The 1152753-nt window shown below is 41.3% G+C and overlaps 8 protein-coding genes, 2 long non-coding RNA genes, 1 other non-coding gene and 1 pseudogene across 40 annotated transcripts; 10 read left to right on the forward strand and 2 right to left on the reverse strand.

The window, feature by feature from the left end:
• Nucleotides 1-51618: 51618 nt before the first annotated feature.
• On the forward strand, nucleotides 51619-137278 carry LOC125631379 (macrophage mannose receptor 1). The gene is made up of 30 exons (XM_048838008.2): nucleotides 51619-51817; nucleotides 57265-57666; nucleotides 59169-59342; nucleotides 66124-66288; nucleotides 68593-68706; nucleotides 70724-70870; nucleotides 74168-74350; nucleotides 80004-80161; nucleotides 82180-82293; nucleotides 83398-83513; nucleotides 88716-88864; nucleotides 90243-90442; nucleotides 91038-91159; nucleotides 93312-93399; nucleotides 94772-94916; nucleotides 96924-96965; nucleotides 97059-97222; nucleotides 98408-98475; nucleotides 100416-100516; nucleotides 105023-105165; nucleotides 108172-108286; nucleotides 112445-112614; nucleotides 115368-115470; nucleotides 116309-116538; nucleotides 117495-117660; nucleotides 123057-123206; nucleotides 126844-126960; nucleotides 132870-133037; nucleotides 135316-135357; nucleotides 135751-137278. The coding sequence occupies exons 1-30, from the start codon at nucleotides 51757-51759 to the stop codon at nucleotides 135999-136001; spliced, it is 4368 nt and encodes a 1455-aa protein (XP_048693965.2). The 5' UTR covers nucleotides 51619-51756; the 3' UTR covers nucleotides 136002-137278.
• Nucleotides 137279-150288: 13010 nt separating this feature from the next.
• Nucleotides 150289-208178, forward strand: LOC125630821 (macrophage mannose receptor 1). Of its 2 annotated transcripts, XM_075125895.1 has the most exons (30): nucleotides 150289-150451; nucleotides 151446-151847; nucleotides 153654-153836; nucleotides 155110-155274; nucleotides 155597-155710; nucleotides 159605-159748; nucleotides 160569-160751; nucleotides 160962-161119; nucleotides 165788-165901; nucleotides 168064-168179; nucleotides 169261-169409; nucleotides 171151-171350; nucleotides 171773-171894; nucleotides 174234-174321; nucleotides 176500-176644; nucleotides 177453-177488; nucleotides 177589-177758; nucleotides 179006-179073; nucleotides 183255-183355; nucleotides 186440-186582; nucleotides 188754-188868; nucleotides 189455-189603; nucleotides 190786-190888; nucleotides 192186-192418; nucleotides 197167-197332; nucleotides 199213-199365; nucleotides 202887-203003; nucleotides 205189-205356; nucleotides 206330-206371; nucleotides 207088-208178. In XM_075125895.1, the coding sequence occupies exons 1-30, from the start codon at nucleotides 150391-150393 to the stop codon at nucleotides 207330-207332; spliced, it is 4353 nt and encodes a 1450-aa protein (XP_074981996.1). In that variant the 5' UTR covers nucleotides 150289-150390; the 3' UTR covers nucleotides 207333-208178. The 2 variants fall into 2 exon arrangements, with proteins under 2 accessions (XP_074981996.1, XP_074981997.1); XM_075125896.1 differs by lacking the exons at nucleotides 202887-203003; nucleotides 205189-205356; nucleotides 206330-206371; nucleotides 207088-208178 and having other exon boundaries at nucleotides 199197-199356.
• A 7163-nt stretch (nucleotides 208179-215341) lies between these two features.
• Nucleotides 215342-302675, forward strand: LOC125630820 (macrophage mannose receptor 1-like). The gene is given in 33 exon segments (XM_048836946.2): nucleotides 215342-215360; nucleotides 216933-216998; nucleotides 218366-218767; nucleotides 224972-225145; nucleotides 236579-236587; nucleotides 240937-241098; nucleotides 242311-242424; nucleotides 249429-249575; nucleotides 250850-251032; nucleotides 252328-252482; nucleotides 256475-256588; nucleotides 257816-257931; nucleotides 260151-260299; nucleotides 261247-261446; nucleotides 262883-263010; nucleotides 264850-264937; nucleotides 271365-271509; nucleotides 275644-275679; nucleotides 275785-275948; nucleotides 276709-276776; nucleotides 277863-277963; nucleotides 278161-278300; nucleotides 280840-280954; nucleotides 281800-281981; nucleotides 282622-282724; nucleotides 284566-284648; nucleotides 284650-284796; nucleotides 285877-286042; nucleotides 288126-288275; nucleotides 290209-290325; nucleotides 296570-296737; nucleotides 300471-300512; nucleotides 301515-302675. Coding segments are annotated over 33 exon segments (4380 nt in total). The 3' UTR covers nucleotides 301742-302675.
• Nucleotides 302676-306730: 4055 nt separating this feature from the next.
• On the forward strand, nucleotides 306731-363426 carry LOC125630818 (macrophage mannose receptor 1-like). Its single transcript, XM_075124751.1, is given in 32 exon segments — nucleotides 306731-306791; nucleotides 313896-314297; nucleotides 315241-315414; nucleotides 317660-317824; nucleotides 318746-318859; nucleotides 320413-320559; nucleotides 322935-323117; nucleotides 323866-324023; nucleotides 324440-324529; nucleotides 324531-324554; nucleotides 329154-329202; nucleotides 329205-329268; nucleotides 331101-331249; nucleotides 336401-336603; nucleotides 336938-337065; nucleotides 339487-339574; nucleotides 340057-340201; nucleotides 341903-342175; nucleotides 342178-342206; nucleotides 343149-343216; nucleotides 344228-344326; nucleotides 345174-345318; nucleotides 345472-345586; nucleotides 348211-348407; nucleotides 351020-351122; nucleotides 351706-351938; nucleotides 352868-353033; nucleotides 358434-358586; nucleotides 359503-359619; nucleotides 360721-360888; nucleotides 362060-362101; nucleotides 362452-363426. Coding segments are annotated over 32 exon segments (4467 nt in total). The 3' UTR covers nucleotides 362667-363426.
• A 1193-nt stretch (nucleotides 363427-364619) lies between these two features.
• Nucleotides 364620-391943, forward strand: LOC142071208 (uncharacterized). The gene is made up of 5 exons (XR_012667253.1): nucleotides 364620-364741; nucleotides 368404-368572; nucleotides 371808-371946; nucleotides 382329-382371; nucleotides 391803-391943. It is a non-coding gene; the product is annotated as an uncharacterized LOC142071208 (long non-coding RNA).
• On the reverse strand, nucleotides 383953-400419 carry LOC125631378 (uncharacterized). Its single transcript, XR_007354934.2, has 3 exons — nucleotides 400043-400419; nucleotides 386624-386798; nucleotides 383953-385472 (listed from the first exon to the last, which is right to left on the reverse strand). It is a non-coding gene; the product is annotated as an uncharacterized LOC125631378 (long non-coding RNA).
• On the forward strand, nucleotides 392393-430043 carry SLC39A12 (solute carrier family 39 member 12). Of its 12 annotated transcripts, XM_048838000.2 has the most exons (15): nucleotides 392395-392572; nucleotides 393728-394077; nucleotides 399142-399423; nucleotides 402341-402548; nucleotides 407519-407721; nucleotides 411037-411208; nucleotides 413632-413804; nucleotides 415535-415687; nucleotides 416929-417039; nucleotides 419283-419343; nucleotides 422977-423135; nucleotides 425188-425375; nucleotides 426638-426713; nucleotides 428706-428775; nucleotides 429601-430043. In XM_048838000.2, the coding sequence occupies exons 2-15, from the start codon at nucleotides 393805-393807 to the stop codon at nucleotides 429602-429604; spliced, it is 2133 nt and encodes a 710-aa protein (XP_048693957.2). In that variant the 5' UTR covers nucleotides 392395-392572; nucleotides 393728-393804; the 3' UTR covers nucleotides 429605-430043. The 12 variants fall into 12 exon arrangements, with proteins under 12 accessions (XP_048693954.2, XP_048693960.2, XP_048693962.2 ...); XM_048837997.2 differs by lacking the exons at nucleotides 428706-428775; nucleotides 429601-430043 and adding an exon at nucleotides 428801-429012 and having other exon boundaries at nucleotides 392393-392572; nucleotides 425296-425375; XM_048837995.2 differs by lacking the exons at nucleotides 428706-428775; nucleotides 429601-430043 and adding an exon at nucleotides 428801-429012 and having other exon boundaries at nucleotides 392394-392572.
• A 37696-nt stretch (nucleotides 430044-467739) lies between these two features.
• CACNB2 (calcium voltage-gated channel auxiliary subunit beta 2) lies at nucleotides 467740-911967 on the forward strand. Of its 9 annotated transcripts, none has more exons than XM_075125898.1 (14): nucleotides 467745-468217; nucleotides 483130-483222; nucleotides 725472-725591; nucleotides 810517-810639; nucleotides 815240-815376; nucleotides 822527-822603; nucleotides 827896-828029; nucleotides 831582-831662; nucleotides 832023-832081; nucleotides 835209-835318; nucleotides 850042-850193; nucleotides 851234-851329; nucleotides 866174-866359; nucleotides 911681-911967. In XM_075125898.1, the coding sequence occupies exons 1-14, from the start codon at nucleotides 468113-468115 to the stop codon at nucleotides 911702-911704; spliced, it is 1497 nt and encodes a 498-aa protein (XP_074981999.1). In that variant the 5' UTR covers nucleotides 467745-468112; the 3' UTR covers nucleotides 911705-911967. The 9 variants fall into 9 exon arrangements, with proteins under 9 accessions (XP_048693951.1, XP_074981999.1, XP_048693945.1 ...); XM_048837988.2 differs by lacking the exons at nucleotides 827896-828029; nucleotides 911681-911967 and adding exons at nucleotides 828176-828195; nucleotides 871313-873112 and having other exon boundaries at nucleotides 467848-468217; XM_048837987.2 differs by lacking the exon at nucleotides 911681-911967 and adding an exon at nucleotides 871313-873112 and having other exon boundaries at nucleotides 467851-468217.
• Nucleotides 878818-937953, reverse strand: NSUN6 (NOP2/Sun RNA methyltransferase 6). Of its 8 annotated transcripts, none has more exons than XM_048837974.2 (12): nucleotides 937789-937953; nucleotides 933757-933856; nucleotides 932594-932749; nucleotides 931102-931181; nucleotides 929660-929814; nucleotides 925482-925635; nucleotides 918102-918183; nucleotides 906971-907090; nucleotides 888774-888918; nucleotides 886841-886989; nucleotides 884536-884661; nucleotides 878818-881700 (listed from the first exon to the last, which is right to left on the reverse strand). In XM_048837974.2, the coding sequence occupies exons 2-12, from the start codon at nucleotides 933829-933831 to the stop codon at nucleotides 881488-881490; spliced, it is 1455 nt and encodes a 484-aa protein (XP_048693931.1). In that variant the 5' UTR covers nucleotides 933832-933856; nucleotides 937789-937953; the 3' UTR covers nucleotides 878818-881487. The 8 variants fall into 8 exon arrangements, with proteins under 8 accessions (XP_048693931.1, XP_048693929.1, XP_048693932.1 ...); XM_048837972.2 differs by lacking the exon at nucleotides 937789-937953 and adding an exon at nucleotides 937130-937246; XM_048837975.2 differs by lacking the exon at nucleotides 937789-937953 and adding an exon at nucleotides 936734-937123.
• Nucleotides 937466-961535, forward strand: ARL5B (ARF like GTPase 5B). 3 transcript variants are annotated; one of them, XM_048837986.2, is made up of 6 exons: nucleotides 937466-937587; nucleotides 948837-948897; nucleotides 950223-950370; nucleotides 956266-956349; nucleotides 958364-958515; nucleotides 960867-961535. In XM_048837986.2, the coding sequence occupies exons 3-6, from the start codon at nucleotides 950227-950229 to the stop codon at nucleotides 960913-960915; spliced, it is 429 nt and encodes a 142-aa protein (XP_048693943.1). In that variant the 5' UTR covers nucleotides 937466-937587; nucleotides 948837-948897; nucleotides 950223-950226; the 3' UTR covers nucleotides 960916-961535. The 3 variants fall into 3 exon arrangements, with proteins under 3 accessions (XP_048693943.1, XP_048693942.1, XP_048693941.1); XM_048837984.2 differs by lacking the exon at nucleotides 937466-937587 and adding an exon at nucleotides 938102-938304; XM_048837985.2 differs by lacking the exons at nucleotides 937466-937587; nucleotides 956266-956349 and adding an exon at nucleotides 938097-938304.
• A 15209-nt stretch (nucleotides 961536-976744) lies between these two features.
• Nucleotides 976745-976883, forward strand: LOC125633161 (U2 spliceosomal RNA; annotated as a pseudogene).
• Nucleotides 976884-980516: 3633 nt separating this feature from the next.
• LOC125633156 (U2 spliceosomal RNA) lies at nucleotides 980517-980707 on the forward strand. Its single transcript, XR_007355533.1, has one exon. It is a non-coding gene; the product is annotated as a U2 spliceosomal RNA (small nuclear RNA).
• Nucleotides 980708-1152753: the final 172046 nt, after the last annotated feature.

Here is a 1152753-nt window from a genome sequence, read left to right on the forward strand (position 1 = left end):
ATCCCTTGTAAAGTCAGTTATCTTGACATCATCTGACAGGGGACACAGCTCCAGGGCCCATCCGGGTACCTCCAGTACCAAGACAAAGAAACGGTCTTAAGACCGTAACCAGTAGACCCACAGCCGTCGGCACCATCTCTCAGCTCTGGAGATCAAAACAGGCTGACTTCAGGAGCTACAGCACCAGCAAAACTGCCAGCACCATTGTCCTTTTTGACACCGAGGAAGCCCTTGGCACCATTGAAAGCATTGGCACTGGCCAAGTCATCAGCACCAGCCAACTCTCTGGCTCCATCTACTGACTCTGCAGAGAAAACGTATCCCTCCTTCGGCACCGAGTTGTACACTGGCACCGATGATGTGTTTTCCCCCTCTTCAAGATTTCAGATACCCTAAAGACCTGCTGTTATCTGATGCTGCTGAGTCACCTCTACTTCAACGTGACCTCTCTCCCCAACCCCCCCGATTCCACCCTCCTCTCCAAACTCACGACACTCCTCCCTTTGTCTCTTGAGGACGGCACCTCCCTTCCCCAGCGATGAGGAGGAGGGCTTCATCTCACCCTCGTGTCCTAGACAAGTTCCCGCTACTGATCCTCACTATGCACAATTTATATCTGGTCTAGAGTCTTGATACAGACCACCACAGATTCAACCACATGTTCCACTCCCTTCATACTGGCCATATTGGGACCCTTGGGTCATGTACAGGGCACAATTTGGGAAACCTGCCATGGAGCAAAGCCGGAGACCTACACTTCTCCCTTCTCCATCAGTCTCCCACCCTCTGGGCTGAACCTCCCTTGGAACCACTGTTACCAACTGAGGAGGAGGAAGCTGCGCTAGCATTACATTTTTCCTCCTCTTCCCATGACGAGGCTATCATACTTCCACCCCCTACAACTGTCAACGACTTCAGACATTTTCAATATTTATTCTGCAGGATAGCAGACTACCTGCAGATTCCTTTGGAAGAAATCAAGGACCAGAAGCATAAAATGCTTGATATCCTCCATACATCCACTTCTTCCAAGATCGCACTACTGATCAATGAAGCTCTTAATTCTGCGCAAATGCTCTGGCAGACCCCCAGCGTCCATTCCTTGGACTTGAAAATGCGCCGACAAAAAATATTATGGTCTGGCGAAGGATGCAGAATTTCTATTCTTGCACCCCAAATTCTCTCGTGATCAGTGCAGTGCAAGAGAGGGCTGTCAATACAATCCCATTCTAGTCATCCAGAGACAGATTGGAAACACCTGAATTTATCTGAACACGCATATTCATCAGCTATGCTCCAATTTCAGATTTCTAACTGTGAGGCTCTACAGCCCTACAAGCCTTGTTAGACTTGGCAGATACCACCACCTGATCCATTGCAACTGCTGTAGTCATGAGACAGGCATCATGGCTCCACCTCTTGGGTTTTCCTAAGGAGGTTCGAACCATGGTGGAAGACTTACCTTTTGAGGGCTAAAAATATTCTCGGAGCACACAGATGATACCCAGAATTCCTTTAAAGACTCCAGAGCCACCCTCTGATCTCTCTGCATCTACATGCCAGCGCCAAAAAGATGTCCTGGCCAGTATCATCTCCCCCCTGCAATCCTGACCACTGCAGTATACTCCTCAATGGCACTATGACATCCAGCATTGAAAACAAAGGCGTCCCTCCAAACATAGACAACCCACTTCTAAGGGGCTACCTCTGAGGCACCCCGACCAAAACAATTTTGAGCATGTGGTCGAGGCCCCAAGAAGCCTCCCCACTCTTTCATTTCCACCATCTTTGACGACCCTCCAATTTGGCAACCAACCAGCTCCGTTTTTCACAGCATGTAGACTAATCACCTTGTACAAGTGGGTTCTAGAGATAATCAAAGAAGGATGCTCCATCCCCTTCCTATCCATCTTGCCCCACCAGCCTCTGTCCCTGTCCCTCTTTAAAGATCCCTCTCACGAACCTACTGGGAGAAAAAAACAACTTCTGCAACTAGGAGCCATAGAACCAGTCCCTTTCCAATACATGGTTTTTACTCCCATTATTTCCCGAACCAGAAGAAATCCAGTGGCTGGCAACCTATCTTGGATCTTCACAATCTAAACAAGTTTGTCAAACTATAGCACTTCAAGATGGTTACCCTCTCCACTATTATCCCAGTACTGGTACAGGGGGACTGGTTCTCAGCCCTGTACCTCCAAGATGCATACTTTCATATCACAGTACAACCTGCCCACAGGTGATTTCTCTGACTCATCATGGGTAACGACCACTACCAGGTACTGCCTTTTGGACTGTCAATGGCCCGTTGGGTGTTCTCCAGGGTCTTGTGGTAGTCACCGCCTACCTAATGAAATAAGGTGTTGTCATCTTTCCATACTTGGATACCTGTCTTCTCAAGGTCCCATCTGAGGCTGACGCTCTCTGAGCCATCCACATAACAATGAACCTGTTTATGAAGGTAGACCTCCTTGTGAACCTAGAAAAGTCCCCTTTAATACTAGTACAACACCTGGAATTCATCAGTTTGCATTTGGATGCCGTACAAGCCAGAACCTTCCTACCACCTCACAGATTCTTGGCTATCCTAGATCTGGTGTCTAGCATAGGGATCTGCCCCCAGATCTCTGCCAGAACATGTCTCCAACTTCTAGTCCACAAGGCAGAGGCCACTTTCCTGGTCAGACATGCAGGGCTACATATGCAGTGTCTTCAGACATGGCTCCATACTGTATGTCTCCCCCACAAACAGCCTCCACAAACTCTTATCCATGCCAACGAGAGTCAGAGGACTCACTGCTTTGAAAGACGCAGCCCAACAATGTCAGTGTTGGAGTTACTTTCCTCCAACCACCACGAACCATGATTAAAGCTAAGATTTTGTCATGGTTATTTTTAGTAAAAGTCATGGACAGGTCACGGGCAATAAACAAAAATGGAAGCCATGACCTGTCTGTGACATTTGCTGCTGTGGCTCCATGGTTTCCCCCACCACCGTGGTGGCGGGAGCTGTGGGATACCCCCTCTCCCCATGAAAGGTGGGAGCTGCAGGGTGACCATATTTGCCAAAGAGAAAACGGGACACCCCAGCTGCTTGCCCGAGGCGTCCCCCTCTTCCCATGCGAGGCTGTCACCGGAACCCTAAGGAGGGCCCCTCTGGAGTCTGTCACCTGTTGCTTGTTGCTGGAACCCTGCCAGGGCCCCACTGGCTGTCAGCTCCAGAGTCTTGCAGCCCCTTGGGCTGAAGCAGAGAATGTTACGGGGGTCTCTGGAAGTCACAGATTCCATGACTTCCATGACATAAACATAGCCTTAACCTTGATCCTAACAACTGATGCCTCCCTAATTGGTTGGGGAGTGCATCTCTACAATCACACGGTGTAGGGTAGATTATCATTAACCAAATCCACCCGACACATCAACCTCCTAAAGCTATGGGCAGTCCGCAGCGCCTGCCAACATTTCTTCCCCCTACTTGAATATCGTACTGTCAGTCATGACGGACAATCTTTCCTGCATGTTTTACATCAATAGGCAAAGCGGAGCGAGGTACCACTCTTTATGCTCGGAGGCACTCAAATTGTGGAACTGTTGTATCTAACACATTAGCATTTCAGCCGCATACCTCCCTGGACACTAGAACACCACTGCGGATGCATTGAGCAGGAGATTCTCCCATGATCATGAGTGGAAACTGGATATGCAAGCCCTTTAGCTCATCTTCAACTGATGGGGATGCCCCCCCATATATTTTTTTGCCACACCACAAAATGTCTTTTGCCCTCAGTTCTGCTCCAGAGTGGGACTGGGACACAGATCTCTGGGAGATGCATTCCTCATCACATGGGATGCACCACTTCATCTGTGCCTTTCCTCCCTTTCCCCTCCTATTCTGAGTACTTCACAAGACACAGGAGGACTGATCTCATGTCATACTTATATACTTATAGCTCCAACATGGCCACAACAGGTCTGGTATACTTACCTCCTTCACAGAATGGTATGCCAACCAATCTCTCTCTGTCCAACACTGCGGCTCCTTTCACAGGACACATCTTCCATCCCAATCCATAGATGCTCCATCTCAAAGCCTGGCTCCTCGTGTTTCCGGGATTTGGAAATAACCTGTTCGGTCTCAGTCCAACAGATACTTTTGAATAGCAGGTGTGACACAACTAGATGCCCTTATGTTCACAAATGGACTAGATTTCAATCCTGGTGCACCTGCCAGCAGGTCAATGCAACACGTGCTCCACTACTACTTATCCTGGACTACTTGTTACACCTTAAACAATCAGGATTATCCACCAGCTCTATTTGGGTACATTTGGTGGCAATCGCTATATTTCATTGCCACATAGACGGCAGTTTTGTTTTCACGCACCCACTCATGAAATGTTTTCTAAAGGGTCTCCAAAATCTTTATCCCCACATACGAGACCTGACCCAGGGTTGGGACCTTGGCCTCATCCTGTGTTCTCTGACTAGAACCCCTTTTGAACCAATGGCATTTCTTGTTGCTAAAACTTCTGCTGAATGAGTCAGCAAAATTGTGGCCCTTATGGCATATCCCCTGTACACGCTTTTTCCCAAGGACAGAGTTACACTACTCCCACATCCAAGGTTCCATCATCTTTCCATCTCAATCAACTGATTGACCTTGTTTGCTTCTTCCCAAAGCATCACAGTAACCAATAGGAGGTAGCTTTACACACCCTAGACATGAGACAAGTATTACCTTTTTACTTGAACAGACTAAAGCTTTCTGAAAATCACCACAATTATTTCTCTCAACCACCAAAAGATCCATAGGCATAACTACCTCTAAACAATGCCTTTCAAAGTGGATCCTGCAGTGTATACATTTGTCTTATGAACTCCACAATAGACAGTCTCCTACTACAATTAAAGCACATCCCACACATTCATTATCCACCTCCATAGCTTTTCTCAGTAATGTCCCCATTGCTGACATTTGCAAAGTTCTCATCACATCAACAGACATCACTACACTGGGTTCCTTCCCCACTCTGAACTCTGGGGTACAGATGTGGGGACCCGCATGAAAGACCCCCTATGCTTATTCTTACCAGCTTAGGTTAAAACTTCCCCAAGGCACAGATTTCTTTCTTGCCTTGGGATCGCTGCCACCACCAAGTGATTTAACAAACAATCAGGGAAAGGACCACTTGGAGTCCTATTCCCCCCAAAATATTGCCCCAAGCCTACACCCCATTTCCTGGGGAAGGCTTGAGCAATCCTCACCAACTGGTTACAAAGGGACTACAGACCCAAACCCCTGGGTTTTAAAACAATGGAAAAATCAGTCAGGTTCTTAAAAAGAAGGATTTTATTTAAAGAGAAAAAGGTAGAAGAATCACCTCTGTAAACTTAGGCTGGTAGTAAGCCTTACAGAGTATCAGAAAATTCAAAGAGCACAGAGGAACCCTCTCTAGCCTTAGTTTCAAAGTTACAACAAAACAGGGATAAACCTCCCTCTAGCAAAGGGAAAATTCACAAGTTGAGAAAACAAAGATAAACTAATACGCTTTGCCTGGCTGTTACTTACAAGTTTGAAATATGAGAGACTTGTTCAGAAGATTTGGAGAACATGGATTGATGTCCGGTCCCTCTTAGTCCCAAGAGCAAACGGCCACAGAAACAAAGAACCCAGAACAAAGCCTTCCCCCCTCCCCCCAGATTTAAAAGTATCTTTTGTCCCCATTGGTTCCTTTGGTCAGGTGCCAACCAGGTTACTTGAGCTTCTTAACCACTACAGGTAAGGAGGAATTTAGGCTACCCCTATCGTTATGACACACCCCACAACTCACAGATGGTGTCAGACAGCCTGTATCACACTGGCTGTGATTTCTTCCTGGAGCTTGAGGAGAAAACAGAGTTAATAAGACACATGCACCTCTAGACATACTACTGATTATATAAAAACTAACAATATGTCCCACATTTCAAGAACAATTTAACCAGTTGATTCTGGGAAACTTTCACAGGATAGTGCATCAGCCACTTTGTTAGAAGTTCCTGGAATGTGTTGTATTTCAAAATCAAAATCTTGGAGAGCTAAACTCCACCGAATAAGTTTTTTGTTATTGTCCTTGACGGTATGAAGCCACTTCAGCGCAGCATGGTTGGTTTGCAGGTGTAAACACCATCCCCAAACGTATGGGCATAGCTTTTCCAGAGCGTATTCAATGGCGTAACATTCTTTTTCACTGATTGACCAGTGGCTTTCCCTCTCAGACAGTTTTTTGCTGAGAAACACTAAAGGATGGAATTCTTGATCTGGGTCTTCCTGCATTAAAACTGCTCCCACACCACGCTCGGATGCATCTGTGGTTACTAGGAAAGGTTTGTCAAAGTCTGGGGCCCTGAGCACAGATCAGACATGAGTGTTGCTTTAAGCTGGTTAAAGGCCTTCTGACACTCCTCATTCCACTGAACTGCATTTGGCTGGTTCTTTCTGGTTAGGTCTGTCAGTGGGGCGGCGATTTGGCCATAGTGTGGTACAAATCGCCTGTAATATCCAGCCAAGCCTGAGAAGGATTGGACCTGTTTCTTTGACTTTGGGACAGGCCACTTTTGGATAGCAGCCACTTTGGCCCATAGGAGGTTGATAGTTCCTTGACCCACCTGGTGTCCAAGGTAAGTCACTCTGTTTAGGCCTATTTGACACTTTTTAGCCTTAACAGTTAGTCCTGTCTCCCTTATGCGCTCAAAGACTTTTTGTAAATGCTCCAGGTGTTCTGCCCATGAATCAGAAAAGATGGCCACATCGTCAAGATAGGCAACTGTAGATTCTCCCAATCCCGCTAGGAGACCATCTACAAGTTTCTGGAAGGTGGCGGGTGCATTTCGCAGCCCGAAAGGGAGCACATTAAATTCATACAGCCCTACATGAGTGATGAAGGCTGATCTTTCCTTGGTGGATTCATCTAGCGGTACCTGCCAGTACCCCTTGGTTAAGTCTAAGGTAGAGATGAACTGGGCTCGTCCCAGTTTCTCCAATAGCTCATCTGTGCGAGGCATTGGATAGTTGTCTGGGCAAGTCAGAGCATTTAGCTTCCAGCAGTCCATGCAAAAGCATATTTCCCCATCTGGTTTGGGGATTAGAACCACTGGAGATGCCCATGCACTGTTAGAGGGGCGGATTACACCCATCTGTAGCATATCCTGCATCTCCCGTTCTATAGCAGTTTTAGCTTGAGGAGTCACCCAGTAAGGTTGGGCTCTAATTGGGCGAGCATCCACCCGTGTCAATGGAGTGGTAGGACCATTCCGTCCATCCTGGAGTGGCTGAGAACATCGGCACAAAACTAGTGCACAGCTCCTTGATTTGCTGGCACTGCATGCGTCTGAGTGTCAGTGAGAGGTTTACCTCTTCCACGCCCCCGTCACTTTTCCCTTCATAGTAGACACCTTCAGGCCACGCAGCGTCATCTCCTCCCTGGGCTGCAAACTGACAAACCTTTAATTCTCTGGAATAGAAGGGTTTTAGAGCATTAACATGGTACGATTTAGGCTTGAGGGTTGAAGTGGGGGATGCTATGAGATAGTTAACAGCTCCCAGGCGCTCTTGGACCGTAAATGGCCCTTCCCATGACGCTTCCATCTTATGGGTCTGAAGCACCTTCAAGACCATGACCTGGTCCCCTACTTTAAAGGAACGTTCTCTGGCATGTTTATCATACCAGGCCTTTTGCTCTTCCTGAGCATCTTTTAGGTTTTCTCTAGCAAGAGCTAAAGAGGTGTGGAGGGTGTTTTGTAGGTTGTTCACAAAGTCCAGAATGTTGGTTCCTGGAGAAGGCATAAACCCCTCCCATTGCTGCTTCACCAACTGTAATGGCCCCTTAACCTCACGGCCATACACAAGTTCAAATGGTGAAAACCCTAAACTAGGATGTGGTACAGCCCTGTGTGCAAAGAGCAACTGCTGTAACACTAGGTCCCAATCGTTGGAGTGCTCGTTTATGAATTTACGTATCATGGCCCCCAAAGTTCCATTAAACTTCTCCACCAGGCCATTTGTTTGATGGTGGTAAGGGGTGGCAACCAAATGATTCACCCCATGAGCTTCCCACAGGCTTTTCATGGTCCCTGCCAGGAAATTAGTTCCCGAATCCGTTAGGATGTCGGAGGGCCAACCTACCCTGGCAAAAATATCTATTAATGCCTGGCACACACATACCCCTATGGTTACGACAATGCTATTACACATGATGACACAGCAGATGCCCTTATCGGGCCACATCGGGGAATAGAAATTGTATGGCAGACCATGAATGCTCACAAAATTGGGATTGGAGTGCAGGCTGGGGATGAATTTGGGGTGTAGGAGGATGCTGGGACTGAGGGGGTTAGAGGGCGGGAGGGGGATCAGGGCTGGGGCAGGGGGTTGGAGCGTGGGGAGAGGCTCAAGGGGTGTAGGCTCCAAGCAGCGCTTACCTCAAGTGGCTCCTGGAAGCAGTGGCATGTCCCTTCTCTGCCTCCTATGTGGAGGTGCAGCCAGGCAGCTTTGCTCGCTGCCCCATCCGCAGGCACCGCCCCTGCAGCTCCCATTGGAGTGCGTAGGAGTTGGAGCAGGGCCATGCCACAACTTCTGGGAGCCGTGTGGTGCAGCCCCGAATCTGTGCCCTGGCCGGAGCGGGGCCAAGCCACGTGGTGCGACCCCGACCCATAACCCCAGCCAGAATCCCAGGAGCGGGGCCAAGCCAGATGCAGCCCGCAGGCCATAGTTTGCCCACCTCTGCTTTAAAACATGAGAGAACCTCCACACCACAACTAGTGTAGTGCTTTATGCCTTGACTTTTTAAAAAGACAATAAGCAGGAGTTACTGTGGACAAGTATTTCCAGAAAACCATAGATTACCTTTCAAATAAAATATATGCTTATTATGCTATTCAGTAATGCATTAAAATGAGCACACAAGTTAAAAAAGCTAAAACAGAATTATTGGTAGTAAAGTACATTACATTATTGATTAGTCACATTTTTACTGTGCAATTAAACTAAAGCCCAGATTTTTAAAGATATTTAGGCATTGTTTTGCTAAGTCTCATCAAAAGTCAATAGGACATAAGCTAAGTCACTTTTGAAAATGAGACTTAGGCATTGCAATGCTAAAAAAAGCAATGCTTAAAACCTGTAAAAATCCGGATTTACATTTCTTACTACACTTTTCCAAAAGTGAGGCCTTATTTATTATCACTGCTGTTTGGACTAACCTCTTTTACGCTTACTAGAAACCAAACTACTAGAGAAATGTTCTGTTGTTATGAAAGCTGTACATATATAAATCACAATTTCCGTTCTCTCAGCAGGTTTGTTACGACATATTTATGCTGCACTCAATATAAGACTATTTCAGTTATTTTGATTATTTCTGTATCACAGCTATCCTGTACAATACATAAATTACATTGTTACATTTACAGGAATTAAGCACTTGAAAAGTGAATCTTTTTACAGTATTTGGAAGAAGGTGTGCTAGGGTAGTGGTTCTCAAACTTATTTGATCATACCCCCTTCTTTTTGTCTGCAGTAGTTTACACGCACACACACACACACCCCGCCTTTCACACAAGTATATATACCGATTATGTGCGTCGGCAGTGCTTCACTTGAATCGGGTGTGGCTTCTTTGTTTTTCACTTGAGTTGGGTTTTTTTTCTGTTGCACGAATGAGCCAATGGTCCATTGTAATAAGAGCAAAAGCAAAACTGCGATTGTGGCCTATGCATACATGTGCACACCATGTCGTAGCAAATGGATTAACGTACAGATATCAGTGACTTTGTATAATGCTGTGCAAGCTTAACAGAAATCTGTCAAAATGCACAATGCCATCTGAGGACCTGATATGTCTGGAGGAATCAGCTTTGTTAGTTATTCATTGCTGTGGGTAAAATGTGTGCTCTAAGTTTTAGGGTTTTTTTCCCCTAAAGCTTCTCATGTTGCCACAGAATACATTCTCTCTCTGCCACTGGGCCTGTCCCCCAGTTTGAGAACCTCAGTGTTAAGGTGTGGTGTGATGGTAAAGGCATTCTCAATATCAACTTCAATCTTTCTAATATGTTAGCCCAGGCTTGCTGATAGCCAAACTCTGTGGTAGGTCCCGTAAAGAAGCAGCTTCCATTGAAGTATAATCTGATGAATGTGTTTTTAATTGTTCTACTTCAATCTCTGCATTTTTGTAAAATAAGCTCTGTTTCTAGTCTCTGATTTTGTTTCTGTACTTACCTGTGGTTTAGTGCTGGGAGTGTCTGTAATGAGAGAGAGGAAATTTCATAACTTCATGAAATCAAATACTTTTAGTTAGAGGTCAGCAATGGAAGCAAAATGTAGTTAATTGAGGAAGTGCACACCCTGAGTTTTCATCAATCATAAGATAAACAATCACTTATTTCACTTACCCTCTTCTTGAGCTTCCTGGGAGGAAACTGTACTCTCCCCGCTTTAGTTTAGTTTATTTCAGATTCAAAATTTAACCTTTAATTACACCCACACTATGTGGGCCTCCTAGACAAGGACGTCGTCAAATTTCTCCCAACCTTGGTGGAGGGAGCTGCCATTTTGTCCCACCCAGTCTCCAGCCCATTCTGCATCCTGACTCCCATATTTTCCCTTGATTTTTTTCCCTAACAATCTCCTGCCCCTCATATTCTCTCTGCTCCCTCTTGCCCTGCTCCCTCTTTCTGCAGTCCAGCATCTCCCACAGTTCTGAGACATTTGAGCTGTCCTCTCCTGTGTAGTTACCAGAGGTGGTTCAATGTTACAGTGTGGCCATGCCTCATCTCATAGCCTGCTAGAACTCCCGCATCCCTGGTAGCAGTCCATGGTGGTTTGCTTTGCCTCCTGCCCATTTTCTTTTCCATCTTTGATTTTTAAAATGGCTTTAAGCAGTAGAAAACCATTTAAGATCTCTCTCCCCCTCTCCAGGATTAGGTAATTGGCAATGTCAAGGTTCCTTCCCCACTCTGAACTCTAGGGTACAGATGTGGGGACCTGCATGAAAGATTCCCTAAGCTTATTCTTACCAGCTTAGGTTAAAAGCTGCCACCACCAAAGTGTTACACAAAGAACGGGGAAGTGCCCACTTGGAAACCTCTTCCCCCCAAAATATCCCTCCAAGCACTACACCCCCTTTCCTGGGGTAGGCTTGATAAAAATCCTCACCAATTTGCATGGGTGAACACAGAGCCAAACCCTTGGATCTTAAGAATAATGAAAAACCAATCAGGTTCTTAAAAGAGAATTTTAATTAAAGAAAAAGTAAAAGAATCACCTCTGTAAAATTAGGATGGTAAATAGCTTACAGGGTAATCAGATTCAAAACATAGAGAATCCCTTTAGGCAAAACCTTAAGTTACAAAAAGACACAAAAACAGGAATATACATTCCATTCAGCACAACTTATTTTATCAGCCATTTAAACAAAACAGAATCTAACACATATCTAAGTAGATTTCTTACTAACTTTTTAGTTCTTTTAGTTCTGAGTTCTGACCTGCATTCCTGCTCTGGTCCCGGCAAAAGCATCACACAGACAGAGAGAACCCTTTGTTTCCCCCCACTCCAGCTTTGAAAGTATCTTGTCTCCTCATTGGTCATCTTGGTCAGGTGCCAGCAAGGTTATCTTAGCTTCTTAACCCTTTACAGGTGAAAGGGTTTTCACTCTGGCCAGGAGGGATTTAAAGGTGTTTACCCTTCCCTTTATATTTACGACAGGCAGCATGATCTTTTCAACCACTTCCATCTGCCCCTGCAGCATCTCTCTTTGGGCATGCCTCTGCCTCTCCACTCAACATGGTAGATCAGTCGCACAAACACCAGGCTAAATGATGCAGGTAGCTCCTTAGAGGGCTAGTTACGCTATTCCTGTTCACACACAGCTGACCCTCACACTGCCATGGCACAGGACTCGAAGTTGGATCAGCATGTCATGGCATCCCCTCCCTCGGGAACCACATCTCCAACTCAGAAAAGCCTGTTCAGCAGCTTCTGAGTATGGCATGGAGAATGCCATTCAGGCACAACGGCAAACTCTCTTGATGCGAAGGAAAGATAGGAAAAATAGTATGATACCAATATGGCTCCATCAGAAGCTTTTTAATGACCTGAAAATAAAAAAGGCATCCTACAAAAAGTGGAAATATCAACAAATTGCCAAGGAGGTGTACCAAAGAATAGCACAAGTGTGTAGGGACAATATCAGAAAGGCTAAGAGGCAAAATGAGTTATACCTAGCAAGGGACATGAAAAAAGCAATAAGGAGCAGTTCTTTAAATACATTGAGCAAGAGAAAGACAAAGGGAAATGTAAGTCCTCTGTTTAGTGGGGAGGGAGAGCTAACAGTTGATGTCATCAAGAAGGCTGAGGTGTTTAGTGCCTATTTTGTTTCAGGCTTCAGTCCCAGAGGACTGGAAAAGGGCACACACAGTACCTATCAGTAAAAAGAGGAACAAAGAGGACCGGCAGCTTAACTCTGATACCTGAAAAGACACTGGAACAAATTATTAAACATTTAAATTGTAAGCACCTTGAGGATAATAGGGTTAAAAGGAATAGAGTGAATTTGTCAAGAATAAGTCATGCAAAACCAACCCAATTTCCTTCTTTGACACGGTTACTGATAAACAAGGACTCCTGCAAAGTGGGTGAAAAGAGCCAAAAAAAATCAGGAAATACAAAAAGATTGGTCCTAAGACTTAGACTCTAGTGAGGAGAGAGATCTTTCTCATTTGGGCTCAGAGCAGGATAAACAGCAGGAAAAACAGGAAATGTCCTCTTCTTCCTCCCTCAACCCTAAATTTGTCCTTATGTGCAGGAAAATGGCATCTTCTATCCAGATTCATCCTGACAATGCGGCTTTAAATGAGAAGCCTCTGGGCAAATCTCAGCCTGAGAAAGCAATCCCCCCTTCACCCTTCTTTTGAAAGGTAATCAGGGGAAAATGGTAATGCCCTGACAAGGGGAAGTGTATAAGTGGGCACAGATTTTATAAGCTGCAAGAACCAACACTTTTAGAGCAGAGGACCTCACCGATATTAAAGATAGATGCTGCTGTGGCATTACAAGCAAAAGATATGTTAATTACCCAAGGATATGACAGACAAGAAGATGGAAGCCACCCTCAGTAGGGATTTTGAGGCTTCGACAGCCGTTCTCAGAGTGTCCCTGGTCACTGTCTGCTTTTGATAGAGTAACCATATCCTGGCTTGACCTAAGGGCCCTCGACCAGAGGTTCTCAAACTGTGGTCCGAGAACTCCATTCAGGTGGTCCATGGATAATTCCCTCTAAGATGTGCGCATGAAAAAATGAAGGGCCACCCACCTAATTAGTGGAGCTGCGCAGGAGTGGTTTCACTAATTAGGTGCCTGGACCATGGAAAAGAAGCACATGTAAGGTGAGGTGGTGGCCTTGGGAGGGAATGGGGGTAGGTGGAAGGTGGAAGTGGGGTGAGAAGAGGGGGTGGGGGGAATTTTGGATGTGCAGGGCTGCGGCGGCCAGAGAATGAGGCAACTTTCCCCACATCTAGAGCTGCAGCTGCTGGGGAGAGATTGCCCTCTTTCCCAACCTCAGCTCTGTGGCAGGGGAGAGACACCCCCCCGCTTCTTTCCAGCCCCAGCTCGGGGGCTGCTGCAGCAGGGGAGAGAGGGAGAGACCCCCCCCTCCTTCCCAGCCCCAGCTCGGAGGCTGCTGCGGCGGGGGAGAGAGGGAGAGACCCCGCTTCTTTCCCAGCCCCAGCTCAGAGGCTGCTGTGGCGGGGGAGAGAGGGCACATCCATCACATTAGAAAGGTAAGACTACTGATATTAAAATATGAGTTGTGTGCTTTTATTTGTAGAACAAAGTTTGTTATTAATTTTTTTTAAATAGCACTTTTATCCAAAGTGCTTTACAATAGTTAGTTAACGGTACAAACAACATTTGGAAAGATCATTGAGTGGTCTGCCAAGACTCTCAGCAATTTGCAAGTGGTCCATGAAAAAAAGTTTGAGAAGTGCTGCCCGAGACAACAAGGACCAGCTAGACTTACAGGTATATTCTTAAAAAAACAATCCTGGCAACAGCTTTTGTTGCAGATGCTTCAATGGGTGTGATGCGGTTTTCAGCCAAGACAATGTTATCCAGCTCAGTAGTCGAATACCATGTCTGTTTACATCCCTGAATGGAGGATGGCCACTCCACACAATTTTATGCACCATCAAAAATACATTGGATGAGATAGTGGCAGACCTCCAAAGTGAAGCAGTCCCCTCCCATCTTCATCCAGTGCTTCAAGAAAGGATTAGAAGGTCAACAGCAGAGAAATAATCCTGGTCATCCATTCTCTTCACAGAAGTACCAAAGGAAGTATAGTAGATATGCCAGAGGAAAACCCTGAAAACTCTGCATCTGGCAGCAAAACCAGAGGTGGTAGAAATACCTCTCAGAGCTAAGTATGACAACAAAAGACTGTCACTGGTCCAGTCTGAGTCTGGGAAGCAGAATGGTTTCTCTTGACCACAGACACGTGGCTGCAAGAGGTAATGAGCCTTGGCTACTCTTTTGAATGAAGGTTTCCACCCTATGCCTTCTTCATCCAATCACCCTTCTCTAGAAATCCTACCAAACACAAGTTTATATTGAAAGAGATCTCACACCTTCTGGCAATAGATTATAGATTCTGAGGCCAGAAGGGCCATTGTGCTCTGACTATTGTCTGTCCTCCAGTATTATACAGGTCATAGAGCTTCCCCAAAATAGTTCCTGGAGTGTATCCTTTAAAGAAAAAAATCTAATCTTGCTTGAAAAATTGTGGAGAATCCACCTCAAACCTTGGTAAATTGTTCCAATGGTTAATTACTGTCATTGTTAAAAATGTGTGAATGGAAACAGTTCCCTAAAAAGAAACATTCTTAGTAGAGCTTGTCAACAATCAGAATTTCCATTCGCTGGGAAATTCCAAGTTATTGAAATTTCCTTTTGTCCCAAATGAAAATGAAAAGTCAAGATTTCAAAATCTCCCATGAAACCAAATTTCCCCCCAAAATTGGTTTAGAAATATCAAAATGACCATATTGAAGCACTATGGTTAACTTTATCATTTTGACTTTTATATTATAATATTAGTAAAAATGCTAAAATTCAAATGAAGTTCTTCAACTTTATTGAAACAAAGCACTTCAGTGCTATTTTGCTGAAACTTTCAATAAAGTTAATACATGCTTGCAAAACATTTTGTTTTATTCAAATCAGCATTTTCCAATTGAAAACTCTTCTGTTGGAATTTTTTTTGACCAGCTCTACTTCTTTGGTCTATTCTCCCTATTTTTCATCTTGCAGGAGTGCTACTGAGGGGATGGTTTGGAGGTGAGTGGCTGGAGCGAGGGGATCAGAGTCATCCTGGACCTCAAATGGCTCGACAAATAAAAGAAGAAAATGAGATTTCAGGTGGAAACCCTAGCCTGAACAAGTAGCATTTCTTTAGCAGGCGCATATGTACACATTCCCATTTGACCACATCACCATCATCTCTTAAGATTTGTATGTCTATAGAAAACACTATTATTGAGCCTCTCATTGACGCCCCCCGCTCCCCCAAGTCTTCACCACGATGATGCTGGTGATTGCAATAGCCAGTCTCAGAGCTCTGACTAAAGTGTCACCCAGAGAACCGTACAAGGTGAGTGCCCTGAGCACAGTGTTCCTTCGCAGTTCTGTTCTCCCTGATATGTCTTCAGTAATAGCCAAGGAGAACTTATTTTTATCTTTGAGCTTTTGGGCTAATCATATATTGTGAGTTTCCACACCGTTTTGGAATTAATCTTCTGGTGGGCAGCAAGAAGGGGCCTGGATTGGCACCATGGCCATGCTGCAAAGCTGAAATGCCTCTGGAAATTGCAGAGAGGAAGGGAGAGCCCTGTGTTATGCTTATAAGAAGCATACAGAATCTTTTTAACTGGGATAAGGCAATACGCCGCATTTATTAAGAGTACAATTTAAGCATTAAAATCAGCATATGCTTCCATTCTCTCTCACTCGCGCACACACACTCGCGCACACACACTCGCGCGCACACACACACACACACACACACACACACACACACCAAAAGGTTCCACAGCTGAACCTTTAGTTACCAGTCCTTAGTGTTGCTTGGTCAATTCCAGTGGCCAGCTGAAACTGCACAGGAGGGAGGGGAGCTGGGCCTCTGTCCAACACATTCAAAGCTCCGATGCTGATGCAGAACGAACCTAAAGTCCCATAGCAATACACCCTGCTTTTATAGTAATACGTTCCCATACAAGTCTATGGCACAGCGGAGCTGTTAGTTAAGGTTGCTTCCAAACAGGTAGTTACTGGGAGTATCCTCAGCTGTTTCTTTTGTCGTTCCTCTGGCTCCGCTCTTTATCTTGTCTTTGGGGTGCATGCCTTTTCTTTAGGGTCATCAATCTGCCATCCGGGTGATTCCTCTTGATTTCTCCACTCCCCTCCCCGCCATCCAGCCCATCAGTACTGGTCTCTGTTAGCATGTCATACATCTTCACTCACATACAAAACAGTAAATAATTTCAAAAGAAAGAATTGCAGCCATAACGCTTCTTTCTTTCTAAAAACAATCAATAACACATAAAGCAAAGAATAAAAGCAAAACAATTTCTTCTTACGAATTCAAGGTTAACAAAATAAGCAAAATGGAGTACAATTTACTCAAAACAATTTCTCACCATTAGGCTTTTTGCCTACATTGTCCCCCTTTTGACTCTTTAATATCAATATATTGTTTAATTGTTTTAAGGCAATGTAACGCAAAGCAATTTGGGCTTTGTGGTTTTAATTTGAGGTACATTCTCTTCCATCCAACAGCACATAAAACACATTATGACAAACATTATTCCAATTAGTACAAAGAAAACAATTATGGGATGAATTATAAAATTTAAAACTGATATCCTTGAGGAGGATCAGCCTCTAAAAATGTCATACCAATGGTGCACACATCATTTGTTGAGCTTGTGTGGATACATCCAGCATTTCAGTTCCTTGGTGCAAAATAGCCAGATTTCATGTTAGTATTTTTGTCTGGGTTGCTGCAGTTAATTGACTAATTTGCTTATTCCCTGCTAGCCATTGGTATAAGGTGGTCCAATTAACCCCCAAAGGGAAATTAAAACTCAAGGCATTATTGGTATCTAATAGATTGATATCCTTATCTTCCTGAACTGGAAAATATTAAGTCATGGTGGGGGTTCGTAATATTGTCACATTGCACATACACTGTTGTACAGGTGGCCTTTGAGTGTATTTTTTCCTGCCACATAATTTTTTCCAATCCAATAATACAAACACAATTTTTCCCATCATAGTATACTTTGGTGGTGCTATTATCCAATTCCTCCCAGAAGCATGTTGCTAAATTTTTGTTTTACACAGAGTAAGGCTCCTATAAAATCAGCAAGGTGGGGCATACCCACTGTTGGGTAGTCCATTTTTCACACCCATGGTGATCACTGATGTCACCTTTCTCATTTAAATACATTCCTACCAACCATGGGGCCCAAATATGCCTTCCCTGTAGAGTTGGGAGTGCTAGGAAAGACGGTAGGGTGTTCAGATACCTGGTAGGGTGAACCCATATAACCTGGATAGTGATGTATCCTGTTAGGGTGTTTGTGTATACATATGATTCCATAGGCTTATACCATTCTGGAACATAAGGGAGGAAAATATTATTTCTATGTCTGCTGAGAAGAGGGGGTTAAGGCAGACATATCCTTGGCTCGAATCCAATCCATCTCTCTTTCTGTTAAAACAATGGCTAACAGGTGTTGCTCAGAACACCATAAGGCTATAGGTGTTTTGTCAGCTATGTCTTGCATAGTGGCATAGTAAGCTCAAAATGTATGATTGATGTGGTTCCAAGTGTACCACTGTAGATTTAACATATCCACCCCTGTCTGTACCAACTCAGTGATCTGCGTGTTCTTGCCCTTGTACTATTGTGTGGGGCAAAGCTTCTATCGCACTGGTCTTAGTTTTTAATGCTTCCCGATCCACTGAATTTAATATTCCTGTTCTGGCTCCTATGCCTCCCAATATAGAATTGTCTAGATCTCTCTTCCCATGAAGGGGAGAATGTTTTTGTTTCAAGGAGCCATACCAAGCGTTGAATAAGGGGGTGCTGTATGGTGCACGTTCAGGCCGCGTGGTGGTTAAATTATTCTTTGTCCAATTAACTGTGATGTGTAGCGTTGTTATCATGGGTGCCATGTATGCCTTAACGGGCGGTTGTTTTTTAAGTAAATGTGGGTAGGGTCTTTCCATTATTGGAGGACCATTTAACAGTAGCACTGTTATATTTGCCCACAAAAATAATTTTGTCCTCCCACACTGTAATCATGCGCACCTCTAATGGTCCTGGAGTGAAAGGTGTATGAACCAGGTTCACTGGATTCACAAAAAGGATTAAAATCCATGATTGGCTCCATAGGGGTTGTCAACTCAATCACGCAGTCACGATCCTCACTGGTTATATTGTCCCAGGCTTGCAACGTAATTTGTGTGAAGGGCCCATGCACAGTATTGTTATGCATGGGTATTTCCTGAGCCCTGTTCCACTCTGTCCAGTTAAACCATTGTGGCCCCCAATGTGTGTATGTTATCCCTGACCCCCAAAAGCTTATGAAAATAAAATAACATCTTGCCCTTAGCAGGTTTCTGGCTTCTGGACTCCCTTAGGATCCAGTAGTGTGTGAGGGAATTTCTATCAGGAGGAATTCACGTGATCATTGGCAGGTATATAGTTCTAGTCCATATTCAATACCTGTAATAATTAAACACAAATAAATTAGGAAAACAATGTTATCTGTGACACATGAACCCATTTAAGTTTGACATCTTTTTCAATATAGTACACTAGTGGGCTAAGACAGTCAACTGTGGAATAGGGACCTGTCCACTTAGAATCCAGCATGTGATCCTTTTTCCCTAGCTTTCAGTACATTACCTGGTCATCAGCTTCCCATAGATCAGAATTGGTGGCTTTTCGCTTGTACAATTTTGTATTCATTTGTTCAATGGCTTGATTCACCCTATACTGTGAGGTAGTTTTGTCTTCTTGCAATTGTTTAAGCCACTGAAAGTAGTCATGCTGGGTTGCTATAGGGTGTTCTTCAGTGAGGCTGTCATAAATATAAAGGGAAGGGTAAACCTCTTTGAAATCCCCCCTGGCCAGAGGAAAATTCCTCTCACCTGTAAAGGGTTAAGAAGCTAAAGGTAACCTCGCTGGCACCTGACCAAAATGACCAATGAGACAAGATACTTTCAAAAGCTGGGAGGAGGGAGAGAAACAAAGGGTCTGTGTGTCTGTCTATATGCTGTTTCTGCCGGGGATAGACCAGGAATGGAGTCTTAGAACTTTTAGTAAGTAATCTAGCTAGGTATGCGTTAGATTATGATTTCTTTAAATGGCTGAGAAAAGAATTGTGCTGAATAGAATAACTATTTCTGTCTGTGTATCTTTTTTGTAACTTAAGGTTTTGCCTAGAGGGGCTCTCTATGTTTTGAATCTAATTACCCTGTAAGGTATCTACCATCCTGATTTTACAGAGGTGATTTCTTTACTTCTATTTACTTCTATTTCTATTAAAAGTCTTCTTGTAAGAAAACTGAATGCTTTTTCATTGTTCTCAGATCCAAGGTTTTGGGTCTGTAGTCACCTATGCAAATTGGTGAGGCTTTTTATCCAACATTTCCCAGGAAAGAGGGGGTGCAAGTGTTGGGAGGATTGTTCATTGTTCTTAAGATCCAAGGGTCTGGGTCGGTAGTCACTGAGGCAAATTGGTGAGGCTTTTTACCAAACCTTGTCCAGGAATTGGGGGGCAAGTTTTTGGGAAGTATTTTGGGGGGAAAGATGTTTCCAAACAGCTCTTCCCCAGTAACCAGTATTTGTTTGGTGGTGGTAGCGGCCAGTCCAAGGACAACGGGTGGAATATTTTGTACCTTGGGGAAGTTTTGACCTAAGCTGGTAAAGATAAGCTTAGGAGGTTTTTCATGCAGGTCCCCACATCTGTACCCTAGAGTTCAGAGTGGGGGAGGAACCTTGACAGAGGCATTCAGGATTAATCATTAACCGCATTGGCTGCCCAAACAGGTACGGCTGGATTTTTGTCCTCAGCCTGTTACTGCTGCGCATGGCAGCTCGGACTAAGGGCACCTTTTCAGGCCAGTTCTTACCGGTGCGATCCACCACCTTTCACAGTGCCTCTTTAATAGTGCGAAAAGAAAAGGAGTACTTGTGGCACCTTAGAGACTAACCAATTTATTTGAGCATGAGCTTTCGTGAGCTACAGCTCACTTCATCGGATGCATATCGTGGAAACTGCAGCAGACTTTATATACACACAGAGAATATGAAACAATACCTCCTCCCACCCCACTGTCCTGCTGGTAATAGCTTATCTAAAGTGATCATCAAGTTGGGCCATTTCCAGCACAAATCCAGGTTTTCTCACCCTCCCCCCCCCCCCCACACAAATTCACTCTCCTGCTGGTAATAGCCCATCCAAAGTGACAACTCTCTACACAATGTGCATGATAATCAAGTTGGGCCATTTCCTGCACAAATCCAGGTTCTCTCACCCCCTCACCCCCCTCCAAAAAACACACACACAAACTCACTATCCTGCTGGTAATAGCTCATCCAAAGTGACTACTCTCCCTACAATGTGCATGATAATCAAGGTGGGCCATTTCCAGCACAAATTCAGGTTTTCTCACCCCCCCACCCCCATACACACACAAACTCACTCTCCTGCTGGTAATAGCTCATCCAAAGTGACCACTCTCCCTACAATGTGCATGGTAATCAAGGTGGGCCATGTCCAGCACAAATCCAGGCTTTCTCACCCCCCCCTTTTTTTTTCCCCCCCAGGGACACAAACACACACACACACACAAACTCACTCTCCTGCTGGCAATAGCTCATCCAAACTGACCACTCTCCAAGTTTAAATCCAAGTTAAACCAGAACGCCTGGGGGGGGGGGGGTAGGAAAAAACAAGGGGAAATAGGCTACCTTGCATAATGACTTAGCCACTCCCAGTCTCTATTTAAGCCTAAATTAATAGTATCCAATTTGCAAATGAATTCCAATTCAGCAGTTTCTCGCTGGAGTCTGGATTTGAAGTTTTTTTTGTTTTAAGATAGCGACCTTCATGTCTGTGATTGCGTGACCAGAGAGATTGAAGTGTTCTCCGACTGGTTTATGAATGTTATAATTCTTGACATCTGATTTGTGTCCATTTATTCTTTTACGTAGAGACTGTCCAGTTTGACCAATGTACATGGCAGAGGGGCATTGCTGGCACATGATGGCATATATCACATTGGTGGCTGTGCAGGTGAACGAGCCTCTGATAGTGTGGCTGATGTTATTAGGCCCTGTGATGGTGTCCCCTGAATAGATATGTGGGCACAGTTGGCAACGGGCTTTGTTGCAAGGATAAGTTCCTGGGTTAGTGGTTCTGTTGTGTGGTATGTGGTTGTTGGTGAGTATTTGCTTCAGGTTGCGGGGCTGTCTGTAGGCAAGGACTGGCCTGTCTCCCAAGATTTCTGAGAGTGTTGGGTCATCCTTTAGGATAGGTTGTAGATCCTTAATAATGCGTTGGAGGGGTTTTAGTTGGGGGCTGAAGGTGACGGCTAGTGGCGTTCTGTTATTTTCTTTGTTAGGCCTGTCCTGTAGTAGGTAACTTCTGGGAACTCTTCTGGCTCTATCAATCGGTTTCTTTACTTCCGCAGGTGGGTATTGTAGTTGTAAGAATGCTTGAGAGAGATCTTGTAGGTGTTTGTCTCTGTCTTAGGGGTTGGAGCAAATGCGGTTGAATCGCAGAGCTTGGCTGTAGACGATGGATCGTGTGGTGTGGTCAGGGTGAAAGCTGGAGGCATGTAGGTAGGAATAGCGGTCAGTAGGTTTCCGGTATAGGGTGGTGTTTATGTGACCATTGTTTATTAGCACTGTAGTGTCCAGGAAGTGGATCTCTTGTGTGGACTGGACCAGGCTGAGGTTGATGGTGGGATGGAAGTTGTTGAAATCATGGTGGAATTCCTCAAGGGCTTCTTTTCCATGGGTCCAGATGATGAAGATGTCATCAATATAGAGAGTTGTCACTTTGGATGGGCTATTACCAGCAGGAGAGTGAATTTGTGTGTGGGGGGGTGGAGGGTGAGAAAACCTGGATTTGTGCTGGAAATGGCCCAACTTGATGATCACTTTAGATAAGCTATTACCAGCAGGACAGTGGGGTGGGAGGAGGTATTGTTTCATATTCTCTGTGTGTATATAAAGTCTGCTGCAGTTTCCACGGTATGCATCCGATGAAGTGAGCTGTAGCTCACGAAAGCTCATGCTCCAATAAATTGGTTAGTCTCTAAGGTGCCACAAGTACTCCTTTTCTTTTTGCGAATACAGACTAACACGGCTGTTACTCTGAAACCTTTAATAGTGCGATTCATTCTTTCCATCTGTCCTGAGGATTGGGGTCAGTATGTGATATGAATCTTTTGTTTAATTCCCAGAGCATGCATCATCATTGTAAAGATTTCCCCACAAATGCACCCCCATTAGTCTGTATCTATAACCTCAGGGGTCCCATACCTACATACCACGTCTGTATCCTTTCCATCAGCTGCTTTCCACCCATACATCCAATATGGTATCCCCTTCACACAAAAATCACTATCAGCATATACACAGGGGAGCCTTCATACTTTTTTAAAACTTGGTATGTCAGCATGCTGTGCAGACATGTGGTCCTAATGTCCCTGAATAACCTCCTTCTCTAGGTTGATAGCATATTTAACCCATCTTTCCCCTTTAATCACCATTGAACTCCCATCAGTAAACCAAACATATCCTTCCTGGCCTACAGTATCCAGTTCCTCAAGAGGGGGTGCTTGCACTAAAGCAATCCTCTGTTCCACAGTGATCTCTGGGCACTTGTGTTTATTTCCTTTTTCAATTAAAGCATGCATAAGCATGTCTGGTTTGGACACTGTTTCAGTAGTGACTCCTCTGTTAACTAGAATGAGTGTCCACTGGGCCATGCGGGTATTAGAAACCTTACTTCCATCAGTTTGCCTGACAAAATATATTTAAGGGAGGTGTGGGTACCTTGAATAGTAATGGGAGCTGTGCCTGTGAGTGATTCAAAGGACTGTACTGCGCGGCAGCTGCTAGGCATTCACGTTCACAAGGATCAAAATTTAATTCTGTGCCTTGTAAATCCTTGATTCGTAGGGTACTGGCACTAGCTTTCCTTCTTTATTATTTTGCAGTAGAGTAGCTGCTAGTGCTACTTCTTTAGCAGCCAGACAGATAACAAATGGCCTTCACTTGTCTGGAAAGTGTAAAGCTGGAGCTCCGGCTGCTTTTTGTTTTAAAGTACTTAGGGTGAAATCCTGTTCCGGCCTCCTATTCCCATTGAGTCTTTTTCTTTAACAGTTTCCATAAAGGAAGTGTAATCTCAGCATACTTGTAAATGTGTGGCTGCAGGAAATTGAATCCACCCGACAAGACTCGTAAGGAGAGTACATCTGTGGGGCCTGGCATTTCTAGCAGTGCCTTTTCACTGGTCTACTTGCCTGCCCTCTCTCCTGATTACTATACCCAGGTACACTTAACTGGACTTAGAGGCTGGAAGTTGATTAAGATTTGCCAATTATTACTGTGTCCGTCCCCTCCCAGTAACCAATGTTTTCACGTACCCTTCTTTTCCTTGGTAATTTTATTTTGTGCTTAAAATTTATGTTCATCATTTTTTTTCCCAAATGCAGTATTCTCTCTCTCTCTCTTAAAAAAAACACAATACATAACAATGCTAGCAAAAAGACAAACATAAAACATAATTTTTGTTGCCACAGTAAATCCATGGTATTCTGACAGGTTTCAGAGGAACAGCCGTGTTAGTCTGTATTCGCAAAAAGAAAAGGAGTACTTGTGGCACCTTAGAGACTAACGAATTTATTTGAGCATGAGCTTTCGTGAGCTACAGCTCACTTCATCAGATGTTTACCGTGGAAACTGCAGTAGACTTTATATACACACAGAGAATATGAAACAATACCTCCTCCCACCCCACTGTCCTGCTGGTAATAGCTTATCTAAAGTGATCAACAGGTGGGCCATTTCCAGCACAAATCCAGGTTTTCTCACCCTCCACCCCCCACACAAATTCACTCTCCTGCTGGTGCTAGCCCATCCAAAGTGACAACTCTTTGCATAATCAAGTCGGGCTATTTCCTGCATAGATCAAGGTTTTCTCACATCCCCCCCACCCCCATACACACACAAACTCACTCTCCTGCTGGTAATAGCTCATCTAAACTGACCACTCTCCAAGTTTAAATCCAAGTTAAACCAGAACATCTGGGGGGGGGGGTAGGAAAAAACAAGAAGAAACAGGCTACCTTGCATAATGACTTAGCCACTCCCAGTCTCTATTTAAGCCTAAATTAATAGTATCCAATTTGCAAATGAATTCCAATTCAGCAGTTTCTCGCTGGAGTCTGGATTTGAAGTTTTTTTGTTTTAAGATAGCGACCTTCATGTCTGTGATTGCGTGACCAGAGAGATTGAAGTGTTCTCCGACTGGTTTATGAATGTTATAATTCTTGACATCTGATTTGTGTCCATTTATTCTTTTACGTAGAGACTGTCCAGTTTGACCGATGTACATGGCAGAGGGGCATTGCTGGCACATGATGGCATATATCACATTGGTGGATGTGCAGGTGAACGAGCCTCTGATAGTGTGGCTGATGTTATTAGGCCCTGTGATGGTGTCCCCTGAATAGATATGTGGGCACAATTGGCAACGGGCTTTGTTGCAAGGATAAGTTCCTGGGTTAGTGGTTCTGTTGTGTGGTATGTGGTTGTTGGTGAGTATTTGCTTCAGATTGCGGGGCTGTCTGTAGGCAAGGACTGGCCTGTCTCCCAAGACTTGTGAGAGTGTTGGGTCATCCTTTAGGATAGGTTGTAGATCCTTAATAATGCGTTGGAGGGGTTTTAGTTGGGGGCTGAAGGTGACCGCTAGTGGCGTTCTGTTATTTTCTTTGTTAGGCCTGTCCTGTAGTAGGTAACTTCTGGGAACTCTTCTGGCTCTATCAATCTGTTTCTTTACTTCTGCAGGTGGGTATTGTAGTTGTAAGAAAGCTTGACAGAGATCTTGTAGGTGTTTGTCTCTGTCTGAGGGGTTGGAGCAAATGCGGTTGTATCGCAGAGCTTGGCTGTAGACGATGGATCGTGTGGTGTGGTCAGGGTGAAAGCTGGAGGCATGCAGGTAGGAATAGCGGTCAGTAGGTTTCCGGTATAGGGTGGTGTTTATGTGGCCATTGTTTATTAGCACTGTAGTGTCCAGGAAGTGGATCTCTTGTGTGGACTGGACCAGGCTGAGGTTGGTGGTGGGATGGAAATTGTTGAAATCGTGGTGGAATTCCTCAAGAGCTTCTTTTCCATGGGTCCAGATGATGAAGATGTCATCAATATAGCGCAAGTAGAGTAGGGGCTTTAGGGGACGAGAGCTGAGGAAGCGTTGTTCTAAATCAGCCATAAAAATGTTGGCATACTGTGGGGCCATGCGGGTACCCATAGCAGTGCCGCTGATCTGAAGGTATACATTGTCCCCAAATGTGAAATAGTTATGGGTAAGGACAAAGTCACAAAGTTCAGCCACCAGGTTAGCCGTGACATTATCGGGGATAGTGTTCTTGACGGCTTGTAGTCCATCTTTGTGTGGAATGTTGGTGTAGAGGGCTTCTACATCCATAGTAGCCAGGATGGTGTTTTCAGGAAGATCACCGATGGATTGAAGTTTCCTCAGGAAGTCAGTGGTGTCTCGAAGGTAGCTGGGAGTGCTGGTAGCGTAGGGCCTGAGGAGGGAGTCTACATAGCCAGACAATCCTGCTGTCAGGGTGCCAATGCCTGAGATGATGGGGCGCCCAGGATTTCCAGGTTTATGGATCTTGGGTAGTAGATAGAATATCCCAGGTCGGGGTTCCAGGGGTGTGTCTGTGCGGATTTGATCTTGTGCTTTTTCAGGAAGTTTCTTGAGCAAATGCTGTAGTTGCTTTTGGTAACTCTCAGTGGGATCATAGGGTAATGGCTTGTAGAAACTCGTGTTGGAGAGCTGCCGAGCAGCCTCTTGTTCATATTCCGACCTATTCATGATGACAACAGCACCTCCTTTGTCAGCCTTTTTGATTATGATGTCAGAGTTGTTTCTGAGGCTGTGGATGGCATTGCGTTCCGCATGGCTGAGGTTATGGGGCAAGTGATGCTGCTTTTCCACAATTTCAGCTCGTGCACGTCGGCGGAAGCACTCTATGTAGAAGTCCAGTCTGCTGTTTCGACCTTCAGGAGGAGTCCATCTAGAATCCCTCTTTCTGTAGTGTTGGCAGGGAGACCTCTGTGGATTAGTATGTTGTTCAGAGGTATTTTGGAAATATTCCTTGAGACGGAGACGTCGAAAATAGGATTCTAGGTCACCACAGAACTGTATCATGTTCGTGGGGGTGGAGGGGCAGAAGGAGAGGCCCCGAGATAGAACAGCTGCTTCTGCTGGGCTGAGAGCATAGTTGGATAGGTTAACAATATTGCTAGGTGGGGTGAGGGAACCATTGCTGTGGCCCCTTGTAGCATGTAGTAGTTTAGAAAGTTTAGTGTCTTTTTTCTTTTGTAGAGAAGCAAAGTGTGCGTTGTAAATGGCTTGTCTAGTTTTAGTAAAATCCAGCCACGAGGAAGTTTGTGTGGAAGGTTGGTTCTTTATGAGAGTATCCATTTTTGAGAGCTCATTCTTAATCTTTCCCTGTTTGCTGTAGAGGATCTTGATCAGGTGATTCCGCAGTTTCTTTGAGAGCGTGAGGCACAAGCTGTCAGCATAGTCTGTGTGGTATGTAGATTGTAATGGATTTTTGACCTTCAGTCCTTTTGGTACGATGTCCATCTGTTTGCATTTGGAAAGGAAGATGATGTCTGTCTGTATCTGTACAAGTTTCTTCATGCAGTTGATAGATTTCCACTCCATACGGCTAAATGCAGTGCCTTGCATAATGACAGGTTTCAGAGGAACAGCCGTGTTAGTCTGTATTCGCAAAAAGAAAAGGAGTACTTGTGGCACCTTAGAGACTAACGAATTTATTTGAGCATGAGCTTTCGTGAGCTACAGATTGATAGAGCCAGAAGAGTTCCCAGAAGTTACCTACTACAGGACAGGCCTAACAAAGAAAATAACAGAACGCCACTAGCGGTCACCTTCAGCCCCCAACTAAAACCCCTCCAACGCATTATTAAGGATCTACAACCTATCCTAAAGGATGACCCAACACTCTCACAAGTCTTGGGAGACAGGCCAGTCCTTGCCTACAGACAGCCCCGCAATCTGAAGCAAATACTCACCAACAACCACATACCACACAACAGAACCACTAACCCAGGAACTTATCCTTGCAACAAAGCCCGTTGCCAATTGTGCCCACATATCTATTCAGGGGACACCATCACAGGGCCTAATAACATCAGCCACACTATCAGAGGCTCGTTCACCTGCACATCCACCAATGTGATATATGCCATCATGTGCCAGCAATGCCCCTCTGCCATGTACATCGGTCAAACTGGACAGTCTCTACGTAAAAGAATAAATGGACACAAATCAGATGTCAAGAATTATAACATTCATAAACCAGTCGGAGAACACTTCAATCTCTCTGGTCACGCAATCACAGACATGAAGGTCGCTATCTTAAAACAAAAAAACTTCAAATCCAGACTCCAGCGAGAAACTGCTGAATTGGAATTCATTTGCAAATTGGATACTATTAATTTAGGCTTAAATAGAGACTGGGAGTGGCTAAGTCATTATGCAAGGTAGCCTGTTTCTTCTTGTTTTTTCCTACCCCCCCCCCCAGATGTTCTGGTTTAACTTGGATTTAAACTTGGAGAGTGGTCAGTTTAGATGAGCTATTACCAGCAGGAGAGTGAGTTTGTGTGTGTATGGGGGTGGGGGGGATGTGAGAAAACCTTGATCTATGCAGGAAATAGCCCGACTTGATTATGCAAAGAGTTGTCACTTTGGATGGGCTAGCACCAGCAGGAGAGTGAATTTGTGTGGGGGGTGGAGGGTGAGAAAACCTGGATTTGTGCTGGAAATGGCCCACCTGTTGATCACTTTAGATAAGCTATTACCAGCAGGACAGTGGGGTGGGAGGAGGTATTGTTTCATATTCTCTGTGTGTATATAAAGTCTACTGCAGTTTCCACGGTAAACATCTGATGAAGTGAGCTGTAGCTCACGAAAGCTCATGCTCAAATAAATTCGTTAGTCTCTAAGGTGCCACAAGTACTCCTTTTCTTTATGGTATTCTGAGTTGTTCCTCAGCTGGTACCATTTTTTTCCTGAAGTTCTGAAAGACAAGAAAAACATTTTTTCTACCCCCTTGGGGGGTGGGAGGGTGTCGCAGTTTATTGCTTAAAAACACTTCTTCTTCTTCTTCTTCTTTCTTTTTTTTTTTTTAACACATTTCCTTGCTGATTTGTGCGAAAAACACAGGAATTACCCCCATACTTTCCTGTGTTTTTCTTCTATGGGTAGGCCATGTTTCAATGACTTCCACCTTTTAAGGGTTTAGGGTGAATTATCCCACTGTGCAGTTATTAAATTTATGAGGTGATGTACCTCAGCTTTCCTTTTTATACAGCAGACCAGATTTGTAATAGTCTTTCTGCTAGGCTAAGCTTTAAGTTTACAGGTAATAGCTGAGAAGCATTATTACTCTAATGCCTTTTTGTGTGTGTGTGCTCACAGAGTTTTCATATACTTTTATTAAAGTGACAGTGACAATCTGATTACTAAGAGCCACCTTAAGGCTCAGTGTTTCTAACCTTGATTCTTTGTGCACCTTACACCTGCTGTTGCTTCAGAAGGCACTGTCTTTTTACTATATTTTTTTTTAATTTTTACTGCAGCCCTTGGCTGCCCCTTATTATATCCATGACTTTGGTCTTTATTTAAAAACATATTAAACTTTATAAAGCACTTTGGTACCTTAAGGGTTAAACGCTGAATACCAAAGCCAAACAACACTAATTACCTGTGTGTTGCAAAAAGTGTCTGTCAGTTTTGCAACTTTGAATGAAAGATTCAAATGGATTTTTAGTGGCACTATTTAAAAACAAAACAAAACCAATTCATCTTAAACCTGCAAAACAGGGTTTTACAAACCAGGAGTGTTGGTTTAGGTTCTTAAAAATTTACATTTTTTTTAACATCCCTTGCACTGTTTTAATTATTTTACACAGCTGTACATAAATTACATTCCCTCTTATATGTTTGGGGGCAGTTAAATTCCAATACCACCCCCCCTTATGTTCTTTAGTAAATTTGATTAAATTGTTCATAGTCAAATGATTTAAATCAGATTATTTCTCTGCCTCTAACATTTTTACAACATTCAGCTGCTTAATTCCTTTCGGCCTCTGCATAGTTAACTTCTCACTCTCTTACTTAAATCACTTGCTTATCTCCCAAAATGACAGCCCAGATATCACCATTTCAAGTATTGTCCCAGGGATTTGAATTCCCCCTGCCTGTACTTACTACTTCCCTTACTCCTTGCCACTAGGCCCCTCAGGGCTCCCAGCAAGTTTTCCAATCTCTTTATCGGTTGCCTGCCAGCTTGTCTGGGCCTGATCCTGCTTTCCTTGCTGAACCGTCCCTTTTCATGGACACAGGCTTTGTTCCACTACCAATTTAGCAAGGAGCCCCCACACTTCCTAGTCCCTTTTCTTAAACATTTCTCCCCTCAAAATTGTGAAATCACAACAATATCGCTCAAAAAAAAATACTACATTGCCCAAACTCCTATATCCTTCAGAGTTTGGTTTAACACAGAAAATACTGCCTAAAACTCTTGTAGCCTTCAGAGTTTATTCTGGTTCAACAGAGAGCAAGAAACTCCAAGTTCTTCTCTTACACAAAATAGTATTTGCCCAAAACTCCTATATCCTTCAGAGTTGGGTCTCACATAGAAAATACTGCCTGAAGTTCCTCTATCCTTCAGAGTTTACTCCGGTGCTCGGGTTAGAGCGAGAATCTCTAAGTTCTTCTCTTCTTTTACTCGGCTCGCTACGACCAAGAGTATGCACACCAAATTCTATAATGATTGATCAGTTTATTTTATGCAAACACTTATACTTCTACCACAAGCACGGCATCTTTCCTTGTTCCCCCCACTACAATTCTCCACCAAAAATGTTATGCTTATAAGAAGCACGTGGAATCTTTTTCAAGGGGATAAGGCAATACACCGGGTTTATTAAGAGTACAATTTAAGCATTCAAATCAGCATATGCTTCCATTCTTACCCACACCCACACACCCCAAAAGGTTCTGCAGCTGGATCTTATAGTTACCAGTCCTTAGTGTTGCTCGGTCAGTTCCAGTGGCCAGCTGAAACTGCCCAGGAGGGAGGGGAGCTGGGTCTCTGTCGAACACATTCAAAGCTCCAATGTTGATGCAGAATGAACCCAAAGTCCCATGGCAATACACCCTGCTTTTATAGTAATAAGTTCCCATACAAGTCTATGGCACACCGGAGCTGTTAGTCAAGGTTGCTCCCAATCAGGGGGTTTCTGGGAGTATTCACAGCTGTTTCTTATGTCATTCCTCTGGCTCCGCTCTTTATCTTGTCCTTGGGGCGTATGCCTTTGCTTTAGGGTCATCAATCTGCCATCCGGGTGATTCCTCTCGATTTCCCCACTCCCCTCCTGACCATCCGGCCGATCAGTACTGGTCTCTGTTAGCACGTCATACATGTTCACTCACACACAAACAGTAAATAATTTCAAAAGCAAGAATTGTAGCCATAACACTTCTATCCTTCTAAAAACAATCAATAACATGTAAAGCAAAGAATAAAACCAAAATAATTTCTTCTTATTAATTCAAGGCTAACAAAATAAGCAAAATGGAGTACAATTTACTAGAGACAATTTCTCACCATTAGGCTTTTGGCCTACACCTGTGCATCACAGAACTGTGCAAAACACTGCCAGCAGAAAATAAATTGTTGGGTAAAAAATTTTCCATTCTCTTACCACATACATTGTCACTGCGAGCTCAACATGAGACTAGCAATGGGGTTTCTCAAAATGATCTCTAATAATAATAAATAATGATAACACTTTGCCCTTACTAGCTCCTAATGAAGTCGGGGGAAGACTTGCATTGACTTCAGTGGGAGTTGAAAAACAGAAGGAAGGATGGGGCCTGAAGGCCTTCCATAATGAAGAAGACGAAGGGACTATGCAAGTTAAGTGGTTGAAGAGGAAGGGAAGGGAGATGATGGGCTTCTTCAAAAGGATGGCCCTTCTGTTAAAAATCATTGCTCCTAGATATGCACAGATGCTTGATATACAAGGGGATGATCCAGATAAACCAGCAGTTCTCAGGAAATCAAAGTCCATTTTACAGTTAATGAAATAGGTTGCAAATTCTTTTGCAGAAATTATTACACATGATACACAAATAAATCTGGTCCTGAATGAGTTCAGAATTATGAAATATTCTGTAGCATTAAGAGATTGTCCTTGTATCTAATAATTGTCCCCTCTTAAGCAATGTTTTCAATGAGAATCTTTTAAAAGGTACATGCCAACAATTCAAACAGAATTCTAAACTATATTGCAAGTAATATAATTCTGAACACGTAGAGGTTCCATTCTGCAGTTTACAATATCACTGCATTTATACCTGGCTAACTGATAGTCAATAAAAAATCAGTATTTTTATTGAATCTGTTGACATTATTTGAGATGAAATGCAGGAAGTAAGTCTGGATTATGGGAAATTTCTTTAAAGAAAACACAAATATCAAACCTCCCGTGAATTGTTGGAGTTGGCAAACTATTCTACAGGAAAATGGTATTTATACCAACAACAACTATAAGTTTGTGAAAGAAAAATATCATTGTTACTATTTTACTCTAGTAGGCTAAAATAATTCTCTTTTTTTAAATCTGAACTCTCCCGATTAATTTGTGTGGAAAGCTTGGTTTCCTAATGACCTCATGAGGTCTATAAATGTAGGACTTCAAATTTCTGATAAAACTACTCAGTAAGTGTGGGTGGGCCACCAGACATTCCTCTGCAGCCAAAACAAAACAAAGAACCTTTCCTACACTGAGAGTCCTTGTTGGTAGCTTTAAGTATTGCCAAAACAAAGGATATTGGACTTATAAGAACATAAGAACTGCCATACTGGCTCAGACCAAGGGTCCATCTAGCCCAGTACCCTGTCTTCTGACAGTGGTCAATGCTGGGTGCTTCAGAGGGAATGAACAAAGCAGGTGATCATCGAATGATCCATCCCCTGTTGTCCACTCCCAGTGTCTGGCACGAAGAGGCTAGGAACACTCAGAGCATGGGGTTGCATCCCTGACCATCTTGGCTAACAGCCATTGCTGGATCTATCCTGCATGAACTTATCTAGTTCTTTTTTGAACCCAGTTATAGTTTTGGCCTTCACAACATCCTCTGGTAATGAATTCCACAGGTTGACTGTACGTTGTGTGAAGAAATACTTCCTTTTGTTTGTCTTAAACCTGCTGCCTATTAATTTCATTGGGTGACCCCCTGGTTCTTGTGTTATGTGAAGGAGTATATAACACTTCCTTATGTACTTTCTCCAGATCAGTCATGATTTTATAGACCTCTATCATACCCCCTCTTAGCTGTCTCTTTTCCAAGTTGAAAAGTCCCAGTCTTTTAAATCTCTCCTTGTATGGAAGCTATTCTGTACCTTTATGGTTTTTGTTATTTCTCTCTGCACCTTTTCCAATTCTAGACTCAGATGATCTGCCTACTGCCTCTGAGATGGATACTTGGATACAAACTCAGTAAACACCAATAACGCCATATACAATGTAGGACCTGATTCCCAGGTCTCCCTAAGTAGATTTTTCAAGATAGGTTCTTTTTGGCAGCCCTCTTTGACCTCAGTCAAACTGCCATGGAAAGATTATAATTCACTTAAGTGGGAATTGGATCACACGTTGAGCCCTTCCATTAGGAACTTGGGATGGGGTGCATAAGGATAATGAGTAAAGCCCCAAGAAAATGGCAGATATCTTTTAGAAAATTCACAGCAGTGCCACAGATAAAGTAACAACTTTCACAGGATATGCATGGAGCAAAAGCTCACTGCGGACTCAGCAGATGTATTTTATAGAGGCAACACCACAGCCATGTGGAATGTGAGCAGTCATGGCCTCACCGGGGAGGTGGAATGGCACAGCTGCTGAGTCCTTCACAAACTGCTTCAAATTTTCCAGCAGCAAGGAGGAGGAAGCAGGCAGCCATGTGCATCTGATCTTGTGCTCAGTGAGCCTCTTAACGTGTGGCAGTATCACGTCAAAGCAGCAGTTTCGGGGACTCAGCAACCAGTTTTATGTGATGCTTGGAACTGCTGCTCTGACGTGATGTTGCTGCGCCCTACAAACTGCATCGAGCAGGGGCCCAGCATGCGTGGATGCCAACGTCCATCTCCCTTCTGTTGGAAGAATCACAATATTGGGCTGATTTCTGTGAAATTGTGCTTTTCTCAGGGCCTCAATCACGAGGGCCCTTTGAGGCACCCAGTGTTACAGCAAATCTTTAAAAACAGTGCAACTCAGTATTTCATTTAAAGAGTAGTTATCTCCATTGCTTAAAAAGCAAATAAAACTATAGAATTCAATAATAATGGTCCAAAAAACGGGTAGAGTGTATTACTACGATGTTTGGGACTATGACTGTTAAGAAAATTTAAAAAAAAGGTCGCTTACATATTAGTTTTACACTTTAGTGAGTCCAGAGGTGATTGTATGACAGCAGAGGTTGGGACCACAGAGAAGTCTTGTAATTGGGGTACTGCTGTCATGGCTTGCATTCCCTCCATGTGCTCATTTGTAGCACCATGTAAGATCCAGTTCAGGGGCTGTTGAGTTTCTGAGCTGATTGCATTAATCTCTGCATTTCGCAGCATTATTCAGGTCCCTCCCTCACTTCTGCTTGCTGTCCACACTTTTGTGTTTCAAACAAGTTGGCCTTTCGGGGGATGCACTTGGTGTTATGGGTAGTATTATGGTGGTAATTATGTAATACTTGGGATTATGGTAGTTTATTCAACATATCAGGTAAAGAGAAAGGTTGTAAGGGGGTGATGGTTCAGATTTTATCGCACAGATTAATGATTGTACAGTAATTTAAGCAGGGTAGTATAGCTAAGGCACCAGTCTGGGAATCAGGCAGTCTGGGTTCAGTTTCAGGCTCTGTCATACGTTTCCTTTGAGCTAGTCATATACCTACCTCCTTTTTGTCATAATATTTGCTTACATGTCTGACATGAGTGGTTTAAGTTCTTTGTTATCCTCTGAGGAAAGACAAGCTAAATAAGTGCAAAGCAGAAATATTTTATTTTTATTCTCTAGGAACCTTACCATGCCGATAGATACAGTACTGAAACCATTGCAAGCTTTGGAACTTTAAAAGCAGCACTTGAGGTAGGAAATGCATGTTGTTTTTTATTAATCAGTGTTTCGGTCATTTACAAAAGGGAGGCAGGAGATAAAGGCCAAGGTAAAAAGGTCCTGAGAGGTGCCCCAGGAAATATTAATGTGAATATATTATAAATTGGAAACTATAATGTGTTGGAATTATTCTTTTATAGCCTAGAGTGGAATTTGCTCCTTAATCATCACCTAAGTTAAACTTTGATTATATATTTTAAAAAGGATAGCCTCATATTGTCCTTTTTCACAAAAAATGGCTTTCCTGCCTGTGGAAAAAATACTTACAAAATTCCAAATGCAGGGTTACCCCAGAAAGCTGCACCCTTATGAAAACAGGGTCTGGAGGCTCCCTTCATAGTGGAACCATTGCTACTGAGCCATGTCAGTGGGGTGGGGAAGAGCTTAGGGGGCATGCAAAGCTACTCACCTCCACGGGCTATGTCTGTGTCCAGGTTTGCAACGGGCTGGCCCCAGGAGGTGGTGCCAGAGGATACCCTGCTATGTGGATACTACTGCAGCACTCTGTGTTCTGGAAGGAATAACTCCTCCCTCTCCTGCTGTGGAACAGGACGGCGCTCAGGTTGTGTTCTGCTGCCCAGTATTTGGGCCTTCATGAGGTTTCCAGCATTTCTAATTTGGATATGCCCCCTCTGCCCCCTTCAGGGTTTGATAAGTCTTGATCTGGTTTTCAGCAAGAACTACACATGAAGGTCTCATCACAGTACTTTGCATGTGAGTTTCTATAATTAGGAGTATTTCATAAGTGCTATAAATGAATCACCATGGTCCGTACAAATATCAGTTACCCCAAATAATACCCTTCTGCGTGTTTGTTACATTGGTAAACTGAGGCACGAAGCGATTGTGATTTGTCCCAGGACATTCAATAAATTATGACAGAGGCAAGAGTAAATCCTAAGAGTCCTGAATTCCAGCCCTATGTGCACACATTGGACCACGCTTCTTCCCAGCAAGTGATTGTTGCATAAATGCTTTTGAAATCTCTTGGCTTAGATCCTAGGCATCTAAACTATTTTCTTTTCAGATTTTATGCATATTCTGAATGTTACCTTTATAAATATTCCCAAGAAAATTCCTGTTGTGTCTGTTACATAGTGGTACTAGTTCTGTTTTGACATCTTGCTTTTAAAAAATGTTTTAAGTATTACAGTTTAGTTCTAGTGATGGAAAAATAGCTGAACAAATAGCAATGATGAGAGCTATGTTCTTCTTATGCACAGATCAGATACAGCCTGGACTGGGACTGTATCCATTTCACTACCCCCAGGAAAGTGCCAGTACCCTAAAGTGGTTCAGTCTTTGTTTATTCAAGCCATGGCATTTCAGTTGAAACTGTAAACCAGACAGACATGCCAAACCCGCAAAAAACCCACAGAAGTTGGGCTTGTTTTTGTCTTAATTGGCTTGTGAGTTGCTTGTTGTCTAGTTTTTGCCTTGTAGCTTGTTGCTTATTTGGCTTGTAGCTTGTTGCTTGTTGTAGCTTATTGCTTCTTTTTTTTTGATCGGCTCCCAGCAAGCAGGGGCTGGGGGGGGGGGGGGGGGGGGGGGAGAGTCAGAGGTACACAGCGGGCCTACCACAGTCCCAGACTGCCTGCCGGGGGGTATCTAGTCACATAGCGTGTTGGGGTTCTTAGGAATTGGCTTGTTATCGCCTTGTTTTGAAATGGGATTCGCTTGATTTTTGACCTATTGTGAAAGTCGGGGTGCTTATTTACCATGTGAAAGTTGGCAACTGTGAATCCAGAGAGTCATTTGTGGTGATGGCTTCTGTGAGGTGGGCATCTGGTGGCCTGAGGTCACAATCCATTTCTCGCAGGGCACTGACAAGCTGTGAGACGGCAGGTTACTTGGGCAACATAGAGGTGGTTTTGTATTTAATGTGTTCCCACATTTCTTACTAATTTTTGCTCTTTCTGCCAATTTTTGTAAATTTCTGGAAAAGGATGGTGAATTTCCCAGAGCCGTTGATTAATGGACTCTGGCCCAATCCAAAAAGTCTGTGCAGGAGCCAGGGCAGGTGAGTGAAGGAGCAACTCACTGCTGCATCTGCCATCCGCCCTCCTGCCTACCCCCTCATCCTCATTTCTCTCTGGCTCAGAGTGTTGGGGGCAGAGGCAGGGGAGCAAGTTCAAGGGACTGTGTAGATGGGTTTGCAGCCTCTTGGAGCTGTGCTGTCCTGAAGCTGAGTTGTGGGCAGGTGGAGAAGGAAAGAATAAGCCCACCACTCTTACCTCACCTTACCAGAAGCCTCCCTCACTCCCGGTCCACCACGTCCTCATCCAGCCCAGGGCCACACACAAAAGCACCCCTCTCTCCAGCAGCCTCCTTCATCCTACCAGGTCCAGCCTCCCAACCCAAGTCAACCCTTCTCACACCAGCAACCAATATCACCCAAGTCTTTGCTCTACCCCAACCCCAGGAGCACCAACCCCCCAGCCCACAAACCACCCGAATTCATGTACATTTTTTCAGTTTATAAGCCATAAAATTGGCTTCTGATCCTCATTCCACAATTATCTTTACTTGCAAAAGAGGGTTGGTTGCGGTGGGTCGTTGAATGGGTTTTCAGCCATGTTGTGGGTCACAGACCTAAAAGGATTGAGAAAAACTTTATCAGCAGGAAAATGTGATGTATTTTTTTGTCCAAACTGACATTTTCTGGGGCAAACTGTTGACTTACTTTTTTTGTTTTGGTTTGTTTAAATATTTCAGTTTGGAGATTGGAAAATTCAAAACAAAGATTTTGTTTAGAGTTGACATTTCAAAATGAAAACGGATTGTATTTCAATTTAAAATATCACTTTGTTTTAGGGTTTTGGAAGTAAAATTGTATTTTTTTCATTTTTGGTTTTAGGATTTGGGGGTTTCCCCTTTCTCTCACCCTTTTTACTTTCTGCCCCCGGCCACCTTTTTTCCTCTGGAAGAAGAGAAGGGGGGAGGTAAAGTGTGAAGTTGGGTCTGTGTAAGGGGGAAGAACACTTTTCATCTTTACTTACTGCTTTTCACCTGGAAAGAGCTGGAAAACAGTAAGAAAGTGGGGAAACCAGAATTTTGAGTCTATAAAATAATGTATTCTTTCTTAAAGTTTTTTAAACTATTTTTTCAATGTTTCTATTTTTTTCATGTAACAGGCCCCAGTGATTAATAGCTAAATAATACCTTCACTAATCTTTCAGTCTTTTTAATTTAATAGTTGATATCACTGAAAAACTTGGTAAATTTTCTCTGAAAGAAAGGCTCAAGACTCAAGTAAGATTCTAATTTCTACAAAACTGTAAACCAATATGTACACTTACATTAGAAATCATGCTTATTATGAAATGTTGAGACTTTTTATTGGTCTTAAAAAGAAACACATACAGGAAAATATTATTTCCAAATATTTACACATGCTAGTGAAATTACAAGGATAATTAATATATACATAGAAACTAATAAGTATGATAAATGGCAATATATAGCCTTAATATATAATTACACACAAAAATATTAGAAGAACATTATTAAGGTTTCAAAGTCAAGCCCTCAAAAGTTAGGAAGTGCCAGAATTAAGGTTGCCTATGCAACCGTAGTTCCCTCCCATTGTGCATATGTGTTAGGACATGGTCTTTAATTACATGATCACATATAATTTTTGCCATAGGACCCCTGTGCACAATATGGACAGTGCTCATTTGATGAGTAGGTATTCAATATTTTGCATTCTCCTCATTGTTCAATGTGTGGCCCCAGGCCTTATTTACTGCACACTATTCAGACGCTACTCAGGAGATAGAATTATTAATTTCCTCACAGGCTTTTGTATGGTGCCCTTTGCTGTAGTATCTGAGTGCTTCACAAACATTAATAAAATAATTTTCATAACATCCCCATGAGATAATGGGGGATGGTGGTTCCTATTTTACAGATGGAAACTGAGGCACAGAGAGATTAAGGTCCAAAGTATCCACTAATTTTGGGTACCCAATTTGAGACAACTTGAACTTGTCCCCACTGGCTCTCAGTCCCCCTCTGCAGGCTCTTCATCCAATCTTAGTATGTTGTGTCCCCTACCTTGTCGCTATCTCTTCTTCTGGTCAGTCCCAGTTCTCCCCCAGCTCCTCATCAGATCTCAATATCCTTCACACACACTGGCTCCTAGCCACCCTCCCCCGTTCCTGTTTACCTCCTCATCTCCCAGTTGCATTCCCCCCCTGCCAGTCTTTATTCCCAGTCTCCACCAGCAGTCTCTTTGTCTCAGGGCTTGTCTACACTACGGCTTAAATCAATGTAAGTTACGTTGCTCCTGGGTGTGAAAAAGCCACCCTTCTGAGTGACATACGTTACATCAACTTAGTGCGGGGTTTGGACACCGCTCTGTGTCAGCAGGAGATGCTCTCCAGCTGACATAGCTTCCACCTCTCATCAAGGTGGAGTAATGTGGCTGACGGGAGAGTGCTCTCCCATTGGCATAGTGCGTCTTCACCAGACATGCTATAGCGGCTCAGCTGCACCAGTATAGCGTGATAGTGTAGACTAGCCCTCAATCTACTTCTCCTGCTCTATAAACAAATACCCCCAGGTCAGGCTCTTGTCCCCTCTGCATTTGTATCAGGAAACTTTCTCCTCCATGCTGCCTGGGCCCAAAGAGGTCAGTCCTTGAGAGCACAGGAGAGACAGGCTCCCTGCTCTAATTTCTGGTGCCCATTTTGGTCTGATTCTACAGCAGCCCAGAACTGCAATTGCAGGGAAAGTCTTCCTTGGCTCTGGGCTGGAGTATGCCCAGTTTGGACAGAATTCTTCAGGGAATTTAGCTGCGAATCTCTAGCAAGTCTCTACTGAGCATGTGCAAACTGCAGGTTTTCAAGATATTACAACTTGGCCAAATTTGGGTGAATTTTTCACAGGGTCAGTGCAAGGCACATCCTTTACACAAAGGTCATTCTCTTACCAAATTTAAAGTCCCTTCTCCAAAGCATTGGTGTACTAGAGCATTTCAAATAAAAGGTTACCTGAATTTTTTTTTAACATGGTCAAAACAATGTATATTTCACCTTGTTCTCAGAAAAAGCTGAAACATTTGGCTGAAATTTTCCAAAAATATTCAGCCTGAGGCAGACATCTGGCAAGAATTTTTTTGTGTCCAAACGGTTAAAAGTTTGGCCAAGTTATAAACCTCTGAAAACAGAGTCTTATAATGGGAACTATTGAGCAACCTTAATAATAAGTGGTGCTCCCAGTCCTGCCTATAATTTTAGCTCTACACAGTGAAACACTGATGTCTATGTAGATATAAAATCTTATGTTCTTTGTAGCCAGCAGCTACAGAAGAGTGATTAGACACACTGAAGTCTAACATCTAATGTATCCAGGGGCTTGTCTACACTTAAAATGCTGCAGCGGTACAGTTGCACTGCTGTAGCGCTTCAGTGAAGATACTACCTATGTTGACAGGAGGGCTTCTCCCATTGGTGAAGGTAATACATCTCCCTGAGAGGTGGTAGCTAGGTTAATGAGAGAATTCTCCTGTCGATGTAGCACTGTGTACCCTGGGGGCTAGGTTGGTTTAACTGCATCATTCGAGGTGTGGATTTTTCACACACCTGAGTAATGTAGTTATACTGACCTAATTTCCTAGTGTAGACTAGGCCTAAGATGGGTGTACCATGTAACCACTAGTTGGAAACAGTGCACATACAAATTTTGTGTCTGATCCTCAGAGGTACTGATTGTCTCCTGGGAAGTTCTGGTCACCCTGAATTCCCCATGACTCTGGAGGAGTGACACATCCAATGCATTTATATAATAGGTAAAACATAAGTAAAGTAATTATTAGAGCTGTGCAAATGGTCTTCTGGCAATTCTGAAAAATGAAGAAATGCGTTGGGGTTGAAGAGAAAATTAAATTTTTCAAAATTCTCGGAGAATCAAAAAGTAAAAAAAAAAATAAATTATTTCAGGTCCAATGAAACATCTTTTTCAACCTGAAACACAGTTTTCTGCTTTGATTTTGAGCCTTTTAAACATTAAAAAAAAAGAGGAAATTTCCAAACAAAAAATCAACAAAAATAATTGAAATGTTTAATTTTGAAAATTTCAAAATGAAATGATTTGAGGGTTTTAGAATTTGTTTAGGTTTTATTTCAATTGAAATAATTCAGAAAAATCTACATGAATTCGCAAAAAGTTCTGGTGTTTGTAAATCTGCATTTTTCTCCAAAAAATCATTTCGGAAAAAAATGTCACTTACTGTAATAATGATATCCAGTGTTGGATATGCTGGAGACTGCCATATTGTGGATCTTTCATGCATTTAAAAGGATATAGATTAGAGAGAAGCAGAGGCAGAGATAGAGTTGATTGAAACTCAGAATTTCTGTTCTGCAGGAAATTCCAACATTTTGAATTTTTGTTCTTGTTCCAAATTGGAATGAAAATTTGAAAATTCAAAAATTCCTGTGAAATTAAATTTCACAAACATTTTGTTTTGGAAATACTGAAATGACCTTATTGAAATGAAACATTCCAATACTATTTAGTTGACAAAAATTTGTCAGTCAATTCATTCCTGTGTTTAATCAAATCCATGTTTTTCAAGTGAAAAATGTCAGAAAATTTCCAGCCAGCTCTGAGCAGAGGGAGTTCAAGAGTTCTCTGAGTAAAACACTTAATCTGGCATTGTCCATTAAATTGATGTAACTACAATTGTAAATACATTCTACTGAAACCCGAGACAGCATTTTCCTCAAAAATGTTACACATTGTCTATACTTCAAATACTGAAATATGTTAGCATTGCTTGTATTTAGTTTAAATTCCTATAATAAGGGCAAGTTCTTTCTCTTCTTAATTTTTTTCCTTATTGTTTAATATAATAATCCCTTTGAGATGAAACTGAGATCTGTTTCCTTACCCAAATAAATGCCATCTGTCAGATGTGCACAATGGATTGTTAAACAGTTGCTGGTCATGAGAGTGAAGTCGCTGGCATAGATTTTTATTTCACATATGAAAAGGACATTGCAATGTTCTTGCTGTTCATGCATAGCCAATAGGATATGACTTTTTGACTCGTACATTTCTCAGGCATTTTCTTGTCACACAGGAGCATACAAATTGCTATACAGGAGCAGATCTGTTGTCTAGTTAGTCTGGTATCCTATCTGTGATGTTAGCTAGTACCAGATGCTTCCGAGGAATGTGGGAGAAAAAAAACCTGTAACTGACCATTATGGGAAAACCTGCTCATGGGGAAACTTCTTCTTTAATCGACTCAGTTAGAGGTTGGCTTTATATCCTGAAGGATGAGGGGAGTCCACCCTTTACACATTTTCTTATCCTATTTGGTGTAATTGTGGATGGTCTCATTCATATAGCTGTTTGTTCTTTGCTCGAGTTCTAAACACCCTTGGCCTCTGATACCTTGTGGCAATGGGATCCATGGATTATGCTCCAAGTTAAAACTGATGAAAGAAATATATTTTAATTTTGCTGCCTTTAAATTTCTTTGGTAGTCATCTTGTTCCTGTATTATGAGAGGGTAAATAGGAGTGCCTGACTAACCTACTCTATACCATTCACTACTTTTTGTCCATCTATCATGTCCCCTCTTTCCCATCTCCTCTTTAAACTGCCTTTTCATTCTCTTCTGATATGGAAATATCTTCATGCATTTATTCATTTGTCTCATCTTTGAACTGCTTGTATTGCCGCTTTATCTTTTTTTCATATGGGTGACCAGAAGTGAGCAAAATATTCAAGATGAGGGAGCGTTGTTGATGTATATAATGATGTTACATTAATTTCAGTGTTGTTGTCTTTCTATTTCTATTGCATCCTCATATTCACTGACTTTTGATATTTGAAACTCCTGTTGATGTTATGTGTAAGGTAATCTTACAGACACCATTGCTACACTGATAAAACTGTACTGCAGTTTATTACTGATGACTAAACATATAAACACAGTTCATATAAAGTTGTAACTTCGAAAATTATGGACTATTTACTAGGCCACTGACACATTTAGTGTGTGAAGTAAATCTAGTAACTCTGGGCTCTACTGGAAGGGTACACAAATCCCAGGAAGGGTACAAAAACTGAGCGCAGCAGTGAAGAAACCAGAAGTGCAAGAGGGCTATGGAGAGGGAACCCTTGTTTGTTCGTTCTTACTTTCATAGGCCATCTACAACCTGAATCTGAGAAGTTAGAAACTAGAACTAGATTGTAGAAGCATTTCACAGTCTTTGATGTATTTATGTAGTGTTTAAAACAAACAAAAATGCAAAAGTCTCACTCTCCTCTTTGCAGCAAGGGGATGATGTTGGAAACTACTTTTTTTTTTTTTTAAGATCAGGCATAGTGGATAAAATGGGTTGAATTAGTTCAGTCCAGAACGGCTATCTCTGCCCAATGGGATGTTAATGGAGCTCATGATAGCTCAGATATCGCTGGTAGTGGAAACCAGTGCTTTGATTGTCTTTTTCACTCACAGAAATATTTCCCTCGAATTTCTTCTTAGAATGAATGATGTCCCCCATTCAGTAAAAAATGATTTGCTAAAATAAGCCCCAAAATAACATTCAGATAAACTAATAATCCTCCTATCTGGCTTGTACAGGACAGTTAACTTTGGCAGTTCCTGACTCTTCAATTTTAATTTACTTTTAACATAGGGTTATTTTTTATTTGAATTACGTATATAATATACAGACTTGACTAATGCATTTTTCTGTTGACTGTATATTCCACTACAATGTGAAAGCAAAGTGATTAAGAGCAAATCATCAATGTAGTCCTCTTAGAGGTATAAGCTTAGGCCTGGCATCAAAACATGTATCTAGATATACACCTGGGAGACTTGGGAAATAATTATGTTCACACTGAAGCAGAATGGACATTAGGCTTTAGGTCTGGGTATGATTTTAATTATACAGATCTTTCCATTTTCCTGTTGACTGTCAAAAGTCAAGAGCCACTTTGACTTCAGTCACACCTTTCAGCATACTTTGCCAGGGACACTGTCATTCATTGTAAATACAGGCTGTTCCAGAATTAGAGATGGGCTGACCTGCTTCAGAAAAACGTAGGCCCTTCCAGTCCAAACATGATCTGGAAGAGGTGGCTTCCTACGCCCAAGAGAGAGCTGAAAAGTTTATATCTATCTAGAGTATGTGACAAATGCTGTCCCGTCATTACCTGTTTGTTATACCAGACTTGAGGTGTGTTGGTGCCTCCATTTTACTAAAACCTGAGACTCAGTTGGACCCCTTTGTCCTTAGGTAGCTCTCCCAGGACAGCTAAAAAGCCACTTTTGAGCTACATGAATTCAGAATAAACAAGCATGCAGTAGAAGTTGCTCTTTCTTTATCTTGTATTGTCCATCTGTAGGCTTCACACATATGCCAGTCTACTACAGCTTCTTCATATCCCCTCAGAGTATGAGTTATTCTTCTCCACAAACCCACTGAATGCCATATAGGTGTAAGTTACTTACATCACTTACTTTCGTTTCCTCCCCATGTATGTGTTGCGTACATGTGGCTAAGTCATGTGTAGCTAGCCTCACTAATTAAATCACCCAGATCTGATCAAGACACTTCCATGGGAATTATACATATTTACACCAAGGTTGAATATAGTACAAAGTGCCCACCCCTCCAATGATCTATAGCCAAACAAATAGCAAGAGTCTCCAGGCTTGAAGGTCGGGTCTCACAAATGTGTATGGCTAGGACAGCTGCATTAGACACTCCTCCCCATTAGGAATGCTCGGAATAACTCGTTCTAGCAAAAGCTGAATTTTCTTGGACTGCTAGCAGTTGGAAAAAATGGCAGGATAGTTTAGGAAAATAATTTCCCTCCTCTTTCAAAGAGCCTGTGAATACTTTTCAGATGAAATCTGAATGCATGGGCTTTTCCAGTGTGGTGGATTATGTGGGAAATGCTCATGTCTGTACTGTACGGTCTGTATTTGAGTTAGAGGATAGACTCTTAAGGGCATGGCTACACTTGCAGATGTAAAGTGCTTTGAGTTAAACCCGCCTTCAGAGAACGCAGTAGGAAAAACTCTCCAGTCTCTCCACACTGACAGGAACAAGCGCACTGGCGTGGCCACATTTGCGGCACTTGCAGTGGCATTGGGAGCAGTGCATTATGGGCAGCTATCCCACAGAGCACCTATTTTCATTCTGGTGCTGTGGCTTGTGGAAAGGGGGCGGGAGGTGTGGGGCATTCTGGGTCCAGTCCCAATGCCCCATGATGCATCAGTTCGCATCCCAGCAATCCCTGTGCTTCCTTCCACATTTGGCGCCATCTTTCAAAGTTTTTTGTACTGCGTGCTCTGTCTTCCCTTTTGGTCTGTGGGAATGGAGCCTGAACTGCTGAGGAGTATGCCGATGAGTCTCGCCAGCACGTCACGTTTGGCAGTCAAGTTATTCCTTAAGATCAAAAGTGACAGTGAGGGCTCCGGTGATTATATCGACTCGAGTAACGCATATGACATGACATAAGTTTGCTTATGGTATTCACAACGCCGCTTTTGGGCTCGGGAAACGAGCACTGAGTGGTGGGATCACATCGTCATGCAAGTCTGGGATGACAAGCAGTGGCTGCAGCACTTTTGGATGAGAAAAGCCACTTCCATGGGACTGTGTGATGAGCTTGTCCCCACCCTGTGGTGCAAGGATACGAGATTGAGAGCTGCCCTGATCATGGAGAAGTGGGTGGCTATTGCAATCTGGATGCTGGCAATGCCAGACAGCTACCGATTGGTCCCTAACCAGTTTGGAGTGGGGAAGTCAACCGTTGGAATCGTGTTGACGCAAGTTTGCAGGGCCATTAATCACATCCTGCTCAGAAGAACCGTGACTCTGGGTAGCATGCATGACATTATGGCTGGCTTTGCACAAATGGGTTTCCCTAACTGTGGAGGGGCGATGGATGGCATGCATATTCCAATTCTGGCACCAGCCCACCTAGCCTCTGAGTATGTTAATCTCTATGGTTCTCCAGGCTCTTGTGGATCACTGTGGGCCTTTCATTGACATTAACGCAGGCTGGCCCCAAAAGGTGCATGACACACACATCTTTTGGAACACTGGCCTGTTCAGGGAGCTGCAAGCCTGGACTTTTTTCCCAGACCAGAAGATCACTGTAGGGGAAGTTGAAATGCCCATTGTGATCCTTGGAGACTCCGCTTATCCTTTAATGCTGTGGCGCATGAAACCCTACACAGGGAGCCTTAACAGCAGCAAGGAGTGGTTCAACAACAGGCTGAGCCAGTGCAGAATGACTGTGGAGTGTGCTTTTAGCCATTTAAAGGGCCGCTGGCGCTCTCTGTATGGGAAGCTGGACCTGGCTGATGACAGCATCCCCACGGTTATATCCGCGTGCTGTACCCTCCATAACACTTGTGAAGGGAAGGGTGAACGATTCACTTAGGCATGGAACTCGGCGGTTCAACACCTGGAGGCTGAATTTGAACAGCCAGAGAGCAGGGCTATTAGAGGGGCCTAGTGCGGGGCTTCAAGGATTAGGGATGCCTTGAGGGAGCAATTTGAGGCTGAAAGCCACCAGTAATGTCTGGTGCCCTGCACGGGAGTGAAGTGCAGTGGTTCCAATATTAGTAGGAATCTGTGTTTGCTACGCTGACTTGCAATGCCTGTTTCTTTCCTGGGCTAAGGTATCTTTTATTTTATGCAGTAATAAAGAATGTTTTCAAAGCCAAAAAATCCATTTATTGGAAAGAAAATTAATTGATTGAAAAGAAACACAACTTCTTGGGAAACAGAAAGGGCAAGGGAGTGGGATGGAGAACAGTACAATCACAGATTTGCATATGTCCTGTTATCATACTGAGCCTTCTTGTCTGGAGTGCTGTGCAATGCGTGCTGCACTTCAGGATGGCTATCCTGCATGGTGATGGGGGTTGAGTGCAATGGGTAAGGGTTGTAGTTTTCAGGGCTGGGTGGTGAAGCTACAGGTGTTGGAGGTAGCTGATGGTGGTAAGAACCTGGATGTTGGGGAAAGTGGGTTGGAGGTGACAGGGGGGCACAAGGGAAAGAGTGTTGGGACAAGAACTGCAGGGGGGGGATCGGGCACGATAGTGCTCCACTGCATGGCTACAAGCACTTGAATCGAGTCCGCTTGGCGCTCCATTATGCTTACCAGCCGATCCATGCTTTGCTGCCAGAGCACCGTGATTTGTGCTGGCAGTCCTCATTCTGCTGGTGGATCCTACTTTCACTGTCCCGCCACTCCTGCACTTTTTGATTTTCATTACTTGAATGCTGCATTACTTCATGCAACATGTTTTCCTTGCTTCTACGTGGCCTCTTTCTGATTCTTTGGAGTCTTTCGGTCGGCGATAACACGGACGGCTGAGATCTCAAGGTTGCATCTGTAAAGGCAAAATGCAACACTTAACAGAGGCAGCATTGTTCAGACCAGACAGAGCAATGATTCTGCCATACTTAAGGGCAAGCACAGTCTACACAATAGCATAATTTGCCCATCCCAAAGTGAGCGCACATAACTCATGGGAGCCCCAAAATGGTGAATAAGCACAGGGTCAAGCGTGACTGATTGTTTCACGGGTGTACTATCCTCTGGGTTTCTGTGCCTTGGGGAGAGCCAACAGTGGCGGGGGCCCCTATACCGAACACTGTCCCCACATTTTCCACAGGAGTTTGTCCTGGAAGATATCTCACTGCTGAGGGTGACCTGGGAAGCAAGGGAGGGTCTTCTACTGCAATGCATCTTCTGCCCTGGCCCATATGCAGCTTGTCTGTGTGCAGCAATGGTCCCCCGCCCCTCGTAGCACAGTGGCGTGGGCAAGTTAGCCTAACTGGGACAAGGACCGCAGTGGCTCTCCCGAGAAACCTGCGCAAGCTCATTGCCCAAGTTCTGGATGAGGCCTTTGAAGAGATCACTGAGGCCGATTACCACGATGTGAGAGAGCACATCAATGCCCTACTCTGCATCTAGGCATGCATGCAGCCCTTACCCTCCTCACCCCAAGAGCCCGCACCGAATAACTTCCTTCCCAAAATAAAAGCCGCTTACCAGGAACCTCCTCTGGTGTTTGTCCTTCCCCAAGCTGGCTACCTTCCTCCTGGCTTGAGAACAGCTCCTGGCTGCATGCATGCAGGGATTCCGGGGTATCTTCCTCCAGCTCAGCACCCTCGCTCTCGCCTTGCTGCTCCTCCTCCCACCTTGTTGAACTGGGCTCTGAAGTGTCCATAGTGGTACATGGAGTGGAGGTGGGGTCACCCCCAAGTATTGCATCCAGCTCTTTGTAAAAATGGCAGGTCTCAGGGGCAGCACTGGAGCGGGTGTTTGCCTCGCGGGCTTTGCAGTAGGCATTCCGCAGCTCCTTCACTTTAACCCTGCACTGCAGTGCGTCCTGGTCATGGCCCCTTTCCATCATGTCCCTTGATATCTGCCCGAAGGTATCGTAATTCTTATGGCTGGAGCGCAGCTGGGACTGGACAGCTTCCTCCTCGCAAACACTCATGAGGTCCAGCACCTCGCCATTGCTTCATACTGGGGATCGCCTGGCACGTGGAGGCATGGTCACCTGGAAAGATTCACTGAGAGCACTCCACACCTGGCTGAGCAAACAGGAAGGGGATTTTCAAAATTCCCAGAGAATTTAAAGGGCGGGTCTGACAGTTGGTCACCTGAGGGCAGAGCAGTAGAGTTCAAAGTGATGACCAGAGTGGCTAGCACAGGCATAGTGGGACACTTCTGGAGGCCGATCAGAGCACACTAACAGACCAGAACATCCACACTGGCACCATGGCGCTCCAGCGAGGGTGCATCAAACCTTATTCCACTCGCATCTTCCTGTATCTCTGTACAGTGTTGAGCCCACGATGGGCATTCAGCGCACAATAATAACTAATGCCTAGTGCATAGCCAGAAAGGGAAACTGTACAAATCCAAATAGTTCTTCAAGATGCAGTTTCCCAACTGACAATTAATATACACTATAATCTGGATTTTCAACTATGTGTATTTGACTATTGTCAGTAAAATAGTCTCTTGACTTCAGACTCTTGCCAGATGGCCAGAAATACCTGCTTTTCAGGAAGGGAGTATTGTCAGATTTCTTTATGGTGAGAGTTAGTACCCCTGCTTAAGATGCCTAGAATGACCTCCTGCCTATCTCTTTCACACTCGTTTCTCTCCCTCTCTGGGCCAAAGTGTGCCTGATCATTTTGTGGGTGCATAAATGTGAGCGAGATCACAAAGAGGCCTCGCCTCACCCTCCTTGCATGGCCTGTATAAGGGCCAAGCATAATTAAAGTCCCTGAGTGAAATCCTGGACCCACTGAAGTCAGAATCTATGTCTACACAGCAGCCAGACACCCACAGTTGCCCCATGCCAGCCGACTGGGGCTCCTGGGGCTGGGGCTTCAGGGCTGTTTCACTGCTGTGTAGACATCTGGGCTCAGGCTAAAGCCCGGTTCTAGGACCCTGCGACATGGGAGGGTGCCCAGGCTTGGGCTGCATCCCATGCCAAGAAATCTAGCTTCAATGAAACAGCCCCAAGTCCTGCAAGGCTGAGTCAGCTGGCATGGACAAGCCCTGGGTTTTTCTTTGCTGTGTAAAAATACCCTGAGAATGTTGTCATTGACGTTGATGGAGCCAGGAGTTCACTCTCTGTGTTCTAGGAAGCACAGGGGTGGCCCCTCTATTGTCCCCCTGTAGTGCCCTCAAGGGAACAGGGAGGAGATCATCTTTTTGCTTCCCTCCTCCATTCCAGTGCATACAGCGAGACCAGCTTGCAGGGGGCAGTGTGCTGCTCTCCAGGATGTTCACCCTGTGTGCGCTGGGGAAGTCTGCTTCCCAGTGCTCCCGCACAGAGCTGGGGCTCTCCCCTCTCCCCAATGCAGGCTGTGTTCTACAGGCACAACTAAGCTCTCTTCCAGTGATGTTGCCTGAATTCCTTGCAGATCACTGAACCTGGCTGAGTTTACAAAAACCCATCCACCCACCCACCCAGCAAGCAAGCTTGTGGGTGTTTTTTAAACTGTGATGCATTAGTCAGATTAAAATTTCTGTTAACTCTAGAAATAGTCACAGATATAAAAAGAGAAAAATATGTCTTCCTTTGATTTATCAAGGAGAGGTCAGGAGGCTTTGCTGAAGTGTTCAAAAGAATAGGTGCTCTCCTTGAACACAGAAAATTCCTGTTAACTTCATAAGGGGACACAAGGAAAAGAGGATCAGGCCCTCAGTAGTTAGCATTCTGACAAGTGCTTTACAAAAACAACAATAATCAGCAACTATTTTAATACAGTCTGTAAGATCATGCTATGGTGGCCAGTATTTAAACATGTAATGCCACTGTATAAATCAGTCAATTGACATACCAAAAGCTTGCACATTCATATACTGAATATCATTTCATTCAAGCACAATGTAATCTATGTTGTATCTTGAAAATTAATATTGCTGACTTGTAGATGGTTAGGGCTAGATTCATCAAGGGACGTAGGTGGTGTGACACTCAGCGTCACATAACCCCTAACTTTTAGGTGCCTGGGAAATCACTGGAATTCACAGAGCCTGAGTTTGGTGCTCCAGCTTCTTATACAATGAATGAAGGGAGACCGGAGATAGGTGCCTAAGATTGGGATACTCAAAAGCCAGCTTCCTGCCTAAGACAGCCAATGGGTGATGCCGAGGACAGAGATGTGTCCCAAGCACTGGCCCTCTGAGGGAATTTGATGCCTAAATTCAGTCTGGAGGAGGCAATTATTTGTACTTGGGATTCTTAGCTGGGAACCCTCTGTTGGGGCCAGGCACCAAAAGTGTTTCTTGTAAGAAGCAGGCAGTAGAGGACTTTCTTTTTAACTTCCAGCCCAGCGGTTAGAGTACTCACTGGTTCAAGTCCCTCCTCCCCCTGAGCAGGAAGAAGATATTTGAACAGGAATCTCCCAAGTCTCAGATGAGTGCCCCAGCCACTGAACTATGGGGTATTCTGATACCCCCAATCTCTCCTGTTGAAGCTGTTCCACTTTGGATAAATAATTAGTCATTGGGTCAGAGAGAGAACAAGCGGAGAATGACTCTCTGGTCTGGTGGTTAGATCACTAATCCAGCCCGTAGGAAACCCAGGATCCTGTTCCCCTGCTCCAACGCCTATTTATTCTCTCCCAAAATGGCATTCCATTTTGAATTACCTCTTTTCTTTTCAAAATGTGTTTTGGTTTTTTCCTTTTGTCCCTCACTTCCCTCTTAAATCCCTTCATTAGCTAGATGCTACTGGCTATTGCGCCCAACAAAGCAAAGAAATGTCAACTTTTATCAGGGTTGCTAAGAGAATTGCTGGGACAAGGGGAGTGTAGACACCCCAGAGCCTTTTGTACCATCTCTACTTTCCCCTCCCTGCTGCTTCCCAATGTCCTGCCTGTTTATGCTTCAGTATCACCCCATAAATGCTGTGGCACATACTCTTCACTTTTGCTGAGTGAACCTCTCAATTTTTTTTTTTTTAAATTTCACTTTTCAGCTGTGTTGTAATCTTCCTGTGCTACAAGGAAACATGCAATTTAGAAGAAAATCTTTTCACGCTCCAAGTATATTTATATACTATTAAAGGAAAGGAAGAGATATTTGATACTCTAATGTCTAAAAATCCCATATTACAACCATTTCTATATTCAAGAATAACGAGATTACAAGTCAGCATAGTGAGTATGTATTTGAAGTTTAAGGTTTAGCTGTGAAGGCAGGGGGGAAAATCTGCTCTTTCACTACTGGTTGAACACTTCATGCTCACCAGTGTCCTCTTTTGAGGGCTGATTTCCTTGGAAAATCACTAACAAAGTCCCTGAAAAACTGCCCTCATCTGTCATCACTTTATCACCTGCCTTTCTGTTGGAGACTCTTCCCTCAGCAGAGAAATTAGCTTAGGAAAGCAAAGTTTGAACTGTGAATTCCTGTTATTTCAAAACACCCCATGTGACAGGATATTTCCTTATCATTTAGAGCACAGAGATTTCCCCTGATCCATCAGCCCTTCACAAGTGCTGAGGACCTGCTACCTGGCTCGCTTCAGAAATATCCTCATGATAGAAACCGATTACAGTTCTTCACCTTTTATTTTTGTGGTGGGGAAGAAAATAATCAAACATTTGTGATGACTCTCTCCCTGCTCCTGGTTTTTCTCTCTCTCATTCAGAGTGCCTTTCAGCTGCTTGGTAAGTCTGCTCTGTCTGTGCTGTGAATGTGGATGTTGGTGTGAAAGTGCATCTGTTCTCATGCTTTAAGACACACTTTGTGTTGCAGAGTCTGATCATTCTCTATTTGTTATCAGCCTTGATGTACACATTTTAAACTAATGTGGTAGAAATGTTTGCCCCTCTCGCTGTGATCTGTGGAATCCTCTGTCAGGTGAAGGGGAGGATTTACACGCACAGCAGTGATGAGTGGGAGCAGAGCTGTGGGGAGGGGCAGAGACAGAGACTCTTGAAAAGGCTCCTTCTGGGGGAACAGTTAGAAGCAGTTGTGACCCTGTCAGAGTGTGGACTGTATAATATGCCCCTTCCTATTCAGAGGAGCCATGAGTTGCAAGTCATGTACACAGCTCTGCTGCCACTGCTTTGCTACTTCTAAAGCAATAAAACAAGATCTTATTTTGGAGTTCTGGAGACCACTCTTCTATGCCCTTCTCCATTATCTCTGCCGCGCCCCCCCCCCCAAGTTCTGCTGTCTCTACAAGCTCCTCCCTCAGCTGCTTCTCCTGTTCTCCCTCTTGATCATCTGCCCCCCTTCTCCTTTCTCTCTTGGAGCTCTAGCTGCACTCCCTTACCTTTCCCCACAGCACTGAGGGACCAAGGAGGAAATGCCTCTGGATTTCTGAGAGGTTTGAGCCTAGCATCGTGTAACTTTTAGCCCAGCAGATAGAGTCACAACTTCAAGGCACCTATTTCCTCTGTTCTCTGACCTGTTCTTCACTGAAGAAGCTCCTCTCTCACACCCTATGCATTGGCTGAAATGTTTCCTTTATCTTCCTACCGCTAGAGTTGTTCTTTCTATCCCATTCTCTCATTGGTACAGAAGCAGAGTCCCTTCTTTTCCAGTCTGTGCCAAGCTAAGAATTTGAATGGCTTCAGATAGATAAAGCAGCTACGTGTCTGTCGGAGCCTCTCACCAGCAAAGCACAATTCTGATTTCCACTAACAAGCCACCACTTTGACTAGATCTGTGACCTCTGTGGGATGTGACACTAAACACTATGGGCCTAATTCTGATATCCGTTACACCAGTATAAAACCAATGTAACTTTACTGAAGTCTGTGGTGTTACTGCTGATTTATACTGGATCAAAAAGGTCAGAATCGGGCTCTAAGTGCCCGAAGTTGCTTATCCGACTTTGTCCAGTGGTAGAATCTAGACTAATCCCTGAATCACACCACAGAGGGGATTCGTGCCTAAATAATGTGCTGTAGGGATATGTGGTGATCTCTTACTTAGCTGGCTGGATATTTTTCAGCAGCTGGATTGGGGGGTGGGGGGAAGTTTGGTGCTGTTTTTGTTTTTTTAAACCTATTTCTATAAATATCTGCAGGTTTATTAGCAGCACAACTCAAAACACACGCACAAAGGGGATTCAGAGGTAACAACAGAGGACCAGAGGTCCTCCAACTTTCAAAAGCTGAGGAACCCTATTTTGTGTAAGCCTCCCACTACTCTGTGAATGATCACAGTTTTGTGTAAATTTGTGGTTAGATGCTGATAGACATTTGGCTGCATATGGCTGTTCCCCCTGTGTGCTGGCCCAGCCCTGCGCAGACAGCTGGCATGGCAGACCTTGAGCGAACCGCCCAATGACCACACAATTTGTTAAGGGATGAAGGCACCCAGCCAGGTTTATTGTCAACAAAGCACAGTACTAGTATCCTGCAGACTCTACCTGACCACTAATACATGTAAGCTAGTAACAATGGACCAGCTCAGTGAATGGTGTGACTTTCCGTTCCTCTCTAGGCCAGACAAAGATACTCCCTCTGAGATGCATCTTTATACCCTGATAAAAACAAGTTAGTTACTGCTCCCTGACATGGCTAGTTATCACCCATCACCTCGTACATGTTGGTTCGATCAAAACATCTCTATTGTTTACTGTCATTCTGACCTTATCTTTTAGGAGGGGTCCTTGTGTTCCTGTTATCCTTGGGGAATGTTTTTATACCATCCTTGATACTGGGATGTTTTGGTACCACTTGATATCGGGATGTGTTTGCATGAGTACTCTGTCACTAGCACTCCTCAGGAATGTGTATTTCTGCAATATCTGTTCTTGCCAGATTCTGTGAGCAGGTCCTGCCTCATACCAGGCCTCTGATACAAAGGCTTATGTCTTAGGCTCTCTTCCTACTACAATCTTTAACACTGAAAATCTAGGCAAGTTGCATCCACTCCCTTAACTCTCCTACAAAGTCTTCACTGACCCATTGGCTGCTTGGGCCTGTCCAGTCTGAGAACTACTATAGTACAGCCTTATTTAAATAGTAGATTAAAAAAATTAATCGCGATTAATCACACTGTTAAACAATAATAGAATATCGTTTATTTAAATATTTTTGGATGTTTTCTACATTTTCAAATATATTGATTTCAATTACAACACAGAATACAAAGTGTACGGTGCTCACTTTAAATTTATTTTGATTACAAGTATTTGCACTGTAAAAAAACAAAAGGAATAGTATTTTTCAGTTCACCTAATACAAGTACTAAAGTGCAATCTCTTTATCATGAGAGTTGAACTTACAAATGTGGAATTATATACCAAAAAACCTGCATTCAAAAATTAAACAATGTAAAATTTTAGAGCCTGCATGTTCACTCAATCCTACTTTAGCCAGTCGCTCAGACGTACAAGTTTGGTTACAATTTGCGGGAGATAATGCTGCCCACTTCTTGTTTACAATGTCCCCTGAAAGTGAGAACAGGCATTCACATGGCACTGTTGTAGCCGGCATTGCAAGATATTTACGTGCCTGATGCGCTAAAGATTCATATGTCCCTTCATGTTTCAAACACCATTCCAGAGGAATGACTAGTGACTTCAAATAAGGATTCAGGAAAAGAAAAGGGGTGTTTCAATTGTAAACATTGCATATACCAGTTTACAGTAACTTTGGGTTAACTGCTAGTACAAAAGCATAATAAAAAAATGTATCACTAGTGATGATACTTATACATTTCCTTGTATTGTCTGCAAGTATAACGAATTGGCAAAAGGCAGGAGTTTGTCTCCAGTGCTCATCAGTTTTATGCGGCTTCCTAATGAGTTGGAAGCCAGAGGACAAGAGAAGGAAACCAAAGAATGCATGAGATAAGTCCAGGTCAGCTTTTTATTGAAACAGCAGGTTATTCATCTCCGGGTTATCCTTCCTCCGAAGAGTATAATTACTTACACCTTGGAGTCTCAACAAAAAATACAATACAATATATTTTGGAGCTAACCTGGCACCCCCCAAAGTATTCGCAACTTATGTAATTAATTTTATTTACAATTATTTTATTCAATAATTACCAATTATTCTGAATGCCTTAAGTCATAAAAAATAATGAGTCTTTCTTACTGCATATCTGAAAGGGCATTTTAAGGACTGTACCAGCTTTGAATTATGTCATTAACCATCAGACTGAACTGTTAAACAGGGCAATACCAATTTTAAAATTCATGTTAAATGGATCACGGGTGACAAACTCTTGAGCTGTGTGCCCAGCTGGATATAGTCTACGGGTCTCCATGATAGATTTAGATATAACGTAAAGCACGGGGTGGGAGAGGAAAGGAGAAGGAAATCTCTAACTGTTATGGTTGTGGAGGAAACCTTGAAAATGCGAACTGAGTGTGAACCTATGCATAAGGCCCTTTGTTTTCTGTTTTTACTGCTTTCTACTGAAAATTTCCCAGGTTTTACAAAAGCCGTTATTTGTTATTTTAACCAATCTTCACCCAAATTTTGGAAGTGCTGGAACTCGCTGGACCCAGCTCCCTATCTGGTAATTGCCATCTCTCCTTCTGGAGCAGGGAGCCAACTCAGAAGAGGAAGAGGGGCAGGAGGCGAGGGTGCCATCTCCTCACACTGTTTCCTCCTCTTTTTCCACCTCCAGGCCCACTCTGGAAGAGTGGTAGCAGCTCAGTTACCTGCATGGCCCAGGTTACCAAGCGGCCATCTCTCCTTCAGGAGCAGGTCAGAAGTACAGAACAAGTCGAGTGCTGCTGCTGTCAATCTCATGCCCACCACGTACACATGACTGGCTTTCTAGCTAGCGTGGATAGTTATCAGCATTCAATGCAAATAGAAGTCCTTTAACTACTTTTAACGCAAATAGAAGTCCTTTAACTACTTTTTGAGCTACAATGGGTTGAAAATGAAAAATTGTATCTATGTTTCAGAATATAAGGGATTTTTTTGAACGTTGAAGAAAAGCAGAAGAGTGATATTACCCAGAAAACTGTGAAGTTAACATTTTTTCACCAATTTCCAGCCATTTTTTTTTTAAATTGTAAGAAATTCTGGAACAATAGTTCAGGCAGGTGTTAATGACAGTACTCTGTGGTGATAGTTAAAACGTCAACACTGTTAGCTATTTCATTCCGTGTGAAAGCATGTGGGAAAGGAGGATGTGGGGATCACAGATCTGCACAATTTACTTGAGTGATATATCATTTGGGCACCATGAGTGGCTGATATTTGGCAGGTACAACCACTCCCATTAAAGAAGGAAGCCCAGGGACCTTAGCATAGATTGTCAGGGCATCAGACTTCCCCCCACCCCCTGAGGGGGGATTTGATAGCTGTTTTCAACTACCTGAAAGGGGGTTCCAAAGAGGATGGATCTAGACTGTTCTCAGTGGTAGCTGATGACAGAACAAGGAGTAATGGTCTCAAGTTGCAGTGGGGGAGGTTTAGGTTGGATATTAGGAAAAACTTTTTCACTAGGAGGATGGTGAAACACTGGAATGCGTTACCTAGGGAGGTGGTGGAATCTCCTTCCTTAGATATTTTTAAGGTCAGGCTTGAGAAAGCCCTGGCTGGGATGATTTAGTTGGGGATTGGTCCTGCTTTGAGCAGGGGGTTGGACTAGATGACCTCCTGAGGTCCCTTCCAACCCTGATATTCTATGATTCTAAGGGGAAGCCAGGGCCAAGGAGTCCATGAGTACTTTCAAACCTCACTGAATGGGAGCAATCTCAGGGAGCCCAGAGATTGCGCACAATCATATTTTGAAGAGCTGCACAATCTATGGTGCATGGTGAATGGCTTTTAATGACTCCTGTGGTCACAGCTTTTTTTCTTTTTTTTTTTCCCGCCCTTCCAGTTTGACTGCTGATTTAGGTCTCAGGGTCTGACTCTCCACTGCCTTCCACCTTTTGTATTGTCATTTACACATAGGCAAAATGTGTAAAATCAGAATTAGTAGCATTTTGCGCACACGTTGAATAGGGGAAATGATTACTTAAGGTGCAGGGCACTAGAGAATCATTCCTAGTTTAACTGAACAGTAGATAGGTCTTAACCCAAAGTCAAGCATCAAAAGGCCCTTGCTTGAGTCAAAAAACCTTTACGTCTACCTAAAATCATCCCCATGCAATATTATTGTTGTGGTTTTTTTTGTTTTACAGATACCAAACTATTTTTAATATATAATGAAGACCACAAGCGCTGTGTACAAGTTCTGAGTTCTAGTTCAGTTACAACTGCGAATTGCAACCAGGACAATGAGTCTCAAAAATTCAGGTGGGTCTCTGATCACCAGCTGATGAGCGTAGCACTGAAGTTATGCTTAGGAGTGCCGTCAAAGAAAGACTGGGTTCCAATCACTTTGTATCCGTGTGATAAGGCAAGTGAACTCCAAAAATGGGAATGCAGAAATGAGACCCTTTTTGCAATCCAAGGTGAAGATTTATTTTTCAACTTTGGCAACAAACAGGAAAAGAATATTATGCTCTACAAGGGATCAGGAGTATGGAGTAAGTGGAAGATCTATGGAACCAGAGATGATTTGTGCTCCCGATTCTATGAAGGTAATGTTCTGAAATTAATCTCTTCATTCTGAACTAATTTCTTAGTGTACATATTAGAGCATTTTGATGCCTATTAATTTTCTTAGTCTTGTAACTGTTCAGTGAGCAGAACTCCCAATGAAATCAACTGGAGTTTTGAGAAGGGTCATTTATTACAGAATTGGGCTCTATTGGTGAACTCACGTTCTAAAAAGCAATTCTGCCAAATAGTAGCACTAATTACACAAGACAAGAATATAACTTTACAAATATAGTATTTAATGCTGCTGTTGTTTGTACGTGTGTAGGAGCGTGTACAGAAACTCTGAGAATGCAAACTCAATCATTGTTATGAAGGCATTCCCTCTTTGGGAATAAATATAGACATATACTCTGTTTATCTTGGAGTTTGTGTAACTATTCATCTGTTTAGCTCCCGGACACTGAAAATTACTGGCTCATTACTTGAGGCAGTTCCCAGAGCGGACATTTGTGGAATATGTAAATAAACTGGATATTTTAATGAATTTAATTGTACAATGTTTTTGTTGATATAAATATATAAAATAATTGTGGCTGCTTCTTTAGGATTTTTTTTTAACACATGAATGATTGTGGGTCAGACTCTGATCAATTTCAGACGAACACACAGGAAGGAGGCATGTAAGATTAGCTGCCCTTTCACTGTTTGTCCCAGGGCTGGCTAATCACAGTAGCACTCCCTAGCCCAGGGGCAGAATTAAAGCCCAAGGGAGCACGTTGCTTGAAAGCAGGCAGGAAGGAGCTGGGGTCATGGCCCCACCATCCCTGTGCACTTGACCATTGGTATCTCAAGTGTATACCAGGATGCTCTGGGACAGATTATACTTCCTGAGAAACAGTCTGTCCCAGTACTCCCCCATGGATAATGCTGCTCTGTACCTCCCGCAACACAGGGCTGCATGCAAATCACACACCCACCAGCCCTATGCTATTCATTTAGTTTAGTAAGCCAAATCCTGCAGTCCTTACCAGACAAAACTCCTTTAGAAATGAATGGGAATTTTAACTAAGAATAACAGAATTTGGGCCATTGTTATGTATAGACCCTTCCAATTCATCATTACATGTGTTCTCCCCAACTACTGTAGTCAATAACTGAATTGGTTCATAGAACAAATGTACTTTGTGTTACAGAAGTACAGTAATGATATTCTTAACTGGTAGTAACACCTCAGCCCTACTGACTTTTTGTATACTTATTAATACTGTACTCTGAAATTTTAAAATAGGAATGCTTGGTTAATTCTGTTCAATGAAAATTTTTAGTTTTTTACTGACACTAAGAACTCAAACTGGATTTCATCATAGAAAAGGAGACAGGAAGTTTGAGAATAAGGAAATAGAATGTGGTATTATTGGCAACGCATTGCTTGCACAGATTACATCCTGTGGCACGATGTTCTGTCTACCATATTATAACCACAAACTTGGGCAGACATAGGTTCCATATTTCATATTTTTTTATTATTCGATCTCCTTAGGTATGTTTACCTTGCTAGGAAATGCCAATGGAGCACCCTGCGTATTCCCATTCAAGTTTGATAGAAAATGGTATGCTGAGTGTACAGATGATGGCAGGTCAGATGGCTGGCTCTGGTGTGGGACAACTGACGACTTTGATGCAGACAAAAAATATGGATTTTGTCCGCTGAAATGTAAGTTTTGTATGTTTTTTAAGACTTTCTGACATCGCATATTATTTAGCAAACTAATAATGCGGATGTGTCCCTCATTTTCATATCTTTACTGTACAATAAAAAATTTGAATTTTGTATGTTTTTCACGGCCTTGATGTTCTTTCTAGGGAAGCTTATTAAATACTACATATATGTAGCTAGGACCCAGCTGTAAAAAGTACAGCCTCCAACTGCACCCATGCAAAATTATGAAAGCGTGTATTTGAGCCTGTAGTTATCAGATTTGCTCATGTAATAGGGCAATTAAACACAGATACTGTACTGTGTTTAAGCATGCAAAAAAGTATCTGCATAATTTTGAGCAGTAGAACTAGAAGCTAGGGTGTTGTCTTGAAAATGTGACCCTATGTTGTAGAAAAAGATGCAATTTAAACATAAAATGGTGCACACAGTTTTGCAGAAAACTTCTATTCAGTGTATTATACTCAAGTCTATTACTACTCAAATACAATAGTATGTCAGATTGCCTGGTGTTTTGTGATCCTGTAAGGAAAAAGCCAACTGCAATGTATAGTCACAGTTAAAATAAGGAAGCTTCACTCTAAATTTCCTGACTTTAGTGCAAGTTAAAAACCTTAGTTTTTTATTTAAAATAAAAAGTACAAGATAAAATGTATTTATTTAATCATCCTAATGCACTTACATTGAATGACTGTCTTTTTTTAAAAAAAGGCTGAAGCTTCTTCAAACATTTAAAAAGCTCACTTCTGTGCTGAGAAAATTTCTCATTTTTATTACCTCAAATGTTAATTGGTAATTGTTTCAAAAGAGTCTCTGAAAAGAGGAGTTGAAAAGGAAATGCCCTTTCATTTTTAACTATGATAAAAACAAGTAATGAATAACTGAGTACATTTTAAAAAAATAATTCCAAATTGCCAAGCTAGATTTCAGAAGTGGATCATTTGGAGAGATAACCAAGTGAGGAACATTATATCTTCTATAGATTTCTATAGGATGATTCAAAAACCCTTTAGAGAGAAGATGTGCTTTACAGGATTCTGGAGGAATTTCCATAGATCCCTATTTAGTTGTTATTGAACCCTACGGATTTCAAACTTGGTAATTTCTACAGGACTTGTCCAAAAGGTCCCAAGTCTTTAGAAGGCCTTTATAAACTTGAGAGACACTGAAAGATCACTAGGTACAAGCTACTCCCACTCGTGAAATCAGCTAGATTTACTGAGCCCTTGCTCCTCTGGCCTGCCTTCTTTCCACCGTGAGGGTGCCCTTCCTTTTTTTGGCCCAGTGCTGAGGGCCCTTTTTCCTTGTTGTGTTCTATCAGTAGAGCGTCAGCTGACTGTAGCCAGAGCCAAGAGAAACACCACTGTGTGGTGCTGGGAAAACTGTGGGCTGTGTTTATTCTGCCTTGATGACAGAATACAACTAGAATCATTTCAGACAGGTTAGGATGTAGGGGTTTAGAACGAAAGCCTCATCTCAGCCTCATTTGTAGCATCATGACAGTGTTACCATAATAAAGCTAAGACTCTTTGAGAAAACCACAACAGTTACAGGTAACCATGCCTTCATTCTTTAAGGCACACTGTGCCTCCTCTTGTCTGCCTTGCATAATTTCCTCACATTGCCTTTCAGAAGAAATAATATTTGAAATTCTTTTTTTCCTCCACGTCAGTAGCAGCTCTCTTAAATTCAGTACCAATAACATTGCAAACCTTAATCCCATAAAGACATCACACTAAACAGGACTCACTTTATGTGTTAATTGCCTAGGACAGGGGTGGGCAAACTTTTTGGCCCGAGGGCCACATCGGGTTAGTGAAACAGTATGGAGGGCTGGGTAGGGAAGGCTGTGCCTCTGCAAACAGCTTGGCCCCCGCCCCCTATCTGCCCCCTCCCACTTCCCATCCCCCTCAGAACCCCCAACCCATCCAACCCCCCCCCAGCTCCTTGTCCCCTGACCGCCTCCTCCCAGGACCCCTGCCCCTAACTGCCCACCCGGGACCCCACCCCCTATCCAACCCTCCCTGCTCCCAGTCCCCTGACTGCTCTGACCCCTATCCACACCCCCGCTCCCTGACAGGCCTCCGACCCATCTAACCCCTTACCCCACTCCTTGTCCCCTGACCGCCCCCTCCCGGGACCCCCATCCCTAACTGCCCCCCAGGGCCCCACCCCAATCCACCCCCCCTGCTCCCTGTCCCCCCCAAGGGACCCCCAGACTCCTTGGGACCCCACCCCCCATCCAACACCCCCCCGCTCCCTGTCTCCTGACTGCCCCCGCCCCGAACTTCTGCCCCATCCAACCGTCCCCTGACTCCCCCCAGGACCTCCTGCCCCTTATCCAACCCCCCACCCCTGCCCCCTTACCATGCCGCTCAGAGCAGCTGGACAGGCTTATTGGAAAGCCTGAGAGGTGGGCGGGCAGAAGCCATGTGGCTGCAGGGGAGGAGGGACAGTGTGGGAGGGGCCGGGGGCTAGTCTCCCTGGCTGGGAGCTCAGGGTCCAGGCAGGACGGTCCCGCGGGCCGTAGTTTGCCCACCTCTGGTCTAGGATGCTCCAAATAAAACAGATGAGGCAGCATCTTGAAATTGTTAAAATGGTATTTGGTTCTTTGACATAATTCGCGAAAATTCATTCAGATGATTGTTTTTGCAAAGAACTACATTATGTTGATTGCCTTCATGTTTGCTTCCTGGTTCTTCAGTACTAGAATTAAATATGATGTTTATTTGTGTGGTACATTTTAATTAAAGACAGGTCCGAGCTGCAGAATTCGTATTCAGATCCAGTTTTGAACTCACCATGTTATTGCATACTGTTTGGATCTAGGGTTTACATCTGAGCCTGTTTCAATCCTATGGGTGGGAATGCTCTGGCCTAACAACTTCTTTGAGCTGTATTAACTCCTTTGTAACAAAACAATTGATTTGATTTTTTTTCATCCAAAATAGGCTTTCTTGCAAGTCTTGACAGATTTTTTCTAAAATGCCCCAAAGCCATAGTGGACTGTAAATTGATGTTCTTGGGTATCAAAAAAGGTGGTATTCATGGCAGGCTTAGTTATATCTAAAAGCTAAAGAATAATAGCATCACAACAGAGCTTTTTAATCATGGGACAATGTACTCAAATAAGAAAGGGCTATTACTCTGTATTAAACTGCCCTGAGCAGCTATATAAATTGAATGTATTCAGTGCAAGCAACTAAACTATTACGTTTTTTCCATGTAAATTTAGTGCTCATAAAAAAGATGCTGGCTTGACAGCAACGGAGACGACAACTCCGTTCACAGAACAGTCGGGAGTGGGGAAGCTTGTTGCTATTTGTGTGTGTGTGTGAGAGAGACAGACAGACATTTTACAGATAAATAAGACACAGTCCCTGCCCCAAGGAACTTACAATTGAGGTTAGATGAGACATTATGTGGGAGAGCCAGAGAGCACCTCAGGCAATGGGGCTTGGGAAGGAGTCTTGTTATATAGTGTAAGGTCATGAGTGGAGCTGGCTGAACAATTAACCATAAGCAATTAATTTTGTGAAATTGGATATCTCTGGATCCACTCACAAATTGTCTGTGAAATACCTACCACTATTACAGAATTTTTCACTGTTGGCAATTGTTCAGCTGTTTACTGCAAACAGATGTTTAGCCTATGGATTGCTCATGAAGAGTTCATTGCAAGTGTATTTGTGATTTGAAACTTGTGCTGTATAACTGGTCACTCAAGTCATATCCTATTGTTTCTTTTCATTCATGTGGATGACCTAACATTTATAAACAGTCAGAGGGACCTGATAAATTTATCTGGGTCTTGGATTCTCTCAGCGAGAGGAAGGGGAAGAGCACTTCAACGGAAGAGAGCTAGGAGATAAGCAGAAGGCAGATTTTGGGACACTTCAGACATTTTTTTGTTTTCTTTTCTACCTGAGACAGCACTGTGTTTAGCCACATATGTGGAGTCCATATATAAAAATAGCTGGGTTCCTTCCTGACTGTGGGAGAGATATAGATATAAGCCAAATGTATTGGCTGTGTAGCAGAATTGTCTCTCGATTTCCTCTTGTAATGATGCTGCCCCTGGTGTGACTCTATTAAGCATGCTAACAAAAGTGTCAGTTGTCGTGCTTGTTTTGAGAGTGGTAGCATCTGTATACTGGGAAGTGGACTGAGACCACTGGCTTCCTCTCCGTAGACCACTGAGCCGCTGGTAGATGGTAAAAATGTTACTACTATTACTGATACGGGCTGGAGTTGAACTTGCAATCTTGTGGTGACAGTTTGTGCTATTGATAAGTCCTCCAGGAAAAGTAGAGAGGACACGCTTCCTGTACTCTCTAAATGCAGTCTTTGGTTTCCCATGACACTGTTCCTACTTGGAGCAGAAACAAAGAAAGTAGCTACACAGAGCAGCAGAAAGTTTGTGACCTGATTTCTGTACATATTTTCTGTTCCTAATAAAGGGTTTATCTTGACTCTGGTCTGCTCATTGCTAAGATGCAACGAAATGTTAACATCCCTTGATGTTATATCTACTATATAATTGTGGGGTGCTTGTTCTGATCTGTAAAAGTTCACGTTGCATTAGCTTCCATCAGAGCACTAACTATAACAATAAATATTTGTGCTCACTAATAACTTTCGGAAACAGGGTCTTTAGGGCTGAAATTTTCCATGCTTGGTCTCTGCCCAAAGGTGTTTTTTTGTTTTTTTTAAAGATTGAGTATTTTTGAGAATAAGGAAAATGTGACCTTATGACTTTTTTGGTAAAATATCTCTGAGGCCCTCAAAGACAAATACTGCATGGACTTGCTCTGGAGGAAATGGCCAGGTTTCAGTGAATTAGAGGTGTTTGAAAATTGCCCACTGAATGTATGCAGCAGAGTTGTGTTTGTTGTTTAAGTGTGCACCTTAAGAACAATGTGTTGTACACGCATGTGTAATTAAATTAGGTTAAACATTAAATCTGCATCATTCCCAGAAATCGTAATCTTCCCCTTCTTCCTGAAGTTCTGGTACTCTGGGTAGCTCCAATTCTAAAAGATTGCTGAGAAGGCTTCTGAGATTCAGGCCTGTGGAGGCTGGAAACCTTGTAATTGAGTTGTTCTAAGGGTATATCTACAATTGGGAGATGTCATTGTAGCCTGTTCAGATCTAACTAGATAAAATCTAGCTTGAGTAACAATGGCATTGAAGCCTGGGCAGCTTCCCTCAGTCCCAGGGTTCAGAACTGAAGCTTTGTTCTGTGACGCTCCTAAGCTCTGCAAGACAAGAGCTTTTGGAAGATTTTAACCATAAAAAAAAATTCCTTTGATTTTCAAATGCATTTTCTTTCCTATCCCCCTGTATCAGAGGAACAGCCGTGTTAGTCTGTATTCGCAAAAAGAAAAGGAGTACTTGTGGCACCTTAGAGACTAACCAATTTATTTGAGCATGAGCTTTCGCAGTGGGGTGGGAGGAGGTATTGTTTCATATTCTCTGTGTGTATATAAAGTCTGCTGCAGTTTCCACGGTATACATCTGATGAAGTGAGCTGTAGCTCACGAAAGCTCATGCTCAAATAAATTGGTTAGTCTCTAAGGTGCCACAAGTACTCCTTTTCTTTATCCCCCTGTAGTAATTGTCTTGTAGAAAAGTAGCTGCCAACAGGCCAGAGCATATTAATGCACCTAATTTTTTTTAAAAACACTTCTTAACGTGTCAAACATATTTTTTGGAAAAAAATAAGTAGTAACATCCGGTATGATTTAATTTTCTCCCTGTTACCTCAAGTCAATACTCGCTGTGCCCCAGTTCAGGGTGCTTTTTTAAACAGAACATATGATACTAAAAAGATTATTCTTTCCTGTATTCATAAAACATCTTGGACACGGTCTTGTTTTAGATACTGATATTAAAATTTGTCAATTTCCAGGAAAATGTATATTGCAACATATATTTTTGTTTCTAGTGTGTCAGGCTAATTTGAAACAAAGCATTTTATATTATCTGCAGGCTACCAGCTCCAATTCAGGAAAAAGTGGAACTGGCTACTGACCTACTGACACTTAACATATACTCTCCTTTGTCTTCAGTGTTGTTTATTGTAATGCTTTTCTCTGATTCGCACACTAAAGTTTTCTGAGCTCTTCTGAGATAGGAAAAGGAAAAGACCCCTTTCTCTCAACTGTTTCACAGCTTACAAATGGAGAGCCTCTGATTTATGCTGCAGGAATTTCAGCTCTTTTCCCATGATCAGCAAACATACAAGTTTCAACTCTTTGAGGCAAGAATTTTAGCACAGTCTAAGGCTCGTATTTTATTACTGAAAAGAAGATTCAGAGTGAGAAAATTAGAAGAAGTTAGGTGATGTAGGCCATTAGGCTCTGTTCTGTCCCATCATCCAGAGGCATTGTCTTGACTTGGAAAAGTGGTCGAGTTGATTCTCGCTTTGCTAACCCGTTCTGGTTAAGCCCTACCTAAGCCCAACCTTTTCCCTCATGTAGATGCAAGCTAACTCATCAGCATGTTTTTAGCTGGTCATGTTCAAGCCTAGACAGGGGCTTTACACTGCCTGAGTAATTGGCTAAGAGTCTGGCCTATTATATGTAATGAGTAGTTCAGTCAATTCTACTGTCCTGGCTTAGCTATGGACTATATATATTAATACACCTGTGATCCTCAGATCATTTTATATCTGCCCACTAGTGGTGTTTGTACACTTAGTCTCCATAATTTATTCTATGTTTCATTTGGGTCACTCATAGAAACCAACAATAACATACCTATCTTATCTCTACAGTTAAAGGCATTGACACACTGTGGTATACAGATCCATTGACAGGAGTCCACTACCAGATAAACTCCCAATCAGCCCTAATGTGGCACCAGGCAAGGAAAAGCTGTCAGCAACAGAATGCAGAATTATTAAGTATCACAGAGTTGCATGAGCAAACATACCTGGCAGGTAGAGTAATAAAATGATTACTACTGCAAATGCAGTTTTTTTTATTCTGTACATTTTAACTATTACACTTATATCACACATTATATCTTTAAAGTACTTTATGCATGTTAATTCATCCTCATCATACTGTGAGGTAAGTAAGAAAATATTCTGAGCATGTTACAATCGCCAGATGACAAACTTGCCTGGGCTGTAAGTGTCTTCCATTTTTTAAGCTTACAAAAAGGATTATTTTTTCTAATAACTGTATCTAATAATATTTATAGCGTATTTTCCATTAAGTTTTTATTTTTGAGTTAAAAATCCTGTCGAACACAGAAATCATGGCATAGGTAGGACCTCCATGGTTTCCTGACACATTAAGTTCTTGATTTATTGAACCTCGTCAGATTTCTTTTAGATTACCAGAATATGAACAAAAACAACAGGGAGTCCGGTGGCACTTTAAAGACTAACAGATTTATTTGGGCATAAGCTTATGTTGATAAAAAACCCACTTCTTCAGATGCATGGAGTGAAAATTACAGAAGCAGGCATTATTATACTGACACATGAAGAGAAGGGAGTTACCTCACAAGTGGAGAACCAGTGTTGACAGGGCCAATTTGATCAGGGTGGATGTAGTCCACTTCCAATAATTGATGAGGTGTCAATTCCAGGAGAGGCAAAGCTGCTTTTGTAGTGAGCCAGCCACTACCAGTCCCTGTTCAAGCCCAAATGATTTTTATCCACAAAAGCTTATGTCCAAATAAATCTTTTAGTCTTTAAGATGCCACCGGACTCCCTGTTGTGTTCGTGGATGCAGACTAACATGGCTACCCCCTCTTAGTTGCGAATAGGAATAGTCTTGCATCGTATCATCTAGCACAGGGGTTCTCAAACTTAATTGCTCTGCAACCCTCTTCTGACAACAAAAATGACTACCCAACCCCAGGGGGAGGGAACAAAGCCTGAGCCCACCCAAACCCTGCTGCCCTGGGTCAGGGGGGCCAAAGCTGAAGTCCAAGGGCTTCAGCCCAGGGTTGGGGGCTTGTAACCTGAGCTTCAGCCCTAGGCTGTGGGGCTCGGGCATTGGCTTCAGCCTCAGCCCCCGGCAAGTTTAATGCCAACCCTGGCAACCCCATTAGAACAGGGTTGCTACCCATTTTGGGGTCCCGACCCACAGTTTGAAAAGTGCTGATCTAGCACATATTTAAATTGCATGATTGAGAGCATCAAAGGCATTTTGTTCTAGATATTCTATCACCATGATGCTATACTGTTAGTAAAGCAGAAGTAAGTGACCCATATCAGTGCAATGTTTTTTCTGAGACCAATGAAGCCCTATGCTAAAATTTGACATTCAGTAGTCAGTCAAGTAACCTTCCAAAGCCTCAAAGTAAGAGGTAAACTATAGAATAATAGGCTCTAAACTTGCTAATGCTTACACGTGTGAGTAGTCCCATTGACTTCAATGGGACTACTTTTACTGGAAGTTACTTATGTGTATAAGTGTTTCCAGGATTGTGACCATAATCTGGAAATTGATTATGGTGATACTGACTTGATTAGTAGCAGGAAAATGTTTGTAGACCTGAAAGCAGGTGAAACAGAAGAAGGTGCAAGTCTAACTAAAAGAAAAAGACACAGGGATTATTTTTAATGTCTCTTGATAAAATACGAATAGTATTTTTGCATGCTACAATATCTTGTACATTTTAAGCTCTTTAAATATTTATAGTAATGTATTCCTGTTTTTCAATGATGCAGGTTGTGCAAGTGGATGAGTTAATATTTGGTGGTGGAATATTCACTTTTGCATTTCTGACCTATTGTGATTTAAACCATGCAACCCTAATGGAATATTAACATAAATTTTGCATTTTATAGTGTCAAGAGTAAAGTGGTTAGTCTTATCTTCGTGTGCATGTGTTTCTAGCAGGCACACTTAAAAAGGTCATTCAGTTTTAGATGCATTACTCATTCTAGCAAAATTCCCGGTACTTAAAATTGGGCATACTGCTGGAACCAGTAATACCTTTACTACTAAAATGAACTGTAAGTGTCTCCACTGCTTAAACTTCCCATACTGCCAAATAATTTGAAATAAAACTCACTTAATCCGTACAAATTCTGAGTACTCATGCTTTGTGCAGGGTGCTAAGCGATGAATGAGAGTGGATGGTGTTCAAGTCCTCAAGAGACAGGCTGGCTTGAAGCTGCAACAGAGCCCTTCTGCAGCCACTACCCAGTAGACTGGAATAGCATCTGCCATTGTTTTGCACCCCCATGGTGATCTTTTCTGTCTTTCTCTTGGTTATCTAGGATTAACTAGGACTTTGAGTTCTTCTCTCTGGTTTGGTCTTAACAGTTTGAATTTCAACAGTGGATGGCAATGGAGTGGTGGTAGCCCTTTCAGATACTTAAACTGGGTTCCAGGTAAGTATAAATAGGTTTGGTAATCAATTTTAGAGGCAAAATTTTGCTCTTAGATCAATGTAGTGGATTTCAGCTCCAGTATTCTACTCTTCCTATGTACCTGGAACTTGTTTAACTTGTGTTAAAAGAAGATGAATGAGGACGTACAACAGAACTCATCTCGTGTTTCTCAAGAACAGAATTCTGCACTTAATAATTCAAAAATAAAAAATAGAAATCATAGCTTCTAAACCCAGAAAAATGTTTGAAAGCTCTATGGTATTTATATTTTGTTCACATGGTATCTAAATTTCCCATATGTCATATCCTATTTCTTGCCTTAGATATAATTAGCAAACTGCTGGTTCTTCATAGAAAACTTTGAACTGTGTTCTTGTTAGAGATATGTTACTTGTACATTTGTCCTTCTTTTTAAAATATTTGGGACATTTCCATGACCACAGGACTTTCTTTTTTAAGCATAAATATGTTCCAGTGCAGTTAAATACACGAATCAATAGGATATGAATCACTTTATTTTAAGCAGCACGAAAATATTAAGTTCACTGGGTGAAATTCTATAGCATGTGTTATGCAGGAGGTCAGATATGTACAATAGTGGAGAAAGGAATAAATACTACCAGCCGGTGCAAGTACCTCCCTGCTAGTTATATCTAGTACAGGGGCTACACAGGGTGCAATATACTGAATGCACCACAGAAAGAATCTACATGCCAGCCCCACATAGGTTGGTGGAAGGCTTTCATTGCTTGAGATGGAGGTGTACCAGCGAAGGGGACTGCTCATGGTCGTAAGACTTACATCCACTATATGTGTTTGTAGGATCAGTAGCAGCCTGGCCAAAATAAAATAAAATTAGATAATGAAAAAAACTCAGACTTATGTGGTAAGATGCCAACACATGGAGCTAGCCTGTGCCATTCACAGGAATATGCAGGGTAAGAACCAGTTTTCAGTTGAATTTTCTCATTTATTAAATCAACTTGCTGATTTTTATTTTATTTTTTATTTTTGATAATGACACCCACATCCTAGGGGAATGTGCATCATATAAATGAAAATACTACTAATAAAGTAATTACTGTGATAATAAAATAGCAGCAATAACATAAAACAATTTCAGTTGAGCATTCTCGCACATTAAAAAGTATTGCTTTGCTGTGATATATGAATTATATTCGTATCTACTTGTGTAGATCCTACACCTTTGGTGTTCAAAGGCTGAAGAGAAAAACAGGATTAGTGTAATAATATTAAAGCGGATTCAGGAAAACTTCTAATTTACTGTAGTGATTTAATCATTATACAGGAGTTTACTACTTTTCTCCTATAGGGTCCCCCCCGCCCCCCCCCCCCCTTCCTGGAAGTTCCTTGTTAGCTTCTAGCACAAATATCCTGTTATTGTCATTTGTTTGGACAAGCTGGCAAGCAACTTTTCAGATTGTCATCCGTTTTTGCAGTCAGCTAATTAATTACCTACCAAGTCTTTAATGTGAAAGTCAAACCATGGACTTGGCCAGTCCACTGCATCTCATTGAACTGGTCCTTTTCCTGGGCCTGGTAGACTGCCTCTTGTGCTCCAGAGTCTATGCATTCTTCTTTTGAAAAGGAAAAAAACAAGTGCCTAACCCTTGCAGTTGTAAAGAAAATCTTCAGAATCTAAACTGGTTAATAATCGGAGTGTGTAGACACCCTGGAAGAATAGCTCTGAGAGGTGTGAACAACCCCATTCATCTCAATCAACTGTTTACTCTGAATTCTAATTATTATCTAAATGTCTGCATTGCTAATTATTTCATTGCTGATCAAAGCAGACAAGAGAAAAAGTTGTTGGCATGATGGGGAAATGATTCTACATGTGTGTATTTTAGTCTGATCCCTGCGGATTCATGTTGGTAAAACAGTATGGGAATGAAATGACAAAAAATTACAGAGTAAGGGCTACAAAAATGTTTTCTTTAGATAGTGATGTGCTTATATGAAAGTTCTCTGGTTTTGTATCTATTTCTCATCAAAGGAAGTCCCGCTCCAGAGCCTGGGAAAATCTGTGCAGCTTTGAATCCTGGAAAAGGTGCTAAATGGGAAAACCGGGAATGTGATCAGAAACTTGGCTACATTTGTAAAAGAGGAAATGCCACTTTAGAGTCTTTCATTATTCCTTCAGGTAGGCTGGTTGATAAAATAAATCAATAATGGCAATTATTTTAAATGTGATGTAATTAGAGTCTGAAAAGATGAGGAAAGAGTAAGAGTGGCCTCAGGACTCTGCAGCTGATCGTGTAAAGGAAGATCTCACCTTTGAGTGAGTGGGATTCCACCCCTCCTCCTACGGCAGTCCTGTCCCACCCACTCCCCACACAATTTGCCTTCTCCTTTGGCCTAAATCTCTGGACTAGCAGAAAGTGGCTGAGTTCCCTTTTCCATGTGCAAACAGAAGGGCCCCTCTGTGCACAGTTCCTGGGGGAATGATGTGGCCCAGAGATGTCGTTGTCAGTACCTGAAACAGGTTAAAGTATTTATTTTGAAAAAGGACAATGGAATTGTCTAAAACCTCACATTTTCATTTGCTGAAGAGAATCTGTTGCTACTTGTAATCACATTTGATACCTTGTAAAATAAAACTAAATACACTTAAAATGCTACAGCAACACAACTGCCGTGCTGCAGCTGCACCTCTGTAGTGCTTCAGCAAAAATACTATCTATGCCTATGAGAGGGGATTCTACATTCACTGTAATTAATCCACCTCCCCAAGAGGCGGTAGGTAGGTTGACGCTGTACACTGCGGCTAGGTCAGCCTAGCTATGTGTCTCAGGGGTATGGATTTTTCAAACCCCTTTGAGACGTGGCTATGTCAATGTAGGTTCCCAGTGTAGACCAGCCCTAACTTGCCAAGGCATTTTGGTATCGGGTGGCAATGGAATTTTTTAGAGAGAGTATTTTAAGAAGTATTTGTTTCTTAGAAAGAAGCATGCATATAGATCTAGAACCAGTTGAATGTATGTAGTGAAAACACAAGGCAGCACTGGGCAGGAAAATACCACCTAGCTTTAAAGCTATTCCTTTAAAATCTCTCTTTGTGCCATCTCCATATTTTGTCACTGTTTCTGTTCCCCCCATTATCCCCCCTCTCTTTCCAGAAAAATGCCTAGATGTCTCCTTAAATCCATATGGTTTTGTTTTCAGTGGCCTTTACTGCTAACCTTTTGACCAAAATGGTCTGCCTGAATTTCCAAACCTTTAATAGGTTCCAGTCCTGCAATCTACATATACAAAACAATATGCCTGCATACGCAGGGGTGGTAGGTTTGTAGAATTTTTGGTGGTGCCCAGAACAGGTCCGGGTCCAGGTCCTGCCCACCCCCCACACCTACCTAAGGCTCTGGGAGGGAGTTTGGGTGTGAGAGGGGGTTTGGGGTGCAGGCTCTGGGAGGAAGTTGGAGTGCAGGCTCTGGGACGGTGCTTGCTTGGGTGCTGGGTGCAGGCTCTGGGTGCAGGCTGTTGGGGTGCAGGCTCTGGGAGGGAGTTTGGGTGCTGGATGTGGGCTCTGGTCTGGGACGGGGTTGGGTGCAGGAGTGGGTGCGGGGCATGGGGCATGTGCCTCCTCCCCGCCTCCCTCTGCAGGTGCAGCAGCTGCCTCAGCCTGCCCCCAGCTCCGCTCCCTTGTAGCCAGCAGCGGCTGGCAAGGGAGTGCAGTGCGGAGCTGCAGGGGCAGGCAGGGACGTTCGGGGCAGGTCTGTGGGGGCAGCAGGCAAGGCCGGGGGTCGCTACGGGGGAGGTGCGTGGGGGCGGCAGGCAGGGCCGGGGGAGGTGCGCAGGGGAGAGACCGGGCCCCTGGGCCCTGAATTTGCTGGAGCCCGTGCACCACCGGCCCATATAACTCGCTGCCCCTCTGCATATGAACAACAGACATCAGGCTCTCAGCTTCCAAATCTTTTGATGATCTAACCTTTTTTTTTTAGTCCCTCTCCCACTTTGCCAATGTGTGGTCAGTGTATATTCGTATAGAACACTGAACAATTCTTTAATGCTGGCTTTAATTAAATTATGCCTTCTAAAATGCTCCATCCCTAAGGTTGTATCTACACTACAAGCATGGTGGCAGCACAACTGCAGCTAGGCCACTGTAGTGTAGACGCTACAGCAACAGAAGGTAGGTTATACCCCTCATTATAGTTTGTCCACCCCCTCGGAGGAGGTAGCTTGGTTGACAGAAGAATTCTTCTGTTGACTGAATGGTGTCTTCACTGGGGTTTAGGTCGGCGTAACGACATCTCTCAGGAATGTCTCTTGAGCCTTGAGAAATGTAGCGAGTTTGATAAAGTATTTGGTGCAGACAAGGCCTAAAGCACTTAAGAATGTACTTAAATTACGTGGAAATTAGTGGGACTTAAACACATGTTTAAAGTTGCTTTCCTGCAACTACTGCTTTCCTGAATTGGGACTTAGTGTTACTATCACTCTACTGCCTAGTTTAACTTGTATTTCTTTTTTAATAATGGTGACATATCTCCTAGTGATCAGTCTTGAGAAAACAAAGAACTTCTGAAAGTATAATACTAATTGATCATCAGAAATAAACTGTCCATGAAATACTGACTCGCACTGCATCTATTTTCCTGGTGAAGGAGCTGCCACTTCATTTCTTATGCTTCAGATTTAGCATCACCATCTCAGCGTAGCAGTAATGTGGAGGAGTAAAAGAAGGGAGACAAAAGTTCCTGACCACAAAGGAATCCCTGAGTAAATGCGATGACAGCAGCAATATGGTGCTGGCAGAGATGCACACAGTAAAGCAATTTACTAAATGTCCATTGGGAGTAAGAATCATGGAAGGAAGCAGGGTGTGATCTTCCAAAGCGCTGTGTATCCTCACTTTGATGTAAAGGGTAGTTGGTGGCACTCGGTGCCTTCCAGGACCCGGTCCCCAGAGAAGGAAGGAAAAAAGTGGCCTAGGTCCCAATCCAACGGTGCACTTAAGCACATATTTGACATTAAGCGTGTTGGTTAAAGTCAATGCTGGAGATTATGGGTTCCATCTAGCCAAGCTGTGTATATGGGTTATGGGAGAGCAGAGTGCTCATTACATGACAGTCTATAACTAAGTGCAATCCAAATGATAGTACTGCAAACTGCCCAAACAATTTGAAGTACCCGTGTAGCCCTTTACTTTTGTAGAGGAAGAGGATTTTCATGAACTCAAGGAATATGCTGGTCTAATGCTGCATTTTCCACTAGAGGACCACAGCAATCTAGAACAATAAATAAATAAATAAATAAATAAATAATTAAAAATGGGTGTGGCAAAGTCTGAGGGCTTCAAAGCATTTGGGATGACAGACTTTGCATCCTGACACTGATACGTGGATCAGCAGGAGACTATTAGTTCCATGTTTATGTAATTTTCCTCTCCCTTTTTTTTGTACTGGTCTGAAATCTTTCATTGTCATTTTTCCTTCAGAGACTAATGTGCCTATTAAATGCCCTGCTCAGTGGATGTCATATGCAGGTCATTGTTACATAATTCGAAGAGACACCAAAATATGGAAAGATGCCTTAACTTCGTGTAGAAAGGAGGATGGCGATCTGGCTAGTATCCACAATGTTGAAGAGTACAGCTTTATTGTCTCGCAGCTTGGGTACAGTGAGTATTTCTACAGAGCCCTGCCAATATGTATATTGAAAAATGAACAATCTTCTAGTAATGCCCCAAGTACACTAGGTGTACTTCAGAAGTTCCAAAAGCTTGAAAGAATCAACTTGTACCAGAGAGATTCCTTATCTTTAAAAGGGGGAAATCCAACAAAACCAGTAGAATCTTTCAGAACGGTAGAACTTTCCATGTGTGTCTGATGCTGTGTTGCCGAAGAATGACAGCATTGCACCTTATGCGGGGTGGGGAGGACATTGTCCGGCTTGCTGGGGGAGAGGGAATAGTGCTTTAGGGGTGGGAAAGAGGCTCAGAGGCTGCTGCAAAAGGGGAGGGGTCAGTGTGGTGATGCTGACTCATCCCCCAGCAACCCGAAGGCCTGGGGAGTTGAAAAGGGACTAGCCCAGTGGGAGAAGCCTTTTTCCATGCACCAAGTAGAGCAGCACCCTCCCTTCCTCCCCTTGTAGGTGGCAAAATACCAGGTTTGGTCTGGACTTACTGTGGGTGTCTGTGTGCAATATCCTTTCATGGGGGGCTCGGAAGAAATTTTTCTCTCACCACCAGTTTGGCCTAGGTGGAGTGGGGTTTTGTTCGCCTTCCCCAAAGCAGGTTCAGGGAGGGCTTTGTTATGGTGAGCAAGGACGAGAGTTGCAACTGATTATGTAAGTGTGTGTTGGGGTGTCCAGTGCAGGTAATCCATAGGGAAGGGATACAGTGACCCATAGGTGATGGGCATAAGAAGCCATGGGAGGCTAAGCCTCCCCAGACAGCTGGCCTGTCGCCTCTGGAGTGCGCCGTCACTGAAAGGGTGCCCTGGCTGGAGCCCCACTGGCGCTCCGCCCCGAGGCCCTGCCTTCCCTCTGCCTCTTCCCATCCCTGCTCTGCCCACAGGGAGGCCTCTGGGAGGGGGCGAAGAAGCATGAACGGTGGGTTGGGAGGGCTTGGTGTTAGGGGGCTGAGCGGGGCCACAGGTGGAATGTGGGCACGACTTTGGGGGAAGGAGGCTGAGCAGCAGTGGGCCTTGAGGCAGGGCCACAGTCCGGGCGCACCCAGCCCCCTCAAATGGAGGAGTCATGCACTACCCATGCAATGACCCGATAAATGGTTTGTAAAGGACTTAGGTGTTGGTTATAGGAGCAAAAGGCGGGGTGGTGTTCGGGGCTCCTTTGACTGGCACAGCAGGGAGCCAACCCCCTTTCCATATAGCCCACCTTAACCCTCCTTTGAGGCAGGGGTGATGGTAAGGTCCCAGCTGGGGGACTTGGATGAAAAAAGTTCAGATTCTGTTCTCATTTATTTGCAAGGTGTAATTCAGGGAAACTGTGAAGTCAGTAGGGGTATTCCAGATTTAGGCTGGTGTTAGTGAGAGCAGAATTTTTGTCCCAGAATTTTGCTTTTACCTGTTGTTTAAAGGAAGAGAATGTGTTTCAGAAATTTATCCTGTGCAAAAATGGGTGAAAAGTTGTTTAAGTTAAATCTCAGAATGTTGGAAGCAAAATATAAAAGTATAATTATTATAGATAACAAAATTTTAGTTCAGAAGCTGTGATAAAGTGTTTGCAGTGTGTAGTCTACATCAGACTCAACATCTTATTCCCCAGTCCCTTCCTGCCCTCTTCCCTCCACCCAGAGTTGATGCAAATAACTTCCATCTTTTTAGAGACTGAGATCTTTACTATCAATGTATAGGAGTAGGTCAGAGGAAGCAATGTCTGTTGATTAATGTGGACAGGACTAGAAGTCAGAAGATCTGGGGTCTGCTACCAGATCTGCCGTGTGTTCACTGTGCATCTTGGGGAAAGTTATTTAATTTCTGTCTGCCTCCATTTTCTCATTTGTAATATAGGGATGTTATATTGATCTGTCTATGCATGGCACTTCAAATGCACCTGTCACAATAGTATTTCGGCAACTACCATGGGATTCTAAGCAGAATCGTTTGTTTTTGGTTCATGAATAGATGTTTGATTTTTCTCCTCTCACTCCTGGGCGATGTTCTTCTGAAATGTGACAGGTGTTCAATCTTCCTTTTAAGAGTGTGTGTGTGTGTCTTCCCTCCTGCTGGGGAATTAGATCTTCTCAAGGAAGTATGACTTGCATTTAGATCTAAAGGAAGATAGAAAAGAGGCTCATTTTCATCTTTGATGGGGACAAAACTGATATATTCCTGACAAACATTTAGATTTAGTTAAATAAGCATTTTCCAACAGAAAACTGTTCCACTGGAAAATTTTAGCCTGGGATCAGAAATCTATGCTGCCCTCTGTTACTACCTTAATAGTTTTTTCTTTTGGCAGTAATGTCACTAGGGGTATGTCTACACTAGCAAGTTTCTGCGGAACAAGTTATACCACTTCTATTAAAGTGCTGGAATTAAACCGCTGTTGCGTGTCCACACTGTGCTCCTTGTGACAGTGGAGTGCATCTACATTAGCAGCTCTTGCAAAGGCAAAGAGAGAAGTGCACTGTGGTATCTATCCCACTGTGCAAGTGGCTGCAGGATGTTTTGGGAAAGTGTTTTGCAGTGCCTCATGGGGCAGGCACAAAGTCACATGATGCAGGTTTCCCAATCCTATTGTTCCATGGGCATCCTACTACATTGCCACTTTTCAATTGAGGGGGGGGAGCAGACTGTGTGACTGGGAGTGTGTGTGTGTATGGAGTTGGGGAGAGACGGTGTGTTTTGGGGGACAGAGAGTGTGTCAGCATGATGTCTTGTAAGTTCAGACAGTGGCAGGAAGCACCCAGTCCAAAGGCAGTGGGAGGGGGAAACTCGGACATCAGCCCCTGCCTCCGTCCCCAGCTCTTTGCACAGCAATCTCTCTTTCTCTCTCTCTCTCTCACACACCTGACTCTGTGTTCAACAGCACAAACATTCCACATGAATGGTTTGTTTTGTGTCCCAGAGCAGATTAGCACAGCATGCAAGGGCTATCAGAAATGGAGCTTTGAAAGGGGAGGAGCACATGTCTCCAGGGCAGCCGAGTTCAAAACAGTGAGCAGAGCAACCACTTGAGGGATTATGGGACACTTCTGGAGACCAATTAATTGCTTTCTGTGCTGTAATGTGTTTACACCGCCAGTACAGCGCTGGAGCCTGTGCGCTTTAAGGCTTATGACTCTCATCGAGGTGGTCTTTTTGTCTCTACGAGAGTCATGAGCCTTAAAGCACAGTCTATGTATATGACAGGTCACAACAAGTGGATACAACAGACGGGGAGCACAAGGTAACAGTGAGAAATTTATGATTCGCATACTAAGCAGTGGTCACACAGCACATCAGACATCTAACCATGGTCATGTATTTTGTAGGCATCATAGTTGAGTTGAGTTATAGGAGAGATCTGAAGGAGAATAATGTGGTGGCTTTGTGGATTTTTATAGCTACTCCCCACACATAAACGGGAGCATGGGGAAAAGTATTAAGGTGTTTGTGGGAAAAATGGACTGATAGGTGATAGACTGGCATGATTGTCGGAGTGAAGACGGGTCAATGGCTCTATATCACACAAGAGACGACAGACAGGGTCTGGATAAGATGTGAAGGACTTAAGAAATGAAGACAAATAGTTTTCCTTGGTGTGGAGGCATGTGAAGAGGGGGAAATCTAAACAGCTCCTACTGCACACTGTAGTTGGGAGAGGAATAAAGTATTCTCAAGAATAGGAACGACCTGCGGTATGTTGGGAAACGTGACAAGTATTTAGATTGTCAACATTACAAGATAATGTATAATTTTTTTTTAAACAATGAGAATGAGGACAATTCTGCTTTGCTCATTGTTTGTACTGAAGAGTAGCAACATAAGGAAAGTACGTACCTTGTTTTAAAAAGGCCATTTTTAGAAATTCATGAAAGGCTATTTAGGTTGCAGCAATTTACAAGAAATCTGAACCTGGAAAGCTGAGCTAAAAATAATTAGGAGTCCGGTAGCACCTTAAAGACTAACAGATTTATTTGAGCATAAGCTTTTATGGATTAAATACATCTGTTAGTCTTTAAGGTGCCATCAGACTCCTTGTTGTTTTTGTGGCTACAGACTAACACGGCTACCCCCGACACTAAAAATAATTGTTTTAATAATAATACAGTTTAGATAAATTAGCATTTTGGAGGAAATCTGAGACCCAGCTGTTGTAGTCAGGTTATCTCCCCACTTTGGGGGATGACCCTTCCTGATAACAAAAGTAGACATATGAGGAACAGCCAGCATGGTTTCTAAAGCAGAGACTTACTTCCAGAAGCTGTTTCTTAACCTTTCTGTAAGCGGGGGAATAGTCCCGCTATTGTGGGGAACTTTCCTGGCTTCTGCACTACCTCGGTGAAGTGGGCTAGCGAAAGGATCTGAGTCCTCGCTCCCACTTCCTTTACCCAGTGGCCTCCCTGCCTTTGAGGACTCCCCTTCCACTCTCCTGTCTGGCAGAGTCCTCGTAACCCCAACAAGGCTGGGTCCAGAATTCCTGGGGGCCTTGATCCCCAACCCTGCTGTGGTCACCTAAGACAGGGGATAGGGTGTCCCCACTCCGGGGTACTCTCTCTGCACTGGGCACTTCTCTGACCCACTGACCATTACATACAAGTTAAAGCAAATGCAAATTATTTAATCAACAATTAATTTTAAAAAAGAATAAGGAAACATGGGAAAGGTTAAAGGAAACACATCACCCCGCTCTGTGGCAGGGAACATCACAAACAGTGTCTCTGGAATGTCAGGGCAGTTCACAGTCTGTTCCTTGTAAGTCTCAGGCCTCCTTCTCAGGCCCTGGCTGTGTTGCAGGGATGCTGTGGGTTGGACACTTGCTCTGGCGGTGGCCACACGCTCTCAGGCTCTAAGTGGCAGGACCCTTCTTCCCAGTGTCACCCCCGCCCCGTCGTGGTTACGATCCAAGCCTGGCCTGCAGAGCCTCTTGGCTGAGGCGTCTCCCTGTGCTGGGCCCGCTGCCCAGGCTCCCCCTCCCTCTCCCCACTGCTCACCGCACCCAGGCCCTGACTGCTCCAGCCCCAGCTCCACCACTCTGTCTCTGCACTGCTGCTGCTGCTCTGCCTCCAGCTCCCTGGGCTGCTTCTTTGGCCCCTCTGGCTCTGGTTGCTGCAGCTCTGCTCCCAGGACAGGTCTGCTCTGCAGGCTGCTTCTGTGACTCTGCTCCCAGCACTGACCTGCTTCGTGGGCTGCTTTTCTGGCCCCTCTGGCTCTGATCGCTGCAGCTCTGCTCCCAGGACAGGGTCTGCTCTCTCTGGGCTGCTTTTCTGGTCCCTCAGGATCTGGCACAGCTCTGCCCCCCAGCTTAGCTTGGACCCCTGCTTTCTCCTTAGCTCGGCCCCACTCTGTCTGACCCAGGCAAATCCAGCTCACACGGAGGACGGGATCTCCCTGTCCTCCTGACTCCCTGATTAGTCCACTGGCCCTGTCATTCAGGCTGACCTGGAGCATTGGCCTCTCCCCATTGTTCCTGGGGGCTGTCAGTCTCAGGGTCCTGATTCCCCATCGACCGTTCCCCCTTTTTAGTACTGGGAGCTAGCAACTAAAACATCCCAACTGAATGTTAGTAAGGGGGTAACATGGGCATAAATTCCTCACTCCAAAATGGAACTGAAAGTTCATACTGTATAGAATGATTATTAGCAAATCTCCTAATTTGATTTTTAGAGCCAGTGGATGAGCTGTGGATTGGACTGAATGATCGTAAAGTTCAGATGTATTTTGAATGGAGTGATGGAACTCCTGTGACATACACCAAGTGGCTACGTGGCGAACCAACCCATGCGAACAACAGGCAAGAAGATTGTGTTGTCATGAAAGGACAGGTAAAGTAATCCAGTTATCTGTTCCTTGTCAGCCTGTTTTTCTTTTGATCCATTTTTCTGTCCAAGAGCATGGGAATTGGGGGTAATATTATATGAACTAACTTTTGTTGTTCCAAAGGTTTTTAGAATTACTTTTAGAGGAATCTAGTCAGTGTTTAAATGTGCTATGAAGTTGTTTTCATTAGTTTCATAATAAATGGGCAAGAGAGGCCATACAATGACTTTTCGCAAAGCTTAACTCCTTGCGTTGCTATGGCACTCTGAATCCACTACTCTGAAGGTCTCCTGTGAATTTGGGCTTCAGAAGAATACACCTACCTATTCCATGAGACACATGAACATGTGTGACTGTGGCTTCCAGGAGAATGGGGGGTGGGGGGTGGGGAATTAGTTTGAGACTTGGGAATTTTTCTGCTTTGACTGGGCAGAGGCTGTATAACTTAACAAATTGCACAGATTTATGAACTTCACTAAGAAAATATATTAAGGAGAAATCCTGTTAATAAAAGAGCCCAGATTTTCTGGAAAAAACATTTGGATCCCAGACCTTGGGTTTATGTGGGCTAGATATTTTGCATGAATTTATTATAAATTCTCTGTTGGGTGTGTCCTGTTCATTATATATGCAAGAAAAGGGATTATTCAGTGTATTAAGACAAACTGTTGCAGAGAAATCATGTAACTACTATTGTCAGGCTGCTTTGATTAGGGCTACTTGTTAGCACTACTCCCAGAAAAATGAGGTACAGTGACAAATATGATAGGCAAATAGAAGGAGCTTAGATAAAAGAGAGAGTCATGCAGGGCACAGCTATATGACACCAGCAAAAAAAAAATTTTTTTTGCCAGATCTGTGATGGTGTGAAATACTTGTACTTACCACCCACTGAAGGTTCACCTATTTATCAAGGCAAAAATAGTTTTCAATAGCAAAACCTGCTTTTCATTTAGCAAAATATCTCACCATTGGTGAGGGAGCTAAAGGTGAAAGAGGAGAAATAAATATACAATACAAATCATCTTTTCAGCTGTCCTGAAAGCCACACAAGGCTTATATATGGCAGACCACTTAGGCCTAGAGCTAAAGAAATATGAAGGAAACCTCAGCGCTTGCTTCTAGTTTTGACAGGTTTTGAGCTAGAGGATCTTAGTACTGGAATACATTTATACATCTAAAAAACTCTTAGGTCATTTTTTGTAGGTTTTTAAGTCTCTCTGGGGAAACAAACAAGTGAAATTTTGTATGTATTTTCATATATGCCTTTGACAGCATTGTCAAAGGAATACTATACTTTTTTTTTTAACCTCTCACGTCAGTCTACATCCTGAAAACAGATGCAGTTTAGTGAGACAAACACATTTCATGGCAGAGATCCAACATTTCAATAGGAGCATACCTAAGCAATGTCATCCTGGCAGCAGTATGATCACCTCTGTTGCTTAGGGAATTAATATTTCGATGTTTGCTTATGAAGCCCCTACATTTAAAAAGGCTATGATGGTAAAACCAAACTCTAAAGTTCATAAATTAGCAAAAAGGATTTTGTTTATTCAATTTATATTTGGTCAACACTATCACTGACAGATGTTTCTAAATGAGACAGTGGTGTGTAGTGGGTGTGTGTGTAAATATGTATGCAGTGGGTACATCTCATCCAAAGTATTTAACACAAATGAAATAAATATATATATAATATCATTTGAATGACTACTTTTATTTCTTACTTGTCATATTATATGTATATACACTCACCAAAAAAGGACCATGTTAAAAAGAGTTGGTCATGTAATTACTTACATTAAATTCAGTAGTCAAAACTGGCTACCCAAGATTCATTTACTCATACTGTAGATGGAATAACTAAAAATAAATCACAGATCTAAGTTTTCCCCTTTCATAGCACTACAAAAATAAATATCCATGAACGTTGTTAATATTAAAGAACTAATGAAATTTTTTTTTGAAAGAGTATAAGGCCCACTTGATGGATAAGTTTCTCTCCTTATGCCATTTTCAGGATGGATACTGGGCAGATCATGCTTGTGAAAAGAAACTTGCATACATCTGTAAAAGGAAACCTTTGGCAGAAGCTAGTGGGGAAGAGGAGATCATTGATCCAGGCTGTCAAAGAGTAAGTGCAAAATAAGTTGTGTGAATTGAATAAGCATGGAACAATCGAGACATTAAATACAAACCAGATTACTGTGAGGATAAGGGTGGACAGCCAAAAGTTGGTCTGTGTTGGCTTTACTGGTGCATGTGGCCTCCACAGTCTTCATAATGTGTAGGACGTATGGCATACGTGGAAGAGTAAATAGATCTAGCTTCCAGCTGCCCTTTGGCCCATGCTTCACACTTCTGTTTTAAGTACCTTAAACCTATAGTTCCTGAAGAAGATTATCACTTTCCTGCCCTGGAATCAAGTTCTCCTTGCAGGATTATTGAGGTGAAGTAATGCTACCCTGAGGCTGGGGAGAAGGCGTGAGCACAGGCATATCAGAAGCATTTTTAAAAACTCATTTTATGTGACATTTTGTTTCATGAAACACTATGTTATAAAGGGATGTTGACCCTAGTTAAAAATAGATATAAATAGATTTATCAACAATTTTGTGGAGCCTACACGTGACTCAGAGATTAAAGTATCTAGCTTTGTTATAGTCAAAGTAGCTTTATGAGTCTACCATTTTTCATTAATGTGTATCTTATAGTTGATACAATACACTTTTATATATGTGTATTATACATTTAACATCCAAGTCCTTCTGGGTCTTGTGTGCTACTGAAGACCCACAATGCTTTTGCGTTGAACTAGATCCAAATTTCTGATAGAATATTCCACTTTGCTTCTCCAGTCTGTACATATAACTGAGGCAGTTTTACTGTTGGATAAGCAGACAAAGAAAAGATAACCCGAAGCTCTGCACTGGCTCAGTTTTTATTTATTTATTTTTTTTAATGTCCTTTAGGAAAGAGATATCGCTGCAGGAAAACTGAGTCAGCACCTCGCTGCTGAATAAACACTCCCATGTTCTACTTATTTCAAGGAAATATTTTGCTAACTTATTTTCTATCTCCGCTTGTTGTTCACATTGTGACCCCTTCATTCTTATTGTTTGTTAGTTGTCCCATGGTCTAACAGTAACTTTGTGTTCTAAAAACAGAGACTAGAAATGAGTATTACATCACACTTTGCCAACAAGCTTGTGTGATTGCCTCATATTTATTTTGACAGGGATGGAAAAGACATGGCTTTCATTGTTACATGATTGCAAGTACGTTTGCATCATTTTATGAAGCAAATCAAACGTGTGGAAGGAACCAGGCTTACCTAGCTACTGTTGAAAACAGGTATGGAAAAGGCCGCTGTTCTGATGGCTTACAGAACCTTAGAAGGCTCAAAATCCTAAAATAGTCTAGATCATCAGAATAAAATTCCCAATGTTGAGCAAAGTCAGAGACGGGCTTGAGGCAGAAAATTAGAATGGGATATCGAACCTCTCAAAACCTGTGTGTGGGTGCCCAAATCCAAGGGTGTGGATCAGCCCACTGTAGAGATGGGTGACTGCCATGAAATTTGAATTCACCATTATATTGGCCCTGGAGAGCAAATTAATCGCTCATTTACATCTGTGCAAACCTATTCCTGTCAGTGAGGTTGCCACAGGTGTGAGTGACTGGAAATTAGTAAACAATTCTGTTGCTGATGTGCACACACAAAAATAGAACTACATTTGCTCTGTCTGAGTCGTGTTGGCTCTGCAGAGCTTACAAGACTAAAAAGCTGAAAAAAACCTATTTTTGTTGCCAAATGAATAGCTAGGGCTCTGAATCCCACACAGGAAGCAGATCTGAGTGAGAAGGGGCTATTTTTATCTAGTTACCTTTTCTGGAGTAGAGCTGCTCTTTTAAAAAAAGTCATATGAGCATTTTCCGGCTATGGCCGAAAGGACAGGAGACATTTGATATGGTTTTAATTAGGCCACAACTTTATTGTTAGATGTTTGGGGCTACCTGGCAGATAAGTGTATAGGGCAGGTAACCCCATGTTCATTCAGGAATTATCCAGGGGGCTCCCCCTCTTTTTCCATGCAGGTCGCCCAGCCAATTCATTGCCAGGACCTTACCATCCACCCCCCGCCTTGTAGAAGGATTAAGGTGGGCTATAAGAAATGGGGGTTGGCTCCCTGCCATACCAGACATACCAGAGCCCCAACAACCCTTTCCCCTCTCCCATTTCATTCCTTTAATGAACACCTCATTTTTAAGCCCTTTTCCAAACCATTTATCTGGTCACTCTATACTTTCTGCCACAAGGCGGTGCCAGCAATTAGCTTGGCTGCTTTCCCCCGAAACCCAGTTGGGTTCCCAGACATCTCCTAATACCCCCTTTTATATCGGCCAGAACAAATCTGCAGCAAAGGCTGGTAGGGGAACCCCACCATCCCTGAATAATTCTGGTGCCCCAGGTTGTGAAATTGCCAAGCTTCTTATGACCCCAAGGAATATGGCCATCACCCTGTTCACGTCCTCCTTGCCTTGTCCACCTAGATGGTGTTCTGACTCTCTGCCAGACCCTGCGTTAATGCATGTCCAACCATACATTTTTTATTTTCTCCTGGAGAAACTGAAGGATCAGCCTCAAGTCCCTTTTTGGGCATCAATTCAAACCATTTCCACATCCCAAATAGTGGCATCCAAGGCGTGCCATTGTTATATCGGTGACCGCTGATGGGTCCCCACAGCGATCAGCAGTGGCATCAGCTGGTCCAATAACATGCTCCTCCTCCTATGCCAACTCAGGCTCGCCCCGTCACTGGGATCCAGTTGCGAACTCTCAGAGCTACTAGGATATCTGTTTATGCATATAGAAAACAATCCTGTGTCCATTTGGAATGAAATTACAACACATTAATATTGATTCACGACCTGAGGTCGCACACATGTTTTGTACGCTTCCGAATGCCAATGCTCTATTGTCCAAATTGCCTCTTCCCCCATACTGTATTGCTGCTATTTTGGCCCTGATTCTGGATGAGTGGGAACCAAATTCCATGGGGCAGAACCAGGCTTACTGCCTTCCCAGACAATAACAGATTCTCCCCAGCCTCCTTGATCAGTAGTTGACTGTTGCAAGTTTAATACACTGGCAGGGACAAGCAGGGATATGTCACACAGTTCCAAGTTCCCTCCTGCAGAGCCCCTACAGAACCCAGGAACTAGCTCGCTGATCCCGAAAGCACCAAAAGTTGCTATCAAGAATGCTTCTTTGAACAAGACTGCCTAGATCCGTGAGAACGTTAACTGTGGCAGAACGATGGGACTCCTCCCTGGGGCCACTGGAATGTGACCACCGCACCAGAAACCTTTGAGTTAAAACCGCTACGTGGATATGGATAACCATTTAGTCCACTGACGAACGTAACAGCTGGGAGGCTATTCAGGATTGTTGAGGACACTGGTTGACAGGTAGCCAGCGACACCATGTACCGCAGCACTTGCTCCTCTGTAATGGGCCATTTGTTGACTGGCTTCCCCACCCCTGTAATTGCATGAATTCATTAAAACTTGTCTCATAGCTCTGCCATATGAGTGCAGCCAGCTGATCTCCACACTACTCTGATAACCATCCTACCCCAAGGTTCCATAGCGTTAGCAGCATCCACTCAGGTTCCTGGCTGGCTCCTGGTGCCAGCTCCCGCAACCGGAGCATCTGAAAATAAGGCAAGGTGTCTGCTATGCGAGTATCAACCCCAGAAATGGTGGTAATGTAATCAATATTCTCCTGGAGCATATTTGAGGACCATCAATTCAACCCATTCCCTCCGGGGGAAAAACCTGCAAGGGCTATACAGGCCGTTGCGTGAATGGCCCTGCCACGCTGCCCTCAATTCATTCCTGTGGAATCATTTTCTTTACAACATAGCCCATCCACACCCATTACTTCAAAAAACATTTTTTCGTTTGTTTGATATCAAATTGCTCCTAGTCTCCATAAAGAGGATCCTAAAACATGAGCAAACTAACCCCATGTAGAGTTGATTTCTATCTGAAAGTCATAGAATCATAGAATATCAGGGTTCGAAGGGACCTCAGGAGGTCATCTAGTCCAACCCCCTGCTCAAAGGAGGACCCAATCCCCAACTAAATCATCCCAGCCAGGGCTTTGTCAAGCCTGACCTTAAAAACAGCAAAGGAAGGAGATTTCACCACCTCCCTAGGTAATGCATTCCAGTTCTTCACCACCCTCCTAGTGAAAAAGTTTTTCTTAATATCCAACCTAAAACTCCCACAGCAACTTGAGACCATTACTCCTTGTCCTGTCCTCTTCTACCACTGAGAACAGTCTAGATCCATCCTTATTGGAACCCCCTTTCAGGTAGTTGAAAGCAGCTATCAAATCCCCCCTCATTCTTCTCTTCTGCAGACTAAAGAATCCCAGTTCCCTCAGCCTCTCCTCATAAGTCATGTGTCCCTGTCCCCTAATCATTTTCGTTGCCCTCCGCATTTTTTCACATCCTTCTTGTAGTGTGGGGCCCAAAACTGGACACGGTACTCCAGATGAGGCTTCACCAATGTCGAATAGAGGGGAATGATCACGTCCCTCGATCTGCTGGCAATGCCCCTACTTATACAGCCCAAAATGCCATTAGTCTTCTTGGCAACAAGGGCACACTGTTGACTCATATCCGGCTTCTTGTCCGCTATAACCCCTAGGTCATTTTCTGCGGAACTGCTGCCTAGCCATTCGGTCCTTAGTCTGTGGCAGTGCATGGGATTCTTCCGTCCTAAGTGCAGGACTCTGCACTTGTCTTTGTTGAACCTCATCAGATTTCTTTTGGCCAAATCCTCTAATTTGTCTAGGTCCCTCTGTATCCTATCCCTATCCTTCAGCATATCTACCACTCCTCCCAGTTTAGTGTCATCTGCAAACTTGCTGAGGGTGCAGTCCACGCTATCCTCCAGATCATTAATGAAGATATTGAACAAAACCGGTCATGACCCCATCCTGGGGTCTTGGGGCACTCCTCTTGACACCGGCTGCCAACTAGACATGGAGCCATGGATCACTACCTGTTGATCCCGACGATCTAGCCAGCTTTCTATCCAGCTTATAGTCCATTCATCCAGCCCATACTTCTTTAACTTGCTGGCAAGAATACTGTGAGACACCGTATCAAAAGCTTTGCTAAAGTCAAGGAATAACATGTCCACTATTTTCCCCTCATCCACAGAGCCAGTTATCTCGTCATAGAAGGCATTAGATTAGTCAGGCATGACTTGCCCTTGGTGAATCCATGCTGACTGTTCTTGATCACTTTCCTGTCCTCTAAGTGCTTCAGAATTGATTCCTTGAGGACCTGCTCCATGATTTTTCCAGGGATTGAGGTGAGGCTGACTGGCCTGTAGTTCCTCATTCTTCCCTTTTTTAAAGATGGACACTACATTAGCCTTTTTCCAGTCTTCCAGGACCTCCCCCAATTGCCATGAGTTTTCAAAGATAATGGCCAATGTCTCTGCAATCACATCTGCCAACTCCTTTAGCACTCTCGGATGCAGCGCCCCATGGACTTGTGCTTGTCCAGCTTTTCTGTCCTTCACGTTCAACCAAATACAGTGTATTTTACATGAGGAGATGATGCACAATATCCAATATTACATTTTGGAGGAACACAGAGGGGCAGTCAGAACTTACTTATATTTGGTCTGTGGGTCCTTTAGAATTTCTCATATTTGTTTCTGTAGCGTCTTAGTAGATCTGTATGCAAATTCTACGTGGCATAGATTGTATTTTCCTAGATATGTGTACAAGTGCATAGCACATTTCTGGTACAACTGTAATACAAATAATTAACAGCAAATTCATCTGGTCTTGGAACTAATAACAATAACAAATATGCAAACTTTTTTTAGATGTTTTGATTTTGCAAGACTCTCATCTCTATTGTATTTCCAATGAGCCTTCTATGTATTGCTGACTTTTATTTCTACATCTTCCCAGCCCCATAAGCACACATTGTTTATGTGAGGTTACTAGTTAGCAGATTTGATTTTCATGATTCTTAGTTGAAGTAGTGAATTTTTATTTCGGTCAATACCACCCTAGACTGCATACTTTTGTTTACTTCTTCTGTAGTATGGCAAACCCTTAATTTGGAGTAGATACTTGTGGTTATTTTAACACCAAGCAGCTGTCTTTCATATAGCACCAAATATTTAAAATATAGAACTACTGTAAATGCTTTAGAATTAAGATTATATTCCACCAAGATCACACTAGGTGCCTTTCTTCCCCTTCACTTATTCACACTACTTCAGTCCTCCTGCATATAATTTTGTTCACTCTACAGAAGGAAAGGGGTGAGAGACATTACAAATTCAAAATATGCCAAATATGGCCTTTGTGAATGATTCCACTTTATTCAGCTCTGCTGTACAAATAAATATGCCTAAACCACTCATTTAATATCTCTTATACTATAAACGATAATGACATGCAATGTACAAATATTGGTTTAACACCAATTTGACTATTGTCTTCTTTTCATACAGATATGAACAAGCTTTTCTAACTAGTCTGACAGGGCTGAGGCCTGAAAAATATTTTTGGATCGGTCTTTCAAATATACAAGAAAAGGGGACTTTCAAGTGGACCAATGATGAAGCAGTCTTATTCACACACTGGAATTCAGAAATGCCAGGTATATATAGCATTACAACGTTGGTTGGGGGGAGTACAGGGCCCACACTGCAATACTCAGTGTTTAGACTATATATATATATATATATATATATATATATATATGTAATTCCCTTAACAATTCATTCTATATCCTCTGCTGGATTGTACATTGGTTGGCAGTTTTCAGATGCTTCTTTGGTGAAGGGTATCATCGTCAGAAATTTTGGTTTGCTACTTTGGTGTGAATGGTGTAAGTGATCTGCACGCCTGCATTATGTTTGCCTGCTGATTAGTGTTGACATGTGATTGTAGACAAACTTGGAAAAGGCTCAAATTGAAATCAGGGTTCTGATTTGCCATTGTAATGGGAAAGACTGAGTTAGTGTTGGGGCTGAGGTGACATGGAATACGTAGTGTGTGGTGGCTTAGAGAGAATGAAGATAGGAAATAGGAGGTGGGGTGTCTTGTGATGTACTTGACCCCATCATAATAAGTATGTTACCAGAGGCAATATAGCTAAACAGTTATATAGTTAGTTTGGGGTAACCTAGCACTGAATGAGTGGGGTCAAAAAATAGAATTGAAAATTAGCCTTGTGAATATTAGCTAAGATATCCTAAGTGTTCATCCTAAAAACCTGTTTTTTAATTTGAAAATATCATGCCATTCTGCTAACAAGCTGTCCCTAGGACATCTTGTTCTGTTAAATCCCAGATTTGTTTAGATCACTTTGTTATCTGAGGATATTTCAATGGATTCAATTCCATCTGAGTGGTTGTAATTCACCCCTTTGCAGAAGGCCAGCCCAATGGCTTGTGCAGCCCTTAAGTTCTGAAAGTAGGGTTTAAGTAGGACTTAGGGTGCTGCTAGACACAATGCTGACTGTTTGCTATGCCCAGAGTGAACAAAATTCTGCATTACTTAACATAAGACCCCGTGGTTAGCCTTTATGTTCAAATGCTTTTGATGCATATTGAAAAATGCCCATTGGCTTTGGTAAATCATACAAGGTATGTGTAAAAGAACTATGGGCCAAATATATACAGACACTGCAGTCATCAAAAGGGACCAAAACCGGGATCAGTTAAAACTGAGAACAAAGCACCAAAAACATAAGCCTCTACCACTTGAGTTCAGAGGAAAACTGTAGTTGTTAGAGAATAGAAGGTTGTGAAGCTGCTAGGGCCAGCCACTAAAAGGTAACAGGATGATATGTATTGACGAAGTATACTAGACATGTATGTACCTCAAATTCACTGAATGACCTTTGTGAGTTGAAAATTATCCATTTGAACATGTGCAGAAATATAACTCGTTTATATTAGGCCAATACTCAAAGTTCATGACGTTCGAGGTGATACACCGTTTGGCTTTCACTTCTTTTTATATGTATAAAGGACGAAAGTCAGGCTGTGTTGCCATGAGGACTGGACTTGCCGGGGGATTATGGGATGTTGTGAAATGTGAGGAAAAGGCAAAATTTCTCTGCAAACAGTGGGCTGAGGGAGTTACACGTCCACCTATTCCAACAACAACTCCTGCCCCCACATGCCCGGAAGGATGGGATTCAAACAATCGTATTACTTTCTGCTTCAAAGTAAGTACAGCAAAAATTCTGCATTAATATAGACTCTGTACATGTTTGAAACATAGAAATGCAAAGAACTTAAACAATAATGACTTCCACGCAGACTAGACATGTCTACATTTTCTCTCCCTCCTGATAGGATCTCTGAGAGTTTTGTAAACAGGATTTACAAGATATAGGTAGGGGTCACCTCACCCATCACTGAAATGCAGACACCGTGACGCCAGTAGCTATTTAATAATACACAACAATAGGCAAGAGAGGCTCGCAACTGCTCCCTTCACTTCTCACCTCTGGTGTTCAAACCCAACTTTTCTTCTCCCACATCTCTAAGTCCTATTAAATTTTAGACTGTTTTTTCCCTCATTGTTTGTATTATAGTAGAGGTTGGTCTCACCAGTGCCCTCTGCTAGCTGTGGCTCAAATGTCTGCATGTCAGATTCTGTGTACAAGGCATTCTGTAATCTGTATAACACATTTTAAATTTTATACCGTCTGCTTTTTGATTTGTTAGATTGACATCATACCATAGGGGAAATAGCTCATGTTTTTGATTCTGTGATGCATACAGTATATCTCTGATTTTAAAATATACTCTCATTAGCCTTTTTCAAGAGAACAAAAGAAAACATGGTTGGAATCTCAAGATTTTTGTAGAGCTGTAGGAGGAGATCTGGCCACCATTAATGGTAAAGAAGAACAATATGTTATTTGGCGTTCTGTAGTGTGAGTATCTATCTACATTATGGTTATTTTTTCACTTTCTCCATTAAATGAGAAAAAAATGCCTTTTGATCCTTCCTGCAATAGTTGGTTTCAGCTAAATATTCATACTTTGGTACAATATTTGTCATCCAATTTAAAATATTTTAGAATTGTAATATTTACAATTAGTTAGGGATTCCAAAAGTGTAATGAATTAATGAATTGGTGTACTTTTGTCTGCGTATTATTTGGGAATTTATAAAATTGCCACAGAGGTAATTTGGTACAACATATGAAAATTTATGAAGAAGGAGAAAAATGTTCACATAAAACTGGTCAAGATTTTTATTGTTCCCTAGCTCTAACTAACCAGGTAGCTGAAACAATTTCAAAGAGTTTTGCTCCTATGCAGTGAATGTGAATGCAATTACTTGGTCTGTATTAAGGGAACTCGTAACATAGGGTAATACATTATCAATGTGATCAAATGTATTTTTTAAGTAAAGCAGCGTGCACATCCCAAAACAGGGTTTTCTACTAATTGCTTCTGGAAACAATCCCCTTGTATTCCAAAACACCTAAATCAAGTATTATTGGCCAAATTTTCAAAGAGGCCTTAAATTATGCTTGTAAATTTTGTATGTGCAGGTTAGAGCTCTGGACCTGATTCAAAGGCCATTGAAGTCAAAGTCTTATCATTGATGTCCCCAGGCTTTAGAATACGTTGTGAATGCAGATAGGATAGTTACTCAGTTTTCTACTTTACTGCATGTGGAAATGCAAGCTGTGTGTGTAACTTCCAGAGGCAATTTTAGAGACCATCTTAACTTTCCATTATTAAGACACTGTTTTACCACCATTATTTTCATTAATGATCACTATATATAATATACTGAGCAATAAACAACTTTGAGTTTTCAATAATTTTACATGCATAAAAATACTGCATTTTTACCTGATTAAAATAAAAAGTTCCCCTTTTCTGCTCCTGCTCTGTTGTTGGCCTTATTGGGCAGGACAGTTTGTATGCAATTTGATTCCTTTGAAATAAATAAATAGCAATAAAATCCCAACCATATATTTACATTATAAATGCTGACATACAAACTGCATATCTTCTGGTATATGGGAATACAAGTATATTCGATGTATGTACTCCTGTGCTTAAGGAGAGAGATGTTGTTTTGGGTGCCTCACCCCATCCCCATCTTCATTAAAGGAAAAACCAACAGAGTGTGGGCAGCTGTGAGCTAGTGGGCTGAGTCCATGCCTGGGATATGTGGATTTTATTGTAGTCTTGATCTGATTCATTATGTGACTGTCAAAGATCCTGAATGGATGGGTTGGCTCCATCCATTCAGGACCTTTGACCGTCACACTAGTGCTCCAGTCAATAAGGTTAAAGTACTTTATTGATTCGGCCCCTCCCCAACTTGGGGGAAAAAAGGCCAGAACAACATTAAAACAAACAGTCAAAACTCCCCAGTGGGGAAGTTGTCAACATTTACAGTTTGACTAGGTAAATTTCAGGCCATTTTTTTTAATGGTATTTAGCTGCCTAAAGATGCAGGTAGGGACCTAATACGATTTTCAAAAGTGCATAACTTTTATTGCAAGTCTAACTCATTTAGACACTTCTGAAAATCCCACTAGACACCTATGTGCATCATTAAACGCCTAAAAACCTTTGTTAATCTGCCCAAATACCTACTGGCTAGCCCTAGCCCCACTTTGTTCTTGACTCTTTGTTCTCCTCTTTATACCATTTGTACAATTTCTTGCTGCAGCGCAATCACAGTAAAATCACACCTGAAGTTAAACCAGTGAGACTTTATCATGTAGATAAGTCTTCACACTCATTGTTTCAATCAGAAAGTTTCATTGGGCCAGTATATGGTAACTCAGCATTTGGGACCTCTCCTATTCAGAAATGTGACTCGGTATTTCAGTGCTATCTACCAGTCCACAGATGATCCTAGCAGTTGTAAATAGTTAATTTTAAATGATCAGGTTACAGATTCTCAATATTCAGATACTTTTCCAACAGATTTTAGGAGTATTTTCACAGAAAGTTTATGAAACTTCTTGATGTGATTTACATTTTTGAATCTTATTTCATATAAAAATGTTTCTCTTGTTTCTCTTTAATCTGTCTATATATCTTGTGTTTTAGGAAAAATGGATACTATCATCAGAAATTCTGGATAGGTTTATACTATTTGAATCCTGATGATGGATTTGCTTGGAGTGATGGGTCTCCAGTGAGTGATTTAGTTATTCCCCAGTTGTTTCCCCCCCCTCCCGACTCTGTAATTCTCATGCTTTTTAAAATAATTTTATTCCTGGTCATATTCCTGAACCCCTATTAAGCTGTCATGTGCAAGGCTGAGAAATAGCTATCCTATAGCCAGATTTTGTGTACAAGACACTATTTTTTTGGCAAAATGTGTTTAAAATAAAAAATGAAAAATAAAAGTGACTAATATGACTATAAAGATAGTCTGTGTACACAGAGGTATAGTCACAAAAGAGAAATTGCTCTGACTTCCCTATAGGAAGGAGATTTTTTTAATGTCTGTTTTTTGCCTGTCCATTTTTGGTGATGAAGGCTTGGTGAAATTGGTGTAGTTGTAAAATATAACAATGGTAGTTTAAAATATTGTCTGTAACACCTAGAGCCATGGATTGCTGCCCCTTTACCCTTCTGTTCTGTAAAAATTAAAAGGAATAAAACATAAGAGGAAATAGCTTACATCTTGTAAATTTACCCTTTTCCAGAGCTAATTTAGTACCTGATCCTGCAGAGTGCTGCACTTGATAGGTCATATTACTTGTATTCCAGTGTAACTCTGTTGAAGCCAAGGTGTAAAACTGAAGTAAATGTAGTGAATTTGGTTTTGTGTGTGTATTTTCCAGTAGAACTGGTTAAAAAAAGTAAAAAGGAAATTCAACAGAACATTTTTCATTTGGAAAATATGATTTTGTTGAAATTTAAATATTTTGTGGGAATATTTTGATTTCAATGCAATTTTAGCTGGAAAATTTTTTGAAAAGAATCTGAAGAAGAGCTCTGGGTAAGCTCTAAAGCTTATCTCTCTCACCAACAGAAGTTGGGCCAATAAAAGATATCACCTCACCCACCTTGTCTCTCTAAAAAGAATAATTTAGACTCTTTGTTTTGTTTCAATAAGGTAAAATGTTTTGTTTCAATTTTGTTTCAGTTCATTTTGTTTTGACTTTTATATTGCATTAAATATTAATGCTGTTATATTTTATTTAATATGTTATCATAATATTTCAACATCATAAAAACAAAACATTTTGCCTTCTCAAAACAAAGTATTTTGATGTTCTCAAAATGTTTTGATGTTTCTGAATAATTGTGGGGGTTTTTTCGGAATTTCCATTCTGCAAGAAATTTAGAAATTTTGACTTTTCATCCCAATTCAGAATGTGAACAAATTTTGAAATGTCAGAATTTCCCACAGAATAGAAATTCCATTTTTCTGACCAGCTTTATCTTCCATCTTGACACTGGAAATCCAACTTGGGTCTCTCTGGTTTTCCTGCTGCAATGAAGTTGCTATCTCTTTCTATGAAGAAAATAGTAATACAATTATATTTCCACTATAGATGATATATACAAACTGGGCCTATGGAGAACCCAATAATTATCAAGGAATGGAACTTTGTGCAGAACTCAGTGGAGATTCCAGCATGTTATGGAATGACAGGCACTGTGACTATGTATATGACTGGATCTGTGAAATAAAGAAAGGTATAATTACTTCCACTTTTAAATAAGAACAATAAACAAAACACAAGAAATGCATTTTTTGTCTAATTTAAAAAAAATAGTTTTGACTTCAGAATGTCACACGCAAGAAGTGAAATAAGAACAGTGTGAGGGTATTAATTCATCAGTCTTCATTAAATTTAGAGATATAGAATATCTAAGGGGTGTCCTGGTATTAAGTCCATGAGTCTGCCTTACTTTTTTTCATGCCCTAAGGAAGGGAGTGGGATTCTTGATTTTCATTCATTTTATTCTAACAGGCACAGCTTTAATATTGAATTTCAAATTGAATTCAAATTTTCCCTTTTCATTTGTTCATGCTTTTCTCCAACAAATTCCTTTTGGATTAATATTTTCTGAGGTTTGATTTAAGTTTACTGGAAAGTTTCTTTTTCCTCGGGTCATTTCAATCATTTTTCTGGGCTTGTAAAATGTGAAAAATTGGTTCTCCTCTGCATCTTCAAATTAGGCCTTTTTTGGCCAGATAACTGAAGCTAAATATTGTAAATTGTGGTTATTTTGCGCATCTCTATTTTGAGATCCAAGATTCTTGAAGCCAAACTGAAGAAAATCAATTCCATAGTTTTAAAGCCACTGTGCATAAGCAGTAGGATTTTTCTGGCATATGCAGTAGAATTTTTCTATTTCAGCTGCTGAACCAAATTCCTTCAAACATGGTTTGATTTTTAGGTCTCAGAAATCTGCAAAACAAATGACATTTGAAGAAAAAAAGGTCAGTAGCTTTAAAGTTATGGCAACAGGTAAACATACCCAGAATTAGGATGACCTTATCAAATGCGTCCTGAATGTGTTGAACTCAAATTTTGGATGGCTGGCAACTTTATTAAGGAATTCTTTTTTCTTATGGCATCAAGCCAAAAGCTCCAAATCAAGGAAACTTCAAGTTCTAGAAGCAGCATACATAGCTAACTTTAAGTATTTCAGTGACTGCTTCAGCAATTGCCTCATCACAGCCTTTTGTTTAGGGAGAGCGTAGAGTGAAGGTCACATTTCAGATGAATGAGAGCAAAAAGTTAGACCAGAAAGATCCGCTTCTGATGGGTAAAGAAATTTCTGGGAAATTCAATAGGAAATGTCACTAAAAGGTTAACACTTTTGAGATTCTATTTACTCAGCAAGGAAAATGACTAAAAACAGATGACATAGAGAGACATCAAGTGTAGTGGAAAGTCATTTTCTGTAGTGCCAGCTATCAGGAAAATCCATGATATGAATAACAAAGCTCAGAGAGTACCTGTGGCCTAACATTTATGCTACTGAGAAATCATCAGGAAAGTGTTAAACTCCACTGCAGTATATTGTGAGAGTTCTTTTTTCAGCTGGTACTATGCATGAACTGAAAAATTTCACAAAAAATTTGAAAAATTGTTTTCATTTTACAGGATTTGAAATGGACCCGTTGTAAAGCATATTTTTGCAACATTTTTCAAGTGGAAGTTTTATCAAAAACCTTACCTAAATGGTTAACATCTTTCATTTTCTGAAAACCCAGTTTCAGTAAATGAAAAATGTCATCATGGTTTTTGATAATATTTTCTATTTAAAAAAAAAATCAATTTTTTAAACAAAAACTGAGAGAAAAGGCCATTTTTCAATGAAAAAACTTCATCTGAAAAACGTTAAACCTAATAATACCTGTTGAGGGTTGTGCCTAGTTTGCCTCTTGTCTTTCACTGCACATACTAGTTTGCATACAAAATCAAAACTAAAAGGAGGCGTAGAAGCTTTCGCAGAGCAGGACAAGCATCTGCTGTGCCCCATGCCTCTCAAAACAGTTATAATTCAATTCTGACACACATTAAATTGGTAACTTACAGTGTATTTTGTATATATAAAGAATAACTGGAATCTAGTGCTTTGTTTTCTTTAAACTTTACCATATAAACTTGAGTATGGGCTGGAGTCGGGGGAGAGGTTGTGCTACGTGGCTATGTGATGTATTACATGTGGTTTTATTTTATTTTACAGGAGCAAAAGTAAAACCTGAACCAACGGAGCCTCCTAGTCCCAGTGAGTTTTTTTTAGTAATGTATTTTAATAATTATAATGAGAATAATATGTATGATAGGGACAATAAATATGGCCTCATTATTTACCTTACAGAATATAAAGTCACAGATGATGGATGGATTATACAAGAAGACAAGCAGTATTATTTCAGCACAGAAAGTGTTCCCATGGAAAAAGGCAGGGAGTTTTGCAAGAAGAATTTTGGAGATCTTGTTGTCATCGAGGGTGACAGTGAAAGAAAGATGCTGTGGAGATATGTGAGCAAACCAGGCCTTGCTTCAGCAATTAGTAATCTAGTACAGTGAACATGGTCACAGAATATTTCTCCTAAGAGCCTGATTCACTACTATGTCATTCCAGTTTTATGCCTGTGAAATGAATGAAGTTACATTGTCATAAAACTGCAATAATGCAGTGGTGAATTAGGCCTTTAATTGGCAAACTGGTCAAGAGAGGGACTGTCACTGAACTGTGTTAGCAATTGCTAGTGGATCTTAAACTTTAATTTGAATCAATTTATGGCTATAAATCAGCTTTTTAACAAGAACCAAATTGCTCCGCAAAATAACAATTGCCAGAGTTAGCCACTGCTTCACTTGTCAGTCTCAAAAGAACTGAATAAAGTGGAAGTTTTCACTGAAAAGATGGGCAGGATCTGGCCTGAAATTACTGAGCTGCTAAGTTGCTTGACAACTTCAAAATATTCTGAGGCATGGATCCTGCAGAGCTGGAGATCTTCAGTGCAGTACTCCAGATAAAATCAAAGCCTCATGGTCTTGTTGGTTTCAGCTTGTGTGTGTGTGACAGAGAGAGAAATAAAAGTGGAATTGCCAACCAACAGGTCTGTCCCCTATCTCTCAGCATTGTATGACTGGCGAAATCTTGAGAGGGAAGTGAGAATTTGGGGCATAGATTGAGACCCAGGGAAGAGCTTGTTTACCCTGAGTGATTAGGAAATTTGGGGTAAATTCTCCTGTAGCCTATGAGTTGGTCTCCATTTTATAAAATCAGCAATGTGCTTATAAGGCAGACTTTCATTAAATAACAATTTTGCTCAACTGACTAAAGAGCAATACTGAAAAAAGATGAAGGATCTATCTCGAATTTAATCCAAATCATAGGAGAGAGAATGTCCGTCACTAGAAATTTCTCTAGATATTAAATCCAACAACCTTGAAGGGAAACTGAAATAATTACTCCATGTGATGGCTACCCTCTTGGTCAATATATTGGGGATTGAACTGGGTACCTCCAGAGCTAAAAGCATGAGCTGCTATGACTTAAGCTAAAGAGCCGAAACTCTATTGCTGTGGGATGAAACAATTTATATCCTCTGTGGATCAGCACAGACGGGGACCTGTAACTCACTCTCCAGGCAGTTACACTAAAATATTTTTGATTTATAAAGAGGAAAGTGTTTAAGTTTTATCTTTTTGTTTTAGATCTTGAAAAATGGCAAAGAAGATGCATATTTCATTGGTTTAGAACTGAGTTTGGATAAACAGGTTAGGTAAGTAAACAAGCAACATCAAAGCTAGTAACATACTGTAGTGAAACAAGTCTTATACTGGACAAAGCTGTGATTATAGAGAACTTTAGGGTGAAATTGTGGCCCCATCAAAGTCATTGAGACTGTTTTGCCATTGACTTCAGTGAGACCATGATGTCACCCTTAGTGTTTCCATTACTGAGGGTTGTAAAAATTTACTCTGAACTAAATATTGGCATAAAGATCTCAGTTCACAAGCATATTTCATTCAAAATTTTTAGAAAATCCCACATTAATTATTTATTATAGCATTTCTATATGATTGGTCACAATAATGGCTACTTTACATTTTCTGTAGCTGGAGGGGTGGGAGCGGGGGAATGGAGTTGAATTTTGCTCTTAGTTACGCCATTGCTCTGAATCTTACAAAGTAAAACCACACTGAGGAATTTAAAAGAATATTTATCTATTGATACCGGGCCAAATTCTGCCCTCATAGAAGACCAACTTCCAATGAAATCAGTGATGTTTTTCCATTGACTCCAGAGGGAGTTGGGTCAGGCTCTTAAACCCTTGCAAATCCATTAATTCCGTAAGAATATTAGAACATTAACCTTTTTAAAAAAAATAACCTTTTTAAAACAAAAAAAGAAGAAAAGTTCAGTAGTTCTGATGGATTTTGAAAAGTTGTACTTTGCCATTTGTTTTAAGATTAGTAGTGCATCCCAAAAGATATTTTAATTGAAGAGACAGCCCTGAGTTTTGAAGTTCTACAAGATATACATCTTTTTTTTAATTTGACTGGATTAGATCAATACAATTTCAGTTTACACCCATCTCTAGTTAACTCAAAAGAAAAAATGATTTTTTTTTTAAAAATAGCTGTTACTTAGAAGTAAAAGAAAAAGTGATGCTGGAGATAAAGCCTGGATTGGGGGGAAATGGGAGTGTCTGGATTCTGCTGTGCCATGCTGATCCCTAGCTTCCATAGTGGTCCTTTGGCTACATTCAGAATTGTCCTGGGTCCCAGGATTGGGAGGTACAGAGGTGTATTACTACTGCACAAATTAGGGGCAAAACTCAGCTGTAACGCAAGGTCTGTGCCTTTGTAGAAACAGTAGGTTTGTTTCTCACTCGTTACTTTTCAACAAAGTTCATAGTTATATATAAGTACTTACTACCATATCTTCCTTCCTTGCAGGGGGGCACCATGTATAATGATCCTTTTTGGCCAGCAGTTACCACACCGTTGTCTGAAATATTGCAGTCTTTTCCTGTATTAAAATAGGAAATACTTAACATATTCGATGAAGTGAGCTGTAGCTCACGAAAGCTTATGCTCAAATAAATTGGTTAGTCTCTAAGGTGCCACAAGTACTCCTTTTCTTTTAACATATCTTAGGTTTCTTATGATGGTAACTGTTGACTTTTTCATAGAAATCACTGTATGCACCTTATCATGTCTTTGTAGTTGTGTTTTTTCTGTATTAGTCATTATATAATTTGAAATCAGTCAGTTGTTTACAGAAAAATAAAACACAAAAGAAAATAGGCAAGGAGCTAGAATATGAACCATAGTCGCCAACACACTTGGACTGCCTTGTGCTGCTCTAGCAAGGCAGCTAAGCCATGTTTATAGCTGCTTTGCATCACCAGACCTGTGCCAAAGCAGCTGGAATGTGTTAGGAAATATATCCAGATATTTAAAAAGAAAGTTAGTAGATCTATAGATACAGAATAAACACAGGGATAATCAAAGTAAAAATATATAAAACGTATTTTCTCTTCTCAGTTAAGTCTTTAGCCTTCTCATAGCATTTAATGTTAATGGAAGTTGGACAAGTAAAGCGCTCTACACTAAGTGGTCGATAGACTTCTTCAACATTTTGCAAAATGATTTTTTGTAACATGGAAGCAAATAAATGTATTCATAAATAGGTTCTGTTTTGTCTGATTTTAAGCTGGATGGATGGAACCCCTGTGAATTTCTTAGCATGGGCAGCACATGAACCCAACTTTGCAAACAATGATGAAAACTGTGTAGTCATGTATAAAAACTTAGGTGAGTAATATGACATTTCTAGATTTAATTTTTTTTGTGTGTGTAGGTCATTAATTTTTCCTTCTGTGGTTTATTTCTTGCTGCTTCTTTTTTCTTTTTTTTTTTAGAGGTATTACAAAAAATTAACTTTCTTCATATGTGTTTGTATTGTATCCAGCACAATGGGACCTAACAGCGGCCACTGGGCATGGCTGCTATATAAATATATAATAATTATTATTATTGTTGTTATTAACTGAGCTAATGTGGTACTAAGAAATCATGTTGATGACATAAATAACAAAATCTTCAAACCTTTCCATTGCCTTTCATCTTAAGGACATAAGAATGTCCGTGCTGGGTCAGACCAGTGGTCTGTCTTCTGATAGTGACCTGTGCAGGTGCTTCAGAGGGAATGAACAGAAAAGGGCAATTATCAAAGGATCCAGCCCATGTCATGCAGTCTCAGCTTCTGGCAGTTGATGGTTTAGAGACACCTGGAGCATGAGATTGCATCTCTCACCATCTTGACTAAAAGCCATTGATAGATCTATTCTCCATGAATTTACACATTCTTTTTGAACCCAGTTATATAGTTTTGGCTTTCATAACATCCCCTGGCTGACTGTGCATTGTGTTTTTTTTAAACCTGCTGCCTGTTAGTCCCTTCCATATTCACTTTCTCCACCCCATTCATGATTTTATCATATCCCCCCATCATCATCTCTTTTCTAAAATGAACGGTCCCACTCTTTTTCATCTGTCCTTGTATAGAAACTGTTCCATACCCCTAATCATTTTTGTTGCCCTTCTCTGTACCTTTTCCAATTCTAATATATCTTTTTTGAGATGGGACTACCAGAACTGCACACAGCATTCAAGGTGTAGGAATATTCCTAGATTATGATATTTTCTGTTTTATCATCTCTTTAGCTATCCATCCCTTTCCTAATGCTTCCTAACATTGTTGGCTTTTTTGACTGCCACTGCACATTGAGTAGACGTTTTCAGAGAACTGTCCATAATAACTCCAAGATCTCTTTCTTGAGTAGTAACAGCTAATTTAGACCCCACCATCTTGTATTATTGGGATTATTTTTTCCAATGTGCATTATTTTTCACTTATCAACATTGAATTTCATTTGTCATTTTGTTACCCACTCACCCAATTTTGTGAGATTCCTTCGTAACTCTTTGCAGTCTGCTTTGGACTTAACTATCTTGAGTAATTTTGTGTTACCTGCAGACTTTGCTACCTCACTGCTCACTCCTTTTCCCAGATCATTTATGAATAAATTGAACAGCACAAGTCCCAGTACAGATCACTGGGGGAGTCCACTATTTACCTGTTCCCATTGTGAAAACTGACCATTTATTCCTACCTTTTGTTTCCTATCTTTTCGCCAGTTACTGATCCATGAGAGAACCTTCCCTCTTATCCCTTGACCGCTTACTTTGCTTAGAAGCCTTAGGTGTGGTATTTGCCAAAGGCTTTCTGAAAGTCCAAGTACGCTAAATGAAGTGGATCACCCTTGTCCACATGCTTATTGACACCTTAAGAGAATTCTAATATATTGGTGAGGCATGATTTCCCTTTACAAAAGCCATGTTTGCTCTTTTCCAACATATCTTGTTCATCTGTGTGTCTGATAATTCTTTAGTACAGTTTCAACCAATTTGCCTGATATTCATTCAAGAGTCCTGACAGGTATATAACCTTTTGGTCCTGGTGACTTATTATTTATCAATGCATTCCAATACTTCCTCAATTGACACCTCAATCTGGGACAGTTCCTCTGATTTGCCACCTAAAATGAATGTTTGGGAATCTGCCTCATGTCCCAAAGACCAATGTAAAGAATTCTCTGTAACAGCCTTGATTTCCTTAAGAGCTCTTTTAGCACCTCAGTCATTTATTGGCCCCACTGATTGTTTGGCAGGCTTCCGGCTTCTGAGCAACTTAAAAAAAAATTGCTGTTTGTTATTGGGTCTTTTGGTAGTTGCTTTTCAGATTTTTTTTTTACTTGCCTAATTACACATTTGCAGAGTGCTTATGGACAGAGTTTATGCTCCTTTCTATTTTCCTCAGTAGGATTTGACTTCCTATTTTTAAAGGGTGCACTTTTGCCTCTAACTGCCTCTCCGACTCTGCTGTTTAGCCACGATGGCATTTTGTTGTTGTTCTCTTTCTGTTTTATTTTTTTTGTTTTATATGGGATGTACATTTAGTTAGTCCCTCTATTATAGTGGTTTTTAAATAGCTTCCATGCAACTTGCAGGCATTTCATCCTTGACTGTTTCTATTAATTACCATTTAGTAAGTGTCCTCATTTTTGTGTAGTTTCCCTTTTTCAAGTTAAATGCTTCTATTGTGGGTTTCTTTGGTATTTTCTCCACTACAAGGATGTTAAATTTAATTACATTATGGTCGCTATTACCAAGTGGTCCAATTATATTCACCTCTTAGACAAGATCCTGTGCTCCAACTTAGGACTAAATCAACAATTTTCTCTCCTCTTGTGGGTTCCAGGGCTATTTGCTCCAAGAAGCAATCATTAAAGGTGTGTAGAAATTTTACCTCTGGGGCCCTTCCTGAGGTAACATAGACCCAGTCGATATGGGGATAGTTGAAATCCCCCATTGTTACTGGGTTTTCTGTTTTTTTTAGCCTCTCTAATCTCCCTGAACCTTTCACAATCACCATTACCATATTGGTCAGCAGTACATTCCTACTGCTATACACTTACCATTTAAGCATGGAATTTCTATCAATTGAGATTCTATAGTACAGTTTGATTCATTTAAGATTTTCACTATATTTGACCTTATGCTTTCTTTCATGTATACTGCCACTTTCCCACCACAGTGAGCCTTCTCTGTCATTGCTATATATTTTGTACCCTGCTATTACCATGTTCTGTTAATTATCCTCATTCCACCAAGTTTCTGTGATGCATATTATATCAATGTCCTCATTTAATATCAGGTTTCAGAGTAACAGCCGTGTTAGTCTGTATTCGCAAAAAGAAATGGAGTACTTGTGGCACCTTAGAGACTAACCAATTTATTTGAGCATAAGCTTTCGTGAGCTACAGCTCACTTCATCGGATGCATACTGTGGAAAGTGTAGAAGATCTTTTTATACACACAAAACATGAAAAAATACCTCCTCCCACCCCACTCTCCTGCTGGTAATAGCTTATCTAAAGTGATCACTCTCCTTACAATGTGTATGATAATCAAGGTGGGCCATTTCCAGCGCAAGGTAACCTATTTCCCCTTGTTTTTTCCTCCTCCCCCCCCCGCCCCCGACATTCTTGTTAAACCCTGGATTTGTGCTGGAAATGGCCCACCTTGATTATCATACACTTTGTAAGGAGAGTGGTCACTTTAGATAAGCTATTACCAGCAGGAGAGTGGGATGGGGGAGGTATTTTTTCATGGTCTGTGTGTATAAAAATATCTTCTACACTTTCCACAGTATGCATCCGATGAAGTGATCTGTAGCTCACGAAAGCTTATGCTCAAATAAATTGGTTAGTATCTAAGGTGCCACAAGTACTCCTTTTCTTTTTATTTAATATCAGGCACTCAAGTTTGCCCATCTTAATGTTTAGACTTCTAACATTTGCATACAAGCACTTATAATATTTGTCAGTATTTAGGTGTCTGTCTTCATATGATGTAATTGAATGGGACTCTTTTTCATCTGACTTTTTCTTTTCATTTCCTAAGTATTTTATCAACTTCTGTCCTAGCCTCTATATTTCGATATAGTGTGTCCCCTTTAATAAATACTCCCAAGATCTGTGTCTATCCAAACTATGTGCTCCTCTGCACCTGTTGGCTTCCCCCCAGCCTATGCTATAAAAAAAGACAAAGTTTTCAATTTTACATGCCAACTATCTGGTTCCGTTTTGGCTTAGGTGGAGCTCATCCTTCCTGTATAGGCGCCTCCTTTCCCAAAAGCTTCCTCAGTTTTGTATAATCACTTACACATATGCAAAATGGGTTTTAAATGCCACCAGACACAATGGTGGCAATGTACACTACTTTGGCAGAGATGTAAAATACTACACAAATTGTGAGGCACTGACTCTTACTGTTAATATCCTTCAAATAATAGCACTGTAACTAATGTAACTATATTGAAATAATTTTTCATGCAACAGACATGGGGTGGGATATATTCAGTGTAGCTGTAGCCATGTCGGTCCCAGGATATTAGAGAGACAAAGTGGATGAGGTAATATCTTTTATCGGACCAACTTCCGTACTTTGAATCGTCCCTTAGAATATGTGCTAACCACTTACGTTAAATAATCAGATCCATCTTGCAGTTAGCTGTAACACTCAGAGTACCTTTCCAGACCTGAAGAAGAGTTCTGTTTGGCTCAAAAGCTGGTCTCTCTCACTAACAGAAGTTGGTCCAATAAAAGATATTACCTTACCCACTTTGTCTCTCATGGGATGGGTATTCATGACAAATGTGAGTCTCACCCAGTTATGTATTTATCTCATATTCAGGATTATGGAATGATATAAACTGTGGTTATCCAAATCCTTATATATGTGAAAGGCACAACAGTTCCATTAATGCAACACTTTCTCCTACAACATCTTCACCGCCAGGAGGATGTCCAGAAACTTGGCTTTTGTTTCAAAATAAGGTACAGTAACATATCCACAATGTGTTTGTATTTTAGACAGAGGAATTATGCATTTTTATATTTATTATTATGATACAGTACTGGAGAAAGAGGGCTGGATTTTCACGAAGAGAGGCCTTAGGTCTGCATACGTTATTCATTAATTCATTATTCATTGCATGCAAAGGGGATTATGGCACGCATGACATGTTCATTTGTGATGAAATTGTATGCAAGCAACTTTCTTTACAAAAATATGCACCATTTAATGAAAAACAGGGTCTGATTTTTTCAGTTATTGGTTGGTTGAGCTATTCTGGTAATTAATAAAACCATATTTAAATCCTTTAGGAAATAAATCAGGGGATATAAGCAGTGTAAGTTGCTGTAAGTCTTACGTACCTTTCACACGGGAATGATCCTGGTAGAATTTAATGTGTATATTTAACTGAATTTCCACTTTTTTCGGATTGTTGCTTTTTTTGGAGATTTATTAGATAACTGCAAGGGAGTGTCAGCATCAGCCCTGAGCAGAGCATATGAAGAAGCCCATCAGAGCGTATTAGAGAAACTGTTCTGAACAGTAGATCATTTTGTTCAACAAATAACTTCTCTTCAGAATCCCTGCTCCCATTCCTCCAGGGGCTTAATTCATTCTGCAAGAGACTATGAATGTAGATGTTGTGTATGACTTTTAATACATTGGATTTTTTGTGTGTTTTTGTTTGTTCTTTTGCTAAGGTGGTGCTATATTACCTCTCCACGCTGATCCAGTGCGGCTTTACACATGTTATGCTAATCCAGTTTTCTGTGTCAGTGTTAGGACATTCAGCAGAGATAGAACTGGAATTTCAGGACCCGATTCTGATCTCAATTGCAGAGGTGTAAATCCAGTCTCAGTGGTGTTTCTTTGGATTTACACCGGTGTAACTGAAATCAGAATCTGGCCCTTAGTGTTCAGAATCGTGAATGAACGCCACGAGCATCAGGAACTTGTGAAAGCAAAGTCATTAGTGGTGTTGCCACAGCTGTATCCTAACAACTGCAAAGTCAAATCTCTCTAATAAAGATTTCATAAGCCTGATAGGAAGAATCTCCTATTCTAGTCCTAAAAGCACTACTGCATTCAAATTCATGTGGCAAGTGTCAATATACTTCCTATCCATTAAGTAAACTACCTGATAATTGCTATCTCTAATTAGATGAATATATGAACTTGGGAGCTTTCTCCGATGAGACCCAGAATCATACTTTTAATTCACACAAGTAGTCTTCACAACTTCTATAACAGTAATTTCCAAAGTGAATTCAAGACAGATTTCTTCCTTCTATCAAGTATCAAAATAGAATCTGTAGGAATACTGACAATGGAAAGCAGAGAAGTCACATGTCCAGTATTGAAATCTGTTAGGCAGCCTTGTGGCCATCAGTATCTAAATTCACCAAATTCTACGTTGGTCATCTAATCTTTAGCCAGTACCACTTTTTGGCACAAGTCGTCTCCATATCTCAGTGCTCAGGGGAAGATAGAAGATACATATACTACCTTATTTTGGATGTCCATGTTTCAAGGATGATCCTGCTTCCCTTGCTGGAAGCATACTGGTGTAAAATCCCATTGTAACAGATCTGTGGAACTTGGTATGGTGAAGAATAGGAAAACTTATGTATGTTTACTTGAAAATGTCCATCCTGAAAATAATAAGATTCACAGATCCAGTCCACCCCGGAGACAGAGTTGGAAATTCACAAACAAAGTTTCAGGTTTGCTTCTTTAGGGAAAATTACCTCCATGTTCCACAATAGGAGAAACTATGCTTTTTCTTCCAAGTATAGTTAACACAATCAGTAACGTATGAACGCAAAATGGAATTACCCTGACCCTGGAAGTTGTATCAGTTGGACGGAACTTCAAGAAACAGACTTCGGGGGGGGAGAAGAAAACCTGGATTTGTGCTGGAAATGGCCCACCTTGATTATCATACACATTGTAAGGAGAGTGATCACTTTAGATAAGCTATTACCAACAGGAGAGTGGTTTTGGGGGGGAGAGAAAACCTGGATTTTTGCTGGAAATGGCCCACCTTGATTATCATACACATTGTAAGGAGAGTGATCACTTTAGATAAGCTATTACCAGCAGGAGAGTGGGGCGGGGGGGAGAGAAAACCTTTTGTAATGATAAACACCCATTTTTTCATGGTCTGTGTGTATAAAAACATCTTCTGTATTTTCCACAGTATGCATCCGATGACATGAGCTATAGCTCACGAAAGCTTATGCTCAAATAAATTGGTTAGTCTCTAAGGTGTCACAAGTACTCCTTTTCTTTTTGCGAATACAGATTAACACAGCTGTTACTCTAAAAGAAACAGACTGTTTCTCTGCTGCCAGTGACTGACAGGTCTAGCTCTGTCCCCAAGTTCCAAGCAGGCTGAAGTACACATTGTAGCAGATCTGTTGACATTATTACTTGAAAAAAGAATGTTTCAGGTCAACACAGATACTTTTTCTGTTCCACAATGTACTACCAGGACTTCTTGTGCAAATTTCTACCGGACATTTCTTTTAAAAAATGTATTTATTTGCATTTTATCACAAAAATCACTGCTTTGTTCTGTGATTCAACCTATGCTTTGTATCGTTAAAGACACACACACAAGCTGCTTTCAATCATTGTGTAGCTCACCAAATATAGGCAGCTGGCCTATAAAAGCAGCCAGCTTCTGCTTTTTGTTTAAGCTGATTTCAGATCAAATCTGGTTAATACATTTTCTTTAACAACATACTTTTTTGGCATCCATATTTTTACTTTTCACTTTATAATCAACTGCATCACCTCAAAAACCTCATTCTAAATGGTTTTTTTTTCATAAACTTTTTGTAGAACACAGTTTAGCATTCCTATGCAAAGCTTTCACCTTCCTACTTGAACATGGCAGTCATGTTAATTCAAAAAGAATGGCTTCCTATCTGCAGGGAGTATTGCAGCAAGTAAAATATTTACATGATTTATTCTTATTTCAGTGTTACAAAATGTTTGGCTCAAATGAAGATGAGCGCCTGTCATGGCATGCTGCACGAACAGCTTGTATGAATTTAGGCGGAAATCTAGTTACCATCCCAAATGAACAAGTGCAAGGTACTGTACCAGATATCATTCAATTAATGTAAAGAATTATAAATGCAAATTTAAAGTGTAAATCTTCAGCAGCAGTAATATATTGTACTATTTTTTGTTGGTCACTGATTACATATAGAATTAAGAAAAATTTTAGTTACGTGAGAGAAATGTATATTTGAAAGCATATACTGTAGATATGAGTGCCGCTATATATTTTTTAGTAGTAACAAAAAGCTGCTAGGACCAAGTTACCATTCTGTCTGGTTGGGGGACTGATTTGATTACTGTGTTTGAGATTTGTTATACGCAATTATTGTTATTTATCTGACAACTTTTAAAGATTGTCACCTGTAAATTTAATCAGTTGAGAATTTTCCTCCAAGTCACCCCCTCCCCTTCTGACTTTTTTGCTTCGTAATGACTGTACTGTTGCTAGCTTCCCAATCCATTGTGCCAGAAAAGTAACACCGGGACTGTGTGAAGCTTCTAACAGCAAAGCATTTTTACAGCTGAAGTGACCCAAAACTGATACGAACTCTCCTGCTGCTGAGGACAAGTCCATCTCAAACTGCTTCAACTCCTAGTGTTGCTCCACTGGAAATAAGTTACTTTGCACTTCTTTTGGGGAGCTACAGGGTGGGACAGCACATGCAGAAAACAAAAAGAAAGTGAAGCAGGAAAATGTGACACAGTCAGAGAAAGGGAAAGAGTTGTAAATGGATTAAAACACATAAGAAAATGTGAGAAATGCCCACACCAGAGGCACTAGAATCCAGGCGGTGCCTCCCTCCCTCCCCTGCCATGTGGCTCTGGGGCAAAATTGCAGAGAGCAGCCAGCCAGAAATGGGAAGCAGCTAAAGCAGGGACCTCTGGACATTCCAGTCAGAACTGCTGAATGTTCTGTGACTTTCTCTGCCCTGTGCTGATTGGCTAATTGCTCCAACCATCCCTCTCCCTCCTCACACTTCACTCCATACCTGCCGTGTCCCCCTCCCCCTCTTCCCTTCCCTTTCATTTTCATTTAGCTGCCCCCCCAACAACAACTTCCCCCCATCTTCCTGTACCATCGGATGCCTCTTGTTTTATACTTAGATTGTTTAAACTTTTTGGGAGATGGATTGTTTTTTTGTTCTGTGTTTGTACAGAGCCTAGCACGGAGGAGTCCTGGTCCATGATGGCGGCTCCGAGGCACTACAATAATACAAATAATAAAGAACAACAACAAAGATAGGAAAAATGACTTTGAAAAACAGCTACTGCACCAAAGCAATAGATATGAAATTATGAAATTAAAAGAGCACAAATGGACAGACAGAGCCATAGTGAGAGAAGTAAATGAGGTTATATTCTGATATGTTCACAGTTACGTTACTGTAAAATCAGAGTAATTCCATTACCTTCATACTAATGTATGATTTTCCATGGTGGAGAAAATCAGACTCCCAGTGCGGAAAAAATTAGGGATCAAATATGACTGATCAAAATGTGGTTGAATTCCCTCCAAGGGAAACATTCCTATTGTGACCACATTGTACAGATTCCTGAAAGGTTGCTTATGCACAAGGGTTGAATTCTAGGTAAGAAACATACGAACAGTAGAACTGGTGGGACAAACCAATATTATTACTGGCAACAGAAGTGTGCAAGGAAGGGTTGATTTCCCATTGCACTTCCCAGCAGGACAACAGTACTAAGGTTTGGCACGCAAACCTACAGGTTTTATTCCTGGCAGGATAAGGCACAGGTGATGTTCATATTAAGAAAATTTTGGAGGACACCCAGCTGGGAGAACAGAGAAACAAAAATGGCTATTAATTCAATGAGAAGAGTAAGCTCCTGGCTGAAACTCTAAAAGCTGGTTAAGGTTAGCTTTGTGATAATCACCTGTTCCTGACCAGACAAAAGAACAGAGCTGAGGCTTGTGTACGCTACAACTTTAAGTCTGTGACAAGTTAGTGAGATGGTTGGCTCTAAATTTGGTTTATGTCTGCACAAAATATGATTGATGCTGTGTTTGTAACTTTGGCAGTCAACCATGTTTCAGTCTTGCTAGGGGAGGATTTTGGGCCATGGTTGTCTTCCAATAACCAGAACACTATTATTTTGCTGAGTGGATGACAGCCATTTATCTGTGTAACCAGTTTGGTTGGTCCTCTTCCTTTCCAGCTCTCTGTGCAGTAGGACAACCCAAAATACTTTGCTGATCATGCTACTCATGCCGCTGTTTGTGCATATCCTTTCTGCATTCTATCACTGGCTGAGGCAGTTTGGGGTACCTACCTAGATTTTTCCAGAATGCAGAAATACAAATGTGGGTAGGCAACGTGGCAGGCGCAGATGCACGAGTGTGGTTGGCACATAGTTGTGTTTTCCACAAAAGAGCATTTACATTTAACTCAACCATATTGTAATCAGCTTAGGTGGAAGTATCAGCAACTGGTATAAAAACATGAAGGAACTTGTAATGTGAATGGGTCCCAGTGGTCCCCCAAGCAAACAAGGGGCAGGGGAGTGAGGGCAGTCAGGGCAGCATATGTTTCAAACACAAGATACTTGTTGACCCTAAAGCAAATATTTTTGATCATTTCCAGAGATGTGATTTCTAGCTTCAGTGCCAGCCGCAGCATCTCTTAAGTAAACCTTAGCAACAAAGATTGATGCGCATATATCACACCTGTTCTTCATAAACTCTGCTGGCTTCCCGTTTGCTTCAGAGCAGATTTCAAAATCCTGGTCATAGGCTATAGGGCACTTGATGGAATAAGACCTAGGAACCTCAGAGGGGCAGCTTTACTTATCTGCTGTTGAGACTATTACTGTACTTGGAGAGTCAGACATACATCCAGTGGTGAGCTGGAGCCAGTTTGCTGGAACCAGTTGTTAAATTTAGAAGCCCTTTTAGAACCGGTTGTCCCACGCTAAAAGGGCTTCTAAATTTAACAACCAGCCAAAAGTGGTGCCTTAGGCACCAACTCCGTGGCTGGAGCACCCATGGGGAAAGTTTGGTGGGTGCCTTCTCCCCTGAACGCGCTGCCCCGTTCTCCTTCTCCGCCCCCCCAGCTTCGCGCTCAGGCCCAGGGAGGCGGAGGCGGAGCGGAGGTGAGCTGGGGGGGGCGGGGGGGCACGAGGAGGGCTGCCCACGCTGCAGCAGGGGGGGCGCAGGGGAACTGCTCACCGCCCCAGCTCTCCTCTGCTTCCCTGGGCCTGCTCGTGAAGCCACCGCTTGCTTCTCAGCCCTCCCAAGCTTCCTGCGCAAACAGCTGATTCGCGGGAAGCCAGGTGGGTGGGGTGGAGAAGCCAAGCGGGGCGGCACGTTCAGGGGAGGAGGCAGAGGTGGAGCGGAGGTGAGCTGGGGCTGGGCGCGGGGTGGGGCAGGGAGCTGCCTGTGGGTGCTCAGCCCCGGAGCACCTACCGAATCGGTGCCTAAGGCACCACTTTTGATGTGATCAGTGCGGGGAGCGGCTGCTACCCCGCCCTTAGGAGCCACAGGGACCTGCCAGATGCTTCCTGGGAGCTGCCCTAGGTAAGCACCACCGGGACTCCCCACCTCGCCCTCCGGCAGGTCCCTCTGACTCTTAGGGGCGGGGTTGGCACCCACTATGGTGGCCCACGAGACACTCCTGCCCGGTTCTGGGGGCAGTCAGGGGACAGGGGAGGGGGATGGATGGGGCAGAGGTCCCGGCGGGGGTGTCAAGGAACGTGGGGGGTTGGATGGGGCAGGAGTCCCGGGGGGAGGGGGGGCCACGACCCCCTCGTGGTGTGAGGAGGTAACTGGTTATTAAGATTTTGGCAGCTCATCACTGCATACATCTGTGATAACTTGTACAAATAAAAAAATTGTACATCTGATTCCTTGCTCACCAAACTAACAACTTACCCTCCCCAAAGTGCCTTTCCAATTTTGTCCAAAATAAAAATCTTCCCATCTTGTTCTTTTTAGTTGTTTTTCTGTTTCTTTTAACTTAACGTTGAAATAATATCCATTTCTTTCACTTTCTCCACAAGACATTCATCTAAATTTGCAAACTGTCAGATTAGAAGATCTATAAGATTCAATACTACAAGAATTTTTTGGACCATGGCTGACCCAGTTCTGGCCACATCAGCAACTTCTCCGATGAGAAAAAGCTGTGTTCTACTACCCTTCATGTAAAATGTTTTTCTTCTTACTTTCAGCCTTTCTCACCTTCCATTTAAAGGATTCTGTGGTTGATGCTTGGATTGGATTAAATGATATAAACCATGAACTCAAGTACCTTTGGACAGATGGAAGTGGAGTCTACTTTACAAATTGGGGCAAAGGTTTCCCATCTGGACAAATGGCATTATATTCATATGATAGCCAGGTGAACATCAATTACAAATTGTTAAATAACTGTACCATAGTTACTGCTCAGTTTATTTCTGACATAGCGAAGACATTTACTGAGGCTAGAGCTGTGATACCGCAGAATTCAGGTCTTTCACAAGTGCAAAATGCATTTAAATCTTTGACCAAATATATTTAGCAGAAGCCTTGCTCTATTGTTTATGGCGCTTGTCATAAGTTTTTACACTGATGATTGGCTCAGCTTAAAAAAACCACATTATTACAGCTGTACAGTAGGAATCCAAATAAAGGAGCAGCAAGTGAAGTAAGAGCAATCTATTACAGGACATCCAGTAAGAGCTGCACAAATAGGGTGTGTTGTGAAGGATTTCCAGCAGGATTAAGCTGCTGAGCTAGTTTAATAAAGGGCCTGGACTGCTATGTTGCAAGGAGGGGTCAGCCCTGGTTGAACCAAGTTTCAGGAAAGAAGAGCAGCTTTAACTTGTGCACGTCTCCATGGCACCCCTGCCTTGTGGTGTTTGCTTTGGGGATAAAAACTGAATTAGTGCATCGCTTTTATCATTCTGACAGTGGTCCTCCCTAGCTGGCATTCTCCCTTTTGGGGCTTTGGGCTCCTAAGGGAGTACAGGTTGCAGGGCCACTTGCACAACAACATCTTCTCTCTCTCCTCCAGACGGGCAGAGATGCTGCTGCTGTGGGGGAGAGGCATGTGTTACCCCAGCTTCTGTAAATAACCATTTGACTTGTCAGAAAAAATCGCTTCCTATATTTTCTCAGCATTCTAGAAAAAGACACATTCCATCCATCAAGTTCATCTCTCTGCTAATGCAAGATTATTTCATACTGTGTGGTGGAGTTACAGTAAGTCACTCCTTGGATAAGGAGTTGATCCGCCAAGGATTGCAGTAGGGGCAGGATCAGGCTTTAAAGTTGTAATGCAATTTCAATATAACCTTGATTTTGGCACCTTATGCACCTCTCCAACTTCCTGAAAACAGCACCTTGCTATCAGAAATTCTCATGTGTTATCCTGAACAGATGGAGAAGTGTTGGAGAAATTCTGAAGTTTATCAGACAAGGCATTTTTAAAATATGTCACTATGGAGGAAAAATATTTTTTCTTTTCTGAAAAGTGTACAGCTTTTATAAAGTCCTGTCCTAAGAGTGGCAAGGTCTGTAAGGTTTCATTAGTTCTAAATGAGAAATAGTTCATATGCAAAACCACGTGGTGGGGGAGTCTCAGAAGATTGTTTGCTTGGGGTAAGCATCAGAATGTGAACGTTTCTCTGACACAGCTACAGAGTGCAAAAACTGCCATGCGCAACTTTTCAAAAATGTTTGCAGACGTAAAACATTTTTATGAAACACTGTGTGTTTGTTATAGGCTTACAGAAGCTCTGTGGATTTGGAAGTCAGGGGAATGGAAATGCCATCTCAAGTCAGGCATCTCACTCTCATCAGTGGACGTTCTTGAAAATTTGGGCCTAAGTTAGGGTTACCAACTTTCGAATTGCACAAAACTGAACACCCTTGCCCTACCCGTCCCCGAGGCCCCGCCCCCCTGTCACTCCATTCCCCCCCTCGTCGCTTGCTCTCCCCCACCCTCACTCACTTTCACTGGGCTGGGGCAGGGGGTTGGGATACAGGAGGGGGATGAGGGCTCCGACTAGGGGTGCGGGCTCTGGGGTAGGGCCAGTAAATGAGGGGTTCAGGGTGCAGGACAGGGCTCTGGGCTGGGGCAGGGGATTGGGGTGTGGGAGGGGGTGCAGGATGCAGGGTCTGGAAGTGACTTAGGGTGTGGGAAGGGGCTTTCAGGGCTGGAGCAGGGGGTTTGGGATGCAGGCTCTGGGTGGTGCTTACCTCAGGTGGCTCCCAGGAAGCAGCGGCATAACCCTCCAGCTCCTAGGCAGAGGGCCCAGGGGGCTCTGCGCACTGTCCATGCCCACAGGCACTGCCCCCGCAGCTCCCATAAGCCATAGTTCCTGGTCAATGGGAGCTGCGGAGCTGGCGCTCAAGGTGGGGGCAGTGTATGGAGCCCCCATGGCCGCCCCTGCGCCTAGGAACCGGACATGCCAGCTGCTTCTGGGAGCTGCATGGAGCCAGGGCAGGCAGGCAGCCTGCCTTACCCCTGCTGCGCCGCCGACCGGACAGTTAGCGGCTGGTCAGCAATGCCAACCGGAGCCACCAGCATCCCTTTTCGACTGGGCATTCTGGTCGAAAACAGGAGCCTGGCAACCCTAACCTAAGTGTTTCTAGTTTGGCAGTCAATATTTTGCACAGCTGCAACTATGAATTTGAAAGAGGGAGAAAAAAATTCAGAAAAGTGCACTGCTCCTTGCCTGTCCAGAATTTCTTTGGAACAGACTGCGATACCCATGTAGAGGGATCAAGCCACTTTTTCCTTCCATGACCAACTTCACCCAAGACCTCCCTCTGAACTTTCCTGTGGCTTTGATGCCCTCCATATTATACAAAATGGGGATCGGAAGAGAATAGAATTTCTGCTCTTCCCCCTTCTCGTAGCCCCCCACAATTGTTTCACCAGATTGACCAGGGAAAAACCACAGGAAAGTTAAGAAGTAAGGGCAATACGAGGGGAACAAAAGCACATAGAAGTCACCAGCATAATGCCAGCATTACTGAATCTTAAAATGACGCAGGAATGAAATTTAAATATATTCATGTCTACAGATGTGAAAGGGGGAGGAGGTTTTCTCACTTGCTTCTGATTTATTTATTAACTGATTTGTGTATCCTTTTTCCCCTTAGGCTGACTGCGTCTTTATGAAAAATAGTCCTGTTAAGGAGGCAGGGAAATGGGTTGATGAAAGCTGTGGCAACAACAAAGGCTATGTTTGCCAAATTAACAAAGGTGCATTTTTCAGAAATCTCGTGCAACATTTTTTGATTTGCTTGAGCACTAAATGCTGGATTTCCACTTGCATTATGTCACCACTATCCTTCACTTCGGTGGCTACGGTTAGAAAAAAGTACTGTTTAAAAATATGAGCATCAAAATCTTGGTCTACACACTAAACCAGCTTTTAAAGGCTTTTCTGCATAGAGAAGTTCAACTCTGATCTGTTCAAAAAGCCAATTTAATTAAACCAGTGCAGACCCCTGTATATGATCACTGCCTATATCCACCCATAAATTTACCAACACCAGGTAAACCAATATAAGCCAGATGTAAATTGATTTAAAAGTGTTCACATACAAGGTTGCACCAGGTTAGCTAAATCAGTTTAAAATCACATCTTTTATTAAACCAAAAACTTGCGTAACTTTATGTGTATACCAAACCTAGACCAATGTAAATTAAACTGATGCAACTCCTGTGTGGACAAGCTCTTACTCCCTGGATATAGTCAGGGTCATAGTTTCCTTAGCCTTTTGTTACTTCACTTCAGCTCTGCTGAACTAGCACAGTAGCGAGAGCATAATTTGGATTCTATGCTAGCCGTTGTGCCATCATCAACATTGTTAGATGCTGTCAAGGACAGTGTAATCTCTGCCCTCATTTTACACCTGTGAATCCTCACTTTCTTTGGTGGGTTTGCAGAGCTTTAACCAAGACCAGAAGTCAGGAGATAGAGGGGTCTCTTTTATCCATGCCTTGCAATCACATGCAGATCCAGCCACAACGTGACCCTAACTAATTTTTAAAAACCCCAACGACTTTACGTTCCCTTTTTTTCTTCTCCCTATAGACTCCAAGTTGTACCATTCATCAACAGCAGTCCCCACAAACTTTATCCGTTATGGTAACAGTAGTTATTTGTTCGTCCATTCCAAAATGAAATGGGAAGATGCAAGGAGAAAATGCATACATGAGTCCTCTGACCTTGCCAGCATCTTAGATCCCTACAGCCACTCATTCCTATGGCTACGAATGTTAAAGTATGGGGAGCCTGTATGGATTGGTCTGAACAGCAATCTGGTAAGAACATCTTGCTACTTTTTGTGATAATACAACTCTCACATTCCTTATCTTAATTCATTTTTGATCTCATTAGATTACATACTGCCCTACTTGTATATAGTATCGTTGTTTAAAGGCAGGGAATGTGCTTAACCTTTAATCATTTAATAATTAATCAATATTAATCAGGTTAAATCACACATTCTCTGGTCTTATTCTTTTTGGCATTATGCTCTATGTTTTTACAGGCAAGTTTTTTCTTCAGGTCATCTCACTATGGCTTTCTTCATATGAACACACTGTCATGATTCCCTTGGAAAAATATCCTAACTTCTTTAGGTGTGCGGTGAAAATGATTTATTTTTATCCAAATAAAATAACCCCTGAATTTCTCTAAATAACCCCTGAATTTATTTTAAACTAACGCTATTATTAATATCAGAACTTCTGTGTGGCTGAGATGCTGAACAGCTGGTGGGCTATCCAATTTAATTTATATATATTGTGTTCCTCATTCTGGTATCTGGGGCCTTTACCAAGATTAAAATGAATGACTTTTGCAAACGGTTGGCACAGTCCCTAATTCTGCTTTCTGCACCCATTGACTGCACAAATTAAAGAAACACCAGAGTGAACAATGTCATGTACAACTTCTTCAAAACAAAACTTGGTCACGAGCTAACTGGAGGATGGAGTGATGGTGGATTAATTTGCGAACTTCATATGCCACAGCATAATAAAAAATTTGAGCCATCTATTTTTGTTCTATACTTTTGAATGACAACCTCTGACAAAGGACGATGGACAGACTGTAAATATCTATCCACTGGCAAGGGACTGAGTCTTGGTATTTTTCTGTTTCATATCATGCCAGAGATGACAAAGGTTAGGACAGTGAAAGAATTATTCTCACAAAACTGACTGCAAAGCAATTATGGATATCTGATTCATTGTTTCTATTATTTTGCTTTTAGACTCATGGACATTATGAATGGATTGATAACTGGAGGTTGAAGTATACTAAGTGGGCCAAAGGAGAGCCGAAACAGAAAATAGGCTGTGTTTATTTGGACCTTGAAGGAACCTGGAAGACAGCATCCTGTGATGAAAACTACTACTCTATCTGTAAATGGTCAGATGGTAAGCAATTGAATGTAAAATGGTAATAATGATGATTACTTATTTATATTGCATTGTGCTAGAGACTGTACAGATATATAGTAAATGACTGTTCCCTTTGATATTCAGTAACTAACAAATAACTGGAGAAAGTCAAGTCAAAGGGACTGAGTTTTGGAACTGAGTTGGGGGAAAATGGTGAGTGGGCACCAGACCAGCGGGAATGGAAGCCAGTGGTGATTCCTATTTGCTTAGCTACTAAAAAAAGTTCACTGAGAACAATCATAGCTCATAAATGCAAAATAGTGTAAAACCAAAGTAGTTAGTAAAGCAGTACATTATTCTGCGTGTCCAGCTGTGTGCATAGGGATTGCCTTGTAAAACAGGGAAAACTAATAGGAAGTAATTCCTTTCAAATAGTGAATGTCAAGTTGCTGACGACCACAGTAAATTGTATGCTGCTTGAGTTAGAGACCATGTCGTCTTGGTCTTACAGCACACTGAGGGTATTGTGAATGTTTAACAGACAGTAGCATAGAACGGTAGAAGAACGCATTGCAGAGGCAGCACAGAGACAGCCTGAAATATTAGCAGTGGCAGAAGCAATACAGAAAAGGAGTACTTGTGGCACCTTAGAGACTAACCAATTTATTTGAGCATTTTGTGAGCTACAGCTCACTTCATCGGATGCATACTGTGGAAAATACAGAAGATGTTCTTATACATACCAACCATGAAAAAATGGGTGTTTACCACTACAAAAAGGTTTTCTCTCCCCCCACCCCATTCTCCTGCTGGTAATAGCTTATCTAAAGTGATCACTGTCCTTACAATGTGTATGATAATCAAGGAGGGCCATTTCCAGCACAAATCCAGGGTTTAAAAAGACTGAGGAAGGGGGGGGGGGGTTTTGTAGGAAAAAACAAGGGGAAATAGGTTACCTTGCATAATGACTTAGCCACTCCCAGTCTCTATTCAAGCCTAAGTTAATTGTATCCAATTATAACATTCATAAACCAGTCGGAGAACACTTCAATCTCTCTGGTCACGCGATTACAGACATGAAAGTTGCGATATTACATCAGAAAAACTTCAAAACCAGACTCCAGCGAGAGACTGTTGAATTGGAATTCGTTTGCAAATTGGATACAATTAACTTAGGCTTGAATAGAGACTGGGAGTGGCTAAGTCATTATGCAAGGTAATCTATTTCCCCGATGAGCTGTAGCTCATGAAAGCTTATGCTCAAATAAATTGGTTAGTCTCTAAGGTGCCACAAGTACTCCTTTTCTATTTCCCCTTGTTTTTTCCTACAAACCCCCCCTCCCCCCAGACGTTCTTGTTAAACCCTGGATTTGTGCTGGAAATGGCCCACCTTGATTATCATACACATTGTAAGGAGAGTGATTACTTTAGATAAGCTATTACCAGCAGGAGAGTGGGGTGGGGGGAGAGAACCTTTTGTAGTGATAATCACCCATTTTTTCATGGTTTGTGTGTATAAAAACGTCTTCTGTACTTTCCACAGTATGCATCCGATGAAGTGAGCTGTAGCTCACGAAAGCTTATGCTCAAATAAATTGGTTAGTCTCTAAGGTGCCACAAGTACTCCTTTTCTTTTTGCGAATACAGACTAACATGGCTGTTACTCAGAAGCAATACAGAAACTGAAAGAAGTTTGAACACAAAAGCACAGGCTTTCTACCTCTTGAGTTATACAAGTATCTTCATTAGCTGTCAACTGTATTAGCATGTGTTAGACTAGCCACTGACTAGAAAATGAGAGAAACGTTTGAATAAGTCAGATATATCCAACAGAGGGCAGTGGTGTACACAAACTACATGTAAAAATTAGGGCTCTTGATTAATCGAAGTTAACTCACGCAATTACCTCAAAAAATGAATTGTGATTAAAAAAATTAATCGCAGATTTAATCACACTGTTAAACAATAGAATACCAATTGAAATGTATTAAATATTTTGGATGTTTTTCTACTTTTTTATATATATTGTATTCTGTGTTGTAATTGAAATCAAAGTGTATATTATTTTTATTACAAATATTTGCACTGTAAAATGATAAAATAAATGGTATTTTTCAGTTCACCTCATACAGGTACTGTAGTACAATTTCTTTGTCGTGAAAGTGCAGCTTACAAATATAGATTTTTTTTGTACATAACTGCACTCAAAACAAAACAGTGTAAAACTTCAGAGCCTACAAGTCCAGTCAGTCCTACTTCTTGTTCAGCCAATCATTAAGACAAACAAGTTTGTTTACATTTAGAGGAGATAATGCTGCCCTCTTCTTATTTACAATATCACCAGAAAGTGAGAACAGGCATTTGTATGGCAATTTTGTAGCTGGCATTGCAAGGTACTTATGTGCCAGATATGCTAAACATATGTATACCCCTTCATGCTTCGGCTACCATTCCAGAGGACATGGTTTCATCCTGATGATGCTTGTTAAAAAAATAATGCACTAATTAAATTTGTGACTGAACTCCTTGGAGGAGAATTGTATGTCCCCTGCTCTGTTTTACCCACACTGGGATATATTTCATGTTATACAGTCTCGGATAATGACCCTGCACATGTGGTTCATTTTAAAAACACTTTCTCTTCAGATTTCACAAAACGCAAGGAAGGTACCGATGTGAGATTTCTAAGGATAACTACAGCAGAGGTTCTCAACCTTTTTCTTTCTGAGCCCCCCACAACATGTTATAAAAACTCCATGGCCCACCTGTGCCACAATAACTGATTTTCTGTATAAAAAAGCCAGGGCCGGCATTAGGGGGTAGCAAGCAGAGCAATTGCCTGGGGCCCCATGCGTCAGGGCCCCCCACAAAGCTACATTGCTCAGGCTTCAGCTTCAGCTCCAGGTGGCAGGACTCAGGGACCTGGGCTTCAGCCCCATGTGGTGGGGCTTCGGCTTTCTGCCCTGGGCCCCAGAGAGTCTAATGCTGGCCCTGCTCGAGGCCACCCAAGGGGCCCTGGACCCCTTGATTGAGAACCAATGAGCTACAGCATTCGACCCAAGGTTTAAGAATCTGAAGTGCTTTCCAAAATGGGAGAGGGACGAGGTGTGGAGCATGCTTTCAGAAGTCTTAAAGAGCAACACTCTAATGTGGAAACTACAGAACCCGAACCACCAAAAAAGAAAATCAACCTTCTGCTGGTGGCATCTGACTCATATAATGAAAATGAATGTGAGTTGGTCCGTCCTGCTTTGGACTGTTATCGAGCAGAACCCATCATCAGCATGGCCGCATGTCCCCTGGAATGGTGGTTGAAGCATGAATGGACAAATGAATCTTTCGTGCATCTGGCATGTAAATATCTTGCAATGCCGGCTACAACAGTGCCATGAGAATGCCTGTTCTCATTTATCTCCTGCAAATGTAAAAAAACTTGTTTGTTTGAGCGATTGGCTGAACAAGATGTAGGACTGAGTGGATTTTCAGGCTCTAAAATTTTACTTTGTTTTATTTTTGAATGCAGCTTTTTTGTCCATATTTTGACATTTGTAAGTTCAACTTTCATGATAAAGAGATTGCACTGCAGTACTTGTATTAGGTGAATTGAAAAATACTATTTCTTTTGGGTTTTTTACAGTGGAAATACTTGTAATCAAAACTAAATATAAAGTGAGCATTGTACACTATGTTGTAATTGGAATCAATGTATTCGAAAATGTAGAAAACATCCAAAAATATTTAAATACATGGTATTCTATTATTGTTTAACAGTGCGATTAATCGCGATTAATTTTTTAATCGCTTGACGGCCCTAGTAAAAATAGAACTCTAGTTAAGAGAATTATTCACAAGATGTACAGAACACTAGATAAAAGCAAGAAAAAAGAGCTTGATAGTTTAGCAAGACACAAGACAGAAGCTGAATGTTAAGTCTCTTCCAGTGTTTACTTGAGGGAAGGAGCTTTGGTTCATTACTGAAAGTCTGGTTAGTATAAAACACACAGTAACATCATCTGCTGGAGTCTGGGACTTATTAATTTTTGAGTTATCTGAAGAAAAATAACTGTTTTTCCTGTAAAATAATCTTCTGTTTCCTCAGATCTTGTGGGCAAAAGAGTGTAGGCATTTAATATTGAAGTCATTTGACTTATTTTCAGTGTTATAGAGTAGTGCATTTTAAATATGGAATAATTGAATGCTCATTAAACAAGTTGAAGATCATCTTCCTTTGGCTAGATTAAGAACAACTAGTGTATTTTTAAATAGTTACGTTTTAATTGTGCAGTGTTGTTGTAGCCATGTCAGTCCCAGGATATTAGCGAGACAAGGTGGGTGAGGTTGTATTTTATTGGACCAACTTCTGTTGGTCTCAAAAGCTTATTTCTCTCACCAACAGAAGTTGGTCCAATAAAAGCTATTGCCTCACCCACCTGGTCTCTCTAATGTTTTAATTAGTTATTTTTTAATGGAAGTGACAAGCTAAACCCATCTGCAATACATCCCCCATTAAAGGTGAACAAAAACATTTTATTTAAAAAGATTCTAAAAATCTATTCACAACCCTGTTCATCATCACAATGCAAAAGCATTATACTTTTAAACAAAATATTTGAAAATCCCCTTCCATTTTATTTACCTGCCAAACCTGGAAGGATTTTGTGTTTTCATCTTCGTAAATTAATAGCATTACAACTGCCTGAAAAGATCGTTTTCTCTCATGGCTCGATGATGATTGAAATGATAATAGCTATTGCCAGGGAAAACAGGAAAATCCTGAATTCAGGTCTTAGTAGATGAGTAAAATAAGAACAGATTTTCTTGACCCAGAATACTTGGTTTTAAAATATAAATGCATTCCTGATATTTAGGCTACATAATATATATTCTCCTATTTGTGTGAGATTTTAAACATTTTCTATTTACTGCAGTTTTTAAGTTAATCATTTTGGCCCTGTACTGTGCTGTCTTCATCTGCTCCTGAAACTCAGCCACTGATGTCAAATGAGCTGCTCTCTTGGTTCAAGAGTAGTATTGGTTTATGGCCTGATCTTACCAAATTTAGGCTCTAATTCAGCAAAGCACTTAACATGGGACTTAAACATGTTCTTAAGCCTGTTTAAGTGTTTGCTCAATAGGGATGGACTTATGAATGTGCCTAAAGATAAGCATGTGCTTAAGGGCTTCGCTGAATTAGGTGCTTAGATCATAAAATGCAACTGTAACACTCGTCATTCACCAGTCTGAGATTTTTCCACTATGGTATAATAACAAGGAATACAGGTTTTCAAAGATTATATTATGATTAAACAGCTGTTATGAGAGTTTCCTGGTGTCAAATTAGTATGTGCTAGTCATGGTAAAAGTGTGTGTGAGAGAAACCTGTTCATTAAAATGTTTTATTAATAACAAACTATGTCCCTTTTTTTAAACAGTTAAAGCCCCCACGGATCCTCCCCAGCTCCCCGGAAAGTGCCCGGAGACAGAACACAGATCATGGATCCCTTTCCGTGGTCACTGCTACTTCATTGAGTCTTCATCTACGAGAAACTGGGCCCAGGCCTCCTTAGAATGTCTTCGATTAGGTGAGTGTCCTTTCAAATTAGAGGTAAAATGCACACAAATCACACATCTATTTTTTTTAATACAGCACTATGAATGAATGTATCAGTGGCTATGAAAGTGCTAAGTATTAGCATAATTTAAAGACAAATTCCTTGTCTGCATTAATAATAAAATCTTTGTTTTTTTCAAATCTCATTTTACATCATTTATACTGTGGGCCTGATTTGCCACTAAAATACGTCAGTTATATGCCAATTGAATGAATAGAATTACAGAATCCTGACTGGGATAATGCACTGGGAAATTGAGACTCTTGTTTACCTTTTGTAATTTAGTTGTCTGGGGAAGTGAATCTTTATGTACAGTCAGTTTCAATGTCTGATTCTCATGTACTAGTTAAAACAGCTGTTGTATTTAAATTTCTAAAATTAAATTAATTCTTTGTTTTTGTTTTGTGGGTTTTTTAATCCTAGCATCCTGCTTATATCATGATTTGTACAATTTTTTTTATTAAAACAAGTTTTTGCCAAAAACTACTTCCTAGTGTCCCTTTGAAAACAGAAATACCCCCCAAATGCACAACTCTGGTTGTAGCATATTTTTATGGTTATGACAGGTGTCACCAGGCGGCCTACTTACACACAGTCTTCCAAGTTCTTTTTCTTAACATGAGAGCAAATGTTAAATCTTGGGACAACATACTGTATGTTGTTCGTTTGGTTATGCACTGTGACAAAGTTCCTCCTCTGCCTTGGTGGGTGCTGCACTTTCTGGCGGATTTGCTCGCCTCAGAGGTTCATGGCAGTCCTCAGTTTGGCTCCTTTTGTTAGTAGCACAAACCTGCTGTTTGCTCTGCTAACCTCATCACTGGCCAGCATGGGGAAAAGGAGGAGAACAATCCCCGCAGTCTCTGCTGACCCACCTAATGGGTCGGGGACAGGCCAGAGACCTTCCCCTCTGGTGGACCCACAGTCCAGGTCAACTCCTCTTATATCAGATAGGGAGTTGGAGGGTGGGGCGAATCCGGGCCTGCCCTCTACTCCAGGTTCCATCCCAGGGCCCAGTGGACTGCAGCTGTCTACAAGTGTCTCCAGTAACAGCTGCGTGACAGCTACAACTCCCTGTGCTACTTCCCCATGGCCTCATCCCAACATCTTCTTTATCCTCACCACAGGTCCTTCCTCCTGATGTCTGATAATGCTTGTACTTCTCATTCCTCCAGCAGTGCGCCTACTCGCTCTCTCTCAGCTTCTTGCGTGTCTCTTGCTCCCAGCTCCTCGCATGCACCTCACTAAATGAAGTGAGCTCCTTTTTAAAACCAGGTGCCCTGTTTAGCCTGCCTGTCCTAATTGATTCTGGTAGCTTCTTAATTGGTTCCAAGTGTCCTAATTAGCCTGCCTTAATTGGTTCCAGCAACTTCCTGATTGTTTTGGAACAGCCCATTCTCTTACTCAGGGGAAAGGGCCGTGCTTAATCTGGGGCTAATATATCTATCTTCTGTCACTCTCCTGTAGCCATCTGGTCTGACCCTGTCACAGCACGTTTCTGTCTAGAAGGAGCTGTGCAGACAGCAGGAAAATTTGTTCTCTGCCTTGGTCTCTGACTGGAGTCAGTTCTTGATGCAGAGTTGCTACTTGGGAACTAGGCATTGGTATTGGGCTGAAATTCCTGAAAGAAGGGATTTCCTGCCTGTTGTTTGTCCATCTATGTTCAAGAACTGGTCTATGTATAAATTAAACAATTACAATTACAAAGTTCCTCCTCTGCCTTGGTGGGTGCTGCACTTTCTGGCGGATTTGCTCGCCTCAGAGGTTCATGGCAGTCCTCAGTTTGGCTCCTTTCGTTAGTAGCACAAACCTGCTGTTTGCTCTGCTAACCTCATCACTGGCCAGCATGGGGAAAAGGAGGAGAACAATCCCCGCAGTCTCTGCTGACCCACCTAATGGGTCAGGGGACAGACTCCACATCACTGATTTCCCCCCTCCCCTCTTCTGGGAAGCCAACCTGCAAGGCTACAGACACTTGCTGCTGCTTGGTAGAGTGCTGTCAAAAGTACAAAAATGTATAGCCCCAAAATGATATAGATTTAATCATTTGTGTGATACACCTAAACTTTTCAAAGTCCGTTTCCTTTTCTGCATTTGTGAAAGTGTTTCCTGAGACTGCCTATAATAATGACTGCAGTATAGAAGACTAAAGATTCATGTGTTTTTATATTTGGGATAAAAAATTCACACTGTCATGCCTCACCCACTGGGCTTCCTATATTTATAATCACTCACCGCCCAATTGGTATCCTGTTAATTCCCCACAAATAGTGGGATTTCTCCTCAATTATAATTGCACCTCTGTGAGGGCAGAATTGGGCCCTAAATAAGTAGTAGTACTAAGTGCCTTTATTTTCTGTGATTATATATTACTTCACCTTATTTCTACAATTATATTTTACCTGAGATAAACTTCTCCAAGAATGAGAGCGAAATCAAAAATAGTTAATTGGGGCACCGTCACATCATGTCACATACTATCCACAGCCATTACTACACAGGTGATTCCTTGGTCCCAGCCACAAACTAAAAGAGAAAATGCACTTTATCAGCCTTTAAAACATGCCAATCCTTACATCATTATGCTGCTGATTATCTTCCCTGGAATACTGTTGAACACAATGCCAGAATTCCTTGGCCCTGTCAGTACAACATGGAGAGTTAAAAGCTGTAGTATAATGACTAGAGTTACAGGTAGATAATTAACAGGATACTAATTGGGTAGCGAGTGGCCAAAGATGTGGAGCACAGAGGAGTGGGGAGGAACAATGCTGTATTCCCAAATATAAAGATATATGAATTTAACAAAGGCTGTGACACAGATGAGTTATATAGAGGTTCAGAAAACAATAAAATTATAAATGTGCTAGTTGTATCATATACGGGATGAAGTGTGTATTGTTTTGAGGCTACAGAATTGATATGCATATTCTAATATTTGACTGCAAAAATGATAAACTTCGTAAATCTCATGGGCAAAATTAATCCAAACAATGTCACAAAATTTATCCAAGCAATGTCAGTCTCACGACCTAGTGCAAACTTTACTGGGAATTTCTAGTCAAATCGTTTTTGTGAACTCACAGCACAAGTTTTTCCAGATACTAGAAAATGGTGCAGGTTTTTAATCTATTTTAAAACCATGTATCTAACACCAGAAAAGAAACACTAAGAATTACTGAGCAGCCCTTCTATTGCCAGTTGCTATGAGTTTGAGACATATGTACATAGCAATGCATGTATTCCAAAATCTTCAGATTTTGGCAATCTTAATCCTTCTATTATTGGCTTTCTACTCTTTTGTGTCTGTGCTGCAGTGCTTTTCTTTTACTGTCCCTAATTTCCAGTGCAAGGCCAAAGGAATATTCATTCTAAATCCACGCCACAGATGATTCATGTGCACTTATAAATTTCATATAATCTGTAGAAACAACCAGGATCTTTTAAAAAATAAATATTTTATACTCTCACAGGTGTAATGAGACTGAGAGGATAGTTGATTTAAAACTGTCACAACACTTGAAAAGACCAGAAAAGGCACTCTCAACAGGGGGAAATGTATTTCATTGTAAACTCATCTCCATAATGATTGTTTCCTGGTGTTTTGTAGGTGCCTCTTTGGTTTCAGTAGAAGATTTGGCTGAAGCCAACTTTCTGGCACACAACATAGAGCCACTTGAAGAAAAATCATCAACTTTTTGGACAGGAATGTACAGAAATGTGGATGGTAATTTTTTTTCCTGTAATACGTATTTCCAAATGAATATTTGTCATAAAGATACACTAAGTGTCAAATATTTCACATTACACTTTGGTGTAAGACATAAACAGATAAAGCAGGAAATAAGATATTTTATATATTTTACCTACTGTTGTAGGAATGAAGATCATAGGTATGACCAGTCGCTTGATTGTAATAAAGTGGGTTGGAGGGCAAAGTCACTGTAACTGGTAAGCTATAAATGAAGAAATAAGTATCAAGAGTCCTTTCTCGAACAAGGGGTCAGGGTGGGAGAGGCTCTGGACAGAACCAGGAACTGACAGAGTGAACGTAGGGCTCTTTGGACTGTGTGAGAGTTGAGCACTGGTGCAAGTAGGTTGCCTTAGTTGTTCAACTAATATAAAAATAATCCATGAATGTACGGCTAAATGTTGGCCTCTTACTTTATCTTTAAATTATCAATCTAATCCCCACACAGAGTCAAAACTCCAGTTTAACTGTGGCAGTCGAAGACCAGAAGCAGATCCATCAGGACGGCTCCTACCTTTTTTACTCCAGAAATTCTAAAACATGATTCTTGTGGCCAACTGGGGTGACGATGCATCTGGTTCAAGCAGCTCGTGACCCTCGGAGCACAAATGCAGCATCTTGGGGCCAGAGTTACTGAATCGGAGGAGCATTAAGAGATTAAATTATTTATAGACATAACAGGCTTACCTACAACTGGCTGTCTTGATCTTCCAGTTGAGGGAGTTGGTCTCATGATAGGTGGAAACCAACCTCACTGGAGCAACAAACTCTTTTTCTTGTGACCTATTTTCCAAAGAAGCTATAGGAGGTCTATCATAGAATCATAGAATATCAGGGTTGGAAGGGACCTCAGGAGGTCATCTAGTCCAACGCCCTGCTCAAAGCAGGACCAATCCCCAATTAAATCATCCCAGCCAGGGCTTTCTCAAGCCTGACCTTAAAAACTTCTAAGGAAGGAGATTCTACCACCTCCCTAGGTAACGCATTCCAGTGTTTCACCACCCTCCTAGTGAAAAAGTTTTTCCTAATATCCAACCTAAACCTCCCCCACTGCAACTTGAGACCATTACTCCTTGTCCTGTCCTCTTCTACCACTGAGAATAGTCTAGAACCATCCTCTCTGGAACCACCTCTCAGGTAGTTGAAAGCAGCTATCAAATCCCCCCTCGTTCTTCTCTTCTGCAGACTAAACAATCCCAGTTCCCTCAGCCTCTCCTCATAACTCATGTGTTCCAGACCCCTAATCATTTTTGTTGCCCTTTGCTGGACTCTCTCCAATTTATCCACATCCTTCTTGTAGTGTGGGGCCCAAAACTGGACACAATACTCCAGATGAGGCCTCACCAATGTCGAATAGAGGGGAACGATCACATCCCTCAGTCTGCTGGCTATGCCCCTACTTATACATCCCAAAATGCCATTGGCCTTCTTGGCAACAAGGGCACACTGCTGACTCATATCCAGCTTCTCGTCCACTGTCACCCCTACGTCCTTTTCCGCAGAACTGCTGCCTAGCCATTCGGTCCCTAGTCTGTAGCTGTGCATTGGGTTCTTCCGTCCTAAGTGCAGGACCCTGCACTTATCCTTATTGAACCTCATCAGATTTCTTTTGGCCCAATCCTCCAATTTGTCTAGGTCCCTCTGTATCCTATCTCTGTCCTCCAGCGTATCTACCACTCCTCCCAGTTTAGTATCATCCGCAAATTTGCTGAGAGTGCAATCCACACCATCCTCCAGATCACTTATGAAGATATTGAACAAAACTGGCCCCAGGACCGACCCCTGGGGCACTCCACTTGACACCGGCTGCCAACTAGACATGGAGCCATTGATCACTACCCGTTGAGCCCGACAATCTAGCCAACTTTCTACCCACCGTATAGTGCATTCATCTAGCCCACACTTCTTTAACTTGCTGACAAGAATACTGTGGGAGACCATGTCAAAAGCTTTGCTAAAGTCAAGAAACAATACATCCACTGCTTTCCCTTCATCCACAGAACCAGTAATCTCATCATAGAAGGCGATTAGATGAGTCAGGCATGACCTTCCCTTGGTGAATCCATGCTGACTGTTCCTGATCACTTTCCTCTCATGTAAGTGCTTCAGGATTGATTCTTTGAGGACCTGCTCCATGATTTTTCTGGGGACTGAGGTGAGGCTGACTGGCCTGTAGTTCCCAGGATCATCCTCCTTCCCTTTTTTAAAGATTGGCACTACATTAGCCTTTTTCCAGTCATCTGGGACTTCCCCCATTCGCCACGAGTTTTCAAAGATAATGGCCAATGGCTCTGCAATCACAGCCGCCAATTCCTTTAGCACTCTCGGATGCAACTCGTCCGGCCCCATGGACTTGTGCACATCCAGCTTTTCTAAATAGTCCCTAACCACCTCTTTCTCCACAGAGGGCTGGCCATCTATTCCCCATGTTGTGATGCCCAGCGCAGCAGTCTGGGAGCTGACCTTGTTCGTGAAGACAGAGGCAAAAAAAGCATTGAGTACATTAGCTTTTTCCACATCCTCCCTCACTAGGTTGCCTCCCTCATTCATTAAGGGGACCACACTTTCCTTGGCTTTCTTCTTGTTGCCAACATACCTGAAGAAATCCTTCTTGTTACTCTTGACATCACTCGCTAGCTGCAGCTCCAGGTGCGATTTGGCCCTCCTGATTTCATTCCTACATGCCCGAGCAATATTTTTATACTCTTCCCTGGTCATATGTCCAACCTTCCACTTCTTGTAAGCTTCTTTTTTATGTTTAAGATCCGCTAGGATTTCACCGTTAAGCCAAGCTGGTCGCCTGCCATATTTACTATTCTTTCGACACATCAGGATGTTTTGTCCCTGTAACCTCAACAGGGATTCCTTGAAATACAGCCAGCTTTCCTGGACTCCTTTCCCCTTCATGTTAGTCCCCCAGGGGATCCTACCCATCTGTTCTCTGAGGGAGTCGAAGTCTGCTTTCCTGAAGTCCAGGGTCCGTATCCTGGTGCTTACCTTTCTTCCCTGTGTCAGGATCCTGAACTCAACCAACTCATGGTCACTGCCTCCCATATTCCCATCCACTTTTGCTTCCCCCACTAATTCTTCCCGGTTTGTGAGCAGCAGGTCAAGAAAAGCTCCCCCCCCTAGTTGGCTCCTCTACCACTTGCACCAGGAAATTGTCCCCTACGCTTTCCAAAAACTTCCTGGATTGTCTATGCACCGCTGTATTGCTCTCCCAGCAGATATCAGGAAAATTAAAGTCACCCATGAGAACCAGGGCGTGCGATCCAGTAGCTTCTGCGAGCTGCCGGAAGAAAGCCTCATCCACCTCATCCCCCTGGTCCGGTGGTCTATAGCAGACTCCCACCACTACATCACTCTTGTTGCTCACACTTCTAAACTTAATCCAGAGACACTCAGGTTTTTCTGCAGTTTCGTACCGGAGCTCTGAGCAGTCATACTGCTCCCTTACATACAGTGCTACTCCCCCACCTTTTCTGCCCTGCCTGTCCTTCCTGAACAGTTTATAACCATCCATGACAGTACTCCAGTCATGTGAGTTATCCCACCAAGTCTCTGTTATTCCAATCACGTCATAATTCCTTGACATCACCAGGACCTCCAGTTCTCCCTGCTTGTTTCCAAGGCTTTGTGCATTCGTATATAAGCACTTGAGATAACCTGCTGATCGCCCCTCATTCTCAGTATGAGGCAGGAGCCCTCCCCTCACAGACATTCCTGTCTGTGCTTCCTCCCGGTATCCCGCTTTCCCACTTACCTCAGGGCTTTGGTCTCCTTCCCCCAGTGAACCTACTTTAACCTATCAGTCCTTAGATGCTAAAGAGATTACCCCTGGAAGGCAGAAGGGGTTACAATCATTAGACATGGCTGCAGTGGCTGAATCTTCTCTCATTAGAAACATTGATACTCTAGCTGAGTGTGTGAGGATTGTCTGGGTATTTGCCTAACAGACTCAAAGATGGCGAATTTCAGGAGGCATCTAGACAGACCCTCTTCTGAGTGCTACATTGGACCCCATAGTCATAGTAGACGTTGGTACCAGTGATCAAGAGCAGTGGATACTACAAATCCTGGAAGCTAAATTTAGAGGACTAGGAAAAGGCCTAAGTTGAGGACCTTTGAGGGACTTTCTCTGAAATACTTGCAGTTCCGTGTGCAGGGCCAGCTTGATAGTAGAAATGTTAGAGTCTCACTGTCTCCCTGTGCAGGTGAGGAGATGTTTAAATGTATTAGACACTGGAGAACACTCTGAGGAAGGGAAAGCCTATATAGAATGGATAGGATCCACCTGCCGCAAAGGAGAATACTGGACTGCTGGCGCAGAAAACGGATGAGGTTTTGGGGGGATTATTTTAAGAGGGAAGTAGGGGGCATCTGAAATCTGAGGAGCACTCAACTCAGACAAAGATATCTTCTAGGGATGTCTGTAACTGAAAAGCATTTCTTTATCCAGCAAAGGATAGGGCAAGAAATACAGCCTAATTGGCAGAGGGAAAGAATGAGCTCATAGAGATAAGTTCCAGAAAAGTAACAGGCATCAGACTAAGGAGCTAAGGAAAAAAACGGATACCCTGAGAAAAATAAAAAACTGATGTAAGAGGCATAAATGCAAAAATAGAAGATCAACATAGAGTTCTTGGCAATGGAAGACATATAACTAGACCTGGGTAAGAGCCAGATTTTCCGTTGTGTGGGAAATTTGGCAATTTTGAATTTTTTTTTCTTTTCCTAAACTGAATGAAAACAAAAAAAAGTAGACATTTCCTGTGAAACAAAATGCCCCCTCTCCAATGTTTGAGGTTGATCAGTATGTTTTGTTCTGTTTTTGACTGTTCTTAGCTTTCATATATAAAAATGAATTTCGTTTTGAAAAGTCACTATGAGGAGGAAGATCAGAGTGTAATAAAAAGGAATAATAGGTTGTAAACTGGCCAGTCATGAAAAAAAGGTTTAGAGAAGTAATTGCTTGACATCTTAAGTGACTGATTGCGTCTTAAAGCACTTCATTCTAGAGCACAAAGAAGGAGGCTATTCTTGCTTTACGCTTAAGAAACACACAGGAGCTGATTCAAGAACTAACTATACTAAATAGAGACTATAATTAAGTTTATCATATTCAGGGAAATAAATGTACCAAAATCTAGCACAGTGACGCCAAGCAGGGGATTTCAAAGAAATGAGGAAGCTGGTTATAAAACCTTCAATTCAAAAGTAAGGAAATCTGTAGACTCAGCATGAAAGTTGTTTAAACACTATTTAAGGGCAATGAAAGAGGCATATCTGTAATGAAAAGGAAACAGCAAGGCAAACAAACGAGAAGTCCCAGTATGGCTAAATAACAAAGTTTGAGAGGTTTATTCAAGTAAACAGATAATCTGTCAGAAAATGGAAATTCAGCCCTGCTGAAGCCAATAGAAGGGAACATAAACTATGGCAAATAAAATGAAAAATGGAAATTAGAAAGGTTATGTGGGATTTTGATGAGTAAATAGTCATAAAAATAAATAACTTGTAAATCACAGAAGATAAGGACATTTCAGAGAAGCTAAATGATTTCTTTCCGTCAGTCATCACCACAATAAGAATAACTAAACAAAATAATAAAACAGAGGATATTACGAGGGATACCTTCCCTGAGTCTGCTTTTCTCAAGTAATCTACGAAAGTCGTGACAGGTTGAGGCTTTGAGACCTTCACACCTCTCTAATGAACATACCTCTTTTGGGGGGCATTTTTCAAAACCTATAGAAATGTGAAATTCTCTGAAGTGCCCTTGAATTTTTTATTCTGGTTTTTATTCTGGTTGTCAAAAAGTGAATGACTATTAAACAACACTATTAATGACTATTAATGTTCAGTGTATTTCTAATTAACACTAGGACAGTGGTTGTGGCTAGACAACACTGCAGTGGATTTTGTCAACTGGAATGTTGGAGAACCCTCAAGTCAACAAAATGAGCACTGTGTCGAAATGTATGCAAACTCTGGGTACTGGAATAATATTTATTGTTCTTCCTACAAAGGATATGTTTGTAAAAAACCAAAAAGTAAGTGATGAGTTTAATGTATTGTGTTTATGGATTTGTTTAGCTAGTAATGTTTATAGTATGCATGCTCTTAATAGATATGTGCTGCGTGGTGTACATTTGTGATAGATATCCTTTGTGGTTTTATACACAATACAGAATTCACACATATACAGTATGAAAGGAAAGGGTCACGCTGTCGAAAAGTAGGTGCATTCAAAAAATGGACAGCCAAGCTCTGTTTCCGAAAATGCATGCCTGCAAATCAGGAAATTTGTACTTACACTTGCAGAATTGCCCGTAGAATTACAATAATTGTGTGTGTGCAATTGCATGGGCGCTGTTAGGGTTGCATTTTTTGTGCACAGAATTTGATCCATTCCTGAAAATTTTGTTCTCATGAAAAAATGCTTATATCTTAACCTAAAGCTATTCTGTATGTGTTTCTCTCTCATACACACACACGTGCGCGCAATCGACACTCTTTGCTGCTGCTTATATCAAATGAATATTCATTAGTTTCACTTCTTAGTATTGCAATATTCTTTCCTGAAGCATGTTAGGGGAAGATGAGTGAACTGGAAAAGGAAAAATTGATCACGGAAAAGCAAATAGCATTGGGCTCAGTGTACAAAATTTAGAAAGTCCTTGAAATAATGGAATGTGCAAACTCAGGAACAAATCAGAAGCAAGCCTGTCCTGTGAGCTCGAGTACATATACTCCAGTACCCTGGTGTCACTGGTAGTGTTTAGAAAGCTCTGTGCTTTACCATTTCCACCTCTTGGGTGTCAATATTTATTTTCTTCATCCTACTTTGTGAAGATGGTGCCCGTTGCCCTATTAAGAATGGCTGCACAAATTAAAGTAACATGAGTACTACCTGGAAAATTCACCCATTATTTAAATGGAATCTTTTTTTGAGAAGCCAGACTCTTGAATTAACTTATTTTGTATCATTTCTGTACATCTCCAAGTGACCTGATTTTGTTATGAAGCAGAAATACGATGAACAATGTTATCTTTGCTGTCCTTCTGATGCAGGTCAACCAGGAAGCAATGGGCATTTCATAAGAGTGCCTATTTTTGCAACATTTCCTGCTCAATTCAATTTTTCAACCAGACAAATTCAGCTGAATCATTTGAGATTTGCCGCAACCAATCCTACCTCCCAAAGGTGCAAAAGGAGCCGAGTATGTGGCGAGAGCATTTCTCCCACATTGCATTGTAACGGCAAGTTTCTTGTGAACATGCACCAACTGTTGCAAAATGCATTCCGTGTTTGAAATGTGCCTAGTTCCTCTATATGAAATGAGTGAAATCCCATTATTCTTTTCTAGAAAGCTGCTCCTGAGTACACAACCATCTGATTTTCTCCTGACTGCTGATGAAAGATGTTTTTTATATGATACAAACAGCCTTGCAAAATTGTCACAAAAATGTAACAGACCATCCACAAAATCTACTCACCTGTACTTCAATGTGATGATTAACAATAGAAAAACAAATGATATTTTATTTACCTATCAAAAATAAATAATAACCCTAGGTGGGTGAATAAGTGGAATTTTGCAAGGCTGTGATAATTCTCCATTTCACAGTACAAAGAATTAATATAAACTGTCAGCATGTTAAATTTAAGCCTGCTTTTTCTTGAAGAGACTGTACAACATAGATCTATAACTGCAGTCTTCCTTTAACTGAATATTTTCCATTGCACATGTTTACATAATTTCTACCCAGATTATTGAAAACCCTGGAAATATTTCCATTCTGTGTATGCAGTTGAACTTTATTTGATAAATAAGCAAAAAATATTGGGGTGTTAAAACCAATACAAAGATGTCACATAGGACCCAATCCTGCAAACATTTACTGCCAGGCCTAGTCCTTACTGTGACTTCTTTAGAATAGTAATCGCTGTGCCCAGTTGTAATCATATGCAGGATTAGGCTTATAGGCCACATTCCTACAAGCTGCTCTGTGAAGTGAAGTGCTGCGTATGCAGCACTCCATGGACTTCACTGTGGCTCTGCACTGGTGCAGGGGTCTGTCAGTGTGGAGCTCACAGCAGAATCGTTTCAGCTTCATTGCATGGTTTGTAACTACATTAGATTCATTTATCACATGTTGCTACTGATAAAAATATTGTATTTATTCAATACCAGAAAGTCCATGGCCCTGTTTAGGCAAAAAATGGTCATTTTTACAGTATATACTAGTATGTGTTAACGTACAATTTTCAGTATGTAATAAAGACTTTTAAAGATTCTGAGTAACTGTTTTTCTTCTGTTTTAAAGCTGTTGATGTGCAATCAACTGAGAAGCCCCCAGACAAGAAAGGTAGGGTTACTTTCTTTCAAATAAATGAAGAAAAAGCCCAAATAAAAGCATTAGTATATATTATACCAGATTGTCATATTTTATATTATAATGTCACATATATTTTTAGATGTTAAATGGCTATCAAATGCATTTCCTCGATAATAAAACATCCATAATACTCCATTTATGTCCAAATGCAGAACTCTTCCCTAAAATTGGATTGAAATGTTGTGTTAAGCTTTATTCATATGCTTTCTGATTTTGCCTTCTGCATTGTCAGTCACTAATTATCTGGAGATGGTAAAGCATTCATGCATAAGAATAAACTACTATTTCTAAGTACAGGATTGTGTTCTATAATCAGATGCCAAGTACATGATTTCTAGTTAACTGCTTTGCATTCGTTTACAGCAGTGAAAAAGGAGGAGAAGATTCCTGAACCTAGTCACAGCAAAACGGGGATTGTAATTATTGTGGTGATCCTTATCCTAGCAGGAGTTGGCCTTGCAGGCTATTTCTTCTACAGGAAAAGAAAGAACCACATGTCAACAAATGACAGCTTTGAGAACAACCTGTATTTTAATACTGACGCAGTTCCTGGAACTAGTGACACAAAGGATCTTGTGGCCAACATTGAGCGAAATGAACATGCTACTCTCTAGTCTGATAAATTAAAGATGGGCCTTGTTTTAATAAAATTATGCAACTGGGTTACCTGAAGGTTTAGGACAAAGCTATTTTCTCCTGTGCAAACCCTGTAGCAGTCACTTTTTCAGTGTCTGCATATTTTTTTTACGTACTAGCAGCAGCAATTACTTCATTTCATAATCATTCTATAGTTGTATAAGATTCCAGAACTACTTTAACAAGAGCATTTCTCATGAAAAATATAGCGCTGACTAATTATGAAATGGAACAAATGGATACACTTAAAAGAATGAAAATGAAACACAAGCCACTGTGAATAAGTCTTCAAAGCATTTGTTTCTTCACCATACCTGCATCACCCTCATGAGTGTCGGGCTTCACATCAATGCAGTCTCTCCAAACTGCTCAGCAAGCACTTGTCTCATTCTGTTAATAATGCACATATTCCTGGAAACCTCACTACAAGGGTTTGGCACTGGGTAGCTGATGGCACTGTATTTGAATACATCCCATTAAAAAAAAATGCTCTATATGGCATAATTTCAGTTCCTGTAATCTCAGACAATATACAGAGCCAAATATGCAGTTCCCCTCCATCTCACACCCCCTCAGGGGCTTCCCATAATCGGGGTGCAGGCCTCTGGAGTCCAAGCAATGTGACTGGCAGACACTACCAGCACCTCTTACTGGCCACAGAAGGGGTTTGTCTGGGTAGCATGATGATGAGACCTTGGCAACACCTTTCTGCTTACCAGCATAGATGTCATTGGTTGGAGGATACTGGCTATGCATATTCTAAAGATGCAGTAGCAATGGACAACTCTCATGATGCTCCTCTTGAAACACTGCCACTTAGATACTTTTTCTCCATAATACAGCTTAGCCTTGTAAGAGAGATCTTGGCCTATACAATGCAATAACTTTGCTAATGCACCTGTCATCCCTATTGCTCTAGCAAATCAGCTGTTTCTTTCTATAATGTTTTAAGAGTGAAATATTTCAGAAACTTTAGCTTCCCAAACGATCATTTTATAATCTGATTTTTGTATATCTTGTAAAATGTAAATCATGTGTGCATTACATTTTTTTCCTCACACAGATATGAATGTGTGAAAGGAAAATTTAAATGTTTCCTTCATTTATGCATTCAACTTTAGTTCTGTGAAATAAACAATAACAGACTGTGACTTTTTAATAGTTTTGCATTTTTAGAGTACGTAACTCACTATTCACATTGAAACCAGTAGGAAAAATAAAGAGTTATTCATTAACTAATACTGACCTGGAGCAATACCAGCTTGTGTTGTGATCAAGTAATATTAGTGCACAAGGCAACAGTAAATAAGAGGCAACATCCAGCCACCAAAGCAGAAAAAGAAAATGGATATGCCAACAATTTTTGTTTATCTTGCGCGCATATTTCATTGTGGCCTACTGGGTGGCTCCCTGAAACCTTTGGTGTTGTGTCCAGTCCTCAAATTGTCATATTTCTAACAATCTTATCGCTTATTTCACCTTTCCATAGTTCTTCCCTCTTTCAGAACAAGAGAGCTCTTAGAAGTTGCAGAAAGGCCCTTTTCCAAGCAGTGTCAGGAGTCCTACAGGGAAGGAGACCTGAAGAGAGAAACCTGTACTCTAAGAAGTTAATTTGGAGTGAGCGTTTTACTAGAGAAACATAGGCCTCTCCTGCTAGAGCCTGATTCAAAGCCACCTGATGTCAATGAGGGTCTTTTTCACTGACTTCAATGAACTTTGGATCAGACTCATGGAGAGCAAGTCTACCATGGAAAAGGTGGTACCAGCCAGAAGAGATTTGAAAGGGATAATAGGAGCAGGAAAAGAAACAAGGCCATCTTTATTTTTATTGTAGTAACATCCAGAGGCCCCCATCAAAATCTGGGACTCATTCTACTACCTGCTGTGCTGCAACAAAGGTAGACAAGATCTCTGTCTGATTTGAACCAAGCCACAAAAAATGAAAGTGTCAATAAGAGAGAAGGAAGGAGAAGAGGATAAGGAGGGAATTAGCTTCTGTTTCTGAGTGCTCTGAACGTCATCCCCACATAGAGTGAATTAGAATATACATGGAGTTGACAAAAGGAGGGATATGTTTAGCAAGATTTGTATCCAGAAAAAATGGTTACATGCTCCTAACCACCAGTGAAATTCACCCCATGCAGAGGGCCTGCAGAAGGTCTATGAGCATTTGTGTCCCATCTGAGCCCTCAAGATAGTGCTTTTATCTGAAGTGCAGATGAAAAAGGCATGTTTGGCTATAGTTACTACCGTAGTATCAGGTTTGGGTCTAACAATACTGAATGTATCATGCCACTATATAAATCAGTGGTACATGTTGATGTAGAATGTTATGTTCTGTTCTGGTCACCTCATCTCTAAAATGATATAGCAAAAATATCTGATGAAGTGAGCTGTAGCTCACGAAAGCTCATGCTCAAATAAATTGGTTAGTCTCTAAGGTGCCACAAGTACTCCTTTTCTTTTTGCGAATACAGACTAACACGGCTGTTCCTCTGAAACCAGCAAAAATATAGATATAGAGGTTCAGTGAAAAATAATGTAAATCATTCCATTTGAAGACAGATTAAAAACTCTGGATTGTTCACCCTAGAGAGAGGATGAATGAGAGAGGTCATGGTAAAGATACACAAGATAACAAACTTTGAAGAGAAGGCATATCAGGATCTTCTGTTCACACAATCACTATACCAGGACAAGGGGGCATTCAATGAAACAGCAAATTTAAACAGGAATACTTTTTCACACAACACCAGTGTCATAAGATATGATCAAGGCTGAGATTAGCAGGATTCCAAAAGGATTGGATATTTATAAAGACAAAAATATCCATATTCCATCATTATAATAGTATGTAAAAAGACGAGCTTTGGGAAGGCTATAAACCAGTGGTGGGCAACCTGCGGCCACTTGTATGAGCTAGCCAGCAAGAAAGGGGGAGTAGGCAAATAAGGCCAGAACAAAGACTTGCTGCAGTGAGGGGAGAGCAGCTTGTCTTTGCAAGTTAGAAAGACAACCTTTAGCCTGCCCTGAAGGACTACAGCCAAAGGATTGATTTGGGATGTAAGCACACAGCCAGCAAAGGGAGATCAAGCACAGACAGTGCACGGTAAAGAAAAAAATAAAAAGTTTCCCTGTGGAAGAGAAGACCACGGAGAGGGTGTGAAGTTCTAAAGGAGAGAAATGAAATGGCAACCTTTGTGGGCAATATTAGCGAATTTGATGAAAACCAAAAATCATGGGTGGTACCTCAAACGTTTTGAGCAATGTGTAGCTTGAAATTCTGTTCTCGACAGACGACTTTCAACCGTGCTAACAGTGATGGGTCCAAAGGCATGTGTACTGCTCCATGACGTCTGGACTCCAACTGTGCCTGGAGCTCCCACATATGCATCAGTTACTGCAGCAATGCAGGGACATTTTTCTCGTACCCCATTGATGACAGCAGACCAATATCACTGCCCTAAGAGACATCAGGGAAGTGGAGAGTCAGTAGCACAGTTCATTGCTGCTCTAAGGAAGTTAGCAGAACATTGAGCAATGCCCTGCGTGACTAATGAGTCTCTGAATTACACAATGACCAGATCTGGAAAAAGTTACTGCTGTATCAATTCTTTCATTCAAGAAGACTGTTGAGGTAGCTATTGCCATGGAAACTGCAGAGAATAAATGGACACAAATCTGACATCAAGAATTATAACATTCAAAAACCAGTAGAACACTTCAGCCTGCCTGGACACTCAATAACAGACTTAAAAGTGGCAATTCTTCAACAAAAACACCTTCAGAAACAGACTCCAATGTGAAACTGCAGAACTGGAATTAATTTGCAAACTGGACACCATCAAATTAGGTCTGAATAAAGACTGGGAGTGAATGGGTCACTACAAAAACTAATTTCCCCCTGCTGATATTCACACCTTCTTGTTAACTGTTTGAAATGGGCCACCTTGATTACACTGGCCTTATTAGCTCTACAAAAGTGATTTCCACTCCTTCTTGTTAGCTGTTGAGAATAGCCCACTTCCACCTTAATTGAATGGGCTCATTAGCACTGACCCCCCCCACTTGGTAAGGCAACCCCCATGTTTTCATATGCTGTGTATTTATACCTCTCTACTGTATTTTCCACTCCATGCAAGTGGGTTTTAGCCCACGTAAGCTTATGCCCAAATAAATTTGTTAGCCTCTAAGGTGCCTCAAGGACTCCTCGTTTTTGCTAATACAGGCTAACACGGCTACACTTCTGAAACCTGGAATTCAGTGTGACATAAGAAGCTCACCTCCTGAATCAGTGAGACAGAGGACCATGGGAATGTAAGGAATTTCTATGTGGCTGTTGTGCACAAACTATGCATGCTGAGAAGGATTACTTGACAGGCCAAGTCATTTGCAGGAAGTGCCAGAAAAAAGGACACATCACTGTGACCTGTCATACAGCGTGTCATAAAAATAAAGGGAAAGGTAACCACTTTTCTGTATACAGTGCTATAAAATCCCTCCTGGCCAGAGGCAAAATCCTTTCACCTGTAAAGGGTTAAGAAGCTAAGGTAACCCCACTAGCACCTGACCCAAAATGGCCAATGAGGGGACAAGATTCTTTGAAATCTGGGGGGGGGGACGGGACACAAAGGGTTTGGTCTGTCTGTGTGATGCATTTGCCGGGAACAGATCAGGAATGCAAGCCTTACAACTCCTGTAAAGTTAGTAAGTAATCTAGCTAGAAAATGCATTAGAGTTTCTTTTGTTTAATGGTTTGTAAAATAAGCTGTGCTGGAGGGAATGTATATTCCTGTTTTTGTGTCTTTTTGTAACTTAAGGTTTTGCCTAGAGGGATTCTCTGTTTTGAATCTGATTACCCTGTAAGGTATTTACCATCCTGATTTTACAGAGGTGATTCTTTTACCTTTTCTTTAATTAAAATTCTTCTTTTAAGAACCCGATTGATTTTTTCCTTGTTCTTAAGATCCAAGGGTTTGGGTCTGTGTTCACCTGTACCAATTGGTGAGGATTATTATCAAGCCTTCCCCAGGAAAGGGGTGTAAGGCTTGTGGGGGGGGGATATTTTGGGGAAAGACGTCTCCAAGTGGTCTCTTTCCCCGTTCTTCGTTTAAAACGCTTGGTGGTGGCAGCATGCTGTTCAAGGACAAGGCAAAGTTTGTACCTTGGAGAAGTTTTTAACCTAAGCTGGTAAGAATAAGATGGGGGTCTTTCATGCAGGTCCCCACATCTGTACCCTAGAGTTCAAAGTGGGGAAGGAACCTTGACACAGCTCAGCAACCAGTAACACAGGGTAACCATAAATCCAAGAAGATGCCTATGAAGACTGAACCTAAGAAAGGATGGAAGTTGGGAATCTATAATGCAGAGGGAGATGAGTTCTAGTGACACTGATAAAGACCTAGAACTGCATATGTTAGAAGCTGGAATCATACATGGCATCTGGCTCACAGCCTTGATCGAGGGAGTTCCTACAAGAATGGAGACTGATGTTGGAGCAGCTGTCCCACTGATTTCTGCATCTCCTATCACCAGACTTTGTCATAAGTTCCCCTGGAAGAAAATTCCACAGTTATGAAGACCTATACTGCAGGAAAGTTCCTCTTAATGGACAATCAGTCATTTTACCCCTACATGTGATTGAAGGAAAGTATCCACCATTATTTGGCAGAACTTGGCTTGCGAAGCATTTGGACTGAGGTGATCACTAAAACACTTCAAAACCTTTAAGAAATACTGGACATACTCTCCAAAGTTTTTGAAAAAGAGCTTGGACAGATAAGCAACATGTCAGTGAAGATCACTGTTAAGTCTGATAGCCAGCCAAAAGTTTGCAAGTTGTGCCTTATCCTCTGAAGCCTCAGGTGGAAGCTGATTTGGACAATTTGTGAAAATTGGAGTCTTGTCACTGATTTCACACAGTGAATGGGCTACACCCATCGTGCTAGTGATCAAGAAGGATAGCTCTGTCCAAATTTGTGGAGATTTCTAAGTGATGCTGACTCCAGTTTTATGTGCAGACCAGTATCCACCATCTCATGTTGAAGATTTGTTTGCTAGTCTTAATGGAGAGTCAAGGTGAGTAAGATAATGTATTTTATTGCATCAACAGACAGGCCAATAAAAGATATTACCTCACTCACCTTTTCTCTTTAATATCCTGGGACCAACGTGGCTACAACAACACTACGAACAACTCTTAGTGGAAGATAGTGTTTCTTCAATTGGATGTGCTCAGTGCATGCCTACAAATGAAGATTGACCTGGCCTCTTGTACGTATCTCACAATTAACACACAAAAAAGGCTTATTTTGCTACAACATGTTGCCTTTTGGTATCACTCTGAGCACCTATCCTGTGGCAGAGAGCCATGGATGAGATCCTGAATGGAATGAACACCATTCATTTGGATGACATCCTTGTTACAGGAAAGCATCAAGAGGATCATCTTCAAAATTTGAATGCTGTCTTGCAAAGTTTTGAAGACCATGGGCTGGGAGTATGTCAAGACAAATGTGAATTCTTCTTTGAGTGCTTGCTCATATCATTCCCATGTAAGCATGTGTGCCACAAACATAGTCACATGGGTTATCTGTGAATTAAGGTTGTATCATATGGGAAATGTGGATGATCATTCCAAAATCATTTCAGTCTCTTGCTCTGGAAACTCTTCATGAAGATCATTGTACAGATGAAGGCCCTAGCCCGGAGACACATCTGGTGGCCAGAGATCCATGAAGACATTGAGAGGAAGGCAAAGTGCTGTACCACGTCAGCAAATTCAGCATGACCCTTGTCTGGCTTCTGACTCTTGGTTATGGCCTCAGGCTCTTTGCACACACATTCATTAGAAGGTTATATAGGATGTATATAGTGGGGCTACTCAAGGAGAACACGGGTTTAAAAAGCCTGCTTCTAAGCGACCAGAGGAGCTAGCAAACAGGAACAGCTAACAGGGGAGTTTTGCGAGGGATTTCTCCAGGTGAAGGACAAGTGGCTACGTGACTCTTGGGGTGAGTTTGTTGTCTGTAGTGTGCGTGTTTGTGTTGGTTGTATGCTTGGTGCTTGACTGAAGTACATAGTGTGATCTCTTTGTTTGGAGGACTATGTGCTGAGCCTAGCGGCCTGCTAGGCAAGGGTGAGAGCTTCTTAATGAGGCTTTGATCCCCAAGCCCTTTAGAATCCATCAACCAAGGGGTGGGGCTACCCAGGGAGAACAGGAGTTTAAAAAGCCCATTCCTAAGTGAGCAGAGGAGCTAGCAAACAGGAGCAGCTAACAGCGAGTTTAGAAGGGGAGTGAGGAGGGGGCCTAAATACACTTCATTAATATTCTTTAAATTTAAGGCAATAAACACCCCCTAATAAAAACAAACAACAATAAAGAAAGAGCTGCAGGAGTAAAAAGATAAAGCAGATGTAGGCAGAAGTCTAGCAACAGAGTGGGGGCTATCCAGTTTATTGCACTGAATGCAGCATGTATGATTACCTGCCTTATGGATTTGTGTGCATTTGGTGCAAGGAGCTCCTGGCCCTCAGAGACTGTGTATGGGCTTTGGAGATGACTGGCTGAACTGGAGGAGCTAAGGGAGACAGAGAGGTCCCTAGATAAGATGTTCAAGGACACTGTAGAATGGTCCCACCCCTGGTCTGACAGCCTCTGTGCTGTTGAGGTGTATGAAAGTCTCAGGGAAGGAGAACATCCAAGTGGAGCAGAGGGAAACAATCACATAGTTGGGACCCTCCTTCCAGACGATGCCATGGTATCCTCTCTCACTGAGGATACCTCCCTGTGGGAGGGAACTCCAGTTATTAGGAAGAGACAGATAATAGTAATGGGGGATTTTATCATTAGAAACATAGCTGGGTTTGCGATGACTGGGAGAAGCGCATGGTGACTTGCCTGCCTGATGCGAAGGTTGCAGATCTCTGAAAACATCTGGACAGACTTATGTGTAATGCTGGGGAAGAGCCAGTAGTCGTGGTACATGTAGCCACTGATGGCAAAGGGAAGGATAGGAGAGAGGTCCTGGAGGCCAAATTTAGGCTGCTATATAAGAGATTAAAGTCCAGGACATCATGGTAGCATTCTCTGAAATACTTCCAGTTTTACACGCAGGGCCAGTCGACAGGCAGAACTGCAGGTGCTCAGTGCATGGATGAGATGATGGTGTATGGAGGAGGGGTTTAGACTTACTGTATTAGGAACTGGGTAAACTTTTGGGAAAGGGGGAGCCTATACAGGAAGGATGGGCTCCACCTAAACCAAAATGGAACCAGATTGCTGACACTTAAAATGTAAAAGGTCATAGAGCAGTTTTTAACCTAGGGACAGGGGAAAGCCAACAGGTGCAGAGGAGCACATAGTTTGGACAGAGATATCCCTTAAGGGAAAATCTATTAATGGAGATTCTCTATGTCCTACTAAGGAGGAGAGGATGGAAACCTGAAAATATGTGTAGGATCTGATGAGAAACAGTTAAATGAAAAAGAGTCCTATTCAATTACATCATGTAATGGGAGATAAAATATTGTCACTTTTTAGCTAAGTGCTTATATATATTAAAAGATACAGTGTAAAAAGTGAAATCCCTTGAAGTTGCATGGAAGCTTTTTAAAGATAACAAAATAGAGGCTCAATTTAAATGTATACCCAAAATTAAAAAACATTGTAAAAGGAACAAAAAAAAAATGTCGCCATGGCTAAACTGCAAAGTAAAAGAAGCAGTGAGAGGCAAGAAGGCATTCTTTTAAAAGTGGAAGTCAAACCCTTTTGAGGAAAATAGACAGGAACATAAACTCTGGCAAAGTTTAAAAATGTAATTAGGCCAAAAAAGAATTTGAAGAACAGCTAATCAAAGACTCAAAAACGAATAGCAAAAAATTGTTTTAAGTAAATCAGAAGCAGGAAGCTTGCTAAACATCCAGTGGGGTCACTGGATGATTGAGATGCTAAAGGTGTACTCAAGGATGATAAGGCCATTGCAGAGAAACTAAATGAATTCTTTGCATGGGTCTTCACCAGTGAAGATGTGAGGAAGATTCCCCGATTTAAGCCATTCTTTTTAGGTGACAAATCTGAGGAACTGTCTCAGATGGAGTAAAGACAACCCAGGAAATTATAGACCAGTCAGCTTAATTTTGGTACCTGAAAAGATAATGGAGCAAATAATTAAACAATCAATTTGTAAGCACCTAGAAGAAAATAAGGTGATAAGTAACAGTCAACATGGATTTGTCAAAATGAAATCATGTCAAACCAACCTAATATTCTTCTTTGATAAGGTAACATGCCTTGTAGTTAGGGGGAAGCAGTAGATGGGGTATATCTCGGCTTTAAATCTTTTGATACTGTCTTACATGACCACTTCTTAAACAAACTAGAGAAATCTATCCTAGGCCAGTGATGGGCAGCCTGTGGGCCACACACAGCCCATCAGGGTAATCTGCTGGTGGGCCGTTAGACAGTTTGTTTACATTTGCATGGTTGCCCACACCTCCCAGTGGCCGCGGTTCACCGTTCCCGGCCAATGTGAGCTGTGGGAAGTGGTGCAGGTACAGCAGATTGGGGTTAATTGAGCCCAGAGGAGTTCTTTAATCCACTTTTAACTAGGGCAAGGAGCAGTTGTGCCACAAGGACTTTATGTGGAAAACTGTCTACTAGAACCTGGTCTGAGATCACTGACTGAGATCATTTCCTCTAGGCCACAAAACATCAGTCAAGTGATGATACACAGCTGTATCTATGTTTAATGTGTTGCCACATTTCTTGCTAATATGTATTTAATCTTCATTTCCTCATTTTCTACAAATGTGTCCAGATTTTAAGGGAAGGTGGTGCATCTGAGTACTGTGAAAGTAAAGATTTCCTGTCCCCTAGGCAGATGCTGCTGATAGGACATGCTGAATCATTGCTATGCCTTTAACCTTCTTCCCAGGTCCGGGCTTTAGGGCCCCACTTCACTCAATGGAAGGTAGATTTAGGCTCTGCCACTGCTACCTCCCTGAAGTGCTGCTGCTGGAGACTTGTGCTGCTGGGGTTTGTGCTTAGGGTTGCCAACTTTCTATTTGCAGAAAACCAAACTCCCTTGCCCCCCCCACCCCACCGCTTTTCCGAGGCCACGCCTTCTGCTCACTCCATCCCCCTCCCTCTGTCGCTTGCTCTCCCCCACCCTCGCTCACTCACTCATTTTCAGCGGGCTGGGGCAGGAGGTTGGGATGTCTGGGGGGTGGGGGAGGGCTCCAGGTATGGGCTCTGGGATGGGGCTGGAGATGAGGGGCTTGGGGTGCAGGAGAAGGCTCTGGGCTGAGGCAGGGGGTTGGAGTGTGTGTGTGTGGGGGGGTGAGGGCTCCAGCTGGGGCTGTGGGTTCTGGGGTGAGGCTTGGGTTTGGGGTGCAGGAGGGGAATCTGGGCTGGGGCAGGGGGTTGGGGTGCAGAAGGAGGTGGGGGGTGCGGGCTCCTGGCAGCGCTTACCTCAGGTGGCTCCCAGGAAGCTGCCGGCATCTCCCTCCGCCTCCTAAGCAGAGGCGTGACCATGTGGCTCTCCTTGCTGCCCGCACCTGCAGTCACCACCCCCTCAGCTCCCATTGGCTGTGGTTCCTGGCCTATGGGAGCAGCTGAGCTGGCACTGGGGGTGGGGACAGTGCGCAGAGCTCCTGTGGCTGTCCCTCCAACTAGGAGCCAGAGGGAGATGCTGGCAGCTTCCCGGAAGTCACTCATAGCTGGGTAGGGAGCCTGCCTGTGCTGCCGACTAACATAACTATCAGCATAACTTAATGACCCAGTCAGCAGTGCTGACTGGAACCGCCAGGGTTCCTTTTCGACCAGGCATTCCAGTCAAAAACTAGACACCTGGCAACCCTGTGGTGGCAAAATCAAGTATAGGCCCTGAGGTGAAAGACCCCCTAATATTTCTATTTATTTGTTATTAGCATCTCTCTACAGATCCTTGGTGCCTTTTAATATTAGCAACTACTTCTCCAAAAACTAATCAATCTTCAGAACAGGTTCACTTTCTCATCCCCCACTGTATTAATGTGCATTCTGTTACTATAAACCCTCTCTCTTGGCTTCTGTTCTGTTGGGGCTGTCTGGGACACTTGACGTCCTGTGCACCAGGCATGAGAATGGGAGTGATGACAGAGGTTCTACTTTCCTACAACTCTCCAATTTCCTCCCACTGTCATCATCCAGTTGCCTCTGGTGCAACTTCTGCTGGCTCTGACCCTTGTAGAAGAAACAGAAAAACGCCTGACTAAGGAGATAGTGATTGTACTAGAAAAAGAGGGCCTTAATCAGGGGCCTCCAAAATAACCCAAATTACAATATATATATTACACACAAAAGTCATGCTAAAGGAACATTACAATTGCAAAGCTGAGCATTTCAAAGTTACGCAAGGCCAGAACAAAGGTTGCTTGTTCGTCCTTATTTTGAGTGCCTTGGGCATATACATTATGATACAATCTTTAATTACATGTATACATACTACTTTTTCCAGCCACTCATAGTCTCTTCCATCCACTGACTCCCAGTCTCCTGTTCCCTTCCCACCCCCATTTCCCCACCCAGCCAGTCCCAGGCTCCCCTCCTCTCAGTCCCAGTCACCTTGTCCAGCCCATCCATATTCCCATTCACCTCCAGCTTCCAGTCCAAGCTTCTCTTCCCCCACACCTGCCAGCCTCCTGCCCCATCTATCAACCCCCCCGCCTCAGCTCCTTGTCCCATTCTATTCCCTGGTCCCTCCTCAGGGCGTGAGTCATGCCAGAATGTTCCAGAACACCATTCCAGCACTGCTGGAAGGGGCATTTCTTTACGACCAGCACTATTGCTTATGAATGAGAGTTCTTGAAGTACCAGAAATGCACTGCCCCTCCCTGATCTGGCTCTTCTCTCCTCTGCATTTGTCAGGTGGCTTGCTCCTCCCGGCTTCCTGGGACAGGAGAGAGAACACTGACAGCACAGGACTGAAAGGCTCCCTGTTCTCAGTTCTGGTGCCCAGTACCACCACTGCAACCATAGGTGCCAACTCTGTGGGTGCTCTGGGGCTGGAGCATCCGCTGGGAAAAATTAGTGGGTGCTCTGCACCCACCGGCAGCCAAGCTCCCCTCTCTGCCCCTTCTCACCTCCACTCCACCTCCGCCTCCTCCCCTGAGTGTGCCACGTCCCCGCTCCTCTGCCTACCTCCCAGCTCTTGCCACCACCAAACAGCTGTTTGGCAGCGTAGCAAGCTCCGGGAGGGAGGGGGGAGGAGCAGGAACATGGCACGCTCGGGGGGGAGTGGGGAAGAGACAGGGCCAGGGTGGGGATTTGGGGAAGGAGTTGGAATGGGGTAGGGAGGGGATGGAGTTGGGGTGGGGACTTTCGGGAAAGGGTTGGAATGAGAGGGGGGCCAGGGACAGAGTGGGGTCAAGCACCCACCAGTGCGAGCAGACATCGGCGCCTATGCGTGCAGCAACCAGGAACAGCAATTTCAGGGAAAGTCCTGCTTGGTACCTGTAGTCTCAGGATAGAGCATGTTTACTGTAGGAAGAATCTTCTTGAACCTTTGCAGTTAAATTCTTCCAAGTCTCTACTGAGCATGTGTGAACTGAGATTTTTCAAAGACTTATCACTTTCAAGTTCCTTCTCCAAAGCCTGGAAGCACTTGAGCTTTTCAAAGAATTTTTTTAATATGACTAAACAATATATTTACCTAACCTTGTTCTAAGAAATGGCTGAACCCTTTTGTTGGAAACTTTCAAATAAAGAAGCAAATAACAGACACCCAGCACAGAACTTTTCAAACCAAATGGTTAGAGTATGGCAAAGTTATAAGCAAGTGAAAATAGGGTCTTATAATAGAAAGTGTCAGGCATCCTCAGTAATAGCTTGTAGCTTGTACTTATTATATATATTATATATTATTATATATTTTAAAGGGAGCAAGTGTTTAGAAAAGTGAGCCACTCTTCTAAAAACTGAGGTTGGTGCATATGGCATTGCTTTAACTCTCCTAATGGAAATTTTTGTTTGGGAATTGCCTCTAATTTTCAAAAATAGGAAAATAAACTTTCTTTCTTTCTTCATAACTTTACCTTAGAGTGAAAATTCCTAATCAAAATGTATTTAGCTGAAAAACTCAGCTAGACAAGGACAGGTCATGTCCCTCGGTCACTGTTCAAAGATAAAGCTCAAAGGAAGGGCATGTACAGCTTTTAGAACTCTGTAGTCTCTCACCTGAAGAGTCTGAATTGCAAGCACCTGCTTCCAGCAGCCCAATAATGTAAAACTACCTTTACCCTGACCTATATAGGGCCTACCATCTTTTCATAACATTAAATCCCCCCAACTCCTGAAGATTTTTCAGGCAATGCCACTTTGTTGGAGCTCTACGGTTTTTCTATGAGGCAGTGATCTAGCTGCCCTCTACAGCATAAGAACAGCCATACTGGGTCAGACCAAAGGTCCTTCTAGCCCAGTATCCTGTCTTCCGACAGTGGCCAATGCCAGGTGCCCCAGAGGGAATGAACAGAACTGGTAATCATCAAGTGATCCATCCCCTGTCACCTATACCTATTTCCAGGCTCTGGGAAACAGGCTAGGGACATCATTCCTGTCCATCCTGACTAATAGCCAGGAGGGCTATTAGCACTATCACTTGAAACCCCACCAAATTTCTAGCTGGAGATCTGGTATTGTCTCTGTGGGTTCCCTCCATGGCTGCTACTAAGGTAGTCATCAGCCTCCTGGCTCCTGTGAGAGCATGGGCAATGGAGCCACGGAAGGGCCAGTTGTCAATGAAGACAGCTCTTGCTTCTGTAGATTTCCTCTTTTCTATGAATCTGCAGGGTTGGGAATCCTCAGTCCCTGCTCACTCCAAGGTCACATCAACTTTGAATTTCATATTCTCTAAAAAGTGTAATGTTGGACTAATGCTTTTTCTCTTAAGTTAATGATGCACATTTACAGACTCATCTCTGCTTCCTCTTTCTCCCTCTCCTGGTCTTTTTTACTGTATTCTCACTAGAATGCTGATTGGCTTAGTAACCCAGAAAACTAGCCTTGTGTGACAACCATGTTCCCAGAAATCCACAATGAACTGGAAACATGAAGTGTGTGATTGACATTTCTGTAGAAGAACACACTCTTTCAACCCTAGAGAAATTAGCTTACGGATGCAAAGTTCTTACAATAAATGTATTTCAGAAATGTCACATGGGACAGGATAGTTCCCTATTTAAAGCTGAGAACTTCCCTTTTTTCACCAACTCTTCCAAACTAAGGAGTACCTGCTAATCTGTCTCATTAGGGAAGGATTTTCTTATGAGGCACTGATTAGAGCTCATTGTTGTTTTTGGTGAAGGGAAGAAGGGAATGAAACATTTGCCATGTCTGTCTACCTGCTCCTGATTTTTCTTTCCCTAGTCACAACATCAATTCAATTGCCAGGTAAGTTCCTGTCCTGCCTTTTTTTGAAGTGAGGATAAAAAAGTGCTTCTCTTTTCATCCTTTCCTTAGTTATTTTCTCTTTGGGGCAGAGTGAGATTATTTATTTAGTTATGCTCTATTTATTAGCCCTAATTTAAAACAGCTTCACTCAGTTTTGGTGGCATCTGGAGTCCTCAGATTTCCTTTATGGCATATAATCGGGTTTTAGACCAAGATATGGGTCAGAAACTGTGCGGATAAATTTGGTCAAAGGCTGGGGGGTAATGCGTCAATGCTAATTCTTTAAGATAAATCAGGTGCCTTTGATACCATTGACCATGAGGAGCTGTTGCTATGCCTACAACCGCTAGTGGGGTGGACTAAGTCGTTTCTGAATGACATCAGTCCTTTCTTTGAGAGAGGTTCCCAGAAGGTGATGTTTTGCTATTGCTTGTCGGCCCGAAGACTCCCTTTAGTCTCTCAGGTGGGATACTTCATGATTTTGTGGTGATAATTGTGGTGACATGCATCCAATGAAGTGAGCTGTAGCTCACGAAAACTTATGCTCAAATAAATTTGTTAGTCTCTAAGGTGCCACAAGTACTCCTTTTCTTTTTACACGAATTAATGTCTCTCTCTCCTGTCTGGTGGCTGACACAACTATAGAGGCTTGCAATGCAAATGCACAAGTATGACCTCACAATATGGGATACTGATATACTAAGTGAGATCAATGCATGCAGCAACTTACAAGCACTGAATAAAATCTAAACACTCAGCATATTTTTATACTACTACATTTATTTTAATAATACACACAAGGGAACCAGCCTAATTCCAGCTACGTATCTGTCAGTATCCAAGTGAGGCATGGGGACCTTGGCATTACCTGGCACCAGGTTTGCCACCATCACAACAGCATCTTTCACTGCAGGAGGCTCAAATGTCCAATAAGTGACCAGCTTACCTCCTATTACAGCCTTCACCATATATTTTTTCTCATTTTGTTTTACAGGTAGTGGAATATTTTTAATACACAATGAAGACCATAAGCTCTGTGTAAAAGCTCAAAACTCTAACTCAATCATAATTGCCACTTGCAACCAGGACGATGAGTCACAAAAATTCAAGTGGGTCTCTGGCCACCAGATTCTGAGTATGGCATTCAAGTTATGCTTGGGAGTGCCTTCAATGAAAGACCAGGCTGCAATCACTCTGTATCCTTGTAACAAGACAAGCGAACTCCAGCAGTGGGAATGCAGAAATGAAACCCTTCTCGCAATCCAAGGGGAAGATGTATTTTTCAGCTCTGCCCATGGAGAGGAAAGGAAAGCCATGCTGTCCAAAGGATCAGGCTCATGGAATAGATGGAAGATCTATGGAACTACAGAAAGTTTGTGTTCTCAGGGCTATGAAGGTAAAGTTTTGAAAATGAATCTCTTTATTCTGAATGAATTTACCTGTGTAGCTATCAGAGTATTTTGCTTTCAATGCACCTCACCTTACCATCATTCCATGCACAGAACTACGATTGGCTCAATAGCAGAGCTGACTCCAGGTAGAGAACAAAATTGGACCTTTCAAGAACTGACCTTGGCAAGGGCAATTCCAAGTGCCAATTGAACTACATTAATGTTAGACTGCTACATTGTGTCAATCCGTATATAGGGAATGATTATTCTATTTGTACAACGATGAAAATAAAAGATCTGTGTATATATTGGTATCAGCTTGGCCCTTTGTGGACGAAATGTGGAATTACATTGTATTTAATGTCCTAGGGTTGATATAACTTAATCTATTCAGTCGTTGCCCATGGAACACTACATTAGAGTAACTGGATGTGAGACCCAGCTCTTCCTGAGTTCAATTGCATACATGGTGGGCCAGCAGCATACGAAAAGGAGTTTCACTTTATGATCCCTATTCACTCACTATGTTTGCGTTTATAATGGGAAAATACATTTAAAGGTGAAGTGAAATAATGTTTGTCAAAATAATAATTAAAAGAAAACCACTTAAATCCTAAGGACCTGAAGTTTAGTGTACAAAGAAACATATTTTAAAATGGATTCGGTAAAAAATAAGTGTTTTTTTTTCTGCTTATCCCAGAAGTCTTAGCTTTGGAGGGGCAATTTTCACCTACTACTGTTGGTGTGACAGTCTGCTATAAACAGTGAGAGCATGCCTGAGCCTGTTCTTGGCTGCTCCAGCTGTTCTTTCGGCTCCCATGCTTTCAGAAGCCTGGAGTTAAAGTTCAGAGTTCATGTCATTAATTTAACAGTAAAGATCATTTCAATAACGTTTAACTACCAACAAGCAAACATTAGAAGTCAGGTGATTTGGAATTGAGGTTGCATTTAAACTAACCTCGGAACTTTGGAAACTCTTCCCCTTTAGCAACAGCATAAGAAGTGGAAATAATTACAAGAATTTTCTGTATTGAACAGTTAGATTGTAACTAGAGGAGTAAGGGGGAATAAAAACCATCCCCATCAGGTCTCTCTTTGGGCGACCCAACTCTTGGCTCCAGTCACAAAGAAATGAAAGGGGACTGCCTGCCTGTTTATTCCCCTCCCACAGCAAGAGGGCAAGGAGAAGGGTGCGTAAGTAGGAATGGACAGGGCTTTGGCTCCGCCCCACAACTGACCACAGCCATTGCTGCTGAGCTGTGAGAGGGGTTGTCATAATTTGCTGCTGGTAGAAGCCAGCCACAAATTATGATGCTTAGAGCAAAAGGGAAGCAGTCAGTGAAGTAACTATTCCAAATGTAAGATTTAGCTACAGATTTCTAGGGTTCTATCAAATATTCCTTGACTGAAAGAAAAAAAAATCCTCACTTAATTCAAAGCAGGTATTAAATATATAACGGGTCTGAACATTTTTGAAAATCTGGCCCAGACAGAGTTACAAAGAAATATGGTAGGTTGAAATGAGTATGAAGGCCAGGCTAAAGTTGTTTGGATGAGCTTAACTTTGCACATCTCTACTTGCTAAACAACTCTTTAAAATGTAACCTTAACTGAGAATTTCCTGGCTCCCTCAGCTTTGATTATGACAATGGTTTTAATGTAAGGATTTTTACTATGAAAATTAATTATATGTACTCTCAGCATCAACTCCTGCTTAACTAAGTTATTTGCATGGCATGTGGTTTATGATCAAACATTTTGGTGGACACTGGTTCACAATTATTGCTATCTCTATCCATTTGTTTCCTTAGATATGTTTACACTACTAGGAAATGCCTTTGGGGCACCCTGTGTATTCCCTTTCAAGTTCAATAGTACTTGGTACACTGAATGTACAAACGATAGAAAGGCTGATAACGAACAGGGCTTCCCCTGGTGTGCAACATCTACAGACTTTGATGAAGACTCTCTGTTTGGATATTGTCCATTGAAAGGTAAATTCTTCACATTTAAAAGAAGGGTCCTGATTTAGGAAAACAGTTTAAGCACATACTTAACCCCCTATCACTTGCAGTCCCTGCCCAGGAGGCTTACTGGGTGGTACTGGGGAGGCAGTGGCCCCTTTTGATGGACTCCCAAAGATTGGTGATGGAGGAGGGAAGAGCATCCAGGCATTCCCAGAAGCCAGTGGGAGGAACTAGAAGACACATGTGTTATGGGGGAAACCAGGGCCTGGGGTTAGCTGTGGGGGTGAGGTGGAGATCAGCATACTAGGCAAGGAGGAAACATGGGGAATCGGGATAGCACATTGGGGGATGGGGCAGCAAACAGGGTCAGGGATAGATGAGATAATGGGTGGGGCAACGAATGTAGGAGCAAGGGCACATAGTGACAGCAGCCGTCTACCTTCAGAAGGTTGGTAATTCCAGGGGCCTTACCCCCAACTTGGACGTTTCTAGCCAGGAATAGAATTTTCCAGTGGGACATGAGGCAGCATTAGCATCTTTATCCCCTTTGCTGGCCTAAGGGGTGGGGAGCAGGTTCTCAACTGGTTGCGAGCAGCTATTCACATCTGTGAGGCAGGGGTGGGAGTTCTTACTGCTGCACAAGCTGAGAAATGAAAATTTCCCTCTGACTGTGTAACATCTCTGATTAAAACAGCGAGGAGTCCAGTGGCACCTTAAAGACTAACTGATTTATTTGGGCATAAGTTTTGTGGGTAAAAAACTCCACTTCTTCAGATGCATGGAATAAATCTGTTAGTCTTTAAGGTGCCACTGGACTCCTCGTTGTTTTTGTGGATACAGGCTAACACGGCTACCCATCTGATCTCTGATTAGCTACCTTTCCCCAGTATGCAGAGGAAAAGCAGCCAATCAGATGGAGATTTCCTCACAGATCAGTTAAAGGGGTCTGAAAACCTAGTCTACAGGGAAATCCCAATTCATAATGTTGGAAACTTGGCAGGTCTTAAGAGAGGTTCGATGGGGTGAGGCAGTGGAAGTGCAGAACGACAGATTATATATATATTTGGTTTCAGAGTATATATATATATATAATATATATTTGGGTAGGTGTCAAAAAGTAAGTATTGAATGAATGGAGGGTGTGTAAGTGGGGCAATCATTGTGTGCAAAGCAATCTAAATATATGCAATTTTTTTCTTTATGTTAATTAGAATATACTGGGGGTATGGTTTCAAATCTTGGCAGCTATGATTGATTATATTTTCAATTAACGAATACTGTGCCATTCATCTCTTTACAGACAACATTGACAAAGACTTTTGGACTACAAACCCTTTAACAGGCACCCACTACCAGATAAACTCCAACTCGGCCCTAACATGGCACCAAGCACGGAAAAGCTGCCAGCAACAGAAGGCGGAATTATTAAGTATTACAGAGCTACATGAGCAAACTTATCTGACAGGTAAAGCTAAATAACAAGTCAATCTCTGGCACTTTCTCTACATCTATACACACAGACATACACCTGATTCGGGCATTTTTAGGAAGATGGGAGGGAACAAAGTTTATCCAACAAAATGTACATTAATATGCTCCAAAAATTTATTTCCTCCTTACCAATAACAAGGTGTTGCAGCATCTTTGTATGATAGATGACTCTACATACCTGATTTTGTCCAAGACATGTAGTTTTCAAACTATTAGTTTTAATTAAAGCTTTGTACAGTCACTACAAAACCAACTCCGTTTAACAAATTGTCATTTTGTTTCTTTTGGTTACTTAGGGCTAACTGGCAGAGTGAATTCTGAACTCTGGATTGGACTTAACAGGTTGAATTCCAATGGTGGATGGCAATGGATTGGTGGCAGTCCATTCAGATATTTAAACTGGGCTCCAGGTAGGTGCACATCTGTTTAATGATGGTCAGTTTATGGGCAAAATTTTGCTCTTATATATGCATGGTGGGTCTGAGCTCCTATTTTCTGCTGTCTCCACATTCACAGAATTCCCACTGATGTCAATGGGACTATAAAAAAGGTAGAACACAAGAGTGCTGTGAGAGTAATTTGTCCTTACTTTGTAATCCAAAATGAAAGAGAAGATTCCCAAACCCGGAAAGCATTTAAAGACTAAAGACCTTTGCATCTTCTTCACACACCTGATTTTCCAGTAGCGATTTTCTTACATACTATTCAATTCAGATGGAAAACTCATTAAAAACATTGAAATACCTTCTGTTTATAAACATTACATACCATACATTGTAGATTTTCATTTTTTTCCTCATTTTTAAAAACTATTTATAACATTTGAACAAAGGTCTTCACAGGTCTGCTATATTTTTCCCCAGTTAGATTTATAATCCTGTATCTGACAGGTTTCAGAGTAGCAGCCGTGTTAGTCTGTATTCGCAAAAAGAAAAGGAGTACTTTGTGCCACAAGTACTCCTTTTCTTTTTGCGAATCCTGTATCTGTGACATCATAATCATTTTTCATAAAGCATGTAAACTACTAACGAATCAAACATTTATTTCTTGTAAAGTCCATAATTAAATGACAAGGTAAAACACAACCACCAAATATCATACCCTCGATGCTGTTGCCACATCTGTTTTGAAACATCACTGATCTTTTTCTCTCATTTTCCCCCCACCTCAAAAAATAGTTGTTATAGGAAATTTTGTATGAAATGGTTGAAAACACCTCTATTTTTATTATGTGATTGTCCATATGACAATTAAAATACATTCGTCTGGCAACACATGAATGTATAACTCATAGTATGATTAGGAGTATGTATAAGAACTCATAGGATATACTGTATGACAGCACAAAAATGTTAAATTTACATTTAAGTAGTCCTATCAGTATGCACGTCAGCTGATTTTGAAACAATATCAGATGTATAGTCCAACATGAATTAATGTAGCATTCCTTGGCTATCAGAGGGGTATGATGCCCATGCAATGCAGAGGGACATTTGAGAGCTTTTGAATCAGGGGTGTGACCCAAAGCCCATGTCATAACCATACAGCTAAGGGTAGCCTAGAATTCCTCCTTATCTGTAAGGGGTTAAGAAGCTCAAATAACCTGGTTGGCACCTGACCAAAAGGACCAATGGGGAAAGAAGATACTTTCAAATCAGGGTGGGGGGGGGGGAGAAGGCTTTGTTTTGGTGTGTTCTCTTGGAAAGCAGAGAAGCATCAGGTCAGAAAACTCCTTCTCCTATAAACCAATCCTGAACCAGTCTCTAATATTACAAAAATAGTAAGTAAAGCCAGGCAAGGCGTGTTAGATTATCTTTTGTTTTAGCTTGTGAATTTTCCCTTGGTTAGACGGAGGTTTATTCCTGGGGTTTTGGGTTTTTTTTGTAACTTTGAACTAAGCCTAGATGGAGTTCCTTTGTATTTGTGAATCTTTTGTTATCCTGTAAAGTTATCTTCCATCCTGATTTTACAGAGGTGATTCTTTTACCTTTTCTTTAAATAAAATTCTTCTTTTAAGAATCTGATTGGGGTTTTCAGTGTCCTAAAAACCCAAGGGTCTGGTTTACCTATTTGGTTGATATATTATTCTCAAGCCTCCCTAGGAAAGGGGGTGAATAGACTTGAGGGGAGGGGTGCATATTTTAGGGAACAGGAACTCCAAGTGGTCCTTTCCCTGATTCTTTGTCTAAATCACTTGGTGGTGGCAGCATACTGTTCAAGGACAAGGTGGAATTTGTGCCTTGGGAAGTTTTTAACCTAAGCTGGTAAAAATAAACTTAGGGGGTCTTTCATGCCAGTCCCCACATCTGTACCCCAGAGTTCAGAGTGGGGAAGGAACCCTGACAGATGCCCACGCAATGCAGAGAGATATTTGAGAGCTTTTGAATCAGGGGTGTGACCCAAAGCCCATCGAAGTTAACGTGAGTCTTTCCAGTGACTTCAGTAGGCCTTGGTTCTGGCTGCAGGTGCATGGTGAAAGGTGAAGTAGAAATACCTATGAACAGTCGGTATTCTTTACAAGTGTCCACATGGTGCAGGCACCACCTCCACCTTCCATGGAGCCCTAGTCTGTGGTAGGAAAGGAGGGGAAACGTGGGCATGGTGAGGGTAACTGGGGCCCAGAACACCAATGGGCAGTAGATACTTTGTGCAAAAATTGCAGGAGTAACTAGAGCAACATCCTTGTAGCAGCCTGTAATCAGGAAGGAGTTGAAGTTTCTGTCACAGCTCTGGTCAAGCTCCCTCTTTCGAAACTCACCAGGATGCTGTATTTGGGTCCCATACACTGGGCCCATGTGCTTTAAAGCTTTTCTGTGTCTGAGTAGAGTACAGGCACTGCCTCTGGCTCACGGTTTCTCAGCATACTCTCAGGGTGCAGATGATCTTTTAACATCCCCTTCTGAAAGCTGAAATCTCATTGTCCAAATGCCCTCGGCTCTAAAACTCATTAGCTGTTGTGCCCCTGACTTGCTAGCTGCTTAAGCCCACCCTTCCCAGAGCCCCAGCCTTGTGGGCCCTCTGGCTTACCATTTATTTCTTCAGAGATGATATTTGATGCAAACTGACCCAGGCTTTCCAAAATAATTAGCTGTTACTTTAGGCAGCTCAAAAGAAGTACAGAATCATGCAAAATAAGATACAGCTAAATTCCATTTCCTCCCTCAGTTTCCTCATCACTCTTGAGCATTCTTTGGGATATGGGTCACTGTTTTCTAAGGAGTCCCTAGCTGTTTTTAAAGGGCTGTCCCAAGACTTCAGTCTCTTTGTTCCCTTCTGGGGAAATACCTCTACTCTAAACCCTACTCCCTGTTGACCTCTTGGAATAACTGGATTATTCCAGGTCAGGTACCTCTGTTAGTATACCCATTGGCCTGCCAGAACACAGTCACTAAAATGTTAGTGTCTTCTTTCTTAGTTAGTTAATTCTGTATTCTGTTATTCTGTAGCTTCTTCCAGACAGGGTGTGTGATAAATGGCATGGTCCTTGTCAGCCCCTGGCTGGTTTGCTACACATTGCAGGTTAGCATTATACATACATAGGGCTCATAAAATCAATGAGAATTCATAATTTCTACATCAATAGATCCCCCAAATCAGGGTAGCCATTTCTCAGATATTAATCTTTTGCCTTAGGCTCTAGTATATTTCCTCAGCATGTCTCCTCCCATTTATGGCCAAAGTGGGATAAGGTTCATAAACTGTAGATGCTCAAAATTTTCAAATCAGCATATTGCCTCTGACTTGTGAAAATATATATATTTGGTCTATCTTTTATATTATAAAAATTAATCCAACTTTCTTCATAAATACAATATACTGAGTTTCCTCCTGGACACTGTTTCCCTGGGATTTCTAAAGGTCAGAGAGAGCAAGTGTGATGAACATCATGATTGACACATTGGAATTGAATCAGGGACCCCCAGAGCTAAAAGTATGGGTTGCTGCAGCTTGAACTAAAGCTTGCTACGTAGGGTTGTAACAGACTCATATTCCCTGCAGATGGGGCTCAAAGTGGTACTGTGACACACACTCACCAGTGGCTTAAATGTGGAACTATATAAGAATATCCAGTTATAGTCGGACTGTTTGGACTAATGGACAATAACTTTATAGCATCAGTGTTGTTGGTCAGCCAAATAATTGTCATCTAGTCTTCTGTCCTTAAAGTGAGGATTATTAGCAAATAATATGGCAATGAATTTGTAAGTGCACGAAGACCCCCAACAGATTACTCCTTTAGTTGGTGAGATGAAGATGTACAGTGTTAATATAGAGATTCTCTGCTTTTTGTCTGTTTCTCAAAGGAAGTCCCTCTCTTGAGTCTGAAAAAATCTGTGGAATGCTACAGTCTCGGAATGGTAAATGGGAAAACCAGCAGTGTGATCAGAAACTTGGATACATCTGTAAAAAAGGAAATTCCTCTTTGGATTCCTTTATTATTCCCTCAGGTAGGCTGGTCAATACAAATAAAAGCTATTTATTCAAACTCTATAGAATGTCCTGCAATGAGCGAAAGATAACAAGTAATGCATCTTTCTACAATGCACATAACCTTCTGTCTCAATTGTCAAAACCAAATTGTTAGGCCTGTTGGTCAGTTGTAAACAGGTGTGGAAGAATTCCATGATGTCAGTTCTCTGAAGGTGTCTCAGTGTTGCTCCACTAAGACCACTTTGAAAAAGTTCCAGGAACACAAGCTCCTCAGAGAGCAAAGGCTCCTGCCCTGGGGGGACTAATCAGGACCTGAGTCCCTTGCATGTATGCTGAAAGCTGCAGAATATATTAGAGGGACAATGTACTGCATCAGGGGTGATCTGGAATGGATCCTGCACCTGGCCTCTGAGACCCATTGGATACATCTACACAGCTATAAAAAACCTGCTGCACCAAGTCTTCAAACCCAGGTCAATTCACCTGGGCTCGTGGGGCTTGGGCTGCGGGACTAAAAATAGCGTAGATGGTTGGGGTCAGGTTGGAGCCCACGTTCTGAGACATCCCACCCCCCTCACAGGGTTTCAGAGCTTGGGCTCCACCCAAACACAACTTCTACACTGCAGTTTTTAGCCCTGCAGCCCAAACCCAGTGAGGCAGAGTCAGCTGGCTCAGGCCTGTCGTGGCTGTACTGTGGGTCTTTCATTGCAGTGTAGATGTAGTCTGTCCTACTCTGGCAGGATGGGTCATGGCCTGCCTATGTAGCTGGAACCCTTCATTCCCACCTCTTTCGATTGCTCTTCTGAATAATTGTTTGAAACTTTTTTTTTCCTTTAGGTGACTTTAAGCCTATTAAATGCCCCAGTGGATGGATCCCCTATTCAGGCCACTGTTATATGATTTACAGAGCACCCAAAATATGGAAAGATGCTTTATCTTCCTGTAGAAAAGAAGGTGGAGATCTGGCGAGTATCCACAATATTGAAGAATACAGCTTTACAGTGTCTCAGCTTGGGTACAGTGAGTATTGCTACAGGGCAGTATTTTACCTGCATACATATTTATAATGTAGCCATTATCAATTCTGCAGTTCTGACAATGATGTTAACGTAAGGTCTTAAAGTCCAAGAAGGCAGATCCACCTTCATTACTCAGTCAGGAATGGACATGAAATTTAATAACACTATTCAAAGATGGGGGCAAATATATAACTGCTTCTTATGTTTTCAGAGCCTACAGATGAATTGTGGATTGGTTTGAATGACCTCAAGATTCAGATGTATTTTGAATGGAGTGATGGGACTCCTGTGACATACACCAAGTGGCTACATGAAGAACCATCCCATGCGAACAACAGGAAAGAAGATTGTGTCATTATGAAGGGAGAGGTAAAATAATGCAATTATATCTACTGTTGGCATGTTTTCTTTCAAAGGGTACGTCTACACTGCAGCAGGTAGCGTGCGTCCCGGCTTGGGTACACAGACACATGCAAGCTCTTCTCCAGCTAGGGGACTAAAACATAGCAGTGTAGCTGGTGGTAGCCTGGACAGCAGCTCAGACTAGCTGCCTGAGTACAAACCTGCCTGGATCCCCTGGATACGTGCTTGTGTAGCTAGCCCGAGCTGCTGCCTATGCTACCCCCATCTACACTGACATTTTTAGTAAGCTACTGTGTGTCTATCTGCCCCAGCTGGGAAACGTGCTGCCTGCTGCAGTGATAGTGACGATGAAATGCTAAGGGAGATTAGAGAGGCTATCAAAATAAAGAACTCAATAATAGTGGGGGATTTCAATTATCCCCATATTGACTGGGTACATGTCACCTCAGGACGAAATGCAGAGACAAAATTTCTTGATGCTTTAAATGACTGCTTCTTGGAGCAGCTGGTACAGGAACCCACAAGGGGAGAGGCAACTCTCGATCTAGTCCTGAGTGGAGCGCAGGATCTGGTCCAAGAGGTGACTATTAACAGGACCGCTTGGAAATAGTGACCATAATATAATAACATTTAACATTCCTGTGGTGGGAAGAACACCTCAGCAGCCCAACACTGTGGCATTTAATTTCAGAAAGGGGAACTATGCACAAATGAGGAGGTTAGTTAAACAGAAATTAAAAAGTACAGTGACTAGAGTGAAATCCCTGCAAGCTGCATGGACACTTTTCAAAGACACCATAATAGAGGCTAAACTTGCATGTATACCCCAAATTAAAAAAACACAGTAAAAGAGCTAAAAAAGAGCCACCGTGGCTTAACAACCATGTAAAAGAAGCAGTGAGAGATAAAAAGGCATCTTTTAAAAAGTGGACATCAAATCCTAGTGAGGTAAATAGAAAGGAGCTTAAACACTGCCAAATTAAATGTAAAAATGTAATACGAAAAGCCAAAAAGGAGTTTGAAGAACAGCTAGCCAAAAACTCAAAAGGTAATAACAAAATGTTTTTTAAGTACATCAGAAGCAGGAAGCCTCCTAAACAACCAGTGGGGCCCCTGGATGATCGAGATACAAAAGGAGCACTTAAAGACGATAAAGTCATCGTGGAGAAACTAAATGAATTGTTTGCTTCAGTCTTCACGGCTGAGGATGTTAGCGAGATTCCCAAACCTGAGCTGTCTTTTGTAGGTGACAAATCTGAGGAATTGTCACAGATTGAAGTGTGACTAGAGGAGGTTTTGGAATTAATTGATAAACTTAACAGTAACAAGTCACTGGGACCAGATGTCATTCACCCAAGAGTTCTGAAAGAACTCAAATGTGAAATTGCGGAACTATTAACAATGGTTTGTAACCTGTCCTTTAAATCATCTTCTGTACCCAATGACTAGAAGATAGCTAATGTAACACTAATATTTTAAAAGGGCGCTAGAGGTGATCCCGGCAATTACAGACCGGTAAGTCTAACGTCAGTACCGAGCAAATTAGTTGAAACAATAGTAAAGAATAAAATTGTCAGACACATGGAAGAACATAAATTGTTGTGCAAAAGTCAACATGGTTTCTGTAAAGGGAAATCATGTCTTACGAATCTATTAGAGTTCTCTGAAGGGGTCAACAAACATGTGGACAAGGGGGATCCCGTGGACATAGTGTACTTAGATTTCCAGAAAGCCTTTGACAAGGTCCCTCACCAAAGGCTCTTACATAAATTAAGTCGTCATGGGATAAGAGGGAAGATCCTTTCATGGACTGAGAACTGGTTAAAAGACAGGGAACAAAGGGTAGGAATAAATGGTAAATTTTCAGAATGGAGAGGGGTAACTAGTGGTGTTCCCCAAGGGTCAGTCCGAGGACCAATCCTGTTCAACTTATTCATAAATGATCTGGAGATGGGGTAAACAGTGAGGTGGCAAAGTTTGCAGGCGATACTAAACTGCTCAAGATAGTTAAGACAAAAGCAGACTGTGAAGAACTTCAAAAAGATCTTACAAAACTAAGTGATTGGGCAACAAAATGGCAAATGAAATTTAATGTGTATAAATGTAAAGTGTAATGCACTTTGGAAAAATAACCCCAACTATACATACAATATGATGGGGGCTAATTTAGCTACAGCTAATCAGGAGAAAGATCTTGGAGTCATCATGGCTAGTTCTCTGAAGACATCCACGCAGTGTGCAGCAGCAGTCAAAAAAGCAAACAGGATGTTAGGAATCATTAAAAAAGCGATAAGAGAATAAGATGGAGAATATCTTATTACCCTTATATAAATCCATTGTATGCCCACATCTTGAATACTGCGTACAGATGCAGTTCCCTCATCTCAAAAAAGATATATTGGCATTAGTAAAGGTTCAGAGAAGGGCCACTAAAATGATTAGGGGGTTGGAACGGGTCCCATATGAGGAGAGATAAAGAGACTAGGACATTTCAGCTAAGAAAAGAGGAGACTAAGGGGGAATATGATAGAGGTCTATAAAATCATGAGTGGTGTGGAGAAAGTGAATAAGGCAAAGTTATTTGCTTGTTCCTATAATAGAAGAACTAGGAGCCACCAAATGAAATTAATGGTCAGCAGGTTTAAAACAAATAAAAGGAAGTTATTCTTCATACAGCGCACAGTCAACCTGTGGAACTCCTTGCCTGAGGAGGTTGTGAAGGCTAGGACTATAACAGGGTTTAAAAGAGAACTGGATAAATTCATGGAGGTTAAGTCCCTTAATGGCTATTAGCCAGGATGGGTAAGGAATGGTGTCCCTAGCCTCTGTTTGTCAGAGGGTGGAGATGGATGGCAGGAGAGAGATAACTAGATCATGACCTGTTAGGTTCACTCCCTCTGGGGCACCTGGCATTGGCCACTGTCGGTAGACAGGATACTGGGGTGGATGGACCTTTGGTCTGACCCAGTATGGCCATTTTTATGTTCTTACACATAGCCAGCCTAAGTGATTATTGTGGTTTGACTCATTGTCCAAGAGCAAGGGTACTAGTCTGAAGCCAACGATGTCTGAAGTAATCATGTCTGGAGATTTAGGTTTTGTGAAAATCCAGCTCTTAGGCCCTGATCCGAAAGTCTGCATTGTGAGCGTGGAGGCAATACACGGGTACAAGTAAGGTTTAACATGATGGGTCATGCTAAACCTTAGGCTAAGGCTTTGTCTGCTCTAGGGAAGTCGATTAAAGAGCACTGAGCATCCACTCACAAAATGTGGGATCTTCTTGATGGTAAGACTCTTGGTTCAGGGACTTTCTTACTTGTCTATAAAATATCTTGCACATCTATTGTGCTTTTCTGAAAAATAAATTACAACTTTGGAAGCCCATGTAGCTGGAGCCTCCTAACCAGGAAAAAGAAAAGGAGTACTTGTGGCACCTTAGAGACTAACCAATTTATGGTGCCACTAGTACTCCTTTTCTTTTTGCGAATACAGACTAACACGGCTGCTACTCTGAAACCTAACCAGGAAAGGCACCACATGGTTTGTGCTCAGTTTACAGCCCCTCATCATGGGTACGGTGGAGAGAGGACGACTACATTCCTATTAAATCTCTTATATTTTCACTTTACTTTGTTTTCCCCATCTTTGCTTTGCAGTTTTTAAAGAAAAAACTAAGATTTTTTTCTCAAAAACTCAGTTTGACCATTGTGAGGTTTTCGAACTGCCACACACCCCTTTTCTTGGTTGGTGCAGCCCATAAGCCTAGTTTACCTTTATTATATTTGCTAAGAAAAAATCTACAAGACCCAGGCCAGTAGGTCCCATAAATCCAGAAAAACATAATGTGTGTGTACATTGGGGACATTCTTCTCCATACTCTTCTACTAGATCCTAACTTGTCCTTGCAAAAGCTCCCATCTCTCTCTTGGATGAGTGTTCTTATTGTCAGGAATGTGTCATGCTGTGGGCTAGCATGGTGTATTATAGTGTCCTTTCAGTCATAGGCCACCCCAGAAAAAACTCCCTCAGGAACTAAGAACTGCTTCAGATTTTACCACATTCTGTTCTGCGTGCAAGGCACACTTCTTTGACTTACCTTTGATAATAAAGACGCAGAGCAGAGCAGAAATTAAAGAAATATTTTCTGAAAATATTTCATAGTTTTTCTTCAAGGAGATAAAAGGAGAGAAAGACTCATACATGTCATGGCAGAGACTAGTCATGTCATGTAATGCACTTCTGCAACGTGCTCAAATACTGCATTATGAGAATAGAATAAAATGTTGACTTGCTCAGCAGTCACTGAAGCCTTCATAAATGCCATTTAAACTCTGTGCACGCTGAGGATATGCACCCAGCACTAATAAGCTAATGAACTTTTGGACAGAGCAGCAGAGTCTCCAATGGAATTTCAAAGTTAAAGGGAGGACCTTTATTGATGGGTCATGGTAAGGAAAAAGAGAACTGTAGTCATGTGGAATGGGAGTTGAAATGACCCAAACCAAAGCTTAAAGGTGGTCTGGGTTCTGCCTGGAGACAGGTGAATGTTCAGTCTGGTTCTTATTTCCTCTGAATCTTTTTAAGGAAAACCCTAGAAAAAAGGAATAAGGAATGTTCTAAAGACCTAATCCTTCTTCTTCACTGACATTCCTTTCTTTTCTTTGCCATGTTCAGGATGGCTATTGGGCAGATGATGTTTGTGAAAAGAAACTTGGTTACATCTGTAAAATGAAACCTTTGGCAGAAGAATCTGAGGAAGTTGAGATCATTGTCCCAGGCTGCCAGAAAGTAAGTACAATATATATATATATATATATATGGCAAGACATGAAGATCATTTGACTTATTGGCTTCACTCCTTTTAAAATTATGTTGCCTTTTAGGGGGCAATCTACGATAACTGCTTTTGACAAAGCTTGTTGTTCTTACCCTAGCAAATTGTTAATTTATGCACATTGATGATTTTCAGACCACTGGGAAAAAATTGCTCCCTCATTTAAGCAAAACCTGCTCGGAATATCTTTTTCAGTTACTTGTGCCTCCTTTTGTCTTTATTCTCTCTTCTCTGAATTGAGCAGACCTATGCAGTTTTGGTTATTCATGAGTCATCTGCTATATATCACTTAATTATTGTTCCACTGAAAGATTTTGCATCATCCAAATGCACAGCAACAATAATTTTCCTAGAAGTCAGCCTGCAGCCAACATCAATGTCTTTCTGGGACTTGCACAGCTCTGAAGGCCATGAGGTGTCATTAAAGGAGGTGGTGATGGTCTTCCCCTCCCCGGGCTGCCACCTGGCACTGGGTTACCACTGAGCCCTCTGACCCACTGGCCTGGGCTCCCTCTACACTGTACTGCTGTGACAAGTTGCAAAGCCCTCCCAGCTTGCACTGTCACCAGCATTCATATGGGTAGGGATACACCCAGCTGCATTTACATGCAGGCTCTCTAATCACCAACTTCCCAGCCTGGGACGCCAGAGCAGAACCATCCTGCCCTGGTCAAATCTGACCAGTATATGGGTTTAATACCCGGTCCTCCTCTCCCTCAATGTGAAGAGAACAATGCACACTTGTGGTAACCAAGCAGAGATTTTCTCCAGACACCTTAGTCAAATGCACACTGGTTTGGATTAAAACATAAAATAATTTTATTAACTACAAAACATGGATTTTAAGTGATTATAAGTGATAACAAAGAGATCAAAGCAGATTACTTAGTAAATAAACAAAACTGCAATCTGAATTTAACACACTAGATAGGTAGGATATGAATTAGCAGATTCTCACCCTGAGTGATAAACAGGCTGGCAGATTCCAAAGGCACAATCTACCTTGGCTTTGCAGCTTGGCTTTCCCAGGTTTTCATACAGAGGTTAGCAGTCCCTTAGCCTGGGACCATCACTTCCCCCCTGTTCAGTCTTTATTCGTCAGGTGTTTCCAGGTGTGTTGTTGTAGGGAGAGTGAGGTACCCCCAGGATGTCATTTTCCCCCTTTCTGATCTTCTTCCCACTTGCTGAAAAGCTTTTTTTCTGTGATCTGGGTCAAACAGTTCCCATTATGTAGTGCTATCTATGAGAGGTTTCTATTGTACACAGTTCCTGGGGTAATCCTGGTGCTTGTGTGCATTTCCTCAATGAGCCATTAACATTGTTTGGCCTTTTTACTGTTGCCCCTGAAAGGCTGCTTGTGGGTGTTTTCAACCTCACAACATGTTTCTGTAACACAGACATAGCCAAATTTCATAATTGCACATACGACAATAGCACACACAATCCAACAAGATACGAATGTCTTGCAGATCAAGACTCTTAGAATGATACCTCACAAGGCATACTTTGTGCAAAACATATCCTAATTACATGACAGTGGTGAATATTGGGGTGCTAGGGTGTCTCAGATGTTTTGAAACAAATTGATAAATTAAACAGTAATAAGTGACCAGGAACAGATGGCATTCACCCGAGAGTTTTGAGGGAACTTGCAGAACTACTAACTGTGGTATGTAACCTATAATTTAAATCGGCTTCTGTACCAAATGACTGGAGGAAAGCTAATGTGACACCAATTTTTAAGAAGGGCTCCAGAGGTGATCCCAAACAAAAAGTCATATTTAACAGGCTTTGTATGAGAACTGTGCAGAGGTTGTGGGCATGTATTCCCGCCAACCCCTAGGCAAAATGTGCGACAGTCACACAAACACCACCATGGATTCTACTCCAGCTACTGGAGTTGCAGTCCCTACATACATCCAGTCAAGGCATTTGTGGCCCCTACCACTGTTTGATTATCACATTATTTTTTTCTTTCATTGTTCCTTAGTTTAACTTCACGGTTGGGTACAACTTTAATATAATTTTTTAGAAGTGTAGTGGACAGTTATTGTGTGCTATGTCATTTCACAATCTGACAATAGCTCGTGTGCATGTCTGCTGTTTATGTTGACAGGGCTGGATAAGACATGGTTTTTACTGTTACTCAGTTGGACAGACATCTGCGACATTCTCAGAAGCAAAGAAAATCTGTGAAGGAAACAAAGGTTACCTAGTCACTGTGAAAGACAGGTATGAAAAAGACTGCCTTTGCTTTCAAATGTGTGAGCAGGATGGAAGACAGGAAGGAGGTTCCAAACTTGTAGTCAGTAATGACTGATGCATGTCAGGTGTCATTCATTGACTGGCAATCGCATTGTGGAGTTGAACAAGATTGCACCAAGCAGTATCACAAGGAACATCAGAAGGCAATTGTACTATCAGTCCTTGTTTTAACAAAAAAGTAAAAGACGGTCAAGCTCCTGTTACTACCTATCTGCAGTACTGCCAACCCCCAAAAGTAAAAGGTCAGCAGTCAGGCCCACCAAAATCATAAGATTGGCTTAAAAAGTAAAATCTGAAAAATAATACATTTTGGGTACTATTTATTTGTCTTCCAGTTTTTGAGTCTTTGAGGTTTAAATTTTCAATCTTTTATCTGGAGGGCTAGAACCTTTTTTATTATTCTATTTAATAAAAGCTGAAATTCTCTCATAACATAATGACTCCAGAAGCTGGGGCTTATCTCACGACTCATGATAAAATTGCAGGAGTTGGGGACACTGTATCTGTCCATATAAGGGATGCATACAACACCCATCACCTTGGTATCACAGCATTTTATGTACTAGAGTGGTACTGTGACATGCTTGATGCCACATTAACTTAGAAAAGAGTCTCAGTCCTGTGACATAAAATGGAGATCATGGTTCTTGAATACCACTTGGGGCAGCTATTCTATGACATAAAATGTTACCTTTGAAAAGTATTAGGCTTTAGCTGAGGAACTGCTTGTAACATGCAAGAAACAAAGACAAACCACAACACACTACAGTTAAAACTACCCTGTTGTGCATTGTTTGTTTGTTTATATGCTGAATAAATAAAATCTGCAAATCAACCCAAGTATTGCAGCTTAATTCTCTTTATTATATCGTACAAAAGAAGAAAGGAATTATTGTAGATTATGAAAGTATCAGCATTTGTTTAGGATATAAATTAATATGCCATTATAATATTCCCAACATTTGCATTATGACTGATTTCATGAAAAAAAAAGTATGATAAAATCTTGGTTTAAAATTGATTTGACACTTATTATTCTCCTTCCCAGATATGAACAAGCCTTTCTGACTGTCCTGATTGGGTTCAATCCCATGAAATATTTCTGGATCGCTCTTTCAGATGTTGGGGAACAAGGGACTTTCAAGTGGACTGATGGTGAAGCAGTTCTGTTTACTCACTGGAATTCAGGAATGCCTGGTATGCACTGCCATGCTGTGTGGTGGGTAGCACGGGCTGCATGTTTTGTCGGTTCTCTGGCAGTTCCAAAAAAAGATCAGTTTGGGTAGAACTGAATCTGAATTTTTGGAAAATCGACAAAGTACATGTTTCATTTAACCCAAAACATTTTGTTTCTGGGCATTTTTAAAGGGCTAGGTTCACAAAAGAGCTAGAGGAGGAGCTGGTGTGACCTCTCCCCACCCAAAAGCCACTGGTTAGGGCAGTCACCTGGGATGTGGGAAATCAAGTTCAAATCCCCACTCTGGAGCAGGGATTTAAATCCAGGTCTTCTCCATTCTAGGTGAGTGCTCTAACCACCAAGCTGTAGGCTGTTCTTGGAAGGGGCTTTCACAGTCTCTCCGGTTGAATCTGTTCTTGGGTCAGAGGTAAAGAGTGAGAATGACTTTACAGCGTGGTTGTTAGAGCACTCCCCTGGGAGGGTAGAGACTCAAGTTTAAGTCCCTACTTCAATTACTATTGAATCTTCTACTTTCATATGGCAACTTGAAAAGTAACATTAAAGGTCAATGTCCACGTTTGTTACTCAAGTTTGTCATTCCGGTGCCATGGAATGAATCAAGGCTATCCCTCCATAGATGGATCATGGAGAAGCAATTCATTAGATGTTCCATGGTTTGGATGTCCTCCTTGTTAAGTGCTTTGGCATGACCAGTGCCATCAACATGGCAACTGAACACTGATCCATGGTCTAAGAAGCAACTCAGCTGACTATTTAATTATTTATACAAATTATAACTACTTCAGTGGGAGAGACGGAGAGAAACCCATCCCAGAATAGTGCATGAACTGATGGTTAGGGCACTCAGTGGGGACTGGGATTCAAATCCCTGCTCCAGAAAAGGGATTTGAATCTGGGGCTCCCACATCCCAGATAAGTGCACTCACCATGGGGCTAAAAGTTATAAGTGGAGCACCACCACCACCTTCTCTACTGGCTATTTTGTGAATATGCCTAAATCTCTGTGTGAATTTAGCTTAAAAAAAAAGGGGGGTTTTGGCTAGAACTATTCAGTGAATTCATGTTACATTTGTGAATTGTTTCAGGTCGACCGAAAATACTTTTTTCAGCAAATAAACTATTTCTTCTGAAAAACTTTGCCCAGCTGTCAGTGTGGGGACAGCACCTCTGGAAATCGGGCACAAGGTGTCACATGGTGTCTTTCTAGATATCTAAAAAGTGAGGGTCTCAAAATTAGAGAACATTTCTGAAGGTCTGCCAGCATAAAACTAAAAAATTTGCAGACTACATTATTGAAATGATTTCATTTGTACTAAAAATAAATACATCAGACTGGATATGCTAGAAATACCTTCCTAATACACTATATGGAAATGCTGCTTTTGATGGACATTAGTTTTCCTTAACTCATTTGTTACTTGGGGATTTGAAGTTGGCTCAATCCAGCTTCTATATTTGTTAATGAAATTCTATATAACTTCTTCATTAAGTCTCATGATCAAAGTCACGACTATTTATTAATTTTCATATTTATTTAAATCACACCATAGTTGCTGGTGGGCGTATGCATATGGAACACGTAACATTGAGTGATTTTGACTCTGCAGCAAAATTTATAGCCGCCATTTGATACATTTAAAAAAAAATAGAATAATAAGTACATACTTTGGGAAGAGATCATTAAGTTAATTCAAATAAGACTCTTTTAATTAGTTTTGTTTTCTTTTGTTTGTCATGAAGGAAGGGAGCCAGGCTGTGTTGCCATGAGAACTGGAACTACAGCTGGATTATGGGATGTTGTGAACTGTGAAGAGAAATCAATGTTTCTCTGCAAACAATTGGTTGAGGGAGTGACGCCTCCTCCTGTTCCAACAACAACTCCTGCCCCCTCATGCCCAGATGGATGGCATGCAAGTGCCCACAGTAGCTCATGCTTCAAAGTAGGTGTTAAACTCCTGAACACAAAGTACTCATGCTTTCTTATAACTGCATAAAGCAGATAAATTTGAAGAAACACTTGGCTTCAATTGACCCAACAGCAACTTGCATTTACATAGCTCCTTTTATCCTCAAGGATACCAAGCATTTCCCAGTGGTTTAGGACAGAAAGTGAGGAAGAGCACCATAGTCAATTGAAACTACAGTAGGGATTCTCAGAGACTCAGAGAAGAAAGACTGGATGAGGTTGCAGTAACCAATTTCAAGAGATGACCAGGCATAGACCAACGCTTTGGCAGCAGTCACAAGGCAATGGATGAATGTAGGCAGTGTTAGACAGGGAGACTAAGATGGACCACAACAGATGTTTTTTCTTAATTTCTATGATGCCCAGCACAGTATTTAATTGTACAATTCTCTGTAGCATTTTCAGAATGGACGAAAACATATGAAAACATGGATTGAGGCTCGAGATTTTTGTAGAGCTATAGGAGGAGATCTGGCCACTATCCATAGTGAAGAAGAGCAAAATATAATAAATGGCTTGTGAGTATCTGCATTGCCCTTATTCCTTCACTTGAAATTTATTCCATGAAAATAACACAAAATATCCTTTCCGAAAGAGGTCATTTCAGCTGAAAATCTATATGTCTCTATCATGGTTCTTATTCAAATATAAACATTTGTGTTGCATTAAAAAGAGTGGGGGTGGGCTTTGGCAGCATTTGAACTTCATATTAAACAAAATTGGGCATCAGCTTTCTGATCTGTGCGGATTTCTGAGTGTCATTTGGGAGTTTCTAAAAGTTGGTCCAGAGTTAACTGAAGATAGTACAGCAATATATCCGAACAACAGACATACATTTTTATTATTATTGTTTATTATTTATTAACCATACTCAAGAATATGGTAGGGAGGTGACAGCAAAAGACAGGGCCCCTGCCTTTGGAGATTTTACAGTCTAGACTTTAGATATGATACTGTGAGTGAGGGTGATAAGTAAAGGGTGAAAGCGTTTTAGTAAAATCATGCAGTTACTCAGTTTAGCCATCTGTACATCTTTGTGGTTCTGACTTTTTTCTCATTTTTATTCTCAGATTTTCATACTAATTTTCTATGTATGTGAGATTGCAGACATAAGGTTTTTGAAGGGATTTGAAAGAGGAGAGGGGGTGGCTATGCAAACAGGCATTGAGAGGTGTTTCCATGTGTCAGGGCAGAAGGTATAGGGAAGTGCCAAAAAGGCAGACTCAGATGTACTCTCTGGGGCTAAGTGATGTAGGCTCTTGAAAGTGAGGAAAATTGGTTAGACTTGCTGTACAGATCTGTGGGGAGCTAGGAGTTGATGGCCTCAAAGAGGTAGCAGTGGAAGAGATGATTTTGGCAGAGCATTGTGAGTGGAGAGGAACAAAGTGGGTATCAAAACAACTGGCAAGGAAAAGGTTGCAATAGTGAGCTGTAATTAGGACCTGGATCTAGAGTTCACCATTATGATAGATAGGAAGGGATTTTTAAATGAAATTCTGCGGGAAGCAATAGGCTTTGTTGTGGCTTGGATGTTGGGGGAGGAAAAAAGGAAGGTGTCAAAGATGACATTCAGATTGTGGCCCTGCTTACATGGAGGAGGATGGCATAATCAACTAGAGTGGCATTCTTGGGTACTGCTGAAAATTTGGAACTCTCCATTTTTACCCATGTTGAGCTTATGCAGATGATGAGTCATCCAGGATGAAATGTCTGAAAGACATGGAGGAATGTGACAGTGATCTGGAGGAAATAGATGCAGTGTAGAGATGATCCAAAATGAACAACAACAAGAAAAAGAATGAGAGTAAACATTTCAAATCCCTTTACATTCCACAGGTTTGGAACAATTTTTCATTTATTCAATTTTTTTCATGAAAATTATAAAAAAAATGGTTTCAAAATGTTCATTTTGGAAAAAAATTCATTTTCTCAGTTTTTTTGGCTTTGGTTTTCCTGCCCTCTCCTCCCCGCTTCTCTTTTTTCTTTCCATTAATTTTTTCTCCTCTTCCCAACTTTTTAATTTTTTTGCCACTGGAAAAAGGGAAGGGGGAAGGAAATACAGAGATCTGAAGGAAGGTAGAATGAATTGGATATTTTTCTTGGTTTGTTTTTTCTGATTTTGTTGAATAAATGAAAAGTTTTGGAAAAAAAATTTTTTTTACACATTTTTATTTTGAAACAGGGCCATTTATCCACACAAAATATTTTTCATTAGAAAAATTTCAATCAGATCTAGTTCAATGAGTTAAAGTTTATATTTTGGGCCTGTCTATAATTAAATAAGTGGAGGAACCATTTTTAAATAAAAGAGTAGTTCATATTCCACAAGGATCTTTTCTTAGTTAATAAAGGCAAAAAACCAATAGAGAGACTAAGAAAAATATTTAGGCATAGACCATGCCAAGCCTTGTATGAGTGCATGTAATTTAAGGCTCTGATCTGGCATAGCATTAAAGCACATGCTTAACTTTAAGCACGTGAACGTGAGTAGTCCCATACTCACATGCTTACGTTCTTTGCAGGACTATGGCATTAATTTGCATTTACCACTGCATCATTGTAGGTGGTAACTCAGCAGTTGGGGCCTTTCCTGCAAAGCATTGTATGACTCGACCTACTGCCATGTGCAGTCCCAGTATATTTTGCTCGGGATGCTGGAAATTAAGTAAGTAATTTAAATTATCGTGTTAGGGAAGCAAAATATTTCTTATGTCTTTAGTGCATATTAGAGATATTGAATAGGAAACATTCAAACTTATAGACATGCTGCAAGTCCTAAAATGTTTTGTGTATAATGATATGCATGCTTTGATTTATATACCATCCTCTCTATCTATATTTATATATAATATTTTAGGAAAAGAGCTCATGTCCATAAATCATATTGGATGGGTCTGAGTGCCTTTGATCCTGACGGAGGGTTTACTTGGAGTGATGGCTCTCCAGTGAGTAATTCATTGTTTTGTACCAGAGTTGGCTTTCTGAATTTATCCTATTGTTTTTCTGCAGTCTTTACTCAACCTATTTCTGCTTCTGCCCTCCTTCCACCTTAAGCTACCCTGTTTGATCCCATAACAGCATTTACATGAGGCAATATATCTGTTACTCACTATTGCAGGATTTTTTACAGTGGCAGTTGATCAGTGATCATCACAATTGTAGCTGCATAATTTAGTAGCTTTAAACAGCTTACTTCAAGCATTATTTTCTTTGCATAAGCACTGAAAGATTTCTTACTGCTTTGGAAAATCTAAAACTTTGCCAGGGCCATGAAGAGATTTCCAACCCTACCAGCTGGAGCAGATGCAGAACTTGGATTCTTTGCAATAGTTGATGTCTAATATTTGGGGCCTTATAGAGAATATTCAGTGTCTTAGTTTGCAGATGTGGCCAAGGAGTGTCTAGTACAAAGTACAAGATTTTGCCTCACTGAAGAGGTCACATTTGGGAAGGGGCAGGAGCCCTATTGCTTGGGATGCTTTCAGCCAGATGACAAAGCACTTGAAAATACTCAATAGGGAACAATCCTGCACTAGGCCCAGGGGAGGATGTGATAGAATGCCGGAATAACAAGGTTTTCTCACCTCTAGCTTCTCTCATTCTCCCTGCTTTGCTGAAAGGTCCTCCTGGGGTGTGGCACTGCTCCCCCAGGGTGCAGGCCTCAGCTTCCTCCCCACTCCATTCTATGCATTAACTTTCCTGTCACTCTTCCAACCCTTACTATTAATATTGTTGAATGTTTATACTGAGGAAGTGCTAGAGGCTGTACAAACAGATGGAATGTGGCCATGATGTTTGCACCCTGGCTCTTGTGGTGACAATGGAACAGAAATGGCACAGCTCCAGCAAAGAGAGACTGTTACAGGCAAAAGGCCGAAAATCACTGCACCAAAGTCCCCAGTGTATGCTGGGAACTGTGGCTGAACTGTTTTCAGAGCTGGGCTTGGCTGGATACTTTCTGAGACATCCCAGGATTGCCTCAGTTTTTAAGTTGTTTGTCTGGATTGCTAATGGCTCCTGGAAGGACTTCTGTGAACAGCCTAGTTTTCCATGTACTGAGTAGTATCAAACCCAGAAAGGGGATGCTGAGCTCAAAGTGCTTTGGAGGATAGGTTCGTTAATGGCTATTAGCCAAGATGGTCAGGGATGCAAACCCATGATCTGGTATCCCTAAACCTCCTCCAACTGCTAGAAATTGAGACTGAACAACAGGGGATGAATCACTCAATAACTGCCTTGCTCTGTTCATTCCCTCTGAAGTGTCTGATACTGGCCATTGTCAGAAGACAGGACACTGGGCTCTATGGACCATTGATCTGACCCAGTATGGCCAATCTTATGTTCTGAGTACCTTTCATGGTAGCCCTAAAGAGAGTACATTTGAGTAGTCTAGTCTGGAGATGACTGTCTAGCTATGGTGATCCCTGCATATAAGAGGAAAGGTGCCAACAAAGATGGTAAAAAGGCAATGCCCAAAAGTCATGGCAACCTCATTCCATCAAAATTAACCAATCAAAACACATTGGCTCCACTCATGGATGCTTTATTTCATCCTAGCAACATCTGAATTTGTTACTAAAACAATTTTTGTAACATTGTCGAAAGACTGGAGACTCCCTAATTGGTTCTGTTTGTTTAAACAAAACAGTTTGTACAAGTCTCTTTGTCTTAATCTTTTACTTACTGTTATAAATCATTGTATATCACAGGTCCAACTAAGCTTTTGTTACCTTTCGCCTATTTAATAGACTGGAATCAGCAAAACCTAAACTGGAACTATACCACCCAATGTTAATCTTGGGTTGAATCATCCACAACCCTCTCTCCCATCCCAACAGTAGCAAAACTAGGCCATTGCCCCACGTTGCTCCATCTTTATAGCCCATGTCATGGCTGGTATCTTTGTTGATAGGGACTAGGCAGAGCTGGAAGAGTCACAGGGTGTTCCTCCTTCACCTGGCAAGGACAGAGTATGCTGTTTCCCTAATAGTCCCAGCCTTGACTGTCCCCATGGGTGTGAGATTTAAGGGCTGAAATGAAACTGGGTCCCTCTGCCCTTGCAGAGCACAACCATTGTTCTTCTTTGAAAGGAAAATAGTCACAGAGTTGTGTTTCTACCAAAGGTAAACTATGAAAACTGGGCAGACGGAGAACCCAATAATTATGACGGAAATGAAAAATGTGGAATGTTCAGTGGATACACTGCCATGCAGTGGAACGATATGTTCTGTGAAACTTTGGGTGACTGGATTTGCCAAATAAAAAAAGGTAGGATGACTTCCTTCTTTAATTTAGAATATTAAACACAAACAGTTGAGTCAGTTTCATGGACTGTTCATAAGGCTACATGCAAACAGAGCAATGTAACACAGTGGGTACAAAGTGGGAGGTGGTAATTCAAACCTCTGAATTAAATTTAGACATACAGATGATCAAAAGGCTCCCTTCCATTATGACTATGACCATGACTTCACTCGCTCTTCTTGGCCTGATGAAGAGACCACAACATAGCAGGGTCACCCAGCTGATAGTGCCAATTTAATGAAAAACTCTTGGCTCTCTGAAGGGGCTGGGAGGATTCTGAATGCTAACATCTGTTAGCTGTTGCAACTTCCAGATTTGATGGAAAGTATTTCAGTGAAAAGATATTGAAACCTAGTGTGTGCTTGAGGACATCAAAACACTTTATTCATTTCATTCTAAATGGAAGACACCGCTTCACTCTAAATAGGAGTCATGGATTTCATCACCTGAAACATGTTTTAGGAGACACATTTTAAAGTAGCTTATGGTCTATACTTTGTATTATCAATATCTGAAATCCTACTTTGAGGACATGAATATGTTCTTTAAGCTTAACCATTGATTGGGCCTAAAATGATATTTTGTTGAACATTAAACATTGTCATATGTTCTTATGAATTGTATGTCAATACATGGAAAATGTATTAAATAATGCTGGGGTTTATTTTCTTATTCCACATTAAAATGATAATTACTGTAATAATAAATGTCATGGACAGAACATGCATGAGATATAAAACACATTCAGATTTTATTTTATTTTATTTTACAGGAGCAACATTAAAACCTGAACCAAGTACCACATTTGGTAGGTTTTGTATTTCCTGTTACCAGAAAAATGTTACCATGTAATGATTCTAACCTGTTGTAGAGATACTGTACGTGTGTCTTCATTATTTATCTTGCAGAATATACATATAAAGTCAGTGAAGATGGATGGATTATATATGAGGACAAGGCATACTATTTCAGCCATGAAACTTTGCCTATGGAAAAAGCCCAAGAGTACTGCAAGAAGAATTCTGGAGATCTTGTTGTCATCGAGGGTGAAAGTGAAAGAAAGTTTCTGTGGAGATATGTAAGAAACATATTTACTATTTCAGAAATGGGTAATGCAGTGCAGCACACCCAGACACTTCTCACAATCTGCTTCTGAAACATTGTAAAGTGTGCACTGTCATGCCATATATCTGCACCACCTTGTCAGGCTCTGAAGGTAACATCCAGCAAGGGTCAGGGCTTGTTTGCACCTGGAAATGTACTGAAATAAGTACTCTGGAACATTTATCTTGGTATATTTCCAAGTGTGGATAAGTCCTCAGCTTCTTTACAAGAAGTTTCAGAGTAGCAGCCGCGTTAGTCTGTATCCACAAAAAGCAAAGGAGGACTTGTGGCACCTTAGAGACTAACAAATTTACTTGAGCATAAGCTTTCGTGAGCTCCTGGTACCTTAGAGACTAACAAATTTATTTGAGCATGAGCTTTCGTGAGCTACAGCTCACTTCATCGGATGCAGTCCACTCACGAAAGCTTATGCTCAAATAAATTTGTTTGTCTCTAAGGTGCCACAAGTCCTCCTTTTCTTTTTACAAGAAGTGAAATACAATGCAAACTAACTGTTGTTAGCTTCTAGAGCTGTTCCCTTTGTTAAACTCAATAACATTTTGACGGAATTAGGGATGCAAAATCTGACCTTGAGTTACTGAGCTATCAGCACATGTAAAAATTTTGAAGTGGTACAACAATGGGATGCAAGGGATCTGCTGAAACCTCATTCCATATAAAATCATGGAGTCACGGTCTTGTTCTGAAAGAGGCTTTTTCTCTGCTATTTTGCAACATAAATTGTGGTGAGGTAGAGGAGGAGAAGGTGAGCCATGGATTTACCATTTTAAAGGATTTTAACCCAGACAACTGAGACTTAGAGTTGGTTGGGAAATTATTTTTTGCAGCAAAACAAAGTATTTGGTATGTTTGTCAACAATGTTCTTTGCAATTTTGTTGAAAATCTTCAGAGAACTCTCCTAAACTCTTTCAAAATGTACTTTTGCTTCATTTTAAAATTTGCCAGCCTGGCAGGTTTTCTTATATCCTACCAGCTTTTCCTCTGCTTCATTTTCATCCTGCTCTACTTTTCTTTTTTACTTTAATATTGGCAATCAGGTGAAGGACTTGTATTCTTCAGATATAATCCATACTATGGCAAAATGCCTCCACCATCAGCAAGTTAACAAATCATTGCTGACTATGCATGCTGTACAATAGGCACGAAACCAGAATTACATTATGTCATTACATTTAATTAAAATTTTATTTTTGTTTTAGAGCTTCTATTATGACTTTGGGGATTGCCTTTATATTGGTTTAACTGTGAGCCTTGATAAAAAGTTTAGGTAAGTAAACAATGAACATCAGGCTTGTAGAACATGGTACAAGTATTGTATTTAGCAAAGCTGTCCTTAAAGGGGTTATTACAGTTTCAATTTCAAAGGGGGGTGGGGGTAAAACTTGTTTGAGGCTCAATCTTGACACAACATTTCCAGAATATAATTTTTTTATTTAGAAAATAAATAAAAACATGTATTTTATAGAAGTTAGTTAGGGGATAGACAAGAATATTTAAAAGTTCAGCAAATCTGAAAAGATCTGCAAAATTGTTTCTGCAAAGATACCCATCTCAGCTAATCCCCACTCTTGGATCTGTACCCCTGTGCAGAACTCAGCTCCAAATTCTAATCAGTTGATTCTCAGCAGTGAGCCTCTTGCATCACTCCCTCTTACTTCTCAAAGGGTCAGATCTTTTCTGGCTGTGGTTGATTATGGGTCTCTGTTGTGATTCCAACTGGCACTCCTAACCTCACCTCCGCGACGCTTCATTATGTGGCTTCTCTGACCCTTCATGCTCTTTAGGCTTTGATGTTGTCTCCTTACTGTGTTGAAAATCTTTTTTCTAGTTTCAGATTTTCACCTGGACACTAATTCTCATGTCTTGTGCTTCTGGCATAGTCAACAGTGCTGAGGCTTCATCTCCTTTTATTCAAAACCTGTGCAGCATAGATGGCAGGTATAATAGGCCAGGGGAGGCTAAGCCTCCCTTGCAGTGCAGCCACCAACTCATCAGCTTTGAAAGTGTGGATGCCTGGGCCATAGTGGCCCCGCCTGCACTCTGCCCCAAGGCCTCCTCCTACTTCTTTCCTGTGGCCCTGCCTGCCCTCCACCTCTTCCTATCCCTGCTGCGCCTCTCCCACGAGGCACCCGCCACTTGCCGAGTCCCTCCTCTCTTCCATCCCCCTTCCTTGAGGTGCTGGCCACTCACTGAATCTCTCCCCTCCTGCATGGAGTGGAGGGATGCAGCGAGCAGTGGGCAGTGGAGGTCTTGGGGGAGGGCAATAGAGCGATTCAGTGAGTGGTGGGCGGGGGGTCTTTGGGGGAAGGGCAAGGACTCAGTGAGCGGCAGGCGGGGGCACCTTTGTGAGAGGGGAGATGGAGGAGGAGAGGGACTTGGCAGGTGGGGTGGGTCTTGAGTGGGTGGAATGACTCAGCGAGCTGCAGGTGAGGGGGCCGAGTATGAGCAGAGCTGGGGGTGGAGTGTGGGTGAGGCCTCGGGGGAGGAGGTGAAGCCATGATGCAGGTACCAGGGGAGCTTCCGGCACCTGGGCCAGCCTCCCCAAATGCCAGAGCCATGCGACGCCCATGTTGTGCAGAATGTCTTTTCTCCATGCTGACATTGTTTCCCTGTATATTAGCATCCCAGCTTTGGCTCCAGAGTTCACTATGAGCCATCAGAGACAAAACTTAATATCTGTGAGCTCACATTCCTTACCTAGAAGGTTATTTTCTGGTGGCAATGGTTTCAACATCTAGAGCAGAGGTCAGCAACCTTTCAGAAGTGGTGTGCCGAGTCTTCATTTATTCACTCTAATTTAAGGTTTCGCATGCCAGTAATACATTTTAACATTTTTAGAAGGTCTCTTTCTATAAGTCTATAATATATAACTAAGCTATTGTTGTATGTAAAGTAATAAGGTTTTTAAAATGTTTAAGAAGCTTCATTTAAAATTAAATTAAAATGCAGAGCCCCCCGGACTGGTGGCCAGGACCTGGGCAGTGTGAGTGCTACTGAAAATCAGCTCCCGTGTTGCCTTTGGCACGCATGCAATAGGTTGCCTACCCCTGACCTAGAGTGAATAAGCTACAGGCTTTGTTGACTTATTTTTTTTCCTACAAAATTCTTCAGTGATTGTATGGACAGCCCCTGAATTTCTTCCAAAAGTGTTGGTTAATTATATTTTCCCATGTCAATGGGGATCCAGGAAGTCCTTCTCTACTCCCAAGGTCTGTGTTTTTATACATCTTTCTTTTTCCATCTATGGCCATGGACCGAGAGACAAAGTGTTATGGTGCCATCTACTGGGACATTTGGTTATGAGTCACAGTCACTCAGAGCCTCATCTTTAGCCACTCGCTCCACTACTCAGGGTGGCTTATTTGTGCAGATGGCTTTATTTGTATGACTTTCTTTAGCATTAATGGAAGTCCACTCATGGACATTAGCTCCAGCTGCAGTCCTGCCTTTTGGAGCTACTGCTTCGTACACCCACTGTCTGCGCAAATTACTTACTGGAAATTCTGTTTGCTGCAGTCTATTCTTCTGCCATCCTGTGTTTCACCCTCCTCCTTGACTGGTTATGTACTGCTACTTGTCACTTGTAACATTTCTCTCAGTTTCTTGCATACTGTTTCTTCCTCTATGGCTCTGGAAGTGTCTCTGACAAGAAACAATATGTTTACAGTTAAGCATTGTGTGTTGCATTTCCTGTTAGAATTTTACTTGTAGAGACATTCATGGAGTTGTGTTGGCTCCAAAACTGGGAATGTTCTGAGCTGGGTATCTTTGAAGAAAAGATACAAATTGCTCACCTGTAGCTGCTGCTTTCTGCTGATATGCAGCCTTGGCAGATTACTTGCCCATCTCCTCCCCAGAGAGCTGAGATTTTTTTTTCATTTTTAATTGCCTTTTATTTTGAGAGTATTTCACCAACCACTAAGATAAGAAGTGATTGTTGCATTGCTGAGAGCAGCATGCATACAGTGAGGGTGTCTGAGATGCCCCCTGCTGGAGACTATCATTCCAGACCTGCTTGGGGCCAGTGGATTAGGCCTTTGAGTTGAGGAAACTTCCACTAAATCCACATGTAGGGACTCTGACCCAACAACCTACAGAGATGCCTGTAATTGTTGTTCTCTGGACACATACAAGTAATTATCTCAGCTAGCTGTTTTAGTGATGTGTTGTGATCCATGAACTCCTAGAAAATATGCAGGTGGGGAAATAGAATGCATCGACATGAAATGTATTAGTATATCTATCTAAATAAGGTACATATGACATTCGTTTAACACAGAGCTGTTATAATTTAAATGAATTTAGTTATTATGAACACAGGGCTAATATAAGTTAAAAAAACAAAAGAATATTCTCTACTTGAGCTCCAGGACTTTGGCCATATGATTTCCATTAATACGAATGAAAGTCACACATAAAGCTGTTCTTAGGTGTGTGTGTGTGTGTGTGTTCTCTGTGTGCTTCCCAGCTCTCCGCAGATAGTTGGCACAGCAAACCTCGATCGAACGGCCCGATAACCACAGACTCAGTTTGTAGTGAAGGCACTTGGTCGGTTTATTGTCAACGAAGCACAGTCCTAATGCCCTGGTTCAATGGTTACAGGTACAGTAACACATATGTGCCCGTTGCAATGGACTAGTTCAGTTAATGGTGGGACTTTCCATTATTCCCAGGCCAGTCAAAGACACTCCCTCTGAGACTTCATTTTATACCCCACTACAAACAAGTTACATATTGCCCCTCTGATATAGTTAGTTACTGCCGCCTGACGTGGGTTGTTACCACCCATTACCTTGTACATGTTGGTTGAATCAAAACATCTCTATTCATCACAGTTCAGAGTAGCAGCCGTGTTAGTCTGTATTCGCAAAAAGAAAAGGAGTACTTGTGGCACCTTAGAGACTAACCAATTTATTTGAGCATAAGCTTTCGTGAGCTACAGCTCACTTCATCGGATGCATTCAGTGGAAAATACCAATTCATCACACTGTCATCCTAACCTTATCTTTAGGAGGGGACAGTATGTTCTTGTTATCTTTGGGGGGGAGTGTTGGTACCATACTTGGTATGGGGTGTACCACCCTTCTGGAATGTGTTTGTGTGAGTGTTCTGTGCCTAGCACTTCTTAGGAATGTGTGTGTTTCTGCAATATCTGCCCTGTTCTTGCTAGATTCTGTGAGCAGACCTGTCTCTTGCTCACAACCTGACTTTGCTTTATATCAGCAAAGCTTTGACCACTACTTTAGCCCAGGCTTCTGGCCTCCTACCAGGCATCTGGCACAAGGGCTTATGTCTCAGGCTCTCTTCCTACTAAAAAAACCCATGTTCACCAAGCTGCTTTTTTGTTGTTTAGCTAGAATTTCTGTAATGTAAAATCAAATGATTAATGTGGCCTTAAAAAATAAAAATGGATCTATCCAGTAACTACTGCTACGTTGTTTCTTTTAGCTGGACGGATGGAACCCCAATAAACTATGTAGCGTGGGCTCCAAATGAACCAAACTTTGCAAATAATGATGAAAACTGTGTGGTCATGTATACCCGTACAGGTGAGTATAGTAATATTTCAGTGTCATAACAGCTCTGCACTGGGTAACATAGGAGTGGGTGTGATACACATGTTTCATGTAAAGTCATCTATTATATTAAGTGGGTTGATACTGAGTGAGATTTTCAGCAGTATCTAAATGACTGTGGAGCACAGATCACGCTAAGACAGTTGAGGCACTTTTTTAAAAATGTCACCTTTTGTGGGCATGGCACTGGACTGGGACTCAAGAGATGTGGTTCAATTCCTGGCTTTACCAGAAACTTTCTGTGTGACCATGGGCAAATCAGTTAAACTCTCTGCCCCAGTTTCTATCAGAAAACAGAGACAATCACATTTTATTTCTCCTAAACTTTGTCTTATCTATTAAGAGCATAAGTTTTCAAGGACAGGAACAGTCTCTTACCATGTGTTTGTGTGGTCCCTCACAAAATAGGGCCCCGATCTTGGTTGGGACCTGTACACACTACTATAACATAAATAATTTAATAACAATTTATAAATATTTTATAATACAGAAGATGGGGGAGGAGAACTGATACCTAATATATCCAAGTCACTTCGTCTCTCTGCACCTCAGTGCCTCATGTGTAAAATAGAGAGAGAATAATACTACTACTTCCCTGTATTGCTAGGATAAAGACATTAAAAGTTGTGAGGTGCTCAGATATTATGGCGGGGGGGGGGGATCATATCAGAATCTTAGGTTGATAGTGATAGAGATAACATAGTAAAACAAATTGCAAAAGTAGTTAACCTATTGTAGTTCTATAGTAGAAAATGATTTATGTGCCTTTGCAGCTAGTGATGGTTTCATATATTAAATCACCTCAAGAGGCATCTTTAACCCGCATATCAAACTTTATAAGCTTTTCTGACATTGATTAGCATTGTTTTCTCCCTTACCCCACTTCCCTCCTTTTTTTTTCTCCATTCCTTTTTGATCTGCACTGTTCTTGAGTACTGGCTAGCTGTACAAAGCAACTCCCTGATAAATAGGTGTTCCCCTACAGCAGTACCGGAGTACAGCCACTGCATATGTTTGGCTATAGAATGAAAGCGGGCTTGTGGGGTAAGCACTAATTGATACTGCTTCAAAAAGGTTCTGAGATCACTATCCCAAGCATAGGACAATAGTGGTGTGGCTCTGTGGAGGCAAACACTTCAGGAGAAAAGCAGTTACAAGAGGTAACTTCTCTTTATTCTGGGAAACAGGAGGATTGTGTATGAAGTAACTCCTGTTTATGAAGATTGCCTTTAATCCAGTTGTATGTCATACATGGAGACCCTTTAACATCTTTCTGTTAGGGCTAGTCAAAAATTTTCCTTGAAAATTGTTTTTCAGTGGAAAATTGGGGTTTCAATTACACAACATTTTTTGCAAAAAGGGTCTCTTTTCATAGAAAATTTGGATTTTTCATCAAAAAGTGAACACTCAAAAAAAAAAAAGAGGTGGGCAGGGGGTTGTCTGAAAATCAAAATAAACATTCATTTATTCTGAATGTTACTGAGATGCCACCTGAGAGTTGTAGTTTGGGAGCTTCATGTCCTTATTCTCCTCTATGGGCGGTGCCCCCAACCAGACTTCATCTCTACTGATCCACCTGGGCCATGCAATTGTCATGATGCACTTTCCCTTCTCATCAAGAGATGTAGTCTGACCAGGAAGCCTGGCCTATAAAGGAGAATGGGTAGGTGTTCAGATGAAATATTATGCATTTAGGGTTTTTTGACAAACACTTGAAATTTTCCATGGAAATTATGAAAACAATCATTCTTTTTCAACAAAATTTTTCTGGGAGCTGTGACATTGGGGACTACCCAGATCAGTAAGTGGCTCTCTCACCACCCTGCCTTGTAAATTAGGGGCCTTAATACCATGCAACTATGGCTCAGGGCCCTGAAACCAGTAGCCAGCCCTCAAGTGTAAAGGTCTCACCCTGGCTTCCACTGGCCTTGTCACTCCTTGCAGGGTGTCACCAACAGCCCTACTGGTCCTGAGTCTTCCCAAATCTGTCCTTCCTGAGTTTTTAACTACCAGACACTTGGACTTTTCCCTTTTGGTTCATCACCCCTGAAGGTGTGAAAAACAGCCCTCCCCCCGTTATCAGTTCACTTTCATACACGCACTCCAGACATTTTGTACAACAGAGACTTACTTGGGAGAAACCTAAACAAACATGTATTTAATAGAAAAATCACAGTTTCAAAGATGAATGAGTAAGAGGAAGCAAACACATACAGTTACACAGAAAATACACATAAAGATGCAACCGCAGGCACTACACTTTCTAATCAGATAAATTCCCTTTTCTAGTACAAGTTACCTTTTGCCTTTGAAAAGTTTCCCAGCATGCTCCCTGTCAAAAAGTGGATCCAGCATTTCACATACAGCTTCTCACTTAAAGGTTGCTCCTCAGTTTCTGGATGCCTTTCCCTTCAAATCCCTTCCCTTCTTATATAGTTAGCATTTTTTTTTAATTTTCTCTCAGATTATGGTGATTCAGAGTGGGAGAAATTCCTTCCTTTCTTAGTTTTCCAAGACTGGTGTTTTCTTTTCAGTTTCAAGCCATTTCAGTGTTTTCCCGTTAACTTTAATGGCCCACCATTTGCCTTTTCCTGGGTTGTACAGTATTAGGTACTTGGAATACTCTCATCTGCCCCTCCCTGTCTGATTGTTTCACTGCCCTGTGGTGAGGTGGAGGTGAATGGAGGTGAATGCACCAAAGTTACAATTACAATTTTCTCTCTCTCTCTCCCAATATGCATACATTCATAACCATAGCTTGTATACATATCTTATAGTGACAATCAAGTTCAGAATATTACAAGCTTTCATAAAAGACCTTCCTTGATGTATTTTTATAGCACAATAACATTGTATACAACCAGCTGATTCAACTGTTTATGCTTTGAGATTCATATCCCCTGTTCTCCCCCTAAGGTGTCTGGACCCTAAATGTCGCAGGGGGAAAAAGCCAACAAACTGTACTTTCTATACTGTAATTAGCATAAGAAGGGGTAGATTTGCATTCCAGTCTTCATCTCGTCCAGTAATTTACTTTCCATATTTAATATGTTCCAGGTATGTGGAATGATCTGAACTGTGGCGCTCCAAAACGCTTCATCTGTGAAAGGCTCAATAGTACTACTCATTCAACCGTTGCTCCCACATCACCTGCACCTCTAGGGGGATGCCCTCAAAACTGGCTTTTGTTTAATAACAAGGTACAGTAGCAAACATCTTCCATATATTTTATTTGCAAAAGGAACTGAACGAAAAATTAAATTTTTGTCTTTTATTATTGTAGTATGGGTTTAGATTATCCGAAGTTGTATTCTGATTGTCTGATCAGGCCATTCTGGTGACATTATAGCCATATTGAAATCATCTAAGAAATGAGTTTGTGAGGTACTATAGGTTTTAAATGAGTTAGGCCCCAATCCTGCAATCGCTTTGCAAATGCTTACTTTTAAAAAGATTGTATAGCTAACCAAATGTGCGCTGTTTTGTCTGTAATTTATACTTGCTTTGATACATGTTCAGTGAGCAAAAGTGCCAGCTGTCAGCATGAACAGAGAATGTAAAGCTGCTTCTTAGCTAGAGTGAATTAGAAGGAAAAAAATCCATAAATCTGTACAAAGCTCCCTCTCTTTCCCAAAAGGATGTATTCAATATTGCAGATATAATGGGTGTCAATTGATTTGGAATTGTTCACTGATGCACAAAAAGCAGATATTGATGCAAGTACTTTTTGTATCTCCACTGTGAGACAAATGCAGTGCAACTTTATATTCACTCCCCCTTGCCTTGTTCTCTAAGATGCTGGTACCAGTAGATCATGCAGGAGACAGTGGAAGTGTACAGAGTTCACTGTGGTGAACGATCACCTACAAGGTGTTAGCAGCAGCAGCATGTGAGAACATTGTCTTCTAGTGGTGGTGCAGCTGTATCATCCTAGCAAACTCAAAGTCGCATTTATACCAACTAACAGTTCTTTGAATACAAACGTTTCAGCACTGTAGGAAGAACTTACTCTTACTACTGTTACTGAGAGGACACACACACAACCGCTGTGAATTATACCTGGTAGGACACGCACACAAATGCTGCGAATTATACCTGATAGGTCATGCACAGTTCGAATCTAGGCTGAAGCACATAAACAAAGTCCACAACTGCAGAGTTCCCAAAAGACACTAAGTTTATTACGCTCGAGCGTGGTGCCCCCCTGCTAGCCAGGAGGGGACCCTGAATACAGATTATACAAAGGTTATATACTTTTTAGTAAAGCATGTTGCCCTCGTGCATCGGAAACCTTAGCCAATAAACAAACCCTTTTCTTATCTACCGCCTATCCCTGCTTGGTGCATTCCTCATGCTAAACTAGTACGTTAATTACACAGCATGGTCCTAAAGCCATGCATCAGTAACTTTTATTATCAGGGATGGGAGGCCTCACATCAAAGGCCAGGAGATAGGGAGTTAGAGACTGACAAAAAACAGATACTGGGAGTCAAGGCAGGCTGGAGACAAGGAGGAGGATTTTCACAGGGATGCAGTATCTAAGAATCAGTCCTCCTGGTGTATGATGTGCTTGCTTTTAGACAATGGTGGGCCACAAACCAAAATGGAGTCACATGTGCTAACTTTTCCTTAACACTACCCAGTATGTTATGGTCTGAAATGCTCAAACGAACAGAGACTGCGCAGAGGGATATTTGACAGGTTACCATTCAATGACTCATTCAAAATGTATCATCCACGTTCCCTGTCAGAAAAATGCACCGGGGGTACAAATAGTTACACTTTTACCATTGGTTGAAAAAGGATGATGGAAGAAATACAAAAAGTGAAAAGAAAAAACAAACTTTTACTTAAAATGTTCAGGTTAGATTCTTCCGTACTGCAGCTGCAAGAATGGGAAATTTTTTCTTTCATAGTGCTTTTACCTCTCTCCTCTCCCCACACTTTGCACTGGAATCTTCCCATTGGCTGAGGAAGGTTATTTATAGCCAGGAGCAAATTCTTTTGTTATTTCACTTCTAATATGTATATTTCCCTCACCATTTTTAACAGGCCAGAGAGTATTTCTTTATCTTTAGTCCTTTAATTGATAAGATAAAAGCTTTTCCTCCTCTTTTATTATATGCTTATGTTGTTATCTTACAGCCATATTCTGTTCTCCTAACCACTAAATTTCTCACTGGATGCTAAAGGAAAGGAGCTTTTATGTTAGTTATGTATATTTTCTTTCTGTAGATTCATAGATTTTTAAGACCAGAAGGGTCCATTAGACCATCTAGTCTGACCTCCTGTACAACACACAAAATTGATCTTGTTAATTTCAAATGTTTTTGATGCGAAATGGCATCAAATTAATACTTTTCTCTTTCAGTGTTTCAAAATATTCGGCTTCAGTGAAAAAGAGAGATTGACGTGGCATGCAGCACGAACGGCTTGTGTAAATTTGGAAGGAAACCTGGCTTCCATACTAAGCGAAGAAGTGCAAGGTGCAATGTATAGGCTTTTTGGTATTAGATGAGACATCAGCTTGTCCCCCTAATATACAAGTTAAAGATGCAAAGCTTCAATTTTTACAATAGAGCCTGCTACTTTTGCTTAAAACTAATAATTAATGGACACTTAAGAGAGATGAGAAAAATGTAATTTTGATGATAACATTTGTGTGCATGCATTAGTGGCTTTCCTAAGTCACCTTTTATAAAGTCCCAGCCTTGGAAGAATTAATAGCAGATAGACTAGTGTTGCAAGTGCTGTAGTGCTAAAATTTGACACTTGAAGTTTGTCCTATGATTGTTTTTTTAAAATCCAAACCCACCTGAAATCAGACTGTGCACATGCATAAGCACTATTCAAATTGATTAAATGTTGCAGAATCAGGCTTAGGGAAAATGATAGCTAGACACACCCAATTTCTGTTTTAACTGCCATGGAAACCATCTCAACTGTGAAGTTGCTGGTCTAAAGTGATAAATCCATTAAAACAATCTTGTTTATATTTTATAATTATGATTCTAGCTCTGGATATTCTGGTGTCTCCATGCTTCACTTGTAAAAATGTTTGTTTTCCTTCAGCCTTCCTCATCACCCACTTCAAGGATGCCTCAACTGATACCTGGATTGGACTGAATGATGTAAATTCTGAGTACACATTCCTGTGGACAGATGGAAGAGGTGTCTACTATACAAACTGGGCCAAAGGTTTCCCAGATTATCGCAGTCAGGTAAATGTGGATTGCAAATGATCATTAAACCATCATTCATTTGATAAGGTCAATCAAACCATATATAACTTGCACAGTTTATTTCTTATGTAGGCTTATTTCTGTTAACTTCTTGCTGTTGAGAGCAGAATGGTCATGCTGCAGAGTTTGAGCTCTTTTACTAGCAGAAAGGGATAGCTATGTCAGCTTACAGTAGAACCATGTTTTCGGAGCTTCATTTTCAAATATTTCTTTGCAAAAGCCCAGAAGTATATTTGGTTGGTACTTTACTAGAAATAAAGTATTTGTAGATAGTAAATGTCACTCTGGGGTTTTATTTAAACTTCAGTTTTAGCTTTTCTCTATGATACAATATGAATCCAAACAATTGGATGGAATTTGCATATTCTGCAAACCTTACTCAAGTGAATAGACCCATTGACTTCACTGCGACTAGTCAGGAAATTCACAAGGTTATAAGATGGTCTGACAATAACTGTGTAACTTTGGAGCCTTGTAAAGGATTTTTAGAATGAATAATAAAATTAAGAGGATGGTGTGTATATATAAATATCAGATGCAGATATGCACTCTTGCTTAAATTATCATGAAATACAATTGTATGAATAAAATTCTCAAACGAAGAGGAATCTGTGCCTCTTGTTTTCATCTTTCCCTCCCACACACTAACCACTAAACATTCCTTTGAAATTTTCCCCAGCATTATGTCAACTTATTTTAATAATAAAACATAACTGGGTGTGATTCAATAATAAATGAAATGGCTAATGTGGAATAATGGCTGTAGTTCCATTTGTTGTGCTCTTACTTTATTGTCTTGACTAAGTATGTCTCCTTTTAAGAATAAAAACATATAGCAGATAAGTGATCTGAGGAGAAGGGGGTGAGTGGTCACAACAGCACCCTGAACAATAGAGAAGTTGGTTTTAAAGGGCTGCCCCATGGGAGAAGACGTGATTTGGAAATGCCATCACAACAACGCAATATCAGTTCTACTGAAATGTGAAGCAATTCAACAGATGATTAGTTAATGTGGACCAGAGTGGATATAAATAGTGACAGACAGATACATAGGTGATTAAACTACGCAAGATATCTGGGTCTGCAGATCCAGAAGGAAGAGGATTGTTTCTTGTTTGCTGTTTATTTATTCTTACTCATTTATGTATCATTTTCCCCCAGGATGATTGTGTTGTTATGATAAAGGACCCCATTGAGGAAGCAGGGAAATGGAAAGATGCAGACTGCCAAACGAACAAAAGCTACATATGCCAGAGGAACACTGGTGAGCTCATTCTCACCAAGCTTCCAAGTTAATTGCATTAAAAACTTGACTGTGATTTTTAGATTGTCTTTATGGTTTAAATGCTGACTTTCCACATGCAGCACATCACCTTTGGCCTCTACATGAAATGACAGGTTTCAGAGTAGCAGCCGTGTTAGTCTGTATTCGCAAAAAGAAAAGGAGTACTTGTGGCACCTTAGAGACTAACAAATTTATTTGAGCATAAGCTTTCGTGTTGCATCCGATGAAGTGAGCTGTAGCTCACGAAAGCTTATGCTCAAATAAATTTGTTAGTCTCTAAGGTGCCACAAGTACTCCTTTTCTTTTTACATGAAATGAATTTCACAGCCTTATGTGTTAACATGTTAACAAAACAAACATGTACACTGATCTCTAATACATGTAGTAGCCTGGCCTATAGAAGAGCCAGCATATGCCATGCAGCACCCTGCTCTTACATAGATACAAGAATGGGAGAGCACCAAGGGCCAGAGCTGTTTCTCCTGCAGCCTGGTCTGACCTGGGACCCCTCCTCACAATGACGAGCGGCCCAAAGGGAAGCTTTGTAAGAGCCCCCCTGCTACAACCCACCAGAACCATGAGGAGAGCATGAATTGCTTTGGATGGAATGATTAGATAGGGTGATGTGGAACGAGATTGTTTTGAAAGGGTTGGATTAGGAGGAGAAGGAATTTTTTAAAGTGTTTAGTGCTCAGAGACAGTAGGGGTGGCTGCTTGGAGTCTGTTGACTGACGTTCTGTGTGAGAGAGGATGGTGGTTTGTGGACTAATTTGGAGGGCAGGGTGAAGGAGGTGTGGGGGAGGCTGAGGGATAGTGTTTGGGCCCCAGATTTTGAAGCCTTGCCTGGATTATATCCCCCCTTCCCATCCCCTCTCTGCCCATTTGTTGTTGGTGGGGTGTATTGGCTCTGCTGATCTCCCAAGGGGATGGTTAGTCGGTGGGAAGATTGTGTTTCCACTTAATAAATACAGCTGCATTAAAACTAATCACAATCCAGTGCACAGGGAGCCAAATCAGTATAAATCCATGGGAGAGTCTGGCTCAGTAGTGGCCAGCCAGAGCAACAAGGACCATGGCTTTTTATAAAAGAACTCCCAGTCATGTTTTTTGTCACTGAAGTCATGGCTGGGACGTGCATCCAGTCTTAATTTCTGTTAGTGCTATCACTCTTAAGTGTTTGAATACTGCAGACATTTGTTGTTCAGTGGAACAGTAAGTCCATGTACTACAAAATGACCTTTCCATGTGTGTGTGTGTTTGTTTTGTTTTACTACAGACCCTAAATTATATAATCCCCAAACAACAGTTCCAGTCTCAGGCTTTACCCTTTATGGTAACAGTGGCTATTCACTCATCAGTTCCAGAATGAACTGGGAAGAAGCACAAAAAAACTGCAAGGCTGAATACTCAGAACTTGCCAGTATTTTAGATCCGTACAGCCAGTCATTCCTGTGGCTACAAGTGTTAAAGATCGGGCAGCCTGTATGGATAGGTCTTAACAGCAATGTGGTAAGAACATCAAATAAGTGTGAATATGATGCTGATGCTCTGTCAAATCAGACCTCCCACATTCCTTACTCAAGTGTTGTCTGCAGTTATTACCAAGGGCTCTGTTTGATGTGCTTGCTTTTGTCTCATAGTTGAGCAGTGATTGTGAAAGAACTCCCACTGTTCCTGTTAGCATGCTTCAAAAGCAGTTTAAGCTATAGCTAGTGAATGGTGGGAGCCATGGAAATGGGCATGGGGGAGACAGAGACAAGGGTGTGTGAAGAGGAGACAAACTGTGGGTGGAATTATATACCTGTGGAAACACAGTAATGTGACAGGTTTCAGAGTAGCAGCTGTGTTAGTCTGTATTCACAAAAAGAAAAGGAGTATTTGTGGCACCTTAGAGACTAACAAATTTATTTGAGCATAAGCTTTTGTGAGCTACAGCTCACTTCATCGGATGCAGTGGAAAACCACTGAATGCATCTGATGAAGTGAGCTGTAGCTCACGAAAGCTTATGCTCAAATAAATTTGTTAGTCTCTAAGGTGCCACAAGTCCTCCTTTTCTTTTTACAGTAATGTGAGGAGACCAGTAGGAGAGTGGAAGCCATAAAAATGGTGGGAGAGGGAGAGAAGCCATGAAAGAACATGGGGATAGGTGCAGAGGGGGAATCCTGGGAATGGGAGAAGGGACATGTTAGGGGGCTTATTCCTTCACCCACTTACTTCCCTGGTCCTTCTCGCATGAACAGAGAGCAACAATACCCGAAGTCCAAAGGTGCAAACAATTCGATGTTTATTGGGGTGAACTTCCAGCAAGCATGATTCCAGTTTCCTTCCTTAGTATCCTCCTTCCCAGCTCTGACACCACAGAGCCTTCTACGCCTGTGTCCCTGTTCCCATTCCTACCCTTAGCCAAACATGATTCCAACTTCCTTACTCCCATTCCCTGTTCCCATTTCCCCCTTTAGCAAAACATGATTCCAATTTTCTTACCCCCATTCCCTGTTCCCATCTCCCCCTTTAGCAAAACATGATTCCAATTTTCTTACCCCCATTCCCTGTTCCCATCTCACACACCCACATGCCCACCCACACCCACCCCCGTCACTTCCTCATTGACTACAGATTATATAGTAAAACTTGAGTTCTGCTTAACTATACCTTAACCAATCATTTTCCTGAAATTTAACTAACCAATCCTAACATATTGTAACATGATTATGTAACCAATTATATCCCACCACCTCAATTAGTTTACACCCAGCAAAATTAATTATACAGCAGACAGGAACAATCACAGAACCAGACAGAGATTATACAGACAAACAACAGCAAAGTGGGAACTATAATGACAAAACAATACAGAAGTGAGGATTTCACATCCCAGCTATTGATAAGTGAGTTCTTGCCAGACAGGATGCTATCAAACTAAGTTTCCTTTTACATTTTCTAGGCACTTCCCTTCCTCTGGAGGTGATAGGAATACAATCCTGTCCTGATAGTGCCTAACAGCCCAATAGCACCTTATTTCAATGTGACTAGTTTGGAATGTGAGGATGTGACCGTTCGCTTCCCAGCTTATGGCTGCCTCTGCTGCTTAGCCAAAGGCCTGAGCCTAAGCACAGGGCCACAAACTGTCACAGTAAGAGAAGGCCCTTACACCGGCAGACAGTGATTTCTTTCTTTTATACCTCTAGAACTAGCCAAGCGATAAGAATACACCTAAATTCTTAAAGTACAGGCCTTTGCAGACAGGCCTGAATATCTATATCCTAACAGGACAAACAAACAGCAGGTGAAAGGGGGTGTTTTCCTTTTGAAAAAAATTATTTAGCAAAATGGTTGAAGATCCCAAAAGCCTCAAGGCCTGATTCACTGAAGCTGGTGCCTGATTGATACTGCGGAAGGGCAGGCAGTGTTACTGTTGCTTGCCTTCCTTTGGAATTTCCACTGAATTGAAGCAATTTTAAAATCCAGGGAGAATGACAAGGGGATGCGTTAAATCAGCTTATCCCCTAGCTGTCCGGGCATCACACCATTCCCAGTCCATGCCACCCACTTTGCAGGTCACTGGATCCCCCAACTATTGGCAGAATGTGGGTTACCAGGTGCCTGCAGAAGTGTGGGCCTCGCGCTTTGGAACTCTTTGGGCTGAATTTACTGCAGAGGCTCTGTCACTGCCATTGTCTGTTCCAGTGGCCAGGGCTATAGTGCTACCACATCTGTTTACTTACATTCTTAATTCGCGCTCACACCTGTTCTGTTGGGAAGCTTTAGTCCCTCTGTACTTGGAAGCAGGGGTTTAAATCTGACAGGGGCTGGGGCCAAGGCTCTGCTACTTGCCCTCCCCATGACAATCTGCCCAAATTTGGCTGAGTTATTAGCCTCTGAACATCTCAGATCACGCACGCTCAGCAGAGACTTGTTAGAGTTTGGCAGCTAAGTTATACAAAGATTCCATCTGCTGTGGGCATGATCCGTTCCCTCACTGCGACCATCCCTTCTCCACAGAGCAATTGCATGCGCTCCAGCCCTAGGCTGCAGGGCCGGAGCAAAGACTCTCCTTGCAATGCTTTGCCTGCCAATCAGGGGCCACCGAGGTACCAGGCACAGGAACCATGAGCAGGGAGTTGGCCTTTCTTGTGGTCTCCTTGCTTGGCAGTGAGCAGGAGGGGTAGGAGGAAGCATGGCTGAAATGCACAGGGCTGAGCAGTTGAGCCTGGGGGGAGGGGGACAAAGATACCAGGGTGGGGAGCAGGTGTCGGACTGGGACAAAGAGTTGGAAAGGGTGGGCAATGGAGCTGGGGAAACATGAGGGACTGGAACTGTGTCAAGAAGCTGTGGCAGGGGTAGCAAGGCTGGGTCAAGAAGCTGTGGCAGGGGACAAGGAGCCAAGGGAGGGTGGGGGAGATTGAGATAAGGGTGCTGGGGTTGAAGAAAAAAAAACTAGGATGAGGAGTTCAGGAAGGTGGAGAACTGGAACAAGAGGCCTGGGGAGGGGGGCCAAGAGCAGGCTGGAGAGGCCCAGGGCAGAAGGGGTCAGGCTTGGGGAGGTCAGAGGCAGAAAGTCTATGACCACTACCCAAGAGTCTTGAGCCTCAGCATTCCACTGTGGTCAGCAAATTGTGGCAAAATGGGCTGACAAATGTGTGCCTCTTCTCCCTGCAATTGCTGGGTTACACAGAGGATAACAACCTACTACTGCTGTAAGTCACTCGTTAGCTCAAGTAGTGGAGGTCTGTGCTGTGGAGCCAAAGGTTCTAGCCCTACTTATAAGACCAGTGGGAGTCAATATGGTTCCACATGGTGGAATTTGTGTTTTTTCAGTTTGCTTTAAACAAACAAAAAACTAGGAAAGTACAGTTTCCACGGTACACATCTGATGAAGTGAGCTGTGGCTCACGAAAGCTCATGCTCAAATAAATTGGTTAGTCTCTAAGGTGCCACAAGTACTCCTTTTCTTTTTAAAAAACTATGAATGTTAAGAATATTCTGTGTGCAACCTTAATTTGGACTCTTTGCACCTATGTGCTATCCTATAGTCTTTAATCATATGATCACATGCTATTTTTTTCCCACAGTATCCCTGCTTAATTCAGTGCACAGCCTGGAAAGTGCTCATTGAATGACTTGGGGCTGTGCAGTGATTGTGGCTGTTGTCTGTAGGACCACTGAGACATATGTTGCACACGTTGGAAGGTGTATGATTGCAAGGATGGTCTCATGGTTTAGGTAATAGAATACTCCCTTGAAGAAATGGATTCTGTCTCTGCCCCAGAGTTCCTGAGTAATGCTGGGTGAGTCACTAAATTAACATTTTCACAGGTGGTCAGTAAGGCCATATCTACACGGGGATACTCAGAGGTTAAGGCAAATCAACTAAAGGTGTGAAATCAATGTGCGCAAGTTAAAGTGCATTAAACCCCCCTGTAGATGCTCTCACTTAGGAGTAAAGTGACCTTAGCTCACTGTAACTTAATCCTCCTTTGAGCAGCCAAGTGGGAGTTTAATGTGCTTTAACTTATGCACATTAACTTCACACCTTTGGCTGATTTGCCTTAACTTTCCTGAGTATCCCAGTGTAGACATGGTTTTATTGTATGTGCCTGTTTTCTGGGTGCCCAACTTGGGATATTTGGAGCCTATTTTGCAGAAGTCCTGAGCACTCACAACTACAACTGAAGTCAATGGGATCTGTGATAGGAACATATAAAGCGCTTTATAATGCTAAGTTACCTGAAAAATCAGGTCATATGCATCTGTCATGGGCCACTCAAAATTAGGGCACACTTTTGACATTAACATCTCTGTGCACAGTTCCTGATCTGTCAAATGGGAATAATAATATCACTTCACCTCATTAATGTTTGTGAAGCACTCAGATACTATAGCGATGAGCACCATAAAAAAGCTCATTAGGAAATGAATAATTCTGTTTTCAAAGCAGAATTTGAGTACTGTGCCATAAATAAGGCCTGGGGACATATACTGAACAATGAGGATGAAATCTAATATTGAATAATTTCCCATTCAGTGAGCACCATCCATTCTGTGCTCTGAAAGAAGCAGGCATCCTGTGGAAAGAAATAGTGTGTGATCATGTAATTAAAGATCATGTCATAAGGCATAAACACAAGGGGGCTGAATTAAGGTTTTATAGACAAACTTATTTCTGACATTCCAGTGCATGAGTTTGTGACCTTAATAGTCTTTTTTTAAGGCAGTTTTTGGATGCAATATTATCTTAATTGTCTTTTGTTTTTAGACTAGTGGCCTTTACAAATGGACTGATAACTGGAGAATCAAGTACTCTAAGTGGGCCAGTGAGGAGCCAAAACGGAGCTTGGCCTGTGTTTACTTAGATGTTGATGGGACCTGGAAGACAGGGTCTTGTGATGAAAATTACTTCTCTGTCTGTAAAAGGTCTGATGGTAAGCAACTGAATTTAGCAATTTTAATTAGTGAGCTTCAAGTTTAAATGCATTCAAGTCTTGATTATGACTACAGTAGAACCTCAGAGTTATGAACACCAGAGTTACGAATTGACCAGTCAAGCACACACCTTATTTGGAACTGGACGTACACAATCAGGTAGCAGCGGAGACCCCCCACCCCCACCCCAAAAAAAGGCAAATACAGCAAAGTGCTGCGTTAAAGGTAACCTGCTAAAAAAAATTGAGGGAAAGTTTTTAAAAAAAGATTTGACAAGGTAAGGAAACTGTTTCTGTGCTTGTTTCATTTAAATTAAGATAAAGGCAACATTCTTCTTCTGTGTAGTAAAGTTTCGAAGCTGTATTAAGTCCATGTTCAGCTGTAAACTTTTGAAAGAACAACCGTAACGTTTTGTTCAGAGTTATGAACATTTCAGAGTTACGAACAACCTCCATTCCTGAGGCGTTCGTAACTCTGAGGTTCTATTGTATATATAAATGATGAACGTGACTGTTGACGTGTACTCTGCTCCAATATTGGTTTCTATAAAGGAAATAGTCATTGATACAGTTTCTTGGCGCTTGACAGACGCTAACTAGTGAATTCTAAAGATTTTTCAAAGTTTATTCTACAAACTAATTGGGGCATTATGCCACTTTGTTTTTAGCCTGTAAGCTGTGGACCCACTGTTGCATCCCTTACATATCCAAATACTCTGACATGAATGAGAGTTTTGGATGCTCAAGAATTTCAGAATTAGGCCTTTTCTACTCATCTACAAATCTGTCAATCCAACAGGAAGTATCAATGGAGATTTATTGGAAAGTCTAGTATCAGCTGCCCTGGCTTTTTCGGTCCCCCCCAGAATCAGGGTCTAGTCGCCTGTGGCTCCCAGCTGGGAGAGGGCTCCATTCTCATAGAATCATAGAATCATAGAATATAAGGGTTGGAAGGGACCCCAGAAGGTCATCTAGTCCAACCCCCTGCTCAAAGCAGGACCAATTCCCAGTTAAATCATCCCAGCCAGGGCTTTGTCAAGCCTGACCTTAAAAACCTCTAAGGAAGGAGATTCTACCACCTCCCTAGGTAACGCATTCCAGTGTTTCACCACCCTCTTAGTGAAAAAGTTTTTCCTAATATCCAATCTAAACCTCCCCCACTGCAGCTTGAGACCATTACTCCTCATTCTGTCATCTGATACCATTGAGAACAGTCTAGAGCCATCCTCTTTGGAACCCCCTTTCAGGTAGTTGAAAGCAGCTATCAAATCCCCCCTCATTCTTCTCTTCTGCAGGCTAAACAATCCCAGCTCCCTCAGCCTCTCCTCATAACTCATGTGTTCCAGCCCCCTAGTCATTCCAGCCAGGAGTGGGGTCCAGCCACCCAGCTCTCCAGAGGAGTGGGGTGCAGCTGGGCTCTAGCTGTCTGGCTTTCTTGTCAATTTCATGGCTTCAACAGCCGATGTAAGTAACACAGTGTCTACACAGATGCTGTGTCACCCTAACTACACTGACATAAGCCCTACACCTCTTGGGGAGTTGGAGTTATTATGTCGGTGTAGTAGGGCACTTACATCAGTGGGACAAGGCTGTAGTATTGTAGACACTGACATACTTAGGCCAACATGAGCTGCCTTGTGTAAACCTAACTGTGTTGTATAGACCAGGCCTCAGCTAAAGTCAATGCAGTTACCCCAATGTAAAACTTCCATAGCAGAGTAGAGAATCTTGCCCAGATCATGAACCATGAATATCTGAGGTTCTTTTTCATGCTATCACGGCCAAATTAGTAGTGGCTGCTTATGGTACAGTATATATGTGTTTTCAGTAACATATCTGAGAAGCCTTTATTGCTTTCATACAGCATGGTTTCTTATCAGTTGTAGCCCCTACTGAACCTCCACAACTCCCTGGAAAATGTCCTGCATCTGACATACGCAGATCTTGGATTCCCTTCCATGGTCACTGTTACTACATTGAGGCCTCGGAGATGGAAAGCTGGCCCCAGGCTTCCATGGAATGTGTTCGCTTAGGTGAGTGTCATCTTTAATTAGGACCTAACAGTTTCCTGTAGGCTCATTGCTTATTTTTAAGTGAAAAACTGGGGCACTGTAGGGAAGTGGGTGAGAAGGAAAGAGGTTGGTGGGGAAAGTGGAATTAAAGGAAGCCCTTTCCCCCCTTTCAGAATGAAAAACTGGAAAACTTTACAGTAAAGGTCAGGGTGAAACAAAACAATATTTATCCCTCTGACCCCAACCTTACTCCTCGTACTATCTACCTTTTAGCTTTCCTCAGTTGAAGAGCAGAGCCACCTTGTTAATTGGTTAATCATTCAGTCCTTAATAATTATCTCCCTAATTTGCTCCATGTGGGGATGCTTCCCAAATACTCAGAGTGGTGAGTCAGCCTAAGGCTACTCTCACTTGTCACAAGGCCACTGGTCTGAACCTGGCAAAGGTTGAGAGTGAATGAAATTAGTTGAAAGAAAAGGAGTACTTGTGGCACCTTAGAGACTAACAAATTTATTTGAGCATAAGCTTTCGTGAGCTACAGCTCACTTCATCGGGTACATGCAGTGGAAAATACAATGGGGAGATTTTATATACACAGAGAACATGAAACAATGGGCGTTACACACTTTACACACGTTACACACATACACACTTTAAGGAGAGTGATCAGGTAAGGTGAGCTATTACCAGCAGGAGAGAAAAAAAACCTTTTGTAGTGATAATCAAAGTGGGCCATTTCTAGCAGTTGACGAGAACGTGTGAGGAACAGTGGCGGGGGGGGGGGGGGGAGAATAAACATGGGGAAATAGTTTTACTTTGTGTAATGACACATCCACTTCCATCTCTCCTGCTGGTAATAGCTCACGTTACCTGATCACTCTCGTTACATTGTTTCATGTTCTCTGTGTATATAAAATCTCCCCACTGTATTTTCCACTGCATGCATCCGATGAAGTGAGCTGTAGCTCACAAAAGCTTATGCTCAAATAAATTTGTTAGTCTCTAAGGTGCCACAAGTACTCCTTTTCTTTTTGGGGATACAGACTAACACAACTGCTACTCTGAAACCTGAAATTAGTTGCTATGTGATTACTGTTTGGTGGTGAGACATGGTGCACTGGCCATTCGGGGTTTGAGGAGGGAACACATATGGGCTAACAGCATCCTGGTCCCTGGAAATAAAAGCCACTACCCTGAACCTGTATCAGGAGGAACCAGGATCAACAAGGATTAAGAGATTTTGTTTACTTATCAGGTGGCATTTGGTATCCTGTCAATTAATTTAGCAGTAGGAGTTTAATCCGCTGACTTTCCAAAGGAAGGAAGCTGGGAGTTCAAGATGCAGGTCTGCAAGGGCTCTTGCTCCAGTACCTGGGAAAAGGAAGTCGTGTTTTGGACCCTCTTGGTTTCCTTTTACTTGTTTCAATTTAATGACTGTAAAAGGAGTTCCTGGTCTGTGCCAAAATGAGAGAGTTTCTTGATATTTTATTCTGTTAAAGCCCTAATGAACAGAGCACTTCAAGAAGGGGAGACTTTGTTGTTAGCCACAACCCAGGATTTTATGTGGACTCTGTAAAATGAGTTGGTGGTCTCAGTTTAATACTTCTTAAACAGATGTTGGCACCCTAGTGTGGCAAATCCACCATAAAAGGAAAAGAACCTAGTGCTGATCTCCTGTAATAATTGGGCCTACAAATTTACCCTAATTGTGAGCTCAACTGTAAGAAGTGAGTAAAAGTTTATAAAATATCACAACAACCTATGACAATAAATGGGAAAGGGTACAAGAGGGAGACAGACTAAATTAGTCCAAACAAAAAGGCTTACTGGTACAATTCTAGGACTGTGTTGAGATGATGCCTAGTAAATAAGAGACATGTGGGACTGAAAATCAATTAACCAAAACTATCATGTTGGTTATTAGGCCTAATTGGTGGATAAAATAATAAGTGGATGGGCTATTCCACCCAGTGCTCCCTTTTGTGGTCCTCAAAAAGAAACTTTTCTGGGAAAAGCTGGCTACCACTATGTTGGCTGTCTGAAAGATTAGAGAAGGGGAAGGAGCAAACTTTACCATCATGTCTGCCACCCACATCATCTCCTGGGATCCTTGGAGTTACCAGGCCTCCACTGTAGTTTTGACATCCTGAGGGAGACCTTCATCAGACCAGGTCAGACAGAGGGACCCACATGACACTGGGTCACTTCTACCAGCTTTAGCGATATCCCAGCCACGACCTGAGATGTGACACTGTGTCTCCACCCCCCATGTGTCCTTTTCCTTCCCCACCTTATTTCTTTTTCTCTCTCTCTCTCCATTTTCCTTCTGCTTAATAAGGATCTGGCTTAGCCAGCAAAGACTGCATATTTTGCAACATGCAAATGCAAATGCAATGCTCTGGGCAGCCCAATAGTGGTACAAGTTTGCCAGGTCTCGGAGTGGCTGATAAGACCATGTGTTATGCCTGTGTTTTTCCAGTAGTGAAGTTGCAAGTGAGAGTCAACATCAGATACATAAACAGTATTTTCTGTTTTAGCTGTTCTTTCCTTCACCCTTTTGTTTTGTCTTCTAGGAAACAGAATTAGACTTTAACAAGAGCCCCGCCCATTTCAACTAACTTTTTCTCTTTTCCCCAAAAAGAAGTTATTACCATTTTTAATACCATCCAAGAGACTGTCAGATGATGGGGGAGGGCAGTTCTTTTTAAAAACTCTCTCCACCTAGAGGGAAGGGTAACATGCGATATGGTTAAAATGGAAGACTTACTTAATACTTTACATTTCGCATGCTTTAACCTTTCCCCTTCTTGTTTTCTGTATCTTTAATAAAAGGTTAAAATATTTTAATGATGTGTTTGCCAAGGTACTAAGGAGTCTGAGGACTCTATATACTAGACGTTGTTTAGCTCTGTTTAATGTTGGACAGTGGAAGATCACGTTAATACCTTTGATTCTTAGGCCCCGCTTATTCCATCTACATTAATACAACAGGATATCAGTATTGAGGAAACGGGGACTATGGTGGTAATAAGATCATCCCCTTAACTGGCGTATGATGACATTTCTTATTTCCCAAAACAGCTTCTCTCTTCTTTCTTGTTTTTTTTTTTTATCCCCAGTGCAAGAGGGAATATATATATATATATATTAAAAAAAAAAGCTGCATTTTTCTAATTGTGTTGTCTCCGGCACATTAAACAACAGGGAAGGATTGGGGTTAATTGCAAAAATGGAGCATACAAATACAGCATATTTGGCAAATGTGCTAAAACTAATATAAGATATGTATTGCCTGGAGATAACCAGCATAGCAGCTCAAAGAAAAGGATGTTTTCCTCTAAAGAGCAAACTGCAAGGGCTGTTACTGATCTGTTTCTGGAGCTCTGATGGACTTCAGTGACAAAAATTAATTACAGTCTATCGCTATTTTAAATGTATCAAAAGGGTTAAGAAAATGTCATCATGATTGTTTCAAGGGGCAGATCATTTTCTATGGTGAAACATGCTTAAATTATGCTTCTTTATTAATTTATGTTTTGCAGGAGCCTCTTTGGTTTCCATAGAAAATAGGGTTGAAATGAATTTTCTCTTGCACCACTTGGATGTATTTGCAAGTGACTCAAGACAGTTTTGGATAGGAATGTACAAGAATGTGGATGGTAATTATTTCACTTTCAATAGTTATTTACAAATAAGTACTCAAACAGAAGATGGAAATCTGATGTCAAATGTTTAATATTTTTCAGTTATAGTACACAAAAAGGAGAAATGATTCAGAAAGGTGACTGCACGTTTTACATCCCCGTCTCTCTCTTGGAAATAGAAAATATTACATGCCTACAGTATTTCATCCAATTTATTTCATTTCACACTTTTCTTTCATTCCCTTGACATTTAACCAAACTTCACAGCACCTCAGTTTTTGAAGAAATCTTATAGTGTTAAGTGCAAGTGCAAGAGGAAGATCTGAAAAGTCTGCTAAAGTCTTTTAAAGAAATATATTTCTGTATTTATTGGTTAGCATTGTAATGCTGTTTTGTGCCTATGAAGCCACAGCCTGTGATGGGGCGGGGATACGAGGAGGGTTTCTGTAGCAGCCACTGCTCTTGCTGGTATTTTGTTTGAGCTAGATGCAATACCCTCAGAAGCCTCGGAGAGCATATATAACAGCAGCCTTTGGTATACCATTAATTCCACTGCAGTGTGAAGTGAGCATTCTGCTCCTTGCTGGCTGGTTGATCCTGGGTGGTGCAGAAAATAGACAGGAACATGCCTCCTTACCGATGTACACCTTTTGGGCCCATTGGATGGTTTCAGCACAGTTGCTGGTACTAGACTTTCCGAGTCCGAGGCCCTGGAACTACAGCTCCCATGAGGCACTGCAACAGCCTTTCTGAATCAAACTGTTCAGTTTTCAGTCACAAGTTTTGGCAAAAAGATGAGTTTTCAGTGAAATTATTTTGGTTTTTAATTTGCTGAAAACTTGAAAATTTCCATTAATGAAAACAAATTGATTTTCATTTTCCATCTAGCTCCAAGTCTGGGCACTGGGATTCCCTTCATCCTTGAGACACAGGAAGTAGCACCTAGTCCTGCTGGCCGGGCCTGAGTAAGGGAAGAGCAGAGATCAATAGGTGTATTTTTTAAGTCGTCCTGATACAATCAGGCAGAATAAACGAACCGAGCCAGACCTTGTAAGGGAGCTGATTTCTAGTCTTGGCTCTAATGCAGGGGCTGCTTGAGATCCTTGCATCTGAATGACCACAGAGAATACATTGTGGTGCTCCACCCACTATGCTGGCTCCCAGTGCAAATTCTGGTGCGAGTTCAAAGTCCTGGTCTTCGGGCATGGTTACACTTTCAGATGCAGAGCGCTTTTGAGTTAAACCAGCCTTCATAGAGCGCAGTAGGGAAAGCGCTGCAGTCTGTCCACACTGACAGCTGCAAGCGCACTGGCTTGGCCACATTAGCAGTTCTTGCAATAGCCACAGTGCTTTTCAAATGGGGGTGGGGTGCGGTGGAGTGTGTGGTGTGTATGTGGGGGGAGAGAGAGAGTGGGTTTTGGGGGAGCTGAGAGCATGTCAGCATTCTGTCTTGTAAGGTCAGACACCAGCAGACTCCCCCCACCCACGCCCCTCTCACACACAGAACTCCACATGAGTGGCTTGCTTCGTCTCGGAGCAGATAAGCAGCCGGCTGTTAGAAATGGAGTTTTCAAAGGGCATATCCGCATTCCTGCAGCGAGTTCAAAACAATGAGAAGAGTGGCCACTTGACTTAAGGGGATTATGGGATGTTTCCAGAGGCTGATCAGAATGCAGTAATGCAACACCTTGTTCACACTGACGCCCCGGTGTTTCAGCCAAGGTGCAGCAAGCGTTAATATTCTCGCCAAGGTGGAGTACCAGGAGTGCTCTAGCCGTGGAGTCAGAGCGCTCTACATACCTTGCCAGTGTGGACGGGTAGTGAACTAGGGTGCCTGGGGCTGCTTTAATGTGCCCTAACTCGCAAGTGTAGACAAACCCTTAGTCTTCAAGGCTCAGTGGGCCTGGCCATTCCATTCCCAGTTCACTGAGGCAGCTGCACTCCTCTAGGACAATGCAGCTAGCAGTGTCCAGGTGAAACCTTACAGACATAAGGCATTCTCAGTTGTGTCTGCCTGGAAGGAGAGAGAAAACGGAGTCCTATAAAATGTTAATGTATTGATTTAATAAATTAATGAATTCACTGCTCAGATACAACAGTGACAGGTGCCATAGAAATCATATGATATTGTTTTAATCTCTAGAAATGAGTGATCCTTAACCTGCCATTTGTTGTTCTGTATTTTTCATTTTAACTTTAGGAGAATGGACATGGGGAGACAACAGTGCAGTAGAGTTTGTAAACTGGAAAGAAAGAGAACCTACGGATGGTTATCATGAACATTGTGTTGACATGGATGCCTCAGATGGGGGCTGGAGAAGCTATTTCTGCTCTGCTGACAAAAGATTTATTTGTAAAATACCAAAGAGTAAGTGATATACTCAGTACAATGGGTTATTAACAATGACTAATATTTATGCTATAAAATCCTTTGCATTGCATATTCTGTACTTGCCTATGTTTGTGGTAGATATTCTGATCCTACTCCCATCGAAATCCCATTGAAACTCCCATTTAAGGGCAATTGCTGAAAGAGATGGAGTGGAACTCAGGAGTCCCGGGCTCCTATCACCCTTATTCTTAGTGCCTTGGAAGAGCAGGCTCACTAATCAAACCAGGCTCTGTTGGTAGGGAGGTGGAGAGGGTACAACCAGAAGGGTTTAGGGAGGAGGAGAAGCCAAAACAGAGGAGTTGCAGGTGGGATGTGAGGGGAAGAACTTGAGCGGAAGTTAACCGGGGGTGAGAGGACCCAGAATGACAGAGCTACTGCTGAAAGGGAGGAAGGAGATACTGCTGAGAAGCAGCAGTGGAAGGATACTAAGATGTATGTAACTGTGAGGAAAGTAGATGGGAGAATGTGCCTAGGACTCAATGGAAGGAAGAGGGGAATTGTGACCCAGTCTGTTTTTCTGTTGCCCCCTTGATCTTGGCGTCCTAGACTTAAAAATGCAAATATGAATTTTCAGTTTTCCCCATACTTCAGTGTGAAAAATCTTCAGCTTCTCAAAATGTCATGAAGGCTTGACATTCTGAAGGTGTGAAATCATCCCAAATCAACTGGTAACATTTTTTTCATGCAAAAAAAAAACAAATATAATTTTTTTTTCCTGGATCTAATTTTTAACTGGAATGTTTTGCTTGATTTGGGTAGATGATTCATTTAGATTAAATTAAAGGTGTTGTCAGATATTTTTCATCTCCATTATTTTACTTTATTTTAAAATGCAGAGTGCCCAACATAGTAATTCTTCAAACAGGATTTATTTACTCTGTGTGACTGTACAATCTGGTGTAAAATGGAGACTTAAAGACTATGAATATCTTTTTTTTTAATTTGAAAGTTACTGAAGTTGAACCAACTGAGAAGCCATCAGACAATAAAGGTAGGACTGATTTCTTATAAGCAAATTAAAGAGAGACCCAAATCAGGTTATAAATTTAAGAACATAAGAACGGCCATACTGGGTCAGACCAAAGGTCAAGTATCCTAGCCCAGTATCCTATCTTCCGACAGTGGCCGGTGCCAGGTGCCCCAGAGGGAATGAACAGAACAGGTCATCCATTCCCTGTCGCTCATTCCCAGCTTCTGGCAAACAGAAGCTAGAGATACCATCCCTGCCCATCCTGGCTAATAGCCATTGATGGACCTGTCTTCCATGAATCTATCTAGTTCTTTTTTGAATATTTATTTTATTTTCTGAGAAAATTACTATTTGATACCCAGCTGTGTGGATGTTTATTTGAAATGTATTATTGTGATTATTATATCTCCAACCTGACTAAAAAGCAGCACTCTCCCTTCAAACTCAATTTCATTTTGAATTAAGGTATTTAATTGTGTTTTGACTGGACCTCTGTATGATATTTTTTGTGACTAGCGCGACAGAAGTTATCTGTAAACTGTAATGACGTGCAGCCATAAACCTCTGCCTTCAAAAATAAGGTCATTGGGCCTGATTTTCTGTTGATTCTCCACAGCTTACATTGACTTGGAGTTATAGGTGCTCAGAACTTTTGGAAATCAGACCCATTGTCAGACCCTAATATATATCATCATAATCCTTAGGATCCTGAGTAATTGCTTTGCATTCATTTACAGTACCGAAAACAGATGAAGCTGTTCCTGCACACCACTTAAGTGGGATGGTAGTTATTCTTGTCCTTCTCATTCTAGTCGGAGCTGGTCTTGCAACCTATTTTTTCTACAAAAAAAGACACAACCAGCTACCAACAGATGTCCACTTTGACAACACTCTTTATTGCAATAAAGATGCTGTTCCTGCAACTAGTGACACAAAGTATCTTGTGGCCAACATTGAGCAGAATGAACAAGCCATGCTTTGATTCACAAAATAAAAATGATTTTGATAAAAATTAATGCATCTGGACTACCTGAACCCTTAAGACAAAGCTGTTTTGTCCGGTTAAAATTGTAGTGCATTTTGCAGAGACCGCATTTGTGTGTTACATACATTCCTTCCATAGTCTTGCAAGATTCTGGATCTACTTGTAGAAGAATAGTTCTGTGAGAGGCTATTTAATAAATGCAGTCACGTAAAAGAACCAAATATGACTTCAAGCCATGTGAAAAACATTCAAAACTATTCCACTGTCTCTACATGTCGCCTGTATCCTTATCAAGCATGAAAAGAGCCAAGCTCATCATGCTGATTGTGAGAATAATCATTACAGACTCTTCAAAGCACTCAGAAAAGCAACTGTCTAGTTCTATTGGAATCCTGCACATCTCACTCCAGAGTTCCAGCACTCCGTGCTGGTGTCATTGTATTTCACTTCAGCATATAAAAAGAGACTTTTTTTGTTGTATAACTTCAGTTCAGATGACCTCACAACAGCTACTCAACATGTTCTCTTATAGGGCTTGATCCACTGAAGTCAATGGGATTCTTTCGACTGACTTTCCAGAACACTAGATCAGGCCCATGCTTGCTGTTCTTTCAGTTCTGCATTCTGCTTTTTGTAATATGTAAACAATAAAACACTTCATAGGTCTTGAGGTCTTAGCTTCAAGAAATGTCATATAATCTAATGTTTATTCCTTTTGTGAAATTTCAATCATGTTTGAATTAAAATGTATCCCTCTGGAGATGAATGGCTGAAAGCAAAGTGTACATTGCTTTACCTTTTGCTGTAGTTTTGTAAAATAAGCATTAAAAGATAGTTTGTAAAGGTTTTGCATTTTTATTATGCCTTGTAAATAGGAACATTTTTTATGTAGTTCACATTTTTAAAAAGGATATAGACATTTATCAGGTTGGCTGGCAGACATAGCACCTTATGTTGTGTTTTTTAAAACATGCGTTTAGTGCTGTAAGTTTCCACAACACTTTACAGAACATAAGTTGGACATGTTCAGCATATAGGCCTTGATCATGCCAACACTTGCTCACCTGTTTAACTTTACATACGTCCCAATATTGAAGATGCTTCTGACTGGAAGCTAGGCAAATTCAAACTGGAAGTAAGGTGCATATTTTAAACAATGAGTACATGAGTGTCAATGGGAAAAATTAAAATCTCATGAATGCAGTAACACTTACTAAGAACATGTATTCTGTGATGAAGATTTTCAGAATACAAGGTAAGTGTGGCAGAAAAAAAATATTCATATTATGGTATCAGATATACATGTGTAATTGGGAAAGGCAGAATAAGTTGAGGGGTAGAAAGGGCAGATGGGATGGTTCCATGCTGGGCAATCACTGTGGTGAAATTCTGGCTCAGTAGAAAAGGTGCAGGAATCCCTTTCTGTATGTGCTGAATGATAGGGGTTGTGTAGCCAGGAAAAAAAGGGTATGATTTATGTAAATGTGGGCTTGATCTAAAACCACTGTAAACACTCACTGATTTCATAAATATGGAACCTCAGCTGAGTTAACCACATTCTATATATGAAGTGTCATAAACTGCATCCATAGGATGTGTGTCTTTATCCTTGGTAGAGAAGAAAACACAATGGAGCTACCCTCAGAGATGCTGGTGGCATAGAACAGTGTTTCTCAACCTTTTTGATACTGGGGACTAGCTTGCTGCCTTCCTAAACTGTGTCCGGAAGATCTCAGGGCCCGGTGCCAGTCAACAGACTGGTCATTGAGAAACACTGGCATAGACCACGTGCCAAGGTGGCCATTACTAGAGGGCAGTGTGATGTGTTGGCTGCAAAGAAAGCAATATCAAATGTTCCTCATCCTTTCCAGTGTCTGGCCTGGAATTCCACGCTGAGGATTTGACTAGGCCCATCAGCTCGCTGCAGGTACTCTAGACTTGCTTGAGAAGTCCATGATAGTATTTGCACAGAATTAGCCCCTTCTATGTGCGGATCTCAATGCACTTTTACAAACATTAACTAAGCTTCCCAACACCCCTGTCATAAATACAAAGGGAAGGGTAAACACCTTTAAATCCTTCCTCGCCAGAGGAAAAACCCTTTCACCTGTAAAGGGTTAAGAAGCTAAGACAACCTCGCTGGCACCTGACCAAAATGACCAATGAGGAGACAAGATACTTTCAAAGCTGGAGGGGGGGAAACAAAGGGTTCGCTCTGTCTATATGTTGCTTTTGCCAGGACCAGAGCAGGAATGCAGGTTTGAACTCCTGTAAAAAGTCAGTAAGCAATCTAGTTAGATATGCATTGGATTCTGTTTTGGTTAAATGGCTGATAAAAATAAGTTGTGCTGAATGGAACGTATATTCCTGTTTTTATGTCTTTTTGTAACTTAAGGTTTAGCCTAGAGGGATTCTCTATGTTTTGAATCTGATTACCCTGTAAGGTATTTACCATCCTGATTTTACAGAGGTGATTCTTTTACTTTTTCTTCAATTAAAATTCTTCTTTTAAGAACCTGATTGCTTTTTCCTTGTTCTTAAGATCCAAGGGTTTGGGTCTGTGTTCACCTATGCAAATTGGTGAGGATTTTCATCAAGCCTTCCCCAGGAAAAGGGGTGTAGGGCTTGGGGGGATTTTGGGGGGAAAGACGTTTCCAAGCAGGCTCTTTCCCTGTTATATATTTGTTAGACGCTTGGTGGTGGCAGCAATAAAGTCCAGGGACAAAAGGTAAAATAGTTTGTACCTTGGGGGAGTTTTAACCTAAGCTAGTAAAAATAAGCTTAGGGGGGGTTTCATGCACGTCCCCACATCTGTACCCTAGAGTTCAGAGTGGGAAAGGAACCTTGACAACCCCTTTGAAGCAAGTATCATTACAAGTGGCTAAAATATAGCCTGTAGTTTGCAGAATGTCATATATAAGGGACAGAGCTAGGAACTGAGAGAATGAGCCCTAGCTTTGCTGTGTCCTAATATGCTGCTTTGTGCTGGTGGAGATGTACAAAGCTTTTCTACTTGCTGGGGATTCCAGTAAAATCTGGTCTGAGACCACACATTCATTTTGCAACTGTCCGTAAAACACATCTTTCTACATTCAGTTTGTTTTTACATTTTTTTTATAATTTTCTGACTTTCATCCTCCAGATCTTCACAGAGTCCAGAGAAAGGAACGGGAAGTTTAAATCCTGCCAATTTATAGCCTTCCTCTTTTTAAGTCTCAGCTTTTGCAGAAGCTGGCACTTATTTTTGTTAATCATACAAAGAACCACCTAATATTTTTATTAGGGCTGCCCAGCGATTTAAAAAATTCATCACGGATAATTGCACTGTTAAACAATAATAGAATACCATTTATTTAAATACTTTTGGAAGTTTTCTACATTTTCAAATATATTGATTTCAATTACAACACAGAATACAAAGTGTAAAGTGCTCGCTTTATATTTATTTTTGAATACAAGTATTTGCACTGTAAAAAACAAAAGAAATAGTATATTTCAATTCACTTAATACAAGTACTGTCGTGCAATATCTTTATCATGTAAGTTGAATTTACAAATGTTGAATTATGTACCAAAAACCCCAACTGCATTTAAAAATAAAACAATGTAAAACTTTAGAGCCTACAAGTCCACTCAGTCCTACTTCAGTCAATCGCTCAGACAAACAAGTTTGGTTACTTTTGCAGGAGATAATGCTGCCCGCTTCTTGTTTACAATGTCACTTTAAAGTGAGAACAGGCGTTCACATGGCACTTTTACAACCAACATCACAAGAAGTTATGTGCCAGATGCACTAAAGATTCATATGTTCCTTCATGCTTCAAACACCATTCCAGAAGATATGCATCGAGGCTGATGACGGGTTCTGCTCGATAACAATCCAAAGCAGAGCGGACTGATGCATGTTGATTTTCATCATCTGAGTCAGATGCCACCAGCAGAAGATTGATTTTTTTTATTTTTATTTTTTTGGTGGTCTGGGTTCTGTAGTTTCTGCATCAGAGTGTTGCTCTTTTAAGACTTCTGAAAGCATGCTCCACACCTTGTCTCTCTCAGATTTTGGAAGGCACTTCAGATTCTTAAACTTTGGGTCGAGGGCCGTACCTATCTTTAGAAATTTCACATTGGTATCTTCTTGCATTTTGTCAAATTTGAAGTGAAAGTGTTCGTAAATCAAACGATGTGTGCTGGGTCATCACCCGAGACTGTTATAACATGAAATATATGGCAGAATGCAGGTAAAACAGAGCAGGGGACATACAATTCTCCCCCAAGGAGTTCACTTACAAATTTAATTAATGCACTATTTTTTTAACGAACATCATCAGCATGGAAGCATGTCCTCCAGAATGGTGGCTGAAGCATGAAGGGACATACAAATGTTTAGCAGATCTGGCACATAAATACCTTGCAACGCCAGTTACAAAAGTGCCATGCAAATGCCTGTTCTCACTTTCAGGTGACATTGTAAATAAGAAGCAGGCAGCAGTATCTCCCGTAAATGTAAACAAACTTGTTAGTCTTAGCAAATGGCTGAACAAGAAGTAGGACTGAGTGGACTTGTAGGCCTTAAAGTTTTACATTGTTTTGGTTCTGAGTTCAGTTATGTAACAAAAAAAATCTACATTTGTAAGTTACACTTTCACGATAGAAATTGCACTACTACTTGTATGAGGTGAATTGAAAAATACTATTACTTTTTTATCATTTTTACAGTGCAAGTATTTATAATAAAAATAATATAAACTGAGCACTGTACACTTTGTATTCTGTGTTGTAATAGAAATGAATATATTTGAAAATAATCCAATAATATTTAATAAATTTCAACTGGTATTCTATTGTTTAACAGCATGATTAATCACGATTAATTTTTTAAATTGCAGTTAATTTTTTTGAGATAATCGTGTGAGTTAACTGCGATTAATCAACAGCCCTAATTTTTATCCATGTTATCTTACCTCCCCAGATCATCAGAATTAATATTCCCAGCTACTTTCTCAAAAAAAAGTATCTAATCTTTTCTGAATAGGTTAGTCTTCCATTCCCCTTTGTACAATTTTATCTGCCACTCCCCAGTTACCTTCTGTCATTACAAACAATTGCTCAGAACAGTGAGTCCACAGTTTTTCTTTCCCTAAAGGCATGTTACCATTTTTAATTCTGTGATAGGATGGAAAGGCATGAGCACCAGCAAACTGAGGATTTATTTCCTGCTTAGCAATACTGCAGGAGCAGTGGACTGGGGCTATGAAGCAGTGAAAAACAGAGGAAAGGCAGGAGAGTCCCTAATAAAATAACTCACTGGTAATTTGAGAGAGAGTACAAGCATGTGGGGAAGTGGAGCTCCACATTCTACCTGTCTATCCATCTACATATAAGCCTGTATATGTCATGTCCACTTGTACTGAGCGCCTAGTCCTTAAAGGCTGTAGTATAACCTAAGCAGGCTCTTTTCCCTAGAAAATGTAAAATTCTTTTGTTGTGTTTATTACAACCTGTGAACTCCCACACTTCAAAATAAAGATCTGGTGGAAAAGCTCTGGTGATGAAGGAGGTTTTGCGTGTGTTGCTGTTGTTTCAGAAGCTACATGTGGTGTTAGAATTTGGGGGTAGTGATGGAGTATTCATTGGGGTATCAGTTGAGCAGACCATAAATTCATTTAATCTGACGTATGAACCTATTCAAGACACCCATGATCTCCACAATTTCAAAAAGGTACAGCCATCTCAACCTCCAAAGCCTTTTTCCTCATCAAGAATTAAGGGCCCCAATCCAATGCCCATTGAAATCAGTGGAAATACTCCCACTGACTTCATTAGATATTGGATTGGTCCGTAAAAGCATTGCTGCTCCAGGGAGAATCTGTTTGATGTTACATTCAGAACCCTCCCACCATTACCTCTGCATGTCTCCCTGGAATAAAGTCTGTCTTGTCCCAGTATACAACATACAATAGGGGAAGTAGTGTAGCCAAGTGGATAGTGCACTAATCTGGAACTCAGAAGGCCAAGGTTCTATTCCTGGCTCTGATGCTGGCCTCTTAGGTGACCTTAAGCAAGTCTCTGTGCCTCAGTTTCCTCATCTGTAAAATAGTGATAGTGACCTCTTTTGTAAGGTGCTGTGAGATTCACCTATGAAAATCGTTATAAAAGAGTTAGGTATTATTATGGGTATATTTTATATTATAGGTATTATTAAGTCAAATGGGAGGACTTGTCTAAACAGTGAGTTAGTGTACAGCAAGCTGGGGTGCAAATCTACAACATACTAGTGTGTCATGCATTAACTCTCCGTATGGACCTTACTATCCTGCATGCATTAAAAGTTCCCCAATGCGCATTGACCTACTCCCAGAGTAGTTCGAAGCACACTATATCACTTTTAATGCATGATAGCAGGATCCACATCGACAGTTAGTGAGCGGCATACTAGTGTGCTGTAGATTTATGCCCCCGCTTGCTGCCCACTACCTCCCCATGTAGCCGAGCCCTCATTTCACCTGAATAAGGACTTATGTTAAAAATTAGTAATAACCCTCAAGATTTGGATATTTTTTAAAAGTCTTATAACTTAGGTCTAAGTGAAAGTGACTAATGCGGGGGTTCACCGAGTGAGATCTTTGTCTTGTTTTGTGAATTATTGATATACGTTACTGTCTCCTATGATTCTCGGAAGAAGCCTTCATATAAAATAAAACTGGAGGCACCAGTTAATGATGAGGAGAATAATTTCAAGACTGTCTAGAAAAAAATATCTGCCAGAACTCCAATTGGGCCTTACGGTGGTGTTGTTTGGTCAATTTTTAACAGTGTCCGATAAATTCTTGCGTAATGAGTTTTGCACTGTTGGGTCTAGGGGAAACCCTTAAATGTGAGAGCTTCTTGCTGAGGGTTCTATAAAACTCAGCAAAGGTTTGAGTTATCTGGGTGATACTGATCAGGATTCTTACTAGGGATAGGTGAAACGTTTCAACTGAAACTTTTTTTGGAGAAAAATGCAGATTCGGTGTCCAAGATATTTTTCAAATTCATGTTGGTTTCAACTAATGGTTTTTGCCAAGAAAACCCTTAAAATCAGAAAAAAATTAACATTTTCTTTTAACATTTCCAAAACAAATGTGTTTACATTTTTGAGCCAAAAGAGCTTTTCATTTAAAAATTTCCTTTAATTTCATTAAAAAGCAAAACAAAACATTTCATTTCCATTCAAACAAAAAGTTTTGTTCCAATCTAAAATTATTATTTTGATTGTCTGAGAATTTTGAAAAATGTTGTTTTCCATTGATGCAAAATGAATTTTTCTTTCAATTTTTGCAGAATTGCCAAAAAAAAAGAGAAAAAGAAAAAAAATCTGTTATTCACATAGCTCTGGTTCTTACTTATTTTTGTTTATGTTCTTATTCAATCAACATATTTTGTCCACAGTTGAAGAGTTCAAATTATATTCTTTCCCTTGTCTAATGTTTATAGTTGCTTGAGTTTCCATAGAGTTATATTATTCAGCAATTTATGCAGTTCCCCTTTTTAATTTTCTGGAGCTCCTTAAGGATCTTTCATTCCTTTTGAGATTTAAGTTGAGCTGTCAAAACAAATAGCTTATGTCTAATTTTTGCATTTAGGTCTCTGTTTCATAATCAAAGCAGAGACTTCTGAGTTTTTCTGCTGGCATAATTTCACATTAGAATCTAATCTCTCAGCATTTTCCAACAAATACCTGCTATCTGCAATGGGTGTTTTAGCTCATATGACTTTATTTCGTGTTACAGCACTTCTCACCCGAAACACTAAGTGACTTTCTTTCACAAGAGTTTTCTGGTGGTCATACCTACCAGTGTATCAACATTGGCATGTGGAGTCAAGGCAGCTCATAAATGCTATAAACATACGGTAAGTGGAGTGGCAGTGTAAAGGTGCTGTAAAATGAGTGCAGATAGCCTCCTGAGACTACAGGCTGGTGTAAAGGCTCTTCACCACCACTTTTCCCAGGCCTCTGCATCGTAAATATGTTGACTGTAGCAAGAGGTACGTACACTACTGCAGCTCACTTCTTCCCAGGGCCTACAAGTAGACTGAGGCTGCTCTGAGGAACTTGCAGAGCTCTGCACCTAGAATAGAGGGGGTGAGGTCCTTATTCCTGCTCCAGCCCCTGGATGCCAGGTAAAAGGGTTGACGTGATGTAAAGGGGCCCAAATGCCCCGGTTCTATAAGGGAAGGATTCACCTGGTGGAGACACTTCAGAAGACCTGTGAGGACCCCCTCCCCCTCAAGCTCTGGTGTAGGGGACATGTCAGGGGATAACCTGGGGGTGTGATTCATATGTGAGATGCGAGGCCACAGCATGCAGCACTGTGGAGATTCTGGGCAGGGCTGTGGGTCATAGTGTGGCCCTGCAACTCTGCTTAGATGCACTCCTCACAGCTTTTAAAGTTACACCAGCAGCCCTGGAGCAGCCCGGGACTGAATTGTACAAAGCTTAAAGCCACCTTAGGGGCCCCACTCTCCCTGGGCTGTGCGTTCTGTGCTGCCCCTCCTAGAGGCACAATGCAGAATCTCACCCAAGGAATGTTACCTTTGCTACACCCCTTTCTCTGCAGCCTCATGCAAAAGAACAAAGTAACTGCAAATTAGGACCAATATTCATGATGAGCCATTCACAAACAATCCCATGCCCATGTGTGTTTGGAAAAAGGATTCAGGGAACAATTCTGACCGATGAACAAATTGTAAAAAAAAAAAAACGATTGGTTTGTGCATAATTTATTACGAGAAAAAAATGGCTCAATTAATCTAATAAATGTTCGCAAATATCATTTCAATCAGTTGTATTGCTGCCTTACTATGGCTTCAGTCTCATCTTATTCACACTCCTATTAAAAAAACCCCTGTACTCATTTTTAAAATGTTTTCAACTTTCTCAATCTTTGGAAAGTTTGAATTTGGATCTGATTCTGGAGCTGAACTTTACAGCCAAATACAGTTTCTCTGAAACATGGGAACATGCAGACTACATCCCAACCTTACCATGCAGCTCTAAATAGGTCTTTATGGGGATGAACTATGGCACGAGAAAAGAGAGATCCTAACTTCTAATTCTTGAAAAAGGAACTCCACATGTATTTATCACAGAAATTCTGAAGGATTTCTGTGACTTGGGGTATCATAATTCTCAGTATTAGAAGGACTTTTAAAGCTTATCCTAGAAGGAAAGGGACAAATTGTGCTTTTACTGCTGGTGCAGCATTTGCTCTCTGGAGAGCGGAAGACTTGACAACCTAAATATCTGACCTCTTTTTCACACAAACATGTCCCCAGAAAATCTGCACGGAACTGACACCACTTTGCTTACCGCTTGCATTTCTGTGGAAGAAGACTTTAGCCTCCGTAGGAAGAGATTCACTTACATAATCAAAGTTTGCTCTGTGAATTCCTGGTGTTTCAAAATGCCACACGTGACAGGATATTTCCTTATTTAGAAACTTCCCCTGATCCATCTGCCTTCAGAACTAAGGAGGCCCTACTATGTAGCTCATTTCATATGGATCTTTTAGTTTGTGATAGGAACTACTGACACATCAGAAGAAAGCAATTAAATAGTTGCAATCACTCTCTCACTACTCCTGGTTTTGCTCTCTCTTATCCATGAAACTATTCAGCAGCTGGGTAAGTCCCTGTCCTAGATCTGTTGTAAATGAGGATATGAAAGTGCTTCTCTTCTCATGCTTTTCCTGGGTCACTTTAACGCCGTTTGATGCAGTCTGATTATTCTTTATATTTTATTTCTGAAATTATTAATTTGAATGGCTTATAGCAATAGAATAGGGATGCAGCTCTGTGTAACTGAGATGTGAAAAACAACATCTTGTCTGCTTAACCTTAAATGCCTCACAAATGTTCCCTATGGCAAGAGAGACAAGTTCTGATTGAAGTCACCTCTCCTTTACACAGGTGTAATTCCTTTAGTTTCAGTGGAGTTATTTCTGATTGACACTAGGATGCACGAGAGACGAATCAAAGACTCAAAATTGGATTTGCAATAAAGGAAATGTGTCTGGAACATTATATAGTGTTGCCATGCCTGGAGCAGAGACATTGTCCCCTCAGGTTATGAACAGACCTCTATGTCCACACAATGCCAGCTGGTTCTACTCTGTGGAGCAGGGTAGCATTGGAATTTGACACAATGAGTTTTGAATGTATAAGGAATGTAGGGTTCAGCGTGAAAGATTTGACTAGAAATTGATATTTCTGAAAAATGAAGGTGGAAAGGTTCAGTATGGAGAATTAGAAATACTCTGTAGGAACCTTTCAAAAAAAAATAACTGAAATAGGCAATTGGTTGATTTTCAGATTATTAAAAAAGTAAAATCAGACCAGGATAGCACAGTAAATGACAGAGAGGAGGTTAGATACTTTGTTGTTATAATAAATAAATGATTGCCAGTAATACAACAAATTGCACAGCATTATTATTATTATTATTATTTACAATAATGACACCAATGAATGGACAATCAGTGCAATGAAATTTGGTCTTAGGATTTGTCAAACTTTAAAATCTGAGTCTCTAAAATGGCGTTGTTGATTTTTATGATATATCATATTTAAAATATATAAATTACCAATGTTGTGTTTCAGGCTGTACAAATGTATAAGATATTACCACAGACGTTAGTCTAGTTAATAAACATACAAAGCAATTTTAACACACTATACTCAGTGATATCATCTACTTGAAGTTATTTTGATTTCTCACAGTTCATCTTAGAAAGGCTTCTTGGAAAAATGTCTTATGCATTTTATCTGTGCATGTATGTGAATGATTGCTTCTCTCTGCATGCATGAGTGACACCTGATTTCTTTCTCCTCAGTTATCCATACTGCAGAAGAAATTTCTTCTTTCTGCTTAGGTTTAACAGAACCTATAGTTAAGTGGTAAAAATCATGCTTCCTTCAGTAGGAAAAAATCTACTCTTCTGCTTACAAACCCCTCTGGCCAAAAAAATGTTTTTTCTCGTGTTGTTTTTCAGAAAGTGGAATATTTTTAATATATAATGAAGACCACAAACGTTGTGTACAAGCTCACAGTTCTAGCTCAGTCAGAACTGCCATTTGCAACCAGGACAATGAGTCACAAAAATTCAAGTGGGTCTCTGATCACCAGCTTTTGAGTGTGGCATTAAAATTATGTTTGGGAGTGCCTTCAAAGAAAGACCAGGTTGCAATCACTCTGAATCCTTGCAACAAGACAAGTGAACTTCAACAGTGGGGATGCAGAAATGAAACCCTGTTTTCACTTGAAGGAGAAGATTTATTTTTTCATTCTGGCAACCGAGAAGAAGAAAATATCATAGTATCCAAGGGAGCAAGTGTAAAGAGCAAATGGAAGATCTATGGAACCACAGATGATTTGTGCTCCTGGGGCTATGAAGGTAAAGGTCTGAAAATTAATCCTTTTATTATTTTGCTAATTTCTTTGTGTATTTATTAGAGCATATGGACTCTTAAGCATTTGACCCCACAATCTTTGACTCAGTTTTGAATATGGATATATTGCAGAACTGGGCCTTGAGTGAACTGACCTTCCAAGTTGGTGGCTAATTTGAGAAAGGTAATTCTATCAAGTAAGTGTTAATAATTACACAAGGACAACTATGTGATTACACTGTAGATGTCACGCTTAGGGAATGATGACTGCTACAACATGTAGATGAAATTAGATGCTGATCCAACAAAACACTTAAGCATGTGATTTGCTGCATTGATATCTTAGTGATTGTACCTGCCTTCTTTGACAAAGAAATGTGAAATTACACTGTGTGTAAGTACAAAGAGAACAGGAGTACTTGTGGCACCTTAGAGACTAATAAATCATCATCATCATCATCTTGTTAGTTTATTCAGCTACTCTGCATGAAAAATTACATTCTGCTCACTGGCTTATGTTTACTGCTCCCATCAAGTTTGGTGGCCCGAAAGGAAATTTTCTCCCATTCTTTCACTGTTTATGAATCTGGATGGAGAGAAGATATTGAAAGATGAATTTATATTTTAAACCAGTTCATATGTAGAACATAAATCCATCTCAAACATATTTTAAAAAATGAAATTAGTGAAAACAGCAAGTTCCCTCATTTACCTCACAAGTCAGTGCTCCTGGGAGTTTGGTTTTCAACGGCTGTAGCTAGTGATAGTTGTTACTATATACACTGAGCAGGAGAATAATTCAGATGTTTTTCTCTCTAAAGTCCTGATTCAGAAAAGCACTTGAGCAAATGTTTAAATACATCCCTATTCCAGAAAGATCTTGAGCAGGTGTTTAACTCCCATTTGTTCAGTGGGACTTTGACACTTGCTTAACAAGTCAGGCATGTGCTTAAGTGCTTTGTTGGCTAGGGATGCTTTTGTGAGTCAGCATCCCTACAGCTCCTGCACTTCCCAGTTTTCTTTTGATAATAATGGGCAGCAAGTGTTGAGAGACCTTGCCTCATATTGCTATAAAGTTATTTATTTGGGGTCCAATGTTGCAGTCTCTTCTCAGTCACAACACCTACTTGCTATAAGGGGGAGTTTTCTTTGTTAGTTTTAGTCTTGCACTCTTCGCCATAGTATCTAAACAGAGTTGGGAGCGTAGAAATTACCACACTGGATCACACCCAAAGTCCATCTAATCCAGTACTGTCTCTCTGACAGTGACTAGCAACAAATGCTCAAGAGGAAGGCATAAGAACCCTGTAGAAGGCAGATGCAAGGGGATCTGCCCCACACATTAGGTCTTATCCTGATCTCTAATGGTTAGAGACTGGCTAAAGCCATGAAGCATGATGTGTAATATCTCTTCCAAAATGCTTGTATTTAATTATAGTTTCTGGATATTCTTGTTACCTGTGTAAACATTCAATTCCTTTTTGAATCTCGCTAGGTTCTTGGTCTCAGTAGCTTCCTGTGGCAGTAAGTTCTACAGTCTTTCTACCCATTATGTAAAGAAGTATTTCCTTTTATCAGTGTTGAATTTCCTACCTTTTAATTTCATTGAATGTCTCCTTGTTCTTGTGTACGAGACAGGGAGAACAGAAGTTCCTGATCTACTTTCTTTACATCAGTCTTTATTTTATGTACTCTTTCTTATTCATCTCCTTTCTATAGTAAACAATCTGAATCATTTCAATCTCTCTTCATAAGATAATTTTCCAGGCACTTGATCATTCTTATTACCCTTCTCTGTACTCTGTCTAATTTTGCAATATCCTTTTTGACAGGGGATGACCAATACTGCAAAAAGTATTCCAGATGAGGCTGCACCATTCGTTTATATAAAGTTATTATAATATTTTTCATCTTATTCTCCATCCCATTCCCTATGCAGCCTAGCATCTTGTTTGCTTTTTTCATTGCAGCTGCACAGTGAGCCAAGGTTGTCACCAAGCTGTCTACAGAGATGCACAGGTCCCTTTCCTGATTTGATACAGTTAATTTAGACACCCGTGAGGTGTACAAGTCACATTGTTGCCTCCAATGTGGATAACTTTGTGCATTTATGTACATTGAATTTCATTTGCCATCAGGGTGCTGTCACAGGGTAACTGACTTTCTGAGAGGGGCAGGCACCTAGCCGACCTAAGACAAGCTCCACTAAAGAGCATGAGCCAACCCAGATCTACCTGTAAGTAGTTAATTGCCTGGATGGCTGGGCTGCAGTTAAATAGCTAAGGAATACCTGGTTGTAATAAAGGGTTAAGAGGGTCCAGTCAGGAAGGTCAGCAGAACAGAAGAAACTTTCCTGAGGGAAGGAGCTTCTCAGAGAGCTGGTTGGAGAGCCCACCAGAAAAGATGGACTTAGGAAAGGTGCTCCTGGAGGGAGCAGGTTCTGAGAGAGAAGGGCTATGAATGCCAAGTGCCTAGGGAGGCCCAGTTTCAGCAAAAGGACCTTCCCATACAGTGGCAGGAGGTCCTGATCACTGGGGAACTATGTGCTGCTCCAGTGGTTTGACCTCTGCAGGGGCCCTGTGACCCAAGAAGGAACTATTCCTCAGGTGGTGTCAGGAGGCCTGACTCCAGAAGAGGATCCCAAATCAAGATTTTGGATGGAGAAGAAGGATGGATTTGAATGATGCAGACAGACTAAGATTAATTCTCACTCCCCAGCTAGACTCTAGAGATGAAGACTTCCCTGCATGGCCTTTTGGCCTTTGATTAAATAAATGAGACCCCCCCACCCTGGAAGGGAAACTGTTCACTCCATAAAGCCTCACTGAACTTACTGAGAGCCCGTAAGAGGAAACTGTATCAGGCACACACCCCCGCAGCTGCACACTGGCCAGCCAGGGAGTATGCAGGGTGATGCCAGCTTTGACACAAGTTAGCTCCAGAGATGAGGGCATGCTACAACAGCTGCTCAGTCATCTAGCTTTCTTAGGTGTTTCTAAAGTTTCTCACAGTCCTCTCTGGTCCTGACTAACCTCAAAAACGTTGTGCCCTCTGCAAATTTTGCTACCTTGCTACACTGTTCACAAATCATTAACAAATATATTAGGCAGTACAGGACCTAGTATGCATCCTTGAGGCACTGGCCTGTTAACCTTTTGCCAGGATAAAAATTGTCTAATCTTACTTTTTTGCTTTCTACCTCCTAGCCAGTTTTTGGTCCATGACAATATTTTGCCTAATAACCGAGGATTAGTTCGTTTCTGTAGTAAACTCTTGTCGAAGGCGTTTTGGAAATCTATAAAAGTTATGTCAACTAGTTCTCTTTTATCCACTAATTTATTGACATGCTCGAAGAATTCTAAGAGATTAATGTACACAATGTACACAATGTTTCTTTGCAGAAGCCCTGCTAGTTAGACATTATCATATCATGATCTTCCAGGTGTTTCATTGTTCTGTTTTTCATTAGAATTTATACATCTGATGAAGTGAGCTGTAGCTCACGAAAGCTCATGCTCAAATAAATTGGTTAGTCTCTAAGGTGCCACAAGTCCTCCTTTTCTTTTTGCGAATACAGACTAACACGGCTGTTCCTCTGAAACCAATTTTCCAAGTACACATGTAAGACTTACTGTTCTATAATTGAGAAAGTTTAACATTTATAATCAAATTCTTTTTTGTTAGGGAAAAATACTTTTCAGTGCTTTAATTATATTTGTTTGGGACACTACAATCTTTTCTACCTCAGTAGAAGGTTATTTTCAATTTTAGTTTTACGTTTTCCATTGAGCTGTATACTTTTCCCTGTATTTGCTCAGTGTTCATGGTCACTCAGGAACTGATGATTAGCTGGAAAATTGAATATCAATCACTCAGGCTTAGAGGGTATGTAAAGAAATTAGTCATTTTCATTGACTTCACTTTTTTTTCCTTATGTGGTTTAAGTCTGAACATAAAGTCAATATTATTAACTATTTATATTTCATTCAAATTTCAATGTATTTCTCCCATTTTTTTATATATCCATATCTATATCTATCTATAAAGCTATCTATCTATCTCTAGATATATATGTATGCTGTCAAGCAATTAAAAATTAATTGCAATTAATTGCACTATTAAACAATAATAGAATACTATTTATATAAATATTTTTGTGTTTTCCACATTTTCAAATATATTGATTTCAGTTACAACACAGAATACAAAGTGTACAGTGCTCACTTTATATTTATCTTTATTACAAATATTTGCACTTTAAAAAAACAAAAGAAATAGTATTTTTTAATTCATCTAATACAAGTACTGTAGTGCAATCTCTTTATCATGAAAGTTGAACTTACAAATGTAAAATTATGTATGAAAAATAACTGCATTCAAAAATAAAATGATGGAAAACTTTAGAGCCTACAAGTCTACTCAGTCCTACTTCTTGTTCACTCAATCACTCAGACAAACAAGTTTGTTTACATTTGCAGTAGATAATACTGCCTGCTTCTTGTTTACAATGTTACCTGAAAGTGGGAACAGGCATTTGCATGGCACTGTTGTAGCTGGCGTAGCAAGATATTTACATGCCAGATGTGCTAAATATTTATATGTCCATTCATGCTTCAACCACCACTCCAGAGGACATGTGACTATGCTGATGATGGGTTATTCTCAATAACGATCCAAAGCAGTGCAGACCAACGCATGTTGATTTTCATCATCTGAGTCAGATGCCACCAACAGAAGGTTGATTTTCTTTTTTGGTGGTTTGGGTTCTGCAGTTTTTGCATCAGAGTGTTGCTCTTTTAAGACTTCTGAAAGCATGCTCCACACCTCGTCCTTCTCAGATTTTGGAAGGCACTTCAGATTCTTAAATCTTGGGTCGAGGGCTGTAGCTATCTTTAGAAATCTCACATTGGTACCTTCTTTGCATTTTGTCAAATCTGCAGTGAAAGTGTTCTTAAAATGAACCAACATGCTGGGTCATCACCTGAGACTGCTATAACATGAAATATATGTCAGAATGTGGGTAAAACACAGAGCAGGAGACATACAATTCTCCCTCAAGGAGTTCAGTCACAAATTTAATTAACGCATTACTTTTAAATGAGCGTCATCAGCATGGAATTCTGTCCTCTGGAATGGTGGCCTGGAAGGGAAAAGAAGGCTCAGATGTCCCCACAGACACCTGTGGGGGGGTACGTATTCGGCAGGGAACTGCAGCGGCAAAAGGAGCAGAATGTGGGGCCCCCAGGTGGCCCCATGGCAGCAGCTCCTCTGGCACAGCTGTACCGCCTCCAGCCCTTCCACACAGCTCTGTCTCCTGTCTGGGGTCTGCACAGCCCCCACAGACGACAGGGTTCGGGGTGGGGGTGGGGGTGGGAGTGGTACCGGTTCAGCCATGCCGGAGGAGCCACCAGCGTGTGGCCTCACGTTCTTTTCCTTTCACCACTGCGGTTCCTGGTGCAGCAGGAAGACAGAGCCACGCCCCCAGGTAATGTGGGATGGTGAGGGGATGGGGAGAGCATGGGGTCCCCGGGCTGGGGGTGGGGAGGGGTCAGGTGGGGAGATCACGTGCCTCCACTCCCCCTTTAATTGGTGCTTCCCTCTGTGTCCCTCCCATGAGTCACCCAGTAGTAAATAAGAAGCAGGTGGCAGTATCTCCCATAAATGTAAATAAACTTGTTTCCCTTAGCGATTGGCTGAAGAAGAAGTAGGACTGAGTGGACTTGTAGTCTCTAAAGTTTTACATTGTTTTGTTTTTGAGTGCAGTTATGTAACAAACAACCCTCCCCTACATTTGTAAGTTGCGCTTTCATGATAGAGATTGCACTATGGTACTTGTATGAGGTGAATTGAAAAACACAATTTGTTGTGTTTATAATTTTTACAGTGCAACTATTTGTAATAAAAAGAAATATAAAGTGAGCACTGTAATTTCTGTAGAAACACAGTTTGTAGTAGAAATGTGATTTGTAAATGTTAAGTTAGAAAAGTTTTCCTGTCAAGGCTAAGACTGTTTTATAAAATGAGTAGGCTAATTGAGTCTGAGAACTTGGGGAACTGAATTTTTCAAGAGAAGGAGGAACGAAAATTTGCAAGATGACCTGGAATGTGATGCTGTTCGGAAGGCATTCTCCAGAACGTGCTATATACAGTAGGCTCTGCTTACATTAATATATTATCACTTCTGTATCTTTATCATTTTGTCTCCTTAGATATCTTTACATTGCTAGGAAATGCAAATAGGGCACCCTGCGTATTCCCTTTCAAGTTTAATAGCAAATGGTATAGTGAGTGTACAGATGCTGGCAGGACAGATGGCTGGCTCTGGTGTGGTACAACCACAGACTTTGATGCTGACCAATTATATGGATTTTGCCCACTAAAATGTAAGTTCTGCATTAATATATTGTTTGCTACAGCACAGTATTTAACAAACCAACACTAGCAAAATGTCACTGTCTTGCTAATGTTGAACAGTCTAACAGATAAAACTTCAGTATATGACTCATTTCCACATCCAGTTCTTCTTTGCAAGGCAGTAATACAAAATGTTGCATATGTGAATAGAAAAGGGTGCAATTTAAAAACAAAATAGCATGCAGTTCCTCTTACTTAGAGTCTTGCTGAAAAGCAGTATATAAGAATGTACCTCATTTACACCTTCCTATATTGTACTAATAGTATGTACATTGCCAAGTATTGTGTAATCCTGCAATGAGACCGTGTAGTAATGTATATGCACATGAGAACAGAGTTACAGTTAATGTAGGATGCCTAGTTATGAACTTACTGACTCTAGAGATGTTAATATCTCATGTTGCAATAATCTAGTTTTATGCTTTCTAACTTGTGTGTTTTTTAATAAAACCCTCCATGAAAACCCGTTAGGCCCAACTTGTCTGAACTACTGCAACATTCTCCTTCCTCCACCATCTTCCCCACATGCAATCTCTTAAAATTGCTGCTGCTAAAATTCTTCCTCTGCTATGGTTCTGCCTACATCAGTCCTTCTCCAAACCCTTTCCCTGACTTACCCTTGACTTTAACATGAACAACCAGTTTCTTCTCCTCACTTTCTCATTCACCACCTTACATCTCAGCTCTCACTGTCTCTCCGTTCTTCCCAAACTTCTCTTCCATCGTTGTGCCTTCTTCCATGATGCCTCTTATCCTTGAACTTCACTCCCTCTCCTATGGATTCAAAATGCTTTTCTATCATGATTCAGATCCCTGATTAAGACACACTTCTTCAAGTCTCCAGAGAGGGTGTTACAAACATCCAGCATAAAGGAATTCCCTCCATCTGCATTGGAGCAAACTGTTTCCACAGATTCACAGCCAACTCCATCATCAAGCCCTTCTAACCCAGTGTCCCCCACTTCACAAGTGGCAATAATTGTCAGATTCACATAATTGCTGGTGTGCTGACATTATTATCTTGTCTCCTTGGCCTACCTGAAATGTTCCCAGATTTCCTGTGGCCCTGGCACAATGATGTTTTACAAAAATATCAGACTCAGTTTGACTCCATAACTAATTTTACCTGGTTAGTCATTGTTACTAGTAACCAGACTGTATCTTTTGTTTCTCTGCAGGTAAAGATACTATCAGATTTTGGAAGATAGATCCTTCAAACAGGTTTCCACTACCAGATCAACTCCCAATCAGCTCTAACATGGCACCACGCAAGAACAAGCTGCCAGCAACAGAATGCAGAATTATTAAGTATCACACAGATGCATGAGCAAATGTATCTAAGAGGTAAAGGAACAACCCCCTAGAAAGCCCTGACTTGCATTCTGGGAATACTAGGCATAGTATTATAGCTACCTCCTGTGATAGTCTTTTTGGAGTGGTGGGATGGAGGGAACTTGTTTCATTTTCAGTGGTTAATGCTACTTCCAAGAGTGTATATAAAGGTGGTTAGCATGGTATGAATGGATGTATGTGCTGATGGTTCCAATAATGTCAAGAAATTTGGTATTTTAGGCTACTTTAGGAATCGTTGTCAGTGAACAGAAGAGCAGTTCTTAACCTCCAGTTTGGAGCAGGGTAATAATGAAATTGACCCTTTGTTAATATCATATAGCTTCAAGGCTGAGTTTACTCTATGGAAGCTTGCTCATGTTCACTTTGCAATTGCTGCCATAAATAAAGGCTTTATTTGCAACTTCTTGTCAAAATCTCAGCATGAAATGTTAATTAGCTTCTTATTAGCCTGTCTGAAATCTCTGCAGCAAATACATGAATAATCTACAAAGTATAATCTTTACTAACTGGTCCTGTCCGAAAATGGAATAGTGCAGCATGTCATGTAATTTCTTGTTTAGGGTTTACTGAAAGTGTGGGTTCTGCTCTCTGGACTGGGCTTAACAGGCTGGATTTAAAGAGTGGATGGCAATGGATTGGAGGCAGTCCTTTCAGATACTTGAACTGGGCTCCAGGTAGGTATAAACCTGTTGAATATTTAAAACCAGAATTCTGTTTTCATATTACCACAATGTATCTCAGGTAGGGCTGCCAAGCAATTAAAAAACATTAATAAGGATTAATTGTGTGATTGAACAATAATGGAATACCATTTATTTAAATATTTTTGATGTTTTCCACATTTTCAAATATATTGATTTCAATTACAACACAGAATACAAAATGTACAGTGCCCACTTTATATTTATTTTTATTACAAATATTTGCACTGTAAAAAACAGAAGAAATAATATTTTTCAATTCACCTAAGTACTGTAGTGTAATTTCTTTATCATGAAAGTTGAACTTACAAATATAGAATTATGTAAAAAAACAAAACACCTACCTTCAAAAACAAAACAATATAAAACTTTAGCGTCTACAACTCCACTCAGTCCTACTTCTTGTTCAGCCAATCACTCAGACAAACAAGTTTGTTTATATTTGCAGAAGATAATGCTGCCTGTTTCTTGTTTACAATGTCACCTGAAAGTGAGAACAAGCATTTGCATGACACTGTTTTAGCTGGTGTCACAAGATATTTACATGCCAGATGCGCTAACGATTCATATGTCCCTTGTTGCTTCAACAACCATTCCGGAGGACATGTGTCCATGCTGATGACAGGTTCTGCTCAATAGCGATCCAAAGCAGTGTGGACCAATGCATGATCATTGTCTGCATATACCACAAGAAGGACCCAAGACTTGTCATGAGTTTTAATCAGGACCCAACTTTATTATATAGGTGTCTGGGACTACCCAGCAGATAAAGTGTACAGTGCAGGCAAATCCATGCTTATTCAAATCAATTCTCCAGGGCTTCCACGAGCTCCTCTTTGTTTAATCCATGCTTATTCAAATAAATTCTCCGGAGCTTCCACCAGCCCCCCTTTGTTTCCATCCAGGTCCCCCAGCCATGGCTTGGACCTTACCATCTGACTGTATAAGTAGGGGCATAGCGAGCAGATCGAGGGACGTGATCGTTCCCCTCTATTCGACATTGGTGAGGCCTCATCTGGAGTACTGTGTCCAGTTTTGGGCCTCACACTACAAGAAGGATGTGGATAAATTGGAGAGAGTCCAGCGAAGGGCAACAAAAATGATTAGGGGTCTAGAACACATGACTTATGAGGAGAGGCTGAGGGAGCTGGGATTATTTAGCCTGCAGAAGAGAAGAATGAGGGGGGATTTGATAGCTGCTTTCAACTACCTGAAAGGGGGTTCCAAAGAGGATGGCTCTAGACTGTTCTCAATGGTAGCAGATGACAGAACGAGGAGTAATGGTCTCAAGTTGCAGTGGGGGAGGTTTAGATTGGATATTAGGAAAAACTTTTTCACTAAGAGGGTGGTGAAACACTGGAATATGTTACCTAGGGAGGTGGTAGAATCTCCTTCCTTAGAGGTTTTTAAGGTCAGGCTTGACAAAGCCCTGGCTGGGATGATTTAACTGGGAATTGGTCCTGCTTCGAGCAGGGGGTTGGACTAGATGACCTTCAGGGGTCCCTTCCAACCCTGATATTCTATGATTCTATGATTCTATGATCCACTACACTCGTAAGAGGGTTAAGGAGGGCTATGAGAACGGGGCGAGGGGAGGGGGGTGAGGTTGGCTCCCTGCTGTACCAATCATAGAAGTCCCCAACCCCCTCCCCTGTTCTGTTCCATTATCCATTCCTGTTCTGTTCTATTATTACTCCTTTTAAGTCCTTTACCAGGCCATTTATCTGGTCACTGGCTGCCCTCCCTATGGAGTACCTGCACTGAACACCTGCCCAACCTTACAAAATAAGTTGTGACATATGGCCTACCACCTTTTCTTCTCACCAGAAAAGGTCTTCCCAAAGCAGTGTGGACCGACGCATGTTCATTTTCATCACCTGAGTCAGATGCCACCAGCAGAAAGTTGATTTTCTTTTTTGATGGTTTGGGTTCTGTAGTTTCTGCATCAGAGTGTTGCTCTTTTAAGACTTCTGAAAGCATGCTCCACACCTCGCCTCCTCAGATTTTGGAAGGCACTTCAGATTCTTAAACCTTGGGTCGAGGGCTGTAGCTATCTTTAGAAATTTCACATTGGTATCTTCTTTGCATTTTGTCAAATTTGAAGTGAAAGTGTTCTTAAAATGAATATCCTATTATTGATTCACGTTGTCCTGGAGACCCAGAACAGAAATATAAAAGGCCCTCAGATCCAGGGGGTCTTTTCTAATATGCACCCCCTCTCCCTCTGCAAAAAAGCATCATTCACTGGAGTTAAGTACATCTCTTCAGGAAGGCACAAGAGGTGCTTGATGCTCAAAGACTAACTTTGGCATTAGACTGCACCAAGTGAGAGATTGGGGGGGAGGGGAACTTTGAACTGACGATGATCATTAATAATAACCTATAAGATAATAGCCTGTGCATACAGAGTTAGATATAGATATTTGTTTTTATTTAGATGGTTACATGTGATTAAATACTCTTGGTAGAAAGTTATAGTGTGTATGTGTATTCAAATAATTATTTTTTATTACATATACTTTTAATATATTTAATGTTATTGTAGATAGGTGGAATCCAGTTCCATTCTGGTTAAGTAAAATCCCTGTTATGTTTTGTTTTTGTATTTTTTGACTACCAGGTGTATTACTTTGTCTACTAATAAATAACCTTTTATCACAGTATAACCCACCCACCATCACAGACACACACATACACGTCTCACCTGCTGAATACTTTATACCACCACTGTGACAGACAATTGCTAAATCTAGGTCAGTGGTTTTGGGACAGGGTAACCCTTTCATGTATTTCAAATTATAACACAATACCTTTACTCTGAGAGGTCAGTTTACACATGCATAATTTTTACTGTGAACAAAAGCTTGTTCAAGAATCTATAGAAGACTACAATATTCCAGTACTATAAATGTTGAGTTAACTTCTGTCCTGAGAGTACATGGATGTAAGTGAGGGCAGGATCTGGCTCATTAACTATACTGCTAAGCAGTCGTATCAGCATATATTTCGACTTCTCTTGTAAGATATATCCTTTATAATATACTCAGAAATGTATGTGGGCGCCAACCATAAAAATAGATTTGTCTTTCCCATAAATTCAGTTTTTCTTGTTTCAAATCCTATTATGATAGGATTTTTAAGGTCAAAAGGATGATGGAACTGAATGAACCTCGAGTTCAGATGTTTTTCCTGTTCCTTAAACCTGAATACTACATATAGATATTTCTAAGACTGCAAATCTGAGTTTGGATTGAAACTGGGGAAAAAATGAGAATGTCCTGGTTAACTTTCATCCAGGAACAAGCTCCCCAGACATATTTAAAACTCAGAACTGTTCTTGACATACAGGGAGATTCTCTTTTTTTGTGTCTTTTTTTCAAAGGAAGTCCCTCTCCAGAGTCTGGAAAAATCTGTGCAGCTTTAAATCCTGGAAGAAATGCTAAATGGGAAAACTGGGAATGTGATCAGAAACTTAGCTACATTTGTAAAAGGGGAACCACAAGTTTAGATTCTTTCACTGTGCCCTCAGGTAAGTCAGTCAATAAAAATAAAGTTTGTTGATCTGTACTGTATCATTACAGGCTGCCAAGGTGAGCAGATACAAAGATAAATTGCACTTTATCTATATGAAATTATGAACTGTTTTCAACAGGCAGGAATTCTTTTCCTAACATACACATACACTCTTCTGTTTTGTTGGCTTTCATTTTGCAACCACTCTGCCCTTTACCCTGTTTAAACATCATGGGCTGGATCTTCTGACCCACTGGCACAGCAGTGAGTAAAGATGGGGGAGGAGAAAAGGAACTTAAAATCCACCTTTTCCATAGCATTTCTGCCAAAGCGTCACTGAAATATTCACAAGAGTGAACATAAGAAGGGGAGAAGATGGCTGAAACAAAGTGAATAGTTTTTTCATAAAGGGGAAGAAAGTAAGAAGTGAAAAAGCAAAGGAAGAAAACAAGTGACACATCACAGAGGTGGTGCACAAGTTATTTTAAGGGAACAGGGCTTTTTCTTGTAATTTTTCCCTATATCCATATCTGGGAAGTTCAGCTAGTCCCATATATGGTCTGATGTTTCTTAGTGAAAGCATCTATTTTAAAAATACTCACTCCAAAGGCATTCAGCATTAGATTACAACAATTTCTGATGTTCAGTTAACTGACAATCAGTTATGAAATAATATAAAAAAAGATGTCAATACCTACAGATTACTTAGCTGTAATATAGGAAAATCTTACATCTGACATTAAAAATAGTAGCTATATTCAAATGTGTACATCTTACAAATTGTAAAGTGCCCTCTTTTTAAAGTGTTTTAAAATGTTCATATTTTTAATCTTTCATTTGACTATACTGATATTTTCTATAGCAGATTCTCCATGAAATATTAGACCTGACTTACAGACTTTTGATAATCATGCACATTGTAGGGAGAGTGGTCACTTTGCATGAGCTATTACCAGCAGGAGAGTGAGTTTGTGTGTGTATGGGGGTGCGGGGGGGGGGTGAGAAAACCTGGATTTGTGCTGGAAATGGCCCACCTTGATTATCATGCACATTGTAGGGAGAGTGGTCACTTTGGATAAGCTATTACCAGCAGGTGAGTGAGTTTGTGTGTGTGTGTAGTTTTTTTTGGGGGGGGGGGGTGAGAAAACCTGGATTTGTGCTGGAAATGGCCCACCTTGATTTTCATACACATTGTAAGGAGAGTGGTCACTTTGGATAAGCTATTACCAGCAGGAGAGTGAGTTTGTGTGTGTGGTTTTTGGAGGGGGGGTGGGGGGTGAGAAAACCTGGATTTGTGCTGGAAATGGCCCACCTTGATTATCATACACATTGTAAAGAGAGTGGTCACTTTGGATGGGCTATTACCAGCAGGAGAGTGAGTTTGTGTGTGTGGGGGGGGCGGAGGGTGAGAAAACCTGGATTTGTGCTGGAAATGGCCCAACTTGATTATCATACACATTGTAAGGAGAGTGATCACTTAGATAAGCTATTACCAGCAGGAGAGTGGGATGGGAGGAGGTATTGTTTCATGGTCTTTGTGTATACAATGTCTTCTGCAGTTTCCACAGTATGCATCCGATGAAGTGAGCTGTAGCTCACGAAAGCTCATGCTCAAATAAATTGGTTAGTTTCTAAGGTGCCACAAGTACTCCTATCCTTTAAACTATGACTGTTGCTAAGTATCCACTAGGATGTGTTGTGCTGAACTTAAACATGGTTATCTAAGTATTGTGGTTGTTGGTCCCACTTCATCTCACCCATCTCCTAGCATTGTAACCCTTCAGTTCTGCATTTTGCTTCTCCTATTCCTCTCCCCATTCTTCTTATTCCTGTTCTCTTTCTATTTTCCTCTCCTTCAGTTTACTTCTCTCTTTACTCATTCCCCTATTTCACATCAGCTATCTCTTCCAATCCTCTACTTGAACCCCGAGTATCCTCTCCCCAAAAGCTTCTATATTTCTGTAACTTTACCCAAGATCCATAAACCTGGAAATCCTGGGCGCCCCATCATCTCAGGCATTGGCACCCTGACAGCAGGATTGTCTGGCTATGTAGACTCCCTCCTCAGGCCCTACGCTACCAGCACTCCCAGCTACCTTCGAGACACCACTGACTTCCTGAGGAAACTTCAATCCATCGGTGATCTTCCTGATAACACCATCCTGGTCACTATGGATGTAGAAGCCCTCTACACCAACATTCCACACAAAGATGGACTACAAGCCGTCAAGAACACTATCCCCAATAATGTCACGGCTAACCTGGTGGATGAACTTTGTGACTTTGTCCTTACCCATAACTATTTCACATTTGGGGACAACGTATACCTTCAGATCAGCGGCACTGCTATGGGTACCCGCATGGCCCCACAGTATGCCAACATTTTTATGGCTGATTTAGAACAACGCTTCCTCAGCTCTCATCCCCTAAAGCCCCTACTCTACTTGCGCTATATTGATGACATCTTCATCATCTGGACCCATGGAAAAGAAGCCCTTGAGGAATTCCACCATGATTTCAACAATTTCCATCCCACCACCAACCTCAGCCTGGTCCAGTCCACACAAGAGATCCACTTCCTGGACACTACAGTGCTAATAAACAATGGTCACATAAACACCACCCTATACCGGAAACCTACTGACCACTATTCCTACCTACATGCCTCCAGCTTTCACCCTGACCACACCACACGATCCATCGTCTACAGCCAAGCTCTGCGATACAACCGCATTTGCTCCAACCCCTCAGACAGAGACAAACACCTACAAGATCTCTGTCAAGCTTTCTTACAACTACAATACCCACCTGCAGAAGTAAAGAAACAGATTGATAGAGCCAGAAGAGTTCCCAGAAGTTACCTACTACAGGACAGGCCTAACAAAGAAAATAACAGAACGCCACTAGCCGTCACCTTCAGCCCCCAACTAAAACCCCTCCAACGCATTATTAAGGATCTACAACCTATCCTAAAGGATGACCCAGCACTCTCACAAATCTTGGGAGACAGGCCAGTCCTTGCCTACAGATAGCCCCGCAACCTGAAGCAAATACTCACCAACAACCACATACCACACAACAGAACCACTAACCCAGGAACTTATCCTTGCAACAAAGCCCGTTGCCAACTGTGTCCACATATCTATTCAGGGGACACCATCACAGGGCCTAATAACATCAGCCACACTATCAGAGGCTCGTTCACCTGCACATCCACCAATGTGATATATGCCATCATGTGCCAGCAATGCCCCTCTGCCATGTACATTGGTCAAACTGGACAGTCTCTACGTAAAAGAATAAATGGACACAAATCAGATGTCAAGAATTATAACATTCATAAACCAGTCGGAGAACACTTCAATCTCTCTGGTCACGCAATCACAGACATGAAGGTCGCTATCTTAAAACAAAAAAACTTCAAATCCAGACTCCAGCGAGAAACTGCTGAATTGGAATTCATTTGCAAATTGGATACTATTAATTTAGGCTTAAATAGAGACTGGGAGTGGCTAAGTCATTATGCAAGGTAGCCTGTGTCCTCTTGTTTTTTCCTCCCCCCCCCCCCCCAGATGTTCTGGTTTAACTTGGATTTAAACTTGGAGAGTGGTCAGTTTGGATGAGCTATTACCAGCAGGAGAGTGAGTTTGTGTGTGTATGGGGGTGGGGGGGATGTGAGAACCTGGATTTGTGCAGGAAATAGCCCAACTTGATTGTCATGCACATTGTGTAAAGAGTTGTCACTTTGGATGGGCTATCACCAGCAGGAGAGTGAATTTGTGTGGGGGGGTGGACAGTGAGAAAACCTGGATTTGTGCTGGAAATGGCCCACCTGATGATCACTTTAGATAAGCTATTACCAGCAGGACAGTGGGGTGGGAGGAGGTATTGTTTCATATTCTCCGTGTATATATAAAGTCTGCTGCAGTTTCCACGATATGCATCCGATGAAGTGAGCTGTAGCTCACGAAAGCTCATGCTCAAATAAATTGGTTAGTCTCTAAGGTGCCACAAGTACTCCTTTTCTTTTTGCGAATACAGATTAACACGGCTGTTACTCTGAAACCTTAAAAAATATGTTGTACAATTCCACCCCCAACAAACACAGCAAGCTCTAACAACACAGCACATGTCTATCATGATCACTTTGGGTTCCTGGCTTATGCATGGTACGGTGTGAGTGGCAGGAGTATGTACACATACATGTCTTGCATAGCCCACATAAATATGGGAAGACTAGTCATGCCAGGAGAAGTACACACTCTAGAGGACTATAGGAAATTACTATCCATCTAGTACAATCAGGGAATGCCTCCAGTACTTTCTTGTTACTTGAGTTTGTCTAGTAAATATTTATCTATTTATGACTACAAAATAAAACCTCCATTGGTACTTTTTTCTCATCTGACTGCCAGAATAAAAGCACATTGATAATGGAACTTTTAGCATTTAGTATTCATACTGTTTTAGCTTCAGAGAAATTTAATTTAAATTTATAAAATACTACAATAGAACTATGATGCAAGAGAATAAGGCTCTTCAGAGCTGCAGAAACTGACTGGGGTTGGTTTCAGTTACACTAGAACTCACCAGATTTAGGCTTTGCATGTGGAAAAATAATCAATATTATGTCCATTTTATTTTATTGCATTGTTTTCATATAGTAGCTGGAAAGCAATCGTTTTCCTGCGAGAAGCACTTTTAAAAAAATCTGCATGTTCTCCCTGTCATTGAGGGATAAAATGAATGTTAACAAGAAACCTCTAAGTTGTTTGAATTCACAAAGGTTTTCAGCTCAGGTTTAGCAAAGTTTAAATTACAGATCATAAAGGTTTGCTAGCCTTCCTATCCTTGCTTTCTTTCTGTGGGAAGATGAATAGCACATGAGTAATTAATATTGTTCACATATGACAGCTTCCATTTGGTTTGCAGCATTGAATGAAATGTCCAGTTGATTTTTTTCTTTTTCAGTGTTTCAAAATATTTGGCTCAAGTGAAAGTGAGACATTGCTGTGGCATGCTGCACGAATGGCTTGTATAAATTTAGGAGGAAACCTGGCTTCCATACCAAATAAAGAAGTCCAAGGTATAATGTGTGAACCCTTTGGTATTAAATGAAGCAACGACCAGTTCCCATAACAATTATAAATGAAGGCAAAAAATATACAACTGCAGTTATACATTCTACTCTTTTGGCCTGTTGTATAAATGTAACAAAATTTTTAGTTTGATAAGAAATGGGCCTTCGGATCATAGTAACATAGAAACTGCCATACCAGATTAGACCAGCAGTCCATCTAATCCTGTGTCCTGTTTCTGAGACTGCCCCAGTGACAGAAGCTTCAGAGGAAAGTGTCACAAACCTCATAGTGTACAGTTATGTGAAGGGTTCATGTAGCGTTCATGCACCTGGAAACAGTCAGGGCACACCCTGACTGTTGTGTAGGAGCAATGCACACATTGCTCTGTTCTGTCCAAGGACATGGACCATGAAAACATGGACCATCTGGGAAGTCAAAATTAGGACATCAGCCGTGGGAAGCTTCCTCGGCCGAAGCTCAAGGCCTGAGAATAAAGATTGTAGTAGATAGAGGCTAGTAAATAGGAATATTAATCAAAGTCATATTATTTCCTTTGTTGATGCCTTTTGCGGTCGGTTGGGGTATGTGATGCGCAGGGGGGGAGAGAAATAAAAGAGGTGGAAAAGCTGACAGGGGCAATCCCATCAGCAGACCAGCCTGCTTGCTTGCCTAAAGCCGTGTCCTGTCTTGTATCGAACCGCCACAGTTATGGAATAATCCGCTCACTCAGGAAATCACTTCCTAATCCCATCAGTTATTGGCTGTAATAGAAAAAACTACATTAGGCCCTCAGAAGTTAGGAAATGTCAAAATTAAGGTTGCCTGAAGTTAGACTAGATGATTAGGTGGACGATAAGGTGGATAGAAAGTTGGCTAGATTGTCGGGCTCAGCGGGTAGTGATCAATGGCTCCGTGTCTAGTTGGCAGTCGGTATCAAGTGGAGTGCCTCAAGGGTCGGTCCTCGGGCCGGTTTTGTTCAATATCTTCATAAATGATCTGGAGGATGGTGTGGATTGCACCCTCAGCAAGTTTGCAGATGACACTAAACTGGAAGGAGAGGTAGGTACACTGGAGGGTAGGGATAGGATCCAGAAGGACCTAGACAAATTAGAAGACTGGGCCAAAAGAAATCTGATGAGGTTCAACAAGGACAAGTGCAGAGTCCTGCACTTAAGATGGAAGAATCCCATGCACCGCTACAGACTAGGGACCGAATGGCTCGGCAGCAGTTCTGCAGAAAAGGACCTAGGGGTTACAGTGGGCGAGAAGCTGGATATAAGTCAACAGTGTGCCCTTGTTGCCAAGAAGACCAATGGCATTTTGGGATGTATAAGTAGGGGCATTGCCAGCTGATCGAGGGACGTGATCGTTCCCCTCTATTCGACATTGGTGAGGCCTCATCTGGAATACTGTGTCCAGTTGTGGGCCCCCCACTACAAGAAGGATGTGGAAAAATTGGAAAACGTCCAGCGGCGGGCAACAAAAATGATTAGGGGACTGGAACACATGACTTATGAGGAGAGGCTGAGGGAACTGGGATTGTTTAGTCTGCGGAAGAGAAGAATGAGGGGGGATTTGATAGCTGCTTTCAACTACCTGAAAGGGGGTTCCAAAGAGGATGGATCTAGACTGTTCTCAGTGGTAGCAGATGATAGAATGAGGAGTAATGGTCTCAAGTTGCAGTGGGGGAGGTTTAGGTTGGATATTAGGAAAAACTGTTCGCTAGGAGAGTGGTGAAACACTGGAATGCATTACCTAGGAAGGTGGTGGAATCTCCTTCCTTAGAAGTTTTTAAGGTCAGGCTTGACAAAGCCTTGGCTGGGATGATTTAGTTGGGGATTGGTCCTGCTTTGAGCAGGGGGTTGGACTAGATGACTTCCTGAGGTTCCTTCCAACCCTGATATTCTATGATTCTATGATCACAATGGCTGCATCAATTTCTACTTGCAACTGGAACCTCCCAAGGGCCCCAAAATTTGACTAGCTACTCAGGTCAAAAAGGGGCAGCAGTCTGAAAACATTTGGTGAATAGTAACAAATTATGCAGAAATTGGGATAGGTTTGTGAAAGATTCTGTTAACTGTAAAAAAGGGCATACATTCGTTATGAAAATTATTCAGAATGAATTATTAGACCAGCTCTTCTAATAATGCTGCATTACTCATAAAAGGTCATCAGGTCTTTTTGCAGTGCTGTTGCACAACAACCTCAAACAAAAAAACCCAAAGGCATTGTGCATCTTATTCCTTCATTGGCAATATGAACCGTAAGGAATTTTTTTTTGGGGGGGGGTGGGGGGGCATATTTCAGCATACTCAAAACCTTCCTTTTCGCATTGGTTTTTAAAATTAAAATGTCTTGTTTCTTATAAGTTAATGTTTGAGTAGCGTATATTCCTTATGATTTCACCACCAAACACTATATTCAAGCCATAAAATGTGACATTTAGGGTAGGTGTACACCAGCTGTGCCACCGTAGAGTGTCCGGTGAAGATGCTCTATGCTGATGGGAAAGTTGCTCTCCTGTCGGCATAATTATTTCACCTCCATGAGAGGTGGAAGCTATGTCAGCGGGAGAGTGTCTCCCACCAACATAACACAGACATGGACAGCGCTTAGGTCGCTGTAACTTGCGTCCCTCAGAGGGGTGTCTTTTTCACACCTCTGAATGATGCAAGTTAGATTGACTTAGGTGATAGTGTAGACCTGCCCTTACTTTCAAGCAGGTGGGATTTTGCAGAGAAATGTTTTTACCATGACCTCAGTTGTGGACATGTGTTCATTTTTTCTGTCTGGAGAAAATCATGTCGAGGTTCCCTTATTTAAAATGTTTGCTTCCTTTCAGCCTTCCTCTTCTACCAATTAAGGGAAGTCATGACTGATACATGGATTGGATTGAATGATATAAATAGTGAGTTATCATTTCTTTGGACAGATGGAAGTGGTGTCTCCTATAAAAACTGGGCCAACGGTGCACCTACGTACAGACGCACATACTCTTATTTTTATTATGATGGTGGTAATGATGATGATGACTATCAGGAGGTAAACCAATCATCATTAAATAGCCATGAATGGCTGTGCAACTGTAATTGAGCCATCTTGTGAATGTGCATTATGCTTCAGTTTTTAATTACATGATCATGTACTATTTTTTCCACAGGGCTAGTTTTTTAAGAGGATAGCAAAAGGCACATCCTTAGTACAAAGGCTTTTCCCTAGCCAAGTTTCAAATCCCTGCTCCAAAGCACTGAGGCATTAGAACTCCTCAAAGTAAAGGCCACCAGATTTTATTTTAACATCTAGCATCAGTCTCAGAAACAACTGATCTGTTCATGGCTGAAACATTCCAGAAAAATTCAGCCTGAGGCAGACAACCAATGTGGAAAATTTCATCCTGAATGGTTAAATTCTGGCAAAGGCAAAAAGCAACTGAAAATAGGGTCTTGTAACGGGAAGCACCAATCAAACTTAACTATTGGCAAGGCTGCCAGCTATGTCTGAAATATGATAATAGCTACACAGCCTGGGTGTACAATAAGCGATTTTTTTAACACTTCAAGTGCAGTTGTACCCATCTAACACATGTACAGACAATGTTTTTAGTATGTAATTTTACTAAAATAAGTTTCAGTCTTTTCCTCTTTCCCGAAAATCCATTTTAATGATTTTCTGTACAATCAAAAGTTGGACCTAGATAGACATACAATAGATATTCTAGTCCATCACCCTTATCCGTACAGGAGTCTTTCCTATTACAGCTGATAAGAATTATGCTTTACAAATAACATTTGTTACAAATTTAGCCCCTTTTCTGGTGAGTAAATAATCTGTGAACTCATCATATTAATATTTTTATTTGTAAGTACTCGCTGTCTACAACTTCTGGCACTAGACAGCCCAGAAGTTGTGAAAAGGAAATGAGTCCATAGCCATTCTCTTTCCTCCACAATAGCTAAGAAAGGGGTGGGGCAGTCTTAGAAGGAAGTTTGATGATTGACACATGGGGTTGGCTGGGTGAGGCTAGGTCTGGGAGCCAGGGAAGGAAATGGGTGGAGAGGGAGACAGTGGATGATGGGTGAACTGAAATTGAATGAGAAGCCAGGGGAGAGTGGGACTGACAGGTCAAGAAAACTGGCAACTGGAACCAGTTGGAGGGGGGAGGAGGTGTAGGGAGGGAATACAGATCTAACAAGGAGCTGGGTTGCGTGGGAGATAACTGGGATTGGCTGGGCAAACAGACTGGGACAAGAAGCCAAGGGAGAGGAGGACAAGGAGTCTGGAGAAGGAGACTGGCACTGGGAGCCAGCGGGGACAGAGAGCATGGGCAGGGATAGGTGACTGGAGACTGGGGAGAGATGGGGGACACATCAGGGAGTGGTGGAGGGAACTGGGAATAGCTAGGCAGAGAGACTTGGAGCAGGATGGGGGAGACATGGACTGGGAGAAACTGGTAGAGGGAGTCTGGAGTGGGAGACTAGGACTTGTACAAAAAGGAAATTGGGACTGGGACCAGTAGCCTGAGGCATGGAGACTGGGACTAACTAGATGAGGAGAATGGGCTTGGGACTGGGAGTCAGCACTAGGACCAGGGCAGGTTGAGGGTTCAAGACTGGAGAGAAAGGAATCTGTGCCCTCTAAAGCACACTCACCTTCAGAGCCTGAAATGGAACTCAAGATCCCTGTACCTCACCAGTCGTCTGCTGTCAGAGGCAATTGCCTGTGGGCATGGGTGAGCAAGAGTGGCAGAATCTGCCTCAAAAACAACAGCTCATCTGAATGCCCACCCTTCCCCTTTCACTTATGTTTAAGGCTACCCTAGATTTTGTGAGCAAAAACACATTTAAAATACCCACCCACCCCTAGCTCTCCCCCCTCCCTGAAAAAAAATTTCAGAAGTTTAGAAGACTATACAAAAATATACGCTAAGAGAATTCAACTCCTGGTTTGATGTTAGTGTTGCTGTTGCTTTAAAATTGATGGTATTTTACAATTAATATCATACATTGGTGGACTCCGACAGATTTTGCATTCCATAGAAGCACAGACTGAATGACAGAGTCTATTTGGGTCAATCATAATTAATATTACATATGTTTCTTCCCTTTCCAGGTGACACTGAAAGATTTTGGACTGCAGATTCTTTGACAGGTTTCCACTACCAGATAAACTCCCAATCAGCTCTAACATGGCACCAAGCAAGGAAAAGCTGCCAGGAACAGAATGCAGAATTATTAAGCATCACAGAGATACAGGAGCAAACATACCTGAGAGGTAAAGTAACAAAGTAATCGAGACTGAAAACTCAAGGTGAAATCTTGGCTGCACTGAAGTTAATGGAAAAACTCACATTGATGTCAGTGGGACCAGGGTTTCGCCCACAGTGATTTTTCTGTTTTTGTGTCAATTCTAAATATATCTCAATGGTCTGAGAAACATTTTCAGTGAGGCAGCAGCATTTACGTCACCTTTTAAAAGGATAACACCCCCACCACCGCCACCACTAGCCTGCGGTACAGGAAGAGTGGCCATTCCCCTTTTGGGGAGCATAGTGATATTGGCCATGATAGTTGGTCTTATCTTGCATTCCACGAAAAACAAGAAGCAAGTCCTGGTGGAAAGGTTGTCTCCACATTCTCTGCTTCCTCCCACCACTGTTCAGGAGTAGCCATAACCTGAACCATAGATTAATTTCAAGTATTAGGGGGTAGCCATGTTAGTCTGTATCCACAAAAACAGCAAGGAGTCTGTGGCACCTTAAAGTCTAACAGATTTATTTGGGCATAAGCTTGTTTTACCCACAAAAGCTTATACCCAAATAAATCTGTTAGTCTTTAAGGTGCCACCAGACTCCTTGTTGTTTTTATAGATTAATTTGTTTCCTGTAATCTTTAGTGATTATTTATAACTCCAAGAGAATACATGAAGGCAGTCTCATCCTAATATGGGTGGATTTTACATGCTTCAACTTCCAATAATGCCAAATGGAGTTAATGATTTATGCTCCTTGCAGAATGTTTATAAAGGTCATGAAGGAGGCTTCATAAACACCAGATTGAAACAGGACCAGAAGAGAGCTGATGATTCTTTAATGTGCTGTGTTTGTAACTTTCTTCCTTAGTTTACTCCATGGACTCACTTAGAGGATAATTTTGGAATAGCTCTTACCCTAATAAAGAAGCTTTTGTCATCCTGATCTCATCAACCTTTACTAAAGTTTAGTATTGCCATGTAAGATCAGAGAAGTAACCTCTTTCCCAAGTGCTGAAATAAAAAGTTCATTTATTCCTTTTGTTAGCCAGAAATCTCTGTAACCTTATACATATATGCTCACATGTATATTGTGTTCCTATTTTCATCTATATATTTTAGTAGTTGGACAAGCGATATTTTTATTGACTAGTTCTGTCTGAGAAATGTAAATTTCCTACTTTTAGGTTTACTTCTTTTGGTTCAAAGTTTAATTTAATTTCTTTTGTAATTTAGAGATAACTAAAAATATGGATTCTGCTCTCTGGATTGGATTTAACAGTTTGAATTTCAACTGTGGATGGCAGTGGATTGGTAGCAGTCCTCTCAGATATTTAAACTGGGCTCCAGGTAGGTAAATCTGTTTATAATCATCAAAATAGATCTTCTGCTGGTGTAAAGTTGTATAGCTCCATTGAAGTCACTGATTTACACTAGCTGATGGTCTGCCACATCATTTTTAAGAGTAAAATTCTCAGATGCACATTATAGATTTCAACTCTAGTATTTTTTATCACTACAAGCATGGAACTTGTCTATAGAAATGAAGTATCATTTGGAGTTAATAATCACCATAAAGATCTGATCCAATTTTTTCCTTAAAATGTAATCCAAAAATGAAAAATATAAATTGAAGCTTCCAAAAGCAGCAAAATATTTAGGTTATAAAGGCATTGCGTCTTCTTCACATCTTCTAAATATTATACACCATTAGAGTAAAGCTGATGCTTCATCAAAAATCTTCAACACACTCTATTTAGAGACCAGGGGCCACTGCATCCTTCTAGTTTTATGCCAATGTAACTGGAATAATGCAGTAGAAATCAAGTCCATTGTTGCTTATATAGTCTATTACATATTTTCTATTTTTTATTTCTAGGGATAGTTGCATGATAACTCAATTGTAACTTGTATGTGTTCATCTGCTCTTGTAGCCTATTCGTTGCTGAAATCAATAATCCAATGCCTGTAACAGGGTATGATTCAGGGGGGAACATAGTGGTTTCCAAACTGCTTCCACAAAATATACTCTGCCCATGTGAGTTGACAAATGAACAGCTGCTCGTAGTAGATTGTGCAGATGTTCAAAATATGATCATGTGAACTGCTAGGCTTCTCCTCAGTGGGTCTTGAATATACCCCTGGGCTCCACTGGGCTCATTGGGCTTGGCTCTTTGATTCAAGAGAAAGAAAAATAAGCGGATCTGTCTCCCAGACTCCACCCACTTTTGGCACAAAAATAAGACGTCATTCACAATAACTTGTGTGGATCCATCCTTCCCTCTCCACCCTTTCTGATATGTACAATGAAGTAATCAACAGTGTTGACATTTAAATTATCATTACTGGGTATCTGCATTAACACCACACAGAAATGAACAAGGAAGTTCACACCACTCAGAGCTATTGCTCCAGGGTCTCTGCAGACACATCTCTGCAGCTTAGGCCAGGTCTGCACTACAGAGTTATGTCAACATAAGCCATCTTGCATCAACTTAGTTGTGCATGTGCTTGCCCTTAAATCTGTCTCCCGCTGATCTAAGTGCCCTGTTGTGGTGAAACAGTAACACCACCTCCCGAAGTGGCATTGAGCCATAGTCAATGTACTGAGGTCAATGCATCATGAGTGTAGACACTGCGTGTCTTTTGTCAACCCTAACAGTCCTCCAGCAGCTGTCCCACAATGCCCGACACTGATTGCTTTGGTCACAATTGTGAACTCCACTGCCCAGGGGTGATGGAGACCGGAAGGCCCCCTGCCCTTTTTTAAGTCCTGCCAATTTTTGAAAACCCTTTTTCCTGATTGTCCAGCTTGGTGAGCACACCTAGCAGCTCCCACTGGTGTGTGTTGCTGCCCAACTGACCATGCCAGCTAGACACTCCAGTCGTGCTCCAGCTTGGAGTAGACAGGAGATATTGGACTCTTCAGCCTGTGGGGAGAAGAGGCTGCACAAGGACAGCTACTATAGAAACGTGGACATCTCTGAGCGGATTGCACGGGGATGCAGGTGGAGAGGTAAGATAGGGACCAGCAGCAGTGCCAGGAGAGAGCAAAGGCTCTGCATCAGTCATATCAAAAGGCCAGGGAGGCCAACAGCTGATCCACTGCCAAGCCACGGACCTGCCACTTTTACAAAGTGCTGCACCCCATACTTGGCAGAGAACCCACCACCGCCAGTACCTCCAAGGAGCCCAAGCCATAAGCCTCTGGTGTGAACAGTGAGAAGAAGGAAGAGGAGGAGGATGTGGGACATACGACTAAGGGTTCCAGCCAGGACCTGTTTGAGATTCCAGTCCAGTCAGTCCCGGCAGCTGATCACAGGCAAGCCTGGTGCTGGGGAAGGAACCTAGGGTAAGTATGTAATTGTATTTCCCAATACAATGATGTCCTGATGGCAACCCCAACTTAACAGGACACAGCTATCGACTTTTCATTAATTTACTCACATTAGAAGAGGTAGTGATACAACAAAGAGAGGCAGCATTATTATCTGCTTTTCATTCCCCCGTAAAGTTAGGCGAGGGGGGCAATTCGCAGCAGTTTGTTTCTGTACACAGGCATGTTCCTTGAATCCTCCTGAGAGATCATGAAACTCCCATGGAGATATTCTGCAATCCTCTCCCAAAGGTTTCTAGGGATGGCAGCCTTATTTCTTACTCTGTGGTAGGACATTTTCCCACTCCAGTCAGCAATAACTTTGGCAAGCACCATCTCAGTACACAGGCTAACAGCATATGGGCCCAGATGCCTTTGGGACGCCAGTCACAGCTGTGCTCTCTGTGCTTTTGTTACTCCAGGGTCGAGATATCAGCTAAAATCATCACTGCCTGTGGAAAATGGTGCCAGTATTCCGTGCCATTGCCCTAGACTCATAATCAAGCAATTCCTGCCTCATTTCTCTTACTCCTGGTGAACCATATTCACCATGGTTGGAGTTGTGAGTGGTGCTGTGCACAAGTACTCCAAAGCAGAAGTGTCAGTAAGGAGGTCTTGTTTAAAACTTTAGAGGAGCAAGGGAAGGGAGTTCTGAATCTTACCTTTAACTTTCAGTTGTGACTATACTGACAATGGTACCTCTGTGTGTTTTATCTTCAGCTGTTGCTGTTGAGGGGTTCCTCTTCCAAACCCGCAGAATGCCTCAGCCAGATAAGGAAGAGAAAGACGAGGACTCAGGATGACATGTTCAATAACATGCTGCAAGCAAGGAACCTGGAGGGTGAATGCTGCAGACAGGCAGGAGAAAGGCCCAGGAACTGGAGAGGGAGATGCACTAGGACACACTGGGACTTCTCTGGCAGTAAACACAGATGCTGCACACTCTTGGGGACATACAAGGTTGAACACTTCCTGACTCGCCTCCTTTTGCTATCCATGGAGAACTCCATTACAGCACCTCCCTACAACCCCCACCCCCAGCATTCCCTATGGCATCAGGGGCCGCATCTCTAACCCTGCCACTCCACTCAGGGGGACATTAAGGACAACCACAGCTCCAATAACCTGACCTGTGAAAGCCACGCTTGCTGTACATGTAGGTAAAATGGACATGACTGTTCTTTCTCCTTGTTAAGTTCTGTTCAACTCATTTATTAAGTTTTTAATGTATTTGCTTTTAAAAATAGCACAGAATTTTCTTTTCACTGGTTTTGTTGCTGAATAAAACTCTATTTGGAAAATAATTCATTTGTATTCGTTCCTAACATATGCCGCAGAGTGCCTATTAGTTCTGAAAGCACCCACCTACTTGTTACTGTACAGTGTCACACAGCTCACAGGATCAGTGACAAACAATTATAAATGTATGGCAAGCACTGCAGCATCAATAGGTGCTTTGAAAGTGTTATCGTCGTAGATGTGCACCGAACAACACCCAATTCCTAACAGTGCCCAGAACAGCAGGGCCAGGTAGCGCACAGTACACCACATTGCATTACTGTGGCTTACTGTTAAAGTGCTCTTTCAAAGCCTCCCTGAGCTGTACAGCTCCATGTTGTGCTCTTCTAATAGCCCTTGTGTCTGGCTGTTTAAATTCAACAGACAGCTGCTCCACCTACAGCTGCTCCACCTCCGTCCTTCATCCCAGTGGCAACTTTTCCCAGTTTGCTTCACAGATATTATGCAGGACATACCAGGCAGCTATAATCATCGAGATCTTTTTTTCACTGAGATCCAATGTTTTGAGCAAACAATGGCATTGCCCCTTCAGTCTACCAAAAGTGCATTCAGCTGTCATTCTGCCCCTGCTGAGCCAGTAGTTAAATGTTTCCTTGGTGCTGTCAAGGTAGCTGGTGTACAGCTTCATGAGACGGGGGAACAAGGAGAAGTCAGGTTCCCCCAGGATCACTGCTAGCATTCCAGCATAGCCAAGGGTAATCTGTCAGTCTGGAAAAAAAGTTCCTGCTTGTAGTTTTCTGCACAGTCTGTACTTTTAAAGATGCAAGCATCATGCACCTTCTCTGACCAGTCAACACTGATGTCAATCAAGCATTCCCAGTGCTTGCATAACCCTAGAAAAATAGCCCTTTCTGTTTATGTACTCTGTTACAAGGTGGGCTGGTGGCAAAATAGGGATATGAGTGCTGTCTGTTGTTCCACCACAGTTCAGGAACCCCATTGCTGCAAATCCATCCACCATGTCCTGCACATTGCTGAGAGTCACAGTCCTGTGTAGCAGGAGACGATTAGTGGGCCTGGAAACTTGCATGACAACGGACCCCACAGTAGATTTCCCAACTCCAGAATGCTTTCCCTTTGACCCGTAGCAATCCAGCATTGCAAGTTTTCTCAGTGCAATCGCCATTCACTTCTTAACTGTCAGTGCAGCTCTCATTTTGGTGTCTCTGTGCTGGACGGCTGGGGTGAGCTCGGCACACATAGCGAGGAACGTGGCCTTGCACGTCCGACAATTTTGCAACTTCTGCTTATCATCCCAAGCCTGCATTCTGATTCAATCCCATCAGTCACTGCTCGTTTCTCAGACCGAGAAGCATCACTCCGACCATATACAGCTGCTCTGTGACTGCCACCAACAACCTTTGATTGCTGTGGGACATAGCGAGAACCAATTCATCCTCCAAGAAATCATCATGTTCCCCACTGATTAAATATTTCTTATGGCTTTGCAAAAACTGGAGGATCATGCATGCTGGGCTTGCAAAGCTTATGACAATACTGTAGAGTTGTGCAGGCTCCATGCTTCTATCAGAGATGGAGGACAGCAAGGTGCGCCACATGGGTTTGTGGGATTTTTAGAAAGGTGCAAAAATTATGGAGTATAGATGACATTATGGGATGGAGACAGTTGCAAGGTGGGAAGTTGACCCTTTGCTCCCAGTGAGCCCGCGTGACTAGTTTCTGCTTCACCAAGCATTGCCAAAACGTCCCCAAAAGCAGTGCACTGGATGGTGGTGATTTGCACCCTGGGATATCTACCCATGGTGCACTGCACCGTGCATCAACACCAGCACTTTTGATGAGCACACATGGCACCGACTCAAGGATCCAAGTATGTACGTGCACAAGCGATACTAATTCTGGTGGCTTTAAGCTGACATAACTTGCATCGATCAACATTTGTAGTGTCAACATGGCTTTACATTTGGTTCACATATTTGAGGTTTTCTTCACAATAGCTGGAGACTCACTTTTTTAAATTAAATCTGACAGTCTGGGGAACAAGATAGCAGCTTCAGAGAGGTGCTGGTTTAGCACATGAGTGTGTACTGGCTATTTCGGAGCCCTGGTGACATCATAATTAAAGTAGTTGCTATGGAAATTTATGATGCTGACACAGAGGTTATGACTTCTGGTGCATAATAAATAGCCAAAATACATGAACTGCTAAGGAACAAACATTGTGGACCCACTTCTCCACCACCTACTTTGTGTAGTCATTTACATCTGTGCAAAGTGGATTTAAAATGTTCCATTCACTGATCCCAATGGTACTGTTTTACATTCACATTGTACAGGAATACATGACTAGCCGCAAAGAAGAGGAGACTCAGGGCCAATATTATATTATAATTCTACTATTATTTTTTCCCCTGGAAATTTCTTGTCATTTCTACCACCAAATATGCTTGACCAAATATTCTGATATTGTCAATATTTTTAAACCAAAGAAATTGTACTGATAATAATTAGCTCTGTCATCTAGCTAAAAAATTATCTACCAATAGTCTGTTCTTAAAACGATAATTATTATGTAAGTATGTCATAATGAAATGACAAGAGATCATTGTTAATGACACTCCAGATGATTAAGAAATAAAAACATAATACACTGATAATTGGAGTAAGGCTATAAATCCAATATCCTAACTAACTTGGCCAGTGTCCCAGGAGGAGAAATATCTGCCCTGGTCCCAAATATTGTTTTCAGTTTTATCCTGAGCATATTATGTAGGATTATTCAAATGATAACATAAACTGGAGCCTGAAAACAACCTTCTGAAAAACATAATTTACAACTGTGTCCATCAACTTAAAAATCACTCTTCTGTCTTAATTTTCTTCCCCTACTATAACAAATAATACTGAGTTTGTTGTAACTAAATGAGATCAGTGTGACACTGTGGGCAAAAGAGCTAATGCAATCCTGGGATAAATAAACAAGAATCTTGACTTGGAACAGAGGATGATTTTACCTTTGTATTTTGTGCAGGTGTGACTGCTGCAGGAATACTGTATCCAGTTCTGGTATCCACAATTCAGGAAAGATGTTAATAAATTGGAAAGGGTTCAGAAAAGATCCATGAGAATGATTAAAGGATTAGAAAACATGCTTTATAGTGATAGATTCAAGGAGCTCACTCTATTTAGCTTACCTAAGAGAAGGCTACGGGGTGACAGTCTATATGTATCTACATGGGGAACAAATATTTAATAATGAGCTCTTCAGCTAGCAGAGAAAGGTATAACACAATGCCATGGCTGGAAGTTGAAGCCAGACAGATTCAGATTGGAAATAAGGAGTAAATGTTTAATGGTGAGAATAATTAACCATTAGAACAACTTACCAAGTGTGATGGTAGATTCTCCATCAAAGAAACTTTTAAAATCAGGATTGGCTGTTTTTCTACAAGCTCTGCTCTAGAAATTATTTTGGGGGAAAGTTCTGTGGCCTGTGTTATACAGGAGGTCAGGCTAAATGATCCAAATGTTCCCTTCTGGCCTTGGAATCTATTAACTTTTTTCAGTTTGATTAATCTGTGCAGCTGATAGCGCTCTACGTCTAGTCAGTTTAACAATCATAAAGGCAAGAGAGATCACCAAAAAATTGTGCCTTCTATTGGTGACATGATTTTTTGCAGTGATTACATGGAGATTCTGTTTTGTCTGTTTGTCAAAGGAAGCCCCTTTCCAGCCCCTGGTAAACTCTGTGCCATGCTGAATCCCAGAAAAGCTTCTAAATGGGAAAACCAGGCATGTAATCAGAAACGTGGCTATATTTGTAAAAGGGGAAACTCCACTTTAGAGTCTCTCAATATGCCTTCAGGTAAGTGTGTCAATTTAATAAAAGGTGATTTTTTTTTGTTGAAACTTCAGCCTGCAAAGATGTGCAATGGAGAAAAAGGAGATGCATTTTGATTGCCAAGAAATTACAGTAGAAGTTATTTTTTAGCCAAGAACAATACTTTAAAAACGCCCATGTATGTATGTGCGTGCCTTTGTGCACAAGCAGGTGGACACACACAATTTTCTATATTGCTTGGTACAAAAGGGCATTATTCCGTCTTTATCCGATATTAACCACTCTGGGAAGAAGTCCATTATTTCATTCATCTAAGGCAGGGTGGCTAAATTTTACACAACTAAAAGCCAATTTCTACAGGCAATTTGACAGGAGCCAAGGACCTAATTTGTATAAACCATCATTGTAATTTCATGTCCCTAATTGCACAAAAGGCAAACACTACAGCCACCCTAACCTTTAATGCAAAGAGTCAGTCTGTGATGACTACAGCATGCAATGCTTCATGTCCATCTGAGCAGGACAGCAGGAGCACTAGTTTTCTTTATCCACGTCTCTGTATTAAAGAGCAGCCATGGGCTACGTTTTACATTTCCTTGTACTACATTTAGACTGCAGGCTGCCTTTGACCTAAAGCATACAAATGACAAGTTAATAGCTGTCACATGCTATACCTAGAAGTGATCTTCAATAGGCTGTTTCCCAGGGATGCTTTGAAAGCTGCTTTTAATGCTCAGTAACAAACTTATTAAACTAGAGAGAGATTTTATTTAAGAATATTTTAACTGACAATAATAACAAAAAAAAGGGTCAAGATTTTTTTGAAAGGGGACCTAAGCTTAGGGTCTGAAACCTGTATTTAGTCACCTAAGTGGCCCAATTTAAAAAGGTGACAATTTAAAGAAGAGGCAATTAGTTGCAATATTTACAAAATGATTTCTGATGGTCAGTTACTGATAAGGAGTTATGAGAGATTTAGAACGTGAGTGTCATTACCTGAAATTTCTAGGGAGTTGCAATATATGACACAAATTGTTAGCTCTGTCCAAGTCTTGGTATTTTACGATATTTAGATGTTTAAATGATAAAGAACCATATTTTATTTATATTCATGTTTAACATATTTAATATTAGTCTTATTTCAGTTCTTACTAGAATGTTCTTGAATTTCTGACCTCAAATTCCACCTATATTCAGCTAGATGTCCTGTATTTTGTGCACAATAATGAAAATACTGCCAGTCTAATTTACTTTGTTCTCTTTTACATTGCTCTAAAACATTTTTATTTTCATTTTAGATCACTTTGGGTCTATTAAATGCCCAGATGGGTGGTTGCCATACTCAGGTCACTGTTACATGATTCACAGAGAGCCCAAAATATGGAAAGAAGCTTTGACTTCATGTAAGACACAAGATGGAAATTTGGCGAGTATGCATAATATTGCAGAAAACAGCTTTATTATTTCTCAGCTTGATTACAGTAAGTATTTCTACAGGCAATTGTTTTGTCTGCAATATTTATAATGAACAGTTAGCTGCTTTTTGTTTTGAACAGTACTGCTAACATTTATAGCCAAAGAATAGATCAGACTTGATGGGTGTTTCTTACATAAACACAGAAAAATATTTTTTGCTTACTTATGAAGTAAAAATCTAAGTATTAAAAAAAGTTGTACAGTAGGAAAGGAAACATTCCATAGCCCCTGAACCCCAGCTTGTGTGTGCCAACCTGCTTTCTTAGTACATAAGAGGTGTGAATCTTGTGTCTCCAACCCCAGTCCCATGCATTGGAGCCTGACAAGTTCTGCAGTGACCAAGGTCTTCTCAACTAGGGCTCAATCCAACATTTAAGCATGCATTTAACTTTAAGCACAGGAGGAGTCTCATTAAAACTGATGGAACTACTCATGCTTAAAGTTGAGCATGTGCTTAAAAGCATTGCTGCATTGGGGTCCTGGTGAAGAGCAGTTAGGAAAAAACAACCTCTGCCACTTTGTACAAACAAAATATGGGCTATTGTGGTTGGTGTCAGCATAAGTTATTTCAGCTTCCTCTCTCTCTAAGAAGCCACCAAGTTCCTCCTCCTGTTTGTTTCATGGATTTGCAGGAGAAAGTCATGCAGCGGTATCTCCAAAGAGTTTTTGGGCTGCCAACATTTTGTAAATATATTTTTTTTCTTGTGAACCATAATGAGGAAAATGTATTTTTTTGACGAAGAGACGTAGAAAAGGTGAACAGGGTACATACAACTTCATTAAATATGTGCCAGGCCAACCACCACAACCAGTGCTGAATTGTGGGACAGCACAGGGATAGCTGGTCTGGCTCTCCAGTTTTCCAGTCAATGGCAGCCCTCTGTTGTTAAGAGGGATGCTGTTGCTCAATCCCAGCATCTTTAAGGCCACTGTTGACAGAAGACAGCCAGGCACACACCAGCATATTCCTGTCTTTACTTCGTTGCTTTAAGTTATCAAGACAGTTTGTCAAAAATTGTTTGTATCCATCCTCTACCATTTGCAAAGAGCGTATGTCCCTTTGTTAAAGGCAAGATTTTTGGAATGAGTCTAAGACTTAGCCATGTTAAAATATAGGCCAGGTTACCTCTCACAGCAGAGAGGGATGTGAAGGAGCAACCTGAATTTTCGCTAAAGCCGAAAGATGTAACTCTCTAAGTGCTGTATCCCAACATTCATGACTGAAATCTCATTCCAGACCTGGAAATGTACACTGTTACTGGTAAAAACACCATTAACATGCCAACTGCTTTTATGTTAGAGCCAACAGAAGAGCTGTGGATTGGACTGAATGCCCGTAAGATTCAAATGTATTTTGAATGGAGTGATGGGACTCCTGTGACATATATTAAATGGCTATGTAGTCAACCTGACTATGCAAACAGACAAGAAGATTGTGTTGTTATGAAGGGACAGGTAAAATAATCCAATTATTTTTCATAGCTCTATAGATTTGAAGGCCAGAAGGGACAGCTGTGATCATCTAGTCTGACCTCCTGTATTACACAAGCCATAGAACTTCCCCTAAATAATTCTAGAGCAGCTCTTTTAAAAAAATATCAAATCTTGATTTAAAAATGTGAGTGATGGAGAATCCACCACGACCCTGGGTAAATTGTCCCAAGGGTTAATTTATTTTCACTGTTAAGAATTTATGTCTTATAGTGATGCCAATCATTACATAGTTCAGGCTCAAACTGCCATTCATTATAAGCCTGATTCTGAAACATTCACATGCCTCTCTTCTCCATAACCTTACCAAAGACACATGAAGCCACCTGAAATTTCATATGCCAGATCTTAGCCTAAAGTAAGTTTTCATATAAGTCTGGAGCCAATCAGACAGGGCATTTAGAAGATGTGTGAGATCAAAAGGGAAGGAGTAATATTTTCATAATGTGTTTTAGCATTTCATATCTCCTAAAGAACTCGGCCCAGAAATTCCAAATTTGTTTTGTTATGTTCATAGCAAGAAGTGGTGCCTTTGGTTTCAGAGGTTCATGGTGCTTTATTTGTTATTATTATAAGTGGCTACTGCATACTCAGTTTTCTAATCCACCAGACCGTACTACAGGGAAGTGACTCAACTTCCGAGTTTCCACTCTGTAAACCTGAGATATGTATATACCTCCTTACGGCTGTGGACTACTGACTGATTTTACAACCTTAAACATCTTTTAACATGGTTTTTTGTTTGTTTGTTTTGTTTTGTTTTGCTTTTTGCATATAATGTCCTAGGTTTTAAAAAGCCAAAAACTGAAAAGACATACATTTTATGATGTGGAATATTAGTGACCCTCCCTTTCCCCACAAATGGGTTACAAGCAGGATTGGAACCTCTAGTTCTAGAGCACGGTTCTCGATCAGTTGAGCTTACCAAGTAACTGGTAGTAGCAGCATGTTGTTGTCCTCTGTGTGAACAAGCCAGAGGAGGGGTATGTCTCTGACTGTGAACAGCCATTTGCTGACAGCAGAGGAATGTTGAAACTCTGGATTCCTGGAGGGTTCTGGAAAGGAGTGTTCTCTAGTAGTTACAAACCCTCATTTCCTATACCTCCTTCCCCAGCCTTTTGCCCCTGCCCCTAGCACAGTGTTTCTCAAATACAGCCACCATGGCCTTATGCAGCCACCAGGGGCTTTTCTTGCAGCCACAGTGATTGGGGGATGACGACAAGGCAGTGGCCCCTCCCAGTGGCCACCAGCAGTGGTTGCGCCCCACCCGCCTCTGGGGAGACACAAGCTGCAGGAGCAGTCAGTCAGTCAGTCCCTTCCTTCCTGGGGGCGGTAGGGTTGGGCTTCTGCCCTGGGATGGCAAGTGGCAGGCTCCAGCCATGGGGCTTCGGGCTCTGTCCCCAGAGTCTGTCCCCTGGGTGTGGGGCTTTGGGCTCCATTCCCTGGCTGTGCAGTGGTCTGGCTCAAGCTCGACCTCCTCTTCACCTCTGGTCCCTGCTAGCTCCCCCAATGCCCCATCGCCCATGCCCCCACTGCCTCTGTACCCATCCAGGGCTTAATTTGTCTCTGAGCTTGCCAGGGCTGAGTAAGTCTTCTGTGAAAAGTGATATTAACAAACATACAAATATCTCTTTTCACAGCAGACTTACTTATAGCTAACAAGTCTTAAAAAAAACCCCAAAAAGTAAAAGAAACAACAAGAAAAAAGACAAGAACGTTCAAAGCACCTTATTTCTGTTTCTATCCTGTTTAGGTCCAGTAAAGAGTAGAGACAACTGCATATTATTTTTATTACTGAGTCTGCAAAAAAGAAAAAAATCCTACATAGATAAATTACAATGATTTGGGCATGTATATGTGCATATTTATTTGTTTTTCCTAAAGTGAATTAAGTATTTTAGGAAAAATTATAAAGTGGCCTCACTCTGAGGCCACCAAAAATTTTGTTGAGAGAGTCCCTGCCCTAGCATGTACCCCCTCATAGCCTGTCTCTGCCTCTATCTACCACCACCTTGCAGCCTGTCTCTGCTCCTGTGTGCCCCACAACCTATCTATCCCTCCCACACAGCTTGTCTCTGCCCCACACCATTACTCACCCTCTCCATTCCGCTCCGTCCCTGCAGCCCCTGGCTGGAGCATGCCCAGTTCAAATGGGAACTTTGGAGAAAATAACTGCCAAATTCTAACAAGTCTGTACTCAGAATGTGTGTCCTAATAGTTTTCTGAGGCTTGTAACTTGGCCAAATTTGGTGGACTTTCATGGGATGGCAAAAGGCACATCCCTGACACCAGGGCACCCCCCTGCCAAATTACAAGTCCCTGCCCCCGTGTTGCCAACTCTTGTGATTTTATCACAAGTCTTGCTATATTTGGTGTTTTTCTTAAAGCCCCAGTTTCTGAGATTAAAAAGTTATACTAAAATCTCAGCTTTGGTTTAAACATCCCCCTCCCCCGGCAAACTATAATTCTAGCTCTCCTGGTTTCAGAGAAAAGCTTGATAACACAAAGACATTGAATCATAATGGAAACCAAGAGGCCAATAAAAAGAGCCCAATACTTATTATTTTTAAAAATTCTCATGATTTTTAATCCACTCTCATAATTTTAAGTGCCTCATTCAAGATCACTGAGCACCTCAGGCTGGCAATACTGCTGCTCCAAAGCATGAAGCTGTTGGAATAAATGATTATACGAATTTTTTTAACATGGGCAAAACAACATCATTTTCTCTAACCCTGTTCTGAGAAGTGGCTGAACTGCTTTTGTTGAAACTTTCAAAAGAAAAGTTCAGCGTGAGGCAAACATCCAGCAGGGAAAATTTAATCTCAGAAGGTTAAAGTTTGGCAAATTATAAGCAGATGAAAGCAGGGTCTCATAATGAGAAGTATTAGGCAACCTTAATTTAGGTGTCACTACCATCTCGGCCTAGGATATTTTTTGTTTCCATCGATGGTAAATATTAATCCCCTCCCACCATTAAATAGGAAAGAACAGACCTACTGAAGAACAGAGAAATTAAGTAGTTTACATAGTGGGCACCGTGGTCCAATGGATTAAGCGTGGACCAGGGCATCTCCATTTTAATCCTGGTTCTGACACTAACTCACTGCACGACATTGTGCATGCCATTTAGGGCTAAACTGAGCGTCTAGATTCAGCCTGTGTAAAAGGCACCATGTAGATGCACACTGGGAAGGAACTGTAACTCAGCCCCAAATCCTCTCCTCTTTCCCTCTTGCTCAGGGTGCTGGTCACTCTCCTTGCTTGATCCTGACTAGCTCTCCTGGGGGAGAGGGGAGTGGGAAGCTACGGCTTCATCTACTTCTTGGTCCTCACAGATTTCTCATTTATGCAGGGCAGTATGGAAATGTAGCTAGATTTGTTAAAAATAAATAAATGGAAGGTAACAAAACACCCAAAACCACCATAAATAAAAATAAAAATCATTTTAAGTTGATCGTTCCTCCTCAAAGATCTAATGGCAGATAGCTCTTAGGTCTCTTTTACAAAACATACCACAGGAAAGGTAATCTAGTTCATTACAAAATAATATAATAAATAATTAAAGAAAAACATCTAACATCAACATTAATTAACTAACATTTTGTGGGACATTATGATTTATTTTTAGTGTGTTTTTCACTTTCTCGCTCACAAAATTCACTAGCTGACAATGAGTCTCCTACTCATAAGTGTGACATAGTCATACTCATGGGGACACATTCAAGCCTGCATTACTCCAATTCTGCTCCTTTCACTGGAGTTACAGTAGTGTAGAACTGGAGTAACGCTGTGATGAATCTGGCACATCATTTTTTGATGCAATCTGTATTTATCAACCAATTCATGCAACAGATTAAAAATGAGCATGAGCAAGGAGAGAGGAAATTAGCAGTTTTCTAAAGATTATGCATCCCTCGTCCTGGACATTCTTTTCTCTCCCTCCTCATGTTCAGGATGGATATTGGGCAGCTAACCTGTGTGAAAGGAAACTTGGTTATATCTGCAAAAGAACACCTTTACCACAAGCTCCTAGGGAAGTGGAGATCATCGATCCAGGCTGCCAGAGAGTAAGTGTGAAATTGATTATATGGGGATCTATAAAGGTCATTTAGCCTATTGGATTTCATGCTCTTTAAAGTCCTTTGTCTTTCATGGTGACCTCTTCCCTCTATTTAGTAACTACTTTTGAAGGACCCCAGTGATTTTTTCCCTTAGCAAGTTGCTCATGTATGTACAGTTTTTATCGTCATTCATTTTCAGATGTAAATCTACTCTGAATTAATTTTTAATTTATATTGAATTCTTCCATTTCCTCCCTCTTCTTTGTAATAGAGTCTGATTTCCCACTCAGTAATAGATATACATAGACCGTTTTTATTAACAAAAAGTCTTCACAACATCCCATGTTTACTTTAGGCTCTTCACCCAATGAAATAACAAACATAGCACCCACCACAGGCCTCTCTGTCTCAAGTCTCAGATCTTCTGTCTCTTCATAGGCTTTAGCATCAGCAACTAAAAAGAAAAGGAAATCAATTCAAAGCAGAAAAGAATCTCCCGTCCCAGCTATCTGGTTCAGATTCCTTACTTGTGGGCTGCCTGTCTGGACTCTGAAATCCCACCCCCACCGCAGCGGGTGATATGGTTCCTAGTCAGCAAATTTAGCAAGTCTCACCTGCACAGAAATCCACTTGTTTAATCTATACTGGTTTTGAGTAAACCTCTGTAGTAGACTCAGGAGGAACAAGCCTAAGCTGGATCACAAGGGGTCCTTCTTTGAATTCTGAAGAGTCAGTGTAGTCAGATAGTGGTAGCTCTGGTTATATGTGAATAATTTAAATTGTTTTTGTATTTCAAGGTTTTAGAGCCCACTGTTGTTGAGCTACGTAGACATAATTTCCCTCTAAGCCGAGCAAAGTCAGCATCTTTGTTCTTCTGGTGCATGCGTAACCAAGCCTGCAAATCAGTGTAAGGCCACCCTGATCAGATAACCTTCCACTCCAGGAAAATCATACCAACATAAGAGGGGAGGAGGAAAAGATGGGTCAGGTGTGAGCTGCCCCTGGCAGACCTCCCAGCATCATCCCCTGGGTAACAACAATACTGATCTCAGGGAGCTTCCTTTTGTTAAATAACAGCCCTGCCTATGTCTGATGATCACAGTCTCTTCTTTTTTCTCAACTGAGCTTCATCAATCGATTTCATATTAATATGTATTTATATGTTAAAGGGCAGAACAGAATCAATATGTTAATCTGTCAAGAACTCATGTATTTGCCTGATGTTTGTCACAGGGCTGGAAAAGGCATGGTTTTCACTGCTATTTGGTTGGACACACATTTGTAACATTCTCGGAAGCAAATAAGACATGTGAAAGGAGCAATGGTTACCTAGCTACTGTGGAAGACAGGTATGAAAAATATTTTTTGTTCTACTGTTAAATTTCTGCTCATGATGGAAAAAGCTTTGAAGGTTCTAAATTTTAAAATACTCTAGAACTTTTCTAGTGTGGAGCCAAATACAAAGGATCTACACAGAAAAAACAAATGCCTATGTACCTTTGGGTTTTCTATAGGCTCTGTTGTGGTAGTATCCGAGTGCTTCCCAGATAAAATTAGATTTGCAGAGATGGCCCCTCATGGGCTAAATGGAGTCTTATGCTCTTCTCCGTTTCCTGGTTATAGGAAGGCTTTATTATTACTAATTTATTTATTGATTTGCTTCTTTTTTCCTTCCAGGTCTCATTCTGACTTTTGATGTTCTGTTTCTGATATTAACTATATCCTACAGATCCATTATGACCTCAGTTGCAAAGAAGAGACACTTCTGGGATTAGATTTTAACTTTCTAGTTTATATTTTGATTTGGTTTATTGAGATGAATACAGTGGTTTAAATTTGGTTCTACCATTTTACCTGATCATTCTTTCATATTGCTTTCATGCATGCATCTGCTTCTGTGCATCTCCATACTTTTCTGGGTGCTCTATCATTTCAGAAATCCTTCCTGTACTCTTATCCAAGATTTTCAAATAACATTTTCCTACTTGTTTCCAGGTTCTCTTTCCTTTATCACTTCTCATTGCTTAATCCAAGCATATGTAAACTATGCTTCTTGATCCAGATTTGGCTTGTGAGGGAACCGTAGTGCACACATCTTTCAGTCTTCAAAACTGCCAGTGTGAGACATGAGCCGTCAGAATGTGTGACAAATGACCAAAATGTGGAACACATTGCGTGTTGTACATTGTGTCATACTTGATAATTCTAATGTTTGACATTAATAATTGATGGATTCTAATGACTTTTAATGGTTTATCATTTTAATTCATAACTGACAGATTGTAATAGTTATAAATCTTTCTTTAAACTATTAGTTTAAATCTCCTTGAGGTGAAACATTTGAGCAAAAATTTCAGGGGAAAAATCTTTTTTAGTAATAGTTCCTTGTAATAGGGTCAGCACCTGCCTCTTGTGAGTGCCCCCTGGTGGTTGGGTGTGAGCCTGCTGTTTCTTAGTTCTTGGAATGGGGTGACACCTACCTCTCACAAGTAACCCCCCCGGCCAATGGTTTCTTTGGCGAGTCTTCAGTGACTCGGCCTCCTGGCCAAGTCACACACAGTCTATAGGTGGAAAAGCACAAACAAACCCCTTCCGGGGTATAGAGTATTTACTTTCCACCACAGCTTCCTCCCTGGAGACACTGCCCTCTGTACCAGTTTAACAGGGCTCAACATGGTACCTTCCATTGATATGTCCTTCTCAGCAGCACGCACGCACATGCACAGCTTAGTTTTTAACTAGACCAACAGGACCCATCATGGTACCCTTGCTTGGTCTTGCTATGTTTTGGGCTCAGTATCTGCTTGGTCCCCTCAGCCATCAGTAGCTCTCCGTGGGCTCAGCCCTGTCCTAACTGAGCTGTCCGTGGTCCTGCTACTCTTCCAGTTGGCCACAAACCTGGTTCTCTCTCTTCCAGCTTCAGGCAGCAACTGACTGCTCTGTCTCTGTTGCTTCTTTTTATATGGCTTTCCTGGCCCCTGATTGGCCACTCCATCAGCCCCTCTGATTGGCTGCTTCCCCTGTAGCCACTCTAGGCCACCTGGAGGACTTCTCCTCTTCTCTTTTCTGAGGCAAAGTGAGGCAGGGCTTCGAGGCCTCCAGGAGAGGACCTCTGGACATAGTCCACCCCTACATATTCCTTTATTGAAAATCAGAGGATACAGATTTATGGGGTCTCTCTTAGCATAAGGCAGTGGTAGCCCCAAAATTTAAACAACAAAACAAACTGCAACATATAAGGAGCTAATAGACAGCAGCTTGACGAAGACCATACTAGTATCTGCCTCTGCCTTCTCCCTTCTAACTCTCAGACAAATGCATAATGCCTTATATTGTGCAGGAGGAGAAGGAATCATTCCAAATTATTAATAGGCCATAATTATCATGCTTCCTTTCTGGTGTCAGCAGCTGAATTTGTTCAAAGTATAAATTCATAGATTTAAACTAACCATTTTATCAACTTTTAACTCTTTTATCCAGTTTTCCATTCTGAATTATTTCATTAAAAAGAAAAGCCATGATTAAATCTTAGTATAACATTATTTTGAAACATTATTTTCCTTAACAGAAATGAACAAGTCTATCTGATTAGTCTGACTGGGCTAAGGCCTGAAAAATATTTCTGGATAGGGCTTTCAGATGTAGAGGAACAAGGGACTTTCAAGTGGACCGATGGTGAAGCAGTTCTGTTCACTCATTGGAATTCAGCAATGCCTGGTATGCGCTGCTGTGTGATGTATACTGTCTGTGGTTTTAGGATGTGTTAGGACTGAATATTGAAATGCCCATGAATTTCCACTCTCTGTCCCCTGGTAGATTAGACAGGATTCAACCATGGGCCCTCTTTTGTATTCCTGCAGGGGAGTAAGGGAGGAGTAAGAAGCACACTAGCCACATAAAGATTAGTGGGCTGCTAATCCCCATCTTGTGTAGTTGTGCAAGCTGGGGCTTTGAAGGTCTAGAGACCATGCTAAGCAGGGGCTGAAGGGGCTTCAACGTTTTCAGAACTTTATCACAGCATTAGTGGTTGACATAGTTCATCACACTGGGGAAAATTAGTGCTGGACATAAGTGGCCAAACAATTAGACCTATAGGGTGCTTAGGTGAGACACGAAGTAATGGCAGATATACAGATTATTAGACTAAAAATGGTCACACTAGGGTGGGAAAAAAGGACTATCAGTGTTCACCTTTTGTGAGTTTTCTCATCATTTGGCAGAGATGGGCTCATGGGATTTGTTAACGTACCTGTGCTACTGTTCTGGGTATTCCTATGGCACATGGAACCAAGACCCTGATTCTTAAAAGTATGTAGGCATTGTTGCACTCAGTGTTGCAACACCTAACTGATTAGAAGCCTAAATCTTACTTTCAAAAGAGATTTAGGCACAGTTAATGGAATTTAGGCTCCTAAGTGCCTAAATCTGTTTTGACAATAAGACTTCACCTTCTAAGTGAGTTATGCATTTTAATGCTGAGCACAGCAATGCCTATATACCCTTAAAAATCTGGACCCAAGTGACTTTGCATCTGCGTTAGAATTTCCATCCTTTGGTTTATAAAATAGGAATGGAAAGAGAAGTTTAATTTCTTTGAGAGCAGAGCCCCAAGTTCAGAGAAATATGTAATTTTCAATTAGGTTTTTAACATTTCTTTCACGAAGGAGGAAAGTCAGGCTGTGTTGCCATGGAAACTGGAATTGCAGCTGGATTATGGGATGTTCTTAGTTGTGAGAAGACAGCAACATTTCTCTGGAAACAGTGGGCTGAGGGTGTGACACGTCCTCCGATTCCATTAACAACTCTTGCCCCCATGTGCCCTGAAGGCTGGGATTCAAGCAATTATATTAGCTCATGCTTCAAAGTAAGTATTAAACTTTCCTGCCTCATTCACTACACACTGTCCATCTCATGCACTAAGAGTTAAAATCTACTCTCAGTTGTTCCCTAACCTGCACTGTGCAGTGGAATGCATGCTTTTTAGAGATTCCATTTTGGAACACTATTGTCAACCCTAGTTATTGGAAAATTATGAGTCAGGGTTCCAAGTAATCATGATATTGGGTTAAAATCATGAGATTTAAAAAAAAATATATTGGGTTCTTTTTTATATTGTTTTCAAGCTTTTCCCCTCAAGCATGAGGGCTTGAAACACACTTTTCTCTTTTTAAATGAAAGCTGAGATTCTCAGCTAATCAAATTCTGTGAGACTCATGATAAAATCATGAGGGTTGGCAACAGTGTTAAGATAACATTTTCCATGAATAGACATAGGAACCTGGCACCGTTCCAAGATTTTTGCACAAAGCACATAATGTATTCAATGTGATGGCAAACAAACCCAGTTTCACATTTAGCATCTGGTGGCACCTAGGCAAATAGAACAACTACATTCAAAAAGTGCTTTCCCTATTTACTTAAAAGATAAATGAGAAAATTCCCCACAAAGACTATATTAAGATAATATATACAAGAAAGCAAAATAATTTACAGAAGGAAAAGTGAATCAGTGACTTCCTAGCCAGAGCTTCCCAGAGGCATTCTTCCATCTCTGTCTCCCAAGCAGTCATTTATACTCTTCTCCTGGTATACCTGGGCAAGCACAAAGAATAAACATAGCTGAGGTTAAGCTCTTACTCTTCAGGGACTATGTAATTATGTTACATTGTGTCACACTCAAATTATTATTTATTTATTTGGATGACCATTTATCAGATCGGATACTTTCCTGCTGCTGAGACCTCTTCCCCTAGACTTACACAACCTTAATTATGGACTCAGTCCTGCAAGGTGCTGAGCACTCTGGCCCTGATTCAGCAAACAAATTAAGCATGTGCTTGAGTCAGGGCCAGAGTGCTCAGCACCTTGCAGGACTGAACCCTACATCCACATCTCACTCTTGCTCCCATTCCTTTGGATTTTGCTCCATTCCTGATTTTCACCCCCCTTGGAGTTTTAGATATAACCATCTATTTTTCTTCACCTTTTTCAGTGGTCAGAGCTCCTATTAAGTTATACATACTAGCTTTTTCCCTCTCTGTGTATTGTGATAGCTATGGGTCTTCCCAGTCCTCCTCTGTGCTTTTACTCAAATAAAGTGAAACAATGGATGCTAAGAATTAGGCATTCTGTAATCCATATTCCAGGTGTTATTTTCTTCTGGATATCCTTTTGATTTGGTTAGCTGGATTGTATGAAATCCCACTACTGAGAAAGTAGCTGCCCAGGGTGTTGTTTGATTTTATTACTTAGGGAGGGTATTATTATATAGTAGCTTATTGTGAAATATGTTCTCATTAGATTTTTGTGAGAGAAGGAAACCAAAAGAAATCATGGTTTGAAGCAGAAGATTTTTGTAGAGAAATAGGAGGACACTTGATCACTATCAACAGAAAAGAAGTAAAGCATGTAATATGGCAGATGGTTCTGTGAGTATTTACAAAATATTTATTCTTTCACATTAATGGCATGTATAAGAAGAATAACAAAAAGCTCTCTTGAATTCATTCTCAAAAGGGTTAATTTTAAGTAAAAAACTGTTCATTATATCTTTATCGTCATACCCCACTTATTTTTAATTACTATATTTAAAATAAACCACAGGAATTTGGGTGTAACCAGAGTCTCAGAATTCAGGAACTTGATGTGCAAATGTTTGTGTATGGGTTGGAGACTTCTAAAAGTTGTACAGAGTTCATTCATGATGATATATCAATTGTACAAACAATTGGAAGAGATTTATGTCCTGACTATGAAAAGTTGTTGGTGGCGGTTGTTGGGATGTTTTTGGTTTTTGTTTTGTTTTATTTTAAGGATGTAAATGCTAAAATTGGGCATCTAACTGCATGATTGCTCTCACAAATCAGGTAGTTAGACCTCTAACTGCTAGCATGTGCAGGTGCCCAAATGTGTCCACAAAAGTTGAGGTTGCAGTGAAATTTCTTTCAAAACCAGGCCACATAAGTGTGGCTGTACTCTGAAAAGTAACTCTATACAAATTATACAAAGTCTCGATATCTGGTGTTTCCCCATGAATCCATATCAAAGGCTCTCATTGGCATATAAAAGATGGTGGTTTTGTTGGTTTTTTCTTGTTTAAATTGCCAGGCAATGGTGTACTATAAACTTATTTTTCCAATAGATTTAAGAGTGATTTACAAGTGGCAAAGAGACTTTTTCCCACTTTGTCCACTTTAGTTTTATATATAATATATATGTAGGATGTATTTGTTTTTTAATGTGCTTTTTTCATTTTTGTTTTGCTTGGTCATCTGTCTACCAATAGATAGATTAGCAATTCAGATCTTGTCTATCCTTTTTTCCTGGAAGAATCTATGGCTTAATGTGGCTATAAGCTCTTTAGGTCAGGAACTCTTTCCTGTGATGTGTTTATACAATACCGAGCACAAGGAGGCCTTGATCTGAGTCTGGGATTGTATGTGCTACTGCACTAGAAATAATGAGTATCATGAAAGTGAAGCCTAAGCATTGAGAAAAAGATTTTTAGTTAGTTAAATTGTTTTACAATTCTTTATTTTTGTTTTAATTTTTGTTGAAATCTCTTAACCCAAACTCCTGACATACAGTTGAGAGAAAAGATCTCTGAGAAAAGACAGCACCCCTCACCATTTTGATAGAGGGCTGAGATAGCTCCCTCCCACTTCTCTGGTCCTTCAAGTTGTTCTCTGTCAAACATAAGGATGGCAAATATTTATATTCCTAGTGGACTTGATGATCTGCTGCAGTCAAGATCTACTTGTTGTGGTGGACAGGAAGCACCATCAGGAGCTGATTATGGGGCCAGTTCTGGGTGGCTGCTAGTGGCTGTTCTAAACTCTACCAGCTGGTAATGGTTCACAAGGAATTGTCTATCAGCTCGGAATTGTCAGAGACCAGCATGCCTTGACCAAACCCCTCACATGGAAACTGTGACATGTTTAGGGTAAGAGCTGGTTTTATGGAGAGATGGGGCTGTTTTTCTCCTATTGGAGTAGCACAAACAGAGTAGAATCTGGGCCAATATGTCTATGATAGAAAACAAGGAGAAAACACTTTTCTGAGAGGAATACATCATCATACATCAAGAAGAAAGGCAAATTAATATAAACACATTTTCTTCCTTTGCAGGTTCCTTTTTATGAGATAATTTTACAGAGACTTCAAATTTTTTGAACTGCTATAAGTTCTAAAATGTCTTTTGTACAAAGGGCATATATAATTGTCCTATTATATACAATCACATATCTATATCATATAATATATTTTAGGGACAAAGGATTTATCTTTCAGCATTTCTGGATGGGTTTGATTTACTTGAATTCTGATGAAGGATATACCTGGATTGATGGCTCTCCAGTGAGTATATTGGTTGTTAAACAATCATTGCCTTTCTGGCTTTTATAATATCTTTTTTGCAATCTTTTCTGAGTCTTTTCTTACTCCCTTCCCATTCCCTCCTAAACTTTCATACCCAGGTCCAAAGAAGCACTTTCTCTGCCACTGCATTAAACAAGTGCAATGGCTTAGTCTTCACTGAGGCTATGATGGAGGAAAAGAATCACTTCATATCTTCCGCCCCAGCCACACAACCATAAAAGGCAATCCAGGAAGTTTTTGGAAAATGTAGGGGACAATTTCCTGGTGCAAGTACTGGAGGAACCAACTAGGGGCAGAGCTCTTCTTGACCTGCTGCTCACAAACTGGGAAGAATTAGTAGGGGAAGCAAAAGTGGATGGGAACCTGGGAGGCAGTGACCATGAAATGGTCGAGTTCAGGATCCTAACACAAGGAAGAAAGGAGAGCAGCAGAATACAGACCCTAGATTTCAGAAAAGCAGACTTTGACTCCCTCAGGGAACTGATGGGCAAGATCCCCTAGGAGAATAACATGAGGGGGAAAGGAGTCCAGGAGAGCTGGCTGTATTTTAAAGAATCCTTATTGAGGTTACAGGGACAAACCATCCCGATGTATAGAAAGAATAATAAATATGGCAGGCGACCAGGTTGGCTTAACAGTGAAATCCTTGCTGCTCTTAAATACAAAAAAGAAGCTTACAAGAAGTGGAAGATTGGACAAATGACCAGGGATGAGTATAAAAATATTGCTCGGGCTTGCAGGAGTGAAATCAGGAAGGCCAAATCACACCTCGAGTTGCAGCTAGCGAGAGATGTTAAGAGTAACAAGAAGGGTTTCTTCAGGTATGTTAGCAACAAGAAGAAAGTCAAGGAAAGTGTGGGCCCTTACTGAATGAGGGAGGCAACCTAGTGACAGAGGATGTGGAAAAAGCTAATGTACTCAATGCTTTTTTTGCCTCTGTCTTCACGAATAAGGTCAGCTCCCAGACTACTGCACTGGGCAGCACAGCATAGGGAGAAGGTGACCAGCCCTCTGTGGAGAAAGAAGTGGTTCGGGACTATTTAGAAAAGCTGGACAAGCATAAGTCCATCGGGCTGGATGCGTTGCATCCGAGAGTGCTAAAGGAATTGGCGGATGTGATTGCAGAGCCTTTGGCCATTATCTTTGAAAATCATGGCGATCGGGAGAGGTCCCAGATGACTGGAAAAAGGCTAATGTAGTGCCCATCTTTAAAAAAGGGAAGAAGGAGGATCCTGGGAACTACAGGCCAGTCAGCCTCACCTCAGTCCCTGGAAAAATCATGGAGCAGGTCCTCAAGGAATCAATTCTGAAGCACTTAGAGGAGAGGAAAGTGATCAGGAACAGTCAGCATGGATTCACCAAGGGCAAGTCATGCCTGACTAATCTAATTGCCTTCTATGACGAGATAACTGGCTCTGTGGATGAAGGGAAAGCAGTGGACGTGTTGTTCCTTGACTTTAGCAAAGCTTTTGACACGGTCTCCCACAGTATTCTTGCCAGCAAGTTAAAGAAGTTTGGGCTGGATGAATGGACTATAAGGTGAATAGAAAGCTGGCTAGATTGTCGGGCTCAACGGGTAGTGATCAATGGCTCCATGTCTAGTTGGCAACCGGTATCAAGTGGAGTGCCCCAGGGGTCGGTCCTGTGGCAGGTTTTATTCAATATCTTCATAAATAAGGATGGTGTGGATTGCACCCTCAGCAAGTTTGTGGGTGACACTAAACTGGGAGGAGAGGTAGATACGCTGGAGGGTAGGGATAGGATACAGAGGGACCTAGACAAATTAGAGGATTGGGCCAAAAGAAATCTGATGAGGTTCAACAAAGATAAGTGCAGAGTCCTGCACTTAGGACGGAAGAATCCAATGCACCGCTACAGACTAGGGACCGAATGGCTCGGCAGCAGTTCTGCAGAAAAGGACCTAGGGGTTACAGTGGACAAGAAGCTGGGTATGAGTCAACAGTGTGCCGTTGTTGCCAAGAAGGCCAATGGCATTTTGGGATGTATAAGTAGGGGCATAGCGAGCAGATCGAGGGACGTGATCGTTCCCCTCTATTCGACACTGGTGAGGCCTCATCTGGAGTACTGTGCCCAGTTTTGGGCCCCACACTACAAGAAGGATGTGGAAAAATTGGAAAGAGTCCAGCGGAGGGCAACAAAAATGATGAGGGGACTGGAACACATGACTTATGACGAGAGGCTGAGGGAACTGGGGATGTTTAGTCTTCAGAAGAGAAGAATGAGGGGGGATTTGATAGCTGCTTTCAACTACCTGAAAGGGGGTTCCAAAGAGGATGGCTCTAGACTGTTCTCAATGGTCGCAGATGACAGAACGAGGAGTAATGGTCTCAAGTTGCAGTGGGGGAGATTTAGGTTGGATATTAGGAAAAACTTTTTCAGTATGAGGGTGGTGAAACACTGGAATGCGTTACCTAGGGAGGTGGTGGAATCTCCTTCCCTAGAAGTTTTTAATGTCAGGCTTGACAAAGCCCTGGCTGGGATGATTTAGTTGGGGATTGGTCCTGCTTTGAGCAGGGGGTTGGACTAGATGACCTCCTGAGGTCCCTTCCAACCCTGATATTCTATGATTCTATGAAAACAGGAGCATATGCAATCTGAATCCCACGATACATTCAAACTGGAAAATGTCTTCCATCACGCATGCTACAGTGCAGGGACGGGCAAACTTTTTGGCCTGAGGGCCACATTGGGTTTCTGAAATTGTATGGAGGGCCGGTTAAGGGAGGCTGTGTCCCCGCCCCCTATCCAACCACCCCAATGGCCCCCCGGGAATCCTGCCCCATCCAACCCCCCTTGTTCCCTGACGGCCCCCCAGGACCCCTGCCCCCTCCCACTCTCTGTCCCCTGACCACCCCAGACCCCCGCCCCTGACTGCCCCCCACCACCCCATCCAACCCCTCTTCTCATTCCTGACTGCCCACCCGGGACCCCTGCCCCATGCAACCACCCCTTCTCCCTGTCCCCTGACCACCACCAGAACCTCCACCCCTGACTGCCCCCTGCTGCCCCATCTAACCACTCCTCTCATTCCTGACTGCCCCTCCCCTTGGGACCCCTACCCCATCCACCCCTCCTGCTCCCTGTCCCCTGACTGCCCCCAGAACCCCTGCCCCTGACTGCCCCCTGCTGTCCCATCCAACCCTTCCTCTCCTTCCTGACTGCCCCCCCGGAACCCCTGCCCCCATTCAACCCCCCTGTTCCCTGCCCTCCGACCACCCTGACCCCTATCCACACCCCTGCCCCCTGACCACCCCCCAAACTCCCCTGCCCTCTATCTAACCCCTCCTTGCTCCCTGCCCCCTTACTGCGCTGCCTGGAGCACTGGTGGCTGGCGGTGTCAGGCCAGGCTCTGCAGCTGTGCTGCTCCAGGAGCTCACAGCCCCGCTGCTCGGAGCATTGCACTGAGGGCACAGTGAGTGGAGGCTCTGGGGCAGGGGGACAGTGGGGGACGGGATGGGGCTAGCCTCCCGGGCCAGGAGCTCAGGGGCCGGGCAAGAGGGTCCCAGGGGCCGTAGTTTGCCCACCTCTGCTCTAGTGGCCTTCCCTGCTGCTTCATATTTTATGGGCATGGATATCAATCTGGAAGGAAGATGTGGAGGAAGGGAGCCTTGATGGTTAGTAGCCTGATACATGTGGGTCAAAGACAGTTATAATTTCTCACTAGGTCAGCATTACCCCTCAGAGCAATCTGCTTCCAAGAGGGCCTATTCATGTCTGAGGCTGGACTATCAAAACTAGTTTGCCACCTCATGGAACTGAGAATAGGCCCTGACCTCAGCCTGGAGATGATAAACTGACTTTGACATAGGTAAAGTAGAGTGCTTCTATAGGGATGTACTACACTTCCTCCGATTTTACACCATTTTACAACCCCATCTTTGCAGCCCAGAGTCATAGCTCATAGACTCATAGATAAGGTCAGAAGGAACCATTATGATCATCTAGTCTGACCTCCTGCACAGTGCAGGCCACAGAATCTCACCCACCCACTCCTGCAATAAACCTCTCACCTGTGTCTGAGCTATTGAAGTCCTCAAATCATGATTTAAAAACTTCAAGGAGCAGAGAATCCTCCAGCAAGTGACCCGTGCCCCATGCTACAGAGGAATGTGAAAAACCCCCAGGGCCTCTTGCAATCTGCCCTGGAGGAAAATTCCTTCCTGACCCCAAATATGGCGATCAGCTGAACCCTAAGCATGTGGGCAAGACTTACCAGCCAGACACCCAGGAAAGAATTCTCTGTAGTAACTCAGATCCCACCTCATCCAACATCCCATCACAGGCCATTGGGCCTATTTAATGTGAATAGTTAAAGATCAATTAATTGCCAAAATCATGTTATCCCATCATACCATCTCCTCCATAAACTTATCGAGTTTAATCTTGAAGCCAGATAGGTCTTTTGCCCCCATTGCTTCCCTTGGAAGGCTATTCCAGAACTTCACTCCTCTGATGGTTAGAAACCTTTGTCTAATTTAAAGTCTAAACTTTCTGATGCCCAGTTTATATCCATTTGTTCTTGTGTCCACATTGGTACTGAGCTTAAATAATTCCTCTCCCTCTCCGGTATTTATCCCTCTGATATATTTATCGAGAGCAATCATGTCTCCCCTCAGCCTTCTTTTGGTTAGGCTAAACAAGCCAAGCTCTTTGAGTCTCCTTTCATAAGACAGGTTTTCTATTCCTTGGATCATCCTAATCGCCCTTCTCTGTACCTGTTCCAGTTTGAATTCATCCTTCTTAAACATGGGAGACCAGAACTGCATACAGTATTCCAGATGAGGTCTCACCAGTGCCTTGTATAACTAACACCTCCTTATCTTTACTGGAAATGCTTCGCCTGATGCATCCCAAGACCGCATTAGCTTTTTTCACGGCCATATCACATTGGTGGCTCATAGTCATCCTGGGGTCAACAATACTCCAACGTCCTTCTCCTCCTCCATTACTTTTAATTGATGTGTCCCCAGCTTATAACTAAAATTCTTGTTATTAATCCCTAAATGCATGACCTTACACTTCTCACTATTAAATTCCATCCTATTACTATTACTCCAGTTTACAAGGTCATCCAGATCCTCCTGTATGATATCCCAGTCCTTCTCTAAATTGGCAATACCTCCCAGCTTTGTATCATCCTCAAACTTTATTAGCACACTCCCACTTTTTGTGCCGAGGTCAGTAATAAAAAGGTTAAATAAGATTGGTCCCAAAACCGATCCCTGAGTAACTCCACTGGTAACCTCCCTCCAGCCTGACAGTTCACCTTTCAGAGTGACCCGCTGTAGTCTCCCCTTTAACCAATTCTTTATCCACCTTTCAATTTTCATATTGATCCCCATCTTTTCCAATTTAACTAATAATTCACTAATGTGGCACCGTATCAAACGCCTTACTGAAATCTAGGTAAATTAGATCCACTGTGTTTCCTTTGTCTAAAAAATCTGTTACTTTCTCAAAGAAGGAGATCAGGTTGGTTTGGCACAATCTACTTTTTGTAAAACCATGTTGTATTTTGTTCCATTTACCATTGACCTCAATGTCCTTAACTACTTTCTCTTTCAAAAATTTTTCCAAGACCTTGCATACTACAGATGTCAAACTAACAGACCTGTAGTTACCCAGATCACGTTTTTTTCCTTTCTTAAAAATAGGAACTATGTTAGCAATTCTCCAGTCATACGGTACAACCCCTGAGTTTACAGATTCATTCAAAATTCTTGCTAAAGGGCTTGAAATTTCATGTGCCAATTCCTTTAATATTCTTGGATGAAGATTATCTGGGTCCCTCGATTTAGTTGCATTAAGATGCTTCTACCTCAGATATGGTAATATCTACCTCCATATCCTCATTCCGATTTGTCATGCTACTATTATCCCTAAGATCCTCTTTAGCCTTATTAAAGACTGAGGCAAAGTATTTGTTTAGATATTGGGCCATGCCTAGTTTATCCTTAACCTCCACTCCATCCTCAGTGTTTAGCGGTCCCACTTCTTTCTTTGTTTCCTTCTTATTTATATGGCTATAGAACCTTTTCCTATTGGTTTTAATTCCCTTTGCAAGGTCCAACTCTACTTGACTTTTAGCCTGTCTCACTTTATCTTCCCTATAGCTACCAACTACTTGATGAAGAAGAGTAGATATAATTTCTTCAGCCCATCAGGGTTCCCCTTTTCAGCTATATCAGTGTGCGTATAATATAAGGTGTTCATCTCCCTCTGTACAAGGGCTGAGCTTATTGGTTCCACAACACTTCTTGATCCTACTGGCCTCAGAAATTAAACACTTAGGAGGAACAACCCCTGAGGCTTTTTAACAGTGCAGTTCACAATTATTCTCCTACATATAGAAGTAACTCGTAATAGAACTGTGTTTCCATCATAGGTGATTTATGAAAACTGGAATGAAGAAGAACCCAGTAATGACAAAGGAATTGAACATTGTGGAATGTTTGAGGGAAGTCCAACAATGCAGTGGAATAACTTGTATTGTGAACGCTTACTTAATTGGATTTGTGAAATAAAAAAAGGTAGGACTACTGCTCTATTTAATTAGAGAAATATAAACAAAGTACAGTCAGTTGGTTGGACTAACTAAAATTAAAAATAGGTGTGACACTAAGAATCACTCTTTGTGTGAAAGCATAGGAAGGGAACACAGTAGATAAAGAGCAAGGACATGAATTCTGATCTCTTAACTAAATACAGGGGTACAGAAGGTCAAAAAAAGTCCCTTGTATTTTAACTGTGGCCTTACCTCCCTATCCCATATATTGAAAAGGTTTGCAGTGCAAGGATGCCTATCTCTTTAAGAGGAGCAAAGAGTTCTGTGGCACCTTATAGACTAACAGATGTATTGGAGCATAAGCTTTCGTGAGTGAATACCGACTTCATCGGATGCGTGTCTGACGAAGTGGGTATTCACTCACAAAAGCTTATGCTCCAATACGTCTGTTAGTCTATAAAGTGCCACCGGACTCTGCTGCTTTTACATATCCAGACTAACATGGCTACCCCTCTGATCTTTAAGAGAAGTATCTCTTTTTCTTATCTCCTCCCTTTATCTGGATCCATTTTGTCCAAAGGAGAGTTGGAAGGCAGGAGGTATAGAGCTTCGATTTCCTTAAGCAAAAGTAGCTCTCTGTTTTATATTGTCTAAGAATATAATAAAAGTGACCAGTTGGTGTAAAAATCACTTGCTCTGATAAGGAGGAAAAAATCGAGGTTGATTTAGCTTACACCAACATTGTCCAAGGGGCAGGGCTCTCAGCAGTAGAAAATCCGCAAAAGGTCATTGTGGCAACATGACTGACCCCAAAGCCCACTTTGTCACGTGGCTCACAAGTTGCCCCAGTGTCACCCACACTCTAGCAAAACCCAAAAGTGAGTGGTACCACGAGGTGCTGTTTCCCTAGAAATGCAGGTATTCAGAGAAATAAGGGTTATAGGAATAAATGACCGATATTGAAACAAATACTAAATGAAATAAATATTTAGCTTATTTTGACCCTCTGCCTAATTTCTCCTCCCCCCCGGTTGTGGGTAGAATTTCTGCCCCCTCCCCTCAGTTGAGTATTTGAGTACATAAGCAGAGGGCATGGGCACCAGAACCTGTCTGAAAGAGAAGAGAGGGGCTATGTCAGCCATGGTACAGGCTAGTTTGAAAGCACCTACTACTAATGTCCCTAAAATAAAAGGAAAGCTGGGAGCACACAAGAAACTGGCTGAGGGTGAGGTGAGGGACGGCAGCAGCTGCCCAACAGGCGATGAAACTTCTGAACCCTTGAGGTCCATCCTGACAAAAAGACTATTCTAGAACACCAGGAGATGTATTGGACTGTCACTTTAAAAACCATTTGTCATCTGGTTAATCAAAGTTATCTTTCTAGTAAATTGCTCATGACAACGATGTCATCAGAATATTGGCTTCTGTGCACCAACTGAGCAAGCATATCCTTTGCAGCCCCTTTTTAGCATTCTGAATGCTATGTTTTGGATGGTATGTGTTCATCAGTTCTCAACAAGGCTTGTCAGGAGGATTTGAGAAACTGTGGGCGGAAGCCCTGAGCAGTTCATCTTCATCTTGGATGACCTCTCAGAAATAAAATGAAAAGAAGTAAACGTTGTTATGAACAAGTACTATTATTCTATCACTTTTGGATCACTGCAGAGAGAGGATAGCAGTTCTGTTATCAATTCCTGGATTTTGTAATTTTAACTCTTTTGTTTGGCCTTGGTTTGACCAAGGGACTGTCTTTTGTAAGATACAATATTGCTCATGCAGTGTCTTAACATACTGTTCCCTAAGGAAGGGATTGTAAAAGTTTATAAAGAAGCGTATTGATATTATATTTTGTACAATCACCATTATTATTTATATTGCAGCACTGCCCGGAGAACTGCTGAAACATAAATATAGGGGGAGCCCATAAACAGCAGAGATGTTGGGACTCTGAGGCTCAGCACCCTCTTTTCACACAGTAACACAACGTTCTAAACCAATGTCGGTTGTAAATTGAGAGCCAGATCCACCAGTATGTTTTATAGATTCATAGATACTAAGGTCAGAAGGGACCATTATGATCATCTAGTCTGACCTCCTGCACAACGCAGGCCACAGAATCTCATCCACCCACTCCTGTGAAAAACCTCTCACCTATGTCTGAGCTATTGAAGTCCTCAAATCGTGGTTTAAAGACTTCAAGGAGCAGAGAATCCTCCAGCAAGTGACCCGTGCCCCATGCTACAGAGGAAGGCGAAAAACCTCCAGGGCCTCTTGCAATCTGCCCTGGAGGAAAATTCCTTCCCGACCCCAAATATGGCGATCAGCTAAACCCTGAGCATATGGGCAAGATTCACCAGCCAGATACTACAGAAAATTCTTTAGCTGTTTTGCATACTCTAGCAATGTGAAGCACGTGTAAACTCATCGCAATTAATCAGTGGCTCTGGCTGTTTTGCACTGGCAAATCACCCTTGAGAGTTAAAACAAAGAAAAAATCACTTTAGGTTGCTAGTGCATATCTTCAGCTCAATGGAAACACCCTCTTTGACTTCCTTGGTTACTGTTACTATGTGTGAGATTCTGAGTGATTTTTAAAAATAAGACAAAACCAACTAGGTTAAGATGGAGCTAAGGATAGGAGAACTTTAGAGTAATTTAGAGAAACTAGATTTCAGGGATATTGTAATTGTGTTCAAACCAAGCATTACAAATCTAGGAAATTCAGAGTTCAGGTGACACTTAAAAGAAATCCAAATATGATAAGGTTGGAAAATGCACAATTAAGGCACCGAAACAACCTTAACTCTGCCCAGTAATGTCACCATGTGGGGAAAAATATGAAAAAAACCTAAAATAATTATAAATCACTTTTATCTTTATCAGGGACCATAAACAATACATAATCCTGTTTTGATTGTATGCCATCACTACAGGGCAAACTTGAGGTTATTTGACTGTTAGAACCCAAATTGAAGCAATAACCTAAAGAACGTCTGTTCCTCATTCATACTATTTCATAAAATCTTCCCCTCAAACAAAATCAGAGAAGGAAGGAAGAAAGGTAACAGCGAAAATAATGGCCTTTGAGCAAAACCCCCACAAGGCATACTGAAGAAAGAAGTATTTTCAAGGGGCCAGACCTGGGGCAAGGGACAGGATGGTTTCTTCCTTGTTGTCCACTTTCTAACAAGGACATTAGAACTGTTCTAACTGTGAGAATTTCTGTTAGAGCCAGGCTTTGGGGCTTTATGTAAATCTAGCACTTATAACCAGTGCTAGCCTGCACTGAGCCCCGGCACCTCTAGGCTTGGCAGTTCATAGTCCCAGCACCTCTGGGCCTACTGCATAAGTTATGAATGTAAAAAAATTGCTTGAGCCCCAGTACCTCTTTCATTACAAATTAAGCACTGCTTACAACCTATCCTCCTGTGTCAGGGTTTGCATCACCTCCTTCCCACTCTGCCAATGTTCCCACCTTATCTGCCTCCTTGTTACTTTCTCAAACAATCATCTCCATGACATCTTCCACACTGTCCTCTCTGCTTGGTTTGACTTCCCTGAATTCATCTGCAAAGTGCCTACCCTCTTTATCTCTTAAAAACCCACTTTTCTAACATGAACCAAACCAAGATAGCATGAGTCAGTGAGGACACGGAGAATTGCTTGTAATATTTATGAAAAATTGGTGTCAAACTTTGAATCCTTGTGTCTGGTTTGCACTGGTGTACATGGCGGCATCACTGCTGACCCTGGCCTGTAATGGCTTGCTCTGACCGCTACCGTATCGTAGAATGTTAATAAAATAATTAATTTCTGTCTAGGTAGGAACACTGAGGCTCTGAACCATGGATTTCGCCTACGGCAATATATTTTAGAGCACATCTGAAAGTAGCATCCAGAGTGCATACTTATTGCAACCCAGTACTGTTTAGGGCCACATGTGTTTTCTTCAGATGTAACTATTCGATGATATTATTCTAAATGATAAATATATTTTATGTTAGTCTTGTGAAGTTCATGTCAAAAAACTGTACAGTGCATCAGATAATGCTTGATTCCCTTTTTTTTTCTGCAAGTCATTGTCATTAGCTACTGCACAAAATAGATTTACTTGAATGAGCGTTTGAGACATAGCTTATGCTGATATTTCGTTTTACAGGCATACCATTAAAACCTGAACCAAGTACCAAGTTTGGTAAGTATTTTCCCTGTTGCCAGAAAAAAAATATAACTGTATGATGAGAACATGTACAATACAGATACAAATACCGAATATGCCGCTTTTTTATGTATCTTTCAGATTATAAAGTCACTGATGATGGATGGGTTATCTATGAAGACAAGCAATATTACTTTAGCACAGAAAATGTCCATATGGCGAAAGCTTGGGATATTTGCAAGAAGAAGTTTGCAGATCTTGCTGTCATTGACAGTGAAAGTGAAAGGAAATTTCTGTGGAGATATATAAGAACCAGAGATATTGATTCAAAAATATGTTCAATATAGTGACCAGAGGCACCTCACGCTCTGCTTCTGAAACTTTGGAGAGAATGCAGTGAGTCTCTTCAGACCTGCACCACATCTCAGCAGGAGTTAATTGTACAATAGTCCAGCATGGTTAATGCATTACATTTACATTTGTATCTAAATTAGCTTCTTAACAGCCAAATTGCAGTGCAAACTAATAATTTCCGAACTCTGCTGCTGTTCCACTTGTTAGGTTCAAAAGTTCCAAATATAATGGGAGTTTGGACTGAGTCAGGCATGCAGGACAGGATCTTAATGGCCTAATGAATCACCATTTGATGTTGACATGAGTGCTTCAGGCATGAGATGCAGCAAAGCAGTTAAGAAAATAAAGGCAACGATCCAGAGAAAAGCACAGGCCCACAATCTTATTTTAGGATTTTATTTACTTTTGATGGGTAGCGAGAAAGTATGTAAATGCTGAGGAGGTAGAGAGGGAGATACTGCCCCAGGCTGTATTGTCTTGTCTGTCTGAGCTCTGCAGAGCTGAGGAGCAGAGAGATGATATGCATTCCTGTCCTGGTCTATACATTCCTCCCACTCTCACTCTTCCTGGCTTTGCTTCCTATCCAGAGCATGGATCCTGGATCCAAAGAAGGGGAAAACAGCACCGCAAAGATGGCAGAGCCCCTTTTAGTTTTCTGCTCAGTATAAAAGATAAATTGTTTTAAATTAGTGTAATCTCTTAAAGTTTTAGATTTACACTAAAAACAGAATGAATTCATATTTCATTGGCCTAACTGTCAGCTTTGATCAAAAATTTAGGTAAGTAAAGACGCAACTTTAAAGTGTGTAATGTGTAATGAATGACTGCTCTTTAGTACTGCTATATTTGAGTGTCTTAGGTATTCCATTTCCAGGATTGCTAACTCTGTTGCAAAAATTTACTCTAGACTTAGTTTCAGCAGCAAAGTCTGTGTGAAAATGGTTTTCCAGTGTTAGATAAACAAAATTTTTTCTTTTTCAATTCCTGAATTTTGGGGGGAAATGTGAGCAAGTCAAGTCCATGTGTTAAAGTTCATCAGTTTGTTTGTATTATGTTAAGTTGTTCCTCCAAAAGATGCCACACTCTGCAGATTCTCATTCTTGGGGTTTGTGCCCCTTGCTATGGACATATTTAGTGTGAGAAGTGTGGTTTCCTTTGTTCCAAAAAGGACAATCATATTGTCTACATGTAGTCTTCATTTCATCATCCTCTTCCATCAGTTCAGCAGGAAACAAGGACAGTCTGCAGCATGGGACCAGACAGCTCTCTGAGGATCACCAGTGGGCCACAGTTTGAGAACTACTGTTTTAGAAACATGCTTGGAAAGGGTTTTCTGGAGCAGATGGGAGGGGAGGAGAGGCATTGTCAATGCCAGCTCCCTCGCTCTCACTGGAGAATTAAGAGGAGGGGAGGTCAAATGAGCTGCTAGAAGTAAGTTCATTCTTCCACACCAGCATGCCAAGTAGAAAGAAAGCAAATGAAGACCAAATGTGCAGTGACATGCTCCCACGCCAGCACTAACATATTGAGGGAACAAAGGGGTGACTGGCACGCTGGTGAGAGCTTGAAGTTTCAGGCTTTCTCAGCTTTTAGGGAAGAGCCTGACTTTTACTATATATGTGGCTGTACTAGTAAAATGGAGCAAAAGGTTGTGACCTATAGGTGATACGATGATACAAACAATAAATAATAATTAATAATGAATAAAGACTATGTCCGCTACTTGATGCTTAGGGCTTTCACCATGTAACTCCCACTATTGCGAATGGTATTTCTCTCAAATTTTTTTGCCAAATGATTCCTGTAATGCTAAAACAATTATAAGGCTAGATATCCAGTAGCTACCGTCATACTGTTTCTTGTAGCTGGATGGATGGAACCCCAGTGAACTATGTAGCCTGGGCCCCAAACGAACCCAATTTTGCAAATAATGATGAAAACTGCGTGGTCATGAACAAAGATTTTGGTGAGTAATGTGACAATATTTTTCGATAAATGTTAAGGAATGAGTTGTGATGGGGGTGGGGTGGAGCTGTTGCTCGGTTCACCTCCAAAGAAATCTCAATTCTGTTTAACTGACAATGTTGGAGGCTCACCGTTCTGAGGGTGATACTACAAATGTCAATCTCCGAAAGTGATTTTCTCTATTTAATTTATTTCCAGGCTTTTGGAATGACATAAACTGTGGTATTAAAAATGCCTTTATCTGTGAAAGGCACAACCGTTCTACTCACTCAGAATTTGCTCCAACAGCACCTTCTCTGGGAGGATGTCCTGAAACCTGGCTTTTGTTTAATAATAAGGTACAGTAACAAACATCTACAGTATTTTTCAGGGAAATTAAATATGAAACAAATGAATTATTATTTTATCTTATATCGTTCTATACAGAAAGCTGCATTCTAACTGGATGGCTGGGCCGTTTTGGTGATATCATACTTATATTTAAATTTCTAACAAATTACGTTGGGCGCTTTAAGTGCCTTTAACAGAGGAGTGATTTTTGTATCTGTTAGTAGTCCTAAACCAAAGTTGTTCTTCTTTTTTCTGCTATCTGGGTTTGTTTTAGACAAGTTTCGTGAATGAAAATTCCAGCTGTTCTATTGAGTAGAAAGTCTAAACAGTTTTGTGAATGAGGGTGAACTGGAAAAAATGCATTAGGTCCACTTTAAATAAATAACAGGATACCTTAATATTGTCATCTTAAATATCAGCAAACTAATAGCTGACAAGGAAAACAAATATTAAACCTTTTTGTGAAAATACTACTTTGTTCCCTTGCTGTGGTAAATGGAAATACACATGACCACAAGAACATGAAAATAAGGAACTACTCCCCTTATACTAGGGCAGGAAAAAAGGGAAGTAGCAAGTTTCATTAAGAAAAATATACCTCTTCAGTCAATGAGCACTCAAACAAATCAGGGAAATAACTTTTTGTATCAGCATTACTGGAAGATAGTCAGATCTTCCTGCTAAATATATATGCACTGAATGAAAAACCTACTTCTCATTTTGTGTCTCACTGGGTCACTGCCCAAACTATCCCTTAAGCCAACTGAATGGGAAGATTTAGTTGTTCATTAAACTTTACAAAATATTGATTACCCAATGGGTCAGAGCTCAGCAGAAGTAAATTGATACTGCTCCTTTCACTTCAAAGCAGATAAGCTGGTTTACACTATCTGAAATTTTTGGCCTAAAGATTCTAATAAGCTAATGAGAGACCCAGACTTGAGAGAGATCTGGGAAAGCAGAAATGCCAAAGGTACTGTACACAAAGTTTGCTCCACAGCAGACCACTTTCTTATCCTAAAGCAAACCTACTTGAAATACTCAAATGTAAAATCCTCTGCTTATTTCTCTTACACCATTCTTCTATTCTTTTGCCACTCCAAACAGTCCTTAGACAATAATATTTTCAAGAGATAAATAGCATTCATAATTTTTCAGTCTAAGTGATTTTCTTTTTCTGAATTTTAGCCAAATTAATGAAGATGATAATGTGTTCCATAAGAAAGCATAGTGTGTGTCTCCTTTGTTACAGGCTCCATTTGAACTGAACTCAAAGACTTTGTCTACACTTTCAGCGGTGGCACGTAGGGTACATGTAGCTGCATACCCCAGTGAAAAGCAGGCTATGTCTATGCTGCGATGTGTAGCTCCATGTGGCAGCGAAAGGACCTGGCAGTGGGGAGGCAGCTGGGAAAGGTTCTGGCAAGAGGGAGGTGGGGGGAAAGGCTCTGGCAGCAGGGAGCTGCCGGAGCTTTTCCCCACTACCTCACTCCTGGTGGAGCCTTTCCCTGCTGTTGGAGTCTTTCTCTGTGGCTGGGAAAAGCTCTGTCACAGGAAGGCAGAGGGACACTACGCTGCTTAAATAAAGCAGGGTAGGCACGGGGAGGCACTGCTTGGGTAAGTAGAGAGCTGTTTAGGGTATGTACCATAAGGTTCTGATGCATCTTTACTCACCTAAGTAGTGCACCACCGTCTACACTGCTCTTTATACCCATGCTAGGGGCCATGCAGAGTCTGCTTTCTACACATCTCTATAAGTGTAGACATAACCAAAATAGCAGCTGCCTCCAGCAGACAGCACATTCCTAGATCTTTAAAGGCTAAGTACATATAAAAGAAAACAGTTTTTTACAACATCATCATAATAAAACCTAACTCTTATATAGCAGTTTTGTTCAGTAGCTCTCAAAGCACTTTGCAAGGGAAGTTAATACTATTATCCCCATTCTTACAGGTCGGGAAACTAAGGCCCAGAGAGGTGAAATTATTTGCCCAAGGTCAGCTAGCAGGCTAGTAGCAGAGCCAGGAACAGAACATAGGTTTCCTAAATCCCAGACCAGTGCTCTGTCCATTAGATTACAACTCTCTCCCAATTGATAAACAGCAACCACCAGGGTGCTGCCAAAACAGGCCTGGATTTAACCCAGTCTACATAGTATTGTTCAGTTCCTTCTCCCCTTTGGACATTGATTATTATATTTCACCTTATCCTACAATTATTGCCTAACCTCACTGATGAACTTGGACCAGACATAGTTCAGGCTTGAACGCTCATAAAGAATTCACTCCTCCTAGGTCACCCCTGAAATCAATGTCCTTTATCAATAGACCTTCTAAATCATAAGTTGTTCTCCAATGCCCATCTTGGATGGCCTGTTGGGGTGGAAGTACTGCACACCCTGCCAGCTCCACCCCTTTTTATCTGGCATTACAAACATTCCCCCACTCTTCGTGCTCAGTATGCATGTGCACTAGGACTGGGTCAAATCTCACGGTTTATGCTTTCTTTGGCACTTTACAGTAAAATGTCTCATTTCCCCCCGACAGTGTTATAAAATATTCGGCTCCAGCGAAGCAGAGAGACTGACTTGGCATGCTGCACGAAACACTTGCATAAAGTTAGGAGGAAACCTGGCTTCTTTACATAACGAACAAGTGCAAGGTATAATATCTGGTCCCTTTGGTACTAGATGAGACATCAACCCATTTCTAACAATCATAAATGTAGGTGAAAGCTGTAATTTTGAGGCTGCTCCAGTAAATTGTGCTGCCTTTGCCACTAATAGTTAATATAAGAATTAATGAAAACTACTTTGAGAACAATGTATCACACCTACCTAACTTAAAATTCTATACTAGCATGCATCACCATAGTACGTGCATGTCTTCTGTAACACACTATGCATAAAAAGAAAAGGAGGACTTGTGGCACCGTAGAGACTAACCAATTTATTTGAGCATAAGCTTTCGTGAACTACAGATGATCCGATGAAGTGAGCTGTAGCTCACGAAAGCTTATGCTCAAATAAATTGGTTAGTCTCTAAGGTACCACAAGACCTCCTTTTCTTTTTGCGAATACAGACTAACATGGCTGCTACTCTGAACACTATGCATATGGTACTGAACAGCAGTTCCTAGGTGGGGGAGGGGGGTACAAATTACCTGTGTTGTGGCTGTACTGTTATTACTGTATCTTCTTCCAGGGGGCTGTGGTTGGACTTTTTATACTGAAAACCTTTACTTGTACTTTTCTTAATTGAATCCTCCTATCTCTTTTAAGTTACTGTTTTTGTAACAGACATTCCTTTCAATCTCACCATCAGGCAATAATCTAAAGTTATAAAATGTAGCATTTGCAAGTTTTTTAATTCAATAGTTGAGCAGTAATTTTATTTTTATTATTTTTTTTTTTTACCATTGTTCAAGTTTTGGGCATGCTGGTGTCTTCAGAGATTGGAGAAAAGGAATCCCTTTTTGTAAAACATATACCTCTGGGTTTTCTGCAGCCTTCCTCACCTTCCATTTAAAGGATGTCATGGCTGAAACCTGGATTGGACTGAATGACATTAACGAGGAGGACTGTTATCTTTGGACAGATGGGAGTTTATTTGACTATGCAAAGTGGGCCATGAATTTCCCATTTAGAGATCGTTACATACGTGTTGACTGGACATTTATTACACAGGAGGTAAAAGAACAAATATGACTAAACCACCATAACCTGGGGAGCAGAGTCAAGCTTTATGCAACCAGTTCAACATGTCTCTTATTTAGCATCCTTTCATTCAAAGAAAACATCGACTGCCGCAGAAGGCAGTACTGCAAAAGGAGGGTTTAGGTTTTTTACACTGTCTCCATGTACTAGCAGTTCTGATTGCAAATCTTTTTTTTTGCAGAAATCCAGAACTATAGTAGCATGGTGCTTTAATAGAGTTATATTCATTGCAAATACTCAGTGTGGCCTAGTATGTTTTTTTTTTAACTTTGCATTATTGTCTCTTACACTACAGGTTGTATGATAATACTGTAGTAGTCTGGGTGCATTGTAAGGGATTGCCAGCACTTGACAAAAGCTCTTGTACCCATCAAATGCAAGCCCTGAAGTGCATTTTTGCTTTTTAAGAAAATACTTATATTTAACCCACCTCCTCCCAGAGTTTTAAATATTTGTTTCCTTTTCTTAAAAAACGTCATTTTATATACACTATGCCACAGAATCAAAATTAAAGCAGAAAAAAAATTATTAGGTCTGATTATAAATAAGTGACCTCTATTATTTTGCCAGCATTTTTTTCAGTTTTATTAATTCATGTATCCTTTGTCCCTAGACTGACTGTATTGCAATGATGAAGAGATCGGTAGGAGAGGAAGAGAACTGGGGAAACAATGATTGTCAGCAGAACAATAGCTATATTTGCCAGATGGACAGCAGTGAGTTTAATTTTATCAGCCATCTAATTTAAAGCACATTTAATAACCCCTCTGAGTTCTAGAGTTCCTCGTTTACACAGATACTGTAGCTGCCAATACCTCAAGCATCTGGTGCCAAGAAGCTGCATCTTCTGTCACAGCCCAGGAATTCTAGATGGAATAGTTGTCACGGATACCGTATGTTATTGCTCTGACGTGAGGTTGGATTTCACCTCCAACTCATTTGCACAGAGTCTGAATAGTCAGGTTTTACCCAAGAAGAGTAGATTTCACTCCGGATTTGAGTGAAAAGGGAAAAGGTTATTATTTCAATTTTCCCATCTGTAAGTTGTGGCCAAAATTTTCAGAAGTGACTAATAATTTTGGGTGCCTGAATTTTTGGGTGCCCATCTTGAGACCCCTCAAAAGGATGTGATTTTCAGAGGGCTGGTGGTCAGCACCATTGAAGAGGTCTCACGTTGAACACCCTAAAACTGAAGAACTTAAAATCACATTTGAACTTCTTGTCCTGGGAAAATAGGTAGGGTTTATGTCAACGCGCTGAACTATAATAAAAGCTAATAAGTAATTACTGTTTTCATAATATTGAAATACCATACCATTGTTCATGGCATTGTTGGGTTTCTTTGCTGCAATTACAAAAAGAAATTTGCTGTAATTTAACTGGCATTGCATGGGAAGGTATAATGTTTGGCCTTAAAATCTATGAGTCGATGGGCTTGTTGTCATTACTTGGGAGAGCAACTTTGCTGAAATCGATCCAGCGGGTGTCAATTTAGGGGGTCTAATGAAGACCTGCTAAATCGATGGCAGAGTGCTCTCTGGTCCACTCCGGTACTTCAGCTCCCCGAGAAGAGTAAGTAAGTCGATGGGAGAGTGTCTCCCGTCGATGTACCGCAGTGAAGACACCGGGATAAGTTGACCTAAGCTACATCGACTCCAGTTACGTTATTAACATAGCTGGAGTAGTATAACTTAGGTTGACTTACCCCAATAGTATAGACAAGGCCTCAGTAAACTTCTCTGCAAAACTCTACTTCTGTGCCTCATGCCTGCAGCTGGTTTTTCTAGTTTTGAGCCTCTCATGACCAGAGATGTCCATCTGTACATTATCACAACCTTGGCAGCTTTACATAAGGGAATCTCTGGCTGGCATAAAGCATTCCCCAGTTGCTACTAAAACTGGGTAAGCACAAAGGCAGCAGCATTAAGCCATTTTTGCCCTACCTTTTCAGGCCCTGCAATGAGCACAACCCAGCCAAGGTCTTTGTGCCTTATTTCTATATATATACCATCAGAGGGAGAACTCTGGTTTGGTTTTCTGTTTGTACCCCAAAGTTTTTCGATAGGATTAAACTCTGGAAAGGGAAGAATAAATATTTATTTGTTTAAAGAAAAGGAGTACTTGTGACTAACTAACACGGCTGCTAACACGGCTGCTACTCTGAAACCTGTATTTATTTGTTTGTTTTGCTTCTCCATTTAGGAAGCAATTTGCCCCACCCCTGTGTACTCATATTTTGAGGATTTAAGTGGTGTCTGTATAGGGTGAATTTCACAGCTGGTTGGAGGGAAATCCATCCTGTCACAAGCACCCAGCTCATATTCACTTGTGACCTAAAGTAGGTATGGATCCATAGCTCTAGATTTGAACCGCAAATACGATTAATCAAAACATATTTTTTATATTTCTTTGGGTTGTAAATGAGGAATGATTTTCACTTATTGCTTGTCCTGTCCCACTTAAGTTTTGTAATACTGCATTTATTTGTGGGGCAATGGTACAACTATCCGGGCCTGCAAAAATTTTCATTGTTTTTTTTTCCCCCCCAAAACAACAGACACTGATTTATTTCATTCCCCAGCAATTCCAACCTCAGACATTATTCATTATGGTAACAGTAGCTATTCAATTGTCCGCTCCAAAAATGAATTGGGAAGAGGCACGAAACAACTGCAAGGAAAAATCTTTAGAACTTGCCAGCATTTTGGATCACTATAGTGCTTTACTCCTGTGGTTATATGTGTTGCAGTTTGGAGAGCCTGCATGGATTGGTCTCAACAGCAATGTGGTAAGAACATGAAACAGGGGAGAGGTTTGAATAGTACGCTGCCACTCCAAATAAAGCTTGAACTTTCCTTTAAATTTTGACCTTATCCATTTTATAGGGCTTTAATAGGTACACTCTTGATGGTCTCAAACTGAGTATCAGGTTATGTAGGAATCCCTAACTCTTCTATGTCCCTGTCCTTCAAAGCTATCCTGAGAAGAAGCTAGAGTAGCGAGGAAGCCATAGTAGGAGAAAGAAGTAGTGAGTAGAAAAGGGGAGCAATAGAAATGGGGTGAGGAAAGCTGATCAGCAGTTGGAGGGGAAGTCTAGGAAATGTGGTTCAGATGGCAAAGACTGTAGAAAGTTCTTTTCTGTTTCTGAGGAAGCTGCAATTTAATAGATATAGCAAAAGCCTCACTCTTTGCTTGATGGTTGTTTATCCCAGCAGTTATGGCTGTGGTGGGTGCAAAGACAGACGCATTTAGTGTGGATGGGCAGAGGGGTATGTGGTGCTTGTGGAACTTTTTTCTTCTATTTGAGTTTCTGTCTGCTGCAGTTTTTTCAGTAAGACAGTTGGGAGTATTACAGGTGGAAGCTTATGGTCTCATACTTTTAAATAGTGATTGTGGTGTTTTCCCAAATTAATGCTGGGTCCCCTTTTCCTTTTTAATAAAAACTTTATTTTGTTCTACACAGACTCAGTGCTTGCGAGTGCGGAAGTATTTTCTCTGAGAGGTGCCGGGTGGTTTTTAGTTTTCCCAGCTTGCTGGGTGGGGCTCAATCCGGCTCTACTTTGTATTATTAAGAAAAACTCCTAGATACTGAATACAGCCCTTGTTGCTGCTGACTCCGCCTGGCAGAAGGGTTACAAATGCATAACGCACACTGTTCTACATCACCCTCAAACCTGCTCAGTACTCATTTGAATGGTGTCATACTAACAATGGCATATGTGTGTTTCCTGCAAAAATAGGGCTGCATATATCCTCAGGAGATGTGTATGAATCCTCTGATCTGAAACAGGAGCTAGAGTGTAAACAGAGAGTATCGTGTTTGTGTCTATGAGCTGCCATTTGTTAATTCCGTTTGTTTTGCCTTTAGACTGATGGCTATTACAAATGGACCGATAACAGGAGAATCAAGTATTCTAATTGGGCTAGAAGGGAACCAAACCAGAAAATAGCCTGTGTCTATCTAGACCTTGATGGAACCTGGAAGACAGCATCTTGTGGTGAAAATTATTTCTCTGTCTGTAAACAGTCTGATGGTAAGCAATTGAATGTAATAGTTTTAGTTTGGTGCCCTGGAATTTGAGAGCCTGCACTAGAGGTTGGATTTGGTTTTACAACGATATATACTATTTAACATATATTAACAGAGAGAGAACCTGTGTCTGTCAAGTACATAACCGTATTTTGCATTAATATTGCATTTTTTTCAAACAAGTACTCATTGACACAGATTGCTGTTGCTTTTTGGAACTCAGGAGACAGCTAATGAGTTATATAAAATTTCAAAGTCATCCCTTAAAGCCAAACTGAACTTGTGCATTATTGGGATAAGTGTCAGTATTTTTAAAGTCTATAAAATGGAGTCTCTTTATCCAGTTGAATGAATGAACAGGAGTTTATGGGAGCGGCTCTGATCAGTGAAGTCAAATTATTGGAGGAAACATTCTGTTCCTTCAAAATAGGCAACGTGTATACAGTAGCACAAACTTCTATTTTCTGCCCAATAATGCCATTACACTGCAACAGTTGGAGGGTAGCCTGGATAGTTCCATCTGGTTAATCCTATTAGCTATGGGAACAATGACTTCTAGTTGGCTAATGTGCTATAGGATGCAAAAAAATCCCTGGTGGGACAAGCAGAAATATCACACTGTAGTGACTCTATAGACTGCATATATAGGCATCATCTATAATAGAACCCAATCTCTTCTGCTTCAGAAAATCAGATCACTTGAGCTACAGGAGAATCACCATCAGCTATAGCAGCAGGAGGTTTAAAAGTGTGGACATCTCCACATTTTTGGCTCTAAAGTTGGCAGAACAAGCTTTTTGGTGTGTGTTTCAGCTCATGTGAGTTTGCATCCCCAAAGTTTCATTGGAATTTTAGATTTACCTGAAAATATGATTTATGTTTTCATTTTTGCAAGGTTTGCAAAGCTGTACTTATCATCCCTTTGTGAGCCAAATGATAGAATCATATATACCAATCACATAGATTTTAGCAGTTCTGAAATTACATCCTCTAGGCTGCTCTAACCTTTGTGAGCATAGCCAGAGTATGCTGTACTCCAGCCAGGCCTCCTCCCCATGCCTCTGCACCAGAGGCTGTGGGAAGGGCGTCCTAGAGGTCATAGGAGTAGTTTATTTGTTTACATACCTGACCATTAGATGGCAGCCCCGAGCACAAGAACACAGAGCCCATTGATCCTAAAATGGATCACTAGGCCCCTGAAGAGGGAGGAATAAGGGATTCTACCACTCTTGGGGATTAGGGGTACTTTAAGAATGGGCTACACATACAAGGATTTTAGACTGATATGTATTTTTGTAGACTGCATGATATGCTCTGTTACTTATGTGGGATCTTTAATAGTCTAAATTTCTTGAGTGTAGGGTTCTTTTCTTTTCTTTTTCAAGGTCATGCACTGAGCTTGATCTGCATATGCAACTCCCACTAATGTCAATGGGAGGGGCATGTACAGACTGACAGGATTACTGATTTGTGGCCTGACATGATTAATTGCAGAGTATACTGTGTGACAAGAGGCTGCAACACTAATATTTCACAAGTTTAAGATTGTTCCACACAATGTAATGGTTGGAACTGGTTGAAAATTTATGGCTGGCAGCTTTCCTGTTAGAAAAGCTGATTCAATGAAATCTATAGCGCCTACAGAAATGTGTCAATTTTGCTGAAATTTTGTTTTAAAAAAAATTAAAAAATATTTGTTTCAATAAGATTAACTGATTTATTTCAACCTTATCAAAGTCTTGTGTTTGGGCTTTTTTCTTATGAATTTGTTGATATTCAATTATTATTTATTTAAAAATCAGAAGAAAACAAAATTGCAAACCCCCTCAATTTCCCATGGGATTGAAATTCTGAGTTTTGCTCAGCTCTACTGATGATGCAGATTCTAATTTATATAGATTAGATTGTGCTGTTGAGCTGTGATTGGGAGCTTCTGCTGCTTGGTATCATTTTTGAGCTAGTAGTAGCTACTTACAACAACATGCTTAGCAGCTTTTTAAATAACTTTTAAAAATGCTATTTTTGAAGTCATTGTAGTCAATAGCAAAATTCCCTTTGACTTTAGTTTCTTAACTGTTTCTTAACAGTTATAGCTCCTACTGATCCTCCACAACTCCCTGGGAAATGTCCTAAATCAACAAACCACATATCTTGGATTCCTTTTTGTGGCCATTGCTACTTCTTTAATGCCCATAGTACCAGCCGGGCTGAATCCTTTACCGAATGCATTCGATTAGGTGAGTATATTCTTTTATTAAAAGGTCAGACTTTACTGTTCACATAAAATTCACATTTAAAAATTCTTAATTGTATTACTAATATGGTAAAACCTTTGTGTGTAAAGACAAAGAATTTTAACATTTAATTTACTTTCCACCATTATTGCTGTTTGCTTGCTTTTTGCATTTCACTCACCTTAGACAATGAAACTAAGTTGTTCAGTTTCCCTTGTCATTTATAGTCATCTCTGCTCTTTGGTTCTAATGCATGTATGTACTGCTACAATGCTCTTAGGTTTGGGTTTCTATCATCACATTTCATCATTTTATTTTAAAATCATAAATGCAAACCTCAGTTTTTGGCCAAAACCATTTTATAGATTCATAGATATTTAGGTCAGAAGGGACTATTATGATCATCTAGTCTGACCTCCTGCACAACGCAGGCCACAGAATCTCATCCACCCACTCCTGCGAAAAACCTCTCACCTATGTCTGAGCTATTGAAGTCCTCAAATCGTGGTTTAAAGACTTCAAGGAGCAGAGAATCCTCCAGCAAGTGACCCGTGCCCCATGCTACAGAGGAAGGCGAAAAACCTCCAGGGCCTCTTGCAATCTGCCCTGGAGGAAAATTCCTTCCCGACCCCAAATATGGCGATCAGCTAAACCCTGAGCATATGGGCAAGATTCACCAGCCAGATACTACAGAAAATTCTTTAGCTGTTTTGCATACTCTAGCAATGTGAAGCACATGTAAACTCATCGCAATTAATCAGTGGGCAAGATTCATCAGCCAGATACTACAGAAAATTCTTTCCTGGGTATCTCGGATCCCACCCCATCTAATATCCCATCATAGGCCATTGGGCCTATTTACCATGAATATTTAATTACCAAAACCATGTTATCCCATCATACCATCTCCTCCATAAACTTATCAAGTTTAATCTTAAAGCCAGATAGATCTTTTGCCCCCACTGCTTCCCTTGGAAGGCTGTTCCAAAACGTCACTCCTCTCATGGTTAGAAACCTTCGTCTAATTTCTAGTCTAAATTTCCTGGTGGCCAGTGTCCTTATAAATTTAGAAACAGGAGCACACGCAAAAAAATTCCCAAACTGTGGTTATATCAATCAAAAGTGGGTTGCACTCATTGCCTGAAAGCTGCAAAATCACACATCAGTAGGACCCACCAGTAATCTGGGGAGGGATAGGAAGAAGCAGCTTTCTCCTTCCTTCTTCCTAATGGTGTTGCCTGTGCCGTGCTCCTTCCTATCTCAACCACCAACCAATCCAAGAGCAGCTCTTCAACCTCCACACCACTCCATTCCAGGGTAGGGAAAGGAAAAGTGATGCTTCACGGGGTGGTGGGACCATCTGCAGAGCTTCCCAACATCCAGAGCTGCAGGCTGCACAGATCAGAGTAAGGAGGGAGACGTTATCCCAGCCCGGGGGAATGAGCCCCTTCATCCCTAGCCCCCTATCAAGGCCCTTTTCACCCCAACGCTTTTGGATCTCCAGCCCACAAAATTCCCCACAAACCAAATCCTGTAACCATTTGCTGCAAAATACTATGGACTATAGTGAGTTCCATAACACACTTTTGGCTCACTTGCCAAACAAGAATGACAACCATCGGTATATATTGTCTATAAAAATATGCTTCTCCAATAGCCTCAAAATAATACTCTGTTTGTGTGATGTAACCTAAAGTTTTCAAATTATGCTTGCAGTGAAATCCACGTATCTTTATTTTCGATTACATCACTTAGGATCCACACTGTTCCCTCCCCTACAGTCTTCCAACCCTCTGTATTCTTTAATCATACACTCGCCTACACCTTATTAATTGCAGGGGCGTTTATTACAGAACCTTGTACTGTATCAAAAGCCATAACCTGAGACTGGTTTCTATGGCAGGACACAACTTATTTGTTTCCTAATGTTTTGCAGGTGCTACTTTGGTTTCAATAGAAGATTTAGCTGAATCCAAATTTCTAGCAGACACTATAGAGCCACATAAAGGAGGGACAAGTGGGTTTTGGACAGGAATATATAGAAATGTTGATGGTAATTATTTTAGTTTTGATATTTAATCGTACATATTCTGCATTAAATAGACTGAAAGCTGATTAAAATATGTCATAACTTAGGCTGTAATGAATAGAAAATAAAAATTCATCTGGAAAGATTACTAAGCAGTTACAAAAAATGAATTAGACTTGTGGTATCTTAATCTGCAAATCTTACTTGGAGGTGTTGATTTCATCTAGCAAAAGTATGTCCCATGAAATATTGTAAAAGACAGAGATTTCTGATTCTTCGGTTTGGTTTCAGTTTTAGGGCCCAAGCATGTAATAAGATCCAAATGGGTGGACCCTTATGCCTGCATGGAGACCTAAGTAATTCAATGGCCTTATGCTTATTATCTACATTTTGTAATAAGTGTCTGAAGAGTTTAACAGGATAGATTGTCTGGGTATACCTCAAGAAGACCAGGAGACTTGTTATGGGTTTCAATCAGGCCGCAACTTTATTACATAGATGTCTAAGACTACCTGGCAGATAAAGTGTACAGTGCAGGCAAATCCATGCTTATTCAAATCAATTCTCCAGGGCTTCCACCACCCCCCTTTCTTTCCATCCAGGTCCCCCAGCCGACCCATGGCTTGGACCTTACCATTCACCACCTTCGTAATATGGTTAACGAGGGCTATGAGAATGGCAGGGGGAGGGGGTTGGCTCCCTGCCATACCAATCATAGGAGTCCCCAACCCCCTGCCCTGTTCTGTTCCTTTATCCAGTACCTCCTTTTAAGTCCTTTACCAGGCCATTTATCTGGTCACTGGCTGCCCTCCCTATGGAGTACCTGCACTGAACATCTGCCACAAGGAGGCACCAGCCATTTTCTTGGCTGCCTCCCCACCCTCTAAAGCACACAGTCTGCCCACCTGCATGCGTGGACGCTTCCCTTTGGTCATTTCCCTCCCTCAGTCCATGAGGCTGCCCTGGGTTATGCCTTGGGTTATTAAATACACCACCCTGGGAATTAGCAGCCCCTGTACTTGTGGGCCCCCTTGCCCCTGCTGCAATGCTGACTGCCTTGGGTCCCCTGCCAGCCCTCGGGCTCCATTGGGGCTGCCCTGCACTACAGCTGCTGCCTCTGCTTGTCCCCTCTCCAGCAAAGGCTCCATGCAGACCGAAGGAATTCAATGGCCTTATGCTTATTATCTACTTTTTGTAATAAGTGTCTGAACAGCTTAATGGGATAGATTCTCATACACCTCCTGAGATGCACAACACAGTAGGTGCAGTTCATAGGAAGAGGGGACAAAGGTGCCTTTGCGCTGCCCATATTCTTGGCTGTTATGGGGGCCAAAATTAGAGCTGTCCATAGAGGTCTCTCACAGATGCCTATGGACTGTACTGCAGTCCAGAATGCACATAGCCCCAAGTGCTCTGGCATGCCATCCCTTTGCATATCTCCTTATTCTCCCATCACTACCTCCACCATGCCCCCTACTGCTGTCCTGCAAGGGGGCAACATATCACATCTTGCATCGCCCTACACTGCTCCGGTGCCAGGGAAATTCTCCCCATCCTCTTGCAGCCCCTTTACACCTCACTTGACCGGTGTGCAAGGACCAGAGCCAGGGCCAAATTTGGAAAGAGGCCCAAAGAGTCGTTTTACTTGCTGTCCTGACCTGTGCCTAAGTTCAGAAAGCAATGCGATCCTGGCTAGAGGATGTCTTCTTTCCGCAGCTGCTGACTAATTAATCAGTGCTGGTCATAAGCTGTAAGGAAAGAATTAGACTTACGGTTACCAGGAAAACAGGATTTTTGGAGAACAAAGAAAGAGAACATTGGAATGGAAGGGAGCAAAATTAGCCTCAGTCTAATGTCATCAGAAAGTTTTCTCCCTCCCTCCCCCCAATACTTCCAGTATCCTTACGAACTTTTAGAAACTATGATGAAAATTTTCAAACCAGGGTACTCAAAGTGTAAGTCTCTATATTTAAGCACTTCAGCAAAATTGGCTTTCTTTTCAGTGGGAGTTGCCTACATATGACTTTAGGTACTTAAATAAAAGTTGCCTAACTTTGTGGATTTAGGTGCCTAATACCCAAGTTTGAAACTTTTGTCCCATACACTTGAGAAATATGGGCATATATCATGGAAAACTAGAAAAGGTCATTCTCTATATCTAAGAATCATAATTTGCAAAGATAAAGGCAGTATTTCCTTTGGAAAAGAATAAAGGGAAGTAAAAATCTATTTGTATGTCATGAAATAAGTACCAGGACGATTTTTGTTTTAATTTTCTTTTTAGAAACTAAGAAAATTAAATATAAATTCAGACTGACACATATTACCCAAGATTGTCTGTAGTGAAAAGAAAAGGAGTACTTGTGGCACCTTAGAGACTAACCAATTTATTTGAGCATGAGCTTTCGTGAGCTACAGCTCACTTCATCAGATGTATACCGTGGAAACTGCAGCAGACTTTATATACACACAGAGAATATGAAACAATACCTCCTCCCACCCCACTGTCCTGCTGGTAATAGCTTATCTAAAGTGATCAACAGGTGGGCCATTTCCAGCACAAATCCAGGTTTTCTCACCCTCCACCCCCCCACACAAATTCACTCTCCTGCTGGTGCTAGCCCATCCAAAGTGACAACTCTTTACATAATCAAGTCGGGCTATTTCCTGCATAGATCCAGGTTTTCTCACATCCCCCCTACCCCCATACACACACAAACTCACTCTCCTGCTGGTAATAGCTCATCTAAACTGACCACTCTCCAAGTTTAAATCCAAGTTAAACCAGAACATCTGGGGGGTGGGGGGGTAGGAAAAAACAAGAGGAAACAGGCTACCTTGCATAATGACTTAGCCACTCCCAGTCTCTATTTAAGCCTAAATTAATAGTATCCAATTTGCAAATGAATTCCAATTCAGCAGTTTCTCGCTGGAGTCTGGATTTGAAGTTTTTTTGTTTTAAGATAGCGACCTTCATGTCTGTGATTGCGTGACCAGAGAGATTGAAGTGTTCTCCGACTGGTTTATGAATGTTATAATTCTTGACATCTGATTTGTGTCCATTTATTCTTTTACGTAGAGACTGTCCAGTTTGACCAATGTACATGGCAGAGGGGCATTGCTGGCACATGATGGCATATATCACATTGGTGGATGTGCAGGTGAACGAGCCTCTGATAGTGTGGCTGATGTTATTAGGCCCTGTGATGGTGTCCCCTGAATAGATATGTGGGCACAATTGGCAACGGGCTTTGTTGCAAGGATAAGTTCCTGGGTTAGTGGTTCTGTTGTGTGGTATGTGGTTGTTGGTGAGTATTTGCTTCAGGTTGCGGGGCTGTCTGTAGGCAAGGACTGGCCTGTCTCCCAAGACTTGTGAGAGTGTTGGGTCATCCTTTAGGATAGGTTGTAGATCCTTAATAATGCGTTGGAGGGGTTTTAGTTGGGGGCTGAAGGTGACCGCTAGTGCTACAAGGGGCCACAGCAATGGTTCCCTCACCCCACCTAGCAATATTGTTAACCTATCCAACTATACTCTCATCCCAGCAGAAGCAGCTGTTCTATCTCGGGGCCTCTCCTTCTGCCCCTCCACCCCCACGAACATGATACAGTTCTGTGGTGACCTAGAATCCTATTTTCGACGTCTCCGTCTCAAGGAATATTTCCAAAATACCTCTGAACAACATACTAATCCACAGAGGTCTCCCTGCCAACACTACAGAAAGAGGGATTCTAGATGGACTCCTCCTGAAGGTCGAAACAGCAGACTGGACTTCTACATAGAGTGCTTCCGCCGACGTGCACGGGCTGAAATTGTGGAAAAGCAGCATCACTTGCCCCATAACCTCAGCCATGCGGAACGCAATGCCATCCACAGCCTCAGAAACAACTCTGACATCATAATCAAAAAGGCTGACAAAGGAGGTGCTGTTGTCATCATGAATAGGTCGGAATATGAACAAGAGGCTGCTCGGCAACTCTCCAACATGAGTTTCTACAAGCCATTACCCTATGATCCCACTGAGAGTTACCAAAAGCAACTACAGCATTTGCTCAAGAAACTTCCTGAAAAAGCACAAGATCAAATCCGCACAGACACACCCCTGGAACCCCGACCTGGGATATTCTATCTACTACCCAAGATCCATAAACCTGGAAATCCTGGGCGCCCCATCACCTCAGGCATTGGCACCCTGACAGCAGGATTGTCTGGCTATGTCGACTCCCTCCTCAGGCCCTACGCTACCAGCACTCCCAGCTACCTTCGAGACACCACTGACTTCCTGAGGAAACTTCAATCCATCGGTGATCTTCCTGATAACACCATCCTGGCTACTATGGATGTAGAAGCCCTCTACACCAACATTCCACACAAAGATGGACTACAAGCCGTCAAGAACACTATCCCCAATAATGTCACGGCTAACCTGGTGGCTGAACTTTGTGACTTTGTCCTTACCCATAACTATTTCACATTTGGGGACAATGTATACCTTCAGATCAGCGGCACTGCTATGGGTACCCGCATGGCCCCACAGTATGCCAACATTTTTATGGCTGATTTAGAACAACGCTTCCTCAGCTCTCGTCCCCTAAAGCCCCTACTCTACTTGCGCTATATTGATGACATCTTCATCATCTGGACCCATGGAAAAGAAGCCCTTGAGGAATTCCACCATGATTTCAACAATTTCCATCCCACCACCAACCTCAGCCTGGTCCAGTCCACACAAGAGATCCACTTCCTGGACACTACAGTGCTAATAAACAATGGTCACATAAACACCACCCTATACCGGAAACCGACTGACCGCTATTCCTACCTACATGCCTCCAGCTTTCACCCTGACCACACCACACGATCCATCGTCTACAGCCAAGCTCTGCGATACAACCGCATTTGCTCCAACCCCTCAGACAGAGACAAACACCTACAAGATCTCTGTCAAGCTTTCTTACAACTACAATACCCACCTGCAGAAGTAAAGAAACAGATTGATAGAGCCAGAAGAGTTCCCAGAAGTTACCTACTACAGGACAGGCCTAACAAAGAAAATAACAGAACGCCACTAGCGGTCACCTTCAGCCCCCAACTAAAACCCCTCCAACGCATTATTAAGGATCTACAACCTATCCTAAAGGATGACCCAACACTCTCACAAGTCTTGGGAGACAGGCCAGTCCTTGCCTACAGACAGCCCCGCAACCTGAAGCAAATACTCACCAACAACCACATACCACACAACAGAACCACTAACCCAGGAACTTATCCTTGCAACAAAGCCCGTTGCCAATTGTGCCCACATATCTATTCAGGGGACACCATCACAGGGCCTAATAACATCAGCCACACTATCAGAGGCTCGTTCACCTGCACATCCACCAATGTGATATATGCCATCATGTGCCAGCAATGCCCCTCTGCCATGTACATTGGTCAAACTGGACAGTCTCTACGTAAAAGAATAAATGGACACAAATCAGATGTCAAGAATTATAACATTCATAAACCAGTCGGAGAACACTTCAATCTCTCTGGTCACGCAATCACAGACATGAAGGTCGCTATCTTAAAACAAAAAAACTTCAAATCCAGACTCCAGCGAGAAACTGCTGAATTGGAATTCATTTGCAAATTGGATACTATTAATTTAGGCTTAAATAGAGACTGGGAGTGGCTAAGTCATTATGCAAGGTAGCCTGTTTCCTCTTGTTTTTTCCTACCCCCCCGCCCCCCAGATGTTCTGGTTTAACTTGGATTTAAACTTGGAGAGTGGTCAGTTTAGATGAGCTATTACCAGCAGGAGAGTGAGTTTGTGTGTGTATGGGGGTGGGGGGGATGTGAGAAAACCTGGATCTATGCAGGAAATAGCCCGACTTGATTATGTAAAGAGTTGTCACTTTGGATGGGCTAGCACCAGCAGGAGAGTGAATTTGTGTGGGGGGGTGGAGGGTGAGAAAACCTGGATTTGTGCTGGAAATGGCCCACCTGTTGATCACTTTAGATAAGCTATTACCAGCAGGACAGTGGGGTGGGAGGAGGTATTGTTTCATATTCTCTGTGTGTATATAAAGTCTGCTGCAGTTTCCACGGTATACATCTGATGAAGTGAGCTGTAGCTCACGAAAGCTCATGCTCAAATAAATTGGTTAGTCTCTAAGGTGCCACAAGTACTCCTTTTCTTTTTGCGAATACAGACTAACACGGCAGTTCCTCTGAAACCTGTCTGTAGTGAGTTATCTCTACTCTTTTAATGCATTTTGTCATTAGGGTTGTGGTTATGGCTAGACAAAACTGCGGTAGATTTTGTCAACTGGAATAAAGGACAGCCTTCAAGTAATCAGTTTGAGTACTGTGTGGAAATGTCTACGTCCTCTGGGTACTGGAATACCATTCCCTGCTCTTCCCAAAAGGGGTCCATTTGTAAGAAACCAAAGAGTAAGTGATATGTTAAATCATATGACTTGATGCTGATGGTTTTATTTTAGTAGTAATGCCACCGTACATATACTACAAAATACATTCTGTTTGTGCTGTGTGAAATACAGTGTGTCCACATTTCTCTTTGCTGTTTGTGTTTACAACACAAAGCCAAAAATGTCTGAATATTCACATAAGGTAAATACCATAGATTAAAGGCCCTATTCACAAATATCATGTGCAAATATAATCTAGAGCCAGTTTTTCTGCATTTCACATTCAAATATCAAAAACCTCAACTCATTCTATGTGACTCTGTCCATACTTGACACTAAACTGGGAGGAGAGATAAATACGCTGGAGGGTAGGGATAGGATACAGAGGGCCCTAGACAAATTAGAGGATTGGGCCAAAAGAAATCTCATGAGGTTCAACAAGGACAAACGCAGAGTTCTGCACTTAGGACAGAAGAATCCCATGCACCGCTACAGACTAGGGACCGAATGGCTCAGCAGCAGTTCTGCAGAAAAGGACCTAGGGGTTACAGTGGACAAGAAGCTGGATATGAGTCAACAGTGTGCCCTTGTTGCCAAGAAGACCAATGGCATTTTGGGATGTATTCGTAGGGGCATTGCCAGCAGATCGAGGGACGTGATCGTTCCCCTCTAGTCAACATTGGTGAGGCCTCATCTGGAGTACTGTGTCCAGTTGTGGGCCCCCCACTACAAGAAGGATGTGGAAAAATCGGAAAGTCCAGCAGAGGGCAACAAAAATGATTAAGGGACTGGAACACATGACTTATGAGGAGAGGCTGAGGGAACTGGGATTGTTTAGTCTGTGGAAGAGAAGAATGAGGGGGGATTTGATAGCTGCTTTCAACTACCTGAAAGGGGGTTCCAAAGAGGATGGCTCTAGACTGTTCTCAGTGGTAGCTGATGACAGAACAAGGAGTAATGGTCTCAAGTTGCAGTGGGGGAGGTTTAGGTTGGATATTAGGAAAAACTTTTTCACTAGGAGGGGTGGTGAAACACTGGAATGCGTTACCTAGGAAGGTGGTGGAATCTCCTTCCTTAGATATTTTTAAGGTCAGGCTTGACAAAGCCCTGGCTGGGATGATTTAGTTGGGGATTGGTCCTGCTTTGAGCAGGGGGTTGGACTAGATGACCTCCTGAGGTCCCTTCCAACCCTGATATTCTATGATTTTATGATACTTAAGAGTGCAAGAGTACTATTTGCTCTAACATGCTGAGGTGATAAATGGGAGGGAAAGCAAAACTTAAGAAAGAGCAAGTAACAAAATGTGTATGAGTCTTAAAAAAATATTCTAAGTTTTACAAAGTTTAATGGGCCAGTTGAGTATTCCTCCCCAATTCTTGTGCAAATTTAATGTATGCCTCATATGGCTTATCCAAAACTAACTGCATGTAACTTCACTGGCTTTTCTTACAGGCTTTCCTTCCACCTACTGCTGTAGATGTTCCGATATCTTATTTATTACCTAGTATCAGTGACTGCTGCATAGATACATAAGTAATATCAAGATTTGGGTACCCTCCATGAGGTACTTCATACAGTTTCAGACTTTCCCACATAGTTTCACTCTGTGAGCATAGACCAAAGAATGTTCAAGTAATAACTCAGGTTGTTACTTAATTTGAAAATTCTTTAAACATTTATGTGGTTTTTTTCTTTCCTTTTCCAACCTTCTTTAATATTTTTTACCTTCGGAGAACAAGAACTGCGTTTAAATGATTTTCTTTTCTTCCTCTTGCCACGTGAAGATACATGATGTACTGTGTTCCAGTGGCAGGGAGGAAGGCCAATTCCGGTTAAGCAATCGCTAAACTGGATCTTCATCCAGAACTCAAACAGAAACCTTTTAAAAACTAGAAAAAATGTTTTGGTTAGCATTTATCTTATTTCTGTGCAACTCAGCACCATCTGCCTTTGTCAGGAAGCAGATATATCAAAATATCATGAGCTATGCTACTCTTGTGGTATTTCTGACTCAACTCAAACAGCAAGTACTAGAAATATGATCCAAAAGCAAGATTTCCTGTCCAATTTTGCAACCCACACAGATTGGTATAAGTTCTAAATTTTGTGAGAACCTATTATTAGTCTCTTCTCCTAAGAGGGTGCAATTGCCCCAGAAATCAGCTTTTCATGCAAGCGGTAGCATTAGGGCCTTCCAGATGAGTGAGTGCCTGATTTGAGACAACTCTCCTACAATATAGAATCATAGAATCATAGAATATCTTTGGGTTGGAAAGGACCTTAGGAGGTCATCTAGTCCAACTCCCTGCTTATATCACGAGTTCATAACATTATAGACCAATAAAGGCTTATGTTTTGTTGCCAAATATATTGGAAAGTACTAAGTCAGTGCTGACACCTGGTTAGTACTTGTGGGACTGATTGTCACCAGCCCCTATGTGGAAGCACAATGTTGGGTGAACGTGCAAGGAGCCTTCCCACCCTTTTGTTCCCCGAAACAGGGCCCAGCCACAACTGAGACAGAAAGGGAGCATGGCTGTGATCACATCACATGGTGGTATAGTAGGCACATTCCCTCTGCTCTCCTATATGCACTGGAAGACATTATGCCTCTCTCCAGGATGATGTTTCAGGGTGCTCCTGTTGGAGATGTGCAGGTCTGTATTGCCTCCTGCTCAGGGCTGTGTCTGAAAGATGTAGTCTGCCCTTTAATAGCAGTGAAATCCCACTGCCCATATTTGAAATCTGCACTTGAGTTCATAATCATCCAGTTGCCATCTAAGTATTGGTAAGTGGTGTTAATTTAACAGCCTGGCAGACAGCACCCTCTGTGTACAGCACAGAGAAATAGCATAAAGCAACTGAGCTGGTATAAATCAAGTGTTTGAGAACTGAACCCTGTAGATGCAAAATTTATGAGCTGCAAATACTGGAGCATGTTAAACTAAAATCTACTATGTCTTGAATAGGCTTTGTACAGTACAGAAAATCAGGGCATTTTTCATGATTCGAACATGCTAGGCCAGATTCTCTCCTGTACTGAGATCTCTTCAGTGCAAGAGATTTGGGGCCATCAGGTAACCAGCTATGCCAGGGCTGAGTGGGCAGTTGGTATAGGAGCCTAATATATATCTCCAGCTCTGGAGTCTTTGCATCAGCAGACCCCTCCCACAGGGAGAATTCTCAGCTAGGAAGCTGTGGCCAGATCTGGTATCTTTGCACTGCCTGAGAGGTACAACAGGGAAAGTGGTTAGAACAGCAGGGGTGGGAGACTCTGGCCATTCTTTGTGGATTAGCGTTAAATCAGCTATAAAACATGACTGGTGCTTCACATGTTTTAAGTAATTCCCAAAACTTTTTGGCAGAATGACAATTGCAAATACCTGTGTTCATAGAAACAATGTTTAACTGTGAGCATGTGAGTAATGCCACTGAAATCAATGAGACTACTCACATGCTAGGGTCTCACTGTGCTTGGGTGTATTTGATTAGTAATCAAGAAGCAAGTACAGTAAAACACTTTTATCACTAAAGTGTTTGGGTTCTGCTACAATGAATGTCAAGTTAAAGTGGGTATCAGATTTTTCATCTTTTTCAGTTTCATTTAGCAAATGCATCTACAATAAATGTATAAAGCGGTATGATGAAAGCAATAATTGTACAGTGTGTGCTTTACTGCATATACAATTTTAAGGGTAAAATGCAGATGTTTGCAGAGTTTGACTAAATGTGGGGTTGTTTTTGTTTTTGCATGTGATTGAAGCTCAACCAAGTGAGAATCTAATAACTAACAAAGGTAGGACTCTTTTCTCACAAATAACTTCAAAGATAAATCCACATAAGTTCATAACTGTTATTTATTGTGTTTTCTGACATAATTACCATAAAATGCATTTCAGTGTCCTAAAATATTCATATATCTTGTTCATGCTTAAAGGCAGGACTCTCTCCCTCCTTAAGTGGAAGTGAGTTTTGAATAACGTTGGGGGGGGGGGGGCGGGGCAGCACGTGGGGTAAGGGTTATTCTTTTTCCATATTCTTCTTTCCATGGTGTCACTTCTTTACAGTCAAAAAAATACCTCTGCAAACTGAAAATATATTCAAACATAAAATACTGCCTTTCTGCTCCCCTGATCCTGGCCAGCCAGGGGCTAAATGACCCCCAGATTTCCCTTAGGTTATAGGCACCTATAAGGACTGTGGCACAGCCTGGGGATCCTGGAAAGTGCCATGTGCTCTGCCCCTCAGCCTGCCCTCTCTCCTCCCCAATATGCCCCTATGTGGAGGCCTCACAGGTGTAAATTGATTAGACCGAATGCTCCGCGCTCTCAGAGCTACACTCAACATAGGACTGTAGGTGGGCCCAAGGGGGTGGGAGAAGAAGGTGACTTTAAGTTCATCCCTAGCATGACTGAGAGCTACCTATGACCCCATGGGGCTGTTGTGGCGTCTCAGGATAGCTGAAGTGCATTGGCACACTGACTGTTTCCTCTTTGTCTCAGCCATTTTCTCCATGCTCAGAGCCAGGACGGGATTGACTTAGACAAAATATGGTAGGCTGAGGAAATTCTAGGCTGGGGAAATCATAGACTGGTTGAACTAGCTTTCTGGCCCTTTTTTGCTGCCCAAACAATGCACAGGGGGTATAGGATGGTTGAGGTACTTCAGAAAGAATTGATTCCTGATTTACATCAGTGTGAGTGAGAAGAGACTCAAGCCAATGTTTTTTCTCTAGTCTACTGCCTAATATCTATAATAACAATTGTCTCTCTAGTAATTATTTTGCATTTATTTTCAGAAGCACCTGCCCACAGCACAATTTGGATTCTAATTATTCTGGTCCTTATTCTAGTTGGAGTGGGCCTCACAACCTATTTCTTATTCAGGAAAAAAAGACAAAATAAACTACAAACAGATGCCGGCTTCAATAATGTGCTAATAGAACACAGAGATACTGTAACTGAAGTGAGTGACCCAAAGGATTCTGTGGACAAGAAAGAGCAAAATGAACACACTGTCATCTAGTGTGATAAAATAACTGAATCGCATGTCTGATTTTGAGGAAAAAATTATGTAACTGGAATGTTTTGAGCTCCACATATTTTGTATACCTACTAGCTGAGGAAATTATCCCTTTTGTAATTTTGAAAAAGTCCTCGAACAATTTCACAGGAGGAAGACTTTTGAACATATACAGTGTGACTAACTAACAAGTATGGCAAATAGACAACTGAAGAAAATTAAAATGAAACACATAGCTGTGTGAATTAACACGCAGGCATCTTTGGTTTTTAGAGTCTTGCATCACCATTACCCATAAAGAGTGTCAAGACCGCTGAATAGTGAGAATTCTCTCAGCAAAGCAGGTATCCTATAAATGTCACTCGAGAGATCCAGCTGTTTAGACTATACATCAGTTCAACCTTTAAAAGACTGTAGTGTTATTTCAGTCAAGATAACTTTGATATATATAATTTTATATTAATTTATATATATAAATTAGATATATAAAATAGATCACAATAATCTTACTTTCACACAAATTGTTTTACCCACTTTATTAGTTCAGTATTATAATCTTAGCTTGTGACTTTGTAATACGATTTCTGTAAGCTAATCAAATGTATGTCATGTGTGGATTAAAATATTTTTCTCACAATATATGAATAGGTGAAAGTCAAATGTAAATGGTTTTCCCTCATTCATACGTTCAGTTTCAGTTTTGTAAAATAAATAGGGCTGTTTATTTTGCTACAGGCTTACATTTTTATAAGATTCTATGACTATGAATGTTTTTGTATCAGCTTCAAATTAACAACATTAAATATGTAAACAAAATGATCTGTTACTTAGATAAGCAATGATGAGCTTAGCATGCAGAGATGCTGATCAAATGAAGCATTAACTTGTGAAATGGATTGGCTGAAACTGTGGGGGAACAATAAAGTATCTACAACATATGCCTGTCTAAAAAGAGAAATAAACAGTAGGGCAGATGCAAAATAAAGCTGTCTGTGCCCATTTTTATTTCAGTTTGACTTGGGTTGTGCATTTCATTATGCACATTCATAATGTTCATTTCATTCATTCATTCATTCATATTCATTTCATTCATTCCATGACTTTCTTTGGAAACTGTAACAATGCTTGAATTGAGATGCTCTGGACCAGTATGACATACCAACATTTCTTGGTAGCATTCCACCTGACAGCCATACTGGACTCTCTTACCTTTCTGTAAATCTTAGCACATCTGTGCCAGATTGCAGAAAGACCTGTGTCCAAGGAACAAGAGAGAGCGGGATATCAAGTGTTCTGAGGAGAAAAACCTGCGAAACCGAACCCTCCTCAAAGCAGAGCCCCTGCTCTAGAACTCCTTTTCTATGCAAACCCTCTGAGCCAATGTCTAGCTACTTTTAAAACATGGTACACGATACACCTTTATTTGGCTTTTTCCAAATAATGACATTTTAGTTAGGGTCCTTCATTGTTTGGTGGCTGGGGAGGGGGCTTAGGGCAGAGTCAGTTTCTGTCTCTTTAAGGACCGGGTGAAAGGGTGTGTTTTATTTTCTTTTGTGGTGGCACCTGGGTGACATGGTGGTAGGTACCTAAGGTAACCCTCATGCTAAATAGGTAAAGACAGGTTTCTGCATTTCAAAAATTGGTCGTTATGTTTTTGAGGTGAAAAAGAACATGATTTTTAATCTGGATTTTCTATGGCAGGCAAAGTCAAAGGCCAGATCCTCACGTCACCAGGGTTTGAATCCCCTTCCTCTTGTTTAAAGGAGGTTTGCCTAGAGAAGTTTTGATCCAGATACATGAACAAAACAAAGACAAAGGTGCTCACAAACACACAAGTAGTTTAATGTCCCACAATGAAGAAACAGTAACTTACACCAGAAATAGAGAAAAAGGAAGCAGCACTTTTAAGTTCTTATGTAAGTTTAGAATACAGAGACCTGTTAGCAAGACTAGTAGAAACAGGAACTAGAAATACTGTGCCATCTGTTTCCTATCAAAACCAATAAGAACGGCCCTACTGGGTCAGACCAAAGGTCCAGCTAGCCCAGTATCCTGTCTTCCGACAGTGGCCAGTGCCAGGTGCCCCAGAGGGAATGAACAGAACAGGTCATCATCAAGTGATCCATCCTCTGTCGCTCATTTTATCAATAATGATAAAATTGCTTCCAATAGACAATAGAAAACAAATATTGGAAGTTCACATCGTAAAGTTCATAACATGAGACATCTCTGTAAGACTTAGAGTAGGAGGGACCCTCATTACTCCTTGGTTTCTGGCCTCAAACCCATTCCTTTTGTCATAGTCATGTACTTGTAAGCTAGTTCTGAGGTGGACGTAGCTTCATTTCAGACCCAGAGGTCTACAAAATGCTTTTTGATCTCAAGTGAAATTATGCTTTCCCTTGCAGCGCATCTTGCAAGAACTGACTTCATAATGGAATTGGTTGAAAATTTCATGAACATTTTTAAAATTTTTAGAAAAATAAATTGTCTACCCCTCAAAATAATTTGAAATTCAAAATATTTTAACGAGGTTGTCTTCATGGTTAAAGCTCATTTGCCCTTAATGTGGGAATTCAACTTATTTGTTGAGTATGAACAACACAGTGTATCCCCCCCTCATACCCCCAGTGTATGTTACACCACTTATTCTTTGAGCAAAGAATGCATTTTCTGATAATTTAATTTGAAAGGGGACCCTTTAAGAAATCAGCTCTGTTTGTGGCTGAAATCAGTGAGTCTATTGCTGTTCTCTCTCTTCAGCCATATGATAGTCCTCTTAGTTTGTGACAGTGTGGAGGCAACTTCCTGCTTAGCTGCCCTGCTGTTGTAAAAAGGGGCGTAGTGAAGCAGTCTGAAGCTGGCCTGGAGTGAACTTGTTGGTAGTCAGACAAGCAACAGGCAAAATCTTAACCTCCGTAGCTATTTTGTTTATCAGCATTTCTTTAGAATTCAGCAGCTTACCCAATGCCTCCCATTTTGCCAGGCTCCTTAAGGATTTTCCTTCCCTCTTGAGTTTATGTTGAGCTGTTATATCAGACAGCTTGTCTAATAAAGCTGTGTGGAGGATGGAAGGCCCATTTTGCAAAGAATTTTGAGATTTCAAAAACTGGCTTTTTTCTAAACTGGAACCACCCCTTTCTCCCCCCAACACCACATTGTGAAATTCTCCACAAAGTAGTCAGGTCAATTGAAACATTTCATTTTGATTCATACTTTTGTTTATTATTTTGTATGATAAGATATATTAATAATGTATCATACAAAACAGAAAACATTTTGAATGACGTTAGTTTGAAATAATTGAAATGTTTCATTCTGAAAATGTTATAATGCAATATTCTTCTGAAACAGAATTCCAGCTAAGTTGACCTGATTTCTCAAAGCATTTAAATGTTGATGGAATATGGTTCAAAGTTTCTCTAACCAATTATTTGTCTAATTCTTGCACTTGGACCTCTCCATTTCATTATTGCTGCATTGGTAAATCTGATTTTGGATTTTAATTCATGAGCACACAAATACCTACAGATACCTATCCACCTTTAATTCAAGTTACCGCTTCTCAAGTTACCTTGTACATGAGGAATTATAACTATGTAGATTAATTGTTGAGTCACAACTCTTCTAGCATGTAGACAGATCCATTATGTCCTGATTAGGTGTGTCACCACTGATTGCCAGGATCCAGTACAACTTTCCCTTCACCAAAGTGTGTCCTCATTGGTAGATGTGATGCCTTCACTCTCTAGCTAGCTGAATGCCTTTTGTCTTTTACATATTTTTCAAACAGTGCAATCTCTAATTGTGAGAACTAATTCACAAAAAATATAAAATAATGCATGCTATTTCCCCTCTTCATCTCCCCCACCCCTGCCTTCCTCATTTCATGCTGGAAGAAATGTTAAACATACTGTGTAAGTTTACTCTTGGCTTGCACAATGTAAACCAGGTAGCAGGTCTGGTGGTGGAAGGTCAGCTTTGTGGAGTTTGTGGTGAATCAAGACAGCACGTGGGGTGAAACTTTCAGAAGTACCTAGGAGCCTTAGTCTCTTTTTCAAAAGGAGGCTTTCTCTGGCAAATGGAGAACAAACTAAGATGAAGGCCAGCTGTAATGTTAGTGTTAGAACTTTAGTTATTTCCAAACATTTTGACATTCAGGATTTTGGTCTACAAGATTCTAAATTCCTAATTATTCAATTGCAGCATGGTCTAGGGGATAGGGTACATGACGGCGCAGCCCTGATGACTTGCCTTCTCTGCTAAAAAAGGTGTATTTTTTACCTCAAGGAAACTAACGTACATGAGCTATCCTGAGATAAAAACACAGGGAAGAATAGGCATTTTTGTTTTGCCGTGAGATAAACTATGCAAGGTCAACCCCAGGCAGATGTATCGTGCTGACCTGGCTTAGCTTACTTCATGATACAACTAAAGTGCCTTGTCTTCATTTTAATATATCTGATGCATGTTAATTACCTTGAGGTAAAATATATATATTTTTAAAGTAATGACAAGGCCTAGGAGTCAGAAGACCTGTTTTCTATTCTCTGCTCCACCACTGGCTTTCTAAGTATGTTTTTGAGAATTAATGTTCATTTTTTAAGGAAAGGGAACAGCTTTGCTCTTTTATTCTGTTTGCTCCCCGATATCTTCACCAGAGAGTTGATTGACCTGACAGTCCAACAACTGATTCATCTGTAAAACTAAGATATGTCCAGAAAAACAGTATTGATCTGACATTACTTTATTGCCTGCATTTCTCTGGAAGGAAACTTTGTTCTTAGGAGCAAAGTTTACACTGTGAATTTGAGTTATTTTAAAAAGCCACATGTGACAGGATATTTCCTTATTTAGAGCCCAGAGCTTTCCCCTGATCTATCAGCCTTTTGAAACTGAGGAGGACCTGCCACCTAGCTTGTCTGAGAAGGATTTTATTGACAGCAACTAATTACAACGCATCTCTTGGTGGAAAGGAGTTAAACATTTGTGATGACTCTCTCCATGTTGCTGGTTTTTCTCACTATTATTCATAGTGCTTTGCAACTACTGGGTAAGTCCTTGTTTTGTCTCCGCGATAAGAGAGGATATGAAAGTGCTTCCCCTTCTTGTGCTTTTCCTTTGACACTCTGGTCCAGTCTGTTTATTTTGAATTTATTATTAATCCTAATTTGAGTGGTTTAAAGAAATGGGCTAGAGATGCTTATCCAGATGTGTTGGATCCGTCTCAGAAGAAGGTAAATATTTACGGAAGCAGCAGGGTCCAGGCCTAACAGGGGAGCAGAAGTAACAGCAGAGGCAGACACACTCAGGTATGATCTTGAAGTTTCCTGTAGGATCTGATTTAATCAGCAACACATATCTATATAAAAGAATAAAATGTATTGGATGTGTACCTTCTTCCACTTTAGATGAGCTTGTAAAAGAAAAGATATGACTTGCAAATAAATAATTGAACGTTAAAGTGGGGCTATGTGGCTGTTGTTAGAAATATATAAGCTTGCGTGTAAGAACGTATCAAAGATATAGGCAGAAACTGGTTGTGGGCATTGACACGGGGCAGAGTTAAGGTTGTATGTGCATATTTAACTCTGAATAAGAACTTTCGGGCCAGATCATGGTTGGCCCTGCATTGATGGACTGGGGATGAAGAAAGGGTGCAAGCAGCCTTCCCCTATCCTTCAGTGGACCCCTGCGCAGGGATTGGACACAATATAACTTCTAAGTAGAGCTACTGCTCCTTATTAGCACTGCCAGATGCCATAGCCACCCAAAAGCGTGGCTTAAATGAGGATAGAGCCTGGCTTTCACCATCACCCACCAGAGTCGATTTAAAAGGGTTGCAAAGCTGCAGCTGAAGTGTGAATTTCACTGGTATCCCAAGAGGAACTAATCATAGAATCATAGAATATCAGGGTTGGAAGGGACCTCAAGAGGTCATCTAGTCCAACCCCTGGCTCAAAAGCAGGACCAATCCCCAATTAAATCATCCCAGCCAGGGCTTTGTCAAGCCTGACCTTAAAAACTTCTAAGGAAGGTGTCATAAATATAAAGGGAAGGGTAAACCCCTTTGAAATCCCTCCTGGCCAGGGGAAAGCTCCTCTCACTGTAAAGGGTTAAGAAGCTAAAGGTAACCTCGCTGGCACCTGACCAAAATGACCAATGAGGAGACAAGATACTTTCAAAAGCTGGGAGGAGGGAGAGAAACAAAGGGCCTGTGTCTGTCGGTATGCTGGTCTTTGCAGGGACAGAACAGGAATGGAGTCTTAGAACTTTTAGTAAGTAATCTAGCTAGGTATGTGTTAGATTATGATTTCTTTAAATGGCTGAGGAAAGAATTGTGCTGAATAGAATAACTATTTCTGTCTGTGCATCTTTTTTGTAACTTAAGGTTTTGCCTAGAGGGGTTCTCTATGTTTTTGAATCTAATTACCCTGTAAGATATCTACCATCCTGATTTTACAGGGGGGATTTCTTTATTTCTATTTACTTCTATTTTTTATTAAAAGTCTTCTTGTAAAAACTGAATGCTTTTTCATTGTTCTCAGATCCAAGGGTTTGGGTCTGTGGTCACCTATGCAAATTGGTGAGGCTTTTTATCCAACATTTCCCAGGAAAGGGGGGGTGCAAGTGTTGGGAGGATTGTTCATTGCCCTTAAGATCCAAGGGTCTGGGTCTGGGTCTGTAGTCACCTAGGCAAATTGGTGAGGCTTTTTACCAAACCTTGTCCAGGAAGTGGGGTGCAAGGTTTTGGGAGGTATTTTGGGGGGAAGGACGCGTCCAAACAGCTCTTCCCCAGTAACCAGTATTAGTTTGGTGGTGGTAGCGGCCATTCCAAGGATAACGGGTGTAATATTTTGTACCTTGGGGAAGTTTTGACCTAAGCTGGTAAAGATAAGCTTAGGAGGTTTTTCATGCAGGTCCCCACATCTGCACCCTAGAGTTCAGAGTGGGGGAGGAACCTTGACAGAAGGAGATTCTACCACCTCCTTAGGTAACGCATTCCAGTGTTTCACCACCCTCTTAGTGAAAAATTTTTTCCTAATATCCAACCTAAAGCTCCCCCACTGCAACTTGAGACCATTACTCCTTGTCCTGTCCTCTTCTACCACTGAGAATAGTCTAGAACCATCCTCTCTGGAACCACCTCTCAGGTAGTTGAAAGCAGCTATCAAATCCCCCCTCATTCTTCTCTTCTGCAGACTAAACAATCCCAGTTCCCTCAGCCTCTCCTCATAAGTCATGTGTTCCAGACCCCTAATCATTTTTGTTGCCCTTCGCTGGACTCTCTCCAATTTATCCACATCCTTCTTGTAGTGTGGGGCCCAAAACTGGACACAGTACTCCAGATGAGGCCTCACCAATGTCGAATTGAGGGGAACGATCACATCCCTCGATCTGCTCGCTATGCCCCTACTTATACATCCCAAAATGCCATTGGCCTTCTTGGCAACAAGGGCACACTGCTGACTCATATCCAGCTTCTCATCCACTGTCACCCCTAGGTCCTTTTCCGCAGAACTGCTGCCTAGCCATTCGGTCCCTAGTCTGTAGCTATGCATTGGGTTCTTCCGTCCTAAGTGCAGGACCCTGCACTTATCCTTATTGAACCTCATCAGATTTCTTTTGGCCCAATCCTCCAATTTGTCTAGGTCCCTCTGTATCCTATCCCTGCCCTCCAGCGTATCTACCACTCCTCCCAGTTTAGTATCATCCGCAAATTTGCTGAGAGTGCAATCCACACCATCCTCCAGATCATTTATGAAGATATTGAACAAAACTGGCCCCAGGACCGACCCCTGGGGCACTCCACTTGACACCGGCTGCCAACTAGACATGGAGCCATTGATCACTACCCGTTGAGCCCGACAATCTAGCCAACTTTCTACCCACCTTATAGTGCATTCATCCAGCCCATACTTCTTTAACTTGCTGACAAGAATACTGTGGGAGACCATGTCAAAAGCTTTGCTAAAGTCAAGAAACAATACATCCACTGCTTTCCCTTCATCCACAGAACCAGTAATCTCATCATAGAAGGCGATTAGATTAGTCAGGCATGACCTTCCCTTGGTGAATCCATGCTGACTGTTCCTGATCACTTTCCTCTCATGTAAGTGCTTCAGGATTGATTCTTTGAGGACCTGCTCCATGATTTTTCCGGGGACTGAGGTGAGGCTGACTGGCCTGTAGTTCCCAGGATCCTCCTTCTTCCCTTTTTTAAAGATGGGCACGACATTAGCCTTTTTCCAGTCATCCGGGACTTCCCCCGTTCGCCACAAGTTTTCAAAGATAATGGCCAATGGCTCTGCAATCACAGCCGCCAATTCCTTTAGCACTCTCGGATGCAACTCGTCCGGCCCCATGGACTTGTGCACGTCCAGCTTTTCTAAATAGTCCCTAACCACCTCTTTCTCCACAGACTAGTGGAGAAAGACTATTCTTATTATACCTTATTATTAGTACTAAGTAGCACCTCAAGGCCCTAACTAGCATTGGGGCCACTATGCTAAGCACTTTATAAACACATAGTAAGAAATGGTTTCTGTCAATTTGAAGCTTACCATCTAAATACACAAAACTGACAGTGCCAAGGTTCCTCCCCCACTCTGAACTCTAGGGTACAGATGTGGGGACCTGCATGAAAAACCTCCTAAGCTTATCTTTACCAGCTTAGGTCAAAACTTCCCCAAGGTACAAAATATTCCACCCGTCGTCCTTGGATTGGCCGCTACCACCACCAAACTAATACTGGTTACTGGGGAAGAGCTGTTTGGACGCGTCTTTCCCCCCAAAATACTTTCCAAAACCTTGCACCCCACTTCCTGGACAAGGTTTGGTAAAAAGCCTCACCAATTTGCCTAGGTGACTACAGACCCAGACCCTTGGATCTTAAGAACAATGAACAATCCTCCCAACACTTGCACCCCCCCCCCTTTCCTGGGAAATGTTGGATAAAAAGCCTCACCAATTTGCATAGGTGACCACAGACCCAAACCCTTGATCTGAGAACAATGAAAAAGCATTCAGTTTCTTACAAGAAGACTTTTAATAAAAATAGAAGTAAATAGAAATAAAGAAATCCCCCCTGTAAAAACAGGATGGGAGATATCTTACAGGGTAATTAGATTCAAAAACATAGAGAACCCCTCTAGGCAAAACCTTAAGTTACAAAAAAGATACACAGACAGAAATAGTTATTCTATTCAGCACAATTCTTTTCTCAGCCATTTAAAGAAATCATAATCTAACACATACCTAGCTAGATTACTTACTAAAAGTTCTAAGACTCCATTCCTGGTCTATCCCCGGCAGAGAACAGCATATAGACAGACACACAGACCCTTTGTTTCTCTCCCTCCTCCCAGCTTTTGAAAGTATCTTGTCTCCTCATTGGTCATTTTGGTCAGGTGCCAGCGAGGTTACCTTTAGCTTCTTAACCCTTTACAGGTGAGAGGAGCTTTCCCCTGGCCAGGAGGGATTTCAAAGGGGTTTACCCTTCCCTTTATATTTATGACAGACAGAGTAGAAGAAAATGATTTATTATTATTCCCATTGTAAAGCTGGAAAACTGAGGCACAGAGAGATTAAATGACTTGTTCAATGTCACACAGGAAAATGGTGGGCAATTGACCCCATATCTCCTGATCCTAGTCCAGTACCTTAGTCAAAAGACCATCTTTCTTCACAGACCTTGATTACTCGGAGTTTTCCAGATCCTGCTCTGTGGTTTCTTCAACATTCTTCACCACAGAGCTGTGATGTTAAAACACAATCTAGCCCTCAGGAGTGGAAATCACTGGGAGCTGTGTGTGTTCTGGAGCTCTGAAAATGAGACTAATTCCATTTAGATGCCTAAATGTGGATTTAGAACCCTAATTTTGGACACACACATTTGAAATATTTAGTGATCATGTAGCATAATTCCTCTTCAGTTTTAACTATACTTAATAGAATGTTTGGTAACAATAGTTGTCTATAGAGTTCTGTTCTATAAGAAATTCTGTTGTCACACTACAACTGCAGCATGGACTTGTGGGCAATGGACTTGTTTAAAATCACTGATCAGAGGTAGGGCTGAAAGGGCCAGGGTCCATTATACATCTAAAAGAGGTTATTTTTATTTAAAAATTCCATAAAGGTGTATTCAGTATATTCATTTGATTTAGAAAAGTTAAGATAACAAGATACACCTCTCATCTATACGGGTGATTCAGGCAATTGACCCCCTTACTCCCGCCCCATCATTAGTTTTTTGTTTTGTTTTAGCTATTTAAAAACAATTTGCCGTCTTACTTCATTCTTCTCAGTGGAAGCTAAGAGGCCCCTGGTACTGACCACACAGGAATACACAATGAAAACAAATAAATGAGAAAAAGGCTTCCTCAGCTGATGCTCAGGCTCTTGGCAGCCTTGTCACTCATTCTGAGAGTTCGGATGGATCCTCCTCAGCTGGGTTGTGGTTTGGGGGTAATTGTTCTGCCTTGTCACAAAGGGGCTTCTGTGGCAGCCGCTCTGCCTCTTCTGTTGCTGAATTCCCCTTGTTGGAGCTGAGCAGGGAAGGAACAGCCAGCGGGAGCAGGTGGTGGCAGCATGTGAGGCAGCTCAGAACTGTCCGCAGGCTCCTCCAGCCAGACTCAACCATCTGGAAAGAACTCCCCTTACCCACCACCGAGCAACCATAGCCCTCAAGTAACAACTTAGCTACCCTCCCACTCCAAAACCCGAACACCCAGCCGTCACCCAACAGCACTCTGTTTACACCCAAAGAACACCCAGATACCCGAATCTCCTATCTACTCCAGATGACCTAACACTATGTCCTGCCCCGTGTCTTATCCTTGACATAGCTTGGAGCAGGGTGTGCTGACCATAAAATGAGATTTATGGTTATATGCAAATTATTTACAAATATAAAAATTAGCTCATTGAATAATTTGTATACAATGCCACACACAAGCTCCTTCAACACTTGTGTAAGCTCCAGAGCTAGAAGGCTTAGGGAGATGGAACACAGCTCTTTCTATAGAGGAAATGCCAGTTCTAGCCTTACCTATTTATGTGAATTGTAATGTTTCTTAACCATACTTCCACATTGTGTGTTTCGTTGCTGTAGTTGGAATTTGCCTATCATCTGATTGTATAAGTTATATTAGACTCTTGCTGTAACTGCACTAATGAAAGGACATAGGAAATTGGATAACAAGCTATTATTTTTGTATGCAGTGTAGTTGTAGCCATGTCAGCTCCAGGACATTAGAGAGACAAGCTTTAATTGGACCCACTGCTGCTGGTGAGAGAGAGACAAGCTTTCAAGCCACACAGAGCTCTTCTTCAGGTCTGGGAAAGGTGCTCCCAGTGTCACAGCAAAATGCAAGGTGGAACAGATTGTTTAGCTAGCCTAAGCAATTAGCACATATTGTAAGGGACCATTCAAGGCAGAGTGGCCTGTTAACACCTCTGCAGTCATGGGACAAAAAGAGAGGGTTAGTGGGTTACAGATTTTTGTAATAAGCAATAAATGCCGTGTGTCTGTTCAGCCCATGATTTTTACTGTCTAGCAGAGTTATGAATTTAAGCTCCCAGACACTTTTTTTGAAAATGTTGTGCAGGTTTCCTTTCAGGATGAGGCCTGCTAGGTAAGATATAGTGTGATCGTTTTGTGAGAAGTGTTCACCCACAGGTGATAGGGTATTTTTGTCTTTTATCATTTTCCTGTGTGAGTTCATTCGAGAGCGCAGTGATTGTCTGGTGTCACCCACATAGTTATTATTGAGGCATGATTTAGTGCATCCAGAAAAGCTTCTTGGAAGAAGTGTTTTTTTCGGGACAAAGTTAAAGGAAAAAAGAAAGTTCCATTATAATTATTGCTTTGTTAAAATGTGGTATAATATAAATTGTTACATTTCTTCTTTGCTTGATTGGCTCTTCGTGTTGTGTATGCACAAGTCACACCTGATATTTTTTTTCCCTTTCCTACTCAGGCTCCTGAAGATACTGCCTCTGTGACTATAAGTGGACTTGAACCCACAATCACTTGCCATGAGTAAAAGGCCCACTCTTGATTCAATAAAGCAACACCCCCACATATGCTTATGGTTTTCCCCTCAGCCTCTCTCCACCCAAACACATTAATTATTCTCATTTTGTTTTGCAGATAATGAAATATTTTTAATATATAATAAAGACCTCAAGCGCTGTGTACAGGCTCACAGTTCTAGCTCCATCACAACTGCCACTTGCAACCAGGATACTGAGTCACAAAAATTCAGGTGGGTCTCTGATCACCAGCTTATGAGTGTAGCATTGAGGCCATGCTTGGGAGTGCCTTCAAAGAAAGACCAGGTGATAATCACTCTGTATCCCTGTAACAAGACAAGTGAACTCCAACACTGGGAATGCAGAAATGAAACCCTTCTTGCAATCCAAGGAGAAGATTTGTTTTTTAACTCTGGCAGCAGAGAAAAAGGAAATCTTATGCTGCAGAAGGAATCAGATGTGAGGAGTAAGTGGAAGATCTATGGAACCACAGATGATTTGTGCTCTCAGGGCTATGAAGGTAAAGTCTGAAAATTAATCTTTTCATTGTTCTGAACTAATTTATTTATGTGTCAGAGTAATTTGATTTATATTCATCTGATCGTATAATCAGCCACACTCAGTTCTCCTATGAGACTATGGTAGAGCATGACTGGTGGTTTATACATCCCAATCCTGCAAATACACTCTTCACTTTACACACGAATCATAACCATGATATGATTTGTTCAGCACCATGAAGGAAAAATGTGTTGTCTGTAAAGCAAAAATGGAATTAGATTATTTTTAATTATTAAGTGTAACTCTGTTAGTCTATTCAGCTGCAGTATACGTGCTAGTAAATTGCTTTGTAGTTACTGGATGAGAGGCACAAATTTATCTCTGCTTACTTCACACTTCAACATTGATGGCCCATTAATATCAGAAAAGAAAATCAATTCTGTGTACAGTTCCTCCAAATGCTTTAAGTGACTTTAGAAGATGAAAAGTCCTTTTAAGGGTGAACTGAAAAGATATTTACTTTAAAATGTACGATTATTAAAAATGAAGGTATATGAGGAACACAATTTTTTCAGTTCAAAGAAACTAATCTTAATATGAATTTAGTGAAAATAAGTAGGTGCTTCCACCAGCTCATGAGCATGAGTTCTGAAGGTTCAGTTTCCAGCTGCCAGGATGCATACGTTGAAGTGAACCGTAGCTCATGAAAGCTCATGCTCAAATAAATGTGTTAGTCTCTAAGGTGCCACAAGTCCTCTTTTTCTTTTTACTGAACAAATGTATAAGTCACACAGTGTTTCCTGGACTGTCTTATGCTGCTCTGAGAGTAACAGTGGGCCATCAGTGACCATGCATGCAGTGGCCCTCCCACATGTGATACAGAGGATTAGAGAGTTGGGCAATCAAGCTTCCTTATTTTTATTACTATTTCTATACTGACTTCTATCATTTTGTATCCTCAGATTTGTTTACATGGCTAGGAAATGCCAATGGGGCACCCTGCGTATTCCCTTTCAAGCTGAGTGGTAAATGGTATGCTGAGTGTACAGATGCTGCCAGGTCAGATGGCTTGCTCTGGTGTGGAACAACTGCAGACTTTGACACAGACCAATTGTATGGATTTTGCCCATTAAAATGTAAGTTCTGAATGTTGATTTAGAATATATAATAGCACAATATTTAGGAAACAGAACAACACTGTTGAAATGTCACTGACAGTGTCATGTTCACAAGACAAAACTTGAACTGATTTATTTTGCATCATCCTCTACCTCCACCCTATAACATTTCTTACAGGGCACTAATGTAAAATCTAGTGCAATACAAGGTAGTCATATAAAATATTACCTGTGTGCATCTATAATTATAGAAAAAGAACTCTGGTTAATTGGGGACTGTTATCAACTGCAGAGTTTTGAGCAGCATCTCTAGGCAACTCTAAATTCTACTGTAGTCAGCATAAAACCACCAGTGTATCAGGCAGCCACTATCAGGGTATGTCTTCACTACCCACTGGCTCGGCAGGTAGTGATTGATCTATCGGGGATTGATTTATTGCGTCTTGTCTAGACGCGATAAATCGATTCCCGAATCGACACCTATACTCCACCTCGGCAGGAGGAGTAAGCAGAGTTGACGGGGGAGCCGCCGCGGTTCACTCGCCACCATGAGGACAGCAAGGTAACTCAAACTAAGATACTTCGACTTCAGATACGCGAATAGCATAGCGGAAGTTGAGTATCTTAGTTCGAACCCCTGCCCCAGTGTAGCCCAGGCCTCCGTTGCCTCAGGGGCTATTTCCCTCACTGCCAGCTATGGATAGCAGTAGTATATCACCTCTCCATCTTTGGCAGGCCTGCTGTGTTGGAGTTGCAGGTTGGGTGACCAGATGTCCTGATTTTATAGAGACTGTCCTGATATTTGGGGCTTTGTCTTATATTGGTGCCTATTTCTCCCCATCCTCTGTCCTGATTTTTCACACTTGCTATCTGGGCACCCTAGACATAGGAGCTGGCTATGCTAGATGTATATCCCCTTGGGAGATGTCAGCAGTCTCCTGCGTGGCACAAAGAGAATGGAATGGGACACAGAATCTGGGCCAACATGAGTAAGGGTTGTAGAATGAGGCCATTACAATCGTCCTGGAAAGCCACATACTCAGTTGAGAGCCATATGTAGGGTCAGGAAGGAATTTTCCCAAGGTCAGATTGGCAGTGACCTTGGATTTTTTCACCTTTCTTCACAGCATGTGGGTGCAGGTCACTTGCCAGGATTATCTGGTGTAGCTCACTTAATCATTTCCTGCCATTGCACAGGCCTCCAGCACTGGTGCATCTCGGTCCATCGTAGTCTCTGCCTGTAGCACATAGCAGTCTAGTCTCCTGTGGGTTGTAATACTTTGATTTTATTTCAGTTATTGTGCTTAGTGTGCTGGTACTGGGTGTTGGTGGTGGCGGCAGCCTGTGATTTACAGGAGGTTAGACTAGATGATCTCGTGGTCCCTTCTGGCCTTAAACTCTATGACTCTGTGACCCTATTAAAATGGATACATAAAATGGATACTGAGGTTAGAGAGAAGGTCACACTAGGAAGATGAACTATGAATTTGTAGAACATAATGCAAATACAATCTCAACCTTAATATTGCATCAATGTCATCATTTGCTGTTAATTTCCTTGCTTTTTCAGAATGAGAGAGAAAGTCAAAGACCAGATTCCCCAGTTTGCTCTGACTGTTTTGTGCCACTCCTGTGATGCAAAGCAGCTGTGAATTTGCCTTAACCAGCCAATGAACATCATAGTGCTGAATTTGGCCATAAAACTAAAAACCAGTAACTCCTTCCTGAGGGTGCAATGGCTGTTGGGTCAACTCTAATCCTTCCTTGGCCTGCCTGACCCCACCTCCCAAATATGGCAGCATGGGAATGCACAGGGAGCCACTCAAGAGTTGTGCTTTATCATGTATGAGAGTGTAGATACTGTGGGCATGAACCCCAAATTCTCATCTATTCTCTACTCCTTGTTGTGGAACCATGTTAAATCTATTATGACTAGGGCTGTATAGTGCCATGGAGGAAGGAGCAGGATTTGCACCATTGTATTTCTTTCTTTGGGAGATTGTCACATTTGAGCTATGAAACTGAATATATCAGGTGAAATCTTGGCCCTGTTGAAATCAGTGGCTCATCCCATTGACTTCAGTGGGGTCAGGATTTAATCCATGGAGCAAAATAACAGACTCCCACTTTTAAAGAGAGGATTCTGTTTTCTCTGTTGGAACAGCGCGACTTTACAAGTACACTCACAGTTAAATTTTATCATTCATTTTATATGCATTAGTCATAATAAATGGCAACATTGCATCCCACTTCTCTCATGCAGATAATGAAACTCACAGATTTTGGACTACAGACCCTTTTACAGGCATCCACTACCAGATAAACTTCCAATCAGCTCTTACATGGCGCCAAGTGTGGAAAAGCTGTCAGCAACAGAATGCAGAATTATTAAGTATCACAGAGATACATCAGCAAATGTATCTGAGAGGTGAATTACCAAAGCAATTCTGAGTGAAAACGAGTTATTTTTCTGTGTTGGATTGGATCACTAACTTTTTAGTGGTTTAATCACGTATTGTAATTAATAAGCGTATTGAATATTAGCAATATGTGCTAACGTGTAGGAAAAAAACCTAAACACAGAAAGTTATGTTTTTGAAACAAGATGTGGAATTACCATTCAAATGGCTTAGAAAGTATCTGATTCAATTCCCTTTACAGTAAATTCAAGGATTCCCATTGATTTAGTTGGGAGTTGGATCAACCTCAAAGAAAATTCAGGAAGTTCAGGAAATGTCCTTGATATGATAACACTGAAGGAAGAGCTATTTTGTTCATATTACACTAGATATTGCCATTTATAAGCTTACAGTACTGGAAATTCAGCTGTTCCTCATATAGCAATTCCAATACATACAACATTCCGGGAATTTCCTTTCATATAAAGCACCTGACTGGATTAACCCTGTCAGCAGCTCACATAAATATTGTGCACATAAATATCGGCTCTTTTTGAATGAAGCCTTTGAATGATTTTGCATCAAAACTTAGAGTGAATTTAGCAATAAAAATATAATTTGCAGCACTTAATGCCTTTCTTTGCCAAAGCTTATTGCAAACACTAAATGTTATGGTGAATGGCGTCAAATTCAGATCAAATAATAAGGTACTTGTATTTTTGTCATCCTCATCTCATAGATGACCAATAACTAAATTGCAATTAATGCTCAATTTTAAATAGTATATTTTAATAACAATTTAGCATATTTACTATGAGTCAACACAAAAAGCATGTTGACTTTTGGAAACCACTAAGCAGACAACTATTAGCTTCTTCAAAACATTGTGGCTGTAAAGTATTTTACAACAAATGTATGATGATGTATTTTCATTTCTTTTGGTTCTTTAGATTTGATTGATAGGATGAGATCGGCTCTCTGGATTGGGCTTAACAGTCTGAATTTCAACTATGGATGGCAATGGAGTGGTGGCAGTCCTTTCAGATATTTAAACTGGGCTCTAGGTAGGGGTAATTTTTAGAATGGTTTTAAGGATGAAAATCTGCAGCTAGAATGTTGAATGGATATCAGTTACAATTTTGTACTTTTCCCACATATAAATATAACATTTGTAATGAGAGCCATATGAATAGATCATAGTTGGAGCTGAGCTCCACTTTAAAGATCTGACAGTGGAGTTATGCTTTTAATGTGTAATCTGAAAATAAAAAAAAAACCAGAAATCATCATCTTAAGGAAACCAAGTTCATTAGAAAAGTAAGAGAAAATCCTATATCAAAAGTAAAATGCAATAAAATCCTATATAGCCTCTGTCTGGGTAACAGCTGGGCTGCATAAGGAATGTATTTAGAGGTAATGTTGAGCCAATTAAGACATCTAACATTCTCTTTGTGCCCCTTAAACTTCATCATTTCCATTTGACAACATCTCAATGTGTCAGCTCTCAGTGGCAGTGGGTTTTAGTCTCTCAGAGTTTTTCCTCCTTATTTTTGAGACTTTCTTCTCGTTTTTATCCTAAAGAGTCTTTGACCATGTGAGTTCCCGTGCATTTACATTCTAGCCCTGAAGTAATCTCTACTGTCGTCATAGTAACAATGATGTGGCTCAAATTCAAAACTCTTGTTATGATCTCAGCTGCCTCACAAACCCCAATTTTATTCAACATTATATTTGCTTCCTGAGCAAATATATTTGATTTTCTTTTCCCAAGCCTCACCAAGTCTTAAAGTTCCTTTAGAGTTGGAGTGTATGGCTACCTACCTTTCCTGACACCATGATTGGAGGAAGGCTCCAGAGTAGTCTGGCCTGCCTATATCTTCCCCAGGACTCCAGGGTTTGACTATTCCCTGCTGGTCCCATCAAACTTCATGCCCCACCTCGTTGATTCAAGGGGGCATTGTGCCTTGGCCTCATACAGCCTTCACCCAGGTTGTTTCTGCATTCCCTTGACAATGGGTCATATAGGTCAGTAATAAAATTCTCTTATTTCCAATAATTTTAGAAAATATGATTTTCCACTTATCTTCTTTTACTTTCTAAACAGTAAATAGAATTTATAAAAGGAATATGAATGTTTCCCCTAAATGCATACAATTTCTCTGTATTGTTAGTGTCTGATTATTCAAACACTGGGGTATATTCTTCTTTCAATACATACATATATAATTCCTAGCATGAGCCAGAATTATGCACAAGAATCAATAGGAGAATATGCAGTGCACAAAAATATTGGGCCAGATTGTGTCCTCAGATTTCATGAGAGAACATGAGGGCAGAATTTGTCTCATTAAGTTGACTGTTAAGCAGTAATATCAGTATGAACTGACCCCAGTTGAATATTACATCAGATGTTATGGAATTCATATTTTATCATACATGTTTAAGGGAACATTGACCAGTAAAGAGCTATTTTAACACATTTCTTTAGCTACAGTATAAAAATAATAATACCAGTGAAATGCTGAGTCCATAATCTATATGGGAAAAGGTACAAAAAAACATGAGGATTTGCACTGCCTACAAGGAAATTCACTGGTTTTGAATTCATTTCTTGAAGGAAACCCTTCTCTGGAACCTGAGAAAATGTGTTCAGTACTAAATCCTAGAGGAGGTGCTAAATGGGAAAACCGTGAATGTAATCAGAAAATTGGCTATATTTGTAAAAGGAAAAACTCCACTTTGGATTCTTTCTCTCTTCCTTCAGGTAGGTCAGTCAATAAAAATTATAGTAAAAGCTTTTTATTTAAATTGTATGGATTTGGTCTGCAGAGATCTGTCACAGAAATGCATTTTTATTTATATGAAATGACAAACTTGCTTCATCCAAGAGTAATTCTTTTTAAAAATCGCATATGTTCTATTTTGCTGGTTGCACAGAACAAACCATTCTACCCATTTCCCTGTTTTAGACACTCTAGGAAGTATACCATTATTTAATCAATCTAAAGTAGGTTGTCTAAACTTTGGCAACTTTTCTAGAACTCAGTGCACACCTAAATTTAAATGATTTATTTTTATTTTATTTTTATTTATAAAAACAGAGGTTACCATCTAAGCCAGGGGTGGCCAACCTGAGCAGAAGCCAGAATTTACCAACGTACATTGCCAAAGAGACACAGTAATACGTCAGCAGCCCCTCATCAGCTCCCCCCAACCTCCGCTCCCAGCACCTCCCTCCCACCGGCACCTTCCCCGCCCTCCCCGCAACTCCCGATCAGCTGATTTGTGGCATGCAGGTGGCTCCGGGGGAGGGAAAGGGGGGAGTAGCGAGGGCACTGCAGGCTCAGGGGAGGGGGCGGCAAGGGGTGGAGTGGGGGAAGGGCCTGTGGCAGAGCCAGGAGTTGAGCAGTGAGCACCCCCCGGCACATTGGAAAGTTGGCGCCTGTAGCTCCAGCCCTGGAGTTGGTGCCTATACAAGGAGCCGCATGTGACTCAGGAGCCACAGGTTGGTCACCCCTGATCTAAGCCATGGACATCCTGACATAATTTAACTTCACAAAGAAATAAAATGGATTGTGCTTCCCCGCATAAACCCAATAGGAGTTCAGGATGTTTAGCACCTGCTACAATGTGTTCTGGCCTTCCAAGAATGATTCCCCTTGACTTGAGTGGTCACTGGATCTGGGCCTTAGCAAGCAGCAGCATGATCACTGGAAGCCCTGTAAAGACTGCAGTATAGGCTCATATCACCTCCTGATAAAGTCAAATGGAATTTGTCCCTAGGTATTAGATCCTGTAACTGGCAAAGGGAAAGATTTACTGCAGCACCACTTTTCTGAGAAAAGAAAGACAGCTATCCTGTCTCCGACAAATTATTTATTGAGAACTGTCATAAATACAAAGGGAAGGGTAACAACCTTCCTGTATACAGTACTATAAAATCCTTCCTGGCCAGAGGCACAATATCCTTTTACCCGTAAAGCGTTAAGAAGCTCAGGTAACATGGCTGGCACCTGACCAAAAGGACCAATAAGGGGACAAGATACATTCAAATCTATGGGGGGGTGGGGGGAGGGAAGGCTTTTGTCTGTCCGTTCTGTGTGCTTGCCAGAGAGAAATCAAGAAAGCAGTCAATACAACTCCATTAGAATTAGTAAGCACTAACAAGGAAATGCATTAGTTTACTTTTGCTTTGGCTTGTGATTTTCTCTGTGCTGAGAGGAAGGTGTATTCCTGGTTTTATTTTTGTAACTTTAAAGTTTTGCCCAGAGGGAAATCCTCTATGTTTTAAATCTGATTGCCCTGTAAGATTAGCTTCCCTTCCAATTTTACAGAGGTGCTTCTTTTACCTTTTTTCTTTCTAATAAAGTTCTGTTTCTTTTAAAAGTGTGACTGATTTCTCTATTGTCCTAAGACCCAGGGGTTTGGGTCCATGATTACCTTGTAACCAATTGGTTAGGATATTATTCTCAAGCCTCCACAGGAAAGGGGGTGTAAGGGCTTGGGGGGATATTTTGGGGGGATAGGAACTCCAAGTGGTCCTTTTGCTGATTCTTTGTTAAATCACTTGTTGGTGGCAGCGTACCCTCCAAGGGCAAAGAGTTTGTGTCTTGCGGAAGTTTTACCCTAAGCTGGTAGAAATTAGCTTAGGAGGTCTTTCATGCAGGTCCCCACATCTGTACCCTAGAGTTCAGAGTGGGGAGGGAACCCTGACAAGAACCTATGATGTAGAAAGTAAACATATGCTGAGAGGTAATTGCTACTGTTGCAATAATATGCAAAACATAATTAGATGCAATGCATTATGTGAAAATATTACATCTGGAATTATAAAACATAATGTGTCCAAATTTGCACATTTTGCAATGTTGATGTTTTCAAACTCTGAAGTCCATTTGGCATTGATCCCATTTTTTTCTGTCTTGGTTGAATATGTTTATATTTTCTACACCAAATTCTGTGTATCATAGCAGATAGATCTAATAGCCTTAGATATTTAAATGTAGAATGAGAAAAAAATACTTCCAGTACCTTAACTCTTCTTTTATTTTTAATTAATTTCACAATTAATTTCAAATTTAACCACATTTACTCCAGGCTCTAACTTGAATTGTTCTGAAATATTTTTATTTATTTTAGAGTTCTCTGTATCTAGTAAATGCCCAGAGGGCTGGTTGCCATACACAGGTCACTGTTACATGATTCACAGTGAGCCCAAAATGTGGAAAGAAGCATTGACTTCCTGTACAAAGGAGGATGGTGATCTGGCCAGTATCCACAACATTGAAGAGCACAGCTTTATAGTGTCTCAACTTGGGTACAGTGAGTATTTCTACTGGGCAGTAATGTGCACATGTGGATCATTTTAAATATTAGAAATTTTGTAGCTTTTTAATGGTTTATATTTAATTTATATGGATATTTACAGGTAAGCACACACATAAATATACAGGTTTCAGAGTAACAGCCGTGTTAGTCTGTATTCGCAAAAAGAAAAGGAATACTTGTGGCACCTTAGAAACTAACCAATTTATCTGAGCATAAGCTTTCGTGAGCTACAGCTCACTTCTTCGGATGCATACTGTGGAAAGTGTAGAAGATCTTTTTATATACACACAAAGCAAGCTGAAGTGAGCTGTAGCTCACGAAAGCTTATGCTCAAATAAATTGGTTAGTCTCTAAGGTGCCACAAGTACTCCTTTTCTTTTTACATAAATATATATAAACTATGCCGGATGACTGATACTAACTTATCATCGCTGTTAATTTACAACAAATCTTTTGAAGGAAATCACAGCCCCAGTTACTGCAGCACTGGGTAACTGCAGGGGTCACAAAAGGAGCAGCTGATACTGCTGCTAAGTAGAATGATTTGCTTTCCTGGTGGTATTTCCTATCTCTTCTTGAATGAAGGGGGGAACATGAAATAGACATTAAAGTAGACAACATTACCAGTTTATCTGGAGTGGCTTTGTAATGCAATGTAACAATTTCAGCTCATCATCATAAAATCCTGCTCCTGAAGATTATTACAATGTAGATAAAAACATAGCCGAATTTATGTTCATAGAGCCAACTGATGAGCTGTGGATTGGTTTGAATGACCTCGGGATTCAAATATATTTTGAATGGAGTGATAAGATGCCTGTGACATACACAAAGTGGCTCCGTGGAGAACCAACCCATGCAAACAGCAGACAAGAAGATTGTGTTGTTATGAAAGGACAGGTGAAATAATGCAATTATATCTATGCATTAACATCATATTTTCTTTCTGTTTTTTATTTTTAATTAGATGTCCAAAAACTGGAGAACTTGTTTTAGAATAATACCATATGATGATATCTCTAGTTGCTCAATGAGTTTATGGTTTTAATTTTAGAGAAATTTAGATCTGTATTCAGATATGATAATGCATTTACTTCTCTAGCATATCCAGCAATCCTGGTAACTCTGCACCCCATGGTTCAAGACAACTCAATTCAACAGTTATAGCTTCTTTATAAATCAATTCATGAACTAGCTTCAGGGAAAAATAATAAGCATATTTCTTTTTACTTTTAAAGGAACATTAAAAAAAAAGCAGTCGTGTAAAGAACTTTAGTTCCTCTTAACTGATAATCTTTTTCCCAAACTGCCTTCAGGATGGATACTGGGCAGACAATGTTTGTGATAAGAAATTTGGATACATTTGCAAAAAGAATCCATTGCAAGACACTCCTGGAACAGTGGAGTACATTTGATACTGGCTGCCTGAAGGTAAGGACAAAATAAATTACATTTAGATCAGACAAAATCACCCTTGAAATAGCTTGGTATTTTTGTACTTTTGACTAGCAAGTTGCTCGTTTATATTTGCTGATGATTTTCAATCTGAAAAAAATGTGGTCCTTCATTTAAACTAAATTTGATTTGAATTCCTTCACACACACACACACACACACACACACACACACACACACACACACACACATGCTCTATTTTCTCTCAGTACCCTCTCTGAATGAGACAGAAACTGTTACTGTAGCTTTGGGCATACATGATTCATGTTGGTGTACATAGATTTCAACACTGTGTAATTAGCTATTGGGTCTCACAGTGTGGGGATTTCTGAATTGTGTGACATCACTTTCTCAGTGGGTGCAGAATGATGCTGTGTTCTACCAGTGGGAATCTGAATTTTAGAAAGGACTAAGCACTAGAACTGTATTAATGAAACCATTTACTGTGTTTCCTGTTGTTCTTTTTCTTCTCTCATTCATCTCCTTTTGTTTTCCTTAATATATCATAGAATCATAGAATTAGAAGGGACCACAAAGGTCATCTAGTCTAACCCCCTGCCAAAATGCAGGATTTGTTCTGTCTAAGCCATCCAAGACAGATGGCTCTCCAGCCTATTTTTGAAAACCTCCTGTGACAAAGCTTCCACAACCTCTGAGACGTCTGTTCTGTTGTCGTACTGTTCTTACAGTTAGGAAGTTTTTCCTGAGAGTTAATCTAAATCTGCTGTGCTATAGTTTGAATATAGTTTAAATAGCTGTGCTATTGCCTCTTGTCCTGACCTCTGTCATAAATGTAAAGGAAGGGTAACCACTTTTCTGTATACAGTGCTATAAAATCCCTCCTGGCCAGAGGCAAAACCCTTTCACCTGTAAAGAGTTAAGAAGCTAAGGTAACCTCGCTGGCACCTGACCCAAAATGACCAATGAGGGGACAGGATACTTTCAAATCTGGAGGGGGGGGGACAAAGGGTTTGGTCTGTCTGTGTGATGCTTTTGCTGGGAACAGATCAGGAATGCAAACCTTACCACTCCTGTAAAGTTAGTAAGTAATCTAGCTAGAAAATGCATTAGATTTTCTTTTGTTTAATGGCTTGTAAAATAAGCTGTGCTGGAGGGAATGTATATTCCTGTTTTTGTGTCTTTTTGTAACTTAAGGTTTTGCCTAGAGGGATTCTCTATGTTTTGAATCTGATTACCCTGTAAGGTATTTACCATCCTGATTTTACAGAGGTGATTCTTTTACCTTTTCTTTAATTAAAATTCTTCTTTTAAGAACCTGATTGCTTTTTCATTGTTCTTAAGATCCAAGGCTTTGGGTCTGTATTCACCTGTAGAAATTGGTGAGGATTTTTATCAAGCCTTCCCCAGGAAAGGGGGTGTAGGGCTTGGGAGGGGGATATTTGGGGGAAGACGTCTCCAAGTGGGCTCTTTCCCTGTTCTTTATTTAAAATGCTTGGTGGTGGCAGCATACTGTTCAAGGACAAGGCAAAGCTTGTACCTTGGGGAAGTTTTTAACCTAAGCTGGTAAGAATAAGCTTAGGGGGTCTTTCATGCAGGTCCTCACATCTGTACCCTGGACTTCAGAGTGGGGAAGGAAACTTGACAACCTCTGTGGCAAAAGAGAACAACTTTTCTCCATCTTTTTTATGGCAGCCTTTCAAGTATTTGAAGACCACTATCATGTCCCCCCCTCTTAATCTTATAAACATACCCAGTTAATTCAGCCTGTGCTCACAGGGCTTGCATTCCATCCATTTGAACGTCTTTGTCACTCATCTCTCGCTCCTTTACAGTTTCGTATGGTCATAGCAGTCTGCAGTGCTCTACATAACAATTGTGAAGCCAAGGGGGAAAAGTTTCCCCAGGGGTGGAGTGTTGAGGTGGATTAACTGGTGGCTGATTTTGAGCAGCCAGAAACCAGGGCTATTGGAGGGGCTTAATGGGGGCTATTTGAATCAGGGGACTTTGAAGCAGCATTTTGACACTGAGCCCCAATAATGTGTCTTCCTGTAATCAATTGAGCCAGGCATTGTTTACTTGCCACATTGGATGACGCTTGTAAGCATTCCTGCCTGAGCATTAATTGTAATCTGCAAGTGTGCCGATAGCCACTGTGTATGAATTTCTGCTGCAATAACCCTGTGTCAGTCACAAATAATCACTGTCTTTGTAAGACTTGATTTTTATTAAACAGCAATATACAGATTAACATTTCTTACAAGGGACATGACAGTGAGCAGCACTCTCTGAAGTGAGGATCTCATAGCTGTGAATAAGTCCAACTGTCATTATGGAAAATGTCCCTGGGGTAGAGTGCAAGAGGTACTGCAACGAACCAGGAATGTGAGAGGAATGTGTGTGTGTGTGGGGGGGGGGGGTTGGGGAGGGCAAGGAAGGCAGTTCTGTATGGACTGCAGGGGGAGTCGAGCACACATGTGTTCCACCTGCAGCACAATCAGGGCCCTCAGCATCTCTGTTTGGTCCTCCATGGATATCTGCTCCTGACCCTCTATTATGTACTCCTGGCCCTGTCTCCTCTCCTGGCTATCCAGTTCTAGTTTTTAATTTGTTTCTCTTCATGCTCACTAATGGCTTGATCTGATGATGCAGCACTTTGCAAAACATGTCTTCCTTACTCCTCCTCTTTCACCTCCCTGTCTGACAGAGGTGCTCCACTGGTATGTAGGAGCTTACCATCAAGGGCATATCTGCAGAAGCAAAAGAAACAATACACAAAGTCTGTCTTGAATCATTAAAGTTACATATGCCTCTTTCTCACTTTCCCTGGGAAGCATGCAGCACAGCCAGAGCACTAAACATGGTGAGTTCTGACTGGGGGGTGGTGGTGCAAGATGGGACAAAGTGGGTGGTTTCAAAGGGGAGCAGTCCAAGTGTCTACGGACGCTATTCTGAATACTGGGACCATTTTCCATAGGTGGGTGAGATCAAAGCTGAAATCACATGACTGAGGGTTACTGAAGGTGTAAGGGTGCATCTCCCGCATGTATGCAGCTTCAGACTGGGTCCATATGCTGCTTGGGTTCCTCCAGAAGTAATTGACAATTTGTGAGGCAAAGTTTCCTACAACAGTGGAAGAAACAAAGCAGCTCTGCCAAAGAAATTTTGACAGAGGATTGCAGAGTATCTGCAGGAAAGTTTCCTCGAGATTTCTATGGAGGATTCCCAGGAGATCTCAGTGTGCATTAACAAACTAAATAAAGGACACCTCTACTGCATGTAACCGTGCACTATCAAAGCAAAATGAGTACTTACCAGAGCTCCCCTCTCCTACTTCAGGCATGCCACAGCTGGATTGGTGGGACTGGCTAGACCCTTCCAGAGTAAAAAAGAGATTTTTGGCTTGCCATGCAACCAGATGACCCTGTCGCCCATCCCACATCACCCTCCAACTTGACCTCCTCGTCCACCACTTTGTCTTTGGGGTTGACTCCACTGGCCGCTGCCTCCAGTCTGCCCAAAGTATCCACAGGGCTCTTGTCAGTGGAGGTGGGGTCACCACTGAGGATGGTGTCTAGCTCCTTTTAGAAGTGACATGTTTTTGGCGCCGCACCAGAGCAACAGTTGGCCTCCCTTGACTTCTGCCTCAGCTCCTTGATCTTAGCACAGCACTGTTGCATGTCCCTTTTGTGTCCCTTCTCATCCATACCACAAGTAATCTGCTTGTAGATGTCAAAGTTCCTATGGCTGGATCAGAGCTGCAATTGCACAGCACCGTCTCTCCACAGACCCAACAGATCCAGCAACTCCTGAGCACTCCAAGCAGGAGCACATTTGCTAGAGAAAGCTAATATGGTCAGTTGGGAAGATGCAATGTGAGGAAGCGGAATTTCAAAAATTCCTGGGGCTTTAAAGGCAGAAGGGTGCGTGTCTGTGTACTTGGTTGCAAGGCAGCTGAGTAGAAACTGCTCACCAGAGCAGTCATGATGGGCATTATGGGACACCTTCTGGAGGCCACTTAGGGTAACACAAGCAACCGCAGCATCTACACTGAAACTGCCTTGCTCTAACTTTGTTGCAAAAAGCTCTGTGCAGCTTGTCAGGATGGTTTTATTATGTCGGCATAGCAGGAGCATTGTTGTGTGTACACTGCCCCACATTTGTCAACAAAACTGTGTAGTGTAGACAAGGCCTTAGTTAACTAGACAGAGGAAACCCTAACCAAATATTCCCATTTGTTTTGAGTTACTGTTCTTTCCACATCAACTATATCAGCACTTCACTACAAAACAAACATTCCCATCTTCTATTTTGATCAAGGACATTGATTAATTCATTAATTTATTTGTTTCTATTGTTGAATAAATTCTCTATTCTGTATGGTTATAACTTTTTTAACTGTAGTAACACCTATTTATCAGCTGTTAATTGTCAAAAGAGGATAATGCATCATCACTTTGATTTGTAGGTTTGTGGATGTTTACTTAGGCTTAGTTACTTTTGTAACTTTATTATTGGATTCCAAATTAATATATCATTTTGCAAGGATAGAGTATAGTCCATATATTATATCACAATCTGTTACTAATTTATGGTCATTCCTGATTGATGTTGACAGGGCTGGGAAAGACATGTTTTTTACTGTTACTTGATTGGACATACATTTGTAAATTTTCAGAGGCAAAGAAAGCTTGTGAAAGGAGTAAAGGTTATCTAACAACTGTTAGAGACAGGTATGAAAAATACTTTTAAATTTGTGCTTTTTGATGGAATAATCTTAGAACATGCTAAAATACTTAAGAACTTTTCAAAAAAAATTCTAGTGTTAAAACAGATAAATATAAATGGTTTCAATTAAAACCAAAAATGTTCTATTTCATGAGAAGTTACTCAGAAAATACATGGGTTTTTTTTTCAGACTAAATATTATATTTTGAGATGTTCACTTTTGACAGTTCTCCAAGCCGGTAAAAAGTAAAACCGTTTGCATCTGTAGCTCCACAAAATTACATTTGAGAAGAAAAAAAAAAACATTTTCGTTTTGGAAAATTGCATTTCTGCTTTACCAGATACCACCCCATACCATGGCTGTCTCTGCTTTATAAGAGCTAGTGTTCAGTACAGCACAGTTACTCATGCTACAAACTATGTAGCTTAGAGAGGCATTTTTACATAAAAACAAATGTTATTGAAGCTAAATTTTACGAGTGTATCACAATAGCTTGGGGTGCTAGGTCCTTATAAAAAGGGCAGCAATACAAGGATTATTCAGATCCAAAACAAAAATCCAAATGCAAGTTGGTAAATTAAATTGAAGCCTAGGAGGGTTTCCCCTTTTAGCGTGGTGTCAGCATGAGACGATGGCATGATAATGAAGAACAAAGTGGGGAAAATAAGAAGAAGGAGAAAAACACAAAAAAATCAGAATGAGAGCTGGGAGGAAACGAAGGACCTACAGGTGAGAGACAGTGATCCTGGATGAAAGAGAGGGCTCAAAGGGGATAGTTTGAAAGAGTCTGGGAGAATGGAGAAAGCGAAAGAGGGATTGTCATAAATGGCAGGGTAACCACCTTTCTGTATACAGTGCTATAAAATCCCTCCTGGCCAGAGGCAAAACCCTTTCTCACCTGTAAAGGGTTAAGAAGCTAAGATAACCTCTCTGGCACTTGACCAAAATGACCAATGAGGAGACAAGATACTTTCAAAGCTGGTGGGGGGGGGGGAGAAACAAAGGGTCTGTCTGTCTGTGTGATGCTTTTGCCGGGAACAGAACAGGAATGCAGCTCAGAACTCCTGTAAAAAGTTAGTAAGCAATCTAGCTAGAAACGTGTTAGATTTTCTTTTGTTAATGGCATGTAAAATAAGCTGTGCTGGAGGGAATGTATATTCCTGTTTTTGTGTCTTTTTGTAACTTAAGGTTTTGCCTAGAGGGATTCTCTATGTTTTAAATCTGATTACCCTGCAAGGTATTTACCATCCTGATTTTTACAGAGGTGATTCTTTTACTTTTTCTTTAATTAAAATTCTTCTTTTAAGAATCTGATTGCTTTTTCATTGTTCTTAAGATCCAAGGCTTTGGGTCTGTGTTCACCTGTACAAATTGGTGAGGATTTTTATCAAGCCTTCCCCAGGAAAGGGGGTGTAGGGCTTGGGGGAATATTTTGGGGGGAAGACGTCTCCAAGTGGGCTCTTTCCCTGTTTTTTGTTTAACACGCTTGGTGGTGGCAGCATAAGGTTCAAGGACAAGGCAAAGTTTGTACCTTGAGGAAGTTTTTAACCTAAGCTGGTAAGAATAAGCTTAGGGGGTCTTTCATGCAGGTCCCCACATCTGTACCCTAGAGTTCAGAGTGGGGAAGGAACCTTGACAGGGATATACAATAGCTAAAGGACATTGAAAACTGAAACACCATTAATGTAGCTATAGAGAGGGGATGGTGCCTCGCAGCAGAGAAGAAATATACCTGTTCCAGCACTTGATAAGCTTTTGAAATCGCAGTAATTTGTGGATATTACAAATTATGAGAAAGACAGGTTTAATCTCAGTTTGCACTTCCTCTTTTTACAGATATGAGCAAGCCTATCTAACTAGTCTGATTGGGCTGAGGCCTGAAAAATATTTTTGGATCGGTCTTTCAGATGTAGAGAAACATGGGACTTTCAAGTGGACCAACGGTGAAGCAGTTCTGTTCACTCACTGGAATTTAGCAATGCCTGGTATGTTTTGTCATAGGTATTTTCCATGGGCTTGTCTACTTTGTGCAGCAATACACCCCACAGGTGTGTGAATTCTCATGCACATTGCAACAGGGCTGTCACTTTCTGAGCAGTCCCTCTTGGTCAGAGTGCCCATTGCAGTGGCCTCCCCTTGTTCTCCCCCCTACAGGGCCACTTAGACTCCCCACAGCCTTTCTTATAAGTCCTACCACCCTCCACTTCGGGATGGTTTAATGCCCACAAACAGTCCTGCCCATTAAGTCCCATCCCTGCAATCCAATGGGCCACACTTATCTCTGGCTCTTCCACCATCCACACAGAGCTCTTTTTCTGCCACAGCCCGCTGTTCACAGGGTTGCTTCTCATAGCTGTCTCTCCCTGGAGTTCAGCTTTCTGGCTCTGGCTTCTTGTCTTTCCAGCATCTCCCCTGTTCCAAGGAAGAAGGCAATCAATTTATGGTCCTACACCAGAGAGCTCTTCCCAATTGGCTGAAAGAGAGGGGAGCCCTGCTCCACCCTATATTCCATGGCTCCTGATACCGGGCCCTTAACAGAACAGCATCCTGGGGTTTTCCCTGCATCCAACTCCTTATTCCCTGGGACTGCTTCCTCTCTTCAACTACCAGGTCATTTCCTGGGCCTTTGTTTATTCCAGGTCCCCGGAACAGAGTGTTCTGGATCCCCTCTAGTCTTAAAGAGCCAGTATACCCTGTTACATGCAGCAACATGAGGCACACTAAGTGGCTCGTGTAGACCCTGCTGGCATGCACTAAAAGTTCCCTAGTGCTAGTCAATGTAGTACTGTTTCAATGTTACTTCATTAATGTGTATTAGGGAACTTTTAGTGCATGCCAGCAGGGTCTACGTGTGCCTGTTAGTGTGTAACATGTTGGTGCACATTAGAATTAAGACCGGTGTGTATTGCTGTGCAATGTAAAGGAGCCCCACAGCTTGAATCCATGTTTAAAAGGCTGAATTTTGAAATTCCAGTGAAATTTCATTCTTTAGCAGGGGTGATGTATAGACTGGTTAGCAACTCTCAAACATCTTCAGTGAATGGTGCAATGGTTACAGGGGTAGCTGCATCTCTGTGCCCGTTACGGTTTCTCTGAGTGCTCCGGCTCAGGTATTAGGTCTCATGCCTTTACCTATTCCAGGGTAGAATTTTGCAATTCTCCCATTCTTTGACTGATCCTGTGCTACAGGACCCAGTGTATCAACTGCTATTACCTTGCAGGTCTGGCTGAGTTGGAGCACCTGCAGTTCTTCCATTGAGGAGATTGTGACCAGTGGTATACAAAGATCAGTTTACAGCTGGGGAAATAGTAAATTTGCCAAAAATGCATTTTGGGGGTTATCCAAACTATTTGGCCATTTCAAAACAAAGTATTTTGACTTTTCATTCAGAAGCAGAGTTTCATTTTGAAAATTAGGGTTGCTGTTTTTCTTTTTAAAGCGTGGATGAAAAGACACCCATAACAAAAGGTAAAACAGAAAAAAATCATTTCAGGTTGAAGGAAATGTTTCTTTCTACTCAAAATCATTTTTCCCCATCCTTTTCAGGGAGAAAAAAAATGAAAAAAAAGATCATTTAAGTTCAAATGCAAGTGATTTTTTTTCAGATTTTTCAATTAAGTATTCACTCTACTTTCGATCAGACAGCCTTCTTTTTAAAAAAGTGTTGATTTGAACATTGTAGGAGCAAAGCCTTTTTAGAGTAAAAAGGATTTTAAAACAACAAACAATCTTCATGTATGTTTATCATAAATGTCTTGTCTTAGACCCTGATGGTAACCCAAGCAGGCCTAACTTCTTCCAACTCACCCAACAGTTTCTTATGTTTCAGTCTGGTTCCCCTCAACCAACTATTGCCTTGAGAGTGTGCCCCTCTTTCAACTTAGCTATAGTTCTTTTGTTCGTCTGTGTTGCCAGGCTTTGACCCTTCGTGGTCCAGACCATTTTGCAGGTTGGCTGAAGAGGAGGCCAAACCATCCAAGCTAATAGTTCTGGCATTGTCTCTTAACAACTCGTGAATGTTTGCTGAGAAGTGGCTAGCTTGAGCCATTCTTTTCTTTCCTGCCTGTTTTCCAAGACAGTTCTCTACTGAGTTAACCCAATATATTAATACAGTAAACATCCCAAAAACAAGGTCAATATATATTATTCATAAAGTATTACAGAGCAGTTCCAAATCTGTCACAAATGGCTTTATTGCCAGTTTTGGTACCACTCTGAAAAATGGCATGAGTGATCTGCTGTCTACATCAGTTTAGTTGGCTTTTTAACCCACCAAGACAAAAAGCCAAAACGTAGGATCAGAATCCCGAAATTTGCTATTGTTTATGGACAAGTATCACAGACCACTAAGTACTAGGGGACTGATCCTCCTTTGGCCTGCACAATACATAGCCATTTATATTAGGGTCAAGTGGGTGTAAAATGCTGTCATTCTGATCTGGTAGCATTTTCCATTCACTTTTCACTTATTTTTGCACCACTGCAAAGAATCAGGCTCCAGGTCTATGTAGTCCGTATCCCATTCACCTACCATGAACATCTAATAGACTTCTCCTTTCTCGGCTACACTCTCCTTAGCTTCTCTTGGAATTAAAAGGAGTTTCCCTTCTGCGTTGTGATTCCAAACTATTTTCTGTTTGTCCAACTAGCCAGGACTGAAACATTTCTCCTTAATGATGCACTATGATATTGTGTTTTTGAGAGACTAACCAAGACTGAATTATAGACTCATAGAATCATAGAAGATTAGGGTTGGAAGAGACCTCAGGAGGTCATCTAGTCCAACCCCCTGCTCAAAGAAGGACCAACACCAACTAAATCATCCCAGCCAAGACTTTGTCAAGTCGGGCCTTAAAAACCTCTCAGGATAGAGATTCCACCACTTCCCTAGGTAACACATTCCAATACTTCACCACCCTCCCAGTGAAATAGTGTTTCCTAATATCCAACCTAGACCTCCCCCACTGCAACTTGAGACCATTGCTCCTCGTTCTGTCATCTGCCACCACTGACAACAGCCAAGTTCCATCCTCTTTGGAACCCCCCTTCAGGTAGTTGAAGGCTGCTATCAAATCCCCCCTCACCTTTCTCTTCTGAAGACTAAATAAGCCCAGTTACCTCAGCCTCTCCTCGTAAGTCATGTGCCCCAGCCCCCTGATCATTTTCATTGCCCTCCACTGAACTCTCTCCAATTTGTCCACATCCTTTCTGTAGTGGGCCCCCCAAAACTGGACACAATACTCCAGATGTGACCTCACCAGTGCCGAATAGAGGGGAATAATCACTTCCCTTGATCTGCTAGAAATGTTCCTACTAATGCAGCCCAATATGCCGTTAGCCTTCTTGGCAACGAGGGCACACTGTTGACTCATACCCAGCTTCTCATCCACTGTAATCCCCAGGTCCTTTTCTGCAGAACTGCCGCTTAGCCAGTCGGTCCACCGCCTGTAGCAGTGCATGGGGTTCTTCTGTCCTAAGTACAGGACTTTGCACTTGTCCTTGTTGAACCTCATCAGATTTCTTTTGGCCCAATCCTCCAATTTGTCTAGGTCACTCTGGACCCTATCCTTACCCTCCAGAGTATCTACCTCTCCCACCAGCTTAGTGTCATCCACAAACTTGCTGAGGATGCAATCCATGCCATCATCCAGATCATTAAATGAAGATGTTGAACAAAATCGGCCCCAGGACCAACCCCTGGGGCACTCCACCTGATAGTGGCTGCCAACTAGACATTGAGCCGTTGATCACTACCCATTGAGCCCAGCAATCTAGTCAGCTTTCTATCCACCTTATAGTCCATTCATCCAATCCATACTTATTTAATTTGCTGGCAAGAATACTCTGGGATTGTATCAAAAACTTTGCTAAAGTCAAGGAATAACACATCCACTGCTTTCCCCTCATCCACAGAGCCAGTTATCTCATCATAGAAGGCAATTAGGTTAGTCAGGCATGACTTACCCTTGGTGAATCCATGCTGACTGTTCCTGATCACTTTCTTCTCCCCTAAGTGCTTCAAAATGGATTCCTTGAGGACCTGCTCCATGCTTTTTCCAGGGACTGAGGTGAGGCTGACCAGTCTGTAGTTCCCCGGATTCTCCTTCTTCCCTTTTTTAAAGATGGGCACTATATTTGCCTTTTTCCAATTGTCCAGGACCTGCCCCTATCACCACACATTTTCAAAGATAATGGTCAATGGCTCTGCAATCACATCCATCAACTCCCTTAGCACCCTCAGATACATTAGATCCAGACCCATGGACTTGTGCATGTCCAGTTTTTATAAATAGTCCTCAATCTGTTCTTTCACCACTGAGGGCTGCTCACCTCCTCCCCATAATTCCTTAAATATATACTGCAGTCAAAGGTATTTGTAGCTCTTCTTTCACAATCGTTAAAAGGGAAAAAGCCACCTTGTGTAGAGAATGAAAGGAGGATGGAAAGGAGTACTACAGAAAACTGGCTGAAAGATGTTGGCTAGTTTGCAGGGATGTCTTTTGCTGTCCTCAGGTGGTTTCTGTATCTGCTTTCCATGCTTCTATCTATTCATCCATTTTGTTCCTCTTATCTCTTTCTCATTGGGTTAGACACCTTGCATTAAGATTTCTTTTAAATTGTACAGTAAATATGATAAACAGAACCACAGCAAAGTTTGACAAAAACTGGTTGCTTTATGGAGGTGATCCATGGAATATTGTTCCAAATGGCTTTCAGGCTCTGAGACCACATACTGCCAAATAAAGAATGTGAAAGTCAGGTGAGTATGTGGGTGTGTGAGAATTTCAGAAGTTATTTGCAGGATCTTGACCATTTCAAGATGACAGACTACCGGCTACTTGCATTGTCACAGAAAAGACCTAGACAGAGTGTCCTTTGGATACCAATGACTGCTCATGCATTTGAGATTTAAAATTTTTGGAAAAGGAGTTAAGTTGCTGGATAACTCCAATCTCGTCTTTTCAGTTTACATGATTCACTTTGCAAAACTCCTTATTTGAGCAGCCAGATAACCATTACCCAACTCCAATACAGGTTTCACTCTCATAAAACATAATAAAATGAGATATGAAAATTACAGGGGGAACAAAAAGAAAAAAAGTGTGCATTTTAATTTCATTTACATCTCATGAAGGAAGAAAGCCAGGGTGTGTAGCAATGAGAACTGGAAGTGCAGCTGGATTATGGCATGTTCAGGACTGTGAAGAAAAGGCAAAATTTCTCTGCAAACAACAAGCTGAAGCAATGACCTTTCATCCTCCTGTTCCAGAAAAAAATTCTTACTCCAAATGCCCCATGGGTTGGGGTTCAAACGATAACATCAGTTCATGCTTCAAAGTAAGTATTAAATTTCCAAACTAATAATGAACTGGATACATGCAGATAGATACAAAGAAAGTCTAAACTGCAGAGATTCCCAGGCTATGGTACAAACATAACAAGCTAGCGTATAGACTATTTATGGGACTTGTTTCAACTGTCAATTATCAGCAAAACAGCAGACTATCTGAAGATGGCATTCTGTAATCCAATTTAAATATGTTTACTTTTATATGATTAGCTCTTTGATTTCTCACATTGTCTTAAATCCCCATACAGGAAAATAGCTAAAATGTCTTTTTTAATGCATATAGCATAATATACAGTGTTTAATTGTAAAATATATCATTAGCCTTTTGTGAGAGAAGGAAACAAAAAGAAATCATGGCTTGAAGCTCGAGATTTTTGTAGAGAGATAGGAGGAGATCTGGCTGCCATCAATAGTAAAGAAGAACAACAAGTGATACAGCATTCAATAGTGTAAGTATAGGCTTCATAATTGGTCTTCCAATATAACAATATTGCAGTATAACATGTTGTATAACAAAACTAAAAATGCTCTTGGATCCTTCCTAAAATAGTCAGTTGAAAATCTATGAATATGTTTAGTTAGGTTCATCAGAAAAAGGGTTGAGTCAATACACAAACTTCACAGGTTAAACAGAATTGTTATGTACTAATTTCTAAGTGTGGTTGGGGAGCTTCTAAAATTGGTTCAGATGGTACAAAAAACTTAAGAGCAATGGAAAAAATGAATGGCCAATGCTTCCATTTAGGACTCATTTCTAACTACATTTCCTAGAAATCTAGGACAGGAAGGGACCTCGAGGTCATCCATTTCCCCACACTGCGGCCAGACCAAATATATCTAGAGGCCTAGATCAGTGGTTCTGAACCTTTCCAGACTACTATACTTCTCTCAGGAGCCTGATTTGTCTTGCATAACCCCAACTTTCACCTCACTTAAAAACTGCTTGGTTACAAAATCAGACATAAAAATACAAAAGTATCACAGCACACTAGTACTGAAAAAAATCTTACTTTCTTATTTTTACCATATAATTATAAAATAAATAAACTGGAATATAAATATTTTACTTACATTTCAGTATATAATATATAGAGCAGTATAAACAAGTCATTGTCTGTAAGAAATTTTAGTTTGAACTGACTTCCCCAGTGCTTTTTATGTAGGCTGTTGTAAAACTAGGCAAATATCTAGATGAGTCGATGTACCCCCTGGAATACTTCTGGGTACCCCCAGGCGCATGTGTACCCCTGATTGAGAACCACTGCCCAAGACTATCCTATCAGGTGTTTGTTTAACCTGTTCTTAAAAACCTTCAGTGACAGGGATTCCACAACTGCCTTGGTGACCTATCCCAGTATTTAACAATCCTTATACTTAGAATGTTTTTCCTAATATCTAACCTAAATGTCCATCGCTGCAGATTAAGCCAATTACTTCTTTTCCTAACTTTAGAGGACGTGGAGAATAATTGATTCCCATCCTCTTTATAACAGCCCTTGACATATTTGAAGACTGTTACTAGGTTCTCCCTCAGTCTCCTTTTCTCAAGGCTAAGCATACCCATTTTTAAACCTTTCCTCACACTCAGGTTTTCAAAACCTTTTATCATTTTTTGTTGGTCTCCTCTGGACTCTCTCCAATTTGTCCACTTTTCTTAAAGTGTAACACCCAAAACTGGACACAGTACTACAGCTGATGCCTCACTAGTGCAGACTACAAAGGGACAATTACCCGCCATGTCGTACAGACGATATTCATGTTAATGTACCCAATAACGATATTAGCCTTTTTAGCAACTGTATCACATTGTTGGCACATATTCAATGTGTGATCCACTATAGCCCCCAGATCTTCTGCAGTACTACTGCTTAGCCAGTTATTCCTCGCTTGTATTTGTACATTTGATTTTCCCTTCCTAAGTGTACTTATCTTTGCACTTGTCTTTATTGAATTTCATCTTGTTCGTTTTAGACCAGTTCTCCAATTTGTCAATGTCATTTTGAACTCTAACCCTGCCCTCCAAAGTTCTTGCAACCCTTCCCTACTTGCTGTCATATGCAAATTTTATAGCAGACTCTTCACTCCACTATCCAAGCCATTAATGAAAATATTGAATAGTAGTGGACCCCTCTACATACATCCTCCCAGTCTGACAGTAAATCATTGTTAACTACTCTGTGACTATGGTTTTTCAACAAGTCGTGCACTTTTAGCGGTTTCAGATAGATCTTATTTCCCTACTTTGCTTATAAGACTGTCCTGTGGGGCTGTGACAAAAGCCCTACTAAAATCAAGATATATCGCATCAACTGCTTCCCCTCTACCCATTAGGCCAGTAATCCAGTCAAAGAATATTTGCTAAACTATTTTCAAACAAAGTAGTAGTTCATAATCTATGTGGAATTTTTTTTCCCCTAAAAGAAGGCAACAATGAAACATTAAAAAATAAAAACAAGCTAAGAATTTTTTTTCATCAGCATTTGTCACACAAGGAAATATTTTGTGTTGCTTTGATTATTATGAAAATTAATGGGGGTTAGATGCCTAACTGCACTTTCTGCTTTGAAAATCGCCATCAAAGTTAGTTGATGGTAATTTAGTACTTGAGATGTCTCCTATACAGAGGTGTGTGTCAAGACTTCACTACCATGTACCAGAATATTTATCTGCAGATCCTGACACAATTAATTTAACTTATTAGGTTTAAAGTTCTGAGTATGCCTTTAAGCCTCCAACAGATATGAGAGCCTATAAATATCGAGAGCCTTAAAATTTGCTGAACTGCTGTAAGTACTAACATTGATTGTGTATAATGATGACCTATATCCTGTTATAGTTATGTGTTATTCTATTTCTATCACACATTTTAGGGACAAAGGACTGTCTTTTCGGCCTTTCTGGATTGGTTTATTTTGCCTGGATCCTGATGAGGGCTTTTTTTGGAGTAATGGCTCTCCAGTGAGTGATTTAGTTTTTAGCCGTATAGCTATCTTTCTAACTTCATCATCCTTGGAGCGACTGGGGGCAGTTCATTAAGGGATATGGATTGAAGATGACTATAATCTTCCAGTAGGCCATCATCTCACTGGTGAAATGATTGGACAGCAATCCCCTCAGAGTGTTCTGGAATCCAGTGGGGCCCATTAGTCTTTAAGATTATACCATCAAAACAAGTGGAAGTAGGGGCTATTGAAGGACCCTGACTACTTGGAGGCAATTATATTACTGTGACAAAGATATACTACAGTCTCTCCAAAATGTATTTAGTTACTGCATGCAGATATATAATGCAGTTCCCTTTCCCCACTTAATTTTTAGCCCCACCTTGATATCTCTTCTTACAAAAGCTGAATATGTTGCTTTCATAACACATCCATGTGCTGTTGGCACAAAAAGCAAGAGCCTGGCTTGAAATTAAACCAATTGTGTTTCTACTGTAGATGAGGTATAAAAACTGGTATAATTCTGAACCCAGTAATGAGCATGGAAATGAACATTGTGGAACAGTCAATGAAGAGTTTTCCATGGACTGGATTAACACACACTGTGAACATTTTAACGATTGGATTTGTCAAATAGAGAAAGGTAGGTTACTTTCTATTTTAAATTAGAATATTAGACAAAAAAAAACAATGACCAGTTAGCTGGACTAATTAGATTAAATTGCTGTGACCCTGAGAATCATTCTTTCCATAAGGGGACATGCAGCGAGACTGAGACACAATGGTATCTCACAGCTATAATGAGATGGAGTTAATTCAGACCTTAAAACAATGTCATTAAAGTAATTCATTGACCAAAAACACACACAAAAGGAGACAGAAAAGAACAGAAAACACAACTTCTGTCTCTGGTGCTGAGTCTTACCTGAAGTCTCACTGCTGTAGATGCACAGACACAGCACCAGCTGTTATCAGCCACTCTGTGACCTGGTAAACTTCTATCAGCATCAGGTTGTTTAGGGTGTTGCTTTCACTGCCTCATTAGTCACAGGCTCACAAGAGTGGTGCAAAGTGGTGGAGTGATGTCTTGGTTGCTTAAACTCATCTCTTATTAAACAAAAGGCAAAAAAGAGAGACAGAGAAAAGAGAAGAAATAAGGAAGGAAAAGGACACATGAGATAGGGTCTCGCATTCCAGGTTTAGCCAGAAGGGGTGGAGGTGGCAAAGTCATCTGGGTCCCTCTCTCTGGCCCTTTCTGTTCAGCACATCTCTCAGGATCAGGACAGGGAAGCTCCAATGGTGGCACAGTGGATCCTGGTGTCCCAAGAGATGGTAGGGGTGGCAGCCATGCTGGTAAAGCTCAGTCCTTTAACTCCACTCTTCTAATTATTTTGACCCTCCCCCTGAAGTCTCTTTTAAGGACCCCAAAAGGGAATGATGGGCAGAATAGCCTACCACCTCATCATTTTGTCCACCAGTGAAGCCTAATTTCTAACACACCAGTTTTGGTCCATTCATTTCCAGTTCCAGCCTCCTCTGTTTACCAGTCGCAATCTCAACACGGTCCTTGGGTTGTAGCAGTAGGCCTGTTTTTTGGACTAATTCAGTCTTCCTGGCTTTAACTTTTGATGACTTTCATAATCAACTTTATGTAACAGACTGAGTTGGGCTTTTGTTACTTTGGAGAGCTCTGAGTACAGGCCTCTGCACAACATCCCTCCCCTCCCCTTGGCTTTTAAGAAGGCAGCAAGCTGTCCTGTCCTGTCCTGTCCTTCCCCTGTTTACATCTTTGGAAGGACAATCAAAGTAGGTCTTTGTCTAACAAATCAACCAGTAAGAATGTTCAGTAGACAGGCTACCCCCCCTTTATCCAGCTGCAGGACTCAAAATCGCTGCAGGGCTGAGAGGTGCTAGGCCACCAGCAGTTGTACCTCAGTTCTGGAGCATCTTGAAGCCCTATAGTTAAAGGGCTAGCAGCAGTGGAAGAAACAGCAGAGTTCCATTTCTATTACTGCTAAAGTGGTAGGAGCTGGGGAGTCAATCTGAACATACCAGTGATTTGGAGCATACCACATTCTGCATTGTATTTTCCCTCTTACTCTTCCCAAAGGCATACTTTAGTTTCACCCCCATAAAACACATTTTATTACACAAATATCAAAGTAATATATAGTGTAAGTCATATGATGGATTGCTAAAATCCAGTACATTGGAGGGATTCATGTTTTCTTTACACTTAAAAACTTGGGGGCTCAAAATAATATTTTGCTGAATGAAAAAATTCCTTTAATATCACGAGCATATGTCAAAAATATAGAAAATTAATTTTTCCTTTCCTTTACAGGAACACCACTTAAACCAGAACAAACAAGCTCTTCTGCCACTAAGCTCCTGTCTATTTCATCTTACCTGGAGAATAATACAGTATAACAAGAAGAGCCTACCTTAATGCACACTAGGTACAGAACATGGAGTTTCATTATTTATCTTGCAGAGTATGAAGTCAATGAAGATGGATGGATTATATATGGGGACAAGCAGTATTTTTTCAGCACAGAAAGTGTCCCCTTGGAAAAAGCTAGGGAGTTCTGCAAGAAGCATTGTGCAGATCTTGTTGTCACAGTGAAAGAAAGTTTCTATGGAAATACGTAAGCAAACACTTTATTACTTAATTCAGCATAGTCAGCATACGTCACATATGTTTATGAAATACAGGAGAATGTGCATTTTTACATGATTTCTTCACTACAGTGTCTAATAGATTTGAAAATTAATTGAAAAAGGACATATATAAGGCAGCTTCTTAACAGAAAATTAAATGTTCAGAATAATAGCTGGCAGATCCTGCTGCTGCTCCACTTATTAGGCTCAAAAGTCAACTATATCTGGTCTTAGTCAATTATACTCCTCAGAATCCAGTGGATGTTTTGCTTGGGTCAGGTGTTGCACAATCAGGCCCTTGAAACTTTCAAAACATTGCAAGTGTGGGAACTAACAGAGTTGCTAATATCATAAAGTCACTATTGCAAAAAAATCACTGCATTAGGCTGGTGCTTTTGGTGTGTGAGAGAGAATATGAACAAACAGAGAAGGGAGATTTTGAAGCACAGTTAATTAACGGACTGATCTAAAAGAAAACATGTAGGTGCTTTTTTACCCTGAACAACCTAAATAATTTAAACTAGATTCTTCCTGAAATTAAGGAAGGAATATTTACCATTCCCGCAGCCTCACCAGGGCAGTAATCTTCCGGGGAGGCATTGTGCAGCACTGCACACAGTGCCCCACAAAGCATTCTCTTAAAATCAGGAATGTGCTTGCCAGGCTGGCCTGGATACATTTCTAACTGCTTTGATTATAGCAGTATGGCATCCAGAACTAGCTGGAAAGCATTCAAGCTAATGAGGCAAAAATTGTATTCTAGCAGATGTGATCCATATTTCCACTGAGTCGCAAGTCATTGTCAGCTGTACAGACAGTCCACAAGATTATTCCAATCCAAATAATTTGAAAAGAATCTGCTTTTCATATCAAATAGTTTTTGTTATATATATGGAAGAACTTAATTAAAATCACATCCTTGTGTTTAGATTTTAAGAAATGGCAAAAAGGAGTCATATCTCATTGGTTTAATTCTGAGTGTCGATCAACAGTTTATGTAAGTAAACAAGCAATATCTAGTTTTATTCCATGGAGTAGTTAACATCTTGTATGTAGTGCATTGATTTTAAAGGGACTTGTTAGGGTGCACAATCATCACCAGCATCCCCCCTTGTATCCTGGTGAGCTGTTGTAGTGGTTTTCACCTCCAGCAACCCTATAGGCCTCTGGGTGCAATTCAGCTTTCCAGCTGAGAAGCAGCTAAGTCAAATCCCTTTTGGGGTAACAAAAGCTCAAACCTAATGTCCCAAAGTCTCTCAACAATCAGCCCTTCCTCGGGGCTCTGTTTTCAGTCTCCTTTCTCAGCTACTTGAGAGTCTTCTTCCCCAGCTCCAGTACTGGACACTGGCCCCTCCAGCTGCCTTCCTGAGGTATCTGTTCTCCTGCAGACTCTGTCTCAAGCCCCTTCATGGGAGTCACTCTGCTCCATGTGTTTCCTCCCTTCAGACTGAACTCTCTCCCTTTGATGATGCCCCCATGTTCATTAACTTATCACCGAATACTGCTTGGCCATGCCCCTCTGGCTGAGAAGCCACTAATTAATTACAGCATAGGTGCAACAGAGGTAACTAATTGGCTATAAACTACTTTCCAGCTAAAATGGGGTTTCATCCCATCACCTGACTCTTAAAAAGCAGTTATAAAAATGGTTTTAGGTAGTTATATGATGTGTTGAAAAGCAAACTCAGTGAATTTAATTATGTATTAAATGACCTGCATCGTAATGAAGGGTTTTTTTATTGGGAATGTAAGTGCTATGAATACAGAGATAATCACCATGCAAAATAAAATATGTACTGTATTCTTGACCTTATGTGCAGGGCTTTAGTTACCTTTAATCCTAACGGAAGTTGAGCCTAACGTCACATATGCAAAGTAGTGAATATACTTGTACACTTGTGATATTTCTATCAAATGATTTCTGTAATAAAACAAATGGATTTGCATTGTTTCTTTTGTAAAAACAAAGTAATTTAACCAGTAATTACTAGCCTTTTTGGTTTTTTAGCTGGATGGATGGAAGCCCAGTGCACTACGTAGCTTGGGCGAAAAATGAGCCAGACTATGCAAATGCTGAAGAAAATTGTGTGGTCTTATATAAAAACTTTGCTGAGCTACACATTTTGACTTTTGTGTGTGTATATGTGTTTGTGTGGCTATATCTTTTCCCCATATGTTTGTTAACTGGCCTCCTCTCTTTTTATATGTAGAAAAGATAACTTTGGGAAAAACAATGTACCCATAATAAATGATTCTCACTCTTGGGGGTTATATACCACCCAGGTAAATGCAGTGCTGGGCAAAAGTGTAAGCTAAAAAGTTATGAGTAGAACCAGGTGTGCAGGGGAATCCAGCCCACTTTAAAAAGTTTACTGCTCTGCAGACAAATAGGGCAAAATCCAGGTCCCACTGAAGTTGATGGGAGTTTTGCCATTGACTTCACTGGAGCTAGGATTTCACCCCCAGCTGGTAACCAGAGTAAGGCTGGCCAAAGAATGGGGAACACAGTTAAGTGCCTAATACACATGTTGAGGTTTGTGTTTAATCCTGTATTTCCTCGAAGTGAGCCACACGCTGTCTCTTTTTTAGTTTGAGCTCTTGAGAATAAGGAAATGGGTGCCTAAACGCTTGAAACTTTGGCTCAGAGTACAGGATGACCGTACATTAATTGCTTAACTGTACGTCTCCCTCACATAATCTCTGTTCCCACTTACACTGGAGTCCAGATACCTAAACTGTGCACCACCCAAGGATTAGCAGGCTCAAAGCCTTTGTGCAAGCATTGCAAGTGGGATGTAGTTAATAAACTTTTCAAGTACAGGAACAAGTGACAGTTGACTTGACGCAAAGTCTGTGGCATTCCCAGGGGAAATAAAAACATGGGGAGGTGATAGATTTTCACCAGAAATGTCAAACTCATCCAATGGCTTATTTTCTATATTTAAATTGCTTTCAGGTTTGTGGAATGATATCAACTGTGGTATTCCAAATGCCTTTATCTGTGAAAGGCATGGTAGTACTGTAAACTCAACATTTGCTGTGACAGCACCTTCTCCTCCAGGAGGGTGTCCTGAAAGTTGGCTTTTGTTTAGAAATAAGGTATGGTAGCAAACATCTCCAATACATTGCATGTATCATAAGAATAAGGGAAATTCAGATCTGAATTTGAACAATATATATTATAGTTAATACAATTCAATTAGCTTCTATTTTCTTTTCCTGATAAAGTAAATATCTGACTTTTCCCCCCAGTGTTACAAAGTTTTTGGCTCCAGAGATGAAGATAGAGTTATGTGGGTTCCTGCACGTAGAACTTGTGTAAAGTTCGGAGGAAACCTGGCTAGCATACCTAATGAACAAGTGCAAGGTACAGTACATAGACCCTTTAGAGATTAGATGAGACAACAATCAAACCTTGCAAAGAAAAGTGTGCCAAAAAAGGGGAGTGTGTATTATACTATCGCTTCCTGTTATTGTTCAGGAGAAAGAATTAATGAACCTTCCTTCTAAGAAATATGTATTTTGATAACACATAAAAGTCCTTTATTATACCAGCCAGGCAGATGGAGGTGGCAAACATCAGGTATATTGGTTGGTGGTGGTAGTTGTGGTGCTAAAAGTTTGTTCTCTGGGCTTACCCCATATTCCCATGCCACACCACATGGGAAGTGGTTTAGTCTAGTGGTGTACTCGGAAAGAAGGAAAGAAATGGTGGGTAAACTAACCGAAACTAAACTTAAGCTATGTCTACACTACCACTTACGTTGGTATATCTTATGTCACTCAGAGGTGTGAATAAGCCACCCTCCCCGAGCGACATAAGTTACACCAACCTAAGCACTGATATGAACAGTGCTATGGCAGTGGGAGAGCTTCTTCCACCAACATACCTGCTGCTGCTTGTTGGGAGTAGATTAATTGAGTCAACAGGAGCTCTTTCCTGTCGGCTTCAAGGGGCTACGCTAGAGAGTTTACAGCAGCTCAGCTGCTTCATTGTAGCCTCTAGTGTAGCCATAGCCTGAGAGAGACAAGGTGGGTGAGGTAATATCTTTTATTTCTCCAACTTCTCTTGCTGAAAGAGATGAGCTTTTGAGCTTCACAGAGCTCTTCTTGTGATCCAGTAAAAGATATTAACTCTACATATTGTTATTCTGGAAGGTGTTAATGTCTGCCATCAAGTGGATGTTTGATTTATATAGACAAATACAGACTTTTTAAAGTGGATGGGTACACTAAGAATCCTTCTGTCAGGCTCAGTGAAAGGAACAAATAAGCCCCCTTAATATAGTGATAGCTGGAAACAATAAGAGTCTACTGGCCAAGGCACTGGGCAACATGGCAAATCCTGGGAGTGGTTGCAAACACAGTGGCTAGAGGATTGACTGAGCTGTGTGCATGGGCACCTGGTTATATGGGTCTATGGAAAAGAAAGATGGCAGCTTGATAACCTGAACAGCCCAGGTTATTGAAACACCATCTTTCCTTCTGGAGATGGCCTAGAAGCAGAAGTGGTGGAGGAGACGAGGATGCCATCTCCTCATGCTGCTTCCTCCACATTTTCTGCTTCTGGGCCTGCTCCAGAAGGGGAGAAGGTGGCTCAGTAATCAGGTTGCCTAGCCACTATCTTTCCTTCTGGAGCAAGGAGCCAGGTCTGGGGGCTCCCCTGGGATTCACCCAGATTACTGAGCCACCATCTTTCTTTCCAGAGTGAGGAGCCAGCTCCGCGGGTTCCCCAGGGTCCACCCAGGTTACCAACCTGCCGTGTCACATTCCGGAGAAGGGAGCCAGGCTCGTGGGGTCCCCCTGGGGCCCACCCAGTTTAATAAGATGCCATTGGTCTTTCTGGAGCTGCATCCTGAGAATATTTTCAACTTTTTCTCCTCCTTGGGGGGGCTCCACCCCCAAGCTCCAAAGTATAGAGGACTTTGCTCCTTATATCTCCACTCAGGAGATGCCAGGACCCCACCAAAAATTTCACAGACCTGGCACCTATGTATGTGTGTCTGTGTGGGGCGGGAAAGGGGGGATGTAAAAAGCTAGCAAACAGCAAGAGAAGCAGTCATGAGGGCAACCCTGGGAAGGAGCAGAGAGCCAGAAATACTTGGACACAGGACTCACTGGCAAGATAAGTGTGGAAGTACTGAGCATGGAAACTACCTGTTGCTGTTGGTTTCTACTGTGCTCGGGGAAACAGGACTTTGTATACCTTTTTCATAAATAGACAGGATTACACCAAAGAAACCCCTGACTTGTGTCCTCAATTTCTCCTCCTAATGGGAAAAAATCCTGAATTTTAGCTAACTGCTCAGGCCAATGGGCAACAATATTAATCGCAGCTGTTTCAATACAAGAGCAACTTCATGCACCATTCACCTGCCCCTACTGCCATTCATGCTCATCCTTAAATGTAGTGTGTTACGGTGCTATTCATTATGGGGCATCTCAGGGTGCCTTGCCATGCTAGAGAACTTTTAGTGCACCGTAGCAGCGTACATAGAGCGAGTTAGTGCACAGCAAGTTGCCGCACTGCAGAAACACATTTTGGCTTGCTGTGCACTAACTCACCACGTAGACACTGAATTCAGATATGGATGTTAAATTCGAACTCATGAGTGGACAACAATATGAGCAGGCAGGACCTGGTAGATTTTCAGTGACCTTAGGTATGGTGCCATGCTTTGCCCTTACCCATGTTTCTCCACAGATCCAGGTCTTTTGTCCTCTGAGCCTTTTCCCAGCCAAGAGCCTGGATTCATGGTTCTGGACCAATTCTGCTCTGCCAGATACTAATCTAAAGATGTAAAATATTGCATTTACAAGATAATTTAAAATTAAATAATTAAGCAGGTTTTGTATGTTTTTTGTAACCGTGCCCTAATTCTGGACATGCTGGCATCTTCCTTGATTAGAGGAAGGCATGTGCCAGGTTTCCTTCCCTTCCTTCCTCATGTATCTTCCTTTCCTATAAATATTTATTTGGCTTTATTCCAGCTTTCCTTACTTACCACTTAAAAGATGCCAAAACTGATGCCTGGATTGGATTGAATGATATAAATTCTGAGCTCCACTTTGTTTGGGCAGATGGAAGTGGTGTCTACTACACCAACTGGATTGCAGGTTCACCTGTAGTTGGAGAAATCATCCTATATGATTCTCTGCAGCCAGAGACTGGCAACAATCTGCATCAGGTAAACATTAATTAGAGATTTCCAATAAACACTCCATGCATCTGAAGAAGTTGTTTTTTTATCCACGAAAGCTTATGAGCAAATAAATAGGTTAGTTTTTAAGGTGCTACCGGACTCCTTGTTGTTTGAATAAACTCATTGGAGAAGAAAAGGAGTACTTGTGGCACCTTAGAGATTAACCAATTTATTTGAGCATAAGCTTTCATGAGCTTTAGCTCACTTCATCGGATGCATCTGATGAAGTGATCTGTAGCTCACGAAAGCTTATGCTCAAATAAATTGGTTAGTCTCTAAGGTGCCACAAGTACTCCTTTTCTTTTTGCGAATACAGACTAACACGGCTGTTACTCTGAAACCTGTCATTGGAGAAGGCAATCCGACTTTAAATAACTTGCTAAATTTATTTCTTATGTAGGCTTCTTTGTTTTCCTAGTGTTCTTGTCTGTTGCATTTGGGAATAGAGCGGCAATATTGCAAGGTTCAGGTCTTCTGTTGATGTGAGAGGAGAGTTTAAATGGTGGCATTCATCACTCCCCTATTTCTCAAGTAAGAACAAAGTGAATTTTGAAAGGATGTTCTAAAATGTTGTAGGAGAGATGGGCTGACTTCAGTCACAATGATACAAGAGGAAACTATTAGCGATTTGTTCTGGAGAATATTTTTGAATGTATTACTGACATAAAAAGAGATACCGTCTGTTTTGAAAGAGCTTGTGGGTAACAAAAGAGAAAATGTATCTATGGAGCTGGGAAGAGACCACATGTATTTGACTTTTATTTTACTTCCAATCTTTTTAAAGAATAGTTAGTTTGAAGATATTTCAAAGTCAATAGACATTTCTGAAGTAGCACTGGAAGAAATTAGAAACTGGCAACCAGGTTCATTGTTTTATGGTGAGTTAACAATGGGAAAATCCTCATGCATCCCTGCCAACATTTGAAATAAAAAATTAGTATATTTTAATTAACACAATTTTGCATACACTTGCACATATATATATTGATTTGCATTGACATATTGCCTATTTACCCCTCTTTCATCCGTTCCATGCATTCAAAACTTACATTTTCACACCACTCTATTCCCAGCCTTTCCACCTACCCACAGACACATTCTCCAGACCCAACTCACTCCACGCCTCTCCCAATTTCTTCTACATATACCCATCCATTTATTCTTCGCATGCACACACATCCGGTACCTGCCCCTGATTGTTAGCTGCTACAGAATCTTTCCCTTGCTTAGTAAAACAGTACAAATGATCAAAAACAAAAGGAGAGTGTAAAATGAAGGAATATGTCGCTCTTATTATTTTTGTTTGCTACCAATTTATTCACTTTCTGATCCTCCCTCTCACCCGCATCCCCTCACTACATACACACACTTTACACATTTTTGAAATTGGGTGTAAATTATCTATTATGCCATCTTTAACCTGTGGGGGTTTTATTTAAAATATTTGAGTTTTTACCAGTCTGATCCGTTGACTTGTCCTTCCCTCTTTGTGAACATTATTATCCAAAGACCTAACTAAATAGGAGATAGAATGGTCCTGATTGTGGTTAATTAAATGAGCAGCATGATCTCATGGATATGTAGAACTACCCCATTCAGAACATCATTTTGAAAGGACAGTGACATCACAACAACTGCGGCCTTGTCTACACATACAGAGCAGCACTAAAGTAGTGCTGTAGTGAAGATGCTACTACACTGAGGGGAGAGCTTTTCCTGTCAGCAATTAATCCACCTCAGCAAGAGGTGGTAGCTGTGTCAATGGGAGAAGCTCTCCTTTTGACACAGTGTTCTCTACACCAGAGGTTAGGTCGGTATAACTGTCGCGCTGGGGCAAAGGCAATGCATGGTGGAGGCATGAGCGGTTACATGATATGCTGCTTGGGTTGTACTGAGCATGCTCAGTGATACTGCTGAAGCCAGCTGCCCTCTCTCTGCTCCCCCACTATCAGCCGTCACGATCGTCTCTGCTCAGGGTGTGGACTTTTCACACCCCTGACCGACATAGTTACACCAATGTAAATTGTGGCCTAAGACTCAAATCCAAGAAGACAATGACTCTGACCGTCCTTTTTCCTTCTATCTCTCTACATCTTCCTTTCACACCCCACCAGTACTTTCCTTCACAGTAAGAACGACTAAAAGTTTATTTTAAACATTTCCTTGCCATCTTGTCAATCCCTAAATTTAACTCTGAAATGTAATTGGTAACAAGCAAAGCTGATGGTGTGACAGAATGTTTCTAGTCCTATTTTAGTACATTTGCTTTTTGTATTTAATTCTCTTCTCAAGAATAGTAGTATCTCTCCAGTATCTCCAGAATAATAAAAATGTGAAATTGATAAGCAGGCAGAGGCTAGAGCTGAGGAAGTAGCTGCACTGAAGCAGCCACTAGGAATAGCAGCTGTGTGTAAAAGAATGCCACATGGGAGAAGGTGTTGCTGGATGTAAATAACACACCAAATACCAGCAGAATTCAAATGGGCAAGAATACAGGGACTGAAACTGCCCAGGGCTATAGCTCCAGAAGGAGGAAAAGGCTTTCTTCTTTGTTGCTGACATTTTTTTAGTAATTCATATATGCTTTTTTCCCCTAGCTGGATTGTGTGGTTGTGAAAACAGGTCCTGTTGATAAGATAGGGCAATGGAAGGATGAACCGTGTTACGAAGCCAGAGGATTTATATGCCAGATGGGCAGTGGTGAGCTCTGTTTCACTAGTTTTGCAAACTAAAAACACATTAAAAACTCATTTTGCAATTGTTTGTGGATTAACCGGGGTTTGTATGCACAGTAGATCAATCCTTTTCTTAAGTGAAATGAATTTCTCTGCCTCAATGATGCTAGTGCACACCATAAAAATAAATATATAGGGTCACATGTTCCCCTCTTTCCCATGGCACAGAAGGGAGCATTCAGAGTAACATTTTGCAAAATCTGTCCAGGTGTCTCTTTGTGCGTAAGCCAATAAACTCACTCTCACTTTTGGCCTACCCAGGTATGAATTCAAAATTGGAGACGTAAACCACTACTGCATTACTCCACTTTGCTTACCAGGCTACCCTCCCCAACCTCAAAATGTAGAGTTTTCAGTCAGAAGTGTTCACTGATGTTTTGAAAATAACAATTTCTCATGAATGTTCAGCGAGGAAGTTTTTTCATTAATAATTAATGCCACACTACTTAAATTTTGAAGACTGCAGATGCTTGTTGTTCACTGGCACAAGACAAATCTTTGCACCCAAAGTTTATCTTTGCATGTTTTGTTTCGTTTTTTTGCTACAGACCCTAAACTGTCTCATTCCCCAACAACAATTCCAGCCTCTGACTTTACCCGTTGTGGTGATAGTGGCTATTTAGTCATCCGTTCCAAAATGAAATGGGAAGAGGCACGAAAAAACTGCCAGGAGAAATCCTCAGAACTTGCCAGTATTTTAGATCCCTACAGCCAGTCATTTCTGTGGCTCCAGGTGTTAGAATATGGGGAGCCTGTATGGATTGCTCTTAACAGCAATGTGGTAAGAACAACAAATATGTTGCTGCTTCTCCAGGTAATATTTGAACTCTTCTTCCCTTTTTAAATGGTAGGAGCATCTATTATCACAAGACTGTTTTAGCTGCACCCTTTACGGTCTCACACTGAGCATCTGAAACTTCTATGAAATCCTGTCAGAATGCAAGGATGAGACCAGCAAGACATGAAGATGAGGGAGGCTACAGAATACGTGAAGGAGACAAGCAACAGGCAGTTATGGGTACAAGGTGTGGTGGAAAGACGTAAAGCCATAGAAATGGGAAAAGGGAGAAACATAGAGGAGAGCAGCGAAGCAGTGGGTGAGGGCAGCCTTTGAAAGACTTGGTAGGTAAAGAAGCAGACTGTGTGGAAAAGGAAGAGCCACAGAAGTACAGGTAGGGGCTGAAGACCAGCAGCAGGTAAAAGAGGTCATTTTTCTTTATACCACTTCTTAAACTTAGTGAACAGTAGTTTAAACTCTTCCTTCTCTGTTGTGTGTTTGTTTATCCCAGTGGGTAGCTCTGCATGTCACACATCTAAGGTTCCCTAACGGCTACTTAAAAAAAATTCCCAATGTAGACTCTTTTGGATTCTTTCTTAAATATACAATTTACAACTTCTCAGCTTCCTAAAGAATTTCAGCTATAAGGGCTGCAACCTACTTTGTTTGTATTCTTTTATAACCTACTTTATTATTCTAGCTTATTTGTTCAGCACACTTCCCCCCTTGTACAGTTCCATAGTAATGTAGGTCCTATATAAATAATAAATTTATAATGTGACATTACTAATCTTATTATTTCTGTGCTGCTGACAAGAGGTGCTCACTAGTACACTTCAAATTTTAAATTATATATAGATTCTATACTACTTTAATACTATATAATGCTATAATTATGCTAAAAGCCACCCTTGAATTGATTTTGCTTCCAGACCAATGGCAATTACAAATGGATGGATAAATGGAGAATGTGTTATTCTAAGTGGGCCAGTGACGAGCCAAAGCAGACAATACCTTGTGTCTATCTAGACCTTGATGGAACCTGGAAAACAGCATCTTGTGATCAAAAATTCTTCTCTGTCTGTAAACAGTCTGATGGTAAGCAATAAAATTTAACAATTTGAATTGTGGAGCCTGGAGATTCATTTAAATTCACTGATGAGTTGTATTATAAGCATTCGGAAAAGAACCCAATCCTAAACCATAATACAAGATTTAGAGGCTATCAAGTTCTAAAAACTCAAAATTCTTCCCAGAAGCCAATCAGTTTACTCACTATTAAGGTCACTCTTCAGTTCCTTTGGACCTGAGCAATCATCATGCTCTACACGTAGGTTATTTCAGCATCTGTCCAGGGTAATGGAGCTCAGAAGTATACTCTACATGACCTCGAACTGCAAGCGAATGCAAACATTTCTTCAAAATAAACAAAATTGTTTAATTGATTAAATCGTTTATTATATGAGTTCCTGGACATAAATAAAATCATATTGCTCTACAGTGAGGGACAATATTAATAGTTATGTTTAGTTTAGAATTGGCTTAAATTTTTCTAAAAAATATTTTTCAGTGAGAAATGGGTTTTGTCAAATAGTTCCCCCCCCTCCTTTTTTTTACAACTAAATGTTTTTTCAAAAAAAAAAATAAACTAAAATTTTTGGGGGGGAAAAGGAATTTTTGGCATATTTGAAATTTTTCATTGTAAAATTGTGTGGAAATTCCCACCTTCTCTCAGCTTTTTACTGTTTCCCCCCACTGAATAGGTGAGAGGAAAAGGTGAGAGAGAAAGTAACACTTTTACTTTAAAGCCTTATTATGAAAAATTTTCATTTTTAACCGTAACACTTTCTTTGCAGTTTTTAATTTTCATTTTAAGTGAGAGAAGATCATTTGCTCCCAGTGGGAAAAAATATAAAATGAGTTTTCCCCCCTTTTTTTAAAAATCCCCATACCCTCTCCCTCCCCCCACCAAAAAAATAATGCCCCAAATCAAAAACCCTTGAAGATCAAAGAAAACAAAACTAAACAAAATTATACCTTTTCTAGTTATTTTTATCATTTATCTAAACAATCACTCCCAAATCTACTTGGCCCATTTAATCAATCTGCAAAATAAAATAATAATAAAATAAATAATATGGGCCCAATTACCCCTTGCCATAGAAAAACCCATTCATTTAGATAAGTAAGTTTTATTGTGATTTCAGGATTTTAAACTTCATCTAAAAAAATAATTACAATCTCCCTAACAAAGTTCGGGAAGCTGGGATAGATGGTTTAGTTTTGTGCCATTAGGATATAATGGAAAAGCCAGGTTGGTTGTGGTTTCACAAAACCTTGTCAGACCATTCATAAAAGTAATATAGTTTCTGTGGTCCAGCATCTTCCACAATTTTGTACACCTAGGCTGCTTTCCTCTCTCTGCAGTTCAGACAGAAGCACTCCTTTTGCTCCTCATTCTCACAGATGTACCTGGAGACAAAAGATTCCCCTAGAGAAAATACTGGAATTGAGGTCTGGGGGGGAAGTTCAGAGGGATCTCAGCCCCCCCAAATCCACTGAATGACAGAGATCGCGTAGGCCTCCACCCAGAGCTGAAGCTAGGGGACAGGATTTCGTATTTCAGAGAGGAATGATTTTCATTGACCACAGACAGGGAAATAGTGAGCCAGGGATACTCCCATGAGCTAATACTCCCACATGCCATCATACCAGAGATCCTTTAAAACAATCTGATCCAGAATGAAAATATCTCATCTTCTGGATATGGGAGTGATAAAAGCATGTTTTCTCAGAAGAAAGGTTCTCTGGGTTCTACTCCATCATCTTCTTCATTGTACAGAAACTCATGGGGGGTATCAGAACCATTCTCAACCTCCAAAGGCTGAAGAAGTGGATGAAGATGGTGGTGGTGATAACAGCCAGAGTCAGTCACAGGGAACTCACCTGTACCCCTTCCTGGACAACATTCTGATCACAGCTCCATTGCAATCAGCAGCACACAGGACCATGTCTAGGATGTTGAATCTCCTCCAGCCACAAGGGTTCATCACCAGTGCCAAGAAAAGTTCTCTGGCTCCATCCAGGAATTTATTTTCTTGCTCCAGAGCCATAGGAGGCCAACTATAGCACTATGCCTCCAACTGCTAGGACTTTAATGTCATGTACATGGATCATGCCATGAAGATAATCACACATCATAAATCTTTAAGCCTTTATACTAAAGGTGTGGGATCACTTCCTGGAACACATGAGAGATCAAGTACGGGTTCCAGCACAGGTGTTCAACACCTTACAGTGATAGTCAGCCCATTACCATGTCCACAAAGGCATGCCCATCTGCCTTCCAGATCTTTTAGTCTTCACAACCAATGCCAGCCTCAAGGACTGGCAAGCTCCCTTGGAAATCCAAACAACCTGGGACATATAGAACCAGGAAGAAAAGGCTCACAGGATGAACCTCCTAGAGCTGAGAGTGGTGAAGCTAGCTCAACAAAGATTCCAGTCCATCCTAAGTAGGAACCATGTCCTGACTACAGTTGCATATTTAAAAAATCAAGGGGGGAACAAAGAGTTTGGCACTACAAACGAAAGCTGTGGAAATAATAATGTAGGCAGAACAATTCCTCTTTTCCCTCAGTGATTCACCTCAAAGGGGACCTGAACTAAAAGGTGCAAGGTTCCAACTCTAAGTGTTGCCTGAATCAGGTTTTCAGTCTCATGTTCAGATGTTTGGCCTCCCTTCAAACAATCTGTTCTCATATAGTATGAATAAAAAGAGGCCAAAATACTTCACAAGAGAGGCAGACCTCAGATCCATGGAGACAGATGTTTTATTGCACAGTTGGCCCAGGGCCTACTTAGCGCATTTTCACCCTTGCCACTACTGGGGAAGGTGGTCCAGAAAATACAATGAGAATGGGCGATGGTAATACTGATAACTCCTCACTGACCAAGGAAACCTTGTTTCTCAAACCTGATAGAGCAGACACTGGACCCCAAATTCCAGCTTCAGTGGAGACCAGACATCCTCTTGCAAGGTCCTCTTCTTCATCTGGACCTGAAACGGCTTCAGCTAACAGCCTGGCTATTGAGAGGGAAGTACTAGAAGGTCCCATTCTGTTCTCCAGCATCATTAAGACATTGCTTTCATGTAGAAGAGTATCAACACAAAAACACCCTGTCTGGGCCAGATTCAACAACTGGTGCCAAGAGCACAAGGTGTATCCCAGAAATCTGGGAATTCCAACCATTCTTGACTTTCTAAGAATGCATAGACAGAGGCCTTCAGCCCAGCACTATTGCACATCAGCCCTTTGCACCATTGTACATTCATCCCAACACTATTGTCCGCTCTTAAGAGCATGCTATTCACAGGATTCTTGGGCTCCCTCGCAGACAGGCAGATTCCTCCAGTCTAATTAGCTAGACTGATAGTCAGTCCACTCTTCCCAAAATGAAACCTTCCACTAGTGTTGAGGGCTCTGACAAGCCATCTCTCTGAGCCTCTGACTTCAATGTCAGCCTTTTATTTATCAACTAAGACTTGTTTTTTAGTATCTGTCATCTCCCACTAAACTGGGAGGAGTGGTAGATACGCTGGAGGGGAGGGATAGGATACAGAAGGACCTAGACAAATTGGAGGATTGGGCCAAAAGAAATCTGATGAGGTTCAATAAGGATAAGTGCAGGGTCCTGCACTTAGGACGGAAGAACCCAATGCACAGCTACAGACTAGGGACCGAATGGCTAGGCAGCAGTTCTGCGGAAAAGGACCTAGGGGTGACAGTGGACGAGAAGCTGGATATGAGTCAGCAGTGTGCCCTTGTTGCCAAGAAGGCCAATGGCATTTTGGGATGTATAAGTAGGGGCATAGCGAGCAGATCGAGGGACGTGATCGTTCCCCTCTATTCGACATTGGTGAGGCCTCATCTGGAGTACTGTGTCCAGTTTTGGGCCCCACACTTCAAGAAGGATGTGGATAAATTGGAGAGAGTCCAGCAAAGGGCAACAAAAATGATTAGGGGTCTGGAACACATGAGTTATGAGGAGAGGCTGAGGGAGCTGGGATTGTTTAGCCTGCAGAAGAGAAGAATGAGGGGGGATTTGATAGCTGCTTTCAACTACCTGAAAGGGGGTTCCAAAGAGGATGGCTCTAGACTGTTCTCAATGGTAGCAGATGACAGAACGAGGAGTAATGGTCTCAAGTTGCAGTGGGGGAGGTTTAGATTGGATATTAGGAAAAACTTTTTCACTAAGAGGGTGGTGAAACATTGGAATGCGTTACCTAGGGAGGTGGTAGAATCTCCTTCCTTAGAGGTTTTTAAGGTCAGGCTTGACAAAGCCCTGGCTGGGATGATTTAACTGGGATTTGGTCCTGCTTCGAGCAGGGGGTTGGACTAGATGACCTTCTGGGGTCCCTTCCAACCCTTATATTCTATGATTCTATGATTCTATGTGTGCCAGATGAGGTTTGGGGCTGACAGCCTTATCTATACCAGAGCCGTACCGCATGTTCCACAAGGAAAAGCTGTTGGTCAGGACATCAGAATACTTTCTTCCCAGCTAAATTCGTCCTTCCATACTTCCCAAGAGGTTGTGCTTCGTTTGTTCTGTCCAAAATGACAATATCCAATGGAAAATGTGTCACACCATAGATGTCCGAAGAGTCTTGAAAATCTATCTCAAGCATACAGAATCCATGAGAAGATGGGGGTCCCTATTCGTGTCCTTCCACCCAATGTGCCAGAGACTCAGAGCTTCCAAGTCCTCCATAATTAGGTGGCTTGACCTGTGTATTGTGGAAGCCTACAAATCATTAGAGGTCCCTGTCCCAGAAGGGATCAAGGCACATTCCACAAGATCCATAGCATGGACAGAACAAGCAAGTGCATCCACTTCGGAAATTTGAAAAGCGGCCACTTGGTCTATCGTGAATACCTTCATTATGTACTACATAGTGGACCCTCCAACTTCTGTAAAGGCCTCCTTTGTCAGGAAGGTGCTGAAGGTGGTAGCCCTGAAATAATACAGATCTTTGAGCAAGCTCACAAAAAGGGGGGATTTCTTTCCTACCAAAATTTCATGGCCACTACTTTCCAGACATCCAGAATTGTGGGAGATGCTAGGCTGCATAATGGAAAAATTCTTACTGATAATTTTCTTTCTGCTAGCAGTGTTTCCCATGATTCTACCCACTCTGGGTAGCTCATGAGTCATGGTCATATATTAAGTGGTTAGACCATCTTCCTTGGTCTAACGTAGTTATTTTGTTACTTCTAGAATATTAATAATGCTGTTATGCAAGTTTTACAGCCCGGGAACAACTCATTGGGCAGCAAGCAGCAACAGAGGGGGCATGGTCAGACAATGGAGGTACCAAAACACTGATCTATCTCTGTGAGCTGCAGAGAGGAGAGCAGCCCAGATGTCCAGAATTATGGGAGACACTGCTAGAAGAAAGGAAATAATTGGTAAGAAATTTTCTATTCTTAACAGTTATAGCCCCTACTGATTCTCCACAACTCTTTGGAAGATGCCCTGAATCAGAGGAACACAGATCTTGGGTTCATTACCGCAGTCATTGCTACTACATAGAGTCCTCGTATACAAGAAACTGGGCCCAGGCTTCCCGAGAATGCACTCGATTAGGTGAGTGTCATTTTTTTAAAGAGTGAAGACTTAGATACATGTAGAAATAATATTTTTCAAAAAATAGTAATCAAACTTTAGATCATTAAAAAAACAAATTGATTTTTTCAGTGTTAATGCTTTTTATATATTTACACACCTTGGACAACAAAACTAGATTGATTAGTTTCACTGTCTAGTTTTCATGCATTAGAAATTTCAGAGTTGTTAAGTCACCCAGATCAGGTGGAAGACTTTCAGTTTTGGGCACCTCCTCCCAAGCTGGTGAGCATCTGCTCGTGGCAGAGAAGGGAAACTGGGGGAGGGAGGAAGGAAGAAAAGCACTCTAACCCTCATCTCTATGGGTAAGTCTGGGAGAACTGCTCAAGGATAACTCATAAAGACTCTGCCTAGATGGTAATCCCTAACCCACCCATGTTTGCTTAATTGTTCCAGTATATTTCTGTCTTCTAGCCAGATTTTATAATGGATTAAATATCAGACATTATATTTCTGAGTGTTTAATAACAATTTAATCTCAAGAGTGCATACAAAAATTTCCAGTAGCACTGCATATAGTCGCTGGGAAGCAATAACAGTGTTGAGCAAATAGCAAAAATGGAGTATAAACAGGCATTTTACTCTGCAAGTGTGTTAAAAATAAACCTCTAGAATGATTTACACAAATATATGTAATTTAGTCACGAGGAAAAGGGTAATTTTACACTAACAAGCAAAATGCAAGAAGAGCTGTATTGTGCCATTGTACCCCACGCAGAACTCCCATTCGCTACAGTGGATGTTTTGTGCAAAAATCAGTGATATGACACAGCCTCAAGAATTAATTGCTTTCAGTTGTTCATAAAACTTAGAAAAGAAGCTTTTCTCCCAAAAGGCAGATTTGTTTCAATTATGCCTTGTTAATGCTTTTTTTCAGATGCCACTTTGGCTTCTATAGAAGACCATGCTGAATCCATCTTTCTGTCACATAGCATAAAGCCACTTGAAAGTAAAACAAGCAGCTTTTGGACAGTAATGAGCAAAAATGTGAATGGTAATTTCTTAACTTTCAGTATTCAATAATATAAATAGACACATATGGTGTAATATTTCATACCTTAGGAAGTTATAACATATAAAACAGATATTAAGAGACAATATTACACATTTTGTAGTATGTATTTTAATTATTTATATGCATACAGCACTGTAACTAAAGTGTTTATTAGATGTCTATAACAAGTTATTTTCCTTACCATAGTTTTCTCCCTATCCTTAACATTAATCAGCCATTTTATCTTAATTTTAAAAGGAATCTTGGAGGATTAGCTTTTATCCCCCAATAAGACTCTCCTGAAATGTTTTAAAAAACACATATTTGAGTTTGGTATTACAGTTTTAACCCTGTACTGTGCTTTTTGTCAATAAAATTTCTGCTCACTTTAAGATTTTCCTATTGGCAACAATCCAGGTCCAGATTAAAGTGCCAGCCTTGCTTAGAAGATGGATATTTTTCAAATGACTCATTAATCTGTAATAACCAATAGGAATTTAGATCTGCTTGTGAGGAAAGCAGGATATGAGGGGGATGAAGTCAGAAAGATAAATAGCACACTGAAAATATGGAAGGGAGATAGACAAGAATAAATGCTATGTGAGTATATGAGCAACATAAAGACATTTTTTCCCAACAATTATTGCATACACATATCACAGTTTTTCTTCATACTTAAAATGGGAAATAATTATTGAAATGATGTGCTCTGTTTGGCAATTCCTAATCACTGTAGCTTTCTTAGACATAAGTTTGTAATTAATATATTATCCAATACAACATTCAACTATGATCTGATCTGTCCTATAAGACACATTTCCCTGAAACCAAAAACTCTAAGTAAAATGACTCAATCTGGATGCAGACCAGAGAAGGAGAGAGGCTACTTACTAGTACATTTGGTCAAGTAGTGATAGTCTTGGTTTGGTGATTAAATCAAAGCTTAAAATGTCTGGTGGCTGACAGAATGGAGGAGTCTTTTACAAATTCTGGGGCTCGATCTGTTGATATTTCTATTCTGGTATTTTAAATACTTCTAAGCCTTTCAACATGTTCTTTCAGTCTAAACAGTTGACCCCATATATTTCCTTTTAACATTAGGTCAGTGGTTATGGAGAGACAACACTGCAATGGATTTTGTCAACTGAATTGAGGGAGAGCCTTCAAGTTATGGTAATGAGAAGTGTGTCGAAAGGTATGCATCATCTGGGTACTGGAATGAGGCTCAATGTTCTTACAAAAGAGGATATATTTGTAAAAAATCAGAAAGTAAGTGATATTTGCAATATATTGTGGTTCTGGTTAATAATGTGTATAATGGGTGTATACCATAAAATGCATGCTGCACAGTATTATAACAGGGCACAGGCTCTGCTATAGTCAAGATATGTACGTATTACAGATATTGTGTGTGTGTTTATATATATATAAAATATATAAAACCATACATATTGAAGGTGAAGTCAAAGATCACTTCATTAAAGGCCAGATTTTATCCATGTTAAACACAAAACTTCCATTGACTTCAAAGAGATCAGGATTTCACCAAAAATACCACACACACCTGGGTTTAGAAGTAACAAGTTTAGTTTCACCTCATCTTAAATATATATAAAAATATTTTTGTGATGGACAGTCTCCCTTTAATTAAAAGTGTCCCTCTAATTTATGCTAGAATTGGATTTCCCTTCACCATCATCCTACCATGCTGAGGACAGAATTGTGATTCACACCCATGCCAATCTTGTAGCACTACACAACTCCTGTACTGTGAGGTCATTGATAAATAACGTTTATTAAAACATTTGCACTACTTTGGTATTAGAATAGTTTTGGGGGAAATACTAGGGATGACTGAACCAGTTCAAATTAAATAAGAGACAACCAACTGGAGCCTTCCTTCAGAACATGAAATAAACATGTTTTTCTGGGGATTAGAAAAGTGTGGTTAACTTCACATTTTTATATTTCTGTGCATCTTTGCACTACCTGGTGCTTTTAGGAAACAGAAATACCCTAGTATTGTGAGCAAAGATACTCCTGTGGTATTTCTAAGCCAATGGAGGCGTCCATTCAGGCAAGCCTCCAATTTTAGAAAGCACTTAAGCATGTGCTCAAGACCCATAGAGAGATGCTTAAAGATAAGACCATGCTAAGGTGCTTTCCTGTGCTGGAGTCTGATGCAGGAAGTATTGAAATCATGCAAGATCCTGATTTCCTGCCCATATCTCAACTGAAGAGAGTCTGATACTTACCAGAATTAGACAGCCAAGCGTTCTGAGCTTCACACATTCTTAGCTCCATCTCTTAAGGAAGTTCAGCAGCACCAAAAGCAGAGTATGTGGAAGCCTCAGCTTTTCATGCTTATGGGATGGCACCATCAGGACCATCCATGTGAGTGTATCTGGAATGAAAATCTTGCTTTATTTCTTTTTGAAAGGTATTAAAACAGTATTGACTGAGAAGCCACCAGAGAGGAAAGGTATGATTATTTTCTTTCTAATTAAAGTAAGGAGAAACCTAAATAGAGTAAAAGCATAATAATTATTTAAAGTAAGTTTCTGGACAGTATAATTATTACTGATAGCATTTAAAAATAATAAATCCATATGCATTATTTGTATCTAAATACAGAAAATTGGCTTTCATTTTTAATTGTGGTGTTTAATATAACTTATTATACTTCTCCTTCATCTCTGTTAGCAAAATATCTCCATATACATATGTTCATAACTTGATTTTTAAAACTGTGATTAGCAATATCAACTTCCACATTCCTGGAATCTCTCATATCATTCTGGTGTCTAGGAATTGCTTTGCGTTTATTTACAGGAGAGGAAAAGGATGAAGAGGTTTCTGGATCCTCCACCAAGGTCACTTGGCTTGTAATTATTCTGGTCATTTTGATTCTAGCAGGATCTGGAAGTGCAGCCTATTTCTATGTCAAGAAAAAAAACCAAGATCACTTCTTACCTATTGTAACTCGAATGAGTGATACAAAAGAATCTGTTGATAACCAGGAGCAAGATGAGCATGCTGTTGCCTAATGGGATAAAATGATTGAATAATATATCTAATATTAATAAAATTATGCAATTGGAATAAATAAAATCTTAGGCCAACATTGCTTTCTCTTACCAAAATAATAGTCTGTTTCACAATCCCTGCATATATGTATACTTAACATAAATAAAATATACTGGTAGACATGATTATTCCTTTTATAGTCTTGAAGATTTTCTAGATCTACAAATTTCAATGTCAAATAAAACATAGTATGAACTATTTACCATGATTTCAACAATTTCCATCAACCTCAGCCTGGTCCAGTCCACACAACAGATCCACTTCCTGGACACTACAGTGCTAATAAACAATGGTCACATAAACACCACCCTATACCAGAAACCTACTGACCGCTATTCCTATCTACATGCCTCCAGCTTTCACCCTGACCACACCACACGATCCATCGTCTACAGCCAAGCTCTGTGATACAACCGCATTTGCTCCAACCCCTCAGACAGAGACAAACACCTACAAGATCTCTATCAAGCATTCTTACAACTACAGTACCCACCTGCGGAAGTGAAGAAACAGATTGATAGAACCAGAAGAGTTCCCAGAAGTCACCTACTACAGGACAGACCTAACAAAGAAAATAAGAGAATGCCACTAGCCGTCACCTTCAGCCCCCAACTAAAACCCCTCCAACGCATTATCAAGGATCTACAACCTATCCTGAAGGATGACCCAACACTCTCACAAATCTTGGGAGACAGGCCAGTCCTTGCCTACAGACAGCCCCCCAACCTGAAGCGAATACTCACCAGCAACCACATACCACACAACAGAACCACTAACCCAGGAACCTATCCTTGCAACAAAGCCCATTGCCAACTGTGCCCACATATCTATTCACGGGACACCATCACATGGCCTAATAACATCAGCCACGCTATCAAAGGCTCGTTCACCTGCACATCCACCAATGTGATATATGCCATCATGTGCCAGCAATGCCCCTCTGCCATGTACATTGGTCAAACTGGACAGTCTCTACGTAAAAGAATAAATGGACACAAATCAGATGTCAAGAATTATAACATTCAAAAACCAGTCAGAGAACACTTTTGGTCACTCAAATCTCTCTGGTCACTCGATTTCTGATCTCAAAGTGACTATTCTTCAACAAAAAAACTTTGAAAACAGACTCCAACGAGAGTCTGCTGAATTGGAATTAATTTGCAAATTGGATACAATTAACTTAGGCTTGAATAGAGACTGGGAATGGTTGAGTTATTATAAAAAGTAACCTATTTCCCCTTGTTTATTCCTTCCCCCACTGTTCCTCAGACGTTCTTGTTAAACCCTGGATTTGTGCTGGAAATGGCCCACCTTGATTATCATACACATTGTAAAGAAAGTAATCACTTTAGATAAGCTATTACCCAAAAGGAGAGTGGGTTTGTGGAGGGCCGGGGGGGGAGAGAAAACCTGGATTTGTGCTGGAAATGGCCCACCTTGATTATCATACACATTGTAAGGAGAGTGATCACTTTAGATAAGCTATTACCAACAGGAGAGTAGGGTGGGGGGAGAGAAAACCTTTTGTAGTGATAAACACCCGTTTTTTCATAGTTTGTGTGTATAAAAACATCTTCTGTATTTTCCACAGTATGCGTCCGATGAAGTGAGCTGTAGCTCACGAAAGCTTATGCTCAAATAAATTGGTTAGTCTCTAAGGTGCCACAAGTACTCCTTTTCTTTTTTTGCAAATACAGACTAACACGGCTGTTACTCTGAAACCTTACACAGCCAGAGTTTGTCTAATCTAGCTTTATATATAAAGGGTCATATATTGTCTGGAACTCTGTACAGCCCACAGTGACATCTAGTGATTTAATAAAATACTGCAAGTATATATAATTACAGAGAGTACAACTACTGTCCTTTGACAAGAAACAATAATTAAAGTTGTGTTTATACCATAGGTGAACTATAAAAATTAGCAATATACCCCCCAAAATAAACTCTGTGGAGTGGTCAGAACAGTATTCCATAAAATGGGATGATATGGCACATGGATATTTTCTTAACTGGATTTCTCAAATAAAGAAAGGTAGGTTATTTTCTGTTTTAAATTAGAATACTAACAAAAAGAACTCAGTTAGCTGGACTAATTCGAACTGAAATAGGTGAGAGCCTCAGAATCACTTTTTTCCATAAAGCGAGATGCAAAGGGAATGAAACACAATGGGGCAGAACATGTAGTGAGAGTTGATTCAGACCTCATAATTAATTTCTAAGATTACAAACAAAGGGGCATCTTGCTATTATATTTATGGTTAACACATTCTCTTTCTATAGCCTGATGAGAGGTATGGTCTTTTTCCAAAGCTCACGTGCTTAATTTATGAATATTGTGAGTGTAACAAAACAGGGACCATCTTCATTTTGTGCTGTTTGTTAATTCTTTGTCCACCTGGCTAGCAGAATTATCACGTACACATCCCTCTTTTGGTTGACATTTGTCCATAATATATGCAGTTAATGTTGGTATGCAAAACACTACTTTTCTCCAGAAGTGTGTAATGGGGGCAGCAAGTGTAGTTCCCTGCACCCTGACAGTTGATTTGCTATGTGACAGTGGGCAAGTCGCAAACTCCAGGTGCTTCAGTTTCTCCTCTCTAATGAAGTGATGTACTGTGACGATTAAGTAACTGTTTGGAAATTGCTTTGAAATCCTTGAATTATAAGACCTATTGAAAAGCAAAGTATTACAATATTTTATTATTATTAATGATGTGGGACTGGCAGCAATTCTCCTAGCTAGATTTCTAAACTTTTTATACAAGCCATCTCCTTATCCCTTCTGAGGAGGTATAATAGCTTACAACTCTCATTTTCTTTCTTACTATTAAGGGCGAAGGAGCTCCCCTGTGTCCCTGATACTACTTTGTCACAGCAAAGTTAGGGCATCATTCACTAATTCTCCATTATTTAATCTTAGATTTTTACCCCTTTTCACTCATTTTACTTTTCCCATGCAGTATTTTCCAAAAGGTGAAATGAAACTATGCACTCGGAGGCAGGCTGGTCTTGGTGCATCACGGAGTTTTAGTTGCTGAAATTTCTTTCATCTCCCACGGTTTTTCCTAAATCTTAATGCTGGTATATATCATAGCCTTTATATTGTTTTCTTGGGTCTATTTTCCCCTCCCCTTGATTCTTCAGGATTTCAGCATGTAGAAAAAGTTAGCTAGTGGCTTTTTAAAAATTGTCATGAGTGTGGTCACAAGATGTTCATTACGAAAAACATGAGAGATACCTAAAATGTTTCTGAAAGGATTATGACTGTCTCAGCTGTAGCATCTGCACCCAGATTTTGTGGGCTGTGTTCCCTATGCCAGAAAGCACTGTTGACTTCCACAGTGTTTCCAATAAGAGCAAGGGAGTTTTGTCTGTGCTAATGGGGTGTTAGCTCCCCAACACAACCAGCCTGTCACTTAAGCACTTGCCTCTGGGCTGCGCCAGGCCTTTCTTTGCCATGTAGGTTGATAAAAGGTTTACCTCAGCCCCAGATAGTTCCAAGCTAGTAATTCAATTGTTTCTGTATCAGAGTTAACTTTCCTGATTTGTCCTAGCACTTCTAAATAGCACAGGTAGCAGGACAAGAAATCCTTCTGGGGCCACACTTTGTGCAGAAAAGAAGGATTTACTTACTAGTACTCTTCAAGAGTTGCCTCTGTGCATTCACATCTTCCAAGTGTCACGCTGTGGTATCCAGCCCTGATCACTGGATATCCACAGAAATCCCAGATCCTCTGTTCCCAAAGGAACACTGTACTACAGTTCACCAGTTTTACCTTAGACCAGTGGTTTTCAATCTTTTTGCATTTTCAGACCCCTAAAAAATTCCAAATGGAGGTGCAGACCCTTTTGGAAATCTTAGACATAGTCTGTGGACCGTAGGTGTCTGCAGACCACCTGTTGAAAACCACTGTTCTATGGTGGTAACAACCTTTTGCAGAACCTTTAGACACTGTCTGCAGACCCCCTGGGGTCTGAAGACCAAAGGTTGAGAACCACTGCCTTAAACCACTGCTCCTCTATTACACATAGCATTGGAGTTGAATTATAAAACAAAAGGAAACTTATTTAAGAAATTACAGAAACTCAAATAAGAACTAGTCTAATAGATCAGAATAAATGTTTACATATAAGACAACATCATAACACACATTCTAAAGCCCAAACTTAACTACAAGTTATCTTCCTGTCTAAAGAAGTTTATCTCACCCAAAGTTCTCGTCAGCATTTTCATCCAAGCCTGGTTGAGATCCCGTTTTTTATGAAGCAAACTTTCTGTCAGTTTACTTCCTATGTGAAAAATGCCAACGTGTCTGTTTGCACCCCCAAATATACCAGAATAGACCTTTGATGTACACCTCAGCAAAGGGTCCCCCCATCCACTGTTTACCTTTTCCTATCAGTTTCTTTCCGAAGTCTCCATGAACTCTTCATTAACATTTGACTTAGAATACTAAGTGACTGCTAAAAGAAAAGGAGTACTTGTGGCACCTTAGAGACTAACAAATTTATTTGAGCATAAGCTTCCATGTGCCACCGGTTGTCCACCACTGTTCTAGAGGTATACATTTTCATTTAACCATATTAAAATGTATATTTTTTGCTTGTGCCTATCTTACCAAGCAATCCAGATTACTCTTTATTAGTGATCTGTCCTCTTCATTATTTACCACTCCCCAATTTTTGTGTCATCTGAACACTTTTTCCATAATGATTTTCTTTTCTTCTAGGTCATTGATAAAAATGTTAAATAGTGTCGGTCCAAGAACCTGTAGAACACACTAGAAACACACCTGCTCAATGACAATTCCCCATTTATAGTTACATTTTGAGATCTTTCAGTTAACTAGTTTTTAATCCACTTAATGGCTGTCATGTTAATTTTATATTGTTCCAATTTTTAACCGAAATGTTGCATGGCATTAAGTCAAATGCCTTACAGAAATCTAAATACATTACACCAACACTATTACCTTTATCAACCAAATTTGTAATCTCATCGAAAAGGTATTAAGTTAGTTTCACAGGATCTGTTTTTCATAAACCCATGTTAATTGAATATATTACTGTCCTTTAATTATTTACTAATTGAGTCCCACATCAACTGCTCCATTATCTTGCCCAGAGAACTATGTAAGGTTTCAGGCCTATAATTACCCTGGCCGTACAGTTTACCCTATTAAAAACTGGCATAACATTAGCTTTCTTCTGGTCTTCTGGAACTTTTCCCACTGTTTCAAGATTTATTGAACATCAGCATTAATGATCCAGTGAGTTCCTTGTCCAGGGAGCTCCTCTATCAGCTCTTCTAAAACTCTTGGAAGCAGGAGTCTGGGCCTGCTGATTTAAACATTTCTAATTTTAGTAGCTGCTGTTTAGCATCCTCCCAAAATACTATGGAATAAAAAGAGTCCTGTCATCATCAGATGATATGACCACATCATCTGTATTTTCCCCAGATAAATTATGTGAGGGCAGGGACTCTGTTATTTGTTCAGCACACTTCACCCATTGTGCAGTGCTATATGTCATACATGTATTATATAAATAAGATTAATAAATTCAAAAAGCTCATGTGGCATTATTTGTCTATTAATGATAGGAGAAAACTGTAGGCTAGAAACTTAATATTATATACTGATGATTACTCAAAACTACCATGTAAGCTATTTTAATTTATTTTGCTTTTAGACAGATGATGAGAACAAATGCGTTGATAAGGGGAGAATGAGGTATATTGCTAAATGGGCCAGAGGGGAGCCAAAACAGACCATAGATTGTGTCTATATGGACCTTGATGGAACCAGGAAGGCACCATCTTGAGATGAATATTATTTCTCTGTCTGTGAATCATCTGATGGTAAGCAATTGGATTTAACAGTTTCAATTATGGGACATGGAGTTTCTATAACTGCACTAAACACTGGATTTAATTATTGCTATATTAACAAAGACCTATAATATAAGCCTTTGGGAAAAAAATACTTATATTATGATTTAGGACTGGGTTCTTTCAAGAGGGAGGTCATTAGTCCAGAATCCTGTTTTGAGATTTGAGGCTATCTAGCAAGTTCTAAAATATTTCATAATTCTTCCATGCAATCAATCAGTGCATGCTCATTCTACAGTCATTTTTCACTTCCTTTTCACAACCTATGAATCTGATCAATTACAATATTCCATAGAGAATATCAAGACTATTAAAGCATTTGTTTGGATGAAGCAATATTTACAAAGCTTCCTCAGCTGGCAGCAGCCCCAAGCAACTCCCACGATGATGTGGGAACTTTGGAAATGTAATACAGTCTCAAGCTGTATTCCTTCTTATCCAGTAAGCTTTCCTGTGTATAGGGAAGGGGGTGAGGTGCATCTCCTCCCTACCTGTCCAAAGACCACCCATTTCCCCTGTGTGGATTTTTAGATGCAAGCAGCACCATGTGCAAGGTCTCAGTGACATGGGGAACGCTATCACAGAGGCCACTGCCCTCTTGCCCATTCATGGCACTATCAGGCCCAAAATTAGGACAACCAAGAATGAAATGTAATGATTCAGTGGGCTACGTATATTAAGGATGCCAGCTAAACTATACACCTGCAACATCAGAAATAGAACACACTACCTCCTGCTTAAAAATACACAAGGAGAAGATAGGTATCTGCTAACTCTAAGTCACAGAAGAGCGTATCTAGAAATATACGAAATGCTGCAGTTTCCAGGTGTCTTTTATTGTTGTTGTCATTCACTTGTGAATTCACTGCACATGGCACCCCAGAGGTCACTTGGCACTTGATGTCTGAACCAGCCAAAAAATTAGCAAAAAGCACCAAGCTTCATTCCTTTTTCGGGTAAAATTAGGGAAAGCCACCAAGTTGTGCATGGTTTCAAACAAAACCATAAATTCTTTCTGGAAATGCATGGGAAGAGATGGGTTTTACTTAAAATTTGCAAACAATAAGTAAACTTTTGATAAACCTGAGCCAAATTTTGGATTTCAGATCCAGAAACCATGCAAGTTTTCATATAGTATAAGGTTTCATAACAGAAAGTCCATACAGTTGTTTATAGCCTTTTTATAGGCAGGACACCAGAGAATGCCAATCACAAGCACCTAAGTAGGTCTGATTCATACCCAGTAGAGGGCAGTGGTACACATGCAAACAGTAGAACATTACATTACATCACCACTATATCATCACACTTAACCTACAATGCAAGTTAAGTCTTTCCAGAAAATAGGTTTTGATTATTGTTGCTATTGTATATTATAGCATAAATATAACCCCTGCTCCCTGCATGTAAAATCTAAAGAATGGATATAACGGAGACATGATGCACTGGGAGATCCAGGGAACGATATTAATTCACAATAATGTTTTGTTTGGTTTTTCTTCTGATTTTACTCTCTCCTCATTTATAATATTGGGTTAGAGATGTAACATTGATTAGAGACTGTCGGCATTGCAACATGTTCAAGTGAGTTAAGATACCCACTGAATATTCACTTAACTAAAAAGTCATTCTACCTTATAAAATAAATACATGAGAGTATTTTATCTTTCTTCTTCTATTTATCAAAACAAATATTTCCCTTTGGCAACTATTTTAATAACTGGTAGCCAAAAATATAGACAGCTTGGTTGTTTATTAAACCCCATGTGTGAGTCATGGGAATGAAGGCATGACTTTTTGCTTCAGAAACATAGGTAACTACTCTAGACTAAATGATAAATCTTCTCTAGCTGTTGGATCGATTAGACTTTGTCTTTTTTAAAAAAATCAAACCAGCTGTAGCTAAAGAATGAGATTGTCACAAACATTTGAACAAGTCTGATTCTACACAGCAGAGGCCAGTGGTGCCGCATATTATAGTATATGAATTATATAAAAAATCTACTTTTTTTTAAGATCATAATATCAAAATAGAAAAATAAAACATAAAAAATTATTCCAAATTAGAACCTTTTCTCCCAGCTTTCATTCCAACAGTCACAGTGGTTCTCATTAAATTGGACTCCAGATGCAAACGACTTTGTTTTAGCTTTCGTTTCACAAAATCAAAATTTCATTGCTGAGGTTTTAGAGGAACCAGAACTACTCTCATTTTCACCATAGGCTGCTGGGATGAGATTCCATACTGGACCCCTTACGTATGAGTGCGTGTGAACATGTGTTTGCACACACACATACCCTATCTCGCTTCTCCCTTCTTAACTAACTCATTACTCAGTGAACACCTTGTCAAACTAATCCTCTCATACACCGTTTTATGGGGACTCCTGAAGAGCTTTTGAAAAATCCAAATCTGAAGTTTCTGTGCCAAGGTGATTGGGAGCTATAATGTGGCAAAAACAAAAAAGCATAAAGATTGCACCAAATGTGATTTACTTCTAGCTTTTTAGATGCCCATAATTTAGAAATAGCTTACCCAAATCATCACAGACTTTGCCAAAATGTCCTGTTCTAGTCACACTGTAAGCTTACAAATTTTGAAGTGGAAAGAACTGTACTGTTGTTCGATGTGGCGTGGGTGGGAAAATAGGCTTATAATGAAAGCCAATCTCATCTTTTAACTAATGAGAAGTTATTGCCTCTTCATAATCATTTAAAGTTGTCAGACGATGGTCCGGCCATTAACACGTGTTTCTAAGAAGCACATAAGCATGTACTTAACTTTTAAGAATGTGCTTTGGTCACATTGCTTTCATACATGTTTAAAGTTAAGCAAGGGTTTTTGCTAGATTGGGGCCAGAGTGCTCAGCACCTTGCAGGATTTGAGCCTTTAATGTTTGACCAATATGTTTCAGCTAAAGCAAAAGCGGAGAATGTCTTTTCTGGCTTACTGTGAAATGTGAAGCTTGTTTTAACTTTAATCGACCTTTTTTTTTTTTTTCCCTATTGAAAAAGAGCCACTACGCACGTTATCTCAAAGATTGAATTTAGATTAATAGAAACATGAAGAAGAAATTCCATATGCCACTCGCCATGAGAGTGTGTATCTCCCTGTTACATGCTGATTGCATTCTGCTTCTCAAAATGACAGAAAAATGTACACCCGCGACACTAAAACCATTTTATCTTTTAATTCTTTCTGCAGTAAAGTATCAAATGGGAATAACTCTGTAAGTGGTTTCTGGAGTTTTGATGCAGTTGGTCTGCAGTGAAATGAAGCTTGGCATGTATTACATTTGGATGTGGATCTGGAACTGGGCCTGGACTCAACTCTCTGCCCAAAGGTAATGTGCCTTGGCTGTAACACCATTTTTCAAAGATTAACATTCAGTTTTTAATAAAAAAAAATCTGAGTCAAAAGAAACGTAACCTCCTGATACAGATTTTTTTTTTTTAAGTTTAACCTCCAGGTGCTAAGGCAATTAAGCCACTTACTGTGCTTTTCCTTTTAAGCTAATGGGTGCCAATTGATTTATCCTGCTTTGTGTGGTTATTTTATGTTTTTCATTTGGGCTACGGGTTTATTCAAGTGCATCTATTTGCTTTTAAAATCAAAATTAATGGTCACTGAAATAGGCGGTGAAAGCTACTAACTTTGATGTTTATAGCACTCTAACACAGGCTTTGCAGACCTCTGGGACCAGTGCTGACTCCAATACAAGGGGGCCCAGGGATGGCTGGTAGTGAGAGGCTCATGGAGCTACGCCTCACAAATTTAATCTCCTCCCTTTTATTTCTTTAAAGCAAAAAAACCCTTTTGTTGCAGCTGCCTTTCTTTCCCTGTTCTCCCCAGCAGCACAATGGAGAGAGTAGCAGGGAGAGTGGAGGAGAGGCTGGCAGATTCTACCCCTTCTGTATAGCACAGAGAGTGTTGTCACTGGAGGGAGAGGCTCGAAGTTCTTGGCGCCATCCTTACATCAGAACCATCGAGAGCAATCTGGTAGCTGTACTGCAGATGGTGACTTCTAGGCCCAGATCCTAAGGCCAAGCCATACAAAAGAATGCGCTGACTCAACTAAGTCCGTTTCTAAATTGTTTTTGTTAAATTGGTACAGCTCCTTTGTGTGGATTGTCGGACGGTGGACTGGGCCCTTTAAGTGGGACTGGGTTCAGCTGCTCTGTGCCTCATTAGCAGCCTCTCAGTGAGGCCTCATAGAGCACAGCTGGTCCCTATAAGAGGTAACAGGAAACTGCAGAGAGAAGGTGATGCTCAGAGGGAGACAACCAGAGGAAGTTGAGGTAGAGGCTGCAGAAGAGCTGCAATGAGTAGGAGGATCTTGACTAGGGGAAAGAGTTTAGGCTGGAAGCCAGAGCCAGAAGGCTGACAAAGGCTGAGAGCCAGGGGGAGCAAATTTCATGGGATTAGGAAAAAAAGACACCAGCCAGGTGGGCCTGGGACTGGGAAGGAAAAGTTTCATTAGTGTGGACTTTTGCTGGATTTTAATTTGGGATTTGGAGTTTCATTTTGAGTTTGTTTATAAATTTAGGCCCCAAGGAAGGGGAATTTTGGCCATAAAAAGCCTGTGTGGAGTTCGAGGAGAAAAGTGAAGGGGAAACTGAGGCAGGCTGCCCACAAAGCCACCCATGGCCATGAGTGGTGGGTGGAAGGTGGTTGGTCCTGTTACATGGACACGTAAGTCAGTTTAAGAGTGGCTAATATCACTTTAGATTAAGCTAAAGTTCCAACTTCAAACCAGTGAACTAAAGGTAGAATAAGAGTAAAGAATCAAGGAATGTAAACAGAAAATTCTTCAGTTGCCTATGTACCTATGCTAGAAGTCTGACTAATAGACAAGGAATTTGAAATACTCAAGTATTGAGAAAAATATGATCTAACTGGCATTACTGAACCCTGATAAGATGATTCACATATGGGAATTCCCTGATGGGAATGTTAAAGTCACCGGAGACACCCTATTTAGGAACAATAAAGTGGAAACAAGGGGAGTGGAGGGGCCTTCTACATTCAGAAGTACAGGAGTTGCCATGCTTATAGATCAATGTACTAACTGATAAATCACAAAACAAGATACTGGTGGGGTCTGCTATAGATGAAATTAGAAAAGGGAACAGCTTCCTAACCATATAACTATAATATGCGGGGAAACTGTGTTAATGTGGGGAATTAAAATCTATGGACTCATGTTGTTACTATTAAAACATTCCATTTAAATAGACGATAACTTTCTAACACAAAAATTATTGCAACCAACTTGGGATAAATCTATATTAGCCCAAAGTCTGATGGATAAAGATGAATTCATCACAGAACTAAAAATTGACGGTAGCCTTTGTGCAAGTAAGTGATCATGTCCTAATTTAATTTGTTATGTGCAAACAGAATAAAATCCCAACCAGTAATATATATATACACAGACATACACCAGGTTCTTTTAAAAGGCCAGTTTCCCAGAGCTGAAAACAAGCATGAGCAAAACTAAGTGTGAGTAAAAAGTTAAACATAGCATGTGAATGGCAACTGGGAATTGTTTGTTTTGTTAAATGCCCAAAACCTCCACAATTCTGCAATCACAAAAAAAGGCTTGTTTGGTTAAAAAAATCAACCTGGTTGAAAGTGAAAGCAGCATTAAAAATAATATATATAACATCTAAAAAAGAGGAATCTGGTAGCATTGAGCACAAATCAGTAGTTATGAAATGCATAGCATGGATAAGGGAAGCTAAATATATCAAAGCAAAAACGATGCTCAGTATGGTTAAGGACAACAACAAGGAATTCTTTAAATATGCCAAGAACAAAGAAATCATAGCCACGGCATAGGTCCTGTTGTAATAATTGGGGGCTAGCAGGCCTACTTTAATTTGAGCCTAACTGGTGGAAAGTGGGTAAATGTTCATGAGTTGTCACAATGATCTGTTCTATAAAAGTATTTTAGAAAAGATGTCAGAGACAGAAAGACTAAGTTAATTTAAATAGAGAAGGTCTAATAATACCACCAAGGACTGTGTTAAGATGAAGACTAGTAAATAGGGTTGCCAACTTCTAATCGCAGAAAACTGAGCACACTAGCCCTGCCCCATCCCCGAGGCCCTGCCCCTGCCATGCCCCTTCCCCCGAGGCCCTGACCCCGCTCACTACATTCCCCCTCCCTCAGTGGCTCACTCTCCCTGACCCCCACTCACTTTCACTGGGCTGAGGAAAGGGGTTGGGGTACCGGAGGGGATGAGGGCTCTAACTGGGGGTGTAAGCTCTGGGGTGGGGCCACAAATGAGGGGTTCAGGGTGTGGGAGGGGGTGAGGGCTCTGGGCTGGGGGTGCTGGCTCTAGGGTGTGGCTGGGAATGAGGGGTTTGGGGTGCAGGAGAGGGCTCCAGATTGGGGGGGTGGGGCCAAGGGATTCGGAGTGCAGAAGGAGGCTGTGGGTTGAGGCAGGGGGTTGGGGTGTGGGAGGGGGTGAGGATTCTGGGATGGGGCCAGGGATGAGGGGTTCATGGTGTCGGAGGGGGCTCTGGGCTGGGACAGGGGGTTGGGGGGCAGGGGGAGTGAGGGCTTTGGGCTGGGGAGTGTGAACTCTGGGGTGAGGCCAGGGATGAGGGCTTTGGGGTGCAGGAGGGGGCTCCAGGTTTGGGAGGGGTCAGGGCTGGGGCAGGGGGTTGGGGCTCAGGCTTACCTCAAGTGGCTCCTGGTCAGCAGCACAGCAGGACTAAGGCAGGCTCCCTGTCTGTCCTGGCACCGCGCTGCATGCCGGAAGCAGCCAGCGGGTCCGGGTCCTAGGAGGGGGAGCCTGGAGGCTCCGCGCACTGCTCTGACCCACTGGCACCCCCCCCAACTCCCATTGGACAGGAGTGGGGGCAGCGTGCATACCCCATGGCCTCCCCCCGCCTAGGAGCCGGACCTTCTGGCCGCTTCCGGGGTGCAGCGCAGTGCCAGGACAGGCAGGGAGCCTGCCTTAGCCCTGCTGCGCCGCTGACTGGGAGCCGCTCAAGCTAAGCCCATGCCCCAACCCCGAGCCTGAACCCCCTGCCCCAGCGGTGCTGACCGGAGTTTCAACCGGATATTCCAGTTGAAAACCGGACATCTGGTCACCCTGCTAGTAAACAGGGAAAGGAGGGGACCAGAAATTAATGGACCAAAACTGGTGCTTCAGAAACTAGGCCTCACTGGTGAACAAAATAGAGGGTGGATTATTCTACCCAACACCCCTTTTTCGGGTCCTTAAAAAGAGACTTTGATAGGGGACTACTATCCCTACTGCAGCTGCGGTGGTAGGATTTTGATTGCGATATCCAGATCCTGGCATACCAGTGGGGATGCTTGACCATCCCCCCTGTGCTAGTGAGGACCCCCAGGCTGCTAGATGTGACGTCATGCTTGGTCTTCCTTGCCATCATGTCCCCTTTTCTATCCCCCTCTATTTTTCTCCTGTCCTATCTCTTAGCTTTTCACCTGTATCTAGAATCAGCTGCACTGCATGGCACCAGCATGATGAGATGAGATAGTTCACCCAGCTCTGTTCAGCCTGAGAGAGGACTGACCAGATCAACCACATGATGTCCCCAGGGGTGAAAGTAACTTAAAGGACTTACGGGTACGCCAGAGTCCTGAGCGGGGGGCGTGGCCTCAACCAGAAGAGGCAGGGCCTTTAAATACCCGGCCCCTTTAAATCAAGATTTAAAGGCCCCGGGGCTCAGGCTGTGGCTGGGAGCCCCGGGGCCTTTAAATCACCCCCGGAGCTACCAGCTGCAGAGGTGGCTGGGAGCCCCAAGGCTCAGTGGTGATTTAAAGGGCCCGGGGCTCCGGCCGCCGCTACTGCAGCGCAGCTCCGAGCCCTTTAAATTGCCACTGGAGCCCTGCCACCCCTACCCCGGGGCTCCGACAGCAGGGCTTGGGAGGCGACTTAAAGGGCCCGGGGCTCCAGCCACTGCACGGAGCCCCGGGCCCTTTAAATCGCCAGCCTGGGGAAGCTGGTCCGGTCTGGCACAACATGCCGGCTCTTGCCGGTACGCAATACCGGCCCAGACCGGCCTGTCTTACTTTCACCTCTGGATGTCCCTGACCAGCAAGGCGAACTGGCATCCAGAGCCAAACCAGTATATGTGGCAGATTTTGCCTTTTTGCACAGTTCAGATGACGGTTGCACCTAGTGACACTTAAGGTGGGAAAAATACTGATTTTTGTACATGGTATCACACAAAGGTATTCCTCCCCACTATTGCCTCTTCATACAGATTGACAGGTTTCAGAGTAACAGCCGTGTTAGTCTGTATTCGCAAAAAGAAAAGGAGTACTTGTGGCACCTTAGAGACTAACCAATTTATTTGAGCATGAGCTTTCGTGAGCTACAGCACACTTCATCGGATGCATACCGTGGAAACTGCAGCAGATATTATATACACACAGAGATCATGAAACAATACCTCCTCCCACCCCACTGTCCTGCTGGTAATAGCTTATCTAAAGTGATCATCAAGTTGGGCCATTTCCAGCACAAATCCAGGTTTTCTCACCCTCCACCCCCCTACACACAAACTCACTCTCCTGCTGGTAAAAGCCCATCCAAAGTGACAACTCTCTTCACAATGTGCATGATAATCAAGGTGGGCCATTTCCTGCACAAATCCAGGTTCTCTCACCCCCTCACCCCCCTCCAAAAACCACACACACAAACTCACTCTCCTGCTGATAAAAGCTCATCCAAAGTGACCACTCTCCCTACATTATCATGCACATTGTGAAGAGAGTGGTCACTTTGGATGAGCTTTTACCAGCAGGAGAGTGAGTTTGTGTGTGTGGTTTTTGGAGGGGGGTGAGGGGGTGAGAGAACCTGGATTTGTGCAGGAAATGGGGTGGGAGGAGGTATTGTTTCATGATCTCTGTGTGTATATAATATCTGCTGCAGTTTCCACGGTATGCATCCGATGAAGTGAGCTGTAGCTCACGAAAGCTCATGCTCAAATAAATTGGTTAGTCTCTAAGGTGCCACAAGTACTCCTTTTTGTTCATACAGATTGGGATCAGGTTGCTGGGTAAGAGGATTTTTTCCCAATGAACTTCTCATGTCAGTTGTTATTTTCCATACTATGCTGAATATAAGAATTGCTGTGGAGGATTAAACATATGGATTTTACTAGTTTTGAAAGCACAGATAATCTTGCCTCACCACTTACTGGGTCATTCACATGAGATATTTTATGCCAAAATTCATCAATTTTCATAGTGCTCTCGTATTCAGGAAGTGCATCACAGATTTGATCATCGCTAAATTCGGAAAGCAGAGAATCCATTTGTTGCACACTAGTCACATCAGGAAATTGATCAGTTTCACTTATATATCATGGAAAGATGCTGACAAATGACTTAACAGAAGCCAGGTTCTTAAGTACAGGATCTTGTAAGGTGTTGCCTCTTCATGTCATCCAGTGCTTTGCAAAAAAATTGCACAGCTTCAATCAAGAATGTTTTCCACGCTCCTTGTATTGCTCATGTTTTTCCTTGCTGCATAGTTACATGTCTCAAAGCCCACAAGCACTTCAGATGTCAGTAACTGCACAGAAGAGTGTAATTTAGTCCCATAGCATTTTGACTTGCAGCTATCAAAGAGGGTTGCACAGATTTCAAAAGAATATCTTCGTGTAGCATCATTGTTGCTGGGTGCAAAAGGTTTGGAGGAGTAAATAGAACTTTTCAAACATGGGCAACACTGCATTCAAAAGCACTAAATATACCTTCGTCAAAAGATTTTTGAAACTCAGACATATTCTTAGTTCTCATGGTCCAGCAGCACCTCTTTGCTCTTCCTCATGCAAGGTACTGACAAAGTAGAAATTTAGACAATCCCAAGTAGCAAAGGTACATTCAGTAGTTCTCTCCAAAGACATCCAGTGAGTTTTCACACACTTCACAATTTTCTTCACACTGGTATTGTAAAATGCCTAGTACTCATTCAGTGATGCCATTCCTTTGACACTTCTCTGAAAGTCGTAGTAAATGTCAGTGATCAAATCCTCAACATTCATCTGCAGTATATCAGTGGATGCTCTGCCATTAAGTGCATGGTGGTAGGGGCAGCCCACAGCATACACTCCCTGGTTGTTTGTTTGCTTGGTTTTAATTCAAGACAATATACTGTTGTGCTTACCCTGAATGTTTGCAGCATTGTCCCCCAAGTACGTAGCACATTTATTCCAGCCAACATTGTGTTTTGATAACACATTGTTAGTTGCATCAAACAATTTATGAGATGTATTCAACATGGAATAAATCATATCTAAAACGTCAGCAACAGTAAGGCCAGTTTCTGGATAGTCATATGTACCCAAGATTGGAAAACACTTCTCAATCTCGTCTGAACTAGCATCCTGTGCCAAACCAAAATATTGTTCGTGGCCTTCAGTCACATTCCATATGTTTTCAAGTACTTTAGGTGTGACTGTCCCTTTATAATATGTGTTGTTTTTGTGGAGGCGCACACACCCGCTCTCGGCAATTTTGGAGCCTGGGAACATTTCTCTGAATAAAGGTCTAACATGATCACTGCTACCAAGAGGAATGTTATTCTCCAAAATAAATCCTGTAAATAAAACTTCAGCTTTGATTATATTAGCACTCATTTTGCTTCAGCGGGGATGGAGGGGTAGCTGACAATGATTTTGACTGTGTCCCAGCCTTGGCACAGCTTGCTTGTTTATCCATAACAATGTGTCTTGAAATATCACTGTATCCTCCATAACCAACAGAAAAATCAGCTCCACATGACAAAAATCAAATGTCAGCCCTCGCCTAGACTTTTGTAGAAAATGATGCTCATGCTGTTCTCATCAAGAGCCCTTAAACTGACCATCTTTTCCGTGTTTTCCTTGGTGAAGCCTCAGTGACTTATCAGTCATCACTCCTGTCGAGCCTTATCCAGGGCTGGAGTAAGACATAGGCAACCTAGGCTTGTGCCTGGGGCCTAACTTAAGCTCCAGCTGGTCTGGTTCAGATGCTGATGTAGGAACCTCTGTATTTGGCACTGGTGTGACCACTTCTGGAGTACTGTGACCACAATTCAGGAAGGATGTTGCTAAATTGGCAAGAGCTCAAAGAAATCCATAAGAATGATTAAAGGATTAGAAAACATACCTTACAGTGATAGATTCAAGGAGTTCAGTCTATTCATCTTAACAAAGAGCAAGTTAAGGGGTGATGGTTTATAAGTACCTACATGGGGAACAACTAAATAATAGTGGGCTTTTCAATATAGCAAAACAAGGTCTAACACGATCCAATGGCTGGAAGTTGAAGCCAGACAAATTCATACAGTACATTTTTAATGGTGCGAGTATTTAACCATTGGAACAATTCAACGAGAGTTGTGGTGGATTCTCGATCACTGACAAGTTTGAAATCAAGATTAGATGTTTTTCTAAAAGATACACTCGTGGAATATTTGGGGAAAGTTCTATGGCCTGTGTTACAAAGGAGGTCAGACTAGATGATCACAGTGATCCCTTTCGGCCTTGGAATCTGTGAACTCCCTGTCATTCTGCAATATCCTTTTTTGAGATGGAGTGACCAGTGCTGTGCAAAGTACTGTAGATGAGGCTACACCCTCAATGTATATAAAGTCACTACAGTATTCTCCATCCCATTCCCTATGCAGCCTAGCATTTTGTTTGTTTGTTTTAAATCCAGCTGCACATTGGGCCAAGGTCATCACTGAGCTATCTACAGTGCTGTACAGGTCTCTTTCCTGAGTTGATATAGTTAATGTAGAACCCTGTACTCTGTATGGGTAGTTTCAGTTTTTCCCTCCAATATGCATTACTTTGCATTTAGCAATACTGACTTTTATTTGTCATCACACTGCCCTTTCACCTAGCTTCATTAGGTCTCTTGGAAGTTGGCTAACTTAAATAACTTTGTCACATCCAGCACATGCTCTCCTCACTCCTAATCTGGCTTCCTGGAATTTTAAATACTTTTAAGTCTTTGAACATTTTGTTTCATTCTCTAAGGATAAATCATCATCTAATCTTCTATTATTCATATATTTCTCTTTAACACTGGGCAAGTGATGATGGCTAGACAACACCGCAATGGATTTTGTCAACTGGAATGAAGGAGAGCCTTTTAATCAGTGGGGTGAGCTCGGTGTCCAAATGTATGCATCATTTGGGTACTGGAATAATGCTTAGTATTCTCACAATACAGGCTATATTTGGTTTAAAATCAAATTGGTTACTATATACTGGGTATATGATTAGGAATACCTGTAGTATATATGCTATGAAATGTATGCTGTACAGAGTATACTGTGAATGTACCTATGTATTATTGATACTGTGTGTGAAGACAGAGTATATTTGCCCATTATACTCTCTGTGTGTTTGTGTGTGTGTGTGTGTAAAAGTATACAAAATGTAGTACCTAAGACACTACATGTTCTGTTCTCAAACTAGGTCATCTAAGGCCATCTATTACCCATGTTAAACATAAAACATAAGACGAACAAATTGCAACCGTTACATGTCCCTTTAGGTTAAATAACTATCAGCTGCAATTATACAGAAGACTGGAAAAGTTTGGCTAACTTCCTTTTTTTTTAAATTTCTGTGCATCTTTACATTAACTGAAGTTACTAGGAAGCAGAGACACCACAGTACTGTGAGCAATGACATGCTTGTGGTAATTCTGACCTAATGGACACAAGAGATGAAAATCCTCCTGATTTCTTGCCCAACATCTCAACCAAAGAGGTTCAGGTACATAGGAGAAAGAGACATCCAAACATTTGAAGTTCACAAGATCTTAGCCTCATCTCTCCAGGGAGGGCAATGACAAGAGCAGCTCTTGCAAAAGGTTTCTGCTTTTCAGGCTTCAGTGGTGGCCACATCAAGACCCACCACATGAGTGCTCCATTCACTCATATCAGAACAGAAACAGTTTCTGACCATTATGCAACACTGAAGGCTTCATTTTAGTTTCTGAATAGGTGGAAACACTCTGACAGTGAGGAAATAGGTTTATCTCCTGTATATGTATGAAAGGAGAAGGAATCCCTCTGTTCACATTTGAAATCTGCATTCAGGCGGACAGCCATCCAGTTGTCTCCCACATGCTGGGGAGTGATGCTAATTTTTAAAAAATAGAGTGTAGTCATTGTCCAGGATAGGCAAACTGGGGGGGGGGGGAGTAGAAACCAGTGAAAGTCATGCATTTGAGAATACCACTCTGAAGGTCTAATTGCTGTTGGCTTCAAATATTGGAGGACGTTTAAACTAAAATGCTATTTCTTGAAGAGGCAGAAGTATATAATGAGCTAGGATTGATATTTTGTATGAAATTAACATTTATATCTTGTGTCATCTTCTTGGATTGGAATTACTTTCAGACTTGACTGATGTTGCATGTGTTTTTAGTAATTTCCATTTACACTTGCCAGACAAACGTCAAAATATTTCTGTATCTAGAAAAATAATTGTCTGAATATTATATAATCTGATTAGTTAAAAATGAAGGGGAGGGGGTTCTCTTTGGTGTTTTGGCCCACTTTCACTGCCTATTAAGTTCACGTTTTTGTCACATTGTTCATCTTCATTGGTTTCAGTTCATAAATGCACCTACACTATGAACAAATGATTAATTCTGTCTTTGTTGCTGTATAGTTTTGTGTATGATGAAAATACTTACAAACTCAATATACATGTATTTTTTTCCTTTTGAAGGTTAATGAAGTGGAATCAACTGAGAAGCCGCCACAGGGGAAAGGTAGGGGTTATTTTATTTTAAATAAATTAAAGAGAAGCCTACCTAGAGTAAGTGTGATATGCATCCCTATTTGGAGGCCCAAAACACGAGCTATGCACCACCTAAGTCTTACTGAAGTCCTATTTTTGTGGCTGAGTTTCACCCTAGATGCACATACCTGAAGAATTAAGTGAGATTCAAGTGGAGTATAGGTCTCCCTTCAGGGTGACTTCCTTACGTGGGTAAATTTCATCCTTCAAACAAAATTATTTATTGTAATCTTTTGATATTAAAATTATAAAAATCCTACAACATCTTTATGCCTCATTTGTTTGTGAATGCAGGAAATTAGATTTCATTTTAAATTAAGCTTCATTTTATTTACATTTCAGATTTCCCCTTATATTTTGCCCTTATTTTAAAATGTTTCCATGGACTGGAAACATACAGGCATAATAAGCTGCTTTTATGATTAAGATTAGAGGTATTGCTTTCCATTGTCACTGTCACCATGCCTCCATTAGTCACAACTGAGAATACCAAATTCAGGACAAACTGCTGAGAAATAGGGCAGACACCCCAAAGCTGGTGATTATTCTTCCATGAGATATACCAAACCAGCAACAAAAGTAAACTTCTGTCTCACCACACTGGCTAACAAGAAGACAGAAATGCATCTTCCTTAGGTATTCCAGTCCTGGATTCAACACGCAGACACTAGATTTAAAGATGAGTAGTTATTTAAAACCAATTTCATCACACAAAAGGGTTCTTCTGATCCCAAAGGTCAATATACAACTCAGATCTTACCCAATAATCACACTGTTGCCAATCCTTTAGTATCTAAAATCTAGAGGTTTATTTATAAAAAGAAAGAAAGAAAGGTGAGAGTTAAAATTGGCTAAAGGAATCAAATACATACAAGAATTGAAAATCTCTTGGATCAGGCATAGCAATGATGGAATAAACTGCTGTCTTGTTAAGTCTCTGGTTGCTTCCAAATTATTGGAAGGTCCTCAGTGTCTTGGTTAGAATGCTCCCATTAGTATAAGTTCATAGTACAGAAGTCTGAGCAGGAAAGAGGCAAAATAGAGACAATTCCAGGGCCTTTTGTAGCTTCTGCCATGTGGAGGGAAATCCATTGTTTCAAACAAAGCCCTCAGCACAGCTAATGGAAAATTACAGGTAGCAAGATGGTGTTTGGATTCCCAAGGGCAAGTCACATGTCTATGCATGATTTCACTTAGTCACAGCAGAAGCCATTACCTATACTCCAGATCAGGGGTCCGCAACCTTTGGCACGTGGCCCATCAGGGTAATCTGCTGGCAGGCCGCAAGACATTTTGTTTACGTTGACCATCAGGCACGGCCCTCTGCAGCTCCCAGTGGCCGCAGTTCGCCATTCCTGGCCAATGGGAGCTGCAGGAAGCAGAAGCCAGCATGTCCCTGCGGCCCGCACCACTTCCCGCAGCTCCCATTGGCCGGGAACAGCGAACCGTGGCCACTGGAAGCTGCAGAGGGCCGTGCCTGCGGACGGTCAACGTAAACAAAATGTCTTGCGGCCTGCCAGTAGATTACCCTGATGGGCCATGTGCCAAAGGTTGCCGACCCATGCTCCAGATGGAACCTTCACAGGAAAGTCCATTAAGTGTAGATAGGCATCCCCCATGGTCGATTGTGAGTTGTGTTTCTTGATGATCCACTTCATTTGAATAGTCCATTCAAGATGTGCAGACTAAATACCTTGTGGGTGCTACCCAGAAGCAAATATATTTGAAATACAGGTCTAGAGCCAATACTCATAAACTTCAAATACAAAAATGATACATGCATATTAACAGCATAATCATATTCAGCAAATCATAACTTTTCTGTTGACATCTTACTTGATACACTTTGTGTCAGATTTGTTGCAATTATGTAACAGTGGTAGCAACAATGAGCTACAAGGCCATATTTTAATCAGATAACATCACATTCCTAGAATCTCCCATATTCTTTAGTAACTGCTTTGCACTGATTTACAGGAGAGAAAAAGCATGGAGAGGCTCCTGAACCTACTCATAGTATGATTTGGTTTGTAGATATTCTGGTCCTTTTCATTCTAGTAGGAGCTGGATTCAGTCTACTTCTTCTACAGAAAAAAAAGGACACAGCCAACTACAAACAGACGATAGATTCTCTGACACACTAGTAAAATATGGCTTTGCTGTTCCAGGAGGTAGAAATGCAAAGAATTCTGTGGCCAACACCGAGTGGAATGAACAGTCTGTCCTCTAGTGTGATAAAATAAGAATCGTTCCTGAGCTGGATAAAATTATACAAACATGAAGCATTAACTCTAAATTGTATTTCATCAGTTAAAATAGTAGCTGGTTTTGTGCCTTCTGTACACATTTTTTAAAATTTCAGCATAAACAGTTATTCTTTTTACAGTCATACTTATGAGGGGATATTTCATGGAACATTACATTCAGGCTGTTAAGTAGAGCAAATAGATAAACAAGACTTAAAAACGAAAATGTAACCCAGTAATTCTCAAACTTTTTCATACTGTGGGACCATTTCTTAAAATGAATCAACTTCTCCTTGGCTCCCTCCTCTCCCAAATCTTCCAACAGCAGCTATAATGCTTGGCTACATGAATAAGTAATATTAGCACAATATCGTGGAGAAAAAGTGTGGGGGGAGAGGGGGCGAGGGGAGCTTGCTTTAATGCAATGAGATTGGCTGCTTGCAATGCTTAATTTGTGCCAGGGCTTGCCAGATTAGAAATTAAGCACTGACTGCTTGGTTACATTTCCTTCACATATAGGTGTTGTTGCTGTCATCTCCCTGATTGTAGGAGTTAGCATTTATTATTTAATTTTGATTCATTGCCCGTAGCCCTATTGCTCTAAACTTTTCAGGTCATTGTAATGTGGTTCTGTATGCTAAGTCTCCAGTTTAATATTATTTACAAAGTTGATCATGGCTAAAAGCCCTCGAGAAATGTAAGTCCTGCCTTGGGCAACAACTAGCATCAAATCATCGCTGTATAAAGACAGACTCCTTCCTGTTGTGGTAGAAGTATCTTCTTAGATCACATAAGTGCTTCATGAGTCAGACTTTGAGAACAAGTGCTGTAAGGCAAAGCATTGTGGATAAACACTGGCTTATCCTCAGTTTTTATTAGAGCTGGTTATTCAGTACAAAAGCGACTTATGATGTTTTTGTGAAGTAGCATAAGCTGCACAAAGGAACTTTTGATTTGCTCTCAAACACGTTATGATGGTTATCCCACAGCACTGACTTTCTGAAGATGTTATGCACATTGCTTAAGTGTATTCCCTTTCAGGTGGGAGGGTGAATCATCAAAATATAGGGTTAACCATGGATTTTTCAAATGTAAGCTAATGGTATGTGATTTATTTTTCATTCAAAATACAAAGCTCTATAATGATATGCTAAATGGTATAATTTTGTATTTGGTATATTAAAACCCCCCTTTCCTGGAAATGTGCCATTAAGGCATAAATAACTTCTGCTAGATAAAACATTGTTCACTAAATCAACTTTCTTTATTTGCTCATTAGAAATAACCTTGTTTGGAAACCTAAGGGAGCAGACACTTATTTGATATTACCAATCAATCAAAACTATGGCACCAAAGTAAACCAAAACCGAGAAGGAGTATAAACTCATTCTGCACATCTATGTAACTTAAATGGCTTTGAGATAGTGCAACCAGCTGGCCTGGTTGTTCAAGGACCATAGTATAATATTTGGATCCCCTTAAAATAATTAACTGTGCTGCCAAAGATGAGGCAATGAAGAACATTAGAACATAATTACCCTAAAAAATGATGTGTGAACTGAAGAATAAAAATGAGCAGCAACATCCACTTGCAAATGCACAATATTGTTCCCTGCTAGTATAAAAGCCTTTTCAAATAGATATGTGTACAGATATTATGAGGGGTTCATTACAGCTATAACTAAAGTAACTAAACAGTAGTCTCCACAGATAGATTGGGCCATCTTAATACTGGATTTATACCAGTTTCCACCAACATAAATCCTGCTGCAAATACTCATCAGTGGAAAGGCCATCAGAGAGGAAATTGCAGTGGCATCAGTATGTCACAATGTATGTAACTGTAGATGATCTCACTATCCACATACATGGTCAGTTCCTTTATTAATCCTTCTAGGTTCTTGTTCCAATGATATCTTGTGGCAATGAGTTCTACAAGTTAATTTTTCTTTTTAAAAAAAAAGTAATCGTGCCTACCTTTTCTGAGCATGAATCCCCCTTGCTTACCCATGGAGGTATAATAAGGCTCTCTGCACCAGGTTTAATGAATATGGTCTCTTGACTTTATTTTCAGCAGGTCTTCCTCTTTGCCCTTGTTGTTTTGGAGGACATATGTGACATCTGTTCCTCTCCTTGCTTCCTGTTGTTCTGGCTGAGGGGAAATGTTAATTTAATTACTTTGTAGTGAAGCATGTAATAGTGGGATTTGAGAGGAAGAATGGTCTTGTGATTCATTCGCTCTGGAAATATGGGTCTAGTTCCCTGCTCTGTCACAGACATACTGTTTGACCTTGGGCAAATCATTCCTTCTCACTGTCCCTCAGTCTGAACAATGGGGATAATAATACTTCCCTTCTCTTCCTTGTTTATTTAGTTTGTAAGCTGCCTGGGACAGAGACTGTTTTGTACTATCTCTATGTACAGTTACCTAGAGCAACAGGACTTTGATCTCAGTTAGGAATGACTGTAATACAAATAAATAACAACTTGCCTATCGATGAAAAGAAACTTCACTACAAGTGCAAAGACAGTCACCTGAAATACACTGCAGTAAACGTATTTCTTTTCTACTTCAATATAAGTAGAGATTCCCTATACCTGGTTTGAAAATCTCATCACCTGCTGGCCAGTGGGAGAGCTCAAGAGTCCTGGACTAATACAGAGTATGCTCCAGAGCCATCCATAAATATGTACTTCCTATAAGATGCATGTCAATAGTATTAATTCATTTTAACTCACTGACAAACCTTAAAATATAACTAGGCTTGGAAGAATTAGATTTTTACTGGTAAACGTTGATTTCACTCTATGGGCACAAACCAATGACAAATATTTCAATTTATAATCATCTTAATTTACACACAGGCACAGTAAGAAAAATGCTGCTTGAGAACTTCTTAGAGTTTGATGTAAGGATATTTACTTTGTGAATTTTGACATGGGATGTAGACAATTTGTGTTTTAACGATGATAAAGCATTAACTTTTTCAGAGTAACAGCCGTGTTAGTCTGTATTCGCAAAAAGAAAAGGAGTACTTGTGGCACCTTAGAGACTAACCAATCTCCAGGTCTGCTGTCATTAAATAATTGTCTGACCCACCCACACCCTGCATAACTTCCTGCAACTGTGAACATTTAATAAAAATTGGAAGCAATGTTTAAACATAAGCATTGATATTATCTGTGGAAATTATAAAAAAAAATAAAAATCAAACTCTGCCGAGCGTAAGTAAAACATATTGGTAGGACTGACTAAACAGGCCAATGAAGTGAATAGCCTAGGGTGATGTTAAAGCGCTGAAATTATTTATGGGAGCACTTCAGGATTAATTTATTGAACAAGATGTGATTTGCATTGAAATACAACTTGTATTGTGTGGAGAATGAAATCCTTTCATATTACAATACACTCCCTATGGATCTAATTACAGCAGACATTCACACATCACACTGATAATGTGGAGGAAATCAGCAGTTCCACAGGGTTCTCTCTTCATTTGATGTAATTGCTGTGATTAGTAAGGGGGCTCAAGGCTCATTTGCGTAGTCCATCAAAATACATTATTCAGTATTTAAGGAACAAGAGTTCAATATCAATAGCAGTTTTCATCAGTAAGCTGCAAGCTACCAACGTTTTTTTTTTGCTAAGATGTTGCATAGATCCTCTCCCACTTTGCCATATAAATAAAATTAAGCTCTTTGCTAGGTTGGTGGCACTTACAGGAATGTTTCGGTTGTCTAAGAGCACAGTTCTATAAAGAGTTTTAATATTCCTACATTGTGGAATCATTGATCTTTTGACAACCATTAAATTAAAAGCAGAGTGCAGCTGTAAATGGCATTTAGAAATGGCTAACCTGCTTTTGTTCTCACAACAGGTGTGTAGGTGGGAGAAGCCTTACTAGTTCACTTTTGCAAAAATGAGTTACAAAAAAAAATTCTTGAAGCAAAGAGGGTAGCTGCAGGAACTTGTCGTGCCCCCTATCTGGTTACATTATTTTACATAACTATCCTCTCTCACACTCACTAAAAATAGAAGTTCTGACCATCTTATACAAACCCTTTGGGCCAAAAGGGTGAGAAAGCAGAATTTAGCCTTTAACGCCTGAAACTGGATCTGAATTTCAAGGAACTCCTGGTTTTTGTCATGCTTCTTCAGTCACATGCTTCTATTTGTGAACATCTATTAGAATAGATGTCCAGCACTTTCCAAACCTTTTTCCATGATACCTGTCCGACACTGACTGTATTTTTCCAAGATAGAATATCCCACCTGCCTCACTCTCAACCCTGGTCCTTACTGTGGCCTTGCTATCTGGAGAGATCTCTAGCTAAGTGTGGATCAACAGAATTAGAATAATATCTCATTTATTCATAACTTTTCTATCTTAGATCAGATATGATAACAATTCTTTATAAGAAGCAGCAAACACAACGATCTGATGTACACAGTCAACATCACATGCTATACTAGAAAGTCTTTTTGATTCAGAACATCTCAGTTCTCTAACATCAAAGTATTTAGTACTTAAACATTTTAAATATAAAATGCTATGTACAATGGAACCGCAATTTACCCATTACCCAGAGGCTGGCAAGCAGGAAGGAACCCATTTAAGAAACTAAAAGAGTTTGAAAGGCTGGCAGGGTTAGCTATTACAAATAAAATAAAAGGCAACATCCATTGCAGTTCTGCCAAACCTAATTTAAGAACAATTGTGCTAAAGTACAATCAATTAGGCAACAACATTTCCTTCTCTAAAATAAATTATAAACGTGACCTGAAAGCTCTCTGCCACCCATAGCGCTATCCTACAGTAGCTACAGATTCACTAATTTATATGTATTTGCCATAGTGCCCACGGTCCCTATCAAATTGGGTTTAAAACACATGCAAGGGGTAGTTCCTGCCCTTTGTTATCAGTGGCACTTTCCAGTAGGCATTATGTTGGTAGTGGGCCTTGATGAGGGATTTGAAGGAAGAGACAGTAGTGGTTTTACAGTCTAGTTCACCGAGGACATTGTATGTGCACAGGGTGGGGTGGTAGACGGCACAAAGAAACTGTGGGGAGAAATGAGCGATTGAGTGGCAGAGGCTGGCATAAAAGTGGACAGGGAAGCTCAGTACAATATTAATTTGATCCACAAGTTACATTGCCACAACACTAGTGCAAAAGTCATTTAATAAGCAGTATGACTTCAATAGGAGTTGACTGTTCCTTTGAAAATCCCAGTCTCCATTGCCTATAACATTTATTATCCATTACTCTTAAACATACGGTAAATTTAGTCTTAGTAGCCTAACTTCTACAATGCAAATGTTAATATAATATATTACCAATATCTTTCTCCACATCTCCTTTCAACACCTCTCTGTTATAGTTTGTCAGATCTATACCTCTAAAAATACTGGCTTCTCTAAAAGAGTTAAAAAAAATCACCCTTTGTGAGTATACTCTTATCTGGACAAAACACATTCTCAATTTTAGTTTTTAAAATATGTTCAGAACATCTAAAATCACTGAGATTTCTATGGACAAATTTGACACCTTTTCCATGTTTACTCTCCATGTGAGCCATTCCCAATATTAAATTATGCAGGCTATTTACTTGTTATCTTGACATAGCATATAATCATAGAATCATGGAACTGGAAGGGACCTTGAGAAGTCATCTAGTCTAGTCCCCTGCACTCATGGCAGAACTAATTATCTAGACCATCCCTGACAGGTGTTTGTCTAACCTGCTCTTAAAAATCTCCAATGATGGAGATTTCACAACCTCCCTAAGCAATTTATTCCAGTGCTTAATCACCCTGATAGTTAGGAAGTTTCTCCTACTGTCCAACCTAAACCTCCCTTGCTGCAATTTAAGCCCATTGCTTCTTGTCCTATCCTCAGTGTTTAAGAAAAACAATTTTTCTTCCACCTCCTTGTAACAACCTTCTACATACTTGAAGACTGTTATCATGTCCCCTCTCAGTCTTCTCTTTTCCAGACTAAACAAACCCAATTTTTTCAATCTTCCCTCATAGGTCATGTTTCCTAGACCTTTAATCATTTTTGTTGCTCTTCTCTGGACTCTCTCCAATTTATCCACATCTTTCCTGAAATGTGGTGCCCAGAACTGGACACTATACTCCAGTTGAGGCCTAATCAGAGTAGAGTAGAGAGGAAGAATTACTTCTCGTGTCTTGCTTACAACACTCCCGCTAATACATCCCAGAATGATGCTTGCTTTTTTTTGCAACAGCGTTACACTGTTGACTCATATTTAGCTTGTGATCCACTATGACCCCCAGATCCCTTTCCAAAGTATTCACTCCTAGGCAGTCATTTCCCAATTTGTATGTGTGCAACTGATTGTTCCTTTCTAAGTGGAGTACTTTCCTAAATGGAGCATCATAGAGATGATGCTGTAGGAAAGCACTGAAGGTAGAGGAAGCACTTACAATTGTGAGTCCTTGTTTTCAGTTACTTATAAATTTCTGAAAAAAATCTCTTTGGGTTGAAATTTCCGTTTGTTCTGAGCACGCCAATGAATGTTTGTGGGTGTTTGGTATAAATCTGTTCACTCTTTTGTGATTTATCAAGCTTAAAATAAAATGTACGTCAATAAAAATGTCAGATATCTTTGCATTTGAATAACTAAAAATTAGGTCTGCTTTTAAAATATTAAAATGTCTAGCGAGCACACAAGTATTTGTGCATGCTCTTGTTTGCCATTACTTTATCTTATTGAAGTGGTTTGTTTGTATTTTGCTTTTCACTCAGGTTCAACTGCCCAGTTTCACTTTTGTTTGTAGTTGGTTTCACTTGCAGGTTCTCAGGAACTATCACAGTGCTGTTGTTAGCTGATCAGATACTATAGTGATAAGCACAATATAAGAACCAATATAGAATAGAATAGAATTGTCTTTGTGTAGGAGAGGGTTTGCATTTAAAAACATATGCTTTTCACTATTTATGGTAACATTTCTGTTCATATTAAGTTAAATCCAGCCTCCTTCTCCAAAGGTTTTGGGGACCCTACTCAGGGAGTATCGCTCACTCTGCATCCCCACACAGCAGGTTTGGGAGATAGGACAAGGATGAGCTTAGTAGCTCTGCCCCTATGAAGACCATTAGTCATTGACTTCTCTCTCACCCCTTTCTAGTGCAGGGACACAGGAGTGACTTGGGCTGCTGAAACTGGAAGATTGCAGTTTCAGCCACAGAGCAACGTAAGATGACAGGGAGGGTTTCCTTGGCCTTTTTTCCAGTTCACCATCTGCACCAAGCCCAGCTGTTCAAGTCTGGTGCAGGTGAGAGTTTTGATGCTCTCTGATTTTGTTTATTTTACCAAAGACTGTGTGTGGGGCCAATTCTCCATGGAGAGTGACCCTTTAAGAAAAAATGTGAGTTTCTACAGAGGTGCCAGAAAATATTTCTACTCTGATTTCACATTTGTGCCCAGAACAAAGATTTCAGTTAAAACAGAAATTCAGGTTTTCTTCAGATGTTCTAAAACTGCTTACGTATTTTAATAATGTAAAGAAACTGGTGTTCTCATGTGTATTATCTCCTATAAAGAATATTGTCAAGCAGATACCATATATCCTGCCATCTGCTGATGTTAATTAGGGAATGTTTACATAAAATGATAACTACCAAAATAATTAGCTAAATACACTCAATAATGTGATGCCTAAAACCTGCCAAGAAGAACATGTACTAATTCCTATCCACCTCCATTGTTACCTTAAGAACAGCTCTCTCCATAGCAACTGAAAACTTTTCAAGGCAGCAATAAACTAATCCTCTCCAGCTTCCAGAGCACCATCAAGGAATTTTAAAAACATCAGACTTTCCAGCAACTAAATACTTTTGGGGACTCAAAAGGCTACAAAGCTAGAGATACACAATCATTCATTTTTTTCTGCTGAAGGTAAGAACACGGTGTTAGAAATGGTTGTATCCCTATAACTGTGATGCTTTTAAATGCTAACTTATTTCTAAATGTTAACTTAAAGCTAAAATAAATTTTGAAACTTCAAAACCTTTCAGAGTGTGCTATACCATGCTAACTTTTATCTGAATGCATTCCAAGTTATAACTCAGCAAAAGTTTTTAGTTTACTCTACTTTAGCAATCTGTTAGCACAGCATTTTAAAAGGGGAAATCAGATCTGTATAATTTTACAGTGAAAAGAAGCAGATGTTGCATGTGGCTATTTAACATACGTACATATATTTCCAAAGGTCTGCTCCTCAGTAAAGGGAAAACTCCTTAGTGGAAAATAAAAGTTAAACTCCTTTACAACTGGCATGCTCCTACATCAAGATGGATTACAGTAAGGACAGATCCTACAGTACGTTAGGAAAGATTTGGCTAGGATAGTTTGGTTTTACTGTTTGGAACACTATCTTTGCATCTAGGATTATTAAAAATGAGAACTAGTTACTTTGGGGACATTTCTACATTTTTCAAGTTGTATGAATTACATAATTATGGCAATTTTGCAGCTCTTTCCTCTGACCATAAAGCATCATTAATTTCCTGTTAAAATGTTTTGGGTTTGTTTTCCCCCCCGCTTTATAGCTAATGTTAATTAATGAAGATGAAAACCACTGTAAGTCATTGCTTGGCATCAGTAGTACTGAACTTTTATATCAGAATTCCTGCACAATGCTTTATTTGCTCTTCATATACAAGTACAGCTACTAGCCCTTGGGAATCTGTTTCCTAATGGAGTAAAAGAGAAAGCAATTATATTTGTTCCTGTACTTACTAAAGGAGATTATGATCAAATATAGTAACATAACAGGGAAATGAAAAATGTGTATTATACTCAAAACTTTTAATGAGAAGGAAGGGCAGTCCGATTTAACCACTTATCAGTAATTCTATAGAATTTTTAAGGCCACTGTCATCTTTGTTTCCTGCTGTTTCAGGCTGTAAAGTCCCTACAAACTCCCTGTTGTTCAGAAACAGCTTGTCACTGCAAATCAGCTTAGCCAACCAATTAATAAATCCTTTCAAACATATTGCAGTCACTCTAATTAAATGGTTTTTGTTTTTCTTTACCATACAAATTCCTCAGGGTTCAACTTTAAGCTGTGAACTACGAACTACCGTTCAACTCTTAACAGGGACACGCACTTACAGGAAGAAGAGAAAATGTGTTTTCTGACCAAGCATCCAGCTTTTTGGATGGCATGTTCAGCTTTCATATTTGGTGTGGTCACTGCAGAAGCACAGCCTGGGAAAGAGCACAAGCAGGAAAGCAGCTATGCTCCCAGCCAAGGCTATCTGACGGAAGTTTTGCGCATTCTCTCAGCTGACAACTACACTGAGCTCCACAAGAATCACTCAAGAAAACTGATCAAAATGCTACTGGAGAGAGCTGAATGTCCACAGTGGATTTATGGGATGCAGGAGAATTGTAATCTGGTTAGTGTATCAATTAATGAAGGGTACATTTAAAAGATGAGTTCAGTGAGTTCTGAAATCATTTATTCGGGTGAAACCATCCTAATGCATGGGCACACACGACATTCATTTTTTCAAAAAAAAAAAATGAACGGCTACAATTGTTTAATTGCTAATGATTTATATTGCTTATTTATTCTTGTAAAGAGGGCCCCCCAATACTTCAAGTACACCTTAAAAACTTAATCAATTTATCTTTCACTTATTGCCAGATATTTCAGATATTCATTTTCAGACTAAGGTTTTTCTCTTTACTTCATCCTACAGTTATATCATTAGCTTGAATTTGAAACATGAAAAGAAATTTCCATTGTAGTTAGAGATGGAGGGGCAGAAATAGGAATGGTTTTGTAAAACGTCATCATTCTGGTTGTTATTTTGCAAAACTCAGACATAGCCCGTGGTTTGTTCAGATCCATATGCCATTTCTCCCAAGTCTGCAAGGTTTAGGGGTGGTTTTGGAAAAATGGTTCTGGTCAAGGGAGATCAAGAGCAGATAAATGACTCTGCAAATCCAGAATCTGGGACTGGAAGAATTCCAGGGTATTCAAATGTTTAGAATCACAGCTCCATGCGGGGGCTCAATCCGCTAGTACATTCAGACTACTGACTGGGCTATTTCTTCCCACTGGTTTGACCATGGAAGGAAAAGGGGAATAGGATGCCAGATTCAGGTAGGAGGGAGACTATGCTGTGGTCGAGGGCCCAGATGGAAGGAAATGTAGATTTGGAAGATGCTCCAAGTTTGGATTGGGACCCCAGAAAAGTTGATGGATTTTGGCTCCAATTAATATTAATCCATCTTGTTCTAGGTCTGGTTTACTTCTAACAGCAGGGAATTATACAGACAGTCATGTGGCTTCATGTCAGAATCAAGAAGCAGCAGGTGGTAAAGGCTAATGATGGGGAAAGCAGACGTTTACTGTGAAAGTAAAATGCTCCCTGTACTCAACAGGACCAATGTATTGGAGAGGAGATTTCAGTCCTCTGTTGTAGAGCACCTACTCATTTAAATAGCCATAGTAACAAATGCTGACATTTTTCATAACTGCCACAGTGTGAATGATCATTGGTAAATAATGTAGGGCTCCATGCTTTCCTACAGGGGTTATTCCTGTACAGAGGAGCGGGAACTTCCTAGGAATTCTTCCATTATGGACCAAGGTTTTCCTTGTGTTTGTGACCTATTTATAGAAAGTGCAGGGATGATGGCAAAGGAGAGATTTTCTGAACCCTTTTCATGGTTTTTGCTGGGCTAGCCTGGGCAAATAGCAAGGTCCATGCAGTACAGTGGCTTTTTTATAAGATTGAAATCCTGCAAGATGAGCTAACAAGCACCCAAAATGGAGGAAAACTCATGACAGCAATTGTTCATGAAACATCTGCAGTCTTTAGAATCAGAAATTAGCCCTCCTCCTTGGCATTGGAGCTAACTTCCCAAACAGTGGGGGTAGGGAAGCCCCAGATCCCTCCTCCCCACCAACAAAACAAAAAAAAAATGGATCAATCAGACTCACATGTCTCTTCTGAATCTTGGATCCCAGCCATCACAAACCATTGCTTTTTCAGACTATTTAATTTGCAAACAAGACTCCATCCTGCATTTAAATCATTGCCCTGAAGTTCTATATCTTTATTGGACCCTTTCTTTTTCTTTACTAATTGACCCTCCAAATCCACGGCAATGTGCTTGATGCTCCTTAAGCAGTATCTGGCATTACTCTATCTCCCAAGTGCACAAAAAAGGCATGCCTTCTTCTGTATTGATGAAATCCTTACTAATAATCATTACAAAACAGGAAGTTCAGTAAAAAAACACGCTGCTCCCATATTCGGAAAGGGACTTGTTTGTTTTAGAAAATAAGCATTCTGAAAGTAAGGTCATTCAAGTGTTTGTGACTCTAACATGTCGATAACAGCAAAATAACTTGTGATGAATCAATCTATATTCCCCTGACACCTTCTTTAAGTACTCCCAGTGGAGGATCCCATATGTTCTCCAATAACAGCAACTCTTTCAGTGCACCTGCTGCCCTCCCAGGAGCAATTTCCTTTTCAAATTTCTTGCTTGCCTGCGCCAACAACCTTAGTGACTTCAAGTTATCCTTACTAGACCTTGGGGTGTAATTATAGAAATCTCTGAAAAGCCTCCACCCCATACAGTATGTGTGTCTTATCGCCCACTGGGTAAATTTAAAAGGATAGACTGGCTTAACATGAGGCCTTTAGGGAAATGAGCTAGAAGAATTCAATGTATTCCTCCTAGTCTAAAACAATAATACACAAAGACAGTCATGTTAATACATGTCATCAGTACAGAAAAAGGTATGCTTTCTTTGTACACTTGGGAGATAGAGTAATGCCAGATGCTGCTTAAGGAGTATCAAGCACATGGCCATGGATGCTGAGGGTCAGTTAGTAAAGGCTAGTATTGTAGATGTTGATAGCCATGTTAGATAGGACACAGGGGCTAGATCCTAATCTAATTTACTCACCAGTGTGAATGTTTAATTTGGCATTGGCACCCACAGTGCATAACCTTTTCTAACATTCCTCTTGGTGTGGATTTAGGTTGGGAATATTTCTATTAAAATGTGTCAGCTCACTCACTTGCTTATAGTTGAGGGAGCATATGAAACCTGAACTCCATAATCTGCATTTGATTCAAGTTTTTGGGGGGTAAACATTCAAGATGCACTAGTACATAATGTCTGTAGCCATAAACATAGTTTAACCCAGTAAACGAGGTTTTCTGGCTGCTTTGAATCATTGGAATGGGGCAAAATAGCTGAAGTGTGTTGGTGAATCTTACCTAGTGACTATGATTTAGGTGCTTCTGTCTACCTTACAGTCATAGATACTGGAACTCGGGGTACTGCTGCACCTCCTGGCTTGAAGTGGTTTCCATTATTTTCAGGATTTAATGGCTCTCAGCACTCCTACTATGAAAATTGTTCCAGCACCCCTCTTTATAGTCCTTGTGATCTGCCATGATAGTGAAGATCAACTCAAGTGCTGAAGCTACTCTTGGATTTAAACAGGAGGGAGCTGTCAGCATCCTTCCAATGGGACCAACTGATATGACCTACAAATCACAACAGGGACAGGATGTTTTCAGGAAGGGGCTTTCTGTTCTGGAACTTGCTCACCCATTTACCCGAGTCTGAGAGCACTTGCTGGTTTTCTAGGCACACTCTAAAGCCTATCTGCTCATAAAGCCTTTTGCCTGAGGTGATATTGGAAGGGGTCTGAGTGTGAGGAGAGATGGTGCCTTATTGGCATTGAGCTATTTTGTTTTTAAAAATTATACCTGCCCTTGGGGGGGAATTCTCCCCTGAGTAGAGAGCAGCACAGACCCATGCATGACTTCTGTCTCTCTTGAGTCCCGTTCTGACGACTTAATTGATGCATAGGCTTTGTGCTGACCAAATTTGCTGATAGCACAATTAATAAATATAAATAAATACAGCTCTAAAGATACAGGGCCCAATTCTGCTCCGTTAGCTTGTAAATGTGGAGTAACTCTAGTGTTTCCTTTGATTGGGATATGATCTAGATCAGTGGTTCTCAAAGCCAGTCCGCCGCTTGTTCAGGGAAAGCCCTTGGCGGGCCGGACTAGTTTGTTTACCTGCCATGTCCTCAGGTTCGGCCGATCACGGCTCCCACTGGCCGCAGTTCACAGCTCCAGGCCAATGGGGGCTGCAGGAAGGGTGGTGAGCACGTCCCTTGGCCCGCACCGCTTCCCGCAACCCCCATTGGCCTGGAGCGGTGAACCGTGGCTAGTGGGAGCCGTGATCAGCCGAACCTGCGGTCATGGCAAGTAAACAAACCGGTCCGGCCCACCAGGGACTTTCCCTGAACAAGCAGCGGAGCGGCTTTGAGAACCATTGATCTAGATGACTTCTTGCGGCTCCTTCCAGCACTACATTTCTATGCTTTGTATGATTCTATCATTTACACTGGGATTTTTCAACCTATGGGTCATGACCCAAAGTTGGGTCGCCAGAATGTTTCAAAGGGTCATGTGGCAGCTCCTGTCGCTCTGGTTCCATGGGGCTTGCTAGGCTCAGTGCCCAGCTCCAGGCATTGTGACCTCTGGGGTTGCAGTGCCACTCAGGTTTATTCCTACTGCCCTTCCTGATGATAGGGGAACTGACCAGGGCCAATTTGATTGAGTGAAACAGGTCGCAACACTACTCAGACAGATTTGGCCCAGCTGGCTCCTCATCAGAGGCTGCAGTGCCACAGGATGAAACGTCTGGAGTGGGGAGCCAAGCTGAGCCCAGCCAGCCCCACAGGGCTTAGCCTCTTCCAGGCCTTCCCACTACCACCCCACACAGCCTATTTACTAGGTTGCAACAGGCCATCACCCACCTCCCCACAACCCTCTGGAGCAGGACCCAATCCCCACCCTTGGCCTATTTATTGGGTCGTGACAGGCCATCAATGTTTACAAATGGATCCTGACGCCAAAAAAGGTTGAGAACCACTGCCTCACACTGATATAACTCAGGTCCAAATTTGGCTTTTTCTGGCCTTCATTCTGCAAACCCACACAAGTGCAAGTGGAGGCCTGGCAGCAGTTAAGGTAAAGTTAAGCACGAGCTGTAGTCCTCTGCACTGAGGGACACAATTAATGCCTAGTGATGTCAATAGGGGTCTTTACATGGACTACAACAGTCTTTGGATCAGGCCCTGAGTGGGAGTAAGTCTCAAATCCTTTGGGCATCTGCCCCCTTGCTCACAAGCAGGCATGGTTTATGAAAGGCAGCACAGAGAGTGATTTGTCAGCCATGCAGCAGCCCTCATTACTGCAAGATTGGATTTCCATGTGCTCTCCCTGCTGTCCCTATTGCTCATCACATTTTATCTTATACACACCCCACTCTGCATCTGTGCAGCCTCAAGACCAGTCTCTTAGCCATAAAGTTGAATTCTCCTACTCTGTTCTCTAATCCTATTTTGAGTAGATTACTAGTGACATATAATTTGAAACTAATTTTCATTTGTTTTAATTATTCGCAGTGCCTTGAACCAGATGCTTTGTTATTAATAGCTGGTGGAGATTTTGAAGACCATCTCAGTGAAGAAGTATTCCAGAGAATTTCCCTCATTCTTCTCTACTATATTATTCATCAAAGAGACATCTGTTCTTCAGAGCTCAGTCTGAGTAACAAGGATTATAAATTTTACCTCCACAGCATGCTCAGTTTAAGGCGTGATGAAGACTGCTATTATTTCTCAAGGAATGAAACTGAAGACATTTTGGCTGCAATAAGGCAACATTTTAAAACTCCTGAAAGCCAGGTAAACAGCTCCAACACTCCAAAACACTTACCACAGATCTAAAGGCTAAAACCTAGTTCTGCCATGAAATTGCAGTCAAATAATGTGGTCCCTAGAGGACCATATCCGCTTGGGACAAATTAGAGCAGCCCCTTGGCTGATCTAGCTTGCACTGGAGCTGGGGATGGAGAATAGAATCAAGTTTCTGTAACCAGTTCCCTGCTGGTCCTTCACTGTACTACATCCATGAGATACTGGATGTAGCAGGGAATCTGCCCAAAGATGTGGCTGTTCCTTTGACATGCCAGATACATCCGAAGCTAATCTACCTGCCATAGTCAGTTCCTCCAGCAGAAAGAGTCATCCAAAGAAGACTAAACTTACATTTGGAGTGGCAAATAATGTATTCGTTATATTTAGCTGTAAACAGCCTTTTAAAATCAGGAAATACACAGCAGGTATAACTCACCTAGTATTTATTGCTATTTATTTATGTCAGTGCCTAGGGACCAACCAAGAATAGGGCTCCATTGTGCCAGGCGCTGTACAAACACAGAATGATAGACAGTCCCTGCCCCAAAAAGTTTGCAATCTAAATAATCTATTTTCCTTACAATGTAGAATAATCAAAACCACTTACCAGATTTTCAAGGTTAGAGAGTTGTCAAAATATATATTGACCTGCTGTGAAAACTTCATCAGCCCTTTGGATGCTACACAACTATGTCCTAGTCTGGTCCTGACTCTCTATTTCTTCTTTTCTTTTCCATCTCACTGCTCTTTAATTTACACCACACAGTGGTAGCACACTCAAGGCAAATGGAAGATTGCTAGAAGTCACTAACTATGCAGCATAAAACAGAAAGTCTGCCATTCCTCTTTCTCTTCATGTGCTTTGTATAATCTTTTCCCGTCATAAATTATTCATTGACTAGTACAGTTAGTTCTAAGTCTCACTGAAAGTGCAGATTTTCAGGAACTCAAAGAGTATCTCGGCAGCTATAAAGAGGCATCGGTGGGTATTTGGCATGTCAACACGGAGTAACAATCCATACAGCGCCTTTCGGTGCGGTCTATTTGTTTATGCTGGCAGTGCACTCAGTATGTCTGTTTAGTGTCTGTGATTTCATTGTTCACAGAGAGGAGACTGGGGAGACTCTTTGTCAAAGGTAGTGAAATCATTATAGCCTGTCTAATGCTTTGAATCATGACATCTGTGGCTAGGAGAAGGGGTAGGTGATCCAGGGGAAGAAAACCATTTTGGTCAGTTTTTAAATGTTATGATTGTATAAAACTTGTTTCCTTCTCACCATAGCAACTAATAAATTCAATTTGGTAGGAAAGAAAAGTCTTCAGCTTGTACGGAGATATATTGGCAGTGAATTTGACATTAGAAATACTTGCTTTTCTTCATGGTGCACAGTGGGGTCCTGGTTCAGGATTGGGGCTTCTAAGTGCTATGAAGATACAAATAAAGAATAATAATAATAATAATTAATAATTAATAATTAATAATTAATAAATGAATAATTAACCAGCTAGCCACTAGCCAAGGCAGGGGTCACATGTGGATGTGTCTATGGCAGCTGTCTATGTAAAATGGACAAGCCACTCAGAATGGGGCACTTATGAGGCAGCAACACATTTAAGGCAAAATGAAAATCTGGCCTTAAAGGTCTCTCATTCACAGCTGGACATGAAGACCTGAGGTTCATGCACAGAAATGCTCACACATTTGCAGAACTATGTTTGTGCACACCTCTACTGCAATGACACATGCAATTACTGGGATATTTTGATGGCTAAGTACACTTTTACTCATGCACCTGTGATAGGTACATGTGCTGCTGAACTAAATGGACATGGAGACATAGGCACACAAGTGGGCATCCACTCATTGGAAATCAATTTCTTAAAATTGATTTCACACTTTTTCTTCTTCGTATTACATTAACTTAGCAGCCCCAGGCCAAAATCAGGGCCTCACTGTGCAAGGCACTATACACATGTACTGTAAGAAACAGTCTCTGCCCCAAAGAGGCTGCAATGTAACTAGATAAGAGAGACACAATGTCAGAGAAAGTGAATGTTATCACCCCGTTCTATAGATGGGGAGCTGAAACACAAAGGTATTAGGGGAATTGCCCAAGGCTATACCTGAAAGCTGTGGGAGAGCTGGGAATTAAATCTAGATCTACAGTGTTGCAGTCCAGTGCCTTAACCACAACATCCACTTCTCTTCTGCCACTTTTGGGGATTGTACTGGCCACACTCTAGGCAGCAAAAATCTTGGAGAAAAAGATTAAGCAGAAATGGCATGAAAACAACAATAAATAAAAATAACTTGAAGTAGCTAATTGAATGTGGTGTTTTTAACTGCTGCCTCAAGTTTTTCTCTCCTTCCCAAACTGGCTTCCTCCCCATTACGTGACTGAAACGGATCTCATGTTGGTCTCTAACCACCGGTTCATAGCATAATCTCAGGTCCTGTATTCCATTCTCATTCTCCTTGAGTCTCTTCTACTTTTCACACTGTTGATTATACACTCTGTCCTAACAACCTATCCGCCCTGGGCTTCTGCAATACTGTGTTCTCTTGCTTCTTTTCCTGCCTATCTGATGATTGACAGAACAAGGAGTAATGAGCTAAAGTTGCAGTGGGGGAGGTTTAGGTTGGATATTAGGAAAAACTTTTTCACTAGGATGGTGGTGAAGCACTGGAATGGGTTACCTAGGGAGGTGGTGGAATCTCCTTCCTTAGAGGTTTTTAAGGTCAGGCTTGACAAAGCCCTGGCTGGGATGATTTAGTTGGGGATTGGTCCTGCTTTGAGCAGGAGGTTGGACTAGATGACCTCCTGAGGTCCCTTCCAACCCTGATATTCTATGATTTACACTCGTGACCAAGAACCGCTTAACTGAATTTTTATTCTGTCTGCAGTGTGTTGATGTAAGCGTTCTGGAGAAAGAAGCTGCCATATTGGACAGTGACGGTGCTGATGAAAATACACTTCCTCGCCTGGCTGCTACAATCATTACTCTGGCTCTCCAAGGAGTCTGCCTCGGGAGAGCAAGTTTACCCACCCCAGAATTCTTTATAAAATATATTTTCAGTTCTCTAAACAGCACTAATGAACTCCAAGTAACAGGTAGGGCTGTATATTTCAGGTTTGCCTTTTGTGTCAGTACATTTTAGGTACTTCTTAAATCAGGGTTTAAATCACTGTTTCACCTTTTGTATTTGATAGGTAGAACTCTTATAAATGTAAGAAGAAGGCTGGGAGACAAGCTCCTTCTTTATTTTCAAAATCATTTTGGGCCTTATAAAATAAATAATAATAATCAGATATAAGGTGACCTTAAAAAGAAAAGGAGTACTCATGGCACCTTAGAGACTAACAAATTTATTTGAGCAAAAGAGAGAGAGGCTGAGGGAGCTGGGATTGTTTAGCCTGCAGAAGAGAAGAATGAGGGGGGATTTGATAGCTGCTTTCAACTACCTGAAAGGGGGTTCCAAAGAGGATGGCTCTAGACTGTTCTCAATGGTAGCAGATGACAGAACGAGGAGTAATGGTCTCAAGCTGCAGTGGGGGAGGTTTAGATTGGATATTAGGAAAAACTTTTTCACTAAGAGGGTGGTGAAACACTGGAATGCGTTACCTAGGGAGGTGGTAGAATCTCCTTCCTTAGAGGTTTTTAAGGTCAGGCTTGACAAAGCCCTGGCTGGGATGATTTAACTGGGAATTGGTCCTGCTTTGAGCAGGGGGTTGGACTAGATGACCTTCTGGGGTCCCTTCCAACCCTTATATTCTATGATTCTATGATTCTATGAAAAGCTTTCGTGAGCTACAGCTCACTTCATAGCTCACGAAAGCTTATGCTTAAATAAATTTGTTAGTCTCTAAGGTGCCACAAGTACTCCTTTTCTTTTTGCAGATACAGACTAACATGGCTGCTACTCAGAAAGGTGACCTCAGTTTGCCTAGGGCAGCCATTTCTGGAGATTGTATCAGGTAGATGTAGATTGGGACACAGTGGGCTTCTCAAGGCAGATGAAGTTTGTTCACCCTGTCTTGACTGGATGTTTTCTGATCTTTACTCATAGCTCCTTTATGTATTATTTTTCCCTACCCACTTTCTGACATCACCAACCTCCAGTGAGAATGGGACACGTAAAGTCCATTTGGTACAGAAATTCCACTTCAGTTCTAAAAGATCTTTTGCCAGATGCAACTAAACTTAACTACAAATAAGTAGGCCCAAGATTTTTTTAACAGGGCCTAAAATGAAGTAATCTAAACAAGTAGCCTCGTTTTCAACAGTGTTGAGCATCCATCTCCCATTATCTTCACTGGGGAGCTGCAGGATGCTCAGCACCTTTGAAAATCAAACCATTAATTTAAGTGCCTACCAGGCCTTTAAGAATGTAACTTTAGGCACCTACTTTTCCTTGTCTGTGGTTCATTGACTAATGGTAGCTCTTTACAAGGATCTGAAAGTCCTTGAAAACATTAATTAATCTGTGTGATGCACCAGTGAGCTAAGTAAGTATTAATATCCCTATGATGTGTCTATTGAGTCACGAGGGGCGAAATGATCCCAGCTACGGTAACACAAAAAACAAGCTGCGTGCATAAAAGAATTCAAGCATCTTAACTCTCAGGCCTGTTCTCTAATTCGTAGATCACACTCACTCCCATTAACCATGGTTATGTAACAAACACTTTCTCTTAAAAAATGTCAGTGTAGAACTCATAAAATAATTGGTTCATGACAATGAACAGAGCCAGTTAGAATGCAGAGAGGCACTGCACTATTTAAGTAGCTATCAAGAGTGAAATCCAGATCAGGGCCACTGAAGTCAATGGCAAAACTCCCGTTGACTTCAATGGAGTCAAAATTTCACCCACAGAATCCAGAGGATATTTTTAACCAGACTGGAACAGTGCCAGCATATTTTAAACATAAACTCATTGGCATTCCTCTTTTAAATGTATTTACATTTCAAATATAAACTGGAAAAAAGGGCTAGAATTGGCAGCATATAGGGAAAAATGAAAATAAAGCTGATTACAGTGACAACTTTTAGACAGAAGCTTTAGCTGACTTCAAAAGTATTTTTGCTCAAGAGATGGGAAGTAAATAGAAATCTTGGCATACATTTTTCTTTAAGAAAAAGGTCAACATTTCTTTTTTCAAGCACTGATGGGGATAATTGTTGTAAATAACAATGAAAGTGAGAAAACAAAGTATTGCCATCATGTAGAAACATTCTTAACACCTATTTGGTAGCTAAATACCCTATCTGAAATTAATTGGTGGGCTCAGCCCAGTTCTTAATGGACAAGTCTCCATTTCACAAAAATCACCACAATAACCCCAATACTGCAAGTTATTCCATGTAGGCCCATGGCATCCATCCACATAAATAACTTGCAGGATCGTGGCCACTTTTTATCAGTACCTTGCTGATGATTTCGGCAAAGCTATGAAAGATTACATGGCCACAAAGGGTGAACTGCCTTCCTATCTCCTAGAGGTGTCAAGACGAAAACATTAATGTGGCAGTGTGGAGAAGTAACTGTTTTCTGTATAGATGACTTCATACCCTAGAGCTGTCAAGATGGGATCTTCACATTTACTAGAGAAAAAGGTTATTAAAAAAGTATTGTTAAATAAATCCTCAGTGCTGATTTTCAATCAATATTACAGCACTGGGGAAGTCCAGAAGACTGGAAGAAAGCTAATGTTGTGCCAATTTTTTTTTAAGTGTAAATGGAATGACCCAAGTAATTATAGGGCTGTCAGCAAGACCCGGGGAAGATAATGGAGCGGCTAATATGGGACTCGATAAAAAATTAAAGGAGTGTGATGTAATTAATGCATATTAGCATAGGTTTATGAAAAATAGATCCTGTCAAACTAACTTGATATCTTTTTTGATGAGATTACAAGTTTGGTTGATAAAATACTAAGAGTTCTGTAAGGTGTTTTGAGTTAGTACCAAAAACATTTTTTATTAAAAAATTAATTTACACGAGGCAATATTTTAATTGGACCAACTTCTGTTGGTCAGAGACAAACTTTCAAGCTTATACAGAGCTCTCCTTCAGGGCTGGGAACCATATGCAGAGTGTCACAGCTAAATACAAGGTGGAACAGATTGTTTAGCATAACGTATTTCAAGGGACCGTTCAAGGTGAAGTTGCCCTTTAACACCCCTCCAGCCATAGGGTGGAAAGAAAGGGAGGGGGAAAAAGGCAGCTCAGGGGAGGGGGGCTACAAAAATAAACGAGCCTCTCCAAGCTCATCATGAGAAGCAAGCTCCCCAAAGACCGGGAGATACCAACTTAAAGCTGCACCCGACCCTGCCAGAATTATAGATGCAAAATCTGTAGACATATTTCCACTGCCATGATGATCAACACCCCCAGCAACACACTTTCAAGATCCATGGCTCCTACACACGTCTATCATCTAGTGCACTAAATGCCCCAATAACAACTATTTGGTCAAACCAGACAATCATTATGCTTTTGAATGAACTCACACAGGAAAATGATAAAAGACAAAAACTCTGTCTCACCTATGGGTGAACACTTTTCACAAAACATTCACTCTATATCTGACCTCTCAGTCCTCCCTCTCGAAGGAAATCTGCATAAACCTTCAAATGATGAGCCTGGGATTGTCAATTCACAACTTTGCTAGCCACTAAAAATCATGGAGTAAATAGAGTCACTGGATTTATGGCTTATTACAACAGTCTATAACCCACTAACAGCCCCTCTGCCCTGCCTCCCAAGCTGCCTCCCACTTTCCTCCTTCTTGACAGACCTTCACTTTGAATGGTCCCTTAAAATACGTGGTAACTGCTTACACTAAACAATCTGTTCCACCTTATATTAGGTGCAACACTCTGAGTACTTTTCCCAAATCTGAAGAACAGCTCCGTGTAAGCTTGACAGCTTGTCCCTCTCACCAACAGAAGTTGGTCCAATCAGAGATATTCCCTCACTTACCTTGTCTTTCTAATATCCTGGGACCAACATGATTGCAACAATAATGCATGCAAAAAATTAACATGGCACACAACAAATGGATTAAAAACTGGCTAACTGACAGATCTCAAAATGTAATTGTAAATGAGGAATCATCATCAAGCAGGTGTGTTTCCAATGGGGGCCCAGAGGGACTGATTCTTGGCACTACACTATTTAACATTTTTATCAATGACCTGGAAGAAACCACAAAATTGTCACTGACAAAGACTGCAAATGACACAAAAATTGAGATAGTGGTAAAAGTCACTTGTTCAGAGCAATCTGGGTACAAGCAAACAATATGTGTTTTAATATGGCTAAATAAATGTATATATCTGGGATCAAAGAATGTATGCCCTACTTACAGAATGGTGGACTCTATCACAGAAGCAGTGACTCTGAAAAAGATTTGAGCTGAATACAAACTCCCAATGTGATGCTGTGGCCAAAGGGGCTAATGCAACCCTGGTATATATAAACAGGGGAATCTTGAATAGGAGCAGAGATATTATATTATCTCTGTAATTGGCACTGGTGCGACCACTACTGGAAAACTGTGTCCAGTTCTGGTACCACAATTCAAGAAGGACGTTGATCAACTGAAGAGGATTCAGAGAAGAGCTACAAGAATAATTAAAGGGTTGAAAAATATGCCTCACAGTGATAGACTCAAAGAGTTCAATCTATTTAGTTTAACAAAGAGAAGGTTAAGGGGTGACTTGATTGCAGTCTAAAAGTAGCTACATTGGGAACAAATATTTGATAATGGGCTCTTCAGTCTGGCATAGGAAAGTACAATTGGAACAATTCAGCAAGCGTTGTGTTAGACTCTCCATCACTGACAATTTTGAAATAAGATTGCGTGTTTTTCTGAAAGATACACTCTAGGAATTTTGGAGGAAAGTTCTATGGCCTGTGTTATTCAGAAGCTCCAACTAGATGATCACAATGGTCCCTTCTGGCCTTGGAATCTATGAATATGCTATATTTTGACATTTTGAACAATTGTTGTTTCATCTTTCTCTTTAATTTGTATTTATAATGAGGTAACACCACATTTTCTAATAAATTCCTAGAAATAGACCAACTCCTAAGAATGCTGAGGGATGGAAGGACCTGCAACGCAAATGGACAAATGTACAGTCACAAAGAAAGATGTCATGGCATGACACTCAGAGATGTTGGATATTTAAATATTCCACTCACATCGAGACAAAAGAATGGGGAATATATAAGTGGTTATCATGAAGATAATGAAAACACTGCTGATTCGGATCAGGTTAATTTTTTTTTTTTACTCTCTTGAGTGGATAAAAGATGTACAACTGGCTTTCATTTAGTGTTCATTTTATGATATGAAGATGACACAATTGCCTTCTGATTCAGTGCCATCCTGACAGTTGTTTAGCTGAGTGATTTTATTTTTTTATTTTGAATTCATAGCCCATCAGTATAATTATTTTCATTCCGGTGGACTTCAAAAGAGAGTAATGCCGATCAGCCAAGTAGATGTTTAAAGCAAATGTGGCCCCAAAATAACTTTTAAATGAAGGTCATAGGCCAGTAGTGATGCCAGGAGTACAAGGAATATAATTCCCCTGGGAAGAAGGCCAATTTACAAAACTGAGCGCTTTTTAGAACTTTTTTGAACTTGAACTTCCAAGACTGTCCTTGAATCAAAGGCTATGCATGCAGGGGAGTTATTCCAGGCATGGCAGTCAAGCTGAGAGCCAAAGTATTTTTGTGTAGCCTTTGAAAGGTATAAAGATACATTTGGAGAGAAGAGATTTGCCATCCTTTTCTGATATCTAGCTTCTATTTTTCATTCCATTTCTCTTCTTACTAACTATTTACATTTTCCTTGACAGATCGTTCCTTTAGAAGAATTTGTATTTAAATGTTATTGCTAATTTTATCTTCTGTTTTCCACATGTCCCTAAGATAGCCATTGTGTTCCATTAGTAACAGATGCTGTTACATGTGAGAAATGGACTGGTTTCTTGCTTGCTTCTGCCAGTTCAATTAAGGGCTGTAATTTAGTTTTTTCAGATATTAGCTTCATATTTTGATATATAATGCCAGAAAAGTAGGCAGTCTTTTTAAAAATCATCTTTGTCTTCAATGATTTTTAAAGTGCATATAAAACTTAAGTAAATAGTAAACTGAACTAATAAGAGCTATAACATTTAGTCACATAAAACTATATAACTCATGTCTATATGTTAATGTATGACTTCTCATTAAAGAAATCTGTGTGCGGGGAAAGGAAAGTCATGCATCTATCTGGTGTTTCATAAGAGAAAATGTAAGCTCTATTTATACTTTTCTGTATTATTCCCCTCAAAGACAATATAGATTTCTTTCATTAATAACAAAGGCCCTTATCTTTTCCTCCTCATGTTAAAAGGCACCCAGGGGCCAGGGTTTATGGTAGAAGATGCAAAGTAGTCACCTACATTCATTTGGAAGGGATATAAACTCTTCTGCTTCAGGGCATAAGCCAACTTCTAATCAATGGGAGTTAATAACAGATTTCCCCATAGACAGGTTACGCCGGAACAGCCTGCTGCAAGGTTTCTTGTACCTTCCTCTGAAGCAGCTGGTGCTGGCCACTGTCAGAGTCACAGAACTAAACTAGATAGACCTCTGTTCACAATAGGGTAGTTCCTGTATTCTCCTGCTGGCAGGGCCACCTGTGCTCCTAGAAGACAAGGGTCCACAGGACTCATTGGTGGATTGATAGTCCTTTATTCACTCAAACTGTCACTAAAGTCCAAAGAGAGTTTTGCCTTGGTAAGGGATGAGCAAGGACAGAAGGGTTTCTTCCATTATTGATATTACTGAAGAATATCTAAAACCTTCTTTCATTTACATGGTAATTTCTTCCTAAAAGAAGCCAAATAGTTTTATAAGTTTAACTTATAAATTTTAATTAATAAAACTTATGTATAGGGATCATTTCACCATTAGTGATATGCAGCCACCTTTGGGGTGAAAAGCATAAGCATTTAACAGTGCACAGCAATGGGGACAAGAAATGAAGAGTACCTTTACCCTCTTCAATTCAGGGTGTATGTATGTAGTTAGAATACAACTCCTGAGCTGGAATGTTGCCAAGATACTGGAATTAGCAACAATGTTCTTATGAAAAGTATCATGGGAACTTTAATAAGTACAAATGATCAGGACCTCCATTTAATGTCTCATCTGGTCAATGGTGCTGTTCCCCTAACATTATACTAGGGGACTGGTTCAGTTCTTCTGCAAAATAAAGAGTGACATCAACTAAGTAACATTTCTGCAGCATCTAATTCCCTCCCTGCCACATATACACACAAAGTACTGACTCAGACAGCAGTATGGAAATCCATGTTGTACCTGAATTGATCCTTATTACTGTCATGTAATGAATGAGTATTAGAATGCAAAATCTTTAGTCACTGTATTAAACCATACCCCTAAAAATAAATCTTAATACCAAAACTAGATTATCTCACCAATACTCGATGGAGATAAAAACAACAGGGCATTTTCTAAAAGTAGGAGTAAACTCTATGCAATGCTTAATATACCTATGTTATGGTTCAACTAGTAAAACTTTATAACTTTAATTAGCTCTCTGTGTTATGAAGGGCACAGATATGCAGCACAAATACAGACTTCATTGCAATACTACCGCAAACTCTGACTGTTAACTTCCTAACTTTGTCCCAAACACACAAGTAGAAAGCCATGATGTAATGGATGTGGTTTAATTAGGTTGCAATTTTATTCATGTAACCTATCTGAAAGTACCCAGCTATAAATCATACAGTGGGCAGGTCTTCATTCCTGCCTCACTTGTTTCTACCTATCTGGGAGAGCTGCCATCAGCTCTCTCCCTTCCCAATTTGTTTCAGACTGTTGCTGCGATCCTGCTGCCCTTCCCTCATTTGAGGGTAAAGGAAGGCTGGGGAAAAAGGGATGGGCTATCTCCCTACTGTACCAGATGTTAGGAGCCCAGGCCCTTTTTCCAGGTTCTAAGTAAGGCTTTATAACTTCCATTAGCCCTGTATGTTAAGAAGGACACACACACACAGCACAAATATAGACCTCACTGCAAATATCTGGCCTGCTAACTTCCTAACTTCTACTGACTCTTAAAGAGTCAGCACGTGCCCTCTTTGAATACTCAATAGCAGTGAATGCCAGATGCTGTTAATAGTTTTAGCACTAAAAAGTCTTGATTGAGAAATATGCTATACACATATTTAGATATGATAATGGACCAGACCCTCAGGTGATGTAAACTGGCTTCAGTGGAAACTACACTGACTCACAGCAGCTGAGGATCTGGCCCATTGAAATGTGGAAGTGAAGATGATGTATAAGGTTTTCATCAATAAACAAAAACTTCATTATCTTTCATTTTAAAAGATTTCACCAAGGCAGCACAAATGGAAAATGTGACTTTTCTTTGGGATCCACTTTTCATTTTCTTTAAAGTTCATGATTCCATGTCATTTAAAAAGTCCTGCAAATCCGCATTTAACCTGAGCATCAGACTCCATTAATCGTATCTATATTTAGTAACCACATATTCTTTCCCACATAGGCTTGCTTCTCTGCCAGTGAGCTTGTGAAGATATTTTTACAAAACAGTCCTTCGTCCATTTCTAAGGAGCATTTCAAGCAAATCAGCCCGGCGATCATTCAGCAACTACTGAGCTGTTCTTGTCAGCTTACAGAATCCAAGCAAACAAAGCTGCCACCAACAACTCTGGAAAGTGAGTTATGTTGTCATTGTACAGTATTGCATTGTGCTAATTCAGGTGAAGGGTTGCAGGAGTTTAGCTTTCTGGAGCCTTTGTATTCATTAGTAACTAAAAAACAAAACACCCAGAAGTTTATACACTAAAGAATTTCACAGTGTGCATGCTGCACAGTACTATACAATGAGAAGTTCTGGGATGCAGCTCCCAGTAACTATTTCTGTCTCTTATCAAAAGAACTCTCATTTGGGCCGATTTTTCTTCCTCCTTAGATGCTTGTCAAAGATACAGACAGTAGGCATAATGGCTATGGTGCCATGGGAGGCCCTCCCAGTAGTAGAGACGGGGGCCTACTTTGCCCCTCTGTTTCTCCAGTTTTACACTGGTATAACTTTATTGGTTTCAGCTGGTATGCTGAGGCATAAAACTGGAGTAATGCAATGATGAATCAGGCCTTGGTGCTGTAACATCTGTCATTTTACACCATGATGTACTGAATTAGTTGTGTTAAGATGCTCTCCAGAAAGTAAATGTGTATGAAAGGTGCCGATTTTCACTCTGTGAAATTTTCACAGCAAAAGTAAAGGTTTTTGTGAGATGTTGTTGTGAAAATAAAAAATAGCAGCTTTTCAGGCTCATCTACTGTCCTGTGCCCAGCAAAAATGAGCACCAGGCTTTGTACACCTTAGCCTGTAGAAAGAAATCAGTTATAAAAATTTCTCAGGGCACATATCAATCCACTCAGTTCCTATGTCTATTGTATTGTGCCTTACTCATCTGGTAAGCTCCACTGGGGGCTAATAAATGTTCCCCATGCATCCTGCCAGTCATCTGTCTGGGATAGACTGAACTACAATTTTTAGTCAAGATGGTCAAGGATGTAAACCCATCCTGTGGGTGTCCCTAAAGCTCTCATTGCCAGAAACTGGGGCTGGATGATAGGGGATAGTTCACTCGATAATGGTCCTATTCTGTTCATTCCCTCGAAACATCTGGCACTGGCTGCTGTCGAAAGACAGTATACCAGGCTAGATGGACCACTGGTCTGACCCACTATGGCCATCCTTAGGTTCTTAAACTGGATTAATTAGGCTGCTGATGGGAATGGACTGAACCACAGTTCCACATTGTACATTTGTACTGTCAGTGTGCATTGATTAAACAACATGGTAGCTCATTGGCTGGAAGGAGGTTTGTGGACATCCCACTACTACTCAAAGGAGACAGGAACCTACAAAGTAGCAAGAGGTACTGAGACTCCCCAAAAAGAGTTATTTATTTTCTTCAAGCCCCTGTTACTGTAGTGTCTCACACTCTTTCAAATATTCATCCTCAAAACATCTCCATGAGGTAGTGAAGTACTACCATCCACATTTTGCAGCTGGGATACTAAAGCACAGAGTGGCTACCTGACTTGCTATGGCCACACAGGAAGTCTTTCGCACAGCTGGGAATTGAACAAGAGTCTTTTACAACTTAGGAGAGCATCCGAACCACCAGACCATCCTTCCTCCTCTAATGGAGATCTCTTTGGAATGAAAGAGACCATGTGTGAGAGATGAAGGCCTTTATGACCACATAGGTCTCTTTGCATGATTAAGGCCTACATTTGGGGAGTCTCCCAAAAGAGAAGACAGGCAAATGACCTGATGTAAGATAAAAGTAGCCTAATGACCTGAACCTAGGACTGGGAGTTTCATTCCCAGATTTTTCTGTTAGTTGCTGGTTGGTCTTGGGTAAGTCATTGAGGCCTAAGTTTTCAAAAGTGTCTGCTAATGTAGTGTTTGGGTGTGTAACTGGCGTTACATAGGATCTGAGGTACTGACCACTCACAGCTCCTGATGCGTGAAAAAAAAAACATGATGCACCAAAAATTAGTGGACACCTTTGAATAGTTTGTCTTTAATTTCTTTGCGTCTGTTCCCCATCTTGTGACTTACCTACCTCAGAAGGGTGAAAGGTGTGGTATGAATTAGTTAGTTCATTTTGTACAGCAGCTTGAAAATGTAAGCACAAACATGTGAGTAACCTCCCAATCACTCTGTTGAATTCGGAAAAAGAGGCTATCACTCCTGATTGTATCCCTAAAGGAAGTGTGTCCATACTACACAACAAATATAATTTGGAACAGTAGGCATGGTGCGTTTACAGGAGGCCTATGACCTGTCTACTAAGAGAATATTTATCTCTTTAAGGCATGAAATCCAGTGGATTGGGCTTTTTTACCTTCAGGACCTTGGTCAATTAATGTTTTGCAGACCTTGAACCCCCTCTTCCCTCTGTTATGCTGCCTGTCCCTTATATATAGCAAGAAAATGTGGTACAACTCAAGAATTTCCCTCCTGTTTATTCACACAGCTCAGAATAGAGGGCCTCAAGTAATTAGACACTGAATTGTTAAAGCGAGACTTGGTTTTATTTTGATTCCTTTTCCTCAGAGTATGGCTACAGCACTGTTGCAGTTTTACTTATTACTATTGGATCCATGTTTGGTACAATCCTCATTTTCTTCAGCTCCTGTCAAGAAATCTACACACTCATTTTACAGCTGTTTGTGGGTTTAGCTGTTGGGACCCTCTCTGGAGATGCACTGCTACATCTTATTCCACAGGTAACATGCCTGTTTATATTTTCAAAATGAAGTATTTCTATATATATAAAGAAATGAGTACCTAGTGAAGCTGCATTCCTTTGATTCTCCCATAACACGGATTGACAGGAGCTCAGGTGCTCTCATCTTTAAAAAAATAAAGCTGTCCATGAGATCTGAGAACCAGAGGGCCAACACTCTAGTTACAGTAGGGGCTGTGTAAAATCAGAAAGAGATTTCAGGTTGGGAAATAAAGAAGCAGAAGCCAAAGAATGATGAATGCTGAAGAAACACAGGTACTGTGTTAATACATAAATACTGTACTTAGTAATTAAAAGAAATGGGGGGGGAGGTTCCTCAGAAAATATATGATAAACAGGTAAGATAGGTCTAGCTCTAGGTTTGTGTGGGACTCTGTGTGAAGCCAATGGATAAGGTCTCAGGCATGCTTCAGTAACACACTCAGCTGGGCTAGGGAACAATCAGGAGCAGGATGGTAGATAGTTGGCTTGTGGTCACTTGTCAGTGGCAGGTGCCAGCGACTTTTCTCAGCTGGTGGAGTCAGGGAGGCTGTACTGCCATGCCTCCCTCCTCCCATCCCGGGGTTGTTCGAATGGAGTTCTGTAGCACAGAACTCATAGAAAACACAGGGCCTTATGCAAGCTGCACACTCCAGATATGCTTAAGGCAGGTCATGTAAGGAAAACTGATTCAGGAGAATGCTGTTCAAAGTTTTCCATGAGCATCAGCAGCCCCAGCCCCAAGTTGTTCTAAAGTTCCAGGGGCTTTCAGAGACATATGACCCTGCTGTTATGAACTGCAATAAAAACACCTCAGTGGTAGGATTTTCCTTTAAATTTACAACATATATTTTACATACATGACAATGTAAAAGAAAAGACAAGCCTTTGATTAGTTATTCATTTGGTTTTGCTGCTTTTTCTCTGCATTGTACAACTCGAAATAAGTAACTGAAGGGTTCTAACAAAAGGGGGTTTAACAATTTAATTTACTTGGTAAGTTGGACAAAACACACTTCTGATGCTTCTCCATCTTGAAATGTTCTGGTTTAAGAGATAGTAAAAGTTCTTTGAGGTAGTCCATATAACTAAAACTGGGAAAGACAATCAAAACCAGTAATATTTCTGGAACTAGAGCTGGGAGAAATTTTCAAAAGCACCAAAGGGATTTAGGAGCACCAGGTCTCATTGAAAGTCAGTAGAATTTGTGCTCCTAAATCCCATGTGTGCTTCTGAAATTCTCCCCCTCAACTTTTAAAGTGCTGTGTCCAGTGTATATATCTTTTAAAGTGCCAACTTTCAAATGAAATCAGAACAGTTCCAAGGAAGGTTATTATGTTCTTTCCCAGCATAGAAACTGGAGCAAAGACCATGAGCAGAAGGGTTAATTGATTATTTTCTGTATGAATTTGACTTTCAAAGATGATCTGAACAATTTTTTAAACTGTAAAAGTCTAAACAAAATATACAAAGGAAAATCCTCTTGTCAATACAATTAAATCTGCCTCTAGCAATAATATTACTTTTACTGGCAAGAGATGACAGAAGCATAATGGAGGCCATTAATCATGAATTTCATTACTCTATACTGGTTTTCCAGCACAGCAACTTAAAATACAATTAAAGTCTTGAGAGTGGTAATTAAAGGAAAGTTGAGGGATAAAGCTATTAGAGCTTTCTCTAGCAAAAGTCAAAACAATGTTTCCCCTTCTATTTCACCTCTTTATCTAGATTCTTGGTTTACATAAGCATGAAGCTCAGGAGACGGAACACATCTATGAGGGAAAAGAATATGTTTGGAAAATGTTGGGAATGATTGGAGGAATTCATGGATTTTTTCTGATAGAAAAATGTTTCTTTCTTTTGGTATCACCAAGTGATCAGGTAGAACTTTCTTTTTACCCCTTTTAAAATCCTTTTTGTTTTTGAGATTATAAACTGCACAGTAAATTTATAAAAGTTTTTGGAAAAATAACTGCCTTGTTTACAAGTGAAATAAAGCATAAACTGCCTCTTCCCAAATTGCTCCCATCAGACTGATTTTGCTTTGTACGTACCATTTTGTTTTGGTGCATAAGTTTGATGTGTTTAACTGTAAAAAGGCCAGTTATTTTAATTATTGTATTCTATAAGCAGACTTCCGTGGCTAGCATGAGAACATGCAAAAAGCATGTCTCTCTATGAAAGAGTAATGAGAATTTCTTTACCTAAGCACTGTTTGAAGAGCTCGAAGATTCACATGTTATCCAAGGCTTTTTTAAATGACACTTTAAAGAATTATACTTTAAAATTTACCAAATTGCTTGTAATTTTCTACCCCAAAGGATTTTGAAAATTAGTATAAATGTTGAGCTCCGTAGACTCGTGCATTATACTGGTACTGTCTCCTTGTTGGCTGCTATGCTCTCAGTAATTCTATTATTTTATCTCAGTGCGCTTTGTGTTTGAAAATGTCATTAGGTACCAGGATATAATGTAGCACAAAATGTGACCCTTCATTAAGTCTCTGAGTATGGGCATTTGCTGCTGCTGTTTTACAAAGGATGCTTAATCACAGGCCTAATGTAGATATCTGGGTCCCAATCCTGTATTCTTCATGTACCCAAAATACCTCCTACCTTTGAGGAATACAGGATTGAGCCATACAAATTATGTAAAATGAATGGAATGTGACTATTTTGCTAACTATGCCAGTATGTGGGTTTGCTTTTAAGATGTTAAGAGCAAAGCTGAAATCTATTATATAAAGAATAGTGAATAAAGAGAAAGGGACTTTATAATTTTTTTATGTCTTTAATAAACCCATTCAGTTGAGGGCCATCTGAACACTAAACATTAAGTAATTTGTTTATCTCAGCTTGTAACTCTAAACTTCAGCTTTAAAAAAATAATTTCCTATAATACCCTCTGGTTCTCACATATTTTTCTGGTTCAGTTTGCAGTTTTTGGAGCTGACAGGGCATTAGCAAATGTTTATCACAGCTAGCATTTTTTTTCAATTGTTTTTATTCTCAAGTCAACAACTTTCATAGGTCAAATAAAAGCTAAATCTGAACATGAAACTGACAGAAGCTGCACCTGTTTTCATCTGGCTTCAGAACTAATTGCAAAGCATCTTCATCCAGCAGGGCCTTTCATTAGTTAATGGGCACTTGGGGCATTCCCATGGTCTTCCAGTGGAATCTGAATTAAATGACCACTCAGGCAGAGGCAAATCTACTTCAACCATACAGTTGGTAGGTTACTGATATGAAATGCTTTACTGACTTGATTTCCTTCTTTCTCTGTGTCTCAAAAAATAAACCCAATTAACTTCATAACCGAATAGTATTTTATTGATTTTTAATTTTTATGTTTATTGATTTTTTCCTTACTCCATGACCTCAAAAAAGAATGTATTGTCAGAAATCTGTACATTTGTTAGACCACAATAAGCATTTTCAGACATAATTTATTCACAAATATTTACAAAGCCAATCTATCGATATATCTCAGGTTGATGTAATAAACTTCTTTATATGTCATTTGCCCAGTAGATTTTTAAAACATCTGCTGTCTTCCTGGTTTTCCAATGTAAATCACATCTCAAAGGAGCCAGATCCTTCAGGCCTTATGCCAGCAATACTCCCTTCAATCTTCAAGTTGGAGTAAGGACTGCAAGATAGTGTCCAAAGAGATTACATTACACGTATAATTAGTTACCAGCTGAAAACTTGGACTACATGCAGTAATTTTTCCATTAACATGAATAATATGTAAACAAAACCAGATGGGCTGAAAATAGTGTTTTCCTGTTAGAAATTGTGTAGGTTCCCATTTGATCTATGGAGAGTGCCCAAGCAAGATGTTTGTTTGATAGATACACACACACATACTCAACTGCTTAAATTGATAGGTTTTAACATTTTTGCAAGCACAGTTTGTGCTTCATATTATGTGTAGTTTCAGGATATGCTAATTGTAGTCTTGTTATTTTAGTCAGAGAATCTCAAAATTTCCCATATTATGGTCCACATCTTAATGAAGAGATGGTTATCAACAAGAGCCATATGAACCGCTATTGGTTCACAGAACACAGTTTGGGAACTGCTGACTGAATGCCTGTAGGCCGACCAGGGAAGATAATTTACTAAATTTTGACCAATATGGTCACTTCCTGTTTCTTCATTAAGTAATTAATCATTCCTTTCAGCTGGCAAACTGCAAGATCATCCTAAAGTTACACATTGATCATATGAACTAATGTGGCTTGGCTTGTTTGGATGAGAGCTCCCCATTTTTTCAGGATCATATGGGTAACAATGAGACAAAACACTGGCTGACAATGGGGAGATATTAAAAAGACTGGGACTTTTCAGCTTGAAAAAGAGATGACTTAGGGGGAGATATGATCAAGGTCTATAAATTATGAATGGTCTGGATAAGGGAGTGTAATTTACCCTTGGGGGTCAAATCTTCTGTCTAGACAAAGTCTAACAAAGCAAAGGAGACACCATGCCACAGTGAAGGAGACATACATCACTTCTCTCTAATCATTTTATCTCCCCTTTTATTGTTTTTTGGAAGGGGTCAGGATGCTATAGCAGTGACTGTGAATGCTGATGAAATAAAGCTTGCTGTGCTACAATTCTGATATAATTAATGAATTGGATACGAGAGAGTTTTCTATTTGCATCTCAAACAGCCCGATTGGTGCATTTTGAGGGATAGAAGGGGGAAATGGGAAGGAAAGAAGTATGTGAGGAAGGGCTGGAAGAGGGAATAGAGTACTAAAATCAGGGACCTTTGTTACCTGATCATGTGTGCACACTGTTGCTACCTACTGTCTCAATATCCAGGTGGCCAAGTATCTTAATATCTGCCTGGTTGCTACCTATTTGATTTCATCTCCTCAAGTCTTGCAATTTCACAGAGAAACTACTAAGAATATCTTAGGCCTGGCCTACACCTAAAACTTTCTACATCACTTAGGAGTGTGAAAAATTCATATGCCTCATGTGATGCTGGAGCATGTATCTTATCTTAGTGTAGATAAGCCCTTAGTTATGGACTCCAATCTTCACCATTTTTCTTTCAAGATCCTGTAGCTGCATACACAGTCGTGCGATACAACAAAACCCATTATCCCATGAAAAACTGTACCAAAATGCTGAATTATAACTTAATCGTTTTCAACTCTGCATTTCCAGCTCAAAAGTTTGTTTCATCCCTGAAATGTGTTTTTCTCAAGGTACCACAGTGCTACTGACTTGTTTTTGTTTGGGTCTGAACTAGACTGTAAGCTCCTGGGGGCAAGGACAATCCCTCTTGTGTGTCGAGTTCAGTAAATAATTCTAATGATAATAATGGTATATATTGTAGATGGCACTAGCTAACTTTTCCTTTAATGAACAGTGAATCTATTTAAGTTTTTACTGTTTAATAACAGCAGATTGAAACAACCCCTCTATGCTGATCCAATATCGTTCCTTTTAATTAGAGAAGTCCCGAAGACTCGGAGTCTGAAGTTCCTCCAGACTGCAAGGCGACAAGCAGAAAGAGTAAGTATTGATAAAAGGATTAAACAAGCAGCATGAAAAACCTTAAGGCCTGAGATGGGATTGAAAGTGTGAAACTGGCTCAGCTCTGTGTTTTCTATGTATTACGTCACCACATCTGATTCTGCCTGGCTACATAATTAAATCTCTGCTTAAAGACCTGTTTCCCCAGCCAACCAGACCCATAATTGTAAAGTTCATTAATCTTATACTGTCCTTGCTTCAACGTTTGTTTACCCACCCTTGCAAACTACTTGACTGAAGCCTTTTACTTAAAGGGAAACCCTCATATACTTACCACCAAACATTTTTTTTATAATTGTAGATCTTGCTTGGGCCTTTCCTTATTGCAAAGATATTGAAATTGTCATCGCTTCTCATTTTCTGGCTCTCTCACCACACTATAATTTCCCTTCTGACTCTTTCTGTCTCCTTTATGGTAATGAATCATGGTTATTAAAATCAGTGGTGACTTGTTCCTTATATGGGACTCTGGGCTCATAATACTTCTCAATCTATCAGTAGCTTTAGACTGAACTGATATCCCATTAAATGATTTTGAAATAGTTTTTACTTCTCTATTCTGCTTTTCCTTATTTTAAAAAATAAGAAAAAATGATGTGGACCTAATTCTGCTCTTGATTGCACTCATGTAACCCTGTTGAATTCAACAGAGCAGCACGAGTGCTACTGGGAAATAGCATTTTACCTAAAATCTATATATTTATCTTATTCTACTCCCCTTTGTCGAGTGGCAATTAATTTCAGGACATGACCCTGAATTCTTGGTAGTCTCACTGTCTTCTGCCAGCCCTTCAGTGTTATTCTCTGATACTGTGGAATTCATTTCCATTTCAGGACATAGATCTCATTTTTGGAAAACTGGATTTCCATTGTTTGAATCTGACCTTCCCTTAAGCATACAATCTAGCCTCAGTTTCACTGTCTCTATCTACTCCATCTGTCATTGGTTCAGTGCTGTTCAGTCATCACTCTCTACTAATCATCTAAAACATATTCCACACAAGGTCAAGATTATCTGCTCCAAGTACAGCATGCCTGTATTTGGGAAAATTTCCCAATTATCTCTTTATCAGTATTCTCTGTTTGATTTTATGTTTTGGTCATAACTATCAATTCTCCTCTGCATTAGAAGTTTAGGAGTAATACTCGATTAAAAGTATGTTTTGAAAAATAATTAACTTTCAAAGGGTTTGTACTGATTTTTTTATCATGATCCCTTCTGTCAATATCAACAACCAATATTATCACTTTGTAGTTGTATTTCCTGATTCACATTAGACTAATCAGAAGTCCTATAGGCACTTAGTGTTAGCCCTGAAAACATTGAACTAGAGCCCTATGCATGAGCAAATGTAAGGGTTAAGCCATTACTTTGTTAGTCAGAACTTCAGAAGTGTGATCTATAGTAGAAATGCTACCAACTGGTAGCTCTATGAAAATTAAAGAGCAAAATTCCAATCCCTGGTTTCATGCAAATAATCAATTGAAATTTGCAAGTTAAATGCAAGGTTGTTCAAAGAAGAAGAATTTGGATCCAAATACTCATTTTCTAAGAGGTACTATAAGATGTTTTACAGTCACAGCAGTAAAGTGCATTGACATAATTGCTAATAACCTGATTTAGTTTTAAAATAGAACTAAAATAAATGAGGTTAAAAGCACTCCAATTTTTTCGTGTATGTATTTACTTAAATTTCAGTCAAGTGTGTTCACATACGTTACATTTGCACAAGCTTTAAAATGCCTAGCACTTCATCAAGTTAACCTGACTCCCCTTTTATACTATAGATAATAGGCTGGAATGAGTTCCAGCCATTATAGTAGGTTTTTTTCAACATCTGTTACTTAAATAAAACAGGCTAATAACATCTTGTGCCAGCCACAATTTCACCCTAGCCAGTGCATATTACAAATCACAAACTTAATGTAGTGCAGCAATCTGTTATTTCGATGTCATTCTTGTCCTGCACTATGGAATATAAACTGCCTATAGTGTTTAGAAAGAGCTATGCAAGCTGGGGACAGCCACGTCTGGCTCTGTGAGCTGGCAGGAAAATCTACCAAGCCTGCCAATATTACTGAATCCACAGAGCTTCCAGGCAACTGGAGAGGATTTTCTCAATACAGTTGTAAGACTTTATTTTCTCTGTGTTTTCTTTTATAATAGTTTTGAAGGCTTCAGTTCTAGGCAGTTTACATAAGAAAAACATCTCTCCCATCTCCTTAAGAACAGTCTCCTCTACAAAAATGTAGAGAATTTGCCCAATATTGCTTAACTGTATTTCAGCGTGCAAGCTACAAGATCACTTGTTTTCAGTGCCTCATCACACACAAGCAACATGAGCTTCAGTGCTAAAGGGAGGTCATGGAAAAATAGTGGAAAGAAAAACAGCTATCTGTATTCATGACTGATGTTACAGACAGGAGTGCTATGAATGAACAAAACAGCTATTAATTGATTAGAGCAAAGGTTAGAATGGAGTATGATGTGATACTACATCAGTGATGATGATCTGAGGTTGATTATGTTTTGGATTCAACCTCCTCTGAAATACAATGCTTAAAGATGAGAACATGAAAACATAATTTTTCCCTTGTTGACAACACTAAAAGAATCATTTACATGAGGCCTGGCAAGGATAAGGCCATGCAGACGTACTTCTCAGTCTGTTGATGGCCTCAGTCTGTTGATGAGCACAGCTGAGCCACATCAGCTAGGCCACCTGATGGATTGCTCCCCCTGACTGACTGAGGAAGCTAGCAGATCTGTCTTGAGCTCAGTGGCAGTGGCAGTGGTAGCTCACAGGCTGCTCAATTCACATGCCTGCAGATTTTCTGCCTCCATGAGCTAACCTTGCTCCAAGATCTGCTTCTGCCCTGCCCGTAGCCTCGACCCTGCCCTGCACCTCGCCTTGTTTCAGTCCTGTTCCTGCCTTGCTCTCACCTTGGAACCAGCCTTGCTTATGTCTTCCCTGACTCCAGGTAATCTGGTTCTGACCCTTGGCTCTGATTTCTGGCTCTGACTCTGTCTTGACATTTGAAGTCTGACTATGGTTCTGATCCTGAATCCGACTCTATCTTGAACGTTGGTTCTAGCATTTTGGACTCCTACTCTTGCTCCAACCACTCTACCAGACTGCCTAAGAGCTGGTCTCTTGACAAGGCCAAATTCTTCTCTTACTTATAGATGTGCAACTCTCTGACCCCCCAGGGTATAAACACCTGCCTTTCAAGACAGAAACTATTTGAGTTGGGAGAGGGGAGGGGGAATCTGAGCTTAGCACAGAGTGAGGTTTAGGAGACACACAGAAGGTAAATTATTCAACTGGACTCAGACCAACTTTTTGTCTCAACAGTCTACCTAGTAGAAAAGGTACAAAGGAAGCTACTTCCCACTGTCTGCATCTCTGAACTATTCTATTAACTATCTTCTTATGCTGAAAATCTTGAACCCACTGTAATAAGAACAAATTGGGTAGGCTTTTATAGTCCTCTGCTTGTCTTGGCTTTTTGCAACACAAAAACTTTAGTCTATTGGGGAACAAATGTTTGTAGGAACCCGAAAGCCTAGGAAGACATGTTTTTCTTTTTATTCTTGACTTTGTTCCCTAGGCAAAGGAATTAGTTTGTTGGCAATAATGGTTTTGGTGGGTGACAGTCTTCACAATTTTGCCGATGGCCTGGTAATAGGAGCAGCATTTTCATCCTCAACAGAAACGGGTGTTACCACGACGATTGCTATCTTATGCCATGAAATTCCCCATGAAATGGGTAAGCAAATATAAATACACATTATTCCTAACTGGCTCAAGTAAAGGAGCCATGGCTCTGTGTTTCTGCATTTACAGATACATTTAAGGCTAGATCCTGCCCTGTTCTAACACGAGTGCAGTGGGTGGATGGGGTAAAGAGGGCATGTAGCTCCCTTTGTCCCATCCCCTGCATAAGCAGAAGAACAGGAGCTCTCCCTAGTGCTTGGTTACTGCTCCAAACCACATCCCTAAGCATGTATGGTCTGTCAGCCGGTGAGGATGGGGTTGGCACATCCAGTTTATATGCTAGGGTTTGTAGCACAATTTTTCCTGCATGTCATTTTTGATTGAAGCACTGCTGACATCACTCTGCTCCCTGCCCCTCACAGGATCGTTCCCTAATTGGGCAGGGGATGTTCTTTCCACTACATGTTAAATTTGTTTCACTGCAGCACAAAGGAAAGGAAAGAGTAAATAAGGACAGTACAAGCCCTGATCCTTAAAGTCCTTTCATAGTGCACAGCAGGGATCCCAACGATGCTGCGCTCTAGAGCAAGTGTGAAGCGATGCTGCGCTCTAGAGCAAGTGTGAAGCATGCATGGGCACATAGGCATAATCCTCCACACAGTGGAATTGTCCTCTGTTCCCTTATTCTCAAGCACGTGGGTAAAAAAAGTGGTGAGATGTGGATGCAGAATGGGCATGTCTGAGGAAATATGGGGTTAAATGAGACACTTAACAACTCCCTCCCCACATTGGTCTTACTCCTGCCATTAGGAGTAACCTAATGTGACCAGACAGCAGTGCTCTCAATATTAAGGATGGGTTCCTGGCATTGCTCTTCCTGCTTATTACCTTTGCCATTGCATATGTATGTGCAACACTCCACTTCTGTACTGTGGAGAATCAAACCCTTAGTGAACAAAATATCTGGTACCAGTGATGACAAATAATTGAACAGTTTTTCTAGCAGATAGAAAGAAGATCTGAAAAAGAGCTATGTGTAGTTCAAAAGCTTTTGTCTTTCACCAAGAGAAGTTGGTCCAATAATAGACATTACCTCACCCAGCTTCTCTAACTAGCAGACAGGTCAACAAGATAAAATAGAAGTTTCATTGGACCTAAACTTTCCCTTTTTCTTCATTGTTTCCTCATACTACATCTTTTCAGAAGTTTGAAGCTATGCATCGCATTGCATTCACACACATATATATGGTGGTAGTTGGATCAGAACTTTGTATTTGTTTCTTTTCTTATGGACTTACAACTCAAATGTTGGATGTATGAATAATTTACCAAAACCTAAGTGTGTGTGGCTGGGGATTCCTGGAAAACATGCAGGTTTATAAAAACAAAAAAAAATGTGACAAAAATATTGAATAGCTGATACTGATATCAGACCAACTGGCATAGTGGAATTACACCAGTGTAAAACTGGTGTGAGATCAGAATCTGGTGCTCAGATACTTGTGCTATGTATTTGTTATGTAGTGGGTTCTTCTACAAGAGAAGCGTCCTGAGGGCTGATTCTGATCCAATTTAGACCAAGGAAGAAATTTAGGAGTAACTCCACTGAAAACTACGGAATGACACAAGTGTAAAACCTGAGCTGCCACTGTGTTTCTCTTTCTGACATACAGCACCTATAAGTAAAGACCTAAAGCCCATGTTACAGACATAATCACATGATTTCTACAGGCAAGTTCCCAACCAAGAAAGATTTAGAAACTCCGGGAAAGCATGTGACTTCACATTTGCATGTATCCAAGTTGGAAATGTCACAGAACATTGAGAACTAGTGGAGAGTCCTCCCTTTATATTGTATGCTATCTTTAGGAGCAACTGAACAAATATGTCTGGATATGTAACTTTCTACTAGCTACACGAATTTACAATCATTTCTACAGAAATGTAAGGGCAATCCTCCAGCATCCAATACAGTGTGTGTGTGTGTGTGTGTGTAATTCTATCTAAACTATTATCATCAATGTCTTACTGCCTTCCACGTAATCTTGAAAATGCTTTATCAACTAAATAATATCTTTTTCCCCCCTCTATTTTCTCTATGCAGGTGATTTTGCTGTGCTGTTAAGTGCAGGGCTCTCCACAAAAATTGCATTATTAATGAATTTTATAAGTGCCCTAACTGCTTTCATAGGACTTTACATTGGCCTTTCAGTATCAACGGACTCCTGTGTTCAGAACTGGATTTTTACTGTCACAGCCGGAATGTTCTTGTATTTATCTTTAGCAGAAATGGTGAGCACTATAGTCTCTTCTATTACATTTTTCTTTTGAGAACAGTCATGTCATAAATGAATATAAGAAAGGACTGTAAGCTTTTTGGGCAAGGATGGTTTTCTACTCTGTGTTTGTACAGTGCCTTGCACAATAAGACCCCATTTACGGTTGATGCATAGCCAGTAATGTACTAAACATGATAAATAAGAAAAAGGGAAAAATAAAGGCTATAAAGCGTAAGAAATTAGATGAAATTGAGGGATCTACATTTCATAGTTCAGGAAAGAGTACAGAATAGTTCTAATTCTGATTCAAAATTTGAACCAAAGTGTTTTAAGTATTAAGATTCAGGGCTTTTGGTTTTGCTCTTTATTAAGATTCAGAACTTTAATTTGGAGCCAGACTTTTGAGATAGGGTTTTGATTTTGGCCCATCTCACATTTAAATATTCTTATCAAGTTTTGAAGCATAGAACAACAAATAAAGAAAACACATACAGTAAAATATCATGACTCTAGATCTATGTTCAAATGTTGATTTGGACCTACACATAAGAAGTTGATCAGAAAAGATCCATATGATACCGTTACATGAAAATAATAATAAAAAAGCTAAATTATATGCATCAGGTTCAGTCTCGTGTATTTTCACAGGCTATTGTGGGACATAAAATTAAGATACACTATCCTCAATACTGTGATTCGAGAGATCATGTAGGGTGTGTAAATAGCTTTTAATCTGATGCTAAACATTTGGTGCCTTTGTATCTGATCTAAACCTTATGGAGAAAAATATAAAAGGTAATTTTAAAAGCATAGTTCATGGATTATGCTTTTAATTTATGTACCCGCTAAAGGTCAAGTCAATAGGAATTTTGCCAATAATTTCAGTGGGAGAAGGATTGGTCCCTATATATAGTACAGAAACAAAATAATAAAAACTGCTTTATTCCCATAAAAAAGAAACACTAATTTTACCAAGTGTTTCCTTCCATGCAGTTTCTTTAAAAATATTGAGAAGTTAACACATTTTGGATCCTCATTTGGTAATTCTCTCTAATGTTGGTAAAAGGTTCACGACGATAGAATTAGATCAATTGAAGTATTTCACTTTGAATAGTTGTGATAACATACAGTATGTGCTACAGATTTGCAACTATATTCAGAAACTCAGAATTTAAGTCTTTTTTTATAAGAAGTTTGTCAAGTTTTCCCATAAGACTTTTTTTCCCAGAGATGAATATATCTGGCTCTCATTCTGGTATCTTATTCTTTATTTAGCTTCCTGAAATGACTCACATTCAGACACGACGACCCTGGTTGATGTTTCTCCTACAGAACCTTGGATTACTATTAGGTTGGCTTTGCCTCTTTCTTTTAGCTATATATGAACAGAAAATTAAAATATAATGTTTCTACTGGAAATCTCTAAATATCAGTCATGAATTTGTATAGCATTATTTCCATTTTTTCATGCCTGGTATAGTCATTTATAAGTTAAGTCAGTGGGATTTTTGTATCTAAAGTTACGTAGGTAACAATTTCACTTTATTAACTTATTGTTCAGATTTTGTAATTTTTTTAAAACATGAATGTTTAGATTGATGTTTTATTTGTTATTGAGTTTACCAAAACTCTTATGATCAAACTCACAGGAGCTTCTCATTAGTTTATTGAGTCCATTCTAGTTAAATGCTTCAAGTGATCTCTGCTACTCTGATTGAAGAAAAGAATACAAGTTTTTATATACAGTAATCCAACTGAAAAGGAGCATCGTTGAAGAGTTTGAAGCATAAAATCTTGTTACCTCTTAATGCCAAGAATAAATTTCTATGAAACTGAAAAGTATACTCAAGCTGATTTACTGAGTTAAATACACACAATCTCATTCTAATACAATGTGCATTATCTACCTTCTGATGTATTGAAAACAGTTTTGCATCATGTCTTGCTGGCCCTCTGTCGCACAGTTAACAATGGCAAACAAGTGTTAAAGCCTGTGACAATATTAGAACACAGTTGAGCAATGTCAGAATATCCACTCGTGTCTGCATTGTAAAGGATAGCTCGGTGGTTTGAGCATTGGCCTGCTAAACTCAGGGTTGTGAGTTCGATCCTTAAGGGGGCCATTTGGGATCTGGGGCAAAAATCGGGAATTGGTTCCTGCTTTAAGCAGGGGGTTGGACTAGATGACCTCCTGAGGTCCCTTCCAACCCTGATGTTCTATGATTCTATGTGTATGTTATGCATACTGGCATCTATGAAAGCCAATCAGATCATTAGATAATGTCATCAGTCAGAAAGTAGTTTATTCATACAAGTACAGTATGCTTTAAATGAAAATCTGTTCCTACTGTCTGAAGTGTACATTGATCCAGCAACCCTCTCTCACTTGAGTGGTTTTACGCAAGTAGCCCCTATTGACTTCAGTGGGATTATTCCCCTCAGTAGACCATTCAGTTAATCTGCAGAATCAGGCCCTAAACAAATTTTGACAATAACGGCCTGACTCTGAGGCGCTGTGTGACTTCAGTGAGGTATTTTATAATTAAACTCTGTAATTTATTTAGCATAAGGATTCCCTCCCCTATTTATTTTTTTTCTGTAAACTAAATCACAGACTTGCTCTTTGATACAAAATGCTTATTTCTCTTATTTGCTGAAAGAGGGAGAGCCAGTTACTGAACAAATTATATTCTGTGTACAACCAAATGCACAACTTTCTTCTTTTCTCTGTCTTAGGTACTCATACAGCCCCCATTAACATAGTACTGGAGTGTCTCCCAGTCTTTCATGTATTTATTCAAACATCTCTGAAGTAGGAAAGTACTTTTTATCCTCACTTTACAGATGGGGAACTGAGGTACAGGGGGGCTAAGGACAAGATTTGTAAAGGTATTTTAGGCTACTAGGGATGCAGACAGGCACCAGATGGGATTTTCGAAAGCACCCATGTGCTTAACTCCCATTGATTTCAATAACTGTTAAGTATCTATGCACTCTTGAAAATCCTGCTGAGAATTTATCTACATCTTTAGGTGCCTAAATATCTTTTAAAAACCTGGCCCTGAGTGACCTACCCAAGTTCACACAGGAAGTCTTTGTCAGTGCAGGGAACAGCACCCAGGTGTCCTGAGTCCCATGCTAGCTCCTGAACCACTTGTTCTCAAGGGACATAAGATTCTGATGCTGCCTATTCTGTTACATTAAGTTTGAGAGATTCCAGTTTCATTGAGAAGCTGTGAGTGATGGCTCTCTGTCCCAAGTTTACATTTTCTAGGAGTTTGTGTTTAATTTTCATAAGGTGAGATTTAAAAAAAAATGGATCTCTCAATATTTCATCTGCTAGTGATGGAGCTGAGTCACTTCATGACCTTCCACAGACAGTCAGTTCAAGCAGTTTCAGGACACCACTGGAGGTAAGAAAATATATTCTTGTTTCAGGAAGACCAAGTGAATATTGGAAACATTTGTTATTTCAAAGAGCAGAGCTACTGTATTTTGAGCAAGGCTACCGACTGAACAAGATTTTGCATCATCATTTGAAGTTGAATATTGAAATGTTTTTCTACCTGTTGTCAAAAAGCTTTTGGAAAGAACAAGGTTTATATTTTTGTAGTATATTTTCCAAAATAAAATAATAGTATTTGCTTAAGTACTTGTGTGTGCTAGCAAGATCTGTGATTATAAATGTACCTGCCCTTGCTTAGAAAATATACTCTTTTGACTTAAAAAAAAAACCTCAAATACCCTGGTTTCACTGAACAACCAGACATATTTACACAACCTCTACCAAACACAAAATCTGATTTGTCAGAATACTGGATAGCCACCTGGTGTAGTCACTCAGATTCTATGACTGTGATATTTTCAGCAGATGAACAATCCAGTCACCAATTTTCACAACTGTTGACTGTATCACAAGCCTACAGAAGAGGATTTGGATACCTGTAGTACCCAAGAGAGCTGATCTACCTCAACATTTCATTAAGGCTGATCTTTCAGCAATAATCCTTTTGCACCAAAGGAGACTTCAGTGGATTTCAGGAAACACTGAAGATGAAGTATTACTATGATGTAGAATGCTAAACTATAGTTTAAAAAAAAAAGATACTTTTTCCTTGATCATGATTAATATACTGGGTAGATTGATAGGAATTTGCCACATAGTCTTCTACAATAAGTCACTCTCATCAAAAAAAGAACCATTCATATTACTCTACTCTTATCTGTTTTTTGTCAAGGTGACCTCCAAGAACTGAAAAAGAAACAAGAGAATCCTGTTTCACCTCCATTGAAGGGAGAGTATAAAACTACTGTGGAACTGAACTCATTCTTTTCTTACATAAGGGATGGAGACTGTGTTTTGTCTGGCTCAAATTCTAAATAATTTTAGAAGTTCTAAATAAAATTCTGCAGACCTCACTCAAAGACAATGTTTATTGTCTTTAATGGGCTCAATACTGAAGTCCTTAGATAGTTCTTTCTGAAACAAAACTCCAATTGAATTCAAGGGGTCAGATTCTTCTCTATTACTCCCACTTTAAACTGACAGAGATTCTTCCCCCTTGACTTCTGTCAAAACATCTATCAAGGCAAATCCCAAGTAAATATTGCAGAATGTTATCACTTGTAGTCCTTAAATCAAGACTGCATAGTTTTCTAAAAGATGAACAATTGCACAAACAAAATTTATGGACTGGATGCAGAAATTACTGGATGAGGTTCTGTAGCCTGTGTTATGCAGGAGATCAGACTAGATGATCACAGTGATCACATCTGCCCTTAAAATTCAAGAATCTATAAATCTACTAACTTTGTTAGCAGAAAAGGGTTAATATTTCTTTTGTTCTTCCATACATTCTCAGTTTTCAGCCATTCTTAGGATTAAACACGAGAGGATCTCTCTCACACACACACACACCCCCACCCCCAAACCCCCACAAAGAATATCTGTTTGGTAGAATTGTTTTTCCTGAAAGTTATATGACAGAAGAACTCATAAAAAGTAGTTCCAGTTCCAAGCTCTTGGGTCTTCTAAGTGTTGGAGTGTTGACCCTGTTCATCCGTTCTTGTTTATGTTATGCATTACTCACTGGCTTCTAAGATAAATACTACCTTCCTTACAGCAGCTTTCTTAATGCCTTTGGAATATTTCTGGAGTCTATCCTTAAGTGTTAAACACCACTGTCTATTCCATCACTGAACTTTGTGCCTTCAACATGAACTTGGCATCTCTCCAGTGATAGAATAATGTACCAACTTGGCCTATAATGTAAGAAACAGGGTTAATTTTGATGTTGTAATATGCTCAAATAAATTGGTTAGTCTCTAAGGTGCCACAAGTACTCCTTTTCTTTTTGCGAATAAAGACTAACACGGCTGTTACTCTGAAACCTGTAATCCAGCAGTTATACATACAAATAGGCTGACATATCTCAGCTTTGCCTCTCGTTCTTAGGAAGACTGTCATGACTTTAATAGGGCTGAGTGTTCTTGGGCCTAGGAACCAATGTGCAGCAGTTTTATATCAAAGGCAGAGTAGAGCTGAGAACTTTATAATAAAGATGGGATGTACTTTTTGTCCAGTGTCATTAGTTTTCATTGCTTTACTGTAACCCTCTCATCCCTTCCTCTCAACTTAAAAAGAACCTGCTTCCTATTTTGAATGTATTCTTGTGTTATCTATAGCCAGATGCCTAAGAAAAGATTACACAATGTCTTTAACCAAAACAAGAAAATGCAGTTTAGTTCAACAGGAAAATTAATTGCCCTAGATCCTCAAAGTATTTAGGGACTTAACTTCCATTGAAATCAGTGGTAGTTGGAAGCTGAAATGCCTTTCAAGATTTGGACCTTTGCACCTATCTCCTGCCTGGGGGCACAAAGGAGGACAAAGGTGTAAAAAGCCTCTTCCTCAGATAAGTACGGTAAGAGGTATAGCTAAGTACCTTACATAGATTTCATAAGATGTAGGGAAGTAGCCTAGATGACATACTGTGAGACTCTTCGAGCCTTAATAATGAACACCTCACCATACCAAATGCTGTGTACTCTCTCCAGGTGGATTCTAACACTTCAGTAAAGGCACACAGAAACCATAAATCAGATTTTGTTCTTCAAAAGATCTTGCAGGAAACTAGTTGGTGTGTTTATTTCAAGTATTTGGCAACTAGAGAGTGCCTGAGACTCCTGAGTAGATCTATCCGTAGAAGCAGATGCTTGTTGATGTTGTGTGAGAAAGTGCTTGAATCTTCACTCTGGCAAAAATATTACCAGAAAGTCAGGAACATTACTACTGTATATGCTTACTGCTCTGAAAGCAGAGGTGTGTTTTACCAAACACCAACAAGCACTCGTGTCAATATAACATTTAGCACCTGTCTAGAGGATGATTTAGTGCTCAGCAAGCCTGTGTGTGAATCTAAAATGCACAAGCCTGCACACTAAGTGGCCATGTGGACCCTGCTGCTGCATGTTCAAAGCTCCATAATACATTGTGATATGGTGGTGTTTCAAACACAGTTTAAAACAGCAGTAAATCAAAGCACACTACGGAACTTTTAGTGAACAGCAGCAGGGTCCACATAGTGTGTGCCAGGCTAGGGTGCTGTAGATTAACACCTTGACTTGCTGCACACTAAATCACTAAATAGAAATGCCCAGTCTACTCTTATTTTCCTGGTGGTGCCAGTTACATACCTTGGGCTGGATTTCCCAATACATTGCAACTTGTGTAGTCATTTACATAATTGCAAACTGAATGCACAGTGTAAAGTACTACAAAATCATTTTGTTCTAACTTTGCTCAAGTGGAAATGGTTTCACAAGGAGTAAGGTACTGGAGAATCAGGCCCCTTTTGTAAACTATTGGGACAATGAGTACAAATGGCAATGTATTCTAAATTGCACAGTTTTACCATTATGTGATAGGGCAAAGGAAGTCTCATCCTACTTACAGGCAGAAAGGACAAAATCAGACTATGGAAGGATAAGGTGTGTGACCAGCCAGAACAAAGGTGTGTCAAGGAAAAATCTTTCAGCATATTGTGATAGTACAACTGGCCACAAAGAAAATACTGTAGCAAGAATATGTAAAATAAAGCTGCCCTTCCTCATTTAATTCATTCCCAGCAGCATACACAAAATCCACACAAAACTTCTGCCAGTGCTGCTAAAAAAAATCTCCTGTCTGACCAAGTACCATTTCAATATTTTAATTATTATGAAGCAGGCCCTTTTTATAACACTTAAATGAAAGACATGTATTGACAATATGATCCACATGTTCATAGCCATGTATTTTGGAAAATACATATTCATGCCTGATATAACCATAATTTTGTGTATATTATTTATATTAAGTAATTAGAGATGGAAAACACCTTCTCAGAGATATAGTTCTTCCCCCAGCACCTCCTAATACTACTAAATAAATAAAACTACTTTTTAATATGCCATTTTGTACTTGCAATTAGTAAGAGAAAATATGCCTTTTCTCTAGACAGCAGAGTGTCTTACTGTCTAGCATAATGGTGTCTGACATTATAAGAGTGGAGTGAAAAAGTACATGATAAGCTGTTGTAAATTATTTACTGGTGTGTGGTATTTTAACATACCATGAAAATACTTGTGTTGGATTTTAAATTACTAACTGTTCCTCTTCAATTGCAGTTCTCCCCCACGGAGCTATGTCTTTTAGAATAAGATATGATGGGATCCTCTTAAGGTGAAATCAAGTGAGTTTTCTTTTTCTTTCTGTGTTTTTTTTAACCCCCCCAAAATTCACTGTGTGTTGAGTTTCACTATAAGTGGGGAAAAACTATCCTGCAAAAGATCTCCTTCCACATACTCCAGCCGTGGTGGCAAGACCATTCTTCCTCACTCCTTGAGTTTGTGCTGACAGCTGTTGATGAGTTCAGGCAACATCTGAAAGAACAGTTCTTTGCTCCCATAGGAGAATAGCTATAGCAAGAGCAATTCCTGTTCACTTCTTGCTGGTAACACATGAAATAAGGCCTTGTCTACACACAAAACAAGCCCCAGTTTAATTAAAATTGAGTTTAAAAATTGGCACCCCTGTAGTCACACCCTACACACGACTGCAAAAATATTTGTACAAAATATGCCTTGTGAAGTATAGGAAAGCTAATAACACACAGGTTATTAATATCGTTCTAAAATGCATGTCTTAATGTTATATGTGAAGTTATTAATTCTCTCTGTATCGTGTTACTAGAACGTGCTTAAGACCAGATAGCCTAGCTTAGGTAATGGTGATAAACAGGTCTGTCCTAGACGAAGGAATGTGAGTCTACCTCAATTGACATGTTTGCAGTAAACACAATCATCAAGCTTAACCTTCAGGGTTTAGCCTGATCCTGAACTTGAAAGGCAGAGAATAAACATGGCTCCTGCACTCCAGAGACTGAATCCCCAGGAGGCCTTCTTGACTTGTAAAACAAAGGCAATCCTGTTGGGAATATGAGGAACAGAGATAAACTCCATCCTTATCCTTTACCTAGGAGACAAGGAAACCAAGTGATTTGATCTCTGTGAGGGGTCCTGGCCACGCTGGCCAGTAAAAATCGGGTAAGGAGACTGTGGATGAAAGAAATCATCTTGTAAAATGACTCTATCTTGCTAGATTAAGTTTTAGACTTTTAGGTGCATGTTTTCACTTTTATTTGCTTGTAACCATCTCTACCTTTATCTCTTTTCCTTGGTATCATTTAATCCATGCCCGTTGTTAATAAACTTGTTTTGCTTTCATTATAAATCATGAGTGCTGTGTAAGTTCAGTAAACTGTGTGCTTCTAGAAAGCTAACAGGTTGGAGTGTTTTACTGTCTCTGTAAAGGCAGTGAACCTAACACTTCTTCTGTGAAGGTCCAGTGAGAGGGACTGGTCCCTGCAGTAGGACAATTCTGGGGAGAATTTGGGGCTGGAAGGGTACTAAGGTCAGCCTACAAGGAGCAACCAGGTTGGGCAAAGCCAGGGTGAGGTCACTTGTGGGCTGCTGGCAAGTTGTTTGGATCAGAGCCCTGGACCAAACCTGCACAGCCTCAAGACAACCAGGGTTACAAGGCAGATTGTGACTAACCCCCTTACCAGCCTGGATGATCCCCAGAAACATCACAAAAGTGAGCTTGTGCAAACCTCTTTGTTGATACTCTTAAATCAATTTAGTGTTATGTGTAAAAACAAGGCTCAACACAAGAAGCTAGGGATTCTTTCTCTCCCACGCTAGACTCTAGATTGTGGGGAGAGGTGCTTTTCAAAACATGAATTTGTTGTTTGATGTAGGTAACATTATCAATCATGTTAATTATGGTAGTGCCTAAGGGCCAGCCGAGAATGGGGCTTCATTGTGCTAGGCCCTGTGCAAACACAGAGAAGTAGATGGTCCCTGCCCTGAGGAGCTTACAATCTAAACAGACACGATGGACAGGGTGGGGGAAGGAGTGGAACACACAAGTAGAGTGAACAATGCTGTGACAGCAAATGTCATGTTAGTTCCATTTGTGGGAGGGGATCCGCTCAGTGAAAAGAAGAGGGAAGACAAGGTGGGTGAGGAGAACAGGGCAGGTGAGAAGAAGATAAGAGGGTGAAAAGACAGTGAAGAGGGAAGAGAAGGGTTGGAGCAAACAGTCAATCAACATAGAACAGTTTAACGTTTTCACTGGACTGTCCAGAGGTCCCTGCTTTGGCTGTTTCTGGTCCTGTTGACTGGAGTCTCTGGCTGGCTGCTCTCTCCAGCTCTCCCACAGGGTCACTTGAAGCGGGGAGGGAAGGCGCCATCTGATGCTCCCAGAGTCTGTGTATGGGGATCTTCCCTACACAATTCTGGGTCCATGGGGGCACTAGGGGGAGTAGTGTTCCCAGCTGGGCCGCATTTTACTCCCTCCTCCACCCCCACCCCCATGGACCAATCTCTGCTTTGTCCTAACAGCTACATAACCCGAAACACCCATTATACCTTGTGTGAATCCAGGTGAACACCTTTACAATTGTGTTAGCTGGCTAGGTTGCACGTAGACTCCCTCCTATATTTTTATTCTGTCCTCCCTTTGCGCTCTCCCTCATCACTTCACAGCCATTATGGGCATTGCAGATTCAAAACACTAAGAACAAGGCAGCAGGCTCCTGGGTTTCTCAAGAGTGACAACAGCAAAGGAAAAAGAGACAGCATGTGGCATCCCATTTGGTAGACTAGCAAAAGTAACAGCTATAATATCCTTTTGGTATTATTTTTTTCTCATGCCACATTCCTGCATTATGCTAGTCACGTTCAGATAGGCCTGCCCCCACATTCACAGGGAATGCGTTTCTGAAAAGTACATTTTAAATGGTTAATTGCACAGTAAAAGGGCCCTTTACTCTTTCTACATTCATTTATGCTACAGAAACTGCCAAATATGATGTAAGGTATCAAACTTGCCCTCTCCCATAATTCAGCTTGGTTGGTGGAGTATGTTCTCCTGTGTTTAAGCCTGATGAGAAATAGACAGGTTTTGTGATGTAAACATATTCATGTTCATTTGATTATAGAACAGCATAAGATCAAGTGTCTGTTAGACTGCTCTCTACTGCTTATTTCAATCAGACATGTTTACTTCTTAACATGTAAATGCATAAATCATGAGCCAGAGTCTTTTTTCCCTCACAGTTTTTTTTTGTTTGTTTTTTTTTGCTGTTGTAACTCTATTGACATCAGTGGAGTTAGTCCCAATCCACACCAGTTTAAGTGGAAGTAGAATCAGGCTCCTTCATGCCTTTGCAGAGGCTCCCATCTGCACAGTGTGCCTTTTACTTTGATCTGTGATGTAAGAAATTCACTCCAGTTCTGTCACATAGCTGAGGACCAGCATTGCCTATGAAGTACTGAAGGTTCTCAGGCATCAATCTGATGAAAAACATATTGCATATTCATTTATCCCCAATGACTATTTAAAACATAAAATATAAACATCTCTGAGATTAATGTACTCAGTTTAGCAAACCTGTATCTGGTTTACATCCCTCAGTCACCACACTGACATTTTGTTAGCTAATTCATTGAGCAACTGATTAGAAAGCCGCAGCAGAAACAAAAATCAGCACTTCACCATTTTCAGCAAAGTAGGAGCAAATTAAATTTGTCCAGTCTAACCCGATCACGTAATATCCCTCTGATAAGTATAACACTCCAGTTCTAGCTGCCTCATGTTATTGTTTTCTGGTGACAGAGAAGCTGGCTCAAATACTCCTGCCGTAATTCATCTGCCGTAAGAGAAAAAAACAAGCTGAAAGTAAACTTGCAAATCATACACCATCACACCTCCTTATACTGAATATAACTGAATCTGGGTGGGTTTCAGCTTTGAGAAGGTCAAATGGAACAAAACAAATGCAGCTCCATATAACAAGAGAGACAGACTCGTGTTTGTAGATGCTAAGTATTTTTGGATGCTAAGTAATGGCCATTGGTGGCAACATAGCATATCTGGCATTACACTACTTTTTTATACCGCTGTCTATTTGCTACAATAAGAATGGTACAAAAATGTACCCACCTGCTGGATCATTGTAATTGTCCAATAGTTCCACTTATACCAAGTTACAACCATAGTGTATTTTAAATTAAAAAAGGGACTGATCATCATCTCCCACAGAAAATCCAGTGAGAAAGGAAGAGTTACTCCCAAAATAGTGTATCTTGCAATGACCTGTCCACCACATTATCCCATCAGTTATGCCTCATAGAAGGGGAAGAGGGTGGAGAGACTCAGGTCAGGGAACAATGGGAAACCCAAACCCCATGGATGCCGGACCAGTTGCACAGAGCAGTTGTGCCCTCCAGGCACCCCTTATCCCTTAGCAACATGACTAGCTCAAAGTTGCCCTACTGTGGTCATACACTGCTACCCCTTTGGTGCATGGTTAGTGTCACAGTAGGAAAGTAAATGCTGGTCCAATCAGCATTAAAATCCACTGTAAATGCATTACACTTTTGACAAAGGGACATGAGGCACAGAGCAATCTTTCCCTGGTTCTCTTTTAGCCAACCGTGGTACGCACAGAGCCCCCTCAATACACAATATTCATGTTGCAGAACTGCTGCAGACTCCGTGGGACGGGTGGCGCATTGCATAGGATTATTGCTTAACCCTTCAACACAGGCCCAGCCAGCCACTTCCCAGCACATTATTGCTCCTGTTGGTATCAGAGCTGAGGAGCATTAGGACCATGTGGCCATTTACTTCTTAAATTTTAATCAGGTGAGTAAATGTTTGTGTGTAAATCCTATAAAATAACATTCCTGAAAAGGACATAGGAATAGAGCTGGTCAAAAAAAACTGCTAAACTGTTTTTTGATGGAAAATGTTGTTTTGATAAAAGAATTTTTTGCAAAAAGTGCCTGACATGCAAAATTTTGACTTCTCATAGAAAAAAACAAACAACCTAAAACATAAACATTTTTTTATTCAGAAAAGGTGCCTCCTGCCTGCATGTTCCTCTGTGGGCTGGGCTCCCCAGCCAGACTATATTTCTCATGATGCATGGCAGCCATAGACCTCCCATCCTGCATCCTGGAGATTCAGCAATAGGAGCTGCCATGGTGCATCATGGGAGATGTAGTCTGGCCTGGAAGAGCAGCTCATAAAGAAGAATGGGGACATGATAGGGTGACCAGATGGCCTGATTCTATAGGGACAGTCCCGATTTTTGGATCTTTTTCTTATATAGGCTCCTATTACCCTCTACCCCCTTTCCCGATTTTTCACACTTGCTGTCTGGTCTCCGTAGGACATGAGGCACTCAAACTACAATTCCTATGAGATACTGTGGCAGCATTTCTGAATAGAAATTTTCAGTATGCAGCCACAAATTCCCAAATTTTCAGTTTCTGGATGAATTTTTCAGTTTTTCCTTTTATTTATTTATTTTTTTGGCAAAAAGTCAAAAATTTCTGTGGATGGGGGGTAGGGGTCAGAAACATTTTCTGAACAGCTCTACACTGAAATTATTTATTCTGTTTTTTTATTTATTATTTTTTCTGTAAATTATTATTTATTTATTCTGTTTATTCACACCATGCAGGGTTCAAGCAATAAATAATACTCCTGGTTATTTTAGGTTTTATTTCTAGGTATTGATCGGACAATTACCAACAGTAATAGGATGATATACTAATCAGATGCATATACTTACTTTCATTCAAAAGGAATATAGTAATGTAGTGTGTGTATGATATATAAGTAACATCTTATGTGGATTCAAGGCTCCCCCCAAAACTGAGCATTCTTACACCCTGCTCCAAATCTGCTATGGAAACATTCTGAAACATTCCCCTGCAAACTTTAATTCTCTTTCTCAGCACCAGTTGGCTCAGATTCTGAGTCATCTAACTAGATACGTGTGGATATGTGAAGTAGCTACACATCAGTTCACTAACTGAAATTGTTAAATCCACAGCATAAACCGTTCTCAAGGAAAATATCTGGCTTTTAAAAATAAACAATCACTTTGCAATTAGTAAGCTTCCTCACTTTCCTGCCTTCACCATATGTCTGCTACACTTTTGTTAACCCCAAATGTGGACATCAGATAAAATTTTCTGCTTGAACAGGGTCTCTTCTCTTTCTAAAATTGTTCTCAATGGAGCATGAGCTTAAAAATGCTCAGTTACTAAGATATCTGTTTATCTGAGTGAATTCTTCTTCAGTTCAAGCTGGTATACCCTCCAAGCCATAGACTGCTTCAGCTCTAATAAGAACAAAATATAAGTTATACAAGACTAATGTATTACAGCCATGAAACAGAGTCCAGTATATATAGAAACATTATACAATTAATACACTCTAATGCAGCTTGATAAGACAAAACCCTTACTATAGTTGTACTCAAAGTGCTTGATTCACTTCTGTATTTACACCAGTTTTGTACCTGTGAGATTCCATTGATGTCAGTGGACACCAACATAAAACATAATAGAGATTCTGTACTCCAGCATTGGCTTATAGGGGCATTGTTAATAAAGCCACAAGCTAGGGCAGGCCATATTCATGTCTTTGCCAGGGGCCAAATGCAAGAAAGAATCTGGCTCCCTCAAAGGGAACTAATTGGGTATACATAGATTATACGCGCAGGACAACAGTGATAGTTAGCTGTAAGAGAACACCGGACAGGCTGCTGTGTTTTCAGGAAACAAACAAATTATCTGTTGTATGTAGGATTTCAATTAAACTGCAATTATATAAACACTAACAGAAATGTACAATGAAGGAACTGGAGTGGACTGCAAAAGGGAAGCAGAGATAAAATCACGATGGTATGTAGTTTTCCCAGTGGTCAAAACCTACCAAACTACTCTAATGTCAACAAACAACTTCTCTCTGCTAGCTTGGAAACTTCGTTTAAAATAAAGTCAGATTTCTATTGTATGTTTTTATTCCTCAGACTACTCACACTGAGGCACCTATAGTGCCTTAAATTAACCACAGCTGGGCTGTCTAGATCTAATGAGAGCTAATGATCAGAAGAAAGCTGCTGACAGAGTCAGGATCCTGCTGGCTCAAGCTAGAGTGAGAACTCCTACTATTTCTCTTCCTCGAAGAAGAGCTTGCATTTTATAAAGTAGAGAAGAAAAGGACTAAACTAGACTTAGTTCTTTCTTTTATTAGGAGACAGTAGTCTCTTCTCTTAGCTCTAGCTTAACTGTGTCTCTCAGTCAACTCATAATTTTTTAAAGAAGGTAAAGAAAAAGGTTTATTGTTTTGCTCTAGAAAAGAGTTAGAACAATAAACTGGTGCCATAATTTAATAGGAAGAAGAGAAACTCACTTGCCAATCTGTATCAAGTTCACTCGCACACATACCCCAAAAGCGAAGAAATTATCAATGCAAGAAGAGGAAATAGAAAAGAACATGCGGAAAGTAGTTGAGGGAAATGAAAGAAGCTCCTAGTCTCTGCCTTCAGGACTTATGGTCTCAAGTATCCCTTAACAAAGAGAGAGAAGGAAAAGCTCAGAGTGACAGCAAGGAATCTTGTTCTCTGCTCTGCAACTTACTGACAACCCTTCTTTTCTAGGTAAAAAAAAATAAAACACAGTTTCTTTAACAATCAGATGACTTGATTGGAGACCTATAATGAAACCCTGGCTTGTACATCAATAAGATTTCTTCCACCCTATTTTTAGGTGTCTCTCATTTGGAGCAGGTACTTCCCACAGGATTCCCAGGTGACTAAAGCCAGCCATGCATGCTTTATGGGAATGGTAAAATATAAAGGTGTGCACAAGGTATGCTTATTATATTTCTATGTGCTCCTGATTACTCATCTGTTCAAAACTCAGAGTTACTACCAGGAAAATCCATTTTTCATCTCAACATTGATCATGCTTTACTGTGGGATAAGGATAAAAGATGCTCTCTCTCATGTGGTATAAACAGCTATTGAAGTACAAACTGTTCCAATCCAACTCTGAAATACTGCATTGTATTAATGTCTAAATCCCAAAGAAATATGTCAAAGGAATTGTTTAATATCAAACCTCTAATACACTTTCTCCTTAAGACTAGAACATTTTTCTTCCCCACAGTGTTTAGTGAGTTTAGCATAAAATTTATTATAATCACGCTTTGTGTTCACAGTGAAATTGTTCAAACTTCGTTTCTTGAAATCTGTAAAATAACAAAATGAAAATTGGGACTATTAAAGATCTCCCTACCTTTTCAACATTGTTATTTCTTCTTCATTGTCAGCTGCAAATTATTAATACTTTCCATTAAAATATGTGATATATTTTAAATATTTTGCATGGTTTATGTTTTCAAATGCACTTGCCCCTCACTAACAACACATAGTGAGAAAGAGAGACCTCAAAACACATGTATGCTCAGAAAATAGCTGGAGGTAATAAAAATGCTAGTAAATGTGCACTTAGAAATACTGTACATGTTGTACTAGCTATTTATTTAAGTGATGGGTCAGCTCCAAGATAGTAGAACAGAAAATTAATAGCCATTTTCTGGCAGGAGAGTTAACGTCATTATTATATGCACTGGATAACACATCAAAGACAGATTGTTTCTTTTTGGGATCTCCCAATGAATTAGTGAGACATTTGGCTGTCATCCTCAGGATTTTTGGAATATACAGAATCCTCCTTTTCAGTAAATATTTACATGTGTTGTTTTATATAAACCACAGTGCCAAGCCCAAATGAGAAAAAGGATTCAGAGCTTCAGAAATATTGGAATAACATTTTACTATTTATCCCACTGTTAAACATTCTTTTCTTTTAACTCTATTTCTGTATCCCTTGTAAGTCTCAGTCATCTCTGGCTCTTAAGATAATATCTTAGGACAACCGGAAGCTGTTCGGCTATTAGCTAGTGAATTCATTTTCTACCTTTAATATACATTCAACTGCAGCTAAGATTTTAGGGTTAGAACCTTCAACTGCGTGGATGAAGATATCCAGTTGCAGGCTCTGGCCCTTAGATAGGGCCTGATCCAAAATCTATTGACATCACTGGCAGTCTTTCCCTGGACTTCAATAGGCCTTGGTTCAGACTCATATTGCTTGAGTTGCACCATGGATGTAGGTAAATGCAGCCAGGAAATCTCCCACTTGGAAATGTTTTCAGCAGCACACAGTGCTGTCGAAGTAACAGAGAGTAGCATGGTGACAGTGCTGGACTTGAATGAGGGGTGTAGGGTTTCTTTCCCAGACTTCAGAACGTTTCAACAGAAAATTACATCTGGCCTGGAGTGAAATAAAGGTATGACTCCAAACTAGCTGCCTAAAAACCAATTTTGGAGTCTATCAATGTGGTTAAGATATGAAACTATGTAGCATATGTGCATGCAAACTATATGCTGTGCTGTAATATGCTTCCTGTGTTATATGAAGAAGGCTATTTAGCAGCATTGTAAATGTATTAAACAGTACATTGAGCTCTCTGAAAAACAAGAATTCAAACAAATTCAGACAATCATAATACACCAGCCACATTTTACTGCAGTTTTAATAAAGATTTTTCTGCCTGATCACCCAATAGCTGCTAAGAGCCTTAGAACAATAACATGGGGAACATCTAATCACCCTCTTGAGAGGCATACCTCGCCACATTCACAATACCCAGAGCTACGTTCCACTCCTCCCCTATATATTCACACCATTCTGAAATAGCACAAGACCATTCAAAAGCCACTCCTAATAAAGTCTTAGAAACAAAAGATAGTATACAGCTGTATCCATCTCACCACCTCAGGGTAGAGTAAAATTGATATATTGATCCATATTTGCTTGAATCTAAGCAACCCCATTTCTTAAAGGCTGACTACAATATTTAGCATGGATCTAAAGTGTGCATAGTATACTAATTATAATGTTTTGCTGTGGTCACTAAATATGAATAGTGCTGTAAGTATGAAATTGTTTACACTCAATTTTTGCCAGTTTCTTATAGGAAAGAAAAAAGATGGTATCTGAGCCCAAAAAATTCCCTTGGGAAAAAAATAAGTTATAAAAAGGATCTTTCAGCCATATAAAATGTGTTCTCTTTAACAAGAGCTGTGTCAGAAAAGGGTTAGCTGTTTAAATGGTCATTAAAACATACATAACTAGGATGAGCTTGGTCTCCTCAATTCAAAGCTCCCAGGTTTATCAATCCAAGCAGTGAGCCCTAATTGTATCTTATTCAGCTTGACCATGTCAATGACTAAGCCTTTTCTAATATGCCTGTGTTAAGATAGTTTTCTAAAGATAGATCATTCATATAAAGGTCTTATTTTCTAATTTTTGTACACTAGTATGTTCGATCAGATCTAATTCACTAGATTCCTTTAGTATGAAGTTGCAAGAAATAGCCACACATTCAAGAAATCTCAACATGATGAGTCCAGAGTTGGTCTGGCTAAATGCAAGTGCCAATCCACCTCAAACCTTGTGGGAGGTTTGGAAATGTCATCACTGATAACATGGGCATATTGCTTCCCGGCCTCCTGGCTAGTGTTTAGTTTCTCAGAAGTACTGATGCTGAAACATTATTCCTAGGAATGGCATCACAAATTTGGACAAATATGATGCTGTGAACACACTCCCTGAAGCTCTGTCACCAATCTGCAGATCCTCCAAGACAACCAGACTCCACAGGGATGCTAAGAAAGCTGGAACTCAAACCACATCAGGCTATATTGAATGACGTCAGTATGTTGAACCACATCCTTAATCCAAATGAAAGTCAGTATGGACACTGGTACACATGTGTGTTGTGTTCCCTTCAGGAAACGGCACTAAGCAAGACAGCAGCTACATTCTGCTCTTGTGGAAGTCATTTACTCTTCAAACTTAGCCCAGTGAGAGCACACTGCAATAATCCAATCTTGAAATGATATTCAGAATAACTGGACATGAAAATATTTCCTTGGTTTTGCTTCAATATACTTCAGTGGGTGTTAGAGAATGCACTACGTTTCAAGGATAGACACTCCTGACTGGTTGTTACAGAAGCTTCAATATAGCTACTGTTTCTTTCTTAGGCAGACATGGTTTAAAACAATTAAAGGGAAATCCATACAGAAACCTCTGTCAGAGGACCATGGTCCTGTTCATGCTGCCAGTGGTTATTTATGTAAGGTTTTTCTATAGCACCTGTCAGCACAGTATAGCTTTTCAACATTTTACCTTTCCTGTTAGGTAGACTTACATCTCTAGACTGTTTCTTCTTTTAAAGCTTGCATGAGAAATCCGGGGAACAGTAGAGGCAAAGGTCTCTTGGCGAGTCTACTATTTTACATTTTACAACAGTGAAAGAGAATTAGTTACATCAGCCAACATTCTAAAATCCTCCCCAAACTAAGATTAATTACCAGATCTTCCAGGAAGCCTATCATCATCACCCCACTCAGTCCCACTGTCCTTGCCTTGCGGTACATGCTGTAGTTGCCCTTTTGACATTTTATACAATTGCTTGGACCGTTTCAAGGAGTAACACTTAGATTGCTCTTTGAATTAATTGGTTTTACAGTGCAACAAAAAACTGAATGCTGTTTCAGGCTGCAGGAAAGATGAGAACTCTGTATAGTTTCTCTTGATTACAGTGCAGATTCCCTCAATCTGGATTTCAGCTGGAAAGCAACACCACAGGATTCTAGTCTTCCTTTGCTCTCAGTGCGTGGGGATTAGTGTTAATGGAAATGATATCTGAGACTCTCTCCCAATATCCAGAGAATAGTTTCCTTTACAAACATCACCTCCCCTATTCATGAAATCCTTCTGTGTTTTATTGGGACATTTTGAAATATACAGTTCCCATGAATATAGCCATAGCCACATAAACAGGTTTTTAGTTAAACCATCTTCCACCAAAAACAATAAGCAAATTAGACAGTGGAAACTAGAGGAATGTTCTGTAACACTTATGTGTTGTCTAACTCATCTGCAAATTTCTCATTTAACTAAATCTCAACGTCACAGGTCAGTCACAGTATCTGCAACACTGGGGTTCCACTTACCTTGCGTCCACAAACATGACTACTCTTGCACACATTTATGTGAAGACAGTATACCATCCACCTCCATGAGTTAAAACTGCTTCTCCAAATTGCCCTTTAAAAAATACCTCAGACTCCCAGCTTGCAGCAGCAGCTCTCTCAGCAACTGCAGCTAATGGTCAGCAACAAACCATTGATTGACAAGCACTTGGCAATTCATGTTTTCTGTTAGAAAGAAATGTGAATTCTACACTGGTGTGTCCCCCCTCATGCCCCTAATTATGTCTGTATACTGACACACACATCTCTTGGGGTATTTTAAAAGAAAACAATTTAAGTAGTTTAGTGCTCACAAAAAAAAAATACCTGACTCATAGCTCTGTAAATTGAAATCCTCCCTAGGGCATATAATTTGGACAGTGACACTTCAAGTTTTCCCCCACTTCCTGGAATGACTGTGTTTAAGCTGAAAGGACATTTCACTCTCAAAATTCATTCAGTCCTTGGCCTGCCTGGTGAGAATGACATCGGGGTGCAAGCTGTGATACTGGGTCACAATATTCTTAGAAGCACATCTGTCAGGAGGTAATGTTTTCAGTAATAATATTATGTAACCAGTGAAGTTTGGCCAACTCATTATCATGTCAGATCCTTTGGGTATATGCTGTTGAACCAGGAGACCAGTTCACATGTTCTCCCAGTGTTATCAGTGAAATATCATGGGAACATATTTGTTTCTATATTATTTCTGTTACTGGTTTGACACACAGCCTCTGTTGCTCAGGTACCTTTAGTAGTTACTAGAGCTGGAAAATGCCCCCCCCCCATGAAAAATTTCAATTTTGCATCAAATAAGCACAAATCTGTGGCTGTAAATTGAACATTTTTCATGGAAAAATTGTCATGTTTTGGACAAAAATTAGAATTTTCCACACTGGAAAAAAATCATTTTATTGAAAACCCAATTTTCTATCAAAAATCAGTTTCAACAGAAATTCTTGATTAGCTTTAGTTATTACTAAAAACTGAAAATTGAGGGGAAATTAGATATTGGGATAAATTGTTTTATGTTTTGTTTATTTGTATCTAGTGCAAGTTGATTGAAAAAAATTCAGTCAAGAATTTCTTAACACAATAGTGGTGGCTGATGGACGTTTTCTTTCATCACTGGTATCCTTGGACCCACTGGATGCTATTGATCATAATGTTCTTGTGATACAATTGTTTCTGGAGTTATCTGGAAAGGTTTCAGGGTGATTTTACTCCCTATCTCTCACAATGATCTCTAGTGGTGTTTTTGCTTTGTTATTTTGACTTTTCTTTTTCACATCTCATCCATTTGCTCTGTTGTCAAGCATATTACAGGATTTAATTTTAGAATCTTTGCTTTTCTATGTGCATATATTGCCATTTAGATCTTGCTGACAGATATTATTACTTCTAATGTTCCATTGTTGTACAGATGATACAGACTTACCTAGTGCTTACATCCAATCATACCTGAGCTGTCTCAGTCCTGATGGTTTGGTTGTATCAAGGTTTATGCAGCCAATCTTTCTCTCTCTCTCTCTCTCCATATATATATATATATATATGATTGAATTTTTATAAACTTATTTTAGACAGTTGTTGCATTTGACTCCCAATCTGACAATTAACTTTGAGTGTAATGCAATTCTACCTTATTCAACTTTAAGGGCTTTGGAGGGTTAATATCTAATCTCAGTAACCTTTCATAATCATTTTGTATCTGTTACCTAGGTATCTTCTTTATTACTTTATATAACATTGCCAGACTGAAACATCTGCTTAGAACAAAAGATATGGAAATGTTAATTAATGTTTTTACTCACTTTTGGATCTGTATGATGTAATTCATTATTTTTATATCTCCTGCATAGAGATGTTAAGAAATTGCATGCAATAATAATATTGTTTCCCAAAATTTTTAACTGGATCCATGTTTTTGTTCACATTATACTTTATAAAATATCTCCATTGGTTACCTGCTTATAAATCTTAAGGTATTTTTGGTTACCTATAAAGCCAACATTATTTACCCATTTGATCTTTGTTTTTTTCTTATGCTTCTGCTTAGGTTTTTTTGCAATCAGATTCATATCTAAGTCCAGGAGAGCTGCTTAGTACCTTGGAAAACTGAGCCACCTCTTTTAGGGTGTAGGTATTTAACTTTACGTATGTCAGTTTGAAAATGTTGACTTTAGTTTCTATTCTTGACTCTACCACAGTCTCATTTTCCTGACCTTGGACATAGTTAACTGCTCTGTACATCAGTTAACAGATCTGTAAAATAACACTTTTTTCTCAGGTCAGTTGAGATGCTTATTAAATGAATATTTCTGAAGCACTTTGAGATGTTTTGGATGAAAGGCACTACAGAAGTGCAAAGTGTTATTACAGTATATTAGGCCTGAGAGCAAGATGACCTGAAGTAGTTTGGATCACTTTCACATTTTTTTCATCCTCCTGTGCTTAGTTAATGTAAATGACCAGAAGGCATAAACTCATCATTCAGAGCAATACAAGCCTAAAAATGTAGAGAATGAATATTTGTGTATGTTAAAAAATATATACACTTATTTTTGAGTTAGCCTCACTGCTGCATCTAACTGCTCTGGAGTAATATGTCTCAGTTTATCCTCAAATGAAGACACCTCAGTGCTGCCATACAGGAAAGCAGAAAATAGTCATATGAATAACAATAGATTGTAAATAAATAATATATTGGAGTGGGAAAAGCAAATTCTGTTCACATGTGTGAAACTACATGCACTCTGTTTAAAGAGGAAATGTGTATTTTACTTCATGATTACATACACACAATCTAAGGAAATTCAGGATAGAGACTCAGCGGGTACCCTTAGCTTCTTGCATGTCTGTCTTTTGACACTAATGTTTAACTATCTAGATGAGCTGTTGAAAATATTTTCATCTCTTACTGCTGAACTCCTTGGATAGGAGGAAGTAGATCGGTTTCTTTCTCCTTCCTGCTCTTCTAAGTATCAGTGGGAACCTGGGATTGATATGACATATATGGCTCTTGGATAATCAGAGCAAAATTATATCATCTGCAACAATTTAGGCCTTGTCTACACTAGATAGGGTTTGCTATTATATCTATACCTGCAAAACCTCCTAGTGGAGACTGAGCTTATACTGGCAAAAGAGTTTTTTTTGCTGGTACAACTTCTATTAGTTCCTCAAGCAAAATAACCAGTGAATGGATTTTTTGTTTTGTTTTGGGTTTTTTGTTTTTCTGCTAGCATAACTGCATTTAAACCAGGATTTTTCTGGCATATCTATGTTCTTGGTTTTTTCCCCCATATTCTGACATAGCTATACTGACAAAATTTTAAGTGTAGACCAGGCCATAGGAAGCAGTTTTATTATGCTAAATTACTTTAACCCATGTTTTCAAATATGTTATTTTCTTATGAACAATGACATCCTGATTTGGAGGGAATGAATTGATTTTGAGTCTTTGACACAACACTTGGAGAAATACCAAGCTAAAGAGGGAGCTTTTCAGAGACAAAAATGGCAGTTAGGCATTCTACTCCTATTGGTTTTCAGTGGGAAATTGGCACCAAACTGCCCTTTGTACCTTTGAATGTCTCCCCCAAATTGTCTAGTACCAAGGCTATTTGCTTCAAAAGCACACTAATATATATATATATATATAATAATTGGGAAGCAGGTTTCAAAACTGATGAGATTAATAAAATGTTGTATAGCATAAAGTTTGGTCACAAACTGCTAAAATGTTGGTCTATACCAACTGTCTTCCTGTGGTTACCTGCCATGTTGGTTTCTTAGTTGTTGTTTTAAGATGGGTTTCTTTACCTTCCAGTCATGGCCTTTTACTCTTCATACGAAGATGCTGGTACAATATAAATCAGTATCAGATTGAAAAGAAAAACTCTTTGGGGAAAAAGTGTGACAAAATCAGTAAGGGCAAAATTGCAAACCTCTTGCTCACATTGGTAAAAGTAACTCATATTGGTACAAGTAACTCAGATGAATAGTCCAAGTGAAATCAGTGGTGTTACACATATAAGTACAAACTCACCAAAGTGTGCAATTGGTTCACAATCTGGTACTAAATATTTACGCAGTTGTTAGGGTCCCTAATTTGAGCTAATATAAAAAATATTTCGGTGTATGTCTGTTTTGTATTTTACATATTTTGGGTTGGCCCATAGCCAGGAGTTTCTTCTTTTTGTTACATGGGTCCTTGCACATGTTTTAGGTTAAATGGTCTTTCTGAAGGCCTCAGAATAGAACATTTTTACAATGGTATTTGTTAATGAATGTTTGATAAGTGCTTTGAGATCCTTAGATAAAAGGTAATATGGAAGTGAAAATTGCTTTATTGCAATAAATTAATGACCCCAGTTGAGGTGTATCTGATTTGAAAAAAGTCTCAGCTGTGTATTGGGATGAGAACTATGGAGCTGAATACCGTGGAACCTAATTAAAATGAGTTTAGAAAGTCTGATAACGTGCATGGGACTCATGTCTAAGGACTGAGCCCTATCCTTGTAGCATTAATTTATTATAGACTTCATTCACTAATCCAGGACAAACACAATTGGAGAGATGTCCTGTCAAATGCTAAAGTAACAGGAAAATATATCTCTTGAAAAAGTGTCTGGTCCTGGTTCCTTTACATCAGTCTTTACTGTGGATAGCCCTTACTCACACAAATAGTGCCACTGAATTCAAAAGGACTACTTACAAGGGTAAGGGTTTCAGGATTGAGTTCAAAGTCCCCATTCCTGGAAGTGAATGAAGTTTGCTCTTTTCCCCTCTTCTCAACACAGTCTGGACATCAGGGCACAACAGTGGTCATGTGAAAATAGGACCCTGCTGAGATAATTCTACTCAAAAGCTAACAATGTTAAAGATTTAGTTGGAAAACACCTGCTATCGTCAGCAGTTTTTAGATATGCCTTTGATGTGATTTTACTACTAAGTGAATTTAAGTTAACAATTTCAAAGAGATCTTGTCAAGCATCTTAGGACAAGATACACCTTAAAATTGCCTTTGACTAGTTAGAATGTCCCCTGGGTCCTTTTTTAAAAAAATCTACTGGTTTGAAGCCAAGTTGAAACAAAATAATAGCTGCAGTGTTGGGAGCTCTGCGGTAGCTGTGTCACTGGGGAGCACAGGTTACCAAATGCTGTTTTCAAAGCTGTGATAATTGCTTTAAAAGTGACTTTTCTCATGGCAAGTTTTACAAAGTAGACAAGGTGTCAAATGTAAAAATTGTAAAAGTCTGCAGAAATGAGGTAGTTTAAAAATTATTGGTGGTGGTTGGTATTCAACTAATCATTGCCCCCCCTTCCCACCAATTTGCCCCCCTTCCCACCAATTTGCACTGTAACAATAAATAGTTTTGAAAATAGGCTCCATTATGGCAACTGCTCTCTTAAGGACTTATTAAAATGTGTACTGATGAACAGATAAGTACTGATGGCCTGGCCGTTCTTACCCACATAAAAAGCAATTATGAAATCAGTGGGAGTTTTGCATGAATATGGGCTGCCAGAGCTGACCCTGAATTTGTAAGAGAAGCTCAAGATAAATCAACTAGTATATGGAACAAACATTGGTAGTTCATCCCTCTCAGTGCCCCTGTCCAGGATCAGCATTATATTCTCCATTAGGTAAAACATTTCAAGCCTTGCCCATCCTGACTATCTAAAATTTATGTTTTTCTTGTCTTTCATGCTATAATGAGGGAAGTAATATATTACCTTCTTTGGAGAATTAAAGCTCTACACTGAGAGTCTGTTGCTCCCATCCTTGTTGCCATGGAGCTCTTGCTCTCCATTAGCCTCACATGCAGCCCAGGATTTAGCTTTGCATTTCACACTCAACTTTATCCAATTTGTCACTAACACATGCACTTAGTGACCGGCTCATAGGTATAAAGCCCCAAATGTCAAACGTGGATGTAAATAAAAAACAAACAAAACCCCTACTATGAGACAGTCCTTGTTAAGAGAATCTTAAGATGCATGATAAGTTTTCAATTTGTTTTCCAGTAGAAGTTTGTGAAAGAGCTGCAGTTCTAATGTTCTTTCATTATGAGGTTGAACATTTTGGTTGAATTATTTTTTTTTGCACACCTATTCAGGAAATTGTGCTGAGGGTATCATATTATGGTTCACAGCATTGGCACCAATTCACATGCTACCCATTAGGTGTAGCTCTGTATTATTTGTTTATTTTTTATGTCTTACGTATGATAGCTGGGATAGCAAGGAAAGAGGTGGTGTTCAAAGTCAACAAATAAATACATTTTTTTTAAAAAGAAAAGGGAAAATAGGCAATCCATGCCAGAAGTTTGTTCTTATTTGCTCATTAGTGTAATCGAGTAAACAAGTACTATCTTTATTTCAAGCTTTGTTTTAAGCAGTGAAAACACAAAACTTACAAAATGGACAAGGACAAAACTGGACAGCAAAAACTTTTTTTCAAGCTTCTAAAAAAGGATTTTACATAATGCAGACTTCATAAATATTCTATAAAGAGTACTTGCCAGTATAGTTTTAAGTACATGCAAGTCAAAATAATGCTAAGGAGCCCCTTTAGCCTCCAAAAGTAAAGTAGTTCTGATTGAAGGTTGAGACAACTTCCTTTCTGTGCATGTTCCTGGGCACATAATATATATCACTAATTTTATGATCCACAGAGAATCATACTGTATGTTTTGTTCTTGGTAAAGCTAAGGTCTGAATCCAAACCATAGTTCCCTTCTGTTTGAGGGCAGAGTAACTGAGAAGTACAAGCATCCTAACCAGGGCCATCCCTACCCATAGTAAGCAGCTGTGTGAGGCACCAGGAAATTTGGGGCACCGAATTTCCTGGTGCCCTGCACAGCTGTGTGCTGCTCCAGCCCCTCCTCCGCCTCTTCCCTGTGGCTCCCGCCCCTGCTCCGCCCCAGCCCCGCCTCTTCCCACCCCTGCTGCGCCCCAGCCCCACCCCCACTCCCCTGACGACTGCAGCAGAGGTCGGGCCTGCACTTGCCGGCAGTAAATAGAGCGACACAGCCCCAGCCTTGTCCACTCCATCGGCAAGTGCTGGGGGGCAGTTTCCCCCCTGTCCCCAACTCCCTCCCCCATGGAGGCCAGCCCCCACCACCCACGGAGACCTGGGGCCCCACACAGCCCCCCAACAGGGGAGTGGGGGGCTGCGTAGGGCACCAAAATGGCTAGGGACAGCAATGATCCTAACCAAACAAGTCTTTTTATATAAAGGGTCCAACTCTGCTCTTATTAAAATCCAGGGGAATTTTACCATTGACTTTCATATAACAAGGATAGACCCCCCGCATAGCTAATTAGATCATGACTGTAGGGGAGGAAGGCAAAGAGCTGAACCATGCACCATGGTAATGTATCCAGAAGGCCACATTTTCCATTTTTTTTCAAAAGCTTTTTTTCTATCTTGCAGGGGAGACGTTTTTTTTTGTGGCATATAAATGACTTTATGTCAGGGGTCGTATTGGGCTTGTACACAATGGTAAAGCATACTAGCACCTCTCAACTGCTATCTTCTCCTGAATTTCAGCTATGAATTTTTTATTTTTTTTTATGTAAGCATCTAACTGTTATGGTTGTGAAAAAAAATCTCAAAAATATGAACACAGAGGAGTTGGTTGAAATTTGTCATCAAAAGATTGTTTTAAATAAAAAAATGACTCTGAACAAAATAAAATTGTTCATTTTGGTCAAAATTTTCTATTTTTTGGCAAAAAAGAAAAAAAATGGAAACCAAAATCCAAACATCTTTCAGTCAGAATTATTGTTTTTTGAAAACTGAAAATGTTGATCAAAAACAGCTTTCAAAAATGCACGCAGAAAAACTAAACTTTTCACAGGAAATTTGGGGGGTTTTTTTAAAAGAATTTTTTTCTAAATTTCCTGTGGAAAAATAATTTATTTCTTGAACTGCTCTAGAACTGAATGTAACTGATGCTCTTGTAGATGAGAATTGTCCCATTCAGCTCAGTCAGGTGTTAACTGAGACGCCCTGTCAACAGCATTAACTATTGCATTCCTCATGTTAGAAAGGAGAGCAAGGATCATGAATTTATACAAATTATTGTGATTGAGGTCTCATTTTGGTTCCACAAGTGGGTCACATTTGGGAGATATTGCAGCTTATTTTTTCTCCAATCAAGAGGGAACAAAGCTGGGTATGTCTACACAGGCTACGGCAGGGAGTCTCAGAGCCTGGGCTGATAGACTCAGGCTCACAGGGCTTGTGCTAACACACTAAAAATAGCTGCATAGGCATTGTCACTTGGGCTGGAGCTCAGGCTCTGAAGCCCACCCTGCATCCCTAGGCTTCAGAGCCCAAGCCCCAGCCTGAGCCACAATGTTTACACAGGTATTTTTAGTATGCTAATGTGAGCCCAAGTCTGTTGACCTGGGCTCTGAGACTCTTTGCTATTCGCTGTGTAGACAACCCGGCTGAGGGGGATCCAAGGTCATGTTGCTGAGGAGAGCACACAGAGCATGCTTGACAACACTTTGAACATCTGGATAATCTACTGTGAGTTTTCCCTCATGTTGGTGACTCATGTAGGCAAGGCATATTTTGTCGGCAGATCATAGACGAAAGCCATCAGTGTATTTCCCCCACATTTGACTCCTGCTGTAAGCTCTTTGGGGGCAGGAATCCCTTCTTAAGTTTCTACAGCACCTAGTACAATGATACCCCAGTCCCAAGTCTGGCAGCACTGCGCTATTGTGAATCAAATATTTATATAAAATCAAGTGCATTATTACTATAAATTGGAAGACTCGAGTCAGTAAGGCCTGGGGCATACAAAGGGAAATGTTTAGGCTCAATTATGAAGAGAACAGAAATATACTGAGTCTAAATGTAAATCTCTGAATATAGTCAGCCTAACAATTTAAAATTCTCTCTGGGGAACATGAACTGTGTGCAATCAGGAATATTCCTTTTTTGTGTGTGTGTCACATTTGAAAGGCAATGAAAAGGTGCTTAGTGCCTGCTGTGGATTTGCGGTATCATCCACCTGACTGTCTGCTAAAATTACGTTTTTTGTCAGCATTTTTGCCATCACATAGTATGCTTAATCTCTTATCCCCACCAGTCTCTCCTTCACAGAATCAGTCATAAATCTAGGCTGGAACTCTTACTGTATCTCATCAATGCTCTGTAGATTAAAGTGAACAGAGGATATAATAAACAAAAGTTGAAAGTACAGATCAGTTTATTAAAAGCTGTCTGTGCTACTTTCAATTTTACAGTGTGATAAAGATTTAAAAGTAAGGTTGCCTGACTGTTTTTGTTCAGTTGTGTAATGTGAAAGCTTAAGTAAGGAGAAAAGTATTAAATACAAAAGTAAGGGAAACATCTTTACTTTACTTTCAACAATCTTTACTTCTCACTTGTCAGCTGCTACAGAAACAGTCATCAAGGAAGAAAATGTATTATCTGAAGTCTGAGACACAAAACCCAGGTGACTATTGGTGAATTCTTGTTTTTCACTGTATTGCATTTATTAGCTATAAAACATTTTAAGAGGTATTTGGCACAGCGACTTTGATAATTAGCCCTTCATTTCTGCAGACCTCCCAAGGCCCTGACCTAACAAGGTCATTCATTAAGCTTTTGATTAATTTTAAGAACAATGTTAGTTCCATGGAAATCAATGGTTAAAGTTAGGCACATGCTTAATGATCTTGTTCAACTGGAACCCAAATATTAAACTCTTGTCTTTATTCACATATGAAAATGAGCTGGGTATTCTCCTTCTCCTCCCCCTTTCTGCACAACAAAAACCAGGTTGTAATAAATCCTGTACTTCTCCTTAGCATATGAGCAATGTGCCTCAAGTGGCATGTGACCAGGATTCATCACCGAATTTGGTCCACTGGTTGAATCATTAGCTTCCCTGGCTTGGGCTGAGTACTGACAGGGAGTGTGACATGAACACTGATCCATGCTCCCCAATCCTGCACTGACCAGAAACAAAGATGGAAGATTTACATATGCACAAAGGATCACATACTTTGCTGGACAAAGAGACTCTCCACTGGCTGCCTTTGTTACACTACCTGCCTTACTCCTCTAAGGATATGTCTATACTACAACGTAAGCATAGGGTTAGTGGGACTTGGGTCAGCTGACTTGTGTTAGGGAACCCTGGGCTTGAACATCTACATTGTATTTTAACCCTAGGTTAAGAATATTCTGCTCCATGCTCGAACCTAGGGCTCTGGCATCCACACTGCAGTGCGGAGACCTGAGTCAAAGTAGCCACATCCCAGAGTCCCTAGTGCTCCCCCCGCCCTGAAGTGTGGCCACTCTATCCCTAGGAACATGGTGCACTGTGCAAAAACTTTACTTCTCACCCTGCATGTTACAGGAAGCTTGATCTGCCTGCCAACACAGTCTGTTGAGCAGTCATTTTGTTCCGTGCACTCCCAGCCACCAGAGCCAGCAACATGGAGGAGGCATGTCTTGATGAACTTCTGTTGCTTGCACTTTCTCTCGTGTGTCAGGAAACTGGCGGAGTATCCATGAGGCATTGGTGGACATTTTGGCAGCATTTACTGTCCCACCAAAGGTACCTGATGGATTTCCTGATGGATCTGCAGGAGGAGGAGGAGGCAGAGAAGGAGGAGTATCCTGTTATCCTACTCTCACTGGTAGATGCTGCTCAGTGTAATTGGAATACCTGCTGATGATCCCTATGTACACTGCTGCTTCTGGAGCAGAGCCACGAGCATAGTCTGGTGGGACCACGTTGTCATGCAGACCTGGGATGACCATCACTGGATCCAGAACTTTCACATGAAGAAAGCAACATTTCTGGACTTTTGTGAGCAGCTTGCCCTGACCCTCCAGAGTAAAGAGCTACATCTGAGGTCACCCTTGTCAGTTCAGAAGAGGGTTGATATAGCTGTCTGGAAGCTGGCTATCCTGAACTGCTACAGGTCCATTTATACCCACTATGGGATTGGAAAGTCAACTGTGGGTGAAGTGGTGTCAGAAGTAACTGAAGCAATCAGGCATGTGGTTTACCTGAACTTGGCAGACATTAAAGATATTCCAATGTCTTTGAGAGAGTGGGGATTGCTAGCTGTTGCAGGGCTATTGATGGGACTCATCTGCCCATAGTTTGTCAAGCTCAAGGAACAATGAGTACATAAACCACAAAGGGTACTACTCCATAGTTATGCAGGCCCTTATGGATTACAGAGGAAGATTTATGAATGTCAGTGTTAGGTGTACAGGAAAAGTTCATGATGTCAGAATATTTTTTACTGCTTGGGAGTCTACATTCATGATAGGCTCGGAAACCATTCCCACCAAATGACATTGACATAAACTGAGTTACTGTCCTCCACTAAAAGCAGCAAAGAGTCCTGTGACACCTTATAGACTAACAGACGTATAGTGGGTGAATACCCACTTGGTGGGTGAATACCCACTTCATCGGATGCATGTAAAAAATTTTAAAGCCGGTTTAGAACCGGTTGTTAAAGGGGTGGGCAAACACCGTCCTGTCCAGCCCACCTGAGCTCTCAGCTGTGGATGCTCCCCTGAGAATCCCTTTTCAATTTTTACTGACCTGGCGGCGCTCCGGGTCTTCGGCGGCACTTCTGCGGCGGGTCCCACACTTGCTCCGTGTCTTCGGCGGCACTGAAGGACCCGCCGCCGAAGTGCCACCGAAGACCCGGAGCGAGACAAGGAACCAGTTCTTCAGCTTTTGGTAGCTTATCACTGTCCACCAGCCTGCACTTCTGCCGGGGACTGGGGTTGGGGTGCTGGTGCTTCTCCTGCTCACCCTGTGGCTTCTGCCAGAGCTCCAAGTTTCCGCCGCCCTGTGGCGGATTTCTGCTGTTGCGCTCATTTTTCTGTGGCCCCTGCCCTTGGACCCTGTAGGCCCATTGGATAATCCACCACTGGCATGACCCAGTGGAAGAGGGGAATAGTACCTCTATAAATGTTCTTGGGCGGGGGGGAGTGGCTCATGTATTTTGGCGGGCAGGCAGTGCTTGGGAGTGGGGTAGTCTTGATTGCCATGCAATGTAAGTTTGAATGACATGATGAACACAATGAAAAATGAATTTGGTTGTGGTTATGGGGTGGGAGGCACAATGGCTGTACAGATGGAATTTATTGAAATTAGAATTGCTGTATCTAGGTAAATAGAGGAATGCGGTTTGCTTTGTAATGCTTAATTACTTATTAATATGTTTTTAATTTTATTATCTCCAATCATGATTGTATGATGCGATGCACTGATAGCAACAAGCTTTCTTGAAAACGTAACATGGTTTATTTGTAATCGGGTCTTAAAACATTAAAGCACTCAAACGGACTTGGGCAGGCTAGCTGCTATTACAAAACCACACACCCCAAAAGAAAGGGCAGGAAATCATTAATACTCAGCACAATCCCCCTATTGCTGCATGTCCCCTGGCCCGAAGTTCTCCTTTCCCTTCTTTACACGTTTACCCCTCACTTGGCGGCAAGGGAGGGAGGTGGAGATTTACACCAGAGACGGGTGGAAGAAAAAAGGCTGCATGGTGTTTAGTTGCCGTGCCCAGCCGCTCATTAGTCCTGAATGTATAGGCTGCCCCGACATGGAGTTGTCTAAGCTACTGCTGGGCTGAGGGTACATTGCCGTGGTGTGTGGGAGGCAGCAGGAGCCACTGTTCTAGCATCCATTAGACACAGGAGCTGCTGAAACAGTTCTATCTGTTGATCTCTCTTCTCCTCCCTTAGCCACCATTCCTGTTCCAGAAACTGCTTTGCAAGTGCCAGCCCCCTTGCTTAAACACTGTCATCCACCTGAGCGGCGAGCCTCAGCTTTTCCTCCTGCCTCTCAGCACACCATTATTCCGGGCTTTCAACCCTCTTCTTCTGGTTCTGAACCTGCTAGTCTACCCTCTCAAGAACATTGACCATAACTTTATCATGGAAATGCTTCCTTTTGGAATGATCCATGAGGGTACATCCACTCAATGTGCAGCAGCAGTCAAAAAAGCTAACAGAAATAAATGTTGGGCATCATTAAGAAGGGATAGATAATAAGACAGAAAATATCATATTGGCTCTATGTTAATCCATAATAGGCCCACATCTTGAATACGGCATGCAGATGTGGTCATTGCATCTCAAAAAAGATAAATTCGAATTGGAAAAGGTTCAGAAAAGGGTGACAAAAATGATTAGGGATATGGAACAGCTTGCATATGAGGAGAGATTAATCAGACTGGGACTTTTCATCTTGGAAAGAGACAACTAAGAGGGGATAGGATTGAGGTCTATAAAATCAAGACAGGTGTGAAGAAACTAAATAAAGAATTGTTATTTACTCCTTCTCATAACACAAGTACTAGGGGTCACCAAATGAAATTAATAGGCAGCAAGTTTAAAACAAACAAAAGGAAGTATTTCTTTACACAATGCACAGTCAACCTGTGGAACTCTTTACCAGAGGATGTTGTGCAGGCCAAGACTATAACAGGGTTAAAAAAAAAAGAACCCTAGATAAACTCATAGAGGATAGGTCCATCAATGGTGTCACTAGTCTCTGTTTGCCAGAAGCTGAGAATGGGTGTCAGGGGATGGGTCACTTGATCATTACCTGTTCTATTCATTCCTTCTGGGGCACCTGGCATTGGCCACTGTTGAAAGACAGGGTACTGGACTAGACAGACCTTTGGTCTGACCCAGTATGGCCATTCTTACGTTCTTATGAACGTCACGCCAGGGATCAAGTTCCAGAAGAACAGCAGGTAGTAGAGGTTAAAGGTCCTGAAATAGGATAAGAAACAGAGTGTTATTATTTAAAGTAGCTCTGGAGGAGCAGAGAATTCATTACTGTGAAATCTCAAGGACACAAAATGTACCTAAAGTGAACCTACACATATTGTGAAGGAGATGCTTCAGTCTTCACACTGTCTCTTGCATTAGCCTTGTTAATCGTAGTTACAGAAGTTCAAAGGCAATGGTAAATTTAAAATTAAAACCTTTATTCTGTTTCACAAAAAAATTCAAAACCAATTTCCATATGGGGGCAGGAGTGCACGAGGCAGGTGTGTATAACTGTCATGTGTGGGCATTCCTGGCGCTTTGGCTGAAGTTTACAGTTTTACTGGCCTTACACCAGAGATTCACCAAAATCTGGCTGTGCTCATGTGATCAGGAAGCAGTTCACTTTGCACAAGACTTGATAGGTTTGGTCTCCATTGCAGACCCTGGCGGATCTCTGATAGTGTGCTTGCAGATCGGTAATGAGAAGAGAATGGGTTAATGCTGACCTGAGCTGTTGCCGTTTACAAAGGGGCGTGGTTTTCATTTTTAATAGAGTGCACTGCAGATTGTTGGTATAGAGAGGACTAAGGAAGTTGGGCCAAGGAATTGTGGGATACATCTGGATGACTCCTGGTACCTAAGTCAAGCTGGCACCATGTCTACAGTGCGAAGCAATAGGGCTCAGGCCCGAGGTTCTGGCTCAACTTGAGCTTGGACCCTCCAGGCCTGCAGGGTCCTGAGCCTCTGAGTACAAGCCCTGGGTTAGGGCAATTGCAGTGTAGATGCAAGGGGGAGGGAGGTTGCCTTAAGCCCAGGCTTACATCACAGTGTAAACATACCCTCTGCATACATAGCTACAACGCCAGTACTTTCAGTACCTCGCTTTCATGACCACCAAATTTCTCATACATTTTTAGAAAGAGTAAAAGTAGCTTTATATGGTCCCTGAACTGTTGTTTGAAAAAAATCAAATCTTGAAAGTGTTGTCTCTTCTGTTATTGTCTTCTACTAGCTGCCCTTGCCATTTCACAAGATTAGAAATGTCCTTATATGAATACCCAACATTTGTCCATTATAAATATTAGATAATGTATGTAATGTAATAGGGTTGGCCCCTCTGCTGAGCAGTAGCAGATGTGGATCTGGCAGGTTGGCTTCCCAGAAAAGAAAAATCAATGGTGCAGAGTCTGTGTATATTGTAAGTGGACCTTGGCTTTATTTTCACACACAGCCTTATCCTGGAATGGAGGTAGTCACAAACAGCATGTAGGCAGTCCCTACATTCAGGAATCTCTGCTCATCATGCCTGGTTCCCACAGAGCAATTCACTGCAATCTCAGAACAAAGCAGAAAGCATTCACACAGCTCCCTTTATACAGAATGTTGTATAACCAAAACTAACACAGCATGTCTTCTTAAGACTAAACATTTGCTTTCATGCTAATAAATAGGACTTGGAAGACTTTGTGTAACAGTACCACTTCATGACACATACCATAATGTATAGTTTGAAAACGTTTATCTGTATACAGTTGTCTGGACTAACTCCATGTACAATGGACAAAGGATCTTGTATTTATATAACTTGTACATTTTCAGAGCTATTCATTTATTATAAATATATCCTATAGCTATAAATATTAAAGGTTAGTCAAAAGAAAATATATTTTGAGACTGACTAGAGGATAAATGCTAACAAATGTAATCTAGCACCAGCTGCATATGTTAATGTGTTTGATGGGTACAGTCCCCATCTTCACTTTACTACTATCTTAATAAGAGAGCATCTTTACGCAAGATCCTTTTGAAGTTAATGAAACCAGGAGACAAATGTAGAGTTCAAAGATACTTGCTCTGTTTCTCTTCTTCTGAGGTCCTGTGTTTTCTACAGAGCACGCACCATCTGAAAAATGGCTTCACAGAGGACCAGTAGAAAAGCTGATGGCTCTTTTGGTGCCATCCAAAAAGCAAAGGCATAAAATCCTGAAATGCAAGAAGTTTGAAGTGAATGTTGATCTTTCAGATAAACTTGGCTGAGAGATTAATCAAGCAGAATGACAGTCTAGGATGGGTGTGTGTAGAGTGACCAGACAGCAAGTGTGAAAAATAGGGATGGGGTGGGGGGGGGGGGGGGTAATAGGCGCCTATATAAGATAAAGTCCCAAATATCGGGACTGTCCCTATAAAATCAGGACATCTGGTCATGTCTGGTGCAGGAGGAGGAGGAGGAGAGAAGAAATAAGGGTTGCCTACCACAATGAAGGTTATGCAGTCTAATTTGCCTGATTAAACCAGCTTTTACTGAGTCTGAATGTGTGGTGCTCCAGATATATACACACTTAAAAGTGCCTACATAGAATGTTGCCCTCTGTGATTTTTTTTAGAAAAAGGAAAACACAGCATGTGACTAACATAGTTAATTCTAAATCATATTTCTTTAACCATGTAAAAGGCTTTAAGTCTTTGAAGACTCAGGACTTTTTCTGGCAGTAGTGCACACTTGAAACTTCCATCAAGGTTGGGAGTTGCAATGTGAGCACTTGCTGGATCAGTCCTGAGCCCATGGCAAGTCTGAAATATTTAAAAAGAAACCATTTAAGTGATCCAAAATAATCAAAAGGTCTGAAAATATCTTCAATACTGAAAGCACCAATTTTAGCATGGTTAGAGATCTCAAAAATGGCTGAAGTTTGGTAGGTGGGAAAGGGAGCTTTAATTACTTTTACAGGCCTGTCCACTCCCTCCACCACTGCCAGTAAAAGAAAGTCCTGGGGCCATATTTCAAATCCATAACCCATAAGTGTTTGTATGGGAATCGGATTCTGAGAACTATGTTAATCCATTCCAAGCATAAAGTGTGACCGGTTTGTCCAATCAAACAGCTCAGATTTCAAATATAAAATATTTGCAATAAACTACCAGCAAATGAGCACAAGCTAAAAATAACCTGCAGAACTTTTCGGCTGAATCATTCTGAAAAATAAATTTAAGTTTATAGCGTTCTGTTCCTGGACAGTTAATGCACACAAAAAAGGGGGGAAATTAATTGAGTAAATTATTCATGCACCATTCACCCAGATTAAGTCATAACTTCCCCACTGCATCATGCTTCCGAGAAACTTTCTTTCAACGGGGAAAACAGCATTCCAATGTCAAGAATCCCTCATACAGAATGTCCTGCCAGGAGCTACCTCCAGTTTGTAGGGAAGATGCTTTAGCTCAAGCACCTCTATTTATCTCCATGAGAGTATTATGGTATGGGGAGAGAGGCTATTTCTCAGCTAATCAGATCAACAAACCTATCAAGGCTTTACTGAAAGCCAACATCTTCTATGCATCTGAAAAATCTGTGGCAGCCAGTATAGATCTTGGAGGACTGATGTAAGGTGCTTCTGCTATGAAACTCCACTTAATAAGTAGAGTGTGGTAATCTAGTTTCGTTTTCACAATGGTCTCAAGAGGAACTCTATTGCAGAAATCTAATCTGGAATGAAAAATGAATAGATAATTGTGGCAAGGTTTGCACTGGAGGGGAAAGGATGAATTCTTCTCACCAAGCATATAGGTAAAGAAATGCTCTTGATCATACCCACTACCAGAGCATCTAGAAGCAGTCCAGGATCTAACAGCATACCTAAGCTGTGCACTTGTGTTACAAATGATGGTTACACTTCCTCACAGATTGTAGCTTGAAGCCACCTCAACCTCTTCACTTCTTCATTGACCAATACTGGATGAAACAGAAATACACAGTGTTTTTCCCCCAAAACCACTGTTCTATTTCCCCTGCAGTAGACAACTCAGTCCAGCTCCTAGCTACTTTTTCTACAGAGTAACATGAATTTTCTTCAAAGTGTAAAAAATCTGACTCCACAGTGACGTAGATGCAGTAAGGTTCACTAAACTCCCAATCATTCAGAACAGTGCAACTGTGCAGGTGCAAAGATAGAAGCAAAGAGACTTATCTTCACTTCCTGCATAGATAAAGCAAAAGCAACAGTCTTAAATCTGTACGCCACAAGCAGCTGTACCCAGCAAGACAATTCTCTACGAGCACTGAACCAAGGAGGTAACCTATAAGGACCAAGCCTACAGAGAGGGTGTTTAGGGATCACAGTATGACTAACAGAGAGCACAAGATTGTTAATTGTTTGATAGGACTTGCGGGAAAAGTTGAATGTTTATTCTTGGAGGGCGAAAGGGCTTTTCTGCTCCTTTGATTTGTTAGCTGAGTTGATTTATTTCCTATATATGATTATTTTCATCCTGCTGGTTGATTATCATTGTATCTATAATTTAAGGAAGTTTTAGGGTGCTTGGAGTTTTTGTGGGGTGCTTTTCATTGTCTAAAACTAAATGCATTATTGATGGTTTAATAGGATCTTTTAAGTGGGCAGTTGGAGCAACAACCTTCATGGACACCAGAGATTGGGAGACAAAGGGCCATTGTTCTTTATTTTTTAAACGGGGACAGTGTCCCCATCATGTACTTTTGTACCAGATATGGACTGGTCAAAGAGCTTGCTTATACACGCCAGATGTATTCATCACTAAGATCCTTTAACACTCTGCAAGATATGACTGAGGTGTATTTAAATAAGGTATTTTACACACAGTGCCACCTAGTGGCTGAAGAGTATAATTAAGTTTAGCATTCCATTACATCTCCCCCTTTAAGTTCTACATTCCTACCATTTATAATATTTATACTTTCACACCATCTTTGAAATTCAGTACATATCAGTCTATTAAGTGTCTCTAAATTGTACTGTTTTCTAATTACACAATCTGAACATATAACAACTTGCTAATATGGCTGTCCATTAGTTGCAATGACTGGCTGTGCTCAGTTTGGAATACTTGAGTCATCTTCTTTGTGTTCCACATCTGTCACCGTTAGAGTTTGCTCTGTCAGTTGTTCTTTCTGAGGAACAAACTGGTGATGTCAATGATTTCTGCTGAACCTCCTGTAGGTCTTGATCACATATGATCTGGGTGCCGAATTATTTTTCTTTAGGAGAGCTGGAGTTGTCCATCCTTTTTTTTCCATCCAGTTGGATACAATCTTGGTCACCAGGTTCTAGACCCAGCAGTTCTTTGAGTGGTATCTACTATAAAAGCATTCATGACTCTTGATTGTCAGTAATATCAGTCAACTCCCTGACTGCTTTAGTGTGGCAAAAAGCTTCAAAATGTCCACATTTCATGCATTTATTACACCATGCATCTCTGGCTGGACATGCACCATCTCTTGGGATATGATTCCCCACACCTTGTGCATGTAGACTGCAATTTGTCCCTCTCAGCCTGGGAGTCCTCTCTCCTTGCCTCAGGGATTTTATGATGATGTCTTTTCACACACACAGTGTCTGTTTACAGTTTCTAAGCTAGTTGCAGATTTTTCAAGTCTGTCAAGTTGCTTTAGGTTTTGCTATTTCACCAGTTCAGACTGCTTTGCTCTCTAGACAGCTGTGGATTTTATCTGTTAACCCACTAACCAGCCTGTCTGTGATACTTTCATGTGTTGCATTCCCCAAATCACAGTTTTCAGCCATTGTATGCAGAGCTCTTATAAAACATAATTTTGTGATATAAACATGCTCTTTCATAAACCACATTTCTCTGATGTATAAGGTATGCCCCAAACATAGAACCCTTTCAGAGTCAGTTCTGTGGCTGTTTTCAGTAAGGTCACGGGATTTAAAGATATTCTCTGCCTGCTTCCGTATCTCATAAATTAAAGAAGATACTTGTATATCTCCAGCTTCTCTGTGGAGTTTGTTTGCAATTCAAAATCTTGCAAAATTCTGTTTCCAGTCTGTCCATTGCAAAGGTTTGTCAAAGCTGAAGTTCTCTGGGGCATTGAATCATTGCATGTTGCTAGATCTTGCAGTCTTTGTTGCTGTTTTCCTTCCAACTGCAACCTTTGTTGCTGTTTTCCTTTTGTTTCTGTTCTTAGTTCACTCCTGACACCATGTCATGTACTTCTGCATCAGTTATGGACTGGTCACAGAGCTTGCTTATACACAACAGATGTGTTCATCATAAGATCCATTAGTGCTCTGAAGGTATGGTTGTGGTTCATTTAAATAAGTGGCTGAACAGGATACTATAGTTTAGCATTTCATTACAACCCCCACTTTTGAAAAGCTCAAGTTGGCAGGGGCACAATGAGGGATCCAGGCCCTACCTTGGCCCCTGAAAAAAGCTGGGTATGATGATGGCGGAGCTCCTTCTCTTGGCTCAGTTGCCCCCTCATCAAGGAAGCAGGGCATTCAGACCACTTTTGAGTGGCAATGCACCTCCATGCACCACATCACAATGGCACTGATTCAAATTTGGCCCAGCTGCCCCTCTGTCATGAATGAGGGGTGGCCAGGCCAATGATGATGAACCATCCCTGCACTTTTGCAATCCTTCCAGTGCCACTGCCGCCTTATCCATTGTGTTGTCTGTCTGGAACCTCACTAGTTCTATCAAAAAAGATCACTCATCCAGTCAGGACAGGTATACCCCAAACCTCAAACCACAGGAGACAATGGCTGGCACACGACAGCGGTCATTTCTATCCCTCCAATTTCCACTTCTGTCCCAAAAGCTGGATCCAGAGTATGCCCAGCCTTATGCACAGATTACTGCAGGGAGTTGCAGACATCAACCATTATCATGGCAGACATAAAATTTGGAGTCAGTCCATAAGAATCATCATATACATGGTAAATGAAATCACCAATAATTTTATTAATCTTGGTGATTTCAGCACCACTATAGTGAGAAACCTGATCATCCCTGATAGAGTTCATGTGTGTTGTTGGTGTATAGGTTGTCCCACTCCAAATCTTTTCCTTTCCCCATCCTCTGACGTATGTAGCATCCATATTTCTGCTGTGAGATGGCAGAGTGAGAACAGTGACATGAGGAATTCTGTGAACTTTAAAAAAAATAAAATTATGGGATGGAGGAAAGGGAATCATGGGCTCTCATAATTCCCTGGATGCAGTGCATTGTGGGATACCAGCACTGCATCCAGAGAATTAAAGGTCCCACAAGGCATTGAGCTGGACTGTGCCTCAGCAGACATGGGGATGCTTAGCCACAGTGTACCATGTCTTCAACCTTGTGACAGATATGGCAATTTCCTACAATAGAACAATCTTACTGAATTAAGTTTAAATATCTTGGGAGTCCATTGTATTAAATGCAAAAGTTGTGTTATTGTGGGCTAGAACTGCACATAACTTCTCTAGGGGGTGGTTGGGTTGTGAATCGTGGGGAGTGTTATGAATTTCAAAGGACTATACTGAACAAAGTGCCAGACAAGAGTGGACTTTTGGGACAAACAGTATTTGAGTGTCCACCTGGGGAATTTTTAGGTGGAGGTGAATGCAAATTCGCACCTTGGGTTATGCAAAAACCCAGCCTTTTGAAGCTACACACTAAGGAGAAGACCATTATCTGCCAATTAACTGTTCCTGAAGATCAAAGGCCCAAGAAGCATAAAAGACAAGAACTATTTGTGACTGTGCTTGTTCTGAGCTGAGGCTGTTATGAACTTGTAACTACAGAAAAACCTCTTGGTAGAGTTTCAAGGACTGACTCCTACCAGAGCAGAGTCCTTGTTGGAGTTGTCAGGGTGTGTGTGATCTCTGGTAAGCTTATTAATGTGCATGTAGGTTCGCTTATTGTTTTTAATAAGTTTTCTCTATAATGCTTTCACCTTAAGAATAAATGTACTTGCTTATAAAGGGCTGTGTAGTAAGTTATAACTGCTGGCAATTCATTATTCATGAGCCTTTGGCAAGAAAGCTAAGCACAAATGTGGCCTGTTTAGGCAGTCTGGATTGCTGGAAATATCATAGTGAAGGTGATGTAGGAATTGTGTGCTTTCGAAAAAACCCTGGTCAGGAGGGAGAGAAATGCAAGTCTCTTCCCAAAAGAGGTAAGAGAGCTGGAAGCCTGGAGTGAGTGCCCTTGGTAGACCATGGAGGGGGAATGCAGGTGCAGTTGCCATGAACTTTGACATGCCAGATACAACCTCTGGTAGTGAGGATGCACAGCACCAGCAAAAGCAGCCAGATGTGCACAGGCGTTAGCAACATAGCAATGATGGTGGCTGCAAGCTGGCAAAAGTTCTAGTGGCAAACTTTTCTAGTGTAGACGTGGTCTGAGATGCCAGTTGCCTCATAAAATCAGTATCACTGTGGGGGAGGAGTTATCTTCCTATAGTTTACATCACCTACAAACAGCAAATACTCCCTGATCTTCCTTTGTCGTACTTTCAACTGTATAGCTGTCTAGAGATGGAATATGCCACCAAGGGTCCTGCATCATCATCCAGGTCTGCTTAGATATGTATAAGTTTAGTTGGTGGGGGAAAGGAGGAGGGCATACTGTGCGTTCATTAGCTGCCTTTATACAAAAAAAATTGAAAATGTATTTGCTCATTCGTATTCCACTTAAATAGACGGAACATGTTTGCGAATAACGTTAAACAGGCGATGGGGGATCCCGGGAAACTGAGGACACTCGCCTCGCGAATGCAGCAATGGCCAAGCTGTGGCATACGCCAAAGGAAACTCGACCTTTGGGTCTCGTGGCGTTTAGGAAGTGATCTGTGCTATCATTTACAGAGGATAGAAATATAAGGAATGTTTTAATTGCATCCATTGTTTTTTTCTTTTGACAACAGTCGTGTCTTCAGGCCGCAAACTCTTTGGGAGAGGGGCTCCCACGTCCCGTGCAGTGTGGGGCACAGGGGCTGCACTTCAGCAATGCCCATAAAAGGAAGCCCCGGTCGCAGCGAGGTGCCGCATCTGTCCTGCAGCCCAAGTTTGCCCCGGCTTCGCAGCCACTTTAGAAAGTCTCCAGCCCGTGGGAGGTGACAGATGTGGCTGGGTGTGCCGGGGACTGGGCTGCATCCAGCCCTTACCAACCTGCCTCATCGGCCTCAGTGTTAAGCCCCCCGCCCCCAACCCGTCAAGAGAAACTTTGCTGGCGGCGGGGGGAGGGGGGGTCAGTGATTGCCCGCCGGGCGCCGCCTTTGCAGCCAGCCTCCCGCGGCCGCTCGGCGCGGCTCGCCCCTTGCCGGGGAGCTCGCGTGGGTGGGAGACGGTCCTTGCCGGTCCCAGCGCGCCTCCCCGTCTCCTCCCCCTCAGCCTGGCGGCGGCGGTGTCCGCTCCCCGCGCCCCGCGCCCCAGTCTCCAGCCGCAGCTCGGGCGAGGCGAGCGGGGCAGCCGCGCGGAGTCCCAGCGACCCTCCCTCCCTTCGCCCCCTCCCGGCGGCCGCCGCCTCTTCCTGCTCCCCGCCCGGCGCTGAAGGCTTCCCGATGGCACGGCGCTGAGGGCAGGCAGCGGCAGCGGGCGGTGCCGGCGCGGGGCTCTGCACTGATTCACTGCGGGGCTTGCGTGGGGCGAAGCCGGCTGGTACTTTTCTCCAATGGTCCAAAGCGACATGTCCAAATCGCCTCCCACTCCGGCGGCGGCGCAGGAGCTGCAGATGGAGCTGCTGGACAACCCCCCAGCCGCCGCAACAGCCGCGCAGGTACCTGGTGGGGTGAGGGGCTTTTCCGGGCCTGGGGTCCCTGGCTGTGCCTTCGGTGTCTGCCGGGTCCCTTCAGCTCGTCTCTGGCTTCCGTCTTCCTCCCCGCTCAGGACCCTGCTGTAATAAGGGGCAGGGGGAGCTCTGGGGGCAGGGGGGCACTCTCCCCAGTCCCCGCAGGGACAGAAGTGCAAAGCTAATCCGATCCCCTAGCTCGTAAGCGTGGCCGTCTGCGCTAGAACATCCATCCTTCACCCTCAGAACAGAGTCCTCGCTGCGAAGAAACGCTTTAAACGAGCCATAGGAGGTCCCAACCCTTCTGAGCTAACAGAAAGCCTCAAGGAGATTAGGAGAGGAACAGCTGGATTTCCCAAACTCCTTACCCTCCAGCTTCAATTCCCATTTAGAAGGGAAGTTTGATAGCTCTTAGAAGAGATCTGAGATCCGTTCCCCCCCCCCCTTAAAATGCAATTTAATTAAAACATATTCATGCAAGGAAGTGTTCAGTGAAATAGATATTTTGTAAACCTTGTCATTTTCTAAAGAGTACAGATGAATGTAAGAACACAGTACTATGACTGTTGTTCAGTGCCTTCCTTTCTAAAGCAAAGGGTTATTTCCCCATCTCTAACAACCTGTTGTATCTGGTGCGACATACATGTTGCTTACAATATTACTCTACAGCCTGTCTCCCCACTCACATACAATATGTGTCCATAGATTAGGAACCCCGCTTTATAGGAGAAGACAGAATTTATGCCATATAAAGCAGCAGGAGTAAGGACCTCGGCTGGGATAAAGATGTTCCTGACCTTACAGATTCTAGCTTCTAGAATAAAATTAGGAAGCTGGGTGTACCATCTTGTCCCCTCGCAAGGATGCTGTTAAAGTAAAATATATATTGTATGCAGAGTGTGCGTGTTTGAGATAGAGAAATGGAGGTTAACACATCTATTGAAAGGTTTCAGAGTAACAGCCGTGTTAGTCTGTATTCGCAAAAAGAAAAGGAGTACTTGTGGCACCTTTAGAGACTAACCAATTTATTTGAGCGTAAGCTTTTGTGAACTATAGCTCACTGCCACAAGTACTCCTTTTCTTTTTACATCTATTGAAGATATTGCATTTTGAGATAAAGCTTTGGTTTAGTATGTTAATGTTGTATAATATCTCTCTTCGCTTTACCTTACATGTCTGCATAGATTCATTTTGCTATTTTTAAACCCAGTGTGTGCTAATATCTGATTGTGTGCATTTGAAATAATGAACACTCTGGTTCTCTTTGGGGTGATACCTTTCTGTTGTTGTCAAAACTGTTTCTGATCCTTTATTTTAGTTGAAAAGGCGGTCCATTAAGTATCACAAAAATGTTGGATTAGAAATGTTGTCACATGAAAATGGTGTCAGTCTGTCTAATTGACCTTTATTGGAGATCATTAAAAATGAATAACAATTCAGCTATTGAGAAACCAGTCCATGTTAAAAAAAAAGAAGAAAAAGTGTATATTTTTTCTTTTTGCTTATGAATAGGGCCCTACCAAATCCATGGCCATGAAATACACATCACGGACCGGGAAATCTGGTCTCCCCCTGTGAAATGTAGGTCTTTTGTGTGCTCTTACTCTGTACTATACAGATTTCACTGGGGAGACCAGCATTTCTCAGATTTGGGGTCCTGACCCAAAAGGAAGTTGCAGGGGGGTCACAAGGTTATTTTAGGGGGGTCATGGTATTGCTACCTTTACTTCTCCACTTCCTTCAGAGCTGGGTAGCCGGAGAGCGGCGGCTGTTGGCTGGGCGCCCAGATCTGAAGGCAGTGCCCTGCCAGCAGCAGCACAGAAATAAGGGTAGCAGTACTGCAACCCCACTACAATAACCTTGCAAACCCCCCATAACTACTTTTTGGGTCAGGACCCCTACAATTACAACACTGTGAAATTTCAGATTTAAATAGCTGAAATCACAGAATTTATGATTTTTAAAATCCTCTGACAATGAAGTTGACCAAAATGGACTGTGAATTTGGTAGGGCCCTACTTCTGAAACTACAGTCAGAAATGTAGCAGTGTAGGCATATGCTTTGCAAGCCTTCCCACACAGTGGTGCCCTGGCACCTAATTCCTGACCTACAAATACTTCTGTTCTTCTGGTCTCTGCCCTATCCTGAGCAGAGACTGACAACTGTACCAAATTCTGTAGTGGTTTTCTGATGTGGACAAATGTCCATTATTGGTCACAAAATTCATTCTGATCTGTGGTCTTAACTAGGCATAAAAGAATCTCTCTTTGGAGGTGAACGGCTAGTTCACCAACAACACCCTGCATTATTTGTCTCTCGGGTACAGTACAGTACTTGTATTCTGTTTTATATAATTGTTTTTTGAATGGCTAGAGCACAGATGGTGGCTTTTGTGTGTGTGTGTGTGCGCGCGTGTGTGTGGTAAAGATAGTGAAGCTTTTGAGTAAATGCAAGGAGCAAATTGCACTTCTCTGTACCAAAGTCCATCATTGCCTTTAGGCAAGTATACTAATCATGTGTAATCCTTTTGTATCAAAGAACATTATTGGAATAGAACACCTCTTTGTCTGAATATTAATATTCAATTAATTCCTTAGCATTTTATTGCATTGAGAGACCATTATCCTTTTTTCCATTATTTCTAAAAAATTAATACAGTAAAAACTTGATTTTTTAAGTAAAAATTAAGCTATTATAAGTAATCACAGTGAGAAAGAGGCTGAATATAGGATATGTGATCCATCACTTACTGTACTACATATATTCTAGTAATGCCCATTTACCCACACGTTTAAGGTACTTGGGACTATCATATTTTGTGATACTACTAGAAGTATTCCATGCCAATATTCCCAGTGGTGAGGTCAGAGAACCATTCAAGTTTTATGCAGCAGTGTCACTCCTTGAAGTGCTTTAGAAAATACCATTCTACAACTTAGCTTGACCTGTATGGATGTGACCAAACTTTGTAACCAGATTCAAAACTGTGTCCTATCCTAGGATTCTACCTATGCTAGGCATATTTTTTTTTTTGGTTATATATCATGTTCTGTATCGTGGATCAACAAAGGCTGGCCAAAGCATGCTATAGCAGTTTAAGGAACAATTATACTTAATAGTTTGTTTCCATATTGTTGAGCCACCGACATCCTCTGTAGTTAATCTGTTGCAAGGTTTTATATTATGGTTTTCCAACATGGTTTGCAAACAAAACAAAAGTCCCTGGAGACATTGATCAAGGAAATTATGCTTGAAACCTGCTAGTCCCTGTCCCAAATAGCATGATATGTCTTAGATGCTGTGCAAACACAAACAACCATAAAGGAGCTCTGATTCTGACTGGGACTTCTGGGAGAGTGCTACTTTAAAATAAATATTAAACATAGTAATAACTAGCACACTCTGATCCTAGTGTAGATAAGATTTTAGATAAAAGTTTAGGTCTCCAATCTATAAATGGCGATTCTGTATGTCCTAATAAGAAGGAGAGGATGGAAGATGATAAAATACAGGTAGGATTTGATGAGAGACAGTCAAAAGAAGAAAAGTTCCATTCAATTATATCATGTAATGGCAGGCAGCTAAAAAGTGACAAGTTTTTTAAGTGCTTATACACCAATGTTAGAAGTCTAAATAATAAGATGGGTGAATTAGAGTGCCTTGTATTAAATGAGGATATTGATATAATAGGCATCACAGAAACTTGGTGGAATGAGTATAATCAATGGGACACAGTAATACCAGGGTACAAAATATATCGGAAGGACAGAACAGGTCAAGCTGGTGGGGGAGGGGCACTATATGCGAAAGAAAGCATAGAATCAAATGAAGTAAAAATCTTAAATGAACCAGACTGTATCATAGTATCTCGACAGCTAGTAATTCCATACCTGAATTATAAGAATATAAGAATATATTACAGACCACCTGACCAGGATGGTGATAGTGACTTTGAAACGCTCAGGGTGATTAGAGAGGCTATTAAAAGAAAAAACTCAATAATAATGGGGGATTTCAACTATTCCCATATTGACTGGGTAGATATCACCTCAGGCAGGGATGCAGAGATACAGTTTCTTGACACCTTAAATGACTGCTTATTGGAGCAGCTAGACCTGGAACCCACAAGAGGAGAGGCAATTCTTGATTTAGTCCTCAGTGGAGCACAGGATATGGTCCAAGAGGTGAATACAGCTGGACTGCTTGATAATAGTGACCATAATCAATGTTCCTCTAATTTTTGACAGGCCACGTGTGCAAAAAATTTCTTCTGTGCAAATTGTTGTGCTTCTGTGCAAATTTTTGTGAGCGCGGTGTTTCGCTGTGTGCACGGGGTTTAGGATCTGTGTGCGTGCACACATGCGCACAGCTTAGAGGGAACAGTGACCATAATATAATTAAATTTAACATCCCTGTGGCAGGGAAAACACCACAGTGGTCCAACACTGTCGCATTTAATTTCAGAAAGGGGATCTACACAAAAATGAGGAGGTTAGTTAAACAGAAATTAAAAGGTACAGTGCCAAAAATAAAATCCCTGCAAGGCGCATGGAAGCTTTTTAAAGACACTGTAATAGAGGCTCAACTTAAATGTATAGCCCAAATTAAAAAGCATAGGAAGAGAACCAAAAAAGAGCCACCGTGGCTAAACAACAAAGTAAAAGAAGCAGTTAGAGGAAAAATGGCATCCTTTAAAAAGTGGAAGTTAAATCCTAATGAGGAAAATAGAAAGGAGCATAAACTCTGGCAAATGAAGTGTAAAAATATAATTAGGAAGTCCAAAAAAGAATTTGAAGAACAGATAGCCAAAGACTCAGAAAGTAATAGCAAAACATTTTTTAAGTACATCAGAAGCAGGAAGGCTGCTAAACTACCAATGGGGCCATTGGACAATCGAGATGCTAAAGGAGCACTCAAGGACGATAAGGCCATTGCGGAGAAACTAAATTAATTCTTTGCATTGGTCTTCACGGTTGAGGATTTGAGGGAGATTCCCAAGCTTGAGCCATTCTTTTTAGGGGACAAATCTGAGGAACTCTCCCAGATTGATGTGTCTTTAGAGGAGGTTTTGGAACAGATTGATAACCCAAACAGTAATAAGTCACCAGGACCAGATGGTATTCACCCAAGAGTTCTGAAGGAACTCAAATGTGAAATTTCAGGACTACTAAATGTCGTCTGTAACCTATCATTTAAATCAGCTTCTGTACCAAATGACTGGAGGATAGCTAATGTGACGCCAATTTTTAAAAAGGGCTCCAGGGGTGACCTTGGCAATTACAGGCCAGTAAACCTGACTTCAGTTCCAGGAAAACTGGTTGAAACTACAGTAAAGAACAAAATTGTCAGACACATAGATGAACATAATTTGCTGGGGAACAGTCAACATGGTTTTTGTAAAGGGAAATCATGCCTCACCAATCTACTAGAATTCTTTGAGGGAAAGCATTTGACAAGGTCCCTTACCAAAGGCTCTTAAGCAAAGTAAGCAGTCATGGGATAAGAGGGAAGGTTCTCTCATGGATTCGTAATTGGTTAAAAGATAGGAAACAAAGGGTAGAAATAAATGGTCAGTTTTCAGAATGGAGAAAGGTAAATAGTCAGTGGTGTCTCCCAGGGGTCTGTACTGGGCCCCGTCCTATTCAACATGTTCATAAATTATCTGGAAAAAGGGGTAAACAGTGAGGTGGCAAAATTTGTAGATGATACAAAACTACTCAAGATAGTTAGGTCCCAGGCAGATTGCGAAGAGCTACAAAAGCATCTCTCAAAACTGGGTGACTGGGCAACAAAATGGCAGATGAAATTCAGTGTTGGTAAAGGTAAAGTAATGCACATTGGAAAACATAATTCCAACTATACATATAAAATTATGGGTTCTAAATTAGCTGTTACCACTCAAGAAAGAGATCTTGGAGGTCATTGTGGATAGTTCTCTGAAAACATCCACTCAGTGTGCTGCGGCAGTCAAAAAAGCAAACAGAATGTTGGGAATCATTAAGCAAATAAGACAGAAAGTATCATATTGCCTTTATATAAATCCATGGTTCACCCAGATCTTGAATACCACATGCAGATGTGGTCACCCCATCTCAAAAACGATATATTGGACTTGGAAAAGGTCCAGAAAAGTGCAACAAAAATTATTAGGGGTATGAGTAGCCGTATGAGGAGAGATTAATAAGACTTGTACTTTTAGCTTGGAAAAGAGACGACTAAAGGGGAATATGATAGAGATCTAGAAAATCATGACTGGTGTGGAGAAAGTAAATAAGGAAGTGTTATTTACTCCTTCTCACAACACAAGAACTAGGGGACACCAAATTAAATTAATAGGCAGCAGGTTTAAAACAAACAAAAGGAAGTTTTTTTTCACACAATGCACAGTCAACCTGTGGAACTCCTTGCCAGAAGATGTTGTGAAGGCCAAGGCTATAAAAGGGTTTGAAAAAAGAACTAGATAAATTCATGGAGGATAGGTCAATGGTTATTAGCCAGGATGGGCAGAGATGGTTTTGCTAGCCTCTGTTTGCCAGAGGCTGGGAATGGGCGACAGGAATGGATCACTTGAAGATTACCTGTTCTGTTCATTCCCTCTGGGGCACCTGGCACTGGCCACTGTCAGAAGACAGGATACTGGGCTAGATGGACCTTTGGTCTGACCTAGTAGGGCCATTCTTATGTTCTTATTTTTTTGTCTGAAATTTCTCACAGGAAAAATGTTGGTTTTCTGAACAAGTCTAATTTTTTTTTTACTGAAAGAGCAGCTACAACCTCTATACGTGGCAGGGGAAACCATAGAGCCACAGCAGGAAAAGTCACGGACAGGTCACAGCTTCCATGAATTTTTGTTTATTGCCAGTGACCTGTCCATGACTTTTACTAAAAACAACCATGTCAAAATCTTAGCCTTAGTCATGAGCACCCATAACTCCATAAGTGGGAGCTTGGGGTGCTCAGTACCTGTGAAAATCAGGCCCTTATTTTTTCCCTTGACCTCCTATTTCATCAGCTTTTCACAAACAAAAAGCCAAATAAATGAGAACACATCAGTTTAGCAATCAAGTAATTTTTAAAGAAGATAGGTCCACCTGGTTATTTATAGTAAAAGACAGAGAGCAAGTGTCAATGCTTTGCCATTCTTCCATGGTAATTTCTTGATCTGTCTGATCCTATTTTTTAATGAGTCCACAGTTCAGCTTCTGCTTCCAAATTGATCTTTTTTTGTGTTTGTGTGTGAAGTCCAGAGACTAAATCCCTAGCACTATTGCCATACTAGACCAGAATGCTGTCTCATCTAGTGCAGTGGTTCTCAAACTATTTACCATTGTGGGCCGTATCCAATGCTACCTGTGTGGCCCTGAGAATGTCACATGGGTCTCAGATCTGTGCTGATTGGGCTGCAAGTGGCCCATAGGGTGAGAACCACTGATCTAGTACATTATCCTGTCTCTAGCAGAGACCAGAGTGGGATACTTTTAGAGGAAGGTTCATTAAATCCTGTAATTGGCAATTATGAAATAACCTGCTGAGAGGGGAAATATCTTATCTAAAGTGAGTTCCTTCCTAATTATTTCCTTCTCATCTTGCTCTTTCTTTACCTCCTTCTATGTTATCTGTCAATTAATTTCCTAGTGGCTTGACAAATTGTAAATGAAAACAAGTTCCTTCTTCCTTGTTTTCTTTTTTTCTTAATCTCTTTCATATCCTTTTACAAAGCCTCAAACTTCTAGCCATATTGTGATGTCTTTGTTGTGGCAGTACATGCTCCCTTCTTTCTATTTCAAGGAGCTTCTGTCTTCCACATTTCAGGAGTTCTTGCTTTTGTTTCTAATTTGTATACTTAGGTTATCCTCTAATACAAGAATTCCGAGTGTGTGTGAATGTGGAATGTTGTCACGAGGCTAAGCACATTTGATTTCAGGTCCTTGCAGTAGTTCAGTTTCTATTGTTGGAGAGAAATTGATGTCGTGGCATGAGTATTGAGTAATTTGTTTGTTTTTCCACTTTGTGAATATTCTCTACAAATGCGTACATGCATCTTGTTATTCTTAAAGCAAGATAGATCCACTGGCACACATGGGGCAGAACCCCAGCTTAGTCACCTGAGCAGTCACCAGCTGTCCTCACTGTTTTCTCTCAGGTCTCCACCCATCATCCATCTGCCATGGAATCTTCCCCTCTTCATTGACATATCACCCTCTAGTGAGGAATCAGAAGAGCAGCAGCAGATTCAACCTGCCTTCTACTGACCAGTTACAGCTGAGTCAATTTACCCCATATATACATACCCCATTTCACCTATTCTTTAAATATATTCTTCTATTGCAAAGCCTTAATTTGTTAATATTAACTCACAAACTAACTTTATAATTAATAGCCAAAGAGATCCTGTTACTCTTAATTTTATAGAATTATTGTTTGTATTTAATCACTGCTTATTATGGAGCTATTGAAGGTTTTATTCTCATCTGTCAGTATTCCTCAACTGCCAGCTCCAACATGGCAGTGCTTGAATAAAATAGATTAGAATTAGGGGAAGGTGAGACCAAATTACCCTTTTTAGGCTTCCAGCATGGTCACCAGCATGAGGCAGTGTTTTCCACTCTGATGGCTGGAGGTGGTAACCTCCTTCCAGTGTTGCATTCTTTCATGGTAGAAAAAAAATGTTAATAGCCTTAAATATAAAACAGGGCAGATTTCAAGAATTATTTCTCTTTTGATTCCTCCCCAAACTTTTGAGGGGTTCAGCCTGCATCACCCTGCTCTTTGTCAGCAGTAGGCTTATTTTGAATGCCCAGTCTCTACTGGAGGCATTTGTTTCTCAGTTGTATATGGTATGCCATCAATTGTTGCCCTTGTTGTTTAGATTTTCCCTACTGTTGGGTCCATCTGAAGCTCTCTGGTGATTTCAATCCCTACTTTCCTTTAATGCCTGCTCACTGCCTTCTAGAGGTCATATTCCTGGTTTCATTTTGAATGGTAGTCTCACTACCCCTTTGGGTCTTGTCTTAGACCTTGTCTTCAGGACTCCACAGTCCTCCTTAGCTAAGGCTTCACCATAGTTCTCCTGCTCTCTGCTGGTGTCTCTCCCTCAGGCCTTCTATCTGACAGGTGCAGAGACACACCCCTCTCTGCTGCACTCTCCCCCCCCCTCGCTCCGGGCTTTCCCAGAGCTTGGTCTCTCATTTCTGCTCTCCTGTTTGAGTCAGGAAGCCTTATATGAAAATTCCTATTGGGCACATGAGTGGGAGCAGGCAGGATCAGACCTCCAACAACAGCTCCCAGTCTTAAAGGGCCCAAGGTCCGTAAGAGGCTTGCTGGGATGAGCACATGTGCCCTAAGACCTAGTGCCTCTGTTACACACTCCTTTCACTCAGACTGAAGGCAGAGAGGTCTGAATCTATGGTGGGATGAATCTGATGAGCAGCAGACTCACTACGTTCCATTGTCACCTCTGGCATGTAGTAGGTCAGCAGTAGGGAGAAGATTCCCTTGCAGTTAGGGAGATGGTTGGTCTGAGTGAGGAGAGCAGGCCCAGTTCCCTCTCCTGGCTAAGAGGATGAGGGTGGCGGAAACTCTTTGAAAGTGTCTGTTGTGGAAAGGGAGCTGGCCCTCTTGAGATGCAGCAGCAGAGCAGAGGTAGCCTGGGATCTGGGAGACTGATGAGAAGCAGAGCGCCCCAGAAGGGAGAGGCTGTTGTTAGCAGCAGTGGTGGCAACAGCATATTGCAGGCTGTCACAAGGCCGGTGGGGAAGGAGCAAAGGCTTGACCCTGCATCCAGGTTTCTGAATAAAGGGGGGCTTGAAGGGGTCTAACAGGGGCACTGAAGCAGCATCCCTCCAAGCGACTTGTAAAAAGGACAGGAGACTGTGGGGTGAGGCTTTCAGCCTAAACATTGCTTCAGGGAAAGCAGTTTGCACAGCAACTGGACAACTGCATGGAGGAGCCCCCAAAGAGATATCTTTATGGTATTGAACTCTAGCATGTTGGGAACTACTGACTGACACCCTATTGCACCTATTGGGGGCATTCCAGGTACTGTGCCTGAGTTGGCTTAATCCTCTTTCATAATCCCCCCTATGGACTAAGGAGGAATTGTGATGTTTATCTTTTGTTGTAGTTTAAGCTGTTGTATGTGGGATATTTGTGACCTTCTTTTCTGCCTGCCTTACTAAACAATTGCTTTTGTCTGAGCTGCGTGTCTGAGTGCTTACTGGAACTCACCAGGTGCTAGACCTATATTGCGTACTGACTGAAGTGCTTGCAGTACTTGCCTCTGAATCGTGGTATGGCTAACATGCTACTGAATATCAGAGAGGGTTTGATATACCGCAGCACTGAACAACCCCATTTGGTGGGGATGATTACAGTGGCAATGGATTGTTCTTGAACTGAGTGGTAGTATTCGGTCAGCATGTCCTGAATTTTCCTTAGGTTCTGTTATCTAGTGCATGTGCACATTTAAGTCTCTTGGTCTCGAATCTTGCTGCAGGGGGAGGAAAGATCACTTGGTGTGTTCTGTCTGCGGCTTCCCTTTGTTTCCCCATCAGAAATCTGCGGGGAACATGAATTCTGCACACATGCAATAACGCAGAATTCCCCTAGGAGTAACGTTAGTGACTCTGCTTGTTGAATCCTTCTTTGAGTCTTTGAATGAGGCAAACATGTCTGTTTTTAAAATTTGAGCTCTGCCTCTAACTCTTTAATATAAGTCTTAATGACTAGCACTGTATTCTCCATTATAGGCTGGGGATCAGCTACTACTGAGAGCATTACACATGCTGCTCTTTTTTGCCTTGGTGTAAAATACAAATGAATGGTAGCTGATTGTTCATAGATATGCATTTACGATTTACCATAGATTCAAAGGCCAGAAGGGACCATAGTGATCATCTAGTCTCACCTCCTATATAACACAGGCCATAGAACTTTCCCCAAAATAATTACCTGAACATATATTTTAGAAAGACATCCAATTTTGATTTAAAAATAGTGAGGGAGAATCCAGCACAACTCTTGGTAAATTGTTCCAGTGGTTAATTACTGTCACTGTTAAAAATTTACACCTTATTTTCAGTCCACACTGACTGGTTTTCTGGTTGTGGATTGAGTAATTTGATGCCATTAGATCCACTTTTCCAGATGCAATTTAGTGCAGTATTTTTCCTTTGGTGATCAGCCATGTATTCTGTTTATGTCATGTACTTTGGAGAATTAAGTATTGTGGATGCAGGCTTGCTGTGCATTGGACACAGCAGGGATCTTGTTAAAATCATAGGGTTTCATTGTGGAAAAATGAACACTCTTCAGCTCCTAATAACTTAGAAATAATTGTTCATATATATGAAACAGTATTAATTTTCAGGGAACCAGTATGCATGTGTAAGACGATTAGTATGATTTTCATGGTTTATTAGATAAGATGTATTTAAATAAATGGTGAGTGACTTATTTTTAGGTAAAAGTGAGAATGAAAAACATGTCTTCATCACTTTTCTTCTTAAAGAGTGTGGTAGATGAAATTTTTTTACAAAAAATACTTGTAGTTAAAAAAAAAGTCTTACACAGCCTGACTGGTATTTTAGGAAGCAACAGAATTTAAACATGTGTGTGTTGTGTTTCTTTGTCTATAGCAACGGAGCCCATTTTCAAAGAACTTTACACACCTATGTAACTAAGTAATAAAGCAAGCTAAGGTCCCCATTCTATATAAACACTTAAGGGCATGCATAACTTTACTTGTATCAGCAGTCCCATTGAGTCAATGAGACTGCTCCCATGATTGAAGTTATACCCATAATTAAGTGTTTGCAGGATTGGAGTCTTACTAATTGCGAAATGAATGCAATTACTTTGTGCCAGATTGTTGCTGACCACATGCAGATATTCTTGGGTAGTATTGAGGAGCATTGCCTTTGCACATATAGCATACAAGCCCATATTACAGGGACTGTTCCCTACATAAATACTACTGTGTACCAGCCTATGGAGCAGGCTGCCCTGGTGGGAGCATGCTGGAACATTCAGAGGTATGGTAAAACATATGCAGTACCTTGGTGCATTGGGTCCAAGAAAGGCTGCCCACCTTGCCACTTACTTAGGCCAATAGCTATGTGTCACAATTCAGCCTGTTATTTGTAATTGTTCAGTTATAACCAACTGTTATATACTTCTTCCTGGAATATAAACAAAATGTAGGTAAGATACCTAATTTTAATACTGAAATTTCCAGTCTAATATTATGTACATTGTGAAAAATCAATTTACTATTCTTCCAAAATTGTAACTCCAGAAACAATTGTTCATGCAAATAAAGAGCTTGATCTTGCACAACACAGCTGTGAGGAAATGCACATGAAGAGGCAAAATATAATAAAAGGACAGAATCACTGTTCCCAAACCTCAAAATTTTATTATGATATTTCGTGTTTTTCTTAAATCCACAGCTCCTGGAGTCATGTGATTATGTGAGAATCTCAGCTCTCGTTTAAAAACAAAAACAAAAAAGCAAATTGCTAGCCCTCAAAGTTTGGAGAAAAGCTTGAAAATTTGAACCCTAAGGGCTCAAACACCAGAGGGCAATTAAAAGGAACCCAAAATATATTGACTTTAAAATTATGAGAATTTTAAAAATAATCTCATGACTGACTCATGATTTTTGAATATTTGGGGGGCAATGTTGCAGAGAGTATTAGGAAATCCGATTCTTTGTTAAGAAGTGCTGCCATGCAGTTACAAACTTATACATTATTAGTAGCAAGAGTAAATTTAAGGGGATTATGTGGCCCACCACCTCTTTAGCATGATGAGGATACCTATCAACCTCCAGAAACAACAAAGAGTACTTGTGGCACCTTAGAGACTAACAAATTTATTTGGGCATAAGCTTTTGTGGGCTAAGACCCATTTCATCAGATGCATGGAATGGAAAATACAGTAGGAAGATATATATACATAATACATAAAAAGACTGGGAACTTACTAATTCTAACGAGACAATTAAATTAAAGTGGGCTTTTATCAACAGGAAGAAAAATCACTTTTGTAGTGGTAATCAGTGTGGCCCATTTCAAACAGTCGACAAGAAGGTGTGAGTAACAGTAGGGGGGAAATTAGCATGGGGAAATTAGTTTTTAGTCCTTGTAGTGACCCATCCACTCACAGTCTTTATTCAGGGCTAATTTGATGGTGTCCAGTTTGCAAATTAATTCCAGTTCTGAAGTTTCTCGTTGGAATCTGTTTTTGAAGTATATCATCCTCCAGTTTCCTCAGATGCCCAAATCTTTCCTCCTTTTATTTTGTTTTGTTTTGTTTTTTACTCTGTGCAGAGTTTACAGTATCAGACAAGAGACAAAGACAGATACAGATAAATATATGGGGAAGTAAAAGGAAACAATGAGACAATATTGGTCAGCATGGTAGGCAGTGGTATCAGCACACCAGAGACTGTTGTCATATTTTTGTAGGCATCATGGCAAAGGAGAGTTTTAAGGAGGATAATGAGGTAGTTTTTTAATGTTTATGGGGAACTCTCAGATGTGAGGGGTAGCATGGGAGAAAGAACTGAGGTGCTCGTTTGAAAATTTAACAAGTGGGTGATGGAGGCTGGCATTATTGGCTGATTGGAGGCAGGAGTTGACATCTTGATAGTGAATGAAAGATGATAGATTGGATGAGGATTGACTGCGAAGGGCCTTGAAAGAGAGTACAAGCATCATAAGTTTGATGTGATAGAGAAGAGGGAGCCAGTGGAGGGATTCAAAGAGGGGGGTGAAATGGTCAAAGTGCTGGGCTAGAAGAATAATCTTTGCAGCTGTACTCTAAATTGATCTGAGCAAGGCAAGATTGCATTTGTCAAGGCCAGAGAAAAGGATGTTGTAGTAATCAAGATGTGAGATAATGAGAACCTGGAGAAGAGTTTAGCTGTGTGGATGGATAGAAAAGGCTGTATATTAGTGGTGTTATGTAGAAAGATTTAGACATAGCCTAGATGTGAGGACCTAGAGAGAGGTCAAAGTCAACGATGATGCACAGGATATGGGCTTGAGTGACAGGCAGGATAGTGGCGTTGTGTACAGTGACCAAGAGGGGGTGGCTACTGAACAGAAATATTAAGTGAATATGTCTTCCTTTTGTGCATTATTATTGACAATTCTATCATGTCCAACTAGTAATAAATCAATACCATTGTTAGGACTCCTTTTGTTCCTGATATATTTAAAAGAGCTCATTTTTATTATCTTTAACTCTGCTGACTATAGATTTTACCTGGCGTTCTTTTGCTTCCATTATCAATTTTCTACAATTCCTAGCTTTTAATTTATGTTCATTATTATCAACTTCCCATTTTTTCCATTAGTTATATTTATTATTTATTTATTATGGATGCTTTCACTTCCCCTCTAAGTCAGGCTGGTTTATTCGTTGTATGATTGTGGATTTTGTAGCATCTACTAAACTGTTCTCAAACAGTTCCCAATTATCATTCACATTTTTCTGTTTCTTTCTCCCAGTTGGTTTGGCTCATAATTGGGACATACTGTAGACTTCTCCAGCAACTCTCTTATTAGGAAGTACATTTACAGTAACTATAAAATAAAATAAAACCATACTTCATTCTGACTTTTGAACATAATATTACATTGTACTAGTTTATAAAATTGCTTCAGGAGAGAGAGAACCTTTCAGGGCTTGATTGTGCAAACCGTATTCATGTTGGTCAGCACTTACTTATGCACGTGTCCCATCAATTACTTACATAATTGCTCACCAACTTGACGAAGCTTGCCCAGTTGAGCCCCGAACAGTCAAACATGTCATGTTACATAAGTAATGTTTGTACTGGAAGTTTCTGTGTAAAGGAAATTAACAGTATTCCTGTTTTATTTTTTTATAGTCTTACGGAAAAGGTGCTAGAAGAAAAAACCGATTTAAAGGATCAGATGGGAGTACATCTTCTGACACTACCTCTAATAGTTTTGTACGTCAGGTATGTTATGCCTTTTTTAGTTTGTCATTCAGTTTTCAAAGGATACTGCAAACTTTTTGGTGTTCAGGACAGACTAGACAGACTTTTTCTTGCAGTATTAGTGCTCAAGGCACAGTGTGGTGTTATTAGACACAGAACATAGTAGCTTTCCGTTAGTCTTGTTTGCTGTTGCCAAGAGCAGTATTTACTTTCTTTTTATCACAGAAATTCCATGAGGTGATTAAGGATGTAGGGGGAAGGGGAGACTGGTGGGAGGACCTGGAGTGACAGCTCTAGCAGAGACATCATAGTCCCCCCAACCCCTGGGGATTCCTTGCTTAAAATATTGCTGTGTGAGGCAGCGTTAACTTAGATGCTTTTCTCATTCTCAACCCAGTGTTATTTCAGGAGCCCATCTGGAAAGGAAATCCTTGGCAGCATGGGTCTCACCAGACTGCCATGGGGCTGGGAGAGGGCTGTAAAGGACAGAGAACCAGTGCAGAGTCATTCACAGTATGTGAATCTCCCAGATATGTGCAGATTTCAGAGTGGATTCATTAGTTTTGATGGAATAATGCCAGGGAAATTCTGACGGGGAGCCTGTGGTTAGATGTTGATAGATGTTTGGCTGCGTGTGTGTTTGCTCTGTGTGCCGCCCCAGCCCTGCGCAGACAGCTGGCACGGCAGACCTCGAGCAAACTGCTCAATGACCACAAGGTCCGTTAAGGGATGAAGACTCCCGGCCAAGTTTATTGTTGACGAAGCATGGTACTAGTATCTTGCAGACTCTACCAGTCCACTAATACATGTATGCCTGTAACAATGGACCAGCTCAGTGAACGGCGAGACTTTCTGTTCCTCCCTAGGCTAGACAAAGATACTCCCTCTGAGATACATCTTTATACCCGATACAAACAAGTTAATACTGCCCTTCTGACATACTTACTATAGTTACTGCTCCCAGACGTGGCTAGTTATCACTCATCACCTTGTACATGTTGTTTCGATCAAAACATCTCCATTACGTACTTTCATCGTGACCTTATCTTTTAGGAGGGATCGGTGTGTTCCTGTTATCCTTGGGGAATGTTTTTGTTCCATCCTTGATATCGGGATGTTCTGGTACCACTTGATATTGGAATGTGTTTGCGTGAATACTCTGTGACTAGCACTTCCTAGGAATGTGTATTTTTGCAATATTAGCCCTGTTCTTGCCAGATTCTGTGAGCAGGTCATGCCTCATACCAGGCCTCTAATACAAGAGCTTAAGGTTCAGGCTGTCTTCCTACTACAGAGCCTTGTAAAGTTTGCAGTATTTAGTGTGGGTTTATTGAGTATGGGTTGATTTGGCCCACAGAGTAGTGAAAACCACAGTGACAATAAAGTATATCCAAGGCACAGTGTATTCTGTACCTGCAAGTTCACCTTTTGTTGCAGAATTGTGCTCCAGAAACTCAGTGTCTTTAGATAAAAAGTAGCTGTTATGGTTGAGGACAGAACCTTGAAAATGTGAAGCAAATGTTAACAATGCAGTGACATGTGCCTGAGTCTGAAGAGAGCCTGCAACAAAGCTCTGATAAATGAATTTTCCCATCCATTTCATTCAAGATTTTGCAGGTGCAGAATTTAGCATTTTTGCTGCAGAATTCACCATTTTACTGCAACAAGGCATGCACCTTTTTGTTTTTTGTCTCCTTTGCTTGCCAGATTCCCTTGCTTTTTCCTATACTTGAATGCAAAATCTTAGTTTCGTGTCAGACTGCAAGTCTGATGAAATTAGAGTATGTATTGAGATGGAAGTGAAAGCCTTATGAAGCATTGGAGAGTGTTATCGGCAGTGTTCTAGTGAAGGTGGAGAGGAATGCAAAAGGACGGCTTCCCCCTTAACTTCCTGTGTCAATAATTTTAAGATTTTCAGTTAATGGAGTGCCTCCTGCTGCAACCTTAAATGCCACTAAAACATAGTTTTTGTTTGTTCATTTCTTGGGGTTTTTTTTATACTGTTTTGATGTACCTCAGTGTACGACTTGCCAGAGCCAGGGAGAAAGGGAACTGCCCCTGCCTGAAAATCAGAGGGAAGAACTGTGCTGATGGAGCTGCTTCTGACTATGTGAACCCACCTGAAGAGTATGAGAGACTGGGGTGTGTGTCGGTAAATTCTTTGTAACATTGTATCCCTGTTTTTTTTTAAACCCCCCCCAACTTTACAAGGAAGCACACTAAGAGCAATCCTCTGTATTTAGTAGTGACAACATAATCCGTCAGCTAGAGGGAACATTCATAAAGGAATCTGTGTCAGCACTCACTTCCCGAAACACTCACATTACTGTGGATTGGACATCCAGGGTGGGAGTGGGGGAAGACATATAACACACATTAACTTTTGGGTTACTCAAGTAAATAAATGACAAATGCATAAAATGTAAAAGCTGTGTATTTTGGTCATTCACACCATAATTTACGGATTATCTTAGTGTTTAAGTGGAAACCTGCTTTGAACTGTTTTTTTTTCACTGTGGATAGTATATTCCAGTAATGGTTGTAGTATTCTCCCCCAAAAAATGCAGCAGCTCTGAATAATACACAGAAGAATTGTTTGAGTCATAGCAGGTGTGTGGGAGAAGTGTTTCTGCATGAGTTTGCTTACTGCAGAGTTTCTTTCAGAGCTCAGGATTGCACCCTGGGCAAGCAGTCCTGCTCTGACTCTCCTTCCTACTCGGCCAGCTTGATACCCTAGCCCAGTGGTTTCCAAACTTGTTCCGCTGCTTGCGCAGGGAAAGCCCCTGGCGGGCCAGGCCGGTTTGTTTACCTGCCGCGTCCACAGTTTCAGCTGATTGCGGCTCCCAGTGGACACGGTTCGCCGCTCCAGGCCAATGGGAGCTGCTGGAAGCAGCGCGGGCTGAGTGACGTACTGGCTGCCACTTCCAGCAGCTCCCGTTGGCCTTGTGCAGCGAACCGCAGCCACTGGGAGCCGCGATCGGCCAAACCTGTGGACGCAGCCAGTAAACAAACCGGCCCGGCCCGCCGGGGCTTTCCCAGCACAAGTGGCGGAACAAGTTTGGGAACCACTGCCCTAGCTCAAAGAGGAATCGCTAGCAGCATTACTGCCATTAGATGCAAAAGCACAGCAGACATAGGATGTCAAATGCTGATAGCACGTTTAGGCAATAGGTGCAACTTCTCTCCTCTGCTTAAGTTTGTGTGTGGTGTTCCTAGAATATCACAGATACATATTACAGGATTTCTCTCTGTACTTGTATCTTTCGTATACACTAACTATTGTTTTCCCTTCTGCAGCAGTAGTTACTTTTGGGGGCACAATGAGATTAATTATTCTTATTCCAACATATGAAGACCTGTTCCATTTGCAAAGGATGAGCAAAGGGCTAGCAGTCCAGCATTTGGAGGTAGCATCTGGAGGTTGGGTGGACCTTAGGTTAAGTGTATGGTTATGTACAAATTGTTTTGAAATATGCAAATTAGCTCTTTTAATGTCACACATGGAGTGCCTCAAAACTTGGCCTATAAACAAGTTCAGGGCTACAGGGACTGGACAGCCATAAGGAAAGCCCCTCCTTTAGATATTAGATGGTATCTTCTCAATGGTTGTTTTTGCCTGTAATTGTCTCGCACTCGGCCACAAGCAGGGAAGGACAGAATGAAGCCATGGAGAAGAAGGGCATTTTTAACATGAGGTAGTTTTTGAAAATTGTCTCTAGGACCCCTATGAGGCAGAAAGGGGCCATTGAAGAGTTTATGGAGACCAGTTGGATGGGATATACATTCTCCAGCCTTCTCCCCTCCAGTCAGTATAGCCTAGTGAGTTTCAAGTCACTTTCCCATGTCCACAGAGCAAGTCAGTGGCTGAGCTGGGAAGTATACTAAGGAGTTCCTATATTCATCCACCACAACACTATACCTCTAATTGCTTTATCCATTTTCCCACTACAAATTTTTGTATAGTTTAATCTATAGATATTTTAACAATAGACTTAAAACCAGTACATAGAAAATATTCTTTTAATTGTTGTACTAACACTCCGTGTGTAAATTCTAGTCTTATGTTACACACATCAGATGCCATTGAATTTGGTCCAGAACTGGTTTATGTTGCCTGATTAAGAAGATGTTTGAGCTGAAGACTGTACATTGCCATACAGTGCCCTCAATCTGTGAGTTTGGCAACCCCCACTGGTGGCAATAGAATGTAAGTATACAGGAATCATTGCCTCTTTGTGGACATTAATTTTAGGGGGGCTATTCAATTTTATGTATTAATTTGGGATTGTTTTATTTAATTTAAGGTGGTTATTCCCACTAGAAAGAATAGCTAAGGTTTAGAACAGTGGAAAATCTGTGAGATTTTAAGATAATAAAATTAGAGATACTCCAAAATATAATATTTTAATTTGTTTAAAAGAATCAGATTTTCATATACATATTAATTATGTAAAGCTCCAACCCTACCATCTGATATTCAATGTGGGGTAAATGCATCCCTTGCATTGCTCCAGTGAAATCAATGGAGACACATGAGGGATGAATTTGGCCTAATAAATAACCCAGTAGTAGTAGCCTGATTGTGCATCAAAAACTGAACACAATCAAGCAAAGCAAGCCAGCAGTGATATTTTCTTATGCTATCCTGTTGAAATCAGTGCTAGTACACTGCACCTTAAAAATATTAAGACATTATTTTGAGATATGAAGAGTAAAAGAAGTGCAGCAGGGCTGAAAACTTCCTTTAATCTCTATAATCACCGTTTAAGCTCTTAGGGGCCAGCAACATCTCTTTATTATGTATTTGTAAGTGCCTAAAATAATGAGTACCCGATTAATGACTGGGCCTGTAGGTACTACTGTAATACAAATAATAAAGAACAATAGTCATTTTGTCTCTGACCTGAAGAAGGGGCTTTTAAATTTGTATATTATATATATATACACACACACAGTACAGATATATTATACACAAAAAACTTCATTAAAAGTACATTATGAAGGTTGCAAAGTCAAGCACTGAAAATTTGCGAATTGCTAGAAGTAAAGTTATTTATTCATATGCCTCACTTCTGCATATGCATCATGATACAGTCTTTAATTACATGACTACATACTATTTTTTCCACAGGATACCTCCTAATTCAGTGCCCAGAATAGATGGTGTTCTCTTAATGAATAGCTATTGAATATTTTTTTTCTCCTCATTGTTCCATGTATGTCCTCATGGCCTATTTACTGCATACTATTCAAACATGCTCTGAGAAATCATTACTAATTTTCTCATGGGCTTTTCTGTGGCGCTCATCTTTACAGTATCTGAGTGCTTCACAAACGTTATCTTCACAACATCCTTGTGAGATGAGATGATGTATCATTCCCATTTTACAGATGAGGAAGTGATGCACACAGAAATTAAGGTAATAGATTTCCATTAATTTTGGGTGCCCAATATGAGACGCATAGGACTGGATTATTCAGAGTAAAGTGCTATATAATTCCACGTACACGTTTAAAGCACAGGTCCCACTGACTTCAGTTGCAGTTATAAGTGCTCAGAATTTCTGGAATTCACACAATTAGGCCTGGTATACACTAAAAAGTTAGGTTAACCCAGCTATGTCACTCAGAGGTGTGAAAAATCCACAACCCTGAGCAGCGCAGTTAAGCCAACCTAAACATGGGGGTAGACAGCAGTAGGTTGATGGGAGAATTCTTCTGTCAGCCTAGCTACTCCCTATCAGAGAGGTGGATTACCTGTGCTGATAGGAGAACCCCTCCCATCGACATAGGTAGCATCTACATTGAAGCGCTACAGCGCTCTCGCTTGTAGCGTTTCAAGTGTAGGCAAGCCATGAGTGATACAATTTGGTTTTTGTGAAAAGTTTGTTTGGAGTCATGTAATAATAGTAGTAGGGTTTTCAAGACTTGAGTCAAATGCTCTATTATTATTGAATTAAAATCCCTTTAATTAAGGTTGTTTTTACCTCATCACCATTTGATCAGAGAGAACCAATCTGGAGTGGTTTTTTGTAACTTTTATTTAAGAGCAGAAAAAATTATAAGGGTAACTAATTTCTTATTCTTATCTAAAGTACTAAAGAATATGAAAATTATATTGATTACAGTGTAAATCAAGTTAGTCCAATCAAGGCGTTAACAATACAAATTAGAATTAGTTAATTAAAATTATAATAATTTAAGACCAACAATTGGTCGTCATTACATGAGCACAATCAGTAGTTAAATCACAAAATTAACAACACCAATGATTGAATGATTGACAGTTTTTCTATCTCTGTGTGTTTTTGTTTGTTTGCGAGAGGTGTTGTTGCTGTTGTTGTAGTACACATGTTGGTCCCTGGGTATTAGGGCATGTCTACACTACAATCTTAAATTGACCTGTGTTAGCCATGACATTGACAAGAATGACAGCCCACAGCTGATGTAAGGAATGCAGTGTCTACACAGACATTGCATCACCCTAACTACACCAACATAAGTCCTACACCTCTCATGGAGGTCGAGTTGTGATGGCGGTGTAATAGGGCACTTACATCGGTCTAAGCAAGGCTGCAATGTAGACACTGACATACTTAGGTTGACATAAAATGCCTTATGTCAACCTAACTCTGCAATGTAGACCAAGCCTTAGAGAGTCATGGTGAGTCAGGTAATATCTTTTATTGGACCAACTTCTGTTGGTAAACGAGACAAACTTTTAAGCATACACAGAGTTCTTCTCCAGGTGTGGGAAAGGCACTCAGAGTGTTGTAACTAAATACAAGGTGGAAGAGATTGTTAAGCATAAGGAGTTAACTCATGTTGCAAGTGACCATTCAAGGTGAAGTGGGCTGTTAACTCCTCTGCAGTCATAGGACAAAGGGAGGTTAGTTGGTTACACATTGTTGTAACGAACCATATATTCAGTGTCTTTATGGTCCTACACTTGCCTATCACATGTGGCGTACCTAATGCACTAAATGCCCCAATAACAACTATATGGATGAAACAAGAGAATCACTATGCTCTCAAATGAACTCACCCAGAAAAATGGTAAAACACTTTTCACAAAACAATCACCCCATATCTGACCTCTTAGTCCGCTCCCTCAAAGTAAAGCTGTACAACACCTTCAAAAGATGAGCCTGGGAGCTTAAATTCATGGATTTATGGCTCATTACAACAATCTGTAACCTGCTAACTCTCCTTTGTCCTATGACTGCAGAGGTATTAATTGCCCACTTCACCTTGCATGGTCTCTTACAACATGTTAATTCCATATGTTTAATAATCTATTTCACCTTGTATTTAGTGGTGACACACTGAGTACTTTTCCCAGGACTGAAGAAGAGCTCTGTGTAAGCTTGAAAGCTTATCTCTTTCACCAACAGAAGTTGATCCAATAAAAGATATTACCTCACCCACTTTGTCTCTCTATCTCCATGCAGTTTATTTAGGAGCTTATACTTTTCTTTACGCAAACAAGGGGTTAAAGTTTGCATTGTTATGTATTGGGGTATCTTGTTCTATGATAATAATATCTGCTTTGAACCCAGGTTAATTAATGCCCATTCGTAATTTGTACTATGGGGTTTATATGCACATGCTATTAATAGACATATACACACACACACACATCGGCACCTAAAAAAGGTTAGGGCAAGTCTTCCCTACAGGTATTCAGATGTCCTGTTAAGGAAACAAAAGGAAAAGGTACTCAGAAAAGAAAAAGGATCTGCTCTTCAGTTTAAGAGTCTTTCAGGAACTGCAGTTTGGGAAACTAGGCAATGTCTTCTGGTTCAGGTTCTGTCACATTAGTGGGTGATATCCTCTGATCAACTGGCAGGTCTGCAATGTCTTTGTCCCTACTTTAGAAGGGAAAGTAGGGATATCAGCCTCTGTTTGTCATCATGGTGACCTTGAGAGGAGCAGACTCACTTTCTTGTTTATCTGGTTTTTATGAGTAAAAGTCAACCTGGCATCATACCAAATGACCTCCCCAGCAATATTCTGACCAAATCAGGAGACCACAAGTTTCTCACCTCAACTGTACAGTCCAGTCCTGAAGTGAGGTCAGTCTGACTTTTGTTCTGCCGTTGGAGCCCTCCTTCTTAGGGTACTGTTTCTTTGTCACATCCACGGGTGTGGTTTTTCCAAAAGCAATTGTAGTGAATAACAGGACATGAAGAATCCACCAAAATGGATTTAAACTTCCCTTATTTAGGTGAACAGTCCTGAATGGCCTCCTGACTATTAGGGCCTGGCACCTTCCTGGTCATAATGTATGACTCTTTGTCCTTTGGCTTAGAAAAATTGTTCCCCACCCATTCACGTCTCATGCTTACATTTTCTCAAGTCAGACACGGCATCATGAGCAAAGTAAGAAATTACAGAACTGTTGCCCTATTGTGAACACTGAGGAACTAAGTGAAAGATTATATCGCTTTATCAAATCTCAAAGCCAAGATGCTTCAAAAGCTGCTTGTTAAATTCATTAGCATAAACGTACTGAAAATATCATAAAATAAAGTTTATTCTTCATGTCCATACTACTCTAGGCTTATATGTCATATATCTTCCCCACTCCACAGATGAAATGAGGAAGCTGCTTAAGAATTTCTCCTTACATTGTTACACAATATGAACTTTAAGCATATCACATTCGTATTTGAAATTAAATTCATAACTAATTTCTTATCCTCAAACTAACAAATATTCTAACACTTAAATTTAAGCTAACAATTCATTTTATCTGTTATCGCTTCCATCAAGTGACTTTGCTCGAGCATTTGTATCCAGTTCAGTACAGACATTTTCTTTCTGCATTAACTCATTTGTCTCTGGGTCTTCTGTCACCAGTAATGACAGAGATCTCGCAATTCTTTGACCAAGATTTTGTAAGGACAGATGAGGAGAAAAAGAACTTGTACTCTATCCTCACACCTTGTAATTTTTCAAAACAATATAATATGAAGGAGAAGTGAGTGAGTAAACTGGATGCTAGGGCCAAATTTAGGGATAGGAATGCATTATCTGAACTCAGGGCATGTATGTCTTGTCTGAATTTAAAATCTGAAACATTCATCTCCTCAGAGATTACAGTTACTTCCACAGCATGGAAGTCCTTACTATCTAGCAAAGTGGAGTCCACGGGGAAGGAATGTCCTCTGCAAGTTTCAGTCATCTCAACATTTGTTTCATGTAGCTTGGGGTCAAGGTGATAAAGGACTTTCACTCCCAATTTAACTAAAACTCCCTTAGGGACTGTGTAGCTTGGGACACGTGGTTCTGAGGAGAGCTTCTTAGGTGCCATGGGTTATAATGGCTTTTTTCCCCAGAATGAACACTGACCACAGGGCCCCCCACTAGTTCTACTTTGTTTTTAATCAGATCTTTGGCCTTTGTCAGGATAATCTTGCATTTCTCTGGGTTAATATCTTTCTCTAATCCATATATGACCTTTGTAGTGTTAACGAGGAATGGTTTGCCTGTGCAAACCCAATGAATCTCTTTCACAACATGACAGAGGTTCAAATGGGGAACCAGGTACTGTTCTGGGTCAGAAGCCCTGTACTCCACTATAGGTCTCATTTTGCAAGTATTCCACATTTGAAACTGATTTACTCTTTTATGCATTTACAGTCTTTACAAAATGTAAATTCAGCAAAAATGCCACTTCCATTCTTCCTACATTCACATAAATAGGGACAGCACTCCCCAGATAGTAAGCTACATGCACCTGGTTAGGCAGGATGCCTTCTGGGTTAATTTTCTGGGGGGGATTAAACCACCACCATTTTTGGAAACAGCATCACATAGGCACTCTGTGGCAGATGCAGAGACAGCATGCAGTTCTCCAGGATGGCATTCAACTGCCTTAACCATCTCTTCTCTTGCAATTCCGTCTCACACTTTTCAACTTGTGCAACAAATGAGGCAAGGGTCCTACAGATAACAGCCCCCTTAACTACACAACCCTGATTCATTGCTGAAGCAGCTTCACCCCTGTGAACTGAAAGAGGCAAGGGTCCTCTGTAAAAAAATAGTATGTGATTATATAATTAAAAACACTATCAGAATGCACAAGGGGGCCAAATTCAGGTTGCACAGGCAACCTTAATTCAGGCATTTGCTAGCTTTTGAGTGCTTGAATTTGCAAACTTAATGTTCTTTTATCATACTTCCTGTGTGTAATTTCCTAGCTTTTAAAAAAAGAAAACTGAAACCTGCCCCAGAAATTCCATTAATTGCATCATACTGACACCTATATGGGTCATCAGCAGGACTGGAACCTTTATATCCACCACACAGACTTCTGCCACCTGAACTAATGGATTAACTGATAGCAATAATAGCTTGTCAGCCTCTACATAGAAAAGCACTAGAAGGGAATGAGAGAGTTTGCCAGTGGGTTTTGCAAATATTTTCTGCCATCAGAGGAATAGTGAGACTCAGGAATCTTGGGTTTCATTTCAGATTTTGGAGAGGGGCATGCTCTTATGAGGTCATAGAATCCTTCTGCCTGTTCCCTCCAACATTGACCCTTTCTGCCCTGTGCTTGACCACCTGTCCCTTTCCCCATTCTTAGCTCCTTATCCCAGTCCCATTGTCCTGGCCTGCCTAGTCCCAGTCTCCACTCCCATGGCCAAGTGAGTACCAGTTTGCCCACTCCTAACTTCTTATTCAATCTGTCTCTTCCCTCCGCTCCCACTGTCTCCCAGTTCCAATCTCTTCCCCAAGTTCCTCATCCAATCTCTGCAACATATTAGCTCCATGAAGATGAGTATTACAGTTTCCCTCCTGGCTCCTCTCTTCCCAAATACATGGAAAGGACAACCAGAATTTAGCCTCATATCTGAATGTAGGAAGAACAATAATATTTTTGACAATGTTTGTCTCTGCTGTACATAAGGTTAAGTGGCCTGTTTACAAGCAAGAATAATTAAAAACTTCTATACTTACAAGTTATTTTTTCTGTAGGTTTTGGTTTTACCGTTCACAAAATTCAGTCAATAACTACACACTAAGACAAATGTCTTTGAGGGAAAGCAGAAGGATAATAAATTAATGACATCATTTTTTATAGTTATGTTTGTGACTGAACACAGTGTAACAGGCATCAAGCCAGTATTTAAAGGCTGAAAACAGATTTATAAAACCTTCAATATATCAGTCTAAACAGGCCTGGTGTCTGCAGTCTAAATCACAATTTAATCTGTCTTTGCAACACAATTTTAAAAAAAATTAGACTGTCTCTGTGGTTAATCATTAAGATATAAAATAAAATCTGAACAAAGATGGGTCCCAGAAATGCAACCACAAAATATGTGGTACCAACAGAACATGGTATTTGTTTAAAATATCATTGATTGAAAGTGCCATACCATTTTCTGTCAGATGTTTTGTTCATTCCAGTTTGCCTGATCTGTATTTTGCAAACTCTTGGAGTGAAAGTATTATTGTACTCCAGTCAAAACATTGGTCAGTACAGACCAGATTTCGTAGACTCTGAGACTTTGAGGCCAGAAGGGACCATAATGATCATCTAGTCTGACCATCTGCACATTCCACATCACAGAATCTCACCCACCCATTCCTTACCACCACTCCAATAGACTCCTAACCTCTGGCTGAGTTACTGAAGTTCTCATATCATGATTTAAAGACTTCAAATTTACAGAGAATTCACCATTTACATCAGTTTAAACCTGCAAGTGACCTGTGCCCCACGCTGCAGAGGAAGGTGAAAACCCCCCAAGGTCTCTACCAATCTGATTCGGTGGATTCCTTCCCGACCTCAGATATGGCAATCAGTTAGATCCTGAGCATTTCAACAAGCCCCAACAGCCAGACACTTGGGAAAGAATTCTCTGTAGTAACTCAGAGCCCTCCCCAACTAGTACCCCATCATCGGCCCTTCGGGATATTTGCCACTAGCAGTCACAAAACGGCTGCATGCTGTTGTAGGCAGTCTCATCATACTATCCCCTCCATAAACTTATCAAGCTCAGTCTTGAAGCCAGTTTGGCTTTTTGTCCCCACTGTTCCGCTTGGAAGGCTGTTCCTGAACTTCACTTCTCTGATGTTTAGAAACCTTCGTCTCATTTCAAGCCTAAACTTGTTGATGGCCAGTTTATAAACATTTCTTCTTGTGGCAATATTGGTGCTTAATTTAAATAACTCTTCTCCCTCCCTGGTATTTATCCCTCTCAAGTATGTATACAGAGCAATGATATCTCCCCTCAAACATCTTTTGGTCAGGCTAAACAAGCCAAGCTCTTTGAGTCTCCTCTCATAAGGTATGTTTTCCATTCCTCTGAACCTGTTCCAGTTTGAATTAATCTTTCTTAAGCATGGGAGACCAGAATTGCAGGCAGTATTCCAGGTGAGGTCTCACCAGTGTATTGTATAATGGTACTAACACTTTCCTGTCTCTACTGGAATTACCTCACCTGATGCATCCTAGGACTGCATTAGCCTTTTTCATGACCATGTCACATTGGCAGGTCATAGTCATCCTGTGATCAACCATTACATCCAGGTCTTTCTCCTACTCTGTCGTTTCCAACTGATAAGTCCCCAGCTTATAGCAAAAATTCTTGTTGTTAGTCCCTAAATGCATGATGTTGCAGTTTGCACTATTAAATTTCATCCCACTTCTATTACTCCAGTTTTCAAGGTTGCCCAGATCTTGTATGATATTCTAGCCCTCCTCCGTATTGGCAATACCTCCAAACTTTGTGTCACTGGCAAATTTTCTTAGTGCACACCCACTTTTTGTGTCAAGGTCATTAATAAAAATTATAAATAAGACTGGTCTCAAGACCAATCTCCGAGGAACAACATTACTTCTGTCTTTCATAGTTAATCTTTGAAACAAGCTGATTATAACTCCAAAACTCAAAAAGCTGATGAAAACTATACATAATACAGTTTTCTTTAGCTCCCAGAAAACCAAAAGACTAACATTGGCTAATGGTATGGGCTGAAGTGTGTTTATACTGTTAAAGTGAACTAAAAAGGGACTGTAGGGTTCCATCTTTATTGCTGCTCAATGACTCTTTTGCTCAGTTTACAAGATGTTCCCTCTTTCCCCTTCCCCTGCCCAACTCCTCGCCCTTCACATTCATCCTGGGATCTGAAAATCAGGTTTGGGTTCTTTCAGGCTCTGACATCACTAATAATGAGGAACCTGAATATGGAATTTAGTTTACAATTCTGCTAATCCTCACAAACTACAAAAAGATCCAATTCACTTGCCCAGAGCTTTATACGCTCTGTACTGTTAAAAAGACGAAAAGGCAGAAAAATAAAATTTGTCAGTGAAGTCAACAAGTAAGGTTCACAATACATTTGGGGAGTGGATCTGCTGTGTAAGAAAAGTCAATTTTATATAGCATTTTATTAAACAATTGTTTCAATATAATGGTATCCTAAGACTGAAAAAGGTGAACAAGTGGGAACATCATCCCACTCTGGACTTCTCTGTGGAGATAGAGGTGGTTAGGGACTATTTAGAAAAGCTGGACGTGCACAAGTCCATGGGGCCGGACGAGTTGCATCCGAGAGTGCTGAAGGAATTGGCGGCTGTGATTGCAGAGCCATTGGCCAGTATCTTTGAAAACTCGTGGCGAACCGGGGAAGTCCCGGATGACTGGAAAAAGGCTAATGTAGTGCCAATCTTTAAAAAAGGGAAGAAGGAGGATCCTGGGAACTACAGGCCAGTCAGCCTCACTTCAGTCCCTGGAAAAATCATGGAGCAGGTCCTCAAAGAATCAATCCTGAAGCACTTGCATGAGAGGAAAGTGATCAGGAACAGCCAGCATGGATTCACCAAGGGAAGGTCATGCCTGACTAATCTAATAGCCTTTTATGATGAGATTACTGGTTCTGTGGATGAAGGGAAAGCAGTGGATGTATTGTTTCTTGACTTTAGCAAAGCTTTTGACACGGTCTCCCACAGTATTCTTGTCAGCAAGTTAAGGAAGTATGGGCTGGATGAATGCACTACAAGGTGGGTAGAAAGCTGGCTAGATTGTCGGGCTCAACGGGTAGTGATCAATGGCTCCATATCTAGTTGGCAGCCGGTATCAAGTGGAGTGCCCCAAGGGTCGGTCCTGGGGCCGGTTTTGTTCAATATCTTCATAAATGATCTGGAGGATGGTGTGGATTGCACTCTCAGCAAATTTGCGGATGATACTAAACTGGGAGGAGTGGTAGATACGCTGGAGGGGAGGGATAGGATACAGAAAGACCTAGACAAATTGGAGGATTGGGCCAAAAGAAATCTGATGAGGTTCAATAAGGATAAGTGCAGGGTCCTGCACTTAGGACGGAAGAACCCAATGCACAGCTACAGACTAGGGACCGAATGGCTAGGCAGCAGTTCTGCGGAAAAGGACCTAGGGGTGACAGTGGACGAGAAGCTGGATATGAGTCAGCAGTGTGCCCTTGTTGCCAAGAAGGCCAATGGCATTTCGGGATGTATAAGTAGGGGCATAGCGAGCAGATCGAGGGACGTGATCGTTCCCCTCTATTCGACATTGGTGAGGCCTCATCTGGAGTACTGTGTCCAGTTTTGGGCCCCACACTTCAAGAAGGATGTGGATAAATTGGAGAGAGTCCAGCGAAGGGCAACAAAAATGATTAGGGGACTGGAACACATGAATTATGAGGAGAGGCTGAGGGAGCTGGGATTGTTTAGCCTGCAGAAGAGAAGAATGAGGGGGGATTTGATAGCTGCTTTCAACTACCTGAAAGGGGGTTCCAAAGAGGATGGCTCTAGACTGTTCTCAATGGTAGCAGATGACAGAACGAGGAGTAATGGTCTCAAGTTGCAGTGGGGGAGGTTTAGATTGGATATTAGGAAAACCTTTTTCACTAAAAGGGTGGTGAAACACTGGAATGCGTTACCTAGGGAGGTGGTAGAATCTCCTTCCTTAGAGGTTTTTAAGGTCAGGCTTGACAAAGCCCTGGCTGGGATGATTTAACTGGGAATTGGTCCTGCTTTGAGCAGGGGGTTGGACTAGATGACCTTCAGGGGTCCCTTCCAACCCTGATATTCTATGATTCTATGATTCTCTATTTGTGCACTCTGAATGAAGGGTTTAAATAGCACATACTATTTCCTGGGGGCCCTCTGCACAAGGGTCAGTTTCATCCCCAGTGTACAATAGTAGGGACTGTCATATAATTTGAATGAAATTTTACTAAGCTACTATTTCATTCAAATAAAACAAAGTTGTCATTCTCTCCTTCCTACTGTAGTATTTGTTATGCATCTCAGGAAACTTGCCAGGTACATAATGGAGCCAGGGGTGCAGATGTCCTTAAGGAAACAGACAAACTGAGACACAGAAGACTGGGTCACACAAGCAAGCAACAGATATTAACATTCCCCTCTAAGCAGTTTTAATTTAACATGCATCTGTGGATCCACGTTGTTTTCACTGACTTTTGCAATACTAAAAAGCCCTATCTTCAGAGAGTTATGCTATGTTTGATGGCACTCCCACTGTATCATGTACACTTCAATAGACCCAGGCCAGTTGGGTACAGCAGAGTAACCTTATTGGGATCAAAGGGAACAGCAGAGTAGCAGAAGGCAGATATACAGGCCCCGGGATGAACAGTTTTCTGTTCCCTGCCTGACCAGAGCAGGGGCTGCTCCAGGCTAATGAGAACACCTGACTCCAATTAACCTGCAAAGAGTCAGGTGAGGCCATTAAGCAAATGTGACCACCTGACTCTAATTAAGGCCCCTCTGATAATATAAAAGTGCTCACTCCAGTCAGGGAGAGAGGCGTGGAAGTGTGACTGAAGTGCTGGTTAATGAAGACACCCTCAAGTCATTGGTAAGGGAGCCCTAAGGTAAGGGTGAAGAAGGGAGAAGCAGGAGAGCTGTGGGGAAGTGGCCCTGGGAAATGTAGCAACTCTGGCAATAAAAGGTTGGCTGACAACAGCTGCTACCATTAGGATCCCTAGGCTGGAACCCGGAATAGATGGTGGGCCTGGGTTCCCCCCAACCCACCACTACAGAAACATCTCCTGGGAGGGGAAAACAGGCCCATGTCAGGACAGGAGGCTAAACTGTTTTGGCATGAGGCTGTAGGAGCAACAGAGACTGTGGGAACTCTTTCACCAACCTCCATTGCTGGCTTATGATGAAAAGGGCTCAGTTTACTGTATCCCTGGCCCTAGAGAGAGAAGGGCTATGTGGAGGGTTGTAGTGAGCCTCTGAAGCTAGCATAAACCGCCTGGAAGCGTGGGACCCACGGGGACAAGGTTGGAGCTCTGCCACAACACATATGCTTTCCTTCATCATTAGGCACATGTGTCTTTTCTTACCAAACAGATATCTATCTATTAAGGAAAATATCTCTCTCCAATAGTGATTACATACAGAATTTGTATGCCTTTCCTAGACTATCTCATCTTAAGAACAGGATACATCTGAGTGGCTAAGTGGTGAGTAACTGGTCCAGACAGTGACCTTTGTCACCCTTCTGCTAAACTTTTTAAGTTGCCACCTATAATTCTAGTACCTAAAGCCATTTAATAGCATTAGGTGCTGTCATAAATATAAAGGGAAGGGTAACCACCTTTCTGTATACAGTGCTATAAAATCCCTCCTGGCCAGTGGCAAAATCCTTTCACCTGTAAAGGGTTAAGAAGCTAAGGTAACCTCGCTAGCACCTGACTCAAAATAACCAATGAGGGGACAAGATACTTTCAAATATGGAGTGGCCTGGGGGGGAGGGGGAGAGAACAAAGGGGTCTGTCTGTGTAACGCTTTTGCTGAGAAGAGATCAGAAATGCAAGCCTCCCAACTCCTGTTAAATTAGTAAGTAATCTACCTAGAAAATGTGTTAGATTTTATTTTGTTTAATGGCTGGTAAAATAAGCTATTCTGGAGGGAATGTATATTCCTGTTTTTGTGTCTTTTTGTAACTTAAGGTTTTGCCTAGGGGATTCTCTGTTTTGAATCTGATTACCCTGTAACGTATTTACTATCCTGATTTTACAGAGGTGATTCTTTTACTTTTTCTTCAATTAAAATTCTTCTTTTAAGAACCTGATTGCTTTTTCATTGTTCTTAAGATCCAAGGATCTGGGTCTGTGTTCACCTGTACCAACTGGTGAGGATTCTTATCAAGCCTTCCCCGGGAAAGGGGGTGTAGGGCTTGGGGGGGATATTTTGGAGGAAGACGTCTTCAAGTGGTCTCTTTCCCTGTTCTTTGTTTAAAACACTTGGTGGTGGCAGCATACTGTTCAAGGACAAGGCAAAGTTTGTACCCTGAGGAAGTTTTTAACCTAAGCTGGTAAGAATAAGCTTAGGGGGTCTTTCATGCAGGTCCCCACATCTGTACCCTAGAGTTCAGAGTGAGGAAGGAACCTTGACATGGTGGCAGAGCAGTGGGATCATTTTGAATGAGAGATCATTTTGAACCAGAAGCACAGCAGGATTTTAAAAGGTTTTGTAAAAGGTCATTGCAGCTGTTGATTCTGTTTCTCTGCCTGGGGGACAGAGCAGCAGGCATAACAAAAAGATTTTTCTGTAGGCTGAGAACAGCTATCAGAGACAAAAGGTATCAGGTTACAGCACAGCAAAAGTTTACAAGCCAGGTTTTTTTTGTTTTCTTTCTAACTCTCGGGTGTAAAGTTAGTTTAAAAACAGAGGTTAGGATGACAGAATGTAATGTTCAACAGAAGCTGGAATTAGCCAGATTTGAGGCTGAGGAAAGACAAAAGGAACATGAAAGATGGGTAGAATTCAGAGAGATGGAAATGGAGGCAAAATAAATGGAGGAGAGGGAAAGAGAGGAAGAATGAACTGGAGAAAGAGAAGGCAAAGGCTCAGCAGAATACACCGATAACCCTAACAATCCTTCCCCAACAATCCACAAATGGGAGCGACTATGTCCACAGGATGATGAATCCAGTGATATTGCTGAATATTTTCCTAACATTTGAGAGACTGTGCACACTCAATAAAATTCCTGAAGCTCACAAGATGACCACATTGGTCGCAAAATTGACTGGAAGAGCTCTGGACATATTCAGTAAGATGCCTATTGAGGGGGCTTCTGATTATAATTCAAGGATTTGGTTTTAAAGCAATTTCAAGTTACACCTGAAACTTACAGAGTAAAATTTAGAAGCCTTAAGAGAGGGCCTGGACTAAATAATGTGGCTTATGTAAACCAGATTACATATCTGTTTGATAAATGGCTCAACAGACAGGCTGTAATTAACTTTGGAGGAATGCGGGATTTGATGATACAGGAGCAATTCCTGAATATGTCCAAGGATGATATAAAACAGTGTTTATGGGATAAGAAAATGGACTCAGCAGGAAGACTTGCTTCTTATGCTGATCAATATGAGCAGTCCCAGACCGCCCGAGAGACGGGGCAAACTGGAACAAAACAGGTGGAGGGAGAAGAGAGGAACAACCCTGGTCGCAGTTGGAGTGGATACCAGAAGGGACAACCTCAGACCACACCCTACTACCGGGGCCAGCCCAAGACCCCAACTACACTCCAAGGAACACTCCAGACACCTTATCATCCCACCACACCGTTCTCCAGCAACCCACCTTGCCCCAGTGACCAGTCAGCTGGGCGATGGACTAAATGTAACGAGCCGGGGCATGTAAAGGCCAACTGTTCCAAGAACCCCAACAGATTACAGTTCATTGCACCGGAATCACACCAGAGGTCCTCAGGCCCAGATACCCTCAGAGCGGAGGGAAACTGTGAGTGTGGGTGGGAAGAAGGTCACAGCATGGAGGGACACCAGAGTACAAGTGTTGGCTATCCATGCTTCCTTAGTGGACCCCAATTTAATTGACCCAGAGGTCCAAGTGACAATTCAGCCCTTCAAGTCAAACTCTTTTGACTTGCCTACAGCCAAGTTGCTGGTCCACTACAAAGGCTGGTCAGGAACATGGACTTTTGCAGTCTGTGATGATGGCCAATCATGTGAAGCTAGCCAAGAGGGTGGGAATGATCACCCGCAGCCAGGCTAAGCAAGCTGTCACACCTAGCTCTGTTCCAGAAACTTCTACCAGGACCCGGTCAGAGGTGGTGGAACCAGACCCCATGCCAACATCTGCAACAGCAGTAGTGGATCCAGTCAGAGACCCAGACAAAGCCAGTCTCAGAACTGGAACCGGTGAAAGAACCAGAACCATTGGCAGCACTGAATCCAATATCTGCAACCCCAACACCAAAGGGTCTCACCGAACCTGCACGGGCAGCAGCAGATAACTCTACACAAGAGGCTCAGCCGGAGCCTGAACCCCAATGTAGTGCACCAGCGGAGAGCAGTTCACAGTCCATAGAAACAGCCCCACACCTGCATCACTTCCAGAGGGACCAAGCCCAGGCTCCCAGTTCAATGAGGAACTGTCTCCAGCATCAAGGGGACAGTTCCAGACCGAACAGGAAGCAGATGAAAGCCTCCAGAGAGCTTGGACGGCGGCACGGAACAACCCACCACCTCTCGGCTCTTCTGATCGATCCAGGTTTGTTGTAGAAAGAGGACTTTTATACAAGGAAACTCTTTCTGGTGGACACCAGGAAGACTGGCATCCTCAGACAGTTGGTAGTTCCAACTAAGTACCGGGTAAAGCTCTTAAGCTTAGCCCATGATCATCCTAGTGGCCATGCTGGGGTGAACAGAACCAAAGACCATTTGGGAAAGTCGTCCCACTGGGAGGGAATGGGCAAGGATGTTTCGACCTATGTCCAGTCTTGTGAGGTGTGCCAAAGAGTGGGAAAAACCCCAAGACCAGGTCAAAGCCCCTCTCCAGCTACTAGAAAAAGGAGTACTTGTGGCACCTTAGAGACTAACCAATTTATTTGAGCATGAGCTTTCGTGAGCTACAGCTGACTTCATCGGATGCATACCGTGGAAACTGCAGCAGACTTTATATACACACAGAGAACATGAAACAATACCTCCTCCCACCCCACTGTCCTGCTGGTAATAGCTTATCTAAAGTGATCATCAAGTTGGGCCATTTCCAGCACAAATCCAGGTTTTCTCACCCTCCACCCCCCCACACACAAACTCACTCTCCTGCTGGTAATAGCTCATCCAAACTGACCACTCTCCAAGTTTAAATACAAGTTAAACCAGAATGTCTGGGGGGGGGGGGTAGGAAAAAACAAGGGGAAATAGGCTACCTTGCATAATGACTTAGCCACTCCCAGTCTCTATTTAAGCCTAAATTAATAGTATCCAATTTGCAAATGAATTCCAATTCAGCAGTTTCTCGCTGGAGTCTGGATTTGAAGTTTTTTTGTTTTAAGATAGCGACCTTCATGTCTGTGATTGCGTGACCAGAGAGATTGAAGTGTTCTCCGACTGGTTTATGAATGTTATAATTCTTGACATCTGATTTGTGTCCATTTATTCTTTTACGTAGAGACTGTCCAGTTTGACCAATGTACATGGCAGAGGGGCATTGCTGGCACATGATGGCATATATCACATTGGTGGATGTGCAGGTGAATGAGCCTCTGATAGTGTGGCTGATGTTATTAGGCCCTGTGATGGTGTCCCCTGAATAGATATGTGGGCACAATTGGCAACGGGCTTTGTTGCAAGGATAAGTTCCTGGGTTAGTGGTTCTGTTGTGTGGTATGTGGTTGTTGGTGAGTATTTGCTTCAGGTTGCGGGGCTGTCTGTAGGCAAGGACTGGCCTGTCTCCCAAGACTTGTGAGAGTGTAGGGTCATCCTTTAGGATAGGTTGTAGATCCTTAATAATGCGTTGGAGGGGTTTTAGTTGGGGGCTGAAGGTGACAGCTAGTGGCGTTCTGTTATTTTCTTTGTTAGGCCTGTCCTGTAGTAGGTAACTTCTGGGAACTCGTCTGGCTCTATCAATCTGTTTCTGCACTTCCGCAGGTGGGTATTGTAGTTGTAAGAAAGCTTGACAGAGATCTTGTAGGTGTTTGTCTCTGTCTGAGGGGTTGGAGCAAATGCGGTTGTATCGCAGAGCTTGGCTGTAGACGATGGATTGTGTGGTGTGGTCAGGGTGAAAGCTGGAGGCATGTAGGTAGGAATAGCGGTCAGTAGGTTTCCGGTATAGGGTGGTGTTTATGTGAAGAGTTCCCAGAAGTCACCTACTACAGGACAGGCCTAACAAAGAAAATAACAGAACGCCACTAGCCGTCACCTTCAGCCCCCAACTAAAACCTCTCCAACGCATTATTAAGGATCTACAACCTATCCTAAAGGATGACCCTACACTCTCACAAGTCTTGGGAGACAGGCCAGTCCTTGCCTACAGACAGCCCCGCAACCTGAAGTAAATACTCACCAACAACCACATACCACACAACAGAACCACTAACCCAGGAACTTATCCTTGCAACAAAGCCCGTTGCCAATTGTGCCCACATATCTATTCAGGGGACACCATCACAGGGCCTAATAACATCAGCCACACTATCAGAGGCTCGTTCACCTGCACATCCACCAATGTGATATATGCCATCATGTGCCAGCAATGCCCCTCTGCCATGTACATTGGTCAAACTGGACAGTCTCTACGTAAAAGAATAAATGGACACAAATCAGATGTCAAGAATTATTCATAAACCAGTCGGAGAACACTTCAATCTCTCTGGTCACGCAATCACAGACATGAAGGTCGCTATCTTAAAACAAAAAAACTTCAAATCCAGACTCCAGCGAGAAACTGCTGAATTGGAATTCATTTGCAAATTGGATACTATTAATTTAGGCTTAAATAGAGACTGGGAGTGGCTATTTCCCCTTGTTTTTTCCTACCCCCCCCCCCCAGACATTCTGGTTTAACTTGGATTTAAACTTGGAGAGTGGTCAGTTGGGATGAGCTATTACCAGCAGGAGAGTGAGTTTGTGTGTGGGGGGGTGGAGGGTGAGAACCTGGATTTGTGCTGGAAATGGCCCAACTTGATAAGCTATTACCAGCAGGACAGTGGGGTGGGAGGAGGTATTGTTTCATGTTCTCTGTGTATATATAAAGTCTGCTGCAGTTTCCACGGTATGCATCTGATGAAGTGAGCTGTAGCTCACGAAAGCTCATGCTCAAATAAATTGGTTAGTCTCTAAGGTGCCACAAGTACTCCTTTTCTTTTTGCGAATACAGACTAACACAGCTGTTACTCTGAAACCTCTCCAGCTACTCTCCATCATTGAGGTTCCATTTCAGCGAGTAGCTGTTGATATTCTGGGTCTTTTTCTGAAAGACACCCAGAGGAAAAGCGGTACATACTGACTTTCATGGATTTTGCCACCCGATGGCCAGAAGCAGTAGCTCTAAGCAACAACAGAGCTAAAAGTGTGTGCCAGGCACTAACAGACATTTTTGGTAGGTTGGCCCTCTGACATCCTTACAGATGCAGGCACTAATTTCCTGGCAGGAACAATGGAAAGCCTTTGGGAAGCTCATGGGATAAATCACTTGGTTGCCACCCCTTACCACCATCAAACAAATGGCCTGGTGGAGAAGTTTAATGGAACTTTGGGGGCCATGATATGTAAATTCGTAGATGAGCACTCCAGTGATTGGGACCTAGTGTTGCAGCAGTTGCTCTTTGCCTACAGAACTGTACCCCATCCCAGTTTAGGGTTTTCACCATTTGAACTTGTATATGGCCGCGAGGTTAAGGGGCCATTGCAGTTGGTGAAGCAGCAATGGGAGGGGTTTACACCTTCTCCAGGAGCTAACATTCTGGACTTTGTAACCAACCTACAAAACACCCTGCGAACCTCTTTTAGCTCTTGCTAAAGAAAACCTACAGGATGCTCAAAAAGAGCAAAAAGTCTGGTATGATAAACATGCCAGAGAGCGTTCCTTCGAAGTAGGGGACCAGGTCATGGTCTTAAAGGTGCTCCAGGCCCATAAAATGGAAGCATCGTGGGAAGGGCCATTCATGGTCCAGGAGCTCCTGGGAGCTGTTAATTATTTCATAGCATTCCCCACCTCCAACCGAAAGCCTAAGATGTACCACGTTAATTCTCTAAAGCCCTTTTATTCCAGAGAAATAGAGGCTTGTCAGTTTACAGCCCAGGGAGGAAATGACGCTGAGTGGCCTGAAGGTGTCTACTACGAAGGGAAAAGTGCTGCTGGCGTGGAAGAGGTGAACCTCTCCATGACCCTTGGGCGTATGCAGCGACAGTAAATTCAGAAGCTGTGCACTAGCTATGCGCCGATGTTCTCAGCCACCCCAGGACTGACTGAATGGGCATACCACTCCATTGACACAGGTAATGCTCGCCCAATTAGGATCCACCCTTACCGGGTGTCTCCTCAAGCCAAAACTGCTATAGAACAGGAGATGCAGGATATGCTACAGATGGGTGTAATCTACCCCTCTGGCAGTGCATGGGTATCTCCAGTGGTTCTCGTTCCCAAACCAAATGGGGAGATACGTTTTTGCATAGACTACCGTAAGCTAAATGCTGTAACTTGCCCAGACAACTATCCAATGCCACGCACAGATGAACTATTGGAGAAACTGGGACGGGCCCAGTTCATCTCTACCTTGGACTTAACCAAGGGGTACTGGCAGGTACCGCTAGATGAATCCGTCAAGGAAAGGTCAGCCTTCATCACACATGTCGGGCTGTATGAATTTAATTTGCTCCCTTTCAGGCTGCAGAATGCACCTGCCAAAAACTTGTAGATGGTCTCCTAGCAGGATTGGGAGAATATGCAGTTGCCTACCTTGATGATGTGGCCATCTTTTCGGATTCCTGGGCAGAACATCTGGAACATCTACAAAAAGTCTTTGAGCGCTTAAGGGAGGCAGGACTAACTGTTAAGGCTAAGAAGTGTCAAATAGGCCTAAACAGAGTGACTTACCTTGGACACCAGGTGGGTCAAGGAACTATCAACCCCCTACAGGCCAAAGTGGATGCTATGCAAAAGTGGCCTGTCCCCAAGTCAAAGAAACAGGTCCAATCCTTCTTAAGCTTGGCCAGATATTACAGGCGATTTGTATCACAATACAGCAAAATCGCCGCCTCAGTGACAGACCTAACCAAAAAGAAATAGCCAAATGCCGTTCAGTGGGCCGAAGAATGTCAGAAGCTTTAACCAGCTGGCCCTGTGCTAAGGGCCCCAGACTTTGACAAACCATTCCTAGTAATCACAGATGCGTCTGAGCGTGGAGTGGGAGCAGCCTTAATGCAGGAAGGACCGAATCAAGAGTTCCATCCTGTCGTGTTTCTCAGCAAGAAGCTGTCTGAGAGGGAAAGCCACTGGTCAATCAGTGAGAAGGAATGTTACGCTATTGTCTACACTTTGGAAAAGCTATGCCCATACATTTGGGGATGGTGTTTCCACCTGCAAACCGAGCATGCTGCGCTACAGAGGCTTCATACCACCAAGGGAAATAACAAAAAACTTATTCAATGGAGTTTAGCTCTCCAAGATTTTGATTTCGACATCCAACACATCTCAGGAGCTACTAACAAAGTGGCTGATGCACTCTCCCGTGAAAGTTTCCCAGAATCAACTGGTTAAAATTGTCCTTGAGATGTGGAAAATATTGTTAGTCTTTATACAGTTAGTAGTATATTTAGAGGTGTATGTGTCTTATTAACTATTTTTTCTCCTAGAGCTCCAGGAAGAATCACAGCCAGCATTTCACCCTATCTGTGATTTGGGGGGGAGGGGGTCATAAATATAAAGGGAAGGGTAACCACCTTTCTGTATACAGTGCTATTAAAATCCCTCCTGGCCAGAGGCAAAACCCTTTCACGTGTAAAGGGTTAAGAAGCTAAGGTAACCTCGCTGGCACCTGACCCAAAATGACCAAGATACTTTCAAATCTGGGGGGGACAAAGGGTTCTGTCTGTGTGATGCTTTTGCTGGGAAGAGATCAGAAATGGAAGCCTTCCAACTCCTGTTAAGTTAGTAAGTAATCTAGCTAGAAAATGCGTTAGATTTTCTTTTGTTTAATGGCTTGTGTCAAGGTTCCTTCCCCACTCTGAACTCTAGGGTACAGATGTGGGGACCTGCATGAAAAACCCCTAAGCTTATTTTTACCAGCTTAGGTTAAAACGTCCCCAAGGTACAAACTATTTTACCTTTTGTCCCTGGACTTTATTGTTGCCACCACCAAGCGTCTAACAGATATAACAGGGAAAGAGCCCACTTGGAAACTTCTTTCCCCCCAATCCCTACACCCCCTTTCCTGGGGAAGGCTTGATAAAAATCCTCACCAATTTGCATTGGTGAACACAGACCCAAACCCTTAGATCTTAAGAACAAGGAAAAAGCAATCAGTTTCTTAAAAGAAGAAGTTTACTTAAAAAAAGTAAAAGAATCACCTCTGTAAAATCAGGATGGTAAATACCTTACAGGGTAATCAGATTCAAAACATACAGCATCCCGCTAGGCAAAACCTTAAGTTGCAAAAAGACACACAAACAGGAATATACATTCCCTCCAGCACAGCTTATTTTACCAGCTGTCATAAATATAAAGGGACAGGTAAACACCTTTAAATCCCTCCTGGCCAGAGGAAAAAACCCTAAGACAACCTCACTGGCACCTGACCAAAATGACCAATGAGGAGACAAGATACTTTCAGATCTGGAGGGGGGGAACCAAGGGTTCTCTCTGTCTGTGTGTGTGTTGCTTTCGCTGGGACGATGGGCAGGAATGCAGATCAGAACTCCTGTAAAGAGTTAATAAGCAATCTAGTTAGATATGCGTTAGATTCTGTTTTGTTTAAATGGCTGATAAAATAAGTTGTGCTGAATGGAATGTATATTCCTGTTTTTGTCTTTTTGTAACTTAAGGTTTTGCCTAGAGGGATTCTCTGTGTTTTGAATCTGATTACCCTGTAAGGTATTTACCATCCTACTTTTACAGAGGTGATTCTTTTACCTTTTTCTTTAATTAAAATTCTTCTTTTAAGAACCTGATTTTTTTCATTGTTCTTAAGATCCAAGGATTTGGGTCTGTGTTCACTTGTACCAACTGGTGAGGATTCTTATCAAGCTTTCCCCGGGAAAGGGGGTGTAAGGCTTGGGGGGGATATTTTGGAGGAAGACGTCTTCAAGTGGTCTCTTTCCCTGTTCTTTGTCTAAAACACTTGGTGGTGGCAGCATACTGTTCAAGGACAAGGCAAAGTTTGTACCTTGAGGAAGTTTTTTAACCTAAGCTGGTAAGAATAAGCTTAGGGGGTCTTTCATGAAGGTCCTCACATCTGTACCCTAGAGCTCAGAGTGGGGAAGGAATCTTGACAGGTGCTAAAAGCAATATCCATATTACATTTCTTCAGCAGAGAGTATTTTGAGAGAGGTACCTGAAAGAAAGTCACAATTAAAAAAGAAAATAAGAAGCCTGGCAGGAGATGGGGTAGGGAGAAAAGAAAGATGAAGAGGTAAAAAGGAAAAACAAAAAAGGCAAAGAAAATATACCCTACATCAAACAGGATAATTGCCCTGAACAACACAAACAAGAACTGCCACCAGAATAGCCAGGTCAGGTATTGGGAGCAATGGGACAAGGTTCAATCACCTAATTTAAGTCAAGAAAATACATTAAAGTTTGACTCCTAATTTTTACATTCATCCCCTGCTTTCCACACTCCATGCTTCTTCCAACCCCTCCTACCCCTATTTTTTTCTGCACTAATTCTGGAAATTAACTTCAAAACTTAGTAGCTGTGAGTAGGAGGGAGGGGATGTGTATATGTGGATGCATACTGGAGAGTTTTGGAGGTTGCTATATAAGATGGGTGGATGGTACAAGGCATGTTAAAGAAGTATGGGCTGGATGAATGCACTATAAGGTGGGTAGAAAGTTGGCTAGATTGTCGGGCTCAACGGGTAGTGATCAATGGCTCCATGTCTAGTTGGCAGCTGGTGTCAAGTGGAGTGCCCCAGGGGTCGGTCCTGGGGCCGGTTTTGTTCAATATCTTCATAAATGATCTGGAGGATGGTGTGGATTGCACTCTCAGCAAATTTGCGGATGATACTAAACTGGGAGGAGTGGTAGATACGCTGGAGGGCAGGGATAGGATACAGATGGACCTAGACAAATTGGAGGATTGGGCCAAAAGAAATCTGATGAGGTTCAATAAGGATAAGTGCAGGGTCCTGCACTTAGGACGGAAGAACCCAATGCACAGCTACAGACTAGGGACCGAATGGCTAGGCAGCAGTTCTGCGGAAAAGGACCTAGGGGTGACAGTGGATGAAAAGCTGGATATGAGTCAGCAGTGTGCCCTTGTTGCCAAGAAGGCCAATGGCATTTCAGGATGTATAAGTAGGGGCATAGCGAGCAGATCGAGGGACGTGATCGTCCCCCTCTATTCGACATTGGTGAGGCCTAATCTGGAGTACTGTGTCCAGTTTTGGGCCCCACACTACAAGAAGGATGTGGATAAATTGGAGAGAGTCCAGCGAAGGGCAACAAAAATGATTAGGGGTCTGGAACACATGAGTTATGAGGAGAGGCTGAGGGAACTGGGATTGTTTAGTCTTCAGAAGAGAAGAATGAGGGGGGATTTGATAGCTGCTTTCAACTACCTGAGAGGTGGTTCCAGAGAGGATGGTTCTAGACTATTCTCAGTGGTAGAAGATGACAGGACAAGGAGTAATGGTCTCAAGTTGCAGTGGGGGAGGTTTAGGTTGGATATTAGGAAAAACTTTTTCACTAAGAGGGTTGTGAAACACTGGAATGCGTTACCTAGGGAGGTGGTAGAATCTCCTTCCTTAGAAGTTTTTAAGGTCAGGCTTGACAAAGCCCTGGCTGGGATGATTTAATTGGGGATTGGTCCTGCTTTGAGCAGGGGGTTGGACTAGATGACCTCCTGAGGTCCCTTCCAACCCTGATATTCTATGTGTAGTCTACTAGCATGTGTGGGAGGGCACCGTGGGATAAAGTGGAGTGGAAGTTGGAGGCTGAGGGGGAAATTGGGATAGCTTTGGGAAAATGTTGCCTTTGGGAAAATGTTGCCCCTCACCTTCTGTCTCTCCGGCCTGTGCCTTTGCTGCCATTAGGTGTGTGTTCCGTCTACTCCTTGATCCTTTGGATCCAGCAGAGAGCTCCGGGAGAGGGAAAGTAGAAGGGGCTGTCGGGCTGCCTTACTCAACAGGCATCACAGTCGACCCTTGTGGCTGACAGCATTAGCAATTTCAGGTATTTCTGCAGCCCAGATGGAGGTGTCACATCTCAATTGGGCTATGGACTATGACAAGGATGCTGAATGCATGTGTTATGTGAGATGTGTGCCACTTGGCAACCCTGCTGCTGCCCTGCAATGGAAGAGAGGAGCCACCCTGGCTGGTCAGGGATTGGGATAGGTGTGGATTCTTTTAAACCATTGTTCTAATGAATAGAGGTGATAAACTTTCTTTGCAGCTTTATTTAATACATAATAAGAGACTGATTCTTAATCATCCGCCGTGGTCCAAAATGGGAGCAGAGTGGCTTTGTGCATCACAGTTGATGTGGAGAGAATTTAGGTGTCCTACCCAAATATCTGCATAATGTGCAAATACCCTCTGCTACACTTCATATACAAATTAAGTTTGCATCATGTGTAAGGAGAAACAGAAGTGCAGTGCGGAGGAGGGGGCTGGCTCTGGGTGGACCTTATGTCTGATCTGGTAACCCATATTCTGGTGTTCAGTACCTATTTTTGTATATGTGAGGGAGGGAATAATTATTCCTGCACATTAGTGGATTTATCTGTTATATACCTGATGTAACCATCATCATTCAAGGTGGGAAGTAGCACTGCCATTTTACTCCCTTGTTTGTTTTATTCCCCAGTCACTGCAGGATCTGTCTCTCACGTACAAGGGTTTCCTTACTTCTACTATTTATTGTCAGATAAATGAAAGGTACTGTAAGATTCATTAAAATTCAAACTTACAGACCCTGTTTAAAATCAGGAATGAAATAAGCTACCTAGATTTAATTGCAGCTAGTGCCAAAACCATCAGCCTTGCAGAAATAGTTTTGTTTACATTTTTTTTCCCAGAGAAAAAAGTAATCAGCATTTTTTTCCAAATGTCTCTTTAGCAGCAGTGTTCCTATATAATTTTTATTAAGACAGCCTAATAGAAAGCAACATTTCCTCAAACAATGTAGGCTGAATTTTTCAAAAAACACATTTAAAAAGTTGTACTTAAATGGTTAAGATTGTAAGTCCCTAGCAAAATACAAGTTCAAATTTTAAGTTTACACAGAAATACATTATAAATACAGTTGTTTACTTCTGCAAAGATGTGAGTCTGAGATTCTTTGCCTTTTAAAATTATCAACATCTTTAACATTGAATTCAGGCCTAGTTTAATGAAAACTTCATGGTTTTCTGTGATATGTATTAATGTGCCATAGTAGAAGACGCCGGTGCACTGGTCTAACACTGTTAATATTCTCATCATTTTTAAAATGAAAGCTTAATTTCTGGATCCCAAGATGGCAGATTCCAGAAAATATATACCAGTTTGCTGCTCTCCCAGAAGCCAGCCCTGTTTCACCCCTACATGAAGTCTAGTCATTTTTGGTCAGATACTATATTGGAAAGGAGGAAAGTGCATTGCAATTGGCCATATGGGTCCACTGGATCTCTTCCAAGCAAGTATACTCTTGTTTGAATGCAGGAGTGTTTGCTCTTAAGCATCACTCATTGGAAATGGAGTATATGCCAGGGTCATTTCATGCCCAGTCTGCCATGCAATTGCCAGTTTTACACTTACAGCACAGAGATACCTTTCTGTATATTTATTTAACCTGTTTCCAATCTCAATGTGTTCGTGAAAATCTTAGCATTATTTTTGCTTTGATTCCATTCAGGCTTTTATGTACTGGGTTATGAGGTTCATTTAGAGCCTATTTGTGTATATAAATAAGTATATACACATTATTTATACTTAACATGGAGATGTCAGTTGGAGTGTTATTTTCCAGGAAACATCATGGTAGATGTGGAGTACATATATACACACAATATTGTACCATATGTTTTGTTTTTTTTACATCGGTATCTATCCTTTGTGTATAAGTTCAATTAATATTCCACATCAGCAAATTAGATTGTGCTCTACTAATTAAGTTGTAAATAAATTTAAAGCCATTATTGTTAATGAATTTGAAACTGCTCTGTTGCAGCTTGTTCTGCACAATGTTATCCTTTTTGTATTATCTAAGTTTGTATATTTAATCTACAACTGAAAGCGGTTCGTCTATTTAATTTACAATTAAAAATGTAGTAGGAATAAAAACATTCCACTTTTGAATGTAAGGCCAGGTACAGGAAATCAGGAAGCATATTTTAAAAAAAGTGAACACTTGCCAACTGCTATCTCATAATTAACATAAAATTTCCTGTTTCAAATATTACACAGGGAAATATTGTGGTTCACAATGTGAGACTAGAATTCATGTTAACAACCTTGTTCAGAGAAATGTTATTTAGGTTAAAGGGAAGAAATCCAGGATGTGAGAACTTCAAAACACATTATAAAATTATTAGTACCCAACTGTGTGATTACTTAAATTTCTATTGCCATTGAACTCAAAAGGGCCTTGTATATGAATAAGGTGATCACAAGCACATAGCAATTGTCTTATAAATAAACAATAACAATTAATGATGGTGATACTGCCCTTCATTTGAGCTCTCTCCCTTATCACCTTTTGGACAAGTGGTGGCATTTATCACTGGTCCATTTCGGGGAAGGAGCAGAGCTGCACAAGCAACACGGGGAGGTTTTCTGCCTCAGACCAGCAAATTGCGATTACTTTACATTGAATGCATAGTTGTTTATTTTAGCTGTCTTGTTCAGGTACATGTTGCATAATATGAATAATGATATCACATATTGGACTCTGAAGTGATTGGATACAGACTATCCTTAATTATAAGTGTCATTATTATTAATGTATTAGCTACCTGCTCTGTGCCAAGTTGTGGTCCCCTGACTTCAGTGGGACCTGGCATTTAAGTTGATCACAGTTTGGCTCCATATGCTTTATATGTTGCTTATTTTCTTTAATTCCCACATTCTTGAATACTTTCTCATAAGCACAGTGCGCACAGGAAACTGTATATCCTTTGGATGGTGCAACAGCTCACTCTAAGCCTGTGCATGGTGGGCATTGTGTCATGGCCTTGCTTCCTCGACACCCATTCTTCCCTACTTTGGGATGTAGCATGCTCTTGGGGAATTGTTCCTGTAGTTTCCTAAATGCAGGGATTGCAACTGGGACAAGCCTTGGTCCAGGGTGGGAGGAAAAGGAGATGAGCACCCAGTGAGTACTGCCCCAGTCTTCATACCATAAAAGCCTGTCACAATTTAACCCTTCTTTCACAAATAAAAATCAATATTATGTATCATTATGTCATCTCAGCTGGTTCCTGGCTAACATGGCATAGTTTATCTGGAATTGGACATATCTATAGTTCGGGTGCAATTTGTTAGTAGACCCAAGTTACTGTTTTGACAACTATTTCTGGAATACCTCGTAGCAGATAACTTGCTCCTTTACCAAGTACTGTTCTGTGAAATTAAACAGGATCATCTGTTAACATTGCCTTGAGGGAAAAGTCTGAACAACCAACATTGCCTTCATTTTCTCTCATCAACAAGCAGTGTTTATTCTTAATTAATATTGTGTACAAGTCACCAATGTTTCTCGTGGAACCAAGTTAAAAGAGACTCCATAAAATGTGTCCAAGAGAAATAACAATTATTCATCAAGTTGATGGGTTCAATGACACTAGAGTAATGGCTGGCTAAAATATTTGACAGTGTATTTATTAAACAGCTGAATTTCTTCATATTTTATAAATCCTATGTTGACTTCAGAATATCTTCAGTTTATATTTACAGAGAGAGCAGTAAAACCAAAATGAGATTAAGTTAGGCCAGTACTGTAATTTTTGTTACAGACACATGTTCTTAGCATCTTTGCGAGGGCAGGGGTGCCTGTGTGCAGTACTCTTCCTGATATTATCCCCTGGTGACCTCCACTGTGTGTTCCCACTAACCAGTATCTATTCACTATATTTTTAACTTGTTGGTGGAAGGAAGCTTCTTACATAAACATTTTCATTCACACCGCTCTTGAGAGTATATTTTTTATTCAAGAAAAATATAAATCTTTCTTTAGCTGAATAAATGCTTTAAAAGTATATTTAATTCCTCCTATTTTAAGAGTGTCAGTTGCCTGTACTGTCTTTAACTTAAGCACATGTTCAACAAACATATTTACTGAAATACTGTGCTTTCACAAATATATTTTAAAACAGTGTAATGTACATGACTGAAATGAGATGAAGGAAATACAGCATAATGAAACCGAAATTTTAAACTGCAAAATTAAGTAGAATTACAGGATGCCCCCTCTTGTTCTCTTGTTGGTTGGACTACATTGTTTAATTATATAGCAGGAAACTCACATGTCTCTTTTATTTACTTTCAGTTTGTGCACTCAGTCTATAAAAATGAGCATTAGGCTTAGATAATTTTAATAAAAATGACTGAGCCCTGTCTAGATTAAAACTTCTACTGTTGCTACCACCAGTGGAGCTGCACCAATAGTGAATTTTGGCTACGAAGCTTATTAATATTAAAGGACCCTGTGATAAAAATGCCTGAGCCATGTCTATGATGCACCTTTTCCACTGCTACTCGTGCAGAAGTATAACTATGATGTTTTCTAGTACAGACTGGGCCTTTAACAGAAGGCCACTTTCCACTGTTTTGTTAGCTCTTTTCATGAGCACACATGCCATCTTTCACTTGTACGCTGTTCCCTCACAGTTGTACCACACGGGACCGAACCCCAAAATGGCAGAACAGGTTTGGAAAGAAATTAATCTTTGTCCTTAAAACCCCAAGAGAGTTCTATCCAGTATCCAGATTTTCTTAAATTGACATTACAGGTTAGTCAGGTTATATTTCGTTTTAACTGGCACTTCCTCAAGTTAAAACATTCTCCATCTATAGCTGAGTTTCACTTGTAAAGGTGTGGAATTCTTTCTGACCTTTGAAAAGAAAAATGAAAAGTCAAAGAAATGATTTCTAATCTGATCTTTAAAACTAAATTTCCACGAATCACTGTATGTGAAGGGCAAATACATTCTCACTGACAGGAAATGCTTTTGGGAAAGTTAGCTTTGCTCCATATAGTTGAATGCCCACATAATTGAATGCCACTGTACCACTTGGAAATTGGGGTGGGGGATTTGTTAATATGTTCTGAATGAGAAAAGAAAGGTGAGATCAAAAGATCAAGGGGAAATTAGTCAAGAGTGAAAAATCAAATAAAGGGAACGTTTGTGTGTTAAAGTCTTCTCCAGTAGTAGAATAATATATAATACTTTATCACCTTACAATTACTATGTTCAAAATGAATGCACTGATGACCACAGTGAAAAGATACTTTACTATCTACTTTTCATGTTAGCTTTTCATGTACAATTTTTGTCAATTAAAGGAAAAACATGTCCTAGTTATTTTTAATTTTTCCTTCTCCCTAAGGACATATTGTAGATGGAAATTATATATATATGTAAACTTCTAGACTGACATTCTTTCTATCATCATTTGAAGAGTAACTCTGGTTCCACTGCGTAACTTGTCCTTAAATATTAATATGTCCTTGTAATAAACTTGTCCTTAAATATTAATATGTATAAAGTGCATTACAAAATAATGCACTTTATGCTGATTAAATTGAATCATAACAAGACCAATGCAGAAAAGCCAAACCCTCCCTAACATGTGCTCAGTCAATAATGAATTGCAATTAGAAAGTGGAGACCATAATAAAAACAAATCCCTGCCAAATCCCTTGTGACACAAAACTGTAGCTTGACCAGTTTTTCTGGCTTTGTTTAATGCCTCTGCTAGGCCAATTTCTGTTTGCCAGGAAGATTTCTATGAATCTTTACGTGCAACTAATGTGTTTCAGTGCTCAGTATACATTCAGTGAGGCCATGTTTTTCTACAAAAATCTTTCCTTTCAGTCATGGCTTCACTATCTAATATGATGTTAAAGTATTATGTTTTAGTACCAAATAGTCAGTCTATGCTTTCTAAGGTACAGGTTGTGTCCGATTAACCATATTGGTTGTATTTTCTTGATACTAATAAAAAGGATAGATCAGGCGGTATGGTGTTTAGAGTCCCGTTGATTAGAAATGCAAGTTCAATGTATATCTTTTGATAGCTTTTTTTTTTTTCTTATTAGAGAGACAAGGTGGGTGAGGTAATATATTTTAGTGAACCAACTCTCTCTAGTGAGAGAACAAACTTTTTTGAGCTACTCAGAGCTGTTCTTCAGATCTGGGAAAGGTACTAAGTGTGTCAAAGCTAAATACAAGGTCAAACAGACAGTTTAGCATAAGTAGTTAACACACATTTGGAGGGACCAGTCAACGTGAAGTGGTCCGTTGACACTCTGTAGTCATAGGACAAAAAGGGGGCTTAGTGGGTTCCAGAGTGTTGTAATAAGCCATAAATGCAGTGTCTTTATGAAGACCATGATTTTTAGTGTCTAGCAAAGTTATGAATTTAAGCTTTCAGTGTTGTCTTTTTAAAGTTTGTGTAGGTTTCCTTTTGAGGATAAGGACTGATAGGTCAAATATAGAGTGATCATTTTGTGAAAAGTGTTTACCCACAGGTGATACGGTGTTTTTGTCTTTTATCATTTTTCATTTGAGAGAGTAGTGATTGTCTGTCTGGTTTCATCCACATGGTTGTTACTGGGGCATTTAATGCTCTGCGTGAGGTATACCACATGTTGCAATAGGCATGTGTAGGACCCATGGATATTGAAAGGTGTGTTATGGGTAGTGTTGATCATTCTAGCAGTGGAGTGTGTCTGCATGTTTTGCATCTATTGTTCTGGCAGGGTCTGGTACCACTTCGAGTTGCTCTGTCCTTGTCTTTGGGGAGCTTTCAGAGATTAGAGGGTTGTTTGAAGGTCAGGATAGATGGTTCAGGAAAGCTTTCTTTCAGGAGAGGGTCCCCATCGAGTATGAGTTGTAGTTGTTTGATATTATCCTGCAAGGGTTCCAGTATCGAGTGGTACGAGATAACTAGGCATACACCATTGGAGGGAGTTTTATTTCTGTATTGAAACAGGTATTTTCTTGTGACATGCTGAAAATGAAACCCTCATCAATATTATGCTGGAGGCATTGGTGGCTGCCGCAAATGTGTCTTTGATCTATGGGCAATCACAGACCTTGCTGATATTGATGGGTGTGCTACCACTTTCCCTGCAGATTAAATGAGAGAGCAATTACACGTCCTTTTGTTTAGTGATAGTTAAAGGCACAGACCAGCATGGCAAGGCCTGAGTAGAAGCTTAGCCATCTGGTATCGGCATTTCCCTGGAGGCTGGTTGCAAATACAGGAGCTAGAGCAGTGGTTCTTAATCTATTTACTGTTGTGGGTCACATATGCAGCTCTCTGTGTGTTCTGTGGGCCGCATCTACACAATATAAATAATATCTGTGTGGCCCTGAGGATGTCACATGGGCTGATTGGGCCACAGGTTGAGAACCACTAAAGTGTTGATTTGGTGCAGCTGTCGCTCTGTGTGTGAAAGGAATTAGGAAGTAAGCAGATAGCAGGAGAAGCAGTGTGAGGGCAGTCCTAGGAGGAGACCTAGATAGAGTTTCTTTTGGGTACACCACTTGCTGGAAAGGTGGTCTTGGAAATTGTGTGCAAGGGGACTGCCTCCTCTTTGTTCCGACTGTGTTCAGGGAAACAAAACTTTGTATACACTCTTTGTAAATAAACAGGTTTGTACCAAAGAAGTACCTGACTCATATAATCAATTTCTCATCCTAACGGCAACAACCCTGTGAGGCCCCGAATATTGGCTAGATGCTCAGGCCAAGAGGTAACAATCTGCATTTTTTGTGCATGTTCCTTTTGAAGGACTGTATAGCTCAGAGGTCGCATTTGTACAGGAAAATGGTTGCCATGGTAATATGTACCTATACTGGAAGCTGATAGCAATGAAAACTCCAGACAGGAAGTTAGATCTCCTTCAGGCAGAATGAATTTAAGCACTGTTCTTCTTGAATCATGTTCTTTTTAAAAAAACCCACTGCTGCAACTGAAAACTCTGTTGCTGAGCATTTCCAGTGCTGTGCTGTTCGAAAGTTGTGCCTTTTGATTTCAGTGCAGCAGTATTGAAATAAGCTGTGTAGCATGGGTGGGCAAAACTTATGAATATATTTTAACTAAAATTAGTGCAGAATTTTTTACAACTTTATCTTGTATGATTTCTTTTGCAAAAGATCAGTGGTTGAGAAGTGTTAAAGAGATTGGACATTGTTTATGTTGAAATATGTGGACAGTTGAAAATTTTCTGATGTGATATGTCCCTAAAGATAGTCTAGTTAGTATATCTCTGAACTGTGAGCCAGGAATTTCGAATTCTAATTCCACCTCTGCCTGCAGAGTCGTTAATAATGATTCGCATACAGATAGTACTAGTAATAAACATTTAGTTAGGGCTCATCCTCCCTATGAGATAGGTAGGTAAAATCATTACCCATAGTTTACAGATTGGGAAATCAAGTCTTAGAAAGAAGAGGCCTGATTTTTTTTTTTTCCAAAAGTGTTGAGGACCTGCAGTTCCTGTGGTCTTCAGTGGTACTTTTGAATACCATGCTCTTCTGAAAATCAGGCCAAAAGTGACCTTCCCAAGGTCAGGAAGCCTGTAACAGAATCAGGATTAGATTTCAGTTCTCCAGACTCCCGGGCCCATGCCTAACTGACTAGACCACAGAGTCTGTAGGCAACTTGATTAAGGTAAGAAAGTGGCTCTGAACCACTGCTCATGCTCTTGGAGGGGTTGAGCCAAAAGCAGCCACAGATACTTCAGGAGCACTGAGACAGGCTGGGCTTGACTGGCTTTTACTACACCTTTTGCAGAATACAGTGTGTGTTCATGACCCTTAGCCTTTTCAACATCTCTCTTAAAAAAATGGTTAAAAAAAAAAACAGTTCTTTTGAAAGAAAGTCCCTGTTTACCTTCACTGGCCATATTTTTCAGTAATCCGACTGGAGTATAGTAGCAAAGAAACATTCCGTTAGAATAACTTTTATTTAAAAAAAGGCAATCTCAAAATTTTTGCTAAAGATAATGTCAGAGTAAATTAATAAAGAGTTAACTGTAGAGTATACATTTCACCAACAACAATTCATCTGTGTGAGGACTAGAATCCAAAACCGAAAATCAAATTCTGATCACTGTGTTCATCCATATTCAAATCCCTAGTTGTTTTAATCTTTTTATTTTCCCCATCAAATTTTCAGTTGTCGTACCGTCCAAAAGAATACATGCCTCTTGATTTGATGAAAGTCCAGTGTTTCAGATGTTTCTTTTGTGGATCATTTTCTTCAAGAATGAGTTCTGAGCACACAGAGGTTCTTGTGATGGGCTTATTTATGCGAGCCTTGGTTGCATAGCTATGTGGGTTTGGAAAAACTCCAGTTTAACTGTGTTTTGTCTTAACTGTGATGTATTGTTGTTGTTATCTTTTGCAGTGTCACAGAGCATATTTTTGAACTGTATTCCCAATTCTTTAGTCCGATGCATAGATTCCTAGATTAATAGATTCCAAGGCCAGAAGACATGACTGTGATCATCTAGTCTAACATCTTCCCCAAAATAATTCCAAGAGCAGTGGTTCTCGACCTCTTTCATTTGCAGACCCCTAAAAATTTGAGGTTTTGGACCCCTTTGGAAATCTTGGACATAGTCTGTGGAACCTCAGGGGTCTGCAGAACACTGGTTGAAAACTACTATTCTATGGTAACAACAACCTTTTGTGGACCCCTTAGACAGTCTGCGAACTCCCAGGGGTCCGCAGACCACAGGTTGTGAACCACTGTCTTAGAGCATTTCTTTTAGAAAAACATCCAGTCTTGATTTAAAAATTGTCAGTAACAGAGAATCCACCATGACCTTTGGTAAATTATTCCAATAATTAATCAATCTGACCATTAAAAATGAATACCTTATTTCTGGTCTGAATTTGTCTAGCTTCAACTTCTAGCCATTGGATTGTGTTATACTTTTCTCTGCTAGAATGAAGAGAACTATTATTAAATATTTGTTCCCCATTCAGGCACTTATGGACTGTAATCAAGTCACCCTTAACCTTCTCTTATGTTAAGATAAAAAGATAGAGCTCCTTGAGTCCATCACTATAAGGCATGATTTCTAATCCTTTAGTCATTCTAGAGACTCTTCTCTGAACCCTCTCCAATTTATCAACATCCTTCTTGAATTGTGGATACCAGAAGGGGACACAGTATTCCAGCAACAGTCATACCATTGCCAAATATGGAGGTAAAATTCTGTTCCTACTGGAGATTCCCCTGTTTATGCATGCCAGGATCACATTAGCTTTTCTGGCAACAGCATCCACTGGGAACACACATTTACTGATTATCCAACATCACCCCCAAATCTCTTTCAGAGTCACTGCTTCCCAGGATAGAATACCCCATCCTGTAACACTGGCCTTCTTTCTTTATTCCTAGATGTATACACTTACTTTTATGTGTATTAAAATGCATAGTGTTTGCTTGCGTCCCCTTTACCAAGCGATCTAGATCACTCTGTATCAGTGATCTGTCTTCATTATTTACCACTCCTCCAATTTTTGTGTCATCTGCAAACCTTATCAGTGATGGATTTTGTTTTATTCCAGGTCATTGATAAAAATGTTAAATAGAGATAGGGCCAGGAACCAATCCCTGCAGGACCCCATTAGAAACACACCCACTCAATCATGATTCTCAGTTTACTGTTACATTTTGAGATCTGTTAGCCAGCTTCTAATCCATTTAATATGTGCCATGTTAATTTTATATTCTAGTTTTTAATCAAAATATTGTGCAGTACCAACTCAAATGCCTAACAGAAGTCCAAGTATATTATATCAACAATATTACTGTTATCAATCAAACCTGTTCATCTCACCAAAAAAGGATGTCAGGTTAGTTTGCCAGGATTTATTTTCCATAAACCAGTGTTGAATTGCATTAATTACATTACCCTCCTTTAATTCTTTTATAATTGAATCCTGTATCAGCCACCCCATTATTTTGCGTGGGATCGATGTCAGGGTAACAGTTCTAGAATTACCTGGGTCATCTCATTTACCCTTTTTAAAAATTGGCACATTTGCTTTCTTTCAGTCTTCTGTAACTTCTCCAGAGTGCTCCAGAACTTATTGAAAATTCACATTAATGGTCCTGCAGCTCCTCAGTCAGCTCAGTGAACTCCTCAGCTAGCATGGCACATAACAGACAAAAAGGTTCTTGTGCCACTTACATGTATGTCTCTGCTGGTGCTGGTTCTGTGGCTTTACATTATTGCATGCTGATTACAAAGGGAAACAGACATTATTAGTTACATTTATTGTTTTGGCTGATTTATTGTCTAATATGGATTGTATATGATAGATAAATGGTGGTGAATGCAACTTGTTTGTATGTATAAAAAAGCTTCTCAATTGATAAATCCAGAAGTGAAATAAAGATCAGGAGGAGGTTGTTAAAAATATAAATAGACCTCATTCTTAAAGTGATGTTTGTTCAAAATCCAGCCTGGGATATATAACTTTGAGACTTTGGGGATGATTTCAAAGGGTAACTAGTATAAATTTGCAAAAAGAAAAGGAGTACTTGTGGCACCTTAGAGACGAACCAATTTATTTGAGCATAAGCTTTCGTGAGCTACAGCTCACTTCATTTTCTTTTTGCGAATACAGACTAACATGGCTGTTACTCTGAAACCTAGTATAAATTTGGTAATTTTGTGCATTAGATTTGTGTAATTAACTTTAGGGATTTTCTCTTGCACAGGTTATTGATGCTTTGAATTAGGCAAACAATATTTAAAATGCTGCCATGCAAATTGTGAAGAAATTGAAGCAAATGAATGGGTTTAACCACCTGTAGAGTAATTGCATATTGAAATTTGAATTGGAAGAATGACCTAATGTCTCACCTGATACAGAATGGTAGTGAGATCTCAACCCAAAACCTCAGAGAAGCATAAGCAGATGACACACAAGCAAAGAGGAAGAGGCACATTCATCAGGTACAGAGTTGATGGAAGAAGTCATGAGTCATGGTCCCCTGGCCTTCCCTGCTCCAGCGCCCCTGCACTACAGCTATGGACAAAATTGCTTGGGCCACTCAGCTCCCCCACTCAGTGACTGGCAAGAGGCCAGGCCCCACTCTCTTACCCTGGTGGTGGCTCCTCCAGGCCCACACAGCAGCTGAACTGGCCTCGCTAAGGGGCCAGGGCAAAGCAGAGCCAAAAGCACCTCTGGCTGGGGGGTGAGCCTGCCTCTCCCTGCACTCCTTGCTCTGGCCAGCAGGTGCTGCTCTGCCCTGGGCTCTGGCTGATGCTGCTGGGCCTGATCCGGTGGGGGTGGAGGGGGTGTGATACCACTGGGGCCGACCCTGCACCACCCCATTTTTGCACTCCCCTTGCCAGCTGTGTGCCCAGGGTAGCTGCCCCTCTCACCCCACCCTTGTTACAGCCCTGGAAAATTGTGGTAACTGGACTTTTGGTGTCCGGTCTATACTTCTGACTGGAGACTGTACAGGTCCCCTTAAAATTAGACTTTCCAGTCAAAAACCGGACACCTGGCAACCATAGCCTATATGTATGTGGATCAATCATTGCTGACAGGTCCTGTAGCATATAGACCCGAACAGATACAAAGAGAAACACTTAAGGATAACAGTGGCACGTAGACCTCACAAAGGCTATGCAAAAAATGCAGCTGCATCCTTAGAAAATCAAGTTTAGCTGATTCCTCTAGGATCAATGGAAATTTACCAGGAGTAGAACAAAAAACTCTACATGACCAAGAGGGGGTTAAATAAAGAAACACACAGGAATAGCCAGCCAGCCAGACAGGAAGAAGTATGTGGTAGACAAGAGCAAGGTCACAGAAGCTGGGTAAGGGGCTCTAGGAGGAAGAGGTGTCCCAGCATCTAGCAATGTCATGGGGCAGGAGGGCCTGCTTTCCTGAGTTCAGATAGTCCCAAGGACTCTGGACAACCAAAGCGTTATGGACCCTAGCCCAAAAAATGCTGTGGAATAGTGAGGAGCTGAAACAGGGACATGCGTTTAGTGTTTGTTTTCTATGGTCCGAGCCTCATTACCGAGAAGAGATAACAGACTGGGAATCAGTGCCCAGGAAATGTGCCAGCAAGGCCAAGACAAGAGCTAGTGCTGGGGCCTGCTGAGGCTCTAGAAGCTTGACACACCGCAGGGGATCCAGAACAGCAGAGGCTTGGATCCTCTCACAGAGTCCTAGTGGTTGGCTGCAAAGGGATGTTCTCTAGGATCTGTGGCACACAGTATTGAGCCCACTCATGGCTTTATTTTGGTTACTTTTATTTATTTATTTTTTTCACAAATCTTCATGTAATTTACAATTTCAATTTGCTTTGTTAGGACAAGCACTGTTGTTTTGAAGGGAAGGAAGCTGACTGGAGATGCAAGGCTGAGTCAGGAGAGAGGCGGGGAACTTTAGGGCTGACCCTAATAGGTACTGTTTGAACCTCAGGAAAGTTTAAAGACCTTAAGAGCACGTGATTCTAGTTACATGGATACACTTGGAAATAGCGTACTGCTTATAGTGGGAGAACATGTTCTGCTAGAAAATTGGTAAACTGTTAAAATGGGAAAACTAACAGAACTAATTTTCCAGTGTAAAAACATTTTTTATTTTATAACTAATATAAAAGCTTCCCTTATAAGTTACTATTCAGCAAAGCACTTAACTTTAAGCAAGTGCATAAAAGCCATTTACTTCAAGTTAAGCACTTTTAAGTGTTTTGTGGCCAGTGGTTAGGGCATTAGCCTAGGACTTGAGACCGGAGTTCAACTCTCTGCTCTGCCACAGACTTCCCATGTGACCTTGAGCACGTCACCTAGCTTCTCCATGTCAGTTTCCCAACTGTAAAATAGGAATAATAGTATTTCCTTATTTGACAGTGGCATCATGAAGATAAATTATAGGTTGTGAGATGGCTCGGATACTTTGTTAGTGGACGCCTTATAAGTACCTAACATAGACAGATTGATAGAACTCGAGCCATAATCAATATATATAATCAATAGAGAGTATATTAATTTTACCTTGCAACCAGTAAACTCAAAATACCTGTGTGACAGATATGATGAACACAGACATATCTTGGGACTATTTTAAATGTTATCTCTATCTCTGTGAGCTAGAGTTTGCATGAAGGCTGGTTGTGGAGGGTTACTGAGCTCTGTTCAGGAACTAAAATCAGTGAGGGGTAATCACTGCAGACCCTGTAACAGGTAAACTGCACAGGAGTAACACCACCTGCGATAAATTGCCTGTATTGGTTCAAGAGACCCAGAACACGACTAGCTTGTGGTAGGGCCAGTGTGAACCCATTGGGGGTTGGTGTGGGGACTCACTTTGGTCCAACAAACTGACAAGAACCTACAAACAGACCCTGCTGAAGAGTTTAAAAGACTGGAACTTGTCAGGGGCCTCAAAGGACAGACTGGGACCTCTGGTAAGCTTAAGGATGCATTTAGAACTTATATTTTATTATAAGTTTTGTCTGTAATGCTTTTCTACTACAATAGCTGTACTGCACTGCAATAACTGCCCTGCGTAAGACTGTCTGGTCTCTGGTAAAACTGTCTTAGCCATTAAGAGAGCGAGCGAGCGCAAAACTATAGGTGCTGAACTAGGCTGCTGGGATAATTACAGTGAATTACAGGAGGCTTCAGCCTAAAATTCTGGTTTGGAGGGAGAGGGACACGGGTCCCTGGCCCGAGAGGTGACAGCTAGAAGCATGAGACCCAAGGGATCATCTCCTGAGCAGACCACAGCAGAAAAGTGGGCTCTTGGGTCTTAGTGCTCAGAGGCACAGTTCCCCGAAACTATGACAACCAGGTTCTAAGTAAAACAATTTCTGCTTTGTAACCAGATGAATTTTACCTCTGTACTTAGTATAGTAGGGATTTCTAACAAGAGCTGACTGATATTGTTACCAGCAATCTGTTGTTTGTTAGGTCTCTAGGCACCATAAATGAGTGATTTGGAAGCATTTGGGTAAACACTTCCTGCTCCTTATTTGGAGTATCCCTACTCTCTGAAAGCACATCAGCTAGTTGCTGCTCACATTGCAAACATGCATACTTTTAATGGAAAGATAGGATAGAATGCAATCTGTGCTATCTTGAAGTATCTCTTTCTCTTACTTGCTTTTCTGTGAGAAAAGGAGAAAATGGGGATAAATTCTGCCCTGATTTTTACCCAGTACAATCCCACTGACTTCAGTGAAGGCTGCAGGGGAAACAGGCAAGGCAGAATGTCTCTCTTTGCCTACAGCAATAGCATTAACATAATTTACATAGGCTGTTGTGAGTGGAGATTTGGGTCATATTTTCCTACAAATTTCCCTCTATATATACTGTGTATGATAGATGTAAGAATCTCTTCACACATGTACTACTGTAATTAGGGTTGCCTACCTGGTAATATTTAAAAATCGGACACTCCAGCAGGAGTGCCGGAACCCCGCCCCCATCCACTCCTCTTCTCCCCCTCTCCCCGTCACTGGCTGCTATTCCTCTCCTACCCCCACAATGCCCACCCAGGTCAGGAGGGATTTGCCCGCAGAGCCAGGATTGGAAGTTGCAACCACCTGACACAGGTAGGAGGTGGCTCTGGCTGAGTAGGGGCTGGCATGGATGATGACCCAGTGCCTCCCCTTCTCCAGTAACCGGACTTGGGTGTCCAGTCCCTTTTTTGACCAGACTTTCAGTTGAAAACTGGTCGCCTGGCCATCCTAAGTCTGTAATGCAACCACTTGTGGGTAGAACACTGCAGAATGTAATGTATTCTCTAATCTTATTCACATTCTGAATTTATGGGTCACTCACTGCTCTGGAGATTCAGCTGATAAAAAACATTCACACCTCTCATTAATCTAATACTACAAATCCCAAGAAACATTGCTGTGAGAGGACCTGTCATTCAGATGGTGTGAGGTGGGTTATTCCTTTACTCATAATACTGCAGTCCACATGGTAACAGTTCTGGATTTTATTTTCATACAGCAGAAAATACAACACAGGGATTCCGTTATGGAGTCAGAAAAGTGGGGTATTGGTTCTTAGAGCTCAGGAGTTTTGAAAGCATGCAGCTTAATTCTGTAAATCACACCATTCATTGACATATTAAAACCAAGCTTGAGGCTCTTTTCAGTAATAAAATTTTCCCTACTCTTGCAAAACAAAGCTTGGAAATTGGCCACAGCCAGCTGACTCGGGAAGATATCAGCTGGTCATTACATTACTTACTTGTCAGTGAGCTGCATAAGTACAAATCCATTATCCCCTTCCTTATTTGTGACTGTTCTGCCCAGAATCTTCCTCCCTTGCAGATCCTTGTAGCAAGGCTTAAGTAGTGTACAGAGCCATTTGCTACTGAATTTCCTCTATAATGAATACTATTCAGGCAGTAGTTTTTTGTGAATGGAATAAAATGGGAAATCTGTCAGAATTTGTCATGTCCCAAATGTTCCTGTGCTTGTAAATAAGTAGAAAAATTCTGCATTTAATACATTGCTGAGATGTAATAGCTAAACATTATTCTGATAAAAATAAGTCATTATAAACAACAGATTCCTTTGAAGATTACATTTTTATCCAAGCATCATTCTCCAAATTTTACCTTTATATAGGCTGCTTCTGAAGTTTCTTTTATTACTGTACACTACTTGATTCAGTCTGTAAACAGTAGCATAACGTGTCATATAAGTATTCTTTGTAGCAATGACAGGTTTCAGAGTAGCAGCCAATGAAGTGAGCTGTAGCTCATGAAAGCTTATGCTCAAATAAATTTGTTAGTCTCTAAGGAGCCACAAAGCGTCCTTTTCTTTGTAGCAATGTTTCTAACTTAGGTAACACTTCTAAGATTTAATGGATGTGTACTCTTGTTGTTCTCTTCACTAGTCTTATGAATTAAAGTAATAGCTCATTTGTAAAATTATTTTTACTGGAAGTAATTTTGTTTTACCTTTCTGGTTAGAATAGTCCAGCAGTTAAGTCTTAGCATTTACCTTAGGTTTGCTGGTACACAGATTGCTGGGCTATTTTGAGGGACTCTGGCTATGGTATCGATTTGGCTTGTCTTTGGACTCTGATCTTGGTTTTGACCCAGTCTGTCCCTGGGCACCGGTTCCAGTGCTCCCCTTGGCCCAGCCTTGAGCTGACCCTATGTCCAGCTTTGACCTCTGCTCCAACCACTAGGCCAGACTATTGTGAGGCAGTGCCTGATAAATAGTAATAAGTGTAGATAGTTGGTGTAGTTTGTAAAGTTGGTTTCATATGATAGCAGAACTGCAGAAGATGAAGCTGGGCTTTAAGAGTTTTGCATTAGATGAACACATTAGGCGTTTTAAGTGCTTGGAAAAAAGCCACGCTCCTTCTGGGTGCTCTAACTGCTGCACTTTCACTCCCAGAACATGCAAGGACAGGGCAGAACAGACTTCTGCTCTTTCTGTTAAGCTGTCTGGTTCTGGAGGGTCTTTGGCTCTGAAGATTGAGAGGCCTGTTTTGGCTCCAGTGGCTTCCTCCAGCAAGGCTAAGTTGTCTGAGATTTCCAAGTCATTGGGATCTTTGCAAGTGCAGGTTCATGATCTTTCAGTTAAGGCTTTGAAGGCAACTTTAGTAGAAAAAGGGCCGACTGCCTACTAAGGAACATAGAGCCATTTTGATTCTGACTATATCAGTCCCGAAGAAGAATGCTGAGGGAGAAGACAGTCACTGTTAGCAACGCCAGATCCCACACATTACACTTATTGGATCCATCTGATTCTGACATAGCCTCTACAACTCCACTTTGAATCCATTTTGGTTTCCACTTCGAAGTCCAGAGTTGTGGAGCTGTGTATTTCTCTGTATCCTGGACTCCTGTTCTGGGATCATCCTCGGATCTAAAAAGGATGTTAACAGTGGGAGCTGATGTGCGTTTTCCTTCACTGGAGCATTCTGAATGACAGGAAGCTGGCTATGAGGAAGAGACAGTCTGCTTGGATTCTGCAATCTGCTTCTTCACCTGAATACAGGACAAGAGCAGTGGAGATTGCTAATCTTTCTCTGGATCCATCTATGCCTTTTCCTCCAAAGAGTCCTATGGATCTTCAGGAAGATCTTTCACATCTTTTTGCTCTTTGACTACGGTTCTGTTGCTGTCTCTGAAGTCCACAGCGGATCCAAGGTCAGATCCTACTTTAGAGAAGGCTAGAGGAAGAATTAAGAAACCTGATTAGTTCCTGGGTTGTGTTTCCGGTATGTTTCTAGATCCCAGCTACTGGTCAGACCGGCCGTCCTGATCTTCATGTCCTTATTGGATTCCACCACAAGAATTTTTGGATCATTGTCTTCATAGATGGAGAGGTGATATCGTCTTATAAGGATCTGGCAGCTCAACAGTCCTTGGATCTGGTTCCTCTGGATCCATTGGCAGATGGTCGTACCTGATAGCTTCTTTTCTTTGAGTGATCCAATCCACCTTCAGTGCTCTAAGATTACTCATCAACAACATGGATAATGTAACTCCATTAAAGGAATACCACTGAGGGAAAAATCTCTGAGAACAGTACACTGTGCACACACATACCGAAAGTGGAAGGGACACTTGCAACACATCTTAAAGAACAACAGTTACAGGACAGATTAACTTTTTTTTGAGCAGGAACAAATGGATACTCACTTTGATTCTGATTTATCACCTCATGAGATGTAGGTGTAGATTCTGCTTCCTCCCTTTCTGAGGATGCTTTGCAGTTCCATGACCACATTTGGTAGCCACATTGAATTTACCTTTGGTGGCCCTGGAGGAAACCTCCCATCTAGTATTTAACATTCTTTGGGCTACGTTCATGACTAGAATGTTGCTCCCTATCCTGGATAGTCTTTTACAGCCTGCTAACACTGTTTGGTCAACTCCTGCTTCCTATCAACATATTTCCAAGAAACCAGACAAACTGCATGATTTCCCCATGAAGGGTTTTCTTATTTTTATACATCCTGTGCCAAATTCACTGCTTGTGGGAGCTGCAAATAACAGGCTTATGTCTGGCCAAGCTCACTTCACTCTGCTGATATAGAGGGGAGAAAAACTGATGCACTTCGGAGAAGCTTTTTTTTTTTTTCTTCCTCTTCTGTGGGAATTAAGGTGGCTAATTATCAGGTGGTGATGATCCATTACCAATTCCACTTGTGGGAAAGGATGTCTGTCTTTGTCCAAGATTTGCCAGATGATAAAGCTTAAAGCTATTTTGACAGAAGGTCAGTGTGGCAAAGCGTGCCCTCCTCAGAGCATTGTTTGATGCTTCAAACTCTTCCACTGGAGCATTGTCATTCACAGCTGTCTTGAAGAGGCATACTTGGCTTCATTCCTCTTCTCTGGCCATGGACTCCAGAATTAAGGTGGACACTCTCCCTGTCAAAAAGATGGTATTTTCACCAAATAAGACTGATTAATTTTTCCAAAAATTAAAGGAAACTACTGCTTGTTATTTAGGTCTTTATTCCTTGATAAGGAGACCTTTTACTCCTCTTCAGCTTCAAAGACACTATTAACTTCAGTCATCTGCTTATTTTTCCTCAAATCAGAGATGTCAGAAACAACACCAGTAATCTCCATCTTCATTCTAGACCCAGCATAAAAAGAGGTCTGGATCTAAAAGACCTAAGATTAAACAATCTGCTTCACCTTCCTTGAATACCAGGCCTCAGATTTGATGGTAGGTTTGAGAGTAATGGATCAATCAGATAGGCTCCATCTCTTCTTTTATTTGGGGACAGAATAGCCCAATTCCTCAACAAATAGAGGCTGATTACATTGGACTTGTGGGTATATTAGAAATTTATAAAGAAAGACTGTCATTAAAAGACTGCCCCCTTTCAATTACCCCAGCCTTCCCTTTTCAGGAAACCTTCTTGTGAGGTTATTCTTCTTATGTAAATACACAAGCTGCTCCAGATAGGAGCTGTTGAGGTGGTACCATAATGTCTGTGGGGTCACAGCTTCTATTCAAGATTCTTCCTGGTACAGAAAAAAGATGGGGGGTCTCCATCCAATTTTAGATTTAAGAAAATTGAACAGATACATCCAGAAGTTCTGGTTTCGTTTGTTAACCTTGCTTACATCTATGAATTGGTTTGCCACTCTCGATTTATAGCACGCTTATGTTCATATCACTATTCAATATGGTCATTGAAAATACCAGGGTTTAATGGTGGTGGGATGCCATTTCCAGAATAAGGTGCTCCCATTTGGCCTGCCTGCAGCGCCAAGTGTCTTTTCAAAATGCCTCATGAGCTAGAAAATCTGAGAAAAGAGGGTGTTTTTGTTTACCTATCTCCAGAGGGATGGTTTCTAAAAGCTTCTGCACGTGAGGTTCTGTAACTTCACAATGTTTTACAATCTTCCTTTTTTCAGGTCTGGATCTGCTTTTCAGTGTTAAAAAAATAAATCAAATTTCTGTTCAAGAGAATTTTTTTATAGATTCTATAATACCAGGGAAAGCTTTTCTTCCAGAGGACAGGCTTCTAAAATAGGGAAAGTGGTTTTGCAAATTCAAGCCTGCCAATGCTTTTCTTGGCATCTACCATTTATGTAACTTCATTTGCTTGTGTCAAAATGATATCAATGCAGCACTGGATATCTTTAATCTACAAATCCAATATGGATAATTTTCAAATGTTTGTCACCATGCCTCAAGATGTTCTAAATTCACTGAGGTGGAGAACAGACAGATCAAATGCTCTCAGAGGTATCCTGTTCAATTTACCTTCACCATAAATTAAAATGCTTCCAAGTGAATGGGGAGCCCATTTAGATTGGTTTACAATCCAGGGTCACTGGGCTTTTAGAGAAAAGAGTTTACACAAAAATGTATTACTGTACAATTAAGAACCATTTATTTGGATCTCGGATCCTTCCTTCCTCATATAAAAGGGATGGTTGTTCAAGTAGTAATGGACAATACAACCACCGTTTATTACGTGAACAAAGAAGGGGGTCCTCATTCTTTCCAGTTATGTGCCAAAGTGGTCAAATTATGGGAGTGGTACATTCTTCCAGTGTCCCTGCATTTAGAAGACACGGCACTATGCTGGGAGATTGTCTCAGCAGGGACACTTCTCAGATTCCCAAGTGGCCCCTGAAGAATCAAGTAGGAGAAGATGTCTTCTCCTGTTGAGATTGGCCTGATGTAGACCTGTTTGCTACAAGGATCAACAAAAAGTGTACTCTCTTCTGTTCAAGAAAGGGGAGAGTCTATCTCAGATGCCTTCCTTCTGTATGCCTTTCCATTAATTCAGAAAGTGGTGAAGATGATGGGTCAGGACAGCATAAAATGATATTGATGGCTCCAGGTTGGTTGAGACAGCAATGATGTGTGGGCTTCTGTCAGGTCAGATAGCTTTTATATGTGTCTCTCTGTGTCTCCAGATCTCTTGTCACAACAACAAGGCAGGATCTTTGATCTGAACTCTGTCTTTTCATCTGACACCCTGGGCTATTAGACTTTGCCTAGTCTTGAACAGTTCTATTCCTTGTTGATACAGAATATTGGTACTGGTTAATTATAGAAAACTGTCTTCTAGAAACTGTTACTATTTTAAATGGTCTAGATTTTTTGCATGGATGCTGGGAAAATCTGATTCTCCAGTTTCAGCTTCCATACCACATATTTTGGAATATTTAATGTACTTAAAATTTGAAGGATGAACTAATACTTCTTTAAAAGTTCCCCTGGTGGCTTTTTCAGCATATCATGTTTTGGTCGATGGTAGATCGCTGTTTATATGTGAATCTGTTTAAAAGGTTTATGAAGGGGTTATCTAACATGTATCCTCCTTTAAAAAACCAGTCCCGTCTTGAGTTCTCTTTCTGGTCTTATTGTGCTTATGAGGCCACCTTCTGAACCCCTGGCAGAGTTTCTCATTTTATTTGTCTATTAAAGCAGTCTTCATTATTGCTACAAGGTCAGCCAGAAGGGTGAGTGAATTGCACACATTGATGGCTAACCTGCTATTTATGGTTTTTCATAAAGATAAGGTGGATCTTAGACCTGATCCCAGATTTGTACCAAAAATAGTATCTGAATTTCATATTAATCAGACAAGTAATTTGTCTGTCTGAAATTAGCAGTGCTCCAGTCATTATTTAATTAGGACTTTTGTTCCCACCTCCTGAATTTTTCAGCACCGCTTGTCAAACTGCCCATAAATGGAAATATGCAGAGCTCCTTGAAGAAGAAATGACAGTTACTAACTTGTCACCAGGTTTCTTTGAGATGACTCTGCATAGTCACACGTCTTGTCCACTTTCCCTCTTTCTTAGAGTCCTGTTATTCCCTTCTTTGTCAGAATCTGATTGTGGTCTTTCTGGGTTAGTGTTGGAAGGAACTGAGGCGGTAGAGGGCACAGTGCCCCCTTGTATAGCCTCACTCTTGGAACTTTTGGAGATGCTGAGTGGAGGGATAGGGAGGTGTGCATGTGTGCTCTAATGGGCACTACTTGGAAAGGGTTCTACCATTAGCCACCATCAGGCACTGCAATACCCATAAGGGTAACTATGCAGAGTCATCTCGAAGAACTCCGGTTACAAGTAAGTAACCTTCATTTCTCAAAGAGTAGGCCAGGTTTTAACAGCGTGTCCCTTAGCCCACCACCTTTCTGATTCATGTTTGTGAATTTCCCTCACACTGGTGAAAGAATAACATCCTGGTGGCAACTACAGCAATAGCTAACCTTATTAGGAAAATATTTAGCACCTTGAAACAAGGACAGCCAGTACCATGTGATGAATGAGCTTTCCATGGACTGCCAGCAAGTGTTACATGAACAGTAGTGGTCCGTGGAAACAGCAGTTTTAAAACCACTCCTTTATATTAGTGGGTTCTCTTTCTTAGGTCTAGTTATTTTGTATAATTACCCTGAAATCAAGGAAAAACACTCCATTTCTATTGCCACAAATTCAGTTTTTAATTTGTGGCCTATAGTATTTGATTGCTGGAGGGTAGGGATAGGGTCCAGAGTGACCTAGACAAATTGGAAGATTGAGCCAAAAGAAATCTGACGAGGTTCAACAAAGACAAGTGCAGAGTCATGCACTTAGGACGGAAGAATCCCATGCACTGCTACAGGCTGGGAACCGATTGGCTAAGCGGCAGTTCTGCAGAAAAGGACCTGGGCATTACAGTGCATGAGAAGCTGGATATGAGTCAAAAGTGTGCGCTTGTTGCCAAGAAGGCTAACGGCATATTGGGCTGCATTAGTAGGAGCATTGCCAGGAGATCGAGGAAAGTGATTATTCCCCTGTATTCAGCACTGGTGAGGCCATATCTGGAGTATTGCGTCCAGTTTTGTTCCCCCCACTACAGAAAGGGTGTGGACAAATTGGCGAGAGTTCAGCGGAGAGCAACGAAAATGATTAGGGGGCTGGGGCACATGACTTATGAGGAGAGGCTGAGGGAACTGGGCTTATTTAGTCTGCAGAAGAGAAGAGTGAGGGGCAATTTGATAGCAGCCTTCAACTACCTTAAGGGATGTTCCGAAGAGGATGGAGCTAGGCTGTTGTCAGCGGTGGCAGATGACAAACAAGGAGCAATGGTCTCAAGGTACAGTGGGGGAGGTCTAGGTTGGATATTAGAAAAAACTATTTCGCTAGGAGGGTGGTGAAGCACTGAATGAGTTACCTAGGGAGGTGGTGGAATTTCCATCCTTAAAGCCTGGCTTGACAATTTAGCTGGGGTTGGACCAGATGACCTTCTGAGGTCTCTTCCAACACTAATCTTCTATGATCTTTATTCTGTGAGTTAGAATCCACTTGTTTAATTAATACCACTAACCTTGTTGATGTCCTTCAATCATCAAAAATCTGATTTTAATCTTGCTTTAATTTTTTTGGGGAGTAGCAGATTTTCATGTAGGTTTTTTCCCTTCTAGCTTCATTGTCCATAAATTCTGTGTGATGCTTTAGAAATTGCCAAACAGTGGTCTGGAAAATTCCTAAGTGGCTGCCAGGGCTTTATTTTGTTTCACTGTCTTTCTTCCCAAAGTACCTTGAAGAATTCTGCCATTCTTTGTTGTTCATGTGTGTTTTTTTTAAATGGGTGATTTTATTATTTTTACAATCATGCATATTAATAGTTATTTATTGTTCAGTATTTTTAGTTATCAAATTGAACTTTGAATTTCTCTCTAATTTAAGGGCACATTGTGTCCATGTATCATTTCAAATAAAGATTCTTTTATCCCTTTTACTGCAGACAAACCACAGGATGATCCATATCTTCTATCCTTATCTAAGGCTGCTGGTATTTGTGGTAACCTAACAGAGAACATCATTACCTTTCAAGGATATGTGTTGAAGTTTTGGGGCAAAGTGATTTTTTTTTTAATGTTCTGTTTTGGACCCACAATAGGATTCTGCTCATTCCATGATGCTTTTAAGAGTGTTCCTATTTTATCTGCAAAGAAATACAGCAAGAAAGTTATTTCTATTTTTATTCTAGTGAGTCAAATGCTATACATTCTGATTGCGTTACAAAGCAAGTCTAATTCTAATGTGACCCTAGGTGTGTTCAATAAGATGTTAATAAAATATATCCCACTGACCCACGAAGTGGGGAGTTCTTTTTCATGATGGAACACTGCATAGAGAAACTATGGCTTCTGTGGGCAGTACTACCAGAAGTTTTGGTTGGTTGCATACTACTCTATTTTATTTAGATTGGGTAAATTTAATAGGTAGGTTCCTGTCAAGTTTTTAATGTAACTCTAAATTGAACACAATTCTGGCAACCCTGATTTATAACATGGGAGGCCAGATTCCTTTCCATTAAAGTTGCAGGATGTAATCAAGGGCGGAATTTGACCAGATTCTTTATTGTTGTTGCTGTTGTGCTTACGCTTCTGTTCACAACTCTGAGTTTTGCTACATTTTCCGCTGGCACTTTGCTTCTGCTGTGGACTATTTGGGAACGATAACGCCAGTCACTACAGATTTAAAAAAGTGTTCAGGGCAAACAACAGAGCACACAAATGTTGGTATCCATTCCAGTAAGTTTGCATGATTTGAACCAGTTGACTCCATCTGGTCATTCCCACGTTTAAGTCTTTCTTCTAATATTATCTACTTTGTTTGTATCTTAAATGACTGAAATGCTTTTAAAAATACATTGAAATAATAGTTTGAGGCTAAACCAATAGAATATAGTATATGAGTAAAGTTAAATTGCAGGCTAAAAGTATATATTTTAAAACAAATATTTCCTGTTTTGTTTACCTGCCAAGACCTGAGTTCAGGTTTCTGTGGTGTTAGGTGTTGTGTTTTTTTTTTTTTTTTTTTTGCAAGAGCTGATGCTATCAAGAACACTAAAGTCTTGTAAAGAACACAGCTCCTTGTGCTACTTTAAGTGTGAATGATGGAATCAACTCTGGCAGAAAAAACTCTGGACCCTAAAACTCCTGCTGAAGAAACAAAGGACCCTCATCCTGAGAATAGGCAGGTAAAGCAAACTGAAATTTAAATTTACTTTTAAACTTATTTTAAAAATAAAGTTACTGTATCATATCTTAATAATTTCAGATCTTGAATAGTTCTTGTTTTAACTTGTACTTTTAGAAAAACATTTCACTTAAATGTTATGGATTCTGTACAGTGTTTCCATAGAGGTAAGAGTGCCGATGACAATACCATAGTAGTGGCTCTTTCCGGGTCAATCATTACACGCTATATGAGCCCTCATGCTTTTTATATAGGCTGCATGAGGCTAGTATATATTTCCACATCCCCCTCTAGTTTTCACTTGGGGAGGAGCAGGACAGGGTGTAATAAAAGTAGTCTTATGCTCTCCAGCATGGTGGTCATCATATTTGGCCAGAGGCTGTCACTAGGGTAGCCATCCATTGTGGGTAAACTGGGTTCATCATAACTTCAGGCAGGCTTTGAACACCAAAATTCTCATTTACCTGCAGACCTATATGCTCTGCCTCCCACAGTTATGCTAGAATTGAGATTGCCTTTTTCTCTCAGCTCTACCTCCTGCTGTCCCTGTAGCAGTTTGTGTGTGTTCGAGGGGCTGTGCAGACAGACATCTGTTACACGTGCTGGGGGAGAAGAGAGTTAGAATACATGTCAGGGTCCTCAAGATCCTGCAAAAATGAGGAGCTCCTACCCCACAGAACGTAGGAGTAACTTGGGCTCCATGGGAAAGGGACATTTATAATACAATAAGAAGATCAGGAATGTTTGAACTTTTGGAAGTAACAATGCAAGAGTCTTAGAGGTTTTGTTCAGCAGAATGCCTTTAACCAGTATGTCAGCAAAATTTTAAAAAATCTCATACTTTTTGCCCGCCTTGTTGAGCTTTTGTTTTTACTGTGTAGAGGGAAACAAAAGATATGGTAATAACTATAAACAGGGGGCACTTGCAACCATGACAGTCTGCAATTTAGAAACTCAGCAGCATCATTTGGATGTTACACTGGAGAAGAATAGTGCTTTTCTTGCCCTTTTACTTAAAAAATCATTAATACACAGCTATTGTGGTAAATCAAATTCTGTAACATTTCTTGAATTTCTCTGCTTGATCAATGTATAATTTATCAAAGAGATTAATTTTATTATTTCATCTAAGTTAGAACTGAGAAGAAATGTTAGTAATATGTCTGTTTATCTAGTTATTATTTCTATATGCTTTATAATTAGGCTTGCAGAATTAAATTTGTTTTAAATAATTTCAACTGATTTATATTATTTTAAAGCTTTTTTATATTGATTAAAATTCAGTTTTGCAAATTATGGATTTTAAGCATTTTTTTAGTTATCAATTTAAATTTTTACAGTTGCAGGTAATTATGGGAGGGTCAAATGGTGGGACAGTCAGGCAATTTAATGACAGACATCAAAATTCAAAATTATAAAATTAACTGTTAAGACACAAATTATCACATGGCAAATTATACAAAGTAATATCCCTAAATTGAATTCTTAAGTTCTCAAGCAGCATTTTTTCCCCTTTGCCTACCTGTCTAGTTTGATTATCGATGGAAATATTTTGTCAGTTTGCATGTGTACACTGAAATCAGCTTTTACTGACACCGATAAAAATCTAATCCTTTCAAGCCTATTTAAGATGTAAAGTGCTATACAGTACAACTGCTTATTATTACAATGGTTTAGTGATTATTGTAATATTATACTCACTGGTTTTGTTGTTTACTGCAGTGTATATGGGTTGTGATAGTTTTACACAGCTGTGCAATTTGTGCAGGTTATGCCCTAATTTCTTCTCACTAACCTCACGAAAGCATATGTGCCATTGTTATAGCTCTCTTTTAGCAGAGCATATAGCACTGTTCTGCTCCACAGCTTGCACTTACAATAGTGCAGAATGCAATAGTATGCTTGTTTAATGAGCAGAAGTGATCATATTACATGTGTCCTATATTCTTTACACTAGTTTGCAAAGTGGCAATTGACGTGAAGTTGGCCCTGTTGGTCTTTTCAATACTTAATAGAATAGAACCTTGGCTATATTCAAGGCCTACTGACTGAGTCTTGACTGCTTTCTTTGCTCTGTCACTACCCACCATGGCCATAGGTGACAGAACATCTACCATGGTGGTCCACAGGATGCAAACTACCCATATAGCATTCACCTCAATAAAGAACTTGCCACTTCTAAACAATATCTGGAAAAAGTCCCTTTCCTGACCAGAGTTTTAGGATGCTTTAATTATAGTTTTAAAGCCTATTATTATCAATGCTTCAGACTGTACATGCAGCCATGTCCTGGTATATGTGCATGTCATGATTTAAAATAAAGTTATCAATTTCTATGAAAATATTACTGAAATATCAAAATTTTGATAACTTATTTTTGCTTCTTGTATATGTAAATCAAAACATTTATATTTCATATAGCTGTCTTTGAAACTGTTTTACTCTTATGGTTTAAAATTAATTCAGAGGAGTGTTGAATACAGTAATGTTAACATGAGCATTCACTTAAAATTGATAGTCATACAGTTAACATGAGCATTCACACAAAATTGATAGTCAAATGTACCTCAAAAAAGCTTTTTAAAAAAGATGAGATATTCATTATAATAATGAATACATTCTATTTAATTTACCATAATGATTTAATCAAAAACTTGCTGATTTAAATCTTTGGTATTTGTAACATTATCAGAAAGATGATTTGGCTTAATGATGCAGCATATTGAGAACAAACAATAACAGATGTAAATGATCAGAGATGTGAAAATGAGAACTGTGGGAGATTCTTAATTTACCTTCTTTACTAACCTGTCCTATTGAAAAGGTAAATTTCAGAGGTTTGCATAGAATTATCTTATATACTCGTTCACAAGCCGAATTTTTTTAGTAAAAAAGGGAAGCACTAGACAAGGGGGTCAGCTTATGAACGGGTATAGAGCGGGAGGTGGGACACAGACTCCCCTCCCCCCCCCAACAGAGGGAGCAAGGAGAGGCAGCAGAGCCAGAAGGGAAGAGGCAGGGCCAGAGTCTCTCTGCTTCTGCCCACACTGCTCTCCCCCCAGCCTCCGAAGCAGCTGCAGCTCCGGGGCTGGCAGGCTGTGGCCGTGCTGCCCAGCCCGCTGGAGCATGCTGTGGCCTTGCCGGCCGGTCTGGCCCGCAGCGGCCGCGCTGCCCAGCCTGCCGGAGCAGCTCTGGCCAGTCCAGAGACATCCTCCCCTGGCCCTCCCCAGATAAGGTGGGAAGGGATGGAATGGGGAGAGTGTGGGGGTCCCAGTCTAGTAGTGGGGTCATGTGGGGGGTGGACACAGGGGTTACTCCCCTGACCCTCAGCTTCTCCCCCCAAAAAAATTTCCCCACCAGTTGCTGTCCCAGCCCGTCAGGGTAAGCAGCTGGTGTGCCGGGACACTTTGTTTACTTAGGTTTACCTCCGTGCCTGTGGACGCTTGAGGTAAACAAACCATCTCGACCCACCAGTGGCTTATCCTGATGGCCTGGGAGCCAAAGTTTGCTGACCCCTGAATTATAGGGTTGGCTTATGAATGGGTCATAAAAATTTTCCATTTTTACTTATCCATCTTGGGGGGGCGTCAGCTTATAAACGAACTGGCTTATGATAGAGTATATACAGTAGTTAATAGTATAGTTAAATACTGAATGCCCTGAATAACAAGGGACAGAGGCATTCAGCGCACATATTAAACTAACCTTTTAAAAATCTTTTTTGGTTATGCAAAAACCTGCTGACGAGCTTCCAACTGCTGTGACATCTCAGCAACTAGAACCTTGTTAGGAACAGTGGAGCTAGTTACCAATATTTAGAAAAAAAATTAAAACCATTCTGTTGTACTTTATCACTGCTACTTACCTTACAGCATGTTAGCCAGTTCTTTTGCTCCTGTCGCATTTCCGGTAATTCTTGTGTCCCAGAATGGTGCATTCTGGAATGTTGTGGTGGTAGGAATCAGCCTGAGGAATTACATCTTGGAAATGACAAAGAAATAATAAAAGAGAAGGTTAGCTGAAAATAAATTACGTCTAGTACTCTTCTGGCCCTTGCTATTTAAAGCATTGAGCACATAATTGTGTGGTTAACTAAGTTTCCAAAGAAAGCCTATGCAATTCACAATCAACATGAACCATGTGGTTGAGAGTAAGAGGTGGAATTTTTATTCAGACACTTAAAGTGGCTACATGAATGTGTGCACACAGATGGATTGTTAGCATGCCATTATCCATTTCATATGTGACAATGCAGAATTTGTGTCTATCATTTAGATGGCAGTTTTGAAAGTTGGTCTAAAAATACTGGACTATATTTTTCTAGTTTATATTTAACAGAAAAGTTAATTCTCAAGCATTGGAAAAGAATGTACTGTAATTCCTTTTGAGAGAAATAAAAAGGCTCTCAGTCTCTTTATTCCACAAAGTTAATTAAAAACTACATTATTTCTTCTGACATTTCCTAGCTTCAGTACTTATCCTAGTCTGTCTTAAATACAGTGCAGTGATGTTTTGTTAGTGTTTTAGTGTGACATAAATAAAAGTAAAAAGCCATTTATAAAGACTGAAGAATGCTATTGTTAACAGTGCAAAATGCTCAATCTATGCTTTTAAAATATTTCTGCCTTTTTAGGAATGTCAAGAGGGAAACTTACAGCGTATTCTGGAAACTTAAGCACTTCCATTATATAATGATGTGCGTGTAGTTCTTGAACTTTTTAAAATGTTTGGTTTATGAACTTTTCAAATTGATATAGAGCAGATTCTGCTTGATGCTAGAAAGTAAACAAAAGTTACAACCTGCAGTTTCATTAGATGTCTGGACTAAGTACAAATCACTATTAATGCCATTCATCTTTTGACCTTTATGTTCTAGGGGGACATATGATAGATTTATGGACCCACAATGTCTTTGTTAGACACCATTGTGTAATGTGTTTTGTCTTAAGTGAATGTAATATTTATGAAAACTATTAGATTAATAGTCCTGGAAACTGAAGACTCTTATCTACAGCACAGATCCAGCATGGGCAGCGGCAATCCCAGTTTCACACAGATAATAGTGATTTTGAGCACTAATAATCTAGTTTGAATGACCATTTAACTAAGAAGTGAAAGGGTTATCAAAGGTAAACAGAAGCCCCTGCGGGCAGCACAACAAGGCGGTTTCATGGGGGAGGGTCTAGACTGAAAAAAAGACATGGGACCCAGATGGCAGGCGGATACCTTTCTGCAATGGACAGATTCAGAGGCCTACATCGAAGGACTTCTGTCCCTATGCTGAATGGCCTTGTCTCTTAAAGTGCCCATGTGCCTACATAAGGGAGAGTGGGATCCTGTCTCCAGACTGAAGCAACTCTGTGCTGATTCTAGGGATAGCTGCTTACCTCTGTCTATCTCCGAACAACCCGACATGGTTGCCAGCTTATTCTTTGGTGTCTCTGGTCCTGTTGGGTCTCCATTAGGTGCTGTAGATTTCCCTGGCTGTTTGGTCCCTGAATAGAGCTGCCTTACTCCTCACTTTCTGGCTCTTAAGATCTGTCTTGGATACTACCTGGAAGCATTTCTTTGTCTGTTCTGCTTGGTTTGCCTCTTTCTGTCCCTCAAAAGGGCCTTGCTAACTGCTATTCCACTAGCCAGTCCAAATAGGCCTCACACAAATAAGCTAGTATTCTGCCTTGGATTGGCTCCCCTTTGAGGCACAGATTGGTTCATTTACAATCTACCTGGTGGAATGTTCTCTGCTCAGGTGGGTCCTGCTCTCTATGCTTCTTTCAGGCATTCACAAATAGAAATGACTCTTAGAAGGATCTCAGGTCTAAATCTCTCCAGGCTCATCCCCAATTTTTGTAAAATTATCTTCTTCAAGGAACAAAATTCCATGTCCATACCCAAAGATGGCTCCTTCGCTATGAATTCCTGATTCCTCTTAGAAGCTCCACATATTCTTTAGGATCTTTTTATGATTGAGATAAAAGTTGAGGTTAATATTTGTTTTCCTTGGGAGCAAAATTGTTTGTAGTGATGGACGTCACCCATCTGAAACAGATTACTTTCTGTTCTCCCATCTTGAGGAGCACTCGTACCTGTCAGAACTCTCGAAGTCCATTAAGACTGTGTGCCTCTGTTAGGTGCAGTGTTATTGTAGCCATGTAGGTTCCAAGTTATTAGAGAGACAAAGAGGGTGAGATTCTATATTTTATTGGACCAACTTCTGTTGGTACGAGAGACAAGCCTTCACGCTTACACAGAGCTCTTCTTCAGGTCTGCAAAACATACTCAAGGCATGTCTACATTTAAGACTGCATGGGCGCAGCTGCATTGCTGTAGTGCTTTAAAAAAGACACTAAGCCAATGGAAGAGAGCTCTTCTGTTAATCCACCTGCCTGAGAGGCAGTAGCTGTATCAGTAGAAGAAGCTCTCCTGCTAACATAGCAATGTCTACATGAGGGTTAGGTTGGTATAAGAATGTCACTCATGGGTGTGAATTTTTCAGAGCAATGTAATTATACTGATATAGGTCTGTAGTGTAGACCAGACCTCAGTGTATCGCGGCGAACTACAAGGTGGAACAGATTGTTTAGCATCATAGGGTATGTCTACACTATGAAATTGGGTCGATTTTATAGAAGTCGATTTTTCGGAAGCGGTTTTATACAGTTGATTGCGTGCGTCCCCACTAAATGCATTAAGTCGGCAGAGTGCGTCCACAGTACCGTGGCCAGCGTAGACTTCCGGAGCAGTGCACTGTGGGTAGCTATCCCACAGTTCCCGCAGTCTCCATTGCCCATTGGAATTCTGGGTTGAGCTCCCAATGCCTGATGGGGCAAAAACATTGTCGCGGGTGGTTTTGGGTACATGTCAGTTGCCCTTCCCTCTCTCCCTCCCTCCATGAAAGCAGCGGCAGATAATCATTTTGCGGCTTTTTTCCTGGGTTAACCGCACAGACGCCATAGCACTGCAAGCGGGAGCCCACTCAGCTCACCTTCACCACTGCTGTTGTGGCCAAGTCTACTGTGAGGGCTGCTGTGATCCAAGTAGCCAATGCAATCATTGACATTCTGTTATTAAGGGTAGTGACTCTGGGAAATGTGCAGGCTTTTTTAGATTTTAGGTGCATCATATTCCTGTCCTTTGTCACTGTTGAAGTCTTGCAGGTCCACATGAAACAGCTCCAGGGTTCCTGCTCTTTTGCCTCGGCCACACAGCAGCAGCTCCTGGGTGCCTTCGCATCAATGGTGAACGGCTCCACTGCTTCCGCTGCAACTCTGCAGCAGATGGTGCAGTAGGGCTGCTAGCCGTCCTCATCAATGGTGTTTTGCTCGCTCCACCACTTCCGCTGCAACTCTGCTATCCTGATCTCCTGCGAGCTGGAGGCTTCTGCCTCAGGCTGCTCTCCCAGCCGGCAGCACCGTGCAGTTTCACCTACCCCTTGCTCCCATGGCTCATGAAGCCTGGACAGTAATAAGGAGCAGTTCAGCTATAGGCTGAGCAAGTGCAGAATGGTGGTAGAACGTGCCTTTGGATGTTTAAAAGCTTGCTGGCATTGTTGGTCAGACCCCAGCGCAACCAGCATTCCCACTGTGCTTGCTGTGTGCTCCATAATATCTGTGAGAGTAAGGGGGGGACGTTTATGGCAGGGTGGGAGGTTGAGGCAAATTGCCTGGCGTCTGATTTTGAGCAGCCAGACACTGATTAGAAGAGCACAGCAAGGCACACTGCATATCACAAGAGACTTTGAAAACTAGTTTCATGACTGGCCAGGTTACGGTGTGACAGTTGTGCGTGTTTCTCCTTGATGCAAACCCGCCCCCTGTGTTGATTTTAATTCCCTGAAAGCCAACCATCCTCCCCCCTTCAAAATCAAGTAACTATTGTTTTGAAACCATGCATTCTTTATTAATTAAAAAAAATTGAGATAACGGACAAAGAAACTGCCAGTGGTTTTGGGTATGTGTCGTCAGTGCCCATTCCCTCACTCCCTCCCTCCGTGAAAGCAACAGCAGACAATCATTTCTCGCCCTTTTTCCTGGATTGCCCGCGCATACGCCATAGCACTGCAAGCGGGAGCCCGCTCTGCTCACCGCTGCAGTTGTGAGCATTGTAAACACCTCACATTTGCCCTTGGAGATTTTGGCATATGTATTGGCATTACATCTTTTGGAACAGAGTTCTGATAGCACGGATTTGTCTCCCCATACAGCGATCAGATCCAGTTCCCCCCGGCTTTCGGGGGACTGCATGGTCACCTGTGCTGATGAGCTCGCCATGCTGGCCAAACAGGAAATGAAATTCAAAAGCTCCCGGGGCTTTTCCTGTGTACCTGAGTCATGCATCTGAGTTGAAAGTGCTGTCCAGAGTGGTCACAATGGAGTACTCTGGGATAGCTCCCAGAGGCCAATACCGTTGAATTGCATCCACACTACTACAAATTCGACCCAGTGATGTCGATTTTAGCGCTAATCCCCTTGTTGGGGAGGAGTACCAAAATCTATTTTAAGAGCCCTTTAAGTTGACAAAAATAGCTACGTCATGTGGACGGGTGCAGGGTTAAATAGACCTAACGCTGCTAAATTCGACCTAAACTCGTAGTGTAGACCAGGGCATAGTTCATACACGTTTCAAGGGACCTGTAACAGATTGTGCTCACCACCGTGGCACCTCCTGCTGGTTGTTCTGGGAATAAGCCCTCTTATGGTGTCTCACTCTCCGTCACTGCTTCTCCACTGTCTGCGGGGACCCGCATCGCTCCCGGAACGTGGCTTGCTCTTCAGGGTCAGCCCTCCCGCTGTGCCCCAACTCCATTGTCTTCCCCTGTCTGGGGGAACTGGCAGTCCTTTGCCCGGCCTTTCGCTGCAGTGGTGAACTGCAGCCCCTAGTCCAGCCCCTCACTCAAGAGCAAACTGCAGTCCTTTAGCTGACCACTTCCCTCAGCAGGCAGTGGTGCAAATGGGGGGCTCAGGTCCACCCGCCACTCTGGGCTCTGACCCAGGGACCTATACCTGGCAACTGCTCACTGCCTCTCTTTCCCCTCTGCCACTACCTGATTTCCCTGGGCTACTTCCCCACAGCCCCAGCACCTACTCGGCCCCTGTATCAAGTCCACAGTCTGGGAGCCAGCCAGGCTGGAGCTCCGCTTGCTCCCTTGACCCTGCCCAGCACTGCTCTGTCCCAGGTATTTCTCTCTACAGCCAGTCCTTCTCCCTCAAGCTCCAGGGAGAGACTGAGCTCCTCTCTGCCCTATAGCCTTCTTATAGGGCACAGCCTGGCCCTGATAGGCTGCTTCCAAGCCTCCACTTGATTGGCTCCCAGTAAGCCTTTCCAGGTTTGGCTGGGGCTCTGCTCAGCCTCTCTGGCTTGATTTAACCCTTTCCACACCAGAGTGGGGCAGCTGCCCCACTACAGGACCATTCAAGGTGAAGTGGCCGGTTATCACCCCTCCAGTCATCAGGAGGAAAGGAAGGGAGCGGGGAGCCACTTCACCTAGAATGGTCCCTTTAAATACATGTTAACTACTTCTGCTAAACAGTCTGTTCCATCTTATATTTATCTGTGACACTTGGTGTAAGTTTCCCAGGTCTGAAAAAGAGATCTGTGTGAGCTTGACAGCTTGTCTCTCTCACCAACAGAAGTTGGTCCAATCAAAGTTATTACCTCACCCATGTTGCTTCTGTTAGGGGAATTCATGTCCCAATTTTGTTGGGATACCTCATTCTCTGAGGTTTCCTACTGTTTTTGAGGGAATTGTTCCTCTGATTGGGGTACTGCTTCCATCTGGATTTCTAACTACTTGTGCTGGTATGTATGGTAGGGTTACTGTATGTACCTAAAATGTAGAATCTCCTACTTATCCTGATTAGGTTTTACAAAAGCAACGCTAGTTCCTATTTTTTGTAAAGTCCTTCGTCGTTGAGACTCGAGTAAGCTACTGAAGATGAGATCTGGAGCCTTATTGGGAGGGTGCTTTTGTTATCTGTGAATGAGCGGACTGCTGTGAGACAGAATATTCCACCAATCAGCCGTTGCCTCTTCTAGATCAGATTTCCCCCCTGTAGTCTGTACCAATAAACTACTGCCAAAACAAATGCACACAGATGGCAGGGCCTCATCTTAAAATAATAATAAAAATGCTTTATTATTTCATCTGGGCATTGTGCTCGAAGCTCTGTGTGGGGCCTGAGTAAGCTGCTGGAGAAGTGTGAGTCATTACTGATGTCAAGGTTCCTCCCCCACTCTGAACTCTAGGGTACAGATGTGGGGACCTGCATGAAAAACCTCCTAAGCTTATCTTTACCAGCTTAGGTCAAAACTTCCCCAAGGTACAAAATATTCCACCCGTTGTCCTTGGACTGGCCGCTACCACCACCAAACTAATACTGGTTACTGGGGAAGAGCTGTTTGGACGCGTCCTTCCCCCCAAAATACTTCCCAAAACCTTGCACCCCACTTCCTGGACAAGGTTTGGTAAAAAGCCTCACCAATTTGCCTAGGTGACTACAGACCCAGACCCTTGGATCTTAAGAACAATGAACAATCCTCCCAACACTTGCACCCCCCCTTTCCTGGGAAATGTTGGATAAAAAGCCTCACCAATTTGCATAGGTGACCACAGACCCAAACCCTTGGATCTGAGAACAATGAAAAAGCATTCAGTTTTTTACAAGAAGACTTTTAATAAAAAATAGAGGTAAATAGAAATAAAGAAATCCCCCCTGTAAAATCAGGCTGGTAGATATCTTACAGGGTAATTAGATTCAAAAACATAGAGAACCCCTCTAGGCAAAACCTTAAGTTACAAAAAAGATACACAGACAGAAATAGTTATTCTATTCAGCACAATTCTTTTCTCAGCCATTTAAAGAAATCATAATCTAACACATACCTAGCTAGATTACTTACTAAAAGTTCTAAGACTCCATTCCTGGTCTATCCCCGGCAAAGACCCAGCATACAGACAGACACAGACCCTTTGTTTCTCTCCCTCCTCCCAGCTTTTGAAAGTATCTTGTCTCCTCATTGGTTATTTTGGTCAGGTGCCAGCGAGGTTACCTTTAGCTTCTTAACCCTTTACAGGTGAGAGGAGCTTTCCCCTGGCCAGGAGGGATTTCAAAGGGGTTTACCCTTCCCTTTATATTTATGACAACTGATAATGAGTGGTCATAGTTTAGGCAGATATAAGAGCTGTGACTCAACAAACTTTTTGAGCGGTGATCATGAAGAGAGCAGCAAACAGGTTTCAGAGGGAAAGGTAACAAGGTGCCTTAACACACAAGTTAAGGAACATAATAGAAATATAGAATAGATACCAAAGGATATAATGTGGATTATATGCATGGTTCCAGTTTCTGAATAAAAATTAACTCAACAGGTGGGCCATTTCCAGCACAAATCCAGGTTTTCTCACCCTCCACCCCCCCACACAAATTCACTCTCCTGCTGGTGCTAGCCCATCCAAAGTGACAACTCGTTACATAATCAAGTCGGGCTATTTCCTGCATAAATCCAGGTTTTCTCACATCCCCCCCACCCCCATACACACACAAACTCACTCTCCTGCTGGTAATAGCCCGACTTGATTATGTAAAGAGTTGTCACTTTGGATGGGCTAGCACCAGCAGGAGAGTGAATTTGTGTGGGGGGGTGGAGGGTGAGAAAACCTGGATTTGTGCTGGAAATGGCCCACCTGTTGATCACTTTAGATAAGCTATTACCAGCAGGACAGTGGGGTGGGAGGAGGTATTGTTTCATATTCTCTGTATATATATAAAGTCTGCTGCAGTTTCCACGGTATGCATCTGATGAAGTGAGCTGTAGCTCACGAAAGCTCATGCTCAAATAAATTGGTTAGTCTCTAAGGTGCCACAAGTACTCCTTTTCTTTGTACAAATATTGGACATTTTGGACATTGTCCTGTGCTGCTCAGGAGGCCACAGTGCTGTCAAATGCACAAAGTAAACAAATGGCAATAAGAGCAAAAACACTTTTTTCTTTCAATGATAGTAATTTTAAGTGATGCCTGTGCCATTTTATCTTAAAAACAAAGAAAAATCAGACCAAGTTGTTAAGTTTACTGTGTCCCTTAAGAATATTCCACATAAATTGTAAATAAAACAAATTATTAAATGAAGTATGGTAAAATAGTCAGTTGTACTTGATCATATTTTACAAGAGGTTTTGAAAAAAATGTTTTCCGGTCAGGTTATCTTTACATAACATTTTGAACATTTTCATTGCTGATGCATTGTTGAATAATAGCTTCTAAATTTACATCCAGATACATCATTATCTAGAAGTTAGCTTGTAGTAGAAGTGCTCTCTAAATGATTTTCCCCCCTTTCATCACTAAATATGCTCACCCAAAACTGTCTTAATATAAATATTTTGCTGGTGTCAAAGCACTATTCAAATAAACTTTCTAATAACGTTTGTAGAGTTTGACATCACAGAAGAGTTTGTTATATCACAGAGGTGGGATTTGATGAGATTGATACATCGGAGTCAAACTTCCTAAGAACAGGTTGAAATGTTTAGGTAGGGGTGTGTGTGTGTGTGTGTGTTACACTATTTAAAACATTACATTTTTGTAGTATATTTTGCTGGTTATTATAATGAAAATAATGTTAGAGTGAAGGTCATTTTGTAATGCATTATTATAATAGACTGTGTTCCCCTTAAGGGCTACAGAAAATATCATTAGGTCAACTATAGCATTTTTTCCTGACCTATGAATTTACAATTATATGCGGTTGCCATTCTGTTGTTTTTTTAAATCCTTGCTTCTCAGCAGACAGCTAGCTGGTCTAGTAATGTTGCCTGGAGAAGCACTGGGAATTCCCTGTGGGACATGCATTATCTTGTTTGCGTTTGTACTGCACCTAGCACAGTGATGCAGAAATCCCAACTGGGGCCTTTGTGTGTTATTGTAATATAAATGTTTACTACTAATAATCAGGTGGGAGTATGAACTCATACTTTCCCAATTTATTTAATTTCCTGGTCTGACTTTTACCCCACAAATATTGTGTGACCACTGCTTGGTTTTCAGGAGTTGACAAAGGAACCCTTCTATGTCAGTCTGGAGGTCTAAGCAAGTGATCTCATACCTTCCAGAGGAGGTTCCCACATCTTTCCCAGTACAGGTACAGTGGCTAAACTGGGCTGGTTATCCTATCTCTAAACCACATTCCTTTATCGTAGGTAGGGAGAGAATCCATGATTCCTGATCACCTGAGTTTTTCATGCTGACTAGTGATTAGTTGTGTAATCCAGTAGGAAAATGTGTCGAGTCCTCCTCCAGTGGCGGGTCTACAGTGGGGCCAGCAATTGCTCCTGTGGTTTAAGTAATAGGGTCTAAAGAAGGAAGCTAAAGGTCAAGGGGTTCAAACCCTGCTTCTGATTTATACGTGGGGATGGTATGGTTGTCTGTGACTTATGCAATGAAAAAGACCACTTCAAAACAGTACTTTAGAAACTCTGATCATCTGTACATGATGGTGTGAATCACCAACATTCAGTTTCTTCTTCAAATGATTTCACACATTCATTCCACTTCAGGTGTGCACGTACACCCAGTATACAGCTGTTGGAGATTTTTCCCTCAGCGATACCTCTTAGACCTTGCTTGCTACCAGGCACGAGGACATTGCTCCAGTGAATCTTTCCTTGGAGATATCAGGGGAGGCTCCACCGCAGCCAGGTGTGGCTTCATCCCCTCATCACCTGATGAGGTGGTGGTGTCAGAAAGATCTTTGCTTCTGCCTGGTGATTAGTGAGCCCATCATGAACTTTTAAAGAGGGAGGTTTCCACCTTGGATATCCAGGTGGAAGTTAGGGAGAGGCCTCACAGACTGGTTGACATTTTAGGTGCTGTAGAACGTTTTCAAGTGGCACTTTCAATTAATGAAGCTATTCTGGAGTCCACCAAAGTGCCGTGGCAGACTCCATCTTCCCTTACCCCCACAGCAAAATGGGATGAACACAGGTATTATGTCCCCTCACAGGGGAGCATATCTCCAGCCACCTCACTCCGGGATCACTGATGGTCTCAGATGCCAATGAGAGAGAGCACGAGGGTCAGCATGCACCTACCCTGAAAGCAAAGGATGTAAAAATACTTGGTCTCTTTGTCAGATAATTAAATTTAGTAGCTGGACAGCAGGTTAGCATTGCTATCTGCAGGCATTGCTGGAGTGTTATGATTTCCAATTCTTGAACAATATCTTAAAATTTAAGGACAGATTGCTAGAGGACGCAAGGCAAGAGGTCCTCACTGTTGTGGATGAGGGTTAGTTGGTGGGTAGGCTCTTACTTCAGGCTGGCTTTGATGCCATCAACTCTGCAGCCAGAAACATGGTTGGGTCATACTTATAGCTCCAGAAATAAGTTTATATTTATTTTATAACTTATAAGTATATAAGTTTACATTGAGGAAAGTAATAATGCAGTATAAAACATTTCAAGTGGATCGAGATACAAACAGATAAAATTGTCTGCATAGGAACACTCCTTTAGGAGATGCCCTGAAAACCATCCCCATCTTAATATTTAAGTTTTACTTCAGTGGCTTGTGAGAAGAAGAGTTCAGATACCAATTTAATTAGTCATTCATTTATCCAAATGCTTAAGTGTCAAATGCTAATAACTATGCATCTATGTTCAGGGATACGTGAATGATTTTGAATTATTACTGCCCTTTCAGGATGTGCATTGCTTGGTAGATTGAAAAAGTTTGACAAGTTTGAGTAGCAAGTGTTATCAGTAATGAGGATCACATTGCCCTTATGCACATATTTCTAAAAGCTTTTATACTTTTACTGGTATTCTGTACCAGTCTTGAGAATTCAACATTTTAATATAATCATAAATGTCACCAAGAGCCACTTACACAACTTCCCAGTGCAGCATGAATTTAAATGTTCAATGACTTTATTGAGAACGTTCTGTACATTTTACAATGCAAAACTTTAACTGCTGTTACACAACTTACAAATATTTCAAACATGACAGCAATCTTCTAATTTTTAAAATTTTTCTCTTCCATGTTCATGTTTTGAAATGGGTTTTCTTCCTTAGCTTCATTTTCATCTTCCTATAAAACAAAAACCCACATTACTTGAACTACTAAAAAGATATACATTCTGCAGAGTTGTTCATATGTTCTAAAAAAAACATAAAAAAACCCCAAACCTGCCCATACCTTTCTTTGTGATTCTTCTACATGACTGATAAACCCCAAAGTTACAATAAGTGCACAATTCCAAAGTTTAGAAATTTGATTTTAGTCAAAGTTAACATAGAAAATGGTAACAGATAGCTGCAAAGATTTTAAGGAGAGCTCATCACCAGACTCTACAGCAAAACAATTTATTGGTAAGCCCAAATTTTTACCAAGAGGGTCGACTAATTTAGCTGCTTTGAGACTTATTATTGGGCCCTACCAAATTCATGGTCTATTTTTGTAAATTTCATGATCATAGCATTTTAAAAATCTTGAATTTCATGGTTTCATATATTTAAATCATGAATGTCACAGTGTTGTAACAAAGCATGAATATGTATTTAAAAACAGCAAAATACAAACATGTAAAGCCCTTGAGTTAACAAAAACAGGCAAAAAAAAAGTTCTGGTTTCAAATGTTATTAATTATCCGACAGTAACTCAAAAACTATTGTGAAAAGCTGAGCATTAACAAGTCACACTCTTTACTTACTGAGTCCATGGTTGAAGTCAATGGAGCCTCCTGCAACTGTGTCTTTCTTTATTCCCATGTCTGCGCTGAAAGCACCTGTCTGTGTTTATACACAGCTCTTTTGCATCCACAGAGTTCACTGGAATTGTCAGAGAGTGGCTGAGCTAGCCTTGTGAGATGGGGGATTCTGCCTTCCACTGAGTTCCAAATCTATAGCACAGGCAAAATATAGTCCACTTCTTTTGTGATACTTTTGTAAGCAAGGTTTCAGAGTAACAGCCATGTTAGTCTGTATTCGCAAAAAGAAAAGGAGTACTTGTGGCACCTTAGGGACTAACCAATTTATTTGAGCATAAGCTTTCGTGAGCTACAACTCACTTCATCGGATGCAAAATAAATTGGTTAGTCTCTAAGGTGTCACAAGTACTCCTTTTCTTTTTGTAAGCAAGAATCTCCAGCCTACATTTCTTGTCAAAGCCAGGAACTGCATTAAGCGAGGTTAAATCCACCATCAATAGATGCATGTTTGCAGGGTTAAAAACATGAACAGCTTTTAGGACCCTCCTGCAGGTTGTTGAAACTTTTGAGTTGTCTTTTTTGTGCATTGCTTGATTCTTCCCCGTAGCAGTAACATTGTCTGAACTTCTTTGCCATGCAAGAAAACACCTGCTGAGTACTGGCATTTAACTCAGTGTTGTCAGTGATTTTTGTTATATTTTTGTTCGTCCATTACTTTGTTGTAAGCTTCATGGATTGTGACATGTCAAGATTGGAAGGAAGTGATTAAGTCCATCAGTTCTGTGGCAGTCTTGGCAACAAGCTGAACTTCCTTGTTCAGCTGAGCATCGTTTAGAAGGTTGAAAGGTCTATTAAAACCTGCATTTTTGGTGTCCGTGTGAGCTCTTCTGAGACGAACTCTGAATAGTACTTCAGGTGAGCTGCATGATATTGTACAGCCCAAAATCAGGAATTCCGATGAGTAATTACTGGCTTTGGGGGAAGTGCAATTTTTTGTTCCCTGATTTCAGTCATTTCGGTTGTGTTTACGATGTTCTGCTTGTATCAAAATTTGCAGCGAGGGCAGTGTTTAAAGATCTTTTTATGGAGCTGACCAGTTTATCAGCTTTAGTAAACTCACACCTTCACAGCTCACTGACAAGAGAAATTACATGTAATATGGACAGCATTTCACATTAGACCTTGGAGAACAGATTTAAAAGATTTCATCATGTAAGTTGCATTGTCGCTTATGAAAGCAGATACTTTGTCGAAGTCCACACCATATTTTGAAATGGTTTAATTATCAATTGACAAACTGTACTTAATTAACAGCATCCATGTGAATGTGGTTTGTGAGCACTGTTAGCTTTCTTGTCTGTACATCTTCAGCCTTGTCAGAAATAAAATCAAACTGAACATGCAGAACATGCAGTCTCTAAGGTGCCACAAGTACTCCTTTTCTTTTTGCGAATACAGACTAACACGGCTGTTCCTCTGAAACATGCAGAACATAACTGTCTTTCTCATCAATGGATTCATCAGAAATCATTGCAAAAGACTCACATGAGTTAATTAGAGACTTCCTTTCCTCAAAATGTGTAGCAAAAACCTTTGAAAGGTAGCCCTGTCGTAGCTTATTTGCACTTGGTAAGCAATCGGCATTTTGTACATTCTGTTGAATGAATTCACACAGCTTTGGGTGATCAAGTTTTTCCAGTGGTATATTAGCACTTGCAAATGCAGCCACAAGTTCCATTGTAGCTAGATGATGGTTCTCAGAGATATCTGTCAACTTCTTTAAAAGAGATTAAATTGTTTTTTGTATTTACCTTTTCGTTTTCCAGCCCTCTTTCTGTTTCGATGGCTTTTGGAGTCTAAGTGGTGCTGAATTGTTGCTTGCCGTGTGATCCACCAAAACGTTGCAGCTTGTACAAAAGCGTTTGCCACCATCTGCATGTAGAATTTGGTTTCCAAACTCTTTCACACAATCCACTGCAGTAATGATTGTAGAAGTCTTTTATTTACTTTGGACACTTATTTTAAAATAATTTCACTTGTCCCAGATGCCCATATCTACCAATTCGTGAGTTGAGCCCTGAGTGTTATTTGCTGCTGTAAAGTGTCAGTCAATAAATCCTGTCAAGTTCATTACCTTTCTATTTTTTATATTGAAACAAGCTAATAATCACATCTGGAACCTGTATATTTAACTGCACTGGATTTTACTTTAGGGTAAAAGTACACAAAAGGCCAAATTTCAGGGGGGTAAACCAGATTTTAAGGTCCAATACGCGTTTTTCATGGCTGTGATTTAGTAGGGTCCTACTCATTACACACAAAAAAGAAGCTACTAAAACATAAAAGGTGAAATTTGATTATATTTAAACTTTTCTAGTGGATGCTATTTCATACTTCCCCTTGGTTCTCGACTGGAGGTTTCCACTAAATTGCTTTTAAAATTCAATAACTTTCATCACTGTTCTAGTTACAGTTGCTTCCTGTCTTGGTTGAAGGCTCACCTTAGATCCCTGAAGATGCAAGGTTTATGGTCAACCCAAGACTTAACTTTACATATATGTGTCAGAGAATTGAAGGCCATTCGGCTAGCCTGTTAAGCTTTCATTCCTCATATAAAGGAAAGAAATCTGCTTCTACTTCCAGACAATGCAGCGGCCATGTACTATGTGAACAGGCAAGGGGGAGCCCAGTTGTCTCTGCCATGCCAAGAAGCAATGAGCTGTGGGACTTTTGTATTGCCAGCTCAATCCACCTCAAAGCTTCTCACTTTCTTGGCGTCCAGAACAATCTGGCAGACCGGTTAAGCAGATCTTTCACCATGAATGGTCTCTCCACCCAGATGTTGCCAGGTTCATTTTCCAACCACAGGCTTGTTTCCAACAAGTCAATAGGAAGTGTCACTAGTTTTGTCCTTGAGCGGGTCACAGACCAGGGACCTCATGGATGCTTTTCTGTTGCCCTGGGCATTCAGATTCCTGTATTCATTTCCTTCAGTTCCATTCCTGTCCAGAGTGTTATTGAAATTCAGGCAGGAGCATGCTTGAGTCATACTTATAGCTACACAATGGCTTCAGCAACATTGGTTTTGCACTCTGCTGATCTTCTCAGGCAGAGCTCTTTTGAAACTACCACTGGACCTAGACCTGATCTCTCAGGATGGCAGTCACCTCCTCCACCCCAAACTACAGGCCATCCATCTCACAGCCTGGATGCTCCATAGCTGACACCTCAAGAGGTTTGTTCAAAAGGAGTTCAAGACATACTTTTAGATAGTAGAAAACCATCTATTAAATATGCTTTCCTGGTGAAGTGGAAGAGATTCTCTGTCTGGTCACAACAGATAGAGGTTTCCCCTCTCTGAGCTCCAATACATCATGTTCCGGACTATCTTGAAACAACAGGCTCTGGTTGTTAATTACATCAGGGTCCACCAGCAAGTACCTCGGCTTTCCACCCTCCGACTGGTAATTGTTCTCTTTTTTCCAATCCCATGTCAATCGGGTTTTTGAAAGGTATGGACCAGTTATATCCCCAGATAGAGGATTCTGTTCATCTGTGGGACTTAATCCTGATGTTGACAGAGATAATGGGTCCTCCCTTTGAATCTTTGGCTACCAGTTCATTGCTACATCTCTTGATGAAAGTAGCCTTTTTGGTGGCAATTACCTCAGCCAGGGGAGTAGGTGAATTATATGCGATAGTGTCTGGACCTCTGTGTATAGTATTCTGCAATGACAAAGTCTGCCTACGTCCTCATCCGAAGTTTCTCACCAAAGTGGTGTCTTACTTCCATAAAAAGCAGGCAAAGTATCTACCCTTTTTCCCCCTGAAGCCTCATGATCATAAGGATTAGGAGATATTCTACATTTTGGATGTTAACAGAGTGTTAGTGTTCTACTTAGATAGGACAAAGCTGTCTAGATCGTTCTTGCAATTATTGAGTGGAATTGCATACAGAATGAAGGGGCTTCCAGCGTCTTCTCAAAGAATCTCATCCTGGATATCCTTCTGTTTGTACTTTATGCTACAGATTGGCCAATGTAGCTTCATCAAGCAGAGTACTAACACATTCAACAAGATTGCATGCAGCCTCTTTGACCTTTCTAGCTCAAGTGCCTGTCCTAGAAAGTTGTAAAGGGCAACTTGGTCTTCAGTGTATACCTTTGCCTCACACTATGCCATTTCTCAGCAACCTAGAGATGATGCCAGATTTGGACATGTGGTCCTTCAATCATTATTCAGGTAGACTTCAATCCCACCTCCAGACTCCCTGCTTGTGAGTCGCCTGAAGTGGAATGGACATGTACAATCACTCAAAGAAAGAAGAAATGGTGACTAACCTGTTCTGTAACTGTTCTTTGAGATACGTGGCGCATGTCCATTCCATAATGCTGTCTCCTTCCCCTCTACACTGTCCCATAAGGAAGAACTAAATCGAGTTGGTGGCGGTGCTGCTGGGGCACCAGGCAGCAAAAACACATGTGCCACCCCAATTCATGCTTCAAACCACAGTGCACTGGTATGCACACGCTTGAAGTGGAATAGACACATGCAAGGTATCTCACAGAACAACAGTTACAGAACAGTAACCACTTTTTTCACATTTCAATCATTGTCAAGGATTTTGCTGGTTCAACTCGTAGGTCCATGTGGATGTGTTGTCTGTCCTCCACTGTTGCCAGTCTATAGAGGATGTGGGGCTCAAAACATTATTAGAGACTTCAGCAGTGTCAAGGCAGAATAATTCCCCAAATGCGTGGACTGTTTATAATTTATATAAACAGACAGTAAATTATATATAGTCTGTTTATATAATTGATGTATAAGCATAAAAGGCCACTATTAAAAGTTTTTTTGCAGTAGAGTGCAAGTTTGATGTAGGTGAGGTACATATTGCTTTTTGGTGTCTGTTGGAGGTAGAAGTGAAAGCCCTGTGGAGCACTGGAGTGCATTATTGATAGTGTTCAAGGTAATATATGAAGGTGGAAAGACATTCAAACAAGGTACAACCTAAGGTGTGTAAGGATGTCAGAATCTTGCCTTAAATGATGGAGTTGGGTAAAAATTCTTTCTTCTTGAATCAACCCATTTGAAAGGCCATGGAAGTAAGATAAAATACATCCTACATAAAAAGGAAGAAAAAATCATATAAATATTACTGTTTTGTTTCTAAAATGTGTTTATCTAATTTTGAGTGTAGGAGACTTCTTTTTTATTATTGCGGTCACAAAAAAACAAAGCTGAATTCATTACATGGATTCAAGAGAAATATCAAGATAAAAAAGAAAGAAAGAAAGAAGTGGTCACATAAATCACAACTGAGCAGAGAGTACAGTGAACACATAATACAAAACAAATGAGAGTTCATAGGATCATAATGAAGAGTGTTGGCTTTTCAGTTGAAGCCATTGTCTCAAAATTAGTGATGATATCTATCATATGAGTTGTTCTGTAGGGTAGTCATTTTTTCCAAGGTTAAGATTTCCCACATTTTTATAAGCCATCAACAGAGTGAGGTAGCATTAGGATATTTCCAGCCCACAAGTATAGTCATCTGAGCACCTAACAACAAGAGATGAAGTCGCATATCATGAGCAGTGCTAAAAGAGTAGTAGTTTAGATTTCTTTTATATTTTTAATCACACTGCTGAATTACCTGTATGTATAATATCTGTTTGGGGCATAATTACAGTATATGTGTAATGGTTTTACCCTTATGTTACTGATTTATACTCTCAACCCTAATTCCATCATAATGTACTTTTAATCTGGGAATGCATACTGAGCACTCTGGAACTGCCACAGTCTCTGGGAAGGTGGGCAGGAACCAAGTGGCACAAAAGATTCCGCAATGTAAGTGCGGGAGGGGAGTTTTTTTACATTGGCCCTGTGGAAACGTCTTCTCTTACCAAATGTGTTATGAGCTCTTTCACACCTACATGTGGCCAAGCTTATATTTTTAAGGGTTTGTCTAAAAAAATACACACACTGATAGAATTCTGTGGTTCAGCTCCTCTCTTACCACTGGTCTATTCGACCTACTTGGCAATTTTGGCTCCAAAGCTAGTGTAGCTGGCCACGTGGAGGATCATCCTAGTGTAGAGAAATCCTCTGATGGCACAGAATTGCAATTGTGGTTCTTATACCTTTCTTGCCCTGCTGTCTGCTCAGGGGGTATGACAGGGGAAGAAGGTGGTTTTGAAATTATTAAATACAGTTATTAGACATTTGAATTAATTTAAAATTAATCATATTAAGTATTGAAAATGTCTGCTACCACTGTGTGCTCAATTAATGTTCTAGAAGTCTTTGTTTAGCTGAACGGTTAATGTAGTTTGATTAGACATATCAAAAATCATATTGAAGAGCTGAATTCACAGATCAGTTCTTTGCTTTATTTTCTGTTCATGATGGGTTTATCTTCATCTGAAGGCATAAACAATGTTTTTTGATGCGTTTGAACTCGGAGTTCTCCATATACATGACTGGAGTGCATCACACACCTATGGATTCTGTACAGGGAAGCATGGAAAAGGATGGAGAGAATGGGCTTCCTGTCAGGCTTTCTATTACCTCCAAGACTGTATATTCCCCTTCCTGGGGGAGCCATGCTGCTACATAGCTGGGAAGGCTTATGGGTATGGGAAGCACAGGACTTCCATGTAGATGGTTCTTGATTGCTCCTGAGATCCACAGGTGTCAAAGGATAAATCTCCTGCCACTTCAAAAAGGGATTGAGGGAGCAATTAGGTGCTCAGATGTCCTTCACTGAAAGAAATATGATTTTAAATTACTGATGAGAAGTTAGAAATAACTTATCCTGTGTTTGAAATATTTCTCTTTGTTCAAATTGGCTCTATTTAAATACACAGATATATAGCAAAAACAGACTGAGATTTAAATAGTAAATATGTGAGTAAGCAGACAAGGTTTTGTGGTGTTATATTAGTTTGTAAAATGAAACTTCTGAAAAATATTTTGTTTAATTCTAAAATTGTTAACATGCCAGCAGTCTATTAAAAATTGTATTCTGTGCATATTTTGCTAAAGTAGTGTATTATAAGCAGTCTTTTTTCTTTGTTTCTTGATTTTGAACTTATTTTGATACTATATTTTATCAAACCAAGCGGGAAATTAAATAGCAGATTGGGAACCTGTTATATGAGGTTAATATTCTATCAAAAGCTGCTGTTACTACATAGCTGCTTTTACTACATAGCTGCTTTTCTGTGTTGCCATCACTGGCACTTTTATCTGTGTTGCTCTCAAGATTAAAAATATTGACTTTTAGAAAAGAGAATTGGCTTGCATTGCTGATGTCAAATTAACCTGACAACAATATGTAGGTACCATTAATATAATGTTCCATCCAGCATAAAAAAAAGTGAGCAGCACAACTGCCTCCCAACTGCCTCCCTGTTAATAGAGAAACACTGTAATTGAAAGTGTATTTGCAGTTTTCTCCTCTTCTCATTTTCTCATCTTCAACATCTTTCTTTCACTATTAGGAGTAAATGATGAAGTGCTGGATTAATCTTTATATTTTAGAAAGAGGCTGTTTAAGCATAACAATTCTGAATGACATTTTACAGGAGCAATTCTGTGTAGGACATCATGAGAAGAAATACATTTGTATCCATTTTGCAATGTTTGAATCTTGAGAATGAAAATAAAGTCAGTAGTTAATTTATTAGCACTTGTTTTTATGAACATCCACTGAAGTAGGAAACACATTACCTTTTATAGGGGTGACTTTTTATATTTAGAGGTGATGAATTTTAATAGTAATTGAATCATTGAAAGACACTTTCAGTGAAGCTTATGTACCATAGCTAGATATCTTGTGATATCACTTCAAAATCTAAATAAGATGTGCTCATGTTATACTTGTTAAATGTTAAAGTCCTATATGTTTTAATACATAAATAATCATCCACTATGCAAAGTCGCTCATTTTGTGTCCCACGCTATGAATCCTTTGATTACAGATGGTCTATCTGATAGTTGCTATAGAAACTAAACCATTTTACTTCAGTCTCTTCCTGTTGCTATGGTGTACTGAGAGCTGCTATGTGTAAAGTGCCATTTAGATTTCTTGTGACAGTCAGTAACAGAGAATATAGAGTGCAGCCTAACTAACCATGTATAGCGTAATATGTCACACTAATTAGTGCTATCTACTAACAACTGTTGGATACAACAGGTAGGCAGAAATTAATTGGAAAGTTAGTTTATTGTAATTCCCCAGATACTGCTTTTTTTAAATAGCTGGTGCCATTGTTTTTCGCTATAGAGAATAATTAAATTCATAATTAGAAAAACTTTACCTTTTAAGGACCAAATTTTTCCCGACATGCCATATCTCCAAGCCTGAGTAAGCAGGTTTTGTATGAAACCTACCAAGAGACTCTGAAGAAAGAACCTTCCCCAGCCCCCAAAGGAGCTTTTCAGCAACCATGCAACTGCTTCATGGTTGCTATTGTAGTCTGTAGCTGGTAGTAGCAGGTGTGGCCTACTATCCACCCTTGTGATCAAAGCAGATGAGCCAGTGGATCTGTATAGTAGGGATGTAAAATATTAAAGGGTTAAATGGTTAATCGGTAAGCATTAGTCTTACCAGTTAAACCACCCTAACCGTTAACCCCAGCCCCAGGTCAGCCTGCTGATCCCAGCCGTGCTGGCCTGCCGACCCCATCCCCAGCTACGCCTCCCAGAGCAGCCTCAGCCACGCTGGCCCGCCGACCTCAGCCCCAGGCCAGCTGGAGCGAATCCAGCCCCAGCCCTGAGCTGGCCGGAGCAGCCCCAGCCCCCCTCCCATTAATCAGTTGATGATTAAACAATATGATTTTAATCGTTTAAACGGTTAGCTTTTTAAACAATATTTACATCCCTACTATATAGTTTATAGATGCATTGTCCATGCTCCACCCATCTCCCACTTAGTTGTGCTCTGTGTCACATAAGATTTGTGGAGTTCTCATGTGGTGGTGTTTTGCATCCTGTGTCCCTTACCTGGTTTGACACTGACTCAAAGTCTGGGGAAGTATGTGTATAATTTCAGCATCTCAGTAACTTTTAAAAAAAAATAAGTAAAGAGCTGTGAGGAAATACTTTTTAAGATAATGTAATGTGGTATTTTCTTTATTGAGGCCAAAGAGGCAGAGTGTGACAGAGAAGGTAAAGAAGCAGTTTTACATTTCTGAGATGTAGGTGCACATGGTTTTCTATCAGGGAACATCCATGTGTCAGGACCAAAAGAGATATTTTTGTGATTGCAGAGGGTGAGTGGCTGCATCCCTAGCAAACTGTAGATTCCTGGAGTTTAGCTGCCTGTAGTCTGGCTTTTGTTGAGTGGAATCTATTCAACATTCTATTTTGACTTAGACATAGAATGCATGAAGATAAAGTGCATTTCATAGTGCTCTATATTGTCTTCAAGTTTCAGCCGTACAAGAGTTTCCATATTCTTCATTCTATTTTGTCCTGCACAAGGAGAAGGATGAATAGTAAACAACATTTAGCCAAGTGTAGCATTATACAGAAGTGTGGTCATCCACCTGCTTTGGAGATACATTTCTCAAGTGGGGAAGTGATGCAGTCAGGGATATGTCTGAGGTGAGATTTCCAGTGAGAGGCTTGAGTCATTTCTGAAGAAGGACAATGAAATGATGGACCCCTTCTCAGTTACATGTGAAATTCTTCTAATATTATGTAACCTCCACTAGATGTGAATGACTTTTACACCACAAGTGTAGCTTGTCCTAGAAAAAGAGATTTGGGAAAACTGTGTTTTGATAGCATCACTCTTTTTTGGATGATCAGAGAAGAAATCAATAATTGAGTCTTTTGAGTGGCTTATGCCAGCTTTGTCACCCAGGGAATCCTCCTATGTCTGGAGAATCCCTGCTTGCCCTGGCAGGCATTGTTCTGTCCCCCATTGTACTTCTCTGATGGCATAAGGGGACAAAGCTGTGGGCTAGAATCTGGTCCTTAATGTCTCCATTTTCACATTCATTGGAGATGTAAGAAGAGTGATCATTGAGATTCTCCTGATTCTCTTGTCAGTTATCCAATCGTACAGTGTAACTCCCTTGAATTCAGTAGAATTATTCTTGATTTCCTCAGGTGTAAGTGAGATCAAAACTATACCCTGCTCAGTTTAAGTGAGAAGCCTAATGACAATTCACATTTACTGTATTATCTTTTTAAGTTTTGTAAAGCTCTTAGGCCTGATCAGTCACATAATAAGTATAGAGAACTTGGTACGATAGATGGAATTGTCTTAGATAGCATTTCCAATGCTGAAATTAAATAGGGCATGTCCAGTATTAGATACCATCTAAGTAACTGGAACAGGGGATAAAATGTTGCTCCTTTCACCTATACTTTCCACTCTCATTTTTCCCTCTGCCCTTTTTGTCTTAGGTTCCATTATTTCTCTTTCTGCTTGTGACTGAGCTTGAAACTAATTACTGTCAAATTTTTCATAATTATTTGCTTTTGAAATTTTGCATATGAAGTTGAAGCTGGATAACATGGGCCATGCTGGAGCATAGAACTCTCTTTATATATGCACCATAGAGCAATTGTGGTGATTTACATATAAACTGTACCCTTTCCAATGCACATACATGGAAATAACTTTTAAATGTGTTTAAATGCACACACAGAAATATATGCCCAGAAATACAAAGCCTTTGGATACCTTCTGCTCAGTGAGAGGGTCAAACCAGTTTAATTGAACTCAGAATGGAAACAGAATTTGTCCCAGACTTTAACTAGGATGTGAATGTTTTTCCTGTTTTCTTCAAAGTAAGTTCCAATAGGATATGTGACTTTAGGATTTCAATGGGCCAAATTCTACTCTTGGTTTCACAGATATGAAGAAATGCCATTGAAATCAACAATCTCGTTCACTTTTTATTTCCAATTAGAACTTAATATCCTGTCTCTAGCCCTTGAATACACATCTGCACCCACACTGCAAAGAACAACAGTTACAATAACAGGTAAGTGTAAGCGGGGGAATAGTCCCGCTCTTGTGGGGAACTTTCCTGGCTTCTGCACTACCCCAGTGAAGTAGGCTAGCGAAAGGATATGAATCCTCTCTCCCACTTCCTTTACCCAGTGGCCTCCCTGCCCTTGAAGACTCCCCTTCCACTCTCCTGTCTGGCAGAATCCTTGTAACCCCAACAAGGCTGGGCCCAGGATTCTTGGGGGGCTCAACCCCCAAACCTGCTGTGGTCACCTAGGACAGGGCTAGGGTGTCCCCACCACGGGGGTACTCTCTCTGCCCTGGGCACTTCTCTGACCCACTGACCATTACATACAAGTTAAAGCAAATGCAAGTTATTTAATCAACAATTAATTTTAAAAAGAATAAGGAAACATGGGAAAGGTTAAAGGAAACACATCACCCTGCTCTGTGGCAGGGAACATCACAAACAGTGTCTCTGGAATGTCAGGGCAGTTCACAGTCTGTTCCTTGTAAGTCTCAGGCCTCCTTCTCAGGCCCTGGCTGTGCTGCAGGGATGCTGTGGGTTGGACACTTGCTCTGGTGGTGGCCACACGCTCTCAGGCTCTAAGTGGTAGGACCCTTCTTCCCAGTGTTGCCCCCGCCCCGTCGGGGTTACGATCCAAGCCTGGCCTGCAGAGCCTCTTGGCTGAGGTGTCTCCCTGTGCTGGGCCCGCTGCCCAGGGTCCCCTTCCCTCTCCCCACTGCTCACCGCACCCAGCTCTGGACTGCTCCAGCCCCAGCTGCACCACTCGGTCTCTGCACTGCTGCTGCTGCTCTGCCTCCAGCTCCCTTGGCTGCTTCTTTGGCCCCTCTGGCTCTGGTTGCTGCAGCTCTGCTCCCAGGACAGGTCTGCTCTGCAGGCTGCTTCTGTGACTCTGCTTTCAGCCCTGACCTGCTTCCTGGGCTGCTTTTCTGGCCCCTCTGGCTCTGATCGCTGCAGCTCTGCTCCCAGGACAGGGTCTGCTCTCTCTGGGCTGTGCCTCTGGCTTTGGGGTTGCAGCTCTGCTCCCAGGACAGGGTCTGCTCTCTCTGGGCTGTGCCTCTGGCTCTGAGGCTGCAGCTCTGCTCCCAGGACAGGGTCTGCTCTCTCTGGGCTGCTTTTCTGGTCCTTCTGGATCTGGCACAGCTCTGCCCCCCAGCTTAGCTTGGGCCCCTGCTTTCTCCTCAGCTCGGCCCCACTCTGTCTGACCCAGGCAAATCCAGCTCACATGGAGGACGGGACCTTCCTGGCCTCCTGATGCCCTGATTAGCCTGCTTGCCCTGTCATTCAGGCTGTCCTGGAGCATTGGCCTCTCCCCATTGTTCCTGAGGGCTGTCAGTCCCAGGGTCCTGATTCCCCATCGACCCTTCCCCCTTTTTAGTACTGGGAGCTAGCAACTAAAACACCCCCACTGAATGTTAGTAAGGGGGCAACAGTCCCCTTACATAAGTAACCACCTTTTTTTGCAAAAATCCTAAAATGGACTGTGGCCCTAGTTCTGGTTTTAAGCATGTGAGTAGTAGTCCCATGGATTACTTGCATTTAAAGTTAGATGCATGCTTAAGTGCTTTGCTTAATGAAAACTTTTATGTGAATGTGCAGGTTTTGATTAAACTTTTGCCAGGAAAAGTTTTCAGGTTATGTGTGTGTGTTGGTCCAAGAGCCAGGTGGTGACTGCACTAAGAGGGGATGTGGAAGAACTCAGGTTCAAATCCTTGGCCTGAATTAGGCAAGCAGGGGCTTCAAGCTGGGCCTCTCACAGTCCAGTAAATGGTCTCTGGGTTATTCTGGAGTGGTATTTCTCTCCCTCCCTGATTTTTCATTAAAAATCAGAATGGTCTTCGTTTTGTCCCAGTGCGAAACAGGATTTTTTTTTTAAATCAAGAATTGTTACAGGAGGGGAAAAGCATTTCCTTCCCAGCTCTAATGAAGAATAATAACAAGACTGAGAGAACTGCTGCATGGCCATCATGTTACCTCTTGCCTACTACGAGCATCCGATGAAGTGAGCTGTAGCTCACAAAAGCTTATGCTCAAATAAATTTGTTAGTCTCTAAGGTGCCACAAGTACTCCTTTTCTTTTTAGTAGTAGGAGTAAGGTCCAACAGGAGAAGACACATCTGACTTCCTCATTTGGATAAGGATTGGATTTTGGTTTGCACTCCTTAGATGTGTCCAGTCTCTTCGCACATGTCACCCACTGTACCCTGTGCATATTAGTAAAGAAACTTGATGTGCTTGTGTCTTTCACCCAGTGCAGAGGATCACACCTAGTATGTAAACTTATTAGTAGTCCTGAGTAACCTCTGCTTACACTTGTCTTGAAGCATAACAGCCTTTTATTGCATGAAGGCTTGCAGGACTAAGATCTAAGTAGGAACTGAGTACAGAAGCTGTCTTTACAGTGCCAAGTTGACTTTTCCCTTAACTTTTCGATACAGTGCAAACAGTTCCTATTTCCTCAGTGCTTGGTCCCACATTACCACAGTGTGCTGGGTATTAAGCACTGTGGAAGTGGGATATACCCTCCAGTTTATTTCTAACCCCACTCTTCCTTCTCTTCATCTCTCTTCAGGGACTTCTCTTAGGAGGAGCTCTTAATCCAGAAGGTTCAGTTTCTCTTTCAGATGGGAGCCATAGAGGACGTTCTGTAGTGTCTCAAATGGAAGAGATTCTATTCCCATTATTTCCTAATCCTGGAAGCAAAGGGAAGTCAGACACCTATTTTAGACCTGTATCAGCTCAACAAACATCTCAGAGAGATAATGTTTCTCATGGTCACCCTGGCTTCCATTATTCCCTCCCTGGAGACTGGTATGTCACCCTTGACTTAAGAGAGACCTACTTTCAAGTGTCCCATATATGAAGGTCAGAATGAGAGTGCTTCACTATGAAAGTTTCTCAGGTTCATAGTGAAGCACACTCATTACTAGTTCACTATGCTACCTTTTGGCCTGTTGGTATATGTCTGTGGTAGCAGCATTCCTGAGGAGACTAGCCGTGCAGGTCTACCCTGTCCTTACCTGGATGACTGGCTAGTCAAGGGCAGGTCCATGGCTCAGGTTGTCTCCACTGTTCAACTCATGCAATCAACCTTCAAACCTTACTTATCAGTGTAAACAAATCTACCTTTTGTCCAGTGCAGAGGATAGAGTTTATGGGAGCAGTGCTGGAGCTTTCCTTCCAGACACAAGATTCCAAACCAATTTCGTGTCTGGAAGACCTCAAGATTAATCCAGTCACAACTGTATGAGGCTCCTTGGGCATATGGCTTCATGTACATATGTAATACAACATGCTGTGCGGCATCTCAGGCCTCATCAATGTTGGCTGCCTCTGTTTATTCACTATCGTCTGAACACTGTGCTCACAGTGCTCTCGCAGGTAGTGTCTTCTATAGACTGGTGGATAAAACCTGGGCTTTGGCTTTGCCCTCACGCCCCCGCCCAGGGCAGGGGGCTCAGACTTTGGCTTTGGCCCCCCAACCTGAGGCAGCAGGGCTTGGGCAGGCTCAGGCCTTGGTCTCCTCTCCTGGGGTCATGTAGTAATTTTTGTTGTCAGAAGGGGGTTGCAGTGCAGTGAAGTCTGAGGTCCCCTGACCTAGCAACATGCTCCTTACTACACCTTTCTCTGAATGTGGCTTTCCTGGTAGCTATAACTTTTGGCCAGGAATGTGGCTGCATTGTGGGCTCTGACGTCTGAACCACCTTATACAGTGTACTTAGACCCTCATCCGATGTTTCTCTCTAAAGCGATATCAAAATTTCATATTAACTAATCAATTTACCTATCTTCATTTTACCCAAGACCACACACCAACAGCTACATTCCTTAAATGTTAGAAGGGAATTGGGGTACTACATAGGACTAAACCATTTTGATTATCAACCCAACTATTCATGGCCATAGCAGACAGAATGAAGGGTCTCCCAGTTTCTTCACAACAAAGTTAATCTTGGATAACTTGCTGTATTTGTTATGATCTGGCAGGCATTTCCGTGCTGGCAAATTCACAGCATATTTTACAAGATTGCAAGAGGCCTCAGAGGCATTGCTTGTGCAAGTCTCTATCCAAGGCATTTTTAGAGCAGCAACCTGGTCTTCAGTTTACACCTTCACATCCCATTATGCTATCATTCAGTTCTCAAGAGATGATGCTAAATTTGGACAAGTTGTACTCCAGTCTGTGTGTCTATGAACTCCAATCCCTCCTCCTGCTTATGAGTCACCAAAAGTGGAATGCATGTGTGCAATACTTGAATAAGAAAAAATGGTTACTAATCTTTTGTAACAGTTGTTCCTCGAGATGTGTTGCACATGTCCATTCCACAACCACAGTGAAGAGGACAGGTCATTGATACAGAACAATCTGGATTGCTTGGTAGGCTGAATGTACGCAAATAATATGCATTTGAGTAAGGTCAAAAGTAAAGTTACACATCTAAGAACAGAGAATGTAGGTCATACTTACAAGATGGTGGACTTTATCCTGGGAACAAATGACTCTGAAAAAGACATGGGTGTCATAGCAGATAATCCGCTGAACATGAGCTTCCAGTGCGATGCTGTGACCAAATGGGCTAATGCAATCCTTGGATGTATAAACAGAGGAATATTGAGTAGAAGTAGGGAGGTTGTATTACCTCTGTATTTTGCACTGGTGTGACCGCTATAAGAATACTATGTCCAAAATTCAAGAAGGATGTTGATAAATTGGCAAGGGTTTAGAGAAGAGCCATGGGAATGATTTATGGATTGGAAAACGTTCATTTTAGTAATAGACTCAAGGAGATTAAACTATTTAGCTTAACATAAGGAAAATTAAGGAGTGATTTGATTACAGTTCCTCTACCTGGGGAACAAAAAATTGATAATGGGCTCTTCTATTTAGCGGTGAAAGGTATAACATGATCTAATGCAGGGGTCTCAAACATGCGGCCCGCAGAATTATTTCCTGCAGCCTGCCAGAGCTCCCCTCACCCCCCACCTCCACCCCAGTGCGCCGAGTCCCTGCTCCTCTGCCCACCACCAAACAGCTGTTTTAGTGGTGCTTAGGACTTTCCAGGAGGGAGGCGGGAGGAGCGGGGACACAGTGCACTCAAGGCAGCAGGCGAAGGTGCGGGTGGAGGAACGCTGCGAACACAGGCTGGAGGACTCAGGAGGAGCACAGGGTGGCCGCAAAGCCGGCCGGAGAGAATTGGTGCTTGAAGGGGAAACCACCACTTCTCTCCAGCTGCCCCTGCTCGTCCTGAGTCCTCCACCCATGTTCGCAGGGCCGCATTCCAAAAGGGGCTTTAGAGCTGCAGCTCAGGGCCCTGCAGCCCTTGTGATCCGGGCGGCCCTGCCTGGCCAGGGGAAGCTCCCAGAATCGCAGCCATGGGGGTGGTGCCGCGCTGCACGGAGCCACCTGCAGCCCCCTTGAATCAAATGGGAGCTGCCCCAGGTAAGAGCTCTGCCCCGCCTGCATGCCTCAGCCCTGTGACCCCCCCACACCCTAAGTCCCTAACTCCTGCCAAGACCCCGCTTCCCCACCCTGAGCCTCCTCCCATACCCTAACTCTCTTTCTGACCCTGAACCCCCACCCTGAGCCTCTTCCTGCACCCTAACTCCCTCCCAGACCCTGCACCCCCAGCCCTGAGCCCCAGGAGGAGAATGGAGAAAAAAGAATGAAAAACGGGGGAGGGAGATGTGGGGGCCCACAAATGAAGCTGAGCACAGGGCCCCACTAACTCTAAATCCACCACTGTGAAAAAGTGTCAGTGTTGCGGCCCTTGGGCCAATGTACTAATTCTCATGTGGCCCTCGTGGTGATTTGAGTTTGAGATCCCTGATCTAATGGCTGGAAGTTGAAGCTAGACAACTTCAGAATGGAGATAAGGAGTGAACTTTTAACAGTGAGTGTAAGTAAACATTGGGACTATTTACCAAGGGTTTTGGTGAATTCTCCATCACCGGCTATTTTAAAATCAAGATTGGATTTTTTTTCTAAAAGATATGCTCTAATTCAAACAGGAATTAATTTAGTGAAGTTCTATGGCATGTGTTATACATGACTCAGACTAGCTGATCATAATTGTCCCTTCTAGCCTTAGAATCTATGAAAATCAACCTGGAAACCAATAGGCAGTCAGTGCAGATGATGAAAAGCAAGACTATACCGCTGAATTCTGTACTAGCTGCAGTATCCAGATACACTGAAGGTGTAGCCCCATGTAGTGCACACTGCAGTAGTCTAATCTTGAGATTACAAAGATATGGGTGACTGGTACGGGGGGAAAAGAAGTGCAATCTCATAGCCATACATGGAAAAGTGTTAACTTGGCTCTTGCTGCTCTCTGGACCCCTAATAGAAACTGGAAGCCTAACCAGACCTCCCAATTCTGTTGTATTCCCTTCAATTTACCCCTGCCCAGTCCCACCCCACATCCTTGTGACCCTAGCCAAGGAGGGTTGGATGCAGCTCCCTCCAAATAATTTTAGATCTGTTCCCTGAACTGAGTGGCTTTTAGGGCTGAGCATGCTGCTTGTGAAGGGTTCTTAACCCCAGGTTTAGGACTCAGACTCGGAGTTCCTATGTAGCATCACTCACATTAGCACTGCCAGTAGACCTAGTCCAGATATACATGTTGTTACTGGAAATATCAAAGTGCTGAGCAAAATACATCTCTAGCCTCCCACAAAGATACATGAAGGCAGGAATCCAAAATATGTGCAGATAGCCAAGAGAGACTATTTTTGTAAGTGAAGTATGGTACAGATTGAGTTGGCTATCGAAGAGAAGAAGTCAAAATGTCTTTAGATGGTACTTTTTAAAAAATCTTTGTAGTGCATTTTTTCCCATCCCAGAATCTGAGCTGCTTTAATGTTGTGAAAAAGAAGTTTTAGGATTGAACACATGATCTGGGGGAACAAAACAATATTCTTGTTACTGAAATTTTATTTTAAACCCTGCAAAAAAGCACTTGGATCAAAAAACTGCTTTTACCTTCTTCAGTGCATATTGCAATTAATATCAAAGCCAAAAAGTGATGTAATATTTTTGTCTTCAGGGAAGAAGATTGAAAGTGACAAGCTGTTTTGTTTTTTATTGTTTTACAGTCATTTGTATTTCTACTTCCAGTACATAATATCTAAAGGTATTTAGGGTGATTAACATCTGAAGGATCTGTGATGCCAAAACTAAATGAGAAATGATCATTTCTATAATTAGTAAGGTTCTAAAATCCACCATCTTTTTTAAAAAGGTGTAAGCACAAAAGAAAACTGAGAGAGATCCACATCAACATATCTGTTGTAAGGCATCAGATACCACAGGGATGGAGATAGTAGTATAAATACCTGACATATAATAGATGAGACATTAAGGTTTGCTCTTCTGTGAAAAAGAGAGCTATCCATAAATAAAGAGATACAACTCCAGTATTAGTGACGGTTTAGATGATGGTACATGGTGAAAACTAGATAAGAAATAACTGCTAAAATTAGCTATTACTTTTTTTTTGTCCTCTTTCTATTCCTCAACCCTTTGTACTAGCATAGCACTTACTTATATAAAAAGTTGATCCTGTTTTTAGCTTTCACATAGCAGTAAATGTAATACTGTGTTTCTGTTCCTAAGGCTCATGTACACCTTAACAATGTGAAAGAGAATGTACATTGGGCTGCATTAGTAGGAGCATTGCCAGCAGATCGAGGGAAGTGATTATTCCCCTCTATTTGGCACTGGTGAGGCCACATCTGCAGTATTGCATCCAGTGTTGGGCCCCCCCACTACAGAAAGGATGTGGACAAATTGGAGAGAGTCCAGCAGAGGGCAATGATTTGGGGGCTGCGGAACATGGCTTATGCAGAGAGGCTGAGGGAACTGGGCTTATTTAGTCTGCAGAAAAGAAGAGTGAGGGGGAATTTGATAGCAGCCTTCAACTACCTGAAGGGGGCTGGGTGTGTTCCAAAGAGGATGAAGCTAGGCTCTTGTCAGTGGTGGCAGATGACAAAACAAGATGCAGAGGGGGAGGTCTAGGTTGGATATTAGGAAAATCAATTTCACTAGGAGGGTGGTGAAGCACTGGAGTGGGCTACCTAGGGAGGTAGTGGAATCTCCATCCTTAGAGGTTTTTAACGCCTGGCTTGACAAAGCCCTGGGTGGTATGTTTTAGATGAGGTTGGCCCTGCTTTGAGCAGGGGGTTGGACTAGATGACCTCCTGGGGTCTCTTCCAACCCTAATCTTCTATGATTCTATGATACAGCTATTCCTATGTGTGATTTTAGAGATAGAAGGTGGATGAGATAATATATTTTATTGGACCAACTTCTGTTGTTGAAAGGGGTAAGCTTTTGAGCTACACAGAGCTCTCCTTCAGTCTGGAAGACTTATTGAGAGTGTCACAGCTAAATACAAGCTGGAACAGATTGTTTGACATAAATAGTTAACTAATATTATAAGAGACTATTCAAGGTGAAGTGATTGTCTAGGTTCATGCTAGAGTTGCCAGGCATCCTGTTTTAGACTGGAACACCTGGTCGAAAAGGGACCCCCAGTACAGCTGACTGGGCCGCTAAAAGTACGATTGGTTGCAACACCAGGGGGGCCAGGCAGGCTCCGTGCCTGGCTTTGTGTGGCTCCTGGGAAGCGGCCGGCATGTCCCTCCAGCTCCTAGGTGGAGGGGAGGCCAGGGGGGCTCAGCATGCTGCACACACCCACAGGCCCTGCTCCGATCGCCGACTCTGCAGCTCCCATTGGCTGGGAACCATGGCCAATGGGAGCTGCCGGGGCAGCGCCTGCAGGGGAGGCAGCGCATGGAGCCCCCTGGCTGACCCTCCACCTAGGAACAGGAGAGACATGCTGCCACTTCCTGGGACCTGCGCAGACTTCCTCTGTCTCTGGGAAATGCTAGGGCTGCCTGAGGTCAGCACTGCCTGGAGCCTGCACTCCGAACCCCATCCTGTACTCCAACCCACTGCCCCAGCTCAGAACCCTCCTCTGCACCCAAACTCCCTCCCATAGCCTGCACCCTCACCTCCTGCTCCAGGCCTCAGCCCCCTCCCGCACTCTGAATCCCTTAGCCCTAGCCCCACCCCAAAGCCTCCATCCCCAGCCTGAGCCCTCACCCCCCTGCACCTCAGTCTCCTGCTCCAGCCCAGATCCCCCTCCCACACCCTAAATCCCTGCCCCAGCCTGGTGAAAATGGCTGAATGAGTGAGGGTGGGGGAGAGGGAGCAACAGAGGGAGTGGGGATGGAGTGAGCAGAGGGGTGGGGCCTTGGAGAAAGGCAGGGCGGGGTGGGGACTCAGGGAAGGGGTGGGGCAGGGGCGGGGCAAGAGTATTTGGTTTTCTGCAATTAGAAAGTTGGCAACCCTACTTTACCCTCATAGTTGTTGGGGCATTTAGGGCACTGGATATTTGATGCACTATAAGGTGGGTAGAAAGCTGGCTAGATTGTCGTTCTCAACGGGTAGTGATCAATGGCTCCATGTCTAGTTGGCAGCCGGTATCAAGTGGAGTGCCCCAAGGGTCGGTCCTGGAGCCGGTTTTGTTCAATATCTTCATAAATGATCTGGAGGATGGTGTGGATTGCACTCTCAGCAAATTTGCGGATGATACTAAACTGGGAGGAGTGGTAGATACGCTGGAGGGGAGGGATAGGATACAGAAGGACCTAGACAAATTGGAGGATTGGGCCAAAAGAAATCTGATGAGGTTCAATAAGGATAAGTGCAGGGTCCTGCACTTAGGATGGAAGAATCCAATGCACCGCTACAGACTAGGGACTGAATGGCTAGGCAGCAGTTCTGCGGAAAAGGACCTAGGGGTGACAGTGGACGAGAAGCTGGATATGAGTCAGTGTGCCCTTGTTGCCAAGAAGGCCAATGGCATTTTGGGATGTATAAGTAGGGGCATAGCGAGCAGATCGAGGGACGTGATCGTTCCCCTCTATTCGACATTGGTGAGGCGTCATCTGGAGTACTGTGTCCAGTTTTGGGCCCCACACTACAAGAAGGATGTGGATAAATTGGAGAGAGTCCAGCGAAGGGCAACAAAAATGATTAGGGGTCTAGAACACATGACTTATGAGGAGAGGCTGAGGGAGCTGGGATTGTTTAGCCTGCAGAAGAGAAGAATGAGGGGGGATTTGATAGCTGCTTTCAACTACCTGAAAGGGGGTTCCAAAAAGGATGGCTCTGGACTGTTCTCAATGGCAGCAGATGACAGAACGAGGAGTAATGGTCTCAAGTTGCAGTGGGGGAGGTTTAGATTGGATATTAGGAAAAACTTTTTCACTTAGAGGGTGGTGAAACACTGGAATGCGTTACCTAGGGAGGTGGTAGAATCTCCTTCCTTAGAGGTTTTTAAGGTCAGGCTTGACAAAGCCCTGGCTGGGATGATTTAACTGGGAATTGGTCCTGCTTCGAGCAGGGGGTTGGACTAGATGACCTTCAGGGGTCCCTTCCAACCCTGATATTCTATGATTCTATGATTCTATTTTATCATTCATGAGCCAAATTCATAGAGGATCGAATTGATATAAATTAGATATTCTTAGACCAACTTATACCTTTTTCTAGCTCACTAGCATGTACGTTAAATTATTTAGGTTAACCTAAAAGTTAGTAAAGTGGGTGTACTGGAGTCTAACTAGCACCAACTTACACGTGACCTCTGAGTTTGATCCCAGGTGTGTTTTCATATAACATTGCATTTTGTCAATAATGCTAATATTTGGGGTTTTTTTTAAATTAACAAAGCTATTGACCTTCAGAGGAATGTGTAAAGCAATGTTTCCTTCTCCCCATCTCTGGTAGCTGGAGTAAGTTAAAAGTCCATGGGCATAAAAAGTAGGCATTAATCCTGATCTGATTTCAGTAGGACTACATGTGTGATAACATACAGCTCAGTTCAAGGGAAATAATCAGGTTCTTAAACTGTGAACTCTGCAGAGCAGGAACATGTCTTTGTGTTATCTCAGGCACCTCACACACTTACCAGGATTATAAAATAATTAAGAATAACAACAGAGAGTCATGGGTCAGTGAGTATTTTATCTACATAATAAGATTCCAGGATTGTCACTCTCTGTGTAGCTCTGAAGCCTAGAATGTCTGAAGAGTCATTGTGAAGATATGGAAACAGCTACAGCATGGCTGAGAACTCTTTTTGTTCAGAATATCACCAGGTTCAGTCATCACTGGGATTCACGGTCTGTTATTGTCCAGTTTATAAATTCTCAGCCATTCTGAATTTACAGATTATACCTGTGTGGCAGCATGGCATGTATATATGCTATGCCAAGAGTGCTAGACCATTGTGATATCAGAGATAAGTCAACCAATCACCACCCATACTCTACAGCTAATTTGCATGTAGCAATTTCAGCAATAGTATAAGGGAGAATTCATAGATAGTGCATTACTTGGTCCAACTACCACAGTTCAACACACAACAACACAACCAGCACTCTCAATAACCCTAAACACTCACAGCCCTGCACAGCAGCACACATCCCTCATTCTCTTTTTATAGAATATCATCAAGTTCAACCATCAGTGGTCCCCATGAGAACCAGATGGAGTCCAAGGGTTCTGTTGTGGTTTTTTACCCACACATGACTGTATGAATTATACTTGTGTGACAGCATGGGCTTTCAGCTACTTACCGGTATATACATAGTAGAATTTTAGAGCCAAAGTTCTCTAATGTTTCAGTTACAGCTATTTCTTATATGGTAAGTAACGATCAAGTAATTCGCAAAAGAAAAGGAGTACTTGTGGCACCTTAGAGACTAACCTATTTATTTGAGCATAAGCTTTTGTGAGCTACTGCTCACTTCATCGGATGCATACTGTGGAAACTGCAGAAGACATTATATACACAGAGACCATGAAACAATACCTCCTCCCACTCCACTCTCCTGCTGGTAATAGCTTATCTAAAGTGATCACTCTCCTTACAATGTGTATGATAATCAAGTTGGGCCATTTCCAGCACAAATCCAGGTTTTCTCACCCTCCGCCCCCCCCCCCCCACACACACACACAAACTCACTCTCCTGCTGGTAATAGCCCATCCAAAGTGACCACTCTCTTCACAATGTGTATGATAATCAGGTTGGGCCATTTCCAGCACAAATCCAGGTTTTCTCACCCCCTCCCCTTTTTTCCAAAAACCACATACACGTTCTGTTATTTTCTTTGTTAGGCCTGTCCTGTAGTAGGTGACTTCTGGGAACTCTTCTGGCTCTATCAATCTGTTTCTTCACTTCTGCAGGTGGGTATTGTAGTTGTAAGAATGCTTGATAGAGATCTTGTAGGTGTTTGTCTCTGTCTGAGGGGTTGGAGCAAATGCGGTTGTATCGCAGAGCTTGGCTGTAGATGATGGATCATGTGGTGTGGTCAGGGTGAAAGCTGGAGGCATGTAGGTAGGAATAGCGGTCAGTAGGTTTCTGGTATAGGGTGGTGTTTATGTGAAGAGTTCCCGGAAGTCACCTTCTACAGGACAGGCCTAACAAAGAAAATAACAGAACGCCACTAGCCGTCACCTTCAGCCCCCAACTAAAACCCCTCCAACACATTATTAAGGATCTACAACCTATCCTGAAGGATGACCCAACACTCACAAATCTTGGGAGACAGGCCAGTCCTTGCCTACAGACAGCCCCCCAACCTGAAGCAAATACTCACCAACAACCACATACCACACAACAGAACCACTAACCCAGGAACCTATCCTTGCAACAAAGCCCGTTGCCAACTGTGCCCATATATCTATTCAGGGGACACCATCACAGGGCCTAATAACATCAGCCACACTATCAGAGGCTCGTTCACCTGCACATCCACCAATGTGATATATGCCATCATGTGCCAGCAATGCCCCTCTGCCATGTACATTGATCAAACTGGACAGTCTCTACGTAAAAGAATAAATGGACACAAATCAGATGTCAAGAATTATAACATTCATAAACCAGTCGGAGAACACTTCAATCTATCTGGTCACGCAATTACAGACATGAAGGTCGCTATCTTAAAACAAAAAAACTTCGAAAACAGACTCCAACGAGAGTCTGCTGAATTGGAATTCATTTGCAAATTGGATACTATTAATTTAGGCTTAAATAGAGACTGGGAGTGGCTAAGTCATTATGCAAGGTAGCCTATTTCCCCTTGTTTTTTCTTACTCTCCCCCCCCCCCCCCCCGACGTTCTGGTTAAACTTGGATTTATGCTGGAAATGGCCCACCTTGATTATCATACACCTTGTAAGGAGAGTGGTCAGTTTGGATGAGCTATTAGCAGCAGGAGAGTGAGTTTGTGTGTGTGGTTTTTGGAGAAGGGGGGGGGGGGGAGAAAACCTGGATTTGTGCTGGAAATGGCCCACCTTGATTATCATACACATTGTAAAGAAAGTGGTCACTTTGGATGGGCTATTACCAGCAGGAGAGTGGGGTGGGAGAAGTTATTGTTTCATGGTCTCTGTGTATATAATGTCTTTTGCAGTTTCCACAGTATGCATCCGATGAAGTGAGCTGTAGCTCACGAAAGCTTATGCTCAAATAAATTCCTTAGTCTCTAAGGTGCCACAAGTACTCCTTTTCTTTTTGCGAATACAGACTAACACGGCTGTTACTCTGAAACCGATCAAGTAATTGTATCTGAGCATTTCACAATCTTTAATGTATTTATCCTCACAACATCCATGTGATATAGGGCACTACTTTTATCCCCATTTTACAAATAGGGAACTGAGGCACAGATAGGTTAAGTAATTTGCCCAGAGTCACACACGAAATCTGTGGAGGAGCAGGGAGTTCAATGCGGGTCTCCCAAATCATTAGCTAGAGCCCTAACCACTGGACCATGCTTCCAGCTGTATAAGTCCGAAGTAAATCTATTGTTGTTCTTAGAGTTATTCTGAATTTACAAGAATTTGTAACTTAGATCAGAATCTGGCCCTTAGCATTAGTGTTTCCAGTAGGGCTAGTCACACAAGGTCAAGCAACCCACCCCTACCCATCAACACCAGCAAACACACGTGATGGACAGAAAAGGTTAAGAGTTTTTTTTTCTTCACTTACTTTTAATCTATATTTTGAACTTTCCTCTAAAAATGTGTCTTCATCTTAATTACTGTGCCTTATTCCTTCCTTAGAAGAAAATTATTATTCTACTGTTGCTATTTTTTGTTGTCACTTCATACCTAACTCAATTATAGTTTCAGGATTCAAAGCTGCAGCTTCTGAGGAATGTACAAATATTAGCAGCATATCATGCAGTGCAATATGTTTTATCTATTGTATATGTATCATAAACAGCAAACAATTTTAACTGAATTATTTCTCCTGCTGGGACATATAGAGTATAACAAGTTAAACACAAAATGCAGTGAACCACACTAGTCTTTTATATTATTAAAATCATTCTATATAAATGAAGCTGTTGTGAAATACTCCGTTCTTCTTCGAGTGCTTGCTCATGTCCATTCCATATTAGGTGTGTGTGCTAGCCACACGTTGCCGGAAGTTTTTCCCTGAGCAGTATCCATAGGAGACCGCTCTGGCGCCCTCTGGAGTGACACCCGCATGGTGTGGTATAAGGAGCGCTGCCGGTTCCCCCCACCCTCAGTTCCTTCTTGCCGCCAGCGACGGTGCTGGCATGTCTGCTGCTTTAGCTAGCATTGTTTCGTTCTCTGTTCTTGCGAACTTTGAAATACTTTCCTTTGCGGAGGGTAGGAGACCTTCCCCTCAGTCTTTTTTGGCTTCTTGACTGGAGGTATGCCAGCTCGTGGATGGCACCGGGAGAGCACTTCCTGACCCCAAATACGGCAATCAGTCAGACCGTACTGGCCAGACACCTGGGAAGTAGGGTTGCCAACCCTCCCGGATTGGCTGGGAGTCTACCGGAATCGACATCAATCTCCCAGTGACTATTGAAAGCAAACCGGGAGATTTTAGTAGGCCGCTAAAAGTCTGGTTGTGGCGCAGTGGGGCTAACGCAGGGTCCCTACCTGCTCTGGCTCTATGCAGCTCCCAGAAGCACCCGGCATGTCCAGCTCCTAAGCGCAGGGGCTGCCAGGGGGTCTCTGCACGCTGCCCCCACCCCAAGCGCCGACTCCTCAGCTCCCATTGGCTGGGAACCATGGCCAATGGGAGCTGCGGGGGGCAGTGCCTGTAGGCAGGGGCAGCGTTCAGAGCCATCTGGCTATCCCTGAGCCTAGGAGCAGGACATGCCGGTCGCTTCTGGGAGCGGTCTGAGATAAGTGCCGCCCGGCGGGGCCCACACCCCTCACCCCCTCCCAGACCCCAACCACCTGCCCCAGCCCTGAGCCCCCTCCTGCACCCAAACTCCCTCCCAGATCCTGCACCTCTGCCCCAGCCCTAAGCCCCGTCCCTAAGGTTGCCAAATCTCTAGGATTGGCCTGGAGTCTCCAGAAATTAAAGATTAATATTTAATTAAAGATTATGTCATGTGATGAAACCTGCAGGAGTATGTCCAACCAAAATTGGCAACCCTACCCCTCAGCCCCAGCCCGGAGCCCCCTCCTGCACCCCAAACCCCTCATCCATGGCCTCACACCAGAGCCTGCACCTCCTCTCACACTCCAACCCCCTGCCCTAGCCCGGTAAAAGTGAGTGAAGATGGGGGAGAGTGAGCAACGGAGGGAGGGGGATTGAGTGAGGGGAGGCGGGGCCTCGGGGAAGGGGTGGGGAAGAGGTGTGGCCTTGAGGAAGGGGTAGGGCGGGGCAAGGGTGTTCAGGTTTATGGCAACTCTACTGGGAAAGAATTCTTTGTAGTAACTCCTCATCTAGTGTCCCATCTTTGGCTGTTGGAGATATTTGCTAATAGTAGTCGCGGAAGGGCCATATGCCTTTGTACCATCCCCTTCATAAACATTTCAAGGTCAGATTTAAAACAAGTTATGTTTTTTGTCCCCACTACTCCCCTTGGAAGGCAGTTCCAGAATTTCACTCCATCTAATTTTAAGCCTAAATTTATTGATGACTTGTGAAACTTCTTAGCTTTTACAATAGAGGGTGTAGACCAGTGGTGGGCAACCTGTGGGCTGCACGCAGCCCGTCGGGGTAATCCGCTGGTGGGCCACCAGATTGTTTGTTTACATTTACACAGCTGTCCGCAACTCCATTTGCGGTTCCCGGCCAATGAAACCTGCGGGAAGCATCTGAACACATAGCAGGATTGCGTCTTTTATAAATATTTGCTGGGCTCTCCAATGTTTATTATAACTTAAAATTTTTTTAGCTAGCTACATTGTTATAATCCCCAATTTATAGTAATATAAAATGACTAGTACCTAGGAATAAGAACTGATTTGTGATGGGACAGAAATCAAATCCAAATCCAGTGCAGTAACTGTTTGTTTTACTTTCCAAAAGTGCACTGTAAACTGCATTATAAGACTTATTTCAGTTTGGTTTGTTCCACAGACATTCATTCAGTCCTAACTTGGAAATCTTTCTTTGATTTTCACTTTAAAAATTACCCAAAAAGAAGAGTATCAAATTTTAGGATGTACAATGTCATCTCTTCCCACTTTGCTGTAATGGTTGTGATCAAAACTCTCACACAGTTATATCAGCTATCCCTAAAAAAGATCCTGTGAGGAGGTGCCTTTCCCTGCCTGCTTATAAACAAAGTCCACACATTGTGAAGGGTCAAAAATTCACTCTCTCTTTCTGGGGTTTGACTTTTATTAAGAGATAGTAATAATAATATAAAGTTCAGCTCCAGCCATTTTCCTAGTCTTGGCTGTTGATAGGCTTAATATCTCAAGAATGCGAGGCTCACCTACTAAGTCCTCTCTCTCTCTCACACACACCCATTCCATCTCTCTGATATCAAGGTGGGGGTAATGATTCAGTTGCCTCCATGAGTCAGCAGAGCCCATTTAATCCACTCTCAGCAGAATCAGCACCTGCTAACAGGGTAGATTGCTTCAGTCAAACACTGCTGGCTCAGTACGGGCCCCGCTCAATGCAGACCTTTTACCACATTTATTGTATTCTCTGCCACACTCCTTTGTGAGGTGCAGCTTATCCCCAACCTGTTGCTGGCCAGGTTTGCTGGATGGTGCATGAGAGAGCATAGTCAGGGTTCTGATTCTTCCCTGCCCCTTTTGAGCACCTTGCACGTGCAATGAAATAGGCAAGAAGCAGTGCCTACTCTTCTTTGAATTCCAGAAAAGGACTTTTGCCTGGACATTATATGGGCAATGCAAGACGAGAAGGTCAGTTATATCCTTTCCTCTGCTATGAACGCATGTAAAGGCCAGGCAGAGTCTGGCCCACAATATACTTACAGTGAGTTTGAGGATCGATTAGAATGGTATATTTCCAGTAATGTAGTAAGCATTGCATTATTATTATGACTGTTAGTATTATTGTTATTGTTTTATTTTTGTTGGGGTAGCCCCAAAAACTCCAGTTAAGTTCATGGCTCCCTGTGCCTAGGCACTGTACGAATGATTAGGAAGACATGGACTCTGCCATGTAGAGTTTAGAATCTAGTTCAAAAGACAATGGAACAAGTGAATGTGACAGACAGTAAAGGGGGGAAAGGAGACGAGAGAAAGATGGTCACAATAATTAGATCACATGATTTATGTGTTTCCAGAATATATACTATAATGCAATGACAGGTTATTGGGTTTGATTCTGTGGAGTTATGTAGTAGGGAAGAATAGTGCCCTCAGCTTCAAGAATTACTAGGCAAAAGCCTATGGCTTGTATAATGCAGGACAGAATAGATGATTACAGTAGTTCATTGTGGCCTTAAAATCTGTATATCTATGTAAATATATAGGTTAACTATTGCATAGCTTTATGGGTCTTCCATGTCATCTAAAAGTTGCCCAGCCCAGCTAAAAATTTCATAAAACTGAAAGAGAACTTTATATTATTTATATATTCTTGAAGTAATTCAATATTCTTGCCAGACTGTAGTCAGTGTCACAAGTAACTCTTCAGGTTTTTTGAATTACAGTATACTTTTTAATTTTGCTGAATGTTTTTGGTGAAACTTTTTGAATTTCCCAAATGTATGCATTTCAGCTCTAGTTAAGACAAAATACTTAAAAATTGGCTGTTGTTTTGTGGTCAACTTTGCCACCTAGTGGCAAAAAACAAATAGAACAGTTCATCCCGTCATAAAAGAGAAGAACACTGCCAAGTGCCATTGTGTATTAGAATAATACCTCTTTGTAGTAAATTTTCTATCATTACTCTCAGAAACATTAGGAAACAGTGATAATAAAATAAATAATAAAATAAAACTTTGGTCACTCAGTTTTATCCTCCTTACATTTTATTTTGCACATTTCATGTATGAATTGTTGCATACAAAATTGAAGAATACTAGACAATTCAGATTTTTATGGAAGGCAATGGAGTTCTCATTTTGGCATGTAGAGATGGGAGGTGGCATACCCTAGCATGAAAGGAAAATGTATGAATCCTATTAGAACCATCAGAGCAGAAAAGAAGTAGTTTTAGGCAGCCACAAACCAAATTTTAAATAAGGTTCACATTTATCATGTAGTACTGTAACCTGTGTGTGAGGAGACCCATCCTTATCTGACTCTTAGTGTGTGGAAGGAGGAGTCCATTGCATCTGCAGTACCATCTCTTCTCCTCCTAATGCCCTTAGGAGACTCCTACAGAGCCTACCAAATTTGTGCTTTGTGGAAAAAAGGAGCTGGGATCAGGAGGAGGAAAGCTGGTTTCTCTTCCACCTCACTTCTGAAGTCTGCTATGGAATCTCTGCAAAGTGGAATATAGCCCTAGGTTGTAGTCTCTTTTGTGTGATGATTACTTTATTCCTGGGAAACATCGTTAAATAGAGGTTCTGGGGCAGCTGCCAATTTATAGCTAAACTTCCCGCAAGCGAAAGAGAGAGGCAAGAAATCCCATGGCCAATGCAGAATCCTGGGACCTCCCTGTGGATGGTCCAGTTTCCTGCAGATCCTCCAGGTTTGGAGGAAGAGAGGCTGGCTCTTCCATGGAGAGAGCAACCTCCCTCAGTAGAAAAGTATGGAGGAAGTTCAGCAAGTGCTTCTTCAGCATGTTCTTCTTCCAGACTCCCTTTCATGGCTGTTTTTACAGGAGGCAATGGAGCCTGAGCCTGAGTTTGTTTTTTCTTCGTTTCTGGGTTTGACATTGTCTGATATTTTTGGCAACGTAGCCTATGAATAGGCGGAACAGGGAGAAGGAAACTTTACTTTTAAAATAATTGTTTTAACAGGAACACAGAGATACTTTGTTTAAAAATGCAGCTCTACCCACATTGTAAAAATTGAATTGTCTAATTTTTGTTACAATAAAGGTAGTGTCTTTAATCTAATATACTGTTGGAAATTTCATGTGAAATGTTGAGTGGTGTTATGAGTCAGTGTACTAGTCACTGGTTATCTGGTTTCTAGTTATTTTGGTTTGCAGTAAAAACACACACCCACACCGCACACCACACCTCTTGGAAAATTCCATCTTGCTTCTCAACCAAAAAATTATACAGATAACAAGCCCAGTGACTTCTACTTGAAGGACCTAATACAGCATGTAAAGGTTTGCATAATAGCAGAAAGGCTTAATACAGAAAATTATACAGCTGTGTGGGTGTGACAGATCAGGATAGTTCAAAGAACTTCTACGTGGGTCATGTATGTCATCTTTTTCCTTGTCTTTGTATTTTGTTTTGGTGTTCTGTCTGAAACATAAAAATGAGTTGTGATACAAAGAATATGAAATATTAAACTCATTGGAAAATGTAACTGCTCCTGTAGTGCATCACTGTGATGTAGAATTGTTCTGGAAGTAAGCCTCAGGGCTTGAGTTTTAGAAGCTGACTATTTTGCCCATTTTGTAGCTATTGAGCCTGTTGTATAATCAGAATAGACATCTGCCCAAGTCTTCCCCTTTCCTAGGGGCAGAGCCTAGCTCTGCTGCAATATTTGGCAAGTAGTTAATGGAAAAGATTTTTTGGGGAATGCCCTGAAAAGGCTCATATCTTTCCATTTATGTTGGGTGACGGAACCTTTTGTTTGTTTTCTGTGTTATTCTCCAGCACTACACAACAAAACACAAACATTTATCTGATAGGTAATGAGCCATTAACTATGCAACATGTGCCAGCAGTTCCACCCTCACTTGCTCCATCCCAATTTGAATTGTGACAAGCTGTCACTTATACAAAATATATCTGAATCGCCATGCATTTTAAACTATAAGCAAATTGCTCAAAAGGAACATGTTAAATAAGCTGTCATTTAGGCAAATGAAAAGCAAAGCAGGAAAAAAATGTGATAGGCTGCAACAGTCTAGACTTCCCACTGGCTCAATCACTCAGTCATGTTTCATCCTTGCAGGAGTTGCCATGTTTTCTGATTATGTGCCAAACCAGACTTCCCAGTCTTTCTTTCCACTGGACTCAATATTAGCTGAAGGCACCTAATTTAGAAATTATTTCTCTTAGTGGTATTAGAATACCTACAACTGGTTTGAGATTTTAAAGAATTCTGTGTTTGGGTCATGAAGGGTTTAAATTTTTCTGTGTTGTGAGAGACTGAAAATAATTAATATCCATCTACATGTTTCATTGCACCTAATAGCAGGAAAATGTTTCTGACCAATCATCAGAGGAGCTCTTAAACCTTCTAGCATAGCAATTATCAGCTCTTCAGTTATTCATTCTGCACATTAGGGAGAGCTGACTTGCAGGTCTCTCAGCGGAATTTGTCCTCAGGCCAACGTTTGCAGAACTGCCCAATGATTTTGGATGCCCAAATTCAAAACAACTTGGGCCTGATTTTCAGAGGTGCTGAGTACTCAGAACTTCTTTTGACTCCGTTCATTGGAGTTGTGCTAAACAGGTCCCAAAAATCACATCCAAAAATTGAGACTCCCAAGTCTGGGGCCACTTGGAAATTTTTACCCCAGCAAATATGACAAACCAAGAAATGTCAGTGATGTCAGCATATTTGACGTGACCTTGTGTAAAAAAAAAAGTGAAATCCATTCAGAATTTGATACATTTTTAAACATTCTGACTTTTAAAAGACAATACACAACCACAGTTTGTTGAATTAGAGCAGCAAGCATTAATGATTGCGACACTTATTGTGAATTACTGAACTTTGAAAATTAGCAAGAAAGTGAAAAAGCACCAAAACTAAGCATATAAAAACTGTAATACACTTGATACATTTATTTTGTCAGCCATGCTTCTATGGGTGAAACTCAGCAATGATTAATGGCTCTTGTTGTTATGGGGTCTGTCCCAGCCGTGTGAGAGTTATGTAACTCAAATGTACAGATTTTACTCTTAACATGAATTTGTTGGAGTGCACTAGGCCTTCATGGCCCCCTGCTGGAGGCCCTGCAGTCCTACTACACCATACCCAGGAAAGGAACAGTGAAGTGAGTCCTCCTAGCCTGCCTAGAGGGGCTGCCCTGAAGCAGCCAGCCAGAGGCCAGCTAGCTCAGATGAAAGGAGTTGCAGGGTCTTAGATGGGACCAGTAGGACAAGGGAGGGTATGCTATTCTGGTCAAAGGAGTTTGAGGGACAAACAGAGTTTGGCTCTAGCTGCATTTGCTTAAACTGGGAGAGAGAGGCCCTGAGAACTTTAGCCCTGAGGTGAGGTGTGAAGATAAAGGGGGCAAGTAGGAAGAGGCCCAGGGAATCAGCAGCAACAAACTGAAATGAGCAGAATGTGGCTGCTGTTTATGGAGGGCCTGGACTGGAACCTGGAGTAGTGGGTGGTCCTGAGTTCCCCCACTGGCCACCAGTGAAGTGGTGTAAACCCTGAGAATGGGACAAGACTCATTGGGAGCGTAAACCCCAGGAAGGGGACAAGGCTTGTTGGGAAGAAGAAATGAAGGGCTGAATTTAAAGGGCCCAGAGTTGGAGCTGAAGACCCTGGTGAGGGTAGACAGATAGCAAAGAGTCCAACAAACTACCCCAGAAGGGGTTTATTTTTGACTGTCTGACCTGGCTGAAGGGCTGAACTACTGAAAACCCATTAAGTGAAGTTGACAACATACAGGGGGTGCCAGGAGTGGAAAAAAGTACTACAATATTGCATGCAGCAGCCAGAGGCACTTGAGGTGATTGTCCCCCATTACGAGTAGTAGAGATTAGCACAAGAATATTGCTGTCATCTGTTCATGAGCATAGGAAGGTTCAAATGCTACATATTTTACTGCAATTTTAATGACTTAATTTTAATAACATTCTACCAGCTTTAATCTGACAGATTCTTACTTGATAGATAAGCCTAGAGTTTGTCTACATCCCCAGTGCCATACTTACCGCCTGCACTATCTACTTGTTCACTCTTTCTTTGAATGTAGTACTCTCCCATGCTATGTGTTATGTTGTATCTTGAGTCACATCTCATAATGAATGACATTTAGCGTGCTAAATTCAAATGCAAGAGGACAACAGAGGGCATACAGGGTTTGTCCAGGTTCCCACATAATCCCCAATTTCTGTGATGCCTTCTTACTTTTCTCCAGTGGTGGAGCCCCACAGATGATTCTGTGGGTCTAAGTTTTCTTAGGTTCTTGGGCTGCTGCAAACCAGGACTCTGATAAATTGGTTATCTGCTTAATTGGTTACTGAAGACCCTGGGCAAGGAATCAGGGATAAATGAAATTATATTTAAATGGATCTCCTCTCCAGGGGATCAGGAAGGTGGTAAGGAATTATAACTCATTTTCCCAATGACTTTTTTGTGTGAAGTGTAGCAGGATTTTATCCTTTCACTCCTCTCATTCAGAATGTATGTGAGGCCATTAAGAAAGATAATTAAGTAGTTTGGGCTGCGGTGCTTTGAGTATGCTGGCATCCAGTATATCAGTCCATCTCATCAGATCCAGACTGGAATTACGCAATCAGCTTACAGAATGTCTGGCCAGTATGAGGCCTTGGATGAGGGTGAGCTCGCTGAAACTATACCCAGAAAATGCAGGTTGGCTGGAGGAGCCAATGTGAAGAAACTGCAAAGATAATACTGACCACCTCTGGTGGTAGTTTTTGTTGTGTGTGTGTGTGAGCTTGTTTGTTTTTATTTACACAACTTCTAAAGTAAAGAAACCCAAAGAAGGGGAATACAGATCTATACATCCACATATCTCATTCACTATCAAGATGTCAGCTCCTACCTCTGACTGGCCCATGATGCCACCTGCCATAGTCCACTAACTACATTTTCAAATATCAGCTTTCTTCTAGGCTGCTCCACAGGCTTGACTGGAGCTCCTTGTAAACATCTGCGAAGCTACCACATTATCCTCCTTCAAAACCCTCCTTAAAACTTGACAGCAGTTAGGTAATGGTCTCAGGCTCAGCACACTAACAGCCTATCAGACTTTTTTCTGTAAAATGATTGGATTTTGTTCTGGTAATGGTACCGGGGACCAAATGTACTGCCTTTGCAAATCCATTAATGCCAGCAGAGTTATAATGGAGATGAATTTGGCTCAGAGGGTTTTGTGTCCCCAAAAGTTACTAAAAGCAAATGGTTTAGTGGAAGGCAGAGAAATATGTTCTTTTCAGTGTATGGATTAAAGATACTTGTTCTCCTAAAGGATCTTATGTCATCAAGAGAAAAAAGAAACAGATGAAACCAAGCTTAATGTTCTTGGTAACGGTCAATGTACAGATTTATTGCCTTATTCTAAATCAATTACTTATATGTGTAAATGCTCACTAATGAAAGGGTTGAACAACTTGGGTCTGTAATAGATTCTGTACCCCTTACTTGCAGTCCTATTTGCTAAGTTTCAGAATGATTTGCAGAAATGCAGAGAACTTTGTCTTCATCCTGGGGAATTTTAAACTTATTACACTATTTTGTTTTCCATGGGACAATTAATTAATAATCTTGTAATCACAACAGATATGAACCTATCTAATGGGTCTGTTACATTGAAATTGCTGGCATTGACTACACTTTCTTATTAAATTACATGAATGTTAAAAAATATTTTTAAAAAGAGTGCATTAGACTTGAAGCATAATGTTCACAGAAGCATTCACAGGGAACTGTTGTGTTTATACTTTTCCATCTTTAAAAGTTACTTAGGACAATTTATTGCATCTCATTTATTTATATATAATTTTCAGTAGTGAGATGTGACCACCTTCTGAGTTCTTATTTTTCTTATTAGTTAACACTGTTACTTCATTATTAGTGATTGGACTATATTAGTTCTGGTCAGTTGTAACAGCTCTGTTTCAACATAGCAGATCTGAGGTAGAAGCGTAGGTGGTCACTTATTTGACAGAGAGTGTGCTGGCCCACTGTGAAACGATTGCCAGGAACTGAATAGCAGTCTGTATGATGTGCCAAGGTCCCTGACTCAAGGCCTTTTCCACTACCTGGCAGGATAGAAAATAAACCTTGACTAAAAGTTTCAAAATTAGGTGCCTAAAATTAGGTTTCTAAATCTAGATTTTCTTCCTAAATGTAAAAATGTCCTGATTTTCAGAGATGTTGAGCACTTGCAGCTCCCACTGATATCAGTTATTTTCTATGCAACTCTATTAATATTGGTGTTATACCCAGGATGAATTTGGCTGAGAGACAGAACTGATCCCATTGATATCAATGGGGTCTGTAGGTTCTCAGCTCTTTGGAAAATCCACTTACTTGCATGCCTAAATATATGATTAGGTACCAAACTATGGGCACCCAATTTTCAAAATTGATTTGTTGGCTTCAGTACACACACCCTCAAGTCCTCCTTTATTAGTGTGGCCAAATCTCCATTACTTCCAACCAGAAAGAGAACTTTCCCCAAACCACTCAGCCAATTCCTTTTTGTCTACTTGTGATAGACTGTTGAGAGCTAGTAGCTGAGCCAGCACTCTGATCACTTAAGCATTAACTCCACCAGGAAAGGCCGGCTGGAGGAGCAGAGTAATTAATTGCCTAAATAAAGTGGGGGTTGATGAGCCAAGAGCTAATTATCCCACCAGCTGGGGAGGCTAGTTAAAAGCACAGGAAGGAAGTACAAAGGGGAGGAGATGCTAGCAGATCCCATGGGAAGCTAGGTCTCTGGCTGCTGAGCTTGCTTCCTCTCCATGGAGAAGGGGCTGAAGGACACTGTAGTTGGAAGTGCTGCACAAGGACTGTGATGGGGACTCACAGAGTGTTGACAAGCAAGAGGCATTGTGAGGGACGTCAGAGTGGAAGAGGAGCCTGCCTTGTCACAGTACTCCTTAAGTGTTCCTGCTTCCCTGGAGTCCCCTTCTTTCAATCTCTATGGCAGTGGTTCCCAAACTTGTTCTGCCGCTTGTGCAGGGAAAGCCCCTGGCGGGCCGGGCTGGTTTGTTTACCTGTCGTGTCCGCAGATTTGGCCGATCGCGGTTCCCAGTGGCCACAGTTCGCTGCTCCAGGCCAATGGGAGCTGCTGGAAGTGGCGTGGGCTGAGGGACGTCCACGCAGTGTACAGCAGCAGTCAAAAAAGCAAATAGGATGTTAGGAATAATTAAAAAAGGGATAAAGAATAAGATGGAGAATATCTTGCCCTTATATATATATATATTGCCCTTATATAAATCCATGGTACGTCCACATCTTGAATACTGCATACAGATGTGGTCCCCTCATCTCAAAAAAGATATACTGGCATTAGAAAAGGTTCAGAAAAGGGCAATTAAAATGATTAGGGGTTTGGAACAGATCCCATCTGAGGAGAGATTAAAGAGGCTAGGACTTTTCAGCTTGGAAAAGAGGAGACTAAGGGGGGATATGATAGAGGTATATAAAATCATGAGTGGTGTGGAGAAAGTGAATAAGGAAAAGTTATTTACTTGTTCCCATAATAGAAGAACTAGGGGCCACGAAATGAACTTAATGGGCAGCAGATTTAAAACAAATAAAAGGAAGTTCTTCTTCATACAGCGCACAGTCAACCTGTGGAACTCCTTGCCTGAGGAGGTTGTGCAGGCTAGGACTATAACAAGATTTAAAAGAGAACTGGATAAATTCATGGAGGCTATTAGCCAGGATGGGTAAGAAATGGTGTTCCTAGCCTCTGTTTGTCAGAGGGTGGAGATGAATGGCAGGAGAGAGATCACTAGATCATTACCTGTTAGGTTCACTCCCTCTGGGGCACCTGGTATTGGCCACTGTCGGTAGACAGGATACTGGGGTGGATGGACCTTTGGTCTGACCCAGTATGGCCATTCTTATGTGCCCTTAGATTGTTGCAGGTGGAGGTGAAGGGCTGGAGTAGTGGATTCTCAGTGGAGAAGTGGAGTAGCTGGATTCTCAGTGTACAGCTTCAGAAGGGAGCCATGAAATGTGGGATGGATTTTCAGGAACTCGGGTAACTACAATCTAAATGTTACTGGGTTGATCAGAATCTCAGTCTTGAAAAGCCCCAGATATTGGTGGTCCAATTTGGCCCAGGTGTAAGTTGATTAAGATTGCAGGTGGACAGCCAGACCTTGTCTCCTATGGCAAGGTCAGGGGCAGCCTGACAGTCCTGATCAGAGTGATATTTATATACTTCCTAATTTGCTTTTAAGTACTTCTTGAGTTCCTTGTGTAATTGGGAGGGATGGGTAGCTAGATCTGTGACAGCGGATCCTGGGGAGTTTGTGAGGATGTTCAGATGAAAGCCATAGTTAGCACAAAAATGGGTTTGTTGGGTAGAGGAGCGAGTGATATTATTGTAACAACTCAGCATACGGCAGCAGAGACAACTAGTCATCTTGATGATAGTTCAAGAAGGAGCACAGGTATTGTTCGAGAATCTGGTTGACCAGCTCCTGTCCATTAGTGTGTGTATGGTAGGCAGATGAGAGGAGGAGCTCCATCTTTACAAATTCCTACCAGAACCAGGAAACAAACTGAGAACTATGGTCTAACTCTGTGCCTGATGCATTCCATGGAGATGATAGACATTCTCCAGGAAGAGGCAAGCTGTTGCCTGGGCAGTAGGAATGGCAAGGCAAGGATGAAGTGTACCAGTTTAGTTAACAGATCATCTACAACTAGGATTGTTGTTTGACCCGGGGAATGCAGCAGTTCCACAATAAAGTCAAGGGATAAGGTAACCTATTGTTGAAGCAGAATAGGCATGGGTTGGCTGAGTGGTTCTGAGTGGGGTACTTGGTCCAGACACACAGGTCAGCTTATGCTCAAATAAATTGGTATGAAGTGAGCTGTAGCTCACAAAAGCTTATGCTCAAATAAATTGGTATGTGTATAAAAAGATCTTCTACACTTTCCACAGTATGCATCCGATGAAGTGAGCTGTAGCTCACGAAAGCTTATGCTCAAATAAATTGGTTAGTCTCTAAGGTGCCACAAGTACTCCTTTTCTTTTTGCAAATACAGACTAACACGGCTGTTACTCTGAAACAGGATCTTATGTAAATCTTGACTGAGGTGTGCAAGCCTGAACATCAGAAACTCCTTGCAATTAGGCTTCAGGTGCTGAGGTGGCTGAAGTGCCCTGCAAAGGACATGTCACAACATAACTTAAGAACCTGTAGCCTTTGTTGTTCCTCTGGGATGCAGAAATGGTCCTTCTGGTAGAGAACCCTACTTTGCAAGTGGTGAAGGGGTCTTTCAGTAATAAGGCAAAAATTAACTCCATTAGGCTGTTTTATTTTTCTATTAATGAAGCTGGTGCCTTTAGAATTGTAGGAGTCTTCTCACCTGGTTCTAGGTATTCAGACTTATGGGACAGGGCATCAACCTTCCCATTTCTTGCTCCTGGGCGATAGGTGACTGAAGTCAAACCAGCTAAAGAAGGTGACCAGCAGATCTGTTGTTGACTGAGGTGTCTGTCTGTTAGAAAATACTCCACGTTCTCATGGACGTGGAATATTATCTGTGGACACTTGAACAGGGAATCTGGCACCCTCCATAGGTGGTGATATTCCTCGAATGATGCCCTGATAGCTATGAGTCCCTTGTCCCATATACCATAAAGCTTCTCTGCTGGGGCTAGCTCACAAGATTAATAGGGACATGGATGAAGTCGACCATCAGCACCAGCTAGCTGGGACAGTGCTACCCCAAGGGTGATATTCGACGTGTCTGCCTCCACTGTGAATGGTTTTGTGGGATCTGTGTGAACCAAGATGGGTGCTGTGGTGAACTTCTTTTAGCTGATGGAAGGTGGTTTGTCATTCAAGGACTGGGTGAGCTGGACTTCTTTTTATATAAGTTCAGTCAGAGGAGCAACTGGGCTGGAAAAGCCCTCAATGAACTATCTGTGGAAATAAGTGAAGGCTACAAACTGTTAGATCCTGCAGGTACCCTTTGGTGTGGCCCAGTCAGAGATGGTTGCTACCTTGCATAAGTCCATGGTTAGACCCTTTGAGGAGATAATGTAACCAAGAAATTCTTTTGTATCCTGATCAAACTCTCACATTTTGGGTTTTGCATATAGATGGTGTTAGCAAAGTCTTTCTAGGATGCGTATATAAGTTGGTTGTGAGAAGCCTGATTGTTGGAAAAGATGAGGATGTCATCCAAATGAGGATGTCCGTGCCTACATAATGGTCTAGCATATCCCCAAAGATATAGTTTATGAAGTGCTGAAACATTGTTGGTCATTTCACAGGCTGAACAACGTGACTAGGTACTCAGTGTCTGTAAAGGTGGTCTTCCACTCATCTTCATCCCTAATTCAGACCCTGCAAAGGTCCAACTTAGTAGAAAACTTGGTGGAGTGGAATCTTTCAAAAAACTCATTAATGAGAGGTAGGAAGCATTGATTTCTAATCACAACCCTGTTTAATGCTCGATAATCAACATAGGGCATTAGAGATCCATCTTTTTACTTTACAGAGAAAATTGGAGCTTCAGTGAAGATGTGGAAGGACAGTTAAACATATTTTGTAGGTTTTCCTAGAGGTAGTCATGGGGAGCCTGAAGTTCCATCTCTTAAAGGGAGTAGATGTGGCCAAAAGAGACTTCTGCTCTGGGCTGGAGGTTGATGGAACAATCTGTGATGGGGTGACAGCGTGTCTGCATTCTCTTTGTCAAACACATTGGCAAAGAGGTAATATTGAGGCAGTGAACCAGGCTGTAGAAGGTAACAAGAATTCCTAGGAATTAGCCTGCTCAGACTCGGGATTTTGAGGAAGGCAGCCATAGAGGGCTCCTTGTGTATGGTCCCCATAGGTGAGTGCCAACACTTCTGTCTCCTGAAAACGTGGTGAGCTGAACTATATCGTGCCTGCCCACCAACAAACATGTGAGTTGTGGGTGGTGAGCCAGGGCATGCCAAAGACTACTGGAGAGCACTTATGGTGCTCACATAAGCCTAGATTGGAGGGTCTCATGCTGACCCTGGAGAGTAACACCTTCCAAGGGTGTGGTCTGGTAGATAACTGGGCAGATAGATTTCACCAAGTCCAGAGAGTCCTTGTGTTGGGTGGGGATCTTATGTACTCATGCAAAGTCCAGGTCATGAAACTTCCTGAGGCTCCCAAATCCACCAGTGCCTCCAGGTAAACCTCAGACATGGTAGGTGTCGGACATGCAGAGGAAGTTGGAGATACGTATGCTGGGTACTGATAATAGGAGGAGACGCCAACCCAGCCCAGACCCCTCTGTTGGGGCTGGGATTTGGCGTTTCCTGACCAGGGTGCAGACCAGACGTAGGCTGGTCAGCCTGACATGAAGTGTCCCAGTTTTTCACAGTCTAGGCATAGCCCTGATGCCCAGTTCTGATTTTTCTCTGCATCAGAGAGGCGGGGCTGGGCTTGGTCAAGCCGCATGGATCCAGGCTGTGAGGAAGGCACTGAAGGTAGACGGACCAGAGAAAGTAGGAGTAGCATGAGTCTGGAAGCTGATCTTCTTTCTTGGTGGCACTCCATGCAATTGTCATTATGCATTATATTATGTTTCATCTTTATGCCGAGGTCAGTCAGGGTGCCCAGGGAACCAGGAGCTCATGATGTCGTCAGGTAAGTGGAGGCAGAAATGATAGCGCTGCGCGGCTTCATTCCATTCAATATCTGCTAGCAGGTGATGGCGCTCTGTGGCATACAACCGGCCAGTGCCCGTGCTGCAACACCCAAAGAGCAGCCTCATCTGTATGTTCAGAAGTAGGTCTTTTAAGATCATAGCCATGACCTGAATGAAGTCTTCAGAATGGCACATGAGTGGGCTAGCTTTCTCTAGGCATGAGGATGTGCAGGTCAGAGTCTCTCCGGTCAGCAGACTGACAATCAGTCCCACCCTAAATTGGTCAGTGGGGAATGACTAAGGGCACAGCAGGAATAGAAGGCAAGACTGACTGAGAAACCCCCAAAATGTGCCCTGATCACCATTATACTTATCAGACAGGGGAATCTTTGGCTCATGGTGAGTGGGGGTTGGAGTCGGGGGCGGCACTGCCTGTCTACGCAGCACCATGTTCTGTGCCTGTAGCAACCTGTACCTGCAGAGTCTGTAAGGCACCCACTATCTCTGGCAGGGAAACATTGGCCTGGGGGAGGGTTCCATAATAGCTGCTGGGCTATGGGCCCCTTGTCAGCTCTTGTTCCGCTCTATTCTAGTTTTGGGCTGCTCAAACTGCCAGGAGACCAGATCATAGGCTGTTCGGCCTAGTGGTCAGAGCCAAACGTCAGAACTGGAATCCGAAGGCAGGAGCAAGGCTGGGACAGGACTGCAACAAGGCCGGGTGCAGGGCAGAGGCAAGGCAGGACCAGGGCTTGGAGTGAGGTGAGCACAGGGAGGCAGAGAATCCATGAGCTTGTACATTTAGCAGTCAGCTAGCTGCTGCTGCTGCTGGTCTTAAGAACTGGCTTACTAGCTGCTTCAGGCAGGGCGGTTCATCAGGCAGCCTTATTGATTTGCTGCAGGGCCTTACTCCTGACACTTTGCCTCAGTACAAAAAAGATAAACTTGTACATTATTTTAATCTGATTTTTTTCTCTCTCTCTGCTGCTTAATAGCTTTATTTTAAACATACCTTGTACTCTACATTTTACCATTCTAGTTTTTAGCAGTGATTTTAGCAAGGTGATAGAAGAGTTAATTTTTTCTTCAATATTAAAAGGGATGTGAGTCACTTGCTCATTTGTTCAGAGAATGTGGTACTGGAGACATCTGAGAGTCACAGGACAGTGCCACAAAGTACTGAAGGACTTAATTTTCAGCCATGACATGCCTATTAAGCCTTTTCAATGTTAGAATATTCAATCCACCCCTGGAGAACGATTGCTTAGAGATGGATAGTAATCATAGACAGGATAATTTAATCTGACAAGAGTTCACACATTCCCTATCTCTCTTGTTAATATATGGAGAATAACTTTTTATTATTTCTCTATCTTCAAGATCAGTATCGAAAGTGTGGATAATGAATTATCTAAATAGTTAATGAACTCAAACAGTGTTTTAGGCAATGAAAAGTGCTAATATCTAAGTCTAAATGTATACACTCGGCTTGGTGTGTTCTCACCGATTCTTGTAGTCAGAATAGCAACAGAAGAGACTGTGCAGCTGCAGTGCCTCAGTGAGTACGGTAGGGAAGGCCACGAAGCAGTCCTGCCTACGATTCATGTGAAACACCTACTGCACGACAAAGCATCTGACAACTTGGAGGGTGGTTCTGTGATCCAAATAATCCAGAGTGAATTAAAGTCTAGACTTGGTAATTTTTCAGGATAGAGGAGGAGGGATAAATAACAGATCAGATATGCCCAGTATGGTACAGAGGTAACACTGAATCAAGGATGCTCTTGGTAGTTTATGCATTGTGAGGAAAGCTATAAGAGCAGCAGCAGCAACAGCAGTGGCAGCAAGAGACCTTCAAAAAGCAGGGTATTGCAGTAGCCTGAGATGTAACGATCCTGTTCTATTTGAGTCTTCCTAAGTTCTGAATGGTTGATAGGAACATTATGCCATCTGTAATAAGATTTATAGGAATAGGCATGTGTTTGTGATGGAGGGATACTGAGGAAATGGATACAATTCTGTAAATATACATTCATCTAAAAAAGAGGAGTTTCATCTGCCTTCAGGACGAGTTAAAAAAATTGCTTGGGAGCTGGAGGCTGTATGTTTTCGCTACCTGTTCCCCTTACCTGGGGCTGGAAAGTGAGGAGAAATGGACCATGTCTTAGAGGAAACGAGAAGACAGACTGAAGCTTGGTGAAACTATACACTGATTGTTTTCTGCTGTTCTCTTCATGCAGTGCTGTGGGCTTGTACACCGTCGGCGAGTACGGGTTTCCTATGTAAGTTTCAGATTCATTTAGAATGACAATGACTAGGAGCTGAACATATCATTAGTGTTTTTGATGCTGCAGTGTCCATCATTCAAATATTTTAATACATGTCTGAAGGACCCTCCAGAACACTTCTCATCTGTGCAATGAGTTTTCTCAGCACAGAGGTACAAGAACAGTTCTAACAGGTACAGATTTCCTAAATGTATTATAAATGTTTTGCGTCTACCTAGAGTGGAATGATGACAATAACTTGCAATGTCAAAAGATTAGAAGTCTGACCTTTCTGACACTTTTTTTGGGTAAAACCAAAGGCAGTTCTGTTTTTATTGGTGGAAGCTCTATGTATGTGGGGACATTAGGAAGGGATGTCTGTATTTACCTATATATTATGTATATTAAAAGTCCATTTAAGGTTATAAGTAACAACTACAGACCAGTAAAAATTGAGTTTCAACACAATCAAAATATTCATGTAGAATAGATCTGCTTTTCAGCATTGTTCCACAGAGCAAACAGTAGCACAATGACAAAAGCATAGCATGACAGTTTAATCAGTCTGGTGTTTTTCAAAACAGAATAGTGTAATATTCTTGTTTGACAAATCTGCTCTGTATTGCAAAATGGCTGGCTGAGTATTAAATTCCACAAGGAAGGCTATCATGAAAACTAAGGTATTAGTAATAAAAAAAATTGAATGATAATTGAAATGTGTCTGAACTACACTTAGGTGACATGATAGTCTCTTAAGTAATGCATTTATGCTTTAACATTCCTCTTCTAGCCTGCTATTCAGTTGTCAGAGAGATGTGATAAGAAGCAGGAGGTTTATGCAATCTGGCCAAGCTGCAGTACTGAATTGCTTAACATGTTCAGCAAGCAGCTTGTATTATTGCTTGTCACACAAGAAAATAGAAAATATATTAGGAGAAATAGCTCTGCTGTTCCTCAGGTGTGGGCAATGTATTTCTCTGTGACATGAGAGGGTTTTATATGAAATATTTTATTTATGATCACAGGACAAACAAGGTCAAAGACAGTTGTGATCTAAATCAAAGTTGATATAGGGGATCAGGCAGAGAAAATAACAAATGCATTAAAACCCCCAAATCTATTTGTCTAATATATACTGCAGAGGTACAAAACATTGCAAATGTAAGTGTATTAGTAATTGTTTGCCATGATTGATTTGACTTCAAATGTATTTTGGTTTTTGTTGGTGCAACAGTTGACATAATGAACTGTACTAATAAAAGAGCAGAAAGGTATTCTGAGTTCTTCTGCATTCAAAGTCAGAATTAAAATAGCATCATTTTCTTTGTTTGTTTGGAATAAATAATACAAATTACCAATATATACATTACTTCAAACATCTCTTTAATATTAAATAACATGAAATATAAAAACAAACACTGGAGCTTTTGTTATGCACATACTGATTTGATTGTTTATCCAAATAATCATAGATAAATCTAACTATTCTTACTCTTTAATGCGGAAGTTAAAATTTAAATTAAAAAAGTGCTAACACTATGGAGTCTGTTCTCCTTTCTCTGTTTAACTTCCTCCCATGTTAGTGGAAGTTAGGCTCACATACAAAAGGAGAGGATCTAGAGAACTCCCCCGCCCCCACAGTATTATTGTCATTTAATACTTGCACACACTGTTCTGCATTGTTTGGACAGAACAGTAAAAGTACCCTACTTAAACTATATTTAAGAAGCTGGCATAATATGTTGGCTGAATAACAATTAAATTGACTCCGTTTTAGTTTCAAACTTCTGATTTCTGGCAGTCTAATACCGTAACACATCTAAAACTCCCTTAAATCCATCATTGTTTTTAAATTTGGGATTGGAGGAAGAGGGATCTTTTGGGTGAAGTCCTTGAAGTCCTGTTTCCTCTGCTTGGACCATACCTCATGGCACTTCTTGCCCCACTGTACTTTGCCAAAATACCTATCCTCACGGTATTGCAAGTACCCCATGCACCAGTTGCCTACCATCCTTCACCTCCATGGTGGATGTGTTCTGGTGGTATAGGCAAAAAGTATAGGTGTCCTCCATCATTCAGCATAAGACTGTCTGGTCAATTACTTAAGCCAGTTCACCAAGGTCTCCTTCCCAATAGATTTACAGTACTCAACCCTTTTAACCTACTTCCTGACTAATTTTAGTAGCCCCAGGATATGATTAACACACCTAACTACCTAACATAACTCATTATGACAAACTGTATAGATTGAGCACAGTTCAAGAGGCTTGCACACTTTCTCTTTTTATGTCTGTAACACCTAGCACTCAAAGGCATTATGAAACCAGTAACTGCGGTAGAGACACACACAAACTTAACTAAGATTGTGAAACAACCCTGATTGGAACCTGTTACAAAACAAGGACACCCACTCCACTTCTGACAGTCATTAAAGCACATACTCAAGTACACTTCCTTGCTACTTAGATGCTCAGTTTCAGGAAATAATCAATTGACTGATTTGGATGATCACCCAAGAAAAACTTATCAGCAAATCTTTGCTCAGCTGTCAGCTTTCAACTCAGTTACTGTTCATGGCAGGAATTTACATTGCAAACACATATGGAGCAAAGGACAGACACATCTATAGTCTCTCCCTGGTGCACCAGAGCGCAACCCAAATTGCTGGAAAATAGAATGCGACAGTAAAAGGTGCCCATACAAGATAGGTACTTGATATCACCAAAAGGGCTTCCAGGTGGCTGGCCCAATACCTCACTCTTCTGCCTTCCAGGTGTCTTTGGCTTTTGGGAAGCAATGAACTTAAGGAGGCAGGCCATTTAATCCCATTTCTTCTGGGTGCTCCAGCTTGTTTTCTCTTCTTGACATTGCTGGCATCGGCCAATCAGATAGTGACCCATACTTCTGCTGAAGATTCAAAATGAGAGTTTTCCTTTCTCTCTATCCAATCAGGGAACAAGAACCTTTGAGTTCTTGCAACTGGGTCTGAAGTTTTCCAGTCTTTTTGTGCAATGTGTCTTGTCACACCAGTTTATATAAGACAAGTTAGGCATAGCTGTTGGTTCAGCCATCTTAGGACACACATTGAATACTGTCTGGTTTGCTCCAGTAAGCAGCTTACCTCTTTATATCACTTTCTGTGAGCCCCTCTGAGGTGCATCCTTTGGCCAACTTTGCACATTGCTTACTCAAGTTGAAAGCTGCTAGCTGCTGAACTGTCCAGCTTAAAAGGTCATAGTTTATAAAAAGTCATCCACGTTCTTTGTTGGTTTTTAAACTTACTTTAACAGTCCATTGTACAATGCAAAGGCATGTCAAGAACTGGTTGATCAGATTTATAAATATTTCTTTATGTCTGACTGAGCTGTGTCTATGCATTATTGACCAAACAGTTATGTTTCTGATTATTCCATTCTGTAATCAAGTGTCCTTGTAGCACTTTGGTTGCAGTTCCTCTTATTTGCTGCACAGCTTCGATGCAGTTGACCATGCTCCTTCTCTTGAATTCTCCCCTGGCTTCCATGACTCTGGCATCTCCTCTCTCTTCTTTCTCCTCTCTTCTCTGTGTAATCTGATCCACAAACACAAATTCAACTATCATCTATATTCTGAAAACTCACATATCTATGACTGCTCCAGACCTGTCTCCTTCTGTCCAAACTAAAATCTCAGCCTGTCTGACATCGTCTCATGGATGTCTAGTCATCAGCTCAAGCTAAACATGGCTAAAACAGCTTTAATCTTCCCCACTCCCACCTCCACCCCAAACCCTGACCCACCTCCTCTTTCAATCATTGTGGACAATAACATCCTTCTACCTGTCACTTGGGTCCATAACCTGGGCATCATCTTTGACTTTGACCTCTCTTGGTCCTCATATTCAGACTATATCTAAACCTTGCAGTCTTTTGACATAACATTTCTGAATATAACTTTTCCTATCTAGCCAGTCTGCTAAAACTCTCATCCTTGTGTTTCAATTACTGCAACGTATTTTTCTTTGGCCTTAATAGTGCAGCCTTGCCCTGCTCATATCTATGCAGAAAGCTGCTGCAAAGACATTCTTCTAGCCCATTGCTTTGGCCATGTCAGTTCTTACTTTGAATCCCAGCACTGGCTTTCCCTTCTCTATTGCATCAAATATAAGCTGCTTACATCATTATTTAGGCCCTTCATGGTCTATTGTCACCCTATGTATCATCTCCCATTCACTATCAAAATGTGGACCTGCAACTCCTTGGGCAGTTGCAAGCTTCCATTGCCCACTTGCTAAATTTTCAAACATGCATCCTTGTGCTTTCTCACATGTTGCCCCTCATACTTGGGAGGAACTCCCCATAAACATCTGTTAATTTAAATCACTATCCTTCCTCAGAACTCTCCTTAAAATTGCATTGCTGTGATACCTACAAAAACTTGACAACCATTAATTTGCTGATGTTTTGATACCACTGTCTATCATGTATTGTCTCATTGTTTCCTTGTACTCCCCCTCTATCTGTCTGTATCCATCTCTTGTCTCTTGTGTTATACTTAGGTTGTAATCTCTTGGGGGTATTGTTCTGTTCTGTACAGTGCCTAGCACGTGAGGTTCTGGTCCATGACTGGATGATCCTAGGCACTATGGTAATACAAATAAATAGTAGTAATTTAGATCAAATCTAGTTTAACATCTATTTTCAAACAAAAAGTGTATTTTAAGATGCCTCATGTCAAGACTTGCCTGCTCTGCATGTTGCATATAGAAAAACAAGAGACAGAAGGGTGAAGGGGCAGAACAATCAAACTAACAAGAAGTGTGCCATTTCTCTCTGAAAAAATGCCTCATGGTTAGTCACCATCTTCTTTCCCTTGGTTTTCTCCATTACAGTTGAATACATTAGCATATCACTTGGGATGTCATCCATTTATTTTTCTCTTATTATATCCAGAGAAAAAATTATGTGATTGGTTTCTTCTTAGCTATAAGAGTTCTGATGCAAAAGTACTCATATACACACAGATTCTGGCTGTGTCTGCATAGACACAATGGGAGAGAAGCAGTGCTGGAGTTTTGTTTTTATTTTTTTTAAGGAAAAAAATGCTGTAATGCAGGGCAGTGGGAGGCCCCAAGGGGGACCAGAGGGAGAGCTGGTGGCTGGGGGAGACATAGTGGAGCAGGGGGTGACTTCCACCCAGAGCCCAGTCCAGCCCTGCTACCTGCCTGGCTTCTTCTCCCTGCCATGGGGCTCTGTTGTCCAGGTGGCTCTTCAGTCTGGCTCCTGACATCGCATGGCTCAGGCGCCACTGTAGGCTCCCCTGCCTGGCCATTACTGCAGCATCCCCGACTCCCTCCATGATGACTTGCTGCCAAGTGCCCTGTGACTCTAAGAGCATCCCAATGCCGGAGGGGGAAGTGTCCACGGGTATCAGTCCTTGTGTCACTGAATGGAAGGGCTGGACAACTTTAGTCCTGGTGAGAGTGCAGGACTTCCCTGAAGTGATGGTGTGAGGTTGAAGCTACTGTTAGTGGAGCTAAGATGATCTGGGATAGAGGATCATACATACAGGAAAAGATCCTCAGCTGCATGCCATGGCCCCATGCCACTCCCGGAAGTGGCCGGCTGCTGGCACGTCTCTGCGGCCCCTGGCAGGGGAGGGGAGGCAGCTCCGTGTGCTGCCCCCGCCCCTAGCACCTTCCCTGCAGCTCCCATTGGCCGGGAACTGGCCAATGGGAGCTGCGGGGGTGATACTTGCCGGCACGGGGAGCCTACACATTGCACCCCCTCCTGCACCCCAGCCCCCTGCCTCAGGTCAGAATCCCCTCCTGCACCAAACTCCCTACCAGAGCCCGCACCCCTCACCCCCTCCTGCACCCCAACACTCTGCCCCAGCCTGGAGCCCCCTTCTGCACCCAAACTCCCTCCCTGAAAGAAACTAATGTAACAGCTGTTCTAAGGTAAGAAGTAGGCTATTTTGAATTAACTATATTCTACATGTTTTAAGACTGAAATGTAACCACAGAAATGCTTTATGTTAATTAAAAGGCAAATTTAGTATAGCGTTAATAGCCTTGATGCCATAATTGCGATCATTTTGTTTTAGGAAACATATTTGTATGCAGGAGCCCCACAAAATCTAAAAGCCATGGGCCCTCAGGTGAGTTAATCCGGCCCTGCTTAAGGCACTCTAACTGCTGGACATTGTTGCTTCTTTCAGGGCCCTGGGCTGGAGCCTGGTGGTGTGGGAGGGCCCGGGCTCCCATACTAACCACCTTGTTCCAGAGGACACAAAAACAATCACTATCAGTCTCCCCCTTGGGGAAACGCAGAGAGGGAAAGACTTCGCAAGCTTCACAGCTGGGATTGAACGCCTGCAGGGGTTGCTATACAGACTGAAGGTTCTACTTTCTCTCCCCCAGCCCTTTTGCAGGGGATGGGGCCCAATATCTTCCTTGGAACTCTGTTACCCCAGAAAGGGATACAGATAATTGATTAACACCCACCAAAAGGCAGACCACCCTGGGAGGTGTCAGTGGCCATTGTGGGCAGGTGAGTAGAGACCTAGTAGCCTAACCACTAGGTGACACCACCAGAGTGCTACCATCACACCATGACCACTCTAATAATTACTGTCCATTTTAAACATTTAAGGGTAGCTAGCAAAGCTTTTGTAAAATATAAAGTAAAAAATAAATCTCCTTGCCTCTTGCCCTTTCTATGTTCTTGATACTTTCCCAAGATGACAATTTTATCTTCTAATTTAATTAACTGGTAAAAGGAAACTTTTTTTAAAGCTTTTACCGGCTTAACATAATTAAATTGAGCACACTTTCTTTCTTTCTTTCTTTCTTTCTTGTATTTAGTTGTGCCTTTTTCTTTTATTTGTACAATCTTATTTCAAAATGTTTAATAAATATTGTGATACTGTATGCTCTGAAGTTCTCTGATCTTTATATTTTTGTAATTAATTTTAAAACTAATGGTTTGACACAGCGCTGAAGGTTTTTAAATTCCAAACCAGTAGCAGTAGCCACAGCACATATTTTCTGAAGCAAAATACGTGAAAACTACTCTTCTCCCTCCCCATTTACTTACCAGCTAAACACTGTGCTAATGTTTCTATTCGTAGAGGTGGTGATATTACTAACCCGTAAATCAGTGCAGGGAGTTCAAAGATGCTCAACTAGTAATTAAATTAATTACATCATGTCTGGCATGAAAACTTAGAGATCTGAACTCAAATCCCTTCAGGAAAATACAGATTTTCAAATGTCATGTAAATAAAGGATTTGTGATTAGTTACGTACCTACAGTACTGTGTGTTCTGTTATTGTTCTGTTAGAAGCAGCAATGTATGGGGTTGGCAGGGGTAATTATAAATTGTTGGATGCCAAGTAATTTTATTTTTAAAATGAGTAAAAATATTTAGTTTAGAGAAGCAAGAAATGGTAGGCCAGCTCTTACTGATTGTTTCTGTTACTGCCAATTCAGTAGTGTGGCTCCCAGTATTCAATCACACTTATTAACCATATCTATCATATTATTTAAAGAAAGAAAAAGAAAACATTAAACAAAATAATATAAATGATAAATGAGTTATTTCTGTTGCAATTTCTTCTGTATGTCTTTTTCTGGAGAGCTTTTAACAGAGATTATACCTTTGAGAGTGAATTGCCTCTGGGAGTACTTTTCTCTTAGTAAGTTAAGACCCCAAAGTATGTTGCTGCTGTTCCAAAATAATCATAAATTCTGTTTTAGTATCTTATTAGACACTAAATTGTTGCTATATGGGTAAAAGAATTTGTTATTAATAACCTAAACAGTTTATAACTGGGCAACACAAGCATTCGTAACTAAATCCTATGAAATTGAAGAAAATATTTGCATAAATTACTTAGATGAAGCCAATTAAGGAGCTGTCTTAAGAAAGACCAATAATAAATATTAAGAATCTTAAATCCAAATAAGCCCACTGTTTATCTGTTTACCAATATTTAGCTCTTACTGCCTCTCCAGGAATATGTGGTTTTACTACTTGATGATTAATAGGTGAAACTTAAATATTAAGTTACAATAGTATTTCAGTATCCCAATAAATTCATGATTAGAGTTTAAACCTAATCCCTTGACAGTGCCTTAGTTGGCTTTCTCTCACCGATCCATGTTGAAGTTTTGGGGAGGTTTTTCTTGAGTTGGGTTTTTTTTAGTCTTCTCTGTTTTCTTATCTGTCTGTGGCAGCTTGCTTGTACAGATGGACAGGATGAGTTGTGGAGTGCTTGCAGAGTGGCAGTGTGTGTGTGGGTGGGGGGGGGGTAGGAAGTGCACACTTCCGAGTCTTTATGAGATTCAACAGTTTGTTCATTTGAGTCTTTTGGTGGCCTCTATGGCTTTATGAACATAGAGATCCTGGTAAAATCTCATGTCTGGAAACCTAAATCTCTTTTCCAGATCATACCTAGTTGCTTCATTATTAGCCTTAGCCCTGCCTCTAATTGCAACTATCACCTCTCCATTCTGTAACTTTCGTTTAACTGAAAAATGGCAGAAGTATTCCAGGATGTTGATGATAATGATACTCAGAAATTCTGTTTTCTGTCCAAATCAGCCAGAAAATTAACTTAACCTTAGCATAAATGCTGGATCATTTTACAGAGCTCCTATACCTTTTGAGTTTGAATGTTCTAGATAGCAAAAGCTAAGTATGTTGAGCTTGCTGGATTGTTAGGGGCTGTACCTCCTCTTAGTTTAAAAACTAACTACCCCTCAGTGTGGAGGGGAGTGGGTCTGACACTTTTTCTCTAGGTGGAACCATACTGCTGTTCCACTTATGTTGACTTAAAAAGATTATAGAGCTTGTTTAATAGCGGCAATAAACGATAAAGCTTGAAATTCAGAATTTAACTTGTGTATGCGTGGGTACACACATTTTCAAGTGCACACACATTTACAGATCGTAACAGCAATAAGGAGTATAATTTGCAAAGAGATTCTAATTTTTATATACCTTCCGGAAAGAAAATTTTTGGAAGTGGTGCTTGGGAACTTGAACTGTCAAAGCACTGAGAATGTCAATACTTTTTTTGGAGATCTGTCATATTGATTCTCACCACAGTGAAATGTCTACACAGGTATTTTGTCCCTTCATTAGCCCACTTGAAATCCCCCTGTGTTCTCTGTTTGAGAGTCTATAGATCTCTGTATATAGAAACAGTAACACTGACTTGCTCCAGTATTATTCTATTTTTTATAGAAGAACGCACAATACTTAGTCCCTTCCTCAAAGGGATCAGTCTAAGGGCAGACAGGTGGACAGGAGCGAGGGTAGGGGAACATCAGTTAGGTTATTTTTAATATAGGTAAAATAGTCACAATTAGATATTATGCTAAATGCTTCAGTTAACTTAGAAAATATCCTGTAACACATACAGAAGATCTGATGCAAATAGCAGAGTATCACCTTTGTACGTAAATCTTTGGAATTCCTCAGTCCAAATTTGAAGCCCTTAAATTTATCTTAGATATTGCTCGTGATAATGGCTTCATTAGAGCCCATGGCAGCATGGGTTGAACTCCTATGAATTTAAAATAGTTTGACCACTAAACCTCTCATGCATAGATATGTGTATGTAGTACTTTCATCTACTTCTAGAACTTGTTGCAAAATCTAAATTTGCCAAAAGTCAAAGCGATGAAAAGGAGAATTGCAATCAAATGCTTTTTTAGTATTGATTTAGGATTTTTTAGAGTATTGTTTGTTTACTTCCAGTACAGTTTTAGTATCATTAGTAAATTTAGTAAAGTTCAGTAATGTCAATCATAGTCATCCCTGGGTTCACCTGCTATCTTCATTAAAGTTACATTTTGTTACACTTGTTACAATAGAAGTTTTCCATGCTTCCTTCTCATGAACTATATCAGTTAAGGTAGTTTCAGCTTAGTGCCAACATTTGTTTTTCCCAATATTTTGCAACTAGCTTTGTCTCCATTGCTGATGATCTTTCCTATTGCTACCTGTCTTTGAAATGGGTGAGATTATTTAACTTTTCATCTTTCCATTTGCAAATGCTGTTATATCACCTCACCCTTGCCACCATGGGTTGGGATCTCATCAAAAATCATTAGCTAAGCAGTGTAAGACTGGTCAGACTATGGATGGAAACCCTCCAAGGAAAGCCAGGGTTTTACAGGAAATGCTATTGTTGAATGCTAGATGTCTCTTCCCTCCAACTTGGTACTAAACCAATGCTCCAACAAGGTGGGGGTATCACTGAGATCCTGACCACTTGAGGTTATTAAAGATCACATGGCGCTTTTAATCTGGTGTCCTGACCAAATTTCTATTTAGATAATTGTTTTGTCTACATGCATAAAATTCCTCCTTCGGTTTCAAATGGATATGGCATTTCCCATAAATTCTTGTTTTGGTATTGCTGTTCACTCTGAACAGCACTCCAGAGGTGACTGCATTACAGGAGTCAGGGAAATGATCCCTATAAATGTACACTGTTTGTAAATGCTTGTATAAAGCACTTTAAATTAGCGAGTTGAATAAACCTCAAAAATGTGTGGAAAAAAATGAACCAATAGTAAACAGCATTGCATTTAAAATAGAAAAAAAAAAGACAGAGAAGATGACAAAAACCAAAGAACCCAGAAGTGAACAATGGTGTAATCCAAGGAAGATCACCAAGCCCGAATCTACACTATAAGCTTATGTTGATATAACTCCATTGTTCAGGGGTGTGGATAATCCACACACCTGAGTGACACAGTTATACTGACTGAACTTCCAGTGTAGACAGCACTATGTTGATGGGAGGGCTTCTCCCATCTACGTAGCTACCACCTTTCGGGGAAGTGGAGTACTTACGCTGATTGGAGAAGCCTTCCCCTCGGCATAGGTAGCGTCTTCACTGCAACGTTGTAAGTGTAGACAAACCCGAATGCAGTTTTTTTTTTCTTTTCTCCTATAAACTATTGATGCTTAAAATGTAACCTGGAGTGTGAGTGGATTCACAAGAAACCTCTCTTCTCTATGTGCAAAGTCTGGTAACAATAACAGTCCTTGATCTATGGCAGAGGAATACTGAATGAAAATGCTTCCCTTTCCATCAGAAAAATGACATGACTATAGAAAAAATCTCAACTTTCCTAGGATGTCTGTAAAAGCAACATAGGCCATCTCTAACATTAATAGAGAAGTGCATTGAGCAGGTCAGAAGAAATATATTTGATAGCAAAAATATGGGTAGAGAGAAAACATGCATGATTGATGATAAAGAAAAGACAGTTTGTGTCCATTAGAGAAAATTGTTCAAGAACAGTTCATCCATGTATAAATCTGAGTTCTGTAAAACTGCAAGGTCAGTGAGAAATAGAGTGATTTTGCTGATTAAATGATGGTCATACATATTAAACACAGTCCATGGGTACTTTAACTTACGCGCTTGCATCCTCCAAGATTAAAAACACATTAAAGAATGACATACATTCAAATTCACTACTTGGGGGCAGTTTCTCTATTTGCAACAGTCTGTAGAGAACATGTGATGTCCAGATATCTAAGAAACTTCTAGGGTGCACACCAAATACTAAAGAGAGTCAATAGTAACTTTGAAAAAAGAAGCTGCATCATGTTGGCATTAAAATGGAGCAAAACATCTATAATATAAAGGAGAAATTATTTTACCACTGATTGCTTTCTGGCTTCTGCTCATAAAAACAGATAAGTAACTCCTGATGTATAGATTAAGCAGGCTAGAAGCCAAAGAGAAACTGATTTTTGGCACCATTCAGCTAATCTAGGAGTGCCTCCTTTCATAGCTGTGTCCTCTGAGTATTTTCCAAACTGAAAAAATTGTTAACAACAAATGTAAAAAAACTGCCCATATTTCTATATAATGGTTTGATTAGCCAGGAGGAAATGATCTGCATCAGTGGAGTCCAGGACCCCAGTAAGAATTGGTTGTCAGAAGATTTTTTTAGTTCTTGGGAGCTGTTATTGCCCATTATGTTTCAAAGAGGGGAAGGTGAAAGGTGCCAACTACTAATAGCTGAAACTTGTCTCACTCAAAAAAGAGAAACTACCTGGGTCCCAAACCAATTAACTGAACTAGGGCTTGAGTAACTTCTAGTAGATTTCTGTGCAGAGGATGCATCTCCAACAGAAATGTCCACCCAAGCAAATATATTGTGTATGTGTGGAAAAGGTGTGTCAGGACTATCTCTGTAGTCTCCTGGCACAACTCTTCTACTGTAGTCTGTTTGTTCAGACAGGAAATTTGCAGTAGCTTCAGAATTGTGGGCCATAATGCAGCCAAAACAGGACATAAGAGGTGCACAAATTTGCTGCTATGCAAGAGCAAATCCATTGTGATATTACAGATCAATCTAAAAGCCATAAGGCCCTTCCTTTTTCCTTCTCAAAAAGAACAAAAAGCAGTTCGTATTTACCCAGCATTTATATATTCTGCCTAAATAAAATGTTACTGTCTTGTACACATTTTGATTGTGCCATAGGTTGCTTTTTTTGTTTTAGGGTTCAGATAGAAGCCGTTTCTGAATGCAGGTTGGAGGTTGCATTTACAGGCTGAGCGAAGGGAGCCTTCCACTATTGGGATGAACATTGCCTCTGCACTTACTGCATTGCCTTTCCCTGCCTCTTGTCTTCTGACTTAATGCCACTTCTAAAAAAAAGAGGCCTAAAGAAAAAAGCAGGTTTTACTGCCCAAAAGGGGAAAGGCTGCCATAATGCTGCCTCGTCCCAGCGAGGCAGGAGACTGGAGAGAGCAGTGCTAGGATAGGGTGCTAAAACAAGCTTCCCATTAGCTTGTATTCTTCCTTGTCTGCATATAAGAAGCAGTTACCCATTTGTTCTGCCCGAAGAAATTGGCACCCAGAAATCAGAATATAGTAAAGTCCTAACATAAGACAGATGTTGAGTCCTGTTGAGGATAATGAGGCTTCTGTTAAACCATGGAAGCTGTAAGAATTCTCCTATCCTACCATGTTTGCATTTCCAGCCTCCAAAAGTGTACTGTCCCTGTCCCCATTCTTCCAGTTGATGAGAGGCTGTGACTCCCTTCAGAGTCTTAACACTTCTTCCAAGGGCAGACAGATTGCTGCAGAGAGATGGACTGCACTTCCTTCTGGCATGTGCTATTCTCAGACAATATTCTCCATCAAATCCAAAAGTAGTAGTACTAGCCAGGCCTGCTAAAAGAACATTTAATTCACTGCACTAAAGATGATGTAACTTGCCGACCTTCTCCAATTCAATATCCCTGATTAAATTGGATTGCCTTTGGCAGCCCAAGAGTTTATATATGTAAATAAAACACACTGAACTTTCTTACTTAATGGATTTTCATTATTTCCTATTGTACTGCAACAATTTCTTTCCTTCTCAAAACCTCACTGACCTCATTTAATTGAACACTTTAAACCAGCAGTTTTCAAGCCGTGGTCCATAGGGTTCTTTCTGTAGATCTGTTTAGAGCTGGCTGGTCATACTGTATTTTGTCATCCTTGCTTGTAAGTGCTAAAACACAAGAAATGACAGAAATACATTAAATAACTTCCTTTAGCATATAATCAGTAATTGAAATTGTCATGGTAATGAGTGCTTATGGTAAGGTGGGGTCAGGGGTGAAAGTAATTTAAAGGAATTACCGGTACGCCGGAGACCTGAGCAGGGGGCAGGGCCTTGACCAGAAGGGGCGGGGCATCAACTGAAAGAGTCAGGGCCTTTAGAGCCCTGGGCCCTTTAAATGAAGATTTAAAGGGCCAGGGGCTCCAGCTGCGGTAGAGGCTGCTGGGAGCCATGGATCCTTTAAATCACCTCCGGAGCTACCAGCTGTGGAGGCGGCTGGGAGCCCTGGGGCTCAGGGCCATTTAAATCACAGCGAAGCCCCTGGCCCTTTAAATCGGCGCCCGAGCCCCGCTGCCGGAGCCCCGGGGCTCCTGGCCACCTCCGCTACCCGGGGGCTCCAGCAGCAGGGCTCTGGTAGCAATTTAAAGGGCCCAGGGTTCCAGCTGCTGCTGGGAGCCCTAGGCTCTTTAAATCGCCATCTGGGGAAGCCAGTCCAATATGGCACACCAGCTCTTGACGGTACGCCTTACTGGACCATACCGGCTTACTTTCATCTCTGGGTGAGGTAACCATAAGACAAATAACAGAAAAATGTAAGGATGAGAAGACAACATTCTTGCTAGTATACCATTAAATACAAACCAATGTTAATGCAATTATTCAAAACAATAGGTACACAGAAACACAACTGATCAAATTACTATAATTTATCAAAGGTAAAGACATGTAGGACGTGGCAGGTATACAAAAAGCCTCAGTAGAGAAGGCTTTATAGCGTAACTGATATAGTTTCTTTCCCCATATATTTTATAAAAGTTGTTCTTTAAACCTGGTAGTATAAACATGTATAAATTAGTTTACCAACATTTCCCAAACTCCCATCAATCACTGAGAGAGAAAAAAACACACATTTATTTTGTGAATACCAGAACCAGAGTATAGCTAGCTGATCTTAATAATCACTACATTTAGTTATAATGCTTTTTATTACTTTTATACCAAGACCTGATAAATTATTTTGGGCTTCCATTTGAGGTTGTCAAGATGTAACCCTTTCTACCTCTCTTATCTGTTTCCAAACTTGATTTATTAAGTGACACTACCGGGTGAGTTTAAAATCTGTTTCTTCCTCACAGTCTCCTAAGCATTCTTCTATACCTTTTGTTTACTTAAAGACATTATGGAGTTAAAATACCACTGAAATGTAAATTTAAATCAACTATTTTTAATTTTTTCTTTTGAACTTAAGCTATCTGTAGTATTCTACTTCTATTGGAATTCAGTGTTGATCTCAAAAGTTAGAAAATATCAGAATTAAGGTTGCTTGTGGAACTTAATAAGGCTGATGTCCTGTGGAAAAAAAATGTGACCATGTAATTAAAGATCGTGCATAATGCATATGCACACAGGAAACCTTAATTCTGTTGTGTCATGACTTTTTGAGTGCTAGATTTTGCAGCCTTAATTTTTTTATAATGTAGTGTTTTGGATTCTGGTGCATTGCATAAAAAAATCAACTAAAGTAAGGCTCAGTAGCTGTAAATTCCCGTGTATGTAAGAATGAGTTTTATCTGTTACTTGAGCATGTATCTGGCAGACCTCAAGCAGCTGGTGCTGGGAGCTTCTGTGAAAATTAGTTAATATTGCAGCAGCTCAGATGGAGAAAACTCAAATGCCAGCTGTTTTTCAGCTTGTCTGTTTGAGACAGAGTTTAATAGAGTAAGCAGGGTCAGATTTTATCAGGTAATGGTTTAGTCTTCATGACAATATAGAGGTTGTAAAGCAGACGACTCTTAAATAGGTACTAACACAACAGTTCTGTTTTTAGGATTGTGCTATCTAACCTTCATACTAAATAATTAGTATTACCATCAACTTTATTTGTGAAAGTTATGGGTTTATTAAGCATATGTGGACAAAGCTTATTTGAAGCAGATAAACTCTCTATCTCATTCTATAACTCGTGTTCATGAACACAGTTGCATTCCATGGTTCTAATAGAAAATTATATTCGATATTGCATCTCTTTCAGGAGTACCACCAACTTAGATATAATAGTTTCAATAGCTAGAAGATATTTATGGCTGACCACAGCAAGAACCGTTGTCTTTAATTCTTCTGTTTCAAACCAAAATCTTTTTAAAATTAAGATAAATTACTTCATGAAAATTCCTCATGAATACCTGGCTCTTGGACTCTCTAAATAGGGGGAACAGCTGTCTTCTGAGCACTGAGTAAACTTAACAAGAGTCACATACATTGCATATGATACATTAACTCTATAGTGGCTAGATGTTTTGGAGTATTTTCTGCTAGGTGTGTGGTTTTGAAAATGTCCTTAGCTGTCTTTTATAAAATATGGCAGTGGTGACTATTTTAAAGTTTATGAACCATCTATCTAGCTAGTCCCCATAAATAAGATGCTTAGGTCAGGAATAGGCCATTCTATTTGTATTAAAATTTTGCCTCATAGAAATTCAATTGTAGCATGGAAATATATCTTTACCAGAGAATACAAATGTTCATTCACAGCAGATGCCATTTTATCTGTATAAGTACACAGCATGCAATCATGCAAATACTTAGCTGCAGCTTTTTAGAGAAGACCACCAACTCTTCTCTTATTCACTTATTTGCATAGGGTACTGCTAAGTACATTGAAAAAATAAAATAAAAATAAAATAAAGCCTCTGTTTTATGTGTTTTAATGTCTTGTCCCTTCCCTTTCTCCCTTTCCCAGCCCAGTATAGAGGTTTCATTTTATGGAGCTTGACCTTTGAAGAAGAGGAATTCAGTCTTGAGTTGCCTCCTAGTGGTTCTTCTGCCACATAGAGTTTTCAAGTGATACAGGGCCATCAAAAGATGGTATTCCTAAGAATCCACTGGTTTTCCATGTGTTTGAGGCTCCTTCCTGCAGCCATGAATTTGTTAATTTTGCTTTCTTGTGAACTAGGGGGTTAGGGTGGGGAAGTAGTTATTATTTCCAGTCAATTAAACAAGGCTTGTCTATGTAATATGTTTCCATTGGTGAGAATCAATCACAGAAAATGAGCAGGTAAAATTAATTTTCCATGTGTTCAGAGCTGGCCTCTTTATAAAGTAGCCCTGAAGTTAACCCCTCTGAATTTTTTCTCTTCTCAGTGCAGAGGAATTCCTTTCATAATTAGTCTCTGGGTCTCCTATTGATGGATATTTGACTCTTATACCTGGACATTTGCTATCATTTTATGGCCAGATTCAGCCCCAAAAAGATTACATGATCATTGTAATGTTTAGTGTAATCTAATAAAAAGAAATAATGCTTAATCTGATACCAAAGTCTGTAGTAACCCTGCTGCAGAATTGTGTATGGATCAGGTACATGAGTGTGTGCTTTCACATGCTCACATACACGCTGTGCATATTACAGACCACACATTTTATCGCCTTCAAGATGAATGGCAATTCAACCCTTAACTTGATACTGCTAATTGACTAGTATATGGGGATGGACAGTGCTGTATTTTTGTGATGTGTAGTTTACAGATATATTATTGGAATATACACAGTAGTAATATTTAACATAAAAACAGTAGTGCCATATCAACATACAATGAACATGTATTCATAAGGTAAGTACTGTACTGATAATTATTTTCTGATATGAAGTGCATATATATATTATGTGAACTGTTCAATAAAAATTAACTGACAAATATACCATAAACAATAAGCATACAGACACTTAGGTCCAAAATTTAGGTGCAGCTGAAATCCTACGGTCCCCACTGAGCTGTTACTTAACCCTGCAGATGCCTAAAATCTCTAGGCAACTACATTTTCACTCTAAAAGTCCCCTCAATACCTAGATGATAATGGTAACATTTTCGAAAATGCAGAAGTGCTCAATAAAATATTTCTGTTCTGTATTTGGGAAAATAGGAGGAGGAGGGAAACAGATGATGTAGTTATATCGTATGATAAGACTCTATCCTTTCCATATGGTATCTCAGGTGGATGTTAAACAGCAGCTATTAACATTAGATATTTTTAAATCAGCACGTCCAGATAACTGGCATCTAAGAGTTTTAAAAGATCTGGCTGAGCAGCTTGTTGGAGCATTAATGTTGATTTTCAATAAATCTCAGAACACTAGGGAATTTTCAGAAGACTGGAAGAAAGCTAATGTTGAGCCAGTTTTTTTAAAAGGGTAATGAGATGTCTTGTTTATTATGTGTTTATTATATATTTTTATAGTTAATTATAGGCCTGTCAGTCTGGTATTGATCCTGAGCAAGATAATGGAGGCACTTATATGGGAGTCATTTAAAAAATGTTAAGAAGGTAATATAATTAATGGCAATCAACATGGGTTTATGGAAAATAGATCCTGTCAAACTAACTTGATATCTTTTTCCATGAGATTATTAGGTTGATAAAGGTAATAGTGTTGACGTGACATACTTAGGCTTCTGTTAGGCAGTCTATCATGTGGTACCAAGTTGTTTGATTAAAAAAAACCTAACCAGTATAAAAATAACATGGAACACATTAAACCAATTAAAAGTTGGATAACTGATAGGTCTCAATATGTAATTGTAAATGTGGAATCATTATTGAGTGGGAGTGTTAACAAAGAGAAGGTTAAAGACTGACTTGACTGCAGTCTGTAAGTACCTACATGGGGAACAAATATTTGACAGTGGGCTCTCTTCAGTCTGACAGAGCAAGGTATAACATGATCCCAGGGTGGAAGTTAAAGCTAGACAAATTCAGACTGGAAATAAGGTATACATTTATAATGGTGAGAGTAATTAACCATTGGAACAATTTATCAAGGGTCATAGTGAATTCTTAATCACTGACAATTTTAAAATCAAGTTTGGAAATTTTACTAGGAATTATTTTGGGCAAGTTCTGTGGCCTGTGTTATATAGGAGGTCAGAATAGATGGTCATAATGGTCCTTTCTGGCCTTGGAATCTATTAATCATTGCCATCTGCTTGTGGCTAGGTTAGGTGGCTCCCTGCCTAGCATCTGGCCTTTGTGTATCCTATCTCTTCCCATACACTTTATAGGGAAAGCTGGCACCTAACCTTTGTGGGTTCCACTGAGTTGCTAAAGTTTAGACAGTGCAAGGCTCAGCACTGCAATACCTAAGTCCCTTTTTGGAACTGGGTCTCAAAATATAATGTATCTGAATATGTACTTCAAACAGGAAAAAAAGTGTGGCCTAAGGAGCTGGGCAAATGTCAGTTTTACTGTTGCTGATCAGTAAAAAAACAGCTTTCATCAGTGGGCAGTGCTGAAGTGCTCAAAGTCTGACTTATAGTTTAGGGTAGAAGTGCCTACATACAGTTTGGCCATGCTAGGGATTTTTGTGCTGTGTTTCATGTCTTGAAAGTTGTTGCCTATGCATCCTCTTTCATGGGAAATACTGAGGAGAATGAAATTCATTTCAGTGAGCAACAAAAGGCCTAAAGATATAATTTACATATCTGATTTTAAAAATCATAGTTTTACATAGTTATAAATCAGAACTAACTTATCTGCAGTCAGTACCGTTACACTTGTTTTTAACTGCTATGAGTGTAATCAGGCCTAATCATTTTAATCATTTTATCTAAAATATGGAGGGAATTTATTAATTAAGCAGTTAATTTGGTTGCATGTGGTCATTTTAATTGTACTGGCTTTTCCACAAAGATTTAGCAATTTCCACCTTTCATTGGGAATTTTAATCTTTATTGTCAAACGGGGAATATTTATCATACTGTTTTGAGTACAAGTGCTATCCAGTTTCCCAATTCAAAATTATTAGTAGACTTCCATGGAAAGACCCATGATTATTATTATGACTTTGAGCAGAATGGAGAGAATTAACCCTTGGATTTGTTCCAATTAATGTACATCTTGACTGTAGTGAGGCAGAGTGGCCTCCCTCCAGACACGAGAGTGAGGAACCACTACACTCTCCCTGGAGGGTGGAGCCAAATCTGCACCACGTCTCTCACTGGAAGTATGAGGGCGGGGCAGGAAGTATAAAAGGAGAGCTCTGGAACTCAGTTGGTGCTGGACCACCGGAGAGAGCGGACATCTCTTCCAGGGAGCTGAGCCTTCTATAGGATCCCAAACCAGCCCCCGAGCAGAGCAGCACCCTGCTGCTGGAGAAGATGGAAGACCCCAAGCAGTGTCTGAACCGGCTGCCACACAACTGCGAGTTGACAAGATGGAACACTAGCTCAACAGAGCAACAGTAAGAAAGTGGGTAGGAAGTAGTGCTGGGGAACCAGACCTTGATGCAGTTGTGCTGCTGGGAAACGAGGCAGTGTGTTTCAGTGGTTTTCCCGCTGACCCAGTCGTGGGATTGCTTGCCACTGATAGGGCCCGTTAATTGCTGTCTTCCCCAGTCAGGAGTCTGTGAGCTATAGACTGCTCATTGCTCGGCCGTGGCCAGCGAGGTCCGAGCCCCACTACCGTTGACTCATGCAATGTGGCAGAGTGGCCTTCCTCCCCACTTCAGAGCAAGGGACCATTACACTGACATATCAGAAATCCAAATGACCCATAACTTGATGAGGAGCAGACCTGTCTATGCAGAGGAGGAGCAGTATTAATATGTTAACTGTATAAAGCCTGAAGTTCTGTTGTCATTATGCATCTGGTAACCTTATATGACATGATGAATTGGTTCATGTTTTGTTGGCAAGTGTTTCTGCTAGAGGCAAGAATAGCAGAGGGGTAATAGGTTTCAGAGTGGTAGCTGTGTTAGTCTGTATCAGCAAAAAGAATGAGGAGTACTTGTGGCACCTTAGATACGAACAAATTTATTTGAGCATAAGATTTCATGGGTAAAACCCACTTCATCAGATGCATGCAGTGGAAACTACAGTAGGGGTAATAGGCATTTCTGATGTGTGCCTCATTGCAGTAGGAATGGGGATCCCACTGGTAAAAATCAGTGCTAGTGTTATGTCTTAGAACTTTATAGGATGAAGTTATTCTGTATATCATATGCTGAGGAGCAGTTAGAAGAAGAAGAAAGACCTATCAAAGATCTCTGCATTCAATCTGAAGGCCTTTGTAAACAAGCAAGGTGAATACAGGTCATGAGACTGTATGCGTCTGTCAAAGATCCTACCTGTTTAAGTTACATCACTTACTGCAAGCATCATTCAAGGCAGGTTGCGTATTAGCTTTGATTTTATAGTTCTGCTTGATGAAATATTGGGGTATAGTTTTGAAAGTCCAACTCAGATCTTTTTATAAGATGGAGGACAAAATGGACCTTTTACTTCATAAATTGTATGTTCTTTTAAAGGATGCTTGTGCAAATAGCAAACACAGCTTACAGATATATTTGTCTGTGAGGTGCACTGAAGCAAACCATTTAAATCTGCTGCTTCCTAAGAAAATTTCCTCTTCTGTAATACATGTACAGTCCCATAATGCAGCCAAAGCTAACATATCAGACAGCCAAAGTATAGTACTACATTTTATCTCTTTCCACATGGGGCAAGTTACACTGTGGCTTAATCCTTCTCTTAAGGTTAGAAACCTTTTTTTCATTTATGATACAATTGACTGTATCATAATAGAGACAAAGTGTGTGAGGTAATACCTCATATGGGACCAACATCTGTTGGTGAGAGAGAGAGAGACAAGATTTCAAGCTTACACAGAGCTCTTTTTCTGAGGTGAGAATACCCCTAACTGGAGCTGAATTATGATAGGCTGGGGATTGTTTGAAGGCCAGAAGAAGGGGTTCAGGAAAGATTTCTTTCAGGGTGTTGTCCCCACTGAGAATGGGTTATAATTGTTTAATGATACCCTGTATGGGTTCCAGTGTGTATTAGAGTGAATCATTTAAAAAACATCTAAGTGTGCAGGACACCATCCAGGTAAGTACAGTCTGGGTATATTCAGAATTTGCCCTATCCTGTTTAGGCTAGAGCTCTAGAAAAGTTCAACATCATGATGATCATAAACTAAGAACTCCTCATAACTCCTCTTGTGTCGTGGACAATACAGCTCAACTTTTCTGTCTGCCACATACAGAGGACACATGGTTCTTTAGAGCTGCCTTAACAGCAACAAGGTTCATATTGGCGTCCTGGAAGGATACAACCTAAATAAATAACTTAAATTTTAAAATGAGCCTAGCAACAACCTGTGGACATCTACATGCTGGAATTAACCAAATGTGAAACGCCTGTATTTGCATAGCTCAAGAAATTAATATGTTTGAAGATACATGCATGATTAAGTGCTTTGTGGAATCAAGGCCTAGATATATATGTTGAGTAAATACTAAAGTGAAGTTATTTGGCAAGTCCTATCAGATCTATGTCTTCTAGTCCATTACTCAGTGTATCGATTGCATCTCCTTCATGGATTTTCTAGATGTCAGTTAGCTGGTCTTAACTGAATCTTGCATAGTTGTGTCCTTGTTTTGGTTCTGAAATTCTTTCACCATCTCAGCTTGGTTGTGTGTTCCATTTCAGCAGTTTCTTTTTCTACTTTAGATTTTGTTTCCTTCATTCCAGGATTTCACAGTAAACTCAAGAGAAATATTTCTATATCCTGTGACACTGTAACGTTATAATATTTTCTTAATTTTGTAGTTAATAAGCATTCTATGTTCTCTATGCTTAATTACTGAAAATGTGTAATGCCACTGTATTTAAATAAGGTTCCGTCAGCTTACATAATAACATCTTTAATTTAGAATAATTTGAAATAATATACGTTAATTCTTATGGGTTTATTATTTGTATAGACACAGTCAATAAAGTGCTACAGTTCTCACATTAATGCTCAGAACTAATGCTTTACATTGTTTACAATGCTTTCCGAACCTTTTAATAATTTTGGTTCCACATCCTATATGGGTAGTAGTTATCAGATATATGCAAAGTGTTAGCAACTTAATAATATTTTTGACATACTGTGCTTTCCTGTGAATCCCCAAAATCTTTAGCTAACTTGTCCATTTGGAAGTGATTTGAGACATCCTACTATATATTCATATAGCTATTAAAACAGGGATTGCTGAAACATTTGCCTCTCTTTTTAAAAGAAACTACAATCTGGGTTACCCATGTTGCACAGTTTCTCTTTAAACGGACTGTTCCTAATGCTGTGGTATTGTGAGGTGAAGCATAAATGGTTTTCAGATGGTACTGGCCTGCTTGCTGAGTGAGAAAGGCAGAGGTCTTCCTGTATAATCCGATTTCAATCAACTCACACTAATCAGTACTGATCGTTGCAAAATTTAGCCTGAATCTGCTTTGGTAATCTAGATTGACAGGAGGTAAAACTAAAGGGACAGAAGGGCAGATAAACAAAGAGAAACAAGCAGGGACACTGATTTTCAGCTCTTGCTCTCCCTTCTGGGGATTCTCTCTCATCTTCTAAACAAATGTTATTCGTTGTTAGGCTACCAGGCTTTCAGTGTGGAGTCACATCAACAACAGGTGCACTATGAGTCTCTGAAGCAGCAGCAGCAGACGCTATGTAGTGAGACTGCGCAGAAGGTAGCAATAGGTATGCTGTACCTGCTGGCATACATTATTTATTGAAACTGAGATCTAATTCTTATTATCCTTCTGAAGAGTCCTGGAGTCCTGGAAATATTCACGCACAGTAGCTCTTACATGATGCCACCAGCAGCCAACCATCTCTTCAAGGTCCTCTGAATGCTAGTTGCTTCCAGTATTTGTCTTAATTCTCTTGTAAGCTCTAGCCTCAACGCTTTTATTAAAGCTTGGTGAGTAATTGGGCACAGTATTTTCACAGCAGAAGGAAGAATGCATTTGTGATATTAGGTATTTGTGAATTTAGGTTTTTAGCTTTCTGAGAGAATAGTCAACTTTTGGACTCGATGGATATACAAAAGTACACACATCTCTGCAGCTGAATATATATATTTGTATATCTCTATATATTACAGAGATATTTGTCTCTGTCTGACTGGATAGTATCTTAAGAAGAAAAATGGCTTTTTTGATTGTTACTTTGCCTGATGCTCAGTGTGCTTGTATCATCCAGGCTAAGGGACTTTATACATTTGGGTAACAAAGACATTTGGAATATCCCTCCATCTGACTTTCCATGCTGGTGGGGCTGTTGTTGGTCATCTCAGCACTGCATGTTGCCATGCTAAAAACACCCAAGGGTAAAAATGTGTCCTGGGTAAGTACAAAAAGTTATCAAAACCTCTAAAAATGTATGTGTGTGTGTGTGTCCGTGTGTGTGTCCGTGTGTGTGTGTGTATATATATATATATATATATATATATATATATATATATATATATATATGAAATGTAGACAAGGAACATTGAGAAATTGGATTGTTACAATAATTGTTCAATGGTTCTTTTAAGAAAGGTACTAACACATTACATTAAAATGTTAAATATACAGATATTTTTAAAGAATTATGACCATGACCCAAATTGTAAATATTTTGACTGATTGTTTTCTTCGTTTAATGTTGCTATGAGCTCTTCAGCATAAAATACCTATCCTAATTCTAGATAGTACAGGGCTGGTGCTGCTTACATTGAAATCAATTGCAAAACTCCCATGGACTTCAGAGGGTAAAGGACCAGGTCCTAAAAATAAGAATTAAAAATAATCTTTGTAGAGTAATCATTTTAATTAATAATGTTTTCATTTCTATTTTTTACTTGGTGTGTGGTTTGTAATTCTAGGTTTTTATATGACATATATAAGCTCTCTATTTAAAATGCATTTTAAATAAATCATAGGAGTTGGTTCCAAACGCATAAATAACTGCTATGTTGTAGCAAAGACCTATATACGGAGATTGAATTTGTTGGATAAAAACTTCTGTGTTCAAGAACATCCTTCTGAAATTTTTTCCTTATTTAATTTTTATTAAAAAATAGAAACATTCTTTCCCTCACTCCTTGCAATTAATTTCTTTATCAAATACCAGGATTAGGCACTGAAAAATGTAAAATAAGAAATATATTTCTAGAGTAATAATGACCTTTTGTAAACCTAATCACATATGATTATATAATACTATCAGTGCATAGCAAGCTGTACAGAATAAGCAGCACATAAAACTATTTGATTTCACACAAACCTTGCCATGTCAACCACTATTCATTAGATGGTTTTAGGTTTTCTGCAGGTTTTAGGTTGGCTTCGTGAGGTTGAAATCTAAAAAAAACCCTAATCACTTGATTCATTTGTATTACCCAAGCCTACATGGCCTTGTATCTGATGCCTGGAGCATTCAGTAGTAAAGAGCATGGTCATCTGACAGGATACACCTCTGTATCTTTTATATAGAATCTACATGGTGAATATCGATGCTCCTTTAAGTTTCAGGTTATTTTGAAATCAACAAAATACATTTTAAAAATATACAAGATTATATTTAAACATGGTTGATATACTACTTTTGTTTGTGTTCCATGGTTTAGACATATGGTATAAGAATTGCTGAAATATGTTTCTGTTTATTGAATAAATTTGTAAGTCTTATTGTCTAAGTTTTATAGGTCTTTATAATACCTACTGCTGTTGATCAGGTTGGAGAGCTCCAAATTAGGCATCCTGGAGTGGGAGAAACTGTAGCAGATTATCTTCCTTTCTCAGAATATTTATTATACCAACAGGAAAAATAGTGATTAGAAATAAAACCAAAAGGCAAAGAATCACCAATCTATTTTCATAGATTCATAAATACTAAGGTCAGAAGGGACCGTTATGATCATCTAGTCTGACCTCCTGCACAACGCAGGCCACAGAATCTCACCCACCCACTCCTGCGAAAAACCTCACCTATGTCTGAGCTATTGAAGTCCTCAAATCGTGGTTTAAAGACTTCAAGGAGCAGAGAATCCTCCAGAAAGTGACCCGTGCCCCATGCTACAGAGGAAGGCAAAAAACCTCCAGGGCCTCTTGCAATCTGCCCTGGAGGAAAATTCTTTCCCGACCCAAAATATGGCGATCAGCTAAACCCTGAGCATATGGGCGAGATTCACCAGCCAGATACTACAGAAAATTCTTTCCTGGGTTTTATTTCTTTTATTTCTTGAAATAATACACAAAGCCACTGTAATTATGAAGTTGTCTACAACTGGAAACTAAATGTAAGCAATCATTGTAAGAGGACGAAAGTTTGAGTACTCATTTCAATTGTCCAATACGTAGATGTTTTACCTTTTGAGGGGAATAGCCCTTTCAAACAACTTTTATAGACCTTTATAACCTTTAATTGTTTTGATTGAAATTATTAGGTATTTGTATAATAGGATGAATCTAACTTGAAAATGGGAAAAAATGGCATCATATGTGCTGACAATAAGAGTAAAATCTAAGGACAGATATACAGTATCTAAGGTGCTTGGCTTCCATTCAGTATTATCTCTGGTTTCTGCAATTTTTTCCCTCCTTCAAAAACATTCCCAAATTTTAGCTGGATTGATAAGTAAAGATAATACCTGCATAAACACCATTTAGAATAGAACTTCTGTGTGTGTGAAAGGGAGACACAAAGGGGAGAGAAAGAGATTCATAGGTCTGAAAAAGACTTAATCCGTGTATGTAACTCGACTGTATGTTCACCTCTTTTCCTTGTGGCATGCACATTCCCCTGCTCCTCATCACCTTCCTAATCAATGCAGAAAAAACAAATTATACAGTGAGAGGTAAAGAGGCAGAGGTATATCTTGATGTCCGACTAAATATCAAATTATTTTAAAATCAATATTTTATGAGGATAAATATGCAATTACTAACACACTATTGCCAATACAGGCAAGTAGTAACCTTTTAGCTCTGAAAATTTCTCATCTTTAGACTCAGTGTGTCTAAATCCTGCATTATTGTCAGTGGGAAATGAAGGCACCTAGAAAGATCAGACCCTCAGGCAAAGTTCTTATTAGGCTAAATCCTGACAGGTGCTGAGCACCTGCCGCTTGCAGTGAGTTTGGTATTTGTCCCAATGGAAGTTTAGCCTACATTCAAGTCAGTGTAAGTTTTGGTGGCCCAAGGATTGAACCATGAGTACAGTGTACAGAATTTAGGCCCTACTCCAGCAAAGTACTTAATCATATGCTTAATTTAAGCATCTGGGACAATTCGTTTGTTGAAATTTAAGCATATGTTTAAGTGCTTTGTTGAATCAAGTCTTAATGTGTTACTCCTTAAGATTTGCATTTTCCCTGTATTGTTTGTACTATTTGATTTTTCCCAGTGTCGCTAGACTACAAGTCCTGCAAAGCAGAGACCCTGTTATGATTGTATATCTTCATGTTCATTAAAATGATTACTACTGCTACAATTAATATTTCCCCTTCTAAAGCTTGAAATTGCATAACTGGAGGTCTGCTCCAATGGCAAATCTTCACTTACTACAGTGTTTTATGGATCAACAGTTACACAAGTCCTGATCTTGGAACCAATGCCAAACACTGCAGCACTGTTGGTCTGAGGGAGCAGTGACTGTTTTAAGACCCATTATCTCAAGAGCTAGAAGTTAATTCTTTGTACCTTGAAAAGTTGGGAATTTGTCAGCTTCCTAATGGTTTGAACAGCATTTTTGTCAAGCTTGGCAGCCCTTGAGATACCATAAAATTGCCTTGTTTTTATACCGTCTTTCCATTTTCACTCCTCTGAAGTCCAAACTTGTTTTAGTGGTCTTGAGGATAGCTAGAACTAGTGCTGTGAACCATCTGAAACTTGAAACCCCAGTTTTTAACCTGTATAAAGAACGTATTCATCTCTAACTCCTATAGTTTATGAGAATGTTGCAGCAGAAATCTTGCTAGCACTGCAGTGTGAGTTTTGCGGAGCTTGTTGGGGAGGGGGGAAATCAAGGCTGATTCTGACAAAATGTAAAAGCATGGTTGTCATCTAATGTATTCGCAAAAAGAAAAGGAGTACTTGTGGCACCTTAGAGACTAACCAATTTATTTGAGCATGAGCTTTCGTGAGCCACAGCTCACTTCATCAGATGTGTACCGTGGAAACTGCAGCAGACTTTATATACACACAGAGAATATGAAACAATACCTCCTCCCACCCCACTGTCCTGCTGGTAATAGCTTATCTAAAGTGATCAACAGGTGGGCCATTTCCAGCACAAAGCCAGGTTTTCTCACCCTCCACCCCCCCACACAAATTCACTCTCCTGCTGGTGCTAGCCCATCCAAAGTGACAACTCTTTACATAATCAAGTCGGGCTATTTCCTGCATAGATCCAGGTTTTCTCACTTCCCCCCCACCCCCATACACACACAAACTCACTCTCCTGCTGGTAATAGCTCATCTAAACTGACCACTCTCCAAGTTTAAATCCAAGTTAAACCAGAATATCTGGGGGGGGGGGGGTAGGAAAAAACAAGAGGAAACAGGCTACCTAATAGCCTGTTTCCTCTTGTTTTTTCCTACCCCCCCCCCCAGATATTCTGGTTTAACTTGGATTTAAACTTGGAGAGTGGTCAGTTTAGATGAGCTATTACCAGCAGGAGAGTGAGTTTGTGTGTGTATGGGGGTGGGGGGGAAGTGAGAAAACCTGGATCTATGCAGGAAATAGCCCGACTTGATTATGTAAAGAGTTGTCACTTTGGATGGGCTAGCACCAGCAGGAGAGTGAATTTGTGTGGGGGGGTGGAGGGTGAGAAAACCTGGCTTTGTGCTGGAAATGGCCCACCTGTTGATCACTTTAGATAAGCTATTACCAGCAGGACAGTGGGGTGGGAGGAGGTATTGTTTCATATTCTCTGTGTGTATATAAAGTCTGCTGCAGTTTCCACGGTACACATCTGATGAAGTGAGCTGTGGCTCACGAAAGCTCATGCTCAAATAAATTGGTTAGTCTCTAAGGTGCCACAAGTACTCCTTTTCTTTTTGCGAATACAGACTAACACGGCTGTTCCTCTGAAATCTAATGTATTAATGATTCCCTAAAGATGCTCTGTCACTGATCTACAGAATGCTTGCTTTTAATTAGCCCTGAAGAGTCATTCCCTTTAATTGAGTCCAGTGGACTTCCAGTGGACATTTAGAGAAGTCTGTCTGACATCCTCATTATTACTGCTCATAGTCTTCCATGTATGAGCATGAAGGAGCTTGTCTTTTTTGTGAGAGATTTGGGGCAGGGGTGGCACTTCTGGGTCAGAGTCTCTATTACAGAGAAATGGGCATGATTCGGTCAGCTGAGCTGGGATGAGGTGCTGCAGCAAAAGAGCGTTAAAGGCTTCTAACATTTCTGTATTGCATTTCTATGTTGATTCTAAAGGCTCTTAGATTACAATTATGGAACAAAACATAGCACATTTATTGTATGTGGCTGAAATTTCCAAAAAATAGTGTCTTACCTGAGGAGGTTGGGGGGTGGAGTATGTGTGTGTGTGAGAGAGAGAGACTTTTTTTAAGTTTAAAGATGCTGTTGAATTCTGAATACTAATGCTAAATCGTATTAGTTTACAATAGGTCCCTTATCCAGTTACAATTAACACAAAATATGTAGCCTTTTAATTGTTCCTTGATATTTTTTTAAAAATAAACACCTTATAGTTTTCCACAAAAGAAATGCAACTTTTGGAAACTCCTATAGTGTCTAGGCATAAGATGATTTTCCAGAGTTCCGTATTTAACTTCTCCTCCATCTAAAACTTCTCTGGCCGCACAAGCCCTCAGAAGGTTACAGATCTTGGCTCTATGTCAGGCCTATTCCACAAAAAAGTATGTCTGACCCAGAAATCCAAAAATAAATTCTCAGCTCTCTAGCTGAAAGCTGTGGAGCCTACTTGATGTTCTACTGCTAGTGCTTGGGGACAACAATCTCCAACGTGTTGTCATAAAAAGGAAAAAAGTCAGTCTTCCTCCAGCTAGAATAACTCTTCTTCCTCTGAGGATAGGCAAAGGGTGGATGCAAAACCGGAAGCACTATTATTTCCAGAAGTGAGATAGATGTACCTTAAAAAAGGGGCTTGAAAGTGTCTAAACAGAATTTTTCAATTTTGTGTAACGTTTAAATTGACTTTTCAGTAGTTGCCAGTTACACAGACAAATTCTCTTGATGAACAAAGTACATGTTCCCTTTACCCCTTTTTATGGTTTCTCTTGGTCACATATCTAATATCGCACAAACTCAAAGTGTGTGTTTATAGATGAAGGAATATATAATACTGCATTGATACAGGAAGCAAGCTATACAGGGATGGGGTCTGTTACTTGCTTGCTGAAGTGCTTAACATCTAAATGCATGTAAAGTTAAAAAAAAATACAAGACACTGTATATGATGGAATATAGTAATTGCAGCCAAAATATTTCACTGAGCAGATGACGGTTTAGAAGATTTTTGAAAGAGGCATGGGAGACATTTTGGATACATTGATTGATTGGGAACCTGTTACTAATGTATGGAGCAGTTTGAAAGAAAAATGCTGAAGTGTAAATTGGTTGAAGAAACAGGGAGAAGATGAGGGGAAAGTATTAGGAGGGAAGGGAAGGGTGTAAAAGGAGATGTTGAAGACGTGTGGCAAAAACAGAGTTATGGAGAGCTTTAAAAATAATGGCATTTGAATTTGATGTGGAAGAAAAGAATGAGCAAATATAGAGATACAAGGAAAAGCAAATGGTTAGAACAGGAGAATAGGAAGGTTCAGAGGATTTGCAGTAACTTGACACAGAAGGCACAAAGCTCATCTGCTTATGTTCTAATCTATACCTTCCAGTTTTTCTCTGTGAACCTTGGGGTAATTTCCCTTTGAATTATACCACTGAGACTCTCTTTGTTTTCAGTGGGAGCTGCATGCACAGATCTGAGGGACATTTGGTCTTCCTTGGTGCATATAGCTTAGTTAAATAGCGTGGCCTGATATGGATCTGGGATGAAATCAGGACCCTATTGAAGTCAATAGGAGTCTTGCCAATGACTTCCACAGAACCAGGATTTCAACCAGCCAGGATCTGCGGCTTTTTGGCAGTGGTACTGATCAGCAGCCCACTGATGTTTCGAATAAGATAATCCTTAGTATATTGAGCTATCAACACCTGTGTAGGACCCTGATCCTACATTAAGTGGGTTAGCAAATGGGACTTTGCACAGATTTAGCAGTTCAGGCTTGTGGATAAAATTGCAGGATTGAGGTTTAAGGTTAGATCTTTAAAAATATGTAATTAGATTTCTTTTTAATTTCTAATACAGGAACAACAAAATTTAACTCTTCATTGTAAAACATCTGAGTGTTGGTTGTAACTGCTTACTCTTTGTTTTTGTTTAAGAGCTTGTCAAGGCTAAATCCCTGCTCTGGCACTTCGAGTGCAGAAGGTGGGGGCCTGCAAGGATTTTAAAAATTAATATTTGCCACTCCAGGCTTGTATTAAACTCCCAAGGTTACAGCTTTTCTCTGACCTTGGCTTGGTAAACGCTGCCACCACTCACATGCAAAAAAACCCCTTGGACCCAGTAAGAATCACTTGGGAATTCCTCCCTGTGGGGTACCCTCAAACCCTTTCACCCCTCCTTCGGGGAAGAGCTGAGAAAGAAAACAAAGGAAATTAGCTATGGCTACCAGCTAATCCAACAGCATGCACAAACCTCATAGGACACCAAAAATCAAATCCTGTTCTTAAAAAAGGTAAACTTTATTAAAAACAAAAAGGAAGAAAATACATTTGGAACTTAGGCTTTTGCTAGTTTTTAAAAGAGCAATTCCAAAAATTAAGCACCCAAAATATCTTTCTTGGGGGTTCAGCTTAAAGGATACAAGCAAACAAAATCATCTGGGGTTAGCACAGAGGAGATCCACAAGCCAAAATAAAGAAATAAACCTGATCACGTCTATCTAAACATTCCTAATTTACTTACATATTTGGGGGGTTTCAAATAAGTAATTCTAGGTATGATCTGATGATTTCTCATACCTGGCTTAAAGCTTTACACAGCATTCCTGCTGCCTTCTGTTCCCCTCTTTCCCGGGGGGACACATCAGACACAAAGGGAAAGCTTCTTTCCCAATTTTAAAAAGTTCTAGCCTTCCCACTGGCTCTTTTGGTCAGATGTCCACTCCTTTTCTTTTACCTGTGGGCTTGTTAACCCTTTACAGGTAAAGCAAGCAGAAAAGAGACACCAAGAGGGATTTTACAGCTAACTGGCTGGCTGGGTGTCCATAAAAGGGAGCTACCTCCGCTTCATTTATCACAGAGCTAAAAATGTTAGCAATGCTATCATAATTGTCTGTTGACCAGCGTTAGACAGGATGGAGAGTAAGTGAGGCTGAAGATAGGTGTTATCTTATGATAATTGATTTCTTGAGGTGATGACTGAAGGATATAACTTCCCCAGTATATTTTTACTATATAATAATATATATGACAAATAGTGGGACAATTCAAGGAAGTCCCTGTATTACAGTAAGGAACTGTTTGCAGCTCCTGGGTCATATGGCAGCTTGCCCCTTCGTGAAGAAGCTGGGAGTGGTTCACCCACACAACCCTATATACCATCAGTGTGCAGCACAGACACACAAGCTGAACCGACACTGCTAACAGAATCTCTGAGCAAGAGCTCAAGAAGCACATGTGCACCTGATGTGGAGCACATAGGAACAGACATCTCAAAGAACCACAGTTACTGGACAAGGTGAGTATCCTCTTCTTCCAGTTTTTAATAGAGCAGGTCAAGTTGGTCATCAGAACAGCTCTGCAGATGGGTCATGATGCAGCGAATTCTGCAGCATACAGCATGGCCTTTGCTATCACAATGAGGTGCTCATCCTGGTGACACTCTTCTGGCCTCCCTCAAAGATGCAACAGACAGTCCAGGACTTACCTTTTAAAGAGCCATTGCTCTTCTCAGAAAAGATGGACAAGACCCTGTGTAGTCTCAAAGACTCTAGAGAAATCCCTGGACATTTACACCCCAGCAATGAAACAGCAGGTCTTCCATCCTCCTCAGTCCCAGTATTTTCAGGGGGTTCCTCCTTGACCCCAAATCCTGCCAAGGAACAGAGGTTATGATGACGACCACCATCACCCTCTGCTATCACAGCTGCTGGTTCATCAAGGCAGGTGACATCTTCCAGGAGCTCATTTTGATGGCAGATCAAGAGTAATCTGCCTGTTCCAAGAGTGACATCTTTTTCTTTTCCAACTTTTGCAAACCTCCTGACCCAATTCTGTCATGCTTGGGTCCATATCACAACAGATTGGAGGGCTCTAAGCACTGTGGTGGTGGGATATATACTCCATTTTATTTGTACCCGCACTCTATTCTCCTTCCCTATTCCTCTTCAGGGACCCCTCTTATGAGACAGTATTACTGCAAGAGATACAATCTCTTCTCCTTGTAGGAGTTATAAAGGAGATCCCTCCTTTGTTCAGGGAAGAGAGGTTTTACTCCAGATACTTCCTGATCCTGAAAGCAAAAGGGTGTGTGTGGTGGGGCAGTGCCCCACCCCCAGGCAAGATTGGGCTACAACAGGCAAGAGTGGCTGCGCGGAACTGCAGCCAATCAGAGAGGGTCTGTGGGGGAGCCAATCAGTGCCGAGCAGAGGGCAGCAAATCAGAGCCAGGCCAGAGCTGGGACCCAGAGTAGCGGGTGGGCCTGGGTCCCCACCTTCCCCCTTGTACTACACCTGGCTGAGAAGGAGCCTGGCCTGATACAGGCTGTGTTGTCCCCTGCGACAAAGGAGCTAGACTTTGAGGCTGCAGTTGGCCACTAGGGTGGGTATAGATCAAAGACTGCTGATAACACCAAACCCCCTGAAGGGGGTGAGACCAGAGCAGTGGGCACTGCCAGAGGGCAGTGTCCTGAAGAGGACGCTGCTGAGCGGGGAGCAACACAGTTTCCCAAATCAGCAGAGCAGATGAAGGGCAAGGGACCACGTGCAAAAGGTGCTCCATGACTGGACAGAGCTAATTCCCAGAGCAACCAGCGGGAGGCACCAGTGGGGGCGAGTCTTGACACCGTCACAAGGTGTCAGGCCTATTTTTAAATCTAAGGCAAATAAGCAAATTCCTTTTAAAAAAAAGGAAATAAAAAGAATTGAAATTCTGGATGGTCACTCTAGCTTCCATTATTCCTTCCCTGGAGCTTGGGGACTGGTATGCTGCTCTCAACTTAAAGGATGCCTACTTTCACAATTCATCAGCACCACAGAAAATTTATGAGATTCACCATCAGTGGCCATCATTATCAGTTCACATTCCTCACCTTTTGTTTCTTGGCTGCCCCAAAGTGTTTTTTACATAACATATGTTGATGGTTGTAGCATTCCTCCGGTAGTCCATGTTTTCTTTTACTTGGACAATTGGCCTGAACCTAATCTTAACAAAGTTGATTGATTCCCCACTTTGAGCCTCTAGTGATGTGCTCTCTGTTGCATCTTTCAGTGAATACAGCCTTTTTAGTAGCCATTACATTGGCCAGGAAAGTAGGGGAGTTAAGGGCATTAGTATCATATCCTTCATATGCTTTTTTGTATGCAGATAAAGTCTGCCTTTGTCCCCATCCAAGTTTGCTTATGAGAGTGGTCTCTGTTTTTCATATCAACCAAGCAATTTTCTTCACGATCTGCTTCCCAAAGTCTCACACTGCACATTATAGACATTAGAAGAGTGTTCGCGTTTTATCTGGAGTGGAGTAAATCTTTCAGGTCTTCATCTCAGTTGTTTATTGAATAAGTGGACAGAATGAAGGGCAGCCCAGTTTCCATGCAAAGGATTTAGTCATGGATATCCTTTTTTGTGTTGCTTCATGTCAGTCAACAGGTAACATGAACACACGAGATAGAGCAATGTTTCTCAATGACCAGTCTGTGAGAGCTCCCTGACACAGTTTAGGAAGGCATGAAGTCGGTCCTTGGTCTCAAAAATGTTGAGAAACACTGAGAGAATACTGGGTGATTTGACTAGATTCCATGCGGCCTCTGCAGCATTTCTGGCTCATGTGTCCATATTCAACATTTGCAAAGTGGCAACTTGGTCATTATGCCACACATTTCCCCCCCCCACACCCCCCGCCACTATGCAATCTGTCAACAATCTAGAGATGATAAATTTAGACAAGAGGACTACTTGTAAGTTACCTGCAGTGGAGTGGACATGTGCAATCACTCGAAGAAAAAACAGTTACTAACATTTCCATAACTGTTGCTCTTTGAGATGTGTTTTGCATGTGCATTCCATGACCCATCCTCCTTCCCCTCTATCAGTCATTCTGATCGGAAGAAACTGAGGGGAGTTAGGGACAGCTCTGCCCCTGTATGCCTGCACAGTGTCCGCAAGATAGCGGAGTGCACTTGGGCCAGCCTGAAGGATACTGATAAGGGTAGAAACTCTCCAACAGCTGTACACTGAAGGGCACAAAAACCTACAGAAAATGGACATGTGCAACACATCTCAAAGAACAACAGTTACAGAAGGCTTGGTAACCACTTTTTTACGGTGAAACCTGTGCGAAGTAGTTGGTGTTAGTTTTTAAAGCAATGAGTTGGAAGGCCAAAGTTTCCAGTGTGATTTCATTTAATCTTTAATTTTTTTTAGAATTTCCTTAAGTATACAAACAGTAGCTTACTGTTATGTGATATACAATTTCATGTTCAGAAAAGTAAACCAACTAAACCATGAAATGATAATATTTGCTATAATAAAATAAGCCAGTTACATATACTTTCCCACATGATAATGAGAAATACCAGGAAACATTTTTTTTCCACTGCCCCTTTAAAAGTTCATCAGCTAAAAACGAAGCCCACATTCTACAGTGGAAGGAGAACATATATAATTTATGCATGTATTAAGATATTGCACTAACACTTGGTTACAGTTGGCTCTTACTGAAGTCCTTAAGAAATAATCCTTTAACAATAAATTCAAATATACTGTTTCGGTATCACCACATGTAAATCTGCATATGGAAAAAAAATCTTACATGGAACAGCAAATCACTATCTAGCACTATGTATTAACCACTTGGGGTATACTTTAGCAAGGCAGATCTATGTCTTCTTTATGACACACAACTACTAGCTGCCTTCTATGGGAAGCAATCTCACAAAAATAAAACAGTAGAAAGCATTATGGGCAAGAAAATTGATGTCAGAAAAAAATATAGTCTATGATGTTGTGACCAGCTGCCTAGGATAGGCCACACTCAGGCAGACACTCCCCAAAACCTGGTGGTTTATTCTATAATTAGATTCACCAAACCAGTAGCGAAAAGAGCTTCTGTAACACCACTCTGGTTAACAAGAAGCTAAACGCAGTCTCCTTTTGGCATTCCAGCCATTGGTTCCCATCCAGACAAACTGGTCTAATATAGTGAGAGGTTACTGAAAACCCATTCATCATATATGAGGTTCTACTAGTCCCAAAGGATCAGACCCTAACCCCCAGGTCAATATGTATCTCATAGTTTACTAAGGATTGGCTGACAGCATGATATCTGGGTAAAACATCTTATTAAGAAAAGAACAGAGTTATACAAGATTAAAAGATCATATACATACAAATGATTGCAAAGTCCTTAGATCAGGTTTATAGCAGTGATGGAATAGTCTGCTAGCTTGTAAAAAGTCTCTCTGGTAACTTCCAGAAGATTGGAGAGTCCTCAATCCATTGTTTAAAATATTCCTTTTAGTTGTAAATCCACAGTCTAGGGAACTGGAGTAGTAATGAGGCAAAATGGAGATGCCTCAGGTGTCTTTTATATGCTGTGCCATGTTAATAGAAATTTACAGTTGCAACCAAAGTCTACAACCCCTGTGTATAGAAAGTTACTGACAAAGATGGAGTCTGATGTCCCATGTCCACATCACATGCCCTTACATGTTTTGCTGAATCACAGGGGTCATCATTGGCTCTTTGCTGTCTGATGTGTCTTCAGGAAGAGCTATCTGGAGACTTGATTCTTCTTAATGGCCCATAAAGCTTGAATAGTCCATCAATACTGGGCTAGTGAGACAGGATGTAAACTAACTTGTAGGTGTCCCTCCCCCACAAGTACAAACACATTTGAGGTACAAATACAGGGCCATTATTCATAACTTCAGATACGGTGATGATACATGGATTTAACCAGGATATTCATACTTGACAGGTTTTAACTTTTCCATTGACGCCTTACATGATACACTTTGTACCAAATTTAGTGCAGTTGTGCAACAGCGGTAGCAACAATGAAATAAACGGTCATCTTCAGTCAGACAGCATCACAGAGGTACATCAAATTTAGCTATCAGAAGAATTTTCTTTCTAATTCTTCATGAGTGAAAACCAAAAAGGTTTAGGTGCTGTCAGTAAGAACAGATTCAAAATAGTTATTCCTGAAAAAGATGGGGAATCGATGTATCCCTAACCCCCGCAACACACGCACACAGTCAAGTTTGAAAGTCAGAAATGCAGAATTTGATTCAAATCATATCAATGTGCCTTACGTGTAGATTATTCAGAAGTCTCTACTGTTGAGACTTTCCATTTCCTCTGCCTTATGAATTCTTGTACTTCCTCAGGGCTTCAGTAAGTAAAAATTTGGTAATTGTAACAAATCAATTTTGTTAGATACAGCATAGTGAATTTCAGTTTCCTCTCCAGAAGCTGTTGTTTCACTTCAGCAAATCCTTGGCCACTATTCAGGGTAAATCCCAATCTTAGAGTAAGTAAACATTAAAGTTTCTATCTATGTGCCAGATGGTAGACTGATACTTGACAGCAATAGATTCACAGACTCCGATATAATTCTAAGGATATTGAGGTTTGTTGGTAGATTTTTTTTCTATGTAGTTTTTCTGGTAGATATTATTGTAATAGCTGTCCCCCCTCCTTAAACCATTGAGCAAGGAAAATCTCCAGTTTTAAGGCATTTTAAGTATTTTAAAGCACTCTCACAATTCTTAAGTTTTAGTTCAGTTTTTTTTTTATTGTTCGGCTCTCTACTTTGGAGCTTCACTGTGCTGGAAGATACACTGCGAATTTTAAATTTAATTGGTTGAAAAGAATGAATTGAAAACAGCTTCAGATACAACTTCCCCGAGCTTCTCAATGAATTTCTGTGGTTTTACAATCATAGAATCATAGAATATAAGGGTTGGAAGGGACCCCAGAAGGTCATCTAGTCCAACCCCCTGCTCGAAGCAGGACCAATTCCCAGTTAAATCATCCCAGCCAGGGCTTTGTCAAGCCTGACCTTAAAAACCTCTAAGGAAGGAGATTCTACCACCTCCCTAGGTAACGCATTCCAGTGTTTCACCACCCTCTTAGTGAAAAAGTTTTTCCTAATATCCAATCTAAACCTCCCCCACTGCAGCTTGAGACCATTACTCCTCGTTCTGTCATCTGATACCATTGAGAACAGTCTAGAGCCATCCTCTTTGGAACCCCCTTTCAGGTAGTTGAAAGCAGCTATCAAATCCCCCCTCATTCTTCTCTTCTGCAGGCTAAACAATCCCAGCTCCCTCAGCCTCTCCTCATAACTCATGTGTTCCAGACCCCTAATCATTTTTGTTGCCCTTCGCTGGACTCTCTCCAATTTATCCACATCCTTCTTGAAGTGTGGGGCCCAAAACTGGACACAGTACTCCAGATGAGGCCTCACCAATGTCGAATAGAGGGGAACGATCACGTCCCTCGATCTGCTCGCTATGCCCCTACTTATACATCCCAAAATGCCATTGGCCTTCTTGGCAACATCATGTTTTCCTATTTTCCTCTCCTCTGTTGCTGAATAAAAGACCCATATATACAACAGGGGGAAAATGACTGACTCCGCAGAGAAAACAGTGGAAATACACACGTCTAAAGCATAAAGTAATCAAGTTGAAAAAATGAGAAGATTTTTTTGTTTAAGTTCACAGTTTTAGTACTTTTAAGTTTGTTTGTAACAATTATGAGTAAAGGCTTCTCAGACAGAAGTAAGATTTTTAAGTTATCAGTCTCTCTTAAAACAAGAAGTGAGGATTTCATCACAACTAGTATATTGCAGCTAATTTAATCTGTGTTTTATAACCTCCAGGAAAAGGATTACACTTTGTTCCTTATTGCAGTAATATGCAGGGAATTCCAGTATTTTTAATAGATAAATGCAATGATGCAAAGTAAGAAATTAATCAGAGATGCTAATTCAGTTTCCCATCCTGGGCTGAGGCTAATGAATGTCCCGTCTTTACTAACTCTCCCTTAGGCTAAAGAAGGAATCCTTAGTAGAAAAGGGATTCTGATTTTAGGATAGTAGTGATCTCTGAAGTTCAACTCTTGCCCCTAGTGTGCAGTTACCTCCAGGGCGAACAAGGAAAAAGCCTTAGAAATCCAGATCCAAAAGCTCTCAGGGAACTGGAAGATCTGAGCTGTGTTTATCTGAGCTTGTGCATAGCTACCCACCTGCCTGATCTTCAATTAAAGATCAATGAGCCAGATTCTCTGGTAAATTGTGGCCTCTTTGCACTGCACTACCATCATAATCTGGTTCTAAAGATGGTCCAACTCAGCAAGGAAAAGGAAAACATCATCAGTTGCTAATGATTTATCTATATAATTACAAAGATTCATTCATGTGCTTCTGAGTATAAAATGTATTGTCTTAGTACACTACATGTATTAAAAAGGTGAAACAGAACTTCAGCAAGCACTTTGCCAGCTATTTCAGTGATGGCAATTGGGCCTCTCTAGGATCACTTTCTAAAGCCCATACACTTAATGAAGCCATTTTGTTATTTTCAACTTACTCTTCATTTCAAAGCTATCAGCCTGCCAGAAAATTCAAACTGTTCCCAGCTCAGGAGCCAACAGAGTTGCAGGAACCATAAAGTAGGGCTGTTTCCTTTGGCTTTTTACAAAATGATAAAAGAATAAAGCAGGATCTGTAAGTGACTTTCCAGCTTTCATCTGAACAAAGTGTCCTATCTATTTCAAGTGTCAGCATCTATATCACATTCTTATTGATGTTGTGTAAAGGATGAGGCATTATCTCAGAATATTTGTCATTAAAAATAAATCAATTCACCTCTTTCTAAAGTCTGAATATGCTGTGATTTTTCATTTAAAGATGGGACTTTTTAACAATGTCTGCATTTGTGGGACTTGTACAATAGTCACTATTTTCTTCCAGTGGTAACAACTCTGTCAATAGGGTGTATGCCAGCACTAGGGAAGAATTGGAGATAATGTGGGTATACTGTATCTGAAATAATTTGGGTAACTCCAAGCATGTGGCTAACTAGCTACAGTATCTCTTTTCTCACTTACACTTGAGATTGCCAAATGACAAGTGTAGGATTCATTGGGTCTGGATACATATCGTATTGGGCCCATCCATTCCACTATTAAAGCTCCTTGTTCAGGTAGCTTATTCTTTGACAGAATAAACTGACATTTGGGAATGTATTATACTTCCAAGCCAAGGAAATTCCTCAGGATTTCAAAGATGCAATCATAATTACACTATACAAAAATAGAGGCAACAAATCTGACTATTGTAACTACCAGGGTGTATCCCTGCTATTTGTAGGTGGTAAAATCTTTGCCTGTATTTCGCTCAAACAACTTGTGAAAATAGTATCAGAGACGTTTCTATCAGAGACCCAATGTAGGTTGGAACAGCACAGACATTTTTGTTATGAGACCAATTCAGAAAAAATAATTTGAACAAAACATGGAACTGTGTGCCATCTTCATTTGATCTGAGAAAAGCATTTGACACCCGTGAGCAGAAATGGCCTAGAAAATTCTAGATAGGTTTGGGTGCCCCATCAAATTTGTTAATATCATAAGTCTATTCCATGAAGACAATCTGGTCAAGCTCTCCTCAGATGGTGGCCTTTCTAAATCATTTCCCATATCTAAAGGGATGAAACAGAGTGTTGGCATGGCCCTTTATGGTCTCTTCTTTTGCAGCCATTCTGAATGGACAATCTTCAAAATAGAATATACATAAGGTACAGAACTGATGGAAAACTCTTCCGTCTCCAAAGACAAAAGTTCTTAAGGAACTTGTGTGAAGCTCTTTTTGTGGATGATTATGCTTTACTTATTCATAGTGAAAGTGACCTGTTTATTGTTGACAGGTTCTCAGAGGCAACTAAACCGTTTCAACACACCATCAGTCTGGAAAAAAACTGAAGTCCTCTTCTAACCAGCTTCATCAACCATTATAACTGAGTCAAACATCACCATTGATAGTATAGAACTGAAGAGTGTCAATCACTTCACATATCTTGGCAGTACCATCTCAAGTGATGGTTTCCTGGATAAATAAATACCAAGTAGAATACGAAAGTTTCTGGAAGACTTTGCCATGGGACACGCAACCCGCACACTATCAAACAGTCAGCAAAACTGATGATGTACAATGCAGCAATGATAGCACCCCTTTTATACAGGTGTGAAACCTGCACAGTTTACCACAGATGCATTAAGCAACTGGAAAAATTTCACATCTGCTGTCTCTGCTCTATTCTGAAGGGCCACTGGTGAGACAGTCTCAAACATTAATATCCTCGAGAGCATAAACAACCAGTGTGGAGGCAAAGATCATCAAAGCTCAGTTAGATGGACAGGTCATGTTATCAGAATGGTTGATGATAGACCCCTGAAGGAAGTGTTCTACGGTGAGCTGAAACTCAGAAAGCACAGGAGGGATGACCAACAAAAGGCTTTTAAAATACCCTTAAGCAGAGTCTCCCCTGATGCAGCATATATATTGATAATTTCAAAGACATAGCCAAGGTCGCATCTGAAAGGAGAGCAATTATCAATAAAGTTTGTAAATACTTTGAGGAAGACAAATGTGGAAAACTGATCAGAAAAGAAGGCCAAGAGTCATGCAAAGTCTTCAGTTGGAACCTCATGAGAACAGACATGATGTAGTGACATCATCATCAGATACGATAGACAGCCGTACATAATTCTGAGTCTCAGTAGGAAACTGCTCTCATCAACTTGTCAATGAGGAGTCCTCAATATTTGAGAACAGTACAAGATGACACTTATATCAAAATAAGAGTACTTCAGGACACCAAGGAATCCTTAGTGATGAGAAAGGATTACCTTTATAATTAAGAGAACATAACAAAATGTGCTCAATGTTGGCCTTGGCTTTTGATTAAGGCAGTGAAAATTGTGCAGAATAGAAAAGTACAAGGTACTGAATACATACGAAATAATACTGCTTTGGGCTTCTCAGCTTATCATACCTAGACATTCATATATATGCTCAATTTCAGTAAACAGCTTTAAGTACTATATACTGTATCCAACTAGCTGGTATGTATATGCTCTGGTTTTATGCTCAGTATAAGTATTTCCTCCTAACCGTTTTACTATTACTATGTGTTCTCTGTCTTTTCATTATTTTTATCCAGACTGTCGCACTACAGTGAAGTGTATTGCAATGATGTCAGTAGCACAGGATGACTTTATTATGATTCCCCATTGCGATGCTTTCGAAGCCTTTTTTTCCTCTGGCTGCTCCCTGTTGAACTGACATTTAGGAATTTGCTACTTCTATTATAATTCCTATGATAGTATTGTTACTGGACTTGATTCTTCTCTCATACTGGTATACTTCACGATTAACTCTCTTGAAGTCAGTGGGGTTACATTAGTGTAAAACTAGAATAAGAAGGGAATAAGGGCTACAGATTATAAATTAACTGGTGAAGGCATTGTGAAAAAATAAAGAAGAATCCTGGGTGAAGTTCATGCCAGTGTCCAAATACTTAGGCATTGGGGTTCTACCTAGATGTAGTGGTGGCCACAGGGTGCAATGCTGCCTCATAGCACTTGTGTGGCTACTATTTCAGCCTATATGGTGGAATATTGACTGCAGCTTCTGTGCTATTTGCACAGGATACTGTGGACACTGAGGCCACATAATAATCTTTCTACAGCCCCTCTCATACTCCATCTCTAATGTTTCTTTATCCTGGCATAGAAACCCTTCTCAGCAGATAGACTTCCTCACATGGCCCCTATGTGGGATTCAGGCATGGAGGCCATCATTTGCCAACACTCCACCCACGGGTGAATTTCACTTCACAGTTGTAATGCAGGGCTGAACTGATCTTAAATTAATAGTGAAATGTAGTTTTAAAAGCTAGTTATTGCAGCATATTACTCACAAATAAACCAAAGTCCCTAAATACATGGTTATACTCTGCTGATCGCAATTGTGAAAGAGTTTAACGGAATTCAACTCCTGCACCTCTGTGGAACTCTCTTTACAAACTAACCCAGGAAAATTCATTCAAACAAAACTATACAAAATAGGGCCCAATCTGCCTGAGTCTCTGCATCCTTGCACAGCACAAACCCCACTAAGACTGCACAGCTGAAGCAGCAATTTGGATTCTGCCTTCTGGACTCAAGTGTGATTTTAGTGATGCAATAGGCCTTATTTGCTGTCTGACTGCAGAGGGGTAAATTTCAGCTTCTGTGAGAAGATGTTGTCCTTTATATCATCACTATGGTGTTTATGGGCATGACCATTGCAATGGTTAGAAGGCATGGTCCACAAGTTTATGTGCATACAAATATATTCTCATTTAGGTCCCTACTCATGGCCCCATTAAAAAAATAATCTTACTGCTGACAAGAAAAGGATCTTGAAGGCGGTTGTGCATTACAGTAGTCTAAGACAGGATACAGGTGCACATTTAAACCGCTATTGCAGGTAAATTGAATGCTCATTTGGAGGGAATTGAGCCTATTTTAAAGCACTTGCTAGATTTTGGACCTTACAATCAAAAATTCTCATGCAAAGAATCCCTGAAATTCTGAATTTAATGTTCAAATAGCATCATCAAGACACTCACTTGTGCTGGGATGATACAGCTGCTGTAGTCTTTTGTGTGTCTGTGTGCGTTGGATTTGCAATCACAGTCTTAACTGCAATTTCCTTTTACGTTTTGGATTTAAGACAAATAATATTTTGAGACTTCTTTGTATGAGATATATTTCTAAATGTTTTAAATGGAAGAGCAGCTGTATTGTTTTTAAGCTCTTGTTTTTGAGACTGGAGTGCCCTTTGGCATACTACTGAAAGAAAGTTTTAAAAAGTTTTACTTTTGTCTATAAAAAACAAATAATCTAGGTCAGTAATCTAAACCTGGAATGAGTACTTTTGAGAAGTTATGTTGCCATTCTCTACATGCTGAACCCATAGAAAGCTAGTTAATGTTAATCAGAACTAAAAACTGTTTTTTCATTTACATCTAAGACTTTCCATTTCCTCTTGCACTAATTTACTTCATTTTATTGTTGCTAAGGGAAATGCAGATTGAATCCTCTGGGAAATGCGGTATGTTCCCACACTAATGGAAAAAAACTGTATTCTTGTAGTAGCTGGTTTTCAAGGAACTTCTGTTTGTGGTTACGTCACGAACAATGAATACATTGGCTTGGAGAATTAGTGTCCTGTTACTGATGATGTAAATTCTTCTCCTTTGTAAGTACTGAAGTTTTCAGGGAAAGAAATGAAAATCTTCTTAATAATCAAATGTAGTAATTATAGGTGATACTTATATTGCCCCATACATATCTGTAGACAAGTTAGTCTTGATAGACTATAGAATACTGCTGTCTGCTTCAGTATCACGATTGGTTTTCAGAAGTCAATGTAATTTAAACAAGGTTGTAGTCACACTAAGGTTGTGTATTTTTAATTACTAAAAATTTGTACAGAAAATTGAATTGTCCTTGAAGAGTTATTCTTCCAAATCTGGAGACTAAATGCTGTCACTAAAATGTGACAGAGGGGCTTTAATTATGGAGTTGCTACTGAAGCCTCCATAATACACACAAGTGATCAGATAAATGTTAGAAATTGTAATAATCTCACTGTACATTGAATGAAAAGGATAAGTGTCTCTAAAATAATTTTTCTGTCAAGTTTTAGCTTGTTAGTGAGGGAATGGTGTTGGTGTTGGTTAAAATCGTATTTTAGGGCCAGGTTTCCCAGTGGTTTTCTTAATCACATCTGTAAAATCTGTAGATATTTCTCCATTTGCAGGTACCAAGGTCGAGATTCTCAAAGGTATGGAGGCACTGACTCCGATGGGAATTAGGTGCCTAATTACCTTTGAGAATATGATCCCCAAAGCCTCCACCTGCAGGTCCCACTGAGGTCAGTATCTCTGAAAATCAGCCTCACCATGGATAATCCATTCCACATTTGTGCATAATTACCTGTTTGACACAGGCATTTATGGGACTTTTCTCCTGCAAGCTCTGCTGATGTAATCAGTGAAGCCAACAACAACAAAAAGACTGTTACAGAAGATTCTTGGTGGAAGAGAAACCAATGAACTGTAGCAATTTGGGAAGAAAACTGAAGACTGGTTTGGTGCCCACAATCTTCTCTTTTAGAGAGTTGGCCAATCCTAAATTTCAGTGAAATAAGGAAAAGGATGGTACTGGAGTACAACTGACGGCATCACTAAATATTAAGAGAAGAAGATTTTGAATACATATGCTTTTGGTATCCCACATGTTTTAAGAAGTGACTGTTTGGATTAAACAAACTCTATTTAAGTAAAAATCATTTTGGAACAATTCAGAGATAGAAGAGCTTGATAGGCACCTTTCAGCTGGGTTCAGAAATAGAAGAGCTTGATAGGCACCTTTCAGCTGGGTTGGAAGGAGAAGGAGACATGCTGATAAATTTAAAACCCCCAAATTCAGCTTGAATTATAAGATAACTGACAATAGAAAACAATAAGAATAAAAAAGGTACTTTACCTCTAGTTAAACATAATTATTACACATCTGTGTCACTGGTAAACTGAATTTCATTAGACCTTTATATTTATAAACCAATTTTCTAGGACACTTAAGGTTTGTCTACACCAGTGGTTCCCAGACTTGTTCTGCCACTTGTGCAGGGAAAGCCCCTGGCAGGCCGGGCTGGTTTATTTACCTGCCGCATCCGCAGGTTCGGCCAATTGAGACTCCCAGTGGCCGCGGTTCGCGGCTCCAGGCCAATGGGAGCTGCTGGAAGTGGCGGCCAGTATGTCCCTCAGCCGCACCGCTTCCAGCAGTTCCCATTGGCCTGGAGCAGTGAACTGCAGCCACTGGGAGCCGCGATCGGCTGAACCTGCGGACGCGGCAGATAAACAAACTGGCCCGGCCCGCGAGGGGCTTTCCCTGCACAAGCGGCGGAACAAGTTTGGGAACCACTGGTCTACACAAACAATTAGACCACATATGCACTGCTGGCACTGCATAGTTCTGTAAACCAGTTTGGTAGACCTCCTTATCTAATCCTTTTTTTTTTAAATGAGACTGTGCCAAAGTGCTGTTCTGTAGGCTGTACAGAGTTAGACTGTGGCAGCCTAGTGTGAATTAGACTTGCACCCCAGCTTGCTGTGGTCTAATTGTTTATGTAGAGTTAATAATTGAAGGACATTTGGTTTTTTTGGTTCATACTTTTTATTAAGGATGAATTTTATTATGGGTATGTCTATGCTTCGAACTTGAGAGGTGTGCACAGAGGCTCAGTCGTACCAGCTGCCAAAAAGTGTGTGTTGTTCTGTAACAGCAACTCCTAACGGGCTTGTCAAACTTACTACATCTAGCACACCACTTTCATAGTATTTATCCGTTTAAAATATTGCGTGAGGTCTCTAATAAAACTTATGTCATACTGATCCTCATAGTCATTGCAGGATGGATGGATGGATGATTTTTAAGGAGTTATGTATATGTACTGAAAATAAGCTTTAAAGTTTGTGTCCAACGCAGAGCTGACAAACAGGTTTTGGGTCCAACAAAGGATGTTGATTCACCTGTCTGTCAGCCAAGTAGATTACGCACTCTAAACCAACACAATGGACAAGGGGAGGGGAAGCCAACAAGAAAGCAAGACACTGGAAACAGAACTGAACCACAGGGGATCATCCGACTCTGGGGACAAAACAATGAACATGCTATTTTATCCTCCACTAAGGAAGCAAAAAGGCCAGCTCTTATTGCACTCATAAATGGGGGATTCCAGCCATGTTGGTTTGAGAAGCTGGGAAAGAAACTTTGACAAGAGCTTCAGCCTGTTCAAGTAAAGTTTGGACGCATGTTATACTTTTTGTTTTATATGTAACCATTTCTGTTTCCATCATTATCCTTATTCACTATCTCTTACTTCTGAGCCTTTGACAATAAATTTATGATGGTTTTCACTATATCTGTATCCCAGTGTTGTGATGTTATATTGGAGCTGATCCTCAGTTGAACCAAACAAGCTGGTGTGTGCTTTGTTCCTTTAGGGATAGTTTACTTGGTGATTTCTGTGAGTGTCCAGTGGTTATGGGCTGGACACTGCACGGGGATCAGGCTTTGGGATGCACCTATTGTTAACCAGCATGGCAAAGTAAGGGCTGGCAGAGCCCTGAGGAGATTGTTTGGGTGGCTACCAGACTGGTGGTGTCAGGGAGCTAACATCCAGTTAAGCACCTCTTGCTGGAGGCAGGGGGGTAACAAGGTGACTCACAGTCCTGAAATGGGATCATACTCCTGCTGCTCGCACTATGACAGCGACATTTCTATTTTTAGTGCTGTAGTTCAATTGGAGCTATCGCTGGTATGTCTCCTCGACCTGGAAATTACTCCTCCAGCTTGAAGTTTAGATGTACCCAAAGGATTAATAAATGATTGACTAATCTCTATGGAGTTTTATGGAGTCTAACAGGTTTATAGGTTGCTTATAATCTTGACGTACACAGTCTTTGATACCCTATGGTTTTGTGCATATAACCATTTATATGAATCACGGCTGTAATGTGATTATAATGTCTATTAGTAATTTATTAAATCTTTGTACACTATGTATAAATGTAGCCTTTATACAAAATGTGACTGTCATTTGTATTGAAGTAGCACTCAAAACTCCAATCAGGACTGGGGTTCCTGTGTTGGGCACTACATTGATACATAAGTAGGAATTTGCCTCAGTCCTTCGCCCCCATGGCAGGTGGCATTCTGGGGTGAAAGACTGCAAGTGCTCCAGCCTGGTATAATGTTCTTATTTTCCATGTTCCAATAAATGTCTTATCCTTTGAGTTCATCACGTAATTTCCTGTTCTGCATATTATGGCTGTGTTTGTTCCTGAGTAGCAGCCGTGTTAGTCTGTATCCACAAAAAGAACAGACTTGTGGCACCTCAGAGACTAACAAATTTATTTGAGCATAAGCTTTTGTGGGCTACAGCCCACTTCATCGGATGCATAGAATGGAACATATAGTAAGAAGATATATATACACATACAGAGAATATGAAAAGGTGGAGTAAAAGGCTAATTAATTAGCCTTAGACTAATTAATTAGCCTTTTACTCCACCTTTTCATATTGTATGTATGTATGTGTGTGTGTATGTGTGTATATATATATATATATATATATATATATATATATATATATATATAATCTTCTTACTATATGTTCCATTCTATGCACCCGATGAAGTGGGCTGTAGCCCACGAAAGCTTATGCTCAAATAAATTTGTTAGTCTTTAAGGTGTCACAAGTACTCCTGTTCTTTTTGTGTTTGTTCTGACAGCATACTTTTTGCCCCACTGCCACAGTTTCCGAGTGGTGAACGTGGCCCTAAACATAACTGAACCGGCATACTTTTCTTTCTCTTTCTATTCTTCATTCAGTTTTATGGTCCGATATTTAGCAAATGTTTGACCATGACTCCTTGTGTCATAAATATAAAGGGAAGGGTAAACCCCTTTGAAATCCCTCCTGGCCAGGGGAAAGCTCCTCTCACCTGTAAAGGGTTAAGAAGCTAAAGGTAACCTCGCTGGCACCTGACCAAAATGACCAATGAGGAGACAAGATACTTTCAAAAGCTGGGAGGAGAGAGAGAAACAAAGGGTCTGTGTCTGTCTGTATGCTGCTTTTGCCAGGGACAGAACAGGAATGGAGTCTTAGAACTTTTAGTAAGTAATCTAGCTAGGTATGTGTTAGATTATGATTTCTTTAAATGGCTGAGAAAAGCATTGTGCTGAATAGAATAACTATTTCTGTCTATGTATCTTTTTTGTAACTTAAGGTTTTGCCTAGAGGGGTTCTCTATGTTTTTGAATCTAATTACCCTGTAAGAGATCTACCATCCTGATTTTACAGGGGGGATTTCTTTATTTCTATTTACTTCTATTTTTTATTAAAAGTCTTCTTGTAAAAAACTGAATGCTTTTTCATTGTTCTCAGATCCAAGGGTTTGGGTCTGTGGTCACCTATGCAAATTGGTGAGGCTTTTTATCCAACATTTCCCAGGAAAGGGGGGGTGCAAGTGTTGGGAGGATTGTTCATTGTTCTTAAGATCCAAGGGTCTGGGTCTGTAGTCACCTAGGCAAATTGGTGAGGCTTTTTACCAAACCTTGTCCAGGAAGTGGGGTGCAAGGTTTTGGGAAGTATTTGGGGGGGAAGGATGCGTCCAAACAGCTCTTCCCCAGTAACCAGTATTAGTTTGGTGGTGGTAGCGGCCAGTCCAAGGACAAGGGGTGTAATATTTTGTACCTTGGGGAAGTTTTGACCTAAGCTGGTAAAGATAAGCTTAGGAGGTTTTTCATGCAGGTCCCCACATCTGTACCCTAGAGTTCAGAGTGGGGGAGGAAGCTTGACACCTTGGCTTTGTGATTGACCAGTGTGTCATAATCCATCTACAACACTGCTCTAAGCTATCCACTAGTTTGCTACAGCACTATTTTTATCAATGTTACACTTTGCAAGTTGTTTTGTCAGCTTTGACATAGAAAACTTTGTGCACCTGGAAAGCCAGACTTGCCCTTTCCATGCCAGTTATCACAACTAGCTACTCTGAGTAGGCACAGCCAAGGCAATGTCTTAGGGTGAGGTCCTGAAGTGCACATGCAGCTACTTCAAGCTACTAGTGAGAGTTGAGTGAGTCGCCAGGACCAACTGCAAGCAAACGAGCCCTTGTGGGTGCAACTAGCTACTATGCAGAGGTACTACCTTTTGAACTCACCCTTTATACTGTCAGGGGCAAATTCTGCTTTCGGTTGCATTGGCATAAGAGAGAGCAGGTTTTGGTCATTAGTGTATAATGTGCATGAATGAACACCTTTTAATCTGTTTACATATATAAATTATAATGGGCCAATGCAAGGAGCAAATGCACATTGTTCACACAAATTCATAACAGGGAGTGCTGGAAGGGAATGGGGGCTTATACAGCATGCTCCAGCTCTTTTCCCTACCACCGAGTCCAGGGACAATCCCCTGTGTGAACAGCCCAGAAGATTTCTAGTGTGCAAGACCTGCAAGAGTAATATGGAACAGTCACTCTAGTTAGTATATTCCTTTACTCTCTACGTATATTTCTTTAGGGTTTGTTAATGCTGCTAGCCTCATCTTGAAAATGGATCAAATCAAACTCCAGATTCAAATACTGCAGAACTTTTGGTACATTTGAATACCAAGTAATGGGTTCTGGCTTATCTCAATTTGAAAGGTTGTAAGATCTCATAGTTCTACAGAGAGACTCATCTAAGCTTCCCCAATTATGTTTTCTGTTGTAAAAGCTAACACAGTTACAGAGCTATATTTTAGCCAGCACTGCTTTCTTGCAGCAGACTGTTTATTGCACTATGGGCTTAAAATGTATTAAATAATTTTAGCTTCCCTACTTCAACCACTGTATATTACACTAATGCCTCAAGGCTATTTTCCTGTGCTTTACAATTTGCCTTCCTATGTAAAATGGTAAATTGTAGCCAAAGCATCTACTGTACAGTGCTTAATCCCAAATACTCTTAGCTTTGGGGTGCGGGTGAGAGGGTGGTTGGGTGTACTGACATAATTTCTGGTTTTCTGAGATACCTTCTGACTAAGCAATTATCTAAGTATATCTGGAAACTCAAGAGATTACTGATCCAAAAACTTGCCGAGATTATTAGTTCACAGGTGAAGATAGATTTTTAAAATCTTTCTATGAAAATCTGAGATAGACACAAGATGGAATTAAACTAAAGGGTCATATACTGTATCTGATCATTCTGCAGAGCACCCATTTATTTCAGTGTGATTTGACTGAAAGAATACACTTGATTTATTTAGGGTTGTTTTTTTTTAAAGTGCCCATCTCGATTTATTTACAGTCCTAAATGTTCAAGACTGAGCATGAGACACACATCACCTTTTGTTTAAAGCTGGATTTTAGAAGATAAGGATTTTTCACTAACAATAATTCTGTTACTTGGAACCTATACCACATTATTTATGATTTTTTAGCTCCAAGTGGTGTGTGTGGCATTCTACAGGCAAATGGGAAAAGTCTCGGTCTTGAGCAGCTTACTATCTAAATAAAGACTGTACTGTTTTAAATAGGATATTTTAACTGAAGTATTTAAATGGTCTAGGCCTGGAGAGTGCAGGAAGGCAGAGGTTATCTGAGTCATTGTCTTCCTTACTCAGTAGCAAGTTTTCAGTGTTGATTTATTCTGAAGAAATTCTATCACACAGAGAAAAGGGGCCTGATTCCCCATTGTCTTGACCTTGTGTGGTCATTTACATCACTGCAAAGAAAATGCAAATGGTGTAAAATGTAGTAGATTGGAATTTTATTTCCAACAAATAAATGTAGCATTTTATTTCCACTTGCACTTACTCTGCACTGAAAGCCATCCAAGAGGCAGGACAACAAAGAATCAGAACAAAGTAATTTTAAGAGTGCCAATTGTTCATTCAATATTTTAAAATGTTGTAATTATTTATCAAAATTCGGAGTGCAGTGTGATAAAGGTACCTGTAAATGATGAGGCCAGTTCAGCCTTGGTGTTAACAGGTGCAGCTCCCCTGTCATATATGAATTTGACCCAATGAGCTTAGCATCACCATGGTTGCCTTCTGCACTGATTCAGGGCTTCAAGCAGGCACTTCTTCAGCTCAGGCACATGAGGCACAGCCTCACCAAAAAATTCAGAAACTAATTGCCAATCTCAGAAGCTACAAAGCATGTATATTAAATAAGTGAAAAATCCACAACAAGAAGTGCTTGTGATCTGTCAGGTTCTTCTCTGTAAATCCAGGGCCAGAAAATGTGGTTGCTGCAGGTGAGACTCAGTTGGGGGTATAGAGAATAGTGCCTCAGGAAGCTGGCTTGTTACCATGGCAATTTACCCCAACCAGGAGTCACTCTATGAGGGTGTTGCTGTGGTAACCATGGTTTGATGAGGCTACAGAAGGATGTAGCAGTTAAGGCTTGTTCTGATACCCTACAGGGCTATAGAAGATCCCTTCCACCACTGACCGTGGGCCTGGAGGAGACTCCCTACAGGGCTGAGGGGTCCAGTTTCTGCTGCAGCTGTCCTGGCTTGGTGAAGCAGAAACCTGCAGCCAGGTTTGCAAAGAGGAGGACGAGTCCCTGGCTGTGGAGGAGGAAACTCCCATTATGTGGACATTTCCTGCAGGGATAGCCCCCCACTCATGACTGGTTGTCAGCAGGCCCTTGGCTGTGCAGGGAGCCTGAAAATCTACACTGCAATTAAATAACCCCTTAGTCCAAGCCCTGTGAGCCTGAGTTACCTGACACAGGCCAGCCACTGCTTTCTAATTGCAGTTTAGGCATACCCTCTGTATGCTGTTGCTTGCATTGCTGAACTGAGTGCACACTCCTGCATATAATGTGAAACTTCTCTGCATGGATGCTGAGCACTATGAAAGAACAAACCCTTAAATACACTGGGCCAACAATGAACTATATCTGCTTGTAGATATTAAAACATATATAACAAGCATCTATGATAAAAGAATGTTATGGTTGCAAAGTCAAGCATTCAACTTTAGGAAATGCCAGAATTAAGGTTGTCACAACTTGTGACTGGTGACCATTGTGGATAAAGGCTGACAAGCTCTCAGAGGTGAATGAGACCCAGGATCTGGCTGATGAATCTTTGGACATAAGGAAATTGGAAACCTAAAGTCTTCACAGATTGAGGTCCTCCTTGGTGCCCTTTTCCTTTTCATGGGGGGCAGAGAGGAGGGAGAGAGGGTTTAGAAGTAAGTTGACGACTAGGGGTTAGGCTGAAGAGGGTCTACCCCAAGTTATTGGTTATAAGGTGGGAGCCCTTAACGCCACACTAGACCCAATTAAATGTGAAGGACATAAATCCACACCATGTAGAGGTCAAGCACAGGAGTTTATTGCATACAGCACTGACGGAGCGTCCCCTTGCTTATTAGGCTCACAGACACTGTCAATCAATTGATTACAATGGAATATATGGATTTTGGTGACCACCACCAAACTAATACTGGTTACTGGGGAAGAGCTGTTTGGACGCGTCCTTCCCCCCAAAATACTTCCCAAAACCTTGCACCCCACTTCCTGGACAAGGTTTGGTAAAAAGCCTCACCAATTTGCCTAGGTGACTACAGACCCAGACCCTTGGATCTTAAGAACAATGAACAATCCTCCCAACACTTGCACCCCCCCTTTCCTGGGAAATGTTGGATAAAAAGCCTCACCAATTTGCATAGGTGACCACAGACCCAAACCCTTGGATCTGAGAACAATGAAAAAGCATTCAGTTTTTTACAAGACGACTTTTAATAAAAAATAGAAGTAAATAGAAATAAAGAAATCCCCCCTGTAAAATCAGGATGGTAGATATCTTACAGGGTAATTAGATTCAAAAACATAGAGAACCCCTCTAGGCAAAACCTTAAGTTACAAAAAAGATACACAGACAGAAATAGTTATTCTGTTCAGCACAATGCTTTTCTCAGCCATTTAAAGAAATCATAATCTAACACATACCTAGCTAGATTACTTACTAAAAGTTCTAAGACTCCATTCCTGTTCTGTCCCTGGCAAAAGCAGCATACAGACAGACACAGACCCTTTGTTTCTCTCCCTCCTCCCAGCTTTTGAAAGTATCTTGTCTCCTCATTGGTCATTTTGGTCAGGTGCCAGCGAGGTTACCTTTAGCTTCTTAACCCTTTACAGGTGAGAGGAGCTTTCCCCTGGCCAGGAGGGATTTCAAAGGGGTTTACCCTTCCCTTTATATTTATGACAGTCCTGAAGTGCTTCCAGGAACTTCAGAAACTTGTCAAACAATGCTGGACAAAATTCAACCAGAAAAGATGTGGTTATTCCCTCATGATATTACTCTGAATCCACAGTAGCAGGCAATTCTGTCTGAATCTGATCAACATAATCTGTAGTGATTGAAGATTATGCAGTTAAATTCACTAGTATTGTCCATGGTTTATGCTTTTTTCAAGGTCAATATATTTCAGTCTGAAACTGCTGCATAATAAAGGTTGGGATTACACTAACCATAAAACCATTCCATCATGTCTTTTAAGAACTTCAAATCAAATGATAAGTATGTTTGTGAAGTCCCCATAGTATAGTGTGTTAACAGAAGTATAGTGTTCCTCTTCTGATTTTCACAAATCTGTTTTATATGCCATTGAACAAGAGAAAAGCTAAGATCATCAAATTTAATTAAAAATAAACAGGCATATGTAAATGAAGGGCCTGGGTTAGTACAGTGATGGGCTATAGAAAACCCTAAATATAGGATAAAGATGAGATAGGTTTGGAAATTTTAAGATCATTCATTCTGAAGAAAGATGGCAATCATTTTCCAGTTTGCTGTCTGATCCAGAAATGTGTTTGCATCATTCCTTCCTAACAGAGGGCTTCAATGACAGGAAACTACGTTTTCAAAAGAACACTAGTTGATCTCACACTTTCAAGACCTAAGTGATTGATTGCTCATTCTGAAATGTGAATTATGGGTAAAATTTTTCAATAGTGATTGAGGTAGTTAGAAACCCATGTCAGTGAGAGATTGGCTCCTAAGTTCTAATGTCATTTTTGAAAATCGGACTGAAGTAATGTCTTCACTACCAAAAAGGTGTGGTGTTACGCTGAGATATCTAACTCAAGACAGCTATCTTGCTGTAAAATCCTAGTGGCGGCAAAGCACACACAGTTTTTACTACTGTGTAACATGGGGAGGTAAACACTATAACCCTGACCCATGTGTGATCTGACATAGTTACACTGAGGTTAAAAACTACAGAGCCTTTTCTCTGTTATGACTTTACAATGTGATAACTAATGCATGTTAACTATGTCACTGTAAAAACACACTTTTTTAGCATTTAAAATATAACTTTAAGGTTCTGTGTCACTTAGGAATTTTTGAAAACATTACTGTATGTGCTTAACCATTAGTTACCACTGTTACCATAACTTTACACTTCCTTGGTAATTTTGGGAGTTACTTCACCCTGCTCTTCTCTATAGACCTCAGTATATTGTTATAAATCCCGTGCAGCTCCCCTGAAAAAGTGCCTTTTACACATAATCTCTCTTTCCCCCTCCTCCCCCCTCATAACCAACAGGGACTTAAGAAAGATGCATAAGGTTTTGGTGTAATGTAATGTTTTGTTTCCTGCTGTGGATAACTATAAAGACTTTACTTGTGATATGCTCAGAATCTAAAATGTATAGAACCAAACCTGACAAACAGCACTAATAGTGCAAAAGAAAGGAGCATTCAAAAAGGCTTCCAGCAGAATATTGCTTTTATCTTTATTTGTTCACAAATGAGCAGGGAGAACATAGGTCACAGATGACAACGCTTTAGAATTAGTATTTCACTGTTACCTGTTTTGTATATTTTGATAGGTTTTTAATATTTCAAACAAGTCAGAACCAATGAAAATGCAGGGCTTATTTTGGTTCGTTGCTCTGCATGCATTCTCTTTGCATGTTGCTGTATTTTGGTTTCCTAGGGAACTACTGTTGAATGTAACAAGATTGACTTTGTTCTTGGACATTTGTCAGAGTTGTGAGCAGTTTTGACTGATTGATTGAGTGTGTATTATAACTGCAATAGTTGAATACTCAGCAGTATGTATTTTTCTGTTTGCCAGATGAAAGAAATCTTGAACATTAGGTTATTGTACATTTAAAGAGTTTGTTAGATGTCTTTGACTTAGTTTAGTTGCCATGCTGCAAACATAATTCTCTTTGTTGAGCTCAAGGATTTTTAAGATGTAATATGTAAGCAAGTGTTGAAATAACATGCTGAAAATAGACCACATGGTCCATATCCATCACTGGTTGAAAATCAGGGACCTGCATCTCTTGGGAAGTGAAAGAAATGCAGCTGCAGACTGATTCTCAGGCCATTTATCAGGTATTGCCTTTGGTGTATCATTATTTACTGCTACAAATTGACAGGACTCCTGTTTTAGCCCAAAGCAGCTGTTGCATACTTAATATGAGCTTGAAGCATAAGTAGCCCATTCATAGCCTCATCCACTGTTTGTCCATTTTAAGACTTCTTCTCCACCCTGTTGTCCATGGCATGGTTCAAGAGTGTGCACATGGTTCAGAAATTTGTGCAGGACTCAGGCTGATGGGGCCACCTGGTATAGTATGAAAAGTCCACTCTGTGCAGTCAAATGCAGAATCAGCCCCTTAAAATAGTGATTATTTTCACTTGTTGTGATGTATGATTGTGGAAAGATAAGTTATACCTTCTTAGAATCACTGGAAGCAGTGCATGCTTTTATCCTTCCATATTTTACACTGTCCCAGTTCCAAGATGAATTTCTAGTCATCTTACACTAAAAATACGTTTGGGTTTTTTTAGTAAATTTAAATAGATCAGTATGAATTTTACAGTCATAAGAAAAATTAATAAAATCTCAAACTTGGGGAGGTTAGAATTTCTAAGACACAATGTGGTCTTGGGTATGCATCCGATGAAGTGAGCTGTAGCTCACGAAAGCTCATGCTCAAATAAATTGGTTAGTCTCTAAGGTGCCACAAGTACTCCTTTTCTTTTTTCTTAAAAGCTGCTTCTACCCCACCACTTTAAGCTTCGTATGCCCCATTTCTCCCTCTGCTTTATAAAAATATTTTTTTTCCTCTGCTACACAGAAACACTTTCTGCTCTGATATTTCTCACCCCTTTGCAAGAGTGATACCTTCCATTATTGATATGCTTCAAATTTAATTTTCCTGGAATGTGTTGTGATATAACTCTATGGTTTTTGTCTCAGATACAATATGTTGTTATTAACCTGGCAGAATTTAGAAAATAACATTTCAATAGAATGTGGTAATTAATTTACTTGGACAGTTTAAAAATGTTTGTTTGATCTGTGGTGAAAATGAATACTTGGGTATTGATCAACCTCTGCTATTCTGCTGCTCATTCAGATGTACCAGTGTTTACCCAGAAATCTCTGTAATTTCAAGAAGCTTCTAGCATTGTAGTGCACACACATTACACTCAAATACATTTTATTGTATGATAATTATCTTGACCTTACGTCTAAGTGATCCTAGCAGTGCACTAAAATCTGTGCAACCTTTAAAACTGAACAGGGTGTAGTTACACATCTGTGATTTAATCCACAGTTATTGCTATCCTGCTGAACATTAATACAGTGGGAATGAGCGGAGACATGGCTGTGCAAAATAATTTTTAGTTAGTTTTTTTGTCTAATTTATGAGTTTTCTTACTAAAGATATGTATAAGGCAATAAGAGAGCATAATAAACTTATAAACCAGTCATAACTTCTATCGTATAGTTTGGATGTTTTTCAAGGATTTCCAGACTCCTTTTTTTTAGTTAACAAAAAGAAGCCAAAAACACATAATCTGAGTGATCAATAGAACAAGAAACTGAAATTTCAGTATTCTGACAGGTCAGAAAGTTACATATGGGATTGTTTTATATAATACAGGACAGGTGACAACCAGCGGAGTTATTTCAGAAAAATTCAGGGGGAAGAGAGCACAGTTGTGTCAGCATATAGAATGAGGAGTCCGATGGCACCTTAAAGTCTAACAGATTTATTGGGCATAAGCTTTCGTGGGTAAAAAACCCATCTGAAGAAGTGGGGTTTTTACCCACAAAAGCTTATGCCCAAATAAATCTGTTAGACTTGAAGGTGCCACCGGACTCCTTGTGGTTTTTGTGTATACAGACTAACACGGCTACCCCTCTGATACTTGAGCATATAGAACATTATATGAGACTGTATTATATCCTGCAAAATTGGGGTGGGGGAGCAGCAAAAAGGGGAGGACATAATGGAGCATGTAGACCTATGAAAAGTTGAAGGGGGATAACTGCCCCGTGGTGACAGCCCTTATTGATGAATGAAAGTATGTGCAAACAAAACCATTTGGTTTTGAATGGCACTATTATGCTCTGGAGAGACATGGATGAAAGGAAGTAACTGACATATAGGTCAAGATTGTGGGAGTCCAGCTCAAGCAATGTGTTCATAAATATAATATAACTTATTTGTAAGACACACAAATGAAGAGTAAGGAGAGCTATAAAATAAGCCATCTGTGATTATGTATAGTTTGTGATGACCCTGGCTATGCTCCCACTCAGAGGACTGAATCTCCTTAGTCCCCTGTGTGAGCTACTTGTATTGCAGGTACCAATGTGGTGGGGTAGGGAGAAGAGCAGCCACTGCCAGGTGAACTCCTCCTCCTATCTGGGGTACGGAGAAGGTGGAACTGAGCCAGCAGAGAGGGGGAAGTATGTTGTACCAGGCAAAGAGCTAGCACAGCTTTATTCCTCCATGAAGCAAGGGGAAAGCAGGGCCTGAATTTTGACACTGAGAATCACAATTCAGTTCCTGCTTTGCCCCGAGACAATTAGAGCTACAAATTACCCCTTATTCAGAGTGGATTACAAAGTGCCAAACCATTCCTAAAGGACCATGGGCCTGATCCTGCAAATCCTGTATTCCCCCTTGTGGTCCCCCAAGGACACCCACTCCAGGCTCCCAGCTACTCAGTCATCACTTCTCTTGGATAGTCATCACCACTCTTTCCCTCCTGAGTGTTGTGTTAAATTTGTACAACTCCCTGATTAACACTGTGATATTCCCAGCAAGCCACGTTGCCTGTGCAGGCCAGTATCTGCACTTGGCTTTCTCTGTAGAGGCTATGAATTGCATAATTGCCAGCAGTTAAAAGTTACCACACAGCTCTTTCTAAACAAGCACATTTATTCTTAAGATGAAAGCATTACAGAGAAAAATATAAAAAACCTACCCACATGCTAAAAACCTAACCAGTCTGGGGTCACTGCAACCTTGGGCTGTAGTAGGTGTCAGTCTTTCAAAACCCACAATTGGTTTTCCCTGTGGTTACAAGTTCATAATTGTCTCAGATTCAGAACTGGAAGAGAGACTGAACAGATCAGCCTGTTTCTTCATATAGCTTAGGCCTTTGATCTCTGCTTTAGGAACAAGTAATCAGCAGATGATGGTCCTCTCCTCAAGGCATAGCTTCAAAAGGCTGGGTTTTTGTGGAACTAGAGTTAGGGGAATTTGCTTTAACCCCTCCTTAGATATTCCCCAATGTCATGAGCTAGCATGCCTTTGAAGCCAGCTGGGATCATGGGTGAGGCTCTCAGTCAGCCTCTCTCCTGACTTGGCAACCTAAGAGCAAATTAGTGATCCCAGTTGAGTGTAATGGGGCTTAATTAGAAACTTAATTAGAAACTGACCCCCAATTAGTAAAGTTCTGCACCTGGGCTGTGATTAATTGCCTCCTGGCTTGAAGAGGTGGAACTAGGCCTTAAATAGAGCTGAGAACTCAGTAGAGGGGAGGAGACCCTGGAGGGAAAAACAAGTGGAGTTCTCCTCTGAGAAGAGCTGAAGGAAGATAGGCTGAGAGACCTACTGGCAGCCGAGTAAGCTCCTGTGGTAGAGCCTTGGGCTAGGGCCTTAAAAGGAGAAGAGACTAGAAGAGCAGCCTTGGAGTAGAGTTACCATATATCTGGGTTTCTCTGGACATGACCTCTTTTTGGTCCTTTGATTTCTGTCTGGGTGGATTTTTGAAACATGAGTAAATGCCCATGATTTTTGGTATGGGGTTTTGCCACCCTTAATTCTGTGCTGCTGCTGCTGGTGGCGCTGCTTTCAGTGCTGGGTAGTTGGAAAGTGCCAGCTGCTGTATGCCACCCTTGAGCTTCTCCTCCCCCTGGCAGGGCCCTCTGTTTGGGGACTTGAAATATGATGACTCTACCCAGGAGGGGCAGAAGAGCTAGTTGTTATGAGAGAAGTTTTGCAGCAGGGGGATCCCTAAATAAAGCTGTTGGAATCTCTGAGGAAAGGAGGCAGTAGGGGAATCCAGCTGGAGAAGAAACAGGAATTTGGTGGAGCCTGACAGCAACAGAAAGGACTCTTAGTTTGGATTATTTGATTTTTGAATTGGAGTTGGACCCTTTGGTTAACCCCAAACGGGGACTGAACTGTGTGTGACTTGACTGGAGGGCTGAGCCACAGAAGACCCAGGAAGGGAGTCCAGAGAAGGGACTGGCTAGGACTTATCCTTGAGACTGAGCAAGTGGCCAACAGAGGGAGTGTGGGAGGCAAAGTCCTCTGCAAGGCTGTGTCTGGCACAAAGGGCTGCCCTAGATGTAAGGATGTGCATCTACACCCAGGAAATCCACATCTAATGTATCATCCCAAAAGTCCATTCTTGTCTGGCACATTTTCAGTGTGGTCTCCCCCCTTGAGAGGTTATGTGAAATCCTAACCCACAATAATATATAAACTTTGTATTTAATAGTATGTACCCCAAAGATATTTAAAGTTAATTCAATAAGTTTCCCAAGGATATGCAGGAAATCACTATATCTGTCGTGGTCTCATTGAAGTCAATGAAATTATGCCCAGGGAGAATACTTGGGTAAGGATTTGCAAAGTCATGTTTTACAATTCCACAAAACCTAGGTTTCTACTTCAATCTCTTTGGTCACTTGATTACAGACCTCAAAGTGGCAATTCTTCAACAAAAAAACTTCAGAAACAGACTCCAATGACAGACTGCTGAATTGGAATTAATTTGCGAACTGGGTACAATTAACTTAGACTTGAATAAAGACTGGGAGTGGATGGGTCATTACACAAAGTAAAACTATTTTCCCATGTTTATTCACACACCCTCCCCCCCCCCCCCCCCCCCCCCCCAGTTCCTCACATGTTCTTGTCAACTGCTGGAAATGGCCCACCTTGATTATCACGACAAAAGGTTTTTTTTTCCCCGCTCTCCTACTGGTAATAGCTCACCTTACCTGATCACTCTTGTTACAGTATGTATGGTAACACCCATTGTTTCATGTTCTCTGTGTATATAAATCTCCCCACTGTATTTTCCACTGCATGCATCTGATGAAGTGAGCGGTAGCTCACGAATGCTTATGCTCAAATAAATTTGTTAGTCTTTAAGGTGCCACAAGTCCTCCTTTTCTTTTTGCGGTCACAGACTAACACAGCTACTACTCTGAAACCTGTCAATACTCTCAGGGTCACTTCCTGAGCAGAAGATAAAGAGCATTCTGTGTTGCCCTGGTAGGGAGGTGCAAAGATGGCCTTAAATCATCTACATTGGGCTAATCCCATGAGGTAATTTAAAATTGCCCCAAGGCTGCTCTACATTGTGCCATCTGCCTATGGGATGCCCTAGCCATGCCACCTTTTCCTCCTCCACACACCTCCAGCCCCTTTTGCTTGGAAGCCAATAGTCTGGTATCATACAAGCTGCTACAGCAGCTCTGGGCCATCCGCCAGTGGCTGAAGCTGCTCATTTTGGGCTGATAAACATAAAACAGACTTACTCAACTGAAGAATAGGGGCTCTAATATTTTTATACTGGTCTGTCTCCATGACACTTTTTGTAAATGTTCTGCTTTCATATTAGAATTTGAAAGTCACATTTCAGATGCAGAGGAAAATTAGGGAGATGTTGCCCTTGCAAAGACCACGCTGCCGAGGAACAAATGTTGATCCATTATTGTCCTCTTCAGTGCAAATGTACGGCCTCTTGACATATCATTGCTAATAGACTCTGACACCAGTCTGGAGGTGTTGGCTTGTCCTTTGGGAGAAACCTATTTGCTCACTCCCTAGACTAGTCTGGTAAGCACATTTTAGTTACACATTTCCTTCATATGTGTATGGTCCCTTGAGTGTTTGTTGTACATGCACCACACAAGAATATTAATCAGTGTTTTGTTAGTTTTCCAATGGTACCTTACATGAGACATATCCGATACAGTTTATGATGGTAATAAATTGGGATATGCTGAACTGGTCAGGCCTGCTGAAACTCACTACCAGATACCAGTGAGCCCCTTGCACTCGGATGCTGTCAGGATCACAGGCTATGCTTCAGAATGCTAGGGAATCTTGAAATGATTGAAAATTACATTCATATCATTCAATGACATTCTTTAGACCTGGGAACGTTGACTATTTTTGAAGAAATCAGAATGATCCATTGCTAACTTCTTACATTATTAACAGGACTCTTAGAAGTATCTCTAAAAAGATTAATGCAGCCAATTTAATGACGATCACAGGGAAGTCATGAATAGCTTCTTTAAAGAAGAAACTAGGGTAGATGAGGTGCACTTAAATTTGTGATTAAACCTTTATTAAGATATGGAGAACTAAGGCAACATATGAGAACTAGCATGGCAGCAGTAGTACTACCATTCCAAAAAGGTTGTGTGTGTGTGTGTGTGTGTGGTGGGTAGGGTGGAAGGGAGCAAGGAATAGGAATACATTACATCTTGCAGCTCAACTGTCAGGGAAATATACAGGTTAGTAGATACATTGTAAGGCAGGGACATAGAATCATAGATTCGTAGGACTGGAAGGGATCTTGAGAGGTCATCTAGTCCAATTCCCTGCACTCATGGCAGGACTAAGTATTATCTAGACCTTCCCTGGCAGGTGTTTGTCTAACCTGCTCTTAAAAATCTCCAGTGATGGAGATTCCACAACCTCCCTAGGCAGTGTATTCCAGTGCTTAACTACCCCGACAGGAAGTTTTTCGTAATGTCCAACCTAAACCTCCCTTTCTGCAATTTAAGCTCATTGCTTCTTGTCCTATCCTAAGAGGTTAAGGAGAACATTTTTCTCCCTTCTCCTTGTAAACAACCTTTTTATGTACTTGAAAACTGTTATCATGTCCCCCCTCAGTCTTCTCTCCTCCAGACTAAAACAAACCCAATTTTTACAAACTTCATGTTTTCTAGACCTATGTTGACTCATGGTTAGCTTGTGATCCCCAGAGCCCTTTCTGCAGTACTCTTTCCTAGGCAGTCATTTCCCATTTTGTATGTGTGTGTTACCAGCAACCCCTTACTGGGTGTCTTTTAAATTGCTGCACTTTCATAAAGTGAATTCTAGTAATAATTGGGCCAGTGTTTCAAAAGCACCTCCCATTTGTATATGTACAAACTTGCATGCAAATCTGTTTGCACATGCAGAATCCACCATCTAAATTCCACAGTCTACTGCAAGTGGTTGCACATGCAGATGGAAGACTCCTGGAAAAATGTGGCTTATCTTGAAGATTAACTATCTCACAACCCTTCTGTGTGCCCTTTTACATGCCATCTACTTGCATGTTTTCTTACTAACAATTAGTTTATTAATTGGAAAGTTGATTTCTCTGAATTTCAGTTATTTTTTTTCTGAAGGTATAGGGGAGCAGATGTGTTTGATTTATGACTTTATAGTACTGCAGAAACACAAGTTTACAGTACTGCAGAAACATGAGTCTGTGATTCATTTGCTAACATGTTGCAAATGCTACTATCAATGGTTCATAAATTGTTATAATAATGCAAAATTATATACCTCTTCAATATTTTTTCTTTTTACATTTATTTATTTGTAAATTATTTGATTTAAAGAGATAGCTGTAGAGCATCACAGAGACTATATCTAAGGGCATACAGATTCTGATGTCAATGGGTACCACGAATGTACGTAAATTATTTGTTATTAACATAAGAACATAGGGAAGCCATACTAGGTCTGAGCAGTGGTCCATCTAGCCCAGTATCCTGTCTTTCAACACTGGCCAGTGCCAGATGCTTCAGCGGGAGTGAACAGAACAGTGTAATTTAATGAGTGATCCATTTCCTATTGTCCAGTTCTACCTTCTAGCAGTCAGAGGTTTAGGGACACCCAGAGCATGGGGTTATGTCCCTGATCATGTTGGCTAATAGCCATTGTTAGACCTATCATCCATGAATTTATCTAATTCTTTTCTTAACGCAGTTACTTGTGGCCTTCATACATCCCCTGGCAATGAGTTCCATAGGTTGACTGTGCATTTGTGACACTGGTTTGTGTGTTATGAGAAGTGGTAAATAACACTTTTTTGTTCACTGTCTTCACATCATTCTTGATTTTATAGACCTCTATCATGTCCCCCCTAAATTGTCTCTTTTCTAGGCTGAACGGTCCCACTCTTTTTTAATCTCTCCTCAGATGGAAGCTGTTCTATACCTCTAATAGTTTGTGTTGCCCTACTCTGCCTACTCTATGCTTTTTCCAATTCTAATGTATATTTTTTGAGAAGGGGTTACCAGAATTACATGCAGTATTCAAGGTGTGGGAGTACCAAGGATTTATATAGTGGCATTATGATATTTTCTGTCTTACTACCTATCCCTTTCTTAATGTTTCCTAACATTCTGTTAGCTTTTGTGACTGCCACTGCACATTGAGCAGATGTTTTTAGAGAACTGTCCACAACGACTCCGAGATATTTTTCTTGAGTGGTAACAACTAATTTAAACCCCACCATTTTGAATGTATGTATAGTTGGGATTATGTTTTCCAATGGACATTACTTTGCATTTATCAGCATTGAATTTCATCTGCCATTTTATTGCCCAGGCACCCAGTTTTGCAAGATCCCTTTGTAACTCTTCACAGTCTGCTTTGGACTTAACTATCTTGAGTAATTTTGTGTCATCTGCAGACTTTGCCAACACACTTTTTACCCCTTTTTCAAGATTATGTGTGAACATGTTGAACAACACTGGTCCCAGTACATATATCCAAGAGAAGACCTTCCCTCTTACCCTATGACTCCATACTGTGGTGAGGGACCTTGTCAAAGGCTTTCTGGAAAATCCCAGTACACTCTGTCACCTGGTTCACTCTTGTCCGCATATATGTTTGACCCCCCTCAAATAATTCTGATAGATTGGTGAGGCATGATTTCCCTTTACAAAGTCATTCAGACAAATCATGTAAATAGAACATTCCAAAGTTATATTAGTAGTCTATTACACTGGCAGTGGAAAATCAAGCTTGTTTGTGGTAAATCAGTTTGTAGCTGGCAGACATACAAGTGAACCGATCTTACTACAGAGTTTGGTGTGACATCATTAAACATGACTAGACATAGATGACTTATGCTGTTGCTAAGTCACATATTCCGGAAGCTAGAATCATTGTGTGTTGGTATTTTAGTTTGAATCCAAGATTGTGTTCCTTTTGACCTTTTTATTTTATATACTGTCAGTAGTAGATCTGACTATGCTCATATTTCCTTGAACCTGTCCTTGGATTGCCAGTTTCAGCTATAATATAATTATTGTACCTTTTTATTTTCAAAGCTCTGTATAAACATTAGGTACTGCTCACCACAACCTTGTGAGGTAATGATTATTTGTTCCCATTTGAAATGGAACAAGTAGCAAGTTTTAAATTATATTTTAAAGAATAAAATATACCCATTGTTTGTTCAGCAAATTGTTACAGAAGAAAAACATGAAGTATACTATATATATTACTATATGTATACTATACAATTTGTCAAGTATTTTCATACCAATCTCCTGTTATTTATGCCACTTCTACTATCTTTAGATGCCTTTTACCGGATAGTTCCTGTTAAATCTTTGCTTTTATTGGAAAAATATGAGGGCAAGTGAATCAACCTTACAATTAAAATGTAAATTTTTTGCAGTAAATTTTAAAAAATGCAGAGAATACAGAAATGACCAACGTGAATAATTTTGCTTGTTGCCGGTATTCCCTTAGAACATGGAGACAGGTTCTGGCAGCTGTTTGTGTATGTTAAGAGGGGATGGCATTTATCTCTCTTGTTAAATCCTTGATTGACGCAAACTGCCTAAATCTCCTTACAAAGAAACAATCATTGTGAAGCATGCTAGGAAGGGCAGGCAGGAGGCAACTCATTCTGATTGAGAATGTCCCTTATCTGTAGGAGGAAATCTGTACATATCTATGATAATTGCTTGTATTTGTCACCTCACTTTATACTCTCCCCACCACACCCCGAATTGGAATATTAAATCAAGGCCTTAATCCTACTTTCCTTGCACCACCACCCCCCCCGCCCCGCCCCAGTAACAACTGAATTTGATGACTCTTTAAGATGTGCAAGGAATTCAGTTCCCTAAAGTGTGATTTTTTTTTTTTTGCTTGCTTTCTGGCTGACAGAAAGATGAAGAATAAACTATGAAAATAAACAGTAAAATAAAATCCTTAGGTGTCCTGTTCTGCATTGGGAGGCCCGATAATTTTGAGCTAATTGATTTACCTTTGAAGGGAAATGTTATTCTGCTACATTTAAATCAGTCACTCACATACAAACAAGGACAAAACAAATTATGTTGAAAATGTATTGCATTACTTAACAACAAGAAAACCTTGCAGCCTCAGTTTAGGAAATGTTTAAATCTTGACATTTTTGCAGCGATAACATGACCTGTTTCATTATCTGGCTTGACCCAATTTGGCAGGCTTGAGATATATATATATATATATATACACACACACACGCATACATATACATACACACACACACTTTGGAATACTCTGACAAAGAGGCTTGTCACAAAATATCTTGTAAATCAAATAAAATCTGAAGATATGAGAAGTACTATGGGCCCCAAACAACCTGATTGTTACAAGCACTTGAATAGATACTCATACAAACTCACCACTGTGATTTAAAAAGCTCATTTTTACACAGATGACCTAAAAGATTTTACTGGTGAAATAAATAAATAAGTTCACAACAAATAAATTTCCCGTGACCAAATCTACTGTATGTCACAATAAAAAAGTAGAGGGGGTTTTATGAAAACGCAACAGTGTTCCTGGGCAGGCCTCATCTTAATGTGGAACTGGCACTGTAGATATAAAAAACTAAAAATGTTTTGCTGTTAATTTACAGTTGCCCATCTGGTTTGATGCCATGCCAATGGGAACAAAGTTAAATTTGCATGATTCCTTATCTCCTGAGTACTTCAGAGAAATCAGGAATCTTGTGAAATTCCAGACAGCTGACATAGGAAGAGGGCAGGTTAAGAGGAGGAAAGTTGAGGAATGCAGAGCAAAGAAAGAAAGAAAAAAATAGTTATAGAGAAAGAGAACACTCGGTTAAAAAGAATTACATTTTAAAAAATGATTCTGAATAATTTAATTTTTCTTAAAAGTCCATTGGATTTAAAGAAATCTGGGGTGAAATCTGTGAGTTCAGCCATTGACTTTAATAGATTCAGCCCCTGGGTTCAAATCCTCAGTGATTACAAGTGAGAATGAGTTTGGCAGCCTCATCCTACATCCCACTTGTCCCTGTTGTCAAACCACCATGCAGTTCTGTAAATCTTTGCCTTTACTGGCAGCATAGACTCCAGGCCTAAGAGCTGAAGTAGCAGGGTGTTGCATGCTGTCACTGAGGTGAACAGGAGAAATATACGTCGTTCCTGAACAAGCACTGCCTGCAGCAACAAAGTGTGTTTGTCTCTGACTTTCATGTGATAAAAATAAAGGGAAATGGATTAGCATTATTTTTAATTTAAAACAAGCTTACAAAATTTCTTCAGCTCTTAATAATTTAGGGAAGGGATATAGCACACATTGTGGAGAGAGAGCTGAACTCTGTTTTTCATTACAGTCCATACAATATTTCCTGTTGTCTATCTCGCTGCTGTCCGTGGGAGGTCTCCTCCAAGACCCATGGTAGAATATAGCCTTTATGCAATAAATTAGATATTTAGCTATTTTCATTATTTATTTTTTGTTCATTATTTTATCATCAAATTCAACATCAATCAGGAAGATAAGATACCTGTTTAGGCACATGACTTTCTGCACTTTGTTGTATTTCCTGTCCTGTTTCTGTTTCTCTCTCTCTTTTCCTAGTGTATAAAATTTGCTCAATTGCCTTTATAATTCACATTGTGTGTCTGTACAGTTTACTTAAGCGTCCTCCTCATGGATTAAATCTGTCCAAGGTCATGTCTGCTGTATACTAGAAATGGCGTGCAGTAGCTGTGCTCTTCTGCAAGCTTCCTTCCAGCCCCCTCTTGTCTAAATACTGTCCATACACCCAATCTGGGACACACAGTCATCCTCTTAATTACCTTCTCTGATTACTTTCTGATTCTTGACTTCTCTCTGTGGCTAATGCACTTAGATTTAATATGCATGATTTATTCTGCTACTGAAATCTCTTGTGTCCATAGAGGAGACTCATTTCAATGTTAGATAATAAACTAATGAACAGATTCAAACCTGGTATAAAAGGGTGTATTTGACTCTACTCTAAGCTTATACACTTTACTATGACTTTTTTAAAGGATGAGGTAAAATCCATTTTTAGTGTAAGTCTATTGTGGAATCCAAATAGTTTGAAATGTTAAATATATGACTCAAGATAAAGGCATATTTTATTTAATATTAGTTAATTATACTCTGTATACTGACTTTTAAAACAGGTAATGTTAGTATAGGAATATGATGGGAATGGAAATGGTGTTGGTCATAATGAGCCAATCTTGACGTCTTCGGGAGTTTTGCCTGAGAGGATGCTGCAGAAATAGTCCCAATTTGAGGAAAGTAATTTTTATTTGCTTTCTTAGCCTAAAGATAAATTAATGATAATGGATGACATCAATAATCTAGACTGTGTGTAACTGTGGAACAAATGGAAAGGGAAAGTCCTGCATTTAGCATGAGCTCATTATGTAATCCAGCTCCACCTGACTCATAAAATCAACTAAGAATATTTGTGATTTTTATTTCCTAACTCTCTTCCATATATTGCCAGACTTTTACAGAAATAAATAACTGATAAAGGTGAGCTAAACTGAAGGAGAAAAGGGAGTTAGCCTGGAAATTAGCAAATACCAATGGTGTTCAAATTTTATTTAAATGATTTAAATGCATAATTTGTCCAAAAATCACATCTTAACACTATGTGGGCTGCCTAACTGGCCTAATTTATAGCATGCAAGTGACTTGCTACACATTACATTAAGTTATTAAGTAGGAGAACCTTGCCCAGAAGAGGCCAGAGAGGTTTAGTCTTAATAAATTAACTTTGAACATTGAGGTCCCTGCGTGAACCAAATTAATTCTGTTGTTTCTGAGAACAATACTGTGAAAAAATAGCTTGTTTTGCCCATGTTGGAAAATGTAGGTGACTTCTTTGAGAAGCACAAGATCTCTCCCATGGTTTGGTCTTAAAATTTGGCAGGGGTGTGGCCTTTGTATCAGGGATGTGCCGTTTGCTGTTCCAATTGAAATTCATCAAAATTTGGCCAAATTATAAAACTTTGAAAGATTGCATTTCACACATACTTGGTAGAAGTTTGCTGGAGATACCCAGCTAAAATCTCCAAAGATTCCATCCTCGCTGAGCATACTCAAGCCTGGGGCTGCATGGGGCTCAATAGCACTTTCCCTGCAGTTGCAGCACTAGGTTGCTGTAGGCTGTGCTGGGACCTGGTACTAGAACTGAGACCAGGGAGACTGTCTCTTTCATGCGCCCAATTTTCCACCCCCTCTAGTACCCAGACAGTGAGGAGGTGGAAGCTACCTAATTCAGGTAGAGAGGTGACAAGAGTTGCACTGGCGGGGATGGAGTAGATTGGGACAAGGAGCCTAGGGAGGGTGGATGACACACAACTGAGACTGGAGGTTGGTGCAGAGTCAGGGGAGGGAAATTATGATTAGGAGTTGGGGTGCGGGGGAGACCGGGACTGGCTGGGCAAGGAGCATGGGACTGGGAACTAGGGGAGAGCAGAGAATTAATAGATTCTAGATATTAAGGCCAGAGGGACTGAGTAGATCATTTAATCTGACCTCAGAGGAGACTGGAACTAAGAGATGGGGAAGGAAACATGGTGTATATATGTGGGTGGGAAGGGATAGGAGCCAATGGTGAGGAGGGGGACACTGAGATTGGACAAGGAGCCATAGGTGGATATTGGGACTGGCTGGGCAAGGAGATTGGGATTAGGGATGACTGGAGTAGGGTGAAGGAACTGAGGGGAGACAGATCCGACAAGCAGCTAGGTCATAGGGGTGAGCTGGGATTGGCAGGGCAAGGAGACAAAGAGCAAGGTAAGTGTGAGGGAGGTCTGGGGAAAGGAGATTGGATGAGGAACACAGGGAGGGAGACTGGGACTGGGGTGCAGTGCACAGGGATGGAGCAGAAGGGGTCAAGCACGGGGAACCCTAATTCTGCCATTTCCTAACCTTTCAGTGCTTGAACTGCAACCTTCATAATGGTTCAACACAGAGTTTTTGGTTTTTGTAACATACTGTAGCTTGTCTAAATTTGTTACACTCTCTTATAGGAGGACAGATGCATTTTTGCCATCTCTTCCTTATTTTGTAATAAAAGGTTGTTACAATTTATTACATTATATTGAAAAAATGAGCTGTTACACTTTAATCTGAGACATTCTATGTGCTACAGATCTTTTCAGTGTACATTTTAACTGGAGAGCAACTGCTTCAGTATCAACAGAAGAAAGTGGTGTCAAACTGTAAACCACAAAACAATGCCTTTCAGATTAATATGAGGGGATTATTTCATTACTTCCATATCCTTATCTGATAAAAATAAATGTGAGTTGTGAATTGTCAGCCTGTTAAAGGATGATTACTTCTATATTGTAAGATAAGATCTATCTGAAACTCATTATTCTCTGATAAATGATTTTCCAACAAAGATTGTAAGTAGAACACAGACAACCATGTCAGTCATCCATTTTTTATGGCATATATGGAAGCACAATGAGAGAAAAATCATGTATTTTTAGTCAGTTTAGCCAAACTGTGATGTTGACCCTTCTTTATGTGTATACTTTTAAAGGTTGTAATCTAATGATCACCTTGGAGGTTATCCCCACCTTTCCTGTACGTCCTCATCTGGGCTAAATGTCCAGGATTTGGATCTGGGACTGGTGAATCTATGTGCACACCTTTCATCAGCAGCAGGGCAAACAGTTAGGGCTCAACTGTGTGAAAGAATCCTAATATGGGCCATCAAGCCTAGCGGAGGCCCCTCTTTGAACAGTGGCAGGCGCCACATAGCTGAGTTAGCAGATACTGTGGGGCAGACACAGCACCCTCCAGCTATCGAGCCTCAGCTCTTTATTGGGTAAAGGTTGCCGCATCCTAGAGCGTGGATCTTGTTACTACGCCTCGCAGGTTGCACGTTAAACTATTCTGCATGGACAATCTACTGGTATCAATAGTTTCCACCTTCCAGGACCTCACCATCATCATTCAACAACCCTTCACCAAAAGACTTGTGGCATGAGTTTTGTAGGTGGTGCTGACAGGCCCTAGAAGTTGAAAGCCAGTAGCCAATCATCTCCATATGAATGGGCAAGGTGTGAGGGTCATATGACTCTTGTTCAGTGATGGGAACATGAGGTCCTACTTAGGCAACCAGGGGGCTCTATTCAGAGAAGCCCATCCTGCTTCAATTTGAGAAGGCCCCTGAAAAAGTTGGGGTAAAAAAGGCTCACCTCTCACTGATTCCTGGCTGGTTTCCCATGATCAGCGGGATCTCCCTTTTTAAGTGGGAGAAACAATCACAAAAACAGACAGAAACTGACAATCAGATGCTAGAATATTGGCACACTACTTGACTTAAAGGAAAATGGAGCTCTCAGGAGAACTGCATTAATCGCAAAAGAGCTACACAGGTACCAAGTAGATATCACTGCCTTATCCAAAACTAGACTACATGACAGTGGTGCGCTTAGAGAAAAAGAATACACTTTCTACTGATCAGGTTACAAGGCAGATCAAAACGCCAGTCTTTGCTGGGTAGGTCTCGCAATAGCAAACTCCATCTTTAATAAACTACCACAGCAACTTGTGTCAATATCTGAGTACTTAATGACATTGAGGGTACTACAGTCCCACAACCACTTTCTGACAATAATAAGTCCTATGCCCCAACAATACTTGCTCCAGAAGAAATGAAAGACTCAGTTCTTTCACCAGGTGAATGACACTCTAAGAAACATACCCAGCAGTGACAAAATCTTATTATTGGGTGACTTCAGTGCTCGCTTTGGAGATGATTATACCACTTGGAACAGAGTCATGGGGAAATTCTGAAGTGGGTCGTTAAATACAAATGGAGAAATACTCCTAAGACTCTGCACAGAGTTTGACTTTGCTGTTATGAACACCTTTTTCAACTTTCCAGAAAAGTGGTTCTATTCCTGGTAGCACCCTCAGTCAAAACAATGGCACCTTCTGGGCTATGTGATCACTTGTCACTTGTCGTAAAGGCCTGAAGGATGTTTACGTTACCAGGGATATGTGAGGCACAGAATGCTTTATGGATCGCCAACGTATCCATACTAAACTGAGTATCAGGATTCATCATCCTAGATTGAAAATTGCTCCAAAACTGAACCAGCATGTTGATGTTTCGAAACTTTGCACCGAAGAGGAGAGAACCCAGTTAGCAACTTCCATTCATGCTGCACAATTAAATTGTGCCATGCAAGAGTAAGCAGAACAGTTGATGAAAGGTGGGATACTTTTCAAATGTCAGTGCTATCAACAGCTAAAGTAATCCTTGGTGTTCCAACTCAACAAAATGTGGACTGGTTTGATGCAAATGACAACAATATTCAAGCACTCCTTGTGGCCCATTGAGCCATACACCAAGTTGAACAGAACAACCCCTCCTCTCTCGCGGCTGTAGAAGCCTTCAGGAAATCAAAATCTACAGTGCAGAAAAATCTGTGGGAGACGGATGACGCTTGGAGAAATAAAACAACAGAACTACAAGCTCTTGCTGATACTAATAACACTAGAGGTTTTTTTCATGAGTTAAATTCCGTTTATGGACCACAATAACTGTCCAATCCTGTCCACTGGTGGCACCCTCTTGACTGAGCACAGTATGATACTAGAAAGTTGGGAGGAACATTTTGTAACTCTACTCAATCATAGCTGAGCGCAAATGATCAAATAGTGGACTCAATCAAACAAAGATCAGTTCAATTTGAACTCAAAGATCCACCAACATTGGAGGAGAATAAGAAAACACTTATGTAAATGGCAAACAGAAAGGCAGCTGGAGCCAAAGAAATCCCAACTGAAGTGCTGAAACACAGTGGGCCTACACTTCACAAAGCTTTGCTAGACCTGTTTACTTTTGCTGGGAAAACGAGGTTTTATTCCAGGATTTAAAAGATGCCAAAATCATAACAATCTACAAGTGCAAAGGGAACAAATGTGACTGTGGCAATTATCATGGCATTTTGCTCTTCTTCATCACTGGTAAGACCCTGGGTAAGCTCTTGCTGAAAATGCTTCAGGTTATTGAAGATGATATACTCCCTGAATCCCAGTGTGGTTCTCGTTCATCATGCAGCACTGCCAACATTATATTTACCTTACACCAGTTACAGGAGAAAGCTGCTGACCAACGAATGCCCTTGTATGTTGCCTTTGTCAACCTTAGTAAGGCATTTGACTCTGTTGGACACTCTGCTCTCTGGTGCCTTTTTGCAAAGTTTGGTTGGCCAGACAAACTAATCAACCTTAAACACTACTTCCATGACAACATCCATGCTGATTCATGTGATCCCTTTCCTGTAGCCCAAGGGGTTAAACGGGGCTGTGTGCTTGCCTGTACATTATTTACTTTGTTCCTGGTTGGAGTGCGAGAAGTTGCCGCACATACGACCACTACAGGTGTCACTCTAACAACAGGTTTCAGAGTAACAGCCGTGTTAGTCTGTATTCGCAAAAAGAAAAGGAGTACTTGTGGCACCATAGAGACTAACCAATTTATTTGAGCGTAAGCTTTTGTGAGCTACAGCTCACTTCATCTGTAGCTCACGAAAGCTTATGCTCAAATAAATTGGTTAGTCTCTTAAGGTGCCACAAGTACTCTAACAACACAATTCTATGGCAGACTTCTAAACCTCCACCAATTCAAGGACAGAAGAAAATCCCAGCAAAGTCAAGCAATGGACCTACTGTATGCCGATGACTCAGCATTTGTTGCCCTTTCCTATAATGACCTGCAACATTTGTTGAATTCCTTTGCCCATGCTGTATCCCTTTTTAGCCTCTGTTTTAATGTAAAGAAAACACAAATCCTGTACCAACCATCTCCTGGCACTAACCCATCACTTCCATCACCACCAGAAATAAAATTGAATGGCTGCCAATTAAACAATGTCAAGTCCTTGTGCTACCTATGTAGCACAGTTACTGATGAGAACAATATTGACAACGAACTTTCAGCATGCTTAAAGTCAGCTGCCGCAACTTTTGGTTGTCCACAAAAAAGACTATGGACAAGACGGGGGGTCAAAGTATCCACAAAATGCCAAGTTTTACAGAGCTGTTGTGCTTCCTTGTCTTCTATACTCGGTAGAGACCTGCCCACTTTCTCGTTGACATATCAAAAACGTAATGGTCTGCAACAACGCCACCTGTGCAACATTATGGGAATCAAATGGTCTGACAAAATCACCGACAATGAAGTGCTATGGCTGACAGCCATGCTAAGCATGGAAGCCATGCTAACATAGAGGTAAATGACCTGGGTCGGCCATGTTATACATATGTATAACAATTGACTGCCTAAGGGAGTTCTGTTTAGTGATTTTGAAAAAGGCAGTAGGAAGTATGGCCATTCCAAACTCCGCTACAAGTATTGCATCAAGGAGCACATACAGTCTGCTGGGCTGGACTTAATGACCTGGGAGGATATGGACCATTACAGGTGAGCTTGGCACGCCGCTTCTAAGGAAGCAGAATAAGCAACATAATATCATTTTGCCACCTTGGTCAACAGTAGGAGGGATCGTAGACGCCAGCTTGCCCTGACATGTTTCCTGAACCCTACATGTAGAAACTGATTTCCGGTTCTAGTCAGACTTGAATACGAGTGACAGTCGTTTTTATTATGTAATCTGATGTTCCTTCTCTGATAGCACAGACACATTAAACCAGAGGTGGGCAATGTAAGCATGCAGCCCGTCAGAGTAATTCGCTGGCAGGCCACAAGACAGTGTTTCCATTGACTGTCCGCAGGCATGGCCGCCCGCAGCTTCCAGTGACCGTGGTTCACCGTTCCCGGCCAATGGGAGCTGCGGGAAATGCCACTTTCTATCGACTAAATAGAAATATGGACACAATTTGCTTTGTGTCCCATCAGCATAGTGTGTCTTCACCAGATGTGCTGCAGCGCGCACTGTTGTAGTGCTCGAGTGTAGACTTGCCCAGAGTGACCCCATGTACACATGGCCTTAGAAAATTCTGTCGCTGTCTTCACTGCACAGTTAACTCAAATGATCTATACTCCAGTTAGTTAGCCTAGTTTGAGTGAGAGCGGCCACACTGTGAAATAACACTCTATGTACTGTGAAAAAGTCAGACTGGACAGCTATCAAAGAGGGGTGGAAGGCAAATATATCAGCCCTAATATGGTAAAGGTTCTTTTCCCATATCCCTTTTCCCCCAAACTAAAAAGAGGTTACTTCAGGTCAACTAGGAACACCTGAGTCCAGTTAAGGGCTGCCTGTGAGAGAGTGGGAGGAGAGATAAGCTGCAGGAGAGCTAGTGGCCGCAAGGAGAAAAGGTGGAAGGCTGCTTTCCTTAGTTTAGAGGAAGCAACTGAACCAATGGACTGGAGAAGGACTGACATCCAGAAGCCAGCATAACAAGGCAACACCCCAGGAACAGGGCAGGGAAAGAGATTCCCTTTTTGTGTTTGGCTGGAGAATACTGCTAGGGCTTACCCTGAGGTCCACCTTGTAAATATTCAAAAATAGAACCTGAGAGAGGAATAACAACTCTCCTGAGTGGGACTGATTTACTCCAGGTCCCACCACCAGAAGGGGAAACGCGGAGGCCGGTGATTCAAAGGAGATGTATTGCCACACTATACCGTCATTATTAGCAGCACAGAGTGATGGTGTTACTAGCTGTTGAGTTGTGCTAACTCCAACTGGAGTTTATGTCCCCTGACAGGCCCACCAATTTGAGTTAAAAGCACCACCACAGTTGAGCTATAGGCTTTTGTGTGTGGATGGGATGTAGTGTTGCCCCTAATTTATTTTTACAAGGAAGACAAGCCCTTAAATTATATATAGTAGTTCTTTATTGTGATCCTCAGAATGCATGATTTATATGTGGAGTATAAACTGTTGGAGCCTATGCTCTGCTATGCCACTGTCTCAGTGTGTGATCTCAAACAACTAATTTATTATTAAATTATAGTACAATTAGTGAGTTATCTTTTCTGCAGAGTTATCACCCTCAGAGTGTGTAACAACACACCTTGTGGGACATAAGAACAAATTATCACACACTCAGTAATTACTATATACCATGGCTATGCAGAAGGACTACTGTACTATTCCCACCGACATCTCGCTGATAGGTTGGAGACTGCGTCTGGTTGCTAAAGGTCCAGGGCCTGTGGTCGGAGCAGGAAGCTCCACTGCATATCAATGTCCTCGAGCTTTGGGCCATTTACAATGCCTGTCTCACTTTCCTAGACTGCATCCAGGATTTGGTACTTCACATACTTTCTGACAAAACCACCCTGATCTATTATGTGAATAGGTAAGGGTGAGCACACTCCAGGGTGCTCTGTCAAGAGGTGATCAGGCTGTGGCAGTTCTACATCAATGAGAGTATCACTCCTATAACCAGTCACTTGCCTGGGATCCAGAATCATCTCGCAGATCACCTCAGCAGGAATTTTTTTCCTAAAGCCCAGTATTCTGAGAGTTATTTTTGCAGCATTGGACATCCCAACAATTGACCTGTTCACTACAGGGACAACCAGAAATGCTGTCTGTTCTGCTCTCGAGGGGGCTTCAGTCCAGGTTCCCTAACCCACTCCTTCCATTTCAGCTGGCAGTCGGCTCTCCTGTACACTTTTCCTCCAATCCTGATCATTCCACGGTCATCCTCAAACTGAAAGCAGATCAGGCGAAGCTTATCCTTGTCACCCCAGCATAGCCGAGGCAGTGCTGGTTTTCTGACCTTCTCGTTTAATTCAGCCTCCCATATCCCTTCCTTTCCATCCCAACCCACTCATGCAGAATCGTGGTCACGCTCTGCATCCCCTGCTCAGCTCTCTGCATCTCACAGCATGGCTGCTCCGAGGTTGAATGAGAAGGAAAGCAATGTTCAGTGGCTGTTCTATAGGTCCTACTCAGTAGTAGCCCCTCAATGTCCTGGACTTCTGAAAGTTTGGATCTGCATTTAAACTTTGTGGCTTATCCCAGTTTGACTTGTGTAAAGAAATACACATTAGGAGTTTGATCTTTAGAGGTGCAGTGTGCATTCAGCTCCAATTGACTTCGGCTGGAGCTGCAAGTGCATAGTCCTCTGACTTTGAGGGACATTTTGCTTTGTTGGTTATGTATCCAACATACCACGATAAATACTACATTCTTTTTTACACTTAATCCACATACTCATTTAAAGAGTAGGGCTTCAATCCTGCAAACACTTAAGCACATGAGTACCTTTGTGTACATGAGTATTCCCATTGAGTTCATTGGGACTATGCACATGTGTAAAAGTCCCCACACATAAATATTTGCAGGATTGGGTCCTTTGTTTGAAAAAACAGTGCATTTTTTGAAGAAGCTGTTTTCACAAACAAAATAGTATGGTTGATACTCTTTGTAAAATCTTATAATTTAAAAATGGCCACAGAATGAGATTTTCAACCTAGTTTGAGTTGTATTGTTTTCACACATAACCCCTCTTAATATATCAACTGCTAATAACTGTGCATAGGAAACAATAAGTTTGATTGCCTATATATATGTAGGAATACTTTTCAATGATTGTTTCCTTCTTTAAAAAAATGTTACTTCTGGATGGATAACCAATTATTATATATTTACAGGAGGTCAGGCAACAAGTCTGTCATTATTTAGCATTCTGGCCTAAGCCTGCTCCAAGGCATGCACCTGAAATTAATAAAATTTTATATTGCTCCAACAAGCATGCAAGCTCCTTTTCTATGATAAGAATGGAGAAAACCCTCCCACCCTAACTTATTAATCGATGTTGATGGGGTTCACTGCTGAGATGTAACCGAGTATAGGAACTGAATTAGATCAATAGCTGAGAGAAATTTCTGAAGAACAGTAAAGCTCTGTGTAGGCAAAACTTTAAATCAGGCCTTAGAAGGAAAAAGAACTCAGCTGATGGCTAACAAAACAGACTTGGTCATCTTTAGTTTTTACTGGTGCGTTTGTTTTGTTTCTGAGATTTTGCTCCTGTGAGAAGTATTCCTTCTGGCAGGTCTAGTCCACACTGAAGTAGTCTGACATGCATGACAGATGTCTGATGTCTCCTCAGACGAAACACATTATTCCTGGGGTAAGCAAATGGTGAAGGAATGAAGGACAAATGCTCAGTGTGCTTTCATTTTGAAAATGAAATACTCAGGCTTGTTAACAAAATTAAGTTAACTGCAACTAAATTGTTTCACTTTTCTGTAATGGTTTCTCTCATCTAGCAGTGTTGAAATCTTGTTTATTAAAAATGGCACCCTTTTTACTAACAGTCCTAATTCTCTTTTTAAAGTTCACTTTGCTGAATAGTTGCTGAATCTTTGTTATTTTGAGAAACTGCAAATACTTTGTGTAGTTGGAGGAGGATGCAGGAGCTTACAAGAGGCTATTGCTGAGAGCACTTCTGTCTGGAACCGTAAGAAGTGTAGTCATAACAATTTAGCCTGTGTGTGTTCTACATTTTTTAGCATTGGTTTTACTTAAACACTTTACTATATATCTTCTTCCATATGAGAGCAATGGGACTCTCTACTGGCAATAACCTTGAAGTACGCATTTTCTTTATAGACTCAAGTTGCACTTTGTATCTTTTTCGTTCAGATTAGATTAGTTTATAATAGGATCATGAGTGTTTATTTTATCCATAGTTAAGGAGGGCTTTGTTCCAGATTGGAAGATCCAAGCCAGAGCTATGCTCTGAAATAAAAGGTAACAAGATATCAAATATTTTTACAGTATTACAGTTTGTTCTGTATTGTAGTTTTTTCAGCATAGAACAGAGGGGGTAGATATTTTAAAAAGCAGGCACTCATTTCAGCCGAACATTAAAAAAATGGCTCCAAGTTCCTATTTCATTTATTAGAGATTTAAATAATGTTGGAAATATAACATAAGCATCAGAAGAATTTTTCAGGCTCCAGTGTCTTTCTTCTAAAGCCCAGTAATGCTTTGTCTTGTGTAATGGCTGCATGGCTATGTCTCTTTCCTCAGTGAAGAAACCAGGATGGAGAGTTGCTTTTAGTGGATTATTTAAGAATAGCTATACAAGAGATGATTTGTTGTTACTGTTTAATTTTCACACCATTTTCTTACTGTCTATTACTGTTCTTTATCAAAGATTAAATGTTTGCATTGGACAGAGTAGAGAAATGATGGGAGATCTGAGGACATAGTGCCCCTGAAATTGTTTTACGTGTAGATGTAAAGGAGTGCACTTACATGAAAATCAACTACTATACTTGTAGTTTTAGCCACCTTTAGAAAATGCTTGCAAAGTTTCTAAAGATACTTGAAAAATACTTTTGTTTTGGTTGAGAGGAAATTTTAAGACAAAAATATGATTTTTTCAAATGTGAGATTTTAAGCAGTGTGTTCACAGATATACTCATTTCTGGGTGTAAAGATCCATGGCCTACATCTCCGTTGTTTTGCACCTGGCTTAGAGATGATCTTGTGTATCTCCCGTTTTACACAGGTGTAAATGATTTCACAAATTGCAAGGCAGTAGAGAACCAGACCATCAAAATGTGCCTAAATAGAATGAATCTTTTGAGTGCAAACCACATTTGCCAATGTGACTAAAAAAATGCCAGTAAACCTATCGGAAGTAGTTATTCCACATCTCTCCATTTTTCAAAAGCAAACAGTATTTGTTGAAAGTAACAAGGCATGAATGTGTTTCAGTGGTTTTTATTATAGTGTGTCCTACCCTCACTTCAGTTCTTAAAAATCTTTGTGTGTCATAGAGAATGAAGTGTTGCTTCTAAGCTAAAGCAATGAGAAATTCAAAAGTTTGTTTTACATTCTGTGGGTCAGTTGACTTTTATTAAAGTGTTCTTAAATTCAGTGCACATTAATACAACGTTTCACTACATGTCTTGTCAGAGCATTTTTTTTTTAAGATTCTGATTTGGTACTGCACCTGTTTGGAGATCTAACAACCTAAGTAAAATTAGGGATGGGGAGAGGTTTGAGGAAAATGTATAGGAGTTTCATGAAACATTTTAAATTTCAAAAACTCATTTGGAAATGTTTTTTCTTTAAGGAAACTACTTAGTGTATACCTTCAAACAGATATTGACCACCACTTCTGCAGTATCCCCTAACCCATCTGCCCACCAACTTTTAATAAAGTTATATCTGGATACAGCTAGTCCATAGCTTATTTGCGATATATAGTAGTCCATGAAAGTATCTCTCCCTCTTGTCACACTAAAGCAACAGCACAAGGGGCTGGGGAGGTGGAGGACAGGTAAGAAAGAGTGGAATTTGGGCCAGAAAATGCATGACTGTATAGGCTTTCTGGACCTCTGCCCTGTGGTGTGGCCGCATTAGGGGAAAATGAGGCTGTTTCAGCCATGGATCTGAAGTAATTTCTGTGGAACAGCTCACTAATTACTCCACAAGCTTGTTGGGGTGATGTGCAACCCTTTCATAATTCCCCAGCACCCATTCCAGCTTCTTGGGCTGGGTGCTGGGCATAGATTTTGCTCCTAGATGTGGTGATAAGATGCCTAGTGGATTCTTTAGCCTTACCTGACCTGAGAGTTTTGGCTGTAGATATTAATTGTGCAAAGCCACATTCTTATTGGCTGGTTGGATTTTTGGTGATGTCATATGTGTGCATTAGCTTGTAACAGTCCATAGACCTCATCACTTAAAAGGAAAAAAAACTATGTTTAGTGGGTGGAGAAAAAGTAAATGGGAGTAGAGAGTAAGACTAAGAGATGCAGTCTGAGGTGTGTTCTTGCTATTTCTTGATTTGTACACTTTAGTAAGATGACCATTAATGATAACTTTTGGAAAAACTGGCACTTATGTTGCATCACAATTAGACACAATACATAATTCCACACAAATTCCAATTGACCGTTTCATGTGAGTACCTATTTTGCATGTGAATGTGCATTGCATCCATATCGATATATTTTGTCTAATTTAGGACATCCTTTGTAAAAAAAAAATTGACTATTATAGCATCAGTCAATTAAAAACTTACATATTGCACAACCACCAGCATAGTAAATATTGAGATACATAGGATTAGGTAGTAGAAAGAATCTGTAGAAGCAGACTCAGTAGTTGGTCACAGTACACTGAAGCTGTCACTCTGTCCTTAAATTACCGATTGTGGATAGGAATTGCAGAGGATTCCAGGCAGAGTGGCATCCCATGTATATATTGCCACAATATTTATCCTTGCTTTTGCCAGTTTACATAAGACCTTTAGAGGATTTAACACACTTTCCTTTATTTATACTTATAACATTTAGTGGAACTTATAATGGTAGTTGACTATCTTTTATTTGTTTTGCAATTTGCAACAAGCAAGGCTAGGAATTCTTAAAGAACAATGGGCTGAAGTCTGTTCTGTGCCTTTCAAGATGCACAGCCCAGGAGGAGGGAAGACCAAGGTGGATCTAAGTCAGTTTTGTACTGCCTGGATTCTCCTTATGTCAGGAGACAGTGCAGCCCTGCTGTAAGTTAGTGTAGTCACTGAACTGCTCTAACTTACAGCAATTGTCTTCACTGCAGGGGAGAGCTACTGAAGACATCAAAATCACTATAATGCTCATTCCAACTACACAGACATTTGTAACTTTTGTCACTCAATAAAATTCCTTCAATTTGTGATCCTAAAAGTCCATTCTTTTACTCTACTATTTCTCTGAGTGGCTTCATGCACAGGTGGCTTATAATGTGCATTTCAGGGAAATTTGTGTTTATATTACAGTACTGACTGCATGGATACTATAGCGATGGTGGTTTTGTGGAAAAAGTAGCATGAAAACTATTAGGGCTGCTGATTGATCACCGTTAACTCACACGATTAACTAAAAAAAGTTAATGCAATTAAAAAAATTAATCGTGATTAATCACACTGTTAAACAATAGAATACCAATTGAAATGTATTAAATATCTCGGATGTTTTTCTATATTTTCATATACATTGTATTCTGTGTCATAATTGAAATCAGAGTGTACATTATTTTTATTACAAATATTTGCACTGTAAAAATGATAAACAAAAGGAATAATATTTTTCAGTTCACCTCATACAAGTACTGTAGTGCAATCTATTTGTCGTGAAAGTGCAACTTACAAATGTAGATTTTTTTTCTGTTACATAACTGCACTCAAAACCAAAACATGTAACATCAGAGCCTACAAGTCCACTCAGTCCTACTTCTTGTTCAGCCAAGTTTGTTTACATTTACAGCAGATAATGCTGCCCTCTTCAGATTTACAGTATCACCAGAAAGTGAGAACAGGCATTTGCATGATACTTTCATAGCCAGCACTGCAAGGTATTTACGTTCCAAATATGCTAAACATTCGTATGCCCCTTCATGTTTCAGCCACTGTTCCAGAGGACATGCTTGTATGCTGATGACGCTAGTTAAAAAAATGTGTTAATTAAATTTGTGACTGACCTCCTTGGGGGAGACTTGTATGTCCACTGCTCTGTTTTACCTGCATTCTGCCATATATTTCATGTTATAGCAGTCTCAGATGATGACCCAACACATATTGTTCATTTTAATAAACTTTCACTGCAGATTTGACAAAACACAAAAAAGGCATCAATGAGAGATTTCTAAAGATAGCTACAGCACTCAAGCCAAGGTTTGAGATTCTGATGTGCCTTCCAAAATCTGAGAGGGAGGAGGTGTGGAGCATGCTTTCAGAAGTCTTAAAAGAGCAACACTACAGAACCCAAACCACCAAAAAAGAAAATCAGTCTTCTGCTGGTGACATCTGACTTAGATAGTGAAAATGAACGTGCATTGGTCTGCACTGCTTTGGATTGTGATCGAGCAGAACCTATCATCAGCATAGACACATGTACCCTGGAATGGTGGTTGAAGCACGAAGGGACATATGAATCTTTAGCACATCTGACATGTAAATACCTTGTGACGCCAGTTACAACAGAGCCGTGAGAATGCCTGTTCTCACTTTCAGGTGATATTGTAAACAAGAAGCAGGCAGCATTATCTCCTACAAATGTCAACAAATGTGTTTGTCTGAGCAATTGGCTGAACAAGAACTAGGACTGAGTGGACTTGCAGGCTCTAACATTTTACATTGTTTTATGTTTGAATGCAGTTTTTTGTATATAATTCTACATTTGTAAGTTCAAATTTCATGATAAAGAGATTGCACTACACTACTTGTATTAGATGAATTGAAAAATACTATTTATTTTGGTTTTTTTTACAGTGCAAATACTTATAATCAAAAATAAAGTGAGCACTATACACTTCGTATTCTGTTGTAATTGAAATCAATATATTTGAAAATGTAGAAAACATCCAAAATTATTTAAATAAATGGTATTCTATTATTGTTTAACAGTGCGATTAATTGTGATTACATTTTTTAAGCGCGTGATTAATCATGATTAAATTTTTTACATGCGCAACAGCCTGTCATTCAATGTATAGTTTTTAGGGCTAACTGGACAGGTGGCTGCATCTATTGTTGGTTCTAATATTTAATATTTAAAACAAGCCACTGGGCATAAAAATAGTTGACTGAATTTGTTTTATTTTCACTTGAACTGATCATTAATGATATGCTGCATGTGCCATATTTTAGTCTAGTTTGTCTTGTTTAATTTTCAGCACATTTTGGGGCTGAAATGATGCTGAGAGTTTGACAGTTTAGAGTGCTCATCACTTAAAACTTATTAGCTGTCTGGTAATAGGAATTTGTAGGTTCCCAGCATTAGAGAATAAATCCTGTTTGCATCTTTGCTAATAATTCCAGTCAAAGATAAGTTTTCCTTTGAATGTGTTCCTACTGACCAAAGGACATTAATATTAAATGTTTTAACAATAATGGTACATATAATCACTTTTTAATTTTCAGATTTCTTAACCTTGGATGTTGGCTCCCAGCCCAACCAACCTCTTTGCTTCCCTCCTCCATTGCTTTGACTTCCAGGATAACTTGTTTATACCAATCACAACTTTTAAATTTCAAAGTAGAAGGTGTTTTTAAACTGTATTTGAATGTTTTTTTTAAACCATTGCATGCTCAAACATCGTCAAACATTTTACAGATTGCCGGAGAACCAGTTCTATATAAATAACTTAAGGAATTTCAGTCTCTCATTGAAGATCATATTTAAACCTCATTTGCACAAATTAAGTAGAGGGAGGGTCATATTAAAACAATGACACACTTATTCCTGGGTAATAATAAATACAAATATTATTCTGGTATTCCAATAAGTAATACTGCTATACTGTTGATTGTATGATAGGATTTGAATGTCACATAAAGAAAATATGTTTTCAGACAAACTAGGTTGCATTGGTAAGCACATAAAAGTCAGGAAATAGTTTATAAACCTCTCAAGTATCTTTCACTTTGAGGGACGTCAGTCAGTTTAGACCCAGTTACCTATTTTCCACACACAGCTGATGCCCTATCACTTCTACTGTTCAAAAATGTTTACATCAGAAATATGAAAGCAAAAATCGTAATTACTCACTGCATGAAACACACAGCATATTAAGATTTTTACATTAATAATATTGTGTTTCTCATCATGGGCTTTGTCACACATTGTGTGATCACATTTGTGAGGAATTAACTCTTTTTCCTTTGAATTACATGATCACATACTATTTCTCAAACAATATATGCACTGCACAGCATATTGTTTATCTGTCTAAATGTCAAACATGTTTTGATTTTTTTCATGGGTTCCTATTCTGGTACACTTGCACTGTTTTAATTGTCATAATGGTCCAGTGTAAATGTTCTGAATTTGATGTATGTAATAATATCTCTGAATTTGATGTATGAAACAAAAAGGTATGTGTTTAAATTATTTAAACACCATCAATGTACAGTACACTTCCTCTTTAGCCGTCATCACGGCCTTCCTAGGGTGCAATCCAACGGCTCAGTCAGTTCACTGTGAAGGTAATTTAGATACAAACTTAAATAAGTCAGGAAAACTTTCAGTATTACTCTGTTAAGATGGTGTGGTCTTCATTTATTTAAATACTGTTCACTGTACTTGTCATATGAAAGACTTTTGTGAATTCTGTCTTACATATATAGACTAATACAAATTCTTATTAAATACTTTATACATGCATATGCAACCATAACCTCCTTTTCTGACTTTTGAGTGCTTATCAGTGCATTTGTAGAATTTGCATAATGTAATTTTATATAAAGGATTTACAGTAATATACATGAAGAGCTATACTATAATAATATTTGAACTATTAATAATTCATTTAAAAAAACCTTCTGAGTTCTGATAGTGTATGATAGTGATGTCCGAGAGTCTATTTTTGTCTTTCTACTTCTGAGAGGATGCAGTTAGAACTGTTTTAAAACTGAATTTCTAGTCCATTGGGAATTCCATCGTTTCAAAATTTTCTTTTGTCCCAAACTGGAACAAAAAGTCAAAGTTTCCTGCAGAATGAAATTTTGCCCCCCCCCCCAATAAAAATGGTTTTAGGAATATCAAAATTAATGACGTTATCAAAGTGCTTCATTTTGGTATATTAGTTTATAACGGAATATGAGATTTGTATATTATAAATTATAATGCTTAACAAGAAGCACTTAGGTAATTTTTTCATCGAAAACGTCAACAAAATTGAGGTTTTTGCAAAGTGTTTCAATTTTTTTAATCAGAATTTGTTTTCTAGTGGAAAAATTGTTCAGTTGGAAAATGTTACACCGGCTCCAGTTGTAATGTTTCCACACAGTATGTCAGCTTCAATGTAATAAGTAAACTTCTATTTACAGTCATCACAAATGCTGAAAAGTTTCATAGAGCAAAACACAGCAACTTGCTCTCCAACTCCAGAAAGTACTAGTTTAAGATGATCAAATTGATGGTTTGAGTTAGAAAATAATTCTCTGTGTCAGTCTATTTTAAATACAAAAGTAGCTTTACCATTTGTACTAGAGATTGGTTTGGTATACTTCCAGCATACAGGTGTTGGTATGAGCAGCATGATAGACGACTTAGATACAGTGGTTGTGATTATTTCCTTTCTAATTATGAGATGTCTCAAAATTCAAACTCTTGGTAAATATTGATATGTTAATGGTAATCATTGTGTTAAGGCTGCCTCGGTCTCTCTTGTTGAAACTGTTCCACTTTGTATAAATAATTACATTTCCTTGTGCCAGAAAGCAAGAGAGAGAGAGTGATTCTCCTACCCAGTGGTTAGGGGACCCATCTGGGATGTGAGAGAATCAAGCTTAAGTCCCTGCTCTGGTGAATATTTATTTATACGAAATGGAACAGCTCAAACAGGAGAGACTGAGAGCACCCATCCCCACATATCAAGTAGCCTGGTGGTGAGGGCACTCACCTGGGATATGAGTGATGTGAGTTAAGGTCTCTACTCCCTTGTCCCAAGAGGGCGCCCTAACTACCAGGCTACTTGCTATAATCCCTCTCTCTATTTTTGAGAGAGATGTGGGTTTCATTTGCTAGGGCCTGGGCTGACCTGGCTTAGATGCCTCACTTCAGGGGATGTTTCACAGCTGCAAGTCCCAGATGGAGATAGGTGCCTCCCTCTGGCCCATTAGTCAGGAGCCGAAATACCTTTGAGGGCTGACTGACTGAAAGGGCTTTCCTCTGCATTTGCTTCTGGATACCTCAGGCAGCTTCCCATTTAGCTTGCTGGCTTTTGATGATCCTTTCCTTAGGCACCAAACTCTCCCATACAGTGCATGTGGAACCTGGGCACGTAACTGGGGATTGAGCATTCCAGTAGGTGGCAGGGTACCTAGTTGCAGTGCCTAAGTACCTTTAGCACAGTATGACTGACCCTGAAATTAAAAAATCTTTCCCAAGAGGAGAGAGGGATTTTGTGTAATATCCAGATCTTTGTATCCGAAATGCCTTGGCAGCAACAACCAGGCAGCTTGCACTCGAAAAAAAATAAATACAAAATAAATTGGATACAGGGACCCACACACCAGTTCCCACCTTGCCTTCTTCTAGTCTTTCCTGCATTTGTGATTATTAACAGATGTCTAACAATTTTGGGACAAAGGTGGTAGTGTTTATCATCATCCCATATCACTTTTCAGCAAAAGAACTCTGCTAGTGGCTTGCAACATGCTGCATTAGTTCTATAGAAGAAGGATTACTTGTTGATCATGATATATCTATTACACCACAAATTGTTTAATGCTAAGGATAAATGACTCCAGTTAGCAAAAACACTTGCTTTCTTAGGAGTATGTTTTCACAGTAATGTATGGGGAATTATGTTCACAGATCCTATTGTTGAGAGTTATATATTTGGCTCCCTATTGACTATGTTGAAAATGAATGCCCACTGCCAGGTGGCACTCATAAGCTCAAAGAGTGAATAGGACCATTACAAAGGATATGCTCTGCTAAGTCCCACTTAATCTCTATTCTGAGGTATGAAGTAGGACTTAAGTGGTAGATAGGCCTCTCTGCACAGGAGTGAATTTCACCCAGAGTTCACATTTCAGCAGTGTCTTTTAAAATAGGCAAATCTGTGTTATCCAAGAATTAAAAAAAAAAATGCATACAATGCAGCCAACATTACTTCACATTGTCAAATGTTCAAGCCTCAGCATTGCTGGGGAGTTTAAAAGCATACTGTGAATGGGAAATAAGAGCTGAAGATATAATGAGGCCAAAGGCACTACAATATTGAGTGAGAATTATCTTAAACGAAAAGATTATTGTCCAGAAAGGTGCAATGCTAGCTTGTGCCAAAAATACATACATGAATAAAAGGAAGAGAGAGAGACAGAATTCCTTCTGGGACCTGCTGTCATTGCCATCCTCAACAGATAACCTTTTGTTTCTGGAATGAGGAGAACAGAATGCAAGGCTATTACAACTAAAGTTTACAAACACTTTTAAAATATGAGTTGATCCCAATCATTCCTCACAATTTGGGACTTGGTACTTAAATCATTACCTTGTTTAATAAACACAAATGTTTTTATAAAAGTTGGGGATTAAAGCCTTTTCCTTGTGAGAAAGAGACACAGCGCTGACAGTTTGATGTCTCAAATATGGAGCTTGCTGGAAGTCTGCAAAGAAACTAGGTTACCTGCAACTCTAGTGCGCTCCTTAACAAATCCTGGTTGCTCACATTAGCTGGTATTCACAGCTGTACTTCCAAGTAATCCCCACAATTTATTTGGCGCAGTTCACGCAAGGACATTGGGAACTAGGGATCCCCAACAGAATCCATTAATCTCAACATTTGGGGAATTTTTGTGGATGGGTGGGTGGATGTGATTATGAACAGTTGACTAAACTTCACTAAGACTTGTAAATTTAACTTCTGTGTTGGAAGCTAATACAGTACAGCAGCTCAGCCACAATGTGGTATGACAAAAAGGGTCAAACCATTGTACTGTCCTCTCACAGACTATTTTTTCCCAGATAACTTTTCAATTTAAAGAGCTTGGTGGTATTTGTGTAATGCCGACAGACCCCAGTCGTCAGCAGGTGGGATCGAATCTGCGACCTCTGGAGTGTAAAGCATGAGCCTCTACCACATGAGCTAAAAGCCAACTGGCTGTTAGCTAAGGCTGTAGAGCAGACTCATTAATTGCTCTCTAAGTGGTCTTGGTGAGACTAGATGGGACAGAACACCACACCCAGAAGGTGTGTGGGTTACATATGCAAAGACTGGTTCCCGTATTCCAGTTTTTGGGTTCAAAAGTGTATGTACTTCTTATAATATAACATTTTGCTTGGATACAAAATGACCCCTATGTTTGCAACAACAGTCTCTACAAATCTTTGTGGTGTTAGTTTTGATTGGCTTAGGAATGGGGTGGTGGCACTCTTGCAACCCCTATATTTTGGGCCCTGAGGAAAGGCCTTAAGGGTGCTCCAATTTATATTCAGCTGCCTATGTCTCAAGGAGAAATAGTTTTTAGAACTGCAGAACTGGAATTAATTTGGAATTCATTTGCAAACTGGACACCGTTAAATTAGGGCTTGAATAAAGACTGGGAGTGGATGAGTCATTACACAAACTAAAAACTATTTCCCCATGCTAATTTTTCCCCTATTGTTACTCACATCTTCTTGTCAACTGTTTGAAATGGGCCATCCTGATTATCACTACCAAAGTTTTTTTTTTCTCCTGCTGATAATAGCCCACCTTAATTGATTAGTCTCGTTAGAGTTGGTATGACAACACCCATTTTTTCATGTTCTCTGTATATATATATTCATGTTCTCTGTATATATATATCTTCCTACTGTATTTTCCACTGCATGCATCTGATGAAGTGGGTTTTAGCCCACAAAAGCTTATGTCCAAATAAATTTGTTAGTCTCTAAGGTTCCACAAGGACTCCTCATTCTGTTTGCTGATACAGACTAACACGGCTACCACTCTGAGAGTTGCAAGAGTAGTTTTACAGCACAAATAATATGGGGATAATCCCCTGTGGCCAGATCTGTCATATTTATAGCCCCTTTATGCTCTCACAGTGCTGCAAAGTGGCCACAATAAAACAGGCAATTAGGCCCCACATCCTTGCAGAAGGTGTCAAATCTGTTTGTGACATGTTATCATTTGGATTGAATGTATTAGCATCTTGCTGTAAGGAGAATGGCAGCCACTTACAGTATGTGGCTTCCCATGACATTGCAAGAACACTATCATGTTATCTCCTCCTGTACTACAAGATAACATGTGTCCCCAGTGTATGTATATTTTTAAGCTGTGAAGCTTCTGTCGTTAACGTTATCACTGAAGTATCCTGAAATAGAAAACTCCAGGCAGGTTGGATTGTGTTGGAGAATGGTTACCATAATAACCAAAAAAACAATCTGTGCATGATAAGCAGATTCAGTGTTTAAAAATAAAGTTTAAATAGTATTCCAGTAGCTCCACAGGGATTTATTACATTTAATTCTGTTCATTACTTTGAGATCTTCTTTGTCATTTAAAAATGTGTTCAGTCCAAGAATTTTATATCTAATAAACATTAACACATTTCAAATTACAATAATTCTTATCAATCTCAGCAGCCATATTTGAGGCATATACCATTCCTAAAATAAATTTACAAACTGGCCAAATTGTGTGTGGATTTATATTGCAGATGATGGCGTTTGTACATAAGGCCAGATATAATCTCAGTGCTAAGGGAGCTCAAAGAGTCCTTGAGATCAGTGCAGAATACCTCTGTGAGCCCCTTTGGGGCAATGCTCTGTGCATGCCATGCCATGCCATGGGATTGTACCTTAAAGGCACTGCCTACTTCCATTTTTTTCTGAAACAACTCTGCATCCGCAACTGTGGTGAAGGAGAAAGGAGGCTATAAGCGAGAATGATTTGCAACATGGTCACTAGCGAGGACTGCTAGAATAGGGGGCAAATTATGTACAACTTAATGGCTGCAGTTTAACTCTGATCTGCACCTCTTAACATGCTGTGTGAGTTTGCTGAGGAGTGGAAGGCAGACTGTCTTGAATGACAGAAAAATAATGCAAAAAAGAAGAAAAAGGGGGAAAGTATTGTTGTAGTGGAGCAACAGGTGACAAGTGAAACACAGTTTCCAGGGCCTGCATTTTCCTATCGAAACTGCTATAGCAAAGTTACATCATATCACACTCAGGCGACGATTCTCAGCTTGCAAAGCCACTTGCCCTCGCTCTTATCGAGCTAGCATGCTAAAAATAGTGGCATAGTTGTGGTAGCACAGGAATTGGCAGCGGTGGCATGGACTAGCCACCCCAAATACAAATCCACCTGAACACCCTGGGTACATAAAACACCGAAAGACCCCGGTTGTTGGTGGGCAGGATTGAACCTGGGACCTCTGGAGCTTAGTGTATGAGCCTCTATTGCATGAGCTAAGAGCCACATGGCTGTTAGTGAAGGTTGTAGCAGACTCATTAATCTCTAAAAAAGAAAAGGAGTACTTGTGGCACCTTAGAGACTAACCAATTTATTTGAGCATGAGCTTTCGTGAGCTACAGCTCACAAGCTCATGCTCAAATAAATTGGTTAGTCTCTAAGGTGCCACAAGTACTCCTTTTCTTTTTGCGAATACAGACTAACACGGCTGTTCCTCTGAAACCTGTCATTAATCTCTAAGTGATCTTGGTGCCACTCGAGGGGACAGAACATACTCAGGGCAGCTTGCCCATGCTGCTGCTGCCTGTGCTACCATGGCTACATTATTTTTAGCAAGCTGGGAATCACACCCCTAGCTTGCAGGGTAGACGTAGCCTCAGTTGATACGGAATGAGTAACAAAGAAATATATTTACATAAAGTATAATTTTGAAGCCAGTTTATATTTTTCACTCAGTTTTTAACCTTATTCATTAGTATAGACTTGTATGGCAATGCCAAAAGCCTATTATTAGATATATTTTAATCTCAAGTGCATGGGCATTTGTTCATATTAAAAAAAAGAATATTAGTCCTAAAGTTCATTTTCTTGTTCTCTCATGTAGAAGTTTCCTTTATTTCTTCCTGTAATGCAGTCTTATAGAGCTTTCAGTGGTTCTGCAGTTGCGGTAGCAGTGAAAGTGATATTGAATAGAGACTCCGGGTAAGCTTCATAGAAAAAAGGTTTTGAGCCCCGATATTTGTTCTAATCTATTTAGTCAGGAGTTTACAATTTGCTGATTTAAAAAAAATTAAATGTATTTGCAATCAATTTTATCTGTCCAAATAATAGAGAGAAATTCCAGGGTTTCGGTGACAGTGGTGTTGATGAGTTGGTTGGAGGTGGTTGAGTGGGGAAGGCAGGTCATCCACGAGGAAAATCTTGGGCTCCTCAGATTCCCATTTTGGGGTGAGATAAGTTCTCATGAGTTCTCTATTGCAGGTAAATGAAAAGTCGTCAAATCATAAATAATGTTGCTGAAGTTCTGTTCTTAGGAGACGTAAAAGATGTTTACAGGAAACCAATTTTGTTGCTAACTACACAAGTGAGAGTTACGAACTGTTGACATTCTTCACTAACTTGAATCTGGTTTAGGTACTAGAGCTTCAATTGCTTTCCATTCAAGTTCCTGTAGGAAAAAATAGCATGTGCTGTTGAATACAAGTTGAGCGCTTCATGTTTATTGAGCAGCGTCTGTTTAGTCTATTAACCTTGACAGCCATGTCAGCGATTTTTCAATTTGTTTTTCCCAAAGGCACTATGTATTATGATATACAAAGTTATTTATATTGTAGGGAATTCATAGCCATGCTACATAGACATTGGCCAGGGCTTAAATACCAGGTCCTTCTGCTAATCCAGCTACATTATTAGATCATTTGGAAAGTCAACATGAGGCAGGGAATGGAGATTGGTACACATGGCATAACTTCAGAAATGACAGCCTGGGTTTTGAGCCAAATATTTTTAATAGCATTTGACATTTTTTTATGTTATGAAGGGAACAAAATCTACAGGAACATACAGAGGAGACAAAGGTAGTGAATTTGTGCACATATGGAGGTGGGGAATGTTCTTCAACTGTTCATGGATTTTTGTTCTCTAGAAGTGCCATTGGCAACCAACCTTTAATTAAGTTATTGTTCTTGTCCCAGTCCTATTATCCTTGTCCAGCGAGTCCCAGTTCTCCCCTCACAACCCAACTCCTTATCAGAGCTATCTCCTCTTCCTTATTCCGCCCCCACATTTGTACCTCCAATCTCCTTGTCCAGGCAGTCCCTGTCTTCTCCTCCTCCCTCTAGCTCCTTGTCTAATCTAAGTTTCTCCTCTTTTTCCCCCCAAGCAAATGGGCTTCTCGTCTCCCACCAATGTTTCCCTCACCAGCACACACCCTCACCAGATCTCCTTGCCCGCCCAGGCTGCCAGTCCCAGTTTTGCCACCTCCTCATCCATCTTTGGTCCCAGTTTCATCAGACTCCTTGTCCCTTTCCCTCTCTCCAGTCTGGCTTTGGTCCTCTCTGTATTCAAATGAGATGGCTTCCTCTTCCAGGCTGCCCGGACTTTAGCAAGGAGGTCTCTGAGAGCAGAGGAGGGGCAAGTTCTCTGCTCTTAGTTCTGGTACCCTGCCCCACCCCAATCCAGAGCTGCTGGGAGTCTGGCTTTGTCCCTGTAGACCTGGAATGGGCATGCTGAGTTGCTCTGTGGGGATGGTGCATGTGCAGTCTGGTCAGCACAAGGAGCTGTGAGAAGCTCAAGCATGTTCAGTGAGGATAGACTCTTCTGAGGTTCAGCTCTAGTAAGTCTCTACTGAACATGTGTGAATATGATACACTTTTCAGACTCAGGGTCTGTCCTTCAAAGGCACAGGATTCTTTATTACTTCACATAGTACAAACACCTGCAATGCACAGTGCAGAGTGATTTGGGGGTCTGTTTGAAACAGGGTTCCACCTGAAATGTCTCAAACAATTAAACACTGATGGACAATTAGATTCCATAGCCCAATAACAGAAAGCCACGTGGCTGACATTTTTCTTCTCCTTTACAGTACTTAGTATCCAAGGCCTGGCCTAACATGGAGTAAAACAACAAACTGCGCCTGATTTTCTGTAACCCCATATTCCTAGTACTTTTAACCATTTTAAACAGGGCTCAAATTAAATTGCCTGTTTCCAGGGCACAAGTATTTCCTCTTTCAATGGTTACCCATTCACTACATAAATATACTTCAGGGGCCTCTGTGCATTCCCACTAGTGGCATAGACAGATAAAGGAAACTAATCTAAACAGGGGGCTAAGATCTGTCAAACAGAGGGCATGAGGTTCCTAGTGCTCTTTGCCTTGTGTGGGTAAGGGTTGCACTCCTTTATATGTACTCAGACATTGGCCATTGACATCAGTAGGTGGTATTTGTGCAACTCCAACAGATGCTGCTTTGGTAGGGGTTCTTGGATTTGACACCAGGGGGTGCCATATCCCACAAGTGTGAAAGTACAGAGGTGACTCTAAAGAACAAGAGTTACCAGTAAGCAGCCTGTATATCTCTTTTGTACTGTGCTTGTAAAGGATATTTAATAAGACTTAAAAAAAAAAATCGTGCCTCCCCCCCCCCTTTTTTTTTGTATTAGCTACAGAATGATTTCAGTGGGCCAAACTCTGAAGTCCATATTCATTTGTTTCTCAGTTCTTACTCAGACAAATTGTAACTTTAATGAGTTTGCCTAATGAAAGTTTGTCTGAGTAAGAAGTGAATGCATGGCTTTAGGCCAATCCCAGTGCTGTAAATTGGGACACTTTCCCTTAATGTTGAGGCAATAGGTGTGATTTTCTGTTATGATGTGATGGCAGTTTGATAAAGATAAGTCACACTGTTCGTATTTCACTAATAGAACACTGTAGAATCAACCCACATTTGAATCATGAACTTTGAATGTAAGTAATAAAGACCACCCTAGTAAGGAAGAAACAGTGCTGGGGGGGTGAATTTGGCTTTCATATACATTGATGTAGGTCCCCTGAAGTCAACACAGGGCTGAATTTTGGCTAGCTCAGTAAGTTTGCAAATTGAAAAGTGTCTACTCTTCTTGATTTCTTGAAGTTAAATTGTTTCCTCTCAATAATATTTTATAATAATAATAATATATATAATAATATATAATATGCTTCATCGGAGTCCAGTATTTACTCCAAGAGTCTATACATGCTTACTGAAAACAAATCAATTAAGTGTCTGTTCGTAATAAAAGAAATAGAAATGGTACTTCATTGATATCACTGAGCTCTCTCTCATCACAATACGTCACTAGAGTTCTGGTTACTTTTCACTACACTCCTTTTGCAACCAATCAGTACAAGGTCAGCAACATGTGATTAAGAACAGAACCCTAAATGAATACCCCAGCTCACCCCCTGCATTGCTCTGCCTGTAGGAATGGATTAACCTAACACATCCTAGCTGGTGGCGCTGCTGCTGCTGCTTTTCTTTGTGGATTTTTTTTACTGGTGTAGCTTGCCAGACCATTTCCTTAACTGCTTACAGCAAGAGGGTTTGTTTTTGGCTCTGAGAACAATACTTAAAGAGCATTTTGGGCGTGGGAAACAAGTACTGAAACTCTATTCCAGCTGTAGAAGCTGTATCGCTTACACAGACACTAAAGATACGCTTCGCTCTTACTTTGGGACTTAATGGACATGTAAGATCCTGAAGGTGCAGATATGTATCTTTATGACAGTGAAGATTATGAAGTGGTAAGATGTTAATTAAATGTGCTTTTATTGAGTTGAGTATCTTTCAAAAGTTAATATACAGCTTTGAATTTCTGATCAATGCCATTTTGTTTTTATACTTGCATAAATTACTGTAATTTTATTCATAATTCTTCCATGGTCTAGCAGTTACAAAAATTAGATTTAGCATAAAAATTGAAATAGGTACAAATTGGTAGATTAAAATTAAATTGCCTTTATTTCTGTCATGTTGGGTGAGGTATGTTAGTACAACTATAAATATAGATTTGAATCCTTTGAATAATATGGGCCAAATTCAGCACTGTGCTCAACAGCACTGTACACATGAATAAGTGGAGCAGGATTTGGCCCATAGCATAACTCAATACAGCTCAACTGACTTCCAAGTATTTGTACCCACTTCCAGCAGGTCTGGATTTGGCTGTATGTGTGTAGAAACACTGGAAAACAATTTTGTAGAAAACTTCAAAACATTTCAGTTTAATGCCTAAATCTGCCTTCCAAACAGTTTATTTTAAAAATGGAATGAGATTTGGCACCCTTTCTGATAAATCTTTTTGTGAAATAAAATTTAAATAAAGATGTAGTAAGACGAAATGGGGAGCAAAATGAAAAGAGTCTCTCCTATGTTATCTGCTACTTTTATGGGATAAGAAGTCTGCATATTTTACAGACTGAGGCCTTGATGCTGCATTGTATTCAGCATTGATGGACATCTGTACACCCACAGAACTCACAGCCGGATTGGATCAGGATTTAACAGGCTTTAGAGGAAGATGATACAACCAAAATCCTTTTAATAAAGAAAGCTATCCTACAGTACATCCAAATAAAGTTCTGCATTACAAGTGGCAGGGCAGATGCTTTGGTTTTGATTACTCAAGTTACTTAAGTGTACTGTTCTTCTGAAGTCTGAAAGCTCCATTTATTGTGCTCTGGATACTTCCACAATCTCAAGGAATTAATTTGATTATTTAAAATGCATTGTTTTTCATTTTTCTTGATTCTAAGTAGATATGCTTTTTTTTGTGTGACAGTTATATTTTAGTTTATTCAAGCATTATAGGAAGACAGATGAGAAGATCATTTAAAAGCAATGCTTAACATATTGAACTGCTTTAAGTCACACAAAGATTCACAAACTCTAACAAAATAGATTGAAAAGAACTTGTAGCAGACAAATCAGTTACAGAAGAAGCCATTGTTCCACAGTTTGGAGTAATATTGTGCCCAGTTATAACTAGATTGGGCACAATTCAATTTTTTTTTTTGTAATTTTGATGGGTAATATTGAATGTTTATTTTTAAGCATTTTCAATTTTTATCTATATAAAGTTTCACGGTTACTGGAAATTATGGGGGGGGGTGAAGTCAGACAATGACATCAGACATTACATTTTGTGTCAAAACAGGCAAAATAAATATTCGTACATCAAACTCTAAAGCAACATTTTTCTTATTTTGCCTATCAGTAAACTTTGATTGTAAATGGCAATATTGTTCCATCAGTTTGTGGGTACTCGGGGAAATCAACTTTTACCAGTATGTACCAAAAAAATCTAATCCTTCTAAGCCTAGTTATAGCATGCAGTATTCTTGGCTAAATTGTTAGTTTTACAAATGATTTTGGAAAGTTTCAGCATTTAATTTTAGTCATTATGTTATTGATCCATTAGTAACTAGAAAATTGAACAAATAACCTCTAGTGCTAGTTGTAAGACATTAGAGGGACTGACTTTCCACTCTCTTGCATTTTGGGTAGTCCTTTACAGTACAAAGTAGGTACAACATGATATGATTTTGGTAGCATTTTACACCCTTTTTGTACTCTCTTTGTACAAGTGTAAATTACTATACAAGGTGCCAGGTAGTGGAGAATGAGGCCCAAAATGAATAAGCCATTTTCTGGCTATACTGAAAGGACAGGAGACATTTGACATGGTTTTAATCAGGCTGCAACTTTGTTATTAGATATCTGGGTTTATAGAGCAGATAAAAGTGTACAGAGCAGGTAATCCCATGTTCATTCAATAACTTTCCAGGGGGCTTCCACCAGCCCCCCCCACCCCCCCTTTTACAACCAGGTCCCACAGCCAATCCACTGCTGGGACCTTACCTTCCACGTAGGAGGGTTAAGGTGGGCTATAAGAAAGGAAGGTTAGCTCCCTGCCGTACCAATCATAAGAGCCTCAAGCCCCAAAATGCACACCTCATTCCGTGCCTTTAACCAACACCTCCTTTTTAAGTCCTTTACCAGGCCATTTATCCGGTCACTGTATACCTTTCCTATGGGGTACCTGCACTGGACATCCGCTCCACACTTATAATGACATATAGCCTAACTCCCTTCATGCCACATGTCAACAAAGCCTTCCCTGAACCTGCTGTAGGAAAGGTGAAAAAACCTCAACTCTACCTAGGCCAATCTGGGGGTAAGGGAAAAATTCCTTCCCAGCCCTGCTAAAAAGGGGTGGCTAGTGCAATGCCCACAGCAGGTCTAAACCAAACCTAAAGAGGATGGGTGGATGCTGCCTCAGCTGGCTCCATGTGAAATGGGGTTTCACCACATGGGTTGCCCCTTTTAAACTCTTCCATCTCTTTTAAATGCTCTCGGATTTCACAAGATGAATCAGTGTCACCCCTCTTCCCCTTTTGCAGCAGTTTGACCTCTTTCCTCCCCCCGCCATAAAACACTGTTCCCTTCATTCAGCCACACAGACAAATTGCCATCTCCCCCCAACCTCCGCTTAAAGGTGCGGTGCCGTTGTGGTCATTGTAAGGGAATCCTGAGAATTTTCTTACTGTTAAGTAAGGATTTAGGAATACAGTTGAGATTTTGGACCCTAACCGAATGAAAGCCAAGTATCCTCTTTAGGTGTATGTAGGAGGATAAGGGGAGGGAAGGAAATCTATTCAATTCCCTGAGATTTGGCCAGGGAGAGAGATGAAAGTCATAAAAAGCAACTACATTTCAATATTTACAGTGGGGTATTGCTTGAAGGAAGCTTGAAATGTTACAGAAATAGTAGATTGCTATTACCCTCAGAGATTTGTTGTGGATAAGTGAGCAAGCTCATGTCTGAAAGATTGAGTTCTTCAATTCCAGAACCTAAGTTACAAATTGTTGCTGAGTTTACATGGGCAAACATATTTTTGACAAACTTATATGACTCATAGACTTTAAGTTCAGAAGGGACCATTATGTTAACCTAGTCTGACCTCCTGCGCAACGCAGGCCACAGAATCTCACCCACCCACTCCTGCAATAAACCACTCACCTATGTCTGAGCTATTGAAGTCCTCAAATCATGGTTTAAAGACTTTAAGGTACAGAGAATCCTCCAGCAAGTAACCCATGTCCCACGCTGCAGGGGAAGGCGAAAAACCCCCAGGGCCTCTGCCAATCTGCCCTGGAGGAAAATTCCTTCCTGACCCCAAATATGGAGATCAGCTAAACCCTGGGCAAGATTCACCAGTCAGATACCCAGGAAAGAATTCTCTGTAGTAACTCAAATCCCACCCCATCTAACATCCCATCACAGGCCATTGGACCTATTTACCACTAATAGTCCAAGATCAATTAATTGCCAAAATCATGTTATCCCATCATATCATCTCCTCCATGAATTTATCAAGGTTAATCTTGAAGCCAGATAGGTCTTTTGCCCCCACTGCTTCCCTTGGAAGGCTGTTCCAGAACTTCACTTCTTTGATGGTTAGAAACCTTCAGATAATTTCAAGTCTAAACTTCCTGATGGCCAGTTTATATCCATTTGTTCTTGTATCCACATTGGTACTGAGCTTAAATAATTCCTCTCCCTTCCTGGTATTTATCCCTCTTATATATTTATAGAGAGCAATCATATCTCCCCTCAGCCTTCTTTTAGTTAGGCTAAACAAGCCAAGCGCCTTGAGTCTCCTTTCATAAGACAGGTTTTCCATTTCTCGGATCAGATTTATGCAGAACTGTAAATTTAAAATTATTTCATGCATGACTTTATCATTCCAGTGGTATTTAGGCAGAACTCCTAATTGGTTCTGACTTTGTAATTGGGTGTTTTGCTTAAAGATCATGAAGTAATTGGACATTGCACACAGCAAATTTCTAGAACATGATGTACTGATTCAGGATTCTTAATAGGCAAGTGAGTATCTAGTTTTCTGTATGAATCTGTAGTTTATGAAGCCATATGTTCTGCATTGAGGAAAAGACAGTTATGTTGTCATCCCACACAAACAATTACCTATGAGTCGTTACACAACAAAGTGTAGCCAAAAATGTGACACACAGAATCTGTAGGTTTTCTTTTAAGTTTGGTGTTTATTTCAAATAATGTTAAAACATGAGTCTGAGGTATTCCGGTAGTACATGTAAAATTTGATTCTAACATACAAGACCTGAGATTAATGATAAAATTAAAGACAACAAGATTGAAAACATTAAGAACATAAGAATGGCCATACTGGGTCAGACCAAAGGTCTGTCTAGCCCAGTATCCTGTCTTCCGACAGTGGCCAATGCCAGGTGCCCCAGAGGGAATGAACAGGTAATCATCCAGTGATCCATTCCCTGTCGCTCATTCCCAGCTTCTGGCAAACAGAGGATAGGGACACCATCCCTGCCCATCCTGGCTCATAGCCATTGATGGAGTGATCCTCCATGAATTTATTTAGTTCTTTTTTGATCGCTGTTATAGTCTTGGCCTTCACAACATCCTCTGGCAAGAAGTTCCACAGGTTGACTGTGCGTTGTGTGAAGAAATACTTCCTTTTGTTTGTTTTAAACCTGCTTAGTGTAGCTGAATTTGAGTAAAAAATTTTCAGTAAAATGAAGTTTGTATAGCTTTTATAATGTATTTTAAGATAAATTTACATGAAATTACCATAGATAAATGTGTTTTGTCTGTTCTTACAGAAATGGAAACTTCTGGGGTGAAATTCCGATTCCAATGGCAAAACTCACATCAACTTTAATGGGGCAGGATTTCACCCCTGTAATTCTATTCTTTCCCTTAGAACAGGAGCTCTATTCTTTCCCTGTATATTATTAAAATCTCAGTCTTTTTCAGTCTCTTTCCCTGTCTCTTTCTGGATGACTTTCTCTTTTTCCCGTTTCCCTCAACTTTTCTTGGAGCTCTACTTGTTTAATCTATGCAGAATAAGTCTCAGATACCTGACAGGAGATTGTTCTTTCTGTTGTGAGTAGACATGCTCTTGTGGCTAGAAGGACAGAATATTGCTTGAGGATCAATTTCAAAAGATAAACCAGGGGATTATGGCTACTCTCACTATTCAGGAAAATTTAATTTATCGCCTCATGCCACATTTGACAAATGATACATTGTTAAAATCCTCAATAACACTGTACGAGCATTCATTCCTCACTTGAGTTGCTCAAATAAATTTGTTAGTCTCTGAGGTGCCACAAGTATTCCTTTTCTTTTTGCGAATACAGACTAACACAGCTGCTACTCTGAAATCTGGCCTGACTGTGACACCCTATACTAGGAAAGAAAACGTAACAACTGAAAATGTGCCTGTTTCCTCCAGAATGCAGCAGTCCATTTACTAAGCAGCACCAGATGCTGGAGCCATCTCTCTCCCTTGCTCCAATCCCAAATGAATACAAACTTGTGTTCACAAGGGCATGGTACTAATCTTCATATATCTGAACCAAGTGAGTCCAAACTACCTGAAGGACCACTTCTTTCTTTATAACCAGGGACAGTTCAGTTGTCCACAACAAGGGTAAGTTTCATAAGAGTTGACATGAAGACAGAGCTCTTCTGTGATTGACCTTTGGCTATGAAACTCCTTCAGGAGATAAGAATGATCACAAATCTGTCTTCAAGTCTAAATGCAAGACCTATCTCCTGCTGTCTTCTCTTTCCCAAAACATCAGTGAAATGCAAACCCTAATACTTAATGACAAATATTCTTCTCTGCCATTGGAAAAGCTACAGAGAATCAGCTTACAACAGACTACCTGTGTCTTTTTTCTAAGGTGATCAGAGGCAATGGAGATAGGGTTTTCTTTTTAAAAAAATATGTAAATGTTGGAGAGGTGTCTCAGAGCTGCTTCTGATTGCTGTGTTTTATTGGTTTTTTTTAGGAAAATCATTGGGTTATATTTCCTTTCGTGTCTTCTGTTATCAGATATGCTTCTCTTAAGGTCAGCTAGGGTTAGGTATATATGACAATTTGTTATTTGCCTCTAACTCTTCATTAATTTCAGAACAGATAGAGGCAAATGAGAGAAGAGCACTGTATATGCCAGTTCAGAAACTGATGTAAGGAAAAAAAATAATTTACCTCCTAAAACTTGAAGTGATGCTCATTACCTTTGTAAAGCTTCTGCAGTCTAAATAAAAGAACAGTGATTGAATTTGGATTGTACTAATCAGAGATATGGCACTACATTTTACCACTGAATATTACTGTTCATTTTGTAACTTACAATTCATGTGTGTAGTTAGAAATGAGAGGTTAAAATTGAATATGTTTAGTTTTCTAATTAAATAATTTGCTTAACAAATATCTGTTTCCCTTCAGCTATTTTACATGTCAGGGCAAGTGTATTGTTAGCATTTTTCATTTAAAATGCACATCTGCAAACTACTCCGTTGCCACCTTCATATGATAGAAATTTGGCCCCTTTTATGTCTGAATGAGGTCTAATTAGATAATAACTAGAACTTTCCAAAAGAACAGTTTTTCATCAGAAAATGCTGCTTTGACTAAATCAAAATATTACATGTGAACATATCAATTTAGTCAAAATTTTCAGTTGGAAATTATCACAACATTTCATTTTTCCTGCATTGTTTCCACTTTCATATTCCATTAGTCTATATTGTAAATACCTTAAAAAACCCTCCCAGCCATCTAACTCCTTGACAATGCAGTATTGTTCCATTTGTTATGTCCAGTTTGATTTTAAATGTGCTAGTTGATGGGACTTCTGCCACTTTTTGGGAGATTATTGCGTAGGCTAAAGGATCTCACTCTCAGGAAGGTACACGTGATATTCAGTATAATTTTCCCTTTCTTAGTTTCATCCCATTACTAGTTACATTTGCTAACTATTTCCTCTCCCTTCTTGGTGTTTACAATCTTCAAATGTCTGTAGCCATCTTTGAACTCTCTTTTTAAAATAATTCCTCAAATTGTTGAAATTATTCTAGATTTACACTGGCATATCTGACAGTAGAATTTGTCCGTCTTATTTTTGTTCAAATTGTCCTTAAAAGGAATAGTACAAACATCTTTATCATTTCAGTGTTAACTTTGATTCATGTATTCAAAATTGTATTTTATGGGGCATGTTAGCTTTAGTCATATTTTTCCCAAGGTCAGTGTATGTGTTACCTGCTTTGTAAATTCAGATTTTGTAATTTACAACTCTCCTGAGACAGGTTTAACTGTAGGCTCCATAGTTTTCAAAACCCTTCTAACTTATCTGTATTAATAAGTTGGCCTGATTTTGTTTGAAGATAGATTATTTCTTTTTTCCAGACTCTTCAAATCTCCACAATTTGCACATATTCCTCTTATACGTCAGAAAGTTTCTCACACAACAGCAAGTAAACAATGCTGATGGATCCCAATTTCATGTTCTTTAAGCCACACTGGAGAAGTTGCTATTACCTTCTTTTTTTACTTCTTTTTTTTTTTTGGTGGAAATGTATGATAATCCACCCAATGCATTTCAAAACCGATCCTAAAATGAGAATTTGGATGTGACAATTTTCAGCCGTCGAATTATATGCCACTTTAAACCCCCTACCTTTTGAGCCCTCTTAATTATCCAGCAGTACAAATGACAAGAAAGTAATAATTCCATTCTCACTTTGCTGAGATGTGACAATTTATAGGGCATATTTTGCCATGAGAAAAGGAAGATTCACATCTCTCTCTTTTTTGCTATTGAAGAAGTCTAGAGGTCAGATATTGTAGCACTTGATACATTTTAATTCTCATCTTGAGTCAACCTCTAATTAACAAATTAATAAGTTAAGTGAAAACAGGGCAAAGAGGTTAGCAATAATCAAGTCTAAAAATGGGAAATACAGAGAAAAGAACTCTGTCCACCTCTCTGTTCATCAGAGGTAATCTGTCATTATCATGCAGATTTAAAAAAAACTGTAAATCAACTGAATTAGAATTCAGGATTGTTCCTTTAGCCTAATAAATGAGCCTGCTCATTTGGATTGCAGGTTTCATTTTCATAGCAGAAATCTGTTTATTACCTGAGGCAGAAATCTATAAATGTCTAAGCTTGAAATTTTGGAATGACTTTTCAGTGTTCATCTTATTGTATAACCTAAGGCAATGGCTTCTAATACTATGTTATATGATGCAGCTGAAAATAGATGTGTGGAATATGTAAAGGACACATGAATGTAATTTGAATGGCAGAGCATGGTCCAGTGAATTAAGCATAGAATTGGGAGCCAGGAGCATCAGAGTTAAAATCCTATCTTTACTACTGAATGACTGTGTGGTCTTAGACAAGTCACTTACACACTCTGTGCACTTCCACATCTGTAAAATGGGGGTGGTATTTGGTTATCTCTGATAGGATGTGAGTTTTAATTAGTTAATGGAAATACAAATCTGTATACACAGCAAGTGCTGAATACTATTGTTTGGAAGCTGGGTTTTCTCCAAAAAAAAATTTATAAGTTTTTGGGATATGTACAAAGTGAGATATATTGAGTATACAAAACAGGATGTATGAGCAAAGGGACTGTGTTTGAAAGACAGATAGATTCTAACGTGTGGAGATGATTCTATAGAGAAGTGACTCCTACACTCATGGCAATTCCTTGCGCTATCTAACAGGGCATCCAAGTGCTGGATTCTGCCCTGTCCATTCCTGCTGCCATTGGACAAAAGTGGGGGAGGGAGCATGATGGGCCAAATGACTGGCTGTCTTCTGCCAGGGTTGTGGGCTGCTTCTCTTTGCTGCTGTTTTTTCCCCATATGACAACAGGTTGTGTGGTTGTTTTCCACCTTCCATCTGATATCCAGAGGTCTTGTTTGGGGATTTAAATTACACTTATTGCGGTATTGTTGTGGTTGGTGTATTAAAAATGGTCCAATGCAAGGTCATTGTAACTCAATTGTCTCTTTGGGCATGGGCCTCCAAGTCACATGTTTCAGTTTCCCGTCATCTCATCTCTCCTACCTTAGGCGTGGAAGCAACAAGTTGGGACTCTGGCTTCCAGCTAGGGTACCTATGTAGGCGTCTGGGCATAGCAGGGGCAATGCCCATATACCTGTTCTCACGTTTGTGGAATTCAGGGCCATTGATGCCCAGATGAAATCCACATTGTAACAGCCCTACAGGGTAGTTGCGGGGAATGGTTCCCATTGCTTAAGGGCTTTAATACAGTTTCAGCCTCTGCATTTAACTGTACTATGGCTGTATGCATCTAATTTATTTCTGTGACCACATAAACAAGCATTTATAGAGGATCTCATTTTATTCCAAAACAAAATGGGCCAGTTTCTTCTACCTTCATCCAGCTGTAAGCTGTGGAGGCCCAAATGTCTACACTCAAAACTCCCACTGACACCAATAGATTTTTAAGCTCTGGTAAGGTTTATATGAGTAGGTCCAGTATATTTCTTCCAAAACAGCCTCTGAACCTAAGCAAGAAGTGTCCTAAACTTGATATCAATCAAAAATATAATGTCAGTAAACCGATATATAAATACGAATTCTTAAGCTAGGTCACAGAGCCCTTGCTCTGTAAAGTAACTTTCCAGCTCTGGAATTTCCTGAAAACAGACTATAATTCTACTTTTCAATGAAATGAGAAATGACACTAAACTAGGAGGAGAGGTAGATACGCTGGAGGGTAGGGATAGGATACAGAGGGACCTAGACAAATTAGAGGATTGAGCCAAAAGAAATCTGATGAGGTTGAACAAGGACAAGTGCAGAGTCCTGCACTTAGGATGGAAGAATCCCATGCACCGCTACAGACTAGGGACCGACTGGCTCGGCAGCAGTTCTGCAGAAAAGGACCTAGGGGTTACATTGGACGAGAAGCTGGATATGAGTCAACAGTGTGCCCTTGTTGCCAAGAAGGCCAATGGCATTTTGGGATGTATAAGTAGGGGCATTGCCAGCAGATCGAGGGACGTGATCGTTCCCCTCTATTCGACATTGGTGAGGCCTCATCTAGAGTACTGTGTCCAATTTTGGGCCCCACGCTACAAGAAGGATGTGGAAAAATTGGAAAACGTCCAGCGGCGGGCAACAAAAATGATTAGGGGACTGGAACACATGACTTATGAGGAGAGGCTGAGGGAACTGGGATTGTTTAGTCTGTGGAAGAGAAGAATGAGGGGGGGATTTGATAGCTGCTTTCAACTACCTGAAAGGGGGTTCCAAAGAGGATGGATCTAGACTGTTCTCAGTGGTAGCTGATGACAGAACAAGGAGTAATGGTCTCAAGTTGCAGTGGGGGAGGTTTAGGTTGGATATTAGGAAAAACTTTTTCACTAGGAGGGTGGTGAAACACTGGAATGCGTTACCTAGGGAGGTGGTGGAATCTCCTTCCTTAGATATTTTTAAGGTCAGGCTTGACAAAGCCCTGGCTTGGATGATTTAGTTGAGGTCTGGTCCTGCTTTGAGCAGGGAGTTGGACTAGATGACCTCCTGAGGTCCCTTCCAACCCTGATATTCTATGATTCTATGAGAATATTCTAGAATCCTGTTAGGTGACTAAGGGCCATGTCATCCCACTGCATCCCAATGGAAAACCAGGGACAAAGAACAAACTTCACTGAGAACTCTGCTGTTCACCTCACAAAGATTCCTTTGAATTGTTCTGGGTGAAGATTTACCTACCAACAGAGCAGGTAGGGGGTTTGGCTGTCTGAACCTGTGGATATCCCAAGACCTAGGTGGAAATCCAGCACATCCTGAAGTATCAGCAAAAGCCCAGTGCCTCTGTTTTGCTCCCTAACCCTGCTCTACATTACCTGGATTATCCTCAGGATTTATGCTGCTACATCCTTTCAGCCAGTGGCTCTTCCAGAACATTCTTTAGGGGGCTTCCTGAGGTAATAAAGATGCAAAGTTAGACACAGGTTAGATATCTCTGACACAGTCATGGGAAAGATGCCGGGGGAAGGACGTACCTTTAGGGAATATACATTTTTAATATAAATACATCAAGATTTCCCACTTGGGTATACCTGCGCTAGTGTAATTCAATGGAGCTACTCCTGATTTACAACAAATTAAGAAGATATTCTGGCCCATTTTTCTGTGTATTAGTTATCTTCTTTTTAGGAGATGTGTGAGAATTATTTTGTCACCAGTTGTTTTCAACCATTTCCCCGCACTGCACTGACCTCTCTCCAGGAAGCACCCACTGTTCTCACCCTGTATACTTTTTCTAATTAAAAGAAAAAAGGTGGTGCATCCGCACTTTGGCTGTGGAAGGTTTTCTTCACAACAATAAGATCTACAGGCTTTATTTTTAAAAAAGAAAAACAGGCTTTGAAGAACACTTGAGAGGTATATCTCTGCACTCCCCTTTTCACCCCATCTCTCCAGCTAGTTCACTGAATCCCACACCATCCTCTGGTTTGGGAAACAATGATCTAGAGAAATCAGCATAGGATTAGGAGTCAGGAACTCTTGGATATTAATTCTACCTATATCAATGACTATCTGTGTGGCCTTGCAAAAATCATTTGATCTCTGTTTCTGTTTCTCCATCTGAAAAAAAATTTAATAAACTACCTGACAGGCTGAGATGATTAATCAGTAAAATACTTTGAACTCGTTAAGTGCTATAAGAAGATGTCTGTTGCTTAAACCAGGGATCAATGGTAGAACTACCCTTGTGAATTTTTTCCGTCTACTTCATGACTTTGACCCAGAATTTGTCAATAATTAGATATTAGATACTTAATCAGGTACATGTGTGGATTTTATTATCCTATACAATACATTATACACAGATGGGGGGGGGATATTTTTTCCTTCAGAAACCTTACACGCCACAATCATATAACATTTTCAGTGACATAAAAAATCATCATGCCATATATCTGATCTTACAAAGAATAAAATACTTCTATCTGGTGCACATGCCAGTATTCTCTTTAATAGGTAAGGTTCTGTTTTACAAGGGTGCAAAAAAAAGAAAAATAAAAAAACAACAACCCAGAACCAGTTTGCAATGTCCTGTATCTTTGTGAGTCAAGTCAAATTATCTTGGCCAAAACCAAACGTGGTTGGGCTCTACATAATAATAAGTTTGCTTTAGAAAATACAGTGGTATTAAAGATGAGTATGAAAAAGAGTATGTTTGGATTCGATTGGGTAGACTTTACGTGTTTTTGAAATTATATCATTTGCTCACTTATTAAAACAGAGAAATGTATGGTTTGATCAGGTGGGCAATTGTAACCCCTGTGCCTAATAGGGAAATATCTCTTTAAGACCCATTGTGGGGAGGTAGGAGTGCACTGTGTCTGGGTCATTGTTGCTAGGCAGATTAAGCATTCTACATCCAGAAGCTTCTGGAATGCGGTGTGTAGTTCTGGGTCTGCTCCAATAGGTTTCCTGTTGCTGGAGTCAGATTTCAAGAGGGCAAGCAGACAGGGCAGCTGCTTTGCAGAGGGCCATGCGTCCTGTGTGAGTTTGGAGAAGCTGAGCCCAGAAGCGGAAAGCAGGCTGTTGTCCCTAACTCTAAAGCATTTTGTAGCAGGGTTTTCTTTAAATTGATACACTTAACTGAGTGGTTGGTTAATCAGTTAGCTGACTGGCTAGCAGTGATTTCATCAGAGGAAGAGTCTGCATGGATTCCAGCTGAAAATTCCTACAAGCAAGTGGAGGGAAAATGTTGTTTTAGACTCAGCAGACTGTATAGATTTGGTGATCAAAGACTCTAACTGAGACTTAGGTGAACAAAACCTAAGCTTTTGGGAATTTTCAGTTTCTTCTCACTGTATTTTTGTAGGGACTGACCTGTTCAGATTATAGTTTTTTTTTTTTTTATTTATGTTTATGTATAACTGTGAAGATAATGTCTGTGGATTATAAAATAGCTATGTCATTCTGTAAAAATTAGATTATTTGTTTCATCGTAAGTTTTTATAAAGTTATTTAATTAACTTCATTTCTTTAGTTTCTTTTGGGACTTGAATGTGGGGCGGTTGACTCTGTGCAATCCTTCCTGAAAATCCTTAGATTTCCTGAACTCTGGGTCTCCAGCTACTTTTTATGGGAGTTGGGGTTTTTATAGGCACTGAAGATGGGAAATGAAATGCCCTGTAGCCCACCCAAAGGTTACACTTGGCGCCCAAACAGACAGGTACTTCAGGATTGCTCAGACCTCACCTCTGAATTCTTTTGAGGAATATTGCAGTTAGTTATAAAATAATGTGGTGTTATTGAATATAATTGAATTTGTGCACTATATTAACATTATTAAGATAATGGAAACCTGCTCACAGTTAGGGTTAGATCCCTATAGGACCATTTTGGTCACTGATGTGCCTCCTGTTGATAGTACAGCAGAAATTAAAAGTCTATTGGAATCTTTGGTCATGTGACTAATATGAGGCGGGTGAAGGGAGAATGAAAAGATATGATTCTCTGTGAATTTGAAGACTGTGTCTGTGATGCACATAGGAAGGAAATGTGTGTTGCAGAAGCTAGGGCAGAAATGGGATGTGATTCCTATCCATTTTGAAGTTTTGCCATTTATACCCACTAGTTCTGTGCCCAGAGTACCCCAGTGCAGGAATCAGGGATATTTTGTGTATTCTGACAGAGGGTTCAAGACTGAGACACAGGCTGTGGTTTCACCTGTGAGTGATAGACAGACTAGGTGGTTAACAGATGGTACACCAGTTATAGACCGCGGTCCAGTAGAAGCCTCTACTCCTGCTATGACATGCAACATCTTTTGTTAGAGAGAGTGCTGAAATCTGCCAATGTAACTGTGACTGATGTGAAGTTTAAACTGAAATGTTTTTCAGGTAATTCACCCAGACCCAATGGAGAAGTAGATTATCTTACTTGGTGAGCACAAGCCAAAGAGATGACGGGAGACAGTGAGATTTCTGACAAAGTCAAAAGAAGGAAGATGATTAAAAGTTTATTACCCCCAGCATTGAAGGTGGCCTTAGGAGCTGGTAGCAAGGCATCCACTGGAGAATACTTTGAGATTTTAGAGAAGGCATATGGAAGTGTCATAAACACATCTGAGCTTAAGGCTCAATTTTCTGAAACTCACCAACACACTAGAGAACCACCTTCTGCATACCTGACTAGACTACACACATTAGCCCAAGAAATTTTGGAGGCTGGTGCGCTAAAGATACTGAATTGGACACTTATATACCAGATCAGTTTTTCCATGGTTGTTGGCATAGATCCTTATTAAATATACTCTTTTAAAAAAGGGATTAATTGTAGTGGTAGAAAAAAGAGCGTCTCTTATGCCACACTCCTTTTTGAGGTGAGATCCATTGAAAGGGAGCACTCTGATAAAAGAGAAAACTTCAACAAGAACTAGAAGAAAAAGGAAAGCCATTGAGTAGGAGTAACTTGCAGTTGATAAAGGCATATGAAAATACTCCCAGCGCGCATGAAGAAGTCACTGCAGTAGACTGGAAGGAGAAATACCTGCAGGCTGAGCAGCAGTTGGTAGGACTGCAGTTGCCCCAGCCAAGTTCTGAAACATCAATTTCAGATACACGATTTCCTCAGAGACCCAAAGAATTTCATAAACAAGCAATACCAAAATTTAACAGAAGAAATCCTTTATATTTTAACTGTGGGCAAATAGGACATTTTCAGAATGAATGTCAGAATTTTCCTAACCCCAATTTAATACATCAGCAGCTGACTGGTAGGCATTCAAATCAGAGCAAGTTTGAGCTAGGAAGAAAAGAAACTAACAACTCTCAGAGCAAGGCTGCTAGTCAGTGGGTTCAGGAGACAGATGTTAATGAGTGTCAGTGATGCCATCTGGCAGTTAGTGGGACCTGCTTCTTGTCATGGCTATGTATACCTAGATGGAGTAAAGAGTACCTGCCTAATAGATACTGGTTCTCAAGTTACTTGCATATGTGAAACTTTCTATAATGAGCATTTATCTTATTGAAAGTTATAGTCAGTTGGCAGTATACTTCAGATAGAAGGGGCAGAAGGGCAAATGGTTCCATACCTGGGATATATAACCTTGAAGATACGTATCAGAGGGGTAGCCATGTTAGTCTGGATCTGTAAAAGCGGCAAAGAGTCCTGTGGCACCTTATAGACTAACAGACGTATTGGAGCATAAGCTTTCGTGCTTTATGCTTTAATACGTCTGTTAGTCTATAAGGTGCCACAGGACTCTTTGCCTCTTGAATATACGATTCCCAAAGTTTGTCTGTGGGACTAACAAACATCATGAGGTACTAGAATTGGTTTGTCCAGACCAATGTATAATAAACAAGTGTCGGCATTACAAGTGGGGGCTCGTCCGGGATTTCAACTGGGAAGTCTCTGAAGCTCGGGACACAGCTTCCTCAGCTAGGGGAAGTATGTAACCCACACACCTCCTGGTGTGGTGTTCTGCCCCATCTAGTGGCACCAAGACCACTTAGAGAGATTGAGTCTGCTCTACAGCCTTAGCTAAGAGGCAGTTGGCTTTTAGCTCATGCGGTAGAGGCTCATGCACTAAGCTCCTGAGGTCCGTGGTTCGATCCCACCTGCTGACGACCAGGGTCTGTCAGTGTTGCACAATGGCTAATGTCTTTTTAAGACAAATATTTCTATTCATGATTCACTAATTAGTTCCAAACTAATTCAGTTTTAAGTGCAGTGCTAACGGCATCCTATTGCTGGGTGAACTGATTCAGTAAAATAGGAACCACCCTGAACTTTTGTGTAAAAAATATATTTGGTCAGTTTTCTTTGATTTTACCCGCTTCATTTTCAGTCACCTCTGACCAGGACTGAGAGCAAAACTGTGGAAAAGACCTTTATGAAGGCGCAAGCACAACTTAGATTCGGGGTTGCAGCTTCAACTTATAGTGCAGTTGTACCATGTGGGTTAAGGCCAGGCAAGAATTGTGGATGAGAGAGCCCTTTTTCTGCAAATAAATAATGAGGAGCTAACTAGATGTCAAAATTCATTGTGACCTTTTCCATCACATTTGTCAAATCAATACATTTATATGGGTCACTCTAGGTTATTAGTAAATAATTGGATTCAAAATTTTTTAATTTACATGAAAGGAGAATAAACCAAGCAACTTTTTTCTGATAGGGAATTTCTGAAACCAGTATGTACTCAGAATATTTACTTTGTATCTTTTCTCATCTTGCCTTGGAATGGGATTTTTTGTTTGTTCCTTTGGCTTTTTCATGCTCAAAGACAAGTGACTTAGTGATAGGACCTACTTCTTTGTCTTGCGAGCTGTCTGTAGTTTATCTTGGTTACCTTCAAAGTGATAATTTCCAATTGTGCAGAACATTATCTACGTTAACTAAATAAAGTAAAGAGTGCTTTCATTTATTCCAAAGAAACAGAGAGACCAAGCAAAGATAAAGACAGTAGTCCTTGTCTTACTTTTAATTGCTGGGTATGATTTATTTCCTAAAATGATATGTATTAGTTGTACTAACCACTGGGAATTATTAAGTGGACAAAAAATATGTGGTTGAAAAGGCTTCCTCTGCTGGTCCATGTATCTGCCAAGAAAGTAGATTGGTTTCTTTTTTGTGTAATAAAGCTCCATTTCAGAGTAACAGCCGTGTTAGTCTGTATTCGCAAAAAGAAAAGGAGTACTTGTGGCATCTTAGAGACTAACCAATTTATTTGAGCATAAGCTCCAATGAAGTGAGCTGTAGCTCACAAAAGCTTATGCTTAAATAAATTGGTTAGTCTCTAAGGTGCCACAAGTACTCCTTTTCTTTTTGCGAAAGCTCCATTTGGGTGTCAGTGTATTTTCTATTGCACCGCTGCATCTATTTTCACTCCTAATTCCCAAAACCTCACAGTCAATGCTTTAGGGAGGTTATATTAAGAACAGGGTTCTGTCAGAGGGTGCAGAGATAGTATTGAGTTTATGCAAAAGGCAAAAGTAAGGCAATGATTTGTGTATAGAAAAATAAATTGTTTCCAGGCTTTTGTGAACTTCTTAGGACTTGGGACCTGGTTCTGCCTTCGGATACTTTGACTTAACTCTCTTTGAATTGAATGGGAGCTGGACCTGTGTAACTAAGGCAGTGTTATGGGGAAAAGGTACTACTAATGTCCTGAATGTTTTGACTCCGCAGTGAATCAACTCTTAGGATGAAACTCTCCATAGAAAGAGCTTGTTATGCCATGCAGTAGCCATACACAATCAGTAAAGGGATTGCGTCGGTAAAAGTCCTCTCCTTTGTGTGTGTGTGCGTCTTCTCTTTTGTTGCGGAGCAACTGCATTTCTAGGCTGCCTTTTGAGACCATGTGTGCAGTTTTGCAGTAAGGGATTTCCAGGGATAAAACCCACGGGCTGAGATTGGAAAAATAAAACAAAACGATGTGTCAAGAACGAGAATCCTGGAAAGACACAGTATAGGAAATAGCTGCTTCTTGGTGACTGAGCAATGGAGCCTTAGTTGAGGTTTCTGCAAGACCACCTTAGTTCAAATAAACCTTAGTTCAAATAAACCTAAAGGAGCCTTAGTTGAGGTTTCTGTTTATGACCACCTTAGTTCAAATAAACAAGACTTTGGTACAAGTTTACTAGAAAATACCTTGACTCTGTCAGTGATTTCTGCTCCAACTGGAAAATGACTTACAAGGCCCCAAAATCTACACTGCTTGCATAAGGCAATAGCAAAATTGGGTTATCTTAGTGATAGTTTCTATTTTTAAAAGAACAAGGTGTTCTGATTCTCAGTAGATTGATATAAGTTAGCTGTAAGGATAGATAGCAGAGTTTGTAGGGAATTTTCTATCTGAATGATTTTGGGGTGTTTTCCCCCCAAAACACAGTTTTTCCCCTTGAAAAGATTTCCATTTTCCCCAGCCAGCTCTAATAAATAGGTCTGCTAAACCTTTTTGTGATACGTTTACAAGATCTAAACTATAGTTCTGTTGTCACTCAACACTGACCTTCAGAAAATATATAAAAGATGTGTTCATCTATTTTATATATTTAGCAAGACCGCCTGCATCTTACCTTGTGAAGAGTTCTCTACTGTAGATTTTAAACTAACTCTGGGCAATTGGCATGCCCTTAGGCCTTGGCAGTTGCCATGTACTATTAACTTGTTTTAAATTACGTATACTATATGTTACTTTCAGATCCAAATATAACTGACTGAAAATGAGTACTATGAAATACAAAAGGGGAGAGTGGAGAATTTTACTGATTTTTTTTCCATAAGAACTCTGAATTCCTCTTTCAGCAAAGAAAGGTGGTCTTGTTGTCATGTCTTATTAACAATTTCATTGCAATGTTAGATTCTTTTTGGTAAGTATTCTTCACAGATAAATGTTCTAATGAAGAGTTTGTAGGGAGGAAAAATGAGGAAATTTGGGTGTAATGACTGGTGAAATTACAGTAACATAGGACCCTATAATTATAGAAACTTCTTACTGAGAAATGAGTAAAAGCCTTGAGGGGTTTCACTTTTCATGTTGAAGTTTCTGTACACTGTCATTTACAACACAACAGGTTTCTGATCTGAATTCATACATTGTAATGCTAAATTAGCATTAGCACGAGTGGTTAGCACTGGAATTATTTGGCATTTTAAATAATGATGCAATCTATTGTTTTATGATGTACAATATCTGTTTATTGTGGTGGTTAATATTTAAACATCAGCAAGCCAAATAGTCTTTAACAAGCATCTTTCTTGGTAGGATTTCTACCTTTCTTTTCAAATAATTTCTCCCTTTTTGGGGAGAGGGGTGTTCAGAAGTTGCCAATGCACTTTGGGTAATGAGTGATTTATGAAGCCTATTCAGAAGAAATTATTAAAGAAATATTTTAAATTATGTTAGCAAGTACAATGAGCTAGGTGCAAATATCGAAGAAAGGAGAGTCCTTGCATAGATGAGCTCATAATCTAAGGACAAATATCTAAAATATCTAAGAGAAATAGAAATGGGGAATGGGAACAACAGTAGGCCTTTGGATCTTGTTATACTTTCGTCTGCTAGTTTAAAGAAATCCATTTTCTTTGATGCCCATTATCAACTTTTTGTTCTCCATGTAGATACCTACAGACTATGATCAAGTCACCCCTTCACTTTCTCTTTGATGAGCTAAACAGATAAACTCAAGGAGCTCAATCACTATAAGGCATATTTCCCATCCTCTAATCATGCTCATGGCTCTTTAACTTTTCAACATTCTTCTTGAATTGTGGAAACCAGAACTAGACGTAGTATTCCAGCAATGGTTGCACCAGTGCCAAATATAGAGATGAAAACCGCTCCACTTCTATTCAATATTCCCCTGTTTATACATCCATGGATTGCATTAGCCCTTTTGGCTCCTACATTACGCAGTGAGCTCATGGTCAGCTGATTAACTACCAAGACCCCAATGCCTTTTTTTTTAGTCAGTATGTCTTCTTTGCTAGCATTTGGTATTGTTGCAACAAATAATTAGGCAGACAGCTGAACACACTTTCATGCCTGCTGCTGTGAAAAAAGTATACCCTATTTGTTTCCTTCAATTTAATTTTCTTCCCCCAAAGAGTCACTATTGACTCTGAAAGGAGTTCATTCCTGATCCCAGATTCCTTTATGTCAGAATGTGAACATTTTAACACCCAGAAAACTCACTGCACATTTCAATTTGAGAGTCCCTGTTCCATTTTAATAGACTTGAGCATTTCAGACTCTCTTTAAAATGTTCCATCAGTGAGGTAAGAAATAACACATGAACCTTTTTTCCCTTTTATGTTTTTCTTTGTATTTTCTTATTGTACCTTATTTGCATTCTGATGTCCTATCAAATTAGCATATATTGATGGAGATTGTGGTTATGAATCTTCATTAGATGACACCTTCCTGAGTTCAACTTTACTGAAATCTGTAGTTCAGTTCTTTAATCTTCTTTCCTTCTCTTCCTTTTAATGCTGCATTTAAAAATTCTGTTTTCATTTGCACCTGTGTAAATCCAGAGCAACTCTGTTGATTTCAGTGGAGTTACACCAGATTTACTTTGATGCATTTGTGAGCAAATTTGATCCTATGTGATTAACAGAAATGGTGTACTATCAGTAGGGCCCTAGCAAATTCACAGCCATGAAAAACACGTCATGGATTGTGAAATCTGGTCTCCCTGTGCGAAATCTGGTCTTTTGTGTGCTTTTACCCTCTACTATACAGATTTCATGGAGGAAACCAGTATTTCTCAAATTGGGGGTCCTGACCCAAAACGGAGTTGCAGGGGGTTCGCAAGATTATTTCAGGGGGGTTACGTTACTCCCACCTTTACTTCAGCGGTGCCTTCAGAGCTGGGCTGCCACAGAGCGGCTGTTGTTGGCCAGGCGCCCAGCTCTGAAGGCATCACCCTGCCGGCAGCAGCGCAGAGGTAAGGGTGGCAATACCATATCATATCAGCTCTGAAGGCAGAGCCACCACCATCAGCAGCACAGAAGTAAGGATGGCATGGTATGGTATTGCCACCCTTACTTCTCCGCTGCTGCCTTTGGAGCTGGGTGGCCGGAGAGTGGGGGCTGCTGAGTGAGGGCCCAGCTCACCAGGCAGCAGCCTAGAAGTAAGGGTGGTCGTACCATACCATTCCATCTTTACTTCTATGCTGCTGCTAGTTATGGCTCTGCCTTCAGAGCTGGGCTCCTGGCCAGCACCTGCTGCTCTCTAGCTGCCCAGCTCTGAAGGCAGCACCGCCGCCAGCAGCAGCGCAGAAGTAACAGTAGCAGTACTGCCCCCCGCCCCTCCCCCACAATAACCTTGTGACCCCCCCCCACACAACTTCCTTTTGAGTCAGGACCCTTACAATTACAACACTGTGAAATTTCAGATTTAAATAGCCGAAATCACGATATTTATGATTTTTAAAATCCTATGACCGTGAAATTGACCAAAATGGACCATGAATTTGGTAGGGCTCTACCTATCAAATACGATTTTCTACAGCTGTCTTGAGTGATTTGTGTTTTAAAATCTATCTTTAAATACCCCCCTTTTCACCTATTTGTAATTATATTTACTTCGTAATACATGTGAATTGTCATGACTGTATGTGTGTGTGTATAAGTATAATATAACACACATGGGTTAGATTGGGCTCTTAGGCTCAGCCCTGCACATGAGAGGTGAGTAGATGCATTACCACCAGAGGAATACCAGGACGGAATTATGACTCAGTCACAAATTCATCCCTGCTTTCACCTTGCTCTGGAGGGTTATGTCACTCTTTTTCAGCACATGAAGGTGTTGGAGCCACCCTCCTCTCATTCCTGTCCACATGCTTGTGGGCGCAAGGGGGAGGATTGGGCATGTAGCCCCTGCTCTTGCTGCCGTCTCTTGGAGCTGCAGTCTGGGCAACCTTTACGAAGTTCACTGGCAGGATGGGGAGTACTAACTACTTCCTGTTCCCCTTGGGGGGCAGCACTGGGTTTAAGTACAATGTAACCCATACAGTGTAGTCCAATAAAAAGCTAACATTTATGAACAATTGACACACTACAATATGTGAGCTAGCCCAGTGTTTCCCTATTTTTTGACTAGGAAAGGTCTGTGATGATCTGGAAAAAGGGGTAAACTGTGTTGTAGCAAAATTTTCAGATGATACAAAACTACTCAAGATAATTAAGTCCCAGGCAGACTGTGAAGAGCTACAAAAGGATCTCTCAAAACTGGGTGACTGGGCAACAAAATGGCAGATGAAATTCAATGTTGTTAAATGCAAAGTAATGCACATTGGAAAACATAATCCCAACTACACATATAAAATGATGGGGTCTACGTTAGCTGTTACCACTCAAGAAAGAGATCTTGGAGTCATTATGGATAGTTCTCCGAAAACATCCACTCAATGTACAGTGGCAGTCAAAAAAGCGAACAGAATGTTGGGAATCATTAACAAAGGGATAGATAATAAGAAAAACAATATCATATTGCCTCTATATAAATCCATGGTACGCCCACATCTTGAATACTGCATGCAGATGTGGTCGCCCCGTCTCAAAAATGATATATTGGAATTGGAAAAGGTTCAGAAAAGGGCAACAAAAATTATTAGGGGTATGGAATGGCTGCTGTATAAAGAGAGATTAATAAGACTGGGACTTTTCAGCTTGGAAAAGAGACGACTAAAGGGGGATATGATAGAGGTCTATAAAATCATGCCTGGTGTGAAGAAAGTAAATAAGGAAGTTATTTACTCTTTCTCATAACACAAGGACTAGGAGCCACAAAATGAAATTAATTGGCAGCAGGTTTAAAACAAACAAAAGGAGGTATTTCTTTACACAGTGCAGAGTCAACCTGTGGAACTTCTTGCCACAGGATGTTGTGAAGACCAAGACTATAACAAGGTTCAAAAAAGAACTACATAAATTCATGGCGGATAGGTCCATCAATGGCTATTAGCCAGGATGGGCAGGGAAGGTGTCCCTAGCCTTTGTTTGACAGAATCTGGGAATGGGTGACAGTGGATGGATCACTTGATGATTACCTGTTCTGTTCATTTCCTTTGGGGCACCTGGCATAGGTCACTGTCAGAAGACAGGATACTGGGCTAGATGGACCTTTGGTCTAACCCAATATGCTTGTTCTTATGTGATATCACAGCTACTGTGTTGTGCAACTATTGTTTAATGTTGGTGGTTCAGTGCCCACCTCTGTACAGAAAAGAGAAAGGACACCACTCTGTGTCTGTTACACATGGGCCTGGCCCTTATTTTCTCTCAATCTGATTCTTTAAATTGTTTAAATTGTTTTTTGTAGGTACTGCCACATAACATTAGTGAAGATGTCTAAAACATATCCTACATAGTGGTCTGTATATGAGTTGACACATGTGAAACTGAAAGAAACCCACTTCCACATTTATTTTGAGTAATCTAGCAAACAAATGCTCTATCTCCACTTGGATTAAGCGCCTTGGTTTTGTGCATAATTACCATAACAGTGACACAGATAAGAGTAAAAGTAATATTGAATGGCTGGTAAACTGGAAATAGGAATTATACAAATAAACAGATATCTAATAAGAATAAAGTCTCTTCTTGTGGAAGAGAAGAGTGAGTTAATGGACACTTAAGAGTCAGTTTCTTAGCAGTCAATATATGGTAAAACACACATATTAATACGAAAGACTCACTGATACAAACAGTGATCAAGTTATAGTCTTTCATTCCACTAAAATAATTTATTGCTGTTCACAAAGGATCATGAACGGACACTCAAGATGGTCATTGTAGAAGTCAGATGATGCAGAAAATGACCTGAGCAGAGGATTGAAAAAAATATAGTTCTCTTTGGGGTGGGGTTCTTTTTTGTTTTGTTTTGTTTGGCAAATGGATTAGTATATGTTAACAGTTTCTTCTGAGTGTGGTAGACTTTACAAAACTAACTGATGAGGATTAATGGAGAGAGGTAAGATGTTTAGCATGTGGAAATACTTAGAATGGGGAAGTAAAGAGCAGCAAAAAGTAAAATACTTTTACAACCATTCTTTAAAAATCAAGAGACCTTATCTAAGTTACATCATCTGTAAATGTTCTGTTCTGAAAAATGAAATACTGAAGATCAGCAATGCTCTCATGCTTAAACAAGGAGCAAAAAAATCAGACATCAACAATATTTATTAAATGTTGTCATCAGAACTAGATTTAAAATATCAGACTAGAGAAAGGAACTTGAAAGAGTGTTTCTACATAAAAAAGAGAATATAATATTTGTAAAGAACAGCAGCAAATAAAGTAAGTTCTTTCTTTCTTTATAGTTCTCCAGTGTAGACAATGTTCAGGGTTAAATTTTCAAAGAATATATTTTGAAGCATGTGGGAAAATGTAATTAAATGATAGAGGTTGACAAGATCCAAATTTCCCAAAGTTTGGGGCATTTGGATCTGAATTTAGATCCAAGTTTGGCAATTCTGAATGGGTTGTTGAAGCAAAACAAAACGTCATAGAATCATAGAATATCAGGGTTGGAAGGGACCTCAGGAGGTCATCTAGTCCAACCCCCTGCTCAAAGCAGGACCAATCCCCAACTAAATCATCCAAGCCAGGGCTTTGTCAAGCCTGACCTTAAAAATATCTAAGGAAGGAGATTCCACCACCTCCCTAGGTAATGCATTCCAGTGTTTCACCACCCTCCTAGTGAAAAAGTTTTTCCTAATATCCAACCTAAACCTCCCCCACTGCAACTTGAGACCATTACTCCTTGTTCTGTCATCAGCTACCACTGAGAACAGTCTAGATCCATCCTCTTTGGAACCCCCTTTCAGGTAGTTGAAAGCAGCTATCAAATCCCCCCATCATTCTTCTCTTCCGCAGACTAAACATCCCCAGTTCCCTCAGCTTCTTCTCATAAGTCATGCGTTCCAGTCCCCTAATCATTTATGTTGCCCTCCGCTGGACTCTTTCCAATTTTTCCACATCCTTCTTGTAGTGTGGGGCCCAAAACTGGACACAGTACTCCAGATGAGGTCTCACCAATGTTGAATAGAGGGGAACGCTCACATCCCTCGACCTGCTGGCAATGCCCCTACTTATACATCCCAAAATGCCATTGGCCTTCTTGGCAACAACGGCACACTAATGACTCATATCCAGTTTCTCCTCCACTGTAACCCCTAGGTCCTTTTCTGCAGAACTGCTGCCGAGCCATTCGGTCCCTAGTCTGTAGCGGTGCATGGGATTCTTCCGTCCTAAGTGCAGGACTCTGCACTTGTCCTTGTTCCACCTCATCAGATTTCTTTTGGCCCAATCCTCTAATTTGTCTAGGTCCCTCTGTATCCTATCCCTACCCTCCAGCGTATCTACCTCTCCTCCCAGTTTAGTGTCGTCTGCAAACTTGCTGAGGGTGCAATCCACACCGGCCTCCAGATCATTAATGAAAATATTGAACAAAACCGGCCCGAGGACCGACCCTTGGGGCGCTCCACTTGATACCGGCTGCCAACTAGACATGGAGCCATTGATCACTACCCGTTGAGCCCGACGATCTAGCCAGCTTTCTATCCACCTTATAGTCCATTCATCCAGCCCATACTTCTTTAACTTGCTGGCAAGAATACTGTGGGAGACCATGTCAAAAGCTTTGCTAAAGTCAAGGAACACCACTTTCCCCTCATCCACAGAGCCAATTATCTCGTCATAGAAGGCAATTAGATTAGTCAGGCATGACTTGCCCTTGGTGAATCCATGCTGACTGTTCCTGATCACTTTCCTCTCCTCTAAGTGCTTCCCTTGAGGACCTGCTCCATGATTTTTCCGGGGACTGAGGTGAGGCTGACTGGCCTGTAGTTCCCAGGATCCTCCTTCTTCCCTTTTTTAAAGATGGGCACTACATTAGCCTTTTTCCAGTCATCCGGGGCAAAGATAATGGCCAATGGCTCTGCAATCACGTCCGCCAACTCCTTTAGCACTCTCGGATGCAGCGCATCTGGCCCCATGGACTTGTGCTCGTCCAGCTTTTCTAAATAGTCCCGAACCACTTCTTTCTCCACACAGTGCTGGTCACCTCCTCCCCATGCTGTGCTGCCCAGTGCAGTAGTCTGGGAACTGACCTTGTTCGTGAAGACAGAGGCAAAAAAAGCATTGAGTACATTAGCTTTTTCCACATCCTCTGTCACTAGGTTGCCTCCCTCATTCAGTAGGGGGCCCACACTTTCCTTGACTTTCTTCTTGTTGCTAACATACCTGAAGAAACCCTTCTTGTTACTCTTAACATCTCTTGCTAGCTGCAACTCCAGGTGTGATTTGGCCCTCCTGATTTCACTCCTGTATGCCCAAGCAATATTTTTATACTCTTCCCTGGTCATTTGTCCAATCTTCCACTTCTTGTAAGCTTCTTTTTTGTGTTTCAGATCATCAAGGATTTCACTGTTAAGCCAAGCTGGTCGCCTGCCATAGTTACTATTCTTTCTACACATCGGGATGGTTTGTCCCTATAACCTCTATAAGGATTCTTTAAAATACAGCCAGCTCTCCTGAACTCCTTTCCCCCTCGTGTTATTCTCCCAGGGGATCCTGCCCATCAGTTCCCAGAGGGAGTGAAAGTCTGCTTTTCTGAAGTCCAGGGTCCATATTCTACTGCTCTCCTTTCTTCCCTGTGTCAGGATCCTGAACTCAGCCTCCCAGGTTCCCATCCACTTTAGCTTCCCCTACCAATTCTTCCCGGTTTGTGAGCAGCAGGTCAAGAAGAGCTCTGCCCCTAGTTGGTTCCTCCAGCACTTGCACCAGGAAATTGTCCCCTACACTTTCCAAAAACTTCCTGGATTGTCTGTGCACCGCTGTACTGCTCTCCCAGCAGATATCAGGTTGCTGTTAACCATACATGTCTCAAAATTTTGTCATCCCTGGGATTTGATTATTCACTTCTTCTTTCCAGATTTTCCATTTGCCATCCATGTTCCATTTTGTCTTTCAGACTCTAAACTCCTGGGAGCAGGGACTGACATTTATTCTGTGATTGTGGCAGTGCCTAGCACAATGGGGCCTAACATGGTTGTAGTCTTCAGGCACTACTGTAATACAAATGTTAAATAAAAGTAACAGAACATGTGGAAAGTTTGGATCTGGTTCTGAATGGTGCAGCTTAGGCCCATTGCTATAAGGGATTGTTTTTTAAATAGCCGCTAAAAATGCTAAAGCTTGCAGGTGCACTTTAGAAAGCCCTTTGAAAATTTGTTAAAAATACCCCTCTGAAGAATAGTCAAACACCAAACTCACTTCTCTGAAATACCAACTCATACCACCATTGGTGCCACCATTGAATTTGGCCCTAAAACTCCATATGTCCATGTTAAAAACAAACCTGTAGATGAATGATCTGCTATTGAGGTCATGAATTTGAGCTTCACAACCAGCTGGACTGTTTTCCAAAAACATGTCCGCCACTGTCATGAGCAGCCAAGCAGGAGCGGAGACTTTATGTTTGTAAATATGTTTGTCCAATGCATTCTGCTCCTTGCTTGGTCCAAGGCCTCTGCAGACTCAAAGGCTATTTTTAAAAAACTCCCATTTCATCCAGCTGAAGGCTGAATTAACTGCTATGGAAGCTATTAATGTCCAGCTGGGTCTGTCTGACAAATTTGCCAAAGTCATTTTAAGAGTAAAAGGAGAGTAGTTTCCTGCATAATATCTTATTTCTATACCACATGGTTGCTCTAAACGTCCCAACTGTTTTAGTTTCAGTGTGTATATCACTTAAAAGTGCTTTGTGGATGGAGCACTGAAGGTAGAGGACAATTAGTTTGAGAGACCTCCGGTTCTGTAAACATACAGAGGACTCTGTTGACCTCCATAGAAGTTGATTACATTCCTTCTGTAGTCATAGTGGGAAAGTATGATTTTGAGCCTTCAGGTGTAAATGTGAGTGTAGTGGGTGTTTCGTCAAGTTCCCCAAGGTCTGTGCCAAGGAACTGAGACTGATGATGTGACTAGGCTTTGTGGTTGCCAAGCTATGGAGCATTAATGGCCAATACCAAAGGAGCCAAGAATTTTTGAAGAATAGCCCTTTAATTAATATAGGATCTCTCTCTTTTCTTTTTAACTTCAGTTTAATTTACTTAACAAATTCAAAATGGCACAATTGAAATAAATGACTTGGTATTTTTTTGAAAAACATTGATCCCTGATTATTTAGTTCTAATATAAATAGAATGTATAATTTCAAAGTAATATCACATTAATGAAGATGTTAATGTGGCATTCCTTCAAATAGTCATTCAAAGAAGTTATATTTCCTAGATTTCTAGAAGAATTTATCGCAGATCTGCAGTTCACACATTCACCACCTGTGGCCTCTTTGCCCAGCAGTGGGACTGATTGACAACTTACCTTAAGAATTCCAAGCATTGCCCCTGATTTTCCATATAATGAAGCAAATTGCAGCTACCATCAACTTTAATAAGGAGTTTTGTGGTCCACAGATTTCAGCTTGCAATGTTGCAAGTTAATCTGACCGGCTAGAATTGAATGTTGGCACATGTAATCTCTAAGGGACATACATCTATGTTAAAGATGAATATGACTGAGGGTCCATGTTTAGTACTCTGTGGATTATATTCTGGTCATTGCTGATCTATGGGGAGTTAGCTGAGACACGGCATTTCATTTTGCAGCAACTGAGGACTTGAATAAATTTATCCTTTTGGTTTTAATATTGTTTTTCAGCATTAAATGAATAAAGACATAAGGAAACATACTACAACATGCTATTTTATGATGAATAAATATGTTTAAATGACAAGTGTATTATATCTGAGTAGGGAAGATGGGAAGAAAATGTCTAAAACCTTTCTCAGACCTCCAAAGTTTCTCTTTCACCAACAGAAGTTGGTCCAGTAAAATATATTACCTCACCCACCTTGTGTGTGTGTGTGTGTCTCTCTCTCAAATAGTGACTTTCTGTACCTCGTGAGAACACTCTGATTGTGTGGTATCCAATGCAAAGTTTGTCATGTTGGGTGTATTCGGAAGGCTCATGATGCACTGAGCATTGTTGTTATAGTGATGTTATAGTATTTGTTGTTACAGCAATGTTATAGGTTATAATTTCATGTATATATTTGAGTTATATAGTTATAGTTATGAGGCTGAAAATGTGTCTTCATGACTTAAAATAAGCCCACGCAAAAACTCTCCAAGAGCAAAGAGGCAGTTCACACCTCATCAGGGCACGTATGGGACAAACCCAGCCCAGCCTCACAGGAACAAAGGATGCTAGCCTAGGCAGCAACAAAAGGTTCTCTTGGACTCTCGAGTGAGTCACCCCCCTTCCTTTGGTCAGTTTGGGACTGCAATGAGGTAATGCTCACCTGACTCTGAAGCGGGGGAGGGCAAAACCAAGAGGGAATAAAGAACATGATAAAAGGGAGAGGCGTTTGTCATGCTCTTCCTCTCTCTACCACCTACATCTACAGACACCACCACCAGCAAGCGACTGAAGCACTGATGAAAGGGGAGAGCCTGGCTGAAGGACAACCAGCCAGTTTGTGGTGAGAAACATCTAAGTTTGTTAGGGCACTGAAAGTGTTAAGATCAGCTTAGAATGCGTTTTGCTTTTATTTCATTTGACCAAATCCGATCTGTTATGCTTTAATTTATAATCACTTAAAATCTATCTTTATAGTTAATAAATCTGTTTGTTTATTCTACCTGAAGCAGTGCATTTAGTTTGAAGTGTTTCAGAGACTCCATTGGGATAACAAGCCTGGTACATATCAATTTCTTTGTTAAATTGATGAACTCATATAAGCTTTCAGTGATCAGTGGGCATAACTGGACACTGCAAGATGGAGGTTCCTAGGGTTATTGCTGGGACCGGAGATATTGTCTAGTGTCATTCAATTGCACAGTCCAAGAAGCAGCTTACATGCCAGAGGCTGTGTATGAACAGCACAGGAGTGGGGGTTCTCACAGCAAAGCAGGGTAAGGCTGGCTTTTGGAGTCAAGGATTGGAGTGATCTAGCGGATCACCAGTATGGATATCACCAGAGGGGAATGTCACAATATATTTGAGAGAGAGAGAGAGACACACACACACACACACACACACCGATCGAAAACCAGACACCTAGCTACTCTATATCCAGGGTGTACTGGGGTATCAGAAGACATAAAAAAAATGAAAAAGACCGACTCTCAAAAAATCATCTGATCAAGGAGTATCTACATGCAAGTAAAACAAATAGAAATTCAGCAACATGATGAAACACTTCAAACATGAAGGAATTTAATAAGACAGCCGTAGCCTGCAGGCAGAGGGGGAAGTACCAACTCCAATGTGGCCATGGTGGAACTACAAATTCTTGATATGCATGGGTTCATACTCCAAAATAATACCTTAGATCTGAAATAATAAATGATACAATGTTTAAGTGAAGATCTAAGAAAGGGAGCATGAGTCAGTGTAATGATGAATAAGGGAAGCGCTGATTTACCTGTCGTGGGGGGGAAGGGGGGAGAACAGAGGATTTGACCTTGAGATCTGCCCAGCACCAGATGGATTCCTGTAAATGCTCATGCTAATAACATCCAAGCAACCAAAGAGACAAGGGAACATCTAGCACTAGAGCTGTTCTATATTCCAGAAGAATGGAATGTAAACCACCTGAACCAGGACAAAACCTGAGTGGCTGGGCTCCAGAGGAGCTAGGGTAAGGCTCCAGCCTGCTCCCAGCTTTAATAACCCCAGAGGACAGTATACTTCTCTCTGCTGTGATGAATAGCCTCTTGGCCTGCATCGGTACAGATCCAATTGACCTTAGGCCCACCATTTTCCTGGCTTGCCCCCACCCGTTGGACCTCTGTCCCCCTGTGCTGGGGGCACAGAAGTTCTTCTGTTCAGAGTTCCAAAGTCCTGTCTGTAGCAACCTTGAGGTTCAATAAATAACAAACCAGTGAATGAGAAAGTATTATAACTTTTTAATAAAACAAACTGGGAGCATCTCTGGTGAACTGCTGCACACAGCCTTTTCCTATGTTCACAATAGTGTCCCTTATGAGACAGTGTCTCCAAATTATAATCTTCTACAGACATATCTACACTGTTCTCCACGTTTTTGCAGCAAATCTACGTCTCTCTGTGTTTGCAGTTAGCAAAATAATCTTGTTTAGCAGCATGATTTGTACATGCAGCACAAAATTAAGCTGAATCAATTGTAACATTTTAGGAGTGTGGAGGAATTGTGGCCAACCTTGGACACAGCCAGCGCATTACACGAACTCACTGGCCCAAAAGGAGAAATTAGCTCTCTATGCACACTTTTAGCAGACCCAGCTCAGTTGAGCAGACAGCCTGACTAGTTGGGGCTGAGGATTCTACTTCCCAGCTCTCTGATTTTTCATGGGGATCAAAGACCATTTATATTGCCTTTTTATAGTGTTGCCCAAGGAGAAGAAAAGCTAATTAAAAAAAAGGTAATATCACATTCTGGAATGGAAAAATACTATGTATTCACAAAGGAGGCACATTAGAATTGCTGTGGAAATTATAAATTTGAATTGACTCTTATGATTTAAAATTTCAACATTAATGCTATAGTAACAGAACTTTTTTTTCTTTTCATTTTTAAATACCTTTTAAGGTCTGATTGTGTGGCTAGATATAGACGGGAATTAGAGGCAGCGTGGAGTTGCACCTATGGGAGCTGTAGGAAACAGTCTTCCTGAAGCAGGTACAATACCCTTGGGACTCCTGAGAGCACAGGGAGGGCACAGCCACTGCACCACCCTTTGGCTGTATTTGGATGAGGATTCTTCTTAACATTGCCAACTGTTGCAGCTGCACTGTTGATGGTAATGATGGGGGAACTGATACCGGCCACTAGTGTATTAAGGCCTAATTTGAATGTGTCCAGTTTGCAAATTAATTCCAGTTCTGCAGTTTCTCATTGAAGTCTGTTTTTGAGGTTTTTTTGTTGAAGAACTGCCACTTTTAAGTCTGTTATTGAGTGGCTAGATCACTACAAATAGTGTATTAAGCAAAAATATCAGGGGGTAGCCATGTTAGTCTGTATCCACAAAAACAACAAGGAGTCCAGTGACACCTTAAAGACTAACAGATTAATTTGGGCATTAGCTTTCGTGGGTAAAGAAGTTGAATCTGAAGAAGTGTTTTTTCACCCACGAAAGCTTATGCCCAAATAAATCTGTTAGTCTTTAAGGTGCCACCGGACCCCTTGTTGTTTTTGTATTAAGCACAGTGTCACCTAACACCCTTCAGAGGAGATACAGGCAATGCAGTTAAAACCACTGATAGCTTGGTGTACTACTCTTCTGCCATTGTAACCACTAGTGAAGCTGTATCAGTAGTAGCAATGGTGAGAAATTTTAAGAAAATAAACTAATGTAGACAAGGACTTTAAGATGTATAGAACCTCTGGTACTTCTCCTAACAGACAAGACTATCTAAAATATTCAAGATAGAAATGTGTATTTTATTTTATTTTTATTTCCTTGTGTGGGTGCTTTTTTTTGTGCCTTTCCTTAACATAGTAAGTGCTTTGGTTGTGAAGTCTCCCTTGCCCCACCCCATTGTTAATTAGAAAAATTAGCCTAATATATGTATTGCATTTGCGGTAAGCAAAACATTTCTTGAAGAGTAGTTTCCTGGATGTCAGTTCAAAGGCAGCTTCATCAGAATTCAAAATTGTAACTATTATAAATTTGAGAGAAAAGTTTTTGAAAGTTAAGAATTCTCCCTTTCTTTTAAACTACTAATTTAGGGTCAAAGTATGTTACCAGTTACACCAGTAGTGTAAATCCAGAGTATCCCAATGGCTGTAGGGGAGTTACTGTTTTTCACAGACATAAATAAGAGCTGAATTTGGTCCTTAGACATTCCCAGCCATATGCCTCTAATTCTTTAAGAAGGTCTGACTTACAATACCAGATTTCTTGTGACTGCTGTTCTCAGCTGGAATTTCCTATTATCCTGCCTTTTTCATGTAACTGAATTTAAATCAAAGGCAGACACTTCAAAGTCAGCTAGACTGAGATTTTCTTTTACACTTAGGTTGTGCATAGCTGCCTGTGAATTTGTGTCATGAATGTCCTAGTTAATCACACAGAGCTATGTCAATCACTTATCATTTTGGGAAATTATTATAGGTTATGATTGACTAAACCAAATTAAAACTAATGCACAAGTTCAGGGTCTTAAATATATTTTTGACCTTTAGCATCCAATATTTGTGTGTGTATGTGTGTATTGCAATTATTCACTGCTTTTCTTACTTACTGGTTTCCTAGTGTGGGCAAATGCCACAATTAGTAGGTCAAACTCTTCTTGTACATCAGAGTAAACAGAGTAAATTGGTTTTATTCTAGATTTACATTGTTGTAACTGAGATCAGATTCTGACTTAGTGTTTTAAATTGAGAATGAGGAGCATGTATGACAGAACTGGATTTTCTGAGAGAGAAATGTAGTTTGATATGTGATAAAAATAAGACACTGTACCAGCTATTCCAGATTTGCAGGGACCTTGCTATTTTCCAGCTGTTTACCCTTGAGATGTAAAATGGCAATTTGACATAGACTAACAACACAGTGTGATGTGAGCATCTGCGTAAAAGGCTGTATATATGGAGCATGCCCAGTGATGTGAAAAGCCTCTTACCCCACCCCCATCTGATCTCTGAAGAGATGAAATGAACTTTGTACTTGTAAATATCACTGAATACATTTTGCACCGGATTTTAAAAGGTTCTCTTCTAAGTACTATTCATAACAGGCAAAAAAAAAAAAAAAATAACAACAAAGACCTTTTCCTGCATTGAGTTGAAACATCTCTTACAATATACTTGAACCAATATACTGGGTTTTTTTTGTTTTTGTTTTTCATTATTAAAGCCTTTTTTACTGGCATTGGAAAATTTAAGTATTTACTTGCACTAAATACTTAAGAACAGGGTATCTAAAAGCTTGAAGGGCAGAGGGAAGAGAAGGAAGGAGCTTGCAGCAGAGCATGGATAGGAAAGGAGCAGTGATTCTGCGGTGCTCGGTGTGCACATGTTTTGTGAGAATCAGTGCCGGGCGCTGCAGCTGCGGACAATAACTGAGCTGTCTGGCTAATGAAGGCCACCTGGATCAGGCTTCTGAAAAGAGCCAAAGGAGGACGGCTGAAGAATTCTGATATCTGTGTAAGCCCTATGTTTTCATTGTTAGCATATTTATTTATTAATTTTACGGTAAGGGAAAACAGTTGCTTTCATTCTGATTGAATTAGCAGAATTCTCTTGTGATTGTAAGATGAGACAAAAATCAGAGCTGGAGCTATTCTGGTGTTCTGACTAGTTCCATTGTAGCAATACTTACACACAGGTGTTGAGTTGAGACATATTTAATCAGGTGGAACTTGATTTGTAGTCATTTGCATGTTTTTGCTAAAGGGCTGAGATGGATTTGAGCCATGTTCATTTCTGATGGGAAGAGTGTTAGGTGCCCTAAAATTAAAATGGAAGGCATGGGTTAAAGCTCTCTGCAGTGATCTTGTGTAATACTAATTGTTAATACTGTCTTGGCATTTTTTTATTGAATCTGTTTCCTTGCTGGCATTAAAATGTCCTTGTTTATGGTTTTTATTTTTATGGAGCTATCCTTGAAACTGTTGTATGTCCTTCAGCCCTGCACTGCACCACTGCCATTGCTCTACACAGAAACCAGCTCTGCTTACCAAAAAGCAGACTAATTAGAATGTAGGGATAGGGCAGGAAGTAAACCCCTGGAGAGAGACCTGACTTTTGGATGGTCTCCAAATTTGAAACCCTTACTTAAAAATTTTTCTAACTGATTGTCTCTGCTGCTGTATTTTTCTTTTTTCTTTGCCAGGTATTTCTACAAACGTACAATGAGAGAAATGATATGGGAACACTTCACCCTTTTATTGCAGATGCTGCATCTATTTGTAACATTATGTCTCCTTTTCCTGTGCAGGGTTCGGCGGACTCCTACACTAGCCGTCCATCCGATTCAGATGTATCACTGGAGGAAGACAGAGAGGCAGTGCGGAGAGAGGCAGAGCGGCAGGCCCAGGCACAGCTGGAAAAAGCGAAGGTAAGGCACTTCTTCACATCACAGGTTCATGTTCTTTTTCTAAGAGCTTGTTGTCTCATTTGTTTACCTGTAGAAATGTTTTTCTAAATATTTTTTTAAAAAATACCTCCAAAGATCTCTTGTTAAGGAAATTACATAAGTTTTTGGAAATTGCACTTATCAAACAAACTGATTAAAGACAGAAACTGCCATTCTTGATTGCCCTGTCTGTATTAGGAGACTCAGTTTGCTTAAAAAAGAGTTTAATTACTTAAAGAACTGAACTAACTTTTGTATTTTGCTATATAACCTATCAATTCCTAGTACACAGGGACAAGTCATGAAGTCCCTTTTTATAATCAATGGGGGTCTTGCCGGAGCATAATTTGGCCCCATAAATCATGTTTATCGTTCAATCGTAGAAGTTCAGCATTGGAAGTCCAGTTTTTTTATCCGTCATGTACAGGATTGTTTCCTACATGGCATGTATAAGTAAAGACAGGCAGTTACACTGGCCCATTTTGTTTAAGAGGATTTTATTGGTTTCCTTAACAAGAAAACAATTTTACTTACCTACTAAAGTAGGGGCAATCAGGATTTCAGAACCCCTTGTAAGAAGTTTGAGGCCCTTACAGAAATTCTACTGTACTTCCATGCTCCTGGCAGGTAGTGGCAAATTAATAAACACTAAATGAGGCACAGATCTCACCAACATGCGTATGTATTTTCCATTAGATGCATATGCAAAAGCAAAGTTTTCTAGTCAGAATACTACAAAAGTATGTATGTGTTTCTCTCTGCTATGCATTTTAATTTTTTGTACTTATGATTAAAAAACAAATATATATATATTTAAATATTTAATATATTTATATTAAAAAACAAATATATATATGCGTCCTTGTTTGTTTTTCCTCATTCTTTTATCTTTTTTTCCTTTCCTTTTTGCTGTGTCTCAAATCTTGGTGCGTCATTTCCAATGTATTTTTCTTTCAAGGTCTCTTTTTCCTGAGTTTAATTTTTTTCTCTCTTATTCATATGTGGTTTTAAGAAGTTTACTGGAATCTAGTCTTTTCATTCTTTCTCACCTACTTTCTCTCTGTTCCCTCTCTCGTGTCCTTTTTCCATTTACTTCTCTCCTCCATTTCTCTGTTCCTTCTTTCCTGTGATCTTTCTGTTCCCACTCTTTCCTCTCCCACTTTATCAGTTTCCTTATATATTCACCATCACCTCTGATCATTTATGGTAGCTCAGTTTTAGAAAGTTCTTGGGGTCACCTAAACCTTCACGAAAGCAGGAATTCAGATTATTGAGATACACTTGATTAGAGAGAACTGGTCAGTTCAGACAGTCGCCAGGGTGCACAGAGTGACAGCTTTCTGAAGGCCAGAAGGCTCAGACAAAGAGGGAAGGAGGGGATTACCAAGTCTTTTTTGAGAATTCTAATTTTATAAGATATCTGATAAGAATTCCCAAACCACCTTTTTCAAGAGGTGCTGGAGTCTGCTGGTCTTCGGGATTCCTGGATAGCTCTCTGCAGCCCCACTCCAGCTGCACTTCTATGCTATGCAAGTGCAGTTTCATTTCCATAACAGAAACAGTAAGTCTAGTTTCCGCCTCCTTCTCTTACCCGCCCCTTAAAAGATGCTAGCTGATCTTTGGATAACAGGAGTTTTGGTTAACCACAGAATAGTATGTCAGGGTTGCTCTAGTTTGATTGTTTTGTTTTAGGAGTTACAAAGCAACTATTGCTAGAAAAAGTAAAAAAAAATAATCAGGATTATTAGTAAAATAATTTAGCTTTAAAAGAAGAGTTCAAGTAATAACATCTTCTAGAATAATGAGTGGCATTAGAACACTTATTCCTAAACTGATGCATCTTTTAGCGATGAGTAAATCTATGTGAATGTTGCTATGGGAATTTGGCTTAGCAATGCTGGCTTGACTGCATGGACAGCCCTTATGAAATATTCATGATCTCTAACACAGCTGCCATAGTAGTTTACAGAGGAACTGCCAGCAGACCTTCACTTTTAAAAACTGTATTTCCGTACATCAAAACAATATTCTCACTTCAGTTGGCAGAGGAATAGTCACCAGGTCTGACTCTGTCTCTGGCTGTGAGACAGCTTGTAAACAGTTGAAATGTGAGGGCATTGCTACAATCAAGCTGTTATAACAAAGGTGTTTCAGTAATACGTAAAACACACACAAACTGACATTTTAAATCATCTGTGCATTAAAAGGGATTAAAGCATACACTGGAGAAACAGTTTGTAATGGCTACGTGGTTGTAGGATATAAATTGTTGTATATACGTGTTGGCTAATATTTAAAGTAATCTACATTTTATGATGTTCATCGCATTCATTTAAAAAACTATTTCTAAAAACAAATACCAGAATAGCTTAAATCTAGTTGCATATCTCTGAAATATTACAGGAAATATTTTGCTACTTCCATTTATGGATGAGTGGTTCTCCTCCTTGATGAATAATGAAATTAATGAAACAGTAAGTTAGGTTTACATTATTTCACTGTTCACTGAACCAGGCTGCAAACACTGGGTATAGATTCCTGATTTCCAAGTGTGCCTGTCTTTTCTTTGTCTTTATGTGCTATCAGCCAGGAGCAAGTGATGCAGCTGCTTTTAACTTTTTTCTCTTTCAGATTGTGAGCGGAAATGTTGATCCTAAATAGAATTCTGATTACTTTATTTGTCATAGGAATTAGAAATGGATGACATACATGAATAATCCAAAAAGAAAAGGAGTACTTGTGGCACCTTAGAGACTAACAAATTTATTTGAGCATAAGCTTTCATGAGCTACAGCTCACTTCATCGGATGCATGCAGTGGAAAATACAGTGGGGAGATTTTATATAGACAGAGAACATGAAACAATGGGTGTTACCATACACACTGTAACAAGACAGTGATCAGGTAAGGTGAGCTATTACCAGCAGGAGAGAAAAAAAAAACCTTTTGTAGTGATAATCAAGGTAGGCCATTTCTAGCAGTTGACAAGAATGTGTGAGGAACAGTCGGGGGGAGGGAGGGAATAAACATGGGGAAATAGTTTTACTTTGTGTAATGACACATCCACTCCCAGTCTTTATTCAAGCCTAATGTAATGGTGTCCAGTTTGCAAATTAATTCCAATTCAGCAGTCTCTCGTTGGAGTCTGGTTTTTTCGAAGTTTTTTTGTTGAAGAATTGCAACTTTTAGGTCTGTAACTGAGTGACCAGAGAGATTGAAGTGTTCTCCGACTGGTTTTTGAATGTTATAATTCTTGACGTCTGAATTGTGTCCATTTATTCTTTTATGTAGAGACAGTCTGGTTTGACCAATGTACATGGCAGAGGGGCATTTCTGGAACATGATGGCATATATCACATTGGTAGATGTGCAGGTTCTGATTATCACTACAAAAGGTTTTTTTTTCTCTCCTGCTGGTAATAGCTCACCTTACCTGATCACACTCGTTACAGTGTGTATGGTAACACGCATTGTTTCATGTTCTCTGTGTATATAAAATCTCCCCACTGTATTTTCCACTGCATGCATCCGATGAAGTGAGCTGTAGCTCATGAAAGCTTATGCTCAAATAAATTTGATAGTCTCTAAGGTGCCACAAGTACTCCTTTTTCTTTTTGCGGATACAGACTAACACAGCTGCTACTCTGAAACCTGTCATTATGAATAATGCAGAGGCTGAAGGGAAAATGACAGAGAATTAAGAGTAGATATAAAACTGTCTAAGTGTTTCATGCACCTTAGGAAAACAGTTTAACGAACATCCATGTTTCTTCCTTACAGTTGAGAGGAGAAACGTCTTAAAATTGTAGAAAAAGATGTACCAGTGAGGCATATGAGGACAACTGGGTAGTAGCTTTGGACTTTGAGTAACATAGAACTGTGTGCCCAGTTAATATGAAGCAAGTATGTAAAGATCTGATTGTAGTACTGATTGCAGCCTGAAACAATGTCTAAGGTGAAAGTTTGACAGGCCAGCAGTCTTTGCCCTAAACACTCTGTTAACCTTTTCTTAGCAGGATCAATATTTTGTTAAGTGGATCACTCTGGCAGGTGGTTTGTTACCTAATTTTGACATAAGGAAGGTGAGAGTAGCTATTTAGGTGAGAGATAATCTAGGGTGTGGGCTGAGCAATCCTGAAGGAAGAACCCCAGTAGTAGCTGAGTCTGAGCAGAAAGTTTGTGCTGAACTTTGTTACCTTATTCTTTTCATTGTTGTTGATTGGAAAATATGAACCCAAAAGACTCCAAAGTCAGAACGTAAATTTTAAAAACCCAAACAATATAATTTTTTTAATCTCATGATTTTTATGGAGTTAATCATTATTTCTGAAGGCTTGGGGTTGACAGTACTGAGAGAAACAAAACATTGCAAATGACAGGCCATTTTTGTCCAGGCTCTTGCAAATACAAGATGAATTATTATGTGTACAGAAAGCAAGTACATAAGAAAAAATAAGACAAAACATAAGAAAAAATTGTCAAAGGACGGACAATAATATATAGATCTTATGTAATAATAAATCTTATTATTTATAAAATAAATAATAAGATTTTTGCACTGTGACCTCTATTTTTAACATTGCTCTGTATGAGATTGCACAGGAGAACCTAATTTAATGTGTATGTATGAAAAGTTTAGAGGCTTATATATAATTTAAATACCAAAATGTATTAATGCAAGTGAGGCTTTGAAATATGTTGCTTCTGGGTGAATTATGTGAAAATATCACATACAGTGCTAAGAAAAATGATTTATAGCTCTGACTGTACATAGCCTATTGTAGAAATATGTGCCTGCCTTTGAAGACATGGAGAAAAAGCAGTAACTTAAAAAAATATCCTGTAATGATTGTATAACAGGAGTTACAGGAAGCATTTGATATATTAGGACAAATTCTTACTTAAATGTGCCAAAAGGTTCTGTAAGTGAAATAAAATGAAACCTTCCCCAACAATGCATCTGTATTTTAGCCTATAATCAAGATGTACCTTTACCTATTTCTGAGGGATACAGCATCTTCAGAGATAATAGGACTTAGTAGTACAACAAAGCCTCTCAATCCTTTCATACAAACTCTACAGAGTAGGATGTCTTGTTCTTCCTCCTCCTTCCTTCCTCCTCTCACTATCTATCTGTTTCTCTGCCTCGCCTTGCTGGAGATGTTTATCTATACTGGCAGGTTTTGAGAATAAGGCAACCAGTCACATGCTATGTGTTGTCTTTCAACAGCTTTCTGATGGAATAAGTTCTTTTTATGTGATGCACAGTCATTATGACAGACTAGGCATTTCTGTGGGGTAGGGGTTGGGAAAGTGGAATGTCAGTGTATGCAAAACTGGACATAACACATCCACTCTTTGTATGATCACAAAGTTCATTGTGTTAGCGCATCCCCATAGCCGTTTAAAATGTGAGGATATGCACATCCAACTTTTTTAAAGTCTGTGTGAATTTCAGCAGATATACATGGGTGTTACAGATGAGTTTAGTTCCAGACTTCTCCATGTATCTGTGTGTCATCTATCAGCTTTTCTAAAGAGTAAAGCACTGTAATATTTAAGCACTTTTGATCTGTTCCAAGCCTCTTGACTTAAATGAGATTTATACCTGGCCCTGAGTTATTTACTTTAGTTAATCTCTGCAAGGGTGTACTGAAACCCAGAACTTGCCTCACTGCTTTCAGCAGTTGGCCCTGCTGTCCTAAAGACACTGTACTTTAACAGATTATAAAAATAAAACAGTAAAGCTTGTCCTTTGCCTTTATTTAGGAGTTATATGTTAAAATAAGGGTTCTAGTTAAGGTTGAACAAACATTCATAATTTAGGGGTGTAAAAAAAAATTAGAAGAATGTTGCAATTATCCCAAAAATAAAAATCAGAGTTAAAATTCAACTTAAGAAATACAAACATGTTTAAGTGTGGGAATGAACAGGTATGGCACCCACACAATCTTAACTCTGCCCTATAGGGAAAAAAATTATGAAAAAAATCTAATCTGTCCCTAAAAACCAGTTTAATGTAATTAATCACTGCAGACCACAGTTAACAGTTGTTTGGATACCTTAACATGTTTGTATTTCTTTTAAATTTAACCTTAACTCTAAATTTTCTGAGTATATAATATTTGTGTGATAATTACAACAATCTTGTAATATTTTTACCCTAAATTACTTACATGTATTTTCCATCTTAATTCCAATTTAATGTAGTTTTCTGTCTGGGAATTTCCTTGGATAGTTTTTATTATAAATTTCATATTTACCTTGGATTGTAACCTTCATTGCAAGAGCTATCTCTTTATGTGTTTGTACAAATATATAACAAGTACCACTGGTGGGATTGGGAGCCAGACAAATGGGGAAGGTGAAAATGGAAGGCATTTTGAGAAAGAGAGGTTAGAATGTAAGAAGGTACAGAAGGCTCACTGAGGATGTGGAGAGGGGAAGATAATTGGGGATGTGAAGTGCTTAGAGGGGGGCATCCATTTCCCCCATTGATAATATCCATGCTTAGAGCAAGACATTCACCTTTATGCAGCAGGGAGTACTACTTCATTTAAGTGTATGCATCGGTGTAGAACTAGCTTCTGAGAAAGCACAGAAGTTTTTGTTAGAGGGAGATGTTGCCCGACAAGTGGAGCTGGTAGCATGTGACCATGGAGTCTTTAGGAGCAGTAATCAGTTGAGCTAAGTCATCTGCCTATGAGAACACGTGGCAAAGTCCCTCTTAGGCCACTGACTCTTTTTGGAGCAACAGAATTGCAGCATACCAATTAACTGCAGAGGAGGAGGGGTGATTAGTTGAGTCATCTCTGATGTCACATTGGCCCAACTTCACAGTGACATGAGCTCTGTCCATAATCAGTAACTGTAACTGTCATTAATAATAGAGCTTCTCAAAACATAGTCAAAATTTGTGAATATTTTTTTAAAAAAAAATCTGGTCTCAAAAAGAAATAAACATAAGAACGGCCATACTGGGTCAGACCAAAGGTCCATTTAGCCCAGTATCCTGTCTTCCAACAGTGGCCAATGCCAGGTGCGCCAGAGGGAATGAACAGAGCAGGTAATCATCAAGTGATCCATCCCCTGTCGCCCATTCCCAGCTTCTGGCAAACAGAGGATACGCACTCCAACCTTGCCCACTCATCCTGTCTAAAAGCCATTGATGGACCTCCATGAATTTATCTAATTGTTTTTTGAACAAATATTTGCTTGTTTAAAAAATTGCTGAAAATTTTTAAAAGAAACTTATATAAATTTAGAAAAATGATTAAATTTTGGGTATTTCTTCCTTTTCATCTCCTTTTTTACCTTCTCCATTTTGCTCCTGGAAAAAAAAGTGGAGGTCTGGAAAGGGGGGAAACAACAAATCAAAAAAGCTGCTGTTTTTGTTTTTAGTTTCATCAGGAAAAGAGCAAAACTTTGTGCGGAAAAGAATTTTTCATGAAAATCTATTTTCAAAAATGCTGTTTTGACCAGGCTTTAGTTATTAATATGATTACAGCCTCATTTCTTCCCATTTAGCCTATACACAAGATTTCAGCGAGTTTTAACTATATGCAAAGTTTGAAGAGTGTGTTGTCGCATTAAAAAGATTCAGGCCAAAACTGGACTGACATCAAGGACTAATTTATAAATGTGTCCTTTTAATATTAATTCATAAACTAATAGATTTACTTGTATATTCTTAGAAAATTCATTTTGTGCCCAAGTATGTGTGGTATGCTGGAGAGGATGTACTGGGTCCCTCCGACAAAAGAGGTAAAATCCCTGTTTCAAGTGCAAAACTCAGCTTTAACTGAGCTGTGACTTGTGCCCTCCATTATATAGGGAATGGATATAAATCTTTCAAAATATCTGAAGATTCAAAGAGTCGTCTAAAGAGTTCTGCTGCTGTTGGCTCTTCTGCCACACTTGCACTCTATACTCTGTGTAAAAGTGGTATAGAACAGTAGCTCTCAACCTTTCCAGACTACTGTACCCCTTTCAGGAGTCTGATTTGTCTTGCATACCCCCAAGTTTCACCTCACTTAAAAACTACTTGCTTATAAAATCGGACATAAAAATACAAAAGTGTCACGGCACACTATTACTGAAAAGGAAGGTACTTCCTCATTTTTACCATATAGTTATAAAATAAATCAATTGGAATATAACTATTCTACTTACATTTCAGTGGATAGTGTATGTAGAGCAGTATAAACAAGTCATTGTCAGTACGAAATTTTAGTTTGTACTGACTTCGCTAGTGCTTTTTATGTAGTCTGTGGTAGCACTCGGCAAATATCTAGATGAGTTGATGTACCCCTGGAAGACCTCTTCATCCCCCCAGGGGTACATGTACCTCTGGTTGGGAACCACTGATAGAGCCAAAAGCAGAATATTAATTTCAGCTGACTTTCACCTGTATTTGAGAAAAGTATTCAACATCAGGATCTGTTCCTCAAGCTTTACCTCCACTCGTGGCTTGACATGTTCTTTCAATAATGTAACTTGTGCACTTTGTTTAAAACCAGCCAAAAATATTGTGTGTGATACAGAATGACAAATGCACAAGCCAACTATTTTATACCTATAATGTGTACCCCAAGGTAAAGTTTTCAAGGTAAATGCAGTCTAACAGATCTGAACTGAAATCCACACAGTGGGCTGTAACAGAATGCAAGAGATAAAGGAGATTGCTTTCTCCTCTGTAAAGATGAACATAGGCCTTTTTGTCACCTGCATGAGTTTTGCTGAAGTGAACCATACCAGTTGATTCTGTTCATACAATTTTGGGTCCACCAAATTCACTTTTGTTTACTGAATCATGCTAACCTCATACAAAATCAATAAGTTTAATCAGATCCATCATGAAACTAGACTTTAACAAAAATCATAGTGACGAGTTTTCTAACTTTTGCTGCATCTGAGGTCTGGGGAATAGGAGCCACCTCCATGGCCACTGTTAATGGGAGTATAGGGCTCCAGTCACAGCTACTCCTTTGAGGTGGGAAGACTCAATGGAGTAGGAGCCCACCTGTATGGCTTCTTGATATGTGAATTGATGATTGCATGATTGCAACACTATACTATAAACTGACTCATTTACTTGAAGTGTTACACTTTATTTTTTGGAGAATCTGGGCTGACGTGTGTTTGTAAAGACACCAGAAAGCAGGTAGGTTTCATGTAGTTTGGATTTTTAATATAAACATTTTGCCTTTAGCACTGAATGCTAAATAATACACTTACATAATGCTGTGATAAAGATTAATTAATTTGTGCAGACCTTTGAAGATGTAAAGTAGTAATAGGATAGAAATGGCAACTTTTTGTTATGTAAAACTTTGCAGTACCAAAACATCCAGGGACTCCTCCGGATGTCGCTTAAAAAGGTGTGAGAGATGTCAAGCAGTCCTCTATTTTCAACCACTGTAACAAAAACAAAGGGGGAAAACTTCTTCAAAAGCAGGGCTACGAATCTCACCTTAGCTGCTTTGATTATTCTGACTGGAGGGGTCAGAGTGCTCAAGTGGAAGATAAGGTTCCCAAGCTGCTTTCTGGTTCCATAAATGTACTATAAACTGACATATATGAAAATGGACTTTTAAAAAACCTTATTAGATTTTAACATCGAGCTTCAGATAACATTTACTAATGCAAAGCACCTGAGCCTCAAATCTAGCTTCTTCTATTTTGCCTCTGGCTTGCCCATGAGGGTTTTCACTTAGATTTTCCAATTAAACTAAAAATGAAAAGAAGCATTTACAAGTGTGCCATTCTAAGAATCAGCCGCACATGTTGCTCTTGGGAAATGCAAGTACACTAATAAGAGACAGTATTCTGTAAGACATAAATTATAGTGCTGTAGTTATGAAGTCAAATTTGAACTGAAAGTATTACTACTTGAAGAGTTGTTATAAAGAAACATATATGAAATTAATTCCAATTATTTCATTATTTAGATTCCCTCCCCTAATTTTTTGCACAGAGTCCCATGAGCATACACTATTGTGGGTCCCCTCCCCCAAGGTTTCTTATACGTTTATTCCAGCTCAGACACCATACAGAGCCACTTCACACTGTGGAAATGTAGTATTGTATGTAGGAGTCTGAGGTTTACTTTCTTTAGATTTTTACACTGCCAATAATTCAAAATTAAATCTGAAATTTTGCATCTTCTTACCTTTTTAATCTGCAACTTTTATAGACTGACATTAAGCCTAGAGATGGATGAAGCTTTCAGGCCAAACTAGCAGAAACTCCTGAAAGTCCATGACTGAGGAGTAGGTCAGATGGGTATTCCATGCAGATGAAGGGAAGACTGGGGAGCAGGGCAAATATAATGAGTTTTTTTAAAATAAAACGGACTAAATTTGAGTTGGTTCAGACAGTTTTATTCAGTGCTTTGCTTGGAGATTTTTTTTTTGTGTTTGAACTTTGAAGGTTCTAGATCATATTCCAAGTTTGGGAGCTTTAATTCTGTTTTGATATGCTTTAGCCCTGAACTGTGATACTCCGCACTTTTGATCCCTCTGAATTTCTGACTGGAAAATGCCTTCAACCCCCATTCCCAGTGACAGGCCCTGAGCCTCTCTCCCCTCTCTCCCCTTTGAGATGGATTCCCCTAATTCTCCCACTCTTTAGATTATGTCCCTGGTTGCACACCCCCTGTATAACAGCTATTGTTGCTCAGCAGTTCTGACACTGCACCCATTCAGCCTCAGCTCCTCTCTTTATCCACAAGTTCAGGGGCTGAGGTTTTTATTTATTCCAAAGGTCTTTGTTCCAGTTTTCCCACTAGAAGGCTCCTTGAAGTTACAACTTGGGACCTTTCCCTGGTAACAATAAACAAACTCTGCGTAGTCAGAGGTAAACTTCAAAGGAATTGACACATGCATTGTCTCTTTAGTTTAGTTTAAAATTGGAAGCTTATTGTCTCCTTTTGGTGCTCTTATGCTGTCTGCTCCTGTTCCTAGCAACCCCTTTTTAGTCATACAGCATCCAACACAAACAGATGGAACATGTAATATTCATACAATATTACAGGTATCTTCCATGTCCTTCACAAGGAGATCATCTAATATATTTTTATATTTAATGAATACATGGGTTCTCTGATACATGATGATTAGGTAACACTAGGCATGGTAAATGTGATCTTGTGCAAGCCTTCCCTGTCTATCTTAATCCTAACCTAAAACTGTTGTTCTAATATGACTAAGTCTTTTTCAGAAAATCATACCAAATGTACTATATCATTGGGGAGAGCTCATGTTCGGGAGATGTTATTTCCTTTAGGGCTAACCCATGTAGGTGAATCCAGAATTGCAGAGATGTAAGCCTAGTGCATAAACCTACTGTTGCACCTTATTCTCAAATCTGTGAATGACATTAGAATTTGATACTGCTTATTAATGATATTTAGCAAAAATATAACCCTTTATATCTTCAAAGCATTGTACAAACCTTAATTAGAAGTATGAAAAAGTTGACTGCTTCATTAAATGGAATGCTTAATATGTTTCCTTCATGTGTGTATTCACAATAAAATAAACATTTTTTTAAAAAATCCTTAATCATAATTTCTTTGAATTTATATTGAGATATTATAGAAAACAGTGCCCTGTTTTTGCAATGGATAGTGCTTAAAAGCTCAGATACAGTACTGTGTTAAAAGGATATAGTTAGATTTCTGTGTCCTGCAAACTTACATGTACCCATTGCCATAGTATCCAAATCCAGATCTCCTAAATCTCTTGTTTTTTAGCTGCTTTCTGAACTTTTCCGGCCTAGAACCTTAAAGTCCTAAGTGCTTTGCTCAACATTGCAAAGAAAAACTGGCAGAGCTGGGAATTGAAACTAGTTGTCCAGAGACCCTGTAAAGTGCCTTAACCATACAAGATCATCCTTCCTTAGTTCAATTAGTTTGAATAATGAACTGTCTTGACAGGGGGGGTTGAGAGAGAGAGGTTCAAAGGATTTCAACATCATTGTGCCTCTTTAACTAATCTGTGTACCAAGTAAAATAAATGTCCAGCTTTCTTTATATACATGCTTAAATTTCAGCATACCCAATGTGATAGATAGATACTTACATGCTATGTCTTGTTTGCTTAATCACACAATTACTAGTATGTTTACTTGTCTTCATTTTGTGTTTTTGTTTTTTCCTACCAGAGTTAGGAGCTACTGAAGGAAAAAACAGAATGGAGCAGATGAACTGATCAGTATTTGTTGAGCACATTACCTCTGTCTGGTTTGTCTTGTGTACCCCTAAGTTTCATCTCACTTAAAAACTACTTGCTTACAAAATCAGATATAAAAATACAGAAGTGACGCAGCACACTATTACTGAGAAATTGCTTACTTTCTCATTTTTACCATAGAATTATAAAATATATCAATTGGAATATAAATATTGTTACTTACATTTTAGTGTATAGTTTATAGAGCAGTAGAAACAAGTCATTGTATGAAATTTTTAGTTTGTACTGACTTCGCTAGTGCTTTTTATGTAGTTTGTTGTGAAACTAAGCAAATATCTAGTTGAGTTGATGTACTGTAAGAACTCTGGGTACCCTCAGGGATATGTGTATTCCTGGTTGAGAATCACTGAGAGAGACCATCAAATTTAAAGCCCTGAAGTTGGTGCCAGAGAAAAGGTATATGAAAAGAAACATGTAACCCCATGTAATCCCACAGCTATCTGGTTATAATAGTGTCACGTATCACTGCGATGTGTATCCCAGTGTTCAATAGAGCATTGCTTTATTGAGTAGTGTATTAGAGGAAAAAATAAAATGCACACAATCAGTGGTATCGGTCCTACTAAGTAACTGAGATGTGTTAACTTTTTTTTGTGTGGAAGTCTATTTGTTTTGTTTTATTATCTTTTATAATGTTATCATTTAAGAGGGAACAAAATGATGATGAAAAATACATTGTTACTGAGCCTGAAGTAATAAATGAAAGGTTACATAAGCACAAGTTTACCTTAATTAAAGGAGTACAAACCTCATGCATCAGTTGTTGAATACTCAGTTTGGTTTAAACAAAAAAATAATTTTAAATATGGCCTCCTAGATTGCAGGTTGTGCAGAGATGTGTACTTTCTGTGGGCAGTTACTTGTTTTGAGTGCACAAATGGCAGGCTTTTGGCAAGCAAGCAATTTTTCAGGGATAACATAAGCCTGGAAAATAGGCCCCGAAACTTTGTTTTGGTAAAATTTTATAATTATATCTCAATAGCATCATCCAGTGATGCTGTGTAAGACGTAAATGTAGGGACCTAAATAGGCTAACAGCATTCCTTTCACAGCAAATCTTGCATTAATTTGATTTTGACACATCTTACAATGCTGAGGTCAATGCCAAAAAGGAAAAATACAAAATGTTTTTGCAATCCAGAATAGAAAGTGTTTTTATTAGAGAGTTTTTTGTCATATTGCAGAAATCTTGAAATTTAACAGCATATATTGTAGGTTATACTGATAATGTAGATTTTTCTTGGATAAAAAGGTTTAAAATTTTTCACAATAGGAGTTTGTCATTATCTTAAAAAGAAAAGGAGTACTTGTGGCACCTTAGAGACTAACCAATTTATTTGAGCATAAGCTTTCGTGAGCGACAGCTCACTTCATTGGATGCATACTGTGGAAAGTGTAGAAGATCTTTTTATACACACAAAGCATGAAAAAATGGGTGTTTACCACTACAAAAGGTTTTCTCTCCCCACACCCCACTCTCCTGCTGGTAATAGCTTATCTAAAGTGATCACTCTCCTTACAATGTGTATGATAATCAAGGTGGGCCATTTCCAGCACAAATCCAGGGTTTAACAAGAACGTCGGGGGGGGGGGAGCAAAAAACAATGGGAAATAGGTTACCCTGCATAATGACTTAGCCACTCCTAGTCTCTATTCAAGCCTAATTAATTGTATCCAATTTGCAAATGAATTCCAATTCAGCAGTCTCTCGCTGGAGTCTGGTTTTGAAATTTTTCTGTTGTAATATCGCAAATTTCATGTCTGTAATCACGTGACCAGAGAGATTGAAGTGTTCTCCGACTGGTTTATGAATGTTATAATTCTTGACATCTGATTTGTGTCCATTTATTCTTTTACTTAGAGACTGTCCAGTTTGACCAATGTACATGGCAGAGGGGCACTGCTGGCACATGATGGCATATATCACATTGGTGGATGTGCAGGTGAACGAGCCTCTGATAGTGTGGCTGATGTTATTAGGCCCTATGATGGTGTCCCCTGAATAGATATGTGGGCACAGCTGGCAATGGGCTTTGTTGCAAGGATAGGTTCCTGGGTTAGTGGTTCTGTTGTGTGGTATGTGGTTGGATACAATTGACTTAGGCTTGAATAGAGACTGGGAGTGGCTAAGTCATTATGCAAGTTAACCTATTTCCCCTTGTTTTCCCCCCCCCCCCACCAGACGTTCTTGTTAAACCCTGGATTTGTGCTGGAAATGGCCCACCTTGATTATCATACACATTGTAAGGAGAGTGATCACTTTAGATAAGTTATTACCAGCAGGAGAGTGGGGAGAGAAAACTTTTTGTAGTGGTAAACACCCATTTTTTCATGCTTTGTGTGTATAAAAAGATCTTCTACACTTTCCACAGTATGCATCCGATGAAGTGAGCTGTACCTCACGAAAGCTTATGCTCAAATAAATTGGTTAGTCTCTAAGGTGCCACAAGTACTCCTTTTCTTTTTGCGAATACAGACTAACACGGCTGTTACTCTGAAACCTGTCATTATCTTGCCTTTTACATAAATCTAGTGTTCCCAATAGCTTTGGTGGTTGTTATTGTATACAACATTTGTTATTTTTAGTGTTCTTCACCTAAGGACCCTAATTTATTGAAGACCCCAGAAAATTAACCACTCCCCATTCCAGTTAGCAGCAAATAAATAGCTTAAATGTGCTGCTGTAAGTATATTAAGGGATTTTTTTTATTGAGGTTTTAAAGAATCAAGATCAAAAAAACAAAATTTGGCATCACTTCAGATATTCTGATGATGGTTGGTTTAATTAACAAAGAGTCTAATGTGAAAAATAGAATGTTTATTTCTTAATCCCTGGAGCAGATTATCATATTATTTGACTAATGAAATTCATTCTACTTTCTGTAAATCAGAATTTAGTTTCTCCAAGGAGTTCCAATAAAATAAAATGTAATTGTTATAAAACATTTGATATATAGAGCGATGCAAATCAGAGGGGAAACTTCAAAGGAGGCATGGAAAGAAAATACTGGAAAAGTCAAAAATACAAAAATATCATTTTAATTTAAAAAATAGTTTAAAAGAGCTAAATATTATTCATAATTATTTAGCTACCACTTATTAACATTCTCCTGTCATTTTGAAGGACATTATAGTTTATGAATGTTAGATGGCATTACTAATTTCAGATTAAAACAGTATGCTATGGGGTGATAGATGCTTTTAAAGTGACATTATTTTCACTTCATTCCAAAATAACCTAGTTGTGATTGCCAAACTTCTGAAAAGGGTTCCACTTCATCTGCACAAAGTTCAGATGCTGATCCAGGTGCCAGTTAACCACATATTGTGGTCCCACATTCTCACTGAGGGTCAAAATCCAACTTGTATTACATAACTGATATAGAAACCACCAGGTCCAATTTTCCAAAATATAAGGAACCATCAGGGAGAGGGGGTGTCCGAGCCTGGCTGTGTCGCCCAGCAGCGAGAGTATGTGGCCAGCAGAAGGGGAACTTGGGCCCTCACAGCTCCACTGGGTTCCAATGAGCGCTCTGTGACTGGCTGGGTGGATATGCGAAGTAGCTGCCCCCAAGCTTGCTCCCTGGGTCACTTCCTACCTTGTTCAGCCCATTACAAAGTCACAAGGATTGGTGTATGACCTTATGGCAGGGGGCTCTCATTGACAGCTGTCTGGAGGCTCTTCTTTACTCACAGCCCCCTGTTCCTGCCAAAGGCCCCGTTTCTCCACAGGTGCCTTTGGCAGCTCTGCAGTGGTGTCTGGTCCAGATGGTGTGGATAGGGTTGCCAGGTGTCCGGTTTTCAACTGGAAAGTCTGGTTTTAAGGGGACCTGTACAATCTCTGGTCAGAAGTATTGACCGGACACCAAAAGTCCGATTACTGCCATTTTTCAGGACCATAACTAGGGCAGAGTGAGGGGCAGCTGTCCCAGGTGCAGAACTGGTGGGAGGGTGCAAAAATGGGTGGCACAGAATTGGGCCTACCGGTGTCAGCTGGCACCCAGGGCAGAGCAAAACCTGACAGGTAGGAGCAGGGAGTGCAGGGAGGAGCCAGCCCTCCCCCAGCCAGAGGTGTTTAGTTCCGCTTGCCCTGACTCTTGGGCAGGACTGGCTCAGCTTCTGCCATGGGCCCAGAGTGGCCTCCACCAAATAAAAGAGTGGGGCCTGGCCCCTTGCCAGTTGCTGAGCAGGGGAGGATCCCTGGGAGGAGCTGAGCAGCCCAAGCTATTTTGACCATAGCTGTAGTGCAGGAGCACCAGAACGGGGCAGGGGGCCAACACTTTTTACCTGCCTTAAAGGAGAGCAGGTGGGGGGAGAGTGGGAGGCACCATGTCATCAACGCGCGCCAGCCCCAGCTCAGCCAAGGCTGCCTCCTACCTGCATCTTGTGGGCAGGCAGAGAGCAGGCTCTACGTCAGGCTGCAGCTCCCAGTCCTGGCGACACGGAGGGGGAAAAGCCGTGAGCGAGAGGAGGAGGAAGAAAATGAGTAAGCAGGGGTGGGGCCTTGCAGGGAAGAGGCGGAGCAGGGGCGGGGGAGCTTTCAGTGCTCCTGCCGTAGTGTCCAGTTTTGAGAAATTGGAAAGTTGGCAACACTAGGTGTGGAGTTCCTGCAGTCTCTCTGCAGGAACTACCCACACAGGACTACTCCCTTGCTCTGTCTGAGCAGGGCCGCTCCCTTTTGAACTCCGCTTCCATTGTGAGCATGCCCAGTAGGTGTGGCTAGGTGGAGCCTTCTGGGCCCAGAGCCCTTCTGGGCTCGTTAACCCTTGATTCCCCAGAGTGGGGCTTATACACCCCATCACAGGAAATTATCTTGATTTCACTACAGAAAAAGTAAGGGCCACAATGAGATTACAGCGATGTTTATGGGCTGACTGCAACTCTTCAGGTTTTCTCCAAAATACTCTTGCAAGCAGTCAACTTTATATATTTTGAGTGGATTGACATTTTAAGTATTACCCTATTATGTTTTTTTCCTCTTTCATTTCTTCTTCCCTCCACCTATCCTTTTTTTGGCTCACAAATTCTTCAATTTAGATACACTGAACCCTCTAATCTCAATGCAAGGCCTGCTCCGTTATTCCCTTGTCCAGGCTCATGAGCTCAGCTTCTAGCACTGCAGTCTGTCTCTATGGTAACAGACAGGCAGTAGTGCAGAGAGAGGTGGGGGAGCTGCTGTACAGTAAGTCTGCCAAGTGTAGAGAACATACAGCAGGCTTTGCAGGGAGAGGACCTAGTCTGTGCAAGACCCAAGAGTTGTCCCTATTCTTGTGCTCAGAGAAGCGTGGGGGGGCTTTGCATAAAGGCCTTGAGTAGCAAGGATGCCAGCACTACAAATGCGTAGCTGCTTCTAAGCTATGGAAGAGATTCTGCCCCTCAAGTCCCAAAGCTAGTTGTGAAGACTGAACACTTCTAAAGTCATCCTCTACTCCATTTATCCTTGTTTCACTGCAGTCCAATCAGTGGGTTCCTGCTTAACTCTGGCCTTATTCAGTTCTTCTGCCAAGTTATTACATTTGGAGGAAAATTCACATTTTAAGTTTTAACCCCCTGTTGAGTGGGGGCAGAGTTGAAATTGAGTAGGAACTTCTCCTTTGGACAATGGTGAAAAATGATGAACTTCCCTTTTGGCAAGGAGATTGTGGGATGGCATTAAATGTGCAATTGTCATAATTCTACATTTATACAATTTAAAGTCCTGTTCAGTTCCTCACATTTTACTTCGTGTTCTTCATTTTTCTTTTCAATCTTTTTTTCCTCTTTGCACTTTTGCATCATTTACCTGTTCTATTTGTCTTTGTTTACTATGCCATTCATCTAAGTGCAAGATGGTGTTTGTCTACAGTGTATTCCTTTACTACTCTAATCATGTTTAGACTCAGTTTATGATACGTGTTTCAAAGAGATGGGTATTTATGATCACCTAAGCATTAGATGGATGATAGAAGTTTTCATTTTTCTATTATCAACATAAAAATGAAATGTGAACATATGCATTGAGAAAGATTTAATATAAATAATACATTTTTTAAAATTACACATTGAGTGGACTGTGTTTCAATTGTCATATACGGACAAGAAACCAATGCATTTGAATGAATGAAAGGAAAGAACTGCATTGCAAAAGAAAGATGGACTAAATTAGCCAGCAAACATCTCTGGTGGAAGGCAAGACTTTGCTTACTCTCTAGATTTTTTTCCTTCTGAGTTTGGTCCATTTGTTTGAGTGCTTTTTTTTTTTTTTTTTTTTTGGTCTTTTGCCTCTAAGAGGGAACTGATCTAGTTTTGCTTGACTTGATGATGCACTGAGTTCTGTGACAACAATAATAAAGGGTTTCCATTTATGCAAGAGCTGTTTCACTGTGGCTCATAGTAGGGTAGACTTAAGAACCATGTTCTCCTCAATATCGTTGTAAAGTATGTATTCAGTGATTGCTACTTCTTGATTAAGAATACTTGAATTCTGTGGCAGACAGACCTTCCCTTGTTGAATGTTTTCTTGAAGTGGAAGGTTTATGTATTTCATTGGATTTAGGCAAGACTTTCAAAAGGTTTAGCAAACTGATCAATATAGGCACAAAGATTGTGTGTGTCTACCTGTCTGTCTGTCTGTCACAAAATTAGGGCCCTGAATCAGTAGCTAGTACAGTGTTCAGGATTGAAATGTCACCATTTGTCAAATTTATGGCATAGTAATTCCTGAGATACCTAGAGAATGAAATAAAAATGGCACAATTACTTTTTAATAGCTCCCACAATGTGCTGGTCACTTTCCAAATGTTTGAGAAGGGATGGTCTCTTTTCCAAAGTAAAGTGTGTGTAGGTAGTTACTTTTTTTTGCTGTTGTGGGGGTGGAAAAGAGATGGACTGTTACAACTGAAATCACTGTGTATGGGGTGAGGGAGAGGGGTCAGTTTGTCTCAAAGTGTGTGTGTGTGTGTGTGTGAGAGAGAGAGAGAGAAATATTTACTCCTGGGGGCATTCTGTGCCACTGTGCAGGCACAGAATTCTTGTTGTTTGCAGATTTATTTGCATCCCTGCAGAAAAATGACTCCTTGTTAGTCCCTAAGTGCATGACCTTGCACTTTGCACCATTACATTTCTTCCCACTTCTATTACTCCAGTTTTCAAGGTCTTCCAGATCATCTTGTGTAATATTCCAGTCCTCCTCCATATTGGCAATACCTCCCAACTTTGTGTCATCCACAGATTTATTAGCACAATCCCTCTTTTTGTGCCAAGATCATTAATAAAAATGTTAAATAAGGTTAGTCCCAAGACCGATTCCTGAGGAACTCCACTACTAACCTCCCTCCAGCCTGACAATTCACCTTTCAGTATGACCCGTTGTAGTCTCCCCTTTAACCAGTTCCTTACCCACCTTTCAATTATCGTATTAATCCCCATCTTCTCCAATTTAACTAATTTCCTATGTGGAACTATATCAAGGGCCTTACTGAAATTCAAGTAGATTAGATGCACTGCATTTCCTTTGTCTAGAAAATCAGTTACCTTCTCAAAGAAGGAGATCAGATTGGTTGGCATTATCACCTTTTGTAAAGCCATGTTGTATTCAATCCCAATTACCACTATATTCTTAACTACTTTCTCTTTCAAAATTTGTTCCAAGAACTTGCATACAACTGAGGTCAAACTAACAGCCTTGTAGTCTCCTAGATCACTCCCCCCCACACACACATACCTTAAAAAAAAATAGGGACTAGTTAGCAGTCCTCCAGTCATAGAGTGTGACCCCCAAGATTATGCATTCATTAAAAGCCCTTGCTATTGGGCTTGCTATTTCATATGCCAATTCCTTTAATATTCTTGGATGGAGATTATCCATTCCCCTCCCCAATTTGATCCCATTAAGATGCTTGAGTTCAACTTCCATCTCACATATGGTAATTTCTACTTATTTCCATTAGCTACCCTGCCACTACCCATAAGCTCCTCACTACCAATATTAAAAAACTAAGGCAACTTATTTGTTAGGTGTTGGGCCATGCCTAGATTATCTTTAATCTCCACCCTATCCTCAGCATTTAGTGGTCCCACTTCTTTCCTTGTTTTCCTTTCATTTATATGACTAAAGTACAGTTTACTATTGGTTTTAATTTCCTTTGCAAAGTCCAACTCTGTTTGGCTTTTGGTGGTTCACACTTTTCCCATACACTTTCTGACCTCCAAGAGGTAGCTTTTCTTGCTGAGCCTTATAGGCTTCTGCTTTCTTTCAATAACCTATTTGAGATGCTTGTTCATCTAGTTCCATCTGCAACCCTTCCCCTGTGACTTTTTTTCCCCTTTTGCTTGGGATGCAGGCTTCAGATAATTTCTGCAATTTTGATTTAAAGTCATTCCAAGCCTCCTCCACATTCAGATCCTTGAGTTCTTCAGTCCAGTCCACTACTCTAAATGCTTTCCTTAATTTTTTTTTTGAAGTTTGCCCTTTTGAAATCAAGGACCCTAGTTGCAGATCTATTTTTCTTTATCCTTCCATTTAGTTTAAACTGAATTAACTCATGATCACTCGAACCAAGGTTCTCTTCTACAGCCAATTCTTGTATGAGGTCCTTGCTACTTAGCAATAGTAAATCTAAATTGGCATCACCTCTTGTTGGCTTGGTGACTATTTGTTGAAGAAATCTGTCAGCTATCACATCCAGGAATATCTGGACCCTACCATTATTAGTAGCATTGTCCTCCAATTTATATCTGGGAAATGAAAGTATCCCATATTCTTACAATTTCCAATAGTACATATTTCATTAAAAATATTAGAGGTCTCTATCTGTATCCAGATTGGGTCCTGGTGGTCTGTGGCATACTCCTAGCACTATACCAGAGGAACCTCTCTTAGCCTTCTTCCCCAAAGTGATTTTGGCCCAAACAGATTCTGTTTAATCAATTTCATCACTTCTAATTTCTTTACAGTCTGTCTTGTTAATAACATACAACGCTACTGCCATATGTAAATAACATTACCATTATTTCTGTCTTTCCTGAACTGCACGTATCCTTCAATGCCTGTACTCCTGTCAAGGATCCTTCCCCACTCTGAACTCTAGGGTACAGATGTGGGGACCTGCATGAAAACCTCCTAAGCTTACTTTCACCAGCTTAGGTTAAAACTTCCCCAAGGTACAAATTAATTTTATCCTTTGCCCCGGGATCCAGTGCCACCACCAAACTTTAACTGGGTTTATTGGGAAACATAGTTTGGACACGTCTTTCCCCCCAAAATCCTCCCAACCCTTGCACTCCACTTCCTGGGGAAGGTTTGGTAAAAATCCTCACCAATTTGCATAGGTGACCACAGACCCAAACCCTTGAATCTGAGAACAATGAAAAAGCATTCAGTTTTCTTACAAGAAGACTTTTAACAGAAGTAGATATTCATAGATATAGATATTTAGGCCAGAAGGGACCATTATGATCATCTAGTCTGACCTCCTGCACAATGCAGGCCACAGAATTTCACCCACCACTCCTAAAAAAGACCTCACACCTATATCTGTGCTATTGAAGTCCTCAAATTGTAGTTTGAAGACCTCAAGGAGCAGAGAATCCTCCAGCAAGTGACCCGTGCCCCATGCTACAGAGGAAGGCGAAAAACCTCCAGGGCCTTCCAATCTGCCCTGGAGGAAAATTCCTTCCCGACCCCAAATATGGCGATCAGCTAAACCCTGAGCATATGGGCAAGATTCATCAGCCAGATACTACAGAAAATTCTTTCCCGGGTAACTTGGATCTTACCCCATCTAAAAACCCATCACAGGCCATTGGGCCTATTTACCATGAATATTTAATTACCAAAACCATGTTATCCCATCATACCATCTCCTCCATAAACTTATCGAGTTTAATCTTAAAGCAAGATAGATCTTTTGCCCCCACTACTTCCCTCGGAAGGCTATTCCAAAACTTCACTCCTCTGATGGTTAGAAACCTTCGTCTAATTTCTAATCTAAATTTCCTAGTGGCCAGTTTATATCCATTTGTTCTTGTGTCCACATTGGTACTGAGTTTAAATAATTCCTCTCCCTCTCTGGTATTTATCCCTCTGATATATTTATAGAGAGCAATCATATCTCCCCTCAACCTTCTTTTAGTTAGGCTAAACAAGCCAAGCTCCCTGAGTCTCCTTTCATAAGACAAGTTTTCCATTCCTCGGATCATCCCAGTAGCCCTTCTCTGTACCTGTTCCAGTTTGAATTCATCCTTCTTAAACATGGGAGACCAGAACTGCACACAGTATTCCAGGTGAGGTCTCACCAGTGCCTTATATAATGGTACTAAAACCTCCTTATCCCTACTGGAAATACCTCTCCTGATGCATCCCAAGATGACATTAGCTTTTTTCACAGCTATATCACATTGGCAGCTCATAGTCATCCTATGATCAACCAATACTCCAAGGTCCTTTTCCTCCTCCGTTACTTCTAGTTGATGCGTCCCTAGCTTATAACTAAAATTCTTGTTATTAATCCCTAAATGCATGACCTTACACTTCTCACTATTAAATTTCATCCTATTCCTATTACTCCAGTTTACAAGGTCATCCAGATCCTCCTGTAGGGTATCCCTGTCCTTCTCTAAATTAGCAATACCTCCCAGCTTTGTATCATCTGCAAACTTTATTAGCACACTCCCACTTTTTGTGCCCAGGTCAGTAATAAAAAGATTAAATAAGATTGGTCCCAAAGGAACCAATGATTTACCAAAGTAAAGGAATCACCTCTGTAAAATCAGGATGGTAGATACCTTACAGGGTAATTAGATTCAAAACATAGAGAATCCCTCTAGGCAAAACCTTAAGTTACAAAAAAGGTACACAGACAGGAATAGTCATTCTATTCAGCACAGTTCTTTTCTCAGCCATTTAACTCAGCCATTTAAAGAAATCATAATCTAACACATACCTAGCTAGATTACTTACTAAAGTTCTAAGACTCCATTCCTGTTCTATCCCCGACAAAAGCAGCATACAGACAGACACAGACCCTTTGTTTCTGTCCCTCCTCCCAGCTTTTGAAAGTACCTTGTCTCCTCATTGGTCATTTTGGTCAGGTGCCAGCGAGGTTAACTTTAGCTTCTTAACCCTTTACAGGTGAGAGGATTTTTCCTCTGGCCAGGAGGGATTTTAAAGGGGTTTACCCTTCCCTTTATATTTATGACAACTCCAGTCATGACTACTACTCCACCATGTTTCTGTTATCCCTATCATTTCTGGTTTCACTCCCTGCACGAGCAGTTCTAGTTACTCCATTTTCTTACCCAGGCTCCTTGCATTGGTGTACAGATGTCTTAGTAGTTTCTGCTTGTCTTTGCCCATATTCCTCACCCGATTAGGTAGTCTTTCTACTACCAGCATTGACATTTTCTGTCCTCTTGGTGTCCATTCTCCTACTTTCTGTTGTTCCTTTCTCTATTTCTGTATCCTCTCTTACTTGATGTTCCTCCCACTCAATATTAGAATCAGGCATGGAGATTACATGAGCACCTCCCAAACGTCTCTCCCAAATCCCTAGTTTAAAGCTCTTTTAATCAGTTGTGCCAGTCTCCATCCCAGAAGTATGTTTCCCTCCCTACTCAGTCATAGAATCATAGAATATCAGGGTTGGAAGGGACCACAGGAGGTCATCTAGTCCAACCCCCTGCTCAAAGCAGGGCCAATCCCCAACTAAATCATCCCAGCCAGGGCTTTGTCAAGCCTGACCTTAAAAACCTCTAAGAAAGGAGGGAACCCATTCCTGTGCTTCACCACCCTCCTAGTGAAAAAGTTTTTCCTAATATCCAACCTAAACCTCCCCCACCGCAACTTGAGACAATTACTCTTTGTTCATCACATGCATCACATCACTCTTTGTTCTGTCATCTGCTATCACTGAGAACAGTCTAGATCCATCCTCTTTGGAACCCCCTTTCAGGTAGTTGAAAGCAGCTATCAAATCCCCCCTCATTCTTCTCTTCCGCAGACTAAACATCCCCAGTTCCCTCAGCCTCTCCTCATAACTCATGTGTTCCAGTCCCCTAATCATTTTTGTTGCCCTCCGCTGGACTTTTTCCAATTTTTCCACATCCTTCTTGTAGTGTGGGGCCCAAAATTGGACACAGTACTCCAGATGAGGTCTCACCAGTGTCAAATAGAGGGGAACGATCACGTCCCTCGATCTGCTGGCAGTGCCCCTACTTATACACCCCAAAATGCCATTGGCCTTCTTGGCAACAAGGGCATACTGTTGACTCATATCCAACTTCTCGTCCACTGTAACCCCTAGGCCCTTTTCTGCAGAACTGCTGCTGAGCCATTCGGTCCCCAGTCTGTAGCGGTGCATGGGATTCTTCCATGCTAAGTGCAGGACTCTGCACTTGTCCTTGTTCCACCTCATCAGATTTCTTTTGGCCCAATCCTCTAATTTGTCTAGGTCCCTCTGTATCCTATCCCTACCCTCCAGGTTATCTACCTCTCCTCCCAGTTTAGTGTCCTCTGCAAAGTTGCTGAGGGTGCAATCCATGCCATCCTCCAGATCATTAATGAAGATATTGAAAAAAACTGGCCCCAGGACCGACCCTTGGGGCACTCCTCTTGATACCGGCTGCCATCTACACATGGAGCCATTGACCACTACCCGTTGATCCCGACGATCTAGCCAGCTTTCTATTCACCTTATAGTCCATTCATCCAGCCCATACTACTGTAACTCACTGGCAAGAATACTGTGGGAGACCATGTTAAAAGCTTTGCTAAAGTCAAGGAATAACACGTCCACTGCTTTCCCCTCATCCACAGAGCCAGTAATCTCATCATAGAAGGCAATTAGATTAGTCAGGCATGACTTGCCCTTGGTGAATCCATGCTGACTGTTCCTCATCACTTTCCTCTCCTCTAAGTGCTTCAGAATTGATTCCTTGAGGACCTCTGTCCATTAATGCCTCCCAGAGGTCAAACACCCCAAAGCCCTCCTCATAGAATCACTGCCTGAGCCATCTCTTGATCATCATAATCTTGTCTTGTCTTAGCTCTCCTCCTATAGGAACAGGTAGAATCCCACTGAGGATCAGCTGACCCTCCATTTCCTTAAGCCTTTTCCCAAGCCTGGCATCGTCTCCTTTGATATGTTCCAGTGAGTATCTAGCAGTATCATTTGTTTCCACATGAAAGATAATCAGTGGATTCTTTCCTGCTCCCATTAGTATCCTCTTCAGCCTCAAGTCCACGTCCCATATCTTGGTTCCCAGACACAGTACATCCTTCTGTTCTTCAGATCAGCTCTGGTGACAGGCCTCTCTGTTCTTCTTAGTAGAGAATCCCCAGTCACATAAACCTGCCTTTTTCTGGTGCTGGCATGATTCTCCAGCCTTCCTCCTCCTGTCCTTACTGGCTGCAAGTCCTCCTGTGTTTTGTTCTCACTTGCACTCTTTTGTGAGTCATCCTCTACCCTCCTGGGACCCCAGATTCTGGCTATCTCCATTGTCTTTTCCACTCTTTCTATAGGACTAGCCTCTCTTCTCTTCTTCCTTTCCCTCCCATGTTCTGTTACCGCCTGCTGTGCCTCATCTTCATTTTCCAACTCAGCAAACCTATTCCTGAGCTCTCTTTCTCCTTCACTAGCTGGTCTTTTCCTCTGCCTGGGTCTCAGAGTGACATGTTTCCACTGGCCAGCAGCCTACCTCATCCCACAGCCTACCCTTACGTTTCTCCAGTCCAGCATCTGCAAGTCTTGAATTTTCTCTTCAGCCTCCTCTCACCTTCCCTCCATCATCCGTTCAAATCTCATTCAAAACTCAGCCATAGTTTCTACGTGCATTTCCAAACCTCGGACCTTCTTTTCCATCAGATCCATCAGGCAGCACTTTATACAGACAAAGAACCTTTCAGGATAATATGCATCCCACGGCTTCCACACCCCGTCATCATCACTGTCTCTTTCATTTGTTGAGTCACGACCATTGCTGCCTCTCTAACTGTGATAGCCTTTCCTCCTAAGTTCCTGTCGGAGAACACCCCCCTCCCCACACACACACACACAAAACAAAAACAGAACACGCCTACTCCATCCCCTTACAAACGCCCCTGTTTTCACCTCTGACTGGTTCCTGTGCTGCTGGCTGGCTGGCTGCTTGGCTGCCTTTGTAGGCCCCTTAATCAGGGTGCCCCCCCAATCAGGGCTCCAATGTGATCAGAGGCTCTGCTTCTCTCCTAGTGCCTGCCCTCTACCAGCCTCTGAAAACTGAAAACAAACCAACAAGCAAACAAACTCTCAAGAACTTACTCTGCCACTAAGGAACAAGGGCTTCCCTCCTTTCTCCTTCAACAGATCTCCGCTCAAACTTCCTGGTCTTCAGTTTGGCTTGCTGGCTGGTATGCTACTGCTCCTGCATAATTTCAGAAATATTAATAAATATTTATTTGAAGATTGGAGACACATTGTGAACGGAGTATTCTGTATTGTAGTGGATAAGATCAGGTTGTGGGGTGCATTATTGGCATCTGAGGGCTTTGAAAAATATGTCATTCCTATAATATGCACCATTACTAGTTTTTTCACTGTGTATCCCATCTTGCGCAGGCTGACATTCATAAACAATCTCCTCACCAAATTAATGCCAGTTGTATAAAGGGTGATATTTTTTTTTTAGTGCTGTCTGAGGATTTCTAGGAACTTCTTGAAGGATCTACTCTAGAAGCACATGTTCCAAAAGATGTGCCACCGTGGAGCTGCCACTTTGAGCTTTGACTGACTTTATTGTGATTTTTGCATCTCTTGGCAGTCAGTTTCTCCTGAGTCTGTTTTCCATTTTTAGAGACTTATGCTTCCTTTATTCTTATTTGAAAAGAGGGCAGGATATTTCCTCCCTACATACACACACACACACACACACAGGAACTTTCAGGGAAGGAATCTGCTTCTTTCATGTTTTGCTTTACAGAAAACTAGTGGAAACTCACATTGATTAGTTAGATTGAGCTGCATTAAGCTCCATGGATAATGCTGATTAAGAGTAATTTCTATAAATACATATTTACAGATAAGCCCCTTCATCATACTTGCTGGAGGGTGGGTGACGTTTTTTTTTTTTCTTGTTTTGGTTTATATTTGATGTGTTTGACTATTCAATGAACACAACCCATCTAACCAAATCTTCTGTAAAGAGGATCCTTCTGATCCTTTAACACTGCTTCTCTCTCTTTCTTAGTTCAGTTTTCTTCTACTGTACACAGATGTTTTGTCCCTTTCTTGTCTAACTATAATAGTCCATTATAACACAAAACTGACACCCACACATCACCCAAAGAAAGAATCCCTTTTTTCTTGTCCTTCCCAGAAATAAGAGCTAGCAGAGGGAAAAAAACAAACAAACAAAAAACAAACCCAACAGCTAAAAACCTGTTCACCATCCTGCAGGGGCAGAATTTATTGCAAGAACTTTGTAATGTATTTTCAAGCCAAACAACTACAAAAAAGGAGCATCTTATCCAGGTCAGAAAATGAAGTGACAGAGGAAAAGTGCAAACAAATTAGCCCACAAGGTCAGACAAACAATCTTTTTCAGGCTTTGTTTTTTGCAAAAGATATGGCTCAGGTGTGGTTTGAGAAACATGAGAATGTTTGAGTCAGTTTTTTTTTTTTAATTCATTCTTACCTTATGTTTGGAAGTGTACTGTACAGGTCAACCCCCTTCTGACATTTAGGCCCACACTGCTATGGATACCTATTTATTTGTGTATAACAGGGGGAAAAAAGATATGTTTTTTAAATTGAGTTACACTTGTTTGGTCTGTTTGGATGATCTATTCTTTGTAGCAATAGAAGTGAATTGGTTGGTGACTGGAGTTGTGCAAATAATGGATGTTTTGTTCATTCACAATTCAGGAGAGGGGGGAATTGTTTCAGGTCAAATTAAACAAAGTTTTTGTTAGATTTTGAGCATGTTATAATATTTCTGGTTTTTTAAATAAAGTTAAGGGAATTTTGAAACAATGTTGTTTTGAACAAAAACATTTTAAAAAAAGTTTTAAATATTTTGACCAAAAAGTTTGGCGAAACTGACATACATTTGTAAACATTTTGGTGGTGTTGAATCCTGAGGTTGTTGTTTTTTCCACACAAAAAATTGGCCAAAAATCTTCAGCTACTTTAGTAATCTTTTTCCTCATGCAGATAGCTGCCTGCAGGATTGAGGAGTATGATACTCAGGGTGAATAGACTAAAAGCTGAGAGCATTATTCCAAAGAAATAGTTTGACTAATTCCAAAAAGCAATAGACCACCAAACCTATACCCTAAGGTAATGAAACATCCCACTTTGCTGAGATTGGGTCTTCTGAGGCCTCCCAATGTTCCAGCTGCTTCTTTTGATGTTGAGTTTTTTACCTGAATACATGGAGAGAAAGACAAGATATAAAGGAAATGGATTAATTAGGCTCCAATTTAATTATTTAATTTACCTGGGAACTAACCAGCAGTAATTCATATAGTGCAGGTCATGGTAGGCACAGGGATCAGTGTCTCACCTGAGCCTCCACCCCCACGGGCTTGCCTACCAGTTCAGGTGATGCCTTCCCCTCCCAATTTCTGACAGAGGGGGACTCTTAAAGGAGACAGTTTGGTTTTGTTTTATTTCTTTTTTTTTTCTTGCCAGTTTAGACACAACTTCCCCATAATGAGATTGCAAGGTTGTATTTCTCCAGGCCAAGAAGCGCTCTCCAACCTAGTGGGTTCCTTGTCCCCATAGCACAGCTGTGCTATCCTGCTGCACAGAAGAGCCTTGGCCTCACTTGCTAGGAAGCATTTCTCTCCACCCCTCTCACTTTCCAGGCAATTCATTTTTCCAACAGGAAATATCCACTCACACTGCACAGCTAAGAGAGTTAAGGCAGCACAGATATTGAACAAGAATCCTCAGAAGAGTGGCTCCACTTTCAACTGTCTGGAAGGGCCAAGCAGTTTTTGTCAAGCTATTCCTGGCAGAGATATTTGGTGAAGATGGAAAAGATGTGGGAAGAAACATATGGGAGGAAAGGGAGGGGGAGGAGGAAGAGAGAGAGTGTGGAGAAACATAGGGAAGGCGGGTGGGGGAGGAAGCCGGGGGGGGGAGAAGGGGAGAGAGAGAGAGAACATGCAGAAAAAGAAAATCCAAGGAGGAGGTCAAAGTATAGAGCAGAATATGGAGAAGTCTAAATAAAAATTATGTAGGTCTGTTAGGGATGGAGTAAAAAATATAGTGAAGGGACTGAGACTTAGGCCTGATCTACATTAGAAAATTAGGTCGGTATATCGACATTGCTCAGGGATGTGAAAAATCCACACCCATGAGCAATGCAGTTAAAGCAACTTAACCTCCAGAATAAACAGTGCTAGGTCCATGGGAGAATTCACCCATCAACCTAGCTACTGCCTCTCAGGGAGGTGGAGTACCTACGCCAATGGGAGAAGCCCTCCCGCCAGCGGAGGTAGCACCTTCACTGAAGAGCTACAGCACTGCTGCTTCAGAGTTTAAGTGTAAGCAAGCCCTAGGAGAAATAGTGGAAGAGATTCAGAGGAGCAAATACTGTTTTCTTCCGCCTGGTATTGCCATTGTCAGAAATCCAAAGAACATGAATCTAGCACAAAAATGGAGGGTTTTTTTTTTTTAAAAAATGGGTTTCTTTTTCCTTCTTTTTAGCCTTTAAGGTACAGTTGGGACACATTCTCAAGCTCTTCTCTGTGGCTATGAAAGTTAGAACTGTACCTTTTTTCATTTTTATTAAATGAAAGCTTGAAATTCTCGCATAATGGTATGAATCCAGGAAGTGGGACTTTAAGGAAAACACCAAATGCTGCAAGACTCATAATAAAATCGCAAGCATTGGCTGTACTGCCCACCTACCTGGCAATTTGTACTGTTCTCCATTTAGAAAGTGGTTAGCTGGTGGTGATGGAAGGGGAGGAGCCCTGGAGATTCCTGTTCATTTCAACAGCAAAAGCACTCCAGCGTATCACCACCACATTTACATCCTCCTTTGTCCCTGTGTTTTCACCTTAAAAAATCGTATAATTTGAATAAATTCAGGTTTAATCATTTATGAGATGGGCTGTCTTTAGCACACTGCTAAATTATTGGAGTTTAAGGTTTATAGGAATTGAAGATGCTGGATGACACATTAAATCGTGTCTAACATTTAGAATGATGACTGTATCGGGTTCCATTTTGTGGCAGAGATCTCATTGTTCCTGAAGCAAGTTAGTTTCTTCACAAAGGTGCTGGAAATGGAAGGTTTTGTTCTACAAAAGAGATTTAGTCAGCACAGGGAGCAGTAGTGCTCTTGAACTAATAAACCTCTGATTTAAATGGAGGGGATTGGTGGCTTTGTATTTTAAGTGAAGCATTTTATTTTTTAGTCCAGATTTGTTGACATTTAGGGCATGTTGCAAGGTCTGTCTGTTTTTCTCAACTTTCTCTGAGAGAACAGGCTGAAGAGGATATGAATTGTTTCAGGGCCGGGGGAAATTTTTGTTGATGGTTCAGGAGTTCTGATATTGACTTTTTTTTCAAGTTTTGTATGTATTGTCATAAAAAAACCTCCAGGTATTTAGAGATTTTGATAGATTTTAAATAAATGAATTCACACAGTAGGAAGATTTTTGTTCAGAGAAAGCCTGTTGCTATATGTGAAGCAATGATGTAGATGTAAATGAGGAATTGAATATGCTGAACTGTGTGCAGACTCTTAGATAACACAAGTGTAACACTGCTTGGATTTAGTCATTGCTATCAAATTCTCTTTCATAAATAATAACACAATAGTCAATCAAAATGTATTGTAGAAGGTATCATTCTATTTTAAATGATACTGTACCAATGGTTGTCACAAGAGGACCACCTTGAAGGACTGTCTGTTTACATCTCTTGTGACTGTGACCTGAATAACTTATGCTTAGATTATGGCATAGATTTCAGTATCTGTGGTATAGTAGCTTCCACTGCGAACTTCCAGGTTGATTCAGTTATCAGCGTATGCAAATATTTACATATCCTTCATTACTTTGGCCTTTACTTTGGTAAAGTGCTTTAAACTCTCCAGCCCCTCAACATGTTTATCTCTGATGGGATGTTTCTTTTTTAAATGGTCAAATTTGAAAGATTTCATTAAAAATACAAAACAGTTGTTCCTTGTTTGACATGACTCTGTTTTTTGGGTGTTTGTTTTGTTTTGCCCTCATCACTGCCTCACATAATTTGTATGATTGCTCATCTTAGTACGGGACTCTGGTGATGAAGGTAATTTTTTTCCATTTTAAAGAGGGGAAAGTTTCATCTTGTACCTTATCTGATTCTCAGAAGAGATCATAGAGGATTCTCACTCACCAACCTCCCCTCTGGGATCTAGCCTTTCACATGATATTTTTGCATTTAAAGCTGTATATGTGACTTCTTAATTATCCTGTATGAGTTTGGTCATATTTGACCAGCCATTATGATGACTTCAGGTAATGTTCAGTCTTCTCAGTATTGGATGTTCATACACAAAGTAATTTATGACTATTATAGAATATTATAGAGTCATAGGGTTAGAACGGATCGCAAGGGTCATCTAGTCTAACCCTCTGCCAAGATGCAGGATTTGTTGTGTCTAAATCATCCAAGACAAATGGCTATCCAGCCTCCTTATGAAAACCTTCAGTGAAGAAGCTTCCACAAACTCCTGAGGCAGTCTGTTCCATTGTCCTACTGTTCTTCCAGTTAGGAAGTTTTTCCTGAGATTTAATCGAAATCTGCCATTCTGTACTTTGAAGAACCCATTGCCTCTTGTCCTGCCTTCTGTGGCAAAAGAGAACAACGTTTCTCCATGTTTTTTATGGCGGTCTTTCAAGTATCTGAAGACCATTATCATATCCCCCCACTTGATCTCCTCTTTTCCAAACTAAACATACCCAGTTCCTTCAGCCTTTGCTCATATGGCTTGCATTCCATCACTTTGATCATCTTTGTAGCTCACTTCTAGATCTTTTCCACTTTCTCTACATCCTTTCTATACATGGTGACCAAAACTGGACACAGTACTCCAGCTGGGGCCTAACCAGCACTGAGTAGAGGGGTATTATCACCTCCCGTGACTTGCATGATATGCCTCTGTTAATGCAATCTAAAATTGTTTGCTTTTTTTTTTTTGCAACAGCATTGCATTGCTGACTCATGTTGAGATTTTGATCCACCAAAACTTCTAGATCCTTCTCAGCAGTGCTGCTGCCAAGCCAGTTTTCCCCCATTCTGTATTTGTGCATTTGGTTTTTCTTCCCTAAGTGTTGCACCTTACATTTGTCTTCGTTGAATTTCATTTTGTTCTCTATAGCCCAGTTCTCTAATTTATCAAGATCCCTCTGAATTTTAGCTCTATCCTTCAAAGTGCTGGCAACCCCTCTACTTTTGTGTCATCTGCAAACTTGATCAGTATGCTCTCTATACCAGGGATCTCAAACTCAAATTATCAGGAGGGCTGCATGAAGACTAATACATTGACCCAGTGACTAACACTGGCCCTGCCTCTTCCCACCCATTCTGCGCCCCCCTTCCCTGAAGTCCCCACCCCAACTCCATCCCCACCCCTGCCCCGCCTCTTCTCTGCCTCCTCCCCTGACCATGTGTCTCCCCGCTCCTCCCCCTCCCTCCTGGAAACCACTAAGTGCTGCTGAACAGCTGTTTGGCGGCAGGAAGCGCCTGGAGGTTGGTAGAGGAGCGGGGACGAGGCACGCTGGAGGGTGGGGGTGGGGGAGGGGAGCTTGGCAGCCGCAGGAAATAACTTGGGGGGGGGTGTGGGGAGTGTGGCGTGTTTGAGACCTCTGCTTATTCCTACATCCAGGTCATTAATAAAGATGTTAAACAACACTGGACCCAGAACTGAGATCTCCCTGCAATCCGACATCCATTCCATTAATAGTTACTCTTTGTTTGTGGTTGTTTAACCAATTATGTATCCACTTAATGATAATTCCACCAAGTCCGCATTTCTCCAGCTTACTTATCAGAATGTCATGTGGGACCGTGTCAAAAGCCTTGCTGAAGTCCAGGTAGATTATTTCCACCACATTCCCACTATCCACCAAATCAGTTATCCTGGTTTGGCATGACTTATTCTTAGTACATCCATGCTGGCTGCTAGTGATCACCCCTTCCTCCTTCAGGGTTTGCAAATTGAATGTTTTGTACATTGCTCTAGTAGCTTACCAGGTATTGAAGTCAGGCTGATTGGTCTGTAGTTTCCCAGCTCCTCCTTTCCACCCTTTTAAAGATGGGCACTATGTTAGCCCTTTTCCTGTCATCCATGAGTTTGTAAATATTATTCCCAGTGCCTGCAAAATTTCTTCCGAGGAGACTGAAGGACTTAACTGGTGATAAGCATCCAGCCCCACAGATTTGAACTCTCTGGCATGTTCTTTACTTATCCCATTCTGCATCCCTTCCCCTTTATTAGTTATGACTATGATTATTATTACTGTTAGTTACAAAGATTAGTAGTGGAGGATACTAATCTTGAATTGAAGATGCTAATCCTGCTGGGACAGAATTAATTCTATTGACATATACTTGATTGGAACAATAATTACTAAAGAAAGTTAAACAATAGTACTAAACATATTTATTGACTCCAAGATTAATTGACTTCACACCTTAAAGGGGGATGAACAGACAAATTTCTTTTCATTTTGAACTATATAGACTGCTACAATAAGTATAATTGAACATCTTCTCACTTGATTATCAGGTCTATTTACAATGCAATTGTGAGGGTTTATAAATTAATCATGTTTCAAAGCTGAGTGCCTCTTCTGTTTCTAGAACTGAAGGTTAGTCATTCACCAAGCTGCTGTCAAATGAGACCTTTAAGGAATAGTTCTTAACTAATAGTGCTTTCACCATAGACTATTGCATTTCAATGATTTGTGCGTAATGCTTCCACTGTACCTGGAATTTTCTGATCTCCCATGGAAATTATCTGCCAGTTGTATGTCCAAAGTAGCAATCTAATTAGATCCTATCTTCCTAGTGGATCAGAATGAAGCTACTTAAAGAATCTGGAAGAAGTTTTAAAGCTGAGAAGAACAACAACGTTTGAAAAATTGTATTTCACTGTAAAAAATCAATCCTAATAAACTGACTAGAAGAAAACAATTAATTAATTCCAAAACATATTGTAACAAAACATACGTGTGTGTTCTTCAAGTGGTTCATACAGATTTTCCAAGTTTCTATGGAGAGTTTTCCATAGCAATACCCATTGGGGTAATGCATGCACTTTAGCCTTCTCATGGCCCTTTTTGAGACTATTTATGGGTGGCATTGTGCTCCCTTCCCTTGGTTCCTTCTCACTGCCCGAGGCCTGAGTCGCAGCTCTCATATGCAGTTAGCTTTTGTCCCATATTTGGTTTGCTGTTAGTTTTTTATAAGGGTAGTTGTAGTTTTATAGTACAGTAAAAGCTGTGTTATCTGGCACTTTACCAGCCAGAAAGCTCTATAAACCAGCATTTCTGATCTTCATTGAAAGTCAGGTTTATAGTCCTCTTGGCACAGGGCTGGCAGGCTTCCTACCTGGCTCTGCGTGGCTCCCCAGAAGCAGCAACATGTCCCTGCTGCTCCTAAGCAAAGGAACGACCAAGACAGGTGCATAGTGCAGGAGTGGGCTCGGGGCAGGGGGTTGGGGCACAGGAGGAGGGTGTGGGGTACTGGACTCACCTCGAGAGGCTCCCTGCAAATAATAACATGTCCCTGCTGCTCGTAGGCAGAGACACAGCTAGGTGGCTCTGAGGGCTGCCCCCACCCTACCCCAAGTGCTGGATCCACAGCTCCCGTGGGCTGGGAACCTCGGCCAATGGAAGCTGTGGGGGTGGTGCCTGCAGTAGTCGTCTATTCCAAGTGCAAAAGAGACTCCCCTGCTTCATAAGGATGGACTCAGAACATTGCTGGCATTCCTCCAGTGCACCTGGTAGAGTTGGGCCTTCGTCCCTAGTCTCCCCAATAGTGATACACGATTGTACTGGTATCATCTTATCCAACTCCAGCACGGTCACAACAACAGCTGTTGAGTCCGGTACCAACAGATTCGATTCCAGCACCAGTCCTGTCAGCCGCATTGATGGCACAGGCTTTTCAAGTGATGTCTGACCTGCTTTTAACCTTTCTGTCCTGGGTTCTCCAATGGCTCAAGACTCTTTAATTGAAGATATGCCTTCAGCCATTTCAGGTCCCTCCAAGTCTGCAAGGAATCCACCGATGGCACTGGTATGGACCTCAGCTCAGAGAGACGATAAAGATGCTTCCTTGGCACCAACTTCAGTACTGCTGTTTGCCAGATTAGTACAGTCAATGACTTCAGTTTCTGTGCCAGAGGTTGGCTGGCACCTCCAGCTGTGGCACTGAATCATTCCATTATTAGGACAGTGGCACTGGAAAAAAGTTCTCTATTACATCCTTGTCATCACCCATCTCTGATTGTCTCCGCCCCAGAATGAACAAAGAAATCCACATTACTTCCAACACAGAAAGGAAGCAATGGAGAAAGAAAACTACAGGCGCAGGTTAGACAGAGCCAACACAGGAACTACAGCGAAGCCTGTGTGGGTTGGAAGAGCTATTAGTTTGAAGATTTGTTTGGACTTTCATTTGGACTTGTTTGTGCTACCTTGGAAGGGATTTAGAGTTTTATATGATTTGGCCAGAGGGCCAAGCCACAGAACACCTGTGGGGGCGAGAGGGAGTTGGGAGAAGATGCAGGATGAAGAAGGCCATTGCAGGTCTGAGGCAGAGCCCGGAGGGAAGAGAGGGAGGCGGAAGGGAGGACCTCGTGCAGTGATGCAACCAGGACGGGAGGGCACCCACTAGTGGAAGACGCACTACTACAGAACAATATAGATCTCTCTTTTACTTTGTCAACTACAGCTTTTAGGAGACCAAACTGTTACAATTACTGGCTTTACAAAGGTGTCACAGAAGACACGTTTCACAAATCTGTAGTCAACGAAAAATCAATTTCATTGTCCTTTCCTGAAACCTGCAGTTCATTTGCCAGCAGATTTGCCAGCAGACAAACAGTTGGCAATTTGAAGCCACACTAGGAACCGAGAGCAGAATTTGAACATAAGTCTCCTATGTATACTCTATTTTATCTTTAAGAGCTATGCCAGAGGTCCCCAAACTGTGGGTTGTGCCCCCTAGGGGAGTATGGAGGAATGTTTGGAGGGTGTTGTGGGTCCCAAGCCAGCCCCCATAGTGGGCAGGGAAGGCGCACCACCCAGCCCCAGTCCACTTCCATCTCTGCTGTGGTACCGCCTCTAGCCGTTGACCTGGCTCCCGCAAAAGCCCTGCCCCCAGCCTTAGCCCCTGACTGCGGCCTGGCTGCAACTCTGCCCCCAGGCCCACTCCTGGCCCCAGCCTTGTCCCCCTTACCCCTGTCTGCATCTCTGTCCCCCACGGAGCCATGGCCCCGCTCCCGGCTCCTGAGGGGTGTGGAGAGGGGTAAGGGGGGCGTGACCCTAAAAAGTTTGGGGATCACTGAGCTATGCCTACTTCTGGGTAGGAAAGCATGTCCTCTAGTCTCATTCTCTAGTATCATCAAAGGTTTGCTCTTTCAGAGTGCAGGAATAATAATTGTTTCTATTAGGCTAGGATGAAGGAAACTTGGGGAGACTCTTTTTGTTCAGTATTCTGAAAAATTATTCTATAATGACACAGTAGCGGCAATGTGGGATTCCATGTGTGTCTCAATGGCCTCTTATCAAATGCACATAGTTTACAAATAAGTGTTTTCCCGCCTAAGTTAACTTAACTTACTTCAGAAAGTTTTTTCTCTGGGTTTTGTATCTCCTAAAATAAAGATTCTGCAGCTGGAATTTAACTACCAATACTTTTGATGATGGATGATCCAGAAAAGCATTCATCCCACTCTGTCGTAGCCATGCTGCCTCTGTAGTGTTAACAAGACTAAAATATTGTAAAAACTTATTTTTGTCACAAAAGTAAGTAGATATGACTGAGTAAACCCAGGGAGTATATCTATTAAATTGGAAGAGTCCTATTTACTGTAAGTACTTTGGTAACCATGATCACACTTACAATGTTTTTTTTTTTAAATCTTTTAAACTGTGATTAATGTGATTTATTGTAAGCCTGTGTGTCTGCATGCATGTGTGATTGTGTGGATTTTTGTGATACACTGCTGAAAATCTACTGTTGCAGGCTTTGGAGCTTTTGCAAATACATTTTAAAATGTACAAAATTAGAAGAGACAGAACTATTAATGGAATCCTTTAAGTAATTTTTAAAGTACTTATTTATTCAGATGTATTTGCAATCTCGCTATCAAAATTCTTTATGTGACGTACAACCATTAGAATTGCAAACATTTCTGAAATGTCTTTTTTCTTATTTTTTAAACATGCATGTTTTAAGAAACTTCTCTGAAATGACGGACTTCCAACTTTTAGCTTTGATCAGAGTCAAACATTGTTCTATATTTGATAAAATATTCCACATACACAGACTTGTTCAAGAAATTTTTTTTTCACCACCAAAATGTTTTATAGACTAAAAATGGCTTCACTTAAAATTTTAAGTTCAGTTTTCCTAATGTGATATTCCAGAATTTACTGGACAGCCAGGCTCTCTGATACTTCCATTTTTTTTAACCCTACTTAGTACTTTCATTCATTACTAATTTAAGACTGAAGGGTGACCTTCTCAGATCCCAGCTAAACGAGTAGCATCTGTTTAAAACATCTACTAGCTCTAAAATTGATTTAACTTAAAATGGGGTTAACTTTAAATGCCTATTTAGTGCAGCAGTGGCAATGATTACTTAACTGATTGAATTTAACTATGATATTTTTGTCTGAGAAATAAATCTGTCACAGAGTGACTTTTCAGAATTAACTGAAACTTGTTTTAGGGAACTCTTGATTGAAACGTGTGATCTCCTTTGGCTCCACTTTGTCTGTAATGTTTTATACTTTTTACACTAGGCTATGAATCTCCTAAATTGTTCAGAGATTAATTGAGCTGTTTCATACCTTATTGTGATGGTAATCATTTGAGCTCCGTGGCTGAAGTGGAAATTTTAAGTTTGCATGGTAGTATATGCATTTACAATAGGTTAAATATAGTTATGCTCATCTAAGAGACTGTGATTGTTCTGTAGGGGCTATCCAGTTTTGTCAACTTTCTTCTTGAGGAGTGAGTAGCATAGCCAATGAAATTGGCATTAGCCATACAAATATTTGGGTGTAAACATATTTTAATTATCACCTTGAACCAGATCATGCCTTCATGTGTTAAACCTGCTGGCAAGAGGGGAGAGTTAGCAGAAACAACCTCTGTAAGGTTCTTCCATCAGGATGATAGGATTTGCCCCCTTCATAGAAGAAACATTTATCGTGGGGGATCTGCCAAATGGTGGCTGCCTGGGCTTCTTCCATTGTTGGCTGGCCCTGCGATTGCCATAATGGTGGATTCCACTATATGGGGAATTGGTTGAGAAGGTTAAATGGCCTAAGATTTAGTCCAGATCAGTGTAAAATGGATGAAAGCTGCATGCAGAGAGGGAACTAGGGTAATGATTCTTCACCTGTTAAAGATTATAATTTGGGGGGGGCCTATTTAGTGAGACTAGATTTTTTTTTACCAGCTGTTGCCTTCTGGAGAATTCACTGGTCAGGTCTAATACTAATGGTTTTGATCTGCCATAATGTATAAAGCTGGTGAAGTAAAATATACTCTGCTGCTTGCGATCTCAAACCTGGAAAGCCTTATCACATGCTATTTAAAGGAACACAATATTGTTGATGCAAGTATATTGACATTCCCTCTGAATGCAAATCAGATGAAATATTGGACTTGGTAAAGTCTAAATGCTGAGTAGTTACAGAGTTGGTCTCAGGTTGAGGACATGAACGTAGAACTGTGTTTTGTAGGCAGAACGCTTAGGTATTCAAAATGGATATCTGTGGGTGAGGCAATCGTATTATTCTACCATCTGTTAGGGAGACTGCTCCGACTTCCAGTAAGAGCAAGAGTATTTTATTTCAAATTTAGCTTTTGAGGCAGTACATAAAGTAAGAGTAAAGAGAGAAGGAGGTGCAATTTATGATCAGACCAAATGAGGCATGTTTATTTTCTTGGTACACTCAGAACTCAAAGTTATAAGCAATGGGGTTGGGATTTATATGGAAGTTGCATAAAAAAGACCCTTGCCCGGCTTCAGGATCTGCTAGCACAGCCCACTGTGCCCATGCTGAGTCCCATTCAGTGAAATTCCGGGGGCCCTGAAGTCAAAGGGCTGCTGCTCTCTATACTAGTTGGCATTTCTAAGGGCTGACAATTTCATGCTCAGCGAAATTGTGGTGTTGTAGTCCAGCTGGGAGGTGACAAAGGGATGTATTACTGTGGCCAGATTATTGTCCATCAGTCTCAGTATGCACACATCTGCCGAGAGCGCCATTTCATGTAGAGACCATGAGTTATTGACTTTTGGGAGAGTACCACCACTTATCCCCTCTTTATGAGCCATGCAGCCAAAACACCCCAGGAGGCACTTGAGCCCATCCAAGAGAGAGCCAATCCTAAGGCCCCATGTAATAAAAGGACAGTCCCTTCTCTTAGATAATGACTCTACACAAGAGGTGAAGGAAAATGAATGCATGGGAAAGAGAGGAGATGGAAAGGGTGATGTAACAGTAAAACAAGCAGGTAATGAACAATAAACTCTTGACTAATTTTGCCACCTGCCAAGCTATTGTCAGCTGGTGGGGTCTTGTAGTAATCATGCCAGAGGTAAGTCTTAAGGTCAAATCTCTTAGTCCTGTGTATTACAATGGAGTTAAAAGGTGTTCCCCTGTTTTCTTCCAAAATATCCCTATTTATAATTTTTAAATGGTGCCAGCATGCATTCCATTGGCTTTGTAGTGATGTGACATTTAAACTCTTGCTTTCTATTTATACTATTTTAACGTGTTTATACACTACTTATTTAACAAATTATACAGTACAGAGAATTCACCAAGCAGCATGTTAAACACGTAGAGAAATAAAATTTTCTTTTTTATATCAACTACGTGCTGACAAACATGTAGAACATATTCTGTAGCTTCTTAAAATGCAACAGTCTCTGCTTCCTTACATTCTTTTAACCTATGCCCTTAGTAATACACACATAAGTTTTCTTGTTTAGCCCTTGTAGCAATTATGTATTCCATTTTAGTGCATGTTTGCATGTGTAACAGTTTGTGAGTTTCTTTTAAATATGGAAAATTCTTTGATCCATTTTGGAAAGCATATTCACTGTGAGGGTTTACTATAGATAATTGTGACAGCAGTTGAACATTTCAACGACTCTCAAATATTTACATATTCACAGAGCATTTTTCACTAAATAGTTAATACTGATTTAAATACATGTTCTGATGAAAAATGTTTGTGTCACATGATTCTGTGCTAGCAGCCCTAAGGAAATATTGGCAAAACCAATTATCTTACCTTTTAGAGGGTGCTTTTTTCAAGGGGGTCAGAAATCCATATATGTATGTGCATACTGTAACACAAATAAAATATTTACATTACGTGGTTGTTCAAGAATTCATACATTCAGTAGCAATGGTCAGGCAAAATATGTTCAATGACTGACTGAGAGCTGGAGCCCAAAATTAAAGGGAGACGTTACTAGTCAAAGAACCCAACAAAACAGTTCTCTATAAGGGTGTTCGCTGAGGTGTGTAGGGAGAAGGTATTGTTTGATCAAACAGGACATTTTCTGTATCCGGCACAAATGGATTTTAGTTTGTCAGTCAAGGGTGTGACTTTTATACCCTCCTGTGTACATAGGAAATATCAGAGCTCTGGGACGATTCTAAGGTGCTCTGGGCTCAGATGCTAGTAATATGCAGATGAACCAAAGATATCTCACTTCCTTCTGGAGCAGATAGTGCCATCACGTAGCTGATCAATATCTGAAGGAAATAAGTTCCTGATTGAAAAGCTAAACTCAACATCAGAGGTACAGATTGATGCTGATGCTGGTGGTGATGGGGAATCTTTGACTGCACTTTCCACTGAAGATGTCTGCCCTCTGTTCATCCAAATACCCACCTGTCTTGAATTCTGCCAGCCTCATTGCTGGTCCTAGAGACACAGATAACAAAAGTAGCAAGAAACGTCTACTCCTGACTTCTGCTAAAAGAAGACTTACATCCCTCTTTCATGGTCATTGACCTAGCCACAATAGTCTTTGTCTTTGCCGCTTCAACCCTGGACCTTAGCAATGCTCTCTGGGTCTGACTGTGAAGGCCAAAAAAAAAAGCTGTTACAACATGCAGTGGGTCATCTCCTAAGCAAGACAAGTAGATGACAATGCATCATGCTAGAACAAATAACAGAAATATTTAAAATGCAAGACTTGGTGGTAATGGGGGATATTAACAACCCAGACATTTGTTAGAAAAGTAATACAGCAAAACACAAAATGTCCTCCGTACATTCCAGCAGCTTATTGGATAACTTCTTGTTTCAGAACGTGGAGGAAGTAACCAGGGGAACAGCCATTTTAGACTTAATTCTGATTAATGGGGGACCTGATTCCAGGCCTGAAGGTTGAAGGCAATTGGGTGAAAGTTACCATGAAATGATAGATTCCACCATTAACCGGGGGCAGGGCTACTCAGGAAAACCAGGGCTTTAGAAAGCCTGCCCCTAAGTGACCAGAGGAGCTAACGAACAGGAGCAGCTTACGGGAGTTTTGTGAGGGAGTTCTTCAGGTGAAGGAGGAGCGAGTACGTGACCTTTGGGGTAAGTTTGGTGTGTGTGTGTTGGTGTGGTGTGGTGTGGTGTGCTTGCTGCTGGACTAAAATATACCGTGTGGTCTGTTTGTTTGAGGGACCGGGTGTTGACAGTGTATGTGCTGAACTTAGTGGCCTGCTAGTCAAGGCTGAGAGCTTCAACGCTTAACCAGAGGGCAGAGCTACTCAGGAAGACCAGGGCTTTAAAAAGCCCGCCCCAAGTGACCAGAGGAGCTAGCAAACAGGAGTGGCTAATAGGGGAGTTTTGCAAAAGAGTTCTCCAGGTGAACGACTTGGAAAAGGGCAACAAAAATGATTAGGGGTATGGAACGACTGCCGTATGAGGAGAGATTAATAAGACTGGGACTTCTCAGCTCAGAAAAGAGACAAGTAGGAGGGAATATGATAGAGGTCTATAAAATCATGACTGGCATGGAGAAAGTAAATAAGGAAATGTTATTTACTCCTTCTCATAACACAAGAACTAGGGGCCACCAAATGAAATTAATAGGCAACAGGTTTAAAACAAACAAAAGGAGGTATTTTTTCACACAACACACAGTCAACCTGTGGAACTCCTTGCTAGAGGATGTTGTGAAGGCCAAGACTATAACTGGGTTAAAAAAAGAACTAGATAAATTCATGTAGGATAGGTCCATCCGTGGCTATTAGCCAGGATGGGCAGGGGTGGTGGCCCTAGCCTCTGTTTGCCAGAAGCTTTGAATGAGAGACAGGAATGGGCCACTTGATGATAACCTGTTCATTCCCTTTGGGGTACCTGGTATTCTAAGGAAAGGAAGGAGTGAGAGCAGCTAAATAAGGACATTAAAATACCAGCAGTGGCCAAGATGGTACTCCATACCAGGTTACATTATCACCTTGCAGTGTTAAAGCCACCATGAGACGAGGTTTATTTGTAACGTCCATAGGAAGGAACTCCAGGAAGATGAGAAATCAGCATGTTCAAAGACCCATTCTATTGTCTTTTCTAATGTCCCATTCAGGCAGATCACCTACTGTGTGGTGGACATTCCCCAAGTACACACACAGTTGTAACTGTCACATAGTCAATATTCCTAACTTCAGATACAGAACTGATACATGCACACAGATGTATTCAAGTCAGCAGGTCCGAACGAAATTCACTCAAAAGTACTTAAGGAACTGGCTAAACCAATCTCAGAACCATTAGCCATCATCTTTGAAAACTCATGGAGGATGGGTGAGGTACCAGAGAGCTGGAGAAAGGTACTACATTTGCCTATCTTTAAAAAGGAGAACAAAGAGGACCCAGGGAAGTATAGACTAGTCAGCCTAATTTTGATACATGGAACGATACTAGAATAAATTACTAAGAAACCAATTTGTAAGGATTATAGGGTAATATATAATAGCCAGCATGGATTTCTCAAGAACAAATCATGCCAAGCCAACCTAATTTCCTTCTTTGACAAGGTTACTGGCCTAGTGGATGGGAGGAAGCTGTAGATATATCTTGATTTTAGTAAAGCTTTTGACACAATCCCACATGACAGTCTCATAAACAAACTAGGAAAATGTAGTCTAGATGAAATTATTGTAAGGTATTGAAAGGACATACTCAGAAGCCATTACTCTACATTTGACCTTTCAGTGCTCATCCTCAAAGAAAACCTGCACAGCACTTTTGAAAGACGAGCCTGGAAGCTAAGTTTATAACTTTGCTAGATATTAAAAATTATGGACTGAATAGAGACGCTGAATTTATGGCTTCTTACAGCAATCTGTAACCCATTAACAGTCTCCCTCCCCCTAGCTATTTTCCCCCTTTATGTCTGGACGGGTGTTAACAGGCTACTTCCCCTTGAATGGTCCCTTGAAATATGCGTTATCTGCTTATGTTAAACAATCTGTTCCACCTTGTATTTAGCTGAGTTATTTTCCCAGACCTGAAGAAGAGCTCTGTATAAGCTCGAAAGACTGTCTCTCTGACCAACAAAAGTTGGTCCAATAAAAGATATCATAGAATCATAGAATATAAGGGTTGGAAGGGACCCCAGAAGGTCATCTAGTCCAACCCCCTGCTCGAAGCAGGACCAATTCCCAGTTAAATCATCCCAGCCAGGGCTTTGTCAAGCCTGACCTTAAAAACCTCTAAGGAAGGAGATTCTACCACCTCCCTAGGTAACGCATTCCAGTGTTTCACCACCCTCTTAGTGAAAAAGTTTTTCCTAATATCCAATCTAAACCTCCCCCACTGCAACTTGAGACCATTACTCCTCGTTCTGTCATCTGCTACCATTGAGAACAGTCTAGAGCCATCCTCTTTGGAACCCCCTTTCAGGTAGTTGAAAGCAGCTATCAAATCCCCCCTCATTCTTCTCTTCTGCAGACTAAACAATCCCAGCTCCCTTAGCCTCTCCTCATAAGTCATGTGTTCCAGTCCCCTAATAATTTTTGTTGCCCTTCGCTGGACTCTCTCCAATTTATCCACATCCTTCTTGAAGTGTGGGGCCCAAAACTGGACACAGTACTCCAGATGAGGCCTCACCAATGTCGAATAGAGGGGAACGATCACGTCCCTCGATCTGCTCGCTATGCCCCTACTTATACATCCCAAAATGCCATTGGCCTTCTTGGCAACAAGGGCACACTGCTGACTCATATCCAGCTTCTCATCCACTGTCACCGCTAGGTCCTTTTCCGCAGAACTGCTGCCTAGCCATTCGGTCCCTAGTCTGTAGCTGTGCATTGGGTTCTTCCGTCCTAAGTGCAGGACCCTGCACTTATCCTTATTGAACCTCATCAGATTTCTTTTGGCCCAATCCTCCAATTTGTCTAGGTCCTTCTGTATCCTATCCCTCCCCTCCAGCATATCTACCACTCCTCCCAGTTTAGTATCATCCGCAAATTTGCTGAGAGTGCAATCCACACCATCCTCCAGATCATTTATGAAGATATTGAACAAAACCGGCCCCAGGACCGACCCTTGGGGCACTCCACTTGATACCGGCTGCCAACTAGACATGGAGCCATTGATAACTACCCGTTGAGCCCGACAATCTAGCCAGCTTTCTACCCACCTTATAGTGCATTCTTCCAGCCCATACTTCCTTAACTTGCTGACAAGAATACTGTGGGAGACCGTGTCAAAAGCTTTGCTAAAGTCAAGAAACAATACATCCACTGCTTTCCCTTCATCCACAGAACCAGTAATCTCATCATAAAAGGCGATTAGATTAGTCAGGCATGACCTTCCCTTGGTGAATCCATGCTGGCTGTTCCTGATCACTTTCCTCTCATGCAAGTGCTTCAGGATTGATTCTTTGAGGACCTGCTCCATGATTTTTCCAGGGACTGAGGTGAGGCTGACTGGCCTGTAGTTCCCTGGATCCTCCTTCTTCCCTTTTTTAAAGATTGGCACTACATTAGCCTTTTTCCAGTCATCCGGGACTTCCCCCGTTCGCCACGAGTTTTCAAAGATAATGGCCAATGGCTCTGCAATCACAGCCGCCAATTCCTTCAGCACTCTCGGATGCAACTCGTCCGGCCCCATGGACTTGTGCACGTCCAGCTTTTCTACATAGTCCCTAACCACCTCTATCTCCACAGAGGGCTGGCCATCTCTTCCCCATTTTGCGATGCCCAGCGCAGCAGTCTGGGAGCTGACCTTGTTAGTGAAAACAGAGGCAAAAAAAGCATTGAGTACATTAGCTTTTTCCACATCCTCTGTCACTAGGTTGCCTCCCTCATTCAGTAAGGGGCCCACACTTTCCTTGGCTTTCTTCTTGTTGCCAACATACCTGAAGAAACCCTTCTTGTTACTCTTGACATCTCTGGCTAGCTGCAGCTCTAGGTGCGATTTGGCCCTCCTGATATCATTCCTACATGCCCGAGCAATATTTTTATACTCTTCCCTGGGTCATATGTCCAACCTTCCACTTCTTGTAAGCCTCTTTTTTATGTTTAAGATCCGCTAGGATTTCACCATTAAGCCAAGCTGGTCGCCTGCCATATTTACTATTCTTTCGACTCATCGGGATGGTTTGTCCCTGTAACCTCAACAGGGATTCCTTGAAATACAGCCAGCTCTCCTGGACTCCTTTCCCCTTCAAGTTAGTCCCCCAGGGGATCCTGGCCATCCGTTCCCTGAGGGAGTCGAAGTCTGCTTTCCTGAAGTCCAGGGTCCGTATCCTGGTGCTTACCTTTCTTCCCTGCGTCAGGATCCTGAACTCAACCAACTCATGGTCACTGCCTCCCAGATTCCCATCCACTTTTGCTTCCCCCACTAATTCTACCCGGTTTGTGAGCAGCAGGTCAAGAAAAGCGCCCCCCCTAGTTGGCTCCTCTAGCACTTGCGCCAGGAAATTGTCCCCTACGCTTTCCAAAACTTCCTGGATTGTCTATGCACCGCTGTATTGCTCTCCCAGCAGATATCAGGAAAATTAAAGTCACCCATGAGAATCAAGGCATGCGATCTAGTAGCTTCCGTGAGCTGCCGGAAGAAAGCCTCATCTACCTCATCCCCCTGGTCCGGTGGTCTATAGCAGACTCCCACCACTACATCACTCTTGTTGCACACACTTCTAAACTTAATCCAGAGACACTCAGGTTTTTCTGCAGTTTCGTACCGGAGCTCTGAGCAGTCATACTGCTCCCTTACATACAGTGCTACTCCCCCACCTTTTCTGCCCTGCCTGTCCTTCCTGAACAGTTTATAACCATTCATGACAGTACTCCAGTCATGTGAGTTATCCCACCAAGTCTCTGTTATTCCGATCACGTCATAGTTCCTTGACATCACCAGGACCTCCAGTTCCCCCTGCTTGTTTCCAAGGCTTTGTGCATTTGTATATAAGCACTTGAGATAACCTGTTGATCGCCCCTCATTCCCAGTATGAGGCAGGAGCCCTCCCCTCACAGACATTCCTGCCTGTGCTTCCTCCCAGTATCCCTCTTTCCCACTTACCTCAGGGCTTTGGTCTCCTTCCCCCGGTGAACCTAGTTTAAAGCCCTCCTCACTATATTACCTCACCCACCATGTCTCTCTAATACTCAGAGAGTAGTTATGAATAGTTTACTGTCAAACAAGGAAGATAGATCTAGTTGGGGTCCCACAGGGGTCTGTCCTTGGTCTAGTACTAATGAATACTTTCATTACTGACCTGGATAATGGGGTGGAGCGTATGCTTATAAAATGTGTGGATGACACCACATTGGGAGGGGTTGTAAGCACTTTGCAGAACAGGATTAGAATTCAGAGTGATCTTGATTAAATTGGAGAATTGGCCAGAAATCAACAAGATGAAATTCAATAAAGACAAGTGCAAAGTGCCGCACTGAAAAAGGAAAAATCAAATGCACAAATACACAACAGGAAAAGACTGACCAGCCAGCAGTATCGCAGAAAAGGATTTGGGGGTTACAGTGGATCATGAGTTGAATATGAGTCAACAATGTGATGCAATTCTGAAAAAGGCTGTCATTCCTGAGTGTATTAACAAGAATGTCTTATGTGAGACACGGCAGGTAATTGTTCAGGTCTACTCAGCCCTAGTGAGGCCTCAGCTGAAGTACTGTGTCCAGTTTTGGGCACCACACCACATTTTAAGGAATATGTGGACAAATTGGAGAGAGTCCAGAGGAGAGTAACAAAAATGATAAAAGGTTTAGAAAACCTGATTTATGACAAAAAAGGCTAAAAAACCAAACTGGACATGTTTAGTCTTCAGAAAAGAAGACTAAGTGGGGACCTGATAAGTCTTCAAATATGTAAAGGCCTGTTATAAAGAGGACAGTGATCAATTGTTCTCTGTGTCCACTGAAGGTAGGACAACGTTAATCTGCAGCAAAGGAGATTTAGGTTAGATATTATGAAAAGCTTTCTAAGTATTAGGGTCGTTTAAGTACTGGAATAGGTTACTAAGAGAGATTGTGGAATGCCTGTCATTGGAAGTTTTTAAGAACAGATGAGAAAAAAAGCCTGTCGGGATGATCTAGGTAGAGCTGGTCTTGTCTCAGAGCAGGGAGATGGACTAGAAGACTTCTTGAAGTTCTTTCCTGGCCTATATTTCTGTGATTTCATCAACCAATTCCCATTTGCCCTGTGTTCAAATTATTGTATAGTGTTAATTTAAATCTTTTGTTTATTAATTTAAAGTTTTGGCATCGCTTCCTTCACTCAACATATTGTAGCCATGTGTATTATGACATAAATGCATAAATTGCAGTTGGAAATCTCACTGTCCAACTGCTAAATGTTCAGAAAGGACTGGAGTGCTGATCCTTGGAAGGCAGCCAAGGACTTTGTATAATAATTATAGAGCCAGTGGGAAGACATAAAAATGGTAAAACAGCCCTTTTAAGTGCTTTAAACAGGTATAGTTTTAGATCTTGATCAACAATTCCTATCTGCTGGCCATTAATCCTTTGCTTAGTGACTACTTGCAGAGGCCTGTGTGTGTGTACACACACACACACCTACATGTATGTGTATAGTCTGTGTGTTTGTGTGTAATATAAAAATAGCTATGTCATACAAGGGTATAATGTCATTCAGCCAAATTCTCTGCTAGTGTACATGCTTTAAGTCTGTGATGCTGCACCCATATACACCAGCAGAAAATTTGGCCCACAGATTTTTGGTGACACAATAACCAAGAAAAACTCTGGAGTTATACCGATTTTGACCATTTGATGCTTTCCCTCTCCATTTCTTAGAGTGCAAACTAATGTAGTTTCACCGTTGTTGTATTTCTTGCTGTCGTAATAACTCTTATTGGATACTTCCAGGAATTAATTTGAATGAACTAGTCATTGAACTGAACTATCTGAATAAACTGAAATGAAGAAAATTTTCTTTCTATATCTTCAGAAAAAACTTCTGTTGTCAAAAGCAGTGTTAATGCTTCAACAAAATATGGTTCCAGATGCTTGGCCAGTGCCTTCCACTAGTTCAGACGTTTGATTCTCTTTAAAGCTTTGTAGTAAACATGTACCGCTTAATATTTTTTAGATTTAATGTAAATGATGTTAATAGACTATAAAAAATGTAGGCCTCAACATAGGTTGTCAATTTAAATTTAATTTTAAATAGGTTTATATTTAAAATATTAAAATTTAAATACAAAATTCAATTAAAATTTGAATTTAATTTGAATAAAAAAGCATGATTTTAAACGAAATAATGGATTTTTATCCACCTTGAGTTAAAGCCATCTTTATGCTGCCCTTCCACAGCCAATGATCATGGCCCAATGTCAAATTCAGATATCACTTAGAATGCTGTAAAATCTTGCAGTTACTCTGTATTTACACTAACATAAATGAAATCAGGATCTATTTCTAGTTCTACTGTGAAGAAAATGTAGAAAAGCCTAGAACTGATGCTGAAAATAGCATCAGTCACTGTTTTGACAATGTGCCTGTAACAAGTTGGTGGTTGTGTTGGAGCTAAGAGAATTGTTCATAAATCAGCTTTCCTTTCTTGCTGTTTGCACACAAGGCTGCACACCATCCATCACATCCACATTTCAAATACACTTGTAACTTCATACTGACAGTAAGGATTTTTTTCCTCTCTCATGGAATGGCTGTATGTTTTCTCTCCAAATGTTCCCAGTGCATACTCAATTTAGGGGAAAGCAGAAAGAAAGAATCTGACAAGCTACAAAGCTTAAAACAACAGACAATATATTTTAAACAAGGCAAGATGATACTACTTTTGAGCCTTTAATTATTGCTTCCTCTGGTGAGCATACATATCTAATGATGGCACACAAATTGTATACCCCCCGCTGGGGCTTACCACAAGCTAGAGCCAATGATGCCACTACTGTAGTAAAAATGAGGCTTATTAGCTAGTGCTTCATCTGCTGGGTGTAAGACTAACTGTGTAGCAGCTGTAAATCATATTCTTTAAGATAGCATCAGTGCAGGATTTTCACTCTTGAGTCTCACATTGCTAGCATGAAACATTCTCTGTCTCATGCTTGGAGCAAGGGATCCACGAGTGAGACATAATAAAGCAGGGTTACACGTAAGTAATTTTCACCTTTTGGAAAAGTAGCTATTAAACATTCCATTCTCTGGGGGGGGGGGCGGGGGTGGTTTTAAGCTGGGGGAAGGAACCCTTCATAGATATCTAGGCCCAGATCACAGGCTGCATTTGGCACAGCTCAGGAGGAGGGTGGCTAAAGAGGTGGCTTTTAGTCACTGTTATTTTCACCCCGCCCTTTTCTCGATCTTGTGACCACACTGATCACTCTGGCTTGAGTCAGAGCACCCTTAGGACTACTCAAACTTAATTCTCATTCTCCAGGGGACTTTCAGGCAGCTAGGGCTCACTAGGACATAGGGCACTCTGACTTCATCCCAGCTCTCCTCTAATGGAGCCAGGTGAACATTAGTGTAGGAACTTCTGTTATGGTCTTAGGCCTTCTGGGCAGTGCTCCACACAGGGGAACTCCTCAGGCAGCTGGATCTGCTAGCCTTCCAGCTCCCTTGCAGAGCCAGAGTTGAGCACAGCAGCCCAAGTAATGACCAGGCTCCAGTACCAAGAAAGCAGTGGGTACGTCCCAATGAGCTATAAAAGTGTTAAAGTTCAATTGACCTGCAGTGGTGTTGTAGCTGTATCAGTTCCAGGATATTAAAGAGGCAAGGTGAGCGAGGCAATATCTTTTATTAGACCAACTTCTGTTGGTCCATCCTTTCAAAAGATGAGCCCAGGAGGTTAAATTCATAACTTTATTAGACACTAAAAATCTTGTACTGAACAGAGACACTGGATTTATGGCTTATTACAACAATCCATAACCCACTAACGCTGCCTGCTTCCCCCCACCCCCCGTCCCTCTCACTCCTTTCCTCCCTATGACTGGAGGGGTGTTAACAGGCCATTTTACCTTGAATGTGTTCTTGAAATATGTGTTAACTGCTTATGCTAAACAATCTATTCCATCTTGTATTTAGCTGTAACACTCTGAGTAAGGCTATGTCTACACTAGCACTTTTGTCTGTAAAACTTTTGTGGGTCCGGGTGTGAAAAAAACAAAAGTGATATTAACAAACATACAAATATCACTTTTCACAGCAGAATTAGTGCCCCATTTCCACCTTTACTTCTGCACTGCTGCTGCTGGTGGTGGCGCTGTTTCAGAGCTAGGCGGTCTAGAGAAGTAAGGGGGGCCAGGGGTGCTAGGTGGGCTGTGAAAGGTGATATCTGTATGTTTGTTAATATCGCTTTTCACAGCCTCTCAGCTCTGAAGGCAGCTCTGTGGCCAGCAGCTGGCAGCAAGTGCTGCCTTCAGAGCTGCGCATCCGGGAAGTGCCAGCTGCTGGCCGGACACCCAGCCCTGAAACAGTGCCGCTGCCAGCAGCAGCAGCACAGAACTGCAAAAATAAGTGTGGTGATGTCATACTATGCCAGTCTTATTTCTGCATAACGCTTGACCTTTGCACTTGGAGGGCTGGCTATGGGTGGGATAAGGCAAATTTTGGGGTGGCTATAGCTCTGCAGGGGCCCCCCAGCACCGCCCCAGCTGTGTGACTGTTAAATGATAAATTACCTTTTTTTTTGTGCTGATCTCAGTATTCTGATTGGTCTGTGGTTTAATGCAGCTCTACAACTACTGGACAATCAAGCCCTCTAATGTTGTCTAAGTCCCATCTTTGTTGTCTCAAGACAACAAACCTGCATGCACGATACTACAATCCCCAGAGTCCAATTTCCTTAAAGTGGTGAATAAATATTAGGAACGATGATTGGGGATTGGTCCTGCTTTGAGCAGGGGGTTGGACTAGATGACCTCCTGAGGTCCCTTCCAACCCTGATATTCTATGATTCTATGATCACTGTATTGTACATTTACAATAGTTTTTAAAGTAAAAACACTACATTGTGACAGGTGAATAATTTTCTAAAATGTTAGATTTAAATTATGTATTTTATAGCTGTTGCTCTCTGTTTCATGTACTTGCAACCCACATGTAATAACCTTAGGGGGTCGTGACCCCCAGTTTGAGAGCTCCTGGTTTAAGAGAAGTGGAGAGAGGCTGGGAGGTGAGGAAATTGGACTCAGAGGGGAGACTAGGACAGGCTGAGCAGAGGAGACTGAGTATGGGATGAGAGGCCTGAGGAGTGGAGACTGGGAGTGGGTTGGCAAGGAAAATGGGACTGAGTCAGGAGCCGGGGTGTACGATGGACGGGAGAGGGACAAGTTGGTGAGGATGGGACAGAAGGAGTCAAGACTGGGGGGAGCAAGCAGAAGAGCCTGTGCCCATTAGAGACCTCTCCCTTCTAGAACCTGGAGTGGAAACAGGTTTCTGAGTCTCACCATTCCTCTGCTGTCAGCAAATATCTTTGAAAACCGTTGACAAAGTGTATAGCTTCAACAAAACATGGCTCATTAAGTGAATACCACCCATTCTGCCAACTGAATGAGATAGTGATCCTGTGGAAAAACCTGTATGTGATCATGTAACTAAAGACAGTATCATAATTTATATGCAAAAGGGAGCTAAATTAGGGTTACACAGAAAATCTTAATATTGCCATTTCCTAACTTTTGAGTGTTTGACTTTGCAACCTTAACATTCTTTTAATTGTTGTGTGTGTGTAATAGTATATAGTGTCTCTATAATACAAATGTAATTGGGTCAGATACCACATCTTCTTTCACTTTTGGGAAGTGCCTCACATACCAGAAACAAATACATTAATAATTATTAATAATATTGTATAGTTACTACTGTGATTGTAGGATGTCTCATTTGAGCTTGCACAATGCCATCAATTGAAAATGAAGTAGACACATCGTCCCATGTTTAGAATTTAGTGTTCTCTCAAATGATCTGCCATTTCCTGGCCATTCTTCTGGATTAGGAGATAATTTAACATCTGCTTTTTGAAATACATATATATATTCATGTAACATCTGCAAAGTGGTAGAGTGATCTAGTAGCAAAATGTAAAACTTTTACCAAGCAAAGGTTTTGCAGTAAAAAACTCAGCCATTGTGCTATTCCATTATTATTTCTTAAAGAATGGCAATGCATCGCATATTAGAAAAATGTGAAAAATTGTAAGAACATGAGCCTCTGACTCTAGCAACTGTGTAGACCAGGCTGGGTTAATTACTGAAAATATAGTGGAAAAAGGTATTTAAAATATGGAATCACATATAAACCCAATAGGCATCATGTTGAAATTAAGAAACATTGATATAACGCTGTACCGTAGCATTTTTCATGAAGTGTTGATAATCTTCATTTATAATCACAGATAAACTAATGCCCTCTTTTTTAAAAAAAAAAATTAAATACTAGCTTCCCTGGGCTATATTTGTGGTTTGGATTTATGTCCTTTCTGCAGAATTTTTTCCCCATGAAAAGTCTAAAAATACGTTATTGTAAATCTTTTTTGTTTGTGAACCTCATTTTTAGCCACACACACAAAAAAGTTATGAACCAGTGAAATGCTATCTCATAAGCATAAAATGCCCTCCCTTGTGACATTGAAAAGTGAACTTGAAATCCCAGCAGATTATTTTTGTTACAGATGACAGCTTTCATCTGCTGGTTTTTTGCTGCTAGAATAAGCATGTTTTCAGTAAGCACAAACAAACTTAAAAGGAGACCTCTATCCTTCAACCTTGCTGTTTCAAATAATTGTAATTGTATACCAAGTAATTGATATAGGAAGACACACCTTTTTGGCATAGTTATTACAAACAGAACATTGCTGCAGATGAGTATTGACTGATGGTATTATACTCTAATAAAAACCAGACCCTGCTAGTATGAGGCTGCTTTGTGTGCGTCACTGAAGCTATTTCAATCCTTGCTGCCTCCTGAGCTGAATGTAAACCAGCACTGGTGACTCTGTTTTTGCAGTGTTGTATGCAGTGTTTTTGTAGCTGTGTTGGTCTCAGAATATTATAGAGACAAGGCGGATGAAGTAATGTCTTTTTATTGGACGAACTTCTGTTGGTGAAAGAGAAAAGCTTTCAAGCTGCATGGAACTCTTTCGGTCTGGGAAAGGTACCCAGAGTGTCACAGCTAACTACAAGATAGAACAGAAAAGGAGTTAACTTGTTGCAAGAAATAGTCTTTGTAAATATATTCATAAAGCTGATGCTATTGCAAAGGAGACTAGAAACTGCTATTACACGACTAAAAAGATATAGCATGGCACCAGCAATGCAAACTTCCCTATTCCATCTTACCAATGTGCCTCAATCATGGGAAAACAGCTAGGTTTAATAAAATGTCAGTTCCATTTCCATGACTGTTCAGTTTATGGCCTCTCTGCTCAGGATACCAACAAGGAGGCTAACTGGTGGTGGGGTCTCCCACAGTATTCTTGCCAGCAAGGTGAAAAAGTACAGATTGGATGAATAGACTATAAGGCGGATAGAAAGCTGGCTAGATTGTCAGGCTCAATGGGTAGTGATCAACGGCTCAATGTCTAATTGACAGCCAGTATCAAGCGGAGTGCCCCAAGGGTTGGTCGTGGAGTTGGTTTTGTTCAACATCTTTATTAATTATCTGGATGATGGGATGGATTTCACCCTCAGCAAGTTCGCAGATGACACTAAGTGGGGCGGGGGGGGGGGAGAGGTAGATATGATGGAGGGTAGGGATAGGGTCCAGCGTGACCTAGAAAAATTGGAGGATTGGGCCAAAAGAAATCTGATGAGGTTCAACAAGGACAAGTGCAGAGTCCTGCACTCAGGACAGAAGAATCCCATGTACCACTACAGGCTGGAGTCCGACTGGCTAAGGAGCAGTTCTGCAGAAAAGGACCTGGGGATTACAGTGGATGAGAAGCTGGTTATGAGTCAGCAGTGTGCCCTTGTTGCCAAGAAGTCTAATGGCATATTGGGCTGCATTAGTAAGAGCATTGCCAGCAGATCTAGGGAAGTGGTTATTCCCCTCTATTCTGCACTGGTGAGCCCACATCTAGAGTATTGCATCCAGTTTTGGGGCCCCCACTACAAAAAGGATGTGGACAAATTGGACAGAATCCAGCAACAAAAATTATCAGGGGGCTGGGGCACATGACTTATGAGGAGAGGCTGAGGGAACTGGGATTGTTTAGTCTGCAGAAGAGAAGGGGGGGGGGAATTTGATAGCAGCCTTCAGTTACCTGAAGGGGGGGTTCCAAAGAGGATGGAGCTCAGCTGTTCTCAGCGGTGGCAGATGACAGAACGAAGAACAATGGCCTCAAGTTGCAGTGGGGGAAGTCTAGGTTGGATATTAGGAAAAACTGTTTCACTAGGAGGGTGGTGAAGCACTGTAACAGGTTACCTAGGGAGGTGGTGGAATCTCCATCTTTAGAGGTTTTTAAGGCCCAGCTTGACAAAGCCCTGGCTGGGATGATTTAGTTGAGGTTGGTCCTGCTTTGAGCAGGGGGTTGGACTAGATGACCTCCTGAGGTCTCTTCCAACCCTCATAATCTATGATTCTGTGTTTGCTGTAATGTGGACATCTTCTCACTGGCAACTGTAACATTTACACTTACAAGGAACCCTCAGATGGTGATGCTCTATGGTCATTACCAGCATACGTCTACTGTAAATTGGTACCAACAGTTCTCTGAGCCATCCTGTCACCCTACAAAGGTACATTAACCAGAAGTGTGAATGGCTCGGAATGATTAGCATTCTTCCCTATTTCCCTATATTTACTGGGAAGTAGACAGTAAAAAATTAGAGGTGGACTCAGAGCAAGTTCTTTGGTTCAACCACCAAACACCACATAATTTAGCAGAACCAAACCCTCTGGCTGATCTCTGTTTCTGTAATCATCATCCCAAAGGGCTGTAGCCTCACTGCAGATTGAGCACCACCTGGATCAGTGCCTAGCTAGGTCCTTGTGGTAGTCCGGCTGGATATTCAGTTTATGTCCATCATTGTCAATATTATCATGTCACCAAAGCTTGTAGCAACCATGTGTTTGTTCACCACATTGTGGCATTCCTTGGTAATCAAGATTCGGAATTTGTTGGTCTTCTGTCCCAATAACGTCTGTACCTAGAAAGCCGTCAAACCAGTGCTGATGGAGTTGGCTGCTGGGTTTGGCTTTGAGTATCTTCATCATCGACAGTGCTAGAGGATGCTCGAAAGATGTGGATACTTATATAGCCACAATTGCTGCCATGTTTCGGGCCTTTCAGTGGCCTCCATGGGGACATCATGACATCAAGCTTGTTGTGAATCTATGGATGTATAGACTCAGTTATACTGAATTGTACAGCAGTGCAATGTGGGCATATTAAATGTCAGCATAAGATTAAGACCAGATCTGTTTTTATAACGGGCCAAACCAAATCTTTGAATCCAAGTACCCTGCTCTTTTGGAAAAGTGTGGATCTGGCTAGGCAGTTAGTTGTGCTGAGACTGCTGCTTATTATGCTAAACATGATTGTTTCACTGTTCTCTTGTCCTCCCTACTGTTTGTTTAATCCAAGCACAAGTCTTGCACAAAAGGTTACTGTTACAAGACTGGATCCTCAGGAGCTATGGCAATGCAAAATAAATTAGTATGGATGTACTAATGATTTTAGCTTAGTTAAAACTGAGTTGTATTGACTTTTGCAACAACTTTATGTCTGAAGAATACAGTGCATTTTCCAAAAAAATTACAGTAGGCACTGAATAATAATGAACTACTTCAGAGAAACTCACAAAGAATTGTATTATTTTTAAATGGCTGACTTGTAGTAGTGACACCATGAGAGGGGAAAATGAAATAATCTAACGTGTTTAAAAATCAGTCTAATTTGGGACCACAAATACTGACGTCCCTTCATCATATTGTTACTGAATGAGGCACTGTAGGACAGAGTTAAGGCTGTTTGGGTGCACTAACTTGATTTCCAAATCTTGGTATATTTAGATTTCTTTTAAATTTATCCCTTACTCTTAATTTCCTGGGTCTAAAATGCTTATTTAGGGAATAATTACAACATCCCTGTAATCTTTTTTTATTCTAGATTAATATGTTCTATCAATCTTAATATGGATATAAGTTATGTGCTGAGGTCTATGTGGTGTCATATTGTCATTTCTTTGTAGTTTGGCTGTCATCCTGCAACCTCATGCCTAACAGCTAGGGTGAACACCTGTCCATATTTGGGGGGGGGCAGTCCCAAAATGTACATTTAAGTCCTGATCCTAGGTTGAATGACTCCAGGACAGCATTTGTCCTGAATTCCCTGTGGCTCCGCTCTGTGCGTGCCTGAGACTCAGGGTGGTGCTAGCCTCTTTCCAGTGGGGAGGGCTGAGGTGGGCCTTAGTCTCCCCTCGCCACAAGGCCCCTCCCCCTGCTCCTCCTCTTTCCCTTGACACCCCATCCCTGGTCAAACCAGAAGCCGGAGCCGAGCAGTAGTAAGAGATGCTCAGGGAGCCTGGGCCATTGTGGGGAGCCACGGACCTTCCACTTGCCCTGGGAGACACACCCCGGGGAACAGAGACACTGACGGGGGCTGTTCTTGGGCACCCTGGCATCCTGCCCAGGGCAGGTGTAGGCTAGGGTGATCAGGTGTCCGGTTTTTGACCGGAACACCCAATTGAAAAGGGATCCTGGTGGTGCTGTCCAGGCTGTTGACTGTCTGGTTGGTGGCACCGTGCAGCAGGGCTGGCAGGCTCCCTGCTATCCTCTGTGCTGCGTGGCTCCCGGGAAACAGCCAGCATGTCCCTCCTCCTGGTCCTACGTGTAGGAGCAGCCAGGGAGCTATGCAAGCTGTCCCCATCCCAAGCACCGCCCCTGCAGCTCCCATTGGCCAGGAACCAGGGCCAATGGGAGCTGTGGGGGTGGCGCCTGTGAACGGGGCAGCACGCAGAGCTATCTGATCGCACCTCCACATAGGAGCTGGAGGGGGGACATACCACTGCTTCCAGGAGGCCCCTGCCCTGCTTCCCAAACCCCTGCCCTAGCCCTGATCCCCCTCCCACCCTACAAACCCCTCAGTCCCAGCCTGGAGCACCCTCCTACACCCCAAACCCCTCATCCCCAGTCCCACCCAGAGTCTGCACTCCCAGCCAGAGCCCTCACACCCCACCCGTGTCCCAACCGCCTGCCCCAGCCCAGAGCCCCAGCCCACACACTAAACTCCGGAGTCCCATCCTGCACCCCAATCCCTCATCTCTGGCCCCACTTTGGAGCCCTCACCCCCGCTGCACCCCTGCCCCAGCCTGGAGCCCCCTCCCACACCCTGAACCCTTCATTTCTGGACCCACCCAGGAACCCCACCCTCAGCCCCGATCCCATACCTCCTCCCACACCCCAATCCCCTGCCTCAGCTTGGAGCCTCTTCCCATATTCTGAACCCCGCGGCTCCACTTCCCAGCCTGGAGCCCCCTTCTACACGCCAAACCCCTCATCCCTGGCCCCACCCCAGAGCCCGCACCCCCAGCCAGAGCCCTCATCCCCTCCCTCACCCCAGGCCCTGAGCCAGACCACTGAAAATGAGCAAGTGAGTGAGGGTGGGGAGAGCGAGCGATAGAGGGAGGGGGGATGGAGTGAGTGGGGAGGGCCTTGGAGAAGGGGCAGGGGGTGGAGTGAGCAGGGCGGCGGGACGGATTAGGGGCAAGAGCAGGGCAAGGATGTTCAGTTTTGTGCAAGTAGAGAGTTGGCAATCCTATGTAGGGTCCAGGGCTCCTCACAGTGGTCCGGGCTCCCTGGGCAGCTTTTAGCACTGTCCGGCTCTGGCATCTGGCATGGCTGAGGTCTGGGGGGGAAAGAGGAGGAACAGGGGGAGGGGTGCAGAGCTCCTGCATGTATCCCGTTTTTGCATTTTGAAAATGTGCCCCCCCCCCTACTAACAGCATGCACAAAGCATGGTGATAACCTGATATAATGTATTGTTATTAATGTCCTATTTGTGTTGCAGGAATACATAGAGACTCCAATCATGATCAAGATCTCATTGTGCTAGGTGCTTTGATAATATATATGAAGACCTGATCCTTGCTCTGAAATTATTGATGTTTAGTGCTATATATCACAAATTTACCTTTATTTGCTTTGGGATGTCCCTCAAGCTTCTTCTTACTCTCCAAGAGTGAGATCCCTTCACAAATGCTATCTTGAGATAAAAGCCAATAGTACTTATCTGTGATTCTGCTTCTGTGAAGAGACGTTGCAGGAGTCTCACTCACTGCACACCTCCTCCCAGAGTTTAAAGGTATTTTTTTTTTTAGAATTGTTTTTTTTTTTGCGCCTTATTTCTTTTTTTAATTTATTTGAAGCATATTTTGGACCACCTTTTGGTCATTTTAAATGCATCAAAGAAACTAACTGGAGCCTGTGGGGAGAAGGCATATTATAGTCAGTAAGTCCCTGGCTTTTGCTCTACCTGCTATCACTGCCCTCCAAGATCAAAAAAGTTTTAAGAGCTAGGGGAGGCCCATTAGTGTCATGCTAAAGACCCAAGATGCAGAAGTGAGATCTTGCAATAGGAGATCTTCAGAGAAGCAGAATTACAGATAATTAATTTTATCCTTTTGTGGGAGCTCACTTGATTATATGCTAGTCTGAATTTTGTTTCAGGGTCCCTAAGTAGACTGTTCAGGTCTATCAGTGATGCAAGAGTCCTGCTGTACATTTCCTGTGGATATTTTTGTATACTAAGCTATCCTTGCTGTATATTGAACAATCAAAGTATAAACCAATGAACCAAAATGATGGATTTAAATTTTAGCCTTTAAGATTTCCTTGATTTATTTTGGTTTCATGGCATTTGGCAAACAGGAGGGCAAGAATTAAGATAAGTAAACTCATGTGGAATATGATTAGCTGCCTTTTTATGATCATATTATTTCTGGAATACCAAGTCCTACTGCATATACATGAGCTTGGAGTTCTTTTTCCAGTAGGTAATTGTCTGAAGTAAATGATCCTCAATGGTACTGACTTTACTAAAAGTGCTGATTGACGAGGCTGACACATTAATTAGTATTTAAGATAAAAACCTGTTATCTATTGCTACATAAAGTGTGTGTGGTGGTGGGCAGGGGGGCTTAAAAATGGCTTTGACCACTGGATATACAAAAATCTGGTTAGAGTCCTATACTGCATCAGTTTTATATACCAGTTTCTCAGTCATCAACAAGGTTAAAATTAGGTAATATACCTTAGTCCAGTGGTTCTCAACCAAGGATCTGGGGCCCCCTGGGAGGCTGCGAGCAGGTTTCAGGAAGTCCACCAAGTAGGACGAGTGTTAGATTCACTGGGGCCCAGGCCAGAAAGCCTAAGCCCTGCTGCACAGGACTGAAGCCCAGGGCTCTGAGCCCCGCCACCTGGGGCTGAAGCAGAAGCCTGAGCAACTTAGCTTCGCGGGGCACCCTGTGTCATAGAGCCACGGACAATTGCCCTGCTTGCTACCCCTTAGTGCCGGCCCTGGTTTTTATATGCAGAAAAAAAGTCATTGTGGCACAGGTGGGCTGTGGAGTTTTTATAGCATATTGGGAGGGGCCTCAGAAAGAAAAAGGTTGAGAACCCCTGCCTTAGTCTGTGGCTACTCTCAAGGGGCACTATTATTGTTTTCTGTCATATCTTTGGTGTGAGCCATTCTTTATAGTGCTCTACCAGCTGTAGCTTGTGGTAAGCCGCAGTAGGAGGTATGCAATTTGTGTGCCATCATTAGATGGGTATGCTCACTAGAGGAAGTAAAAATTAAAGGCTCAAGAGTAGTATCTTGCCATGTTTAAAATATATTGTCTGTTTTAAGCTTTGTAGCTTCTCAGATTATTTCTTTCCACTTTCCTCTACATTGACTATGAACTGGGAATGTTTGGAGAGAAACAGTCATTCCACAAGAGAGGGGGAAAAGTGGATGGGATGGATGGTGTGCAGCCTTGTGTGCAAACAGCAAGAAAGGAAAGCTGATTTATGATAAATTCTCTTAGCTCCACCACAACCACCAACTTGTTACGGGTACATTGTCAAAACAAAAAGAAAAGGAGTACTTGTGGCACCTTAGGGACTAACCAATTTATTTGAGCATGAGCATTGTCAAAACAGTGACTGATGCTATTTTCTGCATGAGTTCTAGACTTTTCTACATTTTCTTCATAGTAGGAATAGAACTAGATTCGGACTTCATTTATCCTAGTGTAAATGCAGAGTATCTGCAAGATTTTACAGCATTCTAAAGGATATCTGAATTTGCCATTGGGCCATGATCATTGGCTATGGATGGTCAGCAAAAAGATGGCTTTAATTCAAGGTGGATAAAAATCCATAATTTTTTTTCAATTCAGGTTTTTTGTTCAAATTAAATTCAAATTTTAATTGAATTTTGTATTTAAATTTTAATATTTTAAATATAAATATATTTAAAATTAAATTTAAATTGACAACCCATGCTGAAGCCTTCTTTATTATACTCTATTAAAATCATTTACTTTAAATCCAAAAAATATTAAACAGTACATGTTTGCTAGAAAGCTTTAAAGACAGTCAAACCTCTGAACTTAGTGGAAGGCACTGGTAAAGCATCTGGAACAATATTTTGTTGAAGGATTACCACTGCTTTTAACAGAAACCTCTTCTGCAGGTGTAGAAAGAAAATTTCTTCATTTCTGTTTATTCCAAAAGTTCAGTTCAATGACTAGTTCATTCAAAATAAAGAAGCCCGTTAGGTGTTGAAAAAGCAAGAAGCTTGTTTTCCTCTTCCAATCAATGAATAAAAACTAGATGTGAGAAGGTGAGATCTACTAATTCTAAGATCTTGAAGGACATGATCATGAGAAAAAGTCAGTTCAATTCACTAACTACAGGTAATACTTTGTTGATTACATCAATTAGTTTTAAATGCAAAACATGTACTGATAAACTTACAAGCTTCTCAAACCAATCTGCCTCCCTAGGCAAAACTTCAGTGTGCTGCCCCTTCCCTGCCACAAACTTCTTAGAGGGCAGGGATCTGCTCTCCATCTGCCTCTCCCCACCCAGCCACCCTCTCCTGGGCTCCACCACCACCATCCTTTGCCAGGGACCGCCACAACCATTCCTGTGGAGCTACTGAGTGGAACACAGGCACCCCCACCTGCAACTCCAACCCATCCCAGCTCACAGTCTCTGTACCCCCCCAGTCTGCCCCCTGAACCTTTCCAGATGAGCTCCTCGCTGTCGGGCTCATAGAGCAAGGCAGCCACAGTGAAAATCCAAGGCAGTGGTCCCCAGCATCCTGGCAGGGAGCTGCTTTCTGCTCCTCAAAGCCTTTGCTGGGGGCCACCCCCTTCCCAGGACAGCCCTGCTAGCCTCATCCCCCACCATGGCCCATGGAAGGAACCAGGAAAGGTCCTGAAATGTGCCCCCTTTCCAGCTGCTCAGCTTGCTCATGCCCAGAGCAGCCTCTGAATAACCTTTTGATAAACTATTTTTTCTTATGTATCGATCATATTTAAGATAATTGTATTTAACTAATAAAAATACCATTTAAAATGCATTTTGTATCTTCAATTGAATTTTAATTTCAATCCAAATAAAGCTTGGCACAAATCACAAGTAAAACAAATAATCATTTAGTAAAAAATAAATGCATCATCAACCACTTTCTAACACAGTAAAAATTTTAAAAAGAATCTGAATAAATATAAATTAAGCTATAATTGCTTAAATAAAAGCATATAGAGACAGTGTATCTTTGTTACAAAAAACCCCACCAAATCTAGTATAACTTCTTTCTTTAGGTGCAAGTTAACATATTTTAATGGTTACCAACCAATGAGAATCAGCCTTTTAGGATGATTAACTAGAAAGTACAAATGCAAAACAAGATTAAAATTGAAGATTTAAATCAAAGTTTCCTCCTTGCTGATTTAAATCATGACTAAAATAAGTTATTTAAATCAATGCACTCCTCTGTAGCTTATTTGTGTATTCCCCTTATTCCTGAGGTCATGCTGGAATGGGGGCAGTCTGATGTAAAAGTGCTGCATCCAACACAGAGGAATTCTATATTAGATCTTTTTTTGACAGACTAAGAGGAAGTGATCACAGAACTAAAAATACTGGTAATTTAAGTAGTCATAACCTGATCATATTTCTAATCTAGAAACAGAATAAAGTCAGATCAGTTTATATATATATATATACATACATACACACACACACTTGATGCTTTAAAAGGCCAAATTTAATAAAGCTGAAAGCAATTATGAGCCAGATCAGCAACAATTTAATCAGAAAAAATGTGAATGATCATTGAGGATGGCTTAAGATCACTTTACTGGATGCCTCAAAAGCCACAATTGAGGAAGGAGGCTATATTGGTTTTAAAATGACCAGGTTTAGAGAGGATAGGAAGGCAGATATACAATTTTTTTTTAAATGTATAACAAATGGAAGAAGGGAAGTTAGAAGCTAGGTATTGTAGAAATTTGATAAGGGAAGCAAAAGGACACAAGGTGATCAGAGTTATGGACAATATGGAGTTTTAAAAAACTATTAGGAACAAAAAGGACTATCGTTATTGTTAGGATTCATTACTGGATGGAAATGGTGGAATTATCAATAATAATGCAGAAAAGGCAGAAGTGCTCAATAAATATTTTTGTTCTGTATTTGGGGGAAAAACGTGATGTAAACATATCCTAGGATAATGCTTTCCATTCCACTAGTATCTCAGGAGGTTGTTAAACAGCAGCTTCTAAAGTTAAACATTTTTAAAGCAGCAGGTCTGGATAACTTGCATCCAAGAGTTTTAAAGAGCTGGCCAAGGATCTCGATGGCTCATTAATGTTGATTTTCAATAATTATAGGAGCACTGGGGGAAGTTGCAGAAGACTGGAAGAAAACTAATGTTGTGCCAATGCGTAGGGTATATGAGAACCTGGATAAACAGTCTGACTTTGATCCTGGCGAAGCTAATGGAGTGGCTGATATGGGATTTGATTAATATAGAAATTAAAAGAGGGTACTGTAATTAATGCAGTATGGATTTATGGAAAATAGATCCTGTTAAACTAACATACATATATATAATTTTTAATGAGATTACACATTTGGCTGTATAGGTAATAGTGTTGGTGTAATAGACAGACTTCAGTAAGGCATTTGACTTGGTGTATCACATGACATTTTGATTAAAACTAAAAATATATAAAATTAACATGCCACACAATAACTGGATTAAAATGGCTAATGGGCAGGACTTAAAATGACAGGTTTCAGAGTAGCATCCGATGAAGTGAGGTGTAGCTCACGAAAGCTTATGCTTAAATAAATTTGTTAGTCTCTAAGGTGCCACAAGTACTCCTTTTCTTTTTTTAGGACTCAAAATATAATTGTAAATGGGGAATCATTGAACAAGTGTTTTTATAGTGCTTTGTAGTGTCTGTGCGCTATTTAAATGATTACTCATAGTTTGTAGATGACCCAAAGTAAATGGTAAATAATGAAGAGGACAAGTCACTTATATAGAGCAATCTGGATCACTTGGTAAGATGGGTGAAAGCAAACAGTTTGTGTTTTAATATGGCTAAATATAAATGTATACCTCTAAGAAAAAAGAATGTAGGCCATACTTACGTGATGGGGAAATCTGTCCTGGGAAGCAGTTACTCTGAAAAAGATTTGGAGATCATAGTGGATAATCAAATGAATAAAAGTTCCCATGGTGATCCTGTGACCAAAAGGGCTAGTGCAATTCTTGGATGCATGAACTGGGGAATCTCAAGTAGGAGCAAAAAGAGTGTTTTAACTCTATACTTGGCACTGGTGTGACTACTGCTGAAATACTGTGTGTCCAGTTCTGGTGTCCACAATTCAAGAAGGATGTTGATAGATTGGAGGGGTTCAGAGAAGATCTGCAAGAATGATTAAAGTATTAGAAAACATGCCTTATAATGGTAGATTCAAAGAATTCAATCTATTTAGCTTAACAAATGGAAAGTTAAGGGGTAACTTGATTACAGTCTGTAAGTACCTACATGGGGAACAAATATTTGATAAGGGGCTCTTCAGTCTATCAGAGAAAGGGATAACATGACCCAATGGTTGGAAGTTGAAAGTAGACATGTTCAGACTGAAAATAAGGCATACATTTTTATGAGCGAGGAAAATCATTGGAACAACTTACCAAAGGTCGTGGTGGATTCTCCATCACTGACCATTTTAAAATCAAGATAGGAAGTGTTTCTAAAAGATATGTTGTAAGAATTATTTTGAAAGTTCTATTACACAAGAGGTCAGACTAGATGATCGCAATGATCCCTTATGTAATTTTTCCCCCCCTACTTACACTGATGGTATGGTAATTGCTCACCCATTTTGTGCACAGACCTCTATTTAAAAATCTGACTTTTAGTGTTTTCTGTTGTGATTTTTTTTGTTAGCATATATACATTCTAAAGATAAGGAGATCCCTTGTCAAATGACAGCATTTCTCTTAAAAAGATCAAATGGAAAACTGTTTAACATCTGGTAGCATCTGTCCTTGTAGTCCAAACTATGGATTAACTGAGTGCTAAACTGTCATCACATTTTCAGAGAGATTTAGAAAATGAACAGAAAGTACTTAACTTCTCTGACCCTTTCTAATTTTAGAATTGTAGAATACAGAGTGAAATGCTAGATGTTGTGTATTTAAATTATACATGGATTAAAAGAGAGTGAAAGACAATTATTTGGCATGATATATTGGCATACTATTTTTACCATAATAAGGTAAGCAATTGCATGAAAATATGATATATTGTACTTTACCCCGTTAGTATCATAAATTACAAAAAGCAACAATGTTGAATATCATGGCTCTATCTTTTAAAATGTTAAACTCAGGGACTTATGTTTTATCTGTGAAGAAATCAGTGTTTGACCTTCATAAGTGAATTAGAGTTTTGAATTTTGATCACAAAAATATTAAATGAATTTTTGCAGTCAAATGTTTCTTTATTTCCTACTCAAAGTTCCACAGGAACTGCCCTGATGGAGAAGTAAACTGAAGAGAATTTTTAGCTGCTGAATTTATCTCCTTTGGAATTACTTTTAATTTTCTCCTCTACCTGACAAGTGAGATGTTGTTGCCCTTTAATAAGAAATCTTTAGAGCATTGCTAAGAAGTATGTCCAGGGCAGTAACTTAGTGGTGATAGTGCAGCATGAGTTAGTGGTTAGTCATCCTATAGTACTCTTTCACTACTACAATATGGGTGAGCAGGACACTCATCTGAGCATTTTTGTACCAGAGAATAAATGTTTTAGAAAAGAGATAACATGCATGCCTGCCTAGGTTAGTGCTTGGTTTTGATTTCTCCTTAATATTTCTGTGCTTGCTTTCAGATCCTTTCTTACAATGACTGTTCAGTAAAACTTCTTTTGAAAAAACTAATTTTTAACAGAAGTGAATGACATATTGTGTGCTGTGCTATTTAATGATGAATTATTACTCAGGATTTGGCAGTGTACCCGTAGTTATTTCTCCATTTTCTGCTGTGAAATGGATAATGGTATGTAAAAAGGCATTGCCGCAGCTAGTCTACATAAAGAGACCATTTGTAAATTCAGGACAGTCAGATTTTTATGTATTTTATTTTTACAAAATGGTAATTTATAACTTAATCAGAATGTTACTCTTACTGTGAGGTATTTTTACAATAGCCACTGATTATGAATTGCTGAATTCATTGCATATAGGACTGCTCTTTCTCCTGTACATAGCTCCATGTTAAATAACTTGCTTTTTAAGCAAATGCCAACTGCAGTCTAGGGATAATTAGAGTAGTAGTATCATATACTCGGTTTGGTCTCTGTGAAGTGGACACACACATATTTTCCTCACTCTAGAAACATGGTGGCACTGACACAGTGACTCATGCAAGCAGAGACTCTGGAATATTCCTGGCCATAAAGGCCACTTGGAAGCGTACCCGGGGATATATATGGATATTGATCGGTAGTCTACTAATGCTTAGCAAGTATTTTTTATTCTAACCTGTTTTAATGCTCAGTCTGAGTAATATGGCCATTTTTATGGTAAATATTTCTATTATAGAGCTAGTCAGTCTCTCCTCACTGTGTGTCAGTTTAGGATGTTCAGTGCATGAGAGTGTGTAGATACATGGCCTCTTCTCCTTCTGTCCCATTAAAGTATACAGAAAGACCAGATCTCGCATTCTCCTGGGCACAGAGACTGTAATCATCTCTGGCCCTTGAGTGGGTAGGGTTGGCAGGTGTCCGGTTTTTGACTGGAATGCCCGGTTGAAAAGGGACCCTGGCGGCTCCGGTCAGCAGTGCCAACAAGGCCGTTACATGAGGTCCACGTGGCTTCTGGAAGCGGCTGCCAAGTCCTTGCGGCCCCTAAGCGGAGGCACGGCCAGGGAAACTCCCTGTGCTGTCCCCGCCCCGAGTGCTGGCTCTGTAGCTCCCATTGGCTGGGAACCACAACCAATGGGAGCTGCAGGCACGAGAGCAGTGCGTGGAGCCTCCCTGGCTGCCAATGCGTCTGGGGTAGCAAGGACCTGGCAGCCACTTCCTAGGAGCCACAGTAAGTGCTGCCAGGACCCCGCACCCCAACCCCATGCCCCAGCCCGGAGTCCCCTCCTGCACCCAAACTCCCTCCTGGAGCCCACACCCCCGCAACACCCAAGCCCCCTCCTGGAGCCCACACACCCCTAACACCCGAGACCCAAGCCAGAGCCTGCACCCCCAGCTGAAGTCATCACCTCCCCCCACACACACACCCCAAACCCTTGCCCCAGCCTGGTGAAAGAGAGGTGGGGGGGGGAGAACAAGCAATGGAGGATGTGGGGGATGGAGCAAGCGGGGGCAGGACCTCAGAGAAGGGGCAGGGGCGGGGTGTTCAATTTTGTGCCATTAGAAAGTTGGCAACCCTATGAGTGGGTTGTTCTCCTATGCAATAGGACCAGGGACCATGTGGCTCTCTGATAGGCCTGGGCAAGCCAGAAAGCATGAAAGTAGAGCCAAGCTAAAGATCATGCTTCACTTTAGTAGTGGTGTGCCGTGGAGATATAGCCCTAGAGTGAAGCTCTGGGGATTTTGGGATCTGCAAGACAGTGGAGGTGCACACCTCTGTTTGGGAATGTGAAATCTAGCCTCCTTGCTGCCTGTAAAGTGGAACCAAAACAACTTTACTTCGAGCAGGACCCTCTACACTTTTGGTAATGGGGCAAGATTTTATGCTCATTTTGTGCCAGTGTTAATCTAATCAGTTTAGACTCTGGATTTACATACATATAATGGAAAGTAGAATTTGGCCATCTCTTATTCTGTGTTGCTCTAATACAGAGCCAAAGAGAATTCAACTAATATTTTGAATATTTTTCTGTTAATAAAGAAATAATCCAAGACATCTTTATAGTGTATGGTTTAAAACAAAATAAAAAAGTTTGAGAAGAGAGATTATTGTGATGGTATAACCTACAGAGCACAAACAATTCTACATCCAAGTCTTAAAATGACTGGGAGGACACCAAGAAAGTAACTATTTTATGTTTAATAGAGGCCTGTTTCCTAGAGGTCATGATCATGTCAGAATTAAACTTGCAAAGTTAAACCTGCGTATTCAGCCAGATGTGGCTAACATGGGGCTTAATGCAATGTGCTATGTGCACACACTATACAATATTATCAGCTGTTACATTGTTTGCCAGATGCACAAAAAGTAATCTCCTTTTTACAAATACAGTGCTGAAAAATGAAAAGTGAAGTAACCTTTTTCCATGCTGAAAATGTTCTACTAACAGAGTACCTAAGTTATGCGTAAATGTTGTTCTTAAATGAGATGCAAGTAAATAATTCTAAATTTACTGTGCAACACTTAGTCACTGATGTGCTACCAAGGAGGTTAGTGTCAAAGATATTTTACTGTACTTGAATCACATGTAAGAAAGCATTTAATAGCTCAAAGTACTAATTGCTCAAAGTACCCACAAAAAATTATATTATTTCACTTATTTTTTCACTATTGTGTTTGTAAAAAGATATTGTTTGTTACAGAGAATTGCCTAGTCTCTCAGCAACAAATGGTTGACTCCAGTTCTACTTGCCTGTTCCTTAGCACAGATGTTCAGAGAAAGTGCTATACGAATGGCTTTTGGGGAGACAGAGGGTAAACTTTAAGGACAAAATAATGCTGCTTTTCCTGCTGAGTAATTTCTTTGTCTTACATGCTGTGATGGGGTGTGACTCACCACTGCGGTGGCCCCCTGCTGGATGTCCCAGGGATCAGCTCTGCTAGCCAGTGCACCCTCTTCTGGTGCCATCTTGCCACCATCACTTCTGCTGTAGGACCTTGTCATCCTCTTTATGACACAGTCCTTTGGCTGTGCCACACTCTGTGCTCCCCCATTCCAGGGGACTTGCAGTCGGCTGTCCAGCCACTTCCCTCAGCCCAATGTCTGGCCACTTCCTCAGTGGTGAAGGGGGGGTGGGCAGGCCCATCCACTACCCGAGGTCCCAGCCCAGGGACCCTGTAAATAGCCACCACTTGCTGCATCCCCACCAACTCCCTTGTAGATCTCCCTGGGCCACTTCCCCATGGCCCCACCTTTGCCCTTGCCTCAGGGCCTGGGCCTCAGCCTGCAGATGCCTTTAGCTCCCTCGATCTCTGCCTGCAGCATTGCTCTGTCCAGGGTGCTTGCTGCATCCGGCCTGCAAGGCAACCAGTCCTCCTCCCTCCTCAAGCTTCAGGGAATGACTGAAACTGCTCTGCTCTGCAGCCCTTCTTATATGGGCCAGCCCGGCCCTGATTGGCTGCTCCTCACAGTGCCTCTCTGATTGGCTGCCTCTTGCACAGCATCCCAAGGGCTCTATTAATCCCTTAGAGCTGAGTGTGGGGCAGGAGCCCCATCACACATGCATATTACCTAAGTCAAAAGTGGGGATTTGTAAAGCAGTTTGGAATCTGTCTGAAAAAATGTTATATTACAGGTAGATATTATTGTTAAGAGAACTGGAAAAGTAAAACTGAATGGGCCTGATTCTCTAGTCCAGTACTTTCTGGTGCTATCCTGGTGTAACTTAGTGGATTTCGGTGCAGTTCCACTGGCATAAAACCAATGTAATGGAGAATGTGGTCAAATATGTGTATCCTAATACCATATTAGTAACAACTAAAGTAATGGATGAGATACTTCCGTTCTAATCTTCTACTTTTCAGTGGTTAATACACACCTTTTTTAGGGACCAGGTACTAAGTTTTTCATATTCTTCTTAGGGTGGGACTGTTCAGTAACCCTAGACCTCAAAGAAGATGGTTCTTGTGATGGGGATCTCTTCCAGCTCCACTCTGCTTGTAATACTGGGGGAGCATTTGAAAAGGGGTCACTGACGAGCTTTCCTTCAATGGCCAAGGGGATTCCGAGACCATCTCAAGGCTGCCTTCATTAGGATGTAGTTAAGATACTGCTCCTTCAATTTCTTTGTCCTGGTCTTAAAACCATAACAAATGGAGTACCTGTCTCCAACATGACCCTCACCTAGGGACTTGAGACCACACAAATGATGGTCACTAATGGGCATAGGTTTTCTGTGGCCTGCGCAAGGTTTAAACCCTGGGCACCTTAGCATAGGCCCTCCCAGTACGAGGCAGGGCCTGGAGGCCCTGCTACATAGATTTTTACATGAAAGCTAAAATAATCTAAAGAAATAATACTAAAAAAATAATGAAACAATAAAATGAGAAACAAAAAAACAAATTTTAAGCGAAATGAGTATCACTAGGTAAGTAGTTTAGTAGGAACACCGAGGCTCTGACTACCAACCACAGATGAAAAGAAGGAACTGAGGGAGGGGTGATTCCACTCTATGTGCTCACTTCACAGCATGTGGAACTTGGTAATGGGCAGGATCACCCCTAAGGCTACCACTAGGGAAACATCTCTAGCACCAGGGCATGAGGCACCCCGTGTAGTGGACATATACAACACATCTGGAAGAACAACAGTTACAAAAAGGTAAGTTGCTATTCTTTCAAGTAGTATCCCTATGGGTGCTCCACTCAAGGCGTGCTTGTGTTCTCTGCACCTTTGATCAGAGATTTCTCATAGCAGCAACTGTTCAGCTCATACATATGTGCCAGTCAGCCTCATGCCACTGTTATATAGCACTGTGTGGGCGAACTGCCCTCAGTTCCTTAGAATCATAGAATATCAGGGTTGGAAGGGACCCCAGAAGGTCATCTAGTCCAACCCCCTGCTCGAAGCAGGACCAATTCCCAGTTAAATCATCCCAGCCAGGGCTTTGTCAAGCCTGACCTTAAAAACCTCTAAGGAAGGAGATTCTACCACCTCCCTAGGTAACGCATTCCAGTGTTTCACCACCCTCTTAGTGAAAAAGTTTTTCCTAATATCCAACCTAAACCTCCCCCACTGCAACTTGAGACCATTACTCCTCGTTCTGTCATCTGATACCATTGAGAACAGTCTAGAGCCATCCTCTTTGGAACCCCCTTTCAGGTAGTTGAAAGCAGCTATCAAATCCCCCCTCATTCTTCTCTTCTGCAGGCTAAACAATCCCAGCTCCCTCAGCCTCTCCTCATAAGTCATGTGTTCCAGACCCCTAATCATTTTTGTTGCCCTTCGCTGGACTCTCTCCAATTTATCCACATCCTTCTTGAAGTGTGGGGCCCAAAACTGGACACAGTACTCCAGATGAGGCCTCACCAATGTCGAATAGAGGGGAACGATCACATCCCTCGATCTGCTCGCTATGCCCCTACTTATACATCCCAAGATGCCATTGGCCTTCTTGGCAACAAGGGCACACTGCTGACTCATATCCAGCTTCTCGTCCACTGTCACCCCTAGGTCCTTTTCCGCAGAACTGCTGCCTAGCCATTCGGTCCCTAGTCTGTAGCTGTGCATTGGGTTCTTCCGTCCTAAGTGCAGGACCCTGCACTTATCCTTATTGAACCTCATCAGATTTCTTTTGGCCCAATCCTCCAATTTGTCTAGGTCCTTCTGTATCCTTCTCAACCACCTTGGCCTGAGACGGGGCTCTGACAGTTCTCCCCATTGAAATTATCTCAATGTGTCCCAGTTTTTATTCTAGTAGCTAGTTTATAGTAGTTCTTAATATTAGTGTAATTAGTTAGTAAATAGAGGAGCTTTAGCTTCCTAGTATATATAAAAAATCGTATTAAAATTTTCATATGTATTATATAGATATACATTAGTTAGTAGATATTCTTATTCACTGCGGGGTTATGCCTGGTTCTCCTGGTTTCAAATATTGTCTGTTGTCATTGTCATCATCATTATCATGTTCCTATTATGCCTCTGGCGTTGAGGGCAGCGACGAAGCTCCTCCACTCCTGTCTGTTTCTGGCAAGTCTTTCAATGGTTCCCCAGCTGTGCCCCAGGTTTTTCTGCTTGGCTTCCACAGCTCTTTGCCATGTTGTTTTTGGGCGGCCTCGTTTTCACTTGCATTCAGGTGTCCATCTTATTGCTACTCTGGTGATGTAATCAGTTTCCATCTGAAGCATGTGACTGATCTATCTCCAACGCCTCCTGGCAATGATGGTGCTCAGATTCTCTTGGCTGTCGTACCAGGAGGCAATCCCAGTAAATGACTGGCACTCCCATTGCCTCAGGGAATTGCAGGGAATCCCAGAAGTGTAGCTTCTGTCTGGCATTGAAGTCTAGAACCATAAAAAACAGGGAGATCAAACTTTGTGTCCTTATGGAGAGCTCGCTGCCCTGGCTTCTGACCCAGGGAAGGGGACACTCCCGTCTTCCCCAGTACATTGTTTTCTGAGCAAGTCTGCTTCCTCCACTATCTCTGAGCTATACTCTAAGGGCATCTAAGAGGAAGACCCAAAACTCCTCTCAAAAGTCTTCCAAAGACCATGTCCCAAGTTCACCAGGTAGGGAATCTACCTCAAAAAAGCACAGGTTGTTCATGTCTTCAGGTACTTCAGCACCATCTGCTCTCCAGTCCAGTACCCATGAGACTCCTGGTTCCTCAGGTACAAAGTGCACCACGAGACCAAAAGACAGCAAAACCTCGGGCCTGGAGAGATCATTGGTACTGTCACCGGATCCAGGTTGCAAGAAGAGTTATTCCTCTGCTTCCTTGATACTGAAGAAGCCCGTTCAGGCTCTGACTGCACTGCCCTCAGAGCAGCCAAGACTCATGATATTGTCAGCTCCCTTGGCCACTATTACCTCAGTGGAAACCATGGCATGCTTGGTACCACAGGAGTTTCATCTTCCCTGAGACCTGGCTGTATCTGAGATGTCCAGTTCACCACTGCTTGGCTCCAACATATTTTTGCTACTCAGTGGGCACTTCTTCCAAGACCACAAATGGAAAATTAATTCCAATGTGTTACACAACATATTCCAGCAATGGGGCAACCCCAGGGAGACTTTATCACTGTGGTGAACAACAAGAGATGTGCCCAGCTTTGCTCTGGGTCACCAATCCCTGGGGGATGCCTTTCACCTTCATTGGTTGTCGGATCTACTGTACACATTCCCTCCAGCTCTTCTAATAGCCAAAGTTCTACTCAAAATAAAAAAGAGCAAAGCCAGAGTCATCCTAATAATTCTGACCTGGCCCAGACAAACATGATTTCCTTACCTGATACACCAGATCACTCTCCAGGCTTCTCCTCTCCCAGAAAGGCAGGAAGATCTTTCACCTCAGTCTAGAGTGCTTTAACTCAAAGCACGGGGAGAGGGGGTATCAGTAGTTCACAGGATTAGAGACAACCTGCTCAGAAGAGGTAAAAAGTACTAATACAGCAGGAAACAGTCTACTTGCCACACATATTCTCAAAAATGGACACGATTTGTCTGTTGGTGTGACCTCAAACATATTCCACCGACTACGTCATTGCTGCCAGATATATTGGACCATATCCTAACATTAAAAAGTTGGGGCTATCACTGAGTTCCATTAGCATCCACATGGCAGCCATCATGGCTTTCCATTCTCCAACAGAGGATTATTCTGTTTTTGCCCATCAAACGACAGGAGTTCCTCAGGGGGCTCAGAAATCTTTTTCTGCCAGTCAAGCATCCTATTCTGGTTTGGGACCTCAATCTGGTTCTTAAATGCCTTACAAGACCACCATTTGAAGTGGTGGCTACCTGTTCACTCCTCCATTTATCAATGAAAACAGCATTCCTGATAACCCTCAACTTAGTGTGTTGGATTGGGGAAATAGGGACCGTTATGGCATGTTCCCCATTCACAGTATTTATTAAGGACAAAATCACATTGTGACTATGCCCCAAACTTTTACCTAAAGTTTCCTCTGAGTTTCATATTAGCCAACCCATTCATCTGCCAATCTTCAACCCTAAACGTCACCTCATTAAACAAGAGGCAAGGTTGCACACCCTTGACATCAGGAGAGCTCTGGCCTTCTATCTGGAAAGGACTAAACTCTTCAGAAAGACCCCCAAATTGTTTGCTCACAGATGGATCAAAAGGGTCTGCAATCTCTAATCAAAGACTTTCTAAGTGGATATCCATCTACATTAATTCTTGCTATGAATCTTCTAATATTCAAGCTTCTTTAGTAAGAACTCACTCTACAAGGTCCATTTCCACCTCAATGGCATTTCTCAAAAATGTGCCATTGTTGAAATATGTAAAGCCATTTCTTAGCCTTCTGTACAGACCTTTTTTGAACACTATGAAATAACTCACGGCTCTGCTTTTGATACTGTGTTTGGCTCGGCTGTACTCTCTTCTGTACAGGACTCAACTCCAGAGCCCACTCAGCTTAGAGGGAACTGATTGATAGTCATGTAGAGTGGAGTACCCATAGGGACACTATTCAAAGAAGAGGAAGAAATGGTTACTTACCCTATGCAGTAACTGTGGTTCTTCAAGATGTGTGTCCCTATGAGTTCTCCACTACCAACCCTCCTTCTGCTCTGGAGTTCTCTGGAATAGGGCTTTGCAATAGAGAAAGAACTGAGGGCAGTTTGCATGCACAGTGCTATATAACAATGGCACAGGGCACAAAGCTGACTGGCACACATGTGTGGGCCAAACAGATAGTGCTATGAGAAATCTCTGATGAAAGATGCAAGGGGCACAAGTGCACTTTGAGTGGAGTACCCATAGGGAGACACATCTCAAAGAACCACAGTTATTGCACGTTTTTCTTTTTACTTCTACTGCTGCAAAGCAACCAGTTCATGTCAATTGCCTCTCAGCTAGACAATAAAGGAGAAGATGTATGAGTGTTTTTAAATTCATCAGTATCATTGAAAAACTGTCTTCTAGGATATCACGTTGTAATCCAATACTTCATATTAAATAGTGGATGTAATTACGATGCATCACTTTCCTTTTGTTAGTGTTTATAGCCTCCTCTTTCTTCACTGGGCTCTTGATCCAAGTCCTTTAGTTTCCTTCAATAGGAATTAAATCAGACCCTAAATTATCAGACAATTGTAGATCCTCTACCATCGATCTTCTCATGGGGAAAAGTCTAGACCAGGAAGAATATACTTTTTATTTTGACATAGCTGATCTGTTTTAAATCCTCCTTCATGGTGGTCTATGCCCTCCAACTGCTGTCTTCCTTGCTGATGCTACATCTTTGATGCAGCTTTTGTGGTGGTACAAAAGACAAACAGCAAGTTCTGCTGATGGTTAATCAAGAGCCAGAAATCCTTTTGATATTCCAGGACAGTGGTTCTCAACCTTTCCAGACTACTGTACCCCTTTCAGGAGTATGATTTGTCTTGTATACCCCCAAGTTTCACCTCACTTAAAAACTACTTGCTTACAAAATCAGATATAAAAATTCAAAAGTGTCACAGCACATTATTACTGAAAAATTGCTTACTTTCTAATTTTTATCATATAATTATACAATAAATCAAGTTGAATATAAATATTGTACTTACATTTCAATTTATAGTACATAGAGCAGTATAAACAAGTTATAGTCTGTATGAAATTTTAGTTTGTACTGACTTCGCTAGTGCTTTTGCTGTAGCCTGTTGTAAAACTAGGCAAATATCTAGATGAGTTGATGTACTTCTTGGAAAACCTGCGTATCATCGGGGGTACATGTACCTTGGTTGAGAACCACTGTTCCTGGGTATTAGTCAGTTAAATATTAAGAGTGAAATCCAGGCACCATTAAAGGGCCTGATTTTGCCACCCTTGCTTACACTGAGTAAAGACTTACTCTGTGGCTAGTCCCCTTGATCTCAATGGACTGCTTTCTGAAGAAGATGCTACTTAGCATGAGCAAGCGTGACAGAATCAGGCCATAAATTGACTTATGCAGAAGTTCTCACAATGAACAAGCAGGAATCAACAGGAAAATGTTCACATGCTACATATGCTGTCCTAGTATTAGTGATGGGGGGTGTTTCTATTAATTAAGGAAAGAGACCATTTTTCTTTTTATAGTTTTTTTCAGAACCGTATCTTAGATAATTAGTGTTTATAACTCTAACATATTATTGATGTTTCAAAAAAGGAAATATTCTCACATCTTAGACAATACCTTGTAAAACTGATTCGATAGTTACAAGTGGCTATTTCAACAAGCATATTGGGTTTTAAGAAACAGACTGATATTTGTTTGCGTTTCATTCCAAACTGATCCTTGAGTGCTGAGGGCTCATCTTAAATTCCTTTTTCTTTTGTGACAGACAAAGGAATGCAAAAGATATGTTTAATGATTTTATTGTTGTATGATTGTCAAGTTAATTAGTGATTTCTGGCAGCTTGTTGACAGAGAAGAAAAAAGAGAAAAAAAGGCACATGAACTAGGGTGCTGTACATAATTCTTAAAATGCTCACCATCAGAAAAGGCATATGTATTTATATATTAGCCCTTTGCTGTTGAATATCTCTTCCTATGTTTGTCCCTTTTGGAATCAGATTCCTTCAAAAGATCAACAGGTTCCATTCTGTAGAGTGTAAAGGATATAGACTGGGAATGATATAAGCTATATTGGATATAGCAATTCAGACTTATTCCAGGAAAGAAAAGTTAAACAAATAAACTGGGTTAGTCTCCAGTCATTTCACAGTACTTTCTGGGGCATGTGGCCTTGAAAGACCAGTAGTTGAAAGTACAATTTTAGTTTTATATCATTAGCTGTGATTGAAAGAATAACTGAGGAACATTTTGGATTCTTCGAATCTACCATTTTAAAAGTTGGCACATTTAGGTCAAATTGGAGTGACATGGAAAAAAACAGGTGTTAGGTAGTTCTGACCCTACACCTGGTTTTTTTCCATCTCCAATTTGACCTAAACGTGCCAACTTTTAAAATGGTAGATTCGAAGAATCCAAAGTGTTCCTCAGTTATTAGCAGAATTGCTACTTGGAAGGTGCAGGGCAACAAAAGAATCATACAGACAAGTAGAGCTACAGAAAGAGAGATAAGGATTGAGAAGGTGGGCTGGTAGGAATTAATGCAATAAGAGGCCTGAATTAGTCATCTGAGTTATAAAAATGGATCATGAAAGTGCAAAAGATCAGAATTTCATAGTGGTTTTGTGCACTTCTTTGAACACATGCCTGTTTTCAAATCTCATAGGCATACTTCTTGTTTGACTTTTACATTGAATCCAGTGAAGCAAGTGCAAGTTACATAAAAAACTTTTTACCGTTTAAGTGAAACCTGAAGTTTCAACCAATTATTTTCACACCTACTCATGCATAACTTCACAACTTCCTTTTACAATATAGGGAAAGACAGTGGAATCTCTTTACCCTAGCTGTCTTGTCCCCACATTTGGACTTGTCATCCCAAGTCAACTAGTTGGAATATTTCCAAATATCTGATAAGGAGAAATAATACCTAAATGATAGAGTAAAAGGGAATATCGTTTGCTAGTCTTTCACTCCATGTGGCTGGTTCAACCACAAGAGTGAGGAAGTGATTATACAAGAGTTGATGCATTATTCATTTGTTGCTATTGTGGAAGGTTGTAATTTGCTTTAACAGCCGAATGAACTATTTTGGGCAACTGTTGCAACTACTTTCACATACTGTTGGCATGAGTAAGGAAGAACTGCTACTGGTATGGGTAAGAGGAATGCTGATACTGTCCCTAGATGGTAAATTCTGATCTTCATAGAGTGCTAATGGGTCTGTAAAAATGGGCTACATATTCTTGTCTTTGGCTAAGGTCCCATCATTTGTGAGGTCTGTTCCAAAGAAAATGTAAGTTAGTTTCACAATGAATATGAGTACATGCCAATAGGCTGTGTTATCTAGACTGTATTTTCAACATACCCCATGTGGCTTTGTGTTATAGCCTCATGAAAATGACTAATATGAGGATCATGCTCAAATAATCATTCACCGTCTTCACTCGGATGATTGAAATAGCTAATTTTTAAAACTTCAAACTTGGCATACAGCTACGTCTTCTATGATTTATAGTCACTTTGTGAAGTTTGGGGGAAAATGTGTCAAGAAATTATTAAGCGTTAGGTATCATAACCCTTAACTATGTTGAGTAGTACTTCTTCAAGCAGCCTGATAGTAATCATTTTCCTTACCAGTTCAAGTATGCACATATTTAAGTGGTACCAATTTCAGCCTTCCAATGACTGTACACATCCAGGCAGCAACTGCTGGTTTCCCATTTATTGTAAAGGTAGCATCAGGAGGAGTCCAGCAGAGGCCTTTCTTTGAGCCCCAGTATGCACAAATTTTGCTTTAATTATTGAGTCTAATGATCTCACTTTAACTCCTACTATACATATGCATCATTATACTGCACATTGACATAAATCCCAACCGATGACCCCACTTCCTATATTTACTGCCAGCGGAACTCCCTATTAAAACCCAGCTATAGAAACAATCCTGGCACCCCATCCCCGTAAAGAAGCTCACGGTTTCGTCCTTCCAACTGCAAAACTCTTTCCAGGATGCCCATTTAGATAAGTTGTGCTATTGCAGTTACATTAAGATCACATAAAGGTGCCATTTTTTTCCTTTGGAAAATTAAATTTTAAAATTCTACATTATTGCAACAGTACGACTGAGATCTTAAACGTACAAGACTCTCTCACAAAACTAAGTGATCGGGCAACAAAATGGCAAATGAAATTTAATGTGAATAAATATAAAGTAATGCACATTGGAAAAAATAACCCCAGCTATACATACAATATGATGGGGGGCTAATTTAGCTACAACTAATCAGGAAAAAGATCTTGGAGCCATCATGGATAGTTCTCTGAAGACGTCCACGCAGTGTGCAGCGGCAGTCAAATGGGATATTAGGAATCATTAAAAAAGGGATAGAGAATAAGACGGAGAATATCTTATTGCCCTTATGTAAATCCATGGTACGCCCACATCTTGAATACTGCATACAGATGTGGTCCCCTCCTCTCAAAAAAGATATAGTGGCATTAGAAAAGGTTCAGAGAAGGGCAACTAAAATGATTAGGGGGCTGGAACAGGTCCCATATGAGGCGAGATTAAAGAGGCTAGGACTTTTCAGCTTGGAAAAGAGGAGACTAAGGGGGGATATGATAGAGGTATATAAAATCATGAGTGGTGTGGAGAAAGTGAATAAGGAAAAGTTATTTACTTGTTCCCATAGTATAAGAACTAGGGGCCACCAAATGAAATTAATGGGCAACAGGTTTAAAACAAATAAAAGGAAGTTCTTCTTCACTCAGCGCACAGTCAACCTGTGGAACTCCTTGCCCGAGGAGATTCTGAAGGCTAGGACTATAACAGGGTTTAAAAGAGAACTGGATAAATGCATGGAGGTTAAGTCCATTAATGGCTATTAGCCAGGATAGGTAAGGAATGGAATCCTTAGCCTCTGTTTGTCAGAGGGTGGAGATGATTGGCGGGAGAGAGATCACTTGATCATTACCTGTTAGGTTCACTCCCTCTGGGGCACCTGGCATTAGCCACTGTCGGTAGACAGGATACTGGGCTGGATGGACCTTTGGTCTGACCGAGTATGGCTGTTCTTATGTTCTAAGACCTGAAATAAAGTTTCCATGGTAACTCTGCTACTTTGAACTTTTACATTTTAATTTACAAATAATTGAAAATACTACATAAGCACAGTACAGTCCCCCTAATTGCCACTTTGCTGATGTGCAAACCAGTAATTCTCACAAAAAGAAACATCTGTTTTACTCCACTTCTCAGCAAAGATACCATAGCTAAGGCCTGCAGTGAAGCATTATATTACTGAGACTCCATTACTCTTGCAAACATCATGTACCCCACAGCCTATGCAGCACATTAGGCCTACATTAAGCAGCAGAGACCCTTCTCCCCCTTAAAAAGAAAAGGCACCTTAGAGACTAACCAATTTATTTGAGCATGAGCTTTCGTGAGCTACAGCTCACTTCATCGGATGCATACCGTGGAAACTGCAGCAGACTTTATATACACACAGAGAATATGAAACAATACCTCCTCCCACCCCACTGTCCTGCTGGTAATAGCTTATCTAAAGTGATCATCAAGTTGGGCCATTTCCAGCACAAATCCAGGTTTTCTCACCCTCCACCCCCCCACACAAATTCACTCTCCTGCTGGTGATAGCCCATCCAAAGTGACAACTCTCCACACAATGTGCATGACAATCAAGTTGGGCCATTTCCTGCACAAATCCAGGTTCTCTCACCCCCCCACTCCCCTCCCAAAAACCACACACACAAACTCACTATCCCGCTGGCAATAGCTCATCCAAAGTGACCACTCTCCCCACAATGCGCATGATAATCAAGGTGGGCCACCCCCAGCACAAATCCAGGCCTTCTCCCCCTTATGGCCCACCTCCCTTTCCAATCCAAACAACATAGAATAATATCTATACCAAGTATTGTTTATTTATTTTTATATTAAATCCTATTATTTTATACTGCTGCAATGCCAGTACTAATACGTAAAGCGATAGTACAATATGGCAGGGAAAACCTGGATATGGCACTAGGGGCTTTTTGGTATCCAGGTAAAAGTATCAGGTGATTTTGGTTTCAGGCAGCTGACGCTTGTGCTGTGGGGTTAGGATGCTTTGCCTTTTTTCCCTTCTCTTTTTTGGGCAGAGACAGTGGTATCTTTGTACTTGGGATGCAGTGTGTTGAATTGTTCATCCATCACCCTAGCAACACTTTACAGCAATTAGCTACTCGCTTTAACTTACCCCAATTCTTGTCTCCAAATCTAGAAGTGTCTATAAGTCATATTTACTTTGTGCTTCTGCTAAAACAATCAGCAGTGAGATAGTTAATGCTGACATTGAAACTGTCACACAGATGTGTTAATACTCTATTAAGATGGATAGGGCATCAGTTATCTCCAGTTCACACTTTGAAACTATTTTAGCAACTAGGAGGACTAGGGAGTTTGAGGCAGATCTGCAGCACTAAGGGAACAGAGAGCTGGCCTATCAGGGCTTTTGGGGACTCCTGATATCAGGGGAATTTCTGAGTGGCCCAAAACCATGGTCTGGAGCAGCAGGAGGTGGACTCCAATGTACCCTGCGCTACAAGGATTCTAAGCCAGCAGAACAGGCCCTAGGAGACTGCTGTAGGTGGCATAATTTAGGCTGTTCTAAATTATTCAGGGCTCTGGTTAGGGCTCTGGTTGGGTCAAGGATCAAGGCAGAATCACCCTGGGTCTTGCAACAAGCATAGTTTGACCTGACCCCAAGGATCTGGCTCTTTTTCCCTCCCCTTTTTAGATTAAAGCTTAGATTTTGGATAATAATTTGGAGGAATTTAAATGAAACCCACAATTATTATTTAGTGAATTACACAGCAGCCTACAGACCATCTATAAGTAAACTATGCATTATCAAAAATAATCAAAAGTAAGCTGCACCTGTAAAATTAAATAAACTAATTATTTTATTATGCCATTTCTTTGATTGTATATGTTATTTGTTCATTTACTTACAAAATCAGAAAAGTCTATACTCTGTGTTGAATTATACTTCTGTGGGAATTCTGCACCAAAAAAAAAATTCTGCAAAATTCTGCATATTTTATTTGTAAAAATAATGCAACACAATCCTGCTGGTTTCAATTATTTAGATAATTTATTTAAACTACAATGCAATGAATGGCGAATGGGAGTGGGGAGCATTGGAGGAAATCCCTAAACCTCCTTTGTCTAATAGTAATGTAGCTAAGTTTGGTCCTTTATTTCTAGTTGTTAGTCAACAAATATATGCAGCCATATGTTCAGTGTTACATCATAGGCAACAGAAGAGCAAGTGAGGGCTGGGGAATAAATTCACGATTTATATTGGCTCCTGACCATCTCCAGAAAGGTCAGTAGCAAACAGTTCATGGAGCACATTTTGATAGGAAACTTTTTCAGTCCAAAAATTTAGACCAGTTCTAATCACTAAAGCACTATAAGCATTTATAAGGCCATACTGTCCTTTTCGCCAGTCTGGCAATGTAAAGGAGCCTTAAAACTTTTACACCTATTTTATACTCCTGGGGGAATTCACAAAGACAATGGGAACAACTCTCTAAGCAGGCAGGCTGATACATTCTGCTCTACCTGAAGGGACAGAGCCTGTCCCAAGCCTAAGCTCTGCCCCTCCATGCCAAGCATGCAACAATAGCAAGCGAGAAGGACAGAGTGTCTGTGTGTGTCTCTCTCTCTCGCATGCATGACTGCCCAGCCCCCCGTCCTATGATTTTCGTCTCTACTGGCTGGTCCGGATCCCTGAAATGACCTGCCTATGCTGTCAGGGAGGGATGTGTGACTGCTCTTGCAGCTTCCCTTTGCTTCCCCATCAGAAGTCATTTTTCTGTGGAGAAGCAAAGAAAACTGTGGGGTACATGAATTCTGCACACATGCAGGGACACAGAACTCCCCCAGGAGTAGTCATTAACACGAATGAGTTTCTACTACCTGGATAATGTTTGCTTTAACATTGCTTTGGGAATCCACATTTTTTACTTTCATGACTTGGGTTTTTAAAATGTGTACATTAATGTTGCATTTACATAGGTTTTCTTACATTTAATTGTTTGTTAACAATGGTTGTTATATTTTGTCACTTAGTCTCACTGTACCACTAACCTTAAAGTATGGTTTTACTCTGGGAAGTGACTAGTAAAGTTGGCACCTTCTTACTCAACAGATGTGCTCTCTAGGCCTGATCCTGTACCATTGACTTAAATGAGCTGTGATACAGCATGGCCAGAGGGCATCAGGAGTGTGATAGAGGGGATATATGTAAGCCCCAGGATGATGAGAGCCTTATTCCCTGTAGAGGGAAGAGAGGTTGTTATAGATTAATTAGAGCACCTGAAGTCAGTCACCTGATAAAAAAACCCCTGCTTCAATCAGACAGTTGGAGCAGAGTGGTTTGGTGTTGGAGCAGAGAGCAGTTTGAAGGAGAGCAGAGTTTGGATAAGTGCTGTGGCAGGCCAGAAGACCAAGACCCTAAGTGGCGGCCAGTACATTCCTCGGCCTGCGCTGCTTCCGGCAGCTCCCATTGGCCTGGAGCAGCGAACTGCGGCCACTGGGAGCCGCGATTGGCCGAACCTGCGGACGCGGCAGGCAAACAAACTGGCCCGGCCCGCCAGGGGCTTTCCCTGCACAGGCAGTGGAACAAGTTTGGGAACCACTGCCCTAGGTAAAGGGAAACCCGGCTTGTGCAGAGCAGAGGGACTCCACATACACAAGGGGTTGGGAGAAACCTGGCCCAAGCAGAGAGAGTGCAGGAAGCCCCACAAACTGAAGGGCCGGAGGGGGAAGTAGCTCAGGGGAAGGAATCGCTAGTTCAAGTGGTTTGCCGCTATCCCTAGGGCCCCTGGGTTGGGAACCAGAGTAGAGGGCGGGCCCGAGTCCCTCCCTCTCCACTCCCCTTCTTTGGGATACTAGTGGGACAGTTAATACCCCAGATCAGGGGCGAGAAACGGCTCCCTGAACCCTCCCCCCGCACAAGAAGAGAAAGTGCAGGACTCATCATAGCAGTGCCGGCAATTTGCCACAGAGCATAGAATCAAACCCTCTTTGCATATTTAAGGGCATTTCATCTCAAAAATATTTTAATGCATAATATTATACATAAGCATAACGCATAATAGCGTAAGTGTAGACTGCAGATCTGCTCACTTTAAAATAAGTTTTCTCTAGTATTTTCTCCTTTTTGCACTGCAAAGCCAACACAGCTATGAGAGAGTTCCAACTGCAATCAACTTCTGATCATGGTTAAATTTGCAACCCTCTTGTAAGTGAGGGCAGAACTAGACTGAAGAATGTTTTAGTGGTGTTAATGCATTAGCTAAAATGAACTTTGAGATCCAGAGTGAGTCTGCAGTACTAGTGGCTAAAAATACATCCTTTCATTCATAAAATGAGAAAATATGTAACAATTGAGATAAAATAAACATGGAACTTCAGAATGCTGTTTTTATACAGGTACTTTTCAGTGTAGGAAACACTTTAAGCTACTTTAAGCACCAAGAGAAGAGTGCTGGGCTATTTAATAGATGGAAAAGTCTTGGGGTCATGTAATTCTCAATGTAATACCGTGATGGTGAGCTTTTAAGTACCTAATGTATGCTGTAAATGGACATTTTGACCTAAGATTTCAGTAGCGACAAGCTACTTCAGGTGCTTCAGTTTCTGGATGCCCAAAATCACTAGTCATTTTAGAAAATTCAAATTATATTTCTGCATGAACATTACTAACGATTCTATTGCTTTGAAACTGAATGTCAGCTGTTTTTCTCAAGTGAAATTGTTAGAATATACCTGTTATAGTCACATTGTGAACAAAAAATATTTTGAGTAGAGCAGTTCTTATATTTCATAAGTTTTATGGCATGTGGTTTTTGCTGTGTTAATTGGGAGAATTAACTTCCAGGAAGATATATCAATATCTCTATATCTGACTCTATAGGATTGAGAAAGAAAATGTTCAAAATCTGCTTACCTTTTACCCTGCAGACAAAACCTGTTGCATTTGCAGTCCGGACAAATGTCGGCTATAGTGCAGGACATGATGATGATGTCCCAGTTCCAGGCATGGCCATCTCATTTGAAGCAAAAGATTTTCTCCATGTTAAAGAAGTAAGTAAAACTTGCAGCTGTTTTCACTATTTTATTAATAATAATAACAATAATAGCCCTTAACATCAACATAGCACTTTACATTTTCAAAGCACTGTACAAATATTACCAAAATGGAACAATGCAACAGGATTTATAGCTTCCTGGAAATATTGTGCTCATTGTATATGATCTCTTGCACATTCTGTTTTCAAGTGCATAACATTTGAAAAGAAAATGATGATGTTCTCTGATGATTGTATCACTTTTGTTGGCTTTAAAACAAATCTAGTTCTGCAATCTGCACGTTCAATTATGTAATCTCTGCAGGGATTCACTGTCCTCACACTATAGGGATTGGTTCTGATTTAGCAGCCAACAGTTACTTCTCTCTAATGCTTGTGAAAAAATTCCTTGGCCCTATTTTTTTTTCCTGGAGTACCTTCATTGATTTCAGTTAATTATATTATATCATAGATAGCATTTAAATATATAGTTATAAGAAATTAGACAGTAAATAAACAATGTAATAACTATCAATATGCTTATGCTAGCCTCCCAAGTGACTATCTAATCACGTTGTCTGTGCCATTGGTCTATCCTTTCTCCCAATCAGTTTTTGGAAAACTTTTACACAGGCACAAAGGAAGTTTCATACCCACAAATCTTCCTTCTTTCTCCCTTTCTTGCAAGAAAAAAATGTGGAAGGTCAACATCTGAAGTAAATAATTTTAAAACTTTCTCTGGGAAGCCACCTGGTACAGGCTTCTGTTGCTCTCTTCTGAATCTATTTCCTGAATCTAAGTCCCCAGCTCCCTGGCAGTGTGCCCCAGGGTGTTTTTGCCCCAAGGTGATCTTCCCAAGAGCCCCCAAAATTGGACACTTGTGACAGGGCACAACAATTCCTATTACTCACTGGTGCAGTAGTCTTAATAAACAAATTTCTGTTTATTGAGGCTGCAGGATAGCAGTAAATGGGAGGTGTTTATGCACTGTTGTTATTGTATAATGATTTTTTGTCCAGGCTAGTTGTAAGCATAACTGCTATGCTTTTGCAAAATTGCTTCTTTTCTCTCATGGTTGACTGCTGAAGTGATCTGCCTCCTGTGAAATTGTCATTAACTGTGGAAGAGGCAGAAAAGCTGGGAGTCAGCATAAAAATGATTGGAACAATTCATCTGTACATGTGTAAAAACATCTCGAGCTTCTTTGAAATCATCCGAATTTCACTCTTGCGGAGAGACAAGGAATTCAGTTGTTGTTATTAATGGTAGTATCTATGAGGAGGGTAGGTGCTTTTCCCAGCATTCATGGAACAGTCATCCCCAAAGGAATTCTCAATGGATAGACAGAAAGCTAGACAGAGATTAGGGAAAGGGAACAATAAATAGAGATTTTAGTCCATTTTACATTGGTGATTAATGATTAATTTTCCCGTGAAACATGAAACACAAATAAAAGGGAATAATTCAGATTCAAAGGGTGCACGATGAAGAAAAAAATCTTGTCTGAAATCCTCTATAATTTATCCTATGTAATATCTTCAGTGACACAAAGGGATTTGCATTAAGAATTTTGAGGAACAGAATCATGGCAACACTTCAGCATTTTTCACATACACCCACAAAATGGGATTGTAACTAATACTGTCATACAAAACTGCAATTTCAGTTTTAATTGACTTCACATGTGGACAGAGTTGGCACCGGGGTTTGTTGCAGGGTTTGGTTCCTGGGTTGGTGTTTTTGTTGTGTGGTGTGTAGTTGCTGGTGAGTATTTGCTTCCGGTTGGGGGCTGTCTGAAAGCGAGGACTGGCCTGTCTCCCAAGGTCTGTGAGAGTGAGGGATCGCCCTTCAGGATAGGTTGTAGATCCTTGATGATGCATTGGAGAGGTTTTAGTTGGGGTCTGTAGGTGATGGCTAGTGGTGTTCTGTTACTTTCTTCGTTGGGCCTGTCTTGTAGTAAGTGACTTCTGGGTACCCTTCTGGCTCTGTCAATCTGTTCCTTCACTTCAGCAGGTGGGTATAGCAGTTGTAAGAATGCTTGATAGAAATCCTGTAGATGTTTGTCTCTGTCTGAGGGATTGGAGCAAATGCAGTTGTATCTTAGAGCTTGATGTAGACAATGGATCATGTGATGTGGTCTGGATGAAAGCTGGAGGCATGTAGGTAAGTATAGCAGTCAGTTGGTTTCCAGTATAGGGTGGTGTTTATGTGACCATCGCTTATTAGCACTGTAGTGTCTAGGAAGTGGACCTCTTGCGTGGACTGGTTCAGACTGAGATTGATGGTGGAGTGGAAATTGTTGAAATCCTGGTGGAATTCCTCAAGGGCCTCCTTCCCATGGGTGCACATGATAAAGATGTCATCAGTGTAGCGGAAGTAGAGTAGGGGCGTTAGGGGATGAGAGCTGAGGAAGCGTTGTTCTAAGTCAGCCATAAAAATATTGGCATACTGTGGGGCTATGCGGGTACTCATAGCAGTCCCGCTGACTACTGGTCCTGTCTCTGAGGAGTGATTAGTATCTATTGCTCCTGAGTAAGGAAGAAGAACCCAATCGGAAATTAACCTCTCCAGTGGTACAATTCTCTACATTGAATTAGTAACAAATTTCCTCTCTACCAACCTCAGCTTGAATTCTGTAAATATGATATAAGGTGAGGTAAAGTACACCCTTCTATACCAAAAACCACCCATATAGTCACTCTTTGGTTAGTGGGTGGTGTTTCAGTGCTTTCATGTCTGGTCAGGATTCCCCCAAAGAAGTTGACTTTAATTCCTGTTAGTGTTTTATTCAGTACTCTGCCAGGGTTGCTGATTCAGTGCCCTTTCTGGCCACACCCCTTTGGCCAGTGCTGTTTGCTTTTACAGTGACCTCTTATAGTCTCTCACACCTTTGCACTGCCACAGACAGGACCCATATCCTGCTGCCAAGGCCTTCTACTCGTGTTTGTAATATTGAAGTAATTTTAGCATGTTGTTATTGGTCACAATGTTATAAAGTCCCTTTTTAAAATTCTGTTACAGTATTTGACTGTGATACATTGCAGCAGTGAATTCTTTGGGCTGATTGTCCACTGACTTCTGTGTGAAGAAACATTTTCTAAAAATATTCATTGCCCTTCTGTGGCTCTTTCCTATCTCTACCACAGGAAGATATCACTATATCATATTGTCTTTAAAGAGTTAATCTTTGGCAGGAAGTTCACGTTTGAAGTTACTGTGCATCCTACAAAGATACTATACAGACCCTTACTTCCTGTTGATTCACCTGTTCTCTCATTCACAAAGACAGGAGCCAGTGGCATGAATGCAGCATCATGCAGTCAGGCTAATTACAGAGCATCAAACTTGTGTTTACTTGCTAGTTAAATAAGTTAACTTAAAATTTGTCTCATGCATCACAAAAATTCCACAGAAGTGACCAAAATTGAACACAGTACTCCAAATAACAGTGTGTGTCATTGTTCCATTCCCATTATATTCTGAATTACCTTTATTTCCTTTTTAAAGGTACCCAGGCATACTGTTTGCTCTTCTAACTCCTGCACATTGGTTAATATTATATTGAATTACATTTTGTCTCATATGCACCAAAACATCAAAATCAGTCAATTAACTTTGTATTAGATAAAGAAAATTCAGTCCAAAATAAACTCATACATTCTGTTCATAAATGATCAAAAACACCTGATAGCATGTGCACACGATTCCCAGAAAGCTGAACATGGGACCTATCCAATGCTGGAACAAAGTTAGTCTAATGGGTGAGGGATAAAAAGTAACAGCTCTTCTTTGCCAAGCTGTGTGGTAGTGGAAGCTGATATGAATGAAGCGTGGCTCTAACTGATCTGTTCACTGTTACATGTATGCATAAAGTGACATTCTGTTAACTGGGATGTCTTGTGTGCTAAACCTACTTTGTAACTTTTCCATTCATACAAAAATATCATAAAATATTTCTCAATTTTTGTCTGTTCATGTGGATGTGGATATGTTACAGTTCATTAGAATATACCATACAGATAAATCAGGAATAAGGACGGGGGGGGGGGGGGGCTAGGAATGGCAAAGTCTCAGAGCATATGATGGAGCAGAGGGTGAGTTTTGCAGAGTAGAGTTTTATATGCCAAGTAAAGAGTTGGAAGTCATGGGCTATGTCCAGGAAAAATAAGCCTCAAGAGACAGGCTTTGAAGTGTTAGGAAGTTGCGGGGGCGTTACAGATGGTAGGAGCAGAATGGAAGAGGTATCTATTGTCCACTGTAGAGAGAGACAAGGTGGAAGAAAAGGAGGAATGCTGGTATTTGAAAGCATAGAGAACAACCTGTAAAATGGAAAGGGTTGAATTGGAGAGGTGGAGGGGAACTCAAATTGATGGAGAATCGTGAAGACTAAGAGAGAGAGTTTGTGCATTTTAATTGTTTGCAAGTTATAATTATTCTTAAAAGTATTTCTGAAAATTCCCAGGACTCTTCATAGCCATAATAGTCTAGTGCAGTAACTAACTGGAGAGGAATTATACAAAAAAGAATTGATTGCAAATTGAAAAAAAGAGACTAAAATTAACCAATAATATTATTTTGTAATACATGTATTTTTTTTCATTTCTTTATATCTTTAGAAGTTTAACAATGACTGGTGGATAGGACGGTTGGTAAAAGAAGGCTGTGAAATAGGATTCATACCAAGTCCAGTCAAATTAGAAAACATGAGGATACAGCATGAACAAAGGGCAAAGCAAGGAAAATTCTACTCCAGGTAATAAAAATAAAGGCAAATTTTAAAATATCTTTGACTGTGATGTATAATTTAGGAATCATAACTGTAGATTCAAGGCATCCAATATTTCTTTATTGTTTTCTCTTTAGTTAATATAATTGTTAACTCTGAAAATTTTGAATTAATTAAGGAATACTGTCACAAAATAATAGTTTTAGTGGTCTGGTTTCACTGCTACTGTTAAGAAAAAGCAGGGAATATTGGTCTAAATGAGGACAATGTGCCACTCTCGTTTCAAAGCGATAGAGTTATGCATTAGCCACACAGTAATTCTAACTAGTCTGTGTCAGCATTTCCAGTGTGAATCCTTAATTTCAGGGGTGTTCAAGTCATGTAAAGATATCACTGGTGCTGAATTTTAGCTATCAAGGTCTTAACCTAAAAGTTCACAAAATGTTTTAAAATATGAGTTCATCCAAAACTCATTCTGTACTTTAGCTTTCCTTAAAAGTTAATGGGGACTCTTGAAATACATAAAATAGATAAACATGGGCAAACAAACTATGACCTGAAACAATTAAAATATTCAATTAATATGAATCTCATATATTTAAGGAAAATTGTTGTTATGGTGTGAGTTAAAAATATTATCAGCCTTAACTTTGCATGTTTGATTTTCAGAGATGAGTTTCACAATTGTGTGAATCCAATTTGTATGCACATATACAGTTGTGTGTGCAAACTGGGTACTTGCACATAGATAGGGCCAACAAGATACCTAACTGTGCACATATATCACCACTGCAAATGCAAATTGGTATCTGTGTATGCAAATTTGGTGTGCAAAAGTGCAGTTTACTTACAATTGAAAATCAGACTCTCTGAATTTCTTAGCATTTTGTAATTTGTTTTCACAGCTTTATAGCTATTTCCAACACTAGTTTAGTTTAGAATTCACAGAGAATGGTGAGATAGACTTATGAACTGAAAGCAGAATCTGCACTTCTGGAAATACCTTTTTCTCAAGGAAAATGCTTTCCTATCTCAGACTATACATACTTGTCCGCCTAACAAAATGTTTTTTTCTCTGTCAGTACAACTTTTACAGTACATCTTATATTGGATGTTGTGTGCCTATTATCACTGAGGTCTGACTATGTGTTCAGCATTGCCTAAAATTAAACATACAGTATCTCCAAGTATACCTCAGTATCAAGATGCCGTAAGGATACACTATCTACTATAGTATATCTAGTGCAGTGTTTATCCTCATAAGTATGTCAACAAATTTCGTGGCAAATACCACTCATCCCTTCTCTCGTATAAAGGGCTCTAATTGCAGTAAAACGTGTGTGTTTTCACTATTTGTGGGTGGGTTTGCAGAGAGCATGGATGGAAGCTGAATGTCACGGACGCCCTTTGTGCTCTGTTTTAAAGGGAAGCATTGCTGAGGATCAGGAATGCTGTGAGAGCACAGGCAACTGTAGACCTAAGGTAGCAGCAGTGGCCATGGAATAACTATTGTGTAACTCCACAGTCTTGCGTGGGGAGAATTCATTTCCCTCAAAACCACATAGAGCTCTTCAGCACACCAGCCTGGTGTTGACCAAAGCATTTGTCTCTTCCTGATTTTAAAGCTCTTCATTCTCCTGAAGTTCTGGCTGACATTGCTGCTATCTTAGATTGGTATACTTATTTTATTCTTCATATAGGAAAAAAAATACCAGTGATAAATTCAGTCTCTTATAAGAGGACACGGCATTCATATTTGCAATGGAAATGTAACCTTTTTCACCTACATTTTCAGATGCAGGTTAAAAAGTTAATGGGAGTCAAATGGCTAAAATACCATATGGTTCTCAGGAAATGTCAGGATTTAAATATAAAAACTAGCCTTTATCTGAATCTCACATCGTCTGGAGGCAGCCAATCAATCATGCAGCAAGAGGGAGAATATATAAATAAGGCTCTTCCAGAGGTACATGCTAGAACTGATCATCTCTTTGTAGCTCTGATGTCCCTGGCACATGGCAAATTGGAATTTGCATTGCATGAAGTTCTGTGTGCATTGAACAGCCTCCTCAGTAGACGGTGAACCAACCTACTCAGCTGTTCCAGTGGCCAGTAGCTGCCACTCTTCACTTGTCTTCTCTCTCCAGGCAGAATTTTAAGCTTCTCTCAGATAATGCTGTGTGCCAGTTTTGCAGCTGTTAAATTCAGCTTTGATTGCTTGTTGCATGTACTTTTCAGGTCTAGTAGCAGTAGTAAATTTACCTTGTTACTTTATTTAAATTAAAAAAATATTTCTTGAAAGGGTCTGGCAGCACACCAAGGTTTCAAAGAACCAAGCAGTGGTGATACACTTCTTACTGTTGTCTCTCTTGCCTTTTTCTTGTTATCTTTTAGTTTGGGTCTCATTTTGAGTTTTGTTTTGTTTTGTTACCTTTGCTATCCAGGCATGTTGTCTTGTGTCCATTTTTCTTTTGTAGATACAGAAAATAGTCCTGTGGCTTCAAATATTTCCAGTGAGTGCCTGGTGTACTCAGCATACTGGTTTACATTCCTGTACTTGTGTCATTCACTGTGTTTGTAATGCCTTGGCAAGGATCACTATGCATTTGGATATAGGATCTTCTCCAGGATATCCCCTTCAGCTATCAGATATTAGGGCAAATACCTTGTGTTATGTCTGGCCTTGTGATGCTTGCTTAAATCCAGAGCTAAGGCAGCATGAAAAGCCTCGAAGGAGGAGTCTTAGGCATAATCAGATGTGAGTGTAGTTCTCTCACTGGGCCACAAGCTTGTCTGTCAGAAACTGGCACCAATGTGGCCTGAAAGGTACAGGAGGAGTGCTTCAACATCCTGGGTGTCTTTGGAAGAGAAGGAAATGACCCTCCCGCTGAGGACCTGAACTATCCTGGGTTTTTTTAAATAAGAGGATAGATTAAATTGAGCTGTCTGAGGAGTTTTCAAGGACTCAAAAGTGGATGTTATGGTGTTTTTGGAAATGCATGCCCCGTGGATCTGGAGATAATGCTATCACATCTGGTTCTAGATCAGATTGTGATTAAATGTTTCTGCCAGTTATAGTTTCCATAACGGTACATGTATAAACTACTAAAGAAATTACTGCAGGTTCCATCTTATTCCTGATGGATATACGTAGTACCCATAAAAATCCACAGAGCTAACATACATCCTTCAGAACTCTTCTTGAAACTCTCCTATTCCATGATGTCTACCAACCCCCCCACAAAACAAAACAAAACAACTTAACAGTGACTAAACTCCTGGTCCACTGTCTATCACGTTGATCCATATTTCCTTATTGTTTCCTTGTCTTCCCTGTCTGTCTGTCTCCACCCGTTGTCTCTTGTCTTATACTGAGATTGTAAGCTCTTTGGGGCAGCTTTTTGTATTTTCATTTTGTGTTTGTACCCTAGCACAATGGTGTCCTGGTTCATGCCTAGACCTTACAGGCACTACAGAAATACAAATTAGTAATAACAATAACAACAACAATACAGGGGCCGTGTTAGTCATGGTTCAAATTAAAGCCTTCTATCACCTAAGTGTAGCATGATGTGAACTGGGAAGGGACAATTCAGCAGTCAGCAAGTGTTCAAATGTTGAGCTCAATTCTGATTTCAGTTAAGTCAAGCCAAAGTAAATACAGGCAGAGTTCACTGAGGAAAGTAGAGTCACTCTGGATTTACCTTGGTTTAACTAAAGTCAGGATGCAGTCCATTATAATATGTTTGCAGTACCAAGGCACACTGCCACAGAAGATTCTTAATTATATTACCCCGAGGTTTCCATAGTTTCAGGCCAGACAGTGAGGAAGTGTCTCCTTATATCTGTCTGTCATGCCATCCAAGACTAACTTAATGATGGTTCAAGGACAGTTTGTGACACCGAGGTGGCATATGTAAGTCCTTTGCGCAAATTACAGTGAACATCGATGTGTTCACTTCTGCAGGAGGTGGCTAGATTGTCCTCTAATGGTCAAGTTAGATTTAATTACCTTTCCTGTCTGAGATGGTGGGGGCCAATCCTATGAGTCTGAAAGTTTTGCCATTACCGACCAAGTCTCTGAATTTCATATCTTGATCTCTTTTGTCATGGCTCCTAGAGGGCACAGACTAGTTAGCTAGATAGCTCAGATGAGATTTCTGAATCCCTAGTTTCTCAGGAGGAATCTACCAAAAAGATATACAAATTCAAATGGACCAGTTTTGTGGCTTAGTGTAAAGAGGGGCAAATAAACGCTTTATTTGCTCTACTCAAAAACTGTCTTATCTTCTAACCCCCAGTCTGGGTTAGAGACATCTTCCCTGTGAGAATTCTTAGCTCTGATTTGGGCTTTTCATAAACATGTATAAAGTACATTTGTTTCTGTTCAGACTCTGCTGAATACTGTGCTTGTCACTTAAAACATGACTGTAACCACTTACAGTTTTATTATATCTACTAAATGTGAATGTTTAGAATGGATTGAGAGCAGCTTATCAGAAAGCCTCTTGCATTTTAGTGTTGTAGCCCCGCCCGCAAAGTGCTCAAACCTCCTCCCTGGTGCTTCCTACTTGGCTTCTCCCCAGTCCTCCGATGGAGTGGGTCCTGGGTTCTTTGTCTGATGCTCAGTGCCTCCACCCAAGAGGGCTCCTTACAGTGCCTGAGGGTGTTGTCCCTTGGGAAAATGAATAATGCTGCTGATGACCAAGAAGTATAAAACCCAGTACACAAGAAACAATGAAGTACATCAACCCAAACTCCAGCAATGGAATTCCACACCAAAAAGTAACAGTATTACACAGGGGACTTTATAGGGAGCAGGAAAATACAATCTGAGGAAGGAAAGGGTTAGGGTTAACTAGAAAGTATTCGACACTAACCAACAAATTTTCCACCTCCCAACATACACAGCTCTCCCCAACCCCCAGCTCCCTCCCTGGCACCTTCCCAGGAAAATGATATGCTGAGAGGTTGAGTCCTGAGGTGTGTGCTACAAAGCTGTGAATGTTGGCCAGCGTAAACAAAATGGGTTCCCTTAAGGTGTCTCCACACCTCAGTGGGGCAGAGTCCTCCTCTCCTGGCTCCTACCAGGCTCGCATGCTGCCTGGCCTGGAGTCCTGTGGAGGTCTCAGCTGGCTCTTTTTAGTTGACACTAGATCGGGGCTCTTCCACGCTGGACACAGTCTCCACAGAGCTGGAACTGCCTGACCCATGCAACTTTCCCACTGCAGTTCAAAAAGACTCCCCTTGTGGGGAATGGGAGGTAATCAGAGATTCGCTGAACTGTTCTGCTTCTTACTTTTGCAGCTCCCAGCCAGGAAAATCACCAAAATCAAGCCTGCTTGGTCCTAAAACTGCACCAAAAAAGGGGAGGAGGGGTGGCTGGCAGTGTGAGAGTCATGGTGTCATGATGATGGGGGAGCTGTGTTTATGACACTGGGTGGGGCATAGTTCGGGGGGTGGGGAGTGGGAAGCAGCTCCAGAGTCGAGTGGGATAAAAAACCCAGATGTAACTGCATGAAAACAGTTGCCCAATATCAAAAATAAAAAAGCCCAAAGTCACTTGCTATACACTAGTTTCGCTCACTGTCTCTCTAAGTTAGGCTGGCCCCCTCCCACTGAGTGGCTGAGCAGCCCTAGCTCATCATTTCCCCCATAAACTGCTTGCCCAGATCACACCATGTAAAAAGCCTCTGTATTGGCCTCAGCGGGAGTTTCTACTCCAATCCCTCCCTACCCATGACTCCAAGTGTGCCGGGAAATTGTGTCAGAGGGATCTGGCAGCCATTCCAGTTGAAGTCCCTTGGGTAGGATCACCTACAGCTGACAAACTCTACGTGGGGGTTACAGAGGGTCAGGCTCCAGTTGCTGATCCACTTTATGCTACATTTCTAAACGATAAGCTGGTATTGCAGATCAACCCTTCATTCCCAACAAAGGTAATCTTAAAGTTCTATTTTAATCAGTCAGTTATTCTGCAGATATTATTTTCATGTCCATCTTGGAAAAGTTGTTCTCTACAAGCTTTATGCTGGAGAAAACTAAAGCCCTAAGAAAATGTAGCCATCTTTTTTCTTTTACATAAACATTTAGGAATTGCCTTGGACCATTAGTCCATCTAATCCAGTATCTTGTCTCTGATGCTATTTACTACCAGGTTCTTCAGAAGAAGATGCAAGAAATCCTATACTAAATATTTATGGCACAAACTGCTAATAGGGGAATGTTCTTCCTAATCTCTGTCAATTAGTGGGGTTGTGCCATGAATCATAAACCAGTTATCCAGTTAGTTCTATTTTTCTAGGTAAATAAAATTTGTTTTTTTAATATTGTTACTGAGTGAATCTAGTTTCTATTTGAGGCAAGTGTTTGTTTTGTTAATAATTAACAAGCTTCCAGAAACATCTCTGGAGATTCTTAGTTTCTGTATAATTGGGATACTATTGTAATTTACACTGTTTTGAAGAAAAGGAACATTTCTTACCTGTAATGCTCTCTCTATCTCTCACCCCCCGCACACACACACCCCTACACACAGCACCTTTCCATCAGAGTTTTGGATTATGTTGTTTTGATTGTTAGTTTATTTGAACATTTTAAAAAGAAGTGAGAAGTAACAGGTATTGACCATTGGAAAGCCAAAGCAAATACCATAAGAGGTGTACATCTGGTGATGAGGCATTTCCATTCAGAACTTTGAGCTGTGGATATTCCAACCTTGCATTTGCCAAAGGTACTAGTTCCACATAGTGATGATCAATTGTTGTGTGTGCTTTTGAAAATAATATTTTTTCTTCCTTGAGAACTACTATCAGCAGTTCTGAGAGAAAGTATATGAAGGCAAAAATTTTAATCTGTATGTCCAATGGATTTACTGAAAAAGTGTTCATATTAAGATCACAATGAAAGTAGGTATATCTTCCTAGTAGATATAACTACCAGCAGAATAAATCATTAGGCATTAAAACTGGACCAATATGGAAACAAATTGACGTGTACAATCCCTCAGTCCCCAAAGTGTGCATACATTTTATTTAAAGTGTAAATTTACACTGAGAGCAGGAATACTGCCTGTCTTTGTTTAGTGACCCATCTGATAGTTTGAAAGAGAGAGAATGAATACATTCTTGATTTACTACTGATAAGACTTTTAACACTGATTTCTTGTGTACTCTAGTAAATCAGGAGGAAATTCATCATCCAGTTTGGGTGACATAGTACCTAGTTCCAGAAAATCAACGCCTCCATCATCTGGTAAGTAGGTCACTAGCCTTTAGACAACCTGTTTATAGAATTGTGTTTAGTCATTTAAGATTTACACTACTTTGTGTTATACTTTTTAAACTGAGTTGGAGAAAGGGTCTTCCTAACTTTTAGTCTCCTGTGGCACAGTGGCAGGTGGTTGTCACGTGAGACTGGTTTGCGTCTGTGCTGGAGATGAGGGAATTGGACAAATTCGTTCTTGCCTCTGCCTGGCTAGTGCATGCAGTGATATGGTTGTTATCAAATCTGTTCAACTGCTGTCTTGATTTCACTATGACGTTATGTTATAAAATCATGGGGGATGTGTGTGTGTGTGGGGGGGGGGGAAATTAGGCTGGAAAAATAAGGTGAAATTAAACCTTTCCAGAACTTGTGCCCTTCTAAAGTTGTGTGATTTGTCAGCTGTTGCTGTTTTATACTAGGACAGTCAAAGTTTTCTCCTGAGCAATTCCTGATGAGTGAGGATAATCTTCTAGTACCGGTAAGAAGAAGGTGCTGAGATGAATCAGGAATATCTTATCCTACAAACACACCACAAACTACATAATTTTATAACACCAGGAGCTTTTATTTGCACAATTTTGATAGGTTTTACAAAGCAGATCATGACTCAATTCTTGTAGATTTGTTTTACTTTCTTGATGCAGAATTCTTTTTAATAAATGCTTCTTTGCATTTAGAGCACCAACAGACACATTTGAACTTAGTTTAGGTTATGATCAAGTGGCATTAAGCAATTGCACTTATGAGTTTCACCAGCATGCTAAGAATAGCTAGTTTAATTAAAAGAAACTGGGACATGACCGGTTATCTTGAACAGAATCCTAACGAGTTTGTGTGCAAAAAGAAAGAAAGAAAGAAAGAAAGAAAGAAAGAAAGAAAATTTGGGAGTTTTCATTGTTATGTCAGTTGGTTGAAAAGAAATATTTCTTTTATATTCAAATACCTAAACTTCCTAAAATATTTTTGTATAATTTTAACTACTAAATTAAGAGATAGAAGTGTATTAAAGCCCTAGCACTGTGTTAAGGGATACTGTGTTGCTGGAAGTTTTATCTTTTGGATGAGTGAAAAAACAGAGGTACATAGTACTTGCAGTCAATAAGAACCTCATGTCACTCTTTAGTCTTGTCTACACAAGCAAAAAGAGTTTGTTTTCCAATCAAGTTAGCTTCGATGGCGCCTAGGCTACAATACAACCAGCTAAAATGATCAAATTATGAAATAAGATAATCTGATTGAAAAACACACTTTTCTTGCCTGTGTAGACATGGCTTTGTAATAGTAGTAGTGTTAAGCCTGATGTTTTAGCTAATTTCACTTCAGTTCCCTACTTTAACATTTCAACTGAAAAAGTTGTTCTTCATGCCAAATTCAACAGAGTATTTAAGTACATACTTAGGTGCTTTGTTGTATGAGGACCCTAAACTATATTGATGTGCACTGTTAAGGCTTCCACTTTCCACCCAGAGCATTTTGGTGGTAGGCAGTGTGATCTGTGTATAGTTTTATAGCACTTGGGCTTTGTCTGTAGTGATTAGTGATATTTCAGGATGAAACACTTTCTATACTACAAATATTTGTACAGCAGATCAGCAAATATATTTCCATTTATTTGAAATATCTCATTTAATGATCACAGAATGTTTTACGGAATTTGGTGGTAAGAGAACTGAAAATGAAGCCAGAAAATTGAATTATTATTTGAGATATAATTTGAGACAGAGATGAGCTAACCTGGTTATCAAAAACGCAAATGGGTATGTGGAGGAGCCCCAACTTAGCTGGTATTTTCCCCCATCCTGAGCCTATTGAGCACATGGTCCCTGCCCCTGTATTTAAGCATTTCTTTAAACAGAGCTTTTAGGAAGCAGTATTTCCAAGAGTTTAATTTTACTGTGCTTGACTCCTCCGTATTGAGGCTTGGGGAAAATAGTCATGAATAGTGAATAGCTGCTTGCTGGTGTATCTTAATATTTTGATTTTTGCATATTTTTGTCTAAAATATACTGACAGGGGAACTTATGCGTGAGTTAGGCATGGCAGTGGACAATGCATACCACCCCATTCCACTCTCGTAACGCACCTCCAACACTCCTGCTATTCTGTTGCTGGTCATTCTGCTTGGGAGAAATTGACAACTGTACCAAAATATGGACTAATTCCATGATGTGCAGAAATGAGAACTAGGATGAGTTAATTTCACTTTTGAAAAAAAACCAGTATGTTACCAGGCTGACTAGTTTAAACCTGCAGTGCAAAAAACAAATGCCAAACAAAATGAACAAATACTGAAAAATGAGATACTTTATCTTTCTGGACCAGTCTGATCAGTCCATGAAAGCCTCATAGCCTACATAATAAATGTGATGGCAACTTAGTATGATGACCAAACAAAAAGACCCAAAATCACAATGATGACCAAGTACATTAGAACAACAATAATAACTACTATTGAAGAAGGGGGACTAACATGAAGATCAAAGAAGAAAAATGAAAGCAAAGAACACAACCTTAAAATGACAAATGCAAAAACCAACAAGCTAATTTTCTTATGTACAATTTGTCAGATTAAAAAAAACAAATTATTTTGCAAAAATGAAAAAGACTTTCGAGGGGAGGGGAGTTTTTAGCTTGAAATATTTCATCCATCTCTGGTAATACCCTTGCTTTTCCTGAAGAGTCTTGGAACGTCAAAGCCTGTATGTTGTTTGAGATGGCCATTGCATTTACTTATGCATTAAGGAGTATATTTTACTACTTAGTCAATGGCTTTTCAGTTACTACAGATGCCTTGTATTATAGAAAAATTCATCTTAATTCTCTTTGAAAAGGTGTCTTTATCGGAGTGGTGTAGTGATTTAGTTAGACATACTCAGAATAATTTGCATAGGAATGGGTGTAGCAACTGGTGGTATCTTCTTTCCTCCCTCTACTCAAGACTAGGCTCTGGGCAGTTCCACAGCCAAAGATCTGTGGTTCGTCCCCCGTTTGGCTTCCTGCTCTATAGTGTTGTGGTGAATGCTATTTAAACTCTCTTGTTCGGCGTTTATTACACTTTTTTTATTGTTTCAAGTTTTGTTTCTTACTGTATTTTTGGATTTATTTATTTATTTTGGTCTGTGGTGAGTTAAGAGCTGTCTGGTGCACTGAGACCCAGATACCAGAGGGTGCAGAGCTGGAAAGTGCAGAAGCTCAAGATTTGTCATCTGGGCGTCCAACCCATGCCAGAGCACTTGAACCAGTTAATCAAAATATCTCCTGTAGCAAATATGTTCATAGTAACACAGGAACTGAGAGATAACTGCCCTTGTTTCTACTGAGTTACTCCATCTTATTCTTATTGATCTTTATACTATGTAGCACACTGATTGTATTATACAGCTAATAATTGCTGTTTATAATTTGGGAGGGAAAATTTTGGAGGAAAACGTTGGGTTTTTCTGTGGCTGTTATAGGGGAATCAAAGTGATGTCAGAATGAAAATCTGGCCAAATGATCTTCTGGGGAGGCCATGTTTAAAGTATCTATTCAGGAAGTTGTACCTCAATAAGACTCTTGGAGATTATTGCGTGAGAACTATACATGCTCAGGGAAGCAGTTCCATGCTTGGGTGTCCCTCTGAATGACAGAAGGTGGGACTGGACAACAGGGGATGGATTACTCAGTAATTGCCCTATTCTGAAGCACCTGTCAGAAGATGGGATACTGGGCTACCTGGACAAGGAGAAAATGTGTGCTACTCAAACAGAAGAGATGACTGGCCCAAGTAACTCTTAAATCAGAAGCTGCACATAGACTGGCTGATCCAGCTGTTTACCGGTCACATAACTTGGTGGCTAGTACTGCTGCATGGATCAGTGCTGTTCCACCCACAAAACAGCAGCATGGAGATCACCTAGGTAGATTTATAATCACGGTGATTATTTATGGTTTTAGCTAAAGTCTACACTTCTTCTACCACTAATGGACCTTGTAGGCCTTGAATTAATTCAATTCAGCGTACTGCCTTATACAAGTGTTTCCGAAGGTTGTTTGTTTGTTTTTGTTTGTTTGTTTTAGAGAGAGACAGAATCTCGAGGTATCTGTCAGAGGGTAGGTAAGATCGTCCCAGGATATGGATACACAATTTCTGTGGATTAATTCCCTGTGTCCATTTGTCAGCAGTGGAGGGTGCTCATTGGAGACAAGTTTAACACAATACCCAAGGTTATGGTAGACTGCTCTATGTGAGGGTGCCTAAAAAAGTCTAGGATACTTTGTTGCAGATATAGCTAGCAGACCTCTGTTGGCCATACATTGATGAGAACTCAGTTTTTCATTCTCCTTTGCGTTCTAGAAACCATTTAGCACTGAGTCCATTAATGTTTTTATTGTTTACATTGTCACTAATCACTAACTTGCTGTAGGATGCACCATATATTTATGCTGCCACCTCTGTCTGAAGCATATGATTTCCTTTTGGAGAAGGGGGTGGAGTAGCAATGGTTTATTGTTGCCACTTCCATCTTGCCCTCTCCACTTCCTCACTTGATCTTTTCAGCAGAATTCAGCATGTCTCCATGATAACTAGGCTAAGTTTTCTTTCTTCCCCTTGCCATTCATTTAAGTGTTCATTAACATTAGATGTGTTTTATTATTTCTAATTAATGTATCTTGTGCCTACTGTACATTTTTTATTTAAATAATGTGATTTTAAAAGGTAGTGCCAATTATATTCTGCACTTAGATAATTGTGTGTAACTGAGTATCTGAGGCAGATTTTGACTCATGGAATTAAAAACTTCAGACAGAAAAATGTTCTGTGTTTCGTATCCTAAGTACATAATACTAAAATCTTAATTCAAGATAGCACATTTTGAACTAGAATTCTGTAAAATAAATATATAAATAAATAATCTAGATACTGTAGGTCAAATTCTGTTCTTTTACACTGATGTAAATACAGAGTAACTCCACTGAAGAACTCCAAATTTGTTTCAACATTACAAAGAGCAGAACGTGACCATTTATCAGTTTTGTGAGAGTAGACCTGTGGATGTCTGACTTAATTCTGGAAAAGGGAATTTGAAGAAAATGTTACAGTAGTTGTTACAGATATTGCCTTGTGTGTTTTCTAATCCTAATGTTTTGCACCTTTAAATTTTTCCCTTTAAGTTTTTACTGTGTTCTGTAGTCATGGTTGATTTTTTACTTCAGGTAGTTTAATTTTCTTTTTTTCTTTTTAACCTATTTCTCCTCTCCCTACCATCTGATAATTTTGAATTGTTTGTCTGTATATAGCTATAGACATAGATGCCACTGGCTTAGATGCAGAAGAAAATGATATTCCAGCAAACCATCGCTCCCCCAAACCCAGTGCAAACAGTGTAACATCACCCCACTCCAAAGAGAAAAGAATGCCCTTCTTTAAGAAGGTAACACCAACTTCCAAGCTCCTATCTGTCCACCTGCTCACCTGCACTGCGTCACATTTCTAGTCCTGTTAACTGTCTGCGTCCTTTGACAAGTCAATAACATGCATGCTTTTGTTATTCTTTGTTTCTTTTCCATGCTGCTGTAGCTAAGCAGAAGCAGAAATCGGTAAGTTTACATTGACATGAGCTTTGTTTATCCTGCCACTGGCATCATTAGCATTATTACCCATAATCTATACAAGACAATCATTTTAGAACTAAGGAAGAAACAGATCAACTGATGATTGATTCCATACATTAAAACAAACATGCTAGGTACAGTCTGTGACTCAGTGAAACACTATTACAGTACTTATCCTTTTTGATGGAATAATAGGCACAATGGGAATTTCTTTAAACATTCAAGGAAGTAAAACATCGACAACTCCATATAATGCACCTTTCTGGTGCATGCTTATTCTATCTGTCTGTCTCTTTTTTTCAAGCCTTTTAACTTACAATTCAGTCTATTAAAACTATTATTAAAATCTAATCAAATACTCAACTTGTACTTACAAAAAAAAACCCTTCAATTTTAAATTTAGTCAGTATTTAAACTTCTAATCCACTAGGTGCAAAATCTGCAGATGAGCAAGACCAGTGGAAAACTGCAGACTTGTTTTGGCGGTCTACTGTGAGTTTTTCCTATTGTCATGTATAAATTCTCTCCCAATGTTCTTACCTTCTCCTCCATCAATCGGATTGTAGCATCTTAACTATTCAAAATGGGACTGGTGGTCCTCTCTAGATCCAGTGCCTGTCCAAAAACTGGCCAACAAAGGTGCTACTGACTTATGCTGTTGGCATCCCTTGACTGGGACTCTAAGATGTGCTTATGACGCTGCTTGGATACGTTGTTTATCAGCAAAATATTTAGCAGCTACGATACTAGGCTAGCTACTATAATTCTACTTTCTTTTTAATCCTCAATTTTTTCTTAACGTCTCTTCCTTGGTTTTTAATTACAATCCTTTATGAATAGGTAACACTGTCATACTGCTTATAAGCACTGCCAATACGCAGTGTTGCCAATTCTGTGGATGCATCCAAGCTTAGTGGTGCAAAAATTCCTCCTCTATCTTCCCTTTTATGTTTCTTCAAAAAATAGTATTCTTCTCCCCCATCAAAAGGTCCTTTTGCTTGCTTCAGTGAATAATTTTCTCAAATAACATGGCTGATATTCTCAGTCCATTATAGAATGCCTGGAATGGAATGGGAGTTTCTTGTGTTCTGAATGATATTTTAATTAATCATAGTTGTAGCTATCAAAAATGCAAACAGTATGCAAAATTAAGATATCTGAATCTCTTTCTTGGCTTCTGTCAATGTAAGCCTCTCCACAAGGCTTAATCTTTGTCTCTAGAAGGACCTGTTAAGGGATGAGATTCTATATGCTTATTTATTCTTTGGCTTCTCTGATTAGAATCTCAGAATCATTTCCAGCTGTGGTGGGTATTTTCTGTAACATGTGGACAGTTGTCTATTAAAAACTGGATGGACACCCCCAACTAGTTTCAGACAGTAAAAATCACTTAACCATCCAATGGTAAAATCTCTGCCAACACCAGTCTGGGACAGATTTCAACCAGAGACCTAGAGGGGAAAATTTCTGTAGCTTGTTCCCTGATATTGTAAGGGATTGATCCCCCAAACTCTTTATTAATTTTAATAACTGATGCTTTCATCAAATAATTTTGTATAGTTTTTTCACTAATTTTCTGCTGACAAAATAGTTAATTTTAGCTGGTAAAGGCAAAAATAAACTGCGTTGCTGCAATATAGATTTTAAACACCAGCATTCCATCAAAGAAGGTAATTTCTGTATCTTCCCTAATTTTCAGGTAGCTTGTTGAGTAATAGCATCAGTGTTTAAGCTTTTGTGGATAGTCAGCCACCTTATAAGAAAGCTCTACTGCATTTTAACCTCGACCTCATAAACCTTTACAGATCTATTATGGATTTTTCTTAGGGATTGTCACTGTAATGCATGCATCAGATTATTTACATTCCTAGTAACAAAAGTTGAAAGGGTATATTTTCATAATTACACAACATAGTTACGGGGCTTTTCTTCAGAACATCTTAAGTAAGATCCTGCACTGTGTAAATAAGTTCTCTTCACATGCTTATGATGCCTTGGGCACTGATATTCATTCTTCTTATGTTACCAATTATGTGGTGAACCTAGATGTAACGAAACAAAACAAAAAAAGATTCAGCCACAAGCCACAAGATTGTTTTCCATGTTTTAGACTGCTTTAGTCTGCTGCTTGTGTGGCATTTTGTGCTGTTGCTGTATTAATGTTTGTCTCTATTTTTTGTGTTTGAAAAGGTTTTTAACTGTTTTTTAATGTGATTAACCTTGGGACATGTTGAGTCCTGAAATAATTAACAATGACAATATCCCATGATGGTGACTGATGTATTTGTACTATGTAGGCCTTTGAAAAATAGATCTGGCATACTTCCTTTTAAACTTTTTCCAGGTTGGTGGATTTGAAACATGTTTTTTTTTCCCCCTAAAACAAACAAAAAGCAGCCAAAACTTTATTTTTAAAGTTGCCTGATAAGCCAGTTTTGGTAGTCTTGGGGATGTCTTGTGCAAACAGTTTAGTTCAAAACTGTTTGATTCCTATTCTTTACCATGAATATTAATTTATATGATTTTGGCAGTCTTCTGACAGATGCATTATTTATACCAATATATCTTAAAGAAAATTTATTCAAACATTCATAAATTGTGCATGATACATCAGTAAGTAGCTTATTAAATAGTATGTAACTAACATAACCCCTCTCCTTGAGAGCTTCTTATAGAAGGAGCATTGCTGTTCTCAGCTGTGTTTATTTAAACTTTCTGTAAATACTAACACGACCAGTCGTTACTGTGATTTCATATGCCAATGATGGTAATACATATTTTAGAATTTGTGGGTGTGACTATGGAAGTTAGAATATAAGCACTTCCATGGGAATTTACAGTGATGTCACTGTGGTTTATTAAGCAGGAGACTGATATATATGAAAGAAGAGCTAGGCAATCCTTCTCCCCTTTTTTTGTTTGGTTTGGTTTGGTTTGGTTTGGTTTTGGTTTTCTTCCTCCCTGTGGTAATAATAGCTTTATTAGATTTTATAATGGACTTAATAGGGTTTTGAGAAGAACCTTCTGTCCTTACTCAGATGTCACAGCCCTACTGTTGGTCATGCAAAGTAACTTTCAGAAACAGCACATACCATTAACCACTCAGATTGTGGGTGGCTCTTTCTAAAAGGGCCAGTTCCCAATGAAATAGGGAGAGAGGGAAGGGGTACAAATGTAAGCTTTTTCAACAGAAATCCTCAAACTACACTTCTTGTACTGCATGTCTCTTTGCAGGAAGAGGCAATGAAAAATCAGTGAATCACCAAGTCTCCCTTTGGTGACACTGCTGGAAATTCAGAGTTACTTATATTGTAAATTAATACCATTCTCTGTGCATGCTGAGATTCTTAAAGTGTTTTCCATTTATGCAGACAGAGCACATCCCTCCCTATGATGTAGTGCCTTCTATGCGACCAGTAGTTTTAGTGGGGCCTTCCTTGAAGGGATATGAGGTAAGTGATTGTCAGTGACTATTTTCAGGATGTAAAAAAGACGGTCTGTCTTTATTTTCCGATTTCAGATTAAGAGGGAATGATGTTGAACAGAATCAATTAATGCCACGGGAAGCTCAGGCAAAAATATGAGAGACTATGGGATAAATGCTTTCTTATTTTATATTTTTGCTTATCAGAATTCAGACAAGGGAAGTTAAAGTATTCAGATTGTAAATGTGCTTTTCACACCATGCCACCAAGAGTCACAAGTTTTTAGTAATCCTTAGAACACCAATTAACCAATTTTTCTAAGTCATTAATGCCATGTAGTATTTATTTCATATGCAGAGTTTTAATTTGTTGCTTATTTGCTTTTAGGTGACAGATATGATGCAAAAAGCATTATTTGATTTTTTAAAACACAGATTTGAAGGGCGGTAAGTATTATGGAATCTCTATTTACTTGAATATAGTTCTTATTTTGAAATTAACGGGTCCCTGAGAAATAACATTCTAACCAGGACACCAATGGAAAAAAATTTTGATAATAGGGTGCAATTAATGTTAGAGCACCTCTTGTATGCAGTAACTTGTGGTAGGGAATGAAAGCTTCATGAGCAGAGAGCATTGTTGCTGTATGGGGATGGGAAAAGTCCAAGAGACACACATGCATATTATTGAAAGTAAGGTGAAGATGGCGGTTTGTGGCCAAAGGTGGCAACTGAAATCCAAGTGGCTAACCACTTGCCCAAAGTTTTACATGCGTGGTAAAGACATGAACTGAAAAAAATTCTCTTTGTTTAAATTAAACATTGTTTAGTTTAAATTACATGAGTGATACCTTCTCTCCTGGAGAGAAATGTTTGTATTGCCAGTAGCACAAGGGGGTCCTGATTCTGATTGGGGCCTCAAGGCACCAGTGTAATACAAGGATTAAATAACAATTCACTTCTTGTAGCAGTGAGACATACTGTTCTTTGAATGTTAAGCATCCAGTGTTCAGTGAAGTTAACTGGAATATTGACTTGATTAGTTGTTGAGTCAGACTCCAAATGAATATATATAGCAAGGCACCTGCCTTCTGAACAGTGGAAGAAATAAAGTGGAAGAAACCAGAAGAGAGGCATGTTTGTATTCTTTGATGAATGCTTTAGCTCAGGGGTGGGCATACTTTTTGGCCCAAGGGCCACATCTGGGTGGGGAAATTGAATGCAGGGCCATGAATGTAGGGCTGGGGCAGGGGGTTGGAGTGTGGGAGGGAGTGCGGGGTGTGGTGTGCAGGAAGGGGCTCAGGGCAAGGGGTTGGGGCAGAGGAGGGGAGTGGGGTCTACGAGGGTGCTCAGGGAAGGAGGTTAGGGTGCAGGAGGCCAATGTGGGTACCTCCCCCGGCCAATGGGAGGTTCGGGGGAGGTACCCACAGGCAAGAGCAGAGCACGGAGCCCTCTGCCCTTCCTTCCCACGGGGCTGCAGAGACGTGGTGCTGGCTGCTTCCCGGACCAGAGTGGGGCCCACAGCACAGGTGGCAATCCCACGGTCCAGATCCAAAGCCCTGAGGGGCCAGATCCGGCCCACAGGCCGTAGTTTGCCCATCCCTGCTTTAGCTGAACAGAGGTTGAAGTAAAAATGTGCCATCTCTCCAAGTGCTGCCAAATTGTCTGGAGAAAACTTGACATTTTCAATTAAGAGCTTCGGCTTTGTGAGATGCTGGACAATACAGAAAATTGTAATCATACTGTCTTCTAGGATCAGTCATCTGGCATACCATAGTAGTCATCCTTTATAGTAGTGAAGTCATCAAATAATGGATATGTATCGTTCAGAAATTGTAGTGACAAAATGTTAAGTATTGCAAGTAGAAACAAGAGTTGGAACATCTTTCCTTTTTTGCTAAGTTCCTTGTTCTGTAAGTTTTTTGAGAACAGAGTCTTCATGGTGTGATACATTAAAAAAATCATCATGGATGAAACAAGATGTTTTAAAATAATATACAAATCTCACTTTATTCACTGTTACATAATTACACCTGGGAAACAAAAGGGACAGTTTATTCTCTATAGCACATAGGAAGGAAACTGACAAACACGTAAAATTGAAAACTTGTTTTGCAAAATATAAAAATTTAACTTTTAGCAAATGGATATAACAAATCTAGTAGTGCAAAGTAGATTTATGTTTTCCATAACTACTTGGAATAATCTGTACAATGTTATGCCAAGAATCATGGCATTTGGCTTTGCTTTTAGCTGTTAAGCAGACCATGGATATGTTTTTAAAATGTCTCTAATTTGTACTGTAAAAATAATTCTGTTTTCATGTATAAACTCTGGTTCGCTGCATTTGATAGTTCAGGATTTTACACAGATACATACACATATCAGAGTAAATAGAGCTATTTGGTGAGATTTTAACTTAACTGCATATGACTTATCCTCCAAGGGAATATGCCTTTTAGTTCTTAGCAAAATCATTTCCTCCCTCTTAAATGGCAAATAAAAGTATAAATGGGAGGACGGGGGAGAAGAAGAAATGGGATCAGCCTGATTTCAATCTCATCTTTGGAAGAATGTGACCTCTGTGTAGTCCTGGATAGTCCAGAAAGTTTGAAGGTGGAACCAAGCCAAAGGATGTAAGTTGACTGTAGAAACCAGAAGAAGCTGAGCTGTTTTCATAGGAAAAAGAAAATACAAAAGGTTATGTAGCAGGTCACTGTGACCAACTAGAAGTAATCATTTCTAATTGGATCAGCCTCACAGTCCCAAAATGGAGTCTGCCAGGGACTCAGCCCATGGCTTTCATTGGCTTTTCTACCCATACTTTAATTTCTCTACAGTTAGATCCCAAACATTTGAAATTGATAGTGTATTGCGGAATCTGTTGTGACAGTGAAATGTAAAGCTTGCTCCCTGTTACAAACTTACCCAAGAAAACTGAACCATTTGATATAAAAATCACAGCCAGGGCTGCAGCATACACTAGTCTAGGTACTTAGTCTTCTTATCACTTCTGTAACTGTATAGATATTGCTATTTATGTTACACATGAGGATCAATATTCCAAACAAAGATTAGGGAAAATGTTTTCTATGTGGCAGATTTTACGTTCCCATGGAGATACCTGTAGGAGGGAGCTTGAGAGGGCACAAAACTCTGCAAAGGTTATCTTGCTGTATTTCTTTCTAGCCATCTCATCTTGGAGTGTGGAGAAAGCATGAGGTGTAACCTGCTAGCTGTGTAAATCCTAAGAGCCCAAGGGAAAGACAACTATATGTTTCACAAAATTCTGGTTCCCACTACCTTGACAGTGTGGCTCCTGTAGATGGTAACCAGGCTGCCATTAGGTGTGCAATCATACTGTGCAAACAAAGAAAGGGATACAGGTGCAGCACTTCCATCAGTACTACTTGAAGCAGTATTAATTAAGGTTTAGATAATCCACTCTTTTATCTACTCCTTACCTCTTCTCTCCTTCTGGTCCTCGCTACCTTTTAATATTAATTGTCTGACTTTTGTTGCCACTTTCCTGCATGATGAGTAACATACAGGTTTTTGTTTGTTTGTTTTACAGTATATCAATCACACGGGTCACAGCAGACATCTCGCTTGCCAAACGCTCTGTATTAAATAACCCTAGTAAGCATGCGATAATAGAACGGTCCAACACAAGATCAAGCTTAGGTAAGTAGTGTATCTAGTGATAATAACCAGAGATTGGCACTATAGTACAGTACTCCCAGTTCATGTCTATAACAAAAATCATCTACCTTCTCTGCTGTGACAGGAGCACTGTTCACAATAATTCCAGTCACAAAGCCAACAAATCAGAGGTCCTAGAAATGTGAAGTCATTTCTGAGAGCACTGCCTGAAAAAATACTTACTGGTACTGGGCTATCCTTCTCCCACTGGGATTAATGTTAGTTTTGGTACTGGCCTCATTGGGAGTAAGAACTAGCCCATAATGCAGATAAAATGTGGGGATATCCCTTTGGATAAGTAAAGATGCAGTTTCACAATACCAGCATTAGGTGGGTTCTTCAATAATATGAGTATATATTACAGGTATCCCTGCAAAAATCAGACTCTTTTACTAACCTTGAAGTTTTCCTTTTCAATATTGAATACTCTTGGATCTGAGCAACTTAATTAAAATTAAATGCAGAAAAAGTACATTTTTGTATTGTTATGGCTGATATAAAAACTGAAATAGCCATAATTCATATTCAGCCAGATTCTCAGCATGCCAATTGGTGTATCTCCTTTGACTTTAACTTCACCGATATACACTAGCTTGGGATCTGGCCCACTGCTCTTCTATATGAGAAGTAAGGCTAAGAAGTGAGGCTAAGATGGAAGATCAGCCTTAAGTCTCACTTCCTTGATTTTGACTTGTTTGTGTCACAACTTTAATTATATTTACAATGAATCTAGTTTATTGTATTTATTTTCTGAAAAACTTAAATCAAGATTAAGATCTCCTCTAGGAATTATCTGGGAAAGTTCTATGGCCTGTGTTATAGAGAAGGGTAGATTAGATGATCATGATGGTCCCTTCTGTCCCTGGAATCTATGAAACTGTGCATAGACAATAGAAAATGTCTTAGTTATTGGAGACTAGAATGGCTTTTGAAACTGTTCAGGTGTTTTTGGTGAATATACTTTTAATAATCAGTTTTGTAAACAAAGAGTCTGAATAAATATGCATTTTGCTGGGTATCTTAACATTTATAGTTGTGTAGCAGTTGGACTTTTTAGAATATATTCCTGTAACTAAGAAATGGCTACATGAATTGCTTGAAAATTTGCTTTTGAAAAATTTGCTTTTTGAGATCTTGGATGGCAAGTAGAGCTGGGTGTATAGTAAGAAAACTTATTTACACAACACTGTGATGATTTCTAAATAAATTTCATTTTGACTGTGTTCACATGCCTTCTTATTTGCTTTGTGCAAAGTGTTGTTCGTGTGAACATTCCTGTGATGGAATTTCAGGCCTGTGGCTAAAATTGCTTTTATCATTTAATGAAAAGATGAAGTTAAATTTGTTTGGAGCCAAAGTGAAAGTTGATTATATAGATTAGGTCATCCAATCATGGAACACAAATAGTTCATGGTGATTGGTTGAACAACGTGAATATCATAGAATTAATATCTAATACTTGAAGAATAATCAGTAGGCAAAAGAGTACCAAGTTGAATAGGCTAAAATGTGTTTGAACATGTGCAATTCTTTGATGGATATTTTACAGGTGAAAATCTGTAAAAATTTCAGTCTATTTATTAAGAGGAAAAGGGATAAATTTGCTGAATAAATAGTTCATAGTGAATGGTTCACCCAGCTCTTATGACAGACTTCAGCGTGTAGCACCTCAGCATCTCTTCTTTTTACTCACTGTGGAAGTGCTGACATAATCTCAGTTGCAGTAACACAAATGGGTGTGTGTGTGTGTGTGGGGGGGGGGTGTTATATAGGCTGGGCTGGTAGCTCCATCTATTATTAAGGTTGCCTAACACTTCTAAGTTGTATCCAGTTGCTTATAACTTTGCCAAACTTTAACCATTTGGGATGAAATTTTCCATTCAGGGTATCTGCTTCAGGCTGAATTTCAGTCAAAACGGTTCAGCTATTTCCAAGAATGAAGCTAGGGAAAGATAAATTTTTCTTCCCTCTTTAAATTTTTTTTTGGCAACCTTTCCTTTGAAATGCTCTCGAGTCCCATGCCTTGGAGCAGGATTTTGAAATTTGACAGAGAGGGCCTTTGTGTCAGGGATGTTCCTTTTGCCATTCCTTGCAAATCTGCCCAAATTTGGCCAAGTTATAAACCTGCGAAAAATCACAGTTCATACATGCTAAATAAAGACTTACTAGAATTTTGCAGCTAAATTCCACAAAGATTGCCAGAACCCAGTATGCTCCATCCCAGGGCTAAGCAGGACATTCCCTGTAATTGCAGCTCTGAGTTGCTGCAGGCCAGGCCAGATCTGGACACTGGAACTGAGTTGGGAACATGAGGAGTCTGTCTCTCATATACTCGCAGTACTGGGCCCAGGCAGTGTGGAGAAAAAAGCTGCCTGATTGAATGATTGGAATGCGGAGAAGACAAAGAGCTGGACTTGGGGTTGTTGGGTGGAAGACCGAGACAAGGAGCCAACGGAGTGGGGAAGAGACTAGGGCTGGAGGATAGGGGAGGAAGATGGAAGCTCTAACTCAGATCTGAGGTATGGTCTGAGACTGGGAGCCAGGGAAGAAAATGATGAGGGGACTCAGAGCCTCTGGATTGGGTTGGGGGGGGAGGGGGCAATGAGATCAGATGATGAGCCAGGGGAGGAGACTGGGACTGGTTGGGCAAGGACACTGGGAAGGGGAGATGGGTCTGAGTGAGAAATCTAGAGGAGTGAGACTGACTTGGTGGACAAGGAGAGTGGGACTGGGATGAGAACCCTGTGGAGTGGAGACTGGGGCTGCTTAGATGAGAATAGGAGAATGCAAGCAAGGAGCCCAGTTTGGGGAAAAGATGGGACTGGGACAGATTGGAGGGATCTGGGAAGAAAGGTTTAAGTTTGGAGGAATGGGCAGAAGAGCCATGCCCGCTAGAACACACTACCCTCTGAGGCCTGGAATAGGACCCAAGATTCCTGAGTCTCACCACCCATCTGATGGCACACACTGACAACATATGTCTCATTCCCCTCTAAAGTGTTTGTCCACCTAGAGGATAACAAGCTGCTACAGCTATCACTTACTCTGTTCTCTCAAGTGGCAGAGATCCGTGCGTGAACCTAAGGTTCCAACCCTGATGATGATGCCACATGATGGAATTTCTGTTTTTTTCAGTTTGCTTAAAATAATAAACCTAGGAAACTGCACAGAGATTTTATATTAAAAGAACATTATTAAGGTTGCAAAGTCAAGCACTCAAAAGTTAGGAAATGCCAGAGTTAAGGTTGTGCATGCAATTTAAATTTAGCTTCCTTGGTCGTTCTGCTGATGCTTGGTACTGCTGCAATTGTAATAGCAGAACTGCATCAGTCACTGAATCCATTCTTGATCTCCTTTCTATGGCAGGGCTACAATTATTTGTATTTGGTCATTCTGCGGATATAAAGAGATTACTTTCACTAGACTTAATTGCAATGAAATTTGATTTTTTTAATTAAAACAGCAGCATTTTAAAATTTTAATTTCCTATATTTTTAATCATGATAAACAGCTGTATATGTAGAATTACAAACAGTATATTAAGGGGTGAATTTTCAAAACAGCAGACCCATTTTAACAGGTTCAGTTTGCACCAACAAAATGTGTAGCCAGACCTGGCTCCTGAAACTCAATTAAGGACATAATTTGCATCTGTCAAACTGCCCTATGGGAATATATCAAGTAGTTAGATGGAGAAGGGACTCTGATTTGTGCCCAAATTAACATTTAGGGTATAAATTGCACCTACACCAAGTCCTCTGAAATTGTACCACTAATTTTAATATAAATATTACTCAATTACATCATGGAATCAGCCACCAAAATAAGCTCAGAGAACCTGCTTCAATATGGGCAGGAGCGACCTTTTGACCACACACCCTTAGTTGTCTTCTACAACCCCACACTGGAACCCTTACAGGGTATCATTAAACATTTACAAGCCATACCTGCAGACATATCTCCATTGCTATGATGATCAATGCTCCCCACAACACACTTTCCAAGATCCCTGGATCCTACACATGCCTATAACAACAGGTGGTATACCTCATCCGGGGCACTAAATGCCCCAACAACAATTATGTGGCTGAAATGAGACAACCACTATACTCTCAAATGAACTCACACATAAAAATGATAAGACAAAAACACCTTATCACACACGAGCAAACACTTTTCCCCAAACAAGCACTCCATATCTGACCTCTCAGTCCTCATTCTCAAAGGAACCCTGCACAACCCCTTCCAAAGATGAGAGTTACAGTTTAAATTAATAACTTTGTAAGACACTAAAAATCATGGACTCAATAAAGACACTGTATTTATAGCTCACTACAACAACCTATAACACACTAGCCCTCTTTTGTCCTATGACTGCCAAGATTTTAACTGCCCGTTTCACCTTGAATGGTCTCTTACAACAAGTGAACTCCTTATGCAAAACCAGTGGCTCTCAACCTTTCCCGACTACTGTACCCATTTCGGGAGGCTGATTTGTCTTGTGTACCCCCAAGTTTCACCTCACTTAAAAACTACTTGTTTACAAAATCAGACATAAAAATACAAAAGTGTCACAGCACACTAGAACTGAAAAAGTGCTTAGTTCTTCATTTTTACCATATAGTTATAAAATAAATCAATTGGAATATAAATATTGTACTTAATTTCAGTGTATAGTATATAGAGCAGTATAAACAAGTCATTGTCTGTATGAAATTTTAGTTTGTACTGACTTCACAAGTGCTTTTTATGTAGCCTATTGTAAAAATTAGGCAAATATCTGGATGAGTTGATGTACCCCCTCGTTGAGAACCACTGTGCTAAATAATCTGATCTGTCTTGTATTTAGCTGTGACACTCTGAGTACCTTTCCCAGACTTCAGAGTAGCAGCCATGTTAGTCTGTATCCGCAAAAAGAAAAGGAGTACTTGTGGCACCTTAAAGACTAAGACATTTATTTGAGCATAAGCTTTCGTGAGCTCACAAAAGCTTATGCTCAAATAAATTTGTTAGTCTCTAAGGTGCCACAAGTACTCCTGTTCTTTTTCCCAGACTTGAAGAAGAGCTCTGTGTAAGCTCGTGCCCTTGTATCTTTCACCAACAGAAGCTGGTCCAATAAAAGATATTACCTCATCCACCTTATTATTCAATTAGTCACATTGTTTTTTCCTTCCTGAAAAACATCAATCTTACCATAAAGATTTACATTACTGTCTCTTAAAAGGAAAGAAAAATATCAATAAAGAGGGGAAACGCTGCTATACTTGCAATCTCAATAAAAATCTGTTTCCACTGGGGAAATAAATCAGCCTTTTGTAAGAATGATTTTCACCAGACCACTGAGTATAGGGCTGCACAGCAGTTAAGTGTATAGTAGAAGTATATTAGCTTTGCTATGAGACCAATAGCAGATTTAACCATGTTGAGCAGAGAGAACCAAGCTCCCCACCCCCTCCAAATAGAACATGTGGAGTAAAGAACTGCATTTGAAGGATTACAAAGATGTTCATTTTAGACCTCATATTGTTCAGTCTTCCTTGGAAACTGCCTGAGTAAGGGGTATGTAAAAATAAAGATTTGAGGATTTGTCTTGTTTGAAACCAAAGTGACAGCTAAAAATCTCTGTTTCTGAGTATTTTAATGCTAACTAATCTATCCAAGAATGTTAGCAAAATACTAACTAGTGCCAACATTTATGCAAAATGATACAAAGGGAAAAATAAAGTTTTACTCAGCTCTTGTGTGAAAGCTTGCTTTTGTGTGTTAAAACAGCTGCATACAGAAGGGAAATATTTGCTTGCCAGTAATTACTATATGTTTATGTGAAATGCCAATAGTTAGTCAAATTTATACTAAAACGAAAGGGCAGTTCATTTGCTAATTGCTTGAAATACCTAAAAACAAGTTTATCTTTTTGAAAAAAATACTCTTCACACAAAGGAGGTAAAGTACATGGTAAAAACTCACCAATATGAAATTCATTCCAAAATTGGCATATACATGGCTATTTGCTTCTACATGTGTATATGACATCTGCAGAAGCTGCTGAGTTAGCTTTGCATTTTTTGCTGCTTTTCTTTGTTAGTATTAAGCACCCAAACCTTTTTGTTGGTTGTTCCTATGTATGTGACATTTCTAGCTGCTCTTGTTATAACCTTATCTCATGCTGTATACTTTGTACAAGAACCTGATTGTCTTGGCTTTTTCCATTCTTTGCTTCATTAATGCCCTCCCTTTCCAGATGTTTTGGGTATGTATATAAGCTTGCAAATTATGTTTCCTGCTGTTTTTGTGTTCCACAATTTAGTGTGCCTCACAAAGCCACTGTCTGTTTCCAATAACTGGTATTATAATGATATACAGAAGTCTTAGCTGTATTATGCACTGATTTTTTTCTTGGAGATGTCATTTTCTTTATTTATTTTAAAATGTTAAAAATAAAGTGGAGGGTGACAAGTGAACTATAAGGGTTAGATTTTCAAATGTAGGTGTCTAAATTGTATGTACAAGATCTGCATACACTAGTTCAAACCAGAGAATGTTCATGTAAAAAATACAGTTCTGAATATGATTAATTGATCGTACATATGATCGTGAACCCATTTATCTGATTTGTAACAGCCTGCCTGTGGTTATATGCACACAATTTGCATATATAATTTAAGTGCCTAACTTTGAAAATTTGACCCTAGGAACTTTATAGAATTCCTTGGTATTTTGCTAGTATCCTGTAGATAGTATTCTAAAGAGTGAAACATAAATGCTTATAGAAGCATAAAATGAAACTGTTATGGATAGTTAGTTCAAAATTCAACCATCATTTTTCTGAATCTATATGCAAAGCCAACAGAATGATTTGAACAGTCATATCCATTAAATTCTTCGCAATTATGCTATTGGAAGAAGATGTTAGCGTGGTATTCAATGTGTTTAATAATTTAATTATGACCTCTTTATATGGTTTCTGTTCCAAAATAAATACTTCACTGCTCTTAAAATAAATGTAAACCAAAATGAAAAAGGAATGTTGGATGTCCAACACACTCACAAAGCTCTTTGGCCTAGCTATTGAGTGCATGTAATAGGGACTGGGAAACAGGATTTAGGGCTTGTCTATACTTGAAACACTACAGCAGCACAGCTGCAGCTGCACCACTGTAGGGCTTCAGTGTAGACACTGCCTACACCAACGCGAAGGATTCTCCTCTTGGCAAGAAGCAGTAGCTAGATGAACAGAAAACATTTCTCAACCTAGTGCTGCCTACGTGGGGACTTAGGTCAGCTTAACTATGCCACTCAGCGGTGTGGATTTTTCACATCCCTGAGTGGCATAGTTAAGCTGACCTAATTCTCTAGTGTAGACCAGACTTGAGACAGAAAATATATTTTGGTTTCAAGCTACCAAAGTTTTCTTATCGTCCAGAGAAAAAAACATGGCTTTAAAGGTAGGAAAATATCTTGACCATCTCCTTTTAAATTAAGACTTTTTGAAGATACTGGCCAGACCCTAAGTAGTAGCCAAGAAACTCTCTACATAACTCAGATTTTGAGGGCGCTCTCCCAATCCTGGGGCTTCCTTAAGCCAGAAGAATGCTCTTACCTGTAGCAGTTTTCCCAAGGAGCCAATCTGGCAGCCAGCAATTGCTGAGGTATAACAAAGCCCTGGCCACACCCCTGGAGAGGTGGGATACCTTAGAGATCTCTGAGGCCTGGGATCTCTAAATTTCTAGCCCCCACTCAACATCAGAATACTCAAGTCTTCCATTAAGCTGCACCAAGCACAGCTCAGGATCAGGATCTGTGTATAACTGTTACTTGTGTGCACACATTAAAGTTGTGTGTTGAACCCTAACTCACCCATATTCTGACTTCTGAGTATTTAACTCTACAGATTTAATAACATCATTATTTTGAATATAATTTCATGGGGTTTTTTTTCCAAGAAAAAGGGGAGGTGGTTGGACAAGAATAAATGTCCCCAATTCAGTAAGTTACAGATACCAGGCAGCATCATATCACCCAACTTTCTGTTAGCACTAGAGGCCAAGTCTATATTCATGTAGCAATCTTTTTACACCTAAAAGAGGTATGGTGATACCATACCTTTTTATTTTAAACATCAGTAATTTTAAAACAACAAATCAAATTTTTTTTCATTTAAGTTATATATTTTAGGTTTCAGTGAGATCTATGTATCAAGCTACATTTGAAGGAAAATCTGATCAAAGTTTTACAATTATGAATATTCCTATTTGGCCAGTTGGAAAAATACATACATGACTATAACAACACATGCATTACATTACACCTTTCTAAATGCCCACTGCAGTAGTTACACTATATAGCTGGACAAGTTTTCAGTTTAGTTGTTTTAGAGCCAGATTCTGCTACCTTTACTCATGTTGAACCTCACTCAATGGGACTGTTTGTGGAATAAGGTATAACGGGAGGTGAGTAAGGATATCACCATCTGGCCTGTAATGAATACTTTACAAAAATGTCTTCACTTTCCTTACTGCTTCTCAGTAACATGCTTGATCATTGTATTTAAACAATAAAGTTTGTGTTTTAGCCACTTAAATACTGTAATGATATGGTACAAGTACTTTCAAAGTCATGACTATTTACAGTAAACAAGTAGCCACTTATTTAGGTGCCTAGATATGGATTTCTGAGCCTAATTTTAGGTGTTCATGTTTCTATATTAATCCATTGTTTCCAGGATTTGCTAAACTACACTATTCACATTCACTTGGGTTCAAACTAGGAAGTCTCATCCAAAGTGGATTTTTGTTATTTTGTTTAAAAAAAAACAAAGGGGGAAAGGTAGGTATGTCCTTGTGCGACTTACCATTTTTAAATGAATATTTGCTGGTGATTAATACATATTGTTCACTGAACCCTTTGTATTCTGATATTACACCAATTATGGTGGTTGAATTTCTGTGGCAGAAGTTATTTGATTATAAACAGGACTTGATTTTATAGTTACATTTTATGCAGAACGCCCAAAATATACTGTTGGTTTTAAATTTATAGATATTTCAGTTATATTTGACTGTTTAAAAAATCATTTTAATAGGACAATCTTAGTAAAATTTACTGTCTCTTAAACTGGTTTACTGTTTAGTCTGTACACATGTTGAACAAAATGGTCATCCCTCCTCCTTTTTCCTGTATAGGTCGCTACTCTTCTCAATAAATGCTAAAGACCTATCTGGCTTCAAGACTAAGCTTGATAAGTTTATGGAGGAGATGATATGATGGGATAGGCTAATTTTGGCAATTAATTGGTCTTCGACTATTAGGGATAGATATGCCCAATGGCCTGTGATGGGATGTTAGATGGGGTGGGATCTGAGTTACTACAGAGAATTCTTTCCTGGGTGTCTGGCTGGTGAGTCTTGCCCACCTGCTCAGGGTTTAGCTGATCGCCATATTTGGGGTCGGGAAGGAATTTTCCTCCAGGGCAGATTGGCAGAGGCCCTGAGGGTTTTTCGCCTTCCTCTGCAGCGTGGGGCACGGGTCACTTGCTGGAGGATTCTCTGCACCTTCCAGTCTTTAAACCACGAGTTGAGGACTTCAATAGCTCAGACATAAGTTGGGGGTTTGTTGAAGGAGTGGGTGGGTGAGATTCTGTGGCCTGTGTTGTGCAGGAGATCAGACTAGATGATCATAATGGTCCCTTCTGACCTTAAGGTCTATGATTCTATGATTTTACCATTTTGGTGCAGCAACCTTTTTTCTAAGCCACACTATTGGCTAGGCCTGGTTTGATTGTGGTCTTTCCCCAATAGAATGCTAGCTTTTATTTTTTTCATAATTCATTAGAAACCAGTGGCCTTGATTCTGTCTGTTATACTGTTGTAAATCAAAGAGTAACTTGTTTGAAATCAGTGTGGTTACACGGTGTAAAACCTGTGTGAGAACAGAATCGGGCTTCCAGTATCTCCTCTCTTTCTGAGTCGATTTGAAAAATATTATTGTCAAAAGTCACTAGTATGAGATGTTACTGATCATTCTAACATGACATTTATGCTTGTGCATAAGTTATGAGACTGTTCATACTGTTTTCTCTGCAGTATAAACAGCATTTGTAAGATCAGTGGCTGGCTGTTTTTTTCCAGAAGAATAGGGCTGATTTGATTGTATAGCTGATGAAGTTAGGATAGTAACTTAAAGACCTGATGCTTCTAAAAGAGGGTATGTTAATATCAGCAGAAGACAAAAATGATAATAGTTAAAGATATGTCAACAATTAGTAAGCCAGAAAATATAAATAAATGGCTGCAAGAGAAAGGTCAAATAGAGTCTGGTATTTGGATGTTGGATGATTTATGGTTGGTTAGTGTAAATTGACATTTAAATGTGCACACACCAGTACGGTCAATGTAGCCCTATTCCGTCTGCAATCGGTTAATTCTTGGAAACACATGCCATCCTTAGTTGTTGCTGCTGAAAATCAAAATACTTTGCTTCATCTAAACAAAACAGCTTTAGGTTTGTAATTCAATATTCATGGTCCAGATCTTGCAGAGTGGTAAGATCGCTCAGGGTATGTTTGCACTGCAGCTGGGAAGTTAATTCTGTGCTCAGGTAGACATACACATGCTAGCTCTGCTGGACTTAGCACTCTACAAATAGCAGTGTGGCTACAGCTGCTCAAGCTAGCTGCCTGATACATACCCAGTGATTGGGTGAGATTGTATTTAGGAAGCTAACCTGAGCAGCCTCCCTTTCCACCGTGGCCACACCTTTATTTTTAGCATAATAGCTTGAGCCAAACTAATGCGTGTAAGTCTACCCGAGCTGGGACTTACACCTCCCAGCTGCTATGTAGACGTACCCTTTATGCCCACTCCCTTTCCAGAGGAGCCTGAAAGCTGCTCTTGCCATCCACAGAAGGATCCTCCTGAAACATAGTGCCAGTGTAGCAACTTCTGTGTCAACCCCCGTTCATAGTGCAAGTGTAGGTGGCATTACTGGGACTTCCTTACATCCCCAAAATACTCTTAGCAGCTGTATTGGCCTCTTGCGGCTGTTAGCAGCCCGAGTAATTTAGTGCAGACTTCAAGGACTTATTCAGACTTACAGGAATGCAGTGGTTACCTTTGCACCCCTCCTCCATATCTGAGCCCATACATTTAAACTGTCTTTAATAATTCCTTTTTTCCCTATTACTTTTGCTGGATTTTCTACTTTGTGTCAATATATAAAAAAAATGGCTCAAAGGTTTTGATTACCTTTTTTGAAGTAGAGGTAAGGCTTATTAAATAAAAAGAGAGAGAGATAAAAGTCTCTCATGCTGGAGTTAAGGCTATATGCACAAATACATAACCTCACATAATGTGGCTTTGAAATCCCTTAGTTAAAAGCTAAGGCCAAAATTTTTAGACATGGATTCTTAAACATAGGAATTTAAATCTATTTTAGACACATAAATAACTAGCCTGATGTTCAGAGGTGTTGAGCAAATGCAGATCTTATTGGCTTAAGGGGGAGCACAGAACCTCTAAAAATAATGCCAATTGCATAGATATCTACATCGATACTTAGGTGTCTAGTTGTCAGTACTCACCTAAAAATTTTGGCCCAAGTGTTATCAAGAGTTACAGAGCACCCACACTCATAAGAAAACAGCAGCCATAATGTTCAGACTGTGAAATCAGCAAAGCCTCAGGTCTTGTTTCCAAAATGTTATGATTTCAGAAATTTCCTTTATAGACTTCCAGGACTAATTTAATTTCTCTTTTGGGAGAGATCATTCTAGCTCCAAGGACACTGGTCAGATCCTCAACTGGTATAAATCTTCATGCAGACAAAGGGGCTAAACCAATTTGCACTAGCCAGGGTCCTAGCCTACTATCTTCTTGAAGCATTTTCCCTTTTGAGCATCATTATTTACTAAGTAGCTAGGGAAGCCTTAACTTCATTCCACTGTGTGATTGCTTTTCTCATAATCAGAAACCTGCTTTGAAACCTTTGTTTTTGAAACGGTTTGAGTTTAGAATGAAGCAGATGTCAGAAAATCTTTGATATCTTCACTCTTTGAAATAAGTTGTAAGAAGATGGCATGTGGTGGCAAAGGAAGTTTCCATTATTCTAGCACTAAAGTCAATGTGATTCCTTTCAGACATATTGATTATGCTGTTCTCAAGGTCATGTGGCCTTCACTTAATAGTTGTGTCTTTTCTGAGTGCTTGTAAATTTTTCTTTTAGGACACTGTCCCTTTTCATATTTCAAACGTTGATGAAATCTGATTCTGATGGAATCTTGAAAAGAATAGAAATATTACATCATACAAAAGGTCTAATATATTGGCAGGTGCAAGTAGTAATTTCTTATAATATAATTCTTTCTGAACATGCTGGTTGACACCAAGAAGTATTTTGGGGGGATCTGGAATTAGCATATGACTCTTCAGCTAGTCTGAGGGTTTCAGGTCAGGTTGGTTTTGTCTCTTATATGGTACTTTTCCACTTGTTCAACAGCCCTTGAGCTGTACTATATTTGATAGTAATTATGTCACAATTTTGTTGTTTTATCACTTTTTTGGTGTTGCTGATAAACATATAGCCATGAACAGATGAATTCCATGCATCAGCTGAACTACAACACTCATGTATGTTGGATTTAGCAGCTCCCTGTTGCCGTTATAGATTGTGGGCTGTACTAGTTACCACTGAAATGCTCTGCATCTGTTCCACACGTTTGAAGGATGATTCCATTTTCCCACCCCAGCATCTGTGTCGTTCTCTCAAACAAAGCTCTTCTACTGCAGCTTTTCACAGGAGACCACACATTTTACTTTGATTAATTTGTTGAGTTCCTAGAGAAGTGAAGGACTATCCTGTTCCGCAGTGATAACGCTGATAAACTAGTTACAGTCTTAAAAACCAGCAAGTGTGGTATGGTCTGAGCTGTCACCTGCTGCCTCACACTTTACCTTTCGGCCTGAGGAGTGAAGTCTTGGATCTTCTCCTTGGATAGAAAGGCTTTAACTGAGCAGTGATTAGCTGGGGTATTATGTACTTTGGTTGGCTGCTGGAAACAAATTGGGATTTTTGGTAACTTATGAACCCTAGGTTTCAGAGTAACAGCCGTGTTAGTCTGTATTCACAAAAAGAAAAGGAGTACTTTAGCTCACGAAAGCTTATGCTCAAATAAATTGGTTAGTCTCTAAGGTGCCACAAGTAATCCTTTTCTTTTTATGAACCCTAGTGACTCTAACAGTGACACAGTGATCTTTTGTCACCCTCCAAAGTAATGCCATTCACCACAGAATTATCCAAGTAGAGGAATGTGTGTGCTCCTAGCCCATGCAGGCTGGCTACATTTCCCAAAGCATTTAGTGACAACTCATGCTGCTAACCCAGCTCAAACAGCAAACACAAAATTGATAACATAACACTATATTTTAGTGTTTGGATAGTCCCTTTGTGTGCATGTCAGCATCCACTAGTTTCTTACCCTTTTGGATTTACCTTATTCTAGTTAGTTATCTTAAATAGTGGTGTGGAATGAGCACAGAACTAGAATCCCATTCCCATTTGAGTTATGATCTTGGCTCCAACATTGACTTCATCTGTAGGTTAAGCAAATCATTTAACCTCTGACTCAGTTTCCCTGTCTGTGAAATAGGGAAAATAATTAGAACTTGGCAGAGAAAAGTTATCTTCTTAGAAGATTTCACTATTTTGAAATTAGGGGGTTTTTTTCAAAAAAATTTGAAATTCTCCATGAAGAGGGATGGAGGCCCAGCTCTGGAGCAGTCCTCCTAGGAGCTGCCTTGGAATCATGGACCTGTGAAGCCCTTGGTCCCTAGAAGCCTGTATATGGGCGAACTGGCAAGAACCAGACAGGTTTCTGTCGGAAACCTGCTTGTTTTCTCAGGAACTGCATTGAAATAAACTATTTCCATGGAATGTTCTGATTTTGATGAATCGACAAATTCCAATGAAAAACTGTTTTGTCATATATTTTTCTGACCAGATCTGATAATAATCCTTATCTACCTCAAAGGTTATTGGGAGGATTATTAGCATTATTTTGAATTTTTTGTTTTCAAAGTACTTTACAAATATTGACCAACATTTTCAGACCTAGTGCCATATTACGTATAGGGCCCAATTTTGAGAGATGGTAAGCATTGATAACTTATGTTGAAGCAAATAGAAATTATGGGTGCTTAGTACCTTATGAAAAACAAGTCTCTTCCAGGTGCCTCACTATAAATTTAATTGTGTAGCTTCAGGCACTCAGGTTTGAAAATTATGGTCATTAAGTATAATTAGAGTCTGTGCTGCAATAACTTACAAATAAGGAATCTACTGAGTTACTGTAGTAAAATTGAGGGATTCATATTTCAAACAGGAGATCATAATGCTGCATACACCTCTTTGCTATACACACATGGATTTGATCTTATAAGAAGGTGTTAAAAACTGCATATTAGTAGTATACAAAAGCATGAAGGTGAGACTGGTAAAGAGTATGACCTTCAGAGAACATAAACTGTAGGCGGAATGTTCTTGCTAAAGATATGTTTGCTTCAGTAGAATGCCAGTGACATTAACAATTAACAGCTCCTGCCAATCTACTCATATGTTGTGGGAGCTGCATGCCAATCTACCTCATTTTTACATTTGTTAGAATTAATTTCTGTTAAATATTTTCATAACTCTAATTTTCTACTTATCTACAGCTGAAGTTCAGAGTGAAATTGAACGGATATTTGAATTAGCAAGGACATTGCAGCTGGTAGTACTTGATGCTGATACCATTAATCATCCAGCTCAACTAAGTAAAACTTCTCTGGCTCCCATTATAGTATATGTAAAGATTTCTTCTCCCAAGGTAACTATCTTACTGCGCTTAATTCTGTTTCAATCCACTCATTCTTTGAGACCTGTGCCACAGGTACAAAGAGACACAGGTTCTGAACTGGGTGTCATTGAAGATCAATGAATTGCACTTTTGAATTATTTCCCTTTGGATGGGAAGATACCATTAAAAAGATATAATCTCAATCAGTGGGTTACAAAATCACTTTTTTGCAAAAGAGAGATAACTATAGTTCTAGTGGTTACTTAAGTTAGAACTAAGGGAAACAGTTCTCTTGTTTATTATTATTTATGTAATATTGCTTTACAGAGTGTCAACGGTTTGTTAGAAGCTTTGCAGAAATATGAGCTAAGGTCCTTGTCCCAAAAACTTTATAATCCAAGTAGACAGTATAGAAATGAAGATAAGGGAGGAGATGTTCTGAGCAGCAGGACAACTGATCAGTACAGTTCAGCACACACAGTGTTTAGTTCTGTAATTTTCGTTCAGTTTATTCTTAAGATGTTCAGTCATTTAATTTACCACCATTTCGCTGTGTGGGGATGTCTACATTTATAATCTTCTTGGAACAAGTACATCCTGAAGAGATGTTGGAAGGAGAAAGTTGAGGCCTGGTAAAGTGGGTCTGGAAGAGCATTCTCAAGAGTCTCATTGCAAATGGTTACATGGAAGAAGGCACACATGAGAATAGGAGGACCAGAAGGTGTCAGTTTGTTCAACTTGGGCAGAAAAAGAGAGAGAAAGGGAATAAAGAGAATGAGAGCAGAGAGGTAGGCAGGAGCGAGGTTGTGCAGGACCTAAATGGCAAGGCATAAAGGCTCTTAAAGCCAGTGAATGAGACATTATTTGATATGTTAAAAATTACACAAGAGAGTTACTTTTTTGAAGAGTACACAAATACATTGGGCCTAATCCTGCTAACAGTCAAGTCCCTGGCAAATCTCCCATTGAATGGAACGGTTTGGTCCTATTCCCACTATCTGACTATTTCTTGCTTCTGAATTCTTTCTTTTCCCACCCACTATGTATTTTAACTGTCTTATTTTCCACAGGTTTTACAGAGGCTAATAAAATCTCGAGGGAAATCTCAGGCTAAACACCTTAATGTTCAAATGGTGGCAGCTGATAAACTGGCTCAGTGTCCTCCAGTGAGTTACTGTTGATGCATTACTGATGTGGAAATGTAGACTCCTGTTCAAAGTGACTAGTCTGTCCTTTGTTTCCAAGTAATAGGTTAATTGTGTAACATTTGTTGGTGCTTGCCACTGTTTGTTCATATTTCACTTGTCATTTTGCACAAAACTCCATTTGAGATCTCTGTATGGCGTAATGGTCAAATATATTTCTTTTTCAGCAATATGATTAATCCTGGAGATATATACGTACTGAGCCACCAATATTTTTACATGATCCATAGCTGAGGAACTAAATTACTTCAGTAACTCTTTATAGGTTATTGATCCAAAACTGAACTGATTTGGTTTATGACCAAAAGTTGCCTCTGGCAGTGTTCCCTCTAATTTTTCCCCACACATGTTTGGAATGAATTTTGTCATGTGCACTGATATCGAGGTGATGTGTGACACATCCCCTTCATATTGCTGTACATAACAAAATTCTTGTGGTGGGGTTGGAGATGAGGGGTTCAGCGTGTGGGAGAGGGCTCAGGGCTGGGGCAGAGGGTTGCGGTGCAGGGGTGTGAGAGTTCCAGCTGGTCGTGTGGGCTCTGGGGTGGAGCCGGGAATGAGGGGCTCAGGACTGGGGCACAGGGTTGGGGGATGGGCTGTGGCTGGGGATGAGGGGCTTGGGGTGCAGGCTGCCCCAGGGCTATGGTGGGGAGAGAGGACTCCCCCCCAGCTCTCTCTCCCCACAGCTGGGGCTGGGGGCGGGGAGGCAGGTTGGGAGCCACAGCCGGTTGGGGGCTGGGCTGAGTTGCGGCCGGTGGAGGGGCACCCCTCCCCTGGCCATGGCAGGTTGGGGGACAGGCTAAGTTGGGACCAGGGCCAGGGCTGGGTTCAGGCCGCCCCTCACCCAGCCATAGAATCATAGAATATCAGGGTTGGAAGGGACCTCAGGAGGTCATCTAGTCCAACCCCCTGCTCAAAGCAGGACCAATCCCCAATTAAATCATCCCAGCCAGGGCTTTGTCAAACCTGACCTTAAAAACTTCTAAGGAAGGAGATTCTACCACCTCCCTAGGTAACGCATTCCAGTGTCTCACCACCCTCCTAGTGAAAAAGTTTTTCCTAATATCCAACCTAAACCTCCTCCACTGCAACTTGAGACCATTACTCCTTGTCCTGTCATCTTCTACCACTGAGAATAGTCTAGAACCATCATCTTTGGAACCATCTCTCAGGTAGTTGAAAGCAGCTATCAAATCCCCCCTCATTCTTCTCTTCTGCAGACTAAACAATCCCTGTTCCCTCAGCCTCTCCTCATAACTCATGTGTTCCAGACCCCTAATCATTTTTGTTGCCCTTTGCTGGACTCTCTCCAATTTTTCCACATCCTTCTTGTAGTGTGGGGCCCAAAACTGGACACAGTACTCCAGATGAGGCCTCACCAATGTCAAATAGAGGGGAACGATCACGTCCCTCGATCTGCTGGCTATGCCCCTACTTATACATCCCAAAATGCCATTGGCCTTCTTGGCAACAAGGGCACACTGCTGACTCATATCCAGCTTCACTGTCACCCCTAGGTCCTTTTCCGCAGAACTGCTGCCTAGCCATTCGGTCCCTAGTCTGTAGCGGTGCATTGGATTCTTCCGTCCTAAGTGCAGGACCCTGCACTTATCCTAGTTGAACCTCATCAGATTTCTTTTGGCCCAATCCTCCAATTTGTCTAGGTCCCTCTGTATCCTATCCCTGCCTGCCACTGTATCTACCAATCCTCCTAGTTTAGTATCATCTGCAAATTTGCTGAGAGTGCAATCCACACCATCCTCCAGATCATTTATGAAGATACTGAACAAAACCGGCCCCAGGACCGACCCTTGGGGCACTCCACTTGATACTGGCTGCCATCCAGACATAGCGCCATTGATCACTACCCGTTGAGCCCGACAATCTAGCCAACTTTCTACCCACCTTATAGTCCATTCATCCAGCCCATACTTCTTTAACTTGCTGGCAAGAATACTGTGGGAGACCGTGTCAAAAGCTTTGCTAAAGTCAAGAAACAATACACTGCTTTCCCTTCATCCACAGAACCAGTAATCTCATCATAGAAGGCGATTAGATTAGTCAGGCATGACCTTCCCTTGGTGAATCCATGCTGACTGTTCCTGATCACTTTCCTCTCCTCTAAGTACTTCAGGATTGATTACTTGAGGACCTGCTCCATGATTTTTCCAGGGACTGAGGTGAGGCTGACTGGTCTGTAGTTCCCAGGATCCTCCTTCTTCCCTTTTTTAAAGATGGGCACTACATTAGCCTTTTTCCAGTCGTCCGGGACTTCCCCCGATCGCCATGAGTTTTCAAAGATAATGGCCAATGGCTCTGCAATCACAGCCACCAACTCCTTTAGCACTCTTGGATGCAACGCATCCGGCTCCATGGACTTGTGCACATCCAGCTTTTCTAAATAGTCCCTAACCACTTCTTTCTCCACAGAGGGCTGGCCACCTACTCCCCATGCTGTGTTGCCCAGCGCGGCAGTCTGGGAGCTGACTTGTTCGTGAAGACAGAGGCAAAAAAAGCATTGAGTACATTAGCTTTTTCCACATCCTCTGTCACTAGGTTGCCTCCCTCATTCGGTAAGGGGCCCACACTTTCCTTGGCTTTCTTCTTGTTGCCAACATACCTGAAGAAACCCTTCTTGTTACTCTTAACATCTCTTGCTAGCTGCAGCTCCAGGTGCGATTTGGCCCTCCTGATTTCATTCCTACATGCCTGAGCAACATTTTTATACCCTTCCCTGGTCATTTGTCCAATCTTCCACATCTTGTAAGCTTCTTTTTTATGTTTAAGATCCTCAAGGATTTCACTGTTAAGATAAGCTGGTCGCCTGCCGTATTTACTATTCTTTCGACACATCGGGATGGTTTGTCCCTGTAACCTCAATAGGGATTCTTTGAAATACAGCCAGCTCTCCTGGACTCCTTTCCCTCTCATATTATTCCCCCAGGGGATCCTACCCATCAGTTCCCTGAGGAAGTCAAAGTCTGCTTTCCTGAAGTCCAGGATCCGTATTCTGCTGCTTACCTTTCTTCCCTGTGTCAGGATCCTAAACTCGACCAACTCATGGTCACTGCCTCCCAGATTCCCATCCACTTTTGCTTCCCCTACTAATTCTTCCTGGTTTGTGAGCAGCAGGTCAAGAAAAGCTCTCCCCCTAGTTGGCTCCTCCAGCACTTGCACCAGGAAATTGTCCCCTACACTTTCCAAAAACTTCCTGGATTGTCTGTGCACCGCTGTAGTGCCCTCCCAGCAGATATCAGGGTGATTGAAGTCGCCCATGAGAACCAGGGCATGGCAGGCCATGGCAGGTCCAGGGCTAAGTTGGGGCTGAGGGAGGGGCTCCATGATAAGTCCCAGCCAGGTGGATTTCCAGGTGGGTATAAAATGAATTGGTGGCTTCTTTGTATTTCCTACTGGGCAGATACTATCACAGTTGGCTTCACCTGGATTTACTTGCATTCTTACTAATTTCAGCAGAGAAGTATATGAGATCATACTATTGATTTGCACTGTATCCTTGGGCAAGTCATGCAAACACTTAGTTTCTCCATATTTAAAATGAAGATGATAATATCATGCTCAGCTACTCACTATTAGAGCTGAGCAAATTCGGGGACTAAAACAAAAAATCAGAAGAAAACAAATCCTCAGTTCAGTTCAAACCACAACAGACTTTTTTTGGTTTTTGGGGAGGTGGTTGCTGAAACAAAAAAAAAAACCCCAAAAAGTGCTTCAAGTTGAACAAAATGTTTTTGATTTTATGTTTCATTTCAGGCCATTTTCAGGTGTTCAGGTTGGCTCTGTATATCCCCATTTACGGGTATTGTGCCACTTTGTGGTGCCTAATGGTAGAACCATTTCCAAGCAGTGTATATTAGAGTGCCCACCTGGCTCCTCCTGCCTCTCCCCTCAGCATCTCCAATTGTTCTGAGGATGAGGATCTATAAGGATACACAGTGCTCTCTACTACCTCAGTTCCTTCCAATCACTATGCCAGATGGACACAAACTGCTCCAGTCCATTCAGATCTGGGGTTTTCTCCACTTCTTAGTGTCTTTATACTTGTTTAGTGTAGTTACTTAAGTTAGTTAGTAGTCAGTTCTGGGTTACAGTGCAGCTGAATTAAAAAAAAAGAAGGTGGGATTCAAGAGATATGCCTTGTGACCAGCATCTGATGACCATGACATGCTTGGGAGAGGGCCACTCTCCTGGATGTTCCATCTGACAGACTTTCACATCCAGAGCTTGCAAGATGAGACACAACAGATTGCAGGTGCTTCTACTTAAGGAGGCCTTTGAGGCTAAATACTCCAGTCTCAGGCACTTGTTGGATCCGAAGTCTAAGAGGCCAGCCTTTAATCCTGTGACTTACTCCAGCAAGTTGAAGCAGCTTAAAGGATCCAGGAAATGGGACCCTTCATCTGGTCAGGCTCCAGATCCTGCTGCTCAAGCTGTAAGGTCTTCAAAGGACCTGTCAATAAAGAAAGGCAGACCACCTGCTATGGAACCAAGAGGTACATTGTCAGCTCTGGCTGTATCAGTTCTGAAGAAGGAGGCAAGGGAGAAAACAGACACTATTAGCGGTGCCAGATCCTGCATGTCAAATTTGTTGGATCTGCTCAACTCTGACATGGCCTCTATGGTTCCAGCTCCAAAATCCAGGCTGATTCTAGCTTCAGTTTCCGGGCACCAAAGAGGTGGAGCTGAACATTTCATTAGATTCTGCACCATCCAAATTTTTGGCTCAGCTATGACATATGCTTTAGATCCAGGTTCATCTTTTGATCCAAAGGAGACTTTTACTTTGGTGGCTGATATACGCTGTTCAGCTTCTGATTGCTGTTCAGATCTGAGTGAGAGGGTCTTGAAGAAGAGTCAGGCTTCATTGCTCTGCTCACCACATGGGTTCATTGCTGTCTCCAATGCACTCCATCATGGATCCGAGGCCAGATCCACATTTAGATCAGGACAGAGGAAGAATAAAGAGACTTGTTTCTTCCCAGTTTGTGTCTCCTTTTGCTCCTCTTCCTCCAGGTATGTTCCCAGGTCCCAGCTGCTGAGAAGACTAGCAGGCCTGGACACCATGGCTTTACTGGGTACCACCATGGCCTTACTGGGTGCAGGAATTTATCAGTTGTGCTCTCCTTATGGATGGAGAGATGATGCTTCATCTGTAAAGGATCCAGCAGCGGAGAAGTCCTCAGATCTGGTTCTGCCAGATCTGTCTGCATCTCAGACAGTGGTTCATGTTACTCTGTCTAAAAAGGAAGATAGTATGCTCTTGTTCAAAAGAGTAGTTGACACAGACTATGATCCAGATGACCTGATGTCAGCAGATGAGCATGTGGGAGTGGCTTCCACCTCTTTCCCTTCCGAGGAAGTTCCATGACTAGGGGATCACATGGCATCCATGTTGAATTTACCTTCAGTAGCTGTGGAGGAAACCTTCCATCTGGTGTTGGTCTGCTGCAGCTGGCTAAGACTCTCTCGTCCACTGATGTCTTTTGCCAGCCTATTTCTAAATTGACAGTCAAATTATATCAGATACCCTCAGAAGGGTTTTCATATTTTCACACCCCCCCTTACCTAAGTCACTGGTGGTGGCTGTTGCCAGTAGTAGGTTGAGGTCTGGACAAGCACGTTCCATTCCTGGTGGCAAAGAAGGAAAAAAGATTGATTCCCTAGGGAGAAAAGTGTTTTCCTCTTCTCATGTTGATATTAGGGTGGCAAATTATCAAGTAATTATGGCCTACCATCAATTTCATCTATAGGAAAAGATTACATTGTTTGTGCAGGATTTGCCAGATGACAAAAGGACATACAATTGCATTTGCTAAATGGAGGGTGAAAATGTGGCAAAGAATGCTCTTCGCTTCATCTGATGCCTCAGACTCGCCAGAGCTTTGGCTTCTGTGGTTATTCTGAGGAGACGTGCTTGGCTTCACTCCTCTTCTCTAGCTCTGAGTAACAGAATTAAGGTGGAAGATTTCCCCTTCAAAGGGGATATTCTTTTCAGTGGAAAGATGGATGAGTTACTGGGTAAAATGAAGGAGACAAAATCGATGGCTCATTCTTTAGGCTTGATTTCTTCTACTTAGGAGGAGACCAGCTACTCCTCCTTTCTGTATCAGAGACAGTATAATCCACAGTGTTCCTTGACTTATTTCTTGTGAAATCAAAGACGTCAGCAAAACATCCGCAGACTATGTCTTTCCAGAGCCAACAGAAGGAGAGGTCTTTTAAATCAAGGCCTAAATCTAAACAATCTGCTTCCTCTCTATCATCATTGAACACCAGGCCTCAGATTCTTCCTTTCCGCTGTTTGGAGACAGGTTAGCCCATTTTTATCAACAAATGGAAGCTTAGTGTATCGGACAAACGGATCCTATAAATTATAGAAAAGGGCTGTGACATAGTGTTTGAGAAACTCTACCCCCTTTCAATTCTCCCTATGTTTTCATTTTCAGGGAACCTTCTCATGATGATGTTCTGCTCTCAGAAGTGCAGACATTGCTTCTAATATGGGTTGTTGAAGATGTATCCAATCACCTGAGGGGTCAGGGTTTTATTTGAGTTACTTTCTGGTACAGAAAAAGGATGAGGAGGAGGAAATGGGCTTATCTGATTTTAGATTTAAGTAACCTGAACAAACACATTTGGAAGTTTCAGTTCCATATGTTAACTCTGGCCTCCATAATCCCTTTGCTTTCAATTATGGAATGGTTTGCATCTCTTGATTTAAAAGACACATATTTTCATATTTCAGCACAGTCATCAAAACTACCTTCATTTTGTAGTGGCAGGACATTATTTCCAGTAAAAGGTGCTCCCATTTGGCCTGTCCACAGCACCAAGAGTATTACTAAGTGTCTCTCTGTGATAGCGATTCATTTGAGAAAGCAAGTTATTTTTGTTTTCCCATATTTTTGAAGCTGCTGTTTGTGATGCTCTATTAAGCCACATTGCCTATATAACCACCCTTTTTTCAGATTTAGAGCTGCTTCTGAATGTCAGAAAGTCAGATCTCTGTCCAGCTCCGAAAACGTTATTCATTGGCTCCATGTTGGACTCAGTAGTAGGGAAAGCCTTTCCACCAGAGGACAGATTTTTAAAAATAGTGCAATATGTTTTAAACATTCAAATATGTCAGACTCAGAAAGTAATCCTCCTGGGTTTCATGGCAGCTCCTACTTGACTTTATTTGCATATCTTAGAAAGAGACCAATGCGGCATTGGATGTCTAAAGTTTATAGGCCAAATCTGGACAGTCTTAAAATGTAAGTCAACATGCCTCAAGAAATGCTGGACTTATTGACATGAGGTCAGTCAGAGTAAGTGTCCTAAGAAGCATCCACTTCAATCCCACTTCGCCGTCAGTGAGGATAACTTCAGTTACATCAAACAGTGGTTGGGGGATACATCTGAGTCCTCTTTACAGGTCAAGATCATTGGGCTACTCAAGAGAAGGGCATGCATATGACCTTGACTGTAAAGATGACTCAGATGTGTGTGATATATATATTATATATATATAATTAGAATTATCCTTGCCCTGTCCTGACCACTCTTCCTCACCACTTTCTGAATCAATGGAAAAGGGGAAAAGCATATAGAAGGGCCCTTCACCATTGCAGACAGAAAGCATCCATCTACTATATATATATATAAAATGTGTGTGTGTTGGAGTTAAGAGCCATTCATCTGGCCCTCAGATCATTCCTCACTCACATACACAGGAAGCAGTGACAGACAATACATCAACAAATAGGAGTGCTCACTCCACTCAGCTGTGTCCAGAGGCAATCAGATTATGGGGCTGATGAACTTGACATGATAATTGCCCAGTGGCCCTGCATTTAACAGGAGAGAACACCATGATTCCAGATAGTCTCAACAGGGATAGTTCTCGAATGAATGGTACACGAAGGATCAGTTGACTCAGAGCATCTTTTCCATTTGGGGTCAACTAGATGTGTACCTGTTTGCTACAAGGTTCAACAGGAAGAATTGCATCTTCTACTTGAGAGCAGGAAGAGACAGTCAGTCCATCTCTGATGCTTTCCATCTGCAACGGTGAAGGCCCCCCGCTCGTGGTCTGCCACGAAGCTAACCAATGCTGTGTGGGTGAACGCCCCTCAATTCCTTCTCAACCACCCCTGGCTAGAAACGAAACTATTAGCAGTCCATTCATCAGATCATTATATCTCTCTTAGCACTTCAATAGTTAGTTAATCCCTTTCTTAGTTGTAGGGCTTTCTTTATTTTCTTTCTTTTGGAAATTTTTTTTTTTTTTTTAGTTTTCCCCCTTTGTCTGGGGTTTGCCCCAGCACAGGGTATGCCCGGTTCACCGAGCTTTAAAAGTTGCCTCTATTGTAAGGAGGCCATCCCTGTAGTGGATAAACATTTCGACTGCATCTGTTGCCTTGGGGAAAGCCACATTTCCCAAAAGGGTGGTTTCTGCCAACAGCTGAAGTCCAGGTCTCGAAAGGACCGAGAACTTTAGACTAAAACTCCTTCTGAGGCAGCTCTTCAGCCATCCCCAGATCTAAAGATCTCATGGTTCTGACACACAAGAGTCTCCTTTGCTTAGTACCAAGAGTTCCAGTACCAAGTTTACTTTGGACATGGGAATCTCCACCGGTACCAAGACATTCACCTCCATTATCTGGTTGCCAGTACCAGGTGAAGTCCACCCCTTGTGATAGGGATTGGAAGCTCCTCGACCTCTTTGGAATAAAGGCCTATTCATCTACCACACTGAAATTCAGAATTGCAAACTATCAAGCTCTGACCGCAAAATATGACTACATCAATTATGCCAGTTAATGTGTTTATTGATCAGCTCCTGGAGTCACACCATGAACAGTTTAGGGCCATTATTAGTGAAAGACAACTGGTGGCCAAGACAGCACTCTAATCAGCACTCGATGCAGCCAACACAACAGCCCAGTCCATCTCTACAGCAGTGTTTATGCAGCGAGTGTCCTGGATGCACCTATCTGGCTTCCCTAAGGAAGTACACGCTACAATAGAAGACCTTCTCTTTGAAGGCAAATTGTTTGCCAAGAAGACTGACGCATACCTCCGTATGCTTAAAGATTCCAGGCCTACTCTCTGGTCTTTAGGGGTTTATACACCTGGACAAAAACCAAAATTTAGTCTGCAACCTCAGCATAAATCCCACACACCACATTTTCCAACTCAACGCTATTATGAGACTCAAAGGAAAAAATCCAGATTTTCCAAGCATAAACCATCAGGCCCCTAGTCTTCCACTTCACAATCATCCACCTCAAAACATCAGTTTTGACATCTTGGTTGGAACACCGACAGACCACTCCCTTCAACACGAAATGCAGCTGACCAACCCATCACATCCATTTAGGTACCATTCCACAACAACTGGAAACAAATAACATCTGACCAATGGGCTCTGGAAATCATCAGCAATGAGTACTCCATCCACTTCACTTCCTTCCCCCCCTCCCCAACCAATACCCTTCCCCGTCCCTCTTCAGAGACTCTCTTCCCAAGAGCTTATTATGACAAGAAATAGATCATCTCCTCTGTCTAGGAGCCATATGAGTGATATTAGCACCTACGAGGTAAAGGTTTCTACTCTTATTATTTCCTGATACCCAAGAAGAAAGAAGGGTGGAGACCCATACCAGACTTCAGAACACTGAACAAATGTGTCAAAGCTCAAAAATTCAAGATGGTCACACTAGCAGCGATTATTCCATCTTTGGAACAAGGAGATTGATTCTCAGCCCTCGACCTACAGGATGCCTATTTCCACATATTGCTCCTACTTTCCCACAGACAATTCCTCAGATTTACCTCGGGCCATTACCAATACAAAGTACTCCCCATTGGGCTCTCATCAGTTCAGAGAGTATTCTCCAAGGTCCTCTCAATAGTGGCAGCTCACCTAGGCTCACCTAGGGGATTATGATCTACTCCTACCTGGATGATTGTCTCCTGAGAGCCTGCACCTCCAACGAGGCCCTCTGGGTCATCTAAACTTTGGTAGACTTGTTCACGGAGCTGGGCCTACAGATCAATGTCCAAAAATTGATGTTCACCTCTGTCCAGCACCTAGTGTTCATAGGAGCTGATCTCGACTTGTTACAAGGGAGGGCACTCCTGCCACAGCACAGGTTCCACACACATTGGCCACACACTTAGAAGCAGTACAAACCAGTCATCAGATATCAGCCAGATACTGCCTCCAACTTCTGGGGCATATGGCTGCAGGCACGTCTGTGATATCTCATGCCAGACTTCATATGAGGTGCCTTCAGATGTGGTTCAGCTCAGTCTACAGGCTGAAAAATTCAGACTAGACAAACCTCTGTCACTGCCCACCAAAGTCAAACACACCTGGACTGGTGGAAAGACCCAGCAAATGTCTGCATGGGAATCATGTTCTCGCAAACTTCTCCATTGATACTTCTCACCTCCAAGGCATCGCTCAAAGGTGAGGCATACATCTCAACAATCTTACGACAAAGGTTTAGAGGTCATCCATGGAGATGTCTCTTCACATCAACCTCCTCAAACTCAGAGTGATCAGGAATGCTGCACCCACTTCCTTCCGCTAATCAAGGGTACACACACCAGGGTCTTGGCAGACAACAGAGGATGCATGTACTACTTAAATCACCAGGGAGGCACCATATCACCCTCCCTTTGTGCAGAAGCACTAAAGCTATGGAACTGGTACATTTCATACAGTGTCATAATAGCAGCAGCCTATCTTCCAGGAGTACAAAACACAATGGCGGACAGTCTCAGCCACAAGTTCCCACACGACCACAAATGGGAGGTAACTCAGCAGTACTACATGACGTATTCAGACGGTGCGGGAAACTGACTATAGACCTGTTTACCACTTACTTGAACAAGAAATGTCCACATTACTGCTTCACAGCAGGAATAGGACAACACTCCTTAGGAGATGCTCTCCTTACTCCATGGGAAAAGGACCTTCTCTATGCCTTTCCCCATTCCCTCTACTATCGAAAGTCCCATTAAAAATAAAAAGAGAAAGAACAAATGTTTTACTGATTGCTGCCTCCTGGCTGAGACAGGCATGGTATCCTTACTTGTCACAACTCGTGGCATGCCTGCTGATCTCTCTCCAACCCACTCCCTACCTCCTCTCGCAAAACGAAGGACACACTCTCCATCCCAACCTGTGGATACTCCGACTCAAGGCCTGGCTCCTTCATGGTTCCAGCACACAGAAAGATCCTGTTCTGTGGAGGTACAGGAAGTGTTACTACACAGTAGAAAATCAACTTCCTGTTGTACTTACCTGCAAAAGTGGACCAGGTTTCAGGTTTGGTGTAATTCCAGACAGATTTATCCGACATCTGCTACTCTCCCAAAGATCCTAGATTATATACTGACTCTCAAGAAATCAGGACTATTTCTCAGTTCACTCAAAGTTCACCTAGTGTCCATAGCACCCTTCCATCAACAAAAGAGGGATACTCAGTGCTCTCACACCCAACCACTAAGCAGTTGATCAGGGTACAGTAAAACTTTTCCCCCAACCTAGACATTCCACCCCAGCATGGGACCTAAACTTAGTGCTAAAGAGGCTGACTAGGCCGCCCTTTGAACCCGTGGCTGCTTGTTTGCTCACAGACAGACTTGCTGGGGCGATCAATTCAGCGAGAAGAATAGGGGAACTAGCGGCACTAGTAGCACACACCCCTTATACAATATGTTTTGGGGACAAGGTTATTCTCGGCCCTTACCTGAAATTCGTCCCCAAGGTGACCTTGTCTTTTCACATAAACCAACTGATTCACCTTCCTTTTACCCCAAGTCTCACCGTGATAATGGGGAGGCTATAGTGCACACGCTAGACGTTAGGAGAGCCCAAGTCTTTTACCTGGATAGTACAAAGGCCTTTAGAAAATCTCCTAAGCTTTTCCTCTCTGTTGGATTATCTAACATATCTCCCCTTTGGAGGGAATCCTGTCCCTCCTTGGGAACGTAATGTGGTTTTATCTACACACATGAAGCAACCTTTTGAACCCTTGGCTGAGTGTTCTTTGTATTATTTATCTGTTAAGATGGTATTCATTACTGCCATAACGCCAGTCAGAAGGGTGAGTGAATTAAATTAATACCTTGATGGCTAAACTACCACTTATGCCTTTTCACAAAAGTGAGGTGATTCTTAGACCTGGCCCCAGGTTTTTGCCAAAAATAGTTTCTGAATTTCACGTCAATCAGACAATTAATTTGCCAGTAATTTTTCCAAGGCCACATACAAATAAAGGTGAATCTTTTTACACTCTTTAGATGCTCTTGCATATTATTTAAATAGAATTAAAAGTTTACCAAAAAATCTACATTATTAATCTCTTATACTAAAAATTGTAGGGGTCATGCTGTGTCTTCCCAGACTATTTCTAAATGGATTAAACAATGTATTGTTGAATAGTACATGTTACAGACATCCCAGTGCCTACAATGGTACAATCTCATTTCACTAGATCTTTGGCAGTATCTTTTGCTTGCATTAAGCAAGTCACTGCTGCTGAGACTTGTAGGGCTAGAACTTGGAGTTCAGTGCACACTTCTGCTAAATAGTATGCTCTTGATTTGGCTTCAAGGGCTGATGCACGATTTGATAGATTGGTGCTTCCATCTCTATTCAGTTAGGATTCTGTTCCCTCCTCTAGGTTATTTGCTGCACTGCTTATTAAACTATCCATAAGTGGAACTACGCAGAGCCACTCAAAGAAGAAATGTTACTTGTAACCAGAGTTCTTCAAGATAGCGCTGCATATTTACACTTCCTGCCCTCCTTCCCTTCTTTCTCAGAGTCTTTTAATTCCTTTCTCTGGGTTGGCAGTGGAAGGAACTGAGGTTGGAGTGGGCTCTGTGTCTCCCCCGCACTTGCCCTCCATATGTTGGGAGACGCTGAGGGGAGGCGTAGGCAGGGGCGTGCAAGCCTCTAAGCAGACACTGCTTGGAGAAGATTCTACCATTACGCATCACAAGGTGGAACAATAGCCATAGGTGTGAGTATCCAGAGCCAACTCAAAGAACTCCAGTTACAAGTAAGTAACGTTCATTTTTTTCACCTTTTTATATATATAAAGCTAATTTTCAAAATGAAAAATGAAAATGAAGCATTTTGAAATGGCCTACATAAACTGTTTCAAATTTTTAATTTATTTTTTCACAATTTTGGTTTGGCTTGAACTATTTACCAAATTCAGCTGGAATTTGTGAACAGTTAGTGACCTAAGAAATGCATTTTTCAGCAAATTTACTATTTACTCACACAAATGTTGTGAGGCTCATTATTATGAATATACTTTATTGTTGGGTTTACTCTGTACCCCAAACCCCTAGCGTGCCTATAATGCCAGTAGCACACCCGGTGTATTGTGTCCCAGAGGCAAGCAGCATAGCTGCTTCAGCAGCTAAAAGTCTTGTAGGCGCTACCCCTGGTGAATCTCATGAAATGTTCGGACATGTGGCTAAGAGAGAGGTTTTTACTAGAGCTGGCAGGCAAGCGGAAAGGTCGCAAATACCCTAGAAAGAGAAGCTTAAACAGCTGCAGTTCAGAGTGAGCAATAGCCGTTCCTGTTTGGATCTCTGGGGCTGTCCATTTGAGAGTTAGGGCTTTTCAGGCTTAGTGCTGTTTGGATCTCTAGTCCAGTCTCTATTCAAGCAAGTAAGCATTTGCAGGCTTGCAGGCAAGCTCAATTAGTGTCTCTCACTGGGGATCCTTCATGCTGGCTCTCAGCCCAGCTGCTGCTGCTGCTCCCCCGTAAGTCCCACACAGATCTGTACCCAGCTGTGATATGGGCAGTCACAGCTTGTTCCGCATGTGGCTCTGTCCACAGTTCCTGGGGCTTCTCTCCAGCTCCCTGCTGCCATGTGGCTCCCACTCCCAAAATAGCCTCGCCACCTCCTGATTCAGGATCTTTTCCCTTACCTGTGCTCCGGAAGGAGAAGTGCCATGGGGAGGGGACTGATGGGAACTGTAGTCCTTGCTTCGTCAAGAGGAAGGAGATATACAACTGGGAAGAGTTGATGGAAGCTCTAGTCCCTTGCTTTGCAGATCCATCACTATACCATAATATCAAGAGTTTGCTAGGCACTGCATAGGCACGTACAAAGACAAGGTCCCTGCCTCAAAGAGCTTAGAGTCTATATGGGGCCCGCCCAACTGCAACTGAAGCCGATAGAAGTCATTCCGTAGGTTTTAAGTGGGAATGGGATATAGTGGTAAATTAGGAATGAGTTAGTTAATATCTTTTTAAAGATTGCAATCACCACATAACTGCTAAGTATTATTTGTTTTGTCTATTATTGTTATCAGTTTTGTCTAGCTTTCTCTGAAGTATCACTAGGTATAGGGATTCCAAAATGTTCTTTGGTAGCTTGTTCCATCATCTCTTTAGTCCAACATTTAAAAAGTTCTTCTACTGTTTAACTTCTGTTTCTATATTTGAGTTTTAAAATATATTTGCAATACCAATTCTGCCTTCCCAGATTACATATGTCTTTCCAAGTGTCGATCATTCAGGCTTGCCATGGAAAGTATAATCTCATTATTATGTACAGATTACTTTTAAATCAATTGGGTTTTTTTTGTTTGTTTTTTTTTAAAGTTCTGTCACAAAATATTCAGGACATGAATATTATGAATCTGGTTTATTTGTGGTGCAATAGTAAAAGCATTTTCTAATGTGGTCTATCATCAGCACCTTCTGTGGTTTTATATTGGCTCCGAAGGTGGCTGTTTTCACTAAAATGTCTCCTTCACAGGAAATGTTTGATGTAATTCTGGATGAGAACCAGCTTGAAGATGCCTGTGAGCACCTGGCTGACTATCTGGAAGCCTATTGGAAGGCCACCCATCCTCCCTGCAGCAATCCTCCCAACCAGCTTCTCACTCGCACACTTGCAACAGCCACTCTTCCTATCAGCCCAGGTCCAAACATAAATTTACAGGTATAGTTTCCTCTCTCTCTCTTTTGTCTCACCGCCATTCACTTCTGCAAAGGGAGGGAGACTTGCCAGGGCACACAGTGTGAATTCTGATAACAGAAGTTGCTAAATGTGTTTCACTGGGAGCCGGAAATTGATAGAGCAGAAGAGCTCTGCACTTAGGAAAAATCATTTGCTCTTTATAATGTAAATACTTGAAGACAGACACTTTTCTTGTGATCTTCATTGTATTCACACGAGCATTTGTTTCCTTACTTGCTGATTTGCAAGACATCTTTGGATTCCAAAGGGTGAAAGGGCCTGGCTGAAATGTATGGTGATGGGAAGTGGAATTTCCTCATGCCCAGAACAACCACTGCTGCAGTAACATACTTACCAGCCACCAGCATTTTTATAACTCTTCATATATGATTCAGTCACAGTTATACAACAGGATTAACAGTAATGCCATGCATGTCACTGCCTCTGGTAACTTTCAAAGTGACTAATATCCCAGAGCCCTGCCTAAGTGACTGGGCTGTGTGTGAGAGAGTTCCACAGGGACAAGCTGGGGAGGAATCCATCCCTCCACCTCCACAGGCAATGGAGTCACTTTATAGCCACTACACTACTGCAGTCATGAGGATGAAGTGGCTCCTCCATGGCTCCGTTATCCACTGGCCATCAGATCACACACTTCCCTCATCGTACCCTCCTTATATGCTAGCATATTATGCCAGTGGGAATTTGAGATCCAGTGTGTGCTAGCCAATGGAGCATTGGATGGGGAATCAAGATGTAACCCACCTACCTTCTTGGTGTGGTGTTCTGTCCCCTCTAGTGACACTGAGACCACTTAGAGAGAGAGCTACAGCTCACTTCATCCGATGAAGTGAGCTGTAGCTCACGAAAGCTTACGCTCAGATAAATTGGTTAGTCTCTAAGGTGCCACAAGTACTCCTTTTCTTTTTGCGAATACAGACTAACATGGCTGTTACTCTGAAACCTGTCACTTAGAGAGAGAGATTAATGAGTCTTCTCTACAGCCTTAGCTAATAGCCATATGGCTTTTAGCTCATGCAGTAGAGGCTCATGCATTTAGCTCCAAAGGTCCCAGATTCAATCCCACCCATCAACGACTGGGCTCTGTTGGTGTTACAAGGAGACATGGGTTCTGTTCCCAGCTCTGTCACTGACCCGCTGTGTGACTTTAAGAAGTCACTTCATCTCTGTTTCCACTCCCACCCTTTGTCTGCCTTGCCTAATTAGTAACTCTTTCTTCCTATTGTACCAAGCACAATAGGGCTCTGATTTTGGTTGGGGACTTCAGATGCTTCTGCTGTATGAATGATAAGTGGCATCCTGATGCCCTGTATCTTTGGAGCCACGTTGGATCTGCGGAGGTCATGGAGAGGATTAGAGTCACATTTGCCTCAACTAAAATAGCCGATTCTTCCATCCCAATTTCAGACTAAGATTTACTTATGATCAGCTTCTGCATTTTCGAGGCCGTCCCTACGACTGACAGAAACATTTCCCTGGGTCTGGCGGCACAGCTGACGTTAAAGTGCTGCCGTGACAGTGCTTTAACGCGGCTGTGTAGTCACGGCTCCGGTGCTGGGAGAGAGCTCTCCCAGCGCTGTAATAAAACCACTTCCATGAGGGGAATAGCTCCCAGTGCTGGGAGCGCAGTTCCCTGCTTACAGCGCTGAAACTTGCATCAAAAGTTTATATAAAGCTCAAAGTTTCAGTGCTGTAAAGTGCCAGTGTGGGCAAGACCGTAGAAAGAATGGGTCCCTGCATTTAAAATTTCAACTGCTGAAGTGTTTTGTTTTTTGTAGCTCTTGCAAATATTTTCCCTGCAGTGAAGGCTTTATTTTAATGGAGATTTCCCAGTGAAATTGCAGACTTGGCAGGCTCTTCCCTGCAAGGAAAATCACTTTAATGCAGTCTGTAGGATATGTCTCTCTTCACAGAGCATCCTGGGGAAAAGAGAGTGTCTGCCCCAGCTAGCTCCTGCCTTTGTTTGTCCCCAGGGCTGAAAAACTGCTCTGAATTAATGTGTGCTGGAAGAGCAGTCTAGGTATTGAAGTTACCCAGCAGTGTTATATAGTGTGCTAGGTACAACTGTATAGCTATAGTATTGCTCAGGCCTTTTTATGCCCTTGAATGGCTATTTCTATGTTCTACCAACCTATGTTAGTGTACATTGATTTTTAACCACCCTGTTCAAGGACCATAATGGGTTATTAATTTCACCTGTCTGAACTCTGTGATCTCTTCTTACAAATTCACAGGTTTTTATTTTAAGTACTAAAAATAAAACTATCTTTACTCTTTCACGGTTTTGTTTGATGGTTTATTAATCCTGAAATGCTGAGCAAAGGTGGTCCCGTTTAAAATCTGGAACCTTAACTTCCTTCTGCTTCATCATATGAAGATATATTTTAAGCAGAGGTGGGCCAAAGCTGGAACCTCATATCTGAGCCTCTAGAAAGTTTAGGAATGGAGTGAACTTGCATTCCAGTCTCCAGATCTGAACCCACTGTTAGGATACAAAACTAGGAGGGCCTGTTTTCCCTTTCTTGTTTTGATGCAGCTAAAATCTTACAAGAACTGAAAGATTTCAGCCTGAAATCTCTGAAAAGAGCTGATCTCATAATATTTCCATCTTTTTGGACAGAACTCTTCTTAGAACAGTTCATAAGACTTCAGCACTCCTGAAACAAAACCCAAATCCTAGTCCTAATTTGACTTTGATCCACAACCCCAAAATTTAACCTAAATATTAATCTGGATCCAAATGCTTCCTCTTCAGTCCATCTGTAATATTAGGGGCCAGTTCTCACTATGGAGGTGCCCATGGCTTCAATTAGATTTTTTTTTTTTTTTTGCACTAACGATTTCTGAAGTTGGAACGGGGGGAAAGTATAGTTTCCTTAGCCCTTTGTTTCCAGTCAAAGCAGACCAACTGGATCTGAATTCATAAAACATTCTTTTCTTCAGAGCAACTAGAAGTTTTGCACTTGCTCTTAAACCACAGCAAATTGCTGTCTGTGAATTTTACTGATCAAAATTCTGTAACATTGATTATATTTGACATTTTGACCATTTGGGAATTAAAATATCCCATATAACTGTTCTTATTTTGTGTGCTTTAAAATCCATCCTTGTGACAAACTTTAATTTTTTTCGTAAATTTAGAGCAGATCATTAATTCAGACTATTTCCTTTACTTTTTAATTTATTCTAACAGAACATAATAAATATGTATTTTTTATTCAGACACCAACTCTGGGCATTTCTTTCCACCCACCTTGCTGAATAGTACTAACTATTCAAGTTCATATTTAATACACCCCCCTCCCAAAAGGCCAACATCAGCTAAATAATGACCAAAACAGAAACAAAATACTTCCTCAGTAGAGCCTAGAGTCTTGTGTTGACAGAGACAGGATGTCAGAAACTCATGAATCTGAACAACACAAGTGATATAATCTCCAGTGTAATTTGGCAAAGCAGATGCAATTATAGCTTTTACTGTACTCGGATAAACAGATGTACTACTGTGTTAAATTCTACCTATATAATAATAATCCAGGATTTTTACGTTGTGTGTCACCCTGAAGCCAAGAATGTCTGTTGAGTCAGTGTGAAGCAATTGGAAACAGTTACAAGCATGGCTGAGAGCTCTTTTTGTTCAGAATACCACCCAGTTCAATCATAATTGAGGTTCATAGTCTGTTACCATCCAATTTTTAAATTCTCAGCAATTTGTACTTTACAAATTATACCGGTGCAGTGTATAGTAAGGCATGTATCTATGCCATGCCAAGAGTCCCAGACCATTGTGATGTCAAAGATCACTCAGTCACCAGCCTTACCCTATAGCTAATTTGCATACAACCGTTTCATTGCTTGAATGAGGGAGACTGCTGAGAAGGTGGATTACTTGGCCCAACTGCCGCACCCAGGCAACAGCAAGGGCTTTGAACTACTAGTTTGATTTAACTTTGTACCTGCAGTGATAGCTTCGTATTGAAGTTCCTAGCTAAAGGTATTCAAGACTATTCCTTTTGGCAGGCCACTGTTTCTTTCTTAATTCTGAAATTAATTCTCAGCAATCATTTGGCTGTTGTTTTGGGACAAATGCAGGTAAATGTAACGGAACCCCAAAACTGAGCTAAATAATCACAATTGTTCATTTTGCAGTGATTTCAAACACTGTGCTGACGAAGACTAGGTTTGATTGTACTGGGTAATTCTTATTTCACTCTTATGTAGTAGCACTACGTTAGGAAATTGTTTGTGAGAATATCATTGTCCCTCCATTTTCCTTGGACTTTGACCTTATAGTTAAATGATTATTGCCAAGTGTCTCATCACAGTGAGAGAACTGAAATTGTTACCAAAAAACCCAGAGGGGCAATGATATTATTGGTATTATAATACAAGTATGAGCAATACCAGGTCAAGCCATATCTTAATTCTTAAAATAAAACCAGAGGCCATTTTGGCCTTCAGCATTCACCCAGCTGTGTTTTAAAGACTGTCTCCAATGATACCTGTCCTCAAAGAAGTTTCTGATATCCTCTGATACCTACCCTCTCTGAAGCTGACATATCCTCTCTAGCTCTTCTGAATTCCTAGTTCTGCCCCTGCATCCTCCGTGTTGTGACTGCAGTTGTTGCTAACTGGAATGGTCAGAAAATAAAGATGTTGCACAAGCCATGGACCTACCACAGAACAAACTGCCTGCTTCCCCGCGTCCTGCTTGGGATGGAAGGGCTCACTTGCATTACAATACAATATGTTCAGTAAAAGTTTAATTCTAACAATTTCTGGATTAGATTCACAGTGAATTGTCGTGTATGTAAATTACTGCTTTTATTGTTTTTAGCTTAATTTGTATTGAGGAAATGTCTTTAAATATGTGCCTATGATTGCAAATTTACTGTCTACTGTGACACTAACCAGGGCTCTCAAGGAGATCAGAGGAATGACCATTCAGCCCCAGAACGAACTGGCTCACAAGTTGAAGAGGAAGCACGGATTGAACCCATGAAGAAATTTCAACATCGTTCATCTTCCTCAGCACAACACCATAACCACCGCAGTGGTGTTAGCCGAGGCCTATCTAGGCAAGAAACGTTTGACTCAGAAACCCAAGACAGCAGAGATTCAGCTTACATAGAACCAAAGGAAGAGTACTCACATGAGCATGGAGACCACAATGATTCTCACAGGGATCACAGTCATAGAGACGAGTCACATGGGAGCAGTGATCACAGACATAGGGAATCAAGGCATCGCTCAAAGGAAAGGGACCGAGAGCAGGACCACAACGAATGCAACAAACAACGCAGTCGTCATAAATCAAGGGACCAATATTGTGACAAAGATGGGGAAGTGATATCTAGAAAACGCAATGACACAGGAGACTGGAACCGGGATGTATACATCCGCCAGTAACTTTTGCCTCTGGCAGTTTTGTGTTTCTTTGAAGTCTTGTATAACAACGCCCCTTGAAAATATCTTTGGGTTCTTCATTGCAGAACATATGGTATCCTTCTGTGTGCTGATTTGCATTGCTGTTGCTTGCATAGCAATAGCATGAAATAGAATATTCATATACTTCTTTTTTGGATTAGTGCTGTATAAATTGGCATAGTACAACTGCAGAGCGCCTGATGTTGTACTGTGCTTTTTTCAAGCTGTTTTTTGTAGAAGCCACTTGAACAATATCTGTTGCCATCAAGGTGGTGTTAGTGTTTTAAAACAAGGTACAGTTGATGTTTAATAACCTCCCGTGTATTCAGCAAGCCAGAATCAGCACATACAAAACTGAAACTCATCTGTTTTGATTTTTAATTTGTATGCACTTGATTTGCATATTGATTTAAGAGCCACTATCTGTTGCTTGTACCTCTGGTGGACTCCATTTGGGGACAGAATTCAGTCTTGCCTTACACACAGGGAATCATAAAGTCAAAATCTATTTTCTATGTACTGGTACTGTGTACTGTATATACAGTTTATAAATGTTATTTCTGCAGACACCTTCTTACTATATAAGTTTGACCACACTGTTTTAGAGGCCTAATGCCAAGTCAGCAGATTTGCTTTTGAATTACTAGCAACTGGAACTAGCCTCCTTCAGGAAATTTGTAAGAGTGTTCAATCTAGACATTTTTTCTTCTATAGCTGAAAGCTTGTACTTACTGTAAATATGAATGAATGAATGTTTGAGATAAAAGGTTTGATTCCTATATTTTATGCTGTCCTTGCAAACTTATTTTTCATTTTAAATTGATAACTAACCTAGCACTATAAATTGTTCTACACACTTCACACAAATTGTAATGGACACACTCGAATTTTTGTCTTGTTGTCAGAATGGTGGAGCATACATCATGGTGGGCGGTGTGTGCGCGCACATGCAGAAGTTCAGTGTGTCTAAGAGGATCTAGTGAAGGAAATAAGAGATGACTCAAAATTCCAACCAGTAGTTTCTTTATTCTAGCTGTTATTTTCAAAATCTGAATTGCAGTCAGGGAACATGAGGCAGTTTATTGCTACACGTAATTGGGAAAGCATAAATCTGCTGGCTGTTTGTTGAGACTCCAGGAGAGTAAAAACACAGGCAAATGTTACTGTAAGTGTTTCACTGGAAATGTAAAATCTTTGTGTTTTAGAGTATTTGTTTTAGTAAGAAAAGTTTACACAGCTTGTGGAGAGTTATTTTGTTGGAAAATAAATTTTTTGGTAGCTTCTCCACTTTTTTCTACACTTGCCACTTACTCTGTAGTCCTACTTTGCAGCCAGGTCTGTGCTCCTCCTTCAGCCAAAAGTGTGTCTGCCAGTAAGAGCCCAGAAAAAGGACTGTTATAACCAAAGGTTCAATCCGTTATGAACTCACTAGAGAAACGTGTTGAAATCAAATGGAGTGACAACTCACTATGTTGTGCACCGAGTACCTGTTTTACTGGTAAGTGGGACACAATGTATTACTTTTCGGCTTCAGATCCCATGCCCTGCCTAGATTAAATTCTGTTCTGTCACAGATAATGATTTTACTAGTTTTAAGAATCAAACACTCCCCGTGCTTGTAAGTAGCACAGATTATATAAAGACTGTAGAATTGGGGTCATACTTATTTATAACTGTGCATGTGTTTATAGTTTATATATTTTCTTGCAAAAAGGTGGATATGGGAATTGCCTGACCAAGTATTTTATATCATTATAGTGAAATGTGTAAGAAATACATGAGATTCATTTAAAAAAATTCCATTCCTTTATTCCAGGTCTAGATAATTATGTTTCCACCCTTTGGGAAATATTTTTTCCCTAAAAAAGACTTTAGAGTATTTTTTTTATAAATAGAGGGTGAAATTTTCCTGTCGGGTATCTGATCATAACTCCCGTTGCTGTCACTCATAGGCATCCAAGAACGGCATTTGACTGAAAGTGTGCGCTGGGGGAAGGGACGGTAAGGGTCTCTTTCTAGAAACAAAGTTCTAAGCATTTGTGTACACTTTAACTACCTTGCTAGCAAAATGAAGATAGTTTGTAGACCTGTTACACTACTAAATGTCTTTGTACAAATGGTGGCTGTATATGTACATGTTGGTGTCTTTTTTAACATGGAGCTGTATCAGTTCATCAGTGGGAACCCATGTTGCAAGTATATTTGCTGTTTGAAATGTTTCAGATCATTGTTATATATCCTTGCCCTCAACATTCCGACTCTAGCAATTTTACCAGCTTGACGTTACTGAGCTGCGAATGGTAATTCTCTCACCTACTCCAGCTAGTATGTCAGTTAGTTCCTGCATAGAAACTACCTGTGGCTTCCACCCTTGGCAGTCAAAACCTAGCCTTTTATTTTGACTTCCATTCCATGTAGGTTTTTGTCCTCAAAATATTTCTTAGAGAAAGTTTTTTGCAGCATTTGAAATCTCGAAGCAGCTATAAATGGCAACTTTGCCAGTTTGTGCATCTCTTTATATCAGGGGTGGGCAAACTTTTTGGCCTGAGGGCCGCATCGGGTTTCTGAAATTGTATGGAGGGCCGGTTAGGGGAGGCTGTGCCTCCCGAAACAGCTAGTCATGGCCCAGCGACCCCTGCCCCCTCCATCCCCCCCCGTGCATTCTTTGAACTAGCAATTTCATTTTCTTATCATTCAGCACAGGCCAGTTCTCCCCCAGTGAGAAAGTGGGTGTAGTACTGCCTTGTCACTGTGCCTCTTCCAATATCAGCTGCTGGCTACGATACTCTACTGTTGAAAAGCATTTGGCACGTGGAAGTATTGACCAGCATGTTTTAAAATACTTCAACTGGCGGAGAGATGAAAGGCTGCGGTAGTGAAGTACTTTTTCCTCGATGGTTAGCCACTTGCAAAGTTTGGTAATATTTATTTCTATTGTGATTGTGCCAGAGGTCCCAAGCCGCCTCAAGGCCCTCGTGTATATGCCCTGCACAAACCCACAGTAAGAAACAGCTGCCCTACCCTGCCAAGCTAAAAAGATAAAGGGATGGGAAGCATGATAAAACATGCAGCAACCTGCCCAGGAGAGGTGATACATGTATCTTGCTAGTTCCCTATTTTTTTGCCCTCAGGACAATCAGCATAGGCAGGGTGAAGGGAAAGGGATACAATTGAATTTATACAGTGTACATGCACATTTTATTACATTCCTTTCTGTACGTCTTTTTTAAATTAATACACACCGATGCTAACCAACCGCCCAGTTCAACCCAACTGCTATCAGTTGTTCAGTTTCTTGTAGACACCATGGAAGAATGCGCTCTTGAGAAGCGATTTGAAGGCGGAATGAGGAGTGGTCATTCAGATCAGAGCAGGGAGGGTATTCTGTGCATACAGACCAGTGCGTAAGAAAGAGCAAATATATGTATGTAGGAAGCTAGGATCAGGATGGGGATGAGGGTGTGGAATGACAGGAGGTTTAAAAAATCATTTTGCAGTCCATCAGTCAACTGACTAATCATTATCCAGGAAAAGATAGTATATGAATCTGTTAAAACCCCAGGATGGCGTATGTCACTTGTTTTTTTTATTTACAGTCTCTGGAGTTTGGTAGTGGAGAAGAGGGGTTTTGTTTTGTTTTGAAACTAGTATGTAACTACTCAGTTTCACTTCTTGATTTGGCCCTATTTAACCAAAGCAAACTAGGGCAGTGGTTTACACCATGAGATGTAGAAAGACTTGCAAAATGCTGTGGAAGAAGCTCATTTTTGCCCACACAAGCCGAGTGTTTGGCTTTTTTGTAGGTGAGGCATGAGGAGGTGAACCCCCGTGCCCCCAAACCCAGGGTCAAAATGCAGAGCAGCTGTAACCTCTTCCCTCCCCCTCTGATGTGGCTACTCATCTACAAACCGTGTGGTGTCAGAGTGTTCCCCAGCCCTACTAATCAGAAATGAATGTCACCCTGTTGAACAGCTGTGGGGCAGTATGGATTTTACTGCTAATCATTTCTAAGCTTTGTTGGTTTGTTAGTCACTGAAACTGGCTTTCAGAACATGCCACTCTTGCTCATTAGCCAAATTTTAAATCAGTAGATAATTGATTTCACAGTAATGCATTTTCTGTCAACATAATTTATTTATTTATTAATATTAATAATTTGTCATAAGGGCTTTGCCTCCTATATCGTGTTTCAGGAAGCAACATCCTTTAGTTTTTCCTTTTCTGTAAGTTCTCTGATATCTTTTTACCATTGTCGTCTGAGCCCCCAGTAATTCAGATTGAATGGATTATGTCCCAGATACCATTGGCATATTCCTCTGAATCTTTTACAATCTTCACTTTACTCTGCTCCATTCCCTCCCCTCAGGAGAAAAGTACATCGTAAGCAGCTCTGCCAAGGTAGGCAAGGAATGGAGAAGTTGCTTTTCACACTGTGAAGTAACATTCTTCTATTATACATTCTGCCTGTATATCTCACATCTTCCACCTAATTGTGAGGGAGTGAAACATTTTGTGAATGTAATATGCATATGCCATTTTCTTCTGAATACTCTTAATACTAATATTGCTTTGATTCTCAGTCAAATTCCCAGAACGACTCTTCTAAGTTACCTTCCAATTTTTACATAAGAACTGGATTGCATAGGCACATACGGTCACCATTTCTTTCTATAGCACAGCATTGTAATAGTGTGTTCCTAGGCAGCAAACAAATCTTTAAAAAGCCAATGGGTTATACAAGGTGTAATATCAGATCAAAATTTCGTTCCTTTAACTAATACATATTTTGTTAATCTGATCACCCCTGGAGAGAGATAGATATAGGTGTGTGTGTGTGTATCTATAGATCTTTCAACAAATTATAATAGTATGAACCAAATTTGGTGCTAAATTATTTAATGAAGGTTAGAAAAGTTGTCATTCTTTAACAGTTTTTCTAGAAGTCTCAATCAAAAATATATAACCTAGAACAGTGGTGGGAAACCTGCAGCCCATCAGGGTAATCTGCTGGCAGGCCGTGAGACAGTTTGTTTACATTGACCTTCCGCAGGCAAGGCCACCTGCAGCTGGCTGCCGCTTCCCACAGCTCCCATTGGCTTCCTGCAGCTCCCATCGATGAAGTGGGTTATAGCCCACGAAAGCGTATGCCCAAATAAATGTGTTAGTCTCTAAGGTGCCACAAGGACTCTCGTTTTTTCATGATACTTTAGGTACTTACCTTTACATTGATGAAGATGAATTTCTAGAGTTGGTACTGTTGTAAGACTTTTCCCCCCTGCTTATCTCTAAGCATTTCTACAAACAGGAAAAACTGCTTTGAGACTTTGTTTTTAAAGGGCTACGGTCAGGTAGTTTAGACACATGATCTAGGTTTTGTAGCAAGAATCCTTTTTCATTCAATGTTTAACATCTTCATTTGGGATTTTAACATTCTGCACTAGGTACTGCATAAGCAACTAGAAAGTAAAACCTACTATAACCAAGCCAGTCTGTCACCATACAGAGAATGACTGATTAAAAGGGAGCACAATATATACATTTATATTCTCTCCCACCTCTCATTCTCTGTATAGTAAGACTGGAAAGGAAAAACAAGTATCCAATAGGATTTTGACTCTAAGTGTCCCTTTAATGTCTTTGGCAACAAAGCAGAAACAGTTACAGTTGTATAACTTCAAAGCTCAGCACTCATTTTTCATGACAAAAATACTAAACCAGCGTCATGCAGCCATTTACTTTCTTTTTAAATCTCAGCCAAAAAAAATGTAATTGAAGTGTAGATTTTTTTAAAAAAAATGTTATTAAACAACACTATTTTGTTATTTGTTTGATTATTCAGGATATTTTAAAGCACTTGCTAATGCTTACAAAAAATTCAGAGTTGCTTTTAATACAACTTCAGTAGAGAACGTAAGAAAAAAGGTAGTTCCAGTCAACTGACCACACGCATCCATCCCACATCCCCACACACTAGAAGTTAGGGGAACCAAATCCCTTTTGGTAAATTATTTTTCTCTTATAATACAAAGACACTATAAAGGAACAATGCTGTGTCAGAGTAACTGGGAGAGGCAGTCTAGGAGGAGAACAGTTGGGGACCAGAAGCTTGATGTTGACACTAGACTTCTGTAGTTCAAAGCAGAAGGGAAAATCGCCTACAATTTTCATTAATCCCTTTGGATCAGAAAGAACTTGTAGATGGATATGAACGGTAAAGGAATCTGGCCCTTGGCATTACATGGTGGGGCAGCAGTGGAAACAATGGAAGCTGGGGTTGTTAATAATTTAGTTCCTGAGAACTCCTATATAGGTCAGTTGAGATCAGCTTTGGCACAGCCTGTTCACTGCTTTAGAACAGAGATTTGTTTGTTTTTTAATCCATGGAGGAAAGACCACAGCAGGCCTGACACAATTCAACACTGCTGCCTTTTTCAAATTCACGGTTGCACAGCACAACTCCTATTATTAGTGCATATTGAAAGCAGCAACTAAGAAGTTCCCTGCTCTTCTCAATGTACATGTGTGTTAGAATACAGCCCATAGTGTCGTAATTGACTGTTACAGGATTTAAGTCCAGGCATTCCCCTCCAAAGATGATGGTGTCTTTTACTAGCATTGACATACAGGTGCAACTGCCAGCTAATAAATCCTATTACTAAGTAGTCGTGTGGCCATGTCTAGAGTCGGAAAACAGGTTGTATTTTTGAAATGGGTTTGCTAGCTAACACATTGTAAGTAACAGGACTTCACAAAGGACTTTGTACCGAGTGTACTTAGGGCTAACCATCTTTAAAAGCATTGGTTCTGCTAGTTATGATTAATCCTAGGGGTAGACATTTAAGGTAGAGAAGAGCTTTCAAACTGATTCCTTTCCCCCTGTGAGGAATGGCTATCGCTTACAGATGATGTATGAGATGATAAACATATACTATAAACAACCTTAGTTAAAAGCAGAAACTAAATCTAAGAACAAACCACACTGAGTAACAAAATTATATAACCTTTACTAGGTTGTTTTAATTGTAAACCAAGCAGTAGCATCTCAGGTAGAAAACAGACTGACGTGAACTCAAAACTATTTGACTTTTACAGAAGGAAATACCAGTCATGCTGTTCACTCAAACCAAATACAGTTTTACTTCAATATTCAAACATTTTGTAAGTAATAGTTTTAAACAAAAGTTGTCAATCAAAAACAAGGAAAAAAAACCTCCATCAATCCCTGAATTTAGGTGGTTTGAACTGCACCCACCATTTTCATTCCTACACATTGCCAGTTCCAGCAATATTCCTTGTATTGGAAATGAGGACGACTACATGAAGCTGCAAGCCCTTACACCGTCTACGTACACCAAATAGCTGTAGGCATTCAGGATTAGTATACATTTTTGCAGGTTTATTAAAGTAAACCGTTCTCATTGCCATCTTTTTTAATTCCCTTCTCAATTAGGACCTGATGCCTCCTGATCAGCTAGGGTTTAAGCCACTTGCAAGGTGGATTACAACGTTTTTTTCAGACGGCACTAAGCACTGATTTCAGTCTCCAGCAGTTTGTGATATATTAATCACCACATCAATGTTTCAAAGGAGACAGGGGAGAGAAAGCAGCTAGATACCATGATGTCACTGATGACTTGGAGTGGAGCGTATGCTTACAAAAGTTGCAGATGACACCAAGATAGGAAGATGTTGCAGGCACTTCGGGGAAAAGGATTAGAATTCAAAATTACCTTGTAGAACTGGTCAGAAATCAAAGTACTTCACTTAAGGAAGAGAAAAAAAAATGAGGAATAATTGGGTTGGTGGTGGTCCTGTTGAAAAGGAGCTGGGAATTATAGTGGATCACGAACTGAATGTGAACCAACAATGTGGTGCAGTTGTGAAAAAGGATAATATCCTGGCTTGTATTAACAGTAACATATATGTAAGATACGGAAGATAACAGTCCTGTGCTACTCCATAGTGGTCGGTCTTCAGCTGGAGTACTGTATCCAATTGTGGGTGCCAAACGTTAGGAAAGACATGGATAAATTGGAGAAAGTCCAAACAATAGCAACGACAATAATAAAAGGTTTAGTGCATTGGACCTCAAACTGTGGACGTCAAACAGAGGAATGTGTGGGGTGGGAAGAGCCTGGCAGGGCCCAGGTCAGCCTCAATGGGCAGAAAGACAGTGCTACCCTGTCCCGCCCCAGACTTAGCAATCGCTTTGCACCCAGCTGCTGGCCCCAGCCTTGATCCCTAGCCACGGCTCCACTCCAAGCCCTGTCCCTAGCTCCCTTATTCCTGTGCATCCCCCGTCGAGTTGCAGCCACACTCCCAGTGCCGGGGGGGGGCAGGGGTAAGGCCGTGACCATGAAAAGTTTGAGGACCACCAGTTTAGAGAATCTGACCTGTGAGGAAAGATTTTTTTAAAAAACAGCCTGTATAATCTTAAGAAAAGAAGACTGAGGGGGGAACCTGGTAACACTTAAAAATATGTGAAGGGTTGTTAGAAAGAGGATGGTGTTCAATTGTTCTTGTACTTTCCATGAACATGGAGACGTAGTGGGACTAGGTAGATAGAATGTTTTCCCCAATAGCTATAAAGATAGTTAAATACTGGAACAGGCTTTCAAGGAATGTTATGAAGTCCCATCACTGGCAGTTTTTAAGAACAAGTTGGACAAACACCTATCAGGGATGGTCTAGGTTTAACTGGTTCTGCCTCCACACAGGGACCTGCACTTGATGACCATGAGGTCCCTTCCAGCCCTATATTTCTATGATTCTGTAATTATAGGATTGGATCTCATAATCTGCCAGGTAGAGACAGGAATGTGATACTATGTGCCATGAAAAAGCTGAGATTTTCACCATCCCACTGACATAGATTATAGCCCTCATGGTGTAAGTGATATTGGACTTTAAAACTGCCTCTGGTCAATCAGTCCAGCTGTGCTGTTACTGAACTGATCCAGGCTTAAAAATGGCAAGTTTGAGCTTGAAGCACTGTATCTTTCATTCCCTGAAGTGAGAGGGGAAATATACATATGCTGCTGTAAAATACATTCTACAAAGCCTATGTGTCTGTAATATGAATAGAGAATCTTGCTTGTAGTAAAATAAAGGAGATGAGATGTTATAATTATTAATTTATGAAACAGCTCTTTGTGAAATGTGACTATTTCACATCACTATTTAACGATGCAGTAATTTCTAAATTCCCCATAGAAACTATCATTCTTGAAAAAAATTGACTATATTTTTCAATGTATTTAATCTGGATTTTTTTGCATTTTATAAAATTTAAATTCCCATAGCAAAACCTGTTCCTATGCAATACTATATACATTAAACCAACAAGCTAAAACAGAAAACAAGCAGTAATCTTAATGTGCAATACTGTACACATTAAGTCAACAAGGAGTAATGTGAATCCATTTACTTTTCCTTCCGCCACACTGACCTACTATAAATACAAAAACTAATGGAGACTTAAAATGAATCAACACCTCCTGCAACTGTGGCTCTGTCCCAGTAGAACAGCAGGAGATGTTACTGCTTCTATAGCAACCATGTCATCAGCCTGTTGGCTTGACAACAATGCATGAGAAGAAACAGTTAACAGCTTGACCAGTCTTAACTCAAAAGGGGTTTTTTCAGGTTGTGTTGCTAAATGTCTATTTGCTGTTCAATTTAATAAATTTTGCAATAAAAAACCCTATGCAGTCTTTATTTGCCAGCAAGATCAGGTCTTCTTCCCTAGAGTCCTGCAAAGAGTTCACATCCATTCCTTGTAACGTCACACTGGATGGATCAAACCTCTGCAGCAGCTTCAGCTGATCAAGTGACAGTCCAGCTCCCCTCATGCCTTCTCCTCCAATATGTGGGTCCTTTTTTAAGTGAGAAAGTAAAGCAGTTTATTTACATTAGTCTGCATTTACTGTTTTGATTAATTAAAAACACAAATTAAAATATGAACTCAACAAAAAATTATGTATAGGAGGATGCAGTGTAACATACTGGTAGAATAATTTTAATTGAACATCTTTAGTATATTTAATATACAACTTCTGTATGAGCCAAAGCCAAGCTGATCCTAGCTCTTGGAGTTTGTTCGGTTGTAGCCCGTTCATAAGGAAAAGGAAAGAGGATCTTAACTCATGCTACGGGAGAGCTAGTTACAAGAAATCATAAAATGTCTATGGAACTATTGTGGCAATGTACCCTGTTTAATGTCACTCCCTAATCTGAAAAATTAGACCCAAAAGACTAGTACTTCATGCACAGAATACAGGTGGTGACCAAAAAAACAAACAAACAATCTATACACTATTTAACAGGTACAAGAAGGCAGCACATTTAGTCTTAAAGTGACAGAAATGTAATCCCAACTCTAGATCAGTTGGTATCAGAATTAGAAAAAAATGTTTCTTATTCAGCTGAAATAGCAAGTGTTTAAACACACTATGTGCCTGCTACCTATATAGCTCCATGGGAAACGACAGTGAGTCAATGCTGTTCAACTTTATGAGTTTCAGAGTAACAGCCATGTTAGTCTGTATTCGCAAAAAGAAAAGGAGTACTTGTGGCACCTTAGAGACTAACCAATTTATGAGCATAAGCTTTCATGAGCTACAGCTCACTTCATCGGATTGAGCTGTTGCTCACGAAAGCTTATGCTCAAATAAATTGGTTAGTCTCTAAGGTGCCACAAGTACTCCTTTTCTTTTAACTTCATGAGTGAAATCCCAATACTGAAGTCAATGGGAATTTTGCCATTTACTTCAATGAGAATTTTGCTTTATAATTTATCAGGATTTCTTTTTTCTGATAGTAAACAAAGCATTTCATTTTGGATATGGTAGGTATAACCTGGAAACTCCCAGGAAGTGGATGGCAAAGACGACTGTACTCATATCAACAGGTGATAGAGGAAACGTGGGCATGTGATAACCTTCAGCACAAGCCCCAGCTCTGTTAAATGTTGGATAGTATGTCTTTTATTTTCGTCTACTGCTAAACACAACCAGCCACTCTTATTGTCATACCACTATCCCAAACTCTCATTTTTTAACATTTCAATTAAAAGATGCACCAATTACTTGCTCTAGGTACGTTTACTACATGCACAATTACAATATTTACATGCTAAACCAATATCAAATTGACTTTTCCTCAACCATATAATCCAGTAAATTTAACAATTAATCTCCTTAACACCTTGCCTAAGTGGAAGCCTAGGAGAACAGAACTATTGCTGGTCTGATGATAAAGTCTCTCAAAGTACTAGTATAAACAAGAGAAGTATCTTAGAATAGCTGAATCCAAAGATCGCACTTATTTTTATACCCCTACTATCTGCAAATATTGGCTCTGAAATGAACTAGATATTGTAACAGAACTATTTCAGCTGACATGTCCGTGATTCTATGGATAGATGTCCTATACCTCTGGCACAATGACAATGCCTTTGACTAATCGTGGTTCTCAACCTGCAGCCCCATCAGCCCAGAGCTGCAGCGCGTGTGACATTCTCAGGGCCACACAGGTAGTACTGGATGCAGCCCACAACGGTAAATAGGTTGAGAACCACTGCTGTGCCAGGGTGACTTGCATATACAGTATTAACAACCAACTTTGTATTCTCCCCACGCCCCACCCCACCAGCAGTTTTTTACATTTTCTTCCATCCTTAACATGATTCTTATAGCCATTTCAATAGCATTCATTAAATTTATTTTGCCCCTCCTGTGAGGTACTGAAATAAAAGAACAACAAAGAAGTATAAATATGCATTAAGAACAAAGAGCTACAAGGAAAATGCTAGCCTGTCATGAACTATCTATGATCACTCTCTGTTTTAAATGACTGACTGGTGTACAGATACATGAAACCACTGCAATACACTGGTGGGAGTATGACTGTAAAGCCATTTAATCTCCCTTCAGTGAATTGCAATTAGATATATGCTGATTCACTATGAAAATCACCACCTGTTCTATAGCTCTCAACCTCTCATGTTACCTAAGGTGAAATTGGCTAGTTGTTACAAAGCACATTTCTGCAACAGCATACAGCATCTAGAATGCTAACAGAAAGACTTTGTGAAAGACCATTTTCCTGGTCAACACTATGTTGTCACTTACCGGTGACAAGACTTTCCTGTTCCTCAAATACTTTTACTTGCAAGTCCATTTCTATCTATGGATGTTACATACCAGGAGTTTCAGTATTTGCTAATTAGTAAATTAAAATTTATTTTATTGTATTCTTCTGAGAAATATCTTACCACACAACGGAAAGGAGTAGAATCATAGAATATCAGAGTTGGAAGGGACCTCAGGAGGTCATCTAGTCCAACCCCCTGCTCAAAGCAGGACCAATCCCCAATTTTTGCCCCATATCCCTAAATGGCCCCCTCAAGGATTGAGCTCACAACCCTAAGTTTAGCAGGCCAATGCTCAAACCACTGAGCTATCGCTCCCCATTATTTACAGCCATTATTGTAATGACACAGCTCAAACAGATGTAAAAAAAAAAAATCCATATGCTGTTCAGATCTGCAGCAACTAAAAATGCCTATATGTTTTAGGAAATCACATAAACCATTTCTTCACTGTTTCCAGAGTAACATCCTACAGCAGAATTCTTCGCCATATTGCTTAAAATTCCAGTGCTGAAACTTGCATACCGAGTTGCACGTAGTAAACTGAAACTGTTCCTACCTGTGACTGAAGCTGGAGGCAGGGAAAAGTTTCCAGGGCCCAGGCAACTTGCTCCTCATTTTCAGACAGTGTAACTGTACATGTACTATACACCAAAATGCCCCCTGGCTTCAGCAATTTCACTGCCTAGAAAGAGATTGTGGTTCAGCTTTCATGGTGTAAACATCTTCAATGCAGAATTACTTTGAACAGTATAGTAAGTTTTCTTAAAGGTTAATTATGATTTGCGTATTTATTTGGAACCTTTATGGTACAGTAGGTAAATGTAACACTTATTTAGGCCAGAATCTTTCTGTCTAGGACTCAGGCATCCTGTTAATTGTATAGACATTTTGTCCCTTTCAAGGGATGTAATATAAGTTCTAACATTTCCAAGTTTACTTCTGGAAGAAAGATCAGTTTTTGTATTACAGAAGCCTACCAATTAGAAAGCCTTTCCTGCCCTATTAGCATTAGAGCTTGTGCATCTTCCTGGGCTGAGGGAAGTGACCTCTCTCCTCAAGATCTGTAAAACAGCCCTCTGGAAAGCTCTGTGTAACTCATACAGATGTAGGTTTGATCTGTTTTCATCAGCTGAAGCCAAATGTGGACACAGAGTCTTTCAATCAATGACTGACAGTTGATGTTGTTCCCACATATTATGACACTATGATTATTAGTCCATCTTCTGCTGAAACTGGTGGAAGAAAAGGATTAGAAAAGAAAATGTAGTTTCCTATTACTTTACTGTACTTTAATTACACCAGTTCAAAGACACAATGAAGAATCTTTACATATCTACAGATGTTCTAAGGCTGTAAGATTAATAGTACCTGACACATGACACAGTCTCCCTAGGAAAAGCAGAAGTCTTTTGAAAGAGAGGAAAACAACTGATCTTGTTTTGTAAATATCTGAAGGATTCTAGACAAGGATTTAAACTTTCCTTCCTCTTTTTGACTCAGTCAGCTGTGAATATGGAAAAACTGAGCTGAACACAACTTCTGTTTTCTCATCTTGTTTTGAGCAAGGCAGTATGCAATGGAGAGATCTAAAAGAAGAGGTGTCTTGAAAGTAGGAACCAGAGCACCAAGACTTCCTAGTATTCAATTGGCTCTGCTTACGGTCTATCCAAGAGATGAACATCCCTCAAGTGTAGACTAGTTTAAGATAAGAATACAAAAATGTGAAATCCCCGAACAGATTTGATGATACAGGAAATAGTACAGTTCTCTTCAACTTAAGAAGAGATGAGTGGGTAAATCCATTGCAGTAGGGGGAATATCAACTGGTGTTTGAAATTTTTATCAGTGAGGTGTACTTGTCTACCAGAGGGTGCATTGCCTTTCAGGGGCAAGTCTGGGCCAAACACATTCCTACTCCAATCCCACCCCTTTTAGGTCAGGTATTCTGGGAACTATGGCTAGAAGCAGGGTCTGCTGGAAACGGGGGCAGGATATATGAGCAGAAGCATTTTCCAAATGAGAGAGAGACCAGGAATAATCTAATCTATTATACGTCTCTCTATGATAAGGAAGGAGCTGGAGAAGAGCACCAGCTTGCTGGTGGGGCTCACCCAGGATGCTATGGGTCTCTCTATGGTGGGGAAGAGTTGAAAGGAACAGAAGTTTGTTAAGGAGAGCTCTCCAGGGGCTGTACCAAGCTTGGTGATGATTCCCTGCTGAGAGGAAGCTACAAATGAGCCTAAACGGGGCAATGTGAATCAAAGAGCCTGTGACAGGACCTGAAAGGAGTCTTACGGACTATGCAGAAAACTCCTGGGGAGAGGTGGAAGAAGTTATAGGACAAGACCTGGGGCAAGAAACAGCAGCACAGGCTTGAGACCTAGTTATTTAGAGGCCTTGGCTTACATAGAAGATGAGAGGAAAGCCCCTGCCCTTTCATTCTCTGATCAAGAGGAATGACCAGGGAAGACCCTGGAGAAAAGCTTTGTCTAGCTCAGGCTGAGCCCTGCACTAAGGGCTGGGGGAAGGCAAAGGTCAATCAGTGGTGCCAGTGCCCAGGACTGAAAGCCTGACCCAGGGAGCAGTAAAGAACTGGTGTAGATCCTACAATCAAAGGGAAGGAGTCAGCCCAGGAACAGGGAAGCATTATTTTAAAGAAGGCCTTCATTTCGGACTTTTATTTGCTCTGGATGGAAGACTTTTGTTTCTCTGGACAATACACCACAGCATCCAAGTACCAGAGAGCCAGGAGAAACTGAGGGACGACTACATTCAGATGAGGCAAGCTGCACCCATGTAATCCTTAACTGTAAAACTATTTATGTGCAGTTTTCTTTAACTGCTTAATGATTCATACATACCATGCTGAAAAGCTTGCGTTGCAATGGCTGATAAGAAGTCACTTCTTTTAGAGTCCAGGAATAGGCCATATTTGGTCTCTGTCCCATCCCACTACAAGGAACATCAAGAAGAATTCGATCAAATGACTCTGCTGAGAATGGAGGGCCTTCTGCAAAAGGCAATTGACATTTTTAAAAACTGCAGCAAAACCAGTTAGTTATACATAACACACAGCCTTTGTTTCTCTTCTTGAGACTTCACCTGTAGATAGTGGCAAGCTGTCACCGATTGCCCGACATGAAGTGTTTGAGGGTTTGCGCTCTATATACTGTGTCTGCAACACTGACCTAATCTACAGGAGCAACACAGCTAGTAATGACCGAGTAGATTTCATTCCTGAGAAGGAAGCATTTTACTTATCACTATCTTTACAACCCTGTGAACTTAAAACAATTTGAAATCAGTCTTGGCTTTAGCATTTCTGAACCCTAATTTAATGTATTGCAAGTACAATATTAAAAAAAAAGTGCCAATGAAAACAGGACTTGGGTGGTAAGCTCTGGAATGAGACACAAGGTGGCTCCAAAAATTACAATAAGAATACTATTCAGAGTTGCTTGTGTGGAGGAAGGGAATTTGCAACTCCCTAACCTGAATCTGTCCCTTCTCGTGAATCCTGCTGGGCTGTACAAGTTCTTACAATACCAGGAGTATGGTGACTCCTCAGCTCAGGATCTCAGAGGCAAGAGAAACTGGTTCCCCATGTACATCTGGGAGTAGACAGTGAGGGAGAAAGTTGTGTCTACTCATGCCTACCAAAATTTCAATTTAGATCACAAGTGAAAATGAGTTGGTGGCTTCATCCTACAACTAGCCAACCATATGCCAGCACTCCCCAAACTACTATATTTTGCAACTATCTGGCATGACTGGCAGCTGTTGCCCAGGCGAGACTGTGGACTAGAATACAGAGCATTTTGCAAGACTTAAGTGTAGAGATGTGTAGTAAATCCTGAATAGATTTTACATGTGCTATGCCTGGCTCTTTCCACTGCTGCTGCTTCCTCACCTGAAAAGCACTAAATACCACCTATAAAATACATATATATTTGTTGAAAAACTTTACGAAAATACTACATTTGACCTTGGAAATCAATCTGACTGTAAATTATGGGGGATTAACAAGGACTGCCCCACATGAGAAAAGTGCCTGAATTATGCAAGCAAACACTTAGTTTTGCGAGCTACTGACCTTTCTGAACTAGCAGGAAAAGGCAATTAACAGTTCCCTTTGGAAAAGATACAATTTAGTTTGCATAGCAAATAAAAAAGAATCAAAGACAAAATATACCATTTAAAAATTTCCATTTTGGGAACAGAACCAGAGTCATCAATACAGCAAGTCAGAAAAGCAAATGAAATAAAAATAATGCTCTAGGCTCCTATAACACTTTCCATCTGTTTCTGTCAAATAGCTATACAAACATTAACAAACTAAGCTTCACTGTACTCTTGGGAGTTAAATATTAATATCCCTATTCTACAGATGGGAATTCAGAGGCACACAGAAGCTAAATGATCTGCCAAAGTCACTTATGTGATAGAGCTAACAAAACCCCAAAAATTCAGAATGTGGGCTTAAATGCTATCATGAAGAAAGGCTTAATAGGCAGTCTCTCTGATATTATCTGGAGAAGGAATAAATGCCTCCTTAAGTACATTAGGCTGCAATAAGGACGGACAGTTAAGAGTTTTGCATGTGCACTACTGAGAAACTGATACTTGCAGAAGGACAGAAAGTAAAAGGATATCCACAGTGCTGAAGCACCCTGGGTATGTGCCAAAGTTTCAAGAACTTTGGATATTGTGGCAGGATTAACAGCACTAGCAAAAATATGATTATCATTTTCTTTTAAAAGACAATATCAAAATTCTTAAAATCATTTACTTTACCTTGTCCATCTTCTCTCTTCCCGATGGCAAGTGCCTTAGTTCCATCACAGCAAAATGCTTTAATACAATTCAGCTGCAACAATGCTGCATTCTGCTTGATTTTTTTGACTTTGTTAGCTATCTTGTCCATGGCTATCACTTCACCCTGAAAAAGTGAAGCGTGCACCAAATGTAGTAGTTAAAATGATGAGTAGCTGCAGCAATACCTGTTATCTTTCATTTAAGCTCCAATTCATAACACACACATTTTTCTCTACTTTAAAAATACATTCTGATGAGAAAATTTTAATCTAAGTTTTGTGGGGTCATTTAAATGAGAAGAAAAAATGAAAATAATTCATGCATAAACATTTTTCCTGTTTTCTGATCATCTCTACAACTGCTCAGAAAATGTTCATTGAATATTTGACTAAAAATGGGGTGGGAAGGAAATCTGTAATGTTTTCATATTTATCAACCAGCTTTTATTAATATTTTAATGGACCCGCTTCCCAAAAGTGTCTATATTATCTGATGTATAACTGTAATATACTGATGTTATAATATTAAAATAATGTTTCAAAAGTATATCAAGATTTCACGCAAACATTTTAGAAATGTAAATTATTTATTAAATGCAACATGGAAAATGATAAATGTAGGGGGGAATGTACTTTACAACCAGAAAAGGAAAGCAAAGCAGACAGATTAGAGAAGCCTATTTTATACATGTTCAGGAAGTACATTAATTTATATAATTCCAATTCAACAACTGCATTCTCCTGAAGCTTTACTCCTGTGGTTTGAGGTTGGTAGAGTCTCTGGATTGAATTACAATTACATATAATAAGAGGAACACTTTTTTCCTTATAAATCAAAAATATTTCATGTCCAAGAGTTGCAGATGAGCACTAAATTATGAAAATTGTTTCAGATGCAAAAACTATAAATGGAAGTAAATCAATGGCAAAGGCACATTGCTATACAGAAACTCTTCATCACCACACTGAAGCTCTATACTTGTAAATTTCATGGCTCTACCGACAGAATGCCTAATGCATGTTTGCAATTGAAGGGCTGGCCACCTCCCTTAGCGCCACATTGATTACTTCAAGCAGACGGTCCCATACAGCAAATTGTGTGGCTTTTTAAAGTACACACAACTAACCACTGCAAAGCCCTACTGTGAATGCACAGATAGCGACTGAAGCGCATTCTATTGCAAATTGTAAGATCTATTTAACTCACCTCATATTTTATACGTAACTCCACTCCAGTCAAAAATGACAATTCAGCAAATAAATGTTACATTTTCTCTGAAATTACTAAAATAGATTCCCCACTCTCTCTCACGTAAAAGAACAATCTCATAGCCCTTTCCTTCAGACTGAAAATGCCTTGGTATGGGCAAGTCCTTACTCCTCTCTCCCCATACTTTTTTTTGGCAGGACAAAGTGCTTGTGTGTTTTTTCTCCTGTGTCTTTCTCCAACTGTTAAATTTCATGCATCCCTTTCACATAGACTTTCTCCTTTTGTCAGACATACAATTTTCATTAAGCCTTCCAACATTAAACACTCACATTGCCTTCAGACCCTGTTGCATCTGATCCATTCTCCCACATCAATTACTAACCTTTTATAATTGCTGTTCTTTAAGATGTGTTGCACGTGTCCATTCCACCTTTGGTGTGCATGCACCCTGTGACAGGCATTGGAAATTCTTCTCTTAGTGGTACCTGTTTGGGCAGCTTGAGCACCCTCTGCTGTTGTGTTCCACTGCGTGATGGTAAAGGACCCATCTATCCCTGAGCGCCCTCAGTTCCTTCTTGCCAGACAACTCCAATGCAGAGGGCTAAGTTAGTTGTCTGGGTAATATGAAAATCAGACACCACTTTAGAGAGAAATCTCAGATGAGAGCACGAGTACATCTTATCCTTAAAAAAGCTTGTATAAGGCAATTCAGATGTCAGTGCATGCATTTTGGCCACCCTCCTGACTAAAAGTGGTTTTCCTGATGGCTATCGCTTCAGAGACAGGTGCAGAAAGAAGCACATTGCTGAAGGGTCCACAGTGGCCCTATGATTTTTCACAAAACTAGGTTTAAGTCCTAGGAGGAACAGGTTCTCTTATTTGAGAGTACAACTTTTCCTGGCCCTTCACAAATCTGAATGTCATATCACCAAAAAATCCAGAATGGTTATCCACATGAAGATGGAAAACTGATATTGTTGCCAGCTGAACTTTGATAAAAGAAATTGCCAACCCCTGCTGTTTTAGGTGCAATAGATAGTCCAGGACCTGCTGGATAGAGGACTGCTTTGATGAGAGCAAATGGGAAAATGCCTCTGTTATGAACATAAGTAGCTCTGGTAGAGGACTTTCTACTATTTAACAACTTATGTCGAACTTGCTCTGAGCCAGACTGCTCCCTAGGATTTCGCCATGGAGCCTTCAAGCCATTAAATGAAGGGCTTGGATGAAGCAGCCGATCATGATCTTCGAGATCAAAGTCCAGGTGCAATGGGAGTGAAACTGGAGCTGCCATTGACAAATCCAATAGAGTGGAGAACAATGCTGTTGAGGCCACGTTGGGGCTATTAAAAACTGTTACTTTCTGTAACTGCGGTTCTTTGAGATGTAATGCAGATGTACAGTCCAGGTAGGTGTGCGTGTGCACCGGAGCCACAGACTTTTGCCTAGCAGTTACCTGTAGGGGCGGGAGGTACTCCTGCCTTGTGTCTGTAGCCCCTTCCCTTGCTGTATGAGGCTGTGCCACCCCAACCTCCCTCTGTTCCTTCACGCCAAATATCCTGGGGAAGACTCCAATGGAGACAGGACAGGGGATGGGTCCTGGAATACATGTATGCATCACATCTTGAAGTAACTTTCCTCCTCGTCCTCCTCCATCATCTTCTCCTTCTCCTCCTTGCAGATGCAGACATGTATTCCAAGTAGATGACTAGCAAGCAGTACCCCCATCCAGAGGCGGAGCTCAGAATCTAAGTAAGGATCACAGGACCATTCAACGGTCCATACATGTATGGATGGATGACCATGTGGCCGCCCTACGAACATCCAATATGAAAATGTAATTGAGGAATGCTACTAAAATTGCCCGTGCTCTCATTGAGCATGCTGATATCTGCTGAGGAGGCACAGCCAATGTTATCTCATAGGCAGTCTTGATACAAGACGTTATCCACCTAGAGATGGTCTGCACAGAGACCACTTGTTCCTTCATGCAGTCTGCATAGGATACGAACAGACAAGGCAAAGAAAAAGACTGTTCAGTCAAAAGGCTAGACAGGTCTAATGTATGGAGGTGTTGCTCCTCCGGGAAAAATACTGGTAAACACAGCACCTGGTTCAAATGACACTGAGACCATCCTAGATACAAACTTTGGGCGTGGCCAGAGCGTAACCTTGTCCCTGAAGAACTGTGTGCAAGAAAGCCCCGCCATCAGGGCCTGCAGCTCACCCAACCACCTGATAGAGGTAATAGCTATCAAGAATTCCATTTTCTGAGACAGAAAGGGCAGCAGACAGGAAGCAAGGGGCTCTAATGGAGGCCCCATTTAAGCTGTGTTTGGTTCCCACAAGGGGACTGGAGGATGCAAGTGGAGAAGTACTTGCAGAAATCTTGTCACCATGGCATTGGAGAAAACAGATTTCCTTTGGATAGATGGATGAAACACCATTATTTTCTGCCGAGTGCACTTTTACAGAACTGAGTGCTCAGCCCAATTCCTGAAGGTATAGCAAGTACTCCAAGATGTCCTGGATAGATGTCTCTGCCGGATGGGCCCCACAGGCCAAGGACCACATGGAAAACCTCTTCCACTTCACCAAGTAGGCTGTTTTAGTGTTCTTTCTCCTCGTTCAGCCATGCAGCAGCCATGCCACAAGGTGCAGGGAGCTGAACACCAGATGCCGTGTGCAGCCACAGTCCTGTATTAGAAGGTCGGAAAGGGGAGGAAGCGGATGGGAGGCTGAACTGACAGAGTGAGGGGGTCTAAGAACCAGCACTGTCTCAGCCACAGTGGGGTGATCAGGATGAGTCTGGTTCAATCTGCCTTGAGCCTGAGATAAGAGGAAATGCGTACAGCAGGGTTGACTGCCAGTTGCAGTAGAAAGCGTCGGAGAGGGAGCCTGGGCTGAACCCCTCCTGAAAGCAGAATAGGTGACACTTCCTGTTTTTCCTCGTCGCAAAGAGGTCAATCGTGGTGATACCATGTGTTGTGAAATCCATCCAAAGGACCTCTGCCTTCAAGGACCATTTGTGGCTTGGGGAGAAAAACCTGCCGAGATGATCCAGAAGGCAGTTCTGGACCCCTCCTAAATGGACAGCTATTGAGGTGATGTCTTCTTCGATGCAGAACCTCCACAGGTTGATCACCACCAGGCAGAGTGATCTGGAGTAGGCTCCCCCTTGTTTGTTCACACAGTACATTGCGGTGGTAGTCGGTGAGTATGTGAACCACTCAATGCCTGATATGGTTTCAGAAGGCACAATATGTGTTGTGGATGGCCTGAAGCTCTCGCACATTGATGTGGAATGTGGCCTCCTGTTTCGACCACAGGCTGTTCATCCTCATTGAGTCCAGATACACCCCTCAACACAGAAGGGATATATGTTGGTAATCACTGATTTGGCTGGAGAAGGTTGAGCAAGGGAGACCCTTTTGCACACAGTGTGTGGGGACTCCCACCAGTGCAGGGACTCCAGAGTGATGGAGAAAGGTGAACCAACCTATCCAGGGAATGCAGAATAGGGCAATAAATTGTCCTGAGCCACATCAAATGGCAGAGGTGCTTAATGACTTCTTTGTTTCGGTTTTCTCCGAGATTGGTGGTGATTGGACATCTAACATAGTGAATGCCAGTGAAAATGAGGTAGGAACACAAGAGGCTAAAATAGGGAAAGAACAAGTTAAAAATTACTTAGACGAGTTAGATGTCTTCAGGTCACCAGGGCCTGATGAAATGCATCCTAGAATACTCAATGAGCTGACTGAGGAGATATCTGAGCCATTATTAATTATGTCTGAAAAGTCATGGAAGACGGGAGAGATTCCAGAAGAGTGAAAAAGGACAAAAATAGTGCCAATCTATAAAAAGGGAAATAAGGACAACCTGGGGAATTACAGACCAGTCAGCTTAACTTCTGTACACAGCAAGATAATGGAGCAAATAATTAAGCAATCAATTTGCAAACATCTAGAAGATAATAAGGTGACAAGTAATAGTCAGCACGGATTTATCATGAACAAATCGTATCAAACCAACATGATCGCTTTCTTTCACAGGGTAACAAGCCTTGTGGATGGGGGGAAGCAGTAGACGTGGTATATCTTGACTTTAGTAAAGCTTTTGATACCGTCTCAAATGACCTTCTCATAAACAAACTAGGGGAAATGCAACCTAGATGGAACCATTATAAGGTGGGTGCATAACTGGTTGGAAAACCGTTCCCAGAGTAGTTATCAGTGGTTCACAGCTGGAAGGGCATAACGAGTGGGGTCCTGTAGGGATCAGGTCTGGTTCTGTTCAATATCTTCATCAATGATTTAGATAATGGCATATAGAGTACACTTATAAAGTTTGTGAACGATACCGAGCTGGGAGGGGCTGGAAGTGCATTGGAGAATCAGATTCAAATTCAAAATGATCTGGACAAACTGGAGAAATGGTCTGAAGTAAACAGGATGAAATTCAATAAGTGCAAAGTGCTCCTTTTAGGAAGGAACAATCAATCAGTTGCACACAAACAAAATGGTAAATGACTGCCTAAGAAGGAGTACTGTGGAAAGGGATCTGGGGGTCATAGTGGATCACAAGATAAATATGAGTCAACAGTGTAACACTGTTGCAAAAAACAAACATCATTCTGGGATGTATTAGCAGGAATGTTGTAAGCAAGACAAGAAATAATTCTTTTGCTCTACTCTGTGCTGATTAGGCCTCCACTGGAGTACTGCGTCCAGCTCTGGGCACCACATTTCAGGAAAGATGTGGACAAATTGGAGAAAGTCCAGAGAAGAGCAACAAAAACGATTAAAGGTCTAGAAAACATGATCTATGAGGGAAGATTGAAAAAACTGGGTTTGTTTAGTCTGGAAAAGAAAAGACTGAGAGGGGACATGAAAACAGTTCTCAAATACACAAAAGGTTATTACAAGGAGGAGGGAGAAAAATTGCTTTTCTTCACCTCTGAGGATAGGACAAGAAGCAATGGGCTTAAATTACAGCAAGGGAGGTTTAGGTTGGACATTAGGACAAACTTCCTAACTCAGGGTGGTTAATCACTGGAATAAATTTCCTAGGGAAGTTGTAGAATCTCCATCATTGGAGATTTTTAAGAGCAGGTTGGACAAACACCTGCCAGGGATGGTCTAGATAATACTTAGTCCTGCAATGAGTGCAGGGGACTGGACTAGATGATCTCTCTAGGTCCCTTCCAGTCCTATGATTCTATGAAGAGGGCAAAGATGCAATCTGGTGAGTTGGACCACCTGGATGCAAGCGGACATGTAATTCAGCAGGCTCAGACAAACATGGATTGTTGTGGATGCTTGTGATTGCAGACTGACACAACTGTCTAATTGCCTAGAAAACACTGGTCGGCAGGAACACCCTTGACCTCATGGAATCTGACAGGGCCCCAGTGAACTCTGTTTGCTCAGTGGAAGCCACTGAGCTGACTTCACAATGTTTAGAACAGGTTTCAGAGTAACAGCCGTGTTAGTCTGTATTCGCAAAAAGAAAAGGAGTACTTGTGGCACCTTAGAGACTAACCAATTTATTTGAGCATGAGCTTTCGTGAGCTACAGCTCACTTCATCGGATGCATACCGTGGAAACTGCAGCAGACTTTATATATACACAGAGAATATGAAACAATACCTCCTCCCACCCCACTGTCCTGCTGGTAATAGCTTATCTAAAGTGATCATCAGGTGGGCCATTTCCAGCACAAATCCAGGTTTTCTCACCCTCCACCCCCCCCACACAAATTCACTCTCCTGCTGGTGCTAGCCCATCCAAAGTGACAACTCTTTACATAATCAAGTCGGGCTATTTCCTGCACAAATCCAGGTTCTCTCACATCCCCCCCACCCCCATACACACACAAACTCACTCTCCTGCTGGTAATAGCTCATCTAAACTGACCACTCTCCAAGTTTAAATCCAAGTTAAACCAGAACATCTTGGGGGGGGGGGGGTAGGAAAAAACAAGAGGAAACAGGCTACCTTGCATAATGACTTAGCCACTCCCAGTCTCTATTTAAGCCTAAATTAATAGTATCCAATTTGCAAATGAATTCCAATTCAGCAGTTTCTCGCTGGAGTCTGGATTTGAAGTTTTTTTGTTTTAAGATAGCGACCTTCATGTCTGTGATTGCGTGACCAGAGAGACTGAAGTGTTCTCCGACTGGTTTATGAATGTTATAACTCTTGACATCTGATTTGTGTCCATTTATTCTTTTACGTAGAGACTGTCCAGTTTGACCAATGTACATGGCAGAGGGGCATTGCTGGCACATGATGGCATATATCACATTGGTGGATGTGCAGGTGAACGAGCCTCTGATAGTGTGGCTGATGTTATTAGGCCCTGTGATGGTGTCCCCTGAATAGATATGTGGGCACAATTGGCAACGGGCTTTGTTGCAAGGATAAGTTCCTGGGTTAGTGGTTCTGTTGTGTGGTATGTGGTTGTTGGTGAGTATTTGCTTCAGGTTGCGGGGCTGTCTGTAGGCAAGGACTGGCCTGTCTCCCAAGACTTGTGAGAGTGTTGGGTCATCCTTTAGGATAGGTTGTAGATCCTTAATAATGTGTTGGAGGGGTTTTAGTTGGGGGCTGAAGGTGACCGCTAGTGGCGTTCTGTTATTTTCTTTGTTAGGCCTGTCCTGTAGTAGGTAACTTCTGGGAACTCTTCTGGCTCTATCAATCTGTTTCTTCACTTCTGCAGGTGGGTATTGTAGTTGTAAGAAAGCTTGACAGAGATCTTGTAGGTGTTTGTCTCTGTCTGAGGGGTTGGAGCAAATGCGGTTGTATCGCAGAGCTTGGCTGTAGACGATGGATCGTGTGGTGTGGTCAGGGTGAAAGCTGGAGGCATGCAGGTAGGAATAGCGGTCAGTAGGTTTCCGGCATAGGGTGGTGTTTATGTGGCCACTGTTTATTAGCACTGTAGTGTCCCACGCGCTTGAGTAAATGTAGCATGGTGCTGATGTGGGCCAGAATCTCCTAATTGTAGCCACCCTTCAGCAACCAGTCGTTAATGTAGGGGAAGATATGGATTCCCTTCTTCCTGAAATACAGGATGACCAACACCAGGGATTTGATAAGGACTTGGGGGTGGGAGAGAGAAGAAAGGCCAAACAGGAGAACGGTTTACAGAAAGTGACAATCTCCTATCATGAAGTGAAGAAACTTCCTGTGACTTGATAGAATGGCCACATGAAATTAAGTGTCTTGAAGGTCCAGAGCAGTGAACCAGTTCTGAGACAAAGCAGAGAGGACAGCTAAGAGTGACCATGCAGAACCTCACATATGTGACGAATTTGTTTGAGTCCACGGAGGTCAAGGATGGGCCTCATTCTGCCCTTGGATTTTGGTATCAGGAAATACCAGGAGTAAACCCCGTAACCCCAGTGTTTTGCGGAACCTCCTCCCCCAACTTCCAACGCAAACAGAGAGCTGATCTCTGGGAAGAACAATGTCTTGTGAGCGGGGTCCCTGAAGACGGATGGGGAAGAGGGGTAGGGAGGGGGTGTGGAGAGGAACTGGATGGCATAACATGATCTGATGGTGTCTTGAACCCAGCTGTCAGAGGTAAATCGAGACCTGGGCACTGTAAAAGCGGGCCAGCCTATCCCCAAAGGAATGGGGGGACAACGAGGGAGGACCAACAACTGGAACAATGCTCTGGATCAGTGAGTCAAAATGGGCACTTAGCAGGCGCAGAGGGAAGGCACACAGACTGGCCAGGCCCTGAGCTTGACTGCTTCCTCTTGTGAGACCTGTCCCGCTTCATGCGGTAGTCTCTCTGTCTTGAGGGGAAGGACTGCACAAAAGGATGCTGCAGCCTGTACAGCTGTTGTTGCTGAGCCCCACAGTGACATATACACCCCCAAAGACCTTTTGGTAGCCCTTGAATCCTTAAAAGATGCAGGGTTTCAACCGTCTTGTATTTCAACAGGTGAACCTTGTGTTTGGACAAGTCCTCGATTGCTTGCTGGACATCCAGACGGATCCTTGAATTCTGAAGGCAGGAAGCCCTCTCCTCACAGTAATTGCTGAGGCCATCACCTTGCCCAAAGTGCATGTAACATGAAGGGCAGACTGCAGAGATGTTTTGGCCACCAAGTAGCTTTCAGTGAAAAACACCCAAAATTTCTCACTAGAAGCCTTGGGCAATTGCTCCTCAAATCTGGCCATAGCCAACCAATTAAGAAAGCCATACCTGGCCAGCAATGCTTGCTGGCTTGCAATCCTCACCTGTAATGAAGAGGAGGTGTATATCTTTCTGCCCAAGAGGTCCAGGCACTTAAAGACTCTGTCCTTGGGGTTGGACTTGAACCTGCCCTGCTGGGCTTTGTCATTCACCACTGTGATCATCAGGGAGTTTGGGGCTAGATGGGAAAAAACACTCATATCCCTCCACAGGCACAAAATAGCGTTTCTCTAAGCACTTGACACTAGTGGTACAGAGGCTGGTGTAGCCCAAAAAGCTCTTGCAGGCTCGAGGAGCACCTTGTTAACTGGAAGGGCCACCCTCCCAGGGAGAGAGGGCTGTGTTTATGAGTATTCTCCTGCAGAAACGCTGCTTGAAAATCTGACAGGGCCCTGGCAAACTCTGTTTGCTGAGTGGGAGCTGTCAAACTATTTTACCTTTTGCCTTGGACTTTATTGCTGCCACCACGAAGCATCTAACAGATATATAACCAGGAAAGAGCCCGCTTGGAAACGTCTTTCCCCCCAAAATCCTCCCCAAACCTTACAGCCCCTTTCCTGGGGAAGGCTTGATAAAAATCCTCACCACTTTGCGTAGGTGAACACAGACCCAAACCCTTGGATCTTAAGAACAAGGAAAAAGCAATCAGGTTCTTAAAAGAAGAATTTTAATTGAAGTAAAAATCACCTCTGTAAAATCAGGATGGTAAATACCTTACAGAGTAATCAGATTCAAAACATAGAGAATCCCTCTAGGCAAAACCTTAAGTTACAAAAAGACACAAAACCAGGAATATACATTCCATTCAGCATGGCTTATTTTCTCAGCCATTTAAACAAAACAGAATCTAACGCATATCTAGCTAGATTACTTACTAAGTTCTAAGACTCCATTCCTGTTCTGTTCCCAGCAAAAGCATCACACAGACAAAGAGAACCTTTGTTTCTCCCCCTGCTCCAGCTTTGAAAGTATCTTGTCTCCTCATTGGTCATTTTGGTTAGGTGCCAGCGAGGTTATCCTCACTTCTTAACCCTTTACACAGGTGAAAGGGTTTTCCCTCTGGCCAGGAGGGATTTTAAAGGTGTTTACCCTTCCCTTTATATTTATGACAGGAGCCAAGGTTGACTTCACTCTGCTTGAATATGGAGGAATGCGGCGACCCGGCATAAAAGGTCCTAGTATGCCTTGAAGTCCTGAGGGATAGAAAGGGAGGACAGACTAGGCAGCACCGCATTTCCAGGGACAAGGACGAGGCTGTTGGCTCAGCTATAGATGGGTCCTGCTTCTGACATAGTCTCCAGATAGGGAAACTCCAGTGGCTTCACAGGAAAGGAAGCCATGGGTGTCTGGACTCACAACTGATCCGTAGCCATCAATGCTGCATGAGCAGGCAACCCCTCTTTTGACTTGGATGACAAATGAGACTTCTGGGAGCGAGGAGCTTCCCACTGAGCCCAAGGGGGCCACTGGTATGGGTAAAACATTGGTGGCCAGCAGGTGCCAGGCTAGAGGCCTCCATCCCGACCTCAGAGTGCATGCCATCTCTGGTGGCCGCACTGGTGAAGTGGAGTGGGAGGACAAGGATCCCAACTCTGAAACAGAAGAGTCCCAGGACTTTGGAGACACTGGGGGAGTGACTCCAGAAGGAGCCAACAAGCGAGCTGACTCATCCATGGCCCAGAATAGGGTCAGAATCGACACTCCTGATGTAGTCGGCACTACCAGTGCCAAAAATGTCAGTGAAGCAAGCAAGGTCGGTCCCAGTGCAAACAGTGGTAACAGAGCATGTTGACATCGGGTGTGGTGAAAACCTCCACAGAACCAACTGTGGTGTTGAATGTTCTGGTGACAAGGAAAGGCCCAGTACTGAAGAACCTTTTACTACTTCTGGTGCTGGGTCCATACCAATCACCGGGAGGGGTGCTTTCTGGTGCAGTGCTGAAGGCCTGAAAGGTTCAGCAGCACGCTCTGACTGGGAGGCCATCGTGCTCACCAGCTTCACAAAGGCCTGGACCAGTGGCATAGATAGGATCGAAAGGTAGAGTACGTCTGCCACAGCCTGATACGCCCAAGTCACAGACACTGTTGGTACTGGCATCATTCCCGTTGGTCCTGGACTCAACAGACACCTGGAGGCCAGAAATGGAGTGGACGATACAAGTGTCTGCCCTCCCTACCATGGACCAAAAGAGGGTCAGAGGTGCCCACACATCCCACACGCCAGAGTCGGTCCTGTGCTGGTTCATGCTCTTCTTAGGGGAGACAGAAGAGTCCCCCCAGGCCCTGGAATGCTCACCACTGCTCTTATGAGACCTCTTATTTGGTGCCAATGATAGAGAACAACTCTTGTACCTCTTCGGAGAACCCCTGCCCTAGAACAGGAGGCAGCAGCACCTTCCAAGCCAGAGGGTGATCTGCAACCTGAGGAAGGCCTCAGTACAAGGTCAGACGGCATTCAAGGAGATGCCAATTAAGGCGAAGGTTCCGCATCACCCAAGTCCTCTTCTTGAATGATCTACAGATCAAACAGCACTCTCTAAGGTGGGCTTCACCAAGACAGAGCAAGCACCTTGTGTGGGGGTCACTATAGGGAATTGCCACTCCACACGAAAGGCAGTGCTTGAATGAGCACTACCGCTACCACTATGCTATACTCTATAACTTTTACACTAACACTAACTAAACTATTAACTATGTACAGCGAACTAGCCTAAGAGGATGAATTGCAAGGTTTTGAAAACAACCACCACACAGAGCTCCGACTGCAGCAGACAGGCCATGAAAAGGAACTGAGGGGTATCAGGGCAGTGGGGCCTCATATAGCCAGAAACAGGTCTACAGACATGAGGTGCAACTACCACTCCTCTATGGGTACTACTAGGCAAAAGTCTCTGGCTCTGCTGCGTGAACACAGCTACTTGGAATACATGTGTGCATTGACTCAAAGAAGAAATATAACTTGGGCCTAGTCCAGCTTGCTCTTTAGCAGTGCTAAATTGGGTGATTGGAGGAAAACCATAGTACAGCTTGTTCCTCCAGGGTAGCAGGAAAGCATCTGTGATGGAACTGGGACTGAGGCCTTGTAGGGAGCAAAACTATTGGTCATTTCCTGTTGGCCTTGTTGCAGATAAGTCTATCTAAGAAGTCCCATTACTATTGGAAAATTCTTCTGGCTGCAATCGGGCAGAGAGACTTTTGGAAACTCTTAAATTATCTGTTTAGTTGGTCTGCCAGCTCATTTTGCACTCCTGGAAAGTAAAAGGCTTCCAGATTGATTGAACCGGCAAAGCAAAAGTCCCATAGGTGAATTGGATCCTGACAAAGCAGGACAAGAGCAAGCTCCCCACCTGTTGAGGTAAAATATCACCACAGTATTGTCTGTAAAAACAAACAGGGTTTCCCCCTTAACATGCAACAGGAAGGCTTGACAGGAAAGGCGAACATCCCTTAGCTCTCTGCCATTGATATGAAGAGAGAGATCCATTGAAGACCACAAACCTTGAGTTTGGAGAGAGCCCAGAGGGGCTCCACACCCCAGGGCAGATGCATCCGTCACCAGCATCAGCAAGGTTGAAGGTGAACAAAGGGAACGCCCGCATAAACATGTGGGGGAGCGGGGGGTCTGTCCACCAATCTAGTGAAGTCAGTACTTGCAAGCACATGGTGAATAAACAAAGGCCAGCCACCTTTGAAGAGCCCTGAGATGCAGCCTGGCATGTTGGACTATATATGTGCATGAAGCAGAATTTCCCCTCTCGGTGGTCTGCTTAGAGGTATTATGCCTCCTCTGAGGCACTGAGGAGGGTAAGCAGTGTTAGGACTCAGGCAACGTTGGAGGAGCACTCCTAACAAACACCGAAACACTCGGTGCTGAGTCTGACCAACCAGGATCAGATACAGATCTTAGGGCCACCTCCATGTACAAAAAATTTAGCCTGGCTTCTCTGTCTGTCCTTGTCCAAGTCTTTAAGTCTTTGCAGATCTGGCAATGATCCTGAATATGAACTTCTCTAAACACTTCAAGTAGTTTGAGTTTGGATCGCTGATGGATGTCGACCTACCACAGAGATGCAGGGCTTGAAGCCTGGTGACCAAGGCATCCCTTGGTACTGAGTAATGGAAAAAACCAAACAAACCTGGGGCCAAAAGGAAAACTTACACTACCCACATTACCCAAGTACTAACCCTATAAATCTAGAACAGTATTTCCTGGTGTGCTGTCAGGCCTGAACAGGTGCGCTGTGACATTTTTTAAAAAACTAGATGAGAGAACAAAAAAAGTTGCTTATATTTTAATTAGTGTTGGAGCCAGATCACATTCTGTACTTTTGCTCTCTAGGATTATGCCCCTTTCAAATATTATGCATGAGTCACATTCCATTCCCCAATGCGAGATTAAGATAGCAAATCTGAGTCCTGCGGAGTGGGGGCAAAGGAAGGGGAAAGAAGGAGGGGAAGCTGCCTTCTGATTGGCCATCTGTCACACTACCCCATCTCCTTTGGGGCAGAGCAACCAATCAGAGCTCAATCTCCCTCTCCTTCCCCCTCCCCTCCTGTGAGCAATGGGTTGGCTCTTCTGCCCCTCTCTGCAGCCGCCGGCCAAAGGTGGTGGAAGAGCCCCTGGAGCTGCCCCCCCCCCGATGGGAAGCAGGGACCCCCGCTGCAACCACTCAGGATTGGGAAGGGAGTGGGGAAGAACACCAGGAGAAGCAGATGTGAGGCAGGGGGGCTGAACTGGAGGGTGGGGGCTAGGTGTGAGGTGGAGGAGCCAGGGGCAGCAAAACTGGTGTGAGGTGGGGATGGGGGCAGAACTGGTGGGGGAGCTGGAGGGGCAGAAGTAGTGGGGCAAGGTGGGAGCGGGACTAGCGGAGGGTGAGAACTGAAGTGATACGGGGTGGGGGGCAGAAGTGATTTGGAGACTAGCAGCACAGAACTGATTTGGAGGTTAAGGGGCAGAATTAATTGCTGGACAGGGAACAGTTAGATGTAGGATGAGAACTCCTGCAGTAGGACCAAAATCCTCATACCTAATTCATTTGGGAGCATGGACAGCTCTAACACACACTCACTCTCTGGGGAAGGGCGGGGCAGTTCACAAATCGGTAGACTGAAAAAAACAATATACTCTCTTTGTAAATAACTACATGTTTTGGGGGTCAATCTTCTGATTTGTTGAGGTCTGACATTTATTTTTTGATTTCTAGATATTGGCAACTCTGAGTGGGACTTTATATTGCATTTAAAAATAGCGGAGAAAGTTGGGAAGACTATTTTGGGAATGAGAAGAAATGATTAATTATTAATTGCTTGTCATCCCAAAATATTATTCTCAAGTGTGTGTCACTTTCTCCACTGAGCATGCTTTTGTCAGAGTTCTTATATTTAGCTTTAATGTTAGTTTCCACTCTTGAAAATGTTAATTCTGGCACAAAAGACCTAATGTTAGCTGCCATGATGTTTTGATTTTTAACCCTATTAGCCTCGTTCTGGATTGGCTCATGAATATTCATGAGACAAAATTAGGAGTGGCCTATGATAGACGCAATGTTATGCTACGCTCATATGAACTTGAGTTACAGGAGTCACATGGTGGTGTGTTTTTCAAATCTTACAAATCTCAAAGTTATAGTGATGAATTTTGAATTAATGACCCAAAAAATGGACAAATATTTGAAGAAAAAAGAAGATTTTGGTAGTTCCACATCTACTTGCAGTGATAAAACTGAACACGAAACAAAGAAAGTTAAAGTGGTGAACCGACACTTCTGTGAGACCCATCTGCAATTTGGATTGCCGTCTATAGGAGAACCATCTTGCTCTCTTCCAAAATGTCTTGTGTGCAAGGAGAAACTCTCAAACCATGCCATGGTGCCACATAAGTTAAAACAACGCCTTACAAGCAAACATTCATCCTTTGCCAAAAAGGACATAATATTTTTTAAAACGTTTGAGGGATCAGCATGAAAAGTAAACGCGACTGATGACAGACTGCACAACATTTTATGACAAAGCACTGGAAACAAGCTACATGATCGCTGAGCTTGTAGCAAAGGCAAGAAAGCCACATACAATCAGAGACATTAATTTTACCAGGATGCTAAGAAATCAGGAGAATAATGTTAGGTGCACATGAGTCAAGGAAATTGAAAAAGTTCCCCTTTCAGACAACATGGTAAGTCGCCTCACTGATGACACGTCAGGTGATACTGAGATGATGCTCCAAGAAAAATTAAAATCAAGCAGAAAATGTAATGTAAAGTACGTTAATGGAGATACTATCAAAGAAATTTTTTTGTTTGGCAAAGAACTACCAGGTCACACGGCTGGAGAAGAAATATTCAGTGTGACAACAGTCTACCTTGAGGAAGGAGAACTCCACTGGAAAAATTTTATCAGTATTTGTACTGATGGGGCATGCTCCACGATTGGCAAAGTGAAGGATTTGGAAGCAAGGTCTGGGATCAAAACCCAGATATGTTGGTAGCTCACAGTTTCCTGCACCATGAAGATCTCGTCGCTGAAACACTGCCAGAAGAAGTCTTTAGTATTAGATGGCGCAGTAAAGATAGTGAACTTTATACAATTGCAGCCCTTAAAATCATGCCTTTTCTTCTTGATGTGTAAGGAAACAGGAGTGGAACACCAGAGTTTACTTTTGAAGTATGCTGCCTTTCCCATGGAAAAGTTCTCTCATGCTTGTAAAGCTGAGAGGGGAGATCAAAATGTTCCTAACTTCTGAGAAATCAATGTACATGGACTTGATTGCTGACATGACATGGCTGATATATTCTGCCACCTCAATGAACTGAACAGGAAAATGCAAAGTAGAAACAAGGATCTTCTCTAGCACAGATAAATTGCACGGGTTTAGGTCTAAGCCAGGGGTGGGCAAACTACAGCCCACAGGCTGCATTCGGCCAGACAGCCGTTTTAATCTGGCCCTTGAGTTCCCGCTGAAAAGCGGGGTTTGGGGGTTGCCCCGCTCTGGCTCCTACGCATAGGGGCAGCTAGGGGGCTCCGCTCCACACACTGCCCGCACCCCAAGTGCCGCCACCGTAGCTCCCACTGGCCACGCCTCTGCATAGGAGCCAGAGGGGTGACAGGACGCTTGGAGCCTGGATCTCTGAGCTACCCCCCTGCACCCCAACCCCCAGTCTGATTAAATGTTTTTTTTGTTATTTTTTTTAAATATATATTTTATATATATTGTGGTCACTCATCACAGACTGTGAATCTCAGCATGCATCATTGCTTTATTAATCGAATTTAGGGCAGCATTTTGGAGTTCCATTCCCCATCAGATAGTGCGAGGCTCAGATCTCTGACCTAGAATTTGGCATTTGATGCTGCTCACTTCTAAAGACATACTAAAAAAGAAGTACCTCAAAGATAAAAAGGTAATACCATAAATCTTGATATATAATATCGTTAGTTGAGGTTTCTTGATTGGTTCAACTTTTGTATTATTTGTTGTTCCTCATATAATAAAAAAAAATTATTTGGCATCTTGATGTGAATGTGTGAGTCAACTGAAAATACTTCTCACAGTCTGTACAATATAGTTAACGATGTTAGAATGTAACATAGTCTGTACAATACAGTTAATTGTGAATGGCAAAGGTGGGAATCGGCTCAAACCGAGACAATAAGAGGCAGAGTTCATTTGGAGACAATATGGTGGTATGCCTCAAAATAATTAAAGGTGTGCTGCAGCAGAGAAAAGGTTGCAAACCACTTATCTAGAAAACTATCTACAATTAATTTACAATGCACACAAATACTAAGAGCACTTGCTAAGGCAAGCCAAGTGATTCCAGTGACCATCACAAGAGGTAAGAAGGAACTGATGGAGCTATGGCAGTTGAGCCCTTTATACCAGTGCACAGCAGCAGAGGGTGCTCAAGTCACCCAAACAGGTACCACTAAAGGAAAAAATTTCAATGATTGTGCACGGGATGCACACATACCAAGAGGGGAAGGCACATGTGAAATCACTCGAAGAACAATGACCTTGCTTAAATACAGTATCATTTATACATTATACATTAAATCTCACCAGGAAATCTTTAGTGCATGCCATCAGGGTTTACATGGACCAACTAATGCACAACACATTAATACACTTTAGAAATCACACCCCTCTACTCAGCATTACTGATCTGTGTAGACAAGCCAGTAGACACATATTTCCAGTGTCTATTGGATAAACAGTGATTTATTGATTTGCATTGGGGTGTTTTAACAGTGTTAATCTGTTAAAATCAGAAGCCCTATTTATATCTTATTTTATTTGTCTCCAAGACTGAAAAACTCCTTAGGGCAAGGACTTTGTCTTTCTGTGTTTTGTGAAGAGTTGTGGAGTCTTAGGGCATTTTAGAAATAACTCCTTATGCTTCCCATACATCATCAGCTTCAAGGCTTGTGTACATTTCTCAACACTGCCCTACACATTATTAATGCTTCTGCTAAACAAAGATTAGAACACTTTTAAAAAAAGTTTTGGTCACAAATGTCCACTAAAACCAGATCAGTTTAAGGCAAATAAGGTTCTATTTGTAATAAGTGACTATGTGATAAGACAGACCTGTATTTATTTCAATAATTCTGACATGCGGCAAAGTAAGCAGCATGTTCAAATATAAATGGTTTGCTATTCTGTGTTATCTGTGGATATCAATAGATAAGCGAAGTGAGTCATGCTAGTGAAATGCAGGTCAAACCTTCCTTACTTGAGATAAAAAATGCTCAATGATTTTTCTTACCTGGTCATGCATTAATGTTGCAAGATGAGTTGTTTTTCCCCCAGGTGCAGCACACATGTCCAGAATTCTCTCTCCTGGCTGAGGGTTTAAAACATGGCTTACAACTGCAGAGGGCAAGTTCTATTATTAAAACAAAAAGTTTGAATTAATGCTTTAAAACAGTTCTATTTCAGGGATAACAAACGAAGGGAATATATACTGAAAACCATCTCATCAATCAGTGAAGGCACTTATATTTTTGTTGCTCTCTCTAGTACAGAGCTTGAATAGTTTCAATTTAAATACTTCATATTAAGCGTATAACTATATTTCACTTTACATCTCTGGTCGCTTTTCTCCTAAACTTAAGCATTAACAATTGAGGTGCTGGGCATTTCCTGGGGATTCATGACTAAGGCAACTATAAAGCTAAATAAAACAGGATGATACTGTGACTGACTGTGGCGTTGCCCTGTAATACTATATTGACCTGGTCATTAGGATGTTTACTGTATGAATGTATTTGTTTAGCTTAACGGAGGGCTGTAAAGAAAGCAAGTAGGAAGTAGAATAATGGCTCAGAATAAAACACCCCTCAGCAAACATTTGAGGATTTGTATGGAACAATGGCAGAGTTGTTAGCTCTGGAGTCTGCCTCAATCTCCTGCAGAGCCTAATGACCTGGTTTTGAGAAGCAGGGCTGAAGAGCAGGAGCTGACAGAAACAAAGGAAATCTGACTGGATACAAAGTGCCTCGGGCTATGTCAGCATAATTTATGTTGCTCAAGGGGTGTAAATAAACCACCCCCCAAGAAACATAAGTTACACCGACATAAGCGCCAGTGTAAACCGTGGACTGCAGAGGTGGTTTTATTATGCCAATGGGAGAGCTCTCTCCCATCAGCATAGAGCATCTTCACCAGAAGCGCTGTAGCAGCGCAGTTGCACTGGTGCAGCTGAGCCTCTGCATGTGTAGAAAAGCCCTCACTCTCTCTATGCGGGAGGCTAGTTGAGAAGCTGAACAGCCAGGCTGACACTCAGCACCCACTGGAGTGCCTGAAGAAGTTAGACCTGCCTAGGCCACCCTTAGGGATAGCAAGCCTAGAGACAAGATAGATTTGTGTGTATACCGTTTGTTTTAAAATCCCTTTTCTCTAAAAGCTTTGTTCCAACTGGTAAAATAAACCATAAGGTGGCTCTCTAGTCACTATATACACACCACTGATCACAAGGGAAGAATCACAGTCAGAGCTGCTGTACAAGCACAGTTGATACACAAGGTACAGTAGTCCAGGAATGGTATGGAGTGGGAGAACTGGAATTCCATCTGAAGACAGGTGAAGGCAAGAAGCCTGACACATGAGGAGGCATGCTCAGAGAAACCAGGAAGGAGACAGAGATGTGGCTTGTTTTGGTATAGACAAGGTGTTTGCTGATTAGCCAATCAGATTCCTTCATCTGAATACTAACCAAAATTTAATTTTTTTACAAATGTAAACTACAGCTCCAAAGCTAGAGCTCCAATGCTAACATTAGATCTCAAACACATGGTTTAAGGCATTTGCAAGCAGGATTTGCACTGCATTAACAGAGTACATGTACTGGGGAGAAGAGAGGGTTACTCATCTTGTGCAGTAACTGAAGTTCTTCGAGATGTGTCTCCCGTGGGTGCTCCATTTTAGGTGATCGAACACTCTAACTCCAGTCGGAGAATTTCGACAGCAGTACCTGGCTGGGCTGCACATGTGCTCTCCCCGTCTTGCAGCAGTTGATTAGCGCCGTGCAGCCCCCCCCCCCCCCAGTTCCTTCTCTTCTGCAGAGGACTAATTAGAACTCCAAAGTAGAGGGGAGGAGGAAGGGTAGGGGACCACCCACGGGACACACATCTTGAAGAACCTCAGTTACCGCACAAGGTGAGTAACCCTCTCTTCTTCTTCGAGTGATGTCCCTGTGGGTGCTCCACTTCAGTGCACCTCAGGTGAAAGGAGTGGATCGGAGTTAATTCTGAATGGACGATAGGACTGGGCTATGTGGACCTTTGGTCTGACCAAGTAGGACCACTCTTATGTGGAATGACACCTCTTGCCTATCCTTATGAAGTTTAGGGAAGAATGTGGAAAGATGGATTGGCTGGTTGAGGTGAAAAGAAGAAGAGACTTTAGGCAAGAATTTAGGGTTGGGGGTCTCAGAGTCACCTTATTCTTAAGAAAAATCATATATGATGTGTCTGCCATAAAGGCCCCTATTTTTCCGACACACCTTGCTGATGTGACGGCTACTAGAAAGGCTACTTTCATGGAAAGATGTAGTAGCTAACATGTAGCCAGAGGTTTGAATGGGGCAGTTATCAGAGATCGAAGCACTAAGGTGAGGTCCCACAGAGCAGTTGGGGCTCTAGGTTCTGGGTAGAGGTTACGAACGCCCTGCAGGAATTTTTTAGTAGTTGGGTGTGCAAAGACCGAAATGCCATCCACCTTGTGGTGGAAGGTTGTAATTGTAATGAATTCATTGAGAGACCTGATTTCTTAAGGTAAAGATGTAGTCCAAGACTATGGGCAGGGTAGAAATGGTCGCTTCCATTTGTTTGTTTAGGCACCACATGTGGAATCTCTCCTCCATTTGTGGAGGTATGTCGAGTGTGTAATTGTCCGTCTGCTGTTTAGCAAGACTCCTTAACTTCTTTGGAGCAGATCATCTCCTCACCTTGAAACCATTGAGGAGCCAAACTCTCAGACAGAGCATCTCCAGGTTTGCAAAGTTTGGCCTGCATCCTGAGAAAGATTTGGAAAAAGTGGAAGGACTTGCGGTGGACATGCTGACATCTGTTGTAGGCATGGATACCATGTTTGCCTAGGCCTTGCTGGAGCTAATCAGGATGACTTTGGCTGGATCAGATCTGATCCTGTGTGTGACTCTGGGCAGTAGTGGGATGGGAGGGAAGGCATCCAGGAGAGGTGCATCCCATGTGATGAAAAATGCATCTCCTATGGATTTTGGTCCCAGACCCACTCTGGAGCAAAACATTGGAGATTTGTGACAAATAGGTCTATCAATAGGAATCCCCGTTGTTGAAATATGTTCTAAATCATGGAGGTGTTTATTTTCCACTTGTGGTCGTGTGTGAACTTTCAGCTTAGAGCGTCTACCACGATACTCTGAGATACCGGTAGGTAGGTGGCTGATACGTTGACGTTGTGTTCAATGCATAACGTCCACAACTTTATGGCCTCTGTGCATAGGGAGTACGATCTCGCTCCTCCCTGTCTGTCCGTCATGATCTGTATGGTTTTGTTTTCAACTAGAGGCATGAAGTGCGCCCAGGTATTATGAACTGTTTGCAGTTTCAGAATGTTAATGTGGAGTGTTGATTCCAAAGGAGACCACTGCCCTATGCTATGAGGCTGTCTAAGTGGGCACCCCATCCCAGTAGGGAGGCATCCATGGTAATTACCATTTCGGGACGCGAGGGGAGGTTTAGGAAGGGGATGCCTGTGTACACGTTGTGCAGGTGAGTCCACCACTGTAACGAGTTCTTGAACTTCACTGGCATGCTTAGGAGTTTGTTCAGTCTGTGTTTGTGTGGAATGCACACTGTCCTGAGGCAAGCTTGCCTGCAGCGCACGCTTAGTCTGGCATGATTTACAACATGAACACCTAGTAGACGAAGGCAGGTCACCGTCATGTGACCTAGCTGACGAAGGCAGGTCCCAGCAGATACTTGTAGACTGTGTATCATGGTATCGATCAAGTCTGTCAGGGCAACAAATCTCTGAAGTGGTAGTGATGCTTTCGCCTCTATAGAGTGTAGGTAGGCCCCAAGAAAGTCCAGTTGTTGAACTGGTGTTAGTGTTGGCTTTTGAAGGTTTATTTACAGACTGAGATCTATGAAAAGTGACATTGTCTTTTGCATGGCTTTGACGGCTTCTTCTTGAGCGTGAGCCTTGATCAGACAATCATCTAAATACGGGTAGATCATGACCTCTTGCTTGTGTAGGTGGGCCGCCACTACTGCTAGAATTTTGGAAAACACTCGAGGGGCCGTGGAGGGACCAAAGGGTAGTATCGTGTATTGGAAGTGGTCCTGTCCCAATACAAATTGGAGGAATCACCTGTGTATTGGGTGCATGGTGACGTGAAAATATACATCTTGCAGGTCAAGGGTTGCAAACCATTCCCCTCATTCCAGTGCAGGAATTATTGTTGCTAAAGTCACCATCCTGAAATGTGTTTTGACGAATTTGTTTAATTGTATTAAAAAATAATGAGAATAGAAGCTCTTCCCTCCGTGTTGTACTGGCCTTGGTTCTACCGTGCTTAGTTGCAGAAGGTATTCTATTTCCTGTCTCAAGAGTGACTCATGAGAGGGGTCCCTGAAGAGCGACAGGCAGGGAGGATGGAAAGGAACTGGATGGGGTAGCCGGTCTTAATCTCTAGTACCCATTTGTCAGACATGATAAATACGCCAGAATGGGTTAAAGGGTACCAGATGGTCTGTAAACAGATGGTTGGTGGAGTGTGGCGTTAGCGACAGTAGTTGGGGGAGGTCTGTCAATCCCGTGACCAAATCTTCAAATTTGTATTTTGGAGATGGGTTGCTGCGATGTGGATGGCTGTGAAGAATTTGATCTTCGTTTGGGTGGTCTTTGAGGATCATACTGACTCTGGTTCTGTGTGTACAGAGCTTAAGACGTTGTGACGTAGAATACTTGCCCTGTTTGCATTTTCTTGTAGGTGTATAGATGCCTCGAGATCTAAGAGTGACTCTCAAGTTCTTTAAGGAGTGAAGTGACTCGTCAATCTTCCTGGAAAACAGCTTTGGACCTTCGAAAGTAAGATCCTCTATGGTTGATTGCACCTCCCTTGGAAACCCCAAGAGGTGCAGCTAGGAGTCCCAGCACATTACTATGGCAGTTGCAATGGTCCTCACTGTCAGCGGAATCCAATGTTGTCTGAAAGGCTGTTCAAGATATAAGGTGGCCTTCAGAAATGAGTGATGCAAACTGCTCTCTTTTTTCCTCTGGTGTAAGTTCAATAAAGTCTGCTAATTTTGAATATGTTGTGTGGGCATATTTTGCCAAGAGAGTTTCATAATTGGCAATTCTAAACTGCAATGTTGCTGATGAGTAGGCCTTGTGGTAGGCCTCCTTATGATGAGGTGTGGACCTGGAATAATGTTGCCTTATGAGGAGAGATTAATAAAACTGGGACTTTTCAGCTTGGAAAAGAAACAACTAAGGGGGGATATGATACAGGTTTATAAAATCATGACTGGTGTGGAGAAAGTAAATAAGGAAGTGTTATTTACTCTCTCTCATAACACAAGAACTAGGGGCCACCAAATGAAATTAGTAGGCAGCAAACAAAAGGAAGTATTTTTTCACACAATGCACAGTCAACCTCTGGAACTCTTTGACAGAGGATATTGCGAAGGCCAAGACTATAACAGGATTCAAAAAAGAACTAGAAAAATTCATGGAGGATAAGTCCATCAATGGCTATTAGCCAGGATGGGCAGAGATGGTGTCCCTAATCTGGGTTTGCTAGAAGCTGGGAATGGGCAACAGGGGATGGATCACTTGATGATTGCCTGTGCTGTTCATTCCCTCTGGGACACCTGGCATTGGCCATTGTCAGGAGACAGGATACTGGGCTATGTGGACCTTTGGTCTGACCAAGTAGGACCACTCTTATGTTCTTTTGTTAACAGCATCCACCACAAGAGAATTTGGTTGGGGCGGGGTGGGAAAAAAAATTCTAGCCCCTTCGAAGGGACATAATATTTTTTGTCAACTCTCTTACACATAGGTGGGATAGTGGCAGGGGTTTTCCAGATGGTTGTGGTGGGCTCCATAATGGCTTTGTTTATGGGCAAGGCAATTTTGGAAGATGTCAATGTGCGGAGTATGTCCAAGAACTTATGCTGGGATTCGGTAACCTCTTTAAGAGGTATTTGAAGTGTGTCAGCTATTCTTTCAAACGGTTCCTGAAACTGTTTGAAATCATATCCGGTAGTAGGGGGCAGAGGCATGATGGTCTTGTGAGGTGAGGAAGACGAGCTGGTTATAGGAATAGCCTCCTGGTCTAAATCCTGCTTGGTTTCCTCAAAAGTCTGTTCCTGGGAGACGTCGGGTGGTCCTACTGGCTTTGGCGAGGAGTGTGGCTTGGGAAAATATGGCCTGTATGCTGCCTGCAGGTCCTAGAACAACTATTGTGGTGGGAAAGGCACAGGTGGGGTTCCCCATGGGCGTCCATACCACCCTTGTATGTCTGGTCTGGGATGGTGTCTAGGGTGCTCTTGTGGCTCAGATCTGATACTGGTCTGCAGGGACGAGGAATGCTGAGATGAAGAAAGTTCCCCCTCCTCATCCTCCTCTTGCGGGGGAGGCAGATGCAGCTGGTGGTGTGCATGGTGCTGAAAGCATCAATGCATTGTCAGTACCAAGGAGAAGGGACTCAGGTTCCAGTATCACTGTCAGGTCCTTAGGTGCAAGGAACTGCTGTATTCTCAGTACCAGAAGAGGTACTTGCATTTGTTGCGATGCCGAGAATTGCTGCAGTACCTGGAGGTTGTGCAGTGCTGTAGGGATAGGCATCTACATTGACTGCACAGAGGACTTAGGAGGCTTCAGTGCCGATGCATTAGTGATGTGCAGGAGAGAGTCAGGTGGCGGCACTGGTGCCTTAGAAACTGCAGAGGCACTCGGTACAGAGGATTTTGTTGTTGCCGCCGGTGATGTAGTGGAAACGGCAGTCTCTTCTCTGCCTTCCTTTTTGGAGCCTCCCTGCTTACCGTCTGTGGCTTTAATGGTAATGATAGTACCAAAAGCCCCTGCCGACTCATAGGTACTTTGCCACAGCTTCTTTTTAGATGCAAGTTTGGTAGCAGGAGTGGAAGCTCTCCTATTTGCAGGTCTTTTAGGAGACAGGTCCTTCCCACATGAAGCTGAGGAGGGGGATCTGTCAGAAGCCACCTTCAGTGATTAGTCACCAGGAGAAGTTTGCGTTCCTGAATCTGAGGCAGAATGGAGGGACTTCTCCATGAGAATAAGCTTACATTTGAGGTCCCTTGTTTTCCCGGTGAGGGTCTTCAGATTATGGCAATGAATGCACTTTTGGGGTACATGTGTTTCCCCCAGACCTGTGATACATTGTGAGTGTCCATCAGAGATAAGAATTGCCTCACAGCAGGGGATACAACATTTAAATCCAGGAGATCCTGGCATTTCAGAGGGACTATCCTGTGACGGGATGAAGTTATAAAGAAATATTTATTTATTTTTTATATGGAGAGAAGAAAAATAGAAAGTCTTAACCTACTAGCCTGGCGGTTGAGAAAGGTTGGGGGGGGGCACACAGCCACGCAGCGCTAATCAACTGCTGCAACAGGCACGAGACAGGGAGAGCGCATGTGCAGCCCAGCCAGATACTGCTGTCGAAATTCTCCAGCTAGAAGCACAGGGCACTCAATCACCTAAAGTGAAGCACCCACAGAGAAATCACTCGAAGAAGAAATAATATGCTGTCTTAAATTATATGTAAATATTTTAAAATATTGTCTTCCAGCTCAGTTAAAAATCTGAAAAAGAACTCAACAAAATTGCGTGTATGCTTTATTGTCCAATTGACATCCACAGCTGTGATAGAGTACTGGTATTTGATCAGATAATTTGGTATTTGGAGCCAATCTTTAGAATATACAGACATCTTCTAAGAAGTGCTGAATACCCACAACTCTAAATGAAGTCAATGGAAGCTGCAGCTACTTAGCATTTCTGAAAATCATGCCCCAAGTGTCTAAAGGTGGTGTGCTGGGCTCTACTATTATGGTCACCACTTTTACAAGACTATGATAAGTTTTGTACAAAATATGCCTTGAGAAGTATCACTTGAAAAAAATCTGCTGAACATTACTGTGTTGGTAAAATACGTGTATCAACATTGTATGTAAAGGTACATACATTTTGTATTGATACATGCTGTATCATTTTGCTGCAACATGCTCCAAGCTAAGAAAAGCAAGCTCAAACCAGTTTCTCAGGAATAAAAGGACAGACCAACACCCAGGCAGGTGTTGAAGAGCTATCACCTGCTTAAGCGGCCACTCTCCCAATGGGGGAAAGGTATAAACAAGAAATTTACATTTCACCATGTGGAATGGTTCAAACCTCATGTCCACTGGAGATTGCTTGTCACCGGCACTCCAACTGGGGGTAATCCTCAAAGAGGGGAGAGTGAGAATAAGAGGGGAGAGTGGTATAAGAATGACAGATGGCGGCCTCCATTTCATCTCTCCACCCCATCTCTGTTCATAGCAGCTACAACGCTCAAAAGATAAAAATCATCACTGAACTGGGGGAAGGGTGGTCCTAGCTGGAAGACTTTTCAGCTAGTACAGACTGCTGTAGCATGTGGTCAGACTTTTGCTTTTAAGTTTACTTAGCTTGTTAAGATAGATATTAGCTTGCATTTTACTCTTTTATTTTCTTTGTAATTACTTGTAATCATTTAACATCTATCATTCTGTAGTTAATAAACTTATCTTATTGTTTTATCTTAACCAGTTTGTTTGGGTTAAAGTGTGTAGGAAACTCTATTTGGGATAACAAGGCTGATGCATTATCATTTTCCTTCAGTGAAATGATGGACTTTCGATGAGCTTGTACTATTCAGAAGACTACTGACCAGTACAAGATGCATATTTCTGGGGGACAAGGCTGGGACTAGAAATTGCAGGTGTCACCCTGTATGTAATTCATGAGCGACTGGTCAGAGTGCTCATGTATTTAGCTAGGAGTGATTCTGCATGCTGAATGCTGTGTGAACAGACGAGGAGTTGATATTTTGACAGCACAGCAATGTAAAAGGCACCACAGGCTAGAGAATTAAGGGGACACAGCTGTTTAACAGTCCAGATTTTACTCTGGGTAATGTCACAATTGGGAACTCTAAAATTAGATTCACCCTTGAAAATGTGGAACATGAGGTACAGAAATAGAGGACTGATTCTTACTAGAGAAATCACAAATGATAGCGCACTGCTGCAGGATCTGTCAGTGTCATAGCAGACACAGCTATCACTGGCTACGTTTTGAATTGTTTCAAAAGCATCTGTCTGAGAGTTATACATTATACAACCAAAGTTATAAAACTATTTCAGACTATCAAAGGCAGAACAGCTATGAATGATGGTTTAATTGGGCTGAAGTTTTACATTAGCACGGCAGCTCAGAAACACACTGGAAACCATTTTTATCTTTTATTTTAAAAACAAGGTGTCAGAAGTAATCTTCATTTTGTTTTTAAACTAGAGAACAATCTTTATGTAAAATACTGTACCAAAATTAGAAAGAGTATTAATTCCTTGGGAACTAAATCTAGTTGAGATCTTGGTCTAATTACATTCTGCAGTTTGATAAACAGAAATGAGAATTACTACTTATCTAAGATAGTGTTTGCTCCCCATATTAAAACAAAAAACAAACCAACAACAAATAAAAGACTGCAGTTTTATCATCCCATATCTCACTATGAGACTGGTATGCCAATTTCCCTGAATGAGTAGTAGTTTATAATATAATTTGTTAAAAAACAAAACAAAAAAAAACCCACACACCACAACCCCAAGCAGTCTTCCCCAATGGTTAAAAGATACAGAAGTATATTTCATCTGTAGTACCAAGACGACAATATTTTTAAATTAAATACTTTTGATGGTAAGAATGTATTTAAAACTACAATATATTAAAAGAACAAGGTCCCATTGAAACCAACAATGGAAAAATTAAGGCTTGAACATAGTCCTTAAATCTCCTGCACTATGACTAGATATTCTCACAAGCAAGATGTCACTTATACTTTGGAACTTCTGCGATATGGTACAATGTAGTGAATTACATATGGAACACAATGCTTTTGTTGGTTCAAGACTTTCCATATGTTTTGTTCACAGCAGAATTTTTCTAAAGGCCAAAACAAGTGATGGGTTTGTTTTTAACTAAAGATAGCCTCCTGACTGAATAATCTGCATCACCACAATAGGAATTTATGTGATAAGAGACTCAGATTCCAGACTAACCACAAGAGCTCTTTTGTAGATTCCAGCAGAAGCCAAAAACACTACCCGGAAGATTCGAAGCTGTGCAAAAAGAGTGTATATATATCAGCAAAAGGAAAAGGAGTACTTGTGGCACCTTAGAGACTAACCAATTTATTTGAACGTAAGCTTTCGTGAGCTACAGCTCACTTCATCGGATGCATACTGTGGAAACTGCAGAAGACATTATACACATAGAGACCATGAAACAATACCTCCTCCCACCCCACTCTCCTGCTGGTAATAGCTTATCTAAAGTGATCACTCTCCTTACAATGTGTATGATAATCAAGTTGGGCCATTTCCAGCACAAATCCAGGTTCTCTCACCCTCCGCCCCCCCCCCCCCCAACTCACTCTCCTGCTGGTAATAGCCCATCCAAATTGACCACCAGAGAGTGGTCACTTTGGATGGGCTATTACCAGCAGGAGAGTGAGTTTGTGTGTGTGTGGGGGGGGGGGGGTGAGAAAACCTGGATTTGTGCTGGAAATGGCCCAACTTGATTATCATACACATTGTAAGGAGAGTGATCACTTTAGATAAGCTATTACCAGCAGGAGAGTGGGGTGGGAGGAGGTATTGTTTCATGGTCTCTATGTGTATAATGTCTTCTGCAGTTTCCACAGTATGCATCCGATGAAGTGAGCTGTAGCTCACGAAAGCTTACGCTCAAATAAATTGGTTAGTCTCTAAGGTGCCACAAGTACTCCTTTTCTTTTTGCGAATACAGACTAACACGGCTGTTACTCTAAAACCTATATATATCAGTTTCAGTATGTCTGAAACAGATACCTGTAAATGCTTTATTCTATCTATCGGGGAGTCAAGATGGGTGAGATAATATCTTTTTTTGGATCAACTGCTGTTGATTAAAGACTCAAGCTTTCAAGCTTACACAGTGCTCTTCTTCAGATCTATATCCAACTTCCGTGAAGAAAGTATTGAATTAGGTGTTATGGAAGCACTCTGAAAATGGAATTCCTCTGGAGTCCTAATGAACCACCTGAAGGATATTTATTCTTCTGAAAATTGTACAGCCCCGTTTAGTAATGCACTTACCTGCAAAAACAAATAACTGGACAGCACATTGTCCAACGACGGACTAAGGTAGACTGGGTCTGTCATTCTTACACCTATTCCTCTGAAAAGCAAGAAACTCATATTAAATCTGATTCCACTAAATTATCTGCTCTGTTCTAAAGTTCTAAAACTACATTTTGCCATGGAAATATTCCTTTGTTCTCTTAATAATCACCTTTTCACAAGATACTCAGAAAATTTGAGTGACTCAATTGATACTACTTTAGCCAGTGATGGTCTGCTTTTTGTTTTTCAGCAATAGTGATATTAATGATAAAGGGGCACATTCCACTTAAATCACCAGGGTTATACTTATTTAACTGTGAACAATTTTGCATAAGTGAAAATACATAAAAATCAACTCAAATAAAATAAACCTTTTACAATTTTATAACCCAAGCTAATGAATACCCTTTGAAATGTCATCACATTGGATTCACCAAATGGGTGATCTGCAAAGTAAAGAAAATATTTCTTTGTATTTTGCACATTAAAAAATGGCCAAAAAAGAATGGTTTCCTCATATGTAAAACTGGCATACTACTAATTTATTTACGTTGTAGCAGTGTTGTGAGGATTAATTAATATCTGATCAATGACTTGAAAATGTGAAGTGCTATACAAATGTTAGGTTTTACTACTATTGTTTATTAATATGCAAATCTGAGAAACTCTAAAAAGCTGAAAGAAGAATGTGAGCAGGAGAATCTGAGGACTGGAAGGGACGTCGAGAGGTCATCTAGTCCAGTCCCCTGCACTCATGGCAGGATTAAATATTATCTAGCCCAGGGGTGGGCAAACTACGACCCAGGAGCCGCATCTGTTTTAATTTGGCCCTCGAGTTCCCACTGGGGAGCAAGGTCCAGGGCTTGCCCTGCTCTGACATGCCAGCCTGGGAGCAGGGTCAGAGGCTTGCCCTGCTCTGCACGTGCCGTGGCGCCACACTGCTCCCAGAAGCAGCGGTATGTCCCCCCTCCAGCTCCTATGCGTAGGGGCAGCCAGGGGGCTCTGCATGCTGCCCCTGCCTCAAGCGCTGCCCCCTCAGCTCCCACTGGCCTGGAACCACAGCCAATGGGAGCTGCAGGGGTGGCGCCTGTGGACAGGGCGGCGCGCAGAGCTGCCTGGCTGCCCCTCTGCGGAGTTGGAGGAGGAACATGCCGTTGCTTCTGAGAGCTGCTTGAAGTAAGCGCTGCCCGGACCCTGCATTAGCCCTGATCCCCTTCCCGCCCTTCAAATCCCTCAGTCCCAGCCAGAGCACCCCCCTGCACCCCAAACCCCTCATCCCCAGCCCTACCCTAGAGCCCGCACCCCCAGCCAGAGCCCTCACCCTCTGCCCCGCACCCCAACCCTCTGCTCCAGTCCAGAGCCCCCTCCTGCATCCTGAACTCCTCATTTTTGGCCCTACCCCAGAGCCCACACCCCCAGCCAGAGCCCTCATCCCCTCCCATACCCCAACCTCCAATTTTATGAGCATTCACTGCCTGCCATACAATTTCCATACCCGGATATGGTCCTTGGGCCAAAAAGTTTGCCCACCCCGATCTAGACCATCCCTGACAGGTGTTTGTCTAACCTGCTCTTAAAAATCTCTACCGATGGACATTCAACAACCTCCCTACGAAATTTATTCCAGTGCTTAAACACCCTGACAGTTCGGGAGCTTTTCTTAATGTCCAATCTAAACCGCTCTTGCTGCAATGAAAGCCGCTTACTTGTCCTATCCTCAGAGATTAAGGAGAACAATTTTTCCTCCTTATAACCACCTTTTATGTACTTGAAAACTGTTATCATGTCCCCTCTCAGTCTTCTCTTCTCCAGACTAAACAAACCCAATTTTTTCAATCTTCCCTCATACGTCAAGTTTTCCAGACCTTTAATCATTTTTGTTGCTCTTCTCTGGACTTTCTCCAATTTGTCCACACCTCTCCTGAAATGTGGCGCCCAGAACTGGAGAACAATACTCCAGTTGAGGCCTCATCAGCACAGAGTAGAGCAGAAGAATTATTTCTTGTGTCTTACTTAAAACGCTACTGCTAATATATCCCAGAATGATGTTTGTTTTTTTGCAACAGTGTTACACTGTTGACTCATATTTAGCTTGTGATCCACTATGACCCCCAGATCCCTTTCCGCAGTACACCTTCTCAGGCAGTCATTTCCTATTTTGTATACATGCAACTGATTGTTCCTTTCTAAGTGGAGTTCTTTACATTTGTCCTTATTGAATTTCATCCTATTTACTTCAGACCATTTCTCCAGTTTGTCCAGATCATTTTGAATTTGAATCTGATTCTCCAATGCACTTCCAGCCCCTCCCAGCTCGGTATCGTTCGCAAACTTTATAAGTGTACTCTATATGCCATTATCTAAATCATTGATGAAGATGTTGAACAGAACCAGACCCAGAATTGATCCCTACAGGACCCCACTCGTTATGCCCTTCCAGCATGACTGTGAACCACTGATAACTACTCTCTGGGAATGGTTTTCCAACCAGTTATGCACCCACCTTATAGTAGCTCAATATAGCTTGTATTTTGCTAGTTTATCTACAGTACTGGAGAATCATAATGTCCTATATATTAAAGCCATCAACATTGATTTGCATGGAAAAACAAAATGTGTAAAGTTAACACAGGCTCTACAGGTTTACGTTTCATTAAGTGGAGATAAAAATATTACTAAGTAATCGCAACAAAAAAAGAGAAATGGCACAAATGAACCTGAAAACAAAACTGTTAAATAACTGCAGTCAGCAAGAATGAATCTATTTTCCTAAGTGCAGCATGCAGACAAAGAAGAATTGAGACAGAAAAGCAAATATGACAGACTCAAGCTTTAGTGTCCTATATTCAATTTTGCCATATTGTCATCTGAGGTAGGTTTCACACCAAAGTTTTTTGTAGATTGTGTTTTAAATCAGGCACATATGTTTGATGTAACTATATGAAAAAGAGCTGTTCTGCAATACTGGACACACTTTACATGTTAATTCTATGCTGGAGGGAAAAAACCCAAATCACTTTCTTTGACAGCAAAAACAAAGACACCAAGCATGCTTGAAGATAACAAATAATTTGGCAAATAGTGTTATAAACAGATTTCATTAAAGATAGTCAACCTAAAATACAGCTCCTTTAAAATTGAAAACATCTGTGTTGGAAGGTGGTGGAAAGGGTGAGACTGCATTTCTGGCCAAACTAAAGCAAACTTAGTGCTTGCAGTAGGACAGTTTGTCAAAGCTGCATCCTGCTTATTAACTTGGCAAAACTCAATGTGACAATGTCAAATGCTAGTTAAAATAAACCCACTTGTTTCCTGACCAATAATGTCTTCAGAATTCACTAAACCAGTATCTACAACCCATCCTGCAACTGTAAACTGAGAACTGGAGCATTAATAAATATTTATACTTTGGTAGCACCTACAAACCCTGCTCAGCATCAAGGCTCCTTTGGGCTAGCTGCTATAAAAGCATAAACATAGTATGATTTAGGACCAGGATGGTGGCTATCTTAGCCCTCCACAGATGTGCAAGTGGAAGAGAGGACACAAGGAGCTTTCCATGCCTCTTTTGAGGGGAGGGCACAATCTCACTGGCAAACCAGAAGCATCAGCTTCCCAAAAAGCAGAGTGGGTGGGAAGGGCCACGGCAGGGCTGACCCAATGTAAGGCTGGAAGAGATCTTGAGAGGTCATTTAGTAGAATCCCCTGCACTGAGGGGGAACTAAGTACTGTATACTTAGAGAAGTGTTTGTGTACTCCAGCGTTTCTCAAACTCGGGTCCGCGGACCCCTGGGGGTCCATGAGAGTACTCCAGGGGGTCCGTGGGTCCACGGATCAACTCAACTCCTACCCCTCCCTCCCAGTACCCCGGCACACCGGGAAACAGCTGTTCAGCGGCGTGCAGGAGACGCTGGGAGAGAAGGGGAGGAGCGGGGATGGGGCTCACTCATGGGAGGGGGCGGAATCACGTCCAGGGCCACCGGCCCCTCTGAACAACTCCTCCCCCTCTCTTCTAGTGCCTCCTTCATACCAGGGAAGAGCTGTTCAGCGGGGTCCAGGAGGCACTGGGAGGGAGGATGGGAAAGGAGCGGGGAGGGATGTGCTTAGGGGAGAGGGTGGGGAGAGGAGGGGCAGGGTGGAGCAGGGGCAGGAAGATATGGGGTGCGACCTGAGGCTGAGCAAGGATCCTGGGGGTCCACAAAAAATTTTAAATCAAAATCGGGGTCTTCGGGTTGCTAAAGTTTGAGAACCGCTGGTCTAACCTGTTCTTAAAAAAACAGCAATGATGGGAATTTCACAATCTCCCTTAGGATTCTATTCCAGTACTTACCTATCTTTACAGTTAGAAACTTTTCCCTAATATCTAACCTAAATCTCCCTTGCTGCAGATTAAGCCATACTTCTTGTCCTAACTTCAGTGGACACAGAGAACATTTAATCACAATCTTCTTTATAGAACCCCTTAACATATGTGAAGACTTATCAGTTCCCCCCTCAGTTGTATTCTCTCAGGACTAAACATACCCAGTTTTTTTTAAGCTTTCCTCATAGGTCAGGTTTTCTAACCCATTTGATCATTTTTGTTGCTCTTTTCTGGATTCTTTCCAGTTTGTTCATACTGGACACAATACTCCAGTTGAGGCCTTACCAGGGCCATATAGAGAAGAACAATTAACTTCTGTTTCTTAGATATGACACTCCTGTTAATACACCCCAGAATTATATTAGCTTTTTTTTGCAACTGCATCACATTGTTGGCTCATATTCAATTTCTGATCTACTATAACCCACAGATATCCTTTTCAGCAATACTACCACCTAACTAGCTATTCCCCATTTTGTAGTTATTCATTTGATTTTTTGCTTCTGAAGTGTAGTACTTTGCAATTTTTTACTGAATTTCCTCTTATTGATTTTCAGACCAATTCTCCAATCTGTCCTGATCGTTTTGAATTCTAATCCTATTATCCAAAGTGTTATCAATCCATCCCAGCTGCAAATTTTATAATACTCTCCACTCCAAGTCATTAATGAAAATACTGAATAGTACTAGTAGTAGGCCAAGGACGTACTCCTGTGGGACCCCACTAGATATGTACTTTCAGTTTGATGAGCCATTGATAACTATTCTTTGAGTACAGTTTTTCCAACCACTTTATAGTAATTTCATCTAGACCACACTTCTCTAGTTTGCTTATGAGAATGTCATGTACGACAGTGTCAAAAGCCTTACTAAAATCAAGATATATCACGTCTACTACTTCTCCCATCCACTAGGCATCTAACCCTCTCAAAAAGGGAAATTAGATTGGCTGCCAAGATTTGTTCCTGACAAATCCAAATTGGTTATTACTTATAACCCTATTATCCTCTAGGTGCTTACAAATTGATTAATATTGTGTTCTAGTATCTTTCCAAGTACCAAAGTTATACCGACTAGTCTATAATGCCCCAAGTCATCTTTGCTCCTCTTCTCAAAGCAGGCAAACAGTACCTTTCTCTTGTCCTCTGAAACATCGCCCCTCCAACAATTCTCAAAGATGATCACTAATTGTTCTGAGATTACTTCAGCTACTACTGGGTGAATTTCATCAAGACCTGCCAACTTGAATACATCTAACTTATCTAAATATTCTTTAACCTATCCTTTCCTTATTCTAGAGTTTGTTCCGTCTCCCTGGCTGTTAATTGTGACCAGATGCTTAACACAATTAATATTAATTATTTTAGAGAAAACAAGCAAAATAGACACTAAACACCTCAACCTTCTTGAAGCTGTTCATTATTAGCTCTCCTTCGCTGCTAAATAGAGGACCTACTCTTTCCTTCATCTTTCTCTTGTTCCTTCATCTTTCTCAATATATTTATAGAACCTCTCTTTATTGCCTTTTAAGTCCCTTGTTAGGTGTAACTCATTTTGTGACTTAGCTTTTATGATTTTTGTCCCTGCATGTTTATGCTATTATTTCATATTCCCTCTTAGCAATTTGCCATTTCCACTTTTTGTAGGATTCCTTTTTGATTTTCAAGTCATTAAAGAGCTGATGCAGCCATATGAACCTCTTCTCTTCCTATATTTCCTTTTCATCAGGATAGTTTGCTGTTGTTCCTTTAATATTGTGTCTTTAAGAAACTGCCCGCTCTCCTCAACTGTTTTGCCTTAGATTTGCTTTGCATGAGATCTTATCTACTAGTTCTCTGAGTTTGCCAAAGTCTGCTTTTTTAAAATTCATTGTCCTTATTCTGCTGGTCTCACTCAGTTCCTTTCCTTAGAAATCAGGAAGCCTATCACATCATGATCACTTTCACCTAAGTTGCCTTCCACCTTCACAACTAATATTGCCTGTTGGTCAAAATCAAGTCTAAAGTGACTGTGCTCCTGCTTACTTACCCACCATCTAAAACAAGCTGTCCCCAACACATTCCAAGAACTTACTGGACATTGAGTTTTGCCATATTATTTTTCCAACAGATATCTGGATAGTAAAAGTCCTCATTAATACCAGATCTTCTTTTTTGGATCTTTCTGTTGTTTGTTCTAGAAATACCTCATTCACCTCCTCCCTCTGATTTGTTGGGCTGTTTTTCCCCTCTTTTATCTTCACTTAGAAGCCTTCCACTGGCCTGCCCCTAACCTCCTTTTGGACCTCAGAACAAGTGGATACATTCTTGACGGGTACAATGCAACCTTTCCCCCCGCCTGTCTTTCCTGAACAAGCTATACCCTCCGTCCCCCCTGCAATATTCCAGTCATGAGATTTATCAAACCAAGTCTCTTTTGCTTGTGCATTAAGACTTCCAGTTCTTCCTGTTTATTTCCAAAAGTTCTTGCATTTGTGTACAGTCATCTAAGATGTGCACACTCCCCCACGGTTTTCCCTCTTGTTACTCCTATGTATTGTAATTTTCCATTCCCCACTTCCCTCCTAACTTTCAGCCCTCTGTTAAGGTCACCTTCTTTTATACCTAACCTGAAGTCTTTTGTCACCTGCCCCCTTGGAATCTAGGTTACAGCCTTCTTTACAAGGGTGGTGAGTCAGTGTCCCAACATGCTCTCTCTTCTTCATCAGGTGGAGGAAGTACATGCTACACCCTTTCAAGGGGTCATAGAGCAGCTGTTGTAATGTGCACTCCTGAGAAGTGCAGAAGAAAATTTTAGTCAGCCAGAATTTTTCCCAAAGCTCCCACTGCCTCAGTGTCCCTTCTCACATGCCTCCAATGTAATGTCTCGTTCAAAGCCACAATCTGACTTTATGTGTATTACAGAATATTTCTAAATTCCTAGCTTTTTTCCCCTCAAAAAAGAAAATAAGTGCAGCTTCTTAATCCTCATTGCAGTTACTATGGACTTACTTCAGTGAGCCACTTGAACTGAAGATTTCACTGCGACTCAATTCTGAAATCCCATTTCCAATAAAAAGTTTGGTTCCCAGAAATTCTTTGGCGCCTCTTTTACACTTCCCTTCAATATCAGAGTATACAGAGACCACATCTCCAGCTTTCATAACTAGGGAAAGAAAGATATTTTTTAAAAATTTAAATCTGGCAAAAGAACAGTGTCCAACTCATCTGGAACTTCTGATGGGCCATGTACTTCAACCCCTTGCATCATAGCAATATTGATTTCAGGTCAAGACAAGCTTTGAGTATTTCCACCGTTAGCCAGTCCACAAAGTCACCTGGCAGTCTTCTCATTGCCTAATTATTTTCTGCACACAAAATATGACAGAGAAGCCACCTCTGTGTAAAGCATTTAGTTGAGCAAAGTACTTAAGCATGTGCCTGATCATAAGAAGACAAGTAGTCCCACTGTCTTCAAGTATCTTGCTGCACTGGTGCCTAGAAGAGCTTGAAGAACACTTTGGTCTCTGGTACAGGAGATTCTGTTAAGCCTGTTTGGAGTAAAGCAGTAAGAAAGCATGGTCTACATGTGGACTTACTGAGCTCTGCCTCTACTTGTAAAAGCTTCATTCTGAGAGCAACTATTATTCAAACTACCCTTAGAGATTTCTCCCCAGATGCTTTTCTAGGATCTTTTTATTGAAGGGCCTGGCTGGCTGTACTAGAGGAAAACTACAGAGGCAAGACTCAGCTTTTGAACTGGGAATGAACGTGGCTTGTGGGTTGTGTTTCAGAGATCTCTTTCCTATGACCAAGGGGCTAGATTAAATGTGCCCGAAGGAAAGAATCATTTTATTATGGAGACATGCTTTTAGAACTTTTAAAAACTGTATTATATTTGTGATCAATTCTTGTAGCCAGAAATAGCTTCTACACCAGATAATTTTCTTCTTGGGATGTCTACAATACCCAAAACACTGACACTCCATGTTGCTACCATCTACCTAGTATTTGTGAAATTTGCAGATATTTAACTTTACCTCCCATCAAATTATTTGTCCATCCTCACTTGTAAAGCCAAAAGATTTTTTCCCTTGTTGTCTGTCTCTTTAGAACGCAGCAGCAGTATGTTAAATTTTTAGTTATAACTTGCAATATTCGTGTTTTCTCACCCATTCAGGCAGCTACATTGACTATCCTAAAGCTTAAATTTAAATTTGTCAAACTAAGCTTAAAGATCTTCAATCACTGATTCCTCCTTATCTGTTTCAGAGTAGCAGCCGTGTTAGCCTGTATTCGCAAAAAGAAAAGGAGTACTTGTGGCACCTTAGAAACTAACAAATTTATCTGAGCATAAGCTTTCGTGAGCTACAGCTTGACGAAGTGAGCTGTAGCTCACGAAAGCTTATGCTCAAATAAATTGGTTAGTCTCTAAGGTGCCACAAGTACTCCTTTTCTTTCTCCTTATCTGTATAACTTGATCAATGATTAAGTGGCCCACTTATGCACTACCATTCATGTCTTGTTATACCATCTGTGCTGAGTGCAATTTCTAGATACAGGGCTTTATTGTACCTCACCTCAGGCTGGCAGCATACTCTCCACTTCATTTTCCTATCTGTAATTCTTCTAAAATCTTTTTAAAGTCCTGTTGAAGTATGTTTCCCTTTTATTTGATGCTGTGTGCTAATGTACAGCAATGATGATAAATCACTAGCTCACCCAGTAAGTATTTTGCATATTTATGAGTAGAACTGTACAAAATAAAAGCAGTTTCAACAACTGTTGCAGCAACTTACTTGTTTTCTCATAAATGCCTAGATTCAGGAAAGCATACATATTAAGTCAATGGGACTTAAGCACATGCTTAACGTTAACCACGAGTTTAAGTACTTTTCTGAAGAGGACTGAATTTTAGCACATGCATAAGTGCTTTTTTTATTCAGGGCCAAAATTTACTAGATCAGCGGTTCTCAAACTTTAGCAACCCAAGGACTCCCATTTTGATTTAAAAAAATTTTGCAGACCCCAAAGGCCCCCCGAGGCCCTGCCCCCACTCCACCCCTTCCCCCAAGGCCCCTCCCCACCTTTTCCCACCCCACCCCAACCCTTCCCCTCCTCTTCCCTGCCTCTTTCTGCCCCCTCCCCCGAGCATACCCCATCTCCGCTCCTCCCCCTCCTTCCCAGCGCCTCCTGCACGCCGCTGAACAGCTGTTTCCCAACGTGCAGGAGGCGCTGGGAAGGAGGGGGAGACACTGAGGGAGGGATGGGGAGGAGTTGATCAGCAGGGCCCGCGGATCCCCTGTAGTACCCTCAAGGACCCCAGTTTGAGAAACGCTGATCTAGATGGAAAAAGAAAGACTTGTGGTTAACACAGCCATAGTCACTACCATGATAACAACAAAGTGAATCATCTACAATTATATTATAAAAGTTAGTTTTATCTTTAAAAAAATAAATAGCACAAATTGTTTCAATATGCAGCTGAAGACTAAGCACTGTTCAATAGCATATGTAGAAGATTATCTTCTGGCTCACTGGCACTGGGAGAGAGAGACACAAGGGTTCGCATGATAACTTCAGAACCTCCATAAATTAGATATGAGAAAGATTTTTCTCACCAAGAAATAACAGAAGTCAATACTAAGATCTCAGTTCAGGGCAACTGCACCTGTATTCCCCGCAGTGGTCCAGCAAGGGCATCCACTCTCAGGCTTCCAACACCTGAGCTGTGGCCGCTCTGGTATGGAGACCCGCATGTCACCCACTTCTGACCAGGGTATGTCCAGGCTGAACAGTTCCCTGCCTTCACTGTGTTACTCCCAGCAAAGAATCTGCCTAAATCTGCTTGATTTTTCTGATAACGGAGTGATTGGTATAGATGAAAGTTACCACCTGTTTCTTTCTAAGGAAGCCTACTTTATTCTTAAGGTAAAAAGCATTACAGAGAAAACATATTAAAAACACAGATGCTAATAAGCTTACCAGATTTCATTGCAACTCTAAAATGGGCTCCATCAAGAGCAGTTTTTCATCACCCCACCCTAAGTGTTTCCTTGTGGTTACAAGTTCATCACAGATTCACCTCAGAACAAGCACACTCATGAGAAATTTAATCCACCCTTTTATATAGAGCAGGGGTCTTTGATCTGGAGATTCCAGAAGCAGGTAATTAGTATACAATAGGTCTCTCTCCCCAGATCTTATCTTCAATGTGTTTGCTTCAGAGGGGAAAACCTGCATTCCCCTCACTTCAAGGAACTTCCTAGAATACCCGCGTCACAGATATTGTTCCAAAAAGACCTTTGAATTTTCTCATACCTTCCAGAGATTGTATTAATTTTGTTTTCCTGCTATAGAAATTCCATACAATTTCACAATAGTACATAAACATTTGCATTTTTAATATAATCTACCACAAAGGTATTAACCCAAATTCAATAAGATTTAATTCAATTCAATTCAATGAGGTACACTCAGGATATTGTCAATCTGTCACACTAGACCATTATAACATCAAACATGCCAATTTCAATGTCAAGAGAAAGCGAAACAAAAAACAAAAACTTCAGTTCTCCTTTACATCTACTTTCTTATGTTCCTAAGATATCATGAAGTCAATGTGTCTTTGTTTGCCATTTTTTCAAAAGCTAACAGCTCCTACTTTAGTGGCCACTAACTACACAGAGGTATCAATCATGTGCCCCATATTTCCCCTTGGTTAGATTGGGAAGTTACTAAATTGAACGTGCTTTTCTTAGGCAGTATTAAGGGTAAATACTGACTTTAATAGCAACTACTGAAGCTTATTAGAAAATCTACAAAATTAATCTCTCCAGTATACACCAAAATGACATAACTTTTCAGTTTGGTCAGGTTATGTCTCACTTGAAAACATCTGATCTTTGTTAAAAAACCCTCTTTTTCAAGTCAAAAGAAGAAGAATGTAAAAATATCAATGACAGACAATCCTGCTGTTAAGAAATTGAAGTCTCTAAAAAGGAGAGAGAACTGAAAGCAGCACAGAAGAGGAGAGGTAGCATGCACCATTTTGTTATAAGTATTGCACAAGAAAAATCATGAAAGTTTTACAAACAAAAACAAAGTAAAATAGATACTAGATGTCAACTGGAATGGATGGTTGCTTCCCCCCCCCTAAATCCTACTGGAATATATTAGAGAACCCTTACATTTTGAAGCAGATATGATTCCTGGAACAAAGACATGCGCTCCTCGTAGCACTGAATTCCCACACTGGGCTCCAACAATGACTTCAGATGATTGCTTTTGTAGATCCTTCCTGAGGATACGAAGTGTAATTTCATTACAAAAACCTGCTGACAGTCTATTTTAGAAAAAAAGTCAGTTCATACATGCTGTTTGAGAAAGGGTGATGGATAAATATGCACCTACTGTATATCAAACTTACAAGATGCAGTTCAGTCCTGTTAAAAGTAAAGAATAAAACCAAGTGGCAGTCCTTGGAAAAATGCAGATTCAGCCCCAAAACTGCTGCTGCCAAAAATCTGATACAAATATACAAAATCAAGTTGTTAACAGATGTGAAAATCATTCTTCTCCACTTTCTCTGCCAGTAACAACTTAGTGTTCAACCAGGATGGTCAAAAAGTGATCTTTTAAATTTAATAACTGCCATAAATCTTTATTACAACAAACATTTGAACACGATGCAGGGAATTTTGCTGGTAGCTACTGTATCCAGATTGGTGATAAGGAAAGTAATGGCTCAGACTTGTCAAGGACAAGTACAAATAGTGGATTATTTAGAGATTGGTACATCAAAGGAGGATTTAAGATCAGTGCAGGACAACAAATAATAAAGTACTGTCCAACACTGTAAAAGAGAGACAGCAAATACCAGAATACAATGTACAGTTTGTACACACTAGTATTGTTTATGATCCCTATAATTTAAAAGCCCACTTGACAGAGTCTTGGTAAACTCAAAATTGACAATTGTGTGTAATTTTGAAGCCTCGTTGTAAGAAAGCTCATTTAGATTATCCTTCTAACTGTGAAGTTAAATTAAGCAATGAAAAAACTTCCAAGAGTGGAAACAATGAGGGAACACTAAGTTGTCTAAAATGAAAAACAGAAAAAAAAACAGCTTAAGTATGAATACTGTAGGACATCAGCATAGGGGAATAAACGTGACCCTGGAATTCCTGTTTAACATTATCATTTATGCTACCTTCCCTAAATACACTCATGTGAGTCTTGTACATGCAAATGTTCTAACGGAGGAATATTGTGCACTACTGCAAGACCCTATACTTTGAAGTCCTGCCAAAGTCCCTAGTCCTTCAGCAGAGATAATCTACCTCCTCCTAACATACTCTGCCACACAGCAATTGCTGTAGGGAAAACTAATATGAAGTCCATTATCATAAATGGAGAAAGAAAAGATTATGGTCTTTTAAAATATAACAAAATTCCGAGGGAGTTTGAAAGATCAAAAATTTATGTTATCTAGGACAAGTACTGCATATTTTGGCTTAAAAAACACTTGCAACTTTTTAACAGTGTCTAAGTTATCAAAAATGGGTTAATGTAAAACCTGTTGTGAAACTCAGTAACACAAATTAGTTGTTAAAGTCTGAAAATTACAAACCTGGGTCCAATGACAGGAATAAGTAAGATGTCCTGGAGTTCTGGATGCCGAAGAACTGGAACACTAAGACCTTTAAACTGCTGTTGAATTTTTTTAAAAATAAAAGAACATTAACAAACAACAATGCTTTAAAAAGTACTTTATTGTACTTGGAATTAATTATTTTTCAGTTCACACTTTATATCTATGAATGGTAGAATCTCTTTAATTGATGAGAAGCTGGGAAATCCGACATTAGGAAATGCTGTATATTATAAATACTCAAGCTAAAACACAGAGATAAATAAGTACATTCAGAAATGCCAAGACCACACTAGGAGTCATTGACAAGATTCATTTCTCTGTATCTGTGTTTTTACCAAAGCATTTCCCCTTACAAAGCAAAAAAATTGACTAAAATACCAGTTCCAGATTCCTAGAACAAGCTGTATGATAAAACAAGCATAACTCATTACCGTCCTAGCAAATAGTTAGAGTAGCGCCAACTGCTTTCACATTACAGAAATGTCTTGGCCCCGTCATGCAGTTGCTGTCTGTAAACCCACCAACATCAATAATTTATTTATAGAAGAACCGGATCTCCTCAGAAAGACTGAAGAGATATGGTAGGATTTCTAAACCATTTACTTTCAGACTTTCTGGCTTACAATTAATTATCTCTGTCAGATAAAGACAGTCATAAAATAAATAGAACAAAAAAAAAATCAAAAAATTAACTAAACGTCAAAGCATTTTGTTACACCATCAGGCAGGAATCGCTCAAGTTATTTGGATACTCTGTTTCTTTCAATTTCACAGACTTCTTAAATAAGACACTGCAACATCAGTTCATTTTTCTGTCACCTTTTATTAAAAGCAAGCTCTATACTTGTTGCATATATCTTCTCAGACTACTAGTTTCTATTTCTGTTGTCTTGTCTAGATTGCAGTGCCTTCCTTCTACGTTTGTAAAGCATTTAGCACAAAGGGGCCAAGCCAAAATCCTAATTAGGGTCTACAGGTGCTATTATAATACAAATAATCCATGAGTATTATATGGTCCTTATTTATAGATTTTAAATTTCTGAAGGAATGTGCACGTTTCGAAAATGCAAAGAAAGAAATTCTCTGACTCAATCGCTGGTATTTTTTATTAGACCTTATCTACAATAAAACTCAAGTTCTTTAGAACTTTGCAAAAAAAAAACCAAACATGTCTTTTCTCCTGTTGATGAAAGCACATTTGGTTTAGGGCACTATGAGTATTTTTAACTTCCTTTAATGTATCAGATATTGATTAGTATTGGACTTAACTCACAGACTCTACCTATGTTTCCATTTGACTCTGAAAGTGCTAATAGGATTTTCATCCCGGCACCAAACTGAAAGTAGGCATACTCATCAAGTTTAGGAATTGTTTCCATTATTTGAAAAAAGGCTCTTGCAATCAGCTAGAAAACCAGAAATCTTGTAGCTATCTTTAGTGATAACCAGGACACAAAACTGCACAAACCTTGTGGATCTCTTCAAACAGCAGATTTTTCACTTGTTTCACTGAAGCCAAATGAGTGTTAACTCTAACAGTTGTGAAAGCTGGAGGATGAGATAGACAATTTAATAGAGATTCATATTTCCTCTCTGCTTCCAGTGTGCCTAAAGCACTTATGAGCTAAAAGAAAAAAAGATATATATTAGTAATAAACAGCTTCAGGCAGTAGTGCTTGTTGTAGTCAAAAAGTTTAAATCAACCATTATTTTGTGTATGTCATGTAATAGACCCTCAGACGCATATGCAGCTCCCACTGACTTCAGTGAGAATCACATACGCACACTTGAGATCAGTCTGGCTGCTGAAAAGACCAGTCTATTTATTGAGCAAGAGTATTCTAAACAAACTGATATTGGAACAGGCATTAGAATTAATCTTAATTGATTTGATATTGCTCTATTAAGTGGCATTCCTAGCTTGCTGTACAAAGCAACAAGTATACAGAGACAAAAAAAGCAGACTGCGACTCAAAGTTGTGATGAGTTTGTGTGATGGATGAAGATGGCTTGAAAAAAAATGTTTTTTTTTTTTTTTTACAATAGAAATTCAGGTAGTTTGTCTAATCTGTGGGAGGTGGTGGGCTTTTTTTTCTTTTTGATGGGGGGATGGTGGTAGTGATAATTGTTCTTGGAAGACTTTAAAGAAGACTAGATTGTGATACCTCAAGATGAGTTTTCTTGGAACTTATTAATTAAACATTTATTAACAGTATATTCAGTTTATTAAAAGTCCCAAAAAGTTTAAAAACAAATTTTCGTATTATACCTATATTCATACTTTTAGAAATCACACATTAGACTAGCCCTTATAACTTCCAGATGGAATTAACAATCCTAGGCCCCAATTCTTCAATGAGCAGTGTACAGTCAGACTCCTGAATCCACACAGGACCATTGAAGTCAATGATGCTCTGCATGGAGCTCATTACAGGATCAGAGCCCTTTGCTGAAAAGATCTCTCTAACTCTAAATACTAAAGATAAATGCCTCTCACAATAAAAGTGTATCAGTAATTTCATATAAAAAATAAAGTTAAAAGAATGTAATGGCTGCACAGTTCAACATTCAACCAGTGAAAGGCAAATCTGTTTACACAGGCTGACTGGCTGAGTTACCTTTATCACATACCTCCTTATTTCTAAACACGTTCCCAAGGTATTCTTCAACTTCCGGTTGCAGTAATATTTTTGAAAAAAAAGACATTTTCCTTTATAGTGCAATAGCCTTCCTGGTAAACAACAGCAATAAACAAATTAATGTTTTCATTATTAAAGATATTTAATTTGCATAATTGCTAATTAAATAGCCAAATGAAAAGGGTTGCAAAAAAATTCAGGTTGTGTTGTGTATGATAGTTATTCAACAGTACCATAAGAAAATCTATGGGACATTAGGAGGCACATAATTAGGTGTATTGTGTGAAAAGACATTATCTCCTCCAGGTTTCTCACCAATGTGAATATTTCATCAAAACAGTAAGAAATTTTTCAAAACACTGATTTTTGATTTTTTTAAGTATTACGGCTCACAGTAAAGTGAATGGACTTGCATAAGTTACTAAAACCCAATGACAGGTTTCAGAGTAACAGCCGTGTTAGTCTGTATTCGCAAAAAGAAAAGGAGTACTTGTGGCACCTTAGAGACTAACCAATTTATTTGAGCATGAGCTTTCGTGAGCTACAGCTCACTTCATCGGATGCATACCGTGGAAACTGCAGCAGACTTTATATATACACAGAGAATATGAAACAATACCTCCTCCCACCCCACTGTCCTGCTGGTAATGGCTTATCTAAAGTGAGGTGCTCAGCCCCCCGCGGAGCCCCGCTGACCGCGGGGGGACAATGGCCGGGGGCGTGCAGCAGCGCAGGCTTCCCGGCGGAGCGGTGTCCCCTAACGCTCCGCTGCGCCCAGGGGCACTAGGATCACTTTAGATAAGCTATTACCAGCAGGACAGTGGGGTGGGAGGAGGTATTGTTTCATATTCTCTGTGTATATATAAAGTCTGCTGCAGTTTCCACGGTATGCATCCGATGAAGTGAGCTGTAGCTCACGAAAGCTCATGCTCAAATAAATTGGTTAGTCTCTAAGGTGCCACAAGTACTCCTTTTCTTTTTGTAAAACCCAATGCAACTTTTTACAAGATGTATCCCTAAGTTATGAGTTACGGTGGTGTTTGTACTGGCTAGATGGTGCAGTTGCTAATTGTATTTTAACATGTTAATTAACTATTAGAAATTGCATTTTACACAAAGACTTAATTCTAACAATCTGATTAATAAATTGGTTGCCACCATAGAGGGATCAGTGATGATAAAAAAAAATCTTCAAATTCATGTAAATTGTTTTATCACAACTACAAAGATAAGATACATGCTTTAATTGTGGGGAAGACTGGAAAGGGTTACACAGTGAATGGTTTTAAGATACCATTGTGTGATCTTTCATTCTTTCTGAACAAAGTATTAAATGTCTTCTCAATTCAAATAAATGCACATAATGATATACAACTATGTTTCTGGTATAGTGTAGTAGATGTAAATAACGGTTACATTTGATATTTTTCAAATGTTCTGTCCAAAGGTGTTTGCCAAATGTTAACTAGAAGATCTACCTTCCATTTTCCTATGCTGTACCTTTGCCCTAAAGTATGCATCAGGGACCCTCCATAACATTCTCCCCTCCCTACCCAAAGTCCAATCCAATCACCGTAGTATGTGCTTAATATATTTATTTATATTCAGCTTTCCTCAAATTTAAAAATGCCAACATGTATAACAATGAATAACTGCACTGTAGATGTCAGGGGAAAGCTAAAGGTTTGGGCAGCTGCGAAAGGAACATTTGGCACTTAGGAAAGCATCTGAGATATCTAGGGTTTTTGTTTGTGTCAAGGAAGCAGTCAAGGCTTTTGGTACAAGAAAGGTGATACATCACTTTTGGGCATGGGCAGAGGAGACTAGATTTGGTGGGAGTGTAAGAGGGAAGTTGAATTGCTCATTCCCCACTTTAGCAACCCTTGAAAGGAATGAGCAGCCTCACTGCACCCAGTCCCTGTATCTGTATCTAGCACTATGTCTCAATGTGACCAATAAGCACGCTGCCTTGATGTTTCTACTAAACTTAACCACAGTATGTATCCGATGAAGTGAGTTGTAGCTCACGAAAGCTTATGCTCAAATAAATTGGTTAGTCTCTAAGGTGCCACAAGTACTCCTTTTCTTTTAATCACCACTGAAAGTTAATGTTGCCATTTAAAGAAGTCTATTCATCATACTTCAAAATTGAAACATGACGAATAAACTTCTTTTAAAAAATAAAACTTTTTTAAAAATGCATTCTCAAAACACAGTTAAGCACCAATTTAAAACACAACTGCAATTATGAAGTAATTTATACAATAACATTACTTGTAGAACTCAGGCCTACACTTAATAGTGTTATGGTACGAACATTGTACGTAAAGATGCTGATATGAATATTTTCATGGTATAAGTGACCTAAAACTTCCAGACACATCTCCATAGAAAAGTGGCAATAAATCTTACCTGGTTTAGCATTAGGTATAGTATTTCATTATGATGTGCCATTGGCAAAATGGTTTGCTTTCACTCCCTATATGTATGGTATGGACTGCATAAACTGCCTCCAAAAACAGGCCAAAAAAGTAATGAAGGGTTCACTTAATTAACATCAAAATGTGCAGCTATAGTGAAACTGCTCCCCTATGTGACAAGACAGAAGTGTTTGTATTGCCATGTAACCAGTTACATTGATATTTTCATATTTGTTATCCCTTACAGGCTATTTGTTCAATGGCCAGGTCTTCAGGGACCTGAAGATGCATCTGGGCAACAATTTTCAGAAGTGCCTTGGTGCCCAACTCCCATTTAAATCGAGGGGGGGGGATACCTCGGTGTTTATCTGCCTCTTTAAGTGCCTAAATTTCTCAGAAAAACCCAGTGAGGAGGGAAGTGTGCGGGGCAGTTCCTCCCGTCCAGACTACGGACCGCAGGGCCCTCCCTACAGAGAGCAAGTAGGGCTCACGTACCCACACTGGCGCTACCTGGGCCGGCGTGGCTAAAGCAGCAAGGATTTTCGGTACCTACGGCTCCGGAAAGGCTGGCACAGCTCGTGCACCGGGTAACACCAGCACCGGCTAACACTGCCGCGCAGAGCGGCATCCCCCTCCCCACCCCGGTGGCTCTCAGTCGCGCCCAAACTCCGGCGGCTCTGGGGACGCCTACTCCAGACCGTGCCCCGCAGCGCCTCTGCTTAGGCCTGCCAGAGCAGCCGCAACGCCTGTCCTCCGGGCAGGAGCCGCGCCGCGCGGAGAGTCTGGGAAGGAGACGGCTCGCGGGTGAGGCGGAGGCTCCCGCCTCCCGACCGCGCTGGCCCCGCGACGCTGTTAGGGGCGTAAGGGGGGATCCTGCTGCCCCTTCAACAGTGACTACGGAGCTTCCCCCCGACAGCACTCCACGTCCTTGCACACCCGCCCTACCTTCGGCCGCAGCCCGCCTCTTCCGGGGTACGGCGGAAAACTCCGCCCCGAGCCTCCCTTGGGCTTGGTCAGCTGCGCTCATCCGCCTTCCACTGACCGTCAGGCCGGCAAAGGGTTGGGGGCTGAGGCGAGTTCTAAGCGCGGCGGGAGCTGCCCGCTTGGCCGCTCCCGCCGCCTCAGCCCTCGTCGGGGAGCGCGCGAGGGCGCCGCTCGGCTCCAGCTCACAGGAGAACGGGGCACCGGGGAGAGGGCTGGCTCCTGTGGCCACACGAGCCCCCTGAATCGCCCCTTTGGCTTCCCGGGGACAACTCACGTGTGCGCGGCCAGCCCCGTGCGGAAAGCTCTGTCCGAGCGTTACCAGAGCAGTGCCCCCCCCGTCCCCCCCACAGTGCGTCACAGGAATAAGAACCAGCCGGGCGGCAGCCCCCTGGATGCCTCGCGAAAGAGAGGCACAAGAGGTGAAACAGGGGCGGCCGGGAGAAGCGTGGCATTTTCTCTGCGCGGGTGTTGACGGAGCTGTAGCTCTCTATGGTGCGCGGCATTATTTAGCCAGCCCGGGAACCTCAAACCAACACAATCAGCGCGTGGGTCGGGGCCCAACCTGCAACCGGCACATTTCCCCACCAGCAGCAGTTACCGCCCGGCGCCGCGTCCGTTACCCAGCGGTTACGGGCCGCTGGGGCGTCGGGTGAGGTGCTCAGCCCCCCGCGGAGCCCCGCTGACCGCGGGGGGACAATGGCCGGGGGCGTGCAGCAGCGCAGGCTTCCCGGCGGAGCGGTGTCCCCTAACGCTCCGCTGCGCCCAGGGGCACTAGGATCACCCAACACCCAGCCCCACGGCTGAGGGTGACGCCACGTACTATTTTTTTCACGTCAGGGAGGAGGGCACGTACGTAATGGCGTGCGGAGCCACGCAGTGACGCAAGGCGGTTGGGGAAGGCATTGGCTGCAGTGGCTGGCTGGGGAGGCGGGTTTGAGGGTGGCTCCGCCTACTTGCTTCTTCGGGCTCTGTTCCCTTGCCCGGGACCAGGCGCGGCCGCCGCCTTCGAGTCACCAGTGCCGGCTGGCGCCCCTTTGCGTCGTGGGGACTCTCGGAGCGTGACGTCGTCCGGCCGCGGCCGAGCCTAGCCATGGGCCTGATATTTGCTAAGCTGTGGAGTTTTTTCTGTGACCAGGGTGAGCGGCGTTCGCCGGGGGCGGGGCTGTGCCGGCTCGGGGGAGCCGCTGGTCCGTTGGGGGGGCTGCCGGGGAGGGAGGCATGGGGTCCCGGCTGTGATGGGGAAGGGAGGCCCCTCGAGTGTTGAGGGAGCAGGTGGGGGGAGTGTATCTGTGTGAGTTGGGGGGGGGGAGTGCCTGGAGTGTGTGTGAATGGGGGTCGTAGGCTGGCATCGAAGCGGGGGAGGTTAGTTCAGTGCGGGGTTGGCTAATGCACCCTATTCTCTCAAACTTACTTTTTCATCACTGCAACAGCAGAGACTTTCAGGGTCTCACTAGCTACGGTTCCTCTCTTCTTCCGAGTCCTGTTCTGTGAAACTGTGCATCCAAATTGCGGTCAGCTGGGAAACAGTGCTGTTAAGATAATGTAATGTTGGCTGTGTCAGACTGAAGGGGTCAAACTTTCTGTGTCTTCGCAAAGTAAGCTGTTATGGGATAAGAAGGAAGGTTCTCTCATGGATTGGTAACTGGTTTAACAAAAAGGAAACAAAGGGTAGGAATAAATGGTCAGTTTTCTGAATGGAGATAGGTAAATTGTGGTGTCCCCCAAGGGTCTGTACTGGGACCAGTCCTATTCAACATATTCATAAATGATCTGGAAAAAGGGGTAAGCAGTGAGGTGGCAAAATTTGCAGATGATACAAAAGTACTCAAGATAGTTAAGTCCAAAGCAGACTGCAAAAAGCTACAGAAGGATCTCTCAAACCTGGGTGACTGGGAAACAAAGTGGCAGATGAAATTAAGTGTTGGGAATTTTTACAGAATGTTGGGAATCCATTAAGAAAGTAATAGATAATAAGACAGAAAATATCATATTGCCTCTATATAAATTGATGGTATGCCCACATCTTGAATATTGTGTGCAGATGTGGTCGCCCCATCTCAAAAAATATATATTGGATTTGGAAAAGGTTCAGAAAAGAGCAACAACAATGATTAGGGGTATGGAACAGCTTCCAAATGAGAAGACAGTAAAAAGGTTGGGACTTTTCACCTTGGAAAAGAGATGTCTAAGGTGGGATATGATAGATGTAAAATCATGACAGGTGTGGAGAAAGTAAGGAAGGGTTGTTTATGCCCTCTCATAACACAAGAACTAGGGCTCACCAAATGAAATTAATAGGCAGCAGGTTTAAAACAAACAAAAGGAAGTATTTCTTCACACAGTGCACAGTCAAACTGTGGAACTCTTTGCCAGAGGATGTGGTGAAGGCCAAGATTATAACAGGGTTCAAAAAAGAACTAGATAAATTCATGGAGGATAGGTCCATCAGTGTCTATTAGCCGGGATAGGCAGGGATGACGTCCCTAGCCTCTGTTTGCCAGAAGCTGAGAATTGCCGATGGATCACTTGATTACCTATTCTGTTCATTCCCTCTGGGGCACTTGGTGTTGGCCTCTGTTGGAAGACAGCTTATTGTGCTAGGTGGACCTTGGTCTGACGCAGTATGGCCATTCTTATGTACGTTTAGAGTTGGGTTTACTTTTTTGGGGGAGGGGGTGGTCCATGATCTTTCCAGCTCCCATAAAATATGACTTTCTTACATAAAATTGCTGACAGGCAGAATATGAATGTTGTTAATTCTATAAAGCTTGTATACACGTACTTGTAGTCCCTTGATTTTGGGGGATTCCATTTAAGTAGCATAAATTAGTTGCACATCTGATACTGATTTGTTTTTATTGCTCACAATAAGCCGTTTTTAAGTGTTGTTTGGTTAATTATTTGACTTGGTTGAAAGGTGCTAGTTTAATATGTTTACTTGGTTTTTAAATGCCAAGTAAATCAAAATTGCAAGACTCTAATAAGCTGTTGTAGTGAAGAGTGTGGTTCTTGCCCCTAACATAAGTATCCATTTTTGAGGCATAGGTTTAGAAGGCTTAGAGTGAAATTCTGACTCCATGGAAGTTGATCAAAACTCCCGTTGACTACTGTGGGGTCAGGATTTCACCCACTGGGTCATTAAGATACCTTAAATTTGCTGTTTAAAGCGAATTGTGAAGCCTAATCAAAATAACTGTTTTCTCTGCATGGTTCATTCTAACCTTTTCCAAAAAAACACTTTGTTTTTTATGTAAGGCTCAGGTTTTGTGTTGCATGGTTTTAGTAAAAAGTCATGGACGGGTCACTGGAAATGAACAAAAATTCATGGCAGCCTGTGACCTGTCCCTGACTTTCACTAAAAATATCCCTCACACATGTATTTGAGTGAAGTGCTATCAAACTACCAATATATATGGAAATACACATTTTAATATACTGCTTAATGTCACATGTCTCTGATCACTAACAGATAACTGTACTCTGGTAGAGGTGACTAGTTTAGAATACTACATTATTATTGAAAGGTAAGAGAAATCAAGCCTGTATTAAGGAAAAACAGGAAATAAAGTTGTTACGATATTGAATTAGATAATATTGTGATGAAAGTAGTATATAAAGTTTGCACAGCATGTTTAACTTAATTCTGTCAGGCACTATTTTCTCCTAAAATGTGCAGACATTCAAATTAGCAACAGTGGTCTAGCTAGGGAGGAGCCCAAACACCTGGAACTCCTTTCTTCTCCTCACAACAAAAGACACTGAGCAAAACTAAGGACATGTCTACACTACAAACTTAGGTTGACTTAAGTTGACATACAGCCACCACACTAATTAAGTCGGTTGTGCATGTCTAGACTACAGTCCTTGCGTTGATGGAGAGTGTCTTCATTAGCAGCTCTTGCGTCGATGTAGAGAGCAGCACACTGTGGGTAGATATCCCACAGTGCAACTCGTCACAGGTGGTTTTGGGAAGGGTTTGCAATGCCTCGTGGGAATAAAACATTTTTGCATAGGTGACTGGGAACATGGCTCGAAGATCCCATGATGCAGTTTTCTCCCTCTCATGATTTCATCTGCATCCCATAATATTTTGTGCCTTTTTTTCAAAAGGCTGGCATAGCCGCATATACACCATCTCTAGAGAAGCAAGGACTCTACACAGCTGTGCTCTGTTGTGGTGAGCGTTGCAAACCCTATGCACCTTATCCTTCAGTATTTCCAGAGCCACAAGAGAAACTGCCCTGTGGAACATGGCAGTGTCCTTCAAGTAACAATGCTGTAAGCCATGGAACAAAACAGTTCATGATTGCTGTTGGCAGTTGCACAGCAGCTGAACATGATGGAGCGCTGTTTCTGGACCTGAGAAACAATCACTGACTGGTGGCATCACATCGTTATGCAGGTATGGGATGATGAGTAGTGGCTGCAGAACTTTTGTATGCGCAAGGCCACTTTCTGGAATTTGTGTACGGCGCAGCGACACTAAAATGAGACTTGCTCTGACTGGAGAAACTAGTGGCAGTTGCTGTCTGGAAGCTTGCAATGCTACCGGTCAGTGGGGAATCAATTTGGAGTAGGGAAGTTTCCATTGAGATTGCTGTGGTCCAAATATGGAGGGCCATTAGTCCTCTTTTGCTAAGAATGGTTGTGACTTTAGGCAATGTTCAGGAGATATTGCATGGTTTTGCTGCAGTAGGGTTCCCTAACTGCAGTGGGGCGATAGATGGCACACTCATCCCTGTCTTAGCACCAGACCACCTTGATACAGAGTACATAAACGGAAAGGGAACTTTTCAATGGAGCTGCAAGTGCTGGTGGATCACCAGGTGCGTTTTACCGTCATTAATGTGGGATGCTCTGGGAAGGTGCCTGACACCCGCATCTTTAAGAACACAGGCCTGTTCAGAAAGCTGCAAGCAGGGATTTCCTTTCTGGATCACAAAATCACTATTAAAGATGTTGAAATACGAATATTGATTCTGGAACATCCAGCCTACCCCTTATTCCTATGGCTTGTGAAGCCGTACATCGGACACCTGGACAGGAGCACTTCAACAATAGGTCAGCAAGTCCAAATGGCAGTTGAATGTGCTTTTGGCTGTTTGAAGGGTCATTGGCACAGTTTGCTCACTAGGGTAGACTTCTGTGAAAAAAAATATCCCCATGGTGGTAGCTGCCTGCTGTATGCTTCATAATATGTGTGAAGCAAAGGGAGAGAAGTTTTCACAGGGCTGAGGCTTGGAGGTGAATAGGCTGTCTGCTAATTTTGAGCAGCCAGATACCAGGGCTATAAAAGCTCAGCATGGAGCAGTGCATCTGAGGGAGGTTTTGAAAACCCATTTTATTAATGACGCACTGTGACGTGTTGCTTTTCTGTTTTTGCATGTGAATAGTCTGAACATTGCCATGACTGCTCTGTGTGTGTAGTTATGTAACATTGGAAATACACTTCTTGCTTTTCTCTGACAGTGACTCCCGGCACTCACCAACGAGACCCGCCTCCCAACCTAGTGCTGGGGAGACAACCCCACAGTCCATTCAGCTCCTGGCCCCTCCAAAGGCACTACCAGGGTGGGGTATGTGGGGGGTATGTACTCGATGCCCGGGGAATGGGCTGCAATCCACCAACTCATCCTGCATGGAGGGCCACTACAGTGGTGGTTATGACTGAGGGGAGTGTGGCCTACTGCTTACAGCGTGGAGGGGATAGGAGCCTGGGCTCCTGGGTTCTAGCCACAACTCCAGCTCTGTGTGAACTCGTTCATACACCCAGTGCCTAAGTTTCCCTAGCCATCCCTCCTCCCCCAGTGCTTTGAATTAGTAAAGATTTCATTTTTAAGAAATGGACTTTTATTGCACACATATATAAACAAAAATGTGACATCGAATTAAACCTTGGAAATACAGGAGGGAAATACATTCATCTTTTGTTCAAAAACAAACTGGCCTTGCCTGTCCCACATCAGTGTATGTGCAGCTGTGAGTCTGTACACCATCCCCCAGGGTTGAGTGGAAAGGATATTGTACTGGCCCCCCATGCCTAGTGGAATGTGTGTGTGAGGGGGGGAGTATGGTGATTTTGGAATGCCATTCTGCAGGGGCTGTAGAGCTTCAAAATGTCTCTCCTGGAGGTCAACCAGACACCTAAACATGTCTGTCTGTTCCTTCAGAATCCCCAACATCTCCTGCTGCATGCCACACTTATTCTCCTGGTCTTTTGTCCTGCTCATAATGTCCTTTCTTTCTTTTTTTTTTCTTCCCTGTAAGAGCAATCCTCCACACCCTCTGGTCAGTGTCCCCTGTCCCACAGGCATTCATTATCTCATTAAACATGTCATCGCGTGTTCTCTTTCACCTTCGTCTTATCTGGGAGAGCCTCTCTGATGGTGTGGAGGAAGAGTTGAAGGCCACACTTTCAGCTGTAAAACATGCAAAGCACAAAGGAACAATTGTCCATGCAGACCTAATCTCCAGTGCAGATTTGCTATACAAAAATCACTCCCCAGAATCCACGCAAGTGTGAAGCAGAACATTTTCATTTCTACAAGATATTTATTGAACCAGTTTGCTGTCCCAGCCATGATGAGTATAGCTGGAGGACAAGGGCGCTAGAATGCCTGCAGAAGAGGGGGGCAGCCCACGATGGGATCATAGTGGCCCAGGGGCCATGCCCCTACCCTTGGTAATGTGGGCTTAGTGTGGGGGTTAGGGACCGGCATTTCCCCTCCCTCCCCCTACCCCCAAACTGCAAGCCTTGGCAGTGGCATCACTGGGGATTGCTTGCTATAGCCACCACAACGTAATCATTAATCCCCCATCCCCGCCCGTAGCCACTGCTGCTCTCTGGCACCCAAGGCACCACCCCCTGCCCAGTCTAGAAGCTGGATCCAGGCAGCGGTAAGAGCCTCCCATGGAGCCCGGGACACCTCTGGGATGGCCCAGACCCTCCACCTGCCTCGGTCAGAGGTATGGGGTGGCCCATGTCCCCGCACCCTGCCTGCCTGAGGCTTGCAGTTTGTGGAGGAAATGGTGGCTCCTGCCACCCAAACCACAACCATGTGAAACAGTGGGCGGTCATGGCCCACCTGATTCCAGTGACCCTGCCTCATGGTCACTTCAGGTTCTGGAGCCCCGGTGGTGGGGGAAGAGGTGAAAAATCATGGCGGGGGGGCACACAGACACTAGTGTTTGCCGCTTGAGTAATTGAAATGAATACTACCACAGTCTCCCGTAGGTGATCCTAGCTGATATTACACTCTTGAGGGTAACAGGTGGCAAGGGAACAGCTGCTGCATGCATCCAGGTACAGACCAGGTCCTTATGCTGCTGGGCTGTGTACTGTGATGATGCCTACCAAATTAATACTGGAGTGGCTTGGGAAAGTGTCCTACTACAGTGGAAGAAATAAGGCAGCCCTCCAGAGAAACCTTCCACAGAGGATTGAGATCTCTATGAAGGATTCCTGAGACATCCCTGTGTTTGTAATTCGCAGATCACCCTCTGCCTAGCTGGTCCAGACAATGAGAATCAGCTGCTTTACTTCCTCTGGTTATTTAAATAAAAAGAGCAAATAAGAATATGTGATCCCACCATATTAATGCTAAGTGCATACTCACTAGAGGTTCCCTCTCTGGCATCACGCTTGGCCACGCTGCATTGCTGCGATTGGCTGGACTGCTCTGGGGTTACAAAGCGTTCCTGATTCTCTGGGACAGTGGATCCCCTACTTGCCTGTCTCCCATCTTCCTCCTCCAACACCACCTCCTCAATCTTGTCTGCAATGGCCTGAGACTCTGACTCTGAGGTATCCACGTGGCTCTTGGGGGTCATGGTGGGGTCACCGCAGAGTGTAGCCTACTGCAGCTTGTAAAAGTGGCATGTCTGCAGTGCTTCACCATGGTGACTGTTTGCCTCCTTTGCCTTCTGGTAATCCTGATGCAGCTCCTTTACTTTCTCTTGGAACTGCTTGTAGTCCTTGTAGTCCTTCTCCAACATACTCCAAGAAATCTTCTCATAGATGTCCATATTTCTACAACTTGATCTGAGCTGTGCCTGCACAGCTCTTCTCCCCATACACTCAAGGGATCCACCACCTCCTGTGTTCTCCAGGTCAGAAGTGCTTTTGGATCATGGAGCTGGCATACTCAGCTAGGCAGACAAGCTTTTTACCACAAACAAACAGAAAATGGGAATTCAGAGTTCCCGGTCCTTTAATAGGGAAGGGGCTGTTTCCTGTGTACCTGGGTAAAATTGATATGTACCAGGCTTGTTATCCCAAGGGGAGCCTCTGACACACTTTACACCAAACGCACTGAATCAGGTAGAATAAACAAACCGATTTATTAGCTATAAAGATAGATTTTTAAGTGATTATAAATCAAAGCATAACAAGTCAGATTTGGTGAAATGAAATAAAAGCAAAAAGGATTCTAAGCTGATCTTAACACTTTGAATGTCCTTACAACTTAGATGCTTCTCACCACTGGCTGGCTCTTCAGCCAGGCTCTCCCCTTTGATCAGTGGTTCAGTCGTTTGGTGGTGGTGGTGTCTGTAGATGTAGGTGGAAGAGAGAGAATATGGCAAAATGTCTTTCCCTTTTATCATATCCTTTCTTTCCTCTTGGTTTTGCCCCCACCCCGCTTCAGAGTCAGGTGAGCATTACCTCATTGCAGTCCTGAACTACCCAAAGGAAGGGCATGACTCCCTCCAGGGTCTAACAGATTCCTTTGTTGTTGCCTAAGCCAGTGTCCATTGTTCCTGTGAGGCTGGGCTGGCTTTGTCCCATCTGTGCCCTGACAAGGTGTGAACTGCCTCTTTGTTCTTGGAGAGTTTTCACATGGGCTTGCTTTAAGCCATCAGGATACATGTTCACCCTCATAACTATATACGTGAAAGTATAACCTATAAAATTACTGTAACAATTACTATAACATCACTGTAACAACCATGCTCAGAGCATTATGAGCCTTCTGAAGACACCCAATGTGACAAACTTTTCTTTGGATACCACACAATCATTCTATAAAGATGAACATGGGGGTGTAGGGTGTCCCCCCCAAGGTACAGAGTGTCACAGACGGTCCACATCTATTTGTTCCTTATACAGTAGATGTGATAAATATTTAATAGTCCTAGTTGAATATTTTTAAGAAAAGTAATTTAACTTTCATAAAAATTAAAATTCCAAGGCATATCAAAGATTATAACACTTTTGTTATAAATCTAACAAGTATGTACCATTTTTTCAGAGTAAGCTGTAGCTTTCCATCCATGTGATGTTCTGAATATGTGGACTAAAATTTTAAATATGCCTTGTTGAAGCATATATTGGTACCCCATAGTTAAGTCTGAGTTTTAATTCTGTTGTAACTCTTCATTTGCTCATAGTTCTGCTCTGTTTTGAACAGAGTAAAAATACCCTTTGCTGTATTTTCCAATCCAACTTTGCACATGCATAGTGGAAAAATCAAAACAGAAGACTTGTGGTAATTTAACCTGCTTTGTAGCTGCCTTTGTCAATGTGTTTTTTTTTCTTAGTGTGAAGAAAATAAAAGTTGCCATTTTAAGGCTACGAATAGTCTTATCTATGTACAGTAGCATGAAAAAGTATTAATGCATCATTTGGCATATCACTGTTTACTCCTGGGGGAATTCTGCACCACTGGGCATGCGCAGAATTCATTTCCTCCGCAGATTTCTTTACTTCCCTGTAGAAAAATGACTTTCTGACAGGGAAGCAAAGGGAAGCTGCAAGAGCAGTCATGCACCATCCCCTAGCTGCGCAGGTACATCGTTTCAGGAACCCGGAGCAGCCAGCAGAGAGGTAAATCACTGCAGGGCTGGGAACACCCCAGCCAGTGGCTTCTACCCTGAGCCAGTATCAGCTGCTAGTCCCAGCTGGGCTGAAGGCAGAAGAAGATGGGACTTCCTCTTTCCCTGCAAGGAGCATCTGGGGCTGTGTCAGACCTACCCCCAGAAACCTCCCTTAGCTGCAGGAAGCTCAGCATCCTTTCTTGGTTCCTTCCCCCATCTCTCCTCAGCTGTGGGGGGAGGGGTCACTGTATGGGGAGCTGTTCCCCCATCTGCCCAACCGCCGTGCATCTGGACCTCCCATACCCAAACACGCCCACCAAGCCTCACCCTGTACACTCAGAACCTGCCTAGCCCTCCATACGCAAACCTCACCCCACTGAACCTCACCTCCTGCACCCAGACCACTCCCCACTGAGCTCCCTGCACTCAACCCCCCCCCCCCGATGAGCCCTTGTCACTGGCCCCCAGTTAGCTGCACCCAGATCCCCATCCTACCAAGCCCCCCACACCCAGACCTCTCGGCTGAGCCCCAACCATTTTCACCTGGAAGCCCCTGCAGAGTACCATTGCCCCTGCACCTGGAATGCCTCCAACGAGCTCTGTGTATCTAGCTCCCCCACACCTAGACTCCCCACTGAGCTGCCTGCACTCAAATTGTCTCACAGAATCCTCTCACCTGGATCCCCCCACACTGAGCCCCTCCACACTTGTATCCTGCCTGGCTGAGCTTGCCTGCCCTACACCTGATAGTTCTGGGGCAGGCCCAGAGCTTAGGCTGCGTTAGGATCATTTGCAGCCTCACCTCTGAGTCTGTGTCCCTGGGGTGGGGAGGCTGCAGGGTGATTTCCCAACTTTGTGCAGCCAGTGGCCTGTGCTCCCCACTGCCATGCTGGATTTATTTATTGACAAATAAAACTTACAGAATTTTGAATTATTGTGTGCAGAATTTTTAATTTTTTGGCACAGAATGCCCCCAGGAGTAACTGTTAAGTAGTCAAGCGCTTGGGGTTCAGGAGTTGCCGTGCTAAGAGTAGAAAGTTATACTTATCCATTTAAATATGGCATCTTCATAGCCTTAAATAATTTATCAATATATGCAATCCATAAACTGAGGCATCTCATTCAGTGTTATATGGTGGGTTAACATAGTATTATATGCAGTCTTTAGATTTACCTTGATTGAGTTGCAAGAAAATTAGTTGAGTTGCCAAGTTCTTCAATTTGCCTGCTGTAAATATTCAGCTTTAGTTTTTGATCTGTTTTAAATATTACTAAAATACTGGTCATTCTGTAATTGTGTTCTTAATTTGAAGTACCTATAGTCACACACACACACACTTTTTGGCTTGCTTTGTAGAGCTAAGTCTTAAATTACATACAGTCTTTATATTTGGTTTAACTTCGGAATATAAAATGTACAAGAAATTTCACTTTGGCACATATTCTAATTATTTTCATGCAAACTGAACATATCTAAAAACATTTAAGTAATAAGTACATTGGCAGAACCAAGTTTGCACAGTCAGCGAGCAGTCTTCATGTTCTTATGTCTACTTTATTTCTCAAGCTTACTTTTATATTAATGCTACTCTTTTGCATGAAACAATTGTTTTTTATTAATAATCATTCCTTTAAAATAAAACTTTACCATGGACTTAGCTTATGTTCCTTGTAAGTATAATAACTCTTTCTGGAGAAGATACTGGTTTGTGGGTTTTTTAGTTAGGAGTCTTCCATACTCTGTGCAGGCTGTTCACCTAAAACAGGCAAGGCAGCCTTGCCTTTTTTTAATATCAGAAAAGTGGTTAATGTATCTTTGGCTTCTCACAACAGTTTACTTTTGTTTTTTGTGCAGAACACAAAGTAATAATAGTGGGACTTGACAATGCAGGAAAGACCACCATTCTTTACCAGTTGTAAGTATATGAGCTATTTAAAACTTCTGTTTGTTTAATACTTTCTTTCACAATTAATGTATGAGACCTGACTGAAAACTCTGGGGTACCCAGAGCTTAGCTCGTCCAAGGAAGGTATTTGTCATTCAATAATATTTAAGTTTTGTGTGTATAGTAATAAAATAGATACAGATGTTGAATTGTTTAGAGCTGAGCTTCATGTGAATCAGATACTCAGCACAGAGTATCACAGAGTGCTCTCGAGGACAAAAAATAAATCTCTGCAATTGAGATCTTTGGTAATTGATGAGTGGTAAAATCCTTTCACGCATTGGTGAAAGCTTCCAGAAAGAAACTTAATTTAAAATTTGTATCTGCCTTTATTTTTAGTCAGTTTGCAAAACCCACGTACAGACCATTATTTCCAAAAGAAGAAAAAATTGTCATCTCCCCCGTAGTCAAAGGCATGTCACTGGTGGAACTAACAGTTCCTTCAGAATAATATTTCATCATGCTGCCATGGCTCCTGCAATAAATGGCTATGGTCTGTAGCTGTAGTTAAAAACAAAACAAACTCTTCCTTGCCTCACAAGAGTATAAAGGATAAATGTATAAATACTTGGGAAGCACACAATTACTGTGATGATGAAAGTGGTATATACATTTAGATAGAAAGAAATAAAGAATGTTTCCCCAAACCCTTTTCTTCTGTACTCTACGTTGACAAAATAAACCATTGTTTTAAAGTTCGTACTGAGGTATTTTCAGCTGCAGATACAGAATTTCTTTCAGAAGCTATTGTGAAATCAGACAACCTTTACCTTTTCCACGTGCTTTGACAACTTTATCTTCAGATTATTCTAGCAAGATTCAAAAATATTGTCTCTAGTGATGGTTACCTGTTGTATCATGGCAACTTTTGTTTTGAAACAAGTAAATTTTTTAGATTTTTACTAATATTAACAAAGTGTTAATCAGATTTAAACTTCACTTTTCTGTACCGGACGTTCATGTATAATTGTCTGCATATTTATCCCTATCTATGGTATGTACTACTACATATGCAGATAAAAGGGCAGTCTCTTCACTCATTGATTGTAACTCATAACATGCACCCAAATTGAATAAATCTTTTACAGAAAAGATGTCTCTATATAGCTTTAATACATTATTATTTTATCTTTAATAAAAATTTAGATGAAAAAGACTGTTTTAAATAATTGCTTTAAGGGAATGAAAAGGATATACTTTTTGTTATACAAACTTGTCACAATATACGACTGATACATTAGGAAGTTTCAAGATATTGCTAATTAGTTTTTGTGGTGTGATGTTGTTTCCATTAGCTTAATGAATGAAGTGGTCCACACATCTCCAACCATAGGAAGCAATGTTGAAGAAATAGTCGTAAAAAATACCCATTTCCTTATGTGGGATATTGGAGGACAGGAGTCATTACGGTCATCGTGGAATACCTATTATTCAAATACAGAGGTATGTGAAGTTGCTCCCAAAGTGTAAAATAAAGCAAATAAATATAGATTTCAGTCCTGATAGCTTGGGTGGAGATTACATTAATAGGATATGGAAGAATTTACCCATATGTGAGGACAGAATTCAGGCCCAAATGCAGTAGATGATATAAGGTCATGGCTCTGTATTTTCATTAAATCAAGCTTTCAGATTAGTGGTTCTCAACCAGGGGTCTGCATAATCCTGCGGGTACACAGCGGTCTTCTGGGGGTACATCTGCTCATGTAGGTATTTGCCTAGTTTTATAACAGGCTACATAAAAAGCACTGGCGAAGTCAGTACAAACTAAAATTTCATACAGTGACTTGTTTATACTGCTCTATATGCTATACACTGAAATGTAAGTACAATATTTATATTCCAATTGGTTTATTTTGTAATTGTATGGTAAAAATGAGAAAGTAAGCAATTTTTCAGTAATAGCATGCAGTGACACTTGCTTACAAAATCAGAAATAAAAGTAATTTTTAAGTGAGGTGAAACTTGGGGGTATGCAAGACAAATCGGACTTCTGAAAGAGGTACAATAGTCTGGAAAGGTTTTGCGCCACTGTTTTAGTGGAACAAAAATTGTGTTTCAAGTGAACAGAGTAATTCTTAATGTATTTTAACTCCAGACCTAGATCTGCACATCTGAATATGTGTATTAGCATAGATACTTCAGGATCAGGAGATATTTTAGTGTTTTTTTTGTTTTGTTTTGAAATTTGTCACCTGCTGCTTAGGCACCCTGTAATTGAGTAGTACAGTACAAACAAAGATACATTATGTATGTGTTTAGAATGCCTTGTAATAAACCTCTGTATGACGGGATGCTGGGCTTGAAGGTTCTGAAGCAAAAAATACTTAGAATACTCTTCCATCCTATTCTAGACAAATGATATTATTTGTCCTCTGGGATTAACAGTCCAGTTGGGCCTGCCGGTGTGTACACAGCTTGTATTTTAGATTTCAGTGGTTTTATAAGAGTTTTGTTTAGCTCAACACAGGTTTTAAGTGAAACTGTTTTCTAACTTGTTTGAGAAAAATAAGAGCGATATATACATCACATTTCTCCACAGTGAATGCAAAACTTAATTGGGGATGGAGACCGCAAGCGAATGGTTTAGCTTCTGTTCTCGTGCGTAGTAGTGTTTTTGTGAAGCAGTGACAGTAGTGGAAAGAGAACAAAAGTTTTGCTATGCAGCACTGTATAAAAATCGTCAGCAGCTGCTGCTGCATTTATTTAGGGGACAAAAGTAACGCCAGCTGAATGGGAGGAATGATATAGCAATAAAGCTGCCATTGATAGAAAGGTCAGAGGTGACTTCAGCTGACCAATGTATTGTTTTCACTTTGGTTTATAACACTGCAAAGATGAACATCTTTGGGTTTTTTTAATTGCTGACCCCTAATAAGGCTTGTGCAGCATGTATTAAATCTCCATAACTTCAGTTTGCATGTGCAAACCTCAGTCATCTATCACAAAGATCTTCAGACGTTGATATTTAATACCTTAATAAACATAGACAGAATAGTTTAGAAAAGAACAAAAACATACACTACCTTATTGTTGAATAGCCATTCCACTTTCCAATAAGCTGCCTTCCTGCTACCTAAATTCGTTTCTCTGCTAGTCTTTGCAGCAGGAGTTCTTACACATCACTTCCCTCAGGCTAGCACTGGAATCCTGCTTCACCCAGAAAGATGGCAGCAGAGCCCTGGGTGCTGCCTATCTTGCTTCAACAGTTCACTGGTGCTACTAACAAAGTAGTATAGATTGCTCTCCTCCCTTTCAAGAAATTGCAGTCCTTGCACAACACTCCAAGACTTACAGGGGCTGGAATTTGGGGGAAGAGCCTGAATCTGTTAAAGACTATCCCAGATGATAGCATGAAATCACGTAGCCAGCTTGCGTTCTACCAACAGCTTCACACAGGGGAGCCACTATGATGCATTGTTTCTTTTGAGTTCAAATGGAACCTTTTCCCAAGTGTGTGTAGTTTATAGCAGATATGACAGTTTACTGTATTATGACGACTGGTAATCACAGTGCGAAGGTCCGATATAATAGGACACAATGAGGAGGTGCCATTGTGGTAGTTGCATTTTTCATTCACATTTTGAAGAATTATATGTAGAAGGTGTTTTTTTTTAAAAAAAATAATTGTGGTCCATGTCTACAGCCCGACTTGATTATGTAAAGAGTTGTCACTTTGGATGGGCTAGCACCAGCAGGAGAGTGAATTTGTGGGGGGGGGTGGAGGGTGAGAAAACCTGGATTTGTGCTGGAAATGGCCCGCCTGTTGATCACTTTAGATAAGCTATTACCAGCAGGACAGTGGGGTGGGAGGAGGTATTGTTTCATGATTTCTGTGTGTATATAAAGTCTGCTGCAGTTTCCACGGTAAACATCTGATGAAGTGAGCTGTCGCTCACGAAAGCTCATGCTCAAATAAATTGGTTAGTCTCTAAGGTGCCACAAGTACTCCTTTTCAGTTTATCAGACAGTTATTCTGATCTTCAGGGTTATAATTACATATGTTAGTATTCTGTCCACTCCAGTTTTACTTCTATTTGTACAGTCCTAAATAAATCTATGAATCTATAGCCATATATAACCACAGTTTTAATGTGTAGCTAAAACTAAATGTAACCTTAATGAAACAGTTTTAAAAATAGTCCCAGTTTAAGGCCTTTCTAGCTAGTTTCTCAGGTGGTAAAAACTATGATTTTACTTGGTAAAAGCCACCTCTTGTGAATATTGGTTTCAGAGCCCGGGTCAGCTGACTTGGGTTTGTGCTACGATGCTAAATAACATTGTAGATGCTCTGGAGCCCAGGCTCTGAGACTGAGCAAGGTGGGAGGGTCTGAGAGCCCAGGCTCCCTTCAGTCCATAGTGGAGCTCCTTCTTCGTTCAATGGGAGGTTTGCCCAGAAATTGAGTGTAGAGCTTTATGTGTTAGTTAACTTTTTAATTCTTTCTTCTATTCAGTATCATTCAGTGGAAAAATGTTCCCATTTAAGACCGTGTTATTTCTACTCTTTCTTTTCCTTCCTCAGGCTTCTCTCTCTCTCTTCCCCCGCTGTTTTCCGTCTCTCCATTTTCTTCAGTGCAGCCACTAACTTCGCCTGTCAGTGGGCTTCATTCCCAATTCGTCTTTTTTCCACCACAAAAATGTGAAATAGTTGATGACACTTTATATGTCAGCATTGTTGGGATTTCCTCTCTAACATGAGATTAATGGCAGGAGAGATCTGGTCTATGGGTTGCAAGTTTGACATCACTGGTCTAGAGATTCCAGTTAGAATAAGGGCCCTTAAGCGCTATGTGAATGCAAAGCTCAGGCCTCCAACAAGCACTGAGATCTTTTCTGTGCTATTGGCAATTAAATTTTTTTTAAGCCCAGATAGTAACAGGTGAAAATGTATTTTACGGTGCATTTGGGGGAATCCAACCTTAGACATTTTCTGATACGTAAGGCACACTGACTAAGTGATCATTGCTCTGTGCCTGGCTTTCAACTATGCAGTCACCAGGGGTCAAATTTCCATTATGCACATGACTAGCAAGTTCACATCTGACTACACATGTGTAATCTGGGATTTGCATGCACTTGTGTAGCAGGGTATGCACAATAGCCAGAACGCACGAGACAACCTTGGGGCTGATAATCCAACCTTAGATCACCAGTAAAGTATACTATTTTATTTTTATATAGATATATTATCTATATCATATAGGGCTGCCGATTAATTGCAGTGAACTCATGCGATTAACTCAAAAAAATTAATCATGATTAAAAAAATTAATCACACTGTTAAACAATAGAATACCAATTTAAATTTATTAAATATTTTGGATGTTTTTCTACATTTTCAAATATATTGATTTCAATTACAACACAGAATACAACATGTACAGTACTCACTTTATATTTGTATTACAAATATTTGCACTGTAAAAAATTATAACCAAAAGAAATAGTATTTTTCAATTCACCTTATACAAATACCTAATCCTGAGAGCATTCCGTGCCTAAAAATTATGCACACAATATTTTAAAATTATGCGAAATTCTGCTAATTTTATTTGTCAAAATAATACTCCATAATCATGCCAGTTTCAATTATTTTGGTAAGTTATTTCAAAATACCTGTCAGCAAGTATGTCTGTAGCAATACAGACACACACACAAATTCCTGCAGGAATAGAGTTAAAGAAACCCCTATGACAGCCCAGTTCCTGTTTCTTCCCCTCCTCCTGCCCCCTGGGGCCAGACACCCACAATCCTGCCCCCATAGAGCCCAGGGATACAGAGGGAGAAACAGCCTGATGCTCAGTACTAGGCTTACATGGAGTTTCCTGCCCGCCACCCTCTCCTTCTCTCAGGGCACGCTGGGAACTACAGCTGCCAGGAACCCTCTAGCTCCCTTTCCCTCCCCCCCAGTAGCGTCTTCTATGGGCGAGCTGGGCTCTGCTGGATCCCTAGTGGCAACTAGCAGCACTTGAAGCCCATTTCTGTGGGGGAAAGGAAATTCTGCGCGCACATTAATTTCTTCAAAATTCTGCATTGTGCAATGGTCCAGAATTCCCCCAGGAGTATACACCTGTCAGGGATGATCTAGATAGTATTTAGTCCTGCCATGAGTACAGGAGCCTGGACTAGATGACCTCTCGAGGTCCCTTCATGTCCTATGATTCTATACATTCTGTTCTGCCTGAGGGGACAGAGCCTGCCCCACTCCTACCTCCTCAGAAACACCCTGAAGCCCTGCCCCTCCATGCCGAGCATGCTGCAATAGCAAGCAAGAGGGACTGGATGTCACGCTGTCTCTCACGCACGACTGCCCATCCCCGCTCCCCCCCGCCCCCCATGGTGATTTACATTTCTACCAGCTACTCCAGGCACCCAAGCCGACCTGCCTGGCTGCCAGGGAGTGGCACCGTGACCGCTCTTGCAGCTTCCTTTGCTTCCCTGTCAGAAGTCATTTTTCTGTGGGGAAGCAAAGAAATCTGCAGGGGACATGAATTCTGTGCATGCACAGTGACACAGAATTCCCCCAGGAGTAAAATACCATAGTGTAATCTCTTTATCATGAAATCGCAACTTACAAATGTAGATTTTGTTGTTGTTACATAACTGCACTCAAAAACAAAACAATGTAAAACTTTAGAGCCTACAGGTCCACTCAGTCCTACTTCTTATTCAGCCAATCGCTAAGACAAACAAGTTTGTTTACATTTACAGGAGCTAATGCTGCCCGCTTCTTATTTACAATGCCACCTGAAAATGAGAACAGGCATTTGCATGGCATTTTTGTAGCTGGCATTGTAAGGTATGTACATGCCAGATCTGCTAAACATTCGTATGCCCCTTCATGCTTTGGCCCCCATTCCAGAGGACATGCTTCCATGCTGATGATGCTCATTAAAAAAGTAATGCGTTAATTAAATTTGTAACTGAGCTCCTTGGGGGAGAATCGTATGTCCCCTGCTCTGTGTTTTACCCGCATTCCGCCATGTATTTCATGTTATAGCAGTCTTGGATGATGACCCAGCATGTTGTTCATTTTAAGAACACTTTCACTGCAGATTTGACAAAATGCAAAGGTACCAATGTGAGATTTCTAAAGATAGCTACCGCACTCGACCCAAGATTTAAGAATCTGAAGTGCCTTTCAAAATCTGATTGGGACAGAGTGTGGAGCATGCTTTCTGAAGTCAGATGCATTGGTTAGGAAAGTCCAGGTCTGATATGCATAAAGAACATTTACTAACCAATAAGTCTCTCTTGCAAAGTTCAGACTACAGAAAATACATAGATGGAACCTTTTTACATGTAGTCTGAGAAGCCTTTTTCTTTTATTTTCCCTAGTTCATCATTCTTGTTGTTGACAGCATTGACAGAGAACGACTTTCTATCACAAAAGAAGAACTTTACAGAATGTTGGCTCATGAGGTATATTTAAAAACTCAGTATTCCAATACATTTGGATTGTAGGCTTCCTTTTTTGTTAGCACCCAAATAATTATAAACATGAAGACTTAACCTTTTACAAAACAAAGTTGTTTCATTAGCATAGGTATTGATGTACATTAACTGTGCTTTTTAAAAATTTTAGATTGTCGGTGACTAGACAAGAACAGTCAGAATATCATGAAAAATACATGCTCCATGTTCTAACACTCTTAGGAGGGTTCATTCTATTGTAACAAGGTAGCAGTTTCTTTTATAAAAGTTATACAGATTATAAAAAGTTTTTGTATGTTTAACTTCATGCTGTCTGACTTGTACTGTTTTTCCTTCCTCTGTCTTACAACTACAGTTAAAAATGAAATTTTGAAGACGCTTAAAACCTTCTAAAACAAGTTTTGAGATTAGTTTTCACTGCTGCTTGCATCCTATTAATGTAAAGAATCATAAATAGTGTTATAAATGCTTAATCTTTGGATGATGCTTGCTTCCCTTCTGATCTAAAATGAAGTTTAGCTATGAGCAGTACTCAGTGTTATCTGAAAGAAAAGGAGTACTTGTGGCACCTTAGAGACTAACCAATTTATTTGAGCATGAGCTTTCGTGAGCTACAGCTCACTTCATCAGATGCATACCGTGCCACGGTATGCATCTGATGAAGTGAGCTGTAGCTCACGAAAGCTCATGCTCAAATAAATTGGTTAGTCTCTAAGGTGCCACAAGTACTCCTTTTCTTTTTGCGAATACAGACTAACACGGCTGTTACTCTGAAAAGTGTTATCTGAGTGGTTCATAATCTATTTCTAAAAATGAAAGGAAATTGTCTGTAAATGGGTCAGTTCAATAAAAATAGTTTTTGCTCTGGGTCTGGGGGTGTAAAATATGTTATAAAATGGATGGAAAGAAGTCTTTTGTTCAAAATCTTCCCTGTGATTTCAAAATGGATCCCAATATTGCAAACACCTATTCAAATACTGCCTCAGCATTGGTGGGGAAGGGGGGGGGGGGAGGACTACATGACCTATTAGGGTGCCTTTCAGCTCTACATATCCATGATTCTAAGAAGTCTTAACTCATTTGAGTTGTCCTGATGACTGACTTCAGTCAGACTAGTCTATAAGTTAGGACTACTTGTGAGAGTATGGATTTGCAGCACTGGACCTTAACTTTGCTTTTGTTTCTTCAAAGCATCCAGACATAGAAATGGATCTCCACTAATCCTAGCAGATTAATTGGTATTGAACTCTTAAAATTTGACCTAATGGTTTCTTGGTTATGAAATGTCTTTTTTATCTCTTGCCCTGCTCCAAAAAAATCTGCTGTTCCTATTTTTGTTGCCTTAGTTACATGGAAAGTTTAGACAACATTCTAAACGACTCACATCTAACTTAAACTATTCAAACATTACTAGTAAGTACTGCCCTTTACTCAAAAGTGACAAAGGTCTTAAGATATGAAGTGGATTTGTTAAAGAAGTATAGTTTCTTCCTTTCCTGTCCTTATAAAATTTCTAAACATTTAATTTTATTTAAAAAAAAAAAAAAAAGCACCTAGAGTTGGAAGTAATTTCAGCGGAATGATGGCATGTTAACTCTTCGACTCTGTCATTATCTCACTTAAAGATTTCCAGAATGTTCCTCCAATAGTAATATAATTGTCTGAACATACTGAGCTGCTTCAGAAAATATATTATTTATTGTGTCTTCAAATTAGTCATCAGTGAAGCGTGGCAAGACCAAAGGACCGAGAAGTGAAGCAAACCCTAATTTGATGCCTGAGGAATGTTAGTTAGAACAGCTTTCTAAATGAATCATTGTTTGTCTTCCACTATAATTTATTGTTGTAGAAAGCCTCTCAAAGTTAAATGTTACTGCATAATTTTAATATAGAATGACTTTACTGTAACTGTCGGAAAATATATTTAACATTATATAACCTTTTAGATTTGTATCATAACATTGGCATCGTAAGTACTATACATATTCTGTCTTGCTTCCAGGATTTACGGAAGGCTGCAGTTCTCATCTTTGCAAATAAGCAGGACGTGAAAGGTTGTATGACAGCTGCTGAAATATCTAAATACCTCACCCTTAGTTCTATAAAGGATCACCCATGGCACATTCAGTCCTGCTGTGCTTTGACTGGAGAAGGGTAGGTGTCACGTTACATGTGTCTAAGTTCAAGAATATAAAATAAATGGAAAACTGTGTGATTTAGAAGCTCATTGGCACCGATCTAGATCTTTTGAAATAGGATTTTTCTTATTCTCACCTTTGCAGACATAATGACACCTTAAGTGTATCTTCCCCTTGGCTAACCTCTGGATCTTCCTTACAGCTGAGTCCTCCAGCTTTAACTGATAGTATTTTTCAGCCGTTTGAAAGAATGATGCTCTATGCTCCTATTGACTCTCGCTATGTCGACTGGCTAGCCTACTTGCTCTTTGCTTAGTGTCTGTAATACCCGGGTGACTGCTTCAACTCTCTATACACTAGGGCAGCAACTCTGACTTGACCAGAGGGTAAAGAATATAAATAGGGTGTGGCTTTCAGCCTCACTGTGAGGATCACTTATGAACACCATTTTTTGTTGTGTAGAAGCCAACAAATATTTTAGTGCTCCTGGAAATCCCTACCAGGAGACTTCCACCCTTTCATCCTGGAATGTCTTTTTAATATGCAGTCCTATCAGACCTTATTTTGACTTTTCAGATGTATACTCAAAAAGACATGTTTGCCAACATTCACTATGGCATGAAGACCTACTTTGTTACTGGTGTAAAACCTGTTACCTATATGCAGTTGATGTAATTGACTTATTAACATTTAAACTTCTATCTCAGTTATGCCAGCAAAGTTACAAAAATTTAAAACTGAGCTTTCCTCAGACCCCTTGCCTTCACAGATGAGACATTCTTGGTGTCTGACAGGAGCTAACCATGGGTTTTTCTTTCAGATTCAGTTACCCAGTTTTCCTAAGTGCCCTAAACTTCCACCTTGATTTTCAAACAGCCTCATCATTTGTAGAATTCATTTTGTTTCAGCAGTAAAATAGTAGAAGAATATTCTGTGATAATGCTGCCTCAAGGCTTCAAAAGTAGTGGATATAGCAGATCATTCAGAAGTTTAAAAAAAAAAATCTTCCCCACAATGATGAAATGTGAAGTTTACTTTTCAGATACAGCTGAGACTGTCCTGTGAAGTGAGTGTCTGTCTGTACCTCTATCACTTACCCTGACCTCTTATAATGGAAGGTGCTGACCCATTTTTGGTCTATTAATTTTGGATATTTGTTTCCAAAAATTAAGCCACTGACTTGTCCAACTAGCTACTATTATTTTTGCTAAAGGCAACTTTGATGGGTAATTCATGAGGATTTGGTTTTGTGTAAATAGATCTACATTTTCAGGTCAAATAATTTCCTTTCATATTTAAATTGGTGATGTACTTACTGTAACTTTGTTCTTAATATGGAATCTATGTAATTCCACATTCTCATTTCAAAATTTATTGTAGGTAAACATTAATTAAGCCAGTGCCTTTTTCTTTAATGTACTCAAAATACAATTTTATTTGTTCACTTAATTTGAATCATTTGAATACTATTTAAAAAGGCTTTCTTTAATGAAAAAGAAGGATCACTCTCTCCTTGGCCCTATTACGTTACCAAAATTAAAGCTGTTAATGGATCATACTGTGTAGGGTTTGACAGAATACTACAGCCAAAAGAGAAATGTCACTGGCAGTTGTATATTGATGGATTAAAACAACGTTGGTGCTTCTTAACTGTCAACTTTTGAGTTTTAGCCAGACATGATTTTGTGTTAGCCTCACCCTGGCATTCAGTGAAGATCTAATGTAAGCAGCATTTGAAATGTGATATTTGTGTTAGCCCTAAGACAACAGTTATCAAACAGTGGGTCGGAACCCCATTTTAATGGGGTCGCCAAGGTTGGCGTTAGACTTGCTGGGGCCTGTGGCCAAAGCCCAAGCCCCACTGCCCCGGGCCAAGGGCATCAGCCCTGGGTGGCGGGGCTCAGGTTACAGGCCCCTGCCTAGGGCTGAAGCCCTTGGGCTTTAGCTTTGCGCCCCCTGCCCAGGGCAGCAGGCCTTGGACGGGCTCAGGCTTCAGTCCCTCCTCCTGGAGTTGTGTAGTAATTTTTGTCGTCAGAAGGGGGTCACGGTGCAATGAAGTTTGAGAACTCCTGCCCTAAGGCCTGGTGGTAAGTCATCTGTACTGCTATGTGGGAAACCCATTAAGATTTTTATATCTTTCCTTTCACTCCTTGGATGATACGTTTTGAGAGTAGCATGTTTTGGCTCTGGAAGGGAAATTGAAGCTGGACTTTCTTTCATGTGATTGTATCTTTTTAGCTTTAAAAGAAATCCTACCTAGGCCACGTGCACCTGTAATTGATGGCGAAAGATGATGCTTTTTGGTAGGATGACTTATGTGAGAGCAAATGGTTAAGCTTCATTGCGACCTCTCTTATTAATTTTCAGATTATGCCAAGGTCTGGAATGGATGACCTCCCATATCGGAGTGAGATAACTTGTTGCAAAAGAGACTGCATCTATTTATTCTGTGAACATGAACATTTTCCTGGTACTTCTGGTTGCTAAGGGAGCAACCATGTTTAATTTATAACGACAAAAACCTCTGAGCAGCACTTGAATCAAGTGCAGCTGAACTGAAACACAAAGTATTTTTAACTTTTTTAATGCACTACTCTTCCACAGGATGAACATATGAATCTGTTTCAGTATCAAAGTTCTCCTGGCTATTCTAATTTTTCAGTGGTTGCCTTGTAAGATATCTTTCATCATGGAAAATATTTCACACTTGATTTTTGTAATGATGCAAACTGTTTCTGTAATTTACTACCTTAAATTTCTTCATTAACACTGGGGAAAAAGTGAGTAGATTGACGTATACCCTAGCATAACTTTAATGATTTCAAAAGATTGGGCTATCTATGTTCAGATGGCCCAATTGCAGATATGGCTATCTCCAAGGCAGGTTTTAGGTATGTTAAGAATTGTAATAGTCAGCATTGAAACAGTTATTTATAGGTTGTTGATATGCTTGGGGGTTTTTTTGGTTTTTTTTTTCATATGTGTAAGTGAATTTCTGCCTTAAAATAAAACATTCCCTTTTTTATTCCCATGTGAGGTAAGTAGTTCTGGGTCGTATTTTTACCTGAAAACACAACTTTGCAGGGTGGATAAAAATCAGAGTTATTATTTAATTAAAATGCATTTTTCTTTTTAAAAATGAACCAGTTTAAATATTTAAAACTGACAACATATAAAGAGCTAAACTTAGTGTAATCTTTTAAAATCACTTAAAGAAAAAAATTCTGCATCCTATATCCAGAACACTTAAATCGTTTTATTTAATTAAGAAACAACTTTAAAATGCTGTTTTGTATATTTGTAATTTAATTCCAATTTCCAAATACAGCTTGACACAAATCCAGAGCAAAAAACATCTAGTAAATAAATGCTTCGTTCATCATTTTCTAACAATGTACAAATTAAGAATCTGAACAAATGTATGTTAAGTGATATAATTGTTTAAATGAATGTGTATATAGAATATCCTCCTGATTTATCAAAAAAGTACCAAACTTAATGTTGACTATTTTGATTAAACATGTTTTAATGGTTATACCAATCAATAAGAATGAACCTTACTTTAGGGGAGAAACTAAAAGTACAAATACAGAACAAGATTAAATTCCTACTTGCTGATTAACATAAGGGACCAATCACTTTGATTTTAAATCAGTGCAGCTTATAGCTTTATAAACTACGACCATAGTAAAACTGCAGTGAATATACTGAATGTGAAATGTACTGATATGTTGCACTATATTTTAATAATTCAAATTTATTGTGAAAATATTATAGACACTGTTTTCCACAAGGACACTTATCAAATCTGACCTGGTTCTCATTCAGCTGCGTGATCTAGAAGAAAGTAGTCCTATGCTGAAGCATACTAGAACGAAACATAAAATGAAATTTTTTGCAACACTTTAGCATCCCTACAGGGCAGACTTAATTTTCTCAGCCGGAGAGAAAATGATTAATAAGCATTCTTGACAATAGAAATAGAAAATCCACCTCTTCATTTCCTACATAAATTTTCATATTGTTTTCCATAATAGCCATTGTCACACTCACAGTGTTACTTTAGAAATGAAGGGTTTGGTCTGGCAAACACACTCAGGTATAGTGTTTTGCTACCTGAGTTGTCCATTTGGGTTTAAAAAAATATCAGTTGAAAGCCCTACCGCATGTTAGAATATCTCAACCATCTTCAATTTATGCTGTTCATAATGATAGTATTCAGTACGTTACAATTCACCTATCCGTAGTGAATGTAATGCTGGTACGGTTTGCAGTTTAAAAATATTTCTTAGCAGTTAATATATTGGCTGTAAGGAATCCTCATTCCGCATTTCAGTGACATAAAAAACTGTGCAACAGTCATATCTTAGAAATGGAGTTATAGGTGTTTCCACATAATCACTTTTAATTTTCATTAAAAATTATGAAAGTACAGTTTGTTGTAATGCAGTATATTACCTAAAGTGTGGTGCATGCCACAGTATTTTGCTTTTCTCAGACGAAAATCCATTATTTAACAAATAATGGGCCTGATTTTTTAAGAGAAGCATCAGTGCTCCTTTGTTCACCAACACTTGTGAATGTGCACATGCAAAATGCATGCACATACATATGACCAGTATCTGAAAATCAGGCCATATTTAAAAATAGTTCTTATGAATCTTAAGCTTTTCTGTTATTTATAAACAAAACTAAGTTGATTAAGATTAAATTTTACATTTCTACTCAAAATACTGGGTTTCCTTTTGTGAGGCTTTCCCACAATGTTTACACTGTTACAGCTAGTATTAAATCTCACCTACTTTTGGTTTTTTTTAATTTTCATCAGAATTTTTTACTTAAAGATTGTAATGGAAAATGGGCCTGTCAGCAAGCAGGGGTTCTTTCCAACTCCCAAATATATGCTGCCATACCCAGTCTCTTTCAAGGAGGTTTATTTTCTTAATAGAAGCAAGTAAACAAACAGAAAAACAGTCTTTTAAGTCAGTTCTCGCTTTCAGGTTTCATCTGTGCCCTCTCGGGCCTCTGGCAGATTCCCAGTTCTGACCAGCTCTGTTCCCTGTCTGGGACAGCAGCCTCAGGGCTCTCTCTCTCTCTCTGAGCACCTGGTCCCTTGCCACAGGGGACCTACCACCAGAGTTAGCTCAACTCCAGTGTGGCTCTCCCCTTATGCCCCCCCCCCACACTTTCTTCCTTTCACCTTCGTCCTTTCCACTGGCAGTGCTTTATAGGCTAATGTGTAGCTCAGCCCCCTTTAACTGGCTGATTGGACTCACCTGCCCTGATCCAGGGGAGCTGGGCCTAGTCTATCTACAGGGGCCAGCTACCCTATGACAGAGACCCTCTTACATAATTAGTACTAGACAAAGTAAGAAATATGTAAATTGTCATTTGGCATAAAGTATACTCCTCCTCTTCCTCCAAGGTAACCTTGTGTCTTTTCAATAATATGGGGCAAATGAACATCTCTGTATTAGGGGAAAACATTACCTTTTTCTAGAAAAAAGAAGGTATTCACCATTTCTGTCACACCATTTATCATCCTGAGAGAAGTTAGAAAAGTAGGTCATTTTTGGTTAAGAGAATGGAAAGGCTTCATTTCACCCTTCCCCGTAATGCACATGCAATATAGTCTGTTTGAATGTAAGCGTTTTATACCAAAATGATGCATTGGCATCACTGGATTTTTAAGTAGTTCATTAGCTTTTGGTAAACTAAACTGTTCCGTCAGACTAAATATGTGTATTTTGACCTTATCTTTATCTCCCATCTAGGTTTCTTTTATCAGGGTCCTTGGCCATTTTTGCAGTGAATTAGTATTCCTGTTTATATTCTGGTAGCACCTAAAGGCTTCGCCCAGGGTTGAAGCCCCATTATCCTAGGCAGCCCCCACCCCAAGGGCTTGCAATTGAAAAGACAAGATAGACAAACAGAAAAGCAACTTTCCAAAAATACAATTTCTTCTCAATTTTCCATCAACCTCTGCTGCCTCTGCCTTTCCTGATCCTCCTGTCCTGCAGGCAGAGGAGTTTCAATTCCTAGCAAAGGGATTCTCCCCCTAAAATTGCTAGAATCTTGGGTAGCAGATAAAAAGCAACAAATGAGATTTACTCCAGTATGTGGGCAACCATTTCCAGTTTGTGTGGTAAGAGAGATTTCTTCTAGTGCTTGCTCATGTTGATTCCATTCTAGGTGCGTGCGCACCCATGTGTACAGTCGTCGGAGACTTTTGCCGTAGCGGTATCCGAAGGGTCTGCTGCGGCACCCCTTTGAGTGCTGCACTCATGCGGCAGTATATTGGGCACCGCCGAACTTACGCCACTCAGTTCCTTCTTACCACCCATGATGGTTGGTCGGAGCACCTTGTTTTGCATTGCAAGAGCATTAGCAGTTCTTTACAGTCCATTGTCTTCCTCTTTGTATATAGTTTGTAGGTACTTAGCCATTAAGGTAAGTGTTAATTTAGTTTGGTAGTGAGTCCCGGCTGGGAATTCGCCCCGGATGCCCTATCACGGCACCAGTCTCCAGCCCCCCCCCGGTAGCACTCGATGAGCAGGCACTGATCCTCGCCTCGCTGTTCGCCAACCAGGGTCAGTTGGCAGACACAAACCGCAACTACTCCTCCCTGGTTGCTAGAAGGGCAATGGTCCAAGTCCACTTGGCTGCTATCTTGGCCTTCCATCTGCCATTCGAGGGTAGGTCGGTTTTCGCCCAGGACATACGTGCCAGATGCCTCAAGCGCCTCTACCCGCATGTCAGGGACCCCATTCCTCCGTGGAACCTGAATCTTGTGCTGTCGTGGCTCATGGGACCCCCCTTCGAGCTTCTGGCTTCTTGCTCTCTCCTTCCCCTTTCCTGGAAGGTTGTGTTCTTGGTAGCAATAACATCTGCCTGCCAGGTCTCAGATTAGGGCGCTCACCTCGGAACGTACCTGTACGATCTTTTACAAGGTGCAGCTGTGGCCACACCCGGCTTTCCTGCCCAAGGTGGTCTCACAGTTTCATATGGGCCAGGACATTTATTTATCAGTACTTTTTCCAAAACTGCATAAGTCAGAGGAGGAGCATAGGTTGCATTCCCTAGATGTCAGGAGGGCACTAACCTTTTACATTGAAAGAACCAAGCCATTCCCCAGGTCAACGCAATTGTTCGTCACGGGGGCCGACAGGATGAAAGGTCATCCAAGAAGAAATTCTTTGACCGGATACTGGATCACTGGCTGCATTCGCTGCTGCTACGATCAGGCAAAGGTGCCACCTCCAGTGATTGTAACCGCCCATTCAACCAGGGTGTAGGCCTCTTCGGCAGCTTTGCTGGCCCAAATGCCTATCCAGGACATCTGTAGGGTGGTCACCTGGTCATCCATCCACACGTTCATGTCCCAGTATACACTTACCCAGTAGGCCCGGGACGATGCTGGCTTTGGCAGAGCAGTACTGTAAGCCACTGTACTGTAATTCTGTTTTTGTAAAAATGTTCCTAAGGTTTCGTTATTGTTTCAATGCAGAATGAAAACAACCTTTGAAACCTTGAAAGTTGCCACAAAATGGAATTCTTTTCCTCCAGCAAGCTCTACTAGCAGATTTTATGAGCATAGGACTTAGGCTGTTTGTGTTCCTGGAGTAATGAAAGAATTACCTGCATCTAAGGTCAAAATGAGTGGCTCGTTAAAATGCCTCAACACTATATCAGCATGAGGGTTAAGCCCCTCAGCTAGCACTGAAGGGATACTCCACCAGATACAACTGTGTTTCTTGGGTGCAAAACAGAGGCCATGTGTCTCGATCTGCTGGGGCTGTTGGCTGATCTTTGTTTCAGCAACCTCCACTTAGCGGATCTAGATTCCTCCACAGGGTACACATGGGGGCATATGGAACTCCAACCTCCTGCTCAGGTAAGGCCTCACCCTACTGCTTGTCACATCCGCAAGGTAGTCTGTACAACAGCAGGATGGGAGAAGAGGGGAATGCTTGACTAGGAGTTTACTCATTGGTGAAGGAATGTATGCAGGTATTCCTCCCATCCCTTGTGTTCTCTCTTCCTTTAACTGTGTTTTTTTCTTTTCTCTGGGAATTCTGAGTCTAGGGATGGGAGGTAGCATGTGCTCAATCCTTGGGCTTTCACTGTTCTTCATCTCCTTGCTTCCTGGTAAATGACACCATGACACTAGATGTTCTGTATGGGACTTGACTCCAACTACCTCCTTCACCGATGTGCACGTTGTCCTTTTCCTCATTTTGTAACCTTTCCAAACTTCATTCTAAAAACCGCTGCTCCAAACTTCTGGCCCTTTCCATGTTTTCTGTTGGAAAAGGTAGGCTGTTTTTCAAGGTTTGCAGCTAGCGGAGGGCATTCCAGACCTGGTTAACCAGCCCCACTGCACAGCATCACTGAGAATGGTATGGTACACTGTCTTTTTTAGATACTTGGTACCATAGCCAATGTACCACAGCTCAGAAGCAAGCAGAAGGCTCTGAAGACTTCATCCTTTGGGTGGGTTCCCTTTAAACACACACACATCTGGTAAGTGACAAAATTCTTTACTGGAGTTGGCAGAAAAGTGTGCAGCAGCTTGAACAGTTACAATAAAAGAGAAGGGGTTCCTTCCCTAGAGGCAGCCTAGGGTAATTGAAAGGGTGCTAGGGTAATTGAATCTCATAGATCTTAGATCTAGTTCCTAGGCTGCCCCTTCCTGGGCTGCCTCCCTCTCATGCATGGCAATTAAGTACTGGGCTGTAGGTTGCACTGGCCAGCGTTTAGTCCCATAGCCTCTGGTCCTGCATCCCTCTGCAGGGTCATCTTGTCCTGCTGTAGAGTCACCTCCACATCCTACTTGCCCTCAGTTAGATGCAACTTGATTCCCTAATCAGTGCTAGGCTTTTCATCCAGCCTTCTCATATCAGCTCTTGGGCTTCCTGCTGATTGGCTTTCCCTCCATAGATTGCTCTCTGGATGCCGCTTGCATACACAAACAGCTTTCTGGCTCTCCCCCTCAAAACAATAGAGGAAAATAAAGCAAATGACAAAAATAAGGAGGAACTAGTTCATATTTTCTTTGTTTATAATATGTGTTTATTTTGTGCATTTGACAGCGCTTTGCATATAGTCACTTCCACTCTTTCCCTGTGTACGGTCAGCCAGTTTCCTCAGTTGTTTGTGGCTCTCTCACACACCAACGGGAGAGAAAAACACTTATAAATGTAAGTTTATAACCCATCAGAACTGGCAAGGGAACACGGGAGCATTTGTAGTATAACCTGACTCAAATTGAAACTCTTGATGTCCCTTAAATGCAAAGCACTTTTATGGGTGTAAATGGCAAGGCAAGCGGGGGATGGTGGAGAGCAGGAGGAAGAATTGTTACTTAACCACTGATCAAGTAATTAGGAATTCTTCTACTGACTGCACATCTCCATTCCACTGTAGGTGTAAGTCACACCAGGGCACAGTTGTTAGCTTTTTCCATTGGTAGTTTCTCTTGGGGCAGCATGAGTGCCCTCTGCTGCCTCCCACATTACGTGCAGACATAAATGGCATAGTCACCACAAACCCTCTCAGTTCCTTCCTACCACCCGTGATGGTTGTTGAAGCTCCCTTTCCTTGTTTCTGCAAGTCTTTTAATCTACTGTGCAAATAGTACCTGTTTTAGTTTCTGTATAGTTAGTGTAGTTTTAAAAAAAATTGTTGTTTGTGTGGCTCTGGTACCCAATGTGAGGAAGGAATGTCATGCAAGATAACTGGATAGCTTGCAACTCCTTGTTAGTTATGTGTAGACTGAGATCTTGGGGAGACCAGAGAAACCGCATCTGTGCAACTGCATCCAACTGTGCTCTCCAAACTCAGGCCCGAGGCATTCATGACTAAGGTGAGAGATCTTGAGGTGGGGTGACGGGAACACCCTTACAGACATTGTCTGGATCAGCCCACCTATCTAGGGAGGATAAGATCCAATTTGGTATGTGCACTAACATGTCTCTATGGGGATTCCTTGATAAATGCACCTTGGCCAACCAGCCTTGTAGCAGTCCGGAATGCAGCCTGGTGTATTGAACTACATAAGTGTATGCTGCTATGTGTCCCAGCAGCCTTATTTAGTTTCTTAAGATGGTGAAGGGTAACCTTTTAAGTCTACAATGATACTTTGCATTGTCTGAAACCTTGGCTGAGATAGGAAGGCTCTGGTCATTGTAAATTCCAAGCCCCCCAAATAAATTCTGTTTTCTGTGCCAGAGGAAGGACTGACTTCTCTGTGTTGATCAGCAGGCTGAGTTTATCAAATGTGGATCAGATTATGTTTATGCTGGATTCACCTAAAATCAGCCTGTCCTCCAGGTAAGGGAAGATGTAGACCCCTAACTTCCAACGGAATGCTGCTACCGCAACCATACACTTAGTAAAAACACATGGGGCAGCAGAGACATCACAGGGGAATCCTTGCACTGATAATGACAAGAGTGGACAGTGAATATTAAAAATTTTCTGTGGCTTTGATTAATTGCCGTGTGAAAGTAGCCATCCTTCAAGTCAAAAGCCCCATACCAGTCCCCTGGCTCCAGGGAAGGAATAATGGAAGCTAGAGTGACCACCCAGAATTCTGATTTTTTTAGGAACTTGTTTAACAACCTTAGATGTAAAATAAGCCTGAAACCCCCTTTTACTTTCAGGATCAGGAAGTATTGGGAGTAAAACCTCTTTTGCCTAAACAAAAGAGGGACCTCCTCTATAGCTACTACAAGAAGAAGCGATTGTATCTCTTGCAGTAACAGTTCTGTGAGAGAGGTCTCTGAAGAAGGATGGAAAAGGAGGAAGGGGTGTGGTAAAAATATATTGGAGTGTGTATCCCACTTCCACCATGCTTAGAACCCACAGACCTGTTGCAAGGTGGGCCCAAGCATGATAGAAGTGAGATAGGAGGTTTGCAAAAACTAGGAAAGAAATAGATGGCACTTTTAGAACTGCTAGTCTGCTCTTGACTAGCCCATCAAAATGAGCTTTCAGAGGATGCCACCTGCCTCGATGAACCAGCATCTGCAGAGGATGATAGTTATTGTCTTTTGTAACCTGTTCTCCTTCCCCTTGGGATATCCTGGTCTCAAGGGGGCAAACCCCTGAAATTGCTGGGACTTGTGAGGACAGAAGGCCTTCTGCTTCACTTTTGGGCAGTGATGAGCTGCCAAAATCTTAACTGGTTCCCTCCTTACCCCACGAGGGGGTCGTGGCCCATCCCCGCCCCCCGGGGACTCCTAGCCCATCCAACACCCCGTGTTCCTTGATGCCCACCCCACCCCCCCCGGACCCCTGCCCCATCCATCCCCCTCCCCTGTCCCCTGACTGCCCCCAGGACTGGGCAGGAGCGTCTCATGGGCCACCGTAGTGGGTGCCCACCCTGCCCCCAAGAGCCAGAGGGACCTGCCAGGGGCCGAGGTGGGGAGTCCCAGCAGTGCTTCCTGGGAGCTGCCCCAGGTAAGCATCCGGCAGATCCCTCTGGCTCCTAGGGGCAGAGGAGCATAGCTGGGGGGGAGCAGTCGCTCCCCCCACTGACCACATCAAAAGTGGTGCCTTAGGCACCGACTCCGTGGGTGCTCCGGGGCTGGAGCACTGCCCGGCCCTAGCTCACCTCACCTCACCTCCACTCCGCCTCCTCCCCTGAACACGCCCTGCTCTGCTCCTCCCCCTCCCCCGGCTTCCTGCGAATCAGCTGTTCACACAGGAAGCCTGGGAGGGCTGAGAAGCAGGCGGCGGCTTCGCACTCAGGCCGAGGGTGGCGGAGGTGAGCTGGGGCAGGGAGCGATTCCCCTGTGCGCCCTCCCCGCCCGAGTTACCTGCTGCGGCGCGGTCAGCCCTCCTCGTGCCCCCCCGCCCCAGCTCACCTCCGCTCCACCTCCGCCTCCCTGGGCCTAAGCGTGAAGCCACCACCTGCTTCTCAGCTCTCCCAGGCTTCCCGCATGAACAGCTGAGTCGTGGGAAGCCCGGGGGGGGGGGGGGAAGGGGGGCATTCAGGGGAGGAGGCAGAACGGAGGTGAGCTGGGGCCGGGCACGGGGAGCTGCCGGTGGCTGCTTTGCACCCATCAAATTTTCCCTGTGGGTGTTTCAGCCCCGGAGCACCCACGGAGTCGGCGCCTAAGGCGCCACTTTTGACTGGTTGTTAAATTTAGAAGCCCTTTCAGAACCAGTTGTCCCACAAGGAGTCCTTGTGGGACAACTGGTTCTGAAAGGGCTTCTAAATTTAACAACCAGCTCTAGCGAACTGGTGCAAACTGGCTCCAGCTCACCACTGCTTTTGAGGTGTAAATGCTTAGGGGTTTTAGGATTGCTCTAGAGTCCTTGGCACTACGCAGGGTCTCTTCCATTTTTGCCAAAAAGAGCAATGACCCTTCAAAGGGGAGGTCTGATGGTTGAACCTCTGGCAGGAGGCCAGAAGATTGTAATCATGATGAGCACCTCATAGTGGTGACAGAGGCCATGCCACTTGCTGCATTATCTGCTGCCTCCGGACCAGTACGCAGATCCATTCTGGCAACCAACTTGCCTTCCAAGATCAATGTCTGAAACTCCTGTTTTGCATAATGTGGAAATTTGTCTTTGAACTTTGAAACTGTCTCCCACAGGGTGAAATTGTAGCACCTGACCAAAGTTTGTTGGTTTGCATACAAAGTTGTAACTGGAGTAAAGCTTCCTCAAATAAGTCTAGCTTTTTTGCCTCTGTTCTTTGGGGTTGATGCCTGGTGCCAATGTGTCTGTCTGTCTGTCTCTCTCATTGGCTGCCAACATACACTACTAGGGAGCCCAGAGGGGGATGATTACAGAGATGCTTGAATCTCTGAGAGAAAACGTAGAACCTCCTCTCTAGCGTTTTTGCAACAGATGGCAGGGAAGCTGCCAAAGAACCTTGGTAAGCCCCAAGATAGCCTTATTAATAGTTAGAGCTATCCTAGCTGGGGCTGCTGATGACAAGATGTCTACATGTCTGTAGGACTTTTCCTGGATTGCTTCTGGGTGGATGTAGGGCCAAAGCCATCCTCCTCAACAATTCCTGATGAGTCTTGAAATCATCAGGAGGCAGAGAGAGAGGATCTATCACAATTGCCTAATCAGAGAAAAAGGAAAAGATTGCCAATGGTGCTGGGGACTGGTCCAGTTCCTGCTCTTCTCCTGGGTGCTTGTGAGAGGAGTCCTGAATCTGCTCCGTGCCAGGCTCGGTACCAACTGTAGGATGTTTGCAGCCTTGATGCTCCTGATGGCCAGTAGGTGGAGTCGGATGAGGGGATGCTCTTGCCAGAGGGGGAAATTCCAATGGGTTCCAAAAGGCCACTGATACAGCCCATCTCCAATTTCTCAGTATGCCCCCTGTTGACACCGATGCTGAAACCAGGATGGACAAGAAGTATATTGCAGATGGTGAAAACAACGAGGTTGGGACACAGAGGAACCCACTTCACAATCTGAAGAAGAAGAATCCTCTTCTTGCAGGGATAGTAGGGATGTATCTCTCTCTACCAGTGAGGTATGTTCAGACTCTAAAGAAAGGGTCGCTGAGTAGATCATCTGTGGCTTTTCCCTAGACAGTACCATATTAATTGGTACACTAAATAGCTGATTCTGATGGACCTGCACAGTGTGGCGAAGTCACTAATTTTGGTACGTAGACACCAGGCAAGACTCTTAAATTGCTAATGATGGCAGTTCTGTGAGATTTAACAAGTTTCTTGCAGCCTCAAATGCCTCAGAAGTAGATGGTATTGGGAAAGCATTCTATGATACTGGGGCGTGAGGCAATGCCAATAATGGTAGACTCCCAACACACCTCCACTTGGGACTGCTTTGAGTCACCTGCACTATGCAATCACTTGAAGAAGAAATGATTACTAACCTTTCCATAACTCTTGTTCTTCAAGATGTGTTGCATATTTCTATTACACAACCTGCACTCCTTCCTCTCTCTATGGGAGTCTTTCTGTAGGAAGGAACTGAGAGAGGTTGGAGCAGGCTCTGCCCTCTATGCCTACATGCAGTGTGCAAGGCAGCAGAGAGCACTTGTGCTGACCTGACAGATACTACTAAGGGGAAAAAACTCTGAGAACTGGGCATGAGCATGTACGCACATCTACAGTGGAATGGACATGTGCAACACATCTCGAATAACAACAGTTATGGAAAGGTTAGTAACTGTTTAATCTAGGAAGGTAAGGCTCAAATTTAAAGAGCTTAGAGAGTCATTTAATAAGTGAATGAAAGTGCAGAGATGCAAGTGAGCTGTCCTGATGCTGAATTGTGATGTCATAACAGTACCTTAATATCTCAGACATAACACCACCACCTGACACCCGCCTCTCCCCCCAACCAATTATCCTCTTCTTTGGCTACTGGGAAGAAGACAAATTTCAGTCATGCCTTTTCTTTCCTTGTGCAGGGGGGGCGGAGAGTGAATATTTTGTACTGTGTCAAGTGTGTCGGGCAGTAGGGGGTGCATTCGACTCCACCAAACATCCAAGAAAAGCAAAACGACTGCTGTGTTGATCAACCCCCCTGTTCTCTGATGGCCTCTCTTCCTCTGAGCAGCAAGGGTTGGGAGAGGTGGTGACTGAGTAACACTGGTGAAAGTGAGGGTTAGTTAAGTGAGGTGATGTTTAATTCTGTTTTACACATTCAATTTAAACTTTATTACAGAGAACTTTTCTAGATTTAGTACAAATGGATGGTAGGGAAGCTCTTATGCACTTGGATTCCAAGTGTACCGTTACATCACTTAAATGGTGATTTACCCCCAAAATCACAAAATATTCAAGTGAGGCTTATTTTTGTATTACAGATTAGGGTTAAACATTGCTATAGAAAAATGTCCTGGCTATAACTGTTTCTCTCCTGGGTTTCTTGTAGCATGCAGAGGTAATTCTTCATCTGCTAGTTCATAAGTGTCCTCTAGATGGCACTGAAGGATTTTGTTTCCTTTTGTAGGCGCTGCATTTAGCCGGTGATCTACAGCACCAGAGTTAGGGACATATCATTGTCTACTGTCTCAATAGAAGAATTGGCCAGCTTTCTTTATTTTTAACAATTTATCAGGTCAATATATATTGCTGTCCAAACATGGAATATATACTCACCTTTCTGTTTAATGAAAGGGCCACGGGGGAGAGAGGGCAGAGAGCTCCTCTTCCTTCCTGCAAACATGAGCCTGATGTGTTTCTCAGGTAGTGGGGCTGCAGCTGGCCTTTCAAATATCTGGTCAGTGAAGATTATGTGAGTTAGCAGCTTCTTGTCTGAAAACGAAGAAGGCAGTGACTCTTGAATAGCAGATGTGGGAGAATTTTGCATTGTAGCTTGAAATGCCCCCAAACTAGGGCGATCATATTTCCCAAAGGGAAAATAGGACACCCCCAGCTGCTTGCCAAAACAACCCTCCCGCCCCTCCCCCCAGGGCTCTTGCTGGTCGCTGGAACCCTGCCTGCCCCCTACATGCTGGAATGCTGCTTCCACCCACCTCCGCAAGGGACTGTCATCTCTGCTTGCCCCCTGCGTACGTTCCTCCATGCCGGACCCCACTTCTTTGACAAAAGTGGGCATTTGTCCCATTTGCTCTCGCCAACTGATCAAGTGAGCAAGAGCAAATGGGACAAATGTCCACTTTTGGGGGGGGGAGTCATTGGGACAGTCAGGACAGGGCTTAAAAAAGGGGCTGTCCTGGTGAAAACGGGACATATGGTCACCTCATCCCAAACCTGTTCAAGTGAATGATGATCTGTGAAATTTAAGGATACTTGAGAGTTATGGGGAAAGTGTGGAGAGATTGATGGGGTTGGTTAGGCATGATATGAAAGTGAGAGGGAACGGAGAAGTTCTTGTGGACAAGGGGAAAGGTGCGGTGAGGAAGTTAGCGAAACTAAGAAGGATGGAATGAGAGTGAAGCTTTTGGAGGAAAAAGAGGCAAGATGAAAATGGAGCAAAAGAAAGGGAAAGAAGGAAGAAGAAAAGTAAGGAATCATCGGCATTAAACTACAAATAGTTCACCTAAGTGTTTTAGTAAAATACGTGACTGATAGTAGCTACATGCAAACCCACATGTGTGCACTTATTAAAAAAGAAAGATAGTTACACACTGTTTGAGCTTGTGTTAGGTGGTGGGGTTTTTCTTGCACTATTTGTGTTCATCTCCTTCTCTGGATACTTTCCTAACCATCCCCCTACAGGGTTAACTTCTCTGCTTGGCGTTGGAGGATGCTTCTAAAGGGCAGTTTTTGTTGTTTTTGTTTTGATTTTTTTCAGGTAGGAGAATGCAAATTACTGTTTAGTAGGCCGGTCAAACAGTATTGCCATTCCACTGCTGCTAGACCAGTCCTGAAGAAAGCCCAGTGGAAGACTGAAGGCAGTTTGGAGACAGGATGTTTTGATTAAAATTAACAAAAACACTTGGAAAAAGGAGCATGCTTCTTTCGAGGAGAGGGTTGATGAGGAAAGTAATTTAGTAATGGGTCTTTTGGCTCAAGAAGCTTGAAAATCATTGATCTAACTTGAGAAAAAAATTCTTTATCATTTGTGGTTAGAATTACATTTCTCTATGCCTTTTTTATTTCTGCTAACTCCTCTTTGAGATAATGCTAACCAAAATGACCTTTGTCCCTGAGCAGATGCTTTCAACGAAATGTTTCCAATGTTGCCCGATTTTGCTAAACATCCCAGGGCCAGATTTAGGGCAGGTGACCCAAGTGACTGCCTGGGGTGCCGGGCTTGGGGTGCTGTTCTTGTTGTTAGTGAAAAAAGGGAAATGTATCGTCTTCTATGACAGGGATAAATGATGCATGCACATTGTGTATCAAAGTTGAGAAATGGGCTACAAATGCAATAAAAAATAAGGTATTCAAAAGTTTAACAAATGGAGACTGGGGGTGACAAAGATGCGCCTCACCTGGGACACCATTTGGTCTAGGGCCAGCACTGATTGCTCCTTTGATTTTGGAGACGTGTAAACTACTAATTAGATGTTAGAAGGCTGTGACAGTCTTAGGCCTAGTAACCTTTTAAGTGGGTCAAAAATTGGTCAACTTTGCCACTCTTATCACAGCAAAATGAAAGTAACCAAACCCCCTGCTATGTATGCTTACTACTAAAAAAGTGCAGATGTACTATGGCATTGGTGCGTGTGTCCGATTAAAATGTTGGTTTGTAGTAAAACTTCTCTCTTAGTACATGGGGGAAAAAATGCTTCCGCATCTATTAGCAGTCACTGAGCAATGCCTGGAATAGCACTGTTGCCAATGCGCAATGCTGCCAGCATCCATTAATTGTGTCTCTAATTTCTACTGCAGTGTGTAGAACACATTTTCCTATGCTTATCTAAATGCTGTTTTAGTACCGTACATACTGTACTGGCAGTGCCAAATGCTGCTAATTTATCATTAAGTAATACAGTATTTATCAGTAATGTTTGCAATTAGAGCACGCATAGCAGAGTCCAAGTGGTTCAGCGAAAGGGTTTAATGGTTCATGACTAAAAAACAGCAGTCTGGACCCAGTAGTTTCTAGAGGGGAGATTTCTCTTCTGGAATTCAAATTACTTTTAAGCACTTTATGGGGTGGGGGTGAGGAGAGTGGAACAAAGAGCAAATTATGTGCATGTTCATATTCAGCTTTTCTCTCAGGAATGGCTTCTCTGACACTGAGGAGCAGACTGGGCTCAGATGCTGTGGCATGCCATGCTTAGTGCTTCTCTAGCAGCCACATCAGCTGCTGGAAAAAATGTAGGATTTCATTAAAAAAAAAAAAAAGTTTCAAGTCTTGTAGATTGCATTGCTGATATTCTGAGTAAGAACTGATGCAATGCTGTCCTATGGCAGGTATAAAGAAACTGCCCCTATTGACCTAAATGTGTTGACCCCAATACCCAATAATGACTGTTTAAATGTCAAAACTATTTAATTGCTGATTACTTTGGTAAAAACATTCTGCAGTTGTGCATGGGGCTTGATATTGAAGTTGGGTTCTCAAACTGGGGGTTATGATTACCCTCTCTTTCTTTATGGCTCAATGGAATGAAATCCTGGGCCTTTTTTCTGTTGGAACATGGGGTCTTGGTTTGAAAAAGGTATTTCCCTCAAACTTGATTCCTGACTGATACTCACATGAAACGATCAGTAAGAAGATATTGTAGTTGTCATTCTGTCTGGAGTGGTTCACAACCATGAGTGCCTACCTCAGGGCAGACTATTAAAAATAGGGAAGACACTCCAAACTGGTGGTGCATTCTGTAATTAGATTTCTCGGCTCTATGAGCTAAGATCAAGTGTACAATCTGTTCTTGTCAGTTTATTCTCTTTTGATGAACACTTGAAACACCTGCTCTGAAGATGGATTCTCTTGCTGCCATTTTTGAAAAATCCAGCACGTCCCCGTCCCCAGAAGGATCAGCGCCCCACGGCACATAGCTGCTTGGGATCCTGTCACCAGAAGAGCCTCGGACTGACCTGCGAACTCCAACCACCGGAGGAGCCAGAGCCATGCCTCGGACCACCCTACAAACTCCAGACGTCACTGGAGGAACCAGCCCCGCCACGACACCAAAGCACCAGGCCTTCATCACCAGATGGACCAGCACGGCCCCCAAGTCCATTCTGCGGGACGCTGCCTACGGGAGATCTCACGCTCCAGCAGCAACCGCCTAGGCAGCAGCCGCTCATAGAAGGACTGGCGGTGTCCCAGCAACCCCCGAGCCGGACTGCATCTCTCCGACCACCAGCAACTCCACCATCCTGCCAGAGATTCCTCTCCAGCACCCAACCACAGGGAATCCTGACCCACAAGATAGACGGCGGGCCAACCATGCAGCAGGCTCAAAGCCTGCACCAGACGAGGTCGAGGACCCTGAGGACCAGCGGCCAATGGTGAGGGCTACCACTCCGTGGCAGACTGCCTGGATCGAGGAGCTACAAGTGGCAGCTTCCTCTGATGACTTCGACCTCCTCATAGACAGGCTCACCCAAGAACTGTCTGAGGAAATCACTCCCAGGAGGAGTTGGAACCAGGAGAATGCCCTGCCTGCCCACAGAATGCCTGCTCCAAACCACACCACCACCACCAGAAGTAGAGATGCCAGCCGGCGCTATGATCCAGCAGCGGCTTCCAGGATCCAAAAGCTGTACCGGGCGAACCACTCCAAGGCCATGAGGGAGATCCTAGACAGGCTCTTGCCCTACTGCACGATCCCGTCTGTGCATTTCTACAGCTACTTCATGGGTGTATTCGCCCGCATAGCCCGGAACGACACGCAGCGCCCAGAGTGCCTCCGCCCCCTGCCCCGTGTTGATGAAGTAGGTGTCCTGGAGACTGACTATACGCCCAAGGAAGTGATGGCCAGACTCTCAAAAATAAAAAACACAGCTCCTGGGAAAGACTACTTCCCCTGCAGCCTTCTGAAAAAGTGAGATCCTGGCTGCCTGGTCCTCACCACGCTCTTCAACCAGTGCAAGCAATTCTGATGGACTCCCAGCTCCTGGAAGAAGGCCATGACAGTGCTGGTGTACAAGGAGGGCGAGCGGGATGACCCCAGCAACTGGAGGCCCATCTCCCTCTGCTCCACGATGTACAAGCTCTATGCCAGTTGCCTGGCATTGAGGATCACGAAGTGATCGGTGAGCGAGGGAGCCATCAACTCCATCCAGAAAGGCTTCATGTCCTGCGAGGGCTTCTATGAACATAACTTCATCCTCCAAACCACCATTGAAATGGCCAGAAGGGCATGGAGGCAGTGCGTGGTAGCGTGGCTCAACCTGGCTAATGCCTTTGGGTCCATGCCCCCCCCAACACATCTTTGCCACGCTCCAGGAGTTTGGGATGCCAGAGAACTTCCTTCGTGTGATCCGAGAGGTGTATAAGGGATGCAGCACCACCATTCGCTCGATTGAAGGGGAGACCACTGAGATCCCGATCCGCAGTAGAGTGTCCCCTCAGCCCCATCATCTTTAACCTCGCCATGGATCCGTTGCTACGAGCGATCTCCAATGGCACAGATGGCTTCAACCTCCATAGTGAGAGGGTGAGTGGAGGCTTACATGGATGACCTGGTCCTGACCATGGATGATCCAGAGAGCTTCCAAGGTATGCTACATGCCACCAGGTGAGCTGCCGACAGGATGGGGCTCCGCTTCAATGCAAAGAAGTGTGCAACTCTCCACATCAACAGCAGCAAAAAGGGACTCAGTGAAGACGATGGGGTTCCAGATCGAGGGCGAGCCCGTCATCCCCCTGGCAGAGGGGCAGGCATACCAGTACCTTGGCACGCCGACAGGTTTCTGTGTCTCGCAGACACCCGAGGACACCATCCAGGAGATCTTGCAGGACGCCGCCAAAATTGACGCCTCCCTGCTAGCACCGTGGCAGAAGATAAATGCCCTGAACACCTTCCTGATCCCCCATATCTTGTTCATCCTAAGGGAATCCGCCGTGGTGAAGGTACCCCTCAACAAGGCAGACAAGATCGTCCGGCAGCTGGTGAAGAAGTGGCTGTTCCTTCCCCAAAGAGCCAGCAACGAGCTGGTCTACATCACCCACAGGCATGGCGGTGCCAATGTCCCCCGCATGGGCGACCTGTGTGACATCGCGGTGATCACCCACTCCTTCCGCCTGCTGATGTGTCCTGACACCATGGTATGGAAAATCACGGCAAACACCCTCCATAACGCAACAAAGAAGCCGATCGGCAGAGCCCCCTCCAACCAAGACATCGCCACCTTCCTGAGGGGTTCCTTAGATGGCGAATTTGGACAGGACGGGCACGACATCGCTTCACTGTGGTCCCATGCTCGCAACGGCACGCGTTGCCTGGGGAAGCGCATTGGCTGCTGCTGGGAGTGGTGCGAGGAGTGCCAGGAGCTGGGAGTCCTGATGCCGCAGATCAGGTCCGACGACAACACAATTGTCACCCCGAGCGCCAGGGGCCTGCTGGAGAGGACCCTGAAGGCAGCCATCCACTCACTGTACATGGAAACCCTGAAGTGTAAACCAGACCAGGGTAAAGCCTTTGACCACTTCCTCGCCAGGGGCAGCTTCACCCGTTTCCCAACTGGCGGTTCGTCCACCATGCCAGGCTCAACTGCGTCCGGCTCAACAGAGCCGTCCACCATGGGAACCGAGACAAGCATTGCAGGAAATGCGGCTACTCCAGCGAGACCCTGTCCCACGTCCTGTGCAGCTGCAAGCCCCATTCCAGAGCCTGGCAGCTGTGCCACAATGCCATCCAGAACTGCCTGGTAAAAGCCATCGCACCGCGCCTGGGGGAGGTCGCCGTGAACTGCGCCATCCCCGGTATTGACAGCCAGTTGCGAACTGACGTGGTAGTCACCAACGAGACTCAGAAAAAGATCATCCTCGCTGATGTCACAATCTCCTTTGAGAACAGGACGCTGGCCTTCTGCAAAGCCCGAGCCCGTAAGCTGGAAAAATACGCCCCCCGGCCGACACCTTGAGAGCGAAGGACTACGAGGTGCAGATGGATGCCCTGATCGTCGGAGCCCTGGGTGCCTGGGACCCCCGCAACAAGCGTGTGCTGCAGACCTGTGGGATCGGTCGACACTACACATGGTTCATGCAGCGCCTCATGATCTCGGACACCATCCGATGGTCCAGGGACATCTACATCAAACACATCACCGGTCACCGACAGTACCAGGTGTGGGCTGGAACGACATCGTGCATCAACTATGAGAAAGGAACTGAGAGACTTTTTCCGTTGGACCATATGAACTGGAACCATAAACTCACTGAACATTAAATCTCACCAAATGAGGGTAAATCCATCCTCATCATCATATCCACTCATTATACTCCACACCTGAACATAGCCATTATATGACTATATACCCTCATATCTCAATGTCTGTACTTTGACCCGTTAACCTTTTACCCCCAATCGGGGATATTGCAGATTATGTATTCCTTACGCCACCCGATCCTAAACCAAACTTCGCACCCCTTGATAATCTGTACATTATTCCCTGATAACCAGAAACTTCTACGCTTAAACTCTGTACCATTTTTTTATTTTAACATTTTAATAAAATTATTAAATCTGTTCTTATCAATTTAATATCTGATATGTCCTTTATTTGAGGATTGTATATTAAATTGATTTTTGGAACGGGGGATGGACTAGGAGCTTGCTCTGTCCACCCCATGCATCGCCCTGGTATTGCACTGCCTCCAGGAATGGAGGGGGAAAAAAAGTGAACTGCTAGATTACAGTTGCAGTCTTACCGTGGAACGGCAAAGAGTCCTGAGGCACCTTACAGACTATCAGATGTATTGGAGCATAAGCTTTTGTGGGTGAATACCCACTTCGTCAGTTGCATGTAGTGGAAATTTCCAGAGGCAGGTATAAGTATGTAAGCAAGAATCAGGCTAGGGATAACGAGGTTAGTTCAATCAGGGAGGATGAGGCCCTCTTCTAGCAGTTGAGGTATGAACACCAAGAGAGGAGAAACTGCTTTTGTAGTTGGCTAGCCATTCCCAGTCTTTGTTTAATCCTGAGCTGATGGTGTCAAATTTGCAAATGAACTGAAGCTCAGCAGTTTCACTTTGAAGTCTGGTCCTGAAGTTTTTTTGCTGCAGGATGGCTACCTTTAAATCTGCTATTGTGTGTCCAGGGAGGTTAAAGTGTTCTCCTACAGGTTTTTGTATATTGCCATTCCTAATATCTGATTTGTGTCCATTTATACTTTTATGTAGGGACTGTCCTGATTCAGGAATGTAGGGACTGTCCTGTGTTTATACATAGTTTTCTTTAAAAGGACCGGAGCTGAGCTGCAGAAGGACACTAATCCTCTTATTCTCATTAGGAGTTGATTTACAAATATTAAAGGATTTTTTTTTTTTTTTGCCTCTAAAGGGCTCCATTGTTCTTCTTTTTGTAATATCAGAGACTTGTACAGAATGGTTTATAGGAGAAGGAGTTTTTGACCTGATGCTTCTCTGCTTTCTATATTGCCACCCAGGCAACCTGGAATTAGTGATATATGGTGATTTACCCCCAAAATCACAAAATATTCAAGTTGCTCCATATCCCAAGAGACCAGTCACTTACCCCAGATCAACTTGTATCTTAAATCTCACACCAAAGACCATTCCTGTAGCCAGTCCTGTAATTAACTAAAGATCTATTAACTGGGAAAAAAGAAATGAGTTATTTACAGGTTAAAGCAAGCAACCATGTATAGACAAATGAATTTCAGGCTGTGATTCAAAAGGTGACAGAAATGTAGTAATCTGTCAGTATGGAATGCCTTTGTAAGGCTTAACCCAAGTCAGCCTCAGGGATCTCTGCTTTTTTGGTTCTTAGCTCCAGCCTAAAGGTCCTAAAAGCAAAGAAATGAAAAATCTTCCTTCTAGCTATTTCTATTTCCCTCTTCCAGAATTCAAAGGGATGGGATGAGCCCTTCCACATGTACTTCTCCATGGATGGATGAGGCAATTGACAAAGCTTTTGTCCTACAATGGCCCACTTAATTTTGATAGTCCTCCTGGAGGGGCTGGGGGAGCCACTCTTCCCATCTGAGTTCACAAATTCAGAGCAGGCATTTTTACAATTATAAAACAAAAACTTATATTTTACCTTGTAGCATGTAATACGGAAAATTACTTGTAAGGTTAATGCATGCTGCAATTTACAAGCATTTTATAGAGTTGTCACTGTGTCTCTGTGGATCACAGCCAATGTTCCCTCTGATTTTTTCCATCCATTTGCAGAATAAATTTTATGTGCATTGAGGTATGTGTGGATGTGCGCCACCAGTAGAAACAAATAACCTAGATATAATATATATTTTTAAAAAGTTACCATAGAGATAATTACTCCAGCCAGGTCAGGTTGGGCATTTTAGAACTCACTACTCAGAGAAATAAATTTAAGTGTAAGAGAAGTAAAAATTATGAAATGCATAGACCAATAAAAACACTGAAATAACACACTTTGAAATAATAAAATTACAGAAAATGTATGTGCATTGCAGGAGGTACCAAGGAGTAACACCAACAACAATAATACAAGTATATGTTGGGAGGTGAGTGTGAAAGAGACAGTGTGTCCGTATGTGACACAGACGCTGTGTGATGTGTGTGTGACAGACTTGTAACATAGAGACTGTGTGTGTGCTGGCTGCTGGGAAAGTTTCTGAGAGATGCTGTGCGCGGTCTCCTTAAGACTCTTATGGAAAGCTCTCCTGCTCTGTCCTGAGCCCTGTTGTCTCCCTTCCCCTGCTCTGCAGAGATAGGGTACATAGGCAGGAGAGGAGAGAGGGAGGGGGGCATGTGAGACAGAGACTGTGTGAGCTGGCTGCTGGGGAAATCTCAAGAGCAGTGCCCTGTCTCTTTAGAAAGGCACTCACTCACTCAGCGTTCACTGCAGCAGCTCTGAGTCCTGAACCAGGCTGTGTCCCCTCTCCCCTGCTCTGTGGCGATGGGGTACATGGATGGGGAGGGGGGGGAAGAGGACACCCTGACATCACCACCTTCCACCCACGCAGCTTACAGGGAACACAGGTCACAACTGAGAATACCAAATTCAGGACAAACTGCTGAGAAATAGGGCAGACACCCCACAAAACCGGTGGTTATTCTCCCATAAAATATACCAAACCAGCAACAAAAGTAAACTTCTGTTTCACCATACTGTGTAACAAGACGTCAAAAAAACAGTTTCCTTAGGCATTCCAGTCCTGGATCCAACACCCAGACACTAGATTTAAAGCTGAGTGGTTATTTAAAACCAATTTCATCAAACAAAAGGGTTTTTCTGATCCCAAAAGACCAGCCACATACCCAGGTCAATATATAACTCTTCTTAGCCAATAATCACACTGTTGCTAGTCCTTTAGTATCTTTATAAATAAACCTTTAGATTTTAAAGAGAGAAAGGTGAGAGTTAAAATTGGTGAAAGGAATCAAATACATACAATAATTGCAAAGTACTTGGATCAGGCTTGTAGCAGTGATGGAATGAACACCTGGCATGTTAAGTCTCTGGTTGCTTCCAAGTCATTGATAGTACTCAGTCCCTTGGTCAGAATGCTTCCATTAGTATAAATTCATAGTCCAGAGGTTTGAGCAGGAAAGAGGCAAAATGGAGGTGTTTCCAGCGCCTTTTATAGCTTCTCAAGTGAAGAGAAACTTATTGTTCTCACACAAACGAAACCCCCAACAGTTCTCATGATACATTTAAAATCTGACCTACTTAGTATTATGCATCCTGAAATTTGTATTCATAGATCATAGCACAGTAAGCAAAAAAGCAATAAGTCTTCACAACTCCACTCTCTTATAAAAATCATGATTATTTTGTCAGCATTCACATATGTTGAGACAATATTAGGGACACAACAGCCAACTGTCCTGATGTGAAGGAAAAATAGGAAGAATAGCAAGAAGCCAATATAGCTTCATCAGGAGCTCTTTAATTACCTGACAATCAGAAAGGAATTCTACAAAAAGTGGAAACATGGACAGATTGCTGAAGAGGGGTACAAAAGCATAGCGCAAGCATTCAAGGACAAAATCAGAAAGTTACAAAATGAGTTACCCCTAGCAAGGGACGTAAAAGGCAATAAGAAGAGGTTCTATAAATATATTAGCATCAAGAGAAAGATGAAGGAAAGTGTAGGTCCTTTACTGAGTAAGGAAGTAGAGCTAATAATGGACAACATAAAGAAGGCTGAGATGTTTAATATCTATTTTGCTTCAGTCTTGACTAAAAAGGTAAATTATGAACAGTTACTTTACACAATTAATATTTACAACCAAGGAGAAGGCACACAAGCCAAAATGTGGGAAATAACGGGTTAGAGAATATATAGATAATTTAGATATATTCATCTGGGCTTGATGAAATTCAGGTTAGGAACTAGCTGAAGCAATCTCGAAATCATCCGTGATTTTTTTTGAGAACTCATGGAGAATGGCTAAGGCCTAGAGGACTGGAGAAAGGCAAACATAGTACCTACCTGTAAAAAGGGGAACAAACAAAACCTGGGCAGTTATATAGACCTGGAAAGACACTGGAATATATTATTTAAACAATGAATTTGTAAGCACCTTGAGGATAACTGGGTGGTAAGTAATAGCCAACATGGATTTGTCATGCCAACCCAACCTAGTTTCCTTTTTTGAGAGGGTTCCTGGCCTAGTGATTGGGGGAAGTAGTAGACATGAGATATCTTGGTTTTAGTAAAGCTTTTGGCACAATCCCATATCACATTCTCATAAGTAAACTAGGAAAATAGGGTCTAGATGAAATTACTGTGAGGTGGGAGAACAATTGGTTGAAAAAACCTACTCAAAGGATGTTTACCAATGGCTCACTGTAACAGTGGGAGGTGATATCTAGTGGGGTTTTGCAGGGGTCTGTACTGGGTCTGGGACTATTCAGTATTTTCATTAATAATGTGGATAATAGAGTGGAGAGTATGCTTATAAAATTTGCGGATGACACCAAGGTGGGAGGGATTGCAAGCACTTTGGATGACAGGATCAGAATTCAAAATGACCTCTACAAATTGGAGAATTAGTCTGAAATCAACAAGATGAAACTCAATAAAGACAAGTGCAAAGTACTACACTTAGGGGAAAATCAAATGCACAATTACAAAATGGGGAATAACTGGGTAGGTGGTAGTATAACGGAAAAGGATTTGGGGGTTATAGTGTATCGCAAATTGAATATCAGCCAACAATATGATGCAGTTGTGAAAAAGTCTAGCATAATTCTTGTGTGTATTAACAGGAGTGTAGTATGTAAGCTTTAGGATGGTTCCAGTCTACTCAGCACTGGTGAGGCCTCAGCTGGAGTAGTTCATCCAGTTCTGGGCACCATACTTTAAGAAATTTGTGGACAAACTGGAGAAAGCAACAAAAATGATAAAAGGTTTAGAAAACCTGACCTATAAGGAAAAGTTTTTAAAAAATGGGCATGTTTGGTTTTGAGAAAAGAATACTGAGGGGGGAACCTGATAACAATCTTCAGATATATTAAGGGCTGTTATAAAGAGGATGGAGATCAATTGTTCTCCATGTCCCCTGAAGGTAAGACAAGAAGTAACGGGCTTAATCTGCAGCCAGCGAGATTTAGGTTAGATATTAGGAAAAACTTTCTACCGATAATGATAGTTAAATTCTGGAATAGACTTCCAAAAGTGATTGTGGAACCCCCATCGTTAAGGGTTTTTAAGAACAGGTTGGACAGGGATGATCTAGGTATATTTGGTCCTGCCTCAGTGCAGGTTGCTGGAGTAATGACCTCTCCTGGCCCTTTACAGCCTTACATTTCTGTGATTCTATGATTTTGCGTGGTAGGTGCCTCCTGAAATGTTTAAGACAGACTAATTCCATGACAAGAGGAGGAGATAATCACAGTAGGGATCAGAAAGAGGGACAGCAGCAATAACATTACATGGCTACTCAGTGAAGGCTAATGCACAGCATAAGGGAACACAATTCCCCTCCCCTTCCCCTTCCTTTGTAACTTATTTGTACCCCATCTTGCTTCTGTCCTTCCTTTTTTTTTCTTTGTACCTCCTTGTCCCTCGCTTCTCTGGCCACAACTCCCAGTCTTTTCTGGGACCTACCTCTCCCTTTCCGTATCTCCAGTAGCTCTTCTATTGTTGGGTCCACTCAGTTCTTTCTAATTAAAACTATTCTCTCTCAACCTGGACCATGCCGTGGGATGGGGTGAATATGGTGGTGAGGGACTGGAAAGCTAGCGGATGACAACAGCAAGTGTGCTGGAGGACTATCGTTTGAAAGGCTATTAGGCAGGGATTGATTCTCTGATAATATGAAGAACAAATATTTTAATGTTGAGACTGTAGCAAATAACACCTTCCTTCCCTGCCAAAAAATCCTCAACACCAACAACTTTCTGACTTTGCAAAGGCCAGTGCCATTAATTTAATCATTATCTGAATTCATTCTTCAACTGGGCAGCACATGTACAGCTGTTGTAATTCATTATCTGTAAAGTACTTTGAAATACAGCACAAGAAAAAAAAACCATATAAATGCAAATAGATATCCATAATTCACTATATATTTTCTTTGTATTTCATAACCTGTGAGAAAAAAAAAACTTTCCATTTTGCTGAAGTACTTTGTCTGTTTTCCTCTGGATCTTCCTAGCATTGCATAGTCATGAAACAGTTCAGAAAAAATAGCACTATTGAAAAGAATGATGAAAATGACCAAGTTTTACTCTTATACATAAATTGTAGTGCAATGGAATGTTGTCTCCAAAATCTCTCTCTCTCTCTCTCTCTCTTACTATTACTTCCACAGAGTCCCTGCCGGGGGTGGTATTGCCTCACCAGGTTCCAAACCTGTATTTTGCAATGTAGAGGAGAAGGCCAGTTGAATTAGTTCAAGGAGGTTACAGTAAGGACAGGTTCAGTGTGGGTGGAAAAGCTTTGTGATCTTGAATCTGTTTCAGCTGCCCACTGAGAATGCTGTGGATAAGCTAATGAGCAGCTTCTTGAAATCTACTTTCCCTCCCTGGTCCTGTGGTGGTTGCTATTAAACTTTGCTATAGGAGCAGTTTATGCATACAGGGTGCAGGATTAAGAGACTGCTCAACAGACCAAACTTTGTGCGGCTGCTTTTGCGACACTCAGCTCATCTGCAAGAGAACGTGTGTCTAGGCCTAGAGTCAGCAGCAGAGCACCTGGTAGATGAAATAATGGATAGAAAGATAGAAGATGAGGAGTGGTATAAGAAAGTACTAAGATTTTCAAAAGTGACACGTGTTCTGGGGTGCTTTGATTTTTGGATGCTCAACTTGAGATGCCTTACGGCGCCCTGATATTCAGAGAGTACTGAGCACCTGCCCTGTGGAAATCAGTCCCCTTTAAGATGTCTCAAGTTGGGCACCTAAATACTGAGGCACTAAAATCACTAGTCACTTTTGAAAATCTTGGTGACTGACTAAAACTAACTAATAAAGCTGGGCAAACATTTTTATTTGAAAGTTGTTTCACAAAAAATGGCCTGCATTTTTCTAAACACCATTTTTCATGTGTGTAGAAAATGCCCAGTGTTTTGATGAGAGAGAGAAAAAAGTTGATTCCCCTGCCCCTGCCATTTTTCCTTTCTCCCCTCTCCCTTTTTTCCAGTGAAAAAATGGAGAAAGGAAAAAATGGGGAGTGTAGAGGAAGGGTTGGCCAGGGAGAGAGAGGTGGTAGTGTTTGAGGAGGGGGAAAAGACCAAAAGGATTTTTTTTTCTGAAAAAACAGAATGTTTATGGAAACTTGCTTTTAAAAAACACACCCTAATTTTAAAAAGCGCCAGTGAAAAACTACTAGCTTCTAATCCCTATACCCTTTTGAAGTAGGTGAGTATTATTCCATTTGACAGACAGGAAACTGAGATAGAAAATTTAATTGGCTTATCCAAAGTCACAAAGGCAATTATTGTCAGATGCTGGGACTGGAGCTCTGGAATTCCTGGCTTCCATTCCTGTGTCGAGGCCTCTCTGTCAAGTTTTAAATAACTACAGCAAAAACAGCATAAAGCATGAGAGTGAAGTTTATTTTACCTTGGGGATAGGATGTCTCTGGTAAGAGTTTGTAAATATATCTTTCATAAGTGGTATAACTGGAAGTTTGGGGTAGATTTCAGGTAAAAATGGTGTCTCAAACAGAGAGCTGTCATTTACTCCGTGACTTTTTGATGACAAAGTGTAGTCCAAAGGAGCGAAATAAAAGAAACAAATGCACAAAACAGTGAACATTAAAAAAAATAAAAAAAGACAAGTAGCCTTTTAAATATAGTTTGCTGCAGTTTGCCTCTGACATGCTTTGTTATGAAAGAAAATGGCACTACAATTTATGTTGGTCTGCTATTTGTTTCATTTTTGGAGGGACCATTGAACTGAATGGATGAAGGGTCAAACTTGGTGTGCTGAACTTTGCCATCTCCTTCTGCTGTTGTTCGGAGTTTCCAGGTCTAAACATCTTTCATAAATTGACTCCATGTCTCTAAAGGCTTCTTTCCTCAGCTCATCCTGGAAAGGAAATATATTTAAGAACAAGTTGTAAGACAGCAGCTACTTAACAGTAGCAATTTTCTCTTCAGTAAGAAGCATAATGTGCATCTGCCCTGGAGGAGAATTAGGCAGCAATTATTGTAGAATCAAATCCTATTTCCTATGCTGGAATAAGCACAGTATATGGTATCTTTTGGGACTTGGAGCAGAATACAAAGCCCATCAAAACTCATTCCTCTCATAATGCCATCTAATTGAGACTAAATATGCCCAGCATTGAGCTGATTGGCAATTCCACACATTGATGATTCTTTGCATGCTTTGAAAGGATTCCTTCCTGTCTGCTCTGAATTAATTTCTGAATCCTGTGTCTTTTCTCCCTTTGACTTGAGTTGGGCTGAAAATGGAATCTTGTTCTGACACAAATTATATATTCCAGGATAATAATTCAAATATAGTGCCTTCCACTTAATTCAATTGCTGGTCCAATCAATTATTCTATTCATTCAGGAACCAGATAGTTTCTGTTGGTCTCTATAAAGCTTCCACAAATGCTTTTAATAAAGGTTAACCAAATATATATTTAAGTAAGGAGAAGAAGAAGAAAGCACCGCTGACTCAATGATCAGACCTTCACCCGTGCTGTAATCTGTCTCTGATTTAGGGTCTGATCCTAGAGTATCTGGGATCAAATATAGTGATATGCTGAGCACCAGTAAATCCCACAGAACTCACTGGAAATTAAAGGAACTCAACAATTTTTATTTGTATGGGCCCCAGTCTGGGGCTTATTGTGCTAGGCATTGTACAATTAAGAGAGAGTCCCTGCCCTAAAGAGATTACAATCTAGGATTTGGTCCATTGATGTTACTGACAGTTGACGGTTCTTGGCATCTAAGTGGGTGGACTCCGAGGTTGTAATTTTCTTGAGTAGGGACCTCTTTGTTTTCTTTGTACAGAAAAGTACATACTGATGGAGTTTAATAAACATAGCACATTGCCTTGCCTTGCATCTCCCCACAGATCCTCAGGATATAAACACAAGCATAGAGGAAATGTTGCCTAATTCATAAGCAGTATGAGAAGTAAAACCTGTTTAAATCTCCAAATCTACCCTTTCTGTGTATTTTTAGCATACGTAATAAAAATTGCTATTCTGGTGTTACAAAAATGTAATCAATATGATTAAAGTGTAGCTGATCATTTTAAATTGAATAAGTGGATTGAATTTACAGGTACTTTATTTTTAATGCTTAACATTGAAGTAAAAAAAGCAAGCAGAGTGAACATTTAAGGCAGCTAAAATTACACTTAAAAGCATTGGGACGTCAGACAAAACTCTCCTAAATTAGACTCATACATGTATTTTGTTCCAAAGGAACTAACCAATAAAATCATGGAAGCGGCATGACCACCCGGTAATTGACTGCATCTACAGCAGCATCTATGACCGTGCTTTAACGTGGCTGCATCGTCGCGGGTCCAGCGCTGGGAGAGAGCTTTCCCAGCTCTGTAATAAAATCACCTCCACGAGGGGAATAGCTCCCCGCATCTCCCAGTGCTATCGCACTATTTACACTGTCACAAAGTCGCTGAGTAGATGCCAGATCTCTGCTTGAGACACCATGTTTTTCCACACCCCTGAGCGAAGACAGTTTCAGCGCTGTAAGTGGCAGTGTAGACAAGAGTTAAATGTTCAAAGGAAAAGAGGATAAGCTGAGCTGACAAGATCAATTATTACCTTACTGTGCCCCCTTTGGTAACCTCTATTGTAATTTAAAACAGTTTTAATCAGAACTTGTTAAAGAAAATATTGTAGGGGAGTAGGTAGGTTGGGGATAAACTTTTTTTTTATAGAATTCTTGCTTATTTCTTTTTAAAATATGCCATTATAGCACATTTCCACTTGAGTGATACATAGAAATTGTATTAATTCCATCTGTAAATGCACTTCACTTCCAAGGTGCATTTGAATAGATAACAAAATTTCTGGATGAGATTTTAACTTGTTTGAAGCCTAAATTTTGGTAGCTTGACAGTGAAATGACCTTGCTTGATGAGCTGATTAGTCAAATATTTGCATTGTACAGTATTGTATGTAGGCAGATCCTCATTGGTTTTGTGATTAGTATTGCAGATGGAACCGTTATGCAATGGAAACAAATATAAATGTAAAAATCCTGTAGTGCAGAACTCAGAAACTTAATTTAATCCTAATTAAGAGGTCAAGCCTACAAGACCCTGAGCACTTTCTGAAAGGTGCTGAGTACCCTCCACTTGCATTTTACCTCATCTCTCTGGAGTTGCTGTGCACCTAGCAGCTTAAGTGATTTACCTTTGGGGAGGTTAAAATAAAGTTTATTTGGGTTGTCCCCAATTAAGCCATTTTACAGGAGGTGGATTTAGGAGCCTAGGATTCTCCGTACCCAGTTTCTAGGGTTCCATTATTCATCTCAGTGCATTGGCATTTACGTGCACAGTTGCTATGGGCAATGATGGGAAATGTGCATTTCTGTACTTTTGTATCAAGATGAGAATGACCATGTTTCCCCTATAATGGATCACATTTTTATCTGTTCCTGATGTTCTCGGACATAACTAAAATACAAGCAAAGAACTATGAAGCATACTATACATTAGAGGGAATATTTAAATTATGCATTGAAATTTTGAAATATTGTTAAAGAACAGAATGGAATGATTGATGTCCAATTAATACACATCAATCATGTCAGTATTTAGTATTTTAATATGTTATTTTTTTATAGTTGGAAAAATACATAGCACATCATGGTTTGAGAGTCTCTTCAAGGAGAATTTATTTGCTTATTCAAGGTATTGAGTCACTATGAGTTTGATCCTCTGTGCTTCTGTGTGCTCTCAATGTCCAGGATAGTCAATGGGATTTAAGGGCAGCCAGCAACTTACAGAATCATTGCCTCTAATGTGTAACTTTAGACCTCTCATTGATATTCATCTCTCGCTGCCTTCCAGTAGACGCTAATAGGGTTTTTAGTTATCTGCTAAAGCCTATGATGATCAGTACAACAACAAAACTACACTTAGACAGCGGGGGTCCGTAGCAGTGAGTGTCTGTGACCACAATGTATGGCTTTATTCCAGTTGTCTAAGAGCTCCACAGGGTTATTACTGATCTGGTGGTTAATCACTAGTGATCGTGTGACCACCACCACTCTGTAACTGGGCAGTGTCCCCTCCTGACCTCAAGTCTGATCTTCTGAGCTTCATGTGCAGGGACTTTGTCTCTGAGGTGGGCAATGTGACCAAAAAGGGCCAGCTGGTGGCGTTCAATGATAACTCAATCCTTTTGAGCCAGTTCTCAATGGTACATCCCTATTACTGATAAAGTCAAACCATGTTATACCCAATGGTTGCCACTGGCAATGCATATGAAATGCCTCCAGCCCCCTGATGTCTTGTTTAAGCAAGATCCATCATATAAGAGGGTTGTATGCAGGTTTGATAAATCCGTATATAGCCACAGACAACCTTTTGTCACTGAAACACGAGAGATTTCTCAGATGAGAATTCTCCTGTTTTGGAGAAATAAAGAAGAGCAGTGACAAATATATACAACCCACCCCATTTCCCCCAAAAATGTGAGTAGGTATCACCCACCACTGTCCCAAATTTAGGATCCGATCTTATATGGAAAAATACTGGAAAACAAAAGTGTGTGCCAAATAATTACAGATGGCTGGATGCAATGGTTCTGTTTCATTGCCTTTGCTGGGCGTGTGAAAGTTATTAATCCACAGGCCTGGAACTGGTGTGTTCATTTGTATGAGAGTATATTAAAGTTTCACACTTATGTGTGTGTATATATTTTTGATCCTGCTTAGCTTTTTGTATTTTGTCATAGACTAGTTTCAAACTCAAAGGTAGCCAAGGCACTCACTTTATTTAGCTCCTAGAGTCACTGAAAAACAATTAATTTAGTACCTAACATTTGAGTTAATAATGGAGGATGGAGCTATATAGTGCAGGTCTGTGTACAAATCTGTTACATTTCAGTCATTCAGTTTGATACCATTTGTAAATAACAGTAGAATCCTGTCTGCTGTAACTTAGTGGGTCTACTTTGAAGCATACATACTTATACTAGGGATGATAGACTGTAATGGAGATCAAGGTTTAGCAATTATACTTTGAATTCACCAAACTAGATCTAGTTTCCAAGTTGTATTTTCCTGTCATTTAAAACCATGTTTTTTGCTTTTAACAAGAATGATACAACCAAAGAAAATATTTCCCTAGCTAAAGGGGAAGCCTTTGCTTTAATCAAGGATAGAGAAAGCCCAACTCTGGTAAAAGCAGGTGCCCAATAGATGGTGTGTAAAGTGAGTGCACCATTTATCCTTAAAATGTTGGTCTCCATTTCTGCTCCTCTTTTTCAGTGTTGATTCCCCCCCTTCTACTCCATTTGTCACCCTATGTTTTTTCTTTTTGTTTCTGCTTCAAAAGCCTCAAAGTGGGACATACACCCAGCAAATGTGCTGATCTATTTCAAAGCCACTATGTTGCAATGGGGTTGAAATTAGACACAATAATGTTGACCATTCCTAATAACCCTTGAAGTGGTAGCAGAATGCCATGTTTCATGTAAATTGTCTACGCTATAAGTGCTTCAGAGATTTTTCTAGTTAGATGTTTTTACAGGTACACACTTCATTTGAACTGTCCCTCACCATCTAATATCACTTTACAAACTTAAGACCAGAATAGATGAAAACAATATATATATATATATATTTTAAAATACTCAACATACTCACTCCATCCTCACTCTTAAACTTATGTGCATGTGCGCACACACACACACAGAAGGTGGAGGTTGAGAGAAAATGAATTTAAAATATTGATTTCTATCCAGTCGGAGAGGACTTTAACCCAGGATATTCAATAACTGTGGATCACACCATATTGTAATCTGATTTTGTTATGTAGGTGACCTCCAGTAGAGATCAAAGAAGCCCAGCTCTTTAGTACTGATCTATTTCAGTCAGTGTATGATGCTGTGTAAAGATGCCCTGCTTAATCACATTGTGACGATTTAGTATCTTAAAGATTATTGATAAGGCTTAACTCTTTTGACTACTATTGTTCTACAAGCAAATATATTCACTAGCTATCTACCGTGACACCTAGTTATTTTTCCTTGAAACTATAACTAATGTTATTTTAATTATTCCATCTAATCTGCATTACTTTGCACTTGATTTCTTTGAGTTTCATCTGCCATTGTGGTGTTCTTGTTTTGTTAGACATAACCCAACTTTGTTAGATCCTTCTGCAATTCTTCATAATTTTCCCTAGTCTTCACTAAGCTCCATAATTTAGCATATTTGATAAATGTTGCCACCTCACATTTCCTCTTCCAGGTTATTAGGGAATATACTGAACAACACCCTCCGAGCACTGATCCTAGGAAGATCCCTATAAAGATCTCAGGAGAAAAACCTGTGGATAAAATACTGTTACAAAGTATTAGAAATACTCTTTTAGCATGTGAGTTACAAACCTGTTCATTAGAAGATGACATAATTTGGGAATTCTCTTCCTATGCCTCATTTGTAGTTTAGTTGGCAACTATCCTTTTGTGTATGTATTTTACCACAAATGGTTACAGTAAGATGGGTATCTTTATTTACTAACCTGCCTCAGACCTGATGTGAAATACAATGTTGATACAATTAGTCATTATGGAGTCTTTATTGGAAAGCTGACATTTCTTTTATCAGTCAGTCATGAAAATGGACTCGGAGGATGAAAGATTTTATCAGTTTAATTGAAGAATCAGCTCAAAACTTAGTTGATGTTGGGTAGCTAATTTAGCCAACAGGTTTATGATAGTAAAATATGCTTTGGGTCATACAAGGCACAATGTGTAGTTTACAAAGATGTACAGAAAGATCCTTCAAGCTGTCAGTGTTTCAGGCTTCAAGACACTACTCATATTGCTCTTCATGCTTTCATCTTGTTACCTTGAGAAAACTCTCTTAGGTTTTAAAACTCAGCAAATTTAAAGCCAGCAGACTTTGAGATCTGAATATCTTGGAGGCAATAAAAATTAAAATAGGGAGAACAACATATTAAATGCTACAAACCATGAAAATTATAGATGTCAAGAATCTTCAAAGTCAGGCACATGGTTGTAGTGCAGTGACTGAGAGAATTGGATATGCCATGTCAACCACCCTTTCAGGTTATGAAGTCTTGACCATTCACCAGCTAACTTGAGAGAATCTGTAGCTGTGTAATAAGGTTCCATTTGGCAGATGCACGGTTTATTCTGTTTATATGTAATGTTGCAAATGTATAGCCTAAAATTCCTTCATTTCTGAAGAATCCTCCAGTGATATAGGTAGTTACTGTTACTGATCGGTGGTCTTCCATTATCTAACAAATATATTCCTTTGTATCAATTAATCACACTTTCCAATGTACAATCAGTAACAAAATATACAGAAGCCTCATGTAGACTTAACGTCTCTTACTAATGGTGTGACACCCATAAGCTTCAAAAACCCACTGTTTGTTAATGAGGGAGAGCGGGGGGAAGCCACAGGTTAAATAAAATAAACATGTTTACTTTACACTTGTAATATTTCTTGCTTAAAAAGTACTAATATCTCCATTACATGTGGAATGATTTAGGTCATGCATTTGTGACTTCTCACCCTTGAAGGGTAAATATACTGTATTAAAAATAATGTCTTAAATATATTTCAGTGGGTTAAGGAAGAAACACCAACATTACCATAGGTCATATGGTACTACTGTTTATGTCTTTATTTGTATATGGAGTAATGGTCATTTTGAACCTTAGCAGATTCTCAGCTCTGGTGTGAGCAGAGCCAAATGGCACTAATTTCATGTTTTGCCTCTGACACTAAAAATACTGCTGCTGGCTGGGTTATATTAAATTTGAGTGCCAAAAATCCTACATATAGCCCCTATATAATCCTATATATATAGCCCCTGGGAGGCTAATATGAGGGGGAAAGGAGTCATAGAATCATAGAATATCAGGGTTGGAAGGGACCCCAGAAGGTCATCTAGTCCAACCCCCTGCTCGAAGCAGGACCAATTCCCAGTTAAATCATCCCAGCCAGGGCTTTGTCAAGCCTGACCTTAAAAACCTCTAAGGAAGGAGATTCTACCACCTCCCTAGGTAACGCATTCCAGTGTTTCACCACCCTCATAGTGAAAAAGGTTTTCCTAATATCCAATCTAAACCTCCCCCACTGCAACTTGAGACCATTACTCCTCGTTCTGTCATCTGCTACCATTGAGAACAGTCTAGAGCCATCCTCTTTGGAACCCCCTTTCAGGTAGTTGAAAGCAGCTATCAAATCCCCCCTCATTCTTCTCTTCTGCAGACTAAACAATCCCAGCTCCCTCAGCCTCTCCTCATCAGTCATGTGTTCCAGACCCCTAATCATTTTTGTTGCCCTTCGCTGGACTCTCTCCAATTTATCCACATCCTTCTTGTAGTGTGGGGCCCAAAACTGGACACAGTACTCCAGATGAGGCCTCACCAATGTTGAATAGAGGGGAACGATCACGTCCCTCGATCTGCTCGCTATGCCCCTACTTATACATCCCAAAATGCCATTGGCCTTCTTGGCAACAAGGGCACACTGCTGACTCATATCCAGCTTCTCATCCACTGTCACCCCTAGGTCCTTTTCCGCAGAACTGCTGCCTAGCCATTCGGCCCCTAGTCTGTAGCGGTGCATTGGGTTCTTCCGTCCTAAGTGCAGGACCCTGCACTTATCCTTATTGAACCTCATCAGATTTCTTTTGGCCCAATCCTCCAATTTGTCTAGGTCCTACTGTATCCTATCCCTCCCCTCCAGCATATCTACCACTCCTCCCAGTTTAGTATCATCCGCAAATTTGCTGAGAGTGCAATCCACACCATCCTCCAGATCATTTATGAAGATATTGAACAAAACCGGCCCCAGGACCGACCCTTGGGGCACTCCACTTGATACCGGCTGCCAACTAGACATGGAGCCATTGATCACTACCCGTTGAGCCCGACAATCTAGCCAGCTTTCTACCCACCTTATAGTGCATTCATCCAGCCCATACTTCCTTAACTTGCTGACAAGAATACTGTGGGAGACCGTGTCAAAAGCTTTGCTAAAGTCAAGAAACAATACATCCACTGCTTTCCCTTCATCCACAGAACCAGTAATCTCATCACAAAAGGCGATTAGATTAGTCAGGCATGACCTTCCCTTGGTGAATCCATGCTGGCTGTTCCTGATCACTTTCCTCTCATGCAAGTGCTTCAGGATTGATTCTTTGAGGACCTGCTCCATGATTTTTCCAGGGACTGAGGTGAGGCTGACTGGCCTGTAGTTCCCAGGATCCTCCTTCTTCCCTTTTTTAAAGATTGGCACTACATTAGCCGCCGACAGAACCGAACGCTGGGTTAAGGCGCCCAATGCCGACGCTCATCAGACCCCAGAAAAGGTGTTGGTTGATATAGACAGCAGGACGGTGGCCATGGAAGTTGGAATCCGCTAAGGAGTGTGTAACAACTCACCTGCCGAATCAACTAGCCCTGAAAATGGATGGCGCTGGAGCGTCGGGCCCATACCCGGCCGCCGCGCAGTTTTATCTGGTAAAGCGAATGATTAGAGGTCTTGGGGCCGAAACGATCTCAACCTATTCTCAAACTTTAAATGGGTAAGAAGCCCGGCTCGCTGGCGTGGAGCCGGGCGTGGAATGCGAGTGCCTAGTGGGCCACTTTTGGTAAGCAGAACTGGCGCTGCGGGATGAGTCCAGGAGAGCTGGCTGTATTTTAAAGAAGCCTTATTGAGGGCGCAGGAACAAACCATCCCAATGTGCAGAAAGAATAGCAAATATGGTAGGCAACCACCTTGGCTTAACAGAGAAATCTTTAGTAAGCTTAAACACAGAAAGGAAGCTTACAAGAAGTGGAAACTTGGACAGATGACTAGGGAGGAGTATAAAGACATTGCTCAAGCATGCAGGGGTGTAATCAGGAAGGCCAACTCACAATTGGAGTTGCAGCTAGCAAGGGATGTGAAGGGTAACAAGAAGGGTTTCTACAGGTATGTTAGGAACAAGAAGGTGGTCAGGGAAAGTGTGGAACCCTTACTGAATGGGGGAGGCAACCTCATGACACGTGATGTGGAAAAAACTGAAGTACTCAATGCTGGAGGGTAGGGATAGGGTCCAAAGTGACCTAGACAAATTGGAAGATTGGGCCAAAAGAAATCTGATCAGGTTCAACAAAGACAAGTGCAGAGTCCTGCACTTAGGATGGAAGAATCCCATGCACTACTATAGGCTGGGGATTGACTGGCTAGCGGCAGTTCTGCAGAAAAGGACCTGGGTATTACAAATGGACGAGAAGCTGGATATGAGTCAACAGTGTGCCCTTGTTGCCAAGAAATCTGTTGGCATATTGGGCTGTATTAGTAGGAGCATCGCCAGCAGATTGAGGGAAGTGATTATTTCTCTCTATTCAGCACTGGTGAGGCCACATCTGGAGTATTGCGTTCAGTTTTGGGTCCCCCCACTATGGAAAAGATGTGGACAAATTGGAGAGAGTTCAGTGGAGGGCAATGAAAATGATTAGGGGGCTGGGACACATGACTTATGAGGAGAGGCTGAGGGAACTGGGCTTATTTAGTCTTCAGAAGAGAAAGGTGAGGGGGGATTTGATAGCAGCCTTCAACTACCTGAACGGGGGTTCCAAAGAGGATGAAACTTGGTTGTTGTCAGTGGTGGCAGATGACAGAACAAGGAGCAATGGTCTCAAGTTGCCGTGGGGGAGGTCTAGGTTGGATATTAGGAAACACTATTTCACTAGGAGGATGGTGAAGCACTGGAATGGGTTATGTAGGAAGGTGGTGGAATCTCCAATCCTTAGAGGTTTTTAAGGCCCGGCTTGACAAAGAGCTGGCTGGGATGATTTAGTTGGTGTTGGTCCTGCTTTGAGCAGGGGGTTGGACTAGATGACCTCCTGAGGTCTCCTTCAACTCTAATCTTCTATGATTCTAATAGGCAGGGATGGATGTGAGGAAGATAATTTGTTCTGTTTTTAAGCAAATATAGTAATACATGTGGTTGGCTTTTTGTGAACAATTTAAATGTTCTGTTCCCCACTCAACTGAAAAAAAATTGTTAAAAAATATGACCTAAACTTAACACAGGGTAGGAAATTTACATAAGAGGCAAACCTGCATGCAGCTGCATCTGTGAAGCCACTAGGCTCCTGTCAAGATTCCTTCCCCACTCTGAACTCTGGAGTACAGATGTGGGGACCCGCATGAAAGTCCCCCTAAGCTTATTTCTACCAGCTTAGGTTAAAAACTTCCCCCAAGGCACAAAATCTTTGCCCTTGGACTAGGGTACACTGCCACCACCAAGTGATTTAGACAAAGAACAGGGAAAGGACCACTTGGAGTCCCTATTTCCCCAAAATATCCCCCCCAGCCCTTACACCCCCTTTCCTGAGGAGGCTTGAGAATAAACAAGATGAGCACAAACGAGCCTTGGATTTTTAAGACCCCAAAAAACCCAACCAGATTCTTAAAAAAACAGAACTTTATTAGAAGAGCAAAACAAAGATAAAAGAAACACTCTGTAAGATTAGAATGGAAGATAATTTCACAGGCAGTCAGATTCAAAACATAGAGAATCCCTCTAGGCAAAACCTTAAGTTACAAAATGACACACAACCAGGAATACACATTCCCTCCAGCACAGTGAATTTACAAGCCAAAACAAAGAAAACCTAACGCATTTTCTAGCTAGATTACTTACTAACTTTACAGGAGATGGAGGGCTTGCATCCTTGATCTGTTCCTGGCAAAGGTATCATACAGACAGACAAAAGCCTTTTTCCCCCCATCCTCATTGGTCATTTTGGGTCAGGTGCCAGCAAGGTTACCTTAACTTCTTAACCCTTTACAGGTGAAAAGATTTTGCCTCTGGCTAGGAGGGATTTTATAGCACTGTATACAGAAAGGTGGTTACCCTTCCCTTTATTTTTATGACAAGTGATTTCTTCCTGGAGCTTTAGGAGAAAACAGAGTTAATAAGACACATGCATCTCTAAATATACTACTAACTGTATAAAGACTAACAATATTTTCTATGTCTCAAGGACGATTTTAACCAGTTGATTCTGGGAAACTTTCACGGGAGAGTGCATCAGCCACTTTGTTAGAAGCTCCTGAAATGTGTTGTATGTCAAAATCAAAATCCTGGAGACCTAAACTCTACCAAATAAGTTTTTTGTTATTTCCCTTGGCAGTATGAAGTCACTGTAGCGCAGCATGGTCGGTTTGCAGATGGAAACGCCATCCCCAAACATATGGGTGTAGCTTTTCCAGAGCGTAGACAATGGTAACATTCCTTTTCACTGATTGACCAGTGGCCTTCCCTCTCAGACAGCTTCTTGCTGAGAAACACGGCAGGATGGAATTCTTGATTCGGTCCTTCCTGCATTAAGATTGCTCCCACACCATGCTCGGACGCATCTGTGGTTACTAGGAACGATTTGTCAAAGTCTGGGGCCTGGAGCACAGGGTCAGACATGAGTGTCGCTTTAAGCTGTGAAGCCAGTAGGCTCCATTGATGGCATACGTGCTGTACTTAAATGTCACTAGAATTGAGTTATATTAGATTGTTAAGGAAATAAATAGAAGCTTGCATATTATTACAGTTATGTATTTTTGAATCCCCAGAAATGTGTTCAAGCCATTTAAGACATAATACCTGCCCTGAAGAGAGGACAATCTCAATTTAACTGTTACGTGATAAGTGAGGGCCAAAGACAGGATGGGGAGGAGATAGACAAGGTTCACAATAATATAATTCTTACTTAGAAAGGTATATGTACTGGATGGTTTGTTTTTATTTTTTCTGCTATTGGATACTTCTCCCCTTCACTTTTCACAGTGAATGTTTATTCAAAGATTTCTTTGTAACAGTGAATGTTATCTAAAAATATATGAAGGAAATGTCTGGAGAAAGGTTTGAAGGTATAACATAAGCATCAAAAAGCCTTACAGCAGTTAGAGATTTGCAAATGCAATTCTCTGAGATTTAAAAGACCTCAGTATTGTGATTAAATTTAGCTCTTTTGAGGAAACTGGAGCAGAAAGTATATCAAGAGAGCGCCTTGCAAGGGCTTACTTAACTTACTTAGTAAGTTGGTGTACCAGCTTGCATTCAAATTTGACTTCGGTCAAAAGGTAAAATTTAGTTTTTCTACTTGTCCACAGTAGACATTCATCTATATGCTATAGTCCCTTTGCAGTTTGGCACAATAGTCCTATGAAAAACTTTCAGATGCTGTCTGCCATGTGCCTGATTCTCTAGCCAGTAGAATCAGTCCTGAGTAAATTGGTATCATTCATCATCAGCACAAAAAAATTAGCAATTAAAAAAAAAGTGTAGCAAAGAGAAATTGGAGCTTATTACATGGTTGGTTCAATGAGTAACACATTTGTGTGACATAACTATCTCTTTTTTCCCATCAATGCAAGCGACTTGCTACTCCAATGAGATTCCAGTTAGAAGGAGCAATAAAATAATAATGTTATTTTAGTCATTCAGTCAGGAGCTTATCCTATCTCAGTAGATGAAAGTTCTTTTAATACTCCTGCATAGAGTCAAGTAGTGCACTTAGCCTCTTGGTCCCTCCTGGGAGCTGGCCTACATTTAGGATCTGATTCAAAGCCCATTGAAGTCTGTGGGAGTCTTGCCATGGACTTCAAAAGGCTTTGACTCAAGCCCTTACTACATACATTGTGCAGATATTATTTAAAAGACACTTTTGAAAGTATCTCTCACCAACCATATGATATTGGTAAACTTTATTTATTAAAAATCAGTTGGCAAGTTTTGGTGCAATATGATTTAGAAGCAGTTACTGTGTCCAGATATGATGAACAGCAATATTCAGTTTTAGTGGGGAGGCTTTTTAGATATTTGTGCATGTTCTTTCCTTTGGTATGTCAGGTCCTGACCCAAAAGAGAGTCTAAAAGACTGAGCACTTTATTAGATATCCTCCTGTTTACCCAGGCTTCCAGTTAGCTTTTGTCTCATGGACATTCTATGCTGAAAAAGGAATGGCTTGTTACTGTGTAATAGGGCCAGATCCTCCATAGGCGTAAATCAGTGTAGCTCTGTTGACTTCACTGGAGCTAATCAACTTACATTAGGGTGACCAGATGTCCCAATTTTATAGGGACAGTCCCAATATTTGGGGCTTTGTCTTATATAGGCACCTATAAACCCCCACCTCCTGTCCTGATTTTTCACACTTGCAGTCTGGTCACCCTAATTTATACCAGCTGAAGATCTGGTTTAAAATTTTCAAAAGCATCTAATTTATTAAAGTATTTATCTATTTATGAAAGTAACTTGGGAATTTAGGAGTCAAACTCTCATTGAACGTCCAGTTGACTTTCAGTGAGAATTAGGGTCCTATGTAATTTTCAATAATGGGACTTAGTCACCTATGTTACTTAGACACTTGAAAATTTGACCCCGGTCCAAAGTTTGGAACACCATGCCTGTTTTTCTGCTCAAATTGTGAAGCTCAGAAAGTGGCATGGTTTGAATAGTAATTCTATGTGACATGTTTGAGTCTTGCTGGCCCATAGAAGGTTACTTGTGTATCTGTGTCTCCCACAATGGTGCAGCAGCCTGTTGCCAGGCCTGCTTCAATCACTTTCTAAAGAAGTACCTTTTTTCACCTGCTCCTGCATACTGTAATCTTCCCCATACAGCATAGCATAATTCATAACCCATGGCACAACTGTTGTATTTTTAATAAGTTCAATTATTTTTTCAATTATCTGGAATGAGTGAAAAGGGAATAGAGGCAGATGTTGGAGGACATGCTAGTTTCTGAAAGAGGAAGCATAGTGTCCCTTTGTAATTTGTACTGGCTACCTTTGGGAAAAGGGCTGCCTCAGAGGACTCTTTCATAAACTGCTGTATTTCCTGCCAAAAAGCTGCTTGTCATGCAGATGATCATAGTAAATCCAGGTAGAGCTGTTCGATTTTTTCAGGCTATACAAGAGCATTATAGTATTGCTAAATGAACAAGCTCTCAACTGGCTAACTTAGCTTTTTCTAGCAGGTAGTAAAAGGTTTTGGAATTGAGACAGGGGAATTAAAACAAGAAACTAATAATTATATGGGAAGGTAGGTGTGTGTGTGTGTGATAGGAGAGGAGGGGAGGAAGAAATGACCAAGAAATGAATTATTTAAATGTTTCTAAAGAGGTAGCAAGTTAAAATTCCTCAGAGAGCAAGAGTTCCGTAGTTACAACTTCTTAAAGTTTAAAACATAAATACTTCATTATAAGGTCTCTCTCATGCTTAACATCAGCTCATGTGAAACATAACTTTTTTCTGTTATAGTCTAAGATCTCTACAATATCATTATTTCCACTGAGATGGATTCACTGATGGCTGTGCAGAGGAAGCTAAGCACTACCTTGTGAAAGACTGGAGTTTAACAACAACCTAGTATTCACTCCTTCTGCAGGCCATGGACGCAGCTGTTGATTCACATTATTATTCACTGGTTAATCACCATTGGGGTGCTCTGTGATGTTAAAGCGAGACCCTGATACAAAAAGCTGCCAAACAAACAGATAAGATAAAATGCACTAGAAGATCCAGAATTTTTTTCTTTTAATATTGGGGTATAGAGAGAGCAATTGACTGACTTGGGGGATTTTCAGCTGGGCAGATGAGCAATTATCTGAATCAGGGAGAGTTCTGGTGCATTGGGAGGGGCATGTCATCCCAGGAATAGGCACTGATAAACAAGAGGAGGCTCTTGAGCTAGCTCCTTTTCACAGCTCCAACTTTGGATCCCACAAAGGACAATCTGCTTTAATTAAGCCTCTAGCCCTTTTAGTTGAGGAGGGTTCTGAAAAAATAAACTGATGTAAACTGATTCCTGGTGTTGAAAGAAACAAGCAACTGGGCCCCACTTCTGCAGAAGAAGTCTGGGGAACCTAAAGATATCCCTTGTCCTGTCCTACATGTTAGAGCTCATGTATTGATATAGATTTCAAATGGCAGTAAGTGTCAATCCCTAATGGGGCCATATGATAAGAATAGATCCTAGAACTCTTGATTACAAGGGTTGGGCTATGACTACTTAAACCAGTGGGCCCCAACCTTTCTGTGGGAATAGCATATTCCTATTCCCAGAAGACTGTGGCAGGCGCCGGACACCCCGCCGCTGAAATGCCGCCCAGAAGCGGCAGCGGCAACAAGCGCTGCCACCCAAATGCGGCCAAGAAACGCCAATGCTTCTCGGTAGCATTTCGGTGGGTGGTTCTCCTGCAGCTGCGCTCGGCGGCGGCATTTTGGCGGCACAGTGTCCTGCGGGCTTACACAACTGCCCTGGCAGGCGCCATTGCACCCATGGACACTGCATTGGGGACCCCTGACTTAACCCATGTGTAACCCGGAGTGGGATGCCCCCTCTGAGTTGTTTTTCCAGTCTGCAGAGAGCATCCCTTTCAAGTGACAAGCCCATGGCTCCACTTCTCTGTGTTGTGGGATCCTGGGATCCATGTTAGGCCATTGCTTCACTTTCCTGCTTGGCTTCTTTAACAACCCCTTTTGATCTAACTCCATAGCAAGAAACCCATCATTAACAAACACAGAGAGGTATGCACAGTTGTGACACTCTGTACCTCAGGGGAACACCCCACACCCCAGTGTTCATCTTTATAAAATGATTGTGGTATCCAGTGCAAAGTTTGTCAAGTTGGGTGCCTTCGGAAGGCTCATGATATGCTGAGCATGGTTGTTATAGTGATGTTATAGTAATTGTTACAGGTTATAATTTAATGTATGTAGTTATGATGCTGAAAATGTATCCTGATGGCTTAAAATAAGCCCAGGCAAAAACTCTCCAAAAGCAGAGAGGCAGTTCACAGCTCATCAGGGCAGGTATGGGACAAACCCAGCCCAGCCTCACAGAAACAAAGGATGCTGGCCTAGGTAGCAAGAAAAGAATCTGTTAGACTCTTGAGGGAGTCACCCCTCTTCCTTTGGTCAGTTTGGGACTGCGATGAGGTAATGCTCACCTGACTCTGAAGGGAGGGGGCAAAGCCAAGAGGGAAGAAAGAACATGATAAAAGGGAGAGACGTTTGCCATGCTCTCTCTCTTCCACCTACATCTACAGACACCACCACCATTAAGTGACTGAAGCGCTGATTAAAAGGGAGAGCCAGGCTGAAGAGCAAGACACCAGCGTGTGGTAAGAAGCATTTAAGTTTGTAAAGGCACCAAAAGTGTTAAGATCAACTTAGAATGCGTTTTGCTTTTATTTCATTTCACCAGTCTGACTTGTTATGCTTTGATTTATAATCACTTAAAATCTACCTTTATGGTTAATAAATCTGTTTGTTTATTCTACCTGAAGCAGGGTGTTTGGTTTGAAGGATGTCAGAGACGCCCCTTTGGATAACAAGCCTGGTACATATCAATTTCTTTGTTAAATTGACGAACTCATATAAGTTTGCAGTGTCCAGCAGGCATAACTGGACACTGCAAGACGGAGGTTCCTAGGGTTGTGTCTGGGACCAGAGAGATTGTCTAGTGTCATTCAGTTGCACAATCCAAGGAGCAGCTTACATGCCAGAGGCTGTGCAAGAACAGCTCAGGAGTGGGGGTTCTCACAGGGGTGCAGGGTAAGCCTGGCTCCCAGAGTCAAGGATTGGAGTTACCTAGCAGATCAGCAGTCCGGATAACACCAGAGTGGAACGTCACAACAATATTCATACAAAATGAAACTGATACTTCCCAGTTCTCCACACTATGCCTCCCATAATATACTCTCTCTCTGCACAAATGCTTCCTGACTTCTTGTCAGAGGAAGTTTTGCCACAGATTGAGGGCAGTGTATAGGCCTATGGGTTTGCTGTAATGCAAGGTTATATTTACCTTATAAATTAATGATACGTAGGAGTCAATTCCATGTTCTCTTACAAAAACAAAAACTCAAGTGAAAAAAAATCTTTAAAGTGCAGCTTTCAGTTTTAGGCTTTAATTCAAATTGCTAGAGACTATTGCTTCCTGCAGCCCAAGTAATTTTACAGATTGGAATGCAAGGTGAGATTGCTGAAATGTTATTTCTTAACATGTCACGTTAGAGATTTTATCTGCATTTTGTAATGTTCTAAGAAATTGCTGTTGCTAGCAATGAAGAATAGCTATCGAGGCAATAGAGATAAAAGAAACAATAAGTCATATTTTCCTTTTCTTTCTATTCCTCCTGGCTGGTGAGTAGATTTTCCACAGCAAGTGAATATTTAATACATGTTAAAGCTGCAAACAATTGCTTGACCAGTTCTCAAGAGTAAGATAAATAGAAACATATTTACAGTGGTGTATCTGAATTTAAAATTCCTCATTGTATTAATGGGTACTACTCCCTGCCCTGCCACTAATTTACTCTGTGAATGTTGCTTTACCTCTCTGGCCCTGTTCCCCCATCTGAAAAATAGGGGATAACTATGCTTGCCCATCTTTGTAAAGTGCTGAGAGAGCTGGGGTTGAAAAGTGCTATAGAAGTGCTAATAGTGTGTTGTTTAAATCTGTATGTTTCGTCCTCCCATCCCATCACCTCAGGAGATCTTTCTCTCAAATCTCATAGTTACAAGATGCCAGTTGCCATAATGAACGGTAGGTTACACGTTCAACTGATTATCTTGCCAGCAAGTGTAGACTAAAACATCAGGAGGGGATAGTACATATATCTTTGAGGTATATAGCCTGACAGTGGGCCAGTTCTGAGGTCCTTAATCAATTTCCCCAGTGTCTGTACTTTGGCAAGTGAAGCCAACAGGAGTTTTGCTTGAGTACAGACAGAGTGAAAACTGACGACATTTCTGTGCAGGAATGACTTTCACAATGACATGGAAACAGAGGTTTAATGTGATGTTTCCTCTGAATTCCCCTGGCTGGACAAAGACTGGCACCTCATCTCTCTCATCTCATGAAGTCGCTTGGGGCCCAGATCCTCTGGAGGCAAGTCATTTCCATACACAGGTCTCTTGATTCCACACTGCTGTCTGCGCTGTTAACTTCCATTCGCTCTTGGACATGGCTTTCCCTAACTCTAAGCTGTTCTTGAAGCCCCTGCATCCAGAAAGCATACTAACTGCAAAAAGGCAATAGTGTGTAAGTTACTGCCTAACTTATTCTGTCCATAGAAATTTACTCTACTTTGGTCTGCATATGGGTTGAATTTGAATAAAATGTATCCTCCATATGTACTGATCTGGTGTTCTGAATAAAATTGATCTGCCTGAATAACAACATTAACATTAAGAACTCCGTAATCATATTTGCCATTGGAGAGTAAGCTGACTCATCCTATTGCTATGCTCTTTAGTGAAAGGCTTTGAAAGGAACGATTACTACCTTGCTAGATGTAATCATCCCCAGGCTGCAATTGCTTCTCCTGCTCTGAGTGAATTACTGAAACCCCAACACCACCATTTCTGTTAATAAAAAGATAGTCACCCTTTTAATGGGCAGTGCATTGGCTTTTAATTTTCTTTCCATTCATTTATGAGGCTAATATTCCATTTATTCTTGGTCCTGCTATTCACATTTAAAGATGGGCAGATTGTTAAATCTCAAATGGTTCAATTCAGTCTTGGGTAAGTGCCCAAAAGTTTGGTTGTACACAAAAAACTTTCACAAACTTTTTGGGTTCTTCCCTGCAGCCCTCAATAGTTCTCACAGTTCGAATGTTCAGGGGCCTGGATCTGATCAAGTTCTCCTCTTATCTTTCTATGAGAGATGTCACTAGTGGCTCTTTCTCCCTGGGTGTCCTGAAATGAGCATATGGATGGTGACAGTAACAGGCACGTTTTCACCTGAAAATTGTTCTACCCTTCCTCCAGCTCCTTAAAAGTGCTCAGGGCATATGAGGATCTGATCCTAAATCCTCTTGGCTGCGGTCAATCTGGACGGGTTCCATGGGAGAAGTGTGTGCTGAAATATGCCATCTAAGAAACCTTCTGAGTGGTACAGCGGAAGCAATGCTAAAATTCCCATTCACTTTACTGAGGACAAGGAGTGCAACAGAATTCAGCTTCATTTTATCCTTCAGTGATAAGGAGCTGTGGGGCTGCAAACTTCAATGAGGAAGTAATGAGGACAGCTGTACAAATACAAAGTACCAATTTAAAATGTTAAGTACATGTTAGAGAGACCAAGGCTGGTATTGCTTTGTAAACCTCCAGCTCCTCTGATTTTTAAACTAAAGCATTTTCAGTAAAACTACTCCATCCACTCTAAAGAGCTAACAATTTGCCTACTGTTTGTTTATTTCTTTCCTTAATGTCCTCACCTTGTTGTGAATGTGCATATTTTATTGCAAACTGAGCTCTCCTCTTAAGAAACAAAAAGTAAGGCAAGTTCTTAAGTACTGCCACTTAACCTGGGAGAAAAGGCGTACTTGTGGCACCTTAGAGACTAACCAATTTATTTGAGCTAAGCTTTCGTGAGCTACAGCTCACTTCATCGGATGTGCATCCTATGAAGTGAGCTGTAGCTCACGAAAGCTTATGCTCAAATAAATTGGTTAGTCTCTAAGGTGCCACAAATACTCCTTTTCTTTTTACGAATACAGACTAACACAGCTGCTACTCTGAAACCTTAACCTGGGAGGTTATTTAGTTTTGAATAAAGCTTTGAATCAGCTTTGACCTTTTAAAAATGATTTGTTCTCTATTTCCCAGATAGCCATGGTTTTGCCACAATATTTATTTGCATCACTATCAAAAAGAGCCACAAGTCTGTGTATATCAAATCTTACTGTTGAATCAAAGATTCCTACTCTATAAAATCTTTAATCACAGTTCGAATGTAAACTTTGACATTGTGTTAAGCAATAAATATATGATGAAGCTTAAATGGCTGTAAGCAAGGAAACTTTTTGTAATTTTGTGTGATGTGCAACAGAGGGGTCCACACCACTGGACTATTCCAGATGGTTTTGTTTTTAGTGGGGGAGGGCTGAGAAAACCACTTGAGTCCCTTCAGTGCAGGGCTTTGTTTTATTCAGACATGTTTCTGGGCCCTACATAGCCTGTGTTTGTGTACATGTACACACACACACAAAATCCCAGGAGCACTGAAGGCTCTAATTTGCTGTGTCCAAATCTAAACTTCTTGGTGTTTTTGTGCCCCAGACAAAATATATCTCTTTGATCTAAGAAGCAGGTCCAAAATCCTGCTATGCTTGAAGCCAAAGAAAATTATGCGACTTGGAGCAGCTTCAGGCCCAATATTTGTATGTTACTTTTGGTTCTGATCCTCAAAAGTTCTAATTTAGAATGGTATGGTGAACGTCAGAAGTAGGATATGATTGGATCCTTCTCTCTTCAGTCCTCACAAAGCACAAATTGGTCAGATGACAAAGCACAGGGCTTATGTTGTTTAAGGTTTTGTTATCTGTTTTATTTCTGGTTGTGCTAAGACAGGAGTGAGTGAAAACTCTAACTGGTTTCGTAAACTGTGGAAGGCTTCAGTCCATGCCATGCTAAAATCGCTTTTTCTTGTTGATAGGAAAGTGCTTCTATACCATATTGCTACTACCGCTGACTATATCACTGTAATTTCCAGTACATGTATTCTTCCCCAAACAACATTAACAGTATGTTTTGGAAAAGAGAGAGCACCTTTTAACTTAACAAAGGCCAGGAATTTTAACATCTTATCAAGTTTCAGCCTTCCTGCTCCACAGGCAATTTTTAAAGGACAGATATAAGCCAAGTACTGCATGAGATCATTCAGAGGCATCACTGAAGATAAAAAGAAAGGTAAGGGATTTTCAGGTTGCAATGCTAAAAGACGGTAAAGATTTTGTTAACTATTCTCTTGTAAAAAGTAATGAGAAAATTAAAACTTTAGATCCTTTATGGAAATTTTAGAGCTTTGAAATGAAGGAAAGGTTTAGTTGAAGGGTCTTTGTTAACTTATTAATGTTAACATGTAATATATAGATAATAGGGCTGTCCCCAGGGCTGGCATTAGACTTGCTGGGGCCTGCGGCTGAAGCCCAAGCCCCACCGCCTGGGGCCGAAACTGAAGCCTGAGGGCTTCAGCCCTGGGTGGCGGAGCTCAAGTTACAGCCCCCCATCTTTGGCCCCCCTGCCTGGTTTGGTGGGGCTCAGGCTTTGGCTTTGCCCCTCTCCCTCTGGAGCAGCGGGCCTTGGGCTGGCTCAGGCTTGAGTCCCCCATCTTGGGGTCATGTAGTAATTTTTGTTGTCAGAAGGGGGTCATGCTGCAATGAAGTTTGAGAACCCCTGAACTAAACTAATATTCTTGCTTGATTGAGAGGAGCATTAGACTGAATAAAAAGAAACAAATTATGCTTATGAATAACATCATTTTACTCAGGCAAAGCATACACATCGCTGTTTGGGTACATTAGACTAAGAAAGATGCATATATTTAATTTCATAGTGTCTATCACTGGATAGTATGAGTCCCATTATTTTAAAAGTTTAATATGATACTAAAAAGCACATGTGCTTGGAATCTTATAGACGTGGTTTACCACTTTTATTTTCAGATTGAAAAGTCACATTAGAAAACAATGCAGCTGGGCTAATTCAGCTGCTCCTCAATTTTTGTAATATGCAGCCATTTCACTGTGATGTCTGAATCTATCATTCAGATGGGACATCTTAGGTAAATTATAGGTAGGGCCCCATGTATTTTGGTATTATGTGGCTGCACAGATGGACATATAATTTACCTATATTTAGAATGCTGCATAAATTATGAATTATTGGTATTACAGTAAAAAGAAAAGGAGGACTTGTGGCACCTTAGACACTAACCAATTTATTTGAGGATAATCTTTCGTGAGCTCCAGCTCACAAGGTTCCTTCCCCACTCTGAACTCTAGGGTACAGAGGTGGGGACCTGCATGAAAACCTCCTAAGCTTACTTTTACCAGCTTAGGTTAGAACTTCCCCAAGGTACAAACTATTTTATCCTTTGCCCTTGGACTTCCACTGCTACCACCAAATGTTTATCTGGGTTTATTTTTATTAGGAAAGCGTTGTTTGGAAACGTCCTTCCCCCCAAAATCCTCCCAACCCTTGCACCCCACTTCCTGGGGAAGGTTTGGTAAAAATCCTCACCAATTTGCATAGGTGACCACAGACCAAAGCCCTTGGATCTTAAGAACAATGAAAAAAAGCATTCAGTTCTTGAAAAGAAGAATTTTAATAGAAGTAACAGTAAAAAAGAAGTAACAATAAAGAGAATCACCTCTGTAAAATCAGGATGGTAAATACCTTACAGGGTAATTAGATTCAAAACATAGAGAATCCCTCTAGGCAAAACCTTAAGTTACAAAAAGACACACAGACAGGATGCATGCATCCGATGAAGTGAGCTGTAGCTCACGAAAGCTTATGCTCAGATAAATTGGTTAGTTTCTAAGGTGCCACAAGTACTCCTTTTCTTTTTGTGAATACAGACTAACACGGCTGCTACTCTGAAACCTGCTATTACAATAACACTGAGAGACTTTAATCAGAACAGGGACCCCAATTGTGCTGAATGCTATCCAGGTCTATAGGAAGAGAGAGACAGTACCTGCTCTGAACAGCTTATCATGGTCATTTAGCTGTTTTAAACTTTTCTGGCTATCATTTTCTGGGGGAATGATTGGATGATCTAAAATGGGGGGTGCCAAACCTCCTTCTGTCTAGAGGGTCAAATTACTTATTTAATTAAGGTCCCTGGGCCAGATTTATAAAGTTAGGGCTTTGTATTTTAAAGGGATGTCTCCTCTATGGGAAGTACCAATAAAAACTTTCAAACTAATGGATATTAGTTAGTGTGGACCTTTCACTGGAAACAATGGGAAGTTTATGCAAAGACCAAAGTAGAATGTGTCCCATATATAGTAACAAATCTTTTGACTGGTAAAGTTATTGTTGTGTTTTGAATCACTCAGTGAGGAAAACTATACTAGATACTTCTAGGACCTCTGCTGTTTCTGCCTTTTGTTTATTTGGGCTTGCTTGATTTATGCACACAGTTATGGTAATTGTGCAAATTAGATGTACAGATGCTCACCTAAATTACTTGAAAATTTGTTTCTTAAAGTATTGTCACTGAGTTTAAAAGATTGAAATCGGGTCAAATTTCAAGAAATGGTTTAGATAGTTTCAGGTGCTAAACTTACATCCTTCTGCCAATTTTTTGTATTTTTTAAAATATTTTTTCCTATTAATTCAAACATTTTTCCTCTTCCTATTGCTGTGTGAAAGAATCACACAAATAAATGAAAATGACTGACTCTACCAGGGAAACAGTGAAACTGACTATAAACAAAATGCTGCCCCATGCCCTTTATAAACTGGAAAAATATACAGAAAACATTTTCTGTTCTTTGTCATGTTAATCTTGGGTGTTACTTGTAACAAGTAAGTTTTTTTTTAAAATAAAAAAACCCTTCAAAGTGTGACTTTTTTTTAAAACAAAAAAGTCCCTTTAAGTGTTAACATCTAATTGAGATGAATGAATGCAGTTTTCCTCTTTTTTACAATAATTGCTTTATGCTGTCTGAGGACTCAAGGAGAAAACTTTACATTTGTTTTTCATCACTCAATTGATGTTTGTGAAGTTACTGATCTAACTATAAGTGGTAGAAAAGAGCTTAGATTCTGCAGAAATTGGAACTGCCATGATGCTTATATTGATATTATATGACAAATATGAATTTTGGAGAGTTTTAAAATTTACTCTGACTTCTTCAGTCCTTGACATCAGCCAGCTGCTCCAAGGCATCACTCCCCTTGATAAACAAATCAGTTGGTTTTGTCTGCTAAAATGATCAACAGTTTAACAGTTTGGTGACATGTAACTTGTTACTGTTAGGTTTCAGAATAAAAAAAAAAAGGACTGCTTGCCCTGTGAAAAATAGTGGGACTAAATAAAAAAGCTTAATTGATTTGTGACTCTCCTTTGTACCATGAGACAAATTGAACCAAAGTGTCTTAATAGTTAAAGTGCAAAATAAAATACAGGTAATCAAAATGGAATTCTCTTTGATTTTTACTCCAGTGGTACATGTAAGAACCTGGGACCATGAGGTTTCTGTGCTGCTGACACTTCCACAGGAGGCTTGGTCTGGGCCTTTGTGGGAGGACCCTGTGAGTGTGGGTCCAGCAGGAAGAACCACGCAGCAGGACCTGAATGGCAACTCCTCACAGCCCACTGATTGGCTGACACTGGTACTTAAGCTGGGACTTAAGCTGGGAAGTCATGACAGGGAGTTGTCTGAGCAATAATACAGACTGAATGCTTGCCTTCCTTGGTCCAGACCATGTGTGTGTGAGATCCCAGACTCCGGCTTCTGACCCTGCCTGGTTCCTGGTGCCTGGCTGTTGGTTTAAGCTCCAGCCTATCTTGGACTCTGACTTCCCGGTAACCAGACCCTGCCAGCCTACTGATGCCTGACTCTTGGTTTGCCCTCTGGCCAATCTTGGACCCTGAAGCACTGGTACCCAATTCAGCCTGACTCCTCTTCTGACTACTTGATTTCACTGCCCACAACCCAGTCATGACAGTATCAGAGACATCAGACACAGTGCTGTCAAATCAGAATTGCTTGAGCAAGCAATTCCCAAGTCTGCTTTTCTTCATCTTCAGAACCTAAATGATGTGTTAGCAAGAACTATTAGATCAACCAGTGCCCAATTCCAAGTGGCACACCTAAGGCATTGCTGCTTGCAACCAAGCAGAAATGGGCTTAAACTGGAACTTTGGATGTGAACCCTCCCTGAATCTGAGGTAACTTTTAAATTACAGCCAAATTTACCATCTTTGGCCTGTTTCTGGACTGGATCGGAAACATAACCTGAATACAAACACCTCTGAAGATAGGGGAAATGCACATCTGCGCTCAAACTTCTTGGACTTCTCTCTAGTACAATGAAACTACTGTAACATTTAAAACTACAAAGCTGATAGAGAAAGTCTCACCTGGAGATCTACTTGTGGTCCCACGGTTCCAGGCTGTACCCTGGGGATCCCATCACAACCAGTCTTCAGTTATCTTGCTATTTAATACTAGCCGTGAATTTCCTTGATCTGAAATAATGCACTGTGACAAGCTCCCACCCCAGGGGAAGGGAAGGAGAACAGTATTCTAGGAGAACAATATTTCTTAGTGTTCCACTATGGGTCTAATTTCAGTCTGCATAAAGCTGTTTGTTGTTGGGGAAAGTATTGTACCAGCTGATGGTTTGCAGTGCCATAATGATGCAGATAACACGTGGACAGATTTTCATTATTTACAGCTACTATGATTTCAGTGTTTTCAAACTGAATTCATTGATCCATTAGTTATGGAATAAATTATTGATATTGAAAGTATTGCACTGGAAAATCTTGAATTTATAATAGTTCTTTTTCCTTAAAATAATTCTTGTGCATTTGAAGTTGTTTCCCTTAACTATGCAATTCCTATGGCTTCAGGGACATGCTCATTAAATTAAATTAAAAGATTCTAAGATTTATTTGGTCACCTAATTTAATCACATGAATCCAAATTGTACTTCCATTACAGAATATATCATAAATGTTGGTGTCTTTAACTTGCTATCTGCATATAATTATTGGAAAAGTCAGCAGCTAGACCACTTTTCTGGTCTTCTTTTCCAGTTTAATAAATTTCCCTGTATTGAGCTTCATTGGCTACTAATAAAACAGTAGGTTGATATTTTGGGGCTTTGTTCCAACCTGTCTATATATATATACATTAAATTCACCAACAGCCTGATTCAATACCTATTATAGTCATTGAGAACCTTTTCACTGACTATAATGGGAGTTGAATCAGGCCCCCAATTTCATTTATAAAACACTCAATTTGCGAATATCTGGAGGATGAAGGTAGCAGCCAAGAACAAATCATGTCAAACCAGCTTGATTTCCTTCTTTGACTGGGTAGCTGGCTTGGTGGATAAGGGGAATGTGGTGGACATAACATATCTGGACTTCAGCAAGGCTTTTGACACAGTCCTACATGACATTCTGATAAGTAATCTGGAGAAATGCAGGCTTGGTGGAACTACTGTTAAGTGGATTACATACTTGGTTAAACAACCACAAACAAAGAGTAACTATTAATGGTATGATGTCAGATTGGAGGGAAGTCTCAAGTGGGGTTCCACAGGGATCTGTTCTGGGCCCAGTGTTGTTTAACATCATTATTAATGACCTGGATGTAGGAATAGAGAACATACTGATCAAAATTTGCACATGACACAAAGCTGGGGGTGGGTGGGGTGTTTGTGTGTGCACCAACTGTTTGGAGTATAGAGCTAAAAATCAGAGGGATTTTGATAAATTGGAGAACTGGGCTATTGACAACAAAATGAAATTCAGCAAAGACAAATGTAAGGTGCTAACCTCAGGGAAGAAAAACCAAATGCATGAATACAGAGTGAGGGAAAACTGACTTGGCAGCAGCACTGCTGAGAAAGATCTGGGAGCTGTGGTGGATCACTACCTCAACATGAGTCAGCAATGCAATGCTGTTGCAAAAACAGGAAATGGAATTTTAGGTTGCATTAACAGAGGCATAGCATGCAAGTCACAGGAGGTGATGGTACGGCACTATTCAGCACTGGTTGGGCCTCAGCTGGAGTACTGTGTCCAATTTTGGTCACCATGTATAGAAAGGATGTAGGGAAAGGATCCAGAGGTGAGTGACAAAGATGATCAAAGGGATGGAATGCAAGCCATATGAGCAAAGGCTGAAGGAACTGGGTATGTTTAGTTCAGAAAAGAGGAGATTAAGGGGGGACATGATAGTAGTCTTCAATTACTTGAAATGCTGCCATGAAAAAGATGGAGAAAAGTTGTTCTCTCTTGCCACAGAGGGCAGGACAAAAGGCAATGGATTCAAACTACAGCATAGCAGATTTAGATTAACTCTCAGGAAAAACTTCCTCACTGAAAGGACAGTAGGACAATGGAACAGACTGTCCAGGGAGGTTGTGGAAGCTCATTCACTGCAGGTTTTCAAAAGGAGTCTGGATAGCCATCTGTCCTGGATGGTTTAGACAAAACCAATCCTGTATCTTGTCAAGGGGTTAGACTATATCAGTGGTTCTCAATCAGGGGTACGCAGAGGTCTTCCAGGGGCTACCTCAACTCATCTAGAGATTTGCCTAGTTTTACAACAGGCTACATAAAAAGCATTAGCAAAGTCAGTACAAACTAAAATTTCATACAGACAATGACTTGTTTATACTGCTCTATATACACTGTACACTGAAATGTAAGTACAATATTTATATTCCAAATGATTTACTTTTTCATTTTTACCATATCATTATAAAGTAAGCAATTTTAATAGTGTGCTCAGTAATAGACACTTTTGGTTTTTTGTGTCTCATTTTGTAAACAAGTAGTTTTTAAGTGAGGTGATACTTGGGGGTACACAAGACAGATCAGACTCCTGAAAGGGGTCCAGTAGTCTGGAAAGGTTGAGAACCACTAGACTAGATGATCCTTGTGGTCCTTTCCTTATTCATTCTCTAAATAGCTTAGTTGTTATATCTATCTATATAGTATTTTATTGATTATAGAAATAAATTTAATTTTATTTTGGCATTGACTTCTGCAGTGGCAGTTGAATTGTAAAGACAAATTCTGAGGGATCAAATTGACCTCCTGTTCCTGCTGGGCATTCGCATTGAAGCCAGTTAGTACTACATGGCTCGGAATGAATGCATTTGGCCAGGATTGTTCTGTTGTTTTTAACTATTGTATGCATTTGTGTTTTACAGAAAACTGTGGAAATTGTGTGAAATATAAATTTGATAGTTATTGGGGGGCATCATAAACAAAGGTCTTATTTGGATTTATAGATCCAATTGTAAAACATACAAACATCTGCATTTAGAACTTTGGTATGGCAATTTTTATAGTTCTCAGTGTTTTGGTTATTAGCCAAAAAGCTTTTCACCAATTTGATAATGAGGTACTAAACAGCTTGTTTGCACTTTTTATGGAGAGTAATGGCACTCTTCTGTCGTTAACTGGATAAAATATTTCTCCATATGGTTAGACATGCTAAACGAGGTCTTTCCATTATCACAACACAAATTTAGGCTATTATCTTTAATAGTAAGACAAAGTGAGAAGTATGGAACACTGTTAAAATGTTTCATTTATAAGAGTCAGGTTTATATTACTGTTGATCATTTGGAATGAAAATACAAATTACCGGTATGTTATTAATAAAGAAAATATGAATTTATTCCCTGCCAGAAAAAGTTGTTAAACTGGGACAATTAACAATAGTTATGAGTTCTATGTTACTAGCTCCTAGCCCCATTTCAGGTGATTAATTTTGACATTCTCTCTGCTTAACTTAGAAACAAGTTTATCTAGTTTCTCAAAGAAGATGGAAGGAAACTGACAAAAGCCATGCAGCTGTAGAGGATGTTCTCTGCTGTGCATGCATACTTTCACTGATGTTGTGGATGAAACACTTGTTAACACTTGGCACTAAGAATTTTTGATTTATAAACGGACAAATCACCTGCGTAGGCATAGTCTGACTTCTGTATTTGGAGGGAGCGGTTCCAGTCAGGCCAACGGGGCCGTGTGTGTGTGAGACAAATTCTTTGCGTGCCCACAGGAGCTCCATTTCAGATTGGTGGGGAGGGCGATGGACTTTACCCGTGATTCCAGATTCTACTTAGGCAACTGAAAACTCTAGTGTTTTATCTGACAAGACCATTGTGTCTAATTCCTATATCAAGAAAGAAAATTAAATAAATATTAGACCCACTCAGCTCTAATGCTAACAAGTTCTAACATGTTGTGGCAAGTCACTTATGGGACCCTGATTAGGTTTAAAATTGTAATGTATATTCTTACTCAGATACTTTTACTAAAGTCAGAAGGGACCATTGTGATCATCTAGTCTGACTTCCTGTACATTGCAGGTGACAGAACCTCATCCACCCACTCCTGTAATAGACCCGTAACCTCTGGCTGTCCTGAAGTCCTCAAATCATAGCATAAAGACTTCAAGTTACAGAGAATTCACCATTTACACTAGTTTAAACCTGTAAGTGACCACTGCCCCATTCTGCAGATGAAGGCGAAAAACCCTCACGGCCTCTGCCAATCTGACCAGGGGGAAAACTCCTTCCTGACCCCAAATATAGCAATCAGTTAGACCCTGAGCATTTGGGCAAGACCCACTCAGGCAGATATCTAGGAAAGAATTCTCTGTAGTAACTCAGAGCCGTCTCCATCTAGTGTCCCATCTCCAGTCATTGGGGATTTTTGCTACAGGCAGTCACCGATGGCCACACACCATTGTAGGAAGTCCCATCATACCATCTCATCCATAAACTTATCAAGCTCAGTCTTGAAGCCAGTTAGGTTTTTTGCCCCCACTGCTCCCCTTGGAGACTGTTCCAGAACTTCACTCCTCTGATGGTTAGAAACCTTCACCTAATTTCAACCCTAAACTTGTTGATGGCCAGTTTATATGTATTTGTTCTGGGGTGCACATTGATGCTTAACATAAATAACTCCTCTACCTCCCTGGTATTTATCCCTTTGATGTATTTATACAGAGTAATCCTATCTCCCCTCCGCCTTCTATTGGTTAGACTAAACAAACCAAGTTCTTTGAGTCTCTTCTCATAAGATAGGGTTTCCGTTCCTCAGAAGGGAGTAACCCTTCTCTGTACCTGTTCCAGTCTAAATTCATCTTTCTTAGGACTTGTCTACACTGGCAATTAACAGTGCTGCAACTTTCTCGCTCAGGGGTATGAAAAAACAGTGTAAACAGTGTCCCAGTGCTGGGAGCTACGCCCCTTGTTGAGGTGAGTTTTTTTTAGTGCTCTCCCAGCACTGCGCCGTGACCACACAAGGCACATTAAAGCGCTGCCACGGCAGCACTTTAGTGTTGCCAGTGTAGACTAGCCCTTAAACATGGGAGACCAGAACTGCACACAGTATTCCAGGTGAGGTCTCACCAGTGCCTTGTATAATGGTACTAACACTTCCCTATCTCCACTGGAAATACCTCGCCTGATGCACCTCAGGAACGCATTAGCCTTCTCACATTGATGGCTCATGATCATCCTGTGATCAAGTAATACCCCCACCTCTTTCTTCTCCACCATCACTTACAACTGAAAAGTCCCCAGCTTATAGCAAAAATTCTTGTTATTAGTCCTAAATGCATGACCTTGCACTTTGCACTATTAAATATCATCCCATTTGTATTACTTCAGTTTACAAGGTCACCCAAATCTTCTTATATGGTATTCCGGTCCTCCTCAGTGTTGACATTACCACACAACTTTGTGTCATCTGCAAATTTTATTAGCACACTCCCACTTCTTGTCCCACGGTCAGTAATAAAAATGTTAAATAAGGTGGTCCCAAGACTGATCCCTGAGGAATTCCACTACCTTCCTCTAGTCTAGCCTGAGAGTTCACTTTTCAGTATGACCTGTTGTTGTCTTCCCTTCAACCAGTTCCTTATTTACCTTTCAGTTCTCATCTTAATCCCCATCTTCTACAATTTAACTAATAATTTCTCATGTGGATCTGTATCAAATGCCTTACTGACATCCAGGTAGATTAGATCTACTGCATTTCCTTGACTAAAAAATCAGTTATCTTCTCAAAGATAATTTTGTTTCCTCCTCTTGAATACAACAATTAAAACAACTGTAGAAAAATCTATAATTACTTTCTATCATTTAGGCTACTTACTTTTTGCAGTTCACCAAGCTTGGAACAGATCATTTAACTTTAGGAAACATCCTAACAGCCCTTTCTTATCTTAATCTCCTCTTGATCGCTCTGTTTATAAACAAAATTCTGACTCCTTGCCTCAGGGGCACAAACTGGCAGAACTCATTGCACTGCACACTCAGGCTGCCTTCCCCTGAGGCTTTCAGTTTTTGGGGGGGCAACACCCTCCTTTGCCCACCCCTCCCAACTCCACCCATGACCACCTGAGAGAGAGATTGGGATGATTTTCCTGACTCTGAAGGAGCTCACCGCCTCCCTGCCAGAAAGGACTAGCAAAAATTTCCTGAAGAACAAATGTTTAGCCTTAGGTCATGGCTACACTGGAAACTTCAAAGCTGTCACGGGAGCGCTCCCTCAGCAGCACTCTGAAGTGCGATCGCCTGCGAGTGCTGGGAGAGAGCTCTCCCAGTGCTCCTGGTAATCCACTCCCATGAGGGGCTTAGCTCCGAGCTCTGGGAGCACGGCTTCCAGCGCTCGGAGCCTGTTTACACTAGCGCTTTAAAGCGCTCTGACTTGCTGCGCTAGGGGGGTGATTTTTCACACCCTTGAGCTAGCAAGCTAGAGCACTATAAAATGTAAGTGTAGCCAAGCCCTTAGCCTGGATCTTATCGCACAAAATGACAAGAATACAAACAAACAAACTTTGCCAGGTGGGAATAACCATTTATCCCTTTTCGCAGTTTTCAGTCCAACCCCCATCACCAGATTTTAGAAGCTGAACTTGGTGCTATACTTTAAATGCATTTGCAGTGTGAAGCTGGATATAAACTTTTGCCATCTTCCTTTGCTATCGAAAAGATTTTTGTTTATGGGAACAAATGAGACACTCCTGATAAAAATTCCTTCTGCAAGTAAACATGCACCTTGAACTCAGAGTTTATCAGAGACTAATGGGAAAGTTTGCTGGAACCTTTGATTAAAACACAGGCATTTGTATTGTCTGCCCAGTGCCCACTATTAACTGTATGTGAAGGGAAAGTATGAATATATAAGAAAACCTCAAGAGCCATGTTGGATTTGATTCAGATAAGCACCAAACCCTGGATGCTTATCCAAACATCCACACCTCCTAAGTGTGAAAAAGTTCCTAGAGATTTTGTAAGAAGAGACTTTCTTGCAAGACTGCCAGAACTTCTTCCTTCATGTCAAGCCATAAATACAAGAGAAGCTGGTCTTGGTGTTTCTTATGGTATTTCATCCCTTCCTATTCCATTTGGAACCACAAAATGCACAGACTTTCATTAAAATGAAAATGAATGGAGGAGTTGCAGGGGCACGGATTTCATGCAACAGTCAGTATAGGTTCAAGTCTAGATAGGTAAAGATTTCTTATTTTTCCCCAAAAAACCTGTTCACCCATCCCTCCCTTGACATACGACTCATACTATCTCCCATCTTGCCTAGTGATGAGATCTATTCCATCTTTTCCTGCATTTCTCATCTCTTCCCTGAATTTTAAATTTCAGGAGACAATGCTTATCAGAATGCAATAATCAATGAAGTATTGCTATCCCCAAGCCTTTAAAAACCATCAAAAAAACACCTGAGTCAAAAATCATCAGATTGGCTTAAAAATAATAAAGTTAAAATAAACAAAATTTGAGGTTCTTTGTTCGCCTTCTACTTTTTGATCCGTTAGACTTGAGTACACTCAGTTCACACTTTTCAAGCTCTTCTCCACAGCCAAGAAAGCTAGAATCTTAATTACTTTTTAAAATGAAAGCTGGGATTTGCATGCAATCTCTGAAGACCACCACGAAATATTGTGAGACTAGTGATAAAATTGTGATAGCTAGCAATGCTGTTAAAGGAGGCACACAAGATGTTTTATTTTCAGATTATTTATAAAACAAGATTTCAGAAGTAGACCCCCTCAAATGTTTATATTTAACCATGTCTGATAAGGATGTGGGATAATGCTTCATCAAACCATCCTGCCTAATTGAAAATAGGTGTTAGATGAAAAGGTGATGTGGCAACATGTTTTTTAAAAAGTAGTCTATCCTAAAACAGATTGCATATGTTCATGGTTCTATGGATTGTATGTAAAATAAGCAGCATAAAACATCAGTCTAACCTTCTTTTATAAATATGTATTTAGGATTACAGTATGTTGTGCCAATGGCCTCTCGGCGTATCCTAGAGAGGTGTGCAGAGCAGCAGCTAGAATATTAGGGCTGGGGAAAAAGAAAATGAGTCCCTCATTATATACTCATGTAATTTCAATATAAAACCTGGCACGGAAAATCTTTCACATAAGAAAACACATCTTGTGATTAGGAACAACTCTCATTTTCTGTTTATTGTAGCAGCTATGTAACTGTAGTGGCACAAAAATGGTCTGTCGTGTAACCAAAAATGTGTCTTTGGTTTTCAAGTGTATGCAGGTTTCAGAGTAGCAGCCGTGTTAGTCTGTATTCGCAAAAAGAAAAGGAGTACTTGTGGCATCTTAGAGACTAATCAATTTATTTGAGCATAAGCTTTCGTGAGCTACAGCTCACTTCATTGGATGCATAAAGTGGAAAATACAGTGAGGAGATTTATATACACACAGACCATGAAAAAATACACATTGTAAGGAGAGTGATCACTTAAGATGAGCTATTACCAGCAGAAAGTGGGGTGGGGGGAGAGAAAACCTTTTGAAGTGATAATCAAGGTAGTCCATTTCCAGCACATTTCCAGGAGTTAACAAGAAAGTCTGAGGAACAGTGGGGGGGAGGAATAAACAAGGGGAAATAGTTTTACTTAGTATAATGACTGGACCGCTCCCAGTCTCTATTCAAGCCTAAGTTAATTGCATCCAATTTGCAAATTAATTCCAATTCAGCAGTCTCTCATTGGCGTCTGTTTTCGAAGTTTTTTTGTTGTAGAATAGTCACTTTTAGATCAGAAATTGAGTGACCAGATTGATTGAAGTGTTCTCCGACTGGTTTATGAATGTTATAATTCTTGACATCTGATTTGTGTCCATTTATTCTTTTACGTAGAGACTGTCCTGTTTGATCAATGTACATGGCAGAGGGGCATTGCTGGCACATGATGGCATATATCACATTGGTAGATGTGCAGGTGAACGAACCTCTGATAGTGTGGCTGATATGATTAGGCCCTATGAAGATGTCCCCTGAATAGATATGTGGGCACAGTTGGCAAGGATAGGTTCCTGGGTTAGTGGTTCTGTTGTGTGGTGTGTGGTTGCTGGTGAGTATTTGCTTCAGGTTGGGGGGCTGTCTGTAGGCAAGGACTGGCCTGTCTCCCAAGATTTGTGAGTGTGATGTATCGTCCTTCAGGATAGGTTGTAGATCCTTGATAATGCATTGGAGAGGTTTTAGTGGGGGGCTAAAGGTGACGGCTAGTGGCGTTCTGTTATTTTCTTTGTTGGGCCTGTCCTGTAGTAGGTGACTTCTGGGTACTCTTCTGGCTCTATCAATCTGTTTCTTCACTTCAGCAGGTGGGTATTGTAGTTGTAAGAATGCTTGATAGAGATCCTGTAGGTGTTTGTCTCTGTCTGAGGGGTTGGAGCAAATGCGGTTGTATCGTAGAGCTTGGCTGTAGACGATGGATCGTGTGGTGTGGTCTGGGTGAAAGCTGGAGGTGTATGCAGTCACTTTGCCCAAACAGGTCATGGTATTCAATAAGCACAACAAGGTGGTATAAAGACTATAAAGATAAATAAATAAGGGACAAGGGTTCAGCAGGTGATGCATGTTTATGGTCACTAGAAAGGAACGTTGATGGCAGAAGAATATGAGTCAAAAAAGGGTATCTTGGATGAACAATGGCATATCTTGAGGTGGATCAAAAGGAAAATTCATACAGAGATCAGCAGAGAATGCTACAGAATGAGCTACCATGGTTGCAAATCTCTGGTAATTTAGATTTCACGGAAGAAGAAGAGAAAAGGGCCAGCTGGGCTGAATTCAGGTGCTGAACCCAGTTACTTTCTCCCCAGTCTGGAAAGAGCTATTGTGAGTACTGTGAGGAGATTGCATGATCAGCTCTGGCTGCGGTGAAAGCACCTCACGTTTCTGCTGTGTGTCCTCCAGATGATACTTGGACCAGGATAAATGAGGTCTAGAGGGAGCTGCAGCTAGCACCCATGGGGGAGCCAACTGAGATGTGAGGGTCCATGAAGGTATGGAAAATAAGGGGTGCAAATTAGTTGGATCTATGGGAACTCCTCCAGCCCCTCTTTACCACTAAATAAGGTAACAAAAGAAATTAGCTAGAAAATGCATTATATATTCAAATTGGTGCCAAAACTCGTAGGCATCTGATTTTGAGCAATGCCCACTTTATTCTGTGTCTTCTCTGAGTCTGACCTCTTCTAAATCTGCTTGCTGTTGTACTTTCCTAGAAGGGCACAATGGCCATTTCTCTGAAGTCTCCATGAACCAACGTATGGAAAACAAGTGCCAAAAGGTTGTGTGACTGGCACTCTGTACCTCACTCCTACCTCTTGGGGTATGTGTACACTGCAATTAAAAACCCCCGGCTGGCCCATGGGGCTTTGGCTAAGGGGCTGTTTAATTGCAGTGTAGACATTCTGACTTGGGCTCTGGAGCCTCTGCTCTAGAACCTTGCGAGGTCTACAACCTCTACACCTCAGTTAAACAGCCCCTTAGCCCGAGCCTTGTGAGCCAGAGTCAGCTGACATGGGGCAGCTGCAGGTGTCTAATTTCAGTGTAGACATACCCTGGCAGATTTGGTGTTCTGGCTTGGACAGGCACCCCTTCTCTCCTCCCCCCTAAATCCCAGGATCTTTCTTCATTCAAAATTCTCTCAAGTAGAAAAGCTTGATTGGGCTCTGAGCTCCAAAACAGAATGTTTAAAAGACAAGAGAGGTGCAATGAGGAAGGACTGTAGAAAGTTTGGGGTTAACCAGGAGAGAGATGAAACCTAACAAGAAAATTGCCAGGAGGAGGACGCTGCTAGCCCATAAGAGGGTCATAGAGAAGAAGGGATGTTAGTCCGTATCTACTGGGCTAGATGAATTACGTATGTGATACAGCATGGCCAGAAGGCAGCAGGAGAGTGATATAGGAGAGATAGTAAGTCCCAGGATGAGGAGAAGCCTTATTCCCTATAGAGGGAAGAATGGTTTCTGTAGATTACTTAAAAGCACCTGAAGCCAATTAGAGCACCTGAAGCTAGTCACCTGATAAAAAACCCCTGCTTCAATCAGCCAGGGGAAGGAGTCGGAGTAGAGAGCAGTTTGAAGGAGTTGAAGTAGAGGAGAGTTTTGAGAAGTGCCATGGCTGGCTAGAAGACCAAGACCCTAGGTAAAGAGACACCCGGCTTGTGCAGAGACAGAGGGCAGGAAGCCCCACAAGCTGAAGAGCAGGAGAGGGAAGTAGCTCAGGGGAAGGAAGCACCAGTTCAAGTGGTTTACTACTATCCCTAGGGCCCTTGGGCTGGGACCCACAGTAGAGGGTGGGCCCAGGTCCCTCCCTCTCCACTACCCTTCTCTGGGTTACTAGTGGGACAGTAGATACCCTAGTTCAGGGGCAGGAAACTGTGCCCTGAACCCCGCCCCCACAAGAGGAGGAAGTGTGGGACCCATCATAATCGTACTGGCAATTTGCCACATGTATATTAAATTTGATTCTGAAAGAGGAATAGTTCAGCTAAATGCTTCTAACTATAGTTTTTAAAATGTAAATTAAGACTCCTGCATTCTAGAGATAAACAATTTTATTTCCCTCTGGGTCAAAACACTGAGATTAATTTTTCAAGAAAAGCACAAAGTTAGCCTCACATTAATGTTTTATTCATGGTTACATATTCAAGCTTTAAGGACCACAGTTAGGTATCTATATTGCTGCTCTGGCTGATTTCTAAACCACAGAACACAGTGAGCTCCACTAGAGGGTTCACAAGCTATTTAAAGGGATATTGCCCAATTCCTATACATGAGACACATCCAATCCTGATTTAAAGACTTCAGGTGACAAAGACTCTACCATATACCTAGGTAAATTGTTCCAGTGGTTAATTACCGTCATTATTAAAAATGTGCTCCATATTTCCAGTCTGAATTTGTCTACTTCAGTTTCCTGCTAGTGGATCTTGTTATGCCTTTTTCTGCTAAATTAAAGAACTCTCTACTATCAGAAATGTTATTAGGTAGGTTCTTGTAGACTATGATCAAGTCTACATAACTTTCTTTTGGTCAAGCTAGAAAGGGAGAGCTTCTTTGGTCTTATTGTAAAGCAGGTTTTCCAGACCACAAATCATTCTTGTAGCTCTCTTCTGAATGCTTTCCAATTTGTCAACATCCTTGTTAGTAAAAAGAAAAGGAGTACTTGTGGCACCTTAGAGACTAACCAATTTATTTGAGCATGAGCTTTTGTGAGCTACAGCTCACTTCACTTCACTGTAGCTCACGAAAGCTCATGCTCAAATAAATTGGTTAGTCTCTAAGGTGCCACAAGTACTCCTTTTCTTTTTGAGAATACAGACTAACACGGCTGTTCCTCTGATCCTAGTTAGTGTGGACATCACAACTGGACATGCTGTGCTTAATTTTTAATGAACGAGGTTCTGGGTCTCAAGCAATTAGGTGCTGGGGTTCACATAATTTTTTTAAAAAAAGAAAAGGAGTACTTGTGGCACCTTAGAGACTAACCAATTTATTTGAGCATGAGCTTTCGTGAGCTACAGCTCACTTCATCAGATCTGATGAAGTGAGCTGTAGCTCACGAAAGCTCATGCTCAAATAAATTGGTTAGTCTCTAAGGTGCCACAAGTACTCCTTTTCTTTTTGCAAATACAGACTAACACGGCTGTTCCTCTGAAACCTGTCATAATTTTTTTACTTTCATAACTGATGTGGCTAGCCCAGAGGTGCTGTGGCTATGAACTGTGGAGCCTACAGGTGACAGGGCTCAGCCCTGGCACAAATTAAGCACTGTGGACATGATATTCCTGGAATGATCTCACTAATGTTGTATGCAGTAGTGATAACACCATTTTACTTCTATTCTAACATACTGTGTAGACGTACAGTGCTGAGCGTAATGGGAAACAAGTTTGGTTGGGGCTTCGAGGGCCTACCATAATACAAACAAATCATAGCAATCTGAAAAGAGAGAGAAGAATGGATTCAGTCAGAAAGCAGCACAGACTGCAACCCCAGAGCACCACGGCAGAATGGGCTAGACTCAGCTTCAAAATTAGGGACCCATAATATTAGGGACACTTTAAAAGCACTCTCAGAACAAATTTAATACCTGTTATTACGTGGTTATTAATCTTTAATAAATGTTTCAATACTCAATTTCTATTTAAAAATACAACATGTATTATTCAGTCTAAATGAACTGCGTGATGACTACTGTGATTTAAAACATCATGCAGACAGAATTTACCAAGTGTGTAGTCCATGTGACTTTATTTTGAATTAGTTTTAATTAAAAAACACAATCTGTCTGTGTAAAAGTATCCTGTAAATATTGCCTCTCACAGGCATTTGCTGTTGCTGGTGGTCAGAAACTGCATTAATGGAGCTTCACTTACATTATGGAGGTATAGTTCTGTACTGCTTTGAGAATAGCAACATCCATATGTTTTCCCCTAACCTTCTTCCCTAAGGTAGAGCTCATCTGTTAAAAGGCTGTGAATTCTGACTGCTTTCCCTTCAGAGGGCTTTTTTCTAAAAAAAAAAAAAACCTTGATTGCCTCCTGGGGAGAAGATGAAAGGCATTGTTGTAAGAGACCTGTATAGTTAACATGGAGGCTACACTTCTGTGGATGAAGTGACCATGATGTATTTAAAAAGTTGAAAGAAAAGGAGTACTTGTGGCACCTTAGAGACTAACCAATTTATTTGAGTACCACAAGTACTCCTTTTCTTTTTGCGAATACAGACTAACACGGCTGCTACTCTGAAACCTGTTAAAAAGTTGAGTGACAATATGGCTTTGATTCGTTAAAGGCATCTCTAAATTTTTCTTGCCTTGCTGGCAGATGTCATCAAAATTCTATCAGGATGTCCTGTATTAGAAACAGCTGTATACTTGCCAGAGCTCTTTACTGACTTGGCTCATTCCTGTCAAACTTGCCTTTTGTAGTGTATAATGCAAGATTTCTTTGTACACAAAATGCTCAAAGAACTAGAACACACAGAATGCCATCCTTCAGAACTCATTAGTGTACAAATTTGTTAAAATTGTTAGTGGTTTTCATTGGGCTTCAAGTAAAGTGGCATTGGTTCAAGTTTTCTTTCTCTAACTGTTCAAGAAATGCATGGATAGAGCTGACTGTGAATAGTACTGAGCAAGCTTGGAGCAGCAGTGGCAGTGAGTAGGAGGAATAAGAGGTGCTGATTCTTATTAAGTGTCTTGTCAATTCAGAAGGTGCATAGGTAGCCAGAGACTTGCAGACTGAAACAACAAAGAGAAGGAAACAGAAGCAGTCAATTAAAATATATGGAAGCATTTAAGTTTCAATATTCTATGTTGCAAAGATTCTTTAAGTAGTCATGTTTGTGAGAGAGGCACCACTGTGTAGTGGCAAGAGCAATCAGCTGGGAGTCAGGAAACCACAATTCTAGTGCTGGTTCTGTCATTTACCTACTTGATGCAGTTGGGTAAGTTGCTTATTAATCTCTCTATGCCTCCAATTCCGCAACTGTATATTAGGAAAATGCTTACTCTACTTTATAAAGAGCTTTGAAATACCTGGATAAAAAATGCTATGTAAAATCAAAGTTTAATCAGTTTTTTTATTATGACTTATTTATTCACCTTATATTCAAGTGGCTTGAATAGCCACTTTGTGGTACTTGCATAGTGTATTGAGACTAATTCCTTGGGCTGTGGACAACTGCTGGTGACATGCCGTTCTGGGGCTTCCCCTTTGGGTAGCTATGAAATCCAGAGATGCTTTCAAGAGAGAGTGAACTTTCTATTCAGTCATATAGCCAGGATCACCTCTGTATAGGTTACGTAAGCATTTGTATAGCCAGATGAGCATTTTTCATTAACGCATTCATCAACAAAGTACACTTAGCACTGCATTTCAGATCCTGTGGTAAGTGACATCTGTTTTCTCTACCGAAAGATCATGAAAACACTGGGTCTTTTGATTTTCTCTCTTTGTAGTTGGTTTATTCAGCACTGTATAGGAGAAATAATTTCTTTTGTCAGCTCTGCATATTTATATTTTCTTTTATTTTTCAGTGCGCTTCATTACATCCATTTTTACCTGTATTGCCTTGCAGCAAGAAGTCCCCAGGTGATTCTGGAGAAGAATGATGGTTCAAGTCACAGTCCAGTGACAAAGCAGCAGGATGCCAGTGGAATGCAAATTACAGAGAGTGGGAAACACAAAGTCTAAGGAAGTGGATATAAAAGAAGAGAAATATAAGTCCAGAAATACCATCTACTCTCTACCAAACAAATATCCATTGTAATTCTATGTATAATACCTTGTTTTTCTGTAGCACAGCTTTCATCCTAAAGGATCCTAAACTGCTTTGCAAAATATATATACAAGAATTGCTTCACTGACCACTGCAATGTGGTTTGCTCTGGGGCTGTAAGCATCAGCTGTTTACCAAGAGCTCATGATGTGAAAAAGAATGTTGTGTCTAATTGACACAGCAGGAGGAATTGATTTAGCTAGAATGTAATTTAAAGCTGTCTTAATTTTCTCCTTAGTTAAGTTAGAAAATGGCCTACCTGTAGATGTGAGATCATGTTTGATATGACAAGCAGATCACATAGTATGCAGATTTCAGAGTAGCAGCCGTATTAGTCTGTATCCGCAAAAAGAAAAGGAGGACTTGTGGCACATTAGAGACTAACAAATTTATTTGAGCATAAGCTTTCGTGAGCTACAGCTCATTTCATCGGATGCATGCAGTGGAAAATACAGCGGGGAGATTTATATACACAGAGAACATGAAACAATGGGTGTTACCATACTCATTGTAACGAGAGTGATCAGGTAGGGTGAGCTATATAGTATGCAGAGTATGCTTCTGTTCCCCGAGTGGACCATTCAAAACTCTTTGACTCAGGTTCCTGGTATGAATACTTGTGATTCTGAAATTGAAACTGGCTCTCCACAAATACTCAGCCATTTTTATATGTTTCAGTTAATATTCCTGTTATCAAATGGGTTTAGTCTCTGAGAGGGCTGTTAATATGAGAGAGATCTTGAATCAAACTCTATTAATTGAGGAGCCAGTGCAGAGGACAGAACATCAGCATGAGGAGCTCATAATAACTTGAATACTTAACCAAAAGTCTGCTGTCATCTATATTGACTGGAGCTGTTTCAGAACATGGAAATTCATTACTAGATATAATCTGAAATATTCAACACTGAAGACCATGAATGAGTGGAACACCTATTTAACAATCGAGACACAGATATATTCAATAGAGGCGCAAATTTTGTGCATTTCTTTTCTCTTTCTGACAAACATCACCTCTGTTTTCCTTGCAATTAACTGAGTTTCAGATTCTGTTGTTGGACACTTGGCTTTCTTTATTGGGTTGACTGGGCAATGCTTTGATTTTTAAATTTTACAAATTTTAAATTTTAGCTGGGTTCAGCTTTCATCAGACGTTCTTCATCTAGGTTCTGATAATCGCTAGGTACTGGGAGATCCTATTCACAACTAATGTAAAGAGAAGTAGTGCTGGGTACCTATGACATTACCCAGGGTACAATCTGGACTGCTGAACAACAGTATCCCCTCAGTTCACCAACCTGGGGGTCCCTTTTACACTGCTTCACTGTGAGAGTTACTAGAATCAAAGAATCATAGAATATCAGGGTTGGAAGGGACCTCAGGAGTTCAGCTAGTCCAACCCCCTGCTCAAAGCAGGACCAACACCAACTAAATCATCCCAGCCAGGGCTTTGTCAAGCCTGACCTTAAAAACCTCAAAGGAACGAGATTCCACCACCTCCCTAGGTAACGCATTCCAGTGTTTCACCACCCTCCTAGTGAAAAGTTTTTCCTAATATCCAACCTAAACCTCCCCCACTGCAACTTGAGACCATTACTCCTTATTCTGTCATCTGGTACCACTGAGAACAGTCTAGATCCATCCTCTTTGGAACCCCCTTTTCAGGTAGTTGAAAGCAGCTATCAAATCCCCACTCATTCTTTTCTTCTGCAGACTAAACAATCCCAGTTCCCTCAGCCTCTCCTCATAAGTCATGTGTTCCAGTCCCCTACTCTACTGCTCCGGGTCTGCTCACACACAGCCTCCAGCATGTAAGTTACTCCCAGTTCTGTTCTATGAGTGCTATAGCCAGCCACCCTTGAATTACACGGAAGAGCACCACCAGCAAATTCCCAGTCCCAGACTTTCCGCAGAAATGTATGTCTTGTACTGTCCACCCCCTCCTGAACAATACAAGCTCATATAAAGTTTGTCATATTATTAACAGGAAATTATATGCACAAATCCTGTTATCCCAAATGGAGTTTCCCAAACATTTCAATCCAAACACACGGATTTAGATAAAACAATAAAACAAATTTATTAACTACAAAAGATAGATTTTAAGTGACTACAAGTTATTTATATTTTATTTATTTATTTGGTGTATGCAATCTGGTCAAGCCAAGCCACAGAGTTCTTATCAACAATGTTCAAGGCACGAAGACCTCCAGGAAGTTGAGTCATTTTGCAGTCCTCAGCAATGTGTGTCATGGTTTGTGGCTGCCCACGTTGATATAGTGGTCTATCTCTAAAATGCCAATGAAATTCTGCTGCAGCACAAATTCCATGTTTTGTCACTTTCTCTGTGGACCATGAAGCTTGCCATGCGTCTTCTACTGTAAATCCATCACATGGTAAACTTATCCGCAATGGATGCCATGAGGGCAGATGACCATGTCTTAGTAATACCATACAGAGGAATCTTGTAGCTTTACGTGCAATGTTGTCACACATATTTGACCAGAGCAATATTGATCATCAAATTATAAGTTTTCAAATGATACCTCACAAGTCATTCTTTGTACAAAATTTATCATAGTCTGGTGAAAGGGGCGAACATAGGGTACAGACTGTCACAGTGTCATTTTCATATCTGTTGTCTCACTGCTCTCTTAATGACTTGCTAAAGGTTTTAAAGAAGATGGGGAGTGGGGAATGGACTGAGCTTCGTTTCAGCCTGAGAGGGAAGATCTCAGCATTTCAAGGCATTTCTTTGACCATGAAGCCTCTTGGAAGTGCCATAGGAGTATTTGGTTATCACCACTATCAGATGCCACAGAGAGGTCTAGCAAGGTGTTTCTTCACTGTCTATAGATAGGATGAGATGACCCAACAGAGCAACAAATGCTGTCTCTGTACTGTCATTGAATGGCTTTCAGAATAATGGCCGTTGGGTGGTGTATTCCTCTACTAACTTCTGAATTTTAGCTTGCTTAGAAAAGGAAATTACACACTGGGATTTAATTTGTGAGTTTACTGGTATGATGGTTTCTTTAGCACCGGTAAGAAATACTTTCGCTTTTCCTGGTGGAATTCTTTCTTCAAAGGATATGTAGATGCTCTCTTTCGTAAGGGGTCCTAGCTGTGGTGAGAGAGACAGTTGGTGGCCTTGAATCCTGTTAGTGCTTCCATGACTGCTACTAGTGAGAATGGGAAAAGGTGGGGTTTTTTTTAGGCCTTGAGCTTGGTTTGTTGTTCCTGGTATTTTATAAGACCAACTCAGATGTGAGGGAAGAGATTTTCTCTTAATTGAAATGGTGATTCCTCACCCTGGGGTTGAGTCAAAGCAGTTTGAGTTCATGAGAAGGAGGATCTTTTTGATTCCTTCACAGTATTGACATGGGTACATGAAAATTCCTTTGGGTCAGTGTTTTTTTTTCCACCACTGACTCTCAGATTTTCTTCCTTCCTGTTTTTTTCTGTTCTGGGTCATCTATCCAGGTAGTGGGCTGGGAGAGGGGGCTTTGGTCCCAGGCTCTCAATAGACAGAGAGTGGCTGTTGTGGTAGTGTTAATTTTTCCACTCTCTAGTTGGTAAAGTTTGCTTTGTTTTACAGTTTGGTGGGGGTCCATGCATTTTCAAGAGCTAGCATGGCAAGAGCATCATCTTCTGTGAAGACAGGCAAAGCTCTGATTTCCAGCAGAAGTAGAGGTTGGTCTGTCCAGAACAAGAGTAATAGCCACATCTAGATGTCTCCACTGAATGCATCCGATGAAGTGAGCTGTAGCTAATGAAAGCTCATGCTCAAATAAATTTGTTAGTCTCTAAGCTGCCACAAGTCCTCCTTTTCTTTTTATCTAGATGTGTGTGTGTGTGTGTGGAAATTATCTGTGAGAAACCTAACAGGCAGGGTCTGTAAATTTCTGGTCTCCAGAGTCAGAAGTCTTTTTACTCATGTGGATCTGTGTATATGAAACTCTTTCTCTTCCCACCCCAACTTGAGCCACTGGGCCCAGCTCCACAAAGGCATTTAGGAGCTTAATGCCCAGACTTAGGCACCTAAGTGTAGGTTCCATGGGACTAAAACCCAGCTCTGCAGAGGCTGGGTTGGCTGACATTCCCCCATCGCTACCGGGAGGGCACAGAGTGGATGCACAGTCACATCCAAGAAGCACTGTGGCGATTAGGTGCCACAGGCAGTAATGTCCAAAGGATCCAGAGTGACAGCGCTCTGCCACCTTCTGATTGGCCAAGTGCACTATTTAACCCTGTAGTTGTCTGGGCAACCACACAGACTTCTGGCCTGCTGTGACTCCAGATTCCAGCTTGCTTCTGATCTCCAGTCTCTGACGCCAGCCTGACTCTGACCCTGACTCTTGCCTCCTGATTTCCAGCCTATAGCCCCGGCCTGACTCTGACTTTTGCTTATTGATCCTGGTTCTAGTGATTACTACAATCCCTGCTCACTGAATACCACCTCATGGCTATCCTTGACTTGTGGACACCAGCCCAGGTGTGACAGGTAGGCCAGAGTGCCCGTGCTCCATTGTATAGTATGCCCTGGATCTCAATCACTGTATTGTACAGGTCTACATTGTACGATCTCAATCACTATATTGTAAACCTACTAAGGTCTGTAGCTTGTGTGCTTCACATAACGCATTCATTCAATACCTGTGTTCTGTCAAGTTTTGTCATGTAGCACTGGTCTGGCTGCCTAGCCCAATGATTTCCACAGAAGGAATGTAACTCTCATCAGCCCTTTGGACAGGTCTGAGCTGTCACAAAATAAATCTAAACAGTGAGTTAAATAAAGTTGGTTGAGGTTGAAATTTGCCAAGGTGGATGATGGGAGTTGTAGTCTTCTTCCCAGGCTGTCAGATATTGCAAAATATAGCTGAACACAGAGTAAGGAGCTGACCTGTGCTTCATGGCTGGTGGGGGAAATGGAATGAACATTGAAAGGAGACAGACCATCTGCACAGCTGGCTGGGGATCCACAAGTTTATGGCCATGGTTCCTCTAGGGAGAACCCCTTGGCTACCCTTTTTGTGGGTGTACCGTCTGCCTTACTGTGTCCCTGGCAGCCCTGTGGGGTTAAATGTGGCTCAGAGCCATGCATCAAAACCAACATGGATTTTTGATTTTGTTCTCCTCCATACATTTTTACATGGGAGGGGAGCATATGGCCCTGTGTACGTGTTATGCCAGGAATGTAACATCATGTATTTGTCTTGCCTGGATAAATTTGTATTTGTCCTGCTACTAATTCAATCCAATATGTTTGTTCTGACAGAAATTAAATGAGTTTGTCCTAATAGACTCCTATGTGTACACTGCCAATAATTCAGTCCCTACTTTTCTTGCCAGGAATCAATGTGCTATAGGCAGTGATAAGCTGCCAAAATCTTAACAACCGGTTCCCTCCTCACCCCACGAGGGGGTCGTAGCCTGCCCCCCACCCCCAGGACCCCTGCCCCATCCACCCCCCTCCCCTGACTGTTCCCGGAACCGGGCAGGAGGGCCTCGTGGGCCACCGTAGTGGGTGCTCACTCTGCCCCGCCCCTAAGAGCCAGAGGGACCTGCCAGAGGGTGAGGTGGGGAGTCCCGGTGGTGCTTACCTGGGGCGGCTCCCAGGAAGCATCAGGCAGGTCCCTCTGGCTCCTAGGGGCTGGGGTAGCGAAGCTAGGGGGGGAGCAAGGGGAGCGGCCACTCCCCACATTGATCACATCAAAAGTGGCACCTTAGGCGCTGACTCTGTGGGTGCTCCGGGGCTGGAGCACCCACGGGGAAAATTTGGTGGGTGCAGAGCCCCCACCGGCAGCTCCCCGCCCCGCACCCGGCCCCAGCTCACCTCTGCTCCGCCTCTGCCCCCACCTCTGAACGCACTGCCCCGCTCTGCTTTTCTGCCACCCCTGCTTCCTGTGAATCAGCTCTTCACACGGGAATCCTGGGAGGGCTGAGAAGACGGTGGCGGCTTCGTGCTCAGGCCCAGGGAGGCGGAGGTGAGAGCTGGGGCGGTAAGTGGTTCCCCTGCGCCCCCCCCCCCCCCGGGTTACCTGCTGTGGTGCGGGTGGCCTTCCTCACGCCCCCCCCCCCCCTGCTCTGCACCCACCAAATTTTCCCCTTGGGTGCTCCAGTCCCGGAGCACCCATGGAGTCGGCGCCTAAGGTGCCACTTTTGGCCGGTTGTTAAATCTAGAAGCCTTTTTAGAACCGGTTATCCCTCGTGGGACAACCGGTTCTAAAAGGGCTTCTAAATTTAACGACTGGTTCCAGCAAACTGGTGCGAACTGGCTCCAGCTCACCACTGGCTATAGGTTTGCAGTGCCAGGACCAGAGGCCTTGGCTTCTACTGTATATTAGTCCTGCCAGAAATAAAACTCCTGTGTTTTTCCTGCAATTGAAGATTAAATGAGTCTTCTAGGAATCATTCATGTTCACTAGGGAACTTGTCTTGCCAGAAATAATAGAAACATCTTCCTAGGCAGAATTCAGTCCCATAGGTTTGTCCTGTTGGGATTTGTATAATATTTCTCTTAAGAAGAGCACATGTGGCAAAGCTACATTTTAAAGCTGTCTTTTGCCTAAAACTGAAGCAGCGCTGGCTGAAATTGATTCAGTGATGATGAAAGGAATTGCAAGCATACAAGTTTGCTGGTATTGTACACCACCTTCCCCCCCCCTTATAATCAATTGCCAGACATAAGTGGCTATATACGTGAATCAAAGCTACATGTATGTCATTCATCATGAACTTACACCATTTGTTTCTATGGCAGGTACCACATATTTACAGTCTTCTGACTCTGAAATGTGACTACCTTTGTTATCATATTTTGTTGCTGCCAAACAATACCCAAGACTGCAGTAGTTTGTACCTTTTAGATGATTTATTTAATTCACACTCTCTCTTATGATTTTGACGTGGAAGATAGAGACTTTATGCCTTTATCATCCAGCTCTGATCACTGTGTATGATTCACAGCCTCAATCAATTCCACATACAAAGGAGAATAAATGAGGCGCAAATTACACATTTCTATTTTGCCCCTTGGACATGTGGCCAGGCAAATTGATTTATGTCCCTTTGACATATGCTATGCATCCCATTGCTAATCATTTGTATGTAATGACAATGTTCAAAGGGGTGGGGGAAGTTCTTTGCAGTTGATCTGATTCCATGGGCATCATAAGAACCTAGTTAAATTCAGTGTAAATACCTAAAGTTTCTTAAGTCTAGTCACTAAACCACTGGAATGGGGATGAAATGGGACCGATAAATAAAGTTAAATAGAAACTTGTAATAGGAAAAGTATTTTTTCCTAAAAATATTTTTAATCTAAATCTTATTGCATATTAACAGAGACTTATAAGATACAGAACATCCAGTACAATGTTGTAGCTTGGGAGCCTCAGTATGGTTGGTAATTAAATACACAAGACGTGAGTGTCTGCAGCCAGCTGCAGGAGCTCTTCTTATAAAACAGTAATAAGTGTATATCTTTAGGTGCACCTGGATATATCTTCTGCTAGCCTGTACCTGTGACAAGGTGTGAATTCAGCCTTGTCTATAAAGGGTTATCAGGTTCCAGCCCATCAAATAGATGATCTGGGGGGAGTTATAAAATGAAAGGGGAAACTGATGCAAAGGGAGCTACCAGTAGGGAATAGTGTGTTCTCTCCCCTCCCACGGCCTGGAGATAGAAGTGCTTGTTTGAGGGGATTTTGTTTAGTTTGTGGATACAAAGCAAGCCATGAAGCAAAGGATATGAAAACGCCTGTAATGGTGACTTCCCCACCCCCCCTTCCTTATTTGATGAGTTGGCACACTGGCCTGCAGGAGCCATGACTCAGGTTTTTATTGGGCTTCAGACAGGAATACCTCCAAATCTCTCTCAACCCTCGAGCACAAAACATGGCAACATTCATAGCTCATGGAGGGATGAGGTGCTGTTTTAAAGAGTGCCATGCAGATTCTTCATAGCCCTTGACTCTTTCAGACAATTATGATTACTGCATGGGCAGAGATCCCCAGGTTGGTATTCTCTAAATGGTTTAATTGCACTTGGACCTTCTCAGACAGGCCATGGTGCTACTCTGGCTCACGTATTCAGGAAACTAGAAGAGGCCTTGGAGGTTGTAATCCACTGGTACAAAAGAGCATACAATTATTTGAAATGAAATTGGAATCTCTGTGCGAAATGTCAATATGAAATAAAAAGTTTAGCATTATCATATGCATTTAAAGATGGAAACCGTGACTCTGATTGCATTCTTTCACTATCTGAACTGGTGGCAGAGTCAAAAGGGACATGTGATACGATTAGAAGATCTGATCATTTAGCCCCTGCATTATGCAGAAGGTTTCCAGTCCATCTAATTTCATTTTTTTAAAGTGCTGAGTGAGGCTTATGGCAACAATTAAAATACAGAATTATGAAAAAGTATATGCATTAGCATGATGATGTTAGTTACATAAAAAGCTCTTCTCAGAGCATTAGCGTCTGCTCCCTTTTTATGATTTTCTGGGTGATCACATCTTGCTGCTTTCTGTTTGCTAATAGTTTTCGGAGTATGACCAAAGAGAGAAAGGGGCAAAGTATCCACCTCCACTACACTTGCTTTGGCTGCAGAATGCCAGGTCAGTTGTAAAAATTAATAGCAACCAACAGAAAAGTGTATATGAAATAAAACACTCTACTTACCTCAGAAGCAGCCCTATTCCCCTGGTTTCCACATAGTAACACATAAGTCTTCTTTCTGCTTAGGCACAAAAACCCATTAAAAAACACAGGTGAATGAATTTTTGTCATTTAAAACAACTGAGGATTGTAGATGTATGCCATAAGCATTTGTCTGGCTGGCAGTCTGGAAAATGCTAGTGTCCTAAGGGTTAAGATTTGATCTGTAAGAATGCATGCCCTCTGAAAAGGAACAAGAGAAAAGTGGTGTTACTTTTTTTTTTTTTTAAGAAAAGAATTTAATTATTTTCTGCATGAAGCGTTTACTTCGGTCAATAGGAGCAAAATATACTGCCCCAGGAGGAAGCTGAATGTGAAAATTCTGCTTTCTGCTAAGACTGCATGTTTTGGGAATTGAAAGCTTCCAGGGCATTCAGTATGTTTCATTGATAAGAAATGAATTAAAATAAATAAATACAAATTGATGAAGAAATGGAAAAAATGGACTGCTTGGTATACAGTAATGTACAAATGAACTTTTAATCACCTTATTGACTTTTAAAACGTATCAAATGGACTACTTTTTAATCAGTTAATTTAACACTCCCCAGTATGGTGGAGTAATGTATGAACTGGAAAAGGTTCAGATGAAAGTGAGTCTCCAAAATCATGCTGTAAATCTCATGAAAATAGGCTCTTTGGATCTCTAGTTTATCCTGCTGCAGGTGGATGTGGAAGTTACCCAAGAAACGCTTTCTTCTTGGTGTTTTGACATGTGCTCTTCCAGCCTTAGTCAGAATCAAGAAAGGCACAGGCATGTGAAAACTTCAAATGTTTTACATTTAAACAAGATTTTGGCTTTGTTCAAATGGGCCCCAACCAACCCCCCAGATCTTGATTTGGAATTAGATTTGAGCTGCAAATTCTCCTCTCCTTAATGACCTGAATTGGGACACTGCATCCTCTCCTTAATAAGCTGAATTGGAACACTGCATCTAAACACTCTGATAGTTGGAAAGTTTTTAAACTTTTATTTGAATTGCAGCTCCCCTTGTTTGGGAATGGTTTCAGAGGAACAGCCGTGTTAGTCTGTATTCGCAAAAAGAAAAGGAGTACTTGTGGCACCTTAGAGACTAACCAATTTATTTGAGCATGAGCTTTCGTGAGCTACAGCTCACTTCATCAGATGTTTACCGTGGATAAACTAAGTCTGCTGCAGTTTCCACGGTAAACATCTGATGAAGTGAGCTGTAGCTCACGAAAGCTCATGCTCAAATAAATTGGTTAGTCTCTAAGGTGCCACAAGTACTCCTTTTCTTTTTGTTTGGGAATGTAACCATCTGCTGAACTGAGCTTTAGTTTCAATGCACATTGTTTTCACTGGACACTGTTTGAAGTGAAGTAAGTCTGTTCCACTCTCTGGTGACACTCTACTGATATAGATACCCAAAACCATCAGAAAATCCATGTTACAGGCACCCACCTTATTCCAACTTGAAGAAGAAATAGGTTAACTTGCCTCTTGTGGGAGCCTCCTGTTATTTCCTAAACTGGCTAGACATAGAGGAGAAACAATGGTGGTGTTCTCCATTACTTCCAGTACAGAGAGTGGTGCGGAGGGCTGTATTCTCTGAGGTGCTGGCTGGAATGGCTGGGACTAATGGCTTGCCCTGCCACTAGTCCTTGGCACAGGATAGGTGACTGGTGAAGAGAACCTCTGAAAATGCCTGCCTTGCTTCTATCAGTGTCATGGCTCTGGGGTTTTTACCTGCTGCAAACCCAGGTTCTGAGGGAATTTGTTTTATAATGTGCCATGTTGGGCTGCACTAGGCTCTGGTGTGCCAGGCAAATGTAATGTCAATAATCAATTTTTTTTTTAATTTCACTTAGAAAACAGTAAGTTGTCTAATTTAAAGCAATGTAAGAAGCATTTAGAGTTGAAATATTCAGTTAATTTGCTTCTAAACATATAGGGTAAGAACCTCAACTGCTGCAAATCAGGGTGATTCCACTGAAGTCAATGCAGCTATGACACTTTACACCAGCTGTTGTTCTGGCCAATTGAGTCTAGACACTATCTTCATCTCCATAGCAATGGGAGAAGGGTGGGTAAATTCTATGCAAAACTGGAAACAATGCAGCAAACCAAATGGAAATTTTTATTATATCCTGCATACTTAAGAATTCTGATTTCTTCTTATTCAGAAGGATTACTATTTCCCCCCATTGAGTTAGGGTGTTGGAGGGCTACTTGATTGGTTGCTTAAAGGCTAATCTTAGGAACTGCAAATAAAGGCATGTTAAAGACAAAAGGTATTTATCTTTGTTCTACCAATATCTGATTAGAGGAAACATTAAACCTTATTTCAATGCCGCTATCCACTTTGTACTGGCCTTCTCTTTTTATTAACCTGATTCAAAGACATGTTTTATTTAGGCTGAGTAACATATCAACATCAGAACAAGACCAAGATCATTTTTGTTTCCAGTCAAACAACCCTCTGTGCATATAAATGACCAGAATAAAATTCTATACGGCACAACCCACATTCCTACCTTGTTGATAAGTTTGTCTGTTGGGAATGTTCTTTTGCTTACTCTGCTTACTTTCTCTTGCCTTTTGAGTAGTGATCACAACTCCCGTTCACATATCACAGTCCCAGTTGTTGTTGCAGATTTTATGATGTTGCAACCCTGAGGAAAAATACCGAACCAAAGTGAAAAATGATTCTTCATATATATATTCAGATTTAGGTGATCAATATACTTCCATTTATTTAATGCTATTGGTTATAAACCTTTTTATATAGTCTGTAAAGGGAAGTCAAAGCTCAAGGATTTGCATTAACCTTAACATTAAGTTTAATGTTTCTAGTCTGCCGAGGCCTTCAAGTACATATTGGCTATGAAACTCTTCAGGAGCTATAATAAAATATTATTTATGCTGCGAAGAAGCAGACTGGTGCGATCACTGGACTGAAAACAATTTGTAGGAGAAATCCCAGCCCAAAGTTAAACACATTTCTAAAATGATTTAACTTAAGTGAAACCCTAAAAAGTGACAATCAACATGGTATCGCTTCCCTCAACAAATGTGCTCTGGTTTGTGGTATTGAGTCAAGTGGGACTGAAAGCAGAATTTCCACCAATGGAGAAGGACAGATGAGACTTAGCTTGAAGAAGCTTTATTAGTAGTAGTGATGGTTGAGACAGAAATAGCCCAGGTTGAATTTTCAGGGTTAGCAATTAGAAAAAACTACTTTTTATGTGAAAAGGCCTAAGAACATAAGGACAGCCATACTGGGCCAGACCAATGGTCCATCTAGCCCAATATCCTCTCTTCTGACAATGCCAGGTGCTTCAAAGGTAATTAACAGAACAAGGCGATTATCAAGTGATCTATCCCCTCATGTCCAGTCCCAGCATCTTGCAGTCAAAGGCTTAGGGACGTTTAGAGCATGGAGTTGCATCCCTAACCATCTTGGCTAATAGCCATTGCTGGACCTATCCTCTGTGAACTTATCTAGTTCTTTTTTGAACCATTTATAGTTTTGGGATTCACAACATCCCCTGGCAACGAGTTCCATAGGTTGACTGTGCATAGTGTGAAAAAGTACTTCTTTTTGTCTGTTTTAAATCTGATGCCTATTAATTTCCTTCGGTGACCCCTGGTTTTTGTTTTTGTGTGAAAGGCTAAATAACATTTCCTTATTCACTTTCTCCACAACATTCATGATTTTATAGACTCTGTCATAACTCCCCTTAGTCATCTCTTTTCCAGGCTGAAAAGTCCCAATCTTTTCAATCTCTCTCTTCATATGGAAGCTGTTCTTTACCCTTAATCATTTTTGTTTCCCTTCTCTGTACCTTTTCCAGTTCTAATATATCTCTTTTGAGATGGAGCAACCAGAATTGCAGTATTCAAGGTGTGGGCGTACCATGGATTTATATAGCAGCATTATGATACTGTTTGTTATTATCTATCCCTTCTCTAATGGTTCCTAACATTCTTTTACCTTTTATGACTGCTGCTGCACATTGAGTGCATGTTTTCAGAGAACTATCCACAATGACTCCAAGATCTTTCTTGAGTGGTGACAGCTAATTTAAACCCTATCTTTGTATATATATAGTTGGGATTATGTTTTCCAGTATGTATCACTTTACAACACTGAATTTCATCAGCAATTTTATTGCCCAATCATACAGTTTTGTGAGATCCCTTTGTAACTCTTCGCAGTTTGCTTTGGATTTAACTATCTTGAGTAATTTTGTGCCACCACACTGTTTACCTCTTTTTCCAGATCATTTATGAATACGTTGAACAGCATTGGTCCTAGTACAGATCCCTGAGGAACACTGCTATTTACCTCTCTCTGTTCTGAAAACTATTTATTCCCACCCTTTTTTTCCTGTGTTTTAGCTAGTTACTGATCCATGAAAGGACCTTCCCTCTTATCCCATGATGGCTTACTTTGCTTAAGGGCCTTTGGTGAGGGACCTTGCTAAAGGGTTTCTGAAAGTCCAAGTACACTATATCAACTGGATCACCCTTGTCCACATGTTTGTTGACCCCTTCCAAGAATTATAATACATTGATGAGTCATGATTTCCCTTTACAAAAGCTGTGTTCACTCTTCCCCAACAAATCATGTTCATCTATGTGTCTGAAAATTCTGTTCTTTACTACAATTTCAACCAATTTGCCTGGTACTAAAGTTAGGTTTACTTGCCTGATCACCTCTGGAGCCTCTTTTAAAAATTGGTATCACATTAGCTATCTTTCAGTTATCTGGTACAGAAAATAATTTAAGTGATAGGTTGCAAAATACAATTAGTAGTTCTGCAATTTTATATTTTGAGTTCCTTCAGAACTCTTGGGTGAATACCATCTGGTCCTGGTGACTTATTATTGTTTAATTTATCAGTATGTTCCAAAATCTCCTCTACTGACACCTCAATCTGGGACAGTTCCTCAGATTTCTCACCTAAAAAGAATGGTTTAGGTTTGGGAATCTCCATCACATACTTTGCAGTGAAGACTAATACAGAGAATTCATTTAGCTCCTCAGATTTGATAGGGAGTCATGGAAATATAATAAACATGGTATCGCACAATAATACTTTTACTGACACTTTTCAGAATAGACTCACACTTTAAAACAGTCTATCCTGCATTATCTTGTCATTTATAAGTACACATGTGCTTGGTGTCTATATTACCCTGTGATGGGTATGTAAACCCCACACTGGACAACAAGAGTTTAAGGAACTACTCTGTGCTCAGCCAACCCTGTCCTAGCATACTTGTAGGAAATACACCAACTGGGGAATGTGTTAAAAGGCAGGAGAACAGCACACCTGGGAGCAGACCAAGGAAAAGAACAGACCAGCAACCTGCAGCTCCAGCAGAGAAAAGCTAAGGGAAAGCAGAATCTCTTCCTAAAACCTGCCCAAAGATCCCTCCCTGAGGGATGGGAGGTTCTGCTTCAGAGAAGGGCCTGAGAAGGAAGCATCCCCCTCTCCCTCTCATGTGAACTCTGTGTGTGTTAATTCCCTTTGTTTTGTTTGGACTTCCCCAGCAGGGGAAAGCCTTATGACAGATATGGCCTGGCAGATGGATTATACTACAGGAGGAGGCATTTGCCATCCCAAGAGAAAGCTCCCACATGACGTGCAGCCACTGAAAGGTGCCTTGTGGTGAGCAGACACCCTTCACACTTACTAAACCCAGATGGCAGCCTTGGGACAATCACAGGGAGGTGGTAGAAAGTGGCCCAGAAAGGGCAACATTTAGCGCCCCTGGCTGTCAGATCACTGACAGCCCTCAAAGGGCCTTAAGTTAGGGCCCAGTGGGAGTGGGTGGGACAGGGTTCCCTTCCCAACCGCTGCCCCTGCAAGTCACGGGTCTAATCCCTGACCACTAGGTGATGCTCCCCTCCCAACCACACCCGAGCACCATCACATACCTCTTTGACAACCAGGTCAGATTGGAGTGACTATAATTTTCAAAACAAGACAGGTCATGTTAGCTTTTTCTGCCTTGCTCCCCTCTCATCATGCACGTTCTTTTACCCTCTCTCCTGTGGTTCTCAGTTTCCCTCACTAATTTTTATACAAGCCCTACCTTTTTCCTTGCTACTCTGCAGCCAGTGTGCATGCATGCGTGTATTCATTTTTTTCACTTTCTCCTTTGCTTCCTGTTCTGAGTGTTGCCTAAACCCTTCTTAATCTCCCTTTAGCCTACCGGTAGTTTGAAATGCTTGGTTGTTTGGCTTTGTAAAAAAATAAAAATAAAAAGGGGCCCCTGTACAATGCTGTCAACATCCATGATACAGGATATAAGAAGAACATACCAATAGCATTTTTCCCACCAACAGAACTGGGCCCCCTACAAACACCCTTCCCCAAACCTGCCTCTTTCCGTGACCAACTGATCTTCACCAATTTTATCCACCTCCCTCACAGTTCTCCTTTACTCCTTCACCAGGTCTCTTCCTTCCTTCACTAGTTCTACATTCTTTATTATTATGGAAATATAATGTATACATATTATCAATTTCCCCCCTGTGGCCTTTTTGCTACATCAGCCAGGTTTGTGTCAAGAAGACAGTGTGATACTGTTCTTGACGCCACATTAGTACTGTGTGAATCTTGACAGTTTTGGCTCAAGGGGCTCATATGAATGTATTTTTTCCAATTTCAATTCAGTTGTGCCTGAACCCCTGAAATTCAAAGTGAAAATCAGTCAAAACAGCCAGGTTCGCCTGTTGTCTGTGCAAAAACATAAACCAGCCTAGTTTGCTTGGAACTGGGTTCAGTATAACCCCATGGAAGTCAATGGAGTTCTCCCTACAAAAACTGCTGCAGCAGAGTGCAGAATCAGGCCAGTTGTCTAAGTGTTGGAAACAAGGATATCTTGCTAAACAAAGTGGGGTTCCCAGATTCTGGGGTATTTCAATCACTGCCTCAAAATTAAAGAAAAAAGAGGGTTTAATTGGACAACAAGAGAACCAAACCAGATGACCGGTGATATTGGAATTTGAGTTACAGTGTGGTAAAAATGGATAGGCAGGCCCCTTATCTGGCTTTATCATGTATATATGGGAACTGTCTTAGGCTTTGTACAGCAAGGTCACAGAACAGCATTATCCAAACACTGGCATTGTATTTTTTTTAATATAGCCTGATCAAAATATAGAAGCTCTTTAATGCTAGTCAGAACAAAAAACATCTTTTGTGATTAATGGACCTGTGATTATAGGGGAACTTGTGAAACCTTTTTTAAACATTAATGAGGCAGAAATGTGATCTTAATATGATGTGACATTCATGCACTTAGTCAAACTGCTCCCAAGCCTCTGAACCTTACCTTTGGAAGAAACTTCAGTGTGTGTTTTCCATAGCATTACCATAAGACACCCTGAGACCTACATCACTTGTAACATAGAGAAGTCATCAGATATAGTTTGCATTGTGCGCTTTGATTTTCAAGTGTTTCATTCTCAGATGCCAGCCGAGATAACTTTAATAGCTTGCGCGATTTGTGTTGCTGTGAGTGAGCAGCTTTACTGCTGGGCAAAAAATGATTTAATCTCAGTCCATATTCTTCCTACTGATCCACATTCTTTAGGGCAAGCCACACCCGCACCAAAATGGAATCACAAACTGTTATGTTGCCGAGTATTCTAGTTCTTCTTTTGCCTGGAATATTGAGTATTCTCCCCTCCTTTTTTTCCTTTCCAGTTGGTCTATCTGCTGCCCATTATGCCTTTTATCACCCTTCCCTGCTCCTTCCATACCTTTCTTTCCCTCTCTGTCCTTCTTGCACACTCTTTCTAGCCTTTGTTTTGCCTTTTTTCCAGTCCTACTAGTCTTCATCTTTCTTTTCCTTCTTCCCCAATTGCCTTCTCCTACATGATTCCCTTACCTCACCAAGTTCTTATTGTTCCTCTTTCCTAAGCTCCTCCTCCTTGCTCTGTGCCCCCAAATCTATTTTTGTCCCATGAGTTTCACACCCTATCCATATCTAGTTCCCCTTCTTCTATTTCTCTCCCCCAATAGACTAGGAAAGATGGTCTTGTGGCTAAGGCACAATACTAAATTTAACCGGGATTCGACTCTTAGTTCTCCTACAGTATTCCTTTGAAACATAGGGCAAATTGCTTACTTTCTTTGTGTCTCAGTCTCCTTATCTGTAAAATCGAGATGAGAATCCCTGTGTCACGGATGTATGGTTCAATTTATTAATGGTTAGAAAACATTTTGAGCTCCTGAGATGGAAGGCTCTATATGCTGTAACAAATATCATTATTATTTTTCAAAGGCTCTGCTGTATACTACAGCTGGACAATCAGTTTCCACATTATTGGACCAGCTGGTTCAGCACTGCTGATTAATCTCTGTCTCCCAGTTCTGCCCAGGTAGCTCTCTTGTGAGAGGTGGTCTGCTCCTACAGTGTTTCTTTTCACATGGGAAGTACTATATCAACTGGAGGCAATGAACTACAGTTGTCAGCATTTTCAGTTGAAGTTTGACAGTAATTACTGTCACAGTGTTCCCCATGTTGAGTGTAGGATTAATGCTGTGGAAGGGACAAAACTGCAAAGATGGAGATGGTTACCTTGCATAATAGCTGATCCTGTGGCATGGGGTTTACCTGACCAGCATTCCCATAAGGCATTAGCAAGTGCAGCATATTGACCTGCTCCACCTGTCTTGCAAAACTGAAGAGGCATCTCTGCAAACTGGGGGAGCAGAACAGAGGATCAAAAATTGAGCAGGTGGTAACCTTAATTTTGTGCATGCTGCTACAGATCACACAACTCAAAGAATAACCAGTAGTGTGGGAAGGAAGGGTGGAGAATCACTATTTAAATTACACATATATAAAAATTAGGGCTATCAATTAATCACAGTCAACTCGCGATTAACTCAAAAAAATTAATTGCGATTAAAAAAAGTAATCATGATTAATCTCACTGTTAAACAATAGAATACCAATTGGAATTTATTAAATATTTTCAGATGTTTTTCTACATTTTCAAATATATTGATTTCTATTACAACACAGAATACATAGTGTACAGGGCTCACTTTATATTATTATTTTTATTACAAATATATGCACTGTAAAAATGATAAACTGAAGAAATAGTATTTTTAATTCACCTCATACAAGTACTGTAGTGCAATCTCTTTATCATGAGTGCAACTTATAAATGTAGATTTTTTTTGTTACATAACTGCTCTCAAAACCAAAACAATGTAAAACTTTAGAGCCTACTAGTCCACTCAGTCCTACTTCTTGTTCAGCCAATCACTAAGACAAGCAAGTTTGTTTACATTTACAGGAGATGCTGCTGCTGCCTGCTTCTTATTTACGATGTCACCTGAAAGTGAGAACCGGTGTTCGCATGGCACTTTTGTAGCCAGTGATGCAAGGTATTTATGTGCCAGATATGCTAAACATTCATATGCCCCTTCATGCTTCGGCCACTATTCCAGAGGACATGCTTCCATGCTGATGATGCTCATTAAAAAATAATGCGTTAATTAAATCTATGACTGAACTCCTTGGGGGAGAACTGTATGTCTTTGGCTCTGTTTTACCTGCATTCTGCCATATATTTCATGTTATAGCAGTCTAGGATGATGACCCAGCACATGTTCATTTTAAGAACACTTTCACTGCAGATTTGACAAAATGCAAAGAAGATACCAATGTGAGATTTCTAAAAATAGCTACAGCACTCGACCTAAGGTTTAGGAATCAGACGTGCCGTCCAAAATCTGAGAGGGACAAGGTGTGGAACATGCTTTCAGAAGTCTTAAAAGAGCAACACTCAGATGCAGAAACTACAGAACCCGAACCACCAAAAAAGAAAATCAACCTTCTGCTGGTGGCATCTGATTCAGATGATGAAAATGAATATGCGTCAGTCCACTCTGCTTTGGATAATTATTGAGTAGAACCCATCACCAGCATGGACACATGGTTGAAGATGAAGGAACATATGAATCTTTAGCGCATCTGGGACGTAAATATCTTGCGATGCTGTCTACAACAGTGCCATGCAAACGCCTGTTCTCACTTTCAGGTAACATTGTAAACAAGAAGCAGGCAGCATTATCTCCTGCAAATTGTAACCAAGTTTGTTTGTCTGAGCGATTGGCTGAAGTAGGACTGAGTGGACTTGTAGGCTCTAAAGTTTTACATTGTTTTATTTTTCAATATTGTCCAGCGAAGGGCAACAAAAATGATTCGGGGACTGGAACACATGAGTTATGAGGAGAGGCTGAGGGAGCTGGGATTGTTTAGCCTGCAGAAGAGAAGAATGAGGGGGGATTTGGTAGCTGCTTTCAACTACCTGAAAGGGGGTTCCAAAGATGATGGCTCTAGACTGTTCTCAATGGTAGCAGATGACAGAACGAGGAGTAATGGTCTCAAGTTGCAGTGGGGGAGGTTTAGATTGGATATTAGGAAAAACTTTTTCACTAAGAGGGTGGTGAAACACTGGAATGCGTTACCTAGGGAGGTGGTAGAATCTCCTTCCTTAGAGTTTTTTAAGGTCAGGCTTGACAAAGCCCTGGCTGGGATGATTTAACTGGGAATTGGTCCTGCTTTGAGCAGGGGGTTGGACTAGATGACCTTCTGGGGTCCCTTCCAACCCTGATATTCTATGATTCTATGAATGCAGTTATTTTTTGTACATAATTCTACATTTGTAAGTTCAACTTTCATGATAAGGAGATTGCAATACAGTACTTGTACTAGGTGAATTGAAAAATACTATTTCTTTTGTTTTTTACAGTGCAAATATTTGTAATCAAAAATAAATATAAAGTGAGCACTACACACTTTGTATTCTGCGTTGTAATTGAAATCAATATATTTGAAAATGTAGAAAACATCCAAAAATATTTAAATAAATGGTATTCTATTATTGTTTAACATTGCGATTAATTGCTTGACAGCCCTAATAAAAATCCTTTTACCAGTGGATAACATGTGAACTTTGTATTGTTCTGGATTGTTGTGATAGATGGACAAAATCAAGAAATTGTCTTGGTCTTGATTTAGCAAAGCCTCACCAGTCAGGTTGTTTTGCAAAGCAATGAGTTTTTTCAGTCTGGATCTTATATTACTCAAATCTCCATGTTTGGGGGTTCTGGTTTGGCTGGTCTGTTCATTGTCTCTGCATGCTAAAAGGTCCTGTGCCAGAAACAGTCTGTAGTATGTCAGGAAAATTCATGCCTCAAAAGCATGTGTATCTGACATATAATTATTAATTATGCTTATATTGAACCAACTTCTGTTGGTGGAGAGACAAGCTAGGACTACCTTTCCCAGACCTGAAGAAGAGCTCTGTGTGGCTCAGAAGCTTGTCTCTCTCACCATAGAAGCTGGTCCAATAAAAGATATTACCTCACCTACCTTGTCTCTCTAGTATCCTGGGACTGACATTGCTACAACTACACTGCATATATATAATTGGGGTTGGCAGACTTATATTTTTATTGTTTTATAATTTTGGTGGATAGTATTAGTGTTTATTTTTAAGCTTTTTTTTTTTACTTTTATCGATTCAAATTTTCAAAGTTGAGGGAAATTATGGGGGGAGATCGGCAAATAATTATTTAATGATATTAGATATTGAAATTCAAAAAGTTAGTTTTATAACCATTAAAATACAAATTCCCAACATTAAACATAAAAATATATATCCTTAAATCAAACTCTAATAAATTCTCAAGCAGCATGTTCTTACTTTGCCTATCAGTAAAATTTCAATTTTTATTGATGCAAATACTTTTTGGTCAGTTTGTGTATGTATAGCATAATTCACGTTTACCGACATTAACCAATAAAAATCTAATTGTTCCAAGCCTATATATAATGTGCATGTTTTGGTGTGATTTTTATTACATAGAGAAACTGATAATCTGATATAAGTGTTTTGGTAGCATATACGCTAGTGCTGGCTGGAAAACAAGAAGTCTATGGCATGAAAAATGTTGCGATTCTGATATTAGTTTTGTTCCACATCTAACAAAAAAAAAAAAAAAAGAGAGCGAGACCTCCCAGAATAGCCAGTAGCCTTGTCACTAGAGCATTTACTTAGGCTGTCAGAAACCCGTACTGAACAGCGTGCTCTGTCTGATCCAGGACTTAAACCCATGTCTTCCACAACTCAGGTGTGTGTCCTAAACACCAAGTCATTGGCTATTCTGGGATGGGGCGCTCTCTCTCTTTATCAATAGCTAAATATTTTTTCTCTACCTTGCACCACAGAGAATTTATTAGCATTTTTCAATGAAAAAAATTTTTGTTGAAAAATCCCTGATCATCTGTAATACATGCACACCCAAAAACCTGTTTAGTAGGAGTCAGCTACTGAAAATGGCTGTCATGATGCCACTTCCACTGAAATCTGTATAGAGACGACTCTGCTTATCTGCTGTAACTTCACACTGTGAAGAGACATGAGATGCAGCAACCTCATATGCATGTGTGCCTATGTCTGGATCGAGAAATGGTGTGTGTGTGTGTGTGTGTGTGTGTATATGTATTTATCTATATATCACTTTAGTTACAGATGTAAGGGTCATGAAACCTCTGTTCAATTCTGGCTACAGACTAGTTGTGTGACCAAGAGCAAGTCATATAACCTTTTTGCCTCAGTTTCTCATCTATACAACTGGGATAATACCCACATGTTTAAATCAGCAAAAGGGCACTATGATAATACTTCACATTTATATTTATTATTTGTAAGTCTGCACTAACTTTTTTCAAACATCTCTTCGCTGTGTCTTACAAAATTGGTGGTAGCATACATTGCTATTACCCTGGAGTCTGGACTCTTTCAAACGCAGGACATGTTTCTACTTTACAGCAATTTTTCTCATTAATATTCTGAACTTTTAAGACTGGTAGAAGCAGGAATAAGTCAGTCCACCAATATCAGTATGTAGGAAGTTATAAGTGCTTTATTCAAATACTCATAAATGCCAATAATGGTGTCCTTGAATCTAGGAGTGCCTGCTTAGGGCCACTCAGAATACTCTTTATGCAGAACTTAAAATTATCTGCAAAATCTATTATTCAATAATATTTAAACTATTGTTTAGAGATGCATTTAATGCTTCTATCAACTTCATCACTATACAAGGTCCAAAACCCAGACACATTTATTCAAATCTCCCTGCATGTTGAGGATTTGGATAAAATGGAACCCCGATCCAAACCACTGATTGAGCTTGACTTTGCGAAGAAAAATTTTGTGAGGTTTTACTCACATCACGTGTAGTTTTATTTGTATCTATTAGATATGAAAATGGGTGAAACCCAGAATCACTTATCCAGAAGCCCCAAACAAAAACCCTTTTACACAAAGGTTTGCAGAAAAACTCCTACTTACATGATTGAGCCAAGCAGATGTTTACAGTTCCATTCACTCCATCTCTGCAAAATATTGAGCAACTTCAACTCCCCTGGATTTCCATGGGAGCCAAGGACACTCAGCACAATGGGGTCAATACTGTGCTCACAGTCAGACTTGGCCACACTAGCACTTTGCATGCCGGATGCGGTGCTTTATCTGTGCTACAGTTGTTCAAACTCTTTCCTGCCGCCATTTAATATAGTTCAGTTGTAAGGAGAGTCTGCAGCGGCAATACTACACGGAGGGTGAGGGAAAGTTTCCTTTTGCTGTAGAGGCTTATGGGTATGAAAAGCAGAGGCTTTGCTGTCAGGAGGAGTTTCACACAGAAGCCAGAACTCACTGCTGAGATGAGAGGAAGAAATTAAGAAAATACAAAGAGGTGACTGAGGGAATTTAAGGTAATGTACGGTGAGGTATAGATTTTACTCCAAGAGGCATTGTTAATTGAAGATGGTTTAATAAGTTTTATGTTTTTCTTTCCCTGCTGAATTGATCTTCAAGTGTGTCTCTTTTTGTTCCAGTTCTACTTTCAAAGGTTACTTTATGTAGCATTAATCAAGGAACTCCAGAGTGTTTCTGATCTCCAAAAGGAGTTTGTTTTCTGTAGAAAAAAGTAAAAATTTTAAAGATGAGGAAGGGAAAAGGACGGAAAAATAGATGATAGAAAGAAACAATGAAAGCGGGGAGGCAACACAGGTCAGATCCTTCATGGATATAAATTGGAGTATCTCCACTGAAATCAATAGAGCAAGGCCAGTTACACTAGCAGAGGATCTGGCAGACAGAGAAGACCAAAACTGCATGACTCTGTGATGAGTATATTATTTTTCTAGGGAAGGCCGCTTGTTTGAAAAATACCTCATGGTTCTGCCACAAAGAGACTGACTTCATTCCAAAGGGAAAGAGTTTGTTTTGATTGGGCGTTTTTGTACTTAAAACTACTTAATCACATAGTGGCAATTTTCTTCCACTGCTCCTGACACTTTTAGTGCATTCTCTTTTCTTACTGTTGGTTTCCTGCCATTTTAATTGTGTGGAATTTATGACTCTTAAAAAGAGAGCCATAGCCATTAATGTTTAACTGCAGTCTGAACTCAATGCTATGGAGTCCTGAATCAGAGCTTGTCTATCTGGAAAAGCTGCATTGCTTTAATACAAGATATGGATTTTTAAACCAATTTGGTTAAATCTGACCAAAAGGCTATGTGAACACTCCTATACTGGTTTAAACTAGGTTTACTTCAATTTAGTTTGGGGGCATGTCTACACTACAAACTTAAGCTGACTTAAGTTAAGTCAACATCCAGCTGCTGCAGTAATTAAGTCAGTAGTGTATGTCCACGCCACACTTCTTGTGTCAGTGGAGCGCGTCCTCCCTAGTAACGCTTGCATCGATGCTGAGAGCAGTGCACCATAGGAAGCTATCCCACAGTGTAACTCGCCGCAGGGGGTTTGGGGAGGGGTTTGCAATGCCTCTTGGGACCAAAACATTTTCACATGGGGGACTGGGCACATGGTTTCAAAATCCCATGATGCAGTTTTCTCCCCCATACCCCTGATGTCAACTGCAACCCATAATATTTCATGCCTTTTTTCAAAAGGCTGGCATAGCCTCGTGTACGCCATCTCCTGAGACACATAGATCCTGCTCAGCTGTGCACTCTTGTTGTGAGCACTACAAACACCATCCACCTTATCCTGCAGTATTTCCAAAGTTGGAAGAGGAGCTGCTGCATGGAACATGACAATATCCTTCAAGCAGCCCTGCTGGAAGCCATAGAACGAAACAATTCCCAGTTGCTCCTGGCAGTCACACAGCAGCTGAACATGGGGAAGTACTGGTTCTGGTCCTGAGAAACAAGCACTGACTGGTGGGATTGCATCATTAGGCAGGTATGGGATGACAAGCAGTGGCTGCAGAACTTTTGTATGTGCAAGGACACTTTCCAGGAATTGTGTGCAGAGCTCTTCCCAGCCCGGTGGTGCAGCGACGCTAGAATGAGTCAAGCTCTGACTGTGGAGAACCAGTGGCAATCACTGTATTGAAGCTTGCAATGCCAGACTGCTACCGGTCAGTGGGGAATCAATTTGGAGTTGGGAAATCTTCAGTTGGGATTGCTGTGATCCAAGTATGGAGGGCCATTAATTGCCTTCTGCTAAGAAGGGTTGTGACTCTGGGTGATGTGCAAGAGATACTGGATGGTTTTGCCACAACGGGTTTCCCTAACTGCGATGGGGCGATGGATGCAACACACATCTCTATCTTGGCACCAGATTACCTTGCTACAGAGTACATAAACAGAAAAGGATACTTTTCAATGGGGTTGCAAGCACTGGTGGATCACTGAGGGCATTTTAATGACATTGGCTTGGGATGATCAGGGAAGGTGCATGACGCCCACCTCTTTAAGGACACAGGTCTGTTCAGAAAGTACAAACAGGGACTTTTTCTGAAATTCAGAATCACCATTGGTGATGGTGAAAGGCCAATAGTGATCCTGGGAGACCCAGCTTACTCATTGCTCCCATGGCTCATGAAGCTGCACACTGACCACCTGGACAGTAGCAAGGAGCAGTTCTATCTTAGGCTGGATGTGCCTTTGGCAGTCTAAAGAGCCACTGGCGCAGTTTGCTTACCTGGTTAGACAGCAGTGAAAGCAATATCCTCATGGTTGTAGTTGCCTGCTGTGTGCTCCATAATATCTGTGAAACAAAGGGTGAGAAGTTTCCACAGGGATGAGGAGTGGCGGCGGATAGGCTGTCTGCTAATTTTGAGCAGCCAGATACCAGGGCAAAAAGAAGAGTGCAGCATGGAGGGCTGCTTCTGAGGGAGGCTTTGAAAACCTGATTCAGTAATAACCCTCAGGAATGTGCGTTGCTTCTTGAGTTGTGCCTTCCTATACTGTGAACCTTGCCGTGCCTGCTAGGTTTCTGTCTCCAGGAAATCCCCCCCTGTGTTTCCTCAGTTTTCCTATACCTCCCCTTCTCCACTTTCCCCCTGGTGTGAAATAATAAAGATTATTTCATTCTCAGGCCATGGACTTTTCTTGCACAAACATATTGGAAATGAAAGATCAGAAAAAGAATGTAACCTTGGACAGTCAGCAGAATACCATTTGGAGGGGAAAAACACAATCATCCTGTCTTTTAAATAGAGTGGCCTGGCCTGTCAAGGATCACTGTATGTGTGCCTTTTATTACTAGTACCGTCCCCCAGTGTTGAGTGGAAGGGATATAACATTTCTCCCCTTGGCTCCTGAAATGTTTGGGAGAAGGGGAGGGGGGATATGGCAATGCAGGAATTCTGTTCTGCAGGAATTGCAGAGGAAATTTAGCCTCAAGGTGTTTCTCCTGAAGGTCTACCAGACACCTCGACATGTCCGTTTGTTCCTTCAGAATCCCCAGCATCTCCTACTGCGGGCCATCCTCATGCTCCTGGTCTTCTCTCTCCTGCTCGCAATATCCATGTTCAGCTTTTCAGAGAAAGAAATCCTCCCCGCTCTCTGCTCAGTGTCAGCTGTCCCAGAGGCATTCATAATCTCATTAAACGTGTCATCACACGTTCTCTTTCACCTTCTTCTAATCTGGGACAGCCTCTCTGCCAGTATGGAAGATGAGCTGAAGAGCACACTTTCAGCTGTAAGACATGGAAAGCACAAAGCAATCATTGTCAGTGCATACCCAGGGTCTCGTGCACAGTATAATATAATAATCACTCCCCTTATTCCACTGAAGTACAAGGCATAACATTTTCATTTACACCAGCTATTCATTGAACCGGCTTGCTGTACCACACATGGCAAGTATGGCCCGGGGACATAGGTGCCGGACTGTCTGCAGCATTGGGTGGCCAACCCGAAGAGGGAGCACAGGGGGCAGTGGGCCAATGCCACCTTCCTTTTTTAACATGGACATTGTGTGGCCACTGTTGACCCTGCCAAACTGCAAGCCTTGACAGAGGCAGTGTCAGGAGTGGGCTTGCAGCTGTGAGAGTGCACAAGTAAATTTCTCTTCCCGCAAAACCTCCCAGTACCACTGCAGCTAGCTGTGGCCCAAGATTTGCAGCTTCTACACTCAGTGCTGACCCCTGTCACCGAAACAACCGGCATGTCTGGAGAACCATTGCCTAATACAGCCACCCAAACCAGAGGGGAGTAAGGTCAGTGTTATGATACCAGCCACTGATCCACTCACAGATCCATATAGTGCAACTAGATTCTGAGGAAATAAGGGCAAGGTGTATCTGAGAGGGAAATACTACAAGCAAGTTAAGCTTCAGAAGAGTGCACTGGGACCAAGTTGGAGTTAATGGAGTCTATAATTGATTTTAGCAAACCAGCTCTTTGATAGAGTGGAGACTAAAACTAGACAGAGAAAGATGCAACTAATTGAACAATATAATTTGATGCTTGAAACAGGATGTGAAAGTCACTGAGTGGTAAATTAGGGTTTTAATTGAAGAGTAATTAGTATGTTTGTTTGCAAACATATTCTGATTAGGGCTTTAATTGAAGAGTAATTAGTGTTTTTGTACCCAAACATAGTCCAGATATTCTGAGTTCCTATTATGGCTGTCTCATATTGTGGATCTTGAATATTAGTTTTATACATTGTTTGAATTTCAAATATCTCACTATCTCTGTTGAAACAGATGTATGCTGGTTTTCTGGACAATGGCCTTGATACCGTGCCATGTAAATCAAGGAAGTTTTGCCATTGAGGTCAATGGGAGCTAAATATTTTTTTATCAGGTTATAATTCAGCAATAAACCCTAAGACTTCAGCTCTAGAAATGTGAGGTTTAACACTTTGAAATTATTACCATTTAGATAATCACGAGTAGCCATCATTGATCGTATCTTTGAAACATAAACTGTAATTTTGCCATCAGCAATGGAATTTTAATCTTTGAAAACAATGTAAATACTTAGACAGATGTTTATTTAAAATGATGTGCTCTGGGCTATATATTAATTGGTTGTACCACCCTCAAAAATCCCTGAGGACTTATTTTTTTGACTCATGTTGGGAAATTGAGTACTGGACACAGAAATTAACCATACACACAAAACAGGTGTGATTACCCAGTGACCTTTGCCCCCGTGGACTACATCAGAAAGACGCACTTGTTTACATTCTGTGTCAGCCGCCCATATCTGTGGTCTGCGAGCCTACAAAGAACTCCTGCTGCTCTCCATATATAGTATGTAAATATGATAATTTGTTAGAATTACCACAAAAATTAATGGCACAGTACTCACAAAAGTAAATTGTCACATAATTATTTTTATTAAAGCTGCATTTTGTATTGTTTACACCAGGGGTTCTGTAGTGAGGTGGAGTGGCCTCCCTCTGCCGCTGACAGGGAGGAACCAGACCAAGCCACTACACTTGGTGGAGAATTTGGGCACCAACCCAACCCCTGAGACTAGGGACTGAGAATGCCACATAGAACCCCCCTACATGCAACCGTCTCTGACCGAAGCACTGATTAAGTGGCTGGTGGAGAGCCCAGCAGCAACAGCAGTGACCCAGATGCAACAGCAACAGCAACTTGTGCAGAAACTGGGGGCTCAACAGCAACAGTCAATCCAGGAACTGGAGGCCCAGTATCGGGAACAACAGCAACAGTGCCTCCAACGACCGGCTGCCTTGCTGCACGGCCCTTGTGGCCCTTGTCCAGCCAAGGCAAAAACCCCAGCTGTGCTCACAAAGATGGGATCTGACGATTCATAGATTCATAGAAACTAAGGTCAGAAGGGACCATTATGATCATCTATTCCGACCTCCTGCACAACTCAGGCCACAGAATCTCACCCACCCACTCCTGCGATAAACCTCTCATCTATGTCTGAGCTATTGAAGTCCCCAAATCGTGGTTTAAAGACTTCCAGGAGCAGAGAATCCTCCAGAAAGTGACCCGTGCCCCATGCTACAGAGGAAGGTGAAAAACCTCCAGGGCCTCTTCCAATCTGCCCTGGAGGAAAATTCCTTCCCGACCCCAAACATGGCGATCAGCTAATCCCTGAGCGTATGGTCAAGATTCACCAGCCAGATACCCAGGAAAGAATTTTCAGTAGTAACTCAGATCCCACCCCATCTAACATCCCATCACAGGCCATTGGGCCTATTTACCAGGAATATTTAAAGATCAATTAATTACCAAAATCATGTTATCCCATCTCCTCCATAAACTTATCGAGTTTAATCGTAAAGCCAGATAGGTCTTTTGCCCCCACTGCTTCCCTTGGAAGGCTATTCCAAAACTTCCCTCCTCTGATGGTTAGAAACCTTTGTCTAATTTAAAATCTAAACTTCCCAATGACCAGTTTATATCCATTTGTTCTTGTGTCCACATTGGTACTGAGCTTAAATAATTCCTCTCCCTCTCCGGTATTTATCCCTCTGATATATTTATAGAGAGCAATCATATCTCCCCTCAACCTTCTTTTGTTAGGCTAAACAAGCCAAGCTCCTTGAGTCTCCTTTCATAAGACAGGTTTTCCATTCCTCGGATCATCCTAGTAGCCCGTCTCTGTACCTGTTCCAGTTTGAATTCATCCTTCTTAAACATGGGAGAACAGAACTGCACACAATGACCCTGAGGCTTTCCTCATGACATTCAAACAGGTCGTCTCAGCTATCTGGTGGCCACCTGAGCAGTGGGCCACCATCCTGACCCCATGTCTAACGGGGATGGCCCAAATTGCATACCAGGGCTCCCCACCAATGAGGCCTGGGATTACAGGTGAGTAAAGGCCACACTTCTCAATGCACTGGACATCATCTCGGAGACTTTCTGATGGCAGTTCTAGGGGAAGGGACACCCACCAGGCGCCCAATCCCAGATTGTTGCCCAAGAGCTGAAGGACACCTGCTGGTGGTGGCTCCAACCTGGCATCTCATATAAGGGGGGCCTTGGAACCTGAGACCCCATTCACACCCACTGAAACAGGAGATGCGGCTTTCTCCTATGGCTGTTTTGGACACCTGCAGTGGGAATGCTCCCTGATGGACTGTACCTTTGACCAGGTCTGTGTGGTTGAGTTCCATGCCTTAAGCAACCTGCCACAAAAATTATGATCTCTGTAGCTGTTGGTCGACTACCAGCTCTCGCCCTTGTCGACTTGGGCTATGGGCAGATGTTCAAAGGCCGGCAGTTGGATCCTCCAATGGACCCCAGCCTCAGGGTGATCTGCCTTCAGTGCATCCGCAGCAATGTGAAGCTGTATCCCAGTGCCTGGGTACTGCTGACATGAACGGAGTGACCAGACTGATCACGGTAGGGCTGGCATCTAGGCTCCCCTAGCCTGTGATCCTGGGAAGGGACTGGCCAGACTTCTCCAAACCCTGCACACAGTGAACCTGGGGACCCTTCCCCTTCACACACACCCCCGTGCCGTTGGCCTTGGAAGGAAATCCTCTGAGGTAGAATGAGAGCTGGAGGAGGACCATGACCTCAGAGACCTGGGCAGAGATGTTGTTAAAGGGCTTTCCCTTCACCCCTTTCCCTAGTTCTTGTCATGCAGACAGAAAGTAGAAGACCAGAAGTCTGAAGTGCAAGAAATTCAATGTTTATTGGGGTTAGTTCCAAGTAAGCATATCCATAGCTCTGCATGCTGGCAGAGTCTGTTTCCCAATGTTCCATTTCCTGCTCTGACACCACAGGACATTTACCCCATGTCCCCCTTCCCAGCTCTGATGCCGCGGAGCCTTTATCCCATGTCCCCCATTCCAGCTCTGACACTGCAGAGCTTTGCCTCTGTCCCCATTCCCCATTCACCTATTCCACCTTCCCTATTCCCCATTCCCTATTTTCCCCTCTTCCTCCTTAGCAGGCCCAAATATACCTGCAATGCACGGTCCCACTTCTTACAACTTATTGTCATGTTACATTTGGGAGGGTCATGAATTGGGGTCTTTGTCCCACCCCTTTTGTATCCCATGGGAGGGGTAAGGATTGAGGTTGTGTTTTGGCCAAGGCCTGGCTTTTCTTTGGCTTTTAGTGTGTCTTATGCCTGCCCCCCATTCCTCCTTGCTCCTCCCGACTGGTTGCTTGACCTTGCCTTGAGATAAGGAGCTGAGGCAGTCTTCAAGTGTGCGCTCATATATTACATTACCATGCCCAGTAACACTTTAACTGCTCTATCCCTTATCTCTTACCATTGTATTAACAAACCCATCTGGCTAGGGAGAAGCAACACACACAGTGTCTTTTGTTCTTTGTTCACACATATTAGTATAAGATATAAGAGTATCAAAAAGTGAACCCCATAATTCTATCTCAGGCTGACAAACAAGCCTATATGCTAACAAAGGCCAAGATCCCCCCACCAACTGATGAGGATGGCCCATTCTGGGCATTGAATTTAGCTGGGATCAGAGGGAAGACTCCACACTCAGCTGGGCATATCTGAGCAGCTGGCTGCAGTCAATGGAGAGGTAATTGACCCCCAATGAGTGAACCAGTGGCTCCAGTTTGAGCTAACCAATAACTGCATCACTAACACAGTGACTGAATTCCATGTATATTTAGAGACTTCCAGATCTCATATGAAATGGGACAGAAAGTATTAATCAAAACTCCAGACTACTCAGCAGGTAAGATTCCAGTGAAAATAAATCTATCCTTTAACATCATAATAAGTGGCTTATAATTTATGTGACAGTAAAAATAATAGAAGCCTCAGGAGACAATTTCTCTGCACTAGTCAATGGGTAGTGAACACAAATTATTTGCTTAGATGTCCAGTGACAGGTACTGCAGCTGCTGTAGTTGCCATCTGTATTCTTAAAACCCTACAAAACAGGAGGGGAATGAGGTTAGCCAGACAGCATGAGATACCGCTTTGAAACCTTTATTATAGCTTTTTATAGCTTGGTAATTACTTGTACCCACTGTATTAGATTATTCATTTATCCCTCTTGTCTTTTAAAGCCCCAGAACATATTTACTGGTATGGATAATGAATTGTATCTTTTAATTCCATCAAAGAATGAAGATTTATTTTGTGTTAGAAAAATTCATTTTCAAATCCTTTTTTCTTCTCCCTTCACTGATTAGCTTTATTGAGTAAGATGCCTGCTGAGGCAACACTTTAAAAAATCCATGCATGTATGGACAGAAGAACCGTAAAGATACGAACACCAGAGTTATGGACTGATCAGTCAACCAGACACCATGTGAAACTGGAAGTAACCAATCAGGCAGCAGTGAAGACCAAAAAAAAAAAAAAAAAAAAAGGCCAATACTGTACTGAGCCTGTATTGCATCTTAAAGGTAGGCATATCTGGGCTACCTGTCCCCACTCCTCCCTAGGAGTGGGAACGCCACTTACAGCTATGAGGTGAAGACGCCTGCGCTGCCAACTCAAGGCAGCCAGAGCAGGAGCAGTGCTGGGGACTGTGCTGTTTTCATCCCCCCACTCCCTGGCCAGGAGGAGACATGCTGTTTTCACACACACACCCAGGCCAAGAAAGGGACAAGCTTGCAAACTCAATCTGACCCAGGGACAGAAGCTGCCTGCAAGGAAGCTGCCGGTACTGAGGAGGGAGCTACTGCTGAAGCCTAGCCTGGAGTGTCCGCTGCTGAGCCTGGAACCCAAACTGCATTTTGTTCAGCCTTACAAATATTTCAGAGTTACAGACAACCTTAATTCCCGAGGTAACTGTAACCATAAAAGTGTTTTTTTAAAGCATAAATAGTAAGCTCTCCACTGTAAGCCTATCAACACTTCTTTCATATCAGATACAGCTGTCTACTTTATTTAATACAGGCAAATCAGATATTGTGGCCTCTTCCTGCAAATCTGAGGACCCTGGACTTTTTTGATGTAATCTTATTGCCCCAATAGTTGCTGCTGGAATTTTAGAGATTTTTGCCCCCCACCCCTTTGTTTTGTATATATTCTAATTAGGGGACAAAGAATGTGGAGGTGGGCTTTGCTAAAAATTTTCCTTTTCATTTAAGGGATTGTTTTTCAAGGGAAATTAAATTAAAGAAACCATATATTTATAAGTAGATGGAAGCCTGTGCTAGGTAAACAATAAGGATTGTAATTCTTGCTCTGCTTCCAGGATTGGAATAACATTAAATCTTGCAGCTGTTCAAAATTTGCATTTTGCCTATTCTGAGTGGAAATTTTGAGTTCTAACTCTAAAACAAGTTTCTCCATTCCTACTAAAAATAACAAACAGCTCATGAACCACAGAGAACATCGGGATCTTCACCTCCAGTTCCTAGTAGAGAGATGGTGAAATTGCAAACATGACTGTCACAACTGGCACTTACTGGTTGGTGGTCACAAAGACTGAGGCACAGATTCTCAGCCCTTCTCCGCTCTCATTGCACAGCTCAGGTGGCAGGAAGGGAGTGGGAACTGGGTGCAATCTTAGCACTGGCATTTCCCTCATGAATAGTGAGGTTCCTCAGGGGGTCAGAGCCAGCACAGCCCTGATGAAATGGATATGTTGAGAGTGAGAAGACACAGGGAGCAGGAAAGGCCAGAGCATGAGCCAGCAGACAGGTGGATCTTATGCTGTTTATGGCTGCAGCAGAGCTGGGGGCTGGGCAGAGAAATGGGGAGTTGTAACCAGCTGCCTGACAGGACCCCTAGCTCTGCTTCACCACGCATAAACTTTGCAAAACAGAGAATCTAGCTGAGAGCTTAATTGTGCCATTTTGGCACAACCCATAGTAAGGGCCATATGGAGTTGTAGCAGATGTTCAGCCTCTATTCTGCATTCCCTCAGGGACTGCATCTTACTCTCCCCTGTGTGAATGGCCAATTTTGCCTTTTCTCTACCCATTCTTTCCAGAGGATGGAGCATCCTGTGAATGCAGGTGATATATTTCTCCCTAGTCCCTGGCCCTTATGCAGAGGGCACTGTGTGCATCAACATCAGAGTCACAAAGAACCTCTCCCTGAATGAGCATGGATACTAAATACGGAAGAGAGACCCTCTGTCTGAATATATTCCTCTTTCCTCAAGTGGGTCTTTAATCTATAGACAAAGACCTGGTTAGAGCCAATGCATGTGCTTAACACCCTTCTTTTGGGCTGAATAAAAGGAGCAGTTAAATGTCCCTGGTAATGTAGTGATAGATGGAAACAATAGGAGGCTACTGCCCAAGGCGCTTGGCCAGGCCATGTGGTCTGAGGGTTCCCTGATTGCAAACACGCAGGCTGAGAGAGTGGTTGTGGTTGTGTGTGTCTGTGTGTGTTGATCAGAAAGCCAGCAGACAGCAAGAGAAGCAGTCGTGAGGATGGCTCTGAGAGGGAGCAGAGACAGACTTCCTTGGGCATAGCATTCATAGGTGATGCAGACTTGGAAAGAGTGAGCAAGGAAACTGCCTGCTGCACTTTGTTTTTACTGTGTTCAGGGAAATAGGACTTTGTGTATATGCTTTGTAAATAAACAGGATCACACCAAAGACACACCAAACAGGAACAACCGTACGAGTCCCCTTATATTGGCTAACCACTCAGGCCAAAGGGGCAGTATCTCTTAAAGCAGTTGGGGATCTGTGGGGAGCCTGAAGCCAGTGTGGGGCACAAGGCATTTGTATAGACATACCTGGCTTCCGGTGGCCTCTCCAAGATCTGGAACAATCTTAAAAGATCCACGGTTTCTGAGAGTTGAACCTTGAGCTTTTTCCTTAGGGAGAGGGTCAAATCCTACTTCCCAGATGGAGTGATCAGATAAAAACTCATGAAAGGTAAACTGTGTGAGGAGGAGATCTGGCCTATTATCATTAATGCTGGAATCATAGTACTCCGTGTATTCCTTGGATTCTGCAATTGCTTCCCTTAGGACATGGCTACACTTGCAGATGTAGAGTGCTTTGAGTTAAACCAGCCTTCAGAAAGCGCAGTAGGGAAAGCGCTGCAGTCTGTCCACATTGATAGCTGCAAGCGCATTGGCGTGGCCCACATTAGCAGCTCTTGCAATGCCACAGAGAGCAGTGCATAGTGGTAGCTATCCCAGCATGCAAGTGGCTGCAACATGCTTTTCAAGTGGGGGTGGGGTGGAGTGTGACAGGGAGTGTGTTATGTGTATGTGGGGGGAGAGAGAGTGGGTTTTGGGGGGGCTGAGAGCATGTCAGCATGCTGTCTTGTAAGTTCAGACAGCAGCAGACCCCCCTCACTCCCGCCCCTCTCACACACAGAATTCCACACTAATGGCTTGCTTTGTCCTGGAGCAAATAAGCATGTCGGCTGTCAGAAACGGAGCTTTGAAAGGGCACATCTGCATTCCTACAGTGAGTTCAAAACAATAAGAAGAGTGGCCACTTGACTTAAGGGGATTATGGGATGCTTCCGGAGGCCGATCAAAGCCAGTAATGCAACACTTCATTCACACTGATGCTGGGGCATTTCAGCTGGGACGCACCAAGCGTTATGCTTCTGGTGGAGGTGGATTACCAGAAGTGCTCCAGCTGTAGAGTCCAGGCACTCTACATGCCTTGCCAGTGTGGATGGGTCATGAGTTAGGGTGCCTGGGGATGCTTTAATGCACTCTAACTCACAAGTGTAGCCAAGCTCTTAGGCTTTTTCAATTGCTTAGTACTTTGCTGTCTGGCCTTTACAGCTTTCCCTCGTTTACAGTCTCATTAACCTTTGAGGAATGAGGTGGTTTGGACACAGGAACAAGACAAAGCATAGAGAATCTGAGAAGGTCAAAGCAGTACAAGTTACAGCTGCAAATCACATAATGGGTTTTGTATCAATGTGTCCTGATGCCACACTCTTATGTCAAAGATTTCAATGAGGAGGAAGTAACACAATGTTCATCATTCCCATAATGAACATTGAACCAGATCCTTAGCCCTATATGGTTCCTGGGCATTGTTCTGGTGGTGCAAAGGAATACTGAAGCTGCCCCTAGCCTGCCCCCTGGGTCTTGCTTTGGCATGGAGGCATTCTTGTGTGATGTCAAGCCAGCACAGCCAACTATATGCCACCTTTAGTGTAGGTGGTATGCAAGGGCCAGGGTGGCAAGGGCCTTTAGTGTGGCCAGGGTAGAGGGGTGTGGTTGGAGTGTAACTGTGATTTAGTGATCCAGTGCCCCACTTGTGGGTTGTTACAACCAGTGCAATTTAGAGCAGCCTTAGGGTGATATATGCTGGGTGCTGAACTGGCCTCTGGCAATCTTGGAAATTGGGGAACTGCAATAATTTTATAACATTTGAAGCAGCACCTAAAGGCCCATATTGGAATTGGGGTCCCTTTGACCACTGTACAAACAGACAGGTCCCAGTTCCGAAGAGCTTACCAGGGTCTAAGGAAACTCTGAATGTTAGACTTCTATCAGTTGGCATGTTCTGTGCTTTTTGGTACAGTTACATTTGGATCTGTGATAATTGTTTTGCTCCTCGTGATATGCTCACTTTCTAAGTTCACTACATTCCACAGGGCATAGGGCAGTTTGGTTTGGCTTAGAAATGTGCCTGATGACTGTTCCTTTTGGTTAAAACCCACAATCGAGCCCTGCCTGTCTATAACCAATGTCGTGGAACAATTGGAAACCACAGACTATAGAAAAGGAAGGTCAGCTGCAGAGTGCCTGTGGTGGAGAGAAACGTTCAATGATTATTCCGAGGGAATGAACAGACTGAGGGTCTTCTTTCACTGACTGCCACTAGTTCAGACTTCATTACAGAACTGTCGTTTCATACTCCGCACATTGCTGTGACTTTGCCAGGGCTGAAGTTAACCACTAGCACAAAAAAGGAAAAAAGTAACCAATCTTTGTCCCATTGTAGCAACCCTGACCTCAGAGTGCTGTGTTTACTGAATGCTATTCAATAGTTAAAAAACTCCATAGAGAACCCAGAGTTAAGGTTGCTTGGGGGCATGTCAGCCCCTTGCAGAACACTGAGTTGAGCAAAACAGAAACTTCTGAAAACCAGGAAATGCACAGATAGAGTTACCCCTGCAACCTTAACTCTGTCCTCTTTCGGCAATGCCCCAGTATGCCCCATTAACATTCCTAGCTTTGCTCTTCCAACCCCCAGTTGCTGGAATGTACATGCTCTTCACCTGCTTTTATAACCCATTCATCCTCATCATCCGTAGGCGTCTATCTAACACCATTAATGGCCAAAAAGGCAGGAGGGGTTGCCACTTTCCCTTTTTCCTATTTGAGTGATGCCTCAGTGTGCACATAGCACGTATACTGGCTCTTGGCACTACAAGTTTCAAGAGATGCCAGATCCTGGCATATACTCACTTAGCCGACTCATCGGAAGGAACACCACACATATACAATTAAACAGCCACCTCACAGCCTTTTAAAACTCCCTTACACTTAGGGCTTGTCTTCGCTAAAGAGCTAAATCGTCCTTGCTGCAGTCGATTCAGCAGGTGTAGTGAAGACACGCTCGATCGATGGGAGGGCACTCTCCCATCAATTTCTGTATTCCACCTCAATGAGAGGTGGAAGCAATGTTGGCAGGAGAGCATTTCCCGTTGACATAGCGCAGTGTGGACCCCATGGTAAGTAGATCTACTAACGTAACTCAAATTGCATAGTTTAGATCAACCAGCAGCGGTAGTATAGACCTGCCCTTACTCACAGGATACCATCTCAAACTACACTTTAACTTAACCATCATTAAAATCATTAGAATCCTCTCACATTCCACCTCACTACTGACCATATCCTTTGTAATAAAAGCGCTATGCCCTGCTACTGACATAATCTACACAATTCTGCATAGAAATTATGCATCCCGAAGGTACACATGCACCTCTCCCCTTTCCTCATACACATGAGAGGATGCAAAAAATAGATCTCCTCATGTCACAATCACAGCTCTGTCACACATCTCAGAGTTCATTTCCATTGAATTTCCTAGTTTTTCTGAACAGGAAAAGATATGTTATTGGTAGGAGTTAGTAGTTATTTAGGCAGTTGTACACATCATGTCCCATCTGTGCATATTGAGCCAACCAGGCCCCAAGTCAGCTGGGCCCCATCAGCCCTTCTTCAGCACACATCCCTGGCCAAGCCCCTAGCCCATGGATTGCATTCCCCACTCCAACCTGGCCCCTACTCCTCTACTGTACCTAGGCCCCTCCCATCACAATCAGGGAACACATCTCCCTGAAATCTTCCTTTATCGATTGTCAGGGACCACAAGTCTTGAACACTGGTCCACAGGGCTTGTTGGAGCTAGTAAGCCTCCAGCCTGCCAACTGTTGTCAGAACAGGAGCTGAACTCTGATATTGGGCCTGGAATCCGACTGACATAATGCTGGGTGTCCTGATTGGTTCACAGCTTCTATGTAAACCCAGCACAGGAACAGGAAGTTGTCCATGCAAGTTGGTTCTTCCTGCTTTAAACTGCTTCTCCTGAGATACCTGATCCTACTGCCTGCTGCTGATCACCTGGTAACTTGACCCTGCCTCCCTCCTGACACCTGATTTGTGGTTTGCCCTCTGGCCTGTCTCAAACTCTGACCTCCTGGTAGCAGACCCAGCCTGACTCTTGATTCCTGCTCTGACTACTATATCAGACCACCCACATCCTGGTCATGACGTTGGTAGACGAATGTTTCTTCCCCTCTCCCCCCGCCTCCATTCCTACTACCTAACTGAAATGCAGTGACTGGAGAGAATGTTACAGTGAAATACTGATCCTGGTTGTGTTGCGCAACGGTTGGAGGTTTGATTTTATGGCAGGTCTGGTGAGAGAAATCACAGAGCAGGTTTCTGTTCCAAAATACTGACACTTTTATGTCTGAGAGAAAGATCCTCTGTCCTCTATCTCCAAAAACCTCTGAGGTGCCAGAGCTTGTAATGTTTCTATGCCATACAGTACACATTTTCTGCTCAGCCATGAACCCTCCAATTTCCTGATTAATGTTCTTCCAACACTTATTAATAACTTTCATATGGTCACGGTAGCAATTATTCAGACACTCAATCAAATCAGAGGGAACCATCATAGCTCCTGGACACAAATCTCTGGCAGAGTCCAAACCTACTCTCATGTATTTTATTAGTTGCACACAAGGAATGAGGCCCAGATCATTTCTTCCATGTCATTGGTTAGACAAAAAGAAAAGGAGTACTTGTGGCACCTTAGAGACTAACCAATTTATTTGAGCATGAGCTTTCGTGAGCAGCTCACCTCACGAAAGCTCATGCTCAAATAAATTGGTTAGTCTCTAAGGTGCCACAAGTACTCCTTTTCTTTTTGCGAATACAGACTAACACGGCTGTTACTCTGAAACCTGTCATTGGTTAGACACTGCAGAGTGGGCAAAACATGATGCCATGTCTGCAGGCCATCTCTGCACCCATATCAGTCTTGAATAGCAACCCCCAGGTCACGGTGTACTCCTTGCTCTCCCACAAACTTTTGCAGCCTCATGACCAAGGAATTGCTGAGAATTCACACATTGGCAACCATGGCAATGCACATATTTCTTTTCCCTTAGTGCAGTGGTTCTCAAACTTTTGTATTGGTGACCCCTTTCACACAGCAAGCCCCTGAGTGCAACCCTCCTTATAAATTAAAAACACATTTTTTTATGTTTAACACTGTTATAAATGCTGGAGGCAAAACAGGGTTTTGGGGTGACAGCTGACAGCTCGTGACCCCCCACACAATAAGCTCACAACCCTCTGAGGGGTCATGACCCCCAGTTTGAGAACCCCCGCCTTATTGGTTGAAGTACCTGTACTGTCCATTCCAAATCTCCACACTGTATGTCTTTGGAAGCAACACATTAGTCTGTCTCCAGATCAGGAAGTAGCCACTTGACCCCATTCTCCAGCGGCTAGTAAAATACAGATTTTCTCGACGAATCAATCCAAGGCTTGCCTGTCACCTATCCTCATTGCCCACCTACTCTGCAGTCCCAACCCTTCTCCCTGTCCCTTTCTCTTCTTTCCAACCTCCTTCCCCCTACAAAGTCCTCTGTCTGTGGCTCTGGCTCTTCCCTTCCCAGTATAACAAAAATGTTGGTAAACTGGCTGCTGACTATTCTGCTCTGTTCCCAATAAACCTCCCCATAAAATAACAGAGAAAACTTGTAGCAAGCGACATGAGTTGTAGCAAAAAATACGAATGATCCTTTCTTTGTTGCACAGGTATAGAGAAGTTTGGACTAGAAATGTCATTCACAAGGGGAAATAGCATTGGCACATTCCCTCCAATTATTATTAAGCATTAACTTGTCCTTAGTTATGTTATGTGAAGAGTGAATTCACAGCCTTCAAACTCAGTGAGGTCTGTGAGTCATCCAGTCATTAGCACTTCTCAGTTTAACAGTACAGAGCAGCAGAAGGAAATAGGGTTTGGGGGATGAAGATGGCTGTAACTTGGAAACCCTTTAGTCAAGTGACCCCAAATTTGGATCACTAGCGCTATCCTGTGACCCATGAGGCACACCAAATTTCAAAACAATCTGAGTAACCATTCAGATTTCAGAATATTTACAAGAGTTCAGGTTTAAAGCATATAAATGATGGGAATAGAAATCCTCTAGCCATTTTGCCATGTGCACTGTAAAAATATACATTTTCTTAAATACCATTCTCAGTGTGCATCCCCCAAAGATTTAGTGGGTGCCTTGCACACTACCTTGGGTAAAACTTGTCAGATTGAGACCATCCTGATCTGCATCACATCAATGGTTTAATCTCTAGCTCGTCTCAAACCCCCCCCCCCAGGAACTTTTTGAAAAACTGCTATTTTTCAGGGTATATATCTTCACAACCCCTAGCTCAAATGACTCCGAATTTGGATGGCTCACTCTAACTTGCACTCTCCTGAGGCACACGAATCTTTGGTGGAATCTGACTAAGCATATCTATTTTAGAGGACTTAGAATGGTTAACCTTTAAGCAGAAGGTGAGATGCACCCATAACTAGAGTGGTGCTGCTGTAACATAACAATGGAATGCATGACAGTGTGTGGGTTGATGTTTTATATGGGATAGTTGTATTACTCAGAAGCAAATCAGTTCTCTCAGCCTCTCCCACTCGTGCAGGTCCTTCTTGGAAATGTGGACTCAATAACTTAGATTGATTTTTGAAATCTTAATATAGCAAAGCAGTACAACACCTGTTTAACCCATCTAGTATAGAATTGCTAAAATACCTAATATAAGGTATTTTTAAAATGCCTCTCATCTTATTATCTAAGCACCAGGTAGATTCGTAGGTAACCCATGTCTGACTATAATTAAATGGTTACTGATATGTTGTTCATAACCACCAATGGAACTGTTTGCAGCAGTAAGCCCTACACTTGGTAGTAGGTATTCTCAGTATAGGGGAAGCCTAATTTATACTATTCTAATATGAACTCTAAGGTGATGACAATTAAGGATGTGTTTTGTAGAAATGCAGAAAATTTCCACTTGATCACTACTAACCAGCTTGAATGCAGAAAAAAAAAAATATTACTCCTGTTTAAAACACAAAGTAGCTAAAAAAAATCCCAGAAATTTCCTATAGCAATATGTGGGCCTTTGGCTGTGACAGGGTAATTGTAATCATGCATGAGATTCAGACTCTTCAAACAGCTCTTCAATTATAGGCTAGTAATCCTCACTGGCTCAAGAGATACATATCTCATATACTCACAGAATGCAGGGAGTTATGAATTTTTTGACTGCCATTCCAGTGTCTTTCTTGTCATAAAAGCTAATAAACCCATCAAAGGCAAGGGCTGAAAATTTATTTTGTGTGATTTTTATATTAAAAGGGGGAGGGAGAATATGGGTGATGACTTTGCTTGTATAGGGCAAAATTTGCAGTTTTCAAACTGTAACACTGTGGATAGATAAAGCTGCATTATCTATACTTTTGAAAGGATGGTACCTCGTCTGGAAAAGTAAGTTGTGACCCGCTTGCTTGCCTGTATCACTAGAGAATGTTCATTGACTTCAGTAGAACTACTTGCAAGCAGAGGGAAAACCAAATTTGGTCCTGTGAAGTTGCCTGTGCTTGTATTATTGCAGTGTCTCTGCATTTGTAGTTTCAAGAGGACTTATTAGGTCAAAATTGGACTAATGTGTTATATGTCGCATTCCAGCAAAGTCAATGGGACTACTCATGTGCTTTGCTGGATATGAGTAATAAATTGTCGATCTAAGGGGGAGGCAATGTCTTCCTGATTGAAAATCTTTTTTTTTAAATACCTTCTACTGTCACCAGGAAATAAAAACAACTCTAAACAATATCAGCTGTTTGTTGAAAACCAAGAGTGCTCTGGGCTCTGCAGAAACAGCATCTGTTTTTTGTACTGTGTGATTTAGTAAGGCAGAGACTGTGACAGACTGTCAAGCAGGAGAGGGAAGCACATGTGTGCTAACAAACCCCATGCTCACAGCACTGCTGTCATAATTGATAGTGGCGTTATCATAATTATTGAAGCTGCTGCATGAACAAGGAAGTGGCCCAAGCAAAACTAACCATGTTAATTTCAGCCCCATGGCAAACATAATGATTTGATTGTTTGCTATATCAACAAGGACAACTACAAATTCTTTTATTGCTGTATTTTCAAGTTTGAGAGAGAGAGAGAGGTTTAAACAAAGGAGAATAACAAAACAACTTCACAGCATCTTTTAATCAAAGGAGGAAAAATCCGGATGACTGGAGATAGAACATATATTCCTGAATCCTTTATCTGGATTTTATTGTCAGTAAAGGTTATATCTAAATCCAAATGAACACAACATTGGCAAATAGCTTATTTTCTCTTCTAGTTTCTCTTTCATCTTTATCATTACTGCTTTTTACTTTTAGTCACCAATATCCTTTCACCTCCATTTTTTACTCTGTCCAGTCCATATTCAAATCATTTGGACAGCTGAATCTTTCAAGACATAGGTCAAACCTCCCAGATTGATGTGTAAGTGGCTCTAAATATGGGCTTGTCTATGCAGGGGCATTTAATTCAAAGGTTTTGATGTGTGTCAGGTGACTCACAGTACATGAGTTGCACCAATAGCAGGCACATGGAACACTTGTTCCATTTTCAATTTGCATTGTGTGAACACATGGCAGCAGCTTTCTGCAAACTGATGGTGTTCTCTGGGCGTATTCCCAGGGTGTCACAGGTCCAGAGATCTGTGCAATGCCCCATCTTTTAAATAGTCTCTTGGAGGAACCCCTTCTGTGTGCCCCACTCTTCCTTCAGGGTAGGCTATGCAGCCTCAATGCCTCCCAGGCTGAGCCTCAAGCTTCCAGCATTCCTGCTTCACACCGTGAGCTCTGCTCAGTGAGTCCAACTGCGATAGACTAGTGGTAGAGACTTGTACCTCTTCAGGGACTCCTGGACCCTGGGAAGTATGTGCAGTGACATTCAATCAATGTTTTTAAAACAGAGTAGGATTAATTAGTCAAGTGGAATGCTGCTTTGGAAATCTTTAGGTTAGCATAAATAGAGATAACGTTTAGATAGAGATAAAGGTTAAAGCATAATCCATTCTGTTCAAGCCAGAGTAATTCATCAGCCAGCCTGCCGAAAGCTCTATATCTTTCTGACTTTCTTAGTAGTCTCTGCTAATGACCAGTAGAGAGCACCCAGCAACCAACTTCTTATTCCCTCCCAGGCCTTTGTTTTTCAGCTAGGGCTATGCTGAGTTCACAGCCCCCATTAGGAGGCAGGGACAAGCACAATCTTCCAGGTTGTTGACAGCTAGGTATCTGTCAGGGATCTTGAACCTTAGTCCACAGGGCATGAAAGAGTTAAATAGTCTTTACCTGCCACCCAGCATCCTGCTAATAGGTGCTAGAATAGCAGCTGAATTCTAACAGAGGACTCCAGTCCTGGGATCTGATCGGTGGAATCCTGAGGGTTCTGATTGGTCCCCACCCTCTATTTAACCCAGAAACAGGAAGTTGTACAGGCAACTGGGTTCTCCTCACTTAGGACTACTTCCCCTGATCTCCTGGTGACCTGACTGACTCCTGCTCTGACCACTAGGTGAGTCCACTCACATCCTGGTTGTGACTGTGTCAGTGTTCTGGCATTTTCCATTATAGTCTCAGATTTTCCATTGATATGGGTTGGCCTGGGCCAGTCCTTTTAATGACTCATTCTGTCTGCTCAGTCAGCTAGGCAATACGCGCACATCTATGTCTCTTAGTGTTCCCCATGAGCACACTTAATCCCTTTCACTACCACTGAGTAGCAATGCTAAAGCACATATAGGATTCATAAAAAAAATTACAGAAAATTCTCACTTTGTCAATGTGGTCCTTTGCTTTGCTGCTGAGCAACATGCATCCTGGGATTGTTTTTGCTGTGAGTTGCAGGGAGCTGAGTGAGTTTAATTTGTTTTTTGGGTTTTTTTAAAATCCCATATTTCTTCTGTCTTTGCCCCAGGCTTCCTTTCTGTGCTGGCTCACACCATTTTCTAATTGCTGCCAGCCAGCATGGACCCAACAATGCTATTGTGACAAGTGCAAATACACACAGATTACCTGGGATGTATTACAGCACTCAGAGCTAGTTGAATTCAGCATCAGACTTTGCCCATTGCACTACCAAGCAGATAGTTGGGAGCTGGGGAATATTCTATGGAGGCAGGATGAGGCAGAAGAACAGGAGGACACTGAGCTGTTTGGAACAAGAAGACTGGTTTCTGGATCACCTTAAGTTTTCAACACTGCTTCCTGGCCTGGGAAACCAGTGGGGAATGGTGAGAGAGGATTGTTTTGCGGAGCTCTTATGACCAACAGTGGTAAGAAAATTGCAGGATGGGTAGGGCTCCCTTTTTTGAAATCTTTCAGAGCTTACCCTGGAGCTTCAGCAACAGCATAGCAACATGTGGTGTCCCATACCCATGACAAAATGAGTCACCATTGACATCTGGGAGCTGGCCTCTTTGGAATGTACCAGTCTGCAGCTAACCAATTCAGTGTAGGGAGATCAGTTGTTGTGGTCAGTCTTATGCATATCTGCTATGCCAATGATAAGTTGCTGTCTAACTGGGTCATGAAGATGGGCAACGCTCAACAAATTATTGATGACTTTGTTTGGGTGGAGTACCAAACTGTATTGGGCAGTTGATGGAACTCATGTGTCCATCATTAGCTCTCTCCACTCCCTCCTATCCCCCAGGGTGCAGAATTAATGAACAGAAAGAGGTATTTCTCCATGATGGTCCAAGGACTAGTGTGCCACCACAGCAACTTTACAGACATAAATGCAGGGTGGTCTGGGAGGGTCTATGATGCTAGAATCTTTCAATACTTAATAGAATTAAAATTAGTGAAGAAAGGACTGTTTGCCACCACGACCACTATGAACATTAATGGTGTGTATTAGGGGGCTTATTCCTTCACCCACTTACTTCCCTGGTCCTTCTCGCATGAACAGAGAGCAACAATACCCGAAGTCCAAAGGTGCAAACAATTCGATGTTTATTGGGGTGAACTTCCAGCAAGCATGATTCCAGTTGTTGGATCATATTAAAGAAGTTCTGTATTAAAATCACAAATGAGTTTGATTCCCCAGAGTTTAAATTCCAGGGTATTACTAATTAAGAGGTCTCTTGGTTTTTGGTACTGTTTCTCTCCCTCTATGTGTGAAACTTGCAAGCTGCTAATTGTTTTAGTACATTCTAAGACAGAGTCTATTCTCAAAGCAATTCACAGAGAGAGAGACTCAAAGCAATACTCTAACAACAGAAACAGCACCCAGAGACTCCCCACCCTTTTGTTGTATTAACAATTGTGATTAAAATAGAGATAGAGGATGTATGTGGATGGATGCTTGGTGTGGATAATAACTGAATGATCAGGGAGGTGCCAGCCTAAGAATCCAGTGTCCATCGGCTGAAGAAGGCGTCAAGTGGAAATAACCAGAGGACCCCCCCGGAGGGCAGACTGGAATCCACCCAACAGCCTCAAGGATGGGAGAACCAAAGAACAAGATAACATCTTGGAGCCGTCAGGAATGTGCTATCTGCTGATTGATTCAGCAACAGCATGATGAAGCAATTCCCATAGACTGGCATAGGAAGAAATTCCTATAAAAATAGACTCTAAAAAGTGAGAACTTTGGGGTCTGATTCTGCAAACCAACTTCCAGGAGCATCAGATGAGCATCTGACAAGGCCCTGCTCCCTCCTCATGTCCAGGCCACCTGGCCAGTGGCTTGGCATGAGCAACTCTAAGGCTGGTAACTATGATAACAACCTTGCAGAACCTGTGTGTGTGTGTGTGTGTGTGTTTGTATGAATGAACGTGTGAATAAATATGAGATTGAATGGAATGTTATAGCTATAACTAACTGCTTACTATGATTCTTTCTGTATTCACAATAAATGTGGTATTTTGCCTTTTTCCCTTTAATAAGATCCTGCTGGTTTTTATTTTATTGGTACAACACAGTTTCCTTCCTTAGTATCCTCCTTCCCAGCTCTGACACCACAGAGCCTTACTCCTGTGTCCCTGTTCCCATTCCTACCCTTAGCCAAACATGATTCCAACTTCCTTACTCCCATTCCCTGTTCCCATTTCCCCCTTTAGCAAAACATGATTCCAATTTTCTTACCCCCATTCCCTGTTCCCATCTCCCTTACCCACATGCCCATGCCCACCCCCACCCACTCACTTCCTCCCTCATTGACTACAGATTATATAGTAAAACTTGAGTTCTGCTTAGCTATACCTTAACCAATCATTTTCCTGAAATGTAACTAACCAATCCTAACATATTGTAACATGATTATGTACCCAATTATATCCCACCACCTTAATTAGTTTACACCCAGCAAAATTAATTATACAGCAGACAGGAACAATCACAGAACCAGACAGAGATTATACAGACAAACAATAGCAAAGTGGGAACTACAATGACAAGACAACACAGAAGCGAGGATTTCACATCCCAGCTATTGATAAGTGAGTTCTTGCCAGACAGGATGCTATCAAACTAAGTTTCCTTTTACATTTTCTAGGCACTTCCCATTCTCTGGAGGTGATAGGAACTATCAGGACAGGATTGTATTCCTAACAGCCGAATAGCACCTTATTTCAGTGTGACTAGTTTGGAATGTGAGGATGTGACTGTTTGCTTCCCAGCTTATGGCTGCCTCTGCTGCTTAGCCAAAGGCCTTAGCCTAAGAACAGGGCCTCAGACTGTCACAGTAAGAGAAGGGCCTTACACCAGCAGACAGTGATTTTGATTCTTTCTTTTATACCTCTATCACTAGCCTAGTGATAAGAATACACCTAAATTCTTAGAGTATAGGCCTTTACAGACAGGCCTGAATATCTATATCCTAACAGTGTGGAGATTGGCTCTGTTATTCTGGGAGACCGGGCTTATCCCTTGATGTCCTGAGTAATGAAACCATACACGGGCTGTTTGGACAGAAGGAAGGAACGTCTTATCCCCTGAGTAGTTGCAGAATAGTTGTCAAGTGGGCATTTGGCGGTTAGAAAGGCAGGCAGTGCTGTTTAGGGATTAGGTTGGAAGCTGCAGTAAAAAATGTTCCAATCATTATAACTGCATGTTTGTTTGAACTATATTTATGAGAGTAAGGGGGGAAAGTCTCACTGACTGGTGGAAGGTTTCAGAGGAACAGCCGTGTTAGTCTGTATTCGCAAAAAGAAAAGGAGTACTTGTGGCACCTTAGAGACTAACCAATTTATTTGAGCATGAGCTTTCGTGAGCTACAGCTCACTTCATCAGGTGCATACCGTGGAAACTGCAGCAGACTTTATATATACACAGAGAATATGAAACAATACCTCCTCCCACCCCACTGTCCTGCTGGTAATAGCTTATCTAAAGTGATCAACAGGTGGGCCATTTCCAGCACAAATCCAGGTTTTCTCACCCTCCACCCCCCCCCCCCCCCACACACACACAAATTCACTCTCCTGCTGGTGCTAGCCCATCCAAAGTGACACTCTTTACATAATCAAGTCGGGCTATTTCCTGCATAAATCCAGGTTTTCTCACATCCCCCCCACCCCCATACACACACAAACTCACTCTCCTGCTGGTAATAGCTCATCTAAACTGACCACTCTCCAAGTTTAAATCCAAGTTAAACCAGAACATCTGGGGGGGGGGGGTAGGAAAAAACAAGAGGAAACAGGCTACCTTGCATAATGACTCAGTTGTGGAGACTTGCTCGAAGGTGCAAACAGCCAGCAAAATGTTCTACAGAGATCACAAACACCTGTAAAAAGAAAAGGAGTACTTGTGGCACCTTAGAGACTAACAAATTTATTTGAGCATAGCTTTTGTGAGCTACAGCTCACTTCATCGGATGCATTCAGTGGAAAATACACTGGGGAGATTTATATACACAGAGAACATGAAACAATGGGTGTTACCATCCACACTGTAAGGAGAGTGATCAGGTAAGGTGACCTATTACCAGCAGGAGAGCGGGGGCGGGGGTGGGGGAACCTTTTGTAGTGATAATCAAGGTGGGCCATTTCCAGCAGTTGACAAGAATGTCTGAGGAACAGCGGGGAGGGCAGGGGGAATAAACATGAGGAAATAGTTTTACTTTGTGTAATTACCCATCCACTCCCAGTCTTTATTCAAGCCTAAATTAATTGTATCCAGTTTGCAAATTAATTCCAATTCAGCAGTCTCTCATTGGAGTCTGTTTTTGAAGTTGTTTTGTTGAAGAATTGCCACTTTTAGGTCTGTAATTGAGTGACCAAAGAGATTGACGTGTTCTCCGACTGGTTTTTGAATGTTCTAATTCTTGACGTCTGATTTGTGTCCATTTATTCTTTTACGTAGAGACTGTCCAGTTTGGCCAATATACATGGCAGAGGGACATTGCTGGCACATGATGGCATATATCACATTGGTAGATGCACAGGTGAACGAGCCTCTGATAGTGTGGCTGATATGATTAGGCCCTATGATGGTGTCTCCTGAATAGATATGTGGACACAGTTGGCAATGGGCTTTGTTTGTCTGTGGGTGGTTGAAATTTAGTATTTCCTGTGGGTTTTTTTAAAACCCTATGAATTATTTCAGCTATATTGAAAGGATTTTCTGTGTTAAATGCAATGATGACTCATAATGGATGGATTGTAAATGGTCTTTATTATGAAAGAACCATTAAAAAAGGTTTTAATGAAACCAATGGAAAAATACTATCTTGCTATTTGATTAGTTAAATGTATTTCCAATCTACTAAATAATCAGCTATACACAAACCTTTCATTAATGCAACAGTGCAAACAAAACTCAAAGTTCAACAGTAAGAACATTTCAAATAGAACAATTTTTGAGGAGTGCAGGTGCATAAAGTTAAAAGTGAATGTACACCTTGCCTCTGGCTCTTCTTGTCTGCCTGAATTCTGGGGTTGTGCCATGGCTCAAAATTCTCAGGGGTGTTTCAGGGCTCAAAAGAGCTGGACTCCCAGTGTTCTTGATGCCCAGAAGCTGGATCTGAGAGGTGAATGAATGGGAGCACTGCTGCAGGGATACCAGAAATAGGGGTTGCATTGTTCAGGAGCTGAAGGGCATGGCTGGATCCCAAATTTTGGGACAGTATGGCCTGCTAGCCTAGCAGGAGCATATTTATCAGGAAGTCATTCTGGGTCAGGATATCATCCATGAGTTTTTAGTATCTCTGTGTGACTTTACCCCCCTGGGACTCTTACCGTCTCTAAGGTTTCTCCCAAAGAATGGGAAATGGCCTGCATGTACGGAGGGTGCTGGGTGCATATGGATTTCTGTATCTATATTTTCATGCTCGTCAAGGTGGGGTGGTTGGAGCTATGTTTCAGATTTGTTTTTGGAGTTATGTTTGTATGCTGGAGGCAGTTTTATGGCATCAGAGGTGAAAAGGGTGGGGGGTTATGGGGAGCGACCTGGATAGTAATCTCCTCTACATGCCCTTTATGCTCTCCTAACCCTCAATAGTGTTATGCTGAGGTGATTGACTAGGAGGTGGAGATTTGCTTTACTCAAAAAGCAAAGAGCAGACTTGTAAGATGTGCTGTAATGTCCCCCAGAAGCGCTGCAGGAGTGGGAAGGTCAAGCAAGCTATACCATAGGGCCTGGGCATGTGGCTATTCCCTATAATGTGCGAATCAACATTCAGCAGTTTCTCAGCCTTAAGTTCTCCTATAGCTCCCCTGCAGACATTGAGACAGTGCAGGGAAGAATAGATAGGATCCTGCAGTGATTGTCAGCTGCACCGTGTTACAGGGCATTTGTACTGCAGTGGGGAGCAGTATTGTTTGTGCCTTGACTGGGTGTGGAATATGCACTTATGCCTCATGTAAACTACGAAAGCTACACAAACTTCTTTTCTGCAACCACTGTCTCACTAAATTGACATTTGAACAAACAAATGTTTTTGTAATTTGAATCTGCTGTTGGGTGGGTGTGGTTTGGGGGGATACATGCTGCAACTGCATCATGCTGGCGGGAGCCATTCTGAAACAGCAGAAGGTGGGAGGGAGATGGGAGCTCCTTGGTTACATCACCAACAATAATAATACATTATACAGATTAGATATTTACATACTGAAGTTACCTCCAGGGGATCTGACTGCTTCCAGACTGGGGTTGTGGCTTGGACTTGGATTCAGTTCATACAGAGCACCAAAACAGGGTCTGGGCAGGACTGGGGCTGTCTTAACAGCCAGCTGGAATCAGATTCCTGGGTCCCTCAAAGATCCTGGCTCTAAGGGAGCAGCTCATTTCTGGCATCCCTCTGCTCATTCCCTGGTGGGTCTAGCCAGTTGTCCTTGATGGGCAGTGTGTGGGCAGCGGGTTCCAAATAGTGCCTGGTGGGAGGAGTTCTACTCTAATTGTGTAGAATCCTGTTCAATTGTCAAAAAATGGATAGCTCACATGTCCCCTACCGGATTTTCTCCTTTTTATCCCTCATTTCAATGTACTTTCTCTAGAGCTACTTGCTCTTTTTCCAGCAGTGGTCAGCATCCAGGTTGTGATACTTCATGGACTTCTGCTTTGCAATGTCCACAAAAAGGGCCTTATTCTTGTGGCTGGCCATAGGAGCTTCCTGAACAGATGCTTCTCCTCAAATGGCGATGAGATCCAGGGTCGCAGCATGTCTCCAAGCAGTTGACAAAGGCATTCTGTGGTGCTTCTGCAGTGCTATTATGATATACTGGGATCCAGGAGGAAATGGGCAAAATCTGGCTCTGTGCTAGCTTTTGAAGAGGGGAAGGAGCTTCCTGGAAACTTGACACCACGGTGGAGAAGGCACACAAGTAAATGGACCGGTCAGTAACGGTTAGCCTGCAAAACACTGTGCGATAGCCATTGGAAGCCTGCAAAAAATGTGCACATGAACAAAAGGACAGACTAATTCCGCTAGAAACAAACTTAGTCCACTTTGCAAGAGGAATCCAGAGTTCCTGATATAAGTGGAGTCAGTGCACAGTGATGGGTTGCACTGTGTGTATACAAGCTTTGTCGAATCAAAGTAACTCAATTAGATCTAGTTTAAAACCCCAGTATAGACAGATCCTAAGTTTGTGTCATTTACGAGTTTAAGGGGCCAGAAGAAAGTGTAAATGAAACCAACTTGAACTCCAATTCTGACTGCTCTAGAGAAACCTGCAGTACTAATGCAGGCTCCTGGGATGCTTTTAAAATAAGTAGTGTCCAGACACAAAAGTATTCCATAAATTTCACAAGATTTTTCAATATTGTTACAACTATATGATTTCTGAGCAAGTCCTAAACATCTCTGCCCTCATCAGTTCAATTCTAAATATTTTAGTTCTAACACAGGTGGCATTACAATTGCATCAGTTCATCTGTTCCTCCCAGCACAATCCCAAAGGGCTTCTACTTATCCTTCATCAACCACTTTAACCTTCAGGAACTTTGAAATCCCTGGACACATGCAAGTGCATCCCATGGAGCATGCTGTCCTGATGATGGGCTGACACTGTGGTTCCAGCCAGAAATGAAGTGAAACTTAACTATCCTGCAAAAAACTCAAGTAATACAGAGAAAGATACAAGACTGGATTCTTGAGAGCAATGGAACTATGTGGACACACACCCATTGAGGGTCGGGTCCACAGTGTTGTGTGAATCACAGCAATTTTTCTCACATTCCATATTGGAAACACAGGCAGCAGAAGGTGCAGTAGGACTGCTAACCGTCATCGTCATCCATCGCTTCCACAGCAACTCTGCTCTGCTGCTCTTGTCTCAGTAGAGAATTTCTCCATGTTGTGCTCCCGGGTACTTGTGTTCTTCCTCAGGAAATGTGCACGGTGCTAACCATCATCCTCCACCACTTCCACTGCAACTCTGCTCTCCTGGTGCCATAAATCCACCTCACAGGTCCTCTTGTTGTTCTGTATAAATATCTATTCTTGTGGCATCCATCATCATCCACCGCTTCGGCTGCAACTCTGCTTTCCTGTAGATGCCATACCATGGCAAGCATGGAGCCCGCTCAGCTCACCGCTGCTGTTGTGAGCACTGCAAACAACTCGCGCATTATCCTGCAGTATGTGCAGAACCTGCAAAAGCAGGCGAGGAGGCGACCACAGTGCAATCACGATAGTGATGAGGACATGGCACAGACTTCTCTCAAAGCCCGGACCCTGGCAATTTGAATATCATGGTGGTAATGGGGCAGGTTCATGCCGTGGAACACTGATTCTGGGCCCAGGAAACAAGCATAGACTGGTGGGACCGCCTAGTGTTGCAGGTCTGGGATGAGTCCCATTGGCTGTGAAATTTTCACATGTGTAAGGGCACTTTCATGGAACTTTGTGACTTGCTTTCCTCTGCCCTGAAGTGCAAGAATACCAAGATGAGAGCAGCCCTCACAGTTGAGAAGCGAGTGGCAATTGAGCGAGTTGAGAAGCGAGTAGCCTTCTGGAAGCTTGGAATGCCAGACAGCTACCGGTCAGTCAGGAATCAATTTGGAGTGGGCAAATCTACTGTGGGGGCTGCTGTGATCCAAGTAGCCAATGCAATCACTGAGCTGCTGCTATCACGGGTAGTGACTCTGGGAAATGTGCAGGTCATAGTGGATGGCTTTGCTGCAATGGAGTTTCCTAACTGTGGTTGGGCGATAGACGGAATGCATATCCCTATCTTGGGACCGGACCACCTTGGCAGACAGTACGTAAACCGCAAGTTGTACTTTTCAATGGTGCTGCAAGCACTGGTGGATCACAAGGGACGTTTCACCAACATCAACGTGGGATGGCCGGGAAAGGTGCATGACACTCGCATCTTCAGGAACTCTGGTCTGTTTGAACAGCTGCAGGAAGGACCTTACTTTCCAGACCAGAAAATTACCATTGGGGATGTTGAAATGCCTACAGTTATCCTTGGGGACCCAGCATACCCCTTAATGCCATGGCTCATGAAGACGTACACAGGCACCCTGGACAGTTGTAAGGAGCTGTTCAACTGTAGGCTGAGCAGGTGCAGAATGGTGGTAGAATGTGCATTTGGACATTTAAAAGCTCACTGGCACAGTTTATTGACTAGGACCTCAGTGAAACCAATATTTCCATTGTTACAGCTGCTTGCTGTGTGCTCCACAATATCTGTGAGAGTAAGGGGGAGACATTTATGGTGGGGTGGGAAGTTGAGGCAAATCACCTGGTGGCCGATTACGCACAGCCAGACACCAGGGCCATTAGAAGAGCACAGCTGGGCACCCTGCGCATCAGAGAAGCTTTGAAAACCAGTTTCATGACTGGTCAGGCTACATTGTGACAGTTCTGTTTGTTTCTCCTTGATGAAAAGCCGCCCCCTTGGTTGACTCTACTTCCCTGTATGCCAACCGACGTCCCCGCTTTGATCACCACTTTCAGAGGCAATAAAGTCATTGTTTCAAAATCATGCATTCTTTATTAATTCATCACACAAATAGGGGGATAACTGCCAAGGTAGCCCCGGGAGGGGTGGGTGAGGAGGGAAGCACTGGGTGGGGTGGTGGATGAGGGGAGGAGGAAAGGACAAGGCCACACTACAGTTCAAAACTTATTAAAGCCAGCCTTCTGTTGCTTGGGCAATCCTCTGGGGTGGAGTGGCTGGGTGCCCATAGCCACCTTGCCCCGTGTTCTTGGGCGTCTGGGTGAGGAGGATATGGAACTTGGGGAGGAGGGCAGGCAGTTATACTGGGGCTCCAGCAGTGGTTTGTGCTCCTGCTGCCTTTCCTGCAGCTCCACCAAATGGCTGAGCATGTCAGTTTGCTCCCCTATTAGACTCAGCATTGCATCCTCCCTCCTCTCATCGCGTACCTCCCTCCTCTCATTGTGTTCATTTAACACTTCCTGATCTCTGCCATTGTTTGCCTCCACACGTTCTGCTGAGCTCTTTCAGTGCGGGAGGACTACATCAGCTCTGAGAACATTTCATCGCAAGTGCGTTTTTTTTCGCCTTCTAATCTGTGCTAGCCTCTGGGATGGAGATGACAGCGGGAGCGTAGAAACATTTGAAGCTGTGGGAGGAAAAAAGTAGAATTTAAAAAGATACATTTTAGAGAACAAAGGGAAGACTATTTCACACTGAATCAAGCGATTCACATTACATAGCACATGTGCTTTTGGTACAAGGTCGCATTTTGCCTCTTATATTGAGTGCCTGCCAGTTTGGTGTGAGACATCACACACACTCGGCTGGGCAACAGAATTCGGCTTGCAGGCAGCCATGGTAAGGCAAAGGGTTTTGGCTTCTTCAATCTTCATAACATGTGGGAACGGTTTCAAACAGCAGTGCCCTCCTTTCCCATATCAAGCAAAGCCCATTGGGTTGGCCATTTAAAAGGAGTGGCTGCAGTTTTAGGGTGGATTTGCAGCACAACAAAACCCGCACCCCAGTTCTCTGGGATGATCGCTTCAAACCCCCCCGCCACCGCGTGGCTAGTCTCAGGGAAGATCCCTGTCAGCCAAACGCAAAAAGCTCAGCAAGAACAGGCCTCCTGCCACCGGGAGGCAAACAGCCCAGCAGCAACAGGCATCTCTGAATGTCCCCTTAAACACATTTTTGGTATTTGAACCAGGTGACCATGAATGATATCACTCTCCTGAGGCTAATACAAAGAGATAAAGAACGGATGTTGCTTGAATGCCACCAAAGCCCGGGCCAATTTGCTGCAATGCTTTGTTCTGCAATGATTCCAGACTACTTGCTACTGGCTCGGCATGGTAAAAGTGTCTTACCATGGAGGACGGAATAAGGTTGACCTCCCCAGAAACCTTCTGCAAAGGCTTTGGGAGTACCTCCAGGAGAGCTTCCTGGAGATGTCCCTGGAGGATTTCCGCTCCATCCCCAGACACGTTAACAGACTTTTCCAGTAGCTATAGTGGCCGCGAATGCATCCCAAGTCTTCAGGGCAAATTAATCATTAAACACGCTTGCTTTTAAACCCTGTATTATATTTACAAAGGTACACTCACCAGAGATGCCTTCTCCAGCTTCATTGTCTGGGAGCCCGCCTTGGGAGGGTTGGGAGGATATTGGCTCCAGGGTGATGAACAGTTCCTGGTTGCCGGGCAGAAGGGATTCTCTGCTTGCCTGTTGTGCGCTATCCTCAACCACCTTCTCCTTCTCATGTTCCTCATCCACAAAATCCTCATCCCTGTTGAGCGAGATTCCCCCTTGCAGGCGTCCACGGAGTGGGGTGGGGTAGTGGTAGGAGTGCTCCCTAGAATTGCATGCAGCTCATCATAGAAGCAGCATGTATGGGGCTCTGACCCAGAGTGACCATTTCGCATCCTTTGTTTTTTGGTAGGCTTGCCTGAGCGCCTTAATTTTCATGTGGCACTGCTGTGTGTCCCTGTTGTAGCCTCTGTCCATCATGCCCTTGGAGATTTTGGCAAATATATTTGCATTTCATCTTTTGGAACAGAGTTCTGCCTGCACGGATTCCTCTCCCCATACAGCGATCAGCTCCAGTGTCTCCCGTTCGGTCCATGCTGGAGCTCTTTTGCAATTCTGGGACTCCATGGTCACTTGTGCTGATGAGCTCTGCATGGTCACCTGTGCCGGTCAGCTCGCCACGCTGGCCAAACAGGAAATGAAATTCAAAAGTTCCTGGGGCTTTTCCTGTCTACCTGGCCAGTGCATCTGAGTTGAGAGTGCTGTCCAGAGCGGTCACAATGGAGCACTCTGGGATAGCTCCTGGAGGCCAATACCATCAAATTGCATCCATACTACCCCAAATTCGACCCAGCGAGGTCAATTTTAGTGCTACTCCCCTCGCTGGGGAGGAGTACAGAAATTGATTTTAAGAGCCCTTTAAGTTGACAAAACAGGCTTGGTCATGTGGACGGGTGCAGGGTTAAATCGACCTAATGCTGCTAAATTCGACCTAAACTTGTAGTGTAGGCCAGGGCTTAGATTCAGAGGTGTGACTCAAACAGGCTAGGGATTTAGATACAGGACTCGGATGGTTTGTGGATACTAAAAGTGTCTCTGTGAAAGCTGGACAAGGACATGTTTTCTCAATAGATGAGGCATAAGGATGCTCATTTACCAGCTTTCTGGAAAATTTAGGGTATAGGGAAAAGAAAATGGTAGAGTTTTGTAAAGTATTTGACTTATTTTTAATTTAATCTTCTGACAATCTTTTATTATCATCTTTAATTTTCCAGCTCATTGAATTTGTGATAAGTTTCATTGACTCACAACTGTAGTTTTCCAGTCAACGCTTTTTAATTGTTTTCTTTTTCTGTGGTTTTATTTTATGTTTCCACTTACCTCAAGTCCCTCTTGATTTACATAAATAATATTTAAGGTCATTCTCTTATCTTTGCTAAGGACTTGGTTCTGAATCTTATATCGGCTTTGTATTTTTAACTCTGACATCATGTACTGTGTATAAATGTCCCTTTTCTGATATTTTCAGAAATGTTTACATTTAAAAGAAAACAGGATTGAAATCAGAGTAGAAGGCTAATGCCCCCTCCATAGCTTTCTTTCAAACATACCCTCAGTTGACAAGACTTGTTATAATGTTCCATTATATAATGAAGCAGTCCATATAATACAATATGCTTAAATGTTTGTATCAGTAATACAGCATCACCTATTTAAACTTGGAAAATTCATTTTTTTCCTGCTACATGATCTGGGCAATAAATAAAAAGAAAGTTAAATTTTTTCTTTGATGTTCAGACTCGATAGATAATGACTTTGACTTTAGCTGGACCTCTTCAGGTGGCAGATAACCAGAATATGATGTGTATGATTAGTGAAGAGAGTGTGGGGTCAAGAGGTTCAATTTCCAAATGGTCTTGGGGGATAAAACTAAAGGATTTTAAAGAGATAGCTAGACAGGATTTCAGAGACACTTAATCCTAACAAATTAGGCTGTACCTGCAGGGTGTTCGCTGTGCTGGCATATGGCTTTACATGAAATAAGGGCTCAGTAACTATTGCCTTATGTTCCTCCGGTCAGTAGGCCTCCTCTGTGCGTACAGTTTTCTTCAGCAGCTGCTGTGTGGCACTGCTTTGGAGGAAGAGGATATCAACCTTCATGGTGAATATAATGTGAAAAGTTTTCCCATTTTATATGTCTCATATCATATGTATGTAGCTCTAATTATATATTTATAAAGATATAAAATAAATGTTTGTGCACATCATTATGGTTTTAACAATAAAACTAAGAAGCACTGAGCAGAAAATTTCACGGAGAAACAGAAGCAAAGTTTTGTAATTATTTTGTATTTTTTCTCCTTTTCCCCACTACTTCTAGAATAGAGTAAACTATATTGCCTTTCCTTACCCCACCCCTCCCTATGGTTTTCTTACTCATTGTGTTACATCCACAATTAGACTGTAAAAATCATCTGAACAGAGACCTGTGTATTTATTCTGTAAAGCAGACTTGCAGCTGCTCCAAAAATAAATAATGCACTTGAAGCATACCTGTAGAACACACATTATTAACATAATTGGTATTTCTACAAAATGTAGAATTCATAAATGGATAAACACTGAAAAAGAGGTCCAGTCATTAGGCACAGATGTAATTCTCCAGAGGTCAAAAAAAGGGGGAAAAACAGCAGTTAGTCTATGTGGGGCATTAAATGTGTCCATTAAGGAGAATGTGTTGCCATTAATTCATCATTTTAGTCCCACATGAAATCCAAATATTGCACAATGTGTGTTCAGATGAATTGCTTGTATCAGTAGCAGTAGGATGAGTTTTGTATTAGTCTTAGGGACTAGGATAGCAGCTTTCTTTTTCTCTTAGCTAGAAGAGATATTTGCCAGTAGACTCTGTACATAGTCTGTGCTTGAAGGGGAAGGAGTATTGAGAAAACAGTGGGAAATCAAATCAAGTGAATGAAAAATATGGCTGGTTTCTTCCTTCATATCTTAATACTAGAAAAGTGTGTCAAGAGTCATGGTGATTTTGCACCCAAATGCATCCAAATGATGGGCAGGCTACTGCCACGTAGCTGTTCAGAAATCAAAAGCTAAACTTGGTCTCTCTTCCTGGTTAGGCAAGGAATTTGAAGACCCATTCCAGCATCTAGGCAGTAAGGGCAATCTTACATCCATCCCCTGTACTGCCCCAACCAACCTTAATAAATAACCAGAAACATAGTCAAGGAGAGTTTTGACCAAAATGATGCCTTGAACTAGCTCTAAAGGCCAGTAATCTTGGACTCTAGCGGAAGGAGTTAAGTCTCAAAACATGAAACCCTCCACTGGGAGCGTCCTACATCTATCCTTCAGAATCCTTTTTATGTTGTGAGACTGTCAGGAAAAGCACCTTGGCTGATCTATCATACTTCAGTGGAGCATATGGAAAGAGCCTTTCCTGTTACATAGCTTTTAACCTTATAGACCTTATAAAGTAGAGCCGCCATGTTGAGTTTCCATGGAAATATGAGATGCAATTGCATAGATGAAGGATAGTGGTAATGGTGTTCGCAACAACCCACTGTGCTAAGCAGGCCATATCCTGAAGCATTTCTTCATTAGTAACCCCAAGTAGAGCAAATCTGTCTGTCCATCCCTTCTTGATCTCTCATGGAGTTGTCTGTTTTGGTGATGAGATGAAGGTCAGTACTGATCAGTACAATTTTCATTGTACTTTACTCCAAATGTGATTAATTTGAAAAAATATGTGACCAAACATAGTTTTAAGAATTGTTCCAATGACAAATCCAATGAAAGGGGATGTACCTGCATTGAGCAGAAGCAAAAAGGGACATGAAACTTTCATTAAGTGCTTTGCAGAGTTTAGGGAGCTATATACGCAAACAAAATTGGAATAGATAGCCCTGTTGCTATTGACTGAGAAAGTGTTTGGTATTTCTTTGCAAGATATAGAGAATATATCTTCTAGCTGTGTGGTAAGATGTCTTTCAGAAAGAAACCTGACCTGTAATGAGCAAGCTCTTTTTATCCTGACTAAACTCCAGGCTCATGATTTTCTTTGTGTAGTCGGTGTTGATCAATTTCATAAGAAAAATAATCAAGACTGAGTTCTGACTCAATTTATTTTTCTGTATACAAAATAGTCCTTTAATGAAAGCAGCCTCCATCATAATTATTCATTAGAGGCAACAACCAACATTCCAGGGCATCAAAAGTTCATTAAGTTCCAATTCCAAAAAATGCCAATTAAAAATAACATGTAATACAATGAAATAACTTATTCAAACAGTTTTATGTGCTGCTAAACACCTTGTTGGGCTATTGATGTGCTGTTGTGCACCTTTTTCCTTATTGCATCTGACAAGCCATTAGATTAAACTTTAGCAATAAGAGCGTTCTGTAATTGAGACTACAAACTCATTTTTACAAAAGGTATTCAGACATCTTCAATTCATAGATTCCATGGCCAGAAGGGACCATCATGATTATCTAGTCTGCCCTCCTGTATAACACAGGCCATAGAACTTCCCCAAAATAATTCCTACACCATGTCTTTTATAAAAACATTGTCAGTGACGGAGAATCCACCACCCCCCTTGGTAAATTGTTCCAGTGGTTAATAACTCTCACCATTAAAAATGTACACCTTATTTTCAGTCTGAATTTCTCTAGCTTTAACTTCCAGCCAATGGATCATGCTATATTTTTCTCTGCTAGATTAAAGAGTCTATTATTAAACATATGTTCCCCACACAGGCACTTACAGTCTGTAATCAAGCCATCCCTTAACCTTCTCTTTATTAAACTAAATAGATTGAGCTTCTTGAGTCTATCACAATAAAGGGCCAAAAAACTTGTCTTTAATCATTCTTGTGGTTCTCCTCTACAGTTTTTCACTATCCATCTAGTATTGTGGACACCAGAACTGGACACAGTACTCCAACAGCAGCTGCACCAGAGCTAAATACAGCAATCAAATAAACTCTCTATCCCTACTTGAGATTCCCCAGTTTATGCATGAAAGGGTCACATTAGCCTTTTGGCCAGAGCATCACACTGGGATCTCACATTCAGCTGGTCATCCACCATGACCCCCAAATCTTCTTCAGAGTCACTTCTTCCCAGGACAGAGTCACCCATCCTGTAAGTATGACCTACATTCTTTGTTCCTAAATGTATACATTTACATTTAGCCATATTAAAACACATTGTTTGCTTGTGCCCAGCTGACCAAGTTATCCAGATGGCTCTGTATCAATGATATGTCTTCATTATCTGCCATTCCCTCAACTTTTGTGTAGTCTGCAAACTATATAAATGATAATTTCATGTTTTATTCAAACTAATTGATAAACATATTAAATAGCATAGGGTCAAGAACAGATTCCTGCAGGACCCCACTAGAAACACATACAGTAAATGATGATTCCCCATTTACAATTACATTTTGAGACCTATCAATTAGCAAGCTTTAAATCCCCTTAATGTGTGCCATGTTAATTTTATATAGTATGAGTTTTTTACTCAAAATATTGTGTTACCAAGTCAAATGCCTTACAGAATTCTAAGTACATAAATTCAGCACTTTTACTTTTCTCAATCAAATTTTGTAACCTCATCAAAAAAAGATATCAAGTTAGTTTGACAGGATCTATTTTCCATAAACACATGTTGATTGACATTATTTTATATTATCCCCCCCTTTAATTTTTTATTAATCAAATTCCTTGTCGGACATTCTATTATCTTGCCCAGGATCAATGTCAGAGTGGCAGGCCTATAATTATCCAGGTCATCCCATTTACCCTTTTAAAATATTGGCACAACATTAGCTCTCTTCCAGTTTTCTGGAATTTCTGCAGTGTTCCAAAATGTACTGAAAATCAACATTATTGGTCCAGCAAGCTTTTCAGCCTACATCCAAGAATTTTTTAAAAGCTAGCTATCTGGACCTGCCTATTTAAAAAATGTCTATCTTCAGTAATTGTTCAATGTCCTCCTGAGATACTAGTGGAATTGAAAGAGTATCTGTTTTCCCCCAAATACAGAACAGAAATATGTATTGAACACTTCTGCATTATTATTTATAATTCTATCCTTTCCATCTAATAATGGACCGGTATCATTTCTAGGATTCCATTTGTTTCTCATATACTTTAAAAATGTCTATTTTCCATAACTCTGCTGTACATAGAGTTCTCTTTGTGTCCCTTTGCTTCCCTTATCCATTTTCTACAATTCCTACCTTCTGATTTATATTCATTACTATCAACTCCCCTTTCTTCTATTTGTGATATTACTTGTTATTTTTATTGAAAATCTCTTTTGATCATGCAAAGAACTGTAAGGTTTTATAGGCTAGACTGTATCTGGATCTTTCATGGATGTGCAATGTTGGGACAGGGTAAGCAAACAGATTCAGAGTCTGAGCAGAATCATGTAGTACAGGGACTGCAGAAAGTGAATGCCACTTCCAGGGCTAGCCTCTCTGAAGAGAGTGGGGTGGGATGACACAGTGTCAACAACCCAAACCCCTTCTGCACTACTAGATGCAGATGAGGATGGGTGCTGCGTCCTATCAGAGGGCAGAGCACAGTGGCTTTTCTCCTGGTAGCTGCAGGAGGCATCATAGTGGCTTCAGGCACAATGTTTTCCACAGCTCTTCCTGGGCCAGTGCATGGTAGCGTAATCCTCAATGTCTTCAAGTCACAGTTGAGCTGTTTATCTCAATAATTTTGATGGGGAAGGGCCTTTGTGCTGATATTTCATGTTGGATACTTCCTTTGGAGGTTGTAAGAATATAAAAGAGAACCAGAAAATGTTCTAATCATTGTTTCTGTGTTCATGGGCTTTTTCTTCTCATTTTCTACTATGAGAAATTGTGGATGAAACTAATGTGAAAAATTGGCTATAATATTACAACATATACATTTAATTATGAAAAACACCAGAGCTTGAATAATGAATGTTATAATAAAAACTTGAGTATTACTTTTCTGAGTAATCTACCAGGACCTATGCTTCTGCATCAGATGTTGCTACAGGGCAAAATAAAAAGTATTGACTGCCTCATAGAGGGGAACTATGACCTGCAGCCAAACCACTTTGTGCTTTGACCCATCAGATTTCACAAGCTAGGAAAGGTTGGGTTAATATCTGGATTGGAGACTGCAAGGGATACCTAGAGACTGCAATAATAGGCTTGGCAAAATTTCGATGGAGACTGTCAATGTTTGAGAATTTTTTTAGATTGTTATTGATTTAAATTTTCACAGTTGCAATGCAATTATGGATTTTAAACAATGTTTGTCTGTTTGAATTTTCCAGTTGTGGGAAATTGGGGGCACAGGGGGTTTCAGAAAATTATTTAATGACAGTAGACAGGGAGTTTCAAAAAGTTAAAACTTTATAAACTGTTAAAACACAAGTTGTTAACATTACCTCAAAATATACAAAGAGCAAGTATCTTTAAATCAGCAAATCATATCTGGTTTTTTTTACTGTTCATTGCTAGTCCGTTTGTAAGAAACCTAATTCAAAAGTCTAAATCACTGGATTTTGATTCTAAGAAGTTTCCAAGCAGCATTTTTCTTACTTTGCCTAACTGTAAACTTTGATTATTATCAATGAGAATATTTTTTCATCAGTGTGTGTGTGTGGGGGCGGGAATTGACATTTAATGATAAAAATCTAATCCTGCTAAGACTAAGCATAAAGTCATGATGTTGATTTTCCTCTGTGGCACTTTTCCCCCTGAATCAAAACTGATCAATGCTCAGAATCATCTTATTGGACACTGCTCTGGCAGCGGCATCTTTCAGATTTGGTAGCAATGTGGTATATATTGGCCAGTCTATTCTGTGATTGCTTAATCTAGACTAGGTGTTAAGAAGATTCTGTGTGGTGATGCTGTGGAATTGCTTGGCAAACATTTAGATACTACAGTGATGCAGGCTATTAAAAAACAAATACCATCCCCAAGACAGGGTGTGATCCTCCATGTGTGAGCTAGAGTCAGGGAAAGCTAGTGTTTGCATGTCCTGAATCCTGAATGAGGATTCTCTTTTTACTAAACCTAAGTCCCATTTCTTCTACTTCTCAGAGCTCACTACAATCATTAAAGCTCCCAGGGTATAGCCTTGCCATCCTGGCCAGTTCCATCTTAGATAATTGCATTCTGCCTTCCTAAATTCCCTTTGCAGTTTGAATTGGATATGAGATTCTTCGTTACTTTTTGTCCTATACCATTGTGAACAACTACTGTCTAGAGATAGCGCTGCAGTGGTGAGTGATCTACCCTTCATCTACTTCCCAGTCGTGATGCAAATCTGAATTTAATGCTTGCAAAGCTTTAAGAGCTGTGGATGAAGGCCCTATAGACATGCAAAGCATTAATTACTTTAACTATTGCATGGATCTGAAAGTTTGATAGAAGGCAGATAAAGTAGCATGACATTTTTGTTTCTATAAAGGCCACAGGTGGTAACCCACTGAAAACAAATGGTGACTTCCTGCAAGTAGTGCTGCAGTAGATGTGAGTCCACCACATTCCTTTGGTCTTCAGGTGTCAGAACAGTTTCAGAGTAAAGGTAGGCCTGTACAGCAAAAACCAAACCAAACCCTGCATCGGCAAGTCTCAGAGCCTGGGTCCCCTCTTTGCTGTGTTTCAAAGCCTGGGCTCCAGCCCAAACCCGAACCTCTACACTATTTTTAGACCCAGACCACAAACCCCACAAACCCAAGTCAGTTGACCCAGGCTCTCAGACTTGGAGGCACAGGGTTCCTCTCACCCCCGTATAGATGTACCCTAAGTGCTTGCACTTTTGCTGATTCTACATCCTCAATATCAAACTGAATAACATGTTAGCCAAACAAACTGAAAATGTTTTCTTTGTATGGAATATAGTGTGTCTCAGAATCTGATTTACTGGGATATTAATGAAATATATTGACAAGAAGTCAATTTTCTCCTTGAAGAGTCTTGAACTTTCATATGCTCCAGCAAGGAATCATGACCTGTACTAAAGTTAGACTTTGGACTGCTCTCCACTGCAGTGGTATAAACCCACAGTAACTTCATTAATGGGATTATTCCAGATTTATGCCAGTGTGACTGGGAGTAGATCTGGCCCATTGAGATGAAGTAGCATAGGTTTTCGGTATGCCATTTTGGGGACTAATCTGTGGTGTAATGGTATCATTTCTGACAATAAAGGCAAATGCATGTTTATGCTGAACAAAAAAAGTCAATAAATTGCACTCTCTGTTCATGCCATATCAGCTCATGTGGATATTAAAATAATTTTGAAAGCTGCATGTGATGACAGGCTGGTTCATTAATCAATGTTTTCTACGCATACCTTTTAGACAAATGAGGTAGATCACCATCAGCAAGAAAGTCTCTTCCCCTTGACCCTTTCCCCATCTGTGTGTACTCTTATGTGATTGACAGGCACTGGAAATTTTTTCAAGGATAATAAAACACTGGAGTTCAAACCATTTTTTACTTCCAGTTTGAGCACAGTATTGGGTGACTCAGAAAATTCCACATCACGTTTTACAGAGGTATAAAACAGAATTATACTTGTCATGTTAAATTAGAGATTCCATAGGAGCCAGTATATGTCTTCATAAATGGTGGTGTGATGGAATATACTCCTCGCCCTGGCCCTGAGAGAGCTGAATTAGGTCAAGTGGGCTCAATCAGCCAATTAAGTGGCAAACAAGAGAGATTTAGGCTGTGTGGAGAGCCTTGATTAGAAAGAAGCTCACCTGTGAGGGAACAAGAGATGGCTTCTGTAAAGCTAGAAGGCTGGAAATAATGTAGGGGAGCAACAGGGAGAAAGCCTGTAGTCCCTTTTCCTGAGATAACTGAGAAGGAAGGAGAGAAGAAGGGTGATAAGGAGTTTAGGGATGAGAGCGGGGGGGTAGATGCAGACCGTAACTGTTTACTGCGGGGCCTTGGATTAGAACCTAGGGAGGCCCTGGATTTCCCTACTGCAGAGGGGTGATGTTAAGGGCAGTGGATACAAAGACTACTAGGGTTGCCAGTTTTAGTTGGATGTGTTCCTGGAGGTTTTATCAATCTTTAATTGAAGATCAATCTTTAATTCCTAGAGACTCCAGGACAATCCTGGAGGGTTGGCAACCCTAAAGAGTCACTGCTAGAGTGACATTGCTTGGGCAACGGGAGGGAACTACCTGATGCTGCTTGTGGAAAGAGACTTTGAAAGATTACCCTGGAAGGGGAAACCACTGAGTGACCTGGCTGGATGCCTAATTCATGAAGAGGCAGTAGCCTTTCTGGCAGTGAGAGAGGCAGAGTGCCACTACAGTAAGGGACGTCTGCCTTGCAGAGCTAATCACCCAAACCACCAGGAGGCAGCAGCATCCAGCAGTGAGTAGACCACCCCATCATAGGTGGGGTTCCCCCTTTCAGGCTGAGGGTTGCAACCACTTTTATTTTTAAGCTGTTCTCCCAGGTAATTAAATCAGAGGGAATGGGATACTCATTACTGGGACAAAATAACTCCCTTAGGACTGCATCACTCCAAGTTCTTTTCTTAGATTATTCTGTTTATCCTGATAGCCCCCCCCCCCAAACTGCTGTTATATCATGGTCATCTACTGTGTCAACATTCAGACTTCTTGTGTGTGTGCAAGTCTTGCAATTGTGCTGACCTATAGCTAAGACACCTGAGTAATGAGCCGTGCACCTGACAATGAAACTTCCAAAAGTCCTCTATAGATCCTGTTCCTTAAAATTCTAGAGAGGACATTAAATCTCTCACTTTCCCTCCCTAGTCCATTCCCCAAAGTTGCTGAGTAGGAAGTGCAAAGCTGTGCTGTGACAGTTGCTGAGGATGATTTTTTCCACTCCAGTTCCTTCTCCAGTAGAGTGGAGCTCTTTCTCTTATTAGTTTTGCTGACATTGTGTCTGTACTTAATGCTATATTTGCAGTGTACCTGCTAATTCTATCCAACAGTGCTTGCATTCATAGTGGAGTGAAGGAAATAATTCACTGCCTACAGTTAACAATTGCATGTGTTTTCATTATTTGAATTTATTTGACACATTTTTGGTGGATTTTCCTTCCACCCTGTGGCAGACAGTTTATTACTAGGGCTGGCTGGAAAACAAGGATTCTGTTTTGAAAAAGAAAAAAAATATGGAAGTTTCAACATTTGGTTTTGTTCCACATTAGAACAAAACCTAGATCTTTTGAGAGACTGACCCCCTGGCTAACTCTGTGGTTAGAACACTCATCGCTAATGTGGGAGACCAAGGTTCAGCTCTCTGATTTGTAGAAGTGATTTGAAGCTGAGTTTCCTAAACCCCAGGGGATGTTCCTGTATTGAATTAGCTAGAGCAGGGATTTGAAGTTCAGCCTTCTACGTGCTAGGTGAGTGCCCTAACTACCAGGCTATATAATCTGCTGCCTATTTCATTTGGTGACTCCTGGTTCTTGTGTTTATGAGAAGGAGTAAATAACACTTATTACTTTCTCCACACCAGTCATGATTTTACAGACCTCTATCATATCCTCCCTTAGTCGTCTCTTTTCCAAGCTGAAAAGTCCCAGTTTTATTAATGTCTCCTCATATGGAAGTTGTTCACTATGCCTAATAGTTTTTGTTGCCCTTTTCTGAACCTTTTCCAATTCCAATATATCTTTTTTGAGATAAGGCGACCACATCTGCGTATAGTGTTCTAGATAAGGGCATACCATGGATTTATAGAGAGGCAATATATTTTTTGTCTTATTATCTAGCCCTTTTTAACGATTCCCAACATTCTGTTATGTTTTTTTGACTGCTGCTGCACACTGAGTTGATGTTTTCAGAGAACTGTCCACATGACTCCAAGATCTTTATTGAGTGGTAACTGCTATATGAGACCCCATCATTTATATGTGTAGTTGGGATGATGTTTTTTCCAGTGTGCGTTACTTTGTATTTATCAACATTGAATTTGATCTGCCATTTTGTTGCCCAGTCACCAGTTTTGTGAGCTCCCTTTGTAACTCTTTGCAGTCTGCTTCGGACTTAACTATCTGGAGTAGTTTTGTATCATCTGCAAATTTTGCCACCTCACTGTTTACCCCTTTTTCCAGATCATTTATCAATGTGTTGAATAGTACAGGCCCCAGGACAGACCCCTGGGGGCCATCACTATTTACTTCTCTCCATTCTGAGAACGGACTATTTATTCCTACCCTTTGTTTCATTTCTTTTAACCAGTTAGCGATCCCTGAAAGGACTTTCCCTCTTAAGAAAAGTAAGCTGTAAGGGGATAAGAGCCTTTGGTGAGGGATCTTGTCAAAGACTTTTGGAAAAATCTAAGTACACTATATCCATTGGATCCCTCTTGTCCACATGCTTGTTGAACCCCCTCAAAGAATTCTAATAGATCTAGCAGCTGAGGCAGGTCTGTTTGTTGGTACCTGGGTAAAGGCCATGTGGCTCTGACCCTTGATCAGGCCCCTCTGTTTGTAGTGTCTCAGTGGTTAATCACCGCTAACCACCAGAGTGAAGCTGAGCTCGGGAACAGATGTATGGGACACACCTGTGGATGGCAGCTCGGCCGAACCTATAAGAAAGTCGAGCTTACTCACAAAGATATCTCCAACCATCCAAGAAAGACAGATGATCCTTGTTGCGGATTCAGTACTTGGAAGAATTGAAAGAACATTGTGCAAATGTTAGGTGGACAACAAGATGTGTTGTTGTTGTCATGTGTCATTTGGCTCTGGGTGGACACGATGTGAAACATCACTAACATTGGATAGTCTTTTGAAGTTGACGGGAGAGGATCTATTGATGTTGGATCATATCAGCACTAATGACACTGCATCATAGGATATCTCACAGATAGCAGGTGACTTTAGTGAATTCGGAGGAATGTCCAAGCAATCTTCTCAAAGATTCTGCCTTCTGTCTTCCTTCACTTGTGGGGCAGGAAGAAGTTTGTGGAGGTGAACCACTGGTTCAATAAGCGGTGTTGGGTTTGGAGAAGACTGGCTCACCTTTATGGAGAGAGGGGGCTGTATAGTTTGGATAGCTTCCACATCACTAGAAAGGGAACAAATCTGCTTGGCGACAGGCTTGTTAGAGTAGTCAGGAAGGTATAAAACCAATAACAAAAGGGGAGGGTAAAAAGGGGAAAGTTGTTAGCACTCATTTATTACAAAATTGAGATGTTTAGAACAAAATTAATCATTGACCCAAAGGACATGAAGAGAAGTGGCATCTTGACAATTCAAGAATTAATGCTAGAAGCCTGGGTAACAAACAAGAGGAATTGGAATTGGTCCTTTATGAGCAGAAGTTCTATCTTGTTGGTACTACTGAAACCTGGTGAGATGATTTGCATGATTGAAATGTTAAAATCAATGGTTATAACCTATCTATAGGACCCTACAAATTTCATGGTCCATTTTGGTCAGTTTCACAGTCATAGGATTTTAATAATTGTAAATTTCATGATTTCAGCTATTTAAATCTGAAATGTAATGGTGTTGTAATTGTAGGGGTCCTGAAGCAAAAAGGAATGATGTGTGGGGGAAGGGGGGAAGCCCAAGGCTATTGTAGTAGGGGGTTGCAGTACTGCTACCCTTACTTCTGCACTGCCGCAGGCAGCCACGCAGCCTTCAGAGCTGGGTAGCTGGAGAGGTGGATGCTGGCTGGGAGCCCAGCTCTGAAGGCACAGCCACCTCTTGCAGTAGCACAGAAGTAAGGGTGGCCTGGTATGGCATTGCACTGAAAGTCAGACAAGAAGTAATTGGCTTAATCTGGAGCAAGGGAGCTTTAGATTAGATATTAGGAAAAAATTTCTAACTATAAGGATAGTTAAGTATTAGAACAGATTACCAAGGGAGACAGTGGAATCCTCATCACTGGAGGATTTTAAGAACAGGCTAGACAAACACCTGTCCGGGATCTTCTACGTATAGTTGGTCTTGCCTCAGTGGTGGAAGATGGAGTAGATGACCTCCTAGGGTCCTATCCATCCCTACATTTCTGCTTCTGTGGTTTTGTTGCTGTTCCCTGGTTAATTGAGCACAACTGTTGGAAAAAGAGGAAGGGGATAGAATAATCCACCGAGGTTTTCACTCTCTGGGAGAAGTATCAGTTGAGGCAAAGGAGACAAATAATCAGGAATCATACAAGTCTTGTCTGAGTGACCATTCTTGCTAAAATTAGGTTGCTATTAGATTTTTCTTTCAATATAATCAGACATAGTAGCTTTATGATGAATGCATTTCTAGCTGAGAAGGATGCAGTCAGATTCTAGTCTTGTTTTATTTAGTTATCATTGTGTCAGAGCTCTGGCAAGGGGTTTTGTGAACTCTGTGCCTTTGCAGCATTAAGCAATGTCCCATGTCACATAAAATATGCTGTTTCATTAGCAAAGAGTGAAGCTGAATGAGGTTAAGTTGACCAAGTAGAACTTGTGCAGTGCTCTGTACAGGTGGCTGAGTTGCTTCTAGTCTACCTCCCCACCTTTCCTGTTTTCCTCTTGTCCCATCAATAACTGTCCTTCCAGGGAACATGGGTCCTCTGACTCCAGTTCCACTGATCATGATAAATCTTCTGTTTTTATAAACATTAAAAACACATAATTGACCTATTCTGTGCCCTTTCGACCAGAGGTTGCTAGCACGTTACCAAGTTGGAGTCTTGTCTTTACCATAGAATCAGCTGGTTACATGGTCTTGGTGGTAATGTTTGTCTCTGCAATAGGCAACTACACCGGAAGTGACCTAACTTTATATAATAACTATCCTGTTTCTGAGCCTAGTTTCCTCCCTCTCTGAGGGGTTGGCCTCTGAATGGTTCTCTCTTTCCGTTCTGTGGTGGTAGGTTTTCTCTGGGTGTTACATCTGCTGGCTCAAAGTGCTTCCTGTTTCTTCAGATCATTTGTCCCTCTTGCATTATGACCTGGGTGCACTTTCATGACTCCTTCACTTCATTTCTTCTAGAATCTTTCTAATGCCTGGATCCTCAGAGTAGTGCCTGTCTCCAAGCTGCTAGGTCATTGGCTGATCTGCCATACTCTAGTGCCTAATTTCTCTGATCGTTGCCATTTTCTCTTGGCTATGTCTCCATGCTTCTGGCCACATCAAGTCTCCCTCATTGGTAGATGGTTTTGGTCCTTCATCCCATTACTTTCTGAATTGGACTGTTTTGGCATCCCTGCAAAGGGGTATTTCTGTGTGCCAAAAAATGCCAACAAGGGGCCTGAACCACAATAAACAACCTTGTGTAACAGTCTCTTATCTGTTTTCACAGCTGATTCCGTCTTACCATTATTCTGTAGGCATAATGGGGGAAAAAGTGTGGTGGCCAACCTCCCATTTGCATGCAAATTCCTTGAATTCATCTGTGGCAAATTGGGGGTCCTTGTCAATGAACACAGTGCCGTATCTTGCAAAGTGGGCCTTCAGTTTGCCAATCCCTGACTTGCTTCTTGTATCAGGCAGGGCATTGACCTCCCAAAAATTTGAATAATTATTCACTGTAATCAAGTACTACTTTTCTTTGAAGGTAAATAAGTCATCTGTCATCTTTTCCCATGGTTGAGTGGGCAGCTCGTGGTAACAGTCTTTCTGTTGGTGGTTATCACCCTTTTATCATGGAGTGGAGTTGTGTATTTATTCCCAGCCAGTAAACACACTTTCAAGCCTATCAAAGACAGCTGTCATATGCCTCAGACCTGGACATTTTGTGTGTGTGTGTGTGTGTGTGACATCCTTATGTAATCAGGTGGGGACAACAGCTCTCTTGAAATATAATTGTGTCCTGCCTAATCAGCTCATCTCTAATTTGGAAATAAGGTTCTGTTCCTAGTGGGTCTTGACTTTTTTTCTTCTGTCTTTCGATTGCCTGTAGTTGGATGTCATTTTCCATGGACTCTTTGATTTCCATCAGCTTCACTGTTGAAACTGGCAAATTGAATCCATTAATACGCTGAACTATGTCTTGATCCCCTTCCCCCAACTTGCTAATGATGAGTATATATGCCCTGCTCAGGGTGTCAGCTAACAGAAGTAATTGTCCTGGAGAATATCTGATCTCTTGGGTGCATTAACAAGTGCTCCAATCCCTTTGGAGCACTAAGGGGCTTTGCCATGATTGTCTCTAGGTTTTTGTGGTCTGATTTGAATTATTACTGGGTGGCCATAGGTGTACTGATATACAAGGGTGGCAGGTTTGTATAACTTTTGGTGGTGCCCAGAATGTGTCTAGTCCCCCACCCGCCCTGTAAGCCGATATGTATTTTATTAAATAATGTAAAAATGGACTGGAAACCATAAGCGTTTAACAGTTTCCCTTTATTGCACAATATCACTATTGTAAGAAAAAATATTTAAGAATATCAACGTTATTAATACTCTTTTTGATTACGGAAACAACCAAGCACTCTTTGATCAGCAACCCTCAAAAGCAAATACTTTCTAAAATTAAAACAAATATAGGATTAGAGTTAGGGCTGTTGATTGTTAGTGGTCCTACAAATCAAGAATTTGTTGCTGGGATAAAATGAAGCTACCATGTGCCGGCGCCACAAGATTTCAAGGGTCCATTAAAAGTGGAAAGTCAGAAGCAGCACTTCCCTGCTTCAATATATTATATTTCGTTGTACCTGTTGTGACAAAGTGGGAATGTTCTTAATGTTTTCTCTGAATGCTGTGTGGGTGCCTCAGTTTTCCCTATGCATTTCTTAAGGATCTAGGTGGTGGGATAAGGGTGTGTGATTGTTGCAGAGACCTAGAGAGCCAGTGTGATGCTGTCTGGCACACCATGCACCTCCTGCAGTGAGTCTGCACAGGCAGGGTCCTGAGGAAGCCAGAGGGCCCTGCACCCCAACTCCACTGTCAGACGTGACTCTCAGCCAGCTGGTAAAAAGGAAGAAACACAGTATTAAAACAGAGCTTGTTGTAGGTACAGAAAACGGGATCCCTCAGTCAGTTCCAACTTAGGGGGTGGGGAGTCCAGACCCAAGTTCCGGGCCTCTCCCCGTTTCCCCAGCCAGCTCCAAACTGACACTGCCTCCAGCCCCTCCTCTAACTTTTGTGTCTTTTCTGGACAAGGAGGCCACCCGATCTTTGTTCTCCAATGCTTTCAGTTGGCACCTTGCTGCAGAGGGGCCCAGGCCATCAGTTGCCAGGGGACAGAGTGACAGTCATTCTCTCTGTAGACTGCATCACATTAGCCCTCTAGGGCTCTACAACAATCATACACCCTTATCCCACCACCTAAATCCTTAAGAAGTGCAGAGAGGAAACTGAGGCACTCACACAGTATTCAGAGAAAACATTAAGAACATTCCCACTTCATAACACCTGTATACAACCAATTATATACTTTAAAGGGTGTAAAATCAAGTATTGTGCTAAACACGTTCATACCCCAAACTGATTGCCAAATTTAAGTTGTGTGTTCCCCCCCCTTCGGGTGAGGGCTCTGGGGTGGGGCTGGGGATGAAGGGGCTCAGGGTTGGGGTGCTGGGGGCACAGGCTCTGGGGTGGGGCAGGGCCGGGGACGAGGAGCTTGGGGTGCAGACAGGCTGCCCTAGGGTTAGGGTCAGAGAGGACTCTTTTTTTCTTCCTCCCCCCCCCCCCCCCTCCAATGCAGCACACTCACTCTGCACAGGCTCCTAGGGCCCCACTCAGGTCCAGGAAGCCCCCTCACCTACCCTATGGTGAGTATTGGGGCAGGGGGCTGCCATCATGTATGACCTCCCATGCTGCTGCCCCTGACTATAGCCTCACTGGGGGTGGGGGATGGGGCTGCCCCTTGCCCAGTGTGGGGCAGGAGTGGTGGCTGCGGGAGAGGGGCAGATCACAGGATCAAATGCTCACCGAAGCCCCAGCAGCTGCTCAGGTGAGTGAGGTCCCCTCCTGGTGGGGGGGGGAGGGGGGCTGCCAAGCACGTGGGTGCCTCCTCCCCCTCCCCTGGTGCAGCAGTCAGCTGCTGGAGTCTCTTGTTACCATAGGCAACAGCAGCAGGCAGCTGTGCACCCCGGCAGGGATGCTCCAGGGAGGGGCGCTCTGGGGCAGCGGGGGGGTGGCATGGGGGGGCAGCAGGTGGGGGCCGGGGCCCACTCCAGCAGGGCCAGGGGAGAGACCCAGCTCCAAATATTGGTGGAGTAGGGCCTCTGGCTCTGAATATTCCTAGTGCCAGGGCTCCACGAGCCCATATAACTTGCCGCCTATGCTGATATAATCACTCCACTCCAAATACCACAGCTAGAAGCTCTTTTCTATTTGGGCATAACCCTCTTCCGTCTCTGATAGGGCTCTGTTGCCAATAAGAAACCAGCTGCTCCTGCAAATCTGCTACACCCAATCCTTTCTCCAGCACATCACAATGGGGATTTGATGATTGTCCTGGCTGGTATTTCAGGACAGGAGAATCTCTTATAATTTGTTTGTGTGTCAAAGGCTTACTGCTGGGCACTTGCCCAGCCCCACTCACCATCTTTCCTTGTGAGCTGACCTATAGGTTCCAGTACTGCAGCCAGGTGTGGCAAGAACATGGGCAGAAAATGTATCATTCCTGTGAAGTGCTATATCCCTTTCACATCCACTGGAGCTGGGATGTCTCTGCCTTGATCTTGTTAGGATCTACTTCTAGTCCTTCTGTGAACAGATGCCAAATGTATGTCACATCACACGGTTTTAATTTTCATTTTTTTGAGGGTTGAATTTTAAGTTCATGTCTCTGCACCACTGTTGAAAATGTTGTAGTTTTCTGTTATGGTCTTGTTCAGTCTCTATACCATTGCTTCCTTCACCTAAAATAAGGGATATCATCAGTTATTTTCACCCGAGGCAGTCCTTCCAGTGCTTGGAACCCTCTTGTGCTGAGCTTATGCTTATTGGCATGTGCAGCCATCTGTAGTGACCAAATGGTGGTTGCAAAGGTAGTCAGGATGCTGGACTCTTTACAGGCTTATGTGCCAAAGCCTATTATTCCTTTCACAGACTATAATGTTTGTGGCTTTGGAGAGCTCTGGCAAGATGTCATCAACTGTAGGAAGTGGATAGTACAGTTTTTCAGTAACTTTGGGTCTCTGCAGATGCATAATTTTCTGGATGGCTTCTTTACCACCACAATGCTGCTTACCCAGCCTGTACTGATCTCTACAACAGCTATGATCCCCCCTTCTCTGCAAACTTTCAAGCTCTTGGTGTACTGGATTATGTAGTGGCACTGGAATTTTCCTTTGTGGTAAGCATACAGGTTCTACTATGGGGGTGTACTTCCAGTTGTAGCTTTCCATTGAGGCGCCTTTCACCTTTGAAACCATCAGCATATGCCTTTAAAATGGTCTCCATTGTCCATGGGACTACCTCTTTTTTGCTTATTGCACTGGAGCTATACAATTCTGATGGTGCACTCTGATCACATCCATGGTTTGTATGGCTACATTCACCAAGAGGGGTGTATGATGCTTACCATCTACCACCACAAACTTCTGTTGGTACTGTTTGTTACTTTTAGGGTTAATTATTATGAAGTCACATCTTCCTAAGGACTGGTATTAGATTGTGACTGCTGTTTGTAAAAGGTGTGTACGAGTCCAAGTCACCCCAAGGAATCCTATTACAGGAGGCTCTGCTATCCAGATGAAATTGCACAGGGCATTTCCCTATTAACATTGTTGCATGCATGGAGGTTGGTATTGTCCCTTGTTGCCTTCCTGTCCTGAAATCTGAACTAGAAATGCTCTTGGACTCAACAAGAGGATCATTATGTCATCACTGTTGTCTGAAGTGCCACCCCCTTCGTGTACAAGTCTGACTGAATCTTTCTGAACCTTCCTTGGCTCTTTCAAAAATGGTTCACATTGTCACATTTTGTGCAATGCTGTCCAAGTGCAGGGTATTTCTCCTCTACTAACACATGCTGTTTCCGACTCTCCTCTCAGTGCATCTCACTATGGGTATGGAACCCTGGCCACTCGCTCTCCTTTGCTGTTGTCTCATGGCATGTACTTCTGCCTGCGTTGTGACCCCTAGGGCTTTCCTCCTTTCTCTTGAGACTTCTCTTGTACTCCCCATCTCTAAGTATCTGTTTAAAGTGAGATTGGGAGCGGCTGTTTCAGGAAGACATAGGTGGCAATCCCAAGTGCCACAAACAATCCTGTCATGAATTAGGGAGCCTGTCAAGTTCCCAAAAAGGCTGCTACATGCAATTGTGTCTAAGGCAGGAACATGGGCTCTAGCCCCGCCCCGTCGGATTGATCTCAAGGGGAAAAACTCAACTGTCACTCCACCGTTCTGTCCTGCTTTGGGGAGCAATAGGTCTCCAGAGCTCCTAGGACTGCAGTGAGGCTTGAGGCTGTAGTGAGCTTCAGAGTGGCAGACCTCTCCATCTTTATCCCCATTAAGGTAAATTAATAGTTTTACTTTCCTGCTGTTGTCATCCTCTTGCATGGCCAAGTCTGTGTACAGCTCAAACTCCTCCTTCCAGCAGGTCCATTTCTGGGCTAGGTTTGTGCCTACAAAATCCAGGGTTGCAGGGGGCTTCACACAGAATTCCATGGTTCATGCTGCCAGGTGCTGCACTTGCGAGAAGTCACAGCTCAGATGCTGCCACCATGTTTCATTTGCAAAGAATGAAGCTGAATGCAGTTTAAGCTGAACAAGTGCAACTTTATTAAACCCTGTGCACTACTCTCTCCAGGTGGCAAAGTTGCTTCCAGCCTAACTCCTCCTTGTTCCCTGTTTTCCTGGTGTCCTGTAAATAACTGTCCTTCCAGGGAACATGGGCCCCTCTGACTCCAGTTCCATTAATCATGATACATGTATCACTTCCTGCGTGAATACAGAGCTTCAACTTCATTTTCCAAGAGCATTTCTTTGAGTAAAATGTTATCTATGAAATGTTTGCAAAAAGCAAACCCAAAAGGGACCCACATATGATTGAAGCAAATATATTTTTTTAATTCAAGTGAATGCTCCTGAAACATTTTATCTGCAGTAATTACCCAGCTTTAATTAATAATTGGACCTTCTTGTCTACAGCATAACTAAGCAACAATGGCAAGATGTCTTTTTCATTCACTTATTTTGTGTCCTGCTTCCTATATGCACTACACATTAATGCTCATGACCAAAAATCTACTGACACGGATACTACATAGTTGAATATTTCAGCTGCCAGTTCAAATCTATTTATGCAATGTTGAGGATTTTAAGCTGTCAGTGTGCCAATGGGCAGAAGTGCCTATATTGTAATGGCTTTGGCATTAAGCCATTGCCAATGAACGACAATCTGCTTTTGAGGGATATGCCACATCTTTGCCAGGCTGCATCTTGATAACGAAGGGTAATTGTAAATGTTATGAGTAAACCTCTCCATGCTCTCATTGTGTGAAACCTCAATATGGTGAGACTATGGGAAAGCTTTTTATGTAGTGGATAATGCAGTCTGTAATTTGTTTTGCAAAATTTTTGCATATGTCATGATAAATATAGGAGTCTCCCTGTACCCATTCATGGGTTTTGCCTCAGTGTTTATATGCCCCAGAATGTACATCGCTCGCATCTGTGTTTACTTTTTTGCAGATTGTGAGGTTACAAAATCCCATAGGTTTACAAGAATACAGATTGCTCAGAGAATGGAATTGGAAGCACAATCATGAGTCTCTCTCCCAGGCTCTAAAAGCAGATTATGAAAATAAGTGGCAAACTTGTCTCTAACGTTTAAGTGATCCTTTGTTCTGCAATACAGATTTCAGAATGATGGGGTATAGGGGGGTCAGGGAAACAGGACAGAAGAGTAGGGACACATGGCCAGATTTTTAAAGTATTCAGTACTTGGGACAGTGAGTTGTTGAATCATTTAAAACAACAAGAGCTCTTGGGTACTGAGTGCTGTTGAAAATTTGGCTACTTTATTCAAAGGACTTAAAAAGCTCAGGTCTAATTTGAAAATCTGGACTCTAGTGTAAAGGGAACAGAATTATATTATACCATTGCAGCAGTGTGACACCTTGACTCCATAGGTCAAAATAAAATAGTCTCTTAAGGTTACTGTTCTTCAGTGCATTTATCTCATAACGTCACAGTTAGCCACAGAGTCATAGAGTTTAAGGCCAGAACGCAGGCCACCAACACCTCCCAGCACCTGCATCCTAAGCCCAACAACTGCAATTAGACCAAAGTATTACAGCCTACAGGTGACTAGACTGTTATGTGCCACACAGAGAGAATAGCAGGGACTGAAGTGCACCAGTATTTGAGACCCCAATGATGGCAAGAAATGATTGAGAGATGCCCAGATGATCCTGGCAAATGACCCGCATCCAACGGCTGCAGATGAAGGTGAAAAGCCCCCAATGTCACTGTCAATCTGATCTTCCGACCCCGCATATTTGATTAGTTAGATTGAGCATGTGAGCAAGAACCAGCCAGCCAAGCACATGAGAGAATACTTGGTCCCACCTCAGTGCTGGTCCACTCTGCCCAGTGACTCATCTCCAGTTAAATAAGAGAAACAAAAAGGTGTAGTCATCTAGGTCCCATTCCTCAACTATATCCAGACACTTATGTCCCTGAAGAAATCTGTTGACTTAAATAGGACTCCACACAGGCACAAGGATCCACCATTATTGTGGTGCAGCAGTTGCACTATGATTAGATTGCCCTACAACTCTGTTCAAATGTTGACCTTGCTAAATCCTATTGACATGCTTGGATTCCTTTGAAATTTGGTGTGCCTTAGGAGGGTGTAGGTTAGGGTCAATTACCCAAGTTTGGCTTTATTTGGATTAGGGGTTGTGAAGATTTAAGCCCTGTCAAAAATAGCCATTTTTGGAAAAGTTTCTAGGTGGTCATTTTTTGTCTTTGTGTTTTTGTTCAGAGTTAGTGATCAAACTATTGATGCAATACAGGTCAAAGAAGTCTCAATCTGTCAAATTTTGCACAAGGTAGTACATGGCATCCGTTAAATCTTTGGAGGACTCAGATTGAGAATGGTATTTAAGAAATGTGCTTTCATTACAGTGTACATGCACCGATACAGAAAAAGAGCTAGAGAGTTTCTGTTCTTGCCATTTTATGTGTGTTAAAGCTTGACTTTTTGTAAGTGCTCTAAGATCTGAATAGCTACTCTGATTGCTTTGAAATTTTGTGTAACGGGTCACAGGATAGCATTAGTGATCCAAATTTGGGGTCATTGGATGAAGGGTTTCCCAGTTACAGGCCTCCAAAATACCTTTTTTCTTCTCATGCCTTGTACTGTTTAAACTGAGAGGTACTAATGACTGGATGAAGCACAGACCTCATTGAAATTGGTGACTGCAGTCTTACCTTTCAATTAACATATTTAAGGATAAATTAATCATAGGCCCCCACCTAACACAAAAGGAGTTTTGGACTGAGTGACTGGAGGTTGCTATTATTTTCAGAGACATGGATGGCAGTTTTATTTAGGGGAGAAAGTAATCAAAGTGTTTTTTGGGGAAAAATAGACATGTGAATGCTTCCTGGGAGGGGCATTAGGGAGCACAGGAGTGGGGAATAGGGAATGTGGGATTTGGGGCAGCAGTGAGGGAGGGGGTGTGTGATGGGGAGAGAGAGAGATAAATGGCAATGTGTAGTAGGGCGGGGTAAATGTATGGGGGGGGTTAGGGGAAGGGGAGGCATGGGACAGTGCACAGAGGCATGTGGGGTGAGTGGTAGAGAGACTAGGGGGGGAATAGGGGCCAGAGGCACTTGTCAGCCCCACATTGTCCACGTCCCATGTGTGAGCCCAGATCTAGGGGAATCTTGTTCCTTTAGGGGGCTCTGAGCCCCATCCTTGCCCCTCTCCAAGGAGCTGGGGAATGGGGGGCTTTACCCCTCTTGGGGAGCCTAAGCTGTTCTCACTGCTCCCAGTGTGTTCTAGGATCTCGGGCACTCATGATCATCAACAGGACTTTGACCTTGCCTCCCTACTCCCCTCCTATGAATAGGGTTCTGGAGAAGCTCTACCCTCCTGCATGGGGAGCAGACAAGACCAGGAATACTTCATTCATATCACAGGCTCTAAAGCACTCAGCAGTGGGATGGGAACACTCACTAAGGGCTTGTCTACACTGGCACTTTACAGCGCTGCAACTTTCTCACTCATGGATATGAAAAAACACCCCCCTGAGCACTGCAAGTCCCAGCACTGTAAAGTGCCAGTGTAAACAGTATACCAGGGCTGGGAACCGGGCTCCCAGCACTAGGAACTATTCCCCTTGTGGGAACTATTCCCTGCCGCGACTACAGGGTATGTCTACACTGCACTGCCCATGTCCCAGCGCTGCTGCGGCCGTGTGGTAACGTGGGTAGACAGGCTTTATCGCTGGGGGAGAGCTCTCCACTGGTGATTTAAACCTGCCCCTACAGGTAGTGAGCTAGGGTGCCCGGGGCTCCTGTGTTGTGCTGTAACTCACAAGTTTAGCCAAGCCCTTAGTGCTGAAAATGGCACTGTAGACACAGCCATGTTAAAGTGCTACCGTGGCAACACTTTAATGTTGCCAGTGAAGATGTGCCCTGAGAGGAACAGAGCTTTCCGATGCCTCAGAGCTACTGTTTTAGGTTGTATTGCTCTCCATGGGGTGTTCTCATTCAGCTTCAGCTGAGAACAGCACACTGAGGCAAAAGGGCCACTTCACACCTCTTAGAGCCTCCTATGATGCAGATCATAGAAGAATAGGGTTGGAAGGGACCTCAGGAAGTCATCTAGTCCAACCGCCTGTTCAAAGCAGGACCAACACCAACTAAATCATCCCAGCCAGGGCTTTGTCAAGCTGGGTCTTAAAAACCTGAAAGGAAGGAGATTCTACCACCTCCCTAGGTAACCCATTCCAGTGCTTCACCACCCTCCTGGTGAAATAGTTTTTCCTAATAGAAGTGTCCTTTCCCTCCATCATCCCTCTATCCTTCCTGTTTGAAGGCTGACACTTCTAAATATTCTAAAATTGGAATGCTTCCACAGATTTTCTTTCGGAGTAGCAGCCATGTTAGTCTGTATCTGTAAAAAGAAAAGGAGGACTTGTGGCACCTTAGAGACTAACACAGACTTAGCGGATCTTAAACATAAAAAAGAAGCTTACAAGAAGTGGAAGGTTGGACATATGACCAGGGAAGAGTATAAAAATATTGCTAGGGCATGTAGGAATGTTATCAGGAGGGCCAAATCGCACCTGGAGCTGCAGCTAGCCAGAGATGTCAAGAGTAACAAGAAGGGTTTCTTCAGGTATGTTGGCAACAAGAAGAAAGCCAAGGAATGTGTGGGCCCCTTACTGAATGAGGGAGGCAAACTAGTGACAGAGGATGTGGAAAAAGCTAATGTACTCAATGCTTTTTTTGCCTCTGTCTTCACTAATAAGGTCAGCTCCCAGACTGCTACGCTGGGCATCACAAAATGGGGAAGAGATGGCCAGCCCTCTGTGGAGATAGAGGTGGTTAGGGACTTTTTAGAAAAGCTGGACGTGCACAAGTCCATGGGGCCGGACGAGTTGCATCCGAGAGTGCTGAAGGAACTGGCGGCTGTGATTGCAGAGCCATTGGCCATTATCTTTGAAAACTCGTGGCGAACGGGGGAAGTCCCGGATGACTGGAAAAAGGCTAATGTAGTGCCAATCTTTAAAAAAGGGAAGAAGGAGGATCCTGGGAACTACAGGCCAGTCAGCCTCACTTCAGTCCCTGGAAAAATCATGGAGCAGGTCCTCAAAGAATCAATCCTGAAGCACTTGCATGAGAGGAAAGTGATCAGGAACAGCCAGCATGGATTCACCAAGGGAAGGTCATGCCTGACTAATCTAATCGCCTTCTATGATGAGATTACTGGTTCTGTGGATGAAGGGAAAGCAGTGGATGTATTGTTTCTTGACTTTAGCAAAGCTTTTGACACGGTCTCCCACAGTATTCTTGTCAGCAAGTTAAGGAAGTATGGGCTGGATGAATGCACTACAAGGTGGGTAGAAAGCTGGCTAGATTGTCGGGCTCAACGGGTAGTGATCAATGGCTCCATGTCTAGTTGGCAGCCGGTATCAAGTGGAGTGCCCCAAGGGTCGGTCCTGGGGCCGGTTTTGTTCAATATCTTCATAAATGATCTGGAGGATGGTGTGGATTGCACTCTCAGCAAATTTGCGGATGATACTAAACTGGGAGGAGTGGTAGATACGCTGGAGGGGAGGGATAGGATACAGAAGGACCTAGACAAATTGGAGGATTGGGCCAAAAGAAATCTGATGAGGTTCAATAAGGATAAGTGCAGGGTCCTGCACTTAGGACGGAAGAACCCAATGCACAGCTACAGACTAGGGACCGAATGGCTAGGCAGCAGTTCTGCGGAAAAGGACCTAGGGGTGACAGTGGACGAGAAGCTGGATATGAGCCAGCAGTGTGCCCTTGTTGCCAAGAAGGCCAATGGCATTTTGGGATGTATAAGTAGGGGCATAGCGAGCAGATCGAGGGACGTGATCGTTCCCCTCTATTCGACATTGGTGAGGCCTCATCTGGAGTACTGTGTCCAGTTTTGGGCCCCACACTTCAAGAAGGATGTGGATAAATTGGAGAGAGTCCAGCGAAGGGCAACAAAAATGATTAGGGGTCTGGAACACATGAGTTATGAGGAGAGGCTGAGGGAGCTGGGATTGTTTAGCCTGCAGAAGAGAAGAATGAGGGGGGATTTGATAGCTGTTTTCAACTACCTGAAAGGGGGTTCCAAAGAGGATGGCTCTAGACTGTTCTCAATGGTATCAGATGACAGAACGAGGAGTAATGGTCTCAAGCTGCAGTGGGGGAGGTTTAGATTGGATATTAGGAAAAACTTTTTCACTATGAGGGTGGTGAAACACTGGAATGCGTTACCTAGGGAGGTGGTAGAATCTCCTTCCTTAGAGGTTTTTAAGGTCAGGCTTGACAAAGCCCTGGCTGGGATGATTTAACTGGGAATTGGTCCTGCTTTGAGCAGGGGGTTGGACTAGATGACCTTCTGGGGTCCCTTCCAACCCTTATATTCTATGATTCTATGATTCTATGACATTAATTTGAGCATAAGCTTTTGTGAGCTCCAGCTCACTTAGCTTACAAAAGCTTATGCTCAAATAAATGTGTTAGTCTCTAAGGTGCCACAAGTCCTCCTTTTCTTTTTACAGATTTTCTTGAGAGTTGTCATGGTTCATGGAAGTACAGAGTAGTGCCAGCGACACACATTTTGGCCCATTTGAGTCAGGGATTCCAGAGAGATAAGCTCCTCTCCCCCAAAATGGCTGTTTTTCAAAAAGTGTTTGTTTTTTTTTTGCGCAGATCAGACTGTTGCTGTGATGCAGGTCAAAATGGCCTCAATTGGTCAATTTTTACCTTAATGGGTGCCATGCACTACCTTAATCTTTGGGGGACCCAAGTTTTGAACAGTACTTGCGGACATGTTCTGTTGTAATGTTGTAGGCATTTTTGTTATGCTTATTGCCACCCAGTGGCCAATCTGAGAATAGCTATTTACTGTTAAGAGCCCTAACACTGTGCTGAGCATGCTCCAGTACAAGTGAAAGGAAATTTTTCCACCCTGGAAGCTGATTTAGTGTCTTTATCAACCTGTACCACAGTAAGTCATCTTTTCAGTTCTAATCTGTTTTGGGTCTCCATATACTACACTGGTGGTGAGGATAAACTGAAAACAACCAGAAAGTTCTACACACTATGTAAGTGTCTACCTTTTTCTTGCAAAGAAAAAGAGCTGCATATGGTATAATACAAGCATTTGATGCAGAGCAGGTCGTCTGGATTCAGGATGCAGACTCCCCCAGTACTTCACTACAAATGATATAGAGGGTGATGCCATTTTATTGAGCATTTGTGGAGCAAAAATGTATAGTTTAATTAGAAGTTTGGTGGCACCGGAAAAGCCCAGTGCCAAGTCCTTTGAGCTGGTGAAAGCTCTCAAGTACCATAAGAGATTGTGCAGCATTTTAAATTGAACAGGTTCTCCTGCCAGTCTGTAATGGCAGTGACAGTATTTGTAGCAGAACTGTGTTCTTTGCCAGAGCACTGTGGTTTTGGAGATAAATTAAGTGCCATGCTGCAGGATAGATTTGTCTGTGATATCAGTGATGAAAGAATTCAGAGATGTCTATTGGCAGAGTCCACCTTAGATTTTAAAAAAGCTTTCATGCCTTGTGCAATTTCCAACCATTGCACAGCATGATTTGGATTTACAGAGAGTCACTAGGCAGCACAGCCAAATGGCTGTGGGCACCATGCACAACTTGTCCAGCATTCCACACAAAGCAAATGAATTTTTAAGAAAACAGAGGTACCTCTTTAAGAACACACAACATTGCTTTATGGTGGGGGAGGGGGAACATACAAAGTGCAAGGTCATCTTGCACAAGTGTGATGTAAAAAACTGACACATGGAAGGGAAATGTGGGTCACGTGAAAGAGTTTCATCCTATTTCCGAGGCGGAAGAGGAGCCAGAAGCTGAGGACTCTGTGTATACAATGTTTAATATTACAAGGAGAAGCCACTGTGAGTGGATGTTACAACTAATGGACAAAGAATAACCATAGAGATTATAGACTGAGACACTCCTGTATCAGTCAGTAAGGTTACTCATCACCAGTGGTGGCCAAGGGACAGTACACCACAATTGGGAGTGGCAAAGGTGGTGGTATGTATGTACAAGAGAATAAGTTCCTGTGAGAAGCAAAGTTAATGTGGAGGTGGGATACCAGCACCAGAAGCTTAACTTACCTTTAGTAGTAGTGAAGGGGGAAGGCTCCAGTGTCATGGGACGAAACTGGTTAAAGTTATTAAAACTTAACTGGGTGGACATCAACCATGTCCATATACTAGTGTACTGAAAAACACTCAAAGCTGTTCAGTGAGGGTCTTGGTAATCTGAAAGGGGTCACTGGCAGAATTTACTGGATCCATATGTTAAGCCAAGGCTATTACCCTATGCCATGTTCAATAAGGAAGATCAAGAACTGGACTGATGACAGGCTCAATAATATCAGTTGCCTGTACAATTCTCAGACTGGGCTGCTCCTGTTGTCCTTGAGTTGAAATCAAGTAGTGAGGCTATGCAAGGACTACAAGGTCAGAATCAGCTGTGTGGCCCCAAGCTAGATACATATCTGCTTTCTTCTATTGAAGACCTGTACTTTATCTTTCACAAAACTCAATTTAAGTAATGCATACCTCCAGATCCCCCTGGACAATAGATCTAAATCCTATGTAACTATCTATACTCCCAATGGGTTATTCCATTACAGCTGCTTCCCATTTGGAGTGTGAGCAGCTCTGGGTATTTTTCCATGGACAATGTATTCCAAGGCATGCTACACGTCTATGTATACCTTGATGGGATTCTGTTTGCCGGGGAATTTGTGTCAGAACCCTTGGAAAAACTTGGAGCGGGTACTATAGAAATAGCTATGTATTCTTCACACTGCTGAAGTCATTTACCTCGGACACAAAATTGTTGCAACTGGCTTATATCCACTAGAGGAGAAGGCATGGGCCATTACTGAGGTGCCACCACTGAAGTCAGTGTCCTAATTTTAAATCCTTTCTAGGCCTGCTAAATTTTTATCCAGCTTGGCCTCCATATTGGCTCTATTACACAAACTGTTACAGAAAGGGATAAAATTCTAGGGAGATCAAAACCAAAAAGTAGCTTTTGCGGAAGCAAGGACATTTTTAAAGTCATCAAACCTTTTAGGCCAATATGATAACCAGAAAGAACTAGTCTTGTCTTGTGATGCCTCACCATATGTGGGGGGAGAAGTACTAGCCCACCAGATGTCTGTCAGATCTAAGCATCCCATCAATTATGCTTTTCCAAGGGAAATCGGTGACCGTGTGGGGCTAGCCTGAGCCCTACCCCTTTAGAGCTGGCTCAAGCCGCTCACCCAAGCTCTGCCGCTCCATCCCCCACACAGGGCTGGCATTGCTGCTCACCCCCATGTGAGACTGGGGCTAGCGTTTGTCTCCCCCCCCCACATGTTGCTCTGCACCCCACTTTTTCACAAAAGTTGGCAAGAGCAAATGGGACAAATGCTCACTTTTGCCAAAAAAGTCAAGATGGCCAGAACAGGGCTTTAAAAAGGGACTGTCCTGGCCAAAATGGGATATGTGGTCACCCTGCATTAAAGTCACTAGCCCAGAAGAGAGAATTTATTCCCATCTAGAACAAGAGAGGCTAGCAGTGGTTTTTGGGGTAAAGAAGTTCCATTCTTACCTAATGTGGCAGGCATTTTGTTATACATTCAGACAATAAACCTCTGAAAAGTTTGAGAGCAAACCTGTACCCCTTATGGCATCTGATAGAATTCAGAGATGGGCTTTCACCTTGTCAGCTTTTAACTGAGTTTGATTATAACCTGGTCAAGCATTTGGTAATGTGAATATTCTGACTAGACTTCCTTTACTGAATAGCTTGCCAAAAACACCTCAGCCTAAAGAAACCATCCTCCTTATTGAGCTACTATCCACTTCTCTGATGCAGCATAGATGAAAAGAGAGACAGAGACCATTATTGTCCTGAGTGCAGAGAATGGTTACAAATGGCTAGAAGGAGAGGGTAAGCACAGAGCTCCAACCTCATTGCTCTAGAAAGGGGTGTTTAAGAGTTCAGGATGTCTGCTTATTATTTAGGTCCCAGGTGATTATATCTCCAGTAAGTAGACCAGTGGTGCTAAAGTTGTTTCATGTAACACATCCTGGCATTGTACACATGAAGGGTCTTGCATGCAGTTGTGTGGTGGCTGGGAATGGATCAGGAAATCAAGACGTGTGTGTGTGTGTGGTTTGCCAATCCAGCCACCATATTCCACTGAAAGCATGATTGGAGTGGACTCAGTGACCCCGGGTGAGGCTTCAGGTAGATTATGCTGCTCCATTTACAAGGAAAACATTTTTAATAATTGATGCTCATTCCAAAATGGATGGAGGCACACACAATGCCCTCCTTTACAGCCAATTGATTACCTTCAACTTACATGTTCTATTTTTGGATTGCCTGGGGCAGTGGTGAGTGACAATGGTACTCAGTTCACTGGTGCAGTATTTCAGAAATTTATTGAGGGGGAAAGCATCCAACACATTATAACTGCACCATACCACTCCTCCTTCAAATGGCCTAGCGGAGAGAGCTGTGCAAATCCTGAAAGAGGGAATGAAGAAGATGGCACATGGTAGTATAGAAACCAAGATGGGCAGGCTTCTTTTCCAATATCGTGTGACACCACAAGTCACAACAGGAAAGTCAGAACTCTTAATGGGAAGGAAATTAAGAACTCATCTGGGCTTTCTATGCCCTGATGTGAGATGTAATTAAGAATATAGTTCAGGTTAGCAATACTTTATATAAATTAGTTCCATACATATAGAACTGTTACGAGAAAAGGGCCTTTCTGTAATAGTGGTAATAGGCTTTCAGCCTTTTTAGAAGTTATGATTTACGGTCAACATAAAATGTCTTTGTCTTCATTTGTCATGATAAAATTGCAGAGAGTTGCTTTAGAGTCACCTCATCTTAGGTGTACATTGTAAAATAATGTATATTGATAGAAATTATTGTTCATTTAATTGCATCCTGGTTAATCTGGCTGTTTGATTTGGAAATATATAGAAGATAAATCTTCATAATGATATTCGGTGATGAAAGCTAATGCCATTATTTTTTGCTGTGGCAAATGAAAGAATAGAAATAAGCTAATCCATATATTTCTTTTAAGAGAAAAAAGTTAATGCTTTATTCATGACAAATCTCCTACAGATAAAGTGTGTGTCCTGTTAGCAATGAGTTGCAAGTCTACCAAAACATAAATGCATTTGGTCTCTAATTTTTTTTAAAAGGGCTTCAGTGCAGCCTCTGATTGTGTAGGTACAATATTGTTCCTGCAATTCATTTCAGCCAACCTGGGTAGGTAGTTTGTGTAAACTCCTGCAATTGATATTTTTAGGCAAAAATTGCTCTTTCATAGGGGGCAGGTCTGAGGTCCCTTTTAAAAATAAGGGCTTAAATGTTTAGACTTGTGTGTTGTTTTTCCCCCGCTCCCTTGACCAACAAAAGTGCTAGTGTAGAGGTAACCTAAGAATCTGTTTCTTCATGCCTTGTCTTGTCAAGGGACAGGGACAGATTAAAGAGTGGTTAATCTCTGAAAAAGACTTTTTTAACCTGGCATTGTGAGGATCTGTGCTAATTGTTTTTTTTTTTTTCTCAAGAACTCCATAGCAAATCTGCATACTTCACTAGTAAAAAGGTCTTTCCAACTGCCATGCTTGCAAACTCTCCTTGGGCTCTAGGGTGAAGTTGTGTTCTTTTCTGCACTGGTACCTGATCTAGGTAAGTCATGTTAGAGAGTGGTTACTCATTAAAACCTCTCCTGTTTTGCCTTGGATAACAAAATAATGTTACCTTAGTATCTGAAGTGTTCCTGAATTATTCCTGAAGAACCTAGAATACTGCAAATACTAAAACCAGTTTATTTAGTTATTCAAGGCAAAATAGGAAAGATTTCAAAGCAACCGCTGTAAATATGTCTAAGGACTTGTCTATACAGCAAGCTAGCACATGGCAAGCTGGGGTCTAAATCTACTGTGCTCTGGTGTGCCATGAACTAAATCACCATGTGGACCCTGCTACCATGCATTAAGATTCTGTAGTGTACTTTGACCTTCCGCTGTTTCTGGCAAGTCTTTCAATGGTTTCCCAGCTGTGCCCCAGGTTTTTCAGCTCGGCTTCCACAGCTCTTTGCCATGTTGTTCTTCGGGCGGCCTCGTTTTTGCTTGCCTTCAGGTGTCCATCTTATTGCTACTCTGGCGATGGAATCAGTTTCCATCCGAAGCACATGATCGATCCATCTCCAACGCCTCCTGGCAATGATGGTGCTCAGATCCTCTTGGCTGCACTGTGTCAATGGTTTGAGATTGTTCTGGGCCAAAAGATATGGAGGATATTTCTGAGGCAGGTTGTATGTATGAAGACAGTTTGGGCATGTCAGACTTTTTTTCATTCCCCAGCATTCTGTACTATAAAGTAGTGTTGAAAGTACAGAGCTCTGATAAATCTTGAGTTTGGTTTTGGTGTTTTTTGGCTGGACTTCGCAGAAAATGTCGCTCTCCTGTCACATACCCAACACCATATACAAGAAAAAACAATTTGACTCCATGCATTCAGCCAGAAAATTGGACTGAAAATCAACCGCAATAAGACAGATTGTGACCTTTAATATTGCCTCACCATCACCAGTACAGATAGAGGATTATGTTCTCACCAGTGTAGAAACATTCACATACTTGGGCAACACCATCAGCCAGGGTGGTGGAACAAAATCCAGGACATCCGGAACCAAATCAATAAAGTCAGGAACACCTTCAGGAGCTTAAGTACAGTCTTGAAATCCTCAAAATTCAACACCAAAACCAAACTCTCAACATAATGGTCTCTACTATTTGGATTTTGTTTGCAAAGGGATGGTGTGAATTTTCTGTGGTATAGATTTCCAGTAGCAGTTGGTGTAAGATGTAGGTGTGGTATACTCAGGATACAATCCAGACTGAGCAGCTGTGTCACCTCTAACCTGGAGTGCCCTTTACGCTGCTTTGCTGCTGTAGCCTCCAGACTGGACTGCTCATAGTCTCTGGCAGGCAACTCACTCCCAGCTATGTCTGTGTGTGGTGCAGCTAGCCAGCCATATCTTCAATATAACCAAGGCTGGTAAGAGTTCAGGATGACCCCAACACACCCCCCAGTCCTAGACTTTCTCTCTCTACCCCCTCCCCCTGCTCTTACTGACCAAACTTCTTAGATCAGGACCCTTTCTTCAGTTCAGTGGCTGCTTCCTTCCTCCTGTTTCTTCTGGTGCAGTGAATCAATGGGCAGAGAGAGATGAGTGTCTGTCCCTTCTTTTTATAGTTCTGCACCCCCCACCCTCCTTGAGAAGCATTTCCAGATGGGAGCAAGGCGACTGTGTGTGTGGAAGGAAACTCTATGCCGTTTCTTTGCTAAAATGTAGCTTTTTTTTGCCCCGTCCCCTTCTTGGCAAAGAATGGCCACTTGGAAGGTACTGGGCCATCAGCTTTCTTTACACCTGGCTGAGGCATCAGTTTGCCTTTTGTCTCTGGGGAACTGGTTTGGCCACTCAGGAAAACATAGTTTTAGTTGTGATCTGAGCTTATGTTTATAACTTCACATATAATGCTGTTATGTGCATTTTGCCATCATATTATTGATCAGCAGATTGAGTTCTTAAATGACATCTCACAAGGCATACTTTGTACAAAGATTATTACAATAGTGTGTAGGGTATGGACACGGTACATTCTGTCACAGTGGGTGTTTAACACTCATCTCCATATTTTGAATAATTGACTCCACTTTCTAATCAGATCTCCTCTGAAATATATTTTTTTTCAAATTTGTATTGATATATTAAATGTGTATACAGTGGAAAAAGGAACGAGAATACTTTCTTTGTGTGTTTACATTTATTCATAGAGTTCAGGGATATTAAACTAGATGTTTCTGAGAGTGCCCCGAGCATCTAGTATGTTGAAATATATACTTTATAGTAATAGTTAAATGCAATATATTATGTAATCTGATATCATTAACTATATCACTCAGTGTTATGGTTATTAGTTAGGTAAGTTTTGGAATTAATTGAGAAATTTAACAGTAACAAGTCACCGGGACCAGATGGCATTCACCCAAGAGTTCTGAAAGAACTCAAATGTGAAATTGCGGAACGATTAACAATGGTTTGTAACCTGTCCTTTAAATCAGCTTCTGTACCCAATGACTGGAAGATAGCTAATGTAACACCAATATTTAAGAAGGGCTCTAGAGGTGATCCTGGCAATTACAGACCGGTAAATCTAATGTTGGTACCGGGCAAATTAGTTGAAACAATAGTAAAGAATAAAATTGTCAGACACATAGAAGAACATAAATTGTTAGGCAAAAGTCAACATGGTTTCTGTAAAGGGAAATCATGTCTTACTAATCCATTAGAGTTCTCTGAAGGGGTCAACAAACATGTGGACAAGGGGGATCCAGTGGACATAATATACTTAGATTTCCAGAAAGCCTTTGACAAGGTCCCTCCCCGAAGGCTCTTATGTAAATTAAGTTGTCATGGGATAAGAGGGAAGATCCTTTCATGAATTGAGAACTGGTTAAAAGACAGGGAATAAAGGGTAGGAAAAAATGGTAAATTTTCAGCTTGGAGAGGGGTAACTAGTGGTGTTCCCAAAGGGTCAGTCCTAAGACCAATCTTATTCAACTTATTGATAAATGATCTGGAGAAAGGGGTAAACAGTGAGGTGGCAAAGTTTGCAGACGATACTAAATTGCTCAAGATCGTTCAGACCAAAGTAGACTGTGAAGAACTTCAAAAAGATCTCACAAAACTAAGTGATTGTGCAACAAAATGGCAAATGAAATTTAATGTGGATAAATGTAAAGTAATGCACATTGGGCGGAAAAAATAACCCCAACTATACATACAATATGATGGGGGCTAATTTAGCTACAACTAATCGGGAGAAAAATCTTGGAGTCATCGTGGCTAGTTCTCTGAAGACGTCCACACAGTGTGCAGCGGCAGTCAAAAAAGCCAACTGGATGTTAGGAATCATTAAAGGGATAGACAATAAGACGGAGAATATCTTATTGCCCTTATGTAAATCCATGGTACACCCACATCTTGAATACTGTGTACAGATGTGGTTCCCTCATCTCAAAAAAGATTTACTGGCATTAGAAAAGGTTCAGAAAAGGGCAACTAAAATGATTAGGGGTTTGGAACAGATCCCATGTGAGGAGAGATTAAAGAGGCTAGGACTTTTCAGCTTGGAAAAGAGGAGACTAAGGGGGGATATGATAGAGGTATATAAAATCATGAGTGGTGTGGAGAAAGCGAATAAGGAAAAGTTATGTACTTGTTCCCATAATATAAGAACTAGGGGCCACCAAATGAAATTAATGGTCAGCAGGTTTAAAACAAATAAAAGGAAGTTCTTCACAACAGCGCACAATCAACCTGTGGAAATCCTTGCCTGAGGCGGTTATGAAGGCTAGGACTATAACAGGGTTTAAAAGAAAACTGTGTAAATTCATGGAGGTTAAGTCCATTAATGGCTATTAGCCAGGATGGGTAAGGAATGATGTCCCTAGCCTCTGTTTGTCAGAGGGTGGAGATGGATGGCAGGAGAGAGATCACTGGATCATTACCTGTTAGGTTCACTCCCTCTGGGGCACCTGGCATTGGCCACTGTCGGCAGACAGGATACTGGGGTGGATGGACCTTTGGTCTGACCCAGTATGGCCATTCTTATGTTCTTCCACATTTGAGCCCTTGTAAAGTGCCCCCTGCTGGATGCTCTCCAGGGTGCTGTGTTTGGGTCTCACTGTGCTGATCCAAGTGCTTTTAAGTTTCTGTTAGTCTGGGTATGCTCCAGCCCTATCTTTTCCCCTTGGCCTATCCAGTATACTTCCTAGACACAGTCTGTTACACCTTCACAGAAATGGGACCTCATGGTCCAGACGTCTTAGGCCTCTAGAACCAGTGCTGATGCCCTACAGATATCCCAGTTGCTTAAGCACATCTTTGTGGGACCTCTAGGATACAGTTTACCTCTCCAAGGAAATGTGATAATTGACGCACATAACACACAGACTTTATTCTTTTTAATCAATCTTTACTTTGGACAGCACAAAAAATACACAAATCTGGAGAATACTGTTGGTCATCCCTGCTTCAGTTTCCTCACCATTTGGAGTGTTCTTCAGGATCTGGGTCAGTGTCCTTTCAGGACTGCAAGTCCTCTCACCTGTATCTCTCTCCTCATGGCTTCTCCTCTAGAACAAGAAGTCGACCCTCTCTCTCCTCAACCCAGTTTCCTTCATGTCTGTGGGTCCCTCTAAGGATATGGCTATACATCAGTTGGAAATGGTGATTCTTACGTGGGTAGACGTACATGTCATAGAGTTTAAGGCATGAAAGGAGCTCTAGATCATCTAATCTGACCTCCCTGTATATTATTATTCTTTTTTAAAAAAAAAGCCCTCTTTTAAGTTCCTTGAAAAGATCTAACTCAATTTGACTTTTAGCATTTCTCACTTTATCCCTGTTTTCTAGTTTCCAAGATGTAGCTTTTTTTGACCAATCCCTTTTTTCATTCCCTTTAGGCTCTCTGCTTACTCCTAATAACCTTTTTGGGGTGGTTATTTATCCATTTGGGTATAGAGCCTTTGTCCACAGGTTCTCTCCCCGCCCTTCTTGGGTTGCAAATTTCGGTCGTTTTTTTAATACTTGACTTGAAGAAATTCCAAACTTCCTCTATATTTAAGTCCTTGAGCTCTTCAATATACTTGTCTCCTGGCAATGTCATAAGCACAGCTGCCTTACAGCATGCTACCTGATTGACTGTTCAGGAGGGGCAGCTGGCTGGCTTTTAGCTAGCAGTAGCAGCAGCTCTTTGCACTGAGCAGCCATTCATGTCTGCAGCTCCGATTCTCCCTGTGCCTGCTCCTTGCCTCGCTTTAATCCTATTCCTGCTTTATTTCCCAGTCTTGCACCTGCTCAGTCCTTGCTACCCTAGCTTGTTTCTGATCCTGGCTTCCTTATGGGCCTGACTCTGGCTTTGACTCTTGAGTACTCATTTCCAATCCTGGCTTTGACTTTTGGCTTGGCTATTAGTTCCTGGTCCTGGTTCTGACTCTTGGCATGACTACTGGTTTCTAACTCTGGCCCTGACCTTTGGATTGGATGTTTCCTTCCTGGCTTCTGCTTCAAGCACTAGACCTGACCACTCATGGCCTGGTCTCTGGGAAAATAAGGGAATTTGTGTTAAAGTCTGCCCTTTTTGAAATAAAAAACCATAGTTGAAGACCTAGTTTAGATTATCCTACCTCTGCTTGCCCGCAGTGTTGCTGGCTAGTTGCCTCAGTATGTTCCTAGGCAGTCAGATGGTATTGTACTCAGACTGCTAACCAAAGCCACAACTGCCATGGCCATGTTGCTATTTTTAGCACACTAGTTCAAGCAGAGCTAACACGTGTGTCTAACCACACTGGAATTATGTCTCTCAGCTGCTGTGTAAAAATACTGAGTTTTAAATTTTGGCACTAACACCTGGTTTCTTTGTCCCGCTTCTTGTGGAATTCCTTTCCTTCAAACCCTAGTGCTGCCTATCTCCCCTTTCCCTCTCCCTCTCCCACAAAAATGTTGGGGAAAACTGCAAGTTACTCTTTTGTTATCCCCAGATAAGATCTATCCTGGTGCTGATAGTCTTCAACAATCAGCATATTCATGGATATACAGACTGTCTACTTAGCAGAAGGAGCATGAGGCAGAACACACTCAAAGACAGTTAAAAGACATAAGGGGACGGTTCATAAAAATCAAACTAGAATTGATAAGTTGGGGCTTGTTTACACCACAAATGTTTTGCCATGATAGCTATCCTGGTATAGCTATGTTGGCAAAGCCCCCTAGTGGCAACACAGTGTGTACTGACAGAGTTATTTTGCTATTATCGTCAAACCACCTCCCCAAATGACATAAGCTATACTGGTAAAAGGACTATTTTGTTGGTATGACTTTAGCTTTACAAGGGCTTTTATTGGCACAGCTATTGTCAGCTGGGGGATATGATTGTTTTCACACTCCTAGCTGAGATAGCTGTGATGGCAAAACTTTGTAGTGTACACTGAGCCTTGTACAAAGACAGATCCCCAAATTGTCAGTCTTTTGCCCCATCTACCAATTTATAGGATATCATGTCTTCTGTTTCATAAGGTTTGTTTTGATTTAGCCACGTGGAAGAAGAAAGGTCTTGGGGTAATGCAGTGGACAGACTCAGGACATTTGGATTCTATTCCCAGTTTTACCATTTCCTTCTTGTGCAACTAAGGGCAAGTCACTTGATCTCTCTGTCCCCCAGGCATCTCTAATGCCAACCCCCATCCGGCCCATGGGACCATCCTGCCTGGCCCCATAGCTCCTGGCCTGGGAGGCTGGCCCCTGGCCCCTCCCCTGCTGTCCCCCTCCCCCTCTGCCACACTGCTGCGTGGGCAGCACTCTGGGTGGCGGGGTTGTGCGCTCATGCAGGGCAGTGTGGCAGCATGTCTGCCTCTGGCTGGGCAGTGTGGTGGCCAGATATGCTGCTCTGAGCGGCCAGGGCCAGGGGGGTTGGATAAGGGGCAGGGGGTTCCGGGAGGCAGTCAGGGGACATGGGGCAGAGGTTCGGGGGTGGTGGTGGTGGTCAGGGGACAGGGAACGGGGGCGGTTGGATAGAGCAGAGGTTCTGGGGGGGTAGTCCGGGGATGGGGAGTGGGGGGGGTTAGATGGGGGTTGGGTCCTGGGGGGCAGTTAGGGGTGGGGGTCCCTGGAGGGGGTGGTCAGGGGACAAGGAGCAGGGGGGGTTTGATGGGTCGGGAGGTTTGAGGGGGGCAGACAGGGGGTTGGGAGGGGGCAGATAGAAGACAGGCTGTTTGAGGAGGCACAGCCTTCCCTACCTGGCCCTCCATACCGTTTTGCACCCTGATGTGGCCCTCAGGCCAAAAAGTTTGCCCACCCCTGGTTTATTACCTTTGTTCCAGGAGGAGTTTAGAAATCATCCTGTTTTGCCTGCGTGCTCACAATGGGCCTGCAAATTACTTGTCACTTTAGCCCTGATCCAGCAATAGGCGTTAGCATGTACTTAACTTCAAGCACATCAGTAGCTAGCCCTTCAGCTGAACCGTGCATGTGCACATAGCTAACGATGTATTTAAATGCTTTGCTGCAACAGAGTCAGAATGCACAGCAGAACTGATCTCAGTATTGAGATATAATACATACGACTTTTTAAAACCCTCAGATACAACCACCTCACAAGTAATAATCATATTTGTGTTATTTGGTACACCACTACTATATCAATCAGCGTGGATGTAATTTAGCATGTAGTATTAGAATTATTAAATATACAGATTTATTAATATTTAACTGTATCATTTAGTTGGATGTTAAAAAAAAGATGTTATGAATCTATTATTCAAATGAGAGAAAGGATTATATGGTTCTTTATGCAGAAAATATATCTCGTCTCTCTTTCTTTATTATCTCATTTGGTTTTAGATGAAGGATGTCACATTGCATAATGAGGGAACCAGATCTCATTTTCACCATTGCTGCTCAAACTTAATGCATGTGCTTCAAGCTTCACTGTACTTCTAAGTAATAAGCCTTTATATGTCCTACTTTTTTTTGTTTGTGAAATGTGGAGAAGCACATTGTGACGTTTCTAATTTCATGGTGCTCAATTGCCTGTGACATTATTAATTGAAAAGATTACAGTATACTATGGCTTGCTGAGTTGATTTTTCCCTTCATTTTAATATGCATGGTTTTGTGTTTTCATAGCTCTTGAAAGGAAAAGAATAAGAGTGGTCAAAAACATTTTAGCAATAGAATATTAACCATTTTCATTCATATACAAGATGTGCATTTCAACTGCTTTCCAAAAATCTTGACAACAGAAGGAATTTCACAGGCAAAACTCTGTAAAGAGCAGCAACGAAGCTCCACCTTTATTCATATAAACATAACTAAAACTGAGCTGTTCTCCAACTATTGTTCAGGATAATTTTACAGAGACGTGTGTGTATTGGACTCCGGGTGAGGAAACCAGGGTGCACCTGTCCGTTTTTAATAAACCCTTGGATGGTTCTGTGCAGCTTTCCTTGAAATGCCCAGATTAAGTTTATGACTCATAAACCAAAAGTAGTTAAATTCAACTGAGCCTCACAATCTCATCCAAGGGCGGATTAGACCCTTAGAGCTGAATTGTGCAAGATAAGCACTATGGCCCTAATTCATACTTTTTGCTTCATTTTAAGAATGTGACTCAGTGCTTTGCTGGCTCAGGTCCAAAGTATTCAGCACCTTGCAGGATCAAGCTCTAAATGCGCAGTTAAATGTATATGGCATGAGGTACATTTATTTTTGGTGATTTTATTCAGAGTTTAAAGTTGTTTTAGGACTCTGACACCAAAATATTTAAAGGATCACATTCAACACTGAGTCACACTCTGTACAATTTCCCAGCACACGTTGCGACTGCCAAAATTAACAGTGAATTTTGCCCAAGGATTCTACAGAAAGTTAGACATCTTCTTCATTTGTATTTTATGTTACGGTGATTTGTAAAGCAAGCTTTGGTGGATGTGGAAGTGTCTTTTGTATGATTTAAGTGCCAGAGGCCATATACTTTCCTTTTCTTGATTAATTTCTTCTTCTTTTGTTCAGGGCACAGCCTCTTATTCCATGTCTGTAAACTGGCAATTGAGTTCTACTCAGACTTGCATCAGTAACTCAGGATTTTGGCTTAACACCACACCATTTCCTCTCTTTGAGTTCAATATTGCAGGCCACAGCAACTTGCCTTTGTTACTGGAGAGTTAGTAAGTTTAACGGAATAAATATATTACTATGATGTCCTCAGTCTTTGTGTCTAACAAATGAGTCCAAATCCCAGGTTCAGCACTCCAGCAATGCAGTTTGTTTAAATGCCACCAAGGACTAATACTGGTAACAGCACTAGTCAATAGAACTCCATGCATTGTTCTAAATCAGTAAGAGAACCTGACACCGAAAATGCATCTTGAACAAAAGATACACTGCCTTTAGAGTAAGAGTTTATCATAGAAAATCATAGTTATTAGCCTATCCTGCCTGCAATATCTCTTCAGATGGAAAATATTTATTTCATAGTTAATAACTAGTTAAAATGTCATAAATAGTAACTTCAAAATGAGTCTGATGGACTCATCCATGGCAAAATTTAGCTCTGTAACACAGAAATTGCCCCAACAGTATTGACATGTATCATTGTCGCAATCTTGCTTTCAAACACTGCATTTTAATGGTGACCAAGGAAACCCAGATTCATTAGTAATCATAAAAAGATAATTGAGGATTGTTTAATTTATTTTCTGAATAGGCTTTCCTCTGGTGCTTGTCACCATAGTGAGTGAGCCTCTCAAACATTTATGAATTTACCCTCCCAATGCTATTCTGAGGCAGGAATGTATTATTTGCATTTAACAGAGGATCAAATTGAGATGCAGAGAGGTTAAGTGAGTTTTTCCAAGGTCACACAAACTCTGTGGTGAGCCAGGAACAGAATCCAGCTGAGTCCCAGTCCACATGACTATCCTTCCTACACATGGGGAAAACAAAATGACCTACAGTATAGGATATGGAAATTCCAGGATGTACTGTATCAATCAGTGACTGGAGTATAGGACCCAGGGATCTATCTCAAACAGTAAAATTATTCATCATTAATATTATTTGACAAGTGTTCACCTATGAATGTGTAATATTCTCTTTTTTGATTGTTGTGGAGCCTGATTTAAAATTAGGAATTTTAAGTCTACCAAAAAAGACTGCCATGTATGTAGGGTGATTTGATTTGTTTTGTTTATACTCAAAGCAAATAATCTTTGTGCAAAAGTTCTTAAGGCACTTTGTCTGATCCCACATCCCTTGCACATCCAAAACTGTTCCTGTTGGGAAGAGTTTTGGGTGTGCATGGAGGGTGTGCATCCTGGTCCTCTTCCCAAAACTCAGGTAAACTCAGATCCCACTTTTGTGGGAGATTGCTGTGAGAGTTGGTGGGAGGGGAAACAGAATCCATCCCTAAACCATAGTCTAGGTATGTGGCAGCAATGTAGCTGATCTGCAGCCATTATTAGTGTCTCAATTGTAGCAGCATTTGTGGCTGGCTGCACTCTCATGCAAATGTTATGGTTTAATGAGGAGGAACTGCACTTGTGGCCTTTAAGTGCTACCCCAGCATACATATTTAACAGTACTGCATTGTGGGTCTTCCTTGGTCCCTCCATGCCCCGAAAGGATTTCTCCCAGAATGTATGTTTGGGAATGAATAAATATAAGACCGTCTCTCTTTTTATTACATTACCCAGATCCTATGTGTTTAATGAGTAAGTTGGAATTTTTAACTTTTATACTGGAGCAAACTTGAGAAATGATGTGTGTTTTTTAGGAGAACAAAATTGACTACTTATTTTTCTGTCCATATTTCTTTCACAAGGCTTGACGATGCTTGTTTAAATAAGGACAATCTACCTGTAGGCTTGCACATGCAAAGTTATAAGGTTAATGTTCTGTGCTCATTAGCAGAGCTCCAGTGCTCTGCTCGATCCTTTAACAGCTGATGCAGTAGACTAACTTTGAGCTGTGATTGGGTTCTTCAGTTATGGAATATGGTGGCCATAAAGGGACACCTCTTTATACTGTCCAGTTTTTCTTCCTCCTTGATCCTGCAGTGATGTCATAATCCTGTGTTTCTTGTGGTAATCTCTATATTTTAAGTTTACAATCTATTGTCAAATAAGTGTGTGTGTGTATTGTCACAAATTCTGCATCATGACTTCACTGCAGAAGATGGACTGTGAAAATTATTGAAACACTAATGGATTTAGTAATTAGCAGACATGGACACACAAAATAAGAAAACACCATGAATGGTGTAAGTGGCCATAACTTTATAGCAAAGATTTAAAAAATCTCAGGTACAAAAGCCCCTTTTAAGACATTCCAGATATCTAAGTTTCATTCCATTAAAAAAAAACCTTTTTGATTCCAACTCTCAAATTTGCTTTCAACTCAACTCACATCTTTTTCAATTATTTTCTGTAGTGAGGCTAGTAATCAAGGCTGACATTATCACATCACTTAGAATTTCATCTCCTTCAATTAAATCCATTCTTGACAACTTTTTCTTAGGCTATATTAGAAGTAGGCATTGATCCATCCCTTAAAATTCAGACTGGCCTTCCATCCAGATTTTTCTCCTTGTCCATTTTTGGAGTAGATTAGCACAGCGGTCAGTGTACATGAAAATCCTGAAGTTCTATCTTATTTTATGTAGACTTTACAAAGTGGGAACAGCTATATAAGAGCTGGTGGTATTATTTATTTTGAGTATTTGTGTTCTTAAAATTTTAGCCATGTGCCCAAAAGAATTACTCATTTGTGTTTGTTTTCATAGTAAAACTCCACAATTTAAATTTGCATTATTTCCATGCAAAAATTGTACTACAATAATTTACAAATCCCTGCTAAAATACCCCACCATCTTGTGATGCTTTCTTGGGGCACCCAGGCTGGTGAAGCATCTCACCACCACCCACCCATAGCATGAGGAAGTCCTGACTGTGCCTGCTCCCTGCAACCACCAACCTCTGGCAACAGAAGTGCTGCCTTCGAGGTCTCTGCAGGCCTTACTCTTTCTGTACAGGTTAGCGATAGGCACACACCAAGCCCCCATCCTCCGAGTGTCACTCTGGAGTGCTCAACCCCGTTCCACTGCATGCGCACAGAACTATTAGGTTCACTGTTACCAAAGGACTAGTACATGTCATCTTGCAAGATTCAACTCAGAATCACCAATCTGCATAACACCCAGCACTTAGATACAGTGAAAACAAGAACCAGTTTATTATTAAAGAACAAAGATTAAGTAATGAGAATACTGAAAACACATTGTTACATATAAAACAAAATCATTATGCGTTTTCTAGAGCCTAAACTTAACTAACAGGGCATTCCCCTATCTCCTTACAAGTGAGCTTACTCAAATCCTTTCCTCAGTGTTTTCAACCGAGTTGGCCTAGATCCCTTCTCCTAAGATAGCCCTGCTGTTGGCTTGTCCTTACAGACTGAAGGAATAACTGGGGATTCATTTGCAGCCCTGATATAGTTGCAAAAGTTTGTCTTACTCCTAAACAGGATAACCACATCTATTTTTTAGTTTTTTCCTGCAACCTCTGCAATCTATTGATTAACACTTTGCTCAGACTGTAAATGGGCATCCATTGTGAACCATACAACACTTAATTTGCACGTGACCAGCCAGAGTGAGATAAGCATCTCTTCTTCCCTCCCTGGAATATGTGGATCACTTTTTGGTGACCTGTCTTAACTTGCAGACCCAGAGAGCATAATTTTTACTACATATACATAAGTCTTCACAGGTTTCAGAGTAACAGCCGTGTTAGTCTGTAATCGCAAAAAGAAAAGGAGTACTTGTGGCACCTTAGAGACTAACCAATTTATTTGAGCATAAGCTTTCGTGAGCTACAGCTCACTTCATTGGATGCATAGTGTGGAAAGTGTAGAAGATCTTATTATATACACACAAAGCATGAAAAAATACCTCCTCCCACCCCACTCTCCTGCTGGTAATAGCTTATCTAAAGTGATCACTCTCCTTACAAATTTTCCATACAGATATCATGCCTTAGTGACAGACACAAGGAGTGCAGTCTTTTAACAAAGAGGTGACAAAGGGGTGACTTGATTAGAATGTAAGTACCTACATATGGAACAAATGTTTAATAATGGTCTCCTCAATCTAGCAGAGAAAGGTATAACGTGACATAGAGGTTAGAAGTTGAGGCTAGACACATTCAGACTTGAAAAAAGGCACAGATTTTTACAGTAAGTGTAATTAACCACTGGAACAATGTACGAAAGGTTGTGGTGGATTCTCCATCATTGGACATTTTAAAATCAAGATTGGATGTTTTTGTAAAAGATCTGCTCTAGGATTTATGTTGGGGAAGTTCTATGGCCTGTGTTATACAGGAGGTCAGACTAAATGATCACAGTGGTCCCTGCTGCCCTGGGAATCTGGGGGGGGGGGGGGGGGAAGGGGAGTCCTGACCTCATTGAAGTCAATGGGGGTTTTGCCACTGACTTCAGCGGAGCCAGTATTTTACCCCATGACTTAACATGGGAAATAACAGGCTAAAATTGTTTTTTGTAAAGTATGTTAGAAGGGGAACAAAATGTCCTGTAGCCATGAATACGGACATCAAATCTCATAAGGCAAAAGGAGAGAAGTCGAGAATGAATGGTTGAAGCAGGGATTGAAGAAAAATAGACACAACTTTTACTCCTAACTCTCTAGCACTTGATCAACTTTGACTATTTGGAAGTCACTTAAATTAAAATTTTCAAAATGAAGTAGCATACATTTAAGCCCTTATTCCATGTAGAACCACTTGAATGTACGTGACCTGATTTCCATGTTGTTGAGCAGTCACAACACCCATTGATTTTAATATAGTGGTGGGGGATCAGCACTTATGAAAATCAGGCTGCATTAACTGAAATCACTGTATGGGGATTTAGGTGCTGAACTTCAGACACTCAGGTTTGAAAATGTTGGTCTTAACTTCTTGATCTTCAGTTCTCCCATCTATAGTATAGGGCTAAGTGTGTTTAGTTTGTAATGAAACTTCCTAGGTACAGTAAAAGTTTGTTTATTTAATTTAATATAAAATTTTATTATTTGTTACAATTCTAAGGCCTGGTCTGTGCTTAAAATTTAGATTGACCTACCTATGTTGCTCAGGGGTCTGAAAAAATTTGCAGCCCCAAGCACTATAATTAGGTTGACTTCATGCATTGTATAGACTCAAGTAGGTTGATAGAACTCTTCCATCAATCCATCTACTGCCGTTTCAAGGGGTGGATTAACTACATTGATTGAAAAACCCCTTCTGTCTATGTAGGAAGCATATACACTATGGCAATACAGCTGTGTAGCTGCAGCTGTGCCTCTGTGGTGCTTGAAGTGAAGATTTAGCTTAAATGTGGATGCTGAATTCTCAGTGCATCACTCATAGTTGCATTATCAGAACCTCCAGTTGTAGCTCAAATGGCTATTAGTTGCCTTTCCCACCAATCACCACCACTCCCCTCTTCTGCTTCCTTTCTAGATTTCCTTTCACTTTCTGAATGCACTTCCTAACTTTCTTTCCAGCATCAAACTGATTAACAATGCATGCATTCCCACCAACCTAATTTAAAAACAAACAGAACAAACTGTTCCTAGCATGGGTCTAAGACCATTTCCATCCTCTTCCCCCTTCTCTCATGTCTACCTTTCCTTAGAAAATGAATAATTTAATACCTGTGATATTAGTATTCATACACATCCTTATCATTTAGTGCTGACAATTTATCAAGGCTGAAAACATGACTGTTTACAGAGAAATTAACATCTTTCATATATTGCATGCAAATGATATGTTGTTTCCTCCAAGGCAGAATGCTCACTTTGCTAACACACTTAATTACTTCCCCTATCTCAGTTTGACTTGCTGCTCAGTTATTTGTTTTTTACTGTGGCATTTGGAATCCTCTTCCTCATGATGAATTTGGCATGTTGAATCCATGCTGGTGGAAGATGACACAAAAAGCCTTCTTTTAGATATCCAATTGGTTTGAGCTTGATAATGTATCACATAGACGAAAACCAACAATGTTGTGAATGTACTCTAATAAACAACAGAAGTTTAAATTTAAACAGAAATGTCTACCTTATTACTTGCATTTTAGTTAAATTGGTTCAATATATTTACTTTCTGCTTTTTCCTAATTAGTTAGTTCTCCCCTTATTTGCAAGAAAAAAGGCTCCATCAAATATTTAATTGCAAATCTAGTATATTACTGTAAAACTAAAATGAAAACCAAAGTGTTGAGCATCTTAATATAGCACATTAGCACATTAACAGCACATATTTTTATCTGTTTGATAGTCTTTCATGTCTGCTATATTTACAAGCTAAAAAAAATAGACTTCATGAGCCGTAATGAGTAAAGGAATAATATCACTGAGCTTCCAAAAATCTGTACATGGCACAAGAGATGTGACACTCATATACATTCTTTCTTTACCTTAATTGTGGAAATGAGAACAGCAACCATCCAATGAAATGAATTGAGATATTTTGATACAATATAATGTTTTTGTTTGTCAGAAGAAAGAAAAGGAGTACTTGTGGCACCTTAGAGACTAACCAATTTATTTGAGCATAAGCTTTCGTGATGAAGTGAGCTGTAGCTCACGAAAGCTTATGCTCAAATAAATTGGTTAGTCTCTAAGGTGCCACAAGTCTTCGCAAAAAGAAAAGGAGTACAGACTAACATGGCTGCTACTCTGAAACTTGTTTTTTCAGAGACACCGTTATTGATCTTCCCGCACACTCAGCAGCCTTGCTTGCAGAAATCAACAGGGAATTGCAAGCACAGCTGCTGAGTGCTGCGGAGGTCTGGCACAAGATATATGGAATAATTTATGATAAACAAAGTCCCAGAATGCTTAAGGGACAATTATACAAAATCGTGGTAAGAACAGCTCTTCTGAACAGATCAGAGAATATGGGTGACCAAAGAGGCATTTGACAAGACCTGAAGCCATTGATATGAGGTATTTGAGGAAAGTGAGAGGGCTAATGGTGCTGTACCACATGTAAAATGAAGTTATCAGCAGTGAGACTGAGTCTGAGATATCCAATAGAAGCTGCAAGAGAGGAATCTGAGAGGGTATAAGCAAAAATGAAGGATGGATGAAGACAATCCCGTTAGGGAGGCATTTGAGACTACAGCTCAAGACTGGAGAGCAAGAGGGTGGCCAAGAAAACCTAGTATGGTAGGATGGAATGGATATGGAGTGAGTGTTGGATCAGAAAGTCTGGAAAAGACTGAGCTAGTGACCTGACTCCAAGTAGCTGGAAATGGGGAAGAAGTAGTAACGTTTTTGTTTGTGGATATGTCCTGCAGGCAGCCTTAGAGATCAGTTGACAAGGGCAGTAATGTGCTCATCTTCTAAAAAGAATTCCATCAAAACTAAATAATTAGCATTCCTCCAACATCAACTGCCTGTACAGTTAGTTAAATGGGCTGTGTAAGACCGTCTGCACTATTGCTGCCTGGTGACCACAATTATGTTACATTAATAAGTCAACTTATGGGGGTGGGGAACACACTGGGCTAAATTCTTCTATGTTACAACCCTGCAACTCCATTTACTTTGATGGAAGTCTGAGTCTAGTATCACCCATTGTATGATGTCACTGGTGGCTTAAACCTGCAATCATGTCATGCAACGAGGATGTCAGAAGTTGGGTATTGCCCTTAATGGATCTCAACATAACGTTATTTTGCCTGTTGGTAATTAAACTTTCCATTGACTTTAATCCTGTTCAGCCGCCCTGAAATCACAAGGGTTGAAGTGGGGTTAAATCAGACCAGAATTTGGTCTCACCCCTGTTATGTACATGTTAAGATTCTCGCAGGAGGGCATGTGGCTGTCTTGATCCCAGGCGGCAGTTAGTGTTGTGTCAAAGCTGATATAGTTATGGATGTAGTCTTATTCTGATTTTGCTGATTTAATGTTTATGGCTTCTAAACAATGGGGGGAACTTTTATAGACCATTCACTATCCATCAATCTGAAAAATTGCCATTCACGAAGTTGCTGTTGCATCACCATAAAAATCAACTGGGTTGACCATCACTGTACATTGCCACTACAAAGACTCTGCCAACTAAGACTGCAATAGTGGATCAGAATAAATCTCATCTGGCCCAATGTGCTCCTGTGTTCTGAAACTGATTATGTGAAGTGGACAAGGCAGCTGACATGTCTTATAAAGCTAACGTGAAATAATTAGAGGTTAGGCAAAAAAGTTGAATTTTGTCCAATCTGAGTTTTTCAGTCCTGATCAGAGAGTTTAGTATGTCCAAAAAGAAATCAAAAATTTTACGATGTTATATTTTGTTATTAAGAAACAAAATACCAAAGTAAACATTAACACAAAGTTGTAGATAATACTTCATTAAGTGAAACTAAAATAAAAGTAAATCACAGTCCCTTCATAAGTTCGTCATCTTAATGTGAATGTTCTTGCAAGACTGTGATCCTTGAAGACTTGAGGAATTATTTATTCCTTGGTTAGTCCTATTAAAGAGTTCACCTACAGATTTATACTATCATTTTTTGTTCTTTGTCTGCTGCAGAGGCTGAAATGGGGGAATTGAGAACTGTGCAAGGACTTAACTACTTTCAGAAATATAAACACACAATACATTTCTGTGACTTAGATTTTCGTCAATTTCTACACACGGGTGCACGCACACTTGGACAACAATCCCTATAAACTAACTAAACTATTTCTTCTGCAGCTGCTATTTCTATTTTTAAACATTGTGTTTTAGAAATAAAACACAGATACAGTGAAGGTAGAGCTACATAAATACCTATACAAATAGAAAAGCAGCTATTCAAACCCAAACTTACCACTTCATAGCATAGCAAGAGGGAAAATGCCTATTTCTCCCAGCTTCATATTTAGATAAAAATCTTGAAGCATAACACAAGGAGGACAAGGTAGTCTTAAAAATCCCAAGAATTCATGATGCATTCAATTTACTTGAAGTAAATGGAACAATCCAAAATCTGAGTTATATTAAAGGAATTTGTTATGAAAAGAGCAATAGAGCAGATAAGGTGTTAGTCTGGATGATTAAACGAAAAGACAAAGGAATAATTTCCACACTTAAAAGGCTTAACAGGGCAGTGGTAGAGGCTAACAAAGAGATTAAGCAAGATTTTGTATTCTATTACAAATTCTTATATAGCTCCCAACATCCTTATAATAGCCATTCTCAGGAACAAATCAACAATCTAAAATTACCTCAAATATGCTCGAAATAATATGGAGCTTTAAATAGGAGGTCATAGTAGAAGTCATAATTAATGTGATGAAAAAAATTGCATCAGACTAAATGGCTGGGCCCGTATGGATTTGTGGAATAATTTTATAAGCCATTAGCAACAAAATTAGCCCTTCTACTAATTATGGTATTTTGTGGTGATATTCTGTTTTGGGATAAACCTCATTGAAACTGTGGGTGTAACAGTGACCCTTCTTTATTGATAAATGTAAGAAACAAGCTCATTTATGGACCCAGATAACTGAAACTATAGCAGCCTGTACCTGAAACAGCAATGTATTGCCACTTAAAACAAAGGCACAGGCAAGAGACATGTGAGTGGAGGGGTTTTGCAGGATACTGTTTGGTGGAGGTATATGTGTCTGTCTGTGAGACAAGCAGCAGAAAGCCCTGGAGAAAATAGGGCAAGCAGTGGGAATGTGTTTCTGAGAAAAGCTTCGAGAGAGAGATTTTGGGCTGAGTGCTGACTGAAAAGAGGCTTGGAACTGTGAGCAAAGAAACAGTCTCCTGCTTTTTGATCCCTGCTTTGTTCAGGGAGATAGGACTTTGTAAATAAACAGGGTTACATCAAAGAAATAATTGACTCCAGCATCAGTTTCTCCTCCTAACTGACACCCACTAGATCTGAAATTTGGTTAATTGCTCAGGTTATTCAAAAGGAATAATTCTCTCCATGTATTATGTTGGCATCTTGTTATGCTACAAAGCAGACTACTCGATAGATCTATAGTCGGCATATTCATCCATCACATTATTAAATGCTGACTGAGAAATCTCTTTTAGAATTTTGGCACTCAGATGGAAAGGGCTAATTGCTCTGCTCAGTCACAAAGGCCAAGCTGGGTTCATCCAGGAATGGCACTAAATAGATAACAGGTGTAGAGCAGTGAATCTAATCTATTGGTTTGGTCCTTTGCTAATCCTGCTATAAAGTTCTCATTAGCTGCACAAAAAGCACTTGACCAGATTGAGCAGAGTTACATATTCTTGCTGTTTGCTTTGAAGGGAATTTTGTAAAGCAGCTTTGAGCATTGTACACTTGCTGTCAATCAACACTAATTATAAATAGCAGTAAAACAAGTCGTTTTAGCCTGGGTTTGGAAGTGGGCAGGGGTGTTCATTATCTCTGTTTCTTTGTAAAGTGGACTTAGGCCAAGATTCTCAAAAGTAACTAGCTTTTGACTGCCCAACTTGAGACAACTTAAGTGGGGAGGGGGGTCTGATTTTTGAGAAAGTAGGTGCTCCACAAATCAAGGTGGGTGCTTAAAATTTGAGGTACTCAGAATAATCAATTACTTTTGAAAATATTGGCCATGAGAACTATGTTCTCACAAAAACTGTAACCATTTCAGCATTGCATGGTTCACAGTGCGATGCCCATTTACAGTCTGAGGAAAATGTTAATAGATTCCAGAGGTTGCAGGAAAAAACAAAAACAGCCAATGTTATCCTGTTTAGGAGATCATACTTAGGATTCTGTGCATATAATCAGCACACTCACATTTTGGTCGAAACCTGAAGTTTCTGTGTGAAAATTGTAAGTGGCACTGGAGGACTAGGGAAAACGTTCTTAGTTTATTTTTAACATAAAAATATCTAATGCCATGATTCTGACTTTAAGTAAAGCTGAGAAGGATAAGGTTACTGTAGTAGAGAAGGATTTTAAATATTTAGAAGGAAAGTTAATATTCAACATTAGGTAGAGCTAGGAGAAATTTTTCAGAAGAATAGTTTATTTGCCAAAAAATGTTGGTCAACCCAAAACTATTCGTGAATTTGACTCAATTGTTTTTGGCTGTGAAAAAGTTTTTTTGGGTTTGGCTTCAGCAAACGGTATGTGCAAAAGACCCAGGTTTGAATCCCCATTCTGGAGGATAGCCTTGAACTCAGATCTCCCCCTTATTTCTATGAGCATTCTCACCATGGTAGTGGCTCTCTGTCACTCCTGTTAAAGCTGTTGCACTTGGTATAAATACTTATGTAGTCACTGGGCCAAAGAGAGGGAGAGATTTTTTTAGCTTGGTGATTAAGGTACTGGGAAGTAAGGTAGGAGATGTGAATTCAAATCCCTCCCCTGAATCAGGAAGAAGATTTCAGTTCACATCTCCGACCTCCTAGGTAAGTGTCTTAATCACCAGGCTATTGAATTATTCTTGCTCGCTTGCTTTGGCCCTATGAATATTGAAGTATTTATACAAAGTGGAACAGCTTCAGCAGGATGAATTGAGACTGCTCCACCTCAGAAGAGCCAATAGTCTGGTAGTTAGGGCACAAAGACTTAACTTCAGGTTTTTGCCCAAGAGAGGGGGTTCAGCCTCAGCTTCCCTACCCCTCTATGAACACACAAAAAATTCCAAACCCTTTTAGAACTGAACTGAATGTTGGTTCTGATTTTTTTCAGTTTGCTGCCCTAACCAAAACATAGGTTATTCTTCTAGTTCTACATTTAAAATGATTTGGCTGGAAATGTGTCTTGCTGTTAAAACAGCCCAAGGTTTACATAACTGGTCATTGTCTTATTAGTTAGATAGGTAGAATCAGGGTTATTTGTATGATAGTCGTTCCCAGAATTTTATATTATTTTGTTCTTCTACCTACTAATCTTCCAGGGATAGTCTTTAAAACTGTATCAATATAAGAAATTTGTCTGGAAATGCAACTGACCATACATCAGCTGCTTCACTATAATTAACCCAACAAACCTAGTTGGACTTGTATGTCCAGTTTTTATTTCTAGACCTCTATAGTAAGAGCTCTGATCAAGAGTTTCAAGAATAGGCACTGAAAATTATGCTTCTAAATCCTTAATTGGACATCTACATTGGTGTCCTCGTTTTTCAATGATTTTGTAATTATGTTTTTGACATAAACACTGCATGGAAGGTGAAATTTTAGCAATCTATATAATTTTATTATATAATTCCTTTGAAGAAACATGATTCAATGGTAACTTTTTTTCTCCCCGTTTACCTTCATTGGTGGCCCATGCCAATTATCATAATTTGGAAGAAAATGTGTGGACAGAACTAGAGAAATAACACCTAGACTTATGATAACAGTTGGGTGGTGAATGCCATTAATTTACTAACACAATGGATGGGAGAAAAAAAGTGTCTTCATAACTGTCTTCCTTGACAATAATGAAAGCCTCATTTATGTTAACCATGTCAACCTTAAAACATTATCTGCTTTAGCATAACAAAGGGGTTTAGAGAGGATGGAGTGGAGCATGTTCAGGAATAAACTCATGCATTAGTCAGACAATAGTATTTGCATTATGAGAGCCAGAGAAAGGAAATAGTAGTGACAGACACTTCAAGTCAAAGATACAGTTTCATTTAACTGACTAAAGGAGAAAACAATGGAGGAGAGAGCGAGAGAGAGGCAGAAAAATAGGGAAGATGGAGGATCTGTAGATCCCAATTAAATATTAGTCATGATGCATTAGGTGAGCATCTGGTGAGCATCTAACACTTCTCATTCGATTAGAAATGCACTCAGTAGTAGGTGTTTGCAGAATCTGACCCTTAGACTTGTCAGTTAAGGCCCTGATTCAGCACTTAAGCATGTGAATGTAGTCACAGTGACTTTTGAAGGGTCCAATCTGAAGTTTATTGAAATCAATGCCAAGCTTCCCATTCACCTCCATGGGCTTGGAACCTCATACACGTCCTGAAGGATGACCCATCACTCTCACAGATCTTGGGAGACAGGCCAGTCCTTGCTTACAGACAGCCCCCCCAACCTGAAGCAAATACTCACCAGCAACCACACAACAAAAACACTAACCCCGGAACCTATCTTTGCAACAAAGCCTGTTGCCAACTGTGTCCACATATCGATTCAGGAGACACCATCATAGGGCCTAATCACATCAGCCACACTATCAGAGGCTCGTTCACCTGTACATCTACCAATGTGATATATGCCGTCATGTGCCAGCAATGCCCCTGTGCTATGTACATTGGCCAAACTGGACAGTCTCTACATAAAAGAATAAATGGACACAAATCAGACGTCCGGAATTATAACATTCAAAAACCAGTCAGAGAACACTTCAATCTCTCTGGTCACTCGATTACAGACCTAAAAGTCACAATTCTTCAACAAAAAAACTTCAAAAACAGACTCCAATGAGAGACTGCTGAATTGGAATTAATTTACAAACTGGACACCATTAAATTAGGCTTGAATAAAGACTGGGAGTGGATGTATCATTACACAAAGTAAAACTATTTCCCCATGTTTGTTCTCCCTACCCCCAACCCCCACTATTCCTCAGACGTTCTTGTCAACTGCTGGAAATGGCCCACCTTGATTATCACTACAAAAGTGTTTTTTTTCTCTCCTGCTGGTAATAGCTCACCTTACCTGATTACTCTTGTTACAGTGTGTATGGTAACACCCATTGTTTCATGTTCTCTGTGTATATAAAATCTCCCCACTGTATTTTCCACAGTATGCATCTGATGAAATGAACTGTAGCTCACGAAAGCTTGTGCTCAAATAAATTTGTTAGTCTCTAAAGTGCCAAAAGTACTCCTTTTCTTTTTGCGGATACAGACTAACACGGCTGCTACTCTGAAACCTGTCAGATACTTAGAAATGTTAAGATACAAAATGCAGATGTGTGTTCCTGTTAAGGTAGAAATGTACTGACTTAAGTGGAGTGAAAAAACGGGTTAGGAGGGATCTCTTTGGAGCCACACAATGTAGAACACGAAGAACAGCATTCCCATTGCATTTGCTCTTTCATTTCCACCTCATTTAATTTCCATCTGTAAACCTATTTTGGAGCTTCTATTACACAGTGAATGGTTTTCCAATTTAAGTCACATTCATTCATATTTTACTTAGCATCCAGTGGTATTAAAAAAAAAACTTTTTTGGTTTAAATCTTAATGTAAGTCTTAATTAAACTTCATTGGGGTGAAATTTTAGTTCTGTAGTGTAGAGGGCATCAGGAATGAAGAATTGCAGATGCACAAATTTCATGGTATTGTAATTGTAGGGGTCCTGACCTAAAAAGGAGGGTTGGTTTTTGGGGGGGGGAGGAGGGTGTCACAATGTTTATTATGGGGGGTAGGGTTGCAATACTACTACCCTTGCTTCTGCAGTGCTGCTGGTGGTGGCACTGCCTTCAGAGCTGGGCAGCTGCAGAGCAGCAGTGCGAGGGGGTGAGGGCTCTGGCTGGGGGTGTGGCTGGGAATGAGGGGTTTGGGCTGCAGGAGTGGGCTCCAGGCTGGGGCCAAGGGTTCAGAGTGTGGGAGGGTGCTCAGGGTTGGGGAAGGGGGTTGGGGTGCAGAAGGGGTTACGGACTCCAGCTGGGGGTGTGGGCTCTGGGGTGGGGCCATGGAATACGGGTTTGGAGTGCAGGGGAGGGGGCTCAGGGCTGGGACAGGGGGTTGGGGTGTAGGCTCCAGGAGGGGGATGAGGTGCAGGCTCTGGGAGGGAGTTCTGACCTCAGGCGGGGGTTGGGGTGCAGGTTCCAGCTGGGTGGTGCTTACTTCTCTTGGCTCCCAGTTGGCGGCACAGCGGGGCTGAGGCAGGTGCCCTGCCTGCCTTTGTGCCACACAGCACAAGGAAGCTGCTGGCATGCGTGGTGGCCAAGGGTGTTCTGCACACTGCCTGTGCCTGCAGGCACTGCCCCTGCAGCTCCAATTGGCTGCTGTTCCTAGCCAATGGGAGCCGCGGAGTCAGTGCTAGAGGACAGGGGAAGTGTGCAGAGCTTCCCTGATTGCTCCTCTCCCTTGGGACATGCCGGCCACTTCTGGGAGCTGTGTGTAGCCAAGGCAGGCAGGGAGCCTCCTTAGTCCTGCTGCACCGCTGACTGGACTTTTAACAGGCTGGTCAGCACTGTTGACCAGAGCCACCTGGGTCCCTTTTCGACTGGGCGTTCTGGTCGAAAACTGGAGGCCTGGGAATCCTAATCAGTGCAGAAGTAAGGGTGGCATGCTATGGTATTGCCACCCTTACTTCTGCGCTGCTGTTGGCCGGGCGCTGCCTTCAGAGCTGGGGCCTGGCTAACAGCTGCCGCTCTCCAGCCATCCAGCTCTGAAGGCAGAGCAGAAGTAAGGGTGGCAATACTTGTGACCCCTCCGCAACTCCCTTTTGGGTCAGGAACCCCAATTTGAGAAACCATGGTCTCCCCTGTGAAATCTGTTGTCAAGGTTCTTTCCCCACTCTGAACTCTAGGGTACAGATGTGAGGACCTGCACGAAAAAACCCCTAAGTTTATTTTTACCAGTTTAGGTTAAAACTTCCCCAAGGTACAAACTATTTTACCTTTTGCCCTTGGACTTTATTGCTGCCACCACCAAAGTGTTACACAAAGAACAGGGGAAGTGCCCACTTGGAAATGTCTCCCCCCAAAAAAATATCCCCCCAAGCACTACACCCCCTTTCCTGGGGAAGGCTTGATAAAAATCCTCACCAATTTGCATAGGTGAACACAGACCCAAACCCTTGGATCTTAAGAACAATGAAAAATCAATCAGGTTCTTAGAATTTTAATTAAAGAAAAAGTAAAAGAATCACCTCTGTAAAATCAGGATGGTAAATACGTTACAGGGTAATCAGATTCAAAACATAAAGAATCCCTCTAGGCAAAACCTTAAGTTACAAAAAGACACACAAACAGGAATATACATTCCATTCATCACAACTTTATTTTATCAGCCATTTAAACAAAACAGAATCTAATGCATATCTAACTAGATTGCTTATTAACTCTTTACAGGAGTTCTGACCTGCATTCCTGCTCTGGTCCCGGCAAAAGCATCACACAGACATACAGGACCCTTTGTTTCTGTCCCCTCCAGCTTTGAAAGTATCTTGTCTCCTCATTGGTCATTTTGGTCAGGTGCCAGCGAGGTTATCTTAGCCTCTTAACCCTTTACAGGTGAAAGGGTTTTTCCTCTGGCCGGGAGGGATTTAAAGGTGTTTACCCTTCCCTTTATATTTATGACAACTCCTCTTTGTGAACCCTCCTTCCTTTGGCATACTAAATGTTTGGCTGAGGCTGTGCAAAATCTGGCACTGAGACTGTACTTTGATGGTCATGGTGGCTTAAGGTGCTGAAGGGGGAAACTCTCACTACACTTTTGTTTGTACTTTTGTGTATAGAAAAAATTATTCCACCTACTCATCCATTTTTCTCTCCTAAAAATATGACAAAACATGCTATGGAAAAAGGAACGCTTTTTCTATAACAAAGACCTGTACAACTCCTTCCTCTCTCCTCCCGCCAACCTCCTGAACTGTACCTAGGAAAAATGCAATGGGCACAGAATGTTGTTTTAAACAAAACTTTTTACTAATATCTATCTTTGAATGCATTTTACTGGCAGTGCTGTGACCTCTGTCCCCTTCTCTTTTGTGTTAGTGAATGCTGCTGATTATCAGGGTGAGGTTCAGAAGGAGATAACATGATGGAGCAAGACGAATCTGAGCTTTGACCTCTGCACTTTTTTTTAAAAATTTCACAGAGTCTAAGGTTTGTGGCGCTACGCAGGAAATCTGGTGGGAAAGGAAGGAAGAGGAGGGGAAAAATCTAAGGAGGGAGAAGGTGGAACACTTACAAAGCAAATAAACCAGACAAAGGTTTGCTGATTCACTTGATGTGTAAAATATTTTGCCTAGCTCTAGCTACAATGAACTCTTATTGTACTCGGTTTTTTTTCCTGTTATTCTTTGCAGAACTACATTCTCCAAAATAATGAACTGAAGTTTGTAGTTCTGTAGTGCTTCAGGAATTGTCTAAATCTGAGCTTTTAATGCCTACATGGATATATTTGTGTGGGTGATCATATTATTTTATTAGCAAAACATTTCTGATATAACAATAATTTGATTCGGTGTCTCCCTTCAATTTCTACTGAAGCACTTCAGATAGCATACATTTAACTTAAAAATATAATGAAATAAAAATAAAACCAACTTCACATTGTGTTATTATAGAAAGGCAGCTCTGCAGTGTATTGTGTCCTGATCCTTTAGAGGATCCATTCTGCCATGTGGTCTGTGCCCTCAGTCTTGTTCTCTTTGTTGTTAGGACACAATTTTTTTGTCTGTACTAATACATCTTAGATCTCATCTTTTGCTTCTACTTCCATGGCCTCTTGTTACAACTGTCTCTTTCCAGGGAGCCTGTCTAACTTTCAGCCATATCCTCTGCTTTGTCTGGGTTTCATCTGTCTCTCTTCCCCCAGAGATCTTATGATTTAGATGATGATAATGGTCCATTCTGGTCTTATGGTTATGAATCTGTCTTTGTTAATAGTTTGGCTGTGAGTGGTGTAGTGTCAACTTCGGAAACAGATATACAGTATATCTTGAATACTGGAGCTTTATGACGCAATAACTCAACTCACTTGAAAACCCCTGATATTCATTAGGTGATATTATCCACTATTTGCAAATGTCTGTATATATAAGATAATTGTTACTCCTCCTATATCGTATAAATATCTTTCATCCCAGGATCTTAAATGTTCTTCATAACACTAATGAATTAAGCCTCACACCATCCCTATAAAGTCAGGAAGACTAATAGAGTTTAAGGCCAGAAGGGGCCTTATGATAATCTAGTCTGACCTCCTGCATAATACAGGCTAGTAATTTCACCCAGTAATTCCTGTATCATTGTCAAGCATCATTATCCTTCTTTTACAGATGGAGAAACTGAGGATGTCAGTTTCCTAAGGTCACAAAGCAAATCTTTGGCAGAAGTAGGCAGACAGCTGTGGTCATGTGAATCCCAGTCCCTTGTTTACAACCTCTATTGCATGCTTCTTCTCAATCTTTGTGTGTGTGTGTGGAGGGTGTGTATGTATGTATGTCAGGGTGTGTTGATTTTCTACATTTCTTACATTTGCTGGTTCTGGTGCCAGAAGCAAAAAGCACAATGAAACAAAACAAAAACAAAACATGAGAGGAGCTCTTGCTGCATTTCTGACCAGAGTGGAGGAGATTCAGTAAGAGCTCTGGATAGTTCATATCTAAAATGGAGAAGTATAAAAATGTTGGATGAACCCAACCACCAAACGTTTTTCAGCTTCCTTCACCACTAATGTTAATTTCTCTCCCTGTCTGTCGGTACCTAACACATATATTAACTGATCTATGTTTAGAAAATGTATGTAACCGAGAACACTCATCTTAGCATAACAAACCTCTCCATCTGCATCATGGGGCTGCTCGGTGTGATCTGACATTCCACACTGATGCTCTCTCACATGTACACTTGGATTGCACACTTTAAAGGGTCTTTTGGTTCTGTCTTACTACTCTGAGGTTTTTTTCAACTTCCTACTCCCATCTAATCTCCACATCCTATGTCTCTTATTCTTCCTGGCCCTTCTTGCTGGTTCAGATGTTCCTCTGCATATCTTGTGGAAAGACCCTATGTCAAAATAAAAATGTTAGAATTCAGAGAGTTTGGCATACTGTCTAAAAGCGGAGCTTTGTGGACTTCTTAAATAAATGAATTATGAAGAGAGCAGCAAGGGAAAAATGGTACCTTACAAATTCCAGCGATGTCAAAGGAGATCTTCCACTTCTGAATAACTATCAGAGGAACATAGTCTGTTAAAATACTGGTTAGGTGCAACAAAGTACCAAAGGGTCTTAAAGGTCAGCAACATTACTTCATATTTATTTATAGCAACGATATTTTATTTTATATTCTGTGAGAAAGGAAGCAGGGAAATAAAGGTGTGTGCGATGGAAGTGAGATTCACAACTCTGCTCCAGACAGGGATAAGCATTGATATAGTAAATATTGTATACCCCAATAAATTGCCCTGCTAAGACTTAGATGCCACAATGTGAGCAATTCCCCCACCCCCCAGTAACAAGCTAATCTTTCATGTAACTGTTCATAATGACCTTTCTCCTTCAACCTTCTGCTGGTTATTTGGTTACAATTTATTCAATATTCAAAGTACATTCGTTTGAAAAAACAACTCCCAAACAGCACCCTATTCAATTTTGTTTTGTACACATATGAATATCAGAAATAAAACAATAATCATTATAACAGTGAGGTCATTTTTTTGTTTAGAGAAACACATACCCTAAGGTCTATTTTGCATAATAGATGCATTAATTTATAACAACCTCCTTAGTTTTTCAAGCCATTCCTCTAAGTTTGAACTAGTTTTCCTTTTTTCAGTGAGAGACTATCAGTAGACATGGCTAGTAACAGAAGAGAAATTAAGTATTCATTTCTTTTTTTGTGATGATTTCCACTAGGAAGCCCTGGGAGGATTACCAAAGGAACATTTGGTAATAAGTATCCAACAATTTTTAAATATTTGATTACAAATCGCAGCCCAAAACTCTCTCGATATATCCCCCATACATGCATGAAATTTCTTCTTTCACCACAATTTCGCTAACTTTTATTCCCATTCACTTATCTACAAACAAATCTGACCGTTAAATACCATTGAAACAATATCTTTAAGAATCTTCAACCTGCAGACTGAGGTTGCAGTCCCCCTTTTCCAGATAAAAGCCCATTCTTCTGGGATAATTAGTCTATGCAAGTAATTTCCCTACTGTGTAGTATGTGAACATTTCTTTGTTAGGAACATCTTCTGCAAAGATTGATATAAATTAGTTATTTTTGGGTCCTAATTGATCAGAAACCATCTCTTCTGTTAAAGTTTTCTTTCTATACAAAAGAAATTCTCCTAGAAAGTAGAGAAATATAATGCCTAACTTGAAGGTACTGGTACCATGGGCCAGTTAGTTTTGATTGGGAAATAAATTAAAAAAGTTTATTTGATCAGCATATGGTCAATCATATATATTTCATTGTTCTCCTGATCTTCAAAACTCTCTGGTTTGTGATTTGTGTTAAAATCAGGATTATTTGTAATAGGCCTCCTTGACAAGGGAAATAAAATTGTCTTTTCTCTAGTTCTATTCCAAACCTATAGAGGAGCCTTTGCTAAAGGATGCATGTATATACCCCCTTTTCTTTTTTTTATTTCCTCGTGTTTAACCAAAAACACTGATTGCTTTGATTACAGCTATTGTTTCTACTTGCACTGAGAGGATATGGAAACCTTCCCAGACAAGGTGGGATGTAGAGCTTTGAGTGACTGTGAAGATGTATAATGACAGGTTTCAGAGTAGCAGCCGTGTTAGTCTGTATTCGCAAAAAGAAAAGGAGTACTTGTGGCACCTTAGAGACGAACAAATTTATTTGAGCATAAGCTTTCGTGAGCTACAGCTCACTTCATCGGATGCATTCAGTGGAAAATACAGCGGGGAGATTTATATACATAGAGAACATGAAACAATGGGTGTTACCATACACACTGTAAGGAGAGTGATCACTTAAGGTGAGCTAATACCAGCAGGATTGCAGGGGGGCGAGGGGGAACCTTTTGTCGTGATAATCAAGGTGGGCCATTTCCAGCAGTTGACAAGAACGTGTGAGAAACAGATTGTGGGGGGGAATAAACATGGGGAAATAGTTTTACTTTGTGTAATGACCCATCCACTCCCAGTCTTTATTCAAGCCTAAGTTAATTGTATCCAGTTTGCAAATTAATTCCAATTCATCAGTCTCTTGTTGGAGTCTGTTTTTGAAGTTTTTTTTGTTGAAGAATTGCCACTTTTAGGTCTGTAATCGAGTGACCAGAGAGATTGAAGTGTTCTCTGCATGGTTTTTGAATGTTATAATTCTTGACATCTGATTTGTGTCCATTTATTCTTTTACGTGGAGACTGTCCAGTTTGGCCAATGTACATGGCAGAGGGGCATTGCTGGCACATGATGGCATATATCACATTGGTAGATGTGCAGGTGAACGAGCCTCTGATGGTGTGGCTGATGTGATTAGACCCTATGATGGTGTCCCCGAATAGATATGTGGACACAGTTGGCAACAGGCTTTGTTGCAAGGATAGGTTCCTGGGTTAGTGGTTCTGTTGTGTGGTGTGTGGTTGCTGGTGAGTATTTGCTTCAGGTTGGAGGGCTGTATGTAAGCAAGGACTGGCCTGTCTCCCAAGATCTGTGAGAGTGATGGGTTGTCCTTCAGGATAGTTTGTAGATTCTTGATATGCATTGGAGAGGTTTTAGTTGGGGGCTGAACGTGATGGCTAGTGACGTTCTGTTATTTTCTTTGTTGGGCCTGTCCTGTAGTAGGTGACTTCTGAGTACTCTTCTGACTCTGTCAATCTGTTTCTTCACTTCAACAGATGGGTACTGTAGTTGTAAGAATGCTTGATAGAGATCTTGTTGGTGTTTGTCTCTGTCTGAGGGGTTGGAGCAAATGCAGTTGTATCATAGAGCTTGGCTGTAGACAATGGATCGTGTGATCTGGATGAAAGCTAGAGGCATGTAGGTAGGAATAGCGGTCAGTAGGTTATGTGACCGTCGCTTATTAGTACTGTAGTGTCCAGGAAGTGGATCTCTTGTGTGGACTGGTCCAGGCTGAGGTTGATGGTGGGATGGAAATTGTTGCAATCATGGTGGAATTCCTCAAGGGCTTCTTTTCCATGGGTCCAGATGATGAAGATGTCATCAGTGTAGCGCAAGTAGAGTAGAGGCATTAGGGGACAAGAGCTGAGGAAGTGTTGTTCTAAGTCAGCCATAAAAATGTTGGCATACTGTGGGGCCATGCGGGTACCCATAGCAGTGCCGCTGATTTGAAGTTATACATTGTCCCCAAATGTGAAATAGTTATTGGTGAGGACAAAGTTCAGCCACCAGGTTTGCCATGACATTATCTGGGATAGTGTTTCTGGTGGCTTTTAGTCCATCTTTGTGTGGAATGTTGGTGTAGAGTGCTTCTACATCCATAGTGGCCAGGATGGTGTTTTCAGGAAGATCAACTATGTCCACATATCTATTCTGGGGACACCATCATAGGGCCTAATCACATCAGCCACACCATCAGAGGCTGTTCACCTGCACATCTACCAATGTGATATATGCCATCATGTGCCAGCAATGCCCCTCTGCCATTCACATTGGCCAAACCGGACAATCTCTACGTAAAAGAATAAATGGACACAAATCAGACGTCAAGAATTATAACATTCAAAAACCAGCCGGAGAACACTTCAATCTCTCTGGTCACTCGATTACAGACCTAAAAGTTGCAATTCTTCAACAAAAATACTTCAGAAACAGACTCCAACGACAGATTGCTGAATTGGAATTAATTTGCAAACTGGATACAATTAACTTAGGCTTGAATAAAGACTGGGAGTGGATGTGTCATTATACAAAGTAAAACTATTTCCCTATGTTTATTCCCACCCCCACTGTTCCTCAGACGTTCTTGTCAACTACTGGAAATGGCCCACCTTGATTATCACGACAAAAGGTTCCCCCCCCACCCTGGCTCTCCTGCTGGTATTAGCTCACCTTAAGTGATCACTCTCCTTACAGTGTGTATGGTAACACCCATTGTTTCATGTTCTCTATGTATATAAATCTCCCCGCTGTATTTTCCACTGAATGCATCCGATGAAGTGAGCTTATGCTCAAATAAATTTGTTCGTCTCTAAGGTGCCACAAGTACTCCTTTTCTCTTTGTGAAGATGTAGTTTCTATTTCAGCACACTAAAGGGAGGGCAGGAAATCATTAACCACCTGTTTTGAAGTGGAAGTTTTAATTCATGGCAGACATTCCTGCATTTGTACACATGCACCTTAGTTAGAATCTGGACGTTCCTGACCAACCAGTAGTAAATTCTGTCAGAGGCAGAAAACTGGCAGCCGTTTTTGAGCATCAGTAACACCCAGATCAGCTTTACGGGGAGAAGACGGAACTGGCCGGGGTAACCCAGACTGAGTCGGCAGATGGATCTCAGTACAGTTTCCTGTAATTTAACAGAAGTCAGTGGGATTGAGACTGGGAAACATCATAAAGAAGGAATTATAGACTGGAGGCCAAATGTCTTTGTGATGTGTATTGTATCATGGAGCCAAAGACACTCTGTGAGTCTAACAGCTACAGCAATTGTCAAATTTTGTTTCCTTCCTATTTGAAACTGTGTATGTGCTTGGTAGTGTGGATGCTGAAACTGGTTACGTGGTATAACTAAACGTTTTGTTTCATTGTTAATATAATACCCAGAGTAAGTCGACTTGAAAGTAGAAGATCTCCAATAGTCAGACATCCCAATCCTTGTATTTATTTTGTAAAGTACTGTATATTTGGGTCTCAGCCCTGTGTTACGTTCTTTATTTTAAAGGAAAATAACAAATCTCTTGTTAGTGATGTTAGTCTACTCAAGGTGTGTTGTAACTTCTGTGCGGTCATGGTTTATCTTTGGAGTATGTAATGTAGTTGTAGCTGTATCATTCCCAGAATGTTAGAGAGAAGTGGGTCCAATAAAAGATATTACCTCACCCACCTTGTCTATCTTTGGAGTGTTATTCATAAAAAGGAACTTGAAATTATTAACTGTGTGTGTGTAACAGTCTCATGGTAAAGACTGGTACTGGATTCCTAAGAAAAGAAAGTTAATCTTATTCTAATTTCCACTTTCAGTAGGTTAGAGGGTTCCTATAGAAAATTCAGCTGTAGTCTCTTTCAAAGATAAGATTTGCACAGATCATGAATTCCTATAAGTCAGATAGAGGAATTCTGTAGTGCAGACTTGGTAAGTAAATTGACTTATCTCCCCTCTACATAGGTTACATATACATTTCAGGAGGGCGTGGCTTTTTTATTAATCCATGGTGCCCTAGCAATATTTACACCATGTCAAGGTTCCTCCCCCACTCTGAACTCTAGGGTACAGATGTGGGGACCTGCATGAAAAACCTCCTAAGCTTATCTTTACCAGCTTAGGTCAAAACTTCCCCAAGGTACAAAATATTCCACCCGTCGTCCTTGGATTGGCCGCTACCACCACCAAACTAATACTGGTTACTGGGGAAGAGCTGTTTGGACGCGTCTTTCCCCCCAAAATACTTCCCAAAACCTTGCACCCCACTTCCTGGACAAGGTTTGGTAAAAAGCCTCACCAATTTGCCTAGGTGACTACAGACCCAGACCCTTGGATCTTAAGAACAATGAACAATCCTTCCAACACTTGCACCCCCCCCCTTTCCTGGGAAATGTTGGATAAAAAGCCTCACCAATTTGCATAGGTGACCACAGAACCAAACCCTTGGATCTGAGAACAATGAAAAAGCATTCAGTTTCTTACAAGAAGACTTTTAATAAAAATAGAAGTAAATAGAAATAAAGAAATCCCCCCTGTAAAATCAGGATGGTAGATATCTTACAGGGTAATTAGATTCAAAAACATAGAGAACCCCTCTAGGCAAAACCTTAAGTTACAAAAAAGATACACAGACAGAAATAGTTATTCTATTCAGCACAATTCTTTTCTCAGCCATTTAAAGAAATCATAATCTAACACATACCTAGCTAGATTACTTACTAAAAGTTCTAAGACTCCATTCCTGGTCTATCCCCGACAGAAACCAGCATATAGACAGACACACAGACCCTTTGTTTCTCTCCCTCCTCCCAGCTTTTGAAAGTATCTTGTCTCCTCATTGGTCATTTTGGTCAGGTGCCAGCGAGGTTACCTTTAGCTTCTTAACCCTTTACAGGTGAGAGGAGCTTTCCCCTGGCCAGGAGGGATTTCAAAGGGGTTTACCCTTCCCTTTATATTTATGACACACCACCACAATGTTTTTGTTCAGTAAAGACCGGGTGTTTGGCTGTGTTAGAGCACCCCCAATCCACTACTGCCTTGAGCTGGCAGGCTTTATAGTACCATATAAAGTTTGGAAGAGCTAGCCATTCCTGATGAAGTATCTGCGTTCACTCTGGGTCTTTTCTCAGTCCATATAAATTCTAACAACATTTTCTGTATTCCTAGTAAAGTTTTCTCTGGGATGATTGTGGGATTTTGAAACAAGAAAGATACCTTTGGCAAAATATTCATTTTCACTGTGGCTGTTCTTCACATGTGTGGTCTTTACTGCTCATGGTTCAGTGCCATTGGGGTGGAGCACAAGCTAATTCGTGCTGACTGAGTCCATGTGATGATAACATGACACCCTAGCAAATCAGGATCCCTCCCTCCCTATTGCAGCCCTGCCTAAGGTGTACCTCACTCGTTCCCACCCTCTTCCTGTTGAACAGGAAACTTTCAGCTGCCCGTCCCCTAAATCAACTAACTCACCCCCCCCATTCCTCTCCATTCCCACACTCGTCGGCCTGGTTCTCTGTAACAGGTGAGAATAGTGGTGAGGCATTAGCCTAAGTGTTGAGAAACCAGCGTTCAAGTGCCTGCTCTGCCACAGACTTCCTGTGTGATTTTGGGCAAGTCATTTAATCGCCCCGTGCCTCAGTTTCCCCACTGTAAATTTGGACGAATAGCACTTTCCTGCCTCACAGGGATATTGTGAAGATAAATGCGCTAAAGCTTGTGAAGCATTCAGCTATTGCGGTGCTGGGGCCCTGTAAGTACCCAAGACAGAGCAGTTTTTGGCAGATGAATGGATAAATGATTGATTATTCATTCCTATCTTCTCCAATCTGCTAAAACCATGAGTGGAGAAAGTTGTACTCTGAATCATCAGATATGCAGCTAGAGGGCTACAGATAGGGCCCCAGGTTTGTTTCAAGCAGCCCTGTCCTGAAGGCAAAATTTGGCCCAATGGCTGTGCAGGTTTGTCTAGACGGAACATTAATGTGCACCAGCTGGGGTGTGAGTTCTAATGTGCACCAGTGTGTCATGTGCTCACTGGCCCGTGTAGACCTTGCTGGCACACACAAAATATTCCCTAGTGCATGTTAATGTAGTATGTTTGAAACGGGACTACATCAGTGCTCACTAGGGTAACTTTTAGTGTTTACATCTGTGTACAACTTTGCTCATCCTTGAGCCCACCCATGATTTTAGCAGAATGGAGAATATAAGAATGAATGACTCCATGTGGATAAGCCCTAACTAGTGAATAGATCTAGTGATCCTGCTGTCTACTGCCGTGCAGAAGGTCAGGTTCAGGAGGAAGTCATCACTCCTTTGAGTCAGGAAAGCCTAGAATAATATAGAGACAAAGTTAGTACCATAGAGGTTTAGGATACCTGAAAATACAGCAGGAGTTTGTGGCCTAGCAAGTTGAGTATTTTAGATATTCAACCCTTTCTGTCCCACTATAACAGGGTAGACACGTATGTGATAGAATTCATCATCTTTCCTCTAAACCATGGGACCTTTAGCAACAAAAATGTATAAAATTGAAATGCTAACCTGCATTATAATGGGGGAGAAGGTCTTTAGTTTTATATTTGCACATTGTTGCAATGTCAAGAAGAAACTTTTAAAAGTTAAAAAGAAATATGTACAAGGGGAGTGGGAATATAGTTATAATACAAGTTGTTTTGGCTTAAAAATATTGGTTAAAAATAAGTCAGTGTATGCAATGTGCTAATAGATGCCAATCTTGTACTAGTGTGTGGTACACGTACATGGACAAGAGGGGCTTTATTCTTGATTCATCAAGATAAATAAGCACTCAAGATAAATAAGCCTGTGCCTAACTTTATTCATGTTAATAGTCCCACTGAAGTCACATGCTTAAATTTCTTGCTAATACAGGGCTTTGTGTGCAGAGAGGTGCTGTAGGTGCAGAATTTGATATCCACATTTTCAGACTGTGAAAAACCTGCTCTGTGCTATATAGTCCCCAATTTTGCACATTGGTGGCTATTTAAAAAAGAGAGAAAAAAAAAAGCCTAGCACTTAAAGGAGGAAAAGGATTTATTATGCTGGTCCAGGGACCGCAACCTCAAGTTAGCAGAAGACATTTAAAAAATGAACTCACGCATGTCCAAATTACACACACAATTGTACATCTAACTTGTGTAAAAAAAAAAAAAGAAAAAAGTCAAATATCAAAAAATATCAAATCTAAGTCCAGCAGTCTGAGTTCTTTTTTATTATTGTTGCTTTGCTTTGCTTTGCTTTGCTCTGCAATAATCAGGAATGAACAAACACAAAATAGGTTTTTTTCATAAATAACTAATCTCCATTATTTTTAACAATAAATCCTAAAATATCTTCAATTTTTCATAATATGTAACTCATATTACAGTGGGATTTTTAAAACTGAATAATGTCAGCAATGTAGGTAGCTGAAAACCTAAAATACTTGTTACTATACAATTGTTATCTTCAGAATTCCAGGCTCCTCTTCTGGTACTCTTAAGAATATTTTGCAGGGGCTGAACATCCATTAAAATGATTTAGAAGAAGACACACACAGGTATTTTTTTAAATAAAGAAATATCCATTTCCTATTAGAGGGGAAAAACGCCATCTTCCTTCAGCAAGATCAAACAGAATGAATGAGTCTGCAGCAGAAAGGCAGGCTACAATCCATCTTAACACCTTTTTATCAGTCCCTGAGGGAATGTTCAGCTATCATTATTTTTTATATTTTTGGCATGTTTAATGTGAAAAACTTTAATGTGAGAGTTTAGATCTTCCCAAAAGGTATAATGGATAATAGTGATAAAATCATAATGACTTGGTTTGCATATCTCTACTGCATGTCTGCAAGAAGATCAGGGATGTCATTAAGGGAAATTCTATGGCTGGAACTTAACATTTCCTTTAGGTTTTGTGCATGAAAAAGGCAAAAAATGTGTATAACTTTAAAGATATATTCTGCAATTGGATACACCCCCGTGCCCCTGCACATCTAATTGAAGGATATAGCCCTGAGCAGCTATTATTTTTCATCTTTTATTGATTATTTAAGGTAAATTATGAGCTGGTCTTTTCAATCTTCAGATATGGGTTCAAATCCTCTTTGGCTCATGGGAAGAAATTAGTTTGGTAGTCTTATTCTAGTCACTAGTGGATAGTGTT

Source organism: Caretta caretta, chromosome 2 (genome assembly GCF_965140235.1).
Source record: "Caretta caretta isolate rCarCar2 chromosome 2, rCarCar1.hap1, whole genome shotgun sequence".
Taxonomy (NCBI): domain Eukaryota; kingdom Metazoa; phylum Chordata; order Testudines; family Cheloniidae; genus Caretta; species Caretta caretta.

Coding starts and splice junctions, on each gene's coding strand:
- LOC125631379 (XM_048838008.2), top strand. CDS start 51,757: ATGACTCTCTCCCTGCTCCTGGTTTTTCTCTCTCTCATTCAGAGTGCC. Junction 59,343..66,123: donor TGGATTTTGTCCGCTGAAAT/GTAAGTTTTGTA, acceptor TTATCTCTACAG/TTAAAGGCATTGACACACTG. Junction 96,966..97,058: donor AACGGAGCCTCCTAGTCCCA/GTGAGTTTTTTT, acceptor TTTACCTTACAG/AATATAAAGTCACAGATGAT.
- LOC125630821 (XM_075125895.1), top strand. CDS start 150,391: ATGTCTGTCTACCTGCTCCTGATTTTTCTTTCCCTAGTCACAACATCA. Junction 174,322..176,499: donor CTTGGAGTGATGGCTCTCCA/GTGAGTAATTCA, acceptor TTTCTACCAAAG/GTAAACTATGAAAACTGGGC. Junction 177,759..179,005: donor GAAAGTTTCTGTGGAGATAT/GTAAGAAACATA, acceptor TTTTTGTTTTAG/AGCTTCTATTATGACTTTGG.
- SLC39A12 (XM_048837995.2), top strand. CDS start 393,805: ATGTGTTTTCTGACCAAGCATCCAGCTTTTTGGATGGCATGTTCAGCT. Junction 407,722..411,036: donor ACACTGCTGATTCGGATCAG/GTTAATTTTTTT, acceptor TTTCCCACATAG/GCTTGCTTCTCTGCCAGTGA. Junction 411,209..413,631: donor GCCACCAACAACTCTGGAAA/GTGAGTTATGTT, acceptor CCTTTTCCTCAG/AGTATGGCTACAGCACTGTT.
- CACNB2 (XM_048837987.2), top strand. CDS start 468,113: ATGGTCCAAAGCGACATGTCCAAATCGCCTCCCACTCCGGCGGCGGCG. Junction 850,194..851,233: donor TAAAGATTTCTTCTCCCAAG/GTAACTATCTTA, acceptor TATTTTCCACAG/GTTTTACAGAGGCTAATAAA. Junction 866,360..871,312: donor GTCCAAACATAAATTTACAG/GTATAGTTTCCT, acceptor GACACTAACCAG/GGCTCTCAAGGAGATCAGAG.
- NSUN6 (XM_048837974.2), bottom strand. CDS start 933,831: ATGTCTTTTTTTTCAAAAATATTACTGCAACCGGAAGTTGAAGAATAC. Junction 931,182..932,593: donor TGTTTGAAGAGATCCACAAG/GTTTGTGCAGTT, acceptor AAAATTCAACAG/CAGTTTAAAGGTCTTAGTGT. Junction 918,184..925,481: donor AGTTCAAGTGGCTCACTGAA/GTAAGTCCATAG, acceptor CTTGCTTTTCAG/AGGAATAGGTGTAAGAATGA.
- ARL5B (XM_048837984.2), top strand. CDS start 938,259: ATGGGCCTGATATTTGCTAAGCTGTGGAGTTTTTTCTGTGACCAGG. Junction 938,305..948,836: donor GAGTTTTTTCTGTGACCAGG/GTGAGCGGCGTT, acceptor TTTTTTGTGCAG/AACACAAAGTAATAATAGTG. Junction 948,898..950,222: donor ACCACCATTCTTTACCAGTT/GTAAGTATATGA, acceptor TGTTTCCATTAG/CTTAATGAATGAAGTGGTCC.